This window comes from Saccopteryx bilineata, chromosome 6 (genome assembly GCF_036850765.1).
Source record: "Saccopteryx bilineata isolate mSacBil1 chromosome 6, mSacBil1_pri_phased_curated, whole genome shotgun sequence".
In the NCBI taxonomy this organism is placed as follows: domain Eukaryota; kingdom Metazoa; phylum Chordata; class Mammalia; order Chiroptera; family Emballonuridae; genus Saccopteryx; species Saccopteryx bilineata.
This window is the reverse complement of record NC_089495.1, coordinates 155,401,294-156,405,505: the sequence shown is the minus strand read 5'-3', so window position 1 is coordinate 156,405,505 and position 1,004,212 is coordinate 155,401,294. Positions and strand designations below refer to the sequence as shown.

The window sequence follows — 1,004,212 nt, the reverse complement described above, 5'->3', positions numbered from 1 at the left end:
CTAGAATCTATGTCCACCCAATAAATTAAAATAAAATAAAATTTAAAATAAATAAATAAATAGTACTGTGTGTTCTTTCAAGGTTTTTGTTTTGTTTTTTTAAGAATAAAAAGTTATTTTCTATTACCAAGGATGCTGGGATAATAGGTGGGTTGGAGAAAAAGTATACATAATCAGGAAAATAGGTAAGCACTCACAATGCTAAATCAAGAATTAGATTGCCTATTAACTACTATGTGGTTGCAGAATGAACCACAGAATATCTATCTACATTTCTAAGATAACTATAGGTCTAGTTTTAGTAATGTATGTATATGCCAGTTGTCCAAGGTTAAAAAAAAAAAAATTGGCCCTGGCTTGCCAGCTCAGTTGGTTCAAGTGTCATACTACTACACTGGGGTTGCAGCTGAGGTCCGGTCAGGACACAGGAAGAGTCACCCAATGCGTGCATAAATAGGTGGAACAACAAAATGACATTTCTCTTTCTCTCTCAAATCAGTCAATAAAAAAATTAAAATTAAAAACAATTTGTAAAATTAGAAGGCTATAAAAAGCAGGAAAGAAATTCTATCTATCTACCTGGCAGATGAAGGATTTTAAAATGGCTTTAGAAATCAATAGGAAAGAGCAAGGAACATAAACATAAAATGAGCAAAGGACATAAACAGATAATTCGAATAATCCATTAACATAAGTGTTCAATTTTACTAATAATTAAAATAAAGTGAAAACCACTGATACTTTTTCTAACCTATTAAATTGACAAAACTTTATTTTGAAATCATTTGAAGCTTACAGAAAAGTGGCAAGAATGGTATAAAGAATTACTATGTAATGTTCACTCAGATTCCCCAGCTGTAAACATTTTACCTCATTTGTTTTCACTTTTTCTGTTTCCTCTCTCTCTCTCTCTCTCTCCATACACACACACACGTGCGCGCACGCACACACACACATATGTATATATAGGGAAAACATATTCTGTGTGTATTATATGTGTGTATATATATATATATGTACATAATTACTGCCCACAATGACTCTCAAGTGTCCCAACCAACCTATTTTAACATGAGAATCCATTAAGAAGATTACAGTCATTCATCTGCTAGTATGAATTCTTTTTTAAAAATTGACTTGAGAGAGAGAGAGGAAGGGAGAGAGAGAGAGAGATCAATTTGTTGTTTCACTTATTTATGCGTTCATTGGTTGATTCTTGTATGTGCCCTGACCAGCAATCAAGCCTGCAACCTTGGCGTATTGAGACGACACTCTAAACCGACTGAGCTACCCGCCAGGAGCCCATGCTAGTGTGAATTCATATCTGCTCTGTTTGCTTTTTCTCTAGCCCTTAGCTGATAACAGCTGTTCTGAGGAAACGGTAGTCTGATTGGTCAGGAAGTGGGGACAGGTGGGTAATTTTTGGTCAAGAGTCCCTCAGAAGGACAGCAGCCCAGATCAGGTAAGGCAGATTGGGAGGGGAGGGGTTGCTGTGATCTAGGGGGTTAGAGACCAGGAACCTGGGTGTCACAAGAGAGCTGGGAAGATGGAAGACAGAAAAGAAAGACAACGTACATTTAAACTGTGTCCAGAGCCAGGGCTATTTGTGGACAGCGAGAGTTGACTTGTTTTCTCCCTCCTGTACTGCAAGGAACCTGCTCTTAAAGACCCAGAGCCCAGGTACAGTAGAGGTTACACAGCACTGTGCCAGCAAACCTAAGAACCAGTCACCCTGGAAAGATGGTTTCTAGGGAAAACACATTCTGCCTTGCAAACAGTTGCCTTATAAATGATCTTTTGAACCAAACTGGCCCTGTAATGGGCCAGCTCTGGTAGTGCCAAGGGAGAAAAGCCATTAGCAGAAATACAAAGCAAGAAATGGTATAGTCCATTAGGTTAAAAGAGGAATTTTCTATCTTTTATTATTTATGATTTGTGACTTCGGTTACTGTTTCCTGGAACAAGCAGTTATAGTTTTGCTTCAACTTGCTGGTGCAAATAGATGCTTATCATCACGCTACAAATTGCTAAGCAGGCACTCAGGCCTCTGGTGCTGTGGCCTCTTTTGCAGCTCTTTGATGTCTTGTCAGGCACATTATTTTCTGTGCTGACAGTTTCCAAAAGCTACCACAATCTGGTGTGCCTGTACACCTATATATACACACATGCGTGCCTCTATATTTATCTTGCAAATGAATACAGTAAACGCCACAAAATGAACAAAAGCAGGCTTTAGTTTTTATTTTAAGAGTGTCACTCTCTGAAAAAGAGGAATTGGGGTCCCACAAACCTTCTGCAGCATTTGAGACTACTTGGGTGGGAGCTAAGAAAGTTGGGGCTTGAGGGGAGGAAGAAAGGGCAGGCCCAGTGGCCTCTGTGACCTCTGGAGGGTGTCGTGATCCCCCCCACCTCCGGGTGACTCCCCTAGTCACCACTGAAGGACAACAGTAGGGTCTCCCATGCTGTAGCTACCTCTGCAATTTTGAGCTTTTCTTTCCTGTTCCCCTTTTCAGTCTCCACGAAGGCGGGGGCAGGGAGGACTCTAATGAGACACAAACACAAACGAAAGAGGAAGTGTCTCAGCACTAACCAAACATAATAGAGCCCAGTCAGTCAGTGACCTTGATGGAAAAACTGAAGACAGCCTCTGCATCCTTGTAGACTTTCGGGGGGAGGGGACAGCGGCTGCCCAGAAGCAACAAGCTTCCCTCTGGCCAGTTCTGCTGGGAGCTGAGGACAGGTGGCAGGCTGCCTGGAGGTGGAAAGAGCTCCTCGGGCTTCTGACGTGCCTGAAGCAGGACAGGCCCTCTTGTCCCTGAGTGACCCTGGGGGCTTCTTTCTCACAAGCTGGACACTTCTTGGCTCACAGCAGAGATGCCGCGGCTGTTTTGAATGCAGGTGCCATCTGAGGGGGGCTACCCTAGGACCCTGAGCCATTAGCACTTTGCCTCCAATTCACCCTCCAAGTCGGTCAGCAATTCCCCACTGGACACCCGTGGGGGCCACACAGTGCTGAGTGAAGGAATGGAGAGGATGTGAAGACATAATAGAGAGTAGCCATTGATGGGACCAAGTGGGGTACACAGGAGACAGGAAAGGGAGTGTCGCCAGTGGGGACACTTCAGTGATTAAAAAAAAACATGTTTCTTGTACGGTGTAAAAACACACTTCTACTTGAGTCAATGTAATGAAGACTGTAGTAAGACAGACTTATAATATCTGCAAGCACAGAAGAGTAGACCAAAGAACAAAATCACTGCTGGCCCCTTTCTGCCCAGAAATAACCTGAGTGAATGTGGGCTGAACTTTTAGACCTTTCTGTGGGGCACATCTTTTACACATACTTGTAATCATAGAGGACCTCCAGAGTTGTACATACTGACTTTCCCTTCTCTTTCATGCCTAGTCCAGAAGGAACACTCTACATATAAGAATGTTCATCACAGTATCATTTATAATCCCGAAAACCTAAAAATGAATGTTCATCATTAGCATTTCAGTCAAATAAAGTTATAATCTCGTAATGTATTACATAGTCATTAAATAGATGGATCCCATGCTATATTTATTAATATGTTGCCAAGATCTTGCTAAAATATTTTAAATGTTTTCCAAACAGTATATATAATTTGAGCCTGTATATATAACAACATGGTTGTATGCATGTGTAAAGAAGATGTTTGCCAAAATGGTCACAATGGTTCTCTTTAGAAGGAGGACTTTCTGTGTTGTCTACTTTCTTATTTATATTATTTTGGTATTACTTAAATGTCTTTTTTTACAGTGACAGAGAGAGAGTCAGAGAGAGGGATAGATAGGGACAGACAGACAGGAACGGAGAGAGATGAGAAGCATCAATCATTAGTTTTTTGTTTTGGGACACCTAGTTGTTCATTGATTGCTTTCTCATATGTGCCTTGACCACAGGCCTTCAGCTGACTGAGTAACCCCTTGCTCGAGCCAGCGACCTTGATTCCAAGCTGGTGAGCTTTGCTCAAACTAGATGAGCCTGCGCTCAAGCTGGTGACCTCGGGGTCCCGAACCTGGATCCTCTGCCTCCCAGTCCAACGCTCTATCCACTACGCCACCGCCTTGTCAGGCTACTTAAATGTATTTTTTTTGCAATTTACTAGTTTTGTATTTTTTTAATTTTATTTTTTTATTGTATTTAAATCCATAATATTGGCATAAAATATATCTATTATATAGTGAGTGAAAATGAGGGTTACCAAAAATTCTATACATAGTTTGACAGCATTTTGGCATTTTACATTTTTATATGCAAGTTTACATAGTTTATATATAAAGTGGCAAATATAAAAATATATAAATTATAAAGGTTAGGTATAAAATTTACATATATGTATAAAACTAGTTTAAAAACTTGTTATCTTGTGTTTTTTCAATAATGATTCTGTGTTACATTTTAAACAATGATGGTATTTTTATTGTGGGGGAAAAACACAATATTTTGGCTGGGTCTTGGAGAAGTACAGACTGACCAGTACAGGACAGTCCAGGCCGAGGTGACAGCTCATACCAAAGGCACAGAGTGACAACAAAGTGTGGCATTTGTCAGCCGTATCGCCCATGGCATCTGATAGCGCAGAGCACTTCCCACTCCTGAGATGTTCCTTCCTACCTTTCTGGGTCACAGTCCCCCTGGGCTGCTCAGTGGCACCAATTAGCCAGGCAGGCACGCGGGGGGGGGGGCGAGGGAATGAGAAATGGAGTAACAACATTGGCTTTGTTGGGTGGGGACTCCGTAGAGATCACGAGAATTAAACATACTGTACCTACTTCATCATAGAGGCTCAGACCTGGGCGCCACAGGAGAGAGAACAGAATCTATGGTCAACAAATCTGGGTTCGAGTTGAGGCAGCACTCCCTGGACAGCCAGTCTCAGACAAGATTCTTTCCCTTCCTGAACCTCAGGGTCTTTATCCACAAAATGGGACAAGAACCTCGTAGGATTGTTGAGAGGATTAAATAAGACTTGGGAAAAGCCCCTTACAGCTAACCACTTATTATCAGAAGAAGCTGACGACCGTAATAAAAGTGTGGCCGAACCCCAAAGGCAGAAATGTGAAGCCCTGACATTTAATCAGGTCACTTCTTTGCTAAGAAACCAGCGCTCATGACAAGTACTTGTGATTTATCCTCGTGGTTGGACATGTCGGTCACAAGTTCTAACTGTGGAAATAAATGCTCTTTGGCAAAACGACCTGTTGACGTGAGTCACTGTGGTGGTTTAACTCTCTGGGCCAGGCACTCTCCTTTGAAAGGTTTGGAGCTATGCACATGCGAATGAAAAGAACGCTGCAGTCAGTCATTTTCACGCAGGAGGGTTAATTTATAGCCTGGACAGCAACCGGCTTCTGAAACAAGAGGTGGTAAATGTAACTTGTCAGGCTCTCCTCTGATTTCCTAGTGGCCCCTTCTCTTGAATTTTCTCCTATTTAAAGTCTCTCTTTTTACACACACACACACACACACACACACACACACACACACCTCTGTTGATTCAGGATCACCTAAGTATTTTAAATGGAAACTCAAATAACTTCAGTCTGCTCGTAGCACACCAATTCAAGAAGGGTCTCCTTAATGTGGGTGGCTATAAAATGGTTTCAAAAAGGATTAGGGCCTGACCAGGTGGTTGCACAGTGGATAGTGTCGGGCTGGGACGTGGAGGACCCAGGTTCGAGACCCCGAGGTCTCCAACTTGAGCACGGGTTCATCAGGTTTGAGCAAGTTTCACCAGCTTGAGCCCAAGGTCACTGGCTCAAGCAAGGGGTCACTCGGCCTGCTGTAGCTCCCCCCAAGGCACATATGAGAAATCAATCAATGAACAACTAGGGAACCACAACGAAGAATTGATGTTTCTCATCTGTCCCTTCCTGTCTGTCTGTCCCTATCTGTCCCTCTCTCTGACTCTGTCTCTGCCACAAAAAGAAAAAAAGGATTAGGCTTCTAATCAACAGCCCTGAGTGTAAGAGGGTGTGATGACGTTACTTTCCTTCAAAAGTGACTGTTGCTTTCTCCTTCAAATTTGGAATTCTTATCCAGAGTCTTCTTGGGCTTATTTTCTGAATTGTCAAGGTGGTTGTTAACATGGACAGGCTCCTGTGCATGGATGATGGCGTGGCGGTCTGGGGTGTGAACTAGAACTTCTTAAAAGGGTTTCAAAACAATATATAGAACTTGGGCCTATTTACATAAGAACACGGGTGTATTTGTGTGTAAAGAAGATGTTGGCCAAAATCTTAATAATGGTCGATAATCATGGGAAGAAGCCATGGGTTCAAGTCCCAGCTGTGCCACTTACTGGGGTGTGACCTGGGACAAGGAGGCTGTGTCAGCCTCTCTAAGTGTACGTCTTTATCTCTGCAGCTGGCACAGAGAGTTGATATAAGGATTATATAAGATAGAGGAAGCACTCAATGCATGCTACTTACTATATGAGTCTGCACCTGAAGAAATGCTCCCTGTCGCTCGACAGCCTGGTATGTCTCTCTCCACAATGATATCAGAGCTGTCCCAGACCTGAAGGTTTGGTGCTCCTGGACAACATTAAAGAAAGTGAATAAAATTTGGTCTATTTGACCCTCCATTTTCCATTGTTGACCAACCCCTTTCTGACTGGCATATTCTTAAGCAATGTTACAAGAGAAGTTTTGAAGTAGTTTTGTAAATATGCTTTTCTTACATTCTCCAATTCCAATCAAATGTTGCTGAAGGAGCCATTCTGACTTCTAAGTGATTTTACATTGCTTTGTTCTAACCCAGATGTGTTAGTTTCATACTTTAACTTTCCAAGTAGGATTGCCAGATATAGTACAGGACATTTGAACATACTTAACTAAAAAAATTATTCATTGTTTATCTGAAATTGACTGGGCATCCTGTTTTTTTATTCGCTGAATCTGGCAACCCTATTTCCAAGGGAAATCTTACTTCCCTGTTTCCAAATTCTTGGAGGTGGTGGCAACCTCATGGTTGCTCGTGTAACCTCTACATAGTTCTGAAGCAAGGTCATTCTAGCTACACAAATGCACATTCCCCACAAAGAGCAAAAATCTCCCCATGCAAGGCACAGCACGGGGTGACTCTGGGACAGTAACGTCTGCTAAAACACACACCTGTCCTCAGGGAGCTTAAAGTGTAGATTAGAATATACCAATAATTGTAATACCGGACAGAACGCAAGAGCCATGCGGAATGTGCTCCCAGCGAGCCGCAGTCAGAGGAGGAGGTCACATCCACGTGGAGGGGCTGGATGAGAACGGCTCTTTGGAGGGGTGATATTTAGATGGCTGTCAAAATATATCAGCAGATGGAGATGGGATAGTCTGGCATTCCTGGCAGAGGGAATGACTAGAGCATGTGTAAGGTAGAGGGAGAGAAAGAGGCGGAGCTGGTGTCTTCTTTGCATAAGCATAGAACACTTAAAGATGCCATGAAGGGCCGGAGGCTGGAAAAAGTAGGTTAGATGAAATAAACATGCAAACAAAATAAGCCACACACACACACACACACACACACACAAAAAACACCCCCAAAAAAACAAAACAAAAAAATCCCAGAGTCACTAAAACTGTTTGCAAATATAATTTTTAAATCCTGAAATGTTCCCAAATATTGTCTTGGGAGAGGAGGTGTGTGGACTTATCTTGTCCTTCAGGGAACTGGTTTTATCACATCTTGAGTAAGCTGCACTCACAAATGCACCGCCCTTTAAGTCATTCTTGGGTTCAAGCACAGGATACGAGAAACAATCAGGCATGTTCGAGCAAAGCAGGTATGACTGGGGGAAGGTGGCCTGTGGAAGAAACATGAATATCTCCCACTGTACAGATTAGACATAGTCCAGACAAGTTGGCCAGGGAATGAATTTCTGAAAAGTAAATTTAGTTCCCTAGTCTTCAATAGAAATGAGGGTCCTGGGCTCTCAAAACTAATCTAATTTATTATACAGCCCTTAACAAGTGTGCTCATCTGTAAAATGAGAAGGTGGACCAAATTGCTATATTCCACTCCAACCGAGGCAAAGAAAACCTCTTGGCAACAAAGGAGTTAGCAGCATGACAGGCCCACTCAGATTGCCCTGTGGTACCTGTGGGTTGATTAGTCCTTTCTCAATAAGACAAAGGTAGGTTAAGCAACTCCCAGGAGTAAGCCACTATGAATGAAGGGCACTGCGTGGGAGGACCAGCCTCCATCCCTTGAAGAATGACAAGCCATGGAAGGATAGGACATATAGTTTGTTACAGAGGCAGTGCACAAAACCGCACACCTCCTGCTATTCAAGGTATTCATTCATGCTTGAATCTGGACTGCTTAAAACAATAGATGGGATGGAGATGACATTATAACCAGCTCTGGGCCTGTGATGTAGGAAAACTTGGTGTATTCTGCATCTGCTCGTTTGGGAGCCCAGAGCTGCCATGCAAGAAGTCTGACTATCCTGTCAGGCAGGCCACGTGGAGGGGCCCCATGGAGAGGTCACATGGGGGGGGAGGCCCAGAAACCCCATGGAGGAGAGCTGAGGAACTCAGACTTGTGTCACTGTTAGAGCCAATCTAGCCACTGCCAGACTTCAAGGCCAGACCAACTAAGACACCTGACATGGCAACATCATCCAGGACGCTCCACCCAGACAGAGACCAGCCGCCCTGCTGTGCCTTGTTTAAATTCCAGAGCGGCAGACTTGTGCGCAGTTTTGCTGTTGAGCCAGGAAGCTCTGGGTAGTCTGTTACACAGCAAAAAGCACTGAAACCTCACACTCACAGGAAAGGCAAGTGCCCACGAAAATGCCAGGAATCTGTGCCATCTGGCTGGTCAGGTTTCTCAGGGTCAAGAAAAAGGACATGCCCAGTTTAACTCAGGAAGGCCTACTTACTCTTGGGGAACAGACAGGAGTACCCTGCAGTCTCTGGAGGCAGGTGGGAATGGGTGCCGGGTACCGGGAGGGGCTTCTCGGCTCTTGCTCAAGGCACCCCTGGCTGAGGGGCCCACCTGGCCCGGCTCAGCCACACCTGTGCTTCCTCAGCCAGGCAGTGGCAGGCGGAACTGTGCTCAGGGGGCTTGAGGTCACCGTGCCAGAGGTGCCTCTTCTGGACAGACAGGTGTGCCCCACCTTCTGGATAGTAGAAAAAAAAACAAAAACAAGAGATGGGAGCAGCGTGTGGAAGTGTGGAGGAGAATAAACCACCCTGTGAGGCAGCACAGGCAGAGGCCTAGGGCTCCTTCAGTCACCCCAGGACAGAAGCAGGACCAAGGGTCTCCCTCAGAATGGTACACACCAGGTAGGGGGCTGCATTCAGGTACTGGGCTGGCGTGCGGGCAGGCTTCCCAGGCGGAGACAGGTGCTCGGCTGTGAAGATTGCATGCTTCGACAGGGGCAGGAAGGGACAGGGAGTTCTGCATAGAGGGGACCACCCCCTGAACTTGCAGAAGCAGTGCAGGTATCCTAGCTGTGGAGGTGGGCTCTTTGGGGCATTGGAGGCTTTGGGGACAAGGGCAGGAGAGGCAAGTGAGAAATGTGACTGCCAGGCCAAGACAGCAGATGGACAAGACTATGATTGGAGGCTGGGCCTGGGTCTGGTTCATCATGGACCCCCAGCACCTAGCACATAATAGATGCTCAATACATATTTGCTGAATAGATAAACTTTGCTTGCAGGACCAGGAGAGACCCAAGTATATGCAGTGAAACAAAGGCTGGGGCCAAATGGGGACTGGATGAAGAAGGCCCTGAAGGCTTCTGCAGTGTCCCCAGGAGAAGGGACAGGGTAGGGCTGAGGAGGGGACAGCAGAGATGGAGATAAGGGAAGAGGGAAGCATCGTGCTCAGGAGGAATTTTACCAGGATGGGCAGCCATGGCAGGAGTGGGTCTCGGGGCCCTGGGCTCTAGTCCAGCCTTGCCATTAAATCACCGTGGGACATGGGCAAGCCATCACCTTGCTCTAGGGCTCAGCTCCATCTCTGTGAACCAAAGGTGTTAGAGGAGAGGCTTCCCTCCTGCTCGGAGCCTTTGAGATTCTTAGATTGGGTGACTAATCTAAAGCATGGGCAAGGTGATGTGGGGGAAGGGAAGGAACAGGAACGGGTCAAAGACAGTTCTGAGGACCGTTACAGAGAAAATGAGGCAGCTGTGGCCAGAAATAGGAAGTCAGAGGGAGAGCTGGGCTGGACGGGAAAGCTGACGTGTTGGCAGTTAGGGGAGTGTAGAGAGGAGGGGAGACATCTCCAGAGCACACAGACACAAAAGCAAGGCTGCCTGGAAGAGTCCCTCTGTGCCCCCCCCCCAAAGATATCCTGTGGATGTTACCTTATATGGCCAAAAGGTCCTGGCAGATGTGACCAAATTGAGGTCTTGAGACGGGGAGATAATCCTGGGTTATCAGGGTGGGCCCCAAATGCCATCATGTGTATTCTTCTAAGAGGGAGGCAAAGGGAGGTTCGACACACAGAGGAGAAGGCAATTGGAAGAAAGGCTGAGTGGTGTGCCCACAAGCCAAGGAATGCCAGCAGCCCCAGAAGCTGGAAGAAGCAAAGAACAGACTCCCCCTGGAACTGCCAGAGGGTTCATAGCCAAACAATATTATTTTGAGACATCTGACATCCAGAACTGGGAGAGGAAAGGTTTTGGTTGTTGTAAGTCACCAAGGCAGCCACAGGAAGCAAATACTGGCCATCCCCTAAATCAGAGGCTCTTAACTCACAGCCAGGTCCCCTCCCCTGGGCCCCAGGTCAGCATGGGCTAGCTCTTACTCCTGAAGAGGCTGTGAGGCAGAAACTGCAAGTATCCTCACTTCCCAAAGGAGAAAACGGAGGTGTAGCACAGCCGGCTAACCTTCCAAAGGGCACAGAATTGGCCAATAACAGCTGACTCATACCAAGATGGGTTTGACTCCAGAGGTAATCCTCTTAGCCACCCTGCTAGTACACTGCCCAGCTAAACACCTATTCCTAAAAATGTTACCTATGAAAGCTTCCAGGTTGTAGTAACTAACTCAGTGTCTTCCCCTCCCAGTGCCCTAGGTCACAACATTATTATGTATAACCACCATGCTTCAAAATCCCAACTCAGTCATAGGGTCATTATATGTCAGTCTTGTAATAAGCCCTTTGGCATTTATCCCCTGTGACTTGCTATGTCACAGGGGGAGCACCCTGGGACCCCAAGAGGGGTAGCTTGTTCAAGGGCTTGAAACGGGTCCACTGAGGTTAGAACCAGAATCAGATACCAGTTCAGAAATTCCTTCCCAGCACATGGAGCGTATTTTAGTAGCAAATTAAGTGGCTTAAGAATGAAAAAGAAATGCCAGCTTGCTTATTTGACCCTTGCAGCTTAAGACAGTCCCAAGATGGCTCTCCAGACTTAAACTCACCTTCTTTTTTTTTCTTCTTTTTTTGTGACAGAGAAAGAGACAGAGAGAGGGACAAGACAGATAGGGATAGACAGAAAGGAAGACATATGAGAAGTATCAATTCTTCATTGCAGCTCCTTCGTTGTTCATTGATTGCTTTCTCATATGTACTTTGAACAGAGGGCTCCAGCAGAGCGAGTGACCCCTTGGTCAGGCTTGAGACCTTAGGCTCAATCCAACAACCTTTGGGCTCAAGCCAGCGACCTGAGGTCATGTCTATGACCCCACGCCCAAGCCAGTGACCCCACGCTCAAGCTGCTGAGCCCATGCTCAAGCCAGAAGAGCCTGCGCTCAGGCCGGTGACCTCAGGATTTTGAACCTGGGTCCTCTGCATCCCAGTCTGATGCTCTATCCACTGTGCCACCGCTTGGTCAGGCTAAACTCACTTTCTATACACAAGCACAGGTGTGACGCTGGCCACCAAGAGAAGGTGCACAGGGAAGCATGACTGGGCGCTTCCCAGGATTGGATCATGAGAGGGCACTTGACTGGAACACGCCCATTCACTGGCTGGCTGGAGGCAGAGAAGGGTGCTCTCCAATGGACAAGCTATTAATTAGACTAGTTCCTTGTACTGAATTGGAGAATGTGGAGAGAGGATTGACGCAGAGTCAGAGACAGACAGACAGACAGACAGACAGACAGAGTGAGGGAGACAAAGAGGAGACAGAGCAACCTGTCCGCAGAGCTGCCCTGCACCCTGGAAGCTCTCGGCTGGGGCTTGCATATCTCAGTTCCCCGTCCTGCAGGAAATCTGGGTGAATCTCCATCCCTCACAGCGGACATTTGAGCCTCCTGCAGAGCCCCAGGGCACCAAGCAGAGGCAAACTTGCACGATTAGCATGTTTTCTCCCCAATTATTTTGCTTTGCATCTTTGCACTCAGATGTCCACATTTTAAATGCTCATTTACTTTTAAATGTGTTCCTGAATTTCTTTTATGAATCCACCCTTGATTTGCAAGGGAGTCCTCTCTCTGGAGACAGCTCCCAGGTCTCAGGAGGGTGTCTTACTGGGCCAGCCCCAGGGAGAGACCATACCGTGTTCCCCTGGTCCATGATCTATGGGCCAGAAATGAGATGGGTCATTGAGCCAACCAACCTGGGACCCATTTTCCTATGTCAACTTACCTGATGAAAATTGTTTGAAAATGAATAACAAACACTCACTCACTGAGGAATGTTTAGTTTCTGCCTGAGCACAATGCTAAACTTAAAAAAAAAGTATATATGTATTTTGTGTTTTCCCATGGTAAAAATAGAGCAGAGCTAAACTCAGTTGATCCCTGGCCATTGACTTATCACTGTGGTACTCAGCCAATCACAAGATTGGGGTGCACATGGATTTTGCTTACAGATTCTATTAATATAAGGCTGAACATCTCCAACTATGCCCTCTCCCCTCAACCACCAACATCAACACAACTTTTTTCTCAGGGGTTGTGCAGCTTAACCACCTTTGGGTGGTTAGGGTGATATTATAGCCTAAGAATGTCACACATTGGTTTCGGTTTCTTTGGGGGTAAATTGTCAAGATGAAAAACAAAGGAAATAAAGAGAAGGATGAGAGGAAAGAAGGAAGTCAAAGAAAGTAGAAGGAGTGAAAAGGAATAAAATAAAAACGATAAAAATAACAGTAGTGGCCCTAACCGGGTGGCTAAATCAATAAAGTTTCCTCCTGGGACACTGAGGTCACAGGTTTGGTCTCTGGTCAGAGCACATATGAGAAGCACTCAATGAATGTACAACTAAATGGAACAACTCAGTGAAAAAAATAGTAATAATAACAACAACCGTAGCTACACCTAAATCCTGTTCTGTGCCTGGCACTGTAGCAGTTTCTGCATTTACTGTTTAATAACAAACTTACTGCATAGGTGTTACAGATGAGGCAATCGATGCCCAGAAGGGCTAAGTCATGTGCCTCAAGCCACACAGTTTAGCAAGTAGAGAAGCCTGAATTTGAATCCAAGTTCATCCTACTTGAAAGCAAAGCTCATGTTCTTATCCAGGGGTCCCCAAACTGCGGCCCCCTGAGGCCATTTATCCGGCCCCCACCGCACTTCCAGAAGGGGCCCCTCTTTCATTGGTGGTCAGTGAGAGGAGCATAGTTCCCATTGAAATACTGGTCAGTTTGTTGATTTAAATTTACTTGTTCTTTATTTTAAATATTGTATTTGTTCCCATTTTGCTTTTTTACTTTAAAATAATATATGTGCAATGTGCACAGGGATTTGTTCATATTTTTTTTTATAGTCTGGCCCTCCAACAGTCTGAGGGACAATGAACTGGCCCCCCGTGTAAAAAGTTTGGGGACCCCTGTTCTTATCAATCACAGAAGCATTCTTACAGTCATTCCTTTAAGAGCCTTACAACATAAAAAAGCAGCCCAGTAATTCTTTAGAAAAGTCATCATAGAAAGTTGAAAGCTGGGTGAAAAAAAATGTAATGAGTTATGTCTTATGCTAGAATTGGCAGTGTGGGCCTCTTGTATTATTGAGTGAAGAGGCCATTAAAGAAATGGGTCACACAGAGGCTGGCAAGAAAGTGCAGCCCTGGGGCTTCATGGCCACAAGGCCACAGGAGGACTGTGGCTGAGAGGAAAGCATGTTAATATTGAGGATTTGGCACAACTCAGCCTTGCTGAGTATGGACCTCACTCCATAGTCTGAGCTTTGGAGCTATTTCTACAGTTATAACAACATTCCTACAAGGCCATGGCCTCTATTTTTTCCCGAGAATTTTCAAACATACCCACAATTTGAAAGAAAAGCATAATAAACAACTAATATTTTGCTATTTGCTTCATCTTTGTCTCTCCGGGAGAGTTCTTGCTGCTAACCCTACTTGTAAGCTCCACCATGCCTCAGGGCCTTTGCACATGCTATACCCTCTGCCTACAATTCCCTATTTTGTATTCATCTTTTATCATAGCCTTCCATATTTTTGTTTCCCCTATTGGAGAGTGAACTCCTTGGGGTGGGGTTAGAAGAGCTGTTTCTCCTCTTTACTTCTAGTGCCTTACTGAAGGCTGCTCTATTAAATGTGCTTTCTCATTTCTAAGCTATTCTGTTGGGTATGCAGCCTTATGCCCAGGTATATTTAAGTCATTGTCGAAGGCCCAGCCCAAATGCCTTCTCCTCCACAAAAGTGTTTCTGATTCCATCTAGATGGAGGTATTTGCCTTTATCTGAAGACCTGTAGCACTTTATCTAGTCCTCTTGAGTGGTATTTATTGCTGTAATCTTGGTTTAATTATTTATGCGCCTTTACTTTCTCCCCCACTAGATCGTGAGCATCTTAAATTCAACTCCATAAGAGGATCATTAGTCTCTAGCACAATGGTGACATAGTTGGTATGTCATAAATTCAGTCACAGTCTAAAAATGTTTTTTGAGCACATACATGTAGCTAGCAAGCTACTGGACTGTAGGGATATAGAGAGGGGATGAGACAGACACAGTGATCACTGCCTGCCAGGAGCTCGTGGTCTATTCTAGAGGTCAGGCTGGAAGACAAGGAACTGCACATGTGATCACTGGGACGCAAGGTGAGTGAACGGGAGGAACGCTTTGAAGCAAGCGCAGAGAGCCTGGGTACAGTGCAGGGTTGCTCTTTTGCTTTTAAATGATTATTGATTTGTTTTCTTAAATTCTTTTAAAAAAAATACAGCATTGTTGTTTATATATAATTCATATACTATAAAATTAACCACTTTAAAGGGTGCGATTCAATGGCTTTTAGTGTCGTCACAGACTTATACAAACAGCCCTGCAACCTAATTTGAAAACAGTATCATCATTCTCTCAAATGCCCATCCCCCTTGGCAAGCACCCCGTTGCCCCTACCACCAGCCTCAGGCAACCACAAATCTGCAGAACGTTCCATGACTATAGATTCGCCTGCCCTGAACATTCCACATAAATGAAATCATATACCGTAACTGTAAAGATGAAACCTTTTATGTTTGGCTTCTTTTACTTAGCTTGTTTTGAGGGTTTATCAATATTGTAGCATGAGGCCTTGGCCGGTTGGCTCAGTGGTAAAGTGTCAGCCCAGTGTGTGGATGTCCCAGGTTTGATTCCCAGTCAGGGCACACAGGAAACGTTCCCATCTGCTTCTCCACCCCTCCCTCTCTCGCTTCTCTCTCTTTCTTTCCCCTCCGCAGCCATGGCCCAATTGGAGTGAGTTGGCCTCCGGTGCTGAGGATGTCTCCACGGCCTCCACCTCAGATGCTAAGAAGAACTCAGCTGCAAAGCAATGGAGCGAGGGCCCCAGACGGTCAGAGCATCATCCCCTAGTGGGCTTGCCAGATGGATCCCGGTTGGGACACAGTCTGTCTCAGTCTCCTCCTCTCTCACTGAATAAAAAAAAAAAAAAATTGTAGCATGAATCAGGCCTTCATTCTTTTAATTGCTAAATAATAGTTGATTGTATAAATCTACTAAATTTTGTTTACCCATTCACAGTCAATGACATGAGTTATTTCCACTTTTTGGCTATTATAAAAAATGCTGCTATGGACACTCATATACAAATTTTTGTATGGATGCTTTCAGTTCTCTTTGGCTTATACCTAAGGCTGAAATTGCTGATCACATAATAACTCTGTTTAACATTTTGAGGAACTGCCAAACTTTTCCAAAGGGGCTATACCACTCACATGACAATCACACTAGCAATGAATGATGTTTCTAATTTCTCCACATCATCACCAATACGATTGTGCCTTTTTTTTTTTTTTTTTTTTGGTTACAGACATCCTGTTAGGTGTGAAGTGGTATCCCATTGTGGTTTTGATTTGCATTTCCCTAATGGCAAATCATGTTGAGCTCTTTTTCATGTGCTATCAAAAGCTAAAATTCTTATTTGCACATAGGTGCAAAAGTCTTGGTAAAGAAGACTATGCTAAAGACAAGTATTAAGTCAGCAGGGAATAACAAGGCCTGAGGTCTGTTAGCCAAGTGCCCCTTCTGGGCACTGCTCACAGAGTCTGAGCTGCCTTTTATGAACAATTATGAGGACATCCTTGGACATAAGCCCTATATTTCTAGAGAATTCTCCTGGGCACACAAAACTGACCCAACAAAAGAGCCCTCAAAATCTCGGTATATAGGAGTAAAACTAAAATAAAGCTTAACCTCACAATGCAGATAAAAAAAATCATTTTCTTATTTTTATTACTAAATGAGTAAAATGGTTTACTATCCCATTTTGAGATATCTTCCCCAAACTGAGAATTATTCATGCAATACCAGCAACCCACAAAACAGATCAGCTTTAAATTTTTTCTGTTCTGTTCTGTTGTGCCACAAGGGTGGTGTGGTTCAACTCCCATGAAAATATGGAAGGCCTTGGAGATACTGGATTTATGAGAAGACGAGAATTTCAGAACCAAACTCACTGGTGTCTGGGAGAAAGTCAGGTACACACCAAATAAAATATGCAACTATTGAAAACAACTGTCATTGGGGCTTTATGCTAATGACATGTTAATGAATATATACAGGGAAAACTAACTAGACAGAACATCAAAATTATTTACGGTGGTTGTGGCAGAGTAGTAAGATACTCCGAATTCTTATAAGGCCCTGCAGTGATCACTGGGGGGGGGGGGGTTCCTAGAGAAAAAAAAGAGAAAACCAAGCAGGATTCAAGTCAATCCAGAGGAAGTTTTGGTGCTATAATGGAGTGGAAGTTTGTGCCCGCCCCCCCATCCATATATTGAAGCCTTAATCCCAATGTAGTGATTTTTGGAGGTGAGGCCTTTGGGAGGTAATGAGGTCCTGAGAGTGGAGCCCTGATGAATGGATTAGTGCCCTTAGAAGAGGCCAGCTAGCTCCCTTCTGCCAAGGGAAGATACAATGCAAAGTGGCAGCCTGCAAATCCAAGGGGTCTCTTTTCAAAACAAACCCCCAGAACAAAGAGGTTGCTTTCCAGGACCCTGTCACCCTCACACCCTTAATTTTGGACATTTGGTCTCCGTAATAGCGAGAAAGAAGTTTCTGTTTGTAAGCCAGCCAGTCTGTGGTACTTTTTATAGCAGGTTCAACTCAGACAGTGGTTATTAAAAAAAAAAAAAAAAATCTGAAAAGTCCATTGAGATTTTTTTTAATTTTTAATTTTTTTTTAATTTTTTTTTTTTTGGTATTTTTCTGAAGCTGGAAACGGGGAGAGACAGACAGACTCCCGCATGTACCCGACCGGGATCCACCAGGCAAGCCCACCAGGGGCGACGCTCTGCCCACCAGGGGGCAATGCTCTGCCCCTCTGGGGCGTCGCTCTGCTGCGACCAGAGCCACTCTAGCGCCTGGGGCAGAGGCCAAGGAGCCATCCCCAGCGCCTGGGCCATCTTTGCTCCAATGGAGCCTTGGCTGCAGGAGGGGAAGAGAGAAACAGAGAGGAAGGGGGGTGGTGGAGAAGCAAATGAGTGCTTCTCCTATGTGCTCTGGCCGGGAATCGAACCTGGGTCCCCCGCATGCCAGGCCGATGCTCTACCACTGAGCCAACCAGCCAGGGCCAGGGGTGAATCTTTTAAAAAAAGAAACCTACTAAGTTACCCTTAATGTCCTCAAAGATACTTACAATTTTCCCCATGAAATCCTTCCCTTTATTTTTTTCCTCAGGAATAATTGAAGATCTTATCATAGGAACTTTATATTATCGACTATAATTCTATATCATTCTAGAAACCATTTTTGTTACAACTTGGATCATTCTAGGCTTTCAAGAATCTGAATGTGTTCGAGTGTAGAAGTCATCTAGCTCAACCTCATTTCCGGGTGACTGGTCTAATCAGGCCTCCCTTCAAGCTAGTTGACCTTCCCTGGAGAGCCACAGCTCACACCGGTGGGACGAGTTCTCGCCACCCCTCCTCCTCCTCCGGCTGCCTACACTCCGGCTCCCAGCACAATTTGGCTCCCAGTACAACTAGGTCGTGAGTCTCATAAGAAGAGGCTGTGTTGGTTAGTGTCAGGGACAGTCCTGTGGGTCAGACAGGCACTTGAATTTAGGAAGAGCATCTGTGTAACTTTGTCAAGTTCACATCACAATCAAGTAAAGGAACAAAACCCTGAACCTAGGTGGCTCAGAATAACATAGAACCTTTTAAGTGCCCTGAGGGAAGGGTTAGTGGGATGGTTGCTCACAGGAAGGAAACTGCTCCTCACCTCTGGGTGGGGAGAGATCAGGAAATCTTCCTGGGGGGTACGGGTGGCTAAGATCTGGCCTGAGGCAGAGCCAGAGAGAAGAGGCATGGGCAAACAGTGGTCCAGTGTAGTTGGAGTGCTGGTTGAAAAGGCAGTCGATACTCTGGGCCTTACATGTGGTGCAGTCTGCACTTTAGCAAGGGCTCCCCTGTGCAGCACACCTGTCTTGCACTGGTGCTCTGTAATGCCGTAAGGTCAGGTGTCCAGTCCTTACTCTGCATTTCCAGGTTAGGATTTTTAGTAATTTCCCCCAACCTGTAACTTGCTACACCAGTGCAAAATTTAGCATTTCTATGTAATTTCATCAATATTGCTGAGCCATGGGAGCTGTGATGTTCTTTTTTTCCCCAAGATCAAGTTTCGATGAAACATTAGTTAAATCCCACAAAGTTGACAAGAACTGGGATCTCCCATGTAGCATAAAAATGAAACACAGAATACACCCTATAACACTTCTCTCCCAAGGCTGGCAGCATTGGCCTTCAGCTTCATCTTATAAGCTTGTTCCCTCTCAACACTTGGCGTCAAGCCTAAGTCTAAAGCTGCAGTACAGTTCATTACAAAAGAATGACCAACTTTTAAAACACTTTGTTCCTGATTTTCCACCATGCACCTTCATGGGGAGAAGAAAAACCAACACACTCCCCCGCCCAGTACAAATACTCACTGTGGACACACTTCCCGCAGTCCTCTTGTGGCTAGCCAAGACACCGCACACAGATGCCTTGAACAGTTCGTTTGTATGGAATACTTGTTTGAGCCTTTCGTCTCGATGGACTTGAAAAGGGGACGCTTGTGAAATAGTTGCTGATTTCACAGATGTTCTCACTCCAACTACTCTACTGTGTTTCAGATACTCCTCAAGTTTGAGAAAAGTGGTGAGACCTTGGAACAGAATTTTTATTTGCCATAAAGGCCTGGGGCCAACCAGCCTGGAGTACAGCCATTGCCACCCAACATGTATTCACACCTGCTTTGTAGTTCCCATTGTGGGGGAGAGGCCCTTTGTTGGGCAGATAAAATATATTATGCTCACTTTGTTAAAGATGGCATTGCCCACATGGAAGCCCATCGCCCAGGTGATATTAATGTGGGTTGGGGGCGGGTTGTGGGCAGGCAGGATCCTTGTAGCCTGGGGCTTCGTTTTAGGACTAAGCCTTTTTAATGTGGGGTGGTGCAATCCCATCACGCCCCAGATAAGTGACTTTGTATTAGTGTCTCCCCTATTTTGTATATTGGATTAAAGGGTTTGATTTCTACACTTTAGAGTGGGACAGACCTGGAGCTTGCACTCTTGGTTTCTGAGATTAGGATTAGAGAGCAGAGAGCAGAGAGGCCACGTGGAGGAGGCCTGGAGAAGCAGCCAGGATGGCAGAGTGCTGAAGGAAAAGCCAGTTTGTGCAGGGAGAAGGAAGGAGATGAGGAACATAGGTGAATAAGTCTGGTGAGCTAGAAACCTTTGATTCTAGGAAACTTGGGTAAGTCAGTAGCTTTGTGAGTGGGTTTTGGAGCCCAGTATGTGTTTTACTTGCCCGCCAGGTGCAAGCTAGGATTAAAGATGATGGCCCACCAGTTTTTGGCTCCATTGTTTCTTTACCAATTGTCCGAATCCAATGCGAACCTGCATGGGCCTGGCAGCCGTGATGGTGGCCTTGTATACTGGCATTACACCCTTCGTTCAGCTTTGGGGAAGAAAAGTACATACCTGCTCAGCTTTCAACAAATGCCACCAAAGAAAAGGTTATAAACATGCCAACATTTATGCAACACCTTCTAATTTAGCTAAGTTGTAAAGGGGAAAGATGAAGTTGTGTGCCCGACAGGATCTGATGACAATGGTACCTTACCTCTGTGCTCCCCCAACACAAAACCCAGTCTAATGGTGAGAAAACCCCCACCAGACCCCGACACGAGGATCCTCTAGAAAAGAAGGTGTACCTCAGGGAGTTGGTGGGTGCAGCTCTGGACCTCCACGGGAAAGCCAGTGGCAATTTTGCTGGTGGAGGGTCCTGCCTTTAATTTGTAAAAAGAAATTCAACATCTGTGAGCGCAATAAAGATACGCCTGTACCTGATCAGTATTCCTCTTCCTTAAAATTGTCAAGGTCATCCAAACGAGGGAATTCTGAGAACTGCACTAGCCAGGAGGAGCTTGGAGACATATCTAAATGAAGCTCTGCTGGATGGACGGATTCTGGAACAGAAAGGGACATTAGGGCAAGACAGAATCAAGTACGGGCTTTAGTTAACATTAAGGTATCGATGTGGATTCATTAATTACGACCAGGGTACCACACAAATGCAAGGGGAGTTCTAGCCTCTTTGCAAATTTTCTGTAAGTCATCTAAAATAAAATTTATCGAAACAAAATGAGTGGGAATGGTTGTTTTCAAACACCATTTCAAGTGCAATAGACATAACAGCATTACTCCTGTAGGTGGACAAATGAGTTCAGAAATACTCTAGTGCAGGGGTCCCCAAACTTTTTACACAGGGGGCCAGTTAACTGTCCCTCAGACCATTGGAGGGCCAGACTATAAATAAAAAACTATGAACAAATCCCTATGCACACTGCACATCTTATTTTAAAGTAAAAAAAACAAAACAGAAATACAATATTTAAAATAAAGAACAAGTAAATTTAAATCAACAAACTGATCAGTATTTCAATGGGAACTATGCTCCTCTCACTGACCACCAATGAAAGAGGTGCCCCTTCTGGAAGTGCGCGGGGGTCGGATAAATGGCCTCAGGGGGCCGCAGTTTGGGGACCCCCGCTCTAGTATAATTAAAGCAATTTTAAGAGGGGCAGAGGAAAATGAAGGTTTCCTCTTTCCCCATTTCCACATCAAAACGTATTGTCTGGGAACTTCCTTGAATGGAGTCCACATCTCCATCCTTAGTAAGAACAAGTTTATCGAGTAATAATAGTAAGGCAAAGTATTGTTGGGAGATCTGCTAAACTAGAGATTTCTAGGCTTTAGTCACTAGATGAAATCTTCACTTTACAATTTTAAACTAAGTGCCTGCTTCACATTTTACATTTAGCAGTTTAAATAACATCATAGTATGAAATAGATTATAAATGTTTATTAAATGTCAGTAATCTTTACAAAGCAAATATTAATAGCAAGAGGCAAAAATTTTGCAAAATATGTACAAAAGTAAAAAGCTTTAATGAACTAGCAAACTCATTTTATAAAACCAAACTGTTCCTTCTACTTTCAGACCTCCTTTAGAAATAATTTATTGCCCATCCTGAACTAAAGCACTGACAGAAAATAATTTACAATATCAAATAATGTGCTTAGTTCCTGGAAAGTTATAAAAAGATACATGTATAAAAAAATCATCCTACACCACAAATACTTTTATACAGAGCTAATACAAAGCACATTTTGCTAGGTACAGTATCTATGAAGTTGTTACAAAATATAGTTTTTGATAAGGCTCCTTGTGGTAAATAAACTCTCCCCCCAGTATAGAAAAGCCAATGACAACATTTTCCACTTTCGCTTTCAAATAAGAGGTAAAGTGAACAATATAGTCTGTTGCATTGTTACATATACTTTCTAAGAATTAACCCTTATTGGGCCCTCTCCTCTTCCCCCTTGGTACCATCAAAAAAAATGATTGAGGATAAATACATCACTTACTGTTGCAAGAAATATAACCCAAATCAGGTATCAGGCATTTGTCATGACATTCACTAACTAAAAATTTATGCATCAGTACTTCGAATAGGTCGCAAAACGTCTTTTATCAACTCAGAAAATACTGCCCTATCATTAACACTTTTTGGCCTGTATAAGCTTTGGCATTTGAAATCAGATGGTTAAACCTGGATGACACAAGAATGAGCATATTTATTTAAATGCTAACTATACATTCAAGTACAGATGTTAAGAATGTTAGCAGTACAAACATTGTACATTAGATGTTAATAATCACTTATAAGCCTGAGCTAATATCAACTTGTTGGTACTCAAAAAAGCCACAGTCCAACTTGTTTAAAACGTTCAGGTTTAGACTTAGATTCCAATTTCTAGTATGAATTTCTTAAGCCCTAGCCTCGTACCATAAAATGGATATGTACTGTATCATCTGCTTTATTTGGAACGTAGAAACATACACACCCACTCACATTCAATCCCTCCCTTCCTCATAAATAATAAATCAATACTGCTAGTTAAGCAGCACAACACATAACCAGATCATCTGTGACTAATGGAACTGAACCTGTTGATAACAATGGGAGAAAGTGACCCAGCACTAAGTCAGATCTCCAACTGAAAAAGACATGCAAAATTTCTGTCCTGATTCCTCAAATAAAACTAAAAGAAATGAAAAGGTGACAGAGTGACTTTCTCTAGATTTATTAGGGAGTTTGTTACAAATGTTTGAGCTTTACAGGCATGATTTCATGGATTCAAACAAGTTAACACTGATAATCGGCCTTCTATTACATATATAGAAATAACATTGCTACATTGCAATGGAGACTCGTGTTTCAAATGGTTTGATTTGGGGTTTTGTCTAAATGTATCATTATATAATGAAAGTACCAATTTGAGGACTTCTCAGTGATTTGAGTTTTAGAACATGACTCTGTAGCTTTAATTCTTCATATAAATAAGGCATAATTGGATATGTGTACTAATGCTGAAAATACATTTTATCAAAAGCATAAATACAAGTATTTGGGTATACACTGGCAGTTAAAATTTACTCATTACTTCTTACAGAAAACTAAAGGGCACACGATTTCTGTCATATCTATATACTTCTAATCATTTCTGGTATTCAGGTCATCTTACTTTGTTCTACTTTAAAACAATCACTGCTACCAACTGAACAAGGATTTCCCTAAACAACCTGAATTGATTCAGCAGAGGATCCCCACTTTGTACAACATACGTCAGTGAAACTTCAAAGAAAACAAAACAAAAACGCATGGCCTTTCTTCACGTTGCCTTCTTGGGTTGCGGTTACTCTCTAGCCATCAAGTGCCCTTTCCGGACAGTGAGGCCGAAATGAAGATGGGAACTTAATTCAGTATTTGGCAGGAAGCAACAATTCAAGTTATTAAAAATAATATTTAAGTGGCAGAGGCACTCCTTGAATTATTTGGATCTTCTGGAAACATTTGATAAAATCTTTTTTCTATATAAAAATCAAGACCCAAGTTTGTGGTGTTTGCTGATTTATAAGGCAACTCTGTATACTACAAATTTCTTCAAGGTCAACAAAGACACTATTGTGGCATTTCTTAAGAATTAAACAAGAAGACATTCAGATTTAAGAATAGAATTTAAGAGAATTAGGCACATCTTATTCCAAATAAAAATAATAAAGAATTAGAAAATCTAACACATCAAAGAAATTTCCATTTACCTTTTTTTAGAGAATAGGAGTAAATTGGCATAGCAAAAACTACAAGCACCCTTTCAATTTTGTTCACTAAATTTCACTTCCCTCTTCATATAGTGGTATCTCAAAAGGATTGGTTTTCATGATATAGGTATAACCACTCATTCAAATGGTTTAAGAATACAGTATATAAAAAAGTGTGGACTGCAGTGGTTTTCAACCTTTTTACACTTGGGAACCGGTGAAAATAGAATTATTTGGAGGACTGCTAAGGCAGAAATCACCCTGAGCATAAGCGAATTTGACTAAGGTCATTGGGTCTATGATCTTCACACAATATCAGGGTGGTTGACCCTTTTGCACACTGGCACGGAATTCTGGTAGACTGGTCCACTGGCCAGCAGTTGCAAAACACTGGACTAAAGTATTCAGATTGAACTTCACAGTTCTACTGAATGTCTAATCAAGACTGCCATCAAATATATGTAATTTATTGCCTAAAAGTATATTCTAGATTTTACTATAAAAGAACATTGAGTCTGAGACATCACACACGAGGAAAGAAAATCACAAATGCCCAAAATGATACCATATCTATTTGATGTTTTAACATTTCTTGGTGGTAGTCAACATGGGGAACTGTGGTAATTTCTGCTTTGTCAGGCAATACTTACTTATGGTTCACATCACAAATCTTAAATATAACATAAATAGACTAAGCTTCCTCTTTGCACAGGGAACTTATCTCAGTGTTTGCTAGAGTTAATGGTGTGGCCATTCCATAAAACTATTTGCTAAATTTACACATAGACTCTCCACCACAAAGTCCAAATGGTCCCGTGCATGTATTCAAATATTCACTAGCACTGAAATTATTCTAACTCTGTGAACTTAAAATGTTCTTTTGGCAAGAGCTGGATAAGGAACTGTGTGGACAGCAGTCCGGAGGTCCTGTACCCCCAAAGCATGAAAATATGGGAAGCGACTATAGATATCATTCATGATGGTGGGTGGAACTTCAAATGCGAGGAAAGTCAGGCCCACGAAGGGCAGTCCCTGGGTAGCTCACTGAAAAGCCCTAGTCCCACACTAGGATAGCTAGACAGACGAAGAGCCGTTGTCTTGGAACGGGTGGGTGATCCATAATGTTGACCCATCTTTCAAGAACTTTCTAGACAAGAAAATACCTGAGAACTTGGTCAGCTATACAGTAAAGTAACAGATATCACAGTCTTAATCACAATTTTCAGGAAAAAGAGAAAAGTTGCCAGACTTTCCAAACTGTCCCCAGCCTCGTATGTCTGCGTCTCTACTCCAGTTCTAACACTGCACACAACCTGCAGGCATTGTCAGTACTGCAAACCAGTCATTCTAAAGAGCTCACGGCAGATGCGTGTGTAATCACAAAGCTACCTCATCTGTATGTTTTAATTTGGTAAATGATGAAGGGAGATCAAATGCAATCACATTTTGGTGTGAGTATCCTTAAAAAATTCAAAATGTACCTCAATAAAGCTGGAGTTCCATAAACAATAATGATACAAGCATGCACATACAGTGCTTTTTAAGCAACACATCAAGAATGAATAGGAATCTGCGATACCTTCTTGAATAGTTTGACACAAAAATACTGCTGTTGGTGAGTTCCAATTGAACAAAAGAAATCCTATAAATGCCACGTTCTCAGCTGATGGGGACAAACAGGAGAGGAAAGATGTCTGTGAAGGTACAACTGATTTCCATAGTAAGGCCCCAAGTCAACTGAGACAGGATTTAAAAGTCTGCGAGTAAAACACACTAACATTCTGAAACGGGCATGTTTATTTAGCAAGTTCTGTTATCAAGTTGCTTGCAGTTTTTAGATATTACTAAAGCCAAATGTTTCACATCCGGCACTTTTATTACATGGTATTAAAAATGAAAGGGGTAAGTTATATTTCACTCATAACTTTGATCAAAACACCATATGTGGCACTTGCCTGCCTTTTGCTCCCCTGTACCATTTGGGAACTTTCATAAGCATCAAACCAAAAATCCTTATGTAAACTTTAAAACACTAGAAACATTACCTTTAGAAACCACAGAAACTGAAAAACAAAAGAACTGTTGTGTATGTAAGTAATTAAAAATACATGATGGCTAAATCTGTGTAAATCTATAAAATGTCATTCCTAAGATCAACATTTTTTCCAATGGCCATTTCAAAATAGGTCACTGTAAAGCTAGTCACAAGTGTCACTGCTATGGGTCAGTCAGACAAAAGGTCTCTTACTTATTTTAGAACTGATTATTCTTAGCCTCATACCTACAAATACTTAAGGTCACCTTATACACTTGGCATTACAGGAGAGTTCAGTTTGAGCAGTGGGAGAATGTCAAGCCCGGACTGTACCTCGTCTGAGGTCTGGCAGGAAGTGACAACTCTAATGGAAGGTGTGGTGAAACAGACCAAAGCCCGCACGTCAGCAGGTGCTGGCGGTGTTACGCTACAGCTTTCAGCCACAAACCAAAGTCCGCAGGACTAATATTTCCAAGAACTTAAACACAGAGTCAAGATTTTTCTAATTTCTGTTGTAAACTATTTTAAAAAACAAAACAAAACAATCAAAAAGACAAAAAGGTACTGAAATAGCAAGTCTTTTGTACATCACTGTAGCATAAGCTGCTTGAGGTTGTCATGAAGAATCGTGTCCTTCACGTCGCGGAACACCAGGCGGATGTTCTCTGTGTTGATGGCGGTGGTGAAATGGTGGTACAGGGGCTTCTGCTGCTGGTCCCGGCGTTTGTTACGGAAACATTCCACCAGGAATTTTTGGACGTCTCTTAAGCAGTGGGGATCCCCTTCAAATTCTAAGAAATAGTCTTTGATGCTCACAATTTGCACTTTCTCCTCAAGCAAATCTGTCTTGTTTAAGAAGAGAATTATGGAGACATTGCTGAAAACCCGGTTGTTAACGATTGTTTCAAAAATGTTCAGAGATTCTGTAAGGCGATTGGTCAGTCGGTCTTCCATAAGCACCTGATCAAATTCACTTGAGGAAACAAGGAAAAGTATTGATGTCACACTGTCGAAGCATTCAAACCAACGTTTTCTTTCTGATCTCTGACCACCTACATCAACCATTTTGAAAGGAACATTTTTAATTTCAAAGTCGTACTCATGAATGCCTTTGGTGGGTCTTCTAGCAAGCAGGATATCTTGTTGTGATGGAATGTAATCCTGGAAAAAAAAATGGTTTTATACTCAGTAATCCAGAAATAATTAGGATTTTTAATACACTAAGTGGTCTAGTGAATGGATATACAAACAAAATTATCTTTTTAATGACACGTCCTGATAACATGAAAGTATTAATACTATTATTATTTCCATAAAAAGCCAAAATATATTAAAATGTTGGAGTACAAAGAGTTCAAAATTCACCACCTTCTCCCCCCACAACACTACTCAGACTTGGGTCTTCATTCCTGACTGTCCTCACCCTGGCCGGCTGCCGTGTATCCACCTTCAGTGTCCCCCTCTCGGTGTCCGCCAGAGCAACTCGCTGCACATGCACCCCCATGCTCCTGAGGTCTGAAATGTCCATTTGTGCGAACCACTTCCCAGTTCAAGGTCTGCCTCTCTCTCCAGCCCATTCTAAACATTCATTTACCACCTTTATGACTGAGAACTTCTACACTGGTCACTCCATGTTATCATCACTGCTACATTACACATGTGGAAAACAGTTCCTTTACTAGAATTTATGAACTCAACTACTTTGGGCCACCCCCTCGGTTTACTTCCAGGGGATAGTGTCACTGTGTCCCAGCTATCTATCTCATCTACTGACACAAGTAGTCATTTACTGTCAGCACTTCTGCCTGTGCAATGAAGGTGACCGTGGCTGGCCTACCTGCCTCTGAGGGACAGTGTGTGCCAAGATCAGATGAGCCCTCCTGTGACCAGGACCAACTCGTCAGCTACTAGATGAGGCTGCTTGTCTCACGTGGCTCTGGCTGCCCGCCAGGGCACTTCGTTAAGCAGTGTAACTGGTCCTTTCTCCTCTCAGGCTAGTATTTTTCCAGGACTTTGACACAGCTTTTTGGCAATACTGAACAGAAGTGTTTTTAATGTTCATCATCAAGGTCAAAGTATTTTTTAAAATCAAGGCAAGACTTTAAAACAATGCTGGTTGTTATTTGCATGCTGCATTTAATTTAATGCCTTTTCAAATAGTGTAATATGAGTTTGAAGTGTCATTACGATGAGAATACTTATCTCCCGAAAATGGTGTGTTAGAGTTAAGAAAAAGAGTAGGTAGCTCTCAGTTACCTGTAACCCAAAGTCCTTTATTAAATAACCCTGGGGCTCTAATCAATGTGTTGGCATTTCCATGTTTCCTTCTAGCTTTTGTTCTCATACCTACCTATTTTATATTGAATGCATTAATGTGATATAATTTACATAAACACTCCCCCCTACCAGTGGTCATTTAGGTTGTTTCCAATTTTTTGGTTTAATTAATAGAAGTGCAGCAATTAAAATTCTCATGCAAACACTTTTTCTCCCTTCCAGACTATTTTCTGAGACTAAATAATCAGGTAAAAGATTCTGAGGTGAAACGTTAGAAAACATTTTGATAGCCCCGGACACTTAGTGCCCAACTGCTTTCTAGAAAGAGGCACCAGTTTTCAGTGCATTATGTGTAACAATACCTTGAGCTGTTCTTTTTTAACAAATGCTCCAGTTCCATAGAAACAAGAAGTTCTGGGAAGACAAGATGGCACTGGAGTAGGCGGATGTACCAACATCCACCTCCCAGAACCAAAGTGGATTACAAAATAATTTTAAGAACTATCATCTGGAAAAACTAACTTTGGACTAAACTAAGAGGACTCTTCAACCAATGAACACTGAAGAAGCCACACCGAGACTGGTAAGAAAAGCAGAAATGCGGAGAGGGCTGCCCAGCTCCCGGAGCAAACGGCAGCCAGGAGAGACTCGCGTGGTGGGAAGTGAGTTTAGCAGAGAGGGGAGGGTCCTGAGCCCCAGGAACAAAGCCCCAGCCTGCAGCCCCAGAGCCTAGAAGAGGAATATGGACAGTCTTTAGCTGCAAACAAGCCAGGATACTTTTTGTGAGAAAGAGACTGATTTCTCAGACCCAGGATTCTTCTTCAAGGGACCACGCAGAACACCTCTCTCACAACCACTCACCTGGGGCTCCAGGGGACGGGAAGAGAGGAGAGGACTGGAGTAACAAGAATAGACTGTAATCTAGGAGACACAGGGAGAAACATTTTGGGAGACAGCCACCCTAACCCCTGGGAAGAGTCACTCCCCAAATCTGAAGTGAATATTTCCCCTGGAAACAGCGATACCAGCAAAGGGAAGCAGGAGAGGAGCCAAACAAGCTCTCCCATGGCACTCAGAGCAGAGTCTCTTAGAAGGAGGGAGCTTTCAGGGCAACATTAGTGAGTGTTAGGGTCTGAGCTGCAGCACCCGCACCCCACATGGCTGAGGGTTCGCCGGAGGGCGGGCGGCAACGGGATGCGGAAGCGTGGTTCTGTCGGCAAGGGCGGAAGCCGGCTGGCCACCACTGGGCCCAGGTGTGAGCTCAGTCTTGCCTGGCTGGAGAGGAGGGGGCGAGCAAAAATGGTCAAGCCCAGCTGCAGGCAGCCTGTAATCCAGCCTGCGGGAGAAGGGCAGGAACCTGGAAGGGGTGGAGACCAGCCCCTGAGCAAGGGCGCAGGAGCACAGCCTTGCCCCGCCCACGTAACCGAGGCTTGTAGCCTGACTTGGGAGCCGGCTCCTCCCACGGGGATGGAGACAAAAGCCCAGAACAGGCAGAGTCCCGCTACTGAGCATGGGCACGCAGTCCCGCCTAACCTGTGGAGCCAAGGCTTGCAGCTGTCCCATGAGTGGGCTCCTCCTGCAAGGGCGGGGTGAAAGCCCGGAAATAGGCAGAGACCCGTAGCTGAGCAAAGGTGCTCGCCAGTGCCCTCAGGACTGAGCATAACACCACCCATGGGGACAGGGCAAAGGCCAAGGCCACCAAGGCTTGTACACCTGAGCTCGTGATCACAGCCACTCCCATGAAGAAGAAGCAGAAACCACAGCAACAGCCCCAGTGGGCAGGCACTGGCAACGCCCATACCCAAACACCCTAGGCAGGAACAGCAGAGGGGGGGTGGCGGGCCTGCAGACAGACCAGACCTAGGGAACAGAGGCCACACCCAGTAGACTCCAGTGGCCAAAATCTTCCTTTAAACAGAGAAAATGAGAAGGCAGAGAACTGCAACACAAACGAATCAAGAGAAATCCCCAGAAAAGGACCTGAATGAATCAGATATAACCAAATTACCAGATGCAGAGTTTAAAATAACAATTCATAGGATGCTCAAAGATATCAGAACAACAATAGATGGTCATTACGAACACCTAAACAAAGAGATAGCAAATATAAAAAAGGATATTGAAATAATAAAAAAGAATCAGTCAGAAATGACAAATACAATATCAGAAATGAAGAACACAATGGAAGGAATTGAAAGGAGGATGGATGAAGCTGAGAATCGAATTAGCGAGTTAGGGGACAAGATAAATAAAGGCACGGAAGCAGAGCAGAAAAAAGAAAAGAGACTCAAAAAGTCTGAGGAAACTCTAAGAGAGCTCTGTGACAACATGAAGAGAAATAACATCCGCATCATAGGGGTTCCTGAAGAAGAAGAGAAAGAACAAGGGATAGAGACTGTGTTCAAGCATATCATAGCTGAAAACTTCCCTTATCTCACATGTTCAAGAACCACAGAGAACTCCATTAAAGAGAAATCCAAAGAAATCAACACCAAGATACATCATAATTAAAATACCAAAGCTAAGTGATAAAGAGAAAATATTAAAAGCTGCTAGAGAAAAAAAGACTATCACCTGCAAAGGAGCCCCCATAAGGATGACTTCCAACTTCTCAACAGAAACACTTGAGGCCAGAAGGGAATGGCAAGAAATATTCAAAGTAATGCAGAACAAGAGCCTACAACCAAGACTACTTTATCCAGCAAGGCTATCATTTAAAATTGAAGGAGAAATAAAAAGCTTTCCAGACAAAAAAAAACTCAAGGAATTCACTACAACCAAACCAAGGCTGCAAGAAATGCTAAGGGGCCTATTGTAAACAGATCAAAGGAGAAAAAGAATATAGCAAAAGAGGAATACAGTTTTAAAGAATAAAATGGCAATAAACAATTACATATCAATAATAAACTTAAATGTAAATGGATTAAATGACCCAATCAAAAGACATAGGGTAGCTGTGTGGATAAGAAAACAAGACCCTGCCTGACCAGGCGGTGGCGCAGTGGATGGAGCGTCGGACTGGGATGCAGAGGACCAAGGTTCGAGACCCCGAGGTTGCCAGCTTGAGCGCGGGCTCGTCTGGTTTGAGCAAAAGCCCACCAGCTTGAACCCAAGGTCGCTGGCTCCAGCAAGGGGTTACTCGGTCTATTGTAGCCCCACGGTCAAGGCACATATGAGAAAGCAATCAATGAACAACTAAGGTGTTGCAATGTGCTATGAAAAACTAATGATTGATGCTTCTCATCTCTCTCCGTTCCTGTCTGTCTGTCCCTGTCTATCCCTCTCTCTGACTCACTCTCTGTCTGTGTAAAAAAAAAAAAAAAAAAAAAGAAAGAAAACAAGACCCATACATATGCTGTCTACAAGAGACACACCTTAAAACAAAAGATGCACATAGATGAAGATAAAAGGATGGAAAAAAAAAATATTTCGCACAAATGGAAATGAAAAAAAAAAGCTGGGGTAACAATACTTATATCAGAAAAAATGGACTTTAAAACAAAGACTATAGTTAGAGATAAAGAAGGTCACTACATAATGATAAAGGGAGCAATCCAACAGGAAAATATAACTGTTATAAATATCTATGCACCTAATATAGGAGCACCTAAATATATAAAGCAAACTTTGATGGATTTTAAGGGTGAGATCAACAGCAATACTATAATAGTAGGGGATTTCAATACCCCACTAACATCACTAGATAGATCCTCAAAAAAAAAAAAAAATTAACAAAGAAACAGCAGACTTAAAGGATATACTAGATCAACCCGATTTAATAGATATCTTCAGAACCTTTCACCCTAAAAGAGCAGACTACACATTCTTTTCAAGTGTTCATGGTACATTCTCTAGAATAGACCACATGTTAGGGCACAAAAGCGGTCTCAACAAATTTAAGAAGACTGAAATCATATCAAGCACTTTCTCTGATCACAATGACATGACTAGAAATCAACCACAACATAAAAACTGAAAAATACTCAAACACTTGGAAACTAAATAGCATGTTATTAAATAACGAATGGGTAAACAATGAGATCAAAGAAGAAATTTAAAAATTCCTAGAAATAAATGATAACGAGCATACATCAACTCAAAATTTATGGGATACAGCAAAAGCAGTCCTGAGAGTGAAGTTCATAGCATTACAGGCCTACCTCAAGAAGCTAGAAAAAGCTCAAATAAACAACTTGACCCCACATCTAAAAGAACTAGAAAAAGAACAGCAAGTAAAGCGCAGAGCTAGTAGAAGGAAGGAAATAATAAAGATCAGAGCAGAGATAAATGACATAGAGGCTAAAGAAACAATACAGAGGATCAATGAAACCAGGAGCTGGTTCTTTGAAAAGGTAAACAAGATCGATGAACCTTTAACCAGACTCATCAAGAAAAAAAGAAAGAGGACTCAAATAAATAAAATTAGAAATGAGAGTGGAGAAATAACAACTGACACAACAGAAATACAAAATATTGTAAGAAAATACTATGATTAACTGTACGCAAAAAAACTAGACAACCTAGATGAAATGGACAAATTCCTTGAAACATATAATCTTCCAAAAATTAATCTGGAAGAATCAGAAAACCTAAACAGACCAATTACAACAAATGAGATAGAAACAGTTATCAAAAAACTCCCAAAAAAGAAAAGTCCTGGGCCTGATGGCTTCACAAGTGAATTCTACCAAATATTCAAAGAAGAACTAACTCCTACCCTTCTCAAGCTATTTCAAAAAATTCAAGAGGAAGGAAGACTTCCAAGCTCCTTTTATGAGGCGAGCATAATTCTGATTCCAAAACCAGGCAAAGACAACACAAATAAAGAATATTATAGGCCAATATCCCTGATGAATTTAGATGCTAAATAAAATCCTCAACAAAATATTAGCAAACCGGATCCAGCAATATATGAAAAAAATCATACACCAGGATCAAGTGGGATTTATTCTTGGGAGGCAAGGCTGGTACAATATTTGCAAATCAATCAATGTGATTCATCACATAACCAAAAGGAAGGACAAAAATCACATAATTTCAATAGATGCTGAAAAAGCATTTGATAAAATCCAGCACCCATTCATGATCAAAACTCCCAGCAAAGTGGGAATACAGGGAACATACCTCAACATGATAAAGGCCATCTATGACAAACTCACAGCCAACATCATACTCAATGGGCAAAAGTTAAAAGCAATCCCCTTAAGATCAGGAACAAGGGGGCCTTTCACCACTCTTATTTAACATAGTTCTGGAAGTCCTAGCCACAGCAATCAGACAAGAAAAAGAAATAAAAGGCATCCAAATTGGAAAAGAAGAAGTAAAACTATCATTATTTGCAGATGATATGATATTGTATATAGAAAACCCTAAAGTCGCAGTCAAAAAACTACTAGACCTGATAAATGAAGTCAGCAAGGTGGCAGGATATAAAATTAATACTCAGAAATCACTCATTTTTATACACTAACAATGAACTGTCAGAAAGAGAAATTAAAGAATCAATCCCCTTTACCATTGCAATAAAAAAAAAAGTACCTAGGAATAAATTTAAACAGGGAGATTAAAGACTTGTACTTGGAAAATTATAAAACATTGATAAAAGAAATCAGGGAAGATACAAACAAGTGGAAGCATATACTGTGCTCATGGTTAGGAAGAATAAACATCATTAAAATGTCTGTATTACTCAAAGTAATTTATAAATTCAATGCAATATCAATTAAAATACCAATGACTTACTTCAAAGATATAGCACACATATTCCAAAAATTTATATGGAACCAAAAGAGAACAAGAATAGCCTCAGCAATCTTGAAAAGGAAGAATAAAGTGGGAGGTATCACACTTCCGGATTTCAAGTTATATTATAAGGCCATTGTACTCAAAACAGACTGGTACTGGCATAAGAACAGGCATATAGATCAATGGAACAATGGAACAGAACTGAGAACCCAGAAATAAACTCACACTTTTATGGACAACTGATATTTAACAAAGGAGGTAAGACAATACAATGGAGTAAAGACAGCCTCTTCAACAAATGGTGTTGGGAAAATTGGACAGCTACCTGCAAAAAAATGAAACTAGACCACCAACTTACACCATTTACAAAAATAAACTCAAAATGGATAAAAGACTTAAATGTAAGCCGTAAAACCATAAGCATCCTAGAAGAAAACATAGGCAATAAGCTCTCTGACATCTCTCGCAGCAATATATTTGCCGATTTGTCTCCACAGGCAAGTGAAATAAAAGACAGGAGAAACAAATGGGATATCAAACTAAAAAGCTTCTGCACAGCTAAAGACATTAAGAACAGAATAAAAATACAAACTACACAATTGGAGAATATATTTGACAGTGCATCTGATAAGGGGTTAATAACCAAAATTTATAAAGAACTTGTAAAACTTAATACCAGGAAGACAAACCAATCCAATCCAAAAATGGGCAACAGAAATGAATAGACACTTCTCCAAAGAGGACAGATGGCCAATAGGTATATGAAAAAACGCTCAACACCACTAATCATTAGAGAAATGCAAATTAAAACCACAATGAGATATCACCTCACACCAGTCAGAATGGTGTTCATCAACAAAACAACACAGAATAAGTGCTGGCGAGGATGTGGAGAAAAGGGAACCCTCCTGCACTGCTGGTGGGAATGCAGACTGGTGCAGCCACTGTGGAAAACAGTATGGAGATTCCTTTAAAAATTAAAAATGGAACTGCCTTTTGACCCAGCTATACCACTGTTAGGAATATACCCCAAGAACACCATAGCACTGTTTGAAAAGAAGAAATGCACCCCCATGTTTATGGCAGCATTGTTCACAATAGCGAAGATCTGGAAACAGCTCAAGTGTCCCTCAGTGGACAAGTGGATTAAAAAGCTTTGGTACATATATACTATGGAATACTACTTAGCCATAAGAAATACTGACATCGGATCATTTACAACAACATGGACGGACCTTGATAACATTATACTGAGCGAAATAAGTAAATCAGAAAAACCAAGAACTATATGATTCCATACATAGGTGGTACATAAAAATGAGACTCAGAGACATGGACAAGAGTCTGGGGATTACAGGGTAGGGGGGAGGAGAGGGAGGGGGTTGGGGGAGGGGAGGGGCACAAAGAAAACCAGTTAGAAGGTGATGGAAGACAATTGGACTTTGGATGATGGGAATGCAGCATAACCAAATGTCAAAATAACCTAGAAATGTTTTCTCTGAACATAAGTACCCTGATTTATCAATGTCACCCCATTAAAATTAATTTTAAAAAAAGAATTTATCTCACAGCTAATTCAGGCAGTTAGAAGAATAGTATAAGGATGCTAATTCTGCTTCTCAGGCCACATCCTGCAAAAGGGGCCTCAAGAAAATTGGTGATTTGGCTCCTCTGATTTTGCAATTGGATTAAAAAAAAATAGGTCAGGAACACCCTGAAATGGAACTAACAATACATAGGCATAAATTTAAAGGACTTTTAGATACTGGAGCTGATGTATCTGTTATTGCTAAGCTACATTGGCCTCCTTCCTGGCCCATTCATGCAGCAGCCACAGAATTACAAGGTATAGGGCAGAGTAAATCTCCTCAACAAAGTTCTAGTTTTTTACATTGGGAAGATTAAGAAGGTCATTCTGGATTTTTTTTAAGCCTTATGTGCTCCCTGGATGGCCAGTTAATTTGTGGGGTAGAGATGTTTTGAAAAATATGGGAGCGTTGCTTGTCAGCCCTAACGGTTTAGTTAGTATTCAGATGCTTGATCAGGGATTTTTGCCCACTAAGGGGCTAGGGAAAGAACAGCAAGGAATTCTCATCCCCATAGAAGTGGCACCCGATACCAGAAGGTGTGGATTAGGATATCAAAATTTAGCATAGGGGCCGTGGTAGCTCCTGCTACCCCAATAATGCATTGTGCAGACCCAATTACTTGGAAATCAGATAATCCTGTATGGATGGACCAATGGCCCCTTTCTCAGGAGAAACTTAGGGCAGTTGCTCAATTGGTACAAGAGCAGCTACAGCTTGGGCACACTGAACCATTTAATAGCCCATGGAATACACTTCCATATTTTTTTTATTTTTTATTTTTTAATAATTTTATAGTTTTAATGGGCCGACATCAATAAATAAGGATACATATATTCAAAGATAACATGTCTAGGTTATCTTGTCGTTCAATTATGTTGCATACCCATCACCCAAAGTCAGATTGTCCTGTCACCTTCTATCTAGTTTTCTTTGTGCCCCTCCCCTCCCCCTTTCCCTCTCCCCTCTTCCCCTGTAACCACCACACTCTTATCAATGTCTCTTAGTCTCACTTTTATGTCCCACTTATGTATGGAATAATGCAGTTCCTGGTTTTTTCTGATTTACTTATTTCACTTCGTATAATGTTATCAAGATCCCACCATTTTGCTGTAAATGATCCGATGTCATCATTTCTTATGGCTGAGTAGTATTCCCTAGTGTATATGTGCCACATCTTCTTTATCCAGTCATCTATTGACGGGCTTTTTGGTTGTTTCCATGTCCTGGCCACTGTGAACAATGCTGCAATGAACATGGAGCTGCATGTGTCTTTACGTATCAATGTTTCTGAGTTTTGGGGGTATATACCCAGTAGAGGGATTGCTGGGTCATAAGGTAGTTCTATTTTCAGTTTTTTGAGGAACCACCATACTTTCTTCCATAATGGTTGTACTACTTTACATTTCCACCAACAGTGGATGAGGGTTCCTTTTTCTCCACAGCCACTCCAACATTTGCTATTACCTGTCTTGTTAATAATAGCTAATCTAACAGGTGTGAGGTGGTATCTCATTGCAGTTTTGATTTGCATTTCTCTAATAACTAAAGAAGATGAGCATCTTTTCATATATCTGTTGGCCATTTGTATTTCTTCCTGGGAGAAGTGTCTGTTCATGTCCTCTTCCCATTTTTTTATTGGATTGTTTGTTTGTTTGTTGTTGAGTTTTATGAGTTCTTTGTATATTTTGGATATTAGGCCCTTATCTGAGCTGTTGTTTGAAAATACCATTTCCCATTTAGTTGGCTGTCTGTTTATTTTGTTATCAGTTTCTCTTGCTGAGCAAAAACTTCTTAGTCTGATGTAGTCCCAGTCATTAATTTTTGCCTTCACTTCTCTTGCCTTTGGAGTCAAACTCATAAAGTGCTCTTTAAAACCCAGGTCCATGAGTTTAGTACCTATGCCTTCTTCTATGTACTTTATTGTTTCAGGTCTTATGTTTAGATCTTTGATCCATTTTGAGTTCATTTTAGTACAGGGGGACAAACTGTAGTCCAGTTTCATTCTTTTGCATGTGGTTTTCCAGTTTTCCCAGCACCATTTATTGAAGAGGCTTTCTTTTCTCCATTGTGTGTTGTTGGCCCCTTTATCAAAAATTATTTGACTATATATATATATGTGGTTTTATTTCTGGGCTTTCTATTCTGTTCCATTGGTCTGAGTGTCTATTTTTCTGCCAATACCATGCTGTTTTGATTGTCGTGGCTACTTCCATATTTTGATCTTGTCGCCTCTTGGATTATCAAGGGGCATAGGCGACCCTTACAGCTTATAGGTTTTGAGCCTCAAAATTATTGTTGTTCCTTTTTTCAAAGGATCAACAACAATGGCTCTGGGAAACTTCCACTAAATGGCAAATCACTTTTGCAAATCAATGGACTTGATACTGAAACAGTCAACTTAAAATCAGCTCCAAGACTAGAATTATATGCCATTATCATGGCTTTTCAGCATTTGCCATATTCCCCCTTTAATCTATATACAGACAGCAAATACTTACTTATGTTTGTTTCTACTATAAAGACTGCTGTCTTAGGGACAACTGCTGAACTATTTTAGCAGTTCCTACTTCTTCAAAGACTTGTATGTCAACACAGAGCTCCATGTTTTATAGGACATGCTCGAGCTCACTCCCTGCTCCCTGGAGCTTTAGCACAAGGGAATGCCCTTGTTGATCAAGCTACCCAAAAGAAAATTATTTGGAGCAACCATGACAGATTGAGCAATTCAGTCTCATACTATTCATCACCAGAACGCTGCAGCCCTGTGTAAAGTTTCAACTTTCTCGGGAAGCAGCACAGCAGACTGGTAAATCCTGTCCAAGGGGTCCTATACTACAATCTCTCCCTTCATTTGGAGTTAAACCTCAAGGACTCCTACCAGGACAACTTTGGCAAATGGATGTTACTCATATACCTTCATTTGGCAAACAGTCCTATGTCCACCTTATAGTGGATACCTATTCTAGATTTATAGTAACCTCTGTCAGAACAGGAGAGGCTGCAAAGCATGTTATAGCTCATTGTCTGTATGCATTTTTCTTATTGGATTTCCTAAACTAGTTAAACTGACAATACTCCTGCATATGTAGCAAAAGTATTTACTGTATTTTGTCAAAACTTTTGAATTATGGGTATTTCTTACAATCTTTAAAGTCAAGGTATTATTAAAGTGTACCAGCAAATATTTTAAGGTCAATTTTAAAGGGGGAAGTCATATCCTGGAACTCTTACAGGTCTACCATATCACGCTTGTTACTTAAAAATTTTTAAATTTCTTTTGAATGCTGATGAACAGGAGACGTCAAATCTTTTTCTCCTGCAAACTTATACCTTCTTTTATTTGATCCAGCTAATAACACTGTTTTGTCTTTTTCCAAATAGCTCCAGATATACGAAAAAGGTTTATATAGGCGGATGGGGATCCTCAAACCCCTCAGCGAGATCTTCTGAGAATGGCTTTTAAGATACCAAGAGGCAGAAAAAGCCCAATAGAGATCAGGGGAACTACCAGCTTTTAGGATACACCCTTAAAGGCTCCAATACCCCAAAGGGGTCTCATAGGATTCCATCTGGGTCCTGCTTCAATAGTGAATAGGAAGGTCATTGAGCTAAAGCCTGCCAGGCTTACATGCCTTTGCTGTGAGGAAAAAGGGACACTAGAAGGTAGGCTTCCCCCTCGCTCCTCTAAGGGAGGGTTCAGTCTCTTCCAGCCCTGCTCCAGCCACCTATGACCTAACCTTGCCCAGAATGCTGGGGTTTGCCACTGAAGGCTGAAGGTGCCCAGGGCCGTCGGCCCCATCTACGACACTGTGGACGAGCCTAGGGTATTTCTTCCAAGAAGCAGGTAAACTGATCTCACTTGCACAAGGGCCACTTAACTATGTCTTGCCTGAATAGTCAGGTTTTTTATTCTTCCCTCGAAGACCTCTGTTGTGGGTGTTGATAGTCCTTTTTCTGCTGCTTTGTTTAATATATAGTGTTTCCTTTATTCCTCCTACCTCAATGCCCCACTCATATTTCAGGCTGGGATCTACTCCTAAATTTAGAGCTCTCTTTCCCCCTTTTGCCAACTTCTATTATTAATTTACCTTTGCCACCCAGCTTAGTATATCCCAAAGTTCTCTTTACCATGCCACAGTTGCAAAGCTCCAGGGAAAAGCACCCTGGTCTCATCTCTCCAGGCAGAGGAGAACAGAAGCTCCATCTCCACACATGCCGCAGATGGCTTTTCCAGTCTACCTGAATCATTACCAGCTAGAAGCAGCAGTCACTGGAACTTGGATGTGAGCTGCAAAGTATAGAATTGTGACAGCAATTCCAGTGCCATGCAGACTTTTCCTGGACTCCTGCTCCTTGTGACAGCCCCTAACGGACTGATCTGGGGTTGGGTTGCATTTGCAGGGATTTGGAATGGTGTTGGTGCCAACTTGGACTTGGTGAACATGATAAGGACACTACTCTTTTATGGATTCTTGCTGTATTGACCAAGAGTTTGCTTAAAGGCTTTAATCACTGTAAAAAAAAATAAAATAGAAGACTGGATAAAGAAGATGTGGCACATATACACTACGGTATACTACTCAGCCATAAGAAATGATGCCATCGGATCATTTACAACAAAATGGTGGGATCTTGATAACATTATACGGAGTGAAATAAGTAAATCAGAAAAAACCAAGAACTGCATGATTCCATACATTGGTGGGACATAAAAACAAGACTAAGACACATGGACAAGAGTGTGGTGGTTGGGGGGGGGGGGAGGAAGGAGAGGGGGAGGGGCACAAAGAAAACTATATATAAGGTGACGGAGGACAATCTGACTTTGGGTGATGGGTATGCAACATAATTGAATGACAAGATAACCTGGACATGTTTTCTTTGAATATATGTACCCTGATTTATTGATGTCACCCCATTAAAATAAAAATTTATTTATGTAAAAAAAAAATAGAGAAAAGGTGCCAAACAACCAGAGGGTGACAAGCTGTTATTGGAATTATCTTAAAAACAGTTTTATTGCTTTTTATCAGGTATTATTTAATTTAATATTTTTTCATTAATATTTTAAAACTTTTTATAACAATCTAGTTTTGTATACCTCTTTTACTGTTCTTATTTAAGTATTAAATGCATGAAATAATAAACTAAAAAAATAAAACAAAAAAAAACAAGAAGTTCTGTATTACTGTCTTTCTTAGGCAGTGACAATCTAGTTAGAAGTTAAAGGCTAATTCAGTTCATATAAAGCATAACACACAGGTCAATGCTAGCAGGTGCTCAATGATCTGGTGGTAGAAGGTATTAGGACTGTGCATTCTAGAGCCAGCTCTTTATTACTAAATGTATGACCTTGGACAAGTCACTTAACCTTTCTGTCTCAACTGCCCTTTTTTTTTTTTTTTTTTTTTTTGCATTTTTCTGTAGCTGGAAACAGGGAGAGACAGACAGACAGACTCCCGCATGCGCCCGACCGGGATCCACCCGGCACGCCCACCAGGGGGCGATGCTCTGCCCACCAGGGGGCGGTGCTCTGCCCATCCTGGGCGTCGCCATGTTGCGACCAGAGCCACTCTAGCGCCTGAGGCAGAGGCCACAGAGCCATCCCCAGCGCCCGGGACATTTTTGCTCCAGTGGAGCCTTGGCTGCGGAAAGGGAAGAGAGAGACAGAGAGGAAGGCGCGGCGGAGGGGTGGAGAAGCAAATGGGCGCTTCTCCTGTGTGCCCTGGCCGGGAATCGAACCCGGGTCCTCCGCACGCTAGGCCGACTCAACTTCCTTTTTGTAAAAGACAATTAACATTCATAGGGGTGCTGTGAGCACTAAATGAGTTACATGGGTGAAGAGTTTAAGAGCCACGTTTGGCGTGTAGGTTGCGTGCTACCAGTCTAGCCATTACTACTGCATCTGCCACCGCTGCCACCACTTGGTGCAGTGATGGGGAAATCAAGGAGGCAGTGATAGGCAGGTCAACTTCCACTCAAGTCTCACTGGTCTCGTTTTTAAATGCTCACCATTCACTTGCACTTGACCACTTACTCACAAACACAACGTATTCAATAAGAAAACTCATTTTCTTCCTTACCAACTCCTGTAAGTCCAACCAGTACGTTTTCCTTTTACTTCCAGCCCCATCAACAATGTCGGCTTTCTTTAAAGCTTCTCTAGCACCTTGGACTCTTTTCCATCGTCTCCTATCTTGCATTAAATCCTGTTAATACTTCCCTGAATCTTGCTTACATTTTCCCTTTCCTCGTTATTTCCATTGTCCCCATGTTTTCCATCTCGGACATGGATTACCATCTCTTCACTGGGTCTCTGCCATGAATGTCTTGCACCTCTTGGTCCCCTCTCTGAGACACTCCCAAACCGGACCCCTTCTCATGATGGTTTCAGAACTTATGGAGCGGTTCCTTCCTCTACCAGATCCTAACTTTGCTGACTGGCTTTCATGGCCCTCCTTATTCCCTGTTTTCTAGAACTGGCAGACTCTGTTCTACCCTGTGCAGGCTCACCACAGGCCTAACACCAAGACCTGCACAATTCTTCATGTGACGATACCATTACCCGCTCACTGACCTGCACTACAGTGCAACTGCAGTGAGCAACGCACGCCAACCCGAGCTCCTGCCTTCCAGACATTGTTTTTATGAGTTAGAACCAAGAACTTCACATACCCTTTGTCAGACAGATGTGCCCCTGAACTAAACACATCCAAGTGTCCTGCCTTCTCGGTGAGCCACATCTTCTCTTTCCATATCTAATGCCAACCCATCTTTCACTTACTCTTTCTGGCTTCTCTAGCCAAAACATGTCTCTCCATTTAGTGACTAATACTATCTTGTGACCAGTATCATTTAACTGTCCTCTGCTTGCTTTATGTATATTAGTTTTGTCTCAGACTAGAATGAGTTCCTCAAACACATGGATCAAAGAACAAAAAAGCTAACATTGAGCATTTATTACATACACTATTCTGAGCACATTACTGGGTACTACAGACTGCATTGTTTCCCCTAATTCATATGTTGAAGCCCTAATCGCTAATGTGATAGTATGTGGGGACAAAGTGAGGTACTCTGGCTGCATAAGCCGTGTCCTTGGCCCGTGTGCTGTTCCACCCACCAGAGTTATGAGGCTTCAGTGGCTCTGGTATTTAAGGCAGAGACGGAGAAGCAAACGCAGCACTGCCTAACACGCAGAGAATGTGTGTCCAAATGATAGCACACTTAGGTTTCTTTCCTCCTTTACAACTACCTATCAATTACAACTTTTTTTTTTTAATTCTGAATGTGGCTGCAGAATTGTCCTCAACATGAGAATTAAGCAGCTAATACAAAACTCACTGGAGTTGGATGATAGTCATCCATTCAAAAGCCATTTGTTGAGTGCCTAGTACATGTCAGGCACTGTCAGTAGGCATTAAAAATTCAGCTCTTTACAATCAAAAGATGAGATCCTCACCCTTATAGAAAGAGGTGGGTAAAAGACCAATATACATATAAATATATAAACCAACTGTAATAAGGGCAAAGAAGTTTGAAAAAAGTAAAGGCTGATACTGAAAACAAGAGGAGGGGTCCTACTTTAAACAGTACACTCAAAAGAGGCCTAGATGAAAAGCCACAGTACGGCCTATATGGACAGCAGGTCAGGGAAAAAAAGAAAGAAGAACAGGTCAGTATCTAAAGTGGAAAATACGGAATAACTCTTAAAAATTAGTTCACCTATTAAGACTTCTCTTAACTTATTTTAAAGGCTTATAATCCAGCCAGATGGAAAAGAGACAGGAAATAAGTCTTAATAAAGAGTGTCACTAATGTGGACTGAGTAAAAACAGATAAATAAAAAACAGAAAGAAGAAAAACAATGATTTTAAGGGTAAATACAATTTAGCAAAATACAAAATAAAGGAAAATAGAAAATTATCCAGAGCAAAAAGAATAATTTTGTGTGTGTGTGTGTGTGTGTGTGAGAGAGAGAGAGAGAGAGAGAGACAGGGAGAGGGACAGACACACAGGAAGGGAGAGAGATGAGAAGCATCAGTTCTTCATTGCGACACCTTAGTTGTTCACTAACTGCTTTCTCATATGTGCCTTGACCAGGAGGCTACAGCGGAGCGAGTGATCCCTTGCTCAAACCAGTGACCTTTGGGCTTAAGCCAGCGACCATGAGGTTATGTCTATGAGCCTGTGCTCAAGCTGGTGACCTCGGGGTTTTGAACCTGGGTCCTCCACATTCCAGTCTGAGGCTCTATCCACTGCGCCACAGCCTCGTCAGGCAAAAAAAAAAAAAAAAAAAAAAAAAAAAAAGAGGGTAATTTTTCACATGTCCTAGATCCACTAGCATGTTGCTTTCCTACTTGTGATGGGTTTCAATTTGTACTTTCCTTCATTTATACTATTTTTAAAGTTACATATCTCAAAGAACCCATGAGATTATATTAAATTGATAACAGAAATTTGCTTTAAGAGGAAGTAAACAAAACTATGTTAAATTTAGCAAGTAACAAATAACTTCAGGGCAATGGCTTCCAAACATTTTCCAGTCAGCAGAAACCTTTCTTCTAATGACGTATTCTGCATGAGTTCAATACAGAGAACTGACAGTGCAGCGCTCTGCCCGCAGTGAGCCCAGGGAGCCAGGGCGGCCACAGTGCCAGCAGCGAGCTGCTGCCTCTCAGGGCAGCAGGAAAAGCACCAACTCTCTTTCCAAGGGCGACCCCTTATTCTGCACCAAGGAGTCCCTACATCAGGCCTTCAGAATCTAGCCCTCCTACACTGTAACTCAACGCAAAGGGGTCCCAAACTGGAAAATACCACTTTCTGAAAGGTTTTTAGATCAATTAACCCATGGTGTTCTTTCTGTTTCTGCTTACAAAAAAATACAAAAGACAGTGAAGTAGAACATATAATGTGCAATCTCATTTTAAAATACACACTCTTTCTCTAAACAGTTTTACTTTTACGAAGCAGTGGATAGGGTGTTCCTTAAGGAAATGGCAGAAAGCTGGGTGGTAGAGGGAGAAAAACTGAAGCAGGATCAGTCAGAATACAGCCACTAAGAAACAGAAAGAAGCAAACAGCTTGACCCATAATTTTCCTAAATGTCCTAACGTCAATATCCTGACTACTGCTTTCAAATGGCACTAAACACTCAGTTTAAAAACTTACTGGTTCTCCAAGTTTATCCAAGTTATCCAGGAAATATTTTACAGATTCACCCTAAAAGCAAGAAGAAAATAAACAGTTATTAGGACTTAGAAATGGAAGATTTTGTTACAACAGTTTATATTAAACTGTCTGGTCGTACACTTAATCCAAACATAGTTTGCTTCAGACTGAACAGCTAACCCCACTAAAAACATATAAAATGTCTGCCTCTGCCACAAAGTGCCAGCGCCTGGTTAATTTCACAAAGGCTTTACATAAGTGATAACCCCAAGTGATCATTTACTTGGATAGGATTACATGTATGCTTTTGATATCAACTAAAATTTAAGTTGGATTCTTTTTGTCTACATCTTTCTACCTTAGGGTTATACCAATGGTAGTTATCTTCAGACAGGAGCAAACCAGAGATGAGGCGAGAACACCATATAAAAAAGTCTTCCAGAACAGGCCCGGCCTGGAGACACCCCTTGCTAAGATTGTGAGTAATGCTGCTCCAATAGGTCTGTTTTCCTATGGGACCAGCCTCCTCTCTCTGAGCCCAGATTTCAATTGGCCCTCCAGGCAACTTCAGATATCTAAATAAACTGTATGAGAATACATTCCTAGAAGGAAATGCTTGCGCAGAGGACAGAGAAGGAAACCATGTGGAGAAAGCAGGCTTGGGTCTCTGCGTCCCTAGGGCTCTCTCCCTGGGTTTTCCCTTTCCTGTTAGATGTCCACTACCAGCGCACTTCCCTGCCCCAGGCTGCTCTGCCCGTTCCTGAAGGCGGTGATCCTTTCTGCACGCGAGGAATCACTGGAAGATCTTGCTCTACTGTAGGTTCTGATGGGGGAAGGGGAATTTTCTGCAGTTCAGATGATTTCTAGGACCATACTTTCAGTCACAGGCCTCAGAAAGTAGCAGTTCTCACAATTTTTAATCTCAGGATCCCTCTTCACATATTGAGATTCTTGAGGATCCCAAAGAGACTTCTGCTCATGTGGGTTATACCTACTGATATCTACCGTATTAGAAAGTAAAACAGAAATTTTAACAAATGTTTCATTAATTCATTAAAATACATTGATAGTAAACCTATTACCAGTTAACATATTTCTAGTATATCTTAATAAGAGACAGTAAGACATTTATCTGCTTTTGCATTTGAACTGCTACTTTAGGTTGTTTTGGTTGAGGTATATGATGAAAATCTGGCCTTAAGACAGAAATCTAGTTAGAAAAATAGAAGTATTTTAATAATTTAACAGCAAACCATTTCTTGAAGTAGTCATTAACTACTAAATAGATGTTTATATTCTAAAATGGCTAAGTCCAATGGTTTAAAGTGGCCATATATATACTTGCCATGTATATTAAGTCCTATTTGCAAGTTTGAAATATTCCAAAGAGAAATAATCAGAAGAGAGAAAACAAGAAATCTGTTTACTCCTTAAATTAATTACAACTGTGAACTGTATTGCAATATTGTGTTATACCTATCGCCATAGTAAGGTTTTTATCTACCTATAATATGCATTTAATTTTCATGAGTTTTATAGTCCCCAAACTAAGCCAGATAAAAATGTTTTCTGAATATTCATTAAGCAGGTTTCAATAAGTGTAAGTTTGGAGAAATTATTCAATAGGAAACATATTAACTTGCCTTTAAAAGTGACCTACAGCCCTGGCCGGTTGGCTCAGTGGTAGAGCGTTGGCCTGGCATGCAGGAGTCCCGGGTTCGATTCCCAGCCAGGGCATACAGGAGAAGCGCCCATCTGCTTCTCCACCCCTCCCCCTCTCCTTCCTCTCTGTCTCTCTCTTCCCCTCCCACAGCCAAGGCTCCATTGGAGCAAAGTTGGCCTGGGCGCTGAGGATGGCTCTGTAGCCTCTGCCTCAGATGCTAGAATGGCCCTGGTTGCAACAAAGCAATGCCCCAGATGGGCAGAGCATCGTCCCCTGGTGGGCATGCCGGGTGGATCCAGGTTGGGTGCATGTGGGAGTCTGTCTGACTGCCTCCCCATTTCCAACTTCAGAAAAATACAAAAAAAAAAAAAAAAAAAAAAAAAGAATAAAAGTGACCTATAGGTTTAAAAAAAAATCAATAATTCACATTTGTATACACTAGTAACTTAAGCGCTATAAATATCTTTGTGACGCCACATCTAAATAAGGATCTTTTGGACAATATTCTATGTAGAGACTTTGTGTAATATAAGCTTTTTCATCTAACATTTATTTATACGTTTTAAAGCAAGAATCAAATGCAAAATAGAAATAAGGTACAAAATGAAGAAAGTATGGCTATTGAATCAAGACTCTTCATTTCATGCTAAGGAAGTGGCTAGTACAAAGACCAAGACTCCACTTCCCGTCCTATTTGTCCTTTCTTTTTTTGTCTCTTTGCATACTCGCATGGAAATATGAAATACAACATGTTATTGCTCTGCTGACACTCTCTGAAATCTAAGATTATAACATTATACTTAATTCCTTAAAGACAGTAAACATAAAACCAGGACTAATTATATTTAAAGAATGTGGTCATAGCTTTGAAAATGGTTCTAAAGTGAAAAGATCTTGAAATCATCCCATTTGAAATCAAATATTTGAAATATGCCATCTCTACAATGAATTCCATTTCTTTTTCTCCCTTTAATTTTAATTTCAAAATAAAATCTAATGAAGAGCCAGCCTAGCGTTTCACACAGGACAGGCATCCTCCAGGTTCTCAGAGCCTGCCACGGAGCAGTCTCACTGCTTTCCTCACTGCCCTTCCAACATTCTCATTTTGCCTGGTCTTCACAAAGAACCTCTTTTACTGTTCCTTATCTTTGAGATGACCTACTTTTGCTTAATGATGTTCTCTATTCATTTCTGTTTGGGAAAACCATTGTAAAGTACTGATGTGATGCACAGCACATGTTTTTATTTTTTGTAGTACATTTTTAATAAGAGGGACATTGCTACCTTTATCATTAACGCATAAAGTACTACCATTCACGCCTTTTTGTGTGGTTCATGAGGAGCAAGATGGATTTACTTATAATCAAAAAACTATAAGCTATTTTTCTTTGATCTGTAGATAGGTCAAAATCATGTAGACGCCAAGTGAATGCAGTTTCAAATGTCTTTCTTACCAGTCTTTTCTATGTGTATCACTTAAAACTTCCAAAAGAGCTCAAAATAGTTACAACATAAATCACCCCAATATCTAGGAACATTTTTTCAAATTAAATACCTATCTAGTTTAATCTAAGATAGTTTATAATAGCCTAAATTGAAATGTCCATAAAAAACCTAATTTAGACAATTTTAATTCTTCCTTGCATACAGCTATAAAAATAAACTAGTGCACAAAAGTAGAAAGAGATTTTTGGAAAGAACTAAGTTCTTTTATAAACTGCCCTTTCTTTGCCACTGCTCACAAATGAATACATTTCTTTTTTATATCATTTTCCAATTAGACTTATCACCAAAATAATTTAAAACTAGATTTAAGTTTTCTAGGAGTATTCCTGTAGTCCCATCAAATTCCAATTTATACCTAACACAAAATGTACAATGTGGTTTAATAATTCTCCAATTACAGAAGTCATAAAAAAGAACCTTATTTTATTAAAATGTTTTATCCTAGAAATAGGTGGAGAATAACTTACCTATACACTAATAAGCATTTTTGAGCACACGTACATCTCTTTTTAATCTAAATTTATTTAGAGAGAGCAGAAGGAAGAGAAAGAGAGAGAGAAACATCAATTTGTTCTTTCATTTATTGATTCTTGTATGTACCCTAACCAGGGACTGGACCTGCAACCTTTGTGTACGGGGACAACACTTCAACCAACTGAGCTACTGGGTTAGTGTACATGTGTATCTTATTATTTATGCATGTGTATCTAATACTTATAAACTATTTAATTTTATAATCTTAAGAAGTATCAATTACTCTCAAAAGTTTGTATAAGAATTATAGCCCCGGCCTGACACGTGATGGTACAGTGGATAAAACATCAATCTGGGACACTGAGGTCCCAGAATCAAAGCCCCAAGATCGCCAGCTTTAGCGCGGCTTCATTGACATGACCCCATAGTCTCTGGCTTGCGCCCAAGGTCTCTCTCTGGCTTAAGGCCATGGTCTGGCTTAAGCAAGGGGTCACTGGCTCAGTTTGAGCCCTCCTCCCCCATGAGAAGCAATCAATAAACAACTAAAAGTGACGCAAGTATGAGTGGATGCTTCTTATCTCTCTCCCTTCTAGTCTCTGTCGCTCTCTCTCTCTCAAAAAAAAAGAAATTACAGTCCCTTCTTTAAAATAATATAGATTCCAGAGTTGAGGCCAGCATTTAAAAAGAAATCTTCCCTTAAAAATGAAATACAAATTTCAAAAGTAAGGAAGAAGTTTAATGTTACAGAGCAGGGCTAGCTCTTTTTTTTTTTTCTTTTTTCTCTTTTTTTTTTTACTGAAGCTGGAAACGGGGAGAGACAGTCAGACAGACTCCCGCATGTGCCCGACCGGGATCCACCCGGCACGCCCACCAGGAGCGACGCTCTGCCGTGACCAGAGCCACTCTATTACCTGGGGCAGAGGCCGAGGAGCCATCCCCAGCGCCCGAGACATCTTTGCTCCAATGGAGCCTTGGCTGCGGGAGGGGAAGAGAGAGACAGAGAGGAAGGGGGGGGTGGAGAAGCAAATGGGCGCTTCTCCTATGTGCCCTGGCCGGGAATAGAACCCGGGTCCCCCACACGCCAGGCCGACACTCTACCGCTGAGCCAACCAGCCAGGGCCAGGGCTAGCTCTTAATATGATATATAACACTGCTCAAAAAGGTAGCAACATGGTAAAGATTTACCCCTTTTTAGTCTACATTGCCATTTAGTGACACCACTTTCTGTTCTTTTAAATACACACACACACACACACACACACACGAAAGAATTTTCCATTTAAGTAAAAAAAAGGAAAAAAAAATCACATCCACTTTCTAGAAGAATGCCTTACTGGTTCTCTGAAAAAAATCACCTCCTCCAGGAAACACTAATGTTGCAACACGAAATGAACAGGATATAAAATTGTACAGAAAGTACAGAAAAGTTTGTCTCAACACCCAATGTTGTATTGAATGAAATACCCGAAGGAAATACACCAAATATCATCAAAGATGTCTTAGGTGATGGTCTAAGTGACTAATTTGATGATTTCCTACAATGGACAGATATACGTATTTTAAAACTTAAACTTTAAAAAGCTTAGTTGTAAGAAATTCCTCTAAGTTAAAATACTTTTCTGAAAAGAGTCAATCATATACAATCCTAACAGCATACAAAGAAACACTTAGCTGTGCTAGAACTAGAACCTCTCAGTAGTAAAAATTTTTTATTCTCAAAAAGAATCTCAATTGTTAAAAAGAAAAAAATAAAATACAGTTTTCTAACAGTCATACTTCTCAAATATAGTTTCAATTCCCCTGATAACTAAATAGAGAGGGCCTATAAGAGCACTTTATGATAACCAGAAGTCCTCGTGAATATGGATGAGATGGAAAGTTCTGCTCTATGACATGCTACAACGAACCCTGAAACTCCCCACAACTCAAACATTACACAATAATCAGCATTAAGTAACATTAACAACCAACTTTAATTAATAATGTCATTCTATGCGCCTAAGATCACACAGCAGATGAGGAAACCTCAGATCGCTTTATTATCAGTTGAGGGCTCAATCTCTCATTCCAACTCTCACCAGCAGAGAAGCTCCACAGCTCACAACAGCTTGAATGACCTTCTCTCTCTTCCCCATCGCCAAGCATCCTTCATGTCAGACAGCAAAGCAATGCAACAATACTACTGAATGTGGGGAAAATGCTCAAAACTTATGTTGGTATAGTGTTTCCTTTTCCAAGTCATTATTTGGTTAATTGTGCAATCAAGGAACGCAGGAAAGCATAGTTAGTAGTGAATATCCACCCTGGGCTATGGAGTCTTACACCCCTGAGTCTGAAACATGGCTCTATCACCAAAACTACCTATGATCTTAACCTCTATGGATCTTTGTTTTATGTGTAAAATGAAGTGAACAGAACTACATGCTCTCTTGAGTCTTTTCTAGGTTAGTAAACAGATTCTGCATACCCTTGGCCGAAAAGCAACAAATACCCCAGCATTTATCATTATGATTTGCAGCTGGTGATTGACTTTCTCTGTCTGCTCCCCACTGGATTGAGAGCCTCTATTAAGACAACTAGACAGGCAGTTGAGTCCCTTGGGTCCCCAGCGCCTGCCTAATCAGTCCAGAACATACTAAGGGAATGTATTCAATACATGTTTGCTAAAAGAACAAAGAAAGGAATGAATGCCATGTCTACATAACTGATCAAAGTATTGTCCCCACTAAATAAGAAATGTCATAAGTAAATTAAGTACAGAGGGAAAAGGTCTTCTGTATTTGCCTGGTCTAACAGATTAATGATATTATTAACAAATATTAACTCTTCATCTGAGAGTGAGATTCAAAGAAACTGGTTAATATAAACACAATGTTCTCTTGAACTTTAAAAGGATTTGAAAAAATCCAACCTTCTAAGCTAGGTAGGTGGTTGAAAGTACTGCAGGGAGAAATGAGAACAGTCAGCTTAATTGCAAGTGGGTCTTCTCTACCTCCTCACCTCTTCCCTCTTCCGGCCCTTCCAGCCAGCCTGGCTTCTTCCCTCACGTAACCTCCCTGTTGCCAAAACCGACGGACACATCAGTCTTTACCTACAAGACTTCTCAGTGACATGTGGAACCACTGACCATGTTTTTCTCCACTGAAACACTTTCCTCGAGTCCATGGCATTACATGTTACTGAACTGCTTCCATTTTTCTGGTATTTCTGCTAGCATCTCCTCCTCTGAACATTCACAAAAGGTTGAAGGTTCGTCAAAACTATTCTTGGCCCTGACCTCTTTTACATTCTTCTCCTGAGAAATTACGCAGTCTACAGATTTTAAATGATAAACGAAAACGAATACAAACAATTAAATTTCTGCCTCTAGCTCAAAGCTCTGCCCTGGATTCCAGACTCATGTATCAAGCGGTCCACTTGATACCACCTGCATGTCTCACAGAGATCTCAACCTAATGTACCCAAATTAAAACCTTAATCTCCCTATCAAACTCTTTTCTTACAATCTTTTCATTTCAGCAAAAAGCTCCCCCCCATTGTTAAAACTGGAAACTCAAGTCACTCTTAACATATACCTCCCCCTCAACTCATAGCCAATCTGTCAGAATTCCAATGACTTTCCCTACAAAGTACACCCTGAATGTCTTCTCCACATCTCTGTGGCTGTCACCTAACTCTGGACCTGCTCAGCACCCAGAGCAGTAGAAAGTTTCTCGATAAATACTGACTGACTCCTCTCCTCCCTTCCCTCTAATCTGCACACTCCAGCAAGCCTTCCCCACCTGAGGCCCTACACACATGGTACTCCTGCCCATCAGACTCCTCCCTCTCTTCGCCTGCCTGACCCTTTCTCTCCCATGGGGTCTTAACCTAAATGTCCACCTCCTCAAACCATCCTTTTGTGTTGTCACTAGTTCTCTTTCTTTTCCTTCAGAGCATTTATCACATGTGGGATTATCTGGCTGGCTATGTAATATAAATTCCTCCAATTAGCATCTAACATCAATGAGAACAGAGATTACTCTCATTTGGCTCATTAGCAAATACCCAGATCACAATGAAATGCCTGCTCATTAATAGGTGTTCACTAATCATCTGTTACTGAGCTGCCAGCTGAATGTTATCAGACCTGTTGAAGAATAACTGACCCTTGAAATCTGCTCCCCATGATGGTCCTAGCTGAATGTTATCAGACCTGTTGAAGAATAACTGACCCTTGAAATCTGCTCCCCATGATGGTCCTGCTCTCCTTGTCTTTTTCATGAAAAGAATTCAGATGATTATAATGAAAATGCACTCAAAGTCATGCTCTAAACCAGGGGTCCCCAAACTTTTTACACAGGGGGCCAGTTCACTGTCCCTCAGACCGTTGGAGGGCCGCAACATACAGTGCTCCCCTCACTGACCACCAATGAAAGAGGTACCCCTTCCAGAAGTGCGGCGGGGGGCCGGATAAATGGCCTCAGGGTGCTGCATGCAGCCCGCGGGCTGTAGTTTGGGGACGCCTGCAAACCTTATTACCTGCATATAGTATAAAATATAAATACAGAGAAAAACCATCAGATGGACATATACACTGCTCATAAAATTTAGGGGATCAGGAAACGTGCAGACACTCCAGTACTTTCAGTATTTTGTATAGTGCATTTTCACCTATGAAATAAAAGAAGGGTTTGCACCTTTTTTTAAAATTTTCTTTTATTTTTCTGAAGCTGGAAACGGGGAGAGACAGTCAGACAGACTCCCGCATGTGCCCGACCGGGATCCACCCAGCAAGCCCACCAGGGGCGATGCTCTGCCCACCAGGGGGCGATGCTCTGCCCATCCAGGGTGTTGCTCTGCCGCCTGGGGCAGAGGCCAAGGAGCCATCCCCAGCGCCCGGGCCATCCTTGCTCCAATGGAGCCTTGGCTGCGGGAGGGGAAGAGAGAGACAGAGAGGAAGGAGGGGGGGGGGGGGGTGGAGAAGCAAATGGACGCTTCTCCTATGTGCCCTTGCCGGGAACCGAACCCGGGTCCCCTGCACGCCAGGCAGACGCTCTACCGCTGAGCCAACCGGCCAGGGCCGAAGGGTTTGCATCTTAATTGCATAATTGAACAACTTTGACTTGTCACTTGCTTTTCTGATGTTCGTTTAATAAAAAAAATCAAAACCTTTATCATTTCATATGCCTTTTGAAATATACCCTATATATATTCCTATACAGTTCTTTTAAAACAAAGTATATATATTCCTATATAGTTGAGCAGTATATATTTGTATATATTTTTTAAATAGCAGTATATATTCCTATAGCTTTTTAAAAATAAAGAGCCTACTTTTTCAAAAGAAAGATATCTTACATTAACCACCAAATGTGAGGTGAAACCTTAGGTTTCTTACTAAATTATAAAACCAACCTCAAAACTGGTTGCAACATTTGACCATAACATAATTTAAAAGATCAAGAGAAAAAGTTATTAGCAAATACAATTCTCCCTGCCCTGGTCCAGAATTGAAATGTAAACCATCTATATGTTAACAACTTTTAAGTCCCTATCACTTTTGAAGCTATAGCTAATTAAGACAGTTTTATTGCAAACACAGTCAGTTACAAGTTAAAAATAGCAAACATTTGCATTGCAGTATTTTAACTCAATAGACTAAATCACATTACTCTTTTTTTTAAAACTATATAAAAAATAATATTTGCAGCTTTGTGAATATATAGCATTCAATTATTTATTAGGTTTTTAAAAAATTAAAATAAATTTAGCCCTGGCCAGTTGGCTCAGTGGTAGAGCATCGGCCTGGCGTGCAGGAGTCCCGGGTTCGATTTCCGGCCAGGACACACAGGAGAAGCGCCCATCTGCTTCTCTACCCCTCCCCCTCTCCTTCCTCTCTGTCTCTCTCTCTTCCCCTCCCTCAGCCAAGGCTCCAGTGGAGCAAAGTTGGCCCGGGTGCTGAGGATGGCTCCATGGCCTCTGCCTCAGATGCTAGAATGGCCCTGGTTGCAACAAAGCAATGTCCCAGATGGGCAGAGCATTGCCCCCTGGTGAGCATGCTGGGTGGATCCCGGTCGGGTGTATGCAGGAGTCTGTCTGACTGCCTCCCCATTTCCAACTTCAGAAAAATACAAAATAAATAAATAAATAAATAAATAAATAAAATAAATGTGGAGACCATATTACATTTGAGTTGCAATTTGTCTAAAGTATAATCACGTATACCCTGTCATTTATTAAGCCTTCTGTAGCTCACAGTTGGACAGGCAATAACTTTGAGTAACTCTCTCTGTAACAACTCAGAAAACCTAGTCCAGTTGCTCATAGCTAGCAGCCTCCATGAATTTTTCTTTTACTAAGTATCAATAAATGGATACAATCTCACTTTATATCACGAAGCCTAAATAAAATCCACACAATGGTAAATTCAACTTCTACTTAGGCAGTTCATCCTTTTTAATGGAAAAACAGCTTTTAAAAAACATTCCCCAGGAAATAGGAAAACAGTAACCAAGGTTTTTTTGTTTGTTTGTTTGTTTTTTTAATTTTTTATTTATTTATTTATTTTTACAGAGGCAGAGATAGACAGGGACAGACAGGAACGGAGAGAGATGAGAAGCATCAATCATCAGTTTCTTGAGTAACCAAGGTTTTGAAAGGGGAAGTTAAAAGTCCCTCACTCCAATTATTCATTATTCCAGCTTTTTCTTTAACCTTTCTAAAAGGGTTAAAAGAGAAATGTCCTGTTAACAGGCTAAATGTAGCTGCTCCAGTTCAAAAATCCCAAAACCCTGTTAAATTATTGGGGGGCTGATGGTATAGAAAAGTTTTGTTTATTGGCTAACACTGTTTTTAAATGCCAAAGTTAAAATATTTTTTCTTTAGGGAGACAAATTTGAAATTTATTTATTTTGCTCCCTGAGAAAAAGTAGGAATTCTCTATTAGCGTAATGTTTTAGTTGGTTTTTATACAAAACAGTCAGAGGCTCTAAAAATTTCATAAAAAGGAACATGAAATCTTTTAAAAAAATCATTTTGTATTTTATAACTCTAATAGAATTTTTACCTTGGAAAAAGAAACCCAAATACCCTCAGAAAGCTGCTGCCCACTCCAGGCGCTGGAAGGGCAGAGGGAGAGCACAGTGTGGCGGAGGGCCTGCAGAGAAGGACAGGAGAGAGGGGAGGAACAGCAGAGCAGCTGCATCCTGCCCAAGGATCTCACCACGCCTCCAGCAGGAGAAGGACATGGCTCATTTGACCTACATATCAGACTGAAAATCAAGCAAGTGACATAAGGCAACAAGAACCAATGTAGTAATAAAAACCTCAAATCTCTTTTGGATGTGCTTTTACTACAGACATGTGGTCTACAGAGAATGTACATCATTTTCTGCATTATTTTCAGAATCTTTTATATTAGTAATCAAGATTAGAGAGTGAATTAAAGCTTACAGTGCTTTATTTCTTTAAAAGCTACATATGGTTTATGCGCACATGGCTAATGTTACTATTGTTAATATGTGCCAGGCACCTTGTCAAAGACTTCTACATGGATTATGTCCTGTAATCCCTACAACAATTAGTAACAGTAGGGCCTTGGGTCATCCCCATTTTTCAGCTGCAGAAACAAAAATCAGAGATGCTGAGGGTCTTGCTCAAGCTCACACAGTGGGTGTCACAGCCAGGAAACAAGCTCTGACTGGCCAGTTATATTCCACTTTATTTCACAGCAGAGTACAAAACCCTATCCAATCTTAAATCATTTCTAAACAGCAAAATAAATCAATAAACTTGAACATAGTTATTTTCTAATTTGTTTGGAAGATACAAAGTAAAGTTTCATGTAGCAAAACCAAGTATATGGGTCCTATGACTGACACCAAAACCAAAATAAATCAAGGAAGAATAATTTTACTCAAGTATTTGCATCTATTGTAGAATAGTTGGGGATGAAAAAGTATACCCACTACACTGATTTAAAATATTTGTATTCATTTTACCAAAGGAAGAGAAATTAAATTTGAAGAGTAAGATAAACAACTACTATCAGTGATGCGATGGTTAACTTTAGTCCAGTTCTCAAAACAAAATTATTTCCTTGATCTTTATCATCCCATTCTAATAATGCTCTGATGTGAATTTAACAAATTCTCTTGAAAAAAGACATGTTGCAAAACACACACACACACACACACACACACAGTCCTGGCTGAGTAGCTCAGCTGGTTGGAGAGTTGTCTTAACACACCAAGATTGCAGGTTCGATCCCCACGGTACATAAAAGGAGCAACCAATGAATGCACAAATAAGTGGAACAACAAATCAGTGATCAGTGTTTATTTTTTTCTCTTCCCCCTTACCCCACCTCTCTAAAACCAATACATTAAAAAAATTTTTTTTTAACATATATCCACCATATAGACAAAAGCAAAGTACTTTCAAACAAGGAAATAAAAATCACTGTTAATTTTCAAAATACGCAGTCAAAAATACAGGTAGGGCCCTGGTCGGTTGGCTCAGTGGTAGAGCGTCGGCCTGGCATGTAAAAATCCCGGGTTCGATTCCAGGCCAGGGCACACAGTTGAGAAGCGCCCATTTGCTTCTCCACCCTTCCCCCTCTCCTTCCTCTCTGTCTCTCTTCCCCTCCCGCAGCCGAGGCTCCATTGGAGCAAAGATGGCCCGGGCACTGGGGATGGCTCCTTGGCTTCTGTACCAGGCACTAGAATGGCTCGGGTCGTGGCATAGCGACGCCCCGGAGGGGTAGAGCATCGCCCCTCTGGTGGGTGTGCCGGATGGATCCCGGTCGGGTGCATGCGGGAGTCTGTCTGACTGTCTCTCCCGGTTTCTAGCTTCAGAAAAATACAAAAAAAAAAAAAAAATACAAGTAATTTTTAACTGTAACTATAATTTGCAATAAACTGCAATCTGGAATGCTCAAAAGAAGTATGGAAACTATGACAATTACATAAAAAATCACTGCAAAGGAGCTCATAAAAATACAGTAATAAGTGTTCTAATAGTCTTTTCTCCAAACCAAGAGCAACTATGTACCAGATATGCATCTATTTCCAAATGACACTTTCTTAAAAAAAAATATGGCTGCCTTTCAGATAATTGGTTGCCATTAAACTTTCACTTTTTAGGGTGCATTAACAACTGTGTTCACAAAAAATAAAATAAAATAAAAATAAATAAAAACCATTTTCACTGACGGAACATTAGTTGAGGATCACTAGTATTACATTTAGTTTTCAGGGGGGTGAGGATTCAAATAGCCTTTACCATGATGAATGGTGGTTAGGACACACTGTACTACTCTAAGTTAGTAAGTTTACCATTAAATGTCATTTTAGTTGATTTATATCATAACTATAATCTAAGTTAATACAGTAAAAAAGGAATGGCACAGGGTATTATGAAAGTTCAGAATAAAAAAAGAACTATGTGGCCCTGGTGGCTGGCTCAGCCATAGAGCGTTAGTCTGAAGTGTGGAAGTTCTCAGTTCGATTCCCAGCCAGGGCATACAGGAGAAGCGCCCATCTGCTTCTCCATCCCTCCCCCTCTCCTTCCTCTCTGTCTCTCTCTTCCCCTCCTACAGCCAAGGCCCCATTGAAGCAAAGTTGGCTCAGGTGCTGAGGACGGCTCCATGGCCTCTGCCTCAGATGCTAGAATGGCTCCAGCCCCAACAGAGCAACGCCCCAGATGGGCAGAGCATCGCCCCCTGGTGGGCATGCCGGGTAGATCCCAGTCGGGCGCATGTGGGAGTCTGTCTGACTGCCTCCCACTTCTAACTTCAGGGGGAAAAAAACTATGTCAATATCAGTGTAACACTATGTATTCTTAAGAAAACCTTATACATATTTAAAATAACAATGTGCTAGAACTTATGAGGGGAATGGTAACATTTAAGTGTATGGGTGTTGGTCAGAGAGGCTGGAATGAAAGAACACTCCACAGATATAATATCTGAGTGCTTGCTAAATGGTTTAGTGGCTAGTGCTGTGGCCAGGAGTCAGTCTGGGTTCTAGTGTCCACACTATCATTTACTAGCTCTGTGATTCAGAGCACCAAGGAGCCTTTCTGCATCTGAATTTTTTTATCTGTGAAATGGGAACAATAAACACATATTCTATTTCTCTCAGGTTTTTTTGAAAGATTACATAATAATGTATGACAGAACTTACAAAAGTATAAAGGCATTCTGATCAAATATAAAGTATAAAAAAGTGACATAATTATCAGTACTTGAATTAATTTTCCAGAGAAAGAAATCAGCACCTGTTTCGGGATAACATGACAAGATACCTCAACTTGGTAGGGATGCTGCCTATTTGTGAAAGGTCTACAGGGAATTTTTATGCCAGTAGTCCTTTGGCCATTGTGCTTTCCTTATACGTGAGTTCACAAATCTTTCTCCTGGATTAGGTCCACACTCCAGTAAAGAATTCTGAAACTAACGTTTTAAGTTTCCTAACAAAATGATTTCCTTGCTTCATCCCTTAGTTGTTTTAGTAAAATTTCAGAGCAGCATAAATTACTGTATCATGCCTGACCTGTTGTTGCGCAGTGGATAAAGTGTCGACTTGGAATGCTAAGGTCACTGGTTCAAAACCCTAGGCTTGCCCAGTCAAGGCGCATACGAGAAGCAACTACAAGTTGATGCTTCCAACTTCTCCCCCTTCTTTCTCTCTCTCTAAATTCAATAAAAATAAAAATTTTAAAAATACTGTATCACTAGCTTTGTTTAGCAATAAAAGGCAATAGAGAAACCAGTAAAGTGTTTTCTATTCCCCCTTCAGTACAGAGAGCCCACATATCCTAGTTAGGTGAATTTCTACTCCTTACCCAAAATATAAGATATAAACACACAACATATCAAGACACACACTTACATTGTACACAATCTCAGCTGTATTGTAAAAGAACATGCTAAAACATCTTTGTTTTCAATGTAAATAGTATTATATCTCTGCACTTCCAAAGTTTGGATAAAAATGTAACAATTTTGACATTTGATCAATCCACCAACAGGAAATCCTATTGAGAGAGACCTAAATTTTAAAATCTCTACAACTTCTAATGATATATATAATCCTTACCTTATATAGGCTGAAATATTTTACTCTAACCCTAGAATCAGTAGATAATAGGTATTTAGCAACTTGAAGTCAAAATCCCATTTTGATTTTATTCATATAGAAAATGAACCAAATCTTTCTCCAACATAAACACGGTAACAGTTTACAACTGAAAGTAGTAATTGAGTCATTTTTTAAAGCATCTCCAAATTACTGTTAAAGAATAAACTAATGCCTCTAACTCTATAGTACTTCAAATCCATGCTGCAGTGTAAATAAATATTTTACTCCAACCCGAAGTTCTTACTTTACTTAATAGGCAGCTCTTTTTCAGCAGCCAATGCATGAGACTAAACAGTTACTTTATTACATAGACTGGAGGAAGCTCTGTCTTAATGAATCAACTATCCCATCAGCTTGGAGAAGTGTAACTAGTCAAGCACAAACTGTATCTGCTTGAGCAAGAAAAATTAAGTTTAGCCAAAGGTACCATGATAATAAAGAAAACAGTTTGGTTTCAAGGATTACAAAAAAAGGCTGGTCATTACAGGAAGTTGTATTAATGCTGACTATATTCAAGTGCTCACAGAAACCAGCAGGCTCCAGTGCTTACCTCCCAGGACCACACACTTTCCTGTCCTATATTACAAGTTCTACAAATTTTGCTTATATTTCTGAGTAAGTAACTATATATTAAAAGTCCAAAAAATTTAAATGGCAGTGATTTCTAGTTATTTTGTTAGTTTGACTACATATCTCCAGTTATATCATTTCCCAGCCAAGCCTGGACTCTCATCTCTTTAGTCATCTAACTTAACAAATTCCCTAGCTATTGCCACACAAGAGATTTTTCTTAAGAGGTGTCTCCTTAGTGCAGTGGCAGGCCCGAGTGAACGTGCAGCCAACACTGAGCATTACAAACACTCCAACACTAAAAGAGACCACTTCTCAGGAGGTATGGCTATTTCCCTCAGTGTGCCAACGTATAAGAACTACAATGGTATCTAAAGTTTTAACAGATCAGATTCTTTTTTTTTTAGTTTCTTTTATACAGTATAAGCTATTTAGCTTGCCCATAATGAAACAGACCAGAAAAGGAAATGTTTGCCTTTGTAAGCTTGGGAGTAAAAAAAAGACATTCATGTTTATACCCAAAGTTATTTACTAACAAACGAATGGACTGCTAAAAATCTAAACTATGATATCACTATCCTATCCCTTGTCTCAAAGACTAATTATAGGGCAGTCATTCATCTAAAGCAAAAGAGCCATACAGGCTTAAAAACAGACCCATTTTTTGTCTTTCAATTTGCATTATAAGATTAATAATCAGTCATTAGTTAAAACAAAAATGACTAATTTTACCTTCTAACTCCTCCATTTCTCTTGATGTTTACTTTTTCTATCCAATATTCAAGAATATACATTATTAAACATTGCAAAAAATAAAAATTATTATTATGTAATACAAGGACTTCCCATCTTCTGGAAAATTAACAAATTAGCATACAAAATAATTCATATTTCCTGAAAGGAACTTAATGTGAGATGTTTCCTTTTTCTAGAATAACCTTTTAACTCAGAATGTCTAAAAAATGAGAAAATAAATGTCAGGCTCTATGCTAGTGAGAGGAAAAGACAAACAAGGCATACCAAAGGAGCTTCTACTTTAGTGGGAGAACCAAACACGAATGCAAACAGCTCAAACACACGTGACTAGATGAGGGTTAGAATGCAAGCACGCCCCACGCCCCACAGCACACAGCACAGAGGCATTCCAGCAGATGCCTGGGGAAAGCCCTGGCCCTAAAGCACTGTTCCTCAGTGTGGCAAAGAAACAAACTCCTCCAACCTGCCTACGGATGTCTGCTAAAAATATAGATCACTGGGTCTCATCTCACATTTCTGAATCAGATCCTCTTGTGATGAAGTCTTAGAATCTATTGTTTTACATTAAACAAGCCTTCCAATGATTCTGATTTGGGGGGGGGTGTGGACTGTATTTAGTCACATTAAAATTTGATGACCACTGTTCTAAGTAAAGGGTCAGACCTAATGAACAGACATGGTAATTAAAAACCTTGATGGAGGGACTTTGTGAAGAGAGCCATGGCAGCAGAACATCAGGGTATGTGGGAACTGAGGGATTACAGGATATGTGCAGCAGTTAAATAAAATATATTGTTGAAATCATAGGTAAGCTAGCTAGTCTTGACTCAAATAAAGAGGTCGAACTCTGTTCTGGAGGCAAGAGAGAATGAGCAAAGCACACTGAGCAAATTCATACTGCATTTGACCAAGATCCCTGGGAAACCAGGCAACAGGTACTAACTAGGACAGAGGAGAAAATGAGGAAATGGAGGCCAAGAAACTGCGGGGGTAGGAAAGACAGGACTGAGGAGTCGGCTGTATACAGACAAGAGAGGAACAGAACATGACTTTGAGGGAAATTTTAAATGAGCCAAGTGCCTTCTCAGTGTCTGACACACGCCAGACACCACGAGCACCCAGAAAGTATGTGAATCATTAATTCAACATTATAGTTGAGCACTAGGTGCCAAGTACCGTTAACAATGACAAGTATACACAGAGGGGAAAATTCCCATTCTCCAGGAGTTTACAATTAGATCTTGTTCTGTTCCTCTTTTCTTGTGTTCCTACCTACTTATTTATTTTAGTGGGGAGGGGAAGGAGAAGGGGAGAGAAGCAGGAAGCACCAACTCCCATACGTGCCTTGACTGGGCAAGCCCAGGGTTTCAAACCAGTGACGTCAGCATTCCAGGTCAACACTTTATCCACTGTGCCACCACAGGTCAGGCACTGTGTCCCTACTTTTTATTAGGAAATAGTATTCCTAGAACTTGTCTCTCCCTGTCCAATATCTTCTTTGTTCTTGAAGGATCAGCTAGCTTAAGTCAAAAACATGCAGGTCCTCATCCTGAACAGTTTTACCTATTTCTTCTTAACGGCAAATACTTTGAGGAATGCTTTCTCAACAATGACAAGATAGTCTTGATACAACACTGTAAGATATGACTGTCCAAATTCAAAAAGTGTCAGTGAAGCCAACCTTCAATTAAATGACTTATGGAATTTTCCTACAGAGAACGTCAGAGGACAGTCATTTACTCATTCAGTCAGTATGTACCTGTGCTGTTACAGATGATGATCTTCCTGGAAAGATAAATAATGTCCTGAAAAATCTTAAGAGTAGAAAGCGTGAATTAAGAAGAAAGGAGAGTAAGCAGCACTTAAAAGCAGGAGAGGGTCAAGTGAGATGAGAAGGGGTTTAGTGGAGGTATTTAATATGCAAGACTGCCAAAACTCGTAACAAATACTGACCAGAGAACAAAACCTAACCACAAGTCTGAGAACTGAATGGAAGTCACTTGTTAAATTCATAATTTTCAATATATAATGCTGCTAGATACTCAATTTTAACAATAGCATGAGATAATCTCTGCCTTCCATTAATTGGCAAATGACTTGAAAAGACACACACACCAAAGAAGAGAACTAAACAAGACAGCACATAATCAAGTTCTAGGCTGTATGATACACACGCAAGTCATAATTCAGGGAAAGGTTTCAGTATCAGCTTCGCACAAAGTTATCATGAACACCTGTCTAGAATGTTTCATAGCTAAGACTGCTTCTGAGTATAAGCTGCAGTAGCAAAGGCTGTACATTGTTTTGTAGCCACACCCATAAGTGAGGATCGCCTTCATGCTGGTGACATCTCAAACAACTTTCTAAGCAGTTTTACTTGTAACTGTCACTTCTTTTGATCATAGTATGATGCTTCAGATCTGAACTACCTCCAAATAGTATACAGTCCAGATTGCCATCACTCCTGGAATCTTTCTGGTCTTTAGCAAGTAAAACCAGCATACAGTCAAAGCATTCACAATAAAATTACAAAACACTTTATTTTTAAAAATCTATTTCAATTATTACTTTGTATCTCTAATCTAGATCAGATCATTTCTCTTCCACCCTCTCTTCACTGCTCTGTAACAGTTATAAAGCTTTTTTTGTTTGTTTTTTTACAGAGACAGGGAAAGAGTCAGAGAGAGGGACAGACAGGAACGGAGATGAGAAGCATCAATCATTAGTTTTTCGTTGCAACACATTAGTTGTTCATTGATTGCTTTCTCATATGTGCCTTGACAGTCGGGCTACAGCAGACTGAGTAACCCCTTGCTCAAGCCAGCAACCTTGGGTCCAAGCTGGTGAGCTTTGCTCAAACCAGACAAGTCCGCGCTCAAGCTGGCGACCTCAGGGTCTTGAACCTGGGTCCTCTGCCTCCCAGTTCGATGCTCCATCCACTGCGTCACCGCCTGGTCAGGCCAGTTATAAAGTTTTATGAGTAGTGTTATTTAAGACAAAGGAGAAAAAAAAAAAATATAAAATTTAGGTGCTTCCCATGTGAAACAGAGGTCCAAAAAATAACTAAGATTTCTGTTGTTGTTGTTCTTTAAGAAGATACATTTTAGCAAAGTGAGGACATAGCAGGAAGATGGCCATTTATGAACCAGGAAGCTAGCGCTCACTAGACATTCAATCTGCCAGCACCGTAATTGACTTTCCCAACCTCTAATATTGTGAGAATTGCATTTCTGCTGTTTATAAGTCTACTGTAGTTTGTTGACTAGAATACCTGTTTAGCCTGTCCAGTAAAATTTTTGCTTTGAAAAAATAAGGACGCATTTTGTAAAATGGGCTTAGAAGCCTTAAAACACACACACACACACTCACACACATGCAAAAACAGAATGCAAATATATAAAAAATATGACTGTTACACATTAAGGACTTTAACCTCTTACTACATTAATCTGTATCATAAAATGAGTAGTACCTCTAAAGACGAAATACCACATTTGAACCTAGTTCAGTTATTAAATTCGGTCCAAGAACAAAAGGTTAATTTTTTTAAAGGATGAATATTACTATTGTAATTGGGTGGTAATTATTTTCAAAAGGAGATCAAAATTATAAGTGCCTACAAAAATCATTATAATCTTACTTTCAAAAAGAAAAAAATGAACAATTAACTATAATAGCTTCACCAAATCTATGGAGTTTACCTTATTTTTATCTTGCTTATTAGTAAAAAGCTCATCTATATAGCAACTCCAATTTCTGAGGCTAAAATTCTGTATAGATATATTATACTGTAGAAGTCAATGAAAAGGGTTTGTTAGACTCAAAAAATAAGTATCATTAAAATAAAATCACAACATATTAAAAGAACAAATCTCTTACCAGTTGAAATTCTCGACGTCGGTCATAGGCATTCTGTATGCCACTGTCTGCCCATAATGCTCTTATGGCAGGGAGATATTGTAAGAAAACTCGAGTTTCCACCATTCCCTGGGCCGCCAAGGGGGAACGGGTGTCAAATGACATCATCTTGTCTCCATTGAGTTGATTTGAGTTATCTCCCCAAGGGATATGAAGCTTCTCTCTGGCATCTACCAGCACCCTCATACCTTTGGTTAAAAAAAAAAAAAAAAGTGTTACAGGAGTCATTAGATATTCTCATAAATTCTATTTCAGTATTATTTTCTTAAACTTAACTATTCCAGGCCCCCCCCCCAAATGGAGACCAATATCAAAACAGACATCTGTAACTTTTTAGACTTTAAATAAACTAAGTTATTCAGTCATAAAATTAGAGCCTTAAAAACTACATGCTATTAAATAAATGCTCTTTATGAAGGATTTCAACATGTTCTAATTTATAAAATAACTTCTGAGGTAAAAAGTAGTCACAAAAGAACCAAAACCAGTGAAGAAAAAAGAAATTATGCTACATAGCCTGATGTCCAGGCTTTGAAGAAAATGGCTAAAACCAAGATTTTCCAAATAAATAAAGATATTTATTTATGAAATGCCAAGTACCAAACATTATCACTCTGGGTTCTGTGGGTCCCTGAGCATCTTGCTTAATCCAATACTGTCTTTTAGGAACACATTCCAAGACTCAAAAAACTTGTCCCATACTAAGCTTAAAAACAGTGTGAGTCAAAGGATGGCATTCGAGTTTCCTAAAGACCAAATGCAAAAAAATGTACAAAAACAGAGACTTCAACTCTCAGAGATCAGTTCAAACCCGGTATCTTTATCACTAAACGTTACCTTCCATCCATCTTAACAGCCTCAGGACTATCAAGAACCCATTAGTTTGGATTATTAAAAAACTGTTTTTGCTGTCAATTTTCTGATCATGCCAACTCAACTAAAAAAGTGGATGTCTAATTAATGCTCAAAGTAGGTCACACTTAGGACCCAGTGCACATTTGAAGAACCAGGTGTTTACCTGGCTCATAATCAGTTAACATGTTGACTATTCACTGACATAATTCCCGAAGTTCAGCTACATCAGGATACAAAGATACCTTTAATTAAGTCAGGACTGCTAAGGCAGAGTCTGTGGCCTTGGGAGACCTTAATTACCTTTGTGCTAAACATTAAGATAGGACACATACAACTGTTTTGTACAGCTAACTGCAGTGGAAGGGCTCAGCCCTCCCTATGTTTTGGGAACTCCCTTCACTACCCCACAATCCCCCCCACCCCCCACCACTACTCCCAGACAGTTTTCCTCTACTCAGTCCTGGGAGGAAAAAGTGACCCAAAGAAGTTAAGTACTTTCCAAACAAAAAAAATCCCACTTAAACAACAACCACCACTGTTTGAAAAGACCTGAAATTTGTTGCAGACTCCTAAATAATTGCTACCCAGCCGACATAAAGAGAATCTGGACGCTCCTGAAGTACCACGCTCTATATGTCCATTTTGCCAAAATGTCTTTCATGAAGCAAAAATTATCTGACACTAAGAAAAATAAGTGCTACTTATTGCTCAAATGACAAAATAAAAACCATCTCCTCAAATTCTTTGAAATCCCCAAAATAAAATCCTGTGTACCTCTCACTTAAGAACAAGGTATGTCTTTAATTTTTTAAAGTAATGTCAAATAGCTGCGTCTATGATCCAAGCTCAAAACTGATCCACTATCTGTACAGGCTCCATATCACGTTTAAGCCAAAGATTCTTTATATCAATGCACAATTTCATTTAAATAATAGAAGATGTAGTACCCCCCCCACTCCACCCCGTTATTAAGCAAAAAACAAAAGAGAGAATGGAGCGTGCTGCATAGTGATTACAGGCAAACATCCTGCCCAGCCGTGACACTGGGGCGAAAAACCACTGATGCTAATTTTTTTTAGACCGACTGTAACAGGTCTATTCTTCCCTGATACCTGCACAGCAAACATGACACCCTCAAGTTTCATATCCTTATCTGGAAGGGCCCAGGGGCTGTCACCCTTTGCCCTTGACAAGTCTCAGGCAAAAGTTTCCTTATTGCGACGGTTCCAGAACCTCGGTGCTCAGGAGGCAGCCAAGGAAGCAGGGAGCTGGGAGCAGACCGGCCCCATGTGACTCGGGTCACCCACCCGGGGAGGGGATGGAGGACAGGCAGCGCTGGGGCTCGGGGTGGGGGTGCAGGGTCTGCGGTTGGCTTTCGGGTCTTCCTCCCTGATCTGGAGGAACAAGGGAGGTCACCCCGAACCCCGGGGTACCCGGCTCGCCTCACTTCCCCTTCGGAGGGCAATGTGAAGGACCAGGCGTGCCCCGCTCCAGAACAGCAAGAAGAAAAGCGGGGAGCCCTGGGGGCCGAGGGCACCCCGGCAGCAGGACCGGTGCCTCGGGCGCGCCCCCTTCCCGCCCGCCGGCTGGGCCCGGCCCTCCGCCAGGAACCGAGCGAACGAGGGCGGTGCCCGGCCCCGCGCCGGCCGCCGCCTCCCCAGTCCCCCGGTCCCCCGGACCCCGGCCCGGACCCCCGCCCGGCACCTTTGATCACGTTGCTGTAGATGGTGGGGCGGAACTCCTCGCGCGCGCGCTGGTCGAAGTCCTGCCCGTGGATGATCCGCATCTGCTTCAGGAACGTGGACTTGCCGCTCTCGCCCGCGCCCAGCAGCAGGATCTTCACGAGCCGCTTCACATAGGTCTTCTCCCGGGACAGGCATTTGTCGATCTCCTTGGACTTGCGCTGCTGCTCGGCCTCGCCGCTCGTCAGCACGCAGCCGGGGAAGCACACGGACAGCACCGACCGCGACGGCAGGAAGTCCGCCATCTTGCCGCCGCCGCCGCCGCCTCGGCGGGCTGCTCTGGCTCCCTCCACCTCCTCGTCGGGCGGCGGGCGACTCCGGCACCGCGACTCGAGGGCGGGGAGCGCTGCGGCGGCCGGCGCGCGCCGGGGGAGGGAGGGAACGAGCGAACTGACTGTAGGGCGGGCCGGGGGAGCTAGGGAGGGAGGGAAGAAGGGCGGGCCCGGGAGGGGCGGTGGCCCCGGGACGTGCGCGCGCCCGCTGCCCCCGGGGGCGCGCACGCTCGCAGCGGCCGCGCCCCTGCCTGCCGCCTCACGCGGGCGAGTCCGTCTCTAGCCCGCGTGCGCGCGGCCGCTGTGGTCAGGTGATCTCCGGTGGGGCCTGGGCGCCCGACTTTCTGTTTCTTTTTAATTAGCTGCGCCCGTTTCCCTGGGCCCTGGAGGCCTTTAACCAGAAACCCGACACTGGCTTTGGACTCTGCAACCGCTCCCGCCCCTTTCTCTCCCAGGTTCCATGCCCGCCGCCCGCTGTCAGCTTTCGTGTGCCTTATTTCTAAGCCATTGGCTAGAAAGTTGTTCAAGCAGTGGGCGCGAGCCTGGAAGGCATGGGTGCATTTTAAAGTGGTTTCCTTGACATCCTGCTCTCTCAAACTCTGAACAATAAGAAAAGGCTATTGATCCACCACCCGCCCTTCTCTTTTTTGCATTTTCAGACGCCTGCAAAAACTTCCCCCTCTGCCCCCATTGAAGAGAAAAGAACTGAAGTTGAAGTTAATCTGAGACGTGCTGGAGGCGTCGGTTACTGTTTCACTAACGTGGATTGAGTCCCGAGCTGCGACGCAGACACCAGTGGATGTTAGCTGCAGCAGGGTGAGGTCATGGTGAAAATCCCCCTGAACCGGACACTGTGATGCAGACTCTTCCCTACAAGGAAGCAGATAAGCGAACAGACAAGGACGGGGGCAGGCAAACTTTAGGTTTCCTGCCAGATTACAGAGGATATGATCAGCCAAGGGACTTTTTCCTGCCCTAACATTAGATTCAGACCAGGACACCTGAAAGGAGACAAGCAGCAAATGACAGCTAGGCTGGCAGAGAGACTGCCAGCAAGGACCCCGGAAACCAGCCTCTTCATTCTTAGTGTTTAGTTTCAAGTGGAAAAAGCTAGATTGGCCTGTCTCTGTTTTTGGCGTAGCAACCGTAACGCTCCTTGATTTGGACTCCTGTAGCTCAAAAATAGGTTTAAATTAAAAAAAAAAACCAAAAATCAGTGCTAGTCATTTACTGTCAGGGTTGGGTTAATGGTTGAGAAGCCTCATGACTCAGTGAACTGGCTACATTAAACACTGCGTGTAGTAGAACTATCTCCCATTGTCCTGGCCAAGCCTAGATGATCTACAATACACACAGTGGGGTAGGTTCAACTCTGGTATCTATGGATCGATAGGGTCAGACTGCGCTGTGCCTTCAGGCAAAACGCGTGGTAAAAAGTCTACCCTGGATAGAAGATCTCTTCTGTTGTCTCAGCTGGTGTTTGAGAGGCAACGTTCTCAAATCATGGAAGGACTAACTATCTATCATTGGCCGCCAAGCACCATTTCTACGTGGACTCCAGATTCTTGTCTGAATTCTACATCAATGGAAGGAAGGAACCCTGAAAGTTAGGTAGTTAATTATTTTTTTCTTTTTCTAAAAGCATGTGCAACATAATGGAGAACCAAGGATGCCTAGGAGGCAGGAACGTATTCCTGCCCAGCCAGTTCATGTTCTGACTCGTAGAGCAGCAGTGAAAGCTGTTCAAAGCTCTGCCTGTAATGTTGTGTTGGAACAAGCTTGGCTCAGTGTTTCTGAAAAAGAGACCTTTTTGAACCCAGCCTGGGGTTTGGCTGCAGGAGTCCAGCTACTTCTAACTGTCTGGTAATTAAGCCACCTTGAAATTATAAAAGTAAAAATGAGTTAGAGGTTTGGTGGTTTCTCAGAAAATTAAACATAAAATTGCCATATGACCTAGCAATTCCACACCTAGATATGTAAACAAAAGAATTTAAAACCGGCATTCAAAGAAAAAATTGTACACCTATGTTTATGGTAGCACTATTCAGAATAGCCAAAAGGTGAGAACAACCCATATATCCATCAGTGGGTGAATGGACAAACAAAGGTAGTATAGACATGCAATGGAATTATTCATCCATAAAAGGAAATGAAGTACTGACATGCTGCAACATGGATGAACCCTGAAAACATTCTGCTAAGTAAAAGAAGCCATACACAAAGGCTTACATATTGTGGGGTTCCATTTATATGAAATGTCCAGAAGAGACAAAACCACAGAATCAGCAGATGAGTGGTGGCCAGGGGCTAGGGGCAGGGAAGAATTGACTGTGTAATGGGTATGGGGTTTCCTTTTGGGGTGATGAAACTATTTAGGAACTAGATAGGGGTGATGGTTGCAGAGCATTGTGAATGTGCTAAATACCACTGAATTGTTCACTTTAAAATGATCAAATGATGAGTTAGGCCCTGGCCGGTTGGCTCAGCGGTAGAGCGTCGGCCTAGCGTGCGGAGGACCCGGGTTCGATTCCTGGCCAGGGCACACAGGAGAAGCGCCCATTTGCTTCTCCACCCCTCCGCCGCGCTTTCCTCTCCGTCTCTCTCTTCCCCTCCCGCAGCCAAGGCTCCATTGGAGCAAAGATGGCCCGGGCACTGGGGATGGCTCCTTGGCCTCTGCCCCAGGCGCTAGAGTGGCTCTGGTCGCAACATGGCGACGCCCAGGATGGGCAGAGCATCGCCCCCTGGTGGGCAGAGCGTCGCCCCTGGTGGGCATGCCGGGTGGATCCCAGTCGGGCGCATGCGGGAGTCTGTCTGACTGTCTCTCCCTGTTTCCAGCTTCAGAAAAATTAAAAAAAAAAAAAATTTAAAAAAAAAAATGATGAGTTTGATGTTGTATAAATTTTTATCACAAAGGAAAAGAGGTAGGGAAAATAATATTTTCCAGGGAAGAAACGTCATCGACATCATTTAACATTAAAGTACCCAGAATGTGCAATATTCAATGAATAAAAGTGGGATTGTGTTTGTTTAACATAACACAATTTAAATTATTTGCACCAGAAGCAAATCTACTCTAGCAGTTGCTTCAGGTTACATTGTAATGATATTAGTGATATTTTAATTTTCAGATAAGTTTTTTATAACTGAAAAAAATCTAAACTTTTTAAGGAATATTGGTTAAAAATTGAATCTGTTGGGTGTATGTTTCCATTGGGGCTCAGATGTTAATTCATCGGAAACGTCTGTATTGTTAGGCAGTTTATTCAAATGCTAATGAGGGATTCAGAAGCCCCAAGAAGCTATGATAAAATGATCCAACAGTTGGTTAGTCTGCAATGCCCTTTCCTTCTAGAAATGTAAAGTCTAAAGACAGTCTTATAAGATAAATCATGAGGGTGTGACTAAAAATGAAGAAATACATTTCCAAATGGTTTTTCTCCTATAATGTGTCACCTTAGGATGGAACAAGCCCTTTCCAATAATACTGCCAATTCCTGAAGACTATTTGTAATTCTTTTGTTGGAACTAAAAGAAAGATAAGCTTCCTATCTTATAGTCACAGCCTTTTTCTCAATTTAAATAAAAAATGGCATTACTGGCTTGGTTGGGTAGCTCAACTGGTTTGAGCATTGTCCTAATACCCCAAGTTTATGAGTCCCATCCCCTGTCAGGACCCGTATAGAATCAACCAATGAATGCTTAAATAAGTGGAACGACAAATCAATGTCTCTCTCTCTCTCTCTCAAATCCGTAAATTTAAAAAGAAATTTTAATGTCATTTTTTAGCTCATTTAGCAACATTTGTGCCATATAACTTTGTACCATTTACAAAGTCGTTATTATCCACAAAGGACAAAATGTTTGTCACCCTAAGATATAGTCAAAGAATGTGCCAGAGGCTCTGGGAACAATTCCAAAAGAGGAGTTAATTTTTTTTTTTGAATGGTGTGAAATATTATTTAAATTATTATTCTGAGTAGCCAAGGTGACTACTCACTACTCAGATTTGGACCACACCCATTTAGATATGTTTATTTAAAAATCAGTGACATTACTTAATGATTAAATCGTGTGTTAATTTTCTAATAAGGATGATGACACATCCAGGTTCTTGTTACACAATTGTGTTCTGTCTCAAAAGCAATGTAAAATAGGTGGATTCTAATCTTTTCTGACAGTTAAAACAAGCATGGACTTTTCCTGCCTTCCTTCCCCTATCAGAAGAGGAAGGGAATTCCCTAGCCCTCCCATAATACAAAGCCCTTACGTTTGTGTAATGTTTTAAACACGCCAAGGCTCCCTGACCTACTTTTATCTCAATCTCTACCCACAACAGCCTGATTAGGAACACCCAGCATTAACCTTACTCCCATCCGCACAGGAGGAAGCTAAGGACACTTAAAGCCTCTCTCAGCCTGACGGGGTTGCAGAGCCACAGGAAGCTCCCTCTTTTGACTCTGGGCCCAGTGCTCTTTCTGATATGCCCAAATTTTCTTAGTGCCCCCAAATGCCCAAGTGTACAAAGTTCAGATTTAAGACACAAGTAGCTCCCTGTACTTAGCCACGAGCTATCCTAGAGTCCGTAGTTTTGTTTGTTGGTCGGCTGGTCTGTTTTCGCAGTCCGTTTCAGGCTGACTGCCATCTGGAAGCTTACCAGCTCTTCGGCTGATTCTGGTAAAATGTTCTGTACTTTGAGCTCAGCTTCTGGTTTGTAAAATGTTCCAGGTGGTTGATGTAGAAATAAGAAAAGAAGAGCCAAGCTTATGACAATATTTCCACGGTGCATCAGCAAACCCCTGATGGCCTCTTGAGGTGAGCTAGATATGAAAAGGCCACTTTTTTATATAATAAGAATTGATGGTGCCCTCTCATGTGGAAAGTTTTGCATGAAACTAGACGTGGGGAATTGCATTGTTGGTGGGGTTTTTTGTTGTTGTTATTGTTAATAATGGAAAACATGACTTTAATTACTGGTTATATTTTTCTCAGCCTCTGAGAAAAAGATCCATGAGCTGCTGTTGACCAGCTGTGACCTCACTTGGTTTATCCAAAGTCAGAAGCCTTGTGCTATCTTACAGTCACCAGCATGCATAGGAACTCATACACCTCACTCTCTGCATTGCCCGTGTACGGTCGATCTATTTATATAACACTGAGCACAAGGTTTTGCCTGTAAATCTGAGATTCTTTCTGAGAAATTCAAAACATCCTGCTCAGTCCCTCTCTTTTATGTTCCCTCGCAGCTATTAAAGATGAAGGATACTTTTTATGTTTTTCTGCCCATAAATGGGCTGCCCCTTGCCGGAAAGAGTAAGGGCTCTTTAACATAAATTCCGTTTCTCCAGTGAAGTTTAACTCGGCAGTCTCCATTTATCCCTGTGTCTTTAAACCCTCTGCTCCTAACCTGATGGCAGGGGTTTTCTTTCCCTTGGAACACTGGATTGATTAGCAAGCTTGGACCTGCTGCTTCCGAGAACCACACTCCCGGCTAGCTGGTCAGGCAGCATCACATGTCAAGGCGTGTAGACCTGGCCTTTGCCTCAGTCCTTACGCCAGAGTGCATCAGCTGGTCGAGGTCACCATTAAGCAGTAAAGGTTCACCCATGGTACTGGGACATGGTCCGTGTGGCTTTTGTCAGACAGTGGCAGGCTGGCTCCTGGAGCAAATAATATCATCAGCATATCTGTCTCCAAACTCCTGTGTCAGCCGCTAAGGGAAAAAAGAACTAGTAACAAAACGATCAGCAAACGTCTGATACGATTTGTATGGTTTTTAGACAAAAAAAAATGTATTACCTTACTACTTCCTATTATAGTTTTATTAGCAACGAAAGGGAATACAATCACACGTGCAAAATTTACTGAACACACATGGAGCAGCTTCCCCTTGCTTTTATTTCCTCCTCTCATCTTCTCATGTGTGGGCCTGGCTAAGCCTCCCGCCACCAAGAGAAAGCTAATAACTACAGCAAGAAAGGGACCTTGGTGACGGTGCCTCACCTCCTAGACATCCCAACTCTGTGATTCTGACTCAGCAGAGGCTGCCTTCCCCTGAATGCCACCAGCTGTGTGGATCTTGCTACATACTCTGCTCACTTGGAAAGGCCACATAATACCACATTATGGGTTATTAGATGATTTGAACTAGCAGAAGATGTGTGCTGGGTGGGGGTGATTAGTACATAGCATCACATAATGGACATCAAACAAGTGGCTAGCTCTCAGGAAAGCATGTAGGACAGCAGCGTAGCTAGTGGGGGGCAGGAAAAACTAGAACTTAAGCCATTCTCAACAGTGGATACTTAGTGTCCATTCCTATCAGGTATGAGTGGGAGTCACCAAGAGCATCAGCAAGAGATGGGCTGGTGTCCGCCTTGGGTTCAAATCTCAGCTCTGCTACCTGGTATAGGTACTGTTAGTGTCCTGGCATAAACCACCTAACCTCCATGAGTTTCGTTTTTCTTATCTGAAAATTAGAGCTAATTATGCCCACATCTCACTGGGTTGCAGAGAGGATCAAGTGTGATAACGTGTAAAGAACCTGGCATAGTACCCAGCCCAAAACAGATGTCCAATAATAATAACGTGCTGTTAGGCATTGGCAACTAAAAGCAGTTAATGATTTTGTTACATAAAAATAAAGATTAAAAAAAAAAAAACAAAAAATTGGCTCAGTGGTAGATCTTTGGCCCAGTGGGTGGAAGTCCTGGGTTCAATTTCCAGTCAGGGCACACAGGCAAAATGACCATCTGCTTCTCCATACCTCCCCCTCCTTCTCTCTCTCTCTCTCTCTCTCTCTTCCCAACCACAGCCATGGCTTGATTGGTTCCAGCATATCGGCCCTGGGCACTGAGGACGGCTTTCTGGAGCCTCTGTCTCAGGTGCTAAAAATAGTTTGGTTGCAAGCATGGCCCCAGATAGGCAGAGCATTGGCCTTAGACAGGGGTTGCTGGGTGGATTCTAGTCAGGGTACATGCGGGAGTCTCTCTCTCTCTGTCTCCCTTCCTCTCACTTAAAATAAAAAAAAAAATAAAATTTAAGTTAAAAAAATAAAAAAACAATGTTTCATATTCTAAGTATTTTTTGTTTGTTTTTAAGAGAGAGAGAAAGACAGACAGGAAGGGAGATGAGACGCATCAATTCATAGTTGTGGCACCTTAGTTGTTCATTGATTGCTTTCTCATATGTGCTTTGACCTAGGGGTTCCAGCTGAGCCAGTAACCCCTTGCCAGCGACCTTGGGCTTCAAGCCAGTGACCATGGGGCCATGTCTATGATACCATGCTCAAGCTGGTGACCCCACACTCAAGCCAGTGACCTTGGGGTTTCAAACCTGGGTCCTCAGCATCCCAGGCCAACACCATCCACTGCTCCACTGCCTGGTCAGGCTTATATACTAAGTTTTAAATAAACTATACTGATAATTGCTTCAGGAATCTAAAGTGTAGAGCAGTGGTAGTCAACCTGGCCCCTACCAGTGGACGTTCCACTAGTAGGCGTTCCAGCTTTCATGGTGGGCGGTAGCGGAGCAACCAACATATAAATAGAAAGATAGATTTAACTACAGTAAGTTGTTTTATAAAGATTTATTCTGCCAAACTTAGCGAAAATCCAACATAAAGTACTTGGTAAGTAATTTTTATTATATGCTTTAATTTGCTAACTCTGCTTTATAAATTTTATAAAGTAAAGTTACTTCCCTACTTTATAAATCACCATTATTGTGGAACCAGTGGGCGGTTAGAAAATTTTACTACTAACAGAGATTAAAAAAAAAGTGGGTAATAGATAGAAAAAGGTTGACTACCCCTGGCTGTTTAATAAAAATATAATGCAAGCCACAAATGTAACTTCTAATTTTCTACTAGTCACATTAGAACAGTAAAAAGAAAAGTGAAATTGACTTTTAACATTATATAATAGTTTATTAAACCCAACATAGCCAAATATTGTTTCAACATGTAATCAATGTAAGGATTAATAGACATCTTACATTCTTGTTTTTATGCTGCGTCTTAAAATTAGCTGTGCATTTTACATTTGTAGGACTCTCAACTCAGATGCTAAATTTTCATTGATGATACCTGGTCTGTATTTAGATTTTATAAAACTTACAGCTGAAAAAATGGATTCAAAAAATCAAGTTGGTCCTGGCCGGTTGGCTCAGTGGTAGAGCGTCGGCCTGGTGTGCAGGAGTCCCGGGTTCGATTCCCAGCCAGGGCACACAGGAGAAGCGCCCATCTGCTTCTCCACCCCTCCTCCTTCCTCTCTGTCTCTCTCTTCCCCTCCCGCAGCTGAGGCTCCATTGGAGCAAAAAGATGGCCTGGGCGCTGGGGATGGCTCCTTGGCCTCTGCCCCAGGCGCTAGAGTGGCTCTGATCGCAACAAAGCGACACCCCGGATGGGCAGAGCATCACCCCTGGTGGGCGTGCTGGGTGGATCCTGGTCGGGCACATGCGGGAGTCTGTCTGACTGCCTCCCTGTTTCTAGCAGCTTCGGAAAAGTAAAAAAAAAAAGAGAAAATCAAATTGTTCCAAATGTTCTTAAACATTTCCCAAAGACCGAGTTGTGTATCAGTCTTTAAATATAAATTAATTAATATGAAATGAAATACAAAATTAAGTTGCTTAGTGTCACTAGCCACATTCCAAGTGCTCAACAGCTACTTGAGCTAGTGGCTATTTCCTGGGCTAATCCTCAGGAAGTGGACAGAGCCCTGAAAGGGGCGCAAGGAAAGGAGTGAGGCAGCGTCCAGGCAGGTGGAACAGCCCGAGAGCTGGGTGATTTGGTGTGTGCCTGGGACAACGGGGTTACCAGTGTCATTAGAACCAACTGATTGAGGTTGGAGAGGTGTGGTGGAGTCGGGACAGGAAGGGTTTGGATCCCTGGTGGTGATGTTGAGATGTTGATTCTGTCACTAAACAGGAACCCCTGGAATATTTTGGGCAGTGCCTGGCATTTAGAAGAGCTCTTCTAAATGCCAGGGGATGAGCAACGTGTGCACTGTTTGAGGACTACTCACCTGGCCCTAGGGCCCAGGAAAAGATGGCGAGAGGAGAGACAGAGCTGAGAAGAGCAGTCTGTGGTGGCTGTAGGGATTTAGGTGGGCAGGGAATGCTTCCTGCTAGGGGGAGAGCCAACAGAACCTTCTTGAGCCGTTCCAAAGCCAGGCTACACAGGACTAAGGAAACCAAGACTGTGCTTTAGAGTGAGGGCAAGCACAGAGGCAGCAATGGCTGGTGGCAGGACTGAAGTCTGTGCACTCGGGAGACTGAGCTGACATTGAACGGTTTAAGGAACCAGGGTGCTTCTGCTGGCCAGGAAGTGACTCGCCTAGGACAGATGGTTGAAGCCAGGCCCAGGAGACTGTTTCTTTCTTTTCTTTTTATGGGTTTTTAAAAGCAAATGTATAATTTATATCATTCACTCCACCCTGTGAATCACACGGTGATCCTGGACTTTGTCCAGAGTCTCGGAGATTATGAAAGTCACTCCTTAGTTCTCGGGAACAAACCCCTTGAGATGCTGGTTCTAGGCTGGAGCTGAATTAAGGACTTTTCAGGAGTCAGAACCCCCTGAAACCTCTCTGTTCCCTGGCTAGCTTTCTTCATATCCCTAAGATGTTTCCTGGGAAAAGCATTACTTCTAATGTGAAGCCAGGTTTTTCTGTGCTTTAAGGGGGAAGGCTCTTACGGAAGGAAGCTGCTCATCCCCTGTCCCCCAACCCCTGCCCCACTCCTCCTGAGTCACTGTAATCTGCGCACATGATTCTGGTCCAAATCAAGCCTGCCGGGGCTGCTGGCATACAGTTAGAGACTGAACTCTGGACTGTGACACAGCCCAGGGCTGTAGGGAGTGCCTGTCTGGGCTGGGCACTGCACTCTGTGTTGGGGAGTACAAAGGCGTTTACAAGGAGGAGTTTACCGTGGACGAGGCCAATTGGTCAACCAGTCATCACCATGTTAAGGGATCTGTGCCAGGAAGAGAGCAGGGACAGCTGCCCTAGGGCCTTGGGAGTTAGAGTTTCTCAACCAGCCTGGGAGCTCTGTGTGGGGCCTCATTGAAAGCAGGCGGCTGGTGCTTGAGTTGAGCTTCGAAAGAAGAGAAGGGGAAGAAGGGAATGGGGAGGAGTGCATTCTCATTCTAGGCTGGAAATAACATCCAGATGAAGACTAGGGGCCATGGAATAACAATGGACTAATAATGAGATCATGGTGGTGGTCATTGTCTATGAGCTCTTCTAAATGCCAGGCACTGTCCGAGGGCTTCTCCTCAGTGAGCCTTCTCCTCATTCCCCAGATAGGGGAACTGGAGCTCTGGGCGGTCAGGTGCACTCTCCAAGGTCACACTCACATGAAAATTGCGGATTCAAATCCAGATATTCCTATCTCCTGCCACCCCTCTTAGCAGCAGCGTGCATGCCAGGGCTGCAAATCATTCCACCTCATATTGGAGCACATGGGGACCCCACACTGATCTACAAATGTTGGGTTTTAGTATTGTCTTGACAAATGGACCAAAGTCATGTCTTAGGGGTGTCATTGGTTCCTCCCTGTTGCTGACTAGAGCACCTGGAAGAGTTGAACAGATAGTCCCATGCCGGACAAGAAAGCGACAATTAGTGACGGTCACAGCCCTGCCCAGCACAGCCATGTGCACCGTCAGGGCAGTAGTGTGCAGAATGGCCCTTGCCCACAACGTGCCCAAGTAGCTCTGATCCCCTGGCTGAGTGTGTCTGGGCAGGCGCTTCCTCCCAGGGCTGGCTAGGCACCAGACAGTTGCCTTTCTAGGTCAGCTGTGCCGAGGATGCAGTTTGTATAAAGTGGTAGGCATTGCAGGCACACCGAGTAAACACAGACTATCTCCCACTCCAGCGTTTCCTCTGGGGAGGCTCATCCTCCAACGAGGCTACTTGATTCCAACTCTCTTATCAACAGGGGCTTCCTATCCTGATAAAAGGAAGCTATTCAAGTTCATTTCCTGGTATTGCCTTGACCTCTCCGGGGCAGACTAGAATTGGAGCGAATGTCGCTTAGAAGAGAATATTTTTCACCTTTAAAAATCCATGGTCCTGGCTGGTTGGTTCAGTGGTAGAGCGCTGGCTCAACATGTGGATGTCCCAGGTTTGATTCCCAGTCAGGGCACACAGGAGAAGTCCTCATCCGCTTCTCCACCACCCCTCCCCCTCTCACTTTTCTCTCATTCTCTCTCCCCCACTCCTGCAGCCATGGCTTGATTGGAGTAAGTTGGCCCCAGATACTGAGGATGGCTTCCTGGCCCTGCCTGGCCCTGCCTTAGGTGCTAAGAAGAGCTTGGTTGCTGAGCAATGGAGCAATGCCTCAGATGGGCAGAACATCACCCCTTAGCGGACTTGTACGTGAATCCAATCAGGGGGGCATGCAAGAGTCTGTCTTTGCCTTCCTTCCTCTCACTGAATAAAATAAAAAATTTTAAAAAATCCATGACACAGCCTCAAATCCTCACACTATACAAGCCTACAGGCATTTTGAAAATGTTTCTACCCAAAGCCTATGCCTTCAATGTTTACTTTGTACTTCAGCAAGTTCAGCTGTACTTTGGTTTGGGGGCTCTCCTTGAACAGGCCGAGCTGCCTCTAGCACTGTATTTCTAGACCCTTTTTCCCTTCCCAATGTCCATTTCCACTTCGCCATCCCTTAAATAGGCCCTGCTTCCTCTTTTAAATTTTTCCTCATACTTCTCCTGCTTCCCCCTTGCCCTGTGATTATAAAAGTCCTACCCTCCTCTCTTTCCAAGTACTATGGAAGTAAGAGATATGAGGAAAAAGCGGTGAAAGACATCCTTCAAGATTTAGCTAAAAAACAAAACAAAACTCAAACATTCCCTGAGTTGTGTAACCATTTTTTTTAGCACATGCATGGGCACTCACACACGTATGTGAGGGAGATGGAGAAAGAGAGAGGGACAGACAGGGACAGACAGCAGGAAGGGAGAGAGATGAGAAGCATCGACTCATAGTTGTGGCTCCTTAGTTGTTCACTGATTGCTTTCTCATACATTCTTTGACTGGAGGGCTCAAGCCGAGTCAGTGACCCCTTGCTTAAGCCAGCAACTTTGGGCTCAAGTAAGAGACCAAGCCTTGGGCTTCAAGCCAGTGACCAGGGGGTCATGTCTATGATCCCGCACTCAAGCCAGCAATCTTGGGGTTTCAAACCTGGGTCCTCAGTATCCCAGATTGACTCTCTATCCATTGTGCTACTGCCTGGTTAGGCATGTAAACTTCATTTCTTCTCCTTATCTGAACTCCTATGGAAAGCTTAGTCTCTGCCATCCGGTTTAGGACTTGTGGCAGCCAACCTTCAAAAAGGCCCCTGATGAGATGCTACTGAGATCTGCACCCTTGTGTAACCCCTCCCAAAATGAACAGGGCCAACCCATTGAACTTATAGGTTATCAAGGCACAGGGCTTTCCAATAAAGATATGTGGCTTCCACCCTGCTCTCTGGCAATATTCCTAGAACAGTAGCCCACCTCATACCGGGAGGACGCTCAAGTAGCCCCACACAGGAGTCCACGTGGGGAAGAACTAAGGCCCCCTGCAGACAGACAGCCCCACCTTGGCAGCCCATACAAGTGAGCCACCTAGGAAACAGGTCCCAGCCAAGCCCAGGCATCAGCTTGTCTGCAACCTTTTAGGAAATCATCCTAAGCTAGAACCATGCAGCTTTAAATTGCTGCAAAATTCCTGACTCACGGAAACTATATGAGACAACAAATGTTCGTTGTTATATTAAGCTGCTAAATTTTGAGGTAATTTTATACCCAGTAATAGATAACTCATTCAGAACTTAAAAATAAAAATGGTAATAATAACAATAGTTAACATTACGGAGTGCCAGGCACATCTTAGCACTTTACATGTAATATCTCATCTAATGGTACAGTCACTACTGATAATAACAATAATGAACACTGGTGACATGCCCGGAACTGTTCTAAGTGCTTCACACACGTCCCATTCAACCCTCTGAAGTGGCCCCACACGGTAGGTACCATGATTAGTGCATTTAAGGAAATTGAGGCAGGTAGACGTTCAGTAACTTGAGTCCAGGGAACAGTGTGGATGTAGCAGAGCGGGATTGGAGCCCAATCTGGCTCTAAAGCCCGAGCCCCTGACCACCCTTTCCTATGCTCTCCCTGCTGGTCTGGGTAACTCCGGCTCCCCAGTCCAGGCACTGCCTTCTCCAGCGTCTGGGTCTCTGGCCTTTGATTCCCACCACAATGTGCACATAATAAGGGCCCTCTTAAATGCTTGCAGGTCAGAGGCATTCCTTCACTCAGTACCTGATCATTCAACCGACTGACTGTGGCACTGATCACATCTAAACACAGTAAAGCTTTTCCAGGCGCGAGCATGCCCTGCAGAGCCACCAACAGAATGGTGCTGCCCAAGGAAATGTGCTTTTATTTTTTTTTAAGAGACAGAAGAAGAAATGTTTTGTTTTTTTATAGACCCATGGAGTCGCACTCAACTGGTTTGTCCAAACAGCCTGCTGGACATGTAGGGCCAGGATTGTGCCATGAGATTTGACCTGTAAGCACTCATGTTCCTCGACCCTCCAGGCTCCTACCCTGCCCATTCTGGGGTACTTGGCTCCCACCAGGGACCTTGGGGATATTAAAAGCACCTTCCATTTATCAACCAGATACTCAGAAGGCCCTCTGGCATCAATTTCACTTGAAAGCACAATCATTCAGATTCCTCATAAACCCCAGCTTGCGTCAGCGCCTGCCTCCTGGTCTGGGAGTCCAGGCTGAGTGCCTGCGTGTGTCCACGGGGTCCTAGCTTACGAGGGTCCCTGGCAGGCAGAGCTGGAAGGGGCCTGATAGAACGGTGGCTGACAAACCCCCGCTGAGGTAGGTTCCAATATGACCAGTGTCATATTGCCCCAGCATGGACCTGATGACTCAAGACTTGCTTTAAAAATTCATTTTATTAAACATTTGTTGAGCTCCTCCTAGGAGCTGAACCCCAGACTATAAAGATGATTGATATGACAGAGATTGTATTAACATCTAGTGAGGAAGCCTGATGAAAGTGGAATACATCCTTCAGACCACTTGAAAGGCCTGGACAGGGAGGGGGCGGGCTGTTGCCAGGCTCCAGTTTTCAAACAGGAACATCGTGGTCATGGCCACTTAAATGTTATCTGATGGCCTGCTCATCCTCCCGCAGCTGGGAGCAGGGTGCCAGGCTTGATGGAAGGCGCTGCTTTTACATTCTGTTCCAAGTGCTTCCTGGAAAGACAGGAGGAAGGACAAGGAGCACAGGCGCTGGAGTCCCGGAGGGCTTCTACACACCGGGCTGCGAGTCGCCCTGGGGAGGCTGTCAGCAGACCCTGCCAGAGCAACTCGAAACTTGACCTGGCTGTCCTGACTGCGGCGTGTGACTGTGCATGTCTGAGGGGCTGGCCTGTGTGATGGCGCAAAAGCTGGGCGAGGCTCAGGGACACTGCTGGAAACCTCAAACTCTCCCCAGACACCTGCTGCCCTACGTGGCCAGACTCAGTGTCCCCATCTGTAGCACTGGGAGCCTATGGGGTACCAGGCTCGGTGCTCAGAGCTGTGGACTTGACTGTACTCAGGATATGCCCTTGGGGCGCCTCGGGCTTACAAATGACCACACATCACAGTCCTCTGGAGTGACTTCTAGTGTATAGTTTTAAGTCGGTGACTGCAAGGACATACTCATATTCACAGTAGAGGTCCAGGAAGGCTCTACATTCAACAGTCACTCGGAGATAGCAGCCTCACAGCAAGACAGGGTCAAGGGCTCTCTCAGAGGCCGCCTCCCAGCTGTGGGAGTTTCCCAGGGTTGCCTTAACAAAGTACCCTAGCTGAAAACAACAGAAATGCATTGTCTCAGTTCCGGACGCTGCACGGCCTAAATCCAGGTGTAGGCAGGGCCATGCTCTCTCCGACAGCTGTGGGGGAGAATGCTCCTAGAATTCTCCCGGCTAACTCTTCTAGCTTCTGGTGTTTACCAGCACTCCTTTGCTCCTGGCTGGTAGCTCACATGACCTTCTTCTCCCTGTGTATCTTCATAGCATCTTCCCTCTGTCCCAGTTTTCCCTTCTTATAAGGACACTGATCATACTGAATCAGGTCCCTCCTAGCCTCATTGCTAACTTGATTTTTTTTTTCTGTACAGGTGCTTTTTCAAATAAGGTTATAATCTGAAGTACTGGGTGTCAGGACTTGGACATATATTTTTGGGTTAGGGGGTGCAATTCAACCCATATCACTAGCCTATTCTTGGCAAGTCTATATCTGAGGAAGGAAGAGAGAAAGAAAGAGAGAGAGAGGAGAATAACAGAATGGAACAAGGTCAAGGAGGGGATAGTTGGAAACAGACTCAAGAGCACACACAGCTGGAGGTGGTGGCCTTGAACGGGAGAAAGGACACCAATCCTCTGACAGGAGTGATTGAAGATGAGTTGGAGGGTGAGAGAGGGAGGAGCCAAGGCCATCAGCTGCTTGGCTGAGTGAATGGCACACCGCCTGGGGAGAAGAGAGGGTGGAGGCTTGATGGGGACTTCAGCAGGGGGCCAACGGGAGGAAGAGCTACAGAGGAGGCTGGTCACCTTGGGATTCTACTGCTGGGGTTTCACAACCGGGTCTTCCTTACTCCAGTTCTCTTAGTCACTTGCATATGGAATTGCCCTAGTGCGTGGGTAGTAGGTGGGTGGGGGTTGAGAGTGAGTCTGTGGGGTGGGAGGACCCAAAGAGATGTTAGTTCACAGACTGACCTGGAGTCCAGGCTGAGTAGGGTGGGCCGTGTGACCAGGGAGGGCCTGATGACTGAAGGGACGAGGAGGGTGGGCCCTGTCCGTGATCAGCATTGGAGGGAGCAGCGAGGGAGAGAGACAGAGGTACTGGAAGCTGCTCACAGCGCCAGGAGCTGAAATCCAGGTTTTGAAAGGGGCATAGTTCTGGGAGAGAACAAGGTGCAGGGTGTGGCTTTGGACATGGGGTGATTGACTGATATGAAAGGGCAGCAGTGGTCCTTGGCAATCGATGAGAATGGGAACCCTAAAATCACCTGAGATGAGGTCAAGAGACTGAATACAGGGTGAACACCTAGAGCCATAGCTGAATACGGTGGGAGGAGGCAGAGTGGGGTATATAACCCCCAAGGGGGCTGGCTGTTAGGAGAGGCTATGGCTGCAGAGTTTCACAGTGGGCTTGTGGGAGGACTGAGGGTGGTTCATTCAGGAAGGGTGTCCTGGGACACTAAAGGTAAGATGGTGAGCAGGTGGGCAGAGAAGCATGCAATGCAGGGCGAGGAGGTTGTCCCAGCTCCTGACTGCACCCCTGGGAGCAGTGGGTGTCACCAGAAGGCACAGAACCAGGGCCAGAGAAGAGGAAGGAAGCATGGCTCTGACTGGGGCCGAGGGTCCGGAAGGGGGATTGGGGCTTCAGCAACTGTCAACCACATGGAGGAGGGGATTCAGGCAGAGGGAGGTGCAAGAGCCCTAGGCAGGTTCATGTTTCCAGGAAAAAGCAAGTCTCCTGAAATGACTCAAGAAGCCAAGAAGTGGGTGTTAGGGGGTGGGCAGCGGAGGGGGGAGGAGGGAGGCAATGTTTAGACCCATGTGGGAGCAACGATATATAAGAGTGACGGAGATGGAATCTGAAACTGTCTAAATAAAGAAAGTGGAACATGTGGATGTTAAAATCCTCACCGGTGCTCCTGTTCTCGTTTCCTCCGCGTATCCTGGACCAGTCATCTTCCTGCAGCCTTTGAGACTCCGTGGTCAGCCTTCCCGGGAAACTCAGAGGCAGCAGGCTGCAGGCTGGCATGGAAAGTCCCGTGCTGTGGAAAGTTGTAGTTGGATGGTCACACTTTCTTCTGTTTCTCCATCTCCATCTGTTTGTTTTGGAGGAAGGTGCCTGCAGGAAGCTGAAGGAGGGGTTGGGGTCTGGGAAGGCTGAGCCCACCGCGGGAACACCAGGGATGCCAGGACCCTCGGAGAGATCTTGGTTGCCAGTGCCCCTGAGGGTCACGAGCTGGTGTCCATTTGGGCCAGAGCAACCCAGGGTAGAGCGTGGACTCTATAGAAGCAGCCTGCTGGGATGAAACTGCCACTTTCTGTTCAAGGCTACACGACCTGGGGTAGTTATTTAAAGCCTCTCTGACTCAGTTTCCCCATCTGTAACATAGGGATCATAATCGTAGCTTTTCCCTGGAGACGGGAGGATGAAACAAGCTGAAAGGTATGAAGGTTTGGCACCCTGTGGACACTCAGTAAAGGGGGTGAGCTCCTTCAGCACCCTCTGTGGTGACCCAAGGAGATCTGGCAAAGCAGAGACTTCAAGGACAAGGCGGAGGCAGTGACAGCAGGCCTGGGTTCCACCACGTGGATGAGGGTACCCACGACCTCCCATCCCTGAGCAGTACCCACAGCCCTCCTCACTCACAGGGCAGGGAGGAAGGGCAATGTGTCCTTAGGATAGAGGTACCTTCTTGAATTCCTGCCACTGGGAATTCAGGTTGGGGTGCCTATACTCAGAGGGCTTTCACATTGATACCCGCCCTTCTCCCCAGGACCCTCAGGACATACCCTTCAGATGATACTGAGTGTGGGGTCTCAGATGGGACATCCAGGAGAGCCCCCTTCATATGTCTGAATTGGATAGAGTGAGTATGGAAATAGCACTTTTGTTTCTGTTAAAGGCTAGAGTGGAGACCTTAGCTTAATTTGAGAGTTGAATGGGCCTGCAGAAGCTAGAACGGGACAGGTATCTGGTCGACTCCCAGGGTTGTGGCATGAGCATGTGGGTGGGTATTCTTTGCTGTGATAGGGAACAGTCAAGGAGGCATAGTTGGAGCATGGGCAGTATTCACTCCGTTTTGGATACACTATTACAAAGTTGAGATCCCAAATGCCTTATAAGGTCATGATGATGCTGCATAGACAACATTGGATATGTGGCTCTTAGAAGATATGAGATTTGGCTGGAGAGACAGGCTGGTTCATGTTTAAGATAATGGTGGCCCAACATTCACCAGATCATCAATATGTGACATATTATTATTATTATCTTCATTTATAGACAGGAACACCAAAACATAGATAGGCTCAAACAACTCCTGAATGATAGTACTGAGAACGTTGACCCAGGCAGTGAGGCTATGGCATCTGCCTATTTAACTATTCTGCATTCCTGGAGTGCTATAAGAGTGGGTGTGCCTAGCCCAAACTTTTCTTTTCACAAGTGGAAAAAAACCCCATCAAGAATAAACCACTTGCCCAAGGTCATATAGTTATAGCAGAGTTGGGACCAAAATCTAAGTCAAGTCTCCTGACTTCCAGGAAGTCCCTCTCCTTCACATGCCATTTCAGGTCATTCAAACTTCTTGTCCCAGATTACATATTATTAATTTTTTTAAGTGTTCTTTTTTCTATTTCTAAATTTCCACTAGTGAGCATGTATATTTATAGTGGGAAAAAGAGATGTGTGAAAGCAAAGATGTTAATATTATTAAGCAGAACCCACCTAATTTCCATTCAAGGGGGGCATATTGTGGTGTCTCATGGGCATAGAGGATGGGACAGTGTTGTCATGTTTGCCTTTGACAATTTCTAGTAGGTGTTTCTGGGAAGTTTCTGCTCTGGACTTATTGCAGGAGCTCCACTACCCAGGATAGAAAGGATGGAGGAAAAAAATTTCTTATTTTAGGGTGACATACTGGGGGTGACTAGGAGGTCTTTCTCAGGTCAGATCAGTCTGCGTGAAATTCTTGAAGTCATGGCCCCCATCCACATTCCTACTTGCTTCCTCTCTCCCTCACCTGCTCACATCCTCACCTCACCTGGAAATTATGGAGGTACAGGGAAGAGAGAGGAGATCGAGGCTTGCAGAAATGAGACATCTGTTTACTTATGAGCTGAGCTAATCAGTTTAGATGGACAGACATGCTCTAATCAATTGTCTTGTAAGAAGAGCAAAATGTTTATCAAACTTGAATATATTTTCACCATACTGTGCTTTCTTTAGCAGGCATCTTAGTCTAAAATAAAACAATGCAGGGCCCTGGCCGGTTGGCTCAGTGGTGGAGTGTCGGCCTGGTGTGCAGGAGTCCCGGGTTTGATTCCTGGCCAGGGCACACAGGAGAAGTGCCCATCTGCTTCTCCACCCCTCCCCCTCTCCTTCCTCTCTGTCTCTCTCTTCCCCTCCTGCAGCCAAGTCTCCATTGGAGCAAAGTTGGCCTGGGTGCTGAGGATGGCTCTGTGGCCTCTGCCTCAGGCGCTAGAATGGCTCTGGTTGCAACAGAGCAATGCCCCAGATGGGCAGAGCATCGCCCCCTGGTGAGCATGCCGGGTGGATCCCGGTTGGGCACATGCGGGAGTCTGTCTGACTGCCTCCTCGTTTCCTTCTGAAAAATACAAAAAATAAAATAAAAAATAAAATAAAATAAAACAATGCAGGTTCAAAAAATCATTTGGATAAATGTTGTCATTTATCTTGAAGACTGTTGAGATCGCTCATTTTCCCCTTTCTTTTTATCTTGTTTAATTCATCAAGCTATCTCCCACTCATCATTCAAATATAATTTACTATATTACTATATGTTTTAAAAAAGATTTTATTTATTGATTTTCCAGAGAGAGGAGGGGAGAGCAAGAAGTATAGTTACTTCACTTTAGTTGTTTATTGTTTGCTTGTTGTATATGCCTTGACCAGGCAAGTCCAGGGTTTTGAACCTGTGACCTCAGTCTTTTAGGTCGATGCTTTATGCATTGTGACACCACAGATCAGGAAATTTATTTAATATATCTATATCCCAAGTCATTCCAAAAATGAGTGATTGTGGCTTACCAAAATAAAAAAAGCCCAGCTAATAAAACCGATGATATACTAACTCAAATAGGAAAACAGATTGGAGAAGAACATTAGAAATCAAATGTTTGTTTCAAGGAAGCCTAATGCCATATATTTGAAGTGTTCTGCTGGTTGGGATGAAAAAGGAAACAAGATGCACATCTCTCTTGATCAAGGAAAAGGACATATTGTGGGCTGTTTCAGAGAAAACTATGTTTCAGGGGAAACTATGTTTCCTTGGTACTAAGTTTTGAAAGAGATTTCTCCTATGGTAGATGGTAGAGAGATAGACTGGATGGACAATATCATAACAACAGTTTTGGCCCAAATCAGAATTTTTCACAAAGAAATTCACATGACTCATTCCTAGAATGACTTCAGATAACAGAAGTCCTAACACTGCAGTTTAGCTCAGAGATGCTGATTCAGGGTGGGCATTTGAACACTTCTTGATCAAAGCACACGGGATTAAGCTGACTCTTCCTGGCAAGAACTTTTGGATCCAAGTGCTGTTCCTAATGTGTCAGCTGTTCTTTTATTTTGTGTCTTCCTTTGAAAATGTAAACACTGCATCATCAATGTTGTCATCTGAATCATTATGATTTTTAATAGGATGTAATTCGGGGTGAATTTGGTGATGGGCAACTAGACACCTGCCACCATGCCCACACTGATGGTTTAAGAGGATTTGGGAATATGGTCATTGAGACACAAGTCCACTTAAATTAGTTCTTATCTTATCTATTTATATACTTCGACCATGTCTCTTTTTACAGCGAGTCAATGAGGCATACAGAAGATGCATAATATAAAATAGTAAAGTGTAAATTAAAAATTAGGAGAAGGAAAACAAATTACATATGGCATCAGGACCAGGGTGGGTACAGGGTGAGGTTGGACAGAATGAGATATGATGACAATAAAGTTCCACTGTTGCTACAAACTGGCTGCCAATTTGCTTTGGGCTTGCTGGGAGGGAGGGGCAAAGTTCACTTTTCCCCTCTGGTCCACAAATGTCTTGCTGAAAGACCACTAAACGTGTTTTCATCATTCCCTACTCTGTAGCTCATTACCTCCTGGGAAAACTAATTGAAGATGATATAGTTTGCTCTTTGTGACCTAACAATAGCCCCCAGTGGCCTTCACCTCCATTTGTAAGAGCTCTCGGGGCACCTCTGCCTGCCTGGCTCTGAGCTGCTCTTCCATTCTTGTTTCGGCCCCAGGCTTCCACTGCCTGCTCAGAGTTTGTCTCCCACAAAACTTTAGCTCACCTTCGACTATGCTTCATCGGAGGCCCGATTCCACTTGGGGGCTTGTTTTTAAGATGGGCCACCTCTACTAGCCATCTCAAGTGGCTGTTTCTAAGAGTGACAATCTGGTTGGAACAGGTCTTCATTTTATATCTGGCCATGTAACAGCTGGCCAGTCTGTGGAGTCATGGCCTGGGTCAGGTACTCCAGTGTCCCTGGTCCAGTTAGCCAGGTGTCAAGTCACATGGTCTAAAATATGAGCCAGGGGGTGAGGTGGGGATGTGGATGGAGCTGTGGGTGAAACTGTTTCCCTTGCAGAGAGGTTTTCAACTATGGCAAGCAATCAAGACTTTATCTCTTCATCTGGGTGAGGGCTTGAGCAGGGCGTGGCCAACCAGCTACCTTCTTGCCTCTCTTGCATTAGTTTATAAAATTAAGACCTTTGTCTTTCTGAAAATCTTTTCTTCTGTGTTGTTCAAGTCATTCTCTTTGGAAGTATGTTAGAGGTTTTGGGAAGCCCTGCAATACACAACTCCTTTTAAATGTATTAGGCATATGGATTTTTGAATGTATTTCACTTTAAACGTTGCCCCACTTTTTTGATTAAATGTCATATTGATTTGTAGTCTGTGGAACCAAGTCTTTTTAGACCGTTGCTACTCAGATTGAGGTCAGCATGGGAATCAACTGGGAGCCTGTTGGAAATGCAGAGTCTCAGCCTGACCTGGACCTACCAAATCAGATCCTGTGTTTTAACAAGTTCTCCAGAGTGTGCATTAAAGTTTGAGAAGTGTAACTTGTATCGCAAACTTTGGGAAGTGCTGAATGACTCCAGTCAGGGATTGAGCCTTCGAGAGGTAATTTGCCTGAATCCCCCAATGGGTCAGAAATGGATCTGGAATCAGAATCTGGGTGTCCTAAATCCTAGTCATATTTTCTTCCCACCATTCTATGATGCCTCTCTCTCATCTAGAAGATGAGAAGGCTTGATTAGATCATTGTTAGAACACATGATCAGGGTGATCCTGGTTTATAAACCACAGTCACTTGTGAGAGCGCAAGAGGATACCACAGGTGGTCACTGTATATTCCTTAAGTTTTCTTCTGTTTATAGAGCCCTCTCACAGCTGTTAACTAATTTAAACAGCATAACTATCCAATGATTAGATGACCTTAAAGTGCTAACTAGTCGATAAAATCTGACTCTTAAGTAAACACACACACAGTCACACCGTCTCATTTCAGTAGATAAAGCACGCTCTAACATGATCAAGAAAGGAAGGGAGAAAGCCCAAGTTAACAAAGTATGAGAATGGAGAAACAATCACAGATACATTTAAAACGATTCTGAAATTACTTTGCTTAAGTCACTCTGCTAGGTTTGAAAACCTAGATAAAACAAGTGGTTCCTCCTCTCCCCCCACCTCTGTCATACACCACTGCAGTAGCCCAGCGGGGGCTGGGAACTACAGGTCATGGCTTTCTGCCAAGTCATTTCCTCATGAGTCAACCAGACTTCAGAGTTTAGTTTCTGAAACTGTTATTCCAGGGCTTTAGCTCAGAGCTAAGATGTCTGGGTAGCTTGGCAGGAACTTGGCTCTTCCGCCGGGTGGGAACCAGATTATCTGAAGAGCTATTCACTAAGTATACCTCTTATGGCAAATGCCCGCCCACCCTCTTCTGACATCTGCTTTATCTGCCCCTCTCCGGCTGGCTGCCCCGCAGTAGATATGAAAAACAGGCATGTCCCTGACTCGGAGAATCCTGAGTGTTAGACCTGAGGGGGTCTCATCCTGCCAGACATTGGTTAGTTGTCATCCCTTTAGATGAAGAAGTTGAGAATAAGGAGAAGGAAGTCACTGTCAAGTGGAGATTGTTTCATTCTGAATTGTGTGCTCTCTTACACTCTCTGTAGTAATACTAATATTAATAATATTAACAACTAGTATCTATTGATTTATTCACTCCATTCTCCCCTCAACAGCCCTGTGAGGTAGGCGGTCATGGCACTGTCCCCATTTTACAGAAACTGAAGTACAGAGGGATTAAGCCACTTGCCCAGATCTCAACTCAGCTACCAACTAATACACAGCTAGTTAGTCGGTAGCCGAGTTGAGATCTGACCCCAAGTAATCTGCTTACCCACAGAGCCTATACCCTCATCTTCACTTACTACTCCAACAGTCATTTTATTCTGACACGACATATATCTCAGATTATATATATAACAGAGCCACTACACATGGTAATCTTCAAGAAAGCATCTCAAGAAACATAAGAGAAACTATAGTTTACCCAACATTCAGCTCGTGTCACTCACAGTTATAAGTGCTTTTACAAGTATTAGCTCAGTAATCTCAAAACCAAGGCCCCCCAAACTCCCCAAACAAAACATACACAAGAGGGTGCAGTATCCTAATGGATCAGACGGGAAAATGAAGTCCACAGAGTTTCCATATCTCCCTTGAGGTCCTACAGTAGGTGGCAAATCCAGCGTTTAGAGCCAGGCCATCTGGCAGGTGAACAGCATTTTTCACTGCCAACCACCCTCCACTGCCTATTGACTCGGTTATTCACTCTGATCTCACAGCATCTGACAAGTGCCTTTTCCCGGCTCACTTATCGGCTTTTCTCTGGTCAGATGAGGAAACTGACCTGTTAGGAAAGTTTTAAGTAAGTTGTTAACAGCTATCCAGTGACTTGGTGGCAGGTCAGTCAGGGATCCAAAGCCCGTGGTAGTTTTCACTTCTCCGGGCTTTGGTGGTGTGGGCCAAGGCTATCTCCTACGCACAGATCTTCCCACTCGCGCCAGTCTCGGTCACGCGTACCTCACCTGAGGCTCTGCTGGGTCCCTGTGGAGCCACACACCGCCCCCTGGCGGCAGGTGAGCGTAGGAGCAGCGCATGCTAATCAGCCCGCGGCGCGGCTCGTTGATTGGCTCGCGCAGATTCCAGCTGCTTTTCCAGGGGCGTGAGCGGAGCGGGAGTAAAGGGGTGCCGCTGGCAGCCGCCGCCCCCGCCCCACGCCCTCCGGGTTCCCCAGCATCGCCTTGGATTTCAGGGCGTGTGTGAGGCAGGCTGTCTCTTTCACCCGTGGGCTTCTTCTTTTCTCTCCTTTTTATGTTCTGGTTCTGAATCCACCCAGGGTCCAGGATGACAACCCGACACCGAGGCCAGCAGTACAGGCCGAGGATGGCATTTCTGCAGAAGGTAAGCGTGGTCGGTCTCCTGGGCCCCGGGAGGTGCGCTGGGACCCAACTCTGGGAAGTGTCCGCGGAGATGCTGGGAGGCCGGGAGCGTGCGGGCAGGCGTGGAGGGCATCTCTTGTGGTCTTAAATGACTGGTATGTAGTGTAATGACAACAGTTTCTGTTTGGATTTCTGTGCTGCCTGTTGATCCTGAAGAATCAGCACTGCTTGGGCAGAATGCTGGTGGTGAAGAGCCTGTTAGGAGCTCTGAGGGTGTTGTACACTGTTTCTCCCCAAGGCTCCAGTCGCCTAGAACTCCAGGGGTCCACAGAACGTGGCCTGGGTTGAACTTCCTTTCTTGTTGCGGCTCACTTCCCCAAACCTCGGCTGCCACTTCCTCCCACCAACACTAGGATATTATCTCCATTCTACAGGTAAGAAAACCGAGGAGGACCGCACTGATTGTGTGTGACACAGTGACACTGGTCTCTCTACAATGAGACAAACATAAAAGTACAGGGGGCAGTGGGAAGGAACTTCTGTGATTCCACGTGAGGAGTGAAGGGAGAGAACCTTGACGCTGAAACTGGAGGAGGCTGGGCTTCTGCAGAGAAATGGTAGAAGGAAGGCCCAGGCAGCTCGGGCAGAGGTGTGTGCCTGTCCGGTGTGTTTATATTTTTCTCAAGTGATAAGCGGGGCGACAGGGAGGCAGAGAGACAGACTTCCACATGCACCCGACTGGGATCCACCTGGCATGCCCACTAGGGGCCAATACTCCATTGCAACCAGAGCCATTCTAGTGCCTGAGGCAGAGGCCATTCTCGGCCATTCTCAGTGCCTGGGCCAAACTTTGCTCCAATGGAGTCTTGACTGCGGACAGGGAAGAGAGAGACTGAGAGAAAGGAGAGGGGGAGGGGTGGAGAATCAGATAGGCACTTCTCCTGTGTGCCCTGGCCAGGAATCGAACCCCAAGACTTCCACACGCCAGACCTGTTTGGCTCTACCACTGAGCCAACTGGCCAGGGCCCCGTCTAGTATGTTTGAAGCAAGTTATACTCGCTATTGCTGAACAAAGGTGGACCATGAAGATCTCCTATGCCTTTCAAAGGTGGTCCAATTCTTCCCAAAGCAAGCCATTCAGGAGTTTGGAGCAGGTGAGTGATATAGTCAGAGTCAAGTTCAAAAGACCACTCTGATGTGAGTGACAGGAATGGCTGGATGTCTTCTTTTCCTTGAACTAAAAGTTCACTCAGAGTCCTCCTGTGTCCACTATAGTCCAGTTGCTTAGGAAATAACAGGTTGGGACAGAGGTTCTGGGCACTTCTCTTGTGGTTCCTATGCCTAGTGCCCACTAGCCACACTACCACTACCTCTGATTTCTGTTGCAAAGCCCAGTGACTGGCACCCCACCAGGGAGGGTCCTGGGCTTGTTTGAGATGAGGTAGAAAGAGGTGGAATGTCAACAGTCCTGGAGCTTTACCTGGAGGACTTAGCTGATGATACACAGTAGACCCAAGAGCAGGACTAGACAGCCTACTGTGGCCTCTTCCACCCCCTGGGCTCTGTCCCAGCTCCTGCCTGTCATCTCCTATGTCCTGGCAGTCCTGACCATGGCAGGGGGCAGGGAGGTGAAGAAAAAGTCTGCCTTCAGCTTTCTAAAATGCTTTCTTCTTCTCCTTAGGGAAAAAGTCTGCCTTCAGCTCTTTAAAATGCTTTTCTCTTCTCCTTAGGGAAAGAGTAGGTTTTAGGCAAGCACTATAAGGAGTAGGGAGCTTAATGAGGCTTGAATGGATTTAGAATTGCTTGTATCATTTATATATTCCTCCATTTAACATTTATTGAGCACCTACCATGTGTCAGACATTGGTAGACACTAGGATAACAAAGTCAGTCAAGACACGGTTCCTGTCTTCATTTGGCTTCTAGTTTACCTGTGGGACACAGCCATATACTACAGCCCAATGGCACATCCCCGGTGTCACAATAGACACCTAGTGGGTAGAGGAAGTGTTTAAGTGCTGGCATTCACTGTCTCCTGGATGGAACGTCACAAAAGGATTTTGGAAAATTCAGTGGTAGTCTAGCTGCATCTTGAAGGATGGGAGGAGGTTCGGGAGGCAGATGGGATGCCAGAAGAGGGCTGAGACACGGGAAAGGACAGACGGGCATTTAGCTGTGCTTCTGTTGTGTGTCAGTTGTTGAGCAGAGCCAGAGCATGATGGCCAATAGGTGATTCTGCTTCTGGAGGGAGGTTCTGGAAGGTTTGAGAATGGTTCTCAGTGATAATTGAGAATATAACAAAAATGGGGACTAGTGGGGAGTATGGGACTCGGGCATCTGGACTTCAAATGGCAGTGCCACAGCTGGGAACCCTTACTAGCAAAGAGGGTGCAGTGTGTTTTAGATCACCAGTCCATCTTTGCGCAGCAAAGAACATCATTCATATTGTCCCCAGGGAACCTCTTTGGTTTATAGGAAGATTTCACTCCCTGAGGTCTCTTAAGGAGAGTGAAAGCCACTTTTTATGTGAGAAGAAACTCATTATGGGTTGACAGCATATTGAAGCCATCAATTTCTGATATTTTTAATGACTGTCTGGATTCTTTGATGTGCTTGGTGTTACATCTCAGTCACATGGAATCTGAGAGGGGAAAAGCTAGGCCTGTTGTGGGGTCAGATAGGCCAATGATGACCTCTTTCTTGCAACATTTGTTGGTGGCCACAGGAAATAGCTATAGAGAAGTCAGGATTCTAAAGAGTCTGGAAGCTGTGGTCTGCTCTCCAGTATGTATATGTATATATGTGCGTAGACCACTATGGCATCTTTTCTGAAGAGCTTTAAAACCAAGGTAGATTTTCTGTTGTTGGTGGGCAGGGTTTCAGTTTAAGACAAGGAAATGGTCAAGAGCACCTAAGATCCTAGGAGTCAGTCATATTTTTTGCACTTAGATTTATTATCATTTTTTTTTTTTTAATAAATTTTTATTAATGGTAATGGGATGACATTAATAAATCAGGGTACATATATTCAAAGAAAACATGTCTAGGTTATTTTGTCATCAAATTATGTTGCAAACCCCTCGCCCAAAGTCAGATTGTCCTCCGTCACCCTCTATCTAGTTCTCTGTGCCCCTCCCCCTCCCCCTAACTCTCTCCCTCCCTCCCTCCCATGTCCTCCCTCCCCCCCCACCCTTGGTAACCACCACACTCTTGTCCATGTCTCTTAGTCTCATTTTTATGTTCCACCAATGTATGGAATCATGTAGTTCTTGTTTTTTTCTGATTTGCTTATTTCACTCCTTATAATGTTATCAAGATCCCACCATTTTGCTGTAAATGATCTGATGTCATCATTTCTTATGGCTGAGTAGTATTCCATAGTGTATATGTGCCACATCTTCTTTATCCAGTCTTCTATTGAAGGGCTTTTTGGTTGTTTCCATGTCTTGGCCACTGTGAACAGTGCTGCAATGAACATGGAGCTACATGTGTCTTCACGTATCAATGTTTCTGAGGTTTTGGGGTATATACCCAGTAGAGGGATTGCTGGGTCATAAGGTAGTTCTATTTTCAGTTTTTTGAGGAACCACCATACTTTCCTCCATAATGGTTGTACTACTTTACAGTCCCACCAACAGTGAATGAGGGTTCCTTTTTCTCCACAGCCTCTCCAACATTTGCTATTACCCGTCTTGTTGATAATAGCTAATCTAACAGGGGTGAGGTGGTATCTCATTGTAGTTTTGATTTGCATTTCTCTAATAACTAATGAAGCTGAGCATCTTTTCATATATCTGTTGGCCATTTGTATCTCTTCCTGGGAGAAGTGTCTGTTCATGTCCTCTTCCCATTTTTTTATTGGATTGCTTGTTTGTTTGTTGTTGAGTTTTATGAGTTCTTTGTAAATTTTGGATATTAGGCCCTTATCTGAGCTGTCGTTTGAAAATATCAGTTCCCATATAGTTGGCTGTCTGTTTATTTTGATATCAGTTTCTCTTGCTGAGCAAAAACTTTTAATTCTGATGTAGTCCCATTCATTTATCTTTGCCTTCACTTCTCTTGCCATTGGAGTCAAGTTCATAAAATGTTCTTTAAAACCCAGGTCCATGATTTTAGTACCTATGTCTTCTTCTATGTACTTTATTGTTTCAGGTCTTATATTTAGGTCTTTGATCCATTTTGAATTAATTTTAGTACACGGGGACAGGCTGTAGTCGAGTTTCATTCTTTTGCATGTGGCTTTCCAGTTTTCCCAACACCATTTGTTGAAGAGGCTTTCTTTTCTCCATTGTATGTTGTTGGCCCCTTTATCAAAGATTATTTGACCATATATATGTGGTTTTATTTCTGGGCTTTCTATTCTGTACCATTGGTCTGAGTGTCTATTTTTCTGCCAATACCATGCTGTTTTGATTATCGTGGCCCTATAATATAATTTAAAGTCAGGTATTGTAATGCCCCCAGCTTCATTCTTTTTCCTTAGGATTGTTTTGGCTATTCGGGGTTTTTTATAGTTCCATATAAATCTGATGATTTTTTGTTCCATTTCTTTAAAAAATCTCATAGGGATTTTGATGGGAATTGCATTAAATTTGTATATTGCTTTGGGTAATATGGCCATTTTGATAATATTTATTCTTCCTATCCAAGAACAAGGAATATTTTTCCATCTCATTGTATCTTTTTCGATTTCCCTTAACAATGCTTTGTAATTTTCATTATATAGGTCCTTTACGTTCTTTGTTATGTTTATTCCTAGGTATTTTATTTTTTTTGTTGCAATCGTGAAGGGGATTATTTTTTTGAGTTCGTTTTCTAATATTTCATTGTTGGCATATAGAAAGGCTATGGACTTTTGTATGTTAATTTTGTATCCTGTGACCTTACTGTATTGGTTTATTGTTTCTAATAATCTTTTTGTGGAGTCCTTCGGGTTTTCGATGTATAGGATCATATCATCAGCAAAAAGTGATAGCTTTACTTCTTCTTTTCCGATATGGATGCCTTTTATTTCTTTGTCTTGTCTGATTGATCTGGCCAGAACTTCTAGCACCACGTTGAATAAGAGTGGAGAGAGTGGACAACCCTGTCTTGTTCCTGATTTAAGGTAGAAAGTCCTCAGTTTTATGCCGTTTAATAGGATGTTGGCTGATGGTTTATCATATATGGCCTTTATCATGTTGAGATATTTTCCTTCTATACCCATTTTGTTGAGAGTCTTAAACATAAAATTGTGTTGTATTTTATCAAAAGCCTTTTCTGCATCTATTGATAAGATCATGTGGTTTTTGTTCTTTGTTTTGTTGATATGGTGTATTACGTTAACCGTTTTGCGTATGTTGAACCATCCTTGAGATTCTGGGATGAATCCCACTTGATCATGATGTATTATTTTTTTAATATGTTGTTGTATTCGGTTTGCCAGTATTTTGTTTAGTATTTTAGCCTCTGTATTCATTAGAGATATTGGTCTGTAGTTTTCTTTCTTTGTGCCATCCTTGCCAGGTTTTGGTATGAGGGTTATGTTGGCCTCATAAAATGTGTTTGGAAGTATTGCTTCTTCAATTTTTTGGAAGACTTTGAGTAGAATAGGAACCAAGTCTTCTTTGAATGTTTGATAGAATTCACTAGTATAACCGTCTGGGCCTGGACTTTTATTTTTGGGGAGATTTTTAATAGTTTTTTCTATTTCCTCCCTGCTGATTGGTCTGTTTAGGCTTTCTGCTTCTTCATGACTCAGTCTAGGAAGGTTGTATTGTTCTAGGAATTTATCCATTTCTTCTAGGTTGTTGTATTTGGTGGCATATAATTTTTCATAGTATTCTACAATAATTCTTTGTATTTCTATGATGTCTGTGGTGATCTCTCCTCTTTCATTTTGGATTTTATTTATTTGAGTCCTGTGTCTTTTTTCCTTAGTGAGACTTGCCAAGGGTTTGTCAATTTTGTTGATCTTTTCAAAGAACCAGCTCCTTGTTTTATTGATTTTTTCTATAGTTTTTCTGTTCTCTATTTCATTTATTTCTGCTCTGATTTTTATTATCTCCTTTCTTCGGCTGGTTTTGGGTTGTCTTTGTTCTTCTTTTTCTAGTTCCTTAAGGTGTGAAGTTAAGTGGTTTACTTCGGCTCTCTCTTGTTTGTTCATATAGGCCTGAAGTGATATGAAATTTCCTCTTATTACTGCTTTTGCTGCATCCCAGAGATTCTGATATGTCGTATTTTCATTTTCATTTGTCTGTATATATCTTTTGATTTCTGCGCTTATTTCTTCTTTGACCCATTCATTTTTTAGAAGTATGTTGTTTAGTTTCCACATTTTTGTGGGTTTTTCCCCCTCTTTTTTGCAGTTGAATTCTAGTTTCAAGGCTTTATGATCAGAAAATATGCTTGGTACAATTTCAATTTTTCTAAATTTGCTGATATTGTCTTTGTGGCCCAACATATGGTCAATTCTTGAGAATGTTCCATGTACACTAGAGAAAAATGTATACTCTGTCGCTTTGGGATGAAGTGTCCTGTAGATGTCTATCATATCCAGGTGTTCTAGTATTTCGTTTAAGGCCACTATATCTTTATTGATTCTCTGTTTGGATGACCGATCTAGAGCCGTCAGCGGTGTATTGAGGTCTCCAAGTATGATTGTATTTTTGTTAGTTTTTGTTTTAAGGTCAATAAGTAGCTGTCTTATATATTTTGGTGCTCCTTGGTTTGGTGCATATATATTAAGGATTGTTATGTCTTCTTGATTCAACTTCCCCTTAATCATTATGAAATGACCATTTTTGTCTCTGAGTACTTTTTCTGTCTTGTAGTCAGCATTATTAGATATGAGTATTGCTACACCTGCTTTTTTTTGGGTGTTGTTTGCTTGGAGTATTGTTTTCCAGCCTTTCACTTTGAATTTGTTTTTATCCTTGTTGCTTAGATGTGTTTCTTGTAGGCAGCATATAGTTGGATTTTCTTTTTTAATCCATTCTGCTACTCTGTGTCTTTTTATTGGTAAGTTTAATCCATTTACATTTAGTGTAATTATTGACACTTGTGGGTTCCCTACTGCCATTTTATAAATTGCTTTCTGTTATTTTTGTATCTAGTTTGATTCTTCTCTTTTGTTTTTCTATCATTTGTTTTTGTTTGTTTGTGTTCCATACTTCTTTCCTCTGTTGCTACCTTTTTTAAGTCAAGTGTTTTTGTGGTGGTTTTTTTAAGGGTGGTTACCATTAAGTAATGAAAAGGGTACCTACCATATTCATTGTAGTACCCTATCTTATAAGTATTTCTGCACTTCATCATCCTTTGCTACTGTTAATCTCCATCCTCTCCCCCCTTTTTTTCCTTTGTTGTCACAGTTTAAGTTTGGTTTTATTGTGTTCTTGGTGGAGCTGTTACTTGTGGTGTTGTTTTCTTTTGTTCTTTGAATCTGGTTGGAAAACCCCCTTTAGTATTTCCTGGAGTAGGGGCTTTCTGTTGATAAATTCTCTCATCTTTTCTGTATTTGTGAATGTTTTTATATCTCCTTCATACTTGAAGGATAGCTTTGATGGGTATAGTATTCTTGGCTGAAAGTTCCTCTCTTTCAGGGCTTTAAATATTGGGGTCCACTCTCTTCTAGCTTGTAGAGTTTCTGCTGAGAAATCTGATGATAATCTAATAGGCCTTCCTTTATATGTTGTACTCTTCTTTTCCCTGGCTGCCTTGAGAATTTTTTCTTTGTCATTGGTTTGTGTCATCTTTATTATGATGTGCCTTGGAATGGGTTTGTTGGGGTTAAGAAAACTTGGTGTTCTGTTTGCTTCTTGAATTTGAGGCTTTAGTTCCTTCCACAGGCTTGGGAAGTTCTCGTCTATTATTTGTTTGAGTATATTCTCCATTCCATTTTCTTTCTCTTCTCCCTCTGATATACCTATTATTCTTATGTTATTCTTTCTGATGGAGTCAGACAATTCCTGTAGGGCTTTCTCATTTTTTATTATTCTTGAGTCTCTTTCTTCTTCTCTCTGTTGTGCCTCAAGTTGTTTGTCTTCTATTTCACTAATCCTATCTTCAATCTGGGCTGTTCTGTTAGCTAAGCTTGTTACCTCGTTTTTCAGCTCGTGAATTGAGTTTTTCATTTCTGTTTGATTTGTTTTTATAGTTTCAATTTCCTTGGTAATATATTCTTTGTGTTCATTGAGTTGTTTTCTGATCTCCCTATATTGCCTTTCTGTGTTTTCTTGTATATCTCTGAGTATTTTTAAGATTTCTAGTTTAAATTCTCTGTCATTTAGCTCCAAGGCTTCCAATATGTTAAGTCTTTTCTCCATAGATTTTTCCACATCTATTTGTGTTACCTCTCTTTCTTTTGTATCCATAATATTCGATTTCCTCTTTCTTATCGGCATCTGAGGGTGGTCTTATTGATAGCACTAATTAGAATTAATAAAGAGTAAAAAGAAAAAAAGAAAAAAAAAAAAAAGGGTAAAACACCCCACAAAAAAAAAACAGTAATAATTTATTATTTCCCCCTTTTTTCTCTCTTCTCTTTCCCTCCTCTCCCCTCCTCAGGGAAATATCGTGCCTATAATGGAGGGCCTAATTTGGGGTGAAGAGTTCAAGGGGCAAAAAAAGAGAGTAGGGACCTACTAAATGCAAAAAAAAAAAAAAAAAAAAAAAATGGAAGAAAATCTTAGACAAGCATAAGATGATTTGCTTGTAAGTGATGGTCAACTAAGAGATATAATGAGAGGGATAAGAGGGAATCAGAAAAAAGGACCAAAAAAGAATAATAAAGAAGAAAAAATAAAAATAATAAGTAAAAATCTGTTGTATTAAGTGGAGCGAAGACTAAATACAATGGAGACCTTGGGTTGGGAGGACCCAAAATGCCACAAAAATAAACAAACAAGAGGAAAAAAAAAAAAAAACAAAAGCAAAAAAGAGAAATAAAACCAAAAAAAAGCCTTGAGTCCCAAATTAACTAATTTGTTCGTGATTGAGGATTATATGGGAGGAAAGTAAAATGAGAAAAGAAAAAACGAGTAGAAAGGAAAAAATAAGAAAAAGAGAAAAACGAAGGAAGAAATAAAATAGGAGGAGAAAAAAACAAAATAAAGCAAGAGAAAAAAAAAAAACAAAAGAGGAGAGAGTGAGAGTTAAGTGTTTTGGAGGGTGAGGATGAAGAAGAAAAATAAAATGCAACATTCATGGGTAGTGTAGTTCAAGAAAGGGGAAGCATAAGATGGGCAGAGAATAGAAGGACCGAGGTGGAGGAAATAAAGGCAAAAAGATAGAAGAAACAAGCAACAACAACAACAACAAAAAAAAAATTAGGGGATCAAGTTGTAAAGTCTGTGGGTTTTTCTTGATTTTGAGAGGTTAACTTCTTCCTTTTTCTTTTCTCTCCCTCTTCCTAGTCGGTGACTCTGTACCCCAGGCTCTGCCCCTGTGTCACTCTTAGGGATTTGCAGTTGATGGGATTCTATGGCAATGTCATATAATTGGCTTTAGTCTTGCTGGAAGTAAAGGATTGTTGGCGTTTGCCGGGTCCAACGATGAGAGAGTTTGCTTTCCTGGATTCTCTCTCCTAGTCCCCCCTTTCTGAATTAGCAGCCTGGTGATCCAGCTATAAGGCTGCAACTGCTTCTGCCTGGGGAGTAAGAGGCTCAAAGAGCCGGGAAATCCCCACTCTATCCCCACTCAGTGCAAGGCTTTGGGAAAGGCTCTGAGAGTCAGGGCCTCCAGTGTAATCAGGCAGGGGTGGGAGTCAATTGTTGTCAAGGTGACTGTTCAGCGCCTATCATTTAGTTGGACCTCTCAACCCAGGCTTTCCACACTTTGTAGCCTGTTTTTGCAGGGAAGAAGAGGCACTAGTCTCTGCTTACGACTAGTGTAGTATAGACCTTATTATCTGCCAAGTCCTTCTTGTTAGCGTTTATCCCTGAATATGGAGGCTCTATCAATCAGGAGTTGCCCCCGCCCCTTTAGCAAGAGGCACTAAAAAATATCACGCCTCTTGTCTTGGATCGCTGAACTGAGAGAGATCTTATCAATTAGAACCGAGGGTGCGCAGATTTTATGGGTTAAGCTAATTTCAGTGATTGGGTCGCAGCTGTGTTTCCGAAGGTATTTTAGGCTGCCTGCGCGCACCCCTCCCCCAACGCTTGATTGTTAGCTTGAATGGCTGGGTGAGGTGCCCCGCCCACGGAGAGAATCTCCCAAGCCTCTCCCGATTGCCCCGCCGCTGGCGGCTGGACCGCACCAGGCGCAGGATAATGGAGCCCCCTGGGTGTGCGGGCCAGTAGGGCGCCCTGGGCGTGTGGAATGCCCAAGGCACGCGCGCGAATGGGGCGCTCCGGGCACCGGTGGCCGGCGACCCCCACTCGCAGTGTGCGGGCCGCTGGGAACGTCAGCAGTGCTCAACCGGACCGGGCGCGCGCGGCAGCTCGTGGCGGCCGCTCGCGGTGGCGGTTCGCGGGGGTTCGCGGCAGCTCGCGGGCTCGCGGCGGCTCGCGGTCGGCCGCTCGCGGCGGCTTGCGGTTCCCAAGTATATGGGCTGACTCACCGCGGGCGCACTCCCTGGCGGCTTGAATGAGCGTCGCTGCGGTAGCTTCCTCCACACCCTCGTCTCTCAGATTCAAGTGATAACAGTCCTTTTGCTTTCAGTTTGTGTGGAACTCCGGAATGCTCCGAGGATAAATTTTTCTGTTTCTAGTTGATAAATTTGTTGTGATTTAGGGGAGAGCTGTCGGACGCGCTTCTCACGGCGCCATTTCCATGACGTCTATTATCATTTTTTAGGGAACCACCTAAGTGAATTAAATGGGAAAAGCTCAGAGGCAAATTATTCTGTACACTAATGGGAAAACTATTTTAGTCAGTTTGGCTATAAACAAAATACCAGAGACTAGATCTCTTATAAACAACAGAAATTTATTTCTCACAGTTCTGGAGGCTGAGATCACAGTGCCAGCATGGTTGGGTTCTGGTGCCGGCTGTCTTCCCAGTCACAGACTTTAGGTTGTGTCCACATGTGGTAGAAGGAACAAGGGATCCCTCTGGGGTCTCCTTGATAAGGGCACGAATCCCTTTCACAATGACTCCATCCACATGACCTAATCACCTCCCAAAGGCCCCCACCTCCTAATACCATCACCTTGGGGGTTAGGTCTAAGCATATGAATTTTGTGGGGACACAAACATTCAGACCATAGCACCTCCCTGAACACATACATGGCACATACATGTTCCCTCTTCCCAGCAAAACCTTCCTTTATTCAGTGGGACCTCCCTGCTGGAGAGAAACCCGCTTCTCTTTATTGTGTTTTTAAAAATAGTTCTAATTGGTCCCTTTGAAGATTTTAAATTCTGTAGATTATTATTTTTTTAACACAAAGGGAAAAGAATGAAGCTGTTGATATTTTTAATCAGAGAAGTTTAAATTTCAAACTAGTAGAGCAGGTAAAACTCCATCACTGCTCGGCTCCCTGACTCCCTACAGAGATGGGAAATGGTCGTTTCACTGAGTGAAGTAACAGTATTTTCAGTACAAAGTTACCTATAACCTGAAAAGTTATGACTGAAAGGAGAAAAATGTTTTAAGCCTGTTGTTAGAAACTAGCAAAACAGGGGTGTGTGTGTGTGTGTGTGTGTGTGTGTGTGTTGGGGGGAAAGGAACAGCTGACTGCTACAGGGGGAAGTGACTCCCAGAGCCCATGGCTCCTTGGTCCCCTGGCCATATCCAGGAGGCAGAGTGGGGTCACCTCCCAGCCCCCCACCCTCCTGGGGGAGCCTCTTTGCTCCCCTCGCTGCTGCGGGTGCTCGGCTGACCCAGTGGCCTGAGACACTGCCAGGCCTTGACATCGCAAAGACCATCGACGGCAGCTCCGCATGGAACTGAAATGAAGTTTCTGTTACAGAACAAGTCTGTGAGCCCAGGAAGTGTCCGTGCAGAAGAAGCCTGCCGTCAGTCCTGCTTGAGAAGCCCCGGTGCTGCCGGGCCCCAGCCAGTCTTGCTCACTGATTGAGTGGCTTGAACTGTGCACTGCACAACCTTGCCCGGGCACCTGATGGCGGCTGTTCTTTGAGATGGCAATTCAGCTGCAAACTCTGGTTAGCAACGGATTGAAAGAGGAAATCCCTGCCCTCGGCGTTGACTCACCTCCTTGGGGAGGTGGGAGCCTTCCAGTTTCAGGAGCCGGCTAGCTGAGTGGGAAGTGGCAGGAATAATTTTAACAAGTCAGGGCTCCACTGCACGATTCTTTCCCTCCAACATAGCCCTACCTGATCACATCACGTTCCTTCAAAGATCCCTTTCTCCAGGAAGCATTCCTTGACCACCTTAGTGGTCTCTTCCTTTGAGCCTCTGTGCAGTTTGGATCTGTACAAGTCACTGGGGCACAATTTATCCTGTGCTGTGTCTTAATCTCTGTCTATATACTTTGCCGCCCCAGCTCCTGGAGGACAGACAGTATGTTCTTTGTAATAATCATAAAATTAGATCACTAAGAAGCATTCAATTAAATCTCTCTTTAGAATCGGTTGTTCAGCTGAGCCCTGCTTTTGTAGGCCCCTAAAGGCATATTACCAGCAGGTACCTAAAGGACATATTATGACAGTAACTTCAATCACTGCCACTCCCATCCTAGCTGTCACCATTCCAACATTGCCTTAGAGATTTTATAACTGTTTCACATTCAGTATTTTCATTTGATCTTCACAACTGCTATTTTAGTAGGTGCAGCTATTAAATATTTTTCCCCAGCAGATAAAAGTCCCGAGGTTCAGAGAGGTCCAGGCTCACAGAGCTGACACAGAGAGCTCCCCTGAATCTGGGGAAACTGGTGGTCCCATTAAGACCATGGGAACATACATCCATGTAAAAGGACGTCATGAATGGAGTGCTCATGTAATGCACATAGAATTATAATAAAATGCCTCATCTCTGGTGGTACAGTAGATAGAGCATTGACCTGGAGCACTGAGGTTGCTGGTTCAAAACCCCCAGCTTGCCTGGTTAAGGCACATACAAGAAGCTACTATGGGTTGATGCTTCCCTCTTCTCTCCCTCAACCCCTTCTCTCTCTCTCTCTCTCTCTCTCTCCTCTCTCTCTCAAATCAATTTTTAAAAATCTTTTTTTTTAAAGATCTTTTTTGAAAAAAAAATACAATGAAATTCAGGGTAACAACTACTACTGCAAGATTGACAGTTAAATGGAGGAGCACTGTGTTTGGATGGCTCTGGATTTGACTGGCAGGGTCAAGGTGTTGGTGGCATTTGAGGGGCTCTCCTGGTGGAGATGTAGCAGGAAGTGGTTATGAGGTAGGCAGGAAGGACTGAGTGAACAGGCTGACACTGGACTGTTGGCACATACCCTGATATTTCTTTTTTTTTTTTTATTGTATTTTTCTGAAGTGAGAAGCAGTGGTGGTGGGGAAGCAGAAAGATAAACTCCCGCATGCGCCTGACGGGGATCCACCCGGCATGCCCACTAGGGGGCAATGCTCTGCCCATCTGGGGCGTTGCTCTGCTGCAATTGGAGCCATTCTAGCACCTGAGGTGGAGGCCATGGAGCCATCTTCAGTTCCCCTGGGCCAACTTTGCTCCAATGGAGCCTTGGCTACGGGAAGGGAAGAGAGAGATAGAAAGGAGAGGGGGAAGGGTGGAGTTGCAGATGGGCACTTCTCCTGTGTGCCCTGGCCGGGAATCAAACCCTGGACTTCCACATGCCAGACCAATGCTCTACCGCTGAGCGAACCAGCCAGGGCTACATACCCTGATATTTCTTGCCTCCATCCCTCTGCTTGTGCTGTGCCCTCATCCTGGAAACCCTCCTCACTCACCAGCACTTGAGGTTGCATTTCCAGGTGTCTCTTAGACATTTCTGTGTGCATTTCCAACAGCATAGCATGAACCGAAGCCTGTCTTCCAGAATAGGCTGCTGCCTTTGTTTCCTAGTATGGGTTCTGATAAACCACTATTTGCTTGGCAGGGAGGCTGGAAACCTTGGAATTGTGTCCTCTTTCCCTCACCAAATTGTATCAGTCACTGAGGATGAGTCCACGTCCACGTCCATGGTGCTCCTGCTTTTTATTCTCTGTGCCCACTGCTTCTGCCTGGACTGCCACCATCACCAGCTCACTGGGCTCTCACCTCTGCAAGCCTTTCTCTGTGTGACCTCTGTCATCTCGCAAAACAAGGCGAACTATGATGATGCCCTTTCACAGCTTCCCGCTGCCTACTGTTAGGGGCTGAACTGTGTTCCCTGCAGACTCCTGTGTTGAAACCCCAACCCCCAGGACCTCGGAACTGGCCGGTATTCAGACTTAGTCTCTTTGGTCTTCCATAATGGAATGATCTGGACTGGGTGGCTTAAACAACAGAAATTTATCTGCTCACAGTTCTGGAAGCTGAGAAGTCCAAGATCAAGGTGCCAGGAAATGTAGGTTTCATTCTGAGGCTTCTCTTCCTGGCTTGTAGGCAGCTGCCATTTTCCTGTGTCCTCATGTGACCTCTGTGTGTTCCCAGAGGGACCAGGAGACAGCATGCTTTCTAGTGTCTCTTCTCATAAGCACTAATCCTCAGATCAAGGCCCCATCCTTATGACATCATTTAACCTTATGTACTTCCTGGAGGCCCCATCTCCAAATACAGTCACAATAGGGGTTAGGGCTTTAGTATATATGACTGGTAAACACAGACATTCAGTCTGTAACAGATATAGAACGTTTAAGAAGGTGATTAAACTAAATAAAATAAGGCTGTTAGGGTGGGCTCTAATCCAATTTGACTGGTGTCTTATAAGAAGAGGACATTGAGCCACAGAGAGGCACCCAGGGCGTGTGCACAGAAGGACAACCATCTGCAAGCCAAGGAGAGGCCTCAGAAGAAACCAATGCTGCAGGGACCTTGATCTCAAACTTCCCATTCCCCGACTGTAAGAAAATAAATTTCTGATGTTGAAGTTTATCAGTCTGTGGAATTTTGTTATGACAGCTTGAGCAAACGAATCTACCTGTGAAATGACGTTCCAGGCTTACTGGCTCAGATCCATCTTCCCAACACCTGGCCTGCACTTCCATCCTTTCCCGCCTTTGTACAGTTGGCTCCTCCCCCTGGGACGCCCCTTCCCTCTGTGCCTGCGGCAGTAAGTTCTCGCCAGCTATTCCTTGCGCTCTCTGAGAACCAGTGGGCCATGCACAGGGTGACATGGTTGACTCCCAGGCTGAATGCATTGAAGGGCAGCTGCTGTTTTTGTCTCTTCCCCTGCTTAGTGATTGTGAAAGGTTGTGGGGGAATGGGGGACCACAGATGGTAGCAGCCTGGTCCGCTCAGTCACGACATTGGGGGAGTACCCTGGGCATTGCCAACCTGATGTAGCATTTGGGTGAGAAATCAATCTTTGTTGTATTGGACCTTGGTTATTGTGGTATAACCTGGCTGGGCCTGACCTATACGCTCTCATTTTCTGCCAGTTCAAATCTTCATCTTTTAAGTCCCAGTTTATTAAATGCTACCTCTTTCTTTAAGAGCCTTCCAGAACTGCCCCCACCCACAGTCCCCATCAGTTACCATATTTCCCCATGTATAAGATGCACCCTTTCCCGAAAAAATCTGGGGTCTAAAAGCTGGGTGCATCTTAACAGCGGTTGTAGTTTTCTTTTTACTTGCATCTCCCGCTTTTTCGCGCTTGTTTTTGCGCTCATTGTTGAAGACTGATTCGTCATCAGACACAGATGAGGACAAGCTAATGGATGGGAGTTGTGACAGTGATGAGGAGTTGTATGAATTTTATGATAAATAAAATGAGTTCAATAACTTTATGTAATACATTTTTTTCAAATTTTGGGCCCCAAAATTAAGGTGCGTCTTATACATGAGAGCATCTTATACATGGGGGATAAGTGGATAAAGAGATATGGTCATCTCTTTCCTTTTTGTGTTCACAGCACATACACCTTGTCTGGTTGGTGCTTAATGCTTAGTATTATGGTTAGTTAAGTACATGAGTTAGTGACACAGAATGACTAAGAATATGAATTCTGGGCCCTGGCCGGTTGGCTCAGCGGTAGAGCGTCGGCCTAGCGTGCGGAGGACCCGGGTTCGATTCCCGGCCAGGGCACACAGGAGAAGCGCCCATTTGCTTCTCCACCCCTCTGCCGCGCTTTCCCTCTCTGTCTCTCTCTTCCCCTCCCGCAGCCAAGGCTTCATTGGAGCAAAGATGGCCCGGGCGCTGGGGATGGCTCTGTGGCCTCTGCCCCAGGCGCTAGAGTGGCTCTGGTCGCAACATGGCGACACCCCGGAGGGGCAGAGCATCGCCCCCTGGTGGGCAGAGCGTCGCCCCTGGTGGGCGTGCAGGGTGGATCCCAGTCGGGCACATGTGGGAGTCTGTCTGTCTCTCCCTGTTTCCAGCTTCAGAAAAATGAAAAAAAAAAAATTAATTAGAATATGAGTTCTGGAACCAGACTGATGGTTCACATCTCAGCCTCGCCATTCATCAACAGTAGGACCTTGGGTGAGTTCATCTTCCAGGACCTTGGTTCATACCTGTTCTTCTAGAACAGGGGTCAGGAACCTATGGCTTGTGAGCCAGATGTGGCTCTTTTGATGGCTGCATCTGGCTCACAGACAAATATTTAATAAAAAAAATGTTAAAAATATAAAACATTCTCATGTATTATAATGTATTCATTTCCTACCGCTCATTTCATGGTTGCAGGTGGCTGGAGCCAATCACAGCTGTCCTCTGGGACACCAAATTTTTATTGGATAATGCGTAACGTACACAGGTCATTGTATGGCTCTCACGGAATTACATTTTAAAATATGTGGCGTTCATGGCTCTCTCAGCCAAAAAGGTTCCCAACCCCTGTTCTAGAACCTGCCAGAGCGCCTGGTACAATAATTAACTGTTTAATAGTACCTGCTTACCAGCTTTGCCTTGAAGATTGAAACATCAGGAAAAGACATATAGAACCAAAGATGGGGTTCAAAATGCTAAGCTAGAGGGTCCTGCTGTCAGGGGCCCTCGCAACATAACGGGCCTGGCCTATAGCTTGGGCAGGCCTGGGACAGACTCCCATTTTCTCCTACAAATTAGTTCAAATTGGAGAGCTAGAACTCAGAGGGAGGAAAAATGATTAATCCTGTTACTTTTTTTTTTTTGAAGTGAGAGGAGGGGAGATCGACTTCCACATAAGCCAGACTGGGATCCACCTGGCAACCCCTGTCTGGGGCTGATGCTTGAACCAATCGAGCCACTGGCTGCAAGAGGGGAAGAGAGAAGGGGGAGATAGAGGGGGAAAGAAGTAGATGGTCACTTCTCCTGTGTGCCCTGCTGGGGGATCAAATTCAGAACATCCACACATCAGGCCAGCGTTCAATCCATTGAGCAAACCGGCCAGGGCAATGTTACTTCTTAAAACCACTCTCCCCAAAGTCATCATTTTTATGTATCTATCAAGATGGTTTATGATTTTATTTTTTTTCCTGCTAATGACTTACCTTGATTTTTAAATACTGAGTTACCCTTGCATTCCTGGAATAAACCGTAGTTGGATTTTATTGGCTAATATTTTATTTAGAAGTTTGTATCTATATTCATGAGTATTGGGTTTTTGTTTTGTTTTTCCTGCTGACACCAGCCAGTTCTGCAATTCTCTGACACCAACTGGGTGTCCTACAATTCAGTTCAATTATGACACTGTCCACTTGAAGTTAGCATTAGATTCCAAAAGTTTAAGGGGTTAGCCTCACAAGACCACCCTGCTGTAGGTGCCAATCCCAAGTTTGGAATCACCAGTACTTCTGATTGGCTATAAACTGTGGGCTTCCATGTACCCCCAAAGTTTGATAATTTGTTAGAAGGACTCACAGAAGTCAGGAATGTGCTTTATTTCCTGATTTATTATAAAGGATAAAATTTAGTAACACAAAATGGTACATTTATACAGTGGAATGCTACTTGGCCATAAAAGATAATGAAATCTTACCTTTTGCAACAGCATCGGTGGACCTGGAGACTATTATGCTAAGAGAAATAAGCCAGTTAGAGAACGACAAGTACCATGTGATTTCACTCGATGTGGAATCTAATGAACACAATAAACAGACTCATAGATACAGAGAACAGACTGACAGCTGTCAGAGGGGAATGAGGGGACTGGGGGACTGGGTGAAAAAGGTGAAGCAAACAAAGAAAACAAACCCCCCTCATAGACAGTATGGTAATTACTGGGGGAAGGTGGGTGGGACAGGTAGAGAGGGTATGGGGGGGGAAATGGTGACAGGAGACTTGACTTTGGGTGGTGAACACAATACAGTATGGATGATGTACTATGGAACTAACTGTACACTTGAAACATTTAATTTTATTAACCAACATCACCCCAATAAATAAAAATTAAAAATAAAATCAGTTAAAAAATTAAATAAATTAGCCTTATCTAGCACCCTGACTCACCTTTCTCCTTCTCCCTTGCACGCCCACTCCCTTAATCATTTAGCCCTCAGACAAGAAGGCCCTGGTCAGCATCAAGCTATTGTGGGAACAAAGTCTCAGGTCTGTTGACCATCGAGACAGAGTTTCAGTCAAACTAAAGATAACATCTAGGCCAGGGGTCGGGAACCTTTTTGGCTGAGAGAGCCATAAACGCCACATACAGCTAGTGCTCGACTTACGATCACGATTGGTTCCAACAGACCAGTTGTAACACGATTTGGCCTTAAGTTGAGTAGGCTATATGTACAGTACTGTGAAATGATGTTATAAAAATCTTTAAGTTGTATTTTTATCATAATTTTCTTTCATTATTGTTATAGATCATAATTTTCTTTGTTCATTTTATGCCATTTGTATCATCTCTACACCATTTTGTTTCTTATTTTTACATTTGTCAGGTTTAAGTAAAACACTGCATTACTAGTACAACTGGTTTAATATTTGCAAAGACAATTTCCTCTTGGTAGACATCTTGGGAGGGGCTTGATGAAAAATATCCAAGACACAAAACACAAATTGCTGTACCGAGTCTGGGATAACAGTTGAAATGGTGCACGCAGAGATGGTAGTGCTGCCAGAAGCTGGTCCGCACTGTCGTACACCCAGTTGGGCAACGCTTGCACTGCCAGATGCGGGCGGAGCAGTCTTGTGGCTAGCGATTGTGGTCATAAAGTCTAATAGTCATAAGTTGCATAGGTCGTAAGTTGATCAGTATTTGTATTTTAAAATGTAATTCCATGAGAGCCATACTACGACCCGTGTACATTACGCATTATCCAATAAAAATTTGGTGTTGTCCCGGAAGCCAGCTGTGATTGGCTACAGCCACCCGCAACCATGAACATGAGCGGTAGGAAATGAATGGATTGTAATACATGAGAATGTTTTATATTTTTAACGTTATTACTTTTTTATTAAAGATTTGTCTGCAACCAGATGCAGCCATCAAAAGAGCCACATCTGGCTTGTGAGCCATAGGTTCCCGACCCCTAATCTAGGCCTTAGTTGTGTTTCAGCTCTAAAGGCAGAAAAGCAAACCACTCCACTGATCACATCTTCACGAGACCAGATGAATGGAGGCCATGGCTGATATCAGGACCAGAGGCAATGACCAACCACCCCCTGCCCTGGCACCAATCAATCAGTAGAGCCCATGACCCTAACTCCCCCAGTCACTATGATTATTTGTCCATCCTCTGGAAGCCATCAAAGAGCCAGGTCTTTTGAGCACAATCTCACCTGTGGCTCTGGGTATAATGCTATTTCCTTAAAAATAAACTTTTACGTTCTTAGCTAAAAACTCATTTGTGTTTGATTGACCTTTGATGTGTGCAAACAAACCCCTTTATTTTGATAACACCACCTACATTCTGGAGTGGACTGCCTTTTTCTTCACTCTCTCCTTGCCTGCCATGTATGGGGGCCATTTTTCAGATTTCACCCAATTAGCTCCTAAGGTTTCGAACCAATAATGGGGCCAACAGACACCTAAACTAGAAAGAGAGCAAATATATAGAATGAAATTAGTCATCAAAGAAAGGACCCAAGAGACTGTTTATGAAGACCCCAAGTCCAGACTTGGTGACCTGGGTGCAAATTCAGGGAGGCACAGCTGTATAGGGGCTAAAAACAGAAAAGCTTAAACCAAGTCAATTGCATTGTACTCTAGCTAGAGAAAGAATACAGGGAGAACCTCTCTGCAAGGGAGGTAGAGAGGCAAGAGGACTATCTGTCCTCTAGCACCATGGGAGAGCGTGTTTTTACCCATAAACATGAATATCTAGCCAATCTGACAGGTGTATCTGTAGACTGAAGCCCCTGATGCCATTAAACTTAAATATCATTCTCATTGCTTTGGTTCTATGCTATGTCTCCAATTATAATACACCATAGGATAAGAACCTGGACTCCCATGTAGATCTTCCTTCAAGAAGGAATACACTGTTGGCAAATAAAATTACCCAGCTGACTGGTAATTATATTTTTCACTAGAAAGGAATGAACTCACACTCTAGGTTTATACATCAGTCCCGTTTGAGTTCGGTTAGTAGTAGCATTATCTTCTGAAGACTGCTTACCCCTGTGAACTAATGAAACTAGGTTCCTGGCCCTATGCAAAATGCAGGACCAGACACTGGAACGAGGGCACGCCAAAGTATTGTCACTGTTATCCTCGGGCAGGTCTTGCTTGAAACTAAGTCACTTCAAAACCCTCCTTGACAGACATTTCTGTCAAACATGTGCAAATACCTCATTAAGAGCTTATCGTGTATTAAGTAACTAAGCAATTTTGAATGAAGTTCAAGATAATCCTTGTACTAAATTTTATTCTACACTGTTAGGGCAAATTTCCAGTGAATGTCACTTAATGCACCCATACACACTTATGTGGCTTTACATTATGTCCTATTTATACAAGAAAATATTAATTGTATCTTACTAAATTGGGTTCTTCTAGGAGTCTATGAACAAATTTCCTAAAAATTTATGAAACCCTGAGTTGTAGAATTTCCACTTGGAGCAATTCAGATATTTTTTCCAAATAATTACTCCCACTGTTTATTAGTAGTTATATGTGGATAACGTTTGCTCAAGATATTGAGATGTTACCTGCTGTGCATGATGTATATGGGAGGGAGGACCAAAAGGGTTCACTTCCTTTTCCAAATGTTATAGAGCTAGAAGTATTTCATTCATTATGGGCCATTTTCTGTAAGGTTTGTAAAATGGAAACCACCCTTACTGAAATCCAGTCAGATGATTTTCAAAAAGTAGCTCTGCAATGCCTTTTGAGCAGTGAGGGTGCCTTTTGAGCAGATCTGAGCCGACCTAGGTAAATGATTTCTTTATGTCAGTATTTCCCAAAATATGTTCTGGGAAAAACCACTTGGAGAGATATTAATAGGGTGCCACTCAAGTCTCTACAGTCAAAATACTAAAGAAACACCAGGCTAATTAAAGTTAGAACTCCATTACTGCAGGGCTTCTCAGAACAAATTAATATTCTATTATTAACTGTGCTCAGAGGCCATAGCTCAAATCCCAAACTTATTTGTACATCTTTTATCTTCCCCTCAGGAACATTATGGTAAAAGCTTTTTTATGTGAAATAGTCCCCCAGCACAATCTTTAAATAGTGTCAGAGAAAGTAAATCCGGTTCACCAAAAAACTGCACAACCACACACAGTAGGATAGGATGGCAGACACCCTCATTTCAATATGGAGGAAACGCCAGTTCAAAAAGCTTGGGCAGTTTAGAGCCTCGTGCCAAGAGGCTGCCCTTGGAAGACAAATTACCCAGGCCAGTATTCTGCAGGTAATCTAAAATGGCGAAGAGTCCCATTTCCCCTTTGTAAGAGAACTTAATTCTAAATCTCCACCCTCCTCTTCCACAGTGTGGGCGTTGGGACACCGTGCGTCCCGGTACCTTCGTCCTGTTTCCAAGTTGCACTCGGTGCCTTCCCCTTACACCCCCTTCTTCTCCCAGGGGGCGCCTTCCCCTTGCACCTCCTTCTTCTCCCAGGGGGCGCCTTCCCCTTGCACCCCCCTCTTCTCCCAGGGGGCGCCTTCCCCTTGCACCCCCCTCTTCTCCCAGGGGGCGCCTTCCCCTTGCACCCCCCCTTCTCCCAGGGGGCGCCTTCCCCTTGCACCCCCTCTTCTCCCAGGGGGCGCCTTCCCCTTACACCCCCCTCTTCTCCCAGGGGGCGCCTTCCCCTTGCACCCCCCTCTTCTCCCAGGGGGCGCCTTCCCCTTGCACCCCCCTCTTCTCCCAGGGGGCGCCTTCCCCTTACACCCCCCTCTTCTCCCAGGGGGCACCTTCCCCTTGCACCTCCTTCTCCCAGGGGGCGCCTTCCCCTTACACCCCCCTCTTCTCCCAGGGGGCGCCTTCCCCTTGCACCTCCTTCTTCTCCCAGGGGGCGCCTTCCCCTTACACCCCCCTCTTCTCCCAGGGGGCGCCTTCCCCTTGCACCCCCCTCTTCTCCCAGGGGGCGCCTTCCCCTTGCACCTCCTTCTTCTCCCAGGGGGCGCCTTCCCCTTACACCCCCCTCTTCTCCCAGGGGGCGCCTTCCCCTTGCACCTCCTTCTTCTCCCAGGGGGCGCCTTCCCCTTGCACCCCCCTCTTCTCCCAGGGGGCGCCTTCCCCTTGCACCCCCCCTTCTCCCAGGGGGCGCCTTCCCCTTGCACCCCCCCTTCTCCCAGGGGGCGCCTTCCCCTTGCACCCCCTTCTTCTCCCAGGGGGCGCCTTCCCCTTACACCCCCCTCTTCTCCCAGGGGGCGCCTTCCCCTTACACCCCCCTCTTCTCCCAGGGGGCGCCTTCCCCTTGCACCCCCTTCTTCTCCCAGGGGGCGCCTTCCCCTTGCACCCCCCTCTTCTCCCAGGGGGCGCCTTCCCCTTGCACCCCCCTCTTCTCCCAGGGGGCGCCTTCCCCTTGCACCCCCCCTTCTCCCAGGGGGCGCCTTCCCCTTGCACCCCCTTCTTCTCCCAGGGGGCGCCTTCCCCTTACACCCCCCTCTTCTCCCAGGGGGCGCCTTCCCCTTGCACCTCCTTCTCCCAGGGGGCGCCTTCCCCTTACACCCCCCTCTTCTCCCAGGGGGCGCCTTCCCCTTGCACCTCCTTCTTCTCCCAGGGGGCGCCTTCCCCTTACACCCCCCTCTTCTCCCAGGGGGCGCCTTCCCCTTGCACCCCCCTCTTCTCCCAGGGGGCGCCTTCCCCTTGCACCTCCTTCTTCTCCCAGGGGGCGCCTTCCCCTTACACCCCCCTCTTCTCCCAGGGGGCGCCTTCCCCTTGCACCTCCTTCTCCCAGGGGGCGCCTTCCCCTTGCACCCCCCTCTTCTCCCAGGGGGCGCCTTCCCCTTGCACCACCCCCCCTTCTCCCAGGGGGCGCCTTCCCCTTCTACTCCCAGGGCCGTGGTTCTTCATCGCGTAACCGAACTCCTCTCCCCCCCTATCGAGCAATTTAATACTAAGGTTACCTACTTTTTAAATGGGCAGGTGGGTTTTTTTTTCAGATACATGGAAACAGGCCCTAAAATCACCGATTTTTAAGTTGGGGGCATCACCATATATTCTACGAGCCAGTTGGCCTCGAGCAGTTACAGAAAGGGAACAAGTCCACGGCTCTGGATATTTGGGGGGGCAACTGTCACGCACCACTTCGGAGGAAGGGACCCCTGCCCAATGGCTGATTCAAGAAACCCCTGCGCCTCACCCCCCAGGTCCTTCGCGGAGCAGGCGCTGCTCAGGGCTCGGTCCACGGCCCTGTCGCACCGCCACGAGCCCGCAGCACGTACGTAGACTAAAGCTGGTCTAGACGCTTCCAGACACCTGAGAACTCCACGGACTGCGGCGGGTGGGCGGAGCCGGAAGTGGGCCACCGGCGGAAGTCGGCCTTCAGGGAGCCCGCGCTTCTCCTGTAGGAGTTTGGAGGGGTCCGCGCTTCTATGTCTAGACCCAGCCTGGCGCTTCGGGGAGGGAAGGGGCTTCCTGGGCTTGTGGGGTGGAGCGCGCATAAATATCTCCCGGACACTTTCTTATCTTTTCACACCCGTGTGCACCTGGCAGCACTACCAGCAGAGAATCTGAAATTGCCTTTGGCAAGATTTTAAGAAAAAATCTAGTTACAGGAATGCGATAGGGCACCCCAAAACTCCTTAACAGTTTTCTACTACCTGTAGTTATTTTTTATTCGTGCCTGCGCTCACATTTTATTTTCTTTATTGACATGTGGTCAAACTTTCATGCAGTAACACTGCTAAAGTGACCCTTAATAAAAAAATTTTTTAAAAAGTTTTACATTTGAAGTATATCTTTTGAACTCCAACCGCAGGCTGGGGCTGGCCCTGCCGCTCTTGTCTCTTCAAAGAGACTCAGTACTGCAGTGTGAATGGACACACCTGTCTTTCCCCTCACCCCCAAGTGCCTCATGTTGATTCAGAGGATCATGTTAACCAACTTTTATATACTCTTATTTGAATTTTCCACTCTAAAAAGAGAAAGAAAATTATGCAAATATAAATACAGATTCTAGCAAATTTAGAATTGTCTAGGTTTTAAAAACCTAATAGCATCCAATATAAATAAGGGTGTGGCAAAATTAGTTTTTTCTGGGCAAACAATGTGAATATGCAATCCTGTTGAAAAAACTACTTATCGTTCTATAACAAAAACCACTGAATATGTTTAGGCTCTGATCCATGAGACACTATCTATGGAAAATTTATCCCAAGCAAATAATCCAAGAGAAGGGATAAACTGCATTTCTGAAGCAATTCTACAATGGACGGCGGTCGATTTTACTTGTACAACATCTAGTATTCTTTTTTTCTGATTTTAACATCATGATTTTTCTTTTGAAAGCGAGCTGGCCCTCAGTTCACTTCTGGGTGAGCACTGGACTCAGGCCTGGCCCATCAGAATGTCCTAGCACGGCCTGGTAAAGTGTGAATGAAGTCGGAGGCCCAAGGCCCAGGAGCAAGGTCCCAATCTCGGCTCTGCTGCTTCTAAAGTACGTGAACTTTAGTTTGCTATTTAATTTAAGGTGACCAATCGTCCTCCTTTAGGGAGGACAGTCCTTCTTTTGTAAGTTCCATCCTCCCTCGAAAAGTGTCCTCCTACATGTCTTCCTTTTTGATATTGGAAGACTAATCTGTAAATGTCTGTATTTGATTGATGCAGAGTAGATCCATTGAGTGTGATGTGATGTATTTGTATCTAAATGAGTACTTTTTATTACAATTATTATTAAAAATTAATAGACATGTAAGCATAATTACAATAAAAATATTACAAATGTTTTTATTATTCATTTACCATATTATAGTGTATTATTGTTGCAATGAATAAAATGTTTCTTTTATTTATGATATTGTTTTCCTCAATTTTTTTGTCTTCCTTTTCATTGTAAAAAAGTTACTCACCTTATATTTATCCTGAGTCTCAATTTACTCATTTGTTGAATGGGTATAATAATAACAGACATCTACCTTATAGGGTTGTAGTGAGAACTAAATGAATGAAACAGGTATACTAATGCCTGATATGTCTGCATTACCAGGATCTTATCACCTTTCTTTCACTTTTCTTTTTGCCTTCCACACACCTCAGTGTCATCAACTGCATCAATACTAGAATTAGAATTTTATCTTTCTTCCCTACAGGGTAATGCCCTTGTAAGTGTAAGCGTTGACATTTCTTTTTCTGCTTTTTGTAATGCAAAAGCCTGATTTAAGCTTTGATTGGCAAGGCATCCACTTCAAAGACAGCAGTCCCCAATTTAAGCTTTGATTGGCAAGGCATCCACTTCAAAGACAGCAGTCCCCAATAAACACGTTGTCAGCCACGCGACTGGATAAAAAGTCAGGACACCTCCTCCTCCACCTCCATGTCTGGGCACTTAGGCTCCGTTTGAGAGATCTTGGTTGATTTCGGTAACTCTCCAGTTGAGCTGTTTGTTTTCTCTGCCTGAGCTTTAAATCCCTCTCTTATGTTTTTAATTTACCAATCAAGAGTAAGCCCTGGAAACCCTAGCACCCCCCCACCCTCGACCCCAATAAAACCAGAACCCCAAGCTTCTCTCTCCCTCTCCCCAGCCCCACACCCTTTACTTCACCCCCTTCTAAATCTTGCTGTGTAACCCCAGGTATACTGTGTAATTTCCAGGTCCTGTAAGTAATAAACCTGTATCTTTTCAGTTTCCTGATGGTTATTACAGAAGGACATCTTGCAATCATAATAAGAACTGCAAGGGCTGGTCCAGCCACAACATTGTCTATTAATAGGCAGAGACTAGTTCAAAACACCCCTAAAGGCAGGACCAGATCTTATTCACCTTTATACAATGGGTGCTTAATATAATTCCCACCCCAGAGATGGTACTCAGTAAAGGCTTGTTGAACAAAACCAAATACTTTCTAACACAGAGCAGAGCAAAGATGGAACAATGAATGAAAATTTAATAGGATCAACAAAAGGGAAATAGAATCACATGAAATACATACTATATATACACATATTATATATATTTATATATAATATATACATATATTATGTAAAACATGTATATGTAATATATGTATATATAATATGTGTAATATATATTATGTATGTTATATAATATATGTATGTGTAATACATGTATATATAATATATAAATATATAAAAACATATACATATATATTTATAAATTTTTATATATTTTATATATTTTAATATTTTTATACACACACACACACACACACACACATATATATATATATTTATTTATTTATTTTACCAAAACACAGCTTGGTTCCTAGAAATCACAGACTCAATTTCTTCCTGGCCCTGGACTTGCTCTCACACAGTGGGCAGATGAGTTTCAGCAATAGACTAGTTCCTAAAGCGACTTCTGAATTGCTGGTTCCTCTTTCTGCCTTGGAACCCATCTCTTTCCTTGGGTATAGACAGGAAAAATGACCATTGCCTTCAGAGAGACTGAAGATTTTTGAGAAAGGGGGGATTATAATAACAATACTTTGGAAACATTCATTTTCTGACTTTGCACTCAGAATACTTGAGATAGAATTCACATGCCATAAAATTCACCCTCGTGTAGAGAACAAAAGACAGTGGTTTTAGCATACTCACAAGGTTATGCAACCACCACCACTAATTTCAGAACATTTTTATAACCCCGAGAAGAAATTCCATACTCATTAGCAGTTATTCCACATTCCTTCCTCCCCTAAAGATGTGTACTTATTATAAAACACTACATTTAGCGTCTGTAAAGTGGCTTGAATTTCAAATCCGGAAGGGATGTCTACCAAAGATAAAGAAAGAAAGGAAGGGGCAGAACTAGCTTTTCCGAGGTTCAGGTGATAACCAGATATCTATCTATCTATCTATCTACCTTTCTTTCTTCTAAGAGAGAGAAAGCAATATTAGATTAGATCCACATGTGGAAGCAAAGAGAAATGAGTGTGGGCAGAGAAGATCTTCAAATGCAGCAGCTAAATAAAGTGGAAGTTACGGATGTTTAAACAATTCTTGCAGGGGTTAATGTTTTTACTTTCTCTGTATCTCCTGTATCAATCATTTTCTGGTACCCTTCCAGACACTGGCATTCCTAGGAAACCAAGGAAAAATGCAGAAGCGGCAGAACTTTGGAAAATCCCTTGCTTTGGAAAGCCTTAAGAAAGACACTTGTTCCCCAGCTGTCTCTTTTGGCTCCTCACAAAGGCAGTGATGGCTTCTAGAAGTGGGAGGAGGGGCTGCATGTGGGTGGCAGCTGGGTGCCCGAGCCACCCCACAGAAGCAGGGGGAGCATCTGAGCATCAGTACAGAACCCTATGCTGGCACGCATTCAGTTTAAACATCCTTCAGGCATGCTGAACAAAAGAAGGGACTTCCGTAAGCCTACTACAAGTGTGGTGCAAGAAGGGACTTCCGTAAGCCTACTACCAGTGTGGTGCACCAAGTACATTTTCCTAGGGCGTTTTCTCCTAAAGTGAGTCCTGCTTGCCCTTTGCCCTCATCCCCTCTGATCACTCCTGGCAGGAATGGCTGGGGTGTGCCGATGGTAGTGCTCGGCTCTTCTGAATGCCTGTCACATGGAATCCCATCTGGGGGTGGCTGGTCTGAGTGCAGAGGGGCCTCACTTTCTTAGGAGCACAAATTCCCACTCCGTCAGCCTTCCGGCTGATTGAATATTTTTAATCTACTCTGAATACTAAAGTCATATGATTTTTAACAGAAGAGGAGACTTTTGAATTCATCAAGTCTGATACTGTTTTATTCCTGTAACAAACTAGAGAATCTGAGATTAGGCAACTGGATCAAAGTCACTGTCCAAGTAATTCATAGGGACAGAAAGCAGACCAGTGGTTGCCTGGGGACAGCAGGGGGAGGGATCACAAAAGGCACAAGGAAGCTTTTGGGAGAAATGGATATGCTCCCTATCTTGGTCATGGGTGTATTTCATGGGTGTATATGTATGTCAAAACTTACCAAGTTGCACACATTAATAATGTGCAATTGAGCATATGTCAATTGCACCTCAGTAAAACTGTGTAAAAAAGTCACAGAGCCAGTCAGAGGCAGAGCAGGGACCAGAACACATACACATCTTATGCCTCGAGGCTTTCACACTTTCTCTTAACCCCAGCAATATCTTAAGACCAAAGCCTATTTCAAGTTGTGAAAAAACCTTTTCTCAAAATGGCATTTAAAAAAAAATTCCACTGTTTGAAACGTTCTATAATGATGAAATAAGAACACCCTTAACAAAAACATAGCAGACTCGGGTGGACAGAAGTGAACTCCACGGACTTGGGAGAAGGGTGGGGAGAGAGAGGTGACTTTGTTCTGTTTACCTATGTTTATTTTTGGCAGCACTTGTAACTTCTGGATATGTCCAAAGAATTTAATTGATAAAAAAAGACAAGGATGAGGTTTTTATAGAACTGTACTTTGTAATGTAGCTGGTGGCCCCCATGGGCCAAAATAATTTTTGAACAATTTCTGGGTGAGGAAGAGGCAGAAAACCTTACGAACCTTACAGAGACATTCCAACACCTTTTTTTTTTTCTTTCTCTCTGCCTGATCACACAGCCAGGGCCACCAGGTGTGCCCTGCTTCTGGAGGTCTAAAATAGCTTATTTGTGGAGAAGGGGAAAGTACAGGGTTAAGGGTGGCTGTGCTCCACCCGTGCTTGCTTCATTGCTGATCTGGTGCTGACCAGCGGGTGCACAGAGGGAGTCTGCCCAGCTGGCCATGTATGCTTGCCTATGATTTTCCTACCAGAATATGTTTTCATGAGCTATTGCCTCTGTAGCAGTAGCTAGTAGAAATATGCATGCATCTAAGGTATTTGTCCTCTATATGGTTTTTTTATTTTAATTTTTAAATTTATTGATTTGAGAGAAAGAAAGAGAGAGAGATCAATTTGTTGTTCTACTTACTTACGCATTCATTGATTGATTCTTGTATGTGCCCTGACCAGAGATAAAATCCACAACCTTGGTTTATAGGGAGGACACTCTAACCAACTGAGTTACCCAGCCAGAACTGCTATGGTTTTTTTAGAATTGCAAACATAAAATACAAATGTAATAAATTCAAACAAAACAGTTTTATATGAAATGCAAACAGGGGATTGAGTAGGAGCAGGGGCTCCAGGAGTCAGATGAATTCAACATGAGTGCTGTCCAAGTCTGGGAGATGTCTGTGCAGGGGCAGGAGGAGCTGTTACTGAGCTGCCCCAAGTGCCTGGGACACAGGATCAACCCTGAGAACTTTCCTTTGGGCATCCACACTATCAAATGCCCAACGGAGCTATCCAGCCAGGGCCATACTACCAAATACTTTTAACCCGTTGTGCTGCTTTTCTGCATGTTTGCGTTCCCTTTCCCCTCTCGTCCCTACCCCTGCGTCCCTCCCAACTGAATCCTTTGCTCTCCTCTGCCCTGCTCCTGCCGTGGGAGGCTGACCATAATAGACTGCATCACCTAGGCTCCCTTCTCTCTGGCTTCCTGTCAGGACTGAACAATGGGAGGCAGCAGGAGGAAAGAGAGTTGGATTATTTATTTCTTCACGCCTTTTTAAGCTCCTCAGCACTTAGCACAGTGAACTGAACTAAATGGCTGAGCTGACCAGGGATGTTAAGACATTTTCCTGTGGAGGTGACTTTAGACCTGGGTTGTAAAGGGCGCTGCTGTGCGGATGACCACATGTGCCTGGATGATGTTTATCTTACAGGGGACAAGGTCCATGTAGATCATATTGTATAGTGTCCAGGGCAGCATGACTCCGATTTAGACCCTGAATCACACTTTTCTGTTGATGAGGAGGCCACTGATGACTAGTGTGACAACAGTGATGACGATGGAATGTCCACTTACGTGACTGAGTCACAGGAGGATTTCAGTTTGATACTATGTCCCTTTTTCGTACTGCAAGATGGCATTTGCTTTTGGAGTCAATCCTTTTATTGAGGTTTAGTGTACGTGCAGTGTTATGCTCCAGTTTTAAGAAAAGAGTTGGATAAGTTTTGACAAACTTACCTCTGTAACCACCACTGCCAGCAAGATCTAGAACCTTCCTTAGGTCAGAGAGTTCCCTCCACCTCTTTCCATTTAAGCCCTGACCCAAACTCTCCACACCCCCCTAACCCCACCAAAGCTAACCACTGGCTGACCCTGTCTGCCTCCCTCTCCCCAACCTCACGGGATGCTGTGTCCAGTGGATTCCCTTGTCACTCCCCTCAAAGCATGCTGATCTTTGCCTCCATGCCCATTGTTGTGCTGTTGTCTGTGAGTACCTTGCTTTGACCAGGCAGCTGGCCCAGTAGGGACTGCAACTGAATTCTCCTCCTTCACTTCTTTTCTTTTCTTAACCAGCATCTCACCAATTCCACTTATGCCCCGCCCCCCGCAAACATTTGACAGCCAAGCACTGTATTACAGTTCCCCATTCAATGATGTAGCAGTCCTTCTGTTGGATAATATTACCTCACTTTTTCATTTTTCAGATAAGGAAACTGAGCCCTAGACACTTTAAGAGACTTACCCAAGATTGCCCAGCTGGCTAGTGGCAGAGCTGGGTGAGGAATTGTGTTTTTGCAACGAGCGTATTAGTGAGGCTGCTTTGTCTCACTTCTGTACATAACACCGTCCCACGTATGAAGGCTCGCCTCCTGTGACAGATCCTACCACTCGCGGGTTTCCGACACGCAGGTCTCACCTGAGGCTCTGCTGGGTCCCTGTGGAGCCACACACCGCCCCCTGGCGGCAGGTGAGCGTAGGAGCAGCGCATGCTAATCAGCCCGCGGCGCGGCTCGCTGATTGGCTCGCGCAGATTCCAGCTGCTTTTCCAGGGGCGTGAGCGGAGCGGGAGTAAAGGGGTGCCGCTGGCAGCCGCCGCCCCCGCCCGCGCCCTCCGGGTTCCCCAGCATCGCCTTGGATTTCAGGGCGTCTGCGAGGCAGGCTGGCTCTTTCACCTGCGGGCTTCTCCTTTTCTCTCCCTTTTTTGTTCTGGTTCTGAATCCATCCAGGGTCCAGGATGACAATCCGACACCAAGGCCAGCAGTACAGGCCGAGGATGGCATTTCTGCAGAAGGTAAGCGTGGTCGGTCTCCTGGGCCCCGGGAGGTGCGCTGGGACCCAACTCTGGGAAGTGTCCGCGGAGATGCTGGGAGGCCGGGAGCGTGCGGGCAGGCGTGGAGAGCATTCTTTGTGGTCCGTTAGTGCTGCTGTTTGATGCTATTGACTTATTTGCAGTGTGTGTGTTTTTAATAGACTAATAATTAGGTGTCCATGTAACCTATTCATGGTGGAGAACCGAAGCCAGGGACTGTGGTCTGCCGGAGGCTCCGAACAACCTGTTACTCAGGAGGGAGGGCGCCGGAAGGCAGTCCAGGCGTCGCTTTTGGCTGCGAGGCTGTCTCCTGATACCGTTATTAGAAGATAATCGGATATTAAATTAACATTTTTGGGGTGTTATTTTTCGGATCCCAAACTACAGTATTTTAGAGTCTGTGTGTGTGTGTGTGTGTGTGTGTATGTGTATGTGTGTATGTGTATAAGTGTGTGTGGCGAGTACACATGGATCATGAAAGTGATATGATTTGTGGGATAAAGGGACGCCGCACTCCCAGCGCCCCAGACCACTCATTCCGGTACGCGTCTCAGGTCTCTCTGTGCTGGCCGAAAGTCAGACCTTTATCTTCTGTCGCAAAGTCTTTCTCAGATCAAGGGCCAGACACGGGGGATTCTGTGGTCATTGGGGAGGTAAAATACATCTTGTGGGGTAATGTGTTTGGGAACCAAGTGATTCATTTTGTTCTGAGCTCTTAAGATAACCAGAGTCCGGGTTAGGTCCTGGGTCCACCTTCCTTCCTTCCACAGCCCCTCTTCAGGGAGCAGTGTCCACCATCTTAGGCTTATCTTGTTGAGTAGAATTAGCTGTATGCTTTGTGACAAGCAGAGCCTTGCCCTGAGCCCCTGGAGCTCAGCAAATTGGTGTAGTCGGTGCCCAGCTGTCCTAATTTGCCCAGGACTTCCAATGCTGAAACCTGGACAGTGCAGGGCACTCTGGGACCGTTGGTCACTCTCATTCGCCCACTGCAAGAAGCTTGTGCTCGTCTCCAGCTAGGAGAAGTGTGATGCTCATTGTAAAACAGAGGCGGAACGTTATCTCATGTAGGAAGAACCCTGAGAGCCGATATGGCAGACACCAGGTCCTAAGAGCAGAATAAACCACCTAAATCCTGTATCTGAACGCCAGAAGTCACCTTCCAGGGTTTCCCCAAACTGCCTTCTTCTTTCTCCCAGCCAGGGTAGGCTTGGAGGCTTAGGGAATCATTGTCTGGAGGTACTCTGTTTGTTCCCCGCATCTCAGACACTCTTTCCATCATGACTGTTATCCAGAAGAGTTTCCTCTCTTTACCTTGGCCTCTGACTGGAGTTTTGGTTGCCAGCCCCCCCCTCCACTCTTTCCTCTACCCCAGACTCCTCCTCCTCCACCTTAGTCTCTCCTCTTCCATCTCAGTCTCCGTCCCCTCCATCGCAGCCTCCCCTCCCCATGACAGCCTTCATAAACAAATCCATGTTCTTTCACAAACAAATGCTGATTTCCTTGACCTGAAACCCTCCTCTGGCCACCCATATTCTCAGGATCAAGTCCAAGCCTCTCAGCCCAGACATTCAGAATCCTGCTCTGGTCCTTCTCTTTGGCTTTCCCTGCCACTGTCTTTCACCCTTGCCCTCAGGGAAACAGAACCAAGCAGCCACAGCACTCAGCAGGGCCCTCACCTCAAGGACCTGCTCACCTGTGGGAAGCCCTGGCCCTTTCCTGCTTTAGCCTCCTTCACTGGGAAAGCCTGTCTCCCCTCTCACCTGCCATACTCCCACTCCCCCTCCTCCCAGGCCCAGCTCAGTGTCCTCTCCTCTGCGAAGATGGTTCTCCCAACCCACCTTAGTATAGAGCAACTTCCTTTTCTGCCTCGGGCTCTGCACACTCCTCCAGTACTGCCCTTTCTCTTTGCCTTGAGGGGAGGCACCTCATTCCTGAGGTCCTCACCAGGTCACACAGTGCCCGAGAGCAGGAGGTCAGAAAGAATAAAAGTGGGAAGAGCAGGTCTCAAGAGCCGTGCCAGGGGACCCTTAAGGATGAATCTGCTGGACTAGATGTCCAGCCTTCTGAAGAAGGACCCAGACTAAAGGAATGTGGACATGGGTACAACTGTCATTCACCACGCCATGAATATTCAATAATTAGTCAAGGAATATTTATGAAGTATGTTCTATTCCCCAGTGGGGACCTTATATGCATCATCTCATTTATTTCATAAGGCAGTGGTTATTATCACCATTTTACAGAGAATAAACTGAGGCTCAATGAGATTAAGCAGCTTGCTCTGGTCACACAGCTACTAAATTGTGGGACCAGGAGAAATACAGGACTGACCACCTTCTATTGATACAATGCTATGCATATCTAATCTTATATCAGCTATCCTATGATATAGGGGCAGAGTGGAGGCTGTGGGAAGGTCTGGCTAAAGGCATCTGGGAGATGTGGAGGTGAGAAGAGAAGTAGAGGAGAAATAGAGGTTCCAGGCAGAGAGAAAGAGAAAGATGTTCGAGGCATACGGAGCAGCATGTGCTAAGGTGCAGAGGCACGGGAAATCTGGGTGTGTTGTTCCCTGTAGATGGAGCTGGACGTGCTGGAAGAGGGGAAGCTGGAAAAGTAGTCAGAAGCCAGGGGACCATTATGGGCCTTGTGAACTTTTTAAAGAGGGTTTGATTTTATCCTGTAGGGAGCCTTTGAGGAACTTGGAACAGGCAAGTGGCATGGGCAGGCTTGCAAATTAGAAAGATCACTGATGTGACTGAGAGGAATAGACAGATGTTTTCTTTTCCCTGAACTAAGAGGGTTCACTTGGGGTCCTCCTGTGCCCCCTACACCCCAGCCACCTAGGAAGTAGTGGGTTTGTCACAGGGCTGGGAAGAGAGCTGCTGGTCTGAGGGCCCTTCTTTCTCCTGCGGTTGCTTAGGTTCCCACATCCAGTGCTCCATCTCGGCTGGATGCAGCCCCTGAACAGAGATGCCCACTAGCCAAGCTGATGTGAACCCTTGATGCCTGGGCTGTTAAAATGTGACAGAAAGAGGTGGAGAGCCCATCTGTCCATGGCTTTGTTAGCTGATGACGTGCAGCAGACTGTCTCTTGTGGCCGCAGCGCCAGCCCATCCCTCTCTGGTTTCATTATCACCATCCCAGCTGGTCCAGGTGCTCCTGCTTGTGGGATGCTCCGTGGACTGACCTACTTGTTGACATGTGGAGAAGTCCTGTCAGACTGCATTGCTTTCCTGGGTGGCTTCTGGCATCTCCCTCTGCTTGGGAAGGGAGTGCAGAAACGGACATATTAGAAGACTGGGCAGAGTATGGTATCTTTTACTGGTCTCATTCTTTCATCCAGTATGCATATATAGTTATGCACTCATGTGCTAGGCAAGTGCCAGGTGATGGGGACACCATGGGGATGTCCCCATGGCCCCTGTCCTTCCAGAGCTTAGAGTCTAAGAGAAAAAGACAGATGTATAAATGAGAACAGTGTTCTGTCAGTTGTGGCAGACATGGTTAGAGGAAATATAGCTATAGATTTTTATCTATCTAAATATCTGTCACAAATCTGGGAGTGGTCAGTTCTACTGGGGGTGAGAGGAATCTGGGCATATTACACAAGAAGGTTTATAATTGAATTGAAGTATGAAAAGTAAGTAGTTCTTTTTTTCTTTCCCTTTTTTTTAGGTAAGAGGAGGGGAAATAGTGAGGCAGACTGCCACATGTGGCCCGACTGGGATCCACTTGGCAACCCCATCTGGGGGCAATGCTTGAGTATTGAGCTATTTTCAGTGCTTGAGGCAAATGCCCTCCAATGGAACTGTCTTCAGTGTTCAGTGCCTAGGCTGTGCTCTAACCAATCAAGCCACTAGCTGTGGGAGGGGAAGAGGGATAGAAGGGGGAGAAGGGGAGGGGGGATGAAGCAAATGGTTGCTTCTCCTATGTGCCCTGACTGGGAGTCAAACCCGGGATTTCCATAGCTGGGTGATGTTCTTTCCACTGAGCCACTGGCCAGGGCGTCTTTTCTTTTCTTTTAATGTCAGGAGGATGGGAAGATGAGGGACATTTTAGGCAAATATGAAGCATGAATGTGTGAAATAGCACAGTGGTTTAGGAGACTCGCCAGGGGCTGGGACAGCAGGCCTGGAGTGGGCACGAAGTCGATGGACTGGAAGGCTGGGAGTAGGTAAGAGCCTAGCACTGGGGGCTTCATATGTTGTACTAAGGAAATCAATGCTCTCTGTGTTCAGTGAGAAGCTGTTTGATGTTTTAAAATCAGAGATGAATAATATGAGTTGGTTTACAGGTTAAAAAAGTAATTCCGATTTGAGGGTATGAGTTCTTCTCTAGCCTGGCCATACTTTAAGAAATATTGCTATCAAGTTACCATCCTGAGAGTTTCTGATTTACTTAAGAGGTAATTAAGTAATTAAGTGGGGTGGAGCCCTGAGCACTGGTGTTTTAAATAATGCTTCCTAAGTGATTTGAATGCACAGCTAGGATGAAAGCCCTTGGGGACATTTGGCAAACTCTGGAGACATTTTAGGTTGTCACAGCTGCTAAGGGGGATGCTATTGTCATTTAGGGTGTAAAGGCACAATGCTGCTAGGAACCCTACAGTACACAGGACAGCCAGCCCCACGACAAAGAGAGATCCTGGCCCCAAATCTCAATACTGCCTCAGCTGGAGGCTGCATTGGAGGCTAGAGATATGCCCGTTGAAATGCAGATGCCAGGTGGGCAGAACCAGATAGTCCAGGATGGAGGTCAGACATTCTACCGAGGCAGGATTTAGTGGGAAGATAGGAGACATGTCAAAAACAAAAGCAGAGTCAATGGATGCTGGCCACTATTGTATGAAGTCACCCAGAATGCCCCTGTGGGCTTTTTTTTTTTTTTTTTTACAGGGACATAGAGAGAGTCAGAGAGAGGGATAGATGATAGGGACAGACAGGAATGGAGTGAGATGAGAAGCATCAATCATCAGTTTTTTGTTGCGACACCTTAGTTGTTCATTGATTGCTTTTTCATTTGTGCCTTGACCGTGGGGCTACAGCAGACCGAGTAACCCCTTGCTCAAGCCAGCGACCTTGGGTCCAAGCTGGTGAGCCTTGCTCAAACCAGATGAGCCCGCGCTCAAGCTGGCGACCTCGGGGTCTCGAACCTGGGTCCTCCTCATCCCAGTCCGATGTTCTATCCACTGCGCCACCACCTGGTCAGGCCCCCCGTGGGCTCTTGACTAAGGTGTAAAGAGCAGGTTTGGGGGAAAGATTGTTCACACTGATTAGGGTATGACCTGGATGAGGGACGTAAGGGTCTGTGAGACTTTGGGTTAGATGGCTGGGAGGTCAGCTGGCCTCTTTGTGGTGGTCAGATGTGTCAGCAGGGACCCCTTCTGCTTTGTTAGCAAAATAACCCCATGGCTCTGGGTCACTTTCCCCATCTTTATACAAAAAAGTACTGACGATTGCCATCCCCTTGGGAGCCTTCTTTGGCTTAAAGGAAAATTCCAGCCCCACAGATCTTGCACAGTGAGTGACAGCTCCTTAATGCGAGGAGCAGGCGTGGGCGTGGAGGGTGGGATGTGGAGGCCGCCAAAGCCATCATTTCTGCTCCTTGGTGATGTGGGGGTTCCCTGCCACGCCTGCAGTCACACCGCAGCACGTTGGCATCTGAGAGAAGAAACGTGGGCCTGACATCTTGCTACCCCTGACCCCCAACATGGGGTCAGACAGAGTCTAGCACAGCCTGGTTATGTGACATTTATTTGTTGCCTGGGAAGGAGATGTGGCTCCTTGGAGGCACCAGGCAGCTGAGTCTGGTTAGAAGCGGGCATTGACATTTGGGGTGGGGACGGCTGTCCTCTCCTTCATCTCTGGAGGGACAGCCATTGGACAGGAGTTGGCAGCCGTTTGGAGCAGAAAGGCACGGGCTTCTCACTCCCTGGAGAACCTGGGGAACAATTCCGACTCTCTCCTGTCTGTGGTAGGCGGAGGGGTTTTCTGATGGAGGGGAACCATGGGACCTAGCACCTGTATGTGTGTGCTTGGGCTACTCTGACAAAGTGCCACAGGCTGGGTGGCTTAAAAAACAAGTTTATCTGCTCACCATCCTGGAGTCTAGCAAGTCCAAGAGCATGGTGTTGGCAGGGCTGGTTGTGCCTGCGGCCTGGCTCCTTGGCTGGCGGAGGCTGCTGTCTCCCCATGACCTCACACCATCCTCCCTCTGTGTGCGTCTGTGTCCTCCTTTCCTCTTGGAAGGACGCCAGTCATATTGGATTGGGAGCAGCACTAATGGCCTCATTTTAACCTCATTACCTCTTTAAAGACCCTGTCTCCAAACGTAGTCACATTCTGAGATCTTGGGGGTTAGGACTTCAACATATACATTTGGAGAGGGTACAGTTGAGCCCCTAACTGAGTTTCTCAGAGACAGTGCCACCAGCCAGAGTTCTAGCTTTCCGGTGTTGGGTGACTGGGGAGACCCCCTCCGAGGAATTTATACAAGGCAAGTCCTGAGGAAAATTGATTGGCATCCCAATGGGACCAACTCCCTCCAAATGTTCTCGAGGGCCATGTGATGCCCCTCTTTTCTGGGAAGGGTGATACACCTGCTGGAAAGAAATCTAACCCCCTTTATTGTGTTTTTAAAATAACTCTCATCATACCTCCTCTGAAGGTTATTTTTGAACTTTTTATAACTAGACTTTTTTGATGCGAAGATTGAATCCTCTGACTTTCTAGCGGAGAAAATCAGGTTTCTAACTCGTTTGCTTCTCTGTCTTCTCCAATATCTGGGTCCTCTGTTTCCATGAGACACTGCTGTTTCACTTAAAAATTACTTTAAAATAAATGTGGGATTTCATCCGGCAGGTAATGTGGGAAAGGGGAGGCCTGAGCTCTCACCTTTGAAAATGGGGGCACTTCTGCCTGACTAGGCAGTGGTGCAGTGGGTAGAGTGTCAGCCTGGGACATGGAGGACCCAGGTTTGAAACCCCGAGGTCTTTGGCTTGAGTGTAGACTCATCCAGCTTGAACATGTGGTCGCCGATTTGAGCGTGAGATCATAGACATGACCCCGTGATCACTGGCTTGAGCCCAAAGATTGCTGGTTTGAAACCCATGGTTGTTGGCTTAAGCCCAAGGTCACTGGATTGAGTGAAGGGTCACTGACTCAACTGGAGCCCCCCACCCACCCCATGGAGACACACATGAGAAAGCAATCAATGAACAACTAAGGTGCCACAACTCAGAATTGATGCTTCTCATCTCTCTCCTTTTCTGTCTGTCTGTCCCTGTCTGACCCTCTTGCTCTTTTTCTGTCTCCCTCTAAAAAAAAAAAAGAAAAAGAAATAAAGAAAGATAATGTGGGCACTTCTTGGAGTAGCATATACCGTAAATCCACGGCTCACGGTTAGTTAACTCTGGAAGGAGTGATTCCTGCAGCCCATGGCTCCTTGGTCCCCTGGCCATGTTCAGGAGGAGGCAGAGTGGGGTCACCTCCCAGCCCCCCACCCTCCTGGGGGTGCCTCTTTGCTCTCCTGCGGTGAGCAGCCGAGCTGCTGCGGGTGCTCGGCTGGCCCAGTGGCCTGAGACACTGCCAGGCCTTGACATCGCAAAGACCAACGACGGCAGCTCCGCATGGAACTGAAATGAAGTTTCTGTTACAGAACAAGTCTATGAGCCCAGGCAGTGTCCGTGCAGAAGAAGCCCGCCGTCAGTCCTGCGTGACGAGCCCCAGCCAGTCTTGCTCACTGGCTGAGCAGCTGGTGCTGTGCGTGGTACAACCTTGCCCGGGCACCTGATGGCGGCTGTTCCTTGAGATGGTGATTCAGCTGCAAACTCTGGCTTAGCAACGGATTGAAAGAGGAAATCCCTGCCCTCGGCGTTATCGAGGACATTGTCCCACACTCCTTCCCTTCTTGGGGGTGGGGGATGGGAGTCTTCCAGTTTCAGGAGCTGGCTGACTGAGGGTGAGGTCGCAGGTCCAATTTGTCCAAATCAGGGCTCCCCAGTAATATTTTTCCCCCTTCCAGTGCAGCTGGGCCTATCTCTTTTCAGTGTTCTATTTTTAAATTTTATTTTTTTGGTGGTAGGAACACTAAGTATGAGAATTTTAAGTGTACAAAAATATTGTTACCTTTAGGTACAAGATTGTAGAGCAGATCTCTAGAACCGATTCATCTTGCTTAATCAAAATGCCCTTTTATTAGCAACCCCCCAGTTTCCCTCTCTTCAGCTCCTGAAAGCTGCCATTCCACTCTTAGAGTCTATAAACTCCTGGTAGACAGCTCACATAAGTAGAATCATGCAGTCCTTTTGTGACTTGCTTATGACGCTTAGCAAAACGTTCTTCAGGTTCGTCCGGGTTGTTGTATATTGCAGAATTTCTTTTCTTTAAGGGCTGAATACTATTCCATCATATGTACGTATGTGCCATATTTTCTCTATCTGCTCATCCCTCAGCAGACCTTTAGGTTGATTCCATACCTTGGTTTCGGTGAATGGTGCTGCAGTGAACGTGGGGGTACTCATCTCTTTGAGATCCTCATTTCCGTTGTTTTTGCAGAGTTGGGGTTGCTGCATGAGATGCTAATAATTCTGTGTAATTTTTGGAGGAAACTCCCTAGTGTTTTCCATAGCAGCTGTGGCATTTTGCATTTCCACCAACAATGTACTATTACAGAGGTTCCCATTCCAATTTCCTCGCTTGCAGAGAAGCTGGGGCCTTCTCACTCCGTCCCTTCCTTGGAATACAGCTCCTTCCTCACCGTCTAGGAAAATCCTACTTGACCTCTATGCACACTGTTCTTTGATCATCTCAACCATCCTCTTCTTGGCTCTATTCCAATCAACACCTTCCCTAATTTTTGGTGCACAATTCAGTCTGCCATTGCCATCGAATATGTACTTTCTTTGTGCATAGCATGATACTAAGGGCTTTAAATGATCAATCTCATTTAATTTTCACTTCATTCCTCTGATGTTGTAGGTACTTACAATCTTCATTTTACAGAGAAATGAGTTTTAGTAAGATTAGCAATGTATCTAGCTTATACCAGATCCTTAGTGTTTATCTTAAATTTCTATAGGCTGCAAATGTCTTTCCAGCTCTCTGAGGACTAGGAGTATCTCTTTTACCTTGTTGTAATGTGTACAGTGCTGCACATATAATACATGCTCAATAAACATGTGCTTAATCAACAGATATATTTGATAGGTGAGTAGAGATAGGTTTTAATGCCCAGGCATCTAAACACAGCCCTGCATGCAAAGCTTCAAAGATGCATTAATTGTACAAATACTGCTGATAATGATTCTATTGATAACCACTAATGTATGTGTTTCTTTATAAAGCATATATACGATATGGCTTTATCTTTATAATCTTTAGCATGAATAACAAATCTTGCTTTATAAAGCATTTCCACACAATTAGATTATAAGAGACCACAAAACCTTATCGATTAGTTGGATATGTACTATCAATGTCCCCTTTTTATAGTAGAGGAAGGAGATTCAGAGAGGAAATCCTACAGTTAGCAGAAATAGGAAAACCTACCAGGATGTGAGAACCTTGGGTTCCTTTTCATTGAACCACAAGCTCATGCAAACTTAAAGAGAATATTATGTTATTAAATAGCAGGAGAATAGTGATGATGTAACCAAGTTAGTTAAAGGGAATGAAAGCAGGTAGGCTAGTGAGCTCTTTTAGCTGGGGACGTGGACACATTGGTTTTCAGATACAGCCCTCTATGAGGATACTTCCAGCTGTGTGCAGCTGCCCTGACTTCCAGAGAGGGAAACTTTACCATTGACTCTGAGTGGAGTGAGCCCTGGCAGAATTTGGAGCAGAGATGTGGCGTATTCTAAAATAATGAAAAGACTCACCCTGATTGCTCTGTTGAGAATAGACCAGGAGGTTGAAGTGGCAAGGGTAAAGCCCCATCATGTCTTGCCCAGACTGGAGCAATAGCTTTGAATAAATCTCTCTGCATTCCCTCCATCGTGGTTAGCCTCCCCCTCCCTTTTTTTTTTTTACAGAGATAGAGACAGAGAAAGGGACAGAGAGGGACAGACAGACCGGAAGGGAAAGAGATGAGAAGCATCAATTTCTTGTTGCGGAACCTTAGTTTCTCATTGATTGCTTTCTCATATGTGCCTTGACCGGGGGCTACAGCAGAGCTAGTGACCCCTTGTTTTAGCCAGTAACCTGGGGCTCAAGCTGGTGAGCTTTGCTCAAACCAGATGAGCCTGCGCTCAAGCTGGCAACCTCGGAGTTTCGAACCTGGGTCCTCCACGTCCCAGTCCAACGCTCTATCCACTACTCCACTGCCTGCTCAGGCATGGTTAGCTTCTTCATACTCCAAATACTCTTTTCTGTCATAGACCACATTTCCAAAACACAGGCCAGATCACGCTGCTCCTCAGACACAGCTGCCGAAACAACAGCCCACACTCTGGGTGTGGCATTTGAAGTCCCCTGCGATCTGGCCTCCACCTGTCATTCTAGCTTCGTCTCCTGCGGATTCCTGTCCCTCTCCAACCCTGAGCAGTCATCTTCCCGTGCCTTGGCTCATGCGGTCCTTTCACTTTCTGTCCAGAAACCTCCTTTCTTGTGAAGTCCCATTTTCTCTTGAAAGCCCCCTGCAGAACTGCCAAATCCAAATGACTCTGCAAGTACACACACTCAGGGAGGGCATTTATGTCGGCGAAGCACAGTTAGTGCTGGTGGCTCGGCGTCCCTCGGTGCCACTTAGGTGGTGAGTGCTGCGTGTTCATCTTTGTCTTTTGATTCCTCAGTGCTGTGGAAAAGCTTTGCTCAGCCTTTGAAATGGTTCTTCCTGCTCAGCCTGACATTTTGATTCTGCCTTGCAGATTGAGGCATTCGTGAAGGACATGCAGGACCCAGAGACGGGGGTCAGAGTGCAAAACCAGAAGATCCTGGTCACCAGTGTTCCTCATGCCATAACAGGTAATATAGCTCGTGATTTCATCTTGTCCTGGAACGGACCGCACACACGGGGCTGGCAAGCTATAGCTCATGGGCCCAATTCAGCCTGCAGCCTGTATTTGTAAATAAAGTTTTATTGGAACACATCCATGTCCCCATTTATGTGTTGTCTTTGGCTGCTTTGATGCTACCCTGGCTGAGCCAAGTACTTGTGTACAGACTGTATCACTAGACCTGTACAGAAAATACTTACTCTCTGGCCCATTATAGAATATGATTTCTGATTGTTGGACCCCAGGCTCCTTCTGAGGAAGGGATCAGAAGGGAAGGAGAAAGGACTCTAAAAGACACTTTGTGAAGCCGTTCCTCCCAGGAGGGGTCATTTAAGAAATCTTATGGTCACTTCTTATTTGTTTGCTGTGTTTGCTTTTGTTTTGATGAAATCAGGTAGCAGAAAATAAAAACTACGTGGCAGGAAACAGTTGGCCTTTGTTCCACCCTCCCCTACCTTCTAATTTATATTCATACCCTTCTTAATCACCCCATGGGGATGGCGCCCTTCTGTCCTCTCTCTGGGTGTGGGTTAAAGGTGTGCAGAGCATCACTAGAGGAAACAGGCAGAATGCGCTGGACCTAAAAAAAAGGCTGCATTTTGATAAATGTGTGGCATGTGTTTTATGATTTGGGGTTTGCAGTAGAAGGTATGTTTCCCACAAATGCATAATGGCTGCAGAAACAGACAGCTTCTCTGGAAGTCCGCCGAGGCTTCTCCTCGTGCTGACTTCTTGTGAGCTCTCACTCTGTACCCCACCCACGACCTGACTGTTAATGTCTCACTCCCGGTGCCCTAGTCTTTGCAGAGACGAGCTGGCGAACAGTCTCTTGATTCCCTTTCTGACTGCTTGGAAGAAGGACTTCCCCTGCCAGTCATGTGTCTCTCAGGGCTCCCTGAGTGCAAGCAGCAGAAGACCAACTCCGGCTAGTTGGAGCAAAAGAAGAATTGATAGGAAGGCAACAGGGGAACTCACCCATGGAAAAGAAACCGAGGAGCCAGACTTGGGAAAGGCTAGGAACCAAGAGTAGCTCAGTTGCCCAAGGAGCAGGGATCAGTGGACCAACTTTTCAGGGCACCTTTGCTGTCCCCCAGCATTTAAAATGTAGCTATGGCAATTCTTCCTGAAGGCGTCCTTCCTCCTGCCGCCTCTGTGCCCCTGGTTGTCATGCATTCTGGCCTGAATTCTCCACTAGATTTGGGAGCCCTCAAGGGGAGAAATCTCCTCTTGCTCATCTGGGTAATCCCAGTGCTCAGCATAGCAGTGGGCCAGGGTAGAGATTTAATAAAAGGTTATTGAATGTGTGAACCAGTCCCGGTCTAGCACTGGCCATTGAGACAGCTCCCTGGGATTGAAGCCTTCATGTGCCTTTTTGTAGCTATGTAGCTCAAGCTTCAATTTTCCCATTTTAGGAGCAGGAGTAGCAATCTCTAAGGCAGTGGTTCTCAAAGCGTGCACCAGGGCACACTGATGTGCCCTAGAAGATTTCCAGGTGCGCCCTATGGTATTCCAGAGAAATATGTGCCTGTTGGGGACCAGAAAACCAACAGAGTTTTTAGAGTTTAGATTTTTGGGGGACAGATGTGTGGGGAATTGGCTATAAGCTGATGGTCTGCCCAACCCCCCATCTCACTTACCTGATTAGGTTGCAAAAGCTGGCTGTTAAGCTGTGGTGCTGGATTGTTTACACTACCCCCCATATTCCCTGGAAAGACTGGAGGCAAGTTTCTTCTATCCTTTGTTTGGTGTAATGGTAAGATGATATGTATAGTGGGGGTTTTCTGCACTCAACACAATTAAGAGTAAAAAGAGAGGAATTCTTCAATATATTGATGAGGAAATGAGAGTTTGCCTTTCAAATATATGCCCAAACATTGAAGAAATCACTAGGACACATCAGGCTCATGTTTCTCATAAACACAAGAATGAAAAAACTTAACACATTTGTGCTGGGGCCTGCTGAATTTACTAAATCTTACTAAGAATGTATCTATATATATAAAAAGATAGCTTTTTTTGTCATTTTTAAAAATTTTAACCCCCTTTTTTTATGAATTCTAAAAAGCATAACTCAAAAAATGTAACATAAAAATGTTTTTTAATGTCAGAATAAATTCAATTTTGTTGTATTTATTTCATTTAATTACCATAAAAGCACGCTTGGACTTTATTTTTTTCTTTAATATTTGACTTAATTATAATAATATATTCCTCAGAAATTTGTATATAGTGCACCTACAATTATTTGTAGGATTTTAAATGTGCCCTGACTTCAAAAAGTTTGAGAACCACTGCTCTAAGGGAGTGGCAGCAGGAATTAGATGAGATGGTACTGTACCCATGGTCAGCACACAGCGGATGCTTTACGGGTGGTCAGGAACTCACAATTCCCAGCACTGTGTTGGTTAACACCCGCAGTAGACTTAAGGAAAGATATGACCACCCTTTTTTGTAGATTGGGCCATGGAGACACAAAAAGGTTCAGCAACTTGTTCCCATGTCACTAAACTCATACACAGCTGAGCTTGGACATGAACCCAGTCATGTGACTCCAGCATCCATACTCTTATTCACTATCAGTGTGCATAAAATTCTTTCCTTCTTTGTACACGGGATATACGTGGTTGCTAGGCGATTCTGCCCACCCCACCAGCCATGTTTTCCCTTGTTCCTCCTGCTGGTGAATGCCAGCTGCTGTTGGAACAGGACACTGAGACAGCCTTGCCTTGCAGCTGTAGATCAACATTAATAAAAGCAAATTGGATAATTGTCATCCATCTCCTTGGATGATAGGTGACCCCGGACTTCTAGGGATGTAGGCGCCTGTACAGACCACATGGGACAGATGCCAGTGGCCCCGTAATCTCATTTGTTCTATTTCAGGAAGCAGTCAAGTGGATTTGAAAAGCCTTGGCTCCTTGGTAGAGAGCACTGATCAGTCTGCTGTCTGCTCGGGTCTTTCTCTCAGTCTGGGGCTGGAAAGTCTCAGACAGCCAGTCCTGGGATTTTAAATGGGCTTTTAGGTGAAGTTTGCTTTTGAATAGCCAACCAGGGGTGAATAAAGCTCAGAATAACAGAGGAGAACCCAGTGAAATAATGGTGGGCACATGGGCACTGACAGAAGCAGTGGCTGGACATTGTGCCCTGGGGTGTAGGTGGGAAGGGGAGAGTTACAGGTTGCCCATCCTCTGCCATGCTGTGGGCAGGTAACTAAGTCCAGAGTGTGTTTGAGTGGACCATAAGGACCCTTCCTGGAGGGCACCAAAGGAAATACCCCTTCACCATCTGTAAGGAAGGAAGTCTCATTTGCAACAGTCCAGCCACAGGGACATAGGCATTGGGGTCCCAGACCCTGAACCTCTTTCTTGGCATATTTTGTGGGTGGTTGTCATGCCGGCAGGGGACCAGCTTGGCTTTTGTAAAATAGGCTTTAGTTGCTGGAAAGTGAGGTCTTTGGTGTTTGTAAGAAGGTGCCTGAATAGGGCTGCTTGGTACCAGGATTTCTTGCCTTTCTTCTGAGATGACACTGCTGTCCTACTGCGTGTTCTTTTTTTTTTTTTAGTCTTTTTTTAAACTTATTTATTTATTTATTCATTTTATAGAGGAGAGGGAGAAACAGAGAGAGGAGAGACAGAGAGAGAGAAGGGGGGAGCAGGAAGCATCAACTCCCATATGTGCCTTGACCAGGCAAGCCCAGGGTTTCAAACTGGCAACCTCAGCACTTCCAGGTCGACGCTTTATCCCACTGCGCCACCACAGGTCAGGCTGCGTGTTCTTCTTATGGGGCCGGAGGGTCCAGGTTGAGTAAGGGACACACAGCTTCTCCGAGGTCCTGCAACACTTCTGGACTTGGTGGAACGTGGCTTGCCCCAGTCCTTAGATAAAGCCTTGGTGGGTAGGTGGGAGGGATAACTGTTCTCTCCTGAACTCACTCCTTTTTGCCTCTCTTGCTTTTTCTCACACCCATCTTCGCTCTGCATTGTCGCCAGGCCAGCCCCTAAGACTTGCAGGACTCAGGGCAAGAGTAAGAATGAAGCCCACATTCTACTGTCCCATTGAGAGTTACTAAAACGTACCCCATACTCTTGCTTTGACAAAAGTATCTTCACGACCACCTGGAGAGCTAGGTTTGGATTCCCTGACTCTCTCAGAGTTGCCTCCAGGAACTTGGGGGCATAGGAGAAGCAGCTCCCCCTTCTCAGCCTACCCCCGTTTTTTCTCCCCAACCCTGCCTCTGATTTATCCTGTGTCCAAGCTCCACCCACAGTTCCAGACAGCTTGCCTCAGGTCTACTTCTTCCCCCGCTGCCCCCTGTGTTAAGGCTTAGTCTATTTACTTTCTATTTGAGTCTTGCATAAATTATTGTAAGGTAAGAAAATAAGTACCACCAGAGAGTCAATATTGCGGGTATGTTGGGGAGGTGAGGCATGCAATCTGGCCATAGCCCAATCACGGGTGGTCCTGAATTACGGGCGGCAGGGTCTCGATTGAACAAAGTGGGAGTGGTGGTGAAGAGGAGTCCCTGAAAGTTTTGAGAAAAAGAAGGACAAGATCACAGCTGGACAGCGAGGAGGCCAGCTGGGCAGCAGTGTGGAGGTCACTGGGTGTGTTAGGAGGCTCCGATGATGGCCAAATACTTCTGTTTTGCAGGAAGTGATGTTCTGCAGTGGATCGCCCAGCGGCTCTGGATCTCCAGTCTGGGTGAGAACCCGCCTGGCACTCAGTTCCCAAGGACTGCTGAGTGTGTGGCGCGCCAGGACCCCCAGAGGCTGGAGGCTAGATGGAGGCTTAGCCTGAGTCTCCAGGAAATTGATGTTTTAACCGAAGAGACAAGGCCTTCATGTGTAAAACAAGCAGAAAATCAAAAGTGAAGGCATGATGATTGGGAAACAAACTCGTTTCTTACAAACTACTGAGAGCATGGAAATAACAGGGGTGACTGGGGAGCAGTCAGTCAAAAAAGACTTCTTGGAGGGGGTGATGCTTATACCTGGTCTCAAAAGAAGCAGTGCTTGTGAATGCTGGAGCGGAGCTCAAAGGGTCTGTCTTCCCAGAGGGAAAACTAGCAAAAACAATGGTGGAGAAATAGGATGAACAGACAGCGGAGTGGAACAGAGAGGAAATGGGGAGAAGTGACTTTTTCTGGGTATGGAGGGCAGTGGACAGAGGGGAGTGCCTGCTTGCAGATTCTGTGTTTTATCCGGGAGCTAGGCGGTAGGAAGCCACAGAGCAGTTCTGAGCATGGCAGCATGTACGATGGTCCTATTTAAGCGAGGATGTTTGGCAGCGATTTGAAGGATAGAATGAAGCAGAAAGAATCCCGGGATCAGCTTCCCACTAGAAAAAAGTCTGTTGGTACAAGACATACCTAAGTGAGGACCTGTGGTGGAGGGAGGGAGACATGAAGAGAAGTGGGTGGCGACATGTCTTTCCAAGGCTTGGAGGCTGAGCTGTGGGACAGCATGTCGGTTGGGTCCTTGGGCAGGGTGGGCCTGGAGGACTCTCTTGATGATGGAAAAACACCTGCTTTCATTGGCGCCTCTAAGAAAGAACCAGGCGACTTCTCCTTTAATTGGTGCGAATTCAGTAGTAAGACCTATGTTTCCAAGCAAACCAGAGGGGGAAGGTGAGGGGTCACAGTGAAGTGGGGGGGGGGGGACGGGAGGATCCGAACCTGGGATGCGGGCAGAGTCGAGCTTGGGAGAGAAGTTAAAAATAAACGGGGCCTCGTTTCCCATGGAGTGAAGAAGTGTCTGTTAGTCAGAGACATTCTCTTCCTGCTCCTGGGACTTCCTCAGACCCAAAGGGCCCAAAGAAGCTTCTACAGGATTTCCCCAGTGGTCCTCCCTCTTGAGTGGACCGCCTGTGGCACCTGTTAGCGTTCGGGTTCACTGCCTCCCCTTCAGACCTACTGAGTTGTCATGCCCAGGAGGCTGCCTCCTATTAGCATGCCCCCCAGCTGATACTTGTCCACAGCCAAGGTCAGGACCACTGTCCTCACTCCTGGATTGAAGCGTTGTTATGTTGTTAACACCGAGATATCTCTTCTGGAGTTCGGGGTGCTGTGTTGGGCCAAGTCATGAGCTTCTGCCTTTGGCCCCTGCTCTTAACTTCTACATTTCAACTGCTTCTCCCCAGAGGCGCAGAACTTGGGCAACTTCATTGTCAAGTATGGCTACATTTATCCCCTGCAAGACCCCAAGAATCTCGTTCTCAAGCCCGATGGCAGCCTTTACCGATTTCAGGTGAGTCTTGGACTGGACTTTGGATATTAATATGGGGTTAATCTTATTTGAAAAGATAGTTGCATGCCTGACCAGGTGGTGGCTCAGTGGATAGAGCGTCAGACTGGGATGCAGAGGATCCAGGTTTGAAACCCTGAGGTCGCCGGCTTGAGCATGAGCTCATCTGGTTTGAGCCAGCTTGAGCCCAAGGTCGCTGGCTCGAGCAAGGGGTCACTCGGTCTGCTGTAGCCCCCCCCCCCCCCGCCAAGGCACATATGAGAAAGCAATCAATGAACAACTAAGGTACCACAACGAAGAATTGATGCTTCTCATCTCTCTCCCTTCCTGTCTGTCCTTATCTGTCCCTCTCTCTGTCTCTCTCTCTGTCTCTGTCACACAAAAAATAAACAAATAAAAAAAATGATAGTTGTTTGGCTGCATATCCACAGAGATGAAGACTTTAGAAATAGTGGAGGTTGGGGGCTTACTGGGTCACAGGCCACTGTCTAAGTGAGGTTTCTTGGTTTCTTTTGTAGACACCATATTTCTGGCCGACCCAGCAGTGGCCAGCTGAAGATACAGACTATGGTAACTCCCTCCCCCCTCATGCCTTTAGTAGTGCTTAACCCTTTGAATAGTGAGGTTTTTTTTCATGCTCTCTGACCCCTGGGAGTGAGTTTTCTTTCAAAAAATGAAATTAGTTACAGTTTTATTTTCTTAAAATTATGTTTGTTTGATAACCAATTTATGGAAACAAGAAGAACATACATTTGCCATTTTTTTTCTTTTTTGTATTTCTCTGAAGTTGAAAATGGGGAGGCAGTCAGACAGACTCCCGTATGCGCCTGACCGGGATCCACCTGGCATGCCCACCAGGGGGCAATGCTCTGCCCACGTCGCTCTGCCTCAATCAGAGCCATTCTAGCGCCTGAGGCAGAGGCCACAGAGCCATCCTCAACGCCCGGGCCATCTTTGCTCCAGTGGAGCCTCTGCTGCGGGAGGGGAAGAGAGAGACTGAGAGGAAGGAGAGGGGGAGGGGTGGAGAAGCAGATGGGCGCTTCCTCTGTGTGCCCTGGCCGGGAATTGAACCCGGGACTCCCACACGCCAGGCCGACACTCTACCACTGAGCCAACCGGCCAGGGCCTACATTTGCCATTTTTTAATGTAGCCTTACACATTTTTAAAATAAAAATTTTTGTACAATCATACTCTGGATGGTCAGGAGGCACGAGAATGTATATGAACGTTCGCACTACTCAAAGGGTTAACATGCTGCTTATTTACTTGCTGCATTTTGGCAACATCTGTCTTGCTGTCATCATGACCTCTATGTCAGCACACACCTGTATGGGAGTGTTCCTGAGGGAAGAGAGCAGGTCTGCGGAATGTCCTCTCCACCAGGCTGAGCACAGCAGCCTCCTGCACAGAGAGGCTGCAGATGTGATATTGAAATATGGTGATAGAACATGTCATTGTTTTCTTCTCCAGCCATCTATCTGACCAAGCGAAATATCAAGAAGAAAGGGATTTTAGAAGAACATGAAAAGGTACAGAGATACTTTTAATTAAAGGTTATTATAATTGAATGGAATATAGCCTGACCAGGTGGTGGTGAGATGAATAGAGTGTCAGCTTGGGATGCTGAGGGATCCAGGTTCAAAACCCTGAGGTCTCCAGCTTGAGCACAGACTCACGAGCTTGAGCACGGGGGCGCTGGCTTGAGCATAGGATCATAGACATGACCCCGTGGTTGCTAGCTTGAGCCCAAAGATCACTGGGTTGAAGCTCAAGGTTGCTGGCTTGAAGCCCAAGGTCACTAGCTTGAGCCCAAGGTCACTGGCTTAAGCAAAGGGTCACTGGCTAAGCTACAGCCCTCCCTTCTGACCACTGGTCAAGGCACATATGAGAAAGCAATCAATGAACAACTAAGGAGCTGCAACAAAGAATCGATGCTTCTCATCTCTCTCCTTTCCTGTCTGGCCTTCCATCACTCTCTCTCTTTTTCTTAAAAAAAAAATTGAGTGGAATATAGTCTTGAGCTGTTTTTTCCCTGTTCCCCCCATTGCTACATTCATATGTGTATCCATCCATTCATCCATCCATCCATCCATCCATCCATCATTTATTCATCATCTGTTCATTATCTGTTTATTACCCATCCATCCATTTGTCCATCCATCTGTCCATCCGTCCATCCATCCATCCATCCATCCATCCATCCATCCATCATTTATCCATATTCATTCATTTTCCCATTCACCATTCATCCATCTGTTCATCCATCTGTCCATCTATTATCTGTTGATTATCCACCCGTATATTTAGAAGCAGCTCCCTAAAGTAAATTCCTCCTCACATTGAGCTTCAGTTTCTTTTGCTGTAATTTAAGCCCTTGCTTTCCCAAAACAAGGGTGAACAGATTTGAATTTGAGTTTGTGATGGGAAAACAATAGTATAGACTTTTGTTTTAGGCTAGATGAGTCAGATTTCTCAAAGGGCACAACCTAACCCTCAGAGAGCTAGATTTCTGGGCAGATGGCAACAATTCTGCTGTGTTTTATTCTTTATAAATATGTTTTTAGAAGAGCTAGCATCAGACCAATGTTAGGTTTTATCTTTGCAGATTTGTGATGCTTTGTTGTTGAATATTGAGTCTCCATGTCCCTCCCCACACTCTTCCCCTTTTCCTAATCTGATTTGGATTCATGTATTGAAAAAAGGCTTTTTGAGAATTTGGTGCTACCCCTTGTATGAACACCTTTGCCAAGCTGGGGCGCAGGCCCTTTGGCTGGGCCCAGTTGTGGCAGAGCCAGGGTCATGCCCTGCTTGACTTAGGGCTTTCTGTCCATTGCCCAGGGCATATGTCTTGGGACTCAGTGTTCTTACTTTGTTTTCCTTCTCTAGGAAAATTACAACTTCTTGAACAAAAAAATTAACTACAAGTGGGACTTTGTCATTATGCAGGCCAAAGAGCAGTACAGGTGAGTGAAACGTCATATTCATCTTCTGCTTGTCCTTCCTTCCTCCCTCCCTTGCTTCCTGTTATTAAAATAAACCTTTATTGGGTATTTGCATGTGTCAAACATGGGGTTAGGCATAGGGAATATAAAGACACGGTCTAGTGGGTCAGGCAGATGGCCATGATGCCACAGCGAGATGAGAGCCACAGGCAGGCGTTTGCAGAAAGAGCTGTAGAGAGGACATTGAACTTGGAGGCTGCATAGGAGGTCTCCAGGTGAAGGGTGGTGATGGTGGAAGAAGCCATGTTCTAAGCAGACAGACGAGAGTCTGGAGGCAGGGGAGTGCCCATGTGAGGCAGTTTCCTGTAATAGGAGTGGAGAGTGCCCAGCCTGGAACTGGTGAAAGTGAGGCTGGAGATGAGGGCCATGCGGAGCCACAGCAAAATTTTAAGCAAGGGAGGTATATAATCAGAGTCACACAGTAGCCCCTCCCACTGCTGCCCTCATTTGCCTGCCGTCCACATCAGAAATGGAGCTGACATCCCCTGGAGGGCTCTGTCTTGTCTGTGAGAGCCAGATGGAAATGCCGGGGAGAGTGTATCGGTCAGGATGAGGTTAGGCTATTGTAACAAACAACCCCCCCATCTCAGGGCCATGACACTATGGGGCTCACTCCTTGCTGGTATTGCATGTCCACTGGGTCAGCCGGGGCCCTGACATGCTTTGTGCCCACTCCAGGACCTCTGCTAAAGGGGCAGCACTGTCTGGGCTGTGTCTGTTTCCAGGGCAGTGGGGGAAAGAGGCTGTGTGGGTCACAAGTGGTACATGTCACTTCTCACAGTTCATTAGCCAAAGCAGGTCATGTGGTTATGCCTGACTTCAGAGGAGGATGGGTGGGATGTGTGTGCCCAAGGTGTGGGAGAGTCACAAATATCTGGGGACTGATATCAATGGTTAGCAAAATGGGTAAGGCCAGCCGGCCCAGCCTCACTCACCCGACAGGTCTAGATCCTGGCGTGTCTAGACTCACTGGAGCCTGGTTGAGTGGGATGGTGGAGACCCCATTCTCATGAAGCAGCCTTGGAACTGGAGCCATGGGCAGAGTTCTGTAAGAAAAGAGAACCAATAGCATTTAAATAGGAAGAGATTTATTGTTATAAATTAGTTCACACAGTTATGCAGGATCAAGTCCCAGAGGCAGCAGGCCAGAGACCCAGGAGAGCCGATGGTGCAAGCCTGCAGGCTTGAGACCCAGGACAAGCTGGGGTGGGACCCAAACATGCCGTCCATGGCAATCTGCTCGGCTTGCCAGTGTACTCCATCCCAATGCCTGGGACAGAGCGGGAGACCAACGAATGTGTGAATGAGTAAATGAATGAATCATTGATTGATCAAGTGATACTGTTGCTAAGAAAATCCCTATATGACAGACTAAAATGATTCCTCATTTACTGACTTCCTTGCATTCCAATAACATCTCTCAGAGAAGAGCAGAGCCAGAAAGGAACGTTGGAGTGAATTAGCCATCGACTCTATTTACGAGCTGTCCAACGCCATGGAAACTCCACAGTGCCTCGGGCTTCTGAGGACATGGGGTAGTTAACTTGGTAGAAAATCAAGTTAGATCGACAAGGAGAAGTTGGAGTGACAGTGTTTATATTTAATTTTCTGAGGAGGTTGGCACAACACCCCACGGGAGTAGCCCTCTCCACCCATCTGGGTCTCTGGATGCTGTTATGCCATTCACAAGACATTAGCTGGCAAATCAGTCTGCCAACTCTGTCTTGCAGAGGGCATGTGCGTCATCCCGCGTTGCCTAGGAAAACAAGCGTTACCCAGTGTGAGTGCAGGTCGCAGTGGAAATGGTGCTGAATGGGGCCCAGGCTACGATAATGAATGCCACCCGGCTCCTACAGAAGGGAAGCACAGCATCTTTCTTATCCATAATGGGAAAGGGGGAGATGGAGAGATAGGAGGGAAAATAAAAAGCCTTTTATAATAATAAGTTGGGCTCAGAAAAAATCTTATCTTGGCACAAGCTCTTTCAAGTGGCAAAATGGAAGCAACAGGTAGGGAGAAACAAGGACTCCCGAGGCCAGCATTTCCCCATCACAAGTGCTGGCATTGCTTGCTGACTGCTTGTCCAGCTGTCGGTGATGTCATTTCCCAAAGCGGGGAAAATGAAGAAGGCAGCTGGTCCAATGTCAGCCCGGACTGGTGGAGCTGATTTGATTTTAGGGCTACCCCTGGGCGTGGCTGCATCCCAGCACCGTGGTCTCAGGCAGAGCTGGGCTCCTCTGGGACCAGAATCCCCATTCAAGCCCACTCCTGCCACTTACTGACATTGCGATTCTGGGCATGACATTCGACCTCTCTTTGCTTCAGTTCCCTGAATTGCAAAGCGAGACGAGGTCACTGAGAGGACGAAATGAGTGAAGACATGTGACAGTATTCAGCAGGGTACCTAGCCCACAAATGTCCCATGAGTGTCTGCTCTTATCATTTTTATGGCAAACATAGATTAGTTGGGCAGATTGGGAGGATGATGTGGGCTCTTGGGAATGGGGTCCATCCCTCAGCAAAAGATAGTCTTTCTGGACTTAAACATGGCTTTTGAAAGAATGAAATCTCACCGTTTCTGACATCAGCAAGGATGGGCCTAGAGGGCATTATGCTCAGTGAAATAAATTGGTCAGAGAAAGACAAATATGATTTCACTTATATGTGGAATCTAAAGAGCAAACAAAGTAGAAACAGACTCATAGATGCAGAGAACGAACTGATGGTTGCTGGAGGGGAGGGGTTGGCGGGCTGGGTGGAAAAGGCGAAGGGATTGAGAAGTACAGATTGGTGGGTACAGAACAGCCCCAGGGATGTCAAATACAGCCTAGGGAATATAGTCAACAATACTGTAATAACTAGATATGGTGCCAGGTGGGAACACTTTGTAAAGAATATGACTGTCTAACCACCACGCTGTCCATTTGCAATGAATACAAAATAATATTGAATGCAAAGTGCAATTGAAAAAAACATAACTATTAATAACCCTGGGGGGAGGGACCTAAGAAAACAAAAAACATGGCTTTTGGCTTTTCAGGACTGGAAAGGAAAGGAATAAAGCAGACAGGTATGCACTGGATTGCCAGGAGAAGGCGTATTGGCTCGTCCACCGGTGCCCTGTGAGTACTCTTCTCCCTGGTCCCACCCGTCTCCCTGTGCCTCCCACCCCTACCCTGCCCTACCCCCCCCCCCCGCGGGCTCTTCTCCCTGTGCCTCCCACCCCTACCCTGCACTGCCCCCCCTGCGGGCTCTTCTCCCTGTGCCTCCCACCCCTACCCTGCACTGCCCCCCCTGCGGGCTCTTCTCCCTGTGCCTCCTACCCCTACCCTGCACTGTCCCCCCACCCCCTGCGGGCTCTTCTCCCTGTGCCTCCCACCCCTACACTGCACTGTCCCCCCACCCCCTGCAGGCTCTTCTCCCTGTGCCTCCCACCCCTACCCTGCACTGCCCCCCCATGGGCTCTTCTCCCTGTGCCTCCCACCCCTACCCTGCACTGCCCCCCCATGGGCTCTTCCCCCTGTGCCTCCCACCCCTACCCTGCACTGCCCCCCCCTGCTGCAGGCTCTTCCCCCTGTGCCTCCCACCCCTACCCTGCACTGTCCCCCCCCCCCTGCGGGCTCTTCTCCCTGAGGGGCTGGAACTGTGTCCGGAGGGGATGCTCAGTGTTGAGTTAGCGCCCAGTGCCTCTCAGCTGGAAAGGGGAGCGCTCTGCCTGGATGCGCTCTGCTGGCCCCCACGGCCTACCAGGTGCTGTTAACACTACGTGAAATTCCCTAGGGCTAGGCCTCCCCCCTCCCCCGATACCTTGGAAAAGAAATATAAGAAGAAAAAACTAGAACATAGACTCCGAAGCAGAACAATGAAATGCTGTAGAGAACTGACACTGCAGAGCCCGAGCCATGCCTGTGCCTCTGGCCTCACCTCTTTTCCTGTGTGGGGCCCAGTCCCAGCCCCTGTGACAGGAGGAGGCTTGAGGAAGAAGTGGGTGCTGACCCTCCTACTTAGGGCACATGGCCTCTCTGGTGGTGGGACTTTCCCTGGCTCAGAGAGACAGGCTGTACATAAGTGACATAACTAGTCACAGCTCCTCATGGGAAAACGGAAGCCGAGTCCCCCAGTACAAAGAAGCAGGCTGTAGCCGTCGCTCACCGGGGTGCCTATGGGTCACGGGTGGTGGGAGATGGGAAGGGCATTCTAAACGGTGAGGAGTTCGAAACAGATGTTCTTCCTCTTCTTCCTTTAGCTTTCGTGCTTGTCAGGTGACCAAATTCTCAGAACCAGAAAGCAAACTGGGTTAGTCCTGGTGCCAAAGCTTCAGGATTTTTTTACCTCCAAGCCTGTCAGACTTTGGCAGTTCTGCTTATTTCCTTTCTACACTCGAATCTCCCATAGGGGAGCATTGGTTTGGTTGATTTGTCGCCGAGGTTAAGGTCCTGGGGTTGATCTCCAAGAAGCTCGTTTGGTTTTGCTCCATTCCAGTGTTCCTCCTCTGAGTAAACCAGTTGACCAATGCCCAGCCTGGGTGTGGGGCGGGCAGGGCTGGGTGAAAGAGTAGATGACTGAGCCCAGGGTCTTGGAGAAACAGAGCCAAGTGCCCGCCTCTGCAGTGGAGCTCAGGAGTGAGCTCTCTGTATGAGAAAGGAGCCAAGCATTGTTCAGCTTGCACTCAGACATCTTTTTCAAAAGAGGGGACCTTAGTGAGGGTAAGGGCAAATGACAAATAAGCCACTTATTTGGCAAGATGTCCTGGTGCCCAGTGGCACCCATGACTAAGAGGACCCTGCTCCTTGCAAGGTAGAGAATGGTTTCCATGTTACATGTGAGACTCTGTGGTGTGGGAATGCCCATGAGACTGTATCCCTTGCAAAGGGACGTAGACTGGCCGTGTACACAATCTGTCCTGGGTCCCTCTCCTCCCCTCTGTCCCTGAACCCAGGAGGCCCATGAGGAACAGAATGAAAAACAGATTATCCAAGCTCTCCCCAGTTCTCTTGGGGTGAGCGCTCAGCCCCCACACCAGGCAAATGGCTGAGTGGCTCTCAACAGTATGATTCAGACGTACCTAAACTTGACAAATTGTCTCTGTGATGACTACTTTCACTATCACCTCACCCACCTCCGCCACCTCCTACACTGTTCCCACATTCTCCGCCTCCATCCCCCCGTCACCATCATTGACATTGTTGCTATCATCATCATCATCATCGTCATCACTGCAGACCTGAACTGAGACCTTTCAGTGTGCCGGGCGCTGCCCCAGGCATCGTGCTACGGTTGCTGCCTTATTTCATCTTTGCAGTCCTGTGTGGGAGGCAGTGTTCTTAGTCCTGTTATGCTGACGGGGGAGAGGAGGCTCAGGGAGGTTGCTAATTGGCTAAAGTCACACAGCTAGTGAGTACCAGAGAATTTGAACCCACGGACAGACACCTTCCCCTCTTAGTCCCTATACCCTTTTGCCTCCTACAATGATGTCACGTGATGTATTCGTGCATTTCAGTCCTTTTTGTAACCTCCTTGGTCATTAGAGCATTGCATGAGTCACTGCTGCTCTAACAAACATGCTGCCAGGGTACAAAGGGGCCAGGTATCCAAGGGTCCCCCTTAGATAGCACTGGGGAGCCAGGTTCAGAGGGAGGCTTTGATGTGCTCAGAGCAGTTGTAAAAAATTCCTTGGACGCAAAACTCTTCACATCTAATCTCTGTCGCTGCTGCTCCCTGACGTCCAAACTGGGCCAGTCGTCAAAGATGAGGCCAGAGTGCATCTGGGTCCCGCTTTCCTCCACCCTCACAAAGCACTTGCAGCCTCGTGGCAGCTTTGGGCTTAAGGACATGTTCTGTTTGAAGAGTCTCTGGTTTGAAGTCTGGCTCAGCCTAGAAATTGAGCAAGCCCAGGAAGCCAGGGAGCTTAAGGGCTGTCAAGCCATCTCCCAGATACCCAGACAAACTCTCAGTTCACTGGGATGAAGGCCAGCCAGGCACACAAAGCATTTGGCTCTTGGAGTGTAGAGCAGCTTGCTTGTGGACTGACTGGAACCCAGTGTTGTGGGTGGGACATCGCCTGCAGTCACTGAATCAATGCATCCCTTGTTCACTTGTCTGTCCATGGATCTGTGAAACTTTCATGGGGCGCTGCCAGCTAAGCAGTTGGGTGCTGGGCATAAAATAACAACTCGCAGTGACTGAGTGCCTACTGCATGCCTGAGTGAAGCTCTTGGCACAGATGGTCCTATTACCTGAGGACAATGCTGTGAGGTAGAGAGTAGGATCATCCCCGTTATCCAGATGGGGAGATAGGGCTCAGAGAGGTTCAGTAGCTTGCACAGGTGACTGAATGCTGTCAGAAATGAGATTAGAGTGAATGCCAGGACCGCTAGCTGTGAAAGCCAGGGGTCCTGCATCAGATTGGGGGTCTGGGAACACCTCTTCCTGGAAGGGCCGTTGAAGCCAAGATCTGCTGTAAGCAGATGTCTCTAAACCTTCCATTCAAACCTGGCTCCGTCTTAGGCACAGCTCCCTCTCCCCTGTTTTAGTTTGTTTATGAAACTATTTGAGATTTTATTTATTATTTGCTTTCTGTCCCGTGCACTGAAAGAGAGTGATGATGAGAGGAGGAAAGAGAGTAAGAGAAGGGACAGGAAGAACAGGGTGGAGTGTCGCCGGGGAGCGGACCTCAGCCGCCACCTGGCCCTGCTCTGGAAGGCTGACTCTGGGAACGTTGCCTCTTCAGAGAGCAGACGTTGCAGATCCAAAGACCCTTTCCTAACCTGACTTATGAAGAATTTAGCAAATTGCCTTTTTGGCTTATGCTCAAGGGATGTTGTGCTGCCCTGGCGTTGACAGTTTCTCCGGCTGCAGGGGGAGGCTTGGCAGGCTGTGGAGGGCTTCCTGTGTGGGGCCCCAGGCTCGAGCATGCCTGCGTGTCCCGTGTGCTGGCAGCCTACCCCAGGGATGCCCCTGGCCTTACTTCCTGTGCACTGACTGACAGCTCCACTCAAGAGTCTCCTTGAACGCCAGGACCTACATCAGCTGTGGCTCTGTTGACTATCACAGGGAACAAAGACTTTGGCTACCTGATGAATGAATGAATCAACGAATGAGTGAATGAATGGAGCCTGGGGACTCCCAAACCAGCAGAAGCAGAAAGGCAGCCCCCGTGGGGAGTTTGGAGGGCAGGGTGCTGGGATGGGAGGGACCATAGCTCTACAGGAACAGCTGAGACACACACAGTCCGAGAGAAGGCAGGGGCCTGGTGGCGGGCGGCCGGAGGAGTGGACCGGGCCCTCCTGCAGGGCTGAGGAGAGCCAGGAGGGCCAGCACCAAGCAGGCTGGCAGGATAACAGAGCCCGGTGGGTGGCTGCCGTTCTGAGTCCTAGGCTCTCCGGTCTCGGCAGCTGAGGGCAGGCCTGTGTTGAGTATGGTTATGCAGGTACACCACTGAGCACTTGGACAGCTGAATTTATGTCAAAGCATGGGTCAAGTTCAGGGAAAGAATTGGAGAATTAACTCAAGGCTCAAGGAGATGACTGCGCTAGCACTGTGGAAGGGTGGCCAGCCAGTGGCTGTGGGGGCACTGTGGGCATGGGCACGGTGTGTGTGTGTGTGCGTGCATGTATTCACACAGGTATGAATGTGTGTGAGTGTGCACGTGTGAGAGGGCAAGGGTGCAAGCATATGTGACTGAGTGCGTGCATGCCTGTGTGGATGTGTGTGAGTGCGGTGTGTGAGATGTGAAAGTTGTAAATGTGGGACTATGGGTTTGAGTGTGTATATGTCAAGTCTCTTCAGTTAAGCTGAGGGGTTTCTTGTACCAGACAGAGGGGGCAATTCCTAGACCCCACTGTAGGCAGAGCAACTGATTCTGACCACACGGTCCCTGCCTCCTGCCCCCATGCTGGCTTAGCGCCCACTGAAGGCTGGCCTGGACTTCTGCCTTGTCCCTTCAGAGCACTTGTCACAACGGTAATTTATCATTTGTGTGACTAATTGTGGAGGGGCTGCCTTGTCCATGAGACCCGCTGGGGTGTCTGGAGGCGGGGGTCTCTATCACACTCACCATGGGCTCCCAGGGCTGAGCACAGTGTCAGCCATAGGAAGGGCCTGAGCAATTTGTTGGCTGAGGTCCACATGTAACGACCAGGGTGAGGACAGCCATCCCTCCTCTGGTCTTCCTCCCACCAACCTTCCTTTGCTCTCTTTTTCTCTCCCTTCCCTAGGCTGTGTGCCCAATATTTGCTCCCACTGTAGCCTGCTTGAGCTAAGTTGCCAGATTTAGCCAATAAAATACAGGAAGGCCAGTCAAATGTGAATTTCAGATAAACAGCAAATGTATGTCCCAATATTTTGATACTGATTGTATGTTTACACTGAAAACATATGGACTATATTTTTTAATGTAAAATTATGTAATCAAAACAGTTGTTGTTTATCTGAAATTCAAGCTGAACTTCTAGGACATCCTCTAGTTGTTTTGGCAACCATACTTCTGAGTTAAAAATGTGACTGATCCTGTGGATGTCACCGCGTCTGCGGGGGAAGGAGCCCGGGCGCCTCCGGCCTCCGCTCCAGTGCGTCAGCCTGGTGAGTCACACGAGGCCTTGATGAGGGCCTGGTGCCAAAGCAGTGCAGAGCGAGGTGCGGGCCCCACAGTGCTGGCCTCCAGGAACTGGGAGGCGCCGCACTATTGGCTGGAGAGGTGGTGGCCCGACGGAGAAGGGAACTAAGCTTTGGGCCAGGCCTCCACTGACAGACGCAGTCTTAGAATGGACACAGTCCCTTGCTCAGTACTAGCTACCCTCTGCTGAGAGCTGCAGACTCTGCCTTGTTAAATCCTCACGAGGACCTGATGGGTAGGAGGGTGATCTCCATTTCTCAAAGGGATAGTGTGTGCAGAGAGAAGTAATTTCCAAGACCTTCCTCATAAGTAGGAAGTGGCAGGACTAGGATTGGGTCCTAGAGGTAGGTACCTGGCTGAGGCCCGGACTCCACAAAGCACTGTACTATAAGGTGGGGAAGGAGCACCACTGGAGGAGTCAAGAGTCCCATGTGTTCATCCCGGTAAACTGTTACTGAGTTTGAGTGTTCGTTATACATCCATTCACCCACCCATCCATCCACCCACCCACTTATCCATCCATCCACCCACCCATCCATTCATCTATCCATCCACCCACCCATCCATCCACCCATCACCCACCTATCCATCCATCCATCCATCCATCCACCCATCACCCATCTATCCATCCATCCATCCATCCATCCATCCATCCATCCATCCATCCACCCATTCATTTATCCATTCATCTACCCATTCATCCATTCACCCATCCATCCACCCCCACCTACCTAACTACTCATCCACTCCTCCATTCATTCATGCACCCAAACACCCAGCCAGCCAGCCAGCCATCAGGGCATGCATCCATCCCTCCCACTGTTGTAGGTTGTGGGGTGGGGATGCTGTGGTAGTGGAACAGCCCTATGAAGCTCACTAGCTCACTTAGAGGGTCTTACACACCCTTGGAGCTTCCTGTGGGCTAGGCTACCAGCCCTTTTCAGCTCATTTCACAATTGGAAGCTTGGCCAAGACCCAAAGGTAATTAGATATTGGAGATTCTTCCGGTAGTGGTCTTTATGCTCTTTTTATTCGGTTCAGCCAGGAATGAATGACGTGCTGGACTATGGCCTGGACCGAGTGACCAATCCGAATGAAGTGCAGGTACACCAGGTAGGTCTCTGCTGCGTTCTTTGGCCTAGGTCAGGTTCTTAGGCTAGAAAGATGTCCCCACTTGTCTATTGTCTGGCGGTGTTGCTTGGGGCAACCATATCTTCCCTTTGAGACTGCCAACGAGAGGAGGACTGTGGGCTCTGTGATTTCAGTGTTGGGGACAGGGAAGCCATGGCAAGGGTCCTGCATGAAGACACTCAAGAGATCTAGAGTGCAGATCAGAGCAGATGGCATCTAGATGGTTGGTTTCAGACTTTTCTGAGTCACTTCCCTCTTAGAAAATCTGATGAAAGTTATAAAAGTATTCTGCCCAAGGATGCACAGACACTTTGCATGCAATTCAGCCAGTTCCCTGACTCCCAAAGCCCTGAAGCCCACCTAACGGCGCCAGGCTTAAAACCCTTGAGTCAATTTTGGGTTTAAGTCTTCATCTACATGACAGGACCTGGAATGTCACACTGCCTTTTGCATCTCAATAGAGTGGGGTCTTTGCAAGATTCTTCTTGGCTTTTGTTTTAAAAGGACCCTTTCCCCAAAGACAGGCTCCTTGTATGATAACGGACAATTTCCAGTGATAATTTTTTACTTCCAGAAATGCAGTTTATTAAGCTGCTGAGACAGTGAGGGTTCAGGTTCAGGTCTCTCCACAGGGGCACTGTTGTTTTGAGCTGTCCTGAACATTGTAGGGTGTCTGGCAGCATCCTGGCCTCTACCCACTAGATGCCAGTAATGCCATGCCTTTCCCTGCCCACCTCTCACTCCTGAAAATAAAAAATGTCTCCAGGCATTGTTCCAGGTGGGGCGAAATTGCCCCAGTTCAGAACCACCAATTCCCCCGTAAACCAGCCCGAACCCCATTTCAACTAGTCTTAGATGGTGTCATGATTTCTGTCTAACATTGTCCTTGGGTGGCGAGGGCGCAGTGACCTCTTTAGCCTAGTGTGTCATCTCTAAGCACCTGGCAATACCTCCAGGCCTGAATGGGCGGGGGGTGAGCGGGAAAGAAGGAGAAGGGGGTCAATGGGGAAAGAGAAAGAAGCAGAAAAAAGGTGGCTGTGAGGCAACTCTGTGACATGTGGACGTTGGCTCTCTGGGACCCAGGATCTAAAATGGCTGTTGGCACCTCCCCACCCACCCACCAAGTGCAGGGGACAGATGCCCAGGTTTAAGGATGGAGTCCATCTGGAGAGAGACTTCAGGTCCCTGCAGGTGTCACAGTGGGGGGTGAGGAACATTGCTTTGTCCCTTGCCCACAGTTCAAAGTAACCCTTCCTTTGACACACGGATGGCACTGTCAGCCTTCAGCGGCCTTTTCCATGTTCCCCTAGTCAGATGCCAGATAATTGCGGAAGCCTTGTCGGCTTGGTTGCTGTGGAAACAGTCATCAAGGCAAATACTGAACCTGGCTGAAAAAAAATTTTTAATGGATAACTGTCAGTTCTGAAGCCTCTACATGTGGAGGAGGTGAAGGCAGGGCAGGGGGTGCCCATTTCTTGCCAGGTGCTGGCAGCTCCGTCAGCCTGGAGTCCGAGCGGGTAGGGCGGAGGGCTGTGTCACCCATGTGTTGACCAAGGTCTTCTCTGTGTTTTTTCTCTCCCTCCAGCTCCCCTTCTCCTGTCTGCACTCAGAAGAATTAAGAACCGTAATTCTCCCGCCAGTGGGCCCTCCCGCCGGTCCCTTCTGCTGGCCCCAGCGCGGGCCCATCCTATTATTAGGGCAATAGAGGCTGGTGCTGGGTTTTATCTGTTTGCAACATTCCCCCGGTTGGACTCAGTGTCCTTTGTTTTTATGGGTTTATCTGCCCCGGGGAGGAAGGGGTGGCAGGATTGTGAAGCGTCCTCACGAGGCCCTGAGAGAGCAGAGGTTTCAGATCTTTTGTTTCTTTTCAAAGAACTCACGGTGCTTGTTTGAAGAGAGAAGCCGTAGCTGAGAATTAGTAAATTCTTGAAAACATATCCATATTCCTTAAGTGGAGGCAAATAACCCCCGGGAAATAAACACCATCAAGGCTAAGAAAGGAGGCTACTAGGTTGGCAGGCGTCTAGGGGCCCTGGGTGACCCACTGCTTCAGACCGATGGCCATCGCTCGGCGTGGCCGCCTAGCCTTGGGAGGAACGGGCCAGAGCGTGTCCTCCCTCAGTCCTGATCCTTTCTGGCTTCCAGGGCGCCAAGCATGCACAGACCCCCGCTTTCCCTTTATTTCAGAGAGAACTGGCCCTGCAGTGAGACTGAGTGCTGGCCAGGCAGTGGTGTGCTGACGACAGCTTTCATGTGGGAATGACTCCCACCCAGCTCGGCCAACCCCTGGCTGTGTGATCTTGGACACACTCTTGTGCCATTCAAAGCCTCAGTTTCCTCATCTGTAAAATGGGAATAACAATAGCTCCCATTGCAGAGGATTAAGCAAGACATTTATGTGAAATGTCTAGAATGGTATCCAAAAGGCAGAGACACTCCATAAACAGTAGCTATTGTTACTATAACTGTCACCATGCTGCAAGAGAGACAATTTATGGAGCCCCATAGACCCTAAACCCTGATGCGGGGGGGGGGGGGTGCTGTCTCCTCTTCTGTCCTTACACATTCTCACACTTCTGCCCCATTTGGAGGTGGAAGGAGGAAGGGACACACCCATTTCAACCCCGTGCCTAGTCCAATGACCAGCTGCAGAGAACGGCACTTTACAAGGGCGTGCACCTGGGTCTTTGGGGAAAGGACTGAAATCTGGCTCCACAGTATTAAATACTGTGTTCTGTAAAGCCCTCAGCCCAGAGCCCCCCTGAGTGACAGCTCCCCCCATGCACTCCCACCAACTGGGGACAAACGGCTCTCTCTGCACAGCTCCTGTGTGACCAGTGCTGGCTGCGAAGGGATAGCTCCTACAGCTGACATTCGCCAACAGCACCTTGCTTGCCAGGGGCATGGGGCTCAGAGTGTCACATCTAGTCACAGCTCAGTTAAGACCCATAGCAGCCTATGAGGTCACGAGTATTATTAGGTCACAAGTATTAGTAGCATGCCTTCTTCACAGTTGAGACAGAGAGTCCACAACTCAGCCGAGACTCACAGCTCAGAAATGGGGAAGCTGGGATTTGAAGCTCAGTCCATGTCCTGGCTGATGTGTTCTGTTGTCCATTATACGGCTTCTAGGGGCTTTGCTGGGTTTCATGAAATTCTGACCGCTGCTTGGTAGGAGAGGTCCTGTCAGTTCCATTTTTTGTGTGACAAAATAGAAACAGAGAAGTTGAGTGCTTTCCCAAGCTGGCCCAGCCAGGATTCACATTTCGGTCTTCCTGGTTCTGTAGCTCTTTCTGTTCCCCGATACCACCATTACCCCTCCCTCCCCAGCCACACCCTTGGGTTCCACATCCAGGGCCAGTTTCATGGCAGGTGAGTTGTTCGCTGGTCCCTGGCTCCACCCTTGGGGGGCCCCATGCTTGGTTTAATGCTCTGCTGTGAGAGTGAACAAGGGGCCCTGCACTTTTATTTTGCACTGTACCCTGCAAACTGTGTGGGCTGTCCTGCCTCCGCCAAGTATGAGTCAAGACAGCTACTTCAGAAGATCACAACCTTGAACTCTTGTCTCCTTACTCAGCTGGCTGCCTGCCTCCTATCTTGTCTCTTGTGCTTTGCGTTCAGCATGTCAATTCTGAGTCTCCTGGCTTCTGACTTTGGATTCTCTCTCCGCTCTGGATGCTTGTGCATCCCGACTCTTTCAGGTTCTCTGCATCTTGTGTTTTGCTTCATGTCCTGCCTGTGCCTTCCCTCTTTTTTCTGCAGATTCTTGCCTGGCAGCCTGATCCCAGGGTCGTTGTGACTCCGTCTTCTGGGCTCCCGCAGTGGCTCGAGGGCCTGGCAGGTCCTGGCCCTGACCCTTCCTGCTCTGTGATTATTGTCTGCAGCCTGCATCCGGGTTTTCAGGCCAACAGGACGGCCACAGAGCTTCGTAAACAAGCTCTGGATGTGTCCCTATTTGGGCAAATCAGCAAGCAGAAAAAATAAGCAGTTAGAATTCCAAGAATGCAGAGCGTTAGATGATTCCTTAGAGTATCTTACTGTATGAGACATGTCACTCAGGATGAGGAATGAAGAAGTGACCTCACTCCAGAGAAGCCAGCTGTTGAGAAAGCAGGGGATTTGTGCGTGAATTCCAGGGTGGGGGAAAAAGATGTTTATTTCTTATTTTACCGTGAGGCAGTTTTATCTGAATTGCTTAGAAGTGTGTATGTGTGTATTTTTTTAAAAAAAATAACTTCACTTTATTTTAAATTAATGTTTCTTATGGCCTTTGGCTAAGTAATAATTTTGATAGGCTTATGAGATTTGGCTAATAAAAATACAGGATGTCCAGTTATATTTCAATGTCAGATAAACATTTACCTGTGTCCCAAATATTGTACAGGTGTCCTGTATTTTATCTTGTAAGGAGGGCTAAACCCATACAGGCATGTTCTCAGCAGCAATATGCGAACACTGAATCACTGGCCACTGTCTGTGGTGTCTCTGATTCATGCCAGTCACCTGTCTAGTGTCTCTTTAATCATTTCTTTTTTTTTTAGTCCCCTTTTACAGATGAGAAAACAGAGGCTTTGAAATACTAAGAAAACTACTCTAAAGTCCTGTAGGTAATAAGTGACAGAACCAGGATTTTGACCTTGGTCTGATCCCCAAACCCACTCTCTTTCTTCCACCCTGCCTTCCCATCAGATTTTTTCTTGGTCTTTTAGAGAAGTCCAGCACACTTGTGCCCATGGCCCCAAACACCCACACCTCCTCCAGAAGGGCAGAGATGACCTGTGTGTCAGTCTAGAGGAAGCTGATCCTACGGACAGCTCTTCCTTAAAGCTAGACACGAACGCTGAAGTCCACGTGGACACTCCACGGTGGAGGTGGGGAAGCCGCAGCTCCAGCCGAACCCTGCTATTGGAGGGCTCACCACGGTTTGATTCCCAGAAGATAGCTGGTCATTCTGGGAACCTGAAACCCAACAGCAAACCACACCACGGATGCTGGGCCCTAAAAGGGTAATAAAAGCAAATGAAGTGCATTAAACCAGTGGTCCCCAACCTTTTTTGGGCCACGGATCGGTTTAATGTCAGAAAATATTTCCACGGACTGGCCTTTAGGGTGGGACGGATAAATGTATCACGTGACCAAGAGTAAGTCTTAGATGGATGTAGCAGAGGGAATCTGGTCATTTTTAAAAAAAATAAAACATCATTCAGACTTAAATATAAATAAAATGGAAATAATGTAAGTTATTTATTCTTTCTCTGTGGACCGGTACCAAATGGCCCACGGACCGGTACCAGTCCGTGGCCTGGGGGTTGGGGACCGCTGCATTAAACTACACAAAAAAAGTAAACCCTGAAGACGGAGGGAATCACTTCAGGAACAAATATTTGGAGCTAAAGTCAGGCCGTGCCAGGTGGAATAGGAATGACTTGCAAAAACAGCTCCCCGTGGCGCTGAGGGAACATCGGGGCAGCCTGGGAATGGCCATGTCCTCTGTGATGGTCCACTCAGGAGCCCCGGCCACAGAACAGCAGCTGACAGGGAGTTTGATCTTGGGTCCCAGGCATTTTGAAGGAGGGTGTTTGTGCTGCTGACTGCTGAGCTCAGGCCTGGTAGGGTTGCAGCCTTTACTACCATTGCTGTCCCCCACCCCAGCTCGCCTGAGATAACGCATAACATATATAAGTTTGAAGTGTACCATGTGATGATTAGATACATGGGTACATTGTGAACTGATTACCACGATAAGGTTAGTTAACGCCTCTATCCCCTGGCATAATTATGGTTGTGTGTGTGTGTGTGTGTGTGTGTGTGTGTGTGGATAACATTGAAGATCTTCTCTCTTGACAGCTTTCAAGTCTGTAATGCAATATTGCTAATTATGGTCACTATACTGTGCATTAGATCCCCAGACCCTAGTCATCTTAGAGCTGGGAGTTTGTCTTACCATCGCTGGTGTGAAAGAGGGCTTCCTGTGTCTGTTTCCTCTCGGGATGGGGCTCCAGCTCTCTCTTTGTTTTCATTTTCCTTGAAATGGCCGGACAGCTTCGCTCTGTGTTGCATCATTCTCTGCTTCAGGGCAAGGAGGCAGCTGCAGACAAGAGTGGGTTGTTTTCGGTTTGTCGGGAACCCCTCCCAGATGCACGAGGGGCAGACCTGGGCTTGCCAATTACTGTCCAGGAGATGTTGGAAAAGTTGCCCGTAACTTATTACAGTTTGAGAGCTGAAAATCAGAATAATAAAACCTCCCTCCCTTACAAGGCTCCATGAGGCAAAAGTTGCTTTGCATTAATTGCTAAGTGCTTATTCTGCAACAGTCCAGCTTCCCCTTTGAGCAGAGGGCAGGACCAGTAGACACTATTTTTAACCCATCGTGGCAGACTCTAACAGAAAAATCTGATTATATTAGGTTGGCATGCAAATCTACTGTGGCCCCAGGGTCCTTTTCTACCTGAAATGTGTGTCTTCTAAACCACTGCCTTATGTTGAGACAGAAAGAGCACAAATAATCAGTGTGGTTACCAAAATATTTAGACCATTTGGGTAATGTCTTCAGCTTTTTAAGTGGAAAAATATTCTATTAAGCTTAGGATACATCTCCATTTTTTTAGGCCTCTGAGCACACAGAAGCCACCGTGTATTTAATATCTAGTGAGCATCTGCTCTACACCAGCTATTATGCTAGGGAAGACAGACAGGGTCATCCTGCTCTTAATGGTGCCTCGTGGATGGTAATGTGCATTAGACAGAGAGCCACACAAGGAAATGCATAATTACAATTGCGTTAAATACCGGGAAGAGGAAGTCAGGGTGTGTGTGAGTCCAAAATCAGAGACCCACCTGAGCTTTACCTTTCTGAGGTAACTCTCCCCACCCAGGAAAAGAATGTCCTGTGAAAAGCAGTTACTTAAAGCAATCAAATGGAGCAAAATAAAACCCAGCGTGGATTAGAAAGGAGAGATGGGTCTGTGACATTCTAGGTCGGCCCCTACTGGCACATCAGCCCTTGCCAATGGGCATATGGGCCAGTAGTTACTTTGCTGACTGGCTAAGGAAAACAGAGTCTTCCTTGGCTTTTTGATTCTTCCAAGTGAAGAGCTGGTTGTGTTTAAGCGGTATGGATGTTAGCATCCAGGAATGAAGAGGATCAACTTGAAGTGTAGGGCTCAGCACCAAGCAGCCTCTGGATACAACCAAACCTAGGCAAACCCAGGCTGGACTCACCAACCAAGCCCACCCTCCAAGAGGTGCATGGAGTGGAAAAGTGGCCCCTTGCAAGCATGCCAGACTGGAGAAGATTGTAGCAGGAGACAGGTCTGCACTGTTCCCAGGCGCGTCTAAGAACGCAAACACGGAGTCCCCTTTGGAGCCAATCCTCTGCCATAACTGAAATATCCAGAGAGGGGTCACCTTGTGGCTTATCCAGCAGCTTCCCCAAGAGTGGGGGCTGACCACATTTTCCACGTGACAGTTCCACTCGGACTCGGCGTTCAGTGCCAGTGCTGGTCTGGAGTCTTTCAATTGTCTGCTTTGTTTTTGGCAGTATGACTCCCTGCTTCCCACTTGTGATACTGGTCCAGTTACTATGGATGCTTAAATGAGTCTCTCCATTCCTTCAGCTCTCTGTGCTGTGAGAAAAGAATCAAGCAGCCAGGCTCCACCCTGGTTTTCCGTCTTTCTCTCTCCTTTCAGGTCAGGTGGTGGTGTAGGCACGACGGTAAATTGGGACCAATCCCAAACTTAGTCTTTCATTCCTCTTGGCTCTCTGGAGAGCAGGGTGAAGTTATAGTGGTAAACCAAACCCCTCCCTTCACCAAATCTCTTAGTCAACCTCAGTCACCAATAGTGTAGAAAAGGATGGAGGTGGTGGCGAAGGGGACATTTTATCCTTTAGGTAAGAAAGGTGGGCAGTTTTCTCACAGGGAATGCGTTTTTATTTTTCCAATGAACCTTTGAACTATAATGATTTAATGATATCCGTTTAATGGTTCTTGGCTTCTTTGTTTTACAGAAGCAAACAATCACGGCTGTCAAAAAAGAGGTAATTAGTCTCCCAGTGTCAGCCAGAAGTTTGATGTTAAATCCTCTAACAAATTCTGTGTTCTTTGGCTTTACGCTCTGTACTCAGTAATGAAATGAAAGCCATGTGTATGGTTCCAATGATTGTTTTCAAAGTAATGGACAGCACAGAATGACGAAGCATCTTTTTAAAGACCTGCACAGGGTTGATGCTGAGACCCAGGGTATGAGACACCCTCAGAAGACACAGATCTGATGGATGAGGGAGCAGATGCTATTGTGTCTCCATCTCCACCCCGGCCCCTGTTCCTACAACTACTGTTCAGTTTCTGCCCGGGGGTCACATGACCTATTTGGGCAGATCTTGTATCCAGGGCCCCAGACAGAACCCTGGTAATCCTTGGCCATTGAAGTTAGATCTGCTTGTCTGACCATCAGTCCTCATATCTTGGTTTAATGCTCTTTAGAACTTTTTATTTTTCCATTGGTTCCTCTTCCCAGACCAACATGTGATGGGTTGAGGAGGCCCCTATTTTAAAGTTTTGCATCTCCCATCTACTGTGGGCTTGAAGCCTGTTGGTACTGAGGTGTCTGGCTTAAGGGGAAGGGAATGGGCACTGTGATGGATATATGGCTTCTAGTTCTGAAGGCCATATGTGAATATCAGTGTTAGTGACACTCAAGGGGTGAGGGAAGTTAGACATCTTCTAACGACTGTGTCTCTTTCAGATCATGTATTACCAACAGGCCTTAATGAGGTCCACGGTGAAGTCTTCAGTGTCCCTTGGAGGGTATGTCCCCAATTTGTTGGTCTTGCTGAGGTTTGAACAGTAGATAGGCAAGAAGAGAACTTTTGCAAGGCAGACTAAAAATCCTAATGACCTTTGAGGGACAAAAGAGGTCTCCATGAGTTAAGTTACTATTTGTGCCTCAGTGCAAGTCTCCAGGTGGCCAGCTCATGCTTCCAAGATGGCACTAGGACACTTGTTTGAACCCGTGTGGACTGAATCTGCTTTGAATTTTGATATCTCATGGGACAATGTTAAGGGTCTGCATTTTCTTTTTTTTTTTTTTCCCCCAAAGCTGGAAACGGGGAGAGACAGTCAGACAGACTCCCGCATGCACCTGACCGGGATCCACCCGGCACGCCCACCAGGGGCGACGCTCTGCCCACCAGGGGGCGATGCTCTGCCCCTCTGGGGCGTCGCTCTTTCGTGACCAGAGCCACTCTAGCGCCAGGGGCAGAGGCCAAGGAGCCATCCCCAGTGCCCGGGCCATCCTTGCTCCAGTGGAGCCTTGGCTGCGGGAGGGAAAGAGAGAGACAGAGAGGAAGGAGGGGGGGTTGGAAAAGCAAATGGGTACTTCTCCTATGTGCCCTGGCCGGGAATCGAACCCAGGTCCCCTGCACGCCAGGCCGACACTCTACCGCTGAGCCAACCGGCCAGGGCAGGGTCTGCATTTTCTGATTAAACAGGTACAGAAAGATTAAAGGGACTGGATTGGGAGGCAACATGTTACTTCACAAGTCAAATGGGGACACATTTTTATCAAATACTTGCCAATCTGTGTGCTATTAGAAAATTTTCCTTAAGAAGACAGTAATAAGTAGGTAACTTAATTGATAAGAAAAAGAAGACAGGCTGGTCAATCAACCTGAGAATTGACTTCGTCTCCTGGGTGTTGAGCTTCTAGGAAATTGTTTTCCCTTTGCTTTTCAGGATCGTCAAGTACAGTGAGCAGTTTTCATCCAATGACGCCATCATGTCAGGCTGCCTCCCCAGCAACCCTTGGATAACAGACGACACCCAGTTCTGGGATTTAAATGCCAAATTGTATGTATTTGATATATTGTGGGTTTTTTTAAAAATAGCTTTTTGAGTTCTTCACATGCCATATAATTTAACCATGTAAAGTATACAATTCAATGTATTTTTGTTTACTATAGTCATAGATTTGTGCAACCATTGCCACAATTTTTTTTAAATTTTATTAATTTTTCACTTTTCTGAAGTGAGAAGTGAGGAGGCAGAGAGACAAACTCCCACATGCGCCTGACCGGGATCCACCTGGCATGCCCACCAGAGGGAGATGCTTGGCCCATCTGGGGTGTTGCTCTGCTGCAATCAGAGCCATTCTAGCGCCTGAGGTGGAGGCCATGAAGCCATCCTCAGTGCCCAGGCCAACTTTGCTCCAATGGAGCCTTGGCTGCAGGAGAGGAAGAGAGAGGTAGAAAGGAGAGGGGGAAGGGTGGAGAAGTAGATGGGTGCTTCTCCTGTGTGCCCTGGCTGAGAATTGAACCCAGGACTTCCACATGCCAGGCCGATGCTCTACCAGTGAACCAACTGGCCAGGGCCATTGCCACAATTTTAAACATTTTTATTACCAACATAAGAACCCTGCCCTCGTACCTTTTAGCTATCACTTCCCCTAGTCCCCGACCAATATTCCTCCCACCCCTTTCAACCACCAAACTACTTCTTGTCTCAAGTGATTTGCTTATATCTTTCATATAAATGGAACCCTATCATATGTGGTCTTTTGTGATTAGCTCTGTCACTTAGCATGATGCTTTCGAGGTTCATCCATATTATAGCACGTATTAGCACTCAAGCCCTTTTTATGTCTAAATAATATTCATTGTACGGATGTACCACCTTTTGTTTATCCATTCATCAGTTGATGGACATTTGGACTGTCTCTGCCTTTACATTATTGTGAATAATGCTGCAACGATCATGTGTGTTCAGCTTTTTGTGTGGACAAATCTCTTTGGTGTACATCCAAGAGTCGAATGGCTGGGTCAAATGGTCACTCTGCATTTAACAATGTATTGGTTTTGAAAAGAAAACAGTGATCTCTATGGCTTTGCATATTGGGTGTCTAATTAGAGTCAGACTAAGTTTCCCAAGGGCAGGGCCCTGAAGCTGCTATGGCGATTATACTACTCCCTCCTTAGCTCTGTCTGTGCATTTTGAATGGGTGTCGCTGCCAAGCCTGCATACACTGGTGGTTTGCAAGAGGGGGCAAAGATGGTACTAGTGCAGAGGAAGAGTGTGCACTAATGGAGGAAGGCAGAAGAGAGGGGTGTAAATGTCAAGTCAGAGGGGAAGGTTGAGGTGTTGGAGAGGGAAGGGGCAGCTGATATAAGATTACAGCTCACGTCAATGCCAAGGGCATCACACCTCTCTGAGGAGCATACAGGTACCCCAGATCCAGCCAGGTAAGCAGGCATAGCTGGAGAGCCCCATAAGCTGCTATAGGAAGTTGATGGGTTAAGGAAGGCACTTATCTGAGTTTGGCTGTCAATTGCAGAGCAGAAGACTCTAGAACAACCTTCTGGGGGAATCTTTCCTCCCCTTCTGGGGGCTCTAGTGATTAGGCTGGTTTTCTGGAGTCTGTGCTGGTCTCTTTATAAGATAAGAGAGGCGGCCCGAATATCCTTATAGACAGGATGTGCAGAGTGCAGCTCTACATGCAGGATAAGACAAGACCACTTGGCTTGGAAAAGGGTTGTCCCTACAGGGGTTTGAGAAAGAGACCTTTCAAAACGTTGAAGTGAGCCTGACCAGGCGGTGGTGCAGTGGATAGGGCGTTGGACTGGGATGCAGAGGACCCAGGTTCGAAACCCTGAGTTCATCAGCTTGAGTACGGGCTCATCTTGTTTGAGCACAGCTCATCAGCTTGAACCCAAGGTTGCTGACTTGAGCAAGAGGTCACTCTGCCTGCTGTAGCCCCCCAGTCAAAGCACATATGAGAAAGCAATCAATGAACAACTAAGGTGCCGCAACAAAGAATTGATGCTTCTCATCTCTCTACCTTCCTGTCTCTCTCTCTCTCTCTGTCAAAAAAACACAAACAAACAAAAAGCAAAAAAACACTGAAGTGTAACAGGACTTGCATCTTAGAGAAAGTTCTGGGCGAGGGTGCACAGATGACAAACAGGGTCACCCTGGGGTGGGGGGCATGTGGCCTGAGGGCGGGTACAGGAAGAACTAGCAACTCCCAGCAGATGGCCGTCTGCTCCCATGGTGAAGGGACAGCTGTGTGGGGGTGACAGGATCGAGAGGGTGGCAGTGGCTATAGCACCCGTCACCAGTGCTGTTCTAGAATGCTCTCCTGAGCTGGTGTGGCAGCCTGACCCTCTGCTGGGCCGTCAGTATAGGCCCTGGCGTAGGCTTTCATGTTCTTTTGCCCCAAAGGCTAAGAGAACAGACAGGAGTGTGACCCTGTCCCCTGTAGTGGTCCTTCTCATCTTCCAGGTGGTCAACTCCTGAATGGAGGCTCAGGGAACTTATCTGAGGATGCATTTTCCTAACAAGTGATTGCTTGGATTGTACATTTTCCAGAAATGAGGGTGGAGGGGGGTCGGATGGAGCTCTGGGCTGTGGGGCTAGTGCGGGTTAGCGGGAACTGAAGCCGCACTCCCATCCGGGCCACCACCTGCACAGCATTTATAAACTGTCGCCCCTGCAGGGTGGAAGTCCCAACCAAGATGCGAGTGGAACGGTGGGCCATCAACTTCAGTGAATTGATCCGAGACCCCAAGGGTCGACAGAGCTTCCAGTACTTTCTCAAGAAAGAATTCAGTGGTGCGTCTTTGATTTTTTTTAAAGATGTTGCTTTTAGAAACACTCTGTAATGTCTAGCATTGGGTTTCCAAGGGGGCCTCTCAGCTGGGCGGAGATTTTCATTGTCTCATACTAGTGTTGTTCACATCTCCAAGCACCTCATCCCCCCTGGCCGTCCCCATTCCCTCCTCGGGACCCCAGCCCAGGAGCTCCCATAGCCCCTGCTGCCAAGCGCGACTCCTCAGGAACACCAGAGAAGAAGGGAGGCTGCAAAGCAAGCGTTCTCTTCTTGTTTCACGACCTGACGTTCTTGAGCGCGGTGTGCTCGGTGCATCTCCACCCTGGCTGCACACTTGATTCACCTGATGTTATTTTAAAACATGTTTGCCTGAGTCCCATCTCCAGAGGCTCCTTTTTAATTTATTTGTGGGGTGGAATTTTCCAAGGTTTGGAAATGCCCCTGGTGATTCTAATCTGTGGCCGTCGCGGAGACCGTGCGGTGCTCTGCTGACATCAGGGCCTCAGGAGGGTAAAGGTTTTGATGGGTGGCTGGAGCCGCAGTTCAGAATATATGTCATCTCTGGATGTCTCAGCGTGGCAGGCACCTGTAACTTCTGAAATACACAACGCCAGGCAACATCTGGGACAACCGGAGGTCAGAACCGGACCAATGTCATTAGGCTGAGCATTCCGTGGGGTTCTGCCCTTATGTTGAAGTAATAACTTTTTGGGGATTCATTTACTTCCTTACCAAGTCCAGTCCCCAGCTCTGGGGAGCATCACATTTGAGCCCCAGCACTCAGTGGCATATTCCCCAAGATCCACTTGGTCTGTGGGTTGTTCTTGATACTAACCCCGTGAGACATGCCATTAGCCTGTTTGACTCGCTGGTGCAAACCCTTCTCTCTAATCAAGCCTAATTGCCACGGTATGATAGAACTCACTAAGGATGGCTGGGGAAGGGGAGTGCTTTTAACCCCCTCCCCCCACAGAAGCAACTGGCGAATGAGTGGATAGGGTGCCATCTAGTGGCAAAGTTGAAAACCACACCCTGAGTTTATCCCACCTACGCATTACTTCCCAACAAAATCTGTGGGAAAGATTTCCCTGCATAATTTAAATAGTCATTCGGGTATGAACAGGGCAGGTGAATCATCAGTTTTCTCATTTAATTAAAAACATTTCTTTTTCTTCTTTTCCAAGTGAGAGGAAGGGAGATAGAGAGACAGACTCCTGCAGGCACCTTGACCGGGATCCTCCTGGCTCTCGTTCATTTTCCTACGTAGAGGCATGCCGTGACTCACGCACACATACACACCCATGCACACAGATGCACACACCACACACACACCCATGCAAACACAGACACTTGTCGTCCATTGGTGTGATCACCTTTTTTTTTCCCAGGCAAAAATTGCCACTTGGGCTAACTGTACCTGGGTGTTCATACGACTCTGGGTGCTGGGGATAAATGGTTAGAGGACCATTTGGAAGGAGATGATGGGTTGAGAAGGTCTGGCTTTTCTTCTTGGCCCAGAGGAGCCGAGTCTCTCTGGCTCAGGTGACTGACCCTCCAGGAAGTCCCCCTAGTAGCCAGATCTTCTCCGAGAGCCCGTCTGTCAGCGTCGCTGCTTGGGCAGCCTCTTCGTTCAGACCTTTGGCTGGAACGTTCCCTGTCAGGGGCTCTAAAGTACAGAACCTTTACGCCCAAAGGAGGCAGATGTCACATACAGTCACTGAACATGAGCGAAGTCCACGGGGCCCTTCATAGCAATGCATGTTTGCCACAGCTAACTTCGAGGACAGGAAGGAACATGGCAGCCTCTGGGGAGGACGTGAGCTGAGCTGTGTATCCTCGGGGAAAGGGCAGTGACCACACGAGACAAGTATGGCTGCAAACGTGGCGGTGCCCATCTAGTTCATTTCAAAGAACATGCGCAAAGCAGTCCCTAGGCTGCCAATGCTCTCCCGGGCCCTGGAAGTGCAGCGGCTTGCTGTCTTGTCCGGCCCCACGATATGCCAGGGCTTACTTTGCAGATGGAAGACGCTTCCTGCGCCAGGGAACTGACTCTATCCCAGCTGACCCGTTCCTCTTCTTCTCTCTTTTCTTCTCCCCGCTTGTTTCCTGCCTGGCTTTTGCCTGCATGGACTCCCCTCCTCCCTGTGCAGGGGAGAACCTGGGATTCTGGGAAGCCTGTGAGGATCTGAAGTATGGAGATCAGTCCAAGGTCAAGGAGAAAGCGGAGGAGATTTACAAGTGAGGATTAACCGCGTTGTTGGAGAGCCTACCCCCCCCCCCCAGCTGCGCCTGCCATGCTATAAATAGCTTGCTGCTACTGTGGAGGGATTCCCCCGATCCTGGGGGAACGTGCTTAGGAGTTAAAAAAGCAAGCTGCCCTGAATTACAGTTCTTTGTCTTTGACTAAAGCCCCTTAGGTCTCCTTAGAGATAGAGGTGTGTGTGTGTTTGTGTGTGAGTGTGTGTGTGTGTGTGTGTGTGTGTGTGTGAGAGAGAGAGAGAGAGAGAGAGAGAGAGAGAGAGAGAGAGAGAATAGGTGAGGAGGGAAAACCTATTCCTCAGGCCATGTTAGAGAAGTGACGCTCATGGGGGGAGGGACTATCCCCTGAGTGTCCAGGACTGTGAGCCCAGCTTGGGGTACAAATGCGGGCACAACTCGTATTTCACTGTGACTGGCTCTAGCCCTTACTTGCTCAGTGTAACAACAAGTCTGTCCCCCTCCAGCTTGCCTCTCCTCCCAATCACCCATGAGCCAAGGGTGTTTGTCCATCCAGCAGGGCCAGCCCTGCCTCTGATGGCCAGGTGCAGAGGGAAGGGCAGGTGGGACGAGACCACAAGCACTGCCAAGGTGCCCAGCTGCTGAATCTGCACCTACCCCTCCTCCCCCAGCCTGGAGGGTGCTCGTGTCTTGCTGGGCTCACATCCCTGCTGGTCTTCTCTGTACTGGCCACAGGGGACACCAGTTTTGGGTTCTGAGGACCCATTGTATTTAGCTCACACTCACCCATTCGGCGGTGGTTTCCGATGCCCAGCCACCATGCTGGGCTGGAACCAGCTGTCTGCAACCACCGGGCAGCAGGCCAGGTGGCCCTTGCCTCTGAGCATTTTGCCCTCTGGACCTCTGGTGTCCTTCCTTCCAAAGGACTCAGAATGTGGCATCCTGTTTCCAGAGAGGCACTAACAACATTGAAGAGAGAGCGCTGAGGTCTCGTACTTAGAGGCTCCTGCACTTTCTCAAACGTTTGCCCTCCTCTTCCTCACAAGGGAAAACTCTGCACAGCAAGAGAAATGGGTGGGTGCGTGGGTGGGGGTGGTCCAGGAGGGTCCTCTGACATCCTTCCCCAGGACAAGGGGGTTTGACTGCCTTGCACACAGTGACCCACACACAACTCATAATCTCCCAAATCTGCTGAAGGACACCTGTCGCCTCCATCTTCTGCATCAGCCTCCTACAGCACAGGCGGGTGGCCCAATTCCCACATATTTCTACATCTCAGCAAGTCAGAGTGGGAGATATCAAAGAGCTCCTGCAATCCCTGGTGGAGCCGCAGGACTCTGGAAGTGTGGCCAAGTAGGGTTCTTCCTGGGGCCGCTGGCAAGGATAAGCAACTCATCAAACCCCAGGGTGCTGGAGTCATGGGCCCCCTCCCAACTCAGCATTTGAGATCCATTTCCAGACACATCTAGAGGGGCCGAGGGAGAGAGAGGCCTGGCACACCTTCTTGGAGGTGCTTCGCCCTGAATCCGGGAGAGTCGAGAAGCAGAGGCGTTAGGTTAGGTAGAGGCTGGGCTCGTCACCCTGTCGGCTAGCGTCACTCCAGCTGTTTTCTCTCTCTCTTGGACATCAGGAACACCAAAGTTAACCATTCACGTTCCCCATATTGGCATGGCTGTTTTCTTCTAAGAAATGGTAATTTGACAACCTGTTCAAACTCCTAATGTCTCCTTACGAGGGGCTGCTTTTCACCTGGGAGAGGGCCTTTGCTGACATTTCCCTCCCGTCCCCAGACTATTCCTGGCCCCTGGGGCACGGCGGTGGATCAACATAGATGGCAAAACCATGGACATCACAGTCAAGGGGCTGAGGCACCCTCACCGCTACGTGCTGGATGCCGCGCAAACCCACATTTACATGCTCATGAAGAAGGTAGGCGGGGAGTCTTTGCTGATGACACTCTGGGGCCAGACAGCTCTTCTCTCTCCAGGTTCCTGGAAGATCCTTTAGAAATGGGGAAACAGGGAGGTGACTTGTGGCTACTGCTGTGCTGGTGTTGGGATGCAGAACTGTCAGCGGTCTACTTCTGGGATGCTCTAGAGCCCCTGAGGGTTCTCGGGCACCCCAGGGTCCCCCATGGGCTCTTGTCTGACCTCCTCGAGCCCCCAAGCTCGCTGGCTGGGGAGGACCTCCTGTAGATGCTGTGTGTGTGTGTCAATGGGCTTCTCACGCTGCTGGAGCGTCACAGGCAGGCAGTAACGACACTGGTGACAAAGTTGCTCTAAGAAGGACTATTTACTGAGGGCTTTCAGGGTGCTGTCACTGGGCAGAGAGTACAACTTTGTGTCAAAGACCACTCCCAAGGAAGGAATTGCTTCTCCAGAGTCTGGTAGTTTGCTTAGGGTCTCACCAGAGGGGAGCCCAGATTCAAACTGTGTCTGCTGGAGTCCGAAGGCTGAGCCCTCAAACTCTGCTGCAGAATGGTGACTGACTGTTCTGGCGGCCCTGGCCCTGAGCAGAGATAGCACATGGGGGGTTTGGTGTGTGTAACTATATAGTAAAGCCCTGTGAGAATTCAGGTTGTCTTCTGGGTTATTAATCAAAAGTGAACATGGTGGGAATTTTCAGGACATTGTTAAAAAAAAAAAAGTTGAAAGAAAAATGAGTCACTTAAAAATATTTTTTCTCTACTTCCTTTGATATGGAAGTTACATAGCATCTATTATTATGTTTTATTTTAAAATATTAAAAAAATTTTTTTTTCATTTTATTTTATTTTTTTAGGTGAGAACTTTTTAGGTAGAGAGACAGACTCCCGCATGCTCCCTGACTGGGGTGCACCTGGCAATCCCTGTCTGGGGCAGATGCTCTGCCCATCTGGGGTCAGGCTCAGATGACTATTTTTAGTGTCTGAGGCGGAGTCTCCATGGAGCCATCCTCAGTGCCCAGGGCTGATGTGCTTGAATCAATCAAGGAATGGCTGCGAGAGGAGGAGAGAGAGAGAGAGAGAGAGAGAGAGAGAGAGAGAGAGAGAGAGAGAAAAGGAGAAAAGGAGGGGTGGAGAAGCAGATGGTCACTTCTCTTATGTGCCCTACTGGAAATTGAACTTGGGACGTCCACACGCCGGGCTGACACTCTACCACTGAGCTAACCGGCTAGGGCCTCTTTTTATTTTTAAGTGAGAGGAGGAGAGATAGTGAGATAGACTTGTGCATGCACCCCGACTGAGATCCACCCAGCAGCCTCTGTTTGGGGCTGATGCTCAAATCAATTGAACTGTTTTTAGCCCCTGACACTGATGCACTCAGACCAACAGAGCTATCCTCTGCCCCTGGGGCCAAGCTTGAGTCAGTAGGACCACTGGCTTCAGGAGGGGAGGAGTGAGAGAAAGGGAAGAGGAAGAGGGAGAGGGCAGGGGGAGAGGTAGGGGTCGCTTCTCCTGTGTGCCCTGACCAGGAATAGAACCTGGGACGTCCATATGCCAGGCTGACGCTCTATCCACTGAGCAACCGGCCAGGGTCTAATTATTATTTTTTGTTTTTTATAAATTTTATTTTCCATTACAGTTGACATTCAATATTACTTTGTATTAGTTTCAGGTGTACGCTCAGTAGTTAGACAATCATGTCCTTTACAAAGTGATCCTCTTGATGTTTCTACTACCCACTGGGCATCATACATAGTTATCTCTATATTATTTCAATCGCTTTCTTAAATTAGAATTTGGGGCATGACCAGGAGATGGCTCAGTGGATAAAGCGTCGGATTGGGATGCAGAGGACACATGTTTGAAACCCCGAGGTCACCATCTTGAGTACGGGCTTATCTGGCTTGAGTGCAGGCTTATTTGTCTTGAGTGCAGGCTCACCAGCTTGAGCATGGGGTCACTGGCTTGAGCATGGGATTATAGACATGACCCCATGGTCGCTGGCTTGAGCCCAAAGATCACTGGCTTGAAGCTCAAGGTCACTGGTTTGAGCCCAAGGTCACTGGTTGAGCAAGGGGTCACTTGTTTTGCTGTGGCCCTCCAGTCGAGACACATATGAGAAAGCAATCAATGAACAACTATGGTGCTATAGCAAAGAATTGATGCTTCTAATCTCTCTCCTATCCTATCTGTCCCTATCTGTCCCTCTCTCTGTCTCTCTCTCTCTGTCTCTGTCACAGAAAAAAAAAAAAAAAAGAAATTAGAATTTGGAGCTCCCATTTAGCCTGCTAGCTTTGGAGCTCCCATTTAGCCTGCTAGGTTGCGGCTTGGTCCCATGCCCAGTGAGACTTCTTCAGTGGCTTCAACTTCTCATTGAATCATGGCAATTATTCCTTTTTTTAATTTTTTATTCAGTGAGAGGAAGGGAGGCAGAGACAGACTCCCATATGTGCCCTGACTGGGATTCACACGGCAAACTGACTAGGGGATGATGCCCTGCGCATCTGGGGCGTTGCTCTGTTGCTCAGCAACTGAGCTCTTCTTAGCGCCTGAAGTGGAGGCCATGGAACCATCCTCAGCACCCAGGGCCAACTTGCTTCAATCAAACCATGGCTGCAGGAGGGGAAGAGAGAGAGAAACAAGAGGGGGAGAGGTGGAGAAGCAGATGGGTGCTTCTCCTGAGTGCCCTGACCAGGAATTGAACCTGGGACATCCACACACCAGGCCGATGCTCTACCACCGAGCCAATTGGCCAGAGCCGGCAATTATTCCTTTGATGGCCAAGTAGCACTAGAAACTTCAGTATATGATATAGGTTTGTGTGAATGCTGTTTTAATTTTTAAAAAAGATTAGTTTTCCTTATTATATTTCTTTTACTTAGTCTTTTATATTTACTGTATTATAAAGAACTAGTTTTACTTTGCTTTGAAAATATGTAATGCTTTCAAATTTTCACCAAGCCAGATTAGCCATGTTTTTTTACCATACATTTTTCATCAGTGGGGTTTTCCGGGTTTACTTTACAAGAAGATTTATAGCAGGATTTCTTTAATAATGGTCTTCCTTTATGCATTTTAAAAATATATTTTTGATCCTTAAAAATGTGTTTTTTTTCATACAACCTTTTAGGGAGGCAGCCAGGGAGGCCAGATACCAGCCAGAATGAGACAGATCATGGGCAGCTTAATGATGACATATACAGGGGTGGGCCCAAGGAGGCCGACAGCAGCGAGTATTGAAACATGGAGTGAATAAAACTAAGGCAACAATCGTAACCTGCACGTCTTTTTCCGTATGAACAGCTATAAACCTACTTTTGCCCACCTGTGAGTGCTTATCGGACTGTGTGTCACTACAGGCCATGTCCTATGACAGCGGTTCTCAACCTGTGGGTCGCGACCCCAGCGGGGGTCGAACGACCAAAACACAGGGGTCACCTAAAGCCATCGGAAAATACATATTTATTATACAATACATTTTAAAATAAAATACATATTTCCCGATGGCTTTAGGCGACCCCTGTGATTTGGTCGTTCGACCCCCGCCGGGGTCGCGACCCACAGGTTGAGAACCGCTGTCCTATGACAATGAACTCAACGTGATTCAGTGGTTCCTTAACCCCTACTCCCAGACTGTCCTGGTTCCTGTGACGTTCACTGTCACCACTCAGTCCTTGAAATGGCACTCCTTCAAAAAATAGGAAAAACTCTGGGCCCCTGGTTGTCGCTGTGGGCTTTGTTCCGTTTTGCTGTGACTGGAATTTTCTGAGGGTGCTTGGAGGTAGTGAGCGTTCCTGAAGGGACGGCTCTGAGCCTGTCCGGGTGCTGGGAAGTAGCCACCCAGGTGGAGTCTGAACCTAGGTCTTTGTTTGGTGTTCTCTTACCTTGACACCCAAATTCATAGCAGAAAGGGAGGTGAGTGGGCTTGCAGTGGGCTCCATGCTCGGGGGGCTTGTTTTCCTTGGACGAAGGTATTGGGTGGGACAGGTAGGCTGCAGGGGTCCTTTTGTCTCCTGCTTGCTTCACTGAAGAACCCCCAAATGAATGTTAAGGTGGGGGCTACCACTCCAATGATCTAACCTAAAGTGCAGCAGCAGCACCCGGAGGCTTGTTAAGACTCAGGTGGTGCCCCCGCCCTGCCCCAGAGCTGCTGATTCAGTAGGTCGGGGCAGTCTGAGAAGGTGCATTTCTAGCATGTTGCCTGGGGAAGATGGCGCTGCTGGTCTGGGGACCACACCTGAGATCTGATGCTCTGGACCCACACTGAAATGCCTTCCACACAAGGGGATACATTGCTTTAACCTTGCCGTCTCACTGCTGAGCGCGGGTGGGCCTGGCGGCAGCGCGTGTGCCTTTAATTTGACACCTTCCCTCTCATAAGGACTGTTTTTCTCTTGTGCCCACTAGGACTCTTATGCTCGCTATTTGAAATCTCCAATCTATAAGGAAATGCTGGCCAAAGCCATCGAACCCCAAGAAACCACCAAGAGAGGGTGAGTGGAGCGGTCTGTAATGGCCAGTTGCCTGACGTTTTGTTTACAGAGAAGCGAGAGTCTCTTTCAGCCCCACGCCCATGGTAGGGACATTTGATGAAAATACTAGGGGCCTGGGAAGTATTTCTCAGGGTGAGATTGCCGCATTGGTGTCATATGCTGAAATCACCCTAGCAAGAGGTCCTTAGGCATTACTGCCAGGAAGTTTTGTTAGCCTTGTGCCACTTTGAAAGAGTCTTACCAGACTCATAATGACCCTTAGCACAAATAGAAGCAACTTGTTAGTATTATTTTTTTATTTTATAAAAATTTTCTTTATCTTTTTGGCAACTTACTGCTTTTTTCAATTGCTCCAGTTTCCTACTTCCATACCGATGTGTTGTGTAGGGATTAATTTAGCCACACCCTTGTGTCCTTGGACCTTATAGAGAATAGCAGATGGTACCCCAAGAAAAAATGGTAGGTTGTTAGGGGAAAGAAACGGCGACATGCTAAGTATTCTCGGGGACTCTTTTACTGTCTGTTCATTAGTGCCTTCATTCTCTCTTTCCTCATTGGAGAGGTAGGACAGCTCATCCGGCAGAGCCCCAGGGCAGAGAAGGAAATAATGTTCTGAGGTGGTGGTTTGAACTCTTTGTTTTGGGAAAAGGAATTTCTATGGTAATGATTTGCAACCTTTTTCATCTCATGGCACAAATAAACTAATTACTAAAATTCTGTGGCATAGCAAAAAAAAATATGTTTTGCCGATTTGAAAAAGATTGGTATAATTTTGATTGATTTACAGATAAAATAATAGCAATTATCTATCCTTTTTGCTTATCAGTGACTTTTTAAAAAAAAATCAGGTGTCTATAAGGACTTCTGGTACCAATCAGATGCAACCTTTTCATGCAATGTAACCAGTCAGATACAACTCTATTATATGACCTATATATTTATGGTTTGAGACAGGGCATTCACAGCTGACAGCTATTGTTGGGTAGGCCGTTGTCATATTTGCATTTGACGATCTAAGGAAAAAGAGGTCAGTACCCCTGACTAAATAGTCTGGTAGTGCATGTTTTAAAAATTCTGTGACACATTGATGGAAATTCTCTGCTCGGTGGGGATTGAAGACTCAGAAGAGTAACTAAATGATTACTTGAACGAAGACATGGGACCTTGGCAGATATTTTCGTAGTGCCCATGCGTGTCCTGTCCCCCCCCCGTTGTTAGTAAATGCTTGTGTTCGCCTGCTCAGACCATGCAGGGCTCTTACCCAGCATGTCCAGTCAATTCAAAAGAGGAGTGGTTGGACCAGAGCCTTTCTCCAAGGAGCTTAAAAAACAACCCAGCTTGTTTCCTTCCGGAGGATAATGGTGCTATTACGAAAAGGAGAGAAAGTAGGCCTTTGGGGTGCTGTTCTTCTAGGTTTACCCAGTAAGGGAGGGAATTCAGTGTCCCTGGGGATGTGAAAGCTTCTCTAAGCCACAAGAAAGAGCCATAATCGCTCCACAAGTTTTGCCAGAAAGCAGGCAGGAAAGAAGTGCAGTCCTGTACTGCTCTCTCCAGATACTCTGTGCGTCAGGGCAGACCCGAGGAATCAGCGGGGCCTTCTCCTGGGCACCCCGGGTGCTTTGAGGGCCATGGTGGCATGAGACCACAGGAGCAGCTCTGGTGGCGGCGTTGTCACTGCTGCTGTGGGAGCAGTACGGGTGGGAATGCTTTCGTACCGTGTGATGCTCGGCTGTGACTGTGTGGGAACTGTGCTGAGTGTGAGTCCGTCCCGTGATGTGCAGGTGTAAGACAGTGTATAAAACTTAATTTCTCCAGAACCAGTTAAATCGAGCTCAGCCTTCCCTTAGCAGCTCTGGTGGGAGAGCCAGCATCAGGCATGACTTACGGTCAGGGAGCCCTCTTCCCCGCTGGGGTGAGTAGAGAGCTCTGTAGGCGACGCAGCCCAGAGATGTGGGGAGGCCTTAGGTTTCAAGTCTGCCATTGCTGCTAAAATGCCTGTTTTCCAGGCCTGTGGGTAGCTTAACCGCGCACTAACCCCTGTATCACTCAGACACCGCAGCTTGGTCCTGGCTTCCGGGGCCACAGTTGAGGGAGTTTGGTTTCAGAACCTCATGTGTACCATCTGAGGAAAATCCTGGTCCTTTGGTTCCTGTGCACAGTGCCAACAGCTGACCAACCCTTTTCAGGCCCCTCTGCCCTTTCTCTGCCCGTTGACCGCTCAAAGAGGGCAGCTCTCTCCTTCCTTCCCAGAACCCTGGCTTTTAGAAAACAGATGCTCCCGCTCTTCCCTGACACAAGAACCCTTGGGCTTCCTGTGTCCACACCTTCCTTCCTCGAGCCTACAAGAAGTCCAGAGGACAAACTGACTTCTGTAGATGGTAGGTGTGTCCAGTCGTCACCCTCCAAGGGGTCTTCCTGGTGCCTAACTAAACCTGCTGGCACTCTGGTCTCACTCTGGTCCCGTGTCCCAAGGGAAGAGAGAAGAGCTAGGGTTGGACACACCTCCCGGAGCCCCACCTGCATGTCACCAGGAGAACGAGACAACCAGTCCAGATTCTGGCCTCCCAGCCCTGCCTCCAAACCAGGAGTTACAAGGTCACTGTGGGGCAAGCCGTGGGGCTCTCTGCTAACCGCCAGCCCTGTCCCTTCTCCAGCTCCAGTCTCCCGTTCATGCGGCGGCACCTGCGCTCCAGCCTGAGCCCCGTCATCCTGAGGCAGCTGGAGGAGGAAGCAAAGGCTCGAGAAGCAGCCAACACGGTGGACATCACCCAGGTCATGAGCAAGCTGGACCGTAGGAGCCAACTCAAAAGAGAGCTGCCTCCTAAATAAAGCTCCAGTTCTGGGGGTGGCGGGGCATGCTCTGGGGGGAGGCAAACAAAGGCAGGGTCAGAGTCTGGAAGAGTCCACTCCCCGTCAGTGGGGCGGTGGGTAGACGGGTTCACCCCGTAGTCTCTGACCTCCCTCATGGTGCGCTTCCCAACACCACAGCAGCTCGAGCCCGTTCTCTCACTCCACCACCCATAACGATCATCCTCACCCCTGTCCACACCACCACCACCACTGTCCTCCTCGCTATCACTGTCACCATCATCACCAGCATCATCGTCATATCTCTAGCAGCAGCAGCAGCAGCAGCAGCAGCCCTTCTCGGCCTTTTGGCTAAGATCAAGTATAGCACCATCATCACCACCACCACCATGGTCTCTCTGTGGTCGTGAAGTTTGTGCTTTCTTATACAGGCAGTCCCTGGGTTATGAACAAGATAGGTTCTGCAGGTTTGTTCTTATGTTGAATTTGTATGTAAGTTGGAACAGGTATATTTACCTATTAAATGCAACATAGACAGATGTTTGTCTTAACATAGTATTTATTTTTACATTTCTGTGCATAGAAATACTTCAACATTTTCAGACCTATGGAACCTATCTCGTTCATAATGCGGAGAACGCCTGTATCTGTCAGTGTCTGATACAGTGATTCGTTCCCCTTTACCGTGTAGGGCGTGTCCCGAGGTGTACCCACTGTCTCACTTCTCCCGCCCTCCCAGCCTTGCAGTGCAGCCCTCCCAGATCTCTGGGGACCCTTAGGTTATATTTGAGGGGAGGAGATTAAGGCGTTGATGTCCTGTCTGTCTGCAGTGCCTGTGAGAGGGCTGACTCACAGTAGTGGAGTGACTGGTCAACCCTTTGGCCCTGACTTTTACGGTTGAAGTAAGGGTCTGTTCAACATGAGGTGTGCTGGGCTGTGACGAATGAGATGATGTGTTCGCCCATGTGGAGTTTTCTTCATGAGACCAACGTGGCTCATTTGCTTTTGGTGACAGTGAGGGAAGGGTGAATGAGAAGGGACTGGAAGGGCGATGGCACACTGCACACTGGACCTAAACGCAGCTGTCCCCTCACCTGCCTGCTCCCAGGGAGTAGGCATTCAGGTGGCCACAAGGTCTCACTTGACTTCTCATTCAGTTTCAGGATGAAAAATGAATTACATGTCTTTGCTCTGTCTGCTTGGCTTTTCATTAGCAATCTGACTGTGTCCTCATGTCAACACACCTGCTCCATTCCATGCTCTGTTCGCCTCTTCTCGTGGTTCCCTTGAGCAGAATAAAACAGCAGCACAAAACCAAAGGAAACAAGCTCTCCTTCACTGTGTCTCTGCCGCGTCTCATTTCTTTGCCACGTGCCTTGCATGCCACTGCTTTGCTGCTTCATACCAACGGTGGGTGTGGCACGGGCTGGAAGAGCTGGGTCTCCAAGTACAGGCCCCAGGCCGCTGTGGGAGTGGCCAAGGTCATAGTGGGAGGGGGTAGGAAAGGAATTCTGCTTAGAGTGTCCAGGGCCAATTGGGCTAATGCAGCGGTCAACAGAGCCAAATATCAACAGTACAACAATGGACATTTCTTTTGAGAGCCAAATTTTTTAAACTTAAACTACATAGGTAGGTACGTTCCTTATCGAGGTAGTGCCTGCATGTGGTATTTTGTGGAAGAGCCACACTCAAGGGGCCAAAGAGCCACATGTGGCTCGCGAGCCGCAGTTTGCCGACCAGGGGGCTAATGGCAATGTGCCCAAAAGAAGGGAACTTCTGGGGCCAGGTAAGTGAAGCAGGACACTTCCCTCAACTCTACTGCCATTCATCCTGGAAAAGAGAAGGCACTAGGGGAGGAGTCGGGGGCTGGGAAGGGCACAGAAGTGGGGGGAGGAGGGGGAAAGGGTGTATGGAGAGGCTCATCCTGTTATAAGCTGTATTATCTTGATCAACCTGCACTGTTTTCATAAGCCTCAGTTTTTAAAATCTGTAAAGTGGGAATTATAATAGGAGTTTATCACAAATTCTGAGTAAGTAGGATTCAAGTTAATGAACTGGGGTTGGGGCGTCCTCAGTCAATTAGTTGAGGGAGGAGCACCTTGATGTGTCTTTATCTCATAAGAAAGCTTATTTCATAGTTTTGGTCCACTCTCCAGGATGCCAAACCCCATAGGCAACGGGATGGCAGTATGGCTCAGTAGAAGAAGCAGGAGCTTTGGGGTTACACAGACATGGGATCAAATTTCATTTAGTCACTGTATCAGTTATCTGTTGTCACCCAACAAGTAGCACAAATAACCACCATTTGTTGTGTACGGCTGGCCAGGTAAGACGTGGCTGGGTCTCTGCTCAGGGCCTTGTACTCAGGTGCTGCCGTGCTGTCTGTGTTCTTAGCCAGAAGCTCATTCATGTTGGTGGGATTCCGTTTCTTGTAGAATGGAGGGCTCTGGTTCTTAGCTGGCTGTTAGCTGGGGGCTTCTCTCAGCTTCTAGAAGCTGTCCAAATTCTTTATCCCTTGGAACGCTTCCATCTCAAAGCCAACAGTGGAGAGCTTTTCCCTCCCTGAATTCCTGTCATGCTTCAGACCTCTCTGACTTTAGTCTCTGAGGCACATGATGACGTTAGGCTCACCCAGGTAATCTTTTCTTAAAGTCACCTGTCACATACCCTAGCCATGGGAGCAACTCAATGACATTCACAATTTACACCCACACAAAGGACAGGGACAGGAATCTTGGGGGACACCTTGGATTTCTACATTTCACATTCACTGATTCAATGTGGGAACCTGGGGAAGATAATAACCCCATTTGGTCTTCAGTATTCTGTTCTCTAAAATGGGTGGTGTAGATTCTCAGAGTACCTAGCACACAGTAGATGCTTAATAAATTATAGGGCCCTGCTCTTTCATCTGACAGTGTCTCTCAACCCTTAGTCAGGACCCAGCTTCTCCCTGCCACCAACTGTTATTATTCTTTGCAGACTGTGTCCTAAGTGGAGACATATGTCCCCATAGAAAGGAGGTGGTTAGAAGCGTAGCTCAAAGCTCCTCGAACTTATTGAGAATAATGATGACCTTGGGTGTCAGAAGATGCTTTTCCTAAATCACATGCCCCAGGGACTCTCCTTCAGGGGATCTGGGGTGGGGCTGGGGGTCAGCCTTTGTAACTGGCACCCTGGGTGATTCTGATATAGCTGATTTGGACCAGGTCACATTGGGAGAGCCAGCTAGCAGTCACACATGCAGACTATGGAGTCAGCCATCCTGCTTCAAAGCCTGCCCCACCGTTTCCCTGCATGTCCCAGGGGATTGGCTTCTCAAAGTATTAGTTTCCTCATCTGTAAGATAGGTATAATAATAGCTCCCTCACCGAGTAGCTCTGGGAAGTAAATGCAATAATCTATGCAGAGCGCTCAGCCCAGAATCTCTCATTTGCTAAGTTCTCGCTGCATATTAACAACAGCCGCAATTTGGCTCATATAACAACCCAATGGCCCACGTCTGGTCTGTGGACCTGTGGGTATCTGAGCAGAATCAGTGGCTCTGAGCTTCTGTTCTACCTGGAATCTTGCTTGAACTTCAAGACGCCCACTCCCACCCCACGGCAAAGCTCTCCGGGACCTCTTGGCCTTTTTTTTCCTCCGAAAGCTGTTCTTGGATGTGTGTCCCCTCTCCTTCCTCTCCAGGTTGGGACTGGCCCACTCAGGTGACCTGGCAACCAGCCCACGGGCTGTAGGGGCACTCCGCCTCTCAATGCCCACAGCTGCCCTCCTTCAGCCCTAGGACAGTGCCCAGGTCCCTCTAGGCAGGACTTTTGGGTGGCTGGGGCAGTTTTGGGCATTGTTCTTTTTTTTTTTTACTTTTATTTTTTATTTTTGGTATTTTTCTGAAGCTAGAAACTGGGAGAGACAGTCAGACAGATCCCGCATGCGCCCGACCGGGATCCACCCGGCATGCCCACCAGGGGGCGATGCTCTGCCCCTCCGGGGCGTCACTCTGTCGCGACCAGAGCCACTCTAGCGCCTGGGGCAGAGGCCAAGGAGCCATCCCCAGCGCCCGGGCCATCTTTGCTCCAATGGAGCCTCGGCTGCGGGAGGGGAAGAGAGAGACAGAGGAAGGAGAGGGGGAGGGGTGGAGAAGCAGATGGGCGCTTCCCCTGTGTGCCCTGGCCGGTAATCAAACCCGGAACCCCTGCATGCCAGGCCGACGCTCTACCACTGAGCCAACCGGCCAGGGCCCCTCGGGCATTGTTCTTTACTGAAGTCATTGCCAATTCTCTGTTGGAGGGGGTGTTGGTCCAACTGTCCCAGGGGTCCCTTTTCCCTGCCAGGACCAGCATACCCTCAGGCCTGTTCACTTTGGGCTTTGATGTTGTGTGTGACCACAGGAGGTCTTCAGGATAGGACACAACCAAGCCTGGCCAATGGGCCCAGGACTCTGGGAAGGGAAGGGAGGTGATAGCAGAAAGCTTCCTGAAAATTCCTATTTTAATTTTCCAGTTCAGACAGAGTTCTTTCAGGCTTCTTCAGCTGAAAACATGCCTGATCCAGCCATCCTGCCCCAATGCTCCTGGTCACTGGGGCCATGGTGGCCCAGGGAGGTTGTGACACTTTTCAATGAGTAACCTCCTCACCTCATATTTCCTGCTTCCTCCTCCTGGCTTGGCCAGGTTTCGCACTCAGCCTTTCTTCCCGGACATCCTGGTCTGCTCGCGGGAGGCACGGGGAAGGGCTGGGTCCGGGCCACCCCGCAGGTGTGGTCAGTGGGGACACAGGTAGGGGCTCAGGTCTAAGTGGGAGATCTCAGGAGTGGAGGAACCAGCAAGGCACAAGCTGGGCTTTTCCCCACTATCTCTGCCACTCTATTTAAAATGCTTTAAAGGCCTCCAGTGCTTATGTTGGGACCAAGGATAGAGAAGGGGTGATGGCCTATGGCTGGTACTAAGCGTTGCTCACTGGGGGACTTGAATGGAGGGGCAATTGGAAATTCAGCCTGGCCACATTCCAGCACCCCAGACTCGGAAGAAGACTAGTCTGTGCCCTGGGATGCAAGTACCCAACTCTGGGGCCCATGACCAGGGTTTGGGGACAGACAGGCCCTTGGCAGGAGGTCTGTGTGCGGCTGTGCCATTGCCACAGGTAGCTCTGGGCACCCTTACCAACTTCCCAGAGGATAGCCAGACCAGACCTGTGCTTCGGGCCCTGGCAGGGCAGGGGCTGAGTTAGCAGAGGGCAGCCCCTGGGCCCATTGACCAGCTACTCAACTCACTCTGAGCTCTCTCTCTCTCCCCTGCAGCCGGGCCAGCACAGTGCTCCCAGCCCCCACCTGGCTGTGTACACCGGGACCTGTGTGCCGCCCTCTCCTTCCAGCCCCTTCTCCCCCTCCTGCCGCTCCCCCAGGAAGCACTTCCCCTCGCCAGCCCACTTCATCCGGAGGCCTAGCAACTCCATCTGCCCCTCGCCCATCAAGGTGGAGAGCTCCTTGGGTTTGGAACAGAAGGGGGAGGCTGGTAGATTCAGTGCCCGCCAAGGACCCTCCAACGCAGACACCAGCGAGACCTCCACTGACCGCCCCTGGCCCCGGGCCGCTCCCAAGGTCCGCACGGCTCTGTCCTTCAGCAGTTTTCTGAGACGAGGCTGTTTAGCCTCACCAGTCTTTGCCAGGCTCTCGTCCAAGTGCCCTGCTGTGTCCCATGGGAAGGTGCAGCCCCTAGGGGGCGTAGGTCAGCAGCTGCCACAGCTGAGATCCAGGAGAGTGACAAAGTAAGAGCCAGAAGGGATTCTGCTGTGCATGTGTGTGCACATGTGTCTTTGGATGTATGCATGCATGTGTGTATGCATGTATCCATGGGTGTGTGCTTGTGTGTATGTGTGCACAATGTCGGTGTGTGCATGCATGCGTGTGTGTGTGTGTGTGCATGTCTATTGGTTCATCCCATTCGGTGTTCACCTACACTACACTTGCTTTCCTCTTGCATCTGAAGCTTTTTCCAGATCAAAATGGATGTACCTCTGGCGAGTGGAGCCCACCTGATAGACTCGGAGGACTCTGGGACAGGAGAGTCGGGCGACCGGGAAGACAAGAAGGAGGTCATCTGCCCCTGGGAGAGCCTGGCCTAGGGGCAGGCGGGCTGAGCCGGGGCCTGGGACCAGGCAGGTGCTCCTGGCAGACTTCGCTGGGTCGGACCACAGGACACACTCTTGCTCTCCAACCAAAGTACATTAAGATCACACTTGGAGGCTGAGAGACAAGACGGGGTGGATCTGGGGGAAGAGTGCTTTGTCTAGGCTCCCAGTGGCCAGCTCTCTCCCTACCCCCGGACCTTCCTTCCTTCAGGCAGAAGAAAGGCATGTGGGTCAGATGACTTTACTTGCTGCCTTAAAACTGATCAAAGGTTAACATGCAAGAGTCGCTTGGAGTAAAATGTTAGTGTGTGTCTGATTTTCTTAGTTATCGATGAGCAGTTAGGAGTTAAACTCATGTCTTTCTTATTTTTTGACAAAGGGATGTTGAGTCACTTCCAAGAATTCCTTCCCTGTCTAAATTGGTTTGTGCTTGATGCTTTTATCAATGGAGCTCGCTGTGGGGTGGGTGCCCTGGGTCGTGGCAGCACCCAGGCGTAGGGGCTGATGAGTCATCTCCCTGCACACTTCTAAAGACAAACGGTGGGTAGGTGCGCGGCCAAATGCCTGGACTTGCTGGCCCTGCAGGGAAACAGATGCTTCCGTTACAGGAGGAGTGCTGCGTTTTAGATTGTACAGAATCCACTTCTTTGGGCTCATAAGAAAGGCACTCACCACGGGTCAGGAGCTTTTTCTCCCAGAGAGTAAGTGAAACAGGCCAGGTCTTTCCTGGGAGGTAAGTCGGCCAATTACATTGATGCCTTCATTTGCAAAGCTGGACTCACCCAAGATCGAAGGCAGTCATCCATGCCCTTCGCCTGCCCGCCACCAGTGTGTCCAGAAATAAGGAGAGTCTCGGCCCTGAACTTGCAGACTCCTGTTTGGGGCTCTACCTCTAAGGCCCCAGGGTCCTAAAAAGAAACAAAGCCTAGGTGTCTCTCCAGGATCGAGGCCCAACACCTGCAGGATTCGCTGGTTGGATTAGGGAAGGTCTAGGCTAAAGTGCAGTGACAAAGACTCCCCAGAAGGAAGGAAACTCAAACGCAAAGGAGTTTCTGTCTCTGTCGCTTAACGGTCCAAAGGCAAGAGGCATGCAGGGCGGGTGGAGTCCAGGGACGGGAGGGAATCTCGGGACCAATATATGTTTTACACGGTTTCTCCGCGTATCCCCCTCATCACTGGTATGGCGATTCTCCATCTAGTCTGAACCCTAGAATATTCTGGGTCCCTTGAAAGATCCCATTGCCCAGGACATGCCCAGTCTAATCATGTCAGAATCTCTGGGAGTAGAGGACCAGGATTTTTTTTTAACAGCCTTCCCCACAGCCAAGGCTATTCCTGCCCACGTGAAGCACTCATTTGAACCTTGGCGTGGACTCGGTACCTTCCTGTTGTACTCAGCCTGTGGGGCCGCCGCAGGAATGGAGCTAGGAAACAACCCGTTTTAATATTCCATCGCATTTGTCAGGAATGTGCTTACTTCCCTTCTGTCGAAAATCTGCAAGCAGAACAGTTTCTCCAGGAGTCCTGAGGCGGTCGTGTCTTTGCCCTGTGGGGAGAAGACCCTTGGTGGCGGCCCACTTGAGGCTGTGAAATCCTTGAGTCTGAGACGAGACAGTGCCGTCCCTTGCTCATTTGCTAAAAAAAGAGAAGAAGAAGGATTTTTTTAAAGGCGTCTGTATGGGTCGAGTACTCCGAGGTCCCTGGGTGCCCAGAAGGAGAGCTGGGCACTGCGAGGATCTCCTCTCGCCTTGGCCTGAGAGGCCCGGCCCTCTGCTCTGGGCACCGGCTCCTCCTCACACTTCACCAGAAGAGGGCGTCTCAGGCTCAGGGATCCCCAAAGGGAGGCTGCTGGGATTTCCCCTTAGAAATTCCAAGACCTGTGTTGGAGCAGAAGGAAGAGGGGTTTAGAGACAGGTACTTGACTCAGAACAAGCAACAGTCACAGGAGAACAACTCTTACCTAAACCTTTTTTGCTGACTTAAGCAGAGCCTCTCAAACATACAGCCTCCATAAGTGTCCGCACATCCCCGGGGGCAGGGTTACAGCCAGAAAGAAAACGGACCACTTACTTGCACCTGGATAAGAAATTACGGAAACAAAACCTATCAACACTTTTTCTACCCTTTGCTTATTTTCCCATACTTGTTTCTAATTACTTCCCACAATTTGTGTTCCTTTGAAATCTGAACCCCCTTTCTTATTAAGATGATATCGAAATCCTTCACTAGAGCTGTTGGGGGTGAGGGGCGGAGAGATCATTTTCTTGTGTAAGCCCTCAGGCATGCGAATAAATTTTGCCTTTTTTTTTCTGTTAATCTGGGCATTAATCTCTGTTAATTAATCTGTGAACTTGTCTTTTGTCAGTTAATCTGTATGCCCCCCAGTCACTGAACATCAATTGGTAGAGGAATAAGTTTAATTTCCTCCTAACATTTTCATCCATCCATCCACTTGTCGGAGTTTCACGGAAGATTTGACGAGGCGTTTGATAAGCCCTCATGAATGAAGTGAGGTCCTGCTGTCAAGGATTCATAGTTCGGTTGGGGAGCATCCTTTCCAACTAAGAGTTAGAACACGCTTATATTGGGAAGGTGTACAGAATATGTCCCACTGCCTGGTATACGCTGTTTTAGGTCAGATGTAGGTTCTACCCTTTTCTAGCTGAGTGATCTTGAATCTTTTATGAAAGTCTCAAAACCTCAGTCAGTTCTTTCATCCATAAAACCAAGATCAGGAGAATAATTTCCTCATACAGGGGTGTGAAGATTATGAGCTAATTTAGGTAAAAAAAACTCAGACCAGTAGCTGGTACCCAGTGAATACTTGATGCATATTTACTGTTTTTATGTACAAGATGGTCTTGAAGCAAAGAAGAGCTTTGAGAAAGTCTTGTTGGCCCCAGATTGTGTGTGTGTATCATGCCAGGTAAGGACAGCTTTAGTTCCCTGGAGGAATGTGTCATAGGGAAGGCCAGAGCCATGGGAAGGTAATCTCAGAACACTTAGCTTCAGTAAAATGCCAAAGAACCAAAGAACATGGTGAGGTAGTATCCACATGAAATGAGAAGACACAGAATGAAGAAGACATTCACCCCTGTAAGGAGCTGACAGAAAGTATCTCTGGGATTCAGTTCCTGGAGGCCCAGGGAACAGGGACTAAGCATATTTCAGCCAGCAGGAAACTATGGCAACCTGTTTTATTTTTTATTTTATTTTATTTTTTAGCAAGAGAGAGAGACAAGGAGGGAAAGAGATGAGAAGCCTCAATTCATAGTTGTGGCACTTTAGTTATTCATTGATTACTTTTCATACCTGCCTTGATGAGGTGGGGGAGATCCAGCCAAGCCAGTGTCCCCTTGCTCAAGCCAATGACCATGGGGTCATATCAATGATCCCATACTCAAGTCAGTGAGCCCGTGTTCAAGCTGGATAAGCCCACGCTCAAGCCGGCAACCTCAGGGTTTCGAACCTGGGTCCTCAGCATTCCAGATCTATGCTCTAAGTCTATCCACTGTGCCACAACTGGGCAGGCTATGGCTACCCCTTTTTTTTCTAGGTGAGAGGAAGGGAGATAGTGAGGCAGACTCTTGCATGCGCCCCAACTGGGACCTACCTGGCAACCCCATCTGGGGTGGATGCTTAGTACCAAGCTATTTTTAGCACTTGAGGCAGACACTCAGACCAACAGCTATCCTCAGCATCCAGGGCCAATGCTCAAACCAACTGAGCTACTGGTTACAGGAGGGGAAGAGGGAGAGAAGGGGAGAAGATGAGGGAGAGAAGTAGAGGGTTGCTTCTTCTGTGTGCCCTGACGGGGCATCAAACCTGGGATGTCCATATGCTGGGCTGATGCTCTAACCACTGAGCAACTGGCCAGGGCCACTACCTATTTTGAGAGTACAATAAGGTTCTTTCCTTGTAGGGACCAAACACTTGACCCAAGTCATTAGCTTCTGTTGTATATGCTATTAATGAAATATTAGAATGACCTATATCCTTGTTTGGCAAACTGTGGCTCATGAGCCACATGCGGCTCTTTGGCCCCTTGAGTGTGGCTCTTCCACAAAATACCACGTGTGGGCGCTACCTCGATGAGGAATGTACCTACCTATATAGTTTACGTTTAAAAAATTTGGCTCTTAAAAGAAATTTCAATCGTTGTACTGTTGATATTTGGCTCTGCTGACTAATGAGTTTGCCGACCACTGACCTAGATTATAGAGTTCTCTGCTTTCCTTGCAGAGTCCGAGCCCTAGTCCTTCTCCATGCTAAACCTCGATGTCCTCTCCTTCTTCTTGGGCTTCAAGGCAAGAAGAATTTGAGGGATCATAGTGACGTGGCACTCCTGGGATCTTTAGCCAAGTGTCTGGTCTACTGGAGTGCAGGCCCCTGTCACTATGTCATGGTTCTTGAATTTTACTTGTAGGGCTTATTACTCTCATCTCAAAAAATTTCCACAATGGGAACTTCTAAGGAGCAGGAGAAATGTCTAGCTTCATCTTTGTGCAGGACCCAAGGCAGCACCACACTCAGTTTTGGGTTTGAGTCTTTAAAATGGAAAATCTATTAAGATAAAAACCTCCTGATTATACATATAGGTCATTCTGTAAATTGAGGTTGATAATGTACATTGGTGGCCCTTATATTATTTCACTTTTACATCTCTCATGAATCTCTAGTGGGTTTTTTTTTTTAAGATTTTACTTATTGATTTTAGAGAGAGGAGGGAGAGAGAAGGGGGGAGGAGCAGGAAGCATCAACGCCCATATGGTGCCTTGACCAGGCAAGTCCAGGGTTTCAAACCGGTGATCTCAGTGTTCCAGGTTGATGCTTTATCTACTGTGCCACCATAGGTCAGGCTGAATGTCTAGTGTTTTTGTTGAAACGGGATGAAAAGTCAATGACTTCAGAGTAGTTATTGATCTGAACTTTCTAGTGTCCTAATAAAAAAACCTTAACGGTGATTTTTTTCTGAAATATTAGTAATAATGGATTAGGATGGCCTCTAAGTCCAGTGACTGAAATCCTCTAAGACAAGGAAAAAACACACAGAGACATACAGAAGAAAGACCACATGAAGATGTGGGCAGACATTGGTGATGCTGCTACAAACCAAGGAATGCTGAGGATTGCTGGGGCTGCCAGGAGCTATAATGGGGTAGGAAGGAACATTCTCTAGGGCATTCAGAGGGGGCATGGCTCTGCTGACACCTCGATTTTGGACATCTGGCCTCTAGTACAGTGAGAGAATAAATTTCTGTTGTTTTAAGCCACTTAGTATCTGGCAACTTGGTTACTGCAGCGACAGGAAACTAATACCTTATGCTTGTATCACTCATGGTTTGAATATTAAGGCATTTCCAATCTTCCATGAAACAAACAAGGTTGTATTGAACATCCTGGTGTCTTCCTCTCCGTGTACCTCTACTTGTGGATGCAAAGTGCCTCCCCAAGACAGAAACAAAAAAGAGGGCTCGCTGGGTTAAAAAGTGTTCATATTTTAAAGACCAATCCAGCCTGCCAACCGGTGTTGTTAGAAGTCTACACGAATTTAAATTTCTGCCACCGTGAATGTGTGAGGGCGATCTTTCCTCACACACATCCAGAACTGATACTGATGATGGTACAGTGTCTGTACTAATACTTACTCAGCAACGAGGCTGCCTGGAGTCCAGCGCAGTCTTCTAGAGACCTGCAGGGCACAAGGCCAAGCACGCCGAGGCTCCTAACCCCTTGCCCAGTGTGCTAAGCCTGGGAGGACAGGGCAGTGTGGATGATCACAGAGACCACGGGGCATGGGCCTCCCTGCCTGTCTCCTGTGGGGCACTCTGGCCTTGCTGGGGTTTGGGTGTTTGCTGGGGGCCACCATTAGCAGTGGTCTCAGTGTATATAGCTGACCAGGAAGTGAGGAGATCATTAGTATGACCTCAGTTACAATACAATACAATACAACAACTTGTGTTGTTTCAATGTGTGATTTATCTCCCCAAGAGATGGTGACGTCCCTGGGATTGGTTACTCTGTCAGTCATCTTTCTTTTTTTGTGGCTACAGAAGATACAGAAGAGGAGCTGTTTTCAGCTTTCTTGTGGGGTTCCGCCCCTGCGGCGGCTGGTGCCCCCACGTCTTCCCTAGCAATGCATTAATCATAGTGGGATCCACCTCTCCCTTCCCTGTATCAGGCCTCAGGGTGTCAGCTAAAGAGTGTGACCCCAGAAAATGACTTGGCCCCTTAGGTGCATCCTAGGTCCTCACTGTGGGGTACCTGCGCCGGACAGGCTGGCTCCAGGGCTGCTGAAATAGAGGCAGGTTCTGCGGATCTCTACTTAAAATTCAGGTTGCCATAGCAGCGTGGCATTAGGCCACGGGTGATCTGGCTGCATAGAGCTTTGATCTCAGGGAAGCCAGAGTTTCTTTTGCTTTTGAGCCGGTTCTGAGGGGACATTGCCTTGGGGTCAAGCTTTGGCTTTGCTCCTGGGCCTGGGGATGGTCCGAGGAGCGGAAAGCTGAGAACAGGAAGACAGAGAAGGAGGCCCTCAGAAGTCGGCTAAGCCCTGAGACTGAGGTTCTGATCTGGGGGAGTTGGCCTGACACCCTCCGGGCACAAGATCTGGGTCTGAAGAGAGAGCCGTCAGATGGGTCTGTAATGAGAATGCAAGGGCTCCCACTGATGTGAGCAGAGAGTGTGGATGAGTGGGTTCGTGTGTGATTTTAGCAGCAGAGCGAAGGAACAGAGTGGTTTATCAGTTGAGGTGGCCTGGCTCAGCAAGTCTCAGTGTCATTAATAATTTTTTTTTTTTTTTTTTTTTATAATTTTATTTTTTTAATGGGGTGACATCAATAAATCAGGATACATATATTCAAAGATGACAAGTCCAGGTTATCTTGTCGTTCAATTATGTTGCATACCCACCACCCAAAGTCAGATTGTCCTCTGTCACCCTCTATCTTGTTTTCTTTGTGGCCCTCCCACCCCCTATCCCTCTCCCATTCCCCCCTCCCCCCCGTAACCACCACACTCTTATCAATGTCTCTTAGCTTCACTATTATGTCCCACCTACGTATGGAATAATACAATTCCTGTTTTTTTCTGATTTACTTATTTCGCTTCATATCATGTTATCAAGATCCCACCATTTTGCTGTAAATGTTCCGATGTCATCATTTCTTATGGCTGAGTAGTATTCCATAGTGTATATGTGCCACATCTTCTTTATCCAGTCATCTATTGATGGGCTTTTTGGTTGTTTCCATGTCCTGGCCACTGTGAACAATGCTGCAATAAACATGGGGCTGCATGTGTCTTTACGTATCAATGTTTCTGAGTTTTGGGGATATATACCCAGTAGAGGGATTGCTGGGTCATAAGGTAGTTCTATTTTCAGTTTTTTGAGGAACCACCATACTTTCTTCCATAATGGTTGTACTACATTACATTCCCACCAACAGTGTATGAGGGTTCCTTTTTCTCCACAGCCTCTCCAACATTTGCTATTACCTGACTTGCTAATAACAGCTAATCGAACAGGTGTGAGGTGGTATCTCATTGCCGTTTTGATTTGTATTTCTCTAATAGCTAAAGAAGATGAGCATCTTTTCATATATTTGTTGGCCATTTGTATTTCTTCCTGGGAGAAGTGTCTATTCATATCCTCTTCCCATTTTTTTATTGGATTGTTTGTTTGTTTGTTGTTGAGTTTTATGAGTTCTTTGTATATTTTGGATATTAGGCCCTTATCTGAGCTGTTGTTTGAAAATATCATTTCCCATTTAGTTGGCTTTCTGTTTATTTTGTTATCAGTTTCTCTTGCTGAGCAAAAACTTCTTAGTCTGATGTAGTCCCATTCATTAATTTTTGCCTTCACTTCTCTTGCCATTGGAGTCAAATTCATAAAATGCTCTTTAAAACCCAGGTCCATGAGTTGAGTACCTATGTCTTCTTCTATGTACTTAATTGTTTCAGGTCTTATGTTTAGATCTTTGATCCATTTTGAGTTAATTTTTGTACAGGGAGAGAGACTGTAGTCCAGTTTCATTCTTTTGCATGTGGCTTTCCAGTTTTCCCAGCACCATTTATTGAAGAGGCTTTCTTTTCTCCATTGTGTGTTGTTGGCCCTTTTATCAAAAATTATTTGACTATATATATGTGGTTTTATTTCTGGACTTTCTATTCTGTTCCATTGGTCTGAGTGTCTATTTTTCTGCCAATACCATGCTGTTTTGATTGTCGTGGCCCTATAATAGAGTTTGAAGTCAGGTATTGTTATGCCCCCAGCTTCATTCTTTTTCTTTAGGATTGCTTTGGCTATTCGGGGTTTTTTATAGTTCCATATAAATCTGATGATTTTTTGCTCTATTTCTTTAAAAAATGTCATTGGAAGTTTGATGGGAATTGCATTAAATTTGTATATTGCTTTGGGTAATATAGCCATCTTGATTATATTTATTCTTCCTAGCCAAGAACAAGGTATATTCTTCCATCTCATTATATCTTTTTCGATTTCCCTTAACAATGGTTTATAGTTTTCATTATATAAGTCCTTTACATTCTTTGTTATGTTTATTCCTAAGTATTTTATTTTTTTTGTTGCAATCGTGAAGGGGATTATTCTTTTGAGTTCCTTCTCAGTTGTTTCATTGTTGGCATATAGAAAGGCTATTGACTTCTGTATGTTAATTTTGTATCCTGCGACCTTACTGTATTGGCTTATTGTTTCTAGTAGTCTTTTTGTGGATTCTTTGGGGTTTTCGATGTATAGGATCATATCATCTGCAAAAAGTGATACCTTTACTTCTTCTTTTCCGATATGGATGCCTTTTATTTCTTTGTCTTGTCTGATTGCTCTGGCTAGAACCTCTAGTACCACATTAAATAAGAGTGGAGAGAGTGGACAACCCTGTCTTGTTCCTGATTTAAGGGGGAAAGCCTTCAGTTTAGTGCCATTTAATATGATGTTAGCTGATGGTTTATCATATATGGCCTTTATCATGTTGAGATATTTTCCTTCTATACCCATTTTGTTGAGAGTCTTAAACATAAAATTGTGTTGTATTTTATCGAAAGCCTTTTCTGCGTCTATTGATAAGATCATGTGGTTTTTGTTCTTTGTTTTGTTGATATGGTGTATTACATTAACCGTTTTACGTATGTTGAACCATCCTTGAGATTCTGGGATGAATCCTACTTGATCATGATGTATTATTTTTTTAATATGTTGTTGTATTCGATTTGCTAGTATTTTGTTTAGTATTTTAGCATCTGTATTCATTAGAGATATTGGTCTGTAGTTTTCTTTTTTTGTGCCATCCTTGCCTGGTTTTGGTATGAGGGTTATGTTGGCCTCATAAAATGTGTTTGGAAGTATTGCTTCTTCTTCAATTTTTTGGAAGACTTTGAGTAGAATAGGAACCAAGTCTTCTTTGAATGTTTGATAAAATTCGCTGGTATAGCCATCAGGGCCTGGACTTTTATTTTTGGGGAGGTTTTTAATGGTTTTTTCTATTTCTTCTCTACTGATAGGTCTGTTTAGGCTTTCTGCTTCTTCTTGACTCAGTCTAGGAAGGTTGTATTTTTCTAGGAATTTATCCATTTCTTCTAGGTTGTTGAATTTAGTGGCATAAAGTTTTTCATAGTATTCTACAATAATTCTTTGTATATCTACAGTGTCCGTGGTGATTTCTCCTCTTTCATTTTGGATTTTGTTTATATGAGTTCTTTCTCTTTTTTCCTTGGTAAGTCTTGCCAAGGGTTTGTCAATTTTGTTGATCTTTTCAAAGAACCAGCTCCTTGTTCTATTAATTTTTTCTATAGTTTTTCTGTTCTCTAATTCATTTATTTCTGCTCTGATTTTTATTATCTCCTTTCTTCGGCTGGTTTTGGGTTGTCTTTGTTCTTCTTTTTCTAGTTCCTTAAGGTGGGAAGTTAAGTGTTTCACTTGGGCTCTCTCTTGTTTGTTCATATATGCCTGAAGCGATATGAACTTCCCTCTTATCACTGCTTTTGCTGCATCCCATAGATTCTGATATGTCGTATTGTCATTTTCATTAGTCTGTATATATCTTTTGATCTCTGCACTTATTTCTTCTTTGACCCATTCATTTTTTAAAAGTATGTTGTTTAGTTTCCACATTTTTGTGGGATTTTTTTCCTCTTTTTTGCAGTTGAATTCTAGTTTCAAGGCTTTATGATCAGAAAATATGCTTGGTACAACTTCAATTTTTCTGAATTTGCTGATATTGTTTTTGTGGCCCAACATATGGTCAATTCTTGAGAATGATCCATGTACACTGGAGAAAAATGTATACTCAGTCACTTTGGGATGAAATGTCCTGTAGATGTCTATCATATCCAGGTGCTCTAGTGTTTTGTTTAAGGCCACTATGTCTTTGTTGATTCTCTGTTTGGATGACCGATCTAGAGCCGTCAGCGGTGTATTGAGGTCTCCAAGTATGATTGTATTTTTGTCAGTTTTTGTTTTAAGATCAATAAGTAGCTGTCTTATATATTTTGGTGCTCCTTGGTTTGGTGCATATATATTAAGAATTGTTATGTCTTCTTGATTCAGTGTCCCCTTAGCCATTATGAAATGGCCATTTTTGTCTCTAAGTACTTTTCCTGTCTTGTAGTCAGCATTATCCGATATGAGTATTGCTACACCTGCTTTTTTTTGGATGTTATTTGCTTGGAGTATTGTTTTCCAGCCTTTCACTTTGAATTTGTTTTTATCCTTGTTACTTAGATGAGTTTCCTGTAGGCAGCATACAGTTGGATTTTCTTTTTTAATCCATTCTGCTACTCTGTGCCTTTTTATTGGTGAGTTTAATCCATTTACATTTAGTGTAATTATTGATACTTGTGAGTTCCCTATTGCCATTTTATATCTTGCTTTCTGTTAGTTTTGTGTCTTGTTTGATCCTTCTCTTTCGTTTTTCTATCTTTTGTTTTTATTTGGTTGTATTCCATACATCTTTCCTCTGTTGCTATCTTTTTTATCTCATGTGCTTCTGTGGTGGTTTTTTCAATGGTGGTTACCTTTGAGTAATGAAAAGGGTCCCTACCCTGTTCATTGTAGCGAACTATTTTGTGAGTACTTTTGCACTCCATCGTCCTTTGCTACTGTTAATCTCCGTCTTCTCCCCCTCTTTCTTTTTGTTGTTGTCACAGTTTAAATTTGGTTTTATTGTGTTCTTCTTGGAGCTTTTACTTGTGGCTCTGTTTTTTTTTTGTTCTTTGTATCTGATTGGAGAACCCCCTTTAGTAATTCCTGGAGTGGGGGTTTTCTGATGATAAATTCCCTCATCTTTTCTGTATCTGTGAATGTTTTTATTTCTCCTTCGTATTTGAAGGATAGCTTTGATGGGTATAGTATTCGTGGCTGAAAGTTCCTCTCTTTCAGGACTTTAAATATTGGGGCCCACTCTCTTCTAGCTTGTAGAGTTTCTGCTGAGAAATCTGATGATAATCTAATGGGCCTTCCTTTATATGTTGTATTCTTCTTTTCCCTGGCTGCCTTGAGAATTTTTTCTTTGCTGTTGGTTTGTGTCAATTTCATTATGATATGCCTTGGAGTAGGTTTGTTGGGGTTAAGAAAACTTGGAGTTCTGTTTGCTTCTTGAACTTGAGGCTTTAGTTCTTTCCACAGGCTTGGGAAGTTCTCATCAATTATTTGTTTAAGTATGTTCTCCATTCCATTTTCTCTCTCTTCTCCCTCTGATATACCTATTATTCTTATGTTATTCTTTTTGATGGAGTCAGATAATTCTTGTAGGGCTATCTCATTTTTTTTAATTTTTGAGTCTCTTTCTTCTTCTCTCTGTTGTGCCTCAAGTTGCTTGTCTTCTATTTCACTAATCCTCTCTTCTATCTGACCTGTTCTATTAGCTAAGCTTGTTACTTCGTTTTTCAGCTCGTGAATTGAGTTTTTCATCTGTGTTTGATTTGTTTTTATAGTTTCAATTTCCTTGGACATATATTCTTTGTGTTCATGGAGTTGTTTTCTGAGCTCCCTATATTGCCTTTCTGTGTTTTCTTGTATATCTCGGAGGATTTTTAGGATTTCTATCTTGAATTCTCTGTCACTTAGCTCCAAGGTTTCCAATATATTAAATTTTTTCTCCATAGATTTTTCCTCATCTAGCTGTGTTACCTCTCTTTCTTTTGTATCCATGATATTCGATTTTCTCTTCCTTAATGGCATCTGAGGGTGGTTTTGTTGATAGTATTAATGAGATTTAATAAAGAATAAAAAGTTAAAAAAAATAAAAAAATAATCGAAAAGAGTTGTTTTTTTTAAAAAAAATTAATAATGAAATAAAGAAAAATAAAATAAAAATTTTTTAAAAAAGGAAATTATTCCCCCCCTCTTTTTTTCCTCTCCTCTCCTCTCCCCTCTTTCTTGAGAAAATCTTGTGGTGGACTGTGAGTTATAACAAACAATGCCTGTGATGGAGGGCCTGAATTGGGGAAAAGTAATAAAGGGGCAAAAAAGAGAGAAAGAAAAAAAAAAAAAAAAAAAGGAAAAAAAAAAAAGAAAAAAGAAAAAAAAAAAGAGCGTATGGACCCACAAAAAGCAAATAAGGAAAAAATTTGGGTCAAGAATAAAATGATTTGCTTTTAGGTGTTGGTTTTCTAAGAGTTATGATGAGAGGAATAAGAGGAAAATGGAAAAATGGGGGGACAAATTAAAAACTTACTATTGTATTTAGTGGAACAAGAACTAGATAATATGGAGAGCCAGGGATGGGAGCACTGCTAGTGAGTTAAAAAGGTGAAGTAAAAACCCCCCAAAATGCCACAAACATAGGTTTGAGTCCCAGATAAGATAATTTGTTTGTTATTGAGGTTTGAATGAGAGGAGATGTAAAGGAGAAAGGAAGAAACTAATATAGAGGGAGAAAAGAAAGAGAGAGAGAGAAAAAAAGAGGGAACCACTAAAAGAAGAAAAAAGAAAGGAGAGAGAGAGAGAGAGTTAAGGGTTTTGGAGTGCAACCCTCATAGAGAGAAAGGAAGAGAAGAGAAATGATAATGGGAGATGTAACACTTATGGGTAGTGTAGTTCAGGGAGAGGAGAGAGTAAGACCGGTAGAGAGTTAATCGGCCAAATTGGAGGAGGAAAAAAAAGTCTCAAGAATGAAGATAAGAGAAACAAACGCACAAATATAATAAAATGGGATAGGTTATAAAGTCTGCAGATTATTCTTGATTTTGAGAGGTTATCTTCTTGTTTTTTCTTTTCTCTCCCTCTTCCTGGTCGGTGACTCTGTACCCCGGGTTCTGCCCCTTTGGCACGCTCAGGTAGAGGTTTGCAGTTGATAAGTCTCTATGGCAATGTCATGTATTGTGCTTTATTCTCGTTGGGAGTCGAGGCTCATTAGCATTTATAGGCTCTGACAGTGAGAGAGTCCGTGTTCCTGGAGCCTTTCTCCTAGTCTTTCCTTCCTCAATTAGTAGCCTGATAGCCCAGGTATGGGGTTGCTGCTGCCTCTGCCTGGATAGTAAGAGGCTCAAATTGCTGGCAACTCCCCACTCTATTTCCACTCAGCACAGGGCTCTGGGTAAGGCTCAGTCAGTCAGAGCTGCTAGCATAATCAGGCGGGCTTTCCGCCCACTCGAAGACCTCTGGCTCTGCCACTCTATCCGGTAACACAAGCGGGCGCCCACTTCCGGGGCGCTTGGAGGAAACTCTCACTCACTGTCTGCAACCAGGATATCCGGCCAGCGGTCTCACGCTCTGAGTGAAACCCCCAACCGCAGGGAAAAGTTGCAGCGTTGGAATTGAGTCTCGCTCCGTCCCCGTGTGCGGCTTTTGCAAGGCGCTGGGGCGGCCCGAGATTCCGCTTTGGCCCACACAAAGGCCCCTGACTCTGCCCCTCTGTGCGATAACACGGGCGCGCACTGCTGAGGCACTCGGAGGAATCGCTCACTCCTTATCTGCGCGCGCACACCAGGATATGAGGCCGGCCGTGGTTCCCTCTGAGTGAAACCCTCACCAGCACGGAAAATCTCCACCGTTGGGATTAGTTCTCACTCCCTCCCGTGCATGGCTTTCCCAGGGCGCTGGGGCTGCCCAGAGACTCTGCCCTCAGCCCACAGAAAGGCCTCTGACCCTGCCTCTCCGTGGGGCAACACGGGCACCCACTTCCGCGGCTTAGGAAGAAATCTCTCTTCCACTAACTGCGCACCGACCAGGAGACCGGGTAAAATGGCCTCTCCGCTTGTCTTTCTTTGTTTGGGTTTGGCGCGAGTGTTAGCTTGTACTGCCCCGGTTGCCACAGGATCAGATTTTCCTCGGCTTGGATCTCTGAGCCACAGCCTGGTTCGGCCGTTTTTGCTGCGGCGGCCTGGATCTATTCACCCCCTTTGCCCGCCTCAGTTTCTATATTCACAGTTACCAGAGAAAGCCGCCCTGTTTAGGTTAGTGAGGAAGGCGGAGCATTTCTTACTCCCTATTTCCTTCGGGGTTTGGTTATATATTTAGCCAATTTTTCACTCAATCATACCTTTGGGTGTATTGCGAAGAATCTGGAAGCTCCAAGTATAGGTTTTTCTGTTTCTGGTTGAAGATCTTGTTGAGTTTTGGGGGAGATTTATCGATATCGCTTCCTACTCCGCCATTACTCTGACGTCATCTCCCGTCATTAATAATTTAAGGACTCTTTGAACTCCCATTAGGAGGACTTTCTGTGTGGCTGGTGCTGGAAACTTGAGAATGACTTGCATGTCTTCTGCTGTGCAGGACTTTTCTGAGCTGTACAATATGCGTAACAGTGACACAACGTGGAATGGGATCAAGAGAATGGGTTTCAGAGCACTCCATTGCGGCTGCTGGGGTTTCATGTTCTGGTTTCTCCGGACACGATGGAGAGGGGGCAGGAAGCCTTCCAGTTGGAGGAAACAACAATGACAGAGGGTGGAGACAGAGGATGGACAGGAACAAGAGGGGATGCCTTCAAGAACCACAAGGAGCCCAGCTTATGAAAGAGACAGTAGGAAATAAGGTCTTAAACAGGCTGACCCCAGGGCTGAGCTGAGCAAGGACTTAATTTGATAGGCAGTGGGGAGCCATGGAGGGTTTGAAGTCGAACAATAGTTGATCAAAGCCACACTTTAGAAAAACAAATCTGGGGGCAGGGTTTGGGAAGGACCAGAAGAGAGGCAACAGTAAGTGTGTGAAATCTTCATAGGACCGGAGAGGGGAGGGGGCTGCACTAGGGTGACAGCAGTGGGATTGGAAAGGAGAGAGAAGAAACAGTCCGAGGGATTGAACAGACCTGGACCGTGATGTCACAGGGAAGGAGAGGGCCAGCTGAAACCCGGCCGCCATCTGATGGGACTGGAAATGAGGAGGGGGCGTGGCCTGGGGGATTGGCTGAGTTTGAAAATGCTAAACGAGTCCCCGGGAGAGGAGACAGGAATGGTGATGTAGCTTCCGTGGACTCCTCGTAGACATAATGGGAACAGTGAAGGCCTGGGAATGGCTGAGGCCTCGAGGGGCAGAGCAGAGGGAAAGACAAGATGCCAAAGCAGAAGCTGGAGGAGAGCGGCGGTGATGATGGCCGGAGGGAGGCAGAGGGTTCCCGGCAGCACTGATGGCCGCTGGTGGTGAGAGAGCGTGAGTGCCCACTGAGGGCACCCAGGGAGGTTGTGAGTGGCGTGGTCACTCTATGTCACAAGAGCTTTCATAGGGAGATGCCTCAGCCCTACCCCTAACTATGTGTCTAAATATTTATCCCTCAGTCTGTTCTCCCTATAGGCTGACTCTACAGATTGATCTGGAGAAGTCACATTTTCAGTGACTTTTGATTCGTTCCCCCCTTTTTTTCCCCAAGACACAGTTGATATTCCCTGGTAATATCACACCAAAGTTATATGCAGAAAAATATGCTTTATTGTTGAACAACTTTTTCCCCACGTTCTCTCTACCCTCTTGCCCCGTTGCATGTGATCAGGGTTGAGCGAGTAATAATCTTATTTTTCCTTCTTCCATACATATTTATGATCATATATGTTTCATCTGCATCTCAGTGGTTCCTAAACTTTGTACTACTAAAGACCTTTTTATGATTCCATTCTAAGTTATAAAAGGAATTAAGAAAGGGAGTTTATTTACTAGTCATACGTTTTTCCATTTTGTTAATTAAAACTTAAGTAACTTACAATCAGCACTTTTGATCCTTAGCTCTTCTGATATTTTCAGGATGTTGCAAGGCATTACTACGGCCAGACTCTGGTGTGAGGAATGGAGAGACCAGGGACAAAGCGAGAGGGAAAAGCCAGCTCATGAGAACCATTCTAAATGCAAGATTTTCTTGTGAAGACAACGGAAAGCCATAAAAAGACTTCAGATCAGGAAGGACATAATATAATTTGCATACGGCTGAAAGTTCTCTCTGGCAGCATGTGGGAAACAGGTTCATTTAACCAAGCAGGTGGCAAAGGGGAAGGAGAGGAACAGAGAGCTTTGAGAGAGGTGAAGGGGGTAAAAGCAGCAGCACCTGGGTGACCATTTCAGTACAAGAGGGTCAAGGATGAGAAAACAGTGTTTGGTCTGGATTATAACACAGTAAGGTCATAGGGAAATCTAAAGAAATGTGGACATTGGGGGGCAGTGGAGAGAGAGTAGGAGGAAGAGGGAAAGGGCACTATTTGGGGAACAGATTTAAAAGAATATATATTTTCAGGGAAATTTATTAGCCAGGCCATAAATTCATTCATTCCAATATCAGTGCCATGAACATTGGTTGAACACCAATGATATATAAGACACTGTCTCCTCCCTTGAAGAATGGAATGTCTCCTTAGGAAGACAGATGTGTAAATAAAAGTCAATACAGTCTATTATAATAAAAAAAAAAAAAATATATATATATATATATATAATCCATGGCTGGTTGGCTCAGTGGTAGAGCATTGGCCCGGTGTGTGGATGTCCTAGGTTTGATTCCCAGTCAGAGCACACAGGAGAAGTGACCATCTGTTTCATCACCCCTCCCCTTCTTTCTTCTCTCTATCTCTCTCTTCCCTTCCTGCAGCCATGGCTCAGTTGGAGCAAGTTGGCCCCAGGTGCTGAGGATGGCTCCATGGCCTTGCCTCAGGTGCTAAAATAAGCTTGGTTGCCGAGCAATGGAGCAATGCCCCAGATGGGAAGACCATTGCTCAGTAGGAGGCTTGCAGGGTGGATTGCAGGAATCTGTCTCTCTGCCTCCCCACTTCTCACTTAAGAAAAATAAACACAAAGTTTATTTTGATATATTTCCCTGAAGTTATATTTGTAGCCTATATAACATTGTCACAAAAACTTTACCAGAGCATTCTGCTGTCTCTATACCAATATCAGGATGTATTATATTTACTCTGATTTGACTATCATTTTTATAATTTTACTGTTTCTTAACAACGCAACAAGAGTTGAGATAGGATTTAGAAAGGAGAAGAAAAGTATTATCTGTAGCTAATAGAACTGTATATATGGAAAACTCATAAGAAGTACCTAACATTATTTAAATTAATTCAGAGTTTAGTAAGAGGGTTAGGTAAAAGACAGTGATCCAAAATTCAGTAACTTTTCTTATATGATGCCTTGTTTATATTACCCTTCTTGCCCCTGTAGGCCTTTTCTTGTGCAATCCCTGATTACACACTGAATTTAATCCTTGGATTTTATCAAAACATCAGAGAGCTCTTTCCCTTAACCACACTACTTCGGCTCTTTGCCATCAGCTTATGGAATTTGTTACTATGATCATTGCCGGAAGTTGTTGAGGAGGATGGTTCCTTACAATTCACAGGTCTGATTTTTCTTTTTATTCAATGTCAGAAAAAAACCTCTGCTTCTCCCCAGCTATAATTTTTTATTTTTAATCCCATGGACTCCATGAGTCATGTGACTAATTCTTCTCAGCAATGGCTTCTGGGAAAATCAGAACCAAATATTTCATAAAGTACAGTGTGTTAAGGGTCATACAACATTTGTTCTATGTATAGAAAATAAAAAGAATGGAAGGAGATACATTAAAGCATCAACAGCAACACTGTAGGAGGGTTTCCTAAAAGCAGACCCTGAGATGAGGATTCATGGGCAAGGGATTAGTTAGAAAAGTGCTTCTGGGAGAACCCAGTCAAGGAGAGAGGGAAGCAGGTCAGAGAAAGGGAAAAGGTCAGATAGGGATGTGATCTCAGTATAACTTCAGTCTCCTTGTATGGGGAACTCTGAAATGCAAGTCATGTCCCATAGTGTTGTGCACTATTTTGCACAGAATCTGCCCAGCTGCTTCTGCCTCTCTGCCCATCTAAACCAAACAGCTCCAGTAGCCTGAGGGCAGATCTTCTGCTGGGGATTAGAAGCAAAACCCCACTGAACCCAGAGAGGGAGCCTCCAGAAGAGGTAGAACAGTCCCGTGGTAATGTGGCGGAGAGCCAGAGTATCTGCTCCAAAGTGATCATTTCTGAGAAGCAAGACTATGTGTGATTATGACATGTTTTTTTTTTCTTTCTTTCTTTCTTTTTTTTTTTTGTATTTTTTCTGAAGCTGGAAACGGGGAGAGACAGTCAGACAGACTCCCGCATGCGCCCAACCGGGATCCACCCGGCACGCCCACCAGGGGCAATGCTCTGCCCCTCCGGGGCGTGGCTCTGCCGCAACCAGAGCCACTCTAGCACCTGGGGCAGAGGCCAAGGAGCCATCCCCAGTGCCCGGGCCATCTTTGCTCCAATGGAGCCTTGGCTGCAGGAGGGGAAGAGAGAGACAGAGAGGAAGGAGGGGGGGTGGAGAAGCAAATGGGCGCTTCTCCTATGTGCCCTGGCCGGGAATCGAACCCGGGTCCCCCGCACGCCAGGCCGACGCTCTACCGCTGAGCCAACCGGCCAGGGCCTATGACATGTTTTATACATTTTTTTGCAACACTTGGATTTTCTACATAATCAGACTATATTATGTTATAACCAGGATACAGATGAAAATAAAATGTTAAATCATTCCTCGACATTATTTTCCTCTAGCCTCTAGTCTTTCTTCTTTCCCTTTTTACTAAGCTCATCTTGAAGAATATGTACAATAAATTTAAGATGATTTAAGGTAACTTTCATTTATTTTTTATTACAAAAGCAATACATATTTATTGTAGAAAAATAGAGAATACAGATAAGTAAAAAGTAGGAGATGAAAGCTCCCTAATCCCCCCACACAGAGATAGCCACTGTGATCACCTTCAGGTGTATTCTTCTAGGTGTGTGTGTCAAATAGAAATTACATAGTGCTGTAAATACTTACTTTTCAAGATATTTAGGTAAACTTTTTTTTATTTGAGAATAGTTTTAGATTTATGACAAGTTTCCAACATAGTACAGAGAGTTCTTGTATAACTCTTATCCAGTTTAATGCCTGTTTTGTTTTGTTTTTACTCAATTGGTAGTGAAAACTCTTCCATAACAATATATATTCAATATCATTTTGAATAATGGGATTATAGTCAATTATAAGGATATAGCCTAATTTATTTATTCCCATTTTATTGAATATATAGGATATTTTAAAATTTTCACTTTTATAGGTGCTTCTTATAAAAAGTTCTTAGAGCCAGGATTGCTTGGTCATATGGGAGGGAAAATTTTAAGGCTCTTTATAGCTGTTGATCATTTGTCTTTCAGGAGAGTACTCTCAGCACCTGTGTCACCTATATTGGGTATTATACTTTAAAAAGTCCATGTTCTTTTTTTTTTAAATCTTTTTTTTCCTTTTTTTCTTTATTCATTTTAAAGAGGAGAGAGAGAGGGAGAGAGAAGGGGGGAGGAGCTGGAAGCATCAACTCCCATATGTGCTTTGACCAGGCAAGCCCAGGGTTTCGAACCAGCGACCTCAGCATTTCCAGGTCGACGCATTATCCACTGCGCCACCACAGGTCAGGCAAAAAAGTCCATGTTCTCTAACCTTCACTGCCATGACTTTATCTAAATCATGGTCATCTTTTGGCAGAGACTACTGCCCATCTCTGGGAGGTATACCTGCTCCCAGGAGGTATACCTGCTCTACATGTGGGCCATCCTAAGTGCCAGGGAGCTAATGCCAGATGAGACCCTGACCAATGGAGGAGGGGTGTTTGTGAACCAACGTTCCAGCTCCCTCATGATTGGTGGGACACCTCTGAGGCACGTTCTGCAGGGTCTCTCAGAGTGTTCCCAGAGGGACTGACCTACAGTGGCCCATAGTTGTAACTCAGTCATTAACACACAGGTCATTGGCTTTCCTCCCTTCCTGTGTCTCATGTGCACCACTACCTAACAATACTTTCTGGAATTACCCCTTAAATAAGCTACTTACCCTCACCTCCTTGTCTCAGGGTCTCCCTTGGAGCTAGGGCATGGTGATAACATATGGTGATGCAGTGCACTCACATCTGAAACAAAAGTTTAGAGAAAGACTACTTAATTTATCAAATGCATTCTGATATTTTCTATCTCATTCTGCTGCACATGATCCACAAAAGTGATTTGATGACCCCCTCATAAGTGTCTCAGTCTGCAGTCTGAACATCACCATCCTGGAGAGCGGGTGTACTAGGAGAACTGTTCACAAAGGCGGCTCTATAGTGAAACTCTTCCTTGGGCAGCACAGGGAGTGGCCCAGGTCGACTGGGAGGGTTTTTAACAGCCTGCAGATGCCCCCATTTCATCCCACTTCAGACCAACACTTCTCATCAAGGGGCTACTTCATTGGCCTCTGCTGACCATTCTGGCACGAAGCCAAATAGAAACAATGCCCCCCCTTTTCTCTGACTAGTCCTTGGGGTCACCTCAGAGAAGACCAGGGCTGGGAGGGAGGGTGGAGGGAGCAATTAGGAAGGAGGGGGAGGAGGAGAAGGAAGAGTGGATGTAGATTTTCAAAGGTCATCTGGAGTATGATGAGCAAAGTCTCGGAGATTTATTCCAAGTGCTTTTCCTGGAATAACTAGAAAAAAACACAATCAAAGAAAAAAAACACACCCAGACCCACAAGTGGGGTAGAAGTTGAAGAACACTTTAATTCATAAAGAAAAGGGCTTGAATAATTGATGCTGCCGCCATGCCAAAGATAATTTCAGCTGTCTCTCTATCTCACAAAGACATTTAGCATTGATTGAGATCAAAGTCTCTAGAACCCCGCTGCTAGGCTGAAAGGCAAAACTTGCAGCGGCCTTTCTCCGCTCTGATAATGTCGTCTTTATGTAGTTAATAAACTGCACACTTCAGTCAAACTATATCATTACAGAAGACTTAGGGAGCTAATAATTTAAAAGCAAAGAATCGCTTCTGTTCTTCACTTTGAACTAAACAACATTCTGTTGAATGAGGAGGACATCAAAGTCTTGTCACTATTACCAGTGTGGATTGAGCAGAAGGCCTCACAGAGTGGGTACTTCAGTCATCAAGAAAGACGAGAGAGAGAGAGAGAGAGAGAGAGAGAGAGAGAGAGAGAGAGAGAGAGAGAAAGATGAAAAATGAAAGATATTGGCTTATCAACCCAAAGGCAGTACCAGGTGGTTTATTATTATTATTTTTTCTACTATGCAAGCATTAGGTGCTTTGCCCATCAATGAATGTCCTTGTTAAACAGATGTGTTCACTGGGCCAGACTGCTCATTTTGCTCCTCAGTCCCATTCTGAACTTTGTCTCAACCGTCTCTGTGTCCACCTCCAGCCTGTCCACCCCTCTTACCACTTCTTGGTTTCAGGTCCGCTTTCCGGCTTTCCCGGCCTGTCTTTGTGAAGGACAGGACAACTGTGTATCTTCTCTTAATGCTGGCTTGTATGTCATTGTGTGGTTTGTGTGTCACTCTGTGGCTTGTCTGCTCCTACTTTGCCCCTGAGACTCTGCTGGCTTCTCTGGCAGAGGGCACCTGCACACGTGTTTGGAGGGATGCACCCACTTGGAGCAGCAGTGATCCGGGCTAGGAGCCCCATTCCACCAGCTCACCCCCATCCTGCCAAGCTCTTTGTCTGGTATCTTTAAAGAGCCACGTGGCATAAAGCACCTATGACCTCCCACCCGACCTCTCCCACACACTGCTGATGGGAGCGTGTCCTAGAACAGAGAAAACAGAGGATTCCCCTCCAGGTGACAGGCACACTGAGGGAGGCTCTTAGGAGAAAAGCCTTTGAGGAGATGAAGGCAGGTGGAGGAAGAAGCCCTGCAAAGGTATTGCTTGGCTGCAGGCTGGTCTCAGCCCGATCCCAAACGGAGGCACGCTGCCTCAGTGGCACCACAAGTGGTCCTACCTCGAGGCAAGGGGACTGGCCTTTGTGCCCCGTGACAGTCAGCTACTGGCTGCAGACTGCCCTGTGGGACCAGCTAATATTCTAGGCCCTTCCTGGGTGGGAGGCTCCCACAAGCCAAGAGCAAGTCTCCAGGTAATGGTGCAGCTGAAAGCCCTTTGCAATCAACACACAACAGGTGGGAGATAGATGCACCCACCTGGGAAGGGGGCTCTCGCAGGGAGTATGAAGGGTAAATCAAATTATTTATCAGAACTCAGTGGATAGAGGGTCAGCCCGGCGTGTGGACATCCTGGGTTTGATCCCCGGCCAGGGCACACATGAGAAGTGACCATCTGCTTCTCTCCCCCTCCTTCTCTCCCTTCTGTCCCTCTCCCCCCTTGCAGCCAGAGGCTCGGTTGGTCTGAATGTCGGCCTCAGATGCTGAGGATAGCTCGGTACTTAACTGTTGGCCCCAGACAAAGGCGGCCAGGTGGATCCTGGTTGAGGTGCATACAGGAGTCTATTCCCCCTCCTCTTACTTAAAAAAAAAAAAGAACTCTCTAGAAAATGTACATATCATTTAACCCACCAGTTCATTGTGAGGAAACATGGATTTGTACGAAGTGATGTGGTCATTATCACCATTATAATCATTGTTGTCATCTTTTTTCGAACGGGTATTGGCTGAGCGCTTTACAAGTATTATCTCATTGAATTCTTTCAACGATCCTAGGAAGTAACGCCAATGTTTTAGAACCCAAGAAAGTGAGATGTAGAGAGGTGTTTGTCCTTGCCTTTGAACCCACAGCAAGAGAGTGGCACACTGGTGGTGTGTTCATTGTAATATTGTTTACAGGAATAAGGATGTAGAAATACCTATTTCTCCCACCCTGGGGACAGTAAGGTCAAGGATGGCACCGACACACAATGGCATAGCATGTGGTCAATTAAGATATCATAATGATACAGGATGGGTCCATCACACATTTCCACGTGAAAAAATTAGGTCACAAGGCTATGTCATATTGGTTGGTGCGTGTGTGCCTGTGTAGACAGTATCTTTAAAATATCAAGGGATATTTTTGTGTCCGCATTTCCTTTTAGCCTTTGCTGAACTTCCTCCTGACCCATGAGCCTCTGTATTAAATTCTGCTCTTTGGAGCTTAGTGCCTCAGGGAAGGGATGTGACAGAAAGCAGTGGAAAAGGAAAGTCGTCATGGTTTGAGGCTTCAAAAACAGAAAGGTCTCAGGGCTGAGACATCAGAAGGCATGATGGATAAACTTCTCCCCAGCCCCACCCCAGGAAAAGACTCTCGGGGATTGAGGGGGCGGGAGGAGGGGCAGTGGTATGTTGGGAAAGGGGTGAGGGGGAGAGCTAAGAGCTTAGAGCAGGAGGGCTCCTGAGGAAAGGCCCTGAGCCTTCTGTCACTGAGCTAGCCAACCCAGGGCTGTGTGGACATGGAGGGTGCTTCAGAGGCGCTGAGAACCCAGGGATCTAAGGCCAATTCCTGAGGGGCCTTTGGCCCCAGAGACAGGATGCCCTGTGGGGAGGACCTGATAATGGGGTCCTTAAGCAGCCTCTAGGGCACACCCTGGCTTGCCCCCATTCTCTTGGGGACCCACATGGCAGAGGCACTGAACCCCCCAGGGCCTGCAGATGGGAGTGAGAGGCAATGGGCAGCAAACCATTTAGACGAATGCCTAGATTCATGGCCCAGATCCCCTTGTCCTCTCCTCCTACCTCCTCCTCCCCCTCCCCATTCTTACTCTTCTCCTTTTTCAACCCCCCACCCCCGAAGTTGGACACAACCCCAGGGAAAGGAGGGGGCTGAACTGATGAAACTGAGTGTCTTCCTGCAGTGGAAGTGGCCTCATAACAGAAATCAAGCTGAGTGAGAAGAAATAAAGATCTATTTCCTACCCACCTGTTGGTCAAATAAGTTTGTAAATATGATATATAGTTTTGCTTGCTTATAGTTTGCATTGGGTGTGGGGGACAGGCTGTAAGCAGGCAGGGTTGTTATACCCTAGGGCTCAGTTTTAAGATTAAGCCTTTCCCATTCTAAGTGACTTTGTATCAGAGACTTCCTTGTTTGTATATTGGATTAAAGGTTTTGATTTCTACACTATAAAATGGGACAGACCGGGAGTTTGCTCTCTCTCGGTTCCTGAGATTAGCATTAAAGGAGAAAGCAGAGAAAGGAGAGCAGATAAAGGCCACGTGGAGGAGAGGAGAAGCAGCCAAGATGGCAGAGTGCTGAAGGAGAAGCCAGTTTGTGCAGAGAGAATGAGATGGGGAACAGAGGTGTAATAAGGCTGGTGAGGTAGAGAGCTTTGATTCTAGGAAACTCGGATGAGTCAGTGGCTTTGGGAGCCTTGAATGGAAAGGGAAGTGTTTTCCCACTGTGTGTACTTCTTGCCCGCCGGGTGCAAGCTAGGATTAAAGCTAATGGCCCACCAGTTCTTGGCTTCGTTGTTTCATTACCGTCTGTCCGAATCAAACCTGAACCTGCATGGGCCAGGCGGCTGTGATGGTGGCCATGGCTACTGGCCTTACACCACCTGACACAGTGGACTGGTTATCGCTGAGTGACTTCTATTCCCTTCTGGGTGCTTTCTTGTGCTTTCCATGTATTTTTGCAATAGGACACTAATTAATTTTGCAATAAAAAAAACCCCATGTTATTTTGTTTCCTTCTTCAATAACAAAACAGCTTACGTGAATTGACCAAGGAAGTTCAATATGCTAGACATTGGGCTGGCCGCTTCAGATTATCCCACCCAATCCTCAAAGATGCCCTACAGGGTAGGTACTGTCATGATCCCATTTTACAGATGAGAAATTTGAGGCTCCAAGAAGTTAAGCTCAAGTGGCAGAAATGTGCTGCTAGCTCAGGTCTATTTCACTGCACATCCTGTGCTCTTTCCATCTGGCCCGTGGTCTAGCAGGGGAACTTTTTCTGCTGAACACAAAATTAGCCAGAGCATCTGGGATGGGGTGAAGCCGCGATTCCCCTTGAGCACAGGTGCTGAGCAGAGCTGGCTTTGCCAATAAACAGAAGAGTCCGTACAAAGGGCTGGCTGGCCAGCAGGGGGCCCGAACACACAGCTGTCCGTACAGTGTGAAAGGAAGACTTGCCACCGCAAATTATGTTGATGCAACAGTGAAAGAATCATTTTTGAAAGAATTGAACTGTTATTAAAAGACAAAGGCACATGAATCACGTCAACATTGATCTGCTCAGTGTAATTTCTGAACTAGGCAGTTTTTTTTAAAAAAGGTACATTTGTATTGAAGTTTGACATACATAGATCAGCTCACACAGCAAACCAGGGTGCAGCTTGATGAATTTTCACAAAGTGAGTATGGCCGTGTAACCCGCTCCCAAATCAAGAAACAGGCATTTTAAGGACCCCAGAGGTCCCCCTTATGCCCGCTTCTAATTTCTTCTCCTTCCATAAAAGTAATAATAACTACCCTGACTTCTACCACCAATGGTTAGTTTTGCCTGTTTTTGAACTTATACTGTATGTAGATGGAACTTGCTGAACATTATATAAATAGGTCATACAGTATGCCTATGAGATTTTCCATGATGTTTCCATAAAGTTTGTTTGTGCTCATTGACATATAGTATCCATGGAGTGACTGTATTTATCGTTTGTCAGTATCTATAGTGGAATTTACCCATTCTCCTGCTGATGGGCATTTGATGGTTCCTGTCTTTTTTATGTTGTTGGGTGAACATATGTATGCATTTCTTTGGGGCTCATACCTAGGTGTGGAATGGCTCAGTCATAGGGTGTCCACATGCTTTGCTTTGGTAGATAACCATCAGACCATTTTCCAAAGTGGTTGCACCAAGTTACCTCCCCACCCTAAGTGTGTAAGCACTTCAGGTTGCTCTCCTTCTTTGCCATTGTTTGGTTTATTCTACTTTGGAATGTGTGCAGTCGGTCTTGATCTGAAAGATCCGGCGCAGCTCTGAGGACCTCAGATCAGAGGCCCGCGGACTTTGTCCTCACTCTGCCTCCTATCTCGGCTCCTCCCTGGGGGCCAGGTCCTCTCTCTCAGGCAGAGAGCACAGCTGTCAGAGGCTCTGGGTCTCGGTCCTTACCATGGGATGGGCTTCTGTGATTAGATTGTTTTATTAGCAACCAGGGAACTGGAGTCTCTTTCAAAGAGGTTGGAGGTAGGGAACAATACAGAGAAGACAGAAACTACAGTTACCCAGGTGCCTCCAAGGTGCCCCTGTCAGTGGCCAGGAGGAAGTAAGAAGGACTAGACTCAAGAGGATTTTGGGGGGTGGGTAAGGGAGGAAGAGCATGGGAGGATTCTGTGGGGGAAGGGGAAATTCCCTTTTCTCCTTTTGGTTCTTATGGGTGGTCAAATGATGAAAATGACATAGGACAGACAATTGGGAATTCACATAAGCATGAGAATTCCAGAGACAGTAAGGCAAAATGAGGTATATATGTCATAAGGGATTAAGAAGAAGAAGGCAGGGATCTGGGACTTCAAAGGGAAGTAAGACAATTCACAGGGAGATGAAAAGAACTAAACTTAGTAAACAAATGTTTTTGCTGGGCTCTCTAGTGGGTCACAGAGAGGACTTTGATCAAAGGGCCTTGCTGGGTTCCTCCCCATTGGCCACACCTAGTTCAGATTACACTATGGTTATCTCTGGTGATACTTCTTCCCAGAATAGGCCTTCTATCTGAAATTCTTCTTGGCAGTTTGGGGGAAGGTCAAAGTTTCTATCTGAGCCTTTTGTTTCTTAAAAATAAAAGAATTCTCATTTCTCATGCCAGAGAGAAGCATTTTGGAGTGGCAAATTTTGCTTCCCTATGACTCTAAAATGAATGTGGTCTTTATTCGGGCCATATTTATGGAGTTTCTTCAAAGTATCAGGTTCTGGATGTGGTGCTGTGAACACAGGGATAAATAAAATGTTGTTCTTCCCTTGAGAAACTCAGTGCAGCTGGAAAGATAGTAATAAATATAACTAGCAATTATATTATGTGATAAGAGGGAAAAAAAAGTTGTTGGCCTACCCAACAATGATTTCCCATTATTCATTTGTTTATAGAGCCCTGAGATTTTTCAGGTGACCATAGTCTCAGGACAGAGGAGCCCTACCCAGTCCCAAGGTGTATGGCCAGTAGCCACGGCCGCCATCATAGCTGCCTGGCCCATGCAGGTTCGCATTAGATTCGGACAGATGGTAATGAAACAATGGAGCCAAGAACTGGTGGGCTATCTATCTTCTTTAATCCTAGCTTGCGCCCAGAGGGCAAGTAAAAACACACACTGGGCTCCAAAACCCACTCATTCAGTGCTCACAAAGCTACTGACTTATTTGAGTTACCTAGAATCAAAGGTTTCTAGCTCACCAGACTTATTCACCTCTGTTCCCCATCTCCTTCCTTCTCCCTGCACAAACTCTACATAAACCGGCTTCTCACTCAGCACTCCACCATCTTGACTGCTTCTCCTGGCCTCCTCCACATGGCCTTTCTCTGCTCTCCTCTCTAGTGCTAACCTCAGGAACCGAGAAAGAGCAAGCTCTCTGTCTGCTCCCATTTTATAGTGTAGAAATCAAAACCTTTAATCCAATATACAAATAAGGAAGTCTCTGATACAAAGTCACTTATCTGAGGCATAATGGGATTGCACCACCCCATATCAAAAAGGGTGGGAAAGGCTTAGTCCTAAAACCAAGCCCCAGACTATAAGGATCCTGCCTGCCCTCAGCCCACCCCCAACACACATCAATATCACCTGGGCGACGGGCTTCCATGTGGGCAGCTCCATCTTTAGCAAAGTGAGCATAATATATTTTATCTTCCCAACACAAAGGATAAGCCATGATTGGAACACACCAAGCGTAAACCCCAATTCTAAGGATTGTTGAAGGGTGAGCATGTAACTGAATATGGCCAATGAGGTATTAGGAGAAATCTTCTGGAGCTGGATCAGGCACCTCTCTCCTGACTTGAAAATGGCTGTGTACAGATAAGGCATTTGGAGTGCAGGCATTTATACTGGGACATGACCAAGGATGAAAAATCAAATGCTGAGTTTCACAATATGGAAAGAAAAAAAGAGCCAGATTCCTAGAGGGCTGCGTTGAACTACTGTATCAACTTCAGAACCCCTATCCTTAGACTTCTTATTAGGGGCGATAATCAGAACAGCTTACTTGAGCCACAGTTCAGCACTCTGTATCTGGGAGCAGGGTATATCCCAACGGATATGCATGCTCAGGGGCTGAGCAGCATGGCGGAGGCAGGTGGGCGTTGCAAGTGGAGAGGATCATGCAGGGTATCTTGAGGAGGAAATCTTTAAGGTGAGGCATGCAGGATAAACAGTTGTGTTAGAGAAGGAGAGGAGGGGAGGAATTCCACCCAGAGGAGAGGTCTAAGCAGAATCATGAATGCATTCGAGTGACAGGTGAAATCTGGTGAAACCAGAGCCCGGGGTGTATTAGGGTCAGAACAGAGCCTGGAAACTGGGCTGGGTCAGGTTGGGTAAGGGTCTTAAACACAGTGAGGTGAACTCGCTGCCCAAGCCAAATCTCATTTTGGCAGAAGCTCTGAGTCTCTTCAGGCTTTGATTTTTAATAGTGACAAGATTTAAATGTACTGATTAAAAGCCTTCAAGCATGGTGATGGGGCCAACTTGGACTTGGGGAACATGTTAAGGACACTACTCATTCATGGATTCTTGCTGTATTGGCCAAGAGTTTGCTTAAAGGTTTTTAATCACTGTAAAAAAAATAGAGGACTGGATGAAGAAGATGGGGCACATATACACCATAGTATATTATTCAGCTAGGAGAAATGGTGACATTGGATCACTTATAGTGGAATGGTGGAGTCTTGGTAGCATTGTGCGGGGCGAAATAAGCGAATCAGAAAAAAACAGGAACTGCAGGATTCCATACATTGGTGGGACACAAAAGCGAGACTAAGAGGCATGAACAGGAGTGTGGTGGCTATGGGGGGTGGGGGGAGGGAAGCAGGGAGAGGGGGAGGGGGAGGGGTACAGAGAGAACTGGATGGAGGGTGGCGGAAGACGATCTCTCTTCGGGTGATGGGTATGCAACAGAACTAAATGACAAGATAACCTGGAAATGTTTTCTTTGAATGTATGTACCCTGATTTATTGATGTCACCCCATTAAAATAAAAATTTATTTATAAAAAAAAAAAAAAAAAAAAGCCTTCAAGCAGAATGCTTGCTTTTCATGGCAAGCTCATGCCCTGAGTTCAGGTACCTCCAGAAAGGCAGGTTACAGGCGCTGAAACTGTTTACTTGAGTAGCCCCTGGGTCAGGACCCATGTCCTGTCTGTAGAGAATTTCTCTGCAGAAAGCTCTATGTGTCTTGTATGATTTATATGTGCAACATGGTGCGATCTGGGACATATATTTGCATATTTAGAGGTACATGGGAAGTCTAGCATGTGACATGTCTTTTGTGGAGCCACAGTTAATTAAAAAAACAGATGTGGGATAACTTCCACATCTTTTGGTTCCCCTGCAACAAATGATGCCTAATTTATCAACATCCAAGAGGATAGAATAGGCATCAGGAATGTTGGCTACACCATTAACTTAGGCTTCCAGTCTCCATTCCTATTAAGATCCTTCTATTGGTCAACTATTGCTATGGATCAAACCATACCATAAATTAGCACCTTAAAACAATGGAATTATCTATTTTGCTCATGAATCTGCAATTTGGGCAGGGTTTGGTAGGTGTAGCTCATCTGTTCCTTGTGGCCTCAGCTGGGTGAGTCAATAGGGTGGGGGCTGGGGGCTGAAGGATTCCCTTTCAAAATGATTCACCCAAAGGCTGCTGTCTGGGTGCTGAGCCTCAGTCAAATCTGTCGGCCTCAGTTTCTGTCTATAAGGACCTCTCCACAGGCTGCTTGGGCTTCCTTGCTGTGTGGTGGTCACATTCTAAGTGTGAACATCCTAAAATGCATGGCACTGTTATGACTTAACCTGAGATGTCATATAGTGTCCCTTCTGATATAATTTATTGGACAAGCAGCCGTCAGGCCCACCCAGGTTCAATGGGGCAGGGGGGGAATGCCAAGGTTCTAGAGGAGCATGTGGGGAAGAAGATATTATTGCAGTAATCTTTCAACAATGTAATTAGCCGCAGTCTTTTGCCATGGTCTCCAGAACTACTTCACAAATCCTGTGACTCTTACAAAGATAAATGTATCTGAGGGAGAGATAGAGAAAAACATATTTGCAGCCTGAGGCAGAATAGGTAAGTCATTGAAGTGTTCAGGTGGCCTTCTTCTTGGTGTCGTTCTCATCTCTCCTTCTGGATATAAAACCCTCCTTTTTCACCTGACCAGGCGGTGGTACAGTGGATAGAGCATCGGACTCGGATGCGAAAGACCCAGGTTCGAAACCCTGAGGTTGCTGGCTTGAGCACAGGCTCATCCGGCTTGAGTGCAGGCTCACCAGTTTGAGCACAGGGTTGCTGGGTTGAGCGTGGGATCATAGACATGACCCTATGATTGCTGGCTTGAGCCCAAAGGTTGCTGGCTTGAAGCCCAAGGTTGCTGGCTTGAGCCCAAGGTCGCTGGTTTGAGCAAGGGATCACTAGCTCTGCTATACCCCCCTGGTCAAGGCACATATGAGAAAGCAATCAATGAACAACTAAGGAGCCACAACAAAGAGCCAGAATGAAAAATTGATGCTTTTCATCTCTCTCTCTTCCTGTCTGTCTGTCCCTATCTGTCCCTCTCTCTGACTCTCTCTGTCAAAAAAAAAAAAAAAAAAAATCTTATCCAGAACCACAAAATATAAAACAGACGAAAGAGTAGCCATTGCAGTTGAGAGGAGGATGGAGTATCCAGACTCCTTCCTGTTGGACATCTCCAGGCTCCAGGCTCCACCGGGCTATGCCTGCAAACTCCCAGGACTGGGTACCAACAGCATCCATCCCCTGCCATCATGGCCACCTTTGCCATGTGGAGTAAGAAAACCAAGACCACATCCTCGAGCCCCCACCCTCAAACCAAACCCTATCTGCTATTGCTGTGGCAATGCCCACGCGAGCCAGACACATCGTCTTGTTTCCAAACTGTTAACCCCGAAACAGCCTCTATGTAGTACATTCACACTGGGATCATCATGACACCAAAGGATTGATCGGCCAGATCTAGAAGCCTCCTCCTGATCCTTCCAGGCTTTGAATTTGTCCGTAACTTTAAAAAAAAAAGAAAGAAAAGGCAGAGGAAAAAAAAATGCCATCATGCAGGTATCTTGTGTCTCATCTGTAACTTGTGTCTTTAGTGTAAAACTGCCCAGGAAGTCTGCCTCTGATCGCTTCCTCCTTCCTCTTCCCCCTCCTCTCTTCTGCACTCCTTTCTCCTCTGTTGAGCCAGGTTGAAGCAGCCGCGCTTGGGTCCCGCCCCTGTGGTCGCTGGCCCAAGCAGCCCACAGAGCAGCGAGGGCCGACTCCATTCCACGCCACCCCCCGGGCAGAGCCTTGGCAGAGATTTGAAACGTTTCTACTAAATGACATTTGAACAAATGTGAAGGGGCTCGGTTGTACGTCAATCACATTCCCTGGGACCCAGTTGGGAGCCGCGTCCCTGTGGACTGTGCACATGGAGTTCCCTCTGTTTTCTGATTTGAATTGCTTTGTTCTTGGTCCAGGAAGGGGGGAAGAGGGGGGTGCATTTGGCCTAAAATGAAACATTTCCCTTTTAAGTAAAAAACTTGAACATGGCTTGAAGGAGAGAGTTTTAAGCTCCATAATCCCCAGTCCTGAGCAAAGCAGTAACAAGCCTGCAATTTCCTTTTTGGAGGAGAGAAGTCAGAGAAAGCTACTGGGCAGAGCAGACTGGCGCCCTCCGTGAGCCTGCCTGGAGCAGGCATTTCACAGGTTCCTGGGGCCACCGCTCAGAAATCTCAGTCTGCGAGGCAGCTGGGTCTGTTTCTTCCCAGGTCTATGTGGATAGGCTCTGTGTTTTGACTGTTGGGGGGAAAACCAGAAGGACAGCTGTTCTGTGGCTCCCAGCACTTTTTCCACTTTTGTATCTGTGTAGAGCCCGCCCACTGTGCCCATCATCACACCAACTGCCTCTGGTTCTTAACTGGCCCTGCTGCCCCCTAACCTGCATGTGCTGCCCACCATCTCTGCTCTCTCCTCACCCACTGGCCCTCATCAAGCGATAAAGTCACAGGGAAAGAGGTGGGCATCAGGTCTTTGCACAAATCCCTCAAGCTCCCCAAGTTGGGGTTTTCTTATCCCAGAAATGAGAAAATTGGACCAAATCCCACTCGAAGTTATTATCCATTTTGGAAATTGTCTAAATCACTAAGTAATAGCACTTAGATAGCAAGTGTCCAAGTTAGATTTTCTTATTTTTCTGATGAAAACAGGGCCAGTGGCTGAGCCCCTTTTCCATCCTCCAGGAACGTAAATGTCTTGCTAATTTGACTGTGACCTAGTATTTCAAGCCCTCGCCCTCAAAATGCCTGTGCCAGTTACTTAAATTCAGTCAATATTTGTTTCATCAGTGGGCAAACGTAGAGATGGGTGGGTGACCAGATGAATGAATGCATGGAAAATCTATCAGACAAGTGTTTTCTAACCTGCCCAGGGTCTGACGTCACAATAAAAATCATACCAGTAGCAGGTATCAGAAACACAGCAGAACCAACCCCATGGGCCCCATCTTTCAAGTCTCACTTAGCCATCAGCTCGTTTCTTTCAGGTCCAGACTTGTCCCTAATTTGTCCATTTTGGAGAAGAAAGGAGATATTTTACATGTTGATTTTATGTCCTTGGAACCTTAAATCTTCTCTCCAGGTAGAAAATTGCAGACTTCTGATTCAATTTCTCCATATTAATATTTATGTAGGAAGCAGTGTCACTAGGTTAATCAGGACACTTTTGGTTGCAAGTGCCAGAAATTCAACTCAACCTGGCTTAAGCCCCAGAGGAAATGTATCGTGTCTATAAACAAAACCTTCAGAAATGGATCTGCCTCTGGGCATAGCAGAAACCAGGTCTGTAAACAATGTGATCAGAAATCTTTTTCTCTGTTCATCTCTCAGCTTGGCTGTCCTCAGTTTTGACTTCATCCTTAGGCAGTTCTTAGACACCAGGCCATCAAAGAGTTGCTACATACCAAGTAGCTCTAAGCACACTTAGTCTTAAGAGCACGTGATCACAGTGGAAAGAATAGTTCCCAGTAGTTCCGGCTAAGGCACCGTCATTGACTCTAATAAACCTGGCTTAGGTCAGGTGACTATTCCTGAACTAATTGCTGTGGCTGGAAAAATATGAAACAAAAGTTCTGACTGGTCAAGCCAGGGTTCTAGTGGTGGCTGGCTAAGAATGGACAAAATGAAAAGGGAGGGGTTTTTTTTTTGTTTTGTTTTGTTTGTGACAGAGACAGAGAGAGTCAGAGAGAGGGACAGATAGGGACAGACAGACAGGAATGGAGAGAGTTGAGAAGCATCATTTCTTCATGGCAGTAGCTCAGTTGTTCGTTGATTGCTTATTTATTGATTGCTTTCTCATATGTGCCTTGATGGGGGGGGGGGGGCTACAGCAGAGCAAGTGTCCCTTTGCTCATGTCAGTGATCTTGGGCTCAAGCCAGTGACCATGGCATTATGTTATGACTGTAAGTTTCTAGAGGGTCAGGGTCAGAGGGTGCTTGCTTGGCATTGTTCTGAGCCTAAAGCCAATAATGAAAGACTCCTAGAGCTTGGGAAGGATTCATATGAGCCTGGTTTAATGGGTGACTTATGGAACCCTGAGACTTCTCAGTATTGGTGATCCTACAAGATGAGCTTCTCTTTGAATTGAAATTAACCTAAAAATGTATGTAAAGAGCAGTCCTACAGTCACTAGAGTGAGGTATTCCTCCTTTCTTATAGACATTTGCTCTCTTATCTTCGAGAACCTCATAAAGCAGCAGGATGAACTCAAATAGGACACACCCCGTTGCATCATGGGGTTCAGTCAAGACAGAGCTCTGAGGAGTCCCTTTCAGTGAGGATCGCCAACGGAAGTGATGGTTCATGCACTGAGGAAGGACTTGAGACGTGAAGAGGCTGCTCCCAATAACTCAGCTGATTGCTGATGTCATAGAACTCCAGAGCTTATGGAGAATCAAAAGTCATTTTTGTTTACAGATGAGGAAACTGAGGCTCACATCAGTGAGTGTTCATATATCATTAATTGCTGCTTTAAGTCATTAATAGTGATCTGATTTGGCACAATCAAACTTCCATAACCTTGGTCAAATTTTAGTGACTTTGGTTATAAATCATGGGAGATAGACCATTTAATTTCCAGGTGGTGTGCTAAACCCCAAATCAAACTCATTGTGCATTGTCCAATCTTTGTGATAGATTATATTTGATGGAAAGCAGTTAATTCCTTTGCAAGTGGCTGTGCAATAATGGCTAAGCAAGTGTGAAATGCTTCCCCACGGGGACGGATTGGGTAGAAACCTGTGTTATTCAGCTGCCATCATAGAGTTCCAGCCATATTAGCTTTTATTAGCCTGTGAGAGACCATTTGTCTGGAGGATAAGTTTGGAGGACATTGTTCACTGTTCTGTTCCCATTATCAATGTGCTAATAAAGTCCCTTTACCTGGCTACAGCTTTTTTTCCTTTCCTTTTTCAGAGACTAAAGGCTACAGTATCAAAATGACATCTGGCACTTTTGCAGGAATTGACAAGCTGATCTTCAAGTTCATAAGAAAATTCAAGGGACCCAGAATAGCTAAAACAATCTTGAAAAAGAAGAACAAAGTTGGAGGACTCACATTTTCTTGATCTCAAAATGTACTACAGAGCAATAGTAATTGAGATGGTATGATTCTGACCTAAGGATAAAGCTGTGGATCAATGGAATAGAATGAAGAATCCAGAAATAAACCCATACATTTAATTGATGTGTATTCATGATTGATTTTAGGAAATGTGCCAAGGCAATTCAATGGGGGAAAGAATAGTCTTTTCAACAAATGCTACTAGGACAACTGGATAGCCACATGCAAAAGAATAAAGTTGAGCTCCTACTGTACACTATATACAAAAATTACCTCAAAATGGTCAAAGACCTAAATATAAGACCTAAAACTTCTGGAAGAAAACATAAGTGTAAATCATCATGACTTTGGATTAGGCAATGGTTTCCTAGATGGGACACCAAAGGCACAAGCAACCAAAAAAAAAAAAAAAAAAAATTAATAAACTGAACTCCATCAAAGTGAAGTGCTTCAAAGAACACTATCAAGAAAGTAAAACATAATTCACAGAATGGTAAAAAATATCCACAAATCCTATATCTAATAAAGGGCTAATATCCACAGCTCTGTCAACTCAAAAATATAGACAAATAACCCAATTTTAAAATGGGCAAAGAATTTGAATAAATATTTCTCCAAAGATGACATACAAATGGCCATTAAGCAAACAGTGCTCAATATCATTAGTCAGAGAAATGCAAATAAAGGCCACAGTGAGATATGACTTCACACCCACCAGGATGGCTATACTAAAAAAAGACGGACAAGAACAAATATTGGGGAAGATGTGGAGAAAGTGGAATTTTTGTACATTGCTGGTGGGAATGGTGTAGCCACTTTGGAAAATAGTTTGGTAGTTCCTCAAAGTTAAATATGAAGCTATCATAAGACTCAGAAATTTAACTTTTAGGTATATACCCAAGAGAACTGAAAACAAATGTTTACACAAAGCTTGAACATGAATACTCATAGCAAGATATTTCATAATGGTGCAAAGGTGGAAACATCACACATGCCCATTAACTGATGAGTGAATAAAAGTTATTCTTGCAAGGGAGTATTTTTCAGCCCTACAAAGGAGTGAAAAACTGATACATGCTATGAAATGAATGAATTTTGAAATCACTATGCTAAGTGAAAGAGGTCAGACACAACAGACCACATATTATTTGATTCCATTTATATGAAATGTTCAGAGTAGGAAAATCCATGGAAACAAAAAGTAGATTAGTGGTTTCCAAGGGATGAGGGTTGGGGATGGGGTAGGGAGTGACTGCTAATGGGTACAGAATTTCTTTTAAGGGTGATGAAATATCCTGGAATTATATATGGTAATGGTTACACAACTTTGTGAATATACTAGAAATACCACTTTTAATGGGTGAATTTGATGGCATGTAAATTATATCTCAATTTTTTTAAATGGCAATTGACAGCTGAGGAGGCATCAGGACTCATTTATCTTGACCATACTGGGATTTTTCTTAATCAAATGTAAGGGAGCCATGAAAGCAGTCCCTTGTCCATAGTGATAGTGCCCCAAACTAGGTGACTGGGATGTACAAGTTTTACTCTCATTTCTCCCATTGCTGAGTGACTTTAATCTAGTCATTGGGTATCTTATATTCTCTTGTACATGTAGGTGACTCAGTACTGAAGAGAGAAAAGGACTTCAGAGCCAAACAGAGTCATGTTGAATCTTGGATTCAGCCCTTTGCTTCCTGGCTTCTTGGGGGACCTTGGGCAGATTACCTGGCCCCCTTTGATCTGACTTTCTTCATCTACAAAATGGGTTGATGGGAAGATTCAATGTCAAGTCCAAGCCCCTGGTGCATATCCACTCAATGTGAATGCCTTGCTTCTCCCTTCTCCTGGTCTTCCCAGGGTGTTGTGAGCTCAGTGTTTGTACAGAGAGAGCATGTGTGGGTAGAGGAAGGCTGGGTGAGGAGAGAGATTGCAGTCTTAGGTGCCCTCACCCAAGCTCTAACAGGAAAGGGATCTGATCATAGCCAAATCCCTCAGGTCTAAATTTTATCTGAGGGCAACTTCCCATGTTCCCTACAAGAATTCAGCTGGACCATAAGGCTCGTGGATGGATGAATTTCCCAAACCGGCAAAGCACTGGAAACCAGGTAAATACGATGAGTTTCTAGGAACCCAAGCCTCTGTTGCTTCCTCTTCTTCCCTGGAAAAATTCAGGTTGCTTGCTAGGTTCCTGGGTACCTGTACCACTGCACTGGCTGCATGATGTCATTGGACTTTCCCTGTAACCCCCTGTCACCTCCCCTTAACATCAGAGAGAGCCCTCAGCACAGGCAGAAACTGAGTCACATGGCTCCTGCCAGAGCCATACCCCCCTTCATCCGCTCTTCACACACTCTGACCCACCAGCTGGTTTTCATTCTCCTTCTTTCTCAAGCTGTGAAGAGTATCTCTTCCTAACACTTGTCAAAAATTAAAGCGAGACCCGCTTTCAAACGTTCTGTCTGTACTTGCCGGCCAGGGAGCCAAGTCTGTCTCCAAAGAATTTGCATTTGCAATTCCAAATATGCACTTGTGCTAAGACGAAAGAATGTCTTCTGGCCTTCAAGCTGGGCTTGGCATGACCTCTAGGTTTTAATATTTTCAACAAAGTGTCATTTGATGATTCAACTGCATTCACAAAGAGAACAGTATCTGTTCTTTCATACACATACTGACTTGATTGAGAATCAGAGAAGACTTGACCCAGAGCCATCTACTTTATCTTACCTTTTGCTTTTAACCTTTATTAATTTTAAAAATCTCCAAAGAAACATGGATGTTTTCCTCTCTGGGTATCAGCTTCTGTTTTGGTTAAGAGGGTCAGCATGAGCTTTCTTAAGAAGACCATGGCGTCTATATTTCCTATCACAAGAGTATCAGCAAGTCATTCTTCTTGTCTCTTATGTCCCCCCATCTCCCCTGTCTCCAGCTCCAAAGGAAGGAAATATGATCACAGCTAAGTCCCCCAGGTCTACATTCTGTCTGAGGGCAGCATCTCACTAGCCCTATAAGAAGTTGGCTAACTGTGCTCTTTCTAGGGGTGCTCCCACACAATGTCTCTTTCTAAACACCCTCTCTGAGTGGACAGCTCTGGGTCACTCCCCAGACAGGGAGCCCTGGAGGTACTGTGACAGGCGCAGTCCTGTGAGGGGCCACCAGGAGGTTGTCTTCTGCTTCAGACAACGTGTTTGTGGGTCACAGTCTCCTGTGGTTCTTTAGCTTTGTTATTCCTTCTCCCCATGGAGCCCAGAGCTCTGTTTTGACACATATGTGGCAGTCACTCCACGACTCAGCCTGCAGATCAGCTTGTCACAATAATCAATGCTGTCCCAGGCTGCGCCCACCCAGCTCCATGTTACTTAGAAGTCGGCCCAACAGTGGGATTTCTTGTGACAGCTTCATTCAACACTCGGACAGGCCTGTGGACACAGGATGGAGCCTCAAGCAGGTGTCTGGTAACTTCACCCGGACCACCCTCGCGGCAAAGTACCCCATGCGTTTGGTGTGAGCGGCCAGTCTTTGGAGAAGCCGTGCGGGATCCATGCCCTGCTGGAGCCCATGGACTGGCTGAGACATGAGGACTTGAGCAAACCCTGGATGCCTGTGACCGAGGGTCTAGCATGGGAGAGCACACAGGTGCTCTGTACCCCCCATCACTGATGTACCCTTGCGGTCCCTCCAGGTATTAGGAGCCCATTTATACATCAGGCATTGAGCGCAGATTAGAGAAGCAACTTGCCAAGAGGTCACAAAGCCAGTAGGTCACAGAGTGGCCTGATCGGAGACCCCCTCAGCAATGATTTACCGTTGCACCACCTGTAAAAACAGATGTGACCTCATTGGAGGACGAGGACATATCCAACCATCATTGCATACTTTCAACTTGCAAGAGCCTTTCGCATCCACTTCCGATACCTTGATTGCTTCTCCCAGGAGATTTCTGCTGGAGTGGTGGGGGCGGATGCCGGACCTGGTGCCCTGGCCTTCCTGCAGCCCCACTGCCATGACCATCTTCTCCTGAGACGCCTGCCTGGGTTTCACGGCCTTCATTCACACTGGAACCCACGGACTCACCTGCCCCTGAGATGGATGCAATCGACTGGCTTGCTCAGAGCATCTGGGATGACTGTGGCTCGGCTACAAGCAGCGCTTCTCGGCAGACGTCACCTGAGTGTCCAACAGCAGAGGAGACGGGGGACATCTGAAAACCCTAGGAGGTGCTATATTTTATCTTAAAAAAAAAAACCCACCATGGAGAATCACCTACTTTGTCATATATCTGATTCTTTGTTTTCTTTCCTTTTGAAAATTGTAGTAAAATACACATAAGAAAATTTACCAACGTTCCCATTTTTAAGTGCACAGTGCTGTGGCATTAAGCACAGTCTCATGTCGGGCAACCATCCTCACCATCTAGCTCCAGAACTTTTCATCCCCCTAAACTGAAACTCTGTGCTCATTAAACGTGAGCTCTCCATTCCCCCTCCCGCAGCCCCTGACAATGATCACTATCCTGTCTCTCTATGGATTTGACTACTCTAGGGACCTCGTGTAAGTGGAATCATACAGTATTTGTCCTTCTGTGACTGGCTTTTTCATTTAGCCTAATGTCCTCAAGATTCATCCGCACTGTAGACTGCATCAGAATTTCCTTTCTGCCTGACCAGGAGGTGGCGCAGTGGATAGAGTTTTGGACTGGGACACAGAGGACCCAGGTTTGAAACCCCAAGGTCACCAGCTTGAGTGCGGGCTCATCTGGTTTGAGCAAAGCTCACCAGCTTGAGCCCAGGGTCACTGGCTTGAGCAAGGAGTCACTCGGTCTGCTGTAGCCCACTGGTCAAGGCACGTATGAGAAAGCAATCAGTGAACAACTAAGGTGCTGCAACGAAGAATTGATGCTCTTCCTTTCTGTCTGTCTGTCCCTTTCTCTGTCTCTGTCACACAAAAAATAAAATAAAAAATAAAAATAAATTTTCTTTCTTTTTAAGGCTGAGTAATATTTCATTATATATATCACATTTTGTTCATTCATTCATCTATATCTATTTCTTTTAAATAAAATGTCTTAAATTACTTACTAGTTAAACAGATCATTCATACTATAATAAGGCCTGATGTGTAGGACCAGGGGTTGGAAATTTTTCTTAACAGGCTAGATAATATATGTTTCAGGCTTTTCAGGTCACATGGTCTCTGTCACAATCACACAACTACACAATTTGGTGGCCACAGACCAAACCTAAATGAATGGGGGTGTCTATGTTCCAATAAAACTTTATTTATAAAAACAGGCATTGGGTTAGATTTGGTCTGTGGTCAGTGGTTTGCAGAACTCTGGTCTGGGGGTCAATAGGGTATATCATTAAGAACACAGGCTTTCGCATCAACAGGATGATTCATTTCACATTATAAAGAAAAAAAAAAAACCCAGAAACTGCCTTCTCCCACAGGGCCCACGCGTGCAGCAGGCCCAGACCCAGCTGCCATGCTCTGCCCAGAACTGCCAAAGCCCTGATCTCCAGGTCCTGTGGCTAAGTCTGACACCGCTGGCCAAACTTTTCCTAACATGACTGATTTTCTCTCAGATGACCAGGGTCCTTGCCAGAACTACCACCCCACATTTGCCAAATCTATCTGCAAGTGACTCCATGATGATTGTGTACAAGGAGCTGTCCCCAGGAGGTCCTCAGTCCCTCTGAGGACCCAGAAGAAGTTGAGGAACTGGGTGTTGTAACTCCAGATGCCTGGAGTATCTGAAGCCCAGGGCTGGCCCAAACAAGAACTCTATGCCACTCTACCCCAGTGCAGTCTCTATAGTTGCTTGCAAAAGCTTCAAGTTCATTTTCCCTTCTTAGAAGGGGTTTAACATGGAACCCTTGGCACTTACTTGGGGCCTCTAGGGCCTCTCTCCAAACCAGAATGCTAAGCTTTGTGTCAGATGCCTTCAGCCAGAATCTTAGGCTTAGCAGAGCATGTGAACCTGAGCACTAGGTAAAGTATACAACTTTGCAAACAAGATTTCTAAATGAAGATTTTCTCTTCTGCCCTCTGGAAGCCTTGAGACATTAAAAAAACTTTATAAAGGTATAATTGGCATATAATAAGCTGCACATAAAATATATAACTTGACAAATTTTGACATATGTATATACCCTTGAACCCGAGAGAAGAAACATCTACCTCTCCTCCTAAAGTTTTTCTCGTGTTTCTTTTTAACTACTCTCTCCCTCCTCCCTGCATCCTTCTCCCTGAGTCATCACTGATCTGCTTTCTGTCATTAAAGGCTGGTTTGCATTTTCTAGAGTTTTATGTAAATGGATTTGTATAGTATGTTCTCCTTTTTGGTTTACTTTTTTTACTAAGCATAATTATTTTGAGATCTGTCCATGTCGTTGAGTGATTTATTCTACTTTGTTGCAGATAGTATTCTGCTGTATGCATTTACCACAATCTGTTCATTCCCTGTTGATGGGCATTTGGGTTATTTCCAGTTAATTAGATCACATTGCTTGCTAGTGCTTGCCAAGTCTACTATATCTTTGCTGATTTTCTGTCTATATGATCTATCTATTATAGAGAGAGGAGCACTGGGATCTCCAACTATCACTATAATTTAGCTATTTGTAATTTTCTCTTTGTCATTCTTTCAGATCTTGCTTTATGTATTTTGAAGCTCTGTTATTAGGAGCATAGATGTTCAGGATTGTCATGACTTCTTGAATAACTGATCCCTTTATCATCACGAAATGATATTGTTTATTTCTGGTTCATGGCCCAGAAGGCGCCATTTTGGTTGCTTAAGCTTGCTTTTAGCAATTAAGACTGTGAGGACTGGAATGAGTTCAATCCACTGAGGGAGGCCAACTCACTCTCCTGCCTGCCCCCAGTGATGGGCTGTGCAATGCACTATCTCAAGCTCCCTTCCCCTGTTTCTCCAGTGGGACAAGCTTCATGGAAGCCAGATCCAAGATGGGGTAGGGTTAGGGTTGGGGGTCAGGAACTTGGAATATCTTGGTTTATCACTGGCCACACTCCTCACGCTGGTGACATATGAAGACTTAGAGGTGGTAAGGAGATCATGGTAGCCTCGTCTAGACTAAGTCTGTTTTTAAGAGATGATTTTGTTGGAACCAGGGCCCACACTATTCAGTATGTTGTGAGATGGTGCTAGAAGGACCTACTATACAGGGGCAATGCCCTACATTTATAGTCTCCTGCTTAATTCCACCATAAACTTAATTGCCTTTTGGGGGGGGTTTGAAGCCCTAAGACTCACTCCCCTTGGCACTGGACTCCCCCCCCAACACACACACGCAGACTCCTGGCAGGAAGTAATGAGTGAGCACATATCCAAGTGCCAGGGCTCCTTGATTCATTCTCCAAATGGTTACTTCTGCCTGGTCCAGGAGCTGGGCTCTTCAGGAGGTGATGTCATGGTGAAGCCACTTTGCCAACACCACTTTGGAGCATTTGGAAGCAAATGTCCAGGAGTTGCTGCTTCTAAGCTTTGTTTTGAGTGCTACCCTGAGCCCAAGGATCCTAGCTCCTCATCTCGTCCCCCCAAGCCCAGCTCTCTATGATGGAGGACCTCTGCCAACTCCACGAGATGCTTCACCTTCATTGTTTCAGATCTCCTTCATTCTCACTATAACCCTGGAACCCAGGTTACAGTGTACCCATTCTACAAAGGAAGATACTGAGGCCTGGGTGAAATAAAGGAGTTGTGAGAGGACTAGGAGGGGAAGAGTTAGGGCTCAGATTTAGGCTGTCTGCTTGATTCCAATACAGGGCTCTTTCCACTACTCTGAACAAACCTGTATCAGTTTCCTAGGACTGTCATAACACGTTACCAGAAACTTGGTGGCTTATTAAAAAATAGAAATTTATTCTTTCAATGGCTCTCAAGGCCAGAAGTTCAAAATCAAGGTGTCGGCAGCACAGGTTCCTCTGGAGGCTCTGTGGGAGAACCTGTCCCATGCCTCTGTCCAGGCCTTTGGTGGTTGCTGGCAATAACTGGCATTCATTGGCTTGTAGACACATCACTTCAGTGTGGGCCCCTGTCTTTATACGGGTCTATATGAGACTATCTTCTTGTGATGACAATGAAACAAGCTGAGAGTTGTAGGCACTGTGGGAAGGGTCACCCAAGATGAAAGGTAAATTGTGATTTAGAGACTTCTAGGCTGAATCCTGGGCAGTTAACTTGGGCATTTCATTCCTGAGTGTACTCATCTGTGAAATGAGGATCATGAAGGCGCACACCTAATGAGGTTATTAGAAGAGTTAATGTAATGTGCCTAGCCCCATGCCTGGCATGATTCACATCCCAGTTAGCGTTAGGTATGAAAAAAATATGATTGATAAGATGGCTTCCATGTCACCAGGAATAAAACCCAAAGTCCCTGCCAAGGTTGACAAGACCTTCCATGGTATGGGCCCAGTTCTCATCTTACCTCCAACCCTTGTGCTGATGTCTTGGCTGTGTCTCTCCAAAGCCCTTGCATTTGTAGTTCTTTCAGCCTCATTCGATTCTGGTCTCTCTCTCTCTCTCTCTCTCTCTCTCTTTATTTTTGTATTTTTCTGAAGCTGCAAATGGGGAGAGACAGTCAGACAGACTCCCGCATGCGCCCGACTGGGATCCACCCGGCACGCCCACCAGGGGGGGAGCTCTGCCCACCAGGGGGCGATGCTCTGCCCCTCCGGGGCATCGCTCTGCCGCGACCAGAGCCACTCTAGTGCCTGGGGCAGAGGCCAAGGAGCCATCCCCAGCACCCGGGCCATCCTTGCTCCAATGGAGCCTTGGCTGCGGGAGGGGAAGAGAGAGACAGAGAGGAAGGGGGGGGTGGAGAAGCAAATGGGCGCTTCTCCTGTGTGCCCTGGCCGGGAATCGAACCCGGGTCCCCCGCACGCCAGGCCAATGCTCTACCGCTGAGCCAACCGGCCAGGGCCATCTGATCTCTCTTTAAAGGTTATCTGATTTGAGATATTCCCTGATGTCCCTATTAAAATGCCACCCCATTAAAAGAATAAATACATAAAGTTCCACCCTGATCCTCTTATTTCTCTCCCTTTCTAGCACTTTTCACCTCTTTATTTTCCTTAGCATTTATCATTAATTGATATATATTTATTTATCCGATTATTTCTGTCTCCCTCCATAAGACTCATTGCTCATTCCGAATCCCTAGTGCCCATGACAGTGACCAGCAGATAGTAGTTCTCAATAACTATTTGTGATACGCATGTATGAATGAATGAATGAATGAATGAATAAATGGATGGATGGGTGAATGAATGAAATCTGACTAGTCAGCCTCAGCTGGTAATGTGGTCAATGTATACAACCCTGTCCCATTAGTTAGTTATCTTTTGAAGAGGGAAATGACGGTGAGCATCTACCATCTACGTCATGCATTGTACACAGCATTTCAATTCACTGTATATCTACTTTCATACGTGAAGAAAGGCTCAGAAACTTTAAGTCAGCTGCCTTAGATCACACAGTTCATAAGAAGGAAGATGGAATTCAAATCCATCTCTGCAGTCGGTCTCAATGTCTGCCTGTTTTTCATCACCCCAAGCTGAGGGTCTCCCTCAATTTCAGATTCTTGAGGGACAACATATAGTGAAGATAGGATTTGCCCTCATCAGGGGTTCCATGGGAAACTCACCAATCTCAGGTCCCAGAAAAAAGTCCTGGCTTCTGGAATCTTGGCAGGAGGCACGAGAGCCTCCCATCACTGATGTTGAAGAAGTGCCTTTGGAAACTCAATCTAAAATCCCCTGCAGCTCTCAGCTACCACATCCTAAATTGTGTCAACAGAATCCTCTCATAGTTGCCATTCTTTCCTGGAGCTCCTGACCCCAGCCTTCTCCAGCCTAGCTCTCTGCTGCTTCCCTGCTTCTGTGGTTGGCGGTGCCTTGGTGGAGGGCGGGAAGGACTGGAAGACTTCAGCCGTTCCGCCAGGGACAGGGAGAGCAGCTTGGTCTGAGAGTCCAGCTCTAGGAAGCTGCCATGGGGGGGGGGGGGGCTGGGGTCCTTTAAGGGATGTCTGGAGTCAGGGGCCACAGGATGTGGCATAGCATGTGCTAGTCCAAGTTCAGAGGCAACTGGTTCACTGTACAGGCCTGCAGAGTTATCTTCCTACTGTGGGTGGGTCTGTGCTCAGACAATGAGACTCCATACCCTGGGTCCCGAGTTCACCCTGTATGGCTCCCTGCTTCACCGTAGAATCTCCCTTAGAACCAAGCTGAAAGTGTTTGTGAAGCCAATGTGCAATTTGCGCCTGGCTCTAGGCCCTATGTGCCAAGCTAGAATGTCCATCCCACCTTCCCTGCCAATCCATTGCCTGGTCAAGACCTAGCTCAGCTCTTAAACCCATCCTGAAGCTTTCCCAGTTTAACCCTTCCAACTACGCTCCATGTAGGGGGCTGAAGGTCTCTCTAGAGCACAATTCTGATGAGAGCACTTGGGCCCTCACTCAGGATAAGCCTGTGGCTTTCAAAGGCCTTGGGGTGCCCCCTTGCCATTGTCTCCAGCCTCTTCCTCACTGCTCCTGACCTCCAGAACACTGCAGCAACTCCAGGCACTATTTTTGGCCTGACTTCCTCTTTTCCCTTCCAGGCTTTGCCCATGCTGTTCTCCCCTGTCCTGATTTGAATGGTGTTTCCTCAAAATTTGTATCCTTCCCGGAGCCTCAGATGTGACCTCATTTGGAAATAGGGTTGTTTGCAGATGTAATTTGTTAAGATGAGGCCATACTGGAGAAGGTAGAGCCCTTGGTCCAATATGACTAGTGTCCTAATAAGAAGAGAGCTCGAGATCCACAGGGGATAATGCCATGAGAAGACAGGCAGAGTTTGGAATGATGCAGATACAAGCCAAGAAACACCAAGGATCTTCTCAACCACGACAAGTTAGGAGGAGGCAAGGAAATCTCCTCTAGAGCACAGCCCTGCCGACACCTTGATTTTGGACTTTTGGCCTCCAGAATTGTGAGAGAATAAATTTCTGTTGTTGTAAGTCTCAACAACAGACTTATGGTCCTTTGCTACAGTGGCCCTAGGATATAGGTGGAGTGCAAGCGCACTCCTAGCAGCTGCGGCTGATGCAGTGCTGTGGGAATACTCCAGCTCCCAGAAGCCTCCTGGGCATACCCAGGAAGGGAGCTCGCCCTCTATAAGGAAGTGACTTAGCGCCAACCACGCAGCTCCTTGATCTTTTCAGCCATTGGCTTTGAGGAACATGCTGTAACATCCTATTGGCTGAACCCATGTATATAAGCTAGCTTACTTCCTGAATAAAGTGGATCTGCATCACTGAACCTGGTCCCCGAGTCGGGTGTTAGCGTCTCCGTCGTCCTCACCCCTGGCTGGACTTGTCCACACTAGGAAACTAACACCCCTGTCACAGACACTGCTTCTCCACTCCCCAGTCCCAAGTGCACTGTGGCTTTTGTTGACTGCCCACCTCATACTGACCCTTAAGCCTATCCACATCAGAAATCACTTTCTGACCACACCAAACCCCATCAGGTCTTCCCAAAACACATCACATTTTTCATATTGTAGCCATTTTGTTTACTTACCACCACCTACCAACTCCCCCTCTCCCCAACCCCAATTGTAGGTTCCTTCAGAGCAAGGTTTTGGGAGCCTGGCTCTCTGAGCTATTCCAGGCAGATCTAAGCTCATGTCCCAGGGTATCAAATCTATCAAGAGAAGGTTTCCCATGACTGTGTTCCATGGTTGTACTTGTTGTGAACCCTTGTGCCTTCTGAGATCCCATGGGCCCCTGCCCCCTCTTTCTGGATTGGTGTCCCACCTTTCCTGGGACTGCTCTTCCAGACTTAGATGGCAACTCATGCCACCCAGTATAAAATCTTGAGGAGCTGCCAAAGGGCCAGAGGACAATCAGTGAACTCAAGTCCTCTTGGAGGGAAATTAGACCAACGGGTCCTGGGAGAAGCTGGGCAGATGAATGCTCCTCTTTCTCTCTCTGGGGAGGGGGGGCACTCTACCATTTCTTTCCCCCTTTGTAGCCATTCTGCAGAAATCCTGTGTGTGGAGCAAGCACCCCTGTAAAGTAACCAAGAGGAAGTAGTGGCCAGTGTGTTGTGGCCGCTGCAGGGTGCTTTCCCTGTCTCCTCAGCTCTTCTCCCCTTCCCTCCCCTTCACTGCTCTGGGCTGGACCTCGCAAAGAAGGAGCGCTTTCGTTTTTGTTTCAGGCTTTGCTTTTTAGGGGGCCCGGTGGAAACCAGTGGTCAGAGATTAGGAAAATAATCTTTACCTGTTCCCCCTTTCAAGAGTTACAGCGTCTGCCCTGGCCAGGTAGCTTGACTGGTCGGAGCCTTGTTCTGAGGCACAGAGGTTGCCAGCCAGTTCGATCCCCGGTTGGGGCACATACAGGAACAGGTCAATGTCTCTCTCTCTCTCTCTCCCTCTTCCTTTTTTTCTCTCTTTCTTTCTTTCTTTCTTTCTTTCTCTCTCTCTCTCTCTCTCTCTCCAATCAATTAAAAAAAAAAAAGTCACAGTGCCCAACCATGTCAAAGACCCCAAATAGTCTACAGTTAAAAAAATCTGTTTACCTTACAAGCTAAAATGTATTGAACACATACTCTATGGTAAACATGATTCTAAGCATTTCCCATATATTAACTTGTTAAAATTCCCACTGTAATCCTTTGGGGTAGGTATTATTATTTCACTGACAAACAGGGAAATTGAGGCACAGAGCACTTGAGGAACTTGTCTAGGATAACACAATTAGATAGTAGAGAACCCTGGTCTGGAGTGTGGACCCATAATCGTATTGCCATAGGTACTCCTGCTTAAACTCAGAATTGCCCGCCCACCTTTTTTTATGATAGATTTTAAAAACATCACCTGTTAATATCAACTGAGCGGGTTCTTCTGAAAAGAGTTTGCTCTACATTTATCTTGATTTCCTGCCAAGATGTGGTGCGACTAGCTGCGATGCTCTTGCCCTTATCTGCTCAGGGACGGAGCCCAACACCCTGATGAACTCACAACTTGGCACTACCCTAAATATTTGTAGGCAGGGAAGGGAGGAGAAAGGGGGGAAAGGCTGTCCTTATAAAAAGACTGGATCCCCTGTCTCAAGTGCAGTAACTCTGGGAGGAAGCCCAGTGCCACTTTTAATTCCTGATTCTGCAGCCCCCCCACCTCCTCTACACGGAAGGAGTCTTCTCTATTCCACAGACTGTCATCGATTGCTCCACTTTTTTTGTAGCTTCTAAACGTGGGAATGGCCACAAGGAAAACCAGAAAAGGCTGCTGGGAGGATGAGACACGGTCCCTGGGTTTCTGGGAATGGAGTTGCCAGGCAGAATTGTGCAAGCTGTGCACTGCACAGTGGTAGGGATTGTTGTTTATATGACTGCCTGTTGCACAGTTGTCCTGAGTGGGGACCACTCTGTAGAGCAGCCACAATGCTGAGGTTTGGGTGGGGTGGAGTGAGGGTAATTGCAGGACTGCAATCATTATGAACACAATCTGGCTTATCTGCGTGGCCCAGGGTGTAGTCCGTGCCGTATCGCGCAGCACCAGGAAGTCCTGACACTGGCGCCTGGAAGCCTGCCCTGTCTGAGGCGAGGCCGAGTTCCAGCGGGAGTGTCTGCCGCGGCAGCATCACCCTGACACCCTGGCATGGAGTGCTCATCTCCTCCCAGCCTTACGTGGAGCTCTGACTTGCTTCTCCCAATATTTTGGGCCAGATCATTCTTTGCTGGTGGGGTGGGGGGGGCTGTCTTGTGCGTTACAGAATGTTTAGCAGCATCCTGGTCTCTGCCTTCAGTTGTAACAACTCAGCTGTCCCTAGACATGACCAGATGTCCCTGGGAAACAAAATCACTTTCGGATGAAGAGCAATTATCTAGAACTTAGAACAGTGCTGTCTGGTACAGTCAGCCACATTGGGGCTCCTGAGCACTTGAAATGTTCAAACTGAGATGTGCTCTAAGTGTAAAACACACACCAGATTCCTAACAGTTCACACAAAAACAACAGAACAAAGAAGGTAAAGTGTCTCAATAATAATTTCAAAACATTAAGTATATGCTAAAATAATAATATTCTAGATCTAGGGGGCCCATTAAACTATAACACCAGTTACTGCTCTTTCTTTTCTTTTTGTCACTGTCCTTTAAAATTACACATGTATCTTGAACGACACTTCTGCTGGACGTCTTGGTTAGCTGTCCCCTGCTTGTATGCAGCCCTTCAGGCAACATTGTGAAGTCAGTTTGCTAGGCGTCTGTCTGACCTCAGCCCCATTCCTAGGCACCTTCTTCTGCATCCGAGTTCCCAAGCATCCTCAGTTCCATCCCCTTCAAAAATGCCCCATGCTTGAACTTTCTTCCTATCAAAAGGTCCAGGCAAAAAGGACCTAATTAGCCTGCTCGTCTGTACCAGCTGGTCAAAAAGGGCCCTACTTTTCATTTTGTTTTATTTGTAGAGGGAGGGGCAGGAACATCGAGCTGCTCCTGTATGTGCCCTGCCTGAGGAATCACCTCCATGCTTCAGGACGACGCTCTAACCAACCCAGCTGTCCATCCAGGGCTTAATTTTTATCGACTTTCAGAGAGGCAGAGAGAGGAAGGGAGAAAGAAGGGAGAGGGAAAGGAAGCATTCATCTGTTGTACCACTCAGCTGTGCATTTCTTGGCTACTTCCCGTGTGCCCTGACCGGGGACTGAACCCACAACCTTGTCATTTTGGGATGACACTCTTAACGAACTGAGCTAATTGGCCAGGGCTTGGTCCTACTGTTTGTGGTACCTTAGGACCTTTCCATCAGTTTCTTAGCCTTGTTCTCATCTCTTCCTTTTGCAGTCTTCTGATTGCATTGCCCTGATCCTATGGAGCCCTCACTTAGAAACCCCTGCACCCTGACCCCGGAGAAGCCCAGTCTCCTTTAGCTGGGTCTTCAGAGCCTGTTGCGAACTGGTGCAATCCACTTTGGGGGGACCTTACTGTCATAGGGTTTCCTTTCTGTTCTGATTAAATATTTCTTTGCATGGCTGCTGAACCTGGCATTCTCCCCTCATTATTTTTATCCTTTAAGACTCTTAAATACCTCTTCCTCTTCTGAGAAGCCTTCAGAGTTTGCACTGTCCACAGTCACCTTTCTGATCATCAAGAACATGTCTGCACCAAGTAATGGGGAACAACCATTTGATTGTCTTGTCCAACTGTTCTCGGCTGACTATGTGACTCCTTCGCTTTTTCTGTGTTTAGATCTTTTCTCACGGAGTTTGTAAACTCCTCAGTCTTGCCTTATGTGAATATACTCACCAGAATAGTTAGACTAGACATGGTATCTTAAAATTAGGGGTCTCCCTCTCACATTGAAGATCGATGCTGATCATACGGAAGCTTCTCGCTATTCCTAAAACCCCAACACTGCAAAGCACATCTGGTCATCCATAAATGTTTGCTAATTGGTTTCATGGGGAACGAGGCTCCCATTTAGAAGAATAAATCAAACCATGTAAGAGGGGCTGTGTCAGGCAGGATAAAACCTTGAAGATATTTGGCATACACCTTGGGAACAACTGCTCCCCATACCTGTGTATAGTCCGGCCAACTCGGACGGCCTTCTCTGAGGGGAGAGAGTGAGGACAGTGCTGCTGGTAGTGCATCCCTTTCTCCAGCAGAACATCTGAGTGTGCTCTTTGTAATTTCCTAGGGAGTGGTTATCCTCTCTTCTCCAGCCACCTGATAGGTCAATATTTGAATTGGCAAATTGTAGCAATTAACCAGAATAGTGGGTCCCCTTCCTCTGCATCAAATGGTGCTGGGCAGAGATAAGGGGCTGTAAGCCCCGATGCAAAGGGGAGACAGCCTGCCCAGCGGGCGATCCTTTCTGAATAACACGCTCCGCAGCCATTCAACCCATGGAAGCTGTACTTTCCATGCGTTTGCACAGAAAAACCACATTGGGTTCATTTGCTCATAAATGTCTCTGCTCCCCCACCTTCCCGGCAAACAGGCCAAGCTGGAAACAGCCACTTAAAGGGGCTGATGCTTTGAAACAAAAGGTGGCCAAGACATGGAAACAAGCAAGGGTCCGTCAATAGAGGACTGGACAAAGAAGATGTGGTACATATACATAGACAACGAAATACTACTTAGCCATAAGAAATGATGAAATACTGCTACTTGCGACAACGTGGATGGACCTTGAGAATATTATGCTAAGCAAAATAAGTAAATCAGGAACAGCTAAGAACTACCATATTTTTCACTCCGTAAGATGCACCTGACCATAAGACACACCTAGGGTTTTAAAGAGGAAAAAAAAAAAATTCTGAACCAAATGGTATGTTAAAATATTTAATAAAATACTGTATTTTTCGCTCCATAAGGTGCACGGGCATTTCCCCCTCCACTTTTGGGGGGAAAGAATGAATCTTATGGAGTGAAAAATAATGGTATATCAATTCACACATAGGTGGGACATATAAAACTGCGACTCATGGACATAGATAAAAGTGAAGTGGTTACCGGGGGAAGGGGAGTAATGAGGGGTAAAGGGGGCCAAATATATGTGAAAGAAAGTGATTTGGCTTTGGGTGATGGGCACACAACGCAATGAATAGTTCAAATGCTATAGAGATGTGCACCTGAAACCTATGTGTTCCTGTGGACTATTGTCACCCCATAAAATTTCATTTCTAAATAAAAAATAATAATAAAAAGCAAAAAATTAAATAAGCACAAGGGTAAGAAAAAAATGCAGCAAATCTATATTACTATTTTGAGTTCAGGTCAGAAATAAAATTTGAAATCTTCCTAGTTAAAAAAAAATTAAAAATAAAAATAGCTCCTTCCCTTTGGCTTTTGTTCTTAGAGCAGAATGAGAGAAATGACAAGGGTCTTCCCTGACCTGAGGGGGAAGAACACACAGGACACCTTTTGCCAAATGGTGTGTCTGCCCGGCCCTCCCAGGGAGGTAGGTGCCAGTTCTGGGGTTTTCTGGGGCCTTGTGCCTGGAGCGGCCAGTAGGTGTCTCTGTTATACGCTGTTCACATCTCAGTTCTTGCAGGAAGACGTGCACCAGAGACCGTCGCAGGAAAGGTCTCTCCCACTCTCTGCCCAAGTTGCATCACCACCTGGTTCAGGCACGCTCTGGGGGTTCTTCAGGCCCTGGCTTCTTGGGAGGAAGCAGGAATGGCATTTTAGGGACAGAGAGCAGTCTAGGAAGGCAAGGTAAAGTGTAAAAGGATGGAGAGACTGGAGAGAGAGTGCAGGTGCGTGCAGAGTGGAGAGGGAATGGGGTGGGGGGTATCGTATCCCTCAGGGAGAAGGGAGGGGGCCCAGCAGGAAACGAGGAGGCAGAGAAGTTAAGTACCCTGCAGGGAGGGTTGGGTCTGGGTTTGCACTCCAGCTGTTTCTCTTACAAGCTGTGTGGCTTGAAGCAAATGACTCCATCTCTCTGTTTCTGAGGTTTCATCTGTGAGTTACGGATAGCATACCTCATAGGGTTGTCGAGATGAGAGCCCATACGAATAGCAGCTGCCACGTAGTTAATACGTCTTCGCTGTTTCTTACTAAGTAGACTAGGCAGGCAGGAGAGGCTGCTGCAAACTTGCACAGCCCCTCCATCACTTACCTGCCTCCCACTCCCATAGGGCAAGGAGAGGAAGCCAGCGAAATAAGGTGGTGGGCAGAAATGCTCCTTCCTCTCGGCTTTGCGGAGATCCGATACCACCTGGTGACTAAACGAAGAAGGGTTCACCTGGAGCTGGAGAACTGGGGAGCCGGGTCTAGTCACACCAGCAGGGCCTGTGGACATGCACCTGGGGCTCCCCGTAGGCCTGGCACACGGCAGGTGGAGCTGTGAGCAGTGGCATCAGAGGACTGGGAGCCCTGAGGATGGAAAGTGGCAAATGACTGCTCGCTTCTGAGGAAGAAAGACAGCGAATGAATCATGTGAACCAATGCCCAGCAGTTGAGCCTTTCCTGGGAAGACACTGGAACTGATCACCATCTGGGGGAACATAAGGGTGGTATAGCTTAGTGACAAGGAACAGAGGCCCTAGGGTTCAAATCCTAATTCTCTCACTGGCTATGTGGTGGCAGGGCAAGTGAATTCAACCCCTACTATCCACTAGGAAGATGTTGTAAGGATCCAATGAGTTAACCTGTGTAACATGCTAAATAGGTGATGGCTATGACTGTGGGACAGAAGGACATAACCAAGTAAGGTTGTAAAGAACACATTATCCCAGATCAATTTAATTTTAATTCATCTTCACTTTAAGGGAAAAACACAGCAGATTGGGATTGTAAAGGGATGCTAATCATTTTGCTAAACCAAGGTTCAGAGAAAAGTAATTTACCTAAGGTCTTAAGCTCATTAAAGGTAAAGAAGAGATCTGATCTTCTGACTTTAAGTCAATTAAAAGTTATTGTTTCTTGCCCTGGCCAGGTAGCTCAGTTGGGTTAGAGAGTCGTCCAGCATGCCAAGGTTGTGGGTTTGATTCCAGATCAGGGCACAGACAAGAATCAAATGATGGCATGAATAAGTGGAGTGACAAATGGATATTTCTCTCTCTCTCTCTCACCCTTCCTCTCTCTCTCTAAAACTCAATCAATAAATAAAAAAATAAAAGTTACTATTTCTCTTTATCCTGAAGTTAAGATTTAATCTATAAACAGCACTGTAGGACTTCTCAGAGCCTTTAATATGTTGAAGCACGTTGGTAACCTTCTCAAGGCCAATACAGTATTTCTCCAAAGCATGAAGAGCACTGCCCTTGTTTTCTTCGACCTTCTCACGGAGCTAGTACTTGTGGAATAGAGTTTGGGTTACGTGTCTGTGTGTATATATACATATTATATATAAAAGCCTCTGAGTTGGGGATGTCTGTGTAGTTCTTGTGTATGAATAACTAGCTCTCTGGTCATGCTATATGATCCACTCCACAGATAAGCGCATCATGGTGCAATGTGTACCACTTAATCCATGTTGATGAATGTATATATATTTAACAAGAAGAATCCCCACCAAATAATAGCACTGACATTTGCATGGTGGGATTACGAGTTATTTTTATTTCCTTCTTGGGTTTATCTGCACCTTGTAAATGTTCTACAGTGAACACATCTTTCTACTGCCAATAAAAAGTAAAAAGCCATTCTTTATCACATAATCAGTGCCATGGCGTATACTTGAAAGACCACTGCTCCTCTGGGGATTAACTGCCGGGCTGATCCTAATGACTTAAACAAAAGGGTGGAGGTTGTGCTCATCAAATCCTCACATGATTCTAAATTTGGTGGGGCGGCTCACACTCAGAAAGCCAAGAACAAAATTCAAAACAACCATGACAAATTGAAAACATGGCCCTAAAAAAACCAGATGAAATTCAATAGTACAATTATAAGGTGATATATTTAGGGCTAAAAGCAGTCACCATATGTTGAGGATGAAGACAGGACCAGCTTCCAATTGGTCACCAACTACAGGTGAGTCCCCACTAGGTGCTTGACCCTGAGCTAAGGTTTGGGGGCCAGACACAGGTTTAAGAGGAAAAAACAAACAAACCTGGTGGTGATCGCTGTCCACAGGCTGAGGACAAATGAGCAAGATTGTTCATGCGATCATATTTTCTGAATACCAAATCCTAACAGAGGGTTCTGGCGTGATGCACAACTTCTGGTTCACCAAAGGGAAGGGTGTGTGAAATCAGGTCGACCCTCCCAACTCTAGGACTGCTATCCTCTGACCTCACCACATCAGGATGTCATCTGTCCCCTGCCAGGCTAGGGGAACATGTTAGTGTCATCCATATGTGAGAGGCACTCCGGGGGCTACAGTAGGGAAGCTGGAAAGTTAGAACTGCTGGGACATTTGCCTGGTTTATGGGGACAATCAAATAGAATATTTGAAATCTAAACCATCTCTAAAAAGCCCGTCCTGGAAAGTCCAGGGCATCTGGTCGTAGTCAACAGAGCGCCTTGCCATCTTCAAAGCCGACTGGATTCCACACACATAAAAGGCCTGTGACATGCCCTGGCCCCCAAGTCATCCTCCCTCTCGGGTCTCGTGTTAGTCAGCTCCTCATTAGACCGCTGAGTCGAGTCTGCGTCACCCCTCCTGAAAGGGCTCAGAGAGGCTGGAGTGTGTCCAGGCAGGAGCCACAGAAATGATCAAAGCTGTGGAAACTAGGCTCTGTGAAGCAAGGTTAAAGGAATTGGAACTATTTTGCCTGGAGGAAGCCAGGGAGAGTCTGAAAAGCTGAGCTCCAGAAATGAACCACACAAAACCACGTTAGCCCCGACTTTGTTCCCGTCTGCTGCTTTCATCTAGAAGGACAACTGGAAGCACTACCAACAGCTCGAAGGGAGGGTGCACTTATTATGCTCTGCGATTTCTGTTAAGAGCTTTGCAAGGTTATCTCATTTCATCGTCACTGTGGTCCAGGGATGGTCCATGCCTTCAGAGGCCCAGCAGAGAAGTCACGTAACTTGCTTGAGTTCATTGCACTGGTGCGTGGTGGATGTGGGACTCGAACTCAGGCAGTCAGTCTAATACCGTTTCAGACTGTTTTCCAATGGAAACCTTGCTTTCCAGTGCCCTTTGCAAGAGCGCTGCCATCTCACATTGCACAGCATGAAACGTGTGGTAATGAATCAAGGATACTGGCTGTCGCCAGATGTGGTTTCAACAACACATCTCATCCAATGTAACACAACTGCCTCCCTCTACGTCACAACTGGTATTATAGATGGAACTATGACCCCACCAAATTTATATGTTGAGGTCCTAACCCCCAGGACCTCAGACCATGACTGTATTTGCAGAGAGGGTCTAAAAACAAAAAGAGGTAATGAAGGTAAAATGAGGTCATTAGCGCTGGCCCTACTCCAGTGTGACTGGTGCCCATATACGAAGAGGGAGATTAGAACACAGGCACTTAAGGAAGTCTATGTGTAGATGGTCATCATACAAAGCAAGGGAAGAGGCCTCAGAAGTAACAAATCCTGCCATCACCTTGATCTTGGACTTCTAGCCTTCGGAACTGTGAGCAAACACTTTTCTGTTGTATAAGCCGCTCAGCTTGTGGGACTCCGTTACGGCAGCCCGAGCAGATGACTACATCAGGAACTCCTCAAACAACTCTCTTTTTAGGACAGGAAACTGAGTCTTGGAGGGTTTCAGCAACTCACTCACTGTCTTATCCTGTAGGGAGCTGGTTGCAGAAGTAGATTCAAGTCCTTTTCTTTGATCTGACATCCTATATTCTTTTCAATATGCCCCAGGAACATGGCGGAAACAAAGAAAGCCCACCAATATTGGGTAAGTCACCTGGGCGGTCAGGTTTTGACTGGCACGTGCTGTTTTGATGCCATATCTCAGCAAGCACAGGTCTTTCTGCCCCTGTTATGGAGTTGCAAAGAGTTTTAATAGCCAGCTTAAACGTGAGGCAGGATGACCCAGCTGACTACAAACCAAACAGGGGTAGGAGGGCCTGGTGAGGTGCTCTTAAAAATACAAGTCTGAAAAAGTTTACCAGGCTCTGCAGGGGGATCATGAATGCATCAGATACGTGAAGACACATGTAGCCCCATGTTCATTGCAGCACTGTTCACAGTGGCCAAGACATGGAAACAACCAAAAAGCCCTTCAATAGAAGACTGGATAAAGAAGATGTGGCACATATACACTATGGAATACTACTCAGCCATAAGAAATGATGACATCAGATCATTTATAGCAAAATGGTGGGATCTTGATAACATTATAAGGAGTGAAATAAGTAAATCAGAAAAAAACAAGAACTACATGATTCCATACATTGGTGGAACATAAAAACGAGACTAAGAGACATGGACAAGAGTGTGGTGGTTACCAGGGGTGGGGGGAGGGAGGACATGGGAGGGAGGGAGGGAGAGAGTTAGGGGGAGGGGGAGGGGCACAGAGAACTAGATAGAGGGTGGCAGAGGACAATCTGACTTTGGGCGAGGGGTATGCAACATAATTTAATGACAAAATAACCTAGACATGTTTTCTTTGAATATATGTACCCTGATTTATTAATGTCATCCCATTACCATTAATAAAAATTTATTAAAAAAAAATGAATGCATCAGAGTGTGGAAAAAACAAATCCAGCCCATCTTGAACTTGAGTGAAGTTCTTGCAGATCAAAGAAGAGCGGCACGCCGGCTATTGCCCTGCCAGAGAATACGTGGTAATTAGGCCTTTGTAATTAAACATTCACTTAAGAGCAGGGGAACCAGTACCATTGATTGAATAGAAATAGAGGGTTGAGTAACATGGGCCCCAGCTCAGGCGCCCTCGGCCCACGTGGGAGATGGGGCTGGCAGGAAGAGCAGCCCACAGTGCTGAGGACTCCAGGGGTACCCGAAGACAGTCCGGAGCTGGCCTCCCTGTGAGGAAGCTGGTTTCTGGGTGGGCAAGTGCCATCTGGAGGGGACTGGGGGGGATTTGCTCCTGGACCCTGGACTGACCAGCTGAGCCGTCTGATTTCTCCCCACCGAGGGCACAGTCTACACAGAGCATGAGCGCTTCCTCCGATGGCACAGCTGGTGGGTACCAAGTGCTTTACATCTGTCCTGTTTTGAGGTACCGCTGTGAGATGCTGGTGTATAGAGGTAAGTCATAGCAGGCTTGGCTGGGAAGACACTGCAGATCCAGTGACGGCCCGTGTCCTGGGTCGTAGACAGCTGTCTTCTCTCTGTGCCCTCCCACGGGAGAGGGACAGGGAGAGAGAGAGTCAGCTCATGGCCTGAACGACGGGTCCCTCTGACGGTCAGAGCAGGAGGCAGCAGGGACCGCCATTGGAACAAAGGGGCATTGGAGAGTGCCTGTAAGACACAGAGCTCAGCTGCCACCACAGGCCAACCGCAGAGCGATGGCGAGTCGCTCTGCTGCAAGCTTTACCCCCTTTGTGCTGACAGGTGGGCTCAAGGGCATGGGACCTAAACAAGCTGGCAGGATGAGGGCTCAGTGTCCCAGGAGTGAGGTGCCCACACAGTGCCCCTGGGTGACTGAGGCTGCAGTGCCCCCCTGGGGGACTTCCATCTCTAGGTTGTTGCCCTAGGGGAGGGGGGCCCCAGGACACCTCCCCTCAGAAAGTGCATGCAGTGAGGGGGATCCCTCCTGTTTCAGAGAAGTTGGCCCACTGTGCTCGGCATTTTATCTTCCACGTGACCCTCTGTAAGTTCCCTTCAACAGTGACATATGAGTCCATGCTTCTGAAGGGATTCAGGGAGCCTTGGAGCCTGCCAGCAGCAAGCCACCCACTCTGGATCCATCGGTGGAAGGAAAGCACATACGGCCGTTCCTGCCTTCTCCAAAGCAGGAGCCCCATTGCTGGCCGCCCCCGGCCTCACGGCAGTCAGTGTGGAATATTCCATTCATGGGCTTCTAATGGAATCAAGACTGGCTATTTATATTTACAGATGGTGCAAACTTTAGTGGAACATCAAATGTGCCAGATGTGGTTAGGACAGAGGAAAAGCAGTGAACTAGGCCGATAGGAACCAAAGGACCCCCTGGAGGAGGCCCGCTGGACCCAAGACGCATGGGGCCGCGAACAGGCAGAGGACAAGAAACAGGCAGAGGACAAGGGGTGTGAGACCCACTTGACTAAGGGCAGCTTCTGCGCGTCCGCGAGCAGAGTGTGCTCCAGCTCGCTCACTGGGGGAAGTGCAGTCATTGTCTGTCCCCATTGTTCCTTCTGAGACTACGCGGGGGACCCGAGCAGCAGGCATTTCGTCTCCAATTATCTTCAGCCAAGGGAAAAAACAGATGGTAAATAGCACTGAAAAAAAATTTTTTTTAAAGAATTAATATTAATAAAAGATGTGTTGAAGGCTCTGACTGAATCCCAAGGAACCAGGGCCCGCCTCGAGTGCAGGGTGGGGGAAGGGAGGTGCGAGGAGGCTGGGACAAGAGGGGGTGGCCGCAGAAGGAGAGCAGGCACACAGGGCTGAGCCAGGTCCTCCCCAAGTGACGCCTAAGGTTCCAGAGGGTAGTGCGGGTGGTGGCACACCCTTGAGAGCCCAGCATCTGGCAGGGGCTGGAGCCCTAATGCCACGTGGCGCCTGTCGAGGCTCTGTGCTCAGCAGGGAAGGAGGGTGGTGGGGCCAGGCAAAGCGCTGCCCAGCGCTGGTTCACAGGAACCCTGGCGCCACTGGGCCCCTCTCCACCGGGTGTGGCCCAGATGGCTCTTCTGTGCAGCTGCAGCCAGCAGAGGAGGAGGGCGGTGTCTTCACCTCCCCAGGCAACGCCAGCCTCTGTTGCAGGCCCAGCCTGGCCTATCCCAACGTCCATCTGTCAGCAAGTGCTATCGAGTGTCCACCAGCTGCCCGGCTGTCCTCGGAGAGTTTGGATTCCACGTTCAAGGGGAGAAACTGTTCCGGCTCCTTCAGAGTTCACAGGGGAAAAAAGAGTGACACGTAATGGGGTGTGTGTGGAGGGGGAAGGCGGGGCCTGGGGACACTCATTCATTCAACAAACACTTTTATACACTCCCTAGGTTCTTGGGATTGTTCTGGGCCTCAGAGAAACACTGGGGACAGAACAGTTGAGTTCTGTGCTGTCCGGGGAGCTCAAAGGCCAGCAGGACATAAGTGATCGTCAAAGGCACAGTGTGTGTAAGCTCAGCTGAATTTTAGTTAATTCACAGAAAATGACAAATGGTGACAGTGCCATGAAAGAAAGAATTAGAGTGCTACAGGAGCTACACGGGGAGGGTCTGTGTAGTGGTTATTCTCGGGGCCTCCGAGGCTTCTGCTAGCTACTGCCTTCCTTCACCCCAGAGCTCAGGGGGGCAGGAACTCAGCGGAGAAGTTGACTAGAGATTATGTACTACAGCCAGGAACTGTGGAGATGAACGTTACAGAGCAGAGCCCCGGCCCGGGGCCAGGCTGCTGCCATGTCTGCCTGAGCTTGTTTCCTTCTTAGCTTTGGCTGCTAGAAAGTTCCAGGCAAAGGCATGGTTCACCACCAGCAAAAATTGTGAAGGACCTCATGGTATGTATCCAGTGATGGGATCCAAATAATTTAACAACTGTTTTTCTGCCCTAATGACCGTTTTAAGCATAAAAAAAAGATATACCGAAAGGTAGTTTATTATTTCGTGCATTTAATACTTAAGAACAAAAAAGGTATACAAAACTAGATTATAAGAGTTTTAAAATATTAATGAAAAGATAGTAATACCTGACAAAAAAACAATAAAACTGTTATTTAAGATATTTCCATATTGCTTCTTGATTGGCGTCCTCACTTGCAATCTTTTTCACCTGTGGACGGAATGAACATCAGTACAGGCACTTAGAATACGTTGTTGCGCAAACATTAAAAAAGAGTAAGGAATTTGTAAATTTGTGATTTTCACATTGGGCGGCTGCCCAGGCACCCACCTTAGAGAGAACCCTGATTACAAGTGCCACTTTAACAACTGGTTTGCCAAACTCAACAAAAATTAGGTACCAGTTCTGCCAAACCAGTGCAAACTGGCTGAATCCCACCACTGCCTCTATCTTATGATGTAGTCTTAGCCCCAACTTTAGTTTCCTTCTCTTCTCTCCTATATTGTATGTTTTGTTTCTTTCCCCTGGTATTTAAAATTTGTATTTCATGTGATTAAATGTCTGCCTTTTTGAGATGCTGCCTGAAATCCTTTCTGGATCCAAGTGGGGGAACAGATACACAAAACAGTGTGTCCTGACCTGTGGTGGCACAATGGGTAAAGTGTCGACCTGGAACGCTGAGGTCGCCAATTCAAAACCCCAGGCTTGCCTGGTCAAGACACATATGGGAGTTGATGCTTTCTGCTCCTCCCCCTTTCTCTCTCTCTGTCTCTCTCTCTCTAAAATGAATAAAATCTAAAAAAAAAAAAAGTTTATATAAAAAACAAACAACAATATGGACATGGTCAGGGTTCTGTTTAGACATAAAAACCATCCTGGCTTTCTGTGATTGTAGATGGGTTGTGATCCAGAAAGAAAAAAATTGCTGGCCCTGGCCGGTTGGCTCAGTAGTAGAGCGTCAGCCTGGCGTGCAGAAGTCCCGGGTTCGATTCCTGGCCAGGGCACACAGGAGAGGCGCCCATCTGCTTCTCCACCCCTCCCTCTCTCCTTCCTCTCTGTCTCTTTCTTCCCCTCCCGCAGGCAAGGCTCCATTGGAGCAAAGTTGGCCCGGGCGCTGAGGATGGCTCTGTGGCCTCTGCCTCAGGCGCTAGAATGGCTCTGGTTGCAACAGAGCGATGCCCCGGATGGGCAGGGCATTGCCCCCTGGTGGGTGCGCCGAGTGGATCCCGGTTGGGCACATGTGGGAGTCTGTCTGACTGCCTCCCCGTTTCCAGCTTCAGAAAAATACAAAAAAAAGAACCAAAAAAAATTGCTATAAAGGACATTATTGGGATGATTGATGAAATAGGAATATGGACTGTAGATGACACAGAAACATCATCTTAATGGAAATTTCCTAAACTTGATCATTTGCTATGGTTATATAATAGAATGTTTTTGTTCCCAGGAGATGTATTCTAAAAGGAATAAAGTTATGACATCTGCAACCTACTCTCAAATGGTCCAGAAGTGGGGAGAAAAAACTGTACATTTCTATATATATACATGTATATATATGAGCGAGAACACAGGAAAAGAGGAAAGATGACAATACTTGAAAAATTATAGCACTTGGATGTCCAAGTGAATTTGTCTTGTGGTTTTAATGACAGTGGATGTTCTTTTTTTAAAAAATAAAAATTAAAAGATTTATTTTTGCCTTCAATGCTCCCTCTTCTTGCTGCCTGCCTCCTGTGCTTCCCCCCCCCAACTTCCACCCCCACTGGAATGCTAAAAGAGGACTAAATTTTGGAGGGATTCTGGGAAGAACTGTTTTTGGATAATGAGGCATGGTTCGCATTTACCTCTGGCTTGGTGTAGGTATAAAAACCCCATCTGAGTCATCAGCAAGCGTTTAAGCTTTTAAGCATTTTTGTTTGGAGGCTTTTATCAATGCGCCGGAGAAACATCTCACCATTTCTCCCCCAGCACTGACTTCTTCCATTTGCGATCCAACCACTTTGGACTTCTGAAGAGAGAGGTAGTGTTGCCAGTAGGAGCAATCACAGACTTTCTAGAATTGGAAATAAGCACTTTCCACTGACTCCTCGGCAGCCTCTGCTGGGCCGGAAGTCACCTCCTGTCCGGCATCTCTCTCTCTCTCTCTCTCTCTTATCCTACCTACTCTTACCTAGGGGAGACTGGTGAGTGCCAACCTGTAACTGTTTTTGAAGAAAACTCAAACAGGGTGCTCCAGACTTTCCCTCCACTCTTCACTCCTATTCGTTTCTGTTTGTTTTTATAGAAAATTGAATTTAATGGGGTGACATTGATCAATAAGAAGACATAGGTTTTAGGTAAACATCTCTGCAGCATTTGAACTGTTGATTATGTTGTGTACCCATCACCCAAAGTCAAATCACTCTCTGTCACTGCATACTTGTCCCTCTCCCCACCACCATCTTCTTCATTCCTATTCTTGGGGCACTGAGACATCTACGAGACAAGGAAACCAGCCTTCTAAGACGAGTCTTTTGTTCTGGCCATGTTCCTCTCCTGAGGAACCACTGTCCTCAGACCACAGGGCAAACACCCCAGTGCCTTCCGGGCTGGGTCAAGCCCAGCTGAAAGAACTTACGGCTCCATCTGCCCAGTGGAATTGATCATACTTGTCTCTCTCCTTAGCAAAGGCTTGGGACTGGTCTTATTTATCTGCCTCCCTCTTACTACAGACTGTCCCATTTTCCTGCGGGTGGCCGGTTCATCTGCACTTGTCGAGTAGATGGACAGTAGGGGGGATTCTCTGATTGTCTCCGAGACACAGAAAAGGCTACTGAACCCGACTTGTTTAGTCCAAAGCACTTCCTGTGTGATTGGGGGTCTGTGGAGGAGTCCACTGTGCGGTGTGCGTGTCTGCGGAGGGAGGGGAGAGGAAACACAGTGATTGCAGGAAGGCCGCTGCTGAATTAAAGGGCAATGTCAGTTCAGAGAAGGGACTTTCCTCGTAGCACCGGGAGTGGCACTTTATCCCCACAGGCCAGCATTTTGCTTTCTTTTTACCTCTCTTCTTGGAACCCTCTCATTCACACAGTTCAAAGTGGTTTTCAAATTTAGCTCTTTAATCCTGGCAGGCACTGCGTGAGGCAGCACAGTGATTCAATGCCTGGGAGCCAGGAAAGCCAAGCCCCAGCACCTCAGAGGATTCGCCTGGGACACAGGCTGACCTTGGTGGCCCCACAGGTTTGCCTGGGAGGCCAGGCTGGAGGAAGGCTTCAGCTCAGGGTCTGTGGTTGCAGCAATAGCCATGGGCCAAAGTCAAGACTGACAAGCAGCTGACCTTGAACTCTGACCTTGAACCCTGCTCCACTCCCCAACACAGCCTCTGGCTCTGCCCCCTCTGGCCCCACCCTGTCCTTGATTTCTGCATGCTGCTCTCTAACTGCCCAGGCCCTGCAGCGGGGATACCTTGCTGTAGACCAAAGGCCCAGGTGCGAGTGCACCCTACCACCTGCCAACTGAGTATGTCCCTGGGGAGACCGGGTGTCTGACCTTTATAAGGCAGTCCAACCGTGAGCTGCACAACCTTGTCCCTCTCTTACTCTTAAACAGTTCTGTGTGTACCTCCCTGGGGCCCTGCTGTTGAGGTGGGCATGAGCAAACAGGGGGTGATGATACCCCTTCCAGGAAAATGGTTTTCTTTAATTGAGACTTTGTGCAAGTACATTGAGGGCTAAGGGAATGATCCTTGGCATTTGGAGGGGTTGTTGAAGGGCTGTATTCAGATGATTTGCCTCCCCACCCCCATGAAAACAATAGCAATCAGGACCGCCAGATCAATTACCATTTACTGAGAGCACGCTCCAGCCCTGCTGCCATGTGACCCCTGCCCCAAACCCTTTAGGACAGGCAGCTGTTGTCCCACCCTATAAACGAAGTGTCTTAGACCAGTTGCTGGTAAGTAGAGCAGCATTTGTAACCGCAGGCCCCCATGTCTGCCCAAGCCTCCCATACTGAATCAACAGCACTTCAAAGTGTCCCTGAAAAATAGTCCATGGGAGGCATTTTGCCTGTCAATTTAAAAATGTTTGTGTACCTATGCTAACAGGTGCTTTGTCCTGTCCTGGGCATTGGGGAAACAGGGCGTGTCAGATGAGAAGGAGTTCATAGTCTGTATGAGGTTGGTGCCAAAGGTGATAAACTCACAGAGTGAAAGAAGAAGAACCTGGTGGGGACGGGGCCCCTTTGGATCAGGTGATCTAGGAGGGCTTCTCAGAGGAGGTGACATTGGGGCTGAGGTCTGAAGGTTCCAAAGCTGGGAGAAGAGTCCAGGTAGAGGATACTGCGTGGGCAAAAGCCCAGAGGCAGGACAGAGCCTGGCAAGTCAGAAATGGGCTCAGGCCAGAGAGACATATCCAGGGCCCATTGCTGGTTGTGAAAGGCATTGGCATTGTATTTTTTGCAGGGATTTTATCAGGGAGTAGAATGTTCTGATCTTCTGAGTGCTCTAAACAGATGGCTCTGGCTGCTGATGAGGAATGGACTGTGGGGGGTCCAGTGAAAACTGGGAGACCCATCAGGAGTATCAGGCAGGATCCAGGTCATTTGACACCCAGGAGAAGACTCTGGGGCCACAGGCTTACAGGAGAATCAACAGTAAAACCCCAGCATGGGTGCTGACGCTTTGCTGAGGCCAGAGGCAGCTAACGCAGAGGATGGACAGACCCTGTGAAGCCAGCGAGGATGGGGCTCATCCAAATGAATGCAATGTGATGATAAGGCTGCTATAAGCATGCCCAAAGGGGTCAGCACGGACTCTGGTGTGCACCCCAGAGTCACCTCCAGAAGTAGCCCCTCTATGAGCCCAAAGGCCCTTCTGGACAGACAGATTCCCGAAGGTGCTCCCGTCCTGCAGCAGCTCAGAGTAAGACATCCCTGACTTGGGCCTCTGAGCCAGTCTGGAAGGTGATTAAAGCCTTCACACAAGCGCCCAACCCAAGGGGCAGAAAATGACGGCTAATATTGCATAGAGCTTACCACGTACTGGGCACTCTTCTAAGCTCTTCACATGTATTAGCTCTGGTCTCATCCTCAAACAACCCTGTAAGGTGGGTACTATTACACCCCCACTTTACATTGAGGAAACTCAGGCACAACATGACTAGGCAACTTCCCCCAGGTGAGAGACAGAGTGAGAGGGGTGGGGGGAGAGAGAAAGAGAGAGAGAGAGAGAGAGAGAGAGAGAGCGCCCCAGCCAAGCTCCCAACCCACACTGGCCAGCTGTGGAGTTTCTGCTGTTAAGTCCAACCTTAACTTGCTCTCAGAAAGCTTCCCAAGGTGTTAGGAGCTCACAGGTTCTCTGTGGAAGTTCCCAATAGCATTTGACCTCAGCCCAAGCCTTTTCTGAACCAGGAGACCATGGCTGTTCATTCTCCCAAAACACGTCGACCAGAAAATAAAGCAACTAAAAAGAGAAGAGAAAAGGCTGCAAATTCCGAGAAACCATGGTGTGCAGCACAGTTAGACCAATAGACTTCCGGGAGTGTCCAAGGAGACATGCTCTGCAGAGCATAGGCAGCAGCCTGGCTTCCCTGGGGAGGAGGCCCAGCTCCGGACCTTGGAGGGAACCCCTGCTGCTTAGCAGCCCACGCAGAGAAAGCCAAGCCCTTCTGTGGGAAAATCAAGGATAGCAGTGACTGTTCCCCCTGCCACAACAAACCTATACTTACACATGATTAAATATGCTCTCTGCAAAGGAAATACCCCACAGTTTAGCCAAACATGGGGGCACCCTCTCTCTCCCAAGGGCAGTTATGGTGGTTTGTGTGGCCTACGAGGTTCTGAACCAGGACCAAGCCTATTAGGCCAAGTTCCAAACTGTATATATATATATATATATTTTTTCCTAGCTGCGCAGGCCTCCCTTCTGCCAAGGAGAAGACCAGATGTGAGGGCTTCATCCCTGAGCCACATGCTCCGCTGGGAGTGGGGGGTGGGGGTGGGGGTCAAGCACTGAACATGCCCAGGGGGTTCTTCTCAGTGTCTCTAAGCTCCAGACCAGCAGACTTCCTGCGGGTCTTTCTGAGTCTCAAAACCATTCAAGTTCGCTTCTCCAGGGAGAAGCACTGGGAGGAACAGTCTTCCCGGGTGAAAAAAGAAAAGATGCTTGTCCAGTGGGAAGGCCTTCCGCTCTCTTCATTACATGGATGCCCACTCACATGCACGCACACCCACTCGTGAGATGATCTGCAGGCGTGTGTGTGTGTGTCTGTTTGCATACCCTCACACATCTGCTTCCAGAATCCTGTAATTAGTACCCCGGAAAGGACAATTCTACGAATTAGAAAACACCAGCCTAGATCCTGGGTGACTGACAAGCCGGAAAACTTCATTTCCCTCTTTGTAGGAGAGATCTTTTAAGCTACTGACTGTTTGATCGCCTCAGCAGATTAGGCTGGCTCTGAACTGCTTCGGAGAAATGTGTTCCTTCACCCGCCACCCTCCCTGCCGACTCTCCTTCCCCACCCCTTAAGCGATAAGGCATCTGTAAACACTCCCTGAAACTCTTTCTTCAGCCTTCTTGGCTTTGCCACTTTGAAGTAGAACTGCAGGAAGACCTCCATATGCGATGAAAACGTCTTGCCAACTGATAAAGAAGTGCGGATCCAGCTAAAATCCACTCGGTAATAGGGATTAGTGAACCTGAGAAGGTTTGTTTGGATGGAAGACGTGTGTTGAAAATATGAAAGTTTGGATTCCATCAAAACGAACCCAAACGCCAGTCTCCTGCCCCCTCGCCTTCCATCCCACAGATGGGGGAGCCCAGACAGATCCTGGGGATGCACCCACCTTCAAATTCTGAAAGCCTCCCAATCCCGTTGGATTTTCCCTCTATTGTGGCTCTCAAGTCTCCTCGGGTGCACCGATCACATGCAGATTCTGGGGTTCTACGGCCACAGAGTCTTATCTGCATGGTCTACGGTGGGATTCAGTGAACGGAGTTTTTAATGAGGCTCCAGCGGCTATCCTCACGCAGGTGAGCAAGACCAGACTCTTTAAGACACTGTTCTAGGACCAGCTGATAATGACGAATACCATACAGGCAGGGCTGTGATCTAGTGCTTCATACTAGTATTGCCAGTGAAAACATTAAACTACAGGAGTAACTGGTTGATAGACAGCCACAACCACTAGTCCTCGAAGTACCATCTGCCGCCCCCTTCACCTGCCCCTTTCCTAGAACCTCCAGGACTTTCCCACCATTCAGACACTGAAGGGTTCATGTCTGGCACAGCAGAGGCTCTCTGAGACCCTGAACCTGTGGCTAAGGCCTGTGTCTGCTCTGATTGGCCAGTCTCATCAGTTTCTCAGTATCTTCACTGTCCCCCTACACAAAGGCTTGTCTGGCAGGAGCATGCCTAGCTCTTGGTGCGCGGTGTATGTTTCTCCTGGTGGACCACACTGGGGACAGCGCTAACCAGCCTCTCCCACTTGTAAGCATCTTTTGTTCCTTTCCTGGTTCTCCTCCTTTGCTGCTCCCTCCCTTCCTCCCACTATCCATGCTGGTCCCCATCTCTGGTCCAGCTCTAAGTCCCATCCAAGTGTCAGTGGTTGCCAGTGTGTAGCTGCCTCTCCCTGGAACTCCAGACATGTTCAGCTGTCAACTGACAGCTCCATTTGGATGTCCAAGAGGCACTTCAAGCTTCATACGGACACAAGAGAGACCCTAATGCCTACACTCTCTCTAGCCTATCTCACTTTTGTAGGGGTCCTTTCTAAATTTGCTCAAGCCAAAACTCTAGAAGCTTATTAGGGTTCCTCTCTTTTTTTCATCATCCACATCTAATTCATCAGCAAGTTCTGCCAACCCATCTGGGATCCATCCTCTTTTCTCAACCTGCACCACTGTTGGGCAGATAAAATGTATTATGCTCACTTTGTTAAAGATGGCGCTGCTCACGTGGAGGCCATTGCCCAGGTGATATTAATGTGTGTCTCTGTGGGCTGTGGGCAGGCAGAATCCTTGTAGCCTGGGGCTTGGTTTTAGGATTAAGCCTTTCCCACCCTTTTTGATGTGGGGTAGTACAATCCCATCATGTCTCTGATAAGTGACTTTGTATTAGAGACTTCCCTATTTTGTATATTGGATTAAAGGTTTGGATTTCTACACTATAAAATAGGGGCAGAACAGGAGCTTGCGCTCTTGGTTCCTGAGATTAGTATTAGAGGAGAGAGCAGAGAAAGGCCACCTGGAAGAGGCCAGGAGAAGCAGCCAAGATGGCGGAGTGTTGAGTGAGAAGCCAGTTTGTGCAGAGTTTGTTCAGGGAGAAGGAAGGAGATGGGGAACAGAGGTGAATAAGTCTGGTGAGCTAGAAACCTTTGATTCTAGGAAACTCGGATAAGTCAGTAGCTTTGTGAGCACTGAATGTGTGTTTTTACTTGCCCGCTGGGTGCAAGCTAGGATTAAAGATTATGGCCCATCAGTTTTTGGCTCTGTTGTTACTTTACCGACTGTCCGAATCTAATGCGAACCTGCATGGGCCAGGCGGCTGTGATAGTGGCCGTGGCTTCTGGCTTTTCAACCACCACCTCCACCAGAATCCACTGCCATTGCCTGCCTACCTTCCTGACCTCCCTTCTCTCATGCTCGTACCCTGGCAATCCATTCTCTATCTGTTGCCAGGCTGGTCCCATGAAAACATTACCAGATCATGTTGCCATCTGGCTTTAAGCTCTCCAATGGCTTCCTTCTGTTTAGAATAAGATCAAGTTCCTCATTGTGCATGGGAAGCTCCTACTGCTGATACTCTGACCTCACTTCACACTATTCTTCCTCTGGGCTACCACAGCCCAGCCACTCTGGTCTTCTTTCTCTCCCTTGGAAATGCCCCAAGCTCATTCCTGCCTCAGGGCCTTTGTGTAACAGGCGGTGTGGGCCTGGAATGTTATGTCCCTGTGGCTAGTTTCTTTTTGTTCAGATCACAACTGAAATGAACCTTTTCTGACCTTGCAAACTGAAGCAGTTACTCAGCCACTCTTTATCACCCTATTTTAATTCTCTGCATGGGGCTGACCACTAGTGACTAGTGGATGTTTTAATAGTTTAATCATTTACTCAGTCGCCTATTGTCTGTCCACCCAATTCTCCTTAATGAGGATGGTGGTCCCAGAGCACTGTGCTTGGGGAATTTGTACCTGCTTTTTGTTGTTGTAGATTTTCTGACTCCTCCCTTTTTATTGAACATTGTCACTTTCTGCTGGAGTCAGTACTCCCATCTCTGCAGCTACCCCACTGTAATACATCCTGAGTTAGGAAAGCCGTAGGCACTCTAATTATAATTATGTACAAAGTAAAACTTAATGATACTGAGCAAGGCAGTGACTCTCTAAAAATAAAAAGAGACACCTATGGTTTAGTGAGAGGGTGTCCACTTGCAGACAAACTACATCGGACTTGGTTGGGGGAACATCTGAAGGATATTGATGTATCCTCCCTGGAGGACCTGGCTCAGTGGGTACAAAGTGCAGTCTCAGAATCTCTATTTGTCAAAGAGCTGCCCAGGTGTCCTCGTACTTTGCAAGTTGGTAATCACTAGCGTAGTGCATAGGCAGGGGTGCCTATTGCATCCAGACCTGCAGGGGGAGACCTTTTACTGCTCCCTCTTGGCCAGGGTTTCTCAACCTCACCACTATCGACATTGGGGGTTATTCTTTGCTGTGAGAGGTTGGCCTGTGCATCCTAAGATGTTTAGCAGCGTCCCTGACCTCTACCCTCTAGATGCCAGAGCACCTCTCTTCCAGCTGTGACCATGAAAAATGTCTTCAGATGTTGTATAATTTTCCCTGGGAGCCAAAATCACTCCTGGTTAAGAATCACTGCTCTAGGGTTTCAGCTGTGGGTCTGGATAGCCCATAGCAGATCTCTGTATTCAATGGTCTAGTACCTTCAGTTGCCCCAAATATAGAACAACATATGTGGGCACTGAAACGATTGCCTAAAGCGATCAAGTGCGTATGTGCTGGCTAATTGTGTATGTGGAATCAAGAAGAGCTCTTAGCTAATCAAAAAGAGATATCCTGGTCAAAGCTTGTTTGAAGACTGCCATGTTTGAAAACTCGACATGACTTAACACAGAATCCTATAAGTTCTTTTGCTAAAATACTTTCAGGATATATTAGGTATAACAATAGTTTGCTACATGAAAATGGCTTTGAAAAATCTTTAAAGTGTTTTAAAAGAAAGGGGACTCTTTTTTTTTTTTTTTTTTTGCAAGGCATTAAATTGAATGTGAATATGACAGATTTCAAAGACTGTCAAAATAACGAATTTACATCATAAATGCATCCGGCTTTCTTTCTAAAGGCTTTTCCACCACTCAGGAAGGCATTTAATGGTGAGCAGGTTCAAAATGTCGCCAACTCCCACTGGTACAAAAGGGAGGCACTCTCCACTAGAGTCTCTGAGCTTCAGATAATGTCTCTGCCTCTTTTCAAGTTAATAAACTGCACTCCTGTCAAATTGCAGAGAAATGAAAGAGACGGCACCATTGTTTTCTCCCACATCTTGCTAAGAAAGATATCTCCCAATATTTCGGGAGGACCAGGATGCCAAAAAATAAACTTGAAATAAATCCACCCCGCTGTGACTTTACTGGATCAAAGACAATGGAATTTCCACAGAAGCACTTTCTGAAGTTTGCAGGGCTTTAGTTCAGATAGCGGCTCATTAAGAAGCTTCTAATACATTTGATTGTTTCAAAGTTAGCCATCTAAATTTTTAATCATGTGTGAGTTCAAGATAGTCATAGGGTTGTACCCAAACACTGCAAAGCCTTTATATCCTAAAGAGTCATGTCAATATAATATTTTCCTGAATAATCAGCAGGTAGGCTTGGGAGGGGGTGGCTTCAAACAGCTTGGCTCTTTGATGGAGGGGTAGACAGGTTTCTGAAGTTACCTTTTGAAAGAGAAATAAGTCTGAGTGGTTTTGAAATCTGGATTCCTTTCTTTCTCAGGGAGTGAGGGCACAGCTCTCTTCTCCTCCTCTCTTCCTTCCTTTCAGCAGAGATGAAACTGCTATTAATAATAGACGGAAAAATAGGGCTTCACTGGGGGCCCAGCCTGTCTAGCCGGGGTCTCTTGGACAAGAAGCACACTCATTTCTTCAGCACATTGGGGTTAAATTCCTTCCAACACTAACCGCAGATAGGTTTTTGTTGTCACCTCCTCTTTGGGGACAGTCTGTTTTTCTTTCTTAAGAATCCAGTAGTTGGCCCTGGCTGGTTGGCTCAGCGGTAGAGCATCGGCCTGGCGTGTGGGAGACCCGGGTTCGATTCCCGGCCAGGGCACACAGGAGAAGCGCCCATTTGCTTCTCCACCCCCACCCCCTCCTTCCTCTCTGTCTCTCTCTTCCCCTCCCGCAGCCAAGGCTCCATTGGAGCAAAGATGGCCCGGGCGCTGGGGATGGCTCCTTGGCCTCTGCCCCAGGCGCTAGAGTGGCTCTGGTCGGGGCAGAGTGATGCCCGGAGGGGCAGAGCATCGCCCCCTGGTGGACAGAGCATCGCCCCTGGTGGGCGTGCCGGGTGGATCCCGGTCGGGCGCATGCGGGAGTCTGTCTGACTGTCTCTCCCCGTTTCCAGCTTCAGAAAAATACAAAAAAAAAAAAAAAAAAAAAGAATCCAGTAGTTGATTGAGGGCACGGAAAGGCATGGGAGCTGGCTGCTGGGAGCTGGCTGCTCAGAGCTCTCGTGCTCGCACGGTCCCGGGGCATAGCTCCTTGCTGCCGATGGGGGTGGGATTTCACTTACAACGGGCAAAAGACAGAAGAGGAGGGGGTTTGGGGAGAACAGGCCACAATTGTCGTGTAGAAGATAAGGCACAGCTCACCCGGAGTGGACGGACCTTGGGAGGCCGTGAAACCCATCCCGTGCCCTTGAGATTGCCTTTTCTTTCTCTATAAGAGACAGTTTATTTAGAAAGTCACAGAGGTAGAAGAAGTGAGCCTTAGAAGAAATGGGCTCAGGAAACAAGTTACAGAGGCAAAAAGAAGGGCACTGGCGCTCAGGAGAGGCAAGGAAAAGTGCCTGTGGGGGGGGGGCAGGTGGAGAGAGGTGTGGGAGGGCGAGAGCCGTTTGAGCTAGCTCTTCCTCCATTCCCTATTTCCTGAGCTATTTCTCTGTGCTTGTCTCTGTTCTGAGCACTTTACTTGGATCAGCATGTGTAACTGTCACAACAACCCTGTGTGGCAGGTCCTGTTACGATCCCCATTCTATAGGTGAAGGTGAGAAAGCAGAGACAGAGCTCCTGAGTTGCAGAGCCTCACCTCTAGCAGACCCATTGGCCCCATCGCTCCACGTCTGGGGTTACTTTATGATGACACACAGCCTATCTCTCTCTGCCCTGGAGCAGCCTGAGAACTGACAGCCTGTCTGCCATGGCTGGCTTCCGTGCCAGCCTGAATGTGTGGCTGGCACTGTCATCTACCCAGGACAACACCATGGTAGATGGCATCTTTTCTGTATCTCTCTTACTCAGAAGCAGAACCAAAGCTTAATAGGTAAGTGGGAACTTGAGAAACGAAGCCCAGACCCAATGTTTGGAGCTTTGTTCAGAAAGATGCCAATGAATCCACAGAGTGCATGTCTGGGAGGAGAAGTCCACCAGACTGGAACAGCCCAAGCTTTGTGGCCGAACCTCCTATGTGGGTAGGAGGCCCAGGATGGATAGTCCCCACTTACCATTGCTCTCTACCACCCTTAGGCAGAGAAATCAGGGGTAACCCCAGCCTAACAACTAAACACAGTGCCAAGAACAAAGTCTAGCTTCCCACATTTCTTAACACGTTTCTTGCCCAAAGGTTAGTTTCTTTCTGATGTCAGGCCTGCAGACTTGGACTAATTTGCACAAACGAGCAAGGAGCATAAAAGCAAACTCAAGTGGTACCACTCATTGTCACTCCAGTGCAAAGTCTGACCTGAGTCAGGAGACCTGCACCCTAGCTCCAGTCTGCCAGTGACTAGAGGTGTAACCTCAGGCAGGCCCTTTGACTAAGTTCTCAAATGGGAATAGACACACATGTCCCACATCTCTTCCACGGCGATTAAGAGTCTGAATAGGTTTCCAAGACCAAGACAGGCCATGCTACTCTCAATCTCATTTTCTACCATCTTAATCTGGTAAATCCAGGAGTTGCAGTGAACCTGATAACTGAGTTTCATACAACATTTGGCAAGATCTCTCTTAAAATCCAGGGGAGACTCTGTGACCTGGGAGATAATCCAGTTAGGTGAATTTACAACTAGTTGACAGATCACACTCAAATGGTGCTGCTGAACAGGAAGTGGGGCTGCTGTCTCAATGCCTCGGCGTATATCATCAGTGAGTAGGAGTGGGCAGGGAGTTTGGTATTAGGGAGTCCTAGGGACAGAGACAAAATGAAGAGCCTATGTCTTGCTTAATAGCTATGGTCATGATACGTGTAAGGCCAGGGGCCGCCGCCATCGTGACCATGCAGGTACTCATTGAATTCAGACAAATGGTAAAGAAGTAGTGGAGCCAAGAAACAGTGGGTGTTGGGCAGATAAGTTAATTTATGCTCACTCTGTTAAAGATGGCCGCTGCTCTCATGTGATACAGCTAATTGCCCTTCTTGCTTGGGAAAGGGCTTGGCTATGCTAATTTGTGTTGGGAAAGTGACTTTTGCGCCAAAAGGTTTTAAAAGGAGGAGCTAGGAGGCCATTTGGAGGGAGACCACGTTGTTCCAGGGTAGAGAGAGGAGGAGCCCATGTTGTAGCAGGGCAGGGAGGCCATGTGGATGGCGGAATGGTGAAGGAGAAGCCAGTTCGTGTAGGAGAAGGAGATGGGAGCAGAGGTGAATAAGGCTGGTGAGGTGGAAGCCTTTGAGTCTAGGAAACTCGGATGAGTCAGTAGCTTTGTGAGCGCTGAATTAGTGGGTCTTGGAGCCCAGTTTGTTTGTTTTCACTCCTTGCTGAGTGGGAGTCTAGAATAAAGGAAAATGGACCTCTAGTTTTTGGCTGCACAGTTTCTTATCTGTCTGAATTAAATGCAAACCTACATGGGCCACGCAGCTGTGATGGTGGCCGCGGCTACTGGCCCTACAGTGGGCTATTCCTTTATTAAAATCTTGCACCAGCCAACAAGCAAACACACAGGGAAGACCACTTCCCTCTCATTCAGAGCTCCCAAAGCCCTGACGCATTCTCTGGTTCCACAATCAGGAGAATCTTCTCTGGTTCCTCCTAGACTCAAAGGCTCTCATAAGCCTCAGTAGGACTCCCAAAGCCCCTCAGCTCTGGTTCCCCAACTAGACACCTTCTCTCTCGCTGCAAAACTGGCTTCTTCTTCAGCACTCTGCATTCTCTCTGCTCTCCCTGCAAAACTACCTGGGCTCACAAAGACCCCTCCTCCAGAAAACATTAGCAAAACAATGGCCCCTCCCAAGCAGGAATGCAATCAGCAATTTGCTATCAACTGCCCTGCTCTGAGAGCAAGCAGGTAGCTACCCAGTGCCATTTTGTAACAATAAAAGTGAGCAAACTCAAAAAACACAAATTCTACAAACTCATTTGCCCCACAATACGCATCTAGGTGGGATGTGCAGCCCACAGCCTACATAACTCCACACAGCTGCTTTGGCCACATTAGCTGGCTGCTGCCACGTGGGAGTGTGAACTCAGTTTTGAGGTATCTTTAATCTATCAGGAGAAGCTACTAATCCAGATGGTGGCCACTGATTCAAAGTTAAGTAAGAGGAAACACTGTACTGGCCAAACCAAACACATCTGTAGGCTATATTTGGCAGTGGGTGACCTCTGACCCCAAGAAAGATTTCTAGTAGCCCAGGGCTGTCACACTGGTCTGATCCTATTCAACATTTATATCAATGACTTGGACTAAGCTCTAGAATGCATGTGGGTCAGATTGGTTGTTCAAAGCCAGAGGTACAACTGGGCGACCAACATGGGACTCTGAATAAGCTCAGCAGACTAAGACAGAGCTTGCATGACACAAAAAGGAGCTCTTGTTTTTTTTTTTGTTTTTTTACAAAGACAAGGAGAGAGTCAGAGAGAGGGATAGACAGGGACAGACAGATAGGAATGGATAGAGATGAGAAGCATCAATCATTAGTTTTTCATTGCGACACCTTAGTTGTTCATTGATTGCTTTCTCATATGTGCCTTGACCATGGGGCTTTAGCAGACCAAGTAACCCCCTGCTCAAGCCAGCGACCTTGGGTCCAAGCTGGTGAGCTTTACTCAAACCAGATGAGCCCACGCTCAAGCTGGCGACCTCGGGGTCTCAAACCTGGGTCTTCCGTATCCCAGTCCGATGCTCTATCCACTGTGCCACCACCTGGTAAAGCAAGAAGGAGCTCTTGGATAGACAAATGTAAGCTCATGTACTTGGGTCTAAAAGAAATTCACCATACAAGTACGGAATAGCTTAACAAGAATGCATGTTAAGAGAAAAACTGCTATAGGGTTTTAGTAGCCTGCAAATCAGTACAAGGCAACAGTGTGGTGTGGTTGCCAAAAAAGCAAAGGCAATCTCAGAGTGCATCCAAGAGGCCAATCCTGCACAGCTCAGGCGGACCGCATCTGGAGTTCCACCTTCAGGTCTGGGAAACTCTTGAGTCGGGGCGTGGAGAAACTAGGGCACATTCAGAGGACATCAACCAGGATGGAGAAAGGGTGGGAAACTACGTAAATGAAAGATGGCTAAAGATGTTAGGGCCACTTGGCTTAGAGAAGGGAAGCCTTGGAGATACAAAAATGCTGGGTTCCCGCACTTGGGAAGTAGCCATGTAGATGGGGAAGTAGACTTGTTCCTTATGTCTAGCTAAAGCCAAGGAGGAAATGATTCAGGGAGCCAGAGTTCAGTTCCATATTCAAATATCTTTCAAACACATCTCTGGGGAGGGGAAGGACGACCCAGAGAGAAATGTAGTCCTCCCCCCACTACACCCATAATGATAGAAATGCGGAAGCAGAGTGTGGGAAAGCCCTGGGCAGGAACAGAGGAGAGAGAACTTGACCGGTAAATGGGTGGCCAGTAGCGCAGTGGTGGGCACACTGGGAGGGAATGCAACAGAAAGCAGGTGGGATTCAGGATTTTCTTAGCTACTTTATTTTCTTTACTGAAAATGAAGAGCCACACAATAAACTTCCGACAGAGAAAACTCGCAGGGAACAGCAAATAAACTTATTGGGGTGGTGGTTGGGGAAGTCAACAACAATAGGGATTTAGCAGAAATTTACCTGTCAGAGTCATTACAACTCATAGTCTCAGTAGGGTAAACCACGGCATGTGGGACTGGTTGACGGCACAGCTGTCCGGCCGGGAGATAGGGGCCAGGTCTCCTGACAGGCTGTTTCCGCGGTCGTCAGTTTGGATACTCCATGGGAAAGTTGACCTCAGAATTACCTTTATCCTCAGAATCACCCCCACTTTGGTGGCTAAAAACATGGTCCTGATAGCAATCATAATGGTATCCAGACATGGAGCCCTCAAGAGCCTGAGAGGCAGATCCTGACACATTTATTCTGGTTCCTATTAATTTTTTCCTCAGATAGCATGATTCCAAGACTCACGTCTCCTATGTCATAGATCACTTCTAATATCTATGATTCCTGAGACACCTTCTTGCCAAAATGCAAGTCCTAGGGTCCTTGGGGAGAAAATAAAGACTTCTCCGCCCATCTGTGGAGGCTGGGTCCTAAATCCCCTTCAGATTCCGTCACTGAAGTCCAGCTGGCGTGACAAGGTAGGCATGGGCTGCCTGCCGAGGCCCATCCCCCAGTCTGGGCCTGAACACAGTCCCTGGGTTCAGATGCCACCTGAGCTCTTTGCTGGGCTAAGCATGTCCCTTGATCTCCTCAGAGACAATCTTGAGCTGCCAACTGAGTGAGAGACGCAGAGAGCAACATCCTGCAGGAATAGGCTCACTCAATATTGAGACGTGGTCACAGTTACCAGTTCCCCTTCGGCTTCCTCCCAGTGGCCCAAAATGGTGATGGAGTGAAGCCCCATCCATATATCACCAGACCAAGATCTGCTAGTTATAACCCTTCTCTTGGAGACTTCTAGCTTTGGCTTTATTCTGCTTAGGTGACGCTTCCTGGGAGAGACCGGAAGTGGCATCCACAAGTTCCTCCCAGCACATCAGCAGAGATCTCACTCCCCTTCTCTGCCTTTCCGCCCGTTTCACTGCTGCTCAGGCATTTCACATGTCGACGGCTGTCATTTCCTGAACATGTTCTTTAGAGAAGAACTCTCTCCATTCCAAGTTCTAGAAAATAAGCAACCCACTTCCTTCTAGAAGCTGCTCAGTCTGGATTCTTTAGGTTCTCGGGGATACCAGGCAAGCCTAACAGAAAACAACAAAAAATGGAGGAGTCAACAGTTCCAGAGACTGGAGGAAAGGGACCTGTCACTGTTGCTGAAGGAGGAAGAGAATCCCTGGAGCCCCGAGTCCTTCCCTGCCCCCCTGTGGATGGAAGGCTGTGCCAGCAAGGGTTGCAAGTGCCTCCCAGAGCAAGAAGTGAGAGCCTCTAGTCAGGGAGCCAGAGCCAGAGACCAGCCTCCTGCTCTTCCGTGTGTCACATCACTTCACACCAACTGTCTAGAACAAAATGTACCTTCCACGAGGACTGACTTGTTATAGACCATGAACCTGAACCCTGGTTTTACCGTCAGAGACCACCTCAATTAATAACGTATAATAGTAATGAGCAAGGGTGTCTCCCTTTTGGCCGTACCTTTAAGGTGACCCATACCCTGAGCTTGAGTGTCATCGCAACTGCGTACATCTATATCACTGTCATTTTCCTGGGTGCAAGATATCTCATTTGATTTCTATTCTTAGCACTTGGCCTGGCTCATTGCTCTGTGGTCCCCAATCATCCTCATCTTCTGGTACTCATGGCCTTGGGCATTTCCCTCCCACACCAAATAAAGCTGTTCTGAACAGGGCTGACCCAGTGCAGAAATGAAAGGAAGTGTGACCACTCAGATTAGGTCAGAAATTATAAGAGACAATACACAGTTATTGTTTAAGCTGCTAAATTTGGGAGTACTTTGTTATATAGCAATAGACAATTAATATATACTCTATAAATGCTTGGTGAATGAATGAGTGAATAATGAATGAATAAACCTGACAATTCCTAGACATGACCCAATGGTCACACTGCTTTCCACTTCTAACAGAGGCATGATGGCCATGCCCAACCACAAAAATGTAATCCAGTTACAATCAATGCAGGAGGAAGGAAGTTGATAGCCTAACATGGTTCCCATGCTGCCAAAAGAAACTCATTTCCCCCCAAACCTCAGCAAGTAAGATATGCTTTAGTCTCCAAAGCTGCCCTAGATGCTCAAAACCTGTTCCTTCACACCTCTGCACCATTGCACGGGCTCTTTACCCTGGCTGGAAGGCCCTGTCATAATTCCTCTTCCTGATAACTTCTACTCATACCTCACAAAATGAAAATACAAAAAAAAAAAAAAAAATCCCACAGTGAACTGATGTTTCTCTGTGATCCCTAGCTCAAGAAACCCATAACAACTGAATGCCCAAGTGATGGGACAGTATATGGTCATTTAAAGGGATGTTGTAGAAGAGTAATTCATGGCCAGGAGAGATGTTTATAATATACTGTTACTGAAAAAGGAAAACAGCTTACAGAACAGAAAGCACACTTAAGGGTAAATACATTATGTAATATATATTATTATTTATACCATAATATGTTATATAATTGTGTGTGTGTGTGTGTGTGTGTATATATATATAAATATATATAATAAAATACATCACCATATAACTTAGATGTAAATGAATTGCAAGAGAAGAGAATATATACATAAAATGCTAATGGTTCTTCTCTTTGGGTGGGGGCAGGATGAATCATTTAAAAAATGTTCTATATTATCCAAATTTCTATAACAACAGTGTGTACATTGCTTATAATTAGGAAATAGCGAGTTTTTTTTTTCAAAAGGGAGAAGAGAGGGCACACTGGCTTGGGGGTGACTCCTCTAGCTAGGGAGAGACCCTGACCCTGAGGCTGAGAGAACAAAGGGACATGGCGCCCGCAGGTCCTTGGGGATCTCCTGCAGCCACAGGGGGAGGGAAGCGCAGGCCTGGCTAGGCTCCCACCAGCATGAGGAGCCAGGAGTGGCCCAAGGGCCACCATCTGGGCTGGAAGGTCAGCGTCTTTTCCTTCCAACACAGCAGGAGCAAAACGAAGGAGTTGTTGGGAGGGCAGGAATAAAGAGCTGGGATGAGAAAGTAGGTCGCCAGGAAATCTGGGAAATAAACAAAGGGTTCCTGTGAAGGGAAGGCTTGCTTTGATCCTGGGGTGGGTATGGGAAGGACTGACTCTGGGAAGAATGACAGGGTTTCTGTGACATCCTCAGCCTACTACGGGCTGACACAGTTAGAGTCTAAGAGCAGCACAGATGGACAGGGGAAAAGGGCCAGGAGTCAACTTGCAGCCTCACCTCAAGCTCACTTCCCTGCCGGCAACACCACGGCTCTGCAGAGGGGCTCCAGTGACTGCACTCAGCTCATCGTGGGGCCCTCACCTGACACCCCCTTTGCACAGGCTGGCCCCTCTGCCCTGATTGCTTTTCTCCCTCTTGTAACAGCCGAGCTCTCTGCTATCCGCGGCAGAATTACCTCGTACATTTCTTTCTCTTTTTCTTATTAATTCTTAAAAATTGTGCTATAATACACACAAAATGTATCATCTTAATTACTTCGAGTGTACAGTTCACTGGTATTAAGTACATTCATATTGTTTTGCAACTGTCACCACCATTCGTTTCCAAAACTCTTTCCATCTTGTTAAACTAAAATTCTGTCCCCATTAAAGGAGAACTACACCCTCCCCCCTTTCCACCATTCCGCTTCTGGTAGCCACGGTTCTACTTCCTATCTTGAAATTTGACAACTCTAGGGACTTCATATAAGTGGAATCACTCAGCATTAGTCCTTTGATGACTGCCTTCTTGCACTGAGCGTGTCTTCAAGGTTCATCCACATCGTACCACATGCCAGAACTGCCTACCTTTTCGAGGCTGAATCACATCCCATTGTACATATATGTATGTACCACACTGGTTTATCCATTCACCTGTGGACGGTCACTTGAGTTGCTTCCACCTTGAGCTATTGTGATAGTGCTCCTGTGAACATGGGTGTACAACTCTTTACATTTTGCAGCAAATCCGACCTTGGAGTTTGTTGACATCCAGCACCTACAATTAGCTTCATTACTGGCTTTATTCATGTCAAACTTGTGTATTTACTCAGAATTAGCATACTGGCTGCTTTTTCATAAGAGGTTTTTGGGAACCTCCTCATTTCTTGGCCAAGAGCAGTTTTGAGAAAAAGCCATCTTTGGACGTGTACCTTTGCATCAGTCTAAAATATAATTATATATATATATATATCACATTACAGATGTGATTAAGGATCTATAGATGAGGAGATTACCTGAATTATCTTGGTGGGGCCTAAATGCATTCACGGGGTGTTTATAAGAAGGAGGCAGAAGGGCCAGAATCAGCGGAAGAGATGCTATGACTGAAGCAGAGGTCAGAGGGGCGCGAGGAAGGAGCCAAGGAGGGCAGGTGGCCTCAGATGCTGATAAAGATAAGAGCATGGATTCCTCTGGAGGGCTGCTAGAAGGAACCCAGACTGGCGGACACCTTGATTTTAAGACTTTACCTCCAAAATTGTAAGATTTTAAGACTTCTACCTCCAAGTTTGTGTTGTTTTAAGCCATAAATATGCGGTAATTCACTATAGCAGCAATAATAGAAAACTAAGACACTTAACTATTTACTAAGCATGTCGCCCATGGTTTTTTCCTTTAACCACTCATTGTCCCAGGAGATATGAGGTATCATTGTCTCTATCATATAGATAGGAAACTTAAGCTGGGGAGTTAGGCGATTTGTCTAGTCTTCTGGGTATTGCGTTAACTAGCCAGAACTGGCCCTTCTCCTTTTGGTAAAAGCAGCTGAGTTTCTTTGGGAAGATTACTTCTCTCCATCACATGTACTCTCAGTAAGGTCAAGGTGTGTTCATGTGACATACACCAGGACAATCCCAGGATGTGAATCTTGAGCCAGGTGACCTAAGGACAGAGTGGATGGCACAAATATAGAGAAGCACTTTTGCAGGTGTGTCCACTGCTTCCGGCCCACCAGCCCCAAGTCCTGCTGCAGGATGACCCTGGCTCTTGTCCATCTCCCTCACATCAGGACACATTTTCTTCCTGGTATGTAGTAAATAGCGGGAATGAGGTGCTGACTACAATATCCTGGATCCCAAAACCGCTGTCACAGTCAAATACAGTGGACTTGGAAGATGCTCTCCCCTTGCCATGATTCTGCTCCCCTTGCCTAAGCACAGATGGCCAAATGTTGATTACCTGGTCATACATATGCCTCCTCATCCCCTTTAACCAAGGAGCTCAAGAGGTGACAAGTAGGAAGGCCTTAAAGAGAAGCCCCTAAACTTGCTGCTCCAATCCATGCTCCAAAAGAAAGCCCCCACCCTGCAAAGTTTTGTAACTTCTTTTTTTTTTTTCTTTTTCTTTTTTTCTTTATTCATTTTTAAAGAGGAGAGAGAGAGAGAAGGCGGGAGGAGCTGGAAGCATCAACTCCCATACGTGCCTTGACCAGGCAAGCCCAGGGTTTTGAACCGGCGACCTCAGCATTTCCAGGTCGATGCGTTATCCACTGCGCCACCACAGGTCAGGCAACTTCTTTTCCCTAAAGAAGTCCCTTAGGGCCCAGAGCTGCCCTGCTTGCCGTCATCATCCTTGCACTGCAATGAGGTTGTTTACCTGTTTGTCTTCCCTAGTGTGTTACTGAAACCCTTGTTATTATTTTCATGTCCTCAGTGCCTAGCGAAGTACCCAGTATGGCATTCACGCTCTCTTCATTGCAAGTGAACGAGTGACTAACTCCAGGAAGGGGCTACACTGCTTCCCTAGATATAACTGATTTCCACCCACTCCAAGACCTCAGACCTGCCTTCTCTTTGTTTGATGTTCAGAGCAGCTTATCCTGGGGAGTCCAGGTCACTCTGACACCTTGGCAATTTTCCCATGTCAGGCATAGCTTCAAGTGGGGGCTTGGAAGGGGGGGGGGTGGAGACACAAACTAATATGTAGAAATCAGGTCAGCGATTACTTGGGGCCAGCCAGGGAGGAGGGTAGAGAGGGAAAAAGGATAAAATATGAAGGGGCACAAGAAAACTTTTGGATGTGATGGGTATTTATTATTATGATTGTAGTGATGATTTCACAGATGTTTACATGTCAAGACTTATCAAATTGCTCACTTTAAATATGAGCAATGTATTGTGTGTCAATTACATTTCAATACAGTTTTAAGAATATTTTTAATAGAATAGAAAAGAATTGCTGTAGATAGTAAAAAAAAAATAGCATATCAAATCCAGCAATATATTTTTAAAAAATAACACAGACTAAGTAGTAAGCCTTATTTGGCATTAAGAGTTTCCTAGAAATATGTTTCTTACTAACATTACAAAACCTAGGTATGTGATTCAATACATTAACAGATTCAGATAGAACAATGGTATGATCACCTCAGTATATTCAATAAATACTTTAATAAATGAGAAATATAAAGGAATGCTCTCATCTATATAGTAACCTTAAAATTTTCATTTCTAATGTAGAAATATTACAAGGTTTCCCTTTAAAGTAAAAAACAATATGAAAATGGTCCCTATCACTGCTTCATGTATTGTATCTACCTGACATTATACAAGTGATTGTAGCCAATGAAATTAGACAAGGAAAACGAATGAGAGGAAAAGTCAAAGATATGATTTTCCACATAGAAAATTATTTAAAACTACTAAAAAACCTATTTGAACTATTAAGAGAATTTTAAAAAGTTTATTATCTGATCAGAAATTTCATGCTGAGCCAGAATCAGGCACCCATAGCTACAAAGGACTCTTAGAAATAAGTCTAATTAATTTCCCTGCCATTTGCTAAAATAATAATAGTAATAGTAATAGCTACTATTTATTAACTGTCTACTATACCAAAAATTCTACACTTACTATTTTTAATTGAATTACATTTTATTAACCATAATATCATTTACCTACAATTGATAAAGCAGTATGAAATATATGCAGAAGACATAGTATTTATTCAGCTTATTCACAGTACCTGGAGTTCAGGCAAATGTGCAGCTGTTGAAATAATTCCAACACCTGTAGTTGTCTGCAGCTAACAGGTTGGGATGCCCTACCACAGAGGTTCCGAACCTTTGTAGTTAGGTAAGACAAGCATTGCTCTCTTAAATATTGTTTCCCTTTATCAGAGTGTGTCCTCTTTCTTTGCATCTAATCATGAGGAAACAAAAGCTGTCTTTAGACCTAGGAGAGTCACAATACTTATCTCTTGGATGAGGTCTATAGTGGGTGGCAAAGGCTTTAGATGAGGAGAGGCAGAGTTCTTAGGTCACAGCTATTGTTTTTCATGCTCACAACAATTTTGTGAAGCAGATGCTGTTATTATCTACATATTACAGGTAAGGAAACTGAGGGACAGGGGAGATAATTCCACTTGTCCAAGGTCACAAAGCTACTGAAGGATGGAGCCCAGATTTAATTCACGTCTGTTTGAGCCTATCCTCCGAGCTCTTTCATCCAGCTCGGCTGCATCACCACAAAAAAAATTAAAGACTTAGGTTGGTTTTTCAAGGTCTTTAGATGACCATACTAGACAAAGAGGCCAGGAAAGCAAGTTATTCAAAATTGTAGAGAAGAAAAACTCAGTGGCTTTTGAGTCAGACAATATTTGAATCCTTGCTCTGCCATTTCTACCTGTCCAATGTTAGCAAGTTTCATAGACCTGATCCTGTTACTTCATTTATAAAATGATAATGATGACAATGATGCCCACTTTACAGAGAGGTTCTGAAGATTATCTACTCATTAATTTATTCAACAAATACTGTTGAGCACCTGCTATGTGACAGATACCATAGTGCTTGAGACTCATCAGTGAACAGAACAGACAAAAATCCACGGGCATGAAAGCTATGACAACTCAGTATTCAAGAGCATACCAGTTGGGTTCTACTACCATTCTCCAACAGAAGGAGCCAAGGCTCCTCAGAGAAGTGACTGTTTCTAGGGATGAGACAGGTATTGTACAAGTTGAGCCTGGAGCAGCTTGTAGTACCAGAAACTGAAGAAGTGCTCAAAAAAGAAAATGACAGGAGCATGTCATAAGCAAGCTCAAAAGAGCTCACAATAGCCAACCTGGAACAATTTGAGCAACACCATAAACAGTATTAAATTATAATCGAAAGTATAAAATACACATCCATGGGTCAGTACTAAAATAAAAAAAAAATTGAATAAATAACTGGATGAGGGAGAAGAAACAAAATCCCATACAGAATAACTCTAAATAATTTATATAGGTACTCTACTATCAGAGAGTATAGGTGATTATAAATTTTCTCAGGCTGTCATAACAAAATGCCATAGACAAGGTAGCTTAAGCAAAAGAAATTTGATTTTTCACTGTTCTGGAGGCTGGAAGTCCAAGCTCAAGGTGTCAGCAGGTTTGGTTTCTCCTGAAACCCCTCACCTTGGCTCAGATGGCTGTCTTCTCCCTGTATCTCCACACGGTCTTTTTGCTGTGTGCATGCACGTTATGTTCAAATTTCCTCTTCTTATAAGTCATATGGCATCAGTGTCTACCCTAAAGGCCTCATTTTTATCTTAATTCTCTCTTTAAAGACCTTATCTCCAAATATGGTTCTATGCTGAGATACTGGGGTTATTGCTTCAACATATAAATTTGGGGTGGGGGGACACATTCAGCCCATAACTGTTGTACTGAGTGACCTGCTTCTAAACAATAGCCACAGGCACAGGGGAAAATGTAACTTTACAGTGGCAAACTGGCAAACACTACCTTGGCCAGGGGATCCAAGTCATCGTCATCAGTGATAAGTTATTGGTAGTATGTCCCTTGACATGATGGTGAGAATGACCCTTTATCTTTATGGTCTTCTTTCCAAAAACCCCTCACCAGTGGTGGGATTCAAAAATTTAACAACTAGTTCTCTACCCTAATGACCTTTTTAAGTATAAAAAAAGATATACTGAAAGGTAGTTTATTATTTCATGCATTTAATACTTAAATAAGAACAATAAAAGAGGTATACAAAACTAGATTGTTATAAGAGTTTTAAAATGTTAATGAAAAAATATTAACTAAGACCTGACAAAAAACAATGAAACTGTTATTTTATTTATTTATTTTTTTACAGAGACAGAGAGAGAGAGTCAGAGAGAGGGATAGACGGGACAGACAGATAGGAATGGAGAGATGAGAAGCATCAATCATTAGTTTTTCGTTGCGCATTGCAACACCTTAATTGTTCATTGATTGCCTTCTCATACGTGCCTTGACCGCGGGCCTTCAGCAGAAACCCCTTGCTCGAGCCAGCGACCTTGGGCTCAAGCTGGTGAGCTTTTGCTCAAACCAGATGAGCCCTCGCTCAAGCTGGTGACCTCGGGGTCTCAAACCTGGGTCTTCCACATCCCAGTTCGACGCTCTATCCACTGTGCCACTGCCTGGTCAGGCTGAAACTGTTATTTTAGATATTTCTATATTGCTTCTTGATTGTTGTTCTTACTTGCAATTTTTTTCCACCTATGGACAAAATGAACATTACTACAGGCACTTAGAATATGCTGTTGAACAGGTGAACAAGGAATGTAGGCCTGGCTGGTTGGCTCAGCATCGGCCTGGTGTGTGGAAGTTCTGGGTTCGATTCCCAGCCCGGACACACAGGAGAAGTGCCCATCTGCTTCCTCACCCTTCCCCCTCTCCTTCCTCTCTATCTCTCTTTTCCCCTCCCACAGCCAAATCTCCATTGGAGCAAAGTTGGCCCGGGCACTGAGGATGGCTCCATGGGCTCCACCTCAGGCACTAGAATGGCTCTGGCGCAATGTAGCAACGCCCCAGATGGGCAGAGAATCGCCCTCTGGTGGGCATGCCGGGTGGATACCTGTTGGGCACTTTGTGGGAGTCTGTCTGACTGCCTCCTTGTTTCTAACTTTGGAAAAATACAAAATACCAAAAAAAAAAAAAAAAAAAAAAAAAAAAGAATAAGGAATGTAAATTTGTGATTCCACACTGGGTGGCTGTCCAGGCACCCACCTTAGAACCCTGATTACAACTACCACTTTAACAACTGGTTCGCCAAACTCAACAAAAAATTAGCTATTGGTTCTGCCAAACGGTATGAACCGGCTGAATCCCACCACTGCCCTCACCCCTGTCGAACCAGGTGAAAACGATCAGATAAACCCATATTGAGAGGCATTCTACAAAACACATGCCCAATAAATATTCTTCAAAACTGTCCAGGTCATCAAATACAAGGAAAGTCTGAAAAACTGTCACAGCCCAGGGGAGGCTAGGGACACATAATGGCTAAAAACAACGTGGGTTCCTGAATGGGACCTTGAAAAAAAAGAACATTTGGGAGAAATGAGTGAAATCCCATCAAGTCTGCAGTTTCTTTCTTTCTTTTTTTTTCTTGTGGGAGAGACAGAGAGAGTCAAAGAGACGGACAGACAGACAGGAAGGGAGAAAGATGAGAAACATCAATTCTTCTTTGCATTTCCTTAGTTGTTCATTATTGATTTCTCATATGTGCCTTGACTGGGAAGGGGGGGGGTACAGCAGACTGAGTGACCCCTTGCTCAAGCCAGAGACCTTGGGCTCACGCTGGTGAGCCTTGCTCAAACCAGATGAGCTTGCGCTCAAGCTGGCAACCTTGGGGTCTCGAACCTGGGTCCTCCACATCCCAGTCCAACGCTCTATCCACTGTGCCACCGCCTGGTCAGGCTGCAGTTTCTTAATAGCAATGTATCCTTGTTGCTTCCTTAGTCGTGACGAAGGTGGGCGGTAATGAAAGAAGTTAACAATCAGAGAAACGGGGCTGCAGTGCACAGGGGCTCTGTACTTTCTCTGCAACTTTGCTGTAAATCTAAACTATTCTAAAACAAAAATCTGTATTTGAATAATACCCCACCCTCATGCACTTACATTCTGGAGTGGGGGTTGGGGGGGGGGACGACAACCAATATAGAAAAGTATGTTAGGTAAGTTATGGGGTATGTTTGAGGGAAATTAATACCCTGAATAGAAAAGCAGGTAAGGGAAGGGGTAAGGGCTAGGGAGGGCACTGACAAGGGCGGGGCTGGGCCCTAGTAGGTGCTCAGTAAATCATGGCTATCCTTCCCTTGTATATAATTGTGCATGAGGCAGCCCCAAATTATAAGTCATTTTGTTAGGATGATGGTCAAATAAATTACATAATTTAAAGGATGCATAACAGAGGGCAATGAGAAGCAACCCTAAAACTGAGTGGGTCATGAGAGGAGGCCAGTTTAAAAGATTTGCCATTGAGAATCCATAAAATGAGAAAGTAGAATTTAGCAGCACACCTAAGACCTAGGGTTGCCTGTGCCATTAAAAATCTCCTGGCAAATAGGCTTAAAAGAGCCCATTCCATGAGCTCAGAAGCCCAAGGTTTGAGAAATTTTATTCTAACATTCCCGTTATCAGAGATAAATGATTAAAAAACAGAAAAGAGTAACAACCACATATGGAGCCCCTTTCCCATGCAGGCTGGGCATAGTAGTCCTCAGAATGATCCTTATACTATACCCATTTTACAGGTAAAGAAACTGAGGCTCAGAGTGTTTAAGAAACTTGGCCAAAGTCACAGAGCTTAGCATTAGCGCCACCAAAGTCCTCCAGAGCACCAGGCAATGCCAGTCCCTTTGTTTTGTTCTCAGTAGCCATGAGGCCAGTGCCTTGCACTCCCTTGAAATAAGTTGGCGGGGCGCCCTCAGCCCACCCCGCCCCAGCGCATGCCAACCAACCAAAAAGGCTCCATTGATGTGGTCCCACAGGAGGCCCGTGTTGAAAGCAAACACACACAGAGCTGATGATGGTGACTCACAACTTCTAACCCTCCTCCTAACCAGTTGCATAAACTTTTCCGACGTATTGAAGTCTCATAGAAACAGTGCTTCATGGGAAGATATCAAGGAAAATGTTCCAGACGCCAACCAGCAGGCCCGACTCTGAGTCCTCGGCCGCTTTTTGAGGTTTCTCTTTCTTTTTTTCTCCCTCAGCAATCCGTTTCAAAAAAAGAAAAGCTTTTCCCCCTCACCATTGACCTTGTTAGAGCTGCGAGTACGCTCCCCTCACTCTGGAGCACTTCTGTAACTGTTTTTGTTCTGCGTTCCGCGGCTCCGCGCTTTGAGCTCGGCTGTGATGTCTATGCAGTGGGGCCCCTCTGATCTGACTGCCCCTTTCTGCACATCCTCTCCCCAGGTATCAAAAGCGAGGGCAGTGGGGCTAGAGGGGCCCTCATTAGAGGGAGGCGGCTCCGCGCTCCACCCGGCACAAGCAGAGGGGGCAGAGCCGACTCCACGAGTGACCGGTGTTGAAAAGAAAGCTCTAGGGGTGAAAGAGAGACACACACTCACAGACTGAAAAAGGCAGAAGCAGAAGGTTAAAAAAGACAAGAAAAGCAAGAAAAGAAGCAAAGGAAACCCGCAGAAGCCTGCTCTCTGACTGTCTAAGTGGCTCACTCTCTTTCAGGACCTGAGGCTTTCCAGAAAAGTGTCCTGGGCAGAATAGACTGTTTCATGCCGCAGACCTTCTTTCTCTCTGAGGGCAACCCCTCTGGTACGTTGGGCATTTGTTCCCAAAGTTCTTGGCCAAACGCCACTCTTCACTCTGGAGACGAGAGACGTGTTTTATCTCAGCAAACTGCCGTGGGGATCAGAGGGTAGATTGGTGGCCAGCTCCAACAGGAGCCGAGTCCAGAACTTGGCTGAGATCCATATGAGTCAGCCTCCGTGGAAAGAGGAGGGCGGGAGAGAGGGGCCCTGGAGAGCTGCCCAGGGTGGGTTCAGGTGGCAGAGAGCTCTGGGCAGAGAGAGCTGTGGTGGTCGGCAGGGCACCGGCTCTCCGCGGCTCCTGGTAGCTGGCTCTCTCCAAGGGCCACTGCTTACTCTGAGAAGTGCCAGCAGCGCTGGCCTTGGGCATCAGAAGACCTGGCTTTGAGCCTAGCTGACCCAGTGTGACCGTGAGCAAGCTGTCCCAACTCTCTGAGCTTTATTTCCTTTTCTGTAAAATGGTGATGATTCCTTGTCTTCATTGAGCATGGAATGCATGCTTTCTTGAGCACCTACTATGTGCTGGCTGCTGGAAATAGAAGGATATCAAGAGGACAAGTGCCTACCTGCAAAGACCACTCACTCTATTGGGAAAGGAACAAAGACCCATGAACTGATCATTAAAATCCAGTGTGGTGAGGGCAGTAAGAGAGGTATGTATCAGGTGAGGAAATGCCATAAGGAAAGCAGGGGTCATTTCTTTCTAGGGAGCTCATTAATGGGGAAGTGATTTTGAAAGATAACTTAGGAGTTTGATTGATAGTCAGATGGAAGAGAAATAGAAAATGGTAGTTTAGGCAGAGGATGCACCTGGTGGCAAAGACTATAGTCCAAATTTGAATTATTTCAATGGAAATTAAATTAAGGTGATACCGTATTGCTCCTGTTCTAGGCACCTTGTAGAAGCAAATGAAAATTCTCTTTGGAAGAAGATATAACGATGCAAACAGGAAACAAAAGAAAGCTTGTCTAACTATTGATATATTAAAACAAAAGTACATTTTAAATGAGAAAGCATTATTAGAAATTAAAAAGTTTAAGATACTCATTTAAATTCATAAATGAATCATATACTAATTATAAATTTCATGCAGCAAACAAAATAACTTCAAAATACATAAAGCAACAATTTTTGGAATGACAAGAAATCAGTCTATAGTCATAGAGGGAGATTTTTGATAGATCTCTGACATTTAAAATAAAACACACAAATAATCATAAGGATACAATGAATTTGAATACCACAAATAGCAAGTTTGACTTAATGGGTATATATAAAATGTTGTAATCAACCACTCTAATTATGCATTCTTTTAAAGCAATCATGAAAAAAGGGATTTAAAAATGACTATGTGCTGGGGCATAAAACAAGTCTCAATAAATTTCAAAGTATTGAAATCATACATAAATTATCTGACCATAATGCAATTAAGCTAGAAATCAATAACAAAACCGTAAGTAGAAAAATCCCCATATGGTTATAAATTAAACAAAATATACTTCTAAATAACCCAGAGATAAAAGAATAAATCACAATGGAAGTACAAAAGTGTTTTTAACTGAATGATAATTAAATGTAATAGAAAATTTGTATAATGCAGTTAAAGTGATGTTCAAAGGGAGCCACACAGCTTTAGTTTTATACATTAGAAAAAAAGAAAGCTTGGGATCAGTGATCTAAGTGCCAAACATAAGAAGTTAGAAAAAAAAAATAACCCAGTAAATTACACCCCCACGTAGAAGGTAATGAGAAATAAAGCTAAGAGCACAAATTAATGAAATAGAAAACAAACATAAAAGACTCAAAAAAGCCAAAAACTAATTCTTTAAAATGACTAATAAAATTCTCTTGTAAGATTAATTAAATAAAAAAGAGAAAGCACAAATAACTTGTATCGGGAATTAAATTTAAAAGAGAACATCGCTATAAATCCTAAGGGCATTATAATTATAACAAAAGAAGATATTATAAAGAATTTTATGCCAATAAATTTAAATGTAATGGACAAAATTTTAGAAAATTTAACTTTTCAAAACTGACATTAGTAGAATTGTAAATAGTCCTAAATCTAGTGTTTTTTTGTTTTCTATTTTTTTATGTGAGAGGAGGGGCAATAGTAAGGCAGACTTCTGCATGCACCTTGACCAGGATCTACCTGGCAACCCCATCTTGGACTGATGCTTGAGTACCAAGTTATTTTTAGCACCTGAGGCTGATGCACTCCAGTGGAGCTCTCCTCAGAGCCCGGGCTGACACTAGAACCAATTGAGCCACTGGCTGTGGGAGAGGAAGAGGAAGAGAAGGTGGAGAGGGAGGTGGGGAGAAGCAGGTGCTCACTTCTCCTGTGTCCCCTGATTGGGAATTGAATCTGGAATGTTCATACACCAGGATGACACTCTATCTACTGAGACACAGGCCAGGGCCTAAATCTACTTTTTAAAAATTTTACTATGTGATTAAAAAGTTTTCCAAAATGAAAGACCCAGGTTCACATAGATTTACTAGCAAATTCTTTCAAACGTTTAAGGAAGGGTTGAATAACACCAAATGACATCAACTCCTTTAGTAAATGAGAAACTCAATTTATGAGATGCATAACACTGACATAAAAATCTGACACAGTTTTTTTTTAAAAAAAAATTACAGATCTATGTTTATAATGAGTAAAGATGCAAATTCTAAACACAAGTCTGGCAAGCCAAATCCTCAGGTATAAAAAAAGGTAATAAATCGCAACCAAGTTGAGTTTATTCCAGTAGAGTAAGGTTCATTTAATATTAGAAAAATAAATACTGTAATTCACAATACTAGCAGAATAAATTAGAAAAAAATTTATTTCCCAGTAGATGCAGAAAATGTATTTGATAAAATTTTACAATCATTTATGGTTTAAAAAATGAAAGTCTTTATAAACTAAAAATAGAAGAAAACTTTTTTTTTATTCATTTTTTTTAGAGAGGAGAGGGAGAGACAGAGAAAGAGAGAGAGAGGAGAGACAGAGAAAGAGAAGGGGGGAGGAGCTGGAAGCATCAACTCCCATATGTGCCTTGACCAGGCAAGCCCAGGGAGAAGAAAACTTTTTAAACCTGGTTAGACATAGTTACAAAAATCAAAACAAAACAAAACCAAAAAAATCCTACAATTTATTGCAAATATTATATTTAATGGTGAAATGTTAAAATCACCTCTGGAGAACAAAAAAAGAGAAGTGGGTTCTCAATACAATACTTTTATTGCACATTATTCTGGAAGACCTAGCCAGTGCAATAAGGTAAGAAAAATAATTTTTTTTAAAATTATTGATAAACTGAAATAAATAATAAAAGAATTTTGGCCTGACCTGTGGTGGTGCAGTGGATAAAGCGTCGACCTGGGAATGCTGGTGTTGCCTGGTTGAAGCCCCAGGCTTGCCTGGTCCAGGCACATGTGGGAATTGATGCTTCCTGCTCCACCCTCCTTCTCTCTCTCTCCTTTCTCTCTAAAAATGAATAAATAAAAAATTAAAAAATGAATTTAGGAAATCATTTTAATATATACATTCAATATACAAAATCAATTGTATTTCTATATTTAATATAGACAATTAGAAAATAAATAATTTTAAAACTTCATTTACAATAACATGCTATCATTCCATATTTAGGTAGGACTAAAACTAGTGAAGGTATTCAAGGTTCCTATTAGAAAGTTATGAGATTATTGAGGGAAATTAAAGAGGACTTAAAAATACATGGATAATATACTATGTTTATATATTGAAAAGGCCAATATTATAAAAATGTCACCTCTTCCAAGACTGACCACTAGATTCAAAGCAATCACAAACAACCTCAACAGATCTTTCTTTTTGGGATTCTAAAATTTATATTGACATGCAAATAGCCATGAATAGTTAAGAAAAATCTTGGATTAAAATGACAAAGTGAAAATACTTGCTCTACCTGATAGGAAGATATTAATTGCTATAATGGAGATATTGTGGTAGTGGGGAGATGATATGTAGACCAAAATGAAATAGAAAATCAAGAAATAGAAACAGATATCTACATATATGAAAATTTGATTTATTATAAAGATGGCATTATAGAACAATGCACAAAGAATAATTTTCTTGATAAATAGTGCTGGGTCAACTGGACATACATACAGAATTCATTTTAATCTTTCTTTATACTACATACAAAAATCAATTCCATGAAGTTGGGCCCTTACCTTACACTACATAAAAATGAACTCAGGCCCTGGCCGGTTGGCTCAGCGGTAGAGCGTCGGCCTGGCAGTGGTCCCGGGTTCGATTCCCGGCCAAGGCACAAAGGAGAAGCGCCCATCTGCTTCTCCACCCTTCCCCCTCTCCTTCCTCTCTGTCTCTCTCTTCCCCTCCCGCAGCCGAGGCTCCATTGGAGCAAAGATGGCCCGGGCACTGGGGATGGCTCTGTGGCCTCTGCCTCAGGCACTAGAATGGCTCTGGATGCAACAGAGTGACGCCCCAGAGGGGCAGAACATCGCCCCCTGGTGGGCATGCCGGGTGGATCCCAGTCGGGCGCATGTGGGAGTCTGTCTGACTGCCTCCCCGTTTCCAGCTTCAGAAAAATGAAAAAAAAAAAAAAAAAGAACTCAGATTAAAGACCTAAATATAAGACCTCAAACTAGAAACCATCTAGGAAAGACCATAGAGGAAAAGCTTTAGGACTTTGGATATAGTAATGATTTTTTGGATATGACACCAAAAGCCCAGGCAACAAAACAAAAGTATACGCATGAGACTGCATCAAACTCAAAAGTTTTTGTGCATCAAAGGAAATCATCCACAGAGTGAAAAGGAAATTTAGGCATGGAAGTATGTATTTGCAAATCACATGTCTGATCAGGGGTTAATATTTATAATAGCAAAGACTCCTACAACTCAACAACAAAAAAACAAAAACTCAATTTAAAAATGGGCAAAGGCCTTGAAATAGACAGTTCTCCAAAGATATGTCCAACTAACATATGAAAAGACACTCAACATCACTAATCATTAGAGAAATGCAAATCAAAACCACTGTGAGCTATCACCTCACACCCATTAAGATGGTTACTGTAAACAAACAGACAAACAAAAAAAAACCCCCAGAAAATACATGTTGGTGAGGAAGTGGAGAAACTTGAATTCTTGTGTCCTGCTGGTGGCCATGGAAAATGGTACAGTTGCTATGAAAAACAGTATGGTAATTCCTCAAAAAATTAAAAATAGAATTACCATATGGTCCAGCAATCTGTCTTCTGGGTATATATCCAGTGAGTTCAAAGCATGATCTGAAAGAGGTATTTGCATTCTCATCTTAGCAATAGCCAACAGATGAAAGCAACCCATGTCCTTGGACAAATGAATGGATAAACAATAGTGTGATGGTATACACATACAGTGGAATATTATTCAGCCCTAAGAAAGAGGGAGATCCTGTCACGTAGTACTACATGGAAGATTAAAAACTATTTTTGGCATCCAGAATGGCTAGCTATGTCACCCACTAGGTAAGCAGCTCTTTCTGTAGGTTTCTGCTCCTGTCTGTGCTGGGGACAAGTAGCATGGGCATTGTCCGTTCCAGCCCTCACTCCCCTCCTCTATTCCCAAGGGTGATGCCTGGAGCACCAACACCTCCTCCCTTCTTCCCAGGATGCTCTAGGCGGGCAGCACTCCCCTGGAGGTCAGTAGGCATTCCTTCTGAGGGATGCCTTCTGAGGGCTTTCAAAGCCCGTGTGAAAACCTGGGCTTTGGGGTGTCCTCTGGGGTGTGTGTGTGTGTGTGTGTGTGTGTGTGTGTGTGTGTGTATTGGGGGCAGAGATGGAGGCGTCAAGAGGAAGCACAGTGACCCAGGCTCTGCTGTCCTCAGCGGATGGCCCACCACACCCAACAGTCACAGAAGGGAGACCAGGTGAATTTCTCAAATGTGCAAGCCATAGCCAGTAGGTTTGACCCAGGGGGGTCTCCACCACCAGGGAGCCGCTCAGGGACAACAGTACTTCTCAACCAAGACAAATACAACCCCCCCATCCGTTTGGAACTGGGGGAGGAGCATTTTGTTGTCACTGGACTAGGGAGGACTCTGACACTCAGTGGAAAGAGACAGCCTGCACAGTGTGAGCTTGCTCTGTCGCATAGGGATGGAGGTTGGAGCCTGGCACCCACTGTCTTACAAGTATCCTCACCACATGCCCAGCCCTGGGGACTGGAAACTAAGATGGCAACAAGACATTCCTACCAAAATAGTCTTCAGTGACTTCTTACACACACACACACACACAGGACCGGCCTCAGGGGGGCGGCTGGCCCAAGTGGGATGAGGGGAGGATTCAGGAGGGACAAAAACAAGGCCTTTCCTTTAAAGGGGATGTCTCTCCCCTCCGCAATGAGAAAGTCTTCCCCAAGGGGGATCACCCTCTAAGTAATAAGACTTCTCTGAAGGAGGACTGGCCGCAGTTATATTCCATCTTTGAAGATGACCCCCCGTGCTATGAGGGCATCCCTGAACACCCCTGCCCCTGGGTAGGATCCTTTGAAGTGTCTGGTGAGGCTGAGCTTCTAAGTGCCAGCAGTGGGAAGCCCTTGGGGGAGGGCAGGAGGGAAAGACTGACAGCTTCTTGTCTAAAGATGGGCAGGAGCAGAAAGCAGCCAGGGGCCCAGAGAACCCCTGTAAGTCCCCACCTGCCCTGCTGAATGCCCTGGCATCCAATCCCAAGACCCTAGGGAGGCTGAGGCCCTGTATCTTCTGCCCCTGCCCCTCCCGTAGTCAGAGGTGGGACCTGCCCCTCGGTCCCCTTACCCCTAGAGCTGCCAGGCCTTTCCCAGCCCCAGAGCATCCTTCCCTCCTTGTAAAAAAAAATCACCGGAAGCGCTTCTCACCCTGCAGGCCTTGCACTCAAAGTATGGGCTCCACTTGTGCCCTGGTTAGAAATGCAGCTCATAGGGCCACACCCTGGGCATCTCACTGAGCTCCCAGGCCAGGTGCATGGGAGGCTGAGGAGCCCTGTTATACTGGAAGAGATAACCACAAACCCCAAGTCCTTTCTAGGAAGGATAAACACCCCTTCTGGAATAAAACTGCACTGATGGGGGGGGGGTAATCAAAGGTGGCATTTATCACAGGACACTTTCTATTTTACTGAATGCTTCAATTCTCACAACTGCTGGCAAGTCTTAACTTGACGAGTGTTGCCATATTGGAGGCTTGTGCAGGGGAGAGGTTTACAGACAAGTAAACCGAGGCACCGAGAGGTTATGAGACTGATCAAGTGACACAGAGACAGGACTGCAGCTGGGGCCTCCTCAAAGCCCAGCATGTCACCTTTCCACCTGGATGACCCTTTAGCAGCCTGGCCCAGTACCGGACGCTGGACAGGAGGGGAGTCAGGAATCCTAAAGTTGAGCTCAGTTCTGTCCAGGCTTGGCTGTGTGCCCTTGGCCAGGTGGCTTAACCTCTCTGAGGATGACCAACCACATGATCTCAAAAACAAAACAAAACAAAACAAAAACCCTTACTGCTCTGAAATGTGCCTCTTCCCTCCCCCGAAGAGTTCACTGGAGAACATTCTCTTCCTCTATTTTAGAAGGTGATTTAACTTATCAAAATGTTACATCCATCGGTTAGCTAAAGCAAGGCACTTATTTAATAGAAGTGAGGATCAGACTCACGTTTTGAGTGTCATTATCAGGGAGGTGACTGGTGCTACACGCTGAAAGCAAGGTCAGGAGGAAGCATGTCGCTGGGGGGAGCTGGGCAGGTAACTGTAGAGGCGAATGAATGCCCTCTGGCAATGAGCTACAAAATAAAAGCTGCAGGGAAGAGGACACCCTCCCTGCTCACCTCGCCTCCGGCTTCTGTGGCTTTTGTTTCTATGTCCTGCTTTAAAGATTTTAATTACTAGACTTTATTCTTTAGAGCAGTTTTAGGTTTACAGAAAAGTAAATGGAAACTACAAAGAATTCCCGCATTAAACGCTCCCTCCAGCTCCCCCTATTATTAACATCTGGCTCTAGGGGGTCACATTTGTTGCAATTGATTAGACAATATCAATGCACTATTATTAGCTAGTGTCCACAGTTTGCATCAGGGTTTATTTTCCGTGGTGGATACTGTGGGCTTGGACAAATGTAAAAAGACATGACTCCACCATTATTACAGTATCATTGCAGTTTCAGACAGCAGACTTCCACTGCCATCGAAATCGCCTGTTCTTGACGTAGTCGCCCCTCCTTTCTCCCGAGTCCTGACAACCCCTGGTCTCTTGACTGTCCCTTTAGTTGTCCCTTTTCCAGAATGTCACATAGTTGGAATCCTACAGTGTACAGCCCTTTTAGGTTGACCTCGTTTCCTTGGCCGTCTGTATCTAAGACTCTTCCGTGTCCTTTCCGAGCTTGCTAAGCCCCCTTTCTCTGCAGAGCTGACCTGTGGCCTTCTGGTGTGGGGCGGAAGATCTGGCAGGCTGGGCCAGCACCTCACAGGGCCCTCGGGGCCTGGCCCACCCTGCTGGACAAGGCCAAGTGTGTGAAGGTATTAGGAACAGGAACAGAGGAAAGGGGCCAGGCTATTGCTAAAGCCAGCCCAACATGGGAGGAAGAAGCGCTCAGGAGAGCCCTTTAGAGGGGGTCTGGCCTCTTTAGATATATGGTCGCCCTCCCCATAGGTAACACAAGCCATTAGTTGAATAGAAGATACTAGGTGGCCACAGAATGACCCCTCTGACCCTCACTCCATAACCTGCCCCATTCCCCCAACAGGACAAGGAAAGAGAATTCTGGGTGAAGACTATCCAACCTCCAGCCCATCTTAAATCCAGCCAGGAAAAGTCGGCTGGCTGTCTCCTGCCCCCTCCACTGGTAGGTTTTCCAGAGGAACCAGACAGCCTCCTGCACCCCCCCCCCCCCCCCCAGCACGGGCAGACATAGCTTGACCTCATCTGTCTACCTCCCTCTTGGGCCAGGACAAAAGTATCACTCTGTGTCTGACACCACAGCCTGAATTACTCTCACCCCTGCCGTCCCTGTCAATTACTCCCAACCTTTTCTGGCCTCATTCTTGGCTTTATTCTTTGCCTGGCATTATTTATCACTGCAGAATGAACAGAGCAACAAGCTTTGCACTCAGAGACAACACTCTCCTGGAAGAATTCACACCAAGTTTTGCAAAACCAGGTCACAGTTGAAGTCTTGCCTCCTGCATCTTGGTGGGCTTCTGCACGGCCAGTGAAGGCGGGCGACAGGGCCTGCAGAAGAACCCAGAAGACCCAGACGATCCCAGAAGAAGAAAAAGCGCTGTAAACACCATCAGATACCTCCTCCATAAAGGGGTTCATGGAGCTGTTCTTAAAGTTTACATTTAAGAATACAGAGTACCACAGGCCTGTGTAGCTCAGGCGTCAGGCCTCTGAAGTCCAAACTACAAAGGTCTCTGATGTATCTTCTCACAGACCTCTCTTCCCATGATAGGAACTTATTTTTTGAGGCCCCCACTTTCCGGTGAATCTCCTCCGTCTTTTTTTCTTGCTGAAGCTGCAGACGTACATTAGGGTAGTGTGAAAAAAGCTAATTAAACTGCAGAGGCTCGGCAGGAGGCAGGGAAGGCCCCGCCGAGCACACGGATGATTGATTTGCACTGTCACACGGCTCTGCTGGGTGTCATAACTTAGTGACAAATCAAGGATTACAGTGGTCCAGAGTAACTCTCTCCCTTTGTTGTTCGACAGACATCAAAGCAGCCAAGCATATTAGTGTTTTTAATAAGTAGTTAAGTCAGGAGTAGCTTACAGTTTAGAATTACTTTGTGTACAACAGAAGGTGTTGGAGGAAGAGGGTAGTAAAAAAAAAACCCCAAAATTATTAGTTGGATGAAAAAATAAAATAAAACAAAAGAAAACGAAATGGAGCCTGTGCAGCGGGGACAAATTCTTTGCAGGGTGTTTGGAGATTGTGTATTATTCGTCTGAGCCACACGGAGGCCGAGCCACACGGGCTGGGAATTAGGCTTGCCGATGGGGCTGGGGGGTGGCTATCAATGCGACAGTACTGGGGGGGCTTCATAAGCAAACATTTCATTTTAATCAGTGCAGAAGGAGGCTGGGACAGGTCTTGGTGATATCTTTGAGGGTGAATATCCTGTTTCCCAACAATTAGTATCATAAAATGATTGGGGCAACTCACCTTATCTCGAAGGTGCACCTCTCCCCAAAGGCAGCTGCCGGCTGACGCTGGCTTTTTCTCAGGATATTTACCTTCAGCAACAGAGCAGAAACCTGAAAGTCAGAGCCAGATGGGCAGCTGTCATTTGTTCCTGCTACAGTGCTATTGTCGCCACTGCGATTCTAATAGTTTCTCCAGGGGCAGGACCGAGCGCCTTGGAGGACACTGCTGGGGCCAGAGCCTCCATGACACAGATGGCCATTGTGCTTTGTGGATGCCAGCTCCGCCCCAGCGACTGAAAGCAGATGGAGCCCCCTGGACAGAGAGGGACTCTGCCGTCACCAAATGGCCTCCTAAGGTGCCTACGTCTGCATCAGTGATGGGGGTGGTCCGGCCCATGTGATTTTGGAGAGGAACAAAGGCATGTCTCAGTTGTGTGACTCGGGGCGCACATGCCCACCTCTCTGGGCTTCAGTTTCTTCCTCCCCCATCATTGAAAATAATCTTTTCTTCCTCACTCACTGGGCTGTGAAAATCTAATACCACAATGCTGGTGGGAATCTTTCACCAATTTCCAAGCATTAGGCAAATCAGTCAGAAATGGAAGCATGGAATAAAGCCATTTTCTTACATGTACACTTCGTTGACACGGGGGAAGGACAGCTCTCATGGAATCACCCGCGTGAGTATCCCAGGGTAGATGTGGATCTCCAAAACCCCTCTCCATGAAACTCACTTTGGTCTATATTGTGTATAGAAACCATCTGCAGTAAACAATGGTGTTGATTTCCTTTCGTGTGTATGTATGAATCTATGCATTCCCATTTCCATCCTGGTGAGCAAAAACAAGAAAAATACAAACCATAGAGGCAGATTTTATCTTTATTGTTATGAATGAAAACAATGGGATTGGTGAGCTGGGCTGCACTGCAGGTGAGAGGTGGGGGGCGGGGCGGGGGCCTCTGCCCAGAGAAGGCCCCCTGGGACACCCGGGCCCTGGGGGCGGGGCCTTAGCCTGGCGGGTTCCAGGTGGCATTGCTGTCAGTTAGCTTAGGAGAGATAAGGCTTTCAGGAACTGATGGCCCCTCAAAGAAATTCACACTGACTTGGGAGTTAGACTGCCCACCCAACATGGAAGCTGTTCAATCAGAAATCTGGGCCACAGACCCCAGTCTTGTTAGTGCTACGGGCAGTCCCAATGACAAGTCAGCGTCCCCCTCTCTGTAGACTGCAGACTGTCTCCTTTCGCATTGTTTTTGATATGTTACTAGCAAATGCATCCCAGCTTATTCTACTTAGGGTGTACCTGTCTGTGATTGAAGAAGGACCTGTCTAGGACTGAAGAAGGACAACTTCGTAATAAAGGCATCCTGCAAAGTGCATCATGTTATAGTGATTCTTCTTTATTACATTTGCAGAATTACTTTTTAACAATTGATAAGTTCCTTTGTAGTGATTACAAAAGACACTCTTGAGCCCACCTAGACCTGTGCCCCCCTTCTCCAGCTACACAGAACTTCCTGCAAATGAAATCTCCTACAGAAAAGAACATCGTCCCATTTAATAACGTTGCACTTGCTCGCCACACTATTCTGGCAATTTTGCTTCTCCGTCTGCATCCTACAGACACTCCCACCCATGCACCAGGAGACAGGGACAGGAACGGTTATTAGAGCGTTAGTCACAATAGTAAAAACTGGAAAACAGCTTAAATGTCCATTAGCAGAAGAAGAGATAAACAAATGGTGGCATTTTAATGTAAAGAAATGCTATTGATTAGAGAAAAGGACTGAACTACAGTTGTGGGCATAAACACAGATGAATCTTAAAAACCTACAATTTGATGAAGAAATGCAAGTCATAGAAGACAACATGCAAGAGATTTTGTTAATAGTAAATACAGGGACAGGCAACAAAGGACACATTGGTGAGGGATACCTAAGTAAGTGGCACAACTGTAAAGAGACAAAAGTAAGGTGACAAGGAGGAAGAGAGGAGAGAAGAAGGGAGGTGGGAGGGAAGAGGGAGAGGTTGTGTCCTCCCAGCTTGGCGAGACTCAGAGAATTAGTGTGTTGGGGGTGGAGGTGAAAAGATGTGAGGATTATCTAGGATCCTGGAATGATCAGATGATAGTGAGATATATGTTTAGTTAGTAGCAAGAGTTTACTAATCAGAATGCTCACACAATTAGCCTATTTTCTTCTGTAGTCCTCTGGAGAAACCAAAGAAGACAAAGGTAGTCACCTTTAACACATTCACACCAGGAATGTATTAAACACAGCATCCAGAAGATGGTCTGGGGCTTGTGCGTTTGTCTGTTGCTGGTCCCTGTCACTGGGCTGTAAGCTTAGTTCCCTTAATATCTGAGCTCATCAGAGTAGCATCCTTCGAAGGCTCGCTCCGTTAGGATAATATTCAGATATGCAGCACTTTAATGTTGCAGATCTCTCTCTCTCTCTCTCTCTCTCTCCCTCCCCCCACCCCCAGAATGGCCATTTCAAACTGCCTCATTTAAAGTCTCTTGAGCTTGACTAATTATGCTCCTAGCAGTCAGCTCCCAGCTTGTGCTGTGCATTTGGAGTTTAGACAAGCTATGTGGCTGTTTTCTTGGAGTTTCTTTTCATCCTCTTCACCTTCCTTTTCCCTGGAGGAGTCAGGAGAAATTTCCAGGAGAACCTTGAGAAATTATCTGCTTGTCTGTATACCACCAAGAGGATGGCCAGGCTGACTTTTCTGAGTGCTTGCTGAGATGTCGGGGCTGACCACAGATAGACGAACTAAAGCTTTCTCCGCTCACTAGCTTATGTCCCATTGGGTTGGGTCTCTGTTCCCAGGCATCCCAGCACAAGGCTCCCAGGGTGTCAACACCCTCCCGTCTGAACTGGGAAGAGCTGTACTCCCACAGAAGGCAGCAGGTAGAGGAGACTGCCCACCCTTCGTGCCAGTTGGCCGAGTTCCTCTCTCAGCTAAATCAGGAAGCTCATAAAAAGACTTTATCTCTGGGTAACCCATGCCTCCAGCATTTCCACCCGCCTGGCGCCTGGGAAAGGACAACAAAGGGCTGTCAAGAACAATGGCCGTCTGTGAAGCTGAGCGTGCACCAGCCGAGTCCTGGGAACCGCAGGGTCCCAATCCCTCCCCTCCCTTGTCCTGGTGCCAGGTGGTCAGGCGTCCTCCCTGGTAGACCAGGCGACCCTAGGGGCCACTTGCTCTCCCCAGCTTGTGATCTTCCCTGCATCATTTCTAAGTGTAACAACTTTTCTAAAAGAGCCTACGGGAACCTTTTATTTCCTAGACTGCTCCTGGTGGTACAACTCTAGAATAACCATGCTAGTTTGTCGCTCACCACCCTTTGCCTGGACGGGGCTGAAGACAATGCCAGTAATAGGTCACAGCCTGCCCTCACCTCAGTCATTCTCCCTAGACCCCCATGCTGGGCTGAGTACTCTGACCACTGAGGCTACCGCCCTAGGGTCTGGAGGCGGCCACGTGTCCCCTGCGCTACCTGAGGCTCGTGGCTGCCTATAAACTCCAGTACCTGCAGTCATCTGTCCTGCGAGAGGCAGTCCTGCCAGGCCCTCCAGGCAGAGCAGTGCCCCCCGAGTCCTGAGGGAACCCTCAGCCCCCGCACCTCCGCCCAGGCTCTCGCGACCTCCCCACCCACCCACAACCCTGCCGTTCCACTGGGGTTTTGCCTCCAGCAGAAGAATTACATAGATAAGTATTTTCATTTTCCTTTGTGGATAAATTAACTGAAGTACAAATGTGTCTAAGGTCATTATGAGCTCCTGGCTTCGGGAGGACTTACAACATTGGACTGCTAACCTAAGGCTCTTTCTTTCTACAAGCTCAGAAACACTTTGGTGGGTTTTTGGTCCTATCTCATGTCATGATTTCTATCACAGACTATTGGATGTCATCCTGAAAAGATGTCAGGAGGATCCACGCCCCACCCCCTCACACGGAAAGTGGGCTCCAGGGAAGAAAGGGGCTTCCCAAGGTTATTTAGAGAGGGGTGGGCAAGTTTGGATGAAGTGGTTGGGCTGGCCCCCAACCCAGTCTCATCCTAGACCTTTCCTGTGTTCCCAGGCCCCTGGTGCTGAGGATCAAAGCCAGAAGTGGATTAAAGTCAATTAAGGCCCCAGGCACAGAAGAAAATATTGGGCCCCCTAAAAAAAATGAGACAGGGAAAAAAAAATACATGTTAACCATACTTTTAAATAAATAAAAAATATTATGTACTATTAATGTTAAAATTGCACATATGAAACCAAACTTGGTGTCATCAGAAAAAAAGTGTATAGTTGGGCTTTTGTGGGGCCCTTCAGAAGTTGGGGCCCAGGGCGCACGCCCGGTGTGCCCACCATTAAATCCGCCTCTGATCCAAGCCCATCTTCCCATCTTCCCTGCCTTCCTGCTAGAGTGATCCAAGAGGAATCTCTGCGTTGCCTGGACCTTTGGTCCTTCTGCCGGGCCTCTGCAGCTACTATTCCGCTCTGAGTAGGGCAGGCCGCAGGAAGAGGGCTCCAACATATATAGGATGGCTCTCCAGACGGGCATGGAAGAGGAAGAGTGACATGAGAGACGAGGTAGGAAAGGGCAAGCATCCCAGTCTCCAGGGACGCAGGACCTCAGGAACCCCCTCGTCATTTGTACTGATCATGGGTCCCAACAGAGAGAACGAATACGAGATAAAAAAAACAGTAAGTATTGCTTCTGTCACATCGCCACAAATTGGGGCTGATTAAGCAGAATGCTGTCACCTGGGCCTGAACCACACAATTCCATGACAACGCTGCCGGTCGTGCTGAGTACCAGGTGGACCTTGTTGTGCATTGTGCGTAATGAGGACACTTATCTGTGTCCTGCCTGCTCAGCCTTGGCTGTATGGCTGGAGATTCTGGGTTAGGGAGAACTTGAAAAGACCCCTATTCAAAACAAAAACTAACCCCCCCCCAAAAAAATGGTGTCCTTGAATTCTGCCTGTGGACCTTCTAATTATTTTTTTTAACTTTTTATTGCTTTGAAAGAGAGAAAAGAGAAGGGAAGGAGGAGAAAGGGAGAGACAGAGATAAAGAGAGAGAGAGAGAAAGAGAGAGGGGAAGAGAGAGAAACATTAACTCATTGTTCCACTTAGTTGTGTACTCATTGGTTGCTTCCCGTGCCCTGACCCGGGATCAATCCATATCATCGGCATGTTCAACGTGCAGGGACACACTCTATCCATGGAGCCACTCAGCCAGGGCCTTTCATTTCTGGTGTCTAATATTAGGCCACACCAAGTAGTCACCAGCTAATAGGCCTCGGCTGAGCTACGCTGTAAAGAAGCTAGAGCAGAGAATGAGCTGCTTGCTGTGTAGTTCCAGAGCCAGAGCTAGGAGTCCCCCTGATCTGGGGAGAGGGGATGGGGGATGGGGGGTGGGGGGTGGGTGCTGAGCTTCCAGCTTTTGGCCTGGAGGTTGCAGTTTACTGGAAATATGGGCCTGGGACTTCCTGACCCCCTTCCATGGTCGCTGTGAAACTGACACCCCCCCCCCCAACCTCCAGCAGCTCTTACCCGAACCTACTGCCCTTATTATCCTGCGGAGCAAACACATGTGCTTGTTCTGCAAATGCAGCTTCAAAACTGATCCTGCCTCCAAGTTCTTCCTAAAGGATAATCTGGAGCCACCCTGGAAGTAGCAAAGTCTATTTCTTGACAGAGGAAAAACAAGGAGAAAGACCTAGCCATTAAAAAATATGAAATGGAAACACTGTAACTGTTAACAAGGGCCATCTTTGGTTGGTGAGATAAAACCGAATTATTTTTCTCTCTACTTTTCTTCAACTTCTAAATATGCAATGATGTCTACATTGCCATTTTATGCTTTAAAAAAATGAAGTAAAAAATTTAGAGACACTGTAGCCCTCAGAAGCGAGCTAATTCTACTGTTTTCCACAGGACTTGGTGGGCTATCTCGGTGCTGACAGGGTCCCCGGAGGGAAGTCCTGCCCCACGGAAGGCGGTTCCTGCACTATCCTAGTGCCTCGGGTGGGCACCTCAGCCTTGGGCCCCTCCGATGCTTCTTTAAAGAGCTTCTTGTTTGCACAGAGATCGGGTCCCTCCAACTCAGCTAAATGATCAGAAAATGCAGACTGGTCTAGGCACACCATGCTTTACTTTGGAGTCTGAACAAGCACTCCTGGGTCGTTTTCTGTCTCTGGCCCTTCTCCTTACCAGGTATAAACCGTCTATGGACTAAAAATAAACGTGTCCAGACAGCGCAGGTGAAGTGGAGGGTTTTGACCTCCGGTGCTCTGCACATGTTCTGATATTCCTGTCTTTAACACATTCAGAGAGTTAGCTGCTTTAAACATAGAGTGACCATAGGATCCAGCAATTCCATTCCTCATTATACACCGGTTCCCCCACTACCTGCAGTAGAGCCTGTTTATAGTTAATTTATTGGAGTGACATCGGTTAATAAAATTATATAGGTTTCAGGTGTACAATACTATAACACATCTGTAGATTGTGTTGTGTGTCCCCCACCCCAAGGCAAGTCTCCCTCCATCACCATCTGTCCCCCTTTACCCTCTACCACCTCCTCCACCTTCTTTCCCTCTGCTCACCACCATACTTTTGTCTGTTTATAAGATTTTGTTTTTCTTTTTTTACTTAATCCACTCACCTTTTTCACCCAGCCTCCAAACACCTCAGCTCTGACAGCTGTCAGTCTGTAAGTCTGTTTCTATTTTGCTTGTTAGTTTATTTTGAAGTGGAGCTGTTCTAGAAATGTTTTGTAAGCCGAAATGGTGTGAAGTAAAAAAAAAACAATTATCACTGATTTATGTGGAAAAATTTTCAAGTGCTCCCAGATCTAAAATCCAATGCATGCACAATGTCTTTACTCTGTTTGCTACAATTGAAATGCTTCATTATGTCCAGTTTTACACTAAGCTTAACACCCTTAAGAGCTCTCTCAGGCTTCTCTGATAACTTGGGAAACATCTTGCTATTGAATGTACAACTAACTTAAGATAAAACCCAGATGCTCACGGACACGGGGCTCTGGTGCTTGACGCTGAGCTGCGGGGTGTTCTCCCCGGGAAGGAGCTCTGAGGGGCCCCTCTCGCTGCTTGGGGTATGCGCTGCCTCTGTGACAGCTTGCTGCAAAATAAACACTGAATACTATTCTCACTTTTTGTCTTTTTTTGTAAACATGAACATCCTCTTTGGATTCCTTTCAGTTAGCAAAAAAACAGGTATTAATATTGGTCTTTCATAAAAGTGAAGTGATGTAATGCGGACTCTTGAAAAGTGGGGGTTACCTGTACCTAAGAGAATTGAAAACATGTACCCACCCAAAAGTTTGTACTTGAATGTTCTTAGCACCATTATGCATAAGAGTCAAAAGGTAGAAACAACCAAAAGGCCCATCAATTGATGAATAGGTAACCAAATGTGGTCTAGCCACGCAATGGAATATTGTTCAGCCATAAAAAGAAATGAAGTTCTGATACATGCTATGACATGGGCGCACCTCGAATCCATGTAGCGAAGTGAAAGAAGCCAGACACAAAAGACCATATAACACACGATTCATTCATATGAAATGTTCCAAGTAGAGAAACAAGTCAAAACAGAGAGTAGGTTAGTGGTTGACAGAGCAGGGGGCTCAGGGGGTGGCTGGGGGTCAGGAAAATGATAGTTCAAGGGCACAAGTTTCCTTTTGAGGTGATGAAAATGTTATTAAATTAACTGTGGCGATGGTTACACAACTGTGAATAAACAAAACATCATTGAATTACACACTTTCAATGAGTGAGTTGAATGGTATATGAATTCTATCTCCAAAAAGCTCTTTTTAAAAGCTTTTGGTACTTTATTCACAGCTAAATCGATACATCATGCTCACAGACCCTCACACACAGGTTGTGTAGCGGCTCTGAGCTGGGTGGAGGGAGGAATTCAAGGTTGAACCTGGCTGCCAGGCAACCAGGGCCGCACCCCATGTGGAAAGCTGACGTCTGGCTGAGGGACACTGGAGTCCAGAGAGGTGTGCCAAGGAGTGGGAGCAAGCAGGGCAGGGCTCTGCCCACCTGGGCAACACCCTCGGTCAGGTGCAGGGGAGATGGGGAGGAGCAAACACTCAGAGCATAACCGAGGTTGCCGCAGGAGCTGGGGAACTGGGTTCTTGTCTCATGAGAAAACAGCTTTGTCCCCCAGCGCCCCCTCCCCTCCAACTGGGCTGGCCCGTTTTTCTCCCTCAACTTGCTTCGCCCTGTGGCTGCCTGCTCTGGGGTCCCTCTCGCTCTGTGCCTTAGTTTTCTGGTGGCCTGGCCAGCTTCCTTTGTCCCTGGCTCGCTGACACAGAAAGAAGGTGAAGCCGTCTGATCACCTGGATAGAATCTGTCAGCTAGGTTTGCTTTATGATTTTGAGCCCTGTATTTTGAGACATTGTAGTCCTTGAACTAAATCAGAAGCCAGGGACAGGAAGTCCTTTGTACCAGCAAGAAGCTGATCTTGACATGTCCTATTTCCCGAGAGAGAAAAGGAGGAACAGAAGACCTGAGCTGTGTCGCTCCTGAACAAAACTACCTTCACACAAGGTGGCTGCCGCAGGGCAAAAAAGCCAAGAGTTAGAATAAAGGCCGAGACCACTCACAGTGTTCTTTATCGATATGAACTCATCCGGGCCTCCTGGTCAGCCTAGCAGCCTCAGTTCGCTCATCAGAATAGTGGAAGTCAGTCTCCAACTTACAAATGTTTTGGAAAGGTTAAGTCAGGTAATGTATGTGTGCATTTCCAAAACTCTTACTGCATCAGAAATATTGGGTCTTACCATCATGAGCCTTCTTTTGTAAGATATTTTAGATACTGTAAGCATGCTCTCATTTGACACCCTGGCTGGAAGGTATTATGGTACCCATTTTAAAGATGGGAAAATTGAGGTCAAGTCACTTGCCCACAGCTGTGCAGTAACCTAACAACAGATCATGGTATCAGAACCTCCTTACCTAATATCTCCCCCATTACTAGGAGTCCCAGAGTCTGGTTGTATCTGAACCACTTGAGGCACAGGACCTACCCCCAAATCACACTTCCCAGGGTGGGACCCAAACATGTGCGTTTTTAAGCCTCTTCCACGTAGTTCAGGCGCACCCCAGAATTTGTGAGTCTCAGCACTAAATCAAGAGGAACATGCAGAAAAGGAAGCCTAAAGAGAAAAACAAAGAAGTAACTAGAAAAACTACAGAATAAAAGAAGAAACTAGAAAATATAGAGTGCTTACTTTGTGTGGGGGACGGTTGTAAGTGCTTTTATACTTTACACTTACTTATTTGAGTCTCAGAGTCACCCTATGAGGTAGAGAGCATCATTGTTCCCATTTTACAGATGAGAGAATTGAGGCCCAGAGAATTTTGTTTGCCCAAAATCACAGCTAGTAGAGACAGCCAGGAGAGAATCGGAGCCACCTTGCTATATACCTGCAGAGAGGAAAAGGAACCAGGATAGTGAGAAAATAAAAAATAAAGAGGCACCATGGAAAGCTGGCACGCAACAAATCCGTGCCAGGTCCCAGGCTGCCTCCTGCCCGCATGTGCTGGCCCCACAGAAACCCGTCTGGGGACTTGACAGGCTTGAGAATAGGACTGGGCCATCTGTAGGAAAGTTCACAGTGTATTGGTGGCAAAGTCAGCCCAAACGCTTCTCTGACACTTGTGAGGGCAGCTCACACTGGGTGTAATGGTTGAATGGTGGCCCCAAAAAAGATATGTCTATGTCCTCACCCCTGGAAATGGTCAATGTAACCTGATTTGGAAAAAGGGTCTTGGTAGATGTAATCAAGTTATCTTGGCCTTTATCTGAGGCCACCCTGGATTATCCAGGTGGACCCTACATCCAATGATGTGTCCCTTATAAGAAGAGGAGTAGACACAGGCAGACAAGAGAAAAAAGCCAGGTCAAGACAGAGATAGAGATTGAAGTGAGCAGCCACAAGCCAAGGAATGTGGGTAGTCACCAAAAGCTGAATAAGGCAGGCAAGGAATCTCCCCTAGAACCTCCAAAGGAAGTATGACCTGCCAACACCTTGATTTTGAAATTCTGCCCTCCAGAACTGTGAAAGAATAAATTTCTGCCATTTTATACCACCTGGCTTGTGGTCATTTGGCTGCCCTAGGAAGTCATACACTGGGGAACTGGTAACTGATTTAATGAGTTTTTCTTTTACCCAGATTGCATCTTGACTCTCTTCCTTTAGTGAACTGCTGCTCCAACTTCCTCCTATGTGCTTCAGGTGGCCAATGGAAGGGACTGTCATCCAGAACTGGCCAATCAAAGAGCCCCATCTCCTTGGCTACAGTGACTGTTGACCCTGGGGCCAGCTCCACCATCCTATGGTTTGTTACGTGGAACAATGTTCCTGCCCAGGCTTGCTGAAGTTGGGTTCTGGCCCTTGCAACTAAAAGAGCTCGGACTAACACAACACATAGAGAGCACGTGCCATTCCCCCTCAGACAGAACAGATGTTTAGCTTGCATATCTTCCCTTTTGGGGAAGGTTTGAAGACAAAGTCAAGGGCTAGTGGTGTTACACATTGAAGAAAAGAAGAAACATACTTGAGAAAATGGTCTCCTTGACTTGACGTCCATAGCATCAGTCACTATGTCCAAAAGACTCAATGGAGACCCTTTCCAAGCGGAGAATGTTCTTTCCTGTTTGGTGAAGCCTGGAGAAGAGAAGAAAGAGTCGAGTCAGGTCTGGGTGGGCACAGAGGTCCTGACCCCCTTCCGTAACCATGCAAAGCTGCCTATCCATCCAAACGCTGGCTCTAGGATCACAATAACATCTGAAACTTCTTGTAGGCATTTCTTCCCCTTTCAGGTCTCTCTGGGTTCCTCAGCCCATATGTTGCTAATTTGCCATCCTTTCAAAGCTCTCCATTGCATTTAAAGTCAGAATACATTCTATTCATCGCTTCTGAATTTGAGGGGAAGGAAATCACAGGGTCAGCCGGCCTTTTAATATAGAGAATAAATGAGCAGAGCTGTGCCCGAATGGATGAGTGCGTGCGAGCACACACACAGTTTGTTATTTCCTGCCTCAATGCACTTTTCAGCTCCACTGTGCAGGATCACAGGACAGATTGGGGCAGTCCCTCTTAGAACAGGCTCCTTACATCTCCTCCAAGAAAGAAGTTCTTCCCAAAAGTTGTCTTTGTAGTTCACTGGGTCCGCTATGCAGAACTTGACCAAGCTAACTGCTGGTCAGCAAGTGAACACTTTGAACTGGTCATATACCAGAGGCCCTCCGAGGACGTTGTTTGCTAGGTGATTGTTTTTATATGTTGCATATTACGTTTACTCATGGCAAAGGGCTCCTTTCCTCTCACTTGAGATAGAGCAGAGAGGATCCCTTCAATGAAAGCAGCAACAAAGACATGGAGGAAGGCTGGGGAACATATTCTTCTGATGAGGTTCAATAGCAAGAGGGCACATGAAGAAACTAAATTTGGTTGCTATTATTCACCTAAAGGAAGAATGAATATAGAAAGAGAGAGCAATGGAATGAGGGTGAGCCATTGATATACTTCCAGCGTAACCACTAAACTTCTCACCTTTCCGCAGTCACCTGCAGTGTTCCCAATGGTGGTGTGGAGGATTGGTAACAAACACGGGTCCTACTGAAAGAAGGGAGCTTAGAGTGGGTGCTAGGAAAACAAAGGTAGCAAAGGTCATTCATTTCCTTAAACAAGGTTGTTCTTCTTTTCTCTCTCTCTCTCTCTCTCTCTCTTTTTTTAAGTAATAGAGCAAAGGAGAAAAAATAGTGAAGACCAAGAATTGTTGGTGTTCATTGCCAAGCCAACAAATCCATTATGAACATGACTTTTGTTTCAGAAGCAGAAACAGGGGCAAGTGGTCTTAGGAGTAGGAGTATATATGGAAATTGTGGGATAGAATGTCTTCAGTTGGACTGTCTCAGAAATTATCATGTAGTAGTCTCAATTGGTGGCAATTTTGATCCCCAGAGAAAGTTGGCAATAGAGACATTTTTTATTCATGACTTGGAGTGTGGAGGCGGGAGGAAAAGTGTGGTACTGACATCTATTGGTTGAAGGCCAGGGATACTGTCAAACAACCTACAAAGCACAGAACAGACTCCATCAACAAGAATTACTCACTGTAAGTGTCAAAAATGCCACTGCTGAGAAACCCTGAATATAGGTTTATAGTAATTGGCACACCCATTGGAGCCATCCCAGGTACTTTAACCCACAGGAAGTATATTCCCCTTCCTTAAACTATAAGTGCATTTCTCACTAAGGTCTGTGGATGACTCCTCTCTAAACAGTCACCTGTCCCCCTACAAACTCTCCTCTCTGAAGTGACATTTTAATCATGACTCATCTCTATCCCAGCTACATCATATTGGACCAGAGGTGGATAATTGACCCAAGCCAGGCACTCAGATTTTTCTTCCAGTAATTAAATAGAAGACCGTCTATTAATCAGGAAAGGATAGACATGCTACAGTAATAAATAACTCTAACTTAGTGCATTAAAGAAAAGTTTATTTCTTGCTCACGGTGCATTCCAGGCATTATATTCCAGAGTGGGTTTTCAGGGCTGGGGTGGGGCAGAGAATTCTCTGTTCCACAGAGTCCCTCAGGCCCCAGGTTGACAGAAGTTCGCTGTCATCTTGACATGAGGCTTCAGGGTTCACCAAGCAGAAAAAGAAACCACAAAGGCTCATACTGGCTTTTAAATGCTTTGACTGGAAATTGACACTTGCTTCCCTTCTCTCGCAGCCCATTGGCCAGTACTAGTCACATGGCCCTACCTGAACACATGGCGTAGGAATGTGCTATCTTGCCAAGATCCCAGGAGAACCGGATATGTGTGTGCCCTAGAAAGCTCACGGCCAGTCAGCTTGAGAAGCGGGGCTGCAAGACCTTGGAGTATCTGGGCTCGGGTTAGCTCAATAAGGAGCCAGAATGGGAGGGCAGATCTCAAAAGAAAATGGAGGCAGTAAGAAAAGAGAGAATGAGATAGCTGTGCAGAAAAAAGCAGGTAGCAGGAGGCTCCTGGGGATAGAGAAAGCAGGTGCCCTGGGCTTGGGCAGCTCCCTTCTCCTCAGGCGACCCTACTGTGCCTTGTTTTCATAAGAACTCCAAGTCAGTACCCCAAAGCCTGGCTCAGAGCTTGGAGTGAATAGATTTCTGTTCCTCACCTTCCAAAACAGCTTTGACTAATGCCTGCCAGTTGTACTTGAATACATAATTCCCCATGAAGGCTGTGGAAAGAAGTTGGACTCTCAAACAAGTGGAGCTGCCCCAAAGATGACAAATCTCCTAGGGGGAGCTTTTCAGAAGAGCCCAACTTTCCACCAGCCCTGACCTAGCTCAGCCGATGACGCAGACTGGGACCGGGCGGGCAGCGATGTTGCTGCAACTTAGGAAGCTCAGAAAAAGACCATCACTACGTGCACATGTTCCCCAGTGATGCTGACACAGGGATTCCGAACTGCCCTTGAGCCCTAGAGCAGTGGTCCCCAAGCCCCGGGCCGTGGACCAGTACTGGCCCGTGGGCCATTTGGTACCGGTCCACAGAGAAAGAATAAATAACTTACATTATTTCCATTTTATTTATATTTAAGTCTGAACAATGTTTTATTTTTAAAAAATGACCAGATTTCCTCTGTTACATCCGTCTAAGACTCACTCTTGACACTTGTCTCAGTCACATGATATATTTATCTGTCCCACCCTAAAGGCCGGTCCGTGAAAATATTTTCTGACACTAAACCGGTCTGTGGCCCAAAAAAGGTTGGGGACCACTGCCCTAGAGTCCTTCTCAGAGTGATGCTTATAAATGATTTAAATATTTTTAAACAGAGAAAGTAAAATACCTAGGATTACAAAGGAAACCAATTACACTGAAAAGCAGTTATCAAAATATTTTTAGCCTGACCAGGCAGTGGCATAGTAGATAGAATGTTGGACTGGGATGCGGAGGATCCAGGTTCAAGACCCCGAGGTCGCCAGCTTGAGCGCAGGCTCATCTGGTTTGAGCAAGGCTTACCAGCTTGGACCAAAGGTCGCTGGCTCGAGCAGGGGGTCACTCAGTCTGCTATAGCCCCCTGGTCAAGGCACATATGAGAAAGCAATCAATGAACAACTAAGGAGCCGCAACAAAGAATTGATGCTTCTCATCTCTCTCCCTTCCTGTCTGTCTGTCCCTATCTGTCCCTCTCTCTGTCTCTCTCTGTCTCTCCCCCCCACACACACACACAAAATTATTTTAAATTGAGACGTAGCTTACTGTACTTACTAGTATATTAAAAACTCTAGTGACAGGTTTAATACTTACAATAATTTCGGAGTAGTGATGAATATAAATCACTCTGAAAGATATCTGCAGCAAATATAACATGATAATAAAAATATCTACTCACTTTGTAGGTAACAAAGGAACAGGGACCACTAATACCACTCCGGGGTCTTTTTTTGCCTACATTTATAACCGAAGGATGTGCCACATTTCCACAAGAGGTTTGCAAAGATGACAGTATATTTTATTGTTTAGTAAAAACAAATACATATTGTATTGTTAAAAAAAAAAGAAAAGAAAAGCTTGAATTCTATGACCTCTTGGTGGTTCGAGGACCACAAATTGAGAGTCTCTGACCACAAGGGCCCCAGACAGAACCCAAACAAGTTTTCTGAGCAGTAAAAAAGTTAGTGAAGATGAAGCAGAAATATTTTGTTATTCCAAGGCTAAGCAATGAACAATGATTAATACCCAAGGCAAATTAGCTTAACAGCTGAGTTCTTCTCACCTAGTATCACCCTGAGCACACACATTTTGATGGAGGACTTTTATTCTGAAGAGGATACTGAGTCTGGTCATAGGAGTTTCAGCCCACTGAGTGGAACAGCCAGAGTCTGAGAGAGGAAGGAGCAGAGACAGATGGCAAGTGCTGTCTGAAATGGTGACCATGGATCAAGCAGAGGACTGATTACAGAGGAAATGGGGGTAAGATTCAATTCATGGAACAATTATTGGGGTTGGGCTGAAGGCTGCAGTCAATACCTCTGTTACTGAAGCCCAAGGTCTAGATTTCTTCTGTGGCTGAAAGTACCCAAGAAAATCAAGATCGTCTGTGTTTGGAGAAGAACCAAAGGGGCCTGAACACACGCGGATACTAAGAATGAGAGGTCCTGGGATCTGATCTCTGTTTTGCCTCTCTGATCAGATGGGACACCCAAGCTAAGTCACTTAATCTCTCTGGGCCTCAGTTTTTCATCTTACCATAAAAGAGAAAACTGGACTAGATGAACTCATGGGCAAACATCTTACAATGTTAGGGTTAGCCAGGAGTCCTCCAGCACTGTGATTCTGGCGGCCCAGTGAAATCACCCGTGGAGCTTTTAAAAAGTACTGATGTCTGAGTTTTATCCCCACAGTTCTGATTTAATTGGTCTGATGTGGCCTGAGCATTCAGATTTTTAAGAGCTCCCAAAGAAATTCTAACAGGTAGCCAAGATGGAGAACCACTGCATAAATTCTAGCATAACTTAAGTCACCCAAATGATAGTCTGGGTAGAGGACAAAGGTCGAACATCTAGGATAGAGAACAGGGCATCAGGTTCAGTAGGACCCAAGAACAAAAATTAAGAGAGCCATATGAGGACCTGGGAGGACCCAGGGAAGGCAGCAAACAGGGGTTAGGAGCGAGTAGGAAGTGAGGTAGTTTGGCCTGGAGCACAAGGACCAGTGTGGCTTATTGGCTGGGTGAACTTGGATCCATTCCTTCCCCTTTCTGAACCTCAGTTTTCTCATCTGTAAAATGAGCACCACATAAAAGAAAGGGAAAGAAAACCAACATGTGTCCTGAAGAGCCCTTAGATGGCGGTCCTGCACTAGGTTCCATACATACCTTCTCCCATGTCCTCTCCCACTATACCTTGCAAAGGAGGACACTGCTGTTCGAGGTTCACTAACCTCTTCTTCTCTCCCTCATCAAGTTACTGCAGGGCCAAAATGAGATCATGTGTCTGGAAGAGGGCTACCAGCTTTAGCAGATAAAAACACAGAATGCGCAATTAAATTCAAAATTTAAATAAACAAATATTTTTTAGTGCAAATATGTTCCAAATGTTGTTCAGACTGACAGCCCGTGTTTGAGGCTATCACCCAGGAAGCCTAATACACATGTACAATGTTTCTGGGTTGTTTGGCTTCTTATTATTAAGAAGTTTTCTTTATTAGGAATATTAACCCTCTGACATGCGTTCGAAATATTTTCCCTATTTGTGTTTTATTTTTTACTTTGTTTATGGTGTTTGTTGTGCAGAAGCTTTTAATTTTTATGTTGTCATATGTTCCAATCTTTTTTTCTTATTGTTTATAGCATTTGTGCCATGCCTACAAGTTTCCATCCAAAGATTATACAAATATTCATCCATGCTTTCTTCTAGTACTTTTATGTTTTATTTTTTACATTCAAAGCATCTGGAATTTATTTTGGGGGATGATAGTTTTTCTTTTTCTTTTTTTTCCCCAACTGGCTAGCCAGTTGTCTCAATAACATCCAATAAATTATCTTTTTTTTTCCTCACTCATTTGAAAATACTCTTTATCATATACTGAATTCTGAGATTTACAAATGTGTATTTTTGGGATCTCTAATCTCTTCCATTAATCTGTCTTTTCCTAGTACAACATGATTTAAATCACTAATTTTAGAACACACTTCATTTTCCAGGAGGGCTGTCTTCCCCTTGTTTTCTTTCTTTTTAAGGGTTTCTTGGTTATTCTTACTTTTCCATTCTTTCTAATGAATTTTAAAATTATTTCATCAAGTACCCAAACCTCCTGTTGGGATTTTTAGGGTTGGGTTAAGTTTTCAGAATAATGTAGGGAGAAAGGACCTCTTACTATTGTATCCGCATATCCGAGAACAAGGGACACAGCTCCCGTTAGCCGTCTTCCGGGTTCTTCAGCAGAGGGTAAGCATGCCCTCATAATGTCTGCACAATCCTTATTAAATTTATTCCTGGCATTTTCTATCCCCTTGCTACTCCTTACATGTTCTGCTTGATTTCTGTGTGTACATGTCCGAGGTGTTTTAGTAAAAGGGAAGGAGACAGGAGTCAGGGAAAAGGAAGGAGATATAAAGACAAATTTGGTCAATGTCCTAGTTTTCCCTGAGTCTTTCCTTCTAAAAGACTCTAGAAAAGATTCAATTCATTACAGTGTTATCTCCAAAGGAAATATCAGATGCTCAGGGAGGCCAGTTTCAAGATTGAAGAGACAGAGGAACCAGATACAATTCTCCCCACCACTCTAATGGACTTCCTGGCAGGTAATGTGAGGCCTGGAGCAAAAGGAACCCGGGTCCTGTCTTCAGGAACGTCCTTCATCTTTGCCCCAGCAAGACTGGGCATCCCATTGGCTCTCAGGGCAAGCCCCGCCCCTTCAGCGGAGGCCTCCACTTCTCCTGTGAGGGGCCGATGCTGTTTGGAAATTCTCTTTTTCTTTTACCCTCTGTGGGTGCCTTTCATAATAATCTGATCCTCTGAAGGGTGTCTGGCACACACCTTTGCTTAAAGATTTACATTTTCGATTTCCTTGCCCATTTTCTGATGGTGTACATAAAAGAGAATTGTAAATGTTTAGAAAATCAAAGTTCTTCTTAGACACCTGCAGTTCCACCAAGTTCATATTCACTAATTCATGCAAAGAAGAGGCTGATGACATGAGGTAGAAATACCTGGTCATTTTCTTGCTGAAGTTTTCCAAACTCTCGTTTCCTCTCAGTCTTTGAGTAGCTTCAAGTTCTCAGGGCAATCTGGAAGCTAGACAGGCCCAGCTTTCTGCTTTTGGGGGGCTGGGGTAGGGAGGGAACCCCATGCTAGACTCACCTCATGGAGATAATCTTTAGGCAAGGAAGGGCGAGGACAGCAGCCACTGCTAAAGCTAGGGAGGACATTGGTTTGGCGAATGTCAGGGTCAGATACTGGGCAGTCAATGAGACATCCCATGCCTCCCTCCCCACCCAGCACAGTCCCTCTGGTAAGATCCTACTTCTATTCTGCCATCCTTTTCTGCTGGTTCCCTTTCTTAGGTTTAGAACCTCTGGGTTCTAACCTCTAGCTCTGAGCTCCAACCTATACTATAGCTCTGCTTAGTGCATTCAAGGTCAAGGTGGCTTCCAGTTCTTGACAAATAGCAAAAATTTTAGTCTTAAGTCACACTCAGCACAGCATCAGCTACACTGTAATTTCCATTATTTTTCAGATGAGAAATAGCAAATGCAAGGAATCTCCAGACTATCCCTAAAATAAGATGCAGAAGTTGAGTACACTTAACTATCACAAGTAGGGCCAGTCTGAGACTTATGCTCTTAGCCCTTTAGAAGGGACACTTGTTGAGTGATACATGATGTCTAGGGCTTCTAGGCTGAGTGACGCTTGTCCATGGCCCACTGGGGACCAAAAACCTCAGATTTGTGTTAGCTGATTGCACAATTCTCTGTGGGTTCTTCAGCCACTGACTTTCAAACCACGCCAAGCCAGACTGCTAGGAGAGTGGCACTATTAGGTTTCAAGTTCATATCACTTTACCTAAAGAAACCCATGCTGGTCCCATGACCACACCTACACTTGCCATTGGAAATGGAAAACTGCATCCCATAAAATGGGTTTCTTCTTTCAAAGGCCCAACAGGACTTTTTCAGAGAAGTCTAAAATATAATGAATCAAATTTTTCCATGGTTCCCACCTTCCAGTTACAAGCAAGCAGACCACATTATAATTTCCCCAGAGCTTCTATGACACGCTTCTATTTATTTCACTTTTCTTTCAAGGGCAGACCCTCTTTGGCCACCTGAACCCTGTGGACAGAAGTAAAGGCCCTCCTCTCCTATTCTTTTCCTTGATAATGCAGCCTTCTTTGAGTGTAACAAAGAACATATATATTCAGAATATATATATATATATCAGGAACACCTTTCCAGGAACTGAATTCAAACCCTGATTGCACATATATTGGAGAAGACTGCTGGCATCCTCACCTGTGGTCTTCACTGTACAAAGCCAGTGAGCAAGAGCCTCGGGCTCTTGACTGGGTGAAGATTGGGTTGGGTGGTTTGGGGTATAACAAGATCTTACCAGGATAGTAAGTTTAGAAACAGGAAAGTTAAAGAGAAGGACATTCTGGACAAGGACTCAGCTCTCATCCCTGGGATAAGTCACAAAGCTTTTCCTTTTCTGGCAAACTTACACACCATTCATGGATCTCAATTAAGTGCAAGCTTCTTACCCTTCGACTCAGCCTGTAAAAACGAGAACATCTGGGAATTCCAAGGCAGGGTGGTAGGGGGAACGATTTCACGGGCCCCTCTCTCTCCCAACCTCGTAACCTTTTACTGCTTCGCAGTTCATCGTCTCACCCTTTTCTCCATCTCCCACCACCAGCCTTTTGCTCACACAGGTCCTGTGGGAAATGTCATCTGGGGAAGGATTCATGTTCTTTTGGAATGGCTACTGATAGTCTCAGTAAAATCCTGGGAGTATGTGCCCCTCCCCCTCCCCTTTAACATTCCCTCCTCTGGCTCAGAAAAGAGCAGTTTCAAAGCTCACCACAGCTAGAGCTTAGGGGTCTTTCCTTGATTTCTGCTTCTCATTGATTGTACATACCCTGGAACAATCTGGGGATGGTGAGCCAGGTAGCAATGCAGCAAGACTCTGAGAAGAAAAGATAATTGAAAAACTCTAGGAAGTCCATTCATTCCCTTTGGCCCCAATTTCACATATGGTCAGCACATTAGAGACCTTGTCCAAAAAACCTGCTTGGGACATGGGGTGGAGGTGGTTTCTGTTATTAACTCAGACTACCTTCCCCCAAACAATCAGGCAGTCAGGACTCTGTGAACCTTGGGTTCATTGCAGGTTTGACTGTGTAGCTGGTTTTAACCCAACCTGATGTCCCTTCTAGATTGGTCCACACTCTAGGAGATAAAGTAGCTGTCTTCATGAGTGATTGCTTCCAGACCCAATGAAAAGAAACTCATGTGTTTGAAATGCCTTCCATTCTTCTCCATTTCACCATAAAGTAGCCAATTTAATTTTGCACAATACTGTTTGATAACAACCATGTGTGTGTGTCTTCAGTATTTATATACTCAGGAAAGGACCTACTTGGTCATTGTGAGATAATTTCACAAGAAAAATGGAACCAGATGTGACTCCTTTTTATTTGGCTCTTCAAACTCAAGCAATCTAATTCCCAGGGTCAGCCTTTGCTTGGGTTTTCAGTTACCTTCCAGAGGAGGATCCTTTTACACTACAGTGTTTGCTTTTCCAAGGTACCTGACAAGCAGGAGTGGGCAAAAGATTTTAGGGAGTTGGTTCTCAGCTTAGCACTTTCCAACATTTCCAGGCTAGAGATTCAGTGGACTAGAAATTTCCTCTTTGGGAATGGAACATGTCTGTCCAGTAGTAGGCTTCTCCACTTCAATTAAACCATTCTTCCAACTACCCAGAATACACAAACACTTTGGGCCTGAAACACAAGGTCAAATTGTGCTAAGATGACTCATTCAAAACTCCAAAGCAAAATAGCTGGGCAGGACTGACATCAGAGAAGGGCAGTCTTCTCTTTCTTTTCATCTTATTGCCTCTTTTTTCCCCCCCCATCTCCATGTGTGCTGGTCAGCCCACCCTGTACAGTGGCACAGCTTGTGCCCTGGACCAATGAGCTCAGCCAAGGGAGTGAGTCGGGACTAAGTCCGGGGCTTGTATAACATGGGTTACAGCTACCTGGAGGAAGAGACACCTCTTTCCCCCCACACACTGCTCTCTGGGTTGGCATCCCAACTGAGGCTGCATCTGTGCAGAAGAGGGAGACCTCTTTCGAAGAAGTTGTATGTGCCTTGCACACTGATGACAGCAGAAACATGAATATGAAAACATCATAGTAAGTGTCATCAACTCTGACTTGTATGCTTTTCAATAGGTCACATTCTCAAAACTTGCCCTGACACAGGAAGGCCCCACGGTAAGCCATCCGGGAGGCTTTAGACTCAAGACAGTAACCACATGGCACTTGTGCCATTATTCTTCCTATGACAGACATCACTAATTGATCCCGGAATTCTTTTACACCGAGCCAGAGTTAATCTCTCAATCATTCTTCACCCAGTGGAGCATTCTCCTTGATCTCGACGAATAGAGTTGACATACAGGAAGAAACCTCTCTGCCATCTGCCTCAGTATTGCCACAATAAAGCTACATAATAAACCACCCCAACACTCAATGGCTTAAACCAAGAATTACTTATTCTGTTCACCCATCTCGGAGGCATCTGGGGTTTGGTTGATCTAGGGTGGATCAGGCGAGGAGCGCTCTGCTTCAAGTTGTGCTTCAGCTGGGCTTAGATTCTCACTGCGGGCTGGGCTCAGGTTGCTCAATGTGTGTCGATTCCGGGGCCCCTGTGGAGGGTCAGTAGCTAGCCAGAGGATACCCTTCTCATGTCAAGAGCAGAGGCACAAAGGGGCAAGACCAGCGACACAAGCATAGTTTTCTGTCTTCATTTGTGTCACATCCACTAACAACATTTCACTGGCCAAAGTAAGTGATGAAGCCGAATCCAAAATCAAGGGGCAGGAAGTATGCTACTCCTACTCGAAGACCAAGGCAAGGGCAGGCGTGGTAAGAAGCATTGGGGCTGCCATACCATCTCTGTCCTAAGCAAAGGGGCAGGGGAATTGTCAACTTCCCTATTGGCTAGTGCCCCTTTAAACCCACCTTTCCTTGTGAGACAATCAACCCCTTGGCCCAGGTGGATAACCAAGAGTGCTGAACTTCAGAGCCCAAGACACAGGGATAGAGTGGTTCTTTATGTAACCCTGCTGGTGAACCTTGTGATTTTGGGTCATGAACCTGGATCTGAGACAGGTGCTTGCTCTAGGTCAATGGTTCTCAAAGTGTGCATCAGGGCACACTGGTGCACCCTAGAAGATTTCCAGATTTCCAGATTTATGGTATTCCAGAGAAATATGTGCCTATTGGGGACCAAAAAACCAACAGGGTTTTTGGATTTAGAATTTTGGGGGATAGAGGTGTAGGGAATTGGCTGTAAGCTGAAAGTCTGCCCAACCCCCCACCTCGCTTGCCTGATTAGGTTGCAAAAGGCTATTAAGCTGTGGTGCTAGATTGTTTATACTACCCTCCATGTTCCCTGGAAAGACTAGAGGCAAGTTTCTTCTATCTTTTGTTTGGTGTAAAGTTAAGACGATATGTATGGTGGGGGTTTTGTATTGATGATTAAACATAAGGAATTGTCTCTTGAAGCCTTTTGATTTCTATAAAAGAAGAATATGTGGCAATCTCTAAAAAAAGCTTTGAACATTTTACAATTTTCAACATCCTATTTATGTGAGTTAGGATTTTTTACCCTCAACAAAATTAAGAGTAAAAAGAGAAGAATTCTTCAATGTACTGACAAGGAAATGAGAGTTTGCCTTTCAGATATATGCGCAAACATTGAAGAAATCGCTAGGACACATCAGGTTCATGTGTCTCATAAGCACAAGAATGAAAAAACTTAACACAGTCACGCTGGGAGCTGCAGAATTTACTAAATCTTACTAAGAATGTATCTATATATATATAAAAAGATAACTTTTTTGTCATTTTAAAAAAATTTTTAACCCTTTTTACGAACTCTAAAAAGCATAACTTAAAAAATGTAACATAAAAATGTTTTTTTAATGTCAGAATAAATTCAATTTTGTCATATTTATTTCATTTAATTACCATAAAAGCACGCTTGGACTTTATCTTTTTTCTTTAATTTTTGACTTATTATAACATATTTCTCAGAAATTTGTATATAGTACGCCTACAATTATTTGTAGGATTTTAAATGCACCCCGACTTCAAAAAGTTTGAGAACCACTGCTCTAGGCAATGGATGCACATAAACAAGTGAGGACCAGGTGGATGCAGGGAGCCAGGCTTCATGGCGCGTGATTTAGAAGACAGGAGAGAGTGAAGTAGAAAGAGCAGAAGGGGCAGAGCTTAGAACAGAGGAACCGGGGCTGGAAGTGAGCACAGGCAGTGGAAACCCCTGCTGACTCTCTTGAGGCTTTTCATTTTCACTCATCAAAATCAAAGAGCCCCTTGAGGCCATGCCAAATTATCACTATCATCAAAGGTTGACCCTGAAAATTAGAGCCAAGGCACTACCCTCCGGGGGTTCTCGATCTGAGACACACAGACAACAATTCTAGGGAGTGAAATACAAACACAGAACCAAGACCTATAAAGCAGACAGGGTAGAAAAGGGAGTTCTAACTGTAGATAAAAGAAAGCAGGGATCAATCCAGGCAAACTTCCTGGAGGAATGGGCACTCAGGAAGTCTATGGAAGGAAGTGCTGTCATCTCAGAATAATGGTATGATTTAATAGAGGCCTTGGAAGTAGAACTTGGGTGTGAGGAGAGAGGACATTGAGTGTGGGATAAACTGAGGGGGGGGGGAGCTGGATGGGGGGATTCAGTCAGTCTCACAAAGCTCAGTTGATGGTCAAGAGCTTTGAACCAACATGACAAGGGGGCTTTATAAGGGCTTATAAAGATTTCTCTTTAGAAAAATCTAGTTGCTTTTTTTATTTATTTTTTAACTTACAAAGGTAGATATTCAAAGAAAATGGTGATGGGAAGGCTTGTGACTTCCTAAGCAGACATCTAGTAGATGGAATTAGGAGGAGGAGGGGGTCCCCAAGTCTATATATGCCCCCTCCCATTCCAAACCAAATCTGAGTCACCTGCCCTTCTGGGTCTGCAGTGATGCAAACAGAGCCCCTATTAGACCAGGCTCTGTGATAAGTATTTCACACATTGCAGCGAACCTGTGAAGTAAGAACTGTTATTATCCCCTTTCACAGATAAGGAAACTGAGTCATCATGAAGATAAATTACTTGTTCAAAGTCACATGGTTAGAAGATGACAGTGCTAGAAACTGAACCCTGGCCCTCTGAATTTAGAACCCATATCCTTATCACTATATGACACTATTTCTAAGAGGGTCACTTGCTTTAAAGACAACACAGACACTGAGTTACTTTACTCTAGTCCAGCCAGCAACTCTAGGATTCATTTTCCCATCAGGTTATTAAGGTTTCAGCCATCAAGAAAATTGATGTGGCTTCATTTTTCAGCGTACCTGAGAGTATGTGTCCTAAAGAAATCAAGGCCCAGGAGAACGCACGGTGCCCTCCACGCTGCGAAGTCCTAGCATGCTTTATTTTGGAGAGTAAATGGTGGTGACAGCCAAGGGGTGGTGAGAGAAATAGGCTCTTCCCTTTCAAGCCAGGTTCACTGAGTGTGGCTCATGGGCAGGGCAGTCATTGATTCTCCTCTCTTCTCCCATGAATACTGCCATAGCTACCTGGATAAAAGCCAAGGAATAAAGACAGAATTGAATGGTTCAGGCTGAAAGGAAACTTTTGAAACAGGTTAGAAGACTCCAGGTGGGGTTAGTTTGTAGGGTGAAATGTCTGCTACCTGACAAGATGGCCAGCATTGTTTAGATGTGGTTGAAAAGGAGGGGGAGGTTGTATAATTAGCATTCCTTCCAAAAGCTGAAAGGAAACCACTTGCTTTTGTCTTCCTTTCCTTTCTGTTTCTCGCCGCCTGTACCTGCTGATCTGCAAGTTTGACTTTGAGCTTGGATTTTCTGAAAGCATTTATAGTTTTGCTTCTCTAAGGTCAAACTCAACACAACCCACACGCTCAAGTTTTATTGATGCTGAGGCTCCAGTCTTGCGTAGAACTGGCACAAAATCACTGCAGAGAGCCTGTTGACGCTAGCTGTGTTGATGGAAAGAAAGCTGTCTTATCTGAGCATGTGGCCGAGCATACTCTGCCCTGGGACCCTCTGAGACCATTCCTGTCAGAACTGTCTCCCAGTAGAGAGTGGTCTGGAGCTTCAGGGGAAGTAGTCATCACTGGTAAGAAGAAAGTAGAGGAAAATGGTTGGATTGCAAAATAAGAAACATCCATTCATATCCACAAATACTCTGAGTGCCTAGCGTATGTCAGGAAGCGTGCTAAATAATGCAAAGAACTATATCCATTTGGGCACTTTTCATGAGAACCTCAAGAACTAATCTTATCAAAAAGGAAGAAAATGAATAGGCACACTGGATAATCTCTCCAGGCCAAAGGACTAAAGGTTTAGGATGGTATCAGATAGGAGAAAGAGAGTTTTATGCATAAATGGTGTGACTGTAGCCCCATGTGACTTCTGGAACAGACTTTCCACTTAGCTGGATGAGTCAAGATAAATATCATCCTCAACCATCAATAGAGCACAGGCTAGAAGGCGATTTTCCAATATGGGAATGGGTTTAATTGAAACGCTCATGCTACTCTATCCAGCTTGTCTTGTGATAAACAACAGCTATTGATTTTGCAAGACGGGAGATCAAAGTTTAAGCTTTAGTCTGAGCAAATCATTTTGTCTATCTGGGCCATGGCAACCCCTCACCCTTGGCCCATTAACACTGTTCACACTTGTTAACCAGCCCAGGTGCTAGTTAACTCACTGTTTGGTTTTTGGTTTTTCTTCTAGGTTTCTTACCACACAGAAGGACATCCACTTCCTGTTCTTTCTCACTAAACTCTGCTGTAATCCCCTTTTGGAAAATAACAACTACTTTTCAGCCCTTACTTAGCTGGAGAGACCCAGAGATCTGTCATAAGTCACAAAAATCCCTTGCGCTCAGCTCTCAAGACCACCCCCCAGGTCAAGCCAAGTTTTGGGGGGTACGTGAAAATCAGAGAAACATATGCAGCCAAATGCATGGGGGTTAGGGCTCTGAGATACACAGGAGTCCTCAGGGCCATCTTCTTGGTGTGGAAGGAACGTCAGCTGTGCTCTGCCGATGGTGGGTCCTCATCTCAAGAGCAAGAATATTGATTTTGTAATTTTCACCTGTGGCAGAGGCTGCTAATACCTTCCTCACCTACATTCTGAGGAAGAGGATCCTCTCTCCAACCCCTTTTTAAACTGGGCATATGACCTAGAGACTACACTGACCATCCTCTCTTACAGTTGTCTGAGCCCTATTTAATGAGGTATAGAACGTGGTACATGCTAATGCTGTGGACAATCCCAAAGAAAGGGAGTTTACTCTTATCCTCCCCCTTTTCTCCTTCCTGTTGACTAGAATGCAGACATGATAGCCAGAACTAGAGCAACATTTTGGTCCTTGAGGACAAGGACCATACCACGGGGCAGTGGTCCTCAAACGTTTTGGTTTCAGGACCCCGACACCCCCCCCCCGTTATATTCTTAAACATTCTTGAAGATTGCCAAAAAACTTTTGCTTGTGTGGGTTATATTTATTGATATTTATAGTGTTGGTAATGTAAATGGAAATATTTAAAATGCACGCACACATTCCATGAGCCTTCAGAGCAGCGTCAGCTCGCATCATGTAACCTGGGACTCTGCATTGTATGCACACCCTTCAGAGTGAGAGTGAGAGGACCGCTCACGTCTCAGGGCTACAGAAACAGTTCTGATCTCCCAGATCTCCTGAAAGGGTCTTGGGGACTCCACGCTCCCTGACGAATAACAGAGCAGTGACCTAGGTGTCAAAATCTTTGGAGGAATTTGTGGAACCAGTGAACACTATATCCAACATAGACAGTCATCCTCCAGACTTTTCACGGGAGAAACATGAAATTAAGCTTCTCCATTATTGAAGATGCTGCAGTGTGGGCTCTTTCATCCCTTGTGGAGAAATCTTATCCTAGGTAACACACTCTCCTTGGGGATTTAGTTGGGTGCACTCTGGGCTAGTGACCCTCGTTCTCTGATTTTCTTCTCCCAGAGTCCAAAAATGACACAGGCAATGTGAGAAAAAAAAATTTTTAAAGCAAACATTCAGGAAGGCACTCCTCTTTCTCCTTTGTCAGTTCTTAGGCAAAAAATATCATCTTTACTTTAACATACGCAATGAGGGGGTCATAAATGAGAAGTCTGAACTGCATGCCTCGTCTTGATTTGCAGCCACGCTGCATGGTAAACATTGCCCCTGAATATAAAAGCACAAAACAGGTCAGAGTTAACATTTATCTTCCCAACATGCCACTGAGACATGTGTCCTTATCCCCATTCTGTAGACGAGGAACGTAAAACGTGAAGGAGCTGGCCAATCATTATACGATAGTGTTTTTCATTTTCAAAGCATCCCTGTTCATTTATTGGCACATGCACTCAATAGACCTGTAAGGTAGGTAAGTGCACTGGGTACTCATATCCAAGCATCCTTCTGTTCCTTTTGGATCCTTATCTCATCGATATTCTTCCAACGGCCCCTGGAGCTTGTTGTATATGTAGGAGAGGCAGGTGGAGAAGGCAAACAGCGTCCTCAAATTAGAACACCCAGCTGGGACCCCTTTCTCCATTTCTCCTAGGAACCCCTCTCTCAGAGTCAGACACCAATTATATTAATTATATTCAGGGAAGAATCTACTGCAGCTACCTCCTCCAGGGTGTGTCTCACACAGAGATCTGCGGAGCACAGCTGCAAGCCCAGCACGCTTCCAGCATTGTCCTGTGTCCCCATGGAATCTCTTTTTCGAGAAGGACTAAGACCGTTCAATGGCCCCTCACCCTCTCAGTAGGTATTTTCACTAGGTTTTGAACCAGACTAAGAGGAGGAATGAGCTATTTATAACTCCTCTATTGCTGTAGGTGGTTGAGAAAATGACAATAGAGTCATTCAGGGGACATGAGACAAAAGGGTGTCCAGAAACTTTCCATGGCTGGTGGGATGGTGCCCAGTGCCATCCACCCACCCCCCACTTCTGCCTCTGGCTCTTCTAATAGCCAGTTGTAATACAACATCCGAGAGAAAAATATTCTAAACCACACAGTTCAAGGACAATATGTCCGTAATTAAGAAAAGATTTTTGATCCCTCAACTGAAAACCCAACACATGTTGAATGTATGGAGAAACAGACAAAAGAAAGCCAAAAGCTTGAAACATTTCCTTTTTTAAAAGTATGTAGATTTCTAAGAAAATGTCCCTGCTGCGGGCATCTGAAATATTTGCTTAATGTTAATTGACAGTCACGTTTAGAGTGAGAAAAATGGTTGGAGGAACGTTTCTTTGGCCAGCGCACTCCATGCTGCTTTGTTCTTTAATACTTTTCAGTAATACTGAAAGAACAATGAAGCATCTCTTAGTACTGACTACTAACAGGAAGAATCAAAACCCACCAATGGTCATACAGGCACAAGTTTGGACACAGTTCTGCCTAGAAAAGAGGGTGACTCAGAAGATGGTAGCTTCAGCCTTCCCCCAGTCTTAAACTCCAAGAACAACTAACTTTACATTAAGGATAAGTCCATGGATTGATCCACATGAGCATAATTAAAAATGTTTTTCCTAAATGTGCTTTGAACTTGAGTTAAGAATTGCCAAAGCCCTTCCCTTGAAGAATTTACCAACACACACAGACCAGGACTTTCTCTCTCTCTTCTTCCTTCTTTTCTCTTTCTTTCCCTTTGAACTTTTCTTCCTTTTTTTTATTACTTTTCTTTTCTTCACTTTTTCTTCCCTGTCCCTTTCTGTCCCTCCCTCCCTTCCTTTCTTTATTCTTTCTTTCACTTTTGTCTTTCTTGGTTTCCTTTCTCTCTTTACCTCCTATTCTTCCTAGATTCCTCCTTTCCTCAACTGTTTCCTTCTCTCTTCTTTCTTCCTTTTCTTTCTTCCTTCCTTTTTCATTTCTTCATTTTTCTCCTTCCTTCCTTCCTTCCAATTTTTAAATCTTTCTCCTTTCCTTCGTCTTTCTTTCTCCTCCTTCCTTCCTAATTTTCTTGCATTTTCTCTTTTATAACTTAGCTTTTTTTTTTTTAATGCTAGGTATGTAGGCAAAATTCTTTTCCCATATTGGCTCCATATAGTACTTATTCATTAACTCCAAGCTCAGAAAACAAAGGAAAACCAAAAACTTACAGTCATTTCTTATTTCGAAGGCAATAAAATGTCTCGCTAGAACATAACTTAGTAAAAATGTTAAATTTACCCCCTACTAGTGCTTTCCTTGCAAAATTGTTCTGTGCAAGTTTCCTCAAAAATCTCAGAAGCATTAAATCCTCATTAATAAAAGCCCAGTGTATTTATGGTGTCAAAATATGTTTTAAAAAAAGCCAAAAGCAACTGTTACACAAGTTGCCTCATTATCATTAATCTAGCATCATGCCTTTTATGTGTCATTTCTTTACACAATATACTATCATTGATGACTTTTAGCAAATACATTATGGCAAAGGATTACTCTCATCAGAGGCTGGCTTTGAAAAGGATATGCTAATTTCTAGGGAGCAAGAAAACATCAAAACAGTGCCAGCAAATAGCCAAGGGACTTTTAGTTCTTAGTATCCTTCAGAAGTGCTTTATCTCCTAGTGCAACGTGTATCAGAGTATAAACAGGAAATAAAACAGCCGGAGCATCAAAGGAGTGCCGGCCATGGCAGTAATTCAGGTCAGGCTTAATAAAGGTTATCTACAGTAAGCTAATCAAACAAAAGGGTGCATGTTTTAAAGAGCCATTTGATAATGCCCATTTAAGGGACCTTATCAAAGAGATCCCAACAATGTCTTAGGACTCTCGCTGAATTTCTGCACCAACATGACTTCCTTCACTGACTGCAAGGCTGTTTTTGATGCCCTCATTTTTCGGCGATTTTAATTTTGAGGTCATCAGCTTATCTGAAGTTGACCTACTTGCAGGTCTTGATTTCAAACATATATGTGTGACTATCAAATATGGTAAAAAAAAAAAAAAAAAAAAAAGTGAACCGGCTATTTGACCCAGATCCACAGCCAAGCAAAGGTGAGTTTCCCTAAAAACACTTGGTGGCTCCAATAGAGTTAAGCCCAACCTCAGTCTAGGGCAGTTCAATTCATGGCTTTGCACCAGAGTGTGAACTTGGGGGCAACCACAGGAATAGTCCTTCCTCTACTTATTAGTAAGTAGTACAGTCTTTTGAAGTTCTTGTTTAGGTGCCAAAAATATGGCTCTTGGTATTCCCGAGTCAGCAGACGAACAAGAAAGGCTTCCAGCCTTCTCCCTGTTCTGTGCTGAACAGAAATGCTTCTGACTGCCACAATTCTGGAGGTACACAGACAGGGACCAGAAGGCAGATGCTTCACAGTAGACTCAGTCCTGTCCTGGGAGTCGTTCTGTTTACTTAGGTGACACCGGACCCATCAACCCCACGCTGACCACTCCCCACACCCCCATCCAGTCCTGAGTCCTCACACCCCTCACTTCCCACCTGGGAGGGGAACATTCAATGTTTGCGAGTCATATGTGCCATTTCAGCTCCTCCCAGCAATGACCTTGCAGGTGCCAGAGGACAGAGGGCACCTGACAAGCAGTCCGTGTCCCTTCTTCTCACCAGGGGAGGAGTCAGGAGGCAAAGGGTCACCTGCCCAGGCACTGGTGGTGAGTCACTTTGATTATTCCTCCCTTCCAGGCATTGCCAACAAAATTCAGTCTCCCATGGGCAGTTTCCCAGATTAGTAGCTCCATGAGGGAGTCAGAGTGGGGTGGGCAGGGGAGTCTCTGTCTGGGGACACCCACGGCTTTGACAATTTCTCCCCACCCCACAATATTCCAGTGTCCCAGCTCTCAGCTCCCCCAGTGAGGAACTTCCGCTTTTCCCCAAGCCTTGACCCCAGCTTCCCCGCGGACCCCAGGGAGAAGGGAGGGGCTCGGTGGCTCACCGCCTGCCACCTATCCGTCTCAGCCCATCAGGCCGGCTGGCGCTGCATCTGCAGTCCCAACCCCTACCACCGCCCCCAGCTGTCGCCATGACAGGCCTCTGCGCAGTGCGGATGCAGGCCAGCCAGACGCTGGTGGCCAGGGCAAGGAGGGTCAGCGCCATGGCTGGGGTGACGCCATATGCCAAGGCCCACGGCTCAGGGCCGGATCAGCCAACAGTTGCCCATCAAGACCCCTCCAGCTCATTGTTGAAGCAGCTGGGGGCGGAGGGCTTTTCGTGCTTTGTTGAGAGATATCTTTTTCATCTCTCCCCTAGTCCTTCGGCCCCCAACAGAGGCCTCACTGTGCCCAGCCCAAGCGCACCACATGGCCAGGAGCCAGGGCTACGTGAGAGCAATGTTGATATGCTGGAGTTGCAAAGTTGAGTCTCTAGCTCCCAGGACGGTTCACACCTGCCCTCCCACCCATCCAGAATCCAGCCCCCACCAGTAAAACTGAAACTTAACAAATTCCCACAACACAAGCAACCCAGCCTATCCGAATTCCACACCCGCCCTGTAATCTCTCCACCCTTATATTCTGCATGTAAGAATCTGATAAAACAAAAAAGCGATCACTCCCACAAACAATGCGGGCTGCACCATCCATTCAGGATAACAGATCAAAGCACCGAGGACAGACAGAGCCATAAACATCAATCTCAAACCCCCAAGACCTTTATCCCTCGATCTTAACCCCACCCATTACCAGCCAGTTCGTACAGATGTAATGTGGAGACGCTGAGATGACTTTCAGGACAAGTGTAATTCCTATCTGGGAAAGCCAGCCATGGGAAAAGTTCAAGGGAAAACAATCTTGTCAAAGTCAATTTTTAAAGGCTTGCTTGTAACTGGAGTCAAGCTTTTAGTTTTTTCCTTACTTGTAACTTTAACTTGAAGCCAGTAGGAAGGTTTACCTGGCTAACAGGCATGGTTTGCAAGGGTTGAAGGCACAGGCAACAGCCAAATACCATTATTTTACATTTCATTCCCCCAACAAGTATTTTTTTTTTAATAATTTTATTTTTTTAATGGGGTGACATTAATAAATCAGGATACATATATTCAAAGATAACAAGTCCAGGTTATCTTGTCGTTCAATTATGTTGCATACCCATCACCCAAAGTCAGATTGTCCTCTGTCACCTTCTATCTTGTTTTCTTTGTGCCCCTCCCCCTCCCCCTTTCCCCCTCCCATTCCCCCCTCCCCCCCGTAACCACCACACTCTTATCAATGTCTCTTAGTTTCACTTTTATGTCCCACCTATGTATGGAATAATGCAGTTCCTGGTTTTTTCTGATTTACTTATTTCGCTTCGTATCATGTTATCAAGATCCCACCATTTTGCTGTAAATGTTCTGATGTCATCATTTCTTATGGCTGAGTAGTATTCCATAGTGTATATGTGCCACATCTTCTTTATCCAGTCATCTATTGACGGGCTTTTTGGTTGTTTCCATGTCCTGGCCACTGTGAACAGTGCTGCAATAAACATGGGGCTGCATGTGTCTTTACGTATCAGTGTTTCTGAGTTTTTGGGGTATATACCCAGTAGAGGGATTGCTGGGTCATAAGGTAGTTCTATTTTCAGTTTTTTGAGGAACCACCATACTTTCTTCCATAATGGTTGTACTACTTTACATTCCCACCAACAGTCCCAACAAGTATTTATGGAGAGATTTCTTTTTACATAAGCACAAAGCGCACCCTGTTTTACATGAGCACAATATTCTACCCCTCAAAGGGTTTTAATGGCAACTGATCGTCTTCTATACTTATACCGCCATGTCAGTTTCTTTGGAGACTCAAAAGGACCCATGAGAACTTGGATAGACCAGGATTTGGGGTCCAGCTCTGCCATTTATTAGCTGTGGAAGCCTTGATTTCCTCTCTATAAACCTCATGGGGATGCCCCGAGGATGAAGAATTATAATGGCAAGTTCATTGAGTCTTTGGTATGAAATAGGCACGGTAGTAGGCACCGAAACTTTTCTTGTGTCATCCTCTCAAGTACAGTATAAGCTAGGTGCTATCGCTAGTTACATTTAACAAATAAAGCAACTAAGGCACAGGGAGATCAAGGAAGTTGCCCAAGGACACAGTGGACCTAATGGTGCAGCTGAGATTTGAACCCAGACAAACAGGCATAAATATCAAATTATAATGTGGAAGAGGAAAGTAAAAAAAAAAAAAAAATCTAAACTTGTGCTATTCAGTACAGTAGCCACAAGCTACAAGTGAATAGCACAGACTCAGAACATGTCCACCATTGCAGAAAATTCTACTGTGTGGAGGAACTGTCAAACATTTTTAGCAATGTAACTATTTTATTCTAATAAAACCTTCTATGAAACCTCAATGTATCAAAAAACAAAAGTGCCATTTTAATAAAACTGGTATTAGTGTGTTTTATAAAAGTCAAGTTAAGCCTGACCAGGCGGTGGCGCAGTGGATAGAGCATCGGACTGGGATGAGGAGGACCCAGATTCGAGATCTCGAGGTCGCCAGCTTGAGCACAGGCTCATCTGGTTTGAGCAAAGCTCACCAGCTTGGACCCAAGGTCGCTGGCTTAAGCAAGGGGTTACTCGGTCTGCTGAAGGCCCGCGGTCAAGGCACATATGAGAAAGCAATCAATGAACAACTCAGGTGTTGCAACAAAAAACTAATGATTGATGCTTCTCATCTCTCTCCCTTCCTGTCTGTCTGTCCCTATCTATGCCTTTCTCTGATGCTCTCTCTGTCTCTGTAAAAAATAAAATAAATTAAAAAATTAAAAACTCTAAAAAAAAAGTCAAGTTAATAACATTTGCTACAACACAGTGAAAACCAAAATGTTTTATATATTTTTATTTATGTCCTTTACTTCCAAACATTTTTATTGTGAAATATTTATATAAGCACATACACAAAAAGCAAAGGACAGAAATGTACAGTGTAATGAAGAACTATAAAGTTAGACACACACGTAACTACCGCCCAGGTCAAGAAATTGAACTTGCCAGGATTTGAGACCCTCTCTGGCTCCAGCCCTTGCCGATTACACCCTCTTCAGTTTCTCAGACATCATCAGCCATCATGACGCTGTGTCAATTGATGTAAACAATATTAACCTGAGGGTTAGAGGTCTGAAATAAGTTCAGGACTTAAGAATCGTTTCTACATTTGTAAACAATTGAAGAGAATCAGACGAAGAACAATATTTCATGCTCTGTGAAAACATGAAATTCAACTTTTAGGGTCTACAAATAAAGCTTTCTTAGAACAAAGCCACGCTCCTTCTTATACATATTCTCGGACTGCTTTTGTGCTGCAAAGCAGAGTTGAATAATCTTGATAGAGGCTGCGTGTCTACAACACTGAAAAGATTTACTACCCAGCCTCTATAGAAAAAGAGCTCGCCTATCCCTGTTCTAACATCTAGATGACCATTCACTCTTAAACCATCCTCGGCACCCGAAGTATAAATTATTTCTATATTTTTGCTTTGCTCACACAGTAATATGAAACCTCTGATTCACACAGGGAAGAGGCTGACAGGGTGTTGCTTTTCACCCAACTCAGGCTGCCATTTCTGCACACTCTAATTAAACTGATCTGAGGACTCAAAAGGGAAGTAGCTTGAAACTTTATTTTCAACAGCAAGTTGAAACACACTCTCTAACCTTGGCTTATATACTTTCTTTTTATTATAGTTTTTGATCACAGTTTGCATTCAACACTATTCTATATTAGTTTCAGGTGTACAGCACAGAGGATAAACGTTCATCGGGGCTGCAGCAAAGTGTTCCCTCCAATTAGCCTGTAAAGTGTTTCCTCCAATTATTCAAGTGTCCATCTGGCACCATTGAAAGTTATTACAGTATTGGCTTACATTGTTTATCATGATATTTCAGAAGTGAGAGAAGAAACACTCATAGAATAAGTGTAAAACAAAAACCCTATAATACAATAGTATGAGGATGACATGTTATAAGTTGACTTGTTACTGTGCAACTGAAAATTAGGCCACGCCAAGAACATTGTGCCAAGCAGCTGTGCGTGAGTCCTGCCGACATTTGCTGCGACAGTGCACAATTTTATGCGAACAATTTGCCAAGACTGAATTTAGAAAAAGCCCCACTCATCCCTTCTAATTAATGACACATTGACACAAAGTTTAAATATACGCCCCTGCTCCCCCCAAGACAATAAAGCTAAAACACTGGAGGTTTCTACTGTTGCAATTCAGTGGATAACTCCCAGGAATAAACCTTTTGGTTTTAAGTACAGTTGTTACAAAGGTCTTAAGTTTTGTTGTTGTTGTTGTTTTTAATTGAAATTGAATTAAACGATTGGGAAGTCCCTAGCCCCTGTAGTGTTTCTATGCTTAGGGAAAGAGTTGGAATTTGTTGTTAATGATTCTTAGGTAGTAATTCTCCAAAAGTACGAAGGTGGAGGTGGTCCTGCATATTGGAATTGGGGAGGGGAGACAATATAATAGGCTCATAACACAGAGTAGACAAAGTCAAGTCCAACAGAGGCTTGGCTGTTGGGGCATGCAGTTGACAGAGGCTAAGAAGTCTGCCCTGGGTTTGAGCCGGTTGCATGCTTAATGAAGCAGGAATACATCAGCAAGTGCTGGTAGTGGTTTATCACCTCCCCCTAGCACCTTCTGGAGTATCTCCTAACACCCCAGGCTCCATCCCCACATCTCTCCTCTCCTATAGACCATGTCTCTCCTCCAGCCCCTTCCAGTGCCTGGCCCAGCACCCACCCCTCCTGCGCTCTGGAGGCCCCTCTTCCGACCAGGTAAGAACCTACAGCAAACACTGGCCTGCAGTGACGCGATAATGCGATAATGCCTTCTCACACCGTCTCCCTCCGAGTCTCACATTTCAATGGACTCCTCAGGAGGCCATGCAGGCCGATTCAAGAGGCATCATGCCTCTACCTTCACAATTTTTGTCATATACAGTATGCAAGACTCCTACTAATACATTTATTTTTATCACTATTAAAATTATTGAACTATGTATTTTAAAAGGAAACTATCTCAGTACCTTAAACAGAAAGCAAGCAGGACTGCCACGCACAGACAGCACCTCAAAGATCAATGCAATGGGAACAGAGCAATGTTAAGTGAGGTTCCATCTGGGTCCTGTTTCTGCTGAGCATTCTGAGCCTGAGTTCTGTTCTCTCTGCTGTTCAACGGGAGCAGTTAGCAGGTGAGAGAGCTGTTAAGGCCATGCTCACCCCAGCCTCAGGCTTTCCCCGTGCCCGGAATAAGAAGGATTAAAAGAGAGTTGCAAGGAGGAGTCACTGTCTCGGACTGAGATTTAATACTATTTAGGCTGTCAAAGCGATCCTGAGAAACAGGAATTAAGCTGGAGGTATCACACTGCCTGACTTCAAGTTATACTACAAAGTGATGATAATCAAAACAGCATGGTACTGGCAGAAAAAAGACACACAGACCAATGGAACAGAACAGAGAGCCCAGAAATAAAATCACATATATATGAGCAAATAATTTTTTTTTTTCTATTTTTCTGAAGCTGGAAATGGGGAGAGATAGTCAGACAGACTCCTGCATGCGCCCGACCGGGATCCACCTGGCACGCCCACCAGGGGCGACGCTCTGCCCACCAGGGGGCGATGCTCTGCCTCTCCGGGGTGTCGCTCTGCCGGACCAGAGCCACTCTAGCGCCTGGGGCAGAGGCCAAGGAGCCATCCCCAGCGCTCGGGCCATCTTTGCTCCAATGGAGCCTTGGCTGCAGGAAGGGAACAGAGAGAGAGAGGAAGGGGGGGGGGTGGAGAAGCAAATGGGCGTTTCTCCTGTGTGCCCTGGCCGGGAATCAAACCCAGGTCCCCCGCACGCCAGGCCGACGCTCTACTGCTGAGCCAACCGGCCAGGGCCGAGCAAATAATTTTTGACAAAGAAGCCAAAAGCACACAACAGAGAAAAGAAAGTCTCTTTAATAAATCATTCTGGGAAAATTGGAAGGCCACATGCAAAAGAAAATAAAAACTCATAGACACAGGTTGCCAGAGGGGAGGGTAGAGGGGGGTAGCCAAGGGAAAAGGGGACCAAATAGACGGTGGTGGAAGATGGGTTTACTTTGGGTGGTGGGCACACAGGTGACATACAAACTGTGTATCATAGAAATGTACACTTGAAACCTACATAATTTTAACCACTGTCACCACAATAAATTTAATAAAAAAGACATAAAAGAGAGAAAACACTATAATTTATTAGCAGTAAAATTGTGCCTTCTTAAAATAAGATTTTCTTTCACAAAAAAATAATATCAATACCCTTTAGGATGTAATCATTTACAATCCAAAATCATCTCCCTTCCTCGGAGTCATAAGTCTCATATGTTAAGAAACAATGTGGACAGGAGCACAGAGTTCAAGACTGAGGGACTTCCTCCGCCACTTATCAGCTCTGACGTTACCTCAGCTAGGTATTACAATTTCCTGTCCCTTCTGTATGAGGTCAATTACAGACCTTATTTGGGAGAGATGTTTTGAGGATTCAATGAGATACATCACGCAAAGTTCTTAATACAGCTCCCATCACATAGTAAGTGCTCAAGATATGCGTTAATTTATTCAACAAATACTTATCAACCACCTACAGTGGGCTGGGCACTGCTCTGGACACTGGGGATTCATTTGTTAACGAAACCAGAACTGCCTGATCTCAGGGGGTTATATTCGAGGTTGACTCTGACTGCTACAAATGCTCTGATGGAGAGTCCTTGTATCAGTCCTGGTCTTCAGAAGGACATGGCGGTCAGGAAGAAACTTGGGCCATCCAGGATGTCACAGCAAGTGTGTCTTCTAGGCCATTGGCCTCGCATCATTACATTTCCCAACCATTCTTATCCCTGAGCTCACATCCTTGGTGCTTCGACCGAAAGCTTCATGGTGCAGAGCCCTGCTCTGGAGGATGAGATCAAAGACTCCAGGTAACCAAGGCAACTGGGAGAGGGACTCTAGGATGCTGGCCTCCCCTTCTGAACTATCTCTGTCTGGAGTTCATCTGTGTGGGACATGTTTTCCAAGTGGGACCAGGATGCTCGGAAGAACAAGCAGAAACCCCCATTTTTCCTCCTGTGAGAATAGGAGGACTTTCTAATTCCAATAAAACTCACTCAGGCCCCACTGTGTGCTGGCAGGTGGCAGGGGTTCCAGGTTGGTCTAGTGGGTTGCAATTGGGAAGCATTTCTGATAAAATTGTGTATTCTTTCTCTTCAAGAGGAAACCCGAATCCTGTAAGCTTCTGACCCCATAAAACCTGGATTTGACCCTAACTGAGGGTCTCTAAAAAGCAGTGAACATGATCCCCAGAGGAAGCTGGTCCAGGGGAAGGTCAAGACCATGATGCCACAGGCTCTAGCTATAGTTCTTGCCACAGAAAACTAGGGTGAATGTGGGTGGACCCCTTCACTCTATGGACGATCATTAGCTTTTAAAGGGGGTTGATAGGCTGGCTTCAATCAGGTCTTCATAACTAGAGCTGGAATCACTCTCCTCTGCCCAAGCAGACTCAGAACAAGGGGAATCAGAGGCAGAGGGACCATGGACCGCATGGAGTCTCCATATCACTGTGAACAGGTGGCAGCTTCTCCCATGTAACCCCACTAAATGGGACACCCCGCAACCCACTGGGAGATTTCTGCACAGGCAATTTCCACAGCACTGTCTCCAAACTAGCAAAGTACATGATAGCTATTAATGACTGTCCTTTATTTATTCATCAGATGATGAATTAAAATGTACATCTTATAACAGGAGTACATGAGTGAAGGTTGCTGGTGCCCACCCCCAAGATGTCCCTGTAAAACCCTAGACACACACATCTCAGCTGAACCAGCCCAAGGTCACTTTAGTTAGGTGACCTAAGAAAATTTCATATGCAAAAGGTGTTGGTCCTGAAGCTTTTAAGCATTAGTTGATTAGTCTAGAATTTAATGCAAAAAAAAAAAAAATCCTCTATTTAGATAAATAGATAGATAAATCCCTGTATAACAGAAATAATGTTTTCGGATATAAGTGACCAAACACACAACCAGCCAATCTGAAACACCAAGAGAACTTAGCTGGTTTATAATGAAAAGTGCCACAGTAGTGTGGGCTTCAGGAAGGATTTGATCCAGACCTTCAAAACGCATAAGGACTGCCTCGCTTTTGTCTCGGACGCCCTTTCTCTGTCCTTCTGAATGTGTTTCTGCCTTAGTTGGGGTGACCTGAGAAGCAGACCCCAAAACCAGCATTCTAGTGCAGATGGTTTATTTGGGAGGTGCTTCCAGAAAACTCTCACAGGAGAGTAGTGGAGGCAGACGGAAAAGGGCGGGCACTTACTACGGGCTGTGTTACCAAGCAAGTGGCCGCTAAGGGCAGCTGGAGCTCAGTCCCGCTGAAGAACTCTGGGAGACAGTGTAGAGTATGATCTTCAAATCATCCGGCTCAGGGGCATGGGAGGCGGGTCTGTATCCACCCATTCCTGTAAGAAGTCGCAATGGATTGAATGTGTCCTCCCTAAATTCACATGTTGAAATCCCAGCCCTGATGTGTTGGTATTACATCCTTTGGGAAGTAATTAGGTCATGAGAATGGACCTCTCAGGAATGGAATTAGTGCTCTTATAAAAGGGACCCCAGAGAGCCCTCCAGCCCTCTTTCCATTATGTGAGGACAAATCAAGAAGGCAGCTGTCAGCAGCACAAAAGAGGACGTCGCCTGAACCTGACCATGCCAGCACCCTGAGCTCAGACTTCCAGCCTCCAGAAGTGTGAGAAATAAATTTCCGTTATTTATAAGTCACTCAGTCTATGGCAATTTGTGACAGCAGCCCAAACTAAGACAGGAATCACTGGTGACGGGTAAGTTTCCTCATAGTAAAATAAAATTCAAAAGCAATCAAACGCCTCACATTCAGCCCCTCCTGGCCCCAGAGGAAGGGTACACCTCTGTCCAGCATCCCACCCAAGCCCGAAGGTCCCTCTGACGCACTGCTAGGACTCACGTACCCAGCCCTGAACCAGTTACAGTGCCAGGGGGTGGGCTGTGCTATCTCAGGGTAGTGCCATCTCCCCCCACATGCATGGAGTTTAAACAGAGATCAAGGACACTGGGGAGGCACAATTATGACATGATGGTCTGGACTAATGAGCAAATGCAAGATTATTAAGCTAAAAACCACCAGAAGTCTCCTGTAGGGTCACAAAGTAAAATGCGTGGGTGCCAGGCAGTAACGTCAGTGGTGGTAGCGGGCCAGCAGCAGGCCACTGTGTTCCCAGGGTGCACACCCTCCCACCAGAGCAACCAGACTAGCTCCCAGCCCTGGGGAAGGCTGCCATGAGAAAACGGGGGCCCAGGGGTGCCAAATCTTCCAATATTTTAAGAGTAGCCAAAAATCTGGATTTTTATATGGAATCTCCCTATCTGAATTGTTGGAAACAAATTTAAAATGTTTTGGATACAACATGGGCCAAATAATACACATCTGCAGGCCAGACGCAACCCTGGAACACTGGTTTACAATGTCTGGTGGGGATTCATCCCATCATTTTACAGAAGGGGGAAATGAACTCTTCCAGAGATGGTCAGTCATTTACTCAAAGTAACACAGCTGGTCAGTGGCAGGGCTGGGCTTTGCCACCATGGGTTATTTTCCCATTGATTGCATTCAAGAAAGATCCACTCGGTGCCCAAGCTGAGGACAGTACACTACAGCCTATGGGCCAAATCTAGCCTGCTGTCTATTTGTGTAAATAAAGTTTTATTGAAACCCAGCCTCACTCATTTGTTTACATAGTATCTATGGCTACATTCCAACTACAAGGGCAGAATTGGGTAGTTGGAGAGAGGCCACATGGCCTACACAGCTGAAAAGATTTATTGTCCAATCTTTTACCAAAAGAGTTCACTGGTCTCTGCTCTAGACCCTGGACATTTGCAGGTATTGTATTTCTTGTTTCAACTCCTCATGAGACATCTCAACAGTTTGAGTAGTATTATTTAGTAACTCATCTGAATACTACCAGCAGTGCCGCAGGTCTGGGGGTGCAGGTCCTGGGGGAGATAGTGAGTGAGCCCAGCTGCTGAAGCTTAGCTCACCCTGTGTGTCATTCCCATATGATGGCAAAGGCAGACCATGAATGACCTCCACCTCCAGCACCAGTACCTCCAGCAACTTCTCTTTGTAAGACAGAGCCCTGAAAGAAGAAAAGAATTAAGTGTAGTTAGGGGGCCTAATAATAGGAAGGTTCTTACAAGTACCTGTAAATAAAAATTTCAGATAAAGGGTGAATAGCAGTGGACAGAATAGATACACACACGCACACGCACACGCACACGCACACACACCTCTCTTTGGAAACAAGAAAATGTGATTTCTGAAGCACTTTCAAAGATTAGCCCAAGCAGCACAAAATTTCCACCAATGAATGAGGCGGTTGGTGTGGATGGAAGAGTTGTTCACCCACAGGAGAGTCAGGTAGGAATCATACCTTGTGCAGGAAACATGATGGCAGGAATATCCAAGAGCCTCTGTCAGAGGAGCCTTCATTCACTAGTTTCATGCTTCCACCCGCTGGTCTGATCAGTGAGGTTGACTAGAGGAATTGGGCATGCTCAGCTTGACCTCCTGGGCTCACGGTGGCTGTGAATTGGCAGTGCATGCATTCACATCCCTTCTCTACCCTGGTAGGGAGCTCTGCCAGAGTTGGGTGGGTAGGAATGTCTAACTCATGGTTTCTCTCTCTCTCTCTATTTGGATCTTGGAAAGGAGTTGTTATTTATTTGAAGCAACTAGTGGTAAGGTAGCAGTGTGGCTATTCTTATAATGCATGTTATTAGGGAATTATCTGTTATGGCTGAAGTCACACATATGGGAACTTTGATGTTCTCCATTCCAATGTCAAGCAATTCCTCTGGTTTTGAGGTCATGGGCCTGTGCAGGCCTCACCACCACAGAAGAGAGGGCCAAGGGCTGGGAAGGCAGAAGCACAGCCCAGACGGAAGGAAGGTAGCAGCTAGAGGAGCTGGATATTGGCTTTGATCCCCGCTCTCGGTGGCCAAGGTGTCCTCTCTAGAGGACACCCACTCACCGGGCAGGGAACTGTGACGTTTAATTGGCTAATGTCTGGAGAACACTTTGAAGATGAAAAGTACAGGTGGGTACCTTCACCATATACTTCTTAAGATGATGCATGGAATAATAATAAAGCTCTTCCCACTGGGCCTTTCATCCATGGATTTCAAAGCACTTAGTGAGCCTTAATTAACTCTGCCAGCATCTCTATGAAGTAGGCATTAATAGCCTCTTGCCTTAGATGGAGACTCAGAGGAGGGTTAGTGATTGGCCTAAGCCTTCAGAGAGTGAGACAAGTCACTCTGAAAGCATTCATTCAATAGGCAAACATGTGTTTGGTCCTCCTCTGTGCCAGGCCTCGTGCCACGCACTAGGGACACCCCAGCTAAAACTGACCAGTACCAGCATGCAAGTACCTGTTGTTCATTTTTGGGGAATCATGAATGCCAGTTGTAAAACAAAGCCATTATTTAAAATTAAATCATATACACTTATAATTAAAATAATTTAAAAACAAAGGTAGTAAAAATTCAAAACATATCACTCCTAATTATTTCACTTCATTTTACTGTTACCTGTGCTCTTGAAGTTGTTTATATCAATAAGGTGGAAAATAGTATATAACGGTGTGCTACTGTGTTTCATTCCCCAGTGGAGTTCATATTAGTCATGTAAAATTCACCATAGTGGGAATATTTACACCATGGAAATTGACACAAGCTACAGACCGAGACTTGATTTATTATTTCTTAACTATCTATACTTAAAGACATGGTGAAGGAAATGTCAACAACGCAGGTTAAAGGTAACAGAGTGTCGTTTCTGCAACCATTCCCTTGTGAACGGCACACACACAATAAGCTGAGGAAATACCCTTCCAGCACTCAGAAATCATTATCCAATTCAGCAAAGAAGTCACTCATATGACTGACAAATGAGTGAGATTCCTACATACATCTCCATTATTTGACATTTGTCTTACTAATTACAAAGTGAAACTATCAGTCAACTTACATGTCAGAACTACACTTTCTTCCATTGCAACCACAGGTTGGCTACAGGTATGAGTTTGACAAGAATCAACGCAATCCACATCACTGAGACTCAATCAGTGATGTGGAATGTGCAACAAAAAGTATCTATATTTTATTTGTAAATTATGTGCAATGCATTCTTTATATTAGCACAATTTGTTATTATATATGCTTTTTTTTCTTCCTGGAGAGCCTATTGAAAATCATTTACTAGTACACCACTGGTAGACCCGTGGATGGGCAAGGCACAGCCCCTGTCCTGATGGAACTGCCGGACAGATGGTACTTTCAGTCTGAAGGTATATGATAGAGTCAGAGGCAGCTTTGTGTAACACTAATCAAACTGGGTTGAGCATCCAGGCTCATCACTTACATAAGAAGGGCCCTCAGACTGTGTTCACATGGTCAAATGTTCTGTAAAATTTACAATGTAAACATGTGTGAAGAGTGTTATAAGACTTTCCATGCTGACTTGTTCTCCATCTCATTACTTCTCATGTCTGTCGGCATTATAGTAGCCTTGGCATTCTGTGGATCCAGCCAAGAATTTGAACTGGGGATACAATTAGCTTAGGTGCTGGAGGATGTACTTACATAGGTTGAAATCACCTCCATACACAATGCAGTCAACATTAGCTACTGAAGTGGAGCAATGGCCTCCAAGAAGAAGACTACCTCCCACTGTGCCAATCCACCCAGGGTGATGAGCACCAGAAGTTGTGAAGAGAGGTCTGAAATGTATGGAGCCAGAAGCCACTCTAAGGAAAATTATTCCAATCATCAGATGTGCAAAATTTAAGTGTAGGCTTTGATTCTCCTCAAACTGAAGTCCTCTGTTTTGACTTCAGTATCAATCGGGGGATGCCTATACAATTACAAATGCACATGCATTTGTTTTATTTTTTTGATGGGAATTGTGTGAAATAGAATGTATCAGAATCCTGTGTTTGTTGGGCACGAACCTGTGGCATTACTACAAGTAGCACGTATGTATAGTTACATGTTTGATATATTCCAATATTAAATAGCGATCACATTTCAATCAACCTGCCAACAGGAAAGATTTCATTACCTTTCTAATTCCCCTACAGAAAAGACATTATAAAATCATTGCTATATGAAGAAGCAATCAAAGAGTTGTGGACCCAGACAAGAAAGATTCATTTGATGTGAACCCTCAGAAGGAATTTATCCGCTAAAATGGACTCCCTATGGTCAATTGAAGGTCCACATTTTATAAATAATGAGAGCCTAGTGGCCATTGGCTGACAGGGCCTCCTCACCTACTATGTCTACTGGAAATAACCTCTGAAGAAACTCTTGGCTTCCCACTTTGCCCCATTTGTTTATGCTGTCTGAGTCAACCACTGCAGGGAAGCCCTGGATTCAATTTGCTAACAACAGACCGACACCTTCCCCATCCAATCAGAACAGCACAATTTGGAGACCTCATTTACATAAAATAGACCTAACTGGGAACCAAAGGCAGCTCCTGCTTTGTCTCATGAGAACACGGTTTAGGTTGCCACCCGAACCTGTGTCTCCCAGGCTGACGCTCCTTTTGGTCAAATAAATGCTTATTATTGTTTATTACAGTCTAAAATTAATTTTGGTTTACAAAGTATACACTAAAAAATATAGGAAAAAAAATGATAATCACCAACAAATAAGCAGTGTTGACAAGAACATGGGAAAAGAAGAACCTATACTGTTGGTGGGGTTGCAAATTGGTACAGCCCCTCTAGAAAACAGCATGGAGGTTCCTCAAAAAATTAAAAATAGAGCTGCTATATCATCTAGCCACTCCACTTCTGGGCATTTATCTGAAGAAATAAGAAAAAATAAGAAGAAATAAGTGAATAAGTCAGAGAAAGACAAATACCATATGATCTCACTTATATGTGGAATCTTAAAAAAACACACAAATGAATAAACAAACAAAAAACAGAAATAGATCCATTGATATAGAGAACAAGCAGATGGTTTTCAAAGGGGGGATGGTGGGTGGGAACTAGAAAATGCTAATTCAGAAAGGTATGTGCTTCCCTATATTCATGGCAGCATTACTAGTAACAGCCAAGATATGGAAGTAACCTAAGTGTCCATCCATAGATGAGTTCACAAAGAAGTGGTACATATATACAATGCAGTATTATTTGGCCATAAACAAGAATGAAATCTTGCCATTTGTGACATGGATGGACCTAGAGGGTATTATGTTAAGTGAATAAGTCAGAGAAAGACAAATACCATATGATCTCACTTATATGTGGAATCTTAAAAAAACACACAAATGAATAAACAAACAAACAAAAAACAGAAATAGATCCATAGATATAGAGAACAAGCAGATGGTTTTCAAAGGGGGGATGGTGGGTGGGAACTAGAAAAACTTAAACATTATAGAAGTAGACTAGGGTGTTAGTTAATTTAAAATTTTTTAGTATTTGTCAGATTTTAAAGTTTTATAATTTTTGCAATTTATTTAATTCTTCTAAGTAAATATTCAGTTTTATACCTAAATTTATATTCCTAATCTAGATTGTTTTTCTTAAAGAAGAGCTCCTGAATATGTATAAATGTCAGGTACCACAAAACCCCAAGCAAGCCCCCTGTAGGGGTAAACAGAGGGATGTTTTGTGAATTCTGAGGCATCCTGGCTAGCCCAGAGGAAGCTTTCTGGGGAAGATGCCACCTACCTACCACCCCAGAAACATTAAGAATGAGTGGGAAGTAAAAAGGCAAAGAGAGAAATGAAACAACAGAGGTTGCTGGCCCGATTCTCTTTCCTTTGCGTTCTTTCACCTCCACTTCTTTTTCCTCCAGCCTTAGCTGAGGACAGACAGACGGAGCACCTGGTTCTGGTTTTCCCTCTAGCCGCAGGCTTTGTGATGCCAAGGGGGATGGTCAGTGAGCCTGTCGGGGTCAGCCAGAGACAGAGGGCAAGCGCTGATTCACCAGCCAGGGCTCTGAGATGCTGGGACACGCCCCACTGTGAAAACATCCCCGGCCTGAAAACAGCAGAATGAGACCCCCACCCTCTCCCACACTCCACTCCCCACCCCCCACCCAAGTCTCTTGTTTGGGCTCCAGGTTTGCTATGATCCCTGATTAAGAAAGCAGCATGCTGTTGGAATGTAAGAATTGTAGACCTTCAGAGGAGGGGATCATGATTTTTAAATAATCATCTTGATTAAAAAATATACGTATGTATATATGCATGGGATATATAAACACATATACATACATACACATACATGTACACATATATATACACATATACATATTTTTTGTAAAACATATTTGAGATTGATTTTAGGGCACAAGTATGGGAACACCCTGACAAGCTCAACTAAGACCTGACCTCACCAAGACTTCCTTCCAAAGACTTTCCAGAGAATTTTGTCTTCCAAGTAAAGGATTGGGATTTAAATTTTTCCAGGAAAATAAAGTACTGCTACATCAAGAAAACCCTAGCCCCAACCAGGACTCCTGGAAGCATCATCTCTGAGAAATTCTTGCTGTCCAGCTCCTTCCTGAGGCCTTGACCACAACCCCTTCAACCCACATGTCTGGGTTACAGCACAGCTGTTTGGCCATCAAGTGGGATGATGGGACAGTTTAGTTCATGGGGTCAGCCTGACTCTCAGACACCAACTCATTTGTCAGAAGACAGGCCTGTCACAGCACTCGTTGAAGTGGTTCCGAATGCTCCAGGGAGGGGTTGGGGAATACTCTGGAAGTGTGTTCATCTTAGAAAGCTGATTTAGGAGATTTAACTCCAACAAAAAATTCTCCAGCTAAGAATCCACCAAAGTCCCAGGAACACGTGCCACTAGTCCCAACCAGCAGAGCTGCAGGCCAAGCAGAAGGGTCCCAAATCTGTGGGTTGGACGGTACAGTATCTGCCCGGTTCTGTTTTGCATCCTGCCACACTTCTACCCCTCTCTCATGATGATCATAGAAGCAACTGTTATATAACATAACCCTGCCACCTTCCTGGTCACATCTGATTGGTCAAAAGCAGGTGCCTGGTCCCAGCGGAGCTAATCACAATCCATTTCTGAGAAATGTAAGATAATGATTGAGAAAGTCAAGCTTTCTGGTGGCTGAAGTCATATGACATCAATCTATGGAGTTGGGGTGGCCAGGCTGCATGTGGTCCACAATATGGATGAAACTAATGAGGGGAGAGGAGAATAAAGGGGCCAAGATAAAAAGATGCAGGAAGAGGTATCTCCACATTTCAGTTCCTGGTTCCAGGTGACACTGAGTTTTTCTTCCCCTCTTTCTACTTGGAGTTCAACTCTTTTTTTTTTTTTTCTTACAGAGACAGAGAGAGTCAGAGAGAGGGATAGATAGGGACAGACAGACAGGAATAGAGAGATGAGAAGCATCAATCATCATTTTTCGTTGCAACACCTTAGTTATTCATTGATTGCTTTCTCATATGTGCCTTGACCATGGGCCTTCAGCAGACTGAGTAACCCCTTGCTCGAGCCAGCAACCTTGGGTCCAAGCGAGTGAGCTTTTTGCTCAAGCCAGATGAGGCTGCACTCAAGCTGGCAACCTTGGGGTCTCGAACCTGGGTCCTCCACATCCCAGTCCGATGCTCTATCCACTGCACCACTGCCTGGTCAGGCTCAACTCTTTTTTGAATTCCATATTACTGTATTTTTCGCTCCCTAAGACACACCTGACTATAAGACACACCTAGGGTTTTAAGGAGAAAAATAAGAAAAAAAATGTTCTGAACCAAATGATGTGTTACAATATTTAATAAAATACTGTATTTTTTGCCCCATAAGACACACGGTCATTTTCCCCTCCACTTTTAGGGGGGAAATGTATGTCTTATGAAGCAAAAAATACAGTATTTCCAAGTATTCTTTTAGTAAAATCACTTTTTTTTTTGCTAAGCTAGTTAGGTTTTAGTAACTTGAGTAATAGTCCCGACTCTTATAACTACACAGAATGCTAAGTTGAGTCTTAAAAAAACGTTATGAGGCTTCTGCTTAAATGTCTTTTGTGATGTATAGATTGTGGGCACACAATTCTTGAACACTGAAGGTTAACCATCTAAGCTACAGGTAGGGATGATACGTGCATCCCAAAGACAGGTCATTGGAGAAAACCCCAGTGCAAACTCAAAGTAAAAAGATAATTTCACACAGAGTCAGGATTGCAAGTGACCTTTTCAGACTGCCCAATCCAGCTTCCCTTTAACACATTTCTATTTCCCACAGGATTTCAACCCATTTTCAGAGCCTTATTATTATAAAATGATCTTTCTAGGTGGAACCAAAATCTGCTTTCCTATAACTTCTAGCCACTGGTCTTAATTATAAACCCCAGAGCTATACAAAATAGATCAAAGTCTTCTTTCACATGATAACACTTGAAATATTTAATGTCAAGATATGGTGATTATTATCATTTCCCTTTATTGAGCAGTTACTACATGCCGGCACATGGTTATCGCTTGTAATCCTGTCTCAAGCTGAGACAGTGATAGCATCTTACAGAGGAGGCTCCTGAGACTGGGATGGAGCCCAGAGTGAAACAAATAAGGAAAGACGGGTCATGGGCCAGGGGTCTGATTATCATATGTCACCACTTTCCCGCAAGGAATTTCTAGGAGCCCAAGAATCTGAACCTGGTCTTCTAGGTCATTCGAAACGTCTTTATTCTTGATAGGAGGATGTAACATTCTTAACAGTGTATTGGCTTGATTTATTACTTTTAATGTTGAAATATTTAGACATGTGGTATGTGGGCCTCCCCTTGTTCTCCTGTCCCAAGTCCTGCAAATGTAAGGAGAAAGCCTGGTGGGAAGACTCCCAGAGGGACCGACTCTAGGGAAACAGCAGTTCAACATTCCTTTTCATTTCAGCCCATTTACAGAGTTCACTTGCCTCTGGTCTCCTATAGAGGGCGCTTTGCCTTTATTCACATTTCCTTCCCAGGTCACCACCTTTTATCTGCTCCTTTATTCTTTTTTTTTTTTTTTTTTTTAACAGAGAGAGAGTCAGAGAGAGGGATAGACAGGGACAGACAGACAGGAACGGAGAGATGAGAAGCATCAATCATCAGTTTTTCGTTGCGACATCTTAGTTGTTCATTGATTGCTTTCTCATATGTGCCTTGACCATGGGCCTTCAGCAGTCCGAGTGACCCCTTGCTTAAGCCAGCGACCTTGGGTCCAAGCTGGTGAGCTTTTGCTCAAACCAGATGAGCCCACATTCAAGCTGGAGACCTCGGGGTCTCGAACCTGGGTCCTCGACATCCCAGTCCGACGTTCTATCCACTGCACCACCACCTGGTCAGGCTGCTCCTTTATTCTTAGATGCTGTAGGTCAACATGGCTAAAGTCCCAGGTCAACAAGTTGGGAGCATATCAGTTTTCTACTGTGGCATAACAAACCATCCCAAAACATACAGGCATGAAACAACCATTCTGTAGTCCTGACAGCGTCTGCGGGCAGCCGTCTGGACATGGCACAGTGAGGCCAGCTCATCGCTGTTCCACAAGGTCTGATGCCTTAGTGGGAAGACTGGAAGGCCAGGGATGGCTTGCCCAGCAGGAGTCGGAACCATCTGAAGGAATCCTCAGTCATCATCTGATGGTTGATGCCTGCTGGCAGCTGTGACTTCAGCTAGGCCGTGTGGTATTTCCCCCAGGGCCTAGTTTGGGCTTCCACACAGCATGGAGGCTGACTTTCAAGGGCCCAAAGAGAGAGTTTCCCAAGAGAGCAAGGTTGAGATACCTGTATGTGGTGCTTTTATGCTCTAACCTCAGAAGTCACATTGCATCCCTTTTGTCATACTCAATTCATTGAAGAAGTCACAAAGTGTAAGGAACCCCACCACTTAGTGGGAAGATCCTCACAATGTATGAAGAGCATTTGGGGTGAGAAAAACCACTGTGACCATTTGGGGAAGGAACAATTCGCCACAGGAAGGACGAAATGGGAGGGTAGAAAGACCACCACCAAACTGACGACAGAGAGGTCTCTGTGCTGATTTTGCAGGCGAGGAAGGGGAGGCTCAGAAAAGTTCAGGTACTTGCCCAAAGGCACACAGAAAGTGATGGCAAATGCCAGTGGTACTCCTCTAGCTAGGATCATTGTTGGGCACTGCCCATGGAGATTGTGACTCTGTAAATCTGAGACGGGCCCCAAGAATTTTTTATTTATTTATCCATTTTAGAGAGGAGAGGGAGAGACAGAGAGAGAGAGAGAGAGAGAGAGAGAGAGGAGAGACAGAGAGAGAGAGAAGGGGGGGAGGAGCTGGAAGCATCAACTCCCATATGTGCCTTGACCAGGCAAGCCCAGGGTTTCGAACCGGCGACCTCAGCATTTCCAGGTCGACGCTTTATCCACTGTGCCACCACAGGTCAGGCGGGAGCCAAGAATTTGCATCTCTAACAAGTTCCCAGATGATGCTGATGATGCTGGTTCAGGGACCACACTCTGAGGGCTATTGAGTTTTTGAATCCGTTATCTGTGTGAACTTCTACTTCATCATATAGCTCCTAGAGGAGAGCGATGGCATTCCTCAACCAGGGTAACAACTCAGAAGCATTACATCTTTAATTCTCAGATCAAACGCTACATATATGCCTCAAGATAAGATTTTCTTTATCCCTTACCCTCTTTTCTGTCCCTGTTCCACTCTCTCTGGAGGTCTTTAGTAAAACAGTAGGAAAATACATGCATTTCATCAGCAAAAGAACCTACTAAAACTATACCATCAGAGGTCATTGATCATAGCAAAAGAAAAACATTTAATTTGAAGGTGCTTTATTCTGAAAAATTAAAGATGTCCTCTCCTGTTAATGCTGAAGATTGGAGGTAAACAACATGCCTGAAACCTGAAGGACCTACCTTGAGCTTTCTTTATGGAATGGGGACCCATGAAGAAAACAGAGGGACCAAGAAGAATCCTGGGAGGAGAAGGGGGGGGTAAGTAGCTTTACTGGCTTTCTCTTGTATTTCCAATTTTTGTACATCTGAGATTTCATTTTTCTGATGCCTTGCTGTTTGGTGGGACCAGGTAGCTAGTTTCTGCCAATGGATCTAAGAAGTGATGGTTGGTGCTTCCACACTGGAGCATTTGATTGCTAACAATAGATCCTTCAGAGCTCTCCTTTGCCTCTGCCACAGTGGCTGGTTATGCTCATGACGGTGGCTGCTGTATTGGCCTGGAAAGCAGAAGACCTGCCAACCCACAATGGACACATGCAGCGAGTGGGAAAGAAACATCTGCTATTCTGAGCTACTGAGATGGAGGGGATGTTTGTTACCACAGCATCAGCTAGCCTTTCCTGACTGATACAGAGAAAAGAGGGAGATGGAACACCTAGGAGTCTCTCCAAGGAGCGTGAAGCCTGGGCCAAAATGAGGCTTTTAAGAAAAAAACAAATAAACACTTTTACCAATCTCTGGCCTCTGAAATTTGTGACCTTCTCACAGTAAGATTCTTCTGCATCTCCTCCAGATGTTTGAGGCTTATCTAAGGGCATTTGGGCTCTATGTCCTTTGTTATTCCCTATCCTCACCCCGCTACCTTCCTTTAACCCCTCCCAGCTAGATCTGTTCCCTTTCACATGGGTCTTGTCTGAGGACAACTTTGCTACAACAGCCTGTAGCCAGATTCAAGACTCGGATTCTAAGACTGCCTCCCCTCAGTTATACCCAGCTCCAGTCAGCTCTGCAAAATACACTGTCTTCTGTAGGTTGCTGCTGCCGCCAGGGCCTTGTCAATGCAGTGCAATCAGTGTTCCCTCCCCACTACCCACTGACCATCCTTTGGAAGGTGCCCAGGCTGGACAGCAGCCAGAATTCATGGCATTCCTGAAAAGTACATCCTGCCAGGCGGGAAGAAGGGGAAGCTTTGTGCAGCTGGGTGCCCAGCACCCAGCACCCACCACCCACAACTGAGGGGCCGGGCATTCAAGTCCAGACCATTGTCTTGCCTGCTGAAAACAGAGGACCTGCGTCCTGCAGAAGCATCCGAGAGCCACACCTGGATGGCAGGGGTGGGCTGGAGCTACCCTACACCCTTCCCCCCATCCCACCATTTGCTCCTCGGGGCTTTTATTGCTAATTTAAAACAAAATAGGTTCAACAGAAAAAAAACAACAACACAATAAATAAAAGCAAATAGAAAGGTGAAGGATTGAAATAATTTATATTTTGAGGTGAATTCTGAAAAAGTATGTTTGTACCAACTTCAGCTCTTTGGTCCTATGTTTTTCATTAAACTTTGAAAAAGGGAACAACAACAACAAATTATGGCATGCCCTTAGTGTACTTGGGTCACTCTAAGAGTCCCTTCCTATCATTATCCCAAATCCCTCCCGGGGCTGCTAACAAGCCTGAAACTTCCTGTAGGGACAGTAGCCTTTTATTAGCCACCCAATACTTTTGAGCACATGCCCTATGTTTGGGTTACTTCTCCTTCAGTGGTTTGCATTTCTCCACATTAGAAGCCAGAAACTTACTTTCCCATCCTTCCTAGCATCAAGGGCAAGGCCGTGTGACTCAGGCTCAGTCAATGTCAAATACTTTGATGGGACCCAGATACAGGAGTGACTCCAGGAATCAGGCATGGCACGGAGCATGGAGGTGTAAACATCTGGCTTCCAGAGGTGGAGGCTATGTCTGCAGCGGGCTCCGAGTCTGTGCTTGGCCTTGTTCTGAGGAGCGGCCAGGGGGTGCCCTGGAGCAGGGCTGAGAGTCATTTGGGCATTGTTTCAAGGTGCAGAGCCTCTGAGTCCAGTTCCTGACCTCTCTGGTTTTTATGAATAGTCTTTAGTAAATCCCTTTTCTGTCTAAGCACACCCAAGTGAGCTTTGTTGTTTGCAATGATAAGTCTTGACTACTATAACTAACACAGCAACCTTGCCATCCAAAATCATGCTTTGCCTTATATAGCAAGCCTCAGAACAGAGAGAAAGATGTTTTTCCTGTCCTCTCCTATTCTGGTCTGGCCCAGTGAAACATCTGAATTTGAAGGCTTTGGAATTTTATTGATAGATTAATTCCTTCATTCAAAACATTAATTGAGTACAACATAGAGAATGTAGTCAATAATATTGTAATAACTGTGTATGGTACAATGTGGGTACTAGAGTCATTGGGGGGATAACTTTATAAATTATAACTTTATCTAACCACTGTGCTATATACCTAAACTAATATAAAGAATATCGAATTTATATATGTATATTATATATGTATATTTTATATAAGTATAAATTAAGCACCTGCTCTGTCCCAGGCAGGGTGTGTTAAGTCCCTGTCCTCACTGGGTTCTCAATATGGTCAAGGAGACAGATTTTAACCAAATAATTGAACAAACTAATGTAAAACTGCAGTTGTAACAGTACTCTGAAGGAGATAAAAATGGAGTAAACAAGTGCCTTGACTTGGGAGATGTGAGCCTGTGAGGGAGGTAACAAAAGGCTTACCTGAGGAAATAACGCATGAGGTGCAGACAATACTATGTGGTCATCAGACTTTCATTTTCCTCCTGTGTACGTAAGAAGGCCACCTTTTCCAGTCTTCCTTGCATCTAGGTGGACTCATGTGACTAAGTTTTGACCAATGGAACTAAGGCAGAAATGAGATAAACCATTTCCAGGCCTGGCCATCAATCACCCCTATGCCATCTTCTATACCCTCACTTCCCCAATGCCAAGATGGTAAAGCCAGACAATGGAAAGATCCCAGGTCCCTGGGTAAATGCCTCAAGGAGTGATCAGGGACAGCTAATGGAAACTCATCAGACTTTAAGGGAAGTGGGAAACAGACTTTTATTGTGCTAAGAAACAGACTTTCATTATGTTAAGCCAATGAGTTTTTAAGGGCTATTTGTTACTGCAACATAGCTCATTCTATCCTAACTAATACACAGTAGGGAAGAGAGCTGAAGATTGAATACAAGTTAAATATAGGAAGACAAAGGAGGTGAAAGCATACTAGGCAGAGAGAACAGGCCTATGCAAAGGCTTTGTGGTAGGTGGGAGTAGAGCAAGAAGGAGGAAGTAGAAAGGGCCAAAGAGGGTGGACAGAGTGGGAGGCTGCAGGGTCAAGACAAGGGTGTGGAGGCTGCAGGGGCTAGACTGTGTGAGCCATAGATCAGCCAAGTGAAGGAGTTAAGTCTGCAAGATTCATGCTTGATCACATTCCCACTGCCCAGAGACTGGCTGGGGTCCTGTCTGTCTGTTTTCTAGCCAGAGACCCTGGAGTTCTTCAATGTCCGCCTCCTTCACTCCCAGATGCCGAGGGCCTTGAGAAGAAGCTGTACTTTTCCATTCTACAGTAAGCTGCCCACATCAAAGCCCAAGAAGCCACAGGCATTTGGGGAGTCTCGGGTCAGATATTTAATTATTCTAATCTAGAAGTCTCTTCTCCCCACACTGCCAAGAACAGAAAGTTCCTTTTTGAAAAATAGGCTAGTTCATTGGAAGGGTTGACTCTCACCCTTGATCTACAAAGTGCTCAGACTCACCTCGAGACCTCCAGAGTTTGAGAACACACAGACATCTTCCCTCAGCCACAGCGATGGGCAAAGTGGGAGGGCTGCAGCGTTTGCAGTAGAGGGAGGTGAGGGTGGTGGTAGATGCATGCTATTCTGACTTATTTTTTAAGAAAGCCGCCTTTAAAATGGAGAGATACAAGTGAACATATATTTCTAAACAACAACTTTGTTGATCTGGTAACATCAGATAAGAAAATGGCTATAAAAATATTGCCTCATCTACAAAGCTCAGGACATATTTTTCCCTTTTGCTCTTTTTTATCTTTGAGAAAGATATGAAAGAGGAAGCTTGAAACCCCATTTCTATTGATGTTCGAATACACAACTGCTGGATTTAAGAACCAGAGGAGATCAAAGGGAACGGGGCCCATTTCAATAAAATTATGGCAGCATGGGCAGAGGGTGTGGGGCTCATTTAGGAAGTCAGAGGCAAGAAGTTGTTAACACACCTTCATTTGAGCCAAGGACAGAAGGAAAAATGCCTGAGATTCCGAGGGATTAATTAGAAATGTAGTCATTATGGCAGCTACACACACAGCCGGCTGATGTCTTTCTCTTGGCAAAACCTTCAAGCCCCCAGTATCAGTCCCATCCAAAGGACAGTCTTCTACTCTGACAATCCAACTGGCCGACGGTCATTAGTCTGTTCTTTCTGGGGTCTGGGGTGAGAGCTTGGGAGAAACAGAGTTGGAAATACAGTGATGGGTAGGAACCACACATTTCACAGCAGCTTTGACCAAGTCTCTCACTCCCTGGGTATTCTGGTGAGTTCCCAGCCTCCCTTCACCTACCAGGTCAGGTGGGGGCTCCTTGCCTGACACCTGACTGACTATCCAGGGACTAGGCTATTGGGCAGGTGGAAACTTTTGGGGAAACTCACCTGAGTGGCCCATCTAAATATACTCAATGGCTACATAAATCAAGTTCTGATATTAAGAACTGATTATTAAACAGTCATGACATGAATGTTCCAGGGTGCTGTCTTAACCCTTTTCTCCGAATATCATGCCAATTTTAAGAGCAGGAAGTTTAAAAGTTTCGCCTACCATTTTCTTCCTAAACTTCTCATTGCAAAGGAAAATAAACACCCCTAGATGCAACTTTTGGCAATCATGGGAAGTGAATGCCACACATTCCAAATGACTGCAGTATTAGCTGAATTCACATGTAACCAGTAAATGAAATTAATTTCAAAAAGACTAGAAACATATTGTAAAGCATAACTTATTCCTGTTTCTCCAATACCTCTTTAACAGAGATGGCAGCGATATTGTCAATAGCTTGAACTTGCTCGGTTACTAAGAACTCAGGCACTGCATTATGTGCTATAGTGACAATATGCCATTTAAGTCTTGTACCAAGCTGGAGAAGAAAGTTCTTTATTATCCCAATTTTACAGATGAGGAGACTGAGACTCAGGGAGGCTAAAGAGTTGTGCATAGTGGCCGGTTCTGAGGAAACAGAGACTCAGTTTCCTTGGCCAGTGAGAGGCAGAACTAAAAGTTGAACCTTGGTCTGTCTGACCACCTTCCTCCGCTACTTCTCTGCACACCCTGCTTTTCAGGAATGTTACACTATCTGCACCAATAAAAATGCCTTTCTTCTATTGATGTAATTGTTTCCCTTCTTTTCTCATAAATACCCATTGCCTTTGTATCCCGATTGAAATACTAGCTGGGCTCCTGCCTGGGAATCAGTTTCCCAAAGAGCTATGTTTGGTCTCAAATAAATGCTCTTTTCTTTCCCTTCGAAAGGCCTTTTGTTTTTAAGTTAACAGGAGATAATCTAGTTTCCAATAAGAGAGGTACTAGTGATCTATCATCTGAGGTGGAGTGGAAGGAACTGGCAGATGATTCTAGAGTGTATGACCTCACCCAGATCTTAAAAATAACACTTCATTTTTTAAAGAGCCATCTCACCCACATACTTAGGTTGGTCTACCTACAACAGAATGAATCAGTGATGATGAAGGCATCATTTCTAACATAGCAGAAAATAATGATCCAAATTTTAAAGATAACAAACCTACTCTCCCAGTGTTCTTTGCATCTCAAGAAAGCATTAATAGTAAACCATATTGTTATTTAGTGCACTGTATTAAAAACAATAGCGTGATGTAGTTATCAAACATTATACTCTTGCTAAATTAAGTGATAGGTACCGAGCTGAGCATTTTACATATGTCATGTCATCCAGTCCTCGTGGCAACTCCATCAGGTAAGTACTTTTCATCCTATTTTTCAGATAAATTAAGAATAAAAAATGTGCAGTAATTTTCAGAGTTCACACAACTTCTAAGGGGTAAAGTTGGATTTGAACCCACAACATTTCAAAATCACATTCTACGGTCTATGTTGTCTTTCCACTACAACTATGGCTGAATTCCCATTACAGCCAGCTCCTACCCCAGTGGTTTCTCCTCCAGTTCCAGTCTTGTGCATGGCCCCACCATCCAGGAATCCTACCCAGAGAACTCAGAGTCCTGTCTTCGCCTTTGGCCCCACCCACATCCAGTCCTCCATGAAACCCAATTGACTCCAGTTCCATTATCTCTGAGATGAGCCCCCTTTTCTCTCTCCACAATGTCTACATTTGGATCTTCTAATAACAGACTAGAGAGGAATACAAAAAGAAATCTCCTACAAGTGCATTGGAGATATCAAACTATCATCTGTAAATGAAAAATACTTGAAGCACCACCGGAAGATTGCCACAGGCTTAATCCCCCACCCCACCCCCCACCCCCGTTACCTGCAGAAAGGGGAGAAGAGAACAACTAATCAACTCTATTTTGAAAATTTTAAATCTTACCCTCATCCCCATGAAAACATACTCATACATTTCTTATAACTATGAAAACTGATACAACCATTAAAAGAAATAATTTGACCACATATATCAAAAGCCATAAAAATGTTCATCTCCTTTAACTAAGTAATCCCACTCTGAGAGTTTACCCGAGGGAAATAATTCAAAATAAGAAGAAAAAAATGGGGCTAGTTGTATGCAGATGTTTATTGCCTTCTTGTAATAGCAAGAATCTAAGAGCAAAAGAAATGTCAAATTACACTGAAATTGGGAAGTAAAGTTCAGTGTAATTAACTCAGTGGTATATCAGGCAGTTGCAAAAATAATAAATATGAGCACTAGGTAGGATCTTGGAAAAATATACAGGAAATAATGCTGAATAAAATATATAAGCACCCCAATTACAACTACATAAAAATATATTTTGACAGATGAGAAATGAAAGAGGCATTGGAAAAATATAAATAACAGGTACGATTGATTAGTGGGGTTATGGGTATGTCTCCTTTGATGCTTTAGAATTGGATGGGAATGTTTTTGAGCCCCTTTGAAGCATCCTAATGAAGGGAGTGGCTGTGACTCTGAATGGGAACTCTAGCCCCAGGCCACTAGGGGAGGGGTTCCTGCTGCTTTCTATCTGCACTAGGGGAAGTCAGCGCCTCAGACAGGGCCCTGTCTGTGCTATGTCAGGGACAGCCGGCAAAACCCTCAAAGGCCTCCCCATCCTGAAGACAGAACCAACTCCTTGTCTCCCTTAGGCAGGCAGCCCTGGGCTCTGGTCACTGAGAGCCACCAGGTCAAGGTATGGTCCTGACCGTCTTCTGAGGTCCAAACAGCAAGTCAAGGCTCCCAACCAAGAGAGGAAGCAAGGTGAGGATCCGGGTGAGAGCAGGTGGAAGGTTAGAGAGGTGTAGCAGAGCGCCAGTGCTGGGATTCAAACCCCGGAGGCCACTGAGCTTGGCGTCATGCCCACTGCCCCTCTGTAACTGGACGATAGGCATTTCCAGCCCAACGTGCCCAGCCAGTCTGCTCCTCAGCTGAGCCTGCTCTGCCATCCCGCATGGCATGGCCCCTTTTGTCACCCTTTGCATCCATCTCTCCTGTTTTCTCTCCTCATTGTCCCCCAGGCCTGTCAAGGACACCTAAGGGCACAGTTTCATCCCTCTGCGGGACCCAAGGGACCCAATGCTAACTGGTGGCTGACTCCTTAGGATGAGTCCTTAAGGATGCTCTGTTGGATTGGTTAGTCTTGGCCCCCAGGAGCCATCCCAAATCCAGGCGTTTGCTGGAGACTGGGGCGAGGCTCTCTACGGGGCCACCCTGTGAGTCAGCACCCCTTCCTCACACTCAGGATGCCCGACCTTTGCTTTCATCTCCCTGAGCACAGAGGGGCAGGAGAACCAGGGCTTTGGCTGATCAAAACAGGGCAGAGCGGGCGGGAAGCCAGCCAGGACTCCACTGTCCCTCTCTACCACCGAGGACTTCCCGCCCAAGCAGCTGCCTTCGGAGTTTCAAACCGGCATTTGTTCAGGGGACACAGGTTCCTGCCAAGGCTGGCACTGGTCTCAAAGGGGTTTGCAACTGGGTGGCTCAGAATCACAATGGTGCCGCTTAGGCTCTCCTCTCCTGGCTGGCGTCCTCTGTGTCTACGGGCGATGCACAAATCCCACCCGCAGGGACACGCACGGAGGAGAGGCTGGCTGTAATTAGTAAGGCGATGTTGTTATAAACAACATTTTCTTAAGAAATGTACTTGATACTTTCAAGCTCAAAGTTAAATCAAATCAGGTTAATCCAGGATAAACTAGTAAGAATCTGCTTCAAGAAAGACTGAAACAGCATGCGTATTGCCGTGCTCATCAACGAGCCCACCTAGACTCCTGAGGGCCTCTAGAAACGGAAGAGCAATTTTAAGTATTCCGTTTGCTCTCTTCTCATAGTTCGCAGCCCTTTGTTGCTGTTTATGTTGCTACTAATTTAGGGGAGGACATCTCAACCTGGGCACTCATGACATTTGCGGTAGCTCATTCCTTGCTGGGGGGCTGTGCTGGGCATTGTAGGGTGTTGAGCAGCATCCCTGGCCACTGCCCGCTGCCCACTAGAAGCCAGTACCAATCTCCCAGTTGTGACCACCAAAAATATCTCCAGACATTGCCGAATGTCCCCTGAGGGGCATAACTGCCACCCAGCCTTTGAGAACCATCGGTTTAAAGAGAAGGGGAGATGGAAGAGGAGGATGTTTGCTAACTCAAAGTAAAATTCAACCCAGCCTCCGCATAGATGATCACTTCCTCATAAAGACATGTCTTTATGAATGGGATATTGCTGTGCTTTATGTTGGAACTCGCCTGGAAAGATAACGTTTTTAGTGCTCTAATATGTAGATGGGAGACTGCATCGGAAAAGGCACGCTGTGATTGCTGGTCACACGGTGCATCCGAAATGTCCCTGCTTTTAACATGGCAGTTGAGTGAGCAGGAGGGTGCTTACAAACTCACACAACAGACAAAATCAGGACAATTTTTTTCTTGAAGAGAAAAGATTCATCTCGGGGGTCCTTGAAATGAAGCCCCCTCAGAACATTTCCAGTTGTGTTTGGTGTTATTAACTTGACGGACTGTCTGAGCTGCAGAGAGGCTTAGAAGATTAACCAGAAATGAAGAAAGCATTTCTGAAATTCTTATGTGTGTCAATTTTGTGTAAAGTGATACCCGCCCTAATTGTTTTCCTCGCGGCTTTTGCAGCTACACCTCTTGGTGAAAATGAGGCTTCTAAAAAATTGATGATGAACATTTTGAATGCCTCCCTGGGGAATTTGGACTATGGGCTAAAAGCTTATATTTACTGTGACCTCGGGTCAAGTTCTATTTATTTAACAAATATATACATATTCGTATACTACATAGACATATATACACACACATATAAAACGCTTACCATATACCAAGCACTGATCTAAATGGTTCATAAATATTAATTCATTTAATATTCAATTCTATGAAATAAATATTATCACTGCCCTCATTTTACAGGTGGGAACACAGAGGCACAGAGAAGGTAAATAACTTGCCCAGGAACACACTCAGCTGGTAAGGTTCAGAGCCATGACATCACCTTGCTTTGGAGAGTTAAAAAATATAATATTGAAATCAAGCAAACTTCCTGTACCATCTCGGTCACTTGGGACTTGCCCTTACATAGATTGCTTCTTTCTGCTGGGCCCAGTTTCCTCAGCTGTAAAAAGATGCAGTTAGATCAGTGTTTCCCAAAGTGTGGTATAACTACTGGTAGGAAGAGAGATTGTGTTAGGTAATATGTGAATAAAGAGTTTTTCATAGTTATATATTTATTTTCATGCATATTACAAAAATATATATATCCATGATGGATGGATGGATGGATAAATAGATAAATTGCCCCAAACCTGCAATATCACAGATGGCATTACTTAGGATGAGACCAAAGTGGGTAGTAGCACCATAGTTTGGAACCAAGTTCAGGAAACAGAATCACAAAGCTGACAAGGTAGGCCCTTGACACTCATGTGTCCCTACCCTGCCTGAGTCAGCATGGCTGGGGGCACATGAGTCTATTTCTGCCACAACAAGGTGGACTTCTGACCCAGGTCTGGCCACACAGATTGTCCTGCAGATGGGCATGGCATTCAAGAGGGCCAGTGAGGCCTCCCTGGGGCTTTGCTGAAACCATGGGGCAGCCCAGGCACCGCCAGCGTCACCTTGTTACCACCTTGAGGGGATGGAGAAAAGAGAGACACGGAGGGCCAGGGGATGCAGAGAGAGGGCCTCGGAGGCACCATCTGATCTCAGGGCCACTGGGCGGACACCCATCTTCCTCTGCACCTTTCCATTAACTAAATAAATACATGTCGTGTTCTTGTTTGAATTTGGTTTCTGTCCCTTGTAGAGTTTCAATGATCGCAGGTAAAAAAAAATGTGGTCTTGGGACTCAGTGAACTGCTGCTATTTCTTAGTACCAGGTGCTGCCAGCAGTGTCTAAAAAGCCCCGGCAACTTTGTGGGGAGAAAGGAGAGACACAGCAGTCACATCCACGTCTCTGCTGGAAGTGACGGTGGTATGTCTCAGCTGTGTGCTGAGCAGTGTGGAGAAGAGAAGAAAGGCAAAGTCTGGGGTTGACATCCCTGAACCTCAGTGCTCTCCTCTGTGAGATAGGAATACTAATATCTCCTTGGCAGGGTTGTCCCCGGGCTAAATGGCACAACACAAGAAACTCGTCTGACGAAGTGCCCTGACAGTTGTAGCAATTACTGTGTTGTGCTGGTGTTTTATAGAAATTATTGTTTTGAATGTGATCCTCATAACAATCCTACACTTTAAAATCATCACCACCATTTTGCTCCAGAGAAACTGGGATTCAGAGAGGCTAGGTGACTTGTTCATGACTCAATGGCCGATAAGGAACAGAGGTGTCATTCTAGCCAGGTCTAACACACCCAATCCTGGGCCTGGGTGCCTTGAAGGGACATTTGGATATCTGGAAGCATGATCGCAAGGAGCCAGTCATGAGAGGCAAAATGGTGTGAAGACCACAGTGGTGGCAAAAAAAAATAAGGCAAGATAACAAAGCAAATCCCCCCAGAGCCCTTCTCACATCTGCCCACCTTGGAAAGTTCCTTGGAAAATCCTGGGGCTGAGGCTTGGAGGAGAATCAGCTTTGTGGAACAAAGGTGTGGAATAATCCAGCAAAGCGCCCAGTCCCGATGCATCAAGAGGAGCTGACATTAATACACGACCACAGATCCCAGATGTTGTTATGGTTGGATTACACGGACTTGGAAAGTTCGAGCATGAAATGCCTGAACGATAACAATAGAAAACAGATCAAAAGCCCAAAGAAAGAAATCAGGAGAAATGAAAAACAGAAGGAATTGCAGGGAAGATGAAAGCGGAGAGTTACAATTTGACACCAAAGCGGAGCCGGTGGTTAAGGTTTGGCTGGCAGCTGACCCACATCCAGATGAGATGTTTTGCAGCGTTATTAGAGGTATCAAGTGACGATCTTTGAGCTATTCTGTAGACTTCTGGGACCTCAGGGTCAAAAGAGTTCTAGACTCTCCCTTCCCTTGAAATCATCGTAGGGTGTTCAGTGCCTGAATCTGCAGAGATCCTGTCATAGTGAGCACCTCCATAAAGACTAGGGATGTTCACAAGACGTAAAAGGGACTGAAGACACAACCCCCCTGATCACAGTCTCATAAGAGTCTCATTGGCTCATGGAGCAGAACATACTCAGTCTCTTGATTTAGGTTGTAAAGAGCCCAATTTACACACACTTCAGCAAAAGAAGGACTGTATTGGCTCAGATAACTGAAAAGAGCATCTAGCTTCAGGTATAATTTGATCCAGGAGTTCAAAAGATGTCCACAGGATTCAGTCTCTCAGGCTTCATGTGGAGACACGATGGCAAATTTCAAGTAGAGATCCTTCCAGGTATGAGTCTAACAAACCTCTCTCCCAAGTCTTATCAGAACCCACCAGCTCTAATCAGGTCACATGCCCATCCCAGTGCCAAGAGGAATATGATGTTCTGATTGGCCAAGCCTGAATCATATACCTCTACCTAGAACAGGTAGGAAAATCAACTCCACCCATTAGGTGAGTTGAGACAAGTGTTCCCCTGAAAAAGTGGGGTCTCACTATTAGGAGAAGGTAAATGGATGCTGGAAATCAAAACCAATGGGTGTTCACTATTTATATCCCAGTTCTGTCCCTTGAATATGACTCTCTGTTGCTATTTTCTCCCCTCATGACAAAATATGAAACAACAGCATTATTATCTGGTTCCTAAATATTGATGCCATATGTCACCCACACAAGAACCACTCACTGACATCTACTTTAGCCATGCATTGTCCCTAGGCACTGAGGGATACAAATGGAATCCATGACCTAGTTCTTTTCACCAGGAAACCCACTCTAGTAAGGTTTAGAGGAACACTGGCCTGAAGAGAGAAATAGTTATCTAAAATTTATGATGAAACACTTTGATTCTTTAGTTAAGTCTTTTTGGGAAGAGACCCGACTTGCTGTTATCTCATACCCCAAAATTTAACCAATGACTTGACAGTTTTTTACACACTTTTGCACTTGACCCCCAATATCTCTAGGAGCTATTATTATTTGGCATTTTATGGATAAAGGAGAAAAGCTCAGAGAGGTTGGATGACCAGCACGGGTCACATAGCTTATAGTGATTATACAAAATATCCGTTCTGCTCCCTCATTCCTATCCCAAGCCACATAAATTTACCAGATGTCAAAAAATTTTGTCACTCATGCTGGATACAAAAGGGGCCAGAGGTGCAACAACGGGTTGTGCCAGGACAGAAGAGCCAGAAGCCATTTGAGGCCCATGTTATTATCTTGCATTCTGTAGTACTCAAGCCACATATAAAGGCAGGAGGAAATAACTATGGGCAAAGCCATATGTTCAGAGCAGTGTTTAAGAAGCTGGGATCCTGGAGGAGAACGCCTGGAAGGCTTTCAGGAAGAGGGAACTCCAGAGAGAGAATGTGGGGACTGTCACATATCAGGGTTGGGAATGGAAAAGAATGTTTGAGTGATAATACCAAGAGCTAATATTTATTGAGGGTTTCTCCGGTCCGACAATGTTCTAAAGCAGCGGTTCTCAACCTGTGGGTCATGACCCACAATACCCGATGGCTTTAGGTGACCCCTGTGTTTTGGTCGTTTGACTCCCGCCGGGGTCGCGACCCACAGGTTGAGAACCATTGTTCTAAAGGCTTTACATGAGTGATCTAAGGTGGTCCAAACAACAGCTTCTGACATAGTTACCATTATTATCATCTTCACTTTGGAGATGAGAACACTGAGACACACTGAAGTCAAGTAATCTGTCCAAGGTAGCCCAGCCAGCAGGGGGCAGAGCCTGGCTGGCAGCTCAGATTGGTCTGACTCAAGACCAGTGCTTTAAACCACATATAACATTTTATTGCCATAAAGATCTTAACCCATTTGCATCTATTAACAATTTTTTTTAGCATTTCTGATCATATATATATATATATATATATATATATATATATATATATATGTCTGGTTTTCAGATTCGCCTTTGAATAGATTGTAACATCTTACTGGAGTTTCCTTGTTAATTAATTAGTTGAATAAAATCTTTGACAAGTCCATGTTATATTTGCTTGACTATTATAATTTTACACTTTTGAGAATTATCTCTTAAGAGTTGTAATGATGTTTCTGCTACAGATCAAGGGTCGATAAGCTATGGATTGCAAACCTAATCTTGCCTGCTGCTTGTTTTTGTAAATAAAGTTTTATTGAAACACAGACAGGGCAATGGCAGAGATGAGTAGTTGTAACAGAAACCTTATAGTGTGCAAAGAAAAATATATTCACTATCTGGGCCCTTTACAGAATAAGTTTGTACTGATCCCTGCTATAAATGAAAAACAAAATCACCTGAAACAGGTTTACAAAAAGGTATCTTGTATACATGTATACACAAAAGTCTAGGAGGCTATACAACAAAATGCAATCTAGCTATCAGTCTTGATTTGAACATCTTGCCTTCATATCCAACCACTAGTCATGGCAAAAGTCTCTTTAGTGTTAAAGGGAAGTCTAACCCCAGAAAGCATTGTCATAAGATGTTTAATATGAAATTAGTCATTCAAAATACATTCATGAAGGCTACATGGTATGGTGGACTGTGAATATGATGACCATTTTGTTCTGGTTTGCCAGGACCTTTCCAGTTTTAAAACTGGAAACCTTTTACCCAGAAGATTCCCTCAGTCCCAGGCCAACCTGGACAATTGGTCACCCCAACTGGAAATCAAACTATCCTGGCGTGGAGCTTAGGTCTGCTACTTCTTCGCCACATGGGCACCCACAAGAAGACCATTTACCCTCTCTAAGCCCCTGTTCTGCAGATCTCATTGTGAGAATGAAGTGAGGCCAGTATATGGGCATATGCTTAGTAAACCATGACAGTCAACATGAAGAATTATTATCACTACGTCCCAAAAATAACATTACCCATTGGCTAGGCTTTGTGTGGCAATATATAACATAAATAGGATGAGAGAACAATGATCTAGAAGGTAGTCCTATAATTATAAGATGACCATATAATTTGTTGTCCAAATCAGGATAGTACTGAGTGTGAAAGGGGAACATAATTACACTGGGATAACAGCAGTACAGCAGGACTGTAACAGGTAAACTGGGACCTAAGGGTCACCGGGTCATGGACCACAAAATGACTTGGGAGCAGATCTGGCTTCAAGGGTGTGCAACTTATACAATCACTCAGGGTTTCACACTCAGAGGCTCCTGTGAGTGGTTTAAGGTTCTTGCTATCACCATCTTGAAACTCTTAATAGCTTTGGAACAAGGGACTCCCATATTTTTCATTCTGTACTGGGCCCTGCAAATTATGCAACTGGGACAATCCGATTGTGGAGCAGGGAGAGACTGTGGAGCAGGGGGAGACTGTGGAGCAGGGAGAGACTGTGGAGCAGGGGGAGACTGTGGAGCAGGGGGAGACTGTGGAGCAGGGAGAGACTGTGGAGCAGGGGGAGACTGTGGAGCAGGGGGAGACTGTGGAGCAGGGAGAGACTGTGGAGCAGGGGGAGACTGTGGAGCAGGGAGAGACTGTGGAGCAGGGGGAGACTGTGGAGCAGGAGGAGACTGTGGAGAAGGGAGAGACTGTGGAGCAGGGAGAGACTGTGGAGCAGGGGGAGACTGTGGAGCAGGGGGAGACTGTGGAGCAGGGAGAGACTGTGGAGCAGGGGGAGACTGTGGAGCAGGGGGAGACTGTGGAGCAGGGAGAGACTGTGGAGCAGGGGGAGACTGTGGAGCAGGGGGAGACTGTGGAGCAGGGGGAGACTGTGGAGCAGGGAGAGACTGTGGAGCAGGGGGAGACTGTGGAGCAGGGAGAGACTGTGGAGCAGGGGGAGACGGCGTGACAGAAGAAGGCAGCTATGCCTCTGGACCCCCCTGGGACAAAGTTGGAGTTTTCACCCCAGCTGGTTCAAATCCCCTGGACTTAAAAATAGCAGCACAGGAGGAGGTAAGGGACAGAGCCTGAGGTCCCTGAGCTGCCAGCTCACCCCACTCTGCCTCCCTCCGAGCAGGTGCTGGCCTGCACTGAGGAGCCAGCCAGCTCGGAGGTGTTCCCCAGGAATGACCTCACTCCTTTTTGAACTCTGGTTTTGTCCTTGGCCAACAGCCTGGCAGAGGCTTGGGCAACTGAGCAGCTGGATGAACCCTAGAGGGCATTTGAGTGTTAGTCATCCTGAAAAGTTAAACCTACTGATCTGGCAACCCCCAGTCCTGCTAATGGCTGCAAATGCCATTTACGGGGCTTTTCAAATGCGATAACTGTAAAATCCAGTTCCCTGTCGCAACAAACCAGAACAAAGCCGGTGGTCAGAACGGCCAGAGGAGTGCAGCTGCGCGAACTGTGAATGAGAGAGGATCCAAGGCTCTGGGGTGAAAAGACACAAGAAGCCAACCAGAGGACAAACTGCTCTAGCCCGGTTTTGGAAGTGGGGGTGGGGGAATGGAGACCACTGTTTTCAGCTTATGCCTCCCATTTCCGTTATTCACTCCAGAGTTTTTCAATCTGGGCACTGCTGACATTGGGGGCTGGATAATTCTTTTTCTGGGGAGACTATCCTGTCCATTGCAAGATGTTTAGCATTATTCGTGACCTCTACCCTCTAGATCAGGGGTCCCCAAACTACGGCCCGCGGGCCATACGCAGCCCCCTGAGGCCATTTATCCGGCCCCCATCGCACTTCCGGAAGGGGCACCTCTTTCATTGGTGGTCAGTGAGAGGAGCACATTGACCATCTCATTAGCCAAAAGCAGGCCCATAGTTCCCATTGAAATACTGGTCAGTTTGTTGATTTAAATTTACTTGTTCTTTATTTTAAATATTGTATTTGTTCCCATTTTGTTTTTTTACTTTAAAATAAGATATGTGTAGTGTGCACAGGGATTTGTTCATAGTTTTTTTTATAGTCCGGCCCTCCAACGATCTGAGGAACAGTGAACTGGCCCCCTGTGTAAAAAGTTTGGGGACCCCTGCTCTAAATGCCACTAGCACCTCTTCCCTTGAAGCTGTGACAACCTCATAAATGGCCCCAGACTTTGCCAATTGTCCCTTGGGGAAACAACATTGCCTCTTATTGAGAACCCCTGATTCATAGCATCAAGAGTATCTACATTAAGGGGTCACTTCAAGGATCAGATGAGTTCCTAATTGTTAGGGAACCTCGAACTCTGCCCGCCGGGGTAAGTGCTGTGGAGGTATTTGTTAGACTGGCAGAATGGCTGTCTCCCGCTCGACTTCGCCCTGCGTGGGGCCAGTGTTAAGCCAGCGCACTGTGATTACCCACGTGCTCCAGGGAGCCTGCACCCCCCCCCCCCACCTCCACCTCCACATCTCGCTCGCACCTCTGTGTGTGGCTCTGCCACTGGCTACCAGAGCAAATGTCTTCCCTACTTGCGTTCCAGTGTCCACAGATAAAAAGTGAGAATAATCGTTGTATTTGTCGCATGGGATGTTCTGAAAATTACATGTGGTCATGTGGGAAAGGCTCCAGCAACAGAGGCTGGCCCAGGACTAATAGGAATTGTTCTAGTAATAGTGCAGCAGGTGTTAAAGAAAACACAAACATAAACACACACACACCCATGTGGGCCTGGGTGTTGTGTGTGTGTATTTAAGAATGGGCACTGGCCTCCAAAAACCAATCAGGAATTTTTCTTTTTTTCTCTCCTCTCTTCGCCTTTTAATAAGGGCAGTAAGCAAGTGGTATGTTGGGTCCTACTATACAGTGCCCATTTCATCTTATTCTAGATGCTGCAAAGGTAACATTAGGTTTCTAGAAGCCTCTTCTGAGGGAGATCTGCCCCCTCTAACTCCTTCATGGGGCAGATGCCCAATAGTGGGGTGCGGGTTGGAGAGCAAATGCCCAGGTTTGCCAAACAAATTCCCATGGAGGCTAAAATCGAGAAAGCCCTGGGCCAATCAGGACGAGCTGGTCACCCTGCTGAGAGCTTGGGATTCTATGTAAACTCATGTCAGGAGTGCAGCCTCACCAGCTAAAATCATTCTTCATCGTCTGAAACCCTATTTTCAGAAGGAGACATGAAGTGGGAGACAGAGGTCCCTGCACTGCCATGTGGGCACCATGTGGGCTGGGCTTCTGACCTGCTCTCACTTTGCCCTTTTTCTGCCACAGCGTCTGGTTGGGGCACTGCTCCTAACTGGGCCCAGAGCCTATCCTTGAAGGGATGCCGCCTCAGCCCCAGCCATGCCTTCTGGCCCTTACCCGGGCCAGAGTCCCCTGAGCCAAGGTCCCCTGTGCTTGCTCACATAGGCTCTGCCTCCATCTGGGTGGCCCCCAACACTGTCTCTCTCTTCTGGAAAAAAATTGTTGGAACCAAACCTCAGTGACATCTGTGTTCTTTCACCTCCTGCCAAACCTTCCAGAGAGCTCACCTGTGGACAAGGGCAGCAATACAGACTATGATCCAAAAAGGATCAGAAATAAAACCCAGTGGCTATTGTGAATCATTAGGGCCATAACCACTTCATACATCTGGGGGTTTATTTTTTCTGGTCGGAGGGGGTGGAACATGGACCCACTGGAAATCATCTAGCTCTGGAATTGGCCATGGGGAGCCAACCTGGGCAAGGACATTGGGTGGGGTGGACCCCAGGCAGCCCCCACAGAGGCAAGGGAGGAAACAGAGGGACCTCTCTGCAGAAGCCTGTCAGGAGCCAGAATTTTAACTCACACTGTGGATAGGATGCCAGGTCCTCAAGGAAAAAGGAAAGAGAAACCACGCCCCATGCCCCACCCCTCCCCTCCTGCCAGTCAGCGTGATCAAATGACCCGGGAAGCAAACCGAACTCCTGGAAACAGCTGCTTTGTCAACTTGAATTTATTGGCAGGTGAACGCAGAGTTGATGGAAAGCAAGTCTGTCTGCTCCAAGACGGGCATCCCCATAGAAGCCAGTTCTCAAATGCAAAGACCTCTCCAGACAGACCTCCTGTCACCCCACCCTCAGTCTCATAATGATGCCACACTATAATAGTTCTAACACACGGTGCTCACATCCTCAACAATGACTGGGTGCTTAATAATGGCTCATTAGGCCTTTCCTGGAGGTAATTTACATCTCGTTTGAGCCTGTGCTTTCCAGGCATTTTTCTGCAGTGGCTCTAGGCTTTTTTTTTTTTTTTTTTAAAACTAAATCTACTTAATTCTCATCCTTATTCTCCAACATGCCTCAGATCAGTACCTAAAATTTGAAACTAGTTTCCCTCCCCCTTTCCCCATGAAGAAATTATCTGGCCTTGGTCCCTGCTGATCTTTCTTGCTCTCCTGTAGTTGAAAAGTGCCTTTTGTGGGAAAATTTTAAAAATCATTACCAGCAAATACTTCAAGTGGAATTCAGATTGGAGCCCAATGCACTTTTCATGCTTCTGTGACATTCTTGTTCAGGAATGAATCTTTTATGAAAAGGTCTATTTTAAGTCGCACCTTCCAGAACCTTATTTTTGTCTCAGAAAGGAAAAGGCAGAGAGAGGCAGGGGCTGAAGTCGCCCTGTTCACAGTGAGCTTAACTTAGCTCTGGGCGAAGGCGGTGGGCTCCCTGAGCAGATGGGGGTGCTGGCTTTGCACGCAGGCCCCTTCTCCTCCCCCCTCCCCCCTCCCCTGCATTGGGCTGTTTCATTTAACTAAAAACAACCCCCTGGGAATTGAAGCACGCTTTCTCCCACTTGTCCCTGGAGGTGGAGAATCTCATTTGATCCCAGGCACCAACTGCTGACCAGTGAAATCTCTCACCTTGGCCAAGGAGCAGTGCCCTGAATTCCCAGCCCCCTGGGGCCTGGGGGTGGAGTCTGGGGCAGGGAGTTGTTTTTCCAGGTGTGGGGGAGGGTTTCTACTGAATCTTTTTCACCCACTCTTGTCTGTCCATTCATCGAGTTTTACTAACTTCTGTTAAGAAGAAGTACCCCAAAGCTTGGAAAGAAGGCAAGATGATGACTTCACACCCTTTAAAAAGTCGCACTGCAGCGTCGTTTCACAAGCCTTCCCATGCTGCCTGAGACGCGGATGTGGCTCCGAGGCAGGGAGCTGCGTGAGAAAGGTTTCTTGGAGGGGCTCTTAGGGGATGTACCTGCAGGTGCGGAGGAAGGGAGACCTGGGCAAGGGACAAACTGACCCACAGCATGGTCGCCACGGGGGTGCCAGCCCTTCCCGTGGAAAGCCCTGGAGCTGGGGTAGCTCTTCCGTGTTTTCCCAGCTGGAGGCAAGCGGAGCAGGCTTTGTAACACCTGTCCGACATCACCCAGGGTGGGCATGGGAGGGTGGAACCTTGGGGGAGGCCGTTCCTTCCATCTCGGGCAATTATTCCCCATAAGTGACAGAGCTGATGTCACGGTGGCTGGGGGGGGGGGGGGGGGACGGGACAGTGCTGAGTCCTGAAAGAGGGATCTGGGCATACCAGAGGGTCGTTAGAGATACACTCATTTTGACTTCTTATTTATTATTGATTAAGACCCAGACTCTAGATGTTAACTGAGAGGAAATGAATCAGTTGCCAAGGATGTTTGTTCTGTATAGATATAGAGGACTCCTGTCTGGTATTGCTCTGTAGGACATTCATCAGTCTTGAATTTAACTTAGCCAAATCATTTCCAGCAATGACAACCGATACTGTAGTGTCTCATACACTCAGTAGACCCAGCCTACAATCCTTCTGGTCCCCTTGCTCATGAATTAAATACGTCTTTGTCCCATGCAGGGATGGGACTCAGGGGCAGCAAAAAGCAACTGCTACTCTAGGACCTGGACCCATGCACACTATATTAGTCTGAGTCATGTTTTTACTTTTTTGAAAGTTAAACTCTGATACCTCTTGAGCACCTCCTACATGGACAGTATTGACTCAGCCACATTCTGGTGAACTCCGGTTACCTGGCGGGGTCTGTACCTCACTCCAGAGTGGTCAGAAGCGATAGAGCCAAGAGACTGTATGGTGAGGTGGGTAGGATCTAAGGTCCTGGGTTCAAATTCACTACTTAGTATTAGCAATGTGGTCCTGGGTGCATGACTGTACCTCTCTAAACCTCATCTTCCACATCCTAAAACGAGGCCAGTGACAGTCATTACCATGGGGAGCTAATGCATGTTGGGTGCTTTGCACAGGGAAGCCCATATAGTGATTCAATAAATGGCAGATGTTATTACTGGCCATTCTTTTCTCATGGTGGTAAAACATAACATTTATCATTTTTGCCATTTTTAAGGGTACAGTTCAGTGGCATTACCATACTTCCCCATGTATTAGATGCTCCCATGTATGAGATGCACCTTAAATTTGGGGCCCAAAATTTGAATAAAAAATGTATTACATAAAGTTATCGAACTCAAGTTTTATTCATCATAAAATTCATACAACTCCTCATCTGCGTGAAAAAGCAGGAAATGCAAGTAAAAAATCTATAACCACTGCATAAGACATACCCAGTTTTTAGATCCCAGATTTTTTTTTTAATATTTTTTATTTTTTATTTATTCATTTTAGAGAGGAGAGAGAGAGACAGAGACAGAGAGAGAGAAGGGGGAGGAGCAGGAAGCATCAACTCCCATATGTGCCTTGACCAGGCAAGCCCAGGGTTTTGAACCGGCGACCTCAGTGTTTCCAGGTCAACACTTTATCCACTGCGCCACCACAGGTCAGGCCCAGATTTTTTTAAAATGGTGCATCTTATACATGAGAAATACAGTAAGTACATTCACGTTGTTGAGCAACCATCACCACGATTCATTTCCAGAGTCTTTTCATTTCAGACTGAAACTCTGTCCTCATTAGATGAGAATTCCTATGTCCCCTTACCCAGGCCCTGGTAACAACTGGCCTACTTTCTGTTCTCTATGAATTTGACTACTTTACGGACCTCATATAAGTGGGATCATACCATACAGGGTGGGGCAAAAGTAGGTTTACAGTTGTTCATATGAAAATCATATAATAATAACAGGAATAAACTGTTTCATATACTCATAACTGTAAACCTACTTTTGCCTCGCCCTGTATTTGTCCTCTGTATCTGATCTACGTCACTTAGCATAACGCAGTCACGGTTCATCCATGTTGCAGCGTGCGTCAATGTTATTCCTTTGAAGGCTGAATAATATTCCACTAGATGCATCTACCACATTTATCCACTGGGGCTGTTTCCACCTTTTGCTTTTTGTGAATTATGCTGCTATAAACATATAAATATCTGTTCAAGTCCCTGCTTTCAGTTATTTTGGGTATAAACCTAGAAATGGAATTCTTGGATCCTATGGTCATCCTATGGTTAATATTTTGAGGAACTTCCATACTGTTTTGCCACAGTGGCTGCACCATGTTACATTCCCACCAGCAATGTATAGGAGTTCCGCTTTCTCCATACTCTCATCAACATTTATTTCTGTGGAGTTGTTTTTTTCTTTCTATGATATCCATCCTAAGAGATGTGCTGTAGTATCTTATTTTGGTTTGGATTTTCATTTTTCTAACGATAAGTGATGTTAAGCATCTTTTTATATTCTTATTGGCCACTTGTCTATCTCCTTTGGAGAAATACCTATTCAAGTCTTTTGCCTATGTTTTTAATGTGGTTGTTTTGCTGTTGTTATTATTGTTGTAGGAGAGCTAGTTGGTCTTAAGAAGAGGAAATCTAATCTGTGTCCTCCCAGCACACACATGCACGCACGCACACGTGCGCTCCAGGCCAGGTGATAGAGTCGGGGTGATGGGACTGATCTGAAACACAATACAAAGAAGTGGCAAAGCAGCGCACAGACTTGCCTGGGACACAGAGACTTGGGTCAGGAGCACAGCCACACTCATCGGCAGAGTCCTCCAGCCAGCTCCCAGCACAGCAGGGCACTGGCTTCATGAGTGCACCATGCTCTAACCTGGTGAGATAAGCAGCCACAGATGAAGCAACTCCAATACTGAGACAACTTGGCTCACTGCCTACCCACCAGGAGAGGACTTGGTCTTTGCATACCAGCCTTTGTACTGGGCTCATTGATCTTGTCTGGCAAAGAAGCTGAACTAACTGGGGCCTGTCCTTCTCACCCTGCCCAATGCCAAGGCAATGAGGGAGCCAGCGACCAGGAATGTCTGAGCTTAAAATAGAGAGGCCCAGTGCCAAGACCTAGGCTTTCTTTTGTGTTAAGTATAGCATCCTGATTTCTTCTAAGGCTAGTCTGGTTTCTTTGGGCCATCCATCTAGCTCAGGGCCTGGAACATTAGAAGGGATTCGCTAAAGGTTGGGTTGAACCTGATGGCCCTGGGTAAAACCTGGGGACAGCTCACAGGAAAGGGGTCTCTATTCATAAGAAAAATCAAGGTACCCCTTGCTGCATCTGACACATCATCACAGATACCTGAAAGAATTTCTATAGTGAAATGTTGTATCTGTATTAGTTTGCTAGGACTGCCATAGCAGATTATCATAGACTGAGTGGCTCACACACACCAATAATTTATTGTTCTGGAAACCAGAAATCCAAGATCAAGGTGTTGGCATGGTTGGCTGCCTCTGAGGGCTGCGGGGGAGGAATCTATTCCACGTCTTCCCCTTCTGGTGGTTTGCCGGCCATCTCCGGCATTCCTCGGCTTCTGCTGCATCCCCCTGATCTCTGCCTTCATCCTCCCATGGCCTTCTCCCTGTGTATCTCTATGTCTCCACATGGCCATCTCCTTTTAAGGACACCAGCCATATAGCACTAGGAGCCCATCCCATCCCATTATGACCTCATCCTAACTCAAGTAGTCACATCTGCAGGACCCTATTTCCAAATAAGGCCACATTCCAAAGCACCAGGAGTTAGGACATCAACATATGAATTTGGGGGGAAATATCAACCCAAAATAGCATCTGAAACCTGTATCTGTCACCTCCTTTTCTTCTGAAAAGCCACAAAATAACAGTGGTATTATTTCTTAAATACTGCTGGAGAGAGAGGGGGCCCTGTCATCTGGGGTATCTTCACCCCTAGCACCAGCCCTGTGGAACAGGTAGGTTTGAGGCAGACAGACACTTCCTTGAAGCCTAGCTTCATACTTTTCTTCCTGGGTGACCTAGAACTTGTTACTTAACCTCTCTAATGATCAGTTTTCTCACTTATATAAAGGGGATAAAATGAACCCAATGGCCAAGTTGTTAAGACAAAGAAGGTAAAACATAGTGCCTAACCTATAATAAAAACTTAAACACATCACTGCAGGATAATGCTAATAGCCACCTTTTCCCATAGTAATGGAGACCCCAGTTTTCAGTTGTGCATATGGCTGCCCAGCTTCCCCTTGCTGCTAAGTACAGTCATGTGACCAAGCTTGGCCAATGGCATCTAGGCACAAGTATCGTGGTAGCTTCCAGAAATCATCATTAAGAGAATGCTGGTGTACACTCTTTGCCTTTCTTCTTCATCTTATCCACCTTCCTGCTGATGATGCCCATGATGGCTGGAGCTGGCACCTCAGACCATTAGGTGCCGTTGGGAATGGAGAGCATGCTTGCAGGACCAACAGGAAAGGAGCCTGAGTCCATCAGGGCTTCCTAGCACAGAGTCCCCAGGGCAAGCCTGGACCATCTGCCTCTGTTCTTCTATGGGAGAGAGGGAATAAATGGTATCTTGTTTAAGATCCTGATACTTGAGGTCTCTTTTCCTTGCAGCTAAACCTAATCCTAACTTATGCAGAGGAATCCCTTCCCTAGCTCAGAATAAGTGACCATTATATACCTGTTGGATTGAATTATGTCTGTGCTGATGCTGGGTGTCTTAAGGTATTCGTCCTATTCACAAGCTTTCATTGTTAGATCCTGCCCAGCCTTGGGGGGTTGCTTGTTCTGCTGGTGGACAGGAGAGGGGCTGGCACCCCTTCCTTAGACCCCATGTCTCCGTGTAGGTAACAGCATGTCTGTAACTCAGAATAAAACCCTTGCAACCATTTGAGCACAGCAGAGCATGTCACTGAAGGCCATGGGATAGTATGTTTCATTTGTCGCACACTGACGGGGCGTGAGAAGTACAGAGTAGAGAAAAAGCAAATGGTTTCCTGAGCCCCTGCTCATATTGCTTTCTCTTCCAATCTCCCAAGAATAATAGGGCTGTTATTCTCTAACACAGCCGATACACATGACTGCCAACCCCGTAAGCCAGGGAACCCTTCTCCCGTTTGGGAGACGGTGTTTGATGGTTTGCTCAAGGCTCACAGCTAGGGAGCCACAGAACCAGGACTTGAGTCTGCTGGGCTCCAAGCCTGAGCTCTCCCCAATCCCAGAGTCAACTCCTCAAGTTCTTATGTCCACCTTGCTGTTGGAGAAACTACAATCCCAGTTCTACCTCAGGTTGTTCTGGGTTACTGTGCATGTGAGAGCCTGCCGGAGTCCAGGGCACATGGACGTTGGGGATATCGAGGTACAAATCGCTTCTTCCCTTCTCAGTGGCTCTGTGACCTTGGGTACATGCCTTGGCCTCTTGATATTTGTTTCTTCCTCTGTAAACAAGAAGAATGCCCATCTCAGTGGGTTCCTAAGAGGACTAAATTGGAACCAGTGTGATAATTTTATACAAAGTGTCTGGCAAAAGAAGGAGCTCAATAAGTACACGTAGTAACTCTCTTCTTTTAGCTTTATCTGGAAATCCTGCCTAGTAAATAATGTGGGGACAGAAATGGGGCAAATCTAAACTCTCCTGCCCAGCAGTCCCTAGGGCTTCTTCCCTTTCACCGGGCAGCCTGGTAGAATTGAAGATGAGTTAGAAATTAGAAAACCTGGAGCCAGGCCCGTCTCAGCCCCTTATTAGCTGGGTGATCTTGGGTAAGACCACAGAACCTCTCTGAACATCCATGAGATAACACACATGAAAGAGTTTTATATACTATAAAAGCTAGGCAAACAAAGATGGCAGCACAACACTCAGATGCAGTCTGGGGACAGGAGCCATCACTCCATTGTTTTCTTTTTAGAGGACAGCTGGACAAAGACTGCCCTTCCACAAAAGACTGGGGAGGCAGTTTGGTTAATGGTCCTTCACCCAGAGGCCAAAAGGTGAAAGGTCACATTGAGGCCTTCTCTACCAGGGGGATTCCTGCTGAGAGGCCTGGGGGCTGGCTAACCCTGGGAGGCCTGGAGCAACTGGCTCTCTAACCAAAGACAGGGACACTTTGTTTTCAAGATTCTGGGGACACAGAGAGAGGGAGGAGGGTATGATACTGAAGCTGTCAGTTTCCCCTTGGTTCCTGACCAAACGAACTCTGGACATTCAGCAGACTCCAGTTGTCTCTTCAATGACATCTGTCATTACTGTGATCAGCTAACACCTGTGGGACACTGTTGAAGTCCCAGCAGCGTGCTGAGAGAGCACTGTCCCCTCTGAACGCTCCCAACAACCAGATATAAGGTTGGACTACCTTAACATGCCCATTCAGCTCATCAGGTGACCGAGGCTGGAGGTGAAACTGTCCCTGGTTTGTCCAAGGGTCAAAAATATAAACCCCGGGCTGCCTAGCTCCAGAGAGTATGCCTTTTCCCACCACCTCACGACTGAGGAGTGACTTCCAGAGTGGGCAAAGGCAGAGTGATCTGAATAGAGGTGTATCACCCCCCCACACACACAGACCCTGCACGTGGAGTCCGGCTGTGTGGGGAGCAATGACACACTAAAGTCTGAGCTAGGTGTGAAGCCAGACCACACGTGGCTCAGGGGAAGGTTTGAGGGCCGCCCAAAGGCCAGTGGCAGCTGGCTGACCGCCTGGCCCCTTATCTGCAGAGGACCCGTGCGGAGGAAGGCCGTATTCATCTTGTTTGGAAGCCCCATCTCAGGTCAGTGGCTATGGTAACGCTCAGCCTTCAGAGATTCCTCCAAGTCTGGGAACTGCCCAGGAGGCCAAGTACCACCATTCAGAGGTGCCCACCAGTGTCTAAGACTGTCACTGCTGGCCAGGCCGTGCCAGCCCAGACTGGGCCCAGCTGACTCCCGGAGGAACTCCCGTGAGGAAAAGCAAGGGGCCTTTTTCTGCCACTTGTTCCCAGGGGGCCTGGAATCCGGCCTCTTTCCATTCTGTGGCCCTTTGCTCAGCAGGGCACCTGCTCCCTCCAGGAAGGGCCTAGACACCACCCGGGCCAAGGTTGCCCAGCTCCCTTTCTCCCGAGCTGTTCAGCATTCTGGGCCGGGCAGGATTGCCAAGGCGCCCTGGCTTACTTTGAAAGTGCCTAGGGAACTTTTGATCCCCCCCACACAAAAAAAGGGCATTTATTATCAGAGACTGTTCCAGGTTTTAGTGTTCTCGGGAGACAAAGTGAATTCTCTCTGCAGTTGAAGGAGTTTCAAAATAGAAAATCAGAGGGTAGGGGATAGGCGCTGGCCAGAAAGCAACATCCATCACTCAGGAGGGAGGGGGAGTTTTAACCCTCTCTGCAGCAGCAGGGAGTCCGGAGGCTCACATAGTCTGGCTGATCTAACTCTTCACTCCAGCCGGGTGTGGACGGACACAGCAGAGCCCAGTGAGCACCTCAACCGTCTCTCCCTCAGCTTCGGGGGCCATGCTCTGTCTGTCCGTGGTCTGCCATCCTCACCCCATCCCCCTCCGCCTCCCTTCCAAAGACCTTCTCTTAGTATTTGTTGGAGGACAGGACTACAAGGGGAAGTTGCTGATACCTGCATACCCTACAAGCCCCCAAAGAAATCACTGAGGCCGATATTAGAACCCAGCCACCTTCCCCCCGGTAAAGGTATCACTCGTTTCCCCTCATGTTGGAAAGAGAGAGAGACTAAGGGGCTTTGGAACGAAACCGACTTGGGTTCACATTCTGACTTCATTACATCACTGAACCTCTGGGTGACATGGGCTAAGGTCCTGGTGTCCTCTGCCTCAGATGCTGGTGGAGGATTCAGTGGGCAAGGTGTGTAGAGGCCAAGCACTGGGCTGTAATTAGGCAGGGTAAGGATGATACCGCACTTTACAGAGAAAGAGGCTAAAGCCCAGAGAGGGTGAGTGACAATCCCAAGGTCACGGAGCACATTAGATGCAAAGCCCTGATCCAGCCCCAGGCTCCAGATCCCTAACCATCTTGCTAATTATTTCTCTCAACTGGCTAGACATCTCCCATCCCACCTGTAAAATGGAGGTATGGATACTATCTATCTGCAGGGTTTGTGTAGGGACACACAAGAGCGGCGTGGGTAGTGATTGAACATGGGAACTCTGGATTCCAATTCTGTTCTCCATTTATGAACTCCATGACATTGGGTAAGCTATTGACATCTGAGGGCCTTAGTTCTCCTGTCTACAAACTAAAGCAAATAAGGACCTACCTCATAGGCTTGGTGGGAGAATGAAATGGGACAATAGTCAATAAACATTCCTCAATAAGCAGAACCATTATTGGGACATCCCACTGTCTACGAGTCTCATACCACAGAAATCTAGGCTAACCAAGCACAGGACAGGTTTCCAGGAGATGGAGAAACTAAAGCCCAGAGAGGGTGGGTGACGATCTCAAGGTAACAGAGCACATTGGATGCAGAGCCCAGACCAACCCTTGGCTGGATGCTGAGTGCCCCCTACCCTAACCCCACAGAGGACTTGGTAGGAGGAGGCAGGTGCCACTGGGCAATGACCAGACAGCTGGGACAGGGAGAGAAGGCCAAGAGCCCTGGAGGCCAACCCTCCACACCCCCACCCCATCAACAAGCAGTTCCCAAGAAGTACTTCCCTTCAGCTCAGTGGAATGGCTGGTAACAGCCAAACTCTTGGGTAACCTGGTTTTGAGCAATCCTCTAAAAGAGCGCAAAGTCCCCAAAATGCACATGTTGGCTGTCCTGTCACATCCTCTGGGTTTGATCTGTTTTAGACATTTATTAATCAGACTTGCTATTTTTAGGCAACTCATGCCCAGCCATCAGCCAGACTCTTGCCCCTTTCTGAGACTGGACTTTGTCTTCCGATTTAGAAAAAAAAAAATTTTTTTTTATTAGAACTAAAGCAATTTCTTAGTACTCCCTTCAGGAGGAGGAAATAATATAGAGGTCACTTCTCCGCCTATCAGCAGCTTACAAACCGTGGAAAATGAGGGCTTGCTTTTTTGCTAAATTAAGACGAAATGAGTTGTCCCAACAACAATGTGTTCATCCGTCTTTATTATGGCACTTTTCACCCTGTTTTGTGACTGTATCTTTTGGATTCAGCTTCCCCTAAAGTTGGGCTGGGAAGAGACAGGGTCCTTCTTTCATGCTGGTGCCATGACTTCCGTATTTGAGCTTCCAGCAGCTAACGGGGTCCAGCACCAAGGGCTTCCACAAATGTCTGTGGAGTGAACGCTCATTATCACCGTCCCAGCCTGTCTTCCCTTCAGCAAGCCTTATGGAGCATCGAGATAACCCAGGGAGAGAGTTTTTGCCAGGTCAAACGGCACTCTCTTTCCTCTTCTGATACAGAAATCCTCTTTCCACTAGGGATCCATTCGAGTCAGACACGTGACCCAGATCTGGGCAGAGTCCTCAGTCTCCATGAGGGTGGTTGGTGCAGGCATGGATGCATGAGCTCGTAAGAGGCAGTCAGAGTGGCTCCAAGAGCATAAGACAGCTGTCTGCTCCAGTAGCCACCAGCCACAGGTAGCTATTGAAATTTAAATTAGTGACCACTAAATAAAATGCAAAATTCAGTTTCTCAATCACACTAGCCAAATTGTAACTATTCACTCATGACTTAGTGGCTGCTGTACTATAGAGCACGATGTAAAACTGTTCTATTATCATATAAAGTTCTATTAAGCAACACTGATCTAGATACTGTCATGCCTGAACCAGACCCCAATAGATTTTTATCTATCTATCATCTATCTATCTATCTATCTATCATCTATCTATCTATCATCTCCTTTTCTGTGCTTTGCTCAAGTTTGTTTGAGTTGAGTTTCTACCATATAGAACCTAGTCTTGACCGATACAGCATAGAACTGGTTATAATTCAGCAAGTGCTCCTTGACAGTAAAGTTCATTCAGACGTGATCTGTTTTTTTTAAGAATTTATTTATTTTTAGAGAGGAGAGAGAGAGAAAGATAGAGAGAGAAGGGACAGAAGCAGGAAGCATCCACTTTCACACGTGCCCCAACCAGGCAAGCCCAGGGCTTCGAACCGGCGATCTCAGCACTCCAGGCGAGGCAGACACGATCATTTTTACACCTGTAGAATCCTCCTGTTTCCAGACAAGCCCACATCAGTGAACCACAGAACACCATACCTAGCAGGATCAACTTGTTTAGCCTCTCACCTTTAACCAGACAAATCAAACACCTCATCCTCATCTGACAATCCAGTTGTTTCTGTTTGGACAACAAAATCCTACCCGCCTTGGATATGTCCTCTGGCAGGGATCCCAGGCTCACTTGGGGGTTGTCTCCAGTAAGAGGGACTTACTTTAAGGAATCTGAGTTAATGAGAAAGAGAATTCCCACAAGAACTCTAGAACAGCCCCATCCCAAGCTTTCCAGAGACTGGATGTAATGAAAATAAAAGGACCGTGACCCGAGACAATTTAAGCAACCAGTTCTCTTTATCTTCTCTAGAATTTGATTGTTAATGTGATCATATCCTCATTACTAATATTTTACTCTCAATTTCTGTATCTCCAATTCAAATTCTAAAGAAGAGAATCTGATATCTAATAATTTAGTCATCATTATCCTTGTTGGGAAATTTCTAGGCCACATCCCCCCAAAGGCTACCAGCTGGCCAATAAATTGTTCTTGGGTCAAGTGCTTTCCTCTGCTCCAATCAGCTAACTGGAAGGGGTCACATGATATCAGAACAATGACAAGTGTGATCTCTCAGCAGAGATGGTGGACAGGGGAGTTTTTCTAAATGTCTAGTGATAGAAAAGTATCAATGATTTCAAGGTTAAATGGTCAGACTGTGAAGTCAGACTGGGTTCAAACTTAGTTTATCTGTTCATTGACTGTGGCCTTGGACAAACTATTTCAACTCTTATCTGCAAATTAGGGGATAATCATAATACCTGCCTCTCTAGGTTGATTAGCAGAGAACCTCGTTGCAGGAAGCACACAGTCGTTTTTAGCTGTTATTTTTTTCTTACATTACATTGTTAGCCTGTTCAAGACACTGACAGAGTTGTCTGTATAGGGGAAAAAATTACATCAAGAAGCAAGAGCGCTTGTTTTTTTGTTCCCCTTCTCAGTCACTAGCGAACTGTAGTTCTACAGTCTTCACATCTAGGAATAGAACTATTTTACCTGATTGGAGTTGGAAGGCGTAGACCAGATGTCTCACCCAGATCCATCAAATGCTAGTCAAAGAGTTCATTTTAATTTATCTTATTTCTTCCTGTTTGATCTTCTAAGGGCAGCTTTTCACATAAAACCCCCCATTCCTGCTCCAACCATAGCAAACCATTCCTTCATTGGTTATCCTAGGAAGGTCGACAGCTGCTATGCCCTGTGGTAGACAGTCATCACAATGTCCACCCATTTCCATGGAGGTGCTTTTAATGTGCCTGATTTCTGCTTCCTGATGATGATCTTGGTCAAGCTAAGAAATAGACACCTGATGTGATCGGGGCAGTTAGGCTCCCTCTCCTGAGACTGTGAGCCAGAGAGTCTATCGCAGCAAAATTATAACACAAACACTCATAAGTTCAGAGGCTGTCAGGACCTGCTATGGGAACTAAAGAACAGATATGACGGGCCTGCAAAGAAGGAAGGAATGAAATACATATCCAAGGAGAGTGGAACAAGAGACCAGAGAGAGAATGAGTCTTGCCATTCACAAGTCCAGCCCTTTCTGAGACATGACAAATATGCTATGTTATATTTTCTAGAGTGGTTACAATATTTCCCGTCCCACACATGCTATTCCAGAACCTTGCCACTCCATCAAGAGATAGAGTCTGTATTCCACCCCCCAAAACTTGTAAGCCTTTGTGACTCCCTCTACTACTAGACCATGGCAGAAGTGACCTGTGTGATGTCTAAGGCTAGGTCAGAAAAGGTGATATAGCTTTCATGTGGCTCTATTTCTGGGGACACTTACCCATGGAACCCAGCCAGCATGCTGTAATACACAGACCACATGGAGAAGCTCACGTGGAGAAGAACCAAGACCTGAGGCACTCTGGCAGAGCAACCAGGTGACAGCCAGCACCAGCCCGCCAACCAAACAAGTTCTCCATCTTGAAAGCTAGTCAACTCCAGTTCCCGGAAAAACCACACCTGGTGACACCACATGAACTGGAAACCATACTTCCCCACCGAAGTGAGACCTATCGAAATTTCAGATTAAGGAGCAATAAATGATTGTTTCTGAAAACCTCTAAGTTTTGGGATGGTTTGTTATATCGCAATAGATCACTAGAACAACAATGTTCTGTCTTCGATTTGGAAAAGGTGCCCCTAGAGCAAAGCCCCCATCCTGGCTTAAGCAAATTCACATGGGTTTATTTGACTTGCAACCAAAAAATAAAAACTTTTGAAGACCTCTTTTCCCACCTCAGACAGGAGTGGATTGAAGGAAAGTAAATTAAGACTGTCTTTCCAATTGGCACCCCTAACATGCATTCCCCAGTCCTGAGTCCTTCCCGCATGTACAGGTGTATTGATACAGCAGCAACCACGAGCTTTTTCATCTCCTTAGGAACCTGTTTTGGGACTTGGCACCAAGTGGACACTCAACCCCAGACATAACCATCAGACATACAGTAGTCACAGCCAAAAGTCTGCTTTGATGGGGAACAATAAGCCTTCCTGACACAGGCTGTGCTCTCCAGTAATCACTGTATAGCACTGTAGATGCAGACTCCAGCCACCCACCAACTTGTGAAGAAGAGAAAACAAAGACCTCAAGTCTGAGTGACTTGGCTGCCTGCATCCTCAGAGGTCAAAGTCTGAGCCAGTGCCAGGACACTCGAGACTCATAGGTGTTCTACGACTGAAATGGGCTTTCAGCAGTGGTGGGATTCAAATAATTTAACAACTGGTTCTCTACCCTAATGACCGTTTTAGGTCTAAAAAAAAACAAACATATACCGAAAGGTAGTTTATTATTTCATGCATTTAATACTTAAATAAGAACAATAAAAGAGGTACACAAACTAGATTATAAGAGTTTTAAAATATTAATGAAAAAATATTAAATAATACCTGATAAAAACCAAACTATTATTTAAGACATTTCCATATTGCTTCTTGATTGGCATCCTCACTTGCAATTTTCATCGCTTTTATCCAAGCATCATTGGCTGTGTGATTTATCCTTAACCGTCTTTTCCCTGTAGGAGTGTACTACGGGCACAGAGAATACGCTGCTGAGCAGATGAACATTAAAAAAGAATAGGAATGTAAATTTGTGATTTCCACATTGGGCGGCTATGCAGGCGCCCACCTTAGAGAGAACCCTGATTACAAGTGTCATTTTAACAACCCGTTTGCCAAACTCAACAAAAAACCGAACAGGTGTGAACTGGCTGAATCCCACCACTGGCTTTCAGTCACACAAGGCAGCCATCATCAGAACAGAGGTGAGAAGGGACCAGAAAATGTTGTAGCCCCTATGGTCACCACAGATCCCATCACAGCAAAACTCCTATGTCATATAAAGACTTCCAAGCCCTGGCAAGAGCCAACATACTGCATTCTAGTGCAAAGAGTGAATTTCAATAGGGACCTCACATATGTGGCAATAAGACCTGACCTAGTGTCATCTCCAGGGACCAGGGAGTGTTGGCAGCAAAGAGAGCAGAATATGCAGTCCTTGCTCTGCATCTCCCCTCACCCGTCTATGCAATAAAGACTAAAATTAAGGCCCAATATCGTGTGCTGCTTGGACAGCCAGTACAACTGGGAGTGTGCTGAATGGTCTAACTGCAAGTTCCCCTCTCCACACGGCTCCCAGGGACAGGACCCCCGAGCCATGCCTCCGTCCTTACTGAGGGAACCAGGTGCACTTCTTGCTTACCCCTGAGTAGTGGGTTTCAGTTCCCTCCCAACCCCTGGAATTATTCAGACAAACAAATCCTATCCTCCTATGGGAGCCAGGAGGCACCCCACCCTCTTGGTGTTACAAAGCTGGCCTGCCTCCTACCAGCCCTGGTTATTCACTCTGTACGCAAGTGGATCCCCACTTGGCCCTGCAGAGTGTGCAGTGTCCTCTCTGGGGAAATGTGAGTATATGTGATAAGCTGCTGTCTGCTATTTATCATGCATTCCGCCATCACCATAACTCTAGGGAGGGAGGGCCTCTCTCATCAATGAGATGAGTAGGAAACCTTTGAAACACTGGTCTTTTAAAAAGGCGCTGGTGTCGGACCTGGCCGGTTGGCTCAGTGGTAGAGCATCGGCCTGGTGTGCGGAAGTCCCGGGTTCGATTCCCGGCCAGGGCACACAGGAGAGGCGCCCATCTGCTTCTCCACCCCTCCCCCTCTCCTTCTTCCCTGGATGGGCAGAGCGTCGCCCCCTGGTGGGCATGCCGGGTGGATCCTGGTCGGGCGCATGCGGGGGTCTGTCTGACTGCCTCCCCATTTCCAGCTTCAGAAAAATACAAAAAAAAAAAATTAAAAAGGCGCTGGTGTCTTTTCACCAACAGCCTTCATGGTGTTAGGGATATCAGCTCACTTTTGTGGGTCTTGGCCCTGGACACCAAATGCCTTCTCCTCGGTACCCCTGCAGACGGGGCCACCTCCCCGCTTTGGATAGCTCCACGTCCACTCTCATCTGCTCTCCCAGTCACCCCAGGGGTCAGGTAGGGAAATGTAAGCATCCCACTTTAAATCACCTGCAGATCTTGTTAAAAATGCTAGTTCTGTCTCAATGAGTCTGGGGCGTACCTGAGAATCTGCATTTCTCCCAACTCCCAGGTGAGGCAGATGCTGCTGGTCCTTGGACCACACGTTAAGTAGCAGGAAGCAGATGAATAATGATGGCTCCTTCCATCATCATGACTACCAGCTATGTAATCATATCGAATCCCTCCAGCAACCCATAATTAGTCCCATTATAGAGGTTTAAAAACTGAGGCTTAACCAGTGTAAGTAAACAGCCAAAGTAAAATTGTACTAGTAGTACAATTACCACTAGTACACACCAGAGCCAAGATTTGAACCCAGGTCTATCTCTAAATTCTTTGCTCTTAACTCCACACTAAAATGCTTTATAAGCCTTTCCCATCTCTCATTACTAAGGAGGAAGGGACCGTGCTGGCCTTGGGTGCCCAAGCCAAGAACTTTCAAAGCTTCACAATTATCTGTTCACACATTTGTCTTCGGAGTCTTTGAATCATCAGCTCTTTGACAGGGCCTGCCACATAGTAGGGGCAAACATTTGAGTGACTGGTTCCTCTTGTGCCCCATGCCCCTGGGTGGACACCCCTCTCTAAAGTCTGGGACTGGTTTGACTTCTCAAGTCGCCAGGTGCCCTCTCCCAAGAAGCTGCACAAGCTGGAGAGGAGAGGCCGGGCACCACGCCTGGAGGGTGGTAGGGGCTCTCCAACCCAGCAGGCAGCCCCCAGCCCGTCTCTCCAGGGGGCCCCAACCTCTGGGAGATGTGGATGGCAGGCCATCTGGCCAAGCCTGTGCCTGTGGGCTGAAGGTAATTGTGTCTCTTAGCCGAGAACCAGCCCCTACTTCTTGCCAACCATTCATGGGGGAGAAATGATTAAAAAGCTGGAGAGACTGACTCATAAGGAAATATGAAGAAAGCACAACAGTCCCCAAATATGTTTAGCTTGGCCCCCACACAAAGAGGGGTGTGATAAGGGCTCCAAGTTAGAGGGCGGCAACATGGAGGCTGGAGAATGGTGACTGTGGGTGGCTGGGAGAGACTCCACCGATGGAGGGGCCCCGGTGCAGATCAGAACGGCTTCTGGAGCTCAGGGGCGGCCCTCCATGGGGAGGATGGAGTTGCGGACAACTGCCAGAGATTTAAACATGCCTCCTCCATACTGGCTACTCCTAGCTTTGCCACCAGGAGACCAAAGGTTCGTTCCCTCAGCAGACACTCCAGCTCCACCTGGGTCAGGCAGACATCACAACCAGGCCCAGGGTCGCTTGATGAAGACAGCAAAGGCCCTGCTCTCAGACAGCTCCTATTCTGTCAGGAAGAAGCAGTCCTGAGGCCTTTGCCCTGGCTGTTCCCTCTTTCTAGATGTTCTTCCCCCAGATACTCATATGGCCAACTCCCTTACCACCGTCAAGTTTCATTTGGATGACACCTCTGTGCAGCTCCATAATTTCATTGTGACATTTTAAAATTTTTCTCATTTTGAGAGAGAGAGAGAAAGGGAGAAAGAAAGAGAAACATAAACTCATTCCATTTAGTTGTTCCATTTAGTGGGCGCCCACTGATTATTTCTCATCTATGCCCTGACTGGGATCAGACTTGTGATCTTGGCTAGCTTTATGCACTGAGCCACCTGGCCAGGACCAACAACCTTATATTATTATTATTTTAATGTGTTTAATTGGATTTAATTAATAATTAATTAATTTACATTCGGTGTTATTTTGTGTTAGTTTCAGGTGCACAGCATTGCTATCGTTAGACAACCATATACTTTGCCAAGTGTTCCCCCTGATGTTTCTAGTACCTACCTGGTCCCCATATACACATATTACGAGATTATTGACTCTATTCCCCACGCTGTACTGGACATCCCTGGGACTGTTCTGTAACTACCCATCTGCACTCCTCCATCCCTTCACCTTTCCCCCCAGCCCCCCAGCCCCTTCCCCTCTGGCAGCCCCAGTCCGCTCTCTCATGGCTATGAGTCTGTTTCAATCTTGTTCGTTTGATGACAACCTTAGCACCAGCCGCCTTATCCAACACAGTCCTCCCAAGAAGCCCCGCCCACCACCATACTAACTACTCCATTCTGCTCCGTTGGTTCTGTTTCCCAGACGCTTTGCACTTTCTAACACACTATATAATCACCGGTTGATTTTATTTTATTTTTTACCGCCATCTCTTTCCCCTTAGAAAAGCTCATGGCTCTCTCACGGTTGCTCCCAGCCAGGACCTCTGTGCAGCCGGGGAGAGAACTGGAGGGACACGAAGCAGTGCTGGGTTTGTTCCCTGAAGCTCAGGGTTGCCATTTGAGAGTTGACATGCCTCTTCCTACCTTTTCCCTCCTGAGTCACCTCCTTTGAGCCTCTTCTCCTCTGTGGCTGTGAGCTGGGCTGGGTTCCCCAGTATTATAAGAAATAATAAATAATCATTAGGCTAATGAGGATGGATATGATTGTGTGGGAACTCCCTGCCACATGACAAAACCACCAACTGTTGATTGATCGAGGGAAAGGTGTCAATCCTGGTCTCTACCCTGTGCAGGAACACATGTTCTTAGTCCTCTAGTTTGCTGCACATGCCCAGAGGATAGCGTCCGCCCTCTATTGAGGGACCCCGGGGTGAGACCCAAGCCTCACTGCAAGCGATTGGTTAAAAGGGGTCCATTTCTCTTAGCCCATTAACCTGGCCACCCACTCAAAGAGCCCAGACCACTGACAGGGGTTACGTGTGAGTTCTAGGGTCCAGCACTCAGGAGACTTAAATCCCCACTGCCGCTCAGTACTGTGACCTTCATTCAGCTGTTGAGCGATGGTGCCCAGTTTCAGTTTTCTTGTCTGAAAATGGGTTTGCGATCATTCATTCCTTGTTGGTTTGTCACGAAGGTCAGGAAAGAAGGCCAGCTGCTCTGCACAGAGCTGCACAGAGCCTGGTGTATTGTGGAGCTCAGTTTTGTGAGTGGCTGTGAGGGAAAGGAGAGAGCTAGAGTCTCTGCCATCAGTCCGGCTGGGAGTCTGGGACAGGGCTCCATGGACTTGGGCGGGGGTGCTCCGCCACTGACCCTGGGATCCCCCACCCTGCCTCGTCCCTTGTCCATCGTTCATCTCCTCTGGAGCAGGAGCATCTTACACCTTCCCACTTCCAATCCCAAACTCACACAGTGCTCTACCCAGCAGGCACCTGGCCCACGTTTGTTAATGTGAAACGAGATACACGTAGTAGTTCCTGAATACCACGTGGGCAAAGTGCCTCAGTGCAGACAGAGGTAGACTGAGGCGCCTGCAAGTTTGGGGCCTGGCCCATGGTTTACACTATCATTGATCACCAGAGCCAGCCCTGGCATAAGAGCCCCCTGGTGCCAGGTTGCAGCCTCACCCACCAGCCTCTGAGGTCCCCGACTGTGAGAGATTGGCTGTTTCTTCTCTGGCACCCAGCAACACCAGAATGCCCATTTACAGGAGGGTGGAGGGATAAGGCTGATCATGAGTGAGAGGAAAGCTCAGTAGGGAATAAACTATTGTTGTCTGAGTGAGAGAGACAGAAGAGGGAATTCTGGAGAATTCAAGAAGTTCAGCACAAGAATAAAACATAGATATCTTGTTAAATGCTTAATTTTGCCTTTGGGCCAGGAGTTGTAAAGCCGCAGGGTCTTTCCAGGGGAGGTGGGGGCAGGGAGGAGAGATAGAAGAGTGTCCGAGGAAGGAGGCCCCAGTGGGGAGGGCTCCAGTCTCCCTTCACCTCCCTTCTCTAATTTTAATCCAAGGGCTCTGCCTTTATTGGTTTTATTTGTGTATTTTCCTGGGTACAATTTCCTTTGAACAAAGGGATCTGTGGCTAAAAGACTGTTTGAAAGTCACTTACTATTTCCAGTACAGGATCAAGGCGAGAAGAAACCAGGAATGGCTAGAAAGACAGGGAGGCTTCCAGAAGGTATGGTTAGGATTTAGAGAGGGAGAGGGAAGAGGAACAGGGCTCTGGGGGAGGAGGACCAGAGGAATGGAGTAAGCACCAGCCAGATGTCTTGGACGGGGGTGGGGGGGCACTTCTTAGACAGGGGCAGAATCATGTCCATAAACAGAAATGGGAGAATCAGGAGAGGGGTTGGAGTGAAAGGGAGTTAGAAAATGGACCTTACTCCATTCTCCTGAAGCTGCCCCTGGTCTGTCATGTGTGAGGTCCTCTTGGTAGCAGGCTCAGGTGTTTAAGCCGGAGCAATTCCCATGACTTGGTTCTAGAACATTCTAGGCATCTCCTACCACCTTCACATAGTCTACAATACATGATGTAATCTGAGAACTTCCAGAAGAATCCAGTGCTCAGAAATATTTTCTTCATCCTGCTGGAACTGACCTCCTGGCCTTAGAAATTCACTCCTTAAGGTTTCAAAGACATTTATCACTGTTACCAGACAAACACCTGGCCTAGCCATTGTATTCTGGGGCATTCGTGCTGTAAAAATGAAACGTAGGTTCACCCCAAAACCTATACACAAATGTTCTTAGCAGATGTACTGGGAACAGACCCAAACCGAAAATGACCTAAATGTCCTTCGGTGGCTGAATGGTTAAACTGTGGGTCCTCCATCCCATGATACAAGGAATGTGCCAGTGATTTGCACAATGACTTGGATGGATCTCAAAGGAATGATATGGAGTAAAGACTGCAGTCTTGAAAGGTTGCATTGTGGTTCCATTCCGTTTACACACTGTTCTTGCTACAACCATTAAAGATACAGAGAACAGGCTAGAAACTGCCAGGAGTGGAGGGGTGGGGGGATAGTAATGGAATAGTCCTGTATCTTGATTGTAGTGGTGGTCACACCAATCGACATACGTGATAAAATCGCACAGAACTAGCATACACATGTGTGTACACGTAAAACTGGCAAAAACCACCTAAGCTTTATGAATTGTACCACTGGTGACCTCCTGATTTTGATATTGCGTCATATTTATGGAAGACACTGTCACTGGGGAAACCCGAGTAAAGTGTGTATGAGGCCCCTGTAGTTATTTCTTTCAATTTCCTCCGGATCTATGATTACTTGAAAACAAAATGTTAAACAAACCCCCCTCCCCATCAGATATCCCCAGGAGAGGTAATGCTGTCCTTTAATTAAGACCTTGTCAAAGATTTGACCTTGGTCCTAGAGGAAGTGTCAGGGAAGGCCCCAGAAACTCAGCCAGCACCTCTGCTCTGTAGGGTATTTGCCTTGGAAACAAAGCAAATGGAATGCCACAAAATTAAAGCAAAACCAAACAACACCAGCAGGATGAAATATTAGGGTACTTTTGGAAGAGAGTGGTCCAGGGTTGTGCTGGAGCAGATGGTAGCATTTCTTCTCTACATCATGTTCAGTGAGTCATGCTGTAACTTAAAATGGGGCTGTGACAGCATGTCAGGTGAATTTGCTGGTCTCACTCCATCCCAGATGGGGCCTCCCAGGGCCGCTTGCTTAGTTGACTTGTGCTGGGATCTATGGAAGGTCTGTATCACCAACAGCTGCTTTTCATCGGAGACAGCAGGTCCTCAGCAAACGTCCTTTCGTTCAACACAGTTTCATTAACATGTTGATGAGATGCCATAGGACATTAACCCTTGTTTATATCAATTAGTCCATGGTGGAATTTGCTTTGCAACACATCATTTCGCCACAGTTCCAAGAACCTATCAATGATGTTACACAAGGACTTACTGTAGTTACTGTACATCACAAGCAAGCAGTCCTTAGTTTGAACCACTGCTGCCCTCAGCTTAAGGGTTTAACAGGTGGCTGCTGTCTCCCTTGGGAGAGGGTGCCTGCCCCTGCAGTCATTAGCAGTCGGAGGCACTGGAGTGAGACCCACATTGTTAGCACTTATTAGCTGTATGAACTTGCACTGGACATTTAACCCTCTGAGCCTCAGTTTCCCTTTTTGTAAAGAGGTAGGGTGTTGACACTGGCTGTCCTGCCTGCCTCTAGTTTACTGGAATAAGATAAAAGATGCCAAAATGAAAGGGTTTTGTGAAGAGTCAGGCTCCGCTCCAAACTAGACCATCATTACCAGATGGTCTGCTGATCCCACACGACTGATGCTTTTACGAGTCTGTCCTGAGAATTAAGGACAAGGGCAGGCTACACTCTTCTGATATTTTAAAAGCCAACCAGAGGGGCCTCAATACAGGAATCATCTATTTGATCTATTTGTCACATGATGCAAGCAAGCACTTAATGTTTCCAGACCTCAGTTTCCCCACACACAAAATAAAAGGTTTGGATGGGTGATCGTCTTGGCTCTCACTTTCTGTGGTTACTGATAGAGACTAGATTTTGAGAGACACAAACTACAATGTCTACAACCACAAACACAGTCCATTTGAGCACAACTGAATTATCCCAGCAAGCACATGCTTCCCCCTTTCCAGGCTTCAAAGCAGACATCCCCACGGCAATCTATATTATGGGTAAAGAAAGAGACGCTTAGAGAATTCAACTTTCACAAGGCCACACTTAGTGACTGGACAAGGAGTTGAACCTGGGCCCGCCTGCCCCAATACCTATGTTACTTCTGCTATTGCCAAGTGATGCAGCCATTTTCCAAATTCATAATGAAATAGTTTCATGTTGTTTTGTCGGGAAACCAGATATGTGTTTGGAAACCTTTCAGATAGTCAAGACCGGTGTCACTTTACAGGGTGAATGGTTAATCCAACCAACAAACAACGCCCTGTGTATAAACTGCACCCAGAATTCAGACCTTCGAGATGGAGGGGGAGGGGGCTAGGGGAGATGGACCTCCCAGTGGCACCTGCCAGGCCTGTGAAAGATGGAAGAGGTTGAAGAAGAAAGAGTAGAAAAAAAGCTTTCTCCCCCCCCCCTTCAAGTTTGAAAGCAGGCAGAGAGAGAGAGAGAGAGAGAGAGAGAGAGATCAAAACTCACTAAAGGTCCCTCATGTCAACCTCTCCCTGTTTTAATTAAGCAGAGAGTCCACCCACCCACCCCCTCTTCCTCAAAAATGCTTTGCACTCAGCAAGAGCTGTTGCACAGCACGTTGCAGTTAAGCCTTCAAAGAACCAGCAGCCTCAGGAAATGCCAGCAGCCCACAGGTGCAGGAGCGCCAGGCCCCTCCTGCTCGCCTGCACCCAGGCAGGGCAGTCACAAGATTCCCTGGGCCCTCCTCCGCGGGGCTGTGACCCAGAGGTGACCCACGCCAGCGTGCCTGGAACTGCTGCCGACCCTCAGGAGGAAATGCAGTTGCTGTGGAGACCGGGCGACACCCGCATGCCCCCCGACATGTAAAACACAAATCCACGCTCTTAAAACAACACTTACTGCTTTGACATGCAATATTCTTATTTTCAACTCCTTTTTAAAAGATTGCAGCCTTCTATGATGTTTTCACCGCTAAGTGATGGATTTTGAGCCTCACCATGAAAACCCAGCTCACAGGATGGGTCACCAGGTCCTCCAAATGGCCAGGGCTCCGGCCTCCTCTCATCTCCTTTCACCCAGGGTCCCGTGTGCCAGCGAACTCCTGATGGTTCAGGAGAGTCACCGGTTCTTCCACACCTCCAGGGTTTGCCCAGTTCTTCTGTCTGCTGATTTTTTCCTACCATTGTGACCACCTCTCTGAAGTCTTCCCTGAATTTTGTATTTGTACCCCTTGCCGTCCGTAAGCGCCTCTGTTCTCCATTCTCGTGCCAGGCGTGGCCAGCCTATGGAACCAGGTGTGAACCCTCCAGGAACTGATCCTCCCGCATGGCCAGCGTCCTGCGAACCAAACTTACTCCAGCACATTGCCGAACAGAAGGGAGCAGGTGGAGAGAATGGGCAGAAGGCAGCAGCTCTGGGACCACCTCCAGGGCCAGGTCTGGGTCCTAAAGCAGCACCTTCTGTGTGAAAGGTCCTTCCGCACTTAGTAAAGAGAAAACAATGGTTTTCAAACCCAGCACTGACTGCAGCTGGCTTCGTCTCCAGGTGGGGGCGTTATTTGTCCTGGAGGTGAGATGTTTAAGAAAATCCGTAGACCTTCCTTAATGTGCTGTCTTGGGAAAAAGAAGCCAGACCGCTTGGGCTTAATCCAGAAAGGTGGGAAAGAGGTGGAGAGCTAGGAAATGGGGTGGGGGTGCTAGGGGGCCCGGGGAAGAGAAGAGGAGGAGGCCCTGTTTCTGGAGCAGGCATGTCTGACCTTGAATTTATAGAGTCCTCCCCGCAAACCTTACCTTTAGTAACTCGTATCAGCGGCCTGAGAGGGAACAGAAGGAAGAAGGAAAAAGAGCTTCCTCTCTGTCACATGGTGGATTATGACAGGACCTTTCTCATAGGGTTCTGTGAGAACCCAACGAGTTAATACAAATAAAGCACTTAGTACATGGCCTGGTACAGAAAAGGGGTTCCATTCATTTTATTTAACCATCCCAACAACTCTTCAATGTGAATTTTATCCCCATTTGACAGATGAGAAAACAGGCTCAGAGGGCTCCAGGAGAATCCACTTAAGGAGAATTAGCCTCAAAGAAACTGACTCAATAAAGAATGTTTCTGGAGCATCTGCCCTAAAGAGGTAGATGTCTCTAGTTGGGCCAATGAACGGGCTCCAAGATAAAGTCGGTAAATTCAAAGGGCAGAGGGGCCCCGGTGGGAAGGAAGGGGAAAAGGGAGGGGGCGATACTGGTCAGGGAAAGCTTTGCTGGAGGGACCGGGCTTTGAAAGTTCTCATCAGGGATGCGATTACATGGAGAGAGAAAACCTTCTACAGTTCAGAGGCAGGGAGATGCTTTAGTTATATCTGCATCCTCCACCTTCGGGCCCTGCACGAGCTGGAACTGATTAGAGAAAAGAATTGCTCTGGGCCAGACTTGGTCAAGGGACTCATTTACCAAGGGCCTCCAATGTAGACTTTTAATCTCCCAGTGAGGTTGCATAGCCTGTCTCACTCTGCTAGGGTGCGAGGAGGGGTCCACCCCTACATGATCAGCATTAAAGGCAAACGTGTAAACTAGACAGATTTATAAGCCAGTGGTCCTCATGGTGGCACATGACGACCCCCAGAGGCAGGGGGGTTCCACCTCACCCCAATCGAGTCTGAATCTCTGGAACAGCACGTGGGCCCAGTAGGTCTCAGGGCTGCTGTGTGTTGAGCACCAAAGGCTAGTTTAAAGCTCTGTTTCTTCTCTAAAAAAAAAAAAAAAAAAAAAAAAAAGGAAGTGGACACAGCCTCTCTCCAGGCAAGGAACAGAAAGCAGAAAAGAGCTGGCTTCTCCTTGTGATCTTGGTCCAAACCTTTTTCTTTCACGGAGGGATTCTCCCAGCAACCTCCAAGCAACCAGCCAAGAGATGCTGCCCTGCGTTTTCAGTCCTTAGCTATAGAACAAAGAATGCTTTGAGGTTTAATAAGAGGCTGCTCGGCTTTCTGGCCCTGGGCTACTAAGATCTAGAGTGAGAGTTCGGGCTGCCCCATCTTGAATGAGATTCGGAGCAGGGCTGTCAGGCTGGAAGACTCCAGAGGCAGTGGCTCTGTGACCTCCTGCCTACACCCTGTTCCAACCCTGGAGATGCTGGAGGGGGTAAAGACCAGCAGCTCACTGCCCTGGCACTGTGTTAGGGTCTGGGCAGTGAACAACAGCCCCGCTCCCCATTTCTCCCTTCACTGGAGAGAAACCAGCTTAAATTTAAATCCTTCTGCTCATCAATGCTGAGATGTCTCAAGCCTCCCAAACTTTATTTCTTTGGGGCGCTCTTTCAAGCAGGCAGAAACTTAGCTTGTCTGAAGTGAGCTTGACCCTGCTTGCGTCGGGCTTGGGAGGATAGAGATTGAACTTAAAATGAACTTGAGTCACGGGAATGAAGGGATAGGTGAAGGGGGCATTTTGCTTCACCCTTTTCGCTCTCTCCAGCCCCGACATCTCCCACCTCACTTGCTCTTTCAAAGTCCTCACCTCCTGCTCCTAGTCCTTCCGCTGGAGTGGCTCTATCTGATGACTTCACACACCCAGATCACATGGAAATGTCTGCTCCTCCCGCCTGGCACTGGGAGAGTGCCTCCAGACAGCGTAGCTACGGCTGCAGGGTTAAAGTGAAATTGCAAGTATATATATTATATACAGTGTGTCCATAAACTTGACCAGTCACAGGAAAGCAACTTTTGACCAGTCACAGGAAAGCAACAAAAGACAATAGAAATGTGAAATCTGCACCAAATAAAAGGAAAACCCTCCCAGTTTCTGTAGGATGATGTGGCAGCATGTGCGCATGCGCAGATGATGACGTAACACTGTGTATACTGCGGAGCAGCCCATGGCCATGCCAGTCGAGATGTGGATGGTACAGAGGAAAGTTCAGTGTGTTCTGTGGCTCACTAAATTCGAATCCATGACCAAAGTGCAATGTGAATATCGGAGCGTTTATAACGAAGTGCCACCACATAGGAATAACATTACTTGGTGGGACAAGCAGTTGAAGGAAACCGGCAGTTTGGTAGAGAAACCCCGTTCTGGTAGGCCATCAGTCAGGGACGAGTCTGTAGAGGCTATACGGGATAGCTACCTAAGGAGCCCTAAAAAATCTGTGCATGCGTGTGCTCGACAATTACACCTAAGCAAGACTACAGTTCATAAGGTGTTAAAGAAACATCTCTGTTTTACAGGGTACAAATTGCGGCTGTTGCACGCTATCAAACTGGCAGATAGACCCACACAATGCACGTTTGCTACAGATATGCTTCATGAGATCGACAGTGATGCAAGATTTTTGCAGAAGATTGTGTTTAGCGATGAGGCGACCTTCCATATCTGTGGAAATGTTCATCGCCAAAGTGTCTGAATATGGGCTGCTGAACATCCTCATGTCTACGTTGAGTATGAACATAACAACCCTACAGTGAACATGTGGTGTGGCCCAAGGCATGATAAGGTGATAGGCCCATTTTTTTTCGTGGAGAAGTCTGTGACGGCAAAGTCCTATCTTGACATGTTGGAATTGTATGCAGTGCCACAATTTCCAGAAGGTGTCATCTTTCAACAGGACGGCGCTCCTCCACACTACACCACCATTGTTCATGAGTTTCTGGATAGAACATTCCCCCGGCGGTGGATAGGCAGGGGTTCTGTCAAGCCATGGCCACCACGATCCACGGATCTGACGTCCTTAGACTTTTACTTTTGGGGTTATATGAAGCAACATGTGTACATTGAATGTATCAACGACATTAATCACTTAAAACAGAGAATCACAGACGTTATTCATTCTGTTACACCAGACATCCTTACCCGTGTGTGGCAAGAATTTCACTATCATTTGGTTGTGTGTAGGGCAACAAACGGAGCCCACATTGAACTTCACTGAATAGGTATGAAACTGGGAGAGTTTTCCTTTTATTTGGTGCAGATTTCACATTTCTGTCGTCTTTTGTTGCTTTCCTGTGACCGGTCAAAAGTGCACCATGACTTTACGGACACATGGTATATGTGCATAGTGCTCGAAGCACATTATGTCTTTTTCTCCCACGCCTGCTACCCTTCTCTAGAGTGTAAGGTATTGGGTGTATCTGGGAGCCAGGCTCTGGGCAGTTCAGCCGTGTCTGGAAAGGCAGAGGGAGAGAGGTGCCCGGAAGGACAAACCAGCTGCTAGTCACTGGTTTGAGGCTGACAGAGGGGCCATCCCTGACCTCCTAGGCTGCCTTCTTTGAAGACCACCATCTGGGGTGGAGAGCGATAGTGAGACTGGCCCTTCATCCCCTTTCTATAGAAGCAGCACAAGCAGAAATCATGAAGGGTAGATCTTGAGACAGAAGTAACTGATGTTGCTCCAGTTTGCCCAGTGCCTACTTCCGCAAGAAGGCAATCTTTCCTTTTCTCTGTCCTTTGAAGGTTTTAGTTTAATTTTCAAGGGAGTTGGTGGCCCAGTTGTTGAACTTTAAAGACATATAGCCCTGGGGTAGATACCAATGGAGAAAATGGACCACCTAAAAAAGGCAGGCAAAGGAAAAAGAATAAATAGCCAAATTAATAATTTGGTGAGAGAAACATAAAAATATTAAGTAGTTATGATGTGCTTAGATGGGAAGCATTTCTATGTATACACATATTAAGAACTTATAATGAATGACAAGTTTGAGTATGTGGTTAATGTAAAATTTCTCAGTGTAAAAGAAAACCATTTTTCTAGGTTAATGGAAAGTTGTATATAGGTTAAAAAAACAGATTTTTCAAGATATATCAGCATAAACTGACAATTAAGGAAGAAATTTCAAAAATCCACAATAATACTTAGAAATTTTATACCTCTTTTCTCACACTGATAGAGCAAATAGACAGATGATGAGTAAATATATAGATCACATGAACAATACTGTCAAATTAGCTTAATTGACACTAACAGAACATTATCCAATGCCAGGAGAGCATAAATTATTTTCAAATGCATATGGAGCATTCATCAAGACAGACCATTTGCTATACCATAAGACAGCGAGCAATACACATAAAGGGTTAAAATTATAGATATTTGCTGACAACAAAGAATTAAAGACCAAATAAAAGAAAAATATCTGGAAAATTCTGAAATATTGGGAGACTAAACGATATACTTTGAAATAGCACATGAATCAAAAAAATAAGTCAGAGGAGAAGTTAGAAAATATTTTGAACTAAATAATAAAACAAAACATAAATTTTGGAGGCTGTACCTTGAATGCAGCACTTAGAAGGAAATGTATATCTTTCGATACTTGTAAAAGAAAGATCTAAAAATCAGCTATTTAAACCTCCAGCTTAAAAAACTAGCAAAAGAAGAGCAAACTAAGCATAAGGAAAGAAATAGTAAAAATAAAAGCAGAAATCAGCCAGGCCGATAGTTCAGTTGGTTAGACCGTCATCCTGATACACTAAGGTTGTGGGTTCGATCCACAGTCAGGGTACATACAAGAATCAACTAATGACTGCATAAATAAATGGAACAACAAATCAGTGTCTTCCCCTCTCCTCCTCTCTCTCTAAAATCAATTAATAAAAAAAATTTTGAAGAGAAAAAAATAAAAAAAATAGGAAACAGACTTACAATAGAAAAAGTCAATGGAACCAAAAGTTAATTCTTAGAAAATACCAATAAAATTGTAAACCTCTAGCTAGAATAATCAAGGAAAACAGAGAGAGTACACACAAATTATCATTAATGAATAAAAGAGAGGCCTAATTATAAATCCTAAAGATAATGAGGGGATAACAAAGAAATACCACGAGCAACTTTTAGTTGACAAATTTAACAGTTTAGATAAATGGAAAATTTTTAGCAAAACTGACCCAAGAAAAAATAGAAAATTAGAAACAGTTCTAAGCTATTAAAGAAATTGAGGCCCTGGCCGGTTGGCCCAGTGGTAGATTGTCAGCCTGGCGTGCAGGAGTCCCGGTTCAATTCCCGGCCAGGGCACACAGGAGAAGCGCCCATCTGCTTTTCCACCCTTCCCCCTCTCCTTCCTCTCTGTCTCTCTCTTCTCCTCCCACAGCCTAGGCTCCATTGGAGCAAAGTTGGCCCGGGTGCTGAGGATGGCTCTGTGGCCTCTGCCTCAGGTGCTAGAACGACTCTGGTTGCAACAGAGCGATGCCCCAGATGGGCAGAGCGTCACCCCCTGGTGGGCATGCTGGGTGGATCCCAGTCGGGCACATGTGGGAGTCTGTCTGACTGCCTCCCCATTTCCAATTTCAGAAAAAAGAAAAAAAAAAAGAAATTGAATTTATAATTTACAAACATCCCCCAAAGAAAATTCCAGGTCCAATGGCTTCACTGGTAAATTCAATGAAACATGTAAGGAAGTTATATATGTCAACCTTACATGAATTCTTTCAGAAAGCAGGGACCACTTCTCAATTAGTCCTATGAGGCCAGCCATAACCTTATACCAAAACCAGACAAGAGATTATAAGAAAACTATAGACCAATACTTCTCATGGGTATGGATGCAAAATTACTTAACAAAATATTAGCAGTCCAAATCCAGCAATGATGGAGATACTGAATAAATCATGACTGAGTGGGAAATACTAGGATGGTTTCACATTTAAAAATCAATCAGGGTCACCTGACCAGGCGGTGGCGTAGTGGATAGAGCGTCGGACTGGGATGTGAAGGACCCAGGTTCAAGACCCAGAGGTCGCCAGCTTGACCGCAGACTCATCTGGTTTGAGCAAAAGCTCACCAGCTTGGACCCAAGATCGCTGGCTCGAGCAAGGGGTTACTCGGTCTGCTGAAGGCCCATGGTCAAGGCACATATGAAAAAGCAATCAATGAATAGCTAAGGTGTTGCAATGTGCAATGAAAAACTAATGATTGATACTATCTATCCGTTCCTGTCTGTCTGTCCCTGTCTATTCCTCTCTCTGGGGGAAAAATCATATGGTCAAATTAATAGATGTAGAAAAAGTATTTGACCAAGTAGCCTGACTATAGTGGTGCAGTGGATCAAGCGTCGACCTGAGATGCTGAGATTGCTGGTTCAAAACCCTGGGCTTGCCCTATCAAGGCACATATGGGAGTTGATGCTTCCTGCTCCTCCCCCCTTCTCTTTCTCTCTCTCTCTCTTCTCTAAAATGAATAAATAATATTTTTTAAAAAAGTGTTTGACCAAGTAAAAATTGCACTCATGATAAAAACTCTGAAGAAATGGAAGGGCACACCTTCAACCTAATAATAGAGTGTCTACAACAAACCTACCACTGGTATCAAGCTTAATGGTAAATGACTAAATATTTCTACTTCAGACTGGAAATGAGCGAGGATATCTGAACTCATAACTCTTATTTAACATTTTACACCCAGTTCTAGTCAGTGTGCATTAAATGACTGTGTATATAGAAATTGCTTATGTAACTATTTTTTTTAAAGGTGATAAAAAAATAAATGAATTCACAGGGGCATAGGATATAAGGTCAAAAAATTGTTTTAAATCAAATATATGTCTATATATTGGATAGTATCAAAGAACAATTGGAAAATAATATTTCAAATAACATGTATAATAGCATCAAACAACCCCATGAAATACTTAGGAATAAACAAAATATATTCAAAATATGTACACTGGAAATGACAAAACATTCCTGAGTGAAATTTAAAAGATCTGAATAAATGGGAGGATACGCTGTGTTCATGAGTTGGAAGACTCACTGTTGTTGAGATGTTAGTTTTACCCAAATTTATCTATGGATTCAACTCAGTCCCAATCAAAGTGACAGTTTTATTTTTATTTATTTATATTGTAGAAATAAATAAGCTGACTGTAAAATTTGTATAGAAGCCTGACCTGTGGTGGTGCAGTGGATAAACTGTTGACCTGGAATGCTGAGGTTCAAAACCCTGGGCCTTCAGCCCTGGCCAGTTGGCTCAGTGGTAGAGCATCAGCCTGGAGTGTGGAAGTCCCAGGTTTGATTCCCAGTCAGGGCACACAGGAGAAGCAACCATCTGCTTTCCCACTCCTTCCCCCTTCCCTTTCTTTGCCTCCCACAGCCATGGCTCAAATATTTCAAGCAAGTTGGCCCCGGGTGCTGAGGATGGCTCCATGGCCTTGCCTCAGGTGCTAAAATAGCTCAGTTATGGAGCAACAGAACAGCGACCCCAGATCTGCAGAGAATCGCCTAGTAGGACGCTTGCCAGGTGGATCCTGGTTGAGGTGCATGTCTGTCTCTCTGCCTCCCCGCCTCTCATTTAATAAAAAATAAAATAAATAAAACCCTGGGCTTGCTGGGTCAAGGCATATACAAGTTGGTGCTTCTTGCTCCTCCTCCCTTTTTTCTCTCTCTCTATAAAATCAATAAATAAAGTCTTTTTAAAAAATGTATATAGAAAAGCAAAGGACCTAAACTAGCCCAAAACTGGGGGTTAGGGGGTGGTTGAGGAGGGTAGAGAGAAGATAGATGGTGATGGAGGGAGACCTGACCTGGGGTGGTGAACACACAGTGCAATATACAAGTGATGTGTTGTAGAACTGCGCACCTGAAACCTGTTTAATTTTATTAACCAATGTCACCCCAATAAATTCTATTTTAAAAAATCATAAAAAAGAGCCTAGCCGGTGGTAGTACAGTAGATAGGAGCCTCGGCCTGGGTTGCTAAGGTTGCCAGTTCGATCGCCAGTCAAGGCATATGTGAGAAGCGATAAATGAAAGCACAACAATGAGTTAATGCTTCTCTCTCTCATTTTCTATCTCTCTCAAAAAATGTTTAATTAAAAAAAGGAATAAATTGGGAAGTTACATTATCTGATTTTGATACTTATTATAAAGTTACGATAATCAAGACAGCATAGTATTGGCATAAAAACATAAATTTATCAGTGAGATAGACTAAAAAGTTAAAAAATATGTGACATATATGTGACACACGCATATGTGATCAGTTGATTTGTAATGAGGGTACTGAAATAAGTCAACAGAGAAAGAAGAGCCATTTCAAAATATGGTACTAGAAAAACTGGACATCTATATGGGGAAAAATGAGCCTTAACTCTTACCTCACACCAAGGACAACAATTAACCCAATCACAGAGCTAAACATTACAAAAGCTAAAACTATAAAAAGAATTTGGAAGGGGAAAATCTTTTTGACCTCGGCATAGGCAAAAAATTTTTTTTAAAAAGACACAATATACACTATCAAAAAAAAAAAAGAATATTGGCCCTGGCCGGTTTGCTCAGTGGTAGAGCGTTGGCCTGGCGTGCGGAAGTCCCGGGTTCGATTCCCGGCCAGGGCACACAGGAGAGGCACCCATCTGCTTCTCCACCCCCCCCTCCTTCCTCTCTGTCTCTCTCTTCCCCTCCCGCAGCCAAGGCTCCATTGGAGCATAAAGATGGCCCGGGTGCTGGGGATGGCTCCTTGGCCTCTGCTCCAGGCACTAGAGTGGCTCTGGTCATGACAGAGCCACGACCCGGATGGGCAGAGCATCGCCCCCTGGTGGGCGTGCCGGGTGGATCCCGGTCGGGCGCATGCGGGAGTCTGTCTGACTGCCTCCCTGTTTCCAGCTTCAGAAAAATACAAAAAAAAAAAAGAATAAATTGGATTTCATCAAATTAAAGAAAAATCTGATGTTCAAAAAATAGCATTAAAGAATTGGAAAAGAAAGCCACAGAATAGTAGAAAATATTTGAAATACAAACACCTGACCAAGGGCTTATATCCAGACTGTATGATGACCTATTATAACCCAGTATAAAAACAAATAACCCACTTTTTAAAAGAGGTAAGAGATGTGATCAGCTATTTCCCAAACAAGATCTATTAATGGCCAATAAGCACACAAGAAGGCGATCTAGCCTGACCAAGCAGTGGTGCAGTGGATAGAGAGTCAGACTGGGATGTGAAGGACCCAGGTTTGAAACCTGGAGGTCGCTGACTTGAGCGTGGGCTCACCAGCTTGAGAGCAGAGTCACTGGCTTGAGCATCGGATCATAGACATGACCCCATGGTCACTAGCTTGAGCCCAAAGGTCACTGGCTTGGGCCCAAGGTCACTGGCTTGAGCAAGGGGTCATTTGCTCTGCTGTAGCCCCCCAGTCAAGACACATATGAGAAAGCAGTCAATGAACAATTAAGGAGCTGCAAGGAATAATTGATGCTTCTCACCTCTCTCCCTGTCTGTCCCTGTCTGTTTCTCTCTGTCTCCGTCAAAGAAAAAAAAAAAAGGCAATCTATGTCAGTAGTTGTCAAAGAAATGCAATAAGAGACACTACACAGAATGTTTAGAATTAAACTGATTAATCATATCAAATGTTAGAGAAGATATGAGACAGCTGGAACTATCATGCATTTTCATAGATTGTTAGTGGAAGTAAAATATGATAAAACCACTTTGGAAAACAGTTTGGCAGTTACTTATAAAGTTAAAAATATACTTAGATGCAACCTAATGATTTACTCTTTAAGAAAAGTAAAAACATATGTCCATGCAGACATTCATAATGTTCCAAAGTAAAAACAAACCCCATGTCTGTCAGCAGGTGAATGGATAAGTAAGTCATGGTACATCCATACAATGGACTAAGACTCAGCTATAAAAAGGAGCAAACTATTTAAATACACAACAACAGGGATGAATCCTCAAAACTATACTAAACAAAAGAAGCCAAACACAAAAGAGGACATACTGTATGATTCATTTATATAAAACTCTAGAATTCTAAACTGTGGGTGATTTTGCCCCTAGGGGACATTTGGAAATATCTGAAAACATTCTAGGTTTGTCACAAATCAGCGTATGCTCCTGGCATCATCTAATAAAGCACAGATCGGCTCCCACAGCAAAGACGTATCAAGCTGAAATGTCCATTGTAGCTTGGCTCAGCTCAGCCACAGTGACAGAAAGCAGAATGGTGATTGTTACTGGCAGGGAGTAGGAAGGTCAGTGCTGGCTTCCAAAGAGCACAGGAGTGAAGAAAATGTTTTATGTCTTGATTGTGGTAATTGAAAGCATCTTATTTTATGCAAATTATACTTCAATAAAATCTATTTTTGAAAAAATAACTCTGAATACTACTTTAAAATATTCTTTTCTCATTCCCATCCATCAGGTAAGTAAAAATGCATGGTTCTAACTATAAATTATCCTGAGCAAATCTCTCAGTACTGAAGATATGGGACAAGAGATACAGCAGTTGGGAAGCCCCTCACATCCTGTGAAATTAAATCTGTATTTCCTAATTAGACTTTGAAGAGGGTAAACAGCAAGAACAAAGAAATCCCCAGTTAATCAACAGTATTACAGTATTACATTATCATATACATACAGATATATTTATGTGTACACAGGCGCACATTATTTGCCAGTATGGTGCTTGACACAAAGAAAATGTATAGCAAGTGTTAACCTTTGCCTCAACCCCACATTACTTATGCTTTTACCTCTACATCCATTGAAGTTTAAATAAGGCCAAAAATCTCTAACCTCTTAGCTAGGGGTCAGTCTTTTGGTATAGAGGCATTGTGAAGGGAAGGCAGCTTCTATGGGGTCAGAAACTCTACAATTCTGGAGCTCTCTTCGGTGGTGTCCGGGAGTTAGTTCACACCAGTGTCAGAGAGCTGACCTCAGATTTCAGTTTGAAATCAACCATCGTGGGAGCATTTACACCACAGAAATTAGCAGACACTACAAATCCAGGCTTGTTCCTCAGAGAGCTGGATTTTAAACATTTGCCAGCATACCACTGCTTCTGACTCAGAAAGAAATGAAATTCTTACCGAAAAAAGAATGTGCATGGGTGTGAACATGGATGTTGTGGTTTGGAATTTAAGACTTTGACTCTTATGTCATAAGGACAGTTGCAACTTCCCTGAATATATATATATATACACACACACACACACACACACACACATACATATTTTAAAAATCTGTTCTTAGTAGTGGAATAAAGTTGCATTGGGAGCATGGATTTGGGTGAGATCTTAGTCTTGTTCTCAGAGGAAGGGCAAAAAACCCATGGTTACAGAGAGCCGGCCACAGCTGGTGTCATATGCTTTCTCATGGTTCAGGAACCCCGAAGACAGCAGCATTGGGGACCCCAAGGAGAGCTGCAGGCAGAGCTGAAGCATTTCGAGTGTTTCCGGTACCTTCCCTGGTAAATCCCAGGCAGAAGAAAGAAAGGAATCCCCAGAGACCAGAGTTTCTGGTTAGATGTGGCTTAGCCCTGAGCTGTCTCCAGCTTTCTGGGTGCCAAGCTGGTCCATGGGGCAGAGTTCATTTCCTCCTGGCATGGGAACAATGAGACCGACCGATATTCCAATTATAGCTCAGTCAATACCAGTAAAACTCCTATGCCAAGGTTCGATCTCTTGTCAGGGCGTGGACAAGAATTAACCAATGAATGCATAACAACAAACCAATGTTCCTTTCTCTCTCCCTTCATCTCTCTCTAAAATCAATCAGTAAGTAAACTTTTTAAAAATATCAACAAAACTCACTAGCAGCAGAATTGAGGCCTTGAAGGAGGTAACCATAGAGAGTCCTGTGGCTTGAGAGCTCTCCTAGAATTTTTAAATCATGTGATTTTTAAAATTCTCACTGAGGAATAGTGCGCAGTCACTACAGGATGTTGGTCCATGTTCCTGGGCTTGGAAATCAGACCTGGACAGCAGAAAGCCTTTTCTGAAGGCAGAGGCTGGTGACTGCAACGCCCCCACCCCCACACGCAATCCCCTGGGGAACAAGGATGAGCCGGGGGAGTTGGTAGGCAGCCCCATTGCCAGCAGCCCTGCCGCCCCGAATCTAGGCCACCTCCCTTGAACCTTCTACTCCTGGGGCTCCCATGGGATCTGGGGAGGGGACACATCAGCTCAGCCCCCAGCCCCCCAGCAGAACTGGGGGCAGGACAACCTGCTCCCCTGGGTGAAACTGACGGAGCAGACCTCTCTCTCTGCTGCCATCTCCCTCTGATAGCGGGATTTAAAAAATTGATCAAAAAAAGAAAGAAAAGTTAAAAAAAAAAAAAAGACAGCAAGCGCAAAAGCATGGAGGGAGTGTGGGGGTGGAGGGGGTGGTGTGTGTGTGTGAAAACCCTAGGTAGAAATCAATAAAGCCTTTAAATCTTCCACACTGAAAAAGTGCGTTTCTCTGTTGTCTTTGGGAACCCGCTGAATGGCTGGGAAACTGTTTTTAATAAACAAGAGTTCAAACGCTCGGGCTCCATAGCCAACAGTCACGCCTTAAACTCTAAACTTTACATGAAAACTCTCCCAGTCCCTTTGAACTCGCCTTCCCTCTCCGGCGGGGCAGTCCAGTGTTTATGCATTTTTCGAGATTGCTGGCAGGATCGCGAGGCGCTTTGAATACTTTTCCCCTCTTTAGCAATCTCCTGCCTTCAGAACCCATTAATGCCCCACTCAGCAACATCAAGGTATTGCTTTGAAGTCCCTTCTGGCTACAGGCCTCTCACACTCTTTGGTTACTGTGCAATCAAATAATTAAATGGATTCTCAGGGAAAAAAAAAATCATTCTTTTCCTTGGTAATTAAACACTCCAGGTTGGACAGGAGTGCTGGGTTGCCAAGGGAGTGAGGATCTATAAAGGCTCTGAGCCCAGAAGTCTTTGCTCGTGGCCCCCAGGGGAGAAAAATAATAAGAGTCAGCTCAGTTCTCACTTCTCTGATGCTCGGGCAGCTTCCCCGAGCCCCGAGCCCCGAGCCCCCCGGCTTTCCTATCTCAGGACCTCCCCTCCAGGAGGGTATGGGGGCATCCCAGACACCAGGGCCCCTTGGGGGCGGGGGGTTGTGGGAGGGGCATCTCCGTCAAAATAAGCCTGTGCGAGGTTGTAGCTGCTGGAGAGCGGGACCGGGCTGTCTCATCCCCGTGTAACTATGCTCCTGATTTGCTGGTGGGGGGGTAGACATGGAGAGGAGGGCAAGAGTGGGGATGTGGGTGGGGGCAGGAGGGAAATAGGAGGGAAAGGGCAAGAGGAAGAAGAAAGAAGGGGTAAAGAAGGATGAGAAAGAGCAGGAAGAGATTGAGGAAAGAGGGGAGTGGAAGGTGGAGTGGAGAGGGGGAAGAAAGGGGAAGAGAGAAGGGAGAGAAACAGGGAGGGGGAGGGGACAGGAAAGGCAGGACTGCTTAGGTTGGACGCTTCTCATTCTTTGCCTTCTCTGCTTCTCTGTCAGGAATAGCTTCACTGGAGACAGTCGACCTGACCCTCAGTTGGGGTACAGCCCCACCCTGGAAGAGCCTAAGGTACTTCACCACCTGCCATACCCTATAGCCTCCATTGTCCTTTCTTCTTTCTCTCCTTTCCTGAGCCAGGATTGCCTGTCTACCACTCTCCTGATGCATTCCTGGAGCCCTTCAATTCTCAGCCCAGAAGTGACCTTCCTCTGGGAAGCCCAAGCAGAACTGGCCCTCCTCTTAGTCTCCAAACAAGTTTTATTCAGGCAGCTTCTCACACTGAATTACAATGTCTTGACCAGTGCTTCTCTTGGGCAGGTACCATGCCCTCAACGCATGTGTTCCCCACCCCAACCCTCAATCCATAAAGAGTAGGTATAGCAGCTTTCAGCAAGTGTTGGTGATGCTGATGAAGACGTTCAGCAGAGAAGAATGAAAGTGGATTTAGGTCCCCAAGAGTCACTTTAAATAAAGGTCACGATATATCTTAAGCTTTTGGTTGTGAGCATCTAAACGTGGCATCCTCCATAACTTGACCGTGAAGTATCTCTTCATCACTCCATCCTGCTGTTTAAAGAAGCCATTTCCTCCCCCTGGCCCTCTCCTCATTTCAGACTGTGTGGTGTGTGTACAGTATACCTGTCCCCGGACCTCCAGGGACTTAGGCTCCCTCACATCCAAACAGACTTGAGGAGAGATCCCCCACCCCTGGGACAGGAGACTAGTCAGAATTCTTTTAGTTGAGTCAAACAAAAACCCAAGTCAAATTGACTTAAGGGAAAAAGAGATGACAAGATTCATGGACTCACAAGGCTGGGCTTTTAGGCAGTTGAATCTAAGGATTCAAGTGATGTCATTAGAACCTGGTCAACCTTTCTGCTCCGCCCCTCCATCTGTGGCTCTAAATTTTTCCTGGTTGGCTTCAGTCCCAGGTGGGCACTTTCCACACAGTGGTCTCCAGGATCTCTAGGATTTGGTTCTACCATTTTGGAATCCCCAACAGAAAGAGAGCACCTCATTCTCAGAATTGTTAGCACAAGTCTCAGGGCTGACTCTCATTGGACCAGCTTAAGTCATATGTTTATCCCTGAACCAATCATGGAAGCCAAAGTAATGGAGTACATAAATTGGCCAGATCATGTACCATTTTTTGTAGCTGAGGGGTGTTCCCCAAAGGAAAACCAAAGTGCTGTTATCAGGAAACCAAAATAGGAATGCTGGGCCAGATGACCAGCGCAAGAACAAATCTCACTGGTGTCATTTATGGAGAGTCAGGAAGGCAGTGGCTTTGTGTTGGGGGCCAAAGGGTGGAGGTAAACCAGGACAAGAAACAAGACCTCATCAGAGGTTGTGCCAAGGTGGTAGGCGAGGGTCAATGGAACCAGGCAAGCAGTGGATGAACCAAGCATATGTGATCAAGGAGTGAGACCTTTCAAAAAGCAAGGGTCAGGCAGGGCAGGCAGGAACTCCAAGCCACTCCTTCACAGTCGAGAAGTGTAGTCTTCAGTTCCTGGGGAGTCAGGAGACTCTCCTGGGCCTCGCCTGCCTCCACCTCCCAGGAGCAGAGGCTCTGCTATGCCTCTCGTTGGCCAAGGAGGTACAGGTGGAGAAATCAGGCAGTTCTGCACGGTGACCAAGACAGTTTGCAGGAATGGCCACAAAGTCTGCCTGAAACAATGAAAGCCTTCCCATAGGTAGGGACTTATCCCCCAGATTATGAGATGCTCAGAACACTTTACTGAGCAAGAGAGTATACTATATATTGGAAGGGAATATACCAAAATACTATCAATGGGTATCTTTGGGTGATGGGATTATAGGTAGGTTTTTCTCTTTTGTCTTTTGTGTAATTCTGTGATTTTTCAATTTTTTAAATCATGCCTATTTTTTATGGTCAAGAAAAATGCAAATTAAAGAAAAAATTTCTAAGCTGCCCTTGTCAGACACTTTACAACTCAACCTTTTCCTATCATAATCCACTTTTCCATTTAATTAATTTTCTCCCCATCTCTCTGTCCCTCACTCTGGGGACCTGGGTATCCCTCAGTCAGGATAATTGGCCTCTGGTCACAGGGAAGCAGGTGGCTGGGGCAGCCCTGCTCCCTCATTGGAGGGGGGGGGTTCTCTGCTTCTCCAGGCAGGAGTTGGGTTTGGAAGCGGAGGCCCCGGTTCCCACTGAGCCTGGCCCTGCCGAGGGAATGGGGCTCAGATGGACCACAGCTGTGACCTTCCCCCAGCTTGCACCCTTCCCCCTTCTCTCACCCCCGGGGCGTTTTGGGGTAGGATGAATAAACAACAAAGGCCTGTGGCCATTTCAGGCCTGCCAAGAAGGGGGTGTCATCTGGAGGACGCTTCTGCCCAACGCTTTTATGTTGACGAACCATGTTGATCAGAAGACTAATTGCTTCTTGCTATCTTCAGTCTGCCAACGGCTTGACAACAATTCACAAATCATTTATACAATTGATTACAGCGAAAGATGTTACCCTCCTGGAAATCAGCACCGAAGCACCCACTGCCTGTTCACACACGAGAGCTGCGGTTCAGGTTACCAGTGAAAGTCCCTGCCAGGCCAGAAACCCTCCTCTGAAAGTCATTAAGACACCCAGGGACCAGGGAGCTGAACCTGGCCCCTGGTAAAACATGGCGGAATCGCCCTCCCAGGCCGGGGCGGGACTCAGCACCTCAGAGAGGAAGAAGACACTTGGACAGTTTAGCTGGTCGAGGATGCAGACTTGGGGCCAGAGGAGGTCTCAAAGCTGCCTCGGTTTTATGTTCTCAACCAGGAAATCTTTGGAGACAGAAATTCCATCATTTTCCCCCATGACCTGTTTTCAGGGTTTTATACCTTGGTCACCAAGATTATTTTTGGAGAGACAGTTGTCCCATAGGCCTAGAGGGAGAGGCTTCGATACCCACCTATCTTCAGATGGGTGGAGACTTGGGCAACCTGGATTTTGCGGTTTGACCCAGACTGAGTAGAAATGAAAAGCAGAGGTGTAGGCCCTGGCCGGTTGGCTCAGTGGTAGAGCGTCGGCCTGGTGTGTGGAAGTCCCGGATTTGATTCCCAGCCAGGGCACACAGGAGAAGCACCCATCTGCTTCTCCACCCCTCCCCCTCTCCTTCCTCTCTGTCTCTCTCTTCCCCTCCCGCAGCCGAGGCTCCATTGGAGCAAAGATGGCCCGGGCACTGGGGATGGCTCCTTGGCCTCTGCCCCAGGCGCTGGAGTGGCTCTGGTCGCAATGGAGCAACGCCCCAGAGGGGCGGAGCGTCGACCCCTGGTGGGCAGAGCATCGCCCCCTGGTGGGCATGCCAGGTGGATCCCGGTCAGGCGCATGCGGGAGTCTGTCTGACTGTCTCTCCCCGTTTCCAGCTTCAGAAAAATACAAAAATAAATAAATAAATAAAAAAGAAAAGCAGAGGTGTGTGTAGTGGGCAGGTAGAGAATGCCCAAGGAGAGCTGGCTTAGCCTGCTGGCACCTGTGGAGGGAAGTGGGCCAGGGAGGAGTCAGAGGGTCTTGTAGTAATTGTAGTACGTTTCTCCTTGAGGTGATGCTTGAAGCTTTTCTCTTTGGCAGATTTGTGCTGTCCTTTTTGCATCAGGAAAGACAATGATAGGTGCCACGATTTTATCAATCAGGGGACAGACACTGCTCTCGGTATTTGTTATGGGTAAAATAGTGTCCTCCAAAAAGTTATGCTAAGTCCTAATACCCAGTACCTCAGAAGGTGACCTTACTTGGAAAGAGGGTCTTTGCAGATGTAATCAATGTAAGCTGGGGTCCTTCCAGTCCTTCCAGGGGGACCTAATCCAGTATGATGATGTCCTTTTAAAAAGGGGACATTTGAGTACGGTCACAGACAAGTACAGGGAAAGGACTGTGTGAAAAACTTCAGGGAGTGGAGTGACAGAAGCGAAACCCAGGAACTGGGGGCCACCAGAAGCCAGGAGAGGCCAGGAAGGGTCCTCCTGTCCCTGCTGGTCCCAGAAGGAACATACCCAGCTAACACCCTGACTGGGTTTGCAATGCCCAGAACAGTGAGACAATACATTTCTGTTGTTCTGACCTATCCAGTCTGCGGTGCTTTGTTATGGCAGCTTTGAACTCATACAGCATTGGAACAGAAATTGAATTAATACAGGCTATGAGGGTGGTTAGAAATTTAAGGAGTCCCCAGATAGAATATATTGAACCTTTGATCATGACTTTTGAAACCTACAGAGCTTCCCTCCGCAGGGAATGTTTATAGATACGCTGCCACAGGCATGGCTCTGGTATCAGGAAGCTGCCACAGCCACTGTGTATCCAGGAGCTAGTGGCTGGACCCCACAATGACTGGTCGTCTCTCCCAGCTCTGTGCCCCTCAGCACCAGGGAGCTGAGAACAGGGGCCCATGTGGTTGCCATAAAGCCCTGTGTCTCCATGACTTTCCGGGTCTGCAGACAAGAGCCAAAGAAAAACACCTCTGCCTCCTCCCAGTGAGCAAACCTAAATGGCAGGAACCACACTTCACATCTAGACACAAAGTGATCTGGAAAAGGGACTGTTTAGCTTTCTCATCTCTGCAGTAAAAGAAAGCACATTATCAGGAGCAAAGAAGAGAGGAGGTTGAGTGGGTAATTCACAGCTTCCACTGTGACTAGAGTTGAAAGAGTACAGCCAGACACCCAGCAAAGTTTGAATTTCAGATACACAGATGTGTCTAGCATAAGTATGGCCCATACTTAACTAAAATGGGACATACTTATACTAAAAAAAGTATTTATTGTTTATCTGAGATTTAAATTTAACTGGACATCCTGTATTTTAACTTGCTAAATCTGGCAACACTAATCACAACACCATCCCTAGCTAACTTCTGAGTTTTTCTGGTTGAGACTGTGCGAGGGTAGGAGGGAAAGTGAGCCTCAACTCCGGGACCATGGAACCATCCCCCGGCCCTCTCCATGGACCGTCTGACACAGACTGCACGGAACTCTCAATATTGGGCTCCTGACGACAGAATGTGGGCAAGGTCACGTTTGGGAAGATGAAGGGAAGTTCTTCAGATGTTGGGTTACGTAGGGTGAGTCATGGGGCCACAGGATGTCTAGGTGACTATCACCTGGCACTCTCTCTGTCACTCAGGGTGACTTGCTCTCTTTAAAGCTCTTATTCATAGAGGTCTGAGCTTGCTCTTAGGGTAACTTACAACTTAGGGAAGGAAAAATGAAAAATGAGGTAAGTGAGCTTACCATGAGAAAGCCAGAGTCCACAGGGTTCTGAGTGGGAAGCCTGGAGAGGGGGACAGGAGGCGGATTGGGGGGTACGCTGGGTTTTGAATGACAGGTGGAAGAAAGGAGGGAGAAGGCTGAGCCAAGCCAGGTGGGCAGTGATAGCAGCTGACATGCACAAGGCACGGGCCAGACGCGCCTCTAAGAACTGTGCGCCCCTCAGCAACTCGCATCAGCGCCGCCAAGGACCTTGATGACTAGCCTCCTTTTACAAAGAGGCGGAGGGAAATTCATTGCTCAAGGCTACCCAGCTTGTAAGAGGAAATAATACCAGAAAGGCAGGCTTGCACCTTGACTCAGATTGAGGAGCACCTTGACTAGCCAGGTTTGAGATTTAAATTGATGGCACAGACGTGGCTTGGGTAGTAACCACGTGCGAGGCACTGGGAATTCAGAAAAGTGAGCCACTGCCTCAGACAGCCTGGCAGGACGCGGCCAAAGCCCTGAAGAGGAACTCTGACCCAGAAATTCTACCTGAGAAACCTTCATCGTAGTGAGAGACTCTCTAGCTATGAATACTGGGGGAGTGTTTAGTTATACAGATTTCATTACACTGTGGCTTATAATTGCAGAATTTGGAAACTAGAGAAATGTCCAACTGTAAGTAATTAGTTAAATAGATGACAGTTAGCCATACATTTAAGTCATATTGTAGAATATAAAAAAATATTTATTGATATGGAAATATGCCAATGACCTATTATTGAGTAAAAAGTGCAGATTACTATATGGTGTGTGTGTGTGTATTTTAAACTGAAAAGGTACTGCAAAGTGTTAACAGAGGTGATATGAATCTTAGATAATACTATTATAGACAATTTTTTCTTTTTTACTTCAATTCTATAAATAATGAGTGACTCCATGGTGACAACCACTATGTTGGGTGTTACATATGCAATGGCAACTAAGAGTATCCTTCCCCCCTCCCTCATGGGCAATTAAGTAATTTGTACATAGTTAAAATGGGAACATGCAGTGAAAGAATGAAGAAAGTTCTGTGACAATGGAGGGGATCAGGGGAAGACACTGTGGATCTGACAGCCAGGAAAGGCTTCTGAGATTTAAGTCAAGACCTGAGGCTGAAAAGGAGGCAACTTCAGGAAGGGCAGGGATGGTGTGCCCTGCAGAGGGAATAGCATGTGCAAAGGCCCTGAGCAGTGGAGCATTTTAGGGAAGCTGAACGGTCACTGTGGACAGAGAACAGGATTTATGTTTTCAGAACTGGGCATTTTAGATGGTGGAAGACATCCCTGTTCAGAGGACTGACTGTTGTCCTGTGTCCCATCCTTTCTAAAGCACCACCCTCCTCACATGCCTACTTCCTAAACTTCCAGACCTAAGGTTCTGTGCAAATTTGACCTGTTTAAGCTTAAAGACTCTACCAAGCAGATTGGCTTCTCTCCAGAATAATTCTAGTAGCAGGTAACATTTACCAAAATGCCTCAAAGATTTTTGTGTCTGGTGGTGGTGTTTTGAGTGTGTGTATGGTTTTGGTTGGTTGGTTGGTTGGTTGGTTGGTTGGTTTAAACCAAGTCGCTGCTACCCACTTCCTGGGACAAGTCACAGACCACAGTAGAGGCTCAGTCTCTTATCAGATCTTTAGAAAACCGGGTTGCTAAAGTGAAATAGTAGTTAAGGAAAATGTAAGTCACTTTTTTGAACCATCTATGTAATTTAGGGTGTTTCTGTATAACCGAATTATTTACTAAAGGTAAAGAGAGAGAGAGAGAGAGAGAGAGAGAGAAATGTTTTTCTTGACCAGAACAAAAAAGAAGAAAAACAATCTTACTTAATAATTTAAATAGATTGGAACATTTTCTTTGGAGTAATTGCCAATTTCCTTAATTTTGACAAGCATGACTACGGTTCTAGCATGTTCTCGGGTGGGGAGATAGTAAACTAGGGTGCTTTTTCCAACACCCCACATTTCAAGTTCCTCTACACAAACTGTCACCTTAAGCGAGAGTCCACATAGGACTTCCCAGTGTTGTGTAAGGTCACAGACGTAATAAAAATGTAAGGCACTTGGGGGCCAAAGCTCGGCTCTCACTGAGTCTGTGTTTTACAATCAAACATCCTGCCAGCCTGTGGCCCACCGCTTTCTTGGTTTTTTACCAGGGGCCGAAGAAGCAGGATGCCGGAGCACAGGTGTTGCGGGGGTGGGGGTGGGGGGTGGAATCTCCACAGGAGGAGCTGATAACAATGTGGGTGGTGAGGATGACTCTGTTAAGTGGCCCTGAGACCCTGCTGGGATGTCAAGCCACCTCACCTCCCTCCACCGTCACAGAAACCCTCGAAGGTGGGCACACTTACTGTCCCCACTTACTAGAGGAGCAAACTGTGCCCCACCCCCCCACGCCAGACAGCCTGAAGCGGCTCTGACAGTCTGCGCTTCGCCTCTGATTAGCTGGTTCACAGTTAATCAGAAAAATAAGGCCAGAGCTCGTGGAAGCGCCTGAGAGGACTCGTAGGTGAATCTCATTTGAAACTGGGCTTTAGAAAGGGGACCACCCACGAGGACTAAGAGGTGCAAATGCGACATGCCCAGGTGTCACCAGGAGAGGTTGGAAACACAGATTCTGTAGGTCTGGAGGAGAGAGGGATTCTGAAAGAGCTGGGTCTTAAATGACTTGGGGACAGGGAGGAAAGGGGCTGACAGCACAAGCCATGTTATAGCTTTTCCTTTTGACTCACAGGTCCCTTTGAGAATCTAATAAAACTAGCAACCCTCAGAAGATGGCATAGGTGATTCTGCAAAGGTCAGGGGTCCGCATTCCAGAAGCCACCATACCAGGTGACCATACCAGCCAACCATACCTGGTTGTTCAAATGACAGCAACAGAGAAATATCTCAGAAGAGGAGCACACTCCAGTGACCAGCAGTCAGCTTTCTCTCACATGTGCCCACGGTCCCCAAGGTGGTGGCCTTGGGACTTGAGCCCAGGTTTGTCTGAGCCCCAAGCCTGGGTTTTACCTCGTTATTCTCACTGGATAAATCAAAAGACCTGAAGAAGAAAAGCCAGAACCTTCCATACCTACCATGCACAGCAGAGTGCATCTCTTCATCCTTTCATTTTGGAAAGAGCCTTCCAGTACCAGAAGTGGGTTCTGGGTAACCCTGCTGTGAGCCCCCTAGGGTGCCAAGATCGAGGAACCTTGCAGCCCAGTGACGGCCCCTGCATACCTTCCCCTGCTCACCCTGCAGCAACCAGACCCCCTCATGACACTGCCACACCAAGCTCACCAGTCAAGCCAGCCCCTTGCCCCACAGCCAGGACCTGGCATGACTCCACCCCGTCAGCCTCAATCGTTTTCACAGAGGGGACAAAAAGCAGACGGTATCAGCCTCAGACCCCACCTGATGAAAACTCGGCACACGAGAAGTCCCACTGCCGTACAGACCTGCTCCCCTAGCTCCAGCACACAGGAGGTGCACGTCTCTGTCGAGCTAACTACCTGCTGGTTCCCAGGGCCCCGTGTATCAGTGTCCATCAATGGTACAAGAATGCCTTTGTCCCCCTTTCCCGATCCACCTGCCACCTTTCAGCCCAGACCCTCACTAAAACCATCGGCTGAGGTCCCTCAGCCACTGGGAGGCTGGGTTAGCACCAGGCTCCAGGTTCATGGCCCACTGGCTGTTCTACACCTACACACCATGTTCCGAGAGGCCCCTCACAGGAGGCGCCTCCTGAAATCCGTGTCCACCCCTCCGCACCTGTGCTCACCTGGCCCGACTGGAGACACCTGGGAGGAAGGGGGCTGACTGCAGGTGGTAGCAGCAACATGTCAGAGGCCACATCTGCAGTCTGACCCAAGACGAGAACCTTCAGCTGGCGTCCTGGTGAAGAAACGGGCCTTTAGAACCCCGGGGCCAGGCCAGACTGGGTAAGGAGCTCCAGGCGCGGGCTCAAGCAGGTGGGAAGTGAAGCCCGGGTGCACACACACAGGGCACCTCTGCCCCGCGCCCGCCCCCGAACTCCAAGACGAGGCCAGCGTTTTGAAAAATATAAAATTTTAATAAAGGCTACATCTCTTTAATTACAATAATTATTGTACCAAGTAGTTTTTTTTTCCTTAGATGAACTCTTTATAATGCATAATTTACAGTATAAGTAGAACAAAATGCCATGGCAAAAGTCACTGAGTACAAGACTTGTATTAAAAAGGCATAAAATATATTTATACATAAACCCCTTTCAAAAACCAAGGGAAAGCTCGAGCCCTCAATACGGGGCGACACACGGAGGGGACACCGCGCGGTACAGCACTGTACCGGCTCCGAGCCAAGCGCGAGAGACAGGGGGCTAATACTCTTGCCGTACGGTATATACAGACGTATAGTACAAGTGACGGGGGCCGGACGGACAGATTCACTTAATACACACACCGAACGTCAGATGAAGATGTCTGGAGGAAGAGGGTGCTGCGAGGTCTCCCCACAGCTGTTGGCTTCTTTGCAGGGTGGGGTGGGGGGGGTAGTTTTCAGAATGGCTGTGGCCCAAACAGTAATTTAAAAAGGCAAAAAACAAACAAACAAAAAAAAACTCCAATGAATTGTTATTTCAATAAAAGCAGAAGTGGAAACAACAAGGTTCTAGCAGGCCTCAGCCGCGGGGTGCTGGGGCCTTGGTGGGGAGCTGCGAGAAGTTACAGGATCAATCTAGGGCCCCCAGGGGGCTCCCCCAAACTCGGCAACGATCATCCAACACGATGACCCCCAAAATGGCGGTGATGTTGCAACGTGAGTCAAAACTTAAGACCTTTATGACAAAATACAGCAGCACAGAAAAAAATAATAATAAAATGCACCAATTTCTGCATGTGCCAATGGCAGGGCACCATTAAAAAGAACCCTATCTTCACTCGGAGAAAGCGCAGAGCAGAGCACAAGTCCTTTTAATGAAGAGACCGACCCTGTACTCCGAGCTCAACTCCCAAGTTTAGACAGAACAATGGAAACCTCCTGTCTCCCCCCTCCGTGGTTAAAGCAGCATATCCATAAACTGGGGACAGGGATAATCAATTGTTCAATAAATATCAGTAAGGATTCCTGTTCAGGTAAGCTATACACAGTTTCTCTTAGTTTATGGATTTCAGATCCCTAGGAAGTCATATATTATGTATGGCAGTCTCTCAGATACAGTCAGCATCTTCAATAGCCAAGAGTGGTCATGTTTTTAATAAATAGTTCAGGCTTTTCTTATCTCAGTACCCAGCTTGTGAATAATGAAAACCAACCTCCCCCCACCCTCCCGAAGGCCCAGTGGCCAATTCTTCCCTAACTTTATCTTCATTGGTTCTTTTTCTCCTTCAGTATGTTGCATGGTGGTCGCTCATATCCCACACCGCCGGTGCGAGCGCTGGCCCCACATCTGGCCACGGCCAGGCCCCCGAGGCTCAGTCAATCCTCTCCACCTTCCCCAGAATCCTGCCTTCGTACATGGGAAGCACCGTCTCGTCGTCCCAGATCTCCTCAAACACCGCTCCACAGGCAAACTCATCACTTGCTTTTTTGAAGTAATACCTTAAGAGAGAAAACCCAAAAAAGCATCTTGGTAAAATTGCACTTTCTGCTTTAGAAGAAACGTGGGTCAGCACTGAGGACTGATGTATCGCGAGGGTTCCGCTACAGCAGGTGCACAGGTAAACCTTGGTCCTTCTCTGAGATGGCCCGCTGGCTTCTGGGCCTGGCCCAAAGACACAGACGGGCAGGTCGTGTCACTCGGGGGCGGGGGGGGAGGGGGACAACGACAGCTGGACATCCAGAGAGCAGCAGCCCAGGCAGGCTCCACTGAAAACAGCTCCAAGACTGTGGTCTGCGGCCCAGGACTGCTGCTGTCACCAATCCTCACACCGAGAAAAGTGTACTTTGCACAGTACAGCTGCAACGTTCTCCCATTTCTTTTATTGGAACAGGGGATGGGAAGGGCAAAGCAGGCCTGGAGTTCATTGGCCGCTACAGTCAAGAGAGGGATCCTTCAGAGACCCCAGCCTGAGCCCCTCTGAACCTGTGGAACTCTGTAGAAGGTAGACTCCAGCTAGTTTGTCTGGAGGCTGACACCACACCCCTTGATCATCCCACCCTCCACCCAGGTGCTAACGCACGCTGCTCCCAGGCCCAGCCATGGAAAGGCCACCCCTCCCTCCTCTCCCTACCCCTCCAGGGTCAAACGCACAGGGCCCTTCTATTATGCCCGTTGATTAAAGGTTCCTTTTATCCCACCCCAGCCGTCTTTCTTCTAAGGCTATTTAATTGTATGGGCTCAAATGACCAGTCTCTCGGGCCGGCCCCTTTTAGGAGAGTCACATTAGGAACCGGCTGTCCTCCAGGCCCCTTCCTTCCCGTCCCCAGCAAGGGACACCCCTCGGTCGAATTAAAAGCATCCCTGCAATGTCATCTCCAACCAATAAAGGCCGGTCACAGAGGAAGGGTCACAGTCCCCTGGGGGAGGGGTACAGCCTCTCCAAAAAACTTCATTGTGTCTCAGGGTTATGGCTGTATTTTGTTTTTGTCTTTCCTCTTAAAATTAATTCCCCTTGGTTAGAGCTAAATTTTTTTTCTTCTTTAATGAAGGCAAGCCAAATACTTTCTTAGGAGATAAGGCTAACTAAAGTGAAACAGCTGGGTTTAGTCAAGGGTCTTTGTTTTCAGCATTCCCGGACGGCCGAGCTAACACACGACTCTAATGGGTCAGTGGTGAAAACGCTTCACGTGAAGGGGGACATAATATCTGGGGAGGCCTGAGAGGAGGGGGCCAGAAAGTAGGGACGGGCACAGGGCACAGAAGACCCTGACAGCGGGAAGAGTTACTTTTCCAAATAAGAGGCCCCAATTCCAACGCCATCCTCACCCCCAGCGCCAACCCTCGTCGGGTTCACCAAGCTGGGCTTTCACGGCAAACACGCTGTGACCTTTCACATAATTGCACCCTCTTCCAGGAGGGGGGAGGGGGGAAGGGGGGAAAGGCTCCCTTGGTCCCACCCCCAAGACTTCGGTCCCACCCCCAAGACTTCAAAACTGCCTGCTGCTCTCCTTCCCTCCAAGAACCGAGTTTTTCCACTGCAACATGCTTTATGTGGCAAACTTTGCTTTCTTCTGACATCTGGCACCAATAGCGTCTGGCACGTCTGGAGGGGCTGTTCTCTTTTTGAACCCCTGCCATGGTGAGATTACTTAACGCAGCCCAGGTCCCCCACTCCAGAGACCCATGCTCGCCGGGCTTTTTCCTGGGGGGGGGGGGTTGCAAACTGAATGCTGGAGCGTCAATCCTGCTGGTCGGGCGTGGGGGTGAGAAGAGGCATGGCACCCTGTGCCACCATGACCTGGAGGAGGACTAGGCGAGAGAGATAAGAAGCTGGGAAGGGCCTGGCCACAGCCTGATCCAATCAGTAAAGAATCTGAGCATCGACCGTTTGTGCAAGTCTTTGTGCATTAAAGGGGAGGCTGGGGCTTCAAAGCCAGGCTTATTAAGTGTGCCGCAGAAAAAAAAAATCACAGCCAGATGTGGCCAGAGTGGCTGAGCACAGAGCCTCCACACAGCCTCTCTGCTCGGCACCGTGTGGCCCCCTCCCCTGAAGTTCACCTGCAGGCCCCTCAAAGTCCAGCCGATTCAGAGCTGAGATCCCTGGAGGGGCACGCTTGTGTAATTAGTTTCACCTTGTGTCTGCTGAGATATAACAAGCAGCAGCTGCCAGGCCTGTCCCCAACCTGACACCTTTCCAGAACTGTCTGAGCCCAGGTGTCAGGGAGAAAGAGCTAAGGCCAGCCCACGCCCTGTGTGTCAGCCGTCTCCAGGGTCCTAGCCTGAACCTCATCCCTTTCCCCTAAAAATATCAGTCATTTGGGGCCCCTGCTCAAACCAGCACCCAGTGGAGATGGCTGCTCAGAAAGGGTCAGTCTGGGGGCCATGGAGGCGGCCTCACCAGGGTCCAGAAGCTGGTGCCCACCTGGTGGGCCACCAGTGCTATCAGGGTTCCCCCACTCCCATCCCCCGCTCCAGGCAGGAATGGGTTGGCACCTTCTGCACACACTGTGCTGTGCTCCTCAAACTGTGTGCCTGGCCTGTCCCTTGTCCCAGCCCCCCACACTGCACCTGAGATACGGCTAGAATAGAGCCCATACAGGCCATTGAACGGGGGTAGGATTCTGGACGAACCAGTAAGGTGGAGTCACCACCTGTCCCCAGTTCAGGGGGACAGAAACAAGAAACCGGCAGGTCGCTGGAAGGCCTGGGCGGGAGTCCCCACTGTGCGCACAGGGAAAGGAGCCCTGGGAAGCCCGGAGGGTGGGCAAGTTCCCTTCCCAAGGCCCCCTTCCAAAAAGTGCCCGCCCACAGGTCTGCCCCTCTTTGTTATGGACAAAAAAGCATGAAATATCCTGCTTCACACGACCCATAGACAGAAAGTGAGGCAGCTGCTTAGGCAGAAAAGCTGAGTCAAGAGAATGCTGCCTACCTCTCCAGGCAATGGTCTCTGCCCTTCCCCGAGCCTCCAGTGTAGGCAGTCTGCCCGACACCCAAGCCAGGACAGTAGTCTTTCGGTCTTCTAGTTGGTCTGCCCATCTATGTACGCGCCTGTCTTTATCTTCCCCCAACCTCTCCCCTTTCAGGCAGAACCCCACAAGGTGGCCCGAGTCCAGTTCTTCTGACAAAGCCAACTGCCACCTCTCTCCCCAGCGTCCTGTTCACCAGGTAGAAAAAGACCTACCAGGCCCCCAGAGCTCTGCCAGCTGCTGCTGCTGTGCGTTATTTCTGTGAGTGGAGAAGGGAGAGCAAACGAGAAGGAACCCGAGCGTCGGCAGCACCCACTCCCACAGCCTCCTGGCGCCTCCTAAGCCCTCCTGGCCCCTCCCAGGTCTGGCCCAGCCAGGAAAAGTGACTCTGGTCCTTGGTTCTGAGCAAACAAACCCTAGAGCAGAAAGAAGCCACAGAACTCTCACCTATAATTTCCCTTTTTGCTGAGCTGCTCTTTAAAGTGGCCCAGGGTCAAGCTCTGAGCCTTCAGCATCCTCCTGTACGGAATTTCTTCTCCACAGAAAAAGTAAGTGACAACCAACTCGCTGGCCTGGAGTACGTGGACCCCTGCTGGTTTCTTTGGCTCTTTGTGACTGAAAAAAAGATGCAACACAACAAGCTCAGCATCTGCAGGCAGTGAACAAATACACGCCAAGCATACATGCACACCATGCACCTACCATGCATGCATGCACGTGCCTTCTCCCAAATCTCTCTAGAGGTCAAGCAAGGCTGCAGCTGGAGGCTCAGAAGGGGGCGTGGCTGTGGGACCCCCCATATCTCAGAGATAGTCACCTGTGTGGGGCACACAGGAAGTGACGGTTCCCTTGGTTATACAAATTGCTACGGTTTTTCTCACTACCACCAAATGGGAGACAGAGCAGTCTCTTTCGGGTTGGCACAAAGCACCACAGAACCCCTGGGACACTCTCCCTTGGGGTATGCTAAGAGGATAAACCCAGGGCCCCTCCTGGGAGGCATACGCTCAGAATGCTAGAGCCCACTGGGGAGGCAGGACGTGAGCATGCAGTCATTTTGACTTCCCCATTTATTATTTTGACTTCCCCATTTATTCAGTTTTTGTAGAGAGGCTTAAAAAAAAAACAAAGAAAAAACAAGCTGTGGACTAGGACTAGAACAGCTGGTAGACTTAAGGTCAACCAATTAAAACAAAAGGGTCCAGGGTGGTGGCTTATTCAGGACTTTAAACATTGTTCACTGCTCCAAATAAAGAAGAAGAAAAAAACAACTTTAATTATTTAGAGCATTTTAGATTTCTTCAGCAGATTTCTTTGTAAATGCACCATCCTGTAATTAAATGAAGTCAGGTTTCTCTGTCCATTTTGTAGGAGTACAAATTTACAAAAGGAATCACGACACAATGAGCAGACACTGTTTTCCTCAAGCAAACAACACAGACCATCCTCCTTCCATCTCTGCAGATGTGGAGAGCCACCTTCCTGCGCTGTGTGACACCATGTTTCCAACTTGCTAACTTGCAAGCTGAATGGGGCAACTTCTGTATCTGGGTTTGGGGCCACCTGCTCATGGCTTCATGTCTCAGCTTTTGATTAGTGTGCGCCCAGGAACCCTGAGCCGTCTACCGCTTCAGGAAGGAACACTTGTATAAGAGTCACAATGTGTTGCTCAGTACAGGCAGGGTTTCCAAGATCCTAATTTATGGCAACATCTACTGTTCCTTGTCACTAATGTGTTAAACTTTAGATGATTTTATATATTAAAAAATGTTTTCAGTGATTGCAACTCCCATTGTGAACAACCTGAAATGTATACCGCTGGGTGGACCTGAGCAGGTCAGGCAAGAACACTCACTCTTCTGAAGCCAGGCTTGGGCTGGAGAAGGCGGTGGCTCCCGCCTGTCCAGTGGCCAAGTGGTTCCTGTCCCTCTGCTGACTGGCCACGCAGCACCTGAGGACACAACCAAAGCAAAGCGTTTAGAGGTACACCTGCTGTCACCAGGGCAAATGGAGAGCAGACAGAAAACTACTCCCTGGGGCCTTCTAACCAGACACGGACCTGACTTCCATCCCTGGGAGACCCAACTAAGGCCTTGTGTTAACAGTGCCTCCAGGAGGCCTTAAAGGATGTTGTGGTACCGCCACCCTAAGCCCCGCTGGGGACCCAGGACTGGGCACTGCCAGACCAGGCCAAGAGTGAAGACCCTAGACTCCCCCTCAGTCAGTGAGAATTTCATGTATATCCATCTAACCAGGCTTGACTGATCTGGACATTTGTAAGGAATGGGACTTATAAATAATTAATGGCTAACTTGCTAAACAGGTCCCCGTTAGCTCTTCAGGATGAACGGAACCAAAGGGAACAATTTCTAGAAACAAGTCTTCCTCCCTGAGGGCAGATCAAGACCCAGCAGGAAAGAAGGCCCTTCCCTTAGCAGCAATAGGCCAGGTCTCCACGTCCACACCCAATGCCAGCCTTCTGTGGCTGAGCCACCCCACTCACCGCAGCTTTGGGGGTTTTGACACCTCAGCCAGCCTGCGGCAGGCCTCTTCCAGCTGTGCCAGGGTGTTGGGCGGGGTCAGGGGAGCAGGCACCACAGAGTCCTGGGTAAACTGGTGGGTGCGGGTGGTGGCTCGAGGGTGCCCGCTGCTACCTCCCCACAGGTGGTGCCGGCCGGCTCGCTCAGCTGGGGACACACGAGCAGACTCCAAGGGGTAGGCCTTTTTTGTGCTTTGGGCACTGAACAAGGAATGAGGAAAGAGAAAGCAGAATGAAAAACTGGGTTAGAAAAACTGGAAAATGTGACTTCAAGAGAAACTTTGCTATTCTGCCTTCAGAGAGAGAGAAGAAAAAAAATTACTACCATAACACGAACAGGGGACGCTGCCAAAACATGGCATTTTTGTGGTCTGCTCAGTCCAATTAACATTAAGATGGCAGGGGCCAACAGTCACATTTGTTTCCGGCCGACTGCAAAAACAGCCAACCCCACACTACCTCCGGTGACTACCCCAACCCTCGTAAGGATGGCGCCTGGCGGTGGCATGTTTACCTGTGGGGCTTGGGTTTGCCCGGCCGCTCGGTCTCCAGCATCCACTGCCAGACATCCTGCGACCTGTCTCCTTCCAACCCAGGCAGCTGCAGGGCTCCGGCCGCTTCCCGGGCGGCCAGGGTGGCCTCGGGGGCTCTGCCGCTGTGCTTAGGCAGGACGCTGCCTCTGCTGCCGCTGCCACTGTGGGGAACCAAGAACCACACCCCCTGACCTCTCTGTCTCTGGGACTCCGCCACTGGACAGACGGGGAGGTGGTGGGGCGACATGCACCTGTTCCCCTTGCCCCCTCCACCCTGTGCCCCTCCCTTCCTGGAAGCAGAATGCCTGTGACCCCTGACCCTGCCTCACACCTGCCCAGGGCTGTGGTCAGGAGAGGACAGTCCAGTCAGCCCACACTTACCCAAACTGCTCCGCTGTCCCAGGCTCCGGGGCCTTGGGGTGGCTTTTACACTTGGAGTAGCAGTAGTACTCGGGCCCCCCAGGACAGAAGCAGCGCACCCTCTGTGCAGCCTCTGCTTCGATCTCCTCCTTGGTCTTGGGGACAGCGTGGTGGTGGATGTAGTGATGGTGGACGTGCTTCGTCGTCTGCTTGGTTACGAAGCCCTTGGCCCCAAAGAGGGGGCAGCCAGCTGGGGAGGCCGTGGAGGTGGGCAGCTTGCCCCCAGCGGGGAGAATGGGGTGGCACAGCTGCTGGTGGTGGTGGTGGTCGGGGGAGCGGGAGCGGGGGCTGTAGCGGCCCATGCCGGGAGACTGACAGCCGGGGGTCTTGAGGACCCTGGACAGGTGGTCGTCCAGAATCGTCTGCGGGTCTTCCTCATAGCTGCCGGAGGGCAGGAAGGAGAGGGGGTGCTGGCTGGGTGCCCCATCCCGCAAGCCCAGTAGGAACTCGGAGCCTTCCTTCTCTTCGTCCTGGAAGGGCAGGCGGCAGAGAAGGACCCTGTGAGCAGGAGGGACCCTGGCACACAGGGGGAGGGGGTGGGGTGGGGTGAGGGTGGGGTGGGCGTGGGGGGCGGGGCCGGCACTACCTCTCGGATCTGCTGTAGCCGCTCCTCCAGGCTGTGCCGACTGTCCAACTCCAGCTGCAGCTTCTCCAGCCTGGAGATCAGCTCTGCTGCGAAGGCGGCCGGGTCCACCGGGGTCATCTCCTTGGGCAGGCGGTGGGTTCTCTACAGGGCGCAGGGAGGAAAGGGACAGGGGGCGCTGAGCCGGCCGGCCGGGCACGCAGCGGCCGTGGCGGCCGGCGATGTGCACGGTGGCTCCAGGTTCGGTAGAGCGCAGCCCGGGCTGCCGGGGAGCTTTATGTGCCAGCGACGCGGCCTCATGGAGCGCCATGGTCCCCACCAGCGTTTGCCTTGGGCAGGAGCAGTTGGTCGCACTCCGAGAGGCCCCGCTTGTTCTCTCTGTAGTACAACCAGCCCATCAGTAGCTACTCTGAAGTAGAAAATCTTCAAAGACTGTTGTCAAACATCAAAAAAAAAAAAAAAAAAAGGCAGCCTCTGAGATGGGGAGGGGAGAGACCAACTCAAGGAATAAAAAGTAGAGTCTAAACAGAAAGGGAGTTGGAAATTAAAAAAAAAAAGATTGGAAAGGAGGTGGGGGGGAGGGAAAGGGAGGGCGAGAGGGAGTCCCAGGGCCGGATCAGAAGCAGCGGTAATTTATTTCCTGGCCGCACACTGCGCACCTTTGAGGCGGTGTTGTCTCAACACCGTCCTAGATCTGCCTGCTTTCCCCGCCCCCGCCCCGTCTCTTTGTACAGAAAATGAAGAAAGCTGCTCCGGGCTAGTAGCAGAACACTGCTGAGTCTGGCTGCCTGAAGCTGCTCTATCAAGGGAAAAGGGAACATCTCCAAATCAAGTGCGGAATATAAAAAGGCACCGAGATCGCCTGCCAAAAGCAGCTCACAGAGAACCCCCACCGCCCAACCCCGCTTTCTAACCTCCTCTCATCTCGCCCACCCCTCCTCCCGCCCACCACTCTGCCCTCCTCCCTCGTTTCCCTCTTGCTCTGCCCTTTTCATTGGGGTACACAGGGGCAGCAGAAAGCCAACCTGCAGATCAGCGTTTCCCCTAGCAGGTGGGCGGATCTCCAACCTGACCTGCAGTCACTGGGCTGCAGAACCGCCGGAGGGGACAGAAAGGCCCCCTCTATAATAGCTGGCCCCTCTCACCCGGGCTGGCTGCAGGCAGCACCTCTCAAGGGGTTGGCTTGTGGAGAGAGTTGATTTGCACACCCCAGGACAGAAACATTTCACTTACAAGCCTGGGTGTTATAAGTTTTCTTCATTAATACTCACACACCCCTGCCTCATCAAAACATGTCATATCCTCCATACTGTTGTATTTGGGGGGTACCGTTATTAAGGAGGGGGACCCTGGAGGTCCCCAGAAGAGCAATTCTTAATATGCTAATTTTAGCACAAGGTTATGCCTGCTCCAGGCTGTTTGAGGAGCTTTCAGACAGAAGCTGCTCCAGCAGCAGTCCCTGCACTAATGTACCACAGGATTAGCAATTCAAAGTGTTAATTTTCTAAATGCAACATAACCCACGGACCAATTGGATTCTCAGAAGCTAGGGAGAAGGATTCTTAAACAGAGATGCCGCTTTGAACTGGGCCCTCTGTTCCCCGCCCCCAGGAGCAGCACCCTTGCAACCTGGATCTCAGAGCATTGCCAGAAGCAAAGCTCCTGGAATAGACACAGCCCCCAAGTGCAGGGAGCCAAGTGCTGGCTGCCCTCCAGCACGTGGAAATAGAAGGGGAGGGCCCAGAAAAGTCCTTCGTGCCAGGCTAGCCTCCCATCTCAATCACAGGGAGAAGTGCTCCTGGGCTTCTCACTTCCCATCTTCATTTACTCTGCACATAGCAGGAGCAGATTCAACAGCAGGTACAATGCTCCATTTTGGAGCTGGAAACAGACAAGATGATATAGCTGCCCTCCAGGGCTTCAGAAGTCAATAGAAGAAATGACCAAGTAACTAGATAAATGGATGATTGAAATGACTGAGGTGTGCAGTCAATACTAAGAGAATTCCCTGTCATGGAATCTTCCTCCCACAGGAGGCAGAGATTCCTCTAGCTTCTTCAATCATTCATTTCATTTGTTCGCTCATTCATTCAACAAGTGTTTATTTATGCACCAATATATGCCTGACACTGTTCTAGTTTCCGCAACTGTGGAAGGTAACAGAATAGACACAACTCCCTTCCCTCAGGGGACTTCCATTCTCTTGGGAACCCAATGAAAAGCATGGATTCACTCTTGTCATGTCCTGGTTTCTGAGAAGGAAATGCTCTAGTTCCTTTCTCACAGAGAATTTTCTTTTAGAAATTGAGAAAATGTAAAGGTTCAAGAAGGTCGTGTTGAGCTCCCCTCCGTTCAGCATCACATCACAAAGAACCACGTTGCACCTCTTGCCCGGTCTTCCCTTCCCACACTCTCCCCTAGCAGGACCCAGCACTGCCCCTTCAACCGTCTCTATGCCTCCCTCTTCTTTCCAACCTGTTCCTTCAGGACTCAACATGGCTGAAAACAGCTGCCTTCCCCTCCAGACAATACTCACCGGAAAATGAGGTAGAGACACTTGGCCATTGGCCTTCACACTGCGATGCATTTCTCTCTGGAGCTGTTTCTTACTCCCCACACGGTAAGGAGGGATTCCATCTCTAAGGGAAGGGAAAAGACAGAACCCGCAGGCTCACGAGGATGCTTTCAGCATTCAGGATGCACACAAGCCATGCTCAGATCCCGCCAACGGATGATGTCACACGCCTTCATGGGAGTGCCCCCAGTCCCAGGTGCCACAGCTGTTTCCAGGGGGAAAGATCAATCCACTGTCAAATTGCCAAGTCTCTTGCCCATCAATCTTCTCAAAATGGCTCCCTTTTGGATTCAGGGTCTGACTTGGAAAGAGTGGTAAGCTCATCTCTCAGGTTGTTCTCTTAGAACTTGCCTATGGTCTGGCTAGCCCAGAGCAAAGGCTATCCCACTGTACAGGTTCGCCAAGCAAGAAGATTCTAAGACCCCTCTGGCCCTCCCCACAGTCTGTTGCTATCCCACATCAGAAAACGAGGTATGACTACCAGGGCAAAATACAGCAGACATAAGGACCAGGCCCACAGGGAGGGAGCTAAGCTAGGTGTAATTCTCTATCAACCTCCCAGGTCCCCCCTAACACCCCCAACCAACCAAGTCTCAACAACATGACCAATGTGAGCATAAAGACAAAGTGTCCCCTAACACCCCCAACCAACCAAGTCTCAACAACATGACCAATGTGAGCATAAAGACAAAGTGTCCCCTAACATCCCCAACCAAGTCTCAACAACATGACCAATGTGAGCATAAAGACAAAGTCTCCCCTAACAGCCCCAACCAACCAAGTCTCAACAATATGACCAAAGTGAGCATAAAGACAGTGTCCCCTAACACCCCCAACCAACCAAGTCTCAACAACATGACCAATGTGAGCATAAAGACAAAGTGTCCCCTAACACCCCCAACCAACCAAGTCTCAACAACATGACCAATGTGAGCATAAAGACAAAGTGTCCCCTAACATCCCCAACCAAGTCTCAACAACATGACCAATGTGAGCATAAAGACAAAGTCTCCCCTAACAGCCCCAACCAACCAAGTCTCAACAATATGACCAAAGTGAGCATAAAGACAAAGTGTCCCCTAACACCCCCAACCAACCAAGTCTCAACAACATGACCAATGTGAGCATAAAGACAAAGTGTCCCCTAACACCCCCAACCAACCAAGTCTCAACAACATGACCAATGTGAGCATAAAGACAAAGTGTCCCCTAACATCCCCAACCAACCAAGTCTCAACAACATGACCAATGTGAGCATAAAGACAAAGTGTCCCCTAACACCCACAACCAACCAACCAAGTCTCAACAACATGACCAATGTGAGCATAAAGACAAAGTGTCCCCTAACATCCCCAACCAACCAAGTCTCAACAACATGACCAATGTGAGCATAAAGACAAAGTCTCCCCTAACACCCTTAACCAACCAAGTCTCAACAACATGACCAATGTGAGCATAAAGACAAAGTCCCTACTGTGTGGCACTCTGTGCAATTCATTCTAGTATTTGAGTACCTACCATGTGCCAAACCTTGTTCACAGCACTGGGCAAGCGAGCCGTGAAGGAAGGGGACAAAAATGCAGAGGGATTGCCTTACGAAGCTTGTATCCTAATGGGGTGGCGCAGGCAATAAGCAAAAATGAAAAAGCAAAATTTACAGTATGTTAGAATGTAGTAATTACCATTATGAAACGCATTACAGGAAATGGGGAGAGAGGATCACTGAGGTGGGGGAGTTGAAATTTCAAAGTCCTCTCTTCCCACCACTTAGTACTCACTGGCTAGAGGGCAAGATGGTTTGGGCATGAAGGGGTGTAGTGTCAGTGAAGTTTTTGCAAAGACCTAAAGGCAATATGGGCCCGTGTCCTTCATCATCATTACTGAGAAAAAACAGGTGGAAGAGGTGAAGCACTGGCACTGTGTGTTCTGTGCTCCAGCTCGTCTTTGCTAGAAATGCGACCTGGAATTGCTGTGATTTTTTAAAAAGAATTTTGTTCTTGAAAACAGTCAAATGATCAAGATGGGGCAATTTTCCCATCACTGTCCCCAGGCAACTTATGAAGGCCTCATGTTCAAACAGTTCCATACTGAATCATACTTGGAGACTATAAATACTGAAATTAGGTGTTTAGAGATCTCCCTTTTCCTGGTGGTTTGTTTATCAGAGGGTGGAAGGGGAAAAACATGGGTGGCTCAGCAGCAGTGGCTGAAAACCAGCAATGACTAAAACGATGCCGGAACCAGCCAGCAAGCAGCCGACCTCTGGCTCCTTATCTGCAATAGTGGTGGTGTTTTCTGGAAGTCTGCAGACCTAGGCCAGAGAACAGGGCCACTACGGGGAGGGCACAGATCACAGCAGATCAAGCATCGGCTAAGAAGCACATGAAGGATCATCATTCTGAGGAGACGGGAAGAAGATCAGTACCTAAAGCAAGGACTTAAACACACACGAGTCCTGTCCAGAGAAAGGCCAAGGGGCAGACATGGCGGGCACAGTGGGATGGGATATGCAGTTGACCAGTAAAGGTCAAGTCACCCAGAGAGTCTCCTACTCACTGAGGCCTGAGACTTGATGGGACCCCTGAAGGCCAAGAAGAATAAAGGTTCTGAGTCCAGAATCTTACTGACCTACCTGAAGCTTACTCACCAAACTGTTTTTACCCTGGGATCATGGACAAGACGTGGGAGAAAACTGGGCTCTCAAGAGCACACCTGGCATGACCAGGAAACCAAATTCCAAGTCAGGTGACTGACTCAAACCCAAGGCTGCCAGTCCGACGCACTGAGTTCCTACTGAGGGTCAGACACATCCAACGTCATTCTCACAAAACCCCAATTCACATTTTAGATGACCAGAGTCACAGTCAGCATCGGTTAGACCCAGGATCCGAATCCAAGCCTCTGCTGGACTCCAGGACAGGTGTCCTTAACTTAACAACCTGCCCTCCTGGCCTCACCTGGAGAAGCCAAGCTTCCCCGCTGAGTGTGGGGATCCATTTCCTAAGCCTCACGGAGTCACCAGGCATTCTGAAGGGACAAACGGGAGATTGGTGAGCCCTCTAGAAAGTCCTCTCCTACCACTTAGTACTCACTGGCTAGGGGGCATGCCAGGTGGTTCCCGAGACAGTGAATCTCCCCGTCTCTAATCTAAATCCCTATGGGCTGGGAGTCCCCCAGATTGGGTCTCATGCTGACTAGCCAACTTCTGCTGCCCCAGGGCTGCAAGACCAGGTCCTTGCCCTTCTGACCCGCAGCTCTTCTGGGGACTGAAAAGGGAGGACATCTCTGCTCCAGGGCTCTTCCTGACAATCTTGGGGGCCAGGAGACAAGCACCCTGTGGACCTCCCTGTGACATACAGAGCTTCCAGAGTCCCAGAAGAGGTTCCCATCCACCCTCTCCTAGACTCTGTCCTCGAGTGTCCTCTAGTAGCCTTCCATCTTGTCGCCTTTCCTCCCAGGCAGAAATTAGTGACAAGGCTTTTATACCAACTTCCTGTTCCATATAAGGTAGAAAGAAAGGAGAATTTGGGGACATAGGTATGGGAGGAGGGGAAGCAGGTCACTGGTGGATCTGAAGGCTAGAGGAACAAATGATCTTTTTAGCCACCCTCTCAACCAACACACACACACAGCCATTCCAGCCAGGGCAGCTCAAGGAGCCAGTGTGGGAAAACCAAGACTTCAACTTAGAGAGGCTCAAAGAAGCTTGATAGGCACCTTTAAGGAAATGTGGCTTTAATTCTCTCCCAGCCATGAATCTTCTTCCAAAACAGCCCCTTACTCCAGAAGGGGACCTCTCTTCTTTTCACTCAGCTCTGTGAGCCTGCAACCGTGTCCCGTCGCTCAGACCCGCTCGCCCAAGTGTGTCCGAGTTTCCGCCCTAGCACGGCCTCCTTGCTGAGCATTTCAGCCCACAAGCGCTGGGCTCGCTGTTTCTGGGGAACGCCGGTTCTGCAGTGTGGACTCCACTCAGCTGCCATTTAAGCCGAGCCAATTAGCTTAGCCTTTTGACTCCACTGTGCCTGGCCGAACCTAAATGTCACTTTCCGGTAACTTTGAAACAGTGGGCTCGTGCGCACTGCGTCCGCCTGCATTTCCACTTGGCAGCCTCTCCGAGGGCCGCCTCTGATCACGGCCAACATCAAAGGCCTGGTTTGTAAGATAAGGTAATATTTGAAGTTCACACGAATGCCTTCCCTGGTGTCCAAAGTAAACCCATAAATAAGATATAAGGAAATGGAAATAAATAAATAAAATGACCCATGCCGCCCTCGGCGTGAGAAGCCAGGGAGGCACCTTGCACTGATTGTGTGACATGCGCAGCCTTCCAGGCAAAAGCTGTGCCTGACTCCGCGAGCGGCTCTGTGCAAATCAACAGGACAGGGACACTTCCACGCCGTCTACGCGTGGCTTTCAGGATGCCTGGACACCTCTAACAGAGACGTCACATGTGAGTCGGCAAAGGACCTGTGGCTTCCGAGGTCTCAGCCCCCCGCTTCACCCTCCTAGGCCTGGTGCCCGGGGCACAGCCCACCTCCATCCTGTCCCTAGTGCTGCGAAGATCGGGGTTTAGAGCTTGGCTGGGAATCTTGCAGCTAACTTTAAACCCCACCCCCCAAAAAAAAGTTAAAAAGCCATTCCTTCTGAGAATGTAAGTTTCAGAGTAACAGGCTCATAAAACAGCCTTCTCAGAGGCCTACTATGAAGACCCAAATCCCAGCCATCTTTAATAGGGCATTTTACTGAGCAGGAAAACCGAAGTCAGCAGTGGGCTTGGGGGGAAGGCAATGGCTTCTTTAAAGCCCCTGCCCACCTTGGACCTCCAGGCCCTGCTGCACAGCTCCCTGGAATACCCCAGTGCAGGCCGGCCCTGCCTAACTCCTACCCAGGTCTCTTGCAAAGGCCCCTGGGATTTAATTGGTTCTGTCGCAAATGAGACGATTGCTTCCCCGGGCTTGTGTCTAATGAACTCCAACCTTCTGAAGTCTATTGAAGACCGCCTGTGACCCCCCTTGTCCCCCTCCACAACTCCCAGCAGGGCAGCCAGCACCCCCCCTCCCACCCCAGCCCGAGCTGGCCATTGTGACCAGGAGAAACAGCCAGAGCCTTTTCATGCTTTATGGGGCGCTCCTATTCACTTGTTCAAGGAAATTTCAAAGGGCCTGCTACCCTCTTATCCCCTCTAAGCTTCCCTGGGTGAACAATGGGCTGAAAGCGATTCAGTTCAGCTTTTCATCCCCCCCCCTTTATTTCTCGCTCGACACTCTCATCTGCGCCAGGCCCACAATTGGCAGAGCTCTGAAGAGGGGTCTAATCCCAGCCCTGGGAAGCCCGGGTGACCCGCCCGACACTGGGCAGATCACACACACACAGGGCCCGCCAGCCAGAAAGGGCCTCGCACAGCCTGGCTTTCAGGGCATGCCAAGTCTGCCAGGCAGGAGGTGGGGAGGGCCCAGGGACCCCCTGTGCCTGGCAGCTTGAGACCCACAGGAACCTCTAAGTCCGGACACTCATCCCCTCCGATGGGATACGGAAACCCGTTTGTCTCCACTATAGACAGCACCAGACAAACAGCCCCTGGACATACCATTCCCAAGAGAGGGTGGTCCTAAGCTGATGAGACAAGTATGCCATCCAGTTGGTATAAACATGTCCAAGTGGGTCCAACATGCCATGGCCTCATCTGATAAGCTGCCCTCTCGGTTGGAGGAGGCCCAGCAGCACCCAACCCCTACATCTGAAAGATCAGATCCAACACCACAGTCCCCAGTCCCCTCTCTGGGGGTTGGCATCCTGGTTCACTCATCACCAAGCCAAGGGAGTTTCGCCCCAGGAGAAACCCCAGAGGTTCCGCCACTTGGGACCCAAGGGAAGGTATTGTGCCCCAAAGAGGAGCTGCTAAGTGAGGGGGGTGCCCTTTTCTGAGTGAGGGATTTGCCTCTACAGCAAAGTGGACTTTACTGGCCCAGGCTCTGACCTTCGCTACCCCGAACAGCTGACTTGCAAAGGTAACCTGTCTGACCCCTCACCGTGGCCTTCCCGTTTCAGGTTCTCACGCTCTTCAGCTAAAGGGGGAAAGGTGAGAGCCTGCGAGCCACTGCTGTGAGTGAGGAAGTGCATCTGCTGGGAAGGGGACGAAACAAGAGGGGCCAAGGGGAGGGCGCAGGGGAGAGGTCAGAACTGCTCCCTCATACCCTCCCCCCAACCAGTATGGCTGACCACTAATAAATACAAATAAAAAAATTCCAAGTGGCTCAAAGATCTCAGTGTCAACTGGTCCCAATAACACATTTCATGCTGGAAATGTTCGTGGGGGGGGGGGGGCAGGCAAGGGCAGGGGCCTGTGTCTGAGTTCTGTCTCTGACAGGAGAAGCTGCGGAAGCACGGGCCTTACTTCCATCTGTAAGTCACAGGGGACAGCCTGCCTTTTTAACTGGGGCTTGTGTGAGGCTCAAACATGGATGGGGACCACACCCTGGACACTGCATCCTGAACCCAGAAGAACACTTCAACGGGATCGAAATGAAATGCAGGCAAGGCACAGGAAGCAAGCCAAATACAAGTCTCCTAGAAAACAGAAGCCTCTGGGCTTCCGTAAACTACCTTTGACTTAGGAGAGAGTCACTCAACGCCTCTATTCAAATCCAACCTACCCTCATTTTACAGATAATGCTAAGACTCCCAGGCAATCCCCAAAATGATCAAAAAAATGTTAAAAATGGAGGGTGTACCAACATGTAGGGGCTGACAGTCTCATGTGATCTTACAATCTATGAAATAATACAACCTAGTATGAAAACAGATCTTGATATTATTTGGATCGAAAAATAAATTATGCCTGTCTAATATTCAATAAAGACGGAACAAAAATGTATTCAGAACTGTCCATCAAAGGATCATTTTTCTCAAGTATGGATACTGAAGGAGTTCAGTCCAACTTACTTCTGCGAACTCCTCACTCCTCCATGTTGGATGAAAGTCGCGTCCCCTTCCTCTTTTATTCGCTCATGCCAAATTGCTGTTCCTTTATTCCAGTGGAAACTTTCACCTGCAGGGCTTCTCTCCCTTTACTAACAGAGGAATCTGAGCTAACACAATAAAAGCCACCAGGATGTTAATCAACCGTAGAGTCCCAAATCAACCTCTTCAACTTTCCTTCCAATTGGTTCCATGCCACAGGCCAGGCAACAGGACATTTGGCCAATAAAAAACAGATCATTTCAAACAAACTGGAAGAATAGACGGTCCAGTTTTTAGGAAGGTGAAAGGAACGAATGCTAAGTAAAGATGCCAGAACTCACACAGCTCAATGAGTTTGACTTTCAAAACCGTTTCCTTAGTGGGAGAAATTCCTACTCAAAAACATTTGTGGAAAAGACTTCAAAGAACATTTCTAGAATGGTGGTTCTCAACTGGGTACTGGGGGGAAAGCTCTTGGGGAGTTTTGCCTGAGGCCAGGCTCCTCTCCAGTCTACTGAATCAGAATCTCCAAGAATGGCAGGAGATAGCGCTACCCGGCCCAGCACCGCCGCACACACACCCCTACGGAAGTCACACAGCATGTGAGCTGTTCTCCATCCAGAGATCACCAATGCATAACCACAGATGACCTGCAATGCAATATGATGGCCTGCTGACCTCATCACTCCTCCACCCCGATGACTCGGATTGCTTCCGGAAATCAAAGCCATCCATATGCAAAAGATCCAAGATCAGACTTGACTTTGGAAAGAATCTGAACTTAGGGGTAGAACCCCCCACCTGACACAGAGCAGGTATATTCCACCAAGACTTACTCAATCAAACAATATGTTCAGGTGAATACATTCACGAGGAAACATTACATACAGCAGCCTTTTAGAGACCTTTGGCTTTCAGACTCGCACTTTCAAGGTCTTTTCCTTTAAAAACAATGACTACCTCAACATAAACCCTTCTGTGCTACCCTGTCCTCCACCTGTGGGTTCTGCAGATGGGATACCTGCTTTTAAGGCCACTGAGCACTTCTGGAAAATGACAACCAGAAGATACTACTCTTAACCTTCTATGTTACTTTAGCTTTCTTCTTAAGGAAGGCACCACCCAACTTTCCCTGCCAAGGCTCTAGGCTTAACACTACTCCACCTGCCATGTCACCCTCAACCACCAAGCATGTCCACAGATGGGAATGGCAAAGCCAGGTGAGGATGGTTGCAGACTCCACTCGGCTGGCCTGGTGGGTCACGCATCAACCACGTTCCTGATGGGGAGAACAGGATACTTACACGCTGCTGTCCGTCATGGACATGGAGTCATCAGTCAGTGCGTCACTGGAAATCTCACTGTCATTGGCACTGGTGGCCGGTGCAAAGACATAGCCAGAGCCTACGTGGTATGGGTTAGCGGGGTCGCTCCGCCTGAAGGACCTGCGGGAAAAGGACAGCAGTGGGGCATCACCGATCCTCAGCAGGAACCCAGGGAGCCAGGTGGCCCCAGCACAACCGAGCGCACAGCCCCACAATCTGTTCAAGGCCAACCTGCTGCCCAGGGCTCGGTGCTCTCTGGGTGGAAAGCAGGGCCCTGTTGAGCCACTGATTCACCCTGAGGAGAAAGCAGGCTGCGTTCCTCTGCCTCCCAACTCCTCATCCAGGCCAGTACCAGAGGAACACAATGGCAAGGCCCTAAGATAACTTCAGCTGCCAAGAGAGCTGTTAGCGGAGTTCCGAGAGGCAAACACCTGGAGGCATGGTACAGCCTTTGCCTTTCAACCAGGGCTCAGTGAGTCGGACGGATGAGACAGAAAAGGTCAAGACAACGTTTGGGGCTCCCACCCCGTCCTGAGCTGGGCCTCTGTGTGCCCAGCCCCCTCCCAGGACTTCATTCTCAGAGGCTGGCGAAGGCCAGCGGGATTAAAATGAGCAGCACAGCTGTTTCAGAGGAACGTCCAGGCCCCTTCTCCAGGGCCCCCCTTTTGTTTCAGTGGCCTCTGCTGCCCCATTTTGCCCTCTTGATCCCCAGAACAACCAGTGTGCCTGTCCCCTGCTGGGCCGCATTCCTCTTGTGTCACCAGCAAGGGACTGAAGTAAGGGGAGAGGGAAGGGGCCACTGCAGTCTCGGGGCAGCAGGAAGGGCGTGCAAAGCCTGCACTTGCAGGCAGCCCGTTTACAAAGACCAGCACACTCCACAGGGCCCACCAAGTCCATGCCAACAGCACAGAAACCAACTGGAGGGGAACAGAATGGCTCAGAGGAAAGACCAACTCAATGTGGCCACTGCAGCCAGACTATAATGAAGTCCTTGGTTGGCCAATGAAAGGGATCCACAAAAGGTCAAAGCAGTCTATGCTTGTATTCACCGGGCTCTCCTGCTGACCTACTATGTGTTTGGTACTGCAATGGACTGTGGGTGCACCCTGCTCCAGTCTCTGGCCGCCAGGCACCCGTGGCCCAGGACTGTGTCACCATAAGTGGGGGGAGGGGGACGCCACGAGGCAGGTAGACACAGTTATAGTATTGGCCCATGAAGAGGGGCACCCCTTTATACACATCATCTCACTTAATCCTCACAGCCACCTGGGGCAGAAGGAGCCCTGTGCCCATCCTATAGGTGAGCCCTTGGGGACCCCACAGGTACGGCAGCCTGGTCGGGATCACAGAGCTGGTGTGAGTAGGCATGCCATGGATTAGACTGGCTCTCTCTCAACCTCTCTTTCTGCTTCCTAAAACAAAGACCAGCCTCAACATTTAGAAAAGTCCTAGAACAAGAGGCAGGGTAAGTGACCTCACAAAGGGTAATACTGGAAGAGCTAATGGAAACGTGAATGATGGAGAGGACACTTCTAGCTGGGTGGCCAGGGAAGGCTCCCTGGGACAGGTGGGAACAAGGCGAACCCTGATGGGTGAACAGGAATTCAAGGAGATACCACTCAGGACAGGGGAACGAAAGCAGTTAAAAGTCCTCCCCAGTCTAGGGAGGAAGAGGGTGGAGCTAGTCGGGTTAGGACAGGGGTCAGGAATCTTTTTGGCTGAGAGAGCCATAAACACCACATATTTTAAAATGTAATTTTGTGAGAGCCATACAACGACCCGTGTACGTTAAGCATTATCCAATAAAAATTTGGTGTTGTCCCGCAGGACAGCTGTGATTGGCTCCAGCCACCCGCAACCATGAACACGAGCGGTAGGAAATGAATGGATTGTAATACATGAGAATGTTTTATATTTTTAATGTTATTATTATTTTTATTAAAGATTTGTCTGCGAGCCAGATGCAGCCATCAAAAGAGCCATATCTGGCTCGTGAGCCATAGGTTTCCGATCCCTGGGTAGGAAGAGGCAGGAAGAGGAGAAGGCCTGAGGTTTTCCCAGCAGCACATATGATCAAGAGGGTATGCACCAGGTTGGACTGGAAGGAGGTGTACTGGGAGTTGTTGCCACTATTTGATATTAGAGCTGGAATGGGGTAGGTACAAGATAGAACTGACCGGGCCGGAAAAGGAGGAAGAGAGACAGTCCCTTTCTTTAGAGAGCCTGCACTCTTGTAGCTGAAGTAACAAGACAAACGAAAGATACTACATTCAGAGTCACAACACTTTAGAGTCACAATGAATCTTAGAGACGATTTAACTCAAACCCAACATTTAGAAATATTGATAAAAACCAAGCGCTACCATTGGTTGAGCACTCAAAATGGGCAGGGTCTTTATTCTTGTCACTACTATACACAGCACACAGAAGGTGCCCAATCATAACCACCCAAGGAAGTAATGGAGCCCCTTGTGGGGCCCAGAAGCCTTCTAGGCCACGGGCTGGAGACCTGGCCACACGGAACCCCCGTCTAGACTCCTTGAGGACCTTGGTTGGCAGGGACCTTCATTCATTCTACTGGGCCACATGGAACGTAAAGCTAGATCTAAGCAGTGTTATGTAGATGCAGAACTAACTAGAAAATGCAGATGAGGAGCACTGCACTTGAGCTTATCAAATGCCTTGGACCAACATGGCTCGCACATCCTGGCCCTGTTCTCTTATCTATAAAAGGCAAGAAGCCTCAGTACCTCTCAGGATCTTTTATGACAATTAAATTAGGATGATAAGCTCTTCCATTCCTTAGAACTGGTCCCCAAGCCCTCAGTCCGGGATTCCCTTGATTGGATGCCCTTGATAGGGGAACGAAATCAAGAGGTCGCGAGCTAATGCTGGCTCAGTGCCCAGCTAGCTGGGTGACAAAGGCAGGTCACAGTCCCACAGCATGGATGTAAGGTATCCACCAAAAACACGTGCAGGTCAAACACAGCCATCTGCACAAAACTCTCACACTCTCTGAAAGGCAGCTTAAGGGTACTGTGATTTGGGGGAATCACATTTAATATTCCAAAAAAAAAACCCCAAAACGCCAACAAAACCAGAGAGCTCCTGTTGCTCTTTTTGTCTCCTGTGGTATTTATCCTGACGTCTCATCACTCAGCGTTGGTGTTTCCACGTCGAATGCTTGTCTGGGGCAACTAGACTGCATGCCCCATGAGGGCCAGGACCAAGGCTGCCTCAGTCACAAGTGTCTCCCCAATGCTGGACCTAAGTTTGTGACACGGGCAGAAGCTGAAAACTTTGTTAAACCTCCTGGAAAGACCTTGGGACAATCAAATGGGTGGCTGAAAAGTTGGCTTTTTTTTTTTTTAGTCCAAAGGCAGAGTCCAAGATCAAAACAGCCTTAAATAGCATTCCAACACTTTCCATCCCCTCCAGTGTTGCTATCTTTGTGGTATTAACACATCAACAATGTCCCAAATATAAGGGTTGTAATTCACCCTCTACAGGGAGAAAATGACTCAATAGACATTCCTCCTCCTCCCTCCCCAAACAAAAAAGGCACCTAACTTAAATCCCATGCGCTCACAGCTCTGCCTTCTTTGAACACAGAGATCCCAAAATAAACGCGCCTCCCTTCGCCTCCAAAATAGAGGGCTACTGTGTGACCAAGCGTTGAGACCGGAATCAACTGCTCTAGCTCCATGCGTGGCAATGAAGCGCTCACGTTTTCCTATCATCATAACGTGATGAGGCAGAGGGAGGAGACAGAGGTGTGGGGACAGATAAATATCAATTTTAGGACCCCTAAACTTTGTCAAAAATCATCCCAAAATTTTTAAAAAATGAATTGGAACTGTTTTCTTGTGACTACTTAAAACAACAACAAAAACCAGAAAGAAACTCGACCATGCTACAGTAATTGCACCCAGATGCTTTGATTATTTCTTCAGGACTGTTGTGCTCCTAGCTGCTGGCAGGACTTGAAATTCCTAGGGAGAGTGGAGGCCTATGGTACACATTCTGCACAGGACAGACCAAGTTTGCAACTTCAGTGTGCAAAGGGCTTTCAGCTGTCGGGTTGCAGAGGCTCAAGGGACCCTATTGGCTGGGGAGATAGTTGCTGTCCCCCCACCTCCAGCCTATATCCCCAACCCCCAGGCAAAGCTCTTCACAGAGAGCACAACAGAACTGACCTTTGAGGCCTCTTTCTGGGTCCCCTCTCGAAACAATGCAACTTAAAAAGTAGTTGCTTCTAAGGTTGTGTGTTTAGGGTGCTCTGAAAGCCCTCTGACAATTCACTCCCACAAAGTCACTGTCCACAGGGCAACACAGTCCAGCAAGCATTCTCTAAAGCAGATCAAGGGGCGCTTGGTGAGGGCACCGGGCACCTGGGCCTCGAGAACAGACAAACTTGTACAAGCGTATGTTAGCGAGCTGCCCCGTCACACCCTCCGTCCCGATCCGTGGCCTACTGCTTCCAGCATTGCTTTCCTATGGCATCATTTTCTTTGATAACTGAAGCCAAACTTGATTCCCATGGCTTCGCACAAAAATGAGCCTCATCAGTGATTTCTTTCAGAGAATGGGAGGCACAGGGAGCCAGCCAGGAGCCATCTGGTAGGCCGGGCTTACTTTAAGTGAGGCCAGAGCAGAGGGTCCAATGAGGGACACATGGAACCTGCCTTGGGCGGAAACACACAAGGGCCTGGGCAGAAAGGGAAGCACACAGGCAGTGCTCTGTGCGCTCGCCATTGTCTTCTCCTTCCCAAAATAAACGTGGGGCTGAGCTCCTGATCCCACAGCCCCCTTCACGCACACCTCACCACTCGGTGTATGTGTTTGTGTGCTGGGGTTTTCACACGTGCTTCTACCAACAGGTCACTCTTGCTCTAGGTTATTTATAGAGACCATCAAAAGCGCAGGCCTCCCACTCAACCACTCGCAAACCAGAGTCCTTCCCTCTGAGGATAATTCCTGCTCTTCCGTTCCAACTATTTATATTAAACCTGACACCAAATCAGTAAGGACACAAACAAGTCATTAAAAGTGAGGCTCCTGTGAGAGCTCAGGGTAAACACAGGGCTTGGAGGACTAGCCGGTGCTCTGGGCACCCAGCCGCCAGGACTGTGCCTCAACGGCTGACGAAGGGAGACCCTCGGCAGGACTCGTTTTCTCTGGGTCATTCATTTTCCTAACTTAATAAAAGCCCACTGCATACGCCCGGTACCTTGCATAAGTGAGTGTATTCGGAGGGGGAGGGAGACTTAAAGAGTTAGCTAGGATCCCTACACCCCAAGAACTAACTGGAAAGGCAGACTTAAGTTCAACAAGTAGAGAGAGCAGAGACATGGAAAGGGGGAATACTCTAACCCAGTGGTAGTCAACCTGGTCCCTACCGCCCCCTAGTGGGCGTTCCAGCTTTCATGGTGGGCGGTAGCAGAGCAACCAAAGTATAAATAAAAAGATAGATTTAACTATAGTAAGTTGTTTTATAAAGATTTATTCTGCCAAACTTAGCAAAAATCCGACATAAAGTACTTGGTAAGTAATTATTATTATATGCTTTTTTTTTTTTTTTTTTCCCCCCTGAAGCTGGAAACGGGGAGAGACAGTCAGACAGACTCCTGCATGCGCCCGACCGGGATCCACCCGGCACGCCCACCAGGGGCGACGCTCTGCCCACCAGGGGGCGATGCTCTGCCCCTCTGGGGCATCGCTCTGCCGTGACCAGAGCCACTCTAGCACCTGGGGCAGAGGCCAAGGAGCCATCCCCAGCGCCCGGGCCATCTTTGCTCCAATGGAGCCTTGGCTGCGGGAGGGGAAGAGAGAGACAGAGAGGAAGGAGGGGGAGGGAGGGAGAAGCAAATGGGCACTTCTCCTATGTGCCCTGGCCAGGAATCGAACCCGGGTCCCCCGCACGCCAGGCTGACGCTCTACCACTGAGCCAACTGGCCAGGGCTTATTATATGCTTTAACTTGCTGTATTTCTGCTTTATAAATTTTATAAAGTAAAGTTACTTTCCTACTTTATAAATCACCATTACTGTGGAACCGGTGGGCAGTTAGAAAATTTTACTACTAACAGAGATACAAAAGTGGGTGGTAGGTATAAAAAGGTTGACTATCCCTACTCTAAATCTTCACAATGAATATGGGCTAGGACCCAAAAGTCACTCTTTGAAAGGGGTATCTTAACCTGGTTGCCCTTTTCCCATACCCAATTGTTATCATACAAATTATAATGTTTTACATCTGTTCAAAGCAACTCTCTTTGTAAAGAGCTTTAATATTTATTATTCTGATCCCAAGAGCAATGTATGATTAATATTTATTATTCTGATCCTAAGAGCAATGTATGACATAAACAGAAAGGATGGAGCCCACTCATTTTACATGGCACATGGGGTTCAGAAAGGCTTGAACCCAGGTAGTAAGTGGTGGACAGGGCTGAGACCCAGGCCTCTAAATAATTTGGGACATCTCCCAATATACCACCATACACCTGACAATCTTGCATGTTAAAATGAAGTCTGGATATGGCTTAAATTCTCTTTAACAATGCCCAACTAAGATATCTGGGCTTCATGAAGTCCTGGTAAAGTATTTCATTTCAACTCCCCAGTAGGAAAAAGCACATATGAGCACAGTACGGTAACTCCAGGGGCCGATGACAAGGTGCCATTTGTACATTAACGACACCGACAGTTCACAAAAAAGAAGGAAAGCACTGGAAACACAAAGAATCTTTGGCCCTGGCCTTCAGGATCAAAAAGCTTCAGAAGGCCCTGGTTGGTTTGTTCAGTGGTAGAGCGTAGGTCCGGCATGTGGAAGTCCTGGGTTTGATTCCTGGCCAGGGCACAGAGGAAAAGTGTCCATCTGGTTCTCTACCCTCCTCCCTCTCTTTCTTTTCTTTCTCTTCCCCTCCCACAGCCAAGGCTCCACTGGAGCAAAGTTGGCCCAGGCACTGAGGATGGCTCCATGGCCTCTGCCTCAGGTGCTAGAATGTCTCCAGATACAAAGGAGCAACGCCCCCCGGTGGGCATGCAGGGTGGATCCCGGTTGGGCACATGCAGGAGTCTATCTCTCTGCCTCCTTGCTTCTCACTTCAGAAAAATAAAAAAAAATAAAAAAGCTTCACAAGTATAACCTTCCCCAAACTTAATCCTGGTAATATCCCAGCTGAGGACTCTGGAGGGGAGAGGGGCACCCCAAGGCTGGGTCTACCGCCCACCCACGAAGGGGAGGGGTCAAAGCAGGGTCCTGCCTCAGAGGGCTTTCTTACTGATGGCATCTAAAGCCACACACGCTGCTATTGACAAAGGTGACACTGGGGGCCTGATACAGAAGCCCCACTGTTAGGAGGCCCCAGGAGAAGCAGCGGCCTTACCACAGGTCTTAAGCAGTCTCACCTACCACTGCCAAACTGGGAAGCAATTAGGCTGGCAGAGTTTTTACTCAAATGTTCACATCATGGAATGGGGTACTAGCAACAGGTGCCCGGTGACAGCCTAGTCACAGAGGGCAGACCTGGCATCTTCCTCCAAAACAACCTGAAACCATAAGCTTAAAGATGCTGAAACAACTCCTTCCTACACTTCCTTGCAAAAGCCAATCAGTTTTACTTAGCTGTAGACCAGATGTCTGTGAATGGCTCCCAAGGATATAAGCACGCCCCCTGGTGGTTGGAGAACAAGACCTTTCCCTCCTTGTGAAGAGTCAATTGTGTTGGCCACCCCCACTAAATCATGGCTTCTGGATTCAGACCTGGCTGCCCTGCCCCTCTTCCTGCTGCTACAGAGAAAGTGATCTCCACCAAGGCAGCCAAGTCTTTAACACATGGAGAAATACAACATGGCTAGCAAGATAAGCCATTCAGATAGCAATCAAAGCCCACTCCACTTCCCTCCCATGCCATAAGCAACAAACACGAATTAAGAGGCTCTTTCTCTTTGAATACTGAGGAGAGAGAGGGAGAGAAACAGAAAAACTCATGCTCACAGGAGGTCTAAAGTTGCCTCCAAAGGTCAAGAATCATTAAGACTTGGCCATTCTGTAAAGGACTGTTTGTCTTTGAAGCCTCAAAGAGAGAAACTATTCCAGGGCCCCAGTCTTCTCTGGCCAAGACCTCTGCTCCATCAGCACTGAGCAACAAAATAATCAGCTGAGGTCTGCCCCTCAGGCTGCAAACTTTTAAAACCTAGATTCACTTACCGGCAGCCTCTCCAGCTAAGGGTCCTTCATTTGGGAAAGTCACAGGGCCTTCCTGAGTAAGGAGGGTTTCTGGCTGGGTAAATACCTAATTCTACAAAGATATCTGTAAGACCCAACTGCTGGCTCTTGTCTTCACATCAATGTTCAAAAGATCCCACTCACCCCCATATCCAATGGGTACACACGTTATTTCCTGTCTCCACCACGACCCAGCTGCCTCCCTAGCCACATTAATTCCACCCTCTACTGATTAGTGGTGAATGACCCCTTCCAAAACCGGTGCTTACTGTATTTGGTGACTCAGCAGCATTAAAAGCTGTTTTCTCTGTACCCACCCCCCTTTCCTAAGACTGGCCCAAGAAATTAAGTAACATGCATTAATGAATACTGCTTACCAGCATTTGTATTCAGCACTGGGAGACTGCAGGCATTTAGGTGTGTGTGCCTCATCCCATCCCCACCCCCCACCTGCCCCCAAAACAAAAAGCAAGATCAAAGCATTCATAGCCAGTGGTCCTGGCTCTTAACAGACCTTTGTCACCCTCTGTAGCACATCCATCCAACCATCCACCGTATATAACTCAAAACATCTGCCAAGTCCATTTCATCCACCACCCACTCCTCCACCCCCTGCCAGTCTTACCTGTATCCACTTTCAACAATTTCTGTGGATCTCACACTTGCTGTAGCCCTCAGAGTTTTGCTGGACAGGCCAACCACAGCGGGTGAAAGTTTGCACTTGAAGTCAGCACAAGTCCACTCCTCTTCTTCATTCAAGGTGGGGAGGTAGCCACACACCAACTTTAGGCTCCCTAGTCCCCCATTACTCATGTAAGCTGTGTTTTCTCCCCCACTCCTCACATACTCGAGGTATATATCAGAAGTCAAAAACATCTGGTAGGCATTTTCCTCCATCACCGACTGGATCTCAGTCTGCGCTTGGTCAAACATGATGGAATCAATCTGTTGCTTCTTGATGCCATCTCTTATGTAGGTCTTGGTGGCAGGTTTCAGCTGCTTGGAAACAATGCTGTTGTTCTCAATGTACCTTTTGTAAATCGCTTTGGCTACTCGCAAAGTTTTGGTATCCTTCAGGTTCATTTGCCTGAATCCATTGCAGGCAAACCAGAAGTCTAAAGTATCCACGCATTTCTCCCTCTCCAGGAAAGTCCGGAAGAGATAAGCACCATCCTGATCGCCCAACAAGGAGTGCAATGACTTGGTCCACCTGGTCAGAGGGGAGTCCGGAGACGCCCGCCCCTCGGGCTCCCCCAACCCATCTTCGTTCCGCCTGGTGTTGGAGGAGACAGGCATGGGTTTTGAGGCCTGGCCCTTCCCCACTCCCGGCTGGCAGGGTGGGGTCTCCCCTTCTTCCCCTGGAACCGGGGGCCTGGGTGCATCCTCTCGGAAGCTGCTGCTGGGGTCTGGAACACGAGTCACCAACACAGCGCTACTCATGGTGAATGAGTTCTCACTGCGTTGGGGAATTTTTTTCTTCCAGTTCCTCTCAGCAATCAGCGTGGTCTCTCTTTCTCTCTCAAGTCAGCAGGGGCTCATCTGAGCCTCCTTTCTGGAAAGAAAAGGAAGGGGGGAGGCAAGGAGAGAAAAGGGTATTGATCTAATCAAAACCAGATCTACCCAACATCAAAGCAAGAAAGTAAACAGGCTTTTCAACTCCTCAAATTCAAATCAAGCAACCCAGCTATCTGCGAGGTGCTCATCTAAGGTATCAGATGCTTTTTCAAAGGCGAAATCTGAGCTCCCTGCACACTTGGGGGGGGAGGGCAGGGGAGAAGGGTTAGATAGGGAAGAGGTGGGGAAGGTGAGATGGGAGCAGGGAGAGGGGGAGGTGGGGGCGAAGAAGGGGCATGCAAGGTGTGAAACATAACCTTCCAAAACCCCCTCGCCCGAGAGCACTCGTGGCAGCTGGGCCCGCACCTCCTCGCTCCGCTCCCTCCTCCTCTCCCACCCCCACTCCCAGCATCAACTCTGAACACACGCACTCCGAGCCGCAGGGCTGTGTGCAGGTGAAACCAATTTCTGTAAATTTCCCCACTAGGCTCTCCGCACAGATAACTCAAGCTCCAAACGTGCCCTTCCACGGCATATGGTTCCCATTCCCCCACCCACCCCTTCCTTCGGCGCTCCCCCTTCCCACTCCTTAAAAATTCAGATCTTCGACCGAGAAAGAAGCCCGCCCAGCAAGGGGCGGAATGGGCTCCCGTAGTCCCAGCTGGAAAACGCGCCCCCCCCTCGAGCTGTAAATATGCCTGCGCCCCCGCCTCCCGCCAAGTATAAGACTCAGTCTACACCTCTATCTCCCCCAAACCAGAAATCAACTCACTCAGACGAGACTTTGATCTTCAAACTTTGCGAGAGCGCAAAGAAGCCTCCGGGACCCGCCGCCCCGTCTTCCCCCGCCCCCGAGCCTCCTCCCGGAGCGGTGAACCCTACAAAATCGAATCAGAAACCGTCTCACGCTACCACTGCCTTCGCCAAGAATCCCAAACTCTACTGACCTCGGTCAAGCCTGTCTCTTTTTTCCAAAAGAAGTCTTATCTAACCATAAACAAGACGTTTTCCCCAGCAAGGGAAGAAGGGTAGGACAGGCGGGGGGGGGGGGGGCGACCCCGAAAACGGGGCCGGAACTCCGGGCCGCGGTGGGTTCACGCAGCCCCCGCCCGGGGCCTCAGGCCGCCGGGCTGCGTAACTCAGCCCGCAGAGTGGCGGGGTCACCAGTAGAGCCGCGATACCCCGGCGGAGGGGAGGTGGAGCTGCCCCGTTACCTGGTGGACGAAGGCGGCCAGAGGCCGGGTTCTCATCTCCGCCGAGCCCCCCGGCCCGCCCCTCCGGCCCGCATTCAGAGCCGTGCAGTGCGGGGCCCAAGCCCCGGGAGACGCTCGCAACACCCCGACCCCAGCGCGGGTCAGTCCCCGGCGCCGCCGCTCGCAGAGGCGTCCGCAGAAAAAGCAGGGAAAGCAGCAGCCTATTCCAGAAATGGCGACGCGCGGAGTCCCTGCCTCTCCGCAAGAAGGGCCGGGCGGCCAGGGGCGCAGCGCCCAGGCGGGGAGGAGAGAGACGCGGGGGACGCGGGCGCACCGGGCTCGGGCCGCTCCAGCCCGCAGACTGAGTCTCGGCCAGCGCTCGAGGCCCCTAAGCGCGGACCAGTGGCTGGGAGGGGTGGGGGAGAGCCCGGAGGAGGAGAGGGGGGCGGGGGAAGGGGCGGAGGGGAGGGCAAGTGGGGGGCGCCGCCACCCTTTCATCCCACCTTCCAAAGCCGTGCACACTCACAGTCTGAATCACATCCCAAAACCTCGACGACGAAGCGCTTCCCCAGGGGGCGGGGGGTGGGGAGAGGCTGCACCTCTTCGCCCCACCGCGCTGCCACTTGCAGAAGTCTCTCCCCTGGGGCCCCCGCCACTCCGCTGGGGAGGAAGCTCACGCGCAGAACGCTCGGGGCAGCCAGGCCAAGCCCCCAGGAGCGCTGGGCACCGGGCCCGCGGCTCTCCTCCGCGCCCGCCCGGAGCGCGCCCCGAAATAGCCGGCCTGCCAACTTCAAAGGGCCGACCGGCACATCAAAGGGCGCGGGCCGCCCCGCCGCCCCGGCCTCGGCACTCACCATAGATCCGTGATCGCGCTCCACGGCGAGACCTCGCAGGCGCCCTGGGCAGGGCCCCGGCCCCGGCCCCCGGATCGGCTCGCGGCAGCCCCGGCCCCCCCCGGGCCAGTCCCGGCGTCGGGGAACATGGGGACTCGCGCGGCAGGGGAGGGGGTTGCGGGGAAACAATCCGGGATTAAAGCGAGATCCACCCGCGAGGGAGGGGAAGCAGCGCTCCCCGCCGCCCCTTTTATGCAAAAGATCCGAGTGGGCCTCCGCCCCCGCCGCGGCCGCCCCCGGCCGCTCCGGCCCCAGCCCGGCCCGGCTTTCAACACAGGTCCTGTTTCCAGCAGTCACTCCGCGCACCAAATGTCCTCCGGCCGCTTCCAACAAAAACTGCGCCGTGGATTTAACTGTGCACTTCAAAGGCGCGAGCCGAGTGCACGGTCCTGAAAGGGAGGTACGCGCGGCCGCGCCCCCGGCCGCCCCCAGTGCCTTCAGCGCCCTTCATGAGGGCCGCCGGCTCGCACCGCCCCTCCAGGCCCGGTCTCACTCGTGCCGGACCCCCTCCCGTCTCCGGGGCCTGCAACGCGGCTTGCCTCGACCTATCTCTCCGTCCCAGGGGGGGCTTTCTTTGAAGCAGCTCTGCTGGGGCTGCGATTCCATCCCTACCTTTTACAACAGGGCATTCGGCCAGGGTGACGGGCTCCTTGGATGCCGGGCAGCCACGAAATCCATTGCTATGAGGGGTTATTTTTATTTCCGAGCTTTCGGGTTGTTACTGAGTTGCCAGGACCTTATCAAAGCGCAGCGGGCTCCAGCCGAGTCCCCCGGGCCCGGCTTGGGGAGCCAGTGATCCCGCCGCGCCAATCACAGCCGCTCTCGGCCGGCCCGCGCCGCCCGCCTTAAAGGGACAGGGCTCGGCACCCGCCGGGGCTGAGCCGGGCCCGCCCCTGCTGCACACTTCGCTCCCGCAGTAACTAGTCTCCGTCCCTCCTCCGCCCCCTGCCTGGCCCCCTCTGCCCCAGGGGCGCTCTCAGCCTGAGTTCTGGTTCTGTCTTTTAAGTTTTTGGCTTCTTTGCTCTAGCTTTTTCCCCCCTTGCCTGCCCTCGTCCTTCCCAGCTCTGGAAAGCAACAGTTTATTGTACCATTCTGGCCGACACCAGAACTGCAAGCGAGCAGATTTTTTTTCCTATCATCAAACACTTTTTGTACCTCTATTCAAGTTTTCCTGGGAACGTGAGGTTGGAGGATCTTGTGAAGGAATTTCTAGTCCTGAGACCAACTGGCCAGGCGTCACAGGGCGAACACAGGCCTGGGCTTAGAAGGCGTGTGCATGCTTGTGCATGCTTATGCCGCTGTATCTGAGTGTGAGTTCGGACCATGGTGCGGTGTGTGTATTTGTGAATGATTGGGGGTGTGAATCTGCTAGCACAGGCCTGAGTGCTGAAGATGGGATCTGACACTTTGTTAGGAAGATGCTTCAATTCCCTGAAGATTTAATCCTTGCTTCCCAACCTGGCCATTAGGATACTCCTTGCGCACACATTGACCAAACTTCTGTTAACAACCGCATACCCCAAAGTCTCTTGCAAGCATCCCCCATCCTCCCATATGTAATCTATTAAACAGACATGGAATGTCTTTTTCCTTCCACCCATAGTTTTAATGTATTGAAAACTCCTCACCCCACTGTCACCTTTGAATTCCTGCCCACATTCCCCCAATGTTTATGAGGCAAATCTTCTCACTTAATGTAACGAGAAAATATTTCACAAACCTAGAACATTATTCATTTACTCATCTATTTTTGCAGAATGACCCCTTATATGACAAGCTAATAATTAACTTTCCTCCTCTTAGAAAACAAGGGTGCAAACCAAATTTGTTCGAGAAATGAAAGGAAGGGCCCAACACCATTAGAGCTGTACAAGGCTTTGGCTTTCCAACCCTACTCACTCTTTCTTTATTCTTGTTGAACTTAAAGGATGACAAACCCCTTTCAATACAGAGGGGCTCTGACCTGTCATTAGGCCTTCAGCACTTTGAAACATCCAAGACAGGTAGAACGAGAGAAGATATACCACCAGCTCCTTCGGGAAAGGGCAAGCAGCAAGGACTGTGCTCCATGCCCACCCCCAGCCCATGGGGCTATGACAAGGGACCAGAGTCCTTGTTCAGCTCCTGGGTGCCAAGGCAGGTGGCAGCGGCGGCGGCAGCAGAGTCTCCCTCTCCCACATCTGCCTCTGTAAGTCCATAGTCTGCTTTCTGGGCTCACTTCCCCAGGCAGCCAGGGTGGCATAAAACCAGCAGCCCAGACTATGAAATACAACCACCTCGGGGCAAACCTGGAAGACCAGCGAGAGTGTGGCCTGATGACTCATCTTTGCCTTGGGACACTGCTGGGTGTGAGGAAACAGGAAGCTGGTCCCCTTCGAGTTGGCTTGATCTAATAGCCTGGCCTTCTGGAATGCTGGTATGTGGGACCCATGGCCAAGGGCACGCCACCTCCCCTTCAGCAACCCCAGGAGAGCCAGAAGCAAAGCTGTCCCTATGGTTTCAGGGAGTCTTCAGGCCACAGAGGGTGTCACTACAGGAACAAAAGTGTCTACAGATGGGGAGGGGGATGAATGGCCATAGAAGCATCTGTAACCTAAACAACAGCAGTGTCTGTGCATACACATACACGTTGGGGGAGGGGAGATCAAAGAAGCAAAACATCCCAAATCAAAATAAACAACGATCAGAAAGAGGAGACTGTAAAAAAGGAAGTGGAAACTTGGTCTTCATGGGTGGTTTTCCTCCCTTCCCAGCTGTCCCCACTGACCCTTCACTGCCCCCCCCCCCCCCCAGCCAGCCCCAATCATCACAGACCCTGCATCCTCATTACCCCAGGGCTGCGGCAGGGACTGGAGATGGGGATTCAGGAGCAAGGTCTAGTTTGGATTAGATCTTCTCACTAATGACCCCCCTGAGAGCCTGGTTTCCAGAACAGGTGCTTGGTAACCTTGGGCCATCTCCACGGCCCCCCCCCCCCCCCCCCGGCCAATTTTATATCAGGTGGTGCATTGCCTATCCAGCAGAAGGCTGGGACAAGTGCTGAGAAGCCAGGAGCCCTCTGGAGCCTCCAGGTCTTTGACTACTTGTTGATAATATTTCTGGACGAGAATCCAAAGTCTTCTGCGTGTACCCAGCTCTTTCTCAAGCTAGCAGTTTCCCATTTTCCCCTTCTCCCTGGCAGCAGGGATATCATGTGACTTGTTGTAATCCTGCATGGTTGCCTGGAAACTGGAAAGCAAGGTGATGGATTTCTGCACATGCTCACTCTCCCCTCCTTTAAAGAAAAGCCCTACAGAGGATAAACAGCCCCACTTTGCCTAAGTGCAGACAAGTTTAGTAAAGCAAAGGGTAATTCTTTTCTGGAATTATATACAGGACTGAACTCCTAGAATCCCCCCCAAAAACAAGGGCTCAGCGCTCCCTGAGAAACATCTGGCCAGATCTCCAACCTTCAGTCAGCCCCCAAATACCTCTTTGAAGGGGACGTTACACCAGCTGCAACTTCAGAGGATCTTGGACCCAAGACATTGGTCACTAAGACTCAGTGACTTTATATTTTATTTCTTTGGAAAACTGCACCCTTTAGACAGTGCACCTTTGTTTAGAGAGGGTGGTGGAGAGAGATACGGCAGTCTTTCCTGAGGTGGCAGGTTACCTAACCACTTTGAGTCCCATGTGTTCACTTCCAGAGTGGAGGAAACACATCTCTGAAGGATGCGGTGAGGATTAGCGATAAGGTAGGTGCCCAGCCCGACGATCCATACATAGTAGGTGCTTAAAACATGGTGGTTCCTTCTGCCAACTCACTCTGTCCCCTTAGTAGTCTACTACTTGTTCTGGGAAGGAAGTCCCCAACTCCAAAGCAAAGATGCCCTTCAAATAGGAGCCACACTCCAGAGGGTGGGGGCTTGGAAGCTGACCAAGAAGGTCCTGCAGAGGTGAGCCCCCAACCCCACTATCCTCCCTGCAGAGAAATCAGAAGCTGGGAGGCAAAGGGGGCTGTACCATCTCTCAAACTCCATCCTATCCTGTACCCAGAAAGAAATACCAGCATTTTCTAGCCAGATGCCCTTAAAGTGTTAGCTAATCTAACCCAGCATTTAAAATGGGGAAGTTAAGCAAAGAGGAGGTGAAGAGATTTCCCCAAGATCACTTTTCAGCTAGCTAGACCCTCCTCAGGGTCCTGACCCCTGTTTCATTCTCTTCTCCTCAACACTGTGGTGAGGGGACCCTGATCATCTTGTGTCCTTGACTTCTATGGCAGAGCTGATTTGGGATGCTTTCCCAAAAGAATCACCGCAGGGCTTCAGCCTGACCTTCATTCACCCCCTTGTATGGTCTCAAGCCCCTGGAACTGGGCTGTCCTCAGCCACATCCTGGGCAGTTCCGCCGAGTCCTTTATGGTGGCAGATGTTTCCACGAGCATCTCAGTGGGGTTGGTCCACATAAAGGAGAACGAACTTTACACAGCGCCAAGGAGGAGGGAGAGAAGAGGAAAAACCAAACTCAACTTCCTGTCTCCTCCTTCCTCTCTCCTTTGCAGACAGGGGACTCAGAACATCGAGGTGGAGATTTTGAAGTCACGAGTAGAAAAGGGGGGTTCCCTAAGCAGCCCTATCTATAGAAGTCAGGGGGGGATTCTGTGGTATGTTAAATTTAAAACACAGTTAAGTCAAACAATAATTTGAAATGTCCTAATCTAATTTAGTACTTTCAAATGCTTATTGTATTTATTATAAATAGAGCAAAAAATGGCCAGGTTTTTCGGCATCTTGCCATTCAGGGCCTTGGAGTTTGGCTGTTAGGAGTTGGCCTCAACTTGTAGCCAGAGGCGACCCTCAATATTAAAGCATATCCTGAAAGAGCTTCTGACTTTTGAAGTTAGTAGTTATCTTCTCTCATAGTGTCAGGCGCGCGCGCGCGCACACACACACACACACACACACACGTTGTTTCCAGAAAGGGAAGTGACAGATAGGTAGGAAAAAGAAACCCTGAAGTCAGCACTCTAACTGGCAACACGTGAAATGTTGCTAATAAATACGCCTGTGTTCCTAAGCTCTCTCCATGGACATTTTTCTCTGCTGCTGACATTTCGTCTTGCTCATTTTAAACAACTTTTGGAAAGTGAAGGTTTGCCAAGCTTGAAATCAGTTCCTTTATTCTCTCGTGTCAGTGGTTCTCGATTTGCTTTGAGCATTTCTGCTGACAGATTGCTTTCCCGGGCTCATGGGGATTTGCCCGGTGGGCCAGGGTGCCGGGCAGAATCCTAGGGTGTGCCCTAGCACACCTGGAGAGCTTCTGGGCTTTGCATTTGTTAGAGAACCTCCCCTGCTTCGGGTGGGTAGGTTTTCGGTGTGCGGCTTTATTATGTCAACTACCATGCTGTAGCAACGTCCCCCTGTCTTGCCTGCTGGCTTCAGAGCCGTCGGGTGGTATGGATGGCTAGCAACTTCTTTCAAGGCATCTACACTTGCTGTCTACACTTCCTTCCTTCCCATTGTCTCCTTAACCCAAGGTAGTCTCTCTTTTTCAAAAAACATTTTCAGGCGGGTAAAAGACATCCTAACTGTTAAGTCGCGTGGGCCCCTTTGACCTGTGTGTGGCTGGGCTTATTTGCATTGCAACTCTCTCCTTTTCGAGTTCCAAATCTGAAAGGATTTCCTGACAGTGACCACCTCCCTTTCCTGCTGCTCTTCCAAGCACCTCTTCCTCAACCCCATCCCACACAAGGTGCTCTTTTTCTGAGTTCCTTCCCCCTAAAATGTTTTAGGATTGAATCAGTGATTTGGAAGACAAGGTAGCAGAAAAATACTCAATTGAAGCAGAGAAAAGAAAAAAAAGAATGAAAAAGAATGCAGAGAATTTAAGAGGCAGTGTTGTTCAACTGCCGGTCCACAGACAGGTGCCAGTCTGCCATAGACTCTATAATTGTCCCATAACATCAGGGTGGTTAACTCTTTCATGGACTGGCGTGAAATTTCTAGCGGACCATACCAGTCTGCAGACTGGCAGTTGAAAAACACTGGTTTAAGGGACCTTTGGGACAACATGAAGCATAACAACATCCACATCATAGGGGTACCGGAAGGAGAAGAGAGAGAGCAAGAAATAGAGAACTTTTTGAAGAAATAATGATTGAAAAATTCCCTAACCTGGGGAAGGAAAAAGACACACAAGCCCAGGAAGTACAGAGAGTCTTTAAAAAGAAACCCCTACAATGTATCCTCCAGTTTCCAACCACAGTGCCGAGTTCTACTCTCCTGAGGTTTGCCCTCTTCCCCTCCCCATCATCTTCGTCCTTGCGAGGCCTGGCCACACTCTTAAAATGGAACCTACTTGTCCCTCATAGAAACGGACTGTTCTCAGTAAGAGAATGACCTCACCATCCCCAGCTACCTCAGTTTTAAACTTGGGCCATGTCTATATTCCTTCACTCCATTCTATCACTCAGCCCTGTTGATTCTTCCACCTAAAAAACTTCTAAAATCACCACCATCCTCCACCTTCATGCCCACTCCCCAGGTCTCTGGTTCTTGCCAGGAACAGCAAAACGTTCTAACTCTTCTCCCTGCCTGCAGTTAATAGCCACTTGCCCCTGGGATCCCTTACATGTGGCAATGGCAGAAAGTGTTCTGCATTCTAAAACTGACCACCTCATTCTCGGCTTCAAGTCCTCTCCTGGCCACACACAGCCTTCAGGATAAGATCCAAAGTCCTCAGCATGGCGCTCGAGGTGGTTGGTCCAGGCCAGTCTCCAGCCTTATCTCCCGCTGGTGTGCCCCCAGGACCCTGCCAAGTGCATCCCAAATGATTCTCTGTGCCTTTGTACTTTGCACCCCTACCTAGCCTCATCCGCCTGGATGGGGAGAGGGGCCTCTCCTCCATATTCCTTCAGCACCTGTGCTAATAATAAAAGCATCGCTGGAATTAAAATGCGGTGGCCAAGGGGAAGGGGGCTAACCCTCTGAAGTGATGATGATCCTTGTGACGCTGTCCTCAGAATTCTGTCCACGAACTTTCTGAGTGAGGTGGCCCAGAAGAACTTTGGAGAAGTCTCTTTTTTGTCCTTTGATGACCATTTTAAGGATGGGGTATCGTGAGAGTATGTACCCCAAACAAACAAGAAGAAATTGTCTGTACATCAGACATGGCTGAGCACACTTCATGGTTGTCTTAGCAAACACATGAGTGTCTTAAACATAAATTAAGATGTGTAGATTGAGCCTCGCCTCCTGTTACTAATGTTCTCTTGATACTTCCCCCAGTAAATTTTGAACATGGAAAAAGATACACTAATTGTGGAAACTGTGAAATCTGATCATCTCAATAAATCACCCTAACACTTATGGAATGTTGGAAAAAATATTAAGTGGAGTAAAGAAGTCTTGAGCGAGCCTAACTCTTTGGACAAGGAAGACTGGAACAAGATGCCACCAACTTCAACAGGTGATGTGGAGAGGAGGCTGATCTTTCAGCTGATAATATCATATGGCAGAATGGAAATTTTTTTTTTCCAAAAAGATCAGTGTGTTCAATGCATTAAATCTGTCTACCTTTGTAAAACTTTTCATGTGAATCCATTAATCTACAAATGAGAAAATGATAAAGACCTGGTAGCCTGACTTTGGGGGTCAGAAAATACAGTCACAAAAAGTAAGGGGCTTCGTCCCCTCGCCTTTCCCTATTCTAAGGTCAGAGAAGCCCCGGAGAACAGTGGGCGAGGTGAGGGCTGGCGGGGGTGAGAAGCTGCCAGCTGCGTGGAGTGGAGCCTGGGGTGGGTGGTGGTGGTGGGGGGAGACAGAGTCTTTCTGGTGGATGCTCCGGAGGGCACCTTAGAGAAGCCCTAGCTGCAGGGTAGCTTCCTGGGCCAGGAGCCGCTCTACCACCCGGGAAGGGGGCGTGGGGCGTGGGATGGTCTCAAGGCCTTTCCACCATTTTGGCTTTCTCAGGCGGCCACCCACTTCATGTCAGTCCGGCAGCTGCCGCACCCGAACGAACTTGGCTCTTCCTTTGTGGACGTGATGCACCCGATCCCCAGCCTGAGCTCTGACCCTTCCCACCCCCACAAAGGCGCCTTCCTTCCCCTCTGCAGCCCTCCCTGGGGGGGGGGGTCTCTGCTCTGAATTTCCCTGTGAAAAGGAAATCAGCCTTAGACTCCACAAGACAATGAAGGGTCCTGCCTGTCCTCAGGGTGGCAGCTCTGTCCAAGAAGAGCTCTGTCCCCTGGAACCTGGACGGGAAGAGGACGCAGCACACTCAGAGCTGCGGGCACTGGGCCCCCAAGTGGAACAGCCTGGGGAAGGGCGCAGGAAGACACCAGCAGCCCAGCGGCTCATTGGAGGTATTTTGTGTAAGGCCCTGGCAGGAGAGGTCAGAGGGACAAGGAGGCGGGCACAGGAGGGGATGGGGGTGCCGGGCTGTGCGCAGTTGGGAACAAGACCTGCACAGGCCCCAGGCAGGAGGAAGCAGTGCCTTTTCCAGAAACCTATAGAAAATGAGGGGGAGGGACAAGGTGGGGCAGACTCGGCCTTCAGCTTGGCAGAGCATCCTGGGCTGCGGGAAGAAGGGGTTTTCTTTATCCTAAAGTATAATTATGAGTCAGGGGAGCGTGGCACACTGGATAAACCTGGGAGAGTGTCACTTCCCCGTGCCTCAGTTTCCCCAAGCATAAAACAGGAGGAACAGAAGTACCCGGGTTGAGAGGATTAAATGAGGTCCTAGAGCGAAGTCATTAGAACTGTACCTGGTCACTGCTGAGCACTCAGTAAAGATTTAGCCGTCTTGGGGGAAAAACTAAGAAAACCTGGGCTGGGGCCTAGTTCTTCCCCACTAAGGAGGTCCTACACATCTCTTGGACTGTTCAAGACCCTCTGCCCTTAACTATAAAGTGGGAATAAAATAACGCCATCTTTAGGGCAGAGTATGAGTGGACGTGTTCTAGCCAGTGCATTAGTTTCTGAGAGGTGTCAGTGCTTGGCTTTCTGCAAAGGCTTCCCGAGCTCAGTGGAGGTCTTGGCATACATTTCATCATCAGCTAGGGGCAGGGGCTGTAGCCAGAGCTGACTCCATTGTGCGTCTCCCTCAGGACGCACCCCTAAACCTTGTTAAGGTGGCAGTGAGAGCTTCTAGGTACAGCTCTCCCTCAGTATCTGCGGGGATAGAAGGGATTGGTTCAGGACCCCTCATGAATATCAAAGTCCACGGATGCCCAAGTCCCTTACAAAATGGTGTAGTATTTGCTTAAACAGTAACCTGTGGGCATGCACATGCTCCTGTGTACTTTAAGTTATATCTGCATTGGTTGTAATGCTCCCCCTTAACTACAATGAACACTTTCTGTGGTTTCAGTTATCTGAGGTCAACTGTGGTATGAAAATATTAAATGGAAAATTTCAGAAATAAACACTTCCTAAGTTTTAAACTGTGCGCCACTGTGAGTAGCGTGAAGAAACCTCAAGCTGTCCAGCTCTATCCTACCCAGGGTGTAATCATCCCTCTGTCCAGTGTCTCCACGCTGCATGTGCCCCTAGCCCATTCATCACTTAATAACTCTTTCTGTGATCAAATCTCAGATTGAGTGTCACAGTGACACAGAGCTTGTGTTCAGGTCACCCTTGTTTTACTTAGTCGTGGCCCTCAGAGCATAGGAGTAGTGGTGCCGGTGATCGTGATGTGCTGAGGGAAAGCCAGAAAGTGCTCCCTCGAAGTGAGGAGATGAAAGTGCTCGATTTAATAAGGAAAGAAAAAAATTTGTATGCTGAGGTTGCTAATACCTATGGTAAGAACGAGTCTACTATCCTTGAACATGTGAAGAAATCTGTGCGACTTTAGTTGTCACACCTCAAACTGCCAAAGTTAGGACCACAGTGTGTGATAAGCACTCAGTTAAGATGGAAAAGGAGTTGAAGTTTATCATAGGAATGTGTGCAGAGGAAAAGCACGGTCTACACAGAGTTCAGTCCTACCCCAGTTTCAGGCACCCATGGGGCTCTTGGAATGTACCCCACGGGTGGGGGGCACTACCACACTTCTAATACCTAACACAATGTAAACACTGAGTCATACCTGTTATACCATACTGTTTAGGGACTAAAAAGGAAGACCATGTAGGCCTAACAACTAAGGATGCATAAGAACTGTGTAACCTTTTTCCCGAATATTTCCATTCTCCCTCGGTTGACTCCCCGGGTGAAGAACCCATAGGTACGGAGGGCGAGCTGTTCTTGCAAATGGTCAACCAGTCACTTTAGGAACTGAACCCTTGTATACCCTCAGCACCCCCGCAGCTGTGCCGGTGCCTGTCGCCCCGCCTCCCACCCTCCGGGGCTTTCCCTGGGCTACGACAGAAACAGCATCGCCACGTTCTGTCATTCTGCTGTTGCTTGTCCCAAGAACCCAAAGATGGAGCCCACGGGGTGAGGTCAGGGGAGCCAGGGTGCCCATTCCTGGCCCCTTTTATCCTCACCCTCCTGGCACTGCTGTTTCTCAGAGCCTTCCACAGACTTCTTGTAATTAATTGACAACAGATAGACGCAGAGCGTGCTGGCTCTCTTTCTGTTTCAACACATTTTTAACGACTGAGGTGTGACTACTAAGTGTACGGGGCCGCCCTCCAGCTCACTCGTTCCTCTCTTTGTAAATCCTGCAAAGCGCTGTGTTTCATCGCCTCTTTCCTGCGTGGATTCCATTCCTTATTCATAGTCTGAGTCGGAAAAAGGCTAGTTCAAAGGGAATCCTCAGGGTGAGTGTTATGATGGCCACAGGCGTGTCAAGCCGTCCTGCCAGGGTGCACTTCCTGTTGCTGGCCAGGGGGTTCCTGAAGAAGCCCCCAGGAGTGAGACACGGTGGTCTCACCCTCCAACAGGCCTCTGTGTGTCTTTGCGGTGCAGCTGGAATGTCGTATCTTGGTGTCAGGCTTGCTTACTGAAAGAATTTTCAAGCTCTCCTTTCTCCCACATGCGAGTCCTGGGTACCTAACAGGCCCAGGACGCTGTGTGGATCAAGACAATCTATGCCAAGTATCCACAGCAGTCTCTGGCTGGGAGGAAGCAGAGTGACCGCTGTTGCTGTTAGTATCATTTCCCTACTCGGGGTGCATCAGCTCCAGGACATTGACCCCAGAGACCCGGGCAGGGTGATCACACTCAGTCCTATAAGTGTGGCTTCTGGACCAAATTGGGAATTACTTTAGACCAGGGGTCTCAAACTCAACTCAGCATGTGGGCCGCAGAGCAAGATCACAGCCGTTCGGCGGGCCGCACTAGGTCTACAAAAGGCAACTGTTACGCAACACTTTTCTCCCTACAGTTGAAAACAAAAAAAAATCAGTACAACAAGCACAATCGTACATGCAGTTTACTCAGTGTCACAAAACGACCAGAAACTGTAGTTCGCATCACAACTGCTGTTAACTAAGCTAATATCTAGCTAGGATGCTAGAGAAATGAAAAATACAAGTAGGCCCCTAGGCTTACTTAATTTTATCCAAAATATTTTGAACTTCGTGGATTAGTCTGCGGGCCGCACAAAATTGTTCGGCCCGCCGCGGGCCGCAAGTTTGAGACCCCTGCTTTAGACTGACCCTGCCCCGGGCCACCGAGAGTCCAAGGCCTATCCCGGAGCGGGAAGGCAGGTCTTGCGGGCCACACCCACCAGTGATGGCTCCTTTGGTGGGGCCATCTGCTCTCACACAGAGCGGCACCCTCTGAGCTCCGGGCCACACCAGGGGCAGTAAAACCAGCAGAGCTGCCATAAACCAGGGACAGAGTCGTTAGCCGTTTCCTTTCTGATAAGGGCTTCAAGGCTTCCGAGGCGGCCCTGTGACTCCCAGTCTGGGTCCCCTGCCCAAGATATTTGAAACCTTGGTTCAGAGTCCACAGAGACAGGGAAGATGCGAGGCACAGGCGCCCTCTGAGGGCGCTGGAGCACATAGGAGGGTGGTTGGCTGAGGGCAAGAGGCGGGCTGCGGGTCTCAGGGTACATACAGCAAGCGTCAAAGATGGCAGAGAGGGACAGGCACTTCTGGTGGTCACCTCACTTACTCCCCTGCCCTCCCACCATCTGAGAATAACTATCACCAGCCTACTTTATCGGAAATGCAGGCCTGAGGGCAGGATCTGCTATAATTTGCAGGGCACAGTGGAAAATGCCCACGTGGCCTCCTTGCTCAACAATTATGAGGAACTTCATGATGGTGACAGCATAGCATTAAACCAGCCGGGCCGCTGAGCACAGGCCCAGGCTCACGGGGAGTGGGAAGCAGCAGGCTCAGGGCTGGCCTCTAGTTCTCTGCCAGCCCTTCCACAACACTGACGGTGCTGCCACCAGTCACGGGCAAAGGGTTAGAGAGGGTAAGTAAACAGTTGGAGGTCACCCGGCTCCCTGAGAGATGATTTCACCCGATAAAGCCAGGAATTCAAGGTGGGCCATCAGTGCCTTGGAAGATGTCCACCTCCATCTGCTTAGACGCCTTTCTGGCAGCAGAAGCGTCCAGGCTGGAAGGAGCTACCAGGTCCACATCCCTCCAAAATTGATGTGTGGGGATGGATGTATCATTCTTTGCTCCCTTTAGCAGATGGGCAAATGGACCAAATCGTATCTTGGTGTCAGGCTTGGTTACGACTGACAGATAACTAATATTACCCTGGTGTAATGTTAGTTTCCTAACTAGCTGAAGGCTTCTAGTCTAAGCTGCTAGTTTTAAGGATGGTGCCCATCAAACTGAAGGGGCATTTTGTTAATTTTCCAGTTGGCTAATGTGTTCTTGTCAACTGAATGCAAAATTGGGGAGGGTTCGTGGTGAGCACCCAGGTCTGCATCCCAGTCCCGGTCCTGGCTCCAACTGGCTCTGGAACCCAGGCCACCCGGCTGCCTGGGCCCTGGCCCGCAGAGCAGGGGCTTGGATACCAGCATCGCTGACTCTCTCCCTCTAGGCTCCCTCCTCACTGCGCGTCTGGTCCACGGGGGCGGCAAGACTCATGAGATAAGAGGAGTGAAGACTTCAGGAGGCAGGTGCCTGTTGCCCACCCTCTCCTCCTCCCTCTACACAGCCTGGGTTACGGCGCGTACTCTTCGGCCTCCCTGGACTGGGGAGGGGTGCTGGTCTGTGGCTTTTGGTCTCATCCACAGGTCCAGCATTCAAGTACAACAGCACGGATACAGGCAGTTGCCGAGAGGTTGGGGCTTACTTCTACCCTCTGTCCCTGTGGTTTCTTCCAAAGAACCATTATTCTCAGGCTTTAGAAGAAAAAGCCAGGCTTCCCAAACATACCCAGAATGAACAATGAGTCGAGCACGTCATCGTGTGCATTCCTGGTCTTAGTCCGAGCATTCCAGGTTAAGTATGATTGTAGGAATTTGGAAATAACATTCATGTCTGTAGAAGACTGATTAAATAAATTCTAGACACACCACAGGCAGTGCATAGGAACATTATACAGTCATTTAAAATGTAATGGAGTCATTAAAAAATGTAATATAGTCATAACGATATTATTGAAAATGCTTATAAAGTTAACTCCAAGAAGCAAGATGCAAAACTTGTATAAAAGGTTTGACTAGCAGATGATGCCTGTCATACTTTTTACACTTGTGTTAGGGTGTTCAGGCTGCTGGCCACCAGCAGCCCCTTCCCGAGGGCAGCCTGGTTGACCGCCTTTTGTACCATGTTTCCCTACCTCCTCAGAGCACAGGGAATAACACTCGGTTTGGCCAGGTCACTCCTGGCAAGTCCATCGTAAGCCAGCCGGAGCCATAAGACCTGAGGAGTCAGGTCTGTAAAGATGAGCTAGGTTGTTTAGCTTTCCTCTTGAGCTCAGAAATTTGATCTGAGAAATGAAATAAAACGGCCCAAAAGAACCTAAAGAAACCTTGCTCTGTGGGAGCCCAAGCTGTGCAGAAGCCAGAACGGGGCTGGGGAGTGGCCGCCGCTGACCGGGGCTTCCCGCGGACCAGGGGTTTGCTGTAGTTGTGCGGGAGCTTAGAGGGAGGGGCCATGGCCTGAGGGACGCAGAACGCTCCTAAACCTCTTCATGTGCTTTTAACACACCCCCATTTTCCCTTGGGGCCAACTGAATGGGTCTCTGGTCCTTGCAATTGAACAATACTATCTTGTATTTTCCAAAATTTCTGTGACAATTTTATATTACTTTTAATAAAAATAATTAACCAGCAAAGAGGGGGTACCATCTCATTCTTGGCTGACCCCCACCATGTTGGAATGCCACCTTCTACTGGGTCACACGTGTGGTATGAGCTTGGTCTCACCTCACCGGGGTTGAAGAAGAGCTGCTGTTCAAGGCTGTGGGGTGCCCTGCAATCCAGGGACTCCATCTGGGGCTTGGGCATTGCACACCCCCAGCCAGGGCCCTGGGGGACAACCTGACAGGCCAACAAAGCCTTGCCTGCTCAGCAGTGATGTCTCTGAAGGCAGCGTATCATCATTTGTTTCACGCCAGCCACATCCTTAGACCAGTGACTTTGCATGTGTCTGGGCCTGCGCCCTGCCTTTCACAGAGGCACACCCAACGCAGGACACAATGGCTCAGGACTACCCGGCAAGAAGATGTATAAAGAGTGTCATAGAAGCCTGACCTGTGATGGCACAGCGGATAAAGTGTCAACCTGGAACACTGAGGTTGCCCGTTCGAAACCCTGGTCAAGGCACATATGGGAGTTGATGCTTCCTGATCCTCCTCTCTCTCACTCACTCACTCTTTCTTCTCTCCTCTCTAAAATGAATAAATAAAAAAATTAATTAAAAAATTAAAAAAAGAATGTCATAGAGTTTGAAGTCCATTTCCTCAGCGAGGGGACTTTTGCTAGTGAATCCGAAGACTTCACTAGAGAAGAGCGATGATTTCCCTGCTCTGTCCCCCAGGCGCAGCGCCACCCTTCCTGCTGCCTCAGACGCTCGCCAGATCTGCCAACCTGAAGGGACCGGGACTGGCCCCAAGGAGGCTCTCCTCCTGGGTGAAAGGCTCTTCTGTCTAGGAGTGTCTGCGAACTTTCTCCCTATGTGCTTGACATGTGGCGCTGGTGGGCCGCAAAGGCACAGACTGGGTGCAGAGGGGAAGGGAGGAGGGGGAGGCACGTGGGCACCTCTGGAAGCACCAGGCAGGCTGCGTGTGCACCACCTTCTCCTCCCCCAAACCCCTGCCTCCCCATGGAAGGAAACGGCTTGGGAGAACGCGGGCCTGGGCTCAGATCCCAATTTACCACTAGAAGTTGTGTGGCTCAGGCAGCTGTTTCTGCCCTTTCCTGAGCGTCAGTGTTCTCAGCTACGGAAGGGGAATAAAGCTCCCTGTTCCGAGAAGGGTGACAAGAGAAAGTGGACCTAAATGAGAAATGGGCACCCAATGAGTACCCTGCAAATGTCCACCTCCCTTCATCTGAGGGAGCCAGGCTGTGGGCTGTGGCTTTGCTTCTCCTCCCTGTCCCCCGCCCCTCGCCCAGCCTCCCCATAAGAGGAAAATGTCCCAGACCCTGGGGAGCTGGTGGGGGGTTGGGCGTGCTGAGCACAGGCAGTCACCCAAGCCAGGCGGCAGCCACCCTTCCGACTCTTCTGAGAGCAGAATGCCCGCTGTGCAGACTGTCAGCAGGCAGCGTGGCCCTGGGCTGCGGAAGGCTGGGTAGCGGCAACCAGGTTTGGAAACAAGTGTCAAACCCAGTGCCAGCCTGACGAGGCTGGCCTGTTCCTGATGGTCGCTTTCCATCGGAGTCAGCCAGGGGAGACTCGTCCACATCCTGTCCCCGGGAAGCTGGGTCTGTTTGTTCCTCCACAGTTGTTGGGTCCAGACTGATGAGCTCACCTTTCTGATCTGGAGGCTCCGTTCTAAAGGTCCAAGCCAGGAGCCACGGCGCTCAAGGGTGCAGCAAACCCTCTGCCCATCCTGCCGTCAAACAGGCCAGGGCTCTCTCCAACCGACAGGGGAGGCTGACGGGTAAAGGAAGAGGCTAGATGCGTCTCAGCGCCAGGACAAGGGGGTTGGCTGAGCCACGAACACCCCCACCCCAAAGTGAAATATCCCATAAGCAGCAGATAGGCCCGAGGCACCTGGCCAGGAAGCCACCAGCTTCACTTTGCTGCATTAAAAATGGTGGCTGAGACGCACACACGCCACCGCTGCCGCCACCCAGAAAACCAACCCAGAGAGTACGGCACACCAGCAGAGAGTCAGGAGGGAAAGGAAATCCAAGTGTTTTGAGTTTAACTATTAGGCATAGTTTCCAGCGAGTATACTCATGTCTTGAAATGAAACAGATGAAAGCAACATGTGTCAATGGTTGTAGGAAGGCAATAATGTCATCAACAGGAAATAAAGAAATTGAGCACTGAAGCCTCAGCCCAGAACTTTTAACTCTTCTTCTGCCCCACTCCCAAAAGGTTCTGCCTGGAAAGCCGAGGAGGTTTCCTGCACGCCCGGGTCTCTGCCCCACGTGGGCCCGGGAGAAGCCCCGGCCAGGGTGGTGAGCCCCAGACAAGAACTTGCTTTGCTTCCTACCGGCTGATGGTCTCAGAAGGAAGGGAGCCCCACGGGTCTGGGTCAGCCGAAGAGGAAGCCTTGGCTGAGGGACCACAGTTAAGGGCTCCTGGCAAGGGCAGTGCTGGCTGCTGGCAGGGTGGCAAAGCCAAGGCCAACATGCTGGCACTGCAGGCCCGGGCGGCGCCACCCAGGAGTCCTGTGGCGTGCGGCCTCCTCCGTGGCCAGCATGCTGATGGTGCGGCCCGGGCCTCGGAGAGTACCTCTCACCCAGCCCCCCAACTCAAGTCAGAGCAAAGAAAGTGCACACCACCCCTCTGGCCAACCCTCAGAGAACTGGGCGAAACGGTGACACAGAGCCACAGAAGGTGAAGCTAATGTCCACAGGCTTGGAAAGTGGTTAGAATGGCTCCTCCGGATGCTCTCCTGCTTTTGTCTCTGATGAAGCAATACTGCTTAGCCTTGGGGATACCGACCTACCCCACTGTTGACCCCGTATAGTACATGCCAATAATACATAACATTTAAAAACAAAATGGGAAAAAAGTGGGACAAAATAGATGAGGCTGGGTCAAGGAGTGAGAGCATGTCAGTCTGGTTTCAGACCAGGCCTTTGCTCGTAGGTCCAGTGGTACCAAGCGGTGCTGTGGGCTGCACCCGCCGCTTGCATCAGAACCCCTGGGCGGTCCAGAGCTCTGCTCTGGAGATGGGGGTGGGGGAAGGTTTAGGGGTCAGTAAGCTAGGCCACTGACTTTCAGAGTAGCCTGGACCAAAATAGCCCAAAAATATGCATAGTAGCATTGTCATACAAATCAAATTAACAGATAGAAATGCCTTAATTCCTTTTCTCATCATGAAAGAAAGAAAGAAAAAGAAACTGCTTGCAGGTGTGCTGCTGGACTCGAGTCCATGCTCTGGTGTTCCCTCAGAAATGTACTTGTTTGGCTTTACCTTGCCTGTGTGTCTAAGTCAGCTCAGGCTGTCATAGCAAAATTCCACAGGCTGGGTGACTGAAACAATAGAAGTGTATTTCTCACAGTTTGGAGGCTGAAAGTCCAAGATTAAGGTGGGAGTCAATTCAGTTCTGGGTGAAAACTCTTCCTGGCTATGGATGACCACCTTTCCACTGAGTCCTCACACGGCTGAGAGAACTCTGCTTCTCTTCTTCTAAGGGCACTCATCTCATCACGGGGGGCCCCCCTCTGACCTCATCTAACCCTGATTACCTTCCAAAGGCCTCATCTCCAAATACCATCCCCTTGGAGGGTAGAGGGTCACATAGGCACTTGAGGGGGTCACAATTCAGTCTATAGCACCAAGTCTCAAGAGTCATCACCAGGGCAATTGGACCCTGTTGCGCTGTTGGCTCAGGGACAGTGTCAGCAAGTGCCAGACACGGCCTTGTCTCCTCAGGGCCCTCACCGTGTGAGATGACCACAAAGCGGGTGACCTAACAGTCACAGGGGATGTACCGAAGGGGAGATGCCCAAGGAGCTGGAGGGTGGGAGGGGACACTGAGCTCACCCTGGGGGAGGTGACAAAGGGCAGAACCAGTCCAAGGAAGCTGAGAAGGGCTGCCCTGGCAGATGGTGCAGCATAAAGGCTCGGGAACTGGACGTGGCCGTTGGAACAGGGACAGCTCCCCGTAGGATCACACCTAACACCGGAGGCACGGAGGCGTCCAGAAGGAGTGGCCATGGTCAGATCAAGGGAAACCGAACGCTCTGCTAGGGAGTGTGGCCTTGACTTAACCGAGAAACTGTTTCCAGCCGGCTATGGCAGAGGTATGCCACCGAGCTGTGTTTTCAGAAGCACTTGCTCACGGGAGTGTTGGGCTGGATTTAACGGAGGGTGGGATTCAGGAAACAGAAACCCCAATGGGAGTTCATTATAATCTGAGAGATCATAGTTGGTGAAAGAGTTACATTTTATTTCCACAACTGTCTTAGGCTGAGCTCCCCGGAAGCAGACCCTGAGATGGGAATTCCTGTGAATTATTAGGAAATAGTCTCAGAAAAAAAATCTGGTGGGGAGTAAGGAAGAGGCCTGGGGCAGGGAGGGAGGCCAGGAAGGTAGAGATGGCCAGCAGAGTCCCACAGAAGGTGACTTTGGTTCCACCCACAAGCCGATCAGGAGACACTGTCGCCTGGGGACAAGGGAGCTGGCGTACTGGTGCCTCCGCCCTATCTCAGTCACTGGCTAAGGACTGGGGGCAGGTGACAGGGGAGACACACTCTCTGCTGTCTGAGTTTGCAGGCAGAGCGGGTTCTAGCACTTTCCATCAGAGATAGGAGGGAGCTGGGAGTGAAAGCAGAGAGAAGATGGCGTCTGAGGAAGGCGAGGGGATTGGAGACCGGCGCCTTGACGGCATGTGCTACAGATACGAGACCACCCAGGGACTCTCTGTGCTCCATGCAAGGACTCGCCGTGGGCTGCCACCCATGGACTACCCTGGTGTCCTGTGAGCATCGGTCTCCACCGTGCTGGCCAGGAATGAGGACTTGGGAAGCACTCACATGGTTCCAATCTTGCAGGTCAAGGAAAGTCCGACAGGACGGTGACAACAGCTCCATTCCCAAGATTACGGGGACCTCGTGGCTCTAAAAGTTTCCTCCCAGCTGCGAAGGGGCAAGGCACAAGAAAGAGTAGGGAATGCCCCATGTTGACCTCACAGCCAAGCATGAACCACATTAATGGCTACAACAGGGCTTCGAAGCAAGGGGCAGGGCTGGGCTTCGAGAGCCAGGGCACAGGTGTGGGGGAGAGGAGGTGGCACAAGCTATCTGGATATGGGGCAAGGGTGTTTCCCCATCCATTGGCGATTCAGGGCCCTTTACCCCCACAGCCAGGCTGCTGCCACCTTGCCCCACACATCACGAAGATTGGTATAGGGATAAGAATGTGATTCTAGCCTGGGAAAGTTCTCCAAGAATGTTCAAGTGTACTGCACTTCTGAAATGCCGAGTCACGTCCGACACATGCACAGGGAGGAAAATGACATTTGCATAACATCCCTTGCAGGCCCCTGGCTGCCCTTGCAGGCTTCATGCAAATGAGGAGAGGGCACATAGGGTAGCAAGCACTTTGACCCTCAGGCAGGATACTGACAGAGACCTTGGTCTGTCCCTACAAGCCATAGATACCACTAAGACATGTGATCTCCAAAAAAATGCAATTAATCACTAAGCATCTGAGTTACCGCTTCAGACCTGAGGCTAGAGATCAAAGCCAGCCAGTCAGTGAGACTTTGATAAGCCTTTAACCAGGACCAGAGCCAGCTCCCAGCACTGTGGGTCCAGCCGGACACACTCAGCCAGCCACATGTCAACCCTGAGTCTTGTCACCCGACCCTCCAGGCCCAGGCCAACCTTTCATGGCGCTCCAGAGCCATTTAGCCCCAAAGCTAATTTTCTCCTCTTTATGACAGAGCAGGGAGGCCACTGCCTTTCTCTTGGTAATCAGCCCCCTGCCCCCCCCCCCCACCATGGACAGCCCTCTGCATCCTTTCTCTCTAAATCAGAATCTCTGCCCCAGGCCCATTTGCAAAGCCTGCTTGTCTTGGACTTTCAAGGTTGCAAAAAAAAAAAAAACAAAAAAAAAAAACCAAAAAAATCAAAACTACGGTTGTAACATCTGAACTCTCAGAGAATGCCAGCACAACCTCAAGGGGCTTCTCCATCCGGGTTCATGCCCCATCTCACCGTGGGAGCCCGGTGCCCGGAGGTGGGCAGGAGAGTGAGGGGCATGGAGTCACAGGCTCTCCTAGCACTGCTGTGTCTGCATCCAAGGTCCATTCTGTTGGACGCCAAAGGAGCCTCCATCAGAGCTCTGGACCCGAAGTTCTTTCAGAGCAAGGACAAGACTCCCTCCCCTTTCTATTCCCGCGAGTTCCCACAAGGCAGGTACCCAGCGTGGGTAGGTGGCCTTGACGTCTGACTCACAGGTGGCTGTATTTCATCACCTACCACTGGAACAATCGAGGATCTGAGTGGCCACGAGGCTTGCCCACACTAAGCTGATCAGTAAATGACAGTCTGAACTTGGACACATGTCTGTCTGACTTCAAAGTGTGGGCTGGTTCCAATGCACCGCACATGTGTCTAAACTAAGACATCTGGGTTACAACATCGTAAAAATCAAAGGTTGGCGATACCCACACTCCCAGCATCCAGTTTCACATATGGACTTGTTCTGTCCTGGAGCCTAGGACCTGCGACCCTGACCTGGGGCACGTCTTTGCTGACGACGGTTCTGAGTAAAAGAGTGCAGAAGGAGTCCAGGCAGCCGGCTCCCAGGGCAGAAAGGACAGGGCATGCTAGGGATGTTTCTAGTCACCTCCAAGTTTTCTCTACTAGAGGAGTATCTGGGCTGCAGTGTATAACATTTAAATCAGCACATGTTATTTTTTTTAACGATTTTGTATTGGCTTCTGAAATAATGTATATCATGTTTCTCTATCAGGCTGCACTGAAAATTCATCCTAACTTTCAAAGAATAAACCAAGTGCAAAGAACTGACCAAGCAACCTTCATTGGGGTCATTAGAGGGTGTACAGCCTGTATGTGATGGGGGGATCTACAGTGGACATCTGATTAGACAACAGGTGTTGACAGGTGCTACTGCCGGGGCCACAACCACTCCCTTCCGTTAGGCGGCTGCACCAGGTGGTGACTTCAGAGGTGCCAGGAGGCTCCGGCTCTCTCTGTCCTTGCCTGGTTCTTCCACCTGCCGCCTGATTCTGCAAGTCCGCTCCAGGAGTTGGGATACTGCTTGAGACGGTCGAAACCTTTTCCCTCGGGAAATTGTCATGTACAGTCCTTGAGAGAAGGTTTATGCAAGGACTGAAGGGAGGGCTGTGGAGGGAGGGATGGGGCCACATTGGTGGTCTTCTCAGGCCTGCTGGTGCCCATGTGAACACTTCCGGAGGGGGTGTGCTTGGTGGTGATACACTACAGGCCCTGGTGGCTTGGGATGCATTCTAGGGTCCTAGAGGGACTCAGGTGGCCCTGTAAAAGCCTGGGATGAGAGGGGTTGTCAGGGCTGAGCCATGCCGGCAGGGGTGAAGGTAACCGTCTGGCCTCAGTCTCCCAACAGGACACCCAGGAACGGGACACCCTGCCCAAGTCTGCAGAGAGAAGCTACGGCTGCCCTGGCAGCTGGCTAAGTGTCGATGCATTTCAAAGGCCTTCTGTTAAACTTCTAAGGGGCAGAAGGACAGCCTGAAGCCACGCACAGGGAAGGGCCCACAGTTGGATCTGGAGTCCCCTCCAACACGGCACAGGGGGACAAGAGCTGGGCAGTCAGCGCAGTAAATCACTGGGCTGTCTGAAGGGGTGAGCGACCTCGGGGAGGACCACTCTCACCTGCCCAGGGTGAATGGAGGCCGCCTGCGGGGGCAAAGCAGGAGGGCCCCTGGGTTTTGAACAGAAGCGTGCAGGCCCTGCACGTGTCTACACTCAGCCTCGAGTCCCCAGCGGACGATGTCCCCGTTCATTTGTCTTCATTTGATTTGAATTCTTGGTTGCCATCATGAAGAGGTGTGGGGGCCAAGTGGGACCTTTGATGTCCTCGCCCACCCCTCCCCCAGAGTTTCTGGGGTCTATGATTTGACTGAGAAGTTCGGGGTTACCAGCAATCGCCACCATCCTGTGAGGGGGGCGCTCATGCCCAAATTGATGTCAGGTTGCCGGCTGGCTCAGTGTTACCTGGGGCTTTGAAGCACCTAATGACTCCAGACTGTCTTCTCAAGTCAGCGGCTACAAATGTTAATAAAATTAAAGCCACCTGAGAGTTCAGCTTGGCGATCCTTTGAAAGCATGCCTGTGATGGGTTATTACCCTCAATTATCTAGTTGTCCACTCTCTTAGCTTGGGGTTAAACTCTTAACTCTTCCCTTTGAAGTCATTATCCTTTTATCTATGACTGGACCAAGGAATTTCAGGACAATAATCAATGGAAACTTCATAAGAATAGAGGAGCCGGGAGGGGAAAAGGTGTGAATATCTCCGAACTGTTGGCCTGTTCAGAAGGATGGGGGGTGAGGCAGGAAAGGGACTGTGTCCCCAACTTGAAGAAGAAAAAGGTGGGGGAGAACCCCAACAACAACAACAATTTCAGATCCCCTGGAAAACAGGAAGAAAGGGAGCAGAGAGTCCTCATCGAAGTGGGGAGAAAGTAATGAAGCAAAGAGACACAACTGAAGAATGGCTTTAATTAGGGCTTTGATGTCTGACATGGTACACGACAGACACTGTTCGAGGGGGAAGGGACCGACTATTCGTTCTCCAGGAAGGGGCTTGTTAAGGAGATCCGTCTCCCAAAGAGGCTTGGACGGAGAGCAGGGACTGGTCACCAGCTCCTCCCACCACAGAGGAGAGTCATCATGACTCTCTCCTGCCATTTTTTTTTTTTTTCCCAAAAGTCATTTTGGGCTCCCAGAGAGAGTAGGTCTTTCAGGATCATTCTGCTGCCTGTCTTTCCCTGGAAAGAGAGAGAGAAGGAGGAAGAGAGGGAAAGAGACAGAGAGGGAGGAAGGGAGGAGGGAGAGGGGAGAAGAGGAAGGCAGAGCATGCTAACTCACATTGGAAATGTGTGTTTCATTCTCCTTTTTATTTAATCCCATTTGGAACGCTTGTCTACACAAAAGAGATGAAAACGCAAAGGGGAACAGCCTGTCCCCGCAGTTGCCCAGTCGCTGGAGCAAGGAGCAGTTCTGCCTCATTTGAAATGGGACATTTCCAGAGTTCGCCCTCCGCCCTGCGGCCCAGCTCTCTCTCCCTGGCTCGCACATTTGCACACACACTGCCCACTGAGGGTTTGAGAGCTCACGTTGTTGCTCTTGTTACAGCTCCCCCTCTCCTCATTAAGGAAAGAAATAATACAATAAAAGCTGGCTTTATTGTTCGCAACATCTGGAAAGCTCCCTGCTGCATCTGCTGGGCCCCACAGAGCCCGCAGCTCCTGCTGCACCGTGTCATGTTGCTGAGGGTGCTGAGGGGTGGGACGCGGTGGGACCCGCCCGGCACCCAGGAGTGCAGGCTCACAGGCTTGCCCACTGCCCACCTGCAGATGTCCATGTCGGGCTCTTTGAACCCAGGCGCTCCGAGTTTAAGGGAGGCAGCGGGTGACCCCAAACCCGTTCAGACAGGAGACAGTGGCAGTGCATTCCTGTGAGACCCCCCGGGTCAGGCCCTTCGCCCCAGACCTGGGAAGGAAAAACTACCTTGAGGCCCCGACATTTATGCTTACGCTTCCATTCGAAACCAGCCCGCCCTGGGTTTTGATTTCAAAACACCTCAGCCTGGGTTTTTTACATCTTCTGTCTTATTTGTGAACGTTTGAGCTAGCACTTTGGGGGGGAGGGAAGGCAGCAGGTTTTGAGTAGTGGAGGGGTTTTGTGAAAAGATAAGACTGTGTTTCCCATACTTTCTCTGAAGGCTGAGGGCTCTTGGGCTCTCCTCTCCCAGGGCCTGAACTTCTCTGAGAACGTGAGCCTTCGAAGCCCCAGCCTTCGCTGTTTCCAGGCCGCACTTTCATTTCCTGGATTTAAGGGAATCAGAGGGGTCACAAATGTGGGCACATCATTCAACATGAGCCACAGGCTTGGGCCATTCTGCTTTTTTGGGGGAGGGTATAGCATGTGAGCCTGAGTAGTGACTTCCCAGGTGAGAGGGGCAGCTGACTCCGGCCCAGCCAATGAGAAGTCACCAAAAGTTGGGGTCTCCTGAGCCACCATAAGGGGTGGTAGATGTCCTAGGTTGTGATTACCTCTGACAAAAGACATGTATGTAAACACAGATATTTATATGTGAGCAAAAGATGCTGCCTAGTCTAGGATACATCTGCTCCCAATTAGAACTGATGCTAAAGTTAGCTTAACAGAAAACAAACTTCTTCAAATCAAGTGTAATTATTCTCGATACATAAAAGCTGCTTTATAATACGATTTGTGCAGACCCTGGAGGAACTTCTACTTGAATCAGAGGGTTTCATTTGCATTTTTTTTTGCCAGAACTACAACTGCTCAAATAGTTTGACTGTCAAGAAATAAAAGATTTAAGCAGCACAGTAAGCCCAAGGTGGCCCACACTAGGAACGACCATAATCTCTCCTCCTACCTCCAGGACTTCCCGTTTAGTGGTTTTCTCATCTTTGCACATTATTAAGTCAGATGTTTGGAGATGTTTATGGGAAGGGGAACAAACTTAGGGAAGGCTTGGACTTTTTTTTTTTTTAATAATGCTCGGTTTGTTCTAAAGTACTTCTGAAAATGTTTCTTGTAGTGTTCTTGCCTCACAAAAGTAAGATATGAAGTGCACCTTTTTTGTTGTTGTTGTTATTATTTTTTAAAGGTGAAAGAGGTGAGATAGTGAGGCAGATTTCACATGCACCCTGACCAGGATCCACCTGGCAACCCCCATCTGGGGCTGATGCTCATGTACTGAGCTATTTTTAGCACCTGAGGCTGACCTGCTCAGACCAACCAAGCTCTCCTCAGCGCCTGGGGCCATACTCGAACCAATCGAGCCACTGGCTAAGGGAGGGGAGGAGGGAGAGAAGCAGATAGTTGCTTCTCTTGTGTGCCCTGACTGGAGATCGAACCAGGGATGTCCATATGCCGGCCTGATGCTCTATCCACTGAGCCACCGACCAGGGCCATGAGGTGTATTTTTAATTACTGCTTTTGAGAAAGTCTAATGCTGGGTTCTGACTGGTAATTCTGCTGGGCAGGGCTGGGCCGTAAAGTGTGTGGGAGGGGCTCTGAGCAGGCACAGAGGCCCTGGAGTCCAGTGTAGGGACCCTGGATGCTTTGGGCGACCCGGTGTCAGGGGTTAGCTTGATTCTTCAGCATCCCTTATCCATATTTCCCTTTGGGGTAGGCCAATATTTCCCCTTTACACCTTATTCTTTTTTTAAGGTGACAGATACTTTAGCAGTAAGAGAGAATGGATGTTCATTGCCAAGTGAAGCTAAACCCAGATTCACCGAGAGCATTCTCCCAAAGAGCTGAGGCCGCAGAGTCTCACCCAGGGAACTGAGCGGAAGGCCATCCTTTCATGTCGCTTTCAGAGAGAAAGGCTTCCTGTGTGATGAGAGTAGGTGTCAGGAGCAGGTTCTAGTGAAGGTGGCTTTGTTGGCGGTACGAGGGGGCCCAAAGCCAGGGACATTCTTTTTAATAAGCTTTTACCATGCGCTGGCCTCAGAGTGGAACCCAGTCCCGGGTCAGCACTCTGAGGCTGGCTGGCTTCCCTTCCTCAGTCCCCTATCACCCTCTGGAGTGGAGGCGGGGTGCAGGAGCCATGCACAAGGGAAAGGAGATGAGGGGACATTGCAGAGTGCTTTTCACTTTTGTGGAAGTGAAGAATGAACTTAAGAGCCACCCCCCCCCCCCCCGCCCCGGTGACCTGACTTTGAGGAGCTGTATCTGTTACTCAGCCTGAGTCTGCGCCTCGCGCTGCCGTACTGGCTGAGGATCAGTCTTCCGGGACAGATGACCGACCTCCCTAGGCCGCAGCTTCCTCGCCTGTGCGATGGGGGAGGAATCCCGCTTCTGACATCTGTTGTGGTTATTAGAGGCAGTAGTGTCTTCAGCACATTGTAGCAGGTGCTCAGTACACTTGTTATTTTATTCCCAATGACTGTTCTGTGTGCACAAACCCAGATAAGAATGAATGGATTTCACTGAGCCTCCAAGACTGTAAGCTCCCTTTGAGTAGGAGCTGTGGCTCCCTTTGCATCCTCAGGTCGGAGAGTGCTGCCAGGGATGCAATGGACACTGACACCTGGCTGTGGCTGCTGTCACAGACCACTGCAGACTCGCTGTTGGGCAGATGACAGTGACATTAGCCTTTGTTTTGCAGAAAAGTAATCTGATAGGGTTGTCTAAATTGAACATTAATTAGTTCTATCGAACGGAAGTGACTAATGACAGGGTCAAGTTGAAGTCCATCACGAGTTAAACAGGGGCACCTACTGGTAAAGCATGGAAATGCAACCCAATTCTATTAGACATTGCCCGCCACTGGCCCGAAGGACTAGGAAGAGGAGCAGGAAGTTCAGAGGTGGGGGATCCTTGACCCTAGAAGCAACAGAAGAGGAGATAAAGGCGAAGGAGACGTTCTTAACTTAGCAAGAGTCAGAATGCTACGCAGTTCTCAAATTGCTGGTAATGCCACACCCAAAGAGCAAGCACATCCAATATGCCCCAGACCCTCCTTCCCGGTGGGATCTGGCCCTGCGCTGGCTCTGCCCGTCCAGCCGCAGTTGTGATTAACCTGCCTCATCTGCCCTAGTTCCCTTGTCTGGGCCCCACGACCCATCACAGACATATAAAATGACCAAATACGACATGCCCTCTAATGCGGGCGTCAGGAAAACGCAATGGTCCAAAAGGAGTTCGAAACCATGGCCTTGATAGATGCTCTAAGAAATGAACTGATCAGAGGGGTGGTGCTGACCGCAGGAGACAGTACCTCTGGTCTTGCACTAAGAGTCAACAGGAAAACAGGATCCCGTTTGTAGCGACCTTGGCTGGAACCCATCCATCTCACTTGCTTACCCTTGGCTCTGGGAGGAGTGGACAGACGCTGAGGATGTCCACCATTTCCACTAACATTAGTGAGCACTTACTGAGTGTCGGCATGACGCGAAGGCCAAAGCCCTCCTAGAGGTGGGTGAAGGGGGTACTGGAGGCAACACACCCATTAGAGTAGTCCAGTCACACTTGTCACTGGCTGGCCATGTGGCCTTGGCCAAGCCATTGACATCCTCTGTCTATTGGTTTCTATTTCACTAACGTGAGGAAATCAGATGAGATCGTCTTCAAAGTCTCAGCAATGTCCTAAGCACGAGAAAAAGAAGGGGCTGCTCTGTATAAATGCGGAGCAGCCCAAGAGCAGGGGTGCATTTCCTCCCTGCCTGTCATAACCACTGTGCCCGTCTCTGCCCTTCACCCACAGATGGCTCCGCCCCTTCGGACGCCAGCCCCCACCGTCCGAGGGCCTCGCCAGCTGAGGGCCTGGCCAGCGCAGGTGCGTGCCCTCCCGGCAGCTCCTGCTGAGAGCTGTGGGAACGCTGACACTGGGCGCTAACGCTGGATGCCACAGCTGTCCGCAGACGCGAAGGAAACCGTTACACACCACAGCCCAGACGCTCTTCTCCGAGCACCTCCCAAAGGGAAGAGGAAACTGGGCCGTCTGAGGGGGAAGATAAAGGGAGACAGAGCTCTTTTTCTAGAACGATCGTGCGGATGGCAGAGAGAGAGGCAGGTCTTCCCTGAGGTCCAGTCATCACCAGATTGCTTGCCTCCCATCTGGGACGCTTCCTGGGGCCAGCTGAGCAGCATATGTTCCCATATCTTTGGAGAAGATTATCAGGCATGATCTTTTAACATTTTTGTAATGATTATTTCTCCATTGAAATGGAAATGTCTTTCCTCCTACCCTGTTTTACTGGAATGTTGTGTAGGGTAGGTCTGTTGTTCAAGACAGAGAGACAGAGAGACTGTTTGGAACAGTTAGAAATATCTTTAAAGGAAGGGTCTAAATCAGCCATTCAACTAAATAGGAGTCAACTCCCCTAGAAATGGCTTGCAAAAGCTTCTTTGGAGTATGACATTTTCAAAGCAAAATTCCTTTTTCCAAAATACCACAAGCAATGCACTGAGTTCAGGGAATATTGCCTGCCAAACTTCAATTTTTATATTTAACCTTTCTTCTTCTTCTTCTTCTTCTTATTTATTTATTTTTTTTATATCTTACAAAAACAGGCTTGAAACTCTTCAAAAATCTTTTCAAGTTTAAAGTTTGGGAAAGTCTTATCCAACAAAAATGTCAGTTCTCAGCCTGCCTGTGTCCTCCCTCCCCGCTTTCCCGGAGAGAAGTTATCCCTGCCTGTTCACCAAGCAAGTCCACACTCACCACACAGTGCTGGTCGCTGACTTCGACAGTCCACACTACCTAAATGGCTCTTCATGAACTCACAGCTTCTGGCGCAAATCAGAAGTGAGAACCCCCCAAATGGTGGTTACGGCAGAAAAATGAGATGAAACATACCCCACTACTTTTATATCAGGACAAATAAGCACCACAGAGTCAAGTTCTGTCAAGGAAATTGAAAATATTCTATAAAGAGGGAACTAGTGGCTAATTAGTATGAGAATTGAACCTTTAAAAAGGTGTTAAAAAACACTTTGTTAGGGTAGGGAAACTGGATTAGCGGTGGTGTTTTGGGCATGACATCTTTTGGGATGAAAAAAATTATCTTGTTCTATTTTTCCTTGGAGCCCAGAAAAGCACGACCAGCCAGAACATCAGCCTCCTAATCTTATTTTCTTTTTCTCTAGTACGTGTTTTATTTACCCATCTTCTCATTTACTTCCTCTGACTAGATCAATGAGTAGCATCCTTCCTAGAAGCAGGAACACACGCAAACTCCCAGGCCCAGTGCAGTAGGACATAGCCCAGTCTGTGGTCCCACCTGGTGAGCCCGCACGCGGCACTCAGACTGCCCACGGGGCGCGGGCCTGTTAAAAACAGGCCTTCAAGGAATGCAGCCGGCACGCAGGCTGGCAACGTGCAAAGTGATTGATATCTAGGTGGGGATATAAAAAGCAGTCGTTCCAGTCCAGGGCCCATGGCAGACAGCTGCTTTCCACGCATCGGCACCTGGCAACAGGCTCCTGTCCCAAACACAGCAGTACCAGAGCGGATGTTCTCTTGTGGGCATCAATCAGGTGACATTTGACTTGGACTACACATCTTAGGAGCTCAGCTGTGCATTCAGATTTGGCCAGGTGACCTTTGCTGTGCTACCATACTGAGGATAAAATAAACTTGGACAGCCATCTTCCTTCCTGTGGCCAATTCACAAGGCTAATCCTGAGCGATCTGAGCGGACAGGGAAGTCATGAAGGATTCAAGGAGAATGCCTGATTGTAGGTCCCTTGGAAGGAAGACGTTGAGATGCTGCTGCTATTTCAGAGCCTGAAGGTAGGGGAGAGATGCGTTTCTCTCCAATTTTCCATTCTGACTCCTGGAAAAGTTTGTCCATGATCTCTCTGCAAAGTTGAGACAGGATGGAGGTTGATGAAGAGCTGTATAGGGAGTGAGCTGACTCAATTTAATCCAACAATGAGCATCTCCTCTATGGCCCCCTCTGCACTAGGCACTGGGATGACACAACATGCACAGTGTCGTTACTCATCAGAAATGCAAAGTAAAGCTGCCATGAGCTGATACTATACACGCACCAGAAGGACTTAAATGAAAAAGATGACAATATCAGATGTTGGCAAGCATGCCAACAATGGGAAACTCTTATACATGTTGATAGGAGTGTAAACTGGTTCAGCCACTTCGTAAAATTGTTTAGCAATATCTATCAAATGTGTGTGTCCTATGTCCCACTAATTCTACTATGATATGGAACTAGAGGAAATGTTGCGCATGCCCACCAAAAACATGTATAATAATAGTCACAGAGCTTATGTTCATAATAGCCCAAACTGGAAACAACTCAAATATCCATCAATAGGTGAATGGATATATAAATTGTGGGTATTTATAGCATGGAATACTACACAGCAATAACAAGAAAATTAACAACAAGTATAAACACTAGCATAGCTAAAACTCACAGATGTTTTCTTGAATCAGAGAAACCAGGCACAAGAAAACATACTATGTGATTTTATTTATGTCAAGTATAACAAGCAAAACGGACTTTGCTGATAGGAGTCAGACAAGTGGTCACCTCTGGTTGGGGGCCCTGCCTGGGACAGGGCACAAGGGAAACTTCTGGGGTGATGGAAATGTTTTATAGCTGGGTGATAATTACATAAGTGTACACATATGTAAAACTAATCATGCTGTACACTTATGGTGTGTGTTTTTTACTGCATGAAATTTTACTCAACAAAAAAGCTAAATAAAATAAAACAAAAACACTTCCTAAATGTATATTTTCACTTTTCTTATACTTGTATCCTTGGTCTTTTAAAGCAGACTATAAATTCTTCAGCAAATACCATGTCTTATGCTAATAAATATCTTAGAAAAAGACAAAAATGAAACAAAACAGACACATGTGTGATAAAATTGCAAGAACACACACACACACACACACAGCTCTCCAAGGCAAGCTGCAGAAGTAGTCAGGTAGAGAAGGGTGTAGGGTTAAAAGATTGTTTCTGAAACAATCTGAAAGGATGCTGACATCTTTTCAGCAGTTTAGAGATGATCCATTGTCTTCTGATCCTCAGTGTTTCTTACGAGAAGCATTCATACTTCACATTGTTCCCTGGTCACGCTGTCTTTTTTTCTCTTGTAGCTTTCATGATTTTCTCGGTACATCTGGTTTTTAACAGTTTAGGATGTACCTAAGTACAGTTTTCTTTATAGCATTTATTCTGCTTGGGATTTGCTGAACTTCTTTGATATGTAAGTTGATGGTTTTCACCAAATTTACTAAATTTTCAGCCATTATGTCTTCAAATACTTTTTCTCTCTTATTCTCTCTCCCGTGCTTCTGAGATTCTAATTACACAGATGTTAGACCACATGGCGTGCTCCAAAAAGCAGAGAGGCTTTGTTCACTTTTTGCAATCTAGTTTCTCTCTTCTTCAACTTGGATGCTTTCTATTGATCTAACGTTTGAGTTTACTGATCTTTTCTCACTATCTCCAATCTGCTGTCAGGCCCATCTAGTAAAGTTTCCATTTCAGATACGTATACTTTTTAGTTCTAGAATTTGATTGTTTCTTTTAATATTCTATTTCTCATCTCAAGTTCTCCATTTTAACATTTGTTATAACTATCTTTTCCTTTAAGTCCTTGAACATATTTATAAACTTGCCTTAGAGCCCTTGTCTGCTAATTCCAACATCTGAGTCATACTGAGGTCAGTTTCTTTTGATGGATTTTCTTTTGAGTAAGATAAGATTTTCTATTTCCTTTCATGTTCAGTATTTTTAAATTATATACTAGTCATTGTGTTTAAAATGCTATAATGACTGGATTTTATCTTTCTTTGAAGATTATAGCGATTTTCTTTTTCGAGCAGACGGTACCTTGATGGGACGCAAGCTCTAAACTTGATTTCTCCTGTGGTATTCGCTGGGATCTTTCTACCTCGCAGCTATTGCTTTCTGCCTCTCCTTAGAGTCTCCCCACACACTGAGAGTTCAGGGCTCCGCCAAGAATTTGAGGGATGTTCATATGCTGATTTTGAGGCTCCCCAAACATATCTATCTCTTTCCCTAGGTTTCACCCTCAATTTCTAGCCACTCTGGCAGCCCCAATTATGTCTACTGATACCTCAAAGCAGTACGTCTGTGGCTCTGCTTGATTTCCTGTCTCCCCGTGTCATGCAGACTGGGGACTCCCATCAGGGGAGACACTCCATAAATGTGGCTCTCAGTTTAGTTCTTGTCTATCATAGGTTGAACACCCTCCAATTTATGCCTACTTTTGGCCACTCTCCGGAGCCATATATATATAAATGATTTTGTCAAGAGTTTATCATCGTTATGTTCCAAAGACTTAGTTCTATATAAGCTGCTCTGTTATTACTAGAGCTGGAACTCAACATACTCTTTTTTTTTTTTTTTTTTTTTTTTTTACAGAGGCAGAGATAGACAGGGACAGACAGACAGGAACAGAGAGAGATGAGAAGCATCAATCATCAGTTTCTCGTTGTGCGTTGCGACTTCTTAGTTGTTCATTGATTGCTTTCTCACATGTGCCTTGACCGTGGGCCTTCAGCAGACCGAGTAACCCCTTGCTGGAGCCAGCGACCTTGGGTCCAAGCTGGCGAGCTCTTTGCTCAAGCCAGATGAGCCCGCGCGGGACCTCGGAGTCTCGAACCTGGGTACTTCCGCATCCCAGTCCGACGCTCTATCCACTGCGCCACCGCCTGGTCAGGCTCAACATACTCTTTATGGTATTTATCCTCTAGTCTTTAATAAAATAAGCATCCTTCTTTGTCCATAAGAATAAAAAGCTGTGGGCATCAGGCCCACCACTAGCTGTGATGTTGCAAGAGACCTTTCCCACAGTCGGGCCCAGTTCCTCCTCTTCATACCGCGGAGGGCCAGCTGTTGGACCCAGGTCTCCATGCTCACAGCTCAAGCACCGTGAGAACAGGAATGTGTTTCGGGTCCCAGAGAGCAAAGGAGTCCTTGCTACCATTTCTGTCTGGGCTCCTGGATTGACACTCAGAGCTGCAGAGTGACTTTCCCCAGAGCCAGCTTCCCTCACACACTAGGTCCTGACATAAGAAAGCGTCCAGGTGCTCAGCTGCTGCTTACCCTGGGCTTGAGATCCCCTGGGCAGCCTTCCCGTATGCATATTCATGAGGAGAAAAAGCCAGTCACTACAGCAAGAATGATGTGGGAGTCAGTGGAACCTGTCTGACCTTTTCTGTAGCCTTGCCTCTGCAGGATTCAAGGTAGCAGCTCTGGTGGTGACAATGCTAATGACAGAGTCGCGGTTGCTTACTGTGGTCCTCCTGTGCTGGGCCAGGCCCCGTGCAAACGTGATGGGTGTGAGCAAAGGCTGAACAGGCTTCCCAGAATAAACACAGTCACCACCAAGGTCCTGCTCGTCCCACCAGTACCACCAGTGGCCTTCCCACCTCATTTACCGGCAACCGCCTGCTTTGGGTGGCTCAGGCCAAACGTTCGGGAGCCATCCTGCATCCCTCCGTCAGCCCACACACACACCCACGCCACCAAGAGGCCCTATCCCATAGGAGCTGCTCTCCGGCCGCGGCCGCTCTGTCCTCCCAGCGCGCAGTCAGCCCTCTCACAGGGACAGCGGCATATTCATTCATTTTGTTTTTCACAAATGAAAGGGAAAGGTATTTTAGTTGCCTACTAATTCAACGGGCCAGCTGAATCCCCACGTCATGGTTTCAGGTCAGACCAGGCCCAGTTCTGCAACTATCTGGTTTTGTGAACTTGGGCAAATTGCTCCTTCATCAAGTCCACCAGGGCTGTGCTTGCCCACGCATGCACATGCACCCCCACTGGCTGAGGCCGAAGGACATCCCGAGATGCCTTCAGCTTTGCTTTCCTTCTGTCTGCAAATATCCCTCCTCTACCTTCCAGAGACACAAAGAGCTGGGGATGCTGTCATTTTGCAGTTCCCCAGGACTGAACTCTTCAAACACTGCCTTCGTGGGATGTGTGGGCAGCGTGTCTTCATCTCTGGAGGAACTAGACAATGGGAATTAAATCTCCTAGTGCGTGGGCCGTGGGGTAGCAAACAGCCTCTCCTCTCTTCTGCTAACCCTGGCCAACTCCAGAGTGTCAAGGACCACTTTATCACTAGGGAGTCACACATCCTTAAGTCACCCACAAGAGATGTTGCCACTAAAGGGCAGGCATCTGGATTGGCCTTCTTCTGGTGGCAAGTTTGGGCAGGGGGAGGGTGGGATGCCTTCTCCCTGGGGAGCTCTTCAGTCTTTATGGGGGTTCCTATAAAACTCAAGTCTGGGGCTGGACATTCCACTCGCAGTGGTTCTTGCCCCAGCTGCATGTTAGAGTAATCCAGGAGCTCTTAAAACATTTGCAGTCCCCAGTCCCAGCCCCAGCCCTGAGCTTTTTATTGGTCCAGGGTGGGCAACGAGCCTGGGTGTGCCTTAAAGTCTTCTCAGATGATTCCAATGTGCAGTCAGGGTGAGGACTGCTGTCCATAAGCACTGGACTAGTGGAAGGTCTTTATCAGACAGACCTGGGTTCGAGTCCCTGTTCCACCACCAGGACTGTTTCTCCTTGGGAAATCATCTCTCCGTCTCATTTCTTCATCTGTAAGGAAGAGCTGATGGTGCTATGTACATACTACCTCCCAGCACGGGAGTGAGGATTCAGGGGAAATGTCTATAAAAGCGGCTTGCCCTTAGAAAATAGATTCTTTCCAGTTAGAATTGGTCCACACAAGAATGCTTTTAGTTCAAAGTCGGCATGTTTTTATGTTGTTCAGGAGGAAGCACAGCCAGCGACAAAGGTCAAGCTCTCTCAAGGAATTATGTGCACCCCTTTTTCCAACCTACATGCAAATTACAGAGGAGGTGGGGCTCCGGGCTTGTTCAGAAGGACCCCATTTCCTGATGACTTTGAGGGTACAGAAGCTGCTGGGTCCTGAGGAACGATTTGCATATGCTGCTTTTGTACATTTTATTCAAAGCCAGCATCGAGATGACACATTTCGAATCTTTAAGAGTGTGGAGTCATTCTGAAGGCATTCAGATTTAATAATGTGCCCAGGTGAGGTCATCTGGCTGGTTACCAAGATCTGTCTGACTGCTTCACACTGTTCCCTCCAGTGACCCAAGTACAGCTACTTATCTGAGTCCTAGGACTTTGTCACAGAACTCTGTGCGACATGGAATCTGCGAGACATTGACAGAAGGCTTGCCCAACCAATCAGGGCAGCCTCTGCTCCCCCACTGGAAGTCTTGCAGGAATGAGGGGCCGCAAGCTTCGTGGGGAAGGGGCGGACACTCCAACCTTGCAAATTATGGGGAAGAAACAAAATCCCTAACAGGAAGAATCTCCTCATTCACTTCTGGCCGTGGCTGACATCGGAAGGTGGCGGCTTCTTCACAGACCCTCTCCCCACTGCCCAGTAGGGTCTCTCTTTACTCTAGAGAACTGAGGGACAGCAGAGGGCCGGCCTGGAAGAGCACTGCCCGAGGCCACAGAGTGCTTGGGAGCACTGCCAGGACACCTTGCTCGCAATTCCCACTCCATTTCTCATACTCTTGCCCAAGAGCAGACTCTTGCGCATGCCACGCTCTGTGACTCCAGAAAGTGTTGTTGCCCTAGAAAATGTCTTATCAGATGGTTTGTGAAATTAAGCTTTGATGCCGTATAGCATAGTTCCAAACAGACACTGTTCCCAGGGCCACTAGGGGCTAACCCTTTTGTCCTTTCTAGGTTGTAAGACATGGAAGTACTGAAGGAACTAGTAAATGGATACTGCTTTTGTGCTGCTGATCACGTCTTCCTGTTCTTACGTGGTTAGGAGGGAAGTGGTTCTTCTGACTAAATTAGTGCTGGAGTTCAAGGCATAGGACTCGTTGTATCTGATGAGGTTTCTCCTATGCTGTCAATTTTTTTCCACTCTCTTTTATAAATGAGTCTATCATATTCTCTTATACTGAGGGACTGGCTCTATACTGTGCTCCAAGTATTTTTTCTGTCCTTCAGAATTATGCTGACAATCAAATAAGATACCTTCCTTTTGATCAAATGCTTTATTTCCCAAAACTCAGGCCTTTCTTTAGGGTTTGTTGATTCAAGAATCCAAACGCCATACTTGCTTTTCTCAGATATAGTGAAGCACAAAAACATTTTGGCCCTTGATTTTTTTTTTTAAATGTTGCAAAACATGTTTTCTTCTAAGCAGCAGATAGAGTCAGATGAATCACTACCAACTTTGACCTTGAATACTAGACTGCATATCCAAAGGACCCAGGCCACAGGAAGTGGCGAGCAGTGGTCTTAATCGGGTTGAGAGAAGACCGGGAGGCAGGAGTGGATGCCGAGATGTGCTGCTGCAAGTGAAGGGCTGTCCGGAGCAGCGGCAGGGGCGTTCCCCTTTCAAGACGGTCTAAGCGATTTCTACCTTGTGACTTCTAAAGCTTATATACCTCACTAATTTGATGGTCCTGTAGTCATTGTTTCTTGTCTAATTGGATGGTGAACATAAGACACACAGAGTTTAAGGTCCCTGGCCTAAAGGCCAATTTAGCCAATGTTAGAAACTGAATTTGTCTATCCATACAAGCCCCTACTTCAAAGTATTGTGACCTATACTTGCACAATAAAATATTTAATAAGTTGCCTGAAGACACAGTAGAATTATACTTTCTCTTTTCTTTGGTCAGAAGGCATAATGTAAAATTCAACCACCCTTAGAGACATAATCACAGATAAAACCATTATGACCAAGTAAGAATTACAGCATAAAATCTAAGTATATAAAATGGCATTATTTAGATAGTATTACAATGAAGCTAATCTGAAATAAGACTCTACTTATTTTTGGCTCAAAGGTTCCTATCAGATAAAGGTAAATGCTGCTCTCAGTTTTACATACATTTTTAGGAACAAAACTCCAGACTTCTCAACAAGATATTTGGAAACCTCTCCATTGGTTTCTGAAGTGCCTGGGGTTTGAGAAGCGCGTCCTCCCCAGCAGTGGAGTGGCAAGTATTCTCAAACCAAACTCATCACCCCCTGTGCCGTTTGTCAGGCTGCTTTCGCTGATGCCACCGGGCAGAAGGGCGGCACCAGCGCTCGGCTTCCAGCAGCAGCCACGCCTCCAGTCTATGACTACCAACCTCCCTCTCACTGTCCACACCGCTGATCTATGCAATGGACAAGCTAAATGTTGACATGCTCTAAAGTTGTGACTGGGTCTCAATTTCTTTCTTTGTTTTTTGTAGCTGGGAAGGCATATGAAAAGGAAATCCAGAGCTAGATTAGTGAGGGCACACTTGCTCTCCATAGTCATCTCTAGACATTTCCAGTCCACAGGGGGATCACGGGGAAGCCATGGTCTGGCCAGCTTGCGTGGACTGAATTCTCAGAAGAGCACACGCACACCAGGCTAAGTTGGGTTCCCTTCGTCACTTCTTTAGAGGATAGTCAGCAAATCTAAGGCATTTATACCCTTTTATACCCCCAGCCCCTGGAGATTACAAAATAACCAAATGTCCTAGTATCGATTTCCCTTAGTAGAAAAAAAGCCATTTTCTCCCTCCCTCTAAAATTAGCCCACAATCTAAGCTATTTTGACAGAATTGTAATGTCTTGCCTGATTCTCCTCCTGAGCCCCAATTAATAACTTTCAGGGTTGGCATGAAAGAAATCTTGACACCAAACTTTAAAAAAATTAAAAGAGGAAGATAAGTATGGCTTCTAGACATTGTGGCAAACATTTACAAAATTAGTGTATCAAAATGCTTTTATGTAGTAACAAATTTAATTTCCTTCTAGAAACATTGTTTCATCTGCTTGTGTTTAATTCTGTACTATCCTTACAGGGATTGTATTGTATTGTCCTGTTTTTAACGTGCTCTTCTTCACCTCCAAGTGGACTCATAGTCATGCACCTGGTTTTCTTAACCACTGTTTTTATGAGGGGGAGCAGGACATTGAAAAAAAAGTGTAATTGTGATCAAGTACATGTACTATTAACTCAAGGGATCAAGTACATACACTATTATCTCAAGGTTAAAAGTCTACCTAGATATCAAGTTCAAGTTGGCTTTTTGTTGTAAAAATAAAAATGTCTGAAAACTAATGCTAATTCCCTATCAGTAAGAGTCAGAAACAAACATACTTTAAGGTAGAGGAATGGCCCTTAAGAACAATCAATTTTACTATCACGATTTATCCAAAGGGCTAGTTTGCCGAAATGGCTAACTTCATTCTAGTAACTGCAAAATTTACAAATTGTTGCTCACTGTAGTGAGAGCAGAGCTGAACTTTCAAAAACATTTTCCTAAACTTCCACAAGGCCTGCCCGAGCCCAGTGCTTTTGTGGGATTAATGTCTGGTGGAACTGCACTGGCGAGCCAGCCTATGCCAAGGACCCCTGACCCAATTTAGCTCTATGCTTAAGAGGAACTAGTTTATAGCTACAGCTGCAAGTAGAAAATTCTTACAAGCCTCAGCAGTTAGGCTCAGATCTCATCTTGCTAACAGAGGCAGGATGTGTTCCTTGCGCTTCAGCCTTGCAGACATTGCAGGAATGCAGTTTATTATCTTTAGAACAGTGGGTACTTTTGCAAAGGTATTATACAAACGTGCTGAAACAACTGTAACCTTGTAGTTTTTGCCTTTAAATACCTCTCTCCCTCCGAGCTGTTCTGTTCATCGATTCCCAGCCAGGGAACTGGCGGACAGATGCCAGCCAGCTGATAAAGGCTCTTCAAATTCTTAATCAGTTTGGGCTCTGGTTCCGTTCCTCCGGGTTGCACCGCAACAGGAACTGTCAAGTGCAGACTGATAGGAAGATCAAGGGAGTAAGCCTGCCTTCCACCACTTACCTCAGGACTCCAGATGTCTGGAAGGCACCATGCCCTCCAACTTGGACCCTCAAGGAACTCAGGTCCTTGTCTCATTGTGACTTCTTCCTCAAGGACAAACTCAACAGGTTTATTAGCCAGGCTAGAAACACCGTGTCTCACCCTACAGCTAGCCCTCTCCCTCCCCTTACTTCTCTCTTATAAACTCTTTGAGAAATTCTTTTCTTTAGCTTCCCAGGCGGTGCACTCCCGCCTGGCCCCTCCTATCCCTCTTCCTCTCTTCTTCAGTTTCTCCCAAACCTTTCCCCTTTGTGGTAAAACCATCAGCTGTCTCGGCATCAGCTCACACCCAATGTTTCTGACCGACGGCCCTCTGGGCCCTGACCCAGGTCTCCAGTGACCTGCTGAAGCTCTGTCTAGGTCGAAACCCAAGCTCGTCACTCTTCCTCCCACTCAAATCTCCTCTATGCATCTTTCTAGGCTAGAAACCTTGGCCCCACAGTTGCTTCTCTGTCTTCCACAATCATCTCATTCATTCAGGTGCCACGGTAGCTACTGAATCTTTGACCTACTTTCCATTCACAGAGATGCTTCTCTCACTGGGGATTTGGTCCATCTTACTAGACCCCTGCATGCATGTGCTAGCTAGCTGTTTCTCGGCCTGCTGCCTCTTGGCTCCTCTCAACTATCCTGCTGTGGGTCAAATAAGTTTGCACGTATGATATATATGTTTGCTCGCTTATAGTTTTGCATTGGGTGTGGGGGACAGGCTGTAAGCAGGCAGGGTCCTTATAGCCTAAGGCTTAGTTTTAAGACTAAGCCTTTCCCACCCTTTTAATCCTAAAATCTTCTCAACACTAAGCTTTTCCCTACACCCTTGATTGTTGCATGATGTGGGGTGGGCACTCTTATGAGGAATCCCATTTATGCCTCAGATAAATGGCTTTGAATCAGAGACTTCCTTATTTGTATATTGGCTTAAAGCAGGGGTCCCCAAACTACGGCCCGCGGGCCACATGCGGCCCCCTGAGGCCATTTATCTGGCCCCCGACACACTTCCGGAAGGAGCACCTCTTTCATTGGTGGTCAGTGAGAGGAGCACATTGACCATCTCATTAGCCAAAAGCAGGCCCATAGTTCCCATTGAAATACTGGTCAGTTTGTTGATTTAAATTTACTTTTCTTTATTGTAAATATTGTATTTGTTCCCGTTTTGTTTTTTTACTTTAAAATAAGATATGTGCAGTGTGCATAGGGATTTGTTCATAGTTTTTTTTATAGTCTGGCCCTCCAACGGTCTGAGGGACAGTGAACTGGCCCCCTGTGTAAAAAGTTTGGGGACCCTTGGCTTAAAGGTTTTGATTTCTACACTATAAAACAGGGCAGACAGGAGGCTTGCTCTCTCTCGGTTCCTAAAATTAGCATCGTACGATGGCGGAGTGCTGAAGGAAAAGCCAGTTTGTGCAGAGAGAAGAGAAGGAGATGGGGAACAGAGGTGAATAAAGCTGGTGAGGTAGAAACCTTTGATTCTAGGAAAACTCGGATGTGTCAGTGGCTTTGGGAGCCCTGAATGGAAAGGGAAGTGTTTTCCCACTGTGTGTATTTTCTCGCCCACTGGGTGTGAGCTAGAATTAAAAAGGTAATGGCTCACCAGTTCTTGGCTCCGTTGTTTCATTACTGTCTGTCTGAATCAAATGCGAACCTCCACGGGCCAGGTGGCTGTGATGGTGGCAGTGGCTACTGGCCTTACACTTGCCTTGAGGAGTTGCCAGGCAAAGGCTCTAGAGCAATGTCTGACAGTGTCATGCCCCTGCTCAAAACTCTTAAATTGCTCCCTGATGCTTATAAAACAATGTCCAAACCTCTCCTCATCCATCCACAGAGGCAACACAGTATAGTAAATAGGAGCAAAAGTGAGTGAATTAGAGACACATCAGTTCCAATTTCTACTTTCATCATACATTAGAATTGTGGCTTTGGGCAAATGTCCAAACTTCTCTTTGCTTCAGCTTCCTCAAATATGAGTAACACTTAATTCTTGAAATTATTGAGGACTGTCAGAAGATGAAAGCGGCCCTTGAGTATTGAACATTAATTGCATGTCAGACTTGTAGGATGCATTATCTCATTTCACCTTTGCAACCTTGCTCTACTCTTTCCTCCATTTTCTGAGATGAGGAAACTGGGACTCTGAGATGCTAAGCAACTGGCCCAAGTCCAGATCCGTCTGAGTCCAAAGCCCTTACCCGGGTGCCAAGGCCTCGCCCAATGCTGGAGGTGGTCGGTAAACGCAGTTCCCTTTGACTTCTATAACCTGACTTCTAAATCTTCTCTCACATGGCTTTTCTCCCATCATGTTGTGATCTACACCAGTGGTAGGCAAACTCATTAGTCAACAGAACCAAATATCAACAGTACAATGATTGAAATTTCTTTTTTAAGAGCCAAATTTTTTAAACTTAAACTATATAGGTAGGTATATTCCTTATCTAGGTAGCGTCTGCATGTGGTATTTTGTGGAAGAGCCACACTCAAGGGGCCAAAGAGCCGCATGTGGCTCACGAGCCGCAGTTTGCCAACCAGGGATCTAGATGATCTAAACAACTTTACTGGCTGTGACCCATCTGGAGTGCCATTCCCACACTTTTACATATTGAAATTCTACTCTGTTCCAACGTCCAGCTTGAATGTCACCTCCTCCTAAGAGAATTGATTTCAAAATGTTATCACTTCCTTGGAATCCCCATAATATAATATTTGGCATTTCTGCTATAGAGATCATGTTCTCTCTTGTATTACTGTTTTTTCTTTCTTTTCTCTCAGGTTATGACACGGTTCTACTCCTACAACAGTGACATAACCTGAATTTTGGTGTAAGTCGAAACACACCCTAGCCTAAGTCAATTACCTATCCTAACACAGCTGTAAAATCATCATCTAGAACAGAAAAACACAAACGTTCCACGTTACTGCGTACTCTTCTGCCGCGTGTAGCCAAACTAGTTCGCCCACGTGGTCCGTAAGCATGACACTGATGGCGTAAGCCAAAGCACTCCTGTCTCAATTTTTTTAAGTTTCTATGGAAGTGAGTGTCATAAACTTGAAATGTCGTATGTCAACTGTTGTAACCCGAGGATCCCCTGTGTATGCCTTATCTTCCCGCACGGATCACAAGCCCTGTCTAGGCAAAAAAGCAGGTCTTTGGACATCCCACAGACTAAGGCTCATACCAGGGGCTCAGTGGAGGTCTTGCAAAACATTAATTTTGGAGCAAATTTATTCAAGTTTGGAAGAGCTGAGTTCAATTCACAGTTTGCTTGAAGTGAAAATGCTCCTTATATGTTAGAGGTTCTATCAGAGAGAGAACAACAATTACAACGTATGATGGATATGGGCCAAATTAATCTTTCTCCCCTACCAATAAAAAGGCAGAGAGGACGAGCATTACATGGTTTTAGGCAAAGTACCTACCAGTGGGGGCCAACAGTGGGAGGTCTACTTAGGTTTGCCATCTTAATTAGCTTATTAAAAAAAATCACGCACACACACTCCCCCAAAAAAAAGATTGTAGAAAGGATTTTAAAAGCAAAACAATTCCCTTAATCCACTCAATTTGTGTTCTAGCAAGCAGCTTCCAAAGTCACATGCCCAAATGCATAAATAAAAATGCTGAAGAAGACAATCAGATAACGCAGGTGGGAACGCAGGCTGAGAAAGGTTCCCTGACGTGGCGACAAGGATCACTCTGGGCAGAGCCGCCGGAGGGTCCTGAACTCACGAAGGAGCAGCTGCTGACGCCATGAGGCAACCGCCCAGGCTTCGCCAGGACTCACTGCGCCCGGGTTGGGTAATATTTTTTATTACTAACACAATGATATGTCATGAGCCAAAGGCTCAGTTCCGAAAAGGATTTCACACAGGATTGTGACACTGCAGTAGCTGGGAAAAGAAACGTTATGTATTCAAGGGAAACCGGCCTGGGACTGAGTGTACAGGGAACTTGAAGAGCGACGTGGGGTGGATGTCAGGTAAATGACAGTGCAGTGAGCTTGCGCGAAGCGACACTGGGTAATGCAAACTCGCTTTTGAGAAATCGCAGCTGGTGTCAAGATACTTCTGCAGAAAGTAGCAGACTCTCAGGACTGTCTCCCACCCTGTTAGGAAAATAGTTCCTCTTCCTAGGGAAACGGTGTCTTTTCTATTTTTCTCTCACCCTCCCGACTGTCAGGCTCTGCTTGCTGAACAGAGCTGTACTCCAGTCAAACCAGTTGTTTTGATGCTTTCAATACACACATGGAGCACCAGGTTGGATCGACCGTCCAGAGAACTGCAGCGTTCAGGGAGCATCGCAGAGTCAGGCGGCAACACGGTGGCCACGGCCTCCTCTGCCCATCTACACTCCCAGCTCAAGTTCAAGCTGAGAGCAGCAAGGCACAGGGGCTGGGGTGAGAGGCATCAACAGCGATAACTCAGCAGCAGTGAGAAAGGTAATGGGGCAACTAGGAGGCTGATTCATTTGTTTACCTGGATGCTTATGATCTGCTTAGATGAGTGGTTCAGAAAACTTTCCCTCCCAGACTCATCAAGTTCACATCCTTCCGCATGCCTGATATTCCCACGAAAGGAGCAGAAGCCATGCTAAGCACAGGGCGTGGGCTTTGGCGGACCTTTGTAACATACACTTGCTAAGATAATTACAATAAATAATGCACTCCGAGCCCCACACAGACAACTGTGGTTGCTACCATCTTTCAAAGGAATCACAGAGGAAGACATGGTCTTTTTGAAATTCCTAACTCGGGGCTTCCCAAGTAGTGTTTCCAAATCCATCAGTTAACCTGTGAGTATAGAAACACAACATAGATTAACAGGATTTTGCAAAGGAAGAAACTTTTTAGCCATCATCTAAATTTGGGCTTCTTGAGTCAGTGTTTCAAAGAAATCTATACAATAAAATATGTGGACCATAGAAAAATGACTCCATGGACCAAACTGTTTTAGGAGATTCCAGATGCAAGAAAGTTAGATAGATTTCTTTACTACAGGGTGAGAGATGTCCATGGGTTCTGCGACATTGCTGGGCCTGTGTCCTCCGCCCCAGACCCTAGTGGGCTCTGTCTCTGACAAAATACAGAAGAAGTGAGACTGAGCCTTTGTGGGGCCCAGGTCTGAGGCAGCTGGTGACTTCGATGTCTGGTCTTTTGCTGAGCTTGCTCTTGCAGGCTCCTGACAGCCGCCCTGTGAGTGATCCGCCATGGCCTTGCACCCCTGGGCCTTCTGTGGCTGTAGCTCCCACCGACATAGACTGTAGCTGCTTGAAGCCCACGTGAAAATGGCCAAGCTGAGCCTGCTCAACTCTCAGCACTTAGAGAGATGATACATTATTGCTTTAATGCACTAAATTGGAGGTGGTTAATGTGCTGCCTGGCATATAGTAGGCAACCAATAACTATTTATTAAATGAATGAATGCCTGAATAATGTAAAGCTGGTTCTTTTTTTTTTTTTTCTTTTTGTTTTGTTTTTTTGTTTTTTTTTCCTGAAGCTGGAAACAGGGAGAGACAGTCAGACAGACTCCCGCATGCGCCCGACCGGGATCCACCCGGCACGCCCACCATGGCGCGACGCTCTGCCCACCAGGGGGCGATGCTCTGCCCATCCTGGGTGTCGCCATGTTGCGACCAGAGCCACTCTAGCGCCTGAGGCAGAGGCCACAGAGCCATCCCCAGCGCCCGGGCCATCTTTGCTCCAGTGGAGCCTTGGCTGCGGGAGGGGAAGAGAGAGACAGAGAGGAAAGCGCGGCGGAGGGGTGGAGAAGCAAATGGGCACTTCTCCTGTGTGCCCTGGCCGGGAATCGAACCCGGGTCCTCCGCACGCTAGGCTGACGCTCTACCGCTGAGCCAACCGGCCAAGGCAAAGCTGGTTCTTTAAGAGGAGATATAGCTGGCCACTTTTCCTAAGTTTGACATCTGAATACTTTGAGACGAATCATACAGAATAGGGCTGATGGAATACTAGCTTGAGGAACGCTCAGAGGATTAAAGTGGTAGAGTTTGGGAAATATTGGTCTGGTTAGACCCCTTTACGTTATAAGTCAGATAGGTGAAGACAACGGGCCAAAGAGACAAGACTAATCAGTAGACGTCACAACCACTTTCCCTTCCCAGCTCCAGGAAATGAGGAGTGTGGACAAAGTGGAGGGACTCAAGCCACCGCCTTTTAGCTAATTCAGTGTGTTAGGCTTTCCACGAGGTAGCCTCTCTTTCCGCCCCATCAAGTCTTTGTGTCCAACTAGCTGTTTTCCATGAGACCTCTCTAAAATGGGAGACTCCCACAGAGGATATAAGAGTATTTACTTGCCTGATGTCTAGACTAAGCTTGGTTCTAAAAACAGCAGACTTTATAGCGACATCTTTGGTTTTAAAACACCTGCCTGATGAAAATCTTTGCTTAAAACTGCAATGTCTAGAAGATCAAATTTTCAACTGATGTAGATATTGCTGAGGGATCCGGATTTTAAAATTCCTCCAGTTTTATGTTATAAATGCTATGTCTCTTTCTCTATGTGAGAGCTAAGTAATATAACCTGAAGTTTGGTTCTGTTCTTTTTCTTTTTAAAGATTTTATTTATTCATTTTAGAGAGGAGAGAGAGAGAAAGAGAGAATTAGAGAAAAGGGGGGAGGAGCAGGAAGCATCAACTCCCATATGTGCCTTGACCAGGCAAGCCCAAGGTTTCAAACCAGTGACCTCAATATTCCAGGTCGATGGTTTATCCAGTGCGCCACCACAGGTCAGGCTGATTCTGTTCTTAAACAATATAGTGAAGACTGTTAATCCAGGTCAAAATCTGGGATCAGAATTTTTACTTTTCAGACTCCATCACAGCCTATCCCACAGCTTCCCAATCAAGTCGCTACATCCAAGAAGCACTCTATTAGTTAAAAAAAGTTTTACCTAATTATCTTCTTTTCCTACTTTGAACTGACCAACCATGCATCTTTTCCTGGCTTTATCAAAGCAGTTGCCGGGACAAAAGCACATCCAATTTTAAGCAAGCTTTAGCCAGCACACTTAAAATTGATCACGCATTTTAGTTTCAGTAACTTGCAATTTCTACACCCTTTGATAATTCACTTTAAAGAACAAACTGTCTTTAATGACAAGGCTTAAAAGAGACGACCTTTCTGAACAAAATATGAAAGCTGAGAAGACATAGTTCTTTAAAGGATACCATGAATTAAAATGACCTTGTGTTCTGAAACTTTTCTCCCACCATTTTTGATGTTCTACCTTTCCTTTTTACTCTCAGAAAGCGCGCTAAACCACCAGCGCCTTCTGCAGATGGTGGCGCACTTCAATAAGGGAGCTGCTAATTGTGCATTCAGACTCGCAGGTTCTGCCCCCTGCGCGCTCTGCAGGTGCCAGGAATGAGGCCGCTCACCACCATAAGCACACGCTTGTTTCTGACAAAACCACTGTGAATATGTGACATTACAGGATAAGGTTCGAATCCGAGCTATTTCCTTTGCATCACAAGTCAATTCTTTTGTACAAATGATGAAGCCAGTCTGTCCTCCCTTAGTCCTCCTCTTTCCCTGGCTGCCTGAGAGGGCTCCCCTCTGAGGAGCTGAATATTGAGTGGGGGGGGGGCTGCAGCATCAGGTGTCAGACCCCCGAGGTGGCTCCCTGCTTGGTGACACAGAGATGGTGGACAACACAACCATGAGGTATGCAGATGACTGACAGCTAACTCTCAAGTTAACCCTTCTCATGCCCGACCCCATAACTGGGTGATAACACACATCAAGACCACTGTGACCCACAGTATTCCTCTGCTCAGCATGCTCCTGACACTATATCAACCAGGGCCTTCCATGTTGAGATGGAAAATCACATGTTGCACAGGTGGGCAACTCAGGTGCAGCAGCCAACAATAGAACTTGAAACGGAACTAAATTGGGTACTTGTGATGAACAATTGATCTCCCACCAGATAAAAGAAAGGATGAAACTGTAAATGATTTTATAACAAGGCATGATGTTTATCATTTCTTTCCCAAGCACTTACTTCTTCCTTCGGGGGTCACTTATGTACTTAGTGCTTAATTCAGGAAGGAGCTTTATACATGCCAAGCACAATTTCTCTTTCTCTTCCTTTAAGAGAGAATGTTACAAAAGCATTCGAGTCGGCCACATATTCCTATCACATACAATCACAGTGACCTACGGTTTCAGCGGCTACTCCCAGACATATATGACACACTTCGGAAAGGAAACAGGATCTGGGGAATGTCAAAGGTTCACCAGTGTTTGTAATTTCATGACCCTCGCAACAAGGAAAAGAAAGAATAGCAGGAAACTTTCCAAACATCTACTGATATTTACTCATGGAAAACAAATACTCTGGAGTGGGAGTTCCTAGTCTGGCACCCAATACAATTCACAAAGTATTTTCACTTTAAGCAGCTAATAACATTACTCATGAAATCTGTTGAGCTTCAACCTGTTTTTCGCTGTCTGTTAAGTACTTAAAGTTAACCAGGAGGCCTCATCTTTCCCTTTTGAGTACTAAACCAAGCTGAGTACCTACTGTCCTCATCTGTTAGGTGGTTTTAATACCATCTGCCATAATCTTGCTTTTCCCGGAATATTCATTAAGCCAGGGCTATAATTTATTGTATATGTAAGAAAAACTTAATCTTCCAAAGGATGGAGATGTATTTCTGGAAGGAAGGGTCAGGGGGCACACCCCCAGGCAGAGTGGGGATGGGCAGAGATGATCAGCGCACAAAAAATGAGCAGCCACCTGCTGATGGCCGCCTGCCAATGGCCGCCTGCTGCCGGCCAGCCTCGAGGCAGTGTCAGACGCTCCTGGCCAGTCTGGGGACGTGGCTGAGGTTAGGTCCTTATCATCTCCATGTCTCAGTTACAGTGCAAAAGAGGGTAATTAATCCTTGGGCAGCAAACAACAGCATGGGGCGTGGGAAAGAGAAAAGCATTTTGAACAAGGGTAAATAAACCTCCGGCCCTGTCCTCCTGCAGCAACCCAGGTGACATAACCCTGACCAGCCCAGATGCTCAGAGCATCTCAGAGGGCCCCTTGGCACGCACCACACGCAGGCAAAAGAATACTGAGCACCTGTTCACTGCAATTCAAAATGTCTTTGGCAAATCAGGTTAACCAGTCAGCATCTGACAGCTTATTGGTATCTGGTAGTAACTGAAATGGCCATGTGTGGGAGCCACCCTGAGTCTTCTCCCCGGTGACAATGGGACCCATCCAAGCTCACTGTGCTGTCACCTGCCAGGGTGTTAGTATGCTTCCCAACACACCTGGCATTTTTAGGCTATTTCAAAGAGTGTCACTTGATATTATAATCAAAACCACCATTAAAAGAGAGGTCAAGAAAGTAACCATAAAACCATAGCTGCTACCTAACATTCTTACACTCTTCTGCCTCCGGAGGCCCAGCCTCAGGTTAGAGACCTCCGTGACAAGTGCTTGGACTGATACCAGATGACCCAGTGGTTTTTATTCCAAATAAACACACTACTTATGGATTTGATCTTTGACATGACATAAGGCATTTTCCTCCAGAGAATAATTTGAGCTTGTCAGTACTTTCCAGGGGAAAATACCAGACAGATGTCATATCTGTTTTAGCAAATGAGGTGCAACAAAAAGTAGAAACAAAACAGACAAGTACAAAACAATACTTTAATAAAATATGAATATGAACATGAAAACAATGTAAACATGTTAAAAATTTTGTATGATGCTACAAACGTGATTCTGATCATACACAACTGGTAAGATTCTATGCAAAAGCATTAACCAGACACATTGTAGGAAATAATTTCTTTTCCCCGTAAGCAATTCTCAATACACACTTAAACACACACAAATACGGAAATAAAAAATAAAGGAATGTTTAAAAAAATAACTTAGGCAGACACAAATAAAACCATCCCCGTAGTGTATGAGTGAGGTATGTTTTTATGATCTTAATTACCACTTAAGTACTAAAAATGCCACTGATCTCACAGTTTACACTATGCAAATCTTCAAACCTGCCAGAAGTCCACAGTGTGGCCGGACAGCTGAATCCTGCCATGCTCCGTGCTACCCGGGGAAGTCCTCGCAGTTACCTGAAAGCCACACAGCTCAGTTAGGACCTCCTCTGGGGTTAATGGGCTTGTCAATTATAAAACACATTCTAATTCAAGAGGAGCTGGAGGGAGGTTAAAAAGAATATTTGATGTAAAAACTTCATCCTTTATGCTTATAAGAGGTGAACCCCTACCCATACCAAGCAATGGAATTGTTTCAAAAGTAAATGATTCACAGGGTCTTTACTTTTAATTTAATGTCAGTCTTTTACTGCACTAAAAGGAAGGGGTTTGACTAAATTAGCACGGGTAAACATAATCTATGTCTGTGATGTCTCTGGGAACCTTTGACAAAAAGGTCCTGTGCATCCCTGGGCCTTACACGCTAGGGCACTGACGTCGTGGTGAGTGTTGTGACACCACTGATCTGGTGTGGAGAACATCTGTAACAGCTCCAAACCTCCAGGGAATGCAGGACTTTGAAGCTGTGACCTACCATATTAAGAATTGCATCATCTCACTATCTTAAAAGGATGACACTGTCTCCTTTATCCTGCGACTGGGCTTCAAGACAATGTTTTGTCGTGATGACGTAGGTGAGGCCTGGACTTGTCAGGCGCCTGGGGGTTCTGTCACCTAATTCTGGTTGTCCTGACTAAGCACAGTGATTATAAGGGTGGGTGACTTCTCAAAGAGGCTATGTGCTAAATATAAGCCTCTTTTTCAAAACTGATATTATTTAGGAATTTTAATAAAGACTTTAATGTCAAACTAAGAGACTCACAGGTGCAAAACAATACAAACTAATCAGAAGGCATTCTGATCAAGGGGCTGTACCTTCTGCCTTGGTACGTGGTCAGTTCTTCTTGAAGGATGGATGCTCTCTTCTGCAGAAAGTTAACCTAGAAAAGACACCTTGTATGAACAGAGGTAACAGTGGTTTAAATGGCAGTCATGTGCAAAAAGTATGGTAGGACTTTATTTGGATTCAGACAGCTCCCTGGATAAAACTCAGAAGGTTTGCTGAGTGTCCTTGTTGTGGTTCTGACATCCGAGCGCTTCGTGTCCCTGCTGAAATCACATCAGAGACTACAGCATCAGCTCCAAGTCTCCGCTAGAGAGCCATTTTGATGGAGCCCTGGCCTCTCTGCATCTTCACCCCTCCTCACGCCCCTCCCACTCTCCCCACCTACTCACCTTGTCTCCCTTTCCCTTCTGCCCCTTGGCACAGGCATTTCTCTCTTGGGAGTGCTTAGCATATCTCCCATTCATCCTGCACTCTCCGTTTCCGATGTCACCTCACCTACTGAATTCTTTCGACTCCTTGACTGCTCACTGCCCCCACCAGCAGCATAGTCAGTGGCCCCTCCTCTGTATTCCTGTACTCTGTTCACGAGCACTTCTCACGTGAACTCATGATTATTTCTTTTCTGATGGCTCCTACAAACCTAGGGCCCCCTTGGCTCATCTCTGAGTCCCCAGTTCTTTTTACAGGGCTGACTTGGAGCTGGCATTCCCTAGCTGGTTAATGAATGAACGAGTGAGTGGAAAGAAAATGACTGCCTTCTGGTAACCTCAACCCATCCTGAGGATTCCCGGAGGTTGAAGAGACAACATATCGTAGAGGCAAGGGCCTGAGCTCTGTCTGGAGGTAGGCCCACTTGGGTTCAATTCCTGGTTTGGCGTTTATGGCTCTGGGAAAGTTACTTAAACTCTCGATGCCTCATTTGCAAAATGGAGTTAATGACAGCTACTTCTTAAAGTTACGAGGATGACGTGAAGTGACTAATAGAACTGTCTACCTAGTGCAGAGCTCATAGCACGTACTGCCCCATGCACGCCACCACCCTTGGGGGCGGGGGGGTGAAGGAACTAGGTGGCTTAGCATATTGTCTTGTCAGACCTTTAAGATTTGGTTTGATTACTTTGAAGCATAAATTTCTATTACTATTAAAGATACCCATATCAGGTGTAAGTTCAAAAGCACCTTATAGGACCACATAGAACTGGTTTGGGGATAACGTATACAATGGCTCGATGCAGTTGAGAGTCAGTGGTATTTGATCATTTTCGAATTGTTTACTCTTGCTTCTAGGTCTGAACTGAAACCATGGCAACACTTGATTCTGAAACATGGTTATGCAAGAGAGTACAGCTGGCGGAACCTAAATGTGCTTGCAGGAGAGGAAAGCACGGTCTCCCTAAATGGGCGTGGCGCCAAGTGGTCCCCTTGGTTTCACTTGTTCGCACTGTCACCACCATCTTAATTTTATCAGGTTGTTCAGAGGACCCATAGGACAATTGATAATTCTGACAGATGCAAGGATTACACTGATTCCACTTCCCTTCCCCCAATGTTCTTTGCAGTCGGAATTCCAACAATTTTCATAAAACGCAGGCACCTGTGCTTTCAAAACAAATTTGCTCTTTGCGGCTGTGCCTCCCCCGTGCAGCTGCCGGCACTCTCTTTCTGGGTCAACCCCCAGTGCCAGGAGGCTGGAGGAGCTCTCATTACAGTAAGATGACATGAATGATAACAGAAGCCCTGCAGGTGGGTGTCCGAATTCTTTCTTCTTTTCTTTTCTTTTTTTTCCTAAAGAAAACAACAACAACAACAGCAAGAACTCTTCTGAAGGTACTGGGTCTGTAGCTGACGCTAAGGAAGCTCTCCTCCAAAGTTAACAGGGAAACTGCACCTCCGAGGAGATTTCTGCATGTAAATAAAGATGACACAACCCTAAGTGAACGTTCTCCGGTCTTCCTTATTTCTGTGTAGGGGAGAGCACAGCAGAACTTCCTGGCCCACAGAAGCAATAGCCTACAGTAGCAGACGGACTGATATAATGAACATTTCATTTTCAGTCAGGAGGCTTTCTGCTGAGGGAAATGTAAAAGCAACGCTAAGATTTGCCCCGCCCTTTGTCTTACCCATTGTAAATAGCTAAGGTGAGTGTCATCAAACTAGATCATCTTTGCAGTTGGAAATCACTCACTGAGCATCCACTGGGTGACAGGCCCTGTTCATGGCACGAGGGTGAGGAGTTCTTTCCTTCATGAAGTTTTTCCACAGAAAAGTGTTTTTTTTTAAAGTTTCTTAGGCAAATAATTTGCAATGTTCTCCTATTCCATGGTTTGCCTTTTTTGTTTCTGAATGGTGTCTTTTGAAGTACAAAGTTTTATGTTTTGGTGAAGGTAAATTCATCTATTTAATTCTTCTGCTGCTGTTTTAAGTCTTATCACTAAAAAAATACAACCTGTTATCTATCCAAGGTACAATGATTTACCTTTCATCTGAGATATCTTTTTCTTAGAGTTTTCTTCTGTGAGTTTCAGCTTTAGCTTTTATATTTTGGCCTGTGATCCATTTGGAGCTGACTGGGGGTAGCGTGTAAGGGCTTCCTTCTGGAGCATGTCGGTCAGCCACTCCTCACAGCAACACTGTATCTTTTCCTCAATGAACTGTCTTGGAACCCTTGTTGAAAATCAGTTGACCAAAACTGTAAGCTTTTTTTCCCCTGGACTCTCAAATCTATTCTATTGATCTGGATGTCTCTTCTTTAACCATTGTCACATTGTCTTGATTATTATAGCTTTGTAGTAAGTTTTGAAATTGGGATATGTGAAATTTCCAAATTTATTCTTATTTTCCAAAATGGTTTTAGTTATTCTGGATCCTAGCTATGGTTTTAAATCAGTCTCAGCCATACAAGGATTTTTTGAAATATAGAGGGAACTTACTGTTGTAGAAAAAAATAAGTATGTTTTTAAATTTCTAAGTGTGTTAGAAATAGGAATATGCGAACTCTGTGTCATGTTAGAGTTAAAAGAACTCATCAGCAATATATAAAACACAGAAGTAAATGTGTTTATAGAACTTTATCAAAGTACCGTATATGGAGGAAATTTACATTGGAAGCTTTTAAATAATGTTAAATACATAAATTTAAATCAATTTATCTCTCATACTACATATATATTAATTTTTCTATTGATTTGAGAAAGAGGAAGGGGGAGAGAGAGAGAGAAGCATCACTCATTGTTCTACTTTATTATTATTATTATTATTATTTTTTTTTTGTAATTTTCTGAAGCTGGAGTCGGGGAGGCAGTCAGACAGACTCCCACATGCGCCCGACCGGGATCCACCAGGCATGCCCACCAGGGGGCGATGCTCTGCCCATCCGAGGCGTGGCTCTGTTACGACCAGAGCCACTCTAGCACCTTAGGCAGAGGCCATGGAGCCATCCTCAGTGCCCGGGCCATCTTTGCTCCAATGGAGCCTTGGTTGCAGGAGGGGAAGAGTGAGACAGAGAAGAAGGAGAGGGGGAGGAGTGGAGAAGCAGAAGGGTGCTTCTCCTGTGTGCCCTGGCCAGGAATCGAACCCGGGACTTCCACACGCCAGGACGACACTCTACCACTGAGCCAACCGGCCAGGGCCCATTGTTCTACTTTAGTTGTTCCATTAGTTGTGCACTCATTGATTGCTACTCATACGTACATGCTGTGACTGAGGGTCAAACCCATGATCTCCAGCATGCCAGGTCAGTGCTTTATCCATTGAGCCACCTGGCTATGGCCTCTCTTATATTTTATAAACTACCAAGAACTACATATTTCAGCAAGAAATTTTAACCTAATTGTTTGAATATCTTGTCATTATTCTGCCTTGAATTTAAAATGCATCTTGTCATGTCTAAAACCACATAAAACACTTCTAATTTAACTGTGCATTCAACTTCTCTCCACTTATACACACTGAGGAATCATCAATGTTCTAAGTGATGGCATTTTGGGCCTGGTACCAAGACTGTAAGTGAATAAACATAAGCATAGCTGAACTTTTCAATTTCAATTTCAAGAAAATCTTATTGAGACAATGAGTTTTTAAGCTAGTAAGAAAAAAAATTCTAAAAAAAGGAACCCAAACAGAACCCAATTCATCCTGGGGTGTAGGCTATACTATGACATAACATTGACTTCTGACATCAATGCAGAATCAAACTTATTTTTAAGTCTCTTTTCAGGATATACACATCACCAAGACCCTTGGAAAATGCCTCGCTTTTAGTAATTACCTGTGACTTTAGGGAGGAAATGGTGTCTTCAAGTTCTTGTCTTAGAGACGCTGGCATCAACCCTTTGAATTTTGTTTCATATTCTTGTCGTATGTATGTTATCTAAAGTAAAAAAAAGAAAAGAAAATGACAGCTTATCTTTTTTTTTTTTAACCACAGAAATGATTGTTTGGAATTTAATAAATCCCAGAAAAATATCTATTAATCATAAAGGTAAATTTGTTACACGTGGTCAAAAACCAGATAATGAAATACAAGGAAACAATACAAACTGAAAAAGGTTCCCAGTCTGACCTTGTGAGTCTGGGAGAGACAGTACCTGTAACAACACTTCGTTTATTTGAAACCTTTGGGAACACAATGTTCAGCAATGGAGAAGTAACATCCCTGTCTTCTCCTTTCTGCTCATGAAGGGTATACTGTGCTAACCCTGCATCCTCTTCTCAATCAGGATGTGGGTTATGATTACAACAAACTGTGAAGGAGGACAGTTCGCAGCATACCATTAGGGCTGGGTACCGGCTGCTCAATAGAATCCATATGATTACGAATATCTGAATGAAGAAGCATCTACACCCCCGTATCTCTGAGTCTCTTTGCCATGGGTAGACCAGAGTGCCCTTGTCACCGTGAGTATCTCTGGTTCAGGGGTTTCCCTCTCCCTCCAGATACAGTCAGGTCTGTGCTCAACAACTGATGGCCACAGGCTGGTAAAGAAAAGGTTGGTGGCTCATCCCATTACTTCTCTAAAAGCTAAAGATAGAGACAAGTGAGGAAGGTGGGAGAAAAGTCTTTGGAAGTATACACCTGAGCAGAACGAAGAGGGGCCTGAGTGTGAGCATGAATGTGAGTGTGTATGTCTTGGTGGTCTTTCTCCAGCTATCTGTCTTTATTTCTCTTCCTCCTAAACTGAGATGCGATAGAATTTAAAAATCTATCATGGTGCCATGTATGATTTAACTGAATTATCACAACTGAATTGCAGCATCTCCCAAAAGTGATTCAGTGGACATACCTAGCAATAAGGGAATATACTATGACATATGTGTAACTAAGTTCAGTTAGACAAGTCTGTGGATTTACTGAGGATAATTTAAAATCACTAGCCTTTAATTCCCAACTTTTTTTTTACTAATCTGAATTAAGGAAGAAACGTGTTTTAATAGTTCATTACCTACTAAAAGCCAATGGTGAACATGCTAAAATATAATTTTTCATTTTTTGGCAAAGTGTTTTTTTGAGATATCTTAGAATCTTGTGATTTATATCTAACATAAAAACAAATAATGAAAAGATCTCTCCTATTGATGCAATATTTGATTTTTCTCTCCTTTTCTTCTTAAATGTGTTAGTTACATCTATCAGCTGACTCAAATGAAAGGCAAAAGCAAAGGGAAACATATGCTTTATAAATCAGATCTGAAAGACAACATTTATTGAGGGTTCACAGTCTAGTTAATATATTGACTATATCAGGGGTCAGGAAACTTTTTGGCTGAGAGAGCCCTGAATGCCACATATTTTAAAATGTAATTCTGTGAGAGCCATACAACAACCTGTGTATGTTACGCATTATCCAATAAAAATTTGGTGTTGTCCTGGAGGGCAGCTGTGATTGGCTCCAGCCACCTGCAACCATGAACATGAGTGGTAGGAATTGAATGGATTGTAATAACATGAGAATGTTTTATATTTTTAACATTATTTTTTTTTATTAAAGATTTGTCTGCGAGCCAGATGCAGCCATCAAAAGAGCCACATCTGGCTTGCAAGCCATAGGTTCCTGACTATATTATTTTATCACTTAACATTGGCTCAGAAATTTTGAGCTAGTACTCTTGTAAAGAGACACCTGTCTGCTCATTTCACGTAACATTGTTTGTTAAGAATTTCTGCCCACTTGCCTGTACATTTGAAAGACAACTTGGCTGGGTATAAAAATGCTTCAATCCCACTTTCTTTTCTTTGATATATAGCGACATTTTTTCAATGTCTTCTGCATGACATATACCTATAGTAAAGTCTGATGCTGGGTAAAATATTTTTCCATGTTAAGGATTCTTTGAAATATAGAGGGAACTTATTGTTGTAGAAAAAAATAAGTATGTTTTTAAATTTCTAAGTGTGTTAGAAATAGGAAATGTGAACTCTGCAAGGATTCCACTGATCCCACTTCCCTTCCCCCAATGTTCTTTGCAGTCGGAATTCCAACAATTTTCATAAAACGCAGGCACCTGTGCTTTCAAAACAAATTTGCTCTCTTTGCGGTTGTGACTCCCCCGTGCAGCTGCATGCTGATATGATTTTCTTTGTCTTAATTAAGTAGCTTTATTGGGATATGTTTTGGTATTATTTATTCCATATCAATTTTCCTGAGACATTGTGTGTGCTCTTTGTAGCTTCAAATTCAATTCTCTGAAGTAGTTTCTTCTGCTAGAAGAATTATTTGCAGTCTATTATTATTGTTCTATGTGTTTATATTATATATATGAGTCTTTCTCTATTTGTATTCTTCTTCAGGAACATAAATTTTGCATGTATAGGCTCTTCTTTGATAATCTTTCTATAATTATCGTTTTCTCTATTGTTTTATGTTATGTTCTTATCATTTTATATCAATTTTTATTTTCCTTTCATTTTGTGGGATTTCCTTTAGTCTGATCACTGTATTTCCTTGGATGTTTTCAGTTATGATTTTTCTATTTTTGTTTCTTCTAATGTAGTTTCAATTTCTGTAATCTTTTAATTTTTGTCTATTTTCCTTAGATCTGAGAGATCATTTTTCATCTTTAAACACATATCTCCTCTTTTTTCCTCTTCTCTATCTTCCCCCAGCTTTTTCTTTGACAGAGAGATATAAATTGTAAATGCATTGACATTGTGAATACCTGTTTGTTATAAAGAGCTGTAATTTGTCTGAACCTTCCCTCTATTTCTTGGGTAACTTTCCATTTGATTTACGTTATTTATTTATTTTTTTCTTACATTCCTTATTTTTCTCTCATCTAGCAAGGACCTTATGCTAGTTCCTTTCTCATTAAAAAAATTAAACCTCATTTTCTAATGTAACCAACTATTTGTGGAATACTGAAGTAGGGAGAGTAAGCTCTTGGGGCCACCTCCCCTCAGTACATTGGAGCACATTGGAGCACACTGGAGGTCAAGCCCAGCACGTAAGCCCTTTGGTTCATGCTCATAGTTATCCTGACTCTTACTCCCACTTCACTTTTCATACTTCATGGTTTCCCTCTATTGGAAGTGAGGTTGTAGACAGCAGAAACCTTGTTTGAGCAAGGTTGCTCTTTGAACACCATTGCCTTCCACCACTTTTTAAATTTAGTATGTTACCATATTTTTCTCTCTGTAAGACCCACCTGACCATAAGACGCACCTAGGGTTTTAAGGAAGAAAATTAAAAAAAAAAATTCTGAACCAAATGGTGTGTTAAAATATTTAATAAAGTATACCACAATAATATTTCAACAATGTAAACTCAACAGCAGTATTAACAACCATTAGCACTGTTATTAACAAATGAGAAGACTTTAATGTTCAAATACTCTTCTAGTTGTCCAGGAACCCACAGCAGCTAAAACAACAACAACAACAAAAAAACCCCAAAAACAAACAAAAAAAATTTGCTCCATAAGATGCACAGGCATTTCTCCCTCCACATTTGGGAAAAAAAGTGCATCTTATGGAGCAAAAAATACAGTATATTTTCTAAATTTACTGAGGACCTAGGCATTTCTACTTCCTGATTACACTTTTCTTTTTTGTTTTTATGATTTCAGTGAATCTGAGGGAACTTAAAATGAGCCCTTGGAAAATCTAAAATCATCTTACCTACAAGTGAGATTATCAATCAGAACAATATTACTACTCTGAATCTTTAAACTCAAATCTTGAATTTAAAAATCACTATATCACTAAGACTCTTGTTACTTTAATAAAGTCATAAAAACATTAACCAATTTGATTTACCCTAACGACCTTTATTATTTTCTATATGCCAGATACAACTCTAAGTGTTTTAGTAAGTGTTTAATCCTTATGATACCCCAGTGATTAAGCACACAGCAGTAGCCATGATTTGAACTCAAGTGGCCTGACTCTCAAGCACATATGTTCTTATTCACTATAATATGCAGCTTCTTAAATAATCTTTTTTTTTTTTTTTTTTTTTTTTTTTTACAGAGACAGAGAGTGAGTCAGAGAGAGGGATAGACAGGGACGGACAGACATGAACGGAGAGAGATGAGAAGCATCAATCATTAGTTTTTCATTGCGCATTGCAACACCTTAGTTGTTCATTGATTGCTTTCTCATACGTGCCTTGACCGCAGGCCTTCAGCAGACTAAGTAACCCCCTGCTGGGGTCAGTGACCTTGGGTTCAAGCTGGTGGGCTTTTGCTCAAACCAGATGAACCCACGCTCAAGCTGGTGACAACGGGGTCTTGAACCTGGGTCCTCTGCATCCCAGTCTGATGCTCCATCCACTGCGCCACCACCTGGTCAGGCTTAAATAATCTTTCCAAATGCTGAAATGTTCATTCCACTCCAAAAGGAAAAGGAACCCCAGACAACCAGTTGGAGCAGTTTTACCCACAGTTAGACACCAGTGTTCTCCCAAACATAACAGGGGCTGGGGTAGGGGGGTGGGATGTACTACGACTTCCTTTCAGACATTCATCTAGAGTTTGCTCTATTTTTTTTAAATGACAATAATAAGGACAGCAACAATTGGTTCCAATATGGTTTAAGTTCCCCATACTTTTCCAACAGTTTAACATTTTAATGTATTAAAGATTTATGTAGAAGACAAATTTTTATAAATCTATACAAATGTACATTTGACCTAAAATAAAAGTTTCACAAGTCCTCCACAAGCACATATTTTAAAGTTCAGCCAGTGAAGGATATCTCTAAGTTTGCCACATGGCAAAATAAGAGGAAGAAAAGAATTAGCTCATATTCCTTTATATCACTTTAGACACCTGCTACCACTTTCCTATCCTCACCTTAACTCAGAACATATTTGAGGGGAAATGATGAGGGAGTGATAATACTTATCTATAGACTAATCACAACTATTAACTGCTAAATGTGTCCCTCTCTCTTCTTCCTGCCTTCCCACATCTGAATTCATCTAAGCAAACAGTGTGATGGGCATACAATTGCTTTTACTAAGGGAGATAAAACCTTTTAACATATAAATCTATTTTATTATTAGATTTGAATATTAACTTTCATTAGGATATAGTGTGCGACTGTGCTAGTGAGTGATGTTTAGTAAATGTAGAAGAATTGAAAGGCTGTCCTCACCCGAGTGCTGCTGGAGAGGGACTTCCAGCTCTGCATGGCACACTTCCACCCCCACTGCCCTCAGAATCACCACGTGGAAGTGTCTGCTCTGCTACATTCCTCAACACATTACACCAAATAGACAGGAGCCTCCTCTCTCCACCATGGTTACTTCTCTTTATACTTTCCTTCGTATTCTTACCTTTAGTCAGAAAAATGAGGAAAACCAGAAAACCATGAAAAACAATGACATTCTTGTATGTAATCAGATCCCTGTACGCTGAGTGGAAGTGTGTATTAATAAATGGTACCCATGTGACCAAAGACAGCTTGTCCTTTGCACCATGGCAACAGACTGCACATCTTTCCCTTGAAGGCAGAACACTGACAATATTTCCTTTAATTTAAAAATGAGGTATGAAGACTAAGACCATCCCCAACTGCAGTTCAGCATTATAATTAAGTAAAACTTATATCCCGGGTACGCACACAAATACTCATTTGCATACATGAGAGTCTACAAAGTGTACTACAGTATGTGTAGTTGACGAGTCAAGAGGGTCTTTGGAGATAGAAAAGTGATGCTGAAAAAGTAGACCTTGGAAATTTATAGTTTCATTAAAAATATGAAGGGAGAACTAAAACATATTTAGTGGTATTTTTATTTGAAAACCACTATATCAATTAGTCATGTCGATATGTCAAAACTATGTCAACCTCCTGTTGTACAATAAAACAGCAAGTAAGGTAGAAGTGGGCAGCTCTGTGTGAACAATGTAGGGATAGTGCCTCAAATGCAAGTTCAAAGCACATGACACTGAATTCACTTTCAAAGAGGAGAGAAAAGGGGAGGCCACTTAAATAGTTGTCACTGGTAAGTACATGGGTTATTTTTACATTTTTAAAAATGAAATGCATAGTTATTTATTATTGGATAGTAAGGTAAGAGTGAAGCAGTTCAGGAAAGTGATGATGCCTGACCTTACCTTACAAAGTCCCACCAGGCCTTTTGGGGTCGGTCAAGCAGAGGCAAGGCTAAAGTACGGATTTCACTGACACCTTCTCCAGAGCTCTCCCCACTTTCCTGCCCTGCCTCTGGGACCATTCCAGTCCACAATACCTTCAAGATCTTGAATCTGGACTGGCAATATTGGTGTGCTTTTTGACTTGTTTTGTTTATTTGACTTGAATTTGCTTAACCTTTAAAATTAAAATCAAAACCCTTTATGTGGTCAACAAGATCCTGAGTAGTCTGGCCCCGAATAGCCACTCAGCCTCCTGTCCCCCAGAGAGTCCCCACACTTCCAGAGCGGCAGACACGCTACTTTCTCTCAGTTCACTCACCAAATACTTGATGCTTTCTCTCACACACTGCTTTTCTCATTTTTCCTTGATTATTCTTTCTTGTCCCATGGGGTTTTGCCCTGCCTCCATCTGGATCTCTGGCTGTTGGAGGGTCCTGCTCTGTGGTGGCAGCAGGAATGTTTTGGCTCCCTGGGGGAACCTGTCAGGCCCTGGTGGTGGGGCTGTGTTTGGGGCAACTGCCTTCCAACTTGGGATAAGCTCTGGCCTCTAGCTGTGGAAGGTAACAGCTTTCATCAGTTTCCTTTCAATAATGGGGGCCCAAAGCAGCCTTGGTGCCAAGCTGTGACTCAGTCTCTTGTCACTTATTTGGCAAGCAGCCCTATCCAAAAGTTCAGTCCTGGTGTCCCCTGGGCCCTCCCCCACCTGCCTCTCCCTGCTGCTGGGCTCAGGATCCCGTCCTCGAGCAAGGCTCCCTCACCACTCTGCGGCCTTTTCTGCTTCCACGCAGATGTTCATCTTGCATTTGATACCAAGTACTTCCTTCACTTTTCTCTTTTTATATTTTACCAATCATTGTTGAGTGTTTAGAGCAGAGGGGTGCCTTGTAACAGGACCTCAAGGTTCATCTTGTATCAAAGGAGAGACTGTTAACCTGCCTTTGAACTCACTGTAGTTGGGTGGAGGGGTAAGAGCCAGGCTCCAGAGCAGGAGAGTCGGGAGCGGGTCTGGGCTGTGCCCTGAATGGTGGCTCGGGAAGGGTAACCCTTCTGCCTGGGAGTCCTTATCAGGGAAATGGGAATTTAACTTCACAGGGCTGTTGTGAGGCTCAGATGATTTAACTCGTGTAGAGTATTTATCAGAGGGGCACTTAGTAAATGTTCAGTAAATATTCATTGTTATTACATCATATAGTGGAGGTTATACACATATATTGTATTATATATCATACGTGCTATGAATTATATATTTAATTTAGTCAATCCTGTATCATTAGACTTTTGGCTTTCTAATGATTGGCAATACTATACATCCTTATAGCAAATTATTTGCATATATCTATGATTAATCTGAGGACTCCATTTAAATCTTTTTTTGTATTTTTTAGGATCCACTGATTAAGACTGGGCATAACGACACAAAACTTCTATGAATCCAGAATCAATTTTAAATGAATTTGTGTCTTATAAGTGAAACAAATTACATGCATCTCAAAAACAGTAGTAGCTGTTTTTGAGCCATATCACACATCCGGGCTACTGACAATGGCTGGTGTGTAAGGACTTTCTTAGACCCTTGCCAACAGCTCTGGCTCACAGGTGGGGACCCATGGTTCCACACTAAATGATTAAGGGAAGGAGCTCAGCTCACGACTCTGTCTATCCAGCCTGGATTCCTACCATTAGGAATATGGGGGGGGGTGCAGGGAGGTCACCCGGGGCTCCCAGGTACTGTGTGACAGCTTACTCAGAGCCTGTTCTCCTCACACCCTGCTGAGTAGAAGGCCACAGGCAAACTGAGTTTGACTGATGGGTGGAGTGTTGAGGGAGGAGATGAGGGGACAGAACAAGTAACTTTGGAACATAGTAGACACCCTGAAGGAGGGTGAATACAGGTGGGCACTGAAGTAGGGGTTAGGGATAAGAAGAGAGTATCAAAAAGACATTGGTCTTGTTAAGGGTAGTGAGAGGCAGGTAAGGGGTGGGCATGGGGGGCATAAGGGGGATCAGAGGTCATACATATAGAAATGTGAAGGATATTTCTGAGTGATGGGCCATTGTAAACAAAGAGGTTTTGCATGGGCTCTTTAGAGTATATAGAACTTACAGGTTTATACTGAATTCCACTGTGGTTGAATATGAATGAAAGAAACAGTAGTAAAAGCTGGTGCAGTAAGTGCTCTGTGCGGCTGGGAAAGAATGCACTGCCTTCTAAGTCATTTCGCTTTTCATGGGGTTAGGTATTATGTGTTGCCACAGCAACTGCCAAGGGAGATCCATTTTAAGAAAGGTGCTCTGCCGCCAGCTTGTGTAATTTAATTCTAAAGTAGAAACTGAAAATGTAAAAAGTAACCATAATTTTCTTAACCTTTACATATTAATTTCCCCCTCTTTCTCCACTGGAGCTTTATCTATGGCTCTTTATTCCAGTGGTGTCCCTCCAAGTTGAGCTGCGGCTCCTAGGACCCGTCTCCGGCCGCTGCAGGGGCCTGGGCTACCAGGGGGGGCTGCCCGGCGGGAGGCAGGGGCTCCCCTCTGCAGCGGAGGGGAGTGTGACCTAGCTGCTGGGCAGAGCGGGGTTCTCAGGAAGGAGGAACAGTTTTCTCGTGCTGAGGAGAAAACGGTGGCCTGTGGATGAAGAGAAGGACCTGAACTTAGCATTTTAATCGTTTAGAGACTCTAGACCCAGATTCAGGTGCTTTAAAAGACTCCAGAGGTGCGTCCGCTAAGTCTATTCGGAAGGACTCCCCCCCCCCCCCCAAAGAAAAGATGGGAGTTAGTTGGACAGTCACAGGACAGAAGATTACAAATAAACTGCAACTCCCCATGACTCAAAGACTTAAATATCTAATAAGAAGATTAAGGTTGTGACATGAAATAAGCATGTGTGAACATATACTAAATTTTGGACAGCATTTGGCATACAAACTTTACTTCAGGATGGAGATGGAGAAGCCGAAACCCTATTTAGAGCTCCTAAAAACAAACGGGGCCTTCAGAGTGCTCAATCAGGATCCATACACCGCGTAGTGGGGAACTGTGAGCTTTGTCCCCCAGCACTCATTCAAGAGTCTTCTGTAACTGGACCCTCCCCCTCCCCCACTCTCCGTCCCACCCGAGGTCCCAGGGCTGAAGGATGTGAGGAGGCCGAGCCCATCATCATGTCACATTCCCCACGGAGGTACTGTGGAGCCTGGGTCTGCGGCCTAAGACTAGGCAACCAGAGTCACGGCAAGTGCTGGGACCAGAACGCTCACCACGGGCCCTGCCTGGGGGTGGTCATTCCCAAGTCGTGGCCGCCATTTTGCCTGCACAGAGTGAGCGCAGGGCTGAGGTGGAGCCAAGCCCAAGGAGGCAGGGCTAGGCACTGGAGAGGCCAGGCCCACTGTCAATGAAGCTGCAGCCAGTCAGCCCTGTCCTTAGATTTCTTAGTTGGGACTGGATTTTCAATAGTCCCCATTGAGAAACATGGACGATGAAAAATCTAGCTTGCATTTACGGCTTGTATCCATTAGACCAGTGGTCAGTGAATCTAGGCCTGCAGATCAAATTTGGCCCATTGCCTGTTTTTGTAAACGATGTTTTATTGGAGCACAGCCACGCTCGTTTGTTTTTGTCTTCTCTGTGGCGGCTTTGGCAGGCCAGCAGCAGAGCTGAGTGGTCCTGACAGAGACCTGATGGCCTAAGACACTGCTCCCCGCCCCTGCAGAAGGAGGCTGAGTCCTGCACCAGGCTAGCCTGCTCTGCCGACTGCCGCAGCCCAGGGGCCTTCAGCAGGGCGCCTGGCACATGGTCACAGCTCAGGAAGTGTTTGCTGAGTGAATGAATGAATCCGAACCTCAGAGCACACGGGTGTGGTGTTAAGTCGGTCTTTCTGTTCAAACGACAGGATCTTCGGTGTCTAGGGTAAACCAGTCACAAATCTTCCCTACGTACAAAGAGCAGACACTGTCATCATGGTGGATATTAATGAGCAGCCTGCTTCAAAGCTGAGAATGTTGGAAGCCAACACCGCGGCCCATGGGGCTGAGAGATCAAAAGTGATCTTAGAGGCTGACCCTGAAGGAGGGGAGCTGGTCCATCCCTGCTCAGCCTCCCCTCTCCACTCTCCTCCTTTACTCACCATCTGACTGTATTGATTGGGTTGTGATATTAAGCAACTCACGCTTCTCTTTCTTTCTTGATATTAAATCCCAGTTCCTTCCTCACTAGAATATATACTTTTGGTTACTATTTCTACTGTTTTTCTTCCTAATAGCATCATTCCTAATATTTTTCTTCACTTAGGTTGATACATGCTATGAACACTCCCTTCCATCAAATAAAGACTGGTGTCCGTCTAAAGAGGTACAATCCGTACAGCAGTTCTAGGGCAGGGCTGAGGGTGGCCAGAGGGGAGTGTGGAGGTACACGTGAAAGAGCATGAATGTTGGGATGCCCAGTTTATATGAGCCAGCAGCAAGCAACTTGTCCCTCTCACTCTCTCAGGTCCATCTTCGAAAGGGTTTGGAGAAAGCACCGGGGGAGGGACAGCCAGGGTGATTTCCCCCTTGTTGACAGAGCCTGGCCTTCCTTTCAGAAAGAGAGTGGAGCAGCCCTTTGTAAGCCTCCTGAAAGGTATGTCTGTCAACAGAGTACCCAAACTCCAACCAAGTGGGGATAAAAGACTCCGGAGACTTTGCACAGACTTTGCTAAGAAAGACCCAAGACGACTTACGGCATGAGACTGATATTCAGGAAGGCTGGTAGGGCGTTTGGAGTCGCTTTATATTTCTTCTTTGAACAGTGAAGTGAGGTTGGGACATGTGGCACATAGTGAATGCTCAGTAAATACTGTCTTAATGAGCTAATGGCTAAACAAATCCATGGCTGAATAGGTAGGGAGGAACTTGAAATTATGGAGGACAGTAAAAGTCCTGCCAACAGGTTTCAATATAATGGAGTGGACAACAGAGAAAGCAGAGAAACCAACACTTGGACACCTGTTCTATGCCAGGCACTGTATTAAGGAATTCATAGGTAGTTTTCCACATACTGTTAAGATTCTGTTTAGTGCTTAGGTAAAACTTGGGAGATAGATAGTATCATGCCTGTTTCATAGATGAGGAAACAGCTCATGGTGAATAATTGCTAGAATCAGGACTGAAACCTGACATATACAACTGCACCATGCCCACCTGTTACCAGGAGGTGGACACAGGGCAGGAGTAATCTGGAAATATTATAAAGAAACCCAGGAGAGGAGAGTCAAAGCTGCAGGAGTGGAGTGATCTAGGAGAGTCAGGAGCCTCTTGTTCTAATCTTACAACTGGCTTGTAGAAAATAAAAGTGAGGGGTGAGTTAAATGAGAATGTTTGCCTTCAGCTACACACCTAGAAGGAAAGTGACGTCACTGTAGAAACGTTGATGGGTAGAGGGCATTGGTCTGTGTGGGTGGGGAAAAGACACGATTTCGGTTTGCACTTACTTAGTTTGTGGTAGGAGGGAGACATTCATGAGGAAGCAGAGGCCTGGAGCTTAAGCACAAAGCTAGGCCTGGAGCCCTGACCAGGGAGGTAACGCCCTGGGAATGGAGGAGCTCTCTGAAGGGGGAAAGAGAGAACAGGAATTTCCGGGAGCAAAGAGCCACAAGGGGCTCCCACATTTAGGACCTAGGAAGGTCAGGAGTAGCCTGAGAGAGGCAGAGGTGGGGTGAAAGTCAGGAGCGTGGGGAGCAGGGCCTGTGTTCCAGTGGGGGAGGGGTGCAGCTGCTCACAGGTGCCACAGAGAGGCCAGCGACAGTAAGACCATCTCCATCACATGCCTTGCATGTCACCGCGCATGGAATAGACCCATTTATAGAGCACATCAGTCATGAGATTTTGGTGAGCAGCGATGCAGCAAATATAGAGTTTAAGGTGGAATTAGTGTGTTGATATGTTGCATCTACATTTAATCTTCAGTTTATAGGTACATTCAAAATACCTGATTTAGTGACAGCTTTCTGACCTGGTTTGAGAACATCTTTCAAAAGAGGCAGGCTGTGACTGCTCTTTCTTTTCTGCGTATTCAAACTTGACAATTATAAAGAAGTTAAATCTCTCCCTCAAAGTACCAATTATCTCCTTATGTTTGAGACGGCATTTCTTGCCAGATATGGCATTCTATACACAACACAGAACAGGAATACAAAAGCAGTCATTGTCCGGCTAGTGCGCCCGGGATTTACTTCAACAGTTCCAATTAACACTAATGAGGACTTTGTGCGTGAATCCCCTAACCTCCCAACTAATGGGAACAGAGACCCCACAACCTCAGAGCAGAGCGTTTCAAAACACCATTGTAAACAGTCACTGACTAAATTCATGAGTTGTTCAACTTTACACAGCGGAGATAAAAGGAATTTTCATTCAATTAAAAGTTAGGGAATGTGAAGTTATCAAAAGCCTTCATTTAGGCTTTCTGCATGTCAGCGGTCAGGATCTGGAGCCAACCAACGTCGAGGGGTGAAGACTCCGTGTAGCTCTGTGTGGACCAGCAAAGTGAGTTTGAAATGCTTTCTGTCCTCAAGAAGCTTGCAGTTTTTACATGAGACAGGTAAAAAGGAGTGACATAAATACACAATTGGAGTATAGTAGGTCAAGGAAGAGAATAGGATAGGTAACTTCTAAGTGGGATAATGGAAGTCTTTAAGAGATGATAAAATTCTATTTGGTTGTTGCAGAATGAGTAGAAACTTTATAGGTACATCAGAGGGAGGAGAAATGGGCAACTGAGGAGGAACTTGGAAACATATAGGTGAACCTGGGTAAGTAAGATGCTGAGGAACTATCAAGGGGGCAGGTGCGGATGGAGGTTGTGTGGTGGGCAGGGGATGAGAGGGTCAGGTGGGCACTGTGTGGTTAGGACTTTCCAGGTCCTGCTGGAAACGGGACAGCTCAGGATTTCTGATTGGAGACTAATACAGCTGACTTGTATTACAAAAAAAAAAAAAAAAAAAAAGCTAGGGGCTTCTAGCTTGTCTTCACTTGATTCTAGATTCTAGAAAGGTTGCCCATTGCTCTAGAATGCAGACCTGACCATCTTGCTCCCCCAACACACACACCTTCATTGTAAAAACACTTCAGTGTTTTGTTTGTTTATTTGTTTTTACCTATATATAAAGACAATCTCTTAGGTGCAGATCACCTAAGAACCTACTTGTCTGATCTTAGCCTAATTTTCTAGGACCCCTTGTGTTCCTGTAATAACTTGCATTTCCCCAAAAATTCCATGCTGTTTTATGTTTCATGCTGTGTCCCTTCTATGCCCTTCTCTGGGTCCCCTTCCTCAGTGCTCCACTCAAGGTGACCACTCCACCTCTAAGATGCCTTGGACCCTGTGCATCTAACAGCTACGACTATTCTGATCATGCTCAGCACCATCAACAGCTGACATCTACTGAGTGTTTTCTATGTATTTGGCACCCTGCTACACCCTTCCATGTGTTGTATTTCATTAAATCTTCCCACTGATTCTGAGGGATACTTCTATGGCTATTTATATATGAAAATCCAGCCTGGTGAGGTCCCTGTCTCACCCACAGCCACACAGCTCCTTAGCAGCTGAGCTAGGACCACGGCTAGGTCCTCCTTACCCAGAGGCCTCGCTTTCACTTCATTGCCACACACTCTTATTATTGGGTTACGTACTGCTTTCAGCTATGGGACTGTGGGTCCCTGCGGGGAAGTTCTACGTTTTACTGGAGATCAATGCTATTTAAAAAGTATTATCACATCATTATTTACATGAAGTTTGAAAACACTGCATGGATTGTTTTTGCCAGCATAAAGGTATTTCTCCACCTTCCTAAGCAATCTGGAGTTTGCATGAAGCATCCTGACCACGTACTTCTGGCTCACCTAACCAGAGCTCCACCTGATTTGGATCCAATGGAGAGATGGGCCAGGGAGCTGTTCACTTTCAGTCTTTCTCAAAAGAGACTGGCGTTCCTATGTTTAAAAATCAGACCAGTAGTGGGATTCAGCCAGTTCGCACTGGTTCAGCAGAACTGATACCTAAGTTTCTGTTGAGTTTGGCAAACCAGTTGTTAAAGTGGCACTTGTAATCAGGGTTCTCTCTAAGGTGGGCGCCTGGGCAGCCACCCAATGTGGATATCACAAATTTACATTCCTTACTCTTTTTTTAACATTCATCTGTGCAACAGTGTATTCTAAGTGCCCGTAGTAATGTTCATTCTGTCCATAGGTGAGAAAAATTGCAAGAGAGGACACCAATCAAGAAGCAATATGGAAATATCTTAAATAACAGTTTTATTGTTTTTGGGTCAGGTATTATTTAATATTTTTTCATTAAAATTTTAAAACTCTTATTACATAATCTAGTTTTGTGTACCACTTTTTATTATTCTTAAGCATTAATTGCATGAAATAATAAACTACCTTTCGGTATATCGTTTCTTCTTATACTTAGAACGGTCATTAGGGCAGAGAAGCAGTTGTTAAATTATTTGAGTCCCACCACTGAGATAGACTGGTGATACACTTGGACGTATGTGGAAGTAGCGTCTGTCAGAAATGGTTCAAGTATCTTTAAAAAACTGAAGGACGTTGTTCTTGATGTAGACAACGTCAGGACGACCTCAGTCAGCTCGGCGGGAAGGGCAGGGGCCTCCTCTCCTCACCCTCCCTTCGTTATTATTTTCCCTGTGTACTCTTCCCCGGTGCATTCTTTATAAAGCCGATGCCCAGAGCTTTCCTAAAACACATCACACCAACAAAGGTCAAATAAAGAGCAGAAAAACTTTGTTCTTTCATTTGAAGACGTTTCTTTAATATTAAAAATGTACTGAAATCTGGAAACCTATTCTGATGACGTCTGCAGAGAACTCCTGGTAGAGAGTAAACAGGCAAAGGAGAGAGGTAGCCGAGGGCTTTACTTCAGTGACAGAGAATTCACCGCTTAGAATGGGGACATTGTGTGCCAATAGTAAGACTAATGTCATTCTTCCTATTTCTTGGCCTGCAAGGCCAAAGATATTGTGGTGAAAATTTCTCAGTGAAAACAAACAAAAAGGTTGTCTTTTCTTGTTCAGATAGCCTTCTGGAGGGTTCGTTGTTCCTGATTTCCAACCACTGGAGGCTGCTGTCACAAGGATCTTTCTGTGTGGCTCCTGTGGGTAACTTAGGACTCCACAGCAACTTCTCTCTCTCTCTCTCTTTATTATGCACATGTATTTAAAACTGATGTTGGCAGCAGACAGTCTAAGAGTTTTGGGATAAGAATACTATTTCATCTTGCATTATGCTAAGATTTTCTTCCAGCTTTGAAAGAATTAATCTTGCTTCCTCCTGGCCTTAGAAAGATTTTATGTACTCAGGTGAGCCCAACTCCTTGTATTAAAAGTGGCTTATGTGATCTTTGTCATGTCCAGTGATCCTGGAAATATAAGGGTTGCTGTATTGTGAAATTACATTAATCTATACTTTAAATGCCCCGTAAGGCAAAATAATTGTTTGATAGAATGGGAACTTTGAGAAGAAATTTTAAATTTCATCCACCCATGGTATATATAGCTCAACTGTGTCTCTGGGTCACATATGGTAAATGTAAGAAGTCTGGCAGAAAGTGGGGTGGCCAGTGTGACTGTCTAAGGAATAGGTACAAGGTGGCTATTCTTTGGGATGTAGGCCTTTCAAATACCATCTCAGTATTTCTGGAACATCTTTTATTTCTCAATTTAAACTATTCTAAGCCAATGGGATGGTGGAGCCCATTGGTGGGCCGGGAGGTGGGAAATGGCTTGGACAGGTGAAGCAGCCTCAGGCACGCCTACCCGCCGCACACACAGGACTGATATGCACTTTGCACCGGTGCGCTGTTTCCCTCTTTACCTCCTCATCGCACTGGTCTGTGCCTGTGGGGACACAAGGGGCGCATTCCACCCTGTCATCAAAGAGTTTACAATTAGCTCACAAACACCACACATCCAGCTATGCGGAAGCTGAGTATAATAGAAGTGTGGGGGAAGAAAATGGTCTTTCTGGCATGAAACTGCTTGGGAAGGGTTCAGGGAGATGGTAGATTTGAGTTGAGCTTCCAAAGGTGAAGAGCAGTTGGATGAGCAGAACTTCCGGGCTTAGGAAGAAAAGCACCAGCCAAGGTGAAGCTGAGCATGGCTGGCACGGATGCCGAGAGCCCACTCAGCGGACGGCCTGACTGGTAATGCGGGGTGCTTAGAAATAACATCAGACGGTTGCTTAATCCAGGCTCCCGGGACCTGGAGGAGGCTGGCAGGGAGCGGGAACCAGTCGTCTATTTCAGCAGAGGGAACATGATGACAGTGGTATTCAAGGAAGATTACTCCGAGTGAGAGGCAGACAGACTGGCTAGAAAGAGACCATTTCACCCAAACATGAGGTGATTAGCATTCAAACAAAGTAGACAGTGGGGACGATGGAGATGGATAAAACAGAAGTGACATTTTGGAGGTAGAAATAACACAACTTGGTGATGATATGGTTATAGAACGTGACTGATGGAGAGGGGAGAGTCCAAGATAATGTCAAGGCCGCTAGTGCAGTCTTCCTCTCAACCTTGCTGACAGTCAGGGCTCAATGTCCTCATGGATACCTATCTTGACACCTTTGGCTTCTCGGTTCCCACCTGTCTTAGCTCAGGCTGCTACAGCAAAATACACTGATTGGGCAGCTGAAGAAATAGACATTTATTTCTCATAGATCTGGAGGCTGGAAGTCCAAGAGCAGGGTGGCTGCTGCACGGTCCGGTGCTGGTGAGACCTCCCTTCCTGACTTGCAGACAGCCACTGTTCTGCTGTGTCCTCTCGTGATGAAGAGACACAAGCTCTCTTCTCATAAGGGCACTAATCCCATCATGAGGGCTCCACCCACCCATGATCTCATGACCTCCAAAAGCCCATCTCCAATATCACTGCATTGGGTTTAGGGGCTTCAACATATGAATTTGGGGGCGCACAGCCCCTAATACCACCTCAATTTTAATGACCTGCACTCCTTACTGTAGACTTTTTCACCCCACTCTGCCTGAGCCCCTCAGTCATCCTCATCTCCGGTGGCTGAGGCAGGAGGGAAGGCCAGTACATTAGCAGCTGAGGCCCAGCAGCTGCAGACAGCCAGGTTTGTCTGACTCGAGACCCAGTGTCTAGCGTCCTCAGGGCCCAGGCGATGTTCACTTCACTAACCCAGTTCGCATGCATGGACTGCCTTTTCCCTTCCTGCTGCTCAAGGTCCCTGCTAGGATTAGAGTTCGCAGCCAATGAGGTGGGAGCCCAGGACTCCAGGAGGAGGAGGAGTGGAGAAAAACTTTCTCTCTTCTGCTGATTGGAGCCTGAAGCATAGGACCCCGAACTGCCAGCAGCCATCCTGCAACCATGAGGGTGGAAACCGCAGGGAATGGCGCCAACAATAAGGGAATGGTGGAAACGTGGAAACAGAACAACTGGCTTTGGTCACATAATCTGAGTAATTGGATTAAGCCTCTCTTGAAGCCAATACTACTTCTCAGTTACATAAAGCAAAAAATTCCCCTTGTTAAACCAGTAGGAGTTTCAACCATTTATTTCTTATGGGTTATTTGATCGGGGCAGAGATGCTCTGCTAAGGGCCTTGACTTTGCATCCAGTGAGCTAGCCCAGCTAATTAGCTGTCAACATAACAGTGGCCACTATTTAAACTGCCACACCCTGCTGACTGGACTCGATCATTCAGTCCTGACATCTGTCCCAACCCCCAACCAACGTGTACCTCCCCAGCTACCTTGCTACTGATATCTGCTCTACGGCTCTGGTCATGCAAAGCATCCCTACTTCCAAGTTCATGTGTTAGTTCCCTTGCTGACTTCACCTAGACTTTAGACTCCAACATCTTATACTGCGGGGTCTTGGGAGTGCTCCCACTGCTCCTGTCTTCTGCTGCCGCAGAAGGTAAATCACAACGATACAAACACAAACTGTTCCAATGGGTTCAACTACAAGTTCATGCTATTTAACCCCAGGGGCCTACTCCATTGCTGGGAAACCCGGTCCTGGCCTCTGGTTTACGTTGCGTGGGGGCCTTTCCCACACCACTTCTTTCTCCCAAGAGGTCTCCGTACATAGCAGCCAATATTGCTGATGGTCTGCCAACGACTGGCCTGGTGGAACTCAGGACCCGAAGGCTGGTACGGTGAAGCTTGTGGTAATAGGGAGTGCCACAGCAGATCATGGCTCAGAGGCCAGGGGCTTAGCTAGTTGCTGTGTCTTACTTGATGCAGGCCATCAAGGCACTAATTGCAGAGAGCAAGGTATAAAATCAATAAGGTAAGTGAGTAAAGGACAGAGCCACTTGAAAGTGTTGCCCCATCTCCTGAAAACATCACCAAACTGCTTTGCCAGAGAAACTGGAATGGTTTGCCTTTGTTTTTACTGAAAAGCCCTACTACATATGGGATGTTCAATCAGTAATTAGAGAAAAAGAGCCCCTCAGGTCTGAGCTTTCATATGCAAGGCGATACTCTTCTGATTGTTACCCATCCACTGGGCATAGTACAGGTACTTGGGTTTCTTTGTACTTTTCTCCCCTTTGCTTCAGATTTTATATGAATGAAACACGATGAGTAATTCCTTCTCTTTGGATCCTTCAGGATATTATTTAAACACTGGCATCTGGTCTAAGGGAAATTTAATGCTAAGTCAGAGGAGTATTTGAAAAATCGCTTACATCTGGTTTCACACTGCCCATCCCTGGAAGCACACAGAGCGCGGAGGAAATGAACACATGGGCTGGCTCCCCGGTCGGCGGCGGGGCGGGTGCCCTCGGTGTAATGCACAGCACAGCACTCCCTTTTATAAAGGCAGGGATTAGTGCCACCTTCTTTGTAGCAATGTCATGACCTCTATAATGCTTCTTAAATTAAGGACAATGATGGACCCACCGAGCCTTAACACATGATTTAAATCTGATCTGACAGTACTTAAACCCATAAGTCCAGAAGGCTAATGGTTGAACAAGCTTGGGAAAATGTCCAGAAACCAAATGTAGAAACCCAGTGAATTACAGAGGGTGGTCACAACTTTGGAGCAGCGGGGTGGGAGAAGAAAATAATATATTCTGAGTCACTCTAGGCTATCGGATTGACAAAAACTGTGGTCCCACCTTGATGTACTAGAAAGTAACCCCCCAAATAAAAGACAAACAACCCCCCCACCAACTAAACAACAGAAAAAAACCAACTAACCCCCCCAAACTCCAAAATCCTATATTTCTTTCCCTTATACCTCTATGATTTATTATATTAAGGAAACATTTTGAAAATATTCCTACTCTCACGCAAAAAAAAAACAAAAACGTCTGTTGAGAGGAGTCTCACATAGACTAACAATTAGCAGTAGTAGGTAGGGAGGTAATTAATTTTAGAGACATGTCTATTTTATATTTCAGACATTGAGTTAGACAAAATGGAAACAGGACTAGGATTAGTGTGCGATATCACATACCAAGGATAAACTTAACCTGAAGAATCATGAAGAACAAAACACCCGCTGTGAAGCCACTGTGGAACCTACCCAGGCAGAGCGCTGGCTATCTGCAGTGCCTCCCAGGCCTGGGACACTATTCTTAGGGGCCTAACTCCATTTCATAAACTCAAAGTTGGTGGCAGGGCCACATTTTATTTTTTATTTTGTTTTTAGCTGGTAAACAATTCACATCAAAAACATCTAGGCCTTGTTCGTGGCCTGTGCCCCAGGGCCCTCCCCGTATGCTGAACTGTTCAGTGTATATGGTAAGCCCTTGGATCTAAGTCAGGAACTGTCTACCCACGTTCAAGAGAACTTATTACCCCAGTGACTTGTATTTCAGCATTTTCTTTTTCATAACTCTGCCTCCCCACCTGGAAAAGCCTCTGTTGGTAGTTAAGCACTAAAAGTCTGTATTATTCATAACCACAAGGGCAGAGAGAACTCTGAAACCACCTGACTACATGTGGCTGTCGGTGAGCCATGTTCCTGGGGTTACCCGAGCTGAAGGGAGCAGCACACATTCTACAACACCCCAAAGCGAGACCCCCTTTTCCTGCTTTGCTGGGATGGGAGAAGAAAGCCTTCCTTCCTGTCCAGTTTTGTTAAAGTGGAACGGCTTCTCCTCTGTCGGTTCAGCACACTGACGCAGTAGAAGAGTGAGCACCGCCCTACAGCTCAGGACAGGTTTGACTGGGCTGTCTGACCCCCAGGCCAGTGCTGGGTAAAGCTTTCCTGGGGTGCTTTTCTCCTGGCCTCTCCTTTCTCTGTCTCCCCCCGCCACACACAGAATCTGGCCCTCCTCCTCACCCTATTTTGGTGCCCAATATCTTCACATATTTTGCCCCTTTCGCCTAGCAGAACTTTCATTTGGTAAGGACTCGGATGGGTGAACATTTTAAGGAATAACTTGCACTAGTAAGTCTCTAAATGAAAAATAAAGTTCTGGCCCCTGACACCTGAAATCTCACCCCCGACCTGCATAATCTCAGTTTTCAGCAAATAGGTAAGGCACACACAACAGTTTGGGAGGGGGCAGCAGACCCTTCTCTACTCACTGAAATCACATCCCCATTTGATTTGGCCTGGTATTAAGAGGAACTCTATTTCTATTGCCTATTATTAATGACTAATTTCTCTTCCCTCTCCAAGCTGTTGACTGAAGCCCAACTGCTCAGTCAACAATAAATCTAGACGTGACAGTAAGGATTTCTTCTAAAGACACAGGTTTTAGACTCTAGAGTCTGGCGTACCAGATTGCCATCCCTGTGTCACCACACAGATGCAGACACAGCTTGAGTTTGAGAGAGTTACACCCTCAGGCTAGAAATCTGGGGATCATCACAGTGAGAGCTGAAGCCCATGGGGACAGATGCTATCCCTGAGGGAGAGAGAGAATGCATGGCTTGAAGAAACAGGAGAGAGACCAGACAACAGAGGAGGTTATTTATGGTAGAGGGGAATGCCAAAGAACAGAGTCAATAAAAGAGATGTGAAGGTGGGGTCTGCAAAGGAGAACAATGGGATTGTGCTGGGCCAATAAACCAATAGAGTGAATGAGGCTAGGAGCTCCTCCAGGGAAAGGCTCCCTCACTCAGCTGACACTCCGGGGTTGCTGGCAGCTAGCACACAGTAGGCACAAAAAAATTTTTGCTCAACGGGTGAGAGCCTTCTTCTATTAAAAATAACTTGCTTCTTCCTTCAGTGAGGCATATCTTCGTTGAGATTTGTTGATGGTTAAGAGGGTCTAAAACTTTTATGTTCTGTCATTTTCAATATATGCTCTAATAGAGTTGCATCAATATCACAGCTAGGATTTCTTAGAAGGTAGGATTTCAACTCATTATTTGGGTCCTACAAATTGTTATAACAAATTGTTCCTACATGTTGTTATAACTCGGTTGAAACTTAAAAAAATTAACCAACATAATTTTCACATATGCTGTGATACATTTTTGGCAAACTTCACTAAAATGGCCAGTGTATGCATAAGCAGCACTTTGGCAGCGTTAAAGATGAATAAAAACTAAGTAGACACTACTTCAAGATTATAAAGCTAACTGTCAGCCAACTCAGAGTCCAAAGACTTATGGAATGGATTATTTATACACTCCTGGACCAAGCAGGTGAAGGCACGCCCACTCCACGCAGGGCACTGTGGGGATGCTGTGCTCAGTGGGTACCCAGAGTAAGCTCAATGTAAACAACTGGGGAATCAACTCACATTACTGTCCTCGAAAGAACAGCTTACTGTTGCCAGAAATCAAGAATATTAATATAATAGCCAGAAAATAGTAAGATATAAATAAAGAAATGCCTACTACTCTTTCTGAAGGGAAATGCATTTCTCAGCTGTCTGTTGAGGTGGTGTGGCTGTGCAGGGGTGGGTAAGACAAACAGTATGCAGCTGGTGGAAAGGGGAACACTACAAACAGGTGACCAAAGGAAAAACAGTAGTCAGTAGGCCAGGAATCTGAAGGTCAGACCACAGGGTGATATAGAAGGAGCTCCAGAAGGAGCGTAGGGGAGTAGGAATATGCAGAAAGGGAAGAAGTACCCTCTTACCCCCCAAACAGGGGCATTCCACACCTCGGAGATGAGGATCATGCACAGTGTCTGAGAGAGCTCCCGACTGTGTAATATAAGTGGCCCAGGAAGTCACTTCGTGGCTAATAGAAAGACAAGTGGGAAGGCAGTGATGCTTCTCTCTCACACATGCAGGAGGCCTCCAGGGCTTTCTGTGTGTCTTTAATTATGAGAAATTCCCTACAACACAGATAGACTCTAGCTTCTTGGTGGTGAAAGCTGACTATGGGGCAGATTTATATGTCATACACACAACACATGTGTGTGTGTGTGTGTGTTTTCCTACTTTAATATAGCTTCTGCCCTCAAAAGAGTCTTAGTCTAGTGGTTATGATAAAATTATAATATATATGATATATATAAAATTATAACTAATTATAATGATGATGTGTCAAAATTCAATAAACAGCAGCTATCAGAAACCCAAATGCTTGAGTAAAATATAAGAAGCATCCCTATTAAAGACAGGTAAAGAGAGAGACATTCTAGCATCGTTACTCCACAGTGTTGAGCTAGAGGCCTCATCTGTGCAATGGCACCAACAAACAGGAATGGAAAATGGTAAGGAAGGCACAAAAATTACCTTTATTTAGGAATGATATAATTGTCTACTTAGAAAAATTTAAGAAATCAACTGAAAAACCATTAGAATTAATATCAGTAATAGTTCTGGTTTGCTGGATGTATATAAATAAAAGATAGGAGAACTTTCCTAAATATCAGCAATAACTGTTTAGAGAATATACAGAGAAAATCCACAAAAGGATAAAAAAGTGTCATAATATACCTGAAAATAAATTGAGTAAGAAAATGCAAAGAGGTGCCATGTTCCTGAGTGGGAAGACTCAGTATGGCAAAGATGTTACATCTTCCCAGACCAATTCAGAAAGCCAATGCAATTCCAACCACATGATCAATGAGATTTCAAAAAAATAATTGGAAGTCAGCAAGACTATTTTAACTTAAGAATAACTAAACCAATTGTAAAAAAAGATGACAGAGGGGAGCCTTTTCCATACAGATAATAATTACTATGTACTAGGACTCCTATGGTATTAACTTGCAGTAACTGACAATCTTCACAACAATTTTATGAGGGAGTACTATTACCAACCCATTTTCTTTCTTTTTTTTAATAATTTTATTTTTTTAATGGGGTGACATCAATAAATCAGGATACATATATTCAAAGAAAACATGTCCAGGTTATCTTGTCATTCAATTATGTTGCATAACCATCACCCAAAGTCAGATTGTCCTCTGTCACCTTCTATCTAGTTTTCTTTGTGCCCCTTCCCCTCCCCCTTTCCCTCTCCCTCTCCCCCTTCCCCCCCGTAACCACCACACTCTTATCAATGTCTCTTAGTTTCACTTTTATGTCCCACCTATGTATGAAATAATGCAGTTCCTGTTTTTTTCTGATTTACTTATTTCACTTCGTATCATGTTATCAAGATCCCACCATTTTGCTGTAAATGATCCGATGTCATCATTGCTTATGGCTGAGTAGTATTCCATAGTGTATATGTGCCACATCTTCTTTATCCAGTCATCTATTGATGGGCTTTTTGGTTGTTTCCATGTCCTGGCCACTGTGAACAATGCTGCAATGAACATGGGGCTGCATGTGTCTTTACGTATCAATGTTTCTGAGTTTTAGGGGTATATACCCAGTAGAGGGATTGCTGGGTCATAAGGTAGTTCTATTTTCAGTTTTTTGAGGAACCACCATACTTTCTTCCATAATGGTTGTACTACTTTACATTCCCACCAATAGTGAATGAAGGTTTCTTTTTCTCCACAGCCTCTCCAACATTTGCTATTACCTGTCTTGTTAATAATAGCTAATCTAACAGGTTGTGAGGTGGTATCTCATTGCAGTTTTGATTTGCATTTCTCTAATAACTAAAGAAGATGAGCATCTTTTCATAAATCTGTTGGCCATCTGTATTTCTTCCTGGGAGAAGTGACCGACCCATTTTCAAGACAGGGAATCTGAGGCAAAATGTAACTTACTGAAAGCACCATAGTAAGTAAGTGGAAGTAGCAGAGCTGGGATTTGAACCCATACACTGCACCTCCAGAGTTCATGCTCTTAAGTACCAGAATACATCACACATTCTGGTACAGGAAATGGATATATAGAAAAGAATACAAAGTCTCAAATATATTCATGTATATATAGAAATTTTGACCTTTGATAAAGGTATCATTTCAAATAAAATGGAGAAGAATATTTCAGTAAATAAATAGTATCAATAATTGGCTATCTCTTTGCAAGTAGAACAAATGACATAAGATCTCTGTATTATTTTTCTGTTGTTGCTGAAACAAATTACCATAAATTTAGCCGCTTGAAACAACACCAATTTGTTATTTCACAGTTCAGCAGGTCAGATGTCGGAGGGCGCTCAGCTGATTTCTTTGCTCTGGTATCACAAGACTGAAATCAAGGTGTTGGCTGGCCTAGATTTATCAGGAGGCTCTGCGGGAGAATTTGCTTTTGAGCTCATTCAAGTTGTGGGCAAAACTGTTCCTTGCAGCTGTAGGACTGATGTCCCCATTGCCTTGCTGGCTGTCAGTTGGGAGTGTTTCAGTTCTCGAAGAAGGCATCCAGCAACCCTCCTCATATTGCCCCTCCAACTTTAAATTGGTAATGGCAAACTGAATCCTTCTCACACTTGGAATCTCTCTGACCTTCTGCCACAGTTATTCTATCTCTAGCCAGAGAAAGTTCTTTGCCCTTAAGTAGCCACCTGTTTAGGTGGGACTCACTACTCCAATAATCTGAGGTGACCTCCCTATTTTTTTTTTCTTTTTTTCATTTTTTCTGAAGCTGGAAACGGGGAGAGACAGTCAGACAGACTCCCGCATGCGCCCGACCGGGATCCACCCGGCACGCCCACCAGGGGCGACGCTCTACCCACCAGGGGGCGATGCTCTGCCCATCCTGGGCATCGCCATGTTGCGACCAGAGCCACTCTAGCGCCTGGGGCAGAGGCCACAGAGCCATCCCCAGCGCCCGGGCCATCTTTGCTCCAATGGAGCCTTGGCTGCGGGAGGGGAAGAGAGAGACAGAGAGGAAAGCGCGGCGGAGGGGTGGAGAAGCAAATGGGCGCTTCTCCTGTGTGCCCTGGCCGGGAATCGAATCTGGGTCCTCCGCACGCTAGGCCGACGCTCTACCGCTGAGCCAACCGGCCAGGGCCGACCTCCCTATTTTAAGGTCACTGATTAGCGACTTTATACCTACAGAGACTCTTTTAGTCATTGTAATATACATGTTCCAAGAATTAGAGAATGAAAATCCTTGGGGGGATATTCTGTCTACCACAATCCTTATGTTATAGCATATAACAATAAATGAGGTAGATTATTAAAGAGTTAAGTGTGTAATACAAAACTCTTAAAAGTACTAGAAGACTGGCGGAGTGACGTCAGAGAAATGGTGCCGTGAGGAGCGTGACCGACAAATCTCCCCAAAACTTCAACAAGTTCATCAACCAGAGACAGAAACATCTATCCTTGGAGCGTCCGGGAGTTCCACACACTGAAGGTGAAGGTAGGGTCGAGCGAAAAATTGACTAAATATATAATCAACCCTGAAGGAAATAAGTTGGACAAAAAAACACTCTGCCTTTCTCACTAACCTGAGCAAAGGCTGCTTTCACTTGGAACTGAGAGTTGGGGGAGCTAAGGGTGTGGAGGAAGCTAGGCTGCGGCATGGCCATTCATTCAGGCCAAGGAAAGAGTGTGAGTCAGCCCATGCCACGAGCAACCGCCTGCATGCCATGAGCAGCAGCTGCCAGCGGCGCGCGGGGAGTGCGCCAAAGAGAACTTCCCTACGCCCGAGCTTCTCTAGATGGGCAGGGTGCCTCTCCCAGCCATTCAAGCTAACAATCAAGCATCGGGGGAGGGGTGTGCGGGCAGCTTGCAGTCCTTTCTGGAGCAGATCAGCGGATCCAATTGCTGAAATTAGCTTAACCCACAGTCTGCTCACCTCCCAACTGACCTACGCGGCCCTAACTGACAAGATCTCTCTCAGTTCAGCGATCTAAGACAAGAGACATGATATTTTCTAGTGCCTCTTGCTAAAGGGGTGGGGGCAACTTCTGATTGGCAGAGCTTTCATACTCAGGGATATATGCTAACAAGAGGGACTTGGCAGATGTTAAGACCTCCTGTACTGCAGGCAGCAACTAGGGCATCTTCTTCCCAGCCAAAACAGGTTACAAAGAGCGGAAAGCCTGGGGACAGTGGTCCCACAGAGTGCTAGGCGTGCTGAACAGGCCTGGAGGCTCATAGAAAGTCACCTTGAGAGCAATTGGCTCCCAGCCCTGCCTGATTATACTGGTGGCTCTGACTGCCAGAGCCTTGCCCAGAGCCCTGCGTTGAGTGGGGATAGAGTGGGGATTTGCCAGCTCTTTGAGCCTCTTACTCCCCAGGCAGAGGCAGCGGCAGCGGCAGCTTCATAGCTGGATCATCAGGCTGCTAATTCAGGAAGGAGAGACTAGGAGAGAGGCTCAGAAAAATGGACTCTCTCATTGTTGGAGTCTGCAAACACTAGCAAGCCTTGACTACCAACGAGACTGAAGCCTAATATATGACATTGCCATAGAGTCTGATCAACTGCAAATCTCTACCTAAGCGTGCCACAGGGGTAGAGCCTGGGGTACAGAGTCACCAACCAGGAAGAGGGAGAGGAAAGAAAAAGGAAGAAGTTAACCTCTCAAAATCAAGAAAAATCCACAGACTTTATAAGTTGTTCCACTATTTTTTTGTTTCTTTCATCTTCTTGCTTTTATTATTATTATTTCTATTTCTTCCACCTTGGTCCTTTTATTCTCTGCCCATCTTATTCTGTCCTCTTCTTGAACTACACTACCCATATAAGTGTTACATTTTATTTCTTTTCTTCTTCCTTACTCTCCATCAGGGTTATACTCCAAAACCCTTAACTCTCTCTCTCTCTCCCTCTTTTTGTTTTTTTTCTTTTTTCTTCTTTTCCTTTCCCCCCTTTTCTTATTTCTCCCTCTCTATTAGTTTCTTCTTTTCTCCTTTTACTTTTCCTCTCATTTAGTCCTCAATCACAAACAAATTATTTAATTTGGGACTCAAGTTTTTTTGTGTGTGTGGCATTTTGGGTGCTTTTTACCTCGCTTTTTAACTCATTAGCATTCCTCCCAACCCAGGATCTCCATTCTATTTAGTTTTTGCTCCACTTAATACAAGTTATTTTTTTTCCTTTTTCCTGTTTCCCTCTTATCCCTCTCATTATATCTCTTAGTCGACCATCACTTACAAGCAAATTACTTTATACTTGACCTAAATTTTTTCCTTTTTTGCATTTTGTGGGTCCCTACTTCCTTTTTTGCCCCTTGACACTTCCCCTCAACTCAGGCCCTCCATTATAGGCAGTTTTTCTTCCATTTAGTATAATATAATTCACAGTTCATCACAATATTTTCCTAAGGAGGAGGGGAGAGGAGTGGAAGAGAAGAAAAAAAGGGGGGAAATAATAAATTATTATTGTTTTTTTTTGTGTTTTTTTCCTCCAAATTGTTTTTCCATTTTTTTTTACTTTTTAAAAATTTTTTATTCTTTATTAATTTTCATTAGTGCTATTAACAAGACCACCCTCAGATGCCATTAAGAAAAAGGAAATCAAATATCATGGATACAAAAGATAGAGAAGTAGCACAGATAGATGTGGAAAAATCTATGGAGAAAAAATTTAATATATTGGAAACCTTGGAGCTAAATGACAGAGAATTTAAAATAGAAATCCTAAAAATACTCAGAGATATACAAGAAAACACAGAAAGGCAATTTAGAGAGCTCAGAAAACAACTCAACGAACACAAAGAATATATTTCCAAGGAAGTTGAAGCTATAAAAACAAATCAAACAGAGATGAAAAACTCAATTCATGAACTGAAAAACGAGGTAAGAAGCTTAGCTAATAGAACAGGCCAGATAGAAGGAAGGATTAGTGACATAGAACACAAGCAACTTGAGACACAACAGAGAGAAGAAGAGAGAGACTAAAAATTTAAAAAAATGAGAGGCCCTACAGGAATTGTCTGACTCCATCAGAAAGAATAACATAAGAATAATAGGTATATCAGAGGGAGAAGAGAAAGAAAATGGAATGGAGAATATACTCAAACAAATAATAGACGAGAACTTCCCAAGCCTGTGGAAGGAACTAAAGCCTCAAATTCAAGAAGCAAACAGAACACCGAGTTTTCTTAACCACAACAAACCTACTCCAAGGCACATCAAAATGAAAATGGCACAAACCAATGACAAAGAAAAAATTCTCAAGGCAGCCAGGGAAAAGAAGAATACAACATATAAAGGAAAGCCTAGTAGATTATCATCAGAAACTCTACAAGCTAGAAGAGAGTGGACCCCAATATTTAAAGCCCTGAAAAAGAGGAACTTTCAGTCAAGAATAGTATATCCATCAAAGTTATCCTTCAAATACAAAGGAGAAATAAAAACATTCACAAATACAGAAAAGATGAGGGAATTTATCATCAGAAAACCCCCACTCCAGGAAATACTAAAGGGGGTTTTCTAACCAGATTCAAAGAACAAAACAAAACAAAACCACAAGTAAAAGATCCATCAAGAACACAATAAAAGTACTAGAAGAAAATAAAAGGGAATATATTTTTTAATCTTGGAGTAGGAAGGACCTTCCTAAGCAAGATTAGAAACCATAAAGAAAAAATGAAAGATAACTCTTAAAAAATGAAAATGTTGAATATAGAATTTAAAATATAACCAACTGGGAGAAAGAATTTTCAACTTATTTAACTAACAAACCATTAATGAACAGAATGTAAAATAAAATTAATTTCTACAGATTTTTAAAAATCAATAGAAAAAATTAGCAATGAGTGATCAAGCAATTCACAGAAATGCAAATATTGGATTTCCACTTCCAGTAATAGAAGCTTAGATAGTTCTCTCCCAACACTGCTTCAAAGTATGGAACTAACAAGACAGAGAAGAATTATAAGGCTAAGCTGTTAGAGATGATAGAAATCAAGACAGCTTGTAAGTCTGGCACTCGGAGACATTTTTACACAGTGGCTTTTGCCAATTCTAGAGTGGCTGGTAAGAGGATGAGAAGATGAACAGATCTCTTAACAGCCTCACGAAAAAGAAAAAAGAAAAAAAAGCCACGGAGACACAAATTGCAGTCCAGTTCTCACAAAAGGGGCGTGTTGGGTAAAATCCCATGCTTTGGGTGAATCCCAAATGGCTACACCCTAGGAGTAGGAGTGAATTGGAAACAGACCAGCCCTCTCTAGAATTGAAGTCTAACTTCAAATCATCTCAATCCCTGAAAATGTATTAAAGGTCATTCAAGATGGCAAATGCCCTTACCTGCTTAGCTAGAAGCAAATGTAAATCCTCTCTGGAAAATAATTACCATCATCCTAGAAAAGCCATTTCTACAAAGTTCCATAGAAAATATCTGGCACTCAATCAAAAATAGCCAGATTCACAAGAAAGCATGACAATATGACCAAAAGCCAAGAGAAACAAAAGTCAAGGAAATAAGATGCATATGAACTCCAGATAATGGTTATCAGACCCAGATTTTGAAAATACCAAGATAAATATGTTCAACAAAATAAGAATGTTATGAACTTTGGCACAGACTAGGAAACTAAACAGGAGTTAAGCAGAAGATCCAGCTCAGGAAAATGTAACAACCAAAACTAAGAATGGGTTTAATAGTGGATTTGACACAGCTAAGGAGAGAATAATGAACTAGAAGCTAGGTAAAAATATATATCCAGAATAAATACAGAACATAGGGGACAGAGTTAGGCAGTCTAATATACATATAATTATAGCCCAAAAGAGAGAGAATTAGGTAGAAGTTAAAATAGAAAATCTGAACACTATAACCATTAAAGAAAGCTTTTTCTAATTAATTGAAAATCTTCCAACAACAACAACAACAAAAATATCTCTAGACCCAGATGGCTTCATTTACCAAACATTTTAAGGATAAATATCATCAATATTACACAAACTATTCCAGAAAACAGATAAAGAAGAAAGACTCCGGTTTGTTTTATGAGGCTTGAAAACTTTAATAACAAAATTCAGTAAGAACATTAAGATAAAACAAAATTATAGGCCAATTTCACTCATAAACAATGATGTAAAAATCCTGCACAGAATATTGGCAAACTAAAATCCAGTAAAAGGTAAAAAGGGATAAGTCATCATGATCAAATGGGGCTTATTCCAGAAATGCAAGTTGACCTAGTGTTAGAAAATCAACCCATTAAGTTCCCTGCATTTGCAGAATAAAGAACAGAGTCATATGCTTTTCTCAAAAGATGGGGAAAAAAAGGCACTTAATAAAATTGAATGTCCACTTATAATTTAAAAAAAGGTAAAACAATTCTTGGTAAAAACAGAAAGAAACTTCCTTAATATGATAAAGGAACTCTGTACAAAAGTCAATTATATTTCTACATGTCAGCAACAAACTGTGAGAAAAAGAAACCTTTAAAATAATGCCATAAAACATCATCATAATATGTCAAATACATAAGAATAAATCTAACATAAGATGTGCAAGGTATCTTCACATAGAATGATAAAAATATAACAGAAGAATTAAAGAATGCTTAAATAAAGCAGACTAATTTACTATGTTCATGGACTGGAAGGCTTATTAGGAATTGATAAGTGAAGTATAAACTTTATATAGAAATGCAAAAAGCTATGGAAAAACCTATTATTCAAATGTAACCTTTACAAGAACAAGATTTTTTTTTTGGGGGGGGGCTATTCATTGACATAATCAGAGCCAACGAAGGACCTGCTATATAGTAGGTGCTCAGTAAATATTCGGTGAGTTAAATTGAAATGCTGAAAGTGTCACTTATGAGTTTAGATAAGACTCACTGAGCTGTCCTATAGTTACCACAACCCCTTCAGTTTTACCATCTTATTTACATTCTCTGATAATTAAGTCAAGCACATCTTCAAATCTTATGTACTAAAATAAAGCATTGGAATCATTCAGTCTAGTTTTCCAATTTTTCCTCATTTTTTTTTCTGCAAGGGCATTCATTGAAATAACATCTTAAAGCTGAAAGGTAGAAAAACAAAATAATATGCTGCTCTGTTTCCATAGGGGGTGGCAGGCCTGAAATGCCACCTGTCAGATCACTGAATCCTTCTGCGGCTGCTCTAAGAACCAGCGCAAGCGCTGAGACAGACAGACCTCTGCACCTTTTCCTTTACAAATGCCGTGCTGCAGCCTGCCTGAGCAGGAAATGGCCCCCACGTAAGTTGTCAAGACCAGCTCAACAGGTCGCAAATTCCTCCCTTACTGCTTAATAATCAAAAATGAGAAAACCTCCCGACAGAGGGCTCGCTGCTCCTGCTTCTCTGCACCCCTTTTGAATAAACCTGAGTGTGAATCTCCCACACAAAACCAAAGTGGACTTTTAAAAAATGATCTGTTTTCCTGTATTATAATAATAGAAGTTCTCAGAGGAGACGTTTCCCATGTCATGTCTACATGCTGAGTGCTGAGTAGGTATTAGGTTGTCTGATTCAAGTAAGTGTTGTATTTCACAAACTTTTCATAACGCCAACAATGCTACATTCTTTACTAGCTCTAATTTCCCATGTGCTTCACAAAGTCATTCTTTGCACTTGAACATTTTATAATACAATTTTTTCTGGACCTCTGTCCTCAAATTCTGTATAGAAATCACAAAGGTTATCTATGTGGAGAGTATATTCAAATGGCCTTTAAAACTTCTGAATTTTTCTTTGTATTAAAAAATATCATTTTTCTTTCCTTATGACTAATTTAAACTGATAACCATCTGATGCCTCTAAAATACCTCTGCTTTGTCATTTGTTTGACAATAAACAATTTCAACCGCTCCTACCTCAAAATAGCCCTGTCTCAACAGGAAAAGGAGATCTTTTTGGGCTGGGCTCTATAGTGGAAAAGGAATTGTAAGTTCAGTGGCATCTCAGACTATTTGATACCCTTCCCTGAACGTGACAAGCACAATAAACAGTCGCCAGACCTTTCTCCCTTGTAACTGGGCTGCTCACCCCCACCCTCTTGCACCATCACTGTGTTTATCTCCTACTTCCTCCTTCCAGCTGTTCCCTCAATGCCATGAATCCCATGTCTAGTAGCTGCCAGGAAAGTGAGCTGCGATAGGACACTGCTCAGGGGTACAGTCTGCTTCTTATCTTCCTGGGAGACTATATTCGGTTACCCAGGTTAGTGCTTGAAAATTCTGCCCGTCCACCTATTGTAACAGGTGGTACAGAACTCAGCTTGGTCGCAAGCTCTTGTTCCAGCCTTTTCTTTTAAGTGCCTCCCTTATTTACTGATTTGGAATTAAGTCATTTGTATGAAATCACTGTTGGATTAAAAAATATGTAGTTTTAAAAAAGACTAAAATTAAAGCCAAAACTATTGGAAAAGAAAGCAAACCAAAAGGAGTGAGAATGTCTTATCACCTGTGAAAGATGAGGTCCAGCCCGGGGCAGGCGGGCAGACTCTGAATCCCGCAGCCCGGTGCGATCCTGAGCACCCTCCCACCCGTCTTCACCACTCCCGTGTTCCTTGCCAGGAGGAAGACCCACTTCAACAACGTAGAAAATGCTTTATGGAAAAACAGCTGCAATGATGCAGTGGGTACTTTGCTGACACTTGGACTTGATATGTCAGCAAAGTGCAGGATTAGCAGCGAGCGCTTCTGGGACCCGTCTCTCCTTGCCTCCCCCAGCACAAGCCCAGGGAAGTCCAAAACAGAGAGAATCTCAATAAAACAGTGATGAAACTCACAGCACACCCACCCCAGAAGAGCTGCTTTCAGGAACCCTTTAAAAATGGCCTTGTGACCGTGTGCATGGCTGTTAGTGATGGTTTGGGGTAATGTTTATTTAACTTGCTTTGCCACTAAAATCTACTGCAATAACAGATTTATAAGGAACATTTTGGTGAGATGTATATTTTAATGAAAATACTCATGTCCCTGATACTGTCCTTCACGTGTTCTTTGAAAAACAGGCGAGCGTTCATTGACAATAAGATGTGGCCAAAATTAAATGTGGTTGTATCTCTCATAACAACTCAAATTTTAGCATGATGCATCATACCAGCTGTCTGGGAACAAATATATTTTGTTAGCATGGGAACAAAAGAATTAGTCTGAATTTTGTAAATAAACTGTGGTTATTAAAATTACTTGAAACAAGCCAGAATAATAACCATTAAACATGAAAAGTCAATAAAAGTCTTTGAATTATATTTCTGTTGCAATTATAACTCCTGTGTTCATAATGTGCTTTGGGATAAAACATAGTTTTAACTGTTAGTATTTTTAAATAGATTTCACTGTAGATACATTAGTCAACAGCAGCTAAGACTGTGAAGTTTTAAAATCTATTCTAGAAAATGGAACTTGTAAAATTCCATAAAAGACCAATTCTTCCTTTCAACAACTATCACAATTATTGCTTAATTGATTTTCTGTCTATATAGCATCTGGGTTACTCCTGATGATTACCGTGGTGGTTTAAAGATAAGCAATGCCATCAATGGAATCTTTAAACATACTGATATTGGTTCTCCTAAAATCCATGCTACTCCTCGAGATATCACAGGGCATTGTGGGAGGCAGAGAAATTCTTCGGGAATACAAATGACAGTGGTAATGGTATACAGGTAGAAGCTGAAGGCACTCACAGAGATGTCTAGCTTTACCCCACCACTTTGATACAAAGCACCCAAATTTTATTCTTACTCCCAAGAACCTGGGAAGAAAGCGGCAGAATGCTAAATTTATCTGTAGAGAAAATGAAGGATTTTGCTGGCAGCTGCCTGCTTTGGCCTTCTGGGGTACCTTGTGGAAAAGACTTGGAAGGAAAAGTGTCCCGTCTTAGGGCAGAGCAGAAAGGTGAAATGATGGCCTTTGTGACAACATGAGTGAACCTTAAGGACATTTTGCTAAGAGAAGTAAACCTGACAGAGAAAAAGGATCTCGCTCACCTGAGAAATTAAAACAAAAATTAAAAAGTTGAACTCAAAGAAACAGAGTAGAATGGTAGTCGCCAGGGGGTGATGGGTGAAGGAAGTGGGAAACTGTTGGTAAAAGGATACAAACTTCCAGTTCTGAGACAGCCCTGGGGTCTAATGCATGACTGTATATTGCATGGTGACTAGAGTTAATAATACCATGTTGTAGATTTGAAATTTGCTAACAAGAGTAAATGTTACGTGTTCTCACCACATCCGACAAAGTAATTATGTAAGCTGATGCCTGTGTTAATTAACTTAATAGTGGCAATCATTTCACAATGTATTATCAACTCATCACATTGTACATTTTAAGGAGTTACAATTTTACTTGTCAATTATACCTCAATAAAGCTGGGAATAATTACTGAGGAATAAAGAGGACAGGTGGGCTGCATGGGCAGGTGCTGGCTTTTTGTGGCTTCCCTTGGTTCCCCTGGTGCACGAACCCCTGTGGTTCTCCGATGTCTGGGGAGTAGCTGAGGACCATAGATCAGCCATGATGGCTTTAGTGATTCTCCTCACCCCAGATGAAGATTATAAAAGAATATCAATAATATTTATTTTAACAAAAGTCTAATCAAGAATATATTGAGAGAAAGTCTACTTGGAATATATTTAGGAGGCGTAACACAAAGGCTCTGCAGTCACCCAGTGTGTAGCCTCTGGGACTCCTTGCCCTTGAACTCCCGGAGCATGTGGTGCAGTCCTCCCTCCCTCCCTGCCCTTCTCCTTGCCTCCTTCCCTCACTCCTTCCTGTCTTCCTTCCGTGAATTCAGTGAAGTCACCGAGCAACATGTGGGCCAGGTGCTGGGCCAGACACTGAGGCACAAGCTCAGGAGCCTCCCCTCAAAGGACACTCATCTCTTCTGGGAGTCTGGTGGGAAAACCTTTCATGGAGGTCACTGAAAGTGCTAAGAGCACAGATGAAAGAGAAACATGGGTGGGCAAGGTCACTTTGAGGATAAGACTCAGGGTGGCAAAGGCTTTACAGAGCAGTTCAATTTGACAAGTGCTGGTAGACACTGTGAGGATGACAGAGAGGGAGGGCCCTGACGTCTGAGCATAACGTCTGCCAGGAAACTAAGTTCTTGGGTTTTCATGACAAATCCTCTGGTGCTGCTCTCACCTCCACAACCATTCATTCCTTTTCAGTCTTTGCTGTATCCTCCCAGCTTTCTCTGGTCCCTTGAATGTGGTGCTCCTGTCTCTCTCCTGGCTCTTCCTCATTCGTATCACCCATACCCACGGCATTTGCTACATCCCCCATAAGATGATTCCAGCATGTTCACATTTCCAGGGTTCTTCCTTGAGTTTTTGAGTCAGATATGCCAGATTTTCAACCATACGCCTCCAAATGAATGTCCTGCTGCTAGTGTCTCAGATTCAACATCCAAATGACACTAGTGCTGTCTACTATGCACCAGCTTATCAATTCAAAACCGTGGTGTTATTTTTTGACATATTCCTTTCTTCTGCCCTCTAAATCTTTGTGAATTTTAAGTGAGTCTGCACATTTGCTCCTTTCTTTCTACTTCCTTTGAAATGAAGGAATAACTTAGGAGATATTTTAGGTTCAGTTGCAATAAACCTCACAATAAAGCCAGTATCACAATAAAGCAATGATCCGTTCCCAGGTGAAGGGTCCCGCCCTCAGTTGTGAAGCGGAACAAAGTGGAGCAATGTAAGGAGGCATGCCGGGACCCAGTTCAGCCCTTCCGCTGCCCGAGACCAGTGATGTGATTGCAGTGAAGGAATGCCTTAGGAATCTATCTCTGTTCATCTCATCTTCTGCTGCCACAGTCGTCTTTCTGAAGTATAAACGCAATCAGGAGATGCTCCCAGTTAAAGAAAAAAGAAAAACCTCAATGCTGATGACTGCTCTCTGACCAAAGACAATTCCTTGGCATTGCATCCAAGATTGGCTGACAACGGTCAAGCCTGGTGCTTGGTAAAGAGGAGACAGTAAAAAGGGCTTATTCTTGTTGGTGTGTGTGTGTTTTAATGGGTGAAATGAATGAAGCTAACTTTCTGGTCTTAGCTTCATGTCTTCCCTCATTCTGCTCCATTGTCCTTCCTTTCTGTTGATGACTAACTCTCATGTCCCCTTCCTCCTCTGTGACTAATTATAGCCATACACATTGCACCTGCATATGTTTTATAGTTTCTGAAGTATCTCACACACATGATCTTGTTTTGACAGTCACATCAACCCTGTGGGAAGGTATCATTACTGACGTTTTAGGACCCTAGGATCTGGAGAAGTTAAATGACTTGCTCAATGACTGGTAGTGACCAAGGTGGACTGTGAAGCAGCAGTCTTCCCCACTGGGTCACACTCATCCTGAAGCTGCCCCTGTCCCTCCCCGCTGCTCGTGTCTTGGTAGCCATCTCTGGGACAAACATCTCTGCTCCCTCCCCAGATACACAAAATTATCTTTGAGATTGTCTTCGTTCACTAGATTCTTTCTGAAATTAATGCGTCGAGGCCTTACATATAAAGTGGGTTGTTGCAAAACTCTGACTGAAATGTTAAGTATGATTGGCTCTTTGCTATATATTTTAAGACAATTAATTAATGGGTTACTTGTGCCTGCACCAACCAAACCCTTAACACCTGGACACACCAGGTAAGACATACAATCAAACGCAGCTGCCTGCTAAAAACACTGGCCAGAGAGCCGTAGGGGCCTCCAAGAGCTGCCCCAGGCAACAGGATGAGGCGGGAGCCCAGAGGTCCCAGAGAAGGCTGGCAGAGGCACTGCCCCTCCTGAGTGCCCAGAGGGACCGGGTTCCCATTAGGGCTGCAGGTTCTTGAACAACTATGTGTCAGCAAGCTCCAAGCCCTGCCAGGGCAGTGGGACCCTGCACTTCTCTGCCAGTTAAACATCCTCCTTCTCCTTCCTCACAGGGTGGGGGCGGGGGGGGGGGGCGACGCAGGACCAATGCTGTGTTTTCTATTTGTCTTGCAATTCTGAGCCTCTGAGACATTTGGAAGAATAAGAACCTCCCTCGAATTCCTTGTGTGGAGTCTAGATTTTATATGGTCTTCTCTGCTCTAGTGGACTGTCAGCTCCTCTCTAACTTACTCATCTTTGGTTCTTCCAGCACCTACTCTTTGTCCAGCACCACATGCCTGTCAAATAGTAGTGATCTTGCTGAGAAATGCTCAGCACCTTATTTTATTTACCAGCATATTTCTGACTTATTGTATTTTTCTCCCTAATTTATTTAAAATAATCTTCTGGGAAACTGAGTGACCAACGTAATCAAAGCTATTGATATTTTCAAAACTTAATATCCCTAGTTCCAACAAGAGGTTCTGTGACATGTACACTATTATCTACATTATTTCTGGTTAAAGTCTGACATTGTTTAGTGTCTTTGTGACATGTTTATACTTTGTACAGCATTTTTAAAAGTGAATTTTTAAAACATTTATTTTCTTCCCTATCTTTTCCATAATTTAGCAGACAGAATTATCTTGGCAAAGGTTAGCAAGTTACTTAGCCTCATTGTGAATAATAGTGTTTGCTCTGGAAATGAGATTTAGTTTTACACACCCCTGAACCCGAGTAATACACAACATAGATCTGTTTTACATAGTGTCACTACAATGGAATTGCTAATACCCTGGGAGTGACAGTCCTCACGCCATGTGGGCAGGAGCGGCCCCGCCCTGGGACTGCCACCACTGTGTCAGGGCAGCCACATCCTTTCCCCATGACTCAGTTTCCTTGCACAGTGAGGAAGCTGGATCACAGCTCTCATCTCCCCTTATTTTGCTGCAATTATGGGACTCTTGCTCAGATCTTATCTGGAATTAGAAATTATTAACTCCTGGTATAGATACAAATAATGACGATTTTTAATTACTTTGCTATTTATGGATTACAGAAGATCATGTTTCCGTAAGGCTGATTTAGACAGAAAATGAGTGTTTTCTGGTTTTATTTGGGCTATGTGGAACCTGCATAAGGAGCAGATTAACCCTTTGTAACTGTGATGGACAAGCTTCCTACAGGCATGGTGCTGATGGACCAGACCAGAGTGAGCAGTTAGGAGTCATTGGCACCGAGGCCAGGGGTGGGCAGCAGGAATGCCACCCATCAAGACCTGATGAGAAGCAGCTTTTTGTTTTTAATTAAAAACACAACTTTTAAAATGCCTCATTCATTTTTTGTTTTTATAGAATCAAAACATAGGAATTTTTCTTAAATGAAAAACAGAAACAGATTAAGCTTTTTTTTAAACAGCAAGTTAAAAAAAGAAGCTCAGGAAATTGTCCTTTGTAATTCTGCCAGTTTCTATTTTTTTCTTTTTCTTTGCAACTAGTATCAGGATAATAATATTTGGTTGAAAAGAAAGAGAAGGACGTTTCAAGTAGTCAGTCTACATGCATTTCTGCTGTCTGACTGGCCTATGTCAGGCAGTGACTGTCACTGCAGCTGCTGTGACAGATGCAAAGAAGAAAATCATATGCAACAACTTCGTGACTTTAAATATCCTTAGTACGCTCCCACACAGCAGACCCAACGCACAGGACAGTGCTGCTGAGTACTGCTGACCACTTCTGCTTGGTGCCACAAGTAGAAAGGAGGGCACAGGTCAAATGGTGATAAAAATAAAGTTAAATTAAATTAAGTATAAATGAGTAATACTGATTAAGTGCCCATTACTTGCTCTTCAGTTTTGTTGAAACAATTGGCATATTTTCTAGCTACACCCTAGGATCTGGTGGAAAGAACCCAGCATTTCATAGTTGCAAAGATTATGAAATATTCAGCTTTACCCACGGGTATTTCCTGACATTTTTGGTAAACTTGTAGCCTAATAGAAGATATCAGGAATTAGTGTAAGAAATAGTCAAAAAAGCTATTGTCACTCCAAAGATGAAAGTAACTTTGATGATCAAAAAGAAGTCAATAAAAAAAAAAAAAGACTGAAGTGGTTCCTGAATACTTCCCCATTGTTCATTTGGGATTTCTTAATTTCCCTATTCTCAACGTAAGATGGAATTTTCTGTGTGAAGTTTTGCCATGAATTAGAGTGATGTCAACAAAGCTTTACCTTAAGTCATATTTTATCACAAACTGGAGAAGCCTGGTCCTCCAGGGAGCACCGTTCCCTGCTTTTAAGAAGCTTGTCTTTAGTTACCAGCGTCCGAGCCAGAAGGGGGAGCCCAGCTGAACTTCGGTGACAGTGGACCCTAGCCATTCTACACAGACACCATAACATCTTGGGAGGCATTTTCACCCAGACCACACCCACTCTGCTTTCGTTTCCTTTGCCCTTTGCTGTCCTCTGCCCATGGAGGGTGACGACAACCGGGCCAGGTGTCTGGAACGGCGTGTGTGTTCCCTGCTGTTCTTACTAACTGCACTTCCCATTACTGCTATGCAGCTTTTTTTTTTTAAATGAATAGACATGTACCTTAAATAGTATCATAAAAAAAGCAAAGGTTTGGAATTCAGGTAAACCTGGGTTTGGCTCCACCTGTGTATTTGTTAGTTCTATGACCCTGGATGCGTGACTCAATGTCTCTGGGTTTCACTGTGCCGTCTGTGGAGTAGACATGCTGAGCTTGCCTTAGATGGCTGTTACCAGGAGAAATGAACTAACATGTGTAACGTTTCTTGTGTAGTATCTGTTACCTTGTAGGCTGTTGATAAAGTGTAGTTACTATTAGTTTATTCATCCTTGTATTACCTTATTTTGTGATCCTATTATCGACTGTATGACATAGGCCCTATACCAGTGGTCCCCAATCTTTTTTGGGCCACGAACTGGTTTAATATCAGAAAGTATTTTCACGGACTGGCCTTTAGGGTGGGACGAATAATGTACCACGTGACCGAGACAAGCATCAAGAGTGAGTCTTAGACGGATGTAACAGAGGGAATCTGGTCATTTTAAAAAAATAAAACATTGTTCAGACTTAAATATAAATAAAACGGAAATAATGTAAGTTATTTATTCTTTCTCTGCAGACCAGTACCAAATGGCCCACGGACCAGTACCAGTCCACAGCCCAGGGGTTGGGAACCACTGACCTATATAACACATACATATAGATTTATACATATCATCTATACATGATTTATACATGTCTGCATGACATGTCTAGTATGCTGGGAATACATCTGGAAGCAGGAGGGAATTACGAGGTCATCAGTTCAGTATTGACACTCAGTGTCTGCTTGACACTCACATCCACAGCAAGATCCTGTTTGTAAACATCTCCAGAGCTGAAAAAAGTTTCTCCAGTAGCCTTACTTCAGTGTTTCCTCTTCCCACAAGGTCAAAATGACCTGCCCAACATTCCTGTACTGAAGTTACTGTGAGATAACATATGAACGTTTTTCAGTTGTACCTCAGACAGGCTCTGTGCATAGAGACGGGTGGTGCTTAGAAGAATGTTAACAATGCTATACTCAGTAGCTGAGGACAATGCATTTATAAAAGGTGCCATTGAGACTCGTGATCTTTACTGATAGGTTGCTAATTTTTTAAAGGGTCAAAATTACCCCCAAAAATAATTCACTATAACCAGAAGAACTGAATAAAAATAATCTTGTCATTTGAAAATGAAATAGGTCATTAGCTATCATCATAGCCAGATTATTCTGGTTATGTTAGATTTATTTTATTAATATAATGGACAGAAAGAGGACAAAATTAAAATTGAAAAGAAAATGTGATTTAGCAAGGTGGTAGGATATAAAATTGATACTCAGAAATCAGAGGCATTTTTATACACTAACAATGAACTGTCAGAAAGAGAAATTAAAGAAGCAATCCCCTTCATCATTGCAACCAAAAAAAGAGTACCTAGGAATAAATTTAACCAGGGAGATTAAAGACTTATACTTGGAAAATTATAAAACATTGATAAAAGAAATCAGAGAAGATACAAACAAGTGGAAGCATATACCATGCTCATAGTTAGTAAGAATAAACATAATTAAAATATCTATATTACTCAAAGCAATTTATAAATTCAATGCAATACAGATTAAAATACCAATGACTTACTTCAAAGATATAGAACGCATATTCCAAAAATTTATATGGAACCAAAAGAGAACACAAATAGCCTCAGCAATCTTAAAAAGGAAGAATAAAGTGGGAGGTATCACACTTAATGGATATCAAGTTATACTACAAGGCCATTGTACTCAAAACAGCCTGGTACTGGCATGAGAACAGGCATACAGATCAATGGAACAGAACTGAGAACCCAGAAATAAACCCACACCTTTATGAACAATTGATATTTGACAAAGGAGGTAAGAGCATACAATGGAGTAAAGACAGCCTTTTCAACAAATGGTGTTGGGAAAACTGGACAGCTACCTGCAAAAAAATGAAACTAGACCACGAACTTACACCATTCACAAAAATAAACTCAAAATGGATAAAAGACTTAAATGTGAGCCGTGAAACCATAAGCATCTTAGAAGAAAACATAGGCAGTAAGCTCTCTGACATCTCTCGCAGCAATATATTTGCTGATTTGTCACCACAGGCAAGTGAAATAAAAGACAGGATAAACCAATGGGACTTTATCAAACTAAAAAGCTTCTGCACAGCTAAAGACAATAAGAACAGAATAAAAAGACAAACTACACAATGGGAGAATATATTTGACAATGCATCTGATAAGGGGTTAATAACCAAAATTTATAAAGAACTTGTAAAACTTAATACCAGGAAGACAAACAATCCAATACAAAAATAGGCAAAAGAAATGAATAGACAATTCTCCAAAGAGGACATACAGATGGCCAATAGGCATATGAAAAAATGCTCAACATCACTAATTATTAGAGAAATGCAAATTAAAACCACAATGAGATATCACCTCACACCAGTTAGAATGGCGCTCATCAACAAAACAACACAGAATAAGTGCTGGCGAGGATGTGGAGAAAAGGGAACCCTCCTGCACTGCTGGTGGGAATGCAGACTGGTGCAGCCACTGTGGAAAACAGTATGGAGATTCCTCAAAAAACTAAAAATCGAACTGCCTTTTGACCCAGCTATCCCACTTTTAGGAATATACCCCAAGAACACCATAGCACTGTTTCAAAAGAAGAAATGCACCCCCATGTTTATGGTAGCATTGTTTACAATAGCAAAGATCTGGAAACAGCCCAAGTGTCCATCAGTGTACGAGTGGATTAAAAAGCTTTGGTACATATATACTATGGAATACTACTCAGCCATAAGAAATGATGACATTGGATCATTTACAACAACATGAATGGACCTTGATAACATTATACAGAGTGAAATAAGTAAATCAGAAAAAACTAAGAATGATATGATCCCATACATTGGTGGGACATAAAAATGAGACTCAGAGACATGGACAAGAGTGTGGGGGTTACGGGGGGGGGGAGGAGAGGGAGGGAGTTGGAGGAGGGGAGGGACACAAAGAAAACCAGTTAGAAGGTGACAGAAGACAATTAGACTTGGGTGATGGGAATGCAGCATAATCAAATGTCAAAATAACCTGGAGATGTTTTCTCTGAACATATGTACCCTGATTTATCAATGTCACCCCATTAAAATTAATAAAAAGAAAAAGAAAATGTGATTTCTGCCTCTAAGTACAATAACATCCATCTCTTTTGATATGGTGACATGATAGACACTGTTGGCTGCATACCCAACATCCATTTCCTCTTTTTCTTGTCCAGGTTATCCTCCCTCTCCCACTTCCATTAGTGAAGGCCTGATTGGTCTAGGCTGGTTTTCATGCCCTTGGTCCACTTGCCAGGGATTGGACATGCCAGGCTGAGCATGTGACCAGTTCTGGCCAATGAAACATGAAGGGATGTGTGGTGTGTGTGTGTGGGGGGGGAAGGGCTTGGGAAAGGTCTCCTTACTCTTCAGAAGGGGTCCCTAGAAGCAGTCAGCCTCCTTCTGCCTCTGGGTATTGCTAGGTCTGCATAAGACACCTTGGAATTGCTTTTAGGATGAAGTCAACAGAGGGAAGAGCCACAAGAATATCAGAGAAGCTAGCCAGGGCCTGGAGGCTCCCTGCCCAGGGCTGCCCTACCTACAACTTCTGGTTCTGTGAGGTAATAAATCTCTTTGTTGTTTATGCCAACTTGGAGTGAGCGCTCTGCTCTGTGCAGCCAAGGCATCCCTGTGGAAACAGGAAACATGTAAAATGCCCAATGTGAAAAAGTCCACAAAGTGGCTGGGCCAGGGAGGGATGGTACCTGCTCCTGTGACTCCAGATCCTTGTGCTGCAGTTTTTTCTCTGCACATCGCACTTGGTTTGAGCGGTTTTCTAGTTCATCTTGCAAAGCCTGGAACAGAGCACGAGAAACACACAGATGTCACACAGACATTAAAAATGAGCACCCTTGGAAAAAGAAAGTTTTATCACCTGAACTGGCATTAATAAGGTCTCAGATCTTTAGCCTATTACTGTTGTTCCAAAGAGTTCAGGCAAATGAAACCAGATTTTAAATGTCAGGCCCAGATGTTTTCTGCTTTGGGAATGACTAGTATAAAAAATTCATCATTTATAAAACAGATAAATTAGCAGGTGTCTATTTTATAAAAACACCTCTTATATTTACAGCATAGAACCACAAGCATGCAATAAAGCATAAAACCGTTGCTAATTAAAATAGCTCTACTGGTACACCTGCAAGGTGCACTTACACTCTGAAAAGTGTTGTGACAGCTAAAAACTGTAGTATTGGGCCAACGTGACATTTTTCAAAATTATACTTTGGCAATTTGTGTAACTTATAATAACCTTAAAGGAATTTCTCTACTATGTCATTGAGAGTGGTGTAAAATTTGAGGAGCCTGTAAGAAGCGGACAGAAATGAACTCTCTCAGTTGCCAAGTAGTTGTGGGAAATAGAATTCAGGTTAATATGGGGAACTTACAAACCACAAAGATCGATAATAATTATTGTATCAATTACTATTTTAAGTAAAGAGGTGAACAAGAAAAGAAACAGAATCCAAACAACCTGATATAATTATAGATATAATACAGAGAAGTTTACAGTGAGCAGAACACATGGGATGATAACTACAAAGATGCCAAATTCTCAAAATAAGATTCATTCCATAAAGACTATTGAGTTTCTGCTATATGTCAAGAATTTATTATGGCTAGAAAGAGTGGTGAAAGAAAACAGGCAAAAAAATTTTCCCTGCTCTCATGAAGCTTACACTATATTGAGGGGGTAGACAATAAGCAAGCAATAAGTATAATATATGTCAGTGATAAGTACAGAACAAAAATGAAGCCAGGAAGGAGGATATTCTGGCGTGGGTAAGGGAGGGGCATTGCAATTTTAAATCTGTGGCCCCAGACGACCTAACTGAGCAAAAACCTAAAGAAGAAAGCAGGTCACACAGATGTCTATAGGCAGAACGTTCCAAGCAGGTAGCACTGCACGTGCAAAGGCCCTGTGGTAGCAGGTGCGAGGAAACCACAAAGGCCAGAATGGGGAGTGAGCACAAAGGAGCAACAATGTCAGGGGCAAACAAAGGTCCAGTCACATCAGGTCATGTGAAGCTTCAGAAGAAGTTAGGAACTTTCAATTTTATTCAGAGGTAGTTGGCAAGGTAGCGGAAGATTGTGAGAAGACACTGCTTTGTTTGCTATGAGGAATATACTGAAGAGAGATAAGGACAGGAGCAGGGAGGCAGGGTAGAGGACATTCAAACATACTGGGATAGGATGATGGAGAATTGGACCAGGATTATGGCAATTCAGAGTGAGGGATGTGTCAGATTCTGATATATCTCAAGATAGAGAAGACAGCCCTGAGGTGTGAATGCAGAGCATGAAAAAAAGAAGGACCCCAAGATACAGACAGAAGTTTTTAATCTTTTCTGGGGTTCTAGACCCATCTGAGCATCTGAGGAATGCTATGTGGTCACTACCACATGAGAAAAAACATGCTGGTAATTTTGCTTCTGATTTCAGGGAATCCATTCACCACTTGAAGCTCATCCATGGCTAGACCCCAGGGTAAGAGCCTCTAAATTAAAGAGTAAAATTGTTCGAGAATGTGGTTAAAAACTTTAGGGCTGCTTTGATATTAGGCATAATTATAAATCCACAGTTCAACCAAGTCTGACAATGAGCTTGAAACTCTCTATGGTTGTCTAGAATTCTGTTACTGTGGTCTGTTTCCAAAATGATTAAAGCAATATTCTATGCTTGTTGATCATGTTAACACTTTTCCCCTTTGTGATAGCTAACAAAAAATAGCATCTTATTAGCTTCTCTTACGGCATAATCAGGGATCACGATTACGCTACTGGAAAGAATATTTATTTGTACATGTTTTTCTGCTCTCACTCTTTCCTGCTCTCCAATTCCTGCTCACACTACTGTCAGAGTGCTCTCCTTAAATCTAACTGTGGTCATCTTTGCACTGAAATGCTGAAACCACACTCCAGCACCCCTGAGAGACAGCTCCAGCTCTGGACACAGTTGGTCCTCAGGGACGCTCGCCTTGTGGCTCTGGTTACACTGAGCTGCATGAGCCCCAGTGCCATATTGATGTCATTGCTCCTGTGCATAACAAGAACAGCCACGGAGTATCATCAACTGGGTGGATTTGATTTCAAACCCTCTCTGCTACCCTTGGCTGCAGGTATTGTTTCATCCTCATGAGAGAGGGCACTGAGGCTCAGTGAGGTTAAACAGCTTGCACAGGTGCACGCGGCCAGAGTCTGGCATGGGCTGGAATGCTTACGCACTAACTCTGAGTTCAGCATGCTGGGGTAAGTCCATGCGGCCTCGCTCTCCCTGTGCCTACTTCTCTTTCCTTTGCCTGGAAGCTTCCCTGCTTGGCTTGCTCAATGGCATGATCTCCCCGACCTACCCTGAGAGCTGGGCCAGGACTTCCTGGGTGTTAAGCATCTGGTGTTTCAGAGAATGCATTTCCACACCTGTGTGAGGCTGAGAGCCCTGGCCTCGAGCTCGCTCCTCTCTGTCCACAGTGTGGTGTCAGGCCAGAGACGCACCCTCCAGACACGGAACTCGCATGTGGGAGGAACGATATTCTCAGAGGAAATTCACCTCAGCCATCAGTTTCTGATTGTCTTTAATACGGCACATTGCACTGAAGGTTGCTATGTTTCTCCAAACACAGAGTGTGCAAATATACCTTCCAAAGGTCTTTATCAACATACACATATTACATATGTATATATGATCTTATTATTAGTTGTAGTAACATACTGTCTGGTTTCTGCCACAATAAAAAAAAACACGCTTGATTTTTTGGTTTGTTTTTCATTTCACAGAAAGCAATGAAGGAGTTGTGCACGTCCCTTGTCTTAAACAAAGACCTGCTCTTCTTGGGGAGAAGAGGGACCTAAAGGTACCACAAGGCCTGACAGTGAATGATCAGACAACAGTGACACCACAAACTGACGGAGTGACAAGGATAAGGCAGAGCGGTGGGGGCAGTTTGGTTTCTGACCAGCTGAGTTTAAGGTGCTGGTGGGATTTCCAAGAGGACCAGTCATGCTGGGAAGGTGGGTCTGAAGGGTGGCAGGGACCAAGGTATAGATGGGGACACTTCCTCGGGGGAGGAATTAAAAAGAGAAGAGGTTCTAAAACCTGCCCCGAGGGTGAGACCCACGCCAAGGAGCAGGTGGGGGAAGGTGCCACGGGACTGGTGGGAGCTCAGAGGGACAGGAAGCAGCCAGGGAGCCGTCAGGGAGACAGGAAGCTGGCTAACAGAGGTCCCAAGAGGACGGGCAACAGAATTAGATCTGACCATTTCTCCATACTTCACAGTGAGGAGACTATTAAGTCCACCCTATTTTATCAATATTATCAAAATAGAAGTGAAATTACATTTGCTTTTCAAAAAGGTACTACTGGCCCTGGCCGGTTGGCTCAGCGGTAGAGCGTCGGCCTAGCGTGCGGAGGACCTGGGTTCGATTCCCGGCCAGGGCACATAGGAGAAGCGCCCATTTGCTTCTCCACCCCTCCGCCGCGCCTTCCTCTCTGTCTCTCTCTTCCCCTCCCGCAGCCAAGGCTCCATTGGAGCAAAGATGGCCCGGGCGCTGGGGATGGCTCTGTGGCCTCTGCCTCAGGCGCTAGAGTGGCTCTGGTCGCAACATGGCAATGCCCAGGATGGGCAGAGCATCGCCCCCTGGTGGGCAGAGCGTCGCCCCATGGTGGGCGTTCCGGGTGGATCCCGGTTGGGCGCATGCGGGAGTCTGTCTGACTGTCTCTCCCTGTTTCCAGCTTCAGAAAAATGCAAAAAAAAAAAAAAAAAAAAAAGTAAAAATGGTACTACTTTTCAAATGTGCTTATTATAATTTAACTGAAGATGTAAAATGTGGTCTTTCTAAGGTTAATCAGAGAAAGCAGCATGTCTAGAAATTACTTTTATTATCTATTAAAAAATTGTTTTTAAAAAATTGAAGAGAACTCAAATGATATTCCAGTTTTTAAAGAGTTAAAATGTACTAGATGAAAAGAAAATGAGTTTATATTGGCAGCTGTTCCTGGTCTCATATTCTAAAAAATTATTAGACCATTAGAGTTCTGACCTTGGAGTCTGACATAAGGACTATGGGAAAATGACCACAATTATTCAATAAGTACAAGTAGGAACTTTCTTTCAAGTTGTCACTTCTTTATTTAAAAACCTTCAGCTTGACACACACACACACACACACACACACACACACACACACACACAAAATCACAGCTTTTACTTTATTCCCGAGAAAAGTCCAAGATAATTAAAGAACAGAATATCCAACATTGGACTGAAAAAATACAAAACAAAACAAAACCAACTGGAATAGTTAGACTGTTTATTCTGCAAAATTATTCCTCATGTCTCAGCTCTGCCATGCTCACTGGCACCCTTACTAAGATGGCAGCTCTTTCCTCCAGTTAAACCCACCTTTCATTCTGTGGACTCCTGGTGCCATAGGAAGCCGCTCTGCACCCCACTTCTGGAGCGCTCTTTGTGGGTTGGGAACAAAGGGCGACACTTTCCAGAAGGAGAATGTAAATGACATCATCAGCTTTCTGAGAACAATGAGTGTATCTCACACTCTTTAAAAGGCATCAGGTTATAGGGTAATTTGATTTGATTTGTTTAGAATATGAAAATACTTAGAGCAAATTCAAGTGTAAAATATTTTACATATTAACTGACTTTCTAGGGGGAGGAAAAGCCCTGGGAGCTCATGGACCCATGAGTGGCACCTGTGACAGTACCAGAGCTTTGTTGTTGATTTGGGGGAAAACATGTGTATTAGTCAATGCTATTCTCATAAAATTTATACCCATGAATTCAAACATGCCACTCAACCTGTAAAACCATGCACAGAGGAATTATGTGTCGTCTTGTTAAAAACCAACCAGTTTCTTTTGTCATTCTTAATCAATTAAACACACATGAAATGATGGCAGATACATTAAAAGTAATAATGCATAAATGAAACAAAAGTTTATTTCAATGATGAAGCAGTTAAAAAGCCACATAATAAAGGAAAACATCACTGAAGGGGGAGCTACTGTGCCATGATGATAAAAAGAATCAAAACGTCCCCAGTGCACAAAGCACAGCAGAGGCTCCTGGGCTGAGGGTGTCAGTCGTTCTGACTCTGCTTTTGGCTAACCTCTCAGCCGGCTCCACAGAGGAGGGTGGGAGCGGGCATCTACTCTGGCACGCAATCCCTGTGACCTTCCTACCCTTCCTCGATAGGCTATCTGACCACACAAATTTGTCCTCAGCTCATAATCCGGAATATCTACACACTGGCTTCTTACCAGAGATAAAATCTCACACTCTCTACTTTATCTTTACAAAAACCCCGCTTGGGAGGAATTTGGAAAAACCCACTTGCAAATCAACACAGAACCAAGCGTCTGAAAGTGGCCCTTCTCCTGAGCCACTTGTGGGCAAACGCAGGTGCAGAGTGGACTCTGGTCTCCCACACAATTTATGTCCTGCAGGCCGTAGAACTGTGCCCTACCACTTGTTAAGTGTTCAAACCAGTTCTCGCCGATGTGAAATTTTATCTTTGACACTTACATTCTGCCTCATTCTGTGTGGCCAAGTCTTGGCTGCTGCTTGTGTCCGGCATTTCACAAAGCCCACACGCACATTTTCCGGGTCCACCACACATCGAGGGGTGAAGGACAAATACATCCTTTCCTCGGTTGGGTGGCCGGGCATGGGCCCCACACATGCCCTGGGAGTGGGAACCTCGAACGCTCCAGTGCTCTCTTATGGAAAGGGACCAGATTAGAGTGAATGTAAGTGGAGGCTGTGAATTAAGTTCTGCCCTACATAGATATAAAGTGGGATCCTCCAAGTCATCCCATGGTCCTGAAACAAAGGAGCAGAGGAACTTCTGGATGAAACGTGAAAGGGACCTCATCAGCGGCCGGGTGCATAGCTGAGAACTCTTACAGGGAAAAAAAGGCAGTCTTTGCGTCAAAGATGCCCAGCAACTTGAAAGCTGGTGATGCTGAGTGACCGGGGGGGTGGGGGTGGGTGGGTGGGTGGGTTTGAGGGTATTGTAATGACTTCTGTACACTGTTCTCCTGACTTCTGTGTATATTTGAAAGTTTCTATCATAAAAATTTAAAAATTTAAAGCCTTTCCTTCTTAAAAAAAAACAACCATGAAATCACCATATCCTTCCCTTCATGAGGTTTGAATTTACTATCTGACTTCAGAGCAAACAGATGATTCCTTCATCATTCTGTGGAAGGAGGGGTGTAGAAGGGGGTCCCCGAGCACACTTTGGACATGCAGTGAGGGACAGAGGAGTGGGACGTTCAGCTGGACCCAGGAGAAGACTGCTGGAAAGGGAAGGTTTATTGATATTTGTATGGTGATGTAATTACATACAGTAAAGTTCCAGATTTATTTTTTTAATGGTGATGGTCTGTTTTCCATGTAAAACCTGTGACATGATTTAAAAATCCGTGTCAAAAACTATCTGTTATGATAAAATTTTGATGTAGACCATCTTCCTCTGATTGGCTTACCCATCCAACAGAAAGGACGCCAGAACTGTGATTACAGTGAAGAGACATTAACTATAAAGCAGAAACAAGGAGGATTGTGATTTCAACCTAACTGCCTTTCTGATAACGCCCACATTTGAGCAGCATCACTTCAATTTAGTTTACAAATGGTGCTGACAATATTTTCTGACGAATGGGTTTTCTTTGACATATGAAATGCCACAAAAACAGCAAATTTTTTTTTTCTACTACTACTAACAGTTAAGAGAAAACAAAATAAAAACAATAAAAAAATCACTATTTTTATGTCAGATTTGTACTTACTTTCTTTGACCACGTCTTTAAAAAACTGGGGTACAGCAAGAAGATCCAGCCCTGTCCCCAGATGAGATACGACTCTAGGGCTGAGGATGATGACAATGGCAGAGAGTGACATTTTTACTGGGTGGTCTCACTGGCTATTTTCAGACGTCACTCTAGCCCCTGTTTTATTATTATTTTTTTTAAATAGGCTATATCTACCAAGAAAGTAACAAGTCCTCTTCAACTGAAATGCCAGTCAAGATTTCTTTTCAAGTGATTTCTTCATTCAGATCTTACCAGGATGAATAACAATAAAAAGGTTATATTAGTCATTCTATAGTAATGGAGAAGGGAATCATGCTATCAAGCTAAAGAAAACCAGGGCTATAGTCACTGCAGAGGCCACTAATATATTCAAAACACAACAGTGTAATTTTTCTTCTTTATGGCTTACATTCAAGTTTTTAACTTATTTTTTTCACATTCCAAGCAAGCACCTTTTTTTTAAGCCCCATAATTCAGTCTCCCATGATAATTGGCGTGAAGAAAAGGAGATCTTTGGCGGTTTTAACCTGATACATATGTTACTCTTCACATAAAACAAAATTCATTTCAGGTGGAAACCTTTTAGTTGTTGCAACAAACCACATGTATGAGAACTTGCACTTGGATAGGAGCTATTGCTACAGTTCTAATTAGACTATTGATTCAACATAATAGACAAAACTGCTGTGGTCAATATTAAAAAAATAAGAGCGGTGTTGTAACCTAAGAATAAGTTTTCACTTGTTCTCTTCTCTCTTGCACCTATTTCCAGTCCTTTAAAACTCCTAAAAAACCTCCTTTAAAAGTCCCAGAAATGCACTTTAAAAAAAAAGTTAATGTTTCCTGATTTTAACAGAGGTTCCAGGAAAAGAAATCATGTTATTCCAAGACTTTGATGATCTAAGGGAGCTGGAATCTCCTAGCACACCTCATTAATGCTCCATCACAAGAAGACCATCCTGACATTCCCCATGTCTCCTCTTAAAGTAGCCAGTCCACAACTACTCAGGAAATTCAAAGCACATTTCCCCGCTATGTCACCCGGACAGCTTTACTTGCGAACAAGTTCTTATCTCGGATGGTAGACATCTAGAATCAAGTTCAAGAACTACAGCTAGGATTTCTGGGATCACAGAAGAATTTCCTCATTTGGCCAGTGTGATAACCGCTTACACTTGAGCTCGGTCTCTGTGGAACAGAGGACACACTGCTAAAGCCTCATGGACCAGTTCCCTTCTGCTCAAGCCCTGGGAAGAGAGGCACCCTAAGTCATTCATTCAAATTTTGATTTTGTTACCTGGCTAATCATTCACACATGAGCCTGCAGCATCATTCCAATTTCCCTCCAACAAACTGTGAATTTGTCCTCTATTAAAACTGAAATCAAGATTCACTTCTTCCATGAAACATTGCAAATCCAGATTGCAGAAAACCCACATTTGTCAGCCAGCCATGGTAATATCTTTGCATACCTCTTTGTATTATGAATTTATCTGACTTTTTTTTTCCATTTCAGAGTATGAGCTCCACAAGGGTAACAGCCCCCCCCCATTTTTTTTTAAATTTAGACAAATTTAACAGGGTGACATTAGTCAACCAGAGCACACAGATTTAGAGAAAACATCTCCACATCATTTGGACAGTTTATCATGCTGTATATCCATCACCCAAAGTCAAATCATCCTCTGTCACCCTATATTTTGTTTCTCTTTAAGCCCCTCCTCCTCCCCCACCTCCCTCTCTTTCCTCCCTTCCCTTCCCCCTGGTAACCACTGCACTTTTAATTATGTCCATGAGTCTCAATTTTGTGTTCCACCTATGTATGAAATCATACAGTTCTTAGCTTTTTCTGTTTTACTTATTTCACTCAGTATAATGTTATTGTACCATCCATGTTGTTGTAAATGATACTATGTCATCATTTCTTATGGCTGAGTAGTATTCCATAGTATATATAGTACCACATCTTCTTTATCCAAGCTATTGAAGGGCATTTCGGCTGTTTCCATGTCTTGGCTACCGTGAACAATGCTGTGATGAACATGGGGATGCATGTGTCTTTACGTACCCATGTTTTCAAGTTTTGGGGGTATATACCCAGCAGAGGGATTGCTGGGTCATATGGTAGTTCTATTTTAATTTTTTGAGGAAACACCATACTTTTTCCCATAGTGGTTGTACTACTTTACATTCCTACCAACAGTGAATGAGGGTTCCTTTTTCTCCACAGCCTCTCCAACACTTTATTACCTGTCTTGTTGATAACAGCTAATCTAACAGGTGTGAGGTGGTATCTCATTGTAGTTTTGATTTGCATTTCTCAAATAGCTAGTGAAGATGAGCATTATTTCATATATCTATAGCCATTTGTATTTCATCTTGGGAGAAGTGTCTGTTCATGTCTTCACATTTTTTTTATTGGGTTATTTGCTGCTGAGTTTTGGGAATTCTTTATATATTTTGGATATTACCCCCTTATCTGAGCTGTTGTTTGAAAATGTCATCTCTCATTTAGTTGGCTGTCTGTTTGTTTTGTTGTCAGTTTCTTTTGCTGTGCAAAAGCTTCTTAGTCTGATGTAGTCCCATTCATTTATCTTTGCCTTCACTTCCCTTGCCTTTGGAGTCAAATTCATAAAATGTTCTTTGTGGCCAAGGTCCATGAGTTTAGTACCTATGTTTTCTTCTTTGTAATTTATTTGTTTCAGATTTTATGTTTAGGTCTTTGACCCATTTTGAATTAATTTTTGTGCAAGGAGACAAACTGTGGTCAGGTTTCATTCTTTTGCATGTGGCTTTCCAATTTTCCCAGTACCATTTATTGAAGAGGCTTTCTTTTCTCCATTGTGTGTTTTTGGCTCCTTTATCAGAGATGATTTAACTGTGTATATGTGGTTTTATTTCTGGGCTCTCTATTCTATTCATTGGTCTATTTTTCTGCCAGTACCATGCTGTTTTGATTATCGTGGCTCTGTAGTATAATTTGAAGTCAGGTATTATAATGACTCCAGCTTCATTTTTTTGTCTTTAGGATTACTTTGGTTATTCAGGGTTTTTTATGGTTCCATATAAACCTGATGATTTTTTGTTCTGTTTCTTTAAAAAATGACATTGGAATTTTGACAGGAATTGCATTAAATTTGTATATTGCTTTGGGGAATATGACCATTTTAACTATATTTATTCTTTTTTTTTTTTAATTTTATTTATTCATTTTTTAGAGATGAGAGAGAGAGACAGAGAGAGAGAGAGAGAGAGAGAGAGAGAGAAGGGGGGAGGAGCTGGAAGCATCAACTCCCATATGTGCCTTGACCAAGCAAGCCCAGGGTTTCGAACCGGCGACCTCAGCATTTCCAGGTCGACGCTTTATCCACTGCGCCACCACAGGTCAGGCCTATTTATTCTTCCTATCCACGAACAAGGAATATTTTTCCATTTCATTGTGTCTTTTTCAATTTCCTTTAATAATGCTTCATAGTTTTCAGTATATACATCCTTTACATTTTTTGTTATGTTTATTCCTACGTATTTTTGTTGTTGTTGTTGTTGCAACTGTAAAAGGAATTATTTTTTTAGTTCTTTTTCCGAAGTTTCATTGTTGGTATATAAAAAAGCAATAGACTTCTGTATATTAATTTTGTACCCTGCAACCTTACTGTATTGGTTTATTGTTTCTAATAGCCTTTCTGTAGAGTCTTTGAGGTTTTCTATATACAGGATCATATCATCTGCAAAAAGTGAAACCTTTACTTCTTCTTTTCGAGTATGAATGTCTTTTATTTCTTTCTCTTGTCTGATTTCTCGGCTAGAACTTCCAGCACTATGTTGAATAGCAGTGGGGAGAATGGGCAGCCTTGTCTTGTCCCTGATTTTAGAGGAAAAGTTTTCAGTTTTTTACCATTTAGTTTGATGTTAGCTGATGGTTTTTCATAAATGGCCTTTATTATGTTGAGGTATTTTCCTTCCATACCCATTTTGTTGAGTGTTTTAAACATAAAAGGATGCTGTATTTTATCAAATGCCTTTTCTGAATCTATTGATAGAATCATATGGTTTTTGTTCTTTGTTTTGTTGATATGGTGTATTATGTTAATCATTTTATATATGATGAACCATGATTGTATTTCTGGAATGAATCCCACTTGATCATGCTAAATTACTTTTTAAATGTGTTGTATTCGATTTGCTAGTATTTTATTTAGGATTTTTGCATCTGTAGTCATTAGAGATAGAGGTCTGTAGTTTTCTTTTTTGTGTGTTGTCCTTGCCAGGTTTTGATATGAAGGTTATGTTGGCCTCATAAAATGTGTTTGGAGTATTGCTTCTTTTTCAATTTTTTGGAAGATGTTGAGAAGGATAGGAACCAAATCTTCTCTGAATGTTTGGTAGAATTCACTAATATAGCCATCTGGCCTCAAATTTTTATTTCTGGGAAGTGTTTTGATAGTTGTTTGTATTTCCTCCTTGCTTATTGGTCTATTTAAGCTTTCTACTTCTGCATGATTCAGTCTAGGAAGATTGTATTGTTCTAGGAATTTATCCATTTCTTCTATATTGTTGAATTTGGTGGCATATAGTTTTTCATAGTATTCTACAATAATCCTTTGTATAGCTATTATATCTGTGGTAATTTCTCCTATTTTGGATTTTGTTTCCATGAGAATTTTTTCTTTTTTTCTTAGTGAGTCTTGCCAGGGATTTGTCAATTTGGTCGATCTTTTCAAAGACCAGCTCTTTGTTGTATTTTTTCTATAGTTTTTCTGTTCTGTATTTCATTTATTTCTGCTCTAATTTTCATTATTTCCTTTCTTCTTCTGGTTTTGGGTTGCCTTTGTTTTTCTTTTTCTAGTTCCTTAAGATGTGATGTTACATTGTTTACTTGGGCTCTCTCTTGTTTTTTCATATAAGCCTGTAATAATATGAACTTCTCTCTTATAATTGCTTTCACTGCATCCCAGAGATTCTGATATGTCGTGTTGTCATTTTTGTTTGTCTGTATATATCTTTTGATCTCTTCTTTTATTTCTCCTTTGACCCAGTCATTTTTTAGAAGTATGTTGTTTAATTTCCACATTTTTGTGGGTTTGTTTACCTCTTTTTTTGCAGTTGAATTCTAGTTTCAAAGCCTTATGGTCAGAGAATATGCTTGCTATAATTTCAATCTTTCTGAATTTGTTGATGTTACTTTCGTGGCTCAGCATATGGTCTATTCTTGAGAATGTGCCATGCACACTGCAGAAAAATGTATACTCTGATGTTTTGGAATGAAATGTCCTGTAGATATCTATTATGTCCATTTGTTATAGCGTTTCATTTAAGGCCGATATTTCTTTATTGATTTTGTTTGGATGAATGATCTAAAGCCATCAATTGTGTATTAAAGTCTCCAAGTATGATTATATATTTTTCGGTTTGTACTTTTAGATCATTTAGTAGATGTCTTATATAATTTGGCACTCCCTGGTTTGGTGCATATATATTAAGAAGTGTTATGTCTTCTTGATACAATGTCCTCTTTATCATTATAAAATGTCTATCTTTGTCCCTGGTTATCTTTGTTGTCTTGAAGTCAGCATTGTCAGATATGAGTATGGCTACACCGGCTTTTCTTTGGATATTACTTGCTTGGAGAATCATTTTCCAACCTTTCACTTTGAATCTATTTTTATCCTTGTAGCTTACATGTGTTTCTTGAAGTCAGCATATTGTTGGGTTTTGCTTCTTGATCCAATCTGCTACTCTGTGCCTCTTTATTGGTGAGTTTTACATTTAGTGTAATTATTGACACTTGAGGATTTCCTATTGCCATTTTATATACTGCTTTCTGATAGCTTTGTGTCTTGTTTGGTTCTTCTTTTTTGTTTTTCTGTCATTTGTTTTTGTTTGGTGGTATTCTATCTTCTGTTTTTTTCTTTTTTTGAGCTATGTGTTTCAGTAGTGGCATTTTCAGGGCTGGTTACCACTGGTTATTAATAGAAAAATTATCATATTTATTAGAGTCCATTATCTCATGAGTACTTCTGCACTCCATCCTCCTTTGCTACTGCTGATCTTTATCCTTTCCCCTTTTATGTTATTGTTGTCACAGATTATCCTTGTTTTTATTGTAGTTTTGCTAAAATTTTTACTTGTAGTTTTGTTTTGTTTTGTTCTTTGTATCTGGTCAGATAACCACCTTTAGTATTTCCTGTGGTGGGGGTTTTCTGGTGATAAATTCCCTCAGTTTCTGTATGTCTGTAAATGTTTTCATTTCCCCTTAATATCTGAAGGATAGCTTGATGAATATAGTAATCTTGGCTGGTAGTTCCTCTCTTTCAGTACTTTAAAAATTGGGGTCCACTCTCTCCTGGCTTGTAGAGTTTCTGCTGAGAAATCTGATGATAGCCTAATGGGCCTTCCTTTTAATGTTATATTCTTCTTCTCCCTAACTGCTTGAAGATTCTTTCTTTGTCACTGATTTCTGATAACTTCATTACAATGTGCCTTGGAGTAGGTCTGTTTGGGTTGAGGTAACTTGGTGTTCTGTTTGCTTCTTGGATTCGAGGCTCTAACTCTTTCCACAGGCTTGGGAAGTTCTCGATTATTTGTTTCAATATGTTCTCCATTCCCTTTTCCCTCTCCCATTATTCTTATATTGCTCTTTCTGATGGAGTCAGACAATTCTTGTAGGGCTTTCTCATTTTTTTTTAAATTTGTAAGTCTCACTCATTTTCTCTCTGTAGTATCTCTAGTTGCCTGTCTTCAATGTCACCGATTCTCTTCTCTATCTGACCTATTCTATTAGCTAAGCTTGTTATCTCACTTTTCAGTTCATGTATTGAGTGTTTTATCTCTTTGGGTTTTTTTTTTATAGTTTGTTTCCTTGCTGAAGTACTCTTTTTGTTCATTAAGTTGTTTTTTGAGCTCACTAAATTGCCTTTTGGTGTTTTCTTGTATCTTACTGGGTATTTTTAGAGCTTCAATTTTGAATTCTTTGTCATTAAGCTCCAAGGATTCCATGTAATTGAGATTTATTTTCTGGAGATTTTTATCATCTACCTGAGCTATGTCTTTGTCTTGTATATCTATATTTGATTTCTTTTTCCTTGATAGCATTTGCGAGTGGTACTGTTAATAACCCTAACAAGAGATAACTGAAAAATAATAAAAAAATTAAAAATTGGAAAAAATGAAAATTCTATAAATGACAAGTAGAACAAAAACTACAGATAATAAAAAGCAGAAACAGAAAAAAAACAAAAAAATGAAGTAAAAATAAGCAATATGCAACAAAAAGAAGTATGAGTCTAAAATATCATAATTTGATGAAAAATGATGTTCAGGTGAAAGAAAAAAAGGAAAAAGGTGAGAGAAGGAGGAGAGAAGAGAGGAGAGAAAATAAAAAGAGAAAATGTCAGAAATGAAACCCTTGCAAAAATCAAGAATAAAAAATATAACAGTAAGATAATGAAGTTCACATGGGAAAAGGAGAAAGAAGAAGAAGTGGGATAAAGCAGGAAAAAAAAGTATTTTTTTTCCAGTTTTGAGATGTAACACTCCTTTTTCTGGTAGGAGGCACTGTACTATAAGGTTTGCCTCTGAGAGATTTTTGGGTGAAGCTCTACTGAGGTGTCGCTGTCTAATGAAGCAGGCAGGGCCCTGGCGTTGGTAGGAGAGGCTTGTTAGGGCTTTGCAATTTTATGGCTCTAGCAATGGCCCACCAGGGGTGCTTTGGGGGCCCCCTCTATGTCCCAACAGAGGAGGGGATCAAGGGCCCCGGGCACCCTGGCCTCTCACAGGAGAGAGCAGCCTGGTGACCCAGCTGAAGGGGGTCTGCCACCACCACTGTTGACACAGCAAGGGGAGCAGTGCGGGACTGGGAGGCTGGGGTGACACAGTCCGGTCCCTCCTCCGACACCACTCTAAGCACTCAAAGCGCAGCCCTGGGCCGGGCAGGGGTCGTGCTCCGCAAGCCCGCGTCTGAGCCTTGGGAGCAGTTGCAGCAGAGACTGCAGATTAGGGTGTCCAGCCCACACACGCCAAACTCGGCCAGGCAGTGCCCGAGCTTCAGAGTGAATGGTGTGCAGATCCCAAAGCAAGCACGTCTGATGCCACAGGCTACACTATGCTGGTAGGGCGGGCAGATCAAGGGCGCCCCGGAGCCCCACAGGCTGATCTCCACAAGCTATTTGCACGCAGTTCTCCGGGGTGTGCCACGGCTTTGTGGGCGCCCAGCGCCTGTAATCACAAATGGGTGTGGCAGACGCCCCACCCCGGGAAATGGCCCTGCTCCCCGTCCTTGGTCGTCACCCCTGTCTCAGCTCCTTCCCCACATACTCTCCTCTTCTCCGGGCTCGGGCTCCCAGACAACACCTGAGCGGACAGAGCCTCCCTTCCTCAGGACCGTGAGGAAAGAGAAACACTCAGTCCTCTGTCCTTTTCTCTTCCCTGAGCAGATTCTATCTTTGGCCCGCCTTCTTGAGCGATCATACCTTTGTCTATCTGGTGTGTGTATATTTCAGGTTCATCTGGGGTTTTTCCTCTGTGTAGAGTTGTAGAATTTGTTGAAATTTCAAGGGGAGAGATCGGGAGTATCTCTTACTTCACCATTTCTCTCCAAAGATAAAAAAAAAAAAAACCCAAACAAACACAACCTCCCCCCCATTTTTAAAGTGATGTCTGAAATTCTTAGTAAAGTGTTGACACTGTGACAGAAGTATTTACTGGTAATATTAACCAATTATATGAAGATCAAGTTGCCTTTTATTAAAGCAGTTGACGTGTTCTCAATAAATTTCTCTAGATTTCTTTTTCCCCCTCAAGTGACATAACTACATTTCCTCTTACTGTGTCCCCAGATAAAAATATCTGTGTTTTTTACCCAGTCTGTTCCCTCACATGTCAGAAGGGATGCCCCTGCTTGTTTTTCTCAAGATGACACCTCTATGGTGTCCTCAAATGCTAAGGCATTGGTCACAACTGTTCTCTCCTTTTCTGTGGAGCCCCTCTAAACTGGCACCCTGTCTTTCCCCTGCCGTCCCTCTACAAACTAGCTTCCCTGCTTCTCACACATTGTACGTGTGCAAACTGGGAAGACACCCTTGCGGTCCCTGCAACACTGACATTCCTTTATTTGATGACAGCCACATTTCTCAGGCATCTTCCTACATTACCCATATTTCTCCCCATCCTAACTCCTTCCTCATCTGTAACCCAAGTTTGGTCTCCAACCTCTTACACTTGCTCTCTGGGTGGTGAGCAATGATCCTTTTATAGACTATCCGCTGGCCTTTCCCACATCTTTACTCTCCTGACCTCTCGTCGCATTGAGCACTGTTAGATCCCTCTCCTTCCAGAAACATCCTCTGACACAAAATCCTGGTGTCCTTCTCCCCCTTTCACAGGCTTCCTGCTCCTCCTCTTTGCAATTTCCCAAGCTAGGTTCTTATCCTTCCACTCTCTCTACACTATCTCCTTTAGATACTTATTATATCAATTTCAGAAATTAATACAAATATTTCTATCATCTGAGCACACAGCATGTGCCAGGCACTGTGCCCTACTCTACTCTCAAAAAGCATCGTATCTAATGTATATGACAAACGTATAAAGGAGTAATTGTGCTGCCGCGTGAACAGTGCTGAAGACGAGTCTAGCAAGTGTTATGCGCGCACAGGCAGTCAGCAGCCAAGCTGGGAAAGGCTGGGAGAAGGACTTCATCAAGGAGCTAAGTGAGCCGGCGGGTGTTTGCTGGGGGGGGGGTCCCCACAGATCCCATCCAGAGGGCGAGGTGTGACCACGTGAACCAGCAAACGGTGCTGGCAGCACAGGAGGAACAACATGCAGGCGATGGCCACTGAACCAGGAAAGGCGGCCTGGGTTCTCTGGGAGGGCCCGTGGGCCGGGAGGACATAGACGATACTCTGCGACCACGCGGAACCACAAAATGCCCTATAAGGATCAGACTGACGATGCAGGAAGAACATTCAAGTGGCAGTGGAGACAGTGGTGGCAGCAAGGCCTGCTAAAGGCTGTTGAAGAGTCTTGCCAGGACTCGCGGGACAATCCACGGCCAGAACGGGCAAAAGTACTGCTCTCTCAGAGCACACTAGAAACACAGGCCCTGGAAAACATCCCGGATGCCTCATGAGTGCTTGTGAAAAGGTGAGGCACAAGCAATTTGCCAAAGCTTGGGAATACAGAATGAGGCAAAACACATTAAATTTCAAGTCAGGTCTGGAAACACTAAAAAAGAAAAATAATTTTTAAAAAATCACAATTTTATAGCCTGCATTGCATAAATTGTGCAGGAGAATCTGCCTTAGGCAGTCACTCTGACACAGCAGAGAGGCCATTAGGAGGCCACTGCAATATCACATGGGACATGAGCCTGGTGAACTTGAGAAGGTGACAAGTGCGGGGCCTGGGGCGTTTCCCTGCGAGGAGGAGAGCAGTCGAACCAGAAGCCAGGACTGTGGGGCTGAAGACAGAAAGAGTGTGCCAGGTTTGAGGGCAGTTTTATAGAATATCTATGAGGTGGCCTGGTACTTTCACTAACTAAGGCAGGGAACACAGCAGAATTTATATGGAAAGGAGAAGAAAACATAAGTTTCTGTGTGACATAGATCAACATTAACAGAATGCCAATGGCCTGCCCAGAAGAGTATGGGGCCAAGAAAGAAATGATTTGGGGCAGTCAAGTCAGGAGTTCAGTTTCAGAGCCACTGAGTTTGAATGCACATAATGACGCCCAGTCTTCCCTGCCCAGTGGGCATGAAACACTAGTTCTAGCTGAGGCTTTCTTGCTGATGATTGCTAATGCTCAAATCCACTCATTATCTCCCAAGTCCTCTAATTTGGCAATTGTGCACACAGCTGCCTCATTGTCATCTCAAACTTTCAAGTTCAAGACCAAACACATGATTTTCTCCCCACCTCCTCCAACATCCCTCCTAACTGCCCTGTTGATCAGTGACAGAGCCATTTTTCCAGTCACACAGGCTCCCACCTCAGTCACTTCTGTGCTCTCTCTCGGTTCTCATGCCTGGCTAGGTGCTTGCATTCCTTCCATTTCTATGCGAGATGACTTTCATCTGGGTCTTCATTCCGGCGAACCAGGAGTCCACACTTTTTCAGTCATGTTATCCTGCACACCACTGAAGATATTTTTTTCTCAAAGATTTATTCTTTATGTCATTTTTCTTCTCCCAAAATATAAACACCTGATCATCTCTGACCTGGTCCAGGTGAAATTCCTCCACCTAGTCGTGACTCTCCATAATCTTTCCCACTGGGCTCCATACACTAACTGCAAGTGACACATTAGTTCCTCTGTGTTCAGCACTGTGACAGGGGCTTTAAATGCTCCACTGCCTTCACAACAACCCTCGAAGAGAGGCCTTCACCAGAAGAAGCAGAGGCTCCTGGAGGCTGCCCATGGCTGTCTAGCTGGAAAGACGTGGAGGGAGGAAGTGGCCCCTGGTGGGCGGGGCCGCAGAGGAGTGGGTGGAGCTGCCCAAACACCTGCCTCTCCTGCCTGTTGGCTGGAGTGAGGCTCATCTCTGCAAAGCCCATGGGCCATGGTTCCTTTCCTCCTCTTGTCTAGGATGCATTCTTCTGCCTGTGCTAATGCTACCTTCCTGCAAAAGCCTCCAGTGACCCCCAATGATTTTGGTTTGGTTTTAATATATGTTGTCTACGGCCATACCACCCTGAACGCGCCCGATCTCGTCTGGTTTTAATATATGTAGTCTTTAGGTTAATAAATTTAAATGTATAAAAAGCAAGAGGAAAAATAAGTTTGTGTAACAATGATGCTGGTGGCTTAGAGTATGGTGTCAAAAAGAAGGGCACCACACAGGGTTATCGGCTGAATCACATCATTGGAAAAGGTTGTTGAAGCCCTAAGCCCCAGTACCTCAGAATAAAACCTTATGTTTTATTCTGACACACAGGCGTGATCAGTTACGATGATCTCATTCTAGAGTAGAGTGGACCTATACTCCAATGTGACAGAAGAGAATATTATGAGAGAAGAGACACACAGGAGAACGGTGGCCATATGATGACAGGACAGACTGCAGAGTGATACATCTAAAGGCCAAAGAACACCAAAGACTGTGGGAAACACAGAAGACAAAAGAGGCAGGGTCGAGTTTTCTCCAGAGCCTTCAGAGGAAGCGCAGCCCTGTGACACTTCGATTTCAGACTTCTGTCCTCCAGAACTATGAGAAAGTAACTTGGTTGTTTTAAGCTATCCAGTTTTTTACCTTTGCTATGAAAACCCTAGGAAACTAACACACAGGAATAAACCTCCTTTGTTTTACACATTTCTTTCTGTGAAATACACACACACACACACACACAAACACACATACACATACATTTATTTTGTACTGCCCAGTTCTAGAGCTCATTTTGTCCTTGTAAAGGCCAACAATACTCTCATTATGATACAACCTGGAAAATGGCATTGGGGAGTATTACTACTACTGTATTTGTTCCTCTGTTTTTATAATTTATCAGATTATAAAGGAAGTCATTCCGGTTGAATGTTGGTGCATTCCTGTGATGAAAGAGAAAATGCCCAAGTGGGGAGGTGAGGGCCTTAGGTGAGCTTGTCTTTCACACCTCCTCATTCAGATAGGCGGTAGAAATTATATATGCCAGATAAAGTGTTTTTCTTTCTTTTTTTAACCTGAGGATACTGTGCTATGTGGAGCCAATACTTATGAAAGAGTAAGTTAAAAAAATTCCGCTTAAACCACTTAGAATGAGAGGATTTACAAAGATCCTGTTTAATGTTCAGCTGACACATTGTCAAAAACATTTATCATGCAACCTTTTGAAGTCTCCTCCACTACATTTTAGTTATTAGAGCTTAGATTGCAGTTAGTTATCGGCAATACGGCAGACACGTGATAGTGTGTTTGTAGTCAGACTTTTGGTTTGATTTTTGAACTACTAAGCAAAATTAAATTCTCCTGATCAGAACAATGATTAGTGACCTAGTTTTCAGGCTGAATACACAATACAGTCGGCTTCTGAAATCACTTCTGTGGACCCAGAAACAAAGCAGGGGACTTGGACATTTCATGTATGTTTTATAATGCTGCAAATTGTAAGAATCCTCAGATATAAGAACACACCACTTTAAGTCAAGCTGTAGTTCTCTGAGTGCAAAATAGGAAAGAGTGACCTAAATTATTGAGATCTGTCTGGCAACTTAATTTCTTCACATTGAGAATACCTCCAGTTCACATATTTGCAAGAGGAATCAAAAGGCTTATAGACAATTCGGTTGGATGATATTTTTAAGTAGATATGTGATAGACATCATATAAAGCAAAAAGTTGGGAAAGACGGTATGACCTTTTGAGGAGCTTACAGTATCACAGAAGGTATGTGACAAGGACAAAAGGCAGAGGAGACAGCAAGTGTCTTAAGCATCCAATTGAGAGAACAAAAGGACAAGAGAAGGACAGAGGAAGAAGTCCAATGACACCACAAAGGAGTGAGCAGATAAAGGCAGAATGTGGGACAGTCTCCAGAAAAGCTGGCTGGGGCTCTGCAGGAAGCCAGCAGTTGGAATAAAAGTAAGGGAGGCTCCAGTTTAGATGAGAAAGATAACATATATAACAACCAAACCTAATGCTTGTGTTACCGGATGGGCCTGCCCAGGGCATCGGTAGTATAAGAGTTCTTGACTTCATGCAGGAAAGATTTCAGGACACGCATGAGTCCTGGTGATTTTGAGGCGTTTATTAAACCTGAGGAGAGTGAAACAAGGCAGGGCCTGGGATAAAAGGAACAAGTTGGCTCTCTAGAAACCTTATGGGAAATAAATGAGCCTACACTGGGAAGTCAGGGAACAGGGGGCCTTGAGGTAGGTTCAGGAGGTTAGCAAGCTCTCCTGGTTGCAAACCTTGTGGTGACCCTTAGAATTTAGGAGATGAATGCCTGCGAGGGAAGAACAGGGGAAGGGGGAAGGGGGAAGGGAATGGCATGGGTTTGCTCCTGGGAGGGAGGGTGTGCACAGATCAGAGATCTTGTTTGGATCCTGATTCAAACAAATCAACTGTGAATGGCATTTTAAAGTAAACTGGGAATATCTCATTACGAAGCAGACATTAGGTGGTAGTAACAACTAATTGTAAATTTTCTTAGGGATGGCATCGACTGTGACAGTGTGACATATTGGGCACGTTTTCTGAGAGGCATTCTGGAATACATGGGGTAAAATGACATGATGTCTGCAACTTGCTTTAAAATACTTTCCCCTAGAAAAAAGGGGGAAAGGATAATGTGAATGTGGCTGGATCTGGCTAATTGCTCAAGTTGGGTGATGAGTACATGGTACTATTCTACTTCAGAGTATGTTTGAAAATTTTCATGATAAAACTGAAAAAAAAAATAAGCCTATGTATTATAATAAAATGATATGGGGGAGCACAGGGAGACTAGGACATCCTGCAGGTGGAAGGTGGTGATGGGGAAAACCCTGAATCAGAGCTACAGTTCTGATAGGCAGCACGGGAGGGGGAGGAACTGTCTGCTGAGAAGCAGTGTGAGCAAAGGGAAGAGGGAAGAACACACGGTCCTAGATGGTGCGAAAGAAAAGTAGTCCTGAAATGGGAGGCAGGGCCAGAGCTGAGGCCTTGAATGCCAAGTGGAGTCCACACTTAGCCTGGGGAAGGGAGGAGGGGCTTCTGTGGGATGCCTATACTCAAGAAAGCTGGCCAGGATTACTTCTAGGCACCAGTGCCACACGTCCCAGGCTTAGCACACACAGACACATTTTCTTAGCTCTGCTTTCTTCCTCTAGGCCAGGGGTCGGGAACCTTTTTGGCTGAGAGAGCCATAAACGCCACATATTTTAAAATGTAATTCCGTGAAAGCCATATGTAATGTACCCATGTACATTACGCTTTATCCAATAAAAATTTGGTGTTGTCCTGGAGGACAGCTGTGATTGGCTCCAGCCACCAGCAACCATGAACACGAGCAGTAGAAAATGAATGGATTATACTACATGAGAATGTTTTATATTTTTAATGTTATTATTATTATTTTTATGAAAGATTTGTCTGTGAGCCAGATGCATCAAAAGAGCCACATCTGGCTCGTGAACCATATAGGTTCCCGACCCCTGCTCTAGGGAGTCCCACCCTGTGCTGTCTCTCTAATGGACAGGTACCAAACGCTCACTGTGCTCAATGGAGCAGCTTCTGAGATGCTGTGACAGAAATCAAAGCATGGGATGAATAGTTCTGTCCTCACAGGAAAATTATGACACCCCCCCCAACTCATGAATAAGATATACCGAAGATGGTTATTAGGACAAAAAATAAATACCTCTCTATCCTCTTTTCCTAAGTCTCTGTGGAGACTGAAATACTCTGTAGTTATATGTCAGGGGAAAGCACCCTGGAGAAATGTCTAATATTACTCATATCTCAGGCAGGAATAGTGCCAAAGCCCTTTGAAATGTGGTGTATTAAAGATGCATGCAAAAAGAGCACAAACAGGACAGGGTCCTGGCGTCACCATCCTTATTGTGCAGTTACCGCCCTCTGCCATCCTACCGGCAAAGCCAGGCAAACATGTAATTTCTGCTGCGCCATGAAACCCTTCAAAAGGGTTTGAGCAACAAAAAAAGCCTGCTTTCTCACCAGCAAATGTAAATAGTTACCAAAATAGTACGAGAAAGTAAGCAGGGTCAGAGCTGTGCAGGCCCTGCTCTAATTTCCACTTTCAGTGAGAAGTGAGCAGGTCTGTCCTCTGTGTAGGTGGGTGCTGTGGGTGACACACAAAAGCCGGGACAGGATCGGGCTCAGAGCTGTGCTGCTGGCAGCACAAAACTGTAACAAAGCTTGTGTTCATGCCAAAGTCACCTATGCCAGGCTGAATAGCTAATGCTGGGTCAGGGAGGAGGTAAACCCTGGGCACAAGAACCAGGAAAGGCAGACTCAAGGCACAAAACAAATAGTCAACCAACACGTCCAAAGTACTCCAAGTATAATACATTGACGGCCCCAAACACTGGGAGCTCACACATCAGCCATTCTTACTGATCCTGCAGGCTTTTCTGGCTTCTGGTCTGTACAGTAAGGAGTGGATGAGTATCCTGGCAGCTTTATGGAAGGAAATACATGTGTGAATGAAGCATGGCTTTCTAGCTAGTGGTCAGGGAGTTACCAGGTATGCAGACAATTAGAACCTGCTGATATAATTAGAATTATTACCTAGCCTCCTGAAGTTGCTCTTTTTATTTTGGGGAACTAAAAGACCCAGTCTGCAAAAGGCTACAAATTATATTAAGTTTAGAATCAAAAACAGAAGAAACTCTAAATATAGGCATTTAAGGAAAGCCTATACTGTCTGAAGAACAATTTAGAAGTTATTTCAAGAGCAATACCAAACTGTTGTACTACACGTTGATTTCTACAAAACACACTCGGGTGCTGGCACAATTCAAGAGTATAGTCTGTTTCTATCCCTCAAATTCTTTAATCACTATTATTTCTTTCCATATTAAAGTCAATTTTCTTTCCTTCTTCCAAAAGTCCCTCTCCAAGGAGCTGAAGAGGACTTAAACTACCTCTTCTAATTTTGGCCACTGATCCTTTGTGTAGACTGGCTTCTCGGCGACCCTTCAAAAGGAGTCTTTGACAGTTCTCTAAACCTCGAATACCTTCCTTGCTTAAATTATGCACGTATCCTCTACTTTCTCCTCTTCAAAAAGGATTTATGTTCTCCAGAGACTCTGTCCCTTTGAGTTCCAAACAAGACCTTTCTCTGTAAATATATAGTATATACATATACATATATATGCTATATATAGTATATAGGGGGTCCTTGGGTTATGACAGTCTAGATATATATTTTGAGTTTATGATGCTCATTCCATAAAAACCTAAAAAAAAATTGAGACATGCATGTTTAGGCTTATGTCGTTAGTGTCATACTTATGGACTACATGGGTGAACTAGTTTGGTTGTGCCCTGCGGAAGAATACACAGTAACGCGACATATAAGTGAGGGAGTTGGTGGCCCTCAGTACGCTTACCTACGCCATTTTGGATTGTTAAAAGTGCAAGTATTCCATCTGTATTGCTTTGTTTGGTGACGTTTTGGCTCTTACTATGGCTCCTAAACGGAAGTCAGGGTAGTGCTTCGAAGAAGAGGAAAGTCCTCACAATGGAAATGAAATTAGACATTGTAAAGAGATCAGAAAAAGGAGAATCAGCTACAAACACCGGCCATGTGCTAGGCCTTAGCAGCGCTACTGTAGCAACCATTATCAAGGGTAAAGACTGTACCTGAGAGCATGTAAAGGGAACAGCCCCTATGAAATCGACCATGATTACTAAACAGTGAAGTGGCAGAATGACTGAGATGGAAAGATTGCTAGTTTTATGGCTGCAAGACCAGAATCAGTGGCATATTATAGTTAGGATATGCAAGTGACTTAAGCTAGGGTGTGTTTCAACTTAGACAAAATTCGGGTTACGTCACTGTTATAGGAATGGAACTGTGTTGTAACCTGTATGGCCATTAGTCAGGCCGTTGCGGCTATTCACATGCTGATGGTAAAGAAACAGTGGAGCCAGAGAATGGTGGGCCATTCCCTTATTAAAGTCTCGCACTGGCCGACGAACAACACACACAGGAAAAACACTTCCCTTTCACTCAGGGCTCCCAAAGCCCTGACACATTCTCAGGTCCCACAACCAGGAGAATCTTCTCTGGTTTCTCCTAGAATCAAAGTCCTCACCAGTCTCAGCAGAGCTCACAAAGCCCCTTTCTGGTTCCCCACCTGCATCTCTTCTCCCTTCTCTCTGCACAAACTGTGGCTTCTTCTTCATCACTCTGCATTCTCTCTGCTCTCTCACTCTGCAAACACAGCTTCCTTCTGCCTCTCCTTCTCCTTTCCTTCTCTCTCCTTCAAAAACTTTCTGGCTTGAAAACCTCTCCTCCAACAAACATTAGCAAGACAATGGCCACAAGCCATTACCCAAGCAGGAAGGTAATTTGCAATTTCACAGATCACAAACCTGGCGCTGCTCAGCGCCATTTTTAAACACTGAAAGTGAGCAAACTCAAAAAATACAAATTTTACAAACTCATTTGCCCACTATAACCCAAGAAGCCCTGTATGTATGTATGTATCTATGTGTGTGTGTGTGTGTGTGTGTGTGTGTGTATGTATTCCTGCCCACAGCGTAAGCATGTAACATTCTTGGGTAATTCTGATTGTTATATCTAATTTACTTTCAACAAACCAGATATTTTATAATATTCTGTAAAGCCAGCAGCCAGGGCCAGGGCCACCATCACGGCAGCCGCCTGGCCCATGCAGGTTCGCATTGGATTCGGACAATCGGTAAAGAAACAACGGAGCCACAAACTGGTGGGCCATAGTCTTTAATCCTAGCTTGCACCCGGCGGGCAAGTAAAAAACATACACTGGGCTCCAAAACCCAATCACATTCAGTGCTCACAAAGCCACTGACTTATCCGAGTTTCCTAGAATCAAAGGTTTCTAGCTCACCAGCCTTATTCTCCTCAGTTCCCCATCTCCTTCCTTATCCCAGATACAAACTCTGCCCAAACTGGCTTCTCTCTCAGCACTCTGCCATCTTGGCTGCTTCTCCTGGCCTCTTCCACGTGGCCTTCTCTGCTCTCCTCTGCTCTCTCATGCTAATCTCAGGAACCAAGCGCGCAAGCTCCCGCTCCGTCCCCATTTTATAGTGTAGAAATCCAAACTCTTAATCCAATATACAAAATAGGGAAGTCTCTAGTCACTTCTCTGAAGCATGATGGGATTATACCACCGCACATCAAAAAGGGTAGGAAAGGCTTAATCCCAAAACCAAGCCCCAGGCTACAAGGATTCTGCCTGCCTTTAGCCCACCCCAACACACATTAATATCACCTGGGCAACGGCCTCCTCGTGGGCAGCGTAATATTTAACAAAGTGAGCATAATACATTTTATCTGCCCAACATATTCTTATTTTGGTCTATATAATGTCAACATTTTTACCACTGACTTGCTAATCACTGGCTATTTATAGGCAGATGAGCATTGCCTAACAGGATACACTCTCATCACTTTATCTGTGGATTCAGTGTGACCCAGTCTCAGCCTTTCCCTTTCCCAGTTTCTACAATGATATGACCCCAGCGATTTCATTAATTAGCCATTTAGCTCCTTCCTGTTTATCCTCCCAGCTCCTTTGTTTCCTCTCCTCTGAAAACTTTACTTTCACCTCCAAGTTGAAAACCCATTCCACTGCTATATCATGTATTCTCTTACTATTTAGCATTGGTGCATGTCTGAGATCTTAAATTAAGTAATCCCATATTCTAGCCAGAAAAAGGAAAGACAATACCACAGATTTGTATACACAGAAGCAGTGGGTATATTTACGCAATGAACATCGTCCACTTCTGTTGATGCGGTAGAAAGCGGTGGCCGCTGAGGGAGAGAGGCTAGCTGAGCTGTCTGTTCTATGTTTCCCCGGCAGGAGGGACTCCGAAAGCTTAGCTAGGGGAATATGACTGGGTCCGCCTAGATAAATAGCTGATTTATTTGCTCTGTTAAGACATGGAAGAGTTAGATGAGAGGGAGCAAGGAGACTCAGGAAGAGTCCATGAGAGGCTCTTGTAATCGGCATATTGGATTGAGGTAACGGTAACAGAAAGGAAAGGGTTAATTGGAGTCACAGAAGAAATAGACTCTGCAGGAAGGAAGAGAGGAAGGGAAAAATTCAGCTGAGGGTTTTGGTGTAACTTAAGTCACACGCAGTAAGAGTGGGGAAGAAGGAATTATGTTGAGGTCTAGATGCAGAGAGAGCACTCACAGAGGTGTCTGCTCAGTCTGGAACTGGAGGGGAAACAAGGGTTGGGGTTCAAGTAGAAATGCTTCTATAGAAGAACAGAGTTGAAATTGTAGGAGAGAGTGAGTTGCTGAGGGACAAAGAGGAAAACATCACGGAGTGTTGGTTGGTACAGGATTTATATTCAGGGTTCCTGAAGAGATGAGCCAGTGAACCATAGAGGGCATCACAAGTGTGTAACAGAACTGATGCTGTTCCAAGGAGTTGGATGAATTCATGATTAATATCATCCTTACCATCACCATCAACATAAGCACTATCACAGTAACGACTACTACTGCTATTGGCATTACTCAAAATAATAGGATGACAATCATTTCTAAGAATGTGGTTCTGTTAGTTGATAGATATAAATGCAAAATTCATGTCTTCATTCAACAAGAATTTCCCGAGTGCTTACTATTTGCAAACTACTGAACTGGGCACTGGGTATAAAGCAAAGAAGAAATGAATATAAGGTGAGAGAGCAGAGGGGACAGGCATAACCTTATCTGGTAATCTGGTGGTTTTAAGAGGTTGAAGGGAAAGCAGTCTAGGTGCGGGAGACTAGTCTGAGTCAAGAATGGAATAAGAAAAAGATTAACCTTCCTGCATCTGAAATACTATACTGTGCTAATTGTACTGTGAGGCCCATCCACCATTTGTAACGATGTTCCTGTTGGAAAATGTGTTCAGAGTTTCCACTTGGGGCGTAAGAAACACTTCTTACAATAGTCTTGTAGTATAATTGATTAAAAATGTGGGGGTAATGGTAGAAATGAGAAGAGAGGATTAGGAGACCACGAGGAGAAAACCAATTAGGGGACATGATGTCCTAAAGGAATATTTCAGGGAGAATCTGAGTCTGAGGGCTGGAAACATGATGGGGCATGAGAGTTACAGGAAATGGAAGAGTGGGAGTCCTGCTCGGATCACAGGTCTAGATTCTAGTCATTATTTACTACTGCTATAACCCTTAAGGAAAACAACTATAGCTCTTACCTACAGAAGCCAGGAGTCTCTAAATAATGATGCAAGTAATTCAAGCCGGAAGACATTCCTGGCTGCAATGAAATTTATATTGTCATGTTCCATTTTATTTAATTCCCAGAAAATGCTACTAACCTTTATGATCAGCTCTCATTGGGAAATATAATTTCCTCTGCAAAATAAATACGTATATTTTAGGACTTCTTACTTCAACACACTTAAAAATCTTTACTGTGAATCTGGAAGCTGCCTTGGCCCTGAAACAGCCTCTGAGAAGATGTCATGAGCCTCAGGCAAGTGGCTGGATGGGCAGTAAGTTCGTTCTCACACTCTTGAAACTATAATGATCTCACAGATATAAAAACAGGTTGGTCCCAGGAGAGAGAGAAGAACTCCAAAAAGATATTAGAAATGGAACAAAAATAAGGTTTTGAAACTTATTTGATGATTTTCAGAAATGCCATATTTTGAGCACTGTACTGAATTGTTTTTTCTTTTGATTAGCAGTTTTTCCTCCCTGTTTTAAATACTGGCTCCTCCTCTTGGCTGCAAGGCGTAGCCGAAAGGCAGGTGTTTGAAAGAACATATCCTCATTCAGTGTCTCCAGCATAGCAGGTCCACATTATAGGTACCCTATACTCTATAATAAGCAGAAAGCACTTCTTTGAATTTTATTTTCTCAAATCTGGCTTTCAAATTTTCATTTTCTTATACATTATTTCCAGAAAACCAGCAGCTAGTTCATTTGTGTCCAAGTGCAGGCATGAGTCGCTGAAGGTAAAAATGTTCCTGGCCCCTGATGTCTTAAAAGCAGACACAAAAGCATAAAAACCATCTGCTCTCTTATCCATGGATAGTCATCTAGGTTGGCAGACCTCAGAGGCATTTCGAACAAGCTCGCTCTAAAAACTCAAAGGTGCCAAAAATTTTTTTCTTTTGCCTGTATTTCTTTTTTCTGATAACTTTTCTTGATTCATATAAAATTTGATTCACATCTTAAACTATACAAATGTGCTGGGTATAAAGGTGATACTTTGCTATATCTTTTCTGGAGGTTGCATTTACTATTTTAATTTCAATTAGATATTTGCTATTTTTCCCAAGAATATAATCAATGATTCCGTTTTTGCGAAGTGTCTCCTCCTTCAACTGCGTTCACTAGGAACACAGCCTCTTCACAGGCCCCTTAATCTGATATCTATTGAATATTTCACTTGTAGTTAAATATGTACTTGTAATAAGTTCTATTGATTTTGGGGGGTAGGTGGAGGATTTAAACTGTTTTTTTGGACATATTTATATTTATTGATAAAATGAAAGGGATTTCTGTGTCATGAATAATCAACAGGATGAAATACACTTGGATAAACCTCACAGAAGAAAGTACAGATTTCTAGCTTTTCGGAACTCCTAGGTAGTTCAGAGACCAGCAGCTGAAAGAGGCCTGGCCAGGGAATGTTATCTCGGGGTGAAGCCCGTCAGTATCATTGCTTTCTTAGCCCCAGAAATTCTGTCAAGTGCCTCCATAGGAACAGTTCAGAGAAAGGCTATGGTAACTGGCCGCATAAAAATGTGGAGAGAAAGGGGAGAGGGGAGTGGAAGGTACATCTGCAGGGAGAAGGACTTGTGGATGCTGAAGAAGTTAAATTGCTTGTTTTCTCTGCATATGTGTTGCCATATCATTTTAAAAAGTGCTTCCTAAAAGGAACTCTACTTTTATTGCTTTATACAGCCCACATGAAAGTGGTCACTAGGCTTGGGTTAATTTGCTGTGAACACCTGAATGACCATGACAGCTCCAGCAGGGTACTGGCCCTGGGCTCGCGGTGAGTGGCCCATTCTCACAGAGCCCAGGGCCAGCAGGAGGGGCAGAGGAGTACCAGCAACCACCAGGTCATGTGCCCCCGTGTCAGCAGAGGGTCAGAGGACAGCAGTGGAGCTTAGGATGGGGTGTAACCAGTCTTGGGAGGCTGGATAGGCTGAGCAGTCTTCCTAGGGGCGGACACATCTACGAAGAGACCAGGAGGATCAGCAGGAGCTAGACAGGGGAAGAGGCAAAAGCTGGGGATGACAGCAAGCTTGTCACAGGTGAGAGTAAAGGTGAGTTACGTGTGGACTTAGGGGATGAGTTGAGAAAAGGCGAGAGCGGCTGTGCAGCTGGAGACCTGGAAGCCGTGGCAGAGCTTCAGGGCTGCCTCCTCAGGTCCCTGGGGACCCAGTGAAGTGACCCATCACTCTGGGTGCGGTCAGAGGGGTGGGAGGGGCAACCCCGGGGCCAGGAGCTTGATCAGAATCTGACAGAGCCGCTATGTCCCTACACCAGGGAAAGGGCGTGGGGGGGGGCGGGGAGGGGGGGTGCACAGACAAGGGTGACTCAAAGTGAGGGCGAGGACCAGGTGACTGGCACTCCGTGGAGGTGACAGAGAGCAGGAAGGCAGGCCAAGGCCTAGGGTTCTGGTCCGGTCAAATGGCGAACACTGCCACTGACTGGGAACTCAGGAGCAGAAGCAGGTATAAGACAGTTCAAATAACTTCAGTTTTGTACATGGTGTGTTGCAGGTTTCTGGAGGGCATGTCAAGATCTGTGTAGATATCTGGGAAACTTCCAGAAAGATCTGGGATGCAGTAAGACCTGGGAGGTCTGGGCTAGAGATAGAGTTGCCAGCTCTCAAAATATAGGTGGGTGAGATTACCTACAGGAGGTCACCAAACCCTACGGGAACAGGAAGCTAGAACAGTCCCCTGGGGGAACAACAGGGCTCAAGGGCAAGACAGACAGAAGAGGCCGAGACTGTGGCTAGGAGGGGCTGCCCTCCCCTGACTCAGTGATACAGGGCAGCCAAGCAGGTCAAGATGGAGTGTCCAGCGGATCTGGTACCCAGGATGCCCCTGTCCACCCCAAGAGCAGTTTCCATGGAGTCCTGACAGGGCCAGAAGTCAGACTGTAAATAAAAACAAGTAGGAATGGAGAAGAGACAGTAGCTAGAAGAGGCTGAGAGAGGTTTATTTAATGTGGGTCATGCTTGAATATATCTCAAACCCTTATCAGATAAGGTATTTTAACAGTTACGTATATGAAGAAGTTAAGTAGAAGACACTATTCTAAATGCTTTTCAAGCATTAACTCATTAAATCTTATAGCAATTCCCGGAAGTTTTGTTATTACTTCCATGTTTTGAAATGAAGAAACTGAAGCACAGAGAGGTTAAGTAACTTGTTTAAGGTCTGTGGTTTCTAAATGAGGGAGCCAGGACTTGAACCCAGGTAGTCTAGTTCCAGAATCCAGCTTATGAAGCACTCTACTTCTTTAATGCCACACATGGAAGATAAAGTAAAGGGATATCATGAGCCTTAGAACAGTGATTTTCAACCTTTTTTGAGCCGCAGCACATTTTTTACATTTACAAAATCCTGGGGCACGCAACCTACCAAAATGACACTCTAACTGTTAGAATTTATTTAAAGTTTAAATAAATTACATTTATTAAAAAAAGTTAAATAAAAAAGGATAACCCCCTCATATATACAGTCCCATGTAACATCCCTCATATATACAGTCCCACGTAACATCCCCTTATAAATATAGTCCCACGTAACATCCTCTCATATACAGTCCCATGTAACCTCATATATACAGTCCCATGTAACCCCTCATATATACAGTCCCATGTATCCCCTCATATATACAGTCCCGCTAATAGATACTGGAGCTTTCATCAAGGTTGTGAGTTCAAATCAATTTGGCAAATACTCTCTCTATATAGAGACTGGACAAAATCAATTTTAGAAAATGTTGGGTACTTGTGTAACATCATAAGTCCTCAGAGCATCTCTACTGTCAGATTGAGAAGTTTGCTTTCTAGGTAAGGATTCTGATAAATACTAGAGTTCTCCCTGAGGTTGTGGGTTCAAATCCCATGGTCAGCTGGGTGCAGGGGCCTTGGTTCTGTCTGTTTTGATGGTGTATATACAGATTTGAGCTCTTTAATAAGATGACCCTTCAGGAGGCCATATACAATATAGATAACATTGTGATGTATTGTGATGCATTGTATATCACCCTCTGCAGGGGCCTCTTTTAAAAAGAAAAAGGTCAAATATCTATATACACCATCAGGATAGACATAACCAGCTGAGGCTGAGGCTTCATTTAGTGGTGGCAACATTTACATCCAGTCCTGACCAGGATTAGAAATCGGGACTATGGGGAGGAGTAGCAGCCGCGGCCACACAATGACAAGTGTGCGGCAGCCTGAGCGGGGACCTTCCTGGGTGTGGATGAGAGGCTGCCTACTATTGGTTCATCGCTAGTGGTCGAGATGAATCCTAGAAGGTGATTGGTTAGTGAGTGTTCCCTGTGCCTCCACTCTTCCTGTCGCTGATAACTGGAGGGATTGTGAGGGGAATGTTTATGTTCAGATGGAGGCGGCTGGTGGCGGGCTGGATAAATAGCCTCTGCAGGCCAAATCCGGCTCGCGGACCATAGTTTGGGGACCCATGTTTAATTTCCCCACGGCACACCTGACCATGTCTCACGGCACACTAGTGTGCTGCAGCACACTGGTTGAAAAACACTGCCTTAGAACAATGAAACAGTGGCAACATTTTTAAAAAACCTGCATTTCATATAACACTTCATAGTTTGGCAATGGTTGAGAAATTACTCAAAATAACAGAGCTGCCATTTCTAGTCCGCAGTGGTAGTGCCCTTTCAAAGATAAACAATGCTGCTGTTTTGACCCCTATTTTTTCATAGAAATAAAGTCATCTGAACCAAATATATTCTCAGAATAATTGGTTTCCTCTTGGAAAACAAAGTCCTCCGTCTTCTCACAAATCAATCTTGGCACAAGTGCTTCTGCTGAACTTCCCCATCTTGGGGCTGGGTCCTCATCTATCTATACCACTTCCTTCCTTTGAAATGCTCTCTAAATTAGGTCAAGTGTTTAGAAAGTTGCTTTTCAAATCATGACCTCTTTGCTAAATTGGCCTTCAATATTTTGTTTCCAAGGATAAGAAGTGATCATCACCATCATCATCATCATCATCATCATCATCATCATCATCATCAAATCAGAGTAAGCAACAAAGTCAACTACTGAAGGAAACACTTCTTAAAAGTCCAAATGAAAAATGGCTCCGCTGAGCCCCTCTCTAGAAGCCAAGGGAAATTCTGTTTGAGTCACAAGGAGCCAGGAAAGACTGTGGTAGCTCACACACAGTCTAAAGTAAAACTAGTATTTCCATTTTCATGTGTGTTTGAATACATGAAGGAATGTGAGGGGAAGACGTGACTTGGAAGTCTTGGGTTCGAGGCTTGATGCTGCCAATAGCTACACAAAAAGGACCGTGCATTTGAACTCCAGGGGGTTGGGGATTTTATCTGTGAAATGGGAGACAAGGCTGGGGAGAATGAGAGATCAGTGGACCTAATTCTCTGAGATTCTTTTCAGATTTAAGATTCTATTAATCAATGGAATAACATGGGACTATGACTTCAGATGGTAGAAAATGAAACAGGTCACGTGAATCCACTATATTTAACACTCTGCTCATTAACCTTTGTTAAAAATAAAGGGTGGGGCCCTGAGGCCTGGTGTGCAGAAGTCCCGGGTTCGATTCCCGGCCAGGGCACACAGGAGAAGCGCCCATCTGCTTCTCCACCCCTCTCCCTCTCCTTCCTCTCTGTCTCTCTCTTCCCCTCCTGCAGCCGAGGCTCCACTGGAACAAAGATGGACTGGGTACTGGGGATGGTTCCTCAGCCTCTGCCCCAGGTGCTAGAGTGGCTCTGGTTGTGACAGAGCGATGCCCCGGAGGGGAAGAGCATCGCCCCCTGGTGGGCAGAGCGTTGCCCCCTGGTGGGCGTGCCGGGTGGATCCTGGTCGGGTGTATGCGGGAGTCTGTCTGACTGTCTCTCCCCATTTCCAGCTTCAGAAAAATAGAGAAAAAATAAAAAAAATAAAGGGTGGATGGTTGGATGGGTGAGAACATGATGCCTGAGAACACAGAGATGGTGAGCTTGAGTGGAAAATTGCCTTCAAGGAGAGAAATCAGAATAAAAACCCAGGAAACGTGACCCAGGAACTCCTAGATTAGATGTTATTTAGAGTGAGCAGAGCTCAGTATCAGTTTTATGAAAAGGAATGCGGTCAAGTAAAATGGCAGACTTGCTAGCAAGGTTGAAACAGGGGTCACAGCAAAGTTGACCACATGGAAGCATATGCACTGTGTGGGCCGGAAGGGACTTCAGATAAGTATCCATCTCTGTCCTCTTCAAACGAACTTTTCTACCTCGTATTTACTCTAATACCATACAGCGTGTTTAAAGACAAATAAACGCGCAGCAGGTGGAGAACGCAAACCACCTTGTGCTGTGAACAGTGAGCCTGTTTTTCCCCTGAACTGTGGTGGCGCAGCGGACAGTGTCAGCCTGGAGCACCGAGGTCACCAGGTGGAAACCCTGGGCTTGCCCTGTCAAGCCACTGATGAGAAGCAACTATGAGCTGATACTTCCCACTACCCCACCAAAAATCAATAAATAAAATCTTAAAAACAAACAAACAAATAAACAAACAAACCAATGAGCGTGTTCTAACAGAAGCCCAGACTGTCTCTGTATCCATTCACGGTGGACAGGAGCTTACAAGGAGGCACCGCGTACTACATACCCAAGAAAAAACCAGGCCAAACCTGGAGACGTTGTACATAAGGGCATGCAGATAATGATTTAAAAAATAAAATGAAACTAGATAGCCAGCTTGGAAGATAGAGAAGTAAATATATCTCTCTGAGGCATACTAATATTTGCTAAAATATGAAATAATTAGTTTTTAAGCCACAATGAAAGAAAGACTACTGACAAAAATGATTCACGGCACAAAAGCTGGCAGACCAGTCGGGTCTGGGCGGTACCGGAAGACGAGCTGACAGGGAAGAACCCGAGAGGAACCCAGTTCTCTGGATGAGAAGATGCAGGCTAGCACCACTTTTGAATTTGGAATGAATCTGCCACCAGGAATGGCAAGAATATAAGACAAAAAGAGCAGTCGGGAAGAAAAGCAAAAAAATAATGCTTATTTCTAAGAATGCTGCTGCTTTGTTTCATGAACTAGTCTATTTGTTTTGGCTCCAAGTGAACTCAAGAATGTTTTCTGCATATTTTACAGTGTAGTTTATAGACATCAAAGGAACAATCTCTCCTTTCATCATTATTTACACATAAAAATAATGCAATTTGTGATGCGTGTAAGATGTTACCTCTTAAAAAGCTCTCGAGTCTAATTTATTAATTGCTTGAGATTTAAAGTTAAACAAGGGCGAGATGCAAATCATATGTTACTCTGAAATATTTTACCACCAAATCTTGTTTTATTAATGAGATGTTGAGCAGCCATATGAATATTTATTTAGGTGGTTAGAGGGCTTTATGAAGAATCCTGGAGCAAGTGACAGAGACATAAAAGCAAATGGTTCTATCTCTCTTGAAAGAAATGGGGGCTGTTTCTTTGTTTTTAATTCCACTTTTTCCTCTGTGCTTCCAACATTAAAGCATTCCTGTAACCCACCAACCACCCCAGATCTCATTTGCTCCAAATCTTCCGTTTCAGCTGCTACTACTGCTGCTCTGATGGCAACAGCCTCCTCCTGACAGCTCTGGAAGCAACGTTCTGGTCTCTCCTGATGGCCTGACAGGCAGCACTGCACTGTTTCCTCCCAGTTACATACATCTGGGAAGCACAGTACATGTACAGAACCAGGTTCCTTTTTATTAATTTATTGATTTTGATTTAGTTCCTTAGAGCCTGTGTAAAGCTGTGTAGATGAATTCTCTCATTATGTATTTCCTCATGTAACAACTCCCCTAAAAATAAGACTACATAAAGGAAAGTGCAACAAGCCAGGCCCATCTTAAAACTTTTCCATGCTTTATAAGGCACATTTATGCAGAATCGGTTATGATAATACAACTGTTTATTCATAGCTCCCCTTTCTCTCTCACTCACAATGTACAATAACTATTGAAAAACAAACATGTATGTATGTACAGATATACATGCATGCTATCTTTTATTGGAAAAGCATACACACACACAAACACACATGCATACATACATTCCATGTCTTCTTTTAGAGATACAATCTCAACCTATGCATCATTATATAAGATACAGTCAGAAATAGTTATGAAGTCAGGTGTTAAACTTCTGTAGCAACCAAGATGATCTGAAACCAAGTCTACCAACAGGCCGTCTTGCTCTGGGGCTCTGCCTCCCGTCTCAGCCCAGCGCTACCCCTCCCCTTGCCTTCCCCTCGGCCTCTCCAGCTGCCCTCCCGGCTGCCTGTCCCCTGCCCCGCCCTGCAGACCTCGGAGCTCCATTGCCCAGGCTCCTAAACGACCCTCTAGACCTCCTTTCCCTTTCCCCCTCCAGATACCACTTCCTGGTCCTTGTAGTGCGATGAGCTCACCTAATTGTTGGGAAGAAAAGTTCATTAGAGTGTGAGTAACTCCAAGTAGTGGAATATGTTAACACACCAAGGATGCCTGCATCTTAAAAGAGGAATTTGCTAACCCAAAGGCTTCCACATTTAACTGCAGGTGTGTGTGTGTGTGTGTGTGTGTGTGTGTGTGTGCGTGTGTGTGTGTATATGAATCCCTACTTCGTTTAAGTGCAAGGTTGGTGCTGATGTGCTTAAAGCTTCCTTAAGAAAAAACCATCCACAGACATAAAATTTAGAATTTTACAACTACAGAGTTTCATCATCAACCACGTCTTTAGTTTTGGGGGCCCAGTACCGTGGGGTGCCATGCAGAAAGCAGAAGTATGAGACATAAAACTTGAAGAGAACCACTAAGGTCCCCAGGGACTGGGGCCATCAGAACTCCTCATGGAGGAGGTAGGCAGAACCTGCACTGGCCTTGCTGGGAAGTGATGGTCTGAGGGGTGAGCAGGAGGTCACAGTGGGACGGAGGAGCACAGCCTGAGTGAAGGAGCGACACTGCAGGAGGACAGACTACTGGGAGCAGGGATGCAGGTAGTGGCAAGACCAGAAAGAATGCCTGACCTAATGGACCTAATGGACCGTGTCCACTGAAGAACTCTGGGAAGTCCCAATGGGCTGTAAAAGGCCAGGCGGAAGAGCTTGACCTTGACGTTATGAGCAACCCTCAAAATTCAATTAGTGTGTGACACTGTAAGAAATTAAAATATCATCACAAGACATACGATGAAAAATATCAAAAGTCCTATTTCCTCCCCAAATAACCAGTCACCCCGTGTGAGACCCACGCAGGCGATCTAAATGCATGTCACACTACCTCCATTTCACTTACTGCGTACTGGCAATCTGTTTCATTTTCACACAGAGATCTATGTTATTCTTTGAAAACACCCCTATCACACTTCATTGTGTGAATGTACCATAATTCAGTTTCTTCCCTATCTTTTTGCTCAGAAAGATGTTGTATATCCTTGCCAGCATATCAGTTCCTGTTATTGGAACTGCTGGGTCAAAGGTTATATGCATGTAATATGGCAGTAGAGACCCCCACAGTGCCCTCCAAAGACGCTGCCCCCATGCATACATTCAGCAATGGTGCATCATTGGGCAGTTTTTCAAATGAAAAATTTATGCCCACCACGTGGTAGCCAGGCCCTTCAAAACTTGGGAGTTTGATCTATATTGCTTTAATTATGAATGAGAAGAAGCACACTTTTTACGTTTGCTGGGTATGACTTTTTGCTTGTGAATTCCGTGTTCATATTCTTTGCTCTCTTTGTCCACTGGCTTGTTAGTCTTTTCCTATTGATTTCCAGGCACTCTTTGAGGCAGGCAAGCCAGTGATTTAAGATTTCCCTGGCAGAGAGAGTACTTCACACTGGACTGGAGCTGAGAGACTTTTGGCAGGGCCATCCGCTGAGAGGAGGCTGTTTTCAATCAACTGCAAGTTGAGCAGGGCTCTGAATAGGGTCAGATCAGAGGAATAAGAAATACATTCCTGGACACTGGTGGATTTGAGATAAACTGGGATGAAGGAAAGAAAGGACAAAGATGAGCCCAAAGTTTCTAACAGGAAACAGAAAGACTGGGGGTAACCCCGAAAGGCCACAAAGAAGAGCCAATTTGGAAAGGAAGAAGACAGTTCAACGTTGTAGTTCTTGAGTCTGAAATAGGACTGAATCCTCCCAAAGAAGGTGATTTATAGGCAGTGTGAGATATAAGAACCAAACGGAGATCAGGCTAAGGCTTCTGGGAGTCCTCTCTATAAAGTGACAGCTGAAGTCACAGAGGAGATGAGCTCACTGTGGAAGGGAAAAGGAGAAGCCAAGCCCAGGACGCAGCCTGGAGGAACACCCACGAGGAGGTAGACACCAGCAGAGGAGACGAGTATCATATGAACCAGGAGGTGTGTGAGCTTCTAAAGAGGCTGGCAAACTATGGCCAACAGGCCTAATTTGGAACCTAGCCTGTTTTGTAAATAAGGTTTTATTGAACCACAGCCACGCCCACTTGTTGACAGATAATCGAAGGCTGTTTTCAAGAACTGAGTAATTGCCACAGAGACTGCATGGCCTGCAAGGTCTAAAATATTAACTATCCGGCCCTTTATCAGAAAAAGTTTACTTAACCCCATGCCAGAAGGAAAATTGTTGGTCAAAACAGTCAAATGCTGCGTGGAGTAAGAGAATATAGTAATTAGAAGTGGGAAAACAGCACTGAGTTGAAAGAAAAGGTACTAGATTACTTCACAAACTTTCTGTATTATATTGGTATTGGAGAAGGGACTTGAAGGGAATATTTGGAAGAGCTGAATCCTAGACACATCAGAAAAAGCAGAGCAAGTGATTGGTCGGTACCTAGAAAGACTAGCAAGAGGGACATTGGAGTACCTTTACGTGGAGAAGGGTGAGTGTCACCACGACCATGGGCACAGGAGCTGAAAGTCAGTTTCATCCAGGAAGTGGGGGAAAGGGAACTGCTATAGCAGTGGTAAACTGACAAATGTTTGATGAATGGCTCTCAGAAGATCCTTGCAGCAGTGTGTACCCACTTCCAGGCGCGCACCCCAGCGGCCAGGGCTCCTGACCACGTGACAGGTGTGCATTCAAGACAGCCCAGGCTGGGCCCGCACTCCTGCTGGGTGTTGCAGTCACAGTGCGGAAACTAGGAGATGGAGTATAGGAAGACCAGAGCAAAAGACTGAATTCTTTAGGGATAAATCCTGAAAAGCAACAGACAATAGCATGAGAGTTCAATGGAAGAGTCATAAACTCCAGCATTGACAAATGGTGAAAGAGAGAGGCTGTCAAGAGTCCCCAGAGACTGTGCAGAAACCCAGAGAGAGTGGGAAAACTGCCAACCGAATCAAAAAATCACAAAATAGTTAATAAGTACATTAAATCATTATCAAGTCTTTTAATAACTAGGATTCTATATAACTCAGTGTTTCTGAATACACATATATGCAAATATATAATTATGTGTAAATACACATATGTATATACATATTAATCATTCAGTAATTTTGGTTGTTGAGGCTTACAATTATATATTTCAGTGTTCATTCTGTTCATCATACTGACTTTGAAATGGTTTCTTATAGAGTTCAGAATCATTAAACATTCAAATATTTCCAAATAATAATTTAATAATTTTTTTAAATACTAAAAATCTAAATGATGCCTATGTATTCCAATATTTGATTAACCAAAGCAACGCATATTTTGAATCATGCAATAATAATATGAACCACGTAAAGTCCCTTAGTGACTTCTAAAGAGTAAACTTCACCCAGCCATTGGTGAAAGAGAATGTTTCCACCTGGGACCTTTCAATCACTCCTCGGTCATTCATGCATTCACTCATCAAACCCTAATAAGTCCTTGGTATATACAAGGCAATGTTCCAGAGGCTAAAAATATTTTTCACAGTGCCTGAAGGATTTTGTCCACTGAACAATTAAACTTCAACTAGTTTTTAAATAAAATAAGAATTTTCCAGAGAGTAGAACTGGAGGAAAGGTAAAATAATTGGTTCATTTCTTCTCTGCTCACTTATTGTTTTTGCTTCTCCCTGCTCGAGGAAGCAGGGTCACAATTCACTGCCGCACTGCACCCACACTTATCTTCCAGAGCATTCTTTCAGGAAAGTGGCACTTACGCTTGAAGCTACAATGACTGAATGGCTCAGTCTTCCTCTCGGAGGGAGCGGGCAAGCCTTCCTGGGTGGGATGGAAAATACATTTCTATTCTTAGCATTATTAATTCTAATTCAGAAGGGCACAAAGAAAATGCCACTTCCCTCTGCGCCCTTTGGATGTGCATGCAGGGGAGACAAGAATTAAAAAATGAACGGGTCCCACACAAAGCCAGTTGATGCCAGGACTGCGATTTCTTTCTGTTTTCTCAATGCTACTAAAACCCCACAATGAGGTTTGTAATTTTATTCTTTGCAAAATGGATTCCTGTCAGCTTTTAGCACAGCGAGAATTGCCCAATCTTATGAAATATTCTTTGTCCCCCCGCAAGCCCTTCTGGTAACACAGACCAGATTTCTAGATGTCCTACCGGCAGCCGACCTTTCCTTGTGAACTCCAGTCAGTGGCCAAGGGAGAGAAGCTTCAATGCTTTAAAACCTCTTTTCTATGCCTGCGAGCAAAAATTTGACAACATTTCTCCTTGATATGAAATCTCTGCCTGGACATCTGGCTTCACAGTGAGGAACTTTCAATACAGTCGCTTCAAAGAAGGGGCTTAGCCCTGGCGGTACTTGGAGCCAGGGTGCTGCAGCTCCTATAGAGCTGCTCCCAGCGGCGTCTCCGCCAGCTCTGCGCGTCCAGAGGGCAGTGCTAACGACATTCAGACAGCATGGCTTTGGTGTACAAACTTCTGGGGACCTTCCCCCGAGGAGCACAGGAGGTATGCTCTCGAATAACATATACAAGGTAGAGGGTATTCTGTTAGATGCTGCCTAACCAGGCCCCATATCTCACTGTGACCCCAAGCTCTGAGTTATTTTTGCATATCTGTTTCACCAGCACAAAAAACTACATCCCGATAATCAAGTGACATTATTAATTTTCAACGCCTTGACTTATGAGGGGGCATCACTCCTTTGTTCAGCATATTCCTAGCACTTCCACTGAGCCGAATGCTACAGTCAGTCTGGATCTCAGGAAGCTCTCAGTCCAGCTGGTGAGAAGGAGAACTCACTGACCCCCAGTCACGACCTCTGTCCGCAGTCCTGCGATCTGAAACTCCTCTGAGGACTACGAGTAATTTTTGAAAGGTTGCAATTAACTTGTGAGAAAACAAAACCTGACTGGTGTCATAACGGTGTTTGCAGTCTCTATTTGTCCCATTTATCGGGAACATTCACGCGTTTCACTGCATTTGTGTGTTTGGGCACTCAGTGTTGTCCCAGAACTCACTGGGGACAAAGCACGAGCACTGTGTCCCTCCATCCCCTTTAGAACCTGTGGGTTCTGATCTACAAACACATGCAGCCTCAGGATAAGGGGCCGTGGACCAGCATTACAGTGCAGTGAAACTCTACTAGGGGAATGATCAAGGCCAGCATAAGCCTCTCACTCGGACATAGGGAAGGGGACGTTTAAATCTTAAAGGGAAAGGGCTCTCCGCAGAGTTCCCGGGATTATGGAGCTGGCTGAGCACTGAGGACTGATGAGGGAAGAGAAGAGCGGTGTCTAGACAAGTGGTTCTCAGAGTTTTTAGTCCCTGGACCCCTTTACACTCTTAGAAATTAAGAACTCCAAAGAGATTTTATTTACGTACTTACACCTATTGATATTTATGACATTAAAACTAAGAAATATTAGGATATATTATTTATGAATTTACTTTAAAATAATAGTAAAAACCCCATTATGTGTGAACAGAGATATATTTTTCAATAAAAATAACTATTTTCCAAAGCACATCAATTAGTGAGAAGAATGTTTTATATTTTTGCCAATCATTTTAATGCGTGGCTTAATAAAAGGCAACTGAATTCTAAGGTCTGCTCTGCATTTAGTCTCTTACAAGATGTTGCTTTGGCTGAAGTATAGGAGATAATCTAGGTTCACACAGATAAGTAATTGGAAAAGGAAGGAGTATTTCAGTAGCCTTCTCAGATAATTGTGAATATTCCTTGTGACTATATCAAACCTTGACAAGTGGTAGTTTTTTAAAAGTTAGTTGCAATGTGGAATCAAAAACTCTATCAGTGAAGTCTGCATACTGTTATGATCTCTTCTGTACTTTTTTTTTTTTTTTTTTTTTTTTTTTTGAAGCTAGAAACGGGGAGAGACAGTCAGACAGACTCCCACATACGCCCGACCGGGATCCACCCGGCACGCCCACCAGGGACAACGCTCTGCCCACCAGGGGGCGATGCTCTGCCCCTCCGGGGTGTCGCTCTGCTGTGACCAGAGCCACTCCAGCGTCTGGGGCAGAGGCCAAGGAGCCATACCCAGCGCCCGGGCCATCTTTGCTCCAATGGAGCCTTGGCTGCAGGAGGGGAAGAGAGAGACAGAGAGGAAGGAGGGGGTGGGGGTGGAGAAGCAAATGGGCGCTTCTCCTATGTGCCCTGGCCGGGAATCAAACCCGGGTCCCCCGCACGCTAGGCCGACGCTCTACCGCTGAGCCAACCGGCCAGGGCCTCTTCTGTACTTTGAATGAATCTTCTGCCCATGCGTGATTTTTGTAACATCAGGTCATTTGGAAAACACTGGTTCAGTGTATAATATAAACCTTCCCAATACTGATACACTTCATTATAGTCTTACCCATTTCTTCCCATTCACACCCTTAGTAATACCACTGATCTCATCAGAAATGCCTTCAAGTTTTGGGAAGCTGTCAAGCTTACAATGATGGCACAAGTTTTCCAAATTTCTAATTTCTGCTTGAACACTCAAGTTTTATCATTAGCAACAATAGAATCAGTTGTTATCCTTGAAATATCAGGCTCAATGCCTTCATTTCCAGGAAGACTTATGCCAGATCCCCAAATCTGAATCAGAATAGTGTCCCTGTCAACCAATCTTTCCAAGGGACTCGAGTTCAGCCCACAAACACACGCAGCACCCCGCTTCAGTGTGACGCCATCCCACGTCAGGATGCAGCAAGGGGCTTTGTGAGTACTTCCCACTAAAGTGGAAAAGATATGTTCTCAAGGCTGAGATTTAATCAAATACACTTATCACTTCCCTTTCCTGAAAGCACGACGGCATGGTGGTAAGGAAAGCAACAGCTAGTCGGATTTCCTATCGATGCCTTGTCATGTGCTAGGACACCTGCAGTTTTACCCACCGTTGCTTTTTACCGTCAGTGCAAAGGAGAAAACAGTGAAAAAGGCAAGTGACAACTTGGTGTCATCATGAAAATAATTTTGACACCTGAAAAGGTGTCAGAGACCCACAGAAGTCTGAGGACAACACCTTGACTGCCGCTGGTTCAGATCATAAACTGTTCCGTACGCTATGCTGACAAGCATAGCCTACCCTCTGGCCCATGAGAAGCCAGTGATGAATTTTAAGTAGCAAATCATATGCTCATATTTATTTTAGAAGGGTCACTTCATCAACAGAGCAACTGACAGTGATTCTTCATAGGAGGCGTAGCAACAGGCAAAGGCCAAGATGATGAAGGTCTAAGAAGGCAGGAACTAGTGACTGGGAACTGGGGTATGAGTTTGGAGATATTTAGGCATTATTTCTAAGAACTGAGTTAAGAGAGGTGATGGAGGGAAAGAATCATTCAAGGGAACTTCCAGAATCATGACCTGAGTGATGGGTTGATGATGGAGGTACTTAACTCAGATAACCAATACAAAAAGAGTGAGAGGTTGGGGGTAAGGGAGGAGTGGGAGGAACACACATTCCGTTGACGACATGTCAGGACTAAGGAGCCTCTGGACTATCCAAGTGAAAATGGGCAACAGTCCTCAGAACTATGACTGAGAGCTCAGAACAAGCGTCTGGGTGGAGGGGAAGACTCAAAATTCATTTACTGAACACTTCCACGAGGGAATGACAGCGTCTAAGGGTAGTGCAGTGCACACAGAGGAAGCAGAAGAGACCAGGAGGAATACCAATATTCAGTGCTGGAGGAGGAAGAGCCCACGGGGATGGGAAAGAGGGTTTCAAGATGCCGGTGAGGTGGGCAGGGGCTGCCGCGGGGCGCGGGGAGTTTCAGAGACTTCCTGTGGCTGATGAAACCCAGTGATTACTTTCCTGTCCTGAGTATTCCCAGTGTCTCACCAGAGGGGGCATGCCCCTTCCCTGCCCACTGGCCTGAGTGGGAATGGGACTGAGGCTGCAAAGCTTGGCCTCTGCTCACCCTCTCCTACGCCGGCTTCGCCCTAAGGGGAGCTCAGACTGCTGCGCATCCACGGAGACTGCGGGCAGGTGCAGAGGCTGAAGCTGACCCACAGCCTGGAGCCAAACCCACCTCACATCCAGTCTGCGTCCAAGCCACCCCTGGGATCTGCAGGCACGTTGTAAGAAACATTAATGCTTGGGCTTATAAGTCACTAAGTTTGGGGAATTGTTTCTTATGGAGCATTATTGTGGTAATAGCTGACCAACATCAGTTTCTTGTTAAATGTTATAAAGGAATCAAAGAGCAAAATGCTATGATTTTGCTGACCTTGAAAAAAATATCAGTACAATTTTGATTCATTCACTCTGAAAGGCTACTGTGTTGGCTGTTGTCATTTTTTAATTTGAGAATCTTAGAGAAAAGAGGACAGTGACTCGAAACAGTCAGGTATTGCATGTTTTAGAATTCTTGCAGCACACCAGTTATAAATCACTGCTCTAAAGAATTACTTTAGGCCCTGGCCGGGTTACTCAATGGATAGCACATACAAGAAATAATCAATGAGTGCACAACTAAATAGAACAAAGTGAAATGATGAGCAGATGCTTCTCTTTCTTTCTCTTCCCTTTTTTCTTTCTCTCTCCCTTCCTCTTTCTCTCAAATCAATGGGAAAAATTAAAAAAAAAAAAGAATGACTTTATCCATGGACATATAACTTGAGCTCTGGAGAGTAGCAGATTCATTCTCCACTTCTAGTCTCGACAGTTACTCAGCTTTGCATCCACTCAGAAAGTGGCGTGAAGCACCTTTCACAGTTAGCATGCACACTGTTCTATCTATCTATCTATCTATCTATCTATCTATCTTTTTTTTTTTTTTTTTTTTGTATTTTTCTGAAGTTGGAGACGGGGAGGCAGTCAGACTCCCATATGCGCCCAACCGGGATCCACCCAGCCCATCTGGGGCACTACTGTTGCAACCAGAGCCATTCCAGTGCCTGAGGCAGAGGCCATAGAGCCACCCCCAGCGCCCAGGGCCCCGGGCCAACTTTGCTCCAATGGAGCCCTGGCTGCAGGAGGGGAAGAGAGAAACAGAGAGGAAGGAGAGGGGAAGGGGTGGAGAAGCAGATGGGTGCCCCTCTGTGTGCCCTGGCCGGGAATCAAACCCAGGACTCCTGCATGCCAGGCCGACACTCTACCACTGAGCCAACCGGCCAGGGCCTATCTATTTATTTTTATTAAGTGCGAGGCAAGGAGGCAGGGAGTCAGAACAACAGACTCCTGCATGCGCCCCAGCCAGGATCCACCCAGCAAGCCCCCTATGGGGTGATGCTCTGTCCATCTGGGGTTGCTGCTCCATTGCTCTGAACGGAGCTATTTCAGTGCCTGAGACGAGGCCATGGAGGACCTCTACGTCCAGGGCCAAATCAAACTATTTGAATCATGGCTGTGGGAGGGGGAAACAGAGAGAGAGAGAGAAAGAGAGAGAGAGAGAGGGAGAGAAAGAGAGAGAGAGAGAAGGGAGAGAGGTGGACAAGATGGTCACCTCTCCTGTGTGTCCTGACCAGGGATCGAACCCAGGACTTCCACATGCCAGGCCAATGCTCTACTGTCAAGCCAACTGGCCAGGGCCCATGCACACTATTTTATACAGAACTATTTAATACTAATAATTACAAGTAGTAATATGTAATGTTACAAAATACTAGGCACACATGAGCTTATTTTAATATAAGTGCAGAATATATATAATATATAATATATATTCAGAAAACCAAATACAAAGCTTCATGGTGACTGTCTCTGAGTGTCTGTGCCTATCTATGCATCTGTATGTGCAAGACACTCAAATACAATTAGAGTGTCCATCTCAAATAACTGTTGCAAATATGCTTTTTTTTTTTTTTGTATTTTTCCAAAGTTAGAAGTGTGGAGGCAGTCAGACAGACTTCCGCATGCGCCTGACTGCGATCCACCCAGCATGCCCACCAGGGGGCGATGCTCGGCCCATCTGGGGCGTTGTTCCACTGCAGCTGGAGCCATTCTAGCGCCTGAGGTGGAGGCCATAGAGCCATCCTCAGCGCCTGGGCCAACTTTGCTCCAATGGAGCCTTGGCTGCGGGAGGGGAAGAGAGAGAGAGAGAAGAAGGAGAAGGGGAAGGGTGGAGAAGCAGATGGGTGCTTCTCCTGTGTGCCCTGACCAGGAATCGAACCTGGGACTTTCACACGCCAGGCTGATGCTCTACCACTAAGCCAACTGGCCAGGGCCACAAATGTTCTATTATCATTCAGGCCAACATAAAAGCAGGGTGAGGCTATCCAGGTTCATTTATGCACACTGTCACTAACTCACTTTTAGAGACAGAATGTGGAGACTGAGGTATGGCATGATATAGTTAATGGCTGAGGCTTTCAAGCCAGAAAGACTGACTGAACTTGGCTCTGCCAGTTGTTAGCAGTATGACCTTGGGCTGAAACCTTAGAACCTCAATCTTTTGATTTGTAAGATAGAGACGAGAGAACTACCCTTTCTGTAAAAATTATTGTAAGGCTTAAATGAGATAATGGAACATGAGATGAATGAAAATATTTGGCAGAGAGCCTGGTACATAGTACATATTGAGTAAATATCAGCTATTATTCCTATTATATTTATATAATATAGCCTAAAAAAACACACCACAGTGCAAATGAATTATCTTGGGTAGGTTACTAAAAAACAAAAACATCATTCACTTTATACATAATCTAAGTGAGTTAAGCAATACTAAACAATATCTTATCTATAGTATATTTTCAGTTATTTTTGGGTAACTATGTTTTGGAGGTTGAACATATCTCTTTTAAATTTAGTCTTTCTGATAATTTTAAAATTAGGATTAGAATGTTTTCCTCTTCATTGCAGCACCGTTCACAGTGGCCAAGACATGGAAACAACCAAAAAGCCCCTCAATAGAAGACTGGATAAAGAAGATGTGGCACATATACACTATGGAATACTACTCAGCCATAAGAAATGATGACATCAGATCATTTACAGCAAAATGGTGGGATCTTGATAACATTATACGGAGTGAAATAAGTAAATCAGAAAAAAACAAGAACTACATGATTCCATACATTGGTGGAACATAAAAACAAGACTAAGAGACATGGACAAGAGTGTGGTGGTTACCAGGGGTGGGGGGAGGGAGGATGCAGGAGGGAGGGAGGGAGAGAGTTAGGGGGAGGGGGAGGGGCACAGAGAAAACTAGATAGAGGGTGACGGAGGACAATCTGACTCTGGGCAAGGGGTATGCAACATAATTTAATGACAAGATAACCTAGACATGTTTTCTTTGAATATATGTACCCTGATTTATTAATGTCATCCCATTAACATTAATAAAAATTTATTTAAAAAAAAAAGAATGTTTTCCTCTTTCAACAGGTAATGGATTAAAACTACAAAAACAAATAATTAAAAATAGGCTATTATATTAATTACATTTCTTTCAAGATTTTTAAAAGCTTTAAGAAATCATACTAAAAGCTATGTTATTATGAAGTAAGTTGAAGTTTTCCCTTTTTGTTTATATTGGGATTCAGTTACTTATTTAAAATTTGGAAATCACCTACCACTTGGTATTTGGACATCACTGGGAAAGAAATTCACTTAAAATGAAAGTTTTATATAACTACGAGAATTTAAACAAAGTATTCAACTCAGTTCACGCGAAGCACAATAGTTATACAGATCAATGAATACTTTCCGTGCATTTAAAAATGAAAAGAGCTCCAAATATTTCTTTAAATTACCAGAATATGAAAAGGAAATATATTTTTTCCCCTCATATCACATATAGAAGGAAAGAAAAAGCTCACAGATGGAAATCTATAGGGAAAATCTCATTAATAAAGAAATAATCCTTTCCTCCACTATAGTGAGGAGGCTGGATGCAATGGCCTCCAAGGTTTTGTCCTTATTTTAAGGTTTTTTATTCTACGCAGTGTTGCCCAGATTTAAAGGGGACACATGTATCAATGACAGCAGCTTGCATTAACACTAGCGTTTCCATAATTTACTTAAATTGCCTACAACAGGCTATAGAAAGCAAGATGGGGGTTCGGCAGAAAAGGGCCATGATAAACCTAAATGTGGCTTTTCTTTTTCTTTGCTTTGCATGATGACTCTACATGCTGTAAGCATTGCTATAACAAAGTGAAATTACTGAAAAATAATCTTTTGCTGGAAATTCTTTAACACACTTTTGTTCTCTTTTAAATCTTATTTATAAAGGTTTCCAGATGCTTATCCTCACAGATTAAATACCACGTGAGGTAGATGCTTACAGTGACATTCTCTGCCATAAAGCCAAGACAAAACCACTTTGAGATCTAACTGCCATCAGGGTCCAGGGAATTTTTTGTTGCTGTCATTTTCTGAAGCCATTTGGAACAACCTAGGTTCTCAGCAGCAACATGTGTACCCTGTACAATGTCAAAGCACATCAAATAGTTGGCATCCCAAACCTCCAACAGGTTATTTCTCATTATGCGAATACAGAACGAAAGGATGTGGGCAAAGACTAGAATGTAATTGGAAGCTGACTTCGGAATTTTTTAGCCAGCAGTCCCGGGCTAAAAGAGTCATTCTAATTTCAAGAGACAGTTCCAAAGAGGTTCTTAAGACAGAGGACCGGGTATTTTCTCAAATATTTGTTCAATGTGAATGGACTGGGCTTGCCAAAAATGACTTTTTATGCTGGCATGTGATTTCTTAGAGGGAAGTGGGCCTGAGTCACTGGCTACATCAAAGGTTGAGGCCAGTGAATGGAATTACTGCAGGCTGTGTGAACAAGCCAGATACCTGCATTCATCTGCCCACTGCTGGGACTTCAGCCCTCCTTTTAATTACACTGAAGCAGCTGGTGCCACTGGTTACTGAAGTCTTCTGATTACCTTGATTGCTCGGTCATTATCTCTAATCAGCTGCTTCTTCTCATCTTCAAACTTCTGTCTAACATCCTGCAGCCGCCTTTCGGCAGCGAGCTGCTGGCGGCTGCTCTCTTCTTTCAGAGAGGAAATGGCTGTCTGGAGCTCCGCTATGGTCTAAAATGAAAACAGCATGCTATCATTCCACATTCTTCAGCGAGAGGCATCTATTTCATATGCATTTATGCTTAACAAAGGAATGGGTTTGGCAAAACTATTTTGAAAACTATTTCCAATTAACATATCACACACTATAACACATGAAATTCCACCCAATAAAAAATTGTAATAAAACTGTGAATGGTGAACAACTGCTGAACCAAATATATTTGGAAGACATTTCCACGATAACATTCCACAATATTTACTCATCAACAGAAAGAACATCTGTGATTGCAAAAATATGAAATGCGTCAGATTTTATTTTACTGAGAAATAAGACTTATTAGAATGAAAAAAGCTATCCTGCCTTTCCTAATACTTTGAAGTGTAACAGCCAAAGAAAATAGTGAACAGAGTTCATTCTTCCTAGTTACCTAGTTCCTCACGTCAATTTTTGGGTATTCATTGATGTGTGTGTGCCGTGCTAAGCACTTGAAGTTCCTATGAAGGCAAGCATGATTATCATCCATCATTTATTTATTAATGGAGAAACAGTGGCACAAAAAGAGGTCATATATTTTACATTGTTGAAGATGACATCCAACCAAAGGGACAGGCAGGATTCGAACCACTCAGTCAGATCAACTGCTGTATTAACTGGTTTCTCAAACTAGCCTACTGTGAATACCGTTTTGGTATTGAAGAGACGTTCATGATGACATAGTTCCGCATAGGCTGCTTTCTTCCTCAGTGCTAATATGTATATCCATGAAAGTTCATTCTGGTCCAAATTGTGTCATTTCAGACACTCCTGGTGCACTATCTACACTTGAGATGTGGTTCTCTCTATGACTGGGTTCCCTCCCAGGTCTCAAAGTCATTGTCTGACAAGAGACCTTCGGTAAATGGGCTGATGGAGAGCACTCGCTTCCTTTGGTTTGGATGTATCCACTTCCTTTCAAATTCAATAGTGATGACTTTTTAAAAGCAGGAAATGGTGGTTTCTTTTAATAAAAGAAAGAACCATAGTCCTGATTTAGAATTCTGTTGGTTCTCTGGGAGGGCTGGTTGATGAGAAACATTAGATAAGTTAGTTCTCTTCCTGGAGACTCCGTTTTTCCAGCTACTATTCAATGACAAACCAAGATCACAGCATTATAAGGCAATAAAAAAAAATGTCTGGAGTCTCCCAGAAGCCAAGTCTGATAGCAATATTAGTTGTTACTACTGATAGAAATAATAGCACATTTACAATAAAATATGAGGCATTTATGCTTTTTAAAGGGAGCTAACTTACTGTAACAAAGTTTAACATTTGGCATTTATAAATAATCAAATACTAAGACAACTGTGAAATAAATGAAAAAATACATAATAGGAGTATGGTCATATTTGAAAATGTAAACTTGAACTTCTGCTATGAGTGACAGAATTAATTTATTTACTGAGAATTAAAATGTTTTTGCGCACGCACGTGTATGTGTGTGTGTGTGTTTTAATTTTGATTAAATGTTTCCATTCTGGCATCAACTCCATCAATTTCCATAGCACTTCTATGAAACAAGGAAGGTTAAAATTTTATAGTAATGCCAAAAACTGAGGCACAGAATAATCAGCTCACTCACAGTCCCAGAGCCAAAGGAGCCAGAGATAAGGACGAGTCAGATTCTCTTAGCCCAACATGAAATTTAGGATTGGTATTTTATAAGAACATGGGGCCAAACAGCAAAAATAACTTACTCTTTTAATGACAACTGCAGTGTCTCAAGTTGAATAAAATACAACTTTGTAGAAGTGGTGAGTTTAATTCTGTAATGTGTTCACTGTGTGTTTGTGGTGCGTGTGTATGTGTGTGGTGTGTTAGTTTTTTGCAATGTTATCACATGTGCAGATTCATACATCCATCATCATAGTCATGCAGGGCATTTTTAAAGTACAAAGTAATTTCACTTCTTAAAAGACTTGTAAGTTTTAGGTTAGCTTTATAAGTGACTGAAGATAAGAATATCTTGGGGTTCTTCAAATGAGCACAAGGGCATGAAAGAGGGATCTCTCATTTTCAGAAGATTTATGACAACAGTCCATCAAAAAGAAATTAATGGAGGTTTTAGAAGGAACTACTAGCAAAGTCCAGGATGTTCTGAGGAAAGCATGCTTGCTTTTGTGTGGAAAATGAAACCTTACATTCTTTGGGGGTATAATGAGATTTTGGGGGGGATAATGAGACTACCTTTGGAAAGTTAATTTAAAGCTTCTTTAGATGGTAGAGAGGAGAGTGTCAAAAGATTTCAGGTAAAATACCTTGAGTAAACAGATAAATTAGTTGATAGGTAAATTGAATATAAAGACAAGCCTAAAATATCGATAATTTTTATAAACCGATTTAAGATTTATTTTAAGACAGAAATAATCATACTAAATAGATTAATATGCTTTAGGTAAGGAACAAAATTTACTGGTTGTAGATCTAGAGTACAAGAAAATAGACTTTTTTTTTTTTTTTTGCATTTTTCTGAAGCTGGAAACAGGAAGAGACAGTCAGACAGACTCCCGCATGCGCCCAACCGGGATCCACCCGGCACACCCACCATGGGGCGACGCTCTGCCCACCAGGGGGCAATGCTCTGCCCATCCTGGGCTTCGCCATGTTGCGACCAGAGCTACTCTAGCGCCTGAGGCAGAGGCCACAGAGCCATCCCCAGCGCCCGGGCCATCTTTGCTCCAATGGAGCTTTGGCTGCGGGAGGGGAAGAGAGAGACAGAGAGGAAGGCGCGGCGGAGGGGTGGAAAAGCAAATGGGCGCTTCTCCTGTGTGCCCTGGCCGGGAATCGAACCCGGGTCCTCCGCACGCTAGGCCAACACTCTACTGCTGAGCCAACCGGCCAGGGCCGAAAATAGACTATTTTCCCCTTAGCTCAGTGTATGTGACAGGCACTTAAAGAATATTGAAGTAGTGAAATTATAATTATGGTCAGTTAACAAAATAATTACCTGAAATAGTATATTGAGAGAATCAAGCCTTTCATTAAATAAAAATGTAAAAAGTTTCTGACAAAAATTAAAACTGATCTATATGATCATAATCAAACCCCACCAGTTTTGGTTGAGTCCTAATTATAAACCATAGACTAAAATGGCACCATTCAACTAAATATGTGCCCTGTATTACCTTCAGACAAAGAAATAAATTAGAACATTTCCATATGACTACTGTGTGTGTGTGTGTGTGTGTGTGTGTGTGTGTGTGACAAAGACAGAGAGGGACAGATAGGCAAGAAGGGAGAGAGATGAGAAGCATCAATTCTTCGTTGCGGCATCTTAGTTGTTCATTGATTGCTATAGCAGAACAAGTGACCCCTTGCTCAAGCCAGCAACATTGGGCTCAAGCCAGCAACCATGGGGTCATGTTTATGATTCCATGCTCAAGTCAGTGACCACACAGTCAAGCTAATGAGCCTGCGCTCAAGCTTGATGAGTCCACACTCAAGCCAGCGACCTTGGGGTTTTGAACCTAGGTCTTCTGCGTTCCAGTCCGACACTCTATCCATTGCACCACTGCCTGGTCAGGCTCCATATGAGTATTAAAAGTTAGTATTGTGGAAATCAAAAGGAGATAAATTTGGTACTGATACTGTAAGCAACCTATTCCATAAAAGCTATAATCACTAGTAATTACTGTTAAGCAATTAATATTTTGCATAAATGTTAGTGGCCTTATTAGGTCTTAAAAATAACAGGATTCTAAATAGAGGTTAAAATCTTTTCTTTAACTTGTTCTATTGTTTTTCAGATCATAGTACAGTATGAGATGTTTATAAAGCTCTACTTTAAAATACAGTAGACAAGACAAGGCATACTTGGTTAGGTTCAATGAACATAGAAGACCCTCATAAAATACATGGAAGAGTGGCTCCTTGACTACCTTTGCACTCTGGGTTGTCACCCTGGAGAGTGACGTGAGGCAGGCTGGAGGTGTGTGAGACACGTGGAATATGTCCGGGCACTGATCCGTATCAGGATGTGGGACTGACTGTGGGGCAGTGGGGAGGCCGGCCCCTGTCGGAGGGGGGGCTGTCGGCATTCCAGCTTCAGTCCCCACAACCACGCACACCCTGAAGATGGCCATGTCTTTCTTTGACCAGTGGCCACCAAAGAAGTCAGATGAGTGGGAAAAACCACGTTAAAATAGGAAAGGCACAGTTAATATGTAATATTAAAATAAAAGAATAAATATGTGATTCAGATAGAGTGATACTTGGGAGTGTGCCCAGAGATGACGGGAACATTGCCATCTTGGTGAACATTGAGACTCCCAGAGGGGCACAGTGCTGAGAGTGCCAAGGGTTTGAGGTACATGGTTGATTAGGTCCTAAAAGCTTGATACAATCTTAAAGATTAAGTAACTTCCTTTAAGGGAGGAAAATATTTAAAATATTTTCCAAATTTAACCGATGATCTCTTGAGTACCAACACATTCATTACTAATGCACTCATCGTATTACTTTCTTTTTTTCTTTTTTGGAAAGGTTGTTAAAAACTTAATAAACAGTTAGGCAACTTGGCTCTTGGCATTCTCCTCAGCTTAGATACTGAATTAGAGAATCCAGTAAACTAAAACTGGAAAACAGAAAAAGTCAATCCAAGGTTCTGTTTCTTTAATGTGTATTTTTAGATCATGTTTCTGTAAACTGACTGAACTGTCAACCAGTGTTTCACATGTTCAGAGGTGGGCAAACAACTATCAGGGCAAGGTTGTCATCACAGCTTTTATGAGAAGGATGGACTAGCTTTCATTGTGTTATTAGAGCCTTTCTAGATTTTTCTTTTGGTGTTGCACTGTCCTTTCATTTATAAAATGTTGGTTATAGGACATGATAGTTGTTACTAATTGGCGTTTCCTGCTCCTCCTCTTCTTTCTCCTTCATGTCTTTATTTGGAAAATATATAGTAACCCAAATATAGCTCTCCAAATTTGGGAAGAAGGTTTATATTAATTCTTAAACACCCAAAAATACATTAATAGAAAATAATTTTTTTCCTTTGTATTGAGTTTATTGGGGTGACACTGGGTAACAAAGCATACAGGTTTCAGGTGCCCACAACACATCACCCACAACACATCACCTGTACACCGTACTGTATGTTCACCACTCCAAGAAAAATAATTTTTTGCTTTTCCATACCTTTTCATTCTTTGCTCCCTCCTTTCCTTTCTCTATTGCAATTTTACCACATTTCCCCATGTATGAGACTCACCCTTTTGCGAAAAATTTGGGGTCTAAAAACTGAGTGTGTTTTATACAGTGGTTGCAAATTTTTTTACTTGCATTTCCTGCTTTCTCACGCTTGTTTTTGCACTTATTGTTGAAGACAGTGGCTCATCATCAGACACAGATGAGGACAAGCTAATGGATGGGAGTTTGACAGTGATGAGGAGTTGTATGAATTTTATGATGAATAAAACTTTAGTTCAATAACTTAATGTAATCTATTTTTTTTCCAAATTTTGGCCCCAAATTAAGGTGCATCTTATACATGGGAGTGTCTTATACATGGGAAAATATGGTAATACTCCTTTTGTAAGAGCTGACAGGTACCAAACTCTTTACTAGGCACTAAGCTCTATACTAAGCACTTTTTTGGCACTGCTACTTAATATCTAAAACACTGCTATGAGGTAAGTATTACTCCCCCACTTTCTGAATGAGGGAACTGAATTCCAGGGAGGGCAGGTAACTCGCTCAAGGTCACAGAAGGGGAAGGGCTGGCACTCACATGCCAGTCAGCTGTACTCTACAGCTTAGGCTTTGCTTCGCACTAGCTTACATTTAATTCGCTTTAATATGAACTAATCAGGCTTCTTCACACATTCCTTTAGATAAACTTAAGCACTGCTGTTTATACTCTCGTTATTGAAGCAATTTTGTCAGCTATCTTACATCTCACTTCCGGTCTGCCTCCCCCACTTAACACCAAGCAGAAGAGGCAGGATGTAAGGGCACACTAGCTGGGTATTCTTCATGTTTCCGTTTAAACTTTAACTTCTGGAGTAATCAGAGTTTTTTTTATTATAAGAGTGTTTTATTCAGTGGATTACAAAAGGATATTCTCCATTTTCCTTCCTCAAGAAAGGTCTGGAATAATGGCAGACAAAAAAATCATCATCTTTCTAAATAAACACAAATGACTCCTCGTTTGAAGGCCTTTTGATATCCAAATCCTAAATTGGTAACATGTGCATATTGTGGAAAGAGTTGTAGAGTCTAAGAAATTTCATGATCATTATCACTAAAGTTTTGTAATATTAAAATGCGAAGGATTGGGACAGGCTGGGGTGTCAAGGTTAAGAGCTTCTATTCCAAAGTCAGAGTCAGGTTGGGTCCTGGCTTAAGTCATTTGCTATTGGTGTGACCTGACTCTTCTGAGCTTCAGTATTCTCAACTGGAAAAAGGAGCCAGTAACCTCAGAGTCAGCGCGAATGAAGAGGCAATGAATCAATATGGATAGCGCCCCATAAAATCTTGCTGTTGTGTTGCTGTCACTACCACCATGTGCTAACTCATAAAATGGTATATTAATTTAGGTTTACTACCACATGCCACTGTATACATACAAAAATATTAAGAAAAGTTGATTTACAAAGTCATTAGTTATGATGCCTACAGAATTAAGTGGGTTATTCTACTCATCTGTGAAATGAAATAGTATTTATTTATTTGGAGTTATTCATACAACTAAGGAATGCTTGGGATCCCCTAGATGACCCTGTAAGATATCATGACAACAGCACACAGAAAAAGCACTCTAGGCATCATATCAAGTACTGACAAGCATTAATTATTGGCTTTTTTATATTAAAACTACAATAGTAACAACAGACAGCAAGATATGAGCGAGAACAGGGGACTTCTGGTTCTTCTTTTTCTCAAAAAAAGTCAACAGTTGAGTTAATTTTGTGCAGACATTTGTCATTCTGAATTTGGTGGTTAAGCCATCTTTAGGTGCAGCAACGTGGAAGATTGCGCAAAAGCAGAGATGGTATCAGATTGCTTACATCACAGACGTAGGTGTGTATCCCCCGCCCTTGTGAAATATGCTTCAGCCTGGGCTTGTTCGAGTGCACAGGCTGGTTTTACAACGTGTGTGTGTGTGCGCGTGCGCATGTTCAAATGGTTCGATTGAAAAAAATTTTAAATAAATATTTAAAGCAGCTATTATTTATCCATATACCCATCAAAAATGTGATCCTGATCCATGAGAAACGGAAGAGAAGTGAGTTGAACTCTGAAGTACAAATGCTTTTATGTGCGGGTTTCTTGTTTGTTTTGGTCTTTTTGCTGCTTTCCTTTAAGGTTCTTACCTGAGAGGATTTGGCAAGCTTCTGAGTATATTCCTTCTCGATCTGCTTCAGTCGGCCGTTGGCCTAAAAAACACACGGACAAGAACACACGCAGACAGTGACCTGTGAGCCGATATCTTGCACATGCCTATCACCAGGCAGCTGGCCGGCTGCCAGCCGCTCCGCCCTTCGGAGCAGCCAGAAAACCACAGGGCTTGTCTTTGATCTAATGCCAACTATTCATCACTTAAAAAGCAAAAAGCAAAAAGCAAAAAAAAAAAAAAAATCTCTCTTGCCAATTATTAGACAAACACAGACTTCTGTGGAGAGAAAGAGAAAGAAAGGGGGAAGAAGGGACAGAAATAGACAGCACAAGTGTGAAACTCAGAAGGTAAAGTGGGGAGAGGGAAGGACAACATAGGAGAAGGAAGAGGAAAGGGGGGGGAGGGGCTGGATGAAATGCAATGCTCTGTCCTTTAAAGAGAAAAGAAATAGAAGCTCCTGGACAGAGGCAGAGAGATTTCTGTATTCTCTCAGCAGCTGAGTCCCCAATCTGTCTAACACACAAGAACTATTTTTTGCAGCAACAGATATATCTAAATCAAACAATTTTCCTGTCTTGGAAGTATGGTGGCCTTGCCAGAGTTTAAGTCCACGGACTCAGGGGTATCCTCTGCCACTGAGTCCCGACATTTTTGTACGTGACCTGCTTTCTGGCTGTGGGGAAGCCTTTGGGACCCTCCCTTTATCCTTAGTGTGTGAAAGTGCCACAGACCTAGGCCAGGGCTTTCCCCCTGTTATGTAAGCACTAAGTAGGCCCTTTTATTAAAAAACTTTTTTAAAATTAATTTTTAGAGAGACAGAGAGAGATTGATTTGTTGTTCCACCTACTTATGCATTCATCGGTTGATTCTTGTATGTGCTCTGACTGAAGATTAAACCCCCAACCTTGGAGTATCAGGATGATGCTCTAAGCAAATGAACTAGCGACCAGGGATTTAAATCACGCTCTTTCATCACGAAAGGAGGTTTGGGTCACTACTCTCCTCATTTCCTCTGTTTTTACCCTGGTCTCTCTTTTTCTCTGCAGCTCTGATTGACCTCTCAGGTTTAGCCTCTTCTTTTTCTTACTGTTTCTCTTTTCAATTTCTTTATCTCCGTGATCTTTTGTAGATATTTCTCAACTTTTAAATTTTGCCATACTACTTATAATTTCCAACAGTAATTTTGTTTTCTAAATAGAATCATCACTCCCCTTTTTACAGATGAGGAAATAGGCACAGAGAGGTTAAGTAACTTGCCCAACATCACACAGCTGGAAGTAATCGAGCGAGGACTCAAGCCCACACAAGAGAACATGGGTGCTTTACCAGCTAGAGCACATTGCATAATGCCTCTCAATACAGTCTCTGTTTCTCCTCAGGTTACTAATTTCATATATGCCTATACACATCTGTATGTCTATATCTTTACACACACACACATTTAAACTTTTCTTCTTCTCTCTAGAGTGTCTGTGTTTTTCTGAGTTCCCTTTATTTGCTTTGCCAGTCTGATTTGGTCTCTGATTTTAACTTTACTTTCCTCAATTGTCCAGTGATTGTTGGTGTTTTTTTTTTTAAATTTAAAATGAGGCCTATTCAAATGGGCAGGCCTGGGGATAGGTACATGTCAGCACAGGGTGTCACACAGGGGCCTGTACTCCCTCATGCCAGTATCCAGCTGGACAGTCTCCTTGGACCACTCTGCCAGAACTACCTGGCAGCACAGATCTGGCTGCTCATGTTTCCAGGAGAGCACCTAGGTGTTTAGGATATTGACCCTTGCACACTTCTGTTTTGCATTTTGCCCATAGCTCTACCTAGATCCCCTCCCTTATTGTATCTCTCCAGAGAGCAAACCAGGGAGGGGTAAGCGGCAGACATAGCATAAATTAATACAGGGGTGGGCAAAAGTAGGTTTACAGTTATGAGTACAGAAGAATTTATTCTTATATTAGTATTTATTAATTATTGCATTATTTATTTGTATTAGAACTGTAAACCTACTTTTGCCTACCCCTGTATGTTGAAACCCTAATCCCAATGTATGGTATTTGGAGGTGAGGCTTTTGGAGGTGATCAGGTCAGAGGATAAAGCCCTCACGAATGGGATTAGTGACCTTGTAAGAAGACCAGAGACCTTACAATCTTTCTGCCATGTGAGTAGACAAAAAGATGGCAGTCTGCAACCAGGAAGAGAGCTTGCACCAGAACTTGGTCACGCTAGCACCTGATCTTTCTGGCACCAGAACTGCCAGAAGGAAATTTCTGTTCTTGATAAGCTACCCAGTTTGTAGTGTTTTGTTATGGAACCCAAGCTGACTAAGACAATAACCATGTGTTTTATGGACTTACGTTCAAAAGCCATTCTGTAAAATTTACTCCATAAATCTCTCTGTATCTATAAACCCAGTGACTACACTGGGATTTTTGTCTTTTCCAGAATAGATAAGGCATGTGACAATTGTTTTTTCTTTTTTTCTAGTAAGCAATCAGACTCTATTCCAGCTCTATAATTAATAGAATTAAGACCACTCTGAACCTCTTGAGGTTCATTTGTCTTTGCTCACATTTTGCTCATATGTGTGTGTGTGTGTGTGTGTGTGTGTGTGTGTATATTTTTTTTTTTTGGTATTTTTCTGAAGTTAGAAGTGGGGAGGCAGAGAGACAGATTCCCACATGCGCCCAATTGGGATCCACGTGGCATGCCCCCAGGGGGCGATGTTCAGTCCCTCTGGGGCTTTACTCTGTTGCAACTGGAGCCATTCTAGCACCTGAGGCAGAGGCCATAGAGCCGTCCTCAGTGCCCAGGCCAGCTTTTTCTCAGTGGAGCCTTGGCTGCAGGAGGGGAAGAGAGAGAAAGAGAGAAAGGAGAAGGGGAAGGGTGGAGAAGCAGATGGACACTTCTCCTGTGTGCCCTGGCCCAGAATCAAACCCAGGACTTTCACACACCGTGCTGACGCTCTACCACTGAGCCAACTGGCTAGGACCTGCCAATATATTTTTTTAAATCATAAAATGCTTGGTAAAGTATTTGTTGCTTATTAAGAAACACAGAGCTCTTACTATGTACCAGGCCTGGTTCTACGTGCTTTAAAACCATTTACTCACTAGGAAATAGATTATAATGTCATAAAGATTAAGTTATCTTTCCTACAAAAGCTGGGAGTCCGAGATGCTGGTTAGTGCAGGTTAGCCTAGGTCTCAGCTACAGTCTGTGGCCAGCCAGCCAGAACCCCACAAACACATATAAGTTCTTTTGAAGCTAACTATTCATCCATTCATTCACTCCAGGCAATTGGACTAGAGCAATGACCGAAAAAGACAAAAATGTCTCCCTACCTTTATAGAACTTCTATCTTGGGAATAAACAATATAACTTATAAAAAAGTAGTAATATGTTATATGGTACAAGTGCTATGGAAAGGATGAAGCAGGAAAGAAAGATGAGAAGTGATCAAATGTAGGAGGTAGTTACAAATTTTAAAATATGAAAGCTAGGGAAGGCCTCACCAAAAACGTGATCCGTGAGCAAAGACTTGGAAGACAATGAGAGAGCTATAGTGAACTCTATGGGAAGAGCACGCTAGGCAGTGAAAGCCAGTACAAAACACTGAGGCAGAGGAAACATGGCAGGTACAAGGCACACTGAGTTGGCCAGTGTGGTTGGATCAGTGAGCAATGCCTCCCTTGGACAAGATGAGGTTTCAGAGACCCATCCTGCATGTCACTGTAGGAATTGTGAGGAATGTGGTTTTTAATATGAGTGAAATGAAGAGACACTGAGAGTTTTCAGTATAGGTGTGACATGATTTAAGTGTTATAAGATTACTCTAGCTCTTGTTTGGGGCAAGAATCATACAGAGAAGTGAGTTGACAGTCTATCACAAATAATCCAGGATGGGAACAAAGGAGGTGAGCAGAAGCAGTCAGGTTTTGAGGAAAGTAGAGCCAACTGGATATGCTGTATGATAAAAATAAGTGAATCAAGGATGACTTCAAGATTTTTGTGCCAAGCAACTAGATGTGAGAAAAAGTAGAAATACGTGAGCCAAAAGCAGGAGGAAAATCAGTCAAGAGTTAGATCTAGAAATGACAGATGGTAAAATTAGTAGACAAAGACTTTAAAATAGCTACTGAGGCCCTGGCCGGTTGGCTCAGCGGTAGAGCGTCGGCCTGGCGTGCGGGGGACCCTGGTTCGATTCCTGGCCAGGGCACATAGGAGAAGTGCCCATTTGCTTCTCCACCCTCCCCTCCTTCCTCTCTGTCTCTCTCTTCCCCTCCCGCAGCCGAGGCTCCATTGGAGCAAAGATGGCCCGGGCGCTGGGGATGGCTCCTTGGCCTCTGCCCCAGGCGCTAGAGTGGCTCTGGTAGCAACAGAGCGACGCCCTGGAGGGGCAGAGCATCACCCCCTGGTGGGCAGAGCGTCGCCCCTGGTGGACGTGCCGGATGGATCCCGGTTGGGTGCATGCGGGAGTCTGTCTGACTGTCTCTCCCCGTTTCCAGCTTCAGAAAAATACAAAAATAAAATAAAATAAAATAGCTACTGAAACACACCCAAATATTTAATAAATACATGAATATAATGAAGAGAGAAACAGAAGATATTTTAAAAAAAACTAGTCTAGGGCATATTATCCAAAAATTTTTTTTCACTGTATAGGGTTAACAATAGATTCAGCCCTAGAGAAGAAAATATCACTAAATATAAACAGAAAACATTTTCAATATCCAAAGGATTGCCAGAGAGACGTAACACTGAAAGAATATAGTGAATAGTCTTAGTAATCTATAAGACTATATCACATCATCTGTCATATGTGTAATTGCATACCAAAGGGAGAAAGATTTGGAAAAATATGTGAAGATACAATGACCAAAATTTTCCAATATGAAGAAATTTATAGACCTACAAGCAAAGAAGACCAATGAGAAAAAAGATAAACAACAACAAAAAAAACACATCAAGATAATTCATAATCAAATTGCAAGAAAATAAATAAGATAAATTCTCAAAAGCAGCCAATATAAATGGGTGCATTAAAAAGATAGGAATGACTGAGGATTTTTCAACTGAAACTAGGTTAGCCAGAAGATAATATAATGAATCTTTAAAGTGCTGAAAGAACCCTAGCTGGTTGGCTCAGTGGTAGAGTGTTGGCCCCGTGTGTGGATGTCCTGGGTTCAATTCCTGGTCAGGGCACACAGGAGAAGTGCCCATCTGCTTCTCCACCCTTCTTCCTCTCTTTTCTATCTCTCTCTTCCCCTCCCACAGCCAAGGCTCCAATTGCTCCATTGGAGCAAAGTTGTCCCGGGTGCTGAGCATGGCTACATGGCCTCTGCCTCAGGCACTAGAATGGCTCTGGTTGTAATGGAGCAACATCCCAGATGGGCAGAGCATCGCTCCCTACTGGGCTTGCTTGGGTGCATCCTCGTCGGGAGCATGCAGGAGTCTCTCTCTGCCTCCCTGCTTCTCTCTTAAGAAAAAAAAGTGCTGAAAGAAAAAACCCTGTCAATCTAGAATTATATATCTAGTGAAACTATCCTTCAAAATTAAAGATGAAATACAAATATCTTCAAACAAAAATCTGAGAGACTATTTCACTAGCAGTCACATACTACATAAAAAGTTAAAGGAAGTTGTTCAGATAGTTGGAAAATGCTATCAAATAGAAACATAGGTAAACTCAAAGGAATAAAGAGCATTAAACTACAGAAAATAGCTATGTAAAAATAAGTTATCTTTTTCTCATTTTAAGACTTCTTTGAAAGACAATTTGCTGTTAAAAGCAAAAATAAGAGTATATTGTGAGGTCTGTAATATATGTAGAACAAGATAATTACGAAGTAGAGGTATACTGTTGTTAAAGTATACCTTACATTATATGCAAACTGATATAATAGTATGTGAGGGTAAACTGTAATAAGATGTATATCATAAAAGACAATAGAGATATGTTTAATAAGCCAATAGTAAAAATAAAATGGAATATTAAGAAGTACTCAATGAATCCAATAGAAGGTATGAAAAAAGGAAAAAAATATGGGACAAATAGAAAACAAATAGTAATATAGATTAAAACAAACAATATCAATAGTTATATTAAGTATAAATGTTTTTAAAATTCTATTTCTGGTCCAGGCTGAATAGCTCCATTGGTTAGAGTGTCATCCCAAAGCACAGAGATTGCCAGTTCGATCCCCCATCAGGGCAAATAAAGGAACAACTCAATGTTTCTGTCTCTCTCTTCCCCCCTTCCTCTCTTGCTGAAATCAATAAATAAAAATTTAAAAAAAAATATAAAAGAAGGAAAATTAAGGATAGTGTATGTAAAATGAAATATCTCCTTAGTGCTTAGAGGAAACTTTTGGCTTTGAATTATTTTATTAGCAAAGAAGAAAGACCTAAAATGTGATGTAAGGGTCCCCTGAAGAAGCTTGAAAAAGAATAGCAAAGTTTTTTATCAAGTAAGTAGAAGAAGGAAAAATAAAAAGAAAGCAGAAAAACAACAGAGAAAAATCAATGAAATAGAAAACAGAAAAACAATAGAAAAAAGTTGTCTGAGAAGAGATCAATAAAATCAATAAACCTTTGATAAAATGAAACAACAGAGAGAAGATATAGATTAGCAATATCAGGAATGAGAGAGGGGACATCACTATCAGATCCTACAGACATTAATCGAGCAGTAAGAAATATGAACCTACTGCCAAAATTTTTTGAGAATTTAGATAAAATGCATAAATCTCTTAAATGAAACAAATTACCAAAAGAAACTCAAGAAGAAATAGAAAACTCAGAGTCCTATATCCCTATATGCATTAAGCACCACACACACACACACACATAAACTCTCTCTTTCTCTTTTTCTCTCCCTCTCTCCCTCTCTCTCTCTCTCTCTCCTATATTCAGGTCATAGTGGTTTCACTAGTGAATTCTATCAAATATATAACAAAAGAAATTACATCAATTTCACATAAAATATTCCAGAAAATACAACATGATAACAGGTTAACCTGTTATCAGGAGTGACATTCTTCCACCAAAGCATGGGCCCTGCCTCTCAATATAAGGTATTAAAAGCCTTATACCATTTGTTCTCCCTGGTGTTGCTTCCTTTCACATCACCAGTATTTTATTCTATACTGACTCCTTTCCATATAATTACAAAAAGGCTAGTTTTAACACACACACATCCCACAGCTCTCCCTGAAATCCTGATACATCCCTGTGATAGTTGCCTAAACATTTACTTTTAGTTCTTTCTCTGTTGGGTGCTGGGTGTTTACGGTGGTAAAGATTTAAAGCAGTTGAGGAGGAGACAGGTAAGTGAATAAGTAAAATATAGCATTAAGTGTCACAAAAGAGCTGTGCACAGGGTATTATTAGGGAAACACGGTGAGTACCTGACATCAGAGGCTGCTGTAAGGAGATGAATATTAAAGGATAATGATGATAATCATCATGATGATAGCGACAAAACAACTAATACTCACTTTGCTCTTACTGACACATTCTTTAAGTGCTTTACACATATTAACAGATCCAACCCTCTTAAAAACTTTGTGAGATAGGCACAATTATTGTCCTCATTTATAAATAGTGAAACAGAGTCAGAAAAGCTAAAAAACTTGCTCAAGCTTATCAGCTAGAAATGAATAGGAATCAAGTAACTGAAAAAAAGAAGAAAATTTTAGGGGAAAGAAATAATGTGTACTCAATCTTGAAGGACCATGGTATCTTTGAGGCACCATGCTTTCTTTTCTTCCTTCACAGTTACATTTTTTGAAAAGGTCATCTCTACTCACAATCTCCACTTTCATTTGCTCATTAGCTCAAGAAATACTTATTGAGCAGCTTGATGACCACCCATTCTTTACTTATGGTCTGAATTTGACTCTGATTCCTCCATTCAACTTATCAGTGACCATACAATTTATCCATACAACTCATTGCTGTAATAGGAGGCCATTTTTATAACACTCAAAAAAATTTTTTTGTATTTTTCTGAAATGAACAGCCGGGAGTGGGGTGGTATGTGGCAAACGGACTCTCGCATGTGATGGACCAAGATCCACTCGGCATGCCCACCAGGGGGCGATGCTCAGCCCATCTGGGGTGTTGCTCCACTGCAATCAGAGCCATTCTAGCACCTGAGGCGGAGGCCATGGAGGCCATTATTTTTTATTGTAAAAATAAATACAGAGTGTGGTGATGGTTGTGCAATTCTATACATTTATTAAAAATTCATTAAACTGTACTCCTAAAACTAATTTTATACTATGTAAATTATACCTTAATAAAGCTATTTTTTAAAAAGTGCGCATGTGTGTGTGTGTGTGTGTGTGTGTGTGTGTGTGTGTATTTGGCTCTATCTGTCAATATGCCAAGTCAATGTGTTGGACACATTCTCTGTCCACACAGAGTTATAACTGTGGTCAATACTGTGGGCTAAAATAATGTGTATTTCATGGCAAATAACCTAAAAATAGCATGGAACAGTGATTTTCTGCTCTTGCTATAATTCATAAAGACTAATTTTCTCACCATTGCAACATCATATTTCCATGACTACCACCCATAAATGATCATCTAAGATTTAGACAGACCCCCCTCCCAACTCACTGAATAAGAAAGCAAACTGTGAAAGAAGCTTATGGAACTAGTTAAAGAATTAAGATCTAATCATATTTCAAAAACTCACCCTCAGAGAAGCTCTCTGAAGCAGAGGCCACAGAAATGGAAACTCATTTATTACTTGGGCAGAAATACAAACTTTAAGAGAATGAGGGAGGGAAAAAAACTTTACTTTGCTCTAGGGAAGAAGCAACTATTCTCTGATGTGCAAAAAAGAATTTATCATCAAAGACCAAATATAAATGGGGTCAATTAATTTTTTTAAGAACCTCCACCTTCTATAATATTTTTATGTCTTTGCTACTGTTTTGCTTTACACCAAAATCTAACATTCCATGGTTTGACAAATGTTAAAGGAAAAGGACTACTGTATTTAACACATTTTAACATATATAATATACATTTTAAATATATTTAATATATTTACACATGAGTGGCACCATTGTTGGTATAGTGCCTTTTAGGAAGCAGATAGAAGATCTATTTCAAATATTTGAATTCAGCCATCAGAAAATGTTGACATTTTCTGTCAATGTCCAATGATCAAATGATGTTACTTGAATTATTGGTCAAGAAATAAATTATTTCAAATAAGCTTTGCCTTTAGGAGTTAGATGTCCTCATTCAGCATACTCATAAATTACATTAATATTTTACTTATTACTTTTGAAGCTTTTACTTTTTGGTTAATTTGTACAGGAAAAATGTAATGAAATAATGTATTGCAGGAAGTTTACTGGGTTTGTAGACAGTTCAAAATAAAGCAGTAATCTCCATATATAACAAAAGTTCTGTTTCCATCACTGGATAATTTGGAAGTTGGCAACAGGTGCCGGGAGGACATTCTTGAGATTTAGTCACTAGATCTTCCTAATTAAAAATGGCCTAGAGCTTATCTGGTTTTCCAGCCTCATTCATGCCGAACTAGAATTACCATACCAACTCTAAAAATTACTCAAAATGCTGACAACAATGAGTGGGATGCCTATGTAAAGCATGACCTATCCCCTATCAGTCTGCAAATATATTGTCTTCAGTTAGTCTTGTTGCTGTGCAGATGAGACTCCCAAACCTACTCCCTCTTTTTCATGAACTCAAGTTTCTCTGGTTGACTATTCCAACATCTACGGCCCAATGGTAAGCAGTAGAGCATGGTGGTTAAAAGCACAAGTTTTGAAGCTGAACAAACCTGGGTGATGTGACCACAGGCAGATTATTTCCCTTTCCTGGGTATTATTTTATAATATGAAGATAAAGTGAACAATAAAGATTAAATAGGCTCTGGCTGGTTGGCTCAGTGGTAGAGTGTCCACTCAACATGTAGATGTCCTGGGTTCTATTCCTGGTCAGGACACACAGAAGAAGTGCCCATCTGCTTCTGCACCTCTCCCCCTCTCATTTCTCTCTCTCTCTCTCTTCCCCTTCTGCATCCATGGACCAACTGGAGCAAGTTGGTCCTGGGCATTGAGGATGGTCTCTGCTATCCTAGTTCCATGGCATCTGCCTCAGGTGCTAAGAAGAGCTCGGTTGTTGAGCAATGGAGCAACACCCCAGAAGGGCAGAGCACGGCTCCCTAGTGGGCTTTCCAGGTGGATCCAGTTGGGGCACATCCAGTTGGGGAGTCTGTCTCTGCCTCCCCTCCTCTCACTGAATAAAAAAAAGATTAAATAGGACTAAGGTTTAGCAACATAGGATTTGTAGAAGTTCAAGATGGCAAGGGATCAGAGGGTGGTGAGTAAGCATTGTAATGAGGACAAAAACAGGGTTTTTTGTTTGTTTTTTTAATGAGTGAAAGAATGGAAAAAATGAAAAGTAAAGCAGGGGTGATCAAAAGGGAATTGGATAGACTGAGTGAGGTCTTGAAGGTGAACTAGTTGAGTAAGGCTGAGATCTGAGGAATGGCTGCATTTTCTGACAGATAAAGTGGAAACAAGATAGAAGTGACTTTACTATAGCTGAGCTTACACAGTTGCATGGCCAGGCTATTAGGAAAGGTAGCTATCAGAATCTATCTTTTGCAGTTAATTCTAGTTACTCTTTCTTGCTCATTCTTCCACTCAGAAGCCATGAAAATTACCCGTTTGCCTCAGATTCTTTATTGGGAAGCAAATTTTTTCCTGACATGTCTCCAAGACCAGGCTGCACCACTTTCAACACTGCAAATAATTTTTACTTGTAAATGTTTAAGTTATATTAATAATTAGCACATACAAAAATATACCTTGTACACTTATAAAACATGATAAAGAACCTCCTGAAATGAGCATTACTTATTATCTAGAACTGCAAATGCCAGGGCCTCCCCCACACTTATAAAACATGATAAAGAACCTCCTGAAATGAGCATCACTTATTATCTAGAACTGCAAATGCCAGGGCCTCCCCCACCCCACTCCATCCCGGCTCTTCCTAAGAATTACCCACTATCTTGAATTTTATTTATTGCCTTGCTTAAAAAATTATACACATAAGTACCTCCAAGATATCAATTACTTTTATTATTTTTAGCTTTCTATAAACATAATCATGATCTATGTAATTCCCTGAAATGTACTGTTTTAAGAACGTCAGATGTTTCATCTGAATCTGGGTTTCCTTCATTTTTGCTGTTTTAGACGATTTGGTTATATGAAGAGATCAACATTAGTCATCTTCTCTTAATGAGCATTTGAACTTTTCAAGATTTCCTCCATGAGCCACGCTGCTGTGAACATTCCTGCTCACATCTCCTGGTGCATGTTTGTGAGTTTTCAGGGCACACGCTAAGGGGTTGAACTGATGGCTCATAAATCAAATGTTCGACTTGAGAGGATAACGCCGCCAACGTTCTATGTTCTCACCACAGTCTATGAGTTCTTTGTCTTTCATACTTTCAGTCATATTTAGCATTGTCAGATTTCCTACTTTTAATAACAGCTTTAGTAAGATATAATTCACATGTCATAAACGTCATACTTTAAACCTTTACAATTCAGTGGGTTTTAGTACAGTCACAGAGCTGTGGAGCTATCACCACTATCAAGTTGCAGAACGTTTTCATCACCTTAAAAAGAAATCCCAGACATTCACAGTCACTTCCCATTTTCTCCTCCCCATGTCACTGGCCAACCACTAATGCATTTCTCTACTATGGGTTTTCCTATTCCAGACATTTCATATAAACAGAACCATATAATACGTGGTCTTTCATGACTGGCTTCTTTCACTGAGCACATTTCCAAGGTTTATCTGACCTGTGGCATGCATCAGCACTGTGTTCCTTTTCACTGTCAAATAATAGTCCACTGCATGAACATACCATACTTTGTTTATCCATTCATCATTGTGTGCACATTTGGGTTGTTTCCACTTTTTGGCTACTATAAATAATGCTACAGCAAACATTCTTGTACATGTATCTTTTGGAAATATCTTTTCAATTTTCATGAGTATACACCTAAAAGAGAAATTGCTAGAGCATATGGTGACTGGATGTTAAACATTTTGAAGAAGTATCAAACTATTTTCCAAAGTGACCACAATGTTTCTGGTCCCCACCATCAGAGTATGAGGGTTCCGATTTCTCCACATCCTTGCTAAACCTTGTTTTCCATGTTTTGATGATAGCCATCTCAGTGGACAGGAAGCGCTAATGACATTTTTGTTTTGGTTTGTGTTCCCTCAGTGACCAGTGATAGTGAGCATCTTTTCTTTGCCTGGAATGCAGTAGATGTATTAATGGGTTTCTAACACCGAACCACTCTTGAATTCCTGCATTAGATCCGGCTTTGTCACAGTCCTTTTTATATACTACTAGATGCCATTTCTACAATTTTGTTAGGGTTTTTACAGATTAAACATAAAATTGGTGTGTAATTTTCCTTTTACTTCCCCTGGCTGATTTTCATATCAAGGTTATACTGGCCTTGAGTGGACTGGGGAATATCTCCTCTTCTTCTTCCTTCTGATAGATTTTGCATATTATTGAAATGATCAATTCTTTGACAGTTTGATAAGAACTTGAGTATAAAATCATTTGGGCCTGATATTTTCTTTCTTTCTTCTTATGTGGCTGTTATATTTTATTTTCCAATGAACACTGACAGAACCCTGAGCTGCTCCCTCTGTGGCTGCCACTGCGGTCCTCACCTCTTGGCTCCCTAGTACACAGTACGGGAAACACAGAGGCGCACGTCATGCTCTGAAAGCTCTGCTTGCTTTTGGTTCTTCATGGGGATGCTCTAAAATACTGGTTCCAGTCAGGGAGGACTGGACTTCAGAGGCATCACAGCATTATCAGAGGCCACAAGAAAGAGCCTGTTAGGATTGCTTAGGGCCTGCAAACAGAATCTCCATGATCTCTTGTTGAGGGGTGTCCCCGCCACCTCCATTACAGATGCTGAGTTCTTTAGACTATTCAATTTCTTCCAACGAGGCTTTTGTAGCATCACTGCTAAACATTCCAACTTATCTAACACCTCCCTCAACTGGCCTTTTATTTCTTTTCAGACCGAAATCAGCACCTCACGGCATCATACCTATATTCCAATTACATGTTATTCTGATCCCATTTAAGATGGGGGGGTCTTAATCTTCATATGGTTTTTTTGGGATGATTTGTTTATGCCTGATGTCAGATTGCTTTACTAGAGCATTAGCATAAATCTCCAAAATTTCACCAGAGGGAAAAAAAAAATCAATTGAAAGGATGATAATAGGAGACTAAAAGGGAACCAAAATCTTGAGAAATAATTTTGCAAAGCTTAAACGTCTGTTAATGAGCTATAACACATTTAGAGAAGTATTTCGCCAAAAGGGGTTACAACAAAAGAAGAAAGTAGAAAAAATGACAACAGAGTGAAGATAGAAAATTTTTATTTGTGATTCAAAACCTACTGAATCAAAATTGCAGGATCTTGTGGCCTAGGACCCCGCATGAAAAGCTCCCCTGTTGTTTCTGATAATCTGCCAATTGGGGAACCACTGCCCTAAGAAACTGAGGGCACTTTCCTAGATAAAAGTATGAGAACAATAACTTATAAAGCACATAGTTTCCATTCACACTTCTGCTATGCTGTCTCATTTCTACTGTGATTTTTCTGTGAAAAGAGCCCAGCAAGTTGAGATAGGCTACTTTAAATAAATAAATATCATCAACTTTTAAAACCCCCAAAAGAGTTTCTATGGTAACCCAGAACAAAGATAATAACCATCAAGATCTAAATAATCAAGGCTGCTTAGTGATCTTAAGCTGGCTTACATTTAATGGTTTTAAATGCAGTAAAAAGCAAACAGTCAACTAGCTCTAAGGAGTCCGAGAGTATTACTACAAGAGTATTTAACTAATTATGAGGTCCCCCCAAGCCCCAAGTAAATATACAACGGAATAGATTGTTTAATCATGAAAGTAATTAAAATACATAAATACAATCTTCACTGAGTCCATTACTCTTGGCATGTAATTATTTATCTAATTCAAGTCATACAGCTAGGTGCTAGAATTAACTTCTCTGAATGAAATATAAAGATGGAAAGTCATTTTGGGACTTGATCCTTCATCATTTCCAACCAAATATCCAAATTCACTTCAAATCCACGCAAGAACCATGGCAGCTTCACCTAAATCAGTTTTCTACAACTTAAGCATCCCTCCTACACTCAGATGTGATCGTGGAACGACTTTGATCTTTATTCCCAAATTTATTGCTCTGTGTAATCCATGACAAAATATAATGTGATTTACTATATCTCTATATGACAGCCCAGCAGCTGACAGAACTTAATAATTTAGCATAAGAAAAAAAACCTTCTGGCGCCAAAATACACAGCTCCTAATGGGGGTTCTTTAGTATCAGTTTACAATGAAGCCTGGATAAGCTGATCATAAGAACTTCAAAACAATTTGTTTTCCCCCCTCATGCATTTTTATTTCTTAAACATCCTTTGTAGCTGCAAGCAAGTAATTTTGGAACATTTTGTTTTTGTTCTCATTAAAACAATGTGGGACTAGTCACCCACTAATGTTCCTTGCTCAAAGAAAAGGACTAAGTTTCTCCATTTAATTTGAAATAAGTGAAGAAACACAAACATGGAAATCTAGAAGATTCTCAAAAAGTAAATTCACATTTGGTTATGATATAGAAATAGCATAGATTAGATAGTAAGGCCATATATATATATATATATATATATATATATATATATAAAATCAAGAGCAGGTGAAATGAAGACCTTTCTTTAGAGTGACTAGAGCTGAACTTCTCTGAAATTCCTGCAGCCCCATCCTGACATCCTGAGTCTGCACTCGGGGCAGGAGATGTCAGACTAGACGACCCTTTCTTTTTAAATTAAATTTATTGATTCTATAGGTTTCAAGTGTACAATTCTATGATATATAATCTGTTTATTGAATTGCGGGCCCACCACCCAAAGTCAAATCATCATCTGTCACCATATATTTGGTCCCTTTTACCACCCCACCCTCCATCCCTCTGGTAATGCCCATACTGTTGTCTGTGTCATTTTTGTTTATCTTGTTTGTTCATTTTTTAGGTCCCTTTCAACCTGAAATTTCCAAGATCCTTGTGACTGCTTTAGGAATTTTAGTAATTTTTTTAATATGTAAGTGGGATTTAATGTATGGCTGATATAAAATACACAAAGCCAGTAGAATAAAATTCCTATTTTCAAACTAATTCTAGAGAACACACACACACACATGCACACATGCACAAAAATCTGACCTTTTTATATCAGGAGTAAGACCAACAATTGAATGGGTTCTCAGTGGCGACCCCCCCCCATACACCCTATCTGTATGTGCAGGCCCAGGAGATGGACGTTTGGCACCTAGATAACTCCAACTGCCTCGTAGAGAGCCCAGTGAAGACATTTTCACTCATTGAAAAGCTGATTTCAAAACTTCAAGTAGAACATACGATTGCAGATTAATAGAATGCATTTACTGAGCCCCTACTCTAGGCTAGTGGCTTCCAAACCTATCAGTATATCAGAGTGCCCCTGTATCCAGAGATTTCTACTCATCAGGTCTAGGTTATCTTATTTTTCTGTTTTTAACAATCTTCGCAAGTGATTATGATGCTTATTCAGGATTTGAGAACCTTCTTCTAAAAATCCTCTAACTCCTGCTGCCAGTTGACACTATGCTTTCAAATTATTTCAAGTGGTTTGTTGTTGATGACCACGGGTAGGGTTTGCAGAGCTCCAAGTTCCTTCCGAAATCGCCCCGGTTTTCAGCTGGTGGCTCTCAACAAAATGTCCTCGGAACCCCTTGGATTTAGGTAGTTGTCAGCCTATGACCCTAGTCAACTGAAAGTCACCTCCTTATTGCTTCTCTAGAATATTTGGTTATAAAAGGCAAACTATAAATGTATAACTTCAATTCAAAAATTCAAAATTTAATATCTTCTTATAGACATCTGAATGGAAGAGTCTTATCTAGATTAATGTATTGCTTGGTTAGCCAGCTGAGTTCCAAGACTATTCAAGCACTTATTGTGACACCATCACTGAGATGCTTCTAATTTGTTGAGCCCACCACCAACCATAATCGGATCCCTTGCTGTGCAGGTTCTAAAACTCAGTGTTGCCAGTACCCCTGTGGCGGTTACCTCACCTACACAGACTAAACCCAGAGTAGACTAGGTTCTGGAGGGAATTTTCTGCTAGTCTATCTTCTATCAGTTATTAAACTTCATTTAGATGTGTACATAACTTTGCTCACATTCTAAGCCAGACTTGTGGTATGCTTAATACCTGTCATTTGTCATAAGCACTCATCCCTAGTCCTGTAATCTCAGAAGAGAAATTGGAAAAAATTCCAAGAATGTTTGATGTTTCTTGTTTTGAAAGGTGATGGAGTTAATTGCTTTAGGTTCTAAAGCTACTAAAATCCTTGAAGTACTTTCCTGATGAGCTTCATGACTATGGCTTCAATTCACCCAAAAATAAAAACCAAATAAAATGATATACAAATGTATCACAAACCAGACTTTGCTCTGGAGTGCTTGAGTGGACTCAACCTTTTAAAATGGCCATAAACCTTCAGAATATTTAAATACAAGACCAAGAACAATAAATAAAAAATACGTGAACTAAAAAATTTAGTAGCCAAACAGGCAGAAACTAGACTTTTAAATTTCCTTTACTGGTCAAAGTTATAAAACAAATGTTTTAATAGATGCAAAATAACAGAATAGACTTTAAGGATGTTCCCCTCCACTTGGTTTACACAGTTTAATATAAAAATATAGTATTTAATTCTTTATGTTGAGATGAAATAAAGAGAAAATGTTTTCTATGCATAATATCCTTTTTAAAAAGCTTGTTTCCCCCTCCACATTGGAAATAAAAACTATGACTACCAACAGATATCCTCAGGACTATCCACCAACAGGAAGCACTCTGTTCTTGATGCTTAGAAAGAAACTCCTAATGCTACCAATAGAACTCCCCAATTTCTCTGCTTCACCCAGACACACCTCATTATTGGTTTTATCTACTTTCTTGTTTGTCTTCCACTCATCTCTGATGTCAGAGCCAAAAATTCAGGGTCTTGCTAAACCAAGGAGTCTCAGGCCAACGAATTTGTGGTTTGTTCTACGCAGTGTTCGCTAGCGAAATGACCAGAGCTATCACTGGGAAGGTGACTCCCCGCCATGGAGAAGGAACCAGAAGAGTACAGCACGTAGCTGCAGCTATGGCCAAAGAGAACTGCTCTCACATTTGGCAATACTTAATAAATTTAAAATTAGTCTATATTGTATTTTTTGTTCAAAGTTTTTTTTCCCATTTATTTAAACTGTGGTGTTTTCTGGGAGGGGGTGCTGAAGGAGGTTACGGGGGCACAAATGGTGATGGACGAAGACTTGACTTGGGCTGAACACACACAATACAATGTATAGAGATGTGTTGTAGTACTAGTCACCTGAAGCATGTATACTTATATTAACTAGTGTCACCCTGATAAATTCAATAGAAAAAGAAGTTAACATAAACTAAAAAAAAAAAAATCCAACAAAACAGTTCACCCATTTTCCCCACCCTCATGACCGGCACCTGGCGAGCCACCATGTGTTAAATATAGATTATTTCACATATTCTAGATGTTGACAAATCCATAATGACAGAATAATGATTTGGTTTTTAACACATGTTTAACTGCAAGCGAATGGCTGTTAAAATTTAAGATTGTATTTCTTTAGAACTGATGCTTACTTAACACAGATAAAAGAAATTAAACATTAAACGAAACCTCATCCAAAAGAATTTGCCACCTTTCAATAATCTCTCAGCATGTTTTAAAAGAGTTGAGATTAATTACCTAGAATTTCTAAAAATAGGTTTTGCTCTGGTATACCTAAGTCAAAGGAGATGTTCATTTAAGTAAACAAGAAATGATGTATATTTTGATTCACAAATAGCCATAGAACTTTTCTCTGTGTTACTGAAATTAGATGTATGATCTATGCTCATGACATTGTTTTGTATTCTAAATCTATAAAGCAATTTTTAAAACCACATTTTGGAAGCTTTCTACTTCAAGTGTAGGTGAATAAATCTAATTATTCACTGAACAAAAATGTTAAGAGTACTACAGAAATTGACAGAATGTCCCCTAGAGATATACAGGTTACAGTTAAATATCAGGAAAAATTTCCTCACTTCACATTTCATTTCTTTTTGCTTAATATATTGGCATAATTTTACATTAAGTATATTTCTTATGCTATCACAAAAAAATCCTTATCTGAGTTTTATTTCCCCATTTCAGGCAGCTACCCTCTGGGTTGAGTGAAGAAAATTAATAGTACTTTGTGATTTATTTAAAATATGAATAAGGCTAAATGTATAACTTGTCAAAACTGGATTAACTTCAGAGCATGAGTGGAGCGCTAGCAATTCTACTAAAAAAACTTGCACTGCAATGGGTAGCTATGGTCGTTCTAAATATGAATTATATCTGCAATGTGCTATTAACATTAAATGACATTACATTAAATGACACCATACAAGGTTACGTCCACAGTCCATTTAGCAGCCAAAGGACAGATCCCGTACAGATAATCTTCATGGTGGCAGGAAGAGTCATACAAGTTCTCTTCATCACCATAATCATTTTACTGTATTTTATGTCATTTTGCTATTTGAACTACCATCATAATACCTCACTTGTCCAGAGGTCCAAGTTCTAGCAACAATCTGTGAATGTTCTAGGAGCTTCCTTGAGGCCTTTGCCCATGCTCCTGGGTGTAGAAAATCAGTCAACAAATTGAAGGCAGTTGCCACCAGAATCAAGGGACAACTGAATGAAGCAGGAAGAGTGAGAAGAGGAGAGAGAGGTAGAATGACAGTGTGGAACATTGGTTGCAGGGAATTTTTCGTCCAGCACCATAGTGTTCACAGTGACAACTCAGAATTGTCAGGAAGGGCTGTGGATGTCTTCAGCATTTTTGTTGAAAAGAAGAGAGGAGTACATTAGAGAAACAACCTTCAAAATGTAAGTTTTGGCAAGTACATACGGCTTACATACATGGTGATTTGGAGACTGACACACGGAACATTTTATTTCTGGACAGCATCTGATAAATGAGGCATGCCTGTGCTTCCTCTTATTTGTCTTCAAATTATCTCTTTGACATTCTTCTAAATAGTACTTTGTTGAAAAAATGATCTGAATTAACCCTCCCATGGTACTAGGGAATATGATCAGAGAACCTCTCAATCTTCTGCCTGAAATGAAAACCTTTAAAAATCTTCCTATGGAAGCTGCTTCAATCCCCTTTTCCCTTTATTACTTAGTGGTCCTGTTTCATATATTGACCAGTTCTATGTTATTTTCATAACTTTTCGCTGCATTATGGATATACTCAAATCATATTTGAAACAAAATCAGGAAAAACGTTTGTTCTGTTCTGTTGTCAGGGAGCTAGAAGTATCCGTGTCAGTTTCACTGACAGTTGGACTCAAGGCCCAAGAACTACTCCTTAAGAAATCCTTTCAGCCTAACTGGGGCACGCACCATAGTTGAAAAAAACAAGAAAGACCCACCCATTCATCTATCAATTCAAGAATCTTATTGGACGACTACTATGTGCCAGGCACTGTTTTAGGCACAGGAGAAACAGCAGTGAATAAAAAATAATAACAGTGTCATGAGTAAGGAGTAGTGTGGTGAAAAAAGGTAGGGTACAACGACAGAGAGTGATAGGGACTCCAATATTGAGACAGGGACCAGCTGGTCACCGGGAAACACGAGATCTGCGAGGGAATCCGACAAAGGCTTCAGGTAGAAACAAGGCTGGCATATTTATAAGAGGTTGGATAGCCACATGCCTGATCTGTGCCGCTGAGGGGTAGAGGGGTAGAGACAAGGAGGAGAGGTGAGCAGGGGCCCGAGCACACTGCACAGTTCAGGGGCTTCCGTCTGTTCTAGCAGCAATGAAAAGCCACTGGTAGGTTTTAAGCAGAGGGAAATGTGTAAAGAAAAGTCTTAGAGAGAGCAAATGTTGAAACGGAACCAGGTGGGGGCTATTGCATCAGTCTAGTCAAGAGCTGATGGTGCTTTAGCCTAGGGTGGTGACAGCAGAAGTGATGACGAGTGGTCTGGTGTGGGATATACTTTGAAGATAGAATCAGTAGGACTTTCTGATGGAAAGAACGAGGTTGAAAGAAAGGAGGGTAGGATGCCTCTGAGTCTTACTGACTGGATCTGCAGGAGATTGGGGAGAACTGGGAGTTCTGTTTCAGAAACGTGAAGTGTGCAGCTCCTATCAGAATGGCAGGCAGGACAGGGGTCTAGGAAGTGCCCGGGTACACAAGTCTGAGCTCAGGAAAGAGACTGGGAAGAGGCTGGAAGTCATCCGTGCGTAGATAACATTTAAAGCTGTGGGACTAGACTGGATCAGATAGAGACTGAGTGAGGAAGCATGAGAAGGTGTGAAGATCAGCTGGAGCTGGGGAAGGAGGCAGAGGAGGAGCAGCTGGTGACTTAGGAGAAACCCCTGGAGGGTATGAAGTTCCTCCTAACTGATATGTGACTAAAGTCTATCAAAGGGGGAGTGATCAGTGGCATCAAAACCTTTGAGAGGTCAAGATGAAGATCATGAGTCTTTCTGTTGAACAATATTGGACTTATCGTCTAGAAAAGTATTAATCACATGAAATGATTGATAATTAACTAGTTTAGACCTAAAAAAACCCAGCATTTACATATGGTTTAATTTAACAGTGGACCTTTGTTTAGCCACTGAGATTTTGAGGTCAATTTGTTACCACAATGTAACAAAACATAATTTGGTATGGGTGATCAAAGAATTCTTTAAAATATTACAGCATGTTTTTATGATTTTGGAAATAATACAGTAGAAAGGAAAATGTCAATAAAAGAGAAAGGATGAATAATTAAAAGAAAAAAGTCCTTCAGGAGAGGTGAGGTGTGTGGGGCTCTAGTGAAGGCTTGAGCCAGAGGCGCACTTCCCTTAGGAAGGTCCCCACGCTCTCTAACGGAGGAAGGCGGGACACAAGGACACAGATGCAGACAAAAGGGGGGCTGGGCTGGGCTGATGAGATACTTCTTTTCTGTTGCTTCTACTTTTCCAGTGAAATAGAGACCATCCTCTAAGAGTGAGACAAAAAAGGAGTGTTGGAGCTTTGAGAGAAAAAAAAAAAAAAAGAGGAATGAAATTTTCTTAGTGGGAAAATGAATGAACTCTTGTAGTGGGAAAGGGCTCCCTTAAGCCTTTTGGCCTTAAGTTAAATGAAACCAGTTGGCATAAGTGTCTCTTCTGAACAAAGTTCAACTGTTTAGATGCAAGAGTAGGGCACATGAGTATTTGTTTAACCAGGGTTGAGTTGTGCCAGTGAAGAAGGTGGAAGAAAAGAAGGGCAAGGAAGTTGAAGGTAGTTCAAGGGCGTGATCACATTGATAGACATGAAAAGCTAAGCTGGGAAATGGAGACAGAGGTTAATGGAAAGTGAAAAATGTTAAGGTTAATGGATTGGAAGTCCACACGAGGGAAAATCTCTTGGAGTGAGGATGCTAACTTGATTTAGAAAGATGGGAGCTAGGTACAGGTAGAGAGAATGGAAGGCTTAAAACTACAATTTTGAAGGTGGCAGTTATTGGATTGGAAAGAACTCTAGGTCATAACCATGAGCACGTGGCTGAGAAAAAGAGTTGAGCTCTTATAATAACGAAAAGGCTAGTGGGTGTAATGGTTCTCATCAATGGGTCAGTCCATTTAATGTCACCTTTGCTATGAACATTTATGATTTGGGTTAGGATGTGCTTGGTTTCTTCTGCATAGGTTTAATCATGTACAAGTTATAGCCATGAAATCAAGCCATATGGATGAGACAGTGTTTCAAGTAATATCTAAATTTCATAAGAAAAGCATTATTTAATTAAAGTTAAAAATTTAATTAAAGTTTTTTAATTGTTTTAAATCTTAACCTTATTAATGTCCTCTTTAGAACTGAAAGCTAAATGAAGAGTCATGCATTTCTACAATAACAAAATGCCTCATTTTTGGTTTAAAACTTTAAATTGAAGTGGCACTTTACTACTAAAATAGACATAAAAACCATTTTTATTTTCTTTCATTAATACATAATTTTTTCATTGCCATTTCCCCATCATAATCATATATATTAAAAGCACCTTTTTCTTATTGAAAAACATCTTGTTTTCAGGATATTTACATGAAAAAATGGCTTTATTGCCTTGTAGATGATTCACAGTTATGAAGGGAATAGAATTGTTTAATACTCTGTTGTTCCAACGCAGACCCTAAGAGCCCAGAGAAGTTCTTTCACATCTATCAAAAGCAGCTGTCTAATGGAGCTGACAAGGACACCAAAAGCCAGCAAACAACAGTCAACCCATTTATAACTGAAGGTTTTTTATTGAATTATTTTTGGTCCCCATTATATATATTTTTCCAAAAGAAACCAATCAGATTAAAATGAAACATAACAATGGAACAACAAAACTTCAGTTTTACATAGAAAAAAGGCAACCTTCCAAACAAGCATCCCTAATCTCTCAAAGACAATGATAAGGCAATCTGGCAGCTCTCAAAGTCAAAGTGACTTTTAAGCGTTGCTCTTTAAACAGACAAATTTCTACAGATATCAATGTAATATTTAAAAAAAGAACTAATGCTTTTAAAAAGTAAATGTATAAAACTTTAGAATTTATACAGAATAAAAGCTTGTTTTTAATGTTTTTAAGATAGAAAAAAAGGAGACATTGCTTTTCTAAATGAAAAGGTCTGGTGTTTGTCCAGAGAACAGACCAATAATTCTGCTAACTGATATGTGACTAAAGTCTATGAAAGAGGGAGTGATATTAAGAGGATTCCATTAAGTTGAGTGGATCTGAGATAAAATCCAAAGTGATCAAATAAGAGCTGAAATACCTAATAGTCAAAGATGACAATCAAGGCAGAAAGAAAACATAGGTAAGACGACTTGTGAACAAAAGTTGTGGGTAATGAGGAGTTAGGAACGCACATTAGAGTCTAGTTGGGAATGAGGAATGTGGCAATCTGCACTAATTCGTTCATAAAACCAATGATCTTGTAAAATAGGAACTTCTATCTTTTGCTCACGGTGACTTACTGAGCCAACAGATGGCTGGGTTAGCCAGTTAACGGAATGGGAAGCAAACAATTGCTAGCAGAGGTTTGGAGACAGATACACTGAGATTAGAAATCTGGTCTTGCAACTTGTAGCTGAGTAATTCTGAACAGGCTGCTTAATTCCTGAGCCTCAATATCTCCGGCTATTCCAATAATAACTTCAAAGTGTGGTGAGATAACAGATGTGAGAGTACCTGGCACACAATAAACATCATCTTCCAATCTTCCATTAGGTACATATTGTATAGGCTTATCAGTTGTAACTTTTATCAATTATTTTCAAGAATTTATGTGAACATGAGGAAATGCTTAAAACAGAGATCTGTGTTTGCAGACATAAAAAGACAGAGAAGATAGTTAATGTTCTGTGACATTGACAATGTCAACTTTTGTTTTTTTAAGTGAGAGGAGTGGAGCTAGAGGGATAGGCTACCCATGCACCCCCTACGAGGATCCACCCAGTAACCCTTGTCAGGGGCTGATGCTCAGACCAACTGAGTTATCCTCAGCACCTGAGGCCCATGCTTGAGCTAATCCAGCCACTGGCTGTGGGAAGGGAAGAGGGAAATAAGGTGGAGAGAGGGGAAGAGAAACAGATGGCTGCCTGTGTGCTCAGACAGTGGATTGAACCCGGGATGTCTGCATACTGGGCTGACACTATCCACTGAGTCAACCAGCCAGGGCAACAATGTTAACTTTTAAGAACAATTCCATTTAAAAATCTTGTATTTCCTGATCAAATTGTTAAGGTAGAAATGAGAAGGGAAAAGGGATAGTAAACAAAGGAAGTAATTATTTGCAATAAAAAACTCAGATAATAAATATCTTTGTCCACATTCAAGATGCCCATTTCTTACAATGGAAAAGAGAAGGGTGAAAAGTTGAAGCTTGAAAAGTAGCCATGTAAGTAAGCACAGGACAGGATCATGGTCAGAAGTCAATGGTGAAGGTCTGATCAGCGAGTTATTGACAGCGGTCTGGCTAGAACCCATGTCTTTCCCTGCACGTGTGTCTAATGTTCATCCTTATAAAAGAAGAAGTGTAAGCATTAGTTCATCAGGGAAGTCTTTCTTAGTCCCAAGACCAGTATGTCCACTCTGGCATATTCTCATAGCTCCCTGTATTTCAATTCTCAAAAGAGTTGTGATACATATTGTTACCACATGGATAATAGAGGAGGTAACAGCACAGATTTTGGAGTAACTAAGTTTAAATCTTGTCCCTCCAAATTACTGAACATAATAGCTAAACCTACACCAAGAGAGTAACAGCACTTGTTTTGCTGTTGAGAGGAGACAATGAGATAAGCCTTTACAACAATGCTTGATACTTGGTGTGATAACGGTTGGCCAGTTTTATTACTAGTCAATAAGGGCAATTAGGGCAGGAGTATTTAATACCAGATGTTTAACACATTCATAGTGTGATGCTTCTCCCATATAACATGTGCCCCTTGTTGGACACAGTGTAACTAAAACCACATTAAATTAATGAACTTTGAAAGTAGATGTGATTATGTTTCTTATATATAGGTAGGTAGTCATGCACAGTTCTTTGCATGGATTTCAATTTTCACAGTTCAGATAAGCCCAGTGCCCCCCAAACATGGTTAAATTCCTGTTAACACAGTCTATCTCCTGTGGTAGGGTATATCTCATGCTTTTGTGATTTTTAAAAAGTATATTCTTATAATTATTTAGTAATAAGAATTATTTATATGTGCTAGATAAAAATTCTTTATGTAAGTTTATAAGATTCATATTGTGCAAATATTTTCACCCAGTCTTTGGTCTGATTTTTATTTTCCTAGGAGCATCTTTTGAAGAGCAATGGTTTGGATTTGGATTAAGACCAATGTATCAGTTTTTTTCTTTCTTGGTTCATGCTTTTTGAATCCAATCAAAAAACAATTTTGTCTGAACCTAAGGTTTTTCCCCCTAAGGTTTTAAAACTCTTAGCCTTTATGTTTAGGTCCAAGATTCATTCTGTATTACTTTTTGTATAAGAGTGAGGCAAAAGTCAAGGTTTCTTATCCTTTTTCCCGCTTATGAATATCCAATTGTTGCAGAACTATGTGAAAAGACTATCCTCCCCCGCCATGATCTTAGCACATTTTATTTTGTAAAAAATCAATTGATTACAAATGTGTGGCTCTATGTCAGGACCCTATAGATTCACGGATTGGTGTGTTGATCCTTACACCAACCAATACCACCTTCTCTTGATCACTATAGCTTTAGTTCGTAGCAAAATCAGGAAGTGTAAATCATCTAACTTTGTTCCTTTAAAAAATTGATTTAGGCCCTGGCCGGTTGGCTCAGCGGTAGAGCGTCGGCCTAGCGTGCGGAGGACCCGGGTTCGATTCCCGGCCAGGGCACACAGGAGAAGCGCCCATTTGCTTCTCCACCCCTCCGCCGCGCCTTCCTCTCTGTCTCTCTCTTCCCCTCCCGCAGCCAAGGCTCCATTGGAGCAAAGATGGCCCGGGCGCTGGGGATGGCTCTGTGGCCTCCGCCCCAGGCGCTAGAGTGGCTCTGGTCGCAACATGGCGACGCCCAGGATGGGCAGAGCATCGCCCCCTGGTGGGCAGAGCGTCGCCCCATGGTGGGCGTGCCGGGTGGATCCCGGTCGGGCGCATGCGGGAGTCTGTCTGACTGTCTCTCCCTGTTTCCAGCTTCAGAAATAAAAAAATAAAAAAAATAAAAAAAAAAATAAAAAAAAATTGATTTACTTTACATTATTAAATAAAATTTAGAGTCAATTTCAACACAAAAAAATGCTCAGATTTTTATTTGGATTGTACTTAAGCTAAGGACCAATTTGAAAGAAACTGTATTCTGTATTCTAACAATGTTGAACTGTCTCACCCACGAATTTGGTATTTATCTCCAATTATTTAGGTCTTTTTCAATTTATATCACCAATGTTTTGTAGTTGCCAGTGCACAGATTTTGCACATATTTTGTTAAATTTTAAGTATTTCATATTTGTGCTACCATTACAAATGGCATTGATTTTTAAAATTCCAATTTTTAATTGCTCAGTGCTAGTCCATAGAAACAAAATTGATTTTGCTTATTGATCTGGTACCTTGAGACCGTGGTAACTTTACTTATTAGTTCTAATACAGTTGGGTGTTCTTGTAGATTCCTTTTGATTATTTCATATTGGTGAAGTGTCTGCAAATACAGTTTTACTTCTTCCTTCTAATTTGTTGGCTTGCTCTTTTTTCTTTTCGTTTTTGCTTTTTTGTAGTGACAAGACCCCCAGTATAAAGTGGAATAGAAGTGATGAGATTGGGCATTCTTGCCCTGTTCCCAGATGTAAGAAAAAAAATCACATAGTCTGTCACCAGTAAGTACATTTTTAGTTATGGGTTTCTCTTTTTCTGGTTGCTCTTTATTTTAGTGAATGTGTATTAAACTTCATCAAGTGCTTTTTCTGTACCTACCGAAATATGATTTATTTTTTAGCATTTTAATATGGTAAATTACATTGATTGATTTTTGAATGTTGAACCAAACTTGCATTCCTTGAATAAAGCCCACTTGAACATGATGTGCTAGGTTTTTTATATATTGTTGGATTTGATTGGTTAATAGTTTATTAAGTATTGGTGTATCTTTAGTCTGTAGTTTTCTTCCTATATTTTTGTCCAGTTTTGGCTTTATGGTAATGCTAAGTTCATAAGATAAATTGGGAAGTGTTTCTCCTCTTCTACTTTCTGAAAGTTTGTATTGTATTGGTATTATTTCTTTCCTAAATGTTTGCTAGAACTCACTAGTGTAGCCATTGGTTTAAAATGTCTTTATTTACCCATCCATTCAATATTCCAAGGATAATTCCATTTAGAAATTGTAGAAGTAGTTGTTTATAATTCTTTCTTCCAGAGAATGCTAGCATAGTTACTTGATACAGAGATTGCCAAGTATTTGTGAAAGCAATAATTAAAAGGATACCTGGCTTATGGTTTTTTCTTGCCTCACTTAAAAATATTTTGTGTGTGAACAGAAAACATGAGTGGTAATTTGTTTATGTATATACAATATATAAATAATTTTGGATATATATATAATATAAAATTAAAGGCTACTTTATAAACAAATAAAGTATTGTTACATATAAACAGTTAAATATAAATATGAATATTCAGCATATTGACAAATGTTTTTCATTTAATTAGGTGGTTAATAAAACCACCTAAGTTATGAGAACAAAACCAAAATATTGTCTAATTAAACATATCACCAAAGAAGAAAAGAATGACTGAAAACTTGATGTGAAGATAATATGTGAGGCTGAAATAACCAACAGTTATTTAACCAAAAAGGGTTGCAAAATGGATCCAATAACTTTCCCTTCTCCTTTTTTAAAGACCTGATCAAAGCAAAAATCAGCCTGTTTCATGCTTATGTAAGTTCCTGTTCATGTGATTTTTAAAAATCTAAGATTTCTCCAAGGATTGTCTATCAAAAGCTTTGCTATTTCTAGATTCTGAGGAGTAAAAACTGCATTCATAACATTGGACAGTTTTGACTTGGTTTTATCCTGAGGTCTCACAAAGTATTTGAAAAATAAACATAAATCTTCACATCTGTATTTTTTTTTGTTTCAAATGCAAAGTCATTGGCCATGTAAGGCACATTTTTTAAAGATAGTGCAGGGCAGCTAAAAGTCATGCCAAAACATCACTCTGATTGGAAACTTTTACAGTATTTTATTGTCGGTTTATAACCTAATAAATATAGATATGCAAATTCCACAGACACTGCAAAATGTGGTCCACTTACCATGGGTGAATTCTTTATCTAATTTCAGATGATACTATATTGGGGCTATTTTATTCTCAGCTATATTTTATACAATATAAACTGACTTGTAATTTAACAAGTCTATGTTAAATATATTTTGATCCTTTATGTTCTGATCATTAATGACAACTTTTCTTCTTTGTATCTTGCATGCTTAACTTATTGCCAAGCTCACATTGTAGGTACTCATTTACTGAATATGAAGGTCAACTGAATTAAACTGGTAATGTAGCAATATACAAAGTAATCCAGACATTCAGAGACTAATATGATGGCCAATGAAAGAAGTGATTACACATTTAGTTTTCCTTGACTAAAAGTTGTTTTAAATGTACAAATACACTTACTTTGCATATCTCAAGTAGACAGTCATTCGTTTAAATACTGTAAGAGGGCTTTTAAGCTTTTAAAAAATATACCAAAACCCTCACTGCAGAACAAAAGCTATGTATTTTAAGATAATGTCCAAATATTAAATATTTTTAGCTCTTTAGAAACAGAAAATTAACAGGAGATAATCTAAGCAAGATATGAATATCTTTTCACCTCCTGAGTACTTCAACATTCTTTCTCAGTATTCAGTTCCAGTGGATAAAATTATCATCAGAAGCAAAACCTGTAGTAAAAAAATCTCTCTAGAATTACAACAAATAAGGTAAATGTTTGGTGAACCTCAATTTTGTTAACTTTCTTCTCAAGGTTAATATTGTGAGACTATCTTATAACAAGGTTACTTTGGGACATTGCTATTTAATCCCCTTTAGATGGTTAAGGACAAATTATTTCTACTCCAGAGAAAATACTATTATAATAAGGTTTTGGTTATTTAGCACAGTAACATTTGAATAGCAAAGATTCAATTTTTATTAAAACAAATACGATATGATCATTAATTTCTTTGATCCTCAAATAATTTCACAAACCTTATAATGAGTTTGTGAGTTCTTAAGGAATTCTGGAGCTCAGACTGACTTCTAATATATTATATCTCACTTTAATAGTCATTCTATTTCATTTTTTTTTTTCTGAAGTTGGAAATGGGGAGGCGGTCAGACAGACTCCCGCATGTGCTCGACTGGATCCGCCCAACATGCCCACCAGGGGGCGATGCTCTGCCCATCTGGGGCATAGCTCTGCTGCAACCAGAGCCACTCTAGCGCCTGAGGCAGAGACCACAGAGCCATCCCCAGCGCCAGGGGCCAACCTTGCTCCAATGGAGCCCCGGCTGCAGGAGGGGAAAAGAGAGACAGAGAGGAAGGAGAGGGGGAGGGGTGGAGAAGCAGATGGGTGCCTCTCCTGTGTGCCCTGGCCGGGAATCGAACCCGGGACTCCTGCACGCCAGGCCGACGCTCTACCACTCATTCTATTTTTAGAAAGTTAAAGTCAAAATAATAATACATTCTAAGAAAGTAGCTTATAAAAATGTTAACTTCCAGACATCGTTGTTGAAGGTGTTAACCACATTACATTCTGTCTTCTTCACGAGAACCATTTGTAAATTTTTCTCCAAAAGTCTCACCTCCAGGAATCTGAACTGATGACTTTAAAACTGTAAAACTGTATCGTACTGAATTATGTTCTACCTGTGCTGCTCTCTCTACACATACTCCTGGAACTACAAAGTCGGCTGAGGGCCCTCTCTAAAGGTGGACAGACCCCCAGATCACACTTTGTATTTCACAGTTCTTATCTAGTCTCATCTTATTGTTTTCTCTCAGTTCCCCCTAGATTTCATTCCTTGCTCTAAAAAAAACTTGCATTTAAAAAGTCACCTTTAACTTCCAATACATTTACCCCTAAAGATTAAAAAAATAAAAATAAAAATAATCTCTGCATAACTTAAAGCCAGAAAACACCAAAATGCCAAAGGAACTATAAATAAAATTAATAATAATAATTTTGTAGGAAAGATTCACCAATGGATGGTAAAATTAATAGCCAAAAGTCTAAGGAGAAACAGGGTATTTTCAAAATATTTCATCATCTCAAAATATTTCAAAATAGGTCACATATTTCAAAGAAAAGAAAATAACATTACAGCAGAGAAACCTGGCAGATATCACCTTAACCAAGTGATCAGTGTTAATGTCACCAGTAATAAGATATTTCAGTATCATGCACTCCTTGATATAAGGCACTTGAGAAAGGCACAATAGCACTTCTGCAGTATTATTGCCAAAAATGTGTAACTTCAATATAATCATGAAAGAGCATTAGGCAAACCCAAAGTGAGAAACACTATACAAAATAACAGCACTAATCAAAAGTGTCAACGTCCTGAAAGACAAGAAAAGACTGAAGAACTGTCACAGATTAAAGGAGACTAAAAATGTATGACAGCTAAATGCATTGTAAGATCTTGGATTGGATCCTAGAACCACAAAAAAGATTAGTGGGAAGACGGCTGAAATTTATATAAGGTAGTAGTTACTTACCAATGTAAATGCAAAGTACCCTACCAATGTTGATTTCCTGGTTTCAGTGACTGGACTGTGGATAAGTTGCTGATATGGAGGAAAGCTGGGGGAAAGCTGTATGGAAATTCTCTGCATTATCTTTGAAACTTTTAAGTAAGTGTAAATAAAAGTTTTAAAAAATAAAATTTAAAAAGCCATTTTCTGTATATTTTGTATGCAGGGTTTTCAAAATTTCTGTTGTACTTTGCCTCAATTCATTCTAAGCTCTTACTTTCCCATTTTATCCCCTTGGACCACTTTAGAAAATTCTTCATATCTAGTGCCAATTCAAATATTGTACTTTGAGGACCACCTCCTCCATAAAACAGCCTGTGGTTACTGCAGACCTCCTTAGATCTCCTAGTATTGCACCCTAATCTAGAATTTTACTATGCATAGTTATATAGTTTTAAAAGTTCTTTAATGCTTGTATTTCTCATTATCACCACAATAATAAAAGCTTCCAGAAAGCAGGGACAAAGTTACATTCCATTTTGTGAGCAGCATTGCGCTAAGTACACACTGTTCGCTTACTACATCTATGTTGACTCATTCACCCACAAATTATTAAGGAAACTAGATTTGGAAGATCTCATCACCCATGTATTCCTTCTTTGTTATTATATATCAAACACAAGACTACATGAACCATTAGTTATGATGTAGGTATGACAATTATAATAATTTCTTATTCTTAGGAAGTCTTTAAAATATATGATACATCCTTCAATTTAATAAAGTAGTCTAGCTTGAAAAAACATCATAACCTATATTAGAATTGCAATAATTAATAAAAATATAGACCTAACTTATAACTCTTCAAAAGCTCATTTAAAATCTGTTAAAACTCCTCATTTGATAATAATATGGAAGGTATATAACAAAGCAACTGTCACATGCCTGACCAGGTTCAAAACCCTGTGGTTGTTGGTTTGAGTGCAGGCTCACCAGCTTGAGCACAGGCTCATTAGCTTAATCATGGGGTCACTGGCTTGAGCATGGGATCATAGACATGTCCCCATGGTCTCTGGCTTAAGACCAAAGCTCACTGGCTTGAGCCCAAGGTCACTGGCTTGAGCAAGGGTCACTGGCCTGGCTGGAGCCCCCAAGTCAAGGCACATATGAAAAAGCAATCAATGAAGAACTAAGGTGCTGCAATGCAGAATTGATGCTTCTCATCTCTCTCCCTTTCTGTCTGTCTGTCCCTATCTGTCCATCTCTCTATCTCTCTGTGCCTCTTTTTCGCTAAAAAAACCCCCACACCAAACAAACAAAAAACCCCTCAAAAAACCCCAAAGCAACTGTCACAAATAAGATTCATAGATATTGATGTTTTATGAGATATTTTCCCTGACCCAGGGTTGCCTCCTTAGAGTACTCTAGGATGTCTACTGATCTGTTAGATTCACGCAGTGGGAATAAATGTGTGTTTTCTTTGCCAAGAAAATACCATAGATGAATATTAAAAACAGATATGTTTGCCAAAATTCACATCTGCACACACTTAAAAATGTAGCCTTTCTTTTTTTTAAATAATTTGTAATACATTCTGCAAATTATAAAAAATATTATACAGTACTCTACACCTGGCTGCTTAACTAGAATTTTAACCATAAATGCAATGATAAAACCTACACTATTACTGAAATTGATTAATACATTCTGAATTGTGGATATATGTACATATATACACATATTAGTCACATTTTGGGACATATATGAGTTTATTCCTGTATTATTGTTTACTAATTACTGTATCATTTTCCATACAAACAACTATAAACCTACCTTCACCTCACCCTGTATATTTTGGGCCTGATCTCAATATTGTTGTATTTGCAAATAATATTGTAGTATTTAAGAAGTAGAATCTCTTGACTTAATGCAATATTTAGAATACATATATGCATAAACTATATTGTTTTAAAACATTTAAAAATCATTTTGAGTTTTAAAAGGCTGATAAATATGTAGAGGCAGGAATAAGAATAACATTTTAAAAAGAGGCATTTGGAAATATCTATCACTTTGCTATCATATGTTTGTGAATATATTGTTGTTGTTGTTTTTTTATAAATTTTACTAGGATGGCATCAATAAATCAGGGTACATATGTTCAAAGAAAACATGTCCAAGTTATCTTGTCAATCAATTATGTTGCATACCCATCACCCAAAGTCAGATTGTTCTCCATCATCTTCTATCTAGTTTTCTTTGTGACCCTCCCCCTCTTCCTCCCCCTTACCCTCTTCATCCCCCGCCCCCCCGTAACCACCACACTCTTGTCTATGTCTCTTAGTCTCGTTTTTATGTCCCACCTACATATGGAATAATGCAGTTCTTGGTTTTTTCTGATTTACTTATTTCACTCCATATAATGTTATCAAGATCCCACCATTTTGTTGTAAATGATCCAATGTCATCATTTCTTATGGCTGAGTAGTATTCCATAGTGTATATGTGCCACATCTTCTTTATCCAGTCTTCTATTGAAAGATTTTTTGGTTGTTTCCATGTCTTGGCCACTGTGAACAATGCTGCAATGAACATGGGGCTGCATGTGTCTTTACATATCAATGTTTCTGAGTTTTTGGGGTATATACTCAGTAGAGGGATTGCTGGGTCATAAGGTAGTTCTATTTTCAGTTTTTTGAGGAACCACCATACTCTCTTCCATAATGGTTGTACTACTTTACATTCCCACCAACAGTGAATGAGGGTTCCTTTTTCTCCACAGCCTCTCCAACATTTGCTATTACCTGTCTTGTTAATAATAGCTAATCTAACAGGTGTGAGGTGGTATCTCATTGCAGTTTCGATTTGTATTTCTCTAATAACTAAAGAAAATGAGCATCTTTTTATATATCTGGTGGCCATTTGTATTTCTTCCTGGGAGAAGTATCTGTCCTCTTCCCATTTTTTTATTGGATTGTTTGTTTGTTTGTTGTTGAGTTTTACGAGTTCTTTGTATATTTTGGATATTAGACCCTTATCTGAGCTGTTGTGTTGTTTGAATATATCATTTCACATTTATTGGCTGTCTGTTTATTTTGATATCAGTTTCTCTTGCTGAGCAAAAACTTCTTAGTCTGATGTAGTCCCATTCATTTATGTTTGCCTTCACTTCCCTTGCCTTTGGAGTCAAATTCATAAAATGCTCTTTAAAAACAAGGCCCATGAGTTTAGAACCTATGTCTTCTTCTATGTACTTTATTGTCTCAGGTCTAATATTTAGGTCTTTGATCCATTTTGAATTAATTTTAGTACAAGGGGACAGACTGTAGTCAAGTATCATTCTTTTGCATGTGGCTTTCCAGTTTTCCCAGCACCATTTGTTGAAGAAGCTTTCTTTTCTCCATTGTGTTTTGTTGGCCCCTTTATCAAAAATTATTTGCCCATATATATATGGTTTTATTTCTAGACTATCTATTCTGTCCCATTGGTCTGAGTGTCTATTTTTCTGCCAATACCATGCTGTTTTGATTGTCATGGCTCTATAATATAGTTTGAAGTCAGGTATTCTAATGCCCCCAGCTTCATTCTTTTTCTTTAGGATTGCTTTGGCTATTTGGGGTTTTTTATAGTTCCATATAAATCTGATGATTTTTTGTTCCATTTCTTTAAAAAATGTCATTGGAATTTTGATGGGAATTGCACTAAATTTATATATTGCTTTGGGTAATATGGCCATCTTGATTATATTTATTCTTCCTATCCAAGAACAAGGAATATTCTTCCATCTCATTGTATCTTTTTCGATTTCCCTTAACAATGCTTTGTAGTTTTCATTATATAGGTCCTTTACATTCTTTGTTATGTTTATTCCTAGGTAATTTTGTTGTTGTTGTTGCAATCGTGAAGGGGATTATTTTTTTGAGTTTGTTCTCAAATGTTTCATTGTTGGAATATAGAAAGGCTATGGACTTTTGTATGTTAATTTTGTATCCTGCGACCTTACTGTATTGGCTTACTGTTTCTAGTAGTCTTTTTGTAGATTCTTTGGGGTTTTCGATGTATAGGATCATGTCATCTGCAAAGAGTGATACCTTTATTTCTTCTTTTCTGATATGGATGCCTTTTATTTCTTTGTCTTGTCTGATTGCTCTGGCTAGAACCTCTAGCACCACATTAAATAAGAGTGGAGAGAGTGGACAACCCTGTCTTGTTCCTGATTTAAGGGGGAAAGCCTTCAGTTTTGTGCCATTTAATATGATCGTTTATCATATATGGCCTTTATCATGTTGAGATATTTTCCTTCTATACCCATTTTGTTGAGAGTCTTAAACATAAAATTGTGTTATATTTTATCGAAAGCCTTTTCTGCGTCTATTGATAAGATCATTTGGTTTTTGTTCTTTGTTTTGTTGATATGGTGTATTACGTTAACCATTTTACTATGTTGAACCATCCTTGAGATTCTGGGATGAATCCCACTTGATCATGATGTATTATTTTTTTAATATGTTGTTGTATTTGATTTGCCAGTATTTTGTTTAGTATTTTAGCATCTGTATTTATTAGGAATATTGGTCTGTAGTTTTCTTTTTTTTGTGCTGTCCTTGCCCGATTTCAGTATGAGGGTTATGTTAGCCTCATAAAATATGTTTGGAAGTATTGCTTCTTCTTCAATTTTTTGGAAGACTTTGAGTAGAATAGGAACCAAGTCTTCTTTGAATGTTTGATAGAATTTGCTGGTATAACCGTCTGGGCCTGGACTTTTATTTTGAGGGAGCTTTTTAATAGTTTTTTTCTATTTCTTCCCTACTAATTGGTTTGTTTAGGCTTTCTGCTTCTTCTTCACTCAGTCTAGGAAGGTCGTATTGTTCTAGGAATTCATCCATTTCTTCTAGATTGTTGAATTTAGTGGCATAAAGTTTTTCATAGTATTCTACAATAATTCTTTGTATATCTATGATATCCGTGGTGATTTCTCCTCTTTCATTTTGGATTTTGTTTATATGAGTCCTTTCTCTTTTTTCCTTGGTAAGTCTTGTCAAGGGTTTGTCAATTTTGTTGATCTTTTCAAAGAACCAGCTCCTTGTTCTATTAATTTTTTCTATAATTTTTCTGTTCTCTATTTCATTTATTTCTGCTCTGATTTTTATTATCTCCTTTCTTTGGCTGTTTTTGGGTTTTCTTTGTTCTTCTTTTTAAGATACCTTAAAGTATGAAGTTAAGTGGTTCACTTGGGCTCTCTTTTGTTTGTTCATATAGGCCTGAAGTGATATGAACTTCCCTCTTATCACTGCTTTTGCTGCATCACATAGATTCTGATATGTTGTATTGTCATTTTCATTAGTCTGTATAAATCTTTTGATCTCTGCACTTATTTCTTCTTTGACTGATTCATTTTTTAAAAGTATGTTGTTTAGTTTCCACATTTTTATGGGGTTTTTTTCCTCTTTTTTGCAGTTGAGTTCTAGTTTCAAGGCTTTATGATCAGAAAATATGCTCGGTACCACTTTGATTTTTCTGAATTTGCTGATGTTATTTTTGTGGCCCAACATATAGTCAATTCTTGAGAATGATCCATGTACACTGGAGAAAAATGTATACTCAGTCACTTTGGGATGAAATGTCCTGTAGATGTCTATCATATCCAGGTGCTCTATTGTTTTGTTTAAGGCCAATATATCTTTATTGAATCTCTGTTTGGATCACCGATCTAGAGCCATCAGCAGCGTTTTGAGGTCTCCAAGTATGATTGTATTTTTGTCAGTTTTTGTTTTAAGGTCAATAAGTAGCTGTCTTATATATTTTGGTGCTCCTTGGTTTGGTGCATATATATTAAAAATTGTTACGTCTTCTTGATTCAGCGTCCCCTTAATAATTATGAAATGACCACTTTTGTCTCTGAGTACTTTTGCTGTCTTGTAGTCAGCATTATCAGATATGAGTATTGCTACGCCTGCTTTTTTTTGGATGTTATTTGCTTGGAGTATTGTTTTCCAGCCTTTCACTCTGAATTTATTTTTATCCTTGTTGCTTAGATGAGTTTCTTGTAGGCAGCATACAGTTGGATTTTCTTTTTTAATCCATTCTGCTACTCTGTGCCTTTTTATTGGTGAGTTTAATCCGTGTACATTTAGTGTAATTATTGACACTACTGGGTTCCCTATTGCCATTTTATACATTGCTTACTGTCAGTTTTGTGTCTTGCTTGATTCTTCTCTTCTGTTTTTCTATCCTTTGTTTTTGTTTGTTTGTATTCCATACTTCTTTCCTCTGTTGCTATCTTTTTTAAATCATGTGCTTCTGTGGTGGTTTTTTCAAGGGTGGTTACCATTAAGTAATGAAAAGGGTTTCTACCCTGTTCATTGTAATGCACTATCTTGTGAGTACTTCTGTACTCCATCGTCCTTTGCTACTGTTAATTTCCGTCCTCTCCCCCTTTGTTTTTTTTTTTTGTTGTCACAGTTTAAATTTGATTTTATTGTGTTCTTGGTGGAGCTGTTACTTGTGGTTATGTTTTTTTCTTTTTATCTGGTTGGAAAATCCCCTTTAGTAGTTCCTGGAGTGGGGGTTTTCTGATGATAAATTCCCTCATCTTTTCTGTATCTGTGAATGTTTTTATTTCTCCTTCGTATTTGAAGGATAGCTTTGATGGGTATAATATTCTTGGCTGAAAGTTCTTCTCTTTCAGAACTTTAAATATTGGGGTCTGCTCTCTTCTAGCTTGCAGAGTTTCTGTTGAGAAATCTAATGATACTCTAATGAGCCTTCCTTTATATGTTGTATTCTTCTTTTCCCTGGCTGCCTTGAGAATTTTTTCTTTGTTGTTGGATTGTGCCATTTTTATTATGATGTGCCTTGGAGTAGGTTTGTTGGGGTTAAGAAAACTCGGAGTTCTGCTTGCTTCTTAAATTTGAGGCTTTAGTCCTAGTTCTCATCTATTATTTGTTTGAAGATGTTCTCCATTCCATTTTCTCTCTCTTCTCCCTCTGATATACCTATTATTCTTATGTTATTCTTTTTGATGGAGTCAGATAATTCTTGTAGGGCCTTCTCATTTTTTTAAATTTTTGAGTCTCTCTCTTCTTCTCTCTGTTGTGCCTCAAGTTGCTTGTCTTCTATGTCACTAATCCTACTTTCTATCTTGCCTGTTCTATTAGCTAAGCTTGTTACCTCCTTTTTCAGCTCGTGAATTGAGTTTTTTATCTCTGTTTGATTTGTTTTTATAGTTTCAATTTCCTTGAAAATATATTCTTTGTGTTCGTTGATTTGTTTTCTGAGCTCCCTAAATTGCCTTTCTGTGTTTTCTTGTATATCTCTGAATATTTTTAGGATTTCTATTTTAAATTCTCTGTCATTTAGCTCCAAGGTTTCCAATATATTAAATTTTTTCTTCATAGATTTTTCCACATCTATCTGTGCTACCTCTCTGTCTTTTGTATCCATGATATTCAATTTCCTTTTCCTTAATGGCATCTGAGGGTGGTTTTGTTGATAGTACTAATGAGAATTACTAAAACATAAAAAGCTAAAAAAAATAAAAAAATAAAATAAATCATTATTTCCCTTTTTTTTCACTCTTATCCTCTCCCCTCCTTCTTGAGAAAATCTTGTGGTGAACTTTGAATTATATTGTGATAAATAGAACAAAAACTACCTACAATGGAGGGCCTGAGTTGGGGAGAAGTGATAAAGGGGCAAAAAAAGGAGGTATGGACCAACAAAATGCAAAAAAGGAAAAAATTTGGGTAAAGAATAAAATGATTTGCTTTTAGGTGATGGGGTTAAGAGATGATGAGGGGAATAAGAGGGAAACAGGAAAAATGGAAAAAATTTTTTTAAATTACTATTGTATTTAGTGGAGCAGAAACTAGATAAAATGGAAAGCCTGGGTTGGAAGCACTGCTAGTGAATTAAAAAAGCGAAGTAAAAAACCCCCAAAGCACCACAAAGAAAAATTTGAGTCCCAAATAAAATAATTTGTTCGTGACTGAGGATTGAATGAGAGGATAATAAAGAAGAAACTAATTTAGAGGGAGAAAAAAAGAAAGAGGAAAACACAAAAAGAAGAAAAAAGAACAAAAGGAGAGAGAGAGAGTTAAGGGTTTTGAAGTGCAACCCTCATAGAGAGAAAGGAAGAGGAAAGGAAAGATAATGAGAGATGTAACACTTATGGGTAGTGTAGTTCAAGGAGAGGAGAGAGTAAGACCAGCAGAGAATTAAACGACCAAATTGGAAAAGGAAGAAAATAATCAAGACAAGAAGATAAGAGAAACAAATGAACAAATATAATAAAATGGGATAGGTTATAAAGTCTGTGGATTATTCTTGATTTTGAGAGGTTATCTTCTTGCTCTTTCTTTTCTCTCCCTCTTCCTGGTCTGTGACTCTGTACCCCGGGTTCTGCCCCTGTGGCACGCTTAGGTAGAGGTTTGCAGTTGATAAGTCTCTACGGTGATATCATATACTGGGCTTCAGTCTCATTGGCAGTTGAGGCTCATTAGCATTTGCAGGCTCCGACAATGAGAGAGTCTGTTTTCCTGGAGCCTCTATCCTAGTCTTTCCTTCCTGAATTAGCAGCCTGACGATCAAGCTATGGGGTTGCTGCTGCCTCTGCCTGGAGAGTAAGAGGCTCAAAGAGCTGGCAACTCCCTACTCTATTCCCACTCAGCACAGGGCTCTGGGTAAGGGTCAATCAGTCAGAGCCGCTAGCATAATCAGGCAGGGCTGGGAGCCAGTTGTTTTCAAGGTGCCTTACTATGCGCCTCTAGGCATGTCCTGAATGCCTCAGCACTCTGTGGGACCCTTTTCCCCAGGCTTTTGGCACGTTGTAACCTGTTTTGGCTGGGTAGAAGATGCCCTAGTCACTGTTTGCAAAGCAGGAGGACTTACAAGCTGCCAAATCCCTCTTTTTAACATATAGCCCTGAGTATGCAAGCTCTGCCAATCAGAGGTTGCCCCCACCGCTATGTGCATAGCATAACAAGAGGTATTAAAAAAATATATATCTCCCCTCTTGTCTTAGATCGCTGACCTGAGAGAGATCTTGTCAGTTAGGGTCGTATAGGTCAGTTGGGAGGCGAGCAGTCTGTGGGTTAAGCTAATCCTTCACAGGTCTGTTAGCTTGTATGGCTGGGTGAGGCGCCTCACCCACCTGGAGAAGTTCAAGCGTAAGGAATCTCGCTTTCACGGCCGCTCTTCAGTGCACAGGGGCGACCCGGAGTCTCCAGTTTCGGCCCACACAAAGGCCTCTGACTCTGCCCCTCCGTCCGGGACCACGGGAGCCCACTCCCGGGGGAATCTCTTGCCCACTATCCGCACTCGCCAACCAGGATATCGGGTCGGCTGCCTCTCTCCCTGGGTGATGCGCCCTGCCCGCCGGGAGAAGTTCCAGCCTTGGGAATTTCGCTCCCGCTCACTCGCTGTGCGCAGCTTTTTAAGGGTGCAGGGGCGACCCCGAGACTCCAGTTTCGGCCCACACAAAGGCCTCTGACTCTGTCCCTCTGTCTGGTAACACAGGCACCCACTCCCGGGACTCTAAGCGGAATCTTTCGCACACTATCTGTGTGCTGACCAGGAGATCGGGGCGGATGGCTGCTCCACTTGTTTTTCTTTGGGCTTGGCGCGAGTGTTAGCTTGTGTTGACTGGGTTGCCACAAGCACAGTTTTTCCTCGGCTTGGATGTCTGTGCCACAGCCTGGTTCAGACGTTTGTGCCGCAGCCTGGTTCTATTCACACCCTATGCCTGCCTCAGTTCCTATACTCTCAGTCCCAGAGAAAGCAGCCCTTATTTAAGTTAGTGAGGAAGGCGGAGTGTTTCTTCCTCCATCTTATTTCCTTCGGGGTTGATTATATATTTAGTCCATTTTTGGCTCGATCATACCTTTGCGTTTAGTGTGGAACTGCTAGAGGCTCCAAGGATAGATTTTTCTGTCTCTGGTTGAAGATCTTGTTGAATTTTTGTGGAGATTTACCTGTATCGCTCCTTACAGCGCCATTTCTCTGACGTCACTCCCTATTTTGTTTTTTTTAATCACATGTATGTCATAAGACACAACAAAATAAACTGAGAAATTACTAATGTTCTCACTTCCATATCCCGTATCTATTTTCTCTGGTTGATGATCTCATTTGATTCTTCACATTAGGTTTGTTTTGAGAAGTCATTTCCCAAAATTCACCAGTCTAATAATAAAATACCCCACTGTAAGAAAAAAATGTTGATATATGCTGTTTTATCAAATAAAATTAATCCCTCATAGGGAAAACTACTAAACAATAGGTATATATCTGATTACAAATCCCAAAGAATCTATTAAAAAGTGCCTAGGACTAATCAGAGAGTTTAGAAAGGTCACAGGATACAAGATCAATATATATATAAACAAATCTATTGCATTTCTATATATTAGCAAAGAACAATTGGGAGTTAAAGTTAAAAACATGAAATGATTAGGTATAAATCTAATAAATTCAACAGCCATATGCGAGAACTATAAATATTGATGAAAGAAATAAAAGAAAATCTAAATAAAGGGCAAGATATTCTATGTTCATGGACTGAAAGGCTCAGTATCATTAAAGATTTCAATAGATTCAACACAATTAAAAAAAATATCCTACCAGAATTTTGTGTAGACTTCTTTATGCTGATTCTAAAGAAAGCAACTTTGAAAAGGTGTTATAAAGTTGGTGACTCATACTACCTATCTCCAAGACTGATTATAAAAGCTACAATAATCAAGATGGCGGGTATTGGAAAAGGACAGATGTATATATCAATGGAACAAAATGATAAGAATCCAGTTGTATACCACTTACATCTATATAATGATTTTCAACAAAGTTGCAAAGACAATTCATTGGAGAAAGAATAATCTTTTCAATAAAGAGTGCTAAAACAATTGAATCCGAATCTCTGCCTTACACCATTCACAAACATTGACTCAAAGTGGAACACAGGCCTAAATATAAACCTTAAACTATAAAATGTCTGGAAGAAAACTTAAGAAAATCTTTGTGACCTTAGGTTATATTAAAATTTCTTAGATATGACACTAAAAGCGTGAACTTTAAAATGAAATTGATAAATGGATTTCATAAAAATTAAGAATCTCTGCTTTTTGAAAGACACTGTTAAAAGAATGAAATTAAGCCACTGACTGTGAAAAGTGTTTGCAAAATCAGATATCTTATAAAGGATTTGTATCCAGGTTATATAAAGAACTCCCAAAATTTAATAAAAATAAAACAAACAACTAAATATAAAATTGGAAAAATATTTAAATAGACACTTTGCCAAGGAAGATATTCAGATGAAAAATACACATGTGTAAAAGATATTTCGCATTATTAGTTATTAGGAAAATAATGTGCCATTAAATATACCTATTAGGATGGCTAAAATAATATAAAACTCAACAATATCAAGTGTTAATGAGGATACAGAGCAACTGGGACTCATATATTGCTGATGGGAATCAATATGACATAGCCACTTTGGAAAGAGTTTGGCAATTTTTAATAAAGTTAAAAATCTATTTAACATACAATTTGGTAATCTCACTCCTTGCTATTTATCCAAGTGAAATAAAAAATTTATGTTCATGCAAAGTCTTTATATGAATGTATAACAACCCAAAATATCCCAAATATTTCCAACCGAAGAGTGGATAAAATATTATTAGCAATAAAAAGGATGGACTACTGATGTACAATCAATGAATTAATTTCAAATGTGTTATGCTAAGGGAAAGAAACCAGACTTAAAAGGTAATAAACGGAATGATTCGTTTAGTATATATCCCGAAAAAGGCAGCTCTGTAATCACTGAAAGTGGTCACAGGAGTGGTTCCCAGGAGCAGTGCAAGGGGAAGAAAACACGGTTGACATATTTGCAGTGATGGAACATTTCTTGGTCTTGATTGTGGTGACAGTTTGTCAAATTTTACAGAATTATACAAAATCTAGACATAAATTGTATCTGAGTAAAAAAATGTTTAAAAAGAGAAGAATGAGTCACAGGAGCACAGTAAAGAGTATGACTTCGTCTGAGCTGGTGTGGGAGGGCCACGCCAGGCCAGGTAACACTTGTCAGTGAGGATGACAAGCTCACCAGGTCTTCCAGGCAGAGGGGAAAACACATGAAGCCGTGAAGGGAACATGTTTACGGCCTAGACGGAAAAGGTGTCACCTGGAGATGGCACACACAGACTGTATCTGTGGTGGGGAGACAGTCAAGAAAGGTAGAAGATATCACTTCATATGATGGTTACTATAATAACAAAACAAAGCAAAAACAATTGATGATGATATGGAGAAATTGGAACCTTATAAATGGTATAGCAGCATGGAAAATATAAGGCAGGTTTCTCAAAAAAAGTAAAAATAGGATTACCAGATGACCTAGCAATCCTACTTCTGGGTATAAAACAGGAGCTCAAACAGCTATGTGCACACCTGTATTTACACTATATCTGCATTACTCACAGTAGCCAAAAGGGAGAAGCCAACCAAGTGTCCATTGATGGGATGCATGGATAAATAAAATGTCTCCTATACATACAATAAAATATTATTCAGCCTTTTTTTAAAAAGGAAATTCTGACACAGGCTACAACATAGACAAACCTCAGAGACATTATGCTCAGTGAAATAATCCAGTCACAAAAATACAAATACTGCTTGATTCCACTCATATGAGGTCCTTCAAGGAGTCAAATGCGTAGCAACAGAAAGTAGCAGGGAGGTTGCCAGGGCCAAAGGAGGAGGAAACAGGGACTTAGTGTTTAATGAGGATAGTTTAGGTTTTGTAAGATGAGGAAAGTTCTGTAGGTGGATGGTGGTGATGGCTGCCCAACATTTTAAATATTCTTAATAGCACTAAAATGTACACTAAAATATTAATTAAATAAGAAGAAAAAAAAGAAAGGAAAAGTAGAAGAGAAAAAATGGGATTATGCAAATCCTTTCCCAGAAAGCTAAGGAGCTGTGATAATTTCCATCTGTCGTGAGCAATGGCACTTTGCTTTTAAACAAGGGAGGGAAATGCCATTAGCTTATAATCAGTCTTGTCCAGAAGGTTCTGCCTGATCCTACTCCTCCCCACATATTTCCAGACACCTTCCTGGGTGTTGCTCAGGGCACGCTGACCAACAGATCTAGACAATGACTCTAATTTCAGTTCAATGTAATCACAGTTGCGTTTGTTCCATTATCCCTGACCCATTAAAGAAATCTCTCTGAGGGACAGGCTGTTCTTATGTCACAGTGCCTAGCCAAGCCCAGTGATGAGAGGTCTGATCGGTAGAAAGATCCTGTCTCAGGAACACTGAGGTTGTCGCAGTCCTACCTTCTTTTCTCTGAGGCCAGATGGTCCTGTGTCCCTCAGGGGCTGCACACTCCCAGCCTGCTGCTTCTCAGGGTCAGTCCTGTTTTCTCCTTTCATTCCCATCAGGCCTGGCGCTTGGCTCTCGTTGGGAGATGAGTAGTCTATCGTCAGAGGGGTCCACATTTCTGGTGGCCCCCATTAAGACTGCAGAAGCCAAGGTAAGAGCCCTTAGCAGGTTGCAGCCAGCCAGAGCCTCCGCCTCTCTCTGAGGCTAATGAGGGCACAGCCTCCCTGCCCAGCCAGAAAGAGGGCAAGGGCCTGGAGACAGGGTCTTTGAGAACCCCCCAAACTCTCAGGTAGGGGTAAGCTGGGGCAAGTGACATCACAATCATACTGCTCAGTTTCTGAGGCCCTGGTGTTACCTAATGTACAGACCAAGGGCCAGTACACCATTTTCTTTGTGACTCTGGTCCTCCAGGGACAGAAAAGGGGAAGCTGGTTGAAGATGCCCCAGGGGTAGAAGTACAGGGCAACAATAAAACTGGATGGTGACTTTGGTACATTATTGTATAGCTTACAAAGTGGTTAAAATGCACAACATTTAGAACAGACTGAACGATACAATATAAAAATCATATACAGTATAATCCCATCCCCCAGAGAAATGAACTGGCACATTTTCCTATTCCCCTTGTGTGTGAGCTTCTCTGTGGCTTATATTTTCCTGGTCTCACACCCTATGTCAAACCCATCAGAAAGCCATGCTGGCTCCAACTTTAAAATATACTCAGAAACTGACTATCTTCCCTGGTGCCATTCTGATCTAAGTCACCACCATTTCTCACTCAGATGATGCAATGCCCTTCTGGGGTTTCCTACCTTTGTTTTCACACAACTGGAATGATCCTTTCAAGGCTAAGTTGGATCATACCACTCCTTGGTATTAAACTCTGTGCCACACCCAAAGTCCTCCAAGTTGTCATTTGGGCATGTTTTTTCTATTGGAAATTAATTTATTTTTATGTTTAGAGGTACCGTTCTAGTTCATTATATCAAGCTGTGGCTTACACACTCAGAGGAAAATGACAATTTTTATTATTATTAATTTTAATGGGGTGACATTGATAAATCCGGGTACATATATTCAGAGAAAACATCTCCAGGTTATTTTGACATTTGATTATGCTGCATTCCCATCACCCAAAGTCCAATTGTCTTCCATCACCTTCTAACTGGTTTTCTTTGTGCCCCTCCCCTCCCCCAACCCCCTCCCCTTTCCTCCCCCCCACCCCCCGCCCCGTAACCCCCACACTCTTGTCCATGTCTCTGAGTCTCAGAAAATGACAATTTGAAGTTCATCTATATTTGCAGATATTGTAAAACTCATACTGGATGCTGTTTGCCAGTCAATTTTTTATACATCTAAACTGTTTGAGGATAACATTTAAAAATTTTAAGGATACAAAATTTTATATTTTTAGCAAAGGAAAGAATCAGGGAAAAGATCAAAGTAAAAGGAACAGAATTGAGATTAAAAATCCATTTTAAGCCAAAATGACAATGTCTTCATAAGTTAATATTAATCTTTTAATTATAAATTTCAAAGGTTTAAGTAGTTTCTCTGACCTTAGCTTTGAATAATTATGCCATATGGAGCTTTTCTTAAATTTGAAAAAGATGCTGAATTGTTGCTCAAAGCCTTTTTTTTAAATGACTTCAGGCTGGCAGAATTCCAGTCTAATCCTTCAGATACCATTAAAATTATAGATCAGAAACCCAACCTGCTAAATGCTATGACAATTTCATAAGAGCTCTTTACTTAGTACAGTGTAGTAAATGTTTGATATATTCATATGGTGTTAAATATTAAATTGTGAAGCTTAAAACTACCACTTATAATAAAGAATTCATAAAGGAAATAATGGACAGATTACACTAAATGCAAACAATTTTTTTATCATAAAATAAAATGATAAAAAGGCAAATACAAAAGATATTTGCCACAAAGATAAAAAGTTTTATCACTCCAAATATAAAATAAGTTTATATAAAGGTAATGAGAAAAATATGAGGACTCTAATAGAAGAGAAACTGACCAAGAACGTGAACTGGAACTTCCAGAAAATGAAATGAGAATAACAAATATATTATAAATGTTCAACTTCACTCTTAAAAATAAAGGACTATCTCAATAAATTATGCTACATTCATAAAATGGAATATCATGAAACAATGAAAACTATATTTTCAAAGAATTTCAAATGACATTGGAATATTATTAGCATAACTTTTAAAAAAAGTAAAATATACAACAGTTTGGTTAATATGATCTCAGTTAACATAGCTATGTTACCTACAAGCCAAATTAGTACTACTGGCTTTCTCTGGGAGATGGCAACAACAGGAAATTTTATACTCTTCTCTGTTTGCCATGTTTTCTAAACTATCTTCTATTTCAGGAAAAGTCACTTTTAAAATAGCTGAATAGGTTTCTTAAACAAAGATAAATTTTAAATATAGTACTAAAGTTTTTATCAGTCTTCTGAAAACTACCCATTCCCATCACTTAGTAATGTTCTTTAATTTTTCAAAGGTTCATATATTATGGCCTTTGTTTCAATACGGTCTGAAAAGATTTTAAAAGACTAGAAAAGCAGCTTTAATGTTGCAAATGTCAATCATTCACTCTCCTGTATTCTCTACTTCAAGAATTTTGACCTTGTGGAGGTTACTTCATGTTCCCCTCAACTCAAAGCCACTGAAGACATTACTGAGGTCTAACTCGCCACGGACAGAAGCTGCAGAGGATGTGACTTAGAAATTCCTCTACAAATTAACATTGGAAGTGCTATGGAAACAGCCCAGACCCATGGGGGTGTTACATTTAGACTATTTACCATTCTGGGGTTATTTTCTTCTCCTCTTTGAACCTCAATTTTATCCTTAATAATAGAAAATTAATTCCTAAATCTCTCGATTCTGACTAGATTTTGAACTGTTAGCAAATATAATACTTTAACTTTCAGATTTATTTAAACATGCTAAAACATTAAGCCTTTTATAATATATAAGAAGAATTCAAGTAACATGCCCAATAACAAAAGTCTAGAAACAGAATTACCTACCACCATATTAGTGTTAATTCAAACTTTTATAATAAGAACTTAAATGTCTAGTTGGTGTACTAAAAATTCAAACCCTATCTGAAAAAGGATTTATGCTATGTGTTTAATGTATTAATATGGAGAAAATTACAACACTAAAAAACAAAGATACTTGAATATAAAGATATAGTTTATCCTACTTAAAGTATTTATAATGGATTGAAATAAAATTGGGTAAGTCTAACAATTTTTTATTTATTTGTACACCATTCACATGGCTGTAGTGAATTTCTCAGCTCATCGCCATTCTTCTGGTCCCTCACCTAGCCTTTGTGAAGGTCCACTTCGAGCCCAGCACCACACTTCATACTGGAGCATTAGAAATGATATTTAACAAAGACTGCTCTCAGGGATCCCACAGTCTAGTTCTTCACTGCATTTCAAAATGGCTCAACTCCTTTTACTAGTGAAGTAAAAAACATGTATCAATCAGCAATACAAATTAATCTTCATATCCAGAGGCCAGCAGTTGTCATTTTATCATATGGGCTTTGGGGAGGGCTCATTACCCCAATGCAGCACGACAAGACTCAGAGCAGTACCAGCAGCCCGCATGGGGCCGTCCCCCATTCCCAAGCGTGCTCTGCCAAACCCCTGCATTCTGATGAACCTGACCCATGTCAGTTCAAGTTGCTACGCTAAAACCCTACTTCTAGCTTCCTGGATGACTTGTGTTCTCAGTTCAGGAACATTCCATCCTTCTAGGCTCATACTGTGGTGCTAACAGGTGCTGAGTTTTCTAGACACTAGCAGTACAGAAATGAACAAGATAGACAAGGCCCTGCTAACGAAGCTTATGTTCCAAGGGGGTAAACAGAAAATAAACAAGCGAAAAGATTAACAGATGATTTCAGATAGTGACCTGAGCTTTGAAGACAATGGGAAAAGGTAAGAAGTGGAAGTAGGCAGGACTTGAGAAAGAGAGGTCAGAGAAGAATACTGAGGAGTGCCCTGATGAGGAGGGATGGGTAGCCATAAGAACATAATAAAGAAGAACATTCTAGGCAGAGGGGTGGCAGTACAAAGACCTGGAGACAGCAGAGAGCGAGGCGCGTTCCAGAAACAGACCAATGTCTTATACGGCTGGGTCCTCGTGGCCAAGGGGACAGGGTGGGCTTGGCTGGGAAGTTCATTCGAACTCTCATCTTTCAGATCAAAGATCTCAAGCATCTGTGGTTCTCTGCATTGCTGAGCTCTTCCTCTCCATCAGTTCCTTCTGTATTTCAAGACATTTTCAGCCTAAAAATATAGTCTCCTTAACTCTGGCTGCTCTTTCGGACACCACCTTCCTTTTAATATCAGATTTTCCAAAAACAACAGAGCATTCACAAATCCCCACCTCCTCGCTCCTCGCTCACTTATCTTTTGCAAGCGTGTTTCTGTCCATACTATCATTTTCAGTGCTCTGTCCAAGATCATCAGTGACTTCTCAGTTTCAAACCCTGTGACCTCTCCTCCACCCTTATTCCTCCTGATTTTCTGTCACATTCTTGACAATCCTCCTTTCTAAATATTCTCTTCCTTCCTTTCCATGAAAACACATTCTTCTCATATTCCTCTTACCTTGCTGACCCTTCCTGGATGGTTTCCTCCCCAAATCTCACTGAAGGTCTTCGCTCCCTCCTGAGCATGCCCCTCTCGGGGTGGGTCATGCGGTTGCTTTGACCAGTCCTGCCTTTGCTCCTGGTTAACTACAAACGTTCCTTCACAGTGAATGCTCACCCAGCTGGCTCCGCGATGGCACTTCCAACTCAATGTATTTATAACTGAATTCATCGTTTCCCTCCCAAACCAGAAAGTTCTCCTACATCCCCAACGTGTTATGGGTTGATGACACTTAACCACTCTGATCAGTGCTGTCTCTGAGATGAGTCTCAGGCACACCTCCACTGGCCCACTGTCACTGCTATATTCTCACTGCCTTCACCTACCTCTCACTTGTCCCCAGGAAACTGTCACCTGGATTAGTTCAGTCCTCACCAACCACTTCTACGCCTATGGCATTTTGCCAACACTGACAGATCTTCCTAATAATCACTTGGCTATTGACACTTCATTGCCTAACAGTCTTCAGCAGCTTCTCCCTGTTTACCCAGTGAAACTAAAATGCTCATGGCAGCTCTGCAGGCTGGGAATCAACCTGCCGCCTTGCAGCCTGACCACAAGCCACCTCCCTGACTCACCTCTATGCCACATGCGCATGCGGTGTGCTCGCTCCTGCTGCAGCGACTCCTTGGGCTCTTAGGCCATCTTGCATATCACCAGTGGAAATCCTACATGTTGCTTAGGCTTAAGTCAAGAGACATCTCTTCTACTTATTCTCTCCTCTACAAGGGACTGCCTTAATAGAAAGTAATTCCCCCCAATGCATACTCTGCCTCACATTACAATTGTGTGTGTGCGCACACGTGCATCCTGCAGTCACCATTTTTAGCATCTCCTTGAAGACAGTGCCTTTTTTGGCTTTTATTCTGTGTGTCCGCATGGTGCCTGGGATAATGCCTTTCCGATTCAGAAAATCTTCCAGAAATGTTTGCCAAATGAATTACCCAGGGTTTCTAATACTTTTTATCATCTGTAAATTGTTAATTAGTAATACATGTAAACCTATACCTGAGAAATTTCATCCGTTAAAAAGAAACATTAAAAATGTGATTATATAATGCAAGAAAATCGTGTTATGAGGCTGGCTTTGGCAGTCCACTGCTCTTACATCGAGCTGCGCTGGTACTGGTGCCAGGTAAGAACCTTTACTGGGAAATCCTCCGACTGGTGGCGACAGGACTGAGGTCCAGGGAGGGAGTGGAGGAGTTTCCAGAAAGGTAAGCACAACACTATTCTCACTCTCCACTGGTCTCTCTTTTATTTGCTGTTGTCAGAGGACTAAAACTATTCCATATAAGCAAATATCCTTACTTCCTGAAACTTGCATATTTTAGCACCAGACTACTGTCATTTTGTACTGCTCTGGCAGAATGCTCACCAACATCCTCACTGGGATGTAGAAAAGCTTCCCCGTCCAGAATGGCCCAACCTGCTCTCGTTGTCCTCCTCCTGTCGGCAGAGGGAGGTTCCCCTTGTCTACTGGCTCCAGGAAGTCACCTCGCAAACTCCTGACTGCCCTCTCCCACTGCTCCTTCCCATCCCTGTGTCTGGACCAACAAGAGAACCAGCCAGCTCGACCTGCAGAACGTTACCCAAATCCGATCTGTTTTTACCGCCTTCACAGCTACTGCCTGGGGAACAAGCCTCTATCATCTCTTGTCTAAATTCTTGCAATAGCCTTTGAACAGTCTTCCCACTTCCTTCCTTAAAGCAGTCTATTCTCAGCACTAGCAGGCAGAGTTCCTATTCAAACGTGAGTCAGATCATGTCACTCTTCTATTCAAGCCTCCTCTACTCCCGGAGTCAAAGCCAAGCCCTTTCAAAAGCCTAGACATACCTCCAGGGCCTAGTCCCCCTCTGAGGTTCCTTCCCTAACCTCTCCTCCTCCGCCTCTTCCTCCTCATCCCCAGCACCATTTCCAGCCACATTCGCCTCCTTGCTGCTCCTTCAAGCCAGGCTCCCTCCCACCTCTTTAGAGCCCTTTTCCTGGATATTTCTGGGTTCAGAGCTGAGCTGCCAAGAGCAAAGCTGGCTGAAGCCTGACTCTCAGATCATTTAGGTGTTATCAAGTAGCACCTTAGTATCTGATCCATGTAACATCAATGGAGTAGTGCCTAAAATGGTGAGGTACATGCGATGAAAGTTTAAAATTACTTCAAGATGAAGAAGAGAGGAAAAATTAAACAGAATTAGAAGATTCTTCAATTACACTTTTCAATGTTCTTTATCCCAAGATATAGATAGGTCTTATAAAGCTCAAGGGGCAACTTACATTTGTTATACTTAAGAACAATTCACATTTACTACCCAATTAAAATATTTACATTTGTCCAAAACATCAAAAGAAAGAATATTTAAAATTGTTCCTGGAATATAAGTCAACCCCAAATATGAGAACATTATATTGACATTCATTTCAAAAATATATAATTTTAGCCTGGCCAGGCAGTGGCACAGTGAGCATTGGACTGGGATGCAGAGGACCCAGGTTCGAAACCCTGAGGTCACTGGCTTGAGTGCAGAGTTGCTGGCTTGAGCATGGGATCATAGACATGACCCCATGGTCACTGGCTTGAGCCCAAGGTCGCTGGCTTGAGCAAGGGGTCACTAGCTCTGCTATAGCCCCCTGGTCAAGGCACATATGAGAAAGCAATCAGTGAACAACTAAGGAGCCACAATGAAGAACTGATGCTTCTCATTTCTCTCCCTTCCTGTCTGTCCCTATCTCTCCCTCTCTCTGACTCTCTCTCTGTCTCTGTCACAAAGAAATATTATATATACACCATATTTTTTGCTCCATAAGATGCACAGTTTCCCCCCAAAATTGAAGGGGAAAAAACGCCCATGCATCTTATGGAGCAAAAAATACAGTATTTTATTAAATATTTTAACATACCATTTGGTTCAGTTTTTTTTTTAATTTTCCTCCTTAAAACCCTATGAGTGTCTTATGGTCATGTATGTCTTATAGAGCAAGAAATATGGTATATATATAATTTTAAAGAAACTTTTCTTAATCTGAAATCTCAATCTGGGAAAATGTGTCATATTATACAGTTACAAACTGCAAAATATAGAAACAATTGATAGTCTAGAAAAGATCTGAAACTTAGTCTTTACCTAATTTAGGTCTACAGCCCCAGTATTCCTAACCAGTACAACTTTTCACACTATTATAACATTGTCTTATCACAATGTGTATTTACTCAATACAAAATGAGATCATCTATACCATTCCCTCCAACAAAAAAGAAAACTCCCCATTTTACTTCAGTGGTGCTTAGACATACAGCAACATACTTAAAACTGCTCATTTGAACAGTTCGTAAATTTGAAGAGGAACTCAATATCCTCCACCTTCCGGAGATTAAATGTAAGGGTGGCAGACATGGATTGCAAACATGGGTTTCAACTGTCTGTCACTGTGAGGTGGATGTCTTACCTTCTCCAGTGTCATCTCTGTCTCGGCTGCATGCGTCTTTTTCAGTTCTAGCTTCATCTTTTCCGACTCGGCCTTCAGCCTGCTGACTGCGTTCTCGTGGTCCCTCACAGCCCTCTGCTTCTCCTCCTCCCTGAGCAGACCGAGCTCCACCAGCTGCTGCTTCCGCTGAGAGTTCACGCTGATCAGCTCTTCCCTCAGCTTGTGGACTTGGGCCTCCATGTCAGCAATCACCTTGTTTGGAAGAAAAAAAATATGCAGCGGCTATGAATGGGGAAGTCATAAAAGAATTGCAAAAGACTAAAAAAGATACAAAAATGTCCAGTTCTTTCTTTCTCCCTCCCTCCCTGTCCCCTTCCTTCTCTTCTTTTCCTTCCTTCTTTCTTTCCTTCCTTCCTTCCTCCCCTCCCTCCCTCCCTTCCTTTCTTCCTTCTTCCTTTCCTTCCTGCCTTCTCTCATTCTCCAATTCCAGGCCCTTCCAACCTAGCTCAGACACAAATACTGCCTAGGACATTTTACTATTTACACCATATTTAGCTTCACTTGTTTATCTATGTAAATGCATTAGTACATGTATTATTCTACAACTTTTTCAAAAATTCAACAATGAGCTTCAATCTATTACTTGCTATTGTATTTTTGTTTTTAATCTCATTAATTTCGGTTCTTATTTCTTATATCCTTTGTTCTACATTCTTGGGTTTGTTTCATTTCCCTTCTTTTAATGTCTTATTTTGGGGTATTTAACGTATTTATTTTTATTCTTTGTTCTTTTTTTGATTTATAAATTTAAGACTATAAATACCCCTCTAATAATTGCTTACATTTAATCATTTAGGTTTAGGTATGTGGTATTTTCATTACCATTTTGTTCAAAACATTTAAGAACTTCCATTATTATTTTTTTGACTCATGAATCATTTAGAAGTATGTTTTTTAATTCTCAAACATATGGGGTATGTTAGTTTTCTAGGGCTGTCATAACAAAGTACCACAAAGTGGGTTGCTTAGAACAAAAGTCGTCCACTCTCTCACTGCTTCAGAGGTTAACGTCTAAAACCAGGGTGCTGGCAGGTTGGTTCTCTGGAGGCATGAGGGAGCATCTGTCCCTGCCTCTCCCTCCTCTGGTATTGCTGGCAGTCCCTGGCATGCCTTGGTTGGTATATACATCTTTCCCATCTCTGCTTCCATATTCTCCTGGCGTTTTCTGTGTCTGTGTCCAAATTTCCCTCTTATCGGGACTGTTGGTCATCTTTGATTTAGTTTAGGGCCCACCCAAATCCAGCGTGACCTTATTTCAACTTGCTTACATCTGCAAAGAACCTTCTTCCAGATAAGGTCGCATTTACAGATTGAGTGAATTTGAAATTTGGGGGAGGTCAGGGTACCAATCAATTTAGAACATAGATCCTCATGCATCCACAAGTTTTAGGTATTTATCTTACAAATAGCATATATATTTTGAATATTCTTTTTAGAATCTAATAACATTTTGTCTTTTAAATGGAGTGGGTAGTCCAATTTAGATGATTAGTTTGTATATGCTGACATTTTTTTTTTCCCTGAAGTTGGAAACGGGGAGGCAGTCAGACAGACTCCCGCATGCGCCCGACCAGGATCCACCAGCATGCCCACCAGGGGGCGATGCTCTACCCATCTTGGGGCGTCTCTTTGCCGCAATCAGAGCCATTCTAGCTCCTGAGGCAGAGGCCACAGAGCCATCCTCAGTGCCCGGGCAAACTGCCCCAGTGGAGCCTTGGCTGCGGGAGGGGAAGAGAGAGAGAGAGGAAGGAGAGGGGGAGGGGTGGAGAAGCAGATGGGCGCTTCTCCTGTGTGCCCTGGTTGGGAATCAAACCCAGGACTCCTGCACGCCAGGCCGATGCTCTACCACTAAGCCAACTGGCCAGGGCCTCTGACATATTTGACTTTATTGCTTCCCTTATTTTGTGCCATTTGCTTTATTTATATATTTTTATTTTTTTCCTTTTTTGCCTTTTTCATTGTAAACAAATATATTTTATTTCCTTCTTCAACTTTCTTTTCCTTTCTGGTTTAGAAGTGAAGCACTATATTTTCTATTAGTGCCAAAAGTGTTCTTTAATTTTTTTTTTAATCTAGGCAATGGCTGGTGGCACAGTGGATAGAGTATCGGCCTAGCATATGGATGTCCGAGGTTTGAGCCCCGGTCAGGGCACACAGGAGAATTGATATCTGCTTCTCTCCCCCCCCCCTTTTCCCCTTCTCTCCATCTTCCCCTCTCACAGCCAGTGGCTTGGTTGTCGAGCATGGCCTTGGATACTGAGGATAGCTTGGTTGGTTCAAGTGTCAGCCTCAGGCGCTGAGAATAACTCAGTTGATTTGAGCATCGGCCCCAGACTGAGTTGCCAAGTGGATATCAGTTGGGGTGCATGTGGGAGTCTGTCTCACTATCTATCTCCCTTCCCTCCTGCCACTTAAAAAAAATTTTTTTTTTTTGGCCCTGGCCAGTTGGCTCAGCGGTAGAGCGTTGGCCCAGCGTGCAGGGGTTCCAGGTTCAATTCCCGGCCGGGGCACACAGGAGAGGCGCCCATCTGCTTCTCCACCCCTCCCCCTCTCCTTTCTCTCTGTCTCTCTCTTCCCCTCCCGCAGCGAGGCTCCATTGGAGCAAAGATGGCCCGGCGCTGGGGATGGCTCTGTGGCCTCTCTGCCTCAGGCGCTAGACTGGCTCTGATCTCAACAGAGCGACGCCTCGGATGGGCAGAGCATCGCCCCCTGGTGGGCATGCCGGGTGGATCCCGGTCGGGCGCATGCGGGAGTCTGTCTGACTGCCTCCCTGTTTCCAGCTTCAGAAAAATGAAAAAAAAAAAATTTTTTTTTAATCTAGCCATCTTAGTTGTTTCCTGAGAGAAAGTTTATCAGGTACCTAGTCTGCCACATGACCAGACGGACAGGAGGCTAAGGGGACCTATGATTATGATTATTGTCTCTGCATTCATTATGAACACATTTCATGAAATGTGATCATTGTTTTATGTATGATGTACTTATGACAAGCACTGCATAAACCAGTGTTTCCCTGACTGGAAACCAGAAAAGCCAACAGTGACAGTAATGGTAAAGTTACAAGAGGAATACAAAACTAAATGATGAGAAGTTGCTTTCATAATCAAAATACCTACAATAAATGAATACTTCATTTTCAGAAAAAAACCTGTATTCATTCTATTAAAATAGTAACAATTTAACAATTTTTACATGATAAACAATTAATTGCTAGCATTTGGAGTATTTGAAAGGGCATCATGACTTCATGTAATCTTTACAGTAACTCAATATGATAAACATTATTAATATACAAAGCTCTTCCTTATTTTGGGTTGTGGTCAGGACAAACTAGCTCAACCATTGACCCTGTTTCTTATCTACACTAGATTGGAAGACACAGGAGTTACAGAAGGCTGGTTAAGTACCCTTATGTTGGAGGAGGGAAAAGGGCTTGATGTAAGGCCTGGGGACTGGAGCCCACAGGGTGCTCCATTTTTATCCTGTCTGTCTATAAAAGCTGATTTAAAATAGAGCATCCCAAGGGAATGGGAGAGAAGACTTTATGTGAAAGGTAAATATTCATAAAACTGAGGTGAAAGATTAATAGATATATTGATAGCTGTAGAGTGATACACAGCTATGGACCAATTATTTTGAAAACAAAGTCTCTTGCCTTCTATTTATTGGTTTATGATTTCTCCCCTCTGAACTCAATATTTGGGTATAATAAGAGAGAATATGGTCAACTTAATCACATTCTGAAATAGATGAGAAACATTCAAGAGTAGATAGACTTAGGCAGTAACAACAGTTATGTTTCTAGAATGTCAAAACATTCTTTCATAAAACACTCTAATAAAGCACACAAAGTAGGGGAAACACAGATACATTTAGGAAATGACATCCCAGTAACAACAGGTACCCAGATTTTTGTTTCTAGCCCCATTCTCCAGTAAAAGAAATGAGTGGTCCTTGGACAAGTGACTGATTCCAGGATGGGCAGAAAATACATGAGAGGAGCCGGAACATCTTGTGCTCACTGTAAGGAAGTGTTCACTGACAAAGGCATAGCAAAGAGACAACGGGTCAACGACAAGAGTTCCAATTGCCAAAGCTGCAATAATTTTAGAAATAAGTACTGAACTATATCCCAAAGAATAAAATAAAATATCCAGGAATACATACTGATGTAAATCTTTAAATAAATTAATAAATGGGGGAGAAGGGGCAAATTCTTCTTCCAGAAGAATTCTAAATTACAATAGAAAATTTTACAAATTCCTAAGTACTACTCCTCAAAACTGTCAAGCTCATCAAAAATAAGAAAAATCTGGCCCTGGCCTGCTCAGCAGTAGAGTGTCAGCCTGGTGTGTAGAAGTCCCAAGTTCAATTCCTGGCCAGGGCACACAAGGAGAAGCAACCATCTGCTTCTCCACCTCCCACCTCTCTCTCTTCTCCTCCTACAGCCATGGCTTGAATGGTTTGAGCAAGTTGGCCCTGGGCATTGAGGATGGCACCATGGCCTTGCCTCAGGGGCTAAAATAGCTCAGTTGCTAAGCAATAGAGCAGCAGCCCCAGATGGGCAGAGCATCACCCATTAGGGGGCTTGCCAAGTAGATCCTGGTTGGGGCACGTGCCGAGCCTGTCTCTCTGCCTCCCTGCCTCTCACTTCATAATAATAACAACAATAATAATAAAAATCTGGATAACTATCACAACAAAGCAGGGACTAAGGAGACATGACAACTAAACGTATGATATTTTAAAGATCTTTGAACAGAAAGAGGATAGGTAAAAACTAAGGTCACTGACTTTTCATGGGCTTAACTCTAAATGGTTATTTTATTTTATTTATTTTGTGTTTGTGTCTGGTGTGTGTAAAAATTGTAAATGATTTTTTTTTTGCTGTCTACAAGAGATTCACTTTATTATTTATTTTAAATTTTTATTGAATGTATTGGGGTGACATTGATTAATAAAATTATATACGTTTCAGGTACACAATTCTATAATAGATCATCTGTAGATTGCATTGTGTGTTCACCACCGCAAGTCATGTCTCCCTCAATCACTACTTATCCCCCATACCTTCCTCTACCTGCCCCTACTTCCCTCTCCCTCTGGTAATGGCCATAGTGCTGTCTGTGTCTATCAGGTTTTCTTCCTTGTTTAATCCCTTACCTATTTCACCCAGTCCCGTAAAACCCCTCCCCTCTGAGAGCCATCAGTTTGTTCTCTGTACCAATGAATCGGCCTCTATTTTATTTGTTAGTTTGTTTTGTTCATTAGATTCCACATATGAGTGAAATCATCGAGTGCTTGTCTTTCTCTGGCTTATTTCACTTAGCATAATGCTCTCTAGGCCCATCCCTGCCATTGCAAAAGGTAAGATTTCCTTTTTTTTCTTTTTACACCTGAGTAGTATTCCATTGTGTAAATGTACCCCAGCTTAAATGGTTATTTTTAAAAAAACAAACATAAAAAGCAAAGCAGGAGCCCTGGCCGGTTGGCTCAGTGGTAGAGCGTCGGCCTGGCATGCAGAAGTCCCGGGTTCGATTCCCGGCCAGGGCACACAGGAGAAGCACCCATCTGCTTCTCCACCCCTCCCCCTCTCCTTCCTCTCTGTCTCTCTCTTCCCCTCCTGCAGCCGAGGCTCCACTGGAGCAAGGATGGCCCAGGCGTTGGGGATGGCTCCTGGCCTCTGCCCCAGGCGCTAGAGTGGCTCTGGTCGCAACAGAATGACACCCTGGAGGGGCAGAGCATGGCCCCCTGGTGGGCAGAGCGTCACCCCTGGTGGGCGTGCCGGGTAGATCCTGGTCGGGCGCATGCGGGAGTCTGTCTAACTGTCTCTCCCCGTTTCCAGCTTCAGAAAAATACAAAAAAAAACACCCAAAAAAACAAAAACAAAAACAAAAAGCAAAGCAGGTACTTACAGTGGGAATCCTAAACCCAAGTTCTTGTGTAAGTGTCTGGACTCTGAGTGTGAGCAGAGTCATGCTATAAAATGCTTAGGCATCAACTCAGAAGAACAAAGTTGTTCTCATCACAATGAGAGCTATTTTGCTATATCTAATTTTGTGACTTTCAAGTTCTGATTGACATTAACGTATTTCCCAATCAAAAATAAATTCATAACATTTAAATAAAAATTCTTAGGAATGATTGATAATAAAACTACTACTTATCAAATCTGGGAGGATGAAGCCAAAGCAAGAAAATATGTAGCCTTAACATGCTACTTACGTGTTTTTAAACCTAATTTTTAGTAAAGTAGGTGATATTGGTAATACAGAACAATTTCTAGTCAGACTGATGATGAAAACAAAGAAAGCACAAGTTAACAATATTAGAAATGAAAATAAACTTATGGCAATATTATCTAGACAAATAGTATAATAACTAATAAAAATTTAAAAGAACATACTACATATCAGTCACAGATTAAAAAGATAAGATAGTACCCTAAAAATATTATGCCAATAGTTGGAAACCTAGTTGAAATAGATCCCAATAAAAACATAAAATGTCAAAATAAATAAATAAAGAAATGGAAGAAATATAAAAAATAGTTGGCCCTGGCTGATTGGCTCAGTGGTAGAGCATCAGCCTGGCATGCAGGAGTCCTGGGTTCGATTCCCAGCCAGGGAACACAGGAGAAGCGCCCATCTACTTCTCCACCTTTCCCCCTCTTCTTCCTCTCTGTCTCTCTCTTCCCCTCCCACAGCCAAGGCTCCATTGGAGCAAAGTTGGCGCTGAGGATGGCTCTGTGGCCTCTACCTCAGGCACTAGAATGGCTCTGGTTGCAACAGAGTGATGCCCCAGATGGGCAGAGCATCACCCCCTGGTGGGCGTGCTGGGTGGATCCCAGTCGGGTGCATGCGGGAGTCTGTCTGACTGCTTCTCCGTTTCCAACTTCAGAAAAATACAAAAAAAAAAAAAAAAAGTTAAAAATATTCCCACAAAGTTAACACTAAAATCAGATAATTTTATAGGTGAGTTCCGAAAGAGATAGTAATTCTAAGAAATAGATAATTCTAGTCTTTTAGAAACTTTTCCAAATAACAGAGAAATATAAATACACTCAGACTATTTTAGAAGTTATACTATTGATAGTAAAGGATGAAAGAAATGGGAAATAAAAGTTATAAGCCAACTTACTCGTGAAACAGACATAAAAATCCTAAATAAATTATTAGCAAACCAAGTCCAATAAAATATACAAATATGTGATCACAAAGTTGCAAAGAATACAAGGCAGTTTAACAGTTACAAAAATCTAAAAATGCTAGGCCCTGGCTGGCTGGCTCAGTGGTAGAGCATCGGCCCGGTGTGTGGAAGTCCCAGGTTCGATTCCCAGCCAGGGCACACAGGAGAAGCACCCAACTGCTTCTCCACCCCTCCCCCTCTCCTTTCTCTCTGTCTCTCTCTTCCCCTTCTGCAGCCAAGGCTCCATTGGAGCAAAGATGGCCCGGGTGCTGAGGATGGCTCCATGGCCTTTGCCTCAAGCGCTAGAATAGCTCTGGATGCAACAGAGCCGAGTACCAGATGGGCAGAGCATCGCCCCCTGGTGGGCATGCCAGGTGAATCCTGGTCGGGTGCATGTGGGAGTCTCTCTACCTCCCCGCTTGTCACTTCAGAAAAATACAAAAAAAAAAAAATCTATACATGCTGATAAAGATCTAATTTAAGAAATTATTGGGGTGACACTGGTTCACAAAACACACACATTTCAGGCACACAATTCTACATCACATCATCTGTAAATATCTAATTTAAATGGAAAGAAAAATCTCTAAGCTATAAAAATCTATCAAAACTGACCAGAAAAAATTGGAAAATATGAGTCATCTTATAACCATTAGAATAATTTAAGTAGTAGTCAAAAATCTTTCCAGAAGTGAAATATTCAGCCCAGATGGCTTTATTGGCCAGCTTCAAGTATTTAAGAAACAAATAACTCACTCTGATACTAACTCTTTCAGAGAATAGAAAACAGCTTATTCAGCAACTCAACATATGAAGCTAGCATAACATCAATTAAAAAACATTTCAAAAAAGAAAAATATCAGGTCAACCTCAACAATTATTAGCAAATTGAATCCAATGATAATACATCATGAAAGAACTGGAAAGGACATAAGATTGGTGTAATGTTAGAAAATAACTTATAATGTGATTTACTCCATTAAAGTATTAATAGAAAAATGTCTTACGATTATCATAATACACAGAAAAACATTTGATAAAGTTCCATGACAGAAACTCCTAGCAAAATAGGGAACAGAGGAGATATTAACCAGATAAAAGGTAGTTACCAAAAACTCAGCATTTTTTATACATTCTTTATCATGAAGTTTTGAAAATAGTCTTTTTAAAACCAAGAAGAAAAGAATGCCTACTATCACTACTTGTATTCATAACCTTGCAACCAAACAAAATTAAAACAAAACTGTCTTTATTCATGGATATTAGGATTGTCATCAGAGAAAATGCAAAATGAATGTACAAGTTATTAGAAATAATAGTTTTTAAAAAGGTTCTGAATAAAAGATTAATGTTAAAAAATCATTTGTAATTTTTATTCACCAGCAAAAAGAAAATTATAAACCACCATTTACAACTGTAACAAATATAGGATTCACAGAACTGTCTATCAAAAGACGTGCAAAACTCTATAAGCCTTTTTGAAAGACATCAAAGAATATCTAAATAACTGAGAGATATATCATTGTGATGGAAAGTCTCTCCATGAGCTCTCCCCAAATTGACTGACAGCATCAATCAATGCAAGTTCAATGAAAATTTCAACACTAGCTTTCAAGAAAGTTGACAAGCTTAATCTATAATGTACAAGGATGAACACAGTACTATGATATTCCTAAAGAGAGACAGGTGGTGTGGCATTCCATACCACATATTAGGACCTAAAATAATGTTACTAAAATTAATATAGTGTAATATTATCATAGAGCAGCGATTAACAACCTTTTAAATCTCATGGCACATATAAATGGATTATAGTTTTGATTGACTTACAAAAAATAATAATAGTAATTACCTACCCTTTTTGTTCCAAAGTGATTTTTAAAAAATCAGGTGCCTGGACTTGTATATAAAAATTTCTGATACCAAGAATTAACCAGTCAAATGCTACCTTATTATGTGATGTGACCAATAAGATGCAACTCTATCACAGGAACTATACAGAGTGGGACAAAAGTAGGTTCACAGTTGTGAGTACATAAAGTACGGAGTTTATTCATGCATTATCATATATTATTGTATTATTTTCCATACAAACAACTGTAAACCTACTTTTGCCCCACCCTGTATATTTATGGTTCAAGGCAGGGCATTCACAAGAGATGACTATTATTGTGTTGGCTGTTGTCATTTTTTTTTTATTTGACAATCCAAGAGAAAAGAGGTAGTGCCCCTGAATAAACAGTCAGGTATCGTTTGTTTTAAAAATTCTTACAGCACATGGGTTGAAAATTGTCAGAATAGAAACACTTGACAAAGGGAAATAAAGGAGAGCTTAGAAACAGGCTCACGTAGGGCAGAGCTGGCACTGCAGTCCAGAGGGTGGATGATGGACCAGTCTAAAAACTGTGCTACACAGCCAGTTATTCACATGGGGGAAAATGAAATCAGTTCCCTCCCTTACACAAAAGACAAAAGTTAATTCTTTCCATTCGTAGCTACGTATTCAGGAGAAATAAAACATACCTGTGTATGTGGGGACAGTGAGCCAATAATACCCCGGATTAAGGACAATGGTTGTCTCTGGGACAGTGATGACACGAGTATGAGAATGGAATGTAGGTAGAAGCAACAGTTTTAATAATGTACTAATTCTTCATTTGGGTGGTTGCTTCATGATGTTCATTTTTTTTTTTTTTGTTCACCTTAGTGCTTAAATATTACTTGACATACATTATTTATGACTATCAGACACAACATAATAAAAAGTTTTTAAAGATGCAAAGGTTTTATGCCCAGGAGACAGGAATAATTACTTAAATTTTAGAACCATCATTTTATATAGTCTTTCTATTTATTATAAAGATGCAAATATCTTACGACATTTTCCCTTTTTTGTGGCTATTTCATAGGGGACCCTCAATTTCAATTATGTCTTTGAAAACCACACTGCTTCATTACTTTTTACTTTTGATTATCATGTAAAACTGTTCATTTAAACTAATATACTTCCTTTAAAACAACATTAATAGTTCTAGAATACATTTGAATAATTTATGGTTAATATTAAGGCCACCAAACTTATTTTAAGTCACATAAAAATTAACAAAATAATTTTTCTATTTTTATTATACTGAACATGATAAATATGTATTTGGATTTAAGCTTATAGATTCAACAAAAACACGTTGTTTTAACTTGATGGGTTCTTTTTTTTAGAGAGAGAAAGAGACAGAGACAGAGAGAGGGACAGACAGGGACAGACAGCAGGAAAAGAGAGATGAGAAGCATCAATTCATAGTTGTATCATTTAGTTGTTCATTAATTGCTTTCTCATATGTGCCTTGACTGGGGCAGGGGGACTCCAGCTGAGCCAGTGACCCCTTGCTCAAGCCAGCGACCTCTGTCCTCAAGCCAGCGACCATGGGGTCATGTCTATGATCCCATGCTCAAACCCGCAACCCTGTGCTCAAGTTGGTGAGACCATGGCTCAAGCCAGAAGAGCCTGTACTCAACCCAGAGATCTGGTGGTTTCAAACCTGCATCTCAGTCTGATGCTCTATCCACTGTGCCACTGCCTGGTCAGGCTAACTTGATGGTCTTTGTATCTTCTACCTTAGTTTACAAATATCACATGCAAAAGAATTTTCACCTCTGTTGTAAACTCCCATGGAAACTTTAACATAAAAGAGAGGTTCACTTTGTAACAAAACATTGTTTTTATCTCCTGAAGAAAAGAATATGAGAAATAGTAATAGATGATTAATTATAAATTAAATATAATACTTAAATACAAATCAGTTCTGTTTTGAAGCAGGACAACTAACTGGTGTTCATGGCTCAGGTGTTCAAATTAAATCTACCATATTTCCCCATGTATAAGATGCTCCCATGTATAAGATGCACCTTAATTTTGGAGTCTGAAAATTGAAAAAATATGTATTACATAAAGTTATTGAACTCAAGTTTTATTCATCATAAAACTCATACAACTCCTCATCACTGTCAAAACTCCCATCCATTAGCTTGTCCTCATCTGTGTCTGTTGATAAATCACTGTCTTCATATATTGCCTCATCCTCAGTTCCATCTATGGCATTTGAAATGCCACACTTCTACAACCACTGTATAAGACACACCCAGTTTTTAGACCCTAAATTTTTCAAAAAAGGTGTGTCTTATACATGGGGAAATATGGTAATAAATAAATACAAATTAAATATAATACTAAAATAGAAATCAGTTCTGTTCTGAAAGAGGACAATTGGTACTGAATACCATGGTTCAGGCAGGAGTAGGGTCAGACAATATGAATAAACAGGATTAAAACTCCAAAATGGTGGCCCTGGCTGGTGACTCAGTGGATAGAGTGCTGACCTGGCATATGGACGTCCCAGGTTCAATCCCCAGTCAGGGCACAGAAGAGAAGTGACCACCTGCTTGTCTTCCCCTCCCCCTTCTCTCTCTATCATCTTCTCCCGCAATCAGTGGCTCGACTGGTTTGTGTGTGGCCCCAAGCGCTGAGGCACATCAGCCTTAGGCACTAAAAGTAGCTCAGTTTTCAAGCATCAGCCCTAGATGAGGGTTGCCTGGTGGATCTTGGTCAGGGCACATGTGGTAGTCTGTCTCACTGTCTCCCTTCCTCTCACCTAAAAAACCAACAACAACAAAAAAACCCTGTAAATGGCAGGATCAAAAGGATTCAATTCAGACTGGTCTGAGGCAGAGGTGTTCATAGAAGGGTGAGTACCTCCCAGTGAACTCTTGCCTTGACATTGGTCTCATTTCTTTAAAGACTTTTGAGCCTTGGGTAGTTCACAGCTCTCTAGTCACCAATGCCAGTCATCTGTTTGTTTGCCCATCTGTGTATTCATCCATCTCTACTTCCACTGCCTCTCCAAATCCCATGGTAAGGACGTGAACAGTCTATATCTATTAATGAAGCTTCAGTGTCCATTTCTGAAGAGTTGTGTTCTTAATTATCAACGAAGTTTATCAAGAAGAAAGAATTCTCAGAGGAAATTGTTTGGGATTACATTTTAAGAGAAGCAGTCCAAGCTTCTAAGCTCCTTACTAGAAATTTCCTTCCACAGTGAAAGGGCAAGGAACCTAAGAACAGAATCCCTGACACCACTCTCCTGCTTTCCTTAGACATTCTTCAGATGGCAGACAGGTTAGGATTAGGAAGAAGAGTACAGAGTGGATAACCTTTGGTCAGATATCACTGCTTCATACAGGCTTCACAAGCAAGATGCCACTGAATTCAAACACACCTCTGTTTCTTATCAATGAATTACAGGTAAGTGCAGAGTGCAAGGACTGAGGTATGCCTGCTAACTGTTGTCAGGTATAGAAAAAGGCAGTAAAACATCACCTCCATGTTTTTCATTTGAAGGAAGTTACACTTCGTAATTGCCACAGGAATGAAAACTTTACAGATAAGTAAAAGTTTGAAGAAATGATCAACTAATTTCTTGTCTGTTTACATCATATAGAAAAGGTCAGAGAACTTCTGTACACATCCCTGCAGTTAGGGGGCCTGCCTATGTATTTTTTTCACCTTTAATTCACTTGGTCCTTTCATTTTGTTTCACACAGGAAGAAATAGGGCACATGGTTTACATATAAGTGAGATCAACTCATTGTAAGCATCACACATAGCAAGAAATGAATCTACTGTACTGAGAAGAGCAAGTTATTGCATAGACATTTATAATGCTGTAATCTTTCTTTGAAGATTTTGAAACTATTCCAGGACCATAAAATAATTCAAGGCCGTTATTACAAACACCAATTATCATTGTGAAGTAACATAAATGTATAAGGTTTAAGTGATGGAGTTAATCTCTGGTGACCAGAGGAATAATCTATAAGTAATTTTGGAGAAAAAAGAAATCCTTGTTATCTGATATTTCCTTTCATGGAATATATACATTTAAATTCTCCTTACCTTTTTGTTTGTTTTATATCCTAAATAAGTAGGAGTTTATTATATAACTTAGCTACATTTATTACTATGTATGCATTTTTCTATTTTAAATGTTTTATATAAACATCTACAGTTTGTCCTCAATTTTATTTTCCTAAAACTTCCCTGACCAATATAGTAAGGTCGCAGGATACAAAATTAACATACAGAAGTCAATAGCCTTTCTATATGCCAACAATGAAGCATTTGAGAACGAACTCAAAAGAATAATCCCCTTCATGATTGCAACAAAAAATAAAATAAAATACCTAGGAATAAACATAGCAAAGAATGTAAAGGACTTATATAATGAAAACTATAAATCATTGTTAAGGGAAATCGAAAAAGATATAATGAGATGGAAGAATATTCCCTGTTCTTGGTTAGGAAGAATAAATATAATCAAAATGGCCATATTACCCAAAGCAATATACAAATTTAATGCAATTCCCATCAAAATTCCAATGACATTTTTTAAAGAAATGGAACAAAAAATCATCAGATTTATATGGAACTATAAAAAACCCCGAATAGCCAAAGCAATCCTAAAGAAAAAGAATGAAGCTGGGGGCATTAGAATACCTGACTTCAAACTATATTATACGGCCACAACAATCAAAACAGCATGGTATTGGCAGAAAAATAGACACTCAGACCAATGGAACAGAATAGAAAATCCAGAAATAAAACCACATATATATAGTCAAATAATTTTTGATAAAGGAGCCAACAACACACAATGGAGAAAAGAAAGCCTCTTCAATAAATGGTGCTGGGAAAACTGGAAAGCCACATGCAAAAGAATGAAACTGGACTACAGTCTGTCCCCTTGTACTAAAATTAACTCAAAATGGATCAAAGATCTAAACATAAGACCTGAAACAATTAAGTACATAGAAGAAGACATAGATACTAAACTCATGGACCTGGGTTTTAAAGAGCATTTTATGAATTTGACTCCACAGGCAAGAGAAGTGAAGGCAAAAATTAATGAATGGGACTACATCAGACTAAGAAGTTTTTGCTCAGCAAGAGAAACTGATAACAAAATAAACAGACAGCCAACTAAATGGGAAATGATATTTTCAAACAACAGCTCAGATAAGGGCCTAATATCCAAAATATACAAAGAACTCATAAAACTCAACAACAAACAAACAAACAATCCAATAAAAAAATGGGAAGAGGACATGAACAGACACTTCTCCCAGGAAGAGATACAAATGGCCAACAGATATATGAAAAGATGCTCATCTTCTTTAGTTATTAGAGAAATGCAAATCAAAACGGCAATGAGATACCACCTCACACCTGTTTCGATTAGCTGTTATTAGCAAGTCAGGTAATAGCAAATGTTGGAGAGGCTGTGGAGAAAAAGGAACCCTCATTCACTGTTGGTGGGAATGTAAAGTAGTGCAACCATTATGGAAGAAAGTATGGTGGTTCCTCAAAAAACTGAAAATAGAACTACCTTATGACCCAGCCAATCCCTCTACTGGGTATATACCCCAAAAACTCAGAAACATTGATATGCAAAGACACATGCAGCCCCATGTTCATTGCAGCATTGTTCACAGTGGCCAGGACATGGAAACAACCAAAAAGCCTGTCAATAGATGACTGGATAAAGAATATGTGGCACATATACACTATGGAATACTACTCAGCCATAAGAAATGATGACATCGGATCATTTACAGCAAAATGGTGGGATCTTGATAACATTATACGAAGTGAAATAAGTAAATCAGAAAAAACCAGGAACTGCATTATTCCATACGTAGGTGGGACATAAAAGTGATACTAAGAGACATTGATAAGAGTGTGGTGGTTACGGGGGGGGGGGGGAGGTAAGGGAGAGGGAAAGGGGGAGGGGGAGGGGCACAAAGAAAACTAGATAGAAGGTGACAGAGGACAATCTGACTTTGGGTGATGGGTATGCAACATCATTGAACGACAAGATAACCTGGACATGCTATCTTTGAATATATGTATCCTGATTTATTGATGTCACCCCATTAAAAAAATAAAATAAAATAAAATAAAAATAAAAAACTTCCCTGAGATCTCTGCAGAAGAAAACTCTTGGGAGATAACTGTCAGTGTGGGCAGCTGTCTGCTCATGAAACACTTAACCCATGGCTGGTTTTTAAAATAATTTTGAGAGGGCAATGATGATTAAGTCTGAAGATACTGGTTTTTGTTAGCTATGATATATAACATAAGTATATAATCCATTCGCTAGTGGTATATAGCATTATATTTTCTAGCATTGACTATCTTTTTTTTGTAGCAGAGACAGAGAGAGTCAGAGAGAGGGACAGACAGGGACAGACAGGAAGGGAGAGAGATGAGAAACATCAATTCTTTGTTGCGGTTCCTTAGTTGCTCATTGACTGATTACTCATATGTGCCTTTACCGGGGGCTACAGCAGACCGAATGACCCCTTTCTCAAGCCAGCGACCTTGGGTCCAAGCTGGTGAGCTTTGTTCAAACCAGATGAGCCCGCGCTCAAGCTGGTGACCTCGGGGTCTTGAACCTGGGTCCTCAACATCCCAGTCTGATGTTCTATCCACTGCGCCACCACCTGGTCAGGCTAGCATTGACTATAATGTTAAAAATTAAAATACAGATAAAAAACATTGTTTGTTATATTTGGTTGTTGATCACTCCTTATGTCAGTTATTTTTGAAGCAAAACTTACTATTATCTTCTAGAACTTTCACTCCACGAAAATAAAATGTCTCATTTTACTTTTTAATGAAAGAAAACCTTGAATGAAATGTGAATTTTTGAGATTTTATTAAATATATAGACTGGATGTGGAAGTGGATATTCAGACTTCAAGAAAGGACAGCATATATATTAAAAAATCAATTGTAAATATATTAGAAAATACCACTGAACAAATAAAAGTATTTTTAGAAGATTTAATATATCAATTTATTTTAGAGAGATTAAGTAGATATCAGGTATAAAATTATCTCTTCTATAAGCTCTTATGTTTATTAAAAATTAAAAACTGGAGTGACGTCACGGAAATGGCGCCGTGAGAAGCGCGTCCGACAGCTCTCCCCTAAATCACAACAAATTTATCAACTAGAAACAGAAAAATTTATCCTCGGAGCATTTCGGAGTTCCACACAAACTGAAAGCAAAAGGACTGTTATCACTTGAATCTGAGAGACGAGGGTGTGGAGGAAGCTACCGCAGCAGCGACGCTCATTCAAGCCGCGAGGGAGTGCGCCTGCGTGCTATCAATAAGACCACCCTCAGATGCCAATAAGAAAGAGGAAATCGAATATTATGGATACAAAAGAAAGAGAGGTAACAGAAATAGATGTGGAAAAATCTATGGAGAAAAGACTTAACATATTGGAAGCCTTGGAGCTAAATGACAGAGAATTTAAAATAGAAATCTTAAAAATACTCAGAGATATACAAGAAAACACAGAAAGGCAATATAGGGAGATCAGAAAACAACTCAATGAACACAAAGAATATATTACCAAGGAAATTGAAACTATAAAAACAAATCAAACACAAATGAAAAAATTCACGAGCTGAAAAACGAGGTAACAAGCTTAGCTAACAGAACAGCCCAGATTGAAGATAGGATTAGTGAAATAGAAGACAAACAACTTGAGGCACAACAGAGAGAAGAAGAAAGAGACTCAAAAATAATAAAAAACGAGAAAGCCCTACAGGAATTGTCTGACTCCATCAGAAAGAATAACATAAGAATAATAGGTATATCAGAGGGAGAAGAGAAAGAAAATGGAATGGAGAATATACTCAAACAAATAATAGACGAGAACTTCCCAAGCCTGTGGAAGGAACTAAAGCCTCAAATTCAAGAAGCAAACAGAACACCAAGTTTTCTTAACCCCAACAAACCCACTCCAAGGTACATCATAATAAAGATGACACAAACAAATGACAAAGAAAAAATTCTCAAGGCAGCCAGGGAAAAGAAGAGTACAACATATAAAGGAAGGCCTATTAGATTATCATCAGATTTCTCAGCAGAAACTCTACAAGCTAGAAGAGAGTGGACCCCAATATTTAAAGCCCTGAAAGAGAGGAACTTTCAGCCAAGAATACTATACCCATCAAAGCTATCCTTCAAGTATGAAGGAGATATAAAAACATTCACAAATACAGAAAAGATGAGAGAATTTATCAACAGAAAGCCCCCACTCCAGGAAATACTAAGGGGGGTTTTCCAACCAGATTCAAAGAACAAAAGAAAACAACACCACAAGTAACAGCTCCACCAAGAACACAATAAAACCAAACTTAAACTGTGACAACAAAGGAAAAAAAGGGGGGAGAGGATGGAGATTAACAGTAGCAAAGGATGATGAAGTGCAGAAATACTTATAAGATAGGGTACTACAATGAATATGGTAGGTACCCTTTTCATTACTTAATGGTAACCACCCTTAAAAAAACCACCACAAAAACACTTGACTTAAAAAAGGTAGCAACAGAGGAAAGAAGTATGGAACACAAACAAACAAAAACAAATGATAGAAAAACAAAAGAGAAGAATCAAACTAGATACAAAACTAACAGAAAGCAATTTATAAAATGGCAGTAGGGAACCCACAAGTGTCAATAATTACACTAAATGTAAATGGATTAAACTTACCAATAAAAAGACACAGAGTAGCAGAATGGATTAAAAAAGAAAATCCAACTATATGCTGCCTACAAGAAACACATCTAAGCAACAAGGATAAAAACAAATTCAAAGTGAAAGGCTGGAAAACAATACTCCAAGCAAACAACACCCAAAAAAAAGCAGGCGTAGCAATACTCATATCTAATAATGCTGACTACAAGACAGAAAAAGTACTCAGAGACAAAAACGGTCATTTCATAATGATTAAGGGGAAGTTGAATCAAGAAGACATAACAATCCTTAATATATATGCACCAAACCAAGGAGCACCAAAATATATAAGACAGCTACTTATTGACCTTAAAACAAAAACTAACAAAAATACAATCATACTTGGAGACCTCAATACACCGCTGACGGCTCTAGATCGGTCATCCAAACAGAGAATCAATAAAGATATAGTGGCCTTAAACGAAACAGTAGAACACCTGGATATGATAGACTTCTACAGGACACTTCATCCCAAAGCGACAGAGTATACATTTTTCTCTAGTGTACATGGAACATTCTCAAGAATTGACCATATGTTGGGCCACAAAGACAATATCAGCAAATTTAGAAAAATTGATATTGTACCAAGCATATTTTCTGATCATAAAGCCTTGAAACTAGAATTCAACTGCAAAAAAGAGGGGGAAAAACCCACAAAAATGTGGAAACTAAACAACATACTTCTAAAAAATGAATGGGTCAAAGAAGAAATAAGCGCAGAAATCAAAAGATATATACAGACAAATGAAAATGAAAATACGACATATCAGAATCTCTGGGATGCAGCAAAAGCAGTAATAAGAGGAAAGTTCATATCACTTCAGGCCTATATGAACAAACAAGAGAGAGCCGAAGTAAACCACTTAACTTCACACCTTAAGGAACTAGAAAAAGAAGAACAAAGACAACCCAAAACCAGCCGAAGACAGGAGATAATAAAAATCAGAGCAGAAATAAATGAAATAGAGAACAGAAAAACTACAGAAAAAATCAATAAAACAAGGAGATGGTTCTTTGAAAAGATCAACAAAATTGACAAACCCTTGGCAAGACTCACCAAGGAAAAAAGACACAGGACTCAAATAAATAAAATCCAAAATGAAAGAGGAGAGATCACCACAGACATCATAGAAATACAAAGAATTATTGTAGAATACTATGAAAAATTATATGCCACCAAATACAACAATCTAGAAGAAATGGATAAATTCCTAGAACAATACAACCTTCCTAGACTGAGTCATGAAGAAGCAGAAAGCCTAAACAGACCAATCAGCAGGGAGGAAATAGAAAAAACTATTAAAAATCTCCCCAAAAATAAAAGTCCAGGCCCAGACGGTTATACTAGTGAATTCTATCAAACATTCAAAGAAGACTTGGTTCCTATTCTACTCAAAGTCTTCCAAAAAATTGAAGAAGAAGCAATACTTCCAAACACATTTTATGAGGCCAACATAACCCTCATACCAAAACCTGGCAAGGATGGCACAAAGAAAGAAAACTACAGACCAATATCTCTAATGAATACAGATGCTAAAATACTAAACAAAATACTGGCAAACCGAATACAACAACATATTAAAAAAATAATACATCATGATCAAGTGGGATTCATCCCAGAATCTCAAGGATGGTTCAACATACGCAAAAACGGTTAACGTAATACACCATATCAACAAAACAAAGAACAAAAACCACATGATCTTATTAATAGATGCAGCAAAGGCTTTTGATAAAATACAACACAATTTTATGTTTAAGACTCTCAACAAAATGGGTATAGAAGGAAAATATCTCAACATGATAAAGGCCATATATGATAAACCATCAGCCAACATCCTATTAAACGGCATAAAACTGAGGAGTTTCTACCTTAAATCAGGAACAAGACAGGGTTGTCCACTCTCTCCATTCTTATTCAACGTGGGGCTAGAAGTTCTGGCCAGAGCAATCAGACAAGACAAAGAAATAAAAGGCATCCATATCGGAAAAGAAGAAGTAAAGCTATCACTTTTTGCTGATGATATGATCCTATACATCGAAAACCCGAAGGACTCCACAAAAAGATTATTAGAAACAATAAACCAATACAGTAAGGTCGCAAGATACAAAATTAACATACAAAAGTCCATAGCCTTTCTATATACCAACAATGAAATATTAGAAAACGAACTCAAAAAAATAATCCCCTTCACGATTGCAACAAAAAAAATAAAATACCTAGGAATAAACATAACAAAGAACGTAAAGGACCTATATAATGAAAATTACAAAGCATTGTTAAGGGAAATCGAAAAAGATACAATGAGATGGAAAAATATTCCTTGTTCTTGGATAGGAAGAATAAATATAATCAAAATGGCCATATTACCCAAAGCAATATACAAATTTAATGCAATTCCCATCAAAATCCCTATGACATTTTTTAAAGAAATGGAACAAAAAATCATCAGATTTATATGGAACTATAAAAAACCCCGAATAGCCAAAACAATCCTAAGGAAAAAGAATGAAGCTGGGGGCATTACAATACCTGACTTTAAACTATATTATAGGGCCACGATAATCCAAACAGCATGGTATTGGCAAAAAAATAGACACTCAGACCAATGGAACAGAATAGAAAGCCCAGAAATAAAACCACATATATATGGTCAAATAATCTTTGATAAAGGGGCCAACAACACACAATGGAGAAAAGAAAGCCTCTTCAACAAATGGTGTTGGGAAAACTGGAAAGCCACATGCAAAAGAATGAAACTCGACTACAGCCTGTCCCCGTGTACTAAAATTAATTCAAAATGGATCAAAGACCTAAATATAAGACCTGAAACAATAAAGTACATAGAAGAAGACATAGGTACTAAAATCATGGACCTGGGTTTTAAAGAACATTTTATGAACTTGACTCCAATGGCAAGAGAAGTGAAGGCAAAGATAAATGAATGGGACTACATCAGAATTAAAAGTTTTTGCTCAGCAAGAGAAACTGATATCAAAATAAACAGACAGTCAACTATATGGGAACTGATATTTTCAAACGACAGCTCAGATAAGGGCCTAATATCCAAAATTTACAAAGAACTCATAAAACTCAACAACAAACAAACAAACCATCCAATAAAAAAATGGGAAGAGGACATGAACAGACACTTCTTCCAAGAAGAGATACAAATGGCCAACAGATATATGAAAAGATGCTCAGCTTCATTAGTTATTAGAGAAATGCAAATCAAAACTACAATGAGATACCACCTCACTCCTGTTAGATTAGCTACTATCAACAAGACGGGTAATAGCAAATGTTGGAGAGGCTGTGGAGAAAAAGGAACCCTCATTCACTGTTGGTGGGACTGTAAAGTAGTACAACCATTATGGAGGAAAGTATGGTGGTTCCTCAAAAAACTGCAAATAGAACTACCTTATGACCCAGCAATCCCTCTACTGGGTATATACCCAAAACCTCAGAAACATTGATACGTGAAGACACATGTAGCCCCATGTTCATTGCAGCACTGTTCACAGTGGCCAAGACATGGAAACAACCAAAAAGCCCTTCAATAGAAGATTGGATAAAGAAGATGTGGCACATATACACTATGGAATACTACTCAGCCATAAGAAATGATGACATCAGATCATTTACAGCAAAATGGTGGGATCTTGATAACATTATAAGGAGTGAAATAAGCAAATCAGAAAAAAACAAGAACTACATGATTCCATACATTGGTGGAACATAAAAATGAGACTAAGAGACATGGACAAGAGTGTGGTGGTTACCAAGGGTGGGGGGGGAGGGAGGACATGGGAGGGAGGGAGGGAGAGAGTTGGGGGGAGGGGGAGGGGCACAGAGAACTAGATAGAGGGTGACGGAGGACAATCTGACTTTGGGCGAGGGGTTTGCAACATAATTTGATGACAAAATAACCTAGACATATTTTCTTTGAATATATGTACCCTGATTTATTAATGTCATCCCATTACCATTAATAAAAATTTATTAAAAAAAAATTAAAAACTGAAATTCATCTAAATAGAGCAAATAAAAAGGCTATTTACTGTATAATTATATCATACAAAATACTTTTTCATATACATTATGAATTAATGATTTCAAATTAAGCCAAGTGTTATAGAATTGTTTTATATGTAGGGTAATATTTTGCTGCATTTTAAAATAAAAACTTATATTTTCATAGTACTTTTACAGGGCTAAAGCTTTTGAAGTGTGTTCCCATGTACCATGGGAGAGACAGGTAGTGGATAAAAGTAGAAGAGACGCATTATGGGGTACAGGTAAAACCACACACAAGTCCAGGTAAGAAACCTGAACTTAGGTAAGAAACCTGGTCTTCAGATTCTTCAGGCCCCACATTTTCTATTTTTAGTTTACTACATCTAAGCTATAGAGAGAACTTTCTTGATTCATAATGCCTATGTTCTATTCAATGGAAAATATATTTTTAAAATCCCTTAATTGCCTGAGTGATATTTAGAACAGCCAGCAGATTTATCTTACAGCAAGTCAAAATTTTTCTCAGATCTAATATGCATGTTCGGTATATTCAAATTACATCTGCATTTTCAGATTCTTGTTCTACAGTTGTTAAGACTCAGTAATTGGCCCTGGCCGGTTGGCTCAGTGGTAGAGCGTCGGCCTGGCGTGCAGGAGTCCCGGGTTGATTCCCGGCCAGGGCACACAGGAGAAGGAGAAGTGCCCATTTGTTTCTCCACCCCTCCCCCTCTCCTTCCCCTCTGTCTCTCTCTTCCCCTCCCGCAGCCAAGGCTCCATTGGAGCAAAGTTCGCCCGGGTGCTCAGGATGGCTCTGTGGCCTCTGCCTCAGGTGCTAGAATGGCTCTGGTTGCAACAGAGCAACGCCCCAGATGGGCAGAGCATCGCCCCTTGGTGGGCGTGCCGGGTGGATCCCGGTCAGGTGCATAAGGGAGTCTGTCTGACTGCATCCCCATTTTCAACTTCAGAAAAATACAAAAAAAAAAAAAAAAAAAAGACTCAGTAATTGAAAGTAAAGTCATTAGGCCATCTTGTGACTCAGTGAAAATATTTCCTCCACAACTCATAAAATGGAAAAATGACTTAAATTCCCCCAAATTCCAAAAGAATCACTTAGTTCTGGAAGGAATTCTATACACAAAATCAATGTGGAATCACTGACCACAATGACACTATTCAATAGCACGATGAAAGAGAGGACAGAGTTTAACATGTATGAAAGGCAAGGAAAACTTTAATTTGGTTAAAAATTTTAGAACAATTCAGTTTTAGAACATACTGCAAAAGTCTTAGACCAAAAAGGAAAAATTATGTTTACCTGGAAAAGAAGAGAGTACTCCATGTAGATTAAAAAAAAGAAATAGAGTAAAGGTACAAAAGAAAAGCACTCATTTGTTTAAATGCCTATCTGGAAAAAAAAAGTAGAACATGTCTGAGTCACATGAACTGGCAACCATGACAGCTGCATTTGTTATTTGTGAATAATGGCAACACTGCTAAAAATTCATAACTGATGCTGAAATTTCTAACTTCATTCTAGAACCACTCAAATCATCTAATTCACAATACTTCTTGAGGAAAGTGAGTAAAATCCCACAGCAATTTGCTTTTAGATTAAGTTACAATTAAAAGAGAGAAAAGATTCATAGCACATTGACCTAGTTTGAAGTCGCAAATGAATGTCTACTCTGCTTAAAATAACTATGCATAAGCATTTTTAAACATGAAACTATATTATTAACAGAAGCACAAAATATAAATACGTATATATTTTCTAGACTCAAATGGAATTATAAAAGTGAAAATATTCCTCTTGAGAATAATGACACTAAAAGACATGAGCTTCAAATAGCACCTTATAAATTTTATCTTGAGAATACAAAATGTATGTATTAAAAAGCCAACACAGACATATTAGCCACCGCTCACAGTGTGTACCATCAGGGCTAACAAACAGGAGGACTGTATGTTGGGAAGATGTTATTTGCAGCATCTAGAAACACAGACTTTTTTCTTGACAGGGTATTTCCAGGAGTGACAGGTAACCTATTTGGCGTTGGAAGAGGAAAAAAAATTCAGGCTGGATTCTTCTTCACTAGACACCTTCTATAAAGAATGACATTCAAATAATTGGAAGGCAGATTTTCAATATTCTCTCCATTTACTATACTTCCCATTTCCAAAAAGAAAAGCAAAAATTTGACCTAGGTTTTCTACCAGTTCTTATTAGCTACTCTATTCAAATATTCTGCACAAATTAAAGTCATAGTAGCCCACATGTTATACTAGTATCATTCAGAAAACACTAATTACTGTGCTAAAAACCATATGACTTTACTAAAGCAAAGTATCAGAAGTTTTGGCCACTTAATTAAATATAAGAAAACCAAGAATGCTCTGAAGCACACATAGCTGACTTGGACAATGGGCCAATGAGGGAAAGAAGACCCTGCCCCTCAGGGCGATGCCCACTCAGTGACTGCCCCCTCAGAATGGACATGGTGAACCCTTCCATATTACCACTTCTAACAGCATTTCCTTCCCGTGATCCATACTGTTTATGCATTGTGTATACTTCATGCAACTACTTCTTCAGACATGCACAGAAACTGACACAAAATGATCACATGGTCTGTTTTAAGTCAGCACCCAGTATCACGTAATTACCAGAACCGCGTTTGTAATTTAAGTGTGCGTTAAAAACATACTATAAATCCATCTCATCTAAAGAAATAAACCTGAAGCATTGTTATTTCAACCGTTTTTTTCCGTGAGCAGTAGATTACTAGGGGATATATCTAGTCTAATATTCCTTTCATTAAGTGCATAAAGCAGTGTAATTCTTGATAGAACTACTTGTAGTAATTCTGAAGCAGGGGTCCCCAAACTTTTAACACAGGGGGCCAGTTCACTGTCCCTCAGACCGTTGGAGGGCCGCCACATACAGTGCTCCTCTCACTGACCACCAATGAAAGAGGTGCCCCTTCAGGAAGTGCGGCGGAGGGTCGGATAAATGGCCCCAGGGGGCCGCAGTTTGGGACGCCTATAAGTATCCAGACTAAAGGAAATCCATGCTAAAACCATTCTGGCATTGGTGGTGAATACTCCAGTGTGGGAGCACAGTATCCTCCCCAGTCAACTTGACCTTAAAAGACAGCTTTACTGTCCAGGTAGGACTCCTCAAGGTATCTTAGGTGTCAGACTACTTCGTATTATAAAAGTCAGCCACGAGAGGGAGGTTATCTCTCTCTTAATCCCCACTGTGAAAGCATCCTCCAGGATTTTGGCACCAACACAGGAACCCCACGAGACTTTGCAACAATAACATAACTTATTGCAATAATTTGTATTTTTGTATATGATCTGTTACTTGCGGCTTTTACTTCTCTATTCATAAAATGAATTCACCTAATATAAAAGATATTTTGTGGGCAAAGCCAGTGAAAGTAACTAGAAAAAAAATTCACTAAATCAATGGTAATGTTTATTTATCTCTGCTTATAAATGTAAAATATTTAATTGTTAAATTTTCAATAATTTAGCCTTTTCACATTAAAATTGCTTTCAATTAGGCCCTGGCCAGTTGGCTCAGTGGTAGAGCGTTGGCCTGGCATGCAGGAGTCCCGGGTTCGATTCCCGGCCAGGGCACCCAGGAGAAGCGCCCATCTGCTTCTCCACCCCTCCCCCTCTCCTTCCTCTCTGTCTCTCTCTTCCCCTCCTGCAGCCAAGGCTCCATTGGAGCAAAGTTGGCCCAGGCGCTGAGGATGGCTCTGTGGCTTCTGCCTCAGGCGCTAGAATGGCTCTGGTTTCAACAGAGCGACGCCCCAGATGGACAGAGCATCGCCCCCTGGTGGGCGTGCCGGGTGGATCCCGGTCGGGCACATGTGGGAGTCTGTCTGACTGCCTCCCCGTTTCCACTTCAGAAAAATACAAAAAAAAAAAAAAAAAAAAAAGAAAAAGAAAAATACAAAAAAAATTGCTTTTAATTATATTAACCTTTTGTGGGCTATTTTTAGCTGAGGCTCTGTAAGAGTGTAAAACAGGATGTTCTTAAATACATTCAAATGTATATTGAATAGGCTTAGACAACTAGTTCTATAATAACTGGCATAGAGACATTAGAAATATGATTAATAACAATGATATAATATAAAAACAAAGGTTTAAAATTAATTTACAGATGGACTTAGACTACCACTTTAAGGATTTGTTTTATTAAATATAATGTTTAACTCTTTTCTTTTTTTTTTTTTTTTTAAGCAATTCTTTTTTTTTTTTAATTTTATTTATTCATTTTTTAGAGATGAGAGAGAGAGACAGAGAGAGAGAGAGAGAGAGAGAGAGAAAGAGAGAAGGGGGGAGGAGCTGGAAGCATCAACTCCCATATGTGCCTTGACCAAGCAAGCCCAGGGTTTCGAACCGGCGACCTCAGCATTTCCAGGTCGACGCTTTATCCACTGCGCCACCACAGGTCAGGCCAATGTTTAACTCTTTTCATCATTATATTCTGGTAAAACTAGACAGTTATGAAAGTTATGCATCTTAGATAATCAAATACTTAACTACAGACACACTGAACCTAATTACACTAGGGAGAAATTTTTTCATTTTCTGTTGCATGAGGTTTTAGAACTTTTTCTATATATTTCTGCATCACTGATTCCAAATCTGAAATCCGTTTTTTGGTGCATGCTCTAGTTTTTATGCAATTTTAATTTTTTTTGTTACAGTTAATGGCATGCATTGGTTTTTAAATTGGAGTTAAAGGGCAATGACTCTTGGATTGAACATAACCACAAAACAATTAATGTTTAACAAACATCACTTTTACATAATTGTAGTTGTTTTTAAATGTAAAAAATTATTATTTGATAAAAACACCCTCTTATTTTGTTTTAAGATTGAATCATGGCTTCTTTGAGTAGGCATAAATGTAAGAATAGTCCTGACACCTTCTGTTATATATGTGGCTGTTACACACGTCAACGTCAAAGGCGCAATATTTCATCATTTGCGACACGTGCATATATTGTCTATTTTTAAGTTCACCTTGGTAATCAGGAAAAGAATTGGGTTCCTCATATTGTGTGTCATAATTGTGAGGAAATGCTTCATGACTGGACAAAAGGAGAATGCAGAGGAATGCCTTTTGGTATTCCCATGGTTTGGCGTGAACCTGAGGACCACAGCAGTGACTGTTATTTCTGTCTGATCCATACAAAGGGCATCGACAAGAAAAAACAGCATATGATTGCATATCCTAGTATTCCTTCAGCAATACAACCTATCCCACACTCCGAGACACTTCCGGTTCCAGTTTGCAATGGTTTTATTTCTTCTAAGGATGAAGGAAGTGAACATGGTGATCAAGTGTATTTTGATAAGATGCATGAGGAAATGGTTGTAGAATCTGAAGGGTCTTCTTCTGATGCTAAGCAGTCATTACCCCTTCAGCAGTTTAGCCAACCCAAATTGAATGACTTAGTAAGAGATCTGGGCCTATCAAAGAAAGCAGCTGAGTTATTAACCTCCAGGCTTCAAGAAAAGAACGTACTTCACTGGCCAGCTAAAGTATCCCATTTTAGGAAGCGTGAACAAATTTTTGTGGATGGACTTCTTTTCCGAAGACAAACACTTTGTTTACTGTATTGATATCAGTAGTCTTCTCAGCCAGCTAGGTGTTAACACTTACAGTCCAAAAGAATGGTGGCTATTTCTTGACAGCTCTAAACAGAGTCTGAAATGTGTTCTCCTACACAATGGTAATGGTTATGCAGTGGTTCCAATTGGTTATTCAACTCATCTGCGAGAAGATTATAATGACATAAAAATTGTCCTCGACTTTCTGAAGTATGAGGAGCATAACTGGATCATTTGTGTGGATCTTAAAATGGTAAATTTCCTGCTAGGACAACAGAGAGGTTTCACGAAGTATCCTTGCTTTCTGTGTTTGTGGGACAGCCGAGCTCGGGAGAAACACTGGACACAGAAGGAGTGGCCGAAACGTGAAGCTCTGGAAGTAGGGATGCAAAATATTGTGAATGAACCTGTAGTTAATCAAGACAGGATCATTTTTCCCCCACTTCACATCAAACTTGGCTTAATGAAGCAGTTTGTTCAGGCTTTGAACAGAGAAAGTGAATGCTTTCAACATATTATTTCTGCTGTTCCTGGCTTGTCTTTCGAGAAGATAAAAGCAGGTGTATTTGATGGACCTCAAATTCGAACCCTCATACGTGACAAAGAGTTTTCCAGGAAGATGAATGAGGAGGAGAAAGCAGCATGGCAGTCTTTTGTGGCAATTACGAAGAATTTCCTTGGCAACAAAAAAGCAGAAAACTATGAACTTCTGGTTCAAAGGATGCTGTTGGCTTTCCGCGACATTGGATGTAACATGAGCGTTAAGATTCACTTCCTGAACAGTCACCTTGATAAGTTTCCCGAAAATCTTGGAGCTGTTAGTCATGAGCAGACCACTGCTGGAGCATCAAACAAGATTGTCCTCAACAAGTACACAAATAAATGCAAGAGCTACAAACGCAAATTTATGCCTGAATAGAATTTAAATAAGTTTTGCGCAAACTTTATGATTAAAATAAGTGTTTTAATATGTTCTATTTTGAAACTGTAGACAAATTCTGATGCAATCATATCTTTTAGTGTATTAGTGTATTTACTGCATTATATAAATTATTATATTTTCACAAAGATGATGCCCAAGAAGACATTCTACTTCATTGTGTTAAACTAAATATTGGAAATTTTACAATAAGATGAAGACCTAAAATCTTGAATTGCAAAAATACTGTAGCTTACAGAGAAAAACTAATTTCAGATTTGAGATCAGCACACTCGAATTAGGTAAGAACAAGTGTTTTTGTGGATGCAACAAAAATTTTGTTCCCCAATGTTAAAATACTTTTAAAACAAACTAAGGAACAAAAGCTACCTAGATCAAGATCACAGAGACAAAAAGATTTTTCAAAACCTATAGAAAAATGTTGTAAGTAAATTTAGATATAAATAAAAAAAATTAAATGCATCTCAGTTTAACATTTTTGATAAATGTGAATTGATTTTTCCTCAGTCAATACCAATGAATGTCATATATATTTTTAAGTATGAAAGCTTTGTTAACAAAAATAGTCTACACAATTTAATGAGGAGCTCTTCTTACACCATTCTGCAATTAAAAAACTCTGTCCATATAACTACCTATGCTCCCATTAACTAGTCAGTATGCACCAAGTTGCCAATGTTTGTTGAACTACTGGTAGCCTACTAGTTGTCAGTAAGTTGTACTTACAGTGTGCTGAACAAAGTCACATAACAATACACGAGGCAGATGGGTTACGAGATGATTCTCCTTTTTATTAACCTAAAAGTTTCCGAAACTCTTTTCATCCTCTGTCTTCCATTTAACAGCAAACACAAGCTCACACTTTCCCAGCCACTCGGCTTATTCCTTGCTAAGAAGGGCGCGTCCAGCAGGGCTCTAGCCAGACTAGATCTTGCCCTGAAGATAGGCTCACAGCCATAAACTCTAGTCACTTGCCTGGCTAAATCTTTTTGTACCCTCAATCCCTGATACTTGTTTGCTTCACAATCTAGGGTTTGGATTCCTGACTCTACACATTCCAAAATTAAGGTTGCTACCTGTACCCAATTTATTGAGGTGATTAGATTCTCAATTTTATGTAATTACATCATTTTTATCTCCTATTTTAACTACATGGACTCAAGAAGTCCTTTTCCTGAGCTTTTGATATGACTTCATTATTCTAAAACTTACCTACTTGAATTTCACACTCTCCTAATAATTTTAAATGTTCATTTTAATGCCTAGCCAACTAGGTATCTGGTCTCCTCTCTCTGACATCTCCTAGGTACTTGGATTAGTAGACTTCTCAGGCTACTTATTGAGCCATCTAAGTCCCCAAAGAAACCAGCAAATTCTAAGAAAGTATTTGAATGAAAATAAATACCTGCAAAGTATTGAAACAGAAAGACACATTGCTATGGATACAGAACTCTATGACCTTAGTTTTATTCTATGCAGTTCCAAAGTAAAGTAGCCAATAAGGAGGCAGAAACTTAACAAAGAATGTGATCAAAGAAGCCAGAAAGCACATATTACTTTAATTAGCAGAAAACTATATAAAGGCTTTTTTGTTTTTATTGTTAGTTCAGTGAGAGGTGCCCTGAATGGGGGTATAAATCATACAACAATTTCAAAAGTCATAAGGAAAGATTTTTTTCCCAGTTCTGTATGATTATAACTGAATGTATATAATAAAGTAGATGCTGTTAATTAAATGTTAGTCATAATACAAACCACATCACTTAAACAACTCTCTGAATTTCAATTCCACAATTTAGAAAACCACTGTGTCTGTGTCCTATATGCTTCAAAATTTTGCAGTCAGCTCCACAGATTTATTTGAAATCCCTATGATAAAAATGTAGGTAATATCATTCTCATCAAAAAATAATAAAACGGGCCCTGACCAGTTGACTCAACAGTAGAGTAGCCCAACGTGTGGAAGTCTCAGGTTCGATTCCTAGTCAGGGCACACAGGAGAAGCGCCCATCTGCTTCTCCACCCTTCCCCCTCTCCTTTCTCTCTGTCTCTCTCTTCCCCTCCTGCAGCCAAGGCTCCATTGGAGAAAAGTTGGCTGGGGCACTGAGGATGGCTCTATGGCCTCTGCCTCAGGTGCTAGAATGGCTCTGGCTGCAACAGAGCAACGCCCCAGCTGGACAGAGCATCGCCCCCTGGTGGGCAAGCTGGTGGGATGTCCCAGTCAGGCACACACGGGAGTCTGTCTGCCTCCTCCCACTTCTAACTTTGGAAAAATACAATAATAGTAATAATAATAATAATAATAAAATGGATCTCTAAAACATGAGATTAGGGCAGCAATTTTCAACCTTTTTCAATTCATGGCACACCAAAAAAAAAATATTTTTTGCCGATCTGACAAAAAATTGGCATAATTTTGATTCATTCATACCAGATGGCTATTGTGTTGACTGTCGTCATTTTTATAAATTGGAAAATCTAAAGGAAAAGAGGTCAGTGCCCCTGTCTAAATGGTCAGGTATGAATGTTCCAATAATTCTTGTGGCACGCCGGTTGACAACTCCTGGGTTAAGGTCTGGTTTTAGTTCACAAATCTTGCAAGCAGCAGCCAGAATCGGCCCCTCGGTCCTTTCCCTTCCCTCATCTGCTCTATTAGACAGTGCTGTACTTTCATTAAAGCTTCTCGCTCTAGAACTCATAGAAATTTTGTACAGAGGTTTAGACGCAAGTGAGTCACTTTCTAAATTTTTTAATTAAAATCTTTAGTGAGCATTCTTCCCTATATTTTATTTTACAAAGAGTTGCTGGCTGGATCGATAAAAACTATTCAACTAACATAGCAATGCTAAAGAAATCTAAAATAATATTAGTGGAAAAAAAGCATGTTAGATTCGTTTACATTTAGTGATTTTCCATGCATTGGTAAATTACCTATCTGAAATAATATCATTTTAATAAAGAATGATATTTTGTTTCCCACTCAAAGTTTATTGTATCACAAAATTACATTTCAACAAGATGTTCACAATTTATGAAGAAAGTCTTGCCTCAGTGAGACTTCTACTTATTTCCAAAGTATGTAAGTTTTCCGTGCAGTTTCTATTTCTCAGAACACTTTTCTACGTTCCCCTTCCACTTAGATTTCATATCTTCGACTCACTATGACCCTGACTACTGTACCTTTGGGACTATCTAATGTACTTTCCATATTGATGAAACTATGCCTGTGTTCTGTTATTCACTTTGGCAACAGAAAAAGAGGGTCACTCTTATTTAAAACACATATGACCACCACTGTGGAATGTAGATATGATCTCCTTATCCTGTTGTGTTATTCATCCTAGTAATTACTCCAATTAATACTTATCCTTGTCTTCCTAACCCTAAAAACCCTAACCCTTTGTTGCACTAATGACAGAAATATCTTACCAACCATTCTCATAAGAACACAGTATATGGCAGTACCATAAGATGTTTGACAGGATGTCAGATAACTCTAAAATAACAGATACACATCTTCTGAATGTCTCCAAATTTCTATGAAAAAGTATACTATGAATTTATTAGTCAGGACTTTCTCTCACCCATTTGCAAATCTATTACTGTGGAATACTTCAGAAAACAAATATCAGAGTAGATGAAAATAGAAGAAGAAAACTTAGGCCATTGCATTGTCAAAAATTTTCTTTCTGACATTTTTTCAAGTGTCTCCTTACAGTTTTAAAATATACAGTCAAACAAACCAAATGGTATGAAAGTGCTCTTAATGTAGACAATAGAAAACTACTCAATCATAAGAAAGGGTGAAATACTGTCATTTGTGACAGCATGGATAAATCTTGAGAGTATCATGCTAAGCTAAATAAGTCAAAAGGAAAAAGGCAAAAATCATGATTTCACTCATAGGTAGAATATAAACCCGAAAGCAACAAATGAAAAAATGAAACAAAGAGACTCACTAACACAGACTACAGAAGGTGGTTACCAAAGAGAAGGGGGCGGGGAGGATGAAGAGGGTAAAGGGGAGCCTTTACAGGGACAGAGGGAGACTAGACTATGGACCTTGGGTGTGAAGCACACAATGCAATATACAGATGATATATTATAAAACTGTACATGTCACACTTATATAATGTTATTAACCAATGTCACCTCAATAATTAATTGAAAAGTGCTTTTAATGAAACAATACTTTATTGACTTCCTATCTTGAAACCACACCCTGAGGCAGATATATTTAACGCTTTCAGTTGTGTTTTTAACTCTGCTGATAGTGACCTAATGCCATTATACATTTCATAAATTATTCATTCATTCAGCACCCACGTATTCCTATGAAAGATAAAGATTGAGCTTCCTTACCATCCACCATCACTCCTCTTCCATCTTTGAAATATAATTACTTTAAGAATTTTAGTTCCTTTATTGGTTATTTTTAAAACTTTTCCCAAGTTTTACTGCAATATAACTGACATACAACATTGTATAAGTTTAAGGTGTACAGCATAATGACTCACTATGTGTCTATATTGCAAAATGAATTTATTTATCTTATAACTGGAAATATGTACCTTTTGACAATCTTCAACCAATTCCCTGGCCCCCAACTACCTGGCAATCACCAATCTGTTCTCTGCTTCTACAAATTCGGCTTCTCAAAATTTGTGAGATCATATGGCCTGAATTGTCTTTCTCTGTCTGACTTATTTCACTGAGCATAATGACCTCAAGGTCCATCCATGTTGTTATAAATGGCAGGATTCTTTCTTTTTATGTATAAGTAGTGTTCCATTGTGTATATACACACCACATTTTCTTAATCCATTCATCTACTGATAGACACTTAGGTGTCTTCCATATCCTGGCTACCGTAAATAATGCTGTAATGAACTTGCGGGGGCCAGAATCTCTTCAGGATAATGATTCCATTTCCTTCAGACATACACTCAGAAGTGAGATTGCTGGCTCAGGTGGTGGTTGTTTTTAATTTTTTGATGTGGAGAAAAGGAGACTCGTGCACTGTGGATGGTGTGCCTTTTCTTTCAGCAATTATGGAGAGGCTCTTCTAATTCTCCTCTTAATTCTCTGACTATATTAGTACCGCCTAGCCTTCATCGGTACCTAACTAGTCTCACAACCTCAATATCTCAGTTTTCTGTACTTCTGTTATCTGTACTTTTGTTAAGGTTGGTAGCAGGGTGTAAGCATGGATGACTTTTTTATGCTTTATCTATAAATTGACTTCAAAAGGTGAATTTAATAATCAACAGAGTCTAATTATTGTTCAAAATACAACCAGACAGCAATTTACATAACATTTTGCTTCTGATAGTTCCTTCCTCCCACTCTCCTCCCCGAAGCTTCTCATTAGCTTTCTTTATCTCCTTTGCATTTCTGCTTTTACTGCCTCCTAACATTACAGTGGTCCCTTGTCTATCATGGCTGTTAGGTTCCAGAATCCCCCGCCATAGGTGAAAATCCGTGAAGTAGAAACCTTATATTTATTTTTTATTTATGTATATTTTAAGTCTTTATAACCCCACCCTACACTCTTATAAACTTTTCCCACACAGTTATTAACCTTTCCTACACTCTTATAAATACTTCCTATGCTCTTAAACACTTTCTACATTCTTAAACCTACTAATTTTAACGACATATAAAATTCTATATGGGTACTCACCAGTGAATATACTACAATTTGAATGATGATGTTTTAATTAATATTTTTATAGTTTTCAATTTTTTAGGCTAGAAAATGCTTACTTTACCACAAAAATAAAATAATATATAATATCTATATACCGCAAAATCCCATAATATAGCGAAAAATCCACGATACAAAATTAGACATATACAATTTAAAAATCCATGATACAGTGAGACTAAAAAAGTGAACCACAATATGGCAAAGGACAACTATGGAGAATTCTCACGGGCAATACCTGGATCCTTCCTCCCCGCACGCCACACCTGCTCTGATATGGACTGGATGATGCCCATCAGTTCTCTGGGACTTTTCTTTTTATTTATTTATTTATTTATTTATTTATTTATTTATTTATTTTTTATTTTTTTTTTTTCATTTTTCTGAAGCTGGAAACAGGGAGAGACAGTCAGACAGACTCCCGCATGCGCCCGACCGGGATCCACCCGGCACGCCCACCAGGGGCGGTGCTCTGCCCCCCAGGGGGCGATGCTCTGCCCATCCTGGGCGTCGCCATATTGCGACCAGAGCCACTCTAGCGCCTGAGGCAGAGGCCACAGAGCCATGCCCAGCACCCGGGCCATCTTTGCTCCAATGGAGCCTTGGCTGCGGGAGGGGAAGAGAGAGACAGAGAGGAAAGCGCGGCGGAGGGGTGGAGAAGCAAATGGGCGCTTCTCCTGTGTGCCCTGGCCGGGAATCGAACCCGGGTCCTCCGCACGCTAGGCCGTCGCTCTACCGCTGAGCCAACCGGCCAGGGCCGAGACTTTTCTTTTCTCCTCTCCTGTCTGGAATCACCATTGGTCCTTGAATCCTTTGTGTTTATCTTTTATATTTACTCCTTTAGTTTACTGAAAGACATCTAGAAGCAACATATAAGGAAATACAGGAGATAATCTTTCCAAATCCTTGCATGTTTGCAAAGTCTTTCTCTAACCTTATGATTGATTGAATTTTGGATTCTTCTTCCAATGAAGGCCTTATTATATTTTACTACTGATTATTGGAAATATGATTGCAATCTATACAGTATTTTGTTTCTAACAGGGGAACTGATCAGAAACAATCGCGATGCCGTTTGGTTGCTCCACTACCACCCACCATGAAAGCTGGAACACCCTCTAGTGGGCAGGAGGGTCCAGGTTGACCAGCACTGCAAAAGTGAGTGGTTTTTATAAAAAGGTTCGCCATCACGGGCCTAGGAGGTAAGGTGACCTATCATCCTCCTTTAGGGAGGACAGTCCTTCTTTTGTAAGTTCCGTCCTCCCTCGAAAAGTGTCCTCCTACATATCCTCCTTTTTGATATTGAAAGACTAATCTGTAAATATCTGTACTCAATCGATGCAGAGTAGATCCATTGCGTGTGATGTCACATATTTGTATTTGACATGACGATTTGTCAAGGATCAGTATCTAAAAGAGTACTTTTATAATTATTATTAAAAATTAATAGGCATGTAAGCATAATTACAATATAAAATGTTACAAATGTTTTTATTATGCATCTATCATATTATAGTGTATTATTGTTGCAATAAATAAAATGTTTCTTTTATTTATGATATTGTTTTCTTCAATTTATTTTTCTCCTCCTTTTCATTGTAAAAAAGTTGGTCACCTTACTAGGAGGTACCATGCAGACTGGAAGCTGTGAGTATGAGGGGCTGGTGTTTGCATGGGAAGGGGTCCCTGTGCCTGAGGATGAGCAGGAGGAGATAAAGATGTTGTGGTGCAGATCCCTAAGATGCTATAAAGCATAAGGCTTCGTGCCATCATCTTCCATGCTAGCCTCCTTGTTCTCTTCCCAGATGGTTCAGTCACTTCTCTCAGCCTGGGAAAATGTGCACCTGCTGACCATTCAGGGCTCATGGCAGAGATATGTTTTCTATTCTGTCCATGCACTTTCAACAAATCCCGTGTTTAACCTCCCTCCCCCTCCCCCAATTCTGCTACCCTTCCCTCCTCGCATCCTTGAGTCTGGGCCTCTTTGGGGTTTTATGAGGGAGAGAGGCTCTTTCCCAGGCAGGCTGTAATCTTCGTGTGTAGCTAGATGTTGGCCCTCTCAGCACTGCTTCCAGAAATGTGTCTAAGCCTCCTGTCTGCTGGTGGCCACCTTGTGTTCTCTCTGTTGTGGTAGTTTTATGACTTTGATCATCATCTTAAGAGTGTCTTTGTAAGGGACAGGAAGTAAACTCGTGGTCTGATTATTACAGTTATTTCGGGGCTTCTTTCAGCATGTTTCAAATGAACATGATTCAAACCTCTGAAAGTTGTTTTTCATGCAGTTAATGCAGAGAAGGGGAGGCTCTATTGCACAAAGAAATGTGCATTTATATTTCTGTTCCCTGTTCACTGTTTATAAATTCTAGATGCTTCGGGTGTCCTGGGCCACCTCTGCTTGCAGCCCAGCTGACACATGCAACTCTTACTCTACTCCACTTCAAGGGGCCCAGCCAGCAAGTGCAAGAGCAGGCAGGAGGGCCAAGTGCAGCCGGAAGAGCTGGTAAAGGCAGGAAATGCAGGAGCAGGTGCCCCTGGGGGGTACCACCGATCAAAAGGAGCCAGGACTCCATGGGCCAACGCTCCAGATCCCCGTTCTTGGTGGGTCATTGTCATGGGACAATTCCTAGTGCATTCTGAAATATCACCCAGGGCCCTCAGTGGAACGGAGCCCCCTTGTTCTCTGTAGGAACTTGATAAATACAGTACTGTTTATGGGCCTTTCCTTTCCCTGTATCATTTTCCCCACTCCTCACTTCAGACTCAGGGAATCCCTTCCCCAATAAACTACTATATACGAACTCTTCTATCAGACTGTTTTCAGAATAACCCAAACCAAGGCAATTCCACGCACAATTAAGCTCTAATGATGTGCTTTGAAATGTAAAATTGCAAAGGAAGTGGCAGGCTGGATTTCTATTAATATGTCTAATTATCCTTCATTCAAGTCCATTTCAATGGCCATTAGTTTAAAAATTAATGTGCATCAAATTATTTGATGTGATATAAAATGTTAATTAGCAGAATTTTAACCAAAATTCATTCCTTGAATGTAGTATTTTAGTCACTGTACGCACAAATATCTTTACATCTTTAAGTAAATATTATGATGTATTAAAAATTCTTTTAGTGAGCTTTACCAATTTATTAAACTGCTAAGAAGTGACCTTGAGTAAAATAAAACTATTGATGTATAAAATGAAGTTGCCCTTGGAAACAAAGAGAATGGTAACAGACATGTTTGGGGGCCATTTACCAACTAAGAACTTTCAGCAAATTCCTGGAGGACAGGAAATAGCACTGTATTGAGATGTGAGCGGAAAATAGGTTGTGAGAGTCAGAGCTAATGGGAGGTACCAGGAGAATGGGGACTCATCTATCACAACCCTGTCCAGGGGCTCTGGGTTCATGACTACAAAGATGGAAGAGATACCATGAGAGGCGACATTAAAAACAAGCTCCTGAAGGTCTGTGTACAGGGGGCGTGGGCCCCACCCCAACCTGCAGATCGTAGGCAATCCAGGTAGAAACCAGAAGGTTTCCTCCTTAAAAAAAGTTAAATGAACAATCCAGGAAAACCTATGGTTTCTAGTGAAGTCTGCAAGCCCAGAACAAAGTCCTGCTCATTCTAGCTTCCAAGGGGCTTGGATTCTAATACATTTTTCTGTGCAACTGTCACTCTCATCCCAGAAATCACTCTGACTTACCACACAGGCAGAGGCATATTAGAAGGTGGGCAGAAAAAACCTCTACTTGCACAATGGATCAGCTATTTGCAATCTGACAGACAAGTGGTGGTTGAATAACAGCCCCCTCTGCCCAAAGCTGTCCACATCCTAATCCTTAGAACTTGTGAATATGTTCCTTTAGATGGTCAAGAAATTTTGCATGTGTGATTTAGGATCCTGAGATCCAACATTGTCCAGGACTTTGCATGTAGCCCAATGTAATCACCGGGTTCTTTAAAAGGGAGGGGGAAGGTCTGAGTCAGAGAGAAGGCAGTGCGTGGCCAGAGACACGCAAGAGGGAAGACTGTGGTGTGGGCACACACAGGGGCACAGGCGGTCTCTGAGGCTGCAGAACACAGTCCTCCCTGGACCTCCAGGAGGAACCAGCCCTGCCGACAACATGATTTTAGTTTTGTCAGAGTAATTCCAGTTATTTCACCTTCAGAACTGTAAGATACTGAATCTCTACTGTGTTAAGTCACATTCTGTGTAACCTGTCACAACAGCAGTAGGAAACGAACGCTCCGTGAATCTTTTATAAGTATGACTAGAAAGCAAGACTCATCCAGCACAAAAGAATAGCCAAGAGGAATAAATACAAAAGAAAAATATAAACCCTGCAGAAAGAGATAAATCAGATAATGGTACTAAAAAACATTCCAACTGATCAACTGGGAGGAAAAAGTATTATATCTACCAAGTGAAAACAAGACACTTTGAAAAATAAATAGAAAAAGTACAAAAAGATCCCAGGGTCTAACAATATGGTTCTTGAGCATAAAGGGGAAAAAATCTGCAGAAACTCTGAGTGAAAGACAAAATTAAGAAAAATCTGAGAAAAAAATAAGTCATGAAGGCGTTCTGAGGTCTTTGATTTAGAACAAGCTTTGTGATTTTCAGGCGTGGAGGAATGCTGAGGGCAGGCCTGTCTCCTGCCTCTGACTACAACGTCAGACATGTGGCCACTGTCAACTCCAGTGAAATGTCTCAACTTTCTTTGTTCAAGGGATAAAGTCTCCCAATTGTTTCCCTTCAGAGTCCTTGCCTAATAAAAAAACAGTATTTATTAATTCCACACTCCTGTTCTCAGATGAGAAGGTTAATGATTATAGTGAAAACTAAAAAACAAGAATAGGAAGTCCAAGGCCCTCTGGAGCACAGAGCAATTCTACTTTATTATAACTGACATCTTTTTTCCCCTTTGCATTATTTTTATGAGAACAGAGGCAGCGAAGTTCACACATTAATTTCAGAGGCAAAGCAGATAAAAGGCTCTGTCTGTGTGTGTGCGCGCAATATGCACCCACGCATGTATGCATTTTTTCTCATTGGCCATCAGACATGGCTTCAAACAATCATCTTATTATTTTATCCCTTTAAAGTTAATCTGTTGACTAGAAAAGAGCTAAAGAAGTTCTTAAAGAAAGATGAACTCAGACTATGTCCCTTTGCCAGCTCTCCTTAATTACAGCATCAGACCCACTGAACACAGATGAAAAGGGCAAGCAGTGGCTCTGGTACCACAGTGCATCATGCATGACACAGTTGCCACATTCATTTTTAGTGACAACACTTCAATGGCATGAACATAGAATTTCTACACCCAGATTTCAGTTTATGAATTTAGTTTCTAAAACCATACTAATCTCTCCCTGGCTGGTGGATCAGTGGACAGAGTGTTAGCCTGGTATATGAACATCCTGGGTTCAACTCCTGGTCAGTGCACACAGGAGAAGTGACCATCTGCTTCTCTTCCTCTCCCACTTCTCTCCCTCTTCCCTTCCTGCAGCCAGTGGCTCAGCTGGCTCAAGCATTCGACCCAGGCACTAAGGATAGCTCGTTGGTCTGAGTGTCCGTCTCAGGTGCTAAAAATAGCTCGGCTGATTTGAGTATCGGCCCCAGACACGGATCCTGGTTGAGAAGCATGCAGGAGTGTCTCACTATCTCTGCTCCTCTCACTTAACAAAATAAAAATAAATATATACAAATCTCAATAATCACCAACAGACGACAGCAGAATTAAGGACATTCTTTGTATAGACTCCCCCTTTTGAATATTTTAATATAAATTATGGAGAGAAACATTAAACTATGTAGGAATATAGTTCTAACACCATGGAATCAGTAGCTAAATTCAATCCTACACTGATTATGGGGGCTTTCAGCAAATAACTAAAAAAGAAGCTTTTATTGATTATGTTCCTGTTTCCTTTGAACAGGGCAACCTCTGCAGGGATGAAACTACATGAACATAAGATATTTTGTACTTACTGAAAAAGCATTACAGAAACAATAATATACTCTTCAGCTGGGAGAAGACCACACAAGGGCAGTGCCAAAGGAGCAGGCACTGCCCCCACCACTGTCCTCTCCTGGAAAGGCGCACCTCTCCTTCGTGGTGCATAACGCTGCTTCATGGTGTCTCTAACACTGCGCTTGACACATTGTTTCTTATTTATGTTTGTCTTTTACTCTTATGATTAAGTGTGTCTTAGTCATTTTTGTCTGTTCACAAACAAGGTGCTCTGATATAGAATTAGAATTGCAAAGGAAGCCCCTGGAAGAGAGTATCATTAGGGAAGTCCTGTTTAGGAGTTAACAATTAGGCGAAGACTTAAAGAATGAGAAGAAGCCAGTCATATACAAAGATAGAGCAAAGGCCTTCCAGTTTCAATAAACAGCATGGGCCAGGGTTTGAAGGCCGGAAATAGTATGGCATGGTTTAGCAACAGTAAGAGGCCAGCAGGGCTCAGGGATGGGTAGCAAGGGGAAACAGCTGGAGAAAAGGTTGGGAAGATGACAACAGGGCCACATCATGCTGGGGATTGTAGGCCATGCTAAATAGTCTGGATTTTAGTCTAAGTACAAACTATTGAAGGATTTTAAGCTGGGGAGTTTTCTAATTTAATATACACTTTGAAAAAGATCACTATAGCTATTGAGAAAAACAAGAGAGAAAGCAAGACTTTGAGTTAGGAGACCACTGTGGAGGTCTGAGTGAAAGATGATAGTGGCCTGGTTGAGAGCCAAGGATGGAACTGAATGGATTAGATATCTATCCATTTGGAAGGCTGAATATACAGTATTTAGATTATGAATTAAGAGAAAGGCATACCATTCAAGAATGACTCCCAAGGTCTGGCTTGAGCCCTGAGCGCAGAGCAATGCCACTTGCAGACACAGAGAAGATGGAGCATGGAGGTGTCATTCTGGGCATGGGAAATTTGAGGTGCCTGTGAGCTAGCTATGAGAAGGTACCAAAGGGTGCCTGGGCTTTTGAGTTCAGCCTCAGATGAGAGACGGGAACTCTGAGGTTATTAGCATATAGTTGTTAGGTACGGTCACTGAAATGTAGATGATCACCTAACAGAAGAATGAAAAGAATTAAGAAAGGGGGCAAGAGGTCAGACTCCAATATTTAGCATAGAGGTAGAGAAGCCGGGAGAGCAAAAGGAACTAGAAGGAAGTGGGAGAAGCAGGAAGAAAACTGGGGCTCATGGGAAGATGCAGACATAATTCAGCAGGACAGAGTGAAAAGGGTGTATCAGAGATGGAAACCTAAGGACAAGGGGTTGGTTAAAGAACAATAAACCTAACAACTGGCTGGTTAAAGAACAATCAAATAAAACAGGGCAGAACTAAACTCGGTTCCAGAGTGAGGAACGCCAACGGCACTGAAAGGAAGTCCGCTGCTTCCAAGTCGCTCAGCACACGTGAGTCTACAACAAATATAAAGAGCAAGCAAAATGTATGTCCGGGCAAATCCTATGTGAAGGGGCTTTATCCCATGTTTTCTTTTAAGAAGAAAAAAGAAATGGAAACATTCTAGAATATGAGGTAGACTATAGACTGTAGTAAAGGAAGAATTAAAGTATTGACCCTCCTCCTGACATCTATTTTCCTAATTTATAAATATTCAGAATTTCTTCAAACTATGGTTTGGCTATTAAATGGTAGTTTATTTATTTACTTATTTATTTTACAGAGACAGAAAGAGAGTCAGAGAGAGGGATAGATAGGGACAGACAGACAGGAACAGAGAGAGATGAGAAGCATCAATCAGTTTTTCGTTGCGACACCTTAGTTGTTCATTGATTGCTTTCTCATATGTGCCTTGACCACAGGCCTTCAGCAGACTGAATAACCCCTTGCTCGAGCCAGTGACCTTGGGTCCAAGCTGGTGAACTTTTGCTCAAACCAGATGAGCCCATGCTCAAGCTGGCGACCTCGGGGTCTTGAACCTGGGTCTTCCGCATCCCAGTCCAATGCTCTATCCACTGCGCCACTGCCTGGTCAGGCTTAAATGGTAGTTTAAAAGAGAAATTCAATTTGAAAAAGGATGGAGAATGATAAAAATCTGTACAATAAAATGGTATCAAAGCTTCCAGTAAATGGAAGAACCTTTTTTTTTTTTAAATTTTATTTTATTTTATTTTTAATGGGGTGACATCAGTAAATCAAGATACATATATTCAAAGATAACATGTCCAGGTTATCTTATAGAACCTTTTTTTTAAACTGAGAAATAGAAATTTTCTAATGCAAAGCAAGTGTGCATTGTCTTAAGAAAAATTTCTAATGGATTGGAAGTACTACTTATCCTGAATTACAGAAATTTTCTAATGCAAAGTAAGTGTGCATTGTCTTAAGAAAAATTTCTAATGGATTGGAAGTACTACTTATCCTGAATTACTATTAGAAAATTATAAAATAATGGCTTTTCAGTCTAGAATAGACTGAGATTCATATTTTTGGTTGGTCAATATCCTCAACTACTTATCTAATTACTAAACTATTTGGCTCAAGATAATATTTATCATACAATAGTATCCTGAGGAAAGACAATATTCAAGTCTGCTTTCATAAATGATTTTTTCCCAGATCAATAATCAAATGAGGGAAATATTTTAATGCAATATAAGTAATTATTTAAAAATTGTTGATCTCCCTTTAAAAAAGGGAGGGGGAGTTCAGCTATCTGATTACACTCTTTTACCCTGCAATGCATTTGAACACATTAACACTACAGGAAGAATATGTAATAAAAGAGAGGATGCATTTTCAAATGCTTCTTGTCAAGTTTTAAGAGATACCAATCAACCAAACACCTCGCTAATAGTCATGAAACTGCTGTCTTAATTAGCTGGTGATATTTTGACTGAGAATCTCAGATGATGAAACTGTTTTTCCTTGTATTGAACCAGCTTGGCCCAGACTAGCCTGTTCCGCAGTGACATGTATATTGAATACAAATCAGACAGCACAGCTTTAAATCTGTGTTGCAGCTCTCATTTCCAATTCGAGAACTGTACTATAATCATAAGCTTCTGGTGGATAAAAGGAAATCAGCTCTCTGAATATTAGCTAATGCCACATTTGCAAGTCCCGAAGAGATCTGTGCTGTTAAAAAAAAAATAGATCATTTCGCGTGAACCTATATATATGAATTGCTTTGTACTGCTCAACTGATAGAAGCAATGCCTGTGCTGGGATTAAACCCTTTTCATCATAAAACCTCATCTGGTTCGGAGTCCAAGTCCATCAAACCTTTTTCCTTTAAAGTCCCGCCTTTGATTCTACATCAATTTATTCAAACCGCAGCTGGGTGGCTGAAAACGAAAGGACAGCATCATTTAAACCAACCATGTTCCCAACTTGAAAGAAGGGCTATAATTAAAAAAATGGGCATAAAAGAATGGAAATGGGATAATATTTTTTAATGGTAGTTCAAAGGCCAACAGATGTCAGAGCCTTTGAAGATGTCAGTACACTGAGCAAGAAGTTGCCATAAAAGAGCTCGCCTGAGAGGTGAAGCAGTTTTTTAATGGCTAGAAAAACCCTTGCAGACACATCCTTGTGTTTTTAATTTGTCAGAGTTTCTGCAGTATTTTCTGATTAATGACACATGATTATAACTGCATAGCAGACATACTTTTATACTTGGTTAAATGAATAGTTTATTTCACATTCTTTTAGAACTAGATAAGCAGAGGGACACTTTCCTAGGAAGTCCAAAACTGTTCTGATTGCTTCACATATTTATGCTAATTTTGTGGGACTGGCCAAACTTGGAGTTACTATATGTTGCCAGCTTTTGTTCTTTAATGGTCTGATTGCTAGTAACACTGCCACTCCCATGTAGTAGTGAGAATGTGATTCACTACAGTTTCATTCTTCACATGTACACAGAACAATATGTGCCTGAATAATTAACTTGTGCACCAACTCATGTCAAACCAAATTAATGTTTAAAAACATGCCTGAGCTCAATCTAAACAACCACAGACTGCCATAGGGTCCAGAAGAGAAAGAGCTGTGTAGGAGAAAAAACTGCAGCCGTGACTACAGTTTGACATGAATGCCTACTCAAAAAGAAAGAGCTGTAATGTCACATGTAAAATGCTGGGGGACACTTTGCTAGGGTTTGGGGGAAAGACTCGGAGGATCCCCAAACTATTTGCCCTTCTAAATAGTTCTAACATGTCAATTTGATTTGTTCCATGAAACTACCCTCACGATATTCATGTTAACCACAAGTCACTAGTGAGTAGTAGCAAAAAAAAAAAAAAAAAGGAAAGACAGAAAGGCTTTTCCACCAATGAGTATGCCTGTCATTTATATCATGATGAGCACACAGGAGAGAGAGGTCACGGGCTTTGAAGTCAGACAGCCTTAACTTCAAATCTTAGCTCTTCCACTGCAAAGCAGCACAGCTTGGATCTGCCTTCCCTTCTGTAAAAACTGAAATAATACCTACCTCTTACCAGAAAGCATAGGAAAAAGTGTCTAGCATGTAACATTGTGCTCTATTTATTCCCTTTCACAAATAAATACACACACACACAAAAAAAACAACAACACTAGGTCATTTCTAGCTGAAAATGTTTATATTTCTATAGACAACAAAATCACATTTTAAAGAAAATGACCATTCTTGTAAAAGTGAACGTTGAAATTCCCCACTGTTCTAGGTTCAGTAGTGTGTACGTACTGCCCTGTACTGTCCCTCACATGTAATCTCACGTAGCCATGACTGGTCAGACCCTTAGGCATACACTTGTTTGCTTCTGACAGCTAACATGTAGCCCAGTTCCACAGGGACACTGATGGGAGCAGCACAGCAGGTGGGTGCTGGGGCAGGGGTGGGAGGAACACCCACAGGCAGGATTAGGCAACAGACCTGGGCAGTGGGGAGGAGTAAACAAGGCCCTCCAACCCAAAGAAATCAGACCTCATAGGCGGTAGGCGGGTGACCGACAAGCTTACTTTAAAGAAGCTGAACTACCATCCTCTCACCAGTCCTCAGGCTTTCTATGAGGACAGGGGCATCTTGGGGTTTATCTTCCTAAGGAAGAGCTATTTCCTCCTGTAACTAGGTGACTACAGTTTGGGCATTACTAACCCTAAGGCACAGTTTCAAAGGTGAAGGTTGCCTTAAGCATTCCCTATCCCCTTGTCTGCACTTCCTAAATCTTGTTCTTGCCCCCTCTCCCCACCTCCAGATGTCCAAGTTGTCTGAATACAACTCCCCTTTGGCATCACGCCAGAAAGTTACCTTCCTGCAGTATTCTTCTTCCTACTCCTTTGCGCTCTCTCCATTCATCAAAACTCCCAATTCTTTAGTGTAATGGGTTTCAGCTCGATGACAGCAATTTAATTAGAATCCATTTCACAATATGGTGGCTAGGACAGTTATTTTCCTCTCTACTTCAACATTGTTCAGATCCTCCCTCCTGGAAGGACACCCCTGGTTCCCTGAGGCTCCCACAGCCCTCTGACTAAGGACACAGAGTCAATGACCAGGTAACAGCAATGCTCTCATTTGTAATGCTCAGTCAGTGTACTTGCTAAACGCCCTGGCAAGATGGTGAACTCTTCCACAGGAGGACTTTGTCCTGCGTTTTTTACACCTCCTCTTAGCACTGTGACTGCTACACGAAGGCATACAACAAGTGAAGAATGAACAAAGAGATATATGAAGGCACCTTTGAAGATAGCTTCATCTTAAAAGAAATCATTTGTTTGGCCCTGACAGGTTGGCTCAGTGGCAGAGCATCGACCTGGCATGTGGATATCCCGGGTTCAATTCCAGACCAGTCAGGGCACAAAGGAGAAGCGACCATCAGCTTCTCTTCCCTTCCCCCTTCTCTCTCTTTTTCTCTTTCTCTTCCCCTCCCACATCCCTGGCTCAACTAACTTGAGCATGAATCCGTCCCCAGGCACTGATCCCCAGGCGCTGAGGGTGGTTCTGGCAAGCCTCAGCCTCAGGGGCTAGAACAGCCTGGTTGTAAGCACCGGCCCCAGATGGCAGAGTATTTGCCCCAGATGGGGGTTGCCAGGTGGATCCTGGTCGGGACACATGCAGGAATCTCTCTCTCTATCTCCACTCCTCTCACTTAAAATAAAATCATTTGTTCTTATCATATATCTTCAATCATTTAAATTTTAAAAGTGTTCATGAATTAACTGTTCCAGAATTCATTTGATTGTATATGTTTACTTTGAAATTTAAATGCAGGCATAAGTAAAGGGAAAGTGAGAGAGAATGTTAGCCCAGAGAATTTCCACATAGAGCTACTCCAAGCAATGTGACCAGCAGATGCCAGGCACGGCCGCAGACTACTGTGGCGGCAGGGGCTTTCTCACAGCCCTGTGGCTCCGTCTGAGAACCCTGGGCATCTGAGGGGAGCTTCAGAGCAGCCCGGGGTCTCCTGATCTCCTGTTGGCTGATGCTGGGCTGATCTCAGACCCTCACACCCTGGGCTCTTATACAGGCCCAGGCAAAACCTGGTGCTATTTGCCTCCTTGGTGACCCTGACAATGGATCGCTGCTTCTCTAGGTGAGCTATGAAAACTTTGTTGGCACCCCAGCAATGATCTCGGGCGACTTGAACCTCACTGCTTCCAGGAGCGGCAGTGGGACCCGAGACACTGGGCTGGGTGTGTAGTTGATGCTGCCACATCACTAAGGAAGCCCGGTGTAGTGTTGCCTGCACACCATGCCTGATTCTTCCACTGAAGTGTCCAAGTTGCCTCATTCAACTGGGCTCACATTTCCCATCTCTGAAACAGGCACCCGATCATAAAGTCCGAGCTAGTTGCGGACCTTTGTTCTTTGGTGCAGTGGCCTGTTTATGTAGCATGGCCACAGTTCACATATTAAAATAAATAAACTCACACTTATAGGATTATTCAAAAGTATTTTCCCATTTCAATTTCTCACCGCAAGCTAGGAGGTAGGTATTCTTGTTGCTTCTTTCCTTCCTGGCTCCCGAAAACCACTTCCTCTTAGTTCCCTTTCTATTCATTCTTGACCCATTTTCTCTGTCTCCTTGTCCAGTTCTATTTCCTCCATCTTCCTTTAGGCAAAGAGTGTTGTCTATTCTCATTCCAGTCCCCTCCTTAAGAGGTCTCCCATTCCCTGTTGATATCCATCACCGTCCATCCAGGTGACTCTTAAATTGTTATTTCCAAAGGAGATCTGTCTTTTGAACTTAGCCCTGTATTGCAACTGGCCTAAGTGACATGAACACCTAAATTTCCTGTGGCACATCAAACCACGACTCCGAGTCTCCTCTCCCTCCCTGTCACTCCAGCCCTTCTCGCTATCAGTGCCAGGGCTCAGCCTCTCGTCACCTCTCACTAGGATGACTCCTCACCAGTCACTCAGCCTCAAACCTCACTGCCTTCCAAGTATTCCTCCTTTGCTTAAAATTCCTTCAGTGACTTATGTCTATAGTTATGATCTCTAAATGCTTTTACTAGACACTCCTATCATAAAAAATTGGGGCATGCAACCCAGTGTATGTATGTCTAAATCTGTAACACTAGCATATTAATGTACTATGTAAATTATAAAATTAGCATACACAGGTATTTTTAAAAGATTAAAGACAAATACACAAAAATAGAAGTTCTGGGGTTTTATTCTTCCTATATCCTAATGGACGCTACTTAGGAGATCACCATTTCAAATAGTTACCAGAAAGGGCACTAAGGGTCACAAGAGGACCCTGAGGTGGAGAAATGAAAAGGACAGAAATGGCAGCATTGATGGAGAGTACACAGCCCACACAGGAGACCACATCCAAGGGGAAGCACAGACTTCTCAACATCGTACAAAGTGTCCTCCAGGCATTGATCATGCTACTCCTATTTAGAATGCTTTTCCTATTCTAATCTGCATATAACTTTCTACTCATTTTTAAAACTCAATGCATATAATAGCTCTTTCAGTGCAACTTTTTCTGATCATCTCCCCAGACCCTATGTCCCCATACCACATGGCTGCCAGATCTTCACCTGGAATCAAAGCACCTTTATTATTTTATCGCATATAGGTCTGTAACTCTGGAAGGTCATGGAATAGAACCGTCCATTTCCATGGGTTTCCAGACAGTAGAAAGGGGAAGGGAGGGTATCAATCTCCCGCATCCCCACAGAATGCTGAAGAAAGTATCTTAAAAAGCCTCAGTAAATCATCACACCAGTCAGGTGGCATAATCAGCAGAAAGGTGCCTTTATGGGGACTTGAGGATCAGGAGAGCTGTCCTTCTGACCATGAGTGTTACTATGTCTGCTATTCTCTGCAGCCTTTGATGTGTGATGAGATGCACCCTCTCTGCCTGTGTTAAAGGAAGGGTTCAGTCCTCCTATCTATTGATTGAATCACATCACCCTTTTATGACAGATGCACAGTGCCTATTTCCAGACAGCCTATGAGCTGGAGGGTAGGATGTTTCTTTTTTAATATTCCAAGGTCTAGTATAGTGTCTGGCACATAGTAGGGGCTCAACAGATGACATAAACAGATGAATGACTATTACAGATGTGGGAAATTATGATTGGAGGTATAAAGTAGGAAACTCAGGTTTACAGAGCCAGGAAGTAGCACAAACTGACCATGAACCAGCATCTCTGTCTTCATATTTGACAAAAAACTGGTCATTGCATCCAGGTCCATACTTTAATTACAATCTATGTGCCAATGATGTCCAAATGCACACTTCTGGAACCCCAACCTGCATTCCCAGATCCCTGTCTGACACAGCTCCATCTGGATGCCTAAGATGCAGCTCAGACTCAGGGTGGCAACAACAGCACTCTTGCTTTTGCCTTTATTCCCTCCTAATCATCCTCCTATCAAACACCACCATCCATCGAGCTGCTTAAACAAGAACTCTAAAGAATTCTTCTTTCCCTCACTCCCCACACCTAACCCAGCCACAAGGCCCATTGATTCAAATACGGATGCCGTACAGACACCGAGGACTGTGTGCAACAGCCAGAGTGGCCTTTAAACGTGAGTCAGATCATACACTTTACTGCTTAAAAGCCCCTGTCTTTTGAATATGTTTAAAATAAAACACAAAGCCCTCCAAGGCCCTCCCTGCCCTGCACCTGCCACGCCCGCGCAGCACAGGCCCCTTTCTTCATTCCTCTCATGCACCAAGTTCACTGTCCGACAGGGCTTCTGCACCGCGTTCCCCCAGTCTGGCTGGCTTCCCATCCGTCACACCTCAGCTTGGACAGCGCTCCTCTGAGAGGCCTTCTCTGGCGGTCAAAGAGCACAAACTTCGGTCACTGTGTCCTCTCTGGCCACTTTAACTCCACACCCACCAGTAACTGCTGCGTCATGTCTCCTTGTCCATTGGTTTTCTGTGTGCTATCATCTGTCCTCCCTCAACTCAAGAGGAAGTTCCCTTAGAGCTGAAACCCCTTTAGATTACAGAGGCCTCGCCCTGCACAACGCTGGGGCCACATCAGGATGTGAAAAGCACCTCCTCACAGTGCACCCAGCCCAGGGCCTGGCACCACACAGCACTCGGAAGTCTTAATGAAATCAATCAATCACACCGAATTAAAGTGTATGTCATAGGAAATTCCACATATGTGAATCTGCCTAAGTTTTATAGATAGGAAAACTTATGTGGAAATAAATTTGATTTATATATTATTTGAAGAGTCACAATTAAAAAAATTTTCAAGTCATAGAGTTCCGTTTTGTCAGTATCAATATGGAACAATGAGATTTCAAAGAGCAATCAGAATAGTTAACAATATTATGATTTTCAAGAGAACAGCATGAAATCCATTTTTCACAACTGGATGGTTATTTTGTAAGAAATACCAACTTTATAGCACTAGAGTGGGGTGCTTACAGCATGGCACTAGGAATGACCAGAGAGGCAGAAGTACATGGTGCAACTTTTCCTGTCTCCCAATAGCTGAACCAGCATCTGCACATCGGCACTGACTTTAATAGTGAGCGGGAACACACTGTACCTCCCGAACTCATGGCTTTTGTCTGAGACAGCTTTGGCAGTAATTTTTGAATAATTGAAGAACAAAAAGTTTTCAGCCCTCACACTCCACTTCTCTTGCTGCACATGCCAACATCATTTTATCTGGAGCCATTATAAAATTTGCCCAACAAGTGAGGATAACATTTACATTACAAAAATGTTTGCAGGGAACATTTGGTGAACACATGCATTTTGTACATTAAAATTACATCTTTGCAAATAACAAAATAAATAAGGTTCCACTTGACCCTAGGGATCTGGGGTTTATTTCATTAATAAATACTGACTTAAAGAGCAAACTTAAGATGAATGAATCACCAGTTTAATTTTAACCTTTTTAAAGACCAGCAACTCTCAAGTACTTCTAGTGGAAAATGCCCTTGTTTTGAGATGCTATGCCTGGCTGGACCACTGGTTACATGTTCACTGAAAGCTCCTCTGTACCATAGAGCTACAGTATGCACGGGACATGCACACACATGCACGTGCCAGTGCACATGCACACACATGCATGCACACACACACCTCCATACTAATGCTGCATTGCAAAGCCTCCCACTAACAAGGAATGAGACCCAGATTCAGGTCACATTCTGTATGTAGCAAGCTTCCTTCTCTAAGGAATTAATTCATAAACTCACCTTCAAATAGAACAAGCAAGTTCAGGCCTTCACGTTGTACCTAAACACAACAAATCAAAATGAACCGGAAAAAGAACACATTTTCAAATTCTGCAAGTCTAACCGTGCGTTGTTACTCTCAGATTTCATGTGATCTTTCCCCAACCTCACCGCATACATATATCCAAAAGTACTTGAAAGCTTAGGTAACAATTTAAAATAAGTGTTAAAACAAGCAAAGAAAAGTAATTTTCAATGAATTTTAACATTTGTCTCAACTAAAAAACATTAACTCAAGTTTCACATTAATCCACCAATTTCAATGCTTTAGGTATCAATTAGGCCAGTTTTTATTACTGAAAATCCTCCCAATGACAACACACAAATATTAAGTAGTTTGAAAATAGACTATTATTTTCATGTAATACAGTCTATTATTTTCATGTAATGCCTTGCTTGCCTCCTCAAACAGGAGTTTAAGATCTCTCTGACATCAATTTCTGTCATTTTTTTCTCATGAAAAATGCTCAGGTGTTAAATATCTTTCGTATCATACAACCAGGCATGATTCCAATTAGTCCTGAATAGAAGACAAAATGACAGTTTAATAAGCTTCAATTTGCCAGCCCTTTGAACATTAGATGATATCATCATTTTGCCAATCACTGCTTGTACTCTGGCTTCAACCTCTCTGCCACAAAAAATTACCTCAAATATAGAAATAAAGACATCGGGGCCGTCTCTTGGAGAAAGCCAAAAATGACTTTTCGAAGACATCAAGGAAGAAGAGTTATTCACCCAGTGTTTCCTCAAAGATCATTTCTGCCAACGTTCTTGGTAATTATACTCTGGCCGGGGTGAAGAGAAGCAAGAGCAAGATGCCAAAAATAACTGCAAGGATTCTTCCTTAGGTCAACGGGACTGACATTCGGCATGTGGAATAATGATTTGTCTCTGGGGTATTCTATACAAAAAATAAATTCACTCACAAACTTTTCATTTTGACTAAAATAACTCTAGAATTAAGCCAAAATTACATCAACATAAATTGTTTTTATTGGGGGAGGGACTCTAAAACAAACAGATTTTCTAGTTATTCCTTGTATTTCTATCCAGAAAGTTTCCATGTTTGGACTTACCTGACCTCACTTCTAAAAGGTTTGACTAGCTGTTGTCATGCAATAGGACCAAATACAAGGGTTCCTTTAGGGAAAAAATACCAACATTGAAGTCTTTGAGATTTAAAGATTCATCTCATAAAATGAATGGATCATATGTAATATAATATTCCAAATTAATATGTGAATATAGCAATCATTCATGAATAATAAACCATTCACACCAAACCATATTCACCAGTGCTAAATGCAAATTCCTAAGCAATTCTTTTTTTTTTTTTTCTTTTTCTGAAGCTGGAAATGGGGAGAGACAGTCAGACAGACTCCCACATGCGCCCGACCGACCGGGATCCACCCGGCACGCCCACCAGGGGCTAGCTCTGTCCACCAGGGGCTAGCTCTGTCCACCAGGGGGCGATGCTCTGCCCCTCCGGGGCGTCACTTTGCCGCAACCAGAGCCACTCCAGCGCCTGGGGCAGAGGCCAAGGAGCCATCCCCAGCGCCCGGGCCATCTTTGCTCCAATGGAGCCTCGGCTGCGGGAGGGGAAGAGAGAGACAGAGAGGAAGGAGGGGGTGGGGGGTGGAGAAGCAAATGGGTGCTTCTCCTATGTGCCCTGGCCGGGAATCAAACCCGGGTCCCCTGCACACCAGGCCGACGCTCTACCGCTGAGCCAACCGGCCAGGGCCCTAAGCAATTCTTATACAGACTGGTAGGCCCACTGACCTAAAAGCTTACTAGATTCTTACTCTGAACATAGCTTCTTATTTCAGTAATAATGTGAAAACCTAAATTGAACCTATTTCAAAAATATATAGATTTTTCCATTCTACAAATTCTGAAATTTATGGGAAAGATTTCTATTCCAAGTAAATATTAAGAAATACCTATCTCTTGAGTTTAATTTCTGTCAGAATAGAGACGTAGCCATGGCTTGTGGCTTTGCAGAAATATTCAAACTACTGGCGAAAAACTGATTTGGATTTACATAGTCTGAGTTATGGGTATCAATACTTTAAATCTAGCAATGTATGAACAACCTCAAATTGAAAATGTAATGGACTTTATGCAGAATAAATGAAATTCAGGATAACAGGCTCATAGATAAACAAGCATATGGGTTACGGGCCTTCGCCCTGAGTCTCAGCTACATTAACTACTAGTTATGTAAATCTTGGGCAATTTTCTTCTGCTTTCTGAATCTTTTTTCATCAATAAATTGGCAATACAGATGGTCAACTTCTGACCCATGTTATAAGGTCAAAACAGAGTTTCCAAATAGGAAATACAATCCTCACAGGGTATTGGAAGGACTCGATGGGGTATGTAATGTGGAGGACTTAGCGGAGAGCTTGGCACATGGGAAGCATAATAATATATGTATACTCGTTGTTGCTTCTGCTGCCGCCATTAAACACACAAAGTAAAAACTGTGTGTGGTTCTGGGAGGTAATGCTTACTAAAACTGGAACTCAAGCAGCCTGATTCCATTGTGACTTTGCAGCAACATCCAGGATGGCAAATCACTGAAAGAAATGCAAATTGCCACAAGAACCTCAGCGTGGCGAACAAAGAGCACTAGTGTTTGCTCTGCTCCCGTGCTAGGCAGAGACGCACATACAGCCCTTTCCTTTTTCTGCCAAGGCTACGTCAGAAAAGATTTTAGCTTTTTGAGAGAAGCTGTAGATAAAGAGCACTGAATCAAAATTAAGAAGCCCTAGCTTGCTAGTTCTGTGACCTTGGGCAAGATAATGTCCTTGAACCACAGGTTCTTTATCTGCAAATTGAAAATAATGGGATATGCTCATCTCTTTAGATTGCTTAATTTGACAATACTATTGCTGGATGCTTAGACACTTGCTATGCCTAAAAGCTTCTTGTCTGGGGGAATATACTATGTACACAGACTTGTGCTTCCCAGCAATCTCCCTAGTTTTCACCACTGCAGTTACATTATAACCTCTATTTTAAATATTTCCAGCATTGAATTATTACTTTTTCAAGAGCAATATTAATATTTCTAAAAATCCTATTAAGTATAATGAGAACAAAAGATGGATTTTTAAAGCAATCATTATTAATTGACACAAGGTTGCTAATTCAAAGTGAATATTTTATATGTCATTTGGAAGGTTTGTCTTCTGAAAGAATATTCTTTATCTGAAAGTGGACCACATGCCATAGAATGTGGTTTCTATGGTAACTGCCACATTTAAAAAATATGCTAAATATACAGGACTAAAGCTACACTGTATATTACTTCTACAAATAGGTCATTCTTAGAGAAATCAATTTCTTTGGCTCAGTCTGTTTTTGTTTTTTAAGCTTAATATAATTTTCTCCACAATGAGGACCAAGTTGAATTATTTATAATAGTTTAATTATAGGTATATATACTACTTTGTGCTTATAATTGAAAATAATTATAGAATTTTAGAATTGTAATAGATAAAGAAAACTGGTGACCTAGAAGAATGTAAACTTCTCCTAAAAGGACATCAGCCTATATTTTCTGATTATATACCTAAGAAATAGTATTCTTATATATAGTAATACATATAATAATATATAAGTACAATATGTATTATTAAATTCATATGTAATAATGTCAGACATACCACACTGGATACTAATTAAATGAGATCTTCCCATCAATGTACCTATGTCAAAATAGGAGAACTTTGGTCCTGTTTGGAAAATTCTGTATTACCTATTGGTTTTGATGTCACGAAAACAATATTTCCTCACAGGCTTTTAAAAGCAGCTTAGTTAGGAAAACCACTATTTATACTTTAAATGCACAGAGAAAGTTATTGGGCTATCATAATACTATACACTCAGGTAATGCTATGAATCTCCATCTAAAGGAAATAAATTAAAAATTGTAATGTAGTTTTACCACAAGTCCATTATTTCTGAAATGATAAAGTACATTTTTCAAAACATTTTCCCACCTACTCTTCTAATGTCTGATGTTAAACATATATGAAAAAGGTGAAGGGATTAAAAAAAACTCATAGACACAAACAACGGTATGGTGGTTACCAGAGAGAAAAAGGGTGAGGGGAGGGAGAAGAGAGTAAAAGGGTGATAACCGGTAACGGAAGAAGACTTGACATTGGGTGGTGAACAAAAGTATGCAGGTGATGTGTTATAGAGATGGACACTTGAAAGCTGTATGGTTTTATTAACCAATGTCACCCCAATAAATACAATAAAAATTAAATTAAACCATTATGTACATTGATGCAAAACCCACTTAATTCCATTCCTTTTCCCTTTACTACAAATAACTCAGGCTATCGAGGGATGAATATCAAAGTGTGGTGTGTACACAGCTGGAAGTCCAGACAACCACTCTGATGTGACTGCATGTTACTAGGGAGGGAAGGGAGCACAAGCAAGGTTATGTTAACGGCAACAGCCTCATCATGTTGGGGTTGGGGATATAGATTATTACACAGTTTGCTTTATCTAAGCAATCAGTCCAGTTTGACCCAAAGAAATAAAAAAATTTACTACCACAAAACTAAACAAATGATATTGGTGAATAAATATTGATGAGGAAATACTATTTTGGTTATGTAAGTAGAATGGGAACCATTTTAGTCCAGGTACAAATATTCTATACTCCTGAACCAAATTACCACTTGATTTTATTATTTCCTATGGTTTTACATAGTATCAATTCAGAGGACAGGATAATCAGATATGAGAGAAATAGAGAGCACTAACATACTTGGAAATTAACACCAAGGCATTAACTTTAAAACTATTTCCTATCTCAGCCATGTTCCTAATTTTACTTCCTTAAGACATTTTGTAAAGGTTTTTGGAACCAACATACTGTATAATAACAGTACTAGAATTTGTTAGGCTAATGACTTAAAATATGCATCTTTCTAATTTATAGTATCTACAAAATTGAATCTCTCAAAGTATCTGTGGAGTTTTTTTGGGGTTTTTTTATTCATTTTTAGAGAGGAGAGAGAGAGGGACAGAAAGGAGAGAGAGACAGAGAGAGTTTGTTTTTTGATGTTAAGAACCGAATTCTCAATAAACTAAAATAAAATGTTGGCATATTAAAATAAAACCTGCTAATTATATTTCATGAAAGTAATTAAAGAACCTAAGTTTTTCCCACCAGATTCTATTTGTAAATGTTTTAAAATGTAGAGAATATAATCAGTTATATTGGTCAGTGCCCTTTTATTAAGTCCCATGTGAAAAATTTCTCACAGTTGAGAGCTGGAGAAAATAAAACATGAATTGGTATGATTTTTTCATTAGATAATTAGAATTACATAATTCACCAACTTTCCCTCTTCGCTATGGCTTCTAGGCAGGCTCAGAGCTAAAACTTGTACTTAACTGAAGCATTTTTTAAGTATGGATTTTCTGATGGTATTAACATCATTTATTGCTAAATTATTACATTCAGTTATATTTTACCTGTTTAAGCATCTATTTATTATAAAATGTTGCCTCTCAAACCCTTTTTGAAAGTAGTTGGCATAAAAAGAAATTAAAACCAAGTGTTTTCAATAGAAAAATGCTTCCCCTCACCCCCCAGGAGCCCAAAGATCATGTAGAAGTTGAACAACAATGTTCTGGACAGAGATATTGTTAAATTATCCTCAGGTGATCTTTGAAGAATGACAGCTAGAGAATCCACTGCTCGCATTCACACTCAGCTTATCATGGAGATTTTAATCTTATGGCCAGATCCTCAAATTCATGAAAAATAATGTCATTGACTGAGTATAATTTCAAAAAGTAAAATTGTTTCACCACATATATCCTTTTGGAAAACTTTTTGGTAAATGGAAAACGGGACAAAAAGGATTTCTGAAAATCCCACATTTTAGACTCAGTGATAGGTTCAGCCTCTTTCTATGAATCAATATGGCAAAATCAAGATGACCTTTCACCTATTATATAAAAATTGTTCATATTAGAATCATAATTCTCAATTTAGGGAATCAATAAAGGCATTAGATGCCAAGATTAGGCAAGATCTGTTTTACTATATTCAAATTCCATGTTTAATACGTTTTCAGGAATCACTGACAACCTTCATGTCTATTTTATCTAATTTGTATCATACTGATGGTGATTCACGGTGGCTGCTGTGGTTGCCCTGACTCCTCAGTTTGTACTCAACAGGTCACAAAGACAGCTGTCCTGAGATGGTGACACCACTTCTGCAGCGGGTCACAAAGGTTCTCTGTAGCATCTCATACATGCCACTCACTTCAACAACAAACATCAAATATCAAACAATCTCTAAGTGGTTCAGGGTTCTAAAAGAACAACTAAGAGGTCAAGGAACCTATGTTCTATTTTTCTTCTAATTCAAAGGGGCACATTGTAGAAATTGTTTTACTACATTTGCAGCTCAATAGCAAAACAAGAATTACATGCAGAACTATCAGGTTAGAATAAGTTTTCCTTGAATACTCATAATGAAAATATAAATTCTCATCATATTAAAAAACATGATTGGATCAAAATTTTTAAAATTAATTTTATTGAGATAACACTGTTTAACATAATTATACAGGTTTCAGGTGCTCAATTCTACAACACATCTTGAAACGTTATATTGTGTTTTCACCCCCCTTCCAAGTCAAGTCTTCTTCAAAATAATTTCAATAACAGGGATCTGGCAAATGAGAAATATCTTACAACAGATATTATGAATTTCTGTATGTCTTGATATCTACTGATCTGGATGCTTTTTCTTAAACATTACTTTAAGTAGATACCTGTCTAAACATCTTATATGAGGGTGATAAATTTAATGTGCATTTCAGCAAATCACAGCATAAAATGTCCTACCATTGAAAATCAAGGTATGATGACAGAAATATAATATATGCATAGAATAATTAGCTAAATGCACCAAATAAAATGAGGGAAATGGTTAATTGCCTTTAGTTGCATTATTATATCTTATTTCTTTATAAAACAAAAATTACTTGATTAATAACTAACCTAAGATAATTAGATAGTAAAATCACCAGAAATGACTTCCTACTTGATATATGATTCACCTTATGGTAAGTAACTATACTTTATAAAAACTATTTTATTTTGTTATCAATATGCAAAATATTACAGATTTAGAAAGGCCAAAAGTATATTGTAAATTTAGTATACAATTTCTAGTATATTGTATACATTCAAGTATTTGATGGAAGAAAAGCAGCAAACAAAGCCATAGTATTCCCAACAGCTTTGTCACTGGTCCTCTTTGGTTAAGTATTTCAACTAGTCCTTTCTACAAAATGGCCTCCATTGCTAAACGGAAGCAGCCAAACATGAACCGAAAATCAAATCACTCTGGAACCAAAATAAAAAAAAAATACATATATATATAGTCCAATATTTAAGACACTTGTGCTGGTTCTGCACCAAATCACAAAACAGTGATTATTTTTTTTAAAAGATCTATTTTAAAAAGTACATGCTCACTTTGTTATTTTGAAATCTGTAAATGGGATCCAGGACTTCAAAGGCATTACACATTCTTTTATTTAGAGCACAATCATGAAAAGCATTATTTGGAAAATTTAGGACTTACCTAAAGAAAACTTTGAAACAATATCCTTAATGAATAACCAAAAATAAATACAAAGTATTACCATTTTGGTAAACATAAATTTTTTAAATATAACTTATTGATAAAGTTCATAAAAAACATTCTCTAAAATTAACTAAGTATATAGCTTATACAGAAAATCATTTACATTTTGATCAAGAATGCCTGTTTCCACTGCTTACTAGCATTCCCATCTCAATTGTTCCAAGAAAGACTCAAAATATGAGAAATATAATACTTTCCATAGCATTTGAAAAAGTCATATGATCCTCATACTCAGTATTTCAACTAGAAAACATTCCATTTCAACTTTATTATACTTTCCTGTGGCTTAATTATACCCCAAAATTCTAAAATTTCCCTTTTGTTATCATTGGATGAATGAACCGCACCCTATACATGGCAGATACAACATATCCCTAAGTTACACATTTCCTTTCAAATTTGGCCTCCACTTGTGTTGGCTTTCCACAACAGCACCAACATAGCAGTCAGTTATATAATTTAATGGACGTTATTGTATCAATTATTCAATTCTACTAGGTAAACAGACACTACACTGACTCACACTCATCACACCATAGAAGACAATGGTACACTTAGCATCATCTTTGAAAGAGAAATTAAGTTTGAAAATATTCTTAATAAACTGTATGACTAACAATCAAAATATCAGCACAGATTTTATAAAAACTCTAATGAGACTGGTGGCAAAACTACAATACACATTGATTTAATAGGAATCACCTATTCTATTACTATGGCTACTACAATAACTATGTTCTTAGTCAGCAAAATTCATAAAACAAATAGAAAAAAATTTCCTATAAATGCATATTATTGATCAACCCCCCCCAAAAAAAAACCCCCTGTGCTGAGTATATCTATATTGCTCAGTCATTATCCAAAAGTAAATGACTCAAGGTCAAATGAAAAATAAGCAAGAACTCCCATGCTTTGCTTTACCGCCTTCCACTTTCCACTCAAGAAATTAACATCTATTTAATCTGTAGCATTTTCATGTTTAGATAATTACAAAATTGTTTAAACACATATTAAAACAAATAGAATATTTATTTTGTTGTTTAAAAATTATATTATTTAGGAGGAAGTATAACTAGGAAGAAGCTTATGTGTGGTGTGGGAAATATGGTTAGGTTTCAATGGAAAAAGAGTTATTTAAACCTAATACACTATATGGCTTTATTAGAAAAGAAAATGATCTTTCTATTGTTATCATCTGCTCTTCAATTTTTCTTTAATAAAATTTTACAGCAATCTCCTCAAGAGGATACACTAAAGGCCTTTAATTATATCCAGGGTGGGGCAAAATAGCTTTACAGTTTTAAGTATGCGAAACACAGTGTTTATTCTTATATTATTATGTATTAATTATTACAATATTTTCCATACGAACAACCGTATACCTACTTGTGCCCCACCCTGCATACCCTAAAGAATGTATTATACTACAAAAATAGACGTTCAATAAGATTTTTTTCATCTGAAATTTATAAAGATAATTTTCCATGCTGACAGTGCACATTTCATCCATAAGTTTGAAGAGTCAAATGCTACCACAGCTGGGGGTTATTCTGGCAAATGGCTTCCAACAGGGACTACAGAGATGGAGGCTAGGAGGCATGTGTATGAGCATGTAGGAAAAAGCACCAGTCCTGATGGGAAATAGCCTTCGCTGTAGTCATTTTTATCAATTACCATCTGAGTGATCTAACCAAATATAGAGTCTAATGAAACAAAAAGCATCACTAGGAAGCAAAAGCAAATATTAAAACAGCTGCTTGATTACCTACAGAGATTAAAACAAAAAACAAGGAATGAGGCTGATATATTTCATAAGGATTTGCTAAGGCTGAGGGGAGGGGTAAGGGGCAGATACCTTTAAAAAAACCCATCATGAAAGGAACTGAGACAAGATTATAAAAAAGGGGCCAAGTTATAGCGCACCATGGGATTTTTAATCTGGCTACCTGTGGTTTCTGTAGTTAAAGCCTTATTCATCCCTAAAATGAGGGGGGGGGTGGAGGGAAGAAAACAAAAAAAAACCCCCACATCTATATGTCAGTTTTGCAAATGATCAAACAGCGTGCATCAACAAGAATAATAAGAAAACATTAAACGCTGATGACTTTTTAAAAGGATACCCGTTCTATTAAATATTATTGATAATTACCTGTGAATCTCGTTTCTTGAACTCTTGAATTTGATTTTCGTGCTCCATATTGGCAGCGCGAAGCTGTTTTTCCAGGTTTTCAATTTCCCGTTCATGGTCTCGGACTAGGCTATCCTTCTCTGCGTTATGCTGCTGTAATAGGTGCGTCTTCTCCTGTTCATGCTCCAGCTTCAGCTCTACTATCTGATTGGACAATGAGGAGGACAGTTCATCAACAGAACATCCTTGTCGTCATGACAACTCATGGACAGCTTAATTTTTCCCTAATTTGTCCAAGTTGAAAATTTTATTTTTGCGTCATTATTACCTCACCCTTGAATACTCTCATTTACGGGGGTGGTGGTGGGGGTGGAAGTGGGGGGGGTTATCCAAAGCTCCTGATATTCAAGACTATTGGGCATATTCAGTAAATCCTTCTGCAATCTGTTGACACAAATGCCTGAACATTTAAAAAAAATTTATGTTGAATGTTAGGTATTTCCTCCCCAAGAATTCAGGTATAGCTGATCAGCAATGGTTATAAATGGTTAATAGTCACTACGCTTTCGCTTTTTGCTTAAACATATACACGTACAAGCAGCAATTAAATCAGTCAGTTTGCTTTATGATTTTCAAATAAAAGATCGAAGCTAAATACGCATCTGGATTATTGTATATACAGTTGTCTTTTTAAAAATAAAATGATAAATTTCAAAGCTCTATTATCTCGTTGTCAGCTACGGTATACCAACATAAACAGATGTTATGTGTTCCAGAAGGGCACCTGCTGTGCTGCAAGCTTGCGCCATGATTTCATAAAAAGCATTCTATTCTCAGGATCCTTTCCCAGTCCACTCCACACTGGAGACTGTGACCTTGGCCAGTCTTAGCCTCTCCCTGCAAGACTGAATGGCAGCCGGAGACCAAGGGCCTGGTTGCCGCAGCTTTGATACTAATCCTCCCAGACTGTGCACAATGGCACCCTACCTGGCCTGCAAACTATAGCCAGCCAGGCTGTCTTTGAAGCAGGTGATGAATAGGGACTGCAGGAAGCCAGCTTCCCCAGTGAACTCCAGGCCACACAGCTGCTAAGAACAGTCACTTGGATTTTTCTTCAGTTTTGGTGGATTTCAGGGGAAAAAACTGCTGTTATCTAGAATATGTTGTGTTATTTTCGGCGTGAGAATCCATCTTCAAAAAAGCTAACAGTAGGAGCCTGCTCCCAATCGATCTTTTTTCATGAAATGAATCACCAGACTACCTTATCTTAAAGCTATAGCATTCATTTCTCCAGGCATGCACACTGCACTATATTTCAGAAGTTCTTTTCTAGTGAGATTTAACATTCTCATCCTCTACTTGCAAATGAAGAATCAAAACACAAATTAAATTTGCTTTTAAACACAGGTTTTAAATATTTTTCTTATTGTGATTTGTGATTTTTCTTAGAGAACTGGAAAACCAACAATAAATTTCTGACCACTCATAAATTTGTTATACTATTTAGAAGAGAGAAAAGTATACTAATTCTTGAATATATAGGCTTATCAGAACAAAACAATTATATAAAATAATAAAAAATTTATTTTTCATATCTGAAAATAAAGATGCATTCTAGTGAATTCATGTTTACTAAAATGTAGGAATCTTTCTCCATATTATATACTACTATTGGCAATATATAGAAAAAATAAACTAAAAACTTTCTCCTTACATACTATATCAAGTAAAAGAGTTTTCTTTGATTATTTAAAATAAATATACATGTTTTATTTTGTGTTTCATAACTAATCCTAATGCTAATCCCAACAAAAAAGAATTTAAAAATTTATTGATATTACTGCATTTTTTCCAGGCAGCCAAGTATATGAATTATTGAGTTAGACTATTTTAAGTTCTTGGACACATTATTATTTCTATGCAGAGTTATGCTATCAAACATCATTATAACAAAATTATAAATTGTGCTGAAGATCATTTAAGTATATAACACACTGAAAGGAAACTAAAGGAGGTGGAAAGTTCCACTGAGATCTCAAAAAGCCCCAGAAAAACTGGGAGAATGGGTATAATTTAAAATTTTTAGAAAGCAAAATACTTTACAATACTCAATGGAAAAGTAACCAGCTGACCTATATATAATTAAGACAGAAGAATTACGGTTTTTTTCCCCCAGGAAAAGGCACATGGCCAGAAGTCACTGTGAGGTTGTTGGTAACGGCATCACCAGCTCCAGGCTCAGGGAATAATGCACTCTCACAGTAACTTTCTCTGAGTCAGTTGAAAAGTTTTTCTGATAGACTGATCAATGATTCTGCCCATATTCAAATTTGAGATTTTTCATTCTAAAAAATCAGGAACAAATGAAATCGATAATGGAATTTCAAACCTAAACATAGATGTTCATAAATCATTATTAGATGGTCCTAAGTAAATGCGAAAAAGAATTCTTGGATTTTCCATTTTGGTCCTTTACTTATGGGCACACCTCAAAGGTAAACAGAAAGTAGCTTATCCTCCTTACCTTGGACTACTAGACACTTCTGGTTGACTGATAATTTTTAATGGAGTTAGTGGTGGTTAAGAGATGGCAAATCATAGTAAATATAGAGGATGTAAAAGCGGGTAGCATCCACAAGGGTAGATGTTGAGTGGTCAGTTTGGTCTCTAAGTCAGGTAGTACAGAACCTGTAATATATGCTACAGGGTGTACCATCATGAAGGGACCCTGCTCAATTAAGGAAGGCTAAAGCTACCCCTGTATTATAGGAGGAAAAGCCTCATGCTCCCTAATGCAGAACACTGAACTGTGGGCCAGGTAACTATACTTGTAGTGCCTACTCTACAGGTACTAAAGCAGGTTGGCCTGTCTTTCAGGGACAAAGGAAAGTGATTAGCCCTCACTTGCATTACTTGCAAGCATCTGGTAGCATATGGCAGGCCCCTCAGATACTGAACTTGATGGCTTGGTGACTGAGTGTGGGTGAGAAAATGGCTTTATGGCCTAGAAACTGCTAGGCTGGCTCACGTGCAATCGCCATTTTAAAAAAGTCTTTTTAAATTTATTTCTTGATTTTAGAGAAAGAGAAGGGAAAAAGAGAAAGACAGAAACACGGATCTGTTCCTGTATGTGCCCTGTCCAGGGATTGAACCTGCAACCTTGACATATCGGGACGATGTTCTAATCTAACCAACTAAGCTATCTGGCCAGGGTTACAGCTGCCATTTTTGTAGGTCAAAATAGAGGATGAAAAAGGATCCTACTCCATCTACTATGCTACCCATCACACACTCTGAAAATGAAATTCATAAATGAAGTTTTGGAATTCTGAAATCCCTGCAAACAGAGCTCTCTAACCCAGACTAAGTCATTTTGCAATCTGATCATGATGATGTTTTCATTCTAACCAAGGCTTCAAAAGACCCAAGGGCAGAAGCATATTCCAGGACCTAAGAAAACTCAAAAAAGGAACTGCTAATAGCCAAGTCTCTGAGAGTCTTGGAATTTTAAGTCCTGGTAACTGATTACAGAAAAATTAGTGCAAGCAAATATGGCCTGACTACCTTTTAATAATCTTATAAAGAAAAAGGCAGAGAGCATGCAATAAATTATTATCTCTCAGTATACAGCACATAGAAGACCAACACATCCAAATAACATACCTCAATGTCAGAAATCCTAAAACCAGAAACATAAATTACAGAAGTGCTAGAATGGACCTAACACATTAAAAATGAGAAATCATGGTGCAAAATACCAACTAAAATAACAAGAGTGCAATGAAAGAGAACTCTAAGACAAAAAATTATAATAAAACCACAAACCAAGGATTAAAATAACTCTATCACAAAATTAATTCTAAAGTAGAAACAACAATAAGCTGAATAAACATGGCTGAAAATCTAATCACAGATGTAGACAAAAGACTTGAGATCATCATAGTAAAGACCATGAAGGTGACAAAGAGAAGATAAGGTAGAGGGCAAACAAAAAAGAAAACCCACGTATATGTAGATTTGATATCTGAAAATTTTTCTGAAATGAATGAAGAGGTGTATCAAAGAAGTAGAGTGTATACTGAAAAAAAGTGATTTGCACTGAGGAAAAGAATGGCTCAAAAATACTACAACTAAACTCAAATATAGAAAAAGCCAAAGGCTATAAAACCCAAACTACTCTTGGAGAAAAAAAAACACTTAAAGAGGAAATTTGGCAACCAGGAGATAACTAAAGAATCTGTATTAAGAACAACAATTAGCCTGACCAGGTGGTGGCACAGTGGATAGAGCATAGGGTGCCGAGGACCCAGGTTCGAGACCCTGAGGTCGCCAGCTTGAGTGTGGGCTCATCTGGCTTGAGCAAAATTAAAAATGCTCACTAGCTTAGACCCAAGGTCGCTGGCTCAAGCAAGGGGTTACTCCATCTGCTGAAGGCTCGCGGTCAAGGCACACATTAGAAAGCAATCAATGAACAACTAAGGTGTCGCAATGAAAAACTGATGATTGATGCTTCTCATCTCTCTCCGTTCCTGTCTGTCTGTCCCTATCTATCCCTCTCTCTGACTTTCTCTTTCTGTCCCTGTAAAGAAAAAAATAAAAATAAACAACAATTAGTTGCCACAACACAGTGAAACAATGCGTACAAAGCTTTATGGAAAGAATAGATGACCAGAGGATTTTATTCCCAGCCAAGCTAGTCTTCAAAAATACAGTGATTCTCAAGCATGTAAAAATACAGTGAATATGGCCCTGGCCAGTTGGTTCAGCAGTAGAGTGTCAGCCCGGTATGTGGATGTCCGGGGTTCGATTCCCAGTCAGGGTATACAGGAGAGGCGACCCTATGCTTCTCTACCCCTCACTATCTCCCATCTCTCTCTTTATCTTTCTCTATTCCTCTCCCGCAGCCATGGCTCCTTTAGAGCAAGCTGGCCCCAGGCACTAAGGATGGCTCCATGGCCTCCTCACCTCAGGTGCTAAAGTATGGTTGCTGAGCAGAGAAGCAATGGCCCCAGATGGGCAGAGCATCCCATGGTGGGGGCTTGCCAAGTGGATCCGGTTGGGGCACATGTGGGAGTCTGTCTCTCTGCCTCCCGCTTCTCATTTAAGGGAAAAAAATTTTATGCCCTTTTTGAAAAAAGTTATTTAATGGTGATATCTCACTAGTCAATTGATGAATCAGAATAAAGAACTCAGATACGGAAAAGTTGTGCTAAAAGTTCTGGTGGTGGGTATGTCATTGATTTAAATAGAAAATCTAACTATATAACTGTGAAAATTATGCTTATAGAACAAGCTGTAAATGCTACAAATTTTCACAATGTATAAATAATACTATAATTAACTAAACAGAGTGGTAGAGGTGGGCAGGAGGAAGTGTAAGCATGTTAATTTTATTTTTTATTGTACAGAGTGAACTAATACTCTCAAAATTGAGCCATAAAATCTGAAAATGACTCTAAACTCAATGTATTTTTAATCTTTATTTCTAACTGTTTTAAGAAATCACCTCTCATATGGTAGAGACATTTTCTAAATATCAGAAATCCCTTCAGTTCTCCTTATTTCTATACTTAAACTGATTTCATATAAATTAAATATCTTAATAAGTGGCAAATATACCATGACCCTGTTTCTAAAAACTTGTTTCTAAAATTTATCCTTTTATCTGTTTATCTCTCCTGGAAATTTCTGAAATGATGCTCTATAAGATTAACAACAGTCCTTTCTAAAAGATAAAATTTTGATAGAATTTTTGCTTTCTTCATTGTATGAAGTTACCGTATCAAATGGCAATAGCTCCCTGTGGGGAAACAGCTTTATCAAGGGACATGGTCCCCCTTCAAACACATGGGTTCTGAGTCGGTGAACTGTGAACACTGATCTGGAAACTTGAAGGACCATGGTTTTCCACCAAAGAGGTGAACTGTGGAAAATTCACTTGCCAGCTCTTGACTGTGTTCTTGGTGTTGTACAAATAGTATTCTCATTGGTCTCTATCTTATCTGTCAGAACACCATGCTGTATTCACTGTCAGTGCAGACCCCTGAAGGGCAAGACAGCACACTAGCCTTGGCACTCATCACAGAAATCATTCTATCTTCCACAGGGTGCTGGAGTGCCCCACCTAGCGTCTGCCATTCCAGAACCCTGCCATCCTGTTAAAAGGAGGCAGCCCAGTATCATAGCAGCACCTGCTACTGTATGGCTCCGGCCTATGGAAGAGTCACCACAAAGCGAGTCAGTGACACTGGTGTCCCCACCATCGGTGCACTCCTCAGCACCTTAAAGGCAGCAGATCTGTTTAGGGCTTCCTGGTCCGAAGAAATAAAATAATTCTAATATTGTCATTTTCCCGAGAATGTGACCTCCCCTCAGTGCTATGCCAAGGTGGTCTGGCATCGCCAGCTTGGGCCCATCTGTCTGGACTGGCAGAGGGGATCACTACCTAGTAAAATCACAGTCTACTGTAATATGCTACACTTTTTTAAAAGAGAGATGAAGATCAGTTCAATACTGTGAGCAATAATATACATCAGAGTAATAGCAGTTCACGGGTACTTTGCTTTCAAGGGCTAGCCACTGAAAGATAAGAACTTTCCTACAGGGTTTGCTGGGTGACGCTGCCTCATCCTGGTCCCATCCCAGCGCTCTCTGTGAACAAATTTTGATCCACATTAAAAAACAAGTACATCATGCCCTGGTTTTTCCATTTAAGAGGCATAGACTTGGATCCCCAGGTTATGTCTCTAAGCAGTTTCCCATTTGCATTTGCAAAACAGCACATTTGAAATGTCAAAATAAGTTACCAAATTCTCTAGAGCTCCAGAAATTTAGCTCCAATGGGACAGTCTATTGCAAAGTTAGTACCATTTCACTAGATTTTGTGGCCTTACTAAAAGATGTTGGAATCTTTTTTTTAATTGCACTTACACAATATAAAATGTGCTACTGGAATCACATTTCATGAGAGATAAAGACTCCCTTAAAGATAAACTTAGGAGCATATACCATCTGCTTTGAGACTTTGGAGTCAGAGAAAAAGTACATTTTAGCACAGAAAATACCACACTATAGTCTGATGTTCTGAACAACTTAATAAAAACAGGCACCAAAAAAAAAAAAAAAGGTAAAAAGTTGGCAGTGTGTCGAGCGTAGAAATAGAATTTGTCATCTGAGAGTGGCCACGTGGCTCCAGGGTTAGAGATCTGCTGCAACACAAAGATGCATCCATGAAATCTGTCAATCAATAGTTAGCTTTATAGTCACGCAAGTTCTCTTTATTTAAAAGTTCGATATTGCTGTGCTAACTGCTGTTAGAGAGGAAACAAGAAAACAAGAAAGCACAGACTGCCTCTTCATTCCTCTTCCTCTCTAGTTAACCATCGCCCAGGGACAAACCCTTGCTGACCCCCGAAGCTCGGAGCACTGAGGGCTGAGGCTGGGTGCACCCATGCCCAGGAAAGCTGAGAAATGATGGCTGTGCTGAAACCAGTGCCACTCTCTGAGGTTCCCTTTCCCACTGAACCCTTCAGAACATTGACCCGGTACCTGGAAGGATGAGTGACAATAATGACCCTGAGCTCTTAAAACTCTGAGAAATCTGCTCCATTTTCTGTGTTTTTAACCATCAGATCACCATTAAAACCCCCAGGAAGGATTTAGATAGTCAAAAACTTCAACACGCTTTCTCCTCACACTGTAATGATGGTCTACTCATGCCTCTCAAATTGAGAAAATTTATTAATTAAGAATGCACCCTCTTAGAGTTCAACATTTTTGGTAAAAATGTGTCTTAACTGCGTATTTTAATTACATTGCCTTGTCTGTTTTTATGTCTTTTTTATTGAACTTAATGGGGTGGCACTGGTTAATAAAATTATATCACTTTCAGGGGTACAATTCTATAATATTATACATCACCTGTATACAGTATTGAGTGTTTACCACCCAAGTCCAGTCCCCTTCCAACACCATCTATCCCCTTGAGAACCTCTCCTGTATTTGTTTCTTTAAAACACACTCAGTTTGTCTTAATCTAGTACATCACTACTTTTGAATGAGTATGAAATATAGAAATAATCCAATTTTCCCAGCTAGTATGGAATTTGGAAAAACAAACAGATCAACTCGGTTATAAATACCTCCAATATATTAACCATCTTAATTTTCTGTTTACTTTCCTGACATCACCTACTGTAACACTTCACAATTATTCATAATTCTGAATGGAACATGTGGCATGCAGGAGCAATCAATAAACAGAATCTGATGTGGTCAGAAGGGAACAACTTCATCTTCCTTGTCACCAAACTGGCCAGCGTGTCACACAGTTCCTGCCTTTCCGATGATGCGAACAGTTAGCTGGTCCTGTGCTGTCTCAGGTACACGGATTCCATCCCTTGCCAAATCAAGCATGATGGTCTCGTAATATCATCAACACTTTTTTCTCCATCTCATCAACACACGAACATGGTTTCTCTATATCTCATTTTAAAATCTTTCCCTTGATACCAGCCCTCTACCTACCATCCCATTTCTCTGCTCCCCTTTCTCTCAAAATTCCTCAAAATTGTTGCTCACGTCCCATTCTCTCTTCACCCACATCATTCAGGCTTTGGTCCGCACACTCAGCTGGAACTGGCACTGCAGAGGTAGCTAAAGACCTTCTTGCCCCCACGGACACCGTAGCTATACAAAGAATTATTGTAGAATACTATGAAAAACTTTATGCCACTAAATTCAACAACCTAGAAGAAATGGATAAATTCCTAGAACAATACAACCTTCCTAGACTGAGTCAAGAAGAAGCAGAAAGCCTAAACAGACCTATCAGTAGAGAAGAAATAGAAAAAACCATTAAAAACCTCCCCAAAAATAAAAGTCCAGGCCCTGACGGCTATACCAGCGAATTTTATCAAACATTCAAAGAAGACTTGGTTCCTATTCTACTCAAAGTCTTCCAAAAAATTGAAGAAGAAGCAATACTTCCAAACACATTTTATGAGGCCAACATAACCCTCATGCCAAAACCAGGCAAGGATGGCACAAAAAAAGAAAACTACAGACCAATATCTCTAATGAATACAGATGCTAAAATACTAAACAAAATACTAGCAAATCGAATAAAACAACATATTAAAAAAATAATACATCATGATCAAGTGGGATTCATCCCAGAATCTCAAGGATGGTTCAACATACGTAAAACGGTTAATGTAATACACCATATCAACAAAACAAAGAACAAAAACCACATGATCTTATCAATAGACGCAGAAAAGGCTTTCGATAAAATACAACACAATTTTATGTTTAAGACTCTCAACAAAATGGGTATAGAAGGAAAATATCTCAACATGATAAAGGCCATATATGATAAACCATCAGCTAACATCATATTAAATGGCACTAAACTGAAGGCTTTCCCCCTTAAATCAGGAACAAGACAGGGTTGTCCACTCTCTCCACTCTTATTTAATGTGGTACTAGAGGTTCTAGCCAGAGCAATCAGACAAGACAAAGAAATAAAAGGCATCCATATCGGAAAAGAAGAAGTAAAGGTATCACTTTTTGCAGATGATATGATCCTATACATCGAAAACCCCAAAGAATCCACAAAAAGACTACTAGAAACAATAAGCCAATACAGTAAGGTCGCAGGATACAAAATTAACATACAGAAGTCAATAGCCTTTCTATATGCCAACAATGAAACAACTGAGAAGGAACTCAAAAGAATAATCCCCTTCACGATTGCAACAAAAAAAATAAAATACTTAGGAATAAACATAACAAAGAATGTAAAGGACTTATATAATGAAAACTATAAACCATTGTTAAGGGAAATCGAAAAAGATATAATGAGATGGAAGAATATACCTTGTTCTTGGCTAGGAAGAATAAATATAATCAAGATGGCTATATTACCCAAAGCAATATACAAATTTAATGCAATTCCCATCAAAATTCCAATGACATTTTTTAAAGAAATAGAGCAAAAAATCATCAGATTTATATGGAACTATAAAAAACCCCGAATAGCCAAAGCAATCCTAAAGAAAAAGAATGAAGCTGGGGGCATAACAATACCTGACTTCAAACTCTATTATAGGGCCACGACAATCAAAACAGCATGGTATTGGCAGAAAAATAGACACTCAGACCAATGGAACAGAATAGAAAGTCCAGAAATAAAACCACATATATATAGTCAAATAATTTTTGATAAAGGGGCCAACAACACACAATGGAGAAAAGAAAGCCTCTTCAATAAATGGTGCTGGGAAAACTGGAAAGCCACATGCAAAAGAATGAAACTGGACTACAGTCTCTCTCCCTGTACAAAAATTAACTCAAAATGGATCAAAGATCTAAACATAAGACCTGAAACAATTAAGTACATAGAAGAAGACATAGGTACTCAACTCATGGACCTGGGTTTTAAAGAGCATTTTATGAATTTGACTCCAATGGCAAGAGAAGTGAAGGCAAAAATTAATGAATGGGACTACATCAGACTAAGAAGTTTTTGCTCAGCAAGGGAAACTGATAACAAAATAAACAGAAAGCCAACTAAATGGGAAATGATATTTTCAAACAACAGCTCAGATAAGGGCCTAATATCCAAAATATACAAAGAACTCATAAAACTCAACAACAAACAAACAAACAATCCAATAAAAAAATGGGAAGAGGATATGAATAGACACTTCTCCCAGGAAGAAATACAAATGGCCAACAGATATATGAAAAGATGCTCATCTTCTTTAGCTATTAGAGAAATGCAAATCAAAACGGCAATGAGATACCACCTCACACCTGTTCGATTAGCTGTTATTAGCAAGTCAGGTAATAGCAAATGTTGGAGAGGCTGTGGAGAAAAAGGAACCCTCATACACTGTTGGTGGGAATGTAAAGTAGTACAACCATTATGGAAGAAAGTATGGTGGTTCCTCAAAAAACTGAAAATAGAACTACCTTATGACCCAGCAATCCCTCTACTGGGTATATATCCCCAAAACTCAGAAACATTGATACGTAAAGACACATGCAGCCCCATGTTTATTGCAGCATTGTTCACAGTGGCCAGGACATGGAAACAACCAAAAAGCCCATCAATAGATGACTGGATAAAGAAGATGTGGCACATATACACTATGGAATACTACTCAGCCATAAGAAATGATGACTTCGGAACATTTACAGCAAAATGGTGGGATCTTGATAACATGATACGAAGCGAAATAAGTAAATCAGAAAAAAACAGGAACTGTATTATTCCATACGTAGGTGGGACATAATAGTGAAACTAAGAGACATTGATAAGAGTGTGGTGGTTACGGGGGGGAGGGGGGAATGGGAGAGGGATAGGGGGTGGGAGGGGCACAAAGAAAACAAGATAGAAGGTGACAGAGGATAATCTGACTTTGGGTGGTGGGTATGCAACATAATTGAACGACAAGATAACCTGGACTTGTTATCTTTGAATATATGTATCCTGATTTATTGATGTCACCCCATTAAAAAAATAAAATTATAAAAAAAAAAAAAAAAAAAAAAGACCTTCTTGCCCAACCCAATGGCCAGTTCTCAGCCTCCACCTGACTTGCCCTCTCGGCAACAACTGAAGCCATGGGCACAGACCTCCTCCTCCCTGGAACACACGCTGCACGGGGCTCCTGGAAGGACCACCGTCTTCGCGCTCCCTCTACCGCCCAGGCTGCTCCTTCTCGGCCTCTTCTGCTACCTCCTCCACCTGCACCACCTCTAGTTGTCAGTGTGCCCTGGGCTCAGTCCTCGGACTTCCTTTCCTTTTTCCTACTCACGACAGTGCCTGCCACCACCATTCACCTTTGGAGAACCTGTGAGCCACGTTTGAATTCCCTCTTTTCTTCACACTGCATTTCACATCTGTTACATAAATAAATACATATATAATTCTGATTTACAATAAATTCACAGATTACATCCTTGACACAGTTAATGTTTTGTTTATATAGTTTACAAGTTAAGGATGATGATGTGATGATAATGATGAAGAGGATTGACCATGTCAGTATTAACAATAACACTCACCAATGAATATACTGACAACTGTGCCCTAACACAAAACAAGACAAAACAAGACAAAACAAGTCCTGCCTGCAAAATATACCCCAAATCTGCCCATTTGCCCTCACCCCAGCCCACCCTCCACAGTCCAAACCACCATGTCTCTTGCCAGGCTACCGGCATTGTCTCCTGACCTCCTCCTGGCTTCCTCTCCGGCCTCCACAGCAGACAATGGTTCACACAGCAGCCACAGAGATCTTTCTAAAGCGCAAACCAGTTCTTGCTCAGATGCTCCAACAGTTGCCCCAGCACTCGGCATGAAATCTAACCCCCCACCACAGTCTGCAGAAGTTGCTTAGCCTTGGCTCCTACCACTCCCTAGCCCACTCCACTCCAGACAGAAACCAAGCCATTTCCTCCGTCTGCGCTGTTCTGTTCTCACGATGGGCTGTGGCACGGTTCCCTCCTTCACTTCAGGTTTTAACATCACTTTAATACATCACTTTTAACATTGAATCACTTAAGAGTCCTGCATTGACAACCGCATCTCAAGTGCCATCTTATATAAAATAACAACCTTAGATCAAATAGCTGCTTCCCTCACAGACACCTCCTCTTGTTTATTTCAGAGCACCCTTGCCCTCTATTGCACTTTGAGAGTGAACACGTGTGTTTGTGGTGCGTCCAGCCCCATGCGCATGGGCTCCACATTGCTCGCTGCTGCACTCTAAGCACCTGGAACAGTGTTTAGCACAAAGCAGGTGCTCAACAAACATGGGTTAAAAAACAAGTGCTGGGAAAGACATTATTTCAATCCTCCATTTTTAAGGTATCCAGAAAATGGGAATCATCAGTTAGCTGTATCACTATCTAGGAAACATTCTTTAAATGAAGTCTCCTAAAACAAAACATACACATTTCATATTATAGTGATAAAAAACCTTTGCTCTCTTAATTCCCATTAGATAAAGGTGCCATTTGTTTTAATCCACATGAGAAAAGTTACAAGCCAAAAAGAAGCCAAGAAGAAGCCCTGCCTAATACACTTTCCCTAATTATCAATGCCCGTTCTATGGACCCAGGCTCCCAACACTTGGCCTGGACCCACAGGCCCAGGCTCTGTGACTTCATAGCCTGGGTCTCTGCTTCTGGCAGCCAGGTGGGCCAGGACCTGCCACTGTGCTCGCTGCCTGCAGGATGACCCTGTGCCTTGCAGCATGGCTGCATCCTCTGGGCTGGCTGGTTGTAGGAAGAATGACGTGAAGACTGGAGCATCATTGGATCAGAAGCTGCATTGTCTGATCACCTATGAGGAGCAAAGTGGCTGACATGTAGTTGAGGCCCCCAAATTATTAGAAAACTGGGAAAGGAAGACCAAGCCAAAAGAATCAAAAAGGACATAATAAGGAGAGCAAGACGGACCAAAGAACAACAGGAGCGTACCAGATGTAGAAGTCAATGAATCATACAGAAATCCATTTCGAAGAACTTTTAGGGGGACCCACAACTTCATGCTCATTAACCTCTTCTGAAACCTCATACCAAAAAAAATTATTGATGAGTTTTTCTAGTGAGATCGGTCATGCCATCACCAAATGATTGCAAAACACCCCTTCCGTCTGCTCTCCTGTCCATGTAATCCCTCCAGTCTCCTCCAGTGATCTTGCCTCTTACCTCACAGAGAAAATCCTCCAGCAATGAGAATGTCATCCTTCTGCTATGCAGACCTACAAGCTTCTGTACACCCATCCTCCCCCTCTCCTCTCCAGGTGCTGCACAGACCCGCCCGCCCCTCCAGAGCCAACACTTCCCATTCCTGGGAACCTGTACCAGTTTCCCCCGATTTCCTGCACCTCTTGCTTTCAACTATGCTTTTCTAGTGTCAACTAAACAGTCTCATATAGAAGAAGCCTATGTGTGTAGGCTATTTTACCTAAAAAAACAAATAAACAAACAAACAAAAACAAAAAAAAACTAGATAACTAAAAACTAAAACATGTACAGAGGAAAAGTTGGGAGTTGCATGCTATCTGCTTTTGAAATATCTCAACTGATCTTAAAATCTCCCAGTTGCCTAGCTCGTATAATTTCTATATTACCTTTACTACTGATTTTGCTACCAAAATATTTTAAGTTTCAAATAATGGCAACGTGCAAGAGGTTGGCCTTCGGTGTTTTCTGTAATCAGCAATACATATTAATTCATTCTAGAGAATGTCACCACTCGTTTATCTATTGAACTACACTTCCAATCAAAGGCTTTGTCATGAAAAGAGAAGATACAAAATCTAAGACTGAAGAATGGTATGATGAAATTGCTGGAAAGAAACCCCCATGGTGCAGGAAATCCTAGCACACCCGCTTTGCTGTTTGTCTGCAACTTGAATGAGGTTTGTGAAAAGACAATTGGAATTGTCTTTTTGTTCCAATGGGTTATGCAGGAAAGAAACAGGAAATCTTGATGAAAGCTTGGGCTCTGCAGGATATCTGCGTGAGTGTTTACCCATGTGTTTGATGTAGTTCTCTCCACATCTGCACAGTCTACGCCTGCATGTCGGCTAAAATAGTTGAAAACACCACTTTGCTTCTCCCCAACCCCCACTTTGTTCCAGTTCCTGGCATGATGCTTTCTACATGGAGGGGCTCAACAACTAAAACTGAATGAGGAAGCTTGGGCCCAGAGGCAAAAGGCATTCATTTCTCTGGATGTCAATTTCCTAATTTTAAATATGAGTATTAAAGCAGGTAAGTGCTTCTAAAACTTTTCCACCAAAGTACCGCTAGCACCAGTTAAAATGAATAGTACCTTCAGGGGGATCTGAGGGCAAACTGGAAGTTTCTTTGAAATGCCCTATTTTACCTTAAAAATTCATGTGAACTTTGCATTTCACCAAACAGGAAAGTCTATGTTTGTTTTAAAATAAATGTTACCTCAATCGTAAAGCTATCTGCTTTCCAACAAGTAATCATGTGAATCCCATACTCCAGGAAACAGTTGCAGTCTCACATACACCTGGGCACTGGCTCACTACCCCAGGGACCACCCCTCAGTTTGAGAAGCCTGGGGGATCAACATCTAAATATTCTCCAGTATGAAATGCTGTAACATTTATGATTTTCATATTTTAGAGAAAAGTAGAACAAGATGGTAGAAAAGCTGTCATGCTTGAACTTGAATGGTAAACAAGAAGGTTGGTGGAAGCCCTGCAGTGGGAGATCCAGGTGGAAAGGCAGGTGAGTGAGTGAGTGAGTCAGTCCAGAGATGTCTACATCTGTCAAGACACACAGAGGGGCTGAGGTCTAGTCAGGCAAAGGAACAGACAAGAAACAGTGGATCTGGAAGGGGCCACTGTGGGAGGACAGGCCCTTAAATGCGCACCCTCGACTGCACCCGACTGCTAATGCAACACACTCAGCTGGGGAAAGGTACCTTCTCATGAGATAAATGCTGGCACACTTGGTAGGGAAGAACTACTTTGAAATGACAGTACCATCTACACGCCGGCTTAATTTCTGCTCCCTGGAACTCCACGGGGAGTCCTTTCAGAGTGAGAACAAAGAGCATGGCTCAGGTTTGGTTCTGATTCTATCACCTACATATTTACCGTGTGGGACCTTGGGCCAGTTACTAACTGGATGCACTTCAGTTTCTACAACTAGAATATGAGGAGAATGGATGATGGCACTGCTTCACAGACTACTGATGGGGCAGAAGTTATGTCAAGAATGGAGAGATGGCACCTGGAGCAGATAAAGACAGTCCCACTGTTACCTGCTATGATCACTATCACAAGGACCAATCATAACATTTCCTGAATTACAGACCTTAAATTTAAAAACAGATGTGCAATTCTCCTTAGTCTTGTCTTCTCTTGGCAAAATATACTTATTTCTTTAAGTATTCCCTCTAACATAGTTCTAAAACCTTTTGATACTATGGAAGCACTCCTTTGAACATGTTCAAGTATGTCCATGTTCTACTTAAATGTGTGCCAGGCCCTGGCCGGTTGGCTCGGTAGTAGAGCATTGGCCCAGCGTGTGGAAGTCCCAGATTCGATTCCTGGTCAGAGCACACAGGAGAAGCACCCATCTGCTTCTCCACCCTTCCCCCTCTCCTTCCTCTCTATCTCTCTCTTTCCCTCTTGCAGCCAAGGCTCCACTGGAGCAAAGTAGGCCCAGGAGCTAAGAATGGATGGCTCCATGGCCTCTGCCTCAGGCACTAGAATGGTTCCGGTTGCAACAGAGCAACACCCCAGATGGGCAGAGCATCGCCCCCTAGTGGGCATGCCGGGTGGATCTGGTCAGGCACATGAGGGAGTCTGTCTCTCTGCCTCCCTGCTTCTCACTTCAGAAAAATGAAAAATAATAAAATAAAAAAATGTGTAGCCAGAATGGACTTCTTTCTTATAAGACCTGACACATAAACAATATCCTGGATACCGTGCCCTTCACCTTCCTTCCCTCATCTTCCCAGGCATCAATGTCTTCCTTGTCCCCTCCTTAACACCCCTCACATCCCTTACCCATCCCCCACCACATACTTTCTGCAGATGATTTTCTAAACTGAAGCTTGGAACTTTATATTCTACCCCAATAAATTTATTATTCTTAATTTCAGCTATTAAAGCTTCAGAAAAATGATCTACCTGTTCTCCATAACTATGCCTCTGAACTCTGAGCGAGAAGAGATACTCAGAAATCTCACTTCAGGTTGACACTAGTCAGTCAGAGATGGCCCTTTAAACTATCACGTCACCACATAAATGCACCAATACCTAAACCACATCTCCTACATTTCCTTCATGACGGAGCCTGTCAGGTGGCTCAGTGAGGTCCAGATATATTACATCTTCTCCTCCCTCTTTCCCTGCTCACCAGCCTGACCACCCTGTTCAAAGAAGGACATAAGCTTAGTTTATTCAGCCTTATGTTTAATGAACAGGTGGTGGCTTGGAGGACTACTACTATGCATCTATTCTTCCTTCTGGTCAACTTTCACAGTAAAAAACCTTAACATCAGGGGGAATACTGCTTCAGTTAATGGAATTTTCTGCTGGGAAAAAAGTCTTTAGCCTGTGTATATTAGCATATGGATAAATATTCTACTAAAAACATACTAGCTTGCATTTCTGCCTTTATCTCTTCTTAGTGAGTACTGCCTGGGGTCTTCATTCTCAACATCAAGTCTAATGGACACACCTATAGATGCAGAAAGCATAAAAACAGGTGAACTCTACACCAGCCTGGGAGCTCCCGAGGTGGATGTTTTTTACTTCCTGTTACACATTTGTATAACATTTATATCATTAATCTCTTTTCCATAAAAATGAAAATAAAGAAAAATTGGGGTGATAGGGTATGGTTTCTATTAATAGTATCAATTCTTCAAAGAATTAATCAATTTTCCCTATTAAGTATTTTTTTGACCAAGATTATAAAAGACAAAAGTTTGGTGGATTTTTAAACCTACCATTCTGAGAAAAGCCTTTGAAGCTTAACATTCTTTCAAATGAATGTATAATGTACATATTTTTACACTAAAAAGTGGCTGTCACAGTAAAAAGGAGACTATCATTGTCACAGTATGGAAAGTGGGAGATGTAAAAAACAACAATCATGATTCCATCAATTGACAAATAATCAACACCACTATTTAAATATATGTCTGATTTTCAAGATTAAGAATAATTGAGCCAGTGGGTATAAACATTTTTTATAACTCTTAGTACATACTACCAAATCCTTCCCAAGAGATTGCAGTAATTTATAATGCCACTAGCACTATATAAAAAAGACCAATATTACTAAACTTTTGCCAACTTCAGATGGTACATTATGGTCAATTCTAATTTGAATTTTTAACACCAAGGCTGAAAATGCTTCTATGTGACTGTTTACTCAATTCCTTTCTTATATGTTTTTCTCCTCTGCAGGACAGTCCAGATAATGAACATAACAAAGAAGGGTCAATATGCAAACCTTTTTCTTTATAACTATTTTGCCTGTGAAAATAACTCAGGATTTCTGCCAACATTTTAAGATGAAAACAACCGTAAGATTGCATGTCCGATCAGACCTCCTTTTCATGGAACTGAGGTGATCCACTGATTGCTATCACTTAGAAGAGGGAATAAAATTCAGTAATCACAATAGGGTAATAAGTTTTTGATGGAAAACCCCTTACTAAGGGAGTAGAATATAACAATGAAAAAAATTATTCAGGTTTCCAATCTAAGAAGGTGCAAATATTGTCTTTAAAAAAATTGTCTTAATTGACTAAGTTAATTAACCTTTTTTTTCAGATGTTAAGGGAACAAGGCAAACAAATTAGGCAAGTAAAAATTAATAGCCACCTTAAATATGCCAAGAATGAGCAGGAATACTATTTCTTAAAAGACAAAAATAAAACCTTTTTTATTAATAAGTGGCAGACACTGAGAAGGAAACCGCAAATGCTTCTGCCGCCCCTTCTAGTCCTCCCCTACCCACCCCCACCCCAGCATGGCCTTGGCGGGAACCCTTCTCTCTACACTCCCCTTAACCAGCCTTTGTTGTCATTTGTGTTCCTTAAACACCCCCAGCCTGCTCTCTTCTCCCAGCCTGGAAGGTTACTTCACCAGACCTCCTGGCTGGCTCCTCCCCAGGGGTCAGGATTCCCAGCACAAGAGTCCTTCCAGCTCCAGGGCTTCCCGACAACCGTCAATGCTGTCGCCTCCTTCCCACCCTCCACCTGGCAATGTCTATGGACACACCCTCTTTTCTTTGCGTATCACTCTTTGAAATTATTCACCTTTTTATTCAAGGTCTGGCTGCCCACCAAAATCTAACTTCCTAGGAAAAGAAACCTTGTGGTCCTGCTCACTGCTCTGCTCAGTTTTGGTAGCAGCAGCTAGTATATAACAGGTACCCAAACCTATTTCTTAAATAAATGAATAAGTCAAACTGGTGCTCCGATAGAAACAGAATTCAAGAACCACAACAAATGTTTCAATTAAAAATTCATATTTTCTAAAAACGGTAAGAATACACATCAGTGGAGAGTTAAAATTGTTTCTAAATTTTATTGAAACAAAGATTATTTTAAACATTCCAATTGTTTAAACAATTTCCAATTGTTTAGACATTGGTAGCAATGGTCTACTAATATTTTCATTGCAAAGAGATTTTGTGATATAAAGAGGTATTTATGAACCCTGGCTGGTTAGCTCAGTGGTAGAGCATCGGCCTGGCGTGCAGAAGTCTCGGGTTTGATTCCTGGCCAGGGCACACAGGAGAGGCACCCATCTGCTTCTCCACCCCTCCCCCTCTCTGTCTCTCTCTTCCCCTCCTGCAGCCAAGGTTCCATTGGAGCAAAGATGGCCCGGGAGCTGGGGATGGCTCCATGGCCTCTGCCTCAGGCGCTAGAGTGGCTCTGGTTGCAACAGAGCAACGCCCCAGATGGGCAGAGCATCACCCCCTGGTGGGCGTGCCGGGTGGATCCCGGTCAGGCACATGCAGAAGTCTGTCTGACTGCCTCCCTGTTTCCAACTTCAGAAAAATACAAAAAACAAAACAAAACAAACACACAAAAAAAGAGGTATTTATGAGAGAGTACACATGCATTAAAAACGGAATGGCATTGCCACAATGAAAACCCCACCTGCTGCTCGTGCCGTTGCTTGGCGTCCTCCATCTGCCGTAAGAACTCCTTTGACTGCTTCTCACGAAGAGACTTGGATCTAGTTAGATCTGCTTCCACTTTTTCCATCTATAAAATTAAAACATCAAATACCAAGATTTTTTAAAAAATTATATTCCAGGTTTGTATTTGTCCATTCACTAAAATAACCAATTTTAAATACCTCACCAAGCATAATGATGAATTTAAAGATATTAAGCTAATAAAAGATATATCAATTATTTTGGTATATTTTAATAGTTTAAGTCAGAAAAAAATTAATATATAATTGACTAAGTTCTAATATTGTAAAATAACATTGTAATGCAAATATAATTTTGAACATTCAAATATTTATACAATAATATTTTATTAAGGCCTTGATATGTGCTGAATAAGAGAAAATATTTGCAAGCTATATAACTGATAAGGGGCTTGTACCTAAATTATATGAAGAACTCTTACAACTCAGAATAAACGAGCAATTAAATGCAATTTTAAAATGGACAAAAGAACTAAAAAGACATTTCTAGACATACAAATGGCCAAGTAAGAATGTAAACACATGCTCAACATCACTGTCACTAGGTAATTTCAAATTAAAGCAATGACAAACCACGTTGCACCCACAAAGATGGCTACAGTCAAAAGACTGTTAACAGCCAGTGTCGGTGAGGACGTGGAGAACTCAGCACCCTCACATACTGCTGGTGGGAATAGGAAATGATACAGCCACTTTAGAAGAGTCTGGCAGTTCCTCAAAAAGTTAAACAGAGTTACCATATGAACCAGGAATTCTATTCCTAGTGAGAAAGGAAAACATACATCTACACAAAAACATATCACATGTTCATAGAAGCATTATTCATAATTGCAAAAAAGAAAAAACGTTAACCCAAATATATATCAGTTATAAATGGACAGACCGAATATAGTGTATCCATATCCATACAATTAGTCAATCATAAAAAGAAATGAAGTGGCCCTGGCTGGTTGACTCAGCGGTACAGCCTCGGTCCAGCGTGTGGAAGTCCCAGGTTCAATTCCCAGCCAGGGCACACAGGAGAAGCACCCATCTGCTTCTCCACCCTTCCCCTTCTCCTTTCCCTTTGTCTCTCCTTTCCCTTCCTGCAGCCATGGCTGGAATGGTTCAAGCAATTTGGCTCCGGGTACTGAGGATGGCTCCATGGCCTTACCTCAGGTACTGAAATAGCTCAGTTCCAAGCAAAAAGCAAAGGAGCAGCGGCCCTAGATAGGCGGAGCATCACCCCCTAGTGGGCTTGCCAGGTAGATCCTGCTCAGTGCACATGTGGGAGACTGTCTCTGCCTCGCAGCCTCTCACTTAATATAAAAAAATAAAATTAAATAAAGAAATGAAGTACTAGTACATGCTACAACATGGATGACCCTTGAAAGTATTATGCTAAGTGAAAGAAGGCAGTCTGAAAAGACCATTTATTGTATAATTCCATTTCTATTAAATTTCCAGTATAAGCAAATTCATAGAAACAGAGTAGATTAATGGATTTTGGTGAAAAGAGATTGGGGGTGTGTGACTGCTTAAGTGTATGACTTTTCTTTGGGGGTTGATCAAATCTATAATTGTGATGGTTGCACAACTCTGTGAATATATTAAAAACCATTCAATTGTACACTTACAGTGAGTGAGCTCTTGGTATGTGAATTGCACTTCTAATAAAGCTATTATAAAAAGGAAAAGTCAAAGATCACCACATTCTATGAGGACTTACATGACCCAATACCAATCACTGCTCCCAGCTCACATCTACCCTATACCTCTGTACCACCACACTCCAACACACCTGCCTCCTTCCTGGGCCTAAAACATGGCAGAAATGCTCTCGCTTTGGGCTCACCCAGATATTCACCTGGCTTCTTTCTCAAAGAATTAAAGTTTTGCTTACATGTTCCCTCTGTACTGAGCCCTCCCAACCACCCTATTTTAAATTGCAGCCCACTCTGGTCCTCCCAGTCTACCTTTCCTTGCTTTACTCTTTCTTTTTCGCCATAGGACACATCACTTTCAGGTACACTATTAAAATAACATATATAATAAAGGTGTTTTTAATGTCTGTCTCCCCCACTGGACCGTAACTCCATGACCACTCGTGTATTCTACCCATCTAACACACTGCCTAACACATAAAGAGACTCAGTAAATACTAATATAATGAAATCCTTTTAAAAAAGAAACTGTACCCAACCTGGTTTGACATTTGCTGAACTTTCAACATTCAATAGTTGAAAAGAATAGTTGCAAAGAATAGCCAGATTCTTTGCAACACATACAAAATAAATAAATACGTTGTATCTACTGGTTTCTATCACTTAGGAAATTAGATCATCTGTTACTGTCCTTGTTCTTATCAGATGTTCTTTTTATGTGACAGAAACAGATATTCCTACATATAGTAATGAAAAAGCTCTCCATATCAATAACACGAAAAGAACGCCTTTTATTCAGAGTTATGCAGTATTTCATTTGTCTTTCTACCCCTGTCTCAAATGGGGGAAATATTTTTTTCTGAGGTAACTATCAGATAATGTAACCACCATTCTATCACTGGTTACTTCATATCACTCTTCTGCTTCACTGATATGCTGAGATATTTCTTCTTCTCAGCTGTACAATACTCTTTCAGGTTACCTTTTGTTTTGGTAAGTGCTAAAATTAGATAAAAGATGAGTATGAGGGGAAATTAACTGTGAAAATGATTCCTTCACAAATTTTCATGTTACATTTGGTAAAAAAAAAAACAACAAACAAACAAAAAACACAACCATTCAAATCCATTTATTCAGCATGGTTAAACTTTAAGGTCCTAGAAGTGAAGATGTTCAGTGAAAAGTAACCAGTTCGCTGATGAGGACAATGTGCATGTCACCCCCACTACTGCTGTCTAACCACACCTTAAGAAGTCCGGGGCCCTGGTCAGTTGGCTCAGGGTAGAGCGTCAACCTTGCATGTGAAGGTCCTGGGTTTGATTCCCAGTCAGGGCACACAGAAGAAGTGACCATCAGCTTCTCCCCCCCCCTCCCTTTCTCTCTCTCTCTCTCTCTCTCTTCTCTCTCTCCCCTCCCTTCCCATAGCCATAGCTCGATTAATTCAAGAACATTGGCCCCAGGCACTGAGGATAGCACCTCTGCTTCAGGTGCTAAAAATAGTTTGGTTGTGCTGAAATAGCTCCATTCTGAGATGGGCAGAGCATCAGCTCCAGATGGTGGTTGCCTGGTGGATCCTGGTTGGGACACATACAGGAGTCTAATTCCTCTCCTCTCAATTAAATAATAATTTTTTAAAAAATAAAAGAAGTCTGGAGTATCTAGATTATGGCATTATACTTAGCACTGAAGTATTTCTTTGTAAATACCATCAATATCAACACTTATAATATTGTTATTAGCTTCCAAATTCAACAAAGTTCTAAGATTGATCCACAGGTAATCAGTATCATGGTCAAAAATAATTTTACTAATAAGTTATTACAGGAAACACAGTCAAGCCCACTTTGTTTGCATTTGTCTCTAACTCAAGATGTGTGTTTCAAGGCTTTTGCCTTTCCTTCCATGCTTCTCAGGGTCAACCTCAAGCAGGTGGCTCACTGGTTTGTCCTCAGCCATCTACAACTCCCCACACTCCAATATCCTTGGCATTTTCCAAATAAGCCATGGCTATCCTTCATCCTTCCACTAACACGAAAGCCCCTTCATGTTTCTCCTCATCCGATCAATATTCAGGGTTGACTCAAGTCTCCTCTCTTCTCTGAGGTATTCTTTAATCTCACAAACTGACAGCAATGTCTTCCTTTGCTTTATGCTCTAGGACTTAACATCTTTATTTTTCTAGGACGTTGTGGTTTTTTTCTATAGTATGGAAGAGCTTCAAATGTTTGAACTGTGTTCATTCATCTAGATCCTGAGCTCCCAAATAAAAGGAACTATGACCTAATTCTTTCTCCCGTGTCTTAATTATTATCTAATAGCCTTGGTATGCAGAATAAACATGTGTTTAATTCTTAAAGACAAATGAAAGGACTGGCAAAAACAAAAGAGGAAGAAAAGAGAAAAGATAAACAAGGAGGAAAGACATGGTTTATTCAGTACTTTTAAGGGAGAGGTTTATATGAAATTGATTTTTGGTTCTTATTTTTCTTCTTTTTGTGTGTGTGTGTGACACAGACAGAGAGAAAGACAGAGAGAGGAACAGAGAGGGTCAGACAGAAAGGGAGAGATGAGAAGCATCAATTCTTTGTTGCAGCTCCTTAGTTGTTCATAGATTGCTTTCTCATATGTGCCTTGACCGGGAGGCTACATCAGACTGAGTGATCCCTTGCTCAAGCCAGCAACCTTGTGCTTCAAGCCAGCGACCTTGGGCTTCAAGCCAGCGACCTTTGGGCTCAAGCCAGCGACCATGGGGTCATGTCTATGATCCCACGCCCAAGCTACCAACCCCATGCTCAAGCTTGTGAGCCTTGCTCAAGCCAGATGAGCCTTGCTCAAGCCAGATGAGCCTGTGCTCAGCCAGCGACCTCGGGGTTTCGAACCTGAGTCCTCTGCATCCCAGTCCGACGCTCTATCCACTGCGCCATTGCCCTGTCAGGCTTGGTTCTTATTTTTCTTCAGCACAGATTGAATATTAAAATGAATAACAAATATTTAAATATTTCCAGTATTAAATACTTAAAATAAAAATTAAGAGTCTTATATGCTCAAAGTTTGTAAACTAGAGTATTTTCTACCAAAAAATAGAATTATCTTCTATAATCAAAATAGCAAACAATTTAAAGCACATAAAAAGGCATATTTTACCTAAACATTAAGAAAATACAAAATAAATAATAACTGATCTTATAAGATAATGAAATACATGTTATTTTAGATTATACTGACTGAGAATGCAAGACCCCACTCCATCATTAATTCACAATTTAACAAACAAACAAAAAAATCAAAATCCAATTCTTCTAAAGTGCTTTGTTTGTATAGAAACACAAAGTTCTCAGTTGCCATAGATACAAAAGATTCTGCTTCATCATACATCATTCCATTCAACTTCAAGTGTTTAAAGAAAACAACACACTCCTTTACTGTGTAACTCTGGCTTCCAAAAACCTCAGAGAAAAACTTTGGTGGTCAAATTAGGCGCAGAAAAGGGCTTGGCTATAGTTCTGTGAATGGTTAGTGTTTAATGCAGTAAGAAAGTGGTATAAAACGGTGCTGAATTTTCCTTAGACGCTGCCTCAGGCATTACTTTAGCTACACGTAAAAGAAAACCCAGTTTCCACAGCTTAAACAGCACAGGCTCTTTATGTTTTCCTCATGTAACAGTATGTTCAGAAATAAGCTGCTATATTGGCAGCTCAAAGATGTCAAGGTTAAGGTCTCTGCAATTCACCCTTCCCATAATGGTTGTGAAATGGCCTCTGCAGTTCTGAAGATCTAGGAAGGAAAAGGCAAAGGGGGAAGGGGGAAGGGGAGGGGAAAAGGAAAAGGAAAGGGGAAGGGGAAGTGGAAGGGGAAGAGGAAGGGGAGAGAGAAAGGGTGCATATTAGCCCAGTCAAACACCCTTTTCAGGAGCTTTCCTGCAGGGGCCTATCAATAGCAAATTAACTATGCTGCATGCATCTCATTCACAGGAACATTAATAAAAGGTCAGCTCTATCTACAAGGTGAGAGACTGCAGTTAAAAAAAATTAAAAAGTAAATACATAAATAAAAATAAAGCTGTGTCTAATGTTGCCCTAAATAAAATCAGGGATCTTTTTTTAAAAGATTTTATTAATTTTAGAAAGGAGAGAGAGAGAGAGAGAGAGAGAGAGAAAGAGAAAGGGGGAGGAGCAGGAAGCATCAACTTCCATATGTGCCTTGACCAGGCAAGTCCAGGATTTTGAACTGGCGACCTCAGCATTCCAGGTCGACACTTTATCCGCTGCACCACCACAGGTCAAGCCAAATTAGGGATCTATTAGTAAGAAAGTATGGATGACCATTTGACCAACATCTGGAAGTCTCTGCCAAATATGGTCATAATAATTTATTGCCCTTTCTCTAGGGCAATAACTAACATTAATGTATCAATGTTATTATATTCTGAGTAATTTGACATGTCAACTCATATTATATAAGCATATAATTATATATAAATACCCAATTCAAAATATATTTTAGTACATTTTATATATATTTAGAAAAATTATAAGAAATTGTTCTTCAAATATTTTCAGATATATACAGAAATAGGTAGATAGGTAGGTAGGTAGCTAGCTAGGTAGGTAGAGAGGTAGACAGATAGGTTAGCAGACAATTACCAGTATGTGCTTTAAAGACTAAGAACTAATATCCTTAACAGGAAAAAAATCAATGAAAACAATAACTGATTATATCTATAGTTCTTTTGTGAGAGATCTTATTAACTGATATAAGATAGACAAGATGTCTGATGTCCGTCCTTTTGTTAGTGATTTATAGCAGTTTTTAACTATTCTGGATGTGAACTTGCTCACTATCTGAACTGCAAATACCTTTGCCCAGTCTGGGGTCACCTTTTCATTTTCTACTGGTCTCTTGATGAGTAGAAGTTTTACTTTTCTTTATTTTAATAAAGTTAAATTTAACACTATTATTTTTTATGCTTTTTTTTCTTTTTAGAAAATACTTGCCTATAATAGTTCCAATGACCAAAAATGTTTCTCCATTTTCTTCTGAAGGTTTTTTGTTTTACCTATCACAATATATCTACAACCCTAAAATTCATTTCATGAACAGAGTAAGATAAGGGGCAAGGTTCTTGTTTTTCCATATGGCTATCCAGTTGACAGTATTTATTAAGTGATCATTCTTCCCCTGCTGCACTACAATACTTCCTTTGACAGGAATCAGATTAATCAGAAATGTGTAAGACCATTTTGGTTTTTTCTTCTGCAACATTGGTCACCCTTGTGCCAAAACCACACTGTATCAATTACAACAGCTTAATATTAGTCTCAGTGTCTGGTAGTGAAAGTTCTCCAGTGGTGTTCTTCTCCAAGACAGCCAAAGCTATTCTTAGCCCTTTGTATTTTCATATACTTTTGGAATCAGCCTATCAGTTTCCCTTACCCCATCCCAAAAACACTGCTAACATTTTGATTTTTAAATTCTATGGATTCTATAGATTAATTTAGGGAGTAACATTTTTATAACAGTGAGTCTTCAAATCCAGACACACGATATATACCTCAATTTATTTAGGTCTTCTTTGGTTTCTCTCAATATTTTCTAGTTTCCAAAGTAGAGGCCTTATACATCTTTTGTTATATTTATTTTCTAGTAAGTGAAGCTTCCTGGTACTATGATGTCTTTTTTAAAGTTTACTTTCTATTTGCAGATTACTGATATATAGAAATAAAGATGAACCTAATGGTTAGTGACCTTGTTAAATTAATTGCAATAATATTTTAACAAGTAGACACTGAAGAAATTCATAGTTACACAATGAAGGCATTAATTGCAAATAAATGCATAACTACCTTACCTTATATGTCCTTCCTCTGTGTTCTCTTAATGACTTATTTATTCCACTAGTTATACCACCTATTATAATCATATACTTATGCATGGGTCTATCACACAAGCCACAAACATGTCTTAATCTCTAAATTCCCAGAATATACAACAACAGCTGATATAGAGCAAGTATTTATAAATTTTTGATAAATGAATGGCAGAAAATATCATGTCCGTTAAATCTTTGGCCAGTAAGTCATTAAAACAATTGAGGTATTAAAAAATAATAATGTTACTCTTTTCACAATTGATAACCATTAAAATCAGCAAAATAAAGAAAGAATGACATATTTTCCGGTCCAGTGTTCTCATAGATTTTTTTTTATGGCTTATTTTTCTTCTGTTAAAGAGATTAGTCGTTGATAAATATATTATTAGGAAAACGTTTCACTTACTACTTTATTAAGCATTTAAGGATAAAGGTTAAGATTTCTTCTAGTAATTTTGGTTTTGGGGTGCTTTTTGTTTGATTTTATTTTTTCAAAACCATATAATTGTACATATTCTTTGGATGCTGTCAATTGGAATTGATTAATTATCACAATATCAAAACATTTAAATATTATTCTGGAATTTTACCTCTCCCACCTAATCTCATGTAAAGACAAAATCCAAAATGTAAAAAGGGTAGAGAGATTTCTTCATTGCCATTACAAAGTAACTGAGAGAAATGCTTCCATTTATATTGACTCTATCACCTTAAAACTGGTCTAAAACACATATCTAAAATTACAGGAGCCAGCACTACCCTTAAAGGACCAGAGGAGAGAGGTCTCAGTGACAATGAATGGTTTGTGTGTTGATGCTCTCCTTCTTTAGGTCTGTTTGTCATTCTTCTATACTTCATGGCACAGATATAGCCAGATGGCAAGCTTCTTTTCTGGTAACTTGAGATTTTTTTCATTAATTCAATAGCAATAACAGGATGATGAACTAAACTTGTAATCTCTAAGGATGTAAACTAGCCGGTTTCAATGTGCTCAGAGCAGAGGAAACCTCACTAGTCCACAGTGCTGTTTTAGAATTTTGTTTCATGGCAAACTAGTGGGTTTTCCAAGTATAAAGTTAATATCACATGGTTAACAATGATAAAGAAGGAATAAAATTTAAAGCCAGATATTTAGCAGCAAATACCATTTAATGAGCGTTGAGTTTTCAAGAGGAGAAAAATGAAGTAAAAAAGTGAGTTAGCTAGTGGAAGCCCCAGGAGAGACTGGTTAGCTGACATCCATGCAGTCAGTTTACAAGATTAAAAAGTTTTGCTTTAGAGTTGCTGCCAATACTTAAAAAAAAAAAAAAAGGCTGTATTTTTCAGTCATTTATTTGCTTCACAGAGAAAAGGTAAATATAGAACACTATTCCTTTAAAACATGATTACATATGTACAGAAATAATTTAAACAGAGTATTAAATCTTCACAATTAAAAAATGTAAATTTTACACAACTAATTGCTGACAGCTAACATTTACAGTGGATTCCAGCACTGGAGTAAAAATTCGATTATTGAAACAGTCTTAAATGAGGTAAAAAGTTCTTCAAAGTGAAAGTAACAGTGTGAAGCATTTTTTTAAGTTTAAGTCTGTTCCATTTTCTCTCATGGGCCTCATTTTTGAAACAGCAATTCACTTTTGAAAACAAACTGAAAGCTTTTTTTTTATTCAAATCCCACTGTCTGCTGTCTGCAGCAGTTTCCAAATGGAAAAGATGCCCTAAGCTCTGCTGGCTTTTACACAAAAGATTTTAGTAAGAAGAGAAAACAGCAGTTCAAAACAACAACAGAAAATGAAGACTGTTAGGAATATAGACTACAGAAAAATCTGAAAGCATTATGATTCTTTAAATAATGAGCTTCTCATTTTTTCTTTTAAAATGTTAAGTTATGTCACAGTCACACTTTTTAATCAACAAATAATCTAAAATAAAGTTCTTCTAATGTTTCTATATGTTTTTAAATTCAATGTTAGCTAGCATTTGCCCTATAAGAATAATTTGGTTGGTGAATGAGACTAACTATAAGAACTCTTATAAATGGGGCTCCTTATTATTATTGTACTCACAGCAAAGGTGCTTTCTCTATTTCAGAAACTCAGTGGCTGTTGGCAAAATATTTACAGTTGAAACCACTGAAGAACATTTCTTCAATAGAAGATAATTGAAAGAATTTCTCTCTCATCAGTTGCCATCACTATCACTTCCAAGGAGTCTGATCCAGCCCACTGGACAGACCAGGCCTGGAGAGGACCCCTCACAATGCCAGGATACAGGGCTAGGGTTTGTGGGGGAGAAGGAGGATCCCAGAGACATGCAATAGTAGGGTTTTCATCAGATTATTTAACCAGTCCATAGAGACATGATACCTAGAGTCCTAGAATACCTAAAATACATGATCTCTTAATGTCAAGAAGAGAGTCTTGATGGTCTGGCAGGATTGGGGAAGGAAGACAGAAGACAGACCATGAACCAGGCACACAACAGAACAAAGAATAGGAGTGGACCAGTTAAAGGGTAGCTCCAGAATCAATTTCACAAATATCTTTATTTTGTGACAATCTCATTTTGTGGCTGGGTAGGGTTCTTAATTTGATGGTTCTCCAGGGCTTTCAGTTTTGCCATTCAACTCTCAGACCAGACCTCTTTTTTATAGCGCGCGCGCGCGCGCACACACACACACATTATCACCTTTTCCATTTCCGGCCCTGGCTGGTTGTCTCAGTGGTAGAGAGTCAGCCCAGCATGTGGAAGTCCCAGGTTCGATTCCCAGTCAGGGCATACAAGATAGGCAACCATCTGCTGCTCCACTCTTCCCCCCTCTCCCTTCTCTCTCTCTCTCTCTCTCTCTCTCTCTCTCTCTCTCTCTCTCTCTCTTTTCCTCTTCCACAGCCATGGCTCAAATGGTTCAAGCAAAGCTGGCCCCAGGTGCTGAGGATAGCTCCATGGCTTTGGCCTCAGGTACTAAAATAGCTTGGTTGCTGAGCAACAGAGCTGTGGCCCAGCTGGGACAGACCATCACCTGATAGGGGCTTGCAAAGCAGGGCACATGGCGTAGTCTGTCTCTGCCTCCCTGCCTCTTAATAAAAAAAAAGAAAGAAAAAAGCTTTTATATTTTCTCCAATGTTTTCTGACATTTTCCCCCTAATTTTCACTATCAAATAACACCAAAATAAACATCCTTGAACTCGCTTTGTAGTCCTGAAAAATAAAATCCCAGAAGTAGAACAAGCAGATGATGAACATAGTGTTGAACCAACCCTTCAGAGGTGATGTAACTTTACACTCCCACCAAAAACACAGGTCACTGCTCATTTCCTCAGGCCCTCATGGATGTCTACCTAGGTGTTGGTTGAAAAATAGCACTTTATTTTAGCTTTATTTTACTTTTTTAAAATTTTACTAGTGAAAACAAACATTTCTTGTTGTCATTTTCTACAGAAAGGCATATTAGGATCATGACAGCGATTGCACTATATTTATACATCAGTTTGTGGAGAGGCACCATCTTTTTTGTGTGTGACCGAGACAGAGAGAGAGGGACAGACAGGGACAGACTGACAGGAAAGGAGAGAGACAAGAAGCATCAATTCCTCGTTGCAGCACCTTAGTTGTTCATTGATTGCTTTCCCATATGTGCTCCAACCAGGGGGCTACAGCAGACTGAGTGACCCCTTGCTCAAGCCAGTGGCCATGGACTCAAGCTGGTGAGCCTTGCTCAAACCAGATGTGCCCACACTCAAGCTGGCGATCTGAGGGTTTCAAACCTGGGTCCTCCATGTCCCAGTCCAATGCTCTATCCACTGCACCACTCCCTAGCCAGGCGAGAGATGCCATCTTGACCACACTGAGTCTTCCAATCAGTGAACACAGAATGGCTCTCCTTTCAAATTATTTCATTGGTTTAGTTGTAAATATTTGATTCTTTGTGATGCTATGGTGAATTAAGTTGTTTTCTTAATTTCATTTTCAGGTACTTCATTGCCAGTATATAGAAGTATAATTAGATTCCGTATATTGATCTGGTATCCTACAAACTTGTTTAAATCATGAATTACTTCTAGTATTTCTTTCATGGATTTTGACCATACAGAATCATGTCAACTGAAGACATTTTTACTTCTTCCTTCCCAATCTGTATTTATTTATTTGCCTTAGTGCATTGGCTAACATCTCCAATACAATGTTGAATGGGGGTGGCAGAACCAAACCTCTTCTCCTTGTACTTAGAAGGAAAAGCATCAAGTCTTTCAACAGTAAATATATCAGCTGAAGGCTTTTCACAGATGTCTTTATTAGCTAATGTTGAGTAAATTCACTTCCAGTCCTAATTTGTCAAGGTTTTTTTTAAAATCATGAATAATGTTGAACTTTTTCATGTGCTTTTTCTATCTCCAGTGAGATAACGTCCTTTATTCTATTAACATGTTGTATGAAAATTAATTTATTTTCAAATGTAAAAACAACCTTGGATCTCTGGAATAAACCACACTTTATTGTGGTATATAATTATTTTTACATGTTTCTAGATTCAGTTTACTGAAATATCATTAAGAGTTTTTGTGTCCACATTCATGACAGATATTATTAGTAGGTGGCTGTCTTTGGCTTTGATATTAGAATAATACTAGTCTTACAGAAAGAATTGGGAAGCATTCCTTCCCTCTCAATTTTCTGAAAGAGTTTTCAAAAAGCTAAAATTATTTTTTTCTTAGTATTTTATGGAATCTACCAGTGAAGCCACCCTAGGCTTTTCTTTGTGAGATCATTTTAAATGCTAATTAAATATCTTTATGTATTATAGGACAATTCAGATTTTCTATCTCTTCTTGAGACATTTTAGTAATTTGCAGCTTTCTAGAAATCTGTCCATTTCACCTAAGTCATACCGTTTAATCTAAGTCATATAATTTGTCAGCATAAAGTTTTAAAAATACCACCTTATAATTCCTTCATTTTCTAAAGACTCAGTAGAGGTGTTCTCTCCTCTTTCTTTCCTAACTTTGGTAATTCATCTTTTGACACTTTTATTTTTCATAAGTCAAGCTAAAGATAAAGTCATTTTTTTTGTATCTTTTCAAAGAACTAACATTGGCTTCAGTGATTTTCTCTATTTCTCTGTTTTCTCTTTCTTTGCTCTCTGAAACATATAAAAATGTTATTTCCTTTTTTTCTGCTTTCTTGATCAGAAGCTTGCTTTTCTTTTCTGGTTTCTTAAAGTTTAGGTTACTGATCTGAGAACTTTCTTTTGTATGTAGCTATTTAAAGCTATAAATGTTTCTCTAAGAACTGCTTTAGCTGCATTCCATCAATTTTGGTATGCCTTACATATTGTTTTAATTCAGCTCAAAATATTTTCTAACTTTCCTTATATCTTCTTTGACCCATGAGTTATTTATAAGTGTGTTATTTAATTTCCAATTACATAGGGATTTCCCAGATTTCTTATTGCATATTTCTAATTTACTATCATTGGGGTTAAAGAACACATTTTGTATGAATTTAATCCTTTGAAAATGGTTTTAAAATTGTTTTGTGGCTAAGCATATGGTGTCTTAGAGACAATTCTGTGAGTGCCTGCAGTCATTGGGTGGGGTGATGTAAAGCAGCACTCACGTCTCAGACTCACTCCTGAGTGGCATAGTAGAAACAGACCCCAAGTGTAGAGCAAAGGTTTTGAAACTTAACTTGAACTGGAACCTACCTACAAAAAATGAGACAGGACTTTCACTGTAATATGAATTGGGTTGATAATCTGCTGAAACAAAAACTCAACATTATTTAGGAAATTCTAATATCACACAGAGAGTGTACAACATATAGCCTGTACTCTTTTGTTTTATGTTTTTTGGGGTATGAGAGGTCTACTACTTTTTATTGCTTAGTAGTATTCCATTGTACATAAAGTTGACCTTTGAAGAACACAAATTTTAACTGTGAGGGTCCACTTATATGTGAATTTTTTCAATAAATTTCTGCATTGTTTTTTATCTGTAGTTGGGGATCCACGGGAATGTGGAGGGCTGACTGTACACATGTCTATGCCATTTTATAGAGGGGAGTTGAGCATCTGCAGGTTTTGTATCTGCAGGGAGTTCTGGAACCAATCCCTCACAGATACTGAGGGACAACTAGGTTTTGGGGGAGTCAAAGTTATACATGGATAAATGTCAGCATCCCTAACCCCCGTTGTTCAAGGGTCAACTGGACTACATTTTGATTGTCCTTTCAGTTTCTGAGGAATATTTGGGTTACTCAAGTTTTGGGCTTCTGTGAATAAAGCTGCTGTCAATATATGTATGTACACAGTGTTTGTCTGGATATGCCTTCAGTCCTCTTGGTTAAACACACAGGAATGAAATGGCTGACATATGGTTATTGTATGCTTAACTTTGTAAGAAACTGGCAGCTTTTCCACCAGCTGTTTATAAGACCTCCATTTGACCACATCTTCATTAACACTTGGCATTATCAACCAATCTTTACAATTACAACCATTCTAATGAGCATGCAGTAGCATTTAGTTTGGGGTTTAAGTTGCATTTCCCCGATGAGTAATGATATTGAACATCTTTTCATGTGTGTATTAGTCATTCATATATCTTGTTCTGTGAGGTTTCCAAATATTTTAACTGGGCTGTTTGTCTTCTTATCACTGAATTATGAGTTATAAGATTTCTTTTACATTTCAGATACAAGTTCTTGAGGAATTTTGCGACTTTTGTGTGTGTGTGTGTGTGTGTGTGTGAATCTTTTCTTACATTCTTTGGCTTGCCTTACTTCCTTTCTAGTTTTTGAATGGTGTCTTTGAAATAGCAAAAGTTTTTAATTTTGATGAAGGCTAATGTACCAACTTTAATTGAAATTTAATTTCTGGTTACACCATAAAAAATATGTGGTCTGTCACGTCAAGTTTTAGAAATATATTGGGTGTTTCCTTATGGTCTACTGAGTTTTATAACTATTCCATGGGAGTAGAAATTTAATGTGCTATATTTAAAGGGCAAAATGTAGAAATATAGCCATTTTATTGACTGTTATTTAAACCTCCTATGTGGTTTTCTTCCCCATCTGTCAAAGATGGAGAAGATATTTATATTAAAACACCCCATATTGCCCTGACCAGTTGGCTCAGTGGTAGAGTGTCGGCCCAGCATGTGGATGTCCCGGATTCGATTCCCAGTCAGGGCACACAGGAGAAGCAACCATCTGCTTCTCCACCCTTCCCCCTCTCTTTTCTCTCTCTCTCTCTCTTCCCCTCCCACAGCCAAAGCTCCATTTGAGCAAAGTTGGCCTGGCCACTGAGGATGGCTCCATGGCCTCTGCCTCAGGTGGTATAATGGCTCCGGTTGCAACGGAAAAACACCCCAGATGGGCACAGCATCACCCCCTAGTAGGCAGACTGGGTGGATCCTGGTCTGGTGCATGTAGTAGTCTGTTCCTCTGCCTCCCTGCTTCCCACTTCAGAAAAATTCAAAAAACAACAACAAAAAGCACACCATGACTATTTATGGCAATTTCTCCATGTATTCTTAATACCTTTTCATATTAGATTCAGTACTCTTGCCTTCGGCATGAAAACTATATCCTTTGTCCAGTTTATGAATTGTATTAATGTTAATTTGCAGGATTATGTTATATTCTTTTTCTTTTTATCTAAATACAAGTGATATGGTTTCATCACCCATTTTTATTTTTTTAATATCCCCCTTTACCTTCTTCTACCTGCCCCCACTCTCTTTTTCCTCTTGTAATCACCATATGGTTGTCTAATATAATTTTTGTGTAACTTGTAGTTGTGTCTTTTATAAATAGCATATACATGGCTTTAAGTCATCTAATCAATACTTTTTTTACTAGAAACAATTAACCTATTAATATTTATTATTATAATGATACACTCTGCCTTATTTTGGACATTTTGCTCTGCTTCTGCTTCTGTTCCTTAGGCAATATCTCCTCTCAAGTTTTGTTTTTATCTTCTCAATAGTTTTATGAGAAAGCAACAACTTATTAATTTTACTAATGCTTATGTTTATGTATTTCAAAATTATTTTCACCTACATTTCCTTATTTTTCAGGATCTCTTGAGTGTCAATTCTTTCACGGCGGTGTTTTAGCATACTATACTCCTCCTACCCTCTCACCATTCAGTTATTTCTTGGTCCTTATTAATGTAATCTAGAGATTTAGATTTAAGTTGGTATTAAATTTGTGTTTTCTACTTTATATACTTTTCAAAAATCAATAAATTCAATCTTAAATTTGTTTCTGCCTTGTTATTCTCCATTGGTCTCAACTCATCCTTCAATATGATGGTTTCTCCATGTTTGTGATATCTTTTGCTTCATCTCTAGATTGACTGCCATGCTCATTTTATTTTTTCCAGAAAAAAAAATAGGTGGTATACATTATGTGAATACTTACTAAGAAAATGTTTTTCTGTTGAGTTTTCAAGTGGAAAACTCCTCGGTTATATATAAAATTAGGTCATACCTTTCTCCGTCAGTACTCAGAAGCATTACTTCATTATTTTTCTAATTTTTTGGCCAGTTTCATCTTGCTTAGAAACCTGCAGGATTTTCATTTTATTCTCACCTCTACTTGAAGTTCAATTCTTTTTCTAGAACAGAGGTCGGGAACCTTTTTGGCTGAGAGAGCCATGAATGCCACATATTTTAAAATGTAATTCCATGAGAGCCATATAACGACCCGTGTACATTACACATTATCCAATAAAAATTTGGTGTTGTCCTGGAGGACAGCTGTGATTGGCTCCAGCCACCCATGAACATGAGCAGTAGGAAATGAATGGATTGTAATACATGAGAATGTTTTATATTTTTAACATTTTTTTATTAAAGATTTGTCCATGAGCCATATGTTCCCGACTGTTGTTCTAGAGTGTATCCAGGCTTCATTGCATTAATTTTACTTGATCTGTGGCCTCTTTCCTATAAATCATGTCTTCTTAAAGGTACGCCTTTCCTGAATTTTTTTTCTGAATTTTACAGATCATTTTCAGAAGTATGCTTTTCTCCTACAACTGCTGGATACAAATGTCTCTTCTTTATCCTACAGAATGATTTCAAAAGTTCCACTGTTGTTTGCTTGTGTTTTCTCCTTACTTACCCATGAAATCTGTGATCTGTTAATACCGTATCATCAGCCCCAAGAGCTGCCTTTACTGAGCCAAAGGTGCATGTCAGGGTCTCAGTTTTGCTCAGAAAGTTGCACTGTCAGCCTTAGCAGTTTCACATACCTCATTTTCACCCTTCTTAACTGTCTACTTAAAACTTCTTGCCAGGGTCCCTCTTCAATATTTTCTGCAATCTTCTAAACATTAAGCCAGTCAGAGAGATAACTATGCAGCTCATTGCATATCTGGACCAGATAATCCTTTTCAGGGCCTCAGCTCTGATTGTAGCAGGGAGCTAGGAAAAGACTCCAGGATCTCAGACCCTACTCTCAGGACCCAAACTCACACAACTCAGTGTGAATGGAAATCTAAATAAAAAAATAATAAGAGGGCCTGGCCAGTTGGCTCAGCAGTAGAGCATCAGCCAGGCATGTGGAAGTCCCGGGTTCGATTCCCAATCAGGGCACACAGGAGAACAACCATCACCTTCTCTACCCCTCCCTCCTCTCTCTTTCTCTCTGCCTCTCTGTCTCTCCCCCCTTTCCTGCAGCAACTGTGGCTGGAATGTTTCAAGCAATTTGGCCCCTGGTGCCAAGGATGGCTCTATGGCCTCACCTCAGGCACTAAAATAGCTCAGTTGTGGAGCAATGGAGCAGCAGCCTGGGATGGGCAGAGCATTGCCGAGTAGGGGACTTGCCAGGTGGATCCCAGTCGGGGTGCATGTGGGAGTCTGTCTCTGCCTCCCACCTCTCACTTAATAAAAAATTCAAAAAATTAAAAAAAAAGAAATAACAAGAAAACATAGTTCCAAGCTAATAAAGCCTGCAGGACTCAAAACCTTCTATAGGAATGTTTCTATGACCCTGTCAGTGTGTGTTTGGGACTCCAGAGGAAGATAACTCCAGCTAAAGATGAAACCACAAACAAGTATTGCAACATTCTTTATAATCAAGAAAATTTGAAAAGAAACTAAATACCCTTGAATCTGGGAGCTGATAAATAAACTATGGTACAGTCATGTGATAAAATACATTCAATGTTAAAAGGGTTACACTAAATCAACCTAGATAGGGTGCAGATACATAATATTACATATAAAAGAGCAAAGACTAATACTATATAAAATCCATAGTACTTACCTAACTCTTTAAAAATAGAAGCACAAAAAATGCATATAACATACATCAACATGATATACAGATATAAAATAATAGATTGAAATATTACACACTACGCTGGTTACAGTGGTTTTTTGCAGAGGCGGAAAGGAAAGAGTACTATGATTAGACGTGAATAACAAAACAAACCAAAATGTCATCTGTTATGATTTAGTTTAAATAAACAGCATTAACAATTGTTGATTCTTCATGATGGGTACCTTGGTGTTTGTTCCCTTTATTCTTTCCCAATGTTTTAAATTTTCTCTAAAAACTAAAAAACATACCACTTAATTTGTACAAGAACTGGAAATAGCCTCTGTCTTCCTGAACTGCCAGTTGAAAACAGTTTGCTGTAACTGATCAATAAAACACTATTTATGGGACATGAACAAACACAGAAGTGGTTAACTGGAGCCTTTGCTCTACAAAACCCAATTGCTCATGGGATTTTACCTGTGGACTGATCCATGCTCCCAAAGTGAGATATATAGTATGTTTGCCATTACCTACGTGGGTAGGTGCAACTTTGAAATGATTACTTGGCATTAATTAAGGATGAATTAAGGAAGTCTGAAGAAGGAGACTGAACCCACCTCCTTGTCTGCACAGCTCCCAGAGGCCTCCACTGGCTCCCTCCTCACCGTCACCAGGGAGCTAGCTGCAGGTCAGTGTGCGCCCAGAGGCCTCCACTGGCTCCCTCCTCACCGCCACCAGGCAGCTAGCTGCAGGTCAGTGTGCGCCCAGAGGCCTCCACTGACTCCCTCCTCACCGCCACCAGGGAGCTAGCTGCAGGTCAGTGTGCACCCAGAGGCCTCCACTGGCTCCCTCCTCACCGCCACCAGGGAGCTAGCTGCAGGTCAGTGTGCACCCAGAGGCCTCCACTGGCTCCCTCCTCACCGCCACCAGGGAGCTAGCTGCAGGTCAGTGTGCGCCCAGAGGCCTCCACTGGCTCCCTCCTCACCGCCACCAGGGAGCTAGCTGCAGGTCAGTGTGCGCCCAGAGGCCTCCACTGGCTCCCTCCTCACCGCCACCAGGGAGCTAGCTGCAGGTCAGTGTGCACCCAGAGGCCTCCACTGGCTCCCTCCTCATGCTACCAGGGAGCTAGCTGCAGGTCAGTGTGCTCCCAGAGGCCTCCACTGGCTCCCTCCTCACCGCCACCAGGGAGCTAGCTGCAGGTCAGTGTGCACCCAGAGGCCTCCACTGGCTCCCTCCTCACCGCCACCAGGGAGCTAGCTGCAGGTCAGTGTGCACCCAGAGGCCTCCACTGGCTCCCTCCTCACCGCCACCAGGGAGCTAGCTGCAGGTCAGTGTGCGCCCAGAGGCCTCCACTGGCTCCCTCCTCACCGCCACCAGGGAGCTAGCTGCAGGTCAGTGTGCGCCCAGAGGCCTCCACTGACTCCCTCCTCACCGCCACCAGGGAGCTAGCTGCAGGTCAGTGTGCACCCAGAGGCCTCCACTGACTCCCTCCTCACCGCCACCAGGGAGCTAGCTGCAGGTCAGTGTGCACCCAGAGGCCTCCACTGGCTCCCTCCTCACGCAACCAGGGAGCTAGCTGCAGGTCAGTGTGCACCCAGAGGCCTCCACTGGCTCCCTCCTCACCGCCACCAGGGAGCTAGCTGCAGGTCAGTGTGCGCCCAGAGGCCTCCACTGGCTCCCTCCTCATGCTACCAGGGAGCTAGCTGCAGGTCAGTGTGCGCCCAGAGGCCCAGGGGCAGCGAGGAACCGGCACCCCGAAGACACGCAGCACAGCCCCTTCCCTTTCCGTGTCTGCCGGGGATCCCTTCCCACCAGGGCTCTTGTTCCTGGTCACTAGGGCCACCTCTTCCATTGAGGCTCTGGCGGCAGTGGGTGTCCTCTGACCAAGCTAATATCCCTTCCTCATTCTGAGTTCCAGACCCCATTGCCTGGCTAATTTTGATGAAGCCTTTTAAAAATGTAAATATGCTTTTGTCATATTTAAGATCAGAACATGCCTGGCTACTGAGAGAATGACTTTCAAAAAGGATTGAGTGGTGGCCTCACCTGCTCTTTCATGTCAGCATAGACCTTCTCGGAGTTCAGCTCCACCTGCCGCTTAAACTCCTCCAGGGCAGCGTCTGCCTGCTGGGCCTGCAACCTCTGAACTTCAGTCACACGAGTGAGCTGCTCCTCTTTCTCCCTAGAACAGTTCAGAAAAGCTTCAGAGTCAAAATATCAAAGAACTAGGCTTGAAAGAACAATATTTAACCTTCTCTAAAATAAAATTTGGATTTCAATTTTTTGATCCAAATTCTATAAAACTTTTCTTTATAATGTTGACAATAACATAACTTGTCTTAGGGGGAAAAGGGTATAGACACATACATGTTCTGATGAAAGCACAACCACTTTCTAAGATTTCCTTAAAAACAATTTAAAACCATGTAGCTCCACCAACTGATGAGTGGATAAGCAAAAAGTAGTATAAACAGGAGAGGGAGTGGGGCAAATGCGCAGTAATTGCTAATGCATGTGGTGTATTTGTGGGTTTGTTTTTTTTTGGGTGATGAAAATCTCCTGAAATTAGATAGTAATGACAGTTGTACATCCTTATGAATATATTTATACTAAATTGTACACTTTAAACAAATGACTTTTACTGTATGTGAATTATATCTCAATTTTTAAAATGTACCAATAGAAATGTCTCTAACATGCATGCCTAACAGAAGTTGAGCTGTAAGGTGACAGGTGTGACAGAGCAACAGGATGGCCTGAAATTACCTACTGCCCTCCAGCAGACTTGCCTGAAAACTACCTCATTTCTCTACACCTAGAACTAAAATTATATAGTTAAGAAGGTTCAGTGAAACAAAGATACCTTTGCATATTGGTGGAATAAAACAATAAAGGCTTTAGGTTATAAATATATGAAAGTTAATAATGGCTAACACTGAATTCTCACTAGGAACTGGGTACTGTGCAAAATATTTTTGTCTTCTCTCATTTATTCTTACAGTAAACTTGTATAAGAGTATTATTATACCCCTACTTTTGCAGAACCAGAAACTAGAGCTTCTGGAATATTTCCAAGGCTACGCATCCAGTAATGAATGGGTCAAGCCAGGAGTCCAATCCTGGCAGTCTGCTGCTAGAGCTCATGCTATTGGTGACTGTGCTTTGCCGCTTTCCTGATTTCCCAGATTGGATTTTCTATGGTCTGAATACATCCTCCCAAAATGAGATTAGGGCCCTTATAAAAGAGGCTCCAGATAGATCCTTCGCCAGTCCCACAATGTGAGGGCACAACAGCAGGCGCTAGCTATGAACCAGAAAAAGGGCCCTGATCAGCATGTGACCATGCCTGCGCCTTCATCTTGAACTTCCCAGCCTCCAGAATGGTGAGAAATAAATGTCTACTGTTTATAACCTACCCAATCTGTGGTATTTTGGTATAGCAGCCCAAATAAACAGGACCATCATAAGATTAACTTCCCAAATGGAAAAATTTATACATATATAAAAACACCACCCTATTATTAACTATAATACTAAAGAATGCTAAGAATTGTCACAATTTAACTCACACAAATAAAATTTTTAAAGAAACATCATAATGAGGAGAAAGAAATTTTCCAAACACTGATGCCACCGTGCTTTAAGATGTGGACAAAAACTAATGTGAGCTTTTTGGAGTTACTTGGATCTGAGTTTAAAATCCCCGCTAAGACACTTAATTCCTAGCCTTCCCAATAGAACACATACGTAATATTAAGTATCAAAAATACTAAACTTTTCTCGCCCTGGCCAGTTGGCTCAGTGGTAGAGCGTCGGCCTGGCGTGCGGAAGTCCCGGGTCCAGGTTCGATTCCTGGCCAGGGCACACAGGAGAAGGGCCCATCTGCTTCTCCACCCCTCCCCTTCTCCTTCCTCTCTGTCTCTCTCTTCCCTTCCCGCAGCCAAGGCTCCATTGGAGCAAAGATGACCCGAGCGCTGGGGATGGTTCCATGGCCTCAGCCTCAGGCGCTAGACTGGCTCTGGTCGCGACAAAGCGACGCCCCAGATGGGCAGAACATCACCCCCTGGTGGGCATGCCGGGTGGATCCCTGTCGCGCGCATGCGGGAATCTGTCTGACTGCCTCCCCGTTTCCAGCTTCAGAAAAATACAAAAAGAAAAAAAATTAAAAAAAAATACTAAACTTTTCTCAAAGCTTAAATGGAAATAAGACCAAAAAGAAGAAGTGTCACTTAGTTTCCATTTCAGCAGGACTCTCCTGTCCCTTTATAACAAAACAGCAGCAAGGCACATTTGACCCACCCTGTGTTCAGACCTAGAGTATCAGCAAAGAGACAGCTCTCTGTGGATCGGCTGGAAAAACATATCTGGTGTGCACTTGTCCTTTATTTTTCATTGTAAGAACCACTTCTCTCTTCATATCCACCCACAAGTCCTCCTACCTAAGGATGATGTTAACCGATATATCTCTAATAAACTAAGCAGGTTTCCACTAGAGGCCCTTTTCTGCTTTGTGTCTGCTGCACCATCAGAGCTGCCGTGTTAGTGACCTACTGGGTTGAGTCCTCCGCGCGCTGGCACAGGAGGCCCTGGAGAGTGAAGCGCTCCAGGCTGCCTGCTCGCCCAGCGGAGTGCGCAGTTACAGCATGTTGTAGCCATGTGGCCCAATCTGGAAAAATCTGTGACATTTTAAAGCTTTTCTTTAAGTTGTCCACCTCAATTCACTATTTAACAGGAACTTGATCTCTTGGTGTCCTCCATGTTTATTACAGGTTGTTAAAATCAAATGTCTTTAATGTTAACTGGCTGTCAAATTTCAAGGCCTTAATATTAGTGATGGTTTTTTTGCCATTTAATGTTAACATTAGCTCACAGACAATGGTGATTAATAAATGGATGTCACACTGAAGACTGATCCAAGAGACAGCACTACGTAAGACAGAGCACTCTGACAGCTAGAGGGAAGCTTAACTTGGTCTGGTATATTTTTACCCTTCTTATAGTATTGTATTCTGCTATAAGAAGCAGGAAGCCTTGAGCTGTATATATAGTTTTCCTAAAACACATTGATTATTTTGTTTGAATATTCAAATATTTGAATATGAAAACAGTATATTAGAAAAACATAAAATCATATAAATCATATTTGCTATGTTGGCAAATTGTTACAAATGTTTGGTGGACCTCTATCTGCTCTGGTGTGATTGACCCAAATGACTGGAAGGGGCTCCCTAGAATGCTCTATCAGAAGGACTCTGAGACCAGGCTCAGAGGAGAAGGCTACTGTGGTTGAGGAATAAATAATATTCCCAGGGGTGGGGCTGGGCAGAGCAGGAGCCACTTCTCTGCCATACTAGAAATTAGTCCATCCTGCGTTACTCTTACATTTGGGGGGCCCTCCTAAAAGCACTGGGGAAGACTAGTTCACAGTTGTGACTGCAATTTTTCAAAGGTCTACTTTTGCTTGCTCTGTTTGTCTGTAAAGAGACGAGAAAGTATATTGACTATTTGAAATCTTTAAAAATTTATATCTTATCATTTTAAATTATGTAACATCACTTAGCCAAAAGAAAATTTGATAAAAATACATGACTTATGACTGAAATATCAACTTTGTTCTATGAATATTGAAAGTCAGTTGCCTTACATTTTTTTGTGCAATAAGTCACAGGAATTATTTAGTTAAATACTTTCAATTTAATAGGACAAATGTTTTCTCTTTGTCATCTCAATCTTGCCTACGAAGTTTAGTTCATTTACTTTATAACTACCTTATGACATATAGTCAACATCATAAACTTTAATCATAATGAGATATATATTACAAACCATATTAAAAACACCTTTTAAAAATACTGTTAAAACAAAACCTTGCATGATAAGGCAAACTGCTTTTAATTGATAACTTCTATCCTGATTTACAAATAGAAAGTATTGACTTATAATAAAGAGCAAATACAGGGAAATGTGTCAAATCTCCCAACCAATTTTAGCCCCACAAAAAAGTAGTAATTTAGCTAAGCTAAATTAGTAGTAAAGCTAAATATCAAAGAAGGCCTCGCTGAGTGTCAATCAACGTTCTTGTCCAGTTAAACATGACAAACACACTGAGCTAATATTTAGAAATCTTCTGCCTTCATATAAATATCTGCCTTAATTTAGATAAAGAGATGATATTCATTTTAATGAGGGATCCACTTTCATTTCTATCAAAGTCATGAAGTAGAATTAAAGACTTTCAGCATTTGAAAACGGGAAAATCTGCTCTTTACCACCATCAGCACAGTACGTCTTTTTATAACTCCAAACAGTATGTCCTATAAATACAAAAAAAAAAAAAAGGACCTTGAGAATTATTTTCTCAGTGGAACTAGTTGTGGGGCCGAGTACAAATGCATCACTCAAAGGGCTTAAAGCTGGGCCTCCATGAAGATAAAAAGGTGGGAAGCAGATTTGCTTTTTAGCTCTGATTTATTTATAAAATGCGGTAAATTTTCCTCCTTGGAATGTATAAAGCACAGAGAAGAAAGACGCCGCATTCTTATACAACCACAAGCCAGCTCAGATTAAAGGATGTTCCTGAAACACATGATTATTCCAAAAAACCAATAAAATGGAAGCGACTAATGGAGTACAATTTCATGTTTCTTGAGCTTTACAAGCGAACATTTATACATACAGGCCAACCTTAATGTGAAAATCTTCCCTTTGCACATTTCTGTACCAGCACTTTTGATAATGATGGCAGAGATCCAACATATATTTATAAGGCTTCACATTACAGTATACTCCGTTTGCTGCCAGCTTGGCATCTCCGCTGGAAACTCCAAGAAAAACAAAACAAAATAAAAAACTTCAAACAAGTCTGAAAAACAGCTAGAAGATTCTCCGTTCCCTTTCCTGCTGAGCTGGAAACAAGACTTTCAAGCAGCTATCTCATCTATATTCGTGACTGCAATGGGTCCTTAAACTGATTAGAGTGAGTTAGTCAAAACACATTAATGTGCAACTATGATGTAAAAGGGACTAAAAATACTACCTTTCATTAAGCATGCTAAAGGGCCTCTTCTTCACATGACTGCTAAGACTAATGGTCTCTGCCAAATTTTTGTATAAAAAAATCATAAACACTATTGACATCTAAACATTTGAAACTTTAAGATTCAGAAAAGAATATCTGATAAAAAAAATTAGTACTGGTCTGAATACTGGACAAATGACAACACTCCTCACATTGACCTTGAAATATAGGCACACTGCTTTTAATTGATAACTTCTATCCTGATTTACAAACAGAATACAGATTTAACACAATCTCTTTTGAAATTCCAAGTGGTGTTTTAAATAAATCAACAAGTTGACCCTAAAATTCATATAGAAATGTAAGAAACCTAGACTAGGTGAGACAGTCTTGAAACAGAAGAATGTATCACAAAGCTAGAGCAATAGAAACAGTGTTCTGTTGGCATAAGGACAGACATATAAATCAATGGAATAGGACTGATTCCAGAAATAAACCCTACCCACCGGTCGTCAGTGGGTTTTCAGCAAGGGTGCCAAGACAATTCAATGGAGAAAAAATCGTCTTTACAACAAGTGGACCTGGGACAACTAGATATTCATAAAAAAAGAATAAGTCTGGATTTCTTCCTTACATAATATATGAAAATTCACTCAATATGGCCACAGACCTGTGGAAGCTAAAAATATAAAACTCTTAGAAGAAAACATAGGAGTAAATCTTTGTAACCTTGAGCTATGCTGAGCCTTCTCAGATATAACACCAGAAGCAGAAACAAGAAAATGAAATGTAGATTAATGGACTTCAGCAAATTAAAAAAAATTCTTGTCCTGCTAGGGATATGGAAGGAAAATCCATAGTATGAGAGAAAATATTTGAAAATCATATAACTGAAGAGACGTATCAAGAATATATAAAGTGCTCTTTAATAATAAAAATATAAAGAATACAATTTAAAAATAGGTGAAGAATCTGAATAGATTTCTCCACAGAAGATCTGCAATTGTCCAATAAGTATATAAAAGAACACTCTCATTCGTGATCAAGAAAATACAAAGCAAAACCACAGCAAGGTACCATTATACAACCTAGTATGGCTATGGTTAAAAGACAGAGAATAACAAGTACTGTTTGTTTTGTTTTCATCAGGGAAATGTAAATCAAAACCACAATAAGATATCACCTCAAACCTATTAGAATGGCTATCATAAAAAAGACAAGATATCAAGTGTTGTCAAGGATATGAAGAAAAGGGAACCACTGTATATTGTTGGCAGGAATGTAAATTGATACACCCAATATGAACAACAGTATGAAGGTTCCTCAAAGAATTAAAATAGAACTACCATATGTTCAAGCAATTCTTTTGGATATATATCCAAAGATAAGAAAATCACTATCCTGAAAAGATATCTGTACCCCCCATGTACACTGCAGCCCTATTTATAATAGCCAAAACATTAAAACAACCTAAGTGTTCATCAACAAATGAATGAATAAAGAAAATATGTGTATACACACACACACACACACGCACATAATGGAATATTAATCAGCAATAAAGAAGAAAATCCTGCCAACAACATTTATGCTAAGTAAAATAAATATGACAGAAAGACAAATACAGTATGATCTCACTTATTCATGGAATCTAAAAAACCCAAAATGAGAAACAGAAAACAGACTGGTGGTTGCTAGGAGGTCCATAAATCCTTTGGAGTTAACTGGATTTGAATCATGATTCAAAAGATCCTGGCATCAACCTCTAGTAACTCAGCATGTTCTTGTCACTGAGGGAAGGGTCCTGGCAGCAAAGCGTAACATTCACTTGGTCAAATCTGAAGAAAACTGAGAAATATTAAGAAATGGTTCTTATCTTATAGAAATGACAATCTGATTGAGACAAAAGAGAAAAATACATGGAAAAAAAAAATCAGCCTGACTAGGCAGTGGCACAGTGGATAGAGCATCGGACTGGGATGCAGAGGACCCAGGTTCGAGACCCCAAGGTCGCCACCTTGAGCGCAGACTTATCTGGTTTGAGCAAAGCTCACCAGCTTGGACCCAAGGTTGCTGGCGTGAGCAAGGGGTTACTCAGTCTGCTGAAGGCCCATAGTCAAGGCACATATGAGAAAGCAATCAATGAACAACTAAGGTGTCGCAATAAAAAACTGATGATTGATGCTTCTCATCTCTCTTCGTTCCTGTCTGTCTATCCCTATCTATCCAATCTCTCTCTGACTCTTTCTCTGTCTCTGTAAAAAAAAATAAAATAAATCCGAATAGTAGTGTAACATTATATATATTTTGTGACAAATTCTAAGTGCTATAGAAATACATTAAGTAGAAAGAGGCAGTGAAAATCTGTACAAGAAAACCATCTCAGAAGATCCAAAGATCTGTGTGTAAAGCATAAAATAATTAGTTAAATGTAATGAAACATAATACAGTTTAAAGTTCTTCATAATAATTTTGAGCTCAACTTATGCCTATAATATGAGTTTATAAAGAAATGAAAAAAATTCTATCTCAGCAAATAGGAAAGCCATTGATATTTTTACAGTAAAAGAGAAAAACCTTGAGAAAATGATCCTTAAAAGATAAACCGGCTACAGCATATAGTGAAGAAAATTTCCTTTAAAATTTTTAAACTTGAGCCTGACCAGGCAGTGATGCAGTGGATAGAGCATCGGACTGGGATGCAGAAGACCCAAGTTCGAAACCCTGAGGTCGCCGGCTTGAGCATGAACTCATCCAGCTTGAGTGCAGGGTCACTGGCTTGAGTGTGGGATTATAGACATGCCTCCATGGTCACTGCCTTGAGTCCAAAGATCACTAGCTTAAAGCCCTACGTCGCTGACTTGAGCTCAAGGTTGCTGGCTTGAGCAAGGGGTCACTCGCTCTGCTGTAGCCTCCCCTCCCCTGGTCAAGGCACATATGAGAAAGCAATCAATGAACAATTAATATGTTACAATGAAGAATTGATGCTTCTCCCCTCTCTCCCTTCCTGTCTGTCTGTCCCTATCTGTCCCTCTCTCTGTCTCCGTCAAAATTTTTTTTTAAATCTTTAAACTAGAAAATAATCCCAAATCTAATGTTTCCTTGTGTGTTTCCTATATTTAAGACAGTACTGATTAAAAGTTCCATATATAAATTATATATCCTACATGCAAAGCTATAAACATACACATCAATACATTTTATTTTACAGGTAGTGGTATATCAGTAAATAATAAGGAAATACATGTTCACCCCATAAAATGACAAAGCCTAAGTATTTTTTAAATAGGTACAGGACCACTTCTTCTTACTAGGGAGAAGAAAAAGGCAATGTGAAATCATTCGAGCTGAATGATAAGTAAACCAAAGCCAGATCAAAGGAACAAAGAAAAAAAGACTGAAATGTGAAGCTGAAATATTTATTTCTTTCAAATATCATCCCTGCCTTGTCCCTGGGCAGTTCAATATTTCAAAGTAGCTGGAAAATCCTCACTTATATTTGTCGCTATACATAGTAGATCAAATTTTAAGTAGAAAAATTTTATTTACAAAATATAAATGTAATACAGGGGTGGGCAAAGTAGGTTTACAGTTGTTCATATGAAAAAAAAACATGCAGATTGTGATTATTACAATAGTTTTAGTAACTCAAAAGAACATCACAATGTAACTCTAGACCTACTTTTGCCCAACCTTCATATTTATCAATGAGAGCTTTTCTGCTTATCATACATGATTTCTAATTTATGTGAAATATATTTTAATGTCACAATAGATATTTTCTAGTACTTGTAGTGACTGATCTTGCTACAAACTGTACTGTTCATAGTGTAACCATATTTTTAATGTCTTTGCAAATCAAGTAGCGTGAACATTTATCAAGGGCTTATTATGCTCATCACATTTTAAGCAGTTCATATATTACTTCATTTCATTTTTATAACTATAAAAAGTTATTTACTTTTTTTCACAAGTGGAAAGTAGAAAGTTTAGAAGAATTAGTGACTTGCCCAAGTTTATTAAGTAAATGTAGAAGAAGAAACTAAACCAGCCCATCTGACTTCAAAATCCAAAGTTGTTTCACGGTATCATGCTATTTCTTTACACCTGTACATAAATGTGTAGAATTTTTTTTTTTTTAGTGATAGGAAGGAAGGCAGGGACAGACTCCCGCATATGCCCCAACCGGGATCCGCCCACTAGGGGGTGATGATCTGCCCATCTAGGGCCCTTGCTTCGTTGCAACCAGAGCCATTTTTTTTAGCACCTAAGGCAGAGGTCTTGGAGCTGTCCTCAGCACCCCGGGGTAAACTTGCTCCAATTGAGCCTTGGCTACAGGAGGGGAGGAGGGGGAGAGAGAGAGAGAGAGAGAGAGAGGTGAAAAGCAGATGGGAGTTTCTCCTGTGTGCCCTGACTATATGTATACATTTTTAATAAACCACTGTTTGATGTTAATTAACTGAACTTACAACTAAGTTCTTACTATAATTTATCCTTACACAACATTAATATTTGCATACCAAATCACTTTCAGAACATTGGAAAGTTTAAATGTTCATCAAGCATTTACTTAATTCTTATATACCAGTATCTGTGCTTGCAACTAAAAATATAAATATACAAAAGGCATTTTCCCAGCTTCCAAAATGGGACAGAAGACAGACTCTATACTATTTTTAGTGTGATAAAGCTACACAATGATATGAACACAATATTATGTCAAACAAAGACCTGTGGAAGTCATTGTTCCTACAGTAAAATAGACAAAGTTTCATAAAGGGCATATCATTTTGATAAGATCATCCCAAGAATGCTTAAGTGGTAAAATATATATATATACACATATATACATACATATCAAAGTTACATATATGTTCATTACATATAAAATATATATGTATTGGCAAAATACATATTTGATAATTTGTAAAATATACTTTATTTTCCTCCTTACCATGACAGTTCCCATAAAAAAAGCAAATCGACATTAGATTTTTTTATTTATTTCAAGAGGATGATAAATACAGTAGAGCCAAGAAATTTCTAAAGATAAGATTAAAGTTTTCTTTGAGATATAATAAAATATACAATATTTTCACTGATTATAAAAAGCACCACTCTATTGATAAATACATAAAAGTGTATTTTTTAATGGGAATAACTAGATTCCCATTAGTTTTAAGATAACAATCTTTTCTTATAAATAGATACCATTCGTGCTATAAGATCATTTATTCCCACTAAACTTTCCCAAAGTCTCCAGTGGTTATCTTTTATGTGCTTAACACAGGCCCAGTCATCTGTTAACTGCTACCATGTGGTTAATTCATTTACTGTTAATGTGTTAAGTATTCCGGCACCTTGCTAGAAGTTAAGAAAACATCACTAAATTAATCACACCCAGTTCCTGTGCTAAGGGATCTTGAAATCTAGAAGGAGGAAAGGCATTGGATTGATATTAATAAAACAATAAATACTCAATTCAATGAGCAAAGGAGACTACAGGGTATTAAGGATTTGTGCAATTGGGGAACCTTACCTAGGAATTAGGATGTAAAAAAGTGTTACTAGATTGGAAGATGGCAGCGGAGTAGGTGGACACACAGTCACCCAGCTCTCACCACCAAACTGGAATACAAATCAATTTAGGAAAAATCAGCGTGAAAAACCAACTGTGGACTACAAGAAGAGCTGTGAAAAACCAAAGAGCAAAGAAGAAGCCACAACAAACCTGGTATGGAGCGCCTGAATCTCCCCTGCTTATAGGAATGGAGGGGGGTGAGGCTGAGAGCCCTGAGGGGATCTTACTCCAGGGAAAAGAGCAGAAAATACTGCTCACAGCCACTTGCCTGGTGACCAGGGAGTGAGGTGTGTTGAAAAGACCAGCTTATCTGCCAAGTGGAAAGGAGAAAGAGAGGGACAGACTGTGAGGGGCTAAGGAATGCAAGAGACGACCTAAAAAAGCTGACTCATTCGTGCTGAAGGAGGCCATAGCTGGGGGAGGGACTGAACCTTTCACAAAACAGTACTGAATTGCTTCTGGATCAGAGATCTCCGGACATCTCTCCAGCTCCAATCAGCGTAACAAGACACAGCTAAAAACAAGTAGTTGGGAGGAGGGGTAGTAACTCAGGTCTCCATGGAGATCTGAGATACACCTCCCCCTACTGAAGCTGAGAAAACACCCTGTCCCCAGAGAGATTAGTTGGTGGAAGAGGCCTTCAGAGTCTCAGGTTACACCCATCGCATTCCTGGATAGTTTCAAGGAAGCCTCCTGCTGAGATCAGTAAACAAGACTATTACCTGTTAAGAAAACAAACAAATCAAGACTTCAAAGCTGCCCAAATCCGAAAGTGGATTACAAATAATAGCTGATACCAACCCAAGAAGACCTAGAAATAACACAATTGAAAACTGGAGGCAGACAACACCAAGCCTAGACTCAACCAACTCTACAAACAAAACACCCAAACACAGATAATGAGAACACAAAAAAGTACAATCCAAATGAAACGACAAGAGAAACCTTCAGGAGACGAACTGAGTGATACGGAAATAATCAAACTTCCAGATGCAGAGTTCAAAATAATGATTGTAAGAATGCTTAGGGATCTTAGAACAACAATGGATGGTCATTATAAACACCAAAATAAAGAAATAGCAAGTATAAAAAAGGATATTGAAATATTAAAAAAGAAAAAGTCGGAGATGACAAATACAATATCAGAAATAAAGACCACAATGGAAGGAATTAAAAACAGGATGGATAGAGCTGAGGATTGAATCAGCGAGTTGGAGGAAAACTTGAATGAAGGCAAGAAAGCAGAGAAGAAAAAAGAAAAGAGACTCAAAAAGTCTAAGGAAACTCTTACAGAGCTCTGAGACAAAATAAAGAGAAATAACATCCACATCATAGGGGTTCCTGAAGAAGAAGAAAAAGAACAAGGGATAGAGTCTTTGTTCAATCATATCATAGCTGAAAACTTCCCTAAATTAATGCAGAGAAACTTTCAGAAGTTCAAGAAGCACAGAGGACTCCATTAAAGAGAAACCCAAAGAAACCTACACCAAGACACATCATAATTAAAATACCAAAGCTAAGTGATAAGAGAAAATATTAAAAGCTGCAAGAGAAAAAAAAGCTATCACCTACAAAGGAGCCCCCATAAGGATGACATCTGACTTCTAAACAGAAAAACTTGAGGCCAAAAGGGAATGGCAAGAAATATTCAAAGTAATGCAGAACAAGAACCTACAACCAAGACTACTTTATCCAGCAAGGCTACCGTTTAAAATCGAAACTGAAATAAAAAGCTCCCCAGACAAAAAACAACTCAAGGAATTCATTACAACCAAACGAATGCTGCAGGAAATGTTAAGGGGCCTGTTGTTAACAGATCAAAGTGGGAAAAGAATATAGCAAAAAAGGAATACAGCCCTGGCCGGTTGGCTCAGCGGTAGAGCGTCAGCCTAGCGTGCGGAGGACCCAGGTTCGATTCCCGGCCAGGGCACACAGGAGAAGCGCCCATTTGCTTCTCCACCCCTCCGCCGCGCTTTCCTCTCTGTCTCTCTCTTCCCCTCCCGCAGCCAAGGCTCCATTGGAGCAAAGATGGCCCGGGCGCTGGGGATGGCTCTGTGGCCTCTTCCTCAGGCGCTAGAGTGGCTCTGGTCGCAACATGGCGATGCCCAGATGGGCAGAGCATCGCCCCCTGGTGGGCAGAGCGTCGCCCCTGGTGGGCGTGCCGGGTGGATCCCGGTCGGGCGCATGCGGGAGTCTGTCTGACTGTCTCTCCCTGTTTCCAGCTTCAGAAAAGTGAAAAAAAAAAAAAAAAGGAATACAGCTTTAAAAAATAAAATGGCAATAAACAACTACATATCAATAATAACCATAAATGTAAATGGATTAAATGATCCAATCAAAAGACATAGGGTAGCTGCATGGATAAGAAAACAGGACCCATACATATGCTGTCTACAAGAGACACACCTTAGAACAAAAGATACACATAGATTGAAGGTAAAAGGATGGAAAAACCATTTCATTCAAATGGAAATGAAAAAAAAGCTGGGGTAGCAATTCTTATATCAGACAAATTGGACGTTAAAACAAAGGATATAGTAAGAGATAAAGAAGGCCACTACATAATGATAAAGGGAGTAATCCAACAGGAAGATATAACTATTATAAATATCTATGCACCTAATATAGGAGCACCTAAATATATAAAGCAGACTTTGATGAATACAAAGGGCAAGATCAACAGCAATACTATAATAGTAGGGGATTTCAATACCCCACTAACATCACTAGATAGATCCTCAAGAAAGAAAATTAACAAAGAAACAGCAGACTTATTGGACATACTAGATCAACTAAATTTAATAGATATCTTCAGAACCTTTCATCCTAAAGCAGCAGAATATACATTCTTTTCAAGTGCTCATGGTACATTCTCTAGAATAGACCACATATTAGGGCACAAAAGTGGTCTCAACAAATTTAAGAAGATTGAAATCATATCAAGCACTTTCTATGATCACAACGGCATGAAACTAGAAATGAACCACAACAGAAAAGCTCAAAAATTCTCAAACACATGGAAACTAAATAGCAGGTTGTTAAATAATGAATGGATTAAGAATGAGATCAAAGAAGAAATAAAAAAATTCCTAGAAACGAATGACAATGAGCATACAATAACTCAAAATTTATGGGACACAGCAAAAGCAGTACTGAGAGGGAAGTTCATAGCACTACAGGCACACTTTAAGAAGGAAGAAAAAGCTCAGATAAACAACTTAACCCTGCATCTAAAAGAACTAGAAAAAGAACAGAAAGTAAAGCCCATATGTAGTTGAAGGAAAGAAATAAAAAAGATCAGAGCAGAAATAAATGACACAGAGGCTAAAGAAACAATATAGAGGATCAATGAAACTAGGAGCTGGTTCTTTGAAAAGGTAATCAAGATTGATGAATCTTTAACTAGACTCACCAAGAAAAAGAGAGAGAGGACTCAAATAAATAAAATTAGAAATGAGAGTGGAGAAATAACAACTGACACAACAGAAATACAAAATATTGTAAGAAAATACTATGAAGAATTGTATGCCAAAAAACTAGACAACCTAGATGAAATGGACAAATTCCTTGAAACATACAATCTTCCAAAAGTCAATCTGGAAGAATCAGAAAACCTAAACAGACTGATCACACCAAATGAGATTGAAACAGTTAGCAAAAAATTCCCAACAAAGAAAAGTCCTGGGCCTGATGGCTTCACAACTGAATTCTATCAAATATTCAAAGAAGAACTAACTCCTATCCTTCTCAAACTATTTCAAAAAATTCAAGAGGAAGGAAGATTTCCAAGCTCCTTTTATGAGGCGAGTATAATTCTGATTCCAAAACCAGGCAAAGACAAAACAAAGAAAGAAAATTATAGGCCAATATCTCTGATGAATATAGATGCTAAAATCCTCAACAAAATATTAGCAAACTGGATCCAACAATATATGGAAAAAATCATACACCAGAATCAAGTGGGATTTATTCTGGGGAGGCAAGGCTGGTACAATATTCGTAAATCAATCAATGTGATTCATCACATAAACAAAAAGAAGGAGAAAAACCACAAGATAATTTCAATAGATGCAGAAAAAACATTTGATAAAATCCAGCACCCATTCATGATAAAAACTCTCAGCAAAGTGGGAATACAGGGAACATACCTCAACATGATAAAAGCCATCTATGAAAAACCCACAGCCAACATCATACTCAATGGGAAAAAATTAAAAGCAATCCCCTTAAGATCAGGAACAAGGCAGGGGTGCCCCCTTTCACCACTCTTATTTAACATAGTCCTGGAAGTCCTAGCCACAGCAATCAGACAAGAAGAAGAAATAAAAGGCATTCAAGTTGGAAAAGAAGAAATAAAACTATCATTATTTGCAGATGATATGATATTGTATATAGAAAACCCTAAAGTCTCAGTCAAAAAACTACTGGACCTAATAAATGAATTCAGCAAAGTGGTAGGATATAAAATCAATATTCAGAAATCAGAGGCATTTTTATACACCAACAATGAACAGTCAGAAAGAGAAATTAAGGAAACAATCCCCTTCACTATTACAACCAAAAAATAAAATACCTAGGAGTAAACTTAACCAAGGAGACTTGTACTCAGAAAATTACAAAGCATTGATAAAAGAAATCAAGGAAGCTACAAACAAGTGGAAGCATATACCGTGCTCATGGTTAGGAAGAATAAACATCATTAAAATGTCTATATTACCCAAAGCAATCTATAAATTCAATGCAATACCAATTAAAATACCAATGACATACTTCAAAGATATAGATCACATATTCCAAAAATTTATATGGAACCAAAAAAGAACACGAATAGCCTTAGCAAGCTTAACAAAGAAGAATAAAGTGGGAGGTATCCTACTTCCTGATATCAAGTTATACTACAAAGCCATTGTACTCAAAACAGCCTGGCACTGGCATAAGAACAGGCATATAGATCAATGGAACAGAACAGAGAACCCAGAAATAAACCCACAGCTCTATGGACAACTGATATTTGACAAAGGAAGTAAGGAAATACAATGCAGTAAAGACAGCCTCTTTAACAAATAGTGTTGGGAAAATTGGACAGCTACATACAAAAAAATGAAACTAGACCACCAGCTTACACCACTCACAAAAATAAACTCAAAATGGATAAAGGACTTAAATGTAAGCCATAAAGCCATAAGCATCTTAGAACAAAACATAGGCAGTAAGCTCTCTGACATCTCTCGGAGCAATATATTTGCTGATTTATCTCCACGGGCAAGTGAAATAAAAGACAGTATAAACAAATGGGACTATATCAAATTAAAAGGCTTTTGCACAGCTAAAGACAATAAGAACAGAATAAAAAGACAAACTACACAATGAGAGAACATATTTGACAATACATCTGATAAGGGGTTAATAACCAAAATTTATAAAGAACTTGTAAATCTCTCTACACCAGGAAGACAAACAATCTAATAAAAAAATGGGCGAAAGAAATGAATAGACACTTCTCCAAAGAGGACATACAGATGGCCAATAACATAAGAAGAAAAGCTCAACATCACTAATCATTAGAGAAATGCAAATTAAAACCACAATGAGATATCACCTCACACCAGCCAGAATGGCGCTCATCAACAAAACAACACAGAATAAGTGCTGGCGAGGATGTGGAGAAAAGGGAACCCTCTTGCACTGCTGGTGGGAATGCAGACTGGTGTAGCCACTGTGGAAAACAGTATGGAGATTCCTCAAAAAACTAAAAATCGAACTGCCTTTTGACCTAGCTATCTCACTTTTAGAAATATACCCCAAGAACACCATAGAACGGCTCCAAAAGGAGAAATGCACCCCCATGTTTGTGGCAGCATTGTTCACAATAGTGAAGATCTGGAACTAGCCCAAGTGTCCGTCAGAGGACAAGTAGATTAAAAAGCTTTGGTACATATATACTATGGAACACTACTCAGCCATAAGAAATGATGACATCGGATCATTTACAGTAACATGGATGGACCTTGATAACATTATATGGAGTGAAATAAGTAAATCAGAAAAAACTAAGAACTATATGATTCCATACATAGATGGGACATAAAAATGAGACTCAGAGACATGAACAAGAATGTGATGGCGTCGAGGGTGGGGGTTGGGGGAGGGGGGATGGGGCGAGGAAGGAGAGAGGGGGTGAGGGAGGGGAGGGGCACATAGAAAACCAGATAGAAGGTGACAGAAGAAAATTTGACTTTGGGTGAGGGGTATACAGCATAATCAAATGTCAAAAGAATCTGGAGATGTTTTCTCTCAACATATGTACCCTGATTTATCAATGTCACTGCATTAAATTAATTAAAAAAAAGTGTTACTAAAAGAAAGTGAAAGCCACTCAGGCCAGTTGGCTCAGTGGTATAGCATTGGCCCGGCGTGCGGCTATCCCAGATTTGATTCCTGGTCAGGACACACAGGAGAATCAACCATCTGCTTCTCCAGCTTTCCTCCTCTTCTCATTCTCTGTTTCTCTCTTACCCTCCTGCAGCCAAAACTCCATTGGAGCAAGCTGGCACAGGTGCTGAGGATGGCTCCATGGCCTTGCCTCAGGTGCTAAAATGGCTCTGGTTGCAATGGAGCAACAGCCCCAGATAGGCAGAGCATCGGCCCCTAGTGGGCTTGCTGGGTGGATTCTGGTCAGGCACATGCAGGAGTCTGACTCTCTGCTTCTCCACTTCTTACTTCAGAAAAATACAAAAAAAAAATTAAGTGAAGGCTAGAAAGAGTGAAAAGACAGGCTAAGGGCATTCCAGTATGAAGGATAAAAAACTGAAAGACTGTAAAAGGGACACACTGTGCTTAATATGAGGAAGAGAGAAGGAGGAGAAAAGGGTTTGTGATGAGGCTGAGAATTACTTTTTCATACTGAAACTCTAGAGATAGGATTTTTGTAGTTTTGTAGAAATACAATGTGTGAAATAAAAATATAATGGATGGGATTAAATGCAGATTATATACTGTTTAAGAAAAGATTAGTGAACTTGAAGACAGAGCAATGGAAATAAACCAAAACAAAGCACAGAAAGAAAAATAGGATGATAAAATACAAACAAATTATCAGTGACAACTTCCAGCAACCTTATATATAGGAGTTGGCAAAAGTAGGTTTACAATTGTTCATATGGAAAAAGACATGTAGGTTATAATTGTTACAATAGCTTTATTAACTCAAAAGAATATCACAATGGCATAGTAAGCATAATTTTTGCCCATCCCTGTATGTGTACTTAAGAGTCCCTAAAGGAAAAAAGAGAGAGATGAGGATAGAAAAATATTTTTTAAAACTATGGCCAAAACTATTTAAAATTTAATTAAAATTTTAATCTATAGATCCAAGAATTCAAAAAACTCAAGGCACTGAACATGGGGCTGCATGTGTCTTTACGTATCAATGTTTCTGAGTTTTTGGGGTATATACTCAGTAGAGGGATTGCTGGGTCATAAGGTAGTTCTATTTTCAGTTTTTTTGAAGAACCACCATACTTTCTTCCATAATGGTTGTACTACTTTACATTCCCACCAACAGTGTATGAGGGTTCCTTTGCAGCATTGTTCACAGTGGCCAGGACATGGAAACAACCAAAAAGCCCATCAATAGATGACTGCATAAAGAAGATGTGGCACATATACACTATGGAATACTACTCAGCCATAAGAAATGATGACATCGGAACATTTACAGTAACATGGATGGACCTTGATAACATTATACGAAGTGAAATAAGTAAATCAGAAAAAAACCAGGAACTGCATTATTCCATACGTAGGTGGGACATAAAAGTGAGACTAAGAGACATTGATAAGAGTGTGGTGGTTACACGGGGAGGGGGGAGAGGAAGAGGGAAAGGGGAGGGGGAGGGGCACAAAGAAAACTAGATAGAAGGTGACAGAGGACAATCTGACTTTGGGTGATGGGTATGCAACATAATTGAACGACAAGATAACCTGGACATGTTATCTTTGAATATATGTATCCTGATTTATTGATGTCACCCCATTAAAAAAATAAAATTATTAAAAAAAAAACTCAAGGCACAAGAAAACTACATAAAGGCATATCATAATCAATTTGCATAAGATAAAGAAAAAAGAAATTTAAAAGCAGCGAGAAAAAAGACATGTTACAGAAGAACATAAACAAGGATAACAGCATTTCCCATAAAAATGATGTAAACAAGAAGACAATAAAGTAACAGCTTTAAACTACTGAAAGAGAAAACTCGACATAGAATTCCATACCTGGAGAGATGACATTAGAGTAATGGCGACATTAAAGATACTTGTGATCTCTCCTCCTAAAATTTGAACAAATTGAAGAAATATAATGCAGCAAAGGAACACCATCTGGGCTTGTAGGCAAGCCTGTAAGATTCATAGACCAAATAAACTAAAGATGGGGTGGGGTGAAAAGGGGGGCAGAAGATAAAATGGATTCATGGTGGGCTTTAGAGAGGAGAGGGAACAAACCTGGAGTGACTGAGGGTTTTTTCTGTGCTGAACTATGGGGAGGATGGAAGCTCAGGCTCTCTGGATTTTGTCTGAGGGGCCCAGAGAGGGAAACTTGGTATGACTGGGGTCTCCTTCTGCTGGGAGAAGTGGTAAGATAGAGGGGCAGAGGGAGAGATAAACCAAAGCAGCCAGAGTAAAGGTTCGCAGCCAGTGTTCCTACAGTCTGCCTGCAGCCTGCTCTAGGCTGACAGAGAAAGCTAAAGTGCAGCCCCCCAACCTCTTAGATCCCACCTCCCTCACCCTGTAGTACCAAGAGTGGCAGAGAAAAAGCCCACAGCTAGCTCTCCAGAGCCACTCCACTCTCTCCCTGAAGAACAAAAGTGCTCCATGTCCAGTCCCCAGGTCTGTTGAGATATGGGAAAGAGCACCCAGAAGCCTAAGATCACCATTGCTAGAGCCATCAAGTCAGAAAGCTAAAGCTGTAGAACCCTCTGTTGGGTAAACAAGTATGTTAGGCTTGCTCGCTTGTACTTTGCCTGATTAGTGCATGAGTATGGGGCAGCACCACATTTATACAATCTATGTAAGGCGGCAGGTGTTTGCTCTGAGGGCGGCAGACTGTAGATTGCAGATTGCCTGCCCTCACTGGGAGCAGCCATGTTTTGCTACTGTTTTCCAGGGAAGGGATTTTCCCCCCTGCTTGTCTACTCATCAGCCCTGAGAAAGAGAAGCAGTTTTCCATGCCTGCTTGCTCATCCACTGGTGTAAGACTCTAATAAACAGAATGTCCCACTATTTTCCAGCTCCACAGTTTCTCTACCATCTCCCCTAATCCAATGTGAACCTGCATGGACACAGACACCAGCCTTACACAATACGTGCCACTCACCAATGTGATTGTGGCCTGGCCTACATCATTGCGACAGCAAGATCTTAGCTAAGGTCAGCCCAAGAACTTCACACAGCTAACCACTGTAATACAGTGACACCTACTGTAAGAAACTTTTGAAAATGTAAATTATTTTTCTTTTTTCCTTCTTATTTTTTTCTTTTAAATTTTATTTTCTTTAATTTTTATATTTTTTATTCTTATTTTTTTGTGGATGTTTTGTTTTTGATCATTTTGTTTGCTTTTGAGTTTTTTTTCTGTTGTTTTCCTTGTCATAATTTCTTAAATTTTTATTGTATTTTTTACTTTAATTTTTTATTTTTTAGTTGTTTTGTTACAGTTCTTCACAATACAACTCTCAAATGCCATCAAGGAAGAAGAAATTGAATACCATGGCTACACAAGACAGAGAAATAATTCAGAAAGAAAATTTAAAAAATCTCCAGAAAAAAAATTTCAATCACATGAAAACAGAGTTAAATGAGAGAATTCAAAATTGAAGTTCTGGAAATGCTCAATGAGATGTGGGAAGACACCAACAGGCAACTTAATGAGCTCAGAAAACAAATTAATGAACAAAATGAATACCTCACCAAAGAGACTGAAACTTTAAAAACAGAGATGAAGAACAGAATACATGAATTGAGGACTGAGGTAACAAGTTTAACTAATGGAACAAGCCAGATACAGGAAAGAATCAGTGACACTGAAGACAGGCAATTAGAGATGCTACAGAGAGAATAGGAGACAGACTAATTCATTAAACAACTGACAGAGCTCTACAAGAAATGTCTGACTCCAACAGAAAGAGCAATATAAGAATAATGGGTATATCATAAGAAGGGAATGAAGAGCCTATTCAAACAAATAATTGATGAGAATTTCCCAAGCCTATGGAAAGAAAACCAACCTTGAATACAAGAAGCAAAGAGAACACCAAGTTACCACAACCCAAAAAGACCTACCCCAAGGAACATCATAATAAAATTTTGAAAAATCAATGACAAAGAAAGAGTCCTAAAGGCAACAAGGGAAAAGAAGAGCATAACATATAAAGGAAAGCCCATTTGGTTATCATCAGGCTTCTCAGCAGAAACTCTACAAGCCAGAAGAGAGTGGATCCAAACATTCAAAGTATTGAAAAAGAGGAACTACCAGTCAAGAATACTATATCCATCAAAGTTATCCATCAAATATGAAGGAGAAATAAACTTTTACAAACATAATTTTACAGAAAGAGAAATAAAATTTTTTTCAGAAGCTGAGGGAATTTATCACCAGAAAAACTACTGCAGGAAATACTCAAGGGGATTATTCAACCTGATACAAAAAAACAAAACAAATCAAAACTACAAGTAAAAGCACCAACAAGGTTACAATAAAAACAAGGGTAATCTGTAACAAAATAACATAAAAGGGGAGAGGATAAAGATCTGCAGTAGCAAAGGAGGATGGAGTGCAGTAGTACTCATAAGACAAAGAACTCTTGTACATATGAAAATTTTTCTCTTAATAACCAAATGGTAACCACCAATGAAAAAGCCACTACTGAAACACACAGCTTAAAGAAATAAGAAACAGGTGAAAGAAGTACAGAATACTACCAATAAAAACCACTAAAAGAAACAAAAAAGAGAAGAAACAAAGGAGACACAGAGCTACTAGAAAACAAAACATAAAATATGTAGCTATAGGAAATCCTCAAGTGTCAATAATTACCCTAAATGTAAATAGACTGAACTAACCAATAAAGAGGCAAAAAGTAGATTGGATCAAATAGCAAAACCCAACCATATGTTGCCTTCAAGACACACATCTAAGCTGCAAGGACAAGAGTAGATTCAAAGTGAAAGGTTGGAAAATAATTCTCCAAGCAAATAATATCCAAAGAAAAGCAGATGTAATGATACTCATATCTGACAAAGCTGACTTCAAGACAACAATGGTAACCAGAGACAGAGATGAGCATTTCATAATGATAAAGGAAACATTGTATCAGGATATAACACTTTTTAATATAGAAGTATGGAACCAGGGAGCACCAAAATATATGAAACATCTACTAATGATCTAAAAATAGAAGCAGAAAAAAAAACACAATCATATTTGGAGATTTCAATACACCACTGATGGCTTTAAATAGATTATCCAAACAGAAAATCAATAAAGAAGTATCACGCTTAAATGGCATTCTGGACCAAATAAACATAATAGACATTTAAAGGACATTTCATCCCAAAATATCAAACTATACATTCTTTTCCAGTGTGCATGGAACAATCTCAAGGACAGACCTGTGGAGCCACAAAACAACAAATTCAGAAAGACTGAAACTATACCAAGCATATTTTCTGATCATAAGGCTTTGAGATTAGAATTCAACAGTAAAAAGGAAGTAAAGACACCCTCAAAAATGTGTAAATTAAACAATATACTTTTAAGAAATGACTAGGTCAAAGAAGAAATAAAAATAGATACAAAAAGACATAAATATACAAATGAAATGACAACAAGAAATACCAAATTTCTGGGATGCAGTGAAAGCCGTAATAAAAGGGAAGTTTTTATTATTACAGGCTTATATCAAGAAACATGAGAGATCCTAAGAAAACCTTAAGGAACTAGAAAAAGAAGAACAAAGGCAACACAAAGTCAGCAGGAGAAATGAAATAGTAAAAATTAAAGCAGAACTAAACAAAATAAATAACAAAAAATTTATACAAAAATTTAATACAACAAAGAGCTGGTTCTTTGAAAAGATCAATAAAAATCAAAAAACCACTGGCTAGACTCTCTAAGGAACAAGGAGGAAAGACTCATCTAAACAAAATCCAAAATAAAAGAGAAATTACTACAGGCATCAAAGATATACAAAGGATCATAGTAGAATATTAAAAAGATTATATGCCACCAAATTCAACAACCTAGAAGAAATGAATAAATTTCTAGAACTAAACAATCTTCCTAGATTGAGTCACAAAGAAGTGGAAAACCTAAATAGACCTATAAGCACGGAGGAAATAGAAACAACTATCAAAAATCTCGTCGTAAACAAAAGACCAGGACCAAATGGCTACATTAGTGAATTCTACCACATTCAAAGAAGATTTGGTACCTATCCTTCTCAAAGTCTTCCAAAAAATAAAAGAAGCAGCAATATTCCCCAACACATTTTATGAGGCCAACAGAACCAAAACCTGGCAAGAACAACACAAAAAAAGAAAACTATAGGGTAATATCTCTAATGAATACAGAAGCAAAAATCCTAAACAAAATACTAGCAAATTGAAAACAACAGATTAAAAAAATAATACATCATGATCAAGTGGGGTTCATTCCAGGAGCACAAGGATGGTTCAACATACAGAAATTGATCAATGTAATACACCACATCAACAAAACAAAAAACAAAAATCATATGATCCTATCAATAGAAGCAGCAAAGGTAGTCAATAAGATATATCTCTTTATATTTAAAATACTCAATAAAATCAGAATAGAAGGAAAGTACTCAGAATAATAAAGGCCATATATGACAAACCATCAGTCAATATCATACTAAATGTTGAAAAAATTAAAGGCTTTCCCTCTAAAATCAGGAATGAGACAAGGACTGCCCGCTCTAGAGCTCCATTGTTATTCAACATAGTTCTGGAAGTTTTAGACAGAGACATCAGGCAAGGGAAATAAATAAAAGGCATCCATATCAGGAAAGAAAAGAAAAGGTACTTTTTGCAGATGACAAGATCCTGTATATAGAAAATGCCAAAGACTCTACCAAAAACCTATTAGAAACAATAAACCAATAGAGTAAAGTCGCAGGATACAAAAACAATATATAAAAGTCAGGATACAAAAACAATATATAAAAGTCTACTGCTTTCTTATATGCCAACAATGAAACATCTAAATGTAAAAAAAAAAAAAAAAATCCTTTAACAATTGCAACAAAAAAAGATACCCAGGAATAAACATAAGAAAAGATGTGAAGGATATATAGTATACACTGAAAACTATAAAACATTGAAAGAAATTGAAAAAGACACAGTGAAATGGAAAAATATTCCATGTTCATGAATTGGAAGAACATAGTTAAAATGGCCATATTATCCAAAGCAATATACAAATTTAATGCAAATCCCAATGTCATTTTTTAAATAAACAGAACAAAAAATTACCAGGTTTGTATGGAACTATAAAAAATCCCTGAATAGCCTGACCAGGCGGTGGTGCAGTGGACGGTGCAGTGGACAGAGCATCAGACTGGGATGCGGAGGACCCAGGTTCGAGACCCCGAGGTCTCCAGCTTGAGCGCGGGCTCATCTGGCTTGAGCAAAAAGCTCGCCAGCTTGGACCCAAGGTTGCTGGCTCAAGCAAGGGGTTACTCAGTCTGCTGAAGGCCTGTGGTCAAGGCACATATGAGAAAGCAATCAATGAACAACTAAAATGTCGCAACAAAAAACTAATGATTGATGCTTCTCATCTCTCTCCATTCCCGTCTGTCTGTCCCTTTCTATCCCTCTCTCTCTCTGTCCCTGTAAAAAAAAAAAAAAAAAAAAAAAAAAATCCCTGAATAGCCAAAGCAATCCTAAGGGAAAAGAATGAGGCCAGAGATATCATACTACCTAACTTCAAATTATACTATAGAGTCATGATAATCAAAATACTATGGTATTGGCAGAAAAATAGACATACAGACCAATGTAACAGAATCGAGAGCCCAAAATAAAGCCACACACACACACACACACACACACACATCATCATCATCTACGACACAGGAGCCAAAAACACACAATGCAGAAAAGAAAGCCTCTTCAATAAATAGCGCTGGGAAAATTGAAAGCCACATGCAAAAGAATGAAACTTGACTACAGTTTGTCCCCCTGCACAAAAATTAATTCAAAATGGATCAAAAACCTAAATATAAGATCCAAAATAATAAATTATGTAGAAGAAAACATAGGTACTAAGCTCATTGACCTTGGCCATAGAGAACAATACATGAACTTGAAATCAAAGGCAAGGGAAGTAAAGGCAAAAATTAATGAATGGGTCTATATCAAACTAAAAAACTTCTGCACAGCAAAAGAAAATGACAACAAAACATACAGGCAGCCAACTAAATGGGAGATATTTGCAAACAACAGCTCCGATAAGGGGATAATAGCCAAAATATATAAAAAACTTACAAAGTGATGTCAGAGAAATGGCACCATGAAGAGCAAGCACTTCTGATACCTCTCCCCAAAATTTCAACAAGTTCTACAACCAGAGACAGAAAAATCTATCCCTGGAGCATCTGGAAGTACCACACACTGAACAAGAAGGTATGATTGGGCGAAAAGTTGGCTAAATATATAATCAACCCTGAAGGAAATAAGACAAAGAACAGAACACTCCACCCTCCTCACTAACCTGAGTAAGGGCTGCTTTCACTTGGAACTGAGAGAGAGTGGGGCTGGGGGCATGGAGGGAGCCGGGCTGGGGCAGAGACGTTCAAGCCAAGGAAAGACTGTGCCCCTCCGTGACTCAGCCTACGTGAGCTAATGCCGGCGCCAAACCCGGACAAAGGCGGGCCAGCAGCGGCTGCCATTACTCCCGATATCCTGGTCGGTGAGCTCAGACAGTGTGTGAGAGGTTCCTCCTAGCACGCCAGGCATGGGCGCTCATATTCCCAGACAGAGGGGCAGGGTCAGTGGCTTCTGTGTGGGCTGCGACCAGAGTCTTGGTGTGGTCCCTGCTCCCCCAGCAATAGAGTGCAGGGAGTGCGGAAAGTGAACTTCCCTATGTCCAGACTTCTTCCGGCAGGCAGGGTACCTCACCCAGCCATTCAGGCTAACATCCTGGGGAAGTAAAAAATACGGAAGTCATAGGGGGAAGGGCGCGCAGGCAGCTTGCAGACTGTCTCTGGAGCAGATCTGCGATCCAATTGCTAAAATTAGCTTAACCCACAGTCTGCTCACCGCCCAACTGGCTTACGCGGCCCTAGTTGACAACATCTCTCTCAGATCAGCGATCTAAGACAAGAGACGGGATATTTTTTAGTGCCTCTTGCTCTGCACGTAGGGGTGGGGGCCACTTCCTGTCAGCCGATACAGGGTGAAAAACATATTCCTATGGAACAAACCTCAGAGAACACTGCAGAAGTTAGACAGGCTAGGCCAGAGGTCTCAAACTCGCGGCCTGCAGGCTGCATGCAGCCCGCCCACCAATTTTGTGCGGCCCGCAGACTAATCAAACTTCGTGTTTTAGTCTGTGGGCCAGTCTGCGGGCCGCACAAAATTGGTGGGCGGGCCGCATGCGGCCCGCAGGCCCGAGTTTGAGACCCCTGGGCTAGGCTGTAGGCTTTTTAACAAGGAAGAAGCCCGCAGAGAGCAATCCCACAGAACGTGAAGGCAAATTTAACTAGATATACCTGGTGAACTGAATAGAAGTCAACACGCCCCCCTACCTGCTTAAGTTGGTGAATCTGATTGGCAGAGCTTTCATACTCAGGGCTGTGCACTAAAAAGAGGGACTTGGCAGCTTTTAAGACCTCCTGTTCTGCAGGCAGCGACTAAGGCATCTTCTTCCCAGCCTATTAATACAGGTTACAAAGTGCAAAAAGCCTGGGGAGAATGGTCCCACAGAGTGCTGAGGCATACTGGACACGCCTGGAGGCTCATAGAAAGACACCTTGAGAGCAATTGGCTCCCAGCCCTGCCTGATTACACTAACAGCTCTGACTGACAGAGCCTTACCCAGAACCCTGAGCTGAGTGGGGATAAAGTGGGGATCTGCCAGCCTCTTAATCTCCAGGCAGTGGCAGCAGCAACCTCATAGCTGGATCATCAGGCTGCTAATTCTGGAAGGAGAGACTAGGAGAGAGGCTCCAGGAAAACGAACTCTCTCATTGTCGGAGCCTGCAAATGCTAATGAGCCTCGACTACCAATGAGACTGAGGCCTACTATATGACATCGCCATAGAGACACATCAACTGCAAATTTCTACCTAAGCGTGCCACCGGGGCAGAGCCTGGGACCGACCAGGAACAGAGAGAGGAAAGAAAAAGGAAAAAGAGAACCTCTCAAAATAAAAAAAAAAATCCACTTATGACTTTTTCCACTTTATTTTTTGTTTCTTTCGTCTTATCTTTATTATTATTTTTTCTTCTTCTTCCACCTTGGTCCTTTTATTCTCTGCTCGTCTTATTCTTTTCTCTTCATCTGGAACTACATTACCCGTAAGTATTACATTTCCCATTTTTTCTCCTTTTTTTCTTCTTTCTCTCTATGAGGGTTACACTCCAAAACTCTTAACTCTCTCCTTTTTCTTTTTTTTCTTTTTTTCTTTTTTCCCTTTTTCTTTTTTCTCCCTCTCTCTTACTTTCTTTTTTTCTCCTTTACTTTTCCTCTCTTTCAATCCTTAATCATGAACAAATTATTTTATTTTGGATTAAAATTTTTTCTTTGTGGCATTTTATGTGCTTTTTACTTTGCTTTTTAACTCATTAGCATTCTCCCCAACCCCGGCTCTCCATTCTATGTAGTTTTTCTTCCACTTAATACAATAGTATTTTTTTTTCCTTTTCCTTGTTTCTGTCTTATCCCTTTCACTATATCTCTCAGTCAACCATCATTTACAAGCAAATTATTTAATTCTTGATACAAATTTTTTCCTTTTTTGCATTTTGTGGGTCCCTGCCTCCTTTTTAACGCTTTATCACTTCTCCCCAACTCACGCCCTCCGTTATAGGTAGTTTTTGTTCCATTTATCACAATATAATTCTCAGTTGTTCATGTTATTTTCTCAAAAGATAGAAAAAAAGAAAAAAAATAATTTTTAAATTATTTTTTATTGTCATTTTTCACTTTTTATTCTTTATTAATTCTCATTAGTGGTATTAACAAAACCACCCTTAGATGCCATTAAGGAAAAGAAAATCAAATATCATGGATACAAAAGACAGAGATGTAGCACAAACAGATGAGGAAAAATCTATAGAAAAAAAATTTAATAGATTAGAAACCTTGGAGCTAAATTATAGAAAATTTAAAATAGAAATCCTAAGAATACTCAGGGGTATACAAGAAAACACAGAAAGGCAATTTAGGGAGCTCAAAAAAACTCAACAAACACAAAGAATATATTACCAAGGAAATTCAAACAATGAAAACAAATCAAACAGAGATGAAAAACTCAATTCATGAACTGAAAATGGAGGTAACAAGCTTAGCTAATAGAACAGGCCAGACAGAAGAGAGGATTAGTAACACAGAAGAAAGGTAATTGAGGTACAACAGAAAGCAGAGAGAGACTCAGAATTTTAAAAAATGAGAAAGCCCAACAGGAATTGTCTGACTCCATAAAAAAGAGTAACATGAGAATAATAGGTATATCAGAAGGAGAAGACAGAGAAAATGGAATGGAGAACATATTCAAACATATAATAAATGAGAACTTCCCAAGCCCGTTGAAAGAAAAAAAGCCTCAAATTGAAGAAGCAAACAGAACATCGAGTTATCTTAATCCCAACAAACCTACTCCAAGGCACATCATAATGAAACTGGCACAAATCAATGACAAAGAAAAAATTCTCAAGGCAGCCAGAAAAAAGAGAAATACAACATATAAAGGAAGTCCTATTAGATTATCATCGGATTTCTCAGCAGAAACTCTACAAGCTAGAAGAGAGTGGACTCCAATATTTAAAGTTCTGAAAGAGAGGACCTTCCAGCCAAGAATACTATACCCATCAAAGCTATCCTTCAAATACGAAGGAGAAATAAAAACATTCACAGATACAGAAAAGATGAGGAAATTTACCATCAGAAAACCCCCACTTCAGGAAATATAAAAGGGAGTTTTCCAACCAGATACAAAGAACAAAACAAAAGAAAACCACAAATAAAAGCTCCACCAAGAACACAATAAAACCAAATTGAAACTGTGACAACAAAAACAAAAAGGGTAGAGGACGAAGATCAACAGTAGCAAAGAACAATGGCGTGCAGAAGCACTCATAAGATAGTGTACTACAATGAACATGGTAGGTACCCTTTTCATTACATAATGGTAACCACCCCTGAAAAAACCACCACAGAAGCACATGATTTAAATAAGGTAGTAACAAAGAAAAGAAGTATGGATTACAACCAAACAAAAACAAATGATAGAAAAACAAAAGAGAAGAATCAAACAAGATACAAAACTAACAGAAAGCAATATATAAAATGGCAATAGGAAACCCTCAAGTGTCAATAATTACACAAAATGTAAGTGGATTAAACTCACCAATAAAAAGACACAGAGTAGCAGAATGAATTAAAAAAGAAAATCCTACTGTATGCTGCTTACAAGAAACAAATCTAAGCAACAAGGATAAAAACAAATTCAAAGTGAAAGGCTGGAAAACAATACTCCAAGCAAATAACATACAAAAAAAAAGTAGGTGTAGCAATACTCATATCTAACAATGCTGACTACAAGACAGCAAAAGTAATCAGAGACAAAAGTGGTCATTTCATAATGATTAAGGGGACACTGAATCAAAAAGACATAACACTTCTTAATATATATGCACCAAACAAAGGAGCACCAAAATATATAAGACAGCTACTAACTGACCTAAAAACAAAAATTGACAAAAATACAATCATACTTGGAGACCACAATACGCCGCTGATGGCTCTAGATTGTTCAACCAAACAGAAAATTAATGAAAAAATATTGGCCTTAAACAAAACACTAGAGCACCTGGATATGATAGACATCTACAGGACATTTCATCCCAAAGTGACAAAGTACACATTTTTCTCTAGTGTACATGGAACATTCTCAAGAATTGACCATATATTGGGCCACAAAAATAACATCAGCAAATTAAGAAAAACTGAAATTGTACCAAGCATATTTTCTGATCATAAAACCTTGAAACTAGAATTCAACTGCAAAAAAAGAGGTAAAAAAACCCCACAAAAATGTGGAAACTAAACAACATACTTTGAAAAAATGAGTGGGTCAGAAAAGAAATAAGTGCAGAGATCAAAAGATATATACAGACTAATGAAAATGACAATACAACTTATCATCTCTGGGATGCAGCACAAGCAGTAATAAGAGGGAAGTTCATATCACTTCAGGCCTATATGAACAAACAAGAGAGAGCCCAAGTAAACCACTTAACTTCACACCTTAAGGAACTAGAAAAAAAAGAACAAAGAAACTCAAAACCAGCCGAAGAAAGGAGATAATAAAAATCAGAGCAGAAATAAATGAAATAAAGAACACAAAAACTATAGAAAAAATTAATAAAACAAGAAGCTGGTTTTTTGAAAAGATCAACAAAATTGACAAACCCTTGGCAAGACTCACCAAAATAAAAAGAGAAAGGACTCATATAAACAAAATCCAAAATAAAAGAAAAATCACCACAGATATCAAAGATATACAAAGAATTATTGTAGAATACTATGAAAATCTATATACAACCAAATTCAACAATCTAGAAGAAATGGATAAATTCCTAGAACAATACAACCTTCCTAGACTGAGTTATGAAAAAGCAGAAAGCCTAAATAGACCAATAAGCAGGGAGGAAATAGAAAAAACTATTAAAAACCTCCCCTAAAATAAAAGTCCAGGCTCAGACAGCTATATTAGTGAATTCTATCAAACTTGGTACCTATTCTACTCAAAGTCTTCCAAAAAAATTGAAGAAGCAATACTTCCAAACACATTTTATAAGGCCAACATTACCCTCATACTGAAACCTGGCAAGGATGGCACACACACACACAAAAAATACAGACCAATATCTCTAATGAATACAGATGCTAAAATACTAAACAAAATACTAGCAAATCAAATACAACAACATATCAAAAAAAATACATCATGATCAAGTGGGATTCATCCCAGAATCTCAAGGATGTTCAACATACGGAAAAAAGTTAATGTAATACACCATATCAACAAAACAAAGAACAAAAACCACATGATCCTATCAATAGATGCCGAAAAGGCAATGAATAAAATACAACAATTTTATGTTTAAAACACTCAACAAAATGGGTATAAAAGGAAAATATCTCAACATGATAAAGGCCATTTATGATAAACCATCAGCTAGTATCATATTAACTGGCATAAAACTGAGGACTTTCTCCTTTAAATCAGGAACAAGACAGGGTTGTCCACTCTCTCCAATTTTATTTAACGTGGTGATAGAAGTTCTAGCCAGAGCAGTCAGACAAGATAAAGAAATAAAAGGCATCCATATCGGAAAAGAAGTAGTAAAGGTTTCACTTTTTGCAGAGATATGATCCTATACATCAAAAACCCCAAAGTCTTCACAAAAAGATTACTAGAAACAATAAACCAATACAGTAAGGTCGCAGGATACAAAATTAATATAAAAAAGTCCATAGCCTTTCTATATGCCAACAACAAAATATTAGAAAACAAACTCAAAAAAATAATCCCCTTCATGGTTGCAACCAAAAAAATAAAATACCTAGGAATAAACATAACATAGAATGTAAAGTACCTATATAACAAAAACTACAAAGCATTGTTAAGGGAAATCGAAAAAGATACAATGAAATGGAAAAATATTCCCTGTTCTTGGATAGGAATAAATATAATCAAAATGACCATATTAACCAAAGCAATATACACATTTAATGCAATTCCCATCAAAATTACAGTGATTTTTTAAAGAAATGGAACAAGGAATCATCAGATTTATATGAAACTATAAAAAATCCCAAATACTCAAAGCAATCATAAGGAAAAAGAACTAAGCTGGGGGTATTATAATACCTGACTTCAAATTATATTATAAAGTCACAATAATCAAAACAGCATGGTATTGGCAGAAAAATAGAAACTTAGACCAATGGAACAGAATAGAAAGTCCAGAAATAAAACCACATATAATATATATGGTCAAATAATTTTCAATAAAGGGGCCAACAACACACAATGGAGAAAAGAAAGCCTCTCCAATAAATGGTGCTGAGAAAACTGGAAAGCCGCATGCAAAAGAATGAAACTGGACTACAGTTTGTCCCCTTGTACTCAAATTAATTCAAAATGGATCAAAGACCTAAATATAAGACCTGAAACAATAAAGTACATAGAAGAAAATATAGGTACTAAACTCATGGACCTTGGTTTTAAAGAGTATTTTATGAATTGGACTCCAAAGGCAAGAGAAGTGAAGACAAAGATAAATGAATGGGACCAAATCAGACTAAGAAGTTTTTGCTCAGCAAGAGAAACCGACAACAAAACAGACAGCCAACTAAATGGGAGATGATATTTTCAAACAACAGCTCAGATAAAGGCCTAATATCCAAAATATACAAAGAACTCATAAAACTCAACAATAAAGAAACAAACAATCCAATAAAAAAATGGGAAGAGGTGCTTGCTTCGGCAGCACATATACTAAAATTGGAACGATACAGAGAAGATTAGCATGGCCCCTGTGCAAGGATGACACGCAAATTCGTGAAGCATTCCAGATAAAAAAAAAAAATGAGAAGAGGACATGAACAGACACTTCTCCCAGGAAAAAATACAAATGGCCAACAGATATATGAAAAGATGCTCATCCTCATTAGTTATTAGAGAAATGCAACTATATGCAACTACTATATGCAACTACAATGAGATACCACCTCACACCTGTTAGATTAGATATTATCAACCAGAAAGGTAATAGCAAGTGTTGGAGAGGCTGTGGAGAAAAAGGAACCCTCATCCACTGTTGGTTGGAATATAAAGTAATACAACCATTATGGAAGAAAGTATGGTTGTTCCTCAAAAAACTAAAAATAGAACTACCATATGACCCAGCAATCCCTCTACTGGGTATATACCCCAAAACTCAAAAACATTGGTACGTAAAGACACATGCACACCCATGCTCATCACAGCATTATTCACAGTGGCCAAGACATGGAAACAACCAAAGTATCCCTAGATAGAGGATTGGATAAAGAAGATGTGGCACATATATACAATGGAATCCTGCTCAGTCATAAGAAACGATGACATAGTGACATTTATGATAACATGGATAGACCTTGACAACATTATACTCACTGATATAAGTAAATCAGAAAAAGCTAAGAACTGTATGATTTCATACATGGGTGGGATATAAAAATTCATGAACATAGATAAAAGTGAAGCAGTTACCAGAGAGAATGGGATAGGGGGGGAGGAGGTGGCAGGAAGGGTATAAAGAGGGACAAATATAAGGTGACAGAAAATGATTTGACTTTGGGTGATGGGTAAACAATAATCAACAGTTCAAATGCTAGAAAAATGTTTACCTGAAACCTATGTATTCTTAATTGATCAATGTCACCCTGTTAATTTTCTAAATAAAATTTTAAAATTAAAAATAAATTTCCATACCCAGCAAAAATACCTTTCAAAACAAAAGTAAAATAAAGACTTTTCTGAATGGAAGAATTCTGCAGGAGACTTGCACTGAAAAAGAAAGTCCTTCAGGATGAAGGGTAATGATATGAGACAGAAATATGGATTTCCACAAAACACAACCACTTTGGAGAACAGGTTAGCCATTTGTTAAGAAGTTAAACAGACACCTACCATACCATCTAGACATTTGACTTTTTGGTTTTTATTCAAGAGAAAAAAAAGCAAATGGCCACACAAAGACTTGGACACTAATGGTCATAGAAGCTTTAATAGCCCCAAACTGAAAACAGTTCACGTCTTGTCTATCAACAAATATATGGATCAACACGTTATAGTATATCCATATAATGAAATATTATTCAGAAATAAAAAAGAATAAACTATTGATATATGATATGGTACAACATGAATAAGTCTCAAAATCATTATGCTAACAGAAAAAAAGACCAAAAAGCATACATACTATATATTTCGATTTATATAAAATTGGGCTCCTTAGGTAGCTATCCCGTATAGCTTCTAGACTCGTCACTGACTGATGGCCTAACAGAACGGGGTTTCTCCACCAAACTGCCAGTTTCCTTCAACTGCTTATCCCACCGAGTAAAGTTATTCCTATGTGGTGGTGCTTCGTTATAAACGCGCCGATACTCACGTTGCACTTTAGTCATGGATTCAAATTTAGGAAGCCACAGAACACACTGAACTTTCCTCTATACCGTCCACATCTCGACTAGCATGGCCGTGGGCTGCTCCACTGTATACATGGTGTTACGTCATCATCTGCGCATGCTCACATGCTGCCACATCATCCTATAGAAACTGGGAGGGTTTTCCTTTTATTTGGTGCAGATTTCACATTTCTATTGTCTTTTGTTGCTTTCCTGTGACTGGTCAAAAGTGCACTATGACTTTACGGACACTGTGTGTGTGTGTGTGTGTGTGTGTGTGTGTGTGTGTGTGTTTAATTACCCTGTTTTACTGAAAGACAAATAGTGAGAGGCTTCATTTGGGACCGACCTGTGATTTCACATGTGGGATTCATGTGCACTCTGGTCAGTGTAACAACTGCTTGGGTATGATGACCAGAAGTCTATCTGCATAGGGGACAGGAAGTCCTCTTTGAAGAGAACTCATCGTAATGAAATCAGAAACCTTTTCAAGGGAGTACTCACAGCCTTGAAAAGGCATAATCAAAGCACAAATGTGGACAAGAAAGACTTGATAGTTTCTGGAGATGGAAAGAGAGAAAAATCTTACCTATAACATTTTTTTCCTTTTAACAAAGAAGGAGCTAAAATAAAAATTACAAAACACTACCCTTTGTGAAATGCATACTTTTGGGCTGAGTATGTTTCACTCTCCTCCCGCCTACCCTAACTGACTGGCCCAAAAGTTAAGCACTCTAACCAACTGTTTCAATAAAGACAGAACCTCTGCCCTGTTTGTCCAGCTCTCTCCCAAGCATGCTGACAGCCGCTGGCATTGGAGAAGTACTTGTAAATTCAGCCCTTTCTTCAGCCCTTTCTCTCTCCAGGAAAGTGATCCTCTGCTATACACAGGCTCTCATTGGCAGTTCTGGCTGTGACCAGGTGAGTGCATAGAACCCAATGCAGAAGAATTCCCAAACCTCATGTTGGCCACACACCTAAAATCACAGCTCAGCTACCTAAGTCTTCTAATTTTTCTTTTTCTCTTTTTCTTTGTTTTGTTTTGTTTTATCAAGTGAGAGGCAGGTAGACAGAGACAGACTCACACATGTGCCCAGACAGGGATCCACCCAGCAAGCCCCTACAAGCTGATGCTCTGCCCATCTAGGCCGCTGATCAGTTGCTCGGCAACCAAGCCATTTTGGTGCCTGAGGCCAAAGCCATAGAACTATCCTTAGCATCTGGGGCCAACTTTCCCGAAACCATTCGATCCATGGCTGTGGGAGGGGAAAAAGAGGGGGTAGAGAAGCAGAATGTCGCATCTCTTGTGTGCCCTGTCTGGGAATTGAACCTGGGACCTCCACATGCTAGGCTGAGGCTCTAACACTGAGCCAACCGGCTAGGGCAATCTTCTAATTTTTAAAATTTGTTCTAAATTTGAGAGGGGAAAAATGTTATTTACTGGCCTCCAATCCCTCTTCAATAAAAAATGTCAAATTCTTTTTCAGATTTCATACAAGTTTACATGAAGAATTTATTCCCACAGAATAAACTCTAGGTCAGGGGTCCCCAAACTACGGCTCTTGGGCCTCATGTGGCCCCCTGAGGCCATTTATTCAGCCCCTGCTGCACTTCCAGAAGGGGCACCTCTTTCATTGGTGGTCAGTGAGAGGTGCATCCTGTGCTCCTGGAGTACTGTATGTGGTGGTGCCACAAAGCGCAGCATCACTCACGTACAGCACTACTTCCGGTGACGAGGGATGCATGCATCATGGCTCCAGATGCACGTAATATCACTTGTTATGACTAGCAGTGACAAATATGAAACCGGACATTAACCATCTCATTAGCCAAAAGGAGGCCCATAGTTCCCATTGAAATACTGGTCAGTTTGTTGATTTAAATTTACTTGTTCTTTATTTTAAATATTGCATTTGTTCCTGTTTTGTTTTTTTACTTTAAAAGACATGTGCAGTGTGCATAGGGATTTATTTGTTCATAGTTTTTTTTATAGTCTGGTCCTCCAGTGGTCTGAGGGACAGTGAACTGGCCCCATGTGTGAAAAGTTTGGGGACCCCTGTCCTAGGTATTACTAATAAAGCAGCATCATTAATTTTATTTTCATGGACAATCTTCCTCAAAACTCCTAAGGAGTCGATAGAGGTACACCATTGTCCTACTAATTCAGACATTGTTAGTAAGAATTTGTGATGATTTTGACAGAGGGGACATTTAAATTCATCTTTATTTATTCTAAGATAAATGTGTTTTTTAACAAATATTTTGTGTTAACATTGTATAGGCTACATTTAATCTATTTTTTAAAATAAACAACTATTTAAACAAGTTTTTAAGATACCTTCCAACTCACACTACCTAAACAGCTTTATGCTGTAAAGAAGCAAGATCCCAGGGGAGTGCTTCTCTGGGGCTGGAACTGGAGTAGACTGAGCTTCTCTCCACACGTGGCTGCACTTCTCTGCTTCTCTCTGGGCATCTGCGCTGTTTTCCTCTTGGCGTCAGCATAACTACTCAAAACTTTAGCTTGCATACGGTCCATAGCGGCTGCCTAGCTAACCATCATCACAGTAACTTTCCTTGTTTTCAGCCTCTGCATTGAATTAGTCTCTCAGTTTTCCAGTTCCAAATTCCCAAGGTCAGGGAGGAGGGAAATGCAGTACAGAACAATGGTTAAGAGCAGGGGCTCTAGGGTCAAACACACAATTTAAAATTCTGACACCTCCCTCCACTTTACAGCTGTGTGACCTTTGTCACTGATAGCAAAAGGAATGTGCTGCCTTTAGGTGAGGTGTCCACTCTAGATGCAATGAGCATCTGCTTCTCCTCCTCTCCCCTTCCTCCTCCTGCTCTCCTCTTTCTCTGTCTCTCTCTCTCTTCCCCTCCCACAGCCATGACTCGATTAATTTGAGCGTTATCAGTCCCAAGTGCTGAGGATAACTCCGTTGAGCTTTGGCCTCAGGTGCCAAAAAAAATAGCTTTGTTGTAAGTGTGGCCCAGATGGGCAGAGCACCAGCCCCAGCGGGGCTTGCCGGGTGGATCCCGGTCGGGGCGCATGTGGGAGTCTGTCTCTGTATCTCCCCTACTCTCACTAAAAAAGAAAAAATAAATCTATTGTGTGAATAGTGTCACAAATGTCTCCATCAATAGAGGTTTCTTGACCATCACACAATACTGACACTCATTTAAAGCAGGATGTTCTTGTGAGAAGAAATGCAGTTTTGTGAAAATGTATCTACAAAAAAATACTCAACAGAATAGAAATTTCCTTTTCAACTTGAAACAAAATCACCGCATATTTCTGTTCTCTCTTCAAGCTTTCCACCGTGATTCTTCGGGGGGGGGGGGGTATGTCAGTATGCTCACAGCAGCTAAGGAATGCTAACAATAAACTGGAAACTTCTATTGCCCTCCATCTGAAATGGTTTCAGATGCTCAAGTAGACTGCAAAAAAGAGAACAGATAGGTCCCCACCACTACCATTGATACTTAAGAAAGCCGTTTTCTAAGAAGAAAATTATATTCCAAGCTTTTAGGCACTGTCCAAAGTATAGGGATAACTTCTCTTAACATCACACAAATGTCAGTACTCATGCAAAACTGAATACTTTTTAATAAAACTTTAAAAAAAACTTTTTAATCAGAAAATTACATATTTTGGCAGTGCCCTCTAGTAATTTGATAATTGCCAACCTCAACCACAATGATACCAATTGTAAGAAAAGCAAACTATTATATTCCCATTAATTACTTGGAAAATTATTAAAACATTTTAAAATTTAATAAATATATGTTCACAACATAGCCACAACATGTAAAATGAATGATTACACATTAGGTGTGTGACTAAAGATTTCATGATGAATTGAAACTTTTTCTACTACATAAGGTGAATCTTCTTAGTAATAATTTCAAACACTACTACCATTCAAAACTACAGGAGCAAGCCAAGGAATAATTAACTTCCAAAGTAAAGAACTAGAAATGTTTCTAATTATAATCACACAGCACCCCTTTAAAAAGCAAAAGCCAAATCAAAGAATCAGACATCAAAAGGCCATTAGGTCTTTCAAGACCACTTCCAGACCTGGTTTACTCCACATAAAGCCTCCTTCGGGGTGTTTTTATTTTTCACTAAAAATAGAGATATATGTTTCAAATTACTGAAAGTTTCTTCGAAGTTCCTTGACATTTCTGCATTAAACACTTAAAATGAATGAATTTTATATCTAATAAAAATTAGAGCATTAAAACTTTTTTTTTTTTTCATTTTTCTGAAGCTGGAAACAGGGAGAGACAGTCAGACAGACTCCTGCATGCGCCGGACCGGGATCCACCCGGCACGCCCACCATGGGGCGATGCTCTGCCCATCCTGGGGGTCGCCATGTTGTGACCAGAGCCACTCTAGCGCCTGAGGCAGAGGCCACAGAGCCATCCCCAGCGCCCGGGCCATCTTTGCTCCAATGGAGCCTTGGCTGTGGGAGGGGAAGAGAGAGACAGAGAGGAAAGCGCGGCGGAGGGGTGGAGAAGCAAATGGGCGCTTCTCCTGTGTGCCCTGGCCGGGAATCGAACCCCGGTCCTCCGCACGCTAAGCCGACGCTCTACCGCTGAGCCAACCGGCCAGGGCTAAAATATTTTTGAGTCACCAGTTTTTAAATTTCTTTGTTAAATTCCATGACATCAAATTTTAGGGACTATGATTTGGTGAGGAATAAAGAAAATTCAGTAAGAAAATAAAAGCATGTTTTCTTAAGGGTGGGAATGTTCAACATTTGCTTACCTATTTTATATATGTTGTTTATTATACCCTGACAGAATCTGTCTTCCAGAAATCAGATCTGTTAGCTTTACTGCTAACCTCATGCTTGGACATTATCATGCTACCAGATCCATGTCCGTAAAACATTTTATTCCTTCAGGCAGGAAAATTCTCTCTTCTCTACCAGCTCATTTTCTGACCTTCCATCAAAACCTAGTTTAGCTTATTGCAGAGAAATATTCAGGAAAGTAAGTCTTCCTCCAATGTCACTTTTACCATATACCACACTGCTCTCAATTCATCAATGATGCCTTATGCCCTATGGGAAAAGTACATCCTTCCACCGCCCCCCTCTCGGGGGGCTTGGGATCCCCCTAATCTGGACCACCAACCCCCGGTACTTTCTGTTTCAGCTCAGATCTTCTTCACGGTTTCTCCACACATACTCTGCGCTCTCCATCTAACGTTCATCCTCACCCAGCTTCCTAGATGACCTTTGCTAGACAGTATGTAGTAATCAATTTATCAGGTATATAAGCCGTTGTGCTCAAAATATACCTTGGGGACACCATCAGAAAGGTCTTCTATTAAAATTAATACCAAATTAAGAGTTAGATTATACATATTTATTACTGATAGAAACTTATTTCCTGAGTACTATGAAGAAAATTAATTATCTGATAACTAACAGCTGATATAACCATGAGATGTTACCATCTTTGAGAATGCTTTTCTAATATTTCAGATGTATTATCAATTAATTTTGCTTTTTTCCCTTTATACTTGTCTAATGTGAAATTAATTGAGATTAAAGAAGCATTGCTTTCAACATAGCCAATGATTTCTATCTTTTCTCAATTATGTTTTCTTTCCAAGATCTGATTTCTTATCATTAACATTGGCACTATTTTTCTGATTTGCAAAAATACAAAATATCAAAATTGCTATGTATATGAGCTCCTCTATCAAAAGGAAACAACATTCTTATATATCCTTCCCAAGGGCCAGGAGGTATAATAACCTAACAGTTCTATTGTAACTCTACTGGCATAAGGTGGTAATGTATTTCATTTACTATATTATATAATAATGACTATAGATGGAAGGATATAACTGGTGAATATCTGTCAGAGTACTTTTGGCACTGCTTAGCTGAGAAAAACTTTATTTATGAAGCCTAGAGAATGAGATACAGACAAAAATATTCCCAACTTAGGGAACGGCAACTTAACCAATTTAACTACTAACCTTTTTTTTTTTTTCTTTAATTTCTTTTTTTCATTTTTCCAAAGCTGGAAACAGGAAGGCAGTCAGACAAGAATCCCACATGTGCCCAGCCAGGATCCACCCAGCATGCCCACCAGGGGGCGATGCTTTGCCCCTCTGGGTCGTCGCTCTGTTGCGTCCAGAGCCATTCTAGAACCTGAGGCAGAGGCCACAGAGCCATCCCCAGCGCCCGGGCCATCTTTGCTCCAATGGAGCCTCGCTGCGGGAGGGGAAGAGAGAGACAGAAAGGAAGGAGAGGGGAAGGGGTGGAGAAGCAAATGGGCACCTCTCCTGTGTGCCCTGGCCGGGAATCGAACCCGGAACTCCCGCACGCCAGGCCAACACTCTACCGCTGAGCCAACCGGCCAGGGCCTTAACTACTTACCTTAATTTGATAGGAATACTACATAAGAACACTTAAGTCACTTAAGTTATAATTTTATGTTTATCAAACAATATGTTAATGAGTAGCTAGAATTCTAGAACAGACTAGTCCACAAGAAAAGAATATTCTCACGAAATGTGTAGAAGCTTGCTATATCATTCTCAATGAGGGTTCTCCTTTTGTGGGTGACAGCAGCAGCTGCAAGCTGTGTAAAAGAGTAATGTGTATGCTACCTCCCAGATGACCATTTTGAAGACCAGCAACAGAAGCCAAGTACAAGAACAAGTAGTGTTCCCCCAAGAATATACCTCAAGACTCGAAAACAGGCACTTAAATGCTTGGACACGTGTTTCAAAATGAACTAATAACTAGAGAAAAATATAAAAAAACTGAGAGATATCTGAATAAAGAATATTTGTGATGGCATACAGTATCTACAAAATAGAGGATAAAGTTTTAAGAATTATCTAAGCTAAAGAGAATATAATAAGATTAAAAATGGGGAGTGAGAGAAGACAAGATGGTGCTGGAGTAGGCGGACGTACCAACATCCACCTCCCAGAACCAAACTGGATTACAAACTACTTTTAAGAACTATCATCTGGAAAAACCAACTTTGGACTAAACTAAGAGGACTCTTCAACCAAGGAACACTGAAGAAGCCACACCAAGACTGGTAGGAAAAGCGGAAATGCGGAGAGGGCTGCCCAGCTCCCAGAGCAAACGGCAGCCAGGAGAGACTCATGTGGCGAGAAGTGAGTTTAGCAGAGAGGGGAGGGTCCTGAGCCCCAGGAACAAAGCCCCAGCCTTCAGCCCCAGAGCCTAGAAGAGGCTTATGGAGAGTATTTAGCTGGAAACAAGTCAGGAATTGTTTGTGAGAAAGAGACTGATTTCTCAGACCCAGGATTCTTCTTAAAGGGACCGCGCAGAACACCTCTCTCACAACCACTCACCAGGGCTCCGGGGGACAGGGAGAGAGGAGAGGACTGGAGTAGCAGGAAGAGAGTGTAATCTAGGAGGCACAGGGAGAAATATTTTGGGAGACAGCCACCCTAACCCTGAGACATGTCACTCCCCAAATCTGAAGTGAATATTTCCCCTGGAAATAGCAATACCAGCAAAGGGAAGCAGGAGAGGAGCCAAACAAGCTCTCCCGCAGAACTCAGAGCAGAGTTGCTTAGAAAGAGGGAGCTTTTGGGACTTCAGTAGTGAGTGTTAGGGTCTGAGCTGCAGTGCCCCCAACCACACGGCTGAGGGCTCACCGGAGGGCAGGCGGCAGCGGGACACGGAAGTGTGGTTCTGTCGGCAAGGGCAGAAGTTGGCTGGCCACCACAGGGCCCAGGTGTGAGCTCAATCTGGCCCGGTTGGAGAGGAAGGGGCATGCAAAAGCGGTCAAGCCCAGCTGCGGGCAGCCTGTAATCCAGCCTATGGGAGAAGGGCGGGAATCCCCAGAAGGGGTGGAGACCAGCCCTTGAGCAAGGGCACAGGAGCACAGCCTTGCCCCGCCCAGAAACCAAGACTTGTGGCTTGATTTGGGAGCCGGCTCCTCCCACGGGGGTGGAGCCAAAACCCCAGAACAGGCAGAGTCCCACTACTGAGCATGAGCATGCAGTACCGCTTGGCCTGTGGAGCCAAGGCTTGCAGCCGGCCCACCAACAGGCTCCTCCTGCAAGGGCAGGGCAAAAGCCTGGAAATAGGTGGAGACCCACAACTGAGCAAAGGTGCTCACCACTGTCCTCAGGGCCGAGCATAATGCCACCTACGGGGACAGGGCAAAGGACAAGGCCACCAAGGCTTGTATACTCGAGCACGTGATCACAGCCACTCCCATGAAGGAGAGGCGAAAACCACAGCAACAGCCCCAGTGGGCAGGAACAGGCAACGCCCATACCCAAATGCCCTAGGCAGCAACAGCAGATGGGGTGGCGGGCCTGCAGACAGACCACACCTAGAGAACACAGAGGCCACACCCAGTGGACTCCAGTGGCCAAAACCTTCCTTCACACAGAGAAAATGAGAAGGCAGAGAAATGCAACACAAATGAATCAAGAGAAATCCTCAGAAAAGGATCTGAATGAATCAGATATAACCAAATTACCAGATGCATAGTTTAAAATAACAATTGTTAGGATGCTCAAAGATATTAGAACAACAATAGATGGTCATTATAAACACCTAAGTAAAGAGACAGCAGATATAAAAATAACATTGAAATAATAAAAGAGAATCAGTCAGAAATGACAAATACAATATCATAAATGAAGAACACAATGGAAGGAATTAAAAGCAGGATGGATGAAGCTGAAAATCGAATCAGCGAGTTAGAGGACATGATAAATAAAGGCACGGAAGCAGAGCAGAAAAAAGAAAAGAGACTCAAAAAGTCTGAGGAAATTCTAAGAGAACTCTGTAACAATATGAAGAGAAATAACATCCGCATCATAGGGGTTCCTGAAGAAGAAGAGAAAGAATAAGGGATAGAGACTTTGTTCAAGCATATTGTAGATGAAAACTTCCCTCAATTAAGGTAGGAAAACATCTCACATGTTCAGGAAGCACAGAGAACTCCATTTAGGAGAAATCCAAAGAAATCAACATCAAGACACATCATAATTAAAATACCAAAATGAAGTGATAAAGAGAAAATATTAAAAGCTGCAAGAGATAAAAAGACTATCACCTACAAAGGAGCCCTCATAAGTATGACTTCCAACTTCTCAACAGAAACACTTGAGGCCAGAAGGGAATGGCAAGAAACATTCAAAGTAATGCAAAACAAGAGCCTACAACCAAGACTACTCTATCCAGCAAGGCTATCTTTTAAAATTAAAGGAGAAATAAAAAGCTTTCTAGACAAAAACAAACACAAAACCTCAAGGAATTCACTACAACCAAATCAAGGCTGTAAGAAATGCTAAGGGGCCTGTTGTAAACAAATCAAAGGAGAAAAAGAATATAGCAAAAGAGGAATACAGTTTTAAAGAATAAAATGGCAATAAACAATTACATATAAATAATAACCTTAAATGTAAATGGATTAAATGATCCAATCAAAAGACACAAGGTAGCTGTGTATATAAGAAAACAGGACCCGTATATATGCTGTCTAAAAGAGACACACCTTAAAACAAAAGATGAACATAGACTGAAGATAAAAGGATGGAAAAAAATATTTCACGCAAATGGAAATGAAAAAAAAGCTGGGGTAGAAATACTTATATCAGACAAAATAGACTTTAAAACAAAGACTATAGTTAGAGATAAATAAGGTCACTACATAATGATAAAGAAAGCAATCCAACAGGAAGATATAACCGTTATAAATATCTATGCACCTAATATAGGAGCATCTAAATATATAAAGCAGACTTTGATGGATTTAAAGGGCGAGATCAACAGCAATACTAAAATAGTAGGATATCTAAATACCCCACTAACATCACTAGATAGATCCTCAAGAAAGAAAATTAACAAAGAAACAGCAGACTGAAAGGGCATATTAGATCAACTTGATTTAATAGATACCTTCAGAACCTTTTACCCTAAAACAGCAAAATATACATTCTTTTCAAGTGCTCATGGTACATTCTCTAAAATAGACCACATCTTAGGACACAAAAGCAGTCTCAAAAAATTTAAGAAGAGTGAAATCATATAGAGCACTTTCTCCAATCAAAACAGCATGAAACTAAATATCAACCACAACAGAAAAACTGAAAAATACTTAAACACTTAAAAACTAAATAGCATGTTATTAAATAACGAATGGGTAAACAATGAGATCAAAGAAGAAATTTAAAAATTTCTAGAAATGAACAATAATGAACATACATCAACTCAAAATTTATGGGACACAGCAAAAGCAGTCCTGAGAGGGAAGTTCATAGCATTACACCCATACCTCAAGAAGCTAGAAAAAACTTAAGTAAACAACTTTAACCTACGTATAAAAGAACTAAAAAAAGAACAGCAAGTAAAGCCCAGAGCTAGTAGAAGGAAGGCAATAATAAAGATCAGAGCAGAAATAAATGACACAGAGGCTAAAGAAACAATACAGAGGATCAAAGAAACAAGGAGCTGGTTCTTTTATAAGGTAAACAAGATCGATGAACCTTTAACCAGACTCACCAAGAAAAAGAGAGGACTCAAATAAATAAAATTAGAAACAAGAGTGGAGAAATAACAACTGACACAACAGAAATACAAAATATTGTAAGGAAATACTATGAAGAACTGTACGCCAAAAAACTAGAAAACCTAGATGAAATGGACAAATTCCTTGAAACATATGATCTACCAAAAATTAATTTGGAAGAATCAGAAAACCTAAACAGACCAATTACAAAAAATAAGATTGAAACAGTTATCAAAAAACTCCCAAAAAAAGAAAAGTCCTGGGACTGATGGTTTCACAACTGAATTCTACCAAATATTCAAAGAAGAACTAACTCCTATCCTTCTCAAGCTATATAAAAAAATTCAAGAGGAAGAAAGACTTCCAAGCTCCTTTTATGAGGCAAGCATAATTCTGATTCCAAAACCAGGCAAAGACAACACAAAGAAAGAAAATTATAGGCCAATATCCCTGATAAATTTAGATGCTAAAATCCTCAACAAAATATTAGCAAACCGGATCCAGCAACATATGAAAAAATCATACACCATGATCAAGTGGGATTTATTCTGGGGAGGCAAGGCTGGTACAATATTTGAAAATCAATCAATGTGATTCATCACATAAACAAAAGGAAGAAGAAAAACCTCGTGATAATTTCAATAGATGTAGAAAAAGCATTTGATAAAATCCAGCACCCATTCATGATAAAAACTATCAGCATAGTGGGAATACAGGGAACATACCTCAACATCATACAGGCCATCTATGGCAAACCCACAGCCAGCATCATACTCAATGGGCAAAAATTAAAAGCAATCCCCTTAAGATCAGAAACAAGGCAGGGTTGCCCCCTTTCACCACTCTTATTCAACATAGTTCCGGAAGTCCTAGCCACAGCAATCAGACAAGAAGAAGAAATAAAAGGCATCCAAATTGGAAAAGAAGAAGTAAAACTATCATTATTTGCAGATGATATGATATTGTATATAGAAAACCCTAAAGTTGCAGTAAAAAAACTACTAGACCTGATAAATGAATTCAGCAAGGTGGCAGAATATAAAATTAATACTAAAAAATCAGAGGCATTCTTACTATCCAGGCAGAGACAGCAGCAACCCCATAGCTGGATTATCAGGCTACTAATTGAGGAAGGAAAGACTAGGAGAAAGGCTCCGGGAACATGGACTCTCTCACTGTCGGAGCCTATAAATGCTAATGAGCTTCGACTGCCAACGAGACTAAAGCACAATACATGACATTGCCATAGAGACTTATCAACTGCAAACCTCTACCTGAGCGTGCCAAAGGGGCAGAACCTGGGGTACAGAGTCACCGACCAGGAAGAGGGAGAGAAAAAAAAAAGCAAGAAGATAACCTCTCAAAATCAAGAATAATCTGCAGACTTTATAACCTATCCCATTTTATTATATTTGTTCGTTTGTTTCTCTTATCTTCATTCTTGATACTTTATTTTCCTCCTCCAATTTGGCCGATTAACTCTCTACTGGTCTTACTCTCTCCTCTCCTTGAACTACACTACCCATAAGTGTTACATCTCCCATTATCTTTTCTCTTCTCTTCCTTTCTCTCTATGAGGGTTGCACTCCAAAACCCTTAACTCTCTCTCTCTCTCTCCTTTCTTTTTTCTTCTTTTAGTGGTTCCCTCTTTTTTTCTCTCTCTCTCTTTTCTCCCTCTACATTAGTTTCTTCCTTTCTCCTTTACATCTCCTCTCATTCAAACTTCAATAACAAACAAATTATCTTATCTGGGACTCAAACTTATGTTTGTGGCATTTTGGGGGGGTTTTTACTTCACCTTTTTAACTCACTAGCAGTGCTCCCATCCCTGGCTCTCCATATTATCTAGTTCTTGTTCCACTAAATACAATAGTAATTTTTTAATTTGTCCTCCCATTTTTCCGTTTTCCTCTTATTCCTCTCATCATAACTCTTAGACAACCAACACCTAAAAGGAAATCATTTTATTCTTGACCCAAATTTTTTCCTTATTTGCTTTTTGTGGGTCCATACGCTTTTTTTTTCTTTTTTTTTTTCTTTTTTTTTTTTTGCCCATTTATTACTTTTCCCCAATTCAGGCCCTCCATCAAAGGCATTGTTTGTTATAATTCACAGTCCACCACAAGATTTTCTCAAAAAAGAGGGGAGAGGAGAGGAGAGGAAAAAAAGAGGGGCGGAATAATTTCCTTTTTTTTTAAATTATTATTTTATTTTATTTTTCATTATTTCATTATTAATTTTTTTTTAAAAAACAACTCTTTTTTATTTTTTATTTTTTTATTATTTTTTTAACTTTTTATTCTTTATTAAATCTCATTAATACTATCAACAAAACCACCCTCAGATGCCATTAAGGAAGAGAAAATCGAATATCATGGATACAAAAGAAAGAGAGGTAACACAGCTAGATGAGGAAAAATCTATGGAGAAAAAATTTAATATATTGGAAACCTTGGAGCTAAATGACAGAGAATTCAAGATAGAAATACTAAAAATCCTCCGAGATATACAAGAAAACACAGAAAGGCAATATAGGGAGCTCAGAAAACAACTCAATGAACACAAAGAATATATGTCCAAGGAAATTGAAACTATAAAAACAAATCAAACAGAGATGAAAAACTCAATTCACGAGCTGAAAAACGAAGTAACAAGCTTAGCTAATAGAACAGGTCAGATAGAAGAGAGGATTAGTGAAATAGAAGACAAGCAACTTGAGGCACAACAGAGAGAAGAAGAAAGAGACTCAAAAATTAAAAAAAATAAGATAGCCCTAAAAGAATTATCTGAGTCCATCAAAAAGAATAACATAAGAATAATAGGTATATCAGAGGGAGAAGAGAGAGAAAATGGAATGGAGAACATACTCAAACAAATAATAGATGAGAACTTCCCAAGTCTGTGGAAAGACCTAAAGCCTCAAGTTCAAGAAGCAAAGAGAACTCCAAGTTTTCTTAACCCCAACAAACCTACTCCAAGGCATATCATAATGAAATTGACACAAACCAATAGCAAAGAAAAAATTCTCAAGGCAGCCAGGGAAAAGAAGAATACAACATATAAAGGAAGGCCCATTAGATTATCATCAGATTTCTCAGCAGAAACTCTACAAGCTAGAAGAGAGTGGACCCCAATATTTAAAGTCCTGAAAGAGAGGAACTTTCAGCCACGAATACTATACCCATCAAAGCTATCCTTCAAATACGAAGGAGAAATAAAACATTCACAGATACAGAAAAGATGAGGGAATTTATCATCAGAAAACCCCCACTCTAGGAATTACTAAAGGGGGTTCTCCAATCAGATACAAAGAACAAAAAAAAAACAGAGCCACAGTAAAAGCTCCAAGAAGAACACAATAAAACCAAATTTAAACTGTGACAACAACAAAAAGAAAGAGGGGGAGAAGATGGAGATTAACAATAGCAAAGGACGATGGAGTGCAAAAGTACTCACAAAATAGTTCGCTACAATAAACAGGGTAGGGACCCTTTTCATTACTCAAAGGTAACCACCATTGAAAAAACCACCACAGAAGCACATGAGATAAAAAAGATAGCAACAGAGGAAAGATGTATGGAATACAACCAAATAAAAACAAAAGATAGAAAAACAAAAGAGAAGGATCAAACAAGACACAAAACTAACAGAAAGCAAGATATAAAATGGCAATAGGGAACTCACAAGTATCAATAATTACACTAAATGTAAACGGATTAAACTCACCAATAAAAAGGCACAGAGTAGCAGAATGGATTAAAAAAGAAAATCCAACTATATGCTGCCTACAGGAAACTCATCTAAGTAACAAGGATAAAAACAAATTCAAAGTGAAAGGCCGGAAAACAATACTCCAAGCAAATAACATCCAAAAAAAAGCATGTGTAGCAATACTCATATTGGATAATGCTGACTACAAGACAGGAAAAGTACTCAGAGACAAAATGGCCATTTCATAATGGCTAAGGGGACACTGAATCAAGAAGATGTAACAATTCTTAATATATATGCACCCAACCAAGGAGCACCAAAATATATAAGACAGCTACTTATTGATCTTAAAACAAAAACTGACAAAAATACAATCATACTTGGAGACCTCAATACACCGCTGACGGCTCTAGATCGGTCATCCAAACAGAGAATCAACAAAGACATAGTGGCCTTAAACAAAACACTAGAGCACCTGGATATGATAGACATCTAAAGGACATTTCATCCCAAAGTGACTGAGTATACATTTTTCTCCAGTGTACATGGATCATTCTCAACAATTGACCATATGTTGGGCCACAAAAACAACATCAGAAAATTCAGAAAAACTGAAGTTGTACCAAGCATATTTTCTGATCATAAAGCCTTGAAACTAGAATTCAACAGCAAAAAAGAGGAAAAAAATCCCACAAAAATGTGGAAACTAAACAACATACTTTTAAAAAATGAATGGGTCAAAGAAGAAATAAGTGCAGAGATCAAAAGATATATACAGACTAATGAAAATGACAATACGACATATCAGAATCTATGGGATGCAGCAAAAGCAGTGATAAGAGGGAAGTTCATATCACTTCAGGCATATATGAACAAACAAGAGAGAGCCCAAGTGAACCACTTAACTTCCCACCTTAAGGAACTAGAAAAAGAAGAACAAAGACAACCCAAAACCAGCCGAAGAAAGGAGATAATAAAAATCAGAGCAGAAATAAATGAATTAGAGAACAGAAAAACTATAGAAAAAATTAATAGAACAAGGAGCTGGTTCTTTGAAAAGATCAACAAAATTGACAAACCCTTGGCAAGACTTACCAAGGAAAAAAGAGAAAGAACTCATATAAACAAAATCCAAAATGAAAGAGGAGAAATCACCACAGACACCGTAGATATACAAAGAATTATTGTAGAATACTATGAAAAACTTTATGCCACTAAATTCAACAACCTAGAAGAAATGGATAAATTCCTAGAAAAATACAACCTTCCTAGACTGAGTCAAGAAGAAGCAGAAAGCCTAAACAGACCTATCAGTAGAGAAGAAATAAAAAAAACCATTAAAAACCTCCCCAAAAATAAAAGTCCAGGCCCTGACGGCTATACCAGCGAATTTTATCAAACATTCAAAGAAGACTTGGTTCCTATTCTACTCAAAGTCTTCCAAAAAATTGAAGAAGAAGCAATACTTCCAAACACATTTTATGAGGCCAACATAACCCTCATGCCAAAACCAGGCAAGGATGGCACAAAAAAAGAAAACTACAGACCAATATCTCTAATGAATACAGATGCTAAAATACTAAACAAAATACTAGCAAATCCAATACAAAAACATATTAAAAAAATAATACATCATGATCAAGTGGGATTCATCCCAGAATCTCAAGGATGGTTCAACATACGTAAAACGGTTAATGTAATACACCATATCAACAAAACAAAGAACAAAAACCACATGATCTTATCAATAGACACAGAAAAGGCTTTCGATAAAATACAACACAATTTTATGTTTAAGACTCTCAACAAAATGGGTATAGAAGGAAAATATCTCAACATGATAAAGGCCATATATGATAAACCATCAGCTAACATCATATTAAATGGCACTAAACTGAAGGCTTTCCCCCTTAAATCAGGAACAAGACAGGGTTGTCCACTCTCTCCACTCTTATTTAATGTGGTACTAGAGGTTCTAGCCAGAGCAATCAGACAAGACAAAGAAATAAAAGGCATCCATATCGGAAAAGAAGAAGTAAAGGTATCACTTTTTGCAGATGATATGATCCTATACATCGAAAACCCCAAAGAATCCACAAAAAGACTACTAGAAACAATAAGCCAATACAGTAAGGTCGCAGGATACAAAATTAACATACAGAAGTCAATAGCCTTTCTATATGCCAACAATGAAACAACTGAGAAGGAACTCAAAAGAATAATCCCCTTCACGATTGCAACAAAAAAAATAAAATACTTAGGAATAAACATAACAAAGAATGTAAAGGACTTATATAATGAAAACTATAAACCATTGTTAAGGGAAATTGAAAAAGATATAATGAGATGGAAGAATATACCTTGTTCTTGGCTAGGAAGAATAAATATAATCAAGATGGCTATATTACCCAAAGCAATATACAAATTTAAAGCAATTCCCATCAAACTTCCAATGACATTTTTTAAAGAAATAGAGCAAAAAATCATCAGATTTATATGGAACTATAAAAAACCCCGAATAGCCAAAGCAATCCTAAAGAAAAAGAATGAAGCTGGGGGCATTACAATACCTGACTTCAAACTCTATTATAGGGCCACGACAACCAAAACAGCATGGTATTGGCAGAAAAATAGACACTCAGACCAATGGAACAGAATAGAAAGTCCAGAAATAAAACCACATATATATAGTCAAATAATTTTTGATAAAGGGGCCAACAACACACAAAGGAGAAAAGACAGCCTCTTCAATAAATGGTGCTGGGAAAACTGAAAAGCCACATGCAAAAGAATGAAACTGGACTATAGTCTCTCCCCCTGTACAAAAATTAACTCAAAATGGATCAAAGATCTAAACATAAGACCTGAAACAATTAAGTACATAGAAGAAGACATAGGTACTCAACTCATGGACCTGGGTTTTAAAGAGCATTTTATGAATTTGACTCCAATGGCAATAGAAGTGAAGGCAAAAATTAATGAATGGGACTACATCAGACTAAGAAGTTTTTGCTCAGCAAGAGAAACTGATAACAAAATAAACAGAAAGCCAACTAAATGGGAAATGATTTTTTTCAGACAACAGCTCAGATAAGGGCCTAATATCCAAAATATACAAAGAACTCATAAAACTCAACAACAAACAAACAAACAATCCAATAAAAAAATGGGAAGAGGATATGAATAGACACTTCTCCCAGGAAGAAATACAAATGGCCAACAGATATATGAAAAGATGCTCATCTTCTTTAGCTATAAGAGAAATGCAAATCAAAACAGCAATGAGATACCACCTCACACCTGTTCGATTAGCTGTTATTAGCAAGTCAGGTAATAGCAAATGTTGGAGAGGCTGTGGAGAAAAAGGAACCCTCATACACTGTTGGTGGGAATGTAAAGTAGTACAACCATTATGGAAGAAAGTATGGTGGTTCCTCAAAAAACTGAAAATAGAACTACCTTATGACCCAGCAATTCCTCTACTGGGTATATATCCCCAAAACTCAGAAACATTGATACGTAAAGACACATGCAGCCCCATGTTTATTGCAGCATTGTTCAGTGGCCAGGACATGGAAACAACCAAAAAGCCCATCAATAGATGACTGGATAAAGAAGATGTGGCACATATACACTATGGAATACTACTCAGCCATAAGAAATGATGACATCGGAACATTTACAGCAAAATGGTGGGATCTTGATAACATGATACGAAGCGAAATAAGTAAATCAGAAAAAAACAAGAACTGTATTATTCCATACGTAGGTGGGACATAATAGTGAAACTAAGAGACATTAATAAGAGTGTGGTGGTTACGGGGGGGAGGGGGGAATGGGGGAGGAAAAGGGGGAGGGGGAGGGGCACAGAGAGAACAAGATAGAGGGTGACGGAGGACAATCTGACTTTGGGTGGTGGGTATGCAACATAATTGAACGACAAGATAACCTGGACTTGTTATCTTTGAATATATGTATACTGATTTATTGATGTCACCCCATTAAAAAAATAAAATTATAAAAAAAAATTGAATATAAATTGTAATTCAAAAATAAAATTTTAAAAAATGAAAAAAAATATCAGAGGCATTTTTATAAACTAACAATGAACTGTCAGAGAAATTAAGGTATCAATTCCCTTCACCATTGCAACCAAAAAATAAAGTACCTAGGAATAAATTTAACCAGGGAGATTAAAGACTTCTACTCAGAAAATTATAAAACATTGATAAAAGAAATCAGGGAAGATACAAACAAGTGGAAGCATATACCGTGCTCATGGTTAGGAAGAATAAACATCATTAAAATGTCTATATTACCCAAAGCAATTTATAAATTCAATGCAATACTGATTAAAATACCAATGACTTACTTCAAATATATAGAACACATATTCCAAAAATTTATATGAAACCAAAAGAGAACACGAATAGCCTCACCAATCTTGAAAGGAAGAATAAAGTGGGAAGTATCACACTTCCAGATATCAAGTTATACTACAAGGCCATTGTACTCATAACAGTTTGGCACTGGCATGAAAACAGGCATATAGATCAATGGAACAGAACTGAGAACCCAGATATAAACCCACACTTTTATGGACAACTGATATTTGACAAAGGAGGTAGTAAGAGCATACATTGCAGTAAAGACAGCCTCTTCAACAAATGGTGTTGGGAAAATTGGACAGCTATCTGCAAAAAAATGAAACTAGACCACAAACTTACACCATTCACAAAAATAAACTCAAAATGGATAAAAGACTTAAATGTAAGCTGTAAAACCATAAGCATCTTAGAAGAAAACATAGGCAGTAAGCTCTCTGACATCTCTCGCAGCAATATATTTGCCAATTTGCCTCCGTAGACAAGTGAAATAAAAGACAGGATTAACAAATGGGACTTTAATCTAACTAAATAGCTTCTGCACAGGTAAAGACAATAAGAACAGAATAAAAAGACAAACTACACAATGGGAGAATATATTTGACAATGCATCTGATAAGGGGTGAATAACCAAAATTTATAAAGAACTTGTAAAACTTAATACCAGGAAGAAAAACAATCCAATACAAAAATGGGCCAAAGAAATGAATAGACACTTCTCCAAAGAGGACATACAGATGGCCAATAGGCATATGAAAAAATGCTCAACATCACTAATCATTAGAGAAATGCTAATTAAAACCACAATGAGATATCACCTCACACTAGTCAGAATGGCGCTCATCAACAAAACAACACAGAGTAAGTGCTGGCGAGGATGTGGAGAAAAGGGAACCCTCCTGCACTGCTGGTGGGAATGCATACTGGTGCAGCCACTGTGGAAAACAGTATGGAGATTCCTCAAGAAATTAAAAATCGAACTGCATTTTGACCCAGCTGTGCCACTGTTAAGAATATACCCCAAGAACACCATAACCCTGTTTCAAAAGAAGAAATGCACCCCCAGGTTTATGGCAGCATTGTTCACGATAGCAAAGATCTAGATACAGCCCAAGTTTCCATCAGTGGATGACTAGATTAAAAAGCTTTGGTACAGGCCCTGGCCGGTTGGCTCAGCGGTAGAGCGTCGGCCTAGCGTGCGGAGGACCCGGGTTTGATTCCCGGCCAGGGCACACAGGAGAAGCGCCCATTTGCTTCTCCACCCCTCCGCCGCGCTTTCCTCTCTGTCTCTCTCTTCCCCTCCCGCAGCCAAGGCTCCATTGGAGCAAAGATGGCCCGGGCGCTGGGGATGGCTCTGTGGCCTCTTCCTCAGGCGCTAGAGTGGCTCTGGTCGCAACATGGCGACGCCCAGGATGGGCAGAGCATCGCCCCCTGGTGGGCAGAGCGTCGCCCCTGGTGGGCGTGCCGGGTGGATCCCGGTCGGGCGCATGCGGGAGTCTGTCTGACTGTCTCTCCCTGTTTCCAGCTTCAGAAAAATGAAAGAAAAAAAAAATAAGAAAAAAAAAAAGCTTTGGTACATATATACTATGGAATACTACTCAGCCATAAGAAATGATGACATCAGATGATTTACAACAACATGGATGGACCTTGATAATATTATATTGAGCAAAATAAGTAAATCTGAAAAAACTAAGAACTATATGATTCCATACATAGGTGGGACATAAAAATGAGACTCAGAGACATGGACAAGAGTGTGGGGGTTACAGGGGGGGAGGAGAGGGAGGGGCACGAAGAAAACCAGTTAGAAGGTGATGGAAGACAATTGGACTTTGGGTGATGGGAATGCAGCATAATCAAATGTCAAAATAACCTAGAGATGTTTTCTCTGAACAAATGTACCCTGATTTATCAATGTCACCCCATTAAAATTAATTAAAAAAAAAGAATTTGTCTCACAGCTAAATCAGACAGTTAGAAGAATAGTATAAGGATGCTAATTCTGCTTCTCAGGCCAAATCCTGCAAAAGGGGCCCCAAGAAAATTGGTGATTTGGCTCCTCTGATTTTGCCAATTGGGTTTAACAAAATAGGTCAGGAATGCCCTGAAATGGAACTAACAATACATGGGCATAAATTTAAAGGACTTTTAGATACTGGAGCTGATGTATCTGTTATTGCTAAGCTACATTGGCCTCCTTCCTGGCCCACTCATGAAGTAGCCACAGAATTACAAGGTATAGGGCAGAGTAAATCCCCTCAACAAAGTTCTAGTTTTTTTACATTGGGAAGATTAAGAAGGTCATTCTGGATTCTTTAAGCCTTATGTGCTCCCTGGATGGCCAGTTAATTTGTGGGGTTGAGATGTTTTGAAAAATACTGGAGCGTTGCTTGTCAGTCCTAATGGTCTAGTCAGTACTCAGATGCTTGATCGGGGATTTTTGCCTAAGGAACTAGGGAAAGAACAGCGAGGAATTCTCACCCCCATGGAAGTGGCACCCAATACCAGAAGGTGTGTATTAGGATATCAAACTTTAGCATAGGGGCCTTGGTAGCTCCTGCTACCCCAATAATGCATTGTGCAGACCCAATTACTTGGAAATCAGATAATCCTGTATGGGTAGATCAATGACCCCTTCCTCAGGAGAAACTTAGGGCAGCTGCTCAATTGGTACAAGAGCAGCTACAGCTTGGGCATAATGAACCATCTAATAGCCCATGGAATACACTTCCATATTTTGATCTTGAAGCCTCCTGGATTATCAAGGGGCATAGGTGACCCTTACAGCTTATAGGTTTTGAGCCTCAAAATTATTGTTGTTCCTTTTTTCAAAGGATCAACAACAATGGCTCTGGGAAACTTCCACTAAATGGCAAATCACTTTTGCAAATCAATGGACAACTTTATATTGAAACAGTCAACTTAAAATCAGCTCAAAGACTAGAATTATATGCCATTATCAAGGCTTTTCAGCCTTTGCCATATTCCTCCTTTAATCTATATACAGACAGCAAATATTTACTTATGGTTGTTTCCACTATAAAGAATGCTGTCTTAGGGACAACTGCTGATGAACTATTTCAGCAGTTTCTCCTTCTTTGAAGACTTGTATTTCAACATAGAGCTCCATGTTTTATAGGACATACTTGAGCTCACTCCATGCTCCCTGGAGCTTTAGCACAAGGGAATGCCCTTGTTGATCAAACTACCCAAAAGAAAATTATTTGGAGCAACCATGACAGATCGAGCAATTCAGTCTCATACTATTCATCACCAGAACGCTGCAGCCCTGTGTAAACACTTTCAACTTTCTCAAGAAGCAGCACGGCAGATTGGTAAATCCTGTCCAAGGGTTCCTATACTACAATCTGTCCCTTTATTTGAAGTTAACCCTCAAGGGCTCCTACCAGGACAACTTTGGCAAATGGATGTTACTCATATACCTTCATTTGGCAAACACTCCTATGTCTATGTTACAGTAGATACCTATTCTGGATTTATAGTAATCTCTGTCAGAACAGGAGAGGCTGCTAAGCATGCTATAGCTCATTGTCTGTGTGCATTTTTCTATTATTGGATTTCCTAAACTGGTTAAACTGACAATGCTCCTGCATATGGAGCAAAAGCATTTACTGTATTTTGTCAAACCTTTCGAATTATGGGTATTTCTTACAATCATTAAAGTCAAGGTATTATTAAAGTGTACCCAGCAAATATTTTAAGGTCAATTTAAAAAAATTTAAAAGGGGGTAGTCATATCCAGGAACTCCTATGGGTCTACCATATCATGCTTTTTACTTAAAAAATCTTAAATTTCTTTTGAATGCTGATGAACAGGAGACACCAAATCTTTTTCTCCTTCAAACTTCTACCTTCTTTTATTTGATCGAGCTAATAACACTATTTTGTCTTTTTCCAAATAGCTCCAGATATACGAAAAAGGTTTATATAGGTGGATGGGGATCCTCAAACCCCTCAGCGAAATTTTCTGAGCATGGTTTTTAAGGTACCAAGAGGCAGAAAAAGCCCAATAGAGATCAGGTGAACTACCAGCTTTTAGGATAGGCCCTTAAAGGCTCCAACGCCCCAAAGGGGTCTCATAGGATTCCATCTGGGTCCTGCTTCAATAGTGAATAGGAAGGTCATTGAGCTAAAGCCTGCCAGGCTTACATGCCTTTGCTGTGAGGAAAAAGGGACACTGGAAGGTAGGCTTCCCCCTTGCTCCTCTAAGGGAGGGTTCAGTCTCTTCCAGCCCTGCTGCAGCCACCTATGACCTAACCTTGCCCAGAATGCTGGGGTTTGCCACTGAAGGCTGAAGGTGCCCAGGGCTGTCGGCTCCATCTACGACACTGTGGATGAGCCTAGGGTATTTCTTCCAAGAAGCAGGTAAACTGATCTCACTTGCACAAGGGCCACTTAACTATGTCTTGCCTGAATAGTCAGGTTTTTTATTCTTCCCTCGAAGATCTCTGTTGTGGGTGTTGATAGTCCTATTTTCTGCTGCTTTGCTTAATAAATATATATATATACACACACACACACACACACACACACACACACATATATATATATATATATATATATATATATATATATATATATATATATAGTGTTTCCTTTATTCCTCCTACCTCAATGCCCCACTCATATTTCAGGCTGGGATCTACTCCTAATTTAGAGCTTTCTTTACCTCTTTTGTCAACTTCTATTATGAATTTACCTTTGCCACTCAGCTTAGTGTATCCCAAGGTTCTCTTTACCACGCCAGAGTCGCAGAGCTTCAGGGAAAAGCAACCTGGTCTCATCTCTCCAGGCAGAGGAGAACAGAAGCTCCATATCCACGCATGCTGCAGATGGCTTTTCCAGTCTACCTGAATCATTACCAGCTAGAAGCAGTGGTCATTGGGACTTGGACGTGAGCTGCAAAGTATAGAATTGTGACAACAATTCCAGTGCCATGCGAACTTTTCCTGGATGTGGACTGTTCCTGGACTTCTGCTCCTTGTGACAGCTCCTAATGGACTGAACTGTGGTGTTGGTGCCAACTTGGACTTGGTGAACATGTTAAGGACACTACTCTTTTATGGATTCTTGCTGTATTGGCCAAGAGTTTGCTTAAAGACCTTAATCGAGTGACGTCACGGAAATGGCGCAGTGAGCAGCGCGTCCAACAGCTCTCCCCTAAATCACAACAAATTTATCAACTAGAAACAGAAAAATTTACCTCGGAGCATTCCGGAGTTCCACACAAACTGAAAGCGAAAGGACTGTTATCACTTGAATCTGAGAGACGAGGGTGTGGAGGAATCTACCACAGGGATGTTCTTTCAAACCTCAAGGAAGTGCGCCTGTGGTGAGTCAGCCCATATACTTGGGAACCGCGAGCCGCTGCGAGCGGCCGCCGCGAGCCGCCGCGCGCGCCCCCGGTCCGGTTGAGCACCGCTGACGTTCCCAGTGGCCCGCACACAGCGAGTGGGGGTCGCCGGCCACCGGTGCCCGGAGCGCCCCATTCTCGCGCGTGCCTTGGGCATTCCACGTGCCCAGGGCGCCCTGTTGGCCCGCACACCCAGGGGCTCCATTATCCTGCACCTGGTGCGGTCCAGCCGCCAGCGGCGGGGCGAGCGGGAAAGGCTTGGGAGATTCTCTCCGTGGGCGGGGCACCTCACCCAGCCATTCAAGCTAACAATCAAGCGTTGGGGGAAGGGCGCGCGCAGGCAGCCTAAAATACCTTCGGAAGCACAGCTGCGACCCAATCACTGAAATTAGCTTAACCCATGAAATCTGCGCACCCTCGGTTCTAATTGATAAGATCTCTCTCAGTTCAGCGATCCAAGACAAGAGGCGTGATATTTTTTAGTGCCTCTCGCTAAAGGGGCGGGGGCAACTTCTGATTGATAGAGCCTCCATATTCAGGGATAAACGCTAACAAGAAGGACTTGGCAGATAATAAGGTCTATACTACACTAGTCGTAAGCAGAGACTAGTGCCTATTCTTCCCTGCAAAAACAGGCTACAAAGTGTGGAAAGCCTGGGTTGAGAGGTCGAAGTAAATGATAGGCGCTGAACAGTCACCTTGACAACAATTGACTCTCACCCCCGCCTGATTACACTGGAGGCCCTGACTGTCAGAGCCTTTCCCAAAGCCTTGCACTGAGTGGGGATAGAGTGGGGATTTCCCAGCTCTTTGAGCCTCTTACTCCCCAGGCAGAAGCAGTTGCAGCCTTATAGCTGGATCACCAGGCTGCTAATTCAGAAAGGGGGGACTAGGAGAGAGAATCCAGGAAAGCAAACTCTCTCATCGTTGGACCCTGCAAACGCCAACAAGCCTTTACCTCCAGCAAGACTAAAGCCAATTATATGACATTGCCATAGAATCCCATCAACTGCAAATCCCTACCTAAGAGTGACACAGGGGCAGAGCCTGGGGTACAGAGTCACCGACCAGGAAGAGGGAGAGAAAAGAAAAAGGAAGAAGTTAACCTCTCAAAATCAAGAAAAACCCACAGACTTTACAACTTGATCCACTAATTTTTTTTTTGTTGTTGTTGTTGTTTGTTTCTTCTATCTTATTACCTTTATTTCCTCCACCTCGGTCCTTCTATTCTCTGCCCATCTTATGCTTCCCCTTTCTTGAACTACACTACCCATGAGTGTTGCATTTTATTTTTCTTCTTCATCCTCACCCTCCTTTAGGGTTATACTCCAAAACACTTAACTCTCACTCTCTCCTCTTTTGTTTGTTTGTTTTTTTTTGTCTTGCTTTATTTTGTTTTTTTCTCTTCCTATTTTATTTCTTCCTTCGTTTTTCTCTTTTTCTTATTTTTTTCCTTTCTATTCGTTTTTTCTTTTCTCATTTTACTTTCCTCCCATATAATCCTCAATCACGAACAAATTAGTTAATTTGGGACTCAAGGCTTTTTTTTGGCTTTATTTCTCTTTTTTGCTTTTGTTTTTATTTTTTTTTCTTGTTTGTTTATTTTTGTGGCATTTTGGGTCCTCCCAACCCAAATTCTCCATTGTATTTAGTCTTCGCTCCATTTAATACAACAGATTTTTACTTATTATTTTTATTTTTTCTTCTTTATTATTCTTTTTTGGTCCTTTTTTCTGGTTCCCTCTTATCCCTCTCATTATATCTCTTAGTTGACCATCACTTACAAGCAAATCATCTTATGCTTGTCTAAGATTTTCTTCCTTTTTTTTTTTTTTTTTTTTTTGCATTTAGTAGGTCCCTACTCCCTTTTTTTTTGCCCCTTGAACTCTTCACCCCAAATCAGGCCCTCCATTATAGGCACAATATTTCCCTGAGGAGGAGAGAGGAGGGAAAGAGAAGAGAGAAAAAAAGGGGGAAATAATAAATTATTACTGTTTTTTTTTGTGGGGGTGTTTTACCTTTTTTTTTTTTTTTTTTTTTACTTTTTACTCTTTATTAATTCTAATTAGTGCTATCAATAAGACCACCCTCAGATGCCAATAAGAAAGAGGAAATCGAATATTATGGATACAAAAGAAAGAGAGGTAACACAAATAGATGTGGAAAAATCTATGGAGAAAAGACTTAACATATTGGAAGCCTTGGAGCTAAATGACAGAGAATTTAAAATAGAAATCTTAAAAATACTCAGAGATATACAAGAAAACACAGAAAGGCAATATAGGGAGATCAGAAAACAACTCAATGAACACAAAGAATATATTACTAAGGAAATTGAAACTATAAAAACAAATCAAACAGAAATGAAAAACTCAATTCACGAGCTGAAAAACGAGGTAACAAGCTTAGCTAACAGAACAGCCCAGATTGAAGATAGGATTAGTGAAATAGAAGACAAACAACTTGAGGCACAACAGAGAGAAGAAGAAAGAGACTCAAAAATAATAAAAAACGAGAAAGCCCTACAGGAATTGTCTGACTCCATCAGGAAGAATAACATAAGAATAATAGGTATATCAGAGGGAGAAGAGAAAGAAAATGGAATGGAGAATATACTCAAACAAATAATAGACGAGAACTTCCCAAGCCTGTGGAAGGAACTAAAGCCTCAAATTCAAGAAGCAAACAGAACACCAAGTTTTCTTAACCCCAACAAACCCACTCCAAGGCACATCATAATAAAGATGACACAAACCAATGACAAAAAAAAAATTCTCAAGGCAGCCAGGGAAAAGAAGAGTACAACATATAAAGGAAGGCCTATTAGATTATCATCAGATTTCTCAGCAGAAACTCTACAAGCTAGAAGAGAGTGGACCCCAATATTTAAAGCCCTGAAAGAGAGGAACTTTCAGCCAAGAATACTATACCCATCAAAGCTATCCTTCAAGTATGAAGGAGATATAAAAACATTCACAAATACAGAAAAGATGAGAGAATTTATCAACAGAAAGCCCCCACTCCAGGAAATACTAAGGGGGGTTTTCCAACCAGATTCAAAGAACAAAAGAAAACAACACCACAAGTAACAGCTCCACCAAGAACACAATAAAACCAAACTTAAACTGTGACAGCAAAGGAAAAAAAGGGGGGAGAGGATGGAGATTAACAGTAGCAAAGGATGATGAAGTGCAGAAATACTTATAAGATAGGGTACTACAATGAATATGGTAGGTACCCTTTTCATTACTTAATGGTAACCACCCTTAAAAAAACCACCACAAAAACACTTGACTTAAAAAAGGTAGCAACAGAGGAAAGAAGTATGGAACACAAACAAAAACAAATGATAGAAAAACAAAAGAGAAGAATCAAACTACATACAAAACTAACAGAAAGCAATTTATAAAATGGCAGTAGGGAACCCACAAGTGTCAATAATTACACTAAATGTAAAGGGATTAAACTTACCAATAAAAAGACACAGAGTAGCAGAATGGATTAAAAAAGAAAATCCAACTATATGCTGCCTACAAGAAACACATCTAAGCAACAAGGATAAAAACAAATTCAAAGTGAAAGGCTGGAAAACAATACTCCAAGCAAACAACACCCAAAAAAAAGCAGGTGTAGCAATACTCATATCTAATAATGCTGACTACAAGACAGAAAAAGTACTCAGAGACAAAAATGGTCATTTCATAATGATTAAGGGGAAGTTGAATCAAGAAGACATAACAATCCTTAATATATATGCACCAAACCAAGGAGCACCAAAATATATAAGACAGCTACTTATTGACCTTAAAACAAAAACTAACAAAAATACAATCATACTTGGAGACCTCAATACACCGCTGACGGCTCTAGATCGGTCATCCAAACAGAGAATCAATAAAGATATAGTGGCCTTAAACAAAATACTAGAACACCTGGATATGATAGACATCTACAGGACACTTCATCCCAAAGCGACAGAGTATACATTTTTCTCTAGTGTACATGGAACATTCTCAAGAATTGACCATATGTTGGGCCACAAAGACAATATCAGCAAATTTAGAAAAATTGAAATTGTACCAAGCATATTTTCTGATCATAAAGCCTTGAAACTAGAATTCAACTGCAAAAAAGAGGGGGAAAAACCCACAAAAATGTGGAAACTAAACAACATACTTCTAAAAAATGAATGGGTCAAAGAAGAAATAAGCGCAGAAATCAAAAGATATATACAGACAAATGAAAATGAAAATACGACATATCAGAATCTCTGGGATGCAGCAAAAGCAGTAATAAGAGGAAAGTTCATATCACTTCAGGCCTATATGAACAAACAAGAGAGAGCCGAAGTAAACCACTTAACTTCACACCTTAAGGAACTAGAAAAAGAAGAACAAAGACAACCCAAAACCAGCCGAAGAAAGGAGATAATAAAAATCAGAGCAGAAATAAATGAAATAGAGAACAGAAAAACTATAGAAAAAATCAATAAAACACGGAGCTGGTTCTTTGAAAAGATCAACAAAATTGACAAACCCTTGGCAAGACTCACCAAGGAAAAAAGACACAGGACTCAAATAAATAAAATCCAAAATGAAAGAGGAGAGATCACCACAGACATCATAGATATACAAAGAATTATTGTAGAATACTATGAAAAATTATATGCCACCAAATACAACAATCTAGAAGAAATGGATAAATTCCTAGAACAATACAACCTTCCTAGACTAAGTCATGAAGAAGCAGAAAGCCTAAACAGACCAATCAGCAGGGAGGAAATAGAAAAAACTATTAAAAATCTCCCCAAAAATAAAAGTCCAGGCCCAGACGGTTATACTAGTGAATTCTATCAAACATTCAAAGAAGACTTGGTTCCTATTCTACTCAAAGTCTTCCAAAAAATTGAAGAAGAAGCAATACTTCCAAACACATTTTATGAGGCCAACATAACCCTCATACCAAAACCTGGCAAGGATGGCACAAAGAAAGAAAACTACAGACCAATATCTCTAATGAATACAGATGCTAAAATACTAAACAAAATACTGACAAACCGAATACAACAACATATTAAAAAAATAATACATCACGATCAAGTGGGATTCATCCCAGAATCTCAAGGATGGTTCAACATACGCAAAACGGTTAACGTAATACACCGTATCAACAAAACAAAGAACAAAAACCACATGATCTTATCAATAGATGCAGAAAAGGCTTTTGATAAAATACAACACAATTTTATGTTTAAGACTCTCAACAAAATGGGTATAGAAGGAAAATATCTCAACATGATAAAGGCCATATATGATAAACCATCAGCCAACATCCTATTAAACGGCATAAAACTGAGGACTTTCTACCTTAAATCAGGAACAAGACAGGGTTGTCCACTCTCTCCACTCTTATTCAACGTGGTGCTAGAAGTTCTGGCCAGAGCAATCAGACAAGACAAAGAAATAAAAGGCATCCATATCGGAAAAGAAGAAGTAAAGCTATCACTTTTTGCTGATGATATGATCCTATACATCGAAAACCCGAAGGACTCCACAAAAAGATTATTAGAAACAATAAACCAATACAGTAAGGTCGCAGGATACAAAATTAACATACAAAAGTCCATAGCCTTTCTATATGCCAACAATGAAATATTAGAAAACGAACTCAAAAAAATAATCCCCTTCACGATTGCAACAAAAAAAATAAAATACCTAGGAATAAACATAACAAAGAACGTAAAGGACCTATATAATGAAAATTACAAAGCATTGTTAAGGGAAATCGAAAAAGATACAATGAGATGGAAAAATATTCCCTGTTCTTGGATAGGAAGAATAAATATAATCAAAATGGCCATATTACCCAAAGCAATATACAAATTTAATGCAATTCCCATCAAAATCCCTATGAGATTTTTTAAAGAAATGGAACAAAAAATCATCAGATTTATATGGAACTATAAAAAACCCCGAATAGCCAAAACAATCCTAAGGAAAAAGAATGAAGCTGGGGGCATTACAATACCTGACTTTAAACTATATTATAGGGCCACGATAATCAAAACAGCATGGTATTGGCAAAAAAATAGACACTCAGACCAATGGAACAGAATAGAAAGCCCAGAAATAAAACCACATATATATGGTCAAATAATCTTTGATAAAGGGGCCAACAACATACAATGGAGAAAAGAAAGCCTCTTCAACAAATGGTGTTGGGGAAACGGGAAAGCCACATGCAAAAGAATGAAACTCGACTACAGCCTGTCCCCATGTACTAAAATTAATTCAAAATGGATCAAAGACCTAAATATAAGACCTGAAACAATAAAGTACATAGAAGAAGATATAGGTACTAAAATCATGGACCTGGGTTTTAAAGAACATTTTATGAACTTGACTCCAATGGCAAGAGAAGTGAAGGCAAAGATAAATGAATGGGACTACATCAGAATTAAAAGTTTTTGCTCAGCAAGAGAAACTGATATCAAAATAAACAGACAGCCAACTATGTGGGAACTGATATTTTCAAACGACAGCTCAGATAAGGGCCTAATATCCAAAATTTACAAAGAACTCATAAAACTCAACAACAAACAAACAATCCAATAAAAAAATGGGAAGAGGACATGAACAGACACTTCTCCCAGGAAGAGATACAAATGGCCAACAGATATATGAAAAGATGCTCAGCTTCATTAGTTATTAGAGAAATGCAAATCAAAACTACAATGAGATACCACCTCACTCCTGTTAGATTAGCTATTATCAACAAGACGGGAAATAGCAAATGTTGGAGAGGCTGTGGAGAAAAAGGAACCCTCATTCACTGTTGGTGGGACTGTAAAGTAGTACAACCATTATGGAGGAAAGTATGGTGGTTCCTCAAAAAACTGCAAATAGAACTACCTTATGACCCAGCAATCCCTCTACTGGGTATATACCCCAAAACCTCAGAAACATTGATACGTGAAGACACATGTAGCCCCATGTTCATTGCAGCACTGTTCACAGTGGCCAAGACATGGAAACAACCAAAAAGCCCTTCAATAGAAGACTGGATAAAGAAGATGTGGCACATATACACTATGGAATACTACTCAGCCATAAGAAATGATGACATCGGATCATTTACAGCAAAATGGTGGGATCTTGATAACATTATAAGGAGTGAAATAAGTAAATCAGAAAAAAACAAGAACTACATGATTCCATACATTGGTGGAACATAAAAATGAGACTAAGAGACATGGACAAGAGTGTGGTGGTTACCAAGGGTGGGGGGGGAGGGAGGACATGGGAGGGAGGGAGGGAGAGAGTTAGGGGGAGGGGGAGGGGCACAGAGAACTAGATAGAGGGTGGCGGAGGACAATCTGATTTTGGGCGAGGGGTTTGCAACATAATTTGATGACAAAATAACCTAGACATGTTTTCTTTGAATATATGTACCCTGATTTATTAATGTCATCCCATTACCATTAATAAAAATTTATTAAAAAAAAAAAAAAAAAAGACCTTAATCATTGTAAAAAAAAATAGAAGACTGGATAAAGAAGATGTGGCACATATACACTATGGTATACTACTCAGCCATAAGAAATGATGACATCGGATCATTTACAACAAAATGGTAGGATCTTGATAACATTATACGGAGTGAAATAAGTAAATCAGAAAAAAACAAGAACTACATGATTCCATACATTGGTGGGACATAAAAACGAGACCAAGAGACATGGACAAGAGTGTGGTGGTAATGGGGGAGGGGCACAAAGAAAACTAGATAAAAGGTGACGAAGGATAATCTGACTTTGGGTGATGGATATGCAATATAATTGAATGACAAGATAACCTGGACATGTTTTCTTTGAATATATATACCCTGATTTATTGATGTCACCCCATTAAAATTAATTTAAAAATTTTAAAAAATGGGGAGTGATTAAGAAGGGATGAAAAGAAAGGAAAACTTAGAGCTGAATAAAAATTTGTAAGGGAAGTGGAAAAGATCATAAAGGTAGGCTCAGAAAATGAAATCAATGACGTTATAAACCATTTTGAACATACACTCAGAGGACAAAGAAAACAGATAAAAATTTATGAACAAAAATTAAAAATACAAAGGAATGATAAAAGATACAAAAAGGGATCTGAAATGAGGATGCTAAAAATTAGAACATAAACAATTCAATTCAATACCAACATCGAATAAGTGGTTCTGGAAAGTAATAGACAGATCTGGGTCAGAAATAAAAATGTGAGATTTTCTAATACAGGGCTGGGTAAAAGTAGGTTTACAGTGGCTCATATGAAAAAGATATGCCAGCTATGATTATTATAATAGTTTTATTAACATAAAAGAATGTCACAATGACACAGGAAACCTACTTTTTTGCCTAGCCCTGTGTATGGTATTTGAAGCCAGGGAGCTTGATGATGAGCTCATTTAGCAAGTATAAATATAGAAGAAAAATGGTGAAGAACTGAACCTAGGACACTCTGATGAAATACAGAATCCTGACAGACAAGGACTCAGCTCAGAGGGCACTAAAACGGAGCACCCAGTCAGTTAGGTAGAAAACCACCAGATGCTTCTAGTACAATGGAAGCACAGAAAAGAGAATTTCAGGAAGAAGAAAAACTCCAAATTTGAGGGTGATGACCAAGACAATGACACAGGAAGCCCCTCTTCCCATAGACTCACTGACACCATTACAATGAAAGATGTCCAGAAACCAGCTAACTAACCCCTACACATCTCTGGGGGGTAACCTTATAAGCAGAGATAAATATCTGACACATTTTAATGAGAAAATACATTATAAGTTGTATCTGTTCTTAATTTTAGAATAATAATGGAAAATATACTGAAAACATATAAATGCAACTAATTACTCTTTCAATTCATATATTCTCGGCTAACACCAACATCACACATCCTTTAGTAAGTACAGTATTATAAGTTACAGGCTACTGTTACATTGTAGTGGAACAGTTTTTAAAATTACTCTCACAAGAAAACTTTTCAGAAGTACAAATCTGTTTTCTAAACAGAATAAAATTTCTTATCAAGGTAACCCTGTAAAGATATTTTCATTCACTTATTAAGGATAAAAATCTTTGCAAGTTTCCTTTTAGCTTCTTTCTAGATAGTTCCTTAATTCACATTTTTCCCATTTTAAAGTATGTATCACCATAAATTCCTTGAGATGCTTTAAACAACTTTACAAACAAAATGACCAAGCCACAGTTCCTCACTTTGGCTATAGATAAAACTAAATTTAGAATTATATTATTCAGCTACACTTTAAATTTCCTACACAAGATTGATTTATCCTAGCTTTCCCTTTCTACCAGAATTCAAAATTCAAGCTCCTGGGTAAACTGCAAGGTTATCTGCTTTTAATGCAATTCATCCAAATTTTTACAGTAAGCAATGTTCTATTAAAAAACAAACCTAATCAAAATGTAGTCTACTTCTTTGAATTATCACAAGATTGTTTAGTATTCAATTTAAGTCTTCCTTTAAGATTAGTTTCTAGCAAATAAAAGTACAAAAACATTGTCATTATAACTTTGCAGTTTTATTATCTTTAAGGCATTCCTATTTGAGGATTAATCTCTCTTCCTACCAATATAACAGCAAACAAGCTACCAAAGATAAATGAAGGAGATTTAAAAGAGCCTCATATGAAAGATTTTCCACTCATGTTTAAAAATATAACTTCTTTAGAAATATAACTTTAGGGGTAAATAATCTGTTTTCTACTGTAATGGAAAGTTATAAACACTATGTATACTGAACAAGAAAAAAAAAACTTTCAAAAGCTTATGATAGTTCTCTGGAAAAATAATACCTCAAAACTATTTTATTTTATTTAATTTATTGATTTTTAGAGAGAGAAGAATGGGGGGAGGAAGAAGGAGGGAGGGAGGGAAAGAGAGAGAGACATTGACTCACTATTCCACTTATTCATGCCATCATTGGTTGATTCTTGTATGTTCCCTGACTGGCTTCTGAACAGGTCAAATAAAAATATAATTCAAGAACATTCTGAATTACCCAGGAAACATCAAGAACTTGCTTCTAAAAAATTCTATTTGCAAGTGAAATTGTATTTATAAAGGCAATGGTATATGAACACATGACTACACATTTTCAAACAATAAAAAACAGCCCCCAATAACAGAAATCTTTACTGAGGAAGCAATATGAAAAAAGAAAACAAGAATATGTTAAAAATAAGCCCTTAAAAATTTTTTATTTTTTGTTTTTTTATTAAATTTAATACAGTGACATTGATAAATCAGGGTACATATGTTGAGAGAAAATATCTCTAGATTATTTTGACATTTGATTGTGCTGTATACCCCTCCCGCAAAGTTAAATTGTCTTCTGTCACCTTCTATCTGGTTTTCTTTGTGCCCCTCCCCTCCCCTAACCCCTCTCTCCTTCTTCACCCCATCCCCCCTCCCCCAACCCCCCCCGCCCCTGTTGCCATCACATTCTTGTTCATGTCTCTGAGTCTCATTTTTATGTCCCTTCTATGTATGGATTCATCTCAGTTTTTTTTCTGATTTACTTATTTCACTCCGTATAATGTTGTCAAGGTCCATCCATGTTATTGTAAATGATCCGATGTCATCATTTCTTATAAGCCCTTAAAAATTTTTAACACTATTTCCTTACTTGTAACACTTGCTCGTTTATAATCACCAGTTCACCAACTAGCAGGTCCATGAGTCAGATACTCATGTCTTAGATCCCCTAAACAAATAAAGTTAACATAATGACTGCGTTTGCAGACCTGGATGTTCAATACTGCACCTTGGTGAAGTTCAAGTGAGGAAAGGCCTCCATTAACATCTTCCCTTTGGTCCCAAGCCACCGAGTAATCGAACGTATTTTACTTAACACAACATAAAAATTGGAGGGAGGTGTATATCTAACATAAACGTGTGTATGTGTTTAAAAAAGAAACATAATAAAAATGTCCTTGGCAGCACTCTTAATAATAACCCCAAACTAGAAACAGCCCAAATAGATCATGACAGTAGAATGGATAAATACACTGTGGGGTGTTCACTTTAAAGTGCTGTTCAGTAAATGAGAATGAGTGAACTACAATGTTATGTAACAATATATCTCACAAACCTAAATGCAGAGCAAAAGCACTCACTGCTATCTTGCCCCATCGAGTCCTGAATCATGAACTGCATGACCAAGGGGTTGAGAGCAGCAGTGAGAAAGGATAGGATTCTCAGGAGGGTGTTAAAGGGACACAGATCCTGCTCCTACATCATGGACATCACCAAGAAGCCTGCCCATGAGCTGCTGGGCCCCCAACAGATCCACAGCCATCCCTCGCACCTTGTGTGCCTTTCCCACATACACCCCAACCTGTGGGGGGCTCACTGTGTGTATCCCAGGGGTGGCACCTGGAGTGAGCTTTGGAAGCTGGCTAGGGAGAGCACACAGAAAACCTGCCCAAACCTGAGGGCCCGGGAGAGACCACAAACTTGAGTGTTAGCACCACTTTTGTTAAAACAAAAAAGAGACTGTCAGTACTTGACCTGATATGTTACAGGATCAAGAAAAGGCATACAAGCTTAAGAATTCAGCCACAAGGGAAGGATAAAACGTGGAGCAATTGTATCCCAGAATGTCTGGGAATGCCTCACAATAACTAGCAGGGCTAGCAAAAGAGTAACAAGCAATATTCTTATTGGAAGAGATTCAAACTAAATATGATTATTCTCCTCATTTTACAGATATAAAGACTGAATCACAGAGGAGTAAAGCACCAGCCCAAGGTCACACAACTAGTCATCTGAGCTGGAATTTGGATCCACGACAGCTGGGTTCAGAGTCCACACTCTTTTTCTTTTTTTAAACTTTGCAGGTGTTATTTAATAGCACAGTTCATTTATGGTAGGACGTTTTAACTGATTTTCTGTCTCAATGTGACTTCTGTAAATCCTTAGTGGTAAGACTTCATTTCAGGTAGTCTTCAGTGGGTTATTCAGGTTGGCTGTTCTATAATTTAGCTGTAATTCTAGTTTGGACCTGGGAGGAGGTTAGTGTGTCTTCCACCCACTCTGTTGACATCTTGGGTCCCCTTTAGGAGTCCATGTTCTTAACCTACATGAAACTCAAATGCCTCGCAGAACCGTCTGAAAACTGAGAACTTAAATACAGAAATAATTTCATTTCTGGCACAATATCCACTTTCCTGTACAAGTTGATGTTATATTTTAGTTTCAATTATATGTCATTTGTTTATACTATAAGCCATTTCAGTCTGCATTAGAAATAAAAACATATTTTACTTGTCATTTTTTATATATTTTAAATACAGGAACTATTATGAAATAGTGAAGGAGCTGCAAAGTACAGCATAAGGAATAGAATTAATGATATTGTGATAACTATGTACAGTGCCCAGTGGGTATTAAAATATTAGGGGGAACACTTTGTAAAGTATATGATCGTCTACCACTATGTTGTACACATGAAACTAATAAGTATAATATTGAATTATAAAATAAATTCAATAAAATAAAATATTAAAAAACCTAATCATAACTCAAAACCTAATAGAAAAAAAAAGAAAAAGGAAAAGAAATACAGGAACTATTTCCTTACTAAAATAAACTGTAATAGGAATTACTATTATTTCTTATATTCATCAATTATTTAAATGATATAATCCTGAAAGTACTTCAAACTTACAGTGCTTTTTGGAGTCACCATTTTAAAAAGTCAGTAGCATTCTAAAGAGTTTTAGACAGAACTCCCATACATATATATGCATATACAGCAACTACAACCAAAAGAATGTTTTAGTTCAAGAAGGGCTTACTTCCTGTGGGTCATTTATAAATAACCACATCATCTAAAGATCTACAGTAGATGTTCTAGTGGAATTTCTACTACATATTTTCAATATCAACTGAGAAACAGCAAGCTTAGTAGTGTCGGGGTAGAAATTTTGAAAACATTTACAATTTGACAATGCAAAAAGTTAAGAGGATTTTGAAAATAGTATCAATCAAATAGATGACTTTGGAATGTTTCACTGAATACTTTAAAAGGAATAAACCAAATCTATACATTCTAAATCTATAATGTATAGATTTTAACTCCTCCAAAAAATATATAAACTTCAAAGACTTACACCAAATTATTTTGTTATATATGGTCATTTCCCATTCATAAGTCTATATGTTTTCCATATACTTTAATTTCTTTGACAAATGAAAAATGAACATATACAATTCAAAGCATTTATAGTTACAATATCAGATAAACTTTAGTTACTGGAAGTTAATAAAAAGGATCTACAGTAGCAGCACCCCCTACAACCCAAGAATATTTTCCTTTGGAAAAACAGCCAGCTTGTGCTATTTACTGCGAAATTTGGACCACAAAATAACTCAACTCTGCTTTCAGACCAGATTAACCTGCAGTCCAGGTGTGATATTATTAGAATCATAAATTTAGTCAAAATAAAGACATCACTGACATAAGGAATGGGAAGAATAGATCTATAGGAAAATTTTATTAAAAATCTAAAATAGCTTTTTTAACTCTGAGTAAAATTTGGTATTTTGGTAAAAACCTTTAAAGCTGTAAAGAGTGTTACTTGGCTCAGTAAATGATTATATTGTATATGGAAAACTATGGAGGCTTCAAGGTTCTTTCATAAGCAATTAGTGAACATTAAAAGATACTACACTGTTTTACACAAACTCCCAATACCCCACTGAAAAAATGTTTCTGAATTCCAGCTGCACTTATTGTCAACAACTGAATACCTAGTACTCTAAGTATTTCAAATGCCTGATCTAGACTATAAAATCTTAACAGCATTAGGTCTTGAGCTATATAGCTTCTAAGCCTTCTATTTCTTTTATTATGATACTGTAACATATAGACATTGTAAATACTAAACAAATATTTGTTGATTTACTCACTTAAAGGTATTATCTCTTCCTTCAGAGATATAAAATGCAAATCAACAAGCCAATTAAAAATGTATAAAATTACAAAAGAACAGAGACAAAGTAGAACCAAAGTGAAACAAAAGTGCAACATACTGGGTAAATGAACAAAGTTGTCAGTGAACATTTTAAGGAGGAAAAAGTGAATGAATAAGGAATAAAGGAGGGCAACCCATCTGTAAGGAAAGCAAGAATGCCCTCGTTCTGTCATTATTTAAGTTAGAGTATGAAATACAGTTAATACCATAAAGTTTAATGAATGTTATAGTTCCCTCCTGACTTCATCTAATTCACAGGTGGCGATGTGAACAATAGCAATGAGTCCCTGTGTAGATAAACTGATAGCCCATGATGCCCGGTACATAAATTATTGTAAGACGTTCTATTCAGCAACTCAGCCAATCCACTGCAACAAAAAGTGAGGGAGAGGGAATGGTTATGCAATCTTTCCAGAAAAAAACTTGATACTAAGTTTGTTTGATCCTGGGTCTTCTTTTTGGCCTTTCTGTAAGTGATTCTTACACTTACAGAAGTGTAAGTGGGATGCAGGAAGAATGAGTTAGATGATTCCTTGGAGTTAGCCAGATACACTGAGTTCCAGTAAGCTTTCCTTCTTAACTCACTTACGTGGGTCAGGTACTCTGTGAACCTTTCCTGCACTAGAGTTCTTAGTACTCTGCCATATAATTGCCAAAGTTCTTTAGTATCTTTCCACCCAGACTATAAGGTTCGGGAAGGGACTACACATTGCCTGAGACATGGTGGGAACTCATTATTTGTGGAAAAAAATCTATATTTTCCTCCTAAAAACTGCCAGATAAATCTAGTGATAAAGTAGGATCTAATCAACTTAGTGAACAAATAACAAAGACAAGTAAAATCTAATATTTGAATGTGCATGTTTAAATTTTATATCATGAGGCAAAACCTTTCCTAAACAATGCCTGTGTAAGTAGTTCATTTTCAAATATAACTGAAAGATTTCATTACTCACATTTCTCCAAAAAATCTATAGAGGAATTTCTAAATGTTCTAAGACCTAAATCTTACTGTTTTTTTTTTTATCTGTTTTCATTTAAGAAGAAAAAGCCTCTGAAACTACTACATTCTATTTTCTTACAATCCTATCACTTAAAAACAGCTGGACTGATTTTTTCTTTAAAAAAATGACTGGAGGCCCTGGCCGGTTGGCTCAGTGGTAGAGTATCAGCCTGGCGTGTGGGAGTCCCAGGTTCAATTCCCGGCCAGGGCACACAGGAGAAGCATCCATCTGCTTCTCCACCCCTCCCCCTCTCCTTCCTCTGTCTCTCTCTTCCCCTCCCACAGCCAAGGCTTCATTGGAGCAAAGTTTGCCCGGGCGCTGAGGATGGCTCTGTGGCCTCTGCCTCAGGCACTAGAATGGCTCTGATTGTGGCAAAGCGACGCCCCAGATGGGCAGAGCATCGCCCCCTGGTGGTCATGCCGGGTGGATCCCGGTCGGGCGCATGTGGGAGTCTGTCTGACTGCCTGCCTCCCCATTTCCAACTTCAGAAAAATACAAAAAAAAAAAATGACTGCCTGGCAATGAAATTCTGAAAATAGAGATTCATGACAGAAAGTGGCTCAAACTAAACCATAGCAGATTTATTATAAAAATATGATTTTTAGGTTCTGGCTACTTAAGTTGGCTCACAATTTAGAATAAGAGTATTTTTTAAATTAAATACGTTACAATTTTACTCACTTCAAAGCTTCTTCAAATTTATGGATTTTCTTTTGAGTGTCTTCTTTTTCTTTATCAAGTTCACTCTTCAAGTCATGAACCTGCCATGACAAAACATGTAAAATTTATCAGAGAAGTTTGCTCAAGGGAGAAATACAACCAATGAAACAGCAACCTGAAATCCACTTTAAATATAAAATTAGACTTAAATATTTCAAGATAGAGACATAGTTAACCATACCATTTACCATATAATTATTTCAATACTCTACTTCCAATGCCAGTTTGCTGGTCAAAGTTAGTAATCTACCTGGTATGTGGGTTCCCTGGAAAATAAACTGATAACATAAAAATCTCAAAAAGGGAGGAATTGCTTGGATTTTTTTAAATTACATATTAGCCAAAGGAAAGAAACCTCATGAGCATCAGAATACAATAAGTAATGTGTCTGTATTCCCAAACACATACAAATTATGATGGAATAGTCCTCTTCCACTGCTGGGAATGATTGGTATAACTGTTTTACAGTTTGCTGAATTTAGGAGGAAGTCCCCCCACCATGAGTATCTGTTTCCTAAATGTGGCATCCTTTGAGTAGGTGGGATGGCAGCGTGAGTGACAACAACAAATGAAAATTTGACTTCACAGAAGACTCTTCAAACGTAAATGCAGATAAGCATTCCCAGTGTGGGAATAAAGCATTCCCTGGATCTAAAACCAGGGAAAGGGAACTTTGGTACCGCTGACTGAAAGGGGGGAGTACAGCAGCAGCCCCAGTTCTCACTGCACGGCCAATGGCCATTGAGAGTACAGAGCCAGCTTGGCGGGGGGGGGGGGGGGGGGCAAAATTCAAGTCACTCAGTTGTGGAGAGGGTACACCAAGCAGCTACATACCTGCTAGCAACCCAGGTGAGCCTAAAAGTGCCACTGCTGGTACAGGGGATAGGAGAGGGACAAGAACAAAACCAACAACACACACAATCACAAACCTTCCAAAACACTGAGTCACTGCTACCCAAAAATACCTGTAGTTAGCTATTTATAATAATTTGGATGAAGATCTAGTTAACTCAAAAACCCTATATTTTTTTCCTTTTTCCTTTTATAATCTTTTTGTATTTTTCCCTTGGTGTTTTAGTAACATATATACATACATACATACTTACATACATACATATATACATACATACATACATACATAAAATGGCTACTTGTGGACAGAAAGAAATGAGGAAATTTTCCAGAAGAATATCAAAAGGCTTCTACAGGTTGCTATGACAGCAATCACCAAGGTGAGAAAAAAAACTGAGAAATAGAGAGAACATGTCAGATAGTGGGAAGAGTGGACCATGGGGAGAATTAGGAGACAGGAGCTCCTCTTCCATATTTTAAATGGTAAAATTAGAATACCTCATAAATACTTACCTTATTAGGGGGGAGAAAGCAACTAACTTGTATCGCAAATTTTTGCCATTATATTCTAAACACTTTACATGGGAAAGGGAGCAGTTCTATTGTCCAAAATTCTTTCGGGTTCAAGTTTGAAATTGCTGTCTTACTTATGGTGGACCCTAGTATGTGTTACAGTGCTTGGTACACAGTAAGCTTGCTAAATTGGAGCAAACACTTCACTACAGCCACAGAAGCACCATGCCAACACTGCTCCGGTTTCTTGACTGTATAGAATAAAAGAATGAAAGTCTCAAAATGAAATTCAGATATGAAGTAATAATGAACATTTTGGAAACATGTTTTTATATCAGTAAAATCCTTTCTTGAAATAAATTCCTAAGTAAAAATTCAAATACCAACTTAAATAAAGACACAAAGAAAAGCAAATCTGTTTGAGTGGAAGGTTGAGGAATGAAAGTGAGAAGGCAGTTAATTTTAGAAACTAGTACCAGCATAGCTAATGTCACACCTGTGACTTTTCCAGGAGTGCCACCTCTGTTAATTAATTTTAATTCTCCTGTAAATATCACACAGATTTGGCTTCAGACCCAAGTTATAAATTTTCTTTTTTAATAAGACAGACTGTTTGATTTGTTATCTCTAATATTCTTATTTATGTAATTTCTTGTTATGTTTCCTAGTTTTTATGTTCCTTATGAATACGGCTTTTTTTGTTTTTGTTCCAAAGTCCTCCATGTTCTGATAAATTGAGAAAGACAGTTTTTAATTTCACCAGTGATACTATAAAGATTTCATAGTTATTTTAACCTAGATTTTTCTACCATTTAGCAATAAAAAATGAACTTCAATGTTCTCATTTAGAAAAAAGCTTAGCATACGTGTTCTTCTTCTCACCCATGTTGGTTTTCTTTTACATAAAATAATCTGGGAATGTGACCCATAGAGCTGTTTTAACACTGTTTTAACTTTACATCCCATCTCTTGAGAATTTTCTTCTTTGACACTTGCATTGTTTTGTATCACGTACAATATTAAAGTCATCACTGTTTTAATTTTGGCATTCACCACTGCTTTTTCTCTTGGGTATTTTCTGTTGTTTTGTTTTGCTTTTTCTGCTTATCTTTAAGTTGTTTCAAGTATATCATCCAAAAATTTTATTTTCAAAAGAACATCCAAGTGATCGATCTTTGAAGCTCTGCAATGCCAAGAATGTCATTTTATAGCCTTCAACACAAAAGAATGTGTCTGCATAAGATTCTTGAGTCACAACATGTGCAGCTAAAAACAAACCATATGTCATTCTGTTTTTTGGAAATTTAGATTTGAAATAAAGGACTAAAGTCAGCTGACTTTTGCTGTCCTCACATGCTTGTCTGGGTACTTATAAGACGAAATTTTGTACTGCAATTCAAATGCATTTCAATCTTTTTATTGATTTTTATCTGATACAGGGTAGATCTATAAAATTTGCCTACACAGACCTTCAGAAAAGTTTTCTCATGTCTTTTTTAGTTCATTTATTCTAAGTCCCACTTCAGAAATATCAATTGTTGTACACTGGTTTTCTATTTCTCTGCCTTAAATCCTATCTTCTTTCTCAAAATTTTTTCTTTACCCTTTTCCTTTGCAGTTCAAAAAATTACGGTTTATCCTTAATATGACTGCCATGATTCTCTACTCTCGTTCCACCCTAACCCACTCCTGTGTGGGCTGCGAATCTCTTCTTGTGTTTTAGGTCCCCACAGCCCTTCGTCATTTTCTTGCCTGATGAAAACTGTCCCTCTGTCCCAGACATCGTATTTTCTGGTATCCCACTGATGAATCTCTTGATGTTTTCTTCTGGAATAGCACATTTTCAGAAAAACTCCTTTCTCCAAGTATAATGCTCTCATTCCTTGGTCCCATTTTGACATTTTTCTCCTACTCCATTCTTGAAGAGTATATTATCTGTTAAGATTTAGTGCTTGACAAAAAGTACAAGGGGTGTGACCTTATTTCTATCCTATGTCTCCCAGCATGGCTCCTCAGAGCTGCAGTTTAAGTCTGGTTCCCAGGAAATCCCCAGGAGGGGCTGGAGACTCCTACTGGGAGGAGCCCCCCCACACACACCCCAGGGCCTGCTTCTTAGGCGTGGGCAGTCCATTTCCTACAGGGAAAGCTAACCAGGAGCCACTGTCAGAGTTCTGACTAGTCACCAGGATTTCACATATGCCTCCCGGGGGCTGTGCTACCAGGGGCTTCCCCTGTGTTTGCTGCTCAGTTGTTTTCTGGGACTCAGAACTCTGCTGGCAAAGCAAGTACTGTATAATTGAGATTAACCCCTTTAAGTGAAAACTTCAAAAACTTAAACATTTTTGAGAGAAATCTAACTTTAATGGTGATTATGAATGTCAGCTCTGGAGACAGACTCCATGGGCTCGTCTCCACCCTTCATAGTAATTTACACACTCAGTTGCCTCATCCGAAAAATGGGGATAACATTGAGTAAATACAAAAGTTGTGATGAGTTAGTAAGTTATAATTATATTGGGAACATAATAAATGCTCAACAACTGTTAAAAAATTATTATCATTAACCTCTCAGATTAAATATTCTATACACAAACATTTTCTTGAAAACTCAAGGTCATTACGAACACCCAAAATCACAGTATGCCACAATGCAGTAATTCCCTTAGACGAACCAGCTGCCCTTTCAGAAAATGGCTCCTGAATTGCTAAGAAGCTGGAGTTCTTGCAAGTGCCCTTTATCATTCACAGTTCACTCTTAACCTCTGTCAAGTTTACAGCGGCCACTTCTGATGCTTGGTGAGTGTGCTAACCCAAGCACTTTGACCTCATTTATGTTTTTGAAACTATTAGAACCATTTCTATCGCAGAAATGGAACTATCTGAATGGAAGAATAAGACTTCCCTCTGATCTCAACATGAATGTTTCAAAGCACAGACGTTTGAGCTGGGGCTCCTTACAGCAAGAAGCTGTTACTCATTTATTTTTATATCCCCAGCACCCGGCCCAATCAGTACTTGATTCACTAGAACAGCAAATAACTGCTGTTCTGGGTTGGATGGTTGGTTTCTTCTTAACTGAATATATTTGTGATGGATACTTAAGGGCCTTTTGAGGTTATATTTCTGGTTTTTACCTATGTTTCAGATAGTTGTGGGTGACAGAGATGATGCTGTCCTTTTTAAGGTACTAACGGCAGTGGGGAATAAGGCTTGAATTAATTTGCTTGTAACCCTTTCCCTACTATATATTAATACCAAATATGAATTTTAATAATAGAAATAATGATAAACCAGAAAGTCAAGATACAGCATATATTCTCAAACATGAGATTGTTGTAATATGTTTTAAATAACTTAAGGTTTAAGTATCCATGAACACATTTATTGAACATTTACTATATGTATATGTACTCTTTTTCATCCTAAGACTTTAAGTGAGAAGGCAGTGAGCACTGGTGTAGAGAGGAAAAGGTTCTGCTATGCACAAGGACATGGGGACCTGCGGCAAACACCACAGCACAGCAGAGCGCTGAGCCGTGCTGACCCCCACACACCGACTAGCTGGGTGACCGCACTGCTCCAACCTCTGCTTCCCAACACGAAAAATGGGAGACTAGGCTGCAGGACTGCTACAAAGTGTTTCATAGCACAAATGCATTTTTAAAGACAAACCTCAAGGTACGTGTACTCTTAAAGAAAATCATGCCAGTAGTAGTTAGAAAATACTACATAAGATATTATGCATAAAGCTGTGGAAATTTTAAATTATTTTAACCTAATTAAAAGGATTATATATGAATGCTAAGCATGAAATAACTATTTTTAGTGGTTCTGAATTCCAACAGTCTTTGTATCTCATTCCTTAGAGAGATACATCAGGATTATTGTAAGTAGATATTTCAATTGTAGCACATTCTTGAATATGTATGCTTAACAACTGCCCCCAACTCCTTTTGGTAAACACCACAATCTCTTGCTCTCTGGTGCCTGTTTGGAAAACAGCAACAGGTTATTTGTAGGAAGCAGGTGTTTCCTTGCTAGTAAAATCATTTAGCCTAACCATTTCCTGATTTAACAGATTAGGATACTTCATCAAACAATGACATTTAGTTTTACTACCTATTATTTGTTTGATGTTCAAAGATCTTAAGAGAAGGCAATGGCCACTAGAGATCAATAAAGACCATTAGATAATGTGTGTGCTTAAATTAGGGACAGCGTCTGATGCTCTTTCTCTTACCTCAAAGACAAGTGAGAATCTCTCATGCTGGCATGAGGAAATAATGTCACTCAGATGGCATTTCCTCCTCCTGAATATTCAGACCAAGTTTTATACCCAAAGCTATTGAATGCACACACCTGTCACACCTGTAACACTGTCTAACCCACAAAAGCCCTGCACATCCCATTTCACTATCCAGTTACACACTCCAGGGTGATGGAAGATTTATGTCAGCTCTTTGAGCAGTCAAAAGGGATATTCCCTGAGGGGGGTACAAGACATCAAATCTTCAAGGACTGAGATCACAGCAGGATTAATAAAGAAAGAAGAACAGATAGATGCCAATTTAAAACAGGGAGATTATGGAATTAATTGTAAAACAAAGAGTGACATGCTGAGTAATATTTTCTTCTACTATAAATAATGTGGAAACATAGGCAATATGCACAAATATGCTTCTTTTTCACTTAAAAGTTGCTATTAATTTGGACATGTCCTATTTACACTGAAAACAATCAACACAGGTTAACTAGTTCCGTTATTAAACAGCTAGGCTGATGGATAGCTCAGGGGAAGGGCAAAGCTGTAGTTCTGATGCCTCACAGAAAGGATTTAGGTCTGCTCCCTGAAGTGAAATAGACTAGGAATGGTGGGAAGGCTAAGTGGTAAGGATGAACTGAGCTCTAACATTCTGTTCCTTGTCTGTGTCCACCAGGCAGAGGCGCTGATGCAGTAACCTCAGCTCACCTGGTGGGTAAGAGAGATACCGAACAAAGGTAGGAGTAGGAGAAAGACCCTTTCCAGCTCCATCTCTCCAGCTAACAGTCCTCAGTAGGACTTAACACAGTTGGGGATAGGAATACATTCTTTTAAACTTACTTAGTGCATGCCTTCCTCCTGGCTTCCGGCCCTCCGTCTGCCTCAGAGGTACCCTGATACCATCTCTCCAGAAGAGGGCTGACTTCTGAGTGGAAGGCCAGGAGCAGGAGGCCAGGAGGGCGTTCCTTAACTAACGGGAAGCCAGAGAATTGCCTAAAGAATGAACAATGGACTAAAAAGCACACCCAGAGGCTGTGGCTGCCTATACAGTGGGGAGCAAGGCTTATCATCATGTATGGTCTTCTTTTGGGAAGTAAAATATTTATGAAGCTGCGTGGCTCAACAGAGGAAACTGAAAAAATTCTGTTTCAGTGAAAGCAATATTTCCCTCTCCTGCTCAGATACCATTTTATAGACAAAAGGTATATTTAAGTTCCTACATTGAGCTATATTCAAATTGCGGCCAAAAAAAAAAAAGGCTTCCGCAATAAGAAAATTTATTATAATTTTAAAGAGCACATAATTGGATCAATACATGTCTGTAGAAATACTTTTCCAAATGACATAAACATTCTTCTTCCTAGACACTAAGCTCTTGGAGAAGAGAATCTCTAATTCATCCTCTACCCCTCTCCCCAGTCCCAGGACCTAGTACAATATTTGCCCAATAAAAGTATTTAATGAAGAACTGCTGAGTGACTATATGATAGGTAAGACATGATATTACAGTTTTTTTTAAGAATTGTATGCTATAAAACCTGTTTAATTATAATTTGTATGTATTTTAATTAGATGAGGGGTTAACACTTTTTGCATTTTGTATTATATGTGTATTTTACAAATGGATTATTTTGATAAATGTTAGAAGAATAAATAATTAGAAAAGCAGCAACAGAATCTTGGCTATCCCACTACTCTTTTAGCCAAAGCACTGGTGGTATAGTGGTTTGCAGAGATGCCTCCCTGCTACTCTTTCACTTTCTATGTTCTGTAGCAAATAAGAAATTCAAAACTGAAATTTAGAAGTCACAAACCACAGAATTCTCCACTTTACTGCCGAAGACGTCAATGGTGAATCCCTAGTTATTGCTGATTACAGAGATATCAGCTTATTTCAGTATAAATATTCACTATTCTAAATAATAAGAAATAGTTACTAATCAATTTTTAGTAGACAAGTCTTCATTGTTTTATATTCCTTGATTAAATATTTAGAGTTCTTAGTATACATATTATACAACAGAACACTAAATAACTCTCAACAATTATGTCATATTTTTTAAATGATAGGAAATAAATTTTATAGTGTTATTATGACACGTTAACATATATACTCTTTGCTCATTAAGTATAACATACAAATTGTGCTGTAATGTTGATATAACTAATAATAGAACTGAAGCTGTTTATAAATATAAAAAAGAAAAATTTCATAACTAGCTAGCTGATATACACTTAGGCATAAATTATTCTTTAAGGACTAAAATATTTCTTTATAGAAATCAAACTCTCATTCTTTTTTTAATTGCTTCATTTGCTATTTCAAATGTAGCTTCCCACAAAATATATTACCTTTTCTTCATAGGTGCGTTTTAAATGACTTTTCTCCATTTGAAATTTATTTTCTTGATCCTATAAATGACAAATATTTATTTTTATTATATTTAAATTGCTACTAGAATTAATAAAATTAGTAATCTAAGAAAACAGATAAATCTGCTTGATAACAAAGGTTGAATTTCACGTATTTGTAAAAACCGTCCAACTTTCTGAACTACAAATAGAAGCATGATTAGCTTTATGTGAGAGGTCATAAAACCTTAGTTATCACAAGATGTACTACTCTTAAAACTACGTAACCCTTAGCATTAGAAGATTACTTAAAATGACCAACTGAACCAACATGGAAATAATAAATTTGAGATTATACCATAGACCAGTCCCTGGTATGTTTTGACCATGAGGGAAGAGGAAAGATCTAAAAGATGTGAAAAGGAAGGTAGGAAGGTAGGAAGGAAAGGACAAAGGAAGGAAAGGAGGGAAGAAGGAAGGGAGGGAGAGAAGAAAGAGAAAGAGAGAGAGAGAAAGGGAGGGAGGGAGGGAGGAAAAGGAAGGGAGGGAGGAAAAGGAAGGGAGGGAGGAAGGAAGGAGGAAGGAAGGGAGGGGAAAGGGAAAAATAAATTATGAAGACTGGCAAATAACAACTTAAAGGGAGAAAACTATTCTTTGAACCTATAGGGTATTAAGCCAAGTGAAATAAGTCAGAGGAAGACAAATACTATGATTTCACATACATGCAGAACCCAGAAAACAAAACAAATGAACAAATAAAATCGAAAAGACTCATAGATACAGGAAACAAAAGGGGAAAAGGGTTAGGGGGTGGACAAAATAGATAAAGGGAATGGGGTTAAGAGGTGCTATAAACTTCTAGTTTTAAAATAAATAAGCAATGAAAATGTAATGTACAGTTTAGGGAATACAGTCATTAATAGTGTAGTAACTTTGTGTGGTGACAGATGGTAACTAGACTTATTGTAGCGATCATTGCCTAACGTATATAAAAATCAAATCACTATGAATATGAATGTACACCTGGAACTCACAGGATATAACATGTCAATTACATGTCAAAAAACAAATAGAATCAGATGTGGCCACTTACATTTTTAAGGGCTTTTTTACTCTTATTTGTATATATAAGCCAAGAAAAGGAAAGGTAAGCTTTAGCCATTGTTCTTCTGTGAAAAGATATAAGACTTACCTTCAGTTGTTGCTGTCTTTGAAGTTCTGATTCCTGTAACTGCTGTTTTAATTGACAGATGTTCTGTTCTAATTCTTTAATCATACCAGATGCCTAGAATAATTTTGAGAATAATAATAAAAAAAGAATATTGCTTTTTACCATTTTATCATTTCTAGTTGAACAAATTGACCTCCCCCCATCCCCTGAAGGTTCAATCAAAATCAAAATGATCTATACATCTGAATTTAAAATGCTTTCTAAAGAAGTAAAAAAAAATCCCATCTTTTATTTCTTTTTTTAAATTTGTGTTAAAAATTCCAACTTTTAAAGTAAAAATATATGTTGAATATTGCATAGTATTTAAAGTTATGTAAATATCATCATGCAGAAATAATTGGCTTTACAGAAAAAGTTTTACACAAAACTTTCCAATTTCAATTTTAAAATCAAATCCTCTGGAACACTTAATTCATGAAATATCGCATGACTGACTGCCTGAGAATTGTACCTAATGGATTCCCTTTGCAGAAAGTGCCACTTCTTAGACACAAAGCGTGCGAGCACCAGTGGATAGAAAGCCACTCATATATGTACATCGTGGGCAGACACTCATTCATATATGTGCATAGGATGAAATGTAAACTAAAGCATAACCAAGATATCAAAATAATAATAATGCATAAAGTTACCCTAAAAAATACATTATTAGCACAAGTGAACATTTCTTCTTGGAGTTTTACGTTTCCTTTTTTAAAAACTATGGTACAAGGGTTAACTTATTATGGCAGAATTCAGTTTATTAAGTATTTATGCCATGCTACATATTAGACATTTAGTATTTTAGGTATTTTAAATGCCAATAAATATTATTTCAGTCATTTCAAGAATAAAGCAAAGGAGAGACTAATTTCCAATGCCAAATAGCTTCTACCTGGCTACCTACAGCCCTAAGCTGAGTAAAGTAAATAACTATATACTTTGTACGTTATATATGTATGTAAATCACTTTGTATGTATATATACCAGCATAGATATAATACCTTAGAAGCTGAAAGGGCATGTTCCTTTTTCAGAAGGTTTATATCAGCATCATTTTTGGTCTGTAACAGTTTCATGTTTTGCTCATAATCATTTATGAGATGATCTTTCTCTTTATGCAGTGTGTTGCGCCTAAAAGAAAAGAAAATGCACTCCCAATGTATTTAAAGTCAGTTCCTAGAACAGAATCTTTAGTCAACCAAATCCAACTGCATTATCTTTCAATATATCAAATAATTATCAACATTTTTATCAACTTTTTAAAAAGCATTATGCTTCATATGTTACATAAGACTTTAAAAAATAAACAGATGAGAGTTATTTAGTTGGAACCCTCCCAAGGTTAATGTGCAAGGTGTGATTAATTTTGGCATATACTTTACAGAGTTGCTATCAGTACTTTCACAGCCACACCTGAGAGATATCTGACTTCAGACAATACCTTGCCTTTACTTCTTGTAACTCACTACATGTTATCTGGTAACATCTCTCAAGCTCCATTTTTTCTTGAATTAATTTCTGCTTCTGTAAATTACTGTTCTCTGCCTCTCCAGTCAGCTGCTGGACACGGGACTCCAGTTCTTTGACCATCTGGTTCTAAAAAAAAAAAGGTCATTGTTAGAAAAGCCTCTGACTTTGACTTTGTAACACTTTGGTATCATTAAGTAGCCTGAAGAAAATATGTGCCCTAATAGAGGTAATTAGACAGAAAACAAGTGTATTATAAACCATGCTAATAAAAACTAAATCAACCTCTAAATTAACTAAGTCTTTAAAAAATGCTTTCTGCCATAATAGAAAGATCATAACATTTATGTGCTTTTAGCCATTCATTCATTCATTCATTCATTCATTCAACAAATATATACTGAAGTCCCTATCCTCAGGAAGATTACATTTTCTTTATACAACTTAAAAAATTTATATTGTTAGGTGAGTACTTAACTGATTTTGCTCTTCATTTGAAGTTTTAGAAACGTTTTAAAATTATAAAAGCAATGTTATAGTATTTTTAAAAGGAAATTCATAACCCAGAATCAAATAGACAAAATATTCCCCAGATTTCCTGAGAAAAAACGGTTGCCTATAAGTTAGAGTGGCATTTACGGAGGTGATGGAAACAGAGAAACAGTGAGGTCCTGACAGGTGAAAAGAGCATACCCAGCCACACTCAAGTCAGCTGTCCAGTGTCCGACCAAAAACGCCTGGCAGTAGGCCACTGAACCAGAAATCAAACAGACAAAATATTACAAACAGAAAGAAGGTAGACTTCATTAAACAAACACTAGCCAGTTTGATAATAATTACCATGGTTCTCAAATGAATTGTTAAAAAGCCTCATCAACTAGAATCATCATTAAGAAAAAGTTATAATGAATTAACTCAATGTTTTTTAATTTTCTTTTGAAAGGGTAATGAGAATGAGAGGATAAGATGAATTTATATGAACTTATAAAATATATAAAAGGCATTTCTTTTATAAAGTTTCTCTTGACAGCACATGAACACAGAATATCTGAGCTGGAAGACACTCTGAGGGAATTAGCAGTCAAGTCACCAAGCCACCAGAAGTACACCAAAGAGAGCTAGCTAGAGGCTCACTATGCAGACTAAGACAGCCCTATTCTATCAAATTTTTATTATTTTTATTTTATTTTTTATAGTTACATAAATGAAATGATCTCATCAAAATTTTAAGAGATTCAAATAAGTCAAAATTACAAAATAATCTACAACAGAAAAGATTTTGCAAGTTAAAAGCCATGGATATACTTACTATATTAAAGGAGAATATATATATAATTCTTCCATACTTAAACACCCAAAACTGCCTGACCTGTGGTGGCACACAGGATAAAGTGTCAACCTGGAACGCTGAAGTCACTGGTTTGAAACCCTGGGCTTGCCTGGTCAATGCACATATGAGAGCTGATGCTTTCTGCTCCTCCCTCCTTCTCTCTCTAGCTCTCCCCCCCCCTTCCTTCCTATCTAAAAAAGTGAATAAACTTTAAAAAAGTAAAATAAACACCCAAAACTTCACAGACAACAAATATATTCCAAGGAAGAAGACTGTCATCACTGAGTGTTTATTATAGACCAGATACTGTGCTGAGTATTTATAAGCATTGGGCCATGTCATCTTCCCCCTGAAACTATGACCTACGTATTACTGACATAAATTTAAGTTAGAGAAAAATGAGATTTAGCAAAATTGATTAACTTGTCTATAATCACCCACCAGTAACCTGGTAAGCAGCAGAACAGAATTTGGAGCTCCCTCTTCCAAAACCCACTTCATTATAGCGCCTCTAAGACTATAATATTTTGCTCATGGGATTAACAGAATGAATTTGCAGAAATATCTCAGGCAGACATATCATTTCAAAACATAAGGCATAGATAAGAAAAGCTCAATGTAATACTGGAATACCTGAGGTCTCTTTCTTCGCCTTCCAAATTATTATTGTTATTGGTATCCATACCCAACATAAGATTTTGTTTAATTCTGTAATTTGCAGGCTGTACTATTTCTTAGCTAGAATAATTTATGATAAAGGACAGAATACTGAAAGTCTATTCATTTCTTTGGCCCTTTATCAAGAATACTCATTACACAAGGAATGAGACTCATAAACATAATATTATATAATCTGCTAAGGGACTAGAGCTATAGAAATAACCTATTACCACAAAAGAATCCCTAAATAGCCTATTAAAATAGAGATGGCTCATCACTCAATTATTTCTTAAATATACATATCACAATTAGCTTAAATTAATCCAAAAATCATCAGTTTTAAAATATGACAAAAATAATATTTAAGAAATCAGTTTTCAAATGTAAAACTTGAATGCTCTAAAAATAAAATCTCAACCTCTTTCTCCCTCTTTCATTCCCTCCCCCTCTCTCATTCTCTCTCTCTCTCTCTTTCTCTCAATAGGTAGTGGCAATGTGACTGAGGTATTATTTGATTACCTTCTGGCTCTTACATGGAATTAATATTCAAACTGCATGGAATAACTCTAACCTTTTCCCTGTTTTGCTTTTTATATCTATATCAGCATTATAATAGTGACTAACAAATAATTTCATTAAACAATAGTTATATACAGTCTTCCTCTCATTTGAACAAATTAAACTGTTCATCCCAAATGTTATCATGGGATGATGTTTCTAATTCAAAAAGACTATGCTCATCTTTTAACAATAATATTTCTTACTCTAGCACCATACAAGTAGAAAGAATGCACTCCCAATTACTCCATCACTAACAGAAATAAAAAGTATAGCTCCCCAAGTAAGAAAAGCTGGCTCAACATTCAAAAATCAATTAATGTAATCCATCACATCAATAGGCCTTGGCATTAAGATCTATGCTTATTGAACAAATACTTTTCTATATGCTGATACAACTTTTTGATTCAAAAAGCAAATATATGATGACAGTTATTCATTTTAATACTCATTTATTTTTATTTATTATTTTATTTTTATTACTTATTTTTAAAGCATTTTCTTAACCCTCATGTGTCTTATACAAAATAGAGTAGGCACAAAGGAAATTTTTAAATTTTAGACATAAAGTCAAGGAAAAGCCTATACACATATATGTAATATACCTTAAAAACAACAACATTTGGCCAAAATAATATTTTTTAAACTGAATACCAAGAACTGAGGAGTGATAAAATAGCAGAGACCTCAAAATGGGGTAAACAGTTATTCAAAAAAAGATGCTGTAGAATCATCTTTTCAGGCTGTAACAGAGTGTAGAAGGGAGTGCAGATATGTTATAACAGGATCAGAGAAGGGACAGAACTGTACAGTTAATGACAAACAGATTACCTTAGGGACAGGAACTATGTTCCCACATTGTGAACGCAAAGGCAGCACTTGGAAGACTAGGTTGGAGTTCTTGAGTGGACATGGTTTGTAAGCAGTAGTTATAATAGGCATCAGATTAGTCATTCAAGTTCTTGGTCACGGGAAAATAGGACAAATAGCATGTGTGAGATATGGAATGAGCAGACAGAAAGCGCTACTGGAAGACTACTGGCAGAGTCCTGGAATGAGGCAACAATGGCCTGACTCCAGTGGTAGCTGTGGAAACAGGGAAAGACAGCAGAGCCAGGAAAACTTCCAGGGACGTAAACAATACTATTAAGTGAATACTAAATGAAGGAGGTGAGAAGTGACAAGAATCATAAATCTTCCCGGTGTAAAACCTAATATACCAAGAGAATAGGCACATTGAGAATTAAGAAAGTTTAGAAAAGGATATTATATTTGGTATAAAATATAGATATAATTATAGATAAGGAAATCGTAAAATCTGATAGGCTTTCAGTTATACAAACAATAGACAGAATAAGAAATATAGGAGTTTTGTGTACAAACTTTGTTTGAAATCCTGTAAGAGTTAATGGAATTCTATCAATATAATTTATTTCTTGAAAAAATTAAGAGAGAAAAAAATATATTTCTGTCAATAGATACTGAAAAGCCATTAGGGAGAAAAATCAGAAGTTACTTCTAAAGGATACTAACAGAAATAAAAGAAAATGACTTAAATATCAAAAGGGCTTTTTACCAACAATCAGCAGCAATCCTCATTCTAACCATGAAATGCCAAAGTCACTTCCACTAAAACCAGGAACAAGTCAAGGTCACTCACAATCTCCATTTTTATACAACAGTATTTTTGGAAATTAAAGCTATTGAAATGAGACCAGAAAATAGTGTAAAATTGGGGAAAGTTAAAACTAATTTCTATTTACAGTTTATATTATTTTATTTGTCTAAAACAGAAAGGACTATTTAAAAGTTACAAAGTCAATAAACAAAATAGAAGAGGTGGTGACACATAAAAAAAATCCTGTAAGAGTCGAAAATTAGAAAGGGTTAGTATTCAGCAACTATTTAGAATCCAAAGTTCCACTCTTATGGCAAAAGGAACATCACATTTTATTGTAACTTTTTCTTGAAATTTGACATACATACAGGAAGATGCACACATCTTCATTATATATTTTGGTAATTTTTTACAAACTGAACACCCCCATGAGTCACTGCAAGATGTAAACATTACCAGCTGATCTGAAGCCTTATTGGTAATCTTCTACACAAAGGTAAACACTATTCTGACTTCTATCACCAAAAATTAACTTTGCCTTTTGTTGAACTTTCTATAAATGAAATTCTAGAGTACATACTCTTTTGGGACAGGCTTCATCGTGTATAGTTTATGTCTGTGAAATTCATCCATGTCATGGCATACAGCAGTAGTTTAAACCTTTTCAAAGCTATATACAGGATTCCATTGTAAAAACAATGTAAAATAATTTATCCATTTTACTGATAGGTTGTTTCCATTGCTAGGCTGTTAAAAATAATGTTGCTATGAAAATTTTCATACAGGTTTTATGGTACATACATTTCTTTTGGTTATACTTCCCACGGTGAAATTGCTAAGACACAACTGATTTGAAAACTGTGTCCATGTTGAATAGGAGTGGAGAGAATGGGCAACCTTTTCTTGTTCCTGATTGTATAGGAAAAGTTCCAGTTTTTATCATTTAGTATGATGTTAGCTGATGGTTTGTCATCAATGGCCTTTATTATGTTGAGGTATTTTCCTTCTATACCCATTTTGTTGAGTGTTTTAAATATAAAAGGATGTTGTATTTTATCGAATGCCTTTTCTGCATCTATTGATAGGATCATATGATTTTTGTTCTTTGTTTTGTTGATACAGTGTATTATGTTAATAATTTTACATATGTTGAACCATCCTTGTTTCTGGGATGAATCCCACTTGATCATGATGAATTATTTTTTTGATGTGTTGTATTTGATTTGCTAGTGTTTTCTTTAGGATTTTTGTATCTGTATTCATTAAAGATATTGGTCTGTAGTTTTCTTTTTTTGTGTTGTCCTTAGCAGGTTTTGGTAAGAGGGTTATGTTGGCCTCATAAAATGTGTTTGGAAGTACTGCTTCTTCTTCAATTTTCCGGAAGACTTTGAGAAGGATAGAAGCCAATTCTTCTTTGAATGTTTGGTAGAATTCACCAGTATATCCATCTGGTCCCGGACTTTTATTTTTGGTGAGGTTTTTGATAGTTGTTTCTATTTCCTCCTTGCTTATCGGTCTGTTTAGGCTTTTTACTTCTTTGTGATTCAGTCTAGAACAGGGGTCCCCAAACTTTTTACACAGGGGGCCAGTTCACTGTCCCTCAGACCATTGGAGGGCCGGACTAAAAAATAAACTATGAACAAATCACTATGCACACTGCACATATCTTATTTTAAAGTAAAAAAAACAAAAATGGGAACGAATAAAATATTTAAAATAAAGAACAAGTAAATTTAAATCAACAAACTGGCCAGTATTTCAATGGGAACTATGCTCCTCTCACTGACCACCAATGAAAGAGGTGCCCTTTCCAGAAGTGTGACGGGGGCCGGATAAATGGCCTCAAGGGGCCGCATGTGGCCCGCGGGCCGTAGTTTGGGGACCCCTGGTCTAGAAAGATTGTATTGTTCTAGGAGTTTATCCATTTGTGCTAGATTGGTGAATTTGGTGGCATATAGTTTTTCATAGTATTCTGTAATAATCCTTTGCATATCTATGATACCTGAGGAAGATGATATTTTAAAACAACAGCTCAGATAAGGGGCAAATATCCAAAATATATAAAGAACTCACAAAACTCAGCAATACACAAACAAATAGTCCAAAATGGAAAGAGGACATGAACAGACACTTCTCCCAAGAACAAATACAAATGGCCAATAGATATATGAAAAAATGCTCATCATCACTAGCTATTCAAGAAATGCAAATCAAAACTACTATGAGATACCACCTCACACCTGTTAGATTAGCTATTATAAATAAGACAGGTAATAACAAGTGCTGGAGAGTCTGTGGAGAAAAATGAAACTTTATTCACTGTTGGTAAGAATGTAAATTAGTATAACCATTATGGAAGAAAATATGGTGGTTACTCAAAAAATTAAGAGTAGAACTACCATATGACCCAGCAATCCCTCTACTGGGTATATACCCCAAAACTAAAAAACATGGGTACATAAAGACACATGTACCCCCATGTTTGTCGCAGCATTGTTCACGGTGACCAAGACATGGAAACAGCTAAAATACCTTTCAATAGAGAACTGGATAAAGAAGATGTGGTATATATATACAATGGAGTACTACTCAGCCGTAAGAAATGATGACATAATATCATTTACGACAACATGGATGGACCTTGATAACATTCTACTGAGTGAAATAAGTAAATCAAAAAAAGCTAAGAACTGTATGATTCCATACATAGGTGGGACACAAAATTGAGACTCATGGACATAGATAAAAGGGCAATGGTTACCAGGGGAAAGGGAAGGGTGAAGAGGGAGGGGAATGGGGGGAAGAGGAGGGGCTTAAAAAGAAACAAAATATAGGGTGACGAAGGATGATTTGACTTTGAGTGATCAACTGTCCAAATGATGTGGAGGTGTTTTCTCTAAATCTATGTACTCTGGCTGACCAATATCATCCTGTTAAATTTAATTGTCTAAATAAAAAAATTAAACTATGTCCATGCAGAAACCTGAAAGTGAATGTTCAGTACAGTTTTACCCATAATTGCAAAAAGCTGAACACAACCAAGATGACTTCTTCAGTAGGTAAATGGATAAACAAACTATGGTACATCCATATAATTGAATATTTTTCAGCAATAAAACATAAATGAGCTATCAAGACACAAAAAAACTTGAAGATATCTTAAATGTATAACTGCTTAATGAAAGAAGCCAGTCTGAAAAGGCTGCACGTAGTATAATTCCAATTACATGACACTCTGGTAAATACGAAACTATACAGTCAATACAAAAGATCTGTGGTTGCCAGGGACTCCAGGGAGAGGGGGAAAGGATAACTAGGGTGAAGCACTTGTGATTTTTAGGACACTTAAAATATTATGTATGATGCCATAATCATGAATATATGATCAGATAAATTTGTCAAAACTCATGGAATTCTAAAATGAAACTTATTTTAAAATAAGGGCAAATTTAAAAAAAAAATTCAGGAGTTTGGGGGTGTGTCCCAGGAAGAAATATACACTGTGACAAGAAAATCCAGTTATTTTTAAAAATTCATGAAAAAAAAAATCATTGAAGGGATGGGGAAAATGTGATGACCTAAGCAATTCTGAAATGAATGGAGTTTCTAAGACCAAAGACAAAAGGAACAGCACTTAAGTACTATAGTCTGGTTGACAAGCTGGTTCCCACGATGAGTGTGGATTAACTCTGATACTGGTGTACACGTGTACTGGAATTGAACAATTAAGGAAATGAATGGAAGATCGTGGAAGTCAAGTTTCCATTGTTGGATTGAGAATTTGCATATACACAAAGGGAGAATGCTAGAATATCCCATGTGGTAATGGATTAGAGTTACAGACATCGGTAAGAAATTGTATTTAGTTTAATGTAGGTACAGATGGTTACATATAGGAATGTTTGTAGACACACATAGATACACAGGTTAGTAACACACATATACTTCCTTTATTGTCAGGTGAGAGGGCATAAAAAACGTCACCTCAGTAGTTATGAGCATACCCACCACACAGATGGTAGTATCTAACACTATTCTCCTATAATCCACATCAATGTGGATGTGTAAAAGAGGTACAGGAGCCCAATGAAAGAGTTCTCAATAGCCAAAACTGGAACAATTTGAGTAGTAAAATAAAGTAACATTGGATTATAACTCGGAGTATAAAATAAAAAATACCCATGAGTCCATACTGGTATAAGCAAATAATTGAGTAAATTAATAAATGGGGGAGAGGGGAAAAGCGACAAATCTCCCATGTAGAAAGACTCCAAATAACTAACGTAGAAACTCTACCCCAAGTATGGACAGCAGTACTCCCTGCTTGGACAGAGCCAGTAACTTTCTTTCAAAGAGGACAGTGTGGAGAAGCAGGGAGTAACTTTAAAGTAGAAAATCTAGTAAATACAACTTCAGCCAGGTGACCAAGTTTATATCACTAGTTATAAGTCATTCATAGTATGTGCACTTGATATGATGTGATAAGATTAACACTTCACCGTTGTGATCTTACTGTCTCAACCCATAACCCCAGTCCAACCATGAGAGAAACATGAGACAAAATCCCATAGAGGGGCCCTGGCCGGTTGGCTCAGCGGTAGAGCGTCGGCCTGGAGTGCGGAGAGGTGCCCATTTGCTTCTCCAGCCCCCCCTCCTTCCTCTCTGTCTCTCTCTTCCCCTCCCGCAGCCAAGGCTCCATTGGAGCAAAGATGGCCCAGGCGCTGGGGATGGCTCCTTGGCCTCTGCCCCAGGCACTAGAGTGGCTCTGGTAGTGGCAAAGTGACGCCCCGGAGGGGCAGAGCATCGCCTCCTGGTGGGCAGAGCGTCGCCCCTGGTGGGCGTGCTGGGAGGATCCCCGTCGGGTGCATGCAGGAGTCTGTCTGTCTCTACCCATTTCCAGCTTCAGAAAAATACAAAAAAAAAAAAAAAAAAGCCCATAGAGGGGTATTCTGCAATCAACCTGACCAGCACTCCTCAAAACTGTCAAGGTCATGAAAAACAAGGGAAAGCTGAGAAACTGCCAACTAAGAGGAGCCTAAGGAGACATGAACACAATGTAATGTGGTATCCTATAATGAGATCCTAGAAAAGAAAACGGACATTTAGTAAAAACTAGGGAACACTGAATATACTGTGGACTTTAGTTAATAATGTATCAATCATGTTGCATTTATTGTAACAAATGTAGCAAAATAATGCAACATATTTCTAAGAGGAGAAATTGAATGAGAAGTACTGTATATAGGAACTCTCCGTACTATCTTCTCCAATTTTCTGTAAATGTTAAACTGTTCTAAAAAATAAAGTCCATCTTTAAGATGGTCATCCTATTCAAAATGTTGAACTGGTGCTATCAGCAAGTTTCTTCTTGACAATCATTGGGAGGTGAAATGCTGGTGATGACTATAAAATGACAAATTTTAGCCATATTAGAGTAGATAAGTTGCTCTATAGATTACTGCATACCACTACTAACAATTATAGTTAATAACAGTTAACAAAAATTTCAGGCGCCTAAACCCTTTTGATGCTTTTTGAGGTGGGACTCTGAATAGGAAAAAGAGCTCATCTTCATTTGCACCACATCTCCAGCCCATCCCTTCAATTATAAATACTATATATAGTCAACAAAGCAAGGCGGCATTAGCAGTGCCTACAACTGACAAATCACAGATATTGTTCCAGTCCACTACAGTGTTAGATAAGCACTAAATATTGTTCACCTTCATCGCTATTCATAAATTACAATAGTTAATAGGCCCACTGCCAAATGTTTATATATACTGTGCTCATTTAGAAACACATATATTACATTATCATGACTTTCTGACAACTGTAACACAATATAACTTCTTTTCTTTGTAATCTTATATTTTATAACCTTTATATATTTTATTAAATGTACAAATATTATTCTGAGGACGGAATAGACCTTAAAAATGCCAGCAGGACCCATGATACAGAAAAAGATAAAGAACTTTACTAATAAAGCCAAAAAGTCTCACCAAAGCCACCAGACTTACCGTGCACCTAACCTTGACACTGATAGAGCCTGTCTACTTACAGCCTCACCTCCCCACGCACCTAGTAATTTTGCTATAATTTTCCTGTTTATAAGTTCTAATATTATTTTTTAAATCCAGTGTTTACATGTTTAAATGAGTTTTGCACAAAAGCAGCCCTGCCAATACCAAAGGACATAACTCTAATAATCTATACCAGCATCTGCTTACAACAAATGGCCCTGAAACAAGGCTCCACAAAAGAAGAAAAAGCCTGAAAGAACAACAAAACTGAGAAACTAATTCTCAGTGACAGTCTCGCCTTTCATCGTGAGCCATGCCTTGAACTCTACCTTGTTTAATTATTAAATCAGGAGCTGCTCGGCAAGACCTGTCTAGTTTTGATGATTCTGAAATTCAAGCCTGCTGACAGACTGTCCGTCTTTCTTTGTATGTACTATTATCTAATGACAGGGTCTGAATGCTAATTTTGAAATTCAACTTTCATTAAAAACAGAATGAAGTTTTTCTGAGAGTGACCTCTTGGCTCCAAAGTATCACTTTTCTTTATATCCCAAATTCATAAAAATTAAAAATTCCACAGTGAAAGATACTGCTCTCTTAATATTATTTAATTAATAATATAGAACAATGCAGTAAACATTTTAGGCAGTCAGTATGTTCCACAAATTCCAATTTTAAAATTACTTAACCTATTTATTTCACATTTGTGAAAATTCAGGATGCTGAGATGATAAAAATGTAATTCAGATATAATGATAAATTTGGTTTCTGATCATAACTTTGCACATCATGATTATCCAGAAGAGAAATTCCTGATGTTTTTCCCCAATAAGCCTGCTCCAGCCCAGCCTGCGCCACGTCGCTGACTGCACCGTCGTTCTCCCGGTCTCCCTCCAGACGACGCCCAGGCCCAGGCCCAGCTCTTGCTGGACGACCGCAGCAGCCTCCTCATTGGTTCCCCTGCTCCACTCTCGGTCCCACAGTTTGTTCTCCACATAGAACCAGAGACACACATCACTGTGGATCTGGCTTCCCATATGTGAACGCTATAAGATTGACCCTGGAGCTGGTCTAGGGGTCTCAAGCCAGGCCTGGGTAACTGAGTGTTCAGATGCCACAGGTTTAAGCTCAAAGACGTGCTTGGGCCAGCCAGGCCAGGTGGGTGGGCTGTGAGTGATACATGAGCACTGGGTTTATGCCTGGGAGACAACCCCCACCGTTCCGGCAGACTGTACACATTAGGAACAAGACTGATGAGGCACACTTGCCTCGGATGCAAGCAGCCTGGGTTCGTGCCAACAGCTTACCTGTTCCAGGCTGAGGTGCTTTGGTAAGTCAGCAGGGCTTCTAAAAGGCTGCGGACACCTGCCCCTCCCGCACTCAGCCACAGGAGCTCTGTAAGGAGGCTGATAGGGCCCTCCCTCTCTCCTGGTCTCTGCAGGGTTCTGTACTGGCCTCCTCCTGTACTTGCACAGGAAGGGGACTTGGGAATCACACACGTGATAACTGTGTCTAGTCCTTCAGTCAAGATGCCGCTACTAGGAAAATCTGCCTTAAAGTGGTCACTCTAGTCCTACCTCCCATTTGATTTTCTTCACCCAAGTATTAAATATTTTCAGAAAAACAGTCAAGTCTTCAGGTAAAAAGAATGAAACAAACAAAAAGAAAAATATATAGATATATAGATAGATAGATATATAGATATCTCTCTCTCTCTCTCTCTCTCTCTAGATTGAAAGTTAGTGAAAAAAACAGGAAAGATTTACAATGGTTTCCAGGGGGTGAGATAAAGTGTGTGTGTGGGGGGGGGATCAAATAACCCAGAGTGAAATCCACAGCTGCTTCTAGAGACTGCCCACTGTCACACATAAACCTGGACCAGGTGGGAAGGTAAAGCGACTTCTTGCAATTCTATACCACACTTGCTCACTGCACACATCCGAAAAGCACAGACCCATGGAGAATCAGAGCCTAGTTTCTAAAAGTGGCCAAAAAAGAGAAGGACTTACTGTGGCCTGTGTCTGCAACACATAGTCGTTCTCCATCTTGTTCAGACGCACATTCGTGTCCTCCAGCAGTTCCTGAATATTCTCTGTGTGCTGCTTCTGAAGGTCAAACTTCTCCTTCTCCATTTCTGCGACAGCGTTGTGCAGCTACATGGTGAAATGAAAAGTAGACTCTTTCATCACTCTTATAAAATAGATGATTTTACAACTCAGGAAATTGTTTTCCTATTTATTTCTCTATTTATTTATATGGTGCCCCAAACATTAAAAGATATAAAACTCACAAATAAACATTCAAAGTAAAGATACTATATAAAGAGCATGATCAAGAAATTATTTTTGCCTGACCAGGTGGTGATGCAGTGGACAGAGCATCGGACTGGGATGCAGAGAACCCAGGTTTGAGACCCCGAGGTCGCCAGCTTGAGTGCGGGGTCATTGGCTTGAGTGTGTGATCACAGACATGACCCCATGGTCACTGACTTGAGCCCAAAGGTCGCTGGCTTGAGCCCAAGGTTGCTGGCTTGAGCAAGGGGTCACTACCTCTGCTATAATGCCCCCGGTCAAGACACATATGAGAAATCCATCAATGAACGACTAAGGAGCCGCAACGAAGAACTGATGCTTCTCATCTCTCTTCCTTCCTGTCTGTCCCTACCTGTCCCTCTCTCTGACTTTCTCTCTGTCTCTGTCACAAAAAAAAAAAAATTCTTTACTTTCCTGACTTGGAAATTTTAATGGATCAACAAATCTTAAAGGGAATTATCCACCTCAGGAAACAGCAGTAAATAAATCAGATAGATAATACAATGTCTTAGCTAAACCACACTCATGTTAGCCTGAAAGTACATAGAAATCTTTATAATATTGTTATTGATTAGGAATATTATCAGCCCTGGCCAGTTGGCTCAGTGGTAGAGTATCATCCTATGTGTGGATGTCCCAGGTTTGACTACCGGTCAGGACACACAGGAGAAGCGCCCATCTGCTTCTCCACCCTTTCCCCTCCTTTCTCTCTCTCTTCCCCTCCCACAGCCATGGTTTGATTGGTTTGAGCACACTGGCCCAGGCACTGGGAATGGCTCCCTGGAGCCTCCACCTCTAGTGCCAAAAATAGCTTTGCTGCGAGCATCGGCCCCAGATGCGGTTGCCAGGTGGATCCATTGGGGCACATGCGGGAGTCTGTCTCTCTATCTCCTCTCCTCTCTATCTCCTCTCCTCTTGGTAAAGAAGAAGAAAACAAGGATTATGTTACTGTCTGTATTTTCATAATACTTGCATGGAATTTTGCACAAGAGTAATGTTAAATATTCTTTCTCTTTCACTCTACCTCCAACAAGAAACTATTTCTATCCATTCTGTAATCTGTACAAAAGTGGATACAGAGATGACATCATAAATCAAATAGAGAATTATTTAAGAACTGTATACTTTATGTCTCTATGTATACAGGTTTTTCTTTATAAAGACTATACTCTAAATATCTATGTAACTAAGGTAAAAAAAATATAAGATTCAATGGACACTTTTCACAAGAAACTGAAACCTACGCTGCAGCCTGCAGGCACTCCTTCTCTTACCTGAAAGGGAGTGGGACTCCGAGTCTAACTCCTCTCCTTCACATCCAACCCCAGGCTCACTCAACAGGTGGGCAGGGGAGGAGTCCAAAATAGTTTAAAAGGTACATTTTATTTCCCGTTCATGGAGAACAAGGCCGTTTCATATGCATACAGATTCCTATTTGACTAGGACGATATTAAACAAACAGGGAAAATCCTGCAAGATCGTGGAAACCAGAGGCAGAATGCAGACAATGATTATGCTAATTATGGGTCAGGGTCCCAAGAACTTTTCTTCTAGATTCTAGCTGAACAGGAAGAATGATGTTGGCTCAGTAACAGCCATCCAGAATACTCTACCTATGCAATTTAGACTGTTTGCAGGTGGTCCTCCAAATCCCTGCTATGCTGTATCTGTATCCTTGCCAAAGTACACATTTTAAACTGCTGTTATGTCTAGTATTCAAGTCAATCACTTAGCTGGTAGATGAAGGTAGCCCAGTCCACAGCACCTAAATATCAGTGCTGCTTCGCAGCTGGACAGGCATAGTAACTCTGACAAAGGGCTGTGAATGCCAGAAATTTTGTGGTTATATTTATGTTGCAGGGGTCATGGTCTCTCAAAGGCCAATATGCCTATTGGCTGTCAAAATTCAACTGTATTTAGTAGTCCATTAATACACAGTGGCTCCTCAAGTGTAACCCGCAATTGCTTTTTAAAGTGCATGTGCCTGTTGGAAGTTGGAGGGATGTCTCTAAGTCTTTCAAACTAATCAGGGAATTTATAACTGAGACTACAAGGGTAAAAATGACACTGGTAAAAACAAGTATGCTATAATTTGGCTGGTTCATGTGAGGATCAAACAGGTGAATTAGGGTAATGCTCTGACTGGAGATGACAGTACCTAGATGTTCAACCAACACATTTCATTAATCTCTGCATGTACCAGGCACAGCGCATCACGATTGCTTTCCCAAACCTAGCCGTGAATTAGAACTGGACTCCTGGTCATGTGGTCTGGGAGGCTTTAAAGGGCAAACATTCCCCTGAGGGATAAACTGTTTCAACAGCAAACATGAGTTCTGCTCTCAAATACAAATCTTGCTTGGTTTATCAAACAAGGATGCCATCTTGGCCCTGATAATAAGGGGGTCTATAAATTCCCACAGAAATATTTTAGCCAAGGTTTGGCAGGGGGTACAGGGACACAGAAGGCCTTCCCAGCATCCTGCATATTGGTCTTTAGCCTGGACACCTGACCATGTAGTTGCCCTATGCCAGAAGAGCCCAGGAAAAACCAGGAATCTGTCCACACAGAAGCCCACAGGTTAATGGTACAGCCACTCTGGAAAACAGTCTGACAGTTCCTTGACATGTTAAATATAGAATTAATCATATAACCCAGAAATTCCACTCCTAGATACATATCTGTGTAATAACAGAATATACAGGGTATAGCAAAAGTAGGTTTACAGTACAGAGTTCGTAAAACACAGGGTATATTCTTGTATTAATATTATTTAATTATTATATATCATAAAAACAACTATAAACCTACTTCTGGCCACTCCTGTATACAGCAATTGGTCTCTATCCCTGGTTCCTAGGACAGAGCTCCTAAAACCCTTGTTACTTCCTAAGTGATAAGTGTCCTTTGTTCTAATGAGGTGACTGTTGGTGGGCTCCTGGATAGCTTTTAGGTGGTCAGTCGAGAACCACTGTGGTGAAGCAAACCAGACGGTGTGGCAGAAAGATCATCAGTATGGTTGCATCACGGGGCGTGAACTGAAGAAACAGGTACAAAGAGTTAGTTACAGCAAATCCAAGCAACAGACGACAGGCTCCGAAAATTAGGAAAGGGGACAGGGTGAGCAATTCAAAACAAGTAGAAGGGACAGAATTTGGCAAGTAGTTAGATTGGAGAGGTGAGGCCAGAAGAGAGTGAGCAGCTGGGTAGATAGCAATACTGCCCGAAAGGGGGACACAGGAAAAACCCTACACAGAGAGTAATTGAGCAACAAAAGAAGATGGAATTTGAGAAGGATGGAATTTAAATCAGGGAGAGATCTTATATAAGTAGTTGGATAACTGGGATTTAAAGCGAGAGACGTAAGATGGACATTTCTAGCAAGGGGTATACGCACACATATATCACATTACCTTGTCCACAGAGATACTTAATAATTTTTGAATGAATGACTGCATAAATCAGAGTGAACTTATCATCTGCATATTAATTTTTGGCACCTGTCCTGCTTACACAGGTTCTCACCTCTGCCTAGACTGACCTGCAACTGTGCATCACAAAAAACGCCTTCCACCATGTTTGCAATGTTCCCACAGCTATTATTTTTTGTGTAACTGTAACAGATACTAATCCAGCTGAAAGAATAAAATGTACCCTTGTATATGGCAAAAGGCAGAAGACTTTTCTCTTAAACACCTTAAACTTACACTGGGAAATATGGAACTAGGGAATGGGGCCTGCTGTGTACACAAAATACCTACAGCAAGCACAAGCATGTGCCACGTTTATAGAAAATACATATAAAACAAAATGTGTAAAGAGGAAAACCATATCAATGAACAAAGTAAAACTAGGGAGAAGCTAGCTCTGCCCATCTCCACATATATGCACTGCATGGCCCAGACTGGTCCTGAGCTGCCGCCTGCAGGACAGATTTCAGCCCAGCCACCCTGCTCGGGAAGGCATTTGTAACTTTCAATAAAATATTTTGAACCCAGACTGAGTTATCAGTATCAGTTAACAGAAGATCTCTGCAAAAGAATACCTCAAAGGAAATATTTCTTTTAAATACATTTTGTAATTTGAACTAATGGTGAAGGGCTCCTGAGTAAATACGATATGATGAGGTAAGACTCATTCATAATGAGTATTTCTATTATTACTCTTTGCCCTGCTAAATTTATGAAAATATTTTTAATTAAATTAAATGTTCCTCCAAGAATAACCCATCCACTACTGATTTTATTTACATCAAAAACAAGTTTATACTATAACGATTGTTATCTGAAATTCCAGGAAAATAATGGTTCAGTAGCTTAAATCTCAAATTTTAAGAATTCAATTTCCAAAAATTATCCTACTGCTGTTTCCCTATTAATATTGCTTAAAATCTATTAACTATGACAAAAATATTCAGAATATTAATTAAATTACAAAATTAGTCAAAAGTTTTCTAAATGCAAACTATTTAATAAACCATCAGACTTCTAAAAGAAAATATATCAAACATGGTCAGTAGCCACTTCTAGATAGTCCCTGGTTTTAAGTTACTTTATTTTCTTTGTTCATACCTTTCTGTATATTCTGTGAACATCCATTATTTTTATAATTAACTGTTACTTTGAAGCATAAACCTTTATATTTCTGATTACTTCTTACCTTTTTTTCCCAATCATTATTCAGAAATTCTGTACTTTGCTCACATATCTTTTTTAGCTCTGCAATCTGGTTTTCTTTGGTCTCTCTGATAACTTGACAATCACGTATAAGGGTCTGAACTGTCAAAATGATAAAAACAGAGTTAAACCAATTCTAGCAACCATATAAGAGTTTGATGATAAAAAATAGATAGTGTACCAGTTAGATTTCTCACCAAGTCAATTCTCTCTTATGAAATACCTTATTCTTTTTTCTCCATTTCAACCACCACAGTCTAGGTTGAATCCTTCATACTTACCCTATAGGCAATGTTAACACTGTGCTGGCTTCAGTACCATTCCCTTCAATGGGCCTTCTGTTGCTTTAAAAAAGGCCTTTCTACAATGCAAATCCAGTAATGTTATTTATTCCCAGACTTAAAAAAAAATTTCTACCATCCCCCTCACCTAAAAGATAAAAGCCAAAACCCTCATACATTACTGCCTAACTATGACTGTTGTTCTACTTGGAACGCCTTCCCCTCCCTTGTTGAAAAACTCCTACTTATTCTTAGTCACAACTCAAATATCAGCTCCTTTGTGGACCCTATACCAACCGGCTTCCTCACCGTGCAGGGCAGAAGGAAACTCCTCTGTATGCCCAAGGAACCTCAAATACCTCTCCATGAAATCAGTTACTACATTATGTGTTATAATGGTTTACTTGCCTATTTCCTGAGCAGAAAGATAAGTCAATGTTTTATCTACTGGGCATAATAGTGCTCAAAAGGATGTATACTAGATAAATAAAAAAGGAGCCCGTCATTTCACCACACTGTTGCTCCTGGGAACTTTAAAATCACTGCCAAGGTTCATGTTACTAAAACAAAATATGCTTTAAATTACATAAAATATTTCCCTTATAAATTACGTTCTAAAATTTATTTTAAATAAAACCTTTTTAAAACTGATTTAAACTGTCACTGACTTAAGCATAAATGTGTTTAACATATTCATGTCATCTGAATAGTAAAATAAATTCATCTGTGTGTTTGCTTCAGTGTAGTATTTTCTTAGCTTACTGAATATGTCCTTATTCACTTACTTCAAGATACCAAATTTAATCCTATAACTACGTATGACGACGGACATTAACTAAATTTACTGTGCCGATCATTTATTGTGTTGAACATCTGAAACTAATATAATGTATGTCAATTATTCCTCAAAAAAAGATAGCAAAATTTCCAAAAACATTTACATAAGCATTTTTTTTCACTCCTATATCTCAACTATGTAACAAATGGGGGGAGAAAGAGAAGAATCCAAATAAACCTAGTATTAGTCTTTAGCATCTATATTTTACTTCACAATCCAAAATTAAACTAAGACCTATTTGTAATTCAAAGTCTTTAAAAATATTATTTTTAAACCTATTTAAAAATTGCCTGATTTAAATCAGGGTAAAAAACAAATACCTAGACATAAATTTAAAATATTCTTGTGGCCATTGATATTTGGAGAAAGAACCTAAACAAATTTCTAGCCAACATTTAAAGTTGGGAACAAACCTAAAAACACCTATTTCATTAGGTAATTTATATATATAATTGCCATCCTAAATCTCAAAAGTATTACCATTCTCTCAAATACACTCCAGTTTGGTGACCAGTAACAGAGCCAGTAAGTTCCACATGGAAACCCCTAAATGAAATCTTCTCTCCCCTTTCCTCACATTCATCACCTATATCTTATCATTCATCGAATCCTCCAAAATTTCTTCTTCAGTTCCATTTTCAGTACTCCTACTTCCAGCATTCTGATATCCTGGGTTCTTATTACCTTATACTCAAAATTACAGAAGCATAGAAGCATGAACTCTTTGAGTTGGAAGGAACTTTATGCATTATTTATTCCAACCGCACCATTTACAGTAAGTCAGACAAGGCTCAGAGGCCTCCTGATGTCATAGCAGATGTTGAAAAGCAAGCCTGGGATTAGAGCCTGTTTTCTAATAGATGGGATGTGCTCTCTCTCTCTCTCTCTCTCTCTCTCTCTCTCTCTCTCTCATACACACTCCATTCTGCCTCTGACCATTATGACAGACTGGGAACTGGCCTCACCATGGTGGCACACCCACCACCCACCATTACAAGTCTACTCCTCCTAAAACTTGAGGTCTGAAAACCTACCTCTCAAAAATCTTCCATCTCCCTAGCATCTATAAGATTAACTGAAACTCTGAAATCTGAAATTCAAGGCCATGCTTAAGTCATGCCAAGTCACCTAGCTTATCTTTTCCAATTTATCTCTTAATGTATAGGATATCCACTCTAGCTAAGTGGTTTTGCAGCATCTGTCCCAAAACTTACCAGTATCAGCATCCCTGGGGCAGTACCTGGACATTTTTAAAGTTCTCTTCTCCAAAAATGTTTTCAACACACTCTTTAATGGCTGCCTGTTGTATTTAGATGTAGTGGCCTATAATCATAGTCAATTTAACACTTGATCACTTGCTTTCTTTTCCTTCTTAATGAAAGTGTAGATGAGGAATACTTTTTAAATGTTTGTTCTGGTCAATCACAATACCAGAATATACTATAAGGCATAAAGTAGATACTTAATGTTTTTTAATATATGCACTGCCTAAGCGAGCACAATTAGATGCTTGATGTAATAAATTTTATTAGACCAAGAGGAATAATTTCCCTAGACTTCTTTATGAAAACCAGTACAGGGGATCCTCAGGTTAAAATAGTCTCGACATACGATGTTTCAAGTTTACAATGCTCACTCCCATAAAAACTTAAAAAACTTAAGACATGTTTTGGCTTATGCCGTTAGCGTCATATTTACAGAGTATGTGGGTGAACCAGCTTGGTTGTACACAGTGGAATACATAGTAACACAATGTATGAGTGAGGAAGCTGGCGTCCCCTAGTACACTTACCTATGCCATTTTGGACTATTAAAAGTGCAAGTGTTGCCCTGGCCGGTTGGCTCAGTGGTAGAGCATTGGCCTGGCGTGCAGGAGTCCTGAGTTCGATTCCTGGCCAGGGCACACAGGAGAAGCGCCCATCTGCTTCTCTACCCCTCCCCCTCTCCTTCCTTTCTGTCTCTCTCTTCCTCTCCTGCAGCCGAGGCTCCATTGGAGCAAAGATGGCCCAGGCGCTGAGGATGGCTCTGTGGCCTCTGCCTCAGGCTCTAGAATGGCTCTGGATGCAACAGAGTGACGCCCCAGAGGGGCAGAGCATCACCCTGTGGTGGGCGTGCCGGGTGGATCCCGGTCGGGCGCATGCGGGAGTCTGTCTGACTGCCTCCCCATTTCCAGCTGCAGAAAAATGCAAAAATGCAAAAAAAAAACAAAAAAAAAAAGTGCAAGTGTTCCATTTGTGTTAGGCTAGGGTGTGTTTCAACTTACACCAAAATTTGGCTTATGTCACTGTTATAGGAATGAAACTGTTGTAACTGGAGGACCCCCTGTAACTCTATGACTAACCTATGGTAGCCCAATAAGGAGTCAGATGGTTACAAAGAGGAAGTAACAGTGACAGACTTTTCCAATTCCTTAACCAAACCAGCCACCACTGCTGCCATCACACACACTCATGCACTCACATGCACACACACAGTTTTTCCCCATTCATATGAAAGCTCACATAAACATATCCACTGATAGATACCCACATAAACATTGCCATCTCATACAACAAAAGGTCAGAAACTAAATTTTACTTCATATAACCATTAAAATAAACAAAGTATTATTAAAAGATTTATGTAACAATACAGCATCACCTTTCTTTTCAAGTTTTCTAATAGTCTCCTCCATTTCATTTTGTTTCTTTTTGTATAAAATTTTCATTTCTTCTATTTCACTATTCTTTCTTTCTAAAATCTGCAAATAAATTTTAAATGTTTTAGTATACTATGTTGTTTGACATACAGAACACATAATTTTTTAAATGAGCACAATATTTTTTGCAAGTCTATCTCAGCTAATCCCATAAAAGATGTAAAAATTATATTGAGAAAATAGTAAATATGTTAGAATAAATGATTACTGAAAGAGATATGCTATCTGCTTTGAATTTTCATGTATCAATCTTTAAGGAGACTATAAATAATAAATTAGGTGATTCTCTAAAATATAACTCAGAGATTAAACTGTCAAAAAGTAACAGGGAGAAGCCATCAAAACTTGACATGTTGGGATAGTTCAATTCACCCCCCCACCTCACTGGAACAGAGCATCTTCAGATGCGCAGAGCTCTGACTCTTCCCGCTAATGTCCTATCATTTTCATGCACAATAACGAGAATTTCCAGATACATGGGAAGATGAGAGGTAATAAGCTTCTTTTATATCTAGCTCTGTTATTGTGAATCAGAAAAATCATCTCAAAAGATGTCAAAATTGCATGAATATTTTACATCATGAATTTATATTGTGTCAGAAGTTTGAAAATTAATCACTTAATGAAACTTAATCATGATTGGTATATACTTCTAAATACATCTACACTCAAAAAAAAGTCACAGAGAAATAACCAAAATGTAGAAAAGTTAACAAGGGGAAAAAAGTGTGCTAACCAGGTGGAGGAAAAGAAACACACAAATTGAGACAGGAGTATAAATATCCACTTTTCTTACACTTCAGGTATATTTCCTATACACCCAAAGTCAGCTTAAAAAAAAAAGTTATTCACCAATATTTAACTAACTTTTTCTTAGTGCTTTTATTACCAGCATCTTACGTTACCTTTTATTGTTTTAGTTGCACTATAAGAATGGTTTGATAAATTTTAAAAAAGAGCTAGTTTGATCCTAACTTCCATAAAGCAGCATAAGAGGAAAAGAAAGTAGGCAAATAGATAAAACACTGAACTTGGTTCCTCTCCAGGTCCTGATACTTAGGAAACACCATACAAGCAACAAACTGAGGAACGTACTTCCCCAGCATGGAATAAGGTCAGGATTACATTCATGTTTCACCTGGCATTTCAAACTAGCTGCATTGCTTTCCTTTTTCACATGGAATTTATTTTTTCAAAAGTTCCTGGAAAATATTTATTATTAAAAGATTTTGTTACAATAGATCTTCTTAACAGACACACCAAGAAGCCTATTTCAAACTCTATTATCATGATTTTTCCAAATATATTTTTATATTCCTTTATATTATACATGAATAGATTCTATTTTGTTTGAACTGAATCTCTAATATATTTATAATAGAGAACTGTTTTTATCTAACCAATTTGAACCAAGGTGAAATGCCGATAACAGCAGAAAGAAATATTTGCCTTTCAAGTTTGGGAAAGAGGAAAGGAGAAAAAAAGGATTCAACAGTCTTTCTAATTTTCAACCAGTGGTTTCCTTCTTGTTGCTTCGAAAAATGAGCCAAATATGCACCTGACTAAATAATAATGGAGGTCGGAGTTCGGAGAGCTTCGCTACAGGGCACTGCGGCCTCAGCTGCCCGCCTCCACTTCTGTCTCTCAGCTTTGTGAAGCAGAGCCACAGCAGACGTTTCTGCACAGGGAATGCCAACTGCTCACCTGGGTATCTATCACTAATTTTTTTTTTATTAAACTTTATTTATTCATTTTAGAGAGGAGAGGGAGAGACAGAGAGAGTAGAGGGGAGGAGCTGGAAGCATCAACTCCCATATGTGCCTTGACCAGGCAAGCCCAGGGTTTCGAACCGGCGACCTCAGCATTTCCAGGTCGACGCTTTATCCACTGCGCCACCATAGGTCAGGCATATCACTAATTTTTAAAAATTATTATTACAATATAGTTTTGAAATTATACATAGGATAACCATAAATTGATGATTTTTGCAGAGCCCATTCAGAAGAACAATTAATTTTATTAGAATTCAGCTTGAAACACTGGAAGGCATGAATATCAATGAGATAATGAAAAAAGAAGCCTATATTATCAGTGCTAGCATGCAGTCTATACCAAATGGAGCTGTCCAAGAGTTCCTTTTCAAATTAAAAGGTTAATATTAATTGCTAGAAAATAGAAAAAATATTAGGCCAAAACAAACTCTGGAATTTACAGTTGAACTAAAAGGTAATGTAAACTATAAGAATTCATATAAATACATACGTTTAGAAAATAAAGTTTAAAGATCACCTTTTGATATAATATTGATTTAGCAAATTACATTTATAACAGGCTATCATAAGTACATAAATAAGAGGATGGACGAATGGACAGACGAATGGATGCATGGATGGACAGGTAGGTGGGTGGGTAGACAGGTGGGTAGATAGATGGGTGGATAGATGGACAGATAGATATATGATCACACAACCTAGAATATTTCAAACATTCAATATTAGTAAAAGAATAAGTGGTATAACCCTACCTTCTGAACATCAGCATCATGTTTCTGTTGAAGTTTAAGCTTCTCTTCATGACATTTAGCTTCTATCATTTTAGTTTTCATGTCCAACTTTAAAGAAAACATTTTAAAGGTATTAATAATTTGCTTTTCTCTTTGGCAAAAATACACAATTAAACTAAAATAACTGCCTATATGAAAAAGAGTATTATTTCCCACTTTCACCCCTATAGCCAAAGGTCTAGAAATACATACACCAACATGGTGGTTACGTTCATTGATTACTTCCAAGCTAATTAAAAATCTTTCAAATAAATTTCACTTGATAGGTGAATTGGCACTACTAAATATGGATTCATCCATTATCCCTACCTGACCCACCCCAAAAAAATTCATTTTATTTATTTTTATTTTTTATAATTTTATTTTTTTAATGGGGTGACATCAATAAATCAGGATACATATATTCAAAGATAACAAGTCCAGGTTATCTTGTCATTCAATTATGTTGCATACCCACCACCCAAAGTCAGATTGTCCTCTGTCACCTTCTATCTTGTTTTCTTTGTGCCCCTCCCCACCCCCTATCCCTATCCCATTCCTCCCTCCCCCCCGTAACCACCACACTCTGGTCAATGTCTCTTAGTTTCAGTATTATGTCCCACCTACGTATGGAATAATACAGTTCCTGTTTTTTTCTGATTTACTTATTTCGCTTCGTATCATGTTATCAAGATCCCACCATTTTGCTGTAAATGTTCCGATGTCATCATTTCTTATGGCTGAGTAGTATTCCATAGTGTATATGTGCCACATCTTCTTTATCCAGTCATCTATTGATGGGCTTTTTGGTTGTTTCCATGTCCTGGCCACTGTGAACAATGCTGCAATAAACATGGGGCTGCATGTGTCTTTACGTATCAATGTTTCTGAGTTTTGGGGATATATACCCAGTAGAGGGATTGCTGGGTCATAAGGTAGTTCTATTTGCAGTTTTTTGAGGAACCACCATACTTTCTTCCATAATGGTTGTACTACTTTACATTCCCACCAATAGTGTATGAGGGTTCCTTTTTCTCCACAGCCTCTCCAACATTTGCTATTACCTGACTTGCTAATAACAGCTAATCGAACAGGTGTGAGGTGGTATCTCATTGCCGTTTTGATTTGCATTTCTCTAATAGCTAAAGAAGATGAGCATCTTTTCATATATCTGTTGGCCATTTGTATTTCTTCCTGGAAGAAGTGTCTGTTCATGTCCTCTTCCCATTTTTTTTATTGGATTGTTTGTTTGTTTGTTGTTGAGTTTTATGAGTTCTTTGTATATTTTGGATATTAGGCCCTTATCTGAGCTGTTGTTTGAAAATATCATTTCCCATTTAGTTGGCTGTCTGTTTATTTTGTTATCAGTTTCTCTTGCTGAGCAAAAACTTCTTAGTCTGATGTAGTCCCATTCATTAATTTTTGCCTTCACTTCTCTTGCCATTGGAGTCAAATTCATAAAATGCTCTTTAAAACCCAGGTCCATGAGTTGAGGACCTATGTCTTCTTCTATGTACTTAATTGTTTCAGGTCTTATGTTTAGATCTTTGATCCATTTTGAGTTAATTTTTGTACAGGGAGAGAGACTGTAGTCCAGTTTCATTCTTTTGCATGTGGCTTTCCAGTTTTCCCAGCACCATTTGTTGAAGAGGCTTTCTTTTCTCCATTGTGTGTTGTTGGCCCCTTTATCAAAAATTATTTGACTATATATATGTGGTTTTATTTCTGGACTTTCTATTCTGTTCCATTGGTCTGAATGTCTATTTTTCTGCCAATACCATGCTGTTTTGATTGTCGTGGCCCTATAATAGAGTTTGAAGTCAGGTATTGTTATGCCCCCAGCTTCATTCTTTTTCTTTAGAATTGCTTTGGTTATTCGGGGTTTTTTATAGTTCCATATAAATCTGATGATTTTTTGCTCTATTTCTTTAAAAAACGTCATTGGAAGTTTGATGGGAATTGCATTAAATTTGTATATTGCTTTGGGTAATATAGCCATCTTGATTATATTTATTCTTCCTAGCCAAGAACAAGGTATATTCTTCCATCTCATTATATCTTTTTCGATTTCCCTTAACAATGGTTTATAGTTTTCATTATATAAGTCCTTTACATTCTTTGTTATGTTTATTCCTAAGTATTTTATTTTTTTTGTTGCAATCGTGAAGGGGATTATTCTTTTGAGTTCCTTCTCAGTTGTTTCATTGTTGGCATATAGAAAGGCTATTGACTTCTGTATGTTAATTTTGTATCCTGCGACCTTACTGTATTGGCTTATTGTTTCTAGTAGTCTTTTTGTGGATTCTTTGGGGTTTTCGATGTATAGGATCATATCATCTGCAAAAAGTGATACCTTTACTTCTTCTTTTCCGATATGGATGCCTTTTATTTCTTTGTCTTGTCTGATTGCTCTGGCTAGAACCTCTAGTACCACATTAAATAAGAGTGGAGAGAGTGGACAACCCTATCTTGTTCCTGATTTAACGGGGAAAGCCTTCAGTTTTGTGCCATTTAATATGATGTTAGCTGATGGTTTATCATATATGGCCTTTATCATGTTGAGATATTTTCCTTCTATACCCATTTTGTTGAGAGTCTTAAACATAAAATTGTGTTGTATTTTATCGAAAGCCTTTTCTGCGTCTATTGATAATATCATGTGGTTTTTGTTCTTTGTTTTGTTGATATGGTGTATTACATTAACCGTTTTACGTATGTTGAACCATCCTTGAGATTCGGGGATGAATCCCACTTGATCATGATGTATTATTTTTTTAATATGTTGTTGTATTCGATTTGCTAGTATTTTGTTTAGTATTTTAGCATCTGTATTCATTAGAGATATTGGTCTGTAGTTTTCTTTTTTTGTGCCATCCTTGCCTGGTTTTGGTATGAGGGTTATGTTGGCCTCATAAAATGTGTTTGGAAGTATTGCTTCTTCTTCAATTTTTTGGAAGACTTTGAGTAGAATAGGAACCAAGTCTTCTTTGAATGTTTGATAAAATTCGCTGGTATAGCCGTCAGGGCCTGGACTTTTATTTTTGGGGAGGTTTTTAATAGTTTTTTCTATTTCTTCTCTACTGATAGGTCTGTTTAGGCTTTCTGCTTCTTCTTGACTCAGTCTAGGAAGGTTGTATTGTTCTAGGAATTTATCCATTTCTTCTAGAGTGTTGAACTTAGTGGCATAAAGTTTTTCATAGTATTCTACAATAATTCTTTGTATATCTACAGTGTCCGTGGTGATTTCTCCTCTTTCATTTTGGATTTTGTTTATATGAGTTCTTTCTCTTTTTTCCTTGGTAAGTCTTGCCAAGGGTTTGTCAATTTTGTTGATCTTTTCAAAGAACCAGCTCCTTGTTCTATTAATTTTTTCTATAGTTTTTCTGTTCTCTAATTCATTTATTTCTGCTCTGATTTTTATTATCTCCTTTCTTCGGCTGGTTTTGGGTTGTCTTTGTTCTTTTTCTAGTTCCTTAAGGTGGGAAGTTAAGTGGTTCACTTGGGCTCTCTCTTGTTTGTTCATATATGCCTGAAGCGATATGAACTTCCCTCTTATCACTGCTTTTGCTGCATCCCATAGATTCTGATATGTCGTATTGTCATTTTCATTAGTCTGTATATATCTTTTGATCTCTGCACTTATTTCTTCTTTGACCCATTCATTTTTTAAAAGTATGTTGTTTAAATCATACTTGGAGACCTCAATACACCGCTGACGGCTCTAGATCGGTCATCCAAACAGAGAATCAACAGAGACATAGTGGCCTTAAACAAAACACTAGAGCACCTGGATATGATAGACATCTACAGGACATTTCATCCCAAAGTGACTGAGTATACATTTTTCTCCAGTGTACATGGATCATTCTCAAGAATTGACCATATGTTGGGCCACAAAAACAATATCAGCAAATTCAGAAAAATTGAAGTTGTACCAAGCATATTTTCTGATCATAAAGCCTTGAAACTAGAATTCAACTGCAAAAAAGAGGAAAAAAATCCCACAAAAATGTGGAAACTAAACAACATACTTTTAAAAAATGAATGGGTCCAAGAAGAAATAAGTGCAGAGATCAAAAGATATATACAGACTAATGAAAATGACAATACGACATATCAGAATCTATGGGATGCAGCAAAAGCAGTGATAAGAGGGAAGTTCATATCGCTTCAGGCATATATGAACAAACAAGAGAGAGCCCAAGTGAACCACTTAACTTCCCACCTTAAGGAACTAGAAAAAGAAGAACAAAGACAACCCAAAACCAGCCGAAGAAAGGAGATAATAAAAATCAGAGCAGAAATAAATGAATTAGAGAACAGAAAAACTATAGAAAAAATTAATAGAACAAGGAGCTGGTTCTTTGAAAAGATCAACAAAATTGACAAACCCTTGGCAAGACTTACCAAGGAAAAAAGAGAAAGAACTCATATAAACAAAATCCAAAATGAAAGAGGAGAAATCACCACGGACACCGTAGATATACAAAGAATTATTGTAGAATACTATGAAAAACTTTATGCCACTAAATTCAACAACCTAGAAGAAATGGATAAATTCCTAGAAAAATACAACCTTCCTAGACTGAGTCAAGAAGAAGCAGAAAGCCTAAACAGACCTATCAGTAGAGAAGAAATAGAAAAAACTATTAAAAACCTCCCCAAAAATAAAAGTCCAGGCCCTGACGGCTATACCAGCGAATTTTATCAAACATTCAAAGAAGACTTGGTTCCTATTCTACTCAAAGTCTTCCAAAAAATTGAAGAAGAAGCAATACTTCCAAACACATTTTATGAGGCCAACATAACCCTCATACCAAAACCAGGCAAGGATGGCACAAAAAAAGAAAACTACAGACCAATATCTCTAATGAATACAGATGCTAAAATACTAAACAAAATACTAGCAAATCGAATACAACAACATATTAAAAAAATAATACATCATGATCAAGTGGGATTCATCCCAGAATCTCAAGGATGGTTCAACATACGTAAAACGGTTAATGTAATACACCATATCAACAAAACAAAGAACAAAAACCACATGATCTTATCAATAGACGCAGAAAAGGCTTTCGATAAAATACAACACAATTTTATGTTTAAGACTCTCAACAAAATGGGTATAGAAGGAAAATATCTCAACATGATAAAGGCCATATATGATAAACCATCAGCTAACATCATATTAAATGGCACAAAACTGAAGGCTTTCCCCCTTAAATCAGGAACAAGACAGGGTTGTCCACTCTCTCCACTCTTATTTAATGTGGTACTAGAGGTTCTAGCCAGAGCAATCAGACAAGACAAAGAAATAAAAGGCATCCATATCGGAAAAGAAGAAGTAAAGGTATCACTTTTTGCAGATGATATGATCCTATACATCGAAAACCCCAAAGAATCCACAAAAAGACTACTAGAAACAATAAGCCAATACAGTAAGGTCGCAGGATACAAAATTAACATACAGAAGTCAATAGCCTTTCTATATGCCAACAATGAAACAACTGAGAAGGAACTCAAAAGAATAATCCCCTTCACGATTGCAACAAAAAAAATAAAATACTTAGGAATAAACATAACAAAGAATGTAAAGGACTTATATAATGAAAACTATAAACCATTGTTAAGGGAAATCGAAAAAGATATAATGAGATGGAAGAATATACCTTGTTCTTGGCTAGGAAGAATAAATATAATCAAGATGGCTATATTACCCAAAGCAATATACAAATTTAATGCAATTCCCATCAAAATTCCAATGACATTTTTTAAAGAAATAGAGCAAAAAATCATCAGATTTATATGGAACTATAAAAAACCCCGAATAGCCAAAGCAATTCTAAAGAAAAAGAATGAAGCTGGGGGCATAACAATACCTGACTTCAAACTCTATTATAGGGCCACGACAATCAAAACAGCATGGTATTGGCAGAAAAATAGACACTCAGACCAATGGAACAGAATAGAAAGTCCAGAAATAAAACCACATATATATAGTCAAATAATTTTTGATAAAGGGGCCAACAACACACAATGGAGAAAAGAAAGCCTCTTCAATAAATGGTGCTGGGAAAACTGGAAAGCCACATGCAAAAGAATGAAACTGGACTACAGTCTCTCCCCCTGTACAAAAATTAACTCAAAATGGATCAAAGATCTAAACATAAGACCTGAAACAATTAAGTACATAGAAGAAGACATAGGTCCTCAACTCATGGACCTGGGTTTTAAAGAGCATTTTATGAATTTGACTCCAATGGCAAGAGAAGTGAAGGCAAAAATTAATGAATGGGACTACATCAGACTAAGAAGTTTTTGCTCAGCAAGGGAAACTGATAACAAAATAAACAGACAGCCAACTAAATGGGAAATGATATTTTCAAACAACAGCTCAGATAAGGGCCTAATATCCAAAATATACAAAGAACTCATAAAACTCAACAACAAACAAACAAACAATCCAATAAAAAAATGGGAAGAGGATATGAATAGACACTTCTCCCAGGAAGAAATACAAATGGCCAACAGATATATGAAAAGATGCTCATCTTCTTTAGCTATTAGAGAAATGCAAATCAAAACGGCAATGAGATACCACCTCACACCTGTTCGATTAGCTGTTATTAGCAAGTCAGGTAATAGCAAATGTTGGAGAGGCTGTGGAGAAAAAGGAACCCTCATACACTGTTGGTGGGAATGTAAAGTAGTACAACCATTATGGAAGAAAGTATGGTGGTTCCTCAAAAAACTGCAAATAGAACTACCTTATGACCCAGCAATCCCTCTACTGGGTATATATCCCCAAAACTCAGAAACATTGATACGTAAAGACACATGCAGCCCCATGTTTATTGCAGAATTGTTCACAGTGGCCAGGACATGGAAACAACCAAAAAGCCCATCAATAGATGACTGGATAAAGAAGATGTGGCACATATACACTATGGAATACTACTCAGCCATAAGAAATGATGACATCGGAACATTTACAGCAAAATGGTGGGATCTTGATAACATGATACGAAGCGAAATAAGTAAATCAGAAAAAAACAGGAACTGTATTATTCCATACGTAGGTGGGACATAATAGTGAAACTAAGAGACATTGATAAGAGTGTGGTGGTTACGGGGGGGAGGGGGGAATGGGAGAGGGATAGGGGGTGGGAGGGGCACAAAGGAAACAAGATAGAAGGTGACAGAGGACAATCTGACTTTGGGTGGTGGGTATGCAACATAATTGAACGACAAGATAACCTGGACTTGTTATCTTTGAATATATGTATCCTGATTTATTGATGTCACCCCATTAAAAAAATAAAATTATAAAAAAAAAAAAAAAAAAAAAAGGATGTTGTTTAGTTTCCACATTTTTGTGGGATTTTTTTCCTCTTTTTTGCAGTTGAATTCTAGTTTCAAGGCTTTATGATCAGAAAATATGCTTGGTACAACTTCAATTTTTCTGAATTTGCTGATGTTGTTTTTGTGGCCCAACATATGGTCAATTCTTGAGTATGATCCATGTACACTGGAGAAAAATGTATACTCAGTCACTTTGGGATGAAATGTCCTGTAGATGTCTATCATATCCAGGTGCTCTAGTGTTTTGTTTAAGGCCACTATGTCTTTGTTGATTCTCTGTTTGGATGACCGATCTAGAGCCGTCAGCGGTGTATTGAGGTCTCCAAGTATGATTGTATTTTTGTCAGTTTTTGTTTTAAGATCAATAAGTAGCTGTCTTATATATTTTGGTGCTCCTTGGTTTGGTGCATATATATTAAGAATTGTTATGTCTTCTTGATTCAGTGTCCCCTTAGCCATTATGAAATGGCCATTTTTGTCTCTGAGTACTTTTCCTGTCTTGTAGTCAGCATTATCCGATATGAGTATTGCTACACCTGCTTTTTTTTTGGATGTTATTTGCTTGGAGTATTGTTTTCCAGCCTTTCACTTTGAATTTGTTTTTATCCTTGTTACTTAGATGAGTTTCCTGTAGGCAGCATACAGTTGGATTTTCTTTTTTTTCCATTCTGCTACTCTGTGCCTTTTTATTGGTGAGTTTAATCCGTTTACATTTAGTGTAATTATTGATACTTGTGAGTTCCCTATTGCCATTTTATATCTTGCTTTCTGTTAGTTTTGTGTCTTGTTTGATCCATCTCTTTCATTTTTCTATCTTTTGTTTTTATTTGGTTGTATTCCATACATCTTTCCTCTGTTGCTATCTTTTTTATCTCATGTGCTTCTGTGGTGGTTTTTTCAATGGTGGTTACCTTTGAGTAATGAAAAGGGTCCCTACCCTGTTTATTGTAGCGAACTATTTTGTGAGTACTTTTGCACTCCATCGTCCTTTGCTGCTGTTAATCTCCATCTTCTCCCCCTCTTTCTTTTTGTTGTTGTCACAGTTTAAATTTGGTTTTATTGTGTTCTTCTTGGAGCTTTTACTTGTGGCTCTGTTTTTTTTTTTTTTTGTTCTTTGTATCTGATTGGAGAACCCCCTTTAGTAATTCCTGGAGTGGGGGTTTTCTGATGATAAATTCCCTCATCTTTTCTGTATCTGTGAATGTTTTTATTTTTCCTTCGTATTTGAAGGATAGCTTTGATGGGTATAGTATTCGTGGCTGAAAGTTCCTCTCTTTCAGGACTTTAAATATTGGGGTCCACTCTCTTCTAGCTTGTAGAGTTTCTGCTGAGAAATCTGATGATAATCTAATGGGCCTTCCTTTATATGTTGTATTCTTCTTTTCCCTGGCTGCCTTGAGAATTTTTTCTTTGCTGTTGGTTTGTGTCAATTTCATTATGATATGCCTTGGAGTAGGTTTGTTGGGGTTAAGAAAACTTGGAGTTCTGTTTGCTTCTTGAACTTGAGGCTTTAGGTCTTTCCACAGGCTTGGGAAGTTCTCATCTATTATTTGTTTGAGTATGTTCTCCATTCCATTTTCTCTCTCTTCTCCCTCTGATATACCTATTATTCTTATGTTATTCTTTTTGATGGAGTCAGATAATTCTTGTAGGGCTATCTCATTTTTTTTAATTTTTGAGTCTCTTTCTTCTTCTCTCTGTTGTGCCTCAAGTTGCTTGTCTTCTATTTCACTAATCCTCTCTTCTATCTGACCTGTTCTATTAGCTAAGCTTGTTACTTCGTTTTTCAGCTCGTGAATTGAGTTTTTCATCTCTGTTTAATTTGTTTTTATAGTTTCAATTTCCTTGGACATATATTCTTTGTGTTCATTGAGTTGTTTTCTGAGCTCCCTATATTGCCTTTCTGTGTTTTCTTGTATATCTCGGACGATTTTTAGGATTTCTATCTTGAATTCTCTGTCATTTAGCTCCAAGGTTTCCAATATATTAAATTTTTTCTCCATAGATTTTTCCTCATCTAGCTGTGTTACCTCTCTTTCTTTTGTATCCATGATATTCGATTTTCTCTTCCTTAATGGCATCTGAGGGTGGTTTTGTTGATAGTATTAATGAGATTTAATAAAGAATAAAAAGTTAAAAAAAATAAAAAAAAATAAAAAATCGAAGAGTTTTTTTTTAAAAAAAATTAATAATGAAATAAAGAAAAATAAAATAAAATAAAAATTTTTTAAAAAAGGAAATTATTCCCCCCCTCCTTTTTTCCTCTCCTCTCCTCTCCCCTCTTTCTTGAGAAAATCTTGTGGTGGACTGTGAGTTATAACAAACAATGCCTGTGATGGAGGGCCTGAATTGGGGAAAAGTAATAAAGGGGCAAAAAAGGAAAAAAGAAAAAAAAAAAAAAAAGGAAAAAAAAAAAAAAAAGAAAAAAGAAAAAAAAAGAGCGTATGGACCCACAAAAAACAAATAAGGAAAAAATTTGGGTCAAGAATAAAATGATTTGCTTTTAGGTGTTGGTTGTCTAAGAGTTATGATGAGAGGAATAAGAGGAAAACAGAAAAATGGGGGGACAAATTAAAAACTTACTATTGTATTTAGTGGAACAAGAACTAGATAATATGGAGAGCCAGGGATGGGAGCACTGCTAGTGAGTTAAAAAGGTGAAGTAAAAACCCCCCAAAATGCCACAAACATAGGTTTGAGTCCCAGATAAGATAATTTGTTTGTTATTGAGGTTTGAATGAGAGGAGATGTAAAGGAGAAAGGAAGAAACTAATATAGAGGGAGAAAAGAAACAGAGAGAGAGAAAAAAAAGAGGGAACCACTAAAAGAAGAAAAAAGAAAGGAGAGAGAGAGAGTTAAGGGTTTTGGAGTGCAACCCTCATAGAGAGAAAGGAAGAGAAGAGAAAAGATAATGGGAGATGTAACACTTATGGGTAGTGTAGTTCAAGGAGAGGAGAGAGTAAGACCGGTAGAGAGTTAATCGGCCAAATTGGAGGAAGAAAAAAAAGTATCAAGAATGAAGATAAGAGAAACAAACGAACAAATATAATAAAATGGGATAGGTTATAAAGTCTGCAGATTATTCTTGATTTTGAGAGGTTATCTTCTTGCTTTTTCTTTTCTCTCCCTCTTCCTGGTCGGTGACTCTGTACCCCGGGTTCTGCCCCTTTGGCACGCTCAGGTAGAGGTTTGCAGTTGATAAGTCTCTATGGCAATGTCATGTATTGTGCTTTAGTCTCGTGGGAGTCGAGGCTCATTAGCATTTATAGGCTCCGACAGTGAGAGAGTCCGTGTTCCTGGAGCCTGTCTCCTAGTCTTTCCTTCCTCAATTAGTAGCCTGAGAATCCAGCTATGGGGTTGCTGCTGCCTCTGCCTGGATAGTAAGAGGCTCAAAGAGCTGGCAACTCCCCACTCTATTTCCACTCAGCACAGGGCTCTGGGTAAGGCTCAGTCAGTCAGAGCTGCTAGCATAATCAGGCGGGCTTTCCGCCCACTCAAAGACCACTGGCTCTGCCACTCTGTCCGGTAACACAAGCGGGCGCCCACTTCTGGGGGGCACTTGGAGGAAACTCTCACTCACTGTCTGCGACCAGGATATCCAGCCAGCAGTCTCACGCTCTGAGTGAAACCCCCAACCGCAGGGAAAAGTTGCAGCGTTGGAATTAGTCTCGCTCCGTCCCCGTGCGCGGCTTTTGCAAGGCGCTGGGGCGGCTCGAGATTCCGCTTTGGCCCACACAAAGGCCCCTGACTCTGCCCCTCTCTGCGATAACACGGGCGCGCACTGCCGAGGCACTCGGAGGAATCACTCACTCCTTATCTGCGCGCGCAAACCAGGATATGAGGCCGGCCGCGGTTCCCTCTGAGTGAAACACCCTCCAGCACGGAAAATCTCCACCGTTGGAATTAGTTCTCACTCCCTCCCGTGCGTGGCTTTCCCAGGGCGCTGGGGCTGCCCAGAGACTCTGTCCTCGGCCCAGAGAAAGGCCTCTGACCCTGCCTCTCCGTGGGGCAACACAGGCACCCACTCTCGGGGCCTAGGAAGAAATTCTCGCCCACTAACTGCGCACCGACCAGGAGACCGGGTAAAATGGCCGCTCCGCTTGTCTTTCTTTGTTTGGGTTTGGCGCGAGTGTTAGCTTGTATTGCCCGGGTTGCCACAGGATCAGATTTTCCTCGGCTTGTATCTCCGTGCCACAGCCTGGTTCGGCCGTTTGTGCCGCAGCAGCCTGGATCTATTCACCCCCTTTGCCCACCTCAGTTTCTATATTCACAGTTACCAGAGAAAGCCGCCCTGTTTAGGTTAGTGAGGAAGGCGGAGCATTTCTTACTCCCTATTTCCTTCGGGGTTTGGTTATATATTTAGCCAATTTTTCACTCAATCATACCTTTGGGTGTATTGCGAAGCATCTGGAAGCTCCAAGTATAGGTTTTTCTGTTTCTGGTTGAAGATCTTGTTGAGTTTTGGGGGAGATTTATCGGTATCGCTTCCTACCCCGCCATTACTCTGACGTCATCAAAAATTCATTTTAAAGTGATATTTTGCTGGCCCTGGCTGGTTGGCTCAGTGGTAGAGCGTCCGCCTGGCGTGTAGGAGTCCCAGGTTCGATTCCCAGCCAGGGCACATAGGAGAAGCACCCATCTGCTTCTCCACCCCTCCCCCTCTCCTTCCTCTCTGTCTCTCTCTTCCCCTCCCGCAGCCAAGGCTCCGTTAGAGCAAAAGTTGACCCGGGTGTGGAGGATGGCTCTGTGGCCTCTGCCTCAGGCACTAGAATGGCTCTGGTTGTGACAGAGCGACACCCCAGATAGGCAGAGCATACGGGGTGGATCCCAGTCGGGTGCATGTGGGAGTCTATCTGACTGCCTTCCTGTTTCTGGCTTCGGAAAAATACAAAAAAGAAGAAAAATATAAATAAAAATAAAAAATAAAGTGATATTTTGCTAACTCTATTCAGTATTTTGATGTTTATTATTTTCTATTTGAGAAACTCTCTATTCAACCTTTTCACTTTTTGCTTTTCTTAGATCTATGTGCTCCTTTAAAACACGTATATGATGGTTTGAGAATGAACGTCCATAGATATGGCATATTACAAATAAGTGCACATCTCTCTCCTGGATTCAAGACCCCAACTCCCTCCAGAGAGTGACTTTATCTCCTCTCAAGCATTCATTCATTCCTATCCTCCTCAAACCAATACCTAATGCACCAATGCTCTGAGCAAAGCCAGCCAAAATGTACCAATACTTGATAATAAGTGCATCTTAGAATAAAAAGAACAGTAGTAACAGGTTTTAAAAATGACATAAAATTAGCTATCTCAAATAATAAAGTATTTGACCACCTGACTCCTTACTCTTTAAAAGAATATGCACATTGAAGTTTGACAGACCTCATTTCTAACTCTAGTTTTTATCCCACTATGTATTAACTGCTGTGATTTGAAGCAAGTCACCTCTTGGAGATTCTATTTCCTCTTCTGCTAATTAAGGATAATTATCGTTATGAAATGTGAAACTTATATATATTTAATGATACTGCTTAAGTAACTATACTCAGTACAATATTTGGCAAAAAGCAGGTATACAGAAAATGTTAGCCCACAAGCCTTCAGGAAATTTTTCTTTTAAAACATTAGAAATGTACTATCAGAACATTTTCTTGAAAATTTAAAAAATATGTTTCGATTACTGTTTCAAATAAACAATGTATTTGAACTTAAGATAAACATGCACGATCAAATCAAATTACTAAAATGAAATTTTAACATTTTACAAATAAAAACATAACAGATTCACAATTTTTAAATATTATGAGTGGTGGAGAGGGAAGCAGTCATCCATTTACTACACAAAAGGAAAAAATTCTGAATGTTTCCATTCTCTTGCCTCTAAATCAGCTGATGCTTCTTCCTCATTTTAGCAGAAAGGTGGGGGCTGGGTGACCTAAAACCATGTGAAGATCCTTAACAAAAGCATTTTGGGAGGGACAATTAAAAAGGAATCAAATACAAAAAAGTATTATTACAAAACTGGGAAGCTATAGGAGACAATTTATGAGCATATCTTTCCATTGTACCTTCAAAAGAATTTGTACCTTCAACTTCCAAGGGTCAGCCCTAAATACCATATAACTGTGCTGCTATAACCCAACCCACCAGGTCCCAGCTGCTCCGCCTCGATCTTGGTTGACCAGACCAGGAATAAACATTAGACACATAAGTAAGTAATCATTAGCTAGAGAATAATCATCTTATTTTCTCTCTCAAGAATCTGAATGAAGATAGCAAGTCAGCTACATTGGGGAATAAACCCAAGCTCCAGAGGAGCAGCACCCAAGAGAAAGCAGATGAGTCCAGTGTAACAGAAGAAAGCAAAGTAAATACACAAGCACGACAAAATCTAGAAACCACACAGCATCTGAAATAGGAAGTCAGCAACCTGGGTTCCAATAGTCTCCATGACACTAGGCGTACTAGAATTCAAAAAGATTTCTGTGTTCCCTTTTAATTTAGGTAGCTTGATGAATCTCTGTTCTTGCAAACAAAGAGATTTATCTGAATTCTATTGCTCTGGTATAACTTCTTACTTGGGTATAACAGGAAACTGAAAGAAAAGTTGGAATAATAGCACAAGAAGCTCCCATACGTCCCTTACCCACATTCACCAATTGTTTACATTTTCCCTCATGTGCTTTATCATTTTATATCTATATCTGCACACACACACACACACTGTTTTCTGAACCATTTGTGAAATTCAGAGACAGCATACTTCTTCATCCCTAAAGTCCTCAGCGTCTATTTCCTTAAGACAAAGACACTGTCTTTTATAACCAGTGCAGTTATCAAAATCAGAAAATGTAATATTAACACAGTAATATCTAATGTATAGTCAAGTTTTATCAATTATCAACATAATGGCATTTATAGCTATTTTTCCCCAGTCCATCTAATTCAGGATCATGCATTGTCTTTGTCACCTCAGCTACATCTCCTTTAATCTGGAATCGCCTTTCTGTTTTTTGACCTTTTTTTGAAGAGTACAACCAGTTATCAAATGATCCTTAATTTGGATTTGTCTAATGTTTCCTCATGATTAGACTTATTAGATCTTAGAAAGAATGACACAAAAGTGATAATGTGTCCTTTTTTATCCCATCTTATTAGAAGACTGGCTTGTCCCAATATTGCCAATGCAAGGTTTGATAACTTGGTTACAATAGTGAACACCAAGTTATTGTAAGGGTAGTATTAAAGAAAAATTTCTCTACTGGCACTCTTTAAAAACAGTAGTATCTCTTCTCTGGAATCTCTTACCTTAACACCACAGAATAGCTCTATGTTTCTGCCCTAGACTCTAGGGCATGGTTCATGATAAGCCCTGAAAATTAGAATATTGAAACAATCTTACCAGTAAAGGATATAAAGGCAATATAGTAAAGTATATAAAGTATATAAAGACAAGATATAGATATAAGCATATATGTCTAGATATGTGGGCATCTATATACACGTACATATACTGTAAACAGCCTTGCTTAATTTAGTTTACCACAAAAGACTGAAATTAAAAAGCTAAATACAATATACCATTTCTAAGCTGTTTGACCTCCAAATAAGAGACTCAAACAACATTTCAGTTTTCTCTATCTTGGCTCAAAACATACACACTATTAATTTCAACTTGGAAGCATGGAGATCCACTTCCGGCTCTAATGGAGTAACTAGTACTGAACTCACTTTGTTAACAACCTTAAAAAGGGATAAAATAAATGAGGTAACCATTCTCAGGTATTAGAACAGAGGCAGTGAGATGCTGTCACCCTCACAGACTGAGCTCCACTCTTGTCTGCCTCTCGGCAGGGGAACACTGAGTGCAGTAGAGCCCTGCAGCCCTACTGAACTGAGAAGGCAAAGGTCAAAAGTCAGGGCAATTGAAGAAGCTGGAATGTTAAGCACAGAGCAGCAGAGAAGCTGGAACTGCCCAGATCCCCTTCCAGCGCTTACTCAGAGGCGGGGATGTGTGTGCAATGGGCGCACTGGGTGTAAGCACTGGGTGAATAACAAAGCAAGGCTGCTACAAGGCAGAAATACAACAAATAGTACAGATTCAACAGTGCTGGGAGATACTGGAGGCCCAGCCAGCCAGAGTGGACACGCTTTCCTAACAATCTGTGAATACTGATCATGGCCAATGATGACTACAGAAAATATCAACATGTAGATACCACAACCTATTTAAGGTAACTTTTCTATGGAAGAAAAATGATAAATATAAAACCTAAACTATTTATGACAGAGTACATTTAATTCAGACAGTCACACGAGGTGGCTAAAAACATCACAGGTAATAAATCACATATTTATACTCTTAACCTGAACTTCAAAATTATAAAGTCTCTGAGGTCAATGTAAAAATGGTTATATGAAGCCATTATAAGCCATTAATACCAAGAATTAAGTTATCTGTGAAATTAGCAAGAATGGGTAAATGACAAGTAAGTTTGGGAAGGGCAAGAGGAAACTGGGTGACTTACAGTATAACAGAACTTTAACACAGAGTGAGACAAAGGTCCAAATAGATAGACAAGAATGGTATTAGCCACTTAAAGGCAAAAACTCTTAAACAACTAGATAAGAGTTGTTTAAGGATATGTATCCACTGCAATAAGGATACATCATAATATAAGCCAGCTTCTCTAAACAATACAAGAAAGCCATGGGGGCAGCGTAGCAGTAGAACTAGGTATAATACTATTAGGAGTAGCAGTAATACTACTAGCAGCAGCAGCATTAATACTATTAGTAATAGTAGGAGCAGCAGCAGTAGTATTAATAAGTAGTAAGTGGTTAATAGTAGGCAGTAGTTAGAGGTACTATAGTTAGTAGCAAGTACTATGGTAGTAGTAGGTAGTACCAGTAGCAGCTGCAACAGCAGTTATGGTTGAAAAGTAGCAAGATCAGTAGCAGCAGCAGCAAGGAGTAGGAAGAAAAACTTGCAGAAGAAAAAACCCCACTAATATCTGATAGATTATATACTACATGCGAAGCACTGTTCCTAGCAATTCACATGCATTGTTTTATGCAGTAATCCTCACAACCTACAAAAATGAGTTCAGTACTTTTACTATTTCCATTTTACAGATAATAAAAATAAAGTACAAAAAGGTACCTGCTCAAGGTCACACAGCCAGAAAGGTACAAAGCCTGGATTCATACTCAGGAGTCTGGGTCCAGCTAATAACTAAAAGCAAAATACTGTTGCTTTTAAATATGACAGTTCACCTATTTTAACCAGCTCAATATGCAAACAGAACTCACACTAGTAAAAGAAGATGCTCTCTAAGTAATTTTGGAGTTTTGATAAGGAATGGTTACCTAAGACAGAAACTGACACCACTGGAGAGGAGAAGAGACAGGCAGATAATCAATCACCAAATCATTGCATTATTCTAAAACGTACTGAGGCTCAACTTTTATTCCCTAAAGATCTCTTTTAGTCTTATATAGTCAAACTAAAAAGCTTTTGTACAGCTAAAGACAATATGAACAGAATAAAAAGACGGAGAGAACCACACAACAGGAGAACATATTCGACAATACGTCTGATAAGGGGTTAATAACCAAAATTTATAAAGAACTTGTAAAACTCAACACCAGGAAGACAAACAATCCAATCAAAAATGGTCAAAAAAAATGAATAGACACTTCTCCAAAGAGGACATACAGGTAACCAACAGGCATATGAAAAAATGCTCAACATCACTAATCATTAGAGAAATGCAAATTAAAACCACAATGAGATATCACCTCACACCCGTCATCAATAAAACAACACAGAGTAAGTGCTGGCGAGGATGTGGAGAAAAGGGAACCCTCCTGCACTGCTGGTGGGAATGCAGACTGGTGCAGCCACTGTGGAAAACAGTATGGAGATTCCTCAAAAAATTAAAAATCGAACTGCCTTTTGACCCAGCCATTCCACTTTTAGGAAGATATCCCAAGAATATCATAGCATTGTTTCAAAAGAAGAAATACACCCCTATGTTTATGGCAGCATTGTTCACAACAGCGAAGATCTGGAAACAGCCCAAGTGTCCGTCAGAGGACGAGTGGATTAAAAAGCTTTGGTACATATATATTATGGAATACTACTCAGCCATAAGAAATGATGACATCGGATCATTTACAATAACATGGATGGACCTTGACAACATTATACGGAGTGAAATAAGTAAATCAGAAAAAAAAAACAATTAAGATGAATCCATACATAGAAGGGACATAAAAATGAGACTCAGAGACATGAACAAGAATGTGATGGCAACAGGGGCGGGAGGTTGGGGGAGGGGGGAGGGGGTGAAGAAGGAGAGAGGGGTTAGGGGAGGGGAGGGGCACAAAGAAAACCAGATAGAAGGTGACAGAAGACAATTTAACTTTGCGGGAGGGGTATACAGCACAATCAAATGTCAAAATAATCTAGAGATATTTTCTCTCAACATATGTACCCTGATTTATCAATGTCACTGCATTAAATTTAATAAAAAAATAATAAAAAAAAAAAAGCCATGGTACATATACACAATGGAATACTATGAGGCCATGAAAAAGAAGGAAATCTTACCTTTTGTGAAAACATGGATAGACCTGGAAACTATTGTGTTAAGTGAAATAAGCCAGGCAGAAAAAGAAATATTATATGACCTCACTCATTTGAGGAATCTAATGAACAATGTGAACTGAGGAACGGAATTGAGACAGAGGAGAGATCAAAGGGACCAGAGGAAAAGAGGACAGAAGGAATGGGGATGATAAGATGGGATAAACCTGAAGAGAAGGGGGAGAGTGTGATGGGGAGGGGGAAAGGGAGATGTGGGAATACGGGGGAGGGGGGAGGCATTCAGGGCAACACCAGAATCTATGTAAACACAATAAATTAAAATCAATTAAAAAATCTCTTCTAATGTTTTTTAATTAATTAAGGACTCCTACTTTTTTAGACTCATGAGGACCTGACACAGTGTTTGAAGCTGCATTTTACCTCAGTAATATTTATTTAATAGATTTTTTAATCCCAATTAAGAGTTACAAGCAGAATTTGCTGTTTAAACATTTCACTTTCACCATAAAGTACTGTTCTCTTTTTACCTTTTTATTTGTAGTGAAAAACATTTCAGTAAGTATTCTGTACTTTCTACCTCTTCCCTTCCCATCACAATCTGTCTTCGTCCTTTATGAACACTGCAATCTCAAAGGTCACAATCTGACATCATTTTCACTTTTCATCTAAAGGTCCCTTGATCACCAAATCTAAGGGCAAACTTCCTCCTCTTAGTCGCCAACATCTGCATTCCAATCAGCTCATTCTTGCCTTGGCCCAGTGACAGGTGCAGCTCTGACCCTTCACTCATCCTGGGGGAGGTTTCTCCATCTTTTTGCATTGTCCTGTGTTTATTCCACTCCCTATAGGTGGCACCTCCTGGATTTAGCCCCACAGTCATCTTCACTACGTGTAAACGTTTGCTTGGGTGATTTTATCTGGATTTAACTCTAATCTCCCATGCAGATGAATCTCAGTTCTCCACTTGCAGGCCCCCTGTCTTTCCTAGGTTCACACCGCCTCCCACAACAGCTCCAGTTAGCACCTACTGCGTATCAGTTCAGCCCTTCTCTGTGACTCCTCCCTTCCCTCATGCTCAGCATCCAAAGTCTCACCCAGTTCCATCCCAGCCACAGTGCCCCGCCTCAGCCCCCGCCATTCACCCTCACCCGAACTGTTCCCGAGTGACTACTCACTCCAGCCTTCCTCCTTTCACCCACCTGAGACACTACTGCCCAGTTGCTTTTCTACAGCACAGCTGGGGAGCCCTGGCTGGGTAGCTCAGTTGGTTAAAGCATCATCCCGAAGGTGAAGAGGTTCCTGGTTCAATCCCAGGTCTGGGCACACACAGGAACAGCTCAATGTTCCTGCCTCTCTCCCCACCGCCTCTCTCATTAAAATCAATAAATAAATCAAAAGAAATTTTAGCCCTGGCCAGTTTGCTCAGTGGTAGAGCATTGGCCTGTTGTGTGGAAGTCCCGGGTTCGATTCCCAGTCAGGGCACAAAGGAAAAGTGACCATCTGTTTCTCCACTCCTCCCCCTCCCTCTTCTCTCTCTCTCTCTCTCTCTCTCCCCCCCCCCCCTCTCTCCTCCCCTCCTGCAGCCATAGTCCCAATGGTTCAAGCAAGTTGGCCCCAGGGCACTGAGGATGGGCTCCATGGCCTCACCTCAGGCACTGAAACAGTTCGGTTGCCTGAGCAGCGGCTCTAGATGGGCAGACCATTGCCTTGTAAGGGGCTTGCCAGGTGGACCCTGGACAGGGCACATGCAGGAGTCTGTCTCTGCTTCCCTGCCTCCCACCTCTCACTTAATTTAAAATAAATAAGTTAATTTAAAAAAATAAAGCACAGTTAGGAAAACGTCCTTCTCTGGTCAAGCTTCAGTAGCTCCCTGGGCCTTGGCTTGGCAGTGCCATGCACTTCTGACTCTGCCACACTCTCTTCCTGACCTTCACCTATACACTGGCCAGGTGGTCAATGGGCACTTGGGTTTCTGCTCCACATCTCCTCTGCCTGTTAAGAATCACACATATGATCCAACAACCCCTGGCTCAAATGTCACTTTTTCCATGTCCTTCTCAAGCTCCCCAGACAAAAGCAACCTCTCCTTCCTCAATACACAAAACAACACCTTCTCACTCAGTGCTGCCTTCCAGGCACTGCGCTCTGCGCTCCCCTCCTTCTTTCCTGGACCTGAGACCACGCCACAGGAACGTCAGGCGTCTGTGACAAGCCATTCTCTGGACAACTGTTAAAGCAAGGAACTGAAATGGGATACCATCACTTTCTAGAGGGCATTCCCACAAGCTGTTTTTAAGAGAACTTCTGAAATTTCTATTTAGAAAGACTTTAAGAAATTTTATTTACCAAATCCACTGGGCCCCATTTCTCTGAAGTAGGCACTTCAAAGAACAGCTCTGAGGATGGGCATTCCTACCAAATTAATACAGCTGATGACGTGCTCACTTACTCATTATAAAAGTATTTGCTTGGGGTTAAAAATATCCAACAGGATAACTACTTAAATTTTAGAGCAATTACCAGTGTCATTTTACTCAACTGACTATGCACAAATTTTAAGGTTTTTCTAAGGAACACTTAGCAAACTATTCACTCAAGTATTCAACATGCCTCGAGAAAAGCAGATTTCTTATTCAAAATGCTACTTTTACTATTTAACAATTTTGCATGTGTAAATTATGCTTAACATTTGATACTGAATTTAGAAGAAAACCAAATATATTAACCATTAGTGAGTTTGTAAGGAAAATTGTATTAAAGTCATTTATATGGGCATTGGCTACACATTTTAAAATATCAAGGAACTCCTTATAATGTTATTACAAAGTTTGAATATTTATCAACTACTTCAATTGTGTCAAAAGGAACAAAATGTACCCCCCAAAAAGAGCAAGACTTATTTAGATGTAGAGACTATCTAAAATTCTTAGTTTTCGATCAAGTATAAAATGTAGCCTTGTAATTTTACTGAAATATTTTTTGACCTGACCAGGCAGTGGCGCAGTGGATAGAGCGTCGGACTGGGATGTGGAGGACCCAGGTTCGAGACCCCGAGGTCACCAGCTTGAGCGCAGGTTCATTTGGTTTGAGCAAGGCTCACCAGCTTAAGCCCAAGGTAGCTGACTCGAGCAAGGGGTCACTCGGTCTGCTGTAGCCCCTCGGTCAAGGCACATATGAGAAATCAATCAATGAACAACTAAGGAGTTGCAACAAAGAACTGAAGTTTCTCATCTCCTTTCCTGTCTGTCTGTCCCTATCTGTCCCTCTCTCTGACTCTCTCTGTCTCTGCCACACACACAAAAAAAATTTTTAAATATATATCAGCTTAATATATATTTTTGTTTGTCTTTATTTACTGTAACGATGTAGCAACTAAATTGTAAGGTCGAAAACATCGCTGATGTCAGCCATCTGCATTGTCCAGCAATTTCCAAAGCATTATCAGCAACACAACTGAATGATGCACACTTTCCTTCTATATCTCAACAATCATCACAACAAACTGCCGAAGAAATGATTCATAAAATAATCATCACATTGTTTCCACAGATACCTAATGGTCACAAACATCTTTTTAGAGAATTCTGTTAGTTACTAGTCAGAGGAAATTATCATATGTGAGTAATTAAGATTCTTCCTGATTAATATCTCCAGTGTATCCTATTCTCAAAATGTTAATTTGTAATATTTAATACTGCCAATTGTTATTCATCGTGCTTCTTTATAAAAACAGTGCAAAAAACAAGGCATCTATCTCTCTTGTTATCTTATCCCTGGGGCTTAGAGATGTACAGAATTTTCCCAAACAATAATTTATAAACTACTAAAACTCATCATATTAAGGGAAGAAGTGATATTTAACACACAGAGTGCATGTTGGTATCTTTTTTTTTTAACCTTTAAATTTTGTCATGCATCATGTACAAACAATTTACAGGAAACAAACATAATTAGATTATATAGAGTTTTTACTTATTTTGTTTAGCTTCTCTGCACTCACTGGTGTTCACTCCCTTTTTTATTTAAATCTCGCCCTCTCTTCCCCTTTTCTCCCCACATCAACACCTGCATGGTGTATTCCATAATAACAGCCTTGTATATATTCAGTCTTCTGCCATGCTCACAGAATCACACACAAACATGAGCAGGAATGTACACACTAGCATGGGAGTTTAGGGCACACTGTTGGTGTCACCAGATATCTAATCCCCCCTTCTTTCTTTGGGGCCCAGAGTCCACCACCCAATATGGGCAGGGCATTTGGCTGTATCATACAAGGCTGCATGACCATGTGATAGGTATGGTCTGGGGAATGATAGGATAGAAATGATACAGGCAACTTGGATGGGTATTTTTTAAAATAAAATGCCTTTCTCTCAGTGCTCTCTTTTTCTGAAGGATGGCACTTAAAGAGAAGATACTGGAGAACTGACACCTCAGACCTAGGGACTGAGGCTCTATGCTGGAGATGGCAGAACTCCTCCACTAGCCTGGGTCCCCAAAGACATCACCAAGCAGAGCACTCCCTACACACCCTGGATTGTTCTACGAGCTACATACATTTTCTTCAAAGCATTACACCCTTAGTGCTACATAGTTTTGATGATGGTGATGATGATGATAATGATGATAATGATGAATGTTTCAAAAAAATATTTTCTGCATCTTGCTTTTCTCTCTCCTCATGGAAGTCTCTCAAAAAATACCTGCTATAGATTTAGTCAGTCTTTTTAATTAACAGTTATTTCTTAATGAGAGAAAACAAAATCTGTTCAACCATTCTCCTTAATAAATATTCATTTTATTTTTACTGTTTTCACTCTACAAATAAAGCCACAAAAAATAGTCATATATGCATCCTACACTCTAGGCCTTGATTTTTGCAGGATGGATTCTCAGAAGACATGCAAATAAGTCCATGGTGGATAGAACTTAATAGATTCTGCCCTCTGTTAAAGGTAGATTCACCTCTCTACCACAAGAGTAGATATCTCATCACTATCCTAATTTGGATTTCCCTGAACACTGCTGTGCCTTCGCTCCTTTTCAAGGGTTTTTGGGCCATACAAATACGTTTTTCTGTGAAATGCCCTTTCACAATCTGCTCTATGTTTTGTCTGTCAATCAGTATGACCTCCTGGTATGCTGTACACATTAATACACAGCCTGTCCCAAATCCCTAAATTTATTATATTTTCTATTGATCTTGTTTATTACATATTTTACCATTAAAAAAACTTTTATTGCACTTGGTTAAATACTTCTATAATTTTCTTTATAGTTTCTGGATTTGAAAAGACTTAAGGGTTAGAAAGGTCTTCCAATTCCTAGATTATTTTTTGCAAGATTTTTGTGTTGTTTTGAAATGTGTGATTGGGCATTTGTAGGTTAAGGTTTTAGTACATCCAGAATTCAAGTTTGTTTTTGGACTATGAAGACCCAGTTTTATTCTCTCCAGGAAAAATAAAAGGTTATACCAGCATCATTTATTAAATAAGTTTTTTTCTCAATGTATGGATAATAAACTTTGTTATTAAATTTTTATTTTTACTAGGATTTATTTCTTGCAATGTCCTTTTAGTTTTGGGATCAGGGTCTCCCTCATAAAATGAGTCAATAAGCATCCCCTTCTCTAGTATCTCAAAGAGTCTGTGTAATATTAGAATTAAATGTCCCCTTACATAAACATGTAGTTGTAAAGGAAAGGAGTACTTTAAGCACCCTTTTAGAATAATTCTTGCATAACACAATACTCAAAAGTGCTAGATTTTTTTTTTTTTTTCACTTTTCTGAAGCTGGAAACAGGGAGAGACAGTCAGACAGACTCCCGCATGCACCCGACCGGGATCCACCCAGCACGCCCACCAGGGGCGACGCTCTGCCCACCAGGGGGCGATGCTCTGCCCATCCTGGGTGTCGCCATGTTGCGACCAGAGCCACTCTAGCGCCTGAGGCAGAGGCCACAGAGCCATCCCCAGCGCCTGGGCCATCTTTGCTCCAATGGAGCCTTGGCTGCGGGAGGGGAAGAGAGAGACAGAGAGGAAAGCGCGGCGGAGGGGTGGAGAAGCAAATGGGCGCTTCTCCTGTGTGCCCTGGCCGGGAATCGAACCCGGGTCCTCCGCACGCTAGGCCGACGCTCTACCGCTGAGTCAACCGGCAGGGCCAAAAGTGCTAGATTTTTTTAAGTTGCCAGCATTACAGAATCTGAAACTTTTCATACTATGTCACAATAAGTCCTGTTGGTCTATCTTCAACTTGGAATGGATCTTTTGCCTCCGAGTGATTTTATAACACCATGCGCTAGATACGTATTAGAAAATGGTTCAATGAGTTATATGGATTTCCAAACATTGAAAATATTACGGTACACTATCAAAACTCCATATTGGTTAATATCACCACCAATCTCATCAGAAAAGTCTCATATGAGGAAGTTCCCAAGTTCACAGCAGCTAATACAAGTTTTCCAAAATTCTAATTTGAATTAAAAGGTCAAATTTTATTATTAGCAACAAACCTTATCGGTTGTTTTACATTTTGTTCATTTTTAAGAAGTCTGAAAAACCACAGTTTGCCCAAAAGTCATTCTTTCAAATAAAAATGGTAATCCACAAAGATAGCAGCTGCCGCCATTCGTAACGGAACAAGTCGCGCCAAGGGTTCTTGCTGCGGCAGTCACAGTCCTCTGACACGCAGTTTAAGTGCCTTACGCACAGCTCCAGCTCATCACTCAGATATCAGAAAGACCCGTATTTGAGGTGCAACACTTAATTACTTTTACTTCTTACTTCATTAAGGACATTCTTAAGTAAAATTGGTAATTTTTTTCCCTGTGAGCATGGGGCAGTGAAAAATATAACGACTGCCAATACAATTTAGTGCCACTGCCTTGATTCAGGCCAAGATATAGTTGTACTCAGCACTGTATTTGCAATGTCACTGCAAATACTAATCCAGTAAAGAAAATAAACAACATTTAAATATTACTACAGAAATCATCTGACTTCACAGTTCTCATGAAAGAATCTTGGGGACTAGGAGGTTTCTACCAAAGTAGAGAAAGCTCGTGCTGGCCCAGCTGCGGGCTCTGTCACCGGCCAGAGACCCTTGGCTTTCATGTGGAGAGAGAGGGAAGGAAAAGGGTGCTGCTGGGAACAAGACTCAAGCTGAGCCAGCTAAGCTTCACCATCCAGACTACAGGATGTCTGTGTCAACAATGCCTTCGCTGTGGCTGAGTCACCACTCTGGGGCGGGAGTCAGTCTGCCACAAAACAGGCGCGGGGGGGGGGGGGGGGATGGAGTGGAACTACCTTGCCGAGGCCTTGCACAGCCCAGAGCGACCTTTCCTAGCCATCCTGGGCAGAGCGCATGTTGCAGACAAGATCCAGCTGATCAATACTATGCTAGACAACATCAGGGAGATGATTAGGTGGTAGAATGCTGTTTACCTTACAAGGTGCCCAACAACACAGAGACTGGCACTTCTTTGTTTGATGAAGAGGGAGCCAAGATCATCAACGACCTCATGTCCAAAGCTGAGAAAAACAGTGAAACAATGACCTGGCTGGTTGACTTTGTTCCTGCTGACAAGTTTGATGAGAATGCAGCAAAACCACTGCAGCCTCTGGGACAGCTGCTGGCAGGACAGACGTGGACTGTGGTCCTGAGAGCAGTGAGAAGGACACTGAGGCTGCCGCTAGGGCTAAGCAGGTGGTGTGGACTGGATCTGTTTGTAAATCTGAATGCATCTGCCTGAGGGACCAAAGCCCTCATGGACGAGGTGACAAAAGCCACTTCTAGGGGCTGTATCACCATCACAGGTGGTGGAGACAGTGCCACTTGCTGCACCAAATGGAACACGGAGGATCAAGTCAGCCCTGCGAGCACTGGGGGAGGTGCCAGTTATGAGCTCTAGGGAGGTCAAGTCCTTCCGGGGTGGATGCTCTCGGCAATGTTTAGCAGCTTTCCCGCCTTTTGGTTCCTGGGCACACCCCTAAGTCACCCTAGTGCTCTCTGCACCTCCACTTGGGATTAGCTAAAACCTTCCCCCTTGTCAAGCTTCAACTAGTGGCCAGGAGATGCAGTCCCGAAACCCGCAGACAGTGGCCCAGCGCCTCAGCGCATCTCTGCTGCACCTGGGCTCACCTGCCTTCTTCAGAATCCCATTTTAATTTCCCAGGGACTAAACCCTTGCACATTCTAAAGCGCATATAGTTATATTTTGCCTGTTAAAGGAAAGTACGCTGTTGGTTTACTGCTCTTCTTAGAGTAGCTTGTTGATTAGCGTTGTCATTGTTTCTACCATCATGCAAACAAGATGAAATTCCAAGTATAGAAAGGGAGGGCACCAAGCTGGTGATCTAGTAAATAAACAATAGAAGTATTCATTGAAATCGGGGGGGGGGGGGGTCTGAAAATTAGAATAGATTCATCAAAAACTGTCAAAAATAAACATAAGATTCATTTAATAGAAAGCAATGCAAATGAATCTATTATAATGATGGCATATCAAGGATGAATGTCACCAACACACTATTAGAAGCGAGGCAAAAGAATATGTTTTGTTCTACTTATATAAAATTCAAAATCTAAAATTAAAAATATTTTTTCCACTGATTTCAGAGAGAGATGAAGGCAGAGGGAGAAAGAGAGAGGAAGGCAGAGAAGAGAGAAAGGAAGAGAGAGGACAGAGAGAAAGGTATCAACTTGTTATTCCATTTAGTTGTTCTATTAGTCGTGCACTCACTGATTGCTTCTCAGATGTGCCCCAACTGGGGATCAAACCCACGACCTCGGTATGCCGGAACAACACTCTATCCACCGAGCCACCTGGCCAGGGCCAAAGTATTTTCATTCTTAAGGATGAAGAAATTGGTGGTAAAATCAATTTTAAAAACAAAGGAGGAAAATTATGACCAGAAAATCAGGATAGTAGTCACTTCTAGGGAAGATTGAAGAGAATTATGATTGCCAGGCCCAGACAGCAATTTCTGGGACACTGGCAATGAGTGTTGTTTACATGGTATTCCTTTGCATAATTATTGATTGTATTGTGTAAGACTGTGTGTCTGAATGTTATATTCATAAGAAATGTTTTAAAATATCAATTCTTTCATTTATATCAAAAAGAATGCCTCATTGGCATCTTTATTTTATGTGGCTTAAGTGTCTGTTTGTCGCCGATAGCTTATTGGTAGCTTGCGTAACTGTACTAGCCAATGGGGTGAAGTTGCCACAGCTGAACGCAAATTGAGCGGGTCAGGGGGAAGGTGAACATTTGTTTGCAATGGCAATCATCTGTTTTACATAAAAACTACGTCTTAACGTGATTTCTTTTAAGAATGCCTCCTAGAAAATACAGCACTGAAGAGGAGAGAAAAGGAGCTAAAGCTGCACAAAAACGGCTTTCTCGACAAAAAGAAACCACTGAGCAGAGAAAGACAAGGCTTGCTTCAGTCACAGAGCAAATGCGTCTTTCTCGGCAAAATGAGACTGATGAGCATAGAGAAACAAGGCTTGCCTCAGATGCAAGACAAAAAAGCCTGTCTCGACAAAATGAGTCCCTTGAACAAAGGCAGGAGAGAAATGCAAAAAAATGACAGAGTAATGCTGACCGAAACACAAAAAGGTTTAAAACAGTTTCAAATGGAGAAACTTTAATTTTTGAGCATTCCTCTGGTGACATGAATATTAAATGTGAACACTGTCAGTCCTTAAACTTCAAGTTAGAAACTAATCGATTTGACCATGGCAAGAAAGGATTTTCTCAATGTTGCAAGTACAGAAACATTGTAGTTCCACTAATTGAGAATTATCCACCACTCTTGAATAAATTACTGACTAATCAGCATCCAAATAGCAAACAGTACATGGATAGCATTCAATCCATTAATAGTTCATTTGCTTTTGCGTCCATGGGAAACAAACCAATTGACTTGCCTGGACCAGGACTTTATTGCTTTCGACTTCACAGTCAAGTTTACCATCAAACTGGAACTTTGCATCCTTCTGACGGGAAAAGAAAGTTTGCTCAATTATATATACTTGATCCCTCAGAAGCCAGTTCGGCACATTTAGAATGGAATAAAAGAGTTCCTGAGACCTTACTTAATGAAATGGGGGAATTATTTCAAGACATTAACCCATTTGCTACTGCATATAAAAGGGTTGCCGTTTCAATTGAGACGTAGACAATTTCCTGTAAAACTTGCCTTTGCTATGACCTTCAATAAGTCTCAGGGCCAAACGCTTAAGCGTGTTAGCATTTTTTTACCTGAGCCTGCATTTGGACACGGTCAACTTTATGTTGCCTGTTCAAGAGTTCGTGAAAGAACGAACGTAAAATTAAAAATAATTGATGGTCCTCTGCAAGGCGAGCTTAAAAATGATGGAAAGATCTACACAAGAAAGTGACGTCACGGAAATGGCACCGTGAGCAGCGCGTCCGACAGCTCTCCCTTAAATCACAACAAATTTATCAACTAGAAACAGAAAAATTTATCCTCGGAGCATTCCGGAGTTCCACACAAACTGATAGCGAAAGGACTGTTATCACTTGAATCTGAGAGACGAGGGTGTGGAGGAATCTACCACAGGGACGTTCTTTCAAACCGCAAGGAAGTGCGCCTGTGGTGAGTCAGCCCATATACTTGGGAACCGCGAGCCGCCACCGCGAGCCCCCGCGAGCCGCCGCCGCGAACCGCCGCCGCGAGCCGCCGCGAGCAGACGCGTGCGCGCCCGGTCCGGTTGAGCACCGCTGATGTTCCCAGCGGCCCGCACACTGCGAGTGGGGGTCGCCGGCCACCGGTGCCCAGAGTGCCCCATTCGCGCACGTGCCTTGGGCATTCCACACGCCCAGGGCGCCCTGCTGGCCCGCACACCCAGGGGCTCCATTATCCTGCGCCTGGTGCGGTCCAGCCGCCAGCAGCGGGGCGAGCGGGAGAGGCTTGGGAGATTCTCTCCGTGGGCGAGGCACCTCACCCAGCCATTCAAGCTAACAATCAAGCGTTGGGGGAGGGGCGCGCGCAGGCAGCCTAAAATACCTTCGGAAGCACAGCTGCGACCCAATCACTGAAATTAGCTTAACCCATGAAATCTGCGCACCCTCGGTTCTAATTGATAAGATCTCTCTCAGTTCAGCGATCCAAGACAAGAGGCGTGATATTTTTTAGTGCCTCTCGCTAAAGGGGCGGGGGCAACTTCTGATTGATAGAGCCTCCATATTCAGGGATAAACGCTAACAAGAAGGACTTGGCAGATAATAAGGTCTATACTACACTAGTCATAAGCAGAGACTAGTGCCTCTTCTTCCCTGCAAAAACAGGCTACAAAGTGTGGAAAGCCTGGGTTGAGAGGTCCAACTAAATGATAGGTGCTGAACAGTCACCTTGACAACAATTGACTCCCACCCCCGCCTGATTACACTGGAGGCCCTGACTCTCAGAGCCTTTCCCAAAGCCTTGCACTGAGTGGGGATAGAGTGGGGATTTCCCAGCTCTTTGAGCCTCTTACTCCCCAGGCAGAAGCAGTTGCAGCCTTATAGCTGGATCACCAGGCTGCTAATTCAGAAAGGGGGGACTAGGAGAGAGAATCCAGGAAAGCAAACTCTCTCATCGTTGGACCCTGCAAACGCCAACAAGCCTTTACTTCCAGCAAGACTAAAGCCAATTATATGACATTGCCATAGAATCCCATCAACTGCAAATCCCTACCTAAGAGTGACACAGGGGCAGAGCCTGGGGTACAGAGTCACCGACCAGGAAGAGAAAGAGAAAAGAAAAAGGAAGAAGTTAACCTCTCAAAATCAAGAAAAACCCACAGACTTTACAACTTGATCCACTAATTTTTTTTTGTTGTTGTTGTTGTTTGTTTCTTTATCTTTTTGCCTTTATTTCCTCCACCTCGGTCCTTCTATTCTCTGCCCATCTTATGCTTCCCCTTTCTTGAACTACACTACCCATGAGTGTTGCATTTTATTTTTCTTCTTCATCCTCACCCTCCTTTAAGGTTATACTCCAAAACACTTAACTCTCACTCTCTCCTCTTTTGTTTTTTTTTTTTGTCTTGCTTTATTTTGTTTTTTTCTCTTCCTATTTTATTTCTTTCTTCGTTTTTCTCTTTTTCTTATTTTTTCCTTTCTATTTGTTTTTTCTTTTCTCATTTTACTTTCCTCCCATATAATCCTCAATCACGAACAAATTAGTTAATTTGGGACTCAAGGCTTTTTTTTGGCTTTATTTCTCTTTTTTGCTTTTGTTTTTATTTTTTTTCTTGTTTGTTTATTTTTGTGGCATTTTGGGTCCTCCCAACCCAAGGTCTCCATTGTATTTAGTCTTCGCTCCACTTAATACAACAGATTTTTACTTATTATTTTTATTTTTTCTTCTTTATTATTCTTTTTTGGTCCTTTTTTCTGGTTCCCTCTTATCCCTCTCATTATATCTCTTAGTTGACCATCACTTACAAGCAAATCATCTTATGCTTGTCTAAGATTTTCTTCCTTTTTTTTTTTTTTTTTGCATTTAGTAGGTCCCTACTCCCTTTTTTTTGCCCCTTGAACTCTTCACCCCAAATCAGGCCCTCCATTATAGGCACGATATTTCCCTGAGGAGGGGAGAGGAGGGAAAGAGAAGAGAGAAAAAAAGGGGGAAATAATAAATTATTACTGTTTTTTTTTGTGGGGTGTTTTACCTTTTTTTTTTTTTTTTTTTTTTTTACTTTTTACTCTTTATTAATTCTAATTAGAGCTATCAATAAGACCATCCTCAGATGCCGATAAGAAAGAGGAAATCGAATATTATGGATACAAAAGAAAGAGAGGTAACACAAATAGATGTGGAAAAATCTATGGAGAAAAGACTTAACATATTGGAAGCCTTGGAGCTAAATGACAGAGAATTTAAAATAGAAATCTTAAAAATACTCAAAGATATACAAGAAAACACAGAAAGGCAATATAGGGAGATCAGAAAATAACTCAATGAACACAAAGAATATATTACCAAGGAAATTGAAACTATAAAAACAAATCAAACAGAAATGAAAAACTCAATTCACGAGCTGAAAAACGAGGTAACAAGCTTAGCTAACAGAACAGCCCAGATTGAAGATAGGATTAGTGAAATAGAAGACAAACAACTTGAGGCACAACAGAGAGAAGAAGAAAGAGACTCAAAAATAATAAAAAACGAGAAAGCCCTACAGGAATTGTCTGACTCCATCAGAAAGAATAACATAAGAATAATAGGTATATCAGAGGGAGAAGAGAAAGAAAATGGAATGGAGAATATACTCAAACAAATAATAGACGAGAACTTCCCAAGCCTGTGGAAGGAACTAAAGCCTCAAATTCAAGAAGCAAACAGAACACCAAGTTTTCTTAACCCCAACAAACCCACTCCAAGGCACATCATAATAAAGATGACACAAACCAATGACAAAGAAAAAATTCTCAAGGCAGCCAGGGAAAAGAAGAGTACAACATATAAAGGAAGGCCTATTAGATTATCATCAGATTTCTCAGCAGAAACTCTACAAGCTAGAAGAGAGTGGACCCCAATATTTAAAGCCCTGAAAGAGAGGAACTTTCAGCCAAGAATACTATACCCATCAAAGCTATCCTTCAAGTATGAAGGAGATATAAAAACATTCACAAATACAGAAAAGATGAGAGAATTTATCAACAGAAAGCCCCCACTCCAGGAAATACTAAGGGGGGTTTTCCAACCAGATTCAAAGAACAAAAGAAAACAACACCACAAGTAACAGCTCCACCAAGAACACAATAAAACCAAATTTAAACTGTGACAACAAAGGAAAAAAAGGGGGGAGAGGATGGAGATTAACAGTAGCAAAGGATGATGAAGTGCAGAAATACTTATAAGATAGGGTACTACAATGAATATGGTAGGTACCCTTTTCATTACTTAATGGTAACCACCCTTAAAAAACCCACCACAAAAACACTTGACTTAAAAAAGGTAGCAACAGAGGAAAGAAGTATGGAACACAAACAAACAAAAACAAATGATAGAAAAACAAAAGAGAAGAATCAAACTAGATACAAAACTAACAGAAAGCAATTTATAAAATGGCAGTAGGGAACCCACAAGTGTCAATAATTACACTAAATGTAAATGGATTAAACTTACCAATAAAAAGACACAGAGTAGCAGAATGGATTAAAAAAGAAAATCCAACTATATGCTGCCTACAAGAAACACATCTAAGCAACAAGGATAAAAACAAATTCAAAGTGAAAGGCTGGAAAACAAAACTCCAAGCAAACAACACCCAAAAAAAAGCAGGCGTAGCAATACTCATATCTAATAATGCTGACTACAAGACAGAAAAAGTACTCAGAGACAAAAATGGTCATTTCATAATGATTAAGGGGAAGCTGAATCAAGAAGACATAACAATCCTTAATATATATGCACCAAACCAAGGAGCACCAAAATATATAAGACAGCTACTTATTGACCTTAAAACAAAAACTAACAAAAATACAATCATACTTGGAGACCTCAATACACCGCTGACGGCTCTAGATCGGTCATCCAAACAGAGAATCAATAAAGATATAGTAGCCTTAAACGAAATACTAGAACACCTGGATATGATAGACATCTACAGGACACTTCATCCCAAAGCGACAGAGTATACATTTTTCTCTAGTGTACATGGAACATTCTCAAGAATTGACCATATGTTGGGCCACAAAGACAATATCAGCAAATTTAGAAAAATTGAAATTGTACCAAGCATATTTTCTGATCATAAAGCCTTGAAACTAGAATTCAACTGCAAAAAAGAGGGGGAAAAACCCACAAAAATGTGGAAACTAAACAACATACTTCTAAAAAATGAATGGGTCAAAGAAGAAATAAGCGCAGAAATCAAAAGATATATACAAATGAAAATGAAAATACGACATATCAGAATCTCTGGGATGCAGCAAAAGCAGTAATAAGAGGAAAGTTCATATCACTTCAGGCCTATATGAACAAACAAGAGAGAGCCGAAGTAAACCACTAACTTCACACCTTAAGGAACTAGAAAAAGAAGAACAAAGACAACCCAAAACCAGCCGAAGAAAGGAGATAATAAAAATCAGAGCAGAAATAAATGAAATAGAGAACAGAAAAACTATAGAAAAAATCAATAAAACACGGAGCTGGTTCTTTGAAAAGATCAACAAAATTGACAAACCCTTGGCAAGACTCACCAAGGAAAAAAGACACAGGACTCAAATAAATAAAATCCAAAATGAAAGAGGAGAGATCACCACAGACATCATAGATATACAAAGAATTATTGTAGAATACTATGAAAAATTATATGCCACCAAATACAACAATCTAGAAGAAATGGATAAATTCCTAGAACAATACAACCTTCCTAGACTGAGTCATGAAGAAGCAGAAAGCCTAAACAGACCAATCAGCAGGGAGGAAATAGAAAAAACTATTAAAAATCTCCCCAAAAATAAAAGTCCAGGCCCAGACGGTTATACTAGTGAATTCTATCAAACATTCAAAGAAGACTTGGTTCCTATTCTACTCAAAGTCTTCCAAAAAATTGAAGAAGAAGCAATACTTCCAAACACATTTTATGAGGCCAACATAACCCTCATACCAAAATCTGGCAAGGATGGCACAAAGAAAGAAAACTACAGACCAATATCTCTAATGAATACAGATGCTAAAATACTAAACAAAATACTGGCAAACCGAATACAACAACATATTAAAAAAATAATACATCATGATCAAGTGGGATTCATCCCAGAATCTCAAGGATGGTTCAACATACGCAAAACGGTTAACGTAATACACCATATCAACAAAACAAAGAACAAAAACCACATGATCTTATCAATAGATGCAGAAAAGGCATTTGATAAAATACAACACAATTTTATGTTTAAGACTCTCAACAAAATGGGCATAGAAGGAAAATATCTCAATATGATAAAGGCCATATATGATAAACCATCAGCCAACATCCTATTAAACGGCATAAAACTGAGGACTTTCTACCTTAAATCAGGAACAAGACAGGGTTGTCCACTCTCTCCACTCTTATTCAACGTGGTGCTAGAAGTTCTGGCCAGAGCAATCAGACAAGACAAAGAAATAAAAGGCATCCATATCGAAAAAGAAGAAGTAAAGCTATCACTTTTTGCTGATGATATGATCCTATACATCGAAAACCCGAAGGACTCCACAAAAAGATTATTAGAAACAATAAACCAATACAGTAAGGTCGCAGGATACAAAATTAACATACAAAAGTCCATAGCCTTTCTATATGCCAACAATGAAATATTAGAAAACGAACTCAAAAAAATAATCCCCTTCACGATTGCAACAAAAATAAATAAAATACCTAGGAATAAACATAACAAAGAACGTAAAGGACCTATATAATGAAAATTACAAAGCATTGTTAAGGGAAATCGAAAAAGATACAATGAGATGGAAAAATATTCCTTGTTCTTGGATAGGAAGAATAAATATAATCAAAATGGCCATATTACCCAAAGCAATATACAAATTTAATGCAATTCCCATCAAAATCCCTATGAGATTTTTTAAAGAAATGGAACAAAAAATCATCAGATTTATATGGAACTATAAAAAACCCCGAATAGCCAAAACAATCCTAAGGAAAAAGAATGAAGCTGGGGGCATTACAATACCTGACTTTAAACTATATTATAGGGCCACGATAATCAAAACAGCATGGTATTGGCAAAAAAATAGACACTCAGACCAATGGAACAGAATAGAAAGCCCAGAAATAAAACCACATATATATGGTCAAATAATCTTTGATAAAGGGGCCAACAACACACAATGGAGAAAAGAAAGTCTCTTCAACAAATAGTGCTGGGAAAACTGGAAAGCCACATGCAAAAGAATGAAACTCGACTACAGCCTGTCCCCGTGTACTAAAATTAATTCAAAATGGATCAAAGACCTAAATATAAGACCTGAAACAATAAAGTACATAGAAGAAGACAGAGGTACTAAAATCATGGACCTGGGTTTTAAAGAACATTTTATGAACTTGACTCCAATGGCAAGAGAAGTGAAGGCAAAGATAAATGAATGGGACTACATCAGAATTAAAAGTTTTTGCTCAGCAAGAGAAACTGATATCAAAATAAACAGACAGCCAACTATATGGGAACTGATATTTTCAAACGACAGCTCAGATAAGGGCCTTATATCCAAAATTTACAAAGAACTCATAAAACTCAACAACAAACAAACAAACAATCCAATAAAAAAATGGGAAGAGGACATGAACAGACACTTCTCCCAGGAAGAGATACAAATGGCCAACAGATATATGAAAAGATGCTCAGCTTCATTAGTTATTAGAGAAATGCAAATCAAAACTACAATGAGATACCACCTCACTCCTGTTAGATTAGCTATTATCAACAAGACGGGAAATAGCAAATGTTGGAGAGGCTGTGGAGAAAAAGGAACCCTCATTCACTGTTGGTGGGACTGTAAAGTAGTACAACCATTATGGAGGAAAGTATGGTGGTTCCTCAAAAAACTGCAAATAGAACTACCTTATGACCCAGCAATCCCTCTACTGGGTATATACCCCAAAACCTCAGAAACATTGATACGTGAAGACACATGTAGCCCCATGTTCATTGCAGCACTGTTCACAGTGGCCAAGACATGGAAACAACCAAAAAGCCCTTCAATAGAAGACTGGATAAAGAAGATGTGGCACATATACACTATGGAATACTACTCAGCCATAAGAAATGATGACATCGGATCATTTACAGCAAAATGGTGGGATCTTGATAACATTATAAGGAGTGAAATAAGTAAATCAGAAAAAAACAAGAACTACATGATTCCATACATTGGTGGAACATAAAAATGAGACTAAGAGACATGGACAAGAGTGTGGTGGTTACCAAGGGTGGGGGGGGAGGGAGGACATGGGAGGGAGGGAGGGAGAGAGTTAGGGGGAGGGGGAGGGGCACAGAGAACTAGATAGAGGGTGGCGGAGGACAATCTGATTTTGGGCGAGGGGTTTGCAACATAATTTGATGACAAAATAACCTAGACATGTTTTCTTTGAATATATGTACCCTGATTTATTAATGTCATCCCATTACCATTAATAAAAATTTATTAAAAAAAAAAAAGATCTACACAAGAAATGTTGTGTACAAAGAGATCTTTGACATGTGAATTAACATTTTATTATTTAAATCACCTTTATTTATTGAGCTAGCGGTGGCTCTTAAGAAATGTACCGCCAGTGGTTTCCTTCATTGCACTCTACTTTAAGCAATTAAGCAAGTAGAAGGGGGAAACCCCGTGGGGCACTAAGCAAAGGGGTGTCCTCGCCGCCTGCCCTGGGTAATTCAGTTTGAATTAGCAGACACCTTTGCACAAATCATTTTAATTACAATTTATAATATCTAGAACAGTAGTCATTTCATATGACTGCCGGGCTTTCTAGTTACATATAAGAAAGAAACAACATCCCTTTTTTTTTTATATAATTTTATTTTTTTAATGGGGTGACATCAATAAATCAGGATACATATATTCAAAGATAACAAGTCCAGGTTATCTTGTCGTTCAATTATGTTGCATACCCACCACCCAAAGTCAGATTGTCCTCCGTCACCCTCTATCTTGTTCTCTCTGTGCCCCTCCCCCTCCCCCTTTCCCTCCCCCATTCCCCTCTCCCCCCCGTAACCACCACACTCTTATCAATGTCTCTTAGTTTCACTATTATGTCCCACCTACGTATGGAATAATACAGTTCCTGTTTTTTTCTGATTTACTTATTTCGCTTCGTATCATGTTATCAAGATCCCACCATTTTGCTGTAAATGTTCCGATGTCATCATTTCTTATGGCTGAGTAGTATTCCATAGTGTATATGTGCCACATCTTCTTTATCCAGTCATCTATTGATGGGCTTTTTGGTTGTTTCCATGTCCTGGCCACTGTGAACAATGCTGCAATAAACATGGGGCTGCATGTGTCTTTACGTATCAAACAACATCCCTTTTTAAGCAATAGGTGGGAACATTCAATGTGGGTGAAGGTGAGGTTCAAAGGAAATTTTCTATTTTATTTCACAATTTCTGTCATCTGCTCTCTAAAAACTGAAAATTGCTCTGAAAATTGCTCTCCGCTTGTTGTGTTGTCTCTTCTTTCATTTTCAGTGACAACAGTTTTCCAAATGTCTTTATCTATGTCAGAAATCTTTTTAAAGTTACTAATAAGAAAAGAAAAAACACTGTTGATGATGCTCACTGTCACACAATTCTGTGATGTGGTTACCACAGGAAATGTGTCAGCAGTTACAAAGACAAACAAGTCCAAGTTCATTGGTGAATAACAGGTTCGAGTTAAAATGAAGGATCCCTGTCACTGAACATACCTTCCCTCACAAGGCCCAAAATAAACTGAAAATTAGAGAACATCTTAAAATACTTCATAGGTATATTTTTAGCCACCAAAATAAAACTACTATAGTTGTTTAACTCTAATAAAATAATATTGCAAATATTACTCATTTAACATCTATGTATTTTCTACACAATTATAAATCTCAAAGGGAAGTTATGTTTTGTAAAGTTTAATGTCTAAAGGGTAAGTATTTTAGGACTCTAAAATTTTAACAGTATACAATACTTTACCAACTGATTCATGACACAGATAAACTCTATAATCTGTATAAAATTTACATTACTCAATATTATCCACATTTATTGAATTCTATAACTTAAACATTTAAAACTCCAAATTTTTTTTTTATTTTTATCTTATAATATTAAGAATGGACTAAATTCGATTACCATCACTACTCATACATGATTTTATTTTCTTCTTTACATATGTCTATAATTTTCAAAATTTCTTCAAGAGAAATCCAAATAATCTATTTTAAAATCACAATACTATTTTAAAAGAATAAGAAGCTAAGATAGTTCACACATGGGGCAATGAAGCATTACTTTCAAATATATTAGGATGAAGAACACACATTTTTCAAAAAAAAGTCAGAAATGCCTCTGTAATTGCACAAGGGTTATTTTAGCCAATATGTACACTGAATATATTTTAAGATATGGAGTAATTTGATGTTTACATGCAAACTTCTCAATGATGCCAAAATATTTTTACAGTATGCCAAAAAGAAAAACAAAAACATAAGGGTGTGGAAAAAATAAAACCACGCACATTTAAAAATGAGTCTCTGATGCAATACCTGATAGCTGTAAATATTTTTTCTTTCAACACATATGTGGGTAGCACTGGTATGTTTACCCCTGACCCAAAATGTCATCATAAAGATACTATTTCATGAAAGACCAAGGAATTTCAAAAAGCCACCACTTCCTTTCAATTATTTTAATTATTCTATGGTAAGCAGCCTCAACAGTAAAAAATAGTATAAAGTAAAAGTAATAAAAAATAAAAAGTTGGAAATGACTTAGAATAACTTACAAAACAATTGACAATTTTTGAAAAGAAATTCACAAGAGCTCAAAAGGAGATGGTATCTGAATATAAAAAGTGTTACCCTCAAAAAGGTTTTTTTAATATAATTTTTTTATTTCAATTTTTTTAAGACACTAGGATTGTACTAAAAAAATAAGTTCTGTATGCCTTAAATTGGAGCTATAAAACAACCGACAACTACTGAGATCAGTAGCAATAATTTTACCAGATGGAATTCTTTCTTAAATAGCCCTTCTTCCTCCATTATCAACAAAAATAAACTTATATGCTCATATTGTTTGAAATTTCTAAGAAAAAAATTAATGCCTTTGTGATATTGTATGAACAGGACAGTAAGAAAACTTTATCATGTTGAAAATAACCAAATTGAAGTTAAATTTTAGAAATTCTTAGAAGCATCCTCATTAAAATGAAAGATTAAATTATTTAAATTAGAAACATTAAATCTAACTCCAATAACACTTTTCATATTTGCACATTTAAATAGAGCATTACAATTTACAAGTTACATACATAGTCATTATTCTCTTTGATTTTGGTGACAACCCTGTAACATTAATAAGTACGGTCTCTTTAAACAAAAACTAAACTAATATTCTTAACTTCCTTGGGTCATATGACTCAAGAAAGGTGAAGGCAGGTTAAGGATACAGTTTTTCAGGTTACTAATCTAATAGTGTTCTATCATACACACAGATGATCAAACTATTTCACTGGTGTCATAAGCAAAAATAAAAATAATAATGATGATTTTTAAATTTCCCAGAATAAAAATGTAAAGAAATAAAATAATAAAGCAAATTAACTTCTGTTTAATGACTACTATACATGAAGCATATGGGTACTTAAAGAGTATAAAACTTTCATATTAGTCCTGTAAAGCAGGTATCTCCAAAGTATATTAGAAAACTGTGGCTCAGAGACGATAACTATCTTCCCATTTTCACAGAGCTGATCAGCAGGATTTAAAATCAAGTATTCTTCATCCCAAAATTTATGCTTTTTTTTTAATTTATGCTTTTAACCAATAAACAATATCACCTCTTCAATAATCAAAGAAAAAGAAGTTATTATGTCATATGTCAGCTATAACACACCTTAATTTAGCAAATCAATTTATAAGTTTTTTTATTTTTATTTATTGATATTAGAGAGAAAGGAAGGAAGAAAGAGAGAAACATCCATTATGCTGTTCCACTTATTTATGCATTCATTGGCTGATTCTTGTAGATGCCCTGACCGGGATTGAACCCACAATCTTGGTGTATCAGGAGAGCACTCTAACCAACTGAGCTACCCTGCTAGGACATAAATTTATTTAAATAGTAAAAATAGTATAAAGAGTGAAAATAGAAATATCCAAGTAATTTGCCACATGGAGACAGTGGAAGAATTCACTGAGGTCAGAGACACTGCTTCTATAAGCTGCCATTTCTCCTACGCCCCTGATAATCAGAGATGATAGTCAGGAAAGAGTCCTTCTGAACACTCTGGATAGTAGGCAGGGTACTAGGACACACAAACTGAAATATGGGCATTAAAAACTAGAAAACTAGAAAGATGGCCCTGGCCGGTTGGCTCAGCGGTAGAGCATCGGCCTGGCGTGCGATTCCCGGCCAGGGCACATAGGAGAAGCGCCCATTTGTTTCTCCACCCCCCTCCCCTCCTTCCTCTCTGTCTCTCTCTTCCTCTCCCACAGCCAAGGCTCCATTGGAGCAAAGATGGCCCGGGCGCTGGGGATGGCTCCTTGGCCTCTGCCCCAGGCACTAGAGTGGCTCTGGTCGCGGCAGAGGGACACCCCGGAGGGGCAGAGCATCGCCCCCTGGTGGGCAGAGCATCGCCCCTGGTGGGCGTGCTGGATGGATCCCGGTCGGGCACATGCGGGAGTCTGTCTGACTGTCTCTCCCCGTTTCCAGCTTCAGAAAAAAAAACAACTAGAAAGACAAATAGCCTATCCTGTATTATTATTTTTTTTTTTTATTCAGTGGGAGGAGGAGAGGCAGAGAGACAGACTCCTGCATGTGCCCCAACCGGGATTCACCTGGCAAGCCCACTAGGGTGTGATGCTCTGCCCATCTAGGGCACTGCTGTTGCTTAGCAACTGAGCTCTTCTTCATGCCTGAGGCAGAGGCCATGGAGCCATCCTCAGCGCCCAGGCCAATTCATTCCAATTGAGCCATAGCTGCAGGAGGGGAAGAGAAAGACAGAGAAAGATGAGAGAGGAAAGGATGGAGAAGCAGATGGGCGCTTCCCCTGTGTGCCCTGACCGAGAATCAAGCCCAGACTTCCACATGCCGGGGCAAGACTCTACCGCTGAGCCAACCAGCCAGAGTTATACCCTCATTATCAATTTATATTTGTACCAAAAATAATCTCCTCCCACCATACATTATTATTTTAACTCGGACTTGAAAACTCATAAAAATAATGTTAATAATTAGACATGTCAAAACTATCTCATCTTACCTCTTTCTCATGCATTCGGGAGAGTAAGTAATCCTCATGGAGACTGCTGGACTTTCTCAGGCTGAATCTGGGAGTCATCTGTTGAATGAGGAAGGATTATTCAATACTTCTTTAGGCCTGGTTTATCCTTAACCCCAAAGTAAACTTCTAAATTGCTTAAGTTTCATGCCAAAACAATGCTAACATTGGAGAAAAAAATAGGATTTTTCTTATTTCTAGGATTAATAAGGCAATCATGCTCATAATGTGAGCTTTATTATTTTCTGTAAATGACCTAATGAAAATTTTATTCAAAACTATCTGTCCATAGAAAAAGTCCATGGAATTCTCACCCACCAGAGAAACTGGGATAGGCTTCTGTCTCAGGTATCGAGGATTCTCTATCTGAAAATTTAAACATAAAATAAAGACTTATTAATTTTTAGTTTTAATCACTAATTGATAAAACAGAATTAAACTGCTTTATGAAAATATTTTTATATGTCTTAATTTTAGTGTTTTTAGAATGGCTACTGCATAATATATTTTCAGTTGCCCACTAACAAATGAAATCTGAAGCATAACCTTTGCATGCACAAATGCATTTCATTATCCTCTCACAGCCTATCTCCAGCCTCATCTCCATCACTCCTCACCTTATGTGTAGACTTCCAGAATCCTGGATGACTTCTATTACCAGAATATGACAGATCTTCTTATGAATCTCTGACTCTATGTATTACTTTGTCTACCCTCTCACTCCTACAAGCACATACCTATTCAACTTAAATCTCAATTTAATCACTATCTTCCCAGGCTGATTTGTTGCATGAATCCTTAAATGTATCTCCATGATAGCAACTAGAATATAAAATTCCTTTGTGACTCCTCCCATATCTACTTTTCAGGCTCATCTATCCTCCAACATACACCATATTCCAAAGACACCAAACAATTTGTTTTACCAATTAAACACTACAATCTCTCATATATGGATATCTGCAACCTGTGAAATCATCTCCCAATTCTTTGTGTGGTTAACTTATAAAAAACTCACAGTTCAGGAGTCATCTCCCCCAGGAAATGTAGTTAAGTTCCTTCTACTCTGGTAGTACCCTGGGGCCTGTTCCCTTTTATGATATAACATCTATCTTCAGCAAAAGAGTGTGGACTCTAAAAGAAACTATAACTGTCTGGTAACCCATCTACCCCTAGCATCCAGCACAGGAACTGGGCAGATAGGGAGTACTCAAAAATGAAAGGAGGGAAGGAGGGAAGAAGGGGAGGAAGGGAGGAGGGGAAGGAAGGGAGGAGGGGAAGGAAGGGAGGGAGGGAGGGAGGGAGGGAGGGAGGAAAAAAGAGAGATGGAGGGATGGAGAAAGGGAGGGAGGAAAGGAAAGGAAAGGTAAGGGGAAAGGAAAGGGGAAATGAAAGGGAAAGGGAAAGGGAAAGGGAAGGGAAAGGGAATGGGAAAGGGAAGGGGAAGGGAAAGGGAAAGGGAAAGGGAAGGGAAAGGGGAAGGAGAAGGGGAAGGGGAAGGGGAAGGGGAAGGGGAAGGGAAAGGGAAGGGAAGGGAAGGGAAGGGAAGGGAAGGGAAGGGAAGGGAAAGGAAAAGGGAAGGGAAGGGAAGGGAAGGGAAGGGAAGGGAAGGGAAAGGGAAAGGGAAAGGGAAAGGGAAAGGGAAAGGGAAAGGGAAAGGGAAAGGGAAAGGGAAAGGGAAAGGGAAAGGGAAAGGGAAAGGGAAAGGGAAAGGAAAAGGGAAAGGGAAAGGGAAAGGGAAGGGAGGGAAAGGGAAGGGAAAGGTAACGGGAAGGGAAGGGGAAGAGAAGGGAAGGGAAAGGGAAAGGGAAGGAAAGGGAAGGGAAAGGGAAGGGAAGGGAAAGGGAAAGGGGAAGGGAAGGGAAAGGAAAAGGGAACGGGAACGGGAAGGGAACGGGAAGGGAAAGGGAAAGGGAAAGGGAAAGGGAAAGGGAAAGGGAAAGGGGAAGGGGAAGGGGAAGGGGAAGGGGAAGGGAAGGGAAGGGAAGGGAAGGGAAAGGAAAGGAAAGGAAAGGAAAGGAAAGGAAAGGGCAAATGAAACCTGATCGCATGCTCTTATCAGCTATGAAAGTATCCTGTGCGTGTCTCATAGTTCATATTGTATCTTAAGTGTTTATCAATATATTTCCACATCTATCTTTAAGTGTAATGAATGCAAGGATGATGACTCCTCAATTTTGTATTCTTGGGACCCAGCACAATAGCTAGCACAGAGTAGGCTTTCAATAAAATATTTATTGACTATATTGTATGATAAATTATAAACCCTGATTATTATCCCAACTATTTCATTGAAAAATAAGTGATAATTAAAATCATTAACATGGAATTCTAATCTCTTGACATAGTAAACACAATTTATACATAGATAATCTCAAAGTATACAAGAATATAAATATAATACTACCCATAATTTTAACCTAGGATAGTGGTTCTTACTCTTAAGTGTATAGTATAACTGACAAACTTTTCAAATATGTATTTTTGGGCTCCACTCTTCAATAATCCTTTTGTGTTATTGAGAAGCTCTTCAAATAATTCATAATAGTTAATAATTATGGAAGGTGAACAATCTATCCCCAATATGATAATAAAATTAAGAATGAATTTTAAAAATCAATTAATCAAAGAATGTAGAGGATGTCGAATTAAAATTTTAACTTATTAAAGTTTAAAAAAATTAAAAGTCTCTATAGCAACAGACAGGCTCTAGAATAACCATATTTTAGCAGCTAGATTAGGAGAATTTTAACCCCAAAAATGCAGTTCATTGGGTTCCATAGTTTCCTGACCCCTTCCAAGTCTAGCTAGATTGCAGACTTATTTATGATTATGAAATAAGAACAACAAGATTTTTTTTCTTTCACTTGGACACTGGTCTCTACAACCCATCCTCCAAAACTCATACAACAGAGAGATCAACAGAGAGACAAAATAAGCATATCCACCACCCATGCCTACTTCATAACAAGGGGAAAGAGATTCCCCAAACCTTTCTCTAACATGTAAGTGGCCAAAGATCCCAAACCAACAGAATTAGCTCCTGTGACAAGCCAGAACAATCACATGGGTAAAAAAAGAGGTGCCTCAGGGTCCTATTGGTCAGTAAAACTTAAATGTCATCCAATGATCTGTAGAAGGAACACCCTCAACTTTAAGTGGGTAGTACTGAAGCACCTGATGGACAAAGTGCTGGAGGCAGGGGAATCAAAAGGGCACGGAAAGCATGGGAGAGCCAGAGAGGCCATCTCAGGGAGGAAGCACTTCTGTGGTAGAAAGAGGCCTCCTGGAGAGAAAGTCGTCCATGATAAAGGAAAAGAAAATAAAAAATGAAGAACAGGATTCTACAGAAACTACACAGAATCAAAAAACCTGAAAATGACAACCAAAAAACGTACATTTATTAGAGAAGTTGAATTTCAGCAGAGTAGAAGAGGGCCTTCTGAACTAAGCAATAAAGTAAGCTACCCAAACCATCCCTCCCATATAATTACTGGTTATTGCTTGATCAAAAAATCTAAAACTAATAATCATGAACATAAAAAAAAACTGACATCCATAAAAACTTACTATAAAAAAATAGAAAATAAAAATGAAAAAATGTGGTAAATATATACAATGGAATACTACTCAGTCATAAGAGATGATGACATATTATCATTTATGACAATATGAATGGACCTTAAAAACTTATTTCATACTAAGTGAAATAAGTAAATCATACATAGGTGGGATATAAAGCTGAGACTCATGTACATAAATAAAAGTGAAGTGGTTACCAGGGGGAGGGGATGTGGGGGAGAAGGATGTGGAGAGGAATGTGGGGGAGGGGGAGAGAGGAACGAGTAAGGAGGGACAAATATAGTGTGACAGGAAATGATCTGACTTTGGGTGATGCGTATACAACAAAACCAGCAGTTCAAATGCTATAGAAATGTTTACCCAAAACCTATGTACTCTTATTGATCAATGTCACCCTGTTAAATTTAATTTTATAAATAACATTTTTTTAAAAAATGAAAATCTGTTGGCAGAAAGAATCACATTTTTTAAAGCCATGAACTAGAAGAAAACAGCAGTACAGTCACCTTGGCCTCCCTTATTTCCAGCACATTCTAATGCATCAGGTTTTCTGGGCACCACACTTAAGGCAGGCCACGCTCTGCAGGTAAATATTGGTGATATCTATGTTCTAGCACCACTAGGACAATACGCATTCAAGAATAACTTTTAAATTTTTTTAGGAAGTTCATAAAGAACACTAAAAATAAAGACAAAAATATTGTAGGAAGACATTGAACAGGAGCTAACCAAATAAGAACTTGACAAAGTTGCCAGATGCCAAATCAGTATGTAAAAATAAACCACATTTATGTAAATTAGCAAAAATCAACTAGGAAAAAAGATTTTACAAATATATATATAATTCCTAAATATGTAATATATAATTATATGCACTATAATATATAATGTATTGTTACTAAAAGTAAATCTAAAAATATACATATAACTTTTATGAAAAAAATAATAATTCGCTTCTTTAAAAGACATTAAGACTGAAATAAAGTGAAATAAAATGTTTTTGAATAGTCTTAATATTATAAAAATGTCAATTCTCCTTACCTTGATCTAGCGACTAATTTTATACAAACCAATATCTAGAATTTTTTTAAAACTTAATAAGCTTGTTATAAAATATATATAAAGATAAAGAAACAAAAATAGCCAAGATGTGCTCACTTTGGCAGCACATATACTAAAGAATAGCAAAGACATGCCTGAAGAAAAAAATGAAGGTGGTTGATTAACAGAGGCAGAATAAAACTATACTAGTACCAGAAACTCTAATATATATTAGCATATTATTCATGAAAGATATAGCACTGAAAACTATTGGGAAAATAAGGATGTGTTAAATAAGTGGAAGAAAATAAGACCAGATCCCTTCCTCACACCATGTATAATAAATTCCCCATGGATTAAATACTTATAATTAAAAGCAGAACTATAAAAACTTTCAGAGGACAATCTAGAAGGATGACTACATGGCCTCATAATAAAGAAGATTTTTTAAGAAAGAAACAAACAAAAAAACCCATAAACAAAAGAATAAATTTGACCACTTTAAGAAAGAACTGGGACATCAGAGAAATGGCGGCGTAAGGAGTGATACCAATAAATCTCCCCAAAAGTTCAACAAGATCTTCAACCAGGGACAGAAAAATGTATCCTTGGAGCTCCAGAAGTTCCACACTAAATGTGAAGGTATGATCGAGCGAAAAATTGACTAAATATATAATCAACCCCGAAGGAAATAAGGAGGAAGAAACACTCCACCTTCCTCACTAACCTAAATAAGGGCTGCTTTCACTGGGAACTGAGAGTATAGGAAATAAGGCGGGCATAGGGTGTGAATAGAACCAGGCTGCGGCACAAACGTCCGAACCAGGCTATGGCACGGACATCCAAGCCGAGGAAAAACTGTGCTTGTGGCAACCCAGTCAACACAAGCTAATGCTCGCACCAAACCCAGACAAAGACAGGCACTTGGGACAGCCTTCCGCCCCATCTCATGGTCGCGCACAGATAGTGGGCGAGAGATTTCTCCTAGAGCCCCGGGAGTGGGAACCCGTGTTATCAGACACAGGGGCAGAGTAAGAGGCCTTTGTGTGGGCCGAAACCAGAATCTCGGGGTTGCCCCTGCACCCCAAAAAGCAGCATGCGGGGAGGGAGTGAGAGCGAAATTCCCTATGCTCGAACTTTTCTGTGCGGGCGGGGCGCCTCACTCGGAGTGAGAGGCTGCCATCCTGATCTCCTGGTCGGCGAGCGCAGATAGTGGGCGAGAGATTACCCCGGGACTGGGTGCCCGTGTTCCCAGACAGAGGGGCAGAGTCAGAGGTCTTTGTGTGGGCCAAAGCCCCGCCTGATTATGCTAGGGGCTCTGACTGATTGAACCTTACCCAGAGCCCTGTGCTGAGTGTGAATAGAGTAGGGATTTGCCAGCTCTTTGAGCCTCTTACTCTCCAGGCAGAGGCAGCAGCAATCCCATAGCTGAATTATCAGGCTACTAATTGAGGAAGAAAAGACTAGGAGAGAGGCTCCGGGAACACGAACTCTCTCATTGGCAGAACCTGCGAATGCTAATGAGCCTCGACTACCAACGAGACTGAAGCCCAATATATGACATCACCACAGAGACTTATCAACTGCAAACCTCTACCCAAGCGTGCCACAGGGGCAGAACCCGGGGTACAGAGTCACAGACCAGGAAGAGGGAGAGAAAAGAAAAAGCAAGAAGATAACCTCTCAAAACCAAGAATAATCCACAGACTTTATAACCTATCCCATTTTATTATATTTGTCATTTGTTTCTCTTATCTTCTTGTCTTGATTATTTTCTTCCTATTCCAATTTGGTCATTTAATTCTCTGCTGGTCTTACTCTCTACTCTCCTTGAACTTCACTACCCATAAGTGTTACATCTCCCATGATCTTTTCTTTCTTCTTCCTTTCTATGAGGGTTGCACTCCAAAACCCTTAACTCTCTCTCTCCCTCCCTCTCTCTCTCTCTCCTTTTATTCTTTTTTCTTGTTTTGTGTTTTCCTCTTTCTTTTTTTTTTCTCCCTCTATATTAGTTTCTTCTTTTCTCCTTTATTTTTCCTCTCATTCATTCCTCAATCATGAACAAATTATTTTATCTAGGACTCAAATTTTTCTTTGTGGCGCTTTGGGGGTTTTTAACTTCCCTTTTTTAATTCACTAGCAGTGCTCCAAACCCTGGCTCTCCATTTTATCTAGTTCTTGTTCAACTAAATACAATAGTAATTATTTAATTTTTCCCCCTTTTTCCTGTTTTCCTCTTATTCCTCTCATCATATCTCTTAGTCATACATTACCTAAAAGCAAATCATTTTTTTCTTTTTTTTTGTATTGTTCTGAAGTTGGAAACAGGGAGGCAGTCAGATGGACTCCCACATGCTCCCGACTGGGATCTACCCGGCATGCCCACCAGGGGGCAATGCTCTGCCCATCTGGGGCATTGCTCTGTTGTGACTCGAGCCATTCTAGCGCCTGAGGCAGAGGCCATAGGGCTATCCTCAGTGCCCGGGGCAACTTTGCTCCAATGGAGCCTCAGCTGCGAAGGGGAAGAGAGAGACAGAGAAGTAAAAGAGGGGGAGGGGTGGAGAAGCAGCTAGGCGCTTCTCCTGTGTGTCATGGCCGGGAATCCAACCCAGAACTCCTGCATGCCAGGCCGACGCTCTACCACTGAGCCAATTGGCCAGGGCCAGATCATTTTATTCTTGACCCAATTTTTTTCCTTTTTTGCATTTTGTGGGTCCATACTCCCTTTTTTGCCCCTTTATCACTTCTCCCCAACTCAGGCCCTCCATTATAGGTAGTTTTTGTTCTATTTAGCACAATATAATTCACAGCTAACCACAAGATTTTCTCAAGAAGGAGGGGAGAGGAAAGGAGAGAAAAAAAGGGGGGGAAATAATTTTTTTCATTCTTTTTTATTTTTATTTTTTTAACTTTTTATTCTTTATTAATTCTCATTAATACTACCAACAAAACCACCCTCAGATGCCATTAAGGAAAAGGAAATCGAATATTATGGATACAAAAGACTGAGAGGTAGCACAGATAGATGTGGAAAAATCTATGGAGGAAAAAATTTAATATATTGGAAACCTTGGAGCTAAATGACATAGAATTTAAAACAGAAATCCTAAAAATACTCAGAGATATACAAGAAAACACAGAAAGGCAATTTAGGGAGCTCAGAAAATAACTCAGTGAACACAAAGAATATATGTCCAAGGAAATTGAAACTATAAAAACAAATCAAACAGAGAGGAAAAACTCAATTCACGAGCTGAAAAATGAGGTAACAAGTTTAGCTAATAGAACAGGCCAGATAGAAGGTAGGATTAGTGAAATAGAAGACAAGCAACTTGAGGCACAACAGAGAGAAGAAGAAAGAGACTCAAAATATAAAAAAAATGAGAAAGCCCTATAGGAATTGTCTGACTCCATCAAAAAGAATAACATAAAAATAAAAGGTATATAAGAGGGAGAAGAGAGAAAAAATGGAATGGAGAACATACTCAAATAATAGATGAGAACTTCCCAAGCCCGTGGAAAGAACTAAAGCCTCAAATTCAAGAAGCAAGCAGAACTCCGAGTTTTCTTAACCCCAACAAACCTACTCCAAGGCACATCATAATAAAAATGGCACAAACCAACGACAAAGAAAAAATTCTCAAGGCAGCCAGGGAAAAGAAGAATACAACATATAAAGGAAGGCCCATTAGATTATCATCAGATTTCTCAACAGAAACTCTACAAGCTAGAAGAGAGTGGACCCCAATATTTAAAGTCCTAAAAGAGAGGAACTTTCAACCACGAATACTATCCCCATCAAAGCTATCCTTCAAATATGAAGGAAAAATAAAAACATTCACAGATACAGAAAAGATGAGGGAATTTGCCCTGGCCGGTTGGCTCAGCGGTAGAGCGTCGGCTTAGCTTGCGGAGGACCCGGGTTCGATTCCCGGCCAGGGCACACAGGAGAAGCGCCCATTTGCTTCTCCACCCCTCCACCGCGCCTTCCTCTCGGTCTCTCTCTTCCCCTCCCGCAGCCAAGGCTCCATTGGAGCAAAGATGGCCCAGGCGCTGGGGATGGCTCTGTGGCTTCTGCCCCAGGACTTGAGTAGCTCTGCTCGCAACATGGCGACACCCAGGATGGGCAGAGCATCACCCCCTGGTGGGCAGAGCGTCACCCCTGGTGGGCGTGCCGGGTGGATCCCGGTCGGGCGCATGTGGGAGTCTGTCTGACTGTCTCTCCCTATTTCCAGCTTCAGAAAAATGAAGAAAGAAAAAAAAAGATGAGGGAATTTATCATCAGAAAACCCCCACGCCAAGAATTACTAAAGGGGGTTTTCCAACCAGATAAAAAGAAACAAAACAAAACAAAACCTCAAGTAAAAGATCCACCAAGAACACAATAAAACCAAATTTAAACTTTGACAACAACAAAAAAAACAAAGGGGGAGAAGACGAAGATTAACAGTAGCAAAGGACGATGGAGTGCAAAAGTACTCACAAGATAGTGCACTACAATGAACAGGGTAGGAACCCTTTTCATTACTTAATGGTAACCATCATTGAAAAAATCACCACAGAAGTACATGATTTTAAAAGGATAGCAACAGAGGAAAGATGTATGGAAGACAACCAAACAAAAAAATATATATAGAAAAATGGAAGAGAAGAATAAAACAAGACACAAAACTAACAGAAAGCAATGTACAAAATGGCAACAGGGAACTCACAAGTGTCAATAATTATACTAAATGTAAATGGATTAAACTAACCAATAAAAAGGCACAGAGTAGCAGAATGGATTAAAAAAGAAAATCCAACTGTATGCTGCCTACAAGAAACTCATCTAAGCAACAAGGATAAAAACAAATTCAAAGTGAAAGGCTAGAAAACTATATTCCAAGCAAATAACATCCAAAAAAAAAGTAGGCATAGCAATACTCATATCTGATAATGCTGACTACAAGACAGCAAAAGTACTCAAAGACAAAAATGGTCATTTCATAATGATTAAGGGGATGCTGAATCAAGAAGACATAACAATTCTTAATATATATGCACCAAACCAAGGAGCACCAAAATATATAAGACAGCTACTTATTGACCTAAAATCAAGAACTGACAAAAATACAATCATACTTGGAGACCTCAATACTGCTGAAGGCTCTAGATCGGTCATCAAAACAGAGAATCAATAAAGATATACTGGCCTTAAACAAAACACTAGAGCACCTGGATATGATAGACATCTACAGGACACTTCATCCCAAAGTGACAGAGTATACATTTTTCTCCAGTGTACATGGATCATTCTCAAGAATTGACCATATGTTGGGCCACAAAAACAACATCAGCAAATTCAGAAAAATCAAAGTGGTACCAAGCATATTTTCTGATAATAAAGCCTTGAAACTAGAATTCAACTGCAAAAAAGAGGAAAAAAAACCCACAAAAAAGTGGAAACTAAACAATATACTTTTAAAAAATGAATGAGTCAAAGGAGAAATAAGCGCAGAGATCAAAAGATATATACTGACTAATGAAAATGACAATATGACATATCAGAATCTATGGGATGCAGCAAAAGCAGTGATAAGAAGAAAGTTCATATCACTTTAGGCGTATATGAGCAAACAAGAGAGAGCCCAAGTGAACCACTTAACTTCACACCTTAAGGAACTGGAAAAAGAAGAACAAAGACAACCCAAAACCAGCCAAAGAAAGGAGATAATAAAAATCAGAGCAGAAATAAATGAAATAGAGGACAGAAAAACTATAGAAAAAATTAATAGAATAAGGAGCTGGTTCTTTGAAAAGATCCACAAAATTGACAAACCCTTGGCAAGACTTACCAAGGAAAAAAGAGAAAGAACTCATATAAACAAAATCCAAATAGAAAGAGGAGAAATCACCACGGACACCGTAGATATACAAAGAATTATTGTAGAATACTATGAAAAACTTTATGCCACTAAATTCAACAATCTAGAAGAAATGGATAAATTCCTAGAACAACGCAACCTTCCTAGACTGAGTCAAGAAGAAGCAGAAAGCCTAAACAGACCAAAGTAGGGAAGAAATAGAAAAAACTATTAAAAACCTCCCCAAAAATAAAAATCCAAGCCCAGACGGTTATACTAGCGATTCTATCAAACATTCAATGAAGACTTGGTTCCTATTCTACTCAAAGTCTTCCAAAAAATTGAAGAAGAAGCAATACTTCCAAACACATTTTATGAGGCCAACAAAACCCTCATACCGAAACCAGGAAAGGACAGCACAAAAAAAGAAAACTACAGACCAATATCTCTAATGAATAAAATACTAAACAAAATACTAGAAAATCGAATACAACATATTAAAAAAATAATACATCAAAAATAATAATAATAATACATCATGATCAAGTGGGATTCATCCCAGAATCTCAAGGATGGTTCAACATGCGTAAAACGGTTAATGTAATATACCATATCAACAAAACAAAGAACGAAAACCACATGATCTTATCAATAGATGCAGAAAAAGCATTTGATAAAATACAACACAATTTTATGTTTAAGACTCTCAACAAAATGGGTATAGAAGGAAAATATCTCAACAGGATAAAGGCCATATATGATAAACCATCAGCTAGCATCATATTAAATGGCACAAAACTGAATGAAGGCTTTCCCTCTTAAATCAGGAACAAGACAGGGTTGTGCACTCTCTCCACTCTTATTTAATGTGGTGCTAGAGGTTCTAGCCAGAGCAATCAGACAAGACAAAGAAATAAAAGGCATGCATATTGGAAAAGAAGAAGTAAAGGTATCACTTTTTGTAGATAATATGATCCTATACATAACCCCAAAGAATCTACAAAAACAATAAGCCAATACAGTAAGGTCGCAGGATACAAAATTAACATACAAAAGTCCATAGCCTTTCTATATGCCAACAATGAAACATTTGAGAACGAACTCAAAGAAATAATCCCCTTCACAATTGCAACAAAAAAAAATTAAATACCTAGGAATAAACATAACAAAGAATGTAAAGGACTTATATAATGAAAACTACAAAGCATTGTTAAGGGAAATCGAAAAAGATACAATAAGATGGAAGAATATTCCTTGTTCTTGGATAGGAAGAATAAATATAATCAAGATGGCCATATTACCCAAAGCAATATACAAATCTAATGCAATTCCCATCAAAATTCCAATGACATTTTTTAAAGAAATGGAACAAAAATCATCAGATTTATATGGAACTATAAAAAAACCCGAATAGCCAAAGCAATCCTAAAGAAAAAGAACGAAGCTGGGGGCATTACAATACCTGACTTCAAACTATATTATAGGGCCACGACAATCAAAACAGCATGGTATTGGCAAAAAAATAGACATTCAGACCAATGGAACAGAATAGAAAGTCCAAAAGTAAAACCACATATATATGGTCAAATAATTTTTGATAAAGGGGCCAACAACACACAATGGAGAAAAGAAAGCCTCTTCAACAAATGGTGCTGGGAAAACTGGAAAGCCACATGCAAAAGAATGAAACTCGACTACAGTTTGTCCCCTTGTACTAAAATTAATTCAAAATGGATCAAAAACCTAAATATAAGACCTGAAACAATAAAGTACATAGAAGAAGACACAAGTTCTATACTCATGGACCTTGGTTTTAAAGAGCATTTTATGAATTTGACTCCAAAGGCAAGGGAAGTGAAGGCAAAAATAAATGAATGGGACTACATTAGACTAAGAAGTTTTTGCTCAGCAAGAGAAACTGACAACAAAATAAATAGACAGCCAACTAAATGGGAAATGATATTTCCAAACAACAGCTCAGATAAGGGCTTAATATCCAAAATATACAAAGAACTCATAAAACTCAACAACAAACAAACAAACAATCCAATAAAAAAATGGGAAGAGGACATGAACAGACACTTCTCTCAGGAAGAAATACAAATGGCCAACAGATATATGAAAAGATGCTCAGCTTCATTAGTTATTAGAGAAATGCAAATCAAAACTGCAATGAGATACTACCTCACACCTGTTAGATTAGCTATTATTAACAAGACAGGTAATAGCAAATTTTGGAGAAGCTGTGGAGAAAAAGGAACCCTCATTCACTGTTGGTGAGAATGTAAAGTAGTACAACCATTATGGAAGAAAGTATGGTGGTTCCTCACAAAACTGAAAATAGAACTACCTTATGACCCAGCAATCCCTCTACTGGGTATATACCCTCAAAACTCAGAAACATTGATACGTAAAGACACATGCAGCCCCATGTTCATTGTAGCATTGTTCACAGTGGCCAGGACATGGAAACAACCAAAAAGCCCCTCAATAGAAGACTGGATAAAGAAGATGTGGCACATACACACTATGGAATACTACTCAGCGATAAGAAATGATGACATCAGATCATTTACAACAAAATGGTGGGATCTTGATAACATTATACGGAGTGAAATGAGTAAATCAGAAAAAACCAAGAACTGCATTATTCCATACGTAGGTGGGACATAAAAACGAGACTGAGAAACATTGATAAGAATGTGTTGGTTACGGGGGAGGGGGAGGAGCACAAAGAAAACTAGATAGAAGGTGACGGAGGTCAATCTGACTTTGGGTGATGGCTATGCAACATAATTGACTGACAAGATAACCTGGATATGTTTTCTTTGAACATATGTACCCTGATTTATTGATGTCACCCTAGTAAAATTAATTAAAAAAAAGAAAGAACTGATCTTCAAAAAAGACATCAGAAAGTGAAAAGACAAGCCACAAATTGGGAAATGTTTGCTTAAATGCTTAATTCTAAAATATGTAAGGAAGGTCTTAAAAATAATAATAATATAGAAAAAACAGCCCTTTAGAAAAAAAAATGAGCAAAACATGAGACACAGTTCACTGTTGAAGAAATGTGAATAACTAATAAACATATGAAAATATGCTCTATTTGTTTATAAATAAGAAAGATGTAAAGCAATACCACAATGCAATGGTATTTTACAGCCACCAGCTTAGCATACATTAAAAATTTGATAATAAAAGTGTTCCAGATGTGAAGCACTACTGGTCGGCATATGGATTAGTATATTTACTTTGGGAAACATTTATTAAGAAAAGACAATAAAATCCACTTAAATATCACAGTAGAGAAAGAGGCATATTCTTTAGCAAATAACAAACACTGTACTATATATACACAGCTGTTTTAAAAATAGAGGCAGCAAACATCCAGCAGGCAGCAATGTGCACTCAATAAATATTTATTGTTTGACGGTATATATATGAAAAGTAAATAACTATTCTCTATTTTTGGAATGGAGAAAACAAGCATAGAAAGTAAGGTTTTCAAAGTCACATGCAAATCTGAAAATATTATAAAATGCTAATTCACGAAGGAGAATTAAGTTTAACAAGGAAAATAAAGAGGGAAACAGGGAGGTCTCAAAGATATTCAAGCTCTAATTAAGCTTAAAATTTAAAACCAAAAGCCAAGAAAACCATTTATGACTTATTTTTACTCAGCTCTCCACTTATAAGCAAGGTATAAAATACTGGTTTAGCTAAATACCGCGTAAGCTTTCAACTGTGCAGCGACTCCTATTTCATCCCCTTCCATTTCTTTTGTTTAATAAATAAATTTTTATTAATTTAATGGGGTGACATCATCCCCTTCATTTTTAACAGTCATTAGATACAGAAGTTAAGAACTCCTTTTGTTATCCTAAATTTCCTTTCTCAAATGGACCCAAAAAAATATCAAAAAGAAAAAAAAAATCTATTCTAATATTTCAAAACAACAATGAACATTGTAAACAACCATCAATCCTGTTTTTTTCATTTACAATACAATGAATAAGTTTGTCTCATAACCACTTTTAATATGTAATGAGGAATTATTCATAGCAAAGTGTGTTCTTGAATCTATTTGAGGGAAATAGCAATCTATTTTCTGATTTTGTAACAGCAGCCAGATGGGCTTTGAAGTTACATGTTCTCACTTTGTAATCCACAAGTAACAGGGACATAAAGCAATCAGTAAACAGTCATAACATTGACTTTTTTCATGCTCTTTTAGAAAACTTGTTGTTCTCTCAAAATATCTCTAGAAAGAATACCACAATAAAGAATGTCCAAAATGGAAGATAGAAAAGACTATATGAAACATTAAAGTCTAACAAATATTATACAGAAAGCAAAGCCAAAAATAATGAAGTTCCAATCACATGACTGAACATTTCTTAAGAAGCAAATAGAATTACAATGATAAAATACATAGTCATTTAAACTAGACATAGATATAGACATCTGAATGCTCTCTAATGCAAACTGGTTTTTGACACTTTATTTTGTTTTGTTCTTTAGCAGAACTTGTTTGTTTGGTGGCAAAGGGTTCTGTCAATTTGTTTCTTCAAATTATTCAGAATTTGTTCAAACTCACCAAATAGCCCCTTACAGATTGATGTTGAGATGGTGTGTGGTTTCAGAAAAATAGAAAGATATTTTATTTGATATTTTAGTTGTTTTAGAGAAAGGGGCATTATTGTGCAATATATTACTAGCAACATCCTAAAATAAATGTTTTTGAAGTCATAGCATCAAGTCAGAGAAATTGCTAAAACTCTAGGGCATAAAATAAGCTTGTCTTCAATATTAAATTATGCCTGAAAATAATGCTTTTAAGTCAATATTTTAGAACTTGAAAATCACTTTTCACAAAAATAATACTATAAATGGAGGCTCATTCATTGGTTTACTCACATTTCAATAAACATTTAATGAGCATAAAGACAGGGTCCACTGGCAAGAAAAAGTAAGTGAACCAAAGAAACAGAATGGAAACAGACATATGCTGTCACCTGATTTATGAGACAAATAACACCACACAGCGCAGCAGGAATGGTGTTTTCAATAAATGGGAGTATCACCTAGACATAAACATGAGACAAAAACAAACCTTAACTCATCTTAAGTCCATATACCAATACCACCTCCAGGTGGTATATAAAGCTAAAAAGAAAAAGTAAAATAATAGAGCTACTAGAAGAAAACATAGGAGAACATCTTCAGGACCTTAAGATAGTCAAAGATCTTAAACAGAACACAAAACAACACTAAATATACAGTGATAAAATAATAAACTGCATTAAAATTTTAAATTCTGTTCACCAAACACACAAGAAAGAAAATGATGGAAAGCAACCATGTGGAAGAAAATATTTATAAAACTACATTCCAAAGGACTCTAATCCAGAGTAGATACAAAGTTCTTATGTATTAATAAGAAAAAGGCTGGCAAGCCCACAGGGATATTGGCAAAGCCTTAAGCAGGCTCTTCACTCAGAGAGGCCATCCAAACTGTCAATAAACACATTAAAAAGCATCTAACTTTACTAGTCATCAGGAAAATACATGTTAAAAAACCACACAATGAAATGTCACTAACCACTGTCAAGAATGACTACAGATTTTGAGTTAAACATAGTTAACTGACACCACCAAGTGAAGAGAAAGTAGTGGAGCAGGAACTGGCTCACGCTGCTGCTGATGCACATGGGCATGATCGCTGTGGAAAACTGGCAGTGTCTACGGCATCAATTAGCTCTGCTGCACAAGTCACCCCAAAACTTAGTGGCTTCAAACTACAACCATTGGATTTAGCTTCCAATTCTGTGGGTCAACAACTTGGGCAGCTCGTCCACTGGAGCAGTTCGTCTCACTGGACTCATGTGTCTGCTACACCAGAGTGACAGCTGCACCTGGATGACTGATTAGAACAGCTGTCAGTAGGCCACAGGGACAAAGGCCAGTCAGTAAAATAGCCAGGCTTCCCACATTCCTCACAGAAAGAGTAGAGGAGCGCCCCCTCTGCTAAGGTTTGCTGGTGCTCCCTTGACCACATGGGGAGGTTCACTCCTTCCAGACAGGCCCTGGCCTCCGGTGGAGCCCACTAACTCTGGGGTGCTGTCCCACCGTCCAGAGCTCCCTGAAGGATCGGAAGACTGACCCCTGCTGACCTCACCCTGCTCCTTCCCCCCATTTCCGGTCCTGAGAGCTCTCCCTGCACAAGTCTCCCACCCTGGATCTCGATCTCTCAGGCTCTGTTTCCAGGGACTTAAGGGGTCTACTCAGAGTCCTCACTGTTAGTTTGTCCCTGGTGGGAGTGCGGCTCTCCAAGCAGGCAGCACATGGACCCAGGGTGGGAACTGATGGAGGACCAGAATGAAAAGCCCAAGGAAATCCTCCTCGTGGTCCCTCACTCCATCCTCAGAAAAGCAGATTTATATAAAGAGAGTTGTGCATGACCCATATATAAAATATATCAACAAAGCAAGAAGGCTTTCCCAAAACTAAAGGTTAAAAATGCTGAAGAGTAAGAAAAAAAAATACCGAAGGAAAATTTAATTGCTAGGTTTAGTAAGTAAATCTGCATAAAAATATGTATTCCTAGAAAAAATATCAACACACTCCTAAAAAAATTAAATGGAAAATTCAATTCCAGCATATCTAATACACCAGAATGAAGGTGTTGACAGTCACAATAGCAATATGAAAAATGTACCCATAGTATATAGAGAGCACAAAAAGTAACTAGCTATTAACTGATCATTCAGAGAAAGAAAGAAAAAAAGTCCATGGCACATCCACATACAAACTAAAATCAAAGCAAAATCTAAGTTTTTAATACACTGGATACTTAAATTATTCTACTGTGATCAAGACATATACTTCAGCCTGATTAATGCATATTGTTATAAATATATAAAAATGCAAGACTTTTATATTTTATGTTATTTTTATATTTTATATGTTAGGGCATTCTTTGAACAATAAAAATGTGAAACAAGCCTGACCTGTGGTGGCACAGTGGATAAAGCGTCAACCTGGAAACACTGAGGTTGCCGGTTCAAAAAAAACCCTGGGCTTGCTTGCCTGGTCAAGGCACATAGGGGAGTTGATGCTTCCTGCTCCTCCCCCTTCTCTCTCTCTCTCTCTCTCTCTCTCTCTCTCTCTCCCCCCTCTCTATAATGAATAAATTAAAAAAATCTTTAAAAAAAAAGTGAAACAAAATCCCAGGCAGGCCTAGTTTTAAGGTAGTATCTCAAAATATTTTAGATGTTTTATTTTAATTTTATTATACAAATGAACAGTTTAATCCTCTGAACAGTTAACTAATCATGAAAAGTATTCTATGTGCTAAGAAATGTACATCAGAAGTTTCAAGCTAAGAGCGAAGGCAAGGTTAAAAGGATAGCCCAGAATTTTGTTTTTCATTCTGATAGTGCTTTCTGGCAACAACAAAAAAAAGTCTTTCGGAAAGATTTCCTGTGCTTTTCTCCCATACTGGTCACTTGGACAACTTCCTCAACATCTTCAAACATGAAAATGTTTTTCTGGCCCTGGCCGGTTGGCTCAGTGGTAGAGCGTCGGCCTGGCTTGCAGAAGTCCCGGGTTCGATTCCCGGCCAGGGCACACAGGAGAAGCGCCCATCTGCTTCTCTACCCCTCCCCTTCTTCTTCCTCTCTGTCTCTCTCTTCCCCTCCCGCAGCCGAGGTTCCATTGGAGCAAAGATGGCCCGGGCGCTGGGGATGGCTCCTTGGCCTCTACCCCAGGCACTAGAGTGGCTCCGGTCACGACAGAGCGACACCCCCCGGTGGGCAGAGCGTCGCCCCCTGGTGGGAGTGCCGGGTGGATCCTGGTTGGGCGCATGCGGGAGTCTGTCTGACTGTCAATCCCTGTTTCCAGCTTCAGAGAAATACAAAAAAAAAAAAAAAAAAGGAAATGTTTTTCTTTTGACTTACTATTCTCCTCTCCTGATTGATTCTGTTTCTCTCTTGTCTTTCACTAGTGCACTCCCAAATGACTAAGAGATCCCCATTGCTTTAAATTCTGACCCATCTCCCTGCCTTTTCATCTGGCCATCGCACAAGTCAGGTGTCCTCACTTGACACCCTCCATCCAGCCCTCCTCATGCTAAAAATTGCAATGCTCAGCGTCTGAGCACAACCACCACCTCAAGCAGAGGGACTATGACATGACTCCAGTCCTTGAGTCTCATTAAGCTCCAGACTTTGAACACCTCACTTAATCGTACCATCCTTTCAAACGCCCCCATCTACAACTTGTAAACCCCTAAAGTGGCTTCCCTCATTGGACAATCAAATAAGTGATGGACAGTCAATATTCCCATTTGCTAAAATCAGACTTTTAGGGGCCCTTCTCTTCAGCCCGCCAGTCATTAAGCATTCATTTTCTCTTTGAAAAGGGTTTCCTTCCTACCCTTTCCATCCTCACAAACATCACTCTAAAAAACACCTAAAAGATGACTGGTTGGTTCCCTTTCTCCACTTCTGCACTCATTCAATATAGCCTTCATTACGCCACCAAGTCCATTTCCCTAAGCATTGCTTTCACTGAAGTCCATCATTAGTAGGAAGGGTTTCGGTTTTTTAAAAATAATAAATTACTGGCCCTGGCCAGTTGACTCAGTGGTAGAGCATCAGCCTGGTGTATGGATGTCCTGGGTTCAATTCCCGGCCAAGGCACACAGGAGCAGTGCTCATCTGCTTCCCCACCCCTTCTCCTCTTGCTTCTTTCTCTCTCCCTTTCTCTCTTCTCCTCCACTCCTGCAGCCAAGGTTTGATTAGAGCAAGCTGGGCACAGGCACTAAGGATGGCTCCATGGCCTCTGCCTCAGGCACTAAAAAAATTGGCTCAGGTTGCAAAGGAGCAAGGGCCCCAGATGGACAGAGCATCGCCCCTTAGTGGGCTTGCTGGGTGGATCCAGGTCAGGACACATGTGGGAGTCTCTCTATGCCTCTCCTCCTTTCCTCTCACTAAGATAAAAAATAAAATAAAAATCCCCAATGTCAGTGCAGAAGTGAGAAACAGACAATCCCATACACTGCTAGTTGGAAAATAAACAGGTATACACCTTCTGGACCTAAGAAAACAAACAATGTATGAAATGACTCTTCTAAGGAATTTTAGTGCAGTATTCCTTATATTAGCAACAAACAGAGCAAACTGAATGTCAAAAATAACAAAATTCTTAAACAAGTTATGAAATATCTTATCTAAAAGAAAAATTAGTGCTACCATTAAGATTCATGTTTACAGAACTATTAAAAACTTAAACCAAGTTTAAAATAGCACATAATAAAATAGTACTTAAATATGACCCATTTTGTTTACATTTTAATTTTATACACACAGTGAAAAGGAAATATAAATATAACAAAATGTTACATCTCTGGGTGTTATGATTTTAAAAGTTTATTCCTCTTACTTTCCCTATTTTTCAAATATTCAAATTATAAATTATTTTTATAGTAACAAAGTATAATAAAAATTGTTTTTACCCCTTTCCATTTCCTCAAAGCATTTAAACAACATATATGTAAAGGAATGTGGAGGGGAAAAAATAAAACTCTGGGGCTCACTACTGCCTAAAATTTAAAAGCCCCCATGCAATCCAGCTTGGTAACATTGGCCCCTAATCCCCTACACAAACCCCAAAGATCCACACATGACAGTTCACTTATACAACATCCCATTCTTCATGCCAGTTTCTGCCTTGAATTCTAGTTCCCGTCCTCTCCACCTAGCCAAGTATATTCAAACTCCCTGCCTTTGCATCGAAAACTGCTGTCCACAATGACGGCTCATCCATGACAGCTCCATGAGATTTCTTCCCCACAGCTGCCCTTTCTTCTCTAACTTCTCCCTCCCGTCCCTTCCACTTCAGTATCTAAAGTCTTTCCAACTCACTTTGGGATTTTTATCATATACTACCTTAAATTATTATTTAACCAAAAAGGAAATCAGTTTGTCAAGAGCAGGAACTATTTTATGCTTCTTTGGAATATTCTCTCTTTCCTGTACTTAAAGGCCTTCTCAGTGCTAACACAGTACTTAATGTCTAACATCCAGTACTGTTCGCTGAAAAGAATTAAATTAATTGAGAAGTTTTTCAAACACAATATGATTCTGCCACATTAATATACATACATAAAACAAATACATTTTTTACCCCAAGATTCCAACTATTAAGGCGAGCTTCAATGTCACTGTCATCCAAAGAAACAGCAGATTTTTTCAAATGAGCTTCCTGAAATACAAGAGAGAGAAAGGAATGAGAAATGGAGGAGGGAAGGAAGGAGGGGAGACATAAAAAAGAAAAGGAAGGGGGGGAAGAGTGGGAGAAGGAAAATGGGAAGGAGGGAAGGAGAGAAGGAGGGAGGAAAATGAACAAAAATACGTCATTCAGAGTAATGAGAATTTTGTGTGCTTTTTTAGTAATGCCATAGTGCCCTCAGAGGAAAGGATTATGTGACAATTGAGCTAGCTTTCAATTCTAAGGAATGACTGTTTATTATAGCTGCTTAGGGGTAAGATGCCTTCACAATATATTCACACAGTAACATGATTTAAAAAAAAAAAAGCCATCAAAAGAATATTTTACAAATTAATCCAGACTCTTCTCTTTAAGTTTTTTTACTAAAAGTTTTAATTGTGGTGTACCACAGCAGCTTTAAAGAGGGGTGGGGAACACTCGAAAAGATGAACTATTAACTCTCGTTAAAATTAGTTAACAGGAAAGTTTGTGCTGATGGCCAAGAAGCTCTTTGTTCTTAAATTAATTCTCATTCATACACTAAATATAAAGAGAAATAAGCTTTGGATTTGCATCACAAAAAACACAATTATGGTGATTCTTTACTTTAAAAAAATTAAAATTCCAGCCTGACCTGTGGTGGCACAGTGGATAAAGCCTCAACCTGGAATGCTGAGGTTGCCGGTTCAAAACCCTGGGCTTGCCTGGTCAAGGCACATATGGGAGTTGATGCTTCCTGCTCCTTCCCCTGTTCTCTCTCTCTCTCTCCCCCCCCTCTCCCCTCTCTCTCTCTCTAATAAAAATGAATAAAAATAAAAAAATAATTAAAAAAATTAAAATTCCATATTTTTCCACATCTCCTATAACTTATTAAATTATACATTTATCAAGCCAAATTGAAATTATAATTAATTGAGGAGAGCCTAAGATTTGTGCCAGAAATGAACAATGATCTGAACACTCTAAAAACTTTGAAAGGAAAATCCATGTAAAACAAAGTATATTCTTCAGAAATTCAAGTGTGGAACTTCAACTTGTTGGTACAGCTTTTAGAAAATCACATTACTAATGAATAAATCTATTTACCTATGGTCATTTAAATCATCTGCTAAAAATATACTACAATGTTCTTCATATTTTATTGAGACTCCACATTTCTATTGAACAAAATGTTGTTTGTTACATATTAAAATTCATTATTGCTTCTACTGTTGGTCTCCTTTTTTTTATTTTTGTGAATAATGTCTTAAGCAAAATGTACCTGCTTTGTTTGAGTAAATACAATTATACAAAACTATATAAAATACAAAAATATTTAAAATGTGCTCCCCTTGGCCCTGGCTGGTTGGCTCAGTGGTAGAGCGTTGGCCTGGCATGTGGAAGTCCCGGGTTTGATTCCCAGTCAGAGCACACAGGAGAAGTGCCCAGCTGCTTCTCCACCCTTCCCCCTCTCCTTCCTCTCTGTCTCTCTCTTCCCCTCCTGCAGCCAAGGCTCCATTGGAGCAAAGTTGGCCCGGGTGCTGAGGATGGCTCCATGGCCTCTGACTCAGGCACTAGAATGGCTCGGGCTGAAACAGAGCAACACCCCAGATGGGCAGAGCATCGCCCTCTGGTGGGCATGCCTGGTGGATCCCAGACTGGCACATGCAGGAGTCTATCTGACTGCCTCTCTGCTTCTAACTTCAGAAAAATACCAAAAAAAAAATGTGCTCCCCTTTATATTAAAATTTTTTTTTTTTCATTTTTCTGAAGCTGGAAACAGGGAGAGACAGTCAGACAGACTCCCACATGCGCCCGACTGGGATCCACCCGGCACGCCCACCAGGGGCGACGCTCTGCCCACCAGGGGGCAATGCTCTGCCCATCCTGGGCGCGCCATGTTGTGACCAGAGCCACTCTAGCGCCTGAGGCAGAGGCCACAGAGCCATCCCCAGCGCCCGGGCCATCTTTGCTCCAATGGAGCCTTGGCTGCGGGAGGGGAAGAGAGAGACAGAGAGGAAAGCGTGGCGGAGGGGTGGAGAAGCAAATGGGCGCTTCTCCTGTGTGCCCTGGCCGGGAATCGAACCCGGGTCCTCCGCACGCTAGGCCGACGCTCTACCGCTGAGCCAACCGGCCAGGGCTATATTAAAATATTTTTTAACAAGTGAACTTGACTCAGAAAAACTGCTTAGCTTAAGCCAGCCCTATTAAAATATTTTTGAAAGTTCCAAAGTATCACAGGAGAAAATGCAAGGAGTTATGTTTAGAGCAATATATACTCAAGCAGTCATGCAACACTCATGATCTTCTTGTAACTAAACCTTGCAGCCCAAGACAAGCCCAAGTTACACAAGCCCAACCTTATTAGGCAGGCCAAGTCCTTCTCTTCACAAAGCTGCCTGGTGTGCTCATTGGTGCCTTGTTCAAAACAAATCTGTTAAATAGCTAGACGCAAGAAAGGTACTCATTGTTCAAGATATAAACAGTTCACTTCATCAGAAAGGCAGTGTCCCCTATTTCACTACAAATTAATCCCAATTTTTTAAGTTTACAACAATTGGGTGTCTTATTTTTATACATACACTGAATAAAAGCAAAAAGGAGGAAAAAAATAACTCAAAGACCAAGCTTTCCAAAGTTACACTTCAATGCACAAGAAAAACCATAAACTGATTAACATGATGTCTTTGCATCATTGAGACAGCAGAAGGAACAGTGTAGAATAAAGCAAATATACCACTTCTTTGACATCGGGATGATCACCAAAATTTTTGAACTTTATTCACTGTTTGTAAGTAATCACGGCAACCTCGACAATATGAAACTAAAAATGTGTGGCCTTCTTTTAAAGCAACAAACAAACAAGCAAAAGTAGAATCTGATCTTACACAACTCTCTGGGTTAGCATTTTGTCCATCTTCTCCATAGGTTGGACTCACAGAATGAGATCTGGCTTGGATCTTCGCAGTGGACAGTCCCCTACTAACAGACCAGAACAGTGACAGTCAGAATCTGGAGTGTCAGAGGACACAGAGGTTTTCAAGTCTAAAATTATCAACTTTATTGGGGGGGGGAATGATTATTTATATTAAGAATGATGTTTCAGTAGCAAAGAAAAAAATCTAAATAATAACTTGTATTTCTCACATTTTATTTCATTTAGATTAAATGATAAAGAAAATGTCACCTAAATGCCACTTACTTGCTTACAAACAAATGTTATTTTTAAATGGGACTATAATAAACTACATGTATTTAAATTTTTGTCTTCCTTTCTCCTTACCCCTAAGCATAGGAAGAAAAAGTAATAATAAAGTACATATTCTCAGAGAAAAAAATTGTTTTTAAAAGGTTAGCAAGTTTTGTTAGATTCGTGTTCCACATCAAGATGAAGCCTTAAAATACATAAAATAACAAAACTTTCATGTTGCTGAAAGTCTAAATTAATCTGAAATCCTGTCAGAAACCACAGATAAATCAAAGTCTTCAATTTTAAAATGCACCATGTTAATTCAGGTAAAATGTGATCACTACAACATGAGTGAGAAAACAGTTTAAGCTTCCAATGAACTTGAACAAGGAGATCGTTCTTCAATATAAAAGTACTATTTTCAATATCCTACCTTATCCTTGAGTCTCTCTTATACTTTTATTCACATTACTTCAATGAAAGTTCGATGATTACAAATATTTATGCTCCGAACAGCTGCTTCAATACACATGAAATGTTAACTGACCACTGTATAATGAATTAAAGTCACCAACTTGCAACTACAAGCCATTACCAGGATTTCCTTCACAAACAGTGAGCTTCCCAAATGATGAAACAGTAATTCAAAAAAGACAAGATTATCTTTTTTGGTAGTAACTCGAATAGAACAACATTCTTTAGACTATTTACTAAGTAATCAGGAATGTCTGAGAAAGCTATTTTTTAAAGAGCTATTGGCTTTTTATATTCTACTCAATATCCCAGATAGCAAGATACTTAAAAACAAATGAGAAAATTAAATAAAGCAATATTTTGAGAATAACCTCACCAGCCAATGTGCTAGAGCTGACAGAAGCATTTAAAACAGTATGTGGGAAGAGGCAACCTGATACATCCTATTAAGCAATGGCCTATTCTTCTTTAAGAATAGATTAAACAATCATAAAAAGAGCTATACTTAAAAATTGAAAAACGCTTAAATATTAAAAGTAATTCTTCTCATAGAAGATATTAATTAATAAAAAAAGGACTGAAAAATTTATCAGTCTATCACACAGGGTCCACACATAAAGCAGTACAGCCTCTGAACACACTTGTAGCTGTCCTCTGTCCCAATCAACCCCTTTCCCTTCCCCCCAAAAAAATTTCAAAACAAGCTCTTGGATCCATGTTCTAACCTGCCATATACTTTTCAATCAACTACAATCTGACTTCCAATCCTCCTGAAAGTGCTGTAAGTCAAATCATCAATGATCAGCTAGCTGCTCAAGCAAATGAGCCATAATCTGTTTTACCCTCCCTGGCTGACCTCACCAAACCTTTAGGGACAGTGTCTTAAAGATGTCACATTCATCAGCTCCACAGAGCCATTCTTCCCTGGTTCTCTCCTTGAGAAATCCTCTTCCAAGTAACCTTCACTAGCTTTTCTTTTTCTACCCATCCCACATATGCTAAAATCCAAGGGTTCTGTGTCTAATCTTACCTATTTCCTTTTTACATGCTTTCTCTGGACAATTCAATATACTTTTAGTTTTTCAAATAAGAGGAAGCTTTGATTACCAAATCCACATCTCCTGCCCAAATTGCTCTCTTGGCCTCCAACACCATTGCAAATACAAGTTGAATAGCCCTACCTCCAATTCAACACGTCCAAAACTAAATGCATTGTATTTTCCCCAGAACACGTTCCAGTGCCTGCTAAGTAAAGCAGAGGCATCCCTGAGGCCAGCTTCAGGTAAAGGCAGCTGAACCAATGAAAGAGAGATGTCAGTATCATTGCTAAAATCTGTCTGGCACAAGAAACCGAGGACATTAGGCATAGAGACCTCATTTCTTGCCACCGAGACTGTCTCAGCTGATAACACAATTAACTGAGACTCTAAGAAGGTATAAAGACAGCTCAAAATCGCAGTGATAGGGCTGCAGGTCAAGGTGAACAGTGAGACAGAGGGCAGAGGGCAAAGCTCGGCCCAGTAAGCCCCCGCATGACGGATAACAGGTGCTGCCTGCCACACAGACTAGCAAGTGGTGGTGCTCATAAAGACAGCCTACAATTAGCAAAGGGGACGTGACTACAGTAAGCTCATGATTATGGGACTTGTGCCAATGAGCAAAGAGGGACCATGGCTTGATTAATTTCAGGGTGCCAAAACTAACACAGAAAGAAGGCTTCAGCATGTTGCAAGATGCCCAACATGCAAATGCCTTTTTACTTCTCTTAAAGAGCAAAACTATAATACATTTTGCCCTTTTGCTTTTTCCTAATGCTAAAATATTTCAACAAAAATCCAGAAATATTCTCTCAGCACTTCTGTTGTTGATTTCAAATACTAGAGAAACACAGACTTGTCCCTATAAAGAGATAAGCAATGACATATGTAAGATTTAAAAGCCTAAAGAAAGACTAATCAAATGTTCTCCTGCAAAAAAAGCAACATATCTTTAAAAAAGGAGAAACTTCTAAAATGTATTTTTAATTTGGGCTCGTAATGTGATTCAAGTGAACATTTTGAAGTTAAAGAGGAATGAACAATCTGTGATCATAAAATATGCTACAAATAAAAAACAAGATTGCCAAATTTTAGAACCATAATGGAAGAAGGAATAGCTGGTTAAATACAGCATAAAATCAAATCAGTGAATTAGAAAACTAGTTCAAGAAATAGTCTAAGAACACAAAGGAAAAAATAAAGAGATGAATATAATAAGTGAAAATGCAAGATAAGGAAGGAAGATAGATTCAAAATCTCCAACATCAAAATAATATGAATCCCAGAAGGAGTAAACAAAATAGAAACTTGGGAAATAAGAACTAAAGATAGAGCAGTGTCAATGGCAGTTAAGACTGAATCAGAGAAGAGCCTAGAAACAAGACTTATGACACCATTTTTAGCTAGACCAAATATGCAATGCCACGAAAAGGGGGAAACAGGTCTGCCAGGCTCTGGTTCCAGAAACTAGAGAAACCCGGAAGTGTAACTCTAGAGAGAAGTGGAGGAACTAGGAGGTCCTCCAAATCAAGAAATAAAGTCGCCTGACCAAGTGGTGGCACAGTGGATAGAGCATCGGACTGGGATGTGGAGGACCCAGGTTTGAAACCCCGAGGTCACCAGCTTGAGTGCGGGTTCATCTAGTTTGAGTAAAGCTCACCAGCTTGAGCCCAAGGTCTCTGGCTTGAGCTAGGGGTTACTTGGTCTGCTGTAGCACCCCCCCCCCCAGTCAAGGCACATATGAGAAAGCAATCAATGAACAAACAACTAAGGTGCCACAGTGAAGAACTGATGCTTCTCATCTCTCCCCCTTCCTGTCTGTCCCTATCTGTCCCTCTCTCTGTCTCTGTCACACACACACACACACACACACACACACACACACACACAAAATTTTGTCAAAGAAATAAAGTCAAACTCACAAAGAAACCAACCAGAGGCAGGGATGGAGTTCCTTGCTCTTGACAGGAAGCTGAAAACCAGTGCGGTGGTCATTTCTGAAAGCTACAGCTTTATAAGAAGCTACATGCCACAGAAAGGCAAAGAACCCAATCACAGCCGCAAAAACAAGGAACCAGACTAGCTTGATGTGAAAGGGGCAGAGAATTCAAAATGAAAAGAGGTGTTTTGAGTCCCTAAATTTCTACAAATGGGAAGCAGGCTAAGAAAACTACTGGACTTAAATCATTGCTTATGATAAAAGAAATATAATTGAGGGGAAAGTCCAGAGCCATGAAGAACACTCCCAGGAAGCAGCACTAAGCCCTAACCAAGAAACAGGCAACAGATTAGATGCCTGGCTAGATGTCAGAATTGCTATAGAATTGTCACTGCTATGTGCGTTCCCTTCAGTTTTTGAATGGAAGTTCTCCAGTCCCTCTCTCTGCACTGCGCTGGCCATGTGGGTGGATTGGGGGAACAGGGGGAACAAGTTACCCCTTTAGCTTATAAGTGTTTAGACTGGGAGAAGCCACACCAAAGAAGCCTCGACCACATTTGGATATTATTTTTATTATGTTTACTGATACATAACTTATGACAATAAAAATCTTACCCATTTAAAACGTAGAATTTGATGAGTTCTCACAAATGTATATACTAGTATAACCATTACAAGGAGATTCCTTTCAATCACACCCCAAAAGTTCTGTTGAGCTCCTCTGAAATCAATCTACTAATTTCTGTAAACCCAGACAACTTGATTTTTTAGACTCTCAAATGTATGGAATCAAAGAGTATGTACATATTTGTCTGGCTGTCTGAGGAAAATGTTTTTGAGATTCAGCCATGGTGTTGCACATATCAAAAGTTCATTTCATTTATTGCTTGTCAAATCCTATTATATGAATGAATCATAATTTGCTTTTTTATTCATGTGCTGATGGTCATTTAGATTGTCACATTTGTGCTATTATGAACAAAGCTTCTATCAACATTCCAATATTTATGTGGACATGCATTTTCATTTCTCTTGACTCAACACCTAGGAATAGAATTGTGAGTCATACAGTAAGTTATCTTAAAATTTTATAAGAAATTTGCAAACTGTTTTCCAGAGTGGTTGTGCCATTTTCTGTTCCCATCAACACCGTAGGAGACTTTCAGTTTCATCAGAGCATAACCCTATTGGTATTCTCAGTCTTTATCATTTTAGCCATTTTAATGGGTGTGTAGTGGTATCTCATGAAGCTTTATAATTGCATTTCCCTAATGAAGAATAATGTTGATAATCTTTTCATGTGTGTATATTAGCCATTTATATATTTGCTTTAGTGAAGTTTCTGTAAAATCTTTTGCCTATTGAGTTATTTACATTTTCTTGAGTTGTGAGAGTTCTCCACTTATTCTAGACACAAGTCCTTTGTCAGATATGTATTTAGAGTATCTTCTCCCATTCTGTGCCTTACCTAGTAATTTTCTCGAATAGTGTCTTTGAAACAAAAAGTTTTAACTTTCATAGTTCATGTTATATTTTTTCTTTTTTTTTAATATCCTATTTTAGAAACTTTTGCCTACCCAAGGTCACAAAGATTTTTCTGTTTTCTTCTAGAAGTTGTATAGTTCTTAGCATTTTCATTTAGGTCTGTAACCCACTTCAGTTTTTTCCCATGTGGATGTTCAGTTGTTCCAACATTAATTTGATGAAAAGATCTACCTTTCTTCATTTAATCCCACTGCCATCTTTGTGAAAAATCAATGGAAACCTATTTCTAGAATCCCCATTCTATTTCATGAATCTATCAATCCTTTCACCAATGCTGCTACTTTTATTACTGAAGCTTTAATTCTACAAATCAGAACCTCTTTCTCTTTTTTATAATTGCTTTGTTTTTTAAGAATAACTGAGATCAGGCTGAGGACATTTCTATCTATTCATAACTTGCTGAGAGCTTCTATCAAAGTGGATGTGTTGAAATTTTTTTTATTCACTGAAAGGAGAAGAGGCAGAGACAGACCCCCATATGTGTCCCAACCGAGATCCACCCAGCAAACCCACTAAGGGGCACTGCTCTCTTTTCCTCAGCAACCAACCTCTTCTTAGCACCTGAGGCAGGGGCCATGGAGCCATTCTCAGGGCCTGGGGCCAATCTGCTCCAATCAAGCTATGGCTGCAGGAGGGAGGGAGGGAGGGAGAGAGAGAGAAAGACAAGAGGAAGGAGGGGTGGAGAAGCAGATGGGCACTTCTCCTGTGTGCCCTGACCAGGAATCAAACCCAGGACATCCACACGCCAGGCCAATGTTCTACCATTGAGTCAACCAGCCAGAGCTGGATGTTGCATTTTGTGAAATATTTTTTTCTGCATCTTTTGAGATGACTGCATTATTTTTCTTATTTATATAATAAAATAGATTTTCAAATTCTTACTCCTGGGCTAAGGCTATCTAGTCATGATATAATAAGCTTTTTATATTTTCTGGATACAATATGCTAATTACAAATTTTTAAGTCTATGTACATGAGGAAATATTGGTACATAGTTTTGTGTTCTTGTAATGTCTCTGTCTTCTGGAAACAAACAAAAAATACTGACTTAAAATGAGTTGGGAAGCATTCCCTCTTTCTCTATTTCTTGGAAAAAAGTCATGTGGGATGATAAAATGTTCTTCCATACAAGCCTGATAAATTCACCAAGAAAGTCATCTGAGCTTAGAGATTTATTGGTGAGGTGGTTAATTATAAATTAAATTTCTTTGATATAGGGCCACTAAGAGCTCCCATTTTTTCTTGAGTCAGTATCAATTTTTGTTGTCTTTTGAAACATGTCTATTTCAAAGTCTTCACTGGTATAAAGTCATTTATACATATTTTCTTATATTCTTAACATCTGCAGGATCTGTGTGGAGCCTCCTCTTTCATTCATTCCTGATATTGCTAATTTGTGCTTTCTTTCTCCTGTTTTAGTTCTAAGAAAATACACCTAACATAAATAAAGCTTACCACCTTAACTATTTTTAATACACAGTTCAGGGGTTTTTTTTTTTTTGGTTTTTTTTTCATTTTTCTGAAGCTGGAAACAGGGAGAGACAGTCAGACAGACTCCCGCATGCGCCCGACCGGGATCCACCTGGCACGCCCACCAGGGGCGGTGCTCTGCCCCCCAGGGGGCGATGCTCTGCCCATCCTGGGCGTCGCCATATTGCGACCAGAGCCACTCTAGCGCCTGAGGCAGAGGCCACAGAGCCATGCCCAGCGCCCGGGCCATCTTTGCTCCAATGGAGCCTTGGCTGCGGGAGGGGAAGAGAGAGACAGAGAGGAAAGCGCGGCGGAGGGGTGGAGAAGCAAATGGGCGCTTCTCCTATGTGCCCTGGCCGGAAATCGAACCCGGGTCCTCCGCACGCTAGGCCGACGCTCTACCGCTGAGCCAACCGGCCAGGGCCTCAGTGGTTTTAAGTACATTCATATTGTTGTGTAATCATCACCGCCATCCATTTCTAGAACTTTTCCATCTTCTTAAACTAAACCTTTGTACCCTTTTAACAATTAATTTCCCTTAGCCTCCAGCCCTTGGCAACCACCATTCTACTTTCTATGGATTTGACTACTCTAGGCACCTCATGTAAGTGCAGTATTACAGTAGTTCTCTTTTTGTGACTGGCTCATTTTCCTTAGCACAGTATCTTCAAGGTTCATCCATGCTGTACATGTGTCAGAATGTCCTCCCTTTTTAAGGCTCAATAATATTCCATTGCATGTATGTACCACAGTGTGTTTTGTTTATCTATTCTCCATTGATGAACATTGGGATGATTTCACCTTTTGGCCATTATGAAAAATGATGTTAGAACAGGGGTGTACACATATCTGTTCTAGTATTTGTTCCCAATTTTTTTGGATACATACCCAGAAGTGGAACAGCTGGATCATACAGTAACTCTATTTTTAATTTTTTTGAGGGACTATTTTTCATAGTAGCTATGGCATTTTACATTCCCACCAACAGTACACAAGGGTTCCAGTTTCTCCACATCTTGCCAACACATTTTCTAGGTGTTTGTTTATTTGTTTAGGTTAAGAGAATTTTATTTTTTAATTGGATTTATTGGGTGACATTGGTTCACATAATTATACAGGTTTCAGGTGCCCAATTCTACAACACATCTCTGTACACAAAATTGTGTGTTCACCCCTCTTAAAAGTCAAGTCTTTATCCTTTTGTTTTAAAAGTTGCCATTCTAACAGGTGGTATCTCATTATGGTTTTGATTTGCATTTCCAGAATGAGCAGTGTTGTTTTTTAGCACCTTTTCATGTGCTTATAGGTTATTTGCGAATCTTCTTTCTTTATTTTTTTTAAAGTATATTTTATTTTATTTTTTTAAATTATTTTTATTTATTTATTCATTTTAGAGAAGAGAGAGAGAGAGAGAGAGAGAGAAGGGGGGAGGAGCAGGAAGCATCAATTCCCATATGTGCCTTGAACAAGCAAGCCCAGGGTTTCAAACCGGCAACCTCAGCATTTCCAGGTCAAGGCTTTATCCACTGCGCCACCACAGGTCAGGCCCGCGAATCTTCTTTAGAGAAATGTCTATTCAAGTCCTGTGTCCATTTATCAATTGGGTTGTTAGTTTTGCTGTTGAGTTGTAGAACTCTTTATATGTTCTGGCTAGCAACCTTTTTGCACAGACATGCTTTGCAAATATTTCCTCCCGTTTCATGGGTTGCCTTTTCACTCTGCTGACTGTTATTTGATTAATAAAAGCTTTTAATTTTGATGTAGTCCAGTTTATCTATCTTTTATTTTGTTATGTGTGCTTTTGGTGTCATAGCCAATAAACTACCAAATGCATTGTCATATAGCATTTCCCCTACATTTTCAAGCTTTACACCTAAGATTTGAGTGTCTTAATGTAAATATATTGTACACTGATTTTAAAAGTTTATGACAAAACAAAGAAAAAAACTACACCTACATCCATTAACATGTATAAATCTGAAAAATATGAAAGAAGTATCAAAATAATATATATGGTATCATTTAATTTATATAAAGTTTTAAAACACCCAAAAAACAAAAAGTGATTAACACAAAATACAAGACAGTGGTCCTCTCAGGAGAAGGGAAGTAGAGACAACAGGGTAAGGACACCAAAGGCTCCTAGAATATTGTAATATGCTATTTCTTGGCTGTGTTAAAAGAAAATGATGTTGGAGAGATGACGTCAGAGTAATGGCGGGGTAGGAAGCAATACTGATAGATCTCCCCCAAACCTCAACAAGATCTTCAACCAGAAACAGAAAAACCTATCCTTGGAGCCTCCAGATGTTTCGCAATACACCCAAAGGTATGATCGAGCGAAAAATTGGCTAAATATATAACCAAACCCCGAAGGAAATAAGGAGTAAGAAATGCTCCGCCTTCCTCACTAACCTAAACAGGACGATTTTCACTGGAAACTGAGAATATAGAAACTAAGGCAGGCAAAGGGGGTGAATAGATCCAGGCCGCGGCACAAACGACTGAACCAGGCTGTGGCACGGAGATCCAAGCCGAGGAAAAACTGTTCCTGTGACAACCCGGGCAATACAGCTAACACTCGCGCCAAACCCAGACAAAGAAAGACAAGCGGGGCAGCCATTTTACCTGATCCCCTGGTCGGCGCATAGTGGGCAAGAGATTCCTTCCAAAGCCCCCGGAGGGTGCGCCCGTGTTACTCCACAGAGAGGCAGAGTCGGAGGCCTTTGTGTGGGCCGAAAGCCTCCGGGCTGCCCCAGCACCCGGGGGAGAGCCGCACACGGGGAGGGAGCGAGAGCTAATTCCAACACTGGAACTTTTCAGTGTGGGCGGGAGGGAGGTTTCACTCAGAGGGCAAGACTCCGGCCTCACATCCTGGTCTGCGCGCACGGAGAGTGGGAAGGAGACTCCTCCCAGCACCTCGGGAGTGGGAGCCCGTGTTATCCCACGGAGGGGCAGAGTCGGGGGCCTTTGTGTGGGCCAAGGGCGGAGTCACAGGCTGCTCCAGCACCTTGAAAAAGCCGCACACGGGGACGGGGACGGAGCGAGAGCCAATTCCAACACTGGAACTTTTCAGTGCGGGCGGGGGTTTCACTCAGAGGGCGAGACTTCCGGTCTAACATCCTGGTCTGCGCATGCAGATAGTGAACGAGAGTTTCCTCCAAGCGCCCCGGGAGTGGGTGCCCGCCTGTGTTACCGGACAGAGTGGCAGAGCCAGAGGTCTTTGAGTAGGCTGAAGCCCCGGCTGATTATGCTAGTGGCTCTGACTGACTGAGCCTTACCCAGAGCCCTGTGCTGAGTGGGAATAGAGTGGGGAGTTGCCAGCAATTTGAGCCTCTTACTATCCAGGCAGAGGCAGCAGCAACCCCATAGCTGGATTCTCAGGCTACTAATTGAGGAAGGAAAGACTAGGAGAGAGGCTCCAGGAACACGGACTCTCTCACTGTTGGAGCCTATAAATGCTCATGAGCCTCGACTGCCAACGAGACTGAAGCACAATACATGAAATCGCCATAGAGACTTATCAACTGCACACCTCTACCTGAGCGTGCCAAAGGGGCAGAACCCGGGGTACAGAGTCACTGACCAGGAAGAGGGAGAGAAAAGAAAAAGCAAGAAGATAACCTCTCAAAATCAGAATAATCCGCAGACTTTATAACCTATCCCATTTTATTATATTTGTTCGTTTCTCTTATCTTCATCCTTGATTTTTTTTTCTTTTTTTTCCTCCTCCAATTTGGTTGTTTAACTCTCTACAGGTCTTACTCTCTCCTCTCCTTGAACTACACTACCCATAAGTGTTACATCTCCCATTATCTTTTCTTTCCTCTTCCTTTCTCTCTATGAGGGTTGCACTCCAAAACCCTTAACTCTCTCTCTCTCTCTCTCTCTCTTCTTTTTTCTTCTTTTAGTGGTTCCCTCTTTTTTTTCTCTCTCTTTCTTTTCTCCCTCTATATTAGTTTCTTCCTTTCTCCTTTACGTCTCCTGTCATTCAAACCTCAATAACAAACAAATTATTTTATCTGGGACTCAAACTTATGTTTGTGGCATTTTGGGGGGTTTTTACTTCACCTTTTTAACTCACTACCAGTACTCCCATCCCTGGCTCTCCATTTTATCAAGCTCTTGTTCCACTAAATACAATAGTAATTTTTTAATTTGTCCCCCTATTTTCCTGTTTCCCTCTTACTCCTCTCATCATAACTCTTAGTCAACCAACACCTAAACGCAAATCATTTTATTCTTGATCCAAATTTTTTCATTATTTGCTTTTTGTGGGTTCATACACCCCTTTTTTTATTTATTTTTATTTTTTTATTATTATTTTTCTTGCCCCTTTATTACTTTTCCCCAATTCAGGCCCTCCATTACAGGCATTGTTTGTTCTATTAAATACAATATAATTCACAGTTCACCACAAGATTTTCTCAAGAAAGAGGGGAGAGGAGAGGAGAGAAAAAAAGGAGGGGGGGAATAATTTCCTTTTTTTTAATTTTTATTTTATTTTATTTTTCTTTATTTCATTATTAATTTTAAAAACAACTTTTTTCAATTTTTTATTTTTTTAACTTTTTATTTTTTATTAAATATCATTAATACTATCAACAAAACCACCCTCAGATGCAATTAAGGAAGAGAAAATTGAATATCATGGATACAAAAGAAAGAGAGGTAACACAGATAGATGAGGAAAAATATATGGAGGAAAAAATTAATATATTGGAAACCTTGGAGTTAAATGACAGAGAATTCAAGATAGAAACCCTAAAAATACTCAGAGATATACAAGAAAACATAGAAAGGCAATTTAGGGAGCTCAGAAAACAACTCAATGAACACAAAGAATATATGTCCAAGGAAATTGAAACTATAAAAACAAATCAAACAGAGATGAAAAACTCAATTCACGAGCTGAAAAACGAGGTAACAAGCTTGGCTAATAGAAAAGGCCAGATAGAAGAGAGGATTAGTGAAATAGAAGACAACCAACTTGAGGCAAAAGAGAGAGAGGAAGAAAGAGACTCAAAAATTAAAAAAAATGAGATAGCCCTACAAGAATTATCTGACTCCATCAGAAAGAATAACATAAGAATAATAGGTATATCAGAGGGAGAAGAGAGAAAAAATGGAATGGAGAACATACTCAAACAAATAATAGATGAGAACTTCCCAAGAACTCCGAGTTTTCTTAACCCCAACAAACCTACTCCAAGGCACATCATAATGAAATTGGCACAAACCAATGGCAAAGAAAAAATTCTCAAGGCAGCCAGGGAAAAGAAGAATACAACATATAAAGGAAGGCCCATTAGATTATCATCAGATTTCTCAGCAGAAACTCTACAAGCTAGAAGAGAGTAGACCCCAATATTTAAAGTCCTGAAAGAGAGGAACTTTCAGCCACGAATACTATACCCATCAAAGCTATCCTTCAAATATGAAGGAGAAATAAAAACATTCACAGATATAGAAAAGATGAGGGAATTTATCATGAGAAAACCCCCACTCCAGGAATTACTAAAGGGGGTTCTCCAATCAGATACAAAGAACAAAAAAAAAATAAAGCCACAAGTAAAAGATCCAAAAAGAACACAATAAAACCAAATTTAAAATGTGACAACAACAAAAAGAAAGGGGGGAGAGGATGGAGATTAACAGTAGCAAAGGACGATGGAGTGCAAAAGTACTCACAAAATAGTGCGCTACAATGAACAGGGTAGGAACCCTTTTCATTACCTAAAGGTAACCATCATTGAAAAAACCACCACAGAAGCACATGATAAAAAAAAGATAGCAACAGTGGAAAGATGTATGGAATACAACCAAATAAAAACAAAAGATAAAAAAACGAAAGAGAAGGATCAAACAAGATACAAAACTAACAGAAAGCAATCTATAAAATGGCAATAGGGAACTCACAACTGTCAATAATTACACTAAATGTAAATGGATTAAACTCACCAATAAAAAGACACAGAGTAGCAGAATGGATTAAAAAAGAAAATCCAACTGTATGCTACCTACAGGAAACTCATCTAAGTAACAAGGATAAAAACAAATTCAAAGTGAAATGCTGGAAAACAATACTCCAAGCAAATAACACCCAAAAAAAAGCAGGTGTAGCAATACTCATATCTGATAATGCTGACTACAAGACAACAAAAGTACTCAAAGACAAAAATGGTCATTTCATAATGATTAAGGGGATGCTGAATCAAGAAGACATAACAATTCTTAATATATATGCACCAAACCAAGGAGCACCAAAATATATAAGACAGCTACTTATTGACCTTAAAAGAAAAACTGACAAAAATACAATCATACTTGGAGACCTCAATACACCGCTGACGGCTCTAGATCGGTCATCCAAACAGAGAATCAACAAAGATATAGTGGCCTCAAACAAAACACTAGAGCACCTGGATATGATAGACATCTACAAGACATTTCATCCGAAAGTGACTGAGTATACATTTTTCTCCAGTGTACATGGATCATTCTCAAGAATTGACCATATGTTGGGCCACAAAAACAACATCAGCAAATTCAGAAAAATCGAAGTTGTACCAAGCATATTTTCTGATCATAAAGCCTTGAGACTAGAATTCAACTGCAAAAAGGAGGAAAAAAATCCCACAAAAATGTGGAAACTAAACAACATACTTTTAAAAAATGAATGAGTCAAAGAAGAAATAAGTGCAGAGATCAAAAGATATATACAGACTAATGAAAATGACAATATGACATATCAGAATCTATGGGATGCAGCAAAAGCAGTGATAAGAGGGAAGTTCATATCACTTCAGGCATATATGAACAAACAAGAGAGAGCCCAAGTGAACCACTTAACTTCACACCTTAAGAAACTAGAAAAAGAAGAACAAAGACAACCCAAAACCAGCCGAAGAAAGGAGATAATAAAAATCAGAGCAGAAATAAATGAAATAGAGAACAGTAAAACTATAGAAAAAATTAATAGAATAAGGAGCTGGTTCTTTGAAAAGATCAATAAAATTGACAAACCCTTGGCAAGACTTACCAAGGAAAAAAGAGAAAGAACTCATATAAACAAAATCCAAAATGAAAGAGGAGAAATCACCACGGACACCGTAGATATACAAAGAATTATTGTAGAATACTATGAAAAATTTTATGCCACAAAATTCAACAATCTAGAAGAAATGGATAAATTCCTACAACAATACAACCTTCCTAGACTGAGTCAAGAAGAAGCAGAAAGCCTAAACAGACCTATTAGTAGAGAAGAAATAGAAAAAAACATTAAAAACCTCCCCAAAAATAAAAGTCCAGGCCCTGACGGCTATACCAGCGAATTTTATCAAACATTCAAAGAAGACTTGGTTCCTATTCTACTCAAAGTCTTCCAAAAAATTGAAGAAGAAGCAATACTTCCAAACACATTTTATGAGGCCAACATAACCCTCATACCAAAACCAGGCAAGGATGGCACAAAAAAAGAAAACTACAGACCAATATCTCTAATGAATACAGATGCTAAAATACTAAACAAAATACTACCAAATCCAATACAACAACATATTAAAAAAATAATACATCATGATCAAGTGGGATTCATCCCAGAATCTCAAGGATGGTTCAACATACGTAAAATGGTTAACGTAATACACCATATCAACAAAACAAAGAACAAAAACCACATGATCTTATCAATAGACGCAGAAAAGGCTTTTGATAAAATACAACACAATTTTATGTTTAAGACTCTCAACAAAATGGGTAGAGAAGGAAAATATCTCAACATGATAAAGGCCATATATGATAAACCATCAGCTAACATCATATTAAATGGCACAAAACTGAAGGCTTTCCCCCTTAAATCAGGAACAAGACAGGGTTGTCCACTCTCTCCACTGTTATTTAATGTGGTACTAGAGGTTCTAGCCAGAGCAATCAGACAAGACAAAGAAATAAAAGGCATCCATATCAGAGAAGAAGAAGTAAAGGTATCACTTTTTGCAGATGATATGATCCTATACATTGGAAACTCCAAAGAATCCACAAAAAGACTACTAGAATAAATAAGCCAATACAGTAAGGTCGCAGGATACAAAATTATCATACAGAAGTCAATAGCCTTTCTATATGCCAACAATGAAACAACTGAGAACGAACTCAAAAGAATAATCCCCTTCATGATTGCAACAAAAAAAATAAAATACTTAGGAATAAACATAACAAAGAATGTAAAGGACTTATATAATGAAAATTATAAACCATTGTTAAGAGAAATTGAGAAAGATATAATGAGATGGAAGAATATTCCTTGTTCTTGGTTAGGAAGAATAAATATAATCAAGATGGCTATATTACCCAAAGCAATATACAAATTTAATGCAATTCCCATCAAAATTCCAATGACATTTTTTAAAGAAATGGAACAAAAAATCATCAGATTTATATGGAACTATAAAAAACCCCGAATAGCCAAAGCAATCCTAAAGAAAAAGAATGAAGCTGGGGGCATTACAATACCTGACTTCAAACTCTATTATAGGGCCACGACAATCAAAACAGCATGGTATTGGCAGAAAAATAGACACTCAGACCAATGGAACAGAATAGAAAGTCCAGAAATAAAACCACATATATATAGTCAAATAATTTTTGATAAAGGGGCCAACAACACACAATGGAGAAAAGAAAGCCTCTTCAATAAATGGTGCTGGGAAAACTGGAAAGCCACATGCAAAAGAATGAAACTGGACTACAGTTTGTCCCCCTGTACTAAAATTAACTCAAAATGGATCAAAAATCTAAACATAAGACCTGAAACAATAAAGTACATAGAAGAAGACATAGGTACTAAACTCATGGACCTGGGTTTTAAAGAGCATTTTATGAATTTGACTCCAATGGCAAGAGAAGTGAAGGCAAAAATTAATGAATGGGACTACATCAGACTAAGAAGTTTTTGCTCAGCAAGAGAAACTGATATCAAAATAAACAGACAGCCAACTAAATGGGAAATGATATTTTCAAACAACAGCTCAGATAAGGGCCTAATATCCAAAATATACAAAGAACTCATAAAACTCAACAACAAACAAACAAACAATCCAATAAAAAAAATGGGAAGAGGACATGAACAGACACTTCTCCCAGGAAGAAATACAAATGGCCAACAGATATATGAAAAGATGCTCATCTTCTTTAGTTATTAGAGAAATGCAAATCAAAACTGCAATGAGATACTACCTCACACCTGTTAGATTAGCTATTATTAACAAGACAGGTAATAGCAAATGTTGGAGAGGCTGTGGAGAAAAAGGAACCCTCATACACTGTTGGTGGGAATGTAAAGTAGTACAACCATTATGGAAGAAAGTATGGTGGTTCCTCAAAAAACTGAAAATAGAACTACCTTATGACCCAGAAATCCCTCTACTGGGTATATACCCCAAAAACTCAGAAACATTGATACGTAAAGACACATGCAGCCCCATGTTTATTGCAGCATTGTTCACAGTGGCCAGGACATGGAAACAACCAAAAAGCCCATCAATAGATGACTGGATAAAGAAGATGTGGCACATATACACTATGGAATACTACTCAGCCATAAGAAATGATGACATCGGGTCATTTACAGCAAAATGGTGGGATCTTGATAACATTATACGAAGTGAAATAAGTAAATCAGAAAAAACCAGGAACTGCATTATTCCATACGTAGGTGGGACATAAAAGTGAAACTAAGAGACATTGATAAGAGTGTGGTGGTTACAGGGGGTGGGGGGAAAGGGAGAGGGAAAGGGGGAGGGGGAGGGGCACAAAGAAATCTAGATAGAAGGTGACAGAGGACAATCTGACTTTGGGTGATGGGTATGCAACATAATTGAAAGACAAGATAACCTGGACTTGTTGATCTTTGAATATATGTAACCTGATTTATTGATGTCGCCCCATTAAAGAAATAAAATTATAATTTAAAAAATAAAGGAAATGATGTTTATAATTGTTCTTTAAACTGTATCTGTGAACTTTCATACACATTTTACATGTATACTATGTTTCACAGGTATAAAACATTTTGAATAATACAACTGCAGCCCTGGCCGGTTGGCTCAGCGGTAGAGCGTCGGCCTAGCGTGCGGAGGACCCAGGTTCGATTCCCGGCCAGGGCACACAGGAGAGGCGCCCATTTGCTTCTCCACCCCTCCGCCGCACTTCCCTCTCTGTCTCTCTCTTCCCCTCCCGCAGCCAAGGCTCCATTGGAGCAAGGATGGCCCGGGCGCTGGGGATGGCTCTGTGGCCTCTGCCCCAGGTGCTACAGTGGCTCTTGTCGCAACATGGCGACGCCCAGGGTGGGCAGAGCATCGCCCCCTGGTGGGCAGAGCGTCGCCCCTGGTGGGCGTGCCGGGTGGATCCCGGTCGGGCGCATGCGGGAGTCTGACTGTCTCTCCCTGTTTCCAGCTTCAGAAAAATGAAAAAAAAAAATAATAATACAACTGCATTAGAAATTATCAGAAAATTAAAATGAGAGCTAACTTTCTATTTCATGTCTTTGCATTCATCTGAAAAGCAGGTAATAAGTGAAAGAAGTAAATCAGAAAAAACCAGGAACTGCATTATTCCATACATAGGTGGGACATGAAAGTGAAACTAAGAGACATTGATAAGAGTGTGGTGGTTACAGGGTGAGGGGGGAAAGGGAGAGGGAAAGGGGGAGGGGGAGGGGCACAGAGAAATCTAGATAGAAGGTGACAGAGGACAATCTGACTTTGGGTGATGGGTATGCAACATAATTGAAAGACAAGATAACCTGGACTTGTTATCTTTGAATATATGTAACCTGATTTATTGATGTCGCCCCATTAAAGAAATAAAATTATAATTTAAAAAATAAAGGAAATGATGTTTATAATTGTTCTTTAAACTGTATCTGTGAACTTTCATACACATTTTACATGTATACTATGTTTCACAGGTATAAAACATTTTGAATAATACAACTGCAGCCCTGGCCGGTTGGCTCAGCGGTAGAGCGTCGGCCTAGCGTGCGGAGGACCCAGGTTCGATTCCCGGCCAGGGCACACAGGAGAGGCGCCCATTTGCTTCTCCACCCCTCCGCCGCACTTCCCTCTCTGTCTCTCTCTTCCCCTCCCGCAGCCAAGGCTCCATTGGAGCAAGGATGGCCCGGGCGCTGGGGATGGCTCTGTGGCCTCTGCCCCAGGTGCTACAGTGGCTCTTGTCGCAACATGGCGACGCCCAGGGTGGGCAGAGCATCGCCCCCTGGTGGGCAGAGCGTCGCCCCTGGTGGGCGTGCCGGGTGGATCCCGGTCGGGCGCATGCGGGAGTCTGACTGTCTCTCCCTGTTTCCAGCTTCAGAAAAATGAAAAAAAAAAAAAATAATACAACTGCATTAGAAATTATCAGAAAATTAAAATGAGAGCTAACTTTCTATTTCATGTCTTTGCATTCATCTGAAAAGCAGGTAATACTGTTATATGCCATCTGCAGAAATATGTGTGGAAAATAAAAATAAATAGCAATAAAGAACAACGCAGGAAAGTGTCAAATAATACTGAAAATAAGAAAATGAAAGTAACTCCCAATGATCCACAACATAATTTATTTTAATTTTTCAAAGGGAACTTTATTAGGAATAAAAAGAAAAAAACTAAATAAAAAAAGATGAGCTTGACAAAACTAAAAAATGACCATAGATTCAGAAACATTTTAGAGCTTCATATTTTTCCCATTTCTTCCTTTAAAATAACAAATTTGATTATAAAAATTAAAATAAAAAACACCCTCAAAAGTCCACATTTATATCAACATTTATTAATTTACCTCTGGTTTAACAGTATAACACTCAGAAAGTATTTTAACTCCCTTAAAATTAAGTTTTACAATACACTTATGAGCTGTTATCCTTTTTTGTTTATTAGAAGGACAATCAAAACTGTTCTGTATTATTATTTCACAAAAAGAAAACTGCTTGTAAAATAAAAAGATGCTATTACAAAATCCCACTCATTAAAACTGTTTTTACAAGAAAAAGTGAGCAAGTTTATCAAAAATATGACTCACTGAGTGAAAAAAAAGCCGAAAAGAAATGCAGGGCCATTATTTTCAAAGCGATTCCATCTCAGTTACAAGTTTTTTCCACTTGGCCTTGCCTTGTACAGTGTACAGATGATGTGTTGTAGAATCATGCACATGAAATCTGTATAATTTTGTTAACTAGTATCACCACAGTAAATTCAATAAAAAAACCATAAAAAATAAAATAGAAAACTCAAAAAAAGAACAATAATTAGCATTTAACATTGAAAATTAATGAGTAGTTAAGTGCTTTTATGAGTGTAAATTGTTTTATTGTTACCCTAAGAAACAGTTTCCATTCTTCATTTACATAGCAGTGTTATTTCTACAGCTCAAGGTTAAATGTCTACCTAACAGGTATCCATTATATCAAAAATATCAAATTCCATACTAAGTGTTCTACACAAACAAAATTATAAAAATGATTATTTTTCTTAATATAAAATAAATGATTAAGTTTTATCTTTTTTTTTTTAAAGACTTGTTAGGTAGAGCTCCTCTGAAACTAGAGACTGACCAATAGAGGAGTAACTAGAAGTTGACCACAAGTGATCATCATTGAAGAGGGAGATAACCACATATTGCACATCAACACAGAACAAAGGTGTCCCCGGGCACAGAAGCAGTTTATGTGCACCAATACCCAACTCCTAGTCCCTATCCCCGCTCCACTTCCCCACCTAGCCAGCAGCTCTTCATCTAGCAGGTCAGGTTTTGCAATGGTCCAGCAGAAGACCCATGTCTAGAGGTCTAAGTCCAGTAAGGGAGCCACTGATCACCTAGGGCAGTGGTTGGCAAACTCATTAGTCAACAGAGCCAAATATCAACAGTACAACGATTGAAATTCCTTTTGAGAGCCAAATTTTTTTTTTTTTTTTTTGCATTTTTCTGAAGCTGGAAACAGGGAGAGACAGTCAGACAGACTCCTGCATGCGCCCGACCGAGATCCACTCAGCACGCCCACCAGGGGCAACGCTCTGCCCACCAGGGGGCGATGCTCTGCCCATCCTGGGCGTCGCCATGTTGCGACCAGAGCCACTCTAGCGCCTGGGGCAGAGGCCACAGAGCCATCCCCAGCGCCCGGGCCATCTTTGCTCCAATGGAGCCTTGGCTGCGGGAGGGGAAGAGAGAGACAGAGAGGAAGGCGTGGCGGAGGGGTAGAGAAGCAAATGGGCGCTTCTCCTATGTGCCCTGGCCGGGAATCGAACCCGGGTCCTCCTCAAGCTAAGCCGACGCTCTACCGCTGAGCCAACCGGCCAGGGCTGAGAGCCAAATTTTTAAACTTAAACTATATAGGCAGGTACATTCCTTATCGAGGTAGCACCCGCATGATGTATTTTGTGGAAGAGCCACACTCAAGGGGCCAAAGAGCCACATGTGGCTCGCCAGCTGCAGTTTGCTGACCAGGGACCTAGAGCTATTTAAATTAATTAAGTTTTAGTGAGGAAAAAGAGAGTAAGGGCGTCAAATATATGGTGACGAAAGGAGAAATGACTTTGGGTGGTGAACACAACAAAATCTAAAGATGATGTGTCATAGATATGTACACTTTAAACCTATATAACCACTGTCACCTCAATAAATTAAATAAAATAATTAATTAATTAAGTTTCTAAGTCACACTAGCCACATTTCAGGTACTCAAGAGTCATATGTGAATAGTGGTGACTGTATTAGACAGCACTATAGAACATTCCCACCGTCGCTGGAAGTTCTATTGGACCATGCTGCTGTGGAATGAATGAATGTCTTTGCCCAAATAACAGGGCTATCCTTAAATAAAACGAATGTACCTTTTGTGAATAATACTTAAGAAAATTTTCCAATGTATAATCCTAACCATATTAATTTAAGCCAATGTCCATAAAGAATCCCTAGGAAGGAAAGGTATTGATCAACTCCCCCATAAATTCTTCCCGACAAATTATGAGCAGGAGCTATTTATAGTTAAGTGTTATTTATACATAAAAATGGAATTTAACAAGGTCAAAATATCCTATTGTGGTTTTTTGAGTATCCCGACTAAAATTGAAATCAATATTTTTAAAGTGAAAATGTTTTTTCACATAAATCAACATAATCACAAGCACTTTTTCATTATACTTGGGCACCATCTGCTGGCCATGTTATTAAACTGCACAAGAAAGGAAACACTAGCTATACTGGGAGACATTTTTTAAGAACATAGTCCTAGCTTCTTGCCATAATTCATTCCTGGAAAACCACAATATAAAGAGGATCATTGTAAAGCAAATCATATTTTCCATAAGGGTAGGACTATAATTGACTCCTCATTCCAAACTAAAATCTGGCATCAAATAACCCATGGAAAGATCTCATTAAAGCAAGATACAAAAATGATAGTCCTCCATAATCATTTAAAATAGAATAATTAAAAAAAATAAAATAATAAAATAGGATATTCTCCAAATCCTTTCTTATAGGTATGAACACATTTATTATTTGGAGGCCACAACATAAATTAAAATATAAAATTTTAATTTATATAAAGTTAACCTATATCTAATATAATAAAAGTAATATAGAAAAATAATAATAACTGTTGCATACTCCTAGAATGCAACAGGAGTCATCTGTTGGTATCTCTGGATGGTAAGTCATCTGTATGGTATCTCTTTATAAAAGAGATATCTTAGTTATTAGATAACTAATAAGAGATATCTTTAGTTATTAGTTATAAGAGATATCTTTAGATATTAGTTTGGTATCTAAATAAATCCAAACTAATTCCTTCTTTTTTCATCAACAATGTCCTCTATAATAAGCAGAATTAATATGTTTCTTCCACTGCAAAGCACTGTTTAAAGGTTGGGGTTGACTCGACTTTACTCCTCTTCACCCTCTCCTAACTCATGAATCTTAGTTTCCAGTAAAAATAACAAGTGGTCGGTGGTGGTGGGCGGCAGAAGAGGGTAAAGGGGGGATAAATGGTGATAGACGGAGACTTGACGTGGGGTGAACACAACGCAGTGTACAGAGAGATGGTGCATTAGAGAACTGTACTACTGAAACCTATATGACTATTAACCAATGTCACTCCAATAAAGTCATTAAAATAAATACATAAATAAGTGGTATTAAATGTTTCTTTTTCATCTTTCCCTATCCCAGAACCTAACTGCACTGTGGTGATAAGCGACCAGACCACATCATATTGGACTAAAAAGTCACAGAAATAATTACAAGCCATTAAAAAGAAGCTTCAAAACATTTTTCACAAAATTTTAAGACAAGAATACAACCTACCGTATTTTTCACTCCATAAGACGCACCTAATCATAAGACATACCTAGGGTTTTAAGGAGGAAAATAAGAAAAAAAAAATATTCTGAGCCAAATGGCGTGTTAAAATATTTAATAAAATACCATATTTTTCGCTCCATAAGGTGCATAGGCATTTTCCCCTCCACTTTGGGGGGGGGGGGAGTGTGTCTTATGGAGCAAAAATATGGTATTAGTTTGTGTCTGTCTTTGGGAAAAGGCATGAAAAGAAAACAGAGAGACGACATGAACTGAAGTCTAAATACTCCTTAGGCAGCTTCTAATACATAAGGTGGCAAAATGCAAAAAAAAAATAAGCCATCCACACTGTATTTTGTCTATTTTGGAAAAAGAGATTTGCTGAATTATCTAAACAAAGAGTCCTTCAAAGTCTCTTCTAAAATATTATTACCACTCCTTACTCTGAGAGTGTGCAGGATTCATACTTATAGTCAAACCTTTTTGCTTAGTCATTTATTTATTTTTCTCAGAAACACAAAAAGATTTTTAGTAACTCAAAATCATTAATGACCAGTGGATTTTAAGATCATGCCCTTTGGAAGGATTATATAATTACATAATTAGAGAGCAGAAGACCGGACAAACAACCTAACCAAGCAGGCATGCAAGCCCCTGTGTGAATGGTTAAAACAACCCTCACCGCACCAGTGATGATGGACAGCGGTAGCAGCAGCTAACACTTTCACAGGTGCCATGACAAAAACTCTCTAGTGCCATTTTACAAAAGACGAAACTGGGCTTTAGAGAAATAACTAACTTGCCTGAGGACACACGGTTGCCAAGTGTCAGAAGTAAGATGTGAACAAAGGCAAACTGCCTCATTTCAACTCAACCTGGAAACAACCAAGAACAAAGGCACCATCGCTCAGGATTGCTGATGTAGCTCAAGTGGGGAAAGAAATGGACTAAAGTGAAATTTCCCTACTTGCTACATAGAGTACTCATGCCTACATGGCATACAGGACAAACATGGGGTCTGAAATCATCAAGACCTGGATCCACCACTGGGAAAGGTGCTTGGCCTTTCCAAAGCTGCTATCTGTCTAGAAACATATAGAGTCATCATGTCAGCCTCACGCAATTGTAGAGAAGATGTAGTCAGATAACATATAAAAGCTCCCTGAATGGCATCTAGCACACAGCAGGTGCACCATCATGGTACAATTTGTACCACGTGATTTCTGTTTTAACAAATTAGAAATACAGGTGGTATACATAAATATTTAGATATTTATTAGAAAAATTTCATTCTTACATTTAAATCTGTGTATTTGTATATATAGTAAATGTATTCATGTGCATCACTAAAATTAACTCTATGAGAACGCCCAACCAAGATGGTATTTTGGAGGGTAAATTGACTGTTAAAGATCAAAAAATGAGTATGTGATTATTAATAACAACAGACACATGTACAAAAAAAAAGTCTTAAACTTTCTTCCAGACTAGTCTCACTCCCTAAAGGTAAAACAGTTTTGTACATGCCACCCAGAAATCTTCCATGCACATATACACATAGGTACCCACATGTCCTCTTTAAAATATACATACACACACACATAGAAGCTTACTATATTTTTATGTACTTCTTTTGACTTCCTATATCTTAGAGACCCTTCCAACTAGCCCATATAGATTTGCTACCACTGCACAAGATGTTGAACCTACCAATAATCCCACTAACAGCTCATCTATTAAATTTGTTAATGTGCCAAGCTACTGAAATAGCAATTCATTTTCTGGAAATCAGTAATGGCCCAGAACACATGCAGGGACATAGTGGAATATGTAACAGGATGTTAACACTCTATGAAGGCATTCTGTACAACAGGTAAGAGCTGAGCAACATACACAAGTTCAATTACAGTAAGTCCACACTATGGGCTATTATCTGCAATTAAAAAGATGACACAGGGCCCTGGCCGGTTGGCTCAGCGGTAGAGCGTCGGCCTAGCGTGCGGAGGACCCGGGTTCGATTCCCGGCCGGGGCACACAGGAGAAGCACCCATTTGCTTCTCCACCCCTCTGCCGCGCTTTCCTCTCTCTCTCTTCCCCTCCCGCAGCCGAGGCTCCATTGGAGCAAAGGTGGCCCGGGCGCTGGGGATGGCTCTGTGGCCTCTGCCTCAGGCGCTAGAGTGGCTCTGGTCGCAACATGGCGACGCCCAGGATGGGCGGAGCATCGCCCCCTGGTGGGCAGAGCGTCGCCCCTGGTGGGCGTGCCGGGTGGATCCCGGTCGGGCGCATGCGGGAGTCTGTTTGACTGTCTCTCCCTGTTTCCAGCTTCAGAAAAATGAAAAAGAAAAAAAAAAAAAAAAAAAAAAAGATGACACAGGTTTAAGACACAGCTAAGTAATAAAAGAACAAGTCTCAGAACAGTACATCTAGTGTAAGTCAATGTGTAAGTTTTAATTATACATGTGGGAATGTATGTGTCTACCGTAGAGTGATAAACACCAAATTGTTGATGACTATTACCTCTTGGGAGGATAATGGAATAAGGAGGACACAGAGTGAAGGACTTCCATTTTTTTTACTCTACGTAGTTCTACACTGAGGTTTCCATGACAAGCATGTACGTATTGCCTATAGATTGTATACTTTTCTAAAATGAGGATAAAATCTCTATTAGTCATTCACTGCTGCACAGCAGATCTCCACAAACTGAACAGCTTTAAACACACACATTTTCTCACGAGTTTCTGCGGGTCAGAGTGCAGGCGCATTCTGCCTGCCATCAGGGTTTGAGCAGAGCTGCGTTCTCACCCGCCGGCTCAGCGAGGGGAGGCTCCACTTTTCCCGATAGCGTGTTGTCAGCAGCCTTCAGTGCCCTTCTGGCCATAGACTTCCAGGCAGCTCACTTCTTCAAAGCCAGCAGGGAAAAGACAGCAAGGCTCTACAGCCAGTCTGATAGCAGGACAGTCTTATACATTATGATGTAATCATGGAAGTGGCATCCCAGCACCACTGCCATATTCTACTAGAAGCAAGTCACAGGTCCTGCCCACACTCAAGGGGAGGATTACACATAACTGTGAACACCCAGGAGGGTTATGGGGCCAGTCACCTGAAAATTTGTCAACTACAAAGATAAGGTCTTCACAAGATCTCAACAGTAGGCATCTGAAGGATATATATATATATACACACACACACACACACACACACACACACACATATATATATGAATATAGCTCATAGTTGTAGAACTAAATAAATTAATCAAACTACAGGATGAGATAGAAGTCTACGGTCTCAGAGTAACACATTACATTTTGGAAAACCATTCTCCAAACTCAAATATAACTAAAATATTTCACTGTGAAGAAAATAAGCAGATTTTTGACATGAAAATACAATAAGAGATCTCATAAAATGGCAATGCAATCTGGAATGTGGTTTTCCTAAAAGAAATCATGGCTAAAAGCGTAACCTTAAACCAAGAACCATGAGAAAGAAAAGAAAGCAGAGAATAAAAGCAGGGCGGACCTAGCCAAGTGCTGAAGCTGTCTGATGTGAAACGCTAAGTTTACCCCTGTATAATGTATATTTGGTGGAAAAAAGAAAGCACAATAATAAGCCTGATAGCATATAACCTCGTAATACTTCTAAGGAGTTCAAAAGCAGGCTACACACCGCACCCACAGGAAGAAGAAAGGTAAAGGAAAGGTGCTATCTCTGCTGAATAGGGAGTCCTCACAAAGAGGCTTCAAAAGGACCCTGCATCTTTAATAATATACAAAGGCTGGGACACAAACAGCATAATCTAAAATGCCATTAGAAATCCTTCACATACAAAAAGGTCTAAGTAAAGCAGGATTTTATAAAGTGATCAAAAAAGGAACACTAAGGGGGGAAATCTTTTAAGATTAAAGAGGTTTTTCAAAGGACAAGTTGAAGTGGTTGTAAAATTTATGAGGCAGCCTTAAACTTCAGTTCTAAGCAACAATAAATTATTCACTATAAAAATATACATGTGTCAAATATTATAAGTCTCTTAAACTTTTTAAAACAATTTCTTGCTGAACTGATTAGAGGTATTAGGTCAACACTAGCAGATACTTTTTCATTAGCACAGTGCGACCACTCTGGGGAGAGGAGCCACTCTGGAATAGAAACAGCAAGGCAGACTACCACTGGACTTGACTACCACTCATCTGAACTCACAGATTATGTTTGGCCTTATGATCAATTTTATTGCCTTTAGCTAAACTAAATGTTAGTTTAGTTTCTAAATGCCTTCAATTTAGTAAATAAAATTTCTAATATCTGTTAAATTAATTGAGAAATGTACACAAAAAGATGCACTGTAATGTTTTGTTTCTACAGCCTAACTGGCCTTTGACCTTACTGGCATGCTAACACCTGACTAGACAGATATTTAAGTGTCCCTTCCAGCTCCTTCATTGTGTCTGCATTCCTTGGTGTGTGAAGGGTATCTCCAGATCGTACGACCATACTTCTCTAAATCTTCTTAATTTGATCTTTCCCTCAATCTCTGTGTGCCATTCTCCATGGGCTTACCAAATATACATGCCTATAGAGTTCCTACCAGATTCCTGCATAGTGCTAGCCACTGGAAATATAGGGCAAACAGGAAAATCATAGTTCTTGCCTCATGAAATTTACAATCTAGTAAAAAGGCACAGAAATGGAACCTCTGGCCTGACCAGGAGATACTGCAGTGGATAGAGCATTGGACTGGGATGCGGAGGACCCAGATTCAAAACCCCAAGGTTATCGACTTGAACGTGGGCTCATCTGGTTTGAGCAAGGCTCACCAGCTTGAGCCCAAGGTCGCTGGCTTGAGCAAGGGGTCACTCAGTCTGCTGTAGCCCCCCGGTCAAGGCATGTATGATAGAGCAATCAGTGAACAACTGAGGTGCCGCCATGAAGAATTGATGCTTCTCATCTCTCTCCCTTCCTGTCTGTCTGTTCCTATCTGTCCCTCTCTTTGTCTCTGTCACTATAAAAAAAAGAAATGGAACCTCTGCACATGTGGTAAGTGCAACAAAGAACACAGAACACTTTGGTGAAAAGAGTCACCTACACAGACTGGGAATGTCAGGGAAGGCTTGATGAAGTTATGAGATCTGAAGCTATGAGGTCTGCTTTTCCCATTAATTGTTTATTATATAAGTGATAACTAAAGCCTCATACTCAAGTAATTTCCATTAAAATGCTATTTTATTACAGCGAAGCAACAAATAAAAATAATTTGTTAAACGTGTGGAGATTTTACTATGATTTTCCAGAAAAAAAATCACTAATATTTGAAAACCATTCTGTTTTCTCAAACTTGACCCTCTGTCATGAGAAAAAAAACTGGAAATCTCATCTATTTCCTATCCTGAATTCTACTCATACAAACCTCAGTCTTCATGACTACTTCTACAGCTACACAAAATCACGGCACAGAAATTACCCATGTACTTATTATCTCTCTTCCCTATTCACCTACAACGGCTACAGATCAAATGTCTCTCAGACTAAACATGTAATAAGTGGGTGATGATGCTACCGGACATTCTTCACTTCTACAAAGACACAGTCTCTCCCTCTTCTTGAATCATGTGATCCCTTTTATTTATCTTTCTTCTTTCTACTTTTGATAGAATATAAAAATGAAAAACAAATACTTTACTTTCTCTTAACCCTGCTTTAAAAAACAGCTCACTACGAAGTGCAATTGACCTGGAAGGCAGAGTCAGAGAGCAGCAGGACATAGTGGAGCACACTGCACTGGGGGAGTGACCAAGCAGTACTTATCTCCAACAAATGGCTGTCTTGCAAAATATTTCTGGGTCTCCACTTTCTTTTAATTTATTGATTGATTTTAGAGAGATAGGAAGAGAGTGAGAGTAAGACAGAAACATTAATCTGTTCCTACAAGTGCCCTAACCGGGGACCAAGCCCACAACTTTTGCATACTGGGATGACACTCTAACCAACCAAGCTATCCAGAGAGGGAGCTAGGCCTCCATTTTTTAAAATAAGCCAGAAATATAGGTTTTTATATAAAATTCTCTAATTGTTCATTTTGACAATTCATTAAAAAACATTTAAAGATGTTATATAAGTCAAGCAAAACAAATCTATACAAATGATTCATTTGGTCAAGGAAGATCACCAATTTCCAACCTCTGGAAAACTCCAAGACATAGGAAACTCCTTTAGTTCACCTTTATACTATAATCTCAATATTCATCACACCCGAAAGGAGCCTAGCGTTTAGTCAAGACACTCAACAAACCTTTTGGTGCATTTCACAGCCAAACCAAGAACTGTATTTTTCTTTGTATGTACCGTATTTCCCCATGTATAAGACGCTCCCATCTATAAGGCATACCTTAATTTTGGGGCCCAAAATTTGAAAAAAAATTACATAAAGTTATTGAACTCAAGTTTTATTCAACATAAAATTCATACAACTCCTCATCACTATCAAAACTTCCATCCATTAGCTTGTCCTCTTCTGTGTCTGATGACGAATCACTGTCTTCAACAATGAGCGCAAAAACAAGTGCGAAAAAGCCGGAAATGCAAGTAAAAAAGTCTAGAACTATTGTGTAATACGCACCTGGTTTTTAAAACCCAAATTTTTTGAAAAAATGTGCATCTTATACATGGGGAAATATGGTACATCACAATCTCTTTACACCTTCTTTTACCTGCTTATTGGCTAACAAAAATGCCATAATTACACCTCTCCTATTTTTAAATCTCCTATGAATACAAAAACAAGCATTTTACACCACCTCCTATAGACTTATCTATTCATTTCTTTTTATTCTTCTGAACATGTCCTTAATTATATCACCTCTTCCTTTTTGCCTCTCCACTTTATTTCCCCTAATCAAAAACATTCATATGGACTGGATTTTCTGCTTTGTTTATCTGTTCTTTCCCAACATGATACCTAAGGTCTGAAAAACATAGCCAGACTATATCAAACTATAAAAACGTTTCAAATTACTAATAACATTTCTACATATGATTAAGTAATAAACCAAAGAACATGTAGTAGAAAAGAAAGACTATATTGTTAACCAAATCAAATTCCAAAAACTAAAATTACCAAGAGAATGGTGAGAAGTGAAGTATGAAGTATGGTGCATGTTGACGGACACTGTCCAATATTTTAACACTTTAGAGAACAATGCCAAAGGTAAAACTCAAAATCTGATAAAAGTCCAAATCAAGTCTATCCCTCCTAAAGGCCAAAAGTTATACTACAACAATAATCATCTTTTTGTGTATTTTGAAAACTTAGAAGTTAACTTTTGTTTGCACTAAAAATCCTACTTAAGCTTAATACTCTAGTAAGAAAGCACAGTTTAATGAGGTTTATGTTTATAGTCATTACTTTATTAAATCAAAACAAATATTGTTCAATGAGGGAAAAAGAAGATAAATTCAAGTATAAGCTTTAAGATGGATATGTAAGATGTTGCAGTCATTGATAATATTCTTAATTCATGCTTGTCATAAAGGTACACAGAGAACTGCATTATTTAAAGAGTCTCAGGAAACACTTTCCAAGCAATGGAATGTAAGTAAATATATTAGATATTCAAAAAGTGGTTAAAAATATAACAGAAATTTAAAACCAAAACTGGCATTTTACCTTCCCAATATCTCTTCACAGACCTCAACTTTAACAAAAATATAAAGTAAACCAACTACTTACCAATAAAAAAAGGAAAAGGAAATGTATGAATCAGTTCCAAAGACAGGCTAAATGACCCAACACATGTGAAATTACATTGTCACAGCGTACCTGTGGCCATCAGGTGGCGACTGCACCGGAGAGTAAGCGTCCCCAGAAGAAAGCCTCCACACCTCCCCTAGCGGGTGCTCACTTGTCCCCAGCTCACCCATCACCCAGTCTGGTAATTCTTCTGGGCTCGAACCTTTCACTCGTGCCGGATTTGGTTCATCAAAATAGATGGACTGATTTTTTAAAATTAGAAAAATTATTCTTTCAAAATGTACTATGATTAAATAATTAGTTAAGATTTCCATCAAGTTTAAACTTTGGTAACCTATCAAATACTCAAATTAAACTACAAAAACATACATAAAATGTATCAGTCAATCCACAATTAAGAAATATTAAATTACATAAAATGAATTACATTTACATTTCAGTTGTGTTCTGCTATAAAAGAAAACTCATAAATGACAAAATTGCATAACAGATAAATCTGATAATTATTTGTATTACAAAAGGAATATCAGGTAAACATAAATGGAAAGTTCTTTTTAAATCATGTGCTCTCTCATTTCTTTCTATAATCATTACTCTGCAGCCCCTCTCCAAAAAAATCAGTGGGCAGAAAAAGCACAATAAATAAAAATCAGGAATCCCTATATACGATGAGAAGAGCAGGGGTGAAGCCCTGGGATTTAGTGCTGGCCGTGCCACAGCTGAGCGGGACATTTCCAAGGCAGCCTCCAGGCCTTCTCATTATTATCTCTAAAATAGAGCCTTTCCTACGAGTTTATAAAATTGAGTGTGAATGGAAAACAGAATACAGTATACTCATAACTTAACATCTGAATGTGTTTCAGAGAATATTCTATATTTAGTCATTAAGGAGAATGACATTAGCCCATTTTTTCTCTTTAAAGTGAGCCAGGCTTTGGGATACATTTCTGAAGAAAATTCTGCATTAAGTGGATACTTCTCCAACATTTCCCTCAATCACACACAAAAATCCTCAAGGGGGCTGCTCTCTAGGGAGGTGTGAAACACAACCCTCTAGCCCAAATCGAACATGCACAGTAATTTCTTTTTAAGTGAGATAGTCACTTCAATGTTTAATTAAATATCAAGTCAAGTAACTACTACTCAAAGACTTACTGATTTTAGGCAAAATGTACAGTTCTACTTTAACACACGATTGCCATTCTCCCATGGATAATATGTAGATATTATAGTTTAATTGTGCAGCACGCCTCTTGAATAAATTTTTGGTTTAAGTTAACTGATAAAATACTAAAAAAAAAAAATCTTAAAATACATCATTATACAAGAATTCTTCAGTTTATTTTTTTAATGTATCCTAACAGCAACTACCAATACCTAGACCTCAAATCAGATTTCTCAAGTATCAAACATCATACAAACCAAGCCATCATACAGTCACAATTCACCAACCAAGTATAATTATAACTGCCTTTTAACAAACCTGATTTTGATGAAATTAAATAAAGTACAGGAAATCACTTCTAAACTCCAACCTACTGTCATTTTATTAGAGTAGAAAGAAACTTTAAAAGTCACTCAATCCAACCTCCTAAGAAGGATTTAATAACAAATTTACAGTCATACATAAAATATTTTTATAAACAGGGAAAATTAAGGCTCAAATTTAAAAATGCACTTTAAATTTTTTAGAAATATTGTAGAATACTGTGGGATGACTAAATCAGTAAGTATAAGCACCTTACCAACCAATATCTAATTTCTGTTCAAGGTAGAAAAAAATTGAATCAGAGAGAAAAAAAACATTAGTTTTAACTCATATATTATCTAGGACTTATAACTTACCCAAATGACCATCCCCCCAAAGGGATGCTAAATAGACCATTTTAAAGAAACTAAACTAGTACATCTTTGGGTTGATGACACCTACCATGTACGAGGGTAAAGTTTTTAGTGTTCCTGGTTCAGGTCGGTGTGTAAAAGGGCCTTCAATCACTCCTCGCTTGAGCATATGCAATAACAGCTTTGCATACAAGTTCCGATTCTTCCTGCCCACTACTCCTGTACCTGTTCCTGAAGGCTCACACAGCTTTCTAATCCAAAGGGCACACCTCTGCCGTTCTAGAAATACATAAAAACTATAAGGACACAATTTCTCATTAAATAAACATTAAATAAAAGACTACATAAATCTGCTTTTGTCTAGAGAACAGATGGCAAACTTCCTCTGTAAGGGACTCACAGTAAACACTGTAGGCTCTGCAGGCCAATGAACTCTGGCGTAACTGCTCCGCTCTGCCACTCGAGCATGAAATCCGCCACCACCACGTGCCAACAAAGGGGCATGGCTGTTTTCTAATAAAACTTTACCAAAATGGCAGCAGGCTGGCTTTGGCCCAGAGGCTACAATTTGCCAACCCCGGTCTAGAGTTAATCAGGCAAGACAAACGCAAAGAAATTTACTCAGAAATAAAATCTCTGCCTTACTGTCAAAGTGATGACATAAAAAGTTTGCTGTAAAAACATCTTTAAAATAATTTTAATTGTTTTGAAAAATCTTTCTATAATTCTTATTATACAAACCAAGAAAGAGATAAAAGGCAGTCTTATTTATTTAAGCATTTTAAAGTTAATCTAAAATTAAATCTCAAATGTTTTATTTACTAAAGCTGGTAATATTCAGGGATTTATAGTTGTTTTACTTAGGGTTTTCTTTTAACCTCTCTAAAAATAATTGAAGGCTATTTACATGTAATTTTTTTTAATAATTATCCTTTTAAAAACTACCTTAAAAATATAGCACAGTCTAATCCACATATAATATAGAGCTATTTATTGACTATCTTATCTTGCCATGACACAGAATTGTTTTTAGGTCTCATGAAAACTATTTTGACACTAATCTTTTAACAGTCTAACTCAATTTGAGGATTATATATCTAACACAAATCATAAGCCTGCTTTAATCTCTTAGTTTCTAAAGGTCACATTCATTTATTGTTCTACCTGCAAAAATTGCTGGAGCTGGATTTCCTACCTTGCTCATACCGGATTTATCATCACAGGTTTGAGAGATAGCCTCTAAAGGACTTTGGTATTTTTACCTTTGAAAATTATATAACCACAAAGCAAACCTCATGAAATATCGGGCATACTTTGTGCAAAAGTAAAACTGATAAACTTAAGTAATCAGTTTTCCAAACTATGTATTTTCTATACACCCGACAGCAAACTGAAGTCTACATAGTTTTGGAATAGCTACAACTTGGTATGACTTAATTCATTCCTTTACTTAAAATGATGGGAAAACCGTTTTCACAAGTAGAATTTAGCATTAAAAAGATAGAAGTTGTTATGATTCCTGACTGGGGTGTGATTTCCCAAGCATCAATTAAGAATTAAGTAAATAAGAGAAGGCCAGGGAAGTACTAATACTGACAAAGAGTCATGAAACAAAAATTAAAATTAATCTAATTCTTGTATCTAAAACCCATTTTTAAAAGAAGATAAATATGACAATAGCTGGATTTGAAATACATTTATAATGGGAGATTTTAATAAAAATTTTTCCTAATCAGATCTCAGACAAAAGGAAAAAAAGGTAATAAATATCAAAAGGTGACCAACAGTATTGAAATATCATTAAATACTAATTCAAAAAATCGTGAATGAGCCGTGATATGTGAAACAATCACTCTGAAGACTAGCAGAGGAAGAAAGGAGAGGTTGCAGTCTGACAGGCAGGTGGGCAGTGGGAGAAGCTCGGAGGGCAGACCCTGCCAAGCCACCGTGGACAGGGAAAAGTAGCAGGCCTGGGACAGTGGGTGACCACAGTAGGCACAATTCATATACTACCCTCCCTTCTCCCTGTGCAGCTCCCTGGAACAAATATCTAATATCGACTTGGTTCCTTATTTTGAATATAGGGTTCCCTCAGACACCTCAGGAAAATTAGGAAACTTAGAATAAAAGCCAGTTTCTTGGCCCCACTCCAAACCCTCCACTTGAAAGCTGCCAAATCAGATATATCTTTACAACCAATCTTATGCCCTGTATAACTCAGAGAATCTTCCTGATCCCCTAACCTCTTTCCCATTGCTCCATATACCTTCAGTTATTTAAAAATTCTTTGACTTGAAACAGAGACTCTCATTTCATAATTACAGATAACAGGCCAGAAACTGGAGACAAGCTAAGCAGCAAAAACTCATTCATACTTAAGTTTATTCAGTCAACCCAAAGCATACAAGACCAATAGCTTCCTTTCCACTTCTATAAACAAAATGGTCAGACAGAGGTGGACAGTAGGCTCCTCCTGAAAGAGGAAACATTCCCATGGTGGGAGAAAAAAAGATGCAGGAATAAACAGTTGTAGCTAACTTTAGAGATCAGCTCATGAAACATAAAAAGGGATATCACAATCTTTCCATGGCTTACTAGGACATTCTCACTAAAGTCCTACTGATCCTTGAACAGCTTAAAGTAAACAATCCTACATCAGCTTAAAATGAAAATTGGTATTAAAAGAATTCAGCTTTTTTTCCATCTTGATGGTTCACTGGTTTGATAAAATAATATAAAGAAAAAAATTAATCTTAAGTATCTAATTTTCAAACATAATCTTACCTGACCTATGGGGTAATTTTAGAACGAAGGGTTTCATATCTACCACAAAGTGATCAAATTCAGCATCCAGCTTCTCCCATTTCTCCTCTTCACTTTCCACTTCCATAATTCAGTCTGTAAAAGATTTAAAACTAAAATATTAAGGGTCTGCATGCAGAAAACTATAAAACTGATAAAAGAGATCGAAGAAAATTCATTAGCACCAAATATCAATTCTCCCCAAGTTGATCTATAGATTTCATGCAATTCCAATCAAAATCCTAAAAGTACCCTCTGTGTGTGTGTGTGTGTATATATATATATATATATATACACACAAGCTGATTCTAAAATTTATACTTTACAAAGTTAAAGAATCTAGAATTGCAAAAAAAAAATTCTGAGAAAAAAGAGCAAAGTTGTAGGACTCACAATACCCAACTTTAAGATGTACTATAAAGCTATAGTAGTCGAGACAAGGCGGTACTGGAGAAAGGGTAAGACACATAGACCAATGGGACAGACTAGAGTCCACAAACTGACCAGTCAAATATGGACAACTGATTTTTGAAAAAGGTGCAATTCACAGAGAAATTATATCTTTACAACAAATTATGCTGTAACAGCTGGACATACATACAAAAAAAACCCTACACAAACCTCAACCTACACCTCATTAGCATCTATAAAAATTAATTCTAAATAAATCACAGATCTAAGTGTAAAATAAAAACCTATAAAACTTTTAAAAGAAAATATAGGAAAAAATTTTCATGACCCTGGAAAAGGCAAAGATTTCTTACATACAACATGAAAAGCACTACTCATATAAGAAAAAATTGATAAACTGGTTCTCATCAAAATAAAAAACAGTTGCTCTGCAAAGGACCCTGTTAAGGAACTGAAAAGAAAAGTCACAAACTCAAATATTTATGAATTATATATTTCATAAAGAACGTATATCTGGAATACATAGAACTCTCAAAACCATAAGAAAACAAAAATCCAATAAAAATAATCAGCAAAAAAATTAGTCTCTTTACCAAAGAAGATAATCAGATGACAAGCAAGCACATGAAAAGATGCTCAACATTTTTCGTGACTAGGGAAATGCAAATTAAAACCATAAAGAGATATCACTACACACCAAGTAAGACAGCTGAAACTACAAATGCAAACAATACCAAGTGCTGTAAGGATGCAAACAACAGGAACTCACGAGCACAGCCTGTAGGGATGCAGAACGGTACACCACTCTGGAAATCAGGTGAGCAGTTTCCTACACAGTTAAACATACTTTACCATGACCCAGAAATCCCACTCTTGGGTATTTACCCAAGTGAAACATCTATATCTAGACAAAAACCTGAATGTAAGGTTTATAGCAGCCTTTTTCTTCTGCAATCACCAAATACTGGAAACAAGCCAATGTCCCTCACCTGGGGAATGGGTAGACAAACTATGGTAAAAAGCAGAATGAGACAGTACCCAGCAACAAAAAAATAATGAACTACTGATATAACTAACTAAATAAACTTCGAACATACTACGCTTAGTGAAAGAACCATTTTCAAAAGGCTACATACTGTATGAATCCATTTGCATGATATTCTAGAAAAGACAAAGTATGAAAACAGATCAGAGGTTCACAGAAATTAGCAGTTGGTAAAGATCCGAATACAAAAAGGCAGCATAGGGAAATGATTTAGGTGTTGGAACTGGTCGGCACACTGCCTGTGGAGGAGTGATAAGACCGTACTTTACACATGCATAAAATGCATAGAACTGTATCCCAAAAAATTTAAATTTAATTTTAACTATGTAAATTTAAATTTTGAATTACCCCCACAAAATTAAAATATTGGTCCTTGTATTCCTCCCTAATTAGTGAGGAAAACACTGAATATAAAGAAGAGAATCCCCAAAATCAGAAATGTAGGTTTTAACAAAATTCCTTACGTTAAAAATACTGTACATCTATACTCAACATGTTTAAGTTATGAAATGTCTTGGTAAGGACATATCTCTACAGTATATAAGGTGTCCAATTGTCATTTACTCAATTAACAAATTACATATTTGGGAAAAATATCTCTGTTCTGCCTCATGGTCATTCTTGCTACACAGATGGTCCTCTCTCTGCTAAAGCAGCTTCTAGTATTTACCATCATTACTATCAACAGCCTCTTCACCGAAAGTTCTCTCTACCCTGTCTCTGGAAGGAAACCCTAGCTTTCCCTGGCTGACCTGACTTCCCTCACAGTCCAGAGTGAGCCAAGGTTTCCAATCCTCTGTCAAGCATGTGCATGCGCTCTGTGGAGTCTGAAACTCTCTCCCACCAACCTTGCCCAGGAAGGAAAATTGTTTCTTAGATCTATCTCACCTTCCCAACCTCTTCAACCTCAATCCAGAAATTCTCATTTTATGAGGCTCCTTCCAACTGCCTATACTTCCTACTCTCCATTCTCAACACTGTCATCTCACAAACCCTTCCATCTGATCGCAGCCTCTTATCTCTTAAACTTTCTCCTTATTCCACTTGATCTTTTCTTTACACTCAGCAGGACTATGATCCCTCACACACCCCCTTCGTCCCCTGACTAAGGGTTGGCTGGAGAAAAATGGCACTGCCTTGTAGTCAGATGGCTCCCAATCTTCCCTGAATCTGCAGGAGTCTTTTACTATTTCCTACTCCACAAAGCAGCTTTTAAACTTTTACCAGACATCTAAAAGCCCCTTAAATAAAGCACTCCAGCCTCCCCTTGAGCTCAATTTTAAATATCTTACTTCCTGATTTATAGAAGAAAATAGTCAGATGGTAACACCCCAAAATGCAATTCTCTCCACTTCTTAGAGAGCACACACTTCGCTCCATTACTTCTGTATCAGCAGCATGAACTCTCCTCTCTCCTTCTAATGACAACACCTCCATCACCTACCAACTACCTCCTCACTGTGTCAAACTATCCAGCCCTGCTGACTGTTCCCATTTTCTCACCCCCTACCCAATATATCAACAAATACTCAGAAATACTTCAAACCCCGCCAGTATCTCTATTCTAGCTGCCGCTATCTCAGAGAAAGCCCTTCCAACCACCTACCTACAGCCAACTTTACTTTTCCTTACTGTAACCCTCACCCGTACTAGAGGGTTTCCTAAGTACAAAACTACTTTTAAAAGCTTCTCCTGGCTGCCTGCTACAACAGGATACTTTCTAATTCAAAGTTAGCCTTACAAATCCCTTTGCATTTTAAGCCCATCTCTCACCCCTCCCTACACCCACACACATACACATACTTTGCTTAACTACACCAACCCACCAATGGCCACTTCACCAACAAAGAACTCCTCACCATTCTTCAAACACTCCAAAAGCCCTTACATGAGTCCACATCCTTTCCACAGCTGATCCCTCTATCAGGTAAACATACTGCAAATGTCCCTTCTGAGTGAATATTGTCCCACTTATCATAGATTGTTACTCCATTCATTCTCAGTGTGCGCTGCTCAAATCTGTGTAGTAGCATTTATCAATTTATCATGCTATTACTTTTTACACATCTGTATATTACTTGCATGCAATCTGCCATCTAAGAGATGTTCTCAGAAGGCAGAGACCATGATGTACACATCTTAGTAGATACATAGCACACAGCGTGGTACATATTAGAAGCTGAAAAATTGGTATACGAATGTTAATGTAAGGAATTAATGTCCCACTTTTGCATAGCTAGACTTTTTTTTCTTTTCCATATCTCATTCTGAATACCAAATAGGTCTTCTAGAAAAGAAATAGCACATGCTTTTAATTCTAGTTACCAAAACTGGTCACCATACATTCTGCATTACAGAAGAAACATATTTTCAAATTCAAAACTTGGTTAACATAATTTTTTTTTCTGCCTGGTTAGTCAGCTTGGTGTTGTTTGGTTGGTTGGTTCTGTTTCACATTCCTGCAATAACTAACTGCACTCCTCTGTGACTATTATCAGTTATGTACTTGGTAACAGGAAGTTATGATACCACTGCTGGATGTCAGATCATAAAGCTGAAAACCAACTATTCAAATGGATGAAGAAACTCATAAACCCAGAATTTTAAGCACAGCTCTGGCCTAGAAGTGTACTCCCGGGCTTAAACATCCTGCCTGTGCAATCAAACATTTGTCTGAGAGTACCCACAGTTAAGGGTAAAGCAAAAGGCTCATAATAATCACTCAATAAATCCTCTGACAGAGGCAGGAGATGACCGTGTTTAATGTCAGAGGAAACTAAAATTCAAAGTTAAAACACTCACCGAAAGTCATGAAATTAAGCCCAAAGCTCAGATTAAAATTCTGAAATCCCTAGCTCTCAGATCCATTATATCAAACCACTTGGCCATTTACCTAAAAGTCAGTAATATCTCCAACTAATATTGAAAAAAATTTATTATCAGAAAGGCAATCAGAATTGCTATAACATATAGTATTGGGGTACACATTTTTTTAAAAAAGAAGAGGCAATGTAATATATGGTAAAAGCTAAAACTTGCTTCTCCTTATCCCTTTATTTTCCATCAAAATAAGAAATGCAAAAAGAAAAAAAATTAATTTACCATTTCAAACCTTCAAGGAATTCTTGCTACACAAATTACACCTTATAAATAAATATATCTACTTAGTTCCAGCTAATCAAACAGTTTTACTATTTATTAGAATTGCAGATTTAAATGATTAGAACTAAAATAAATAAATAAAGCTCTATCTTGGATATAGACTTAAGAGTGTGCCTACCAGCCAAATTAATTACTTCAAAAGCAAAAAAGAAGTGCATTGGGTGACTCTTGCTATAATCTATATTTGATCATGTCTTATATTTAATTCACCAGCATTGTCTTGTTTTAAACCTATTTCTATGTGGACCTTTTCAAGTTGCTTAGCTGCCACAGGAATCAGCAAAGCATGAGCAAGCCACAAATATTGAAGGGCTTTGGGAACAAAAAGCAGCCACAACTGTAAACAAACACTGCACTCCAAGTGTATCATGCCCCTTGCCAAACACAACAAACATCTTCCTGAAAAATGGCGTGCGTGTAATCAATTTTGTTCAATCAAACCGTATTTTAAACACATGGTGGGTCATTAAGGAAACCTGATGCACGTTAGTGCATCAAAGTCTTCCAGGTGCATGGGCACCTGGCTTACCCACTGGGTGTGTGGACAGCTACCAGAGACTTGACTGCGCCTTCCCTGATTGTGCCAGGGGCATGCTGTGTGCTTTGCAAACGCATCGCAGTCATCGCCCTGAGACTGGCACGATCAAGCAGCCACTTCCCAGAGGAGGGAGCTGGGGCTCAGTAGGGTTCGGAACTGACCGCGGGTCCCACGGAAAGCGGCAGGTGGGCCTGAATGAACACTGTGCCCGGACACTGCTGCACCACTAGAAGAAGGCAGGTGTCATATTGGGCTTTTCTATTTATTTTTACTTATCTTTATTAAGGACCACAAAAAAAAAAATGCTACACAGGAATCAGAATAAGAGCTGTTTGTATTCATTTAAGTTGTTCTCTTAAACACTTAAATATATATATATTGTATAAACCCAGAAATACTCCGTAGCTCCCAGCACCTGGATGCTTGGGACAGGGCTCTCCCAAGAGACGGTGATAAGCATCGTTCCCACAAAGGAAGCGGCACACCGGTTCCGCCCTACATCCAGAGTCGCGGACCCAGCTCTGGGAGGAATGTGACAAGTCCAGTGTGCCTTGCCCGTGAGTGCCTTTCCCGGCCACGGAGGGCAGCTGCGGCCCGCGAGGCCTGCGAGGCCCGCGAGGCCCAGGCCGTTCCCCTGCTTGTCCAGCACACGGATTTCCTCTCCCCAGCGGCAAATCCTCTGGTCCGACTTCTGGACCTCGTCGCGTTGTCCGTTTCTCAGATTGGACTCAGAACTTGCCGAACCCGCGTCGGGGCTGGAGCTCCCTCTGCCAGTGCATCCCGGAGGTCCGCGCCGAGCCCCCCGAACGCCGCGCGCGCCCCGCGGGCCTGGAGAACCGGCCCGGGCCTGCTGGGGGACGCCCCTCCTGTGCTACCCCGCCCAGGCAGAATTCCACCCGAGAACCCGGGGGCGGGGGCGGGGGCGGGGGAGGGGAATCGGAAAAACAAGAACCTGGCGTCCCTACATGCAAGCTTTTCCGTCGCCAGCGGCCGCGGCCAAACGGTTTCAAATCCGTGCGGGCTGTTGCCGTCGCCACCGCCCTGCAGGTCGGGGGCGGGGCTATCCGCATTCGCATTCCCCGCCCCCTTGCCCACCTCCGCCCGCCGCCGCCGCACCGCGCTGTTGCCATGGCGACGCTTGGCGCTCTGGCAGCCACCTCGGGGCAGGCCGGAGGCGGGGACTTCCGCCCTCGCGTTTCCCTTCCACCCCCTAAACTCGATTCCGGCGTACTGGCGACACCGTTGCCATGACGACGGTCCGGTCTCGGTCTTGGGCGCAGGCTCCAGGCTCGCATTCCAATCTGGTGGCTCCTAGGCGGGTCCCAGGTCCCGGCTTGCAGAATAACCAGACCTCTAGCTGGGTACTGCTGCCCTCGAGCATCACGAGTGTAGACTGTACACACTTTAGCGGCTGTGGAGGAAGAACAGATAAAGGGCAGAGAAAATGGGATTACTGGAAGGTGTGCACAGAAGGAGTTGTCCTTTGTTTGAACAGACACTACGAGTTGAATGAGTCTAAAAACGTGAGAACTTACTGCCTGGTGTCTTTCTCACAACCCAGAGGAGAATAGGGTTTGTGAAGGGGGAAAATGAGCGTAACCTTTTTGTGGGTTGTTTTTTGTTTGTTTGTTTTTTGGGTTTTTTGCATTCAGAACTGTCAGAGGTCTGAAAAAACTGACCCCAAATTCTGAACATGCTGAAATGAAATTTAAAAAGCTTTCTGTTTACCAATTCTGTGTAGAATACCAAAAGCTAGTGGGAAATGAATTTTTGCTGGTCCCAGGGTCTCAGCCTCCTCAGGGCAGCCTCTATTTCTGCACTGCTTTGTTGTGGTGTTCTCTGGGCTTCTGTTACATTTCTGGGAAAACTCTGAACTATGTTTTTTAAATATACAGGCAGAAACATTTAAATTGTAAAAGAAGCACTCACCTAAATGAAATTCAGTTTACCACTGTTTTTTCATCTAATCTCACAACGGGATTCCTTCCTGAGGAAGTCTATGCAATACACTCAGTGTGATGCCAAATATAACAAAAGCACAGCTTGTAGCATCTTTTTAATTTTCCATAAAGAAAAGAGAGGATTCATTCACTTGTAACTAGTTTCAAACTTCCAGAGGGGAGTCATATTCCTTCCCAGGTGCTTCTCAAACCCATCCCACTGGAAGTAAAAATTAACAAATCTTCATTGTTTCAGTGACTGTCCCAGTGGAGCCCAAGCTCTACGTCGATCAAGTGTCCCTGATTCGACTTCCCAGTGCAGTGGGACACTCCTGCTTATCAGGAGGGCTAGCAGCCTCTTCAAGACTTCTCTTGAGGCGGCTATGAGGATGCTACTGTTAAGTGCCACCAGAGGAAAAACACGACCGACACACAGATTAGTTGCAGTAATCACAGGCAATTTATTGCTCACAAACCCTTCTGGCATGCCTGGGTACAGCTTAAGGGGGCCCCGTTGGCGGGCTCCTCTCAGCTGGCTTTGGTCAGAGCTCAGAGCGGCGTGGAGACAGTCCACATCAATGTTGGAGTCTGGGCGACTACTGCAGCAGGGGCCCCTCAGCTTTTCTGATCAACGCCTTCTAACAGGTGTCAATCTACAGGATTATCACCTCAAACCACCTTTTTGGGAGTTCCTCGCAGGGAATCCTCTCTATGTCAATCTACTGAAATGTTTACATTAAACCACTTTTTAAGATGTTCTTATTTACATTAATTGTGTAAACACCAAGCCACTTCTTATCTATGTATAACTTCACACACATACTAACTGGGCTCTGCTTGTAAGTCAGTCTGTTTATCACATTACAGAGTTATGGCACTAAGCCACTATATTAATTCCTATCTAAATGGCATAACTTTATTTAATTTTAATAATTATTTTTAATATCATATTACTTTTATATATATTCCATATTTTTATATTTCTGTATATTTAATTACTATAACCTTATATTACTACAATGATGACAAATCATGAAGACTAAGAGAAAGGAAAGTTATAAAATGCTTTTAAGAATGTTTAGCTTTCCAAAAGCATATTTGAACATGTTTATAGCTAACAAATAATCAGTAATCCAGATCATTTGCACTGAGAATCAAAACCCACATATGCAATTGCAAAAATTTGACAACTCAGTGAAGAGATTGAACATATATAACCACATGAATTTGATAAATGAAGTCTAAATGAACATAAGCAAGAAGATGGAAGATGGAAAAAAGAGTATTGTGGCCCTGGCCAGTTGGCTCACTGCATATGCCCAGTGTATGGATGTCCCAGGTTCGGTTCCTGGTTAGGGCACACAAGAGAAGTGACCATCTTCTACTTTCCCCCTCCTACTCCCGTTCTCTTCCTCTTCTCCTCCTGCAGCCAGTGGCTCAATTGGTTCCAGCATGGGACCAGGTGCTGAATAGCTCTGTTGGTCTGAGAGAATCATCCTCAGGTGCTAAAAATAACCCGGTTGATTCAGCATCAGCCCCAGACGGGGGTTACGAGTGGATCTTGGTTCAGGCACATGCAGAAGTGTATCTCGCTATCTCTCTGCCTCTCACTGAAAAAAAAAAAAAAGAGGATTATAATGCCAGTTCCATACTAGTCTAAACTGAATCCTGCCCACTACTCTAAAAGTAATGTCAGTGGTCTAGGCCAGGCAGGTTCACACTGAATTCGGGCAGACCACAGAAGAACCACAGAGTCGAAAGGTGTTAGGCCATTCCCATTTATCAGGTTCTTAAAGAGGCAGAGGAATGAACAGGCTGGGGGAAACCACTTCTCAGGCAGCGAGCAAACAGGATAAAGTTGCCCCTGGTGGCAGCAAGTGAAAGATCAGGAAAGCCACCCCTTGCAGTGGCCACAAGCAATCCACACAGAGGAAAAGTACCCATAACTTTATATAGGCCATGTGCTCATGCACAAATCATGGAACGTGCTTGTGAAAACAAGTGAGCAAGCCTAACCACAGCTGTTCTCCCTACAAGGATCAAGGGGAGGAAATGCATCAAAGCAAGTTCATCTGAGAAGAAATAATTGCACCAGCAAAAAATATGACTGGAAGTTAAAAAGTAAAAAAAAAAAATAACTTTCTTCAAATATTTTCTCTAATTAGGTAAAAGTAAAAAGATAAGAAAATCTCCTTTTTTATTTTCAAGAACTAGCAGATTGTCACTTTATACACACACACACACACACACACACATATATATATACACACACACAGTTATGCAAACAAAAATTGAGAAATGCATGAAGGGTTTTATTGTTATTTAAGTCCTACATATTTAGCTTGATCCTGAGCTGTGTTCACATTGTTAAGCCTAACCCAGAGGGACCTGAAACATTGAAGACATGAACAAAATCTATCGATACACATCGAAGCTTTATTGTCTAGCTTGGCCAAGCAGAGGCAACTCCAACAGAAATCTGAGGGAGAGCGCGCCAGCCCTTTGTTCTACCTAGTTTTTATAGTTTTGTAAGTGGGAAGTACAGAAGTAAAAATTGCAATTAGGTGCCCTTTACCACTATTGGTTATAGTCATATGTCCTTTAACATGATAGGACCATGTTCAATTTGCAAGACATACATCATTTTGGAGAAAACAAAATTTACAAGTCAACACAATGGTAGAAAGATGTCTCTTTACATATTAAAAGACATTCCTATATTTTCTAGTGTTTATCCGCCATCTCTCTGTCCAGAGTCACCTGTATTAACCATATTCATTTACATAGGAGAGGTAGTTTCGTGGGAACAAACGCCCGCAAATGGCTCATTACTATAAGAAAAGGTTTATTTTGGCTTTTCTCTCCCTGCACCTGGCTAGCCACTCACCCCTTTCCCCACAGGTGTGGAGGAATGTCTGGGAATTCATGTTTTCCTTCCCTTTGCATTTACAATACAATGCCAAGGGCCATCCTGGTTTTATGCCAATCACACAGTACAGAGATTATTCTCAAAATTTCTCTGCACACCTTAACCCAAATTAATAAAATGTTCTTTAAGCCTCTTAAAATATTAATATTGATTCTGTAGCTTTTGGTACTTTACAACACCTGCGGGTGAGGTGGCGCAGTGGCTCCTCAACATTAGGATTCAAGCCTATCTGTCATGTCTAGAGAACTGATTAGCATCCACTTGGAATCTCCTTACATAAGAACCAAGGACCCTTCTAGGAACAAACTCCTCCCTAACAGATGGTAAGCAGATCTGGTTCAATGACAGTATAAAAGCATTGAAGGAATGGTGAGTGCTTCTACATAAAGCACAGTAATGGCCATGGTTTGACCTCCAGTTCTCCTCTTCTTGTTCTAATAGAGTGATGCCTAATCCTTTGAGATCATCACCCTCACTCCACCACCACCACCAACTGCCCACATGCCCTAAAATGTGTATACAAATCAAAGAGTTCCCAAAAGGTCTGAAGTCCATTCATGAAGCCTAGGTTAAGAACCCTTGCTTTGTGGACTGTGCATCCATTTAACCATTGAGAATAGAAGCCACAGGCAGCATTTGTACCCAGGATTTTTGAAGAGAGCAAACTCAGTACAGACTTCATTGGCCTTAACACTGGGGTTAGTAAAGAACACATATGAGACTACCCTGGGGACCTCCAGGTATATTCAGGAAGAAATTGCTGAAATCGGAGACCATTCAGGGACCTCAAGCCAGGCAAAGACTCTTTTGTAACCTTTGCAGTACATGTGGCCTGAAAAATACAGTTTCACAGAAATGTTTTATGGCCAAATATCTATAGCAACCAATTAATGACTTCTACATCTAGCAGGATAATCTATTGTCAGTTCAATATATATTCATTGAACTGTCACTCCTCAGAGAAGCCTTCCCTGATTCTCAGACCACCCTCGTTCTCTTTCAAAGCCCCTGTTCCTTTTCTTCACTGTATTTATCAAAATTGTAATCAAATATGAACTAATATCAATGATCTTATCTTAGGCCTCTTAAGGAAGGGACATCTGTTGGGTTCACCTCTGCAGACCCAGCACCTTACAAAGTACCCAGCACATAGAGACAACCCGTAAATATTTATTGAATTAGAGAACAAATGCAGATTGTCCTGTCCTTTTCTCTGCACCTAGGGTAGAATACAGCCACCACATAGCTTCCTAATCTACAGCTTCCATTCAAGGTGCCCAGAAGACAAACCTTTCAGAATCCAAATTTCTTTCCACGAGAGTAAATCTGATGGGTCTAATTTAATTATAAAGTCAGTTAAGAAGATATATACAGGAAATATATACTGAATGTTGTTTTATCTTTGATTTTAAAAATGTAATAAAATTGAAACATTAGAAGATGTGTTATAGAATTGTGCACCTGAAACCTGTATAATTTTGTTAACCAGTGTCAACCCAATAAATTCCACTTCAAAAAGTAAAAAAAAAAAAAAAAATTGAAACATTATTTCCATTAAAAATATTATTTCCTATCAGCTACAAATGACTTAAATTGAGAGTAGGTTTTTTTCCAACACAAATAACATTTTACTTCAATTTTTTTTAATTAAATGGTAACATAATTAATGATGATAGTATAAACATGACCCTAAAAAAAAAATTGTTTTCTTTTCCTGTGTGGGAAGCTAATTATGCTATACTTCTCATGTGGAAAAGGCTCTGTTTATTTTCAAAAGATAAACTTAAAATTAAGAATCAGTCTAAATAATACTGAACAATGGGAATTCAATTATTCCCTATATAATACATGGAAAAATGTGACCTTTTTCTAATTACAAAGATAATAATTATTCATTCATAATTTTAACTACGCCTGCATTTTGTTATAAGTATTAAAGCTGATATTGATATTTTAAACTCCTGCTCTATAAAATGACAATGACTATAATAGAGACCTACAGATTACCTCCATTTTGTTTAAGCCACTGTTATTTGAGTTTTCTGTTTTATAAAGTCAAATGTGCACTGAATACAGTAACTTCTCCTAATTTTAAATTATATACATATAAATAGTACATATTTTCTAAAGGCATTCTTTGGATACTTTAATTGTCCTGAAGGTCAATACCAAAAGTATAAGTCTGTACTAGTAAATACAGCAAGTGAGTTACAAAATAGTTTACAAATTATTATTTCACATACTTGCCACACACACACATACACACACACACACAGAATGTATGTAAGAATATGAATCAAGTATTGACAGTGATTCTCTCAATGAAAAAATTAAAGATGGTTTAAATCCTTTCAATTGCACTTCCTAAATATCATCAAGTCTCCCCCAAAATTCCACTATTTTGGAAAACTCTGACTTAAGCAAAAAATATTAAATTCAGTATATTTTTCTCCTTTAAAACATTGTGGAGTTAAGGTTTCAACAACTTCACTGTGATTTTATCCAGTAATTTGAAAGATTGTGAATGAACACATGAAGTGTAAGTACAAGACACAAGAACAAGTGTTATTGCCCTGGCCGGTTGGCTCAGCGGTAGAGCGTCGGCCTAGCGTGCGGAGGACCCGGGTTCGATTCCCGGCCAGGGCACACAGGAGAAGCGCCCATTTGCTTCTCCACCCCTCCGCCGCGCTTTCCTCTCTGTCTCTCTCTTCCCCTCCAGCAGCCAAGGCTCCATTGGAGCAAAGATGGCCCGGGCGCTGGGGATGGCTCTGTGGCCTCTGCCTCAGGCGCTAGAGTGGCTCTGGTCGCAACATGGCGACGCCCCAGAGGGGCAGAACATCGCCCCCTGGTGGGCAGAGCGTCTTCCCCTGGTGGGCGTGCCGGGAGGATCCCGGTCGGGCGCATGCGGGAGTCTGTCTGACTGTCTCTCCCTGTTTCCAGCTTCAGAAAAATGAAAATAAATAAATAAATAAATAAATAAAAATAAAAAAAAAAAGAACAAGTGTTATTAACTTTAGGTCACTGTGGTGAATTATTAGTCAATTATTTCCACTTATTATTAGAAAAATAATTAAGAATTAACTGTAAAGAGAAATGAAATTTTTCTAAATTGAAATTTTTAAATTGCATTTTTTTCAGAGTATACCAGTTTTAACTCTATTATAGGGAAATTAAAAACTGTTGAAAGTTTTAAAGAGGAAAATAAAAATTATGTATAATCCTAGCATTAAAAAAACCCCACTATTAATTGTCTATATTTTCTCAAATCATAGATATATTTATATATAATAAAATTATAATATATAAAATAATGAAAATAATATATAGATCATTTTAATGTCTACTTATTATTCCATCATGAGAATATAACATCATTTGCTTAATTATTCTCTTGTGATTGGATATTTGCAATTTTTGGTGCATATATAATACTGGAAGAAATATTTTTAATGTACATCTTGGTTGAAGTTTCAGCTGTTTCCGTAAAAGATATTCCTATATGGGAAAAAAGACTAAGGCTTTTAATAAGTACTGTCAAATTGCCTTCCAGGTGTTTTGCAAATTTGTAATTTCACTCAAAATTCTCTGAGGGTGGCTGTCTCACATTAACAGTTTTTCTCATCTGTATTAATTGTGTGTATATAGAAAGTATCTCTTTAATTTTTATTTCCCACTATTAGAAAAGTGGAAATATTTAATATTGCTATTAGGCTCTGGCTGGTTGTCTCAGTGGTAGAGCGTTGACCTGGTAGAGCATGTGGATGTCCCAGGTTTGATTCTTGGTCAGGGCACACAGGAGAAGCACCTATATGCTTCTCCATCCCTCCTCCTCCCTCTTCTCTCTCCTTTTTCTCCCTCTCCCTTCCTCTCCCACAACCATGGCTCTATTGATTCCAGTGCATTAGTCCTGGGGAGGGGGGGGGTTGAAGATGGCCCTGTGAAACATCCCCCAGGAGGCTGAGGATGGCTGTGTGGAGTATCTACCTCAGGTACTAAAAATAGCTCAGTTGTGAACATGGCCCCAGAGGGGCAGAGCATCGGCCCCAGACAGGGGTTGCCAGGTGGATCCCTGTCCAGGCACATGCAGGAGTCTGTCTATCACCCCTCTTCTCACTTGGAAAATAGTATAAATAAATAAATAAATTAATTAATTAATAATGCTATTAGTCCTTTTTTATTCTTCTGCAAAGTTACTCTTTAGCCCTTTGTCTGTTTTTCTGGAATGTGACATGGCATATATAGCATCCATATTTTTATTTATTGTTTCAAAACTAGCAATGGTTCTGTACCCAGTGCCAATGCATAAGCTGATATTCTAAATAATTAAATTTCAGTCAGTGATTCACCATTTTGCATTAGGATACTTTGTATCATTAGAATGAAATACATGAATGATTCTTAGCAATCTAAATGGAAAGCAATTTATAAATACCAAGAACGATTTTTATTATATAAACACATTAGAGACAAATATCAGAATAATCCTGCAGCCAGTAAATCCCTTAAAATTGGATAGAAAATGATTCCGAACTTCATATTTACTGGTCACAGAGGTATGGTCTATACCACGAATAGATGTAGTACAAAGAAAGTGGAAACTGAGAATGACAAGATACAGTCTTTTCTTCACTACTAAGAAAAAATTACGATGGTTCTGATTCCTTCCCTGTGCCGGAACAACCATTCCGTCTTTACCTCTGTGGTTTACATCCTGCCTTCCTGAACAATCCAAGCTCAAGGCTATTAACAGAGATAAACTGGCTATGCTTGCTCCTTCCCCTTCAATAATATGTATATTGCCCCAGCCAATGTTCATGCAAACAGGCGACCAACTACTCAGAAACTCACCTGTACAAAAATCTCTCTACCAACCTGCTTCAGCACCCTTCCTAGACTGTAGAATTCCAACTTTAAAGTCTAATTATTTCCAGGAAGTCACTGGGGGAAATCATAGCTTAATTAGCAGTCTAAGAAATGGTGGAAAAGATATAGTTCTGAAGGTCGGATATTTGGTTCTGTCATTGGTTAGCTTTGACCCCTCTAAATCAAGCTACATCATTTCCCTGAGCATCAGTTGCTATACCTTCCTTCCAACTGTTTTGTGAGCACTTTCAAAAGTAATAGATGCCACTAGGAGGCAGCATTAACACACAAAGAACTAGTTATCACGCACACACACACACACACACACACACACATTCATGTAAACACATCACACATTCACATATACATGCATGCACACGTAATCTCACATGTACAAAGAGCACACACTCAAACAGCATGCACACTCATGAGGGATTAATGTTCACACATGTGCACACAAACCTCTCACACAGAGACACACTCACACACATATGCATACATCCCAAGCTATTTCCTTTCCTTTCCTTTTTTTCTTTTTATCTTTTTAATCTTTTATTTAACATTGAAGGTGAGGAATAATCTCAGGCTAGTAGGTGAGAAATTTTACTGATGAATACTTATTATTGAAAACTCGGTCAATGTTTTACAAATGAGAGAATTCATCTCCTTTACTATAAACTTCTTGTAAAAATATGTTACAGCACGAGAGACAGTTAACACATGCGCACCTTTACATTTAGAAACCCATCCTGCCATAATCAGAGAGAAGAAAGCTGATCATTAGGAAGCACATCCAGGAACAAGAAAGCCTCATTGGCCGTGTGCAGTTTATAGCTTTATTGGGCCACAGACTGGTTTAATGTCAGACAATATTTTCATGGACCGGTCTTTAGGGTGGGACAAATAAATGTATCACGTGACCAAAACAAGCATCAAGAATGAGTCTTAGACGGATGTAACAGAGGGAATCTGGTCATTTTTAAAAAATAAAACATCGTTCAGACTTAAATATAATTAAAATGGAAATAATGTAAGTTATTTATTCTTTCTCTGTAGACTGGTACCAAATGGCCCATGGACCGGTATTGGTCCGCAGCCCGGGGTTTGGGGGCCACTGGTTTACAGGGTCACTGGGTCTGCAGTTGCTAGTTAAGTAACATTACATAGACGGGAGACAAAATTCAGCCGTGCTAAAATAGAGGACAATAACCACCAACTTATGTTTATAGTTTGACTCTTCCTTCAGTGGACTCCTTGGGGGTAGGGGTGGGGGGCAGGTAGTGTTTCCTGCACTGTCAGCCAGCCTGGGAGATCACCACAGGCTCTGGCCAGGGAGGGTGCAGCTAAATTTTGACAACAGGCAACCTGGTGATCTAAGCATTTAAGAAAAAAAAATGCTGGCTTGTGCAAGGGGCTACTGGCTTGGCTTGAGCCATCCCCCCTTCAGTCAAGGTGTGTATTAGGAACAACCAATGAACAACTAAAGTGAAGCAACTTTGAGTTCATACTTTTCCTCTCATTCTTCTCTCCTTGTTTCTCTCTCTCTCTCTCTAAAAAAATAAACAAAAAGTGCCTGCCTTTTACTTTCAATATTGATAATAGAGAAATATAGCTAATATAGAAAAAAGTGAAAATCAAACTCAAATGAACAAATCTATTCTCAACTATATGCTTAAATAGAGAAATAGGAAAAATAAATTAATGGAACATGTAAGGGTAGTAGTATGACTTTTCAAATGGATTGCACCAATTGATTATACTAGATTTATTTGTTTTAATCAATGAATATTTCTACATAGCTCATTTTTGGGGTATAATGGTTACAGATTAATTTTTCCTGAATAATTGGAAACACAATGCTGGCTACTTTGATTATGAAAATACACCTTGAGGCATTTCAATAATTATGAACTTGTTTACAATGGTACCTAATCTGTATTATCATCCCCTGTGCATTCTGAAAATTAATTTTTCTCTCAAGAAAAATTACTTGAAATCCTTGCTATTATATTCTAGCATGTTTACTTGATGTCAAATATGCATCCATCTTGTGAGTTCTTAAATGCTCTCTGTCTCATTTTATTCTGGAGAATGTAAAATAATATCCATTTAACATGGTTTGGATTATGTTCTCATTTGAAAACTCTTCAGGGTAACATTCATCAACTTGATATTCTAGGCAAACAGATTCATGAATCTGTATCATTAGCATTAAGATAAATGTTAATCAGTGGCATCATTTGTTAAGTAAAACCCATATGTCTGCTTGTAAAATAAAAAAAAACATTTGGAAAAGAGAATTTATTTATGGGATTAAATGGGCCATAATCACTAAATAGAGGGGTTGCAAATGGGTAGTTTTTACTGATGGGCCACAGCTCCTCTAAATCAAATTGTCTCGTCAGGTTGAAAAAACAGCAGATCTTTCTTTCTGTGAAAATATCATTAAATTAGAGGAATCAGTAACTGTGGCCTAAGCTTCAAAGTCTACTCTGATTATTTTTTCAGGGATCCAAGCCTATTTAGCAGCCCCAAATGCCTTCCAATGAAAAGCCATATCTAACAGATTTACTATATCCCAGGAGGCTCCTTGTGAAACAGGCTGGGTGGGGGAGGGGAAGGAGGTGGGAAGGTACGGTAGGTTTAAAATAGAAGTGCTGGGCTTGGGAACACCGGATATTTCCAAACATAATGCTACAGTTATCAAGATGGTGTGGTATTAGCAAAACAAACAAACAAACAAAAAACAACAACAACACACACACACACACACAAAACAGACAGATCAATGGAACAGAATAGAGAAACCAGAAATAGACCCACATAAATATAGTCAACCAATCTTTGCTAAAGTAGCAAAGGCAACACAATGGAACAGAGATAGTCTTTTTAATAAATGGTGTTGGAACAACTGGCCATCTGCCCCCCTCAAAATGAATCTTTACACTCTTCACAGAAAATAATGTAAAATGGGTCATAGACTTAAAGGTAAAGTGCAAAACTGTAAAACTACTGGAAGATAACATAGAAAAAAACCTAGATGACTCTGGGTGTGGTGATGACTTTTTAGACACAATGCTACAGGCGATCCATGAAAGAAACCATCAATAAGCTGGAATTCATTAAAATTAAAAACTTCTGTTCTGCGAAAGACACTGTCAAGAGAATGAGAAGAGAAGCTGCAGACTGGAAGAAGATATTTGCCATGAAAAGCCGTGGGGGAACCTCCCAGGTATATTCCTAAGTGAAAGATGCCGGTCTGAAAAGGCTGCAGACTGCATGATTCCAACTCTATGAGCTTCTAGAAGAAGGCAAAACTATGGAGACAAAAAACACACACGCAAAAAAAAAAAAAAAAAAAAACTAGTTTCAAGCATGGGGGATGGATGAAAAGGCAGATCGCAGAGGATTTTTCAGGCAATAAAAATACTCTGTATAAAATTACAATGATAGAAATATGTCATTGTACATTTGTCCAAATCCATAGAAGGTACAACATCAAGAGTGAATCCTAAGATAAACTTTGGGTAATTATGACATGTCCACGTAGATTCATCTTTGGTTAAAAAAAAAAAAGGTATTGCTCTAATAAGTGATGTTGATAACGGAGGAGGCTATGCATGTGTTAGGCAGGACGTATATGTGAAATCTCTGGACCTTCCAATCAGTTTTGTTGTAAACCTAAAACTGCTTTTAAAAAAAAGTCATAAATGATGGTATAACCATAGAATTACAAAATCTGCGAGCTTGTTTTGTTTTGGTTCTGGTGTGTGGGGTTTATTTTCATGTTGTTTGTATTCTTTTCAACAGTGTTGTCCCAAGTCCTTACTGAAAGCAGGCGTGGTAAGGCATTCAGTGAGTTACAATACCAGGAGGCTTTCACACAGGTTGGTGAACAGCTGTTGCTCAAGCGCTCTGAGCGCCAACCACACAAGGCCACCAGCTCTTCCAATAAGATCCCCTACCCTTACTTGCCCACAGTCTAACAACTAAAGGTAAAGCTGAGTTCATCGGGGGCTTCTAGCTCTAACCCCCAACCTCAACCCTTTAGTCCAGGATCACAATCCATTCTGATTGATCCTCTGCCCTATTGGTTATACTTCTAAAAAAGTTCATAAGGTAATTAATGCTTAAATTAAAACAAAAAAGCCCATTGGGTCTGTTTACTCATCAGGTCTGAGCTGGGCCATAGGACTTCAAAAATTCTGTATTAATATGTCTTAGTTGACCCCAGTAGGTAATGGTAATTGTGAAAGAAGAGGGAAGCCAGGTGTGGGCTTTTATAGAGAAGCCCTCAGAGGCCGAGCAAAAGCCACGAGCTCGGGTCTGTATTAGGGAGGCTCCCAAAAACCACCCACCAGACACCACAAGAAAGCTTCCTGCTCTACCTGCAATCAGCCCTGCTCTACCTGCAATCAGCCACTGCTCTACCTGCAATCAGCCACTGCTCTACCTGCAATCAGCCACTGCTCTACCTGCAATCAGCCCTGCTCTACCTGCAATCAGCCCTGCTCTACCTGCAATCAGCCACTGCTCTACCTGCAATCAGCCACTGCTCTACCTGCAATCAGCCCTGCTCTACCTGCAATCAGCCCTGCTCTACCTGCAATCAGCCACTGCTCTACCTGCAATCAGCCCTGCTCTACCTGCAATCAGCCACTGCTCTACCTGCAATCAGCCACTGCTCTACCTGCAATCAGCCCTGCTCTACCTGCAATCAGCCACTGCTCTACCTGCAATCAGCCACTGCTCTACCTGCAATCAGCCCTGCTCTACCTGCAATCAGCCACTGCTCTACCTGCAATCAGCCCTGCTCTACCTGCAATCAGCCACTGCTCTACCTGCAATCAGCCACTGCTCTACCTGCAATCAGCCACTGCTCTACCTGCAATCAGCCCTGCTCTACCTGCAATCAGCCACTGCTCTACCTGCAATCAGCCACTGCTCTACCTGCAATCAGCCCTGCTCTACCTGCAATCAGCCACTGCTCTACCTGCAATCAGCCCTGCTCTACCTGCAATCAGCCACTGCTCTACCTGCAATCAGCCACTGCTCTACCTGCAATCAGCCCTGCTCTACCTGCAATCAGCCACTGCTCTACCTGCAATCAGCCACTGCTCTACCTGCAATCAGCCCTGCTCTACCTGCAATCAGCCCTGCTCTACCTGCAATCAGCCACTGCTCTACCTGCAATCAGCCCTGCTCTACCTGCAATCAGCCACTGCTCTACCTGCAATCAGCCACTGCTCTACCTGCAATCAGCCACTGCTCTACCTGCAATCAGCCCTGCTCTACCTGCAATCAGCCACTGCTCTACCTGCAATCAGCCCTGCTCTACCTGCAATCAGCCACTGCTCTACCTGCAATCAGCCACTGCTCTACCTGCAATCAGCCCTGCTCTACCTGCAATCAGCCACTGCTCTACCTGCAATCAGCCACTGCTCTACCTGCAATCAGCCACTGCTCTACCTGCAATCAGCCCTGCTCTACCTGCAATCAGCCACTGCTCTACCTGCAATCAGCCACTGCTCTACCTGCAATCAGCCACTGCTCTACCTGCAATCAGCCCTGCTCTACCTGCAATCAGCCACTGCTCTACCTGCAATCAGCCACTGCTCTACCTGCAATCAGCCACTGCTCTACCTGCAATCAGCCACTGCTCTACCTGCAATCAGCCCTGCTCTACCTGCAATCAGCCACTGCTCTACCTGCAATCAGCCACTGCTCTACCTGCAATCAGCCACTGCTCTACCTGCAATCAGCCCTGCTCTACCTGCAATCAGCCACTGCTCTACCTGCAATCAGCCACTGCTCTACCTGCAATCAGCCCTGCTCTACCTGCAATCAGCCACTGCTCTACCTGCAATCAGCCACTGCTCTACCTGCAATCAGCCACTGCTCTACCTGCAATCAGCCACTGCTCTACCTGCAATCAGCCCTGCTCTACCTGCAATCAGCCACTGCTCTACCTGCAATCAGCCACTGCTCTACCTGCAATCAGCCACTGCTCTACCTGCAATCAGCCCTGCTCTACCTGCAATCAGCCACTGCTCTACCTGCAATCAGCCCTGCTCTACCTGCAATCAGCCACTGCTCTACCTGCAATCAGCCACTGCTCTACCTGCAATCAGCCCTGCTCTACCTGCAATCAGCCACTGCTCTACCTGCAATCAGCCACTGCTCTACCTGCAATCAGCCCTGCTCTACCTGCAATCAGCCACTGCTCTACCTGCAATCAGCCACTGCTCTACCTGCAATCAGCCACTGCTCTACCTGCAATCAGCCCTGCTCTACCTGCAATCAGCCACTGCTCTACCTGCAATCAGCCCTGCTCTACCTGCAATCAGCCACTGCTCTACCTGCAATCAGCCACTGCTCTACCTGCAATCAGCCACTGCTCTACCTGCAATCAGCCCTGCTCTACCTGCAATCAGCCACTGCTCTACCTGCAATCAGCCCTGCTCTACCTGCAATCAGCCCTGCTCTACCTGCAATCAGCCACTGCTCTACCTGCAATCAGCCACTGCTCTACCTGCAATCAGCCACTGCTCTACCTGCAATCAGCCCTGCTGGCTCCCAGGACCAATGCTCAGGGCCTGAGTTGAGAGAAAGCAAGCAGTTTTAAAAGTCTATATATATTTATAAATCTTGATACCATAAAACTAATTAGGAAACACCTTGCAACAAAAGAGAGAGAGTAATACAAACATACATTCTCACCTCTCCTGTAGCTAACCCAGTGATTACGTCTCAGGCAGGGGGAGATGCTATAAAACTTTACTGCTGTCTTTGCATTCCTGGAGATGTCAGGTGGGATGGTGGGGGAAAGAGGGAGGTCCATTTTAAAATGACTACGTGACAAGTTAAAAAAAACAATGTTTCTTTAATTACTATGTGACAAGTTAAAGAAAACTGTGCTAAGGGAGGAAGGAATTCCTGGGTAGATGGCTCTTTTGTTTAGCAAAATTATAAAATTGGGTTTTTAGGTTTAGAAAGGGTAGGCACCACACCCTCTTCAAACCAACTCGGAACCAGAGGAAGGCAGGGAGAAATGGCAGCTCAGGGGTTCATCCATCATAACAAGAGGGAGGGCAGAGTCCCTGTACAAATCCTGATAAAATGAGGGATGATAGTGCTGAGTTTTGGGGTTTTCTTTTAAGGTCTTTTCTATGTTCTCAGTGAAATACGGAGCAAGGTCATCAGTTGAGAGCAAAGAGAGAAACGGTGGCTTGAGGAGGGTTGAGCAGAGACATGGTGCCCTTGGAGTGTAGGGGAGTGTACAGCCTAACAAAATAGGGTAGGATTTCTGGGCAAGAGCCAAGGGCTTATGTAACATTTGTGCTGATGAATTGGAAGTGGGACCTATTAGCAAAATTGTGAGTTTTTCTTCTTTTTCCAGCAACCTTCAGCTGCTCTGGTACAGGTGGAGGGAAGACAACTAGCACCTGGGGTGGGTTTTGCCACCAGGTGCTACAGAAGGAGAACAGGGCAGGGGAATTGAATATACACAAAAAGAGCAATTTCATGGCGGATTGCAAAATTTGAATATCTAAGAGAAGATTATTTTCTTAAAAAATTTTTTTTTATTATTTATTGATTCTAGAGGGAGAGGAAGGAGGAGAGAGAGAGAGAGAAAGAGAGAGACAGGCACATAGATCTGTTCCTGCATGGGCCCTGACCAGAGATTGAACTGTCAGCCTCTGTGCTTTGGGATGATGCTCTAACCAACTGAGCTATCTGGCCAGGGCAGAAAGATTTTTTTCTAAAGTCATTTTTTTTTTTTTTGTATTTTTCTGAAGCTGGAAACGGGGAGAGACAGTCAGACAGACTCCCGCATGCGCCCGACCGGGATCCACCCGGCACGCCCACCAGGGGCGATGCTCTGCCCACCAGGGGGCGATGCTCTGCCCCTCCGGGGCGTCGCTCTGCCGCGACCAGAGCCACTCTAGCGCCTGGGGCAGAGGCCAAGGAGCCATCCCCAGCGCCTGGGCCATCTTTGCTCCAATGGAGCCTTGGCTGCGGGAGGGGAAGAGAGAGACAGAGAGGAAGGAAGGGGTGGGGGTGGAGAAGCAAATGGGCGCTTCTCCTATGTGCCCTGGCCAGGAATCGAACCCAGGTCCCCCGCACGCCAGGCCAACGCTCTACTGCTGAGCTAACCGGCCAGGGCCTTAAGTCATTTTTTTAACCAAACACCAAAGGTTCCACCCCAGCTCTCCTGGCCTGGAAGTCCATCTCATCATTCTACGGCCATGCTTCTCAAACTGGAGGACGCAAAGAATCACCTGAAGCTGTGTCATGAGTGCAGATTTTGAGATCATCTTCACAAATTCTGGGACCTGGCATTTTTTTCTTTGTACTAAGTACTAGGCAACGCCAATGCGGGGGTCTGTGGGCCATTCTATCAAAAGTGCTGAGCTATAGCTGTTTTAGGTAAGAGCACTGGAGAACAGAGTTAGGGAAAAGGGAGTTGGGGTACCCAGGTCATTATTCACACTGTCCACTTCACTGCCACGAAACGATGGTGTTTCAAATATTTAGGTTCTTAACCAGATAGCGTAACTAAAACTAAGCCAGGAAGAGCAAAGATGCAATCAAGGGCTAAGGCCATAAATTCAATCACTTTATTTTTTTCCACTTCCTTTAGGTTCCTTGGAAAAACACAGATATAACATTTCATTTTGAACCTGAAAACGAGTTTAGCATGACTGTACTTCTGATGCGTCAGTTTTCCAGAAAGCGAGAGAATGGTGCTCTGTTTGGAGAGAAAAAGATAAACAGTCTATGAGAAATCATCATTTCTTCAGTTTGTTAAATGGCTGAGACAAATCAAACACATTTTACAAATATAGAGAATAAACATAATTATATGAGTGAATCCATTTAGTGTGAGGTTTATGTGATACGAGAAGCATCAGGGAAATGACAAGGCACTCTTTTCTAGGACAGAAAATAAAAGGTTCTCTGTGACTCTGAGAGTCAAGATTAAAAGAAAAAATAAACAAAAGTGTATCAGCCTTTTATTCTCCAACACACTAACATCGCTGCATCGGTCTGAAGTCTGGGAGGGAGAACGGCCTGAAGAGATATGACAACAAAGCTCTGTTTCTCTCAATGATCTTCCGAGAATATTTTTTATGCTGATTTGTACTACGCTTACGGTGCTTTGCCAAGTTGGTATTTAACGTTTCACCAGGGCTCTGCTCTGTTTCGAACAATAACAATTTATTCAGTGTATTTCTAACACTTTGTAATGATCGTAACTGTCACTGAGTGAGCACCGACTCAATGTCGTGCATAACACTTCTAATAATCAAACCTCTGAAATGGGTACTGACTACTAGTGCTCTTTCCCTCTGTCTCTCTAGCTGGCCGCTTCTCAGCCCCCTCTCTTCTTCTCTGCACCTGCTCCCAACTCTGCTCTCTCCCATCTGCTGATACAGGCCTGGCAACATGCTTGGACCATTTTAAAACCCAGAGCCAACCACAGCCTCAGCCTCTGTTTCCTTCACACAAGGATAGTTAAAGCCTAAACATGAAACCATATAAGGCTGGCAGCTCCAAATGCTGGCTATTAGAAACTTTTTAAATCTCACAGACAAAATTATCTTACTTAAAACATTTTGCTCTGATGAATACAATGTTCTAGTGGGTACTTTTCAAACTCTAGGAATTGCTGAAGGAAGGGGAAAAAATGTTGGAGGGTTCTAAACCAATTACCATTGCCATGAGTTACTTTGTAGTTTGGGTGAGTTCTTTTTAATTTGGAACCAAAAGGTGGTACATATTCCATTTATTATTATTATTATTATTATTACTAATCAAGCTTAATTTGAAATGGTACAAGATGGCATCATTCACCTCAATATTCATCAAATAAAATCACAACCCTGAGTATTAAGGACAAGAATTAGAAAGAACAATATTTATGTAAATAAAGAAATTAAATGCAGCTTACTGCTTCCTCTCACTCCATCTCTCTTTTTTTTTTTAAAAAAATATATATTTTCTTAGTAGATTTTTAGAGAAAGAGGAAGGGAGAGAGAAAAATATCAGTTTGTTGTTCCACTTGTTTATACATTCATTGATTGATTCTTGTAGGTACCGTGACCAGGTATCGAACCCTCAACTTTGGCATATAGGGACAACAATTGAAGAAACTGAACTATCTGGCTAGGGCACACTCAATCTCTTTTTAAAGACCAATGACCAGCCTGACCAGGTGGTGGTGTAGTGGATAAAGCATCGGACTGGGATGCTGAGGACCCAGGTTCAAGACCCCGAGGTAGCCAGCTTACGTGCGGGCTCATCTGGTTTGAGCAAAAGCTCACCAGCTTGGACCCAAGGTCGCTGGCTTGAGCAAGGGGTTACTCGGTCTGCTGAAGACCCGTGGTCAAGGCACATATGAGAAAGCAATCAATGAACAACTAAGGTGTCGCAATGTGCAACAAAAAACTAATGATTGATGCTTCTCATCTCTCTGTTCCTGTCTGTCTGTTCCTGTCCATCCTTTTCTCTGACTCTCTCTGTCTCTGTAAAAAAAAAAAAAAGACCAATGACCATATTGACACGACATGGCTTCTTACAGTCATTATGTAATAAAAGTAGTGGTTATAATAAGGGGCAAATTGAAGTCCTAGCCAGTGTTAAACTTACCCTTGAAGCATTTGGGGACTTCAAAGGTGCCATCTATGCACTGAGCATCCTCTGTATAACTACATTTCTTTTCCTTATTTTTGCAGAAGAAAGAAACTTTTTGACCATGCAGAAGTCCATTCTTAAATTTCTCTTGGATCTTTACTCTCTCTCCTTCAAATATCACAGTAGCTTTTTTAACAGATATTTTACAGGATGCTGAAAAAAACAATGTCTGTAGTCAAAACTTAAGAGTTTTGTTAGTCTTTCTGAAAGAGAATGTAGCATTTGAACCTGTAGATGAGCACTCCTGAAACAAATTGCTCAAGACCGGAAGATCCCAATACTGTACATAGTAACAATATCTTTGCTAATGAAAGCTCTTTATCAATAGAACCATTAGTTATGGGTTCCAAGATGACCTTTTCTTCCCCTACAGTAGCCACATGAGAAGGTCATGGCAGAAGCATCAGATTCTAAGCTTCAGTGAATGGGGACTTCTACCAGATGTTGTCATTTCTTGTAAGCCTGCACTGGCCCACTCAGGACCCATTTACTGAGCTAGGCACCCACCCACCAGCCACTTTGAGGGTTGCTTGACAGCTCAAAAAACGCTCCTTGCTCTGAAAGATTGCCTTTGGCCATAAGGAAGCCAACTCTCCTAGGAGGCAATGCAAATCAGCCCCGACCCCAGGGTCAGAGAAGGAAACAGCCCACAGCCAATGACTAATTAGCAAGAAAATACAAAAAGCAGGTCCCCTTGCCTCTTGGTGGAATGAACTCTGGGGTAAAATTCATGGTCCATAGCTTCTAAGGGGATGAAAGGAAGGCTACACTTGAGCTGAGACCACATACTTGTTCAAAACTTAGTTGGATGAGCAGTATCAGAATCATCTGGGAACTTGGTAGAAATGCAAATTCTTTTTTTTTTTTTTTCATTTTTCTGAAGCTGGAAACAGGGAGAGACAGCCAGACAGACTCCCGCATGCACCCGACCGGGATCCACCCGGCACGCCCACCAGGGGCGACGCTCTGCCCACCAGGGGGCGATGCTCTGCCCCTCTGGGGCGTCGCCATGTTGCGACCAGAGCCACTCTAGCGCCTGAGGCAGAGGCCACAGAGCCATCCCCAGCGCCCGGGCCATCTTTGCTCCAATGGAGCCTTGGCTGCAGGAGGGGACGAGAGAGACAGAGAGGAAAGCGCGGCGGAGGGGTGGAGAAGCAAATGGGCGCTTCTCCTGTGTGCCCTGGCCGGGAATCGAACCCGGGTCCTCCGCACGCTAGGCCGACGCTCTACCGCTGAGCCAACCGGCCAGGGCCAGAAATGCAAATTCTAAGGTCCTACCCAGATCTCCCGAGTCAGAAACTCTGCGGGATTCTGATGCCCAGCGAAGTTTGAGAACCAGTCTCCTACTCCATCTACCTGCATCAGTCTTTCTCCTGAGACACCCTCTTAACAAATCAACTGCACCTGAATCCCTGTCTTAGGCTCTGCTTCTAGGCAACCCTAACCTAAAACACTAGCCATACGTCATTTTGCCTGCTGTGCCTAATTCCCTTTTCTGCTTACACTGTCCAGCCCACAGCAACCTGAGCAGATAAATAGGGCTAGGTTGTAGTTCTTTGCATAAGCATGACACTGACCATATCAAGGATAGGCACCTAATTAAATATAAAGGAATGGCTCAGGAAAAAAGATGCATGAGTGATGAATTCTTTTGTTGAGAAGTCTTGATGTAGAGTCTGGCCAGGTTCAAGGTGAGTAAGCAGAAAAACATGGAGATGAGAAAGACCATGAGATCATTGAGATATGAAAAAGGTAACACTTGTTCCTGACTTGCAGCTCCAGTTCTTAGGAGGACTGGTTGTGTTTCATTTCCTCTTCTTCAATGTCCATCTCATTGACTGCTGCCCATTTATAAGCCCTCATTTCTTTGAACTATGTGGTTGGCTTTTGCAACAATGAGAAGAGTCTTAACTAGAACCAAGCAGAAATGAATTCTCATAGAAAAAGACTTTAAAGCAATCTTTCACCATATTATCAGTGCTTACAAAGGATCTTTTCATTTCATACATTTTAATTTCAAATGAGCTTACCAAGCACAGAGCTGCCCCGTGCCCTGCGAAGCAAGTTTGAGCAACAAGTCAAAAATGATTGGAACAAGAAAATGGCAATAAGGGTGACCCACTGGATAAATTCAGGTATGTTTTAAGACCTCGCCCATATCTCATACCTTTACAACTTGGCTGTGCAGACCAGTTTCCAAATTTGTTACATTCTACTTCTTCTGGGCCATCCAAGACATATGTATCATGGCAACCGTACGTGGCTTTATCCTTGTAGAAGAGTGCTTCTTTTGCGGGATGGTTCACAAATCCATTGTCTGGCCTTGATGGGAATGGGCATTTTACTTCTAAAATAAGGTATTCAAAAAAATAATTATTATAAATAGTGATGTTGTCCAGTAGTCATGGGATATGTTGTTACCATCGTATTCCCTTATACCATTGAACAGAGGGTGTTCCTGTGACTTGAAATGTAATTTCTAGGTACCTTAATGCTTAATTCTGTCTCTCTTATCTTGTACTTATGGGAGCCTGGACATTAAAAAAGAAACAACACCATTTTGAAAGTACATAAATGAGTTACCAAGTTCTTTGGGCTTCCACATAGTCATAGGCATCATTTATTGTGAGTTTCATTTCCAGGCAGTATAAGATGGTAAGTTTGAAAAAAGAAAAATTATCTGTCTCTTTTAACCAACAAACCATGAAATTAAATCAGAAAGACTCTTTCTATGTACAACAGAACACCATTATTTGGATTTTAAATGTTAAATCTTTCTGACCAGGTGGTGGCACAGTGGATAGAGCGTCAGACTGGGATGCAAAGGACCCAGGTTCGAGACCCCGAGGTTGCCAACTTGAGCAAAAATCTCACCAGTTTGGAGTCAAGGTCGCTGGCTCGAGCAAGGGGTTACTCAGTCTGCTGAAGGCCCGCGGTCAAGGCACATATGAGAAAGCAATCAATGAACAACTAAGGTGTTGCAACAAAAAACTGATAATTGATGCTTCTCATCTCTCTCTCCGTTCCCATCTGTCTGCCCCTATCTATCCTTCTCTCTGACTCTCTATCTGTCCCTGTAAAAAAAAAAAAAAAAGTTAAATCTAATTCTCATGATTATTTTCAGACTATACGAGAAGCCAGCACAAAATACAAAGAAAAAAAATAGTCCTGCGTTCAGGCCTTCTTAAGATTCCCAAAAGCAGAGCCCCAAACCCATATTTCTGCTTACCCCAATATAAGAAAGCAAGGGGGAAGCCAGGAGCACAGAGCTCTTGTGAGGTACGTTAATGAGGTAGTTTAAGAGGATAAACTGCAGAGTTAAACTGCTCGGTCCGATGTTGACTCTTCCACACATCAAATGAAAAAGAATCTATGAACAGACTGACAGTTGTCAGAGTGGATGGGGGTGGGGGGCTGGGTGGAGGGATTAAACAGAGAAAATTTATAGACACAGACAACAGTGTAGAGATTGCAGGAGGAAAAGTGGGTATGATGAGGCAAAAGAGGGTAGAAGGGGGATCAATAGTGATGGAGGGAGACTTGACTTGGGGTGGTGAACACACAATGCAATATATAGATGATGTGTTATAGAATTGTATACCTGAAACCTGTATACTTTTATTAATCAATGCCACCCCAATAAATTCAATTAAAATTTTGACTAAAAACATAATAGAGGATCTACTCACACCAAAAACAAAACAAAACAAAACACACACACACAAACTATAAGTCTAGAGTCTAGAATAATACTTAAAGAAATAGTCCGTGGAAGAAAAGCTCTCCTCTGTAGAAGAATGCCAGCTAAACAATATGGAAGGAAAGACAGAATTAGATAATCACCGTTTTGCAACCACAGAACTGGATCATGAGTGGATATGAAAATGGCATCTAGAGAGCATACCCACACAGTTGCCAAGCATCACGCTTGAGTAGCTCATTGCAAAGAGAAAGACGGCCTTTACCAAAAACAGATTTGCCACTCACCCCACCTGACCAAGAGATCAAACAGAACATGACCAGTGATGAACACTATGTGCCTCCTCACATGATGAAATGAATCTTTAACAAATTATTTAACTTCAATCTAGTCATGAGGTAAAACAAATCAACCGAATTAATATAAGAACATTCTATAGGACAACTAGCCTGTACTTTTCAAAAATGTCAGTGGCAGACAACTCGAAAGTCAGGGAATCTTCCTAATTAGAGGAGACTAAAGAGGCAGGACAACCAAACAGAATGTGTGCTTCTTGATTAGCGCTCAGATGGTTGAGGGGAAAAAAGTATCTGAAGGTGGGGAGAATGAGAATGTCACAACATATTGCTAGTTGATACATCGACGTTGGGAAAAAATTTTTAAGTACCTACTTAGGACTTGGTAGAATGAGAGGACACATACAAAGCAGGGATCAGTGCCGAGGCAGAGGTCAGTCCCCCAACAGACACTCGGTATCACTACCCGTAGTTTCCTCATGCTAAAAAGCACTGATGTTTTGAATCATTCAACAGATCCTTAAAATGTCTACTACAGAAGAAGTTAACAGTCCTTAGTATGACTCCTTGTGTGGATGATAAATTCTACAATTTGTTATGTGATTGACAAAAATTAAAGATAGTGAGGATAGCGCAAATGCAGGGAAAAAGAATTGGTATCTTTTTTTAATCAATTATTTTCGTGATTTTTTTTTTTTTTTTTTTTTTTTTATTTTTCTGAAGCTGGAAACGGGGAGGCAGTCAGACAGACTCCCGCATGTGCCTGACTGGTATCCACCCGGCACGCCCACCAGGGGGCAATGCTCTGCCCATCCGGGGCGTTGCTCTGTTACAACCAGAGTCATTCTAGCGTCTGAGGCAGAGGCCATGGAGCCATCCTCAACGCCCAGGCCAACTTTGCTCCAATGGAGCCTCGGCTGTGGGAGGGGAAGAGAGAGACAGAGAGGAAGGAGAGGGGGAGGGGTGAAGAAGCAGATGGGCGCTTCTCCTGTGTGCCCTGGCCGGGAATCGAACCTGGGACTCCTGCACGCCAGGCCAACGCTCTACCACTAAGCCAACCAGCCAGGGCCTCGTGATTCTTAAATGTAGGTAAAAGCTTATAATGATTTGACTGCAATCCAGTTTTTTACTTTCATCTCTGTTTAATCCAGGCTTCTCCTCACCTACCTCACCACAATGTACAGCTGCCTGTGTACACACCCTGTTCTTTCCTGCTGTCCAGACTTGACACACCCTGAACCCTGTGTGGCATGCCTTCCCCTAAGCATGCACTCGTCCTGTAAGCCCCTCCTCTGGAAAGATTTCCCAGGCCGCTCCAGATAATTCTTTGCATTCTGTAGTGTTCCCCTGAGGTCAGAAACCAGGTTCCCTTCATCTGGTGTCCCAAACACTTAGTGCACTGCCAGGTACATGAGGGAGACCAATAAACATTTGGTCATTTACAATAGAAAGCAGCTATGCTCGCCACTTACCAACAATGCCAAACATGTTCATTTGAAACAGTCAACGATAGTAGAATGTTCAATAGTTTTCAACAATGGGAATTGTGCCACTAACATAATCATGTATTCTTATCCTTGCACTTACCCCTGCATTCTGGTAATGCAGTCCAGTTCCCATGTTCCGTGCAGGTAACAGTATCATTTCCAAACATGGCGAAATGTGGCAAGCATTTAAAGATGACCTTGTCACCATAGAAGAAACTGGTTCTAGCCAATGACTCATTACCACTGAGTACTGCAAATTTAGGTGTGGGTGGTGGAAGGCAGCTTATACCTGGAACAAGAACAAACCATAATTTTTATAAAAATCACAGGCTTCTAAGTATACTTTTTCCAGAAAGGAAAAAAAAACCTGAAGATTAACTTGAGAAAATGCAAAATTTGATCAAATGCCAGAATAAAAACGATCCATGGTAGAAGCCAACTAAGAAAATTTGACCTGAAAAGCAGATGTCTAAATCAGTCAAAACTAAAAATTGAAGTGAATTTCAGTGCTGCCACCCCTAATGCGCCTGTTAGAATCCCAGAGAGCTTAGGTTTCCCTGAGTCTTTGATCCCAGTGCTACTTTGAAAGAAGGTGTTTCTGGATGTCAGAATAGGTGGACAACATTGCTCAGGACCATCCTGTGATCATCACTGATTGCAGCAACTTGGTGCTAAGCCACTTGCGACATCTGAGTTCCACTGCTAGTTCAGGTCAGGTTTGTTTGTTCCTAGTGAACACCTCCTGCTTTTTTTTTTTTTTCACTCTGTAGCTCATACAAGGAGCTCTATACAGAGAAATGGGATAGGTTATCCTCTTAACCTGACTAGTGTAAAGTCTGAGCAAGTTCAGGTAAAGTTATATTAACATAACAGAACTTAATGCAGACCGAACTATGATGTATCTTGAGTTTCTAGAGTCTCAACATGTGATCCGTGGACCAGTAGCAGGAGCACTGACCGGAAGCCTGTTGGAAACGCAGAGGCCGAGGCCCTGCCCCCCACCCCGGGACCCACGAATCAGAACTGCATTGAAACAAGATGCCTAGGAGATTCAGATGTACATCACAGTGTGAAGAATGCTCGTTTAGGTTAGACAGAAGCTGAAACAGTCTCTCTGCTTGTTACTAAAAAAAAAAAATGACTTTATGAAGTAGATATAAATCTGCTTAAAAGGAGAAACCATTAATAAGAACCACAGTGATTCCTAGGACTGAGTAAAAAAAAAAAAAACTACTTAATTTAGCCTTAAAATTTTTTTCTGTAGTTTAAAGTTTCTCAAACTTGTTTATTTGAGAATGCTTTACTTCTCCATTTCTTTGTCTAGGATACATCTCACTAAAATGTTAAAAATTAATATTATTGTAATGTCCGGGCCTCTTGGTCAAAATTGTACGTGCAGAAATCACAAGTTAGGGAGTATAAGAATATCCCTCCTTATAAAAGCAAAGCCCAGAGCTGACCCTGACTGCTCAGTTGAGCATCCCCTGAATGCATCTAACCCTTTGAAGGAAACTCAATGAGCTTTTAGAATGCTGAGGTCTTATAGGGCCCTGTGATGGGCTCTAAGCTTCCTGTGAAGGTGACTTCCTGTCTCCCTCATCTCTAGCCTTACTTGCTGAGGGCAGAGCTGAGTCTCGCTTAGCTTTGTAGCCTCAGTGCTAGAAACAGGATGTAGCGCATATTACGTCCTCAATAGATGTTTATTGAATACATGAATGAGTGAATGAGTAAACGAATAAATGAGGTGCCCGAGTGGGAAGAAGGTGTTTGATCCAGAAGTTCTTTTAGTCCAATGGTGGCAGTCACTGACAGACCAATGCCACACATATGCAAGCCCCTGCCAAAACATTGTGGGAGTGTTGGAATTAACAAACCCAGAAATCACTGACTCCATCAGGGAGAGGATACAAAATGTGTTCATGAGTAGAATGCTTCCCTCCTGTCATTCTAAAGTGGTTGCTTCCTCCTCCAAAGTAAGATGTTATCAGGATGAACCATTCCCCACAAGGGTGACCAGTCATCTCATGGAGCTGAGACTGAAGTGTTTCAAGGGTTTGAGACTTAGTGCTGAAATCAGAAAAGTCCCAGGCAAACCAACTGGTCACCCTCCCCATAACTGGGACCCACAGACTCACGAGTACAGACAGGAAGGTCCGGACTCCATTTTCCTTCTTCAGTGCATCTAGACGATTTAGCTCCATTCAGATAAAACCTGCCAAAGGAAAATTGAATCCATCAAGCAGGAAAATAACTCATGAGAGCATCTCAAATGCCTTCTCCCTTTGTGCATTGCTTCAGATGAATGCTATTGACTTCATTCCTATTTTATAATGTTGTTTTCCTGAAGAGTTTAACACCCATCTAAGGCTCAAGTCTTCCAGCCTAAGGCTGCAGGTGAATCACTTGAAGAAAAGGAGGGTCCATAGCTGGTGGATGCAATAGCCAAACCCCCAAATCCTTCACCTTCAATGAGCTCGATAAATGAACTGACTCTTATGTGAAGCAGAAAAACCATTTATTTTTCAGGACTACAAAATGAATCAATCTGAGTAATCTCTACCATTCATTTTCTGAGAGCCCTGTCACACAAATGTATAAAAACATTGCAGCCTTTTATGAGGTTGATCACTTTGTATGTTATATAAATGTCTCATCACTATGTTGTACACCTCAAACTAATATAATATTGTATGCCACTGTAATTAAAGACAAACAAAAAGCCCTGGCCAGTTGGCCCAGTGTGTAGAAGTCCTGGGTTCAATTCATTGTCAGGGCACACTGGAGAAGCGACCATCAGCTTCTCTCCCCCTTCCCTTTCTCTCTCTCCGCCCCCCCCTCCCTCCCGCAGCCATGGCTCAAATGGTTCAAGCAAGTTGGTCCTGGGCACTGAAGATGGTTCCATGGTCTTGCTTCAGGCACTAAAATAGCTCAGTTGCTGAACAATGAAGCAGCAGCCCCAGATAGGCAGAGCATCACCAGGTAGGGGACTTGCCGGGTGGGTCCCAGTTGGGGCACATGCGGGAGCTTGTCTCTCTGCCTCCCCGCCTCTCACTTAATAAACAAACAAACAAAACAGTGCAGTCTATTTCCATTGAAAATGTAACATTCTGTCCTTGAAGCCAATTTTTTCAATGCCATTTGTCATCAGACCCACCAGTAATTTGTGTATCAGATGAAAGAACTGCATTTCTCTTTCACATGTAGGATTTCTTAATCTCCAACCCCAAACAAGGATCCTCAGTAAAGTTATATCTTATTCTATGTACAGCCAACATGCTATTGACAATGTCACCACCAGTAGTGGCAGATGAACTATTATTACCAACCACGTCTTCTTCCTGAGGACATTTACTGTATTGGGAATTAAGAGAACTATGGTCTTCGTCCTCATACTCCCAAACTTCTCCATTGAATTCTCTAGAGACTTCCACCTCAGTCCATCAGCCTTATAGCTAACATCCAAATCCAATTCCTAAAATATTTTAATCCTCATGCCAAGGTTTGGCTCAGAAATTATAAAGAATTATTATCCAGTTTCAATAATTTTTCTTTTTTTCTAATTTTTTCCCTTTTTATTAAATCTATTGGAGTGATACTGGTTAACAAAATTATACAAAGTTTTAGGTGCACAATTCTACAACACATCATCTGTACACTGTGTTGTGTGTTCACCACCCCAGTCAAGTCTCCGTCCATCACCATTTATCCCCCAGACCCTCCTCCACCTCCCCCAACCCTCCATGTCCCTGAGTTTTTTCTCTTTGTTTCCTTTTTTGTTCCATTCCTCCATCTGCCTACTAAACTCCCCAACTCCCTACCCCTGACAGTTATCAATTATTTATTATTTATTTATTTATTTTTCTTTCTTTCTTTCTTTTCCTTCTTTCTCTTTCTTTCTTTCTTTCTTTCTTTCTTTGTGAGATAGAAAGAGGAAGGAAGAGAGACAAGAAGCATCAACTCATAGTTGTGTCACTTTTAGTTTTTTATTGACTGTTTCTCATACATGCCTTGACTAGGGGGCTTAAGATGAGTCAGTGACCCCTTGCTCAAGCCAGTGACTTTGGGCTTCAAGCCAGCGATCATGGGATCATGTCAATGATCTCATGTTCAAGCCTCAAACCAGCAATCCCACACTCAAGCTGGTGAATCTGCACTCTAGCTGGATGAGCCCAGGCTCAAGCTGTTGACTTTGGGGTTTTGAACCTGGGACCTTAGTGTTCCAGGTCTATACTCTCTCCATGGCACTATCACTGGTCAGGTTGTCAATAATTTCAATGTATCTCCTCAGATAAATAAATAAGGAGCAGAAAAATTAGATATAGTTCATTAATTATCATATTCTTTATCCCTTACCCACCCTCAGCACTATGGTACATTTGTATTCAATGAATTGGATTCAGCAAGTCCAAGGCTCAAAATAAAGTATGAGCCAGTCTTGATGTTTAGCTTAAGGGCATAGAAATGTGCTTCATCTGTTAGCTACTCATTCACCCACCCATCTGTCCTTACCCTGGGTTACAAGCAAAACTGATCGTGTTGGGATATTCAAAAGTTGTATAGCGTACAGCTCCATTTTCTAAGATTCCAGCAAAAGGACATACTTTGGCTGCAATTCAAAGATAAAAAAGGTAAATATCTATTTATAGAATTTGCTATTAAAATAAAAATATATTAATTCATTTCTATCCTTTTATCCAATAACTGTACTGGTGATAGTCTAAGAGTATAACTAAAATAAGTCAAATGATATAGGCACGAAGGTGATCATTCCACAGTTACCTCTAATAACAAAATCTCAACAGTCTAAATGTTCACTACCAGAGTATTGTTTCAACTGATGATGGTAATCAAGAGTTGAACTATAATGCAACCAATAAAATATTAATTATGATGATTGTAGAGACAGTTAATGGTCCAATATGCTGATTAAAATAGAAAAACACAAAATGGTATCTGTGCTCTATAATAATGCAAAAATATACACATAGAAAATAAATTTGAAAAATGAAATTGTTAGTGTTCCAGAGTTATGACTGATTAAAAAAAAAAAATTCCTAACGATATTATAGTGGTTTTTCATTAAAAATTGTGTTTGGTCTTTTTTTGGTTTTCATTTTTTAATCAGAGTACATTAAAATCATGTGTATGAGCATGTATAATTTTTCACAAAGGTCATGTCCATAGGACCAAAATCACCAAGGCCTAGAAAGGTACATATAATTAATTTTAGTACTGTACTTCATTTCTACATAAAATTGCCAGAAGTTCTTTCTGGTTGATTGCTCAATGTTTGACTGTAAAAATACTGCCAGTTAGCTATCACAGGACTATATTCTGTTGATGAATAAAAGTAACCATCTATCATAAAGCATTAATGAGATATCAATGTATATAATTTGGGTTATATGATTAATTTAGTATAATATATTTATATTTTATTATAAATATAACATGTAATATAAACATAATTAGATGAAATTTACTGTCATTTCAATAACTATTAAGTCTGCTTTCATTTTGATCCAAAATCCAGAGATATAATGATTTTTCAGGTTTTATTTTTTCAAGCGTCTCTTTGGCATCTGTGTAAATCTCAGAGTATCTGCACTTCCTTTTTTCACTTCTGCAGTGTTTCTCTCTTCCTTTAGTCTAACCAGGTCTCTTTTGACATCTCCCCCAGTTCCAGGCTAAGTTCGTCTCCCCTTCTCTAAATAGGACTCACTGCCCTTGTCCTCATCTCCCATGGAAGAACCCTCAGACTCTCTTGTTTCTTCACAGCCCTCCCCATCCCACAACACTGCTGGCCTTCTGCACCCCGAACATGATAAAATAGGTTATTCCTCCAAAATGTCCAGAATCCAAACAAGGGAAAGAACGTGCCAGAAGGCACTGACTTACGTATACATTTCAGCGTGTTGATGGGCCAGAGTCCAGACAGAGGGCAGATGAACCGTCTCATCCCTCCCCGGGATACGTAGCCCGGCTGGCAAGAGTACGTTATCTCCTCCCCTGGCTCATAGGATGTTTGCAAGGGAGTTACTGTGGCAAATGGTAAATGCTCCGGTCTGGGACAGGCTGAATAGAGCACAATGCAGTTGGTTAAGAAGGCTCTACGTGCATCTTTAAGTTCAGCTGGCCTAGCAATGAAAACTCATTAATACTATCCATAGTAACTCTCCCAAGTCCTGTGCCATAGCTCATTAATTTCCTCAACAGCCTTTGAAGGGTACTATTGTCATCTCCATTGTACAGTTCAGTCCACTGAGTCTTAAACTGTCTAAGGAACTTCTGTTAATAATAAAAAAAATAAAAATAAAATAACAAATTTCTCTGAACATATGTACCCTGATTTAACAATGTCACCCCATTAAAATTAATAATAAAAAAAACTTCTGGAAGACCTTTAAACGTGGCAATATTAAAAAATAAGTATCAACCCAGGCTCTCCAGCATCCACCCTAAACAGAATTTTAGCTATCGTTAGTGACCCCTGGCATACACCAGCGGGTGGGATATATCAATTATTTTTTGCAAAAGCAATGAGTACTTACTCCGTCCTGCCATAGCCACATGGCAGAGAAAGCTCGAGACCAAGATGAGTCCTGGAGAGATCATTGTGGATGCTTCTCGCCGGCACTCCAGAGTGGCTTGCCTCGACCAAAACGAAAACTGCACATACGAAACCGCTTAACTATTAACCATTTTTGTGTACTTTTTTCTCTGTAAATAGAAGATAAAGTATCATGATCTTAAAAGGAACTCCAGGGCCTACATTCTTTAATTATTTACTTTCCACTTCTGTGGGTCTGTTGTGAAATCATTGGTTGATGATTTCTGTCTTAGACCATGTATGTTAAAGGCACAAAACAGTTCATGATTGCCACTGAAGGGATCCTGGTGATTTCCAGCTTGCCGGCTCTTCTGCCCAGACCTCTCATACTCTATCCTTTGTTTTGTGTTCATCGTGGATGGACCACCACAAGGCTGATGTGATTGCTCCACTCACAGCCTTGGCATGTGAACTTAATTTAAGACCATCTCTTCATTTCTGGGTATCAGTCTACATGCCTCTAAAATGATATTCCAGTGTCTAAATGTATGATTTGAAAGAATATCATAGAAGCATTTATAACAAAAATGCCTAAAACACAGTTTGTCATTCTCTCACCTAGTGATCATCTCTTCCACATGCCTCTTATACCTGTAGTTAGTAACAAGATCCTCCTGGGAGCTCCAGTCATGACCTTGGAGCTACCCGAGCATCCTCAATCTGCTCACAACAAATTACTACAAAGTCTTGCTCATCCATTCTGAATACTTCCTAGAGCTGTCTAGTCAGATTTCTACATCTTTTTTAGGGATCAGAAAGTTGACTGGGACTCAAAGAAGAAGAGGAGTTGAGTAGGGGGTGAGAAAGGGGATGATGGTGATTGGTAAGGTGTGGGGGGGTATTCATGCTTCCACCATCCCCTCATACTTCATTTGCTCTAAAGAACTGAATATACAAATGGACAAGGGCCAGGCAATATATAAAAATCTTAGCATGCTGACCCATGTCTCTGTAACAACCAATCCAAGAAGCCAAATCATAACCTCTGTAGCTATTGGCCCAATGCAGGACCAATCAGAAAGAACCAAATATGTTCTTCTAACCAACTGCATAGACTGCCTGACCTCTAGTTTGTCTGTTTCCATCTTCCCCATACAAACAATCTCCAACGAGGATAGACATGAAGCCTTCCCCCTTTCATCCACTATAAAGCTTTCCTACTCCTCAAACTGACTTTGGGTCTCTGCTAGACACAAATGGGGTTGGCTGGCTCCCTGGCTATTGTGAACTCTGAATAAATAGCCTTGGCTTGTTGTCACTGGGGAGGTTTTGGTTTATATCCACAGGTCTAAAGTTCCTTGAAACACATCAGTTTAAGCAACATTCTTGTCAGGCAGGGATTCTTAAACAATGTTTCTAATGAACATTGTGTTCCATGATAAGAAAGAAAGTGTACTGCCATTAATATAAAATAATGGTGGCCCTTCTTCTGTTGTGATTAAATCACAAAAACTCTCCTCTCTCTCTCCTCTCTCTCCCCCCCCTCTCTCTCTCACACACACACACAACACACACACACACACCACATAGTCAAATATGGAAAGGATTCTTGTTTGCTGGATCACTAGATCACTGCCAGGCTCGGCTTAAATGTGGAGAATTCCCCCAATGGGTGAGAAAGAGAGAACACTAGTGAGGAGGAACCGAGCTGTTCTATATAATAAAACCCTGTGGTGGGTAGAGAAAGAGAGACAAAAAAACTAAGCAGTCTGGGCATCAGGGAAAGAAACTTTGAGACAAAATGGAGAAGAGAACATTTTTGGCAGCCTTTGCAAACTGAGTGGTAGACATTGAGATCAGTGTGGGGGAGGCAGTTAATGATGCTGGCTGATGGGTGCACTTCCTCACCTGAGAAAATCTCTGGAGGGGTGGAAATAGTCTATATTTTCTTTTAGTTGGTTGTTTCTTAAATACATGCAGTTGTCAAAATTCATCCAATTGAACATTTGAGATCAGTGCATTTTATATGTTAATTATACCAAATTTAAAATTAATACACGCCTGACCTGTGGTGGTGCAATGGATAAAGCGTCAACCCGGAATGCTGAGGTCACCGGTTCAAAACCCTGAGCCTGCCTGGTCAAGGCACATATGGGAGTTGATGCTTCCTGCTCCTCCCCCCTTCTCTCTCTCTTCTAAAATGAATAAATAAAAAAATTAATACACTCCTTTCTCCCTTCCTTCCTTCTTTCCTTCCTTCCTTCCTTCCTTCCTTCCTTCCTTCCTTCCTTCCTTCCTTCCTTCCTTCCTTCCAAAAGTCATGGGGCAGACCTGAGTGGGGAAGTCATGGTGGGCCTTATAAGAATAGCAGCCTATGTGGAGAAAAAGGAACCCTCATTCACTGTTGGTGGGACTGTAAAGTAGTACAACCATTATGGAGGAAAGTATGGTGGTTCCTCAAAAAACTGCAAATAGAACTACCTTATAACCCAGCAATCCCTCTACTGGGTATATACCCCAAAACCTCAGAAACATTGATACGTGAAGACACAGGTAGCCCCATGTTCATTGCAGCACTGTTCACAGTGGCCAAGACATGGAAACAACCAAAAAGCCCTTCAATAGAAGACTGGATAAAGAAGATGTGGCACATATACACTATGGAATACTACTCAGCCATAAGAAATGATGACATCAGATCATTTACAGCAAAATGGTGGGATCTTGATAACATTATAAGGAGTGAAATAAGTAAATCAGAAAAAAACAAGAACTACATGATTCCATACATTGGTGGAACATAAAAATGAGACTAAGAGACATGGACAAGAGTGTGGTGGTTACCAAGGGTGGGGGGGGAGGGAGGACATGGGAGGGAGGGAGGGAGAGAGTTAGGGGGAGGGGGAGGGGCACAGAGAACTAGATAGAGGGTGACGGAGGACAATCTGACTTTGGGCGAGGGGTTTGCAACATAATTTGATGACAAAATAACCTAGACATGTTTTCTTTGAATATATGTACCCTGATTTATTAATGTCATCCCATTACCATTAATAAAAATTTATAAAAAAAAAAAAAAGAATAGCAGCCTAGTACTGTCACAGTATCGGCTACATACAAGGGACTGAGCAAACAAGCAAAGCCATTGAAGATCATGGGAGTCAGCATTCTTACTGATGACAAGGAGTAGCACTGTGGAAAGAAGGAAAGCTTCAGTGAACCTTGTGGTATGGACGAGAAGTGGAGGAATCAGGACAAATCTTGCATATATCCAGGCAGACACAGAAATAATTGTAGCTATAAAGGTGTGTGCATATGTGTATGTATGCCTGTATATGCATATGATCCTTGGCTCTTTCCACTAAGATAGTCTGGGAATGGCAATACACCCAGTAGCAGTGAGCATTCCTAGTGCCTAGATCTTGGTTTCTAAATACAACTCTCCACTGAAAGGCAGCAAGGCCTTGGGAAATTGGCTGGTTCCAGGACTGGGGCAGGGGAAGGGCAAGATAAGCCTGGAACATCAGGTTGTGAAAAAGAACTCGGATAACACTCAGAGTATGATAGGGAACATGTTAAAGGATCCAGAAGTCATTTGAATGAGTTTTCACTCGTCAAATATGGGACAATCTGAGTATCAAAATAATTAATGATGGTAACAACTTATAATCCATTGACTAAAACAAGAATCAATGAGTCCACACTAAGAGCAATAAACATGTTAACAATTAACGAATATATAGGAAGATAAGAAAGGTATTCCTTTAAGGAGAATTAATACAGGAGAAATACTAGAATCAGAAAATTGCAATTAGGAAATTATTATTAAAATACTTAATTCTGGACCTGGCCAGTTGGTTCAGTGGCAGAACATCAACCTGGCTTGTGGAAGTCCTAGGTTCAATTGCCAGTCAGGGCACACAGGAGAAGTGATCAGTTGCTTCTCCTCCCTTCCCCCTCTCCATTTTCTCTATCTCTTTTTTTGCCTCCCGCAGCCAAGGCTCCACTGGAGCAGTTGGCCCGAGAGCTGAGGATGGCTCAGCTGAGCCTCTGCATCAGGTGTTACAAATAGCTTGGTTGTGAGGTTACCCCCAGACGGGGGTTAGCCAGGGGAATCCCAGTTGGGGCGCGTGCAGGAATCTGTCTCTATATCTCCCCTCTTCTCACTTAAAAAATTTTTTTTATTTAATTCTGTCTAGAAATATTGGTATGGATGCTAAAACTGGGAGGTGTTAGTGGGATGAGAAATGAAATGCTTGTATAGCCTTGAAAAGGTCTCCACATAAAATAATTATTTATTACAAATGGAGGACAAGAAATTTATAGTGGAGGACCCTGGAAGACACCATCTTAAACAAATAATCAAAATTAATACCATTGTTAATGGGACAAATTGATGTCGTGCTCTCCCCAATGGAATGAGAAGAATATACATCTCTTCTGAGATCTTCCTGCTGAAAACATAATAACCTGGGTTGTTTTGTGAGAAAAGATTGCACATACCCAAGTTGAAGGGCAGTATGCAAAGTGATTGTCCTACAATCTTCAAAAAAGGCAGAGAGGCTGAGGGAGCCTAGGGTGACATGCTAAATGGATGTCCCATGTCATCCTCTTGCTATAGGAGCCTAGGGAATGTCTGGTAAAACTGGAATGAGGTCTCTGAGTAAAAAGTATTTGAAAGAGTATTTTGTTGTTGTTGTTCTATTCTTGGAAAATTTCTTTATGTTTGAAATTTGAAATTGTTTAAAAATATAAATTAAAAAAATAATTGTGTGCCCTTTTCGTGGCTTCCTTAAGAGTACTCTTAATGAAGGTCCTGGCTGGTTGGCTTAGTGGTAGAGCATTGGCCTGGCATGTGAATGTCCCAGGTTCGATTCCCAGCCAGGGCACACAGGAGAAGCACCCATCTGCTTCTCCACCCTTCTCCCTCTCCATTCTCTCTCTCTCTCTTTCTTCCCCTCCTGCAGCCAAGGCTCCACTGGAGCAAGTTGACCCTAGAGCTGAGGATGGCTCCATGGCCTCCACCTCAGGTGCTAGAATGGCTGTGGTTGCAAAAGAGCAACACCCCAGATGGGCAGAGCATCGCCCCCTAGTGGGCTTGCCGGGTGGATCCCAGCTAGGCACATGCGGGAGTCTGTCTCTCTGCCTCCTCACTTCTCACTTAAGAAAAATACAAAAAAAAGAAAGAAAATAAAGAGTACTCTTAATGAGATAGTTCTTCAATTGCACCATATGAGACCTCAACTTTTATTTGCATCATCCCTTAACAGTCAATGTAAAAAAAAAAGTCAATGTAATGGATAAAATTTTAAGTTTAAGTTTGTAAATGTATTAAATCATTGACACCCAGCCCCTATTTGCAGCTATTGAACTTTGTGAAATGGTGCAAAGATAAAGCAAGCAGAAAATGAAGGAACAACTAAATCAAACTTAATTTGACAGCTTTTGGGGAGAATCATGTATGTTTGTGGGTGGGGTTGTTTGTTTTGGACTAGTAAAATTTTCCTTTGTACAATTAAATACAAAGATAATAGACAGTAATGTGCACAATTAATAAATTATTATAATTACTAGTCCCGAGTGCTTTATCTCTTGAACATGTCTGAGAATTATAAGATGCCCCCAGAACTCTTCTAAAAACACATATAAGGCCTGACCTGTGGTGGGTGGCGCAGTGGATAAAGCGTCGATCTGGAAATGCTGAGGTCGCCGGTTCGAAATCCTGGGCTTGCCTGGTCAAGGCACATATGGGAGTTGATGCTTCCAGCTCCTCCCTTCTCTCTCTCTGTCTCTCCTCTCTCTCTCTCTCTCTCTCTCTCTCTCTCTGTCTCTCCCTCTCCTCTCTAAAATGAATTAAAAAAAACACATATAAGCCTAATGTAAAGCCTTTATGATGAGTCTTAAAATTAGATGTAGTTGTTCATCTTTCAATCTGTGATTTATTGTTTTGTGTAACTTTAGCACCATGTGGTTGACCTGTAGTCTGGTCTATCATCCCCTCTATATAGCTCAATTCACACTCCAGTAACTAACTTATGGTAATAACTGAGGATCTGGCTGATATTCAACATTAAATGATATTTAAAAGACACATTTAAACTTACCGTTGAAGTTTAATTTGGCAGAGGAAATGGAAAAACCATTAAGGAAAAAAAAATTCAAAAAATTATAGCAAATCAAGTGGCTATTTTGTATTGTTGAGGTTTATGCTCACCACTAAAGATTAGCCAACTCTTGGATGTAATGTTGTACTTAGTATATGATCTTTTATAACCATAAAGAGAAATACATAGACACTTAGGCTAAAGAATACATGACAACTACTTTATAGGAAACAGGACCTTGTACCTAAAAACACTTAATATCCTTTCCTACTTTACTTTGTAAATTAAACTATAGAGACCTGGACTCAGAGTCCAGGGTTTTGTATTCCTGAAATCATATTGCATCACATGTTAAAAAACTATTTACTTCACAAGCAGAGACTTTGACCATAACATTAAACATTAAGCAATAGTTTAGAATTAAAAAAAATACTTTCAATGTTGTCTCTTTCTGGGTTGGGATTCTAACCAATATCTACCAACGAGCTCCCAGTGGAAAGGAAGAATGGTGGCCTGATTAATTAATGAGGTTTTTGATCCGAGCACACCTGAGTTTGAGCCCTGACTCTGTCTCTGACCAGCTGTGGTATCTTGGGCAAGTGACATTCTCTGGTCAAGTTTTCATCTCTAAAGTGCAAATGAAAATAAAACCTACTTAAAATGCTTGTTGTCAGGATTAAATTAGAATGGTTGCTGAGTACTTACAAAGTGCCTGGCGTATACTGAGTGCGTGATGAAATTTAGCGGTCACGCACATTCTTCTCAGTGTTAACATCAGTGACTCAGACGTCTTACACCAAAGTACGGTGAATTCCTGCACTAAACCACACAGTCTAATAGATTTCAATGAGATGCGGTGAAATGGTGCTTGTTACTAGAAAACACAGAAGAACAAAAGACAAAAAGAAAGAGCTACACTCCATACACCACTGCAAAATGTTAGTGGTAGTTCTCTGCAGGTGGTAGAATATGGGTATTTTACCTTCTTTCTTTTTTTTTCTTTTTTGTATGTCAGTTTTTTGTTTTAGTTTGGCTTTGCTAATTTAAAAAGCCTTATAAGTGGATAACACAGAAAGTCTATTTCCAAGTTTAGGAGAAAGATGTCCTGAGTGGAAATCTACAAACACAAAAGTAGGTATGTAATTCACACACAAACCTACATGAACTTTCCTGGGTGCTGCTTCCCTGACCTTAGTCCTCCTGGAAAGTACAAGCACAGGACTCCCTGCTCCAGGAATTCACCTTTCTACAGGTATTTTCCCAACGGTCAGTAGAGTCATCATGTCCCCCAGTAACATCTACTGAACACCAGACACGCCAGCCAGTCCCTTCAGAGCCAGCCCCTGTGCAGGCCCCGTCTCCTCGGCCTCTGTCTGACCCTGTTCTGTGGTCCGCTGCCAGGCCTCAACTCCCTTGCTTTTCCTGCTTCCTGTGATGTCCCAAATTAGGTCAAGATTGGGACAAGAGGCCATGACACTTCAGAGCACAAAAAAAAAACAACCCTGAGAAATTCACATAGGTGTCATACAGTATTTAGAAAAACATTGCAAGAAAACCAAAGAAAAGATGGGTGTGATCACATCACTGGAAATTATACAAGGGAAAGAGGCTAACCAGCTGGGCACCTGAGAATAAAATATTGGTAAGATGCTCATTGGCGAGCTGATCTAGAAGAAAATAAGGAGGCAGCCGGGGAAACTCATATGACTTCCCAAGCAGTTCTCCGGTGAGCTCAGGTATTAAGAGCATGGGGGTGGGAAGAGGGTGGGGAATGGAAGAAAGGTAATATTACATGGAATGGATTCAAACGCAGCATAAACCAAGCCTGCAAATAGTCAGGAACTTGGCTCACTAAAGTAGGTCCAGGATGACATAAAGATTTCAAAAGATGCAAAGAAAAGGCAAGGAGGAGTCAGAACAAGAAGAGGAGGAAGAGGTATTTTACTTCCTTAGGAAGATGGTTCACACACGTGGCAATTACATGTTCAACTTACTCATTATAAAAGAAGCATTATATACTTGGAATCAATCTGGAAAACAAATTTATGAAGCAAATTGAAAATCCTGTACAGGTCCTGGCCGGTTGGCTCAGCGGTAGAGCGTCGGCCTAGCGTGCGGAGGACCCGGGTTCCATTCCCGGCCAGGGCACACAGGAGAAGCGCCCATTTGTTTCTCCACCCCTCCTCCGCACTTTCCTCTCTGTCTCTCTCTTCCCCTCCCGCAGCCAAGGCTCCATTGGAGCAAGGATGGCCCGGGCACTGGGGATGGCTCCTTGGCCTCTGCCCCAGGCGCTAGAGTGGCTCTGGTCGCAGCAGGGCGACGCCCAGGATGGGCAGAGCATCGCCCCCTGGTGGGCAGAGCGTTGCCCCTGGTGGGCGTGCCAGGTGGATCCCGGTCGGGCGCATGCGGGAGTCTGTCTGACTGTCTCTCCCTGTTTCCAGCTTCAGAAAAATGAAAAGAAAAAAAAAAGAAAATCCTGTACTATAACCATGTAGAGTTATATCATTTCAGCATTTTTGTGTATCAAAATCAGGGTCCTATTCAGTATACAATATTGTATTTTATTAATATTTTCATATCATTAGCACTTTCCCAGGTCATTGTTTATTTTTTAAAGGCATGCTTTTTTTTAAAGTGATTATATAATATTCCATCATCTATATTTTAACCACCCCCCTACTTTTGGACATCTAGGTAAGATCTTTCACTATTATGGATAACCCCACAGTTAAGATCTTTCTGCAAAATGTTTGAATAAATTGTTTCCTTAGGATCTTATTTCTAGATGTGGAATTAGTTGGACAAGGGGCAAAATATTTTTTTCTTCTTTGCCAAGTGAGAGAAGGGGAGATAGAGAAACAGACCCCCATATGCACCCTGATCGGAATCCACCTGGCAACTCTCATTTGGGGCTGATGTTCTGCCCATCTAGGGCCATGTTCACAACTGAGCTATTTTTAGTACCTGAGGTGGAGACTCCATGGAGCCATCCTCAGCACCTGGGGCCAATGTGCTCAAACCAATCGAGCCACGGCTTTGGGAAGGGAGGAGAGAAACAGAGACAGAGAAGGGGGAGGGGTGGAGAAGCAGATAATCACCTCTCCTGTGTACCCTGACTGGGAATCAAACTGGGACATCCACACACAAGGTTGACACTTTACCACTGAGCAAACCAGCTAGGGCCAGGGCAAAAGATTTCTAAAGATCTTGACTCATATTCCTTGGCCACTATCCAGAAAAGTTAGCCCAATTTATGTTCCCACTTTATATTTAAAGGTTCCAAACATAGTGTGATGTGAACAACAGATAGAGACAGAGCTCAATTATTTATTTTTTTAGTTTCCTTTTGGCTTATCTAGCAAAATTATATGCACACTGAAAAATGTAAAATGGACATCATGAAGATGAAATTGAAGTTCAGCTAGAAAATAATATAAGCAAATAGCTGTCCAAAAGCATTTGGGGGCTATAAACCTAGGAAAATATACCCCAAATTGTGAAAACTTGTAATTATGACCTCAACATTGCTGCCATCACCCTTTACAATATAGGACAGTAAGGAAGACAATCCAATAACACAAACACTTTATTTAAAAACATATGCACACTTGACCTGTGGTGGCGCAGTGGATAAAGTGTCAACCTGGAACGCTGAGGTCACTAGTTTGAAACCCTGGGCTTGGCTGGTCAAGACACGTATGGAGTTAATGCTTCCTGCTCCTCCCCCTTTCTCTCTCTCTCTCTCTTTCTCTCTTTCTCCTCCTCTCTAAAATGAATAAATAAACTCTTTAAAAATATGCACAGCATTGTGATATTGTAAAGAATAGATACATAAAAATTCTGGAGGTTAGGCCCTGGCTGGTTAGCTCAGTGGTAGAGCATCGGCCTGGCGTGCAGGAATCCCGGGTTTGATTCCTGGCCAGGGCACACAGGAGAAGCGCCCATCTGCTTCTCCACCCCTCCCCCTCTCCTTCCTCTCTGTCTCTTTCCCTCCCACAGCCAAGGCTCCATTGGAGCAAAGTTGGCCCAGGTGCTGAGGATGGCTCCATGGCCTCTGCCTCAGGCACTAGAATGGCTCTGGTTGCAACAGAGCAACGCCCCAGATGTGCAGAGCATCGCCCCCTGGTGGGCATGCCGGGTGGATCTTGGTTGGGTGCATGCGGGAGTGTGACTACCTCCCTGTTTCCAACTTCAGAAAAATAAAAAATAAAAAATTCTGGAGGTTAATGCACCAAAATATTAAAAGTATTTCAGTTAGGAGATTATTTTTGTTTGTTTTCTCTATTTCTAATTTATATGTAATTTGTTTGTATCACTTTCCAGTAGGAGAAAAAGGAATTTTTTTTAATGATATCCAAGAGATATGTCTGAAGACAGGGTGAAAAGCAATAGATTATGAAAACCAAGCATCAGGTGAGATTGTCATAAACCCACAGCCCAATGCTATACATTGTTAAAGAGATGTTTTATGTGTGCTTGGATGAAAGTAAGATGAACCCCAATAAAAAACAAGGGCTCTCTTCGAACAGGTTATAGCAAATTATGTCCAATTGTGTCTTTGACATAGCTATTAGGTTAGTGGATAAGGGAAAATGATTTCATTATAATATTTTCCATCTTAACCAGGCATTTCATGCCTGTGAGTTGATTTAGCAGCTGCTTGTACAAACTGTATGTAAAAGGTCTGCTCAGTAGCTACAATGTGAAGCAACCCAACCCCCATGTGGTTTTATTAGTTCTGATCAGTCTAGATTATATGAAAATATAGCAGGACTTGAAGAACAAATCACTATTTTTTTTATGTGAGAGGAGGGTAGATAGTGAGGGAGACTCCTGCATGTGCTCCAACTCATATGCACCCAGTTGATGGGTGGATGGAGCCAATGCTGGAGTACCAAGCTATTTTTAGAACCTAAGGCTGATGTGCTTGGCCCAAGCAAGCTATCATCAGCACCCAAGGCCACATTATAATCAATTGAGCCACTGGCTGTGGGAGAAGAGGAAAAGAAGGGGGAGAAGAAGGGAGAAAAAACATATAGTCGCTTCTCCTGTGTGCTCTGACCAGGAATCAAACCCAAGACATCCATATGCCAGGTTGATGTTCTATCCACTGAGTCACTAACTAGGGCCAGATCACTATTTTTAAGAGAGTAAGAGGTATACATGTCTCCCATGAGTATGACCTATTGCTTTTTTAAAATTTAAATCATTAAATTGAAAATGAGTCTAGGCATGCAACAATGTTGTGTTATATGGGACCTGCAAAAAGACCATGGATTTCAAAGAAACATTCTTAAAGCATCTCATTATAGGAACATCATAAATGTATCAAGTACCTTTATAGATGACTTCACTCCTCTCCCAGGGAAAAATAAATCAAACTGATTATTTAAGCTGTCAAAGTTATTTATGACTTTCCTTTTGTTTCTACGTGTTCTCCTATGAGTTTTGTTTAATATAACATGACCCCCTTATTTTCCCTGCTCTAAAATTTTTGTATTTATCTACAAAGATACTCACACTGCAGGTATAACAATACACTCTTCTGTCAACTCAGTCCATTAGTTGAAAAGCTGATATTTTAGAAACACTTTCTTTTTTTTTTTTTTTTTTTTTACAGAGACAGAGAGAGAGTCAGGAGAGAGAGTGATAGACAGGGACAGACAGACAGGAACGGAGAGATGAGAAGCATCAGTCATTAGTTTTTCGTTGCACATTGCAACACCTTAGTTGTTCATTGATTGCTTTCTCATATGTGCCTTGACCACGGGCCTTCAGCAGACCGAGTAACTCCTTGCTCAAGCCAGCGACCTTGGATCCAAGCTGGTGAGCTTTTGCTCAAACCAGATGAGCCTGCGCTCAAGCTGGCGACCTCGGGGTCTCGAACCTGGGTTCTCAGCATCCCAGTCCGACGCTCTATCCACTGCGCCACCACCTGGTCAGGCTAGAAACACTTTCAAGACAAAAACTATAGAATTTCACCCCGAGTTCTGTTCAATATTTTTAACAAATTAGATGAATAGAGAAAAACATTTACAAAATTACAGATGTTGCCCAGCTAAGAGAATGCAGACAGAGTTGATCACAAAAATTTCAACACATCAGCCGGAAACCACAGGATAACTGTCACAAGATCAATGTAAACCTCAGTACTTAGGACAATTAAGTAGGGGATGAAGCACTTTTAGCTTAAAGATGTTCCAGATGTTTTTGTTGAGCACAAGTGTAGCCTGACCTAGTGGTAACCTGGCTGAAGTGTAATTAAATTAGACTGTGTTCAAAGATATAGATAACTCCAGCCTCAGACCCAATTGCTCCTTTGTATTATGCTGGTCAGACCAAAGTTTGGCAGTTCTTAAGGAGCACATTGAAAAGCCAGACCTCTCCGAAAGACAATGAAAGGTCTGAATGCCACGTAATAGGATAATAACTCACAGAATCATGGATGTTTATCCTAGAATGGAGAAGACTTAGAACACTGTCTCCAAAAACTAAAATAAAGCAAGGGAAAATGCACACACACAAAAAGGAACAACAACAGGAAAAAAAAAAAAAACAGTCTCCAAATATTTCAAGGACTATTATGTAGAAAAAGTTTTAAACTTGCTTTGAGTTGTTCCTGAAGGCAGTGGCATTTATAGGAAAGAATAATTCAATATATGAAAATTTTTGGTGCAGATTTTCAGCAACGGAATGTGTTTCTTCAAGAAATGGTGAGCATTCTATCATTGGTAACACTGAGGTTCTGGGCCATTGAAATTCAACTGAGTGAAGAATAGATCAGGCTACTCTCCCACTTAGACATTACATGGCTCCCCATTAAAATGAGAACAAAATGCAGTCTCCTCATCATGATCTACAATGTCCTCCATGATATGGCCCCTGCTCACCTCCATCATCACTTCTCTCCGTTTTCCATTTATGTGTTTATTTCATGACTATTCTTTAAGGGTTACTGTGTATTAAAACAGTTGTGAACCATGCAGACACAAATCTCTACCTTGAAGTTTCTGACATTCTAGTTGGGAAAGGAAGACTAAAAAATAATAATAAACAAAGATGAAGTGTCAGGTGGTGTAGACAAGTCCTGCTCGGGGTGAGGACGACGGAGACACAGAGACCCGACTCCAGGGACCAGGTTCAGTGACGCAGATCCACTTTATTCAGGAAGTAAGTTAGCTTATATACACAGGTTCAGCCTATAGGGTGTTACAGCATGTTCTTCAAAGCCAGTGGCTGAAAAGATCAGGGAGCCTGTGTGGTTGGCGCTGAGTCACTTCCTTATAGCAGTGAGCTCCCTTCCTGGGTATGCCCAGGAGGGTTCTGGGAGCTGGAGTATTCTCACAGTATTGCATCAGCCACAGCTGCTAGGAATACGCTCTGCGCTCCACCCACAAAGTGGTGTTAGGAAAAAGAAACATGGTAAAAGTAATGGACAGTGTTGGAAGAAAGTGCTGTTTTAAATAAGGCAATCAGGAAAGCTTCTCTGAGGAGGTGATGTTAGCACAGAGACCAGAAGGAAGAGAGGAAGTGAGCCCCATAGATCCCTAAGGAAGAATCAAGGACAAAGCTCTAGGTCTGGAAGATGATGAACCTTTCCATGGAAAAGGCTTGTGAGGCTAGAGGGAAATGACCAAGGAGTAAGTGAGGCCAGAGCTGAGATGGAAAAGGAACAGTCAGCTGAGGGGTGCAGATCTTTTGGGGCATGTTTGCCATTGTTGGGACTTGAATTTCACTAAAAGATATGACATGGAAAGCCCCCAGAATGTTCAGAGAAAAGGAGTGACATAATCTGAATGATATTTCAAAGGGATGATATTTCAAATGATATTTCTGGTGGCTGTGTGGGGAATATTCTGCAAGTAAACACAGGTAGAATCAGGAGAATCAGGTTGGGCTTTCTAGAAGCAGTCGCCGAGACAGAATTTGGATTGTAAGGATTTATTAGGAACAGGAACCAACACTTGTGAAGGAAGAAGAAGAAGCAAGAATGTCAGAGGAAGAAATTGAACTGAAATGCACACCCAGTAAGTCTCAGGCAACCCAGTGAGGGGGCTCTGGAGCAAGTATCACCTGTCAGAATGTCCTGAATGACTAGGCCTTTTATGACACCTTCTCGCTCAGTCACTGAATTCAGGTTGCATAGAGGCAGGGTGTGACTTCAGACCAGGCAGCTCTCTGCAGCTAAGACAGACTCCAAAGGACCTGAGAATGAGAGGTTGTGTGCTGGCCACAGGTGGGCAGCAAGGCTCTCCCTGATGGAGAATTTGGTGGTACATCTCTGTGACTACCACAGAGGTGGATGCAGAGACTGCTAGAATGTTTCCCTTATTCCTAAAAACGTCCCCGTATTTTATCAGAGCCCATGGCCGCCCAGCTGGATGGTATATTTCCCAGATTCCCTTGCAGCTAGACATGACCATGTGTCCATGTCCTGACCAAAGAGATGTGAGTGGAATTATGTGTTCTATGTCCAAGATTGCATCCTAAAAAAGGAAGCTGTTATTCCTCCACACACACAATCTGTCACTCTTTTTCCCTCCTTTGCTATGGAATAGAAGAAGCCTGCTTTAAACATGAAGGAAAGAAAAATACTGTAATAAATGTTGGAGACACAAGATAGAAAGAACATGGCTCCTGGACAACCTCTCAGCTTAGAGCTTTCCAACTCTTGGCTAGAGAGAAACAAGCAGCTATCTTATTTGGACTACCATATTTTCAGCTCAGCATCTCAGCTAGGATGATATTTTTGTTGCAGCATCTTAGCCTACACCCTAACTCCTGCTGAGGCCATCGCAATGGTCCCTGTATGCACCAAGATGGTAGGAACAGAAGTGGTGAGCCATGATCAGATTCAATTTCATTTTAGGAGAAGCAGCCATTATAATTTGCTGATGGATGTGATATGATGTGAGATTCCAGAGAAAAAGAGTCAAGAATGACCTGAATCTTAGACTTCGCAATTGGAGAAATAAAGATGCTATTTGTTGTGATGGGGAAACCTGGCAGGGGTTGAATTTGAGGTTGGTTTCTGGAACTAAAAGTTCAGTTTTTTACCTGGTAGATTTGGGATACCTAATAGAGCCAAGTTGGATGAAGAGACAGGCTGCCAAGGCAAGTACAGGCTGGAGAGATGAATCTGACAGACAATAAATGCTATTTCAATCCAAGTTTTCTTGCTTTCCCTGACACCAGCCAGAGTCTTGGTGCATGTTCACTCTGCCTGGAAAAGTTTGGTCCAGGATATTTCCTTTGCCCTCCCTCTCATCACTTGGGGCTCCTGCTTTCTCTAAAACTGGCTAAGATACCACCCTGTCCCCCATTCACCTGGCACCACAGAGCCCTGCTTTTACCTCCTCCATCGCCCTTTGCAGCACCTGAAATCACCTTTCTTCATTCGCTTGTGTATTTACGGTCTGCCTCCCCATCTGGTATGCAGGCCTCACGAAGGACTGACTCTGTCTTTACCTGTTGCATCCTCAGCACCTAGAACAGTGCCCAGCACCCAGTACATGCTCTCTATGCAGCTGTGGGCTGACAGGTGGGAGGGAAACGGAGTGAAGTAACATGGCTGCTCAAAGCCATTCCCCTGGCAACACTCACCAACTTGAGATTAGACTCTGCTAATAAACACCTTCGGGAGATGCAAATGCTTCCTGGAAAAGCTAAGCCTCATCCACATTGTAACTATAATTAATTTGATTAGATTATGTATATTCTGATTATATATAGATGCACACACACATGTATATACATATACATATAAATAATAGTGTAGCATTTAAGAATTAAGTATTTTGTAGTCATGGATGTAAAGAACTGCACAAGGAATATAATAATATTGTAATAACTGTGTATGGTAGTCAGGTGAGTACTAGAAATATTGGGGGGGACATTTTGTAAGGTATTTGATGTGTAACCACTATGCTGTATACCTGGAACTAATACAAAATAATATTGAATGTCAACTATTAGAGGGAAAAAATTAAGCATTTTGGTTGAACCAAGAGGTGAATCCAGCAGTGTGACAACTAGAGCAGAAAGCACAGTGCAGAACAAGAGCAAGTGTGACTGGTCCGAGCAGAGAGAACATAGAAAGCGAAGGTAAGCAACGCCATCTCATCTTCTTGCCACATCTCTTGAGCTGTGTGCCGAGCCTGAGTTCAAGGATCAAGGTTGCCACTGGACAGTGTGTACTAACCTCTTTCAAATCATTTTTTACACAAACCCGTGCAGCTTATTATTAATGCATGTTTTCTGCTAGCCGTGAGTCAGGGCTTCCCATGGGTACAAATGCCAGAAGAAATCACTCACCTCTAAGCCCTCCTTTCTCTTCACAGGTAGATGTTGGTCCCTGAGATGTATTTAACAAATGTATTATTTTTGGATGAATGTTATTTGAACAAAAGACCATGACCAAACTAGATGAGAATAATGGTAATAGGAGAGAAAAACTTGTATCTTGAAATATAACATACATTTTATTTATTTTATTTATTTATCTATCTTTGACAGAGAGAGGGACAGACAGACAGGAAGGGAGAGAGAGGAGAAGCATGAATTCTTCGTTGTGGCATCTTAGCTATTTGTTGATTTCTTGTTCATTGATTGCTTTCTCATATGTGCCTTGATGGAGGAGGGGGGCTACAGCAGAGCAAGTGACCCCTTGCTCAATCCAGCGACCTTGGGTTCAAGCCAGCAAAGCCAGCGACATTGGGGTCATGTCTATGATGACATGTCCTTTGGGCTCAAACCAGCAACCCCGCACTCAAGCAGGTGACCTTCGGGTTTTGAACCTGGGTTCTTCGTGGCCCAGTCCAAAGCTCTATCCACTGCACCACCACCTGGTCAGGCTATAACATACATTTTAGATACAAGGTATCACTGTGAGATTTGCTACTGCTGGGAAGAAAATATGTCTTTTCCTTCTACTCTTCTGGCTGGGGCTCCTAGAATCAAAGACAGATTAACAAGAGAAAAACACAAATCTAAGTTTTGCTTGACGTGGAAGACCTTCATAAAGAAACAAAGATGCAAATAAGTGGTTAAACCTGGTCATTTTTATACTAGGTTTGATGAAAAGTGGAAAGTCATGGGGAAGTATAACAGGACAAAAAGGATATAAGGCCATGTAGTCAACTAGGCGAGACTTAGCAGGTCCTGCTTCTTCAGATTCTTTTGGTGGCATTTCTGTCTTGGAGGTTGCATGTTCTAGATCTGATCACTACTACACTTTTTTAAAAGATTTTATTTATTTATTATATAGGGATTTTTACAGATTCCCTGTGCAAAGAATGAACACAGTCTTTTAACATTAAGACTGTTGGCTCTGGCCGGTTGGCTCAGTGGTAGAGCGTCGGCCTGGCGTGCAGAAGTCCCGGGTTCGATTCCCAGCCAGGGCACACAGGAGAAGCGCCCATCTGCTTCTCCACCCCTCCCTCTCTCCTTCCTCTCTGTCTCTCTCTTCCCCTCCCGCAGCGAGGCTCCATTGGAGCAAAGATGGCCCGGGCGCTGGGGATGGCTCCTTGGCCTCTGCCCCAGGCGCTAGAGTGGCTCTGGTTGTGACAGAGCGACACCCTGGAGGGGCAGAGCATCGCCCCCTGGTGGGCAGAGCGTCGCCCCCTGGTGGGCGTGCCGGGTGGATCCCGGTGGGGCGCATGCGGGAGTCTGTCTGACTGTCTATCCCCATTTCCAGCTTCAGAAAAAATACAAAAAAAAAAAAGAAAAGAAAAAAAAGACTGTTGCGCAGTTTTTACCATCTACATATACATGTGAAAAATTCTCCCTACAGTAGAAAGTATTAATTATAAGGGGTAAGTTACCTCTTCATCTCTGAGAGCCATGGTTCTTTTCTTCAAACACTGTTACCACTTTCTTAGGTGTCCTTCTAGGGATATTTCATGCTACTTATTTACTTTATGTTAGTCTATTTACATCAATATCAGAACATTATGCACATGGTCCTAGATTGTGTTTATTTTACTTAACATCTTGGTGATCATCCCGTATTAGCAAATATGGACCTGTTTGAGTATTTAAACAGCTTCATAGTATACCCATTGTATGGATATGTCGCATTTTATTTAACCAGTACCCTAGTGGTGGATCTTTATCTTGTTACTGGTTATCCACTATTATGAGCAGTCTACTGAGAATGCTCTTGTGTTACTTTACTTTGTGCACATGTATAAACATATCCCTAAGATAAATTCATAAAAGTAGAGTCACTAGATAATGGGCTTGTGTATTGTAAATGTTAAAGAATATTTTCAAATTGCCTCATTTTGGAATTTGGCAGAGATTATGGAATTGCCTTTCACTGAGATTGTAACAATTTCATAGCCAAAGATAATGTATGAGATAAACACTAACCATTTAACTTGTGTCTCAACGACGTTTCCTTCCATGGACACCAGATGGCGGCATGGACCCTAATGTGTCAACAAGGTGACTTAATAGCTGCAAAGACTTGTAGCCTCATTTTGGTTGTGAAGATTCAGTAGTTGAATTTGGCGAACCAGTTGGACTTTGATGAATTTCTATAGATAGAGATATTTCAATATATCAGTAACAGCAGATGGTAGCCTATGCTTCCCCCGCCCTTTACTTGAAAGAACACTAAAAAGATCCTCTTTTTTTTTTGCTCCATAATTCTTCCCCCTTACCTAAACACTACACTTTCTCCAACTGAATGGAAATGTGTGAATGGTATAGGAAACACAAGTTAGCAATAACTCTTGGAGCTGCTTTTATGTGTGAAAGTGACTTATTTAGTTCATGTTGCTGCAACAGGGAAATGTATGAACATATGTATGTCACATAAGAATATTTCTCCAAGTGAATAGAAATGAATAATTAAAGTCGATGTATTTACTATGGTAAGGCTTCCATTTGGCAGAACCCTAGCACACCAGTTTCACAGCAGAAAAACATGATTTTTTTTTCCTGGATAGTATGTCGTTTGAACAGAATATGTCCAATTAGAGTTGTATCTGCTTTGCAATTTATGAGTACATATACTTTTAGATGTGAGTTTAAGAGAGATGCCTCCAACCATAGCCCATGAATCCCCAATGAAGAAAATGCACTCAGTGACTTGTATGTCCTCACCTGTAAAATGCTTCCTAGTCATCAGGGGGAAATAATGTTTAATCAACCCATCATTTCCCTAGAAGGTAAACAGGTGAGAAGTTAATGAACTTGATCTCTAAGCTGCCTCCACAGGACCAGTATTTATTCTCTATTGTCAAGCTCCTGATCAAATGGCAGGTGGCTTATAGTTAAAGTATCTAAGATGAAATGCACGTATTTTTAGGGGTGAGATAGTTCATTAGGACACTAGAAGTCCTTAAGCTAAAGAGGAAGGGACCCTACCTCAAAGAAGGGAAAATAATAAGGTTAATGAAGACCTATTAAGTGCTAGGAAATCACGGCTCAGATAAATTAAACAAAGTCCAGATTAATGCAGTGATGGGGTGGCCAAGCAGGGTTTGTATCCAAAGTTTATCCCCTACTTATTCTTGGTCGTCAATGTGTGGGTCCCAGACCAGAGCTTCAACATCACCAGCACACCTGGAAATGTCTTCAAAATGCAAATTACTGGGCCTCAACCTATTATTACTGAATCAGAGACTCAGAAATGTGTATTTGTATAAGCCTTCCAAGAGATCCCGATGCAAGTTCAAGTTCTGTACCACTAGGCTTTCTCTTTCCACAACATCGTGAGGAGGGGAGCTAGCGTTCTTCCAGGCACGTGGTGAGCCAACCCCTGCCACGGCTGTGTCCCATCTTGTACTGATCCTCGCGACGGTCATGCGAGTTTAGGTGTTGTTATTTTGAGTTTACCTTAAGGAAACTGAAGCTGGGGGATAATAAGGTTATTTTTTGAAGCCACCAATACTAGTAAGAGTCAGGGAGGCAATTTACACTTGGGTCTGTCTGATTGTACCGCCTAAGCTTGTTCTGTAATGCACTAGAAAGTTCTGGCCTTGTACTGTTCACTGCGTGTTTGTCTCTCCTGAGGGTGTTCTTCACACGCAATTGTAACAAACTTGATTGTGCAGTGTCCCCACCTAAGTCCAGATCAAAGATCACAAATGAGACAGCCACTGCTAGAAGCCTATAGTGGAGAGTAACAGATAGGTGGATAGTGTGAAAGGAGATAGTAAAAACCATTAAAAAGTGAGTGACTTTAAAAAAATTTAAGAGGATCATTTTATAACAAGAAAACAACAACAAAGGTTAAAGTTGAAAAGCTGGGGTTACTTCAACGCCCCTTGAAGTTGTCACCATCATAAGGGAGATCCTCATGGTGGGTTAAGCCATTGAAAATAAGCTGAGTTTTCCCTACAACAACGTGTAAAGTGAACTTCAGAAGGATCTGTGTAAGAAATGGTTCAAGTGAGAAAGGCTTTGGCTCCTGAGGCACAACCTTTGATTCACCCGAGCAATTCTTCCAGACAGAATTCTGCGTTTGTCAGGGCCACCGTGCCTCCAACCAAGTTGTCTTCAGACTCCTGCACCTGAATTTCCTGTTGTCTCATTTTTATTGATGAAGGACGCCTGTATTGAACCCAGCCCTAGACTGCAACCTGGGGAGAGTGAGGTCTCAGCCTGGACACAATGACAAAGGCAAGGCACGGAGCTCCGATGTAAGTTATCAAGGCTCCTGACAGATCGGTACGAAGCCCGGAGGAGCTGACTTCTCCCTTTGTACTTCTGATGACAGTAAGAGGCCCATGAGACCACTGTGTCCAGAAGAGATTTCAAATGCTTTCTAAGCCACTGTTGCTACTGTGGGATTGGTCTCTGATGAGAAATTTTATTTTTCTGCAACATTCCTGACCAGTATTCTCTTGCTCATGAAGTTATATCAGTCTTTGATAGTTACCAATAAAAGAGGAGCTAACAGCCTACATATCAGAGTCTTGAATGTACAGGAAAAATAGGACAGCAGTGTACAGAGAATCCAAAAGATTGTAAAAAAAAAAGAACAGGTCAGCAAGGCCTCCCTGACAGTTCTGCTCCACAAGCATCCTTTACCACCTGCTGCAGGTGCCCAGCCAACGATAAGCCAGAGCCGCTAACAGGATGGTAGCAATTCAGAGCTCCTGCTGGGTGTTGCCAGGGTGGTCGATGAAGTCTCAACGGGGAAAGAAAAGAGTGTTCCTACCCGCGTCAGTCCTCAGGCTGGACTCATTACTGGCTGCTCTATAGTTAGACTAACGCAACAGGATAGCAATTGAGGGATGGCTGATCTAAAGCACATCAAGGCACAGTGGCTGAGCAGGTGCGGTGGCACCAAAGTCAAAGGATTCAGAGGGGTTCCCTCAATGTAGGTTTCGACTGGCACCACCCCAACAAGGCTCATGAAAAGTGTAGGTGACAAAGCAGCCAGCAGTTGCCAGGATGGAGCTAACACATGGGGTGACATGAAAAGCAGCATCAGAGGAGACAGCCACGCCCGGAGCCCTGCCCAGCTCTGGGTTCTGGAGGCGCTGTGCCTCTGCTCCCAGCTCCGGCTCCGCGAGCAACCCCGATTTCTTTTTCAATCTGTTTAATACTGGTGCCCAGCTCTCAATCTGTGCCAGGCACTGTGTGAAATGCTTCCCATACTTCATTGTCTGTAATCCTCACAATTCTATGACGTAAGTGCCATTATCTCCCCCTTTCTCAGATGCAGAAATAGAAGCACTCAGGTTCAATATCTCCCCCAAAGTTACACAGCATGATGACAGACAGCTGGGACTCAGACTTGGGCCTTCTGACTCCAGAGCCTGCCCCCTGAACTCCCTCACCTTTGTTATTCAAAGTCCGGTCCTTAGGAGTTGGGCTGTCCCAGCAGCTGTAGGTATTAGTCATCACCTGGAGCTTATTAGAAATGCACACTCTTAAGTCCTTTGGCCACGCCCAACACGGAAAGAGAATCTGCACTTTAATGAGATTCCCCTGGGGTAATTCATTTGCTTATTAAACCCAGCAAGGGACCAGCTGATTCTAGCTTGCTTCTTGCTGCTGTGTAACTCCTCTCTTTCTATCCCAGTCCCATAAATATCGTGGGGACAGGAGAGGACCAGGGAGTGCTGAAGGGAGCAATGGGAATGGAGCAGACATTCTGCTAGGCAATGGTAGTCAACCTGGTTTCTACCACCCACTAGTGGGCACTCCAGTTTTCATGGTGGGCGATAGCAGAGCAACCAAAGTATAAATAAAAAGATAGATTTAACTATAGTAAGTTGTTTTATAAAGATTTATTCTGCCAAACTTAGCAAAAATCCAACATAAAGTATTTGGTAAGTAATTATTATTACATGCTTTAACTTGCTGTAACTCTGCTTTATAAATTTTATAAAGTTACTTCTGTACTTTATAAATCACCATTACTGTGGAACCGGTGGGAGGTTAGAAAATTTTACTACTAACAGAGATACAAAAGTGGGCAGTAGGTATAAAAAGGTTGACTACCCCTGTGCTAGAGGGCAAGGCCAGAATACCTTGTGCTGGGTCCTGTTACTTCCTGG

At 42.6% G+C, this 1,004,212-nt stretch overlaps 6 protein-coding genes, 2 long non-coding RNA genes, 1 other non-coding gene and 1 pseudogene across 18 annotated transcripts; 5 read left to right on the top strand and 5 right to left on the bottom strand.

Annotated features, from left to right (window-relative positions):
* Positions 1-22,447: 22,447 nt before the first annotated feature.
* On the bottom strand, positions 22,448-67,848 carry GNA13 (G protein subunit alpha 13). The gene is made up of 4 exons (XM_066236994.1): positions 67,422-67,848; positions 64,824-65,050; positions 44,853-44,903; positions 22,448-27,231 (listed from the first exon to the last, which is right to left on the bottom strand). The coding sequence occupies exons 1-4, from the start codon at positions 67,702-67,704 to the stop codon at positions 26,659-26,661; spliced, it is 1,134 nt and encodes a 377-aa protein (XP_066093091.1). The 5' UTR covers positions 67,705-67,848; the 3' UTR covers positions 22,448-26,658.
* A 13,896-nt stretch (positions 67,849-81,744) lies between these two features.
* LOC136309005 (uncharacterized) lies at positions 81,745-91,657 on the bottom strand. The gene is made up of 3 exons (XR_010726210.1): positions 91,501-91,657; positions 84,454-84,671; positions 81,745-82,006 (listed from the first exon to the last, which is right to left on the bottom strand). It is a non-coding gene; the product is annotated as an uncharacterized lncRNA (long non-coding RNA).
* A 169-nt stretch (positions 91,658-91,826) lies between these two features.
* LOC136309004 (uncharacterized) lies at positions 91,827-108,011 on the top strand. Of its 2 annotated transcripts, XR_010726209.1 has the most exons (4): positions 91,827-92,054; positions 92,331-92,466; positions 103,927-104,119; positions 106,000-108,011. It is a non-coding gene; the product is annotated as an uncharacterized lncRNA (long non-coding RNA). The 2 variants fall into 2 exon arrangements; XR_010726208.1 differs by lacking the exon at positions 106,000-108,011 and having other exon boundaries at positions 103,927-105,090.
* Positions 108,012-123,378: 15,367 nt separating this feature from the next.
* Positions 123,379-178,978, top strand: LOC136307896 (regulator of G-protein signaling 9). 2 transcript variants are annotated; one of them, XM_066234897.1, is made up of 18 exons: positions 123,379-123,605; positions 134,488-134,584; positions 139,267-139,317; positions 140,755-140,861; positions 141,377-141,428; positions 142,330-142,388; positions 143,746-143,822; positions 146,902-146,983; positions 153,517-153,588; positions 155,192-155,230; positions 161,615-161,644; positions 162,352-162,413; positions 163,341-163,454; positions 166,096-166,211; positions 168,360-168,447; positions 170,217-170,355; positions 174,758-174,843; positions 177,498-178,978. In XM_066234897.1, the coding sequence occupies exons 1-18, from the start codon at positions 123,549-123,551 to the stop codon at positions 177,670-177,672; spliced, it is 1,503 nt and encodes a 500-aa protein (XP_066090994.1). In that variant the 5' UTR covers positions 123,379-123,548; the 3' UTR covers positions 177,673-178,978. The 2 variants fall into 2 exon arrangements, with proteins under 2 accessions (XP_066090994.1, XP_066090995.1); XM_066234898.1 differs by lacking the exon at positions 155,192-155,230 and having other exon boundaries at positions 153,517-153,579.
* Positions 178,979-182,575: 3,597 nt separating this feature from the next.
* LOC136309407 (regulator of G-protein signaling 9-like) lies at positions 182,576-183,832 on the top strand. The gene is made up of 3 exons (XM_066237561.1): positions 182,576-182,589; positions 182,878-183,414; positions 183,636-183,832. The coding sequence occupies exons 1-3, from the start codon at positions 182,576-182,578 to the stop codon at positions 183,769-183,771; spliced, it is 687 nt and encodes a 228-aa protein (XP_066093658.1). The 3' UTR covers positions 183,772-183,832.
* A 215,302-nt stretch (positions 183,833-399,134) lies between these two features.
* On the bottom strand, positions 399,135-430,979 carry AXIN2 (axin 2). 5 transcript variants are annotated; one of them, XM_066235400.1, is made up of 11 exons: positions 430,892-430,979; positions 427,265-428,191; positions 418,387-418,527; positions 410,084-410,186; positions 407,551-407,691; positions 406,926-407,434; positions 406,526-406,705; positions 405,976-406,212; positions 405,328-405,423; positions 403,920-404,087; positions 399,135-400,505 (listed from the first exon to the last, which is right to left on the bottom strand). In XM_066235400.1, exons 2-11 carry the CDS (start codon positions 428,077-428,079, stop codon positions 400,379-400,381), a joined length of 2,517 nt encoding a protein of 838 aa, XP_066091497.1. In that variant the 5' UTR covers positions 428,080-428,191; positions 430,892-430,979; the 3' UTR covers positions 399,135-400,378. The 5 variants fall into 5 exon arrangements, with proteins under 5 accessions (XP_066091497.1, XP_066091493.1, XP_066091496.1 ...); XM_066235396.1 differs by lacking the exon at positions 430,892-430,979 and adding an exon at positions 430,241-430,627; XM_066235399.1 differs by lacking the exon at positions 430,892-430,979 and adding an exon at positions 429,913-430,050.
* Positions 430,980-478,603: 47,624 nt separating this feature from the next.
* Positions 478,604-950,199, bottom strand: CEP112 (centrosomal protein 112). Of its 4 annotated transcripts, none has more exons than XM_066235884.1 (27): positions 950,091-950,199; positions 943,952-944,065; positions 941,256-941,446; positions 939,395-939,567; positions 909,455-909,548; positions 906,504-906,581; positions 886,165-886,212; positions 885,829-885,906; positions 844,832-844,918; positions 842,250-842,349; positions 838,474-838,592; positions 833,511-833,654; positions 821,284-821,438; positions 820,844-820,973; positions 819,822-819,914; positions 818,630-818,689; positions 810,613-810,692; positions 736,827-736,962; positions 716,933-717,040; positions 697,264-697,446; positions 636,527-636,757; positions 584,470-584,532; positions 576,976-577,125; positions 527,738-527,827; positions 483,986-484,087; positions 479,748-479,812; positions 478,604-478,949 (listed from the first exon to the last, which is right to left on the bottom strand). In XM_066235884.1, exons 2-27 carry the CDS (start codon positions 944,055-944,057, stop codon positions 478,946-478,948), a joined length of 2,868 nt encoding a protein of 955 aa, XP_066091981.1. In that variant the 5' UTR covers positions 944,058-944,065; positions 950,091-950,199; the 3' UTR covers positions 478,604-478,945. The 4 variants fall into 4 exon arrangements, with proteins under 4 accessions (XP_066091981.1, XP_066091984.1, XP_066091982.1 ...); XM_066235887.1 differs by having other exon boundaries at positions 943,995-944,065; positions 950,091-950,166; XM_066235885.1 differs by lacking the exon at positions 950,091-950,199 and adding an exon at positions 949,541-950,079.
* Positions 769,168-769,274, top strand: LOC136309727 (U6 spliceosomal RNA). The gene has a single exon (XR_010726378.1). It is a non-coding gene; the product is annotated as a U6 spliceosomal RNA (small nuclear RNA).
* Positions 870,130-870,869, top strand: LOC136308381 (phosphoglycerate kinase 1 pseudogene; annotated as a pseudogene).
* A 17,265-nt stretch (positions 950,200-967,464) lies between the features above and the next one.
* Positions 967,465-981,747, bottom strand: APOH (apolipoprotein H). Its single transcript, XM_066235871.1, has 8 exons — positions 981,590-981,747; positions 980,937-981,113; positions 979,548-979,644; positions 977,174-977,250; positions 975,139-975,327; positions 971,723-971,902; positions 969,511-969,708; positions 967,465-967,609 (listed from the first exon to the last, which is right to left on the bottom strand). Exons 1-8 carry the CDS (start codon positions 981,651-981,653, stop codon positions 967,554-967,556), a joined length of 1,038 nt encoding a protein of 345 aa, XP_066091968.1. The 5' UTR covers positions 981,654-981,747; the 3' UTR covers positions 967,465-967,553.
* Between the last annotated feature and the right edge of the window lie 22,465 nt (positions 981,748-1,004,212).

What these genes read in the sequence shown, in the direction of transcription:
- GNA13 (XM_066236994.1), bottom strand. Translation starts at nt 67,704, where the DNA reads ATGGCGGACTTCCTGCCGTCGCGGTCGGTGCTGTCCGTGTGCTTCCCC. An exon ending in CTACAGCAACGTGATCAAAG is followed by an intron (nt 65,051 to 67,421) that starts GTGCCGGGCGGG and finishes TTTTAACCAAAG; the next exon opens with GTATGAGGGTGCTGGTAGAT. An exon ending in TGGATAAACTTGGAGAACCA is followed by an intron (nt 27,232 to 44,852) that starts GTAAGTTTTTAA and finishes TTTTTTTTCCAG; the next exon opens with GATTACATTCCATCACAACA.
- LOC136309407 (XM_066237561.1), top strand. An exon ending in AGATCCAGGAGAGTGACAAA is followed by an intron (nt 183,415 to 183,635) that starts GTAAGAGCCAGA and finishes TTGCATCTGAAG; the next exon opens with CTTTTTCCAGATCAAAATGG.
- LOC136307896 (XM_066234897.1), top strand. Translation starts at nt 123,549, where the DNA reads ATGACAATCCGACACCAAGGCCAGCAGTACAGGCCGAGGATGGCATTT. An exon ending in AGCTGAAGATACAGACTATG is followed by an intron (nt 141,429 to 142,329) that starts GTAACTCCCTCC and finishes TTTCTTCTCCAG; the next exon opens with CCATCTATCTGACCAAGCGA. An exon ending in TCTCAAGAAAGAATTCAGTG is followed by an intron (nt 166,212 to 168,359) that starts GTGCGTCTTTGA and finishes CTCCCTGTGCAG; the next exon opens with GGGAGAACCTGGGATTCTGG.
- CEP112 (XM_066235884.1), bottom strand. Translation starts at nt 944,057, where the DNA reads ATGGAAGTGGAAAGTGAAGAGGAGAAATGGGAGAAGCTGGATGCTGAA. An exon ending in AAAGACAGCAACAACTGAAG is followed by an intron (nt 818,690 to 819,821) that starts GTAAGTCTTATA and finishes TGTCATTTATAG; the next exon opens with GATCAAGAAAATAAATTTCA. An exon ending in ATAATGACCGAGCAATCAAG is followed by an intron (nt 527,828 to 576,975) that starts GTAATCAGAAGA and finishes GCTCTGTTCCAG; the next exon opens with GCTTTGCAAGATGAACTAGA.
- AXIN2 (XM_066235400.1), bottom strand. Translation starts at nt 428,079, where the DNA reads ATGAGTAGCGCTGTGTTGGTGACTCGTGTTCCAGACCCCAGCAGCAGC. An exon ending in ATTGTTGAAAGTGGATACAG is followed by an intron (nt 418,528 to 427,264) that starts GTAAGACTGGCA and finishes CTTTTCCCGCAG; the next exon opens with GTCCTTCAGGCGGAGCGACC. An exon ending in TCCATGACGGACAGCAGCGT is followed by an intron (nt 410,187 to 418,386) that starts GTAAGTATCCTG and finishes CCCTTCCCTTAG; the next exon opens with AGATGGAATCCCTCCTTACC.
- APOH (XM_066235871.1), bottom strand. Translation starts at nt 981,653, where the DNA reads ATGATCTCTCCAGGACTCATCTTGGTCTCGAGCTTTCTCTGCCATGTG. An exon ending in CAACACGCTGAAATGTATAC is followed by an intron (nt 979,645 to 980,936) that starts GTAAGTCAGTGC and finishes TTTGAATTGCAG; the next exon opens with CCAAAGTATGTCCTTTTGCT. An exon ending in GGACCTTCCTGTCTGTACTC is followed by an intron (nt 975,328 to 977,173) that starts GTGAGTCTGTGG and finishes TTCTTGTTCCAG; the next exon opens with GTATAAGCTGCCTTCCACCA.